The sequence below is a fragment of the Zalophus californianus genome, chromosome 9 (genome assembly GCF_009762305.2).
Source record: "Zalophus californianus isolate mZalCal1 chromosome 9, mZalCal1.pri.v2, whole genome shotgun sequence".
Classification (NCBI taxonomy): Eukaryota; Metazoa; Chordata; class Mammalia; order Carnivora; family Otariidae; genus Zalophus; species Zalophus californianus.
In genome coordinates, this window is record NC_045603.1 from 129756775 (window position 1) to 130910207 (window position 1153433).

Below are 1153433 nucleotides of genomic sequence, written 5' to 3' on the forward strand. Positions count from 1 at the left end.
TTCTGTCCATCATTCAGCTGAGCCCCCTTCTCCAACTGCAAGGTTAGTTCTGTGAGCCAGTAAATTCCTTCCTTCCTCTCCCCTTATGTCCTTCCCTCTTTCCTCCCTGCCCCCTCCCCTCCCCCTTCCCCTCCTCCCCTCCTTCCTCCTTCCCTCCCTCCACCTTCCCTCCCCCTCCCCCTTCCTTCCCTCCCCTCCCCCTTCCCTCCCCCTCCCCCTTCCTTCCTTCCTTCCTCCCTCCCTCCTTCCTTCCTCTTCTTCCAGTTGTTTTTTTTTAAGTTGGGGTGAAATTCACAGACCATAAAATTAACGATTTTAAAGTGAACAGCCCAGGGCATTCAGTACATTCACAATGTCACACAACCGCCACCTATGTCTAGTCCCAGAACATTCTTGTCACGTCAAAAGGAAACCTCACAGCCATGGAGCAGTCACTCTTCATTCTCCCCTGTCCCCCAGCCCCTCACAACCACTAGTCCACCTCTGTCTCTCTGGATTTGCCGATTCTGGATATCTCGTATGAACGCGACCATACAACACATGACCTTTCGTGTCTCTTAATACTTTTCACTTGAAAACTTGATGTTTTCAAGGCTTACCCACATTGTTATCAGTTTGACAGACAGATGGGTGGTTTCTCCCATTTAGCTATTGTGAACAAGGCTGCCGTGAACATCTGTACAGATGTATTTGTCTGAAGATGTATTTTTAATTCTCTTGGGTATATGCCTAGGAGCAGAATTCTTGGGTCATACAGAAACTCCATGTTTAACTTTTTGAGGAAATCATGAAACTGTTTTCCATGGTGAAACTGGGTTTTCATAACCTTAAATCAAGCTCTAACAAAACACCGCAGGCTGGGTGGCTTTCAAACGACAGACATGTATTTCTCCCGGTTGCAGAGACTGGGAGTCAAAGGTCAAGGTGCTGGCGTGGTTGGGGGAGGGTCCCCTTCCAGGTCATAGGCTCCTTGCTGCGTCCTCACTGACAGAAGTGCATGGGGGGAGGCTGTCAGGTGTCTCTTTTACAAGGGCACAAACCCCCTCCCAAAGCTCCCACGGCCTCACACCACCATCACACCAGGCGTTAGACTTCAAGTATGCCTTTGGGGGGCACACACGCAGACCACGGCCATCAGAGCCGCAGGGGTCGCTGAGGGACTTTAAGCCGAGAAGTGACGAGGTCAGATCTGTGCTTTCAACCCTGGCTCTGACTACCCTGTGGTGGGGCAGAGAAACAGAGCTGCAGGGAGATGGGTACAGAGGTGGCTGTTTAGGAGAGGGGTTCACACCCCCACGGACCTGGGGAGAACTGGTGGGCAAGAGAGGAGCCCACGCACTCACCCATTTCTGGGCCCGGGGCCGGGGGGGTGGGGGTGGAGAAGAGCCCCCGGCTGCCAGAACTCAAACTACCCACTGGTGCGGGCGCCACAGGGTGGCGGGCAGAATGGGCAGGCCCTGTAGTCAGGTGGTGCGTGGGCGAACCACAGCTCCAGCGTTGACCAGCTCTGCAGCGTTGGGACATTCCTAATGGCTTTATGTGGCAGTTTTTTTCAGCTATGAATCAGGGACAGTAAGATAACCTGCCCACGTTACAAATGAGATAATCAAGGTGAAGTCCTTGGTACCATGTGGAAAGCAGAAGGCCCTCCTCAACAAAGATGTCCACATCCTACAATCCTGGGAAGCTGTGTTACGTTACAGGCAAGAGAGACTTTGCGGATCTGATTAAGGTTAGGGACCTTGAGTAGGGAGATTATCCTGGATTAGCTGGGTGGGGCCAGTGTAATCACGTGAGTCCTGTTATGGGCTACATTGTATCCTCCCCAAATTCATATGTTGAAGTCCTAACCCCCTTTACCGCAGAATGCGACTGTACTCGGAAATAGGGACTTACAGGGGTAATTAAGGTTAAATTTGGTTATTAGGGTGGGTCCTAATCCTAAATGACTGGTGTCTTTCTCTGATACCTGCTAGGACCAGGTGCTACTGAGGATTTCATCAAAACAATCCACTTGGGCCCTATTCAAATGTATTCTACTTAACGGAGCATCTTCTGACCCGTGGCACTGCCCAAGGGATGACCAGGGCCCTCCCGCCCCATTTCTGGCTCCTGGGCAGATGGCTCCCACCCAGGATGCAGAAGTACCGGCCTTGGAATGAGCCGATCCTTTAACATCTTCTTTGACGTGAAGTGTAAAGACTTTCTTTGGATATTAGTTGTCACCCATTTAACCCATCAAGAGCCCAAATCCCTGGATCAGATTGGAACATTTCACAATCTCATCTACCCAGCTTGAGTTTTCATGAATATGTCTTACAAAGAGGAGGTGGTGGAGAGTGGAGGAGGGTGCAGATTCAGGTCCCTCTGCTTTAGATTCCTTCAGAGAACAGCATTCGTGGAAGAATGCCAAGCATGCTGTGTCTCATTTAGAACACGTTCAGTTAAACAGAAAGCCAGCCTAAATGGCTTGAACACATACAGGTTTATCGTTCTCACATAACTAGAGGCTCAGAGGTCGGCATTGGCTGCCGCCGGTTCTGCTAATCTGCAATGCTTACCCAAGATCTTTCTTTGCCTCATGGTTGCAAGATAGATGCTACAGCTCCAGACATCATGTCTGTGTTCAAGGCAGAAAGAAGGGAGGTGAAAAGTAGAACCCACCATGTCTGTCCCTTTAACAGGAAAAGAAAAGTTTTTCCCAGAAATGTTCTCAACCTACTTTCGTTCTCAACCTCCTTGGCTAGAAGTGGGTCATAGGGCCACCCCTAGTTGCAAGAGAAGCTGTCACATCGAGGAACAGGATTGTCGTGATTTACGATCTGGTGCTGGGCGTGCGGCCACCACGGATCCAGAGGAAGAAAGTTAGCGGAGGCAACTGACAGGTGGCTTTGTCTGGGCTTCTTTTTGAGAGTCGCCTCTCCACGCAGAATGTTTTAGGTCGAGGTTAGTTTACAACGCTTTCTTCACACCAGCTGTCTTATGTAGGCAAAGTCGTTTCTACAAGTGACACTATTCACATTCCGGCTGAGCGGCCCGGCGGTTTGACCTTCCCTTGCCGGGTTAGAGGAAACCACTAAGTCCTCTCTATTTACCAGCTATTCTGCTCAAAATGTGTGAGTGTTTAGAGAGGAAAGAAAGCAGATCGGTCTGAGGCTTCAGGAGGAAGGTGAAGGTGTGAAGGAAGGAAGTCCTTCATTAACAAAGGAAATCTTTTCAGTCCCAGCCAGGGGTTTGTTAGCGAGCCCAGGGACCAGTGGGGTTGCCCATGGGAACCAAGGTGAACTCTCTTCCCCACCGGGTGGTGGCAGGTGGCGGCTCATGAAGAGGGTACGCAACCCGGCTGCCATGCTTCTATGTAGATTTCTTCTTTAATAACACGTTTCGGGGGGAGGCGGGCAAACAAGGGATAGGGGATCAGAGCCTGATTATGACTCAGGGAGGCTTCTTTCCCTCGAGGCCCCGGGAGAGAGATCTCGTACAGGCCGTTGTTGCTGATATTTCTCATTCTAAAAAATAAAAAAGAAAGATTTTTCAACCCAAGACAAAATTAGGTGGCGGCTTATGAGAGGGAGAGTTTTTCATGAGCGGACACCACATTGTTCTTATAAATAAAACCTATGGTAAGTTTAAAATAGTATATGTGTTTGTTTGTTTAGCTGGGAAAATAAAAAACTTTAACTGGCTCCTAGGCCTTCCCATCTCTCAGCTTTTCTGGTCGGGGGTTGCTTTCCCTGGACCCGCCAGGCCCCGGAGCAGCCAGGAGGCTCACGGGAGGGTCCACGGCGAACCGCTTTGGCCCCCAGAGGGTGGCCCTGCCAGATGCATCTCTTTTTCAGTGATGGAATCGACACGTAAGCTGACTCGCACCTAGGATTCTGATTTTTGTTTTCCTGGTGTCGGCCCCCTAACCTGACCAGACGCTGATTTTCGGCTTCGTTAATTATTCCACAGGAAGGGTGCAAGCCTCGCTCCCGGGCAGATGCGGAAATCGTCCCTTCGGGAGAGGACTGGCAACTTGTAGCAGGGGGAGCCTGGCTCTGACCTCACGATGGAGCTGAGGAAGCCAGGGTCGGGTTTCCTCCAGCTGGGGTGGGGTGGGGGGGGCTTACTTCCTGCTCCCTGCCAGGGCTGGGGGCAAAAATCAACATTTAGGCATTTGTGAAGGAAAGGGAAGTGGGTCCTGCCAGTAGTTTAGCTCAAGGTGGTGGTGCTGTTATTTCAGGAATCTAATTGGATCTTTCCCTTTATGTCCAATTTGCCTTATTTGGGTCTATCCAGAAGGCTCTGTTTTCCTACTGGTTCGTGTGAATTCAGTCCCATTTGCTTCTGCTGATGGATTCGCCACAGAGCGCTCGGAAGCCGTGTCCCGCGGTCCCTATCAGCCGGGCGGGCTCAGCGCGCACCTCAGCTGCAGCAGGAGCCTGGCTGTGTAACAACGTGCTTTCTGTTCCCCGCCTCCTGCCCCAACCACAGAGCAGAAGGTCTGCATGCAAACGTGTGTGGGTAAACACACACATGGGTACATATCTGTGGATATATATAGAAGTATGTGCATGCATGAAATTTGCTTGTATTTATAAAAAGTAATGATAAAGCCAAAACTGCAGAGGTACAGGGGACAGGGAGAGAAGCTGGGTTTCTCCGGTCGGGCTGCCCATGGGTCTGGATGAGAGCATCCCTGCTCTGGCCTGCCCCCAGCAGCCTGCCCCTCTGAGGTGAGGAGTCTGCAGGGCCAGGCGCAGTGGAGCTGACACCCTCCCTTCTAGATCATGGGCTTCGAATTTCCTACCTATGTGGCTCCAAGCCCAGTCTGAGGGCCCAACCCAGGACCCTCCTCCCATGGGCAAACAGCACCTCAGGGAGGCACACTGTGCCACCAGAGGGCTGGCCAGGGCCTGACACACCCGCAGGTGTGTGTGCAAGTCCTCTTGTGGGACGGGAGGGCGTGCGAGATGGGAAGAGTCGGGGGAAAGACGGGGCAGGCTCTCCCCAGGCCGCCATGTTCCAGTTCGGATCTCTGGGGAGCCGAGAATTCTGAATGGGAGATTGGTCTCCATGTCCGTGGGAAGAAGCCCTTGTCTAAGTAGGAGGAGAGGACATGGTCTATTTAAGAATTTGGTGGCTTGATTTATAACTTGAAATACCTATGGGATATGGACGTCTGTCTGTGACCTTGTCCTGGGGCCCCTGAGTATCAAGCGCAGTCTGCTAAATTCACCTTGCTTTGTTCATTTGACTTTGGAATCACGTAGATATTTTACATAACTCTGAAGTGAAATTTTATTTATGAAATTAATTTTATTAAGAAGAAGGCAAAACGAAACAAGGGAACCGCCCTGAGTTTTGGCACTGGTGACATTACCGCCCAGAGAGGAATTGTTTCAAGTGACGATAAAACACAAGGATTTCACTCTGCGTCCCAAGTTGGGCTGTATTCTGAGAAAAAAAGAACTGTGAACCATTTTTTAAAACTATATTCCTGGATTCTGTTGTTCGTGGTAGTGTCGGGCATTTTTATTCGGAGACTTTTGTGGGTGCATCGTGGAGTAGAGCACCTGAGTTCTTTTGTGGGTGTAGTGAGGGAGGATAGGACTATGTGCCCCGGAAGGCAGGACACATCTACGCTTAGTGACGTAAATAAAAACCCCATAGGCCTGAATTTGAGTTGGAAGTTTTTGCACGAACTCACGTATTTTATCTTTAAAAATAGAAGTATTTCATGGTTTGGTCCAATTAAGAGGCTTGGGGACAATGGAAACCACCAGAACCCAAATGGAGTGTCTAAATATCTAAGACTGTTTCCTGCCAGGGGAACCAGAGCTCTTCCAAGTCTGGGATGGGATGTGTTCAAGGTGAGCTCAGGTGTCTCGGCATCCCCAAGAGCTGGGATGTTCTCAAAGATGCTGACGTGGCCCAGCTGGTGTCATGAGCCAGACTGCGGATGCTCCCAATGCCACTGCAGGTGCAGGATCTCAGGGCTATTTGAGGGAACAAATGGTTATACAGTTGTCCCCAAAACTTACTGCCCCCCAGTGAGCTTTCAGACTATTTGCTTCTGGTTCATTCCATGGGCACACAGTCTACTCAAAAGTCTCTCTTGGACACAGGTCCTCATTTATTTAACAGCTTACACGGCCAACCGCATCTTGCTCCTTACAACGTGACTCTCTTGCGGGCGTCTGAAATGATGAGTCTGCGTGGAAAGCAGCAGCCTTCATCTGACCGGTGCTTCCAGACTAGATGCCGGGGTCTGGCTGAGAAGGCTCCGGAATGGGCCGTTGAAAAGAGCTCTGAGGTTGCCGCAGGAGGTACTACCGTGGGGGAGGGATCATCATGGGGGAGGGATGCGGGGGAGGGAAGCAGCTGGATTTTCCAGTCCATTTGGATTGCAGGCCACAGACAGAGCGGCCTTCGCTCAGCAGAGCTGTCCCCTTAGCGGAGCTGCCCCTGTCCATCTTTGCTGGCAAACGTACCCAACTTGATGTCTCTCTTATAGCGCCTTGCTAAATGCATCAACGAACAGTCCCACCCATTTGAAAAATCACTTTTCCTAGAACTACTGGCTCCTTAGGTACCTGGTCCACCTTCTGAGTTATCGGAGGCAACTGATTTGCCAAGTATTTCGCCGCCTAGTAACACGGATCAGCAGCTCCCTGGCCTGCACTGTCTTTCTCCCTGCCTGCCGCCCAGGTGCGAACGCTCTATCTGCCTGCAGGGTTGAATTTGACCTATTCCATCACATCTGCATTCCTGCCCAGACCAAGGCAGAATAGGAGGAAGTGGAGCGTAAAGAATTTCCTTGTGAAAATAATCTGTAACTTGCACAAATCATTCTGCCCACAGTCCATTGGCCAAAATTTAGCCATAGAGTCACACCCACATGCACAAGAGCCCGGGAAATGTCACTTCTACCGGAGATGCCATGTGCCCAGCCAAATTCAGAACAGGGGTTCTGTTATTAAAAGGACAAAGGGCAAAATAGATCCTGGGGTGCAATGAACGTTTCTGCCCTTGGGATTAGAGCTCGCCCCAGGGTATTTTTCCTTAAATCTGTGCTGTCCAGGACATAGACATTTTCTGTCGCTCAGAATCTCATCATGCAGCTCCTGGTTTAAGTCAGATCAGGGGGAGGGGCATGAGTTGGGGTGATGTCCTCTCTTCTAGAGGGCCATTCCGATCCGGATTCCCAGCTGCCCTGAGGTTGGTCACGAGAGCAATAGTAATAGACGACCATTTATTGAACATCCGTTTTGCAGTGGATTTTTTTTTTAAGTGATTCACATGCATGTTCTCAATCTTCACAGACCCAACAAGGTGGGTCTTCAAATGGCCACGTTCTACGCTAGGAGACTGTGCCCAAGACTGTAACGGAGAGAGCTTTCTCACCAACATTCTCACGCCCGGGATTCCCATCATGGGGGGCCAGCATGGTCCCCTAAAAGGAAATGAGGCATTAACTTGTATTTGCTGTGGGATCAGTATGTCTTGGAAACTAGTGATTTCTGAAGCGGGGGTCCATGAGTCTCGGGGTAGTGGTGGGGGTCAGGATGGCTCATCGGAACGCAGGAAGACAATGCCAGAATGTTCATCTGTGTTTACTTTTACCTCATCCTCCAACCAGTTCTCTTGTGTGCATGCTTTCTAACATGCACACCAGAATCAGCACAGTAGTAAATGTATTTAATTTACAAGTAGATAGACAATATGGAAGTGCTTACAAGGCATTTGTAAATGGTGGGATGCTTGATCTAAAAAGCTTGGAGACCACTGCTATCCATGGCTGCTCCCCCTGGCACCCTGGAGCTCCCACACCCAGGGTGGCGGGAAGAGGTGCGGAGGGAGGAGGGATGAGCATTCTGTGGCAACCATGCTTTGTGCCCGGGCCAGAGTGCGTGGCTCTGCCTGACAGCCTGAGGGGCTGGGAAGGCGCACGGTGTTGACCCATCCCAGGCGGCACTCACTTCCCACGGCCAATAAGAAATCCATGCAGAGCCCCCAGAAGGTGCAAACCATTCCTCAAGGCTCTCCCGGGTTTGCTTTCTCTGTGAAACACGTGCCTCCCCAGGGCTCCTTCTCACTTCTTCTGTCTGTCTCCCAGAAGTTTGCACTCCCAACCTCACTCTATTCTGTGTAGGCAAGTGGGCAAGTCCCATTTATGGACCCAGAATTTTCCAATGAGAGCGCCAGCCAGGCCAGCACCCCCCTTTCTTGCTACTACTGATCCCCTCGTTGCAAAAGTCCCTGTGTTCTGTGTAACAGGGGTGATGGGTCCACTGCTCTCCCTGTTAGGGGCTGAACTGTGTTCCCCCCAAATTCATATGCTGAAGTCCTAACCCCCAGTACCTCTCCCTCTTTGGAGACAAGGTCTTTACGGAGGTCGTCAAGTTAAAGTGAGATCATTCCAGTGGGTCCTAATCCTACATAACTGGTGTCCTTATAAGAAGGGCAACACTTGGAGACAGACACGCGTTTGGGGAGAAGGTCACGGGACCATGCAGGTGGGGACTGACAAGCCAAGAAGCACCAAGGATCACCAGCACACCACCAGAGGCTGTTGGAGAGGAGAGGCTGGGGGCCGGATTCCCTCCTGCTCTCAGAAGGAGCCAGCCCTTGATTTTGGCCTTTGCCTTCCAGAACTGGGAGATAGTAGGTTCCATTGTGGAGCTGCTTCAGTTCACGGTGCTCTGTTATGGCAGCCTTAGACAACAACTACACTCTGCTCTCTGTGGAGTCCCCACCTTGTTGGGTTCTGTCCCATCTTGGTGAGGGAGTAAGGGCTTCTGTCTGCCTGTCGGTGGAGGGCATCCAGGTCTCCACCTGCTGCTCAGGGAGGCTTGCGAGTGTCCAGGATATGGACATGGCCCCGGGGCAGAGTCAGTGGAGACATGGGGGTTCCAGGCTCTGGTCTCTTCTTCATCCTCCTAGACCGTCCTGCACTCTATTCCTGCTTCATTGCCGTGAGGGTTTTCTGTCTCCTTCCTCTAGGCCCAGCTTTACTCCCTCCAAGTGGAAAAACTGCCCATAGCGGGACTTTGTCTCTTATCTGCTAGTAATTCACCTCGTCACGGAAAAACGGACTTGCCCCTGGGATGCAGCAGACAGTTGCTCCCAGATCCAGAATGAGGACTGCATTGTACCTGAGTTGCAAAGGTTTTTACATGAGGAGTCACACAGAAGTATAAATACTAAGTTCTATCAAGTCATTCGCTGAAAAGGGTGACTTTTAAAATCGAGACGACTTCAGTAATTGAGGATTGAGGATGCTGGATCCCTGTGCTGCATGCTTGGGCTGCCGTCAGCCTCTCTCTCTCTCTCTCTGCATCTCTTTGGGAAGAGCCGCCTCTCCTTCTCTGGGTAGAATCCACAAACATGGCCACAGAACTTTCCAGACTCACGATCCTCTCATTTTTCCTCATGGGCTCTGTTTCTAAATTCTCTGAACTTCCATCGTCTCTGCTCCGAATCCTCTCTTTTCTCCAATACTGGAGCTGGAGTTCCTCGGATGAAGGAAGTCTCCACCATCACATTTGTCCTGTCTTCGAGAGGCAGTGGGAGCAGCGGGTAGAGATGCCCGGCCTCGTGTGAATTCCACGAGGCCCCGTCTCCCACCGACCGTGGGCCCTTGATCTTCAGCTTCAGCCATGTGTGCCGAGGTGCTCACCTGTCACCTGGGGAGGTACTGGTGCCCGCTCGTGGGGCTGTTGTGACAACTAATGAGTTAGCTCTTGTAACAGGGGTTTAGTAAATGTTACTGTGCTCTGACAGCCCATCTCTGGGGCCCAGTTGTCATAGTAAACATTTGCTGTTGGAATAAATACCTCCTTCCTGCTATCCTTTCCTGGTGCCCACCTTCAAATTAAAACACTCCAGAAATAGTGCTTCAAGCACGGTCCTTGCCGGGTGTTTCAGTCTGGGTCCAATCAGGAGACAGACACCACACAATAATTGGAGCAAGGGAAGATGAATATGAGGAATTATTAAGCGGTGATGGAAGCATAGCTGTCCCTCTCCCAACCTCTACTGGCCACCCCTTAGCATCGCACTCGCGACAAAGGAGAAATGCCACAGTCCCGCCCGCTATCACTGCGCAGGTACTCAGGGTGAATCTGGGCCCGCTAGGCAATAAATCGACGACTGGCCCATGGGGTGAAGATTGTGGTATTTACCCACAAGTTAAAATCATATGAATAAATTTAAAATCATGTTTTAGAAGACTATTTGGTTCCTTGAAAGAATCTTTGTGAGACATTAAGTGAAAACGAATTACAAAAGCAAATAGTACCATGGAACCCTAGTTTTATAAAAGAGAGAAAGGAAAAGAGCAAAGCTCTTCATTTCACAGAAAAAGATTCCTGGACTTCTTTTCCTTCCTCTCACTGCCTATCAGCCCCCCTTCTACCCTTTCCCGTCACCTGGTTAGAATGATAAAGTGAGAAACAGGTGGGCCAGGGCTGGCCACCTTACACAGTAGAGAACGGAGGGTGTTAGTTCCTTTTCTGTCAACCGCCTCATCCCTCGCCCGGGAGGAGTTGGGAAATTACTACTGAGCTGTTTCGAATTGCAACCCACAAATACTCTTGGGTACTTGCCCCATCCTTTCTGCTCTCAGTTGTCCCCCAGTGACCCTGGACTGGCCTCTCCTCAGACCCAAAAGGACCAGAGAGTCTTTGTACGCTGGCTTCGGGAAGGGCGTGAGGCGATACCATTCTCCTTATTATGTAGATCAGTGTGTGTCCGTGTCCTTGTGGGAAAAAAAAAAGCAGCTGTGGTCGACGGTGCTGGTTAGACGCGGTTCTTTGCTGCTCTGCTTCCTAAGAGTCTCTGTGCGCTCTGGGAATCTCTCTGCGGTGTGCAGCGTGTCTGGCTTTTATTTTAATTCATGTGTTTGTTTTGCAGGACACAGTTTGGAAAATGCTGCAGTAGAACAATAGGAAAAACGTGTACACACATTTTTTTATGTGTGTTAAAATGCATTTGATCTCATAGCATCTTTTCTTATACTAGTGATTCACTTGTTACAAAGTGTTTGCTCATAAAAATATCACTGCGTATATATACACGTAGATACATATACACACGCATCCATGCACATGTGCACACACATTTGTATACACGACACGGACACACATGCACACACGGACACACATGCACACATACCCACATGCACACACGAACACACACGCAACACATGCATATACACATACATACATTTCTGCATGCATGCATTTACACAGATGTAATACATGCACACACATAAACGTGCATATATATGCATATAAGCACTGACAAATATTGGAGGATTCTATGCTCTGGCGGCAGCAGCTTCCACCTTTTGGGGTGAAATTCTGGACGATCGAATCCATCTGTGTGGTTTTCTCCACCATTTCTATGGTTATTTATTCCTTTGGTATTAAGGCAAGAATAACTGAAATGCCTTCTCTTGGGTTTCCACTGTGGCATTTAAAGCCTTCTGCCGGGTGCCACTGGGAAGGAGAGCCCCCGCCTGCCCCCCATCAAGGTGACTACACAGAGGATGTCTCCCACGTCAAATTTCTTGATGAGGCTGCATCAATGCAAATGTCAGCGGGGAAGGTCCTCTGACCCACTAATGGGCTGTGTCCTGATTCGGCAGGACCTGCTTTCCTTTCAAGGGTCACTCTGCTCCTTTCTCAGCCAGTGAAGCCTTGACCCTCTCTGACAATGATTACTTCGTGTCAAAAGGGCGCCATGCTGAGCTGTCTAAATCTGATGGGAAAAGACAGAGCAGCCCCCATCCAACTCTGGGCCACGAGGCTCCAGTGGAGGGTTAAAGGTTCTGGAATGTTCTGTGGAAAGACATAACAGCCTTTCCCGTGCTCCCTCCTGCTAGCCTCCTAAATAGGATCTCACCAGGCTGCAGCGTCCCTCTGTTGGAGCACAGGCCTTCAGACCGTGGCACCATCCTGGGCCCAAGTCCGTGCTCTGAAAATAGGACAAGAAAGATGGCCTGGGGCTGCTGGCCGACCATCTTCAGGGCAAATAACCTGAATCTCTGGAATTTGTTTGAAGAGGAAGTGGGGAGGGCGCTCTCTAGTCTAAGGAGAAATGACCTATTTAAAACCCTAGGTGTGCTGCCGATTTTGCACTGGGGTAACCGGCACCATCACTTGTCTCTTCCCGTCCTTTCCCAGGTTGTCGCTTACAAAGTGCGGACGGGGTGCTCTGGGCTGCCCTGGGCCTGCTTGGAAGGAGGGATTCGTCCCGGAGAGTGACAGAGGGCAGCTCATAGCCGGGGCTCCCAGCGCAGACGGACCCCCGGGAAAGTCACCAAGAGGGGAGGGCCTGGCTCCGGGTAGCGCCTCCTCAGGCAGAAGCTGGTGGAGCTTCAGGTTAGAACTTCCAAGCTCAAAAGCACCAGCTCCGTTCAACTCTGTGATTTCTCTTGCTTTGCTCTGCTTATGCACACGGGGGTGACAGCAAGGAGATCGCCTGCTTCCTGGTGGCACCAGACCTGCTCTCTTGTGCACTTTATGTTTATACACACGAGCGTAGAATGAAGGTGGCTGGTCACAGCGATGGCTCGTGCTTTTAGAAGGCTTGCTATGTGCCCGAAAGAAATGCTTTCAATGGATAATTTCATTTAAGCCATTCTTTTTTTTTTTTATTTATTTGACAGACAGAGAGAGAGAGCGCAAGCAGAGGGAGCGGCAGAGAGAGAGAGAAGGCAGGCTTTCCTCTGAGCAGGGAGCCTGGCCCGGGACTCGAGCCCAGGACCCTGAGAGGAGGGCAGCCGCTTAACCCACTGAGCCACCCAGGAGCCCCTAATTTTCATTTATTTTAAAATCAGAAGAAACGCAATGTCAGCGGGGAAGGTCCTCTGACCCACTAATGGGCTGTGTCCTGATTCGGCAGGACCTGCTTTCCTTTCAAGGGTCACTCTGCTCTTAGCCGGTGAAGCCTTGGGTCCTGGGTCCTGGGATTGAGTCCCACGTGGGGCTCCCTGCTCAGCGGGGATCCTGCCTCTCCCTCTGCCTGATGCTCCCCCTGCTCGTGTGCTCTCTCTCTGACAAATAAATAAAATCTTTAAAAAAAATAAAATGAGAAGAAACAAATGAACTTTTCGGTTGGAAAAAAAACTTGTCACATACCCTATTAATGTATTCATCTTTGTACCAACGCAGTCGTAAAATATAATTTTTGTTTGAATTTTTGGAGGATTTGCCCATGAAGGTCACCATGAGGTCCTGCCATCTGCTTTGCTCAGTGCGGATCCCCAGGGCCCTGACCAGGGTTTGCACCCAGGAGGCACTGAGTGAAAAGGAAAGGGACAGCTATAAGGAAAATAAAATGCATCGCGACAGTGATGCTTATGGGAAGTTTCGTGGAACTCATCCCTATAACAGAGCCTGAAAGATGCGGGGGAGATCAGGCTTAAAAAAAAATAAGGAGCAGGAGTGAGGTGGAAGAGATGGTTGCCGAAGAACAGAAAGGGTGCCTGGCTCTTTCTGGGACTCTGTGAGCCTGCCCCAGGGCGGGCGGGGGGGTGGGGGAAGCAGGGAGCGGGCATCCTAACTGTGAGCTCTGTTCCTGGGGAAAAGCACAAAGCAAGCAGTGGAGGGTCCTGGCCTTTGGCTCATTTAAAGACAATTGAAATAAGAAGGCAAGCTGACAATAAAGAGTTTCCTGGCACCCCAGCAGGAGAGCCTTACGCTGCGGGATCTGAGCTTGCAGCAGGGAGAGGGGCTCTGAGTCCTGCCCGCAGGGGCACCCTGCCTCTTTTAAGTCGCCCCGGTTGAGCAGCCTACGTGGGGTGAGCGGTGGGAGGAGAGAGTCTGCACACATGACCTGCTCCAGAAAGATGCATGAAAGCACATTCTATTTATATGTTAGAAACGGAGAAGAGCCGCAGGATTTTTGAGAGGCGCGTGCCCTGGCCTCTGCCTCCCTCAGGCCATCCCCATCCCCAGGAGAGTGGGCGTGGGCAAAGCCCCCTACTCCGAGTGGCGCACGGGGGGGGGGGGGGGCACACTGGCAGCTGAGGCACGCCCCCAGATGCTGCTCCTGTGACAAGCCCGTGAAGGGAAGGGGGCTTGCATTTGCAAGTCGATGTTTGATGTTCCAGTGTAACCTGGTGCTTTGTGCGCTGCTATTCAGTGCTATTATGTGATGGCACGTGGTGATTAGCCAGGCTGCATCCCTTGCTGGGAACCTCCTCCTCCTGCTCGCAACCCCCACAAAGCCCTGGAAGTGGGTTGGGATCGTGGGGGGTGGGCACACATCAGCCGGTTCCAAAGAGGCTTTACCCCTGTGCGGCTTCTGTTGATCAATGAACACCTGCAAGGCAAAGGTCTGCTGCTGCCGAGATGTGCTCACGAACTCAGCCAGAGCTGGGGGTGGGGGTGGGGAGGGAAACACCATTCCTTTAACACCCATAAAACAACCTGAGACCCCATTTACGCCCCCCCCGTCCCCACTCATTCCAAAGGCCACTTTTTTCTAGAATGATTGGGGGTTGTCTCCCTTCTGCTCCAGCAACGGCCACGCTGCCGCCTGCTTTTCCGATGCTCCCGGGCACAGAACTACCAGCCTGGGGATTCTGCCCACTTCCTTTGTCCCTTGGGGCACATCAACCCGGGGCGTCTTCCTGACAGCTTGGGACGGTAGAGGTGACTTCAGTGCAGAGCCGACAGGCAGCCACTTAAAATGCGGCCGTTCCTGTGCTAAGGGGGGGCCCCCTGTCAGTCCTTGTAGAGGCCGTCTTTTTATTGGGGTGCTGCCCAAGCCCTCTTCATTCCAGAGCTCCCTGTCTGTCCAATCATCCAGGGAAATTCTACTTTTATTTCTTGCATAGCCCTTGCTTTTTTATGCTGAGCTTTGGATCCTGCTTTGGCTAGATCCCTTTTATCTGGGTGAGGCCTTTTGAGAGAAGGAGCAGGAGTTTTAGACCCCAAAGACCCAAGAAAGCCTGGATGGGGTTTTTCCGCCTCCCCTGCAGCTCTCTCCCCTCCCTACACAGCAGTGATTAGGATCTGCCCGAGGGCGCCATCCCGAGATGGATGCTAGGATCCTGGGAGGGCAGTGACATCACACGTCCTAGTAGCTTCCCTGATTTTGTGGCGCATTGGGGCGGTTTGCCAAGTCGCCGGGTGAGGTTGTCATGCTTGGGGAGCGAGGTTATCCTGCTTGGGGAGCGAGGCCATCTTGTAAAGCGTCCTTACTCCTCACTGCTCGGTAGGATAGTTCTTCCATGGAAAAGTTCTGCACTGAGATCATCTTTGGTCTGGGATCCAGCTGTCAGATCTGGACAGAGAAGCTTTGCCTAGTCATTTGTGGCTCTTCTCCATGTTCCAGATGGGAGTCACATCTGGTTTAGAAAACCGAGAACCCCAAGGAGATCATCATTGGATCTCTATAAAGATCAGGGTCCAGGTGTCCTCTCACGTCCTGGCTGAAGTCTGAGGGTGGGGCAGAGCCTCAGGGGTTCTGAGTGAGTCTGAGTCAGAGAGGACAGGCCAGGACACGGGCTTCCTGAGCGGGTTGGTCTCGTGTGCGCACATGCACAGGCGTGCACCTACTCACACAGACACGTGCACATGCAGACACACATATATGCATGTGTCCACATGCATATATTCACACAAACACATGCATGCCCATGTATGCATCACAAGCACACCCTTATGGCTTTGCTGTGGTCACCGTCACACACAGAGATCGTGTGCCCAGGGATTTGTGTGCGGACCAGGTTAGCTTTGGAAAGAAGAGTTCTTGAAATGTATTCTGTCCAAGTCTGTAGGTGGTGGATGACCATGGCTACAGTCGAGGGAGTCCCCCAATCAGGCTTGTGAGGGCAGGCGGTCTTTTAGAGGATGGAAGAAGATGAGGTTTGGAGGGGTCAGGGAAGCAGAAGAATATGAGCTGGGTCTTCACAGATAGGTAGGAGTTGAAAATAAATGAAAGGACATGGGGCATTTAAGATGAAGGAGGCAGTGTAAGTGAAGGTTGAGGACATTAGTATGTCTGGTGAGAGTGGGCTGGTGGGACCAGAATGGCAGGTGGACGGGGAGAACAGCCATGGAAACAAGGTTGCGCAGATAGAGTAGGTCAGACGAGGGGGCTCGAAAGTCTGCACAGTGGGGTGGACATTAGAAGCCATTGATGTTTCTTGAAAAGAACAAGGAGAAAAGGAACAGATATTGACGTGCGCTTCCTAGTCAGCGGATTCTAGGCTAGGTGCTTTAGGTTGATTTAACCGTCGCTGTAATCCTGTAAGGCAAGATATTATTATTCTTAGTTTTACAAACGAGGCAGCTGAGGCTCAGGGAGATGGCATCACCAGCTCGGGGTGGTGCAACGTGTAACTGACGTGGCCAGTTCCAAACTCACTTCTCCCGCTTCCAAAGCTCCTGTTTGTTCCCTGCATCATGCCGCCTCCCAAGAAGAGCAATGGAGCTAAAATTAATTTAAGGAAAGATTCATCTAGCTGCAGTGAAGACACAGACAGATTGGAGGCTGGGGTCAGGGGACTTTCTATTGAAATAAACGAGAGTGAAATGAATGTACAAGATGAGCCTGGAACAACTTGTCACACCAGAAAGTGAGGAAACTATCAAAGTGGACGCAGGAGCCAAAGTGGTTCCTACTGGCCAAAGACGAGGCCATTCAAGCATCAGTTAGGGTAATAACTACAAGGAATTGACTGCAACGGATTAAAACACATCAGAGATGTTCATCTCCAGGCCTTTATAACAATGCTAAAAGGAGAGAGCTCATTGGCCAACTCTTGATGTTAGGCAAGCAGTTCATTCTTTGGAAAACGTGTATAAGAAGGGGAAGTCTCAAGTGTTCCTTCTGTTTTTTTCCCCTATGCAGTTTCTCCCCTTAGAAGCATATTAGCTAACACATGAAGAAGGAGCTAGAGAATTAGGGCAGAGCCGTATGTCTAACGAAGGAGTGGATCTGGCGCCATTGTCTGCTCATATCACAAGAGCTCACCGGTGGATACCGTGCCTCCTCCTGGAAAGACCACCACCGCTTCAGATGTTTCTTGCCAAAACCAATCGTACCTGAATTGGATTAAGTCTCTAGATCTAAATATGAACTCGTAGGAAATTCAAAGGACAAAGAAACGTGTTAAGTGATGTCTTGGGGATGCAACCAGCAAAACCCAGACCGTGGGATCGCTGACTGGGTATTTGATCATAATCGGAAATTGATTTCATGTCTAGAAGGAATGATAATGGTTTTGTGGACTTGTGCTAAAAAGCTCTGATCTCTTCAGGAAACCGTCTGAAGTACCTAGAGATGAGATGAGATGATGTCGGGGTGGGAGCTAGGAGAGTGGAGGGGAAGTTAGGGATAAAACAAGGCTGGCTATGAGTTGGAAATCATTGAATTTAGGTGGTAGGAGGGCATGGAATTACCTTCTCTACGTTGGCATATATTTAAAATGTGCTGCAGGTGGATGACGCCGTTGATGCAGTGCCGATGGGAGAGTGTGTATAGCGAGGCGGTTTCAGAAGGGACGGGAGAACGAACCAGAGCTGGGTCCCGGGCACCAGGGGGAGGGAGAGGCATGGTTGTGTCTAAGCCTGTAACCGCCCCCCCCCGCCATCAGGGTGCCCCCAGCAGTACAGCCTGGCACGACCCAGGCTCCCGACTGCACACGAGCATAACTGCTTGCGGGGAGCTGAGAACTGCCGCTTGTTCATGATCCGTTGCTGTCCTGGCTCCGAGGTCACCTCCCCTGTGATGTCTCCTGCAGGCAATCATGTCCTTGTCCAGGCTCCCCAGCTCCCCATTCAGACTTGCCCGGGTGACAGTCTCCCTTGCGTTTTGGTAGGTTGTGTTTGGTGCCTTGTCCCCACTGCCACACGTCCCCCTGGGGAAGGGCCTAGGAGGGAGCCCAGCGCAACTCCCACATGGGGGGCATTCACAACCTGCCTGTTGGTTATGAACCAGACTGCCCCCTGGTTCCCCCGGCAGGCGAGGCGAAGCAGGCGTTGGCCATAGACCGAAAGCACAGGGTGCGGACTGGACTGCCCTTCGTGGGGTCTGACACTGGCCAGGAGGCGCTTAGAACCCAGACCCTCGGCTGTTTCCACGGCCTCATGAGCAGCTGCTTCTGAATCCCTTCCTCCAAGTCAAGGGCACTGAGGACCTAGGACCACAGGGATCCTGAAGGTGCTCCCCCTCAGGTCTCGCTCGGGGTCCGGGTACCCCGCGTACCCCACACTCTGCTCTGGGAATTCAGAAGTTGCCAGTTGCCACATTCCTGGGGATGTGGGGAGAAGGTCCAGTGACGGGGAGAACTCGGGCCCACCCAGCGCACCCTGGAGGCATCCCAGGCTCTGCTCAGATTTCGGGGGGCTGGGCTGCCTGGGGCGCCACCTCCGGCCAGTGCTACTGAGACCCCGTGGGCTCCTGGGGGTCTTGGACGCTTTCTAGGCTGAGTAATTACATTCTGCCCGTTAAACTCCCTCTGCAGTCCCAACTGGGTAGTGTTGTCGTTGCGTTTGCTTTTTCAGATCAGCTTTCAGAGTGACGTCTGCTGACTGTGCGGCTAGGAGCTGTCTCACAAGGTGGAGACACAGAGCAGAACCGCGGGCCTTCGTTCCCGAGCCCTGGTCCCTGTCGCCACTGCTGCGGGCTGGGACCCCTCAGGGACAGATGCTGGTGGCTGGGGTGAGGAGGTGCCGGGGGCCTTCCTGTCCGCTTGTCATGTTCAGCTCACAAAGGGCCAGAGCAAGGGGGCTGTGGTTCTGAGCGGCAGACTCCTAGTGCGGGTTAGGAGTATGCCCTGTAGCAGCCCACCAGGGTCCAGCCTGGCTCTGCGGGGGGCGATGCCTGAGTGGGATATACCGCTGCCACGTCTCCTGATTTTAACATGATGCACTTTGGAGTCTTGGAATTGTTTTAGTCTGTGAAGTCCGGTTGCCTACCTCCAGGCTGACCCTTTGGCCCACCCGGGTTCCCTTGGCTCCATGGCAGCCAAGTGGGGGCAGCATGAGCAGAGCAGGGCCCTCCACAACCCCTGGGTCAGAAGGACCTAGAGAGTAACCAGCCCAATCATGGTCAGACATCCTATAGCCACAGAACCCTTCTTGAAACTTGTGTGTAGCAGAGAGCAAAGTGGGGCTGCTTGATTCATTTCCCCTCCCCCATGCCCTCCTTCCCACCCTCCAGGGCTTGAATCTCACACCTGGTGCAGATCATGGGGTCTTCTGGGCAGTGGTACAATGAGGCAGAATCCCGGGGCCCCTCAGAGCACGGCCTGAACCCACCGTTCAAGTCCAGCCTCCTCATTGTGCATGTGGGAAACCGAAGCTTGAGGTCCCACACCTGTGATGGGCAGAAGCGGGACCAGAACTCCCTCAGCTCCTCATGACCCGTCCAAGGTTCTGCTGCAGCGCAGCCACACCCCTTTCTGTCTCCTCTAGCATCCCTGAATCTGTGAGCACATAGGGGTGCCTGTCACCCTCAGCAGTGCCCACTATCTCAGGCTGGGCACCCCTTGTGTGGCTGTGGAGTCGTGGGCACGAGGGCCTGGAGACCAGGAGAGCTCGATGCTCACATCTGGCTCTGTGGGGGCGCCCCCACCAGGAGAAGGACGGCATCCGAATGCAGGCATTCGAGTAAATAAGCAGGAAGAGCCCGGCTTGGCTGGAGCAAGGCTTCAGAATGTCCCAGGATCCCTGCCGTCAGTGGGGTCGGCATCTGGAAATAGGGACACCTGCTTCCTGCTGACCCAGTGAGGCATGGGGACAGGAGGCCTGGCCATTCATTCTCCTGGAAGGCAGCCTAACAGTCCTCTCCCCAAATATCACCATCTAAAGGTCCCTTGGTTTCAAAGAAGACTGGAAAACCACCCACCAAAATGGTAATGATGGCAAATACCTCATAGAACCTGGGGCCCCGGGAGAGGAACACGCGGAAGTCACAAGAAAGAATGAAGTGGGAGATTAGGAGGAGTCCCCTTACACCCCCCCCCTCACACCCCCCAGTTAGTGACGGGGGCATCAGTGATTGCCTGGTAAGAAAGGAGGGTTTGAATGGGTCCCCAAGGTTCTCTTTCTATCTGGGAGCCCTGTGCAGAATCATGAGTAGTGGTTAAGGCTTCAAGCTAAGCGTTGCCTCCTCCCGAGTGTCTGACACCAGCTCTCAAGTGCTCCTGGGAGTTGAAGTGAACCAGGTAGGAGTGAAAGCCTGGAGCCGGGTGGTGGGGTTTAACACACTGGCCGCGAGCTTGGACCACTTCACTTCTCTGAACCTCAGTCTCCTCGTCTGTAAGATGGGATGATGGCCGTGCCTACATCACGGGGCTCGCTGGGGCATAAAGTGAAGTCATCTGTGGAGGAAAGCAAAGTGCCCGGCACAAAGATGGTGCCCAGCAAATGTTAGCTTTCTCCTACTGTCTTAGACATGACTTATCGATCAGTAGATTCCTCTACGATGAGTGATGGGGCCCAGGAACTTAGGAGAAGGGGGTGGTAGGGCACAGGGGACTCGGAGGGTGCGCGTCAGGGGCCTGAGCACAGGAGCGGGAAGTCTTTGCGGGGTTTCCTCTTGGTGGTCCCCCTTTCCCACCTGTGGGCGGTAAGGAGATCTGCTGATGTGCCTCAGTAGGAGAGCTCTCAGGGTCACAGGGCCCTCCTGAACCCTAGCTGTGGTCCCTCTATCTGCCGTGGTGATGGCTCTCTCCTTGTCCCCCACTATGTGACATACCTGGGCCGGCCAAAGCCATAGACTGTGAAACTTTCATGTCCCGCTTGGAACCCCGCACCCCATACATCCTCTTTCCTCAAATGGCAGGCTGTCAGGATTCCTCCCTCTGCAGGTTTTATGACGGATGGGAAGGCGGGAGGGACGAGACTTAGGTGGGTCATTGCCTCTTCCCCTCAGGGGACTATAGGGGAATTTGCTTGAGGGGTCCTTATTTGCTTGGGGACATCACTCCCCTGCAGGAGATAATCCCAGCCTGGTGGGTCAGGAAGGCCCAAACCATGAGTCTCTGTTTCCATTTGTTTTCGTGTGAGTGATTTTAATGCGACCAGTTAGACAATCCACCTTATGTGCGTTAGGCCCTTGACAACACTTGTCGTGTGTGGTAAGAACCATCCGCTGTTGTTCTGTAAGGCAAGTCTTGCCGGCCAGCCTGAGGGGACTGCTCCTAGCTTTCTTGTGCCTGGGACCCCTAGACCGTATTCCTCTGCTTTATGCGCTTTCTTAAGGTCGGCCAATTTCTAAGAAAGTGATCATGTTTGGAGGGGGGTTAGGGCTCAGGGTCAGACGGGTGGACAGTAAGGGGCACTCCATTTTCTTATGGCCCCTGGCAGAGGTCACAGTGGAGTCCTGGCCAGAAATTATTTCTGGAACCCTAGAAGGTTCCCTGCTTTCTAGCGGCTGCAGACCCATAGGGGCCAGTTTGGCACACATGGCTGAACGTTCAGAGCATCCTGGTAAACTTCCGTATCCCGATTATCCGGTCACTGTCAAATCCTTCCCTGTCCCTGGAGAAGGGGTCCTCGCTCAGGCCCTGTGGTTCCAAATCAATACATACCAGCTGTGCTTAGCTGTGTCCCCTTTTCCTGGCAAACAGCCCCCACAGCTTCTAAAAGCCTCTTCTGGCTCCAGTGATCTCACACGCCCCTGCCTACCAGGGAAATTAGCCATGGAACCTTCTGGAATGATAAATTCCAGACCTCTGGCTTAGTCACTAGGATGCACAAATGAATGTCTATTCTGTTTATAACCACCACATCCTGGTAAATCCATTCTTCATGCTCCAGATGTCACATGGTCAGGAGAAAGTTCTTCCAAAACACTAAAAGCTTTGGGGCTAGAGTCAGTGACCTTTCCTCTCCATTTCCTTTTAGTGACGTGGTAGAAGGCTTGGTGTCTCTCCTTCACTTCTCTTGGGCCGTTAGTGGGAGGAGATGTTCCATTATCTGAGCTCTAATGAGCCCAGTAACGGGAGGAGGGCCTGTGGGGGTGACTTAATTTGAAACTCAATGGTCCAGTTTTTCTAGCTGGCTTTATTCTGGATCCCAGAGCCCACAGAGTGGGGGTGTCCTGTCACAGTCAGATCAGTACCTGCAGTTTTGAGGGGGGCCCAAGGCAGGGAGGGAAGAGGAAAGGATGAGCGAGGAGAGAAGGGGAAGAAGGCGGAGGGAGGGAGAGAGGAGAGAAGCCAAGCTCAAAGGAAGTACTGCCTGTTGTTTTTGTTAATAACGATGGCCCTTAAAATTATCCAGGCCCAGGTAACGGTTCCTGCACATTCTGTGGTTTGCAGCTTTCGGGGCCTTATCATATTCCTCCAGCTTTTATAGTTGATTCAAATGCTGTGGAGAAAAAATTTGGCCTGCTTGTGGGCAGCTTGATGGCCTGCTTCCCTGTGGTAATGGGATGGTTCCTGTCTGCTAGTCTAGAGCCCAAACGGCCGTGGGGTACAGCTGGCAATCTGAGGACAAACCTTATTAAAAAAAAAAAAAAAAAGAGTGACCCTGATTTTTATGTTTCTCACCAAACCTGTTGTGTCTTCACCCATCAGTACAATCTTCATTAGTTCATCCATTCGACTCACATTCGTGATCTACAGAGACCAGCCCTCTCCTGCACGCGCTCCCCTTGCATACACCACGTCCCTGGTTTCCATCTTTGATTATCCTTTGTGCTTTCTCCTCTTTTCTTCCTTCCTTTGTGTTAAAATGGGAGAGTTGGACCTTCTCTTTCCCAAGGCCAATGTTCCCTCTGGCTTCCTCAAGATCCAAAGTTCCTTTTCTCCTGGCTCTTTTCTGACATTATTTAAGTGTTTGGGTGATGGGCATTCAGGAGGGCACTTGTCATGATGAGCACTGGGTGTTGTGTGTAAGTGATGCATTCTACTGCAGAAACCAATCTTGTGCTGTATGTTAAGTACCTAAAATTTAAATGAAAAAAAAAAATTCCACTGGGGTCCCTCACCTCTCAGGTGTGACTCCATCCGTCTCCTCCCATACGCAGCCCCAAATGGCCAGGAACGTCCCCTCACCTCCTCTTCCTATGGAAACTGGGCTTTCAGCCCGACACTCCCTGCAAGTGCTCTCACCCAGGGCACCATGGCCTCAAGATAGATGAGCCTCATGGCCACCCTCTGTCCCTGCCGGTTTGGCCATACTACCCTGCTGAGCACTCCCTTGTGGACCATTCTGGTCCCCTGGCTGTGGTTGCTCTCACCTCCCTGGTTGGCCCTTACTGACTTCTCTTCGCGGTCCTTAAATATCGGTGCTTCCCGGGGCTCCGCTCTGCCACTTTCTCCACCCCCATCATGCTGTTTCAGTTTACGTTCACATCCCCACTGCTCCCCAGACCTGGAGCTGTCCTCTGCTCCGAGGCACCCTCATCGGCTGCCCGGACTGCCAACGCCACCCACCCTTGCTCCTCCAGCTCTTTTTCTGCCACGAAACCAGAATGATCTTTCTAACGTCACGCAGTTTGTCACGCCTCTCTTCTTCTTGAAACTCTCCTTTAATCTCAAGGTCACCTCGAAGCTAAGGTCTAAGATATTTCACCTGACCTACTGGATCCTTCATGATCACACTTGCTCTTTGGCAGGTGTTTTCTTTCTGGAACACTCTTTTCCAGGATTGGGTACCTGGCTAGCAAGTAACAAGCTCTCCAGGAGCTGAGTTGTGTGCCCTAACCTCCAGAATGTGACTATCTTTGGAGACAGGGTCTGGAAAGAGGTAATTAAGTTAAAATGAGGTCACTAGGTGGGCCCTAGTCCAATGTGATCAGTGTCCTTACGAGAAGAGGACATTAGGACACAGACACGCACAGAGGGAAGACCACGTGTAGACCCAGGGAGAAGGTGGTTATCTACAAGCCCAAGAGAGAAGCCCCCAAAGAAAGCAACCCTGCCAACCTCCGGCCTCCGGAACTATCAGAAAATAAATGTTTAAGCCCCCCAGGCTGTGGCACTTTGTTATGGCAGCCCTAGCAGATTGAGACATAGGCTTTAAATGGGCTTAAATGTCACCTAGTCAGGGAGGGGCCTTCCTTGACTCACCCTCATAAATTCTTCCTCTATCCTCCATTTCCCTTTTGTAACGCTTCTTATGTGTGGAAATACTTACTCTTCAGTGGCTGTGTTCCTGGCAAGTCCTTAAGGTTCTATGAGCGTAGGAATTTGTGTTTGTCCTGCTTATGGCTATATTCAGTGTCTGGCACATTATCCGGTGTCTAGAAGATGTGCCAGTAAGTATTGGTGGCATGACTGACTGAATAGACAAGCGGACAGATTTTAAAGCATTGCTGGGAGGGTCCTCTGAGCTGGAACACCACCGGCTTCACGCACGCTGATTCGAGGTGGTGTGAGGAAGGCCACACGGAACCCTGATTCCTTGGTCTTGTCTGTATCCTTTGCCCTCCTTGTTTAGGAGTGGGCTAACTGACAGCAAGATTTTAAGATATTATTAGAATAGTCGTGTGGATTTGATAGGCAGATCCTAGTCAGCTCTTTAGGGAAGAACCTACCTGGAAAAGAACAGGAAAGGGGAAGATGTTGACAGAGAGGAGGTGGAGTTGGGGAAAGCAGCCAGAGGGTGTCAGGGTGGGGTTGGGAGCATGGGGGGTGCATGGGGAGGAGAATGCCGGAAAGGTAGGTTTTTGCAAGGGAGACACTCTTCACCCATGACTCATTCTCGGGTAGGGTCTTCCTGGAATAAAGAGGGGTCCGACTCTTTATTGGCTGCTCCTGTTTGGTAGCTCTTGAGTGAGACAGATGTGGAGGGAGGGATTCTAGAAGGCTCCATGAGACATACCCCAGCATATGTCTGTTGAGACTAAATTTCTCCTTGTAGTACTTTGTCCTTTCAAACCGAGGATAGGAGAGGAACCAAGGTCCCTCAGAACAGGAAGATAAAGAGGCATCTCTGGTTTTCTCTTCTCATTTTCCACATTTCCCCTTTCCAGAGCATCCCCTCCCCTAAGCTTTCGGGTGACCCCTCTAGCCCAGGAGCGCCACCCCTCCTTGAAATCTGTCCCCTCGGGGGCTGGGCTCTGGCCCGCGTGTGCATCACATGACCCCTTTCTGCTGCCATTGGACCGAGATGGGCCCATGGGCCGGCCAGATTCTGACCCCGGAGGTTCAGAGGTGGCCAGCTGGCTCCTGCAAACAGCTGGGTGTGTGGGATATTCGCCTACCGTGGGCCTTCATGGCCAGCTGCGTAGGCTGAGAGGGGGAGGGCACTGGGCTGCAGAGAGGGGAACGAAGAAGAAGAACAGGGTGCAGGCAGAGTGGATGGGAAGCAGGAAGACCCTGGGAGAGGCCTGGGTTCCTGGAGATTTTCTAGGTCCTTGTTTCAGAACTTCCCTTAGGCCCGCCTAAGTGTATTTCCATGGCGGACCCCTCTGTCCTTGCAGTCGGCCGCTCCTTTTCTCTTAGGCTGGTGTCAGCTGGTTTCTTTCCTTGTGACCAAAGGTACCTGTGACCGTTTGATCTTCTCCCTGCTCCTTGCTTTTTTCTCTCTCCGCAGCTGGCCTCTGTCTTCCCTCCCCCGTCCATCTCTTTTCCCTTCCCTTCCCTTCCCTTCCAGTCACTGAGCCCAAGGGAGGGAAGTGTTGGGGACAGACCTAACATGATGGGGTTAGTTCCTGTCAGCCTCAGCCATTGGAGCGGGGGGCCTCCAGGCTCTATTTGCTGGCCTCTCATCACTCACACCCCCAAATCTCGATCTGCTTCTTGGAGCTAGTAAGTATATCTCTCTTGTGCTTCCCAAGTTCAAAGCCGCTACACTAGCAATGGAAATAAGCACTTGTTTTTATATAGTTATACCTGGGGCCATTTTCATTTATATTTTGATATGTGTTGCTTTTCCCCAACAGATCCTAAGGAAGATATGAGTTCCTGGGGAGGGCCCTATTGTCCCCATTGGGTAGAAGTGCTACAGTGTGTGTGTGTGTATCTGTTTTATATATAGAAGAGAATCACAGCAGTGTGATTTTAATGAAAGAGGGAGGAAATAAAAACCTTTAAAACACGTCGCTTGATCAGAATTTCTCAGCCCTCTACTTCATATTTGTTCATCTTCCTGAAAGAAAAGTGCTACAGTAATGACTCAGACATGCTGGGCTCAGCCTCTCTTTATTGAAAATGTTGTGTGTGTGTGTGTGTGTGCGTGTGTGTGTTTTAAAGGAGTTTAATTGAAGTAGCAACATCGGCCAGGCTCGCTTTAATCACAGCCTTCCATTTGTGTGGCGAGTGGCACCGAGCTCCGGAGAGCCACCCACTGGAGCAGGGGAAGCCTTCCTCCCAGGAGGGTTCCAATGGCTTTCATCACGTTTAGTTTTTCCTTTTCAGTGAACATATACTAAAAATATAGGGTGAACAGGTGGATTTCCAGAGCGCCGCTTGGTGTGAAAGCCTACTATTATTTATTCCCCCCCCCCCGCCCCGCCCCGACAAAACATCCTTTTGAGTCTTTGTCTCATTGGTTTCCTGCCCTCCCAGTGTCCGTGCCGGATTGTGGGACTCAACGGGGGATGCCCACAGTGCTGGTGTTGGCAGTGCCTGGGTCAGCGTGCCTTTGGATTTGACCCGCTGTGCCCCAAGGACACCTGTGTCCACCGCTGTTTCACATCCATCTCCCTGTCTCCTCCCGAGGAATGTCTTCGGGATCCCGTAGGCTATGTCCAGTATGCTGACTCCGTGGTCCATCTGCTGGTGCCACATGTCAGCTGTCCCTGGTCCTCTGGCCCCAGCATTTGGGGGAACAGCCTCTATTTCTATCTTGCACCAACTTGGGAGCAGAACTCAAAATGTATTTATTCCTGCATGCTTTAGCAGGAGTGTCCGCCCCGTAGGATTTACAGACGCTCTTGCCGGGGAGACGGCTAGAGGGGCTGACATCACAGCAAACTACTTAAAGATCCATTTAGATGCTTTTTGCTCTCAATCTTTTCTCGCAGTGTTTTTAGAACTCCCTGTTCTCTGGAAGTCCGTGACCTGGGTGGCTGCCCTCTCCTCGTTCGTGCGGAGCACTGCAGCCTTGCCCCAGCTTCTACTCTGAAACCTGCCCCAAAACCCTGTTCCGGGGCTACACGGTTAACTAGACCCACTTTCCATAAAAGGCAGTTAGGCGATCGTCTGATAATTACATCACTCTCCATAAATGACTCATCCAAATAGTCATGTCAAAGTGATTTCTCTGCCTAAGAGAAATAATTGGAAAAAAATTTATTTTTTCGTCCTTGACTTTTTATTTGGTGGTTGTAAATGTTGTGTCATATCTAACACCCATTAGACGCCACCCCTTTGGATTCCCATAGATATCACGCTGTCTGTGAATGCTTTCAGGAAATTCTTTTGAATACCCTCTCTGTGCCAGACGCTGGCGTGGAAAGCTGACTGGGGAAAACTTGGGGCACAAAGAAAGAAAGGAAGCGGGGCCACCTGGAGGAGTAGAGGTGGCCACGAGCACACACTGGTGGTCTACCCAATCCGCCAGCCTCCTGCCTAGTGCCAGCGTCTTCCCATTGCTGAGAAGAGAATGCTCGTCCCTCCCGACCCGGTGTGCGAGGCCCGTGGCTCTTCTGCACTTCTGCCAAACTGGCTAGTCCCATATAATGCCACTAACTGGGTGTTCTTAATGTGGCTCCTTAATTTCTGACTGACTCACATCTTCCCGCACACCAAGCATCCATCACAGGCTGTATGCACCCTACACATACCACCTTAATCCCGCCCTATCCATATTGTAGGAAGCCGGAATGAGAGGGCAGCACCCTGAGCCGGGCCTGGCTCCCTGTCCTAAGAGAGGGGGTTTGGAGCTTCCCCACCTCTGCCTTGTTTGGGGCGGCTGCTGCCCTCTCTCTCTGTGACATTTCTCTTTCAGGCTCCAAGACCAGAGCTTTTGGCATTTCTCTTTCTTTAAAATTCCTGTGGCCTCTACTCTCTCTCTTCCTCTGCCCAGACTGATCGTGAAGACTCTAGAAGACCCTCAGGCAGCTCATCAAGCCCGAGGCTTTTTGTTAACACTGTGACTGTCTCCAGCAAAGTCTTGGCTGGGCCCTGCTAAGACTCTCTGCTTGCTCTTCACTGCCTTGTCTAGGAACCTTTCCAGTCTCGTCTCCAACTCCAGGCCTCCCACTCCCTTTCTGCCAGCAGGTAGGAAATTTAGCTTGGGTTTTCCCAGAACTCTTTTCTCCAACAGACCTGCCTCCCCCTTCTGGAAGATATCTTTGCTTGAAAATTTTGGATCAGAAAAAGAGGCTCATACCCACCTCCCAAGTAGATTCTAGAACCAAGGTTCTAAGACCTTCTCACTCTGGGAGGCTATTCCAATCTCCATTCCCATACCCCTGGCCCCTGTAACAGCTCTATAGCAGGGCAGGCCCCGCCTCTGGCTCTGTGGGACCCTCAGTATGATTCTGACACAGTGGGACCTTGCATCAAAGTTTGGAGAGCCAAGATGGCAGCCTCTCCCATGTTTCTCATGTCACTCAAGCTCCTTATCTCTTTCCCAGAATATGAAGTAAAGAGTGAGCAAGAGACAACCCAAAGGACTCTGTCTTGTTATTTTTTCAACCATTAACAATGGCGCGTAGCCCACACTCAAGATGAGTCTCTTACTTGGGTTGACTGGGGCTGGGACTTACTCTATGGCCTTAGTTGTGACCAACTTGGCCACCATCCCACTAAAGCAAACAGACGTGAGCACGGGAGATACCAAGGATGTTCAGATGGATCTTAAGGTCTTTGGTGAGAAATCTGAACTTGAGAGGTGGGGATAGAAAAAAAAATCAGATGTTAGGTATCCACCTTCCCCCTCCCCTCCGAATCCTCCATCCTGGTCTAGAAATCTTGTGCCTTGTACCATCAAAGAATGGAGCCATCTTGGCTCAGACCTTTAGGATGACCCCTCATAGGTGTCCCCTAGGCCACCTTTTCTGCTGTATTGGCTACTTCTTTCCTCTCCATACAATTTTTCTGCTCTTTTAACTCCTTCCTCTTTCCTCCAGACCCCTGATTCTCCCATCTCCCCTCCCCACCACCAGCCTCCACCAGAATTCGAGGAATTTCACATTCCTCCCACCGTCTTGTGAGCTTTCACTGCCTCTGGATACAGCTGTGAGCCAGCGACGCCATCCAGAATAAAAGGGGGTGATGGTGGCGATCTGCTCTCAGTGACAGCGGTCTTTTCCTTTGATTTACTTTACGTTCCTAAAGCCAATCACATACATCTCAGATTGCAAGGGGTGATTTCTGCTGCAAGTCCCATCACTTTCACATTTGAGACTCAAGAGACGCTCTGCTGGTGTCACTGACCTTACTACGCTGTAAAACGTCCTGCCGGACGCACCCCCCACTGTGCCTCCTGGCTTTGTGAAGACCTCTTCTGTTATCTTGGCTCTGAAGGGCCCGATCCCCAGCCCCTCTCTGGCCACAGGACAGGGTGAGCTTTGGGGCGGGGCAGTGCGGCCACACTTAAGGTTGGAAATTACTCCAAGGTGGTCTTCTCTGGGACCTGCCGTCTTGCAGACAAGAAGCCCGCGGCTCAAAGAAGTCAAGTGACCTGCCAAATCCCACTGTCAACAAATGGGTGGCAGAACTGGGCATGGGAGTTGTCCCACCTGACTCTCCAGCCGGTGCTCTTTCCCTCCCAAGGGCCCGGGACCCAGGCACGCTCTCTGGGCTAGGCAGCCCCAGCACTTCTAATAAGGTGGAGTCCAGCCTTCCAGTGCCCCCGGCAGTGGTACCCGGCTTCTTCTCCAACCCCTTCACGGGGGAGCATGCCGTCTCCTGAGGCAGCCCACATACCTTCGATGAACCCGTCTTTTCTTTACAGAATTGAAATTTGTCTTTCTCTTGCTTGCATTGGAGGCCCTGGTTCTACCTCTTGGGGTCAGTCCTGAGTCACTCTGACCTCTCCTACAGCGATGACAGCTCTCCTGGGAAGCCTGCAGCCTGTCCCTTGGTTTTCGCTTCTCCAGGTGAAACAACTCTGTTTCCTGTCTACGATGCTGACACTAATGTCAAGGTGTGTAACCAGACAGTTAGCTCAATTCTGACACTGTCTACTTGCAGGTGGCCTCGGATCCCACAGGTTGGGTCCTACAAGTCTCTCCCCGCCCCATTTCAGATGCAATTCCAAGTCCAGGTCATCACCTGTGCTCCCGACTGGCTAGGGATCGGAGGTTCCAGCAACCCTGGCTTTGGGTTCAATTAACTTGCTAGGGTGGCTCACAGAACTCAGAGAAACATTTTACTTACTAGATTTCTGGTCTATGAGAAAGGATAGTAAAGGAACAGCCAGATGGGAGAGATGCTCAGGGCAAAGAATGGGGAAAAGGCACCGAGTTTCCATGCCCTGTCTAGGCGCCCCACCTCCCAGCACCTCCGCCCGTTCACTGACCCCAGAGCTCTCTGGACCTGTCTTTTTAGTTTTTATGGAGGCTTCATTACATAGGCACGATTGATTACATCATTGGCTGTTGGTGATTAACTCAGTCTCCAGCCCGTCTCCCCACCTCAGAGGTCAGTGGAGGGACGGAAAGTTCCAACCATCCAATCACAAGGCTGGCTCCCCTGGTGGCCAGCCCTGGTCCTTAGGTGACCTGGATGCTTTCCAAAAGTCACCTCATTAACATGACAGTGACACCTTTATTGCTCTCATCACCTAGGAATGTCCAAGGGTTTTAGGAGCTCTGTGCCAGGAACAGGGACAAAGACCAAAGGTATCTTTATGAAAACTGGCTCTATCACAGCCCTCCGTTGTGGAAAGCCTCATTCCTAGGGCTCTCTTTCCTGTCCCCTGGGGCTGAGATCCAGATGTTCTGCGCGGCAGGCCCAGAGGACTGAGGATCACCTGTTTCCCTTGGTGGCCGCACTGTGCTGCCCTCTGCTTTCAGATCACCCCAGTGTGGCGGAGCAGGAGAGGAGGCCACCCTGTTTGGGGGGCCGGCTCCAGGAGCTTCTGCTGCCCACGACCGCTGCTTCCCAAGCTGGTCCTCTGCTCTGCACGGCCAGGAGCAGAGCCGGGGGAGGAGAGAGGCATCCAGATGCTTCTGTTAGGCGCAGAAGCTGAGCTACAGCCAGGGCTGGGCATCAGGGAGGGCGGCTCAGCCAGCCTGGCTCCCGGGAGGAGCGCCGGGGAGGAGCCTGCTTCTGAAGCAGACAGATGAAGAGGTCAGCGAGGCGCTCTCTCCACACGGCAATTAACTGGCGAAGGTGGCCCCGCGTGGATATTTCAATCGCGTGGCTGGGGCCCTTTGCCATCAGGGCTTGGGCTCCAGAGGGGGGCCCGCAGCACATTCCCACAAAATGTTGAGCAGCTGGCATTTCTGGTGGAAAAGCCAGTTTTTGGAAGGGTGATTTCTTGGCTCCTCTTAATTAGCGAGAAGCAGAGATTTCAGAATGGCAAATCGAACTCCCTCTGGCCGGATGCACATTTTTTTTTTTTTTTTTTTTGCTCTTCTGCTTCTTAGTTTTTCATGCCTTTAAGTCTTCTTTAAGAGACTAGATAATTATAATAATAATAAGCCCTTAGGTAGACTCCAATTTCCAAATGTAATGGGAGCACACAGGGCTGAACAGAGGGGCTCCAAGAGGCTCCAAGGCCCCAAGGCTTGCCTTGGAAAGCACCGGGCCCAGACTCTTCTCTCTGCCTTGGTCTCCTTGCTCCAGTCATCCTTAAACACAGGCTGGATGGTTTCTGTGCTCTCAAAAACTCTAAAGAGTCCCCACTTCCCTGTAAAGTAGGATCCACACGCCCCACACTGGCCTCCAAAATCCTCTGTGGTTTCCCACTCTTCCAAGACAAAATGAGCCCCTTCCTTGCTTCCTTCCTTCCTTCCTTCCTTCTTTTCTTTTCTTTCTCTCTTTATTTTTTAAAAAGATTTTATTTATGTATTTGAGAGAGGGAGCATGAGTGGGGCAGGGTGGGGCACGAGGGGGGAGCAGAAGCAGAGGGAGAAGCAGACTCCCTGCTGAGCAGGGAGCCCGATGCAGGACTCGATCCCAGGACCCCGGGATCATGACCTGAGCCGAAGGCAGATGCTTAACCAACTGAGCCACCCAAGCGCCCCCCAAATATTGAGCTCCCAGGGGGATGTGATGTTCTCATCTTCAAACCCTTTGTGGGCTGGATGGAGGGCCTTGGGTGCCATGCCCCTTCTTGGAGGGCCCAGCCCTGGCAGCAGCCAGCCTCACTCTCCTGCCAGGGGCCTCAGCGTCACAGAACATCAGAGCTTGGTCTAACCTGGTCACTTTATAAAGGAGATAGGCCCAGGGAGGGCACGGGGCATCCATATCACCCAGCCAGTTACTGGCCGTGCCTCCCACTGCCATGCTGGGAGCATGGTGGTTACTCTCCTTGGTTGAATATTCTCCCCCTGGCTTCTTTCCACGGTCTCTGGCATTTGCTTGTCAGGGAAAATGAATTCACCATGAACAAATCTTACTGGAAGAGAGACCCATGTGGAATGGGAGGCCTTTTTTTTCTTTCTTCCCATTTCCCTGGTGGCCTTTGTCCTGTCCGTTCTCACTGACTCCAGAGGCAGTCCCATCATCACGGTTGTCCCAAGGTCCAGCTGGGGCTGGGTGGGCTGGCCTCCTGGGATGGCCCAGACTGCTGCTCCTGGTGATCCGAGGTGATTATCCCCCCATAAACGTGATGGATGGTCTCTTACCAGGCTGTAAATCCAAAGCTAAGCAGTTTGCACTCATCTGCAAATCAGCTCTTTCTGTCCTGTCTCCCTGATCGTGGGGTTGTGTGATGCAGCCACTGTTCCCAGGATTCATGACTTTAATTACGCTTCTTCCAGGGGCCTCAGTTTATTGCGGAGGCTGCTGGGCCAGTGGATTCCTTCTCGTCTTTCATGTGCTCACCCCACAGGAGTTCCGACAAAGTGCTGATTTTCCAGTCTCATTAAAAGTAGCCCATTAGAGTGAATGGGGCCTGGGGCGAGCATTTGCACACCTGAGTCCATGGAGTGTTTGTGGGGAAGCCCCGGGCCAAGTGGGAGTGTCTAGGATGGCGCTCTAGACCCAGGCCCATCACCTGGCCTGCTGTGTGATCTTAGGCAAGTCCTTTGACTTCTGGTCTCAGCTTTTTCCTTTGTAAATAGTCCACAACCCTTGTTGGCTGTTCGGGAATTGACAAAGTAGTAGGGAAGCACTCGGTCCTAACAGCGCGCCTGCTTATTAAGCAAGTGCTCACATGGGCCAGGCTCCTTAATGCTCGCAGAACTCATTATTTCCTACTTAACACACGGCAGAGCCAAAGCTCAGAGGGATTCAGTGATTTCCCCAAGATCACATGGCACGAGAGGGCAGAACCACACAGAACCCAGGTCTGTCAGTGTCCACAAGCAGTGTGCTCTACCATTGGGCTTTGCTGCCTGGTAGAACTTAAAATGTCAGCTCCTCAGTTTCCCAGATCAGTAAAATGGGGCAATAAGTCGGTCTGTACCCTCCCTCACACGGATAGTCTGAGGCCAAGAGGACTTTAAGGCTCTTTGGGGGAAAATTCCAAATATGCTCAATTTTACCAGCCCCTTGCAATGATTAGTTCTCTCCTAGTGGAATGCCTGGCCAGGACGGAGCTCAGCACAGAGCAAAGGCCAGTTGCCTGGGAGGCCTAGGTGCCTGGGTCCCTGGGTCATCCCTGCACGCTCTGTGCTAATGGAGGAATAGCCCTTAAAAATCTCCAGCGTCAGACCCTCATGGATAAAATCAGAAGCTTTCAGAATGTTTATCTGCCCGGACCCTCCCCAGACCAATCCACTCGGCCTGTGAGTGAATCAGATGTGCACACAGCTGAGAACCACCTGCCGCATAGCCTCCAGGGGGCAGCCAGTTCCAGATTGCTGGGTTTTTATAACGTATCGGGTGTCTACTATCATTCCAGAGTCAAATCAACTAACATATGATCTACCCTTGCACTGCGAGTAGATTAACAGGGGTGGAGTCGCTGTACTATGAGGGCTGGGGCTTGGAATCAGGTGTCCCCAGTTTTATTTTTATTAATTATTTATTTTTAAATATTTATTTATTTGAGAGAGAGAGAGCAAGTGAGTGAGCAGAGGGGAGGAGGAGAGGGGGAGAGAGAATCTCAAGCAGGCTCCATGCCCAGTGTGGAGCCTGACATGGGGCTCGATCTCATGACCCCGAGATCATGACCTGAGCCAAAATCAAGACCTGGACGCTTAACAGACCGCGGCCCGCAGGCATCCCCCAGGGTCTCTAGATTTGATCCTGGCCCTGGGCCAGCCCACTTTCTGTGAAAGCGAGGACACCAGTTTCCCTTTCTCACTCCACTTCCTCTTCTGGCCAAAGAGGCTGTTGCCTCCTCGGCCAAATTGTCGTGAATGGAAAACCTGGGTGGAACATCCAGCCGGGCCGCCGGGACTGATTTATGAAGCCAGCTGTCTCGGCACAGAGAAACCTCCTCCGCCCTCCGTTTTGTTAGCACCTCCTGGTACTATTATTTCAGGCTGAAATGAATTTCAGTTCTGCATCCGTTGTTTTTTAAAAATAATTCATGCCGCCCCATGAAGAGACTGAAGCACCCCTGAGATGTCACCGAGCCTGTCCCTTTATTGTCAGCCCGGAAGGCTGAAGGCCGAGCCCTCGGTCACGTGGCCCCCGTGGAGGCACACATGTGGCGAGCTGGCAGAAGCGGGACGGATGGGGGCTTCGGGGTCTGACTCCCAGCCCGCTCTGTCACATGAGCCATGTGAGTCTGAGGGTGTGGCTTAAACTTCGGGCACCTCTGTTTACTCTCCGTCAATCGGGAATCGAACGTACGATCTGCAAGGGTTCTGTGTGCAGATAAAATGATCTAATTCCATAAAATGTGTCCAGGCTTGATGGGCTGGAAGAGGCAGTCCAGGCTCAGCGCCAGCCCCGGGGGTAAGGGGGGGGCGCGGATGAGACCGTTCTACCGGTGACCTTCCTGCGCCGAGCTCAAAGACCGTCCCAGCTGTTCCTTCCTCGCTCCCGGGGCTTCCTCAGGAGGAAGACACAGCAGGTGCCCTGTCTCAGGCTCACCTTCCCGTCCCATGTGACGGGCAGCATCTTGTTCTTTAAGGAGAATGGGAGGACCCCTGGATGAAGCCGGATCAGCACGGAAGTCTCCACATTGATTTTTTTTTTTAAGATTTTATTTATTTATTTGAGAGACAGAGAACGAGAGATAGAAAGCACGAGAGGGAAGAGGGTCAGAGGGAGAAGCAGACTCCCTGCCGAGCAGGAAGCCCGATGTGGGACTCGATCCTGGGACTCCAGGATCACGACCTGAGCCGAAGGCAGTCGCTTAACCAACTGAGCCACCCAGGCGCACTCCACATTGATTTTTTGGATGTGATTTTCATTCACTCACATTCAACCAATATTTACTGAGAACCTACGTTGTACCAGGCACCCTTCTAAGTCAGGAGATGGCACGCTTTCTCCGTGAGGGGCCATGTGTACTGATGATCTCTGTCACAACGACTATTTAGTCATGTAATTCGAAAGCAGCCTTCGATAACACGAAATCAAATGAGCACGTGCAACAAAACTTTGTTCATAAAAACGGGCCACAGGCCAGGTTTACTCAGGCCAGACTCTGCCCGGCTCCTGCTCTAGGGACTTGGAGTAGCTCAGGGGAGAATAGAAGAGACTAAGGGAAGAAACAGAAGCCCCGCCTCCCCGAAGTTTACATTCTAGGGGTGGGACCGACAAGACACAGTAATGAGTACATCTCCTCGGTATTCTAGAAGGGGAGACCGTGCTGTCGAGGGGCAGAGCAGGGTGGGGCCGTGTGTGCGGAGCTGCTGTGTGTGTCTCGGCCCAACTCTGGGCCCAGTGAGCTCTCGGGGGCGGCTGGGAACCGGCCACGAGGGGGGTATTTACACCATGGAAATGAGCAGTGGCTGGGAAACCAGTTGTTATGCATTTGGCAGCGCATCATGGGTATAAGGAATGGACGGTGCTGGGATTCAGCAGCTGAAGGACTGGTCACGGTGGGCCCCAGTGAGAAAGCGACATTTGAGCTGAGCCTGGAAGGCTATCTGGGGAGAGAGCTTTCCCACGTTGAGGAAGCAGCCATGGTGGGAACATGTGTGGCGTGCCGGAGGCCCAGCCAGGAGGTCAAGGTGGCTGCAGAGGGTCAGCAAGAGGGAAGATGGCAGGAGAGCTTGTCCAGGGGTGGGGGGCGGTGGCAGTGGGGAAAGGAGGAGATGCAGGCTATGCAGCTCACAGTCAGGAGTGTGGAAGCTACCACGGAACTCCAGGTGGAAAAACACGGAGGCCGCCTGAGAAGGAGTAGTACCCCCACCCTATGCTGACAAATCAGATGTTGAATCCCGGGGAAAGAGAGGCGGGCACCAAGGGCTCAGGCTTTAGGGCTCACTCACCGGAAGCGTGGTGTTGTTATTAACGGAGGGAAGATCAGACAGACTTTGAACATAAGCCTGAAAGGTCTGTTTGAAGTCCTAGTGAAGATGTTGATGAGACAGTTGGGTGTTCAAGTCTGTAGTTCAGAGGAGAGATCCAGGCTACAGAAGCAAAGGGGACAGTTGTCCACATATGGGTGGGAGCTAACTCGAGGTCAGCAAAGGAACAAGCGTAGACGAAATACGGGAGGGATTCAGTGACCACACCTTGGATGCTTTTGAGGAGACGTGAAGAAAACAGAAAAATGAGTGAACACCGAAGCAGAAAGAAATTTTTTTCTTTTCCACACAAAAAGCACTGGAAATCATAATTCAAAGTCAGCTCAAATTCTCCCACTCTGGGCATCTTCTGGAACCACTCCAGCTCAGTGGACTCTCTCCTCCCATGAGCACCTCCAATAGTTCCTGTATAGGCCACTCATTTGGCACCTCTGACATGCTGCCTTGGGTCCGACCCCCTGTCCCAAGACAGGGTCTTGCCACCCACCTGGGCTCTAAGCCCCCTTGAGGGCAACGACTGTGCCCTGGATCTCTGTGTCCCCATACAGTCTGGTAGGCAGCTTTGCACACAGATAAATGCACACCAAGTGATTAGCAGATGGGCTGAAGTTGGAGACAGTGACAGGATTCATGCGTTTATACTGAGCAATGTTTACCGAGCACCTAGCACGTGCAAGGCAAAGGGCTTGAGCTTTTCCTAGGAGAGCCAATTTGCTTTGAAAAATCTATCAGAATATCAGGTCACAGAAGGATTCTAGGAGAAAAAAGATTGAAAAAGAATGGGGCACCTGGGTGGCTCAGTCAGTCACGCATCTAACTCTTGGTTTCAGTCATGATCTCAGGGTCAGGAGATCTGGCCCATGGCCTCTAATCGCTCTCCCTCAAGATGAGCCGTTCCCGGAAGCCGTCTCCAGGCTGCATCACCGTGTGCCCCTTTTGATTCTTCCTTCCGGGAACATGAGACTCATCGTCGACGTGAACCCTAGAAATGCAGACGAGGAGCCTCAGTGCTTAATAGGTGGTCTGACACCGACTTGATTTTTTTCTTAACCACCAGTGCCATTCCCTTTTGTCCTCGAGTGGTCATTCACATGGAAAGGTCTGGCTTCATTTCATTTTTCTTCTGCATGGTCCCCACAGTCAAGAGGCTCCCCCCCAAATGGCCACTGTGTGGTGTTCTTGGTGCATTTTCTTGTCAGTGTCTCTGCCTCTCTCCCTCAAATCTCTGCATCGGTTCTTGAGGGCAGGGTTGGTGTCTTCCATTTCTGTGTAAGTCTGTGCGCTCTGCGTGGCCACCAGGTGACTGATCCCTCTTTAAAGCTCAGAGCACTGTGTGCTTAAAACTTCCTAGAAACCAGGACTCAAAACGCTGCCTGCATAGGGAGGAACACGATGCTTATTTGAATGAAGGGAACCTTTGAAAATGCCCTTTCCTCACCGCGGGCCTTTACAGAGAAACGGACCTTGCTGACCGTGGTCTTTCCTATGGATTTCATCCTCCGAAGCTAGCCGGGGCGGGGGGGGGGGGGTGGGCGCTGACTCTTGGAGCTGGCTTCTCTGTGGTTTCTGCCTCTCTGTTGTCCGGGTTTATGTAACACTCAGCAGTTCAGGCTGTTGGCTAGCCCCTCATGCCCCACCCCCCCACTCAATCACAGACGCCAGGAAGGTCCATAGCTGAGAGCGCTGGGCAGAGCCTGGCCACTTCCCTGGCTGGGGACCCCATCCTGGGAGGGACTCCACCTTAGCTGCAGCACAGCCCAGCGCGATAAGCAAGGACACTGGTGGCAGTCCCGGTGTGTGTGTGTATGTGTGGCCCAGGGCAACCCGTGTCTGCCAGCCTCAGTTTCTTATTGAATATGAGAATAAGAACCACAGCCCGGGAAGTTGGTCAGGTAATGAGGTAAACACCCAGCGTGATGTCTGCACACCGTAGCTGTGGTGGGTTGCAGAGTGGGACCCCCAAGTTCATGTCCACCTGGAACCTCAGCACGTGACCTTATTTGGAAACTGGGTCTCTGCAGATGTAATGAAGGTAAGAATCTGAATGAGATCAGTTTGGGTTGGGGTGGGTCCTAAGTCCAATAAGAGTGTCCTTCTAAGAGGCAGAAAAGGATACACAGACACAGGAGAAGGCCATGGGAAGACGAAGCCAAGGCATGCCAGGAACCTCCAGATGCTGGAAGGGGCAAGAAAGGACGAGCCTTCAGAGGGAGGGTGGCCCCGCCGACCCCTTGAGTTGTGGCCTCTGGCCTCCAGAACTGGGGGAGAGAAACCTCTTTTGTTTTCGACCACTAAGTCCGTAGTGCTCGCTATGGCAGCCCCAGGAAACGAATCCGTGTGTTCCGCACAAGGTACAGTGAGTTATTCCCATCTTCCTTTTAAAGAGAAGGCTGGACTGTGTCCATAGGCTTCTTGGGGAGAGGAGCAGGGGTGTCCCTGGAGGGAGATCCCCAGAAAGTTGGCGGGTGATCAGTGGAGGCTCCTTTGGGGCAGAGCAGAGCCTGGTGGGGGCTGGGGTCGGGGTGAGGAGTCAATGCTGCAGAAGGGTTAACGTGCCCCTTCCCATCTTTCCCCTGCCTACCCACACTGACTGCAGACACAGCCAACAATCTCCCAGAGACCCCGGGCCCTCCTGAGCCAGGACTGGAGGATCTTCAGAGGTGGCTTCACTGAGCCTGGGCCCACAGGGTCCCCAGGAGCAGGAGAAGCGCCTGCAGACTAGGGGGGGTGGGGCGGCGAAGGCCAAAACACACCCCCAAGACTGGGATCCTTGGCTCCTCGTAACCGGGCCAAGTGCCTCGGGACCTCTGTCAACTTGTCCTCTGTCCTCTGTGGCCCAGGGCAGCTGGGGGACCAGCGTCAGCCAGGGACCCCCTCCCGACCCGCCTCCCACCCACCCCCACTGCTTGACCCTCATTTGCCATGCTCAGCCATGCTTCCGGGGTCCACAGCTTTGGTCCGGGGGGCCCCAGCCCCTGCTCGCCCCTCTGACGGGACCCAGATGCTGCCTGGACCAAGTAGCCCCTCTTCTTGCCCTGCTGTCCGCCTACAGGCTGAGGGCCGAGACACCAGGCACACGGCCGCCTGTCTGTCCCTCCTTTGTGCCCCCTCTTCCCTCCTCATTGTCCTAAGAGCCTCCTCTCCACAAAAGCACCCCTTGACCCAAGGGCCCAAGGAAGAGAGGCGGTGAACGAGCCAGCCCCCGAATCTTGTGGCATTGCCCTGAGCCCCTCCCTGAGAACCTGTGACAAGACGTCCCAGGAAGAAAGCCGTGAAGAGTCCCCTGCCCCTGGAACTTTCATCCTGCTGCAAGGACGCTGAGAAAGGGCGTGCTGGGGGGCGGAGCAGGGAAAGCAAGGGGCCACTCCAGGTGAGGGGAGCTGCAGAAGGCTCTGGGCAGAGGGGGCTGCTCAGACGGAGAACAGGGAGATGGGGGCAGAGGTGAACAGCTGTGCAGGGGCGAGAGCTGCTCAGAAGCAGCTCCTCTCAGGGCAGTGCGGAGTTTCCTGGTGGATGGCCTGCAGAGGTGAGGGGAAGAGGCAGTGGCAGTGGATCTAGGGTCGGGGCTGTCGGGAGACGTGGGGTGATGTGGGTCACACGCTGGGGTGGGTGGGGAGTCACCCAGCATCTGGCCCTCTCTCGCCTGTCCCCTCTGTGGCCTCTAGGACTGGCCCTGGGACGGGGGGAGGCTCATGAAATAGAGCCCGGTTATGGGCTCGGCCAAGCAGCTGACGTACTCGGATAGGTGGGCACAGCGCCGCTCCTGTCGGGCAAGACAAGGCAGCCCCAGCCCGCCTAGTCTGGGCGCCACGGGTCAGCCAGGCCACCGCGTGGGCCACGCCAGGGCCCTGCGTTTTCTCCCGAAGCCAATGCTAAGCCAGTGATTGGCAGGCAGGAAGTAATTGCACCACATTTGCCTTTTTATTTTATTTTATTATTTTTTTTTAAAGATTATTTATTTATTTATTTGAGAGAGATAGAATGAGAGTTAGAGAGCACAAGAGGGAAGAGGGTCAGAGGGAGAAGCAGACTCCCTGCCGAGCAGGGAGCCCGATGTGGGACTCGATCCCGGGACTCCAGGATCATGACCTGAGCCGAAGGCAGTCGCTTAACCAACTGAGCCACCCAGGCGCCCCTACATTTGCCTTTTTAGAAGATTGTCTGGAGGCCATTTGGAGGGCGGATGGATGTGGCCCAGCCCAAGCAGGGCGGAGGTAGGAGTTTGCCGAGACTGAGTGGGACGTAGCCTCCGTGGGGGTGCAGAGAGGTGGGGGGCAGGTGAGAGCTGGCCTCAGAGGTGCACTGGGACCGGAGCCTGTGGTCCCTGAGGATGCTGCCAGGCGTGGGGGTCACACACAGGCCGCGTGCGCTCCGGATATCGGGGCTGGTGCCCCCACACTGTGGGCCCCCAGTAAATACTCGCTCCAGTCCCTCGTGGCTCCCCCCAGCCTCGCCTGCACTCCTGCCCTGCATTTCCTGCCCCCACCCGTCCCGCCTGGGTCTGGGGCCCTCCATCCGCCAGGCTCCCTCTCAGACTTTTTCTCCTTTTGAAAACAGATGTCCCTGATGGGCCACACAAGCACTGTGACTCTCTAACTCTACCGAATGTGTAATTATAGCAACACAAGCATCAAATTACCAAGGACAAGTAGCTGCAAAGTAATTATATGATTCTTTGTTACTTGGAGGGTTGGGGTTCCCCCCCCCATTTCAAAGCTGATTCCTTTAAAAGCTCCGGTTTGGTGGTGGTGGGGGAGGAGAGCAGGTGGCAGATGGGCAGGACCATCCTCTAGGAGTGGCCAGGGTTGAGGTGAGGGAGATCTGTGCCCCTCTTCCTCCTCCCTCCAGGAGAAGGAGGGGAGAGCCGGCCCGGGGTGGTGCCTGGTGTACAGAAGGGTCAGGGACATGGGGGAGGAGTCGGGGAGGAGGTGGGTGTGGGGGAGGTTATTCCTGGGGTCTCCAGAACCACCATGAAGGGGTGCAGTGTAATGACACTGTATCCTCAAGATGAACCCTCAGCCCCTTGGTCTCACCCCATCACACGCTTCCCAGGGATACTTCAGCCTCTGCCAAAGCCCGAGAGGCAGACGTGAGAAGGGAACCTCAGTCACCCAGCCTCAGCCACAGATGGAAGGATGCACAGTCCCAGGCTGGGCCACGTCCCCCAGTGGACGGAAGGTGGAGGGGCAGGATTCCACTGGAGCCTTCTGCAGTGCCCTTCTGGTGCCAGCTCTCCCCATCCGCAGGTGTTCATTGCCGTTTGTGGCATTGCTGTCCCTCCCACGCTCCCTGACCGGCCGCTGACAGCCTCACTGGGACCCCTGCCTGGCTCAGAGCGGCCCCCGCTCACGCATGCGCAGACGTCAGGCTGCCCTCCGCGTCGGCCCTGCTCAGGGTTGCGCGCACAGTAGGCGGGGAGCGGTTGGAGAGTCAGACGAAGGGTGACCTGGCCGTAAGAGGCAGGAAATCCAGTGGGAGAGGACCACAGGGACCACGACGAACGAGACCTGTGCCTCTCCCACAGGCTCTCATGCCGTCCGTGTTGTGAAATTGTCTGCCCCACAGCTCTCATCCACTTGATCGGCGCTGTTAGAATGTGCACTCCCTTGACATAATGCCCCTGAAGGATTTGGTCAGCTCCCTGCACCAGTGTGCCGGTGGATCCTTCCACCGGGACCCGACCCTGTGGTGCTCTCGCCACCGTGGGTCCCCGTGTGCCCAGCCAGGGACCAGGTCCCAGGGAACCGAGCTTGTAGACGTCCTCAGGCATTCAGGGCGGCCACTGTTGAACACTCTCTCTCCATCACACCCATTACGGTTTAGATTACAGAGCAATTATCCTTCTGAGCAGCTGTGTAACTCACAGGTCACATCCATTCAGCTTGCTAATGGTGTTCAGCAGACCCACACTTGGGAGAGCCAGGGAAGTCGGAAACAGGCCAATGCCCTAGCACCAGGACACTCCTTGGTGCTGTGAAGAAGTGATGAGAATCTCTCCAGCCACGCTCCTAGATCCGTGGGCAGGAGGAGGGCTGGGGTCCAGAGGGGGTTTCCCTCCAACCTCATGGGTAGCACACAGCCTGGGGCAGAGGAGCTCAGGCCATGGAACGTGACCCCACCCAAAGTGGACAAGGCATTTTGGCTGGATTCGGGGTGTCATAAAATCAGCTCTTTGACCCAACTGCTTATTTGACGGGGGGGGGGGGGGTCAGAACTCCATTTCTAGGTCTCTAGAGGGCAGAAACCCAGAGGTCATGCCATCAAAACATGGTAGTCCCAGGGGGCTCCCTGTCCACACAGCCGTCTGTCTCTGTCTCTGTGGTGGGGTATTGATCGGGGTATTTGGAATTCTAGAGTCCTAGACCTCGAGAGGATGGCCTCCCAAAGCACTTAACTGTGTTCAGTTTAGTGAGACTTAGAACTTAATGACCCAGGGGCGCCTGGGTGGCTCAGTCGGTTAAGCATCTGCCTTTGGCTCAGGTCATGATCCCAGGGTCCTGGGGTTGAGCCCCACACTGGGCTCCCTGCTCAGCTGGGAGTCTGCTTCTCCCTCCCTCTCTGCCCTGCCCCCCTCTGCTCAGGCTCTGTCTTTTGCTTTCTTTCTCTTCCAAATAAAGAAATAAAATCTTAAAAAAAAAAAAAACAAGAACTTAAGATCTAAGACCTGGAGCCGTGTCGGGCTCTCCACCGTGTCCCTCTGGCTCAGCATACCCAGCTTCACGGGCAATATCACGTGCTCACGTGCTGTATTGCACCCCTGCCTTGGAGCCCGCTCTCCTGGAAGGTTCCGTGCCACTTTTATCCAGACCCCATCCTCCTCTGTGGCTCAGTTACGCTCACATCTTCCCAACGGGGCCCCTGGCCGACTCAGCGGGTGAGAATCTTCTTTTTCCCAAAAGGAGAGTCTGTGTGTTTTTGCTCTCAAACTCCTCCCCTCCCCATCTCTCCCAGGATTCTTCCCAGGGGTCTGTTGACCCGAGGAACTAAGGAGAAAAAAAATCAGCAGAAAGAGCAGGTCATGCCCCCAGGCTCGACACTGAGACAGGGCCTGCCATTTGGAGCCAGGTGGGATCTATTTTCAAAGAAGACCTTGTGGATTTGTGCCCAAATTCTGGAAAGTGAGGGCTGCAAGTGGAAAGCAGGGAAACAGTTTCATTGCATATCTGAGGGGCACCAGGAGCCAAGATGGCCCCCCCGGGGTGCTCAGTGACCTGTCCCATGTGGATCGCTGCTGGAGGGCCTGCCTGGGAGCTGCAGTGGGGTGCAGACGAAAGAGAGAAGAGCACCTGCCCGGGCCCTTTGGCTCCCACGTCCGCGGAGTGACACGTGGGAGTTTGTGCGCAGCCGACCTGGTGGCCGCTGGAGGCGAGTGGGAGAGGTGGACCATGGCCAGCCCCTGGTGGCCGGAGACGGTGCTCATGAGCACGTGGGAGAGGCTCTCAGGCTGGGGTGGCCAAGGCCCAGGGTGGCAGGTGGGATGCAGCCAGAGATACCCTGTTTTATCACTGGTATGTGGATTCCTGTTTTTGAAAGGGAAGACTGGGATTACATACGCAGACATTGTCTCCGGGTCTAGATGGTGAGTCCCATGAGGTCAGGTGCTGCGGTCCTACCAGCCTCCTCCTCATGGAGTGAGGGGCCTTCATCATTAATTCAGCTACATTTTGCAGCAAGGTAATTTTGGAGAAGATGCCAGGAAGCAGCATTGCCCAAAGCTAGCCGGTCTATAGGTGCTGGGTTTTGATCCTCTGGAAGCATCTTTTGAAGAGACGTGCCTCCAACTTTTCCAGGCTAAAATGACTATACTCCTGCTCTCTGGAGTGGAATTTTGGAGAGGTTTTTTTTTTTTTTTTTTTTTTTTTTTTTGCATTATGTCAGATTCCAAATTATTTCCTAGGGAGAGTTGGCCTTTCTTTCCTTTTTTTCTTTCTCTTCCTGTTTGTTTTTCTTCCCTCCTGCCTTTGACCTCTCCATTGCCCTTCCTACAGATATTTCTTGAGCACACAGTCATTGAGAGAGAAGGTGTCAGACTGCAATCAAATCCTGGCTTCACCACTTACTGGGTGGGAATGTTGCATGAATTAGTTGCCCTCTGTGTCCCTCAGTTGTCACAGCTACGAAATGGGGGATAACCGTGGGCTGTTGGCAGGATTACATGGCTTGCTATATAGAAAATGCTTGGCACAGAGCAAGTGGGAAATAACAACGATGTTAGCTAGGATTATTTAGCGCAGCAGGTGTGGTGGTCATGCCAGGTGGACATAATTGGCGTTATCCCTGCCTTCATGGAGCCCACAGTTAGTGCTACAAGATGCGCCCTCCATTCCCTAGCTCAGCGGATTGTGGTAACTCAACATCCTTAACTGCACTGGCTGAGTCAAATGGCTGAATCTTAGGCTGTGCAATTGTAAATTGACCATCACTTAATACCTTTCATATGTGGCTGAGAGACACATTACATTTTTTAAATCAATTTTTATTTTATCTGAGTAAAGCATACACATTATCAAACGAGTTAAATGATAACTAAAAATTTAAATCAGAAAAAAAAAAGGACTCCTCTGACTCCTATTGCCATCTTATCTTCATCCTCCTTCCTCGCCTGGGTGGCTCAGTCGGCTGAGCATCTGCCTTCAGCTCCGGTCATCGTCCTGGGGCCCTGGGATCCAGCCCCGCCTCAGCTTCCCTGCTCGGCGGGGAGTCTGCTTCTCCTTCTGCCTCTCCCCCTGGCTTGTGCTCTCTCTCTTGCTCTGTCTTTCAAATAAAGAAATAAAATCTTAAAAAAACACTTTCCAATGTCTTTATTATTTCTTGTAGTATTTAATGCCACATTCCTAAATAATGTAAGTATTCTGTACCGCGATTCGTCAGTTTCGTGGAAGATGAGGAATTTTACTTCCTTACACCTGTCTCGTTTCCTAGCCTCCCACTCTGGTTAAATCACATTCTTTATTAGCTCTTTCTTCCGTATTTTCTGTGGTGACTATGTGAATATTGTTCATTGCTGAGTCAAGTAATGTACCGTGACAATATTTTATTTCTCGTTCAACTTTTATTTTTCTTAGAGTTAATAACTGCATTATTCTGTTGTCTGTTTAGGTTTTCCCTATCCAGTTGCAGATTTTATTTATAGGCAGTTCCCCCCTCCCAAGTTTTATTCTATTCCTTGAAGTTTCTATTTTCCCCAAGTTCTCTTTGTTTTGCTACTTCTCTTTCACGATGAGGACATTCCTCCAATGCCCTGGGACCCTTTGCAGTCCGTTCATATTTAAGAGTGATTGATGTACAAGCAGTTGATTGGAGCCTGTGGGCCCCTGTGGGGCTGCCTGCCTCGGGAGCTGTATTGGGGGTGGAGTGGGTGGCCAGTGGGCTTTCTCCTTGGAGCCCCCCATGTGTCATTATCTGTTGGTCTTTCTTTTCTCCAGGGTGTATCAGTGTCTCTGAGAAGGATCCTCTATTCCCTACCTTGGAACTTCGCCCTATTTCCTGGAGTTCTGGAGCCAGGAAGGAGCAGAGATTGGGTTGTCTCTCCCGTCAGTGTGCAAACCTTCATTCAACCCTCTTACGTGCGGTCCTGGGCCCTCCACCATCCCCTCCTCAACACCTGGCAACCATGAGTCCCCTCTCTGGTTCAAGGTCCTAGTGTTCCTTGGGGGGTGGGGTGCATTGGTTACCAGAATGGGTGGACTCAGGGCCTGGGAGTCTAAGTTCTCCTCCTACAGACTTCCAAACAAACTTCTTGCTTTCACTTGTTCACTTTTCCCTCCCTTTCACTGCACCTGTGCCTCTGGTCCTGGGGGCTTTCTGGGCTGCACACTAAATCTTTCTTCTTAATCCAACTCTTTACTGTGGGCCCTTAGGTATGACCTTCCTGCTCTCAGCTTGGTCATTTCCATCTGCTTTTTTTGCCTTCACTTTGGGTTGTTCTGTTACAAAAATCCTTTCATTTCATTGAAGATGAAGTCTGTATTTCTGTTTTTTTTTCTTTTTTCTTTTTTTTACTATTGGGGATGGATGTAAAAAGAAAAGTTGTCAGAATGTCTTTATGTGGTATCTTGAAGCTAGTTGGAAACAATGTTCAGTAAAGATCCCTGAAAGATCCATAGTCCTTCCATACATCTAAATGATCTAAAATAGTTTTTGGAATTTAGCCAGAGCCACTAAAAACTGCACACCTGAAGCCTAGTGCGTTGTGGTTCTTGAGCAGCCGAGTTTCATATTGGTGTGAAGCCACCATCCTATAATAAGTCCCAAGGAACTCATTATTGTGTGTCCTAGAAGGAAGCTTTTGAGGACACTGATCAGTACATTAAACGTTCTTCTCCTGCAAGGATCCTCAGCAGAATTTCTTCGTCTCATCCTTGAATGGTGTCTCATTGTTTTTTTACTGAGTGGCTGGTTTGCTTTTATTTTTTGATCTGGGTAAGCGTCCCTTTTCCCTTGGCTTCTCCATAGCTCAGAGTGTGTAGAATTGAATTTGGGGTTCTCGTCTCATTTCTGCTGATATTTTATCTCTACTCATTTGTCTTTGCCTTTGTTTCTTCTTTCTCATCCACTCCCGGTTCCTGTTCTCTTGTTCTATCATTTATGACGGTCCTCATAAACTAGGATGTTTTGAGGAACAGATCACCCAAGCTTCTGTGACCCTCACCCAGAACCCTGATCTCTGATCTCCTAGTTTTGGGGTCAGCCCCTTTGAGACGTTTCAAAGCTCTGTGGTCTATGGATTCACCATATTCTAAGTATTGGTTTCCCACTTCTGTCCCCCTTCCCCGGACATCGACTGCCTCTAGATCCAATCTGGGCATGAATATGGGATATATACTATGGTGGATCCTGAAGAAATGTGGAGAGACGCGAAGTCAGGGTTCTCTCCCTATAAGACAAGCACACTAGATCTATCCAACCAGTGGGGCTTCACTGGACGCTACCTGGGCATACAACGCTAAAACACATGGCGATACCAAATGCTGTTTTTGTCATGAAAGACATAGCTTGGAATTCCATTTTCAGGGAATTCTTGGGATGGTCAGATCTCTTTTTCCCAAAGTGAGGCCCTACTCAGCAGCCCGCAAAGAGGAAGGGCCTCGGGCCTGTCTCGTCTTGGGCCAGGGGTGGAGCAGTTCATTCTGTGAGGCCAAAGAGACAGTAGTTGGCCTAACATTCTGGTGTCCGGTTGCTACTTTTCCCTCTAAGGGAGGTTTCTACTGCTTCCTGTTGTCGGATGTTGATAGTGCGGGGGGATGGGCTTAGTCTCTGATTTGTTATTCAGTTACAATTTTGAGTTATCTTTAATTTCCTTCTTATCCATCTGGCCTCCCGTTCCTCGCTGAGGGATTTTGGGACTTGACAGGGACTTCGCCCGATTCCTTCCCAAACCAGTGGTCAGACTACCCATTAGAGATTCCATTAGCTTCCTATTGCTGCTGTAATAAATTACCACAAATTTAGTGGCTAAAACAACATGAATTTATTATCATTAAGTTTTGGGGTAAAAAGTCCAAAATAGGGGTCACTGGGCTAAAATCAAAATGTTGGCAGAGTTATCTTCCTTTGTGAAGGCTCTAGGGGAGGATCTTCTTCTTGCCTTTCCTACTTTCTAGAAGGTGCACATTGCCTGGCTTATGGCCTGCTGCCATCCTCAGAACCAGCAATGGCAGTATTTCTCACATTGCTCCGCTCTGACGCTGACATTTCTGCCTTCCTCTTGTAATTTCACTGGGCCCGCCCAGCTAATCCAAGGTCATCTCCTTATTTAAGATCAGTTGATAATCAACCTCAATTCCATCTGCAACCTTAATTCCCCTTTGCTATGTAATATAACATATTTGCAGCTTCCAGGAATTAGGACGTGGACATCTTTAGGGGGCCATCACCACAGGGATCAAGTTATTTAGTGAACGCTAAGTGTCAGACGTTGAGCTGACAGTGTACAGCCTGGAAGGCAGCTTGATGTCCATGTGTCCTGACTGACCTAATCATCCCCACTCACCACTGTTCCCAAACTTACTCCTCTTCGTGGATTATTTTTTCTAAGTCGTACAAAATAATGGTACAAGGTCACGTCCAGAAGACTGACACTGATGAAGCTGAGGTGCGGAACAGTCCCAGCACCACAGCGATCCCTGCATTGTCCTTTTAATTTATTTACTTTAAGAAACTGTGGTAAGATACACACAGCATAGGGACGCCTGGGTGGCTCAGTTGGTTGAGCGACTGCCTTCGGCTCAGGTCATGATCCTGGAGTCCCGGGATCGAGTCCCGCATCGGGCTCCCTGCTCAGGCGGGGAGTCCGCTTCTCCCTCGGGACCCTCCCCCCTCTCGTGCTCTCTCTCTCTCTCTCTCTCATTCTCTCTCTCAAATAAATAATAAAATCTTTAAAAAAATAAATAAATACTTTAAAAAAGATACACACAGCATAACGTCTATATACTCATATCCATCTTTTCTCTTGTTGATGGAAAATTAGATGGCTTCTAATTTTTTTCTGCTGTAAACAATATGGGAGTGACAGTCCCAGACATATTTCCTTGGAGACATGAGCAGCAGTTCTGTACTCAAGAAGGGCATGCCTGGGTCACAGATCATGAGAATGTTCAACTTTGCTAGATCTTGTCAAGTTTCTTTTTTTTTTTTTTTAAGATTTTATTTTATTTATTTGACAGAGAGATAGAGAGAGAGCACAAGTAAGCAGTGAGGCAGGCAGAGAGGAGAAGCAGGCTCTCCGCTGAGCAGGGAGCCCGACGTGGGCTCGATCCCAGGACCCCAGGATCATGACCTGAGCTGAAGGCAGCCGCTTAACCGACTGAGCCACCCAGGCGCCCCGATCTTGTCAAGTTTCTATCCAAGGAAGATGCTACCGCTTTATTCTCCCACCGGCGGTCTGAGAGTTCCTTTTTCCTCCACACCGAAGAATCCAATTTTTGTTCTGAAAAGATCACTCTGGTCAGAAGTACATAGTGAGTTGGGTGGGGGCTTGCGGGGAGGTGGTGCAACAGATGCCCAGGCACCTGGGGGCCAAGAGCCAGGTCAGCCAAGTTTAAGTTTCCTCAGCTAAAAAACTTGTCATGGACAACTTTCTGCAGAAGAAGTTCCGCTGCCTGTTCTCATTGTCCCTTGTATTGTCGGGCTGGCAAGAATGGGGTGATGCACTGCTCCAGTGTTATCAATCAAATGGCAAATTGTGTGGGCCACCAAACTTCTCTTCTTTGTAGAAAATTATTATTTATTTTTTATTGAACAAAACTCAAGGCCGAGAGGGTGCTCCGTTGTGCCCCTCTGTGGTAGGCGTGTTTTCTCTGTTTTGGCTCGGCCCCGGGCTGTTTGTTATGCGTGCGTTGTATTGCAAATGTGGAGCAAATGAAGCCGAGATATGAAATTAATACTGTGATCTGTTTTTCTGTTTTGTTGTCATAACAATCGGTGGCTCTTGAAGCAAAGAGAAAATTAGAATTGTATGAAAGGTGTTTACACCATGTATACTCCATCCTGCGTTGTTATTTGTTGCTATAGTAAGTGTATTTAACATTTGCTTAAGGAGGGTTAACTGCTACTGGTTTTTGCCTGATGGTTTTTCTGCTCACCCTTCCAACCTGGTTTTGCTTTTGACCTTGACTTTTCCTATAGGTTCTGAAGTGGGAAGGAAGAGGGAGTTTGGGTCAGATGCCTAATGACATCATGACTCCTTATGTTTATTCCTTCCCTTTCTCCCCAGTCCCGAGAGCAATGTTAAGTCAGGAGTCTTGGTTGGAAACGAAGCAGGACCTGGAGTACATTCTCCTCCTTTCTTTGCCCCGTTCCTATCCTCTACACCTGAATAGGAGGCCCATCTCTCCAGGAGCAGAGATGAAGAGAAACTGAGAAACTGAGGAAAGGAGACCTGGAGGAATTTATGCCTCGCAGAAGTGTGGGAATCAATATGACAAATAGAGAATCGGGTTGCTGGTCCCCCAAGGTCATCCTCTATTTTACTCTATTCCCAAGGTTAAATACTCAGCGCTGAGAGCCTTCTCTGGCTGGGTCCTTACACTCCAACTGTCACAGGCTACAATCGGCTGGGTCACAGGGCGGCCGACATGGTGAAGCTGACATGGTGGGAAACCCTCTCCCCCACAAACTAAATAAACTTACCCACTTGGAGGCCCATTTGGGGACTGTCTGGTGTTGTAAGCTCTTTGAAGGCAGGTGCTGACCTGCTCCTTTTATCAGCCTACAAGTCCTAGAAAAACGTAGGGCACACACGAGAAACTCTGGAACTTCATCTGTTGCTTGTTTGGGTCATTGTAACATATCTTAAGAATATGCTGATAGTGCGGGAAGATCATTTAAAAATGTACAGCTCTTGGTGAGTGGTGCCCATTTGAGAGTGTCTGTGGCTCTAGACATCTCTAGAGTCTGACTCTCTAGAGTGAAAAGGGATATTTCTGACCCTTCTTAGAAGAGTCAGTCCTTCAGAGGATCTTTGTCTGTTTCTTCTTCGTTGGGGTAGAACGTGGGCAGAGGGGGGCCACATGGCAACCCCCCACCTAGGCACTGTGCAGGAGGATCAGCGCCGTGAGGCCCTAGCTGATGACAGATTTTAAAAAATGTCCTATTGTTGTCCTTTACTGCTGAGGGGGACCTTGAGTCAGGCCTAAAGCCCAGGGCAGAATGAAGGCCCTTTCTTGGGTGAATCTCTTTTTGAGCACAATAGACGCAAACTTAGAACGGGCCTTGGTTATGTCAGAGATACAGGCAAAAAAGAGCCCATTAGTTCTAAGAAAATCAACCTTTCTCTGAAGGCTAAAGTTATCTTCCATCTCAGATTCTTGTATTCGGGTGTGCACCTGCACACACACACTCACACACACACGCCCGGGCACGCACACACACTTAAAAAGAAAGGATAAAGAGATGAAAATGGGTTTTGGAGGTCCAGGTTAGTGCGTGAATGGTCACAGTATTATTACGCAGGAGGCAGATGCTTGTGACTATGGCAACTTCGCTCCGGAGGGAGAAGTGTGAAATGGAAGGAATATAATCAGGTTTGCGGGGAGGGAAGATGCTTAGGAAGGGATGGGAGTGGCAGGCGGGTCCAAGAAGGTTGGGTAAGGCTGGCTCTGGTGCATCTTTGGAAAAACTGTCATGCAACTTTAGATCTCCCTTGTTTGCTGTGGGCCCCACTTTTCTGCCCGAATGCCATCCCAAGTCTAGGGCAGTGACCCCTCTAGAACGTGGGCTAAAGACCAACATGAAGCAAGGTGCAGTCGTTCCCAAACATGGCCTTTTTGCTTTATGACTAACCTGATGGAAATATTCCACTGTAGTCACATTTTCCCTCACTCAGTCATCTGTCCCTCAAATCTAGTCTGTGTGCTGCCAAAGGCAGCACTGTCTCAGTGGACCTAAATTGCTTAGAAACTGTCATATCCACCACCTCAGTTCAGTCACCAATTCTGACTAAAAGAGTTCCCATCACAGAGTGTTTATGTTCGTGCCAGATCCTTCACTGAGGTGTAGAGATGGGAAGTAACTTGTCCAGGTTCACACAAAGAGTGAATACCTCCCTTCAGAGCCCTTTGCCATTCTGCTTGTTTAAACAAGCCCCAGTGTGTCTGTGTGTGACGAGGGATCACTGGAGCTTTGCTGAATTTTCTTTGGTTGAATTCCTTGTGTCTACATGGTCTGAATGTCAGTGACTAAAACACAGTTACAAGAGAGCAGCTTGTGGTAAACTGCTCTTACAGAAATGTGTGCTTCCTACCTTACACAATATAGGACAGTTTCATTTGCTCCAAATCAATTCCTGACAGTGCCCAACTCCGTGGATCGTGCAGATAAAATGCCCCTATTATGCTTCCTTTAAATATACTTAGGAAATGTGTGCATTTTTATTTGTGTGGGAGATGATATTGTGAAATATTAACATAATCTCCTATCTGTCAAGGACACACACATTTTCCCCTTGGCACTTACCCGGCTTGAGGGCATCGGAAAACAGGCCTCTGCTTTTCTAGAGTGGAGTTGGCCAGACTTAGCAAATAAATATACAGGGTGCTCAGTTCAATCCGAATCAGATCAATGACACAGAATTTTTAGCATAATTATATTCTCTGCAGTTTTGGGGATGTACACTAAAAAATTACTTGTCATTTACCTGAAATTCAAATGCAACTGGGTGACTCGGATTTTCTCTGGCAAGCCTACCCCAAAGGAGGGTGAAATCAAAGGACCAGAGTAACAAAGGCTTGGCTTTTAAGTTTAAAATCTGTGGGTTAGTGTAAAATAAAAATACAAAGGCTGGCTTTTACAGTTTAAAATCTGTGGGTTAGTGTAAAATAAAAATACGAGGAAGACCACTTGCTGAGTGGTTTTATTTTTCTGCATGAGAAGAAAAGAACTCGGGCGTGGGGAAGGGGGCAGAGGCTGGGGCCAGAAAAGTAAGAGGCAGGGGTGAGCGTAGCTCTTCCCCAGGCTTCTCTTCACTCTGCACAGAGCCGTACGTTCCCCACCTACCCCGGGGGGATCGTGGAGCAGCCCGGCCCGGGAACGAGGGATGTAGGCGTGGCTTATGGCAGCCCCCCGCCCCCGTCCCAGAGTGCAGTGCGCAAGGAACTTCCCAGGGTCCTTGCGGCTCCACAGGTCCGTCCGGCCTTTCGGAGGCGCAAGTTGTGTCCCAGCGTGGCGTTGGCAGGTGCGTGGGGCCGTCCCTCCCCTGTGCCGTGTGGGAGCGCGTCCTTCTGCCCCCCTAGATCAGCGCGCTGTTCCGTTGCATCTGACAGCTGATTGTGCCCTGGTAGCCGCCCCTAGCTGCCCGGGCACGTCCAGTGGGCAGTGGGAATGAACCACACTTGCCCTCCCGAGCCCACCTGTGCGCTCGGGGGGTTATCAGGGAGACCACGGAACAAAACCTGTGCTGTTTTACGGGCTGTGTGGTCTTAGACAAACACCGGATGCTCGGTTGGCTTACCTGTAATACGGAAACAGTAATGCCCCTTCAGTGGGTCATTCTGAGGATTAAATGAGATGATGTATATAGCGCCAGTATAGTGCAATGCCTGGCACGTAGCCGGGGTGCCGAAGGTCACTTTCGTTGGGTGGAAGCAGTTCGTCTTTGGGCAACCCCCTGACCGCACCCTCTCTCCTTTCAGGCTCTTGAAGCCGTCTATCCTGTTCGTTTAAAATCACCTCTCAGCGAAGGGCCGTTCAAGTGTCCAGGTGAGAAAACATTGTTGTTTAAAATAAAGTCTTCAGGATAATTGACTTTATGCCTTTTATCTAACTCTGGAATGCAAGGCTTCGGTTTCTGAGTGAAGCTTGTTAAGGGAGGAATTTTTGGAGCAGGGAGCCCTTCCTTGCTGTGGACATCATAGTAGATGGCGGGAGCAGCCTGAGAGGAGCAGGGTGTCAAAATGGTAGGCCCTGGGCCGGGCCCTGGTCCTGGCAAACGGTGATGCTCTTGTGTGTCCAGCAGTTGGCTGGGAGATGCCTGGGGGCAAAACTGCAAACTGTTACCCTGTGACTTTCAGGGTCACACTGCAGCAGATGTCTATTCTTGGTTGGGGCAATTAGCCTGAAAGTGGAAAGTCAGCAGGAAGAGAACAAGACCTTCACGTAGGGAGGGACATGACTGATGTACATTTGGTTCAGTTTTCAGCTGCAGGGGAGGGAAGGCGGCTAATTAGAGGAGATAGCACTACCTGGGGATTTCAGCTGATCCAGGTGGGGGTAGAAGGAGTCGTTTGCTCCTCGTAGGAAATTTTGTTGTGGTGGTCTTGAGGCAGTCACTTTGACGTGGGCGTGGCAAGAAGAAAAAAAAAAAGCATTCTTTATTACCAGGTAGTGCGCATATTCAGACATTCTGACCCTTAACCCGTCCTGAACTTCATTCTTACTCCTGAGGGAAGCTCCGGGGTGCACTTAAGCCACGAATGGGATAAGGATGTGAAGGGCATCAGGGATAGGGTGAGGGTTTTTGAGCATAATAAATGTTGAAAATGAAAATGTATAGGCTTATAAATTTAGCTGTGAAAGGTGTTCCTGTGTCAAGTAGCCATTTCAGACATAGTTTCATGGATGAATGCGGAACTTGGCAATCCTCTGGCCGGCGTGGGAGAGGGAGAAGCGACTAAAACCTTCCTATCTGATAGAGATCCCGGGCTTCTGTCGTCAAGTGGGGAAAGGAGGAAGGCTGGGAACAAATGGGATTTTGAATGGAGAGGAACCTCGCGGCGAAACAGCCTGGCTTTCCCAGAGCCCCCGCACAGATCTCCTTTTGGAAAGGGGAGAGAGAAGACCCCATCCTGCATCTTCGTCAGTACAGGCACTTTAACCTCCTGTTGACACCTTCGAAGGGTGAACCCAGCCATTCCTGTAACTAACTCTACCCATTACTCAAGTCTCCCAGGGCTGTTTCTGTCCCCCACCTCCTGAGATCAAGTCCAGGAGAGATTTTTTTTTTTTTAAGATTTTATTTATTTATTCATGAGAGACAGAGGGGAGAGAGAGAGAGAAGCAGAGGGAGAAGCAGGCTCCCAAGGAGCAGGGAGCCCAATGCGGGACTCGATCCCAGGACCCTGGGATCATGACCTGAGCCGAAGGCAGGTGCTTAACCATCTGAGCCACCCAGGCGCCCAAGTCCAGGAGAGATTTGAACCTGACATGAATGCATTTAATTACCCAAGTCCCCTCCCAGAATATGCTTCTGCTCCTCTTGTATCTGTCTCAAGGTTATTTGCTACCACCTTTTCCCCCCTTTTTGTCATGCTTAAACTTTCTGTAAATGTCACACCTGATATTTTGCTATGTTTGAAGTACCTTTAAACCTGTTTTCCTTTTCTCTCATGTTGACTGCTCCTTTCATCTCTGTTTAGCTGAACTATTAACAATATCCTTGAACCTAGTTTTTTTTTTTTTTAAAGATTTATTTATTTGTTTGAGAGACAGAGCACGTGCTCAAGTGGGGAGGGGCAGAGGGAGAGAGAACCCCAAGCAGAGGCGGCGCTGAGCGTAGCACCCGATGAGGGGCTTGATCCCATGACCCGGAGATCACGACCTGAGCTGAAACCAAGAGTTGGTCACTGATGTACTGTGTGACCCAGGTGCCCCTAATTGTGTCGTAATTACACACCTCTGTCCAACTAGTCTGTAATCTTCTCTTAGACAGGAGCCCCCAGAACACTAACGGCTTAGTTTCTCTACCAGTGTTTCCCAAGGTGTGTCTTAGAACACTGGTTCTGCTGGATGTTAATCAACACTTACAAACTGCTCATGGCCTTATAAATACTTCGCATGTACGTAGGTATTGTTATTACCAAATCCATTTTGTCGATGAAGAAAATACTAGCTACTAAATGGCAGAGCCATCCAGGGTTCAAACACAGGTAATATTGTCTTCTCCATCAGGCTACAGGTATATTGCCTCTCAGGTTAATAGGAATTATGTGTTACAAAGTTTCAAGAATGAATGCCCAATTTAATAAACACTGGATTAACCTAAGTTAAATAGGTGGATCTTTGCTGCAGGGTATGGAGACTTCTCAGAGCTTTTTGTATGTTAATGCACGTTGTGAATTTCCAAAGGGAGGATGGAATCAACAGCATTCCTTACACGTTCTTGGCTACCAAACCTTATTTTTTCCCCCATAGATTATCTTGCACATCAATGTCTATGGAATATAATTTGGAAAATACTACTTTAGATCAGTGTTTCCAAATTCATACCACATTATAATTAATAAATTATCCACATTTTAAACTGGACAGTTGTATATGTGTATATTATATATTTATCACATTCTCCCCTCCCCTGCCCTCAGTTTTATTGAGATATAATTGACATGTATCCTTTACAAGTGTACAGCATCATGGTTTGACTTACATTTACTGTGAAATGACCACAATAGGTTTAGTTAGCATCCGTCATCTCATTTAGATACAATAAAAAGAAAAAGCCCCCCCCCCAAAAAAAAGCTAAAAAAAGAAAAAAAATCTCTTTCTTTGTGATGAGAACTCAGGATTTACTCTTTTAAAAAACTTTTTGTGTATTACACAGCAGGGTTAACTCTAGTCATCATGTTGTGCGTTACGTCCCTAGTACTTACTTGTCTTAGAGCTGGAAGTTTGTATCTTTGGACCGTCTTCCTCCAGTTCCCTAGTCCCTGTCCCCAACCCTCCCACCTTCTCTTTTTCTGTCACTTTGGGTTTTTTTTCTTTTTTCTTTTTCTTTTTTTTTTTGATTCTACACATAAGTGAGATCATACAGTATTTGACTCTCTGTCTGACTTATTTCATTTAGCATAATGTCCTCAAGGCCCATCCGTGTTGTCACAAAAGACAGGATTTTCTAGTATTTTTTATGGTGAGCAATATTCCATTATATATATGTACACCACAACTTCCTTATCCATTCATCCGTCTGTGGATGCTTAGGTTATTTCCATGTCTTGCCTCTTATAAATAATGCTGCTGTGAACCTAAGTAAGGATGCAGCTGTCTTTTTGAGCGTTTTCCTTTTCTTTGTATATACAGTTGACCCTTGAACAATGCAGGGGTTGGGGGTGCCAGACCCTCCCCCTACAGTAAAAAGTCTGTGTGTAAGTTTTGACTCCCCCAAAACTTAACTACTGATCGTCTCCTGCTGACCGGAAGCCTTGTTGATAACATAAACAGTTGCTTAACATATATTTTACATGTTATGTGTATTATCTACTGTATTTTTACAATTAAGTAAGCTAGAGAGAAGAAAATGTTAAAAATCGTAAGAGAAGATACATTTACAGTACTGTACATATATTTACTGAAACAAATCCACATATAAATGGACTCACATAATTCACACCCATGTTGTTCAAGAGGCATTTGTATTGCCAGAGGTGGAATTGCTGGATCAAAGAGTAGTTCAGTTTTTAATTTTTTGAGGATTCTCCAAACTGTTTTCCATAGTGACTGTACTAGTTTTCAATCCCAAGTGTACTGCACAAGAGTTCCCTTTGCTCCACATCCCCAGTATCTGTTGACATTCAAACAGGTGTGAGGTGATATCATGGTTTTCATTTGCATTTCCCTGATGATAGTGATGTTGAGCATCTTTTCATGTACCTGTTGGCTGTATATTGCCTTTGGAAAAATGTCTATTCTTTTGCTCACTTTTTTTTAAATAATTGAAGTATAGTTGAAATATAATACTAGTTCCAGGTGTACAACATCATGATTCGACATTTACAAACATTATGAAATGCTTGCCACATTAAGTGTAGTTGCTGTCTGTCACCAAAAGAAGTTATTACAATATTATTGAATATATCTGTATACCTTATGCCACACTTTTAAGCCCCATGACATACTTACTTTATAACTGGAAGTTTGTACCTGTTAATCCCCTTACCCTGTTTTGCCTGTCCTCCCACCCTCTCCCCTGGCAACCACCAATTTGTTCAATATATATATATTTTTATTGTCATGTTAATCACCATACATCACATCATTAGTTTTTGGTGTAGTGTTCCATGATTCATTGTTTGTGCATAACACCCAGTGCTCCACGCAGAGTGTGCCCTCTTTAATACCCATCACCAGGCTAACCCATCCCCCCCCGCCTCCCCTCTAGAACCCTCAGTTTGTTTTTCAGAGTCCATCATCTCTCGTGGTTCATCTCCCCCCGACTTACTCCCCTTCATTCTCCCCTCCTGCTATCTTCTTCATCTTTTTTTTTTCTTAACATATGTTGCATTATTTGTTTCAGAAGTACAGATCTGTGATTCAACAGTCTTGCACAATTCACAGCGCTCACCATAGCACATACCCTCCCCAGTGTCCATCACCCAGCCACCCCATCCCTCCCACCCCCCACCACTCCAGCAACCCTCGGTTTGTTTCCCGAGGTTAAAAATTCCTCATATCAGTGAGGTTATATGATACATGTCTTTCTCTGATTGACTTATTTCGCTCAGCATAACACCCTCCAGTTCCATCCACGTCGTTGCAAATGGCAAGATCTCATTCCTTTTGATGGCTGCATGATATTCCATTGTGTATATATACCACCTCTTCTTTAGCCATTCATCTGTCGATGGACATCTTGGCTCTCTCCACAGTTTGGCTATTGTGGACATTGCTGCTATAAACATTGGGGTGCATGTACCCCTTCGGATCCCTCCATTTGTATCTTTGTGGTAAATACCCAGTAGTACAATTGCTGGATCGTATGGTAGCTCTATTTTCAACTGTTTGAGGAACCTCCATACTGTTTTCCAGAGTGGCTGCACCGGCTTGCATTCCCACCAACAGTGTAGGAGGGTTCCCCTTTCTCCGCATCCCTGCCAACATCTGTCGTTTCCTGACTTGTTAATTTTAGCCATTCTGACGGGTGTGAGGTGGTATCTCATTGAGGTTTTGATTTGGATTTCCTGATGCCGAGCGATGTTGAGCACTTTTTCATGTGTCTGTTGGCCATTTGGATGTCTTCTTTGGAGAAATGTCTGTTCATGTCTTCTGCCCATTTCTTGATTGGATTATTTGTTCTTTGGGTGTTGAGTTTAATAAGTTCTTTATAGATTTTGGATACTAGCCCTTTATCTGATATGTCATTTGCAAATATTTTCTCCCATTCTGTCGGTTGTCTTTTGGTTTTGTGGACTGTTTCTTTGGCTGTGCAAAAGCTTTTTATCTTGATGAAATCCCAATAGTTCATTTTTGCCCTTGCTTCCCTTACCTTTGGTGATGTTTCTAGGAAGAAGTTGCTGCGGCTGAGGTCGAAGAGGTTGCTACCTGTGTTCTCCTTTAGGATTTTGATGGACTCCTGTCTCACGTTTAGATCTTTCAACCATTTGGAGTCTATTTTTGTGTGTGGTGTAAGGAAATGGTCCAGTTCCATTCTTCTGCATATGGCTGTCCAATTTTCCCAACACCATTTGTTGAAGAGACTGTCTTTATTCCATTGGACATTCTTTCCTGCTTTGTCAAAGATGAGTTAACCATAGAGTTGAGGGTCCATTTCTGGGCTCTCTATTCTGTTCCATTGATCTATGTGTCTGTTTTTGTGCCAGTACCATACTGTCTTGATGATGACAGCTTTGTAGTATGGCTGGAAGTCTGGAATTGTGATGCCGCCAGCTTTGCTTTTCTTTTTCAATATTCCGCTGGCTATTTGGGGTCTCTTCTGGTTCCATACAAATTTTAGGATTATTTGTTCCATTTCTTTGAAAAAAGTGGATGGTATTTTGATGGGGATTGCATTGAATGTGTAGATTGCTCCAGGTAGCATTGACATCTTCACAATGTTTGTTTGTTCAATATATTTATGACTCTGTTTTTATATTTTTGTGGTTGGTTGGTTTTTTGTTTTGTTTTTTAGATTCCACATAAAAAAGTGAAATCATTTGGTATTTGTCTGATTTATTTCACTTAGTCTAGTACCCTCTAATTCTATGTTGTCATAAATGGCAAGATTTCATTTTTTTTTTTTTTTTATGGCTGGGTGACATTCCATTGTATATGTGTATACCACATCTTCCTTATCCATTCATCTATTCATGGTCACTTGGGTTGTTTCCATATCTTGGCTATTGTAAAGAATACTGTAGGAAACATAGGGGTGCATATGTCTTTTTGAATTAGTGTTTACGTTTTCTTTGGGCAAATACACAGAAGTGGAATTACTGGATCCTGTGGTATTTCCATTTTTAATTTTTTGAGGAACTTCCATACTGTTTTCTCACTGTGCTTGCACCAGTTTGCATTCCCACCAACAGTGCACAAGGGTTCTCTGCTTCACATCCTCACCAATACTTTATTTCTTGTCTTTTTGATACTATTCATTCTTATTGGTATGAGGAGATATCTCATTGTGGTTTTGATTTGTATTTCCATAATGGTGAGTGATGTTGAGTATCTTCATGTGTCTGTTGGCCATCTGAATGTCTTCTTTGGAAGAATGTCTGTTCAGGTCTTCTGCCCATTTTGCAGATTTTTTTGGGGGGGGGCTTATTTTTTTGGCCTTGCGGTTTAGAAGTTTTTGTATATTTTGAATATTAACCCCTTGTTGAATATATCATTTACAAATACCTTCTCCCATCCAGCAGGTTACCTTTTCATTTTGTTTATGGTTTCCTACACTGTGCAAAAGCTTTTTATTTTGTGATAGCCCCAATAATTTATTTTTGCTTTTGTTTACCTTTTCCTCAGGAGACATATCCATAAATATGTCGCTAAGGCTAATGTCCAAGAGATGACTGCCCCTGTCTTCTTTTAGAGGTTTTACCATTTAAGATCTCACACTTATATCTTTCATACATTTTCAGTTTATTTTTATATATGGTATAAGAAAGTGGTCCAGTTTCATTCTTTTACATGTAGGTGTCCCGTTTTCCCAACACCATTTATTGAAAAGACTGTCTTTTCCCCATTGTGTGTTCTTGCCTTTGTTGTGGATTAATTGACTGTATAGGTGTGGGCTTATTTCTGGGCTCTGTGTCCTGTTCTACTGATCTGTGTTTCTGGTTTTTTTTGGGGGGGGTGGGGCAGTACTCTACTGTTTTGATTACTGCTGCTTTGTAATATAACTTGAAATGTGGGATTGTGCTGTCTGTCTCCAGCTTTTGTTTTTCTTTCTCAATATTGCTTTGGCTATTTGAGGTCTTTTGTGATTCCAAATGAATTTTAGGATTATTTGTTCTGCTTCTGTGAAAAATGTTGTTGTTATTTTGATAGGGATTGCATTGAATCTGTAGATTGCTTTGGGTAGTATGGACATTTTAATGATATTAATTACTCCAAGCCACGAACATTGCATGTCTTTCCATTTGTGTCATCTTCAGTTTCTTTCATCGGTGTCTTATAGTTTTCAGAGTGCAGGTCTTTCACCTCCTTGGTTAAGTTTATTCCCAGGTATTTTATTTTTTTGGTGCAATTGTAGATGGGATTGTTTTCTTAATTGCCCTGTCTGCTTTTTCATTAGTAGTGTATAGAAGTGCAACAATTTCTGTATATTGATTTTGTATCCTGCAAGTTTACTGAATTCATTTATTCTAATAGTTTTTTGGTGGGGTCTTTAAGGTTCTCTCTATCGAGTATGTCATCTGCAAGAAGTGACAGTTCTATTTTTTCCTTACCAATTTGGCTGTCTTTTATTTCTTGTCTGATTGCTGCAGCCAGGACTTCCAGCACTCTGTTGGATAAAAGTAGTGAGAGTGGGCCTCCTGGTCTGGTTCCTGATCTTAGAGGAAGCACTTTTAGTTTTTCATCAATGAATATATGATGTTAGCTGTGGGTTTTCATATAGTGCCTGTATGATATTGAGGTATGTTTTCTATGAACCCACTGTTGAGAGTTTTTATCAAGAATGGATGTTGTAGTTTTTCAAATGCTTTTTCTACATCTGTGGAGATGATCATATGATTTTTATCCTTTCTCTTGTTGATGTGAGGTATCACATTCGTTTGCAAATATTGAACCACCATTGTATCCTGGAATAAATCCCACTTGGTGGTGAATGATCCTTTTAATGCATGTTGTTGAATACCTCACTAATATTTTGGTGAGGATTTTTGCATCTATGTTCATTGGGGATATTGGCTTGTAATTCTCTTTTTTTTGGCATGTCTTTGTCTGGTTTTGGTATCCACAGTTCAACTTTGTTAATTAGTAATTGATCTGTTGAGATTTTGTATTTCTTCTTGATTCAGTCTTGGAAGATTGTATGTTTCTAGGAATTTATCCATTTTTTGTAGGTTGTCCAATTTGTTGCCATATACTTTTTTTTTTTTAGTATTATAACTCTGTGTTTTTGTGGTATCAGTTGTTATTTCTCCTCCTTCATTTCTGATTTTATATATTTGAGTCCTGTCTCTTTTTTTCTTGTTAAGTCTGGCTAAAGGTTTGTCAGTGTTTTTATTTTTTTTTCAAAGAAGCAGCTCTTGGTTTCATTGATCTTTTCCATTTATTCTATTTCATTTATTCCTGCTCTGATCTTTATTATTTCCTTCCTTCTACTAACTTTGGGCCTTGTTTGTTCTTTTTTTAAATTCCTTTATTTGTAAGGTATGATATTTTTCTTGTTTCCTGAGGTGGGCCTGTATCACTATAAACTTCCCTCTTAGAACTGCTTTTACTATATCTCAAAGATTATGGATCATTGTGTTTTCATTTGTCTCCATGTATTTTTTTTTATTTCCTCTTTGATTTTTTTGGTTGACTCATTGGTTGTTTAGTAGCATGTTGTTTAGCCTTGGTGTGTTTGTGTTTTTTTCCAGTTTTTTTTCTTGTAATTTATTTCTAGTTTCATACCATTGTGGTCAGAAAGATGCTTGATCTGATTTCAGTCTTCTTTTTTCTTTTTAAAGCTCTTATTTGAGAGAGAGAGAGTGCGCGTGCGTGTGTGCAAGAGCAGAGGGGAGGGGCAGAGAGAGAGGGAGAGAGAGAATCTTAAGCGCACTCTGCACCCAGCGTGGAGCCCGACGTGGGGCTCAATCCTATGATACTGAGATCATGACTGGAGCCGAAACCAAGAGTTGGATGTTCAACCAACTGAGCCACCCAGGTGCTGCTGATTTCAGTCTTCTTAAATGTATCAAGACTTGTTTTGTGGCCTAACATGTGATCTGTCATGGAGAATGTTCTATGTGCACTTGAATATGTATTCTGCTGTTTTTAGACGGAATGTTGAATATGTATTCTGCTGTTTTTAGACGGAATGTTCTGTATGTATCTGTTAGTTCCACCTGGCCTAATGTATTGTTCAAAGACATTGTCTCCTTGTTGATTTTCTGTTTGGATGATCTATCCATTGATGTAAAGTGGGGTATTAAATCCCCTACTATTACTGTATTACTGTCAGTTTCTCTTTTTATGTCTTTTAATATTTGCTTTATGTATTTAGGTGCTCCTATGTTGGATGCATAGATATTTACAATTGTTATATCCTCTCCTTGGTTTGATACTTTAACCGTTATTTAATAACCCTTTTTGTCCTTGCTACAGTCTTTCATAAAAGTCTATTTTGTCTGATACAAGTATTGCTACCCTCGCTTTTTTCTGCTTCCTTTTGCATGGAATATATATATTTTTTCCATTCCTTCACTTTCAGTCTGTATGTGTCTTTAGGTCTGAAGTGAGTCTCTTGTAGGCAGCATACAGATGCATCTTGTTTTTTTATCCATTCAGTCATCCTGTGTCTTTTGTTTGGAGCCCTTAGTCCATTTACATTTAAAGTAATTATTGATTGAGACACTCTTATTTGCCATTTTTAAAATTGTTTTCCGGTGCTTTTTGTGGTTTTTCTCTGTTCTTTGTTCTCTTGTTCTCTTCCCTTGTGGTTTGATGGCTTGCGTTAGTATTATGCTTGGATTCCTTCTCTTTATTTTTTGTGTATCTACTGCAGGTTTTTGATTTTTGATTACCATTGAGTTCATATATAATATCCTATAAATATAGCAGTCTATATTAAGTTGATGGTCACTTAAGTTCAGACCCATTCTGAGAAAAGCACTAAATTTTACTCTCCCCTCCACGTTTTATGTATATGATGTCATATTTTACATCTTTTTGTTTTGCGTATGCCTCCACTAATTTTTGCGGATAAAATTGAGTTTACTGTTTTTGTGTTTTAATCTCCATACTGATTTTATAAGTAATTAATTTATGTTTACAGAATGTTTGCTTTTAGCTGTGAAATTATTTCCTTTCTTAATTTTCTTCTAATTATGGCCTTTTCTTTCCACTTAAAGAATTCCCTTAATATGTCTTGCATGGCTGGTTTGGTGATGATGAACTCCTTTAACTTTTATTTATTTGGGAAACTCTTTGTCTCTCCATTTCTGAATGATAATCTTTCTGGGCAGATTTTTCTTGGTTGTAGTTTGTTTGTTTTTTTTTCTCCTCAGCATTTTGAATGTATCATGTCACACTCCCTTTTGGCTTATAAAGTTTCTACTGAAAAAATGAGGTAATAGCCTTATGGGTTTTCCTCATATGTAATTGTTTTCTTTTTTTCTTGCTGCTTTTTAAAATTTTCTCTTTTTCATTACCTTTTGCCATTTTAATTATTATGTGTCTTTTGGTGTGGACCTCCTTGGGTTCTTCTTGTTAGGGGCTTTTTGTGCTTCCTGGGCATGAATGTCTGTTTCCTACTCCATGTTAGGGAAGTTTTCAGGTATTATTTCTTCAAATAAGTTTTCTGCCCCCTTTTTTCTTCTTCTGGGACCCTTATAATGTGAATGTTATTATGCTTGATATCATCACAGAGGTCCCTTAACCTATCCTAATTTTTAAAGTTGTTTTTTCTTTTTGCTGCTCAGCTTGGGTGCTCTCCACCACCCTCTCTGTCAGATTGCTGATTTCTTCTGTGTCCTCTAATCTGCTGTTGATTCTCTCTACTGTGTTTTTCATTTCAGTAATTGTATTCTTTACCTCTGACTGGTTTTTTTTTTTTTTTATTTTCTATGTCTTTGTTGAAATTTTCACTGAATTTATCCACTCTTCTCTCAGGTGTGGTGAGTATCTTTATGACCATTACTTTCAACTCTTTATCAGGTATTTTGTGTACCTCCATTCCATTCAGCATTTTTTTCTTTTCCTGTGGTTTTTGTCTTGTTCTTTTGTTTGGAACAAATTCCTCTGTCTCCTCATTTTGTCTGACTCTGTGTTTTTTCCTATGTATTATGTAGGTCAGCTCTATTTTCTGGTCTTGAAAGTAGTGGCCTTATGTGGAAGGTGTCACAGTCTTCTGAGACCACTAGAACCAGATGCTCCCAGGGTGTCACTTGTGTGGGCTGTGTGTGCCCTCCTGTGGTGGTTGAGCTATGACTGCTTCAGGCCCACTGGTGGCAGGGTTTTTCCCCTCTGTGGCTGGCTGAGAAGCCCTGCTGCAGCTTCTATGGGTGTGCTGGGAGGCGAGACTGACCCTCAGCCTGGCTGTCTGCAGTCATCTGCCCCTGTTGCTGTGGGTGCACTGATGAGCAGGTCCTGACCCCACTGTAGCTGTTTGAGAGACCAGCTCTTGTAGCTACTGTGGGGGTGCTGCTGGGCAGGGTTTGCTTCTGGCACACCTGGCTGAGAGGCCTGGCTGCGGCTAATGCTGGCATGCTTGTGTGTGGGGTGAGCTCCCCCACTCCTTAAGGCAGAGTTGATTGGGAGGGCAACTTGTTTCGCTGAGTCTGCCCTCTGGGTGTTGTGGGGTGGCAGTTACTTTGGAGGGGGGCGTCAGTCCTGACCCAGGCTGTCCATTGGGTGTGGTGGTGTGGGAGTCACTTTGGAGGGACACCTGTCTGGGTGGGCTGATGGTGTGGGCAGTCCACAGGGGAATGCTGGGGCCTGGCAAGTGGTGTTAGCAAGGTAGATGGAGAGTGTGAGAACTAGTTCCTGCAAATGTCCAGCTATCTAGGATGAAGGAAGGTAAGGAAAATGGTGCCCACCAATACTTTTGAAGTTCCTACAGTTCTCTTCCCCTCTGGCACAATGTCCTAAAATTAATCAGTAAATCTCCTTTATGTTTAACCTGTGTGCTTTTCAGATTCCTACTTCTGTGCCGGGTCTCATGCTGAGTGAGACTATATGCTGGCTCTTTAAGAGCAGAGACTTGGTTTCCTATAGCCCTCCAGCTCTCCTAGAGTTAAGCCCTGTTGCTTTTTCAAGCTCCAGCAGTTATTATGTACTGATTTTCAAAGCCAGATGTGATGGGGACTCGTCTTTCAGTGTACCAGGCTGGTGTGGGGCTTGCTCCTCCACGCTTGTGCTATCCCTTCCACTTGTGGGCAGCCAGGTTGGTGTTTTGGTTCCTGACCATGTTTCTACTTCTCCTGTTCTATTCAATGTGGGTTTGTCTATGACTTTAGTTGTGGAAGATCTGTTCTGCCACCCTTCAGGTTGTTTTTGAAGTGAGTTGTAATACATGTAGTTGTTGCCTTGGTGTGTCTTGGAGGTCGTGAGCTCAGGATCTTCATACTCTGCAATCTTCCCTCTCTCTTGTCTTTGCCCTCTTTTTAATTGGATTATTATTATTTTGTTACTGGATTGTCTGAGTTATTTACATATTTTGAATATTAGACCCTTATCAGATACATGCTTTGCAAATATTTTTTTCCCATTCTGTAGATTGTCTTTTTACTTTGTTGATTGTTTTTCTGTGCAGAAACTAAATTTAGAATTTGATGTAGTCCCGTTTGTTATTTTTTATTTTATGGCTTGTGCTTTGGGTGTCTTATCCACAACATTGCCAAGATCTGTGTCAGGGAGCTTTTCCCCTATGTTTTCTTGAAGGAATTTTATGGTTTTGGGTCTTATATTTAAGTCTTTAATCCATTTTGAGTTAATTTTTGTGACTGGTCTAGTTTCATTCTTTTAGGTGTGAATATCCAGTTTTCCCAGCACCATTTATCATAGAGATCAGCTTTTTTCCATTGAGTATTTGTGGTTTCCTTGTCAAATATCAGTTGACCATATACTCTTGGGTTTATTTCTGGGCTCTTGGTTCAGTTCTGTTGATCTGTTTGTCTGTTTTTATGCCAGTCCATAAAAACTGTTTTGATGCAGTGCTTGAAATCAGGAAGTGCGATGCTTTCCTTTTTTGTTCTTCTTTCTTAGGATAGTTTTGGCTATTTGGGGTCTTTGGTAGTTCCATATAAATTTTAGGGCTGTTTTTTATATTCTCTAAAAAAATGCCATTGTAATCTTGATAGAAATTGCATTGGATCTTTAGGTAGCTTTGGTAGTATTGACAATTTAACAATATTCTTCCAACCCATGAACATGGATTACTTTGCTATTTATTTGTGTCTTCTATGATTTCTTTCATTAGTGTTTTGTAGTTTTTAAAGTAAAGATCTTTCACTTTCTAGGTTAAGTTTATTCCTAGGGATTTTATTGTTTTTGATGGTGTTGTAAATGGGATTATTTTATTTCCTTTTCAGATAATTTGTTGTAAATTTATAGAAATGCTGTTGATTTTTGTATTTTAATTTGACTTTGGTTAATCTTTTCTATTGTTTTCCTGTTCTTTATTTTATTAATTTCTGCTCGAATCTTTATTATTTTCTTCCTTTTGCTTACTTTGGGCTCAATTTGTTCTTCTCTACTTCCTTAAGGTGTAGAGTTAGGTTGTTTATTTGGGATCTTTCTTGCTTCTTAACGTAGGCGTTTACAGGCGTACCTCGGAGAAATTACAGATTTGATTCTAGGCCACCACAATAAAGCACGTATCTCAGTAAAGTTATTCACATTCATTTTTTGCTTTCCCAAAGCATATCCAAATTATGTTTACACTGCCCTGTAGTAAGTGTGGACTAGCATTATGTTTAAAAATGTAATCACAACTTTATCATTTTAATTAAAAAATACTTCATTGCTGACAACGCTAACCACTGTCTCAGCTTTCAACAAGCAAGTCATAATCTTTTTGCTGGTGGAGAGTCTTGCCTAGACGTTGATGGTTGCTGACTGATCAGGGTGGTGGTTGCTAAAGGTTGGGTTGTCTGTGTCTATTTCTTATTTAATTTTTTAATTTCATTAAAATATCTTAATTCCAGTGTAGTTAACATAGTGTTTTGTTAGTCTCAGGTGTACAACATAGTGATTCTACAGTTCCTATATTACTCAGCGCTCATCAAGGTAAGTGTACTCTTAATCCCCTTCACCTATTTCACCCATCCCTCCACCCATCCCCCTGCTAGTAACCATCTGTTTATTCTTTGTGCTGAGGCAGTTTCTTAAAATAAAACAGCAGTTAAGTTTGCTGCATTGATGGACTTTTCCTTTCATGAATGATTTCTCTGTAGCAGGCAATACTGTTTGATAACATTTTTCCCCAGTGGGATTTCTTTTCAAAATTGGAGTCATTCCTTTCAAGCCCTGCCACTGCTTTATCACCTAAATTCATGTTATATTCTAAATCCTTTGTTATCATTTCAACATTTTCATAACATCTTCACCAGGAGTAGATTCCATCTCAAGAAACTACTTTCTTTGTTCATTCATAAGAAGCCACTCCTCATCTGTTAAAATTTTTAGCATGAGATTGCAGCAGTTCAGTCATGCCCTCAGGCTCCCTTCTAATTCTAGTTCTTCTGCTCTTTCTACCACTTACGTCTGCAGTTACTTCCTTCACTAAAGTCTTGATCCCCTCAGAGTCACCCATGTGGGTTGGAACCAGCTTCTTCGTATTCCTGTGAGTGTTGATATTTTGACCTCTTCCCATGAATCATGAATGTTCTTAATGGCATCTAGAATGGTGAATCCTTTCTAGAAGGTTTTCAATTTACTTTGCCCGGATCCATCAGAGAAATCACTATCTGTGGTAGATATTGCCTTATGAAATGTATTTCTTAAATAGTAACACTTGAAAGTTAAAATGACTCCTTGATTCAGGGACTGCAGAATGGCTGTTGTGTTAGCCGACATGAAAACAACACTAATGTCATTGCACATCTCCATCAGAGCTCTTGGGTGACCAGGTACATTGTCAATGAGCAGTCATATTTTGAAAAGCGTTTTTCTTTTTTTTTTCCCTGAGCAGTAAGTCTCAACATTGGGCTTAAAATATTCAGTAAACCATGTTGTTAACATATGCACTCTAATCCAGGCTTTCTTGTTCCATTTTTAGAACATAGAGTTAGCATAATCCTTTTTTTTTTAAATTTTATTTTGCTAGTCACCATACATTACATCATTAGTTTTTGATGTAGTGTTCCATTCATTGATAGATTCATTGTTTGCGTTATAACACCCAGTGCTCTATGCAATACGTGCCCTCCTTAATACCCATCACCAGGCTAACCCATCCCCCACCCCCTCCCCTCTAGAACCCTCAGTAGGTTTCTCAGAGTCCATCGTCTCTCATGGTTCGTCCTCTCCTCCCGATTTTCCCCCCTTCATTTTTCTCTTCCTCCTATCTTCTTATTTTTTTTTTAACACATAATCTATTATTTGTTTCAGAGGTACAGATCCGTGATTCAACAGTCCTGCATACTTCACAGCGCTCACCATAGCACACACCCTCCCCAATGTCCATCACCCAGCCACCCCATCCCCCCCCCCCGACCCCGCACCACTCTAGCAATCCTCAGTGTTTCCTGAGATTAAGAGTCTTTTACGGTTTGTCTCCCTCTCTGGTTTCATCTTGTTTCATTTTTTCCTCTCTTCCCCTATGCTCCTCTGTCTTGTTTCTCAAATTCCTCATACCAGTGAGATCATATGATACTTGTCTTTCTCTGATTGACTTATTTCACTTAGCATAATACTCTCTAGTTCCATCCACATAGTTGCAAATGGCAAGATTTCGGTGTTTTTGATGGCTGCATAATATTCCATTGTATATATATACATCTTCTTTATCCATTCATCTGTTGATGGACATCTTGGCTCTTTCCATAGTTTCGCTATTGTGGACATTGTTGCTATAAACATTGGGGTGCACGTACCCCTTTGGATCACTACATTTGTGTCTTTGGGGTAAATACCCAGGAGGAGTTAGAATAATTCTTAAGGGCTCTGTGGTTTTTGGAATGGTCAGTGACCGTTGGCTTCAATTTAAGTCACCAGCTGCATTAGCCTTTAATCAGAGTCAGCCTGTCCTTTAAAGCTTTGAAGCCAGGCCTTGACTTCTCCTCTCTAGCTATGACAGTCCTTGATGGCATCTTCTTCCAATAGAAGGCTGTTTCATCTGCACTGAAAATCTGTTGTTCAGTGTAGGCACTTTGATTAATTATCTCAGGTAGATCTCCTGGATAACTTGCTGCAGCTTCTGCATCTGCACTTGCTGCTTCACCTTGTAGTTTGATGTTATGGAGACGGTGTCTTCCTTAAATCTCATGAACCAGCCTCTGCCAGCTTCACACTTTTCTTCTGCAGCTTCCTCACCTCTCTCAGACTTCATGGGGTTGAAGAGAATTCAGGCTTTGCTCTGGCCTAAGGGAATGTTGTGTCTGGTTTGGTAATTCTATCCAGACCACTAAAATTTTATATCAACCATAAAGGTGTTTTGCTTTCTTATTATTTGTATGTTTACTGGAGTAGCACTTTTAATTTTCTTCAAGAACTTTTACTTTGCATTTGTAACTCATTTAACTGTTTGGCACAGGAGACCCAGATTTCAGTCTGTTGCTGCTTTCGACATGCCTTCCTCACTAAGTTGAATCATTTCTAGCCTTTGATTTAAAGTGAGAGAGTTCACTTGAACACTTAGAGGCTAGTGTGGGGGTTATCAATTGGCCTGATTTCAATATTGTGTCTCAGAATAGGGAGGCCCAAGGAGAGGGAGAGGGATGGAGGAAAAGCTGGTTGGTAGAGCAGTCAGAACTCACATAACTTGTGTCAGTTGAGTGTGCCATCTTGTACGGGTGTGGTTTGTGGTGCCCCAGAACAATTACAGTAGTAACATCAAAGATCACTGATGAGCACAGCAAATATAGTAATAACGGAAGAGTTTGAGACTTTGTGAGAACCACCAAAATGTGCCACAGAGACATGAAGTGAACAAATGGTGTTGGAAAAATGGCACCAACAGAATTGCTTGATGCAGGGTTGCCACAGACCTTCAATTTGTAGACTACCCAGTATTTGTGAGGCACAGTCCAATGAAATGCGGTAAGATAAGGTATGCCTGTTTTGTTACGAAGTTCCTTCTTAGAACTTCTTTTGGTCCATCCAACAAGTTCTGGTATGCTCTGTTTTCATTTTTGTTTCTCAAAATACTTTTTTATTGCTCCTTAATTTCTTTAATCCGTTGTTTTTCAGGAGAGTGTGGTTTAATTTTTACGTATTTGTGAATTTTTCATTTTTACTCTAGTTATTGAATTCCAGTTTTATCTCATTGTGGTCAGAGAAGATGCTTGGTATGGTTTCAGTCTTCTTGAATTTGCTAAGACTTGTGTTGTGGCTAACATATGGGCTAGTCTAGAAATTGTTCCAAGTGCAGTTGAGAAGGATGTTCTGCTGTTGTTGGATTGAATGTTCTGTTACGTCTGTAGGACCATTTGGTCTATATCATTGTTTGAATCCAGGGTTTCTTTATTTATTCTCTACCTAGGTCATCAGTCCATTGTTGAGAGCGGGGTATTAAAGTCCCCAACTCTTAAGGAAGTGCTGCTTATTAGTTCTCCTTTAGCTCTATTAGTTTTTGCTTTGTGTAAATAGTCACTGCAATGTTGGTGCATAAGTATTTAAAATTGTTATGGTTTCTTGATGTCTTGATCCCTTTATCATATATAATGGCCTTTTTTTTTTCTTTTTAAACCCTTTTTAGTTTAAAGTCTATGTTGCCTGATAGAAGTGTAGCTAATCCCAGTTTTTGCTTCTGTTTTTGGTTACCATTTGCTTGAAGTATTTTTTTCCATCCCTTCACTCTCAGACTGTGTTTGTCTTTAAGGCTAAAGTGAGTCTCTTGTAGGCAACATATTGTTGGATCTTGTCTTTTTATCCATTCAGCCATTCTCTAGCTTTTGATCGGAGAATTTAATCCATCCATATAAGTCATTATTGATAAGTAAGGACTTACTATTGGCATTTTGCTAATTGGTTTTTTTATTGTTGTATAGATCTGTTGTTCCTTATTTCTTACTGTGCTGCCTTTTATTTTGTTTTGTTTTGATGTCTTCTGTTGTCAGTATGCTTTGGCTTCTCTGTCATGTTCTTTGGTGTAATTTCTACAGGTTTTTCCCTTGCTTCCATGAGGCTTACATAAAATATCTTAAAACTCTGACACTGTTTTCAACTATCAACAACTTAACCACCATGTAATTCCCGTGCCTTACACTTTTGTTTCTTCTCCCTTTTGCATTTTAGATAATTGGTGTTATACTTTTCGTATTTTTTATATTGTGTAACTAATACTTTTTGTATTTATGGTGATTTTTCCATTTTTTTGACTTTTAAACTAGAGTTGAAAGTGAATTACATACTACCATTACTGTATTACAGAATCTAACTTCGACTGTATACTTAAAATTACCAGTGAGTTTTACACTGCTTTGTTATGTTCTTATGATGTTATCTAATATCCTTTTGTTTCCACTCAAAACAACTCCTTTGAGCATTTCTTGTATGGCAAATCTAATGGTGATGAATTTCATCAGCTTTCGTTTGTTTGGGAAAGGCTTTATCCGTCCCTAATTTCTGAAGGACAGTTTCACTGGGTTTGGCATGCTTAGTTGACAGTTTTTTTTTTTCTTTTAATATTTTGAATCTATATCATCCCATTTCTTTTGGCCTAAAAAGTTTCTATTGAGATATCTGTGGATAGTCTTATTGACATTATCCCCTTTGTATGTAACGTTTCTCTTTTCTCTTGCTGTTTTAAAAATTCTTTCTTCCTCCTTTGACTTTTGACAATTTAATCATAATGTGTTTCTGTGTAGACCTATTGTGGTTCAGTGTGTTGTGGGTTCGCCCTTTTTAGGGTCCTTTGGGCCCCTTGCATCCGGAGGTCTTTTTCTGCCAGGTTGGGGAAGTTTTTAGTCATTATTGCTTTAAATAGACTTTCTGTCCCTTTCTGTTTCTCTTCTTCTGGATTCCCATAATGTGAATATTCTTTCTTCTCATTGTGTCCCATGAATCTCGCAGGCTTTTATCACTGTTTTCATTCTTTTTAAATTTTTGTTCCTGAATAATTTCAAATGTCCTATTTTTCAGGTCACTGATTGTTTCTTCTGCATGGTCGAATCTGCTTTTTAAGGCTCTGGATTGAATTCTTCAGGATTGTATGTTTTAGCTCTAGGATTTTTTTTTTTTTATAGTTTCTGTTTCATTGTGGAGTCCTCATTTATTCATGCATTGCTTTCCTAATATTTAGTTTTCTGTGTGTTTTTGTTGTTCACTAAACTTCTTTAAGGTGATTATTCTGAATTTTTGAAATTCATAGATGTCCTTTTTTTTTTTAGGGTCAGTTATTAGAGCTTTACTAGTTTCTTTTGGTGGTATCAAATTTACCTGATTTTTTGTGATCCTTGATACCTTCCATTGGTCTCTGCACATTTGAGTAAGTGGTCGCCTCCAAGTTTTTGCAAGTTTGCTTTGGTAGAGGTAGTTTTCATGTATTAGTTTGGTTTGGGTTTCTGGATGTGTCTGCTAGTAATGTCCTTGGGCTGGTGGGGCCTGCTTTTAGGGTCTGTTTTGGGGGGAAGGAACTGTTTGAGTTCTGAGGTCAGAGTGGAGGGTTGGGCCATTTGCTGAGAATAGCTGGATAGGACTGTTGGCTTGGTTTCCTGCCAAAGTGAGGATGTAGCATGGGTTCCTTAGTTGCCTAGATTCTTTGGTCAGGCTTACTAGATGGTCTGGACTGGGTACTATACTCATCTCAGCAGTAGGTGCGACTATGAATTAGCTTTCTGCTGTTTGGGGACCAAGAGTGTGCACTGAATGCCCTGGTTAGGTGAGGCCACTGGTTTTGCTCTGCAGACGGGGCAAGCCGTATGCTGTGCTCTCTGTTCCGGTGCCACTGTAAACAGGGCTTTTGTGTGGGCTTCACACTTCCCGGTAAGGTTCTCTTGTCAGGCCGACTGAAGGCTGTATTCAGCAATAAGTGGAGCTATAAATTAGTTTTCCTGCTCAAGCATAGCAGGAGAGGCAGCTCCAAGGCCACTGAGGCTCTTTGTAGTCTTGACTCAAGCTGACCTGTGCCCCAGGTTCCTTGGCCAAACAAGACGCCTGGCTTTGCTCTGGAGGTAATCAGCTCTGCCCACCTGCCTCCTGGCTCGAGCGTCACTGAGTTATGCAGCAGCTTCAAGATGTTCTTGCGGGCTCTTCCTGTCACATGGGGCCGGGGGCCATACTCTGCAGCAGATGGGGCTATGACTCAGCTCTCCTGCTTGGGTGGGCCTCAGAGGACAACTCCTAAATTTTCCAGAACAGGCTTTCTGGTTGGGAGGGGCTGGGAAGCCATCCTTTATAGTAGGTGAGGCTGACTCAGCTCTTCTGTCTGGACCTGGGTAGACCAGGCTCAAGGGCTAGCAGAACTCTTTATTAGGGGATCTGAGTCCGGCAGACCCACACCCAGCTGAGTTTCTGCAGATGAGCAGATCCGCTGGTTGGCAGTACTCCTTGGGCTCTACAGGTTGAACTTAGTCTCCCAAGATCTGAGTGCTAGTTGTTGTACACCTTTCCCTGCTTCTCTCTCACAGTCAGATTCCCTGTGATCAAGCCGCACAGAATCTCCTGTATACCCTATGGGGCACAACCAGAGTAGGGACTCCCGTGAAGCAACCCACAGTGTTAGGGACGGGGTTGGGAAAAGAGAACGCCTGGGCTCTGTCTTCCCCCTGGAGGAACCAGATGCTCAGAGTAGACTTCTTGGCACTGTGCTGTGCTGGCCCGGGGGAGGGGCGGTGCGGTCAGCGTGTCGTGTGCCTCTTACCCCACGGTGTGGTCTGTCTCGGTCTCTGTGGTGCTGGGGGTGCTTTATCCTCACTCCTGTGTTCTAGGATTCTCTCAGTGGTGTCTTATCCACGGGTGGTTGTTAGTGGTTCCTCTTGTGAGGGGGAGTGACGTCTGGAACAACCTGAACAACCTATGGCCATCTTAGTGATATCAGTCCTGGCCCCTTCTTTAGTGACGGAGTCCCCAGTATTTCCTTTTTGGTTGTTCTAGCCAGCTTGAGGGGGCTGCCTTTCTCACCTTTCATCCCAGGAACAGGGAAATTGAATTGAATTGGAAACCCCTTTTTCTCTGGAGGCTGCTCTGCAGAGGGTGGGATTCCAGGGAGAGCCGGCAGTTGTCACCAGCATCTGCTGGCGTCGGGGCTGAAGTTGCTCCTAAGAATAGGGGTGGATCTAGCCCTGTTGGAGAGCTGAAGGAGGCTCCGGGATGGTGGGGCACACTCACAGTGGGATGGGAAGGTGGGCCGAGTAGCAGCTGGGTGGAGAGCGAGCTTGTGCGCCCTGGAACTGCAGACAGGTGGGTGGTGGCGGCACTGTCAGCTCTGCAGGACATCTCGTGCCACAGCCCCCATCCCTTGTTCCCGCCAAGGCTCTGTCTCCCCTTGGTCCCCCCTCCCAGTCTCATTGTACTCTTGAATGGGAAGGCTCTCATTTGTTTCAGGTCAGAGTTTTTGAAGAGGTGGAAGTAGTAGAGGGAACACGTTCTGTAGACTGGTAGGGATGTGCCGTAGTTGGCCCGTTTGGAGACGTGACCTGAGCACGTAGAGCCACTTCGCTCAGCTCTGCCTTTTGTAGAGACTTTGGTTTATAGAAGACTTTAGGGCCCGCTGCTCTGCTCCCGTCACCCGTTTTATTTCACTGTCTCTCAGGACAGACCTTTAAGCTCTCGCCGGGGAGACATGGTGTCTGATAGTGCTGAGCTCTGCCAAGGACTAGAAAACCGGAAACAGCTGCCATCTCTTTGTGGGTCTTCAGTACCTAATTCCATGTGGGCGCCGTGGGATGTGCTGTCTGTTGTGCAGAGACGGTGTTCTGTCTGGACTACTACTCTTTCTCATCTGAAGGGTTTCTCCTTACCTGACACATACGCCAATTACGGTAGTTTCCTGGAGGCAGGATCGTGCAGTACTTCTCCTCGCAGTCCCTCCCCCTCCTAGAGGGCCTCATGTGTGGTAGCTGCTTACCACGGATCTTTTGAATAAATGCATGATTAACTGATGCTGCACTATTTCTGTGGCAGCCATTGACAAGTTGGGACACATCCCTGGATACATTTCCTGGATGCCAGAGCTAAGTGGCATCCCAGCGGCAGCATCACCTTGTTGCCTTTTCAGGGCCGTTCCAGTGACTTAGTGGTACCATACTGCCTGTAGGCTGGTCCGGCCCCATCCTGCTCAAGGTACTCGCCTGGCAGATTGAACAGTAGCCTCATGTGGGTTGACCTGCTGCTCAGCAATGCCTTAGGATCATTTGCCTTTATTCATAGTTGTTTTTTTATTGATTTGTACTTCGTTCTGTAGCTTTTCTGGTCTCTTTATATCTAGGAACAGCCCCTAGATATAAAATATTTTGGAGAGGGTGCAAAATTTAGCCTAAGAAACGACGACAGTACACTGAAGGTGTCCTGACCTAATGGTAGAAATAGCCTTCCATTCAGGACCCCGTGGCTGGTTAGCCCTGTGGCAACAAGGAAGAACCTGCATATTTGGGATCCACAAGCAGATGAGTGTTCTTCTTTGTCCCTGCCCGCGTCTCAGGCCTCCTCTAGTGGCTCCTGACTTTTGCCAAGAGGCCTCCAGTTTCCACCATCCTCAACCCATACCATAATCAGACCTCTCTCTCCACGGATATTTCCCGAGTTGTCCATTTAATAAGGAATGCGCTTCTCCAGCCTCAGCAAGATCACCTGCTACGTGGATCTACCCATCTATCTATCCACTCACCTACTCTTTTACCCTCCTACCCAGCCGCCCTCCCTCCCTCCTTTCTGCCTTCCCATCCACCCATCTAGCCACTCATCTTCCTATTTGGCCTTCCATCCATCCAGCAGTTTTGAACACTGACTATATGGCAGGTACTGTGTGAGGCACTGGGGATGCAGTGATGAATGAGAGACAGGCTTCTCCTTCAAAGAGCTCACGGTTCAGCTTCAGGAGACAGACATAAGCAACGTGTACACAGCGCACAATAGTGAATGTTACGATGCATTGTGGACAAAGAACTATGAGAAGATAGAAGGGGTAGGAGATGAGTAAAGAAGAAAGAAGGAGAGAATGACTTCAAAGGCAGTGAATATTTGCCACAAGGCTTAACTACTGATAAGCCTCTTTCAGAGTTACCTTCTTCTAAAGCAGTGTTTTAAAAATCTTTTGTGCTTTTAGTAGAAAAATGTCTTTTTCCTCAATAAAATTTACATGAAACAACCAATAAATAAACCAAGCAAAAGCAGAGTGCCTTTGGTTAAATTGGGGGTGGGGTGAAGATGGGGGTGGTGGTCCAGAAAGACCTCTGCCTGGCTGCATCCCAGGCTTCGGAGCCCTGCCCTCTGGTCTTCCCAAGGTGGTCAAAGTTGTTTTGATTCTGGTTGTTGCTGAGGACACAGCTTTGCCTTGGAAGAGCATAGAACCTATAGGCTGTTGCAGGCAAATCTCTAGGTGATTTTGACACCCACTTAGGACCCAAACTGGATAGCTGGGCTTTTCTTTTGGGGAAGAGAGACCTAACTATAATACTTAGAGGTAGGAAGGGGTGGATTAGAGTGAGGAATCAGTTGTCCCTTTTGAGAATGGAGTTAGTTCTTGGTCCTCACGGCTTAGAGCTGTAAGGTAGGGTGGGCAAGCTTCTAGCTTATCGTTTCTCAGGAGGAGAAAAGCCTCTTCCGGGGCCTGTTAGTGTAGAGATCTCTCCGTGAGGAGCTGTGGGATCTGGTTGCATGCGCCTTGTCCCTGTTTGTCCTAAGAACCCAGGGAGAGCTGTGGGGCTCCCTGGGGTTGGCGGAGAGGACGCATGGTAGGAGAGAGTCATGGACCAGGCCAGCAGAGAGGAGTTGAGCCGACTGGGTTGGTAGATACGACCACTGCTACTTCCTGAGTACTGGCAATGTGATAGACCCTGCTCTGAGTGTTTTCTGTGTATTGGCTTAATCTTCATAATCACCCCATGTGGAAGGTATTTTTTTAACCCGTTTTGCTAATGACATTAAGGCACAGAGAGGTTACGTGGATAATTAGTGGTAGAGCTGGTATTCAAAACTGAGGCAGTATGGCTCACCGGAGAATGCTCCTTTAACATCAGCTTCATGTTAGAAAGTTCATGCAGGCTCAGAATAGGGCATTTTTATTTGGGGCTTTAACTGTAATTGACCAGTTTTTTAGATTTATAGATCTAATATCTATATATTTGTGTACTTTTTATTTTTAAAAAACATCCTCCAGTTGTAGGCAGGTATGAGTTGGTACCAGGCTACTTTGCTGCCCTACAGAAAAAGGTGAAAAGAAGTGTAGCCTTTCCCTAAAGTCCCACCTGCAGACCCTCAGGCCTCACTCTGAGCCAGGTCTCCCAGCATGCAGCCCCTGGGAGGCTAGTCCACAGCGGGGGGAACCACTGAATTGGGGCTAAGATGGAGAGGGCATCTGTTGGTGTCCCTTCTTCCCTGACTGAGCCTCAGAGCTCTCGTCTCCATTATTACCTTGGATATGTTCTCTTAAAAAAAGATGCTTTCTAGCTATGAGACGGGTGCTTAAGGCAAGACTATGAAAAAGGTACTTCCTAGGGCACCTCCACGTGTAGCCAGCTTTTCAGCATTTGAGCCCAGGTCATTTAGAGCAGTGGTTCTCAAAATGTTAATTTCTTCTTCTTCTTCTTCTTTTTTTTTTTTTTTTTAAACAGAACCACTTTCCTCTAACCCCAAACTACGTGGCTCCAGCAAGCATAGTCTGTCAAGACCCTTTGATGTAACTACCCTTGGCTATTTCTCTGATCCTTCACTTTCACTAGAAGCTGTTTTGTTTTTGTGCCAAACTGATGAGTAGGAGGTTTGGGGCGGGAGGAGGAAGAGACTGGAAGAAGAGTTTCGGATTGTCTGTGGATTTCCATTAGCCGTGCTCTCTCTGTCCCTCATTATCAGGGATTACTAAGGTTTGTTTTATAAAGGATTAGGATGTCTGTGCTGTTTTGCAAGTAGAAGTTTAGGAGTTTTTCTTAGAATCAAACATTAATCGAGAAAAACAGATCTAACATAAAGCAAAAAAAAAAAAAAAAAATCCAAGAGAAAGCCCCATTCTGTTCAGACTTATGGCCTGTAGGAAAATTTTCAAAAGTATTTCTTCAAGGGGCCAAGCAGCAGGACTCCCGTTTAAGCTTTGCAGCTGTTGTAGGATGTCTCCCTCACATATGGCTTTGAAATTTTACCCCTCTTATCCTGAATGATTAAACACCCTCTCTTGCTTTCTCTCCTTTTGCAGTCCTGAATAGAGGCGCCATTGCGCTCCAGCAGCGTAGAGAGTTTCTAGTGTCGCATCACTTTGGAAAAGCATTGATGGAAACCAGCATTATTCCTGGAGCTGCCTTTCTTTTTTGTCTCCTTTGTTCTGAGCCTGAAGAGATCACACTCAGAAAGGCAGTTGGGTTTTCTAGTTTAGGGCAGATTCTAGATGCTTTCCAGGGGCCTTGGGCCACGAAGGGATTGCTCTCTCCTGCCACCCATCGTGCCCTGGGTAGAGGTTTGCCATGGTCACCAGGAAGGGATGGTTTTCCAGATGTCTCTTGCTAAAATGTGCTCGGAAGAACTTCCCCCTCCCCCCACTCCATTTGTTTCCAAAGAAAATTTATTGAATATTAAGTCATAAAGCCAGTGATATAATTTTAATGAAAAATATCCTGTATCACTCAAGACTTAAAAGAACAAAAATACCCCTTAGAAACACTGCCTTGAAAAATAATCACATTAACTTTACACACAACAGAGTCCTTTCTTAAGCTTTATTTAAGAAATCGAGTACTATATAGTTCAATATATATAAGACACATCCAGTATTGTGTTCCTGATAGCAAGTGCATAGATTTTGTTAAGATATCATTTCACTCGATATAAACGTTTTACGGTCACATGAAGATAATACTCCCGGTGATTTTGCCCAAGCATGAGAGGAGAGAACAGAACACAGCAAAAGTAGCGAGCTACAACAGAGATGAGAAACAAAAACAGCGAATTAGCAGAACAGTCGATTCCTGATAAGTGAATAAGCTGATTGCTTGGTCACAATGTTTTTTCACTTATCAGGAATGTTGCACAGTACACCGATGTTCACTGTGTTTCCTAGCCTGCGGCTGAGAGGCCCAGCCCGTGGGTTGTTGGGAAGCATCACGGGCTGCCGTCCGCGTGGCGAGCGGTGACAGTCCTGTAATCTCCCAGGGCGGTCTGTGGGTGGCACACAGATACACCTTGCTAACTAACACCGCAGCGGTGTTTTACAGAATCAGAATGGTAAGAATGAATTTAAGCAGGGACCAACTTTACAGTCATGAGTGCTTAAGGGAACTAGCATTTTTGTCCCCTTCTTTGGAGAATTACGATTTTTGTTGTTTTTCTAAAAAACAACAAAAAAACTGGCTTTGTCTTTGTCTTTCCCTTCTTTTACTTAGCATCAGTATTTTGCCTTATGCCAAATGGTGGATGGATATATATGTGTGTGTGTATACATATACATATACATATATATACATATGTACATATACATACATATACATACACATATATATATTCATTCTTGTATTCCTTAGAGATTTTAAAAATAAACACTTGCATCTTGGACAGAATCGATCACCCTCTTTACCCCTTCTCCCTCCCTCACACCCCCCACCAAAAAAAAAAAAAAAAAAAAAAAAAAGAAAATCACACCCTTCACCCTCTTTCCCCCCTAAGGTAGGCAGTGGTTTTCAGAGGCAATCTGATGAAGGCTATGAGCTTTAAAGCAGAACTATTGGCAGGAAGTCAGCTCCCATCTGTGCAGGTTTGGAGCTGGTGGAAGTCACTTCGCTGAGGTGTTCGGCCTATGGGGGAAAAGAGCCTCCTTCCCTCCACCTCACCAGGTCCCTCTGTTGTTGAGCCAACTAGAAAAGACCATCTAGGGGCCAGAGGGGCCGCCGAAACCAGAGGGTGAAGGGCTTGAGCACCTGCGGGGAAAATCTCATTGGCAGCGGGAGGAAGGCTGCCCGGTGCAGGGTGGCCTGAGTCAGACAGAGTTTGTGTGTCTGAAAAGCTGGAAGGAGAGAGAAGACAGAGGGAGCAAACATCAATGGGATCTTTTAAGAGCACTTGGAGAGCAGTCCGATTCCTGAGCATAAGAGATGGGCAGAGATGGGAGGGTGGCCGGGAGCTTCGGTTTCAGAGGGCATACAAGGAATAGTTCCTTTAGTTCTCTTTTGGTAACTGGGGTTGGGGTGATAGTGGGGGACAAGGTGTTCATTCAGGAGGGAGTTGTGTGGATGCATATGGCATCCTTGGCTTTCATTTGGAAATGGATGATGTATCATGAAGACGTGAGCATGAGAACCTGTACCTCCTTCCCCTCCCACCTCACCGAGTAAGAGCTTCCTTTTGAGCACTTGGAAGTAGTCCCTTTAGTTTCTGTTCTTTTCAGTAATTAAAGCTGCTCCTGGATGCAATCAGCTCTTAAAAAGAAATAATTTAAATTACTTTTCTATACATCGGTAGTGACTGATTGATAGGAACGTGTAAACTTAAGTTTAACCCCTTTCACATCTCTGTTCACCAGGTCATCATTGTGCCGTTTCTTCCCTTAGAGCTCAGCTCTTTGAAAAATGCGGTTAGTCCCTAGGAAGAGTTGGTAATGATACGCCTTTAGACTTGTGGGGAGGTGGAAGGAACCCTAGCTCTGCTTCTGCTCCTCTTAACATTTCTTAAAGTGATGCAGCAGCGAGCCCTAGGAACTGCATCCGTGCACCTGCGACAGGGCGGGAGGAGGGAAGGGACCAGTGGGGTCAGAAGACCGGAAGAGGTCTGGGCAAATCCAACTCTGCAGGCAGTTATTTAGGGGAATGACAGAAGTAAGTAGCAGTCTTGGACTAGGTGGTTAGAATGGGCTGTTGTACAGAAATCAAGAGGTGGCTGGTGTGCAGTTTCCCCCTTTCCCCAAATCAGATATTCACTTAGGTGGAATCGACTGTATCTTTTTACACAACATATAGAAAAAAAACAGATACGTGAAACAGTGAGGTGTGTAGATGTATCACCAACATATAATGACTACCAACAATACAACACGCAGAGAGAGAAACAAGTATTAGGAAAATGGTTTAATATTGGAGACAGAAGCAAAAAACTGCATCACACAATAACATACGTTACAAAAATAAGTTTGACTGTTTCAACTACACGGTTATGTTCACAATGAGGACAGAAGAATCAGAAAAAACTTTGATCTAAACAGCAAAAAAGCAAACCCCTAAAGTTGTAACTAATACATTTATCCACTTAAAGTGACTGAGTACTTCTAAATCTAATTACCTTATTGTGTAACTGCACAATACAGAATAAAAAGTGAAACTTACCGCTGTATTTTAAGACAAAATTCTAATGCTAGATATAAGCAAAGGGAAAAAAGAAATCAAGCCAAAGTTTTTAATTCTCAAAAGAAAAGCAACTTTCTTTCTATCAATCAATCAACCAGAAATCAAACCTGAAATCAGTCATTGTCAGGGGGCCCACTAGAGTAAGCCACAAAAATTTCCATTTTTTTTTTAATCTCCAGTATAAAAAGTTCCACTGGTACAAAATGCGTAAGTACAATCAGTTGTAGAAATAGGAAAGCCTGCGTATTTTTTTTTTTTTTGGCTCAAATTCCATCAAACAACAAAATCCAAATGCATCAATAAAACAAACAATACTCAAATGGTCTTACAGTTTCCACTAGGTTGCATTAACTTTGGCTTTTCTCAGACAATATTTAAAAACTATTTTGTAATTCTAAACAAAATGATATTATTAATCTACAAACAACAATTCTCACAGCACAAAAAAACACAAATACATTTTTTGTATGACATTATTCAAAAAGGTAATGAAACTACAGGTTTTTTTAAAATTTTATTTCTTCTTGTTAATTAGCACTTAATAAAAACAAACAGTAAAATGAGTCCAGAGTAGCACAAGCCAAAGAACTATAACCCCTATGGTGAAAGAAAGATGAACTTGTTACACCTTTGAGGACTGCCATTTTATCACAATTCTCTAATTTAGTGTAAAAACGACTATTCTCTACACTTGATTTTAAAAAAGCAGTTTCCCTGTGTGTTGTTCCTTCTGGCACAGGCCCTTTGCACCCTTGCAGCTTTTTTTTCCTTTGATATTAAAAGATAAAGTGAGTAAAAGTCAATTTGTCTCTGAGGAGGGTCAGCTTTTAAGCAATGCAAACATGCAAAAAAAAAAAAAAAAAAAAAAAGACTTTCCCCCTGAAATGTACTGTTTTGGTTGCCTGCGAAATAAGAAACACCCAATGTGAAGTGCCCAGCCTGAGCCTCTTGTCACCGGCATTCAAGCTCCTCTGGGGAGATGCAGGTGGGTGAAAGGACAGTCTGAAATTCAGATGGTGGTGTTCTCTTGTGTGCTGTGCATCCACAAACCACCCTATGCTGTATGTGAGAGAGCGATGTGTGGGGACTCCTGGCATTAAGCTGATGGCTGCAGGAAGTACAAAATAGCCCTCAAAGGATGAAGGAAGGCCCCAGCAGTAGTAAACACGTGTGAGGATAATACAGATCATTTCATTGTAAGTGCATGTGCTATAAGAAGGAAACTTGTTTTGTGTTTAGTTTTTGTGTTTGTTTTTTTTTTTTTGCATCGTTAGAGGCTAGTCCTTTCCATCCCAGGGCTATCACGTCCACATGGAACTAACTCAACAGAGTGGTGAGTGGGAGAAGGAGGAAGGAAAGGGAGCCAGCAGTTTCTGAACTCCTTTAAAGACAAGCTTCCAGGGCCAAGAAGGCAGGAGTCTGTGTTGGGGCCTTAGGGATGACACTGGGGTTTGTCAAGACAGTGAGAGTTCTGTTCAACGTGAAGTCGAAGTCAAAGTAATATGGCACTTTATAGAGCGGCAGCAGGATCTGGTGCTAGGTATTTGGTCAGTAACTGTGATAAAGAATAGAGTTGGACTTAGATGGTCAGTCCCCTTTCAATGATTTCAATTAATAAAATTAACAAAAAGGCAGAGAAAGAAAGGACTATCAACTTCTAACCCCAGGCACCTTGCTTAATCAGAGGTATCTCCTGGGATCAGAGAATGCCCAGCACAGTGGCTGATTAGAAACATCATTAATTGGGAGTATTTAAGGAATAAAAATCCCTCAAAATGCTACCCCATCACAAAGTCGTTTAACTGGAAGGCATATGAAAATATTCTCGAACTAGAACATACCCCTACACCTGATCTCAAAAGCATATAGAATTTAAGGTTAATGATGTAGGTGCTGAATCTACCTACCATCCCCCTTAGAAGGTTTATCGAATCCACTGTTTCTAATTAAAACCGGAGACGGAATTTCAGCAGCACATTAGTTTTTTTAAAATGACCAGAGATTATCAATCAATCAAAACTAAAAAAAAAAAAAAAAGGTGTAGGGAGGAAATAAAAAACGGAGAGGGTGAAGATATATTTTTTCCCTTCAGATTTGCTTTGTGGAGTTTTTTTTTCTTTTGGATCTCAACCAGTGGGTAAAAAAAAGTAGAAAAGACAAAACTCAAAAGATGTATGGGCCAGGCGGGGGGGGGGGGGGGGGGGGGGGGGAGTCCAAATTAGAAACACCCTGGAACAAACAGAAATGACAACGGTATAAAAAGTTACCAACGCTCCAGACAGCTCTGGGTAGAAAGGGTTAGAAGTTCAGAACTTTCTCACCTTAGAGGTTTCCATAGATTATGAAGGAAATACATCGTGAGGTTGCCATCACAGCATTGATGTGCAGAGCGGTTAAAAAAGTGAGACATGGGCACTTATACAATGTCTTACAAAAAACATCATAGAGAAATAACAAACAATAACAATTTCAGGCAACAAGACCACAGGATAGCAAGTTAACAAACTTTTTAACCTCTTTTTTTTTGTTTTTTGTTTTTTAAATATTAGGGATTTATACAAAACACATAATAAAATACCCATGTTATCAAATTACTTCTCACAAGAAACACACTGAAGCTCTAGGAAGGAAGTACCTTTGGAATTTGGCACTATATATTTTCACTTTTTTTCTTTAAAAGAAAAAAAAAATCACATTTTGCTGAACACAAACACATCTAAATAGTCCACAATAAAAAAAAATGACATCAATGCTTTACAAGCCAACACAAAACTTATTCTGGAATAGGGTTTTTTTTTTTTTTCCCCCTCACATGAAATTTTTTTTAAGCAAACTTTTTTTTTTGAAATTCTTTAAGTAAACCAATTCTAACCTTGTCTTATCAACAGAGAACATTAAGACCATAAGACTCATGATTGAAACCACAACTTAATTCACAGAAGCACCAACATAACAGTTTACAGTAACCTTTCTCCTGTACATTGAAACAGTATAAAATATAGGTAATTTCATGTGCATTAAACCATGGATTGTCTAACTGTGAGTCAGTTCAGCAAAAGGTGACACAAATAGGTAGCATTTGCCCCAAAACAGGGTAAATATTTTTCTTATACTAATCTACAAAAAGTGGTTCTATATATATATCTTAATGAGAAAGTGAGCCACCTAAAATGGCCTTATCAAAAAACTTTACACTGCCTGAAAAATGTAAAAACTATTACAGACCTCTAGAGACTTAAAATCAGACAGTTTTTTTTCTCAAACTGTTTTTGGAAGTAGTCTGTTAGAAACCAACATTCTGTGTCCCTGGACACATATTGCTATTGTTACCAGTGACCGGGAAGAATGCCAATCCCTGTATAATACTTTCAAGTCTGTTTTATGAAAAAAAAAAAAAATAAGAAAGAAACGTTTTTGCCACAGGTTTTTTTTCTATAATTAATTTGTCTAATAAATTTCAGTCTTGCATGAATGCTGCAATGTTTTTCACATTGACTTCCCAGAATTCATAGCTAGATGAGGTCACATGCAAATTTCAAAGGTCAAACTAGATCAAAGGTCAGTAGGAGAACCAAATGTGATGTGAGGTCAGAAAGACATCAGAAACAATGACGGGACGATGAAACTTTTTTTTTTGAGACGCCACAGGGACATGCTAGGCAAACGGTGAACTAACGGGCATGAAGATGTCTAGGGAGAAAACAAGGGAGAGTAAAAAGTTACACAGAATCTACGCAGCAGCAACAAAATCACTCTTAAGGGTGCAGGAGAAAAACTAATGCAAATCTTAGGTCATCCCGGGAGTCTACGAGCCATTCCCGTAATTTGCATTTCTTACAATCTTTATCCACAGCACAATGGAACCCCAAGAGAATCCATCCAGAGGAGGAGAGGGGATGGATTCCAGGAGTTTTGGGGTGGGGGCTGGCGAGGGACAGCAGGGGAGGATCCAGTTTCAACGGATGTAACATGTGGGGGAGAGTCAGACGACCGAACTATAAACTAGATAGATCATGGAGGCTACAAACAAAATCGTCAGACAGATACAAACAACAAGAGGGAAAAGCATGAACTGCAGGCCTAGGGTTCAACGGTGAAAAAAAGCCCATTCCTAGAACGATTCCTCTAGAGACTACTTCAAAAGGATCTAGCTAGCACAGAGAACTGCTCTTTAGGTACCCAATAAGTTAACAATAGGCAATAAATAACTTCCATTATTTCTGAGGCAGTAAAAATTTTGTACAAAAATAGAAATGCTTTTTTTACAAATAAAATTTACAGGCCTGTGGCTTTCTTTTTTATTTATGTATTTATGTATTATTTATTTATTATTAAATTTATCTTTCAAGAAACATCAAGTATTTTCACTCATTTTTATTTTATTTTTAAACCCTGTAGCTTTAAGAAACAGATCTCTAAATCTTTTTTTTTACATTAATCCTTTCTAAAAACTAAAATAAAACAACAAAATAGACAACCAGTGTAATAATCTGACCGATAAATGTCATGTTTCTTTGAACCCTAAATAAAATCCTACTTGTTAAAACAAACCAAATGTAGTGGAAAGACGTTTGTATTGTTTTAAGTGCTTCTCCTGGCTTCTCTCTCGAGCTGGGCCACCACCTTAACCTCTAATCGGCCGGCGCCCTCCTAGGGACGGGCGCAGACAGGAGGGGCGAATTCTCCAGGCAGTGCTCTGGGGCACCAGGGGGCTCAGAGTTAGAATTGCACGTTAGCCTTTGTTTGCCTTTTAAATTCTCAAGATGTCATTTATTTATGTGTGTTTTTCTTTAAAAAAAAAAAAAGCAAAAAACAAGAACAAAACGAAAAAGGTAAAAGGAGATTCAAATTGCAAAACAAAGGAGAATACAGTGGCACAACTGGAAGAGGAGTTTTACTCGATAGAAACAAGGTAGCCCAAGTTTTTAATTATGGCGAAGTGGGTGGGGCGGGGAGGGGACATGGAGGCCTTATAGTAAAAAAACCGTCTCTCTTGGTAAAAGTTGGCAATGTGGTCCTCCTCTGCCTTTCCTGTTGAGTACAGGCTGGCTTGTGGGACTTACCCTAAGAAAGCTAAAAAAGCAGGGAGCCTCTGGGGTTAGGATCAGTAAGGTTTGCTGTCGTTTTTGGAGCGCTTCAGCTGGACCTTCAAGCGTTTCATGCCAATCTGAAAGCCATTCATAGCCTGGATAGCAGCTTGTGCGGACACAGGATTGTCGTAGCTAACAAAGCCTGGAAGACACAAGGGGAAGGACGGCGGCAGTCAGCACGGAGAGGCAGCGCGGGAGACGGGAGCGAGCAGGACGTCGTGGGGGCGGGGCTGCAGAGTGTAACCGTACGTGGTGGGGAGCGTGGGCAGGTGCCGTGGGCTCGGCCGCGGGCAGCTCTGCTCGGGTCGGGGTGTGCCGGCCGTGGACGGACGGGGTGTGTTTTACGGCCACCCCTGGGCACGTCCACTGAGAAACAGGGAGAAAAGCGGGTCGGACTGGGAATGTGGTATCATGACAACCACCCTCTCCTCTGTGAAAAACGAAATCTCAAGACTCTCAGACTCCTGGTCTGTTTACTGACTTCGGTCAAGTCTGTCTGGGTTTCAAGCCCCTTGGAATCCTTCTGACAGAACCCGTGGTGGTGCTCACAGAGGCAGAGGCATAGATACTCCAGGGCTCGCAGGGTCCCCAGAGGCTCACATGTCCCAACCAGGTGCGGTTTAAATGAAGGGCTGGTAAACGGTACACTGCAAACACCCCGACTTTCATTCCAGTTCCCCATCTGTATCCACACAGCCCACACCTGTTCGACTGTCGGATGGGGTCAGTCAGTGAATTAACTCTAGGATAATTTGTACTTGATTTTTAACATTTTGGAGTTATTTCTGAGAGGGACCTAGGGAACCCCCAAGGGAAATGCCGGTCCTTTCTTATCATCTCAACTTCCGTTTTCAAAGCTCCACTGCATTCGACAGACTGGAAATTGCTACATTATACCCCCTCAGAATAAAGAGTCTGAATAGCTTAGGGCTTAAGAGCCATCCTCACAGACTTCCCAGTATCTTGGTCTGTCCTAACACCACCAAAATGGCAGGGAGGGCATGCTGTTGAGAAAGGGCCAGTGATGCTCTGCAAAGACCCAGAAACAGAATTCTGATCACAATAGTTTGCTCTAACACTGGCGGTGGGGGTAAGAGGTACACGCAAAGCTTTCTTTAGGTAATGCCGACGTAAAGGTGTTGAACTCGTACTGTCCCTACTTCTGGGGTTGAAAGGAAGCTATTATACTGGGTGGATTCCAGTTCTCAACATCAGCTGTTCAGAAGGTTCTATACTAAGCTTCTTCAACTATCTGCTATTAAAATCTAAAGCTAAAGAGAAAACTCCTTTACAAACTGGAGGAGGAAGAAAAGGACATAAATATAACTTTAGCAGAGTTCTCAGCCGATAAAAAGGAGCATATGGTATAATGCAGAAAAGCTTTTCATTGGCAGGCTGTACTGCAAAATGGTGGTACAGATTTTTACTAAATCTAATCCCCAGTATATGTGCTCTCGAATCCAAGATTTTGGCTCTGATTTTCTCCTTTCCTTCTAGGTCGTTATCCAGAAGCAGCAAGATGATTAAAGAATGGAAATGGGTCAAGGGTGAAATGGATAACGAAACCTGGCCAAGAGGTTAGCATGAGAGAATGGGCTACCTAAAACTAGCAAATCTGGGACCCCCCCCCCCCCCCGCCAAATTAGGCCGGCTCACTGAGAAATGTAGGTTTGGGATGCTGCGGCTTTTGATAAAAATTGAAAACAGTGCATAGTGCTAAGTACCATTGTCTGCCGACATTCATAGGTATAGCCTGCATTATTACACCTTGGTTGAAGAGTATGTGGGCTGATATAATCTCTTTTCAGGCACTAACAACTGTTTTTCTCAAAATCAGACCCTGAAGCACAATCCCTTTCCGATCTCCAAATAAACCCAGGACATTGCTTAGTGATGAGGAGTATAAAAGTCTGGCTCATAACCTCGCGCAGGGAAGCTCTGAGTGGTAAGCACCCACCGACACACACATGCGCCCCCCCCCCATGTAACCACTCCCTTTCCATTTCACTTGTTGGTGCGCCATCACAAGGGGGTTTATGTACTTGTCACAGCAGCAGCGATAGTGGGGTCGGTTCAGGCTGACACCCTGTCCACTTGGGTAAAAACAGTGACTTTCAATGGTTGACATACTAATTCCCCTAACAACAGAGGCTTCAGACCTTCCTGGGTGATGGCACAGAGATTAGAAAGACGTTACGATAATGGGGTTTTAGAAGCCAAAACATTCTCTTTACACCCGTTGCCCATTTCCAGTTAGCCAAATACTAAGTTTGAGTACCACTCCTACCACCTTTGATGTTTTTCTTCATACCATATAGTTCTCTTTGTATTTCCTGGGTCCGGATCTATTCCAATTTGTTTGGTGCTCTGACTGCCTACTACCTCCATGAATTACTAGATTGGAGGAATGATGAAAGCAAATGTTCGATCTCAGACTGGGCCAGAACTTGCCAAGCAAGTAATCTATACTCTGAACATTCTAGCCTCTAAGCTACTTTGGAGACCAAAGGGGTTCAAAAAGCAAAACAAGAAATAGATTTAATGAATGCTATGCTTCTGCTTCTAAAACATTAGGGCCAGTGGAGAGTGTGCCTCTCTCTTAGGGAGCACAGAGTCTGGGCTGCGTGAGGAAGGAGGGCACGACAGCCCAGGCCACCGAGGACCTGGGTTTTCCAGTGTTCTCTGAATGCTTGCATCTCCTGGGCTCTGCATCCACTCGGGCAGGCCCTGTAGAGCCCATCATCCCAAATTCTGGCTCCCGAATCAGCATAATGCAGCACTTCCTGGGACCGTGACGGGCATCAACTCCCCGGCCCGAGCTTGGCGGGGGGGGGGGGGGGGGGCTGCAGTGTGGCCACACCCCTACTGTGAAGGTATGTGAGAATGTAGGAAGCCTCCCCATACTACTTGCTACCCAGATCCACAAGTGCCCGAAGCCTCCCGCACCTAGAAGGCTACGGAATTCGTGGCAGTGTCTGCAGTACTGCTCTGTATCAGGATCGCCTAAACCACGCTGTAGTCCATTAACTGTATTTCCCTCTGCTCAAGTTCGTGGTTCCAGCGGTGGGGCTTGAAGAAACTAGTGAAAGATGACTAGCTGCGTGTAGTAAGACCCTGAGTAGCACAGTACACAACATCATCTAAGGCGTGGGCATTTAGTTTCATTTCCCAGATCCTTCCTTTTTCTATAGCCCCTTCCTCTGCTTTTGACTAAATGACTTTGCCCGATCTGCTTACATGGATCCAGAACACCAGGAAATAGCACCACCCAGGGAAGGCCCTATCTGGACTTCTCAAATATTTGCCATTTACATTTTCCTTCCCGTGACTCCTCACACTTGGGAATGTACTGTTAATATTCTGGCTTGGTTTCTTTTGCATACCAAAGCACTTGCTCAGATTGGTCTGTTTGTCAATGAAGACTTTAGCAGAGATAACATTTCCAAAAGGCATGAACATCTGCAGAATGTCCTGGTCTCCAAACTCCTGTGGAAGGTGGTAAATAAAGAGGTTTGCACCCTCTGGACCTAAAGAGGAAAAAAAAATCAGAGTAAGGTATTCTTCGCTTCTTAGTTCCCAAGGCCTCTTCTTAGGACTGCTTTAACAACAGATAGCCTAAGCATTTGCCTTTCTCTCTCATGCTAGAAGGGAATGAGATAGATGGATAAATGTCAAGTGCTGGTATGTCTTTCAAGACGGGAATCATCCTTCAGATGGTCCTGATTTCCAAAGACACTGGTCAGCAATAGCTGTCTTTTCACTGATCATCTTCTGTGGCTCGCATTTGCTTAGTGTACATATTTTCAGTCTCCTCTTCATGGGGGTGAAGGTGGTCCCCATGGGGTAGAGGTGGGGGGGAGAATGCAGGAGTGGGTTTTTCCTGGGTGGCTGTGTTTTGTTGTATGTATGTACGATCTCTTGGAGTTGAGAGAATCCTGTGTGTTCTAAGCAAATTGCAGCAATTTAGAATAATGGATATAGCAGTAATGTTGCTTGGATTTCTCAATCATTTACCTAATTATCCATCCAGTTTTGATTTGCCAAATCTCTTAACAGAGTCTAATAATCATTTTTATTAGAAATGACTGGCAGTGAGTCAAGGCAGGGAAAAATAGGTAGCTAGAGTTTCACAGCTGTGATAGGAATTATACCACTGGGGATTAGCCTTGGAAATGAACGCACAAGGTGCAGAAGCTAGGCAGAGACCAAGCTCAGAGCCATCACTTTCCAGAGAAACAGGAAGCAAGGGCAGAGTATGGAAGGTCCTCTCAGCTACACTGGTTAGAGAGGTAAGTTCTCCTCTTGTCTTCCCCTGTCATTCCCCACCTCTCTAGCCACCTGCCCGAGAGCCATCCGGAGGTGAAAAGGAGGGAATCTGACCTGATGGGAGGTAATCATCTAACCTAGAACAGGCAAGGAGGCTTTCCAGGTCCAAAGCCGCCTGGGGTTGTTACAGATCCCCCCCGCCCCCCCCCCCCCCCGCGCCTGGAGGGGGCCCCCCCCAGGGCTGGATGTCTCTAGGATGTTCTAAGTTCGGGGCGTGGTGTCTGGAGGGGAAGGGTGCTCACAAAACAGATGAAGTAACCTTGGCAGCTGACTCCTGGAACCTTCAGTGGCATCCGGGGAAGGAACCAGAGCTGCCTGCCCCACTGGGATGCCCCAGGGGGTGGCTGCAACGGGTCCCTGCAGGGGGGTGTGGTGGTGGGTAGTATTTGGGTCTAAGAGAAGTAAAACCGGAGTAAGAATAACTTTGTAAAAATAGAAGAAACATCTTTGTAAAGAAGAGTCAAACCAAGTTTCTTCCCACAAAAAAAGTGTACTAATGTGTGGGACTTTTCCCAAGGATGTCTTCTGGAAGCAAGTTTCTGAAGCCACAGAGATGAAGCATTTAAGTTCAACATGACCACTTTAACTTTCTGTGTCGCTCACAATTCCCCCGGACATATCCACATTCCAGTGCCAAGGAGGCAGTCTGTAATTCAAGGGACACAGTTGCAGGTCTTAGGTCCCCAAATGTTTCCTGGTTTAAAAAAATTCTTAAAAAAATCAACACTAATATGAATAGGTGGAAAACCCAAACACTGGAAAGGGATGTTTGGAGTGCCACCAGGCCAGGCACGGCTTCGGCAGTGTGTGTACCGGGCAAATCTGGCACCACCCAGGTTTCGTGGTCCTTCTCAATAAAAGGTCCGCATGTACAAATGAGGATTTATGGGACCCACTCTCAGCTCCTGAGGCCCGGGGAGAAAATGCAATTTAATGCACTCTGTCAGAGTACTGGCTACGCCTGGACAGTCCTGGCATTCTAGAACACTGCGCATTCCGACTGTATCTGTGCCACATGGGGGGACCAAGAAAATATGAAAAAGGTCACTCTAAGAAGGCTCTGTTCTTTATTCACCATTTTCTCAGGTGAAAGTGCCACCAGCATCTCCTAGTGTGGACCCCACCAGTTTTCATCACCCAGAAATAGTTTGATTTTGCAAACTGCCAGAATTGTGAACACTAAAATAAGAAAAAGGTGACTCGATGGGGAAAACCTCTCTTCCGTGCAAAGAAGGCGGCTGTTGCCATAGATACCAAGGGTAGAGACACAAAAACACGTCTTTGAGGGTTCCACCTATGTCTCCACCTCACTGTTGCTTTTAAGTAAGAACCTGCTGACAGATGATGCATTCCTCGGATCTCTCCCAGTACACGGCATTGTAACTTGCTGGAGTTCTCTGTTAGAGTGTTGGTCCCAGCTGGCTGGGTGCTCACATTTTGTATTTCTCAGATAGGGCACTTGGTCTAGCACAGAGCATTGGGGGTGTCTGTGGCCGATGGCCGGCACCCACCAGCTGCTTTGTGGCCTTCCTGAGGCTCTACCTACTTGTGTGTGCGTGACTGCCTTCTGCAAATCAAGGAACATGGGTAGGTATGACAGAGGTCAGAGAGTATTCAGGAGTGATAGGAAAGATGGTAAACTTTCCTGGATTGAGGTCGATAGGGATGCCATAACCCTTCAGAAGATTTAGCTGGGGAATATATCAAAGCCACTTTAAAACAACAGCAGCAGCAAAGCCAGCCTGGCTCATTTTCCTGTGGGAAAATATATACTAGGGCACATGACTAAATGCATCAACTTGACTTTCAACTCTCTTAACTAAAGGACAAAACCATGGAGCAGAAAATCTAAAAATCTGTTTAGTTGTGGAATTCATTGGGTTTTTCTTTCTTCCTTCCAAGTATAACCTGTTTTGAAAATTATGTTGCAGTCAAACTAATATTAAGATGGTTTAAATTTCTTGAGCACACATCAACTGGGTGAAAAGAAGGTGATCAGAAAAGAGGTATGAGAAGGTGGGAGATGATTAAAAACGCTAAACAAAGCAAAAAACACCACCACCACCACCACCAAAAAAATCAAAACTAAACCATGCTACCGGTAGCCCCAATACCTAAATGTCAATGATCCCAGGTTGGCAGCCATTATTGACATTAATCCCAGAGGGTTAGCTACTGCACAGGCAACCCCAAAAAGGCAAGGCTTGGAAATGCGGGGCAGTGAGCTGCGGTAAAGCAGCAGAGGACAGTTGTTTCAGGGCCCACATTCTATCCTTGCACCAGTACATGGCGAGTCCACTGGTGACTGGTGTTTCTCGGTGACATACGTCACGTTGCTTGCTCTAAGGCTCTGCTGGGCAACGGAGCAGTGGCCAAGATTCTTTAAGAATCCTGTGGGGAACCGGCTTTTATGTTTTCGCCTAAGAACATCATTATCTCACAGACCCCTCCTACCACAGTCACCGTGGTAGTCTGACCCCAGACAAGGGACCTCAGGGCAGGCCCTTCTTTGGGAAGGCAGGGTATTTATGACGTAGGGTCTCCACATGCCTCGGGAAATACAGTTGCCTGAACGGTGGTGCAGGTTTTTAAAAATCTACACTAACGGTCACAGCTAAGAATAAAGAGAAAGTTGAAATAATGAAGAATTTAGATTTTCATATATCTCATTTTTAACGATTTATAAATGGAAACAAACCTTTGTTCTACAAGAGTATCTTTAAAGCTGTGTCCCTTTTAAAGTTCACAACTTTACAAAGTTAAAACATTCTATTCTTATAGAACACCATATTTAAAATACGCAGACAAGAACAGTCTGGAAACGTAGGGTGAAGATAAAGGAGAAGGGAAAGAAATTTGTAAAAACTGCCTCAGCAATACTTCCTTATTCTAGCCCCTTCCGCCATACTCCGACAGGTGTGAAAGAGAATAAATACCATCATGGTGCAGAGTTCCCTTGAAAGCAATTTCTACTAAGGAGAAGAGACCAAAAGGAAGAAAGGAAAAGACAAGCTCTCCCTCTTTGGACTGGTTCATTAACTGTTTTAGAATTAGCTTGAATTTATTCTTAGCATTCACTTCCTGAGACTCACTTTGCCTCATTGGCAGAGAAGCAAGACCATCAATCACGTCCTTACTTCCTGAGAAGACCCCCGATTCAACACAGACCCAGCCGATCCTGATGATGCGTTTTATCCTTACCCTGGAAACCTTCGCCTATGAAGAGAAGAGGCCAGCTAACCAGCCACAGGGCGTGGGGACATGCCTGGGAAGACCATCGACTGACCCCTTCCACTAGGGAGCAGTTAATGTGTAGTAGACGGTCCCTGCTGACTTGGGAGAGCGGGTTCCTGCCCGGTTTCTGAGGGCAGCAACTACTGCCCTCAGGTAACTGCGCAGAAGCACGCAGTGGGTGAGAAATACGTCTGAGGAGGTAAATTAAAAGACTGATGGAAAAATTGCAAGATAAAAGAAGTACAAGTCTGCGGAGGACAGGAGAGAAGATTCAAACCAATGGCTTAGTCCCGTTAGGTTTCTTAAGAGAGAAAAAACAAACCCCATCCCGTGAGGGGCAGAAATAAAATAATGGCTCTCTCCTAGGACACTGGCTCCGTCGAGTTTCTCGGAGGCCGCCCGGGCCCTGGGCGAGCACCTACCTTCCTTCTGGCTGCCCGCGGCGCTCTGCTGTTGCAGCAAGCTCTGGCTGTACAGAGTGGGCAGTGCCGCGGCCGCGTACTGCTGAATCCCTGAGTAGGCCTGCGTGAGGGCGTCCATGGTGCCCGCCGTGCCATTCGTCAAGCCCGTGGCGCCAAGTCCTCCATTCAGAGCCGCCATACCTGAGAGCATTTGAGCAACTTTACAAAAAACCCAACAATAGAGAAGAGAAATAGCACTTTTCATTAGTGCTTTCCAAAGGAAGTTAGAGAATCATTTGACACAAGTAACAACAGCAAGTGCATGCAGCTAGCACACCGATGAAACCGGCACGGAAGTGAACACGAAACTATGACGTAACACGTTGTCACGATGGGGAACACACAACAAAACCCACGAAACCCCCTGAGCAATGATGCCGTCACTCCCTAAGGCCAGTGAGCAGACTTCACGGAGGCACGACAGTGAGACAGGACATCGTAATTCCATGCACGGTGCTACTGGCAAGTACTGGTATCGTTTTGAAATGAGAGCCTTTTCCTTCGTAGAGCCCAGAAGCATGTAAGAAAACGTGAGTGACGGGGGCTCGTAACAGCTATGCACTTAAGTCCATTTCCCGGGCGCTCTGAGGAGCCATGGGATGGCTCAAGGGTTTGCGGAAAAAGGGATAAAACTTGTCTCTGTCAGCAGGCTGATGAGATGGTCCCGGAGGCCAGCTCTGTCCCCAGGGAACCTGTGTGCGGCCCCCTGAAACAGCTCAGGGATGTCGTCGGGGAGTGGGCCCTTAGAAAGACTCGCCTAGCTGATTAAGAATGAAAGCATAGGAAAAAATGGGGACCCTTAATCTAACTGTAGAGAACTGAGGCTGCTTACTCAGTGGGAAAGGCTCCAAATAGAATGGGGCCAACTTGAGTAGCAGACAGACACACAGGCAAATATGAATCCGGGTCACGGGAGCGTGCACCCCTGAAAGCGCTCCATGTCGTGTTTTCCGGTTAACTGAAGTGACACCCATGTCTGTGAGCTGGATCTTGGCTATTCACGGATGGGAACTGGATGCCGGCCAGCGCACTTTGAGTTTTTTCTTGTATCCTGACTGCTCTTTCGCTCGATTATGGTGGCTGACTGTGCCACATTTTCCCTGAGTCCTGAGTCAAAACAAGCAACACTTTATAGAGTGCTGACTTTCGTATGAACACAGGAAATGGAAGAGGTGATATCATAATAGCCTTTAGTTGCCTTTATGATTAAAACATTTTAAAAAAGAGATCCGTTTCTGGGAAGAACTCACTGAAAACATTAATGAAACTCTTGAATGGATTAGGGCTGTTGATTAGGGCTATTAAAATAGCAAAGATGACTAACTGAAAACAAATTGGCAAGAAGTCTAATGAGGACAGAGGACCAGATAAAGATGCTTAGAAATGATACAGAGGAATCCAATATCAGAATCACGTCAACACCACCAGTTTCTTGCGTGCCATCCACAGAAGATGGAGCAGGTGGGAATGTTCTACGTACTCTCAGCATGCCTCGGTTACTCTGACAACTTCATCTCTTAGGTGAAAAGGACTACACACAAGATATGAATTAGACCATGGCTTAACAGCAGAGAAATGCATAGTGCCTCAAGTCTGGTATTCTTCCGGGGGGGGCTTGAGGGGACAGAAGTGGGCCCTGGTGAAGTCACCAAGTACAGTCTCCTCAGTACAGACACCGCACTGGGGGTGGGGGTGGGGGTGAGGGTGAGGAGCCTCTGAAGGACAGAAGAATGGAACGATAAGCCTCCTGAAAAAGGACATCCTTGCGGGTGGATCTAGCAACAAATACAAACGAAGCTAAAAAGGTGCCGGCCAGCAGAGGTCCTGTGGACTCTGCTTTCAGTTTCTTACTGAGAAGCATTCTATGCTGTCATTTTTTTTTTTTTTTTTTTTTGGTCAAATAAATGCTGTTAAAGAGCTTGGAACTAGTGTGTCCTCCTAATGCAACAGTCCCTCAGACATCAGCTAATCCCATTTAACCCACTCAGGCCTCTCTCGTCCTCCATCCCTGGTATTCGTAGGGCTGCTGAAGGCTGGGGGAGTAACTTCGCTTTTCTCCTTTTGGTCTTATTTTATCCTCACCTCCCAATATTTGTGTGAATGCAAAGAAACAGCAATGGTTCTTTTCTAGAAAGGTGACGAGGGTGTAAAATGACTCCGGGGGAGCTGGGCACAGTTCAGTGCTGTCTGTTTCATTTCCGTCAGGCTGTGAATAGGTGCTAGGGACACAGACGATCACGCCGTGGGGCTCAGCCCTCTAGAAAGGCAGACCCCTGGGTGGGCAGGAATTCTCGCAGGAGAGTGAGTTGGTGACTTGCCACTCTGCTTCTGCCCAAGGTGGGAGAGTCTAGGTGTGCATCGCAGCGTACGGGGCTGCTCGGAGCTCTGCTGCTGTCACCGGAACGGTAGAGCCCTGCGTCTCTGGCACCTTGTCGGCTAAGGGCCTGGCGGTTTGCAGCCGGTGTGCCTCCCTGCACGTCGTAGCTTCCCCAGAGGCCAGACCCAGGGGGGTGTTTCACTGCAGGCTCACTGTGGCCCTGGACTCCCTTCCTCTCTGGTACATGTCTCCCCCCCCCTTTTTTTTTTTTTAAATCATCCAGGTCAGGTGACTTTTCTTCTCTTTCCACCTTTTCGCCAATTTTTTTTTTCCCTCTTGAAACACAGAAGCAGAATGAACTTCAGTGCTCCTGAAAGACGGGATGGGTTTTAGGACTAGAGTCATCGTGAGGCCTGCAGCCCTACCAAGTGACATTCCAGCACATCGTCACTCTGTTCCTGCCTACACTTCACGGTCCTTGGCCAGGGTTTTGGACTACATCTCAGGGCAAATCTGCTTTCTGAAGGGCTCTGCTTGCTTCAAGTGATGCCACCCGTGCGGGAGGTAGTTGTGGCTGGCTTGACCTGCCTGAGGCGAGGACAGAAATGGTATTGGGGGCACCAACAGGTGCTGATGCCAAAGAGGGCATGGTAAGGGCTCTTGAGCCCGGGCCTTTCCTCCTCCGTGGTATAACCATCCTTTTGAGCAAAAATAAGTGTACAAGTTCTGGCAAGTGCATTGAGAATATTGAAGACCAAACTATCCTGGAGGTCCTGGGGTATGTGTTTGCCAAAGCCAAGGTAGAATAGGTAATTGATTACCTGGTGGAATTTGAAAGACCGTCAAAGGAAGATTTATATTAAATAATTATTATATCAAAGATAACACTTGTCAGTTCAGCTGCTGGTATCTGATTACATGCACAAACTATGGACAGTGTTTACAGAGGTTTGAAGAAAGTTAAGTTGAATAAATGTCTCACCTTAAAAGAATGGGGATTTTCTTTAAAAAAAGCCAAATGGATCAGTCATTTCATCCCATTAAATCTAAATTCCCATGCATGCTGTTTGGACAAGGGACAAAATGACAGATGTGGCCAATCTCAATAAGGGAGGATCCCTGCACATGGCCTGTGAATAGTCAGTACCTATCCTGACTACTGAATCATAAGGAAAATACATTTGTAGTACTCTACTGTATTAACTGAAAAAGATACGCGTATCAGTGAGCCTGCACAGTTCAAATCTATGTTGTTCAAGGGTCAACTGTATCTCCATAAACATTATTCACCAGGCACTTGTGCTTGGTTATTTTCTGACAAATCCTAGTTTGAAGCACTATATGGTAAGCCATTTGGAAGAACGACGTGATCTGAACAAGGAGAAAAAAGTATGTCACTTGACCTACATTAAAACACCGACAGAAAGATACCGACTCTTGGGTGGATATATCTGCAAAAATACTTTGTTTTAGTTCAGATGTACAAAACACATCTTATGTACAAAACATGTCTTGAGAACACTCAAATAATCCAAAACTGAAAGCGCTGTTAATGAATCACCACCCACATTCCTTACCTCTGATCTTGGCAACTTTTGCTTTTAGCTTTAGGCTTCTAACTCTACTTTTTTTAAGCCCCTCCACTCATGAATGTATAAGGGAAGAAAAGGGCTATCAAATTTGAGCAGTTTAATTCAGCTACTTGTCTTCTAACCAAAACTTTATTTCGGGAGGCGAGGGGCCCTGTGGCAGTGAAGAGGGTAACATTTTTACAAAGATGAGTTAATTGGGAATTAACTGGATTCCATCTACCTACATTCTTCCTGGCTCCTTTGTCCATGGGAAAGAGATGGCTCTATTTGGACAACCGGAGAATTCTTTCAGTAGCAAGTCATTGTTCCTGGGATGGAGTAAGGTAGGAAACAGCAGTGATATGGAAGCTGTGGCTAACTATTTTAGAAGCTGCCTCTATTCCGGTAACGTCTCTTGAGTACCTTCTTTGAGACTTATTTAGTAGGGTAGGCAGCATGCTCACATTCAGGCAGGGTGGTCTGGAAGAGAACACTCTATGTACTTTGGTTTCCTCTCAGTATTTGAGAAAAGGAACCAATACCAGCTCCAAGCCAGTGCTGGGATTCCTAAATAGCTCTGGGCTAGTAACATTTACCAAATCAGAAGGAATGTAGTTTTGTTTGTGATTTTTGTCAATGAGCAATTAAACATTTTCCTGGTTCACACCGTCTGGTAGGGGCTGTTTGAAACGAAATACCTTCTCAATTCCCCGTCAACCCTCCATACTTGTGGAGAGTTGCAAAAATGTGCAACAATTGCAAAAAGTTTAGAAAACCAAACAATTCAAGCCTGTTGTCCTTGCCAGAAGCAAAATGTGTGTGACACAGAGCCCACACGAGGCCTGGTCCTAGTTTCTTGGCCTTTGGACAGAGCCCCTCTCTAGTCCCTCCCGGCACCGACGGGAAGACACCAGCAGAGCACCGGGGACTGGGATGGAGACAGGACCACACAGACGGAGGACCGCACACAGTCATGAGCACGTGCTGAGGAGGACAGCCATTCCCACTGGCCTGTTACTTTGCAGACCAAGGACAGGACAGGCAGGCGATCAAATCAAAGTCCTTGTTTTAGGGGAACTAGGTCCTGGGGTAAGAGAAGCAGCATGAAGGGATGTGCGCAGACACACGAGTCTGCGGCCGAGGGGGAGGAGTGGGGCGGAGCGTCTGCAGAACAAGGTCGGAAACAGGAGTCAAGGCAATGAGGGCTCCTCCCGGGCCGGTGGGAAGTGGGGAGCTGGAGGCAGTTTGACTGGAATAAAACATTCCGTTGTCACATGGTTACCGCTGCGTGTACCGTTTGCTAATCAAGACTGTCCCATCGGGAGGGAATAATCTGTCTCCTCTCTTTTTGGCCTACGGTAGAACTCAGTCCCGATTTTTGTTTTTCCCAGAGCATCTGAATAAAAGTGTCTAATAAATCTTGAAAATTTGGTAAGTTCTAGATTCCTTTTTATCAAACTACAAGGCCTTCTTTTTGAGATTTTCTTTCAAGTATAGAACTACTGGGATTTTTTTTGCTTTAAAAAAATTGTATCATCTCATCACCCCTTAAAGACTGTTCACTTCTTGGATCACGGCTGAAACCAACTTGCCAAGGACCCCTTTCTGGAAGCTGAAAGTGGGCAGGCGTTGGGTTGCCCGGGCTGCATGGTAGGTCACTGGGCCCCCAAAGCAGAGTCCCTTCGGGCTCTCCTGGGTCGGGCTACTCTCGACTCGGGACTGAACTGAGGGAAAGGCAAATGAGGTGTCCCCCTTCTGTGGGCAGAGGATCACTTTCCCCCAGTGTAGAGGCCAATGCCAAGCACAAGGCTAAAACAGGACTTATTCTCTGTCTGGGGACTATCTCCATCCCCCCAACATTCCCCCTCCCCCCCCCCCGCCCCGCCAAAGATCCGAAATGGCAGAAATGGGCAAGCTGTGTAGGACAGAATCTGGAGTTCCTCAGTGCGTCCCTAGGTTTCAGGCTGAGAGGATCCTGCAAGCCGGCTGCGCGACTCTGCCTCAGCCTGCCAAGGTAACACGCACCTCTTCAGAGAGGAAGATGCTGTGGGGGGCGGGGGGGGAGTCCTGTCTGTGGGCGCTTGCAGACCCCGTGCCACGGCCGGTGGGGCTCTGCACTCCCCTCTGTTTCCTTCTTTCCAAGGCCTTGTTTTTCCTTCTCTATATATGTCATGAATCTTTAGAGCAAGAGGACACCCGGAAGATCATCTGATCCAGAACTTTCCATTTTCAAATGGGATCTGTAGCCTGGGGTGGGAGGGCCAGCATTTGCTCAGGATTTTTTGCAGGTTGGGAACTGGACCCATACGTCCTGACTTCTAGTCCTATTTTTCGATTAAAACACACTGCCTCTCAGAAGAAGAGACCCCAACCAAACCCACACGACCCCCGCGTGAAACCTGCAGCTGTCCGTGTGCCACAGGAACCTGGGGACGGATGCACATTCTGCGTATTAGAAGAGACCGGGAGTGGTGGGGTTGGGTGGTCTTGGAGGCAAAGTGAGCGTAGACAGCATTTGCCTAGCACGGCATGTGCTCCTCCATCCCAAGCTGTAGTTCTCCCTGCTCCCTCTCCTTTGCAGGTCGTTACTGGGGGAGAATTTGGGGGGAGGCTGTCCACCAGAGCAGCAAATACTCACTGTTTAGGGTACCTGCTAGTGCGTTAATATTATTCAGCCCAACAGTGGCTCCTGCCAGTCCTTGCAGCGTCCCAAGGGAGGTCAAAGAATTCATGGCTGCACCAGCAGTGGAGTTGGGGGTTGAAGCAGCCACTGAAACACAAAACACGACAGGGAGATGGGGAGAGAAAGCACCAGGTGAGTGAAAGCCAACCGGCCCCGGAACGTACTCGTCTTCCCACAGTGTACAGAGCGGGGCGCCGCTCAGGCACCAGGGCCCCGGAGCCGCCTCCCTCCAGGCCGGGGCCTTATCCAGGTTCGCCAGGGACCGGCACCCCGGGGGCGGTGGTAAGTGGCAGTTCTTGGCTTTCTCTGTTTCTGCTTCAGACTCAGCGTTTTCTTTTCTCAACAAAATTTTGAAAAAAAGAAATCCTCCATCTTCCTGAATTTGACTGAAGACTTCAGGGCCCACCCTGCCTTTAGGTAACAGGTTTATTGGGATGTCATTCACATACCGTAAAATTTATCGCTTTCAAGTGTACAATTCAGTGGGTTTTAGTCTATCCGCAGAGTTATACAGCCAGCACCACCATCTAACAGAATATTCTTACCCCAGACAAACCCATACCCATTAGCATGCATTCCCCGTTCTCCCCTCTCCACAACCCCCCCCCACACTGGCACCCACCCCTCTACTCCTGGTCTCTATGGGTTTGCTGCGCCCGATATTTCATATAACTGGAATCATACAAATTGTGATCTTTTGTGACTGCTTTCCTTCACTTAGCAAAGTGTTCTCAAGGTCCATCCGCGTGGCACGAGTAAGTACTTCGTCCCTTTCTAACTGCCGAGTAATAAATACTCCGTTGTACGGAAACACTGTATTCTGTTTATCCATCCATCAGTTGGGGACATTTTGATCGTGCTGACTTTTGGGCTAGTATGAATAATGATGCTCTGAACATCTGTATACAGCTTTCCTGTAGCCGTATGTTTTCATTTCTCTTGAGGGTATACGTGTATATATAGATACACACCCACACACACACACACACCCACACCCACCCACCCAGGAGTGGGATTGTGGGGTCATATGATAAATTTATGCTTAACTTTTTGAGGAACTGCCAGACTGTTCTCCAGAACAACTGCACTCCCTATCCCTTTTACATTTATAATGGCTTCTGTAAATAATATTTCAAGTATCTTACATTTGTATACAGTCGTATAGCTTTATACTCTGCTGACTTTTCCCACATACATCACTTCCCTTTGTCCTGGTGACGGAGGGTAAAAGCTAAACTGAACTCCAGCCAGTGCAAAAAGAAGCATCTGGTCCATTTCTAGCTGTGAAATCGAGGATGGCCAGGAACTTTATCCATCCTTCTGGAATGTTCCTGCTCAGCTGGAGCTCATCCTTGTACTGCCTTCAGAAGCCACATACCGAGCATTGCTGGAAATGCACCTCGCTTGGGATCCCTTCTGGATGAGGTCAGATCAAATGCCTAAAAAATGAATTCCCCACCTTGTCACATTTCTACCCACACATGGCACTCGCTTTCGATACCTCATAATGTGTATGTGCTTTCTTTCTCTTTTTTCAAATAAAATTATATATAATCCAATGTCTTTCGTCCTTTTGTATTAGGGAACTTTTCAAATACACACACACGAGACGATAACATGACAAACTCCTGTAAACTCGGATCCACATTCTAGAATATTTGAGAAGCAACTTACTCTATTTTAAGGCATAAATTCACACCTTATGTCATCTCTCCTCTATATACTTCAGTATGCAACCCTAAAAATTGTGGATGTTGTCTTTAAAAATCACAAAACCATTATTACACCTCACAAAAAACAATGGTTCCTTGGCTTCATTATGTGATAATATCTTCAGGATTTCTTCACCTGTGTACCTGGATAAGATGGGCGTTTATTTTCTCTTCTTGTGCTGTCTTTAGTTTTGCTAATAAACTTTTGCTAACCTCAGAAAGTGACTCAGTGCCTTTATTTTTGCATTTTCTGGAAGAAATTACCTGAGTTTGAAATTACCTGTAACTTAAATGTTTGGGAGAATATGCCAGTAAAAGTGATATGGACTTGATATTTCTTCATGGGATGATTTTAAAATACAGATTATGTTTCTTTAATAAATAGGATTGTTCAACTTTTTTCTTTTCTACCCAATTTTATTAAGTCAGCGCTTTCTAGGAGCTTGTATATTTAAGTTATCAGATTTATATTGGCACAAAAGTATTAATATGCTCTTAATAAAATTTTAAAATCAGGAACATTTACATTTAAGTCCTATTTATTTTTTTTTTTTTGTCTGCCTGAGCTGTCCGTTACTGAGAGAAGCATGTGAAAATCTTCCACTATGGTAATATCAGTTTCTCCAGGTAAATATGGACATTTTTTGGAATACACCTTGAAGCTATGTTGCTACTTGCATAGAGGTTTGTAAATTACTCTATCTTCTGGTGTAATAAACTTTTCGTGGTGATGTTCTTATTTCTACTTTTACCTTGAAATCTGTTTTGTATGACGTTTAAAAAATAAGGCAGCAGATTTTTTGGTTATTTGAATGGTGTCTCTTTTGCTATTGTTTTGCTTTTCTGTCTGTTTGTATTTTACCTCTCTCTCTTATAATCAATATATACACAGGTTTTAAAAACTATAGCCTAACAATTTAACAGTCTTTTAGTAGAAACTTAAAACTTGTGCTATATGTCCTGCCTATAATTTCTCTTCTTGCCTTCATTTAGGACTGTTACTACTCTTTTCACATTCCATTTTCCCCTCTACTACTCTGAAGGGAACATATATTATTTCTATTCTTTTATATACCACTATAACAATTTTAACAGTTAAACATAACTTACGCAAATCAACATTACCTTTATCCCTTTGCCAGAACATTTGCCAGAACGTCTCTCCGTTTGTGTGTGTTTTTAGGACAATGTCTAGAGATTTTAAGTGGTTGACTTTTATAATTTTCACCAGTTACGGTGGTTGCACCGGAGAAATGGTTCACAGATATGCTCATATTACTGTTCTAGAAGTACTTCCCCGGTGTCACCTAAAACTGTGTGAAAATTCTTCAGGCTTTTATTACGGGTTTGGAATCAGAACGTGCATAGTTTTTACCCCTTACTCCCTGGCACAGCAGTCTGGTGAGGGATATCTAGACTGAGGCCAGATTTAAATGTATTTGTCCACGGGAAATAGTCCAGCTAGGGGACTTCTGTTTCCAGTAATCAGGTGGTCTAGGTTGCCAGGGAGACTCTCAGTAGGAAAAAAAAAAACAAAAAACTAAAATGCTTAAGAAGGTATTTTTTAAAATACTGTTAATCACGTCAGTAACTGGAAACTTAGTAAGGAACACTTAGAAATCAAAGACAAGTCAAAAGGGGGAACCCAGAGAAGTCATTGTGCATTGAAGGCAGCTTTCTCCTTAAGGGCATTTGGTGAACGTATAAATTTTGGCTTTAGCCAAAGCATCCCAGTGCCTAAGAAATACCAGAAAGTCTAGGGCTCATCTGAGGTATAGCATCTGACAGGACACCACCCCTACATGAGTCTGGAACCCCAAAAGGCTAAACAATCTAAGCATCAACAAAGAATACTCCCTCTTTGCACACTAGAGGGAAAACTGCTTGTTTCAAAACTTAGTGCAGAGTAGGATGAGGGCAGTTTCTCTGATAATGTTAAACGATAGTCAAGCCCTCATGTGAGTTTGCAACCCAACTTTATTTCATCTGAGTGGTCAAAAACTCACATGTCTCGAACTTAGAGTGATCCCAGGCCTGTACTTCTAGCATCTTCAGAATCAAATATAAGTCATCCTTGAGAGGACCTATTTTCACCCCCAAAGAATTCCTAGAAGTAAAGTCTGAGATAGTTAAGCTGACAGTAAGAAGGACAGAGACAGAGTTAGACACCATATTTCGATCTACCAAGATTTCAGATATTGGACTTGTTAGCACACAACAGAAAGGAAGTGCATTTAAGATGTTGGCAGAAATTTAAAAAGCTTTGAGAAGTGAAAAAAGCATGTGATTATAAAAAATGACCAAGTACACTGATAACTAAATGAAAATCTTAGAGGGGCGCCTGGGTGGCTTGGTTGGTTAAGTGTCCGACTCTTGGTTTCAGCTCAGGTTATGATCTCAGGGTCATGACCCGGGTCAAGCCCCAGGTCAGGCTTAGTGCAGAGTCTGGTTGAGATTCTCTCCCTCCTGCTCATGTTCTCTAAAATAAAATCTTAAAAAAAATCCTAGAAATGAAAAATGTAATAATCAAAATACAAAATTCATTGGGTACATAGGTTTAACAGTATATTAGATACAGTAGAAGAGCGAATTTAGGGAGCTGGAAGACCGATTTGAGGAGTTATACATAACAGAAATTGAGGAAACATGAGATGCTGAAATGCTGCAGAGCAGATCTAACATGGCTAGATGAAATTCAGGAGGAAAAGAGAGAATGGGGAGAAGGCAGTATGAGAAGAGTTAATGACTGAGAATTTTCTAAAACTGATAAGATGCCCTGCCCCCTCTCCAAAATCCATTATTTTCAGGGATTCCCATGAATTCCAATCAGGAAAAAGAAAAATACATCATTATAATTAGATGCACTACAGCAAAAGAACACAAAGCAAACAAAAACGCAGAACACCAAAGACAAGGAGAAGATCTTAAAAACAACTAGAGAGAAAAAAATGCCTTCAGTAAGTCATTGAAGTGACAATTAGACACCTCAGTACCTGGAATCTCAACAGTAGTAATGGAAGACAGATTAGAAAAAGGTGCTGAGATAAACTGTCAACTTAGAATATCCAACAAAAATACACTTCACAAATAAGGGCAAAATAAAGAAGTGATTGTCACATAAAAGCTCAGACTTTTTTTTTTTTTTTTTTTTTACCAATAGACCCTCACTAAATGAAGTTCTGATGGATATGCTTCAAACTAAAGGAGAACATTCCTAGATGAACAAAAACTGAAAGAATTTGTTGCTAGCAGTCCCTGTGTTATAAGAAATACTAAAGCAAGTTCTTCAGGCTGAAAGCAATATCCCGGACAATAATATAAATACACACATACACACACCACCACCACCACCACTAAAGGTAATTAAGTAGGTTCTTAAGTATAATTGCATTTCTCTTTTCTTCTCTTAATTGACTGAAAAATCAACTGCCTAAAGCAGTGTGTATCTAATTGTGCTGTTGGGCCTCTAACATCTAGAAGTATATTCGACAATAAAAGCACAAAGGAAGTGGGTGGGGGAGACAAAGTTGCATTGCAGCAAAGGAAATCATACCAGATAGTAACCACGAAAAGAGGTGAGGAGAACCAGAGATGGTAAATAAGGAGGTTACAAACTCCATAGGTACACACCTGCTGTCCTTTCTTCTCTGTTTAAAGTACATAGAGTAATAATTGTAACTATATATTATACAGTATAACATATATAGTTGCCTAGTATATAGTTACATTAGGTACACATAGTTATATTAGGTAACTACATATATTATACTACCTAATTGCAACTACATATAAGTAACATAGACGTAATACGTATATAAATAGCACAAGAGGGGATGGAGTCACAGATAGGAGGAATGTTTCTGTATCTCATTGGCATTCAGTTGGTATATATCTGAAGTAGATTCTAGTAAGACAGGGCACATGTGGTAAATCATAGAGCAACCACTAGGAAAATAAACTTTAAAAAGTATGGAGGAAAATCACTGAAGAAATTCAAATGTTATAACTAGAAAATATTCACTTGATGCAAGATAAAGCCATAAAGGAGAAACAAAAACAAAACAACTTGAGACACATGGAAAACAGGAAGTAAAACATCACATACAAATGCAACCTGATAAGAACATTAAATGTGAACGAACTAAACAATCCAATCCAAAGGCAGGGATTGTTAAATTGGATTAAAAAAACAAAAACAACAATAAAAACAAAAACACAAAACCTAGATCTGCCTATACTGTCTACGGTAGACACACTTTATTTTTTTAAAAAAGATTTATTTATTTATTTGACAGAGAGATACAGCGAGAGAGGGAACACAAGCAGGGGGGAGTGGGTGAGGGAGAAGCAGGCCTCCCGCTGAGCAGGGAGCCCCATGCGGGGCTCGGTCCTGGGATCATGACCTGAGCCGAAGGCAGACGCTTAACGACTGAGCCACCCAGGCGCCCCGGTAGACACACTTTAGATTTAAAGGCACAAACAGGTTGAAAGGATGTGAAAATCTATCCCATCCACACAGTAGCCACGGGAGCTGGACTGGCGATACTAAACTTGAGACAGAAGAGTTCTGCAACAGTCTGAGAGAGAATGAAGACCAGCTCAACTGCCTGCATTGCAAAGGACCCCGATATACTTCCATGAAAATCTATGTCTCTGTCCTGATGAAATTTAGCTGATAAGAGCACTCCGGTGCCGGCATGTACGGACTGTCAGAAAACCCTTGTTCAGGACCCTGCCTTTCCCTACGCCCTCAGAGTCCTCATTCAGATCTGGGAAAAGGGAAAGGAACGGAAGGGAGCAGGGCGGAGAGAGGAGATATTCCTCAAACCGTGCAGGAAATGGATACGAAGCAGACCGGGCAAGGTTCGGAGGGGTGTACATGGAGTAACTGGATCAGAATATTCTCGCACTCATCTGAGCAACCCGAGCTACTATTATCAGAAAGGCCCCCAGACTCAGTTGCTGTTCACAGCAATGAGGACGAACGGGTGCCAGAGCACTAAGGTCAGGAACCGGGAGAAAGCTGCCTGTCAGGGACACGAGCACAGTGCTAGAAGGACCGAGGACACCCGTCAGCATGCTGCTGTGGAACATTCTCCGTAACGGGGGGAGACAAAGCATAGAACAGCACCTTAATACCTCAATCTCTGCAACTCAACATCTTTCAGGCCTCGTTTATAGCCCAGACCTCATTAGTCTCTAGTCCTTCCTGCTGCCCCTTTGGGCAGTCACCCTGCATCTCCTCTGTGGCGGCAGGAAAGGGTCATGGAGGTTGGTGAGCAGGGGCATCCCTGAGAAGGTCAGGAAGACGTTTCCAGCTGGGCCCCACAGATCCTGAAAAGTGAGGCTCTGGCTCTAAGTAAACATCATTACAATCTCCTTACCCCCTTTTACAGACAGAAAACCAGAGGCAAAATGGGGCTGTAGCTGAGACTGAGTGCTTGGGACCCAAACGGTTTCCTCGTCTCCACAAGCTTCTGTTTCATCATTTTTAAGTGGGAGTAAAAATAACAAACAAACAACAAACAACAAAAAACAAAAAAACACTCGACTTAAAAGGTTGTGAAGGTTCAGTAAGGTGATCTATGTAATGAACTGGGCACAGCGCCTGGTACCATCTGGGGATTTTCAGACCGCCATCGATTACTGGGTACAGACCAGCTGAGGGGACGCACCTGTGTGGGACATGTCTCCTAAAACGAGGAGAAAGGAGGTAAGCTGTCTAGAGAGCTTCAGTCACTGATGACTGGACAGCCACAGGGTGACCCCCTTCTTGCTCACAGCCGCCAACACCCAGAGCAGCAGCGAGCACACCTGTCCGACACCCGCTTCTGGCTGGAGCTTCACACGGTGGCAGGGGGGGCAAGGAGCCGGCCACCCCTCAGGCCTCGTGGGTGACCTGTCACACCCCTCCCGTCTCTAAGACGGGCTCGGGGAACGGTGGCGGAAAGCCGTACTCCGCTCTGTCTGGATGATTCTCAATTACGATGACGAGCAGCGAGCTGGAGAGAGGGCTCTGTAGACACGCACACGCAACGCAGAGTGTGGGCATGGGGGGCACGAGCGAGGAGGGGAGCTGGGAAATCCAGCAGGCCCGCCTTCTCACCGATGATACCAAGAGGGCTCTTTAGGTCTCGGTTTGCTCTTCATTTAGAACCCAGGAAGACTGGATACAGCAAAGTGGGCCCGCTATTCTGCGGTGTGGGGCTCGTGCTGGCAGAAGGCTGGGAGCGGGGGGCGGGAGTGGGCATCAAGCAGGACAGTAACACAAGTGAACTAAGTAACTTGCCTTCGAATGAAAAGACTCTCTGTGCTCCTTAGCTTTGGGCAGGACTCTGAAGATTCACCCTGAGTCTCCGTCGGAAAAGACCTCTCAGCTGCAGCTCTAGCCACCTTTAAGAGTCCTTTGAACTCTAGCAAATTATCCGCTTAAAGCAAGAAACCTCAAACTTGTCACACAGCCCATCTCAATCATGTGCTTTAAAACCAGATATTCAGCAGACACAACAGACAAGGAGACCCCAGACACGGAAGACAGAGACACGTGAAATGCCCCCCCGCCCATATTTTCCTATTTCTGTGTCGGCTGGCTGGCAAGATGCTGCCCTGGCTAACTGCATGCTGCCCACCTAAAACGCCCTTTGGTCTCCCCTGACAACGGTATCCTTCTCTTTCTCAATTAAACTGTTCATGATGTGTGCCAAAGGGACACTTTGCGGGGGGGGGCGGTAAATACACAGGCGTCTTTGTCGTCCACGGCACCTCTTTCAGGAGAAGGCTGCTCGGTGCACGACCAAGCCAAGCACAGCCCGCCCTCCCCTTGCTGGCGCACAGCAGACGTCACTTGTCACACGTCACATCGTAAGCCTGTTTTACTCCTGGTTAGAAGCCACGGATGAACCCGACAAGGTCGTGACTGGCTGGCCAGTCAGGAAATACAATGGCCACGCAACCAACAAGAGTCCTGTGTTTATTACCTCGCGCAGCAGCAGAGTTCTGGGCCTTCCATGAAGAAATGTGGGAGGGTGAGAGGGTTAGCCGAGGGGGACGAGGCGGGAAGGGTGAGCACGTGCCCGCTTCCACCTGCTCACGGAACTGCTCTGCTCCTCTGACCAGGTTAATTCATTGTTGGGAAGACGCCACGCTCAGGAATTCCCAGACACCTGTCGCAGTCTAAGTGAGAAGATGGATTCTTTCTCCTTGGAACGGTGCTAGATCTTGGATCAACAATATATTGAGGAGAGTGTCTCCACCCAGGTCAGAGCTTCAGGTCACCGAAGGAGTGCCTAGATCATTAGGTCCCTTGCCAGGCCAGAGTGAAAGAAGGAAGGAAGGAAAGAGAGAAAGCAGTCCTAGACGAGCCAGAGAAATAACCAGCTGGCTCACCCACCCAGCCCAGAGATTTCTCTGCCTCAATCTCCAGCAACAGTTAACAGATAGCGCTGACTTCCACACACATTCCTTCATTTCAGGTTGGATCCTCCAAGGCAACCCACGAACTAGATTGGGAGTCTCTTCTCCACTTTGAAGGTGGGAAGCAGAGGGTTGGGGGCTGAGTGGATGTGCCCAGCGCACACGACGAGAGGTGGTTCGTGATGGGGCCAACTCTAGCTGCGTGGGCAAGTCCTTGGTGAGGAGGCTCGGGGTACCTAGAAGCTCTGGAAGAGGGGCTATTTGGGAAACTTTCTCAAAGCAACCCAAAACACAAGGAAGCTGAATCTTACCTAACTTAAAAAAAAAAAAAAGTTTCATTTGGTTTCTTTTTATGTTTATTCCGGAGATAAATGCTTATTCGTCTTTTTCTGAGCTTTCTAGAGAGAAAAGGCCTTTTGCTTCACTTCCCAGGAAGACATCCCCCTCTCTCTGCTGTGTGGATAAACTGGACGTCCCCCCTTCCAGCCCCCACCAGCCTCGATCTCCCCAGTGGGAGGTAGGGTGCCTAATGCAGCTGGAGAGACTGGAAAGGACCTGACATCCACGGGGCGGCTGAATTAAAACGCAAGACATCAGCAGGTGCTTGATGAAGGCCTTCCTGTTCTCTCTTTTCTTTCTGTCCTAATGTCTACATTACTGGGAGGCCAGTTAAGTTTATTTGGGTCCCAGGGCTATGTCTGGAGAGAGAGACAAGATTTACTACTATATGCTCTATGGTTCCCCCCAAAGATGTCTGTGTCCTGATTCCTGGCACCTGTGACCATGTTAGGTGACATGACCAAGAGGGATCACAAGCTGCTATTCAGCAGGCCTTCAGATGGGGTGATCAGCTGCCTGGGTTCAGGGCAGTGGAAAAGCGACTGGAAAGTGTCGGAAGGAGGGCAGCGTGAGAAGGACTTGCTCTGGAGCTGGAAGAAGGGGCTGTTTGTCCAGGAGAAGTCTGCAGCCTCCAGAAGCCGGAAAAGCAGGGAAACGGATTGGACCCTTCCCTAGAGCTTCCAGAAAGGACCGCACCCTGGTGATACCATGGTCCCAGCCCAGTGAGCATGTTCATCTTCTGATCCACCGTCGTAAGGATGAGACATCTGCGTTGTTTCAAGCCACTAAGTTTGAGGCGCTGTGTCAGAGAGGCAGCAGAACACGAATACGCTCTCCACCTCAGTTCCAGCAGGCCTCAAGCGAATCACGGCGGCAGCTCGCACTGATGGAGGGCCTAGCACGTGCGGCCTTTGTTCTACGCATTTACGTGCAGTAGCTCATTTAACCGTTTACAGTTCTCCTACGAGGCAAAATCACCGGTGGAAGGTCACACCCAGCTATAGGCTGGACAGACAGGATTTAACCCAGCTCTCTGGCTCCAGAAAGTTAACATTATGCTGAGATCAACTTAAATTCCTATTCTGCATCGGCATCTCTCTGTAGCTGCCGTTGAGATGGGTTTACAGAAGCAATGAGCTCGCAGTCATTGAGACTCACCCTTGATTTTGGGGCTCCGGCCCTTCCCTAATCTGTAAGACCTTGGGCAATCCCTCCACTTAAGCTGAGGCTCAGGATGATCCTCAACATGGGAATAATGCGACCCACCCTGAGAAGTGACACATGATACTCCAAATGTCAGATGAGGTGGCACTGATGTCTGATGCACGGTACGTGACCGATAAACACCGCAGAGGCTCTGTCTCCGAAGGATGCGAATCCGGTCACCCTGTCCTCGGATTCACGCAGAGCTGACATTTCCCTGTCGCGGGGCAGGTGAGGGCACGGGGGCCCGCCGGCCCTACAGCCTGGGTCATTGGCCTGGTCGTCAGGCATCTCAGGCCGTGTGTCCCGCTCCGAGGGTGAGGAAGGGGGTGAGCAGGCCTGCCAGCCAAGCTGGGGAGACAACACGGTGATGCGAAGGTAGAACTGAGCCCAGAGAGGAGGCGAGGCGAAGAGCCGGTTTGGGGTGTTGGCGTCAGAAAGGTATTCTCTGTAGCTCAGGAGGCCGAAACGAGGCTCACAGGGTGAAAGCCTCAAGGAGGTGGGTAGAGCACAGAGGAGGGCAGTCTGCAATGGCAAGTGGCCGCAGACGCATATCCCCCCCGTTCGTGGAATTAGGAAAGCAGAGGCCGTCGGGTGGTCCCGTTTCCGGGGATTTGTGCGGACCCTGGGCCTGCGCTTGATGGCTCTGGAGCTCTGATAATCCAAGTTTGGAAAAGTTCTTACTGTTTCTGCTAGTGCCAAGCACAGGCCGGCTGCATCCCTTGGAGGGGAGAAAACCGGGACTCCAAGCAGGCAGAACTCGCCGGGTGTTAAGGCGGCACTTTGGTGAAGGTTCCTGTCTTCACGGCCCACAGGGTAACTGAGGGATGTGAAAACCCACGGCCTGCGCAGGCCCGCAGACTGACGGGGTCCACACCGACATAAGCCCGGCCAAGCTTAAGATGCAACGTAGCTTCTACCTTCTCCTTTCCTAGTAGAAGCAGCCGCCCCACGGAGCACAGCTGATTTAAATCCTCAATGACTCCATCACAGGGAAAATGACAACGAGAGAAAGACCAGATTTTGGGGGCGGAAACTCTCTGACCCGGGGCCCAGGGCTGCTGAGATGCTCTGAGAATTTTTCTGTCCATGGGAGGCAGGGACCACACTGCCCTTTGAGGACGTGGTAACCACGCACACATTTAGCGGAGAAAAGTCACTTTTTAAACATGACAGTCGAGGGGCGCCTGGGTGGCTCAGTCGTTAAGCGTCTGCCTTCGGCTCAGGTCGTGATCCCGGGGTCCTGGGATCGAGCCCCGCATCGGGCTCCCTGCTCAGCGGGGGGCCTGCTTCTCCCTCTCCCACTCCCCCTGTTCGTGTTCCCTCTCTCGCTGTGTTTCTGTCAAATAAATAAATAAAACTTCAAAAACAAAACAAAACAAAACAAAACCCAACATGACAGTCGAGGACCTCCTGCACCACAATCACCTGGAGGTGACCTCAGACTCCTGGAACCAAAATCTCGGGGTGCAGGGTGCAGGACCTGATTTAACCTGTCCTCCTGGGGTGGCTCTTGCTCACTGAAGTGTGAGAGTCACTGGCCTCAGAGGCGTCCAAGCGCTTCCATCAGGCTGGGGGTGAAAAATCTGGGGCCTGAGAAGGTGAGAAGTTTTGGGGAGGTAAAGTTTGGCTTGTGATAAGAAGGGAACAGATGCTGGGAGGCAGGAAACCAGGAGTAAAAAATTTCCGAAGACTACTGAGTTAAGGTTCTCTCTTCCACAGGAAAACAAAACCCCACCAGCAGATAAGCTTATCAGTGAGAAGTGGTGCCTGTCTTATTTCCTAGAGACTACAAGTGAAACGGACAGATAACGGCACCAGATATTTGCCGAACGAATAAATGACAATAATACTGAATGCCGAGGCAGGTACACCGAAGGCCGTGTCCAGTTTCTCTTAGGACGAAGCCACAATCGAAGACCTTGATGAGCGCAGCCAAGGGGATCCCATTCCGCCTTACACTGTGCCTCACACAGGGTCCCCAAGGCCACAGCTGGGCTGTTGGATAAGTGAAAGACTCTCCTCTAACTGTTCTTGTTGCTCACAGGCCACAGAGAGTGTGGACAAAGCCAGTTGTTACCCCGTCACCAAGACAGGCAGAGCTACCCTTCTGTCCTCTGACATAAGTCTTTCGTAGAAGGAACCAGACGCTCGCTCTCCTGTGGGCCCCCTCGGTGGACGGGGGTGGGCACAGGGCTCAGGGCCAGGACCAGCCTGGAGAACGTGCCCCTCCCCTTGAGCCGAGCCAGAGACACACAGGTAAACACTGGCTCCTTCTCTTTCTGTGCAGAAGGTGGGATGAAGGTCGGGAGTCCCAGTCTGGGGTGAGGTGGCTCCTAGCACCTTCCTTTTACAGGTTCCAGACCCAGAGAGAAACGTAGACAGATGGCCACGCGGGGCTTAGGAGTCTCTCCCGCTTACCACGTACCTCCCACCCGGGCGGGGCCCCGTCCTCCTTGTCTGCTCTCCGTGTCGAGCTCCCATCGACCCCGAAAATGAGCGTGCCTCCCAGGAACCCAGCGCATCAGTTTCCCCACGTTTCCCCCCTTGCCCTGGACAGCAAGAGATTCTGCTTTGAGCTACAACAAAACAACATGAACAGCAGCCGGCGAGAATCTGCCTTCAGCTCATTCATTAAACATTTCCACCCACGATCGGATGGCGAAAGCACAGTGGCTTTGTGGTTTAGAAAATGAAATAACTGCAAACAGCAAACTGTCTACCTCGACCAAACATACTGAGGATGCGGGGGCCCCGCGGTCGCCCTCCTGCCCCAAACAAGCTCGGACGCCGTCTGTCACCAGCTCAAGGGAGCCCGTGAGGAGGCAGGATAATTAGCAATGACCCGAGCACCGTCATTATTGGCTAATCGCAACCCTGGGGCATTAACAAAACACCGAGCCTCTCTTCCCCCAGGGGCTCAATTACACCACAGGAACCACGCCTCTTATGTTAATTTATTCCCTCTGAGGGTCTTTGCGGGGCGGGAATAGAGGGAGGAGGGGAGGAGACTGTTTGTGTCAGAAGGTGGGGTGCAAAGGTGTTCTGATGTGACTACTCGATGGTCTGTAACAGGCATGTCCTTGCTCCCACAAACATCTGTCCCCCATCGCCTCACCTCCCAAGGACAGTGGACGATGCGGCTTCGGGCGACACGGGGCCAGCCTGGTCCCCCGGGGTCTCCGGGACATGCGCGAGAGGAACTCTCACGTCTAGAGGACTGGCCGAAGCAAGCCCCTTGTCTGGACCCTGACGGCCTCCGAGGCCTTATTAGAGGGCAGCAGACACAGCGGAAGGTGACCAAGTGGTGCAGGCACGGAAGGAGCCCACGGTCTTCTTCACTTTAATTTCTATTTCCACATGCTTGTTGGAGCTCTCACTAGCTGATACTCCGAAGAGAGACATTCGTCAGTTGTCAGCCAACCTGGGGACCTCCCCACCTTGCCTCGGTTCCAGTGTCCTCCCCAGTCCCATGAAGACAGACACTTAAGAAGGCAGGCGTCAGGGGCGCCTGGGTGGCTCAGGCGGTTAAGCGTCTGCCTTCGGCTCGGGTCGTGATCCCCGGGGTCCTGGGATCGAGCCCCGCGTGCATCGGGCTCCCTGCTTCTCCCTCTCCCACTCCCCCTGCTTGTGTTCCCTCTCTCGCTGTCTCTCTCTCCAACAAATAACTAAATAAAATCTTAAAAAAAAAAAAATAGAAAGAAGGAAGGCGTCACTTGGGGCCACAAGTGTGAAAAAGTCCCTTCATATAAACTCAGTGGGCACGGATCTAACAAGACCGGAGCCAAGAGAAAACTGGACCTGTTTTTCCCTTCCAGTGATGTTCTGCTTGAGGATTTACCAAAATACAAGTACACACATGCCCTCAGATGGCCCCAGATGTTTGTTTTTACAAATGGTGGTGAACACGAATTGAAAAAATTGTTGGATTTCCTCACAAGGGGGAGAACACGTGAGTGGAAAAATCCAGAAGTGCGACTCCAGGTCCCCCGTTGTTCCTGCTTTTGCATGTTTTGAGGTGTGGCAGGACGGACTGTCATCACATCTGCCGTTCTCAGCCCGTGTTCCTTTGGCAAGTCATTTAACCCTGCAGCCTCCCGTGGGCTTCTCAGGATCACGAGCGAAGCACCCAGACAGGTGATCCTCAGGACTCCTTGTAACCGTAGAACGTGCTGATCTGACCAGCTCTGTGCTCCCGAGAGAAGGGGCAGGAAACGAGCCTCTGTGGGAAGCAGGTGCGTGTCGGCGGGTCACTGAAAACCTGTCTGAATCTGGGTTTGGAAGGCCCAGGTCCGGGGGGGGGGGGCAGTTTGCCCAGAGGGACAAAGCACTCCTTTCTGGGAGGCAGATCTTCCTTTGGATGAGAGGCCAAGGTCGGCCAGGGCCACACGCTCGGCCACCAGCGTCCTTGAGCGGGGAGCGTGGGCCGCAGGTGTGCGTGTGCATGTGGGCGGGGTGGCGGCCCTTGGGAATGGCCGCCAGCTCGCCCAGGGCCTCAGTGCCCGACTACATGGCGGCCGCTGCAAGGACGTCCTGCCCCGTCATGGTTCCCTCCCGCTCTTGAATCCAGCAGTGCCATTTTACCTTCGGTAAGTACGGTGTGTTGATTCTATAACCTCAAGTCCAATTTGAGGTGCTGTGGGAAGTTCATCGCCCACTTGTTCAAGCTGAGCCCCAGAGCAGAGAGAAGGAAGGAATGGGTCCCCTCCCTGCATTTACATTCTAATGCTTTCAGAAGGGTGGGAAGACACTCATTTTTCCGAAGGCAAAAGGTTCAGTGGAAAATATCCCTGGATCTTCTTCTAGTTTTAACCTAGTTTCCTGTTGTCAACAGGAGAATTTTATATCATCCCCAAATAATGAAATACTCTTTCCTATAAGATACTTAAATGTTGTCCTTTAAAAAAAGTGACAGTGTGCGTTCTACATACATATTAACCTCAGTATTTCAGTAAAAGCGAACAATTCCATTTCACAACTGAGAAAGCTAAATAAAGATGAAATGACTTGCTCCAAATCAGTCTTTCAACTCTTGGTCAAGACGTCCACACACTCTAGAAAGAAAACGAAATTGTAACTCCTCTAGTACATTCTCCAGATTACCTATTTTTTTTAAACCTCTGCCCTGGGCATGAACTTTTTTGTCTCTAGCACTGCCTATTGAAGTTCTTAACCTACATGTGACGGAAGTACCTCTCCGTTCTAAATTCCTTGCCCCCTCACCAATCCTGACCTCCGTGTGCCCATGTCTCCACGGGGAAGGACGTGTTCCCTCTCTCAAGGCTCCACCGCCCCTGTCCACGGCGCTGACTCGGGGTTCACGCCCCGTCGCGCACACGGTCATGCACACACAGTGCGGGGGGAGAGCGAGGCAGGGCAGGGTCCGCCCTCCCAGCTGGTGACAGACCCCCCCCACGCACGGCCCCGGCGGCGTGGGACACCCATCGAGGAGGGTTTGACTCCATCCCCCGCCGAGCACCTTCCGACTCAGCCCATCCTCTCCCCTCGCGTTGGCCTCTCCCTGTTCTTTCATTCTGGCTCCTCTTTTAGCTTAGAAACATGTTCCAGTTTTCTTCATCGTCATCTCGAGACGTCCTGACCCTGATGCTTTTATAGACTTTTTTTTTTTAATCACTGCATTTCACGACAATATCACACATCAGCATGTCATTCTCGCCTCCGGCCCCGCATTCCCCGTGTCTCACTGCCTGCAGAGCTGTGACATCTACTCCACGACAGTGACCGGCCACGCAAGGGGGGGCCCAAGGGCCTGACCGCTGAATTCAAATGCCAATTCTGTGTGCTCACCTCTGTCACCTTCCTGCTTGAAGCCGCTCTGCCTGGTCCCCCGAGACCCCGCTCCCAGCACGTGGTTCCTCCCGTCCGTCCCACAGCCAGTCACCTGCCAGCACGGCGTACCCAGGCTCCTCCTCAGCTCTGTTCGGTGATTCTAACTCAATGGTGTCACCCACGCCCATGCTGAGGTCAGCCCACCTCACCTCCGTAGCTGGTTTTCAACCCACTCTTCTGACTCTGAGCTCCACGACCAACTCAAAGGCCAGATATCCAACCGCTTGGTGGGTGCATTTGCACGAAAGGCCTGTTCACAGGTGCTTCAGCTCAATCGAATTGCAAAATCGAATCACCATGGGCTCGAACTTTCCCTTCTCCTGCCTCCCCTCTCTCTACTAACGAAAACACCGTGACGCGGGTCCCCCGCACCACACGCCTCTGTCCCCTTCAAGCCCTCCTCTCTGTCCCTCACCCACATCCAGTCAGTGCTCAAGTCCCATGGCACACTTCCTTGTGCTCAAAGTCCTTAGATGCCCTTCACCGCCCACCAGAGAAAGTTCTGGCTCCTTAGCCACAGCGTTCAGGGCCCTCCCTGGTCATCACTTCCCATACTTCTCACGCTTGTGAACAAGGAGAGGAGTTTCCATTTGCTGGCTAAGTCCTTCTTCTGTATTTTCTCACGTTTGACACATTTGCTAGACCTTCTATTCCTTCTTGACATCTCAAAATCCTGCCCAGTCCTAAAATTTGGGCTCAAGTGTCAGCGGTTCTATTGAAAACGTCCCCACCTCCTCAAGACAGAATGTGTCCTGTCACTGATACCTTGTACCTTATCTGACTTCCTGCTTTTCAACTAGATTGATCTGGGTGGTGCATTTTGCTTATTTTTTTTTTTTTTGCATGTGGCCCCTGCATCTAGTTTATAGCAGTTCGTGGGATTAAACCATCTATGAACTAAAGGTTCCAACTTTGTTGCTTTCAAGTCTTAAAACATGGACCTTAGACCATAAACCTCTGGGAAGCTGTGACCGGCAACTTTTGGTGGCAAAAGTTGGTTGCCTTTCCCACCTGATATAAAATATAATTAAGCGATTAATACATGCTTTTTACCAGTGCTAACAGTGATAACCAGGCTGTATCAGACAGCAACACGGGTAGTTTACTGGGGAAGAGAATCTCTCTGTGTTGTACAGAAAATACACCTCTGAGCTTGTACACACATCAGCAAGGGATCTGATGTGGGTCTGCCGCACAACGGGGGAGACCGTGCAGAACGTTATTTACAATGAATCACTAACACTGGGCCAGCACAGAACCCCAGAGCTGCTCCAAGCAAACATACAAAGAATGAGAGCCAATATCTGAAAACATGAAAAGGTGTACCCCAAACAAGGCAGGACCAAAGCACTGAGTGGTAAGGGGGAGACAGTCCTAGGCACACACCCAGGACCCGTCTGCCCCCCGGGGTACAGGACAAGCAGGGCTCAGGGCACAGGTAGAATCGGCTTGCGTAAGTCCAAGTGTGGGCTCTGCAGAGAAGTGGTGATCCGTAAGTATCTCTACCCCCCTCAGCCGGGAGGCTGTATGAAGCTTTAAATTAGTTCAGGACTGTCCGGAGACGGCAGTCTGCCCCACGTCAGGGGCACCTCACCAACTGCGACACCAGGATGCCTTAGGGAATTAGCTGCCTTTCTGCCGATGTGGCCCAATGGACTTCTCATTTTCTTGAGGCTAAGTGAAAGCGTCCGGGAATTCCGTATCAAAATGCCCAGCACACCCAGAGCCGAGCGACACTCCCCTGGTTGGGAGGCGTTTACATGTTTGTTTTGTTTTGTTTTTGTGTGTGTGTGTGTGTCTGTTTTTAAAGCCCAGAAGTAGGATGATCAATGCCAAATAAAGAAGCACTGACTGGACAGACAGACCGACCACTCCCAGTTACCTCTCCCCCACCCCCCGCCCCCAAATAGGTTTTGAATGCCTGAGAACTTTGGAAATCATTTGGTTTTTGTGAAATGCCTGTGTTGAGAAGCCACAGAGCAGAAGCTCACGTACACTTACTCTTTGGACTCCTACCACCTGCCACATCTACTCTAGGGGTGCACACCTTCTCAGGGCTCTTTGCTCTGTTAAAGGTGCAGAACAACAGGTGAAGCTTCCAGAGGAGGGAGAAAGCCGAAGAAGACTCCTCCCTTCCCCACTGAGTCTAATTCACAAAATTTTAATAGAACGTAAACAAAAGTGTTGGTTGCGGTTTTTTAAAGGGTGTCAACGTTATATTTTATATTTCAAGGCTCACCAAATCATTTGACTACAGTGGACATTTGGCTTTTTGAAAAACTAATGCTAGAATATAAACTACACGAGGGCGGGCGGGGATTTTTGTCTGCACGGTCCACTGAGATGGGTTTCAAACGCCTAGAACAGTCGTGGGCGCGGAGGAGGCGTTCCGCAAATGTGTGTGGAAGAGACGAAAAAATATACCCGGAAATTATAGTTACTATGGTGACATTTTATTTATGGAGCTTTTACATTATGTTCAACTCCATTAACGTCAACGAAAATCAAGTGAGCCCTGTAACGTCAGGAACAAGTTAACGCACGGAAACCTTCTAGAAAAGAAAATGTTGAGAGTTGCAGGAAGTGAGCAAAGGATGGGACTGTCCGTTCTTTTTCTGCAGCAAGAGGGTGTAAAGCTGTGAGATTCAACCCCACAAATCAATAGCGAATTTTAACGACCTTCCTGACTAAAACACTTAAAAAAAAGTGTAGCTAATGACGGGGAAAACTGACTGTTTCGAGACTTTTCTTTGGTAACAAGCAGTGAAAACAGATGAGTGTCAGGAGGAAGATGGGTGGGTCAGGGACGCCGGTGGAGGCTGAGGACAGTGTAAGTAGGAACGCCCCGGACCGATGACGGGGCTCCTGCTTCCGATGAGCAGCGTGGGCTGTGGAGGGCCACGGGGCCCGAGCGAGGCACACGTGCTTCAGGTTGCTGCTTGAGGGTGATCTCTCGGAAGCCCGCACTCAAGTAGATGGTTCTTGACAAAAGGAAATGCCTTTATTCGACTCTCATGCTTATATCATGACATCAAGACGTTCTGAAAGCCAGTCTTCGTAAAATGATGAGAATAAAAAAAAATGTTTTATGGGATTTTGTACTAACGGAAATTGGTATGGTTCGTCCTTCAGGAACCTGTCAGACCAGGGTTTTCATCTGGAAGGTGTGGCTCTTGTGGGATTACGCATGCACCGCGTCACGGGTCAAAGGTGGGTGTGGGGACCCCGTCACGCGTCACCACGGCAGAGCCGGCTGCCCCCTTTAGAGATGGATGCGCTGTACTAGGCTGAACATACGCTTTAAAACACCTGCCTTACAACGTCGTCCCTTGGCTACGCGACTGAATTAAAAACCATCTGACGGTCTGTGGTGCGCTGTTCCCAAAGCAGGGGGGATCACAAGTAAATAAACCATTCCTACTTGGAAAGAACTTACTATCTAGACAGTGAGAGAGAGCACATGTCCTCAACCAACCATCCTGCAGAAAAAGGACGTGACGTGTCCCAGCACAAGTATGAACAATGTACCTGGGTGGCCCAGAAGAGGAGATGGCATTTCTAGAAGCCTCTTCCCTGCCTGACACTGCAGCTTTCCCTTTCGTCTCCACATCCCACAAGGAACATCTGAGAGAGCTCAGGGTTAGAACTAGCGAAGTATTTATGCTAGAAATGTAATGTGGAAACACGTAATTCTTCCTGGAAGGCTTCATGGTGGAGGGGCCATTTGCAATGATTCTTCAAAGTCTTCGAGTATTAAAAGCAATTTTTATCAATTCCTAGAAAACATTCTTTTCCCGCAGCTTAATTTACATAGCATAAACTATACTTTTTATGATGTGCCTTAAGAACACCAAACTGACACCCATAGATGCATCTTCCCAAGCACTGACGCTGCAGGAAATCAGGGATGTAGGAGATTTTCACAGGAGGAAACAGGAAAAGGCACATCCGGCCGAAAAGCCAGCAGAAATAAAGGCACAGAGGCCGACCGTGTGTTTGGGGAGGATGAAGACCGGCCTGGTTTAGCTGGAGAGGTGCTGGTGGGGGGCGGGTGCCGGCAGGACAGTGGGGAGGAAGACCAGGGAGCACCCCGAATGCCACGCCAAGCGGCCTGTTTTACTCCAGGGCACGCCGACCCGCATGGAAAGTGTCGGACGGAGCCGTCTTGTTTTGCCAACAGTGGGCAAAACGGACTGAGGGCCAGAGCGGACGTGGGGGCCACTCTGACAGCACAAAGGGAAGACTAGAGCTTCGTCCATCCGGAGAGGGGAGAAAAGGATGTTCCAGAGAAGGAACCAGAACTGCCTGGATGCGTGGCGGAGGAGACGCGCAGCCCACCTGGAGGCCGGTCTGAAGTGGCCGAGGAGAGCTGAGATGAGCCATGTCGTGGGGGCGCCGCTCTGTGGACCGAGTGACTCTCAGGCTTCCCGGGGCCGGGGGGATCCCTGGAGTGGCCTCGGGGGGACACCGCCTCTCCCAGGGCCCCCCGTGTGTCTGGCCCTCTCCCGGCTCATCACACTCCACCCGGTGCTCCTGTCCCCCGCGTGTGACGGCTGGGAGGCGGAGGCGCGGGGCCCGATCACACCCGTGACACGGGTTCCCGCGGGGCTCGCACGCAGATACACATGTGGGGGACAAACGCCTCTGGCCACGCTGAGAGCCTCCGGGGTGACCGTGAGGATAACGCCCACGCAGCTGCCCTGGCGACAGGGGTGTGTGACGCTGAAGGGAACCACTCACCGGTCCTTCGGCCCTGAGGACCCCAGGAAGTGAGGATCACAGGGAAACAACTGTAGGCTCCGGGAACCTTAAACAGCCCCCGGGGAGCGGCCGCCGTGTTCTCGGGACTGTATCTGTCCCTGCCTTCACGGAGGCAGGCCACCTCTTGAAGACGGGGAGGAAAAAACATGGACTCGGATGTAAAGGGAGAACTGTTTTGAAAAGCCAACGGTGGGAATGGAAAAAAAGTCCTCCCTAACATTTTAAAATGCCTTATATACTATCAAAGGAAATCATCTATTATCCTGAAGTGTGCACTTGATTGAGTGTACTTGCAGAAGCATTTGGAGAATTTTAGAACATCTTAAAAAAAAATAGAAGGCGGTCAGTGGAATGACGGTGTACATGAACGCAATACTATGTCTGAGACGGAAAATGCCAAAGACACGTGCCTGGGTGCTGATAGCAATGCTCCCTCTCTCAAGCTCTCAAAATCACCCGGCAAAAACAACAAATCCACGAGCGGGGGAGAAGACCAACATTACCATCTTTCTTTAAGACCTCACTGCACACCTTGTAGACAATTTCTTCTTTATACCAACACAGAGACACATTCCTCAAAAGCAGGTTCAAAATTTAGAGAAGAAATGACCCAAGAATTAATTAACTAAATAGGAGAATGAAGTAAACAAAGGAAAAATTATCATCAAAATAAAAGACAAGAAACACGATTAAATTAGGCTTCAAAAGACCCGTGAGAAACCCATAAAAGGCGTAATATGCATTTACCTGGTTTTTATTCTTTCATGATTTAATTTCTAATTTTATTCACTACCATCTGATAATTGCATGAAACACTTATGCTAACCATGGGCAATTTAAACTGTTTTAATTTTTATTTCAAGGCCATGGAGACAAAGGAACCTATTTATTGCCTAAGGGGATTTTTTTTTTTTTTTTAACAAAAATTAAAGCTTAATCTTTCATGTTTTAAAGCATGGACTGTTTAAAATAATTTATAATAATGCTGTAGGGAGACTGTGCCTGGGTATGCAAAACTGAAATGCTAAATTTACAATTATTAAAAAAAATTAATAGTTTGGGGGATTGACTTGTCCCTTTCAAGACGGGATTGGTCTGAAGTGTAGGGGACAGCTTTAAAAACAGGGTAAAGCCAAGGCCTGTGCGGGACCCCATGCGATGGGGCATCAGTGCATTTCACAGATGGACTGGGCTGCTAGTGGTACGTGATGACAGGTCCTGTTTTTTATTATTTAAAAATAAATAATGGCATTAGCCTTGAGAACTACTTCACACACCTTTCATCTCATAGAAAATTGCTCTGATGAAGTGGGGGGTCATGAATTCTACCAGCCACATTTTCTGTGACTCGGAAAAAGTCCCTGGTGGAAATTAGAGAAATAATTTACTTTCACTTAAATGCCAGATTTTTTTGGTTAACTTAAGAAAAATAATTGACATGTAGATTTAAAATTCTTGCTGCTGCTACAGGTCAGGATTCTAATGAGATACTTTCAGCTGTTAAGCAAAGCATTGCTCAGTAGAGAGGAGAAAAACCACTTTCAATGGTGCCCCAGCAGAACTTAGGGAAGGGCAAAACGCCTCTCCGAGAGCAAAGGTAAGGACACTTGGCTGTGGGGAGGAGGGAAACAGATCTCAGGACACATTTTCCCTTTCGTTAAGAGCTCAGGAAAAACCTGAAAATGGTCAAATGTGTTTAAAGTTCCTTAAACACACAGGCCATCTTCCTCCGCTGTCTGAGTACCCCCCACCGGAAAAAGGTTCCAGCGTCTTTGAGCTGCTGACCCTACTGGATGGAAAGCACGTGAATCCAGGGACATGGAGCCCCCCCCCCCCCCCCCCCCCCCCCCCCCCCGCTGCCCCCAGCACCTTGGCTTCCTTGCTGGTGAGTGATGGTGCCAGCGCCCTCCCACCTTCTCGCTTGCTTGCTCTGTCTTCACCTGAATGCTCCTTCCCTAGCGAACCAGGCGGCCTCCAGCTCCCTTCACTGTCCACCACGGTCGGTCTGGTGTGTCCTCACAGCACCGCCTGGCCTGGCATATATGGGGCGTGCTGACCTGCTTGTTGTCTGAGATCCCCGAACCAAGTGGCAGACTCCTGAGAACAGGGGGCACGTCTGCTCTGCTCCCTGCCCCCCCCGGCCCCCCCGCACCCGGGCCAGGGCCGGACACCAGACAGCCCCTCATAGCTGGTATCTCTCAACTCCGCTGTCTACACTGACCAACTCATGTCCTGTGTGCACTTGACTTCTTAAACTGACAAGTCTTCTTTTAAAGAACGAAATGTTCAAATATTAGTTCTGATTCCCCAGAGCCAAGGCATATTCCAGCCCAAATATCACAATGGGAGAACATATGCTAATAAAGCCAAATGAACTCTCACAAGCAAACAACAGGCCATGTATCATTAGCCAAAATATCCACTTATGATAATGGTCCATCTCTGGAATGGCAGAACAATTTCTATGTCACTACAATACTCAATATATCAAAGTTAAAGACTTTTAGGGCTGATGGTCCAAACTGTAGGCTAAATGGCCCCTTGACATTTAAGGACAAATTTTCTTTTTTTCCCTACTTTATTACCAATAATTACCAATTATTTCCTACTTTATTCCCTTTATTATGATGTGGTCAGCTTCTGCTGCTTACTCTTGATAAAAGGAAGAGAAGATGAAGACCAAGGTTGGAAAAATTATAATTTACTTTTGCCAAATATGGCTAACATTGATTTGCCTTTTTTTAAAAAAAGCTACTAATCCTCTTTATTTTTATATAAGCAAATAAAAAGCAATCAGATTATAAATGACTTTTAATTTCTTTTCTCTCCAAGTAAAACAGAGTTAAAAACATCAGCTTCTGAAACAAATAATGCAATATATGTTAAGAAAAAAAAAAAGAAGACGACGACAGCAGGAGGGGAAGAATGAAGGGGGCTAAATCGGAGGGGGAGACGAACCATGAGAGACGATGGACTCTGAAAACCTGAGGGTTCTAGAGGGGAGGGGGTGGGGGGATGGGTTAGCCCGGTGATGGGTATTAAAGAGGGCACGTTCTGCGTGGAGCACTGGGTGTTATGCACAAACAATGAATCATGGAACACTACATCAAAAACTAATGATGTAATGTATGGCGATTAACATAACAATAAAAAAATTTAAGGAAAAAACCCACCAGCTTCTGACTAAAGATACAATAAAATGTGTGTATGATACTTTGTGCTTTTTTAATGTAATCATTCCATAGTCCCCATAGGGGAGATAAACGTCCTTATTTAAGAAAATGCTTTTCAATCTGATTTATAAAAAAGGTAAATCAGCGAGGTCAAATGTTTAACTTGCTTTTAAGAAGTCACTACTATCTTTATAAAGGGGAATTTATGTCAGAGATGCCTATTTCTTTTTTTTTTTAAGATTTTATTCATTTATTTGACAGACAGAGAAAGCGCATGCATAAGCAGGGGAAGCAGCAGAGGGGGAGGGGGAAGCAGGCTCCCTGCTGAGCACAGAGCCCAACACGGGATCGATCCCAGGACCCTGGGATCACGACCTGAGCCGAAGGCAGACGCTTAACCGACTGAGCCACCCAGGTGCCCTGAAAAATATCTATTTCTTAAACAGGGTCACTGGAGGATTTACTTAAGTAACAAGTTTATGTACTGCATTAGAGTTGTGACTTAATTTGCTGGGAAAAAACCCAAACAGCTGAAAGTTGGTATTTTGGAAATACCATCTACTTTGCCAAACAAGGCCCGCATATGGTAACGGTACATTTTGGAAGACATTTTAGAGAACCAAGTGAACACAGCTCTGTGCTGCTGCTGGGGAGGACAGGGCCGTGCACGATGAGTCCCCCCGGCCTCTCCTGAATGTCTCTGCGGCGTGTCTCTGCAGCCTGGACTCAGGGAAATGTGTGCCATACCCAGGGTTTCATCACCAAGCCACAGGCTTGGCTTCTGAGGGGGGCACAGGCTCCCCGGGCGGCCCCACTCCTTCCTGTGGTCAAAAGCCTTAAGAAAGCCGGCCTGCCATGTTTTTTGGGTTCTCCTGAAAGCGAGCCCCGCACTGGCCCACGGGAGTTTCTTCAACAGCCCGCTCGTGCGCTGGGCAGAGCCGGCAGAGGGCCGTGGGCTTTGCAGGGCTGGGAGGGAGCCCGGCCAGGGCCCGGCAGTCCTCCTCCATGCACCCGGGGGCGGGGGGAGCCTCATCTATCAAGGCCTAGAAAATTGAGAGAGGAAGAAAAGCCAGCAAAACAGTTTTTAAGACACAAATCATGGTATCTAAGCAACCACATTATGTCTGGCTCGGATGAAAAGAAAAATGGCATCTGGTTTTGAATAAGGCGACAACATTTCCGAGGAGAAAGACTTTAAATTGCATCGCCCAGAAGGCGACCGGGAGCCAACAACAACGATGGTCCTCTCTAGACCGTGGGTTTTGAAAGCCAACGGGCAGGGGCAGGACGGAGCGGCTTGGAAAACAGGATGCCGGAATGACTAGCGATGCTGAGACGCGGCAGAGAGTTCCTGAATGGCTAAGGACCACGACAAAGAGAGCCGCACACACAGGAGGGAGAGAGGGAGGCCCTTCCTGGAGGCGCCCGCTGGAGCGCTGACCGGAGCGGGCGGGGGCCGGCCACCAGCTCGGTGGTGGAGTCCCTCCCAGAACACTCTCTTCCCTGTCTGCCTCGGAAAATCAAACGCACAGGCCTCGGCGCTCCGGGTCTTTAGGAAACTTCACACGGGTCCAGTCCCCCCACCCTCGACGCCCGCAGCCCGCGCTGGGCGCCGTCCTCCCCATGTCCCCAGAGGGAGGGCACCCCCTTACCGGGACTGGTGAGGGCTCCCAGGGCACTGCTCGTGGTGGACAGAGGGTTTGCATTGGTGGTGGTGGCTGAGGTCTGGGCCGCGGCCGCGGCGGCCGCCAGCGTTGCCAGGTTCTGTAACTGCAGAGCATTCATGCCTGTGGAGGGAAGAGAAACGCCACCTTAGCAAGAGGCCCGCTTGGCCGGGCTCCAAACATGAGGGCAGCCGGCGAGAGCAGGGGCCCCGGGCAGCAGGCCCTGCGAGGGCACGCTCTGCCCAGCTGCCTTGGTGACTCGGGCGCCCCCGTGCTTCCCAGCGGAGCCACCTACTGCATGCCCGGCTGCCTGTCCGCACCCAGGATGCGTCCCCGACCGCCCCCTCCCAGGGCTGTGGAGATCATTGGGAAAGACGAGGAAGATTCTGTGTGTGCCCTGGCCACGCAGCTGTCCGGAAACCGTGAGCCGGGGGCTGGGTGGCTGCAGGACGGGCCGCCAGGGAAGCCCACTGCTGGCACCGAGAAGGTTAAAAGCTCCTGCTCTGAACTTGAATTGCTGTGGCTTCCTGGTGCTGCTGCTTTACCAGCTGTGGAACTTGGGGCGAATGGCTTCCTCTGGTTTCCTGCTTAGTGAGCGGCACTATTCCCTGCTGCTCACCCCCAAGGGCAGGTGCAGCTTAAATGAGATGAAGAACGCAAACCGCTTAGCACTGTGATGGGCACAGCGTCAACACCCGTGTTAGCGACTCTTATGGATGTCCTCTCTCCACACCTACTGTAAATGTGAACCCGAAAATGTGACCATGATAGGAACTCACAAAACATCTGAGGAATAAAAAAAGGAAGGAATAAAAACAGCAATGCTGTCTATTTTTATCTGTAATACAGTGCCTGTATTTGCATTTTCGTGTTTTAAAGAAGGACCGCCTTTAACCAGAATCGATCTCTGGCTAGTGAAAATGAAGCAAAGAACAGCAAAGAGAAGTGAAACTTTGCAAGAACACGAGGGTGGGGGATCAGCTGAGCTCTGGGGGTGTCACCTGTCACGGGGAGGCTGCCTGGCCTGGGGGGGGGGCTCGGGGGTGGTGCCCGCATCGCCTCCCCACCTCTGTTTCGCAACCCAAGGCTCTCTGAACATTCAGTCTTTGTCCGTGATTCTCTCTGCACAGTTCTCTCCCTGCACAGAGGAATTTTATACAGAAAGATACTAGTGTTAAGTAATCCGCTTAATTTTATTTTCTTCTCATGTCTCAAATCCAGGTACTTAATACATGCCTACTGAGAAAATTTAATCTGCTTTAGAGAGGCTGGCCAGATCACGGCTTCCTTCCGTGTTGGGGGTGGTGGTGGATGGAAGGGTGAGAGAATGTTCTAGCAACATACCTGTGAAAGCCCCTAGCCACGGGCGTGGAGCCCTCCACCTGAGCATGACTGGGAGCACAGCTGCTAGGCTCACTGACCCTGCTCCTCCAGCCTGGCTCAATCACAGGTCACTTCTACTCAGCAGAGAGCTCCTGATATTTTTGCTGCAAAACGGCTCCTCATTTTGCTCAAAACGACACTCTGTCTTCTTCCAGGAGACATCCAGCCTTCTTGGCTTAGGGGGTAAGCCAAACACCTGTTTTTCAAAACCCACTTAGGGCCTGGGGATGCTTCAAAGCAGGACACAAGTTTTTGTGGAATCCTGCTAACCTCTGCAAGGAAAGTGCAGACTTCCACCAACCCTGTTTTCTCCAGTTAATGCAACTGGAGTGAGGAACCAGTTCCCAACCCCGGCCCCCCACATTTCTGCTTCTCTTGATGCAGAGGCGTCCCTTCCTTCACCCTGTCCTGTGTGGCCAGGGCCTGGGCTGCACAGCTTTCTCTGTTAGCGACTAAGAGCCACGATTTCCTAGAGGCCATGCCTCGACAGGGGCGCCCATGGTGCTGAGAAGTAGAGCAGGTGCCAGGCAGGCTTCTCATGCTTCACACGCGCTCCCTTCCTTAGTGTTCGTAACAAACCCGTGGGACCAAGTCACTCGTGGCCCTCTCCACACCACAGGCAGAGAAGACAGAGCCCGGAGAGGTCCAACCCTGGGGAAGCAGAGCCTCTCACAGTGAGCCCGGCCTCTCCCTGCCACCGAGGCCTCCCCCCGAGTGCTCCTTCTGGCCTTCTGGTTCCACTGCGGCTCTTCTTCCCTCCTCTTCCTCAGGGCGCTTGCTCTCCACTTACTTCACTCAATTCTGCACCCTGAAATTTAGGGAGCATGGGGTGCAGGAGAGAAGGGGTGGTGAGCACAAGACTTCCGAAGGAAACGTGCCCAGGGCACTCGCAGTCCACGTTAACCAGGTCTTCCCACTGGCCACCGCGGCCCAGCGCACGTCCGACGGCGGGCACAGGGGGAAGCTGCAGGGGGACGGCCGAGCCCGGCACCACCAGGCCTCAGTCCCGCTTGCCGGCCGCCCCGGATCTGACGCGCAGCCTTCTCAGCGCTCCCTGCTTGGTTCGGGGCTCGGGTCCCCAGGAGCAAGGCCCAGGTGTGTGGTCTCCAGCGGGAGCTGAGAACGGAGTTAGCCAGGAACCGGGCCACACCTGTGTCCTGCATCTGGTTCTCTAAATCACAGAATCGATCCTTTAATTTCTTTTTTTTTTAAAGATTTTTATTTATTTGAGAGAGAGAGAATGAGAGATAGAGAGCACAAGAGGGAAGAGGGTCAGAGGGAGAAGCAGACTCCCTGCTGAGCAGGGAGCCCGAAATGGGACTCGATCCCGGGACTCCAGGATCATGACCTGAGCCGAAGGCAGTCGCCTAACCAACTGAGCCACCCTGGCGCCCTCGATCCTTTAATTTCTTAATGTGATTTCCTTTTCCACCCATTACCAGAATCCCCAACATCACAGATCCACCGGTTCCAGATTCCTCGGGGGACAAATAGGCCGTGACCTCCTTCTGGTGAGGACCGAGCATGTTGCAGGGCTGTGTCCCTCCTGCGCGGTCCTCAGCTTTACTCAGGGTTCTTAACCGCCGTCCCCCAAGGGGAGGCCGGGGGGCTGAAATCACGTGAGAAGCGTGTGTAGCATGGGCACCACGTTCCTGGTGAGAGAGCCTCGAGGTGAAGCAGCTCCCACCTACCAAGGGGCATGAGTCCTGGCAGAAAATCATCGAGCTGGAGGCCTGGGCTCGGGCAGCGGCTGTGCCTGGGGTGGAGTGGGGCTTCCGAGGAAACCTGGGCTCGGAACGGACTGTGCAGAGGAAGGGAACCGAGGACAGAAACAGCTCTAGCTCCTGTTCTGAAGACGGATGCACAAACAAGACCGTGCAGGGAAGCCAGACGAGCCAGGGACTCTCCCAGAACTTCCAGGCTGAGGCTGAACCCCAGGGGCACGCACACTGAGCTGGGACCCAGGAGCCTAAGGCAGCGGGTCAGCCCCCTCTGCAGGGCTCACTGTGGGCTGGCCACGGGGCAACAAGGCTACCACTCCCTGCGGCGTGGCCTTCTGTCCGGGCCAACGGAGGCCCAAGGCTGGTCCTCTAGTGTGTCCCTGCGGGAAAACAGCCTCCCATGGGGGGTGAGGGCCTTCTAAATGCTGCTGGCCCATCACCCTGGTCACAGGGCCAGTCCTGGGGTACGCCGAGCCCCCGACAAGTTCCCCTGGGGCACAGGGATCTGGACCCTTCCCTGCCAACAGCACACGAGCCTGGTGGCGGATGCTCGGCTCTTCCTGCCCCCTGCTGTGCTCCCACAGCCAGTGTGGACATCACACATACTATCGGTCCTATTGAGGGAAGGGCCTTGGGGGCCCATGCTGCTTCCAGAAAAGCCGCCTGCCCCGGGTAGGGACAGCAGCCCCGTAGCTACGCACGTGAGGCCCTCGATCCTCTCCCTCTTCAACCACACCGGACCGTCTGTGGCAACTCTGGTTCTCCGACGTCAAGCATTTGCACACTCAACCACACTGGCCTCCTCTGGGCCCGGCCAACACTGGTGGGGCTCTCTGCATCCCCATTTCGGTTCTTTCCTGTCGTTCTCTTGTGTCTTTGGGGTGTGTGAGCCACCCTGTTCCTTCCTCGCTCAGCTCCCTTCATGGACCCTCCGGGTCATCTGCCCACCGGTCACCCTCTCCGTCACCCCCGCACGGCGATCTGGAGGGGGCGCCAGACGGAGCGGCCTGGCCAGGGAGCTGGGCCCCAAGCCTGGGGAAAGGCGGTCTCCCAAGAAAAGCAACCGCTTTTAACCTCACCAAGCACTCTGCTCCGAGGGGCGTCACAAAAACCAGGGGCAACAATCTGGGTGACTAGAAATACAAAACATTTAAATACATTTTATGAAATCCTACAGCGTGCCAAGACCAAGATGGTAAAAAAAAAAAAAAAAAATTGGGAAATATAGGCATTCAACTTTTCATTCATTACTTGGGAAAAGAAAAATCCTTCTCCAGACGAAGAAATGATGTACAAAACAGATGTGCAATATGCCTACTTGAAATTTAAGATTTAAAAAAATTATTTATAAGGAGAAGGGCATGAAAATTTAATTTAATGTTCACCTTAGGTAATTTTGTGTCTTATTGTTCATAGCAATTACCATAAATCTGCATATCAATAAGCGAGAACAGATGTCAGTTGTTACAAGTGCTTGCCAATCAGGTCTGTTAAAAAGTGACAGATGGGTGGTTATGGAATGTTCTCATAAGGCCTATTAGCACATTCGCAGTGAGAGGGTGGGAGGCTCCGCTCCAGGAAGGCCCGGTGATGATCTTCGTGAATCCAGAGCCCCCACCTCGCGACTCAGGTGCCTCCAGGCGCGGAGACCCTCAGCCCTCCCGCGCACTGGCTTCTGCAAGGGTCTCCCCATCTTGTCCTCCTGTCCCAGACGTGCTGGGGCGGCCTTCTGGAGAGACAGGATCCCGCACCGAGGAAGGGAGAGCAGCTTTGCTGTTTTGAGCAAAGAACTGTGCTGTACGCTCTCCCTGTTACTTTTAAAACTTAGGCCAGATTTTCCGGAAGAGAATTACTACCAGCTTTGCTGACTCGGCGGAGTGCAGCAGTTCTGTCTATCAACAACACGTAGCTCCGTAAATTGACAGATAAACTCTTCTTCTTTGTTGCTCTGTAAATCTTTAACTTCTTTAAATGACGCCTCCGCATGCTGGGCGGGGGGGGGGGGGGGGGGGAACCAACCCAAAACCTCCCTAACAAAACCCAGCCCACTCTTAACACATGTGCAAGGCCTTACAGAATGGAGGGAGGCAGCTTTCCTGTGTTGCTTCTCTGTGCACCATTTTGGAGCACTCTCTGCGTCCCTGATCTATGGCTCGGATTTGTTATTTGGCCCGTGAAACCGTTTGCAGAGGAAGGTCACTGCAGTCTGTGTTTGGGCGAACATATCTGCACTTGCTGAGACACGGAGCACCGGTTTATAGCTTTGGCACAGTCTGGAGCTCAGGGTTCGGATGTGCCTGAAATGTGGACCTGCCCCTTCCTGGCCCAGTGACTTGGGGCACGTTTGTGAATGACTTTCTAATCCTCGGTTGCCCCACCTGTGAAGCGGGACGCTTGTGCTCCCTGGGATCTTTGTATCTTGGTCCATCCTGTGCCCTTGCCCGCTGCTGTGGTCTCACAGCGTGATTATTTAACGCTTTTCTACTTCAGTTTTTTCAACGGCAGTGGAGTAACGAAGTGCAGGTTTTGTCCTTGGCGCGCTGTGAGGATAAACTGCGTGATGATTTCAAGGAGCGCTGTTAAAAACAAAATTGTGAACTAGGACCCCTGCTTATCTATCTAGCGCCGTGCTAGAGGAACGCGGTTAGAAGAGAAACTGATGACCGAAAAGTCACTTTTCCCTAATTCCTTCTTCTTTAGGGAAAAAAAAAAATCCAGACTCTTAGCCCAAAGTTTCTGAGATTTCAGAAATTCATGGGACAAATATCACAGTTGAGTGAGAAATGGACAAGTTTTTCTTAGAGGTTTTAAGAGGGAAAATAAAATCAATCAACTTTAAGGATGCGTAGAAAGTATACGTGAAAGCATTCAGCTTCTAAAGATTTGAGCCTGATCTAGTTTCTGCTCTTAAGTTCTATATTCAGTAAAGGTTCCCTTCTATAAAATCACGAAGCACAGGTGAAGTTATTTTTAGTTTGAAAGGGAAATGGTAAATTATTTTGGGGAAACAAGTATAGTTGATGCCTCCTTCCATTTTATTGAGACAAATACTTCATGACTTGTCATCAAAAATTTTTTTCTTTTTTTGGCTTTATTTTCTGCTCAAACAGAAAGTGTTTTACTCATTCGAATGAGACATTTCAGACTTCAGTGATAAACTTCAATCTCCTGAAGGATAGACTGTTGTATTTTGAGAGCTGTTCACAAAAAATTATTGCTGGTTTCTGAAATGATGTTTCTCTCTCTTTGGTGACAGTGTTCCAAGCCGGACTGCTTGAACTTTACAAGCGGAATTTATTTTATGGCGCCATAAGACGTAAAAACTGCATTTGAATCATGTAGGTGCCCATTTGAACTGTGCCACAATCTCAGCCCCTCAACAAGCATTTTAACCTCAGGTGGGATTTGGGATAAGTGGCCTCTTGGATTTCGTCCTATCGTGTCTACCGGATGTTATGGACCATGCGCTTGGTCACATGTTTGAGTGTACCAACTATTGCCAAATCCTCGACAACTCAATCGTGAAGATACTGTCATTAAGTTTATATAATGTTTCCTTGGCTTAGAAGGTAAGGCTAAAGTCAAATTGCTCAATTGATAAAAACAGGGCGTTGAACTTAAACTTCCCTGGGAATATATCCAAAATATCAATTTGCATTTGTCGATTTATAAACGTATTCACCCATCCACTCCAAAATAGTCAGTAGCACCTCTCAGCAGGGCCAGGCTGAGTTCCTCTTGGCTTGAGAGTGTTTGAGGAAAGGAAGGAAGGAAGGGCTTTAGGGCACCCCTCCCGTATTATGTGGGGTGTCAGGGAAGACTCCTTATTTTTTAAAGATTCATTTATTTTAAGAGAGAAAGAGGGAGAGATCGCGAGAGCGAGTGGGGGGGTAGTGGGGGAGGGGCAGAGGGCTAGAAAGACTCTCAAGCAGATCCTGCACTGAGCACGGAGCCCAGCGTGGGGCTCAATCTCATGACCCTGAGATCATGACCTGAGATGAAATCAAGAGTCAGATGCTCAACTGACTGAGCCACCCGGATGCCCCAGGGAAGCCTCCTTCAGAGAGGTACTTCTATTACCAGTTCACTTTATAATACTGGTCTGGATGACTGGCAAAGACAAAAGTTAAGTCCAACTTTGGGAGAGGATGAAAGAGCAGGAGGCCATATAACTTGATTTTACTGGCAAAAAAAAAAAATACATATACATATATATATATATATATTTATTCCAAACCAGTGTTTCAAATAGGAAGATGAAACTTGATTTTCCCTATGAATGAAGAAACCACCTTTCTGGCAATCGCCAAGCAGATGGAGCCCTGACATCGACGTCCTTGATCTAAACGTTCAAGGTGAGGGTAGATAATGGACTGCTCAGCATTTGATTTCACAGCCTGTGCAGACTTAGTGTGCTGAATTTTAGATGTTGAAGGTTCTCAAGAACGGGGTGTTTTGGATGGCCCAGAGCATTTACGGAATGCCTTTAAATTCGCCATCTGCTCCATGCACCTTCTAAGGTGACTCCCGGATAGCCTTAGTTTCTAAATGAGCATGCAGAGCATGTAAATGCTAACATCCTGACCTGTGGCTGGCAACGCAGAGGAGACCACGGTCTAATGAAAAATGACAGGGCGCTCTGTCCACCCAGGAAGATGCGCTTGGCAGTTGCCTCAGGACCCAGTGACCTTCTCTGCATAATTCAACTGTCAGAGTGGGATAGCCGGAGGCTTCCTCTAAGGAAAGACCCTAATTTTGGATCTGGGTGGGTCCATACCATTAGAAGGAAAAATAAATCTTGCACTGGCTGAAAATACGACAAATCTTCACATTTATTGTAGAGCTAGCCATCTGGAGGTTTTCTCTTTAAAACACAGAGAACTCCCTGGATATTTTACTGTTGTCTCTCCAGTTCCTTTCGCAGAACTAAAAATTCACCATTCCGGGTGATCCTTAGGCTCCAAGGCCAGCTTCCCAAAATGTATTCATAAAGATGCTGCTGAAAGATTGAACTACTTACCATTTTAACATTTATTTTTTCCCTAGTACACCAAAAGCAGTATTACAATAAAACACACTGGCAGTGTCAGGAGATTTAAAGCCCAGTGAATAATTCTGCATTTTTTTTTTTTTTTTTTTAACTGTAGGCCAGTATATTCTGTCAGACGACAGGTTCCCCTTAGCCTGTAGGGCTGTAGGGGAAGGCTGGGCTGAGGATCACAGAACACATGTGAGGACAAAGTCCTTCCAGATCCATTCAAAGTGAAACAAACAAACAAAACCAAGGATACTTTTTTAGAAAAAAAAAAAAAGAGAAAAAAGGAGTTTTCATAGTGACAGGAAAAAAAAAATCTGGCTTCTATTCTGTACCGTCAGGTTTCATTTCATTGAGTCAGGGTGTCCTTCATTAAAAACAAATGGTGCTTGATTCTAATGTGCCAAAAATCTGTTCTTCTCCTTGCCCTCTCCCCTCCATCTTTCTGGAATCCAACGAGGGAAAAGTGTCCTTGCTGTTCCTCACGGCAGGTGAACAGCACCTGTGTTCTGATGGATTGTGCGGGCCGCCTTCCCTGGCCCCATGGAAGTTAGGGTCGGAGCTTGGAAGGGGACACCGTAGGAGTGACCTTTCACTAATCACTGTACCTCAGTGACTACTGGCATAGCTCATTATACAAAGAAATCCTTTATAAGCCAGATTTCAAATCCAGCCCTACTTTGATTTTCTCGAGAACAAAGATCATACTTGCACATAAAAGCTTCTGATGTATACTTCTGTCAACTGGGGTACCAAAGTAAAAAAAAAAAAAAAAAAAGGCACCCTGTTAATTGTCTATGGTTATCAGGGGACCGCAAACTGTATCAAAGATAGGCCTGCAATCTTGGCTTTCATTATGGAGGTCAGAATATTTATTGACTGCTTCTTATTAAAATTTTAGAAGGACGTCAATCATTTTGGCTGCCCTGGATAGAAGGAATCTTATTGGAAATTCCCCAGCAATCAATCCCATTAAAAAACAAAACCAGCAGACAACTCTGGAGGATATGATGGAGGGCTTCGCAGCCCCTCCGGCTCCCACAGTTCGAGAAGCCCGAGGTGGGAAAGCAGCCCCCCAGCAGCGGACTCTAACTGTAACACCCGAGTCCGAAGGCGAACACGGCTGCTCGTTGCTCTCTGTTCTTCGCTTTTCTTGCTTGTTTTCTTGGCCCTCTGAAGCCACCCAAATTCAGACAACAGCACGGTCCAAAGCAAAGGCATGTGTCATGACTTACCAGCCATCTGCTGAATGCCACTGAACGCACCCAGGTTGCTGGAGGAGGTGGCTTGCTGCAGAAGCTGCAAAGGGAGGGAAAAGCGGACTGTCAGACCAAAGTGGAGACAGGACCAGGCAGCTTCCGAACCAGGGGTGGGGGGGGAGGGGCGTCCAGCTTCCTGTACATTTATACAGTCGCTTGCTGCTTCCTATTCATGGGCCAAAGGTTCCCACAGTTGGGGCTGTAAATCCATATTAATGTCTAATCTCTATTAAGAAACACAGACACCAGGAAAACTCAGTAACACTGCTGCCTTAAAAGAATCAATTTAGTCTTTTTAACAACCAGGCGTTACACCTATTGAAACCAACGCGGCGTGACTCACGCGGGCCCTCTGTAGCCTAGCGGTTACCACAGCTCAGCTCTGTCAATTAAGGCCCACCCCTCGGTCCAACGGCTCAGCGGCCTTCATCCTCCACGGGAAGCACCTGGATTCATGGACTCTTGGGCCAACGGAGACATCACTACGGTAACTACAGACACACACATACCTATGCACACAGCCACACAGGTATGCCTGTGACCACAGACCAAGACAACGGTCACCCATCGGAAGCTGGTCTTCACTGGCAGAGGGGAACATACAATTTGTCAGGATTTAGAAGTATCTGGTGTGATGTACAATGACACTGCGTTACAGGTATGTCAGCATCTTTTAAAAAAAAAAAAGGTTAACGCCCCTGTCTCTGCATTTTTCCCTGGCGCTTTCAAAACCACATCTTACCCCCCAAATCAGTGGGTACCACAAGGTAAAGCAAGTGGTTACTGTTGTAAAGTGCTGAATTCAGCTGAATGATAGGTTAACTTAGGTGCTATACTGTTAACCTAGGTTTACTGATACCCTCTTTTTGATAAGGTAGATCAATGCAGGCTTCGTCTGGATGTAGGAGCACATAGTTATCTCCTATGCACAAACGTACACAGGTACCAAAAAGGCACAGATTCACCAAAGTTATTATTGAGAAATGTTATGAGACTATGTGCTTAGGAGAAACAAGACCCATTTGTGATTTTTTAAAATAGCTTTCAGAATTTAGTTGGAGCACTGCAGAACCACATGGAGAGTCATTCCTCTGGGCAAGGGTAGGTTTTTTTTTCAGTTCAATACCAAGCAAAGTCTACAACTTGGACAGGACTCAGAAATGGGCATCTATCCACTGACTTAAAAGCATGAAGTGGAATGGAATCTCAGTGGCTGATTCAACCTGAGTCTCAGTTACAATGATATTATGGGGATTAAGTGACTGGTACCAGAAGAATGTGATGTTTACTCATCCCTCCTGACTCGCTGAAATGCACTGCCGAGGTATTACACACAGACTCAGACACGCACACGAGGAACAGTGAGGAAAAAGGAGAAGCTAGGGATTAACCATTCCGACAGAGAGAAATCCCTTCCTTTGGTTTGACGTCGTGGGTTTCCCATTCTCTTGTGGTTACAAGCCCTTACTCCCTCTCCTACTATGTATGCTTAAAAATTAAAGCGAAGTAAAATTAAATTAGCTTTGCAGCTCTTTTGAGGAATTAATACTACCTAATGAGGTATCTGGAAATACGTGCAGTGTCCTTAAACTATTACCCAGGACTCTATCCACTGATAACCATTCTCTGGTGGGCTGGAGTCAGAATCTACCCCTCAACCCACAAGTAGGGAATGCCTTAAAGGCTCTTCCAAAGAAATGGGCTTCCAACTGAAAGGGGCAGAACAAATATGGCCGAGAAAGAATCTGAGCCCACGGTAGGAGCAAACATGATTAAGATCATAGAAAAATATGTTTTTATAAACGAGGTTGAGTTGAACTCTGAATTCTTTATCCAGGGCACAGAAATAATTTGCAGATGCAGTCAAAGAAACATGTGCCAGAGATTTTTGTCCTCTGTGAGCCACGGGAGAGGTGCCAGAAAACTGGGGACAGGAGCAGGTGTCTCGGTTTTTAGAAACGATGGAGCAGGAAGCTGGATTCTTAGAAATTATGAAAAGGTGAGCCTGACATCAATCTCTGATCCCAATTCTGATATCCATAAACAGATGGCTTGTGAAAAACTGAAAAGCACAAGTTTGGGAAAAACAACTGACTGTTAAGCTAGACTCATTTCTTGTTTCACAAAATCTTAGACTGAGAGACCAAGAAAACGCTATGGCAAAGCAAATACAGATTTTTAGCAGGACCTCTGACGAAATCGCTCATGATGTCTTTGTGGATATGACTGAGAAATGGCTATAAGGTGACGGTAGAGTCAGTCAATGTCTTTATTAAAGGCTCAGCTGAAGATGGGAGAAGCGGGTGCCTCCTTCATGAAGCAAATGTGTACCGAGTAGGTAGTACAGCCAAACCCCACTGGGCACGGGCCCGGGTGGGTAAAGGGAAGAAAATGAGCCAGAGCAGAGGGCTGAAATCCCGCTCGACAGACGGCTAGTGGCTCGGTCTTGGTGCAGTTGCGTAACCTCTCGGAGCCTCTTTCCTCCCCTATACGGGCAGGCTCTTCTTACTGTTCAAGGTCAGAGGGAGGACAAACTGCGCAGGCTCTGCTACAGAGTAAGCCTAACGGATCCCGCAGTCCCAGAGGGACAGTTAAAATGTCAGGTGACAGAATTAGGAGAGAACACACACGCATGCACGCTCGTACACACGGGCACACCCCGAGAGGCTAGGACACCAGGCCCAAACTTGTGATATGAAACTATAGTAATCAATGTGAAGTCCAGCCTGTAGGTGCCAAAGCAGAGAAATGGGGTAGACCACCAGGATTTAGCAGTGGTTCATGTAAAAATAAATAAAAAGCTGGACCCGTGTTAGCTGCCTTCCGCCTCACGCGTGAGTGACATGGTTAGCACGAGGACCCCTCTCAGGCCACGCAAAGATATTTTAAAGTCCACACTAGGGGTCACTGCCCTGTGCACTGTTTAAATTTTACCAGGGGAACTGACTTACATTCTGGTCACTGGATTTTACTAAAGACATCGACGGAGATGGGGTAGGGTAGCACAAGGAATAACAGGAACATGAAAGTTTAAAACAATGTAATGTAAAGGAATGGTTGAAAGAACTGGGTTTATTTGCCCTGCAATAGGATCTCATTTTTGGGTTCCGAATAGATGGGAGAAACGTCTGATTTTGTCAGCGCGGTTCTGCAGGGAAGGGCCCGGACCACCGAGTGGAGGGGCCCATGGGGCTTCGCGGGGAAACCTCCATGGGAAGTGCTAACCTCTGGGGCCACACCTGCCTCGGGGTTGCCGAATCACTGTCAAGCGTGCTACGTCCCTTCTCATGCAAGATGTTATGAGGTCTCTGAAACACACCGGTTAGCAATTTAGCCTCGTGGGACTCGGCTCAGCCTTCATCTGGCCAGAATGAAATGAGTCATGTCCTCATGCTGCTCAGGTTACCTTGGAAAAATTTTCTGCATCAACGCTGATTTCAATAATTTCCTGAGATTCAAAATGCCCCCACATGGAATTCTTTCGAGAACTTGGTGGGGGGGGGTGAGGCGGTTTCGGGAGGCACAGCGGGGACGGCCCCCCTCTGCCCTCTCGGCGCCCACGCGCTGGCGGGTCCCGCACTTACCGCCAGGTACTGCGGGGTGAGTCCGCCCAGGCCCGTCAGGTTCCCCCAGGTGGCAGTGTTGAGCTGCTGCATCTGCTGTGCCAGCTGCTGCTGGAGGCGACGTTGCTCCTTGTCCTTCTGAGTATCCGCGAACTTCACTACGATGGGTGAGGAGCAGCCCTGTGGTCAGACACAGCGGAAAGTGAAGAGGGGGTTACCGCCTGGCTGAATCCTCTCATGACACTCAGCCCTGGGGCTAGCTCTCTCATCTCAACTATCTCGGAGCACACGGAACCGTCTGAACGGGTTTTTTTTTTTTTTTTTTTAACGGTCTGATACTCCTTCTTCTTCTCTGACCAGTACCATCAAGAGAAACTTCCAGACACTGTCACTGGTTTCTCTGGGGATCTGGTGGTCGGTGAAGCCATTTGCTTTCTTGCTCTGGTTATTAAACTGCCTCTCCTCCTCTCTTCGCATGTCTTCCTCCAACCTTTCCAGGACCTCCTCAGAGACAAGAGACCTTATCATCGTTCTTTAATTGGGCTTCCTGGTGCGCTTGTCTGCAAGATAGACTTGTCTGTGTGTCTGCCTGTTTCCGCACGTGAGCAGGGGACAGAGGAGGAGAGAAGCTTCGATGGGAAGGAAAACGTCCCTCGTTCATGTATTTATTTTTTCACTCTTCCCAATTGTCAGTGCTGCATTTTTGAACTTTGGAATGCGGGAGTCCTCCCGACCCAGCACTGCAGATAGGGAGACGAGGGTTTTGTTTTAGGAACGCGGATGAGGGCGGGACAGGTTCCGAGAACACAGGCATGGCCCAGGGTAACTGTCCGTGTTTTCAGAGAGGTCTCTCTTCCTTCTCTGATGGACCTACTCTGTCCACTCTGCTCAGGGCCCCTGCAAGCCACCAGGCTCGGAAGCATATTCTAGTGAAAGGAGCTGTCTCTGAAATGGCAGGAGGTGTCTACTTGGCTTCTCTCGTCAACGGATCTCACCATTCTAGGTGCTTCTTTTCAGTTTTCATTCCCTTTAAAAGGCAGTGAGTAAGGGCAGTGAGTGAGTGCATGGCCAAATGTTATAAAATAGGACGAATTCATGTCTGAGATGGATAAAATCATTAGGGAAAATAAGGGCCTGCACCTCCAGCATGAAGACTTCCCTCCCTGAGCCCCTCTGGAACATTCTTCACTCAGTCAACACTCAGCAGAGACATAGGCTCCTCCCTCCCTACCCTTCTCTTTCTTCCTACGGCTTGCCTACACACCTCATCACCATTAAAGCCGTTAAATTTTGCTGAGGTAAAAAGAAGTCATTCTACCTAGGTGATTAAAAAAAAAAAACCTTTCATTGAAACTCAGCATGATAATAGACCTCTCTCTCCTCTCAGAAATTTTATATTCCTACTTAAATGAGCTCGCTCTCTCTCTCTTTCCCTTACCTTCGGGTCATTTTTCTTTCTCCTAGAAAACAAACCTGCGTGTGTTTTGTGTTTTATCACCTTGGGTAGTTACTGGGGATGGAGCTGTGAATATGTGAGGCTACCGTGTCCGTTATTACCCAAAATAAAAAAAAATATGAGAAAATCGAGGTGGCTGTTTCAGTTTGAACTTCCAGCGTACTGGTCTTCAGCTCATAGCCACGGCCACAGGACAGAATGTTAAATGTCAGTCAACCGCATGAAAATAATATTTCCACCACTTAAAAAATCTATACTTCATTTTTCTTCTCTTCGTTGCTTTAAAGAGAGCAAAATACTCTGAAGATGGAAATTATAGAGAGGGAGGGTTTTGTATGGAAAGGGTCGTTACTGTTGTATCAAATTTGTTCCATAACAAATCACAGCATCTCCTCCTAAGAGTACATTTAGTATTTTTTTCTTCCTTAAATACCAAAAAAAAAAAAAAAAAAAGGAAAAAAGAGATAAAGAAGCAAAAAATTAGGCCCAAAATAGCTTGTTTAAACCAGAAAAAGGAAAAACGGGATGGGCGTAGATTGGAGGAAAGTTGAAAAATAGAAGGTACAATATAAAAATTATTTTAAAGAACATGTTCTTTTAAACTTTAACATTCAAATCATTTTGAATTCAAATTTCTTAGATAATACATCTTGGTTAAAGATGTGAGCCAGAGTCCTGAAAATAACAAAATTAGTTAAAAAAAAAAATCCAACAAACTTCGGTTGTACAACTAGAATGTGATTGGCATACTATATACAGTCTTCCATTTAAATGTCAGTATTTTTTAAATTCAACAAGAAATTTCAGTGTCTGAGGGCCCCTCTGTCTGAGCATGGGTGTCCAGATTTTAAAAACAAGTGCACCAAATTTGATTTTTTTAATAATAGAGATCTCTATAGCAATTTCTATAGCAATTCTCTTATAGCAAATTCTTTTCATTCTGAGCCTATTCTTCTTTGGTTCTGGCTCATACCCAGGTCTGCACTACGTTCCTGAGCTCTCTCCCTGTAGGAACACAGGAGAACACAGACCAGCATCCTCTGCAGCTTTACTCAGGGGGGGCACTGATGGAGGAACTGGGGTTAGAGCTGAAAGAATTTAGGTTAAAAAAATCATCTAAGGTACAAATCACTAAATTACAGGAAATAAAAAGGATTAAGAATGAAACACATGTATGGAAGATAATAAATACAGGTGAAAACTTTTTTTTTCTTCCCTAACTGTACTTTCATTTTTATCTCCAAACTGAAAGGTAGCTGGGATTTAGACTGATCCCCAATAATGGAGCAGCCGGAGAGAAAGTGGGGACAAACACAGCATCAAGATGTGACTGCATGTCGTACAAGACTGCATCCCTAGGTATTTCAAATCCTGCTAATTATCTCCTATTGTGGCCGATTTTCACCTGAGCTTGCCTTCAGGTAGGGGGGTGTGAGTGTCTTAAAAATGCATTGCACTGAAAGGAAAACACAGTGATTATATAAGATATGTTAGGAATATCAAAGTCAAAATGAAGCTCGAAAAAGACAATAGGCTTTGCAATGCTGATATCAAAACTCAGAAAAATACAGTAAACACTTAATGACAAGGCCATGCACACTCCTTTCCCCCCTTGTCCACCCACCTTCCGCCTCACTGTAAAAAAAGTTGCCCACAAAACATGACGCAGAATGATCACTTAGCTCCCAGCATGCTTTGGGAGATGCAGCATTGCAAAAAACAAACAAAACAAACAAATAAAAAAATAATAAAACCCCCCAAAAAACGGAGGTAAAAAAAAAAAGCGCAAACGATCCATAAAGAAATTTTTGCACATTAAATAAAATTGAAAATATTTTGCTTTTCAGAAGATGAAAACGTAACTTCAGGTAACACCACAGGGCCACCTCCAGAAAAGCTCACCCATACACAGATATACAGAGTACAGAACATGCACTCCCAGATGATTCTACCAGACAATACAGAGTAACAGCATATCACTCTTGGAATGCTTTTGTGCAAAATTCTGAAAGGCCAGACCCAAATCACAGACTAGAAGTACAGAGCCATCTATCTACGTGTGTGGGCGAAACACCCACATCAACGTATCGATCTTCCCCCAAAGCCAATATCTCTCATTAGGAGACCAAATTTGAGCCTTTATGTTTCTTTTATCGTGCATTTTTTGGGTAAAAAGACAAATCTAATTTTTCAAGGGAGTCTCATACATTAACATTTTCACTGGTTAAACAGTGTAGGAGAAGTATTAATTGTCTCCCAACATTCTTGATGCAAAAACACAATTCTGTTCGACTAAAGAGAACTTGACCCCACATTAAAAAAAAGAAAAAAAAAAAGAACAGAAAAAAAGAAAAAGGGAAAAAAAGAACCCTGTGACTGGCACAGGGCAGGCTGCAATTTGGAAGGAAGCCTGTCAAGGCTGACTCCATACCAACCCTGGACCAGGAATGGACTGGATCCTTTAGAGGTCGAGAAGGAGTCTTGGTTCAAATTGCATCATGATGTTACGTTGCAGGGCCTGAGGCCAATGCAATAAAAGGCTCAAAAAAATAATGTACAGCACGTGGAAGGTTTTACTAAATGCATTTCAAGTCATTAGGGGAAAAATTCAGAGAAAGAGAGACAGCGAGAGTGAGAGAGCGAGAGAGAGGATGAATATGAATGAATGGAAGAGATGGTGAAAGTGTCCATCTGTGATTGTCATGTGAACAATCCGCACAGGAGAGATCTGCTTTCCCATTCCCCATCATTTGCACAAAGAAAACAAAGAAAGGGCAGATGATACAGTACCTCCATGGTCTGAGACTGATGCATGGCTTTGATTGCATTCTGTGCCATTGCCCTTGTAGAAAATGTGACAAACGCACAGCCTGTGGGAAACAAGGGGACAGGGAGCAGGAAAGACAAAAAACAACAAGACAAAAGGGTTGGACGCTTGTTAAACCAACACAGTCTACGAGAACTGCCACAGGACGCCACTGTTCTCAGTAGTACATAAAAATCAACAACTTCTCTTGGTTTTATCTTAGTTTGCTTTTTATTCATAGTGCTGACTTGCTAATCTGACCAAAGCAGAAAGATTTATTTATTGACTAGTTTATTTTTTAAAATGGAGACGAGGGGAAAGTGTTGGGCACTTTTTTTTTTTTTTTTTTAAAGCCACGGGGGGGTTTGAAATTAGCAAGATCTAGTTTGCATTTTCTAAAATAAAAAGTAGCTATTTTACATTTTTCTCCTTGGCTGATCATCTTTACTTAGAGCATCCACACATTCGGGCTTTTGGATTTCAAATTCTAGCGTTGATTTTTAAGCAGCAAATAATAAAATCCTCACACCAAGGGCAAATTAGCAAATAAATGCCAAAGGCTCAAAATGTCAGCAAATAAATACATCTCATCTCTTCTGGATAGTTAAAACATATATATGTATACGTATACATTGATGCGATTCCAATGCAGAGAAATATACCCCATCCTGCAGGAACTGTTTGGTAATTATTAATTACGAACAAAAACAAATGCTCTGTTACTCTGAGAATAGTCAATAGTGCACACAAGGTGAAACTTTAAAATCTGCGTTGGATTTCTTAGTTGTAGAAAATCTTTATGACTTTCCCAAGTTGTGGTTTCGGGTACGCATCAGAGATCTGACCTAAAGTCTAACACCCACAAGACAATGTACAGTTCTCTGAATGTTTCCTGTGAGACCCATTGAACTTTCCATGGCTCTTTATTTCTCGTGCTATAAACTAACCAGAATCCACACTGCCTGCTCCAGCTCCTGGTGGCAGGTGCCGGCCACCGTGCAGGTCACCGCTCCAACGACATGGCTCGTTGCCCTTTTCGCTAATAAAAACACTGCCTTCTGAAATTTACATTTTATTCATCGTGCACCCTTGGGCTTCTTAGAGAAAAAGACTGTGAAATTAATGCAGATTCAGGCTGATTTTATAATAATACCACAGCACACTAAAAGCTTAGCTAAAGCAACGCAGACTTATTTCACTTATGATCTCTAATGACTTTAAAAGTGCATTGATTTTCAGCTTCTTTAGCTCTGCACAGTTTGAACTTAGGTATCAGAGAATAATTTAGTGTTCCACTCAATTTCTTCAAAACATTATTATTATTACTACTTAAAAGATTTCCAAATGAAGCAGATCTAAACACTGAGAGGCAGAAGCCTGTTGTCATCTCCAAGTGAATGCGTGAAAGTGGGATTCTGGCATGATTATTGCCCCTGTGGCCAGTAAGCCAAACAGAATGTTCTACATCCAAAAAAAAAAAAAAAAACAAAAAACCAGAAACCAAAAAACAAAACAAAAACACAACAAAACCAAAAACCAGCAGATTGTTTGGTTTATGTAAATCAATTTGTGAGCCATAAAATATATTTTCTTCTTTTGCTCTGCATGTGTACCTGGTGAGATTATCAAGTCAATACTGTATTAGCACCTTTTAATCAAACAGCAATAAGAGAAAGCAACACCTGCCCATTATTCCCAAAGCACAAAAACATCCAGTCATGAAAATAAGTCAATGCATTTTTTTTTTTTGCATCACGCTGTAATTTTTAATACAACAAAACTCTCTCAGTACATGGGAGAGTCATCTCTCATTGACCTCCCAGTTCAGCTGGCCTTACGAAGCCTGAGGTCTAGCTTGCTATGAATGCCGAGCTGTTTCATATACTTCTCTGACATTATAGCAGCTAGTGAAGCTTACTATTTAAACACATTGTCTGCACCTCCACTGGCTGTAGCTTCTGTCATCAGTGAAAGCGATCTGGAGCCTTCTCTGAGGCATCTAGAAGATGTGTGTAATAGTGTGAGACAGATGACAGTACGTCTATGGGCTTCCATATCGCGGACTCAGCTCTATAATTCAAGAGCCCCAAAGTTACCATCCATCTTAAAATAATACCCCTTCAAAAACATTGTGATTATCATCGACATTAACAGAGGAGATAATGCTAAGATTCTTCTTCTTCCATATCTTGAGTCCACAGTGGAATTATTTGCTTTTGCAAATAATCTAATGGAGATATATTTGACATCACGTGAAACCTGGCCTAACTCTGCTTTTAATAGTCAAGAAGATTGTTTCATTCACTTTATTTGCTCTTATTATCCAGGAACATGTGCCAAACTGACAGTTTCCAAATGGAGGTTAAGAATGCATTAAAAAAAATGTAAAAATGTGAACAGAAATCAATAAGGCACAGTTTATGCATTTACCACAATTTCAGAACAAGCAGAACTTTTTAAGCAACTTAGAAAGATATAGCAATTAGGAGGTCTCAGAAGTATTAGCAATAGAACAATAAAATTCCATCTCTATAAACCTGAACCATTGCTCTTTCCTCTCTGAAACCTGCAATTAAAAGCTCGACTGATACTTCTAATTATATAACTCTTACTGCATCCAAAAAAATGATCTGACAAATCTGATGACTCCTTTAACCTTTTTACTCTATTGGCAGCGGTGCAGTAAGAGAGAACCTGTCTCCTCAGGGGCTTCAAGTTCGGGACTGTGTGCTGTGTTCAATTACTTAAGAGGGAAAATTACTGTCGTTTGTAAAGTGAGAGCGTATGTTGAAAATTCCCCTCTCTCTGCCATCTTGGATGAAGTTCTGCAACTTCAGAACCCAATGTTTCATGGCTCGGTAGCTTGTTAACCTTTGTAATTTCTGCTCTAGTAGTCCTATGGCTAGATTTTAATTTTCTTTTCCATGGCACTGAAACCACGGTGGTGGCTTTAGGATTAGGCCTCAAAATCTGTGGCTTTTCACTAATATAGGGTCCTATAAGCTTCTTCCATCAAGACTGGCTGTCAGCTGCTTCTACAAGCCAAGGAACTGACTTCCCATTGGACAAAAATAACTTAGGTCAACTGGCCCCTTCTACTAAAGATGAGCTTCTGGGTGCAGTGGAGTCCTTTGAGTCTTGAAAGGATAACTGCTCTGACCTTGTAGAGTCAGCCCTCTGCTGTTCGAGAATGTCTCAGGGTCAGCCCTCTTCTGTTCTACATTAGTGGGGGTACTGTCTCAGGAGTCAGTTCTCTGGCTACTGACTAAAATGCACGAGAAACCAGAATGGGGGAAAAGATCACATGTACCAAGATAATGAAGCTTTGTTGTTGTTGTTGTTAGGTAAGACAGCCTGTATATTATTGTCTTAAAGCCTCTCCAAATACATAATAGCTGAAAAAAGTAAAGAAAAATTCCGTCCTTAACTGCGGCCAACCTGTAATTTACCTTACAATTATTTATTGTCTCTACCTCCAGAATGTCAGAGATTGCTCACAGAAATGAAAGGAACCGAACTCCTCCCAGTTCGGTGCGGTTGCCTTCTTGCTGCTAAAACAGATAAATGATTGACTGGGGAAAGGTTTCTCCAAGTAATTTCCTCCCACAGACAGGATCTAAGGAAGGCACGTGGCCCTGTCACAGAGAAGATTCTGGAACACATCTGTTACACTTGTCATCTCAACTGAAAAGCTCTCTTCACTCAGGTGTTCTACCTTTTCTCTCAGCTGCAGGAGAATTTTGAGAGAACTAGATGAATTCTTGGTCTGCGCCAGAAATAAAGGAAGCGAGAGCGAGGGAGAGAAGGAAGGAAGAACGGAGGAAGGCAGGCACTTTTAAAAGCACGTACGATGCCAGGGCCTCTTGCTTTTCTGCCTCTTCTTTGAAAGAGAAGCAGCAGTCTGCTCTATTTCAACTGAGGGAAGTGTAATTTAAAATAACTTGTGCGGCATGAAGGAGCTTTCGGTCTATGGAAGACTTGTTTATAAATTCCTGTGTGGCCAAAGAAAGTTCTTAATGCAGCCAGTTCTCCTCGTTGTATCTTTTTAGCAGTGGCAGAGGTTATTAAACATATGCTATCAGTCTAACATGAGAGCATCCAAACTAATACTCGAATGCACCATCCCCAGTGCTGGGTTAGTTTATTTAGAACTGGTGTGGAGAGACAGGCTCGTTTATCCACCTGAGGCTGAGTGTAGAGCAGAACTGACTAGTTTGCAAAAAACCTCACCCCTGAGAGGAGGTTCAGAGACTGCACTCAGAATGAGATGACAAACTACACATGATAACCCAGGGGTATTTGATACGAGATTCCACAGATGCTTAGATACTAGGTGGGCACGCCTAAGACGTCTTGATCAAAACCAAGTCTGCTCTGTGTACATGTTTTAAAAGTCAAAAGCCCTGTCCTAACATTCTGATCAGATATAACGGAAACAAATGAGGATTTAAAGGCTAAATCCAAGCTGTGCTTGCCAACATCCCTGAGAATATTGCCAATTTCATCTGTCAAGGGTTTTGGCAGGAGAATGTTGGAACACCATAAACACAGCTGGAATATTCTTAAACAAGCAGAAAGTTACCTTACATGGCAGTGAAGATGTGACTACACTTTATGGGGAAAGAAAAATGAGATAAACTCTTTCACTGTCTCCCAAGTTACAGATAATCATTGCCATGGTGCAGACAACCTGTAGCCTGTACCCAAGTAGTCCATTCTGACTGTGGGATTATGGGTAAGGGAGAACGTGTATTTTAGGAAATCAACAGGCGGAGGGGACACTGACAGATAAATGCCTTGGCTGAGAAGACTCCAGCTTTGATTTTGAGAGCAAACGTCCCATTTGACTTCCCATGCACGGACGCGTGGTATGCTGCTTGCTTTCTCGAAGAAGGTTCATTCAGCAGGCCCGGGAGGCTGACCTGCTACTGCAGAAGGATCTGAGTTAATATGAAGGCGCTTGAAAGCATCTCAAACCAGGTTTTCCAAATTAGAAAAGATGGAAGAACAGGTTACTGCCCCCAGAGAGGAAAATGCACATTTAGATGCGGGCATAGTGCGTAAAGAGAATCAGGCGCCTGTTATTTGCTGAGTGCTGGTTTCAACGTGCTTGGTAGATGCTAGGTGCTATCCGTGGATAGCCATGACAATTCCTGGGGGGGCGGGGTGGGGTCCGATCTGGAACATGGCGCAAATCTGATGGGACTTTACAAATGGTCTTTCTTGCCAATATGGAGATGATGACTTTTGTTTTAAAGATGGTGATTCTAAGGCGAAGTCCAGAGCTGTGAGTCCTGGCAGCCCACTACTCCGCATCAGTGGGGGACCCTGGTCTTACAAGCCTGGAGAAGCCTCAGCTTCGTACCCTGCAGGGAGGCAGAGAAGCTACAGGGGTGGCAGAGAAGGCATGACAGGAGACGCCTGTGGCGGGAGCCAGCGCCCCTAACTGCCTCTTTTGTCTTCATTCTTGTAGCGGAATTGGGCAAAAGCGAAGCCAGAGACGTGGACCACTTTTCTGTACCTCTCCCTCATGATCAAACGGTTTGAGTTAAAAACTTTTTTTCTGACTAGTTTATATTCGGTTTAGGATTAGAAGGTGCTTTTCAGAGCAGCCAATCTTTCCTTTCACTTAATTTTTATTTATTTATTTGTGTCTTAAACAGCTGAGCCAGCAACAGGCATGGAGACTAGAAATGCTGAGCACCCTTTATCTGCAGAGCCACTAATGGGAGACACTTATTAATATTTGATTGAAAACTGCAATTCTTTAATAAAAGCAAAATAGTAGCACGAAAGACAATTGTTCTTTTAACAAATACACTGATTCAGGAGCTGTCCCCTGTACCCAGGAGTCCCTGGTTCTCACTAATTGAAAAACCTACCGCTGTCTGGCTTTATATTTCAGAACAAATGCTTATAAATTAGTATTTCCTTTTTTTGCTGTAGGGAATTCTCATCAGTTCACCAGAAATTACTTTTCTGTGAAGAAGAAGAAGAAAAAGAAGAAGAAGAAAAAAGAAGAAGAAGAAAAAAGAAGAAGAAAGAAGAAAAAGAAAAAAAAGGCAGGGAGGAGTATTCTACTCTTTACACTGAGCCAGCATCTGCATAAAATACGGATGAGAGTGCTCCCGGAACTTGTCTCAAATCGGCTGCTCCTGGTGTCCAGTGCTGGCTCATCAACCACACGGCAGATCAAATTAGCCAAGCTCTCTTGTCAAGTACTGCGTCCTGCTCTTTCCTGCGAAAGCTGGGGCGGCTTGAAAATCTTATCTGAGGAAGTAACTCACGGAGGCTCAAGGAGCTCTAGACACTGTGGGCACCAACGCTATTCATTACCGTCTCCGCCAGACAGACGGAGAAAAGTGCCAGGTGGACCCGGTCCCGTAGAGGGAGAGCAGAAGCCGAGGTCTCTCCTAAGCCGCGTGGATGGCACGCTTTTGCAGGAAATCCATCACATGCGCTGGGAGGTGAGCGGGGCAGCTGTGGTGACTGCTGCCCTTTACAAGGGGGTAAACTGAGGCACAGAGCTAAGGACAAGGAACTACGGTTGCAGTTCACGTCAGAAGTTCTGGGACTGGATTTCGGGGTCACTGGCCTCTGGGCCACTATAAATTTCACTATGATTAATTTAAGGGCCTTCCTTTCTGTTCTTTCTTCTCACTGTGTACCCTGGCGAACGGGAAACCGCTAAGACGGAAGCGTGAGAATAAGGAGCGGAGAGAAGGGTGGTTCGGATTGCTACACTGGCAGCGGGACAGGGGCTGTGGAAATAGGATCACGTGTTTCCTCCCCGTTTTCTTCTTCGTCTAGCCACCCTGCCTCTTCCTGCAGGGTTCTCTCCCCCACCCCGGGCCGGTCGGCCTGAGCGGGTGCGTACCTATCAGGACTGCCAGCAGAGTCAGACGACCCCACGTGGCTGGAAGGCTCTCGGGGGTGGGCGTGCCGAGGGACGGCACGACGGTCCCAGCACCCTCCTCTCCCCGAGGCTGCGCGCTCCTGGGCCCAGGGCTGCTGTGGGCGGGGCCGGTAGCAGCGTGGGCGGGCAGCTCCGGCTCCGCCCCGGGCACTGTGTCTGCGCACCGTCCGCGCGTCATCGGCGCGTCCGCGCCTGCGCGTCAGCGTCCCGCTCGGCGCCCACTCATGCGGCTGTCAGAGACGCCTGTGTTTGCAGTGAGGCCAACGGACAGCCTTCGCAACTATCGGGGAACGCTCCAGCTGTCCCTCCCTTGCCTCCTTCCTTTTAAAACCACCTTCGGAAGAAGACCCGGGCGCCGCAGGCTGGAAGCTGTTGGCCTCCTACGGGTCCCCTGGACTCGACTCCCTCCTGTGCGGGGCTCTGCAGGTGGGTGTAGGCGGGAAACTTTTGTTCTCTGTGCCTTCCGTTCTAGCAGCTGGCATCGTGAAGTTTCATGTCTCGGAGCCAAAGGAACAAGAGTTCTTTCTGACATGGTGCTGCATTCAGCTAAAATGAGGGAGATGGGGGAAAATTCGTGCTTGGGGACTTAAGGCCCGGGCTTTTCTTTCAGCATGTGGTCAAGAGACTGGGAATGAAAAGTTTCTAATTAGCCCCGTGGAAGCTGCGTCGGTAAGTACATTAATAGAATGAGATCCTCTCTGTGTTGCAAACATACGGATTTCTTAGAAGCAGCAGAAAATACGTTTTATATATACACTCTGACTCCAGCCTCCTGGGCTGTCTCGGGAAACGCAGTCTGACGGGGGTGAACGCTCAGTGACAGCGCTTAGGAGTGGTTTAGGGAAGGCTCTGTGTGACGCTGTCCAAGGAGAGGCAAACATGGAAAGCGAACACTTATTTCCAGCTACCGTGGATAGCTGCTTGTAAAAATACTGTTTTTTGTCAGTGCTTGAAGCCACCATCTCTGCTTCTGTCGTGGTGACAGAGAGGAGCCTATAATCTTCTGGACCAAGTCATCTCTCTGCCACTTAACGGACTTCCTGCGCTCAGGCCTCCCGGAGTTTTGTTCTTTAAAATAAAACCCTCATAGCCCAGGACAGGCCCAGTGCTTCTGAGTGCCTGCCTACCTGCTCTGCGCTACATGGGAGCACTGCCGATTTTCCTTGGTTTCTATCGCTCTCAAGAGGCCCATCCCCCTTCATGTTTCTCTCGGGCAGAGGCAGGAAGCCAGAGACTAAGATGAAAACAACCCATATTCTCTTTCCTCCTCCACATCTCTCCCTCGCCCCCAAAACATACTTCAGTCTGAGACTGAAAGAGGTGTATTAACGACAGGGCAGCCTGTCAGCTTCCCGCTGGCTGGGATAGCCTGAGCTAATATGCTGCCTTCAAAACCTTCTTGACCTGAGAAATACAAGGCGATCACTTCCGCTACGGTGAAAAGTTCATGGTGGATAACTTGATCACACGGGACACGTTACAGGGTAACCTCTCGCTGTGTGCGGTGGCTACGTCTACCTTGATTGTGACACAGAGTTCCAATTAGCACTTAAGGGAAGAGACTTTATAGACGGCACACTCACCTCGACTCAGCCCGTCGGGTCCCCGGAGAATCCGGCATTCTTCTATCTGGCCAAATGGAGAAAACATCACCCTGATATCATTCTCGTTACATTTCTTCGAAACCATTCCTATGAACAATTTTCGGTCTTCCACAGCTAGGAGATAAAAATAATGAATGAGCAAAGGCCATTTTTATCCCTTTTCTTGTAATCAATGCTTCATTACCACTCAAGCTGGGGGCCCCCAGTCATGTGAGAGGAAGCAGCGCCCCAAGGCCAGCTCTTCCGACTTCCATGCCCCGCTCCCCAGCTCTGCTCTCCCACCCAGGCCTTCCCAGACACTGCCTTCCTCTGTGAGCTCGTGCGTACCCCTACGACACCTTAAGAGGACAGGAAACCAACAAAGTCCTCCCCCACTTCCCACCCTGTTTGGAGACTCACAGTGCTTACTAATATGTTAAAGCTCCATGCGGTTGCCAAATGCTACTGTGACATAGAGATATTTTGGAATACGCCTTTGAATTTTTTTGTAGGTGTTCTTTTAACTTGAATGAGAAAGAAAAAGGGTCAGGGAAAGAAAAATGGGACGAACAGAGGAAGTGCGATAGGAAACAGAACTTTTAATAGGGCGGCTCGTTGGAGAAAACCTTCTCCCCCAATTTCAAATAGCTTTGCCCCATGGATCCAGACAATAAGAAGAGATAAGGGAGATGCTCGTCTCTCTGGAGAGCCAGTAAATAACCTGTCTGTCCATCTGTCTGTCACACTGGCTATGCAGCTCTAACCTGGACAAGGCATGGTCTGCATCTGCAACTGAAGAGCAAGCCAACTGTAGGGAGGGAACGGGGCTGTGGCTACTTGAGAAGCCCATCAGGACGGCCCCAGGCTCCGGCTGGAGCCCTTAACAGACAACCCCACGCCCATTCTAACCTTGGAGACTGCCAGGAGGGAAAGACTGGGCGAGGTTTACCTCTGATGACCTGGGAGATTTTCCTCAAAATCCACAAGCTTGCACTCAGGATAAGTGGCCTACATTTAGCCCTCAAAGGCTCAATTATCACTGATTTCAGGACAGTGTTTGCAGCCTTTTTTTAGGAAAGAGAAAAAAAAAAAGAAAACCCGTTCTAGACGTCCATGGGGAAGAGTCTTGCTTACTTCCTGTGTTGCATTTTAATGCATTTCTTAGGACTGGGAGCAAGGGCAGCTGGAGGCAGGAGCACCGGAGGCAGGCTGGCTTAGGGCCCTGCCGTCCACCGCTGTGTTCATAGCTTCCTGTGTCTGTATCATCATCTCACCCTTGCTCTTCAACTGGCTTTTATCTCTGTCTCCCTTATTCTTGTCCTGGACAGTCAGTGTCTCGTTTTCATTTAAACAACAAGAATGTATTTTAGGCTTTCTAGGGCCAGGTGCTCTTGGTGCCTGAGTGGAACTGGCCTGGACACCGCCGCCCCCCCCGCCAGGGCCCGGGAGAGATCTGTGCGGGAAGCAGGGATGGGACACAGGGGAGGTTTGCTCTGAAGCCACATCCGTCCATGAGGGGAACCCTTCTGTCTGTGGTGTCCACTGCAGTAGCTAAAGCCATGTGTGGCTCCTGAGCACTTGAACTGTGACCAGTGTGACTGAGAAACTGAATTGTTATTGTGATTCAATTGTAGTAATTTAAATTTAAAAAGCCACAGGTGACATTCTAGCGGACAGTGCAGTTCTTTCTGAGAGGCCTGGGTGGGGGGAGCTAAGTGCTCCTTCCCGTAGAGCCCAGACTGGAAGTGAGAGACTTGAAAGACGTTTTGTCTCACTCTAAAAGACACCCCCCCACCCCGTGGGGCAGGGAGGGAACTTGCCTGGGGTCATTCAGCAAGGAGGGGGCCTAACCTGGACGACACCTGCTGGCCCACTCCTGGCTCCAGTCCTGTCCCCCGTGGTGCTGTTTCCTACGAGGGCAGAGGAGGGAAAGGAGGCCTCCGGGGAAGGGCAGGGCCAGGTCAGGAGACTTGCCTGGTCCCAGCCCTGCCATCGAGTTGATGTGCGACCTTGGGGAGTGAGAAAACTTCTGGGGACCTTGGTCTTATCATCCATAAAATGAGTTTCAACTCTTCTCTTTCCTTGCTTTCTTAAGGAACAGAGAGAAGTGGGGCGGGGGGGGGGGGGGGGGCAGAAACGCTGAAGCCCAGAATCCCACCCACCAGCCGCGCTCTGTACTCCGGCAGCTCCCGAGATAGTGCAGAGAAACTCGGGCTCTGGGGACCATCGGAAGCCATGATGCCACAGCACCATGAGCTGCCGATTGTGTGCCAAGAGCCTGAGAAAGGCATGTAAGCTGGCCTTTAAGGAGCACAGGGAGAGACTGGTAGAAGCATGGGGGCCTCACAAGGTATAAGGAAAGGAACACCCGGTCCTGGGTGTAATTGCTACCCAGCAATGGGTACGTCACAGTGGACATGGGCAATGGCATCACTGGCTCTGAGTCGTAGGGGGAAGCTGGTGAGGACCTGCCTTCATCCCTGAGATAACAATCTTACATTTAAGAAGCTCTTTTCTTTCCCATCAGAGCAGGTGAGCTACCAGTGATCTATGGGTTAGTGGTGGGAGTAGCATCTGTGCTCACCAACAGTGGGGTCACCAGGATGACACGATGGCCCAGAGGGAACACGGCATCCCCCCGATGGGAAGGAACGGACTGAAGTGCCGCAGAGCAGGGAGCGGCCAACTGCTGGTCGCAGTTGTCACCTCCTCCCCGCCCCCCTTCTCTAGGACCTCTACCTGAGGAAGCTGTGGCCAATTATCTTCCTGAGAGTAAAAAAAAAAAAAAAAAAAAAAAAAATCCTATTGAATTTCTTCTTATTCTGAAGGATCCCGTTTTAGTTCTTTCAAACAAAAGCAAATGATAAATTCCCAGTGAGCCCTTGGTTTCACTGGGAAACCTATCATGATGGCATGGAGCTGAAACACTGCAGGTTTGGAGCTCCAGGGTGATGCAGGCGTAAGCTAAATGTGCAGCTCCCGAATAAGCTAAAGAATGATTTTTCCTAAGAGGCCTAGTAAGAACTGGAAACAACCGGTCAACAAACCCTGGCTTCCGAGGCATCCCGCTGGCTAAACCCGGGCAGGGAGATGGAAGAGAACGCTCTTTTCAATGCTAAGTAGTAGCTAAGGAAATATAACGGAAACCTACACCTCCCAGACGCTTTCCGAAATGCCGATGTCCTCCCGTGCGCGCGCCCCATCCGGGAAGCTGGATGTTGGCAATCCTTCGCTAGCCCTAGTACTACTCCTCTGTGGTTCTAACGGCTGGGGTGGCGCGTGCTTCAAGGGCAAACGGGGAGAACTACTCACTCCCCGCTTTCTTCCCCCTCGAGTTTTCCCAGTGAAAATTTATTTGTAAAACTTATTCCTGGGATTCCCAGTCTGAGGATCCCTAAACAGCGTTGTCAGCATTTTAAATAAACATAATTATCCTGCAGTCACTGAACTTTCCATCAATTTTTGATGAATTTCTTGGTGGGGTTTTTTTCCTCAGTGTCCATAGGCAGGCAGCGGCTCACTTAGGTTTTCAATCCACGGGACTGTGGATTGCTTCAACAAACCTACTGTGTTTACAGTATCCTGTTAAGTGCTTTACGGAAATTAAAAAAAAAAAGGAAGGAAAGAAAAGTCTACTTTCCTTCAGGATAACAGATGAATGAGCTAGGGGCGATACTTTTTTACACCGAGTGCTGTGCTGGTGGGGCGCCCCATCACTCATTACGACAGGACCGGAAGCTATTCCAAAACCAGGGACCATTTCAAGCTCTCCTCCCGTGGCATGAGAACGGGTTAATATTTTAAGTTTTAAGTGGGGACTTTTTTAAGTTCGAGGAATAGAAACTTCGTTTTTGAAAAATCCCTAATTGTAAGTCTGTGTGAACACCCTGGTGTACAATCTGTCAAAGTCACACCTGGATTCAGGGCGGCCTGAATTAATTAACAACTTTTCAATGTGTTAGTGCTAACATATGGCATTTAATTACTGCCTCCAAATCCGTGAGTCTCTCCACTTTAAATTTCAAAATTATTTCTTCCTCCTCCAGTACACTGGAAAGTGACCGGATGGGGATGCCCTGTGATTCCCACCTTTACTGGAGGCTTGCAAACCTGCAACCTCCCCGACCACGTTCCGTCATTTTGACCCTGTGAGCTCTGAACTCAATGCACGGACACCAGGGGTTTCGGAGGCCTTGAGAAAAGAGAAAGGGCTTACTTGGCATTTCTGGATGTGAGGCTCTAAGGAGCCCTGAGACAAGTTGTGAGGTTGGAGGATTCAAGCAGGATGCATTTATGCTGTCTACAGAGTAAAACAAAACAAAAACACCAACCCTCTCAACCAGGAGCACGACATGAGTGAACACTGGCTGGTCACTGAGACCCCTGGCACAGAACCAAAGGCAACCTCTATGCTTTTCTTATCACTTACTGCTAGATAAACTTCAGATCAGGCAACTGCATTTACTTTTCAATCTTGCACAGGTGGTATACCTTTTCCTGCATAGCAAACAAAGCTGGAAAGGAGGCCCTCCCATGGTATGCAGAATGAAAGACAGTAACTATGTGCTAGGGTATGCTGCAATCCAGAATCCACACCTCCGCAGTCAAGCCTCTTCCCCTGCCATTACTCAACTGTACGCAGTGGAAGAATGGTAAGACAACTTGGAGTCTGTGAAATTTGGCTATTTATTCGGTGTGTTCTTCTTAAAGACCCCAGTATTTTATTGCTGATCCAGAACGGGATGTTTTTTTGAACACCTGGCACAGTTAGAAGTAAAATGCTCTGAGTTTGCAGAAATATGCTAGAGGCTGCAGCTTAAATCAGAGCCAATTAAGAGGGCAGGCTCTAGGAGGCCTGGAGATCTGGAAAGCCTGTGTAGGAAAATACTGAAGGGCAGGGCAGATCCAAGAGCAACCTAGTGTGTTTGGGCTTGCCACGGTGGTTCCCTTTGTCAGAATCTCTAGATGGACGAAGGCTTCAAAGAGTGATTGCTTTCTGGAATTCATTTGTCCATCACTAATTAATCAGTGATTAGCAGCCCTTTCTTGCTCAGCAAATACAAAATTTCCGAAAGCCGAACATACTGATAATGAAGATGGTTACTGTCTAACTGTGATGAGTCCTTTGTGCTATCCATAAATGTCAGCAAACCCAATACAGGTGCAATTAGAGCTCGTTATCTCTCTTTCACAACTCCAGGAGCTACTGAGAGCATCTGAACCAAAGAAATCTTTGTGCTCTAGGAGCTTTGGAAACCATGCTTACCTGTCAAAATTGCCATGTGAAATCAGAAAGGACTTGCGCCTTTTATCACTTGCTTTCGAAAATGATACATCGCTCCTGATTCCTCAGCCAGGTCCAAGGAGAACCCTGAGGCCTGTTCCGTCTCTCAAGGTGAGGCACAGACTTTGCACCTCCATAAGGAAAAATGCCTTAAAAGGAGCTTTCAGTCCACTTACACTTTTTGACTCCCCCCCCCCCCCCCGCCCCGCCCAGCCCCGGAAACTCAAGAAAGTGAAGGTCAATCTATAAAGCAAAGGAAGAACTGGCCCAGCGAGAAGGTGTGTGGAGGTGGTTTTTCCTGCCTGTGTCCGGAGCCGTGCTTTGGTAGGAGCAGCAGCCTCGGCTGCCCACAAAGCATACCACCACCGCCTCACCACCCACAAGCGCGCCGATGACTTAGCAGAGCGAATAATCACTAAGTGCCGGGCATTAGGCCAAGTTCTTTGTAGATGTTAACTTATGTACTCCTCAAAGCACCCCGTAAGGTGGGCGTCACAAGAAGAATTCCGACTGCGGACCACCGAGCGCCCCCTCTCACAGCCGGGGATATGGGGGCTGGGTGAGGTTACAGAACCTGCCCAAGGACCCAGCCAACACCTGCACGGTCAGTCAGGGGGTCAAGTCTGGGCTCCTCGAGATAGCTTTCACCGGCTACCCTGAGTTGCTTCCTGAACAACGGCATTTTTAGGTATCTTTGCATCTTAGTAATAACAGTGTCTAATCCTGCTTGGCTTCTGAGATCGTGCAAAACGGTTGGCAGAGAGCGGTTCTACTCTGTTGCTGCCGTTCTAGACCCAGAGCAAACATCAGCCTCGGAGTCCAGAGGTGACACTAGAAGCAAGGGCGACCAACCAGTTGAGACCTCCAGGTGGCTAGCCTGTAGAACGGGTTCTCTAAGTCAGGCGTTGTGTCCACACAGCAGCAAAGCTAAAGAAGAAACCCTTTCATGGTCCAGCTACTTGGGTATTCCAGGGCAAACATCTCCAGAGGAATTATCTAATTCATCCTGTTTTTATAACAGTGACCCAAGGTTCAGAAATAAGACCACGCCTCCTTCATGGCCCTTGTCCTGACCCAGGCTAGAGAATTAAGAGTCCAAAGACAGGGAGCATCTCTTAGGGGCCAGGAGCTCCCAGATGACGTCACGGACAGGGTTCATCCTCCGAATACACAACTCCTCTCTCCCATGAGGAACAGGACAGACTGTAAATGTGTATTTCTGGAGCAAAAAGGCTCAGGAGTCAGCATGGGCACCTGGCCTTTCACCTGTAGACACTCTCAGTGCAGAGCCCTATGAGGCCAGAGAAAAATCCGGGAGGTAACAATAACCCACATTTTAGAGAAGTGGTGCTCTATCATTTGCAAACACTGTTGTATCTTATGTGAGTCTAGGAAAAAAAAAAAAAGAAGAAAAAAGCCTATCTATGGAGGTAGTGACCATGACTCCCATTTCATGAATGAGGAGATCCAAGTTCGGTTGTTAAGTGACCGCTAGATCAGTAGACTCAACGTCAGTAAGTTCCATGGGGTCAGGGCAGTGTCTCTTAGTCCTTTCCGTTATTCTGCTTCAGACTCAGGGCCGAAGCCCAGCCCCTAGCAACAGGCCCCACCCACAGTAAGTCATCGTGGGGTAACTGCTGAATAAAGGGGTGAAGTCACCTGATGGGGGTCCTGCAGGAAAGCAGGGTGAGGTTTTGGACCATCTGATGCTGGATGCTGCCTTTGCGGTATGTGGTACGGGAAGAAGGGAACAGACTCTCAGACAGGGGTGCAGTGGTGGAGGAGATGGGGGGGCGGGGAGAGGAGGTAAGCGCCCAAGTCTACTCCCTGACGGATCAATCAGGTGCTGGTGGCACCACGCTCTCACTTGGAATTTTCTTCAAAACTTCCTAGTCTGTGAAGAAGCCAGAAAATGGGATGCACTACAATTAGCAAAAAATGCCTTGTGGAGAGATTTAGACCCCAATCATAATTTACATTTGCAGATATGCAGATCTCTGAGTGCATGGCTTCTGCCCTGATTACTAATTAATGAGCTGCAGACCTGCCTGTGGAAGCAAACAGTGCTGATTATGTCAGTCTTGGGGGACGGAGATGCGCCGAGGTCTGAGAAGGTAGACGATTCCTTTAACATACATTTCAGTGAATTCAAAGAACAAAATGGGACAGAAGGCGGGTGTAAACGGAAGCAGAAAGTTAGGAGAGAGAAATGTGGCTACCGGCCCTCCCGCATCTTGGAGAGGTAAATCTCGATGATTTCACAGACATCATCCCATGCATATTTTAGTACTGAGCATCCGTTTATGTAATCAGCTGGCTGAGTTCTGAATGAATTTGGATGCAGATGCATCGGTACAACCATAGAGGAACACACCAAAGGAGGAGAAAAGACAAGCAGGATTCTTGGTGGGTGAGCCCTTTCCCGCTCATCTGCTTTGCACACCCCGAGGTCCTTCCTCTCCGTCAGGTGTCCTGGGATGCTTGCTCTGTGGGAGGGCATCAACAAGAGGCAAAGGCCACAGACTTACCACACGGAGCAAGCCCCGAACAGAGGGACACGGAAAACCATTTCTTGCAATGTCTTCAACAGATCTTTACACCAGAGACGTACCCCCCACTTTTCCCAGAGCAGGAAGCACGTGGGGCCGGCTCCTCCCTCCCCCGTCTGACTCCTTCATTGAAAGAAACAGACAGTATTACATGAGACACAGTTGGTCACCACCTACCGTTTGACTTTTCACTATCTGCAGGTTTCATCTGAATGGGATGATGCATCTAAAAATACAAAAGTGAGAAAGTAAAGGCAGATTGAACAACTGTATGAACAGTCTCAGAAACCCCACACTATTAAACTTGAGTCCTCAAACTGTTATAAGGACACATCAGTAATAACACGATCTCTCCCCGTCAAAAGTAACCCCATGAAAATGCAAGCCTGTGGTGACGTTCAGGAATAGAACCCCTTTTGAGTCACTGGGCCCTGCGACACAGGATTGGGCTTTGCGGTCGGACCTGAGTTTGAAACCTGGTTCTGCCACTCAGTATAGTTTCTGCCCATATCTTCTAGGCAGTTCTGGCTCTGCCATTCATCACTGCCACATGATTTTGGGCAAGCGTCCTGACTTCTCTGAGCTTCAGTTTCCTTATCTGTGCAACGGAGGTAACACCTGCACGGCAGGAATGAAATGAGCAAAGGCATATAAAGGGGGTGCCCGTGGACAGGGCACAGGACATGCGGGGAAAAATGAACTACTGTTATTCTGTAGTATATTACACATTGAAATGCAGATTGTCTTTGTTTTTCTTCCGGCCATGCTCTCTGCTGCAGGGATTTTTCTTAGACCTCACAATTATGAGTAATTTGAAGGTCTAGCAGTTGATTGATTTAGGCGCTATTGTGTAATTTTTCTCAAATACAAAGTATGACAGAGGAATGCAGAGCTACTAAAGGGATGGAGAAGGGAGGGGAGGGAGGAGGGAGGGCAGGAGGCACGGATCTGACGATCAGGTTCGCTTGGTAGGTGTGCAGGAGTGGGAGGAACCTGAGACAGAGTGGCGCCCAGGTCCTGAATCGCGGTGCCCCTGGGTGCTCTCTGGCTCTTTACACAATGCCCATCTCACCCCCGTGCATGATCCACAGAGTTTACTCCAAGTGCAGAACACTACCACCATTTCCAATTAAAATAAATTCCTCCAACCACTTTCAAAGGTCTTCTCGCTTTATATTTCATCATACCCCAAGGAACCTCAGAGCCACAGTGTAGATGCAATCACTGGCCGTGCAAATGCTCTTATTATAATGGGTCCCATTCTCTCTGAACCTTTAATTCCCCCAGTGGACTTCCATCACTTGCAAGCCCCAGCTCTGGGTTTTATCTAATTTAAAGGAAAGGGGAATGGTACTTGGCTCTGGCACTTAAATGATGGAAAATTATCATCAGGCAGTTAGGGCCATGTGTAGCTAATGCCTGGCAGGGTCTTCAAAACACAAGGGGAACGGGAAAGAGGGAGTACTATCAGGGGACGAGAGGCTAAATAATTCAGGGCTGCTTCGTTTATTCTAAAAGGCAAGATGCTCTTATGCATAGAACAGAGGCCTTTACATGTGGGGTCTACTCGGATTCCCACTCCATTAACATATTCAATTTGTGGAGGAGAGACCAGAATGAGAATGGAATGTTCAGGGGTCAGTAAGTAGACCAGTCTTTTCAGAAAAGACTGGAATTTATCCCGAAAAAGCAGACAGAAGTAAAATGTGGAAAGTCCTGGTTTGGGCTGGGTAAGGTGGGCTCTATGCTACAGCTAACGCTTGGGGAAGACAGGCTGAGTCCCTGCGTGGCTACCCTTCTAGCATGCCTTTATCCATCCATTCAGCAAAGATGGGTGAGGTACCCACTGTGTCTCAGGCTTTGGGCTAGGAACTGGGGAACAAGGCCCAATAAAGAATTTCAGGCCCTTCGGGTGCTCAGTGTGTATGGGGGAGGCTGACGTGTCAACAGCCCCAGGAGCAACATGGGAAGTGCTTTGCTAGACAGAACAACAAGGGGGTGCAGGAGCTCAAGGGAGGAGGCACTTCATTCTGCCTGGGGAGGAAAGTGAAGGCTTCTTAGCAAAGGGGACATGTGATTCGAGTCCTAAAGGTCAAGTTGGACTTGCTGGCCGAAGAGGGGGAAATGGCATCTGAAACCAAGAGAATATCCTGTGCAAGGCACAATGGTGAGAAAAAGCATACTTCCTCCTAGCAAGGAGGCCAATATGTCTGTGGGGAAGGGCGCAAGAAGGAGATGCGAAGGCAGTTGGCACCTGGGTCTCAGAGGATCCTGTGTACTAAGGAACTGAGATCGTGTCTAAAAGTCAAGTCAGGCATAGAAGATTCAGGTAGCAAGGGCAACAAGATCAAATCTAAATTCCAGAAAAGTCCTTTCTGGCTACGATGTGGTGGATAAATTGGGACAGGGTGGGGGGGGGGGCAGCTAAGAGGCTACTGCGGACATCCGTGTGAAATTGATGAAGGTCTAAACCTCAGAGGCAACTGGCTGGTTGTGGGGATGTGGGGGAGTGAGAACCATCACGGGAGCATGGCCCAAAGAGGGGAAACATGAGAAAAGTAGTTTTGGGGGAGACTGATTAGTGCAGGTCTGGCCACGCCACACTCGATGCGACTGGGGCTGGAGAGAAGTTGGGTGCCACAGAGCACCCAGGCTGTAGTGACGGCTCTGGGGCCGTGGGCATGGGTGAAACTGTCCAGGAGGGAACGTACAGTGAAAAGAACCAAGAGCCAAGGACTATCAAGAGAACCACAGAGAATATCAGGAAAGAGGAACTGAAGAGGGTTTGAGCAGGAATAACTGGTTCCGCAGGAGCCCCGCGGGAGAGCCTTCAGAATAAGGTGGTGGTCAGATCATGCTACGATGGAAATGCCCAAGGATCCCTTTGGATATGACAATACGATCTTCTTCTGGGAACTGATCAAAAGCAGTTTCTGTGGGGCGGTGGGGCCAGAATGCCACACTGCACGGAGCTGGGGAGTAATAGGGAGGAGAGCAGCAGGAGATACGAGAACTGTACACGACTATCTCAAGAAGATTCGCTCAGTGGAGTCTGAGGCAGAGGATGCGGACATGGCATCTTTCTTTTCCAGAGAGCAAAGACAACAGGCCAACGTGCTGAAAAGGCTCAGATGAGAGTCACAGGTTGAGGCAAGGAGAGAGGAGGTGAGCGTACCTACACTATGTACAGGACACAAAAATGAATGAAGAGGACTCTTGCCCTCAGCCAGCTTCCCATCCATCATGGCAGCTGATGTGCACAAAGAGAAAGAAGAACAAACGGTGGCAAACATCAGAAAAGGGGCCCAGACAGAGCGCTACGGGCATTCAGCCGGCATTCAGAGGCATTCACCTCTGATGTGCGTGGAGGTCTGGGGCAGCAGCTCTGGGAGCTTCTGCAAGAACAGAAATCGTTCTGCTCTAAAGCTGTCAAGGGCCTGGGGAGCATTCAGCCCAATGCTCTTCATTTATACGGCTGAAGGGAACCGTGACTTCACTAAGGACACGCACAGCTAATGACAGAGTTGTGATCAAATATCTTAGCTCTCTCCATTTCATTCAGGGCCGATTACCCCCAGATCACACTGCTTCTCTACTAAATGCCCAACATGGGACTTGGACGCACGAGCCTACGATGAAGGACCGCAGGCCCCACCCACTGAAGGTGCCGCCTTCAGTACCCCACCAGGCGGAAGTCACCTTCCCTCCTCTGACCTCCCTGAACACTTCATCTACGCACTTTATGATGAGTATTACTCCAAGACTTGACTCTTGGTTTTCCTGCAGCTGCCGAGAGACTCAGCTCCGTTTCTGACCTGAGACTGCCCCGAAGGCTCTGGAATGTAAGATCAATAGTAAGAACATGGCCATTGCCACTGCAGACTTGAACTTTGCTCTGGTCCTCCCCTGGCCCCGAGAGAGACAGAAGGTCAACTTCACATAGTTGGACTGTCAGAGCACGGTGAATTCTGAATGGGCGGTCACCCTCCTTCAGGTATGTCATGAAGACTATGGGGATCATGTGTGTACAGCCCTGTGACCTTCCTGGAGAGGGGTGTTCAATCAGTACTGTATTAAGAATGGCTCATTATCACGAACAGTGCATTTGAGTTACAAATTTATGGGATATAAACATCAAGGAAGACGAAAAAAAAAACGGTTTGGAGGAGTTGTTTTCATAATGTTGTTTCACTTCCTCAAAATTTCATTATTCCAAAGAAGTCTGGGAGATTTGTTGAGTGGAGCAAGAAAGTGACGGAAAGGAGCTGGCATTTAGTGGAAAGTTTCAAGGTGTAATGAAGGGATTCCTTTCCTACGACAGAAAATGGTTTCAAAGATCTGACACAGTCAGACTGGCATGACGCATTCGTTCACTTATTTCTTCGTTTACCAGATACCGTGTTAGCGAGATGCTGCGAACTCACGGATGGAAGAGTCTGGTCCCACTGGAGCTTATAATACAGTGGTGGCGACAGCCACATCAGTGGCACGCACACGCTGAGACACGCGGTGTGGGGACTCAGAGATGCCAGACACAGACACAGGCAGGGCGAGCCAGAGAAGGTGTCTGAGCCAGAGCAGAGTTTGAGTTCAGTCCTGAAGGAATCCTAACGCTCACCAGGATCCGAAGGAAGGACGTTTCAGAGTAGAGAACACACTCTGAGGCACAGAATAAGAGAAAACCAGCCATGTTGCTACAAGAGAATGATGTGACAACCTTCTCACTAAGAGAGGAAGCAACAGAAGTCACTAAAGGTCATTCACCGAATATGAAATACCTAAAGCAGCATAACCAGGCTAAGAGTGAGGGATATGCTCAGGGAGTGGAGAATTTCAAGTAAGATGAAAACAATGCAAGTCTACTCAAGCCTGAATTAAAACTTGGAACCAGACTGGTGGCCAGCAACCCTACCCTCACCACGTCGTCAAGAACGAAAGATGAAACCCAGGGTGTCCAAACCACTGCTTCTCTAGACTATGTCTGTTGCGAGGGGGGAAAATGGCTGCCCCCGTCCCCCCTCCCCCCCCGCCTTTGGGGGAAGGGCAGGGGATGGGGCCCGCAGCCCATGTTCTGTACCTGGAGGTCCCAGCTGACAGCAGAAGACTGAACGAAGGGCCAGGGAATTTGGCAGTCATGCTTCCAATCCCCTAATGCCTCACCAGTCCTAAGGCAATCTCAGAGTCAGGCTTGAGGGTGGTTCCCTAGGGGAGGACAGTCTTCAGGAATTTTTGCAGGGAGTCTCCTAAGAGACACATGCTAATGAAGTTGAATCTGCATCTCCATAAGCATACAGGGCGGGCAGTGTCTGGAAAAAAAATCTTCAGGGGTCTGTACTGTCATGATCTGTCCAATGGCACCTCTGTTGGAGGAGTCTAGGAATCGTACACACACCAGCCTGTGACACCCACAGGGCGGTTTTCCCGAGGCACGGTGAAACAGCAGTGCCCAGTCTATTACTCGTGTTCAAGTCAGCTTGTCCTTGGAGCAAAGCAAGACCACGGGATTCCCTGTTGGCAGAATGCTTGTCCTGGGGATATGCCAAGATCAATCGTTTTGGAAACGGATCCTGTTTGTGGCAGTAAATTTGACTTAACACATTTCATCAAGTTTGCATTTCTATGAAGAAAGCCTTCTAAATCTATTTCCTCGAAGATTTCTTTGCACATGAATTTTTCATTTTATTGTAGAACAACATTTTGCCTCCAGTTACACATTAAGGTACTGGTTAACTTCTTGGTCTCTAGCCCTGTTTCTTTTTTAAAACCAGATGAAATCTAACAAAAAGGGGAAATTTTAAGAGCTCCCCTTCCCTCCTGGTGGGAGGAGGGTGTGGGGGATGACTGGAACTGAGCATGTTCCTTAGAAATCGGTTTAATTTCGGTGACATCTGTGTAGTAAGTGTTCCATCCCACGTACAGAAGCTGGAAACTCCCAGAGGACAGTTACTGCAGTTCACCGAGGTCCATTTCTTGGGGACCTGACCAGGCTTCCAGTGAGTTGGGGCTTCTTGAGATTAAGGGCTGAATCTTGCACCAGATCTGAGCATGGCATCAACACCACCACCACGCAGGCTGCCGTCCCAACGTGGGCACTCTCGTGGGAAGCTGTCGGTGGGCGTCGGGGCATGCCAGCCTTCCAGTATAGAGCCTCCCCCCCCCCCCTTTCTCCCAGCACCTCCTGAGTGAGCGGCCCTTGGCCTTCCCTCCCCTTGGCCCCCCCCCCCCCCAACCCCTGGTCTTCAGAACGGCAGGTCTCCTGATAGGACCTGACGTTCCTCACTCTTGAATGCATTGACCTTCGACGCATCACAGAAGTGCCTGGCTGCAGCTCGTGAAAATGAACAGGACGTAACGTTGGAGCAAAGCCGTCACGCCAAGTCCGTGGGGGTCACCTCACGTACAGGGAGCTGTGCAGAGCCCCGCCCGCATCACGGGTCCTGTCATGTCACGGCGACAGGGATGGGCTGGCCCACAAAGCAGTGGCTTTCACGAGCTGTGCTCTCTGGAGTCCCCATTATACCTGAAGTCTGGCGGGATTTCGCCAAACCTCTCCGCCCCGGTCCTGTGGTGAATGAGGGGGTACCTCCGAGTTTCGACAGCCAGTGTTAACCCCGGCCTCGTCTGGGAGCTGGAGGGCCTGGGGGAAGGAGACATGGCTGGTTTCTCACACCGAGGAGAACTCGTGTTGAAACTTGCTTAACCCCAGCCATCACCCATTGATGAGTTAACCACCTTTAACACGAGATTCAATAAAACATGCCATTTCTTAACCTGAAGTGGGTTTTACAGTCACTCTTCTGCATCTCATTATTAAACCTGTCTTGACCCCTGAGGGAGCAGCCGTGATGGTACATATTATAAGCTCACTGCCCATAAAATATTTAAAGGGAGGGAAGGGGCGGGGTGGGAAAGACGTGACTTCACACGAGAGCCATGAGAAAATGACAGGACTCCAGCCCTTCAAGACCGAAGGGAACTTTTCTTTCCCTCCGTAATGATGCACATACAGCTCATGCAGACCACCTCCAGCCTCACTGTACAGGACACTGTGAAATACCCAAAGCACCTGTACTTCCTGCATGTTTCTCAAAAAAGGTGGTAGAAGTGGCAAAAAGGAGTTTCAAAAGATTTGCGTTCCACTGGAACGTGCCATGCCCGCAGATCAAGGTCTGTATTGTCGAGGGGTCTTCCGTTACGGTGAGGCACCCTGAAGCCATGTCGGCTGGCCCGGCTCTCCAGGTAGGTGACTGTGGCATTTTTGGTCACAGTTCTACTAGACTCGGCATCAGGGAGGGTGGAGAGAGACCAAGGTGGCTTCCGGAATGTTGACACAGCCTTACTAAGGTCTTTAGTATGGTCAACTTGCGAAGATACCTTTAACAGAATGGCACCTCTGCAAGAAACTGGAAGACCCAAATCCGTGTGCTACATCAGCTACAACCAGCCCATAGCTAACACCTGGTAGGTGAGGTAGAGAATTCAGGCAATTTTTGTGAGTTTTTTTTTTTTTAAAGATTTTATTTTCAGAGAGAGCGAGAGAGCGCAAATGGGGGGGCGGGGAGAAGGCAGAGGGAGAAGGAGGCTCCCCACTGAGCAGGGAGCCCGATGTGGGGCTCAATCCCAGGCCCCCCGGGATCATGACCTGAGCTGAAGGCAGACACTTAACTGACTGAGCCACCCAGGTGCCCCCAATTTTTGAGATTTTTTTTGTGTGTGTGAAAAACAGAGGAAATCCTTCCTTCTTGTTTTTCCTGTGCCAAACACTGTCGTAGGCTCTTTATGTGTCTAAACTGTTCCAACAACCCTGAGACAGGTATAAATGGGGAGCCAAGGAGGGTTGGGGAGCGAGAGAGCGAGGGATATGTAACCTGGTCAAGCCCGACACCAAGTCAACGGTGGAGCAGGGATTGAGACTCAGGACTGTCCCAGGCTGGAGCTTCCGTCTCTGACACTTCTCCATACTGCCCCTAGCATATATCCACGCAGTTGTGCTGCAGGTGAATTTGGGGTTTCTAAGAACCAGCAAAATTACCATAACTTCCCTCTTCTACACTAAACATAAAGATTATCTAACTGTAAGTTTCTTCCCTCTTAGACTCGTATACGAGTGTGTGCAGTGTGTATGTGTATACATATGGATGTATACGAGCATGTGTATTGCACATGCACATAAGAAACACTGTAAGTTAGCCTCAGAACAGGAATTACCGTGTTTCCTCCATGGAGAAGGTAGGAAAGAAAACTCAAAACAGCTGTAAAGATGGAGAGAAAAAACCCACAGCCTTAGAGCCATGTATGGAAAGTACTGCCCCAGCCAAGGAGCCATTTGACTGTGAAGGAGCTGTACGTCCTAATGCAGAGGTTCAGTGCTGATCCTCCCACAGTCCCTTCATCAGGCCCTCCTAAACAACACACACACGATGGAATCAGACCCTAAGATGTGTTTCATGGGCCAAGCTATCTGAAATGTTCCCCACCTATATTGAGAAGTGGACTGATGAAGACCAACCTTTACTATCACCTATTCTCAGAGAGGAAAATAATTTTGAATCCCTGACATTAACTGATCCTACATTTTGTGGTTTCCTCCCAAACTGGTAGTACAGTAAAGTACACTGGAATCTATAAATAATCAGTGTGGACCACTTTTTGTTGGCTAAGCATCATTCACACCAGAAAGCCCTGGCAGTGGGTTTCCTGTTAAGCGACTGGATTGCATGATGCCCGTCTATTTGAATATGGCTTTGGAAAGCCTGCAGAAGATGGAGTGCGGAGCTGCCCTCTCAAGACGGGGTTCCTTGGTGGAAGCAGAGTGCCTGGGACTCATCTACACTTTGAACCCAGGGCTATTCCACATTGCTTTTGTGTATGGCCACCAACGGAGTTAACACAAAAACTTGGCAACCAGTATTTGCTAACCTAAATTTTTACAGAAGTGATCTAAGCCAAGGAAAAAAGTGGCTTTGAACATGATGACAATAAAGAAACAAAAGTCACCTTTTCTCTTCCCACAGCAAATCATACTCAAGGAGAAAACTCAGAGTGGAAAGAACTATTTCTTCCTGATAGCCACTGACTGATACATGTGAAGTGCAGAGCGCTGAATAAAGTCATTACTATCATTATTATTTTAGCTAGCATAAAGGTTTCCCTGAGGTGGGGAGAAAAGGTCCCTTCAAAAGCCAGGATAACATACTGGAAGGAATGGCTTTTCTTGCTCACCTGGGAGGTATGCAGCTAGTTTCATTCAACTCCCAAATCCAGGAGAAAAACCTACAGAACCCAAATTATATATCTACTTTTGGCCCATCGGGCTGCAGGGTAATGACACTATCTATTTACATTTCTAGTACAATCATGTGCGATACCAGAGGAGGAAAAACAAGCAGCATAACCATTCAGTCCTGGAAAAAACATTTTTTTTTTAAATAAAATAAGTAAAATAAAACATGGCGGGAAAATTAGATTACTCTGGGTGGAATTCTAGGAGGGAATTTGGAATCTGTTACGGTGATTAAGTCATCATTTCTGACAGATTACTCTAATTGGCTGTCAAGTAACATTCCACAACCCCATCTGTAACTCGGTGTCCTAGTCACTCAGCCTATATTACCTTCTGTACATACACCATATACACACAAGAGAAGCTACAGCCCGGCATTTATTATACTCATTAGCTGTGATTAGGTTCTGTGTTTTCATACTAAATAGTAACACAAGCTTCCATTTTGCTTTATGTGCTCTTAAAATTACAAGAAAAATGAAGAGGCTCAAAGGAGGAGGCATGGGATGTGAATGAAACAAAATTGTTACAACAAAGTGGGAGTGTGTCGCTTTCCCGAGCCTGGCTACTCAAGAAGGATGTTACTCTGTTCTTAGTTTGCTTTTTCTTGGAACTATAGTCTATTACTTAGAAAGGTTAATCTCTGTCTCTCTGTAACCCTCCAGTCAAAGTTGGTACCTCATTAGCTGTTATTTCTGTAGAAGGGCTCTGCTATTATGTTTAGCAACATTATTGTGACGAGAAAGCCCTTTCTTTGATGACAGCTCAGGCCTCCCCTCCTCAGTCACTGCATCTTTGGGATATAAGAAGCATTTATCCAAGCCTTTGAGATCCCAAATAAATTTGGTGAAAAGCAAAGCATAACTAGTTAACCCTGTAAGACTGCACCTTGCTTTGTCTAGAATCTTGAGATCTATATATTTTAATGACAAAAAAACCGGAGGGCATAAAACAGTTCTAGAAATGAAGACAAACGGGCAGACTCACTGTAAGGAAAGGCTTGTAGGATTACAGTGCTGCGGGGACCTCCCCAAGTACCGCAGAATACCACACGAGGCTTTCGTATGACAGCTGGGAGATCACAATCACTACTGATTAATGAGCCAAAATTAAGAGAAAGGTAATAATTTGCCCTTATTACTAAATGGGAAATATACAGATATCCTTTCTAATCATGATTTCTTTTTGATTGTGGAATTGTCTTCCAAAACCAATGATGGATGCTCCAAGAGTCATTCTTCCAGATGTTACCCAGATGCTAAATTAGACATGCTGCTTAATTGAGCCATGCGAAATACACACTGAAATAATAATGCCTGGCCTGGCCATTAAGGAGTGGTTTAATGACCTGGGTAGTTCATTTATATTTCCAATACTATGACTCCACATGCCACAAACTTAGCATAATCTCATACTTTAAGACAAATGAGTCTGGTTTAAAAATAAATTGTCCTTCTGACATTAGCCTTTGCCGGTAATGGCCATCTTTGGGTTCAGCTCTCACACAGCCTTGGGATAAAGGAGAACCCAGCCTGCCAGGCTCACAGTGGCTCCTTTCTCCAACACCCCTGTTTTCAGGTCGTCCACCACTACCTTGTTCTCCCCACCCTGTGAAAGGGGATGAGCTGAGCGCTGCGCTCGTGCCTGGGTCAATGTGCCTCTCCAGCTGGCCTTCACTCTGCATGGGGCCGGAACCCTGCTTGTTGACCTGGCCCTTCTGTGACTGTTCACTCCCTGTGAACCCAGCCCGGAGTCCCGGCCAAGCGGGGGGCTCGCCTCCTTCCCAGGGCTCGACCCCATTACTGGCAATCCCTGGTACTGCTTCCCAGAATCCTCTCACTCAGGCGCTTTCGGCCACACCCCTGCGGCATCCCCACAGGAAATACCCTTTGGACAGCGCAACCTGCTGGCCTGCACTTGAGTTTCGGTCAGCCATTGGAAGCTTGCATGCTGGATGAGACAGCTGCTGGGTGTGTTCCCCCAGACCCTCACCTGACTGCCGCTCTGGCTTGGCCCTACATTTGCTGAGTTTTCTTCCCCTAGGAATTCTCCGTGTAGATCTCATTTCCCTGCAATTTGTTTTTCTTCTTTACTCCTCACTATTTCCCCTGCTGCCACCTTGTTAGCGCCTGGTTCCTGCTCCCTCAGACTCCTGAAATGACCCCCTTACCTCTTCTGGTCCTTGCCTTTCAAGTGTCCCATACACCACTGCCTTTTTAATCTGCCTAAAACTCTGGTCTACTAATTTCTGTCTCTTGCCCAAAAACTTTCCATGATCTGCCAAATTAAATTCCAGCTCTGTGGGCTTTCAAACAACTCCATGCTTTGACCCCAAATTACCTTTTCAGGCTTATTTCTCATGATTGCTCAACATTTCTCTTCAACTCTAGTCAAACTGGACAACTCCCTCTTACTGGAACTTCATCCACATGCTTATCCACAAAAAGGCACAGTGCCCCTCCTCAGGCATGAAGAGACAGTATTTCCGTTGCCAATATTACCGCTGTGTATTTGTCACCTAGGAACACCTAATGTGTTATTAGGTTGAATTGTGTGCAACTGCCATTTTGTAGATCATAAATAGTTGAATATTGACAACTTTATAGGCTGCAACCCTGTCTACTGCATGGCAATGAAACTGCATTATGTCCTTTTCAACGGACTCATGAGAAGCCCCCGGTGTTCAACTGATGTAGGCTCTTCCCTTTGTAAGATTTGGAGAGCTTTCCAGTAATTCATCCGCAATATTTACAAGCTGTATGAGCTCAATTAAATGTGAACTTGATGACACAAAGCAAAACCCCTCCCCATACCAACCATGGCGTCTATGGGTGTTCCACGTGCAGCATGGGGCTCCCTGCGGCCACTCTCTGCGGCTTCAACGCTGTTAAGATTAGGGATGCCTTATCCCGTAATCTCAGGTTCCCTTTCAACTTCAAGGCAAACTAAAGTCACCACAAGAATACCCTTCTATCAAGCAAATCTTTAAAACCTCTGGTTCAAAACTAACTTGGAAAACTTAAGCCAGCTGTATCTTCCCTTGAACCTCTGACAGGGTACTGGCGGTCTCATCAAATCCACGGAAAAGCCCCACTGAATTTCATATTCTACTGATCCTTCCCTAGCTTAGCGTCAGAGTCCTGAGTTGTTTGAGTTGCTCTGCCAGCCACGTTTATTAATTAGTGTCTAACATCTCCATCTCTGCAAGTTGCAACCTCTCATAAAAAATGCATGGTTTGATTGGCTTAGGAATGACAACTCCATTTACATCAGACAAATAAATACGATACCTCACTCTGTAGCCTTTCTCCATTTGTTTATTTAGCTACCTCCATGGCCTTTGGGATTTATACTAAGTGAATGGAAGCAGATAACTAGTGTAATTTCCTCTCTTAATCACGTTTAGGCAAAAAATGATTATCTCTTTTTTTTTAAACAAATGAGGCTGGTTTTTAAAAAAAATTATTCCCTACTAAAAATAGATGGCAAGTTTGAAAAAAAAAATGCCTTAAGGGCTATTTCATACTAGCCATGTTTAAAATGCAAATCCATTACACATCTGATATGCTTTTTAGCAACTCTATTTATTCATCTCATCTTCTACAGTAGTCCTAAACTTTGGTTGATATTTTGCCAAATGAAGATCTCTCCTCCCGTGCAGCTAATTTCTTTATGAGTTCGAATTTAATTTTACTGTCTCATTTTGATTCCTACCTTCTACTCTCATGTGTGAGATCGTTTACCAACTCTGGAAATTACTTGTTGGCCGTGCTCAGGGAAATTATGACAGTTCAATTGTTCTATAAATACCCTTGCCCTGAAGCTCAGTCTTCTGAAGATCAGATTCTGGTTTAGGCCTTCAAGTATACAGTACTGTAACCAAAATTCAAATGGCGGAGGAAAACTCAGAAAGGGGATACATTAAGAATACGGGAGACATTTTATATTAAGGAAGAAAGGCAAGAAGCCTTTGTTGACAGCACGTGATCTGCATTGGCTCATCTATTTTGATGCTTTCTTCTCTGAATGAGGTCTTGGGAAATTTGGGCTGCTTTATTTTCTCTGTAGTGGAAAGAACATCACAGTTACCAACAGAAGGTCTGGGTTTGAGTCTTGGCTCAACTTGGCCAACTCCAAGTACCTATGGTCAAGCCACTTGACCTCCTTAACCCGTGGTAAACTATTTGAAACAAGGATCATAATGGAAACCTCAATGCATGATTGTGAGGACTGAGTCAGATTATATAACAAGCTGCAGAGAAACCTAGGATTATAAGCTCTTATTTTCTTAATCCATTCAGGTGTTACAACCAGAGTAAAAAATGCATTGTGACCACATATGTTCGTGCCTCACCAAAAATGACTGTCTTCTGGATTAAAAATGTCTGAATAATAATAATAATAATAAAAAAAGAGTAGAGTAGGGGTCTAACCTGGCCAAAAGGATTGTAATGGAGAGCCCAAGTATCGAGACCGCTCTCCGACTTCCCTCTTGTACTCCACCAGTTTGTAAAGAACTCTTGAGATTTTTTTATATTGAGTGTCGATGAATAGAAGCTATTCCTGAGAGTTCATGTATTCAACACCCATTTGTTGAGCAGCATCTCTAATATGAGGCTGGGCTCTGAGAATGTTCTCTCTCCTTGAGGCATCTGGAGCTTACTACGGTGAGAAACAGGTAGTTGAACAACTGGGGAGAATGAGATTCAGCAGTGATAGGTTGAATCTCAGCATCTGCTACAGCGGATTACAATGAAGGAATACTCGATTCCACCTTCACAGAAGTGAAACGACACTCGTGTGGGATCCAATGGCTGGAATGCAGTGTGTGAACAAGAGCGTCATAGAAGCTGGAGAAAAAGTAAGGGACACAGCGTGGAGGTTGGATCTCAACCTTAAGACCACCAGGTGTGTTCATTTTTTCAGCCATAAGACACAACACAACCACGTTCACGCACTCCTGCGGCACAATGGGGGTAACGTGCAACCGCAGTGCCCTCTACTTCTACCCCATTCCCTCCCACTCAAGGGAGCACCTGGAAGATGAATGAGTGTAGTCATTATAGGGAGAACTTCGAGAATCTCTTAATCCCGTCTGTGCTTTTACTAGCTGTGGTGACAACTCATCCCGACCGATAAAGAGGGCAGAATTCCAGAGATGCTGCTAAGGGGGAATACAGGATTTCCTTGCTGATCAGAAATGGGGTACTGAGCTGGAGCGGTATGGGAAGAGGAGGGGTTGAGGATGACTTCTGGCTTTTTGTCTCGGGTGGTGTCCCCATCCACTCAGACAGGTACTACGTGAAGGGGGCCTGGGTGCTTAGTTTTACTGTTGCCTGTGGACAAACTGCATGGAACTTTCCAGTAGCAGCTAGAATCAGAGAAGTTTGATATCAAGATCAAGATTTGGGAGGCAGCAGGGCACTGGAAGCAGAGAATGAATGACGGAAATCAGAACTCATGCAGAGTGAGACCAAAGGGGTGAAAACAGAACCCTGGGGCATACACAGTTCTTGGCTTGCTATCCTCACGAGAGACAGCACGGTCCTTTTTATTGGGAGAAAGTAGGTTTTCAGTGACTTCTCTTCGCTGTATAATGAAAGCCCCTGGAAGGCTTATGGTTTAGGATGTCTTTATAGGGTCCCTTTTGCACTCAGCCCTGCTCCACCCCAGCGTTGCAAGCTTTAGGCTTATCCAACATTCCCTTGGGCAAATCGACACCATACCTAGCCAGCCAATGTATTTATTCTTTCATTGTTTAGAATTTTGTTAAAGTCAGAGCTAAATTTTCATTTTCCCACTAAGGCCTTTTAAAATTACCACGGGAAATAATTAACATCGGCATTACCATAAGACTTGAAGGGCATATCATGTTCAGAGAAGAGAGTCAAGCTAAGATGCTTATGAATGCACCCGAAAAACTCCAACTACAACATCTGTCTAACCAAATGCCGTCAAAGATACTGAAGGTCATGGTCCCTGGGATGCTATTTTGGGACGCAGGCACTGTGTACAGATGCCTTCGAGAGACCTGCTTCATAAGAGGTCCATGATTTGTATGCAAAGTGTTTTTCCATTTTCCTTTTCCCGTCCCTGAACGTGAGTGGCTATCTCCTGTGAGGCGAATTACACAGAAATATGACATGAGCGTGCCCTTACACACCAGCACAACACACTTCTGCTTAGCCAACATCGTCAAAGTACCTTGAGGAGGCATCACCAAAGATTGCTACAAAGACCAAAATGTCCTCACCCTTGCTCACTCCCTCCCTTTCATGCAAAGGAGATTTCATGGTTAGCCAACTGGACTGAGAGTCTAGAGCTCATCTTCACTAATGAGCCAATGTGCTGACCATGGCCGCCTCATCCTGCTGTGAGGGTTATGGACTCGTGCTTCTTGCCAAGGGTGAGGGGCTCAGCCCATGGGACTCAGGCAGAGAGTACCGATGGGAAAGCATGGTATGTCAGTCTCCAAAAATGCCTGCTTAGGAAGGAGAAGCTCCTCTGCAGCCCCAATCTATTAATTCATCTCTAATCAGAGATTAGAGATGAAACACAGAAGTGGGGAGAGCAATGTGAGGATGAAACCCGGCGTCTGCTGTACCCTCCTCCCTGGTCCTTCAGTATCTCCCTTCTCAAGAGGGGGAGTCTGCTCCCCTGGTGAGTCTGGCTGGGCTTGTGCTCGGACCACAAGCTGACAGCAGGCAGCACAAGGGATGTGGCCTGACTTCTGAGGTGACGTCAGAAAAGACCGATGCTGATGATGTTTTTGTCCTTGGGGCGGCACAAACTCAGCTGAGGGCTGTTCCTCACGAGCCAGTCGTTTGGTTGCGATCAGCGAAAGAAACACAAGGTGCTGGCTTGCCCAAGTTCCCAGGGAGGCCTGATAATGTGACTCTCCCCTCCTATATGCCTTTCCCGGGTCCCCTCTTCCGTGCTGGTCTAACACACCCTCGGCAGGTATGGCACCCCACATGCGTCCTCCCCTCGGGGTGCACTCATCTCTCGGCCTGGCCCCTCTTGGCTTCCCTTCCCACCTGGTTCCTCTGGTCACTTTCTGCTTCTCATTCGGTCACCCGGCCGCCACCCACACGCCGATGCCGGTCTGACAAGGCAGCAGCGGGACTCAGGCACGCGCTGGCCGTGTCGGTCTGAACTTCCCTGTGTGACAAATGACCCTGGGCTTAGAGACCGCTGCCCAGGATGTCTGTTGTATTTCCAGGGACTGTGAGTAACCCGACGTGGGAAACGCGTCTCCAGATGCACAAGAAGCAGGGGTGGAACCCAAGAACCCACTCCAGGGAAATCCCACAACCACCATATAGGGCGGGTGACATTCTTTGTAAGCCTCCCAAATTAACACACGTATACAGGTTCATAAAGTACCTCCTTCTAGAAGGCGGTATATTCTACCCTAGCACTCATGGTCGTTACATTTTCTTCGTCTGCGCAAGTCTCTCAAGCTGTGGCTATGGAGAGAGACAGGGTAGTAAGGGCCTTGCTGTTTGACCATGAACGGTCAAACAGCAAGGACTCTACACGCCTACGGTTTCCGCAAGGTGGGACCGCGCGGCCGAGTATTGCGGATTAACTCTGTGTGGCAGCGTTATTGTTCCTCTTGCTTTAGAATGAGCTTATTCTGGCCAGAAAACCTGCGCTTAAAATAGCACCAAGTCCATTCATCCTCTTAGAGTCTGGGGCATATTAATTCTATGTAAGTCTCACTCAGGCGGGATTTTCCGGCAGGTCTTTGAGAGTCAATGGCATGGAAAAGACCCAGTTGCCCATATCCAAAGAGGCTGCTGGACAACAAAAGACCTCCTCATATGCCAGTGACCTCTCTACCTCCTTCCCGACCTGCCCCACGTGGTCGGGTCACCCAGATCACTTTCGGAAGCCTGCGAGGGAATGAGGGAATGTGGTTCGACCTCCAGCCACAAAGCAGCTCCGCCGTCTTGAGCACTGAGATGCAGAAACATACCCACACTCCTGCAGGAGGTATGCATGCATATGCAGTCAGAGCTATCTAAAAGTGAACTGTGACAGAGTCCCAGGATAACAGTCCTGGTGAGCCCTGGTCCTATCGGTGCATATGCATCAAACTTTGCTATGCACACACAGCACCCGGGATCAAGGGCAAATACAGGTCCAGGGCGAGGCCCCAGAGTCAGCATATCCAACACATTCTTGATGTTTCCAGTGCTGCCGTCCGAGGGACCACCCTCTGAGTAGCAAGGCTACCTGCACTCGTGGGAGGGTAACCAGCAGGTGGGAGTGCTCCCACGCATCCGAACGAGCAGAAGAAGGAAAAAGGCTAATTACCATCACCTTACCCTTGGGGTTGATGGGTGATCATTCTCCAACAGTGGTTTCCAAAGTTGGCTGAACACTGGCATCAATTTAAAAATACCGATACAGGGCTCCCCGCCCCTGAGAGATTCTTATTTAATTTGCCTGGGGCACAGCCCAGGCATGTGTAATTTCAAAAGCTCCCCAGGTGAGTCTTTGGTGCAGCCCGAGTTACTAATCACTAGAGGCAAATGGACTTAAACTTGGGACGACTTTCGCTTTTCTTCATCCCTTTGTGTAAAAATTCATCTAGTTCACCTGTCATTTTAGGTAAATGGCCAGGAAGAACATTATTCCTGAGTCCTTCTCAGAGGGTGGAAAGGAGAAAAGAATCAGCACGTCCGCCTCACATCGCACAGTGGTAATGCCGCGGACAGGGGCGCTTGGGCCCTGACTTTCTGGTTCTTTAAGTGACGTGTTTGGTATAATCTCGTACAGAAATTGTGGGGGCGTGAGGCGCGGACAAGAGCAACAGGTTCGCACTGCTCTTCCCAATCCACCCCGCCACCTATTCTGGGCTTTTGCTTCCTTGTCTGTAACCTGAGGGGTGGGCAGTACTGTCTCCAAAAACACTTTCAGCTTCCACAGCCCATGACCTATGCTGAGATGGGGTCTATTTTCCTCCACACGCCCCCTCTTCTTCTGCTGACCCAGAGAACCACATTCAAGGAAACAGAAATCTACTGAAAGCAGCCCCAGGATTTCCCAGGTTTGGGACTCCTCTTTTCCTTACTGGATGATATTTAGTTTTGGTTAATGACCTCCAGGTTTTCCAACTGGGCAATGCTGACTCAGGAATGATTTGGGTAACTCAGTGATTAGGGTTCTCTAATTGATGCCCCAGTGGCACTTGTGAGTTTTGGTAGGATTTGTGATTACAGTTAATGCCTCCATGAGCTGCAGAAGAAATCTAAGATACAGCTCGTCCAAATCTAGGCTGAAGCGCCTCTCCCTATTTAAATGATAGTTGGTAAGTATTAGTGAATCATCAGATACGAAGAATGGTTAGGATTACAGGTGAAGTTAAACTGAATTAGAGGACAGTTGTCTCTCACACCATCCTCGTATCTAGGTGGAGGAGGTCAATTATTAGCCAGAAGAGACATTCCATAATTTGTTAGGGAACTTTTCTGTAATAGTCAAAACTACTTTAATGCTCTTAAATTTGGAATGTCAGTCTTCTCGTTGAAAGTGCAACCAGAGGGGGAAAACAAATTATTACTCACTGTTTTATTATTTACCTATTATTTTATTATTTTCATGAGCTCAGGTGTACAATTAAAGCCCTGGGCACAGTGCCCAAGATATAGTAAGTGCTCAGTAAACGTTAGCTATTACTATTGTTACTTGGTTAAAATTATCTAAATTCTGAAAGTCACTGAAAAATAGCCATTTAGACAAAACATTTACAAAACCAAAATTTGCTAGAAACATACTTCTGGAGTTCTAGAACTACTGTTCTTGCATTTACACCCAGCTTACAGTATATATTCAATGACAGTAATTAACTTTCTATTTCCTGAGCCATGTGACTCGAGGGCACTGGGTCCATGGTGCACTGGACCTCATGTATCACTTAGTACAAAACATCTGCACGGTTTCCTGGTACTGTATTTATATATATGCTTTTCTGAAGAAACTAAATACAGCGTGTGCGTGGGTAAGTGCACAAAGGGCAGAATTTGACCCGCGGTCACCCATCTTAACCTTCAGGGTGGAGGTGAATTTCTAGGGAACCTAGTTCCTCACTTTAATTTGGTCCTTCCGGTCCCTGGTAAAGGATGGGAGCACAGGACTCGGTGGCCCCGAGATCACAGAACTCCCGGTTTAACTCCACGAACCATAACACGGTGTCCTGGCTCCTGCTGTCACCACCAGGCCGGTGGCGGCGGCGGCGGGCACGCGACCAAGTCTCTATGACACACCCACGTATCTACATTCACGTCAACAAAGCAATCGTGGCATGATGCCCAGAAAGAATTAACCAGGTAACTTGCCCTCCGCCCCCCCGCACTCAGCCTTTGGTCCTACCTTGCCTGCTGACAAAGGGGGGGAACAGAGCAGGTGGCTGGCTGGGGACAGAGAGAGGACACCCAAGCCTCCTGGACTCGAGGGAAAGCCCCTGACCATGTCGTGGCTGTGAGTGCGGCCACGGAGGGGGCTGCGTGCAACCCCACCCGCAGCACCTGCTACTTCTTTCCTAGTGTGCTCTTCTGGGGTGCAGCATCTGGTCCCCCGTTTTCAGAAGTGAAGGATTCAGATGCTGCAGACTCAACAGTAAAATACGGGGAGGGGGCGTGATGATTGAGGGTGGCTGGAATGTCTACTTCTTTGCCAGCCCTCCTGCACGGCCACGGCCTGCCTGCTGGCTTGCTGCTTCATGCTCTGGGTGGTGAGCCACGGGGTTTGTGCCTGATCTTCTGAGATGAGCCCAGCCCCCACTCTGCCCTTCCCCTATGGATGGACACAGAGCCAAGAGATGGAGGGGAGGCCAGCTGGACGGAGCAGGGCATTAGAATGCAGATTGGGGACTGGGACCGAGAGCCTGTGGATGCAGATAAAGAAAAGGACCCTAATAACATGAATGTTAATGAGATGGTGTTGGTAAAGCTACATTCCTCTGAAGAAAGGTGTTGCATTTATAATCACTTTTGCAAAGCAATTCCTCTTACAGGAGTGACTGCCTTTGATGGGTAGCTCCCTCTTCGAGAGCCTGGTGTGAGGAACCTTAGATCCAAGTCACAGCAAATGGGTCTCGCCGCACCCACCAATGAGGCCGGTGGTGTCAGCCTGGGCAAGAGAGCATGGCTCCGCATCTCTGGCAAAGCGGTGGCATCGGGACCGGCTCCCGGGGGAGGGCACCAGCTGCCTTCCGGGGAGGCCTGCTTAGCGAAGCACCAGGACCCAGATGCTCTGCCCCTCGGGTGAGCTCACCGTGTGACATGGCCAGCTCTAGCGGTCAAAGAGCTGAGGACACAGATTTATTTCAGGACAGCTCCCAGGGGAGCAGACACAGACGTTCCGAGGGGATCGATGGAGCGATGGCAGTACTAAGGGGGCATACTAGCCGCTGCAGGTCTCCTGAAACAGTGGGACCCAGCTGGGCCCAGGACCTGCAAGCCTCCGTGCCACCGACAGTGGCCTCCAGGGTCAGGGACTCACGGTCACCAGCTGTCTTACCCTGGACAAGTCACTCTTGAGTTTCCGTTCCTCACCAGCCAACGGGGCCATTGGCTACATGCCTTGTGGAGATGCTGTGACAATTCCAAGTAACAGAGTCACAGAGCCTCCCCATGGTGCCTGAGAAGTGGACCACCAGCACACGGTGACTTCTGTAGTGGTTTTGTTGCTGTGATGTGCCGGCCTCCCGAGTCACGCTCCCTACCCCCTAGGATATGGTGAACATCGTGCCAAACCCACTCTCAGGAGACCACGCTCCTGGGGAGTTTTAGCAACTGTGGCTTCTAATTCTAGTGCTGTCACTGCTTTGCTAGGGGAGGTCAGAGAAGTTAATCTAATCTCCCAGGGCCTCGGTGTCCTCAGTATAACAAGGTGAATGCTATCAATACATCACCTGAAATATTTTTAGAAGGAATAACAAACAACACTGGACAGCCATCTACAAACACAGGTGACTCACTTACCCATGTTAACTGGGGACAGGAATCAAACAGATAACAGATATCCACCAATAATCCTGAAGCCTCATTAGGTTAAGTGCCCTTACTTGTCAAGCCAAGGCTGTAAGCAAGGAATTAAACTGGCTTGTTAGCCCTCATCACCTCCTCCTCCTTCCCGATGGTGGGAAAATTATGAATGGTAGACTCTCGGTTGGTTCAAAACCAGAGGGGCATGGGAAGCAGAGAGATGTCCAGAGATTCTGAATGGTCCAGATTCTTCTATATAAGGTACAGTTGGCCCTTGAACAATGGGAGAGCTAGGGGCGCCGTCCCCCGGTGTGGTCAAAAATCTGTGTATAACTTTTGACTCACCAAAAACTTGACTCCAAAAGCCTAACTACTACCAATCACATAAACGGCCCATTAACATGTATTTTGTATGTTACATGTATTATATGTTGTACTCTCATAATCAAGTAAGCTGGCAAAAAAAGTGCCCTTGAGAAAATCCTAAGAGAAAATACATTTTACAGTACTGTATTTATATAAAAAAATCCACCTGTAAGTGGACCCACGCAGTTCAAACCAGCAGTGGTTCAAGGTTCAACTATCTTCTGAAGTTACTAACCCACAGCTGAAGCAAGTCAAGGCATGTCCATCTGCCTGGCTCCCTACTTAGATGAACAGGCAGACAGACAGACAGACAGATGTACACACAGACATTCTTCCTTAAGTAGGACATTACTGTAGAGAAAGCACAGGAGAACAGTCCTGCAAGACTAGAAAGGGCTCTAAGAACCACTGAGTGCAACCAGTTCGTTTTGCAGAGGAAGAAAGGAAGCACTTTCCAGGGCGCCTCGAAGCTGGTGGGGGAGGGGACGGCAGTACTCGTGTGTGTTCTGAGTACTGGTGGGAAGTAATGACAGTCAGGAACAATACAGAGTGTAAAAGAGAACATTTGTCACCGTGTCCCTTCTCTGCAGTCTCCTGCAGGCAACGGTTTACTGTTTATGCTTTCATCTTGGTGACTTGTGGGTAGGGAGAGCAGTAATGATACGGTCCTGAGATGCTGCTTTATTATAAAAACAACTTTAATAGCTTATGTCATAATACTAATGAGACTTCCTGAGCACCTGTGCACGGTGACAGTCTGCGGCTCAAATGAGCAAAGGCTACACGAAGCTTCTTTCCCTGCCCGCCTCCCAGGGGCTGGCCTGCTTGCCTTGCACTCACCGCACTGGATCTGGCCCACTGGGGGTTCGAAGGCTCCCTTTGATCCTGGCCGCTCTTCCCCCAGCTAGGCCATTCTCCACGTCGTGGTGGGTGGGGAAGAACCACACCCACCCAGGTCACATACTTTTTCATGGCCTGGAGCTTGAGGCTGAGAACTGGCCAGCCTACTTGCACTGGACACAGTCTCCTGAGCTGTGCCCACCCCAGCCCGTGATAGATTCCCATGGTCTGTCAGGCACGACAGTAGTATTTTCAGGGGACGAGTTCTCATGGGGACTACATAATACTCTGAAGGCATAATGTGAACTATTTTCCAACTTTATTTTTTTTTAATTTCCCCTGGGGTTGTAAGTTCAAGCCCCACATTGGGCATAGAGAGAACTTAAAAATAAAATCTTTAAAAAAAGTTTGAAAAAAACCTTTCCCCTTTCATTTGATTGTCATAACTCCTTCCTCTGCAATTCCATCCAGAACTTTAATCAAATTCATGGATTCTCCCCACAATCTTCTTCTGAAATCTTATCAACCTCTAATGGAACTGGGATCTAATGAGTGAACTTAATATTCCCGAGGTAGTCTCGGGATATCAAGGAGAAATAAGTACCTCTGAAATCTAACTATTCTTTCTTTTTTTTTTTTTGCCACTGTGCCATCCTATTGTGTCCTCACATGTTACCAATGGGATCGCAGTCCTGCTTCATGACACAGGGCAATTCTACACCCCCGGCCGGGCCCCTGAGCTCAGGCGTTTGCACAGATGCTCTCCGAAGCCCTCACAACAGTCTCGGTAACTAGGTATGTAGTTGAGACTATGTTGTTTGCAAAATCAAGGAAGCAAGACCTTCCACCCAAGTTCCATTACCAAATGTGGTGTAGCTGCTCCCCTTTTTAACCCTGGGCCGGCTGGGCTGCTTCGCTCGGTCATTTCCAACTTTTCACTACCAACGACCCCTCATTTTCTCCCACACACTTCCTTATATTGAGTGGGTCCTAATTTAAAAGTAACCAGGTTTTCCTTTTAGTTAATCAAAGCCATACATCACTACCTGCCAATCAAAGCTACTAAACTGAATGCCTGCCAGTCTAAAGCAGAAGAACCCTCTGCTCGGTCAGGGGGCAGGTAAAAATTTTATGGTGCGTGAACTAGACGAGTTCCAAGGGCTTTTTGTGAAGCATTAAAATGTGCTTTCCCAGACCCCTTGCGATTGGCCCACAGACTGGGAACCAGCTGGGCCCCGAGATTCTTTCAGCACCCCTGCCACCCCTGCCCAATCCCACTTGGGGCTGCTTCTTTCTGCAGCTTGAGCCCTTCTCCACGCTGGCTTGGCTCCAGGTGGGCAGGTGCACCCCCAAGGAGCTGCTCCCTACCCATACCATGATACTCACTCTCCATCACAGTCCCTCACAAGGTCATCTTAAAAAAAAAAAAAAAAAAGGTCCTTACTTTTCGTTTACCTTTCATCTGCAGAACTTAGGGTTATACTAAAAACAATGCAGGCAGCAGGGGAATAGCTCTGGGCAGGTCCTACGAGGCCAACAATTTCGGCCCAGGCCCCATCCAGCAGATGCAAATCTCAAGAACATACGCCAAATCGATGTTCCCGGTTTACACACTACACGGCACACGTGTTGGGTATGCTGGGTTGCTACCCGAGAGTTCACACCTACACAACCTGTCAAGTAGAAACAATGTCTTTGAAGCACATTTCTTCAGGGGCTCAGAAAGCTTTACATACATTATCTCATCCAGCGCCTCCTCTTCTGTCAAGAAGGTGGAAGGCAGGGATTAACGCCATTAAATGGCAGTTTTCGAGTACCCTCGAGCATGCACTGAGCATTCGCCATGATCCTGACTCGAAGCAGAAGACCAGCCAACAGACAAACCAACGTAAGAAGGATAGAGTTCACGAAGCCTAACGCAAGAAAGGGGACCACAAAGTAATGAAGGCTATGTTGGCAGGCCAAACACAAAATGGGATTTTAAGCTCTATCTTCCTGGTTTCATTTGGCTGAATTAATACCCGCATGTGGATGTGTGTGAACATATATCCATCTTAAGTATATAGAGACGTACATAGAGCTCTGGGTGTAGGATATAAATTACATCTCTCTCACACATGTAACAGCAAATCTACATTCATCTTGGATTTTGGAGCACTTGGAACACTTGTGGGCAAAACCGCCATTTTTCGGGAACAAAACTTGACTCCTCTGGAAATATTTTGTGAAACTAACTCACTTGGGCACTAAATATCCAAGAGCTATTTATTAAGCATTACGCATGTACAGGCATGGTGGGCTTGCTTTGTTTTGGGGTGATTCAGTTATAAATGGCGTGGCTGCTACTATATTCTCTAGTTACCGGAGCAGTTCCGGGCAAACAATAAAAATTCGATGAAGACTTGTCGAACGAGTGCATGAATGTTCTGTGTGTTCTACATGATACACGATTTTGAGGCCTGAATCCTGCTCGTGCAGATGTTTTGGCCGTTTCTTCCTACCTGTTTTAAGTAAATGGCATCTGAGAAGAAACTTTATCTAGCCCGGCCTAGTTAGGCTTTAGATTTAAATGAGATGGTTTCGGGGCGGAGGGCGGGGAATATCCATGATATGATGAGATGGGGTTTGAGGGATTTTATGACAGAAATAATAATGATGAATGATAAAAATAATCATCAAGGCTCTGAGAACAAAGGCATTAAATACTTATTAATAATTAGAAGAGGTGGTTCAAAGAAAATGAGCACCTCAAAACGCATTCAATGGGCAAATTGAATTTGGTCCCAGTGAGATCCTAGCTATTCTGTTGAGAGAATATTAAACCCCCAGCTTTCCACTCTTAAAGGACACAGGGGTACAATTCTATGGAGAGTTGTGTGGAAAGCCACCTGGGAGGAAAGAGTGCCTGCCCGCGTCGGTAAATGATCTCTTCAAGGGCAAGCCAAGAAGGGGCTCATTCACTTCATGTGGGTGAACACACGTGTCCCAAGAGGCAGTTTTATTTACAGCTTCTTCCTACTGGATGAGGCTCATTTGTTTTATATCTCCAATCTACGTGCAGTCCTTGCTCACATTGCATGTGTTATTATAAAACACCTTTCAGCAAGCCACCACTAAAATGGAGTGCTCTAAACAAATGTTCTCTCAGGGCAGTAACTCCTTAATATAAACTGCATTTAATAAAACTCGTCGTGATTCTAAAAAGAAAGGAAGGAGTAAGGCATAGGCCGAGAAAATGTCTGGAAGAAATTTGCAATTAATATTTTACCAGACATTTAGATTCTGATTCCTCCTTGCTTTTAAAATTTAAGAGCTTTTTCAAAACTGTATTCCTCTCTGTTATTACATCCTTAATTAAATTAATTTATACAGTGAATGCTCTAATGATACTGCTGTAGATTTTCAATCAGAAAGCCTTATTGCTAGAGACAGTATGTGTGAAGACCTTGAAAGAAGAATGACCTAAGGCACAGTGCTGACACTGGCATGGGGCTCTGTGGCCCTGGACATCTGATTATCAAAAAGATCGTGGGGGCTTTCCTGTGCCTCTATTAAGGTCTTTATTTTATTTTTTAATTAAGCTAAATCAAGTCGGTGAAAACAAAATGAATCTCGCAGGTTGCCTTCCCAGAGATTTCTCTCTGGGAGATACAATGGTGGACGATGACATTTCTACTGACTACTTCTACCAGGTAGGCTGTGCCTTCCTGAACAAAAGAAGCCACCTCTGAGCTTGGCTTGCTATACTGTCAACAGGCAGAGGCAACCAAAATCTGTCCAGGAACACAAGTGACTCGGCTTCGGAAAAGGTCAGGTTTGCAGCCAGCCCTAGGGCTCGTCACGTGGTCCTGCCTGACATACCAGAGGTCTTCTCTCCTGGGTGATGGGAGTCTCACTCACTACGCAGCTGAAGGGCAGGCAGGCGCATGCGTGAACTGCTCTAGCTTAGTGCCTGGCACACAGTAGGCACGCGAGACTCATTAGTGTTTTGTTAACCTAACGGGATTTCAGGAGTAAGTAAGGCACTGTGCCTGAGATGTGATCTGCTGCTTAAGCGTCAGGCGTCCCTTTCCAGAGGACAGCGGGGTCAACCCAGGGAAAGGACCCCCAGATGCTCATTCTTTGCTCCTCCCTGTGTTGAGCTGTGGAATCGGCTCCCTTTGTTACCAATAGTGTATTTCCAGGATTTCTGGTGAGCATTTCAGGGGATGAAAGACCCAATGTCCTCCTCAGTCACATGGCGTGAAAAATGTGCCCTTTGACTCTGCACCGATCCTTCGCCCTATCCCCCCGTCCACTATGGAAAGGGTCTCTACGACCCACACGTAGCATGAAGGAAGGGTGCCTGAGTAAGATATCCCATGAGCACTTTTTTCCTCTGCCATACTAACTGAGTTCTTTGTTTCTCTCAAGACCGAAAGATGGGTCCCTAAACATCAATCAAGTTTGGAGCACGATAAAAGTTCTCTATGATACAAAACATCAGCTGCAAAAGAAAATTAAACGGGTGTGTGTGTGTGGGGGGGAACCCAGCACTGTTTGATCTTGTTTTAAATTGAAAGTTTTGGACACTTTAGAAAAAAAAAAAAAAGCAGCAAGTGCCTTTTTAATGGATTTTATCCGCAGGAAAAATGATAAACAGAAAAGCTTTAAAGTGTCAGCTGCTGATGTGTTTTTCTTTTTCCCTTTTATTTTTACTCAGAAAGAAATTGAAGGCATATGGCAAAGTGCATCATTAATTTCTTATTAATTTCATAATATGAAGGCAACCAGTTAAAATAGTAGTGCCACAACTTTAAATTACCGAACTCACTTGGTAGTTAATGAGAGATTTAGCACAGCAGGGGTTCTGTTAAATTAAGTTGTGCCTTCACATCACAGTGGGAAAACAGGTGTATATTGGTTTAGAATTATGGAAATGTTGACTAATTCCAAGGCTTGTAATCAAACAGCAAGGCACCCTGCAATATTTTTTCCCCCCAAATATGCATTAGTCTTTTATGTCTGGTCCCATTTCTTTCTGTCCACCAAAAGCTCACAGCTGAAAGGAGACCAACTTTCATGTTTTCCCGATAGCTGTTCAGGGTGATGTTTATCAGACAGAACTATCTGTAAAGGCAATATATGGAACCCTGTTCCCACTTACCTAACTTGAAGTAGCAAATGTACCAGCAGTGTGTGCACTGTGAAGGCTGGGAGCCTACAAATCAGACCTGACTTCTCACGATTTCCCTTTAACCTGCCGCAGGTAATGGGGCAGACGAAGTTGGACCGGAGAAAAAGAAAACCAAGAAACAATCCCCAAGCCATCTTTTTCAACTCCAGAATTCTTGCACTTAATGGGTCTCCAAAATCACCATTGCTGACTTCCACATGCAGAATTTTTAAGAAGAGACAAACAGAACATATGCAACATTTTTTTTTTTTTTTTAATACTGAAGATGCTACTTGTTTGCTAGGAAAGGGTCAGAGTGAGATGTCCCAAAAAGAAGGAGACTTGCCAGCCCCTTGTATGTTTTTCAACATGGCCCACTCATCATATATTAACTCTGGGCTTCTTGAGAGTGTCTTCACCACTAAGGATGGCATACTGGGGAGTTGTGCAAATTTTAGTGGAGTGGATGAATTCAAATTACCCAAGCTTTGCATTAATTTAAAATAGAATGTGATTCGGCATTAATATATCCTAAATGCTAAATAAATTCATCTCAGGAATTTTTTCAAATATACCTAGAAGGGATTTTGTGTGGTGATTATTATAAAGTATTTCTTTTTAAAAGAAGGACTACAAAGTGGTCTTTGGGTTTGATTAGGAGACTGAGAAATTAAAAAAAAAAACATTTTTTCCTATTGTTGGCTGAGCCAGTAAATATTTGTCTTGGTTGCTTCATTTGATAATGTGATCTAAAACTGCAGGCTTCTAGAATTTATACTGAAAAAAAAATTCCATTTATAAGGAAAACAAAGCTGAAATAATATTAAAAAAAAAAGTCACTGAGCAAAAGCACTTAGATGTACTAAAAGCCGCCTTACTAAAACCACCTTAAAAGTTTCAGGGAGAAGTAGCAAAATGGGGAGGGAGAATTCTGCTACCACATGCTTGCTTTTCTGAATCCTCTGCTCTTTGATCTGCTTTAAGGAAAAGGGAGGAGCCACAGAGGTGGGATTGAAGACCATGGTTCATAATTTACTACTTCTGGGTGGCTAAGAAGCTAATGGTTTGAAAACTCTTTCTTGAGTGTCTTGCCACTATAAAATACTATGAAATTTTCAATGGACCTAAGGTGATTTAAACAAATGCTCTCCTTTCTGGGGGTGATGGGGTATAAAATGCCCATGTGTGCAAATGTTAGCATGTGTGTACACAGGTGTCCGTGTATGTCTACAGAGACAGCAAAATGGCAGCTGGAAACATTAGGGACACTGTATTATCTTTCTTATACTCTGATCAAACCAGGTTTCAGTGAAATTATTATTGCACCGCTTACCACAAGTTCTTCATTAGAACCAACGCACATCAGTAGGATATTAAATGAACTCATCACCGATATTTGGGTCAATGGGGAAGATACGCAAACAGCACAGGACACTTTACACCAGCATGCAATATATAAAATTGCCACAAAACCCCAGAAATAATGTATTCTGATGCAGTAGCTACATACAACATCAGTTCACTTCTACTGAATTGTACTAATCATCAAATACTACCAGGAATGAAATGGAAAAAAAATTGTAAGCTTTGTATTTTCTGTTCACTATCAACATGAAGCCACAAATTAGGCATTAAAACACTGACTTTGTTAACCATCATTGACTGTTGAGAAACCATTAGGAGGTTTAATATAATGGCTGTACAGGGTACATTTTGTCCTTTCAAAAGAAAATCTAAGACTAAATTTCAAAAGGGGCTCCTGGTGAGTAAAAGCTTTTCCTTTTCCATCTGCTTTTCTTGTGTGTGTTGGATTTTTTTCCCCCCTTTTAAAATCTTAGCCCACCCAATACTCTTTGGCAGCCGCTGCTACCCAGTGGGGTCACTCTGATTTTCTAACCAGGGGACACACTATTGGAGAGCTCTTTCCATCGGCATTAATGCCAGCCCCTCTTTATGGGCCGGCCAGCTGGTTTGGCTGCTGAGGGGAACAGACGGGTCAGCACACGCTCCTCAAAAGACCAAAGTCATTTTTGCCACTAAGAGCCCATAACTAGAACCTTCAGTTGAAAGGACCATTTTCAAGCAATAAAGTGATTTTGGTACAAAAGTAAACCGACTCACCCCAGGTAAAGTTTTAATATTGTGCAGTGCATTCTGGGCCTCAAGTGCAGCTTTTCTTGTATAAAATGTTACGAAACAACAACCTACAGAGAGAAATGAAAAGGTTTTAGAAATTTCTGTGAATGCTTTGCTTAGATATAATGGAGACTATGGCGAACAAATAATCTACTTAAAAGGATGCACAATTTAAAAAATAATAAAGTGCATGAGAACAGTAATAACATCTCAAGCTTTTACCAGTGCCTTTCACCCAAACCGTATTTATTAGCTTTACCCACCTTGGAGATCAATTCATAACTCTGTGCACCAACTACCTGGAACACAGCTCTTCAGGAAGGGGGGCGGAGTGGTGGGTGACATGTTAATGGGGCTTGTGTAGCTACATACAACGAGAAGTGTTTAATCACAGTGACAATGGCAGAAACTTACAGTAACTATAATTTCCTTAAAAGATATTCAGGAACATCACATTTTTAAAACACTCTCTAAACTCAATGCTTCAGACCACTGGATTATAAGGTCCTGAAAATCTGGGATACTGCTTTCTTTTTATCTCCAACATAGTGTATGACGCGAAGTTCCATATACAAGAGACTCTGTATTTGTTGGCCAACATGCAGCGCTATTTTAACCAGTTTGGAAATTCAGTTACGGCATGGGTGGGCACACGCCCATAGACATGTTTGCACACACTGTTCCACGTCTTATTAGATACGGCAACTTTTGGATTCCTTATTTCCAAGAGCTGATGGGCGTCCAGGAGTCCAGGCTGAATGCCCCCCCCAGGAGAGGCCACCCAAACCCCTCTTCCCAACCAACTTCCTTCACCAAAGAAAATGGTGCTGAAGCCTAATACCGTTACTTCTGCATTCTGAAGGATGGCTGACCCCTCCTTCAGTTGTAGCCAAAGATACTCGTTAACACAGCTGTTTAAATTAGATAGTGATACCAGTTAATGATCTGTTCATCAGCATATAGGTTCTTAGCACAGCCAGGCTCGGGAAAAGGGGGTGGAAAAAAAAATCTTTAAAATTTTAAAGAAAAAAGAAGATGCCTCTGAGCTGTCTTTGTAAGTTGTGCTGAGGCAGAAAAGGGGGGGATGCCCTCATGAAGGCTGTAAATATTTGACCCTGAGTATACTAGAGGATCCTAAAGCATGGAGCCAGAGAGTTGGGGAGGGCTTTGAGAGGTACTCACACCAAACAGAGTATATACACCTACACCAAGTACCATGACAGAAATGCACAGCACTCTGGCATCAACCTTAGTTCTATTTAGGGGAATAAAGTAAATAAGACCAAGGACATTAAAAAAAAAATGGCAGGGTTGACAACAGGGAGTTGGCATTGCAAGCCATCAAAGGTTGGCTCAGGCATTCTGTTTTCTCAAAACAAAAACTCACTCAAAAGAGTCGAGAGGGGCGCCTGGGCGGCTCAGTCAGTTGAACGTCTGACTCTTGATTTTGACTCAGGTCATGATCTCAGGGTCACGGTATTGAGCCCGGTGTCGGGCTCTGCACTCAGCTTGGAGTCTGCTGGAGATTCTCCCCCTCTCCCTTTGCCCCTCTCCCGTTCATGCACGTGGGCTCACTCATTCTCCTTCTAAACAAACAAATAAATAAAATCTTTAAAGAGGGGGGAAAATAAAGTTCAATTCCATTCATTCAGCATTTCTAAATACATCTATGGTGCTTCCTCCTCATTTAGATAAGAAATTTGGAAACCTCTCATATATTCGATTTTGTTTTAGTCTACCAAGATTAAATACACAAAATATACAAAACCTTCACCTTCCGGACAAAGCACAGTACAATCTTTGCTTCTTGGCACTCAAACTACAGTCATCCAAGGATTAGAAACTCCTAAAATGTAGGGGTTCAATGACATGATGGAAGAAATTGAAAATCATTAAGTTTCTTGAAGGAATCATAGATAGCGGACTGACCATTTTATTTATTTTTGAGAGAGAGAGACTGAGTTGGGGGGGGGCAGATGGAGAGAGGGAGAGAGAGAATCTTAGGCAGGGCCCAAGCTCAGTGTGGAGTCTGACACGGGGCTCAATCTCAGGACCCTGAGATCATGACCTAAGCCGAAATCAAGAGTCGGACACTTAACTGACTGAGCCACCCAGGTGCCAGACTGACCATTTTTTTTAGATGAGTTTTTCACCTCAGCTATTTTGACTTCTGTGACCAGAGTTCATTTGGCCTGATGGTTGTTTTTTTTTTTTTTTTTTTTTTTTTTTTTTTTTACTGAACTGTTCAATTTAACGAGTGACTCTGGCTTTAGTGGCATGATGTGAGCCCAAGACCAGCTATAGGAATTGCTTCGGATCTAGGAAGAAGTTTAAACAGGGAAGTCAAGTCCCAGCTTCCAGCAACCCACTGCAATCACTCTAAGAAGAAGAAGAGGAAGACAGAAATACCAACTATGCTTCACTGGGCTTGGTCTAGTAAGAAAAGCAGAGAGAGACATCATAACCTCTGCCTTCTGAAAGCTCCTCACAGAAGCTCAGGAACTTCTTCTCTCCCTCTCCTGGGCTTACGGTGTTGGCTGCTGGAGAACGGAGCAATGGGGAAGCTCGAAACTTCAACCATGATAACCAGAGCTTCTGGACAGGGGCAGAGTCTGATACCCTTGTGCAGACAGATTTTGGGATGGGGTTATTTAGAAGAAAGAAGACTTAATGGTGAAGTGGAAGTCATAAGGCATGTGCCTGCCGGGAGAGAAAGCAATTCAGAAGGTGAAGAAGAAAGCCAGGGTGGCCAGGCTGAGCTGAGAAGGAGGTGCAGACCAGTGTACAGGGATGGTGGAAGGGCGGGCAGGGGCACCGAAAAGGGCGAACTAAGGACAATGATAAGATAAAAGCAGCAAGGAGCAAAGATGACGCTCCCGAGTGAATCCCGTGTGTGGGGCCAACCGGAAGAGCTCAGACCAAGCTGCAACAGTCTTGGGAATAAAGGAAGCGCTCCTGTCTTCAACGTCTGAACAGAATCCCTACTACTTCTCATTGCCTGAAATCTGCTAGGAAGGTACAGTTTGTTTCCGATTTAAGGATTAAAATGCTCCCCATGGGGATGGAAACATCTAATTGTTCTTAGCTATTTACATCTTCGTGTCAATTTGGCTAAAGCCCTTTCCTCTTGAACAAAGTCTGAAGTGAAGAGAAGGCGGTGCGTGCGTGCGTGTGTGTGTGTGAGTGTGTATGAGTGTATGTATGAGTGTATGAGTGTGTATGAGTGTGTGTGTACGAGTGTGTGTGCAGAGAAAGGGCAAGTGAACAGTGTGAGACAGGGAGGCAGAGAGGAAAGGAATTAGAGGAGTCTCATGTCCAAAAGGGCAGATGGGAAGATACCCCAAATCTCAAACTCTTTCCAGTTGCATCCAGTGTCCTCTCAGCTTGTGCAATCAGGGTTACCTCGACAGACCCTCTTCAAACTGTACATAGCTCTCGCCTCCTTTACCCATTGAAACAAACGTTTTTAGAGATTATGCCAAGATAAGGTCTAGTTGTAGTTGTAATAAAACACAGGAGAACATCCCAGTTGATACTGGTGATCTGCTTCCCGACCCCCAAACCAACAGCTCAGCCCCTCGGTGCTGTGCTTGGGAAACAGACTTAGCACCTTCGGAAAACGTGGGCACAGCTCCTCCCCATGACCCCAGGCGTGGTGAGCAGGGGCTGGGCTGAATCTGCCTCTGCTCGTAGCCTCAGCTGGGTACCCTCATGCACTGAACTACTTGCACAAACACGGGGGTTTTGGGGAAGACAACAGGATTGGGAGTATCACCTCAAGACTCTACTTTCGGTTTCATACATTTGCTTCCTGAGTGACTTAGACAGAAAGAGCTTACTTCCTCTATACCTTAGTTGCTTTAGTTTCATTACCTCTTAACCCGCGAATAAAAACCAGGGCTGCCTAAAATCCTTCTCAAAACAACATGGACATATGGCCAAAGTGTTTTGTTTAGAACAAGTTTTTAAAAAGTCAAAATTATTCTTTACTTTTCTTGAGCTAAAAATAACTTACACTTCATTTCAGCATGCATACTAATTCACCTAATAAAAACAGTGTTTGATTAAAGGTCTCTTAAAATTTGCAGGATAAATACAGAAGTACAAATTCAAGTAGCCACCTTAGATACGGTAATTTGTGGTTTTCCCCCCAAAGAGACATTAGTCTGTACACCACCACTATGAGACTCTTATTTCTGAGAGTACCCTCCCAGCTAATAACCAGTCTTTTTCATCCATCCATCACTTGATTGATACACTCACTTAAAATCTTAGACCCACTGACCTGCAGGGATTATTTCAACAAAAGGAAGGGAGAAATACTATTTGCCTTGATGTGGTCATTATCATGGCAAAAGGTCAGGAAGCTACTACAGATCCCAGAAAACCCATAACGGTTCAGCGAAGTTGGGATTTTCTTTCTTGCCTCCCCTCTCTGGATGTACAGCTGTTAAGGGAACCACCTGTCTCTTAGATCTCCCTGCACCAGCTGTGACTCAGGTCTGAAATTTACTGGATTCATTTTTAGGTCAGCTGCAACACCAGATGGCTCCGCAGTCCGATTCAGGGGACAGACCGCCCTTCTTAACAGGTTCTTTTTCAAACATCCTTCTAAGGTGGGTGGTTAAACACCTACATTCACAGGTGTTCTTCCATGGCCCGCGGCTGCAGCAAGCACCAAAGGGAGACAACCCCTCCAGCGTCAGCATCGTTCTGGAATCCCCCTCTCCCAGTTGCCCGTGGAGTGCCGAAGAAGGTTCTGCTCCACGTCTGAGACCAGAAGTGACCTGGCAGGAGGCTCTGGGGGATTAGCAGAGGCTAATGCAGTCTGGCCAGTCAGGTGCTGCGACAGGCCCTCCAATTTCTGCTCAGTGCGGCTGAGTTACGCTGGCTTGTGTGTCTCTACCTTGTCACACAGCCTCACAAGCAGGTGTGCTGGACGAGTCCTGCCACCTTTATCCACCTGTTCAGGAGTCTCTGCCCGTTGCAGAAACTCTAAAGGATAAACATGATGTCCTGCCCACACGTCCCTTTATAGCATCTCACTTTTCAACAGTTTTGACAATTCATTGTATCAATAAGGGTTTTTGCATTCCGGAACCCCCCGCCCACCCCAAATCCATCTTTCACGGGTCTATTTATCGATACCTCCCTGTTACTCCTCACCAGGGCTTTTTCAATTCACGGGTGCCATAGGTTTGGGGGTAAAACTTGGGAGGTGATGCCAGAACCAAATACCAGTGCGTTAGGCCCACACGGAGCCTAACAGGTGCCCCAGGGAGGACTCCTCTGCTGATCACCACAAGATGCTGGTGAGTCTGTACAGACCTTGGGGAGGGGTAACCTCTGAAAGCTGGCTGGCCACTCACATCTCCCTGGGAATTCAATTTGCTGCTTAACTTGGAACATACCTAGCAGAGCTCCCAGGAAGGCGACATAAGATAGATCAACTTTGATGGTAGAGAAGGCCTAGAAAGATCCTGGGGGAGCAGAGAGCCATCTATGAAGGCTGACCAGTGCCAGCCTCTGGGTGGTCAGCAAGCAGCAAGTAGACGCTGGGCCCCGAAAGAGTGAGTCAGAGGGCCTGGGAGACTTTGGTCACCCAGATTCCCACACTTTGACAAGTTTAGCAATCTGGTTGTGTATGTTCTGCATGTGAAGCAATGTGCAATCAGCATTATAATTAATTGTGTGATATGATTAGACCATTTTGTCTCAGAAGTTGAGAGTGGCAGTTCCCACAGAGGCTAAGTGCTACCTTCTCCAAACAGGGTAGTTGGTGTCTGACTGCATCTCTTCACAAAGAGTTTTCTGCTGTCATGAAGAGCTCCCTCAGGTATTTCGCCGGGTTAATTGCAGAATAATTTGAGGCACTGTTAGGAGGTCTTTGCTGTTTCCAAAGATAAAGCCCCAAGCAAGACAGGCCAATGGTAACTACACACACACACACACACACACACACACACACACACACACAACCAGTAGTGTATTTAAAATCATAAAGACACTCAACTTTACTGAAAGACTTTAATTTTAAATGATCAAGTAGATTTATCCTCCAAGAAACCATCTGGATTATCACAAATCTTTTCAAACCACAGCTGTTTCACTTGAAAATCTTTACTTGGAAACTCTTGGTAATAATACTCACAGAAAAATAAACGCATTGCTTACGTAGAGATCACCAGTTTCTATCATGGCTTGCCCTGAATCAAAGAGCACTCTGTTCATATTCTTCAGTTGCAGGGCAGTGTAGACACAGTCTTAGAGAATGATACCAAAAACCAGGTTTTAAAAACTAGCTCTACCCTTAGGAAAACTGACACCGTACTCATTAATGAAATTTCCGCGGAGGTTTCCAAGCCTTGCCGCACTGGGGAGGGACGGAACGAAGGATTAATATGCCGTGGAGATGCCATTTTAAAAAGACAGCTTTAAGTCTTTTACTCTAAAATATGGATGACAAGGCAGTTTGTACTATAGAACCCAGGCTTAAAGACAGGAGGTCAGTGACTTCAATGGTTTTCAGTTATTGGAATAGTCAGTGGTCAGCTACAGGATGGAAGGTTCAGATCCTATGCCAACAACCTACACTCACAATGGCACAGGGAACCAGCCCTCCGCACAGCTACTCTACTGAAACTCATGATTCTCCTAGAGCCACCAGCCTGGACTGAGGTAAATGCTCTTTGAAAGGTACTCTCATAAATAGGAGAAAGGGGCTTTCTGGAATGTTCTAGTCCTAAATGTTGATTTTTTTTTTTTTTTGATGCTACTCTTTTGTAATATCTTAATATGGAAAATGGTGGAACATTTTCTGAAATACATAATTTTCCGTATTAAGTTATTATAACTGAAGAAGAACATCAGGATGGAGGAAAGAAGGCAAAAAAAAAAAAGATTTCCCACAACTCTGGCTAAGCTGATAAAATAAAAGTATATCACATTTGGAGCATACAAGTGTCGTGCCCTGAACACCTGTCTGCCGTGTGAACTCCCATCCGTGGCGCTGTTCACATCCTCAAGGCCATTCAACATATCAGACACGGGAAATTTACATGACTTTCTAAATCTCAGCCAATAAAACACTTGAAAACAGCCACAAAATGATCATCTGATGACTGAACGCTGTACTTATTTCCGTTAAAAACAAAGTAATAGTCCTGGTAGACGTATTTAGCTCAAGATACATTTGAATTCAGTACATCGACAAAGCCATCATGTTGTGAATTGAGAATTCCTTTCAAGGCTGCCTTTGAATTCCGAGGGGCCGACAGATCAAGGGACGAAGGCCCTGGAAGGCTAAATTAGCGAACCCGCTATGTTTTTATTCTTTCTGTGAATGAAGCTCTCTTTTGTATGCACATTTGCAAGCAAAGCAGGTGCCTGCCTTACACAAGTTGAACTGCAATTGGGATCTTGGCTTCTTGTCAAGTCAGGAGCACACAAACCAGTTTAAGTCAAAAGAGGACATACTCCCCATACTTGATTCCCCTTGTAATCTATTTTCTCCCCCAATCTTAGCCACTATATAGAGAATTTAATACTTTGTTTTTTTCAGAGTCCAAAGGTTGCTGATCTAAGTGGTACATTTTGTGCTCAAGTGAATCTTCCACACACTAAAGGTTCTGACTATCAATCACTGGCCTCATCTTTGACAAGACCCCTGACTTTCAGTTTCTACAAAGCAGTTAAAGGTTCAAAAAGAAACCCCATCAAAAATCCCCTGAATTAAATTTTTAAAGAAAACTCAGCAATGACCTTAAAAACAAAACAAAACAAAAACGGGAAGCAGTTTTCCAGTGGTCTGGAAGGTGACCCTTAGCAGCTTGAGGAAAAAGACAATGACGAGATGCCATTCTCAAACCCACGCAGACCCTTCGGGAGGCGAACTGGTCCCCTGGAGGGGCATGGATGGATCCCTTTCCTCAGCCCAAAGCCTGCCCTCCGAGAGCTGGCCCTGCCAGGGAAGACCCCCAGCAAGTGCAACGTTGTTAAGTCATGGCCTCCATGGTCCTAGGTGTTTATCCCTCCTACTCTGTCCTCACAACTTGGCTTGCTCTAGAGGAGCGCAAGACGGGCTGTCACCATTAGTGCTCTGATTTCACAAGCCACATTTAACATCCAGGCCCCTTACTGGGCACGTTTCTGTGAACCTGTGTACTACCTTCCTTAGCGTAGCTCCTCTGAACTTGGATGCGGCACCAGGATGGCCCCAGTGAAGGAAGGAAAGAGATAAAACAAGCAGCAATCACCGCAGGCATCAGTTAGCCACGGGAAGGGCCTGCAAGAGATGAAGGGGTTGTGTTCTGCACCGCACTCCTTCTTTGCTTTAAATTCAAAACCGAAGGGGAAAAAAAAAATTAGAGGAAGTTAACAGGTGATGGCTTTCCCTTGGCTTCTTCTGTACCTCTTCCACGGACGGGATTTTCCAATTAGTTAATGCTAGTCACCTAACTCTCCTCCCACGATCACATAAGTAGCTAAGAGCAAAGGCATAACCAGCCGGGTAACTACTGATTGACGGCACCCTTCACCGTCAATGCCGCCGATCAGAGGAGAAAACGCCATGCGCCACCCGAGAGGTTCTGCCTTCCTCTGAAAGATCCCCAGAACGGCTGCCATCTCCTTTCATGGCACCAAAAGTATCTTCTTATAACCTAGACACCCCTCGTTTTAAACTTCGGACAGTCTCCTGGGACAAGCTTCCTTTCCCTCCCTCCGAGAGTGGGACTTCCCTGGCTAGAAGGAGAGCGGCCCAACACAGATGCCACATCCTGTAGAAATCAACTTTTAATGAAACCGCATCCAATGAGCCGACCCAGACTGCCGTCCCCAGCAGGGTTACTGCTCTACAGCAGACCTCAGCCAACTTTCCAACCAAGGCGAGAAGACGGATCTCAACCACTCCATGCAGCCCCGCCCACTTTCCTCAGCCTCCGCACCTGACCCGCGGTGACCACATTCTGTTAACTGGCCACCAGATCTAGGCCACCACCAACCCTCCTGCTGCCCTGGGGACTTCTCCTGGAGGAACCATCTCCTGATACTCCCATGGCCCTGTGAACGAACTCAGGCACGCTTTCTAAATCTTCTGCCAAGAAAATTGAGTTTCTTTCCTTTTTTTTTTTTTTTTTGACCTAGATTAAATCTACTGCATTTTCAAGCCTTTTGGGAAAGCAACTGAGGACGAATGTGCAGAGCTCTGTGTGCACTGCAACACTTCCTCACCATTATTATGTAAATCCCAACAAGACCGCGGCTCAGAAAAAGACGTCAAGGGCAAAGTTGCTGGAATCTGCTCTCTCCCAGTCCCTGGGCCTCTGAAAAAAACCCACTTATGTTGAACCACTTCAAATGTCTAATAGCTGTAAAAGTATCTGAAGAATTTTAATGTCACCTTTCCCCTAGATAGGACGAGCACTACATTTGGCTGTTTCCTGAACGCTCCGACCCTGCTCTAAGCATGGAAGGCCAGAGGCTCAGTGCCCGTGCTTGTGAAGGAGCCGTGGGGGACAGAATGAAGCAGGCAAACAGCCTCGTTTACTGGGAACGTCATTAGATCTTTGGAATGCAAGGTAACAGGCAAACTGTGGATTTGGTTTTCATTTTTTAAAAGACTAATTCGAGAGCTGACGGGAGAACCTTATTTTTTCTCTGAAGGTAAGAAAAACAAAATAACTTTAGGTTGAACCTGACAAGCCAACCGGAAGGCCGTAGTAAGCAGTCTCCCCAAAACTGGCGTGGCGGGCCAGGTCAGTCTCTTCAGAGTCTGGCTGATGAGGCGGTGATGGGTACGCGCGGCGACAGCAGCAACTGCTCCTTCTCCAAGGGCCTGGTCACTTGAGCAGGGCGTCAGCGTCAGTGCACCAAGAGAATTTCACAGAGATGAAGGAAGGCGTCCCAAGGTTAAATGTGGTAGAAGGTGGTTCTACCTTGAATCCAATTAAAAAGGATTTAGGTTCCAAAGTACTGAGGGACCTCATTAAAAGGAAGTCTCTAATATAAGTTTATTTCGTAGGATGCATTCTCTTGAGGATAGGATGGCATTATAATTAGGAGCCTAGCAGCAATGAGAGTAAGTTAAAATCATATCTGTTTTCCTAGGATTCTCAATTCAGTGCACTGGGCTCTATGATGCTTTCTGGCCAGACCAGTCTCCTGAGTCTCAACTTCTTGATCCTGCTTCAATGGGGGGGGTGACTTATATTCATGGGCACCTCATATATGGGCCCTGTATTGTTAGCTTGGGTAAAACAAAGCTCAGCTCAGTTACTTCAGCACTCATCTGTGGTATTGCTGTATTCTCATGTTTTACGGGCCTGTTCTAGGCTGGGGCTGGACTGTCCTAAGAGGTATTTCAATCTGAGGTAGAACCAAGGTATTTTTTTTTTTTTTTTCCTGGAATCAGAGTGTGAAAACTCCTATTTACTTCCTACCTCTGGCCTCTCTGGTCACCCTGAAATGGAGAGGCATGAAAGTGCGTACTGGCTAAGGTAAAGATCTGTACTGATTCTGGTCTTTTTCCTGTGGAGGACTCTGAAGAGCTGATATTTATGGCCTTGATAACTGTCTCACCCACTCCTATGGTAACTGAGTCATCTTTCATGTGCATGGAGATCAGGGAGGGAGATATTTTTACAAATTGCCTGAAACAGCAGAACTCATATGAGAAATGTGCTTTTGTAGCCAACTATAAATTGATGTTCCGGGGATAAAAGGCAAGTATCCTTGGGCCCGGAGTTCTCATGGCAGAGACTATAACAGTTTTCAAAGTGACGGTGGATATTTCTGTTCTGCTTCATTCATAAAGCTTGCCAGTGAGTGAAGGAGTCACCCCTTATCAGCATTTCAGACTGACTGGGCATCTGACAAATTTCTTAACCTCTTTCAACCTCTGATTTTTATTTGTAAAATGGGGTTAGTAACAGCAATTACACCACAGGGTTATTCTATTAAACAACATAATTGATGAAAATGGAGGACACAGCTCTTGACATAGACATCAAAGTGCTTAATAAATGTGCCAGATTATTGTCCACCTTGAATTGGTTACGTTCCTCCACAAGCCCCATGCCCAAAGAGACAGGTGAGGGACAAGGCAGCGTCGCCCCAACGTCATAACACAGGAAATTGAGGCATAGAAAGGTCACATCGACATGCCTGCCACCATGTCGCACGGCTCCCTGCTGGTCTCTCGATGGAGGGAGACAAGGGAGCCTCTTTTGTAAGTGATGACCACTCACCCTCTAATAGGGTTTGGAATTGATTTTGTTGTCTTGCTTTCTGAAGTAATTACTTGGAACTAGCCAAGTTCACCCATTTGCATGGCTTTCGAGTACTCTGAACATCCATTTACATGGCCTCTGAAGTGTCAATCAATTTTAATTGAATCATTTCGATGACTTCCCTATTCAGGGGCCAACAAAATTTTAGCCAACTGTACACTTGATGGTACTCCCCCAGGAGGCAAAAATTCCCTAAAACAGTTTGTGATTTGAAATAAAACCCGTCGCCATCTAATGGGCACACCCGGGTTTCATTATTATAAAAGGAGTTTAACCACAGACTTGTCACTTCCCTTTATGTCAGCAACAACAGAGGAGGGAAAACGGGGACATGGTACTGCACACAAGGAGAGGGCACTCTGAATGTCTCGGATCAGGGGACGCAGGGCAGGAAAATGTGAGGAAGAGAACTGGGGTACATGTGTCCAAAGGGTATTTAGGCACCCCCTGAATAGAGGGGTTCCCAAGGGCTGGATTTCATTTTGAGAGTTGCCGTCACCATGAAAAGACACGAGAAGAAAATCACTGATCGTCTGAGAAACTGCTGTCTTATCAGTGGAGGTGTTGCCTTAGTATCAGGCCCATCTAAGGACCCCTGAAAGTCTCTGAGTGCCGGGGGGCCACGTCGAAAGGCTCCTCGGTCCCCTGCACAAGGCGCAGCACAGTGCTGGGCATCTACTTCTTGACGGATTGTCCTGGGGCCATTTTCCCATCTGCCTGCCCCACAGCAACATGGCATTCTTTCAGACTTCATGTTCCATGAGCCTTCCTGATTGGGGCGACGAGAGAGAAAAACCGTCCATGCAACACTCTGTTCACTTCTGGAGAAAGGACTCTGGTTTAGCTGACCAATTTCTGAGCTAAGATAGGTGTGGTCTACTGGTTGGCTGAGACAGATTTTGTTCCGTCGGTTTAGTAAGATCACGTATACAGAGCACCAAGCTCCAAATCTGGCACCTAGAACCCATGGAAGCAAGATTAGCTGCTTTTCTTCCTTCTACTGTAGGGTATCATTTTAGGAGCACCAGGAAGCCTTCTTCTACATCTACGGTGATTGAAGAATTCATGCCAGTGGGGACACCGGGGAAGTGTAAGCGGGTAACGTCAGTGATTATCCCGGGACAACAGATGGGGAGCACAGGGCTACTGCAGACAAAGCTCCACACACCCTCTCCATCACTCTCCCGGTCCCCACTTTCCACCCTGGGGCCCGAATCCAACGACAAAGACTGTGTGCCAAAGGCCACCATGCCTCGTTGTTCTAAATCTCACCCCTCACATCTACTGAGCGCAGCCTTCCATTTTTCAGGAAACCATGTAAGTATAACAGATTATGCATACAAGAAAAATAGAATACACGGTCCATGCACTTGATGTATTTAATATTTAGCTGTAGACTTAAGTGCTCATTCTTTAGCAGGTGGAGAGAAGATTCATCTTCTTTGCCTACAGAATCTCTCTCTAGAAAACCTCAGAGGGAAAAGTGAAGTATCTCCTCGATTTCGAGATTACAGAAAATTCTACACGCCACACACTGATTAGCAGCCATTTGGTTTCACTCGAGAAGAACGTGCCATCTATCGGCCAGCCTTCCCCACGCCGTGCACACACTCAGAAGTGGGATTTGATCTAAAAACTTTCCTTTCTCTCAATCATTGCCAATGACACTTATTCTTCTGTGAAACCTGTAGAGAAAAGAGAAAAGGAATCTCCCACAGCCTCCCCCTTCCATCCTGAGATGACTGGATGAAGATGGATTTCCAAGCTTGTAGCTCTTTTGGACTTAAGGCAGCTGCTTGTGTGGATTTTGCGCACACGATTATTAAGACCCGGATGGGAGGCAGGGCAGGCAGCAAAATCCTCCGCAGTGAGCTACAGGGATCTGGGCACCAGAGATCAGTTCCACGGCCAAGCCTCTGCCATACTCACTCGGCGGCTTCCTAATTGTGCAGATAACAAATGATAATGACACTTCTTTGCAGTTGCAGGAGATCCTCCCCCATCATGAAGGGTCTCATGGTTAGTTCTAGATTTTACTCAATCTCAGGGAGATCAAGAACTCAGGAAATCCCCAACAGCGGAGGTTAGGGGGATCTTTTATGGTTTGTCCTGGGGCACTTTTCATGTTAGCGGTAGGAAGGGTCACCTTCTCAAGTGTAATTGTCTTGGGCTAATGTTAAAGTCGGTGTGAATTCGCTGAGCACACTCTGATCCATTGGGAGGGACATGGTCCACATGACTTGCTGGGTAGCCGAGAAAGCCGTCCGGGATTCCAGTGCACCGTGAGGAGCGAAAAAACAGAATTCCTCACATGTCATTCTTCTGACATGTGCAGAAGGCTGGGTGGAGAGCTTTCCCTCCTTCATGTTTGGACTGAGGTCACTGATAAACAATTCAACCACTCTTCATCTAACTCTGTTATACTTTTTAATTCCCATGGTGGTAGATTTCTAAAAGATTCAACATTATGACAGGAGGCAAAGTAAACTCCTAAGATTTCATTCCTAGTCCATCTTACACACTATGTGTTAAGAGCTGTCATAAGCTGATATATTCCAAGTATCTGACATAAACCATAAAGTAACTCTGGGTCTACAATAAACCGTAGGATAACTGTATGGACAGATCTGTAATAGTGTTTACCTGGTGGAGTAAGGGCATAACCTTGTCTATATAACATGGCCGACAGCCAAATTCTAAGGCTAAAGATAGTCAAACAAGGGTGCCAGGAGTTAGATTCAGTTCATCTGGTCTGCCACCATGCCTTATAACATATGATTCCCAGCCTTGGACTGCAAAAATGCACATAATACCTTTCTACAATCCAATTGCATCTTATAACAGTGTCTCTCAAGAGTTCCTAAAGATCCTCATCACCTGGAGTGTGCGCAATAAAACAGATTCCCGGAACCCACCCCGGGGTCCTACTGGGTGTGGACGTCCCGGGCAAAGGGCTGGAAATCTGTATAGATGTCCCCAGGGAGGCTTACTCTCTAAGAAGCGTGGGAAGCTCTGCAGGAAAAGACCCCCGTGGCAGACGCCACCCGCTGTGGCCGCACACTCATCCTCTCCTCCCACTGGCCGGGACTGGCGTGGAAGTGCATTTGCTACCTCTTGCCGTGTGACTCCGGGCAGTCTAAGGGAAGGTGAGTGCGGGGGATATTTGCTGCTTCAGGGACAGAGCTGTTATTTATTATTTTTTTAAAGATTTTATTTATTTGATAGAGAGAGAGAGTGAGAGCGCACGCACACAAGCAGGGGGATCAGCAGGGAGAGGGAGAAGCAGGCTCTCCACTGAGCAGGGAGAGCGAAACGGGACTCGATCCCAGGACCCCAGGATCATGACCTGAGCCGAAGGCAGACGCTTCACCGACTGAGCCCCCCAGGAGCCCCAGGCCAGGGCTTTTAATAGACGGGACCTAACTCCTCCGTATCTTCCTTCCTTTCCTTCTGGATGGATCAGACAGGGAAAAAGTAAGGGCCCCTGGGCAAAGGCAGAGCCAGAAGATGCAGCTGGCTGGATCCCTGGACCAGCAGGTGGGGGAAAGCTGCCCACCACCAAGAACACCCAGAAAGGACTAGTGACATGAGCAAGAAAGAGACTTCTGCTGTGTCTGAGGCCGTGACACGGTTTGGGGGTCTGTCACAGGATGTGAGCCGACCCCAGTTACTGCAACACCTGGTGGTAAAAAGTACAAAACCACCGCTGAAACAACAACAAACATGTCAGGCCACTCTGCCCGCTCCTTCGGCACATCTGCCCAACGTGGCTCTCACACAGACGCGCGGGGAGAGGTCGGAGTATGTTTCAGAAAGTCAGAAGGTGGTGGATGGCTCTAGAGAAATCAGGTTGATGACGTGCATGATGCATTTAAGTTGGTTTCATGGTTAGAATACCTCTTCCTCCTTTTCTTTTTTTTTTTGAATGAACCACTTGGTAAAATTAGCTAGATTGAGGGGAGGAGGTAATACTTCTCGATAGGCAGGTCTACACTTCAGTCCTCAGTGATGAGCAATTCTTAATTCCATTGGCTTGAAGGGTGAGATTTAGTCCACAAATAAGTTTTTTTGTCCTCTCTTTCAGTTTTTCCTCCCTTACTCTTTCCCATACCACTTTTTCAAAGTTGTGTATCCAGTAATTCAGGCTTACTCCCAACTCCCTTCCTCTAGTGCCCTAACCCATTAGCATTCTCAAATGAGTGTGGGCACCAGGCATGGGGTACTGTGCAGGTGTGCACAGACATCTGACCTGGAGAGGTTTTGGGGGGTCTGGACATGGCAAAGGGGAGGGGGCATTATCCTGGACCATTTTCCTGGAGTGAGATATGAGCTAGCGAGTGGTGTCTTCTGGCCCTTTTAGTACCTGGGTAGCTCTGTAATTGTTTTAAATCCCTCTTAAGAATTCAAAAAATAAGCACATGCCCCACCCACCATAACAGCGTGTACCGGATACCAAGGTGTATACAATGAGTATCTAGGTAGCAGGTATTTGAAAAAATTTAATGAACTCACCTCTTTTTTTAATCCTCCTTGGTTGTGATTTCATGTGAATCTAAACAGGTATACAGAAATACTATGTATCTTTGGTCTAAGAAGAGGCTTTCAGTATTGTGATCTAAGAACAAGGGAAAATTAATATTTCGAATGGAGTTAAGGGTGGGGTTGAACAGCAAAGAGACAGCTATGTATAAACATGACCCTGAACAAGTCTGCAAGGCGGCTGGAAATCCTCCAGGCTCACTGGTTCTTGCAAACTACTTATAAAGCTTCTTTTTTTTAAAGATTTTATTTATTTATTTGATACAGAGAGAGAGAGAGAGAGAGAGAGAGAGAGAGAGAGAGCGCACAAGCAGGGGGAGTGGCAGGCAGAGGCAGAGGGAGAAGCAGGCTCCCCACACAGCAGGGGGAGCCCGATGCGGGACTCGATCCCAGGACCCCGGGATCATGACCTGAGCCGAAGGCAGTTGCCTAACCAACTGAGCCACCCAGGCGAAAGCTTCTTTAGTGGCCCTGAAGAGTTAACATCCTCTCCCTCCAGCCCCACGGGAGCACTTCCTTAATGCTGGAAAGGTTAGGTGAAGGTGAACACCCATTCATTCTCTGCAAACACAACGAGCAATCTGGAAGGACTGTCGAAAATCTGTCCCTGGAAGATCTGCCCTCAGATATCTACTCTGGAACGCACCACACCTCCCATGACCCAGTTTTGTGGCATTGATGCTGGGGCATCTCTGGGTGCTGGCTTTTTCATTCTACTAAAAAAATTTAATAAATTCACCTCTTTTTTTAATCCTCCTTGGTTGCGATTAAAAAGCCGAAAAGCTCCCAGGTGAGAAATTCAGGCCATCCAGTCAGGACACATCTAGGTTATCTGACGCCTCAAGACTCTGGTTTTCTCTCATTAGTCTTCATCATGTCCCCTGTTCTATGTTAAGCCTTCCTCAGTACTGCTGTAGAGAAGCGATGAATAGATTTCATAGAGAGTGAAAAAAAAAATTCTAAGTTTCCAGGCATCGGGGCTAACTTCTTGCCTGTCAGCAACTTTTAAAATATTGATGGCTTTTTCCTCATAACAGACAAGCTGAGTGGAGTCTGGAGGGCCTGCTCTAAACTGTGACTAGAAAGGGACTCCATGTAATTAAATGTATTTTTCAAGAGAAGGCATAGTCAGAAAGGAGGCCGGGGGGCCACATCCATCAATCCCCCTTGCTAAACCCGATGTGTCTAATCCAGACTGTAGACAGAACAATAATCTATGGGCCTGCTCTGCTCCCAGGCCTGACACCTTCTGGTACTTGTAGCTGGCAGCAAGAGGAAGCAGGACCCACGTTCAAGTAATGAGAGGGGCAGCCCTTGGCTGGAGGGATGGAAGTCTGTTCGGAGGGAGCGTGCTGCATATTGAAGAGTGAAAGAAGAAACAAAGGGACAACCAGCCACCGAAACAAGGAGGTAAAAACTCAGCAACAAACAGGGAGCATCTCACATGTCTCCTTAACCAAATGGCTTTTCGCGCCTCCAGTCAAGGATGCTGGTGCCAGAGATAATACTCCTGGGTTCTAATAAAACTATCATCTTTGTCTTGATAATCTCTCATCTGTAAAAGGTAATCACACAACTGTACATCAGACTCATGCCTGCTCTACGAACCCCTGTCCATAAGGTATCCTTGCTCACCCAACAGGTTCGTGATGCTTGGTCCGCAAGATGAGAACTGCCCCAGAAGACCATTCGTTGTATTCTTTTTTCCTATACACAGAAAAACTTACATTCCACTTTTGCTTCAAAGACAGGTCATGTAATCTCATCAACAGAACTTTATATATAAAAGATTTTATTCCAAGTCTTGGGTCTTCCTTGAAACATCAGTTAAGTTGTCTACGGATTACTGCTGACATCTTGGTAAACAGGAATAAATATCCCTTGAGACTTCATAGTTTATGGAAAAACAAAAAAACAAACCCAAAACCCTATGGTGTTTTTCCTTTAGATGAGCTCTGTAGAAGATGCTAGATCTGAAGCAGACCAAATGACCTCTCTTTCAGGTCTTCTTCAATAGCTGGCTATGAAAGTAAAATGTGAAAAAGTAGATACTGGTCTAGAATCTTTTTTTTTTTTTTTTTTTCAGATTCACATAACTTCAGATATCTTTTGATTGCTTTCAGAACAAAAGAAACTCTAAGCATCAGCATCCTTGTTTCCAAGGGGCCTACCTAGGTCTAGAGAAGGGAAGGAGAAGTCTCCTCTAATCAAGTTTATCTAAAAACAAAAGATCAAAGGTAGAAATAGACATTGGCTCCAGATTAAGTGATCCGTCCCCCAGGCCTCTGCCTTGAGCTTTCAGGCTCCTAGGAGGTCTGACCATCACAACCCGTGTGTTCCCTCTAGGAAGATAACAAAACACAACAGCCCAATTCAGAAAAGGACTTGCTGAATGCTGTTGCTTTATCAGCTCCTGCCTTTGGCTCCCATGTTTTAACTGCAGCAGAATAATTATTTCTGAGATTGTACACTGCCATACGGAGTAAGCTGTAACCCGGAGAGATGCCTGACTGATTACACAGCCATCTTTTGCACATTTCATCAGTCTCAAACAGCAGATAAAACAACTATTTCATGTGCACCAGCAGGTTCCAGATTAACCCTGCCGAGTTCAAACCTGTGGAACCAACTATCAGCTGATTCCAATTTAAAGCAATAAATCACTGGCAACATTGACAAAGTTAGATGGGGTCTGCTTACCAGGTGACCTTGACTATACAGTGGAACCCAACTTTTGCATTAAAACAGGGTATCTTGCCACCGCCTCGAAGCTGCCACACCACCACATTGTTGAAATATCAAGAAATACCCTGAAGAAAGCTGTCAGTGGCGTCAGAAGAGATACAGAAGGATCCCTCAACACATGACTTAACATCAGCAATAAATACACACCCATAAAGGAAGCATGCAGGAATTGGAGATTTGGTCTCCATGCACCTAAATATCCATTTGGGAATGGAGATTTTTTTTAAAGATTTTATTTATTTATTTGACAGAGAGAGACACAGCGAGAACAGGAGCACAAGCAGGGGGAGTGGGAGAGGGAGAAGCAGGCTTCCCGCGAAGCAGGGAGCCCGATGCGGGCCTTGATCCCAGGACCCCGGGGATCATGACCTGAGCCGAAGGCAGACGCTCGCTTAACGACTGAGCCACCCAGGCGCCCCGGGAATGGAGATTTAAGGGGTGCTTGCCCTTTCCACTGCCTCTGACTCTGCAGGTTGAACAGGACTGAGATTCTCTGCAGGGGTGGGAGCCCTGCCCTCCGGAGCCCCGTCGGTCGGTGTCACTTCTGTGTATTGTTTAACAGAGGGTGGCTCACCGAGGGACAGGGACGGTCAATCAATGTTACTGCTGCTTCCCTTGGATAGACGTGGACAATGAACTGTATCCTGGAGAGCACAGAAAATGATTCTGGTTTTCTCTTTCCCCGGTGACACTGGATAAGGAACCTTTGCTCCCCTAGCATCTGCTGCTTTTATGGGAACTGAAACTGGAGATGCAAATGGTTGCTCCTGAAGCCACAAAGCCTTTTTTTATGGAGCGAATGGATCCAGTACTCCACCCCGCAATGGAAGGACCCTGGATTCTGCAGTACCACCTGGTGTCATGGCTCGGGCCAGCGCTGGCCCGAGTCCCACAGGGTGGCCTGAGTTCCCGGTGTCTGAAAGCGGGCAAGTCACCGACCTCCCTCAACCACAGACCGCTGTGCTATACCCCAACCCCACCCTGCCCACTGTCGGGGCCACCGCAGGTAATAAAGGAGAGGACGACGCGACATGCTCTACAGACAGGCGGAGTCCACGCGGACGGAAGTTCGGATCAAACAGGCGATCAAAACGCTCTAGTTTATATAAACCTGGATGGTTCGCGGCAGAGGCTGAGCAGCTTCAGGCAAAGTAGTCTCCATGTCTTCTCTCCCTTTACAAAGACGCTAACAATGCTTGTGTGCCGCACAGGGTTGCTGTGGAACGACAGGTCTAAATGACTCTAAATTACATATTCATGGATTTATATAATACAGCCACTAACCAATAAAAATAGCCCAATTATGAATTCAGGCTATACGAACATGCAAAGAAGAAAGTCATTTTCAAGGGGCTAATTTTTTCCCACGAGGTGCTGGTGCCCCACAGACACGGACCAAAGAGGTTTAAATGAAGACTCTGTTCTGCCATGTTTAAGAAAGAGCATTAATATCTTGTATGACTACATCTGTGAATGAAGACATTCAAAAAGCCATTATGTTTTCAACATAGGTTAATAAGAAGTCTATTTTTCCACCCACTCTTTGGCACAGCTGTAATGTTCCTGGCCTCAAGTGGGAGGCAACGTGGAACAAGGAATCAGAAGACAAGTACAGCATCGCAGTGCCAGTTCATATAAAATATTACCAGGTTGGAAATGGCTGTTTATTGTCTTAGTGACTGTGACTCCTTCCCCCTCCCTTGCAGTGGGCAGAGGGTTGTGGTGACAAGGCCCGCCAACAGAGCTTCGTTTACAGTGCCCAGGTAGTGGCAGATTAATTTTTGTCCTAATTCCAATCAGATGCTAGCCAACACTTGAAAGACAATTTATCTCTTGTCTTGTTCTCTTTGGTGACACCGTTTGCTGTAAAAGCAGGTTTGTTGGTCTGGATGAATGTGGCAGGGGTACGACCAAGCCTGATGATCAGGGAAGAGTAAGAGTTTATAAAAAGAAAGGATTCCAAGGCATGGCTCTCGGACCTGGTGACCCAGCACAGACAAACTGCAGAAACAGGGCCAGGGAATGGCAGATCGGCCTCACTGCTGGTCGGAACCACCTGCTTAGTGCACACTCCATCTCCTCTGGGTACCTGGTGGGCTTCTGTTTTCTCCACTGCAGAAAAATGAGCCAAACAGCAGTTAACACTCTCAGAAAGCACTGTGGGGGATATTCTAGGAAAAGGACAGTACAAGTGCCAAGGGTGATATTACTCTGTTGTAAGAGAATGAGAAATATTATCACACCTGAGAGGAGTGATAGGAGGTGAGCTTAAGTTCAGAGTGGAGCACGCAGAGTAAATATCAGATATTTCTATAGCCTCCCAAAGGGCACTTCCGAAGCTCCTTCTCAACTCTGGGAGGGAGAGACACTGTCGTCTCTCTCCTACCCGGGGGTGGGACTAGTCACCACGATGCCTAAAAGGAGCTTGTTGGAAATGATAATTCAGAGTAGATGCCACTGAGATCAAAGCTCACCTCCGTTCCTTCCTGAGATTATGGCATGTCTAGCATAGAGCCACTGTTATTTTTATAACCCATATGGTGCTATAAAATATGACCACGTATTGTTTTCTGTGAAATAGGCTGCAAATAAAAATGGAGTCAACTTCCTCCATGGCAAATAATACCTATGGGTGTTCGCAACCATGTCACTTTCTTCCAGATTCAGAAACTGCTACCTGACTCTGTATCTACTGAAGTGTAACATTCTATTCCTAGTAAAAGAGCATCGTATGTGAGCGCATCACTCAGCTTTGCTAACAGCAACGCAAGGAGCTAAGTCACATGTTCGGGAGAGTTTACTTCAGGATCCAGACGGTTTCTCTTAACCCAGCCTCCTGTACTTTTCCTCCTATGCTTCTGTGATCACGATTGGGACCTGGAATGTTTCAGGGCACCCTCTGCAGAAAACGTCATGGTTCTAAAGGGGCTGGATGAATGTAAAGGTGGGCTTACTTGAGTTGGTTTTCTCACTTCAAAATTTTCGATGTTCTCATGTTTTCATTTCAAAATGAAAACAGAAAAATCTTTACTTTTTAAAGCTCGAAGTAAAAAAAAAAAAAAAAAAAAAGTGAAAAGTTGTAAAACAGAAAAAGCACCAAAACGAGATCATGAGTCTGATCCCCAGGTGACCACATTCTTAGCCTTGTGACTATTTAAACTGTAAATCACCATCCTCTCCTCCATAAAATGAGGATGAGCACACTCTTCAGCCTCCTTCCCAGGATTCTACTGAGAATTAATACTGTATAAATCTGTGAACGTGAAGCACCATATAAGCACATGTGCTCTAGCTTTTCTTGGAAAAGCTATTCCATTAAAAGTAATACAAACATGCGTAAAACAGTGCCTTAAAAGATCAGACTCTTTTGGTTAAATCGGCACTATTTGTTTCTCACAGCAAAAAACGGTATTGGACCCACAGAAGGTGTTCTCTCCCTTATGCTAAAATTCTACCATTAGGAAGGTCTGATTCATCGTCCGGGTCCTGGCGGGGTGCAAACAACAGCGGCGAAGGGGCATTCTCGGGAGCACAGATCTCAGCGTTAATTCAATTATACCCCATGGTAGAAACCCTTCCTTAGTTAATGCAGTCTGTGCTGAAATGTTCTTCTCTACTCTTTTAAACATAATTGCTGCACTTATCTTGTGAAGGTGAGACTTCTGCGTTGTTTTCTTCATTCATGTAAACCTGCGACTGCTTGCAGACCCTTAATTGTAAGATCTGGAGACCGAAATTAAGTGCCTTGTCCATCCACAACACTTCCCTCCCCTTGGACCTGGTTCCCATCCACGCTGGATGCACGCCCCCCTGCTCCGGGAAACGCTAGTATGACGTTCCACAGGACAGTGCCCCCAAGCTCCGGGAGGGGCTCACCAGCGGGGGCGTTTGTGTTGAGGGCGGTGAACTACCACGCCTACGTCTCACCAAAGAAATGGCCTGCAGAGGGTGTTGGAAGCAATGTTAAGAAAAACAAAACAGAACCAGGTCATGATCGCATTATCTTTACATTAGCCGGGTTGAAATCTTAGGGATCGCCAAAGTGAGCGGAAAATGTGATGACAGGACCAACTGGATTTATTTAGCGCCTGAGCCTTCCTCAAAGCGTCCCTCCCTGTCTGTTCAAGTCCTTCTGACGTCTGGCTGCACATCTGATTCACCTGAAATTTTGTAGATGCTGCCGGGGCCCTTGTGCAGAGGAGTTAATTCAGAACTCCTGAGGGTGGGGTCCAGGCGCTGATACTTTTGCTGCTTCAATTCTCTAGGCGATTCTAATACAGACATTCTTGCAGACCAGCGCCTCTCGATGGAATCTCCTACCACCGTCATGAAAAGCGCCCTGAGAAGGTATATGACTTACTCCAGGTCACACAGGAGAACATTCTAAGTCTGAATCAGAGAAGTCCTGGCGTCCCTTCCCAATCAACTCACTTACTTGTAACGTTATAACAGATCACCACAGGGGTGGTTATGATGGGGGGGATGTCCAGGGACTAGCAGGAGCTCCCCCCAAATCTAGACCATTGGTAGTAGCAACTGCCACAGCCTCCCTCCGCCGGCCAGAGGCACGGTGGCAGGACCAGGCAGGACGGCAGTGGCAACACTCTCTCTCCTGGCGACAAGCAGGGGAGAAATGGCGTGCTGGTCATCGTGCAGGTGCCCTGTAATGCTGCCGGAATAAAGGGGGGCAGCCTGGTGGCGCTTCTCAGGAACTGCATCGTTTTCTCTCACTTTGTTGCTGGGACAAAGTGGGGGGTCCTTCCTTGGTGGGGGGGAGGTAGGGGCGCCGTGGGCGTGAGCTGGAGGAGCCCTATCTGAACCACGGCCGGCCGGGCTCCCACGCCCCACTTGCTGCGAGCGGGTCTGACGAGACCACAGCCCAAGGGGCCACACAGCTGTACACATGGGACAGCTGGCTCCTTAAAACTGATGGATGGGCTTCCACGGGGACACGGGGGACCCGAGAGAGGAACAGATGACGATTCCTCACTGCCAACCGGCTCTTCTGGCGAATGGTGGTAGCTCAAACAACGCTGCCTCCACACCCCCATACCTCCACAGGAAAATTCCCTGAGTTGTCAAGGTTCTAAGAGGTGAAAGCGACAAGGGGACGGGGACTCTGCATGTGAGCGTGGGGGGAGGGGTGCAAGAGAAACCAGAGAGATGGCATCTGCGCCCACACGTATCCCCTCCCTCCCTTCTTACTTGAGATTTCTCTATATTCAGACTGCGGATCATCAGTTTGCTTGGAAATCTAAACACTAATGAAATAACCATTAACTCTTTCTTATTTACAAAAGCAGCCTGGTGATTTGGAAAAGATCTGAGCTTTGAGAATGAGGATGCCTGAAGGTATATATGCCGAGGAGTCCACACTAAATGAAAAGCAAGGGCAGGCAGAGGGCTCGCTTAAGCTCTCATTTCCTTCTTGAGACTACTACGTACGGAGCTGGTCCCATGGCGAGTCCTGGTCTAAGGGTGTCTCCCCTATGGTGACAAGAGAAACTGGCAGACCTGTGACAGTCTTCCTTCCCGGGGACACCTCCTGAGACTGTGGTCCCAGGGTTCTTGTGATCCAGCCTCTTATCAACAGGAAGACAGGCTGAGCTTAACTGAAGCCCGCGCCTTCCCAAGCCACCCATCTTGCTTCACTTACTCTATGTTAGAAGTGCATGGGCAGGATTTTCAAAGTAAGACTAGTCACTATAAAGCTGAACAGGGAAGAACAGAATGAATGTCTGTGAGTGCCCACTATGTCCCAGGCACTGGACCAGGCGCTTTGAGCTCAACGCATCGGGCCCCACTTGTAGATGAGAACACAGATTCAGAGCACATAAGCAGCTTTCCCAACCCTCCCACAGCTAGCAGGTACTGGAACTGGACTCGAAACCCCGATTTACCTATCAATCACCTGTCCATAACATGGACTTTTTAAATGTACTGCTCAGTGGCATCGTGTATGTTCGCAGTGCTATGCAACCATCACCGCCACCCATCTCCAGAACTTTTCCATCTTCTGAAACTGAAACCCTGTGCCCACTAAACCACCCTCCTCTCTCCTCTCTCCTGGTGCCTGGCACCCGGCACCCACCATCCTACTTTCTGTCTCTCAGAATCAGACTACTCTAGGTACCTCAAATAAGTGGAGTCATTTCAATGGATTTTTTTGAAAAGAGATAGACAACCCAAAAAGTCAGGAGTTTAGTCTTGTGCTTTCTCCTCTCTTGAATGCTTCCAGTATTTCAGACAGATTTAGGAAGACAAAAAAGCTGTCCTTACCACATCCATTGATCCAGTCTACTTTGTGGAATTTTTTTTTATTTTAAAGAATAAGTCTATTGAGAAAGGACCTCCCATTGAGAGTCACCACTGTGATTAGAGGGTTATTTCTTGAACCAGGTACAGCACTGGGTTGTGGGAAGACAAAGATAGGAATATAAAAATCCCTGCCTTTAGAGTCATTCTTTAAAGGGACAATGTCAACTCTCATTTTCAAAATGAGACATAGAGAAGAAAGGAGATACAGTAGCTCCGTTAGGAATAGGACTAAAGCATCCTGCAGATGATCAAATCTCTCCACTTGCTTTTTAGCCTAGAATATTCATCGATGGGCTAAAATTTCATCAATACCTTTTCAGGGTTGATTCCAATTAAGCGTGTGTTGAATAGACATATAAAGATCGCTTTACACGGTACACATCATGTATTTTTTTAAGAGCCTCTGAATGAGACATGAATAAATTCTCAGAATTTATAGATACTTAGAGGAGCTAAGATCTGTGCATAAATAAGTTAATACACGGTGGAAGGTGACAGGGTGAATGCAAGAGGCACATATGAGTCTTTAAGGAGTTGGAGAAAGAAGAGATTATTTTCAACCTGGAGATTTAATAAAAATTTGTTGGAAAAGGCAGGTCCTGAAAAAAAAGGCAGGCTGTAGAGAGAAAGAGATGGAGTCCAGGAATTCCATTATAATTTATAAAGAATCAATCTGTAGGAATGGAGATTATGAAGGCAGTTAGGAAAAATGGGGTATGGGGGATTATGGAAGATCTGAAAAACATGGCGAAAGACTCTGAGCTTTACTGACTGGGCAGTATGGTGCCACTAAATGGTCATGTACTCTTATCAGTATTGTGACTCCTCTGGATAAAAAGGCACTCTGAGAAATGAATCCGGAGTAAGAAAAAGAATCAGGAGGAACAGACCTCTGCTTCTGGTCTAGATGGATAAACTTCCAGCCTGAAAACAGCTGACTGCTCTAAAGAGTTTCCAGGCCACAAAGCAGGGAGCAGGAAGCCAGGTGGAACTTGGCAGACATCCTGAGTTGAGAATTTGGAGCTGAGAGTCTGGGGAGGAAAGACAGGTAGAACTCACAGAAAGAGTACTGAGAGGAGAGAGCAATAGAGACAGAACCTCGGGGATCTGAAGATGCTCCCCTGAAGGATTTAGTAGAGTACCTATCAGTGCACGTGAGTAAAGAAACTATCAAAGATGGTGGGGTGGGGTGGGGTGGGGTGGGGGAAGACCCAAAAGGATTAAAAACTAATTATAGTGCCATTCCCACCAGCCAGACTAGAGAAACGACTTCATGGCACATTGACTGGAGAACTCAGAGAGGCCTGACCTCAGAAGTAGGAAAGAAGTAGCCCTAGGCTGGGTATTGTTCCAGACATGCCTAATACATCCATCCCAAGAGCAAGACTCGAAAGACTGAATTGCTCTCAAGTATCTTAACCGCACTGCAGAACAGAGCTCAAAATTTTTAGAGGCATACAAAAATGTCCAGAACCCAGTAAGATGAAATTCATCGCGTCTGGTATCTTGGTCAAGATTTCTAGGCACGCAGAGGAGGAGAAAAACATGGTCCACTGTGAGAAAAATCAACTAACTGAAACCACCTGGAACTGACACAGACGTTAGAATTAGCAGACAAGGACATTAAAATGACTTTTGGGTGACCGCCTGCGGCTCGGGTCATGGTCCTGGAGTCCCAGGATCGAGTCCCGCGTCGGGCTCCCTGCTCAGCGGGGAGTCTGCTTCTCCCTCTGACCCTCCTCCCTCTCATGCTCTCTCTCTGCCATTCTCTCTCTCTCTCTCTCTTTCAATAAACAAATAAAAATCTTAAAAAAAAATAAAATGACCTTTTCCCTGTATTTGTATATTTCAAAAGGTAGGTAGAAATTTGGAAAATACCAGAAGGGCCCAAAATGGACTTCTGGAGATTATTTTTTTTTTTTTTTTAAAGATTTTATTTATTTACTTGAGAGAGAGAGCACAAGCAGGGGGAGAGGCAGAGGGAGAGGAAGCAGCAGACTCCCCGCTGAGCAGGGAGCCCGACACGGGGCTCGATCCCAGGACCCTCGGATCATGACCCGAGCTGAAGGCAGATCCTTAACCATCTGAGCCACCCAGGCGCCCTGGACTTCTAGAGATTAAAAACTGTAATGTCAGAGATAAATGAGACAGTGGAGGGGATGGAAGGCCGATTAAACATTAAAGAAAAAATTAGTGAACTGTGTTTCAAAATGCCATCTAGGGAGAAGAATTAAGAAGAGGAACAGGAGGAGGAGATTAGTGACCCATAGGATGACTCTGAGTGGCCAAGTATGTGAGTAACTGGAACCCCTGAAGGAATGGAGAAAGGGGACAGAAAAAATATCTGAACAAAGTAAGGGCTGAAAAATTTCCAATTACTATGAAAACTATAAGCACACAGATCTGAGCAGCTCAATGAAGCCCAAGAAATAGGAAGAAAACTAAATGAAGACACTTTATAATGAAATTTCTTAAAACCAGTAATAAAGAAAAAATCTTTTTTTAAAAAAATATTTTATTTATTTGACAGAGAGAGCACAAGCAGAGGGAGAGAGAGGGAGAAGGAGGCTCCCTGCTGAGCAAGGAGCCCGATGTGGGGTTCGATCCCAGGACCCTGGGATCATGACCTGGGCTGCAGGCAGCCACTTAACGGACTGAGCCACCCAGGCGCCCCCAAAGAAAAAATCTTAAGACTGAGGAACGAAGAATCATTAATGGAAGAAACAAAGATAAGGATGACATCAAATTTCTGATCAGGAACAACACAACTGAGAAGACTGTGAATCACTCACAGAAAGAGAACAGACTGGTTGCCAGAGGTGGGGAATGAAGGGTGGGGGAAATGGGCAAAGGTGGTCAAAGATGCAAACATCCAATAGTAAGAGGAATAAGAGCTGGGGATCTAACGTACAGCATGGTGACTAAAGTTAAAAATACTGTACTGTATATTTGAAAGTTATTAAGAAAATAAATCTTAAAAGTTCTCTGCACAAGAAAAAAATTTGTTACAATGTGAAGTGATGGATGGTAACTAAAGTTATTGTGGTGATTATTTTGCAATATATACATAAATCAAATCATCACGTTTTATACCTAAAACTAATACAAAGCTGTATGTCAATTCTCAATAGAACTGGAAAGAATAAAAAATAAAGTACTGAAGGAAAAATATCTAGCAACCTAGAATTCTATACCCAGTGAAAATATATTACAAAACAATGGTGAAATAAATGTTTTTAGACATACCAAAGGTGAAAGAGTTTACCAACAGATGATCCACCCTATAAGAAATGTTAATTGAAGTCTTTCATTAAAGGAAAATGATACCAGAAGGAAAGAGGGGTCCACACAAAGGAATGGAAGGCACCAGAAGTAATAACAACATGGGTAAATATGTAAAATATTTTTCTTATTATTTAAATCTCTTTAAAAGAAATCTGACCACCTCAATAAAAATAACTATGTAGTGTGGGGTTTATGACGTATGCCAAAGTTGAATGTATGATAATAATAGTGTAAAGTCTGGGAGGGAAAAATGGAAGTATACCACTGTAAGATTTGCAAACTATATGTGATGTTGTATACTTTCATTTGAAGGTAAATTGCGATAAGGTAAAGATCTATACGATAAACCCGAAGGCAACTCCTAAAATAACAAAGCAAGGAGTTTTATAGTTAATAAAGAAGATAAAATGGAATAAAACAATCTTAAGAGGCAGAAAAAGAGGGAAAGAGAATAAAGAACAGATAGGAGGAATAAAAAGCAAACCATGAAATGGCAGACCTATACTCAACTTTATCAACAATCACATTGAATGTTCATGAAGTAAATACTTCGATTAAAAGGTAGAACTTGTTACAAAGATCGAAAAAGGAGTAAGACCCAACAGTTGGCTATCCACAAGAAATTCACTTTGAATATAAAGATACAAATAGATTAAAAGTGAAAGAATGGAGAAAGATAGACCACTGCAACACTCATTAAAAGAAAACTTGAGTTTTCTATATATTGGTACCTATCAAAGTAGATTTCAAATCAAAGGATAATACCAGAAATAAAGGTCATTTCAAAATAATAAAGAGGTCAATTCATCTCAAGAGGACATAAAAATTCTTAACACTTATGCACTGAATAAGAGAACTTCCAAATACATAAAGCAAAAAAAAAATGATAGACCTGAAAGGATAAACAGAAAAATCCACAATAATATTTAGAGATTTTGATAGCTTTTTTTTCAATAGTTTATAAAATGAGGACATAGAAAATCAACAAGGATACAGAAGATTTGTACACCACTATCAACCAAGCTGACATTTGTAGACTATTCAGTCCAAAAAGCGTGATATCGATTTTCAATCACACATGGAACATTTACCAAGACAGGCCATATTATGGGGCATGCAATAATTCTCAACAAATTTCAAAGTCTTCAAGCCATTCAAGGTGTGTTGTGTTCCCTGACCATAATGAAATAGAATCAGAAATCCATAATAGAACAATCTCTGAAAAATCTTCAAATGTTTAGAAACTACATGACATACTTTTAATAACCATAGGTCAAAGAAGAAATAAAAAAGGAAATTAAAAAGTAAATTTACAACTAGATGAAAATGAAATCACAACACATCAAAATTTGTGGGAAGTAGGTAAAGCAGTACTTAGGAGAGAAGTATTAAAAGTGGTCATCAGGAAAGGAGAAAGATTTCAAATCAATGACTTCAGTTCCACCTTAAACAACCAGAAAAATGAGAGCAAATTAAACCCAAAGAAAACAAAGAATAAAAATCCAAGTGGAAATCAGTAAAATTGAGTAAACAAAAACAAAAAATCAAGAAAACCAAAGGCTAGTTCTTTGAGTAGACAAATAAAATTGAGATACTTTTAGCCAGAGGAAGGAAAAAAAGGGAAAGCATAATTTATTAATATCAGGAATGAAAGAGGTGACATCACTATAGATTCTGCAGATATTAAAGGGATAAAAGAACATTATATGCAGCTTTATGCCAATAAATTTGACCAATTTAGATGAAACAGACATATTCTCTGAAGGAGAGAAACTCAACAAGAAACATATAACCTGGACAGACTTATAGGTACATATGGGTACATATATACATATAGTCAGTACATTTATGTCTATATATGCTAAAAAAAATTGCATCTGTGCTTAAAAACTTTCTTCTCAAAAAAAAAAAAAAAAACTTGAACCCCAGATGACCTCTGCATGAACTCTACCAAACATTTAAGAAAATAGTAATACAACTCAACACGAACTTTTCCAGGAAACTGAAAAGGAAGGAATACTTCCCAAGTCACTCATGAGGCAGGATCACATCAGACCAAAATCAGCTGAAGAAATTAGAAGAAAACCATTTAACAATATTCCTCTTGAACACAGATGCAAAAATTCTGAGTAAAATTTGAGCAAACAGAACCCCATAAGGGCTACACATCATGACAAAGTGGGGTTTATGTCCCGGCAATGCAAGGCTACTTTACTTACTTTTAAATTTTATTTTTGTTTGTTTGTTTATTTATTTATTTTATTAGAGAGAGAGCACATGCGCGCGTGCACACACAAGCAGGGGGAGCAGCAGAGAGGGAGAAGCAGGTTCCCCGCCGAGCAGGGAGCAGGACCCAGGGCTCGATCCTGACCTTGAGATCATGACCTGAGCCGAAGGCAGACGCTTAACCGACTGAGCCACCCAGGTGCCCCATTTTGTCTGCAAGTCTACTTCAACATCAAAAATCAAACTGTGGGATTCACCAAATTTCTGAACTAAGAAAGAAAGCCACAGGATCATCTCAACAGATGCAGAAGAAGCAAATGACAAAACCCAACATCCATTCCTGATTATAATTCTCAGTGAAACAGGAAACAGAAGGAAATGTCCTGAACTTGATAAAGGGCATCTAGGAAAAACCTATAGCTCATATCATACTTAATGGTAAAAGAACGATTTTCTTCCAGGAACAAAAACATGATAATCATGTCCATTCCTACCACTTCTATTCAACTCTGGAGTGTTTAGCCAGTGCAAGCAGCCGAGGGGAAAAAAAAGAAAAGGCACCTATTTTGGAAAGGAAGTAAAACTGCCTTTAATGTGTGCCTTATGCGACTGTGAGTTAGGTTTTCTTTGATACAAAACCAAAAGCATCATCAGTAAAAGAACACATTAGTAAGATTTCATCAAAACTAAAAACTTGTGCTTTTAAAAAGAAACTGTTAAGAGACTGCAAAGACAAGACAGACTGGCAGCAAGTGTTTGCAGAACATGGATCTGGTGAAATCCTTGTATACAGAGTAGGTCAGAAATCTCAAAATTCAACAGTAAGGAAACCCAATTAAAAAACTGGCAAAATATCTGAACAGACACTTTACCAGGAAGAAACAGGAGTGTCAAATAAGCGCATGAAGAGATGATTAACGTCTTTAGTCATATGAAAATTAAAACCACAATGACATATACCAATAAACATCTATTAGAATGATTAAAATTATAAACACTGATTATTCCAAGTGTTGGCGAGGACATGAAGGGGCTGAGACTCCTACACTGCTGGGGAGAATGTAAAATGGTACCATCATTTGAGAACACAGTTTGGCAGTTTCTTACAAAGTTAAATCTACACCTACCATATGATTCAGCCATTCCACCTCTAGATGTTTCCAAGAGAAATAGAAGCACACAAGTATCTGTACGTGAATGTTCACAGCAGCCTTTTTTGTTAAGTTAACGGTAAAAAAAAAACTGGAAACCAGCCAAAGGCCCATGCACAGGAGAACTGAAAAACACTGGTATATCCATTCAACGAAATGTGACTCAGCCATTGACTCTGAGAAACAAACTGAGGGTTCTAGAGGGGAGGGGGTGGGGGGATGGGTTAGCCTGGTGATGGGTATTAAAGAGGGCACATTCTGCGTGGGGCACTGGGTGTTATGCACAATGAATCATGGAACACCACATCACAAACTAATGATGTAGTGTATGGTGATTAACATAACAACAACAACAAAAAAAAACCCAAAGTACTGATAGACATGAAGTACTGATACTGAGTCTTGAAAGACTTCATGCTGAGTGAAAGACATCAGGCCAGAAAAAGGCACATCCTTATGACTGTAGTGACACGAATTCCAGGAAATAGAAACTTAACAGCAACAGAAAGCATCACTGGCTGCCTGGGGGTAGGGGCGGGTAAGGAAGGGATGGCAACAGAAAAAGCGGAAGTTGCCGGGGGTGATGAACAGGTTACTTTCCCTGCGGTGATAGCTTCAGAGTTGTACCCACGTCAAAACTTACCAAATTTTACACTTGCGGTGGTGTCCGTTGTATTTTGTATTTATTATGCCTCAAGAAGGCTGTTGGGCTACACATACTCTAAAGGCGGTACGAATGGCAGTGAGGAAAGGAATGGAAAAAACGACTGGAAGAATACAACAGGCCCAAGTTGCGAAGATCTGGAGCTTGGCTGGCAGGAAGGGAGGTGGCACCATCAAGAGCGCCCGGGACAAGCAGAAGACAGGCACGTTCAAGCTGTGGGCATGGGGGACATCTTGTCCCAAGGTGCAGTTTAAAACCTCGGGCTAGAAATCAGAGGCCAGAGACACAGCCTTGGGACGCTCCACCCTTTCCTTCAACCCCCCCACCCCCACCCCTCAGTCCCTTTTGGGTGGATACATTTTCTTCTGTGTTACAATCTGAGTCCCGGAGGGAAGAAAAACCCCACTTTGGAAGAGTTCCACTCACCTACATGTGACCTTCAGGGAATTTCTAGGCTCACACCCAGAGGTAAAACCCACCAGGTCCTCATTTCACAGAGTTCCAAAAACGCACTCAGCAAAGTGGAGCTTTCAGAGTCTTATAAAAAGCTGTATGCGTTGGCGCTAAGTGAATAAAGTGATGTATGAAAACTCGAAGGGAACAAGCCATGTGCACCCCAGGATCTAAGAAACTAGAAATGGGTAAGACCTGTGAAGTCATTTCTCTGTTTGCTGCCCCACTCCCTGTTACATCAGTCCCTGCCAGAATGGCACCGTTCCTGAGAACTGCAATGTGGCTCTTCGTGCCGGAGTCAAAGGAAACATCTGTAAGTCTGGCGGGGTTTCAGGTGAGCGTGCTGCTCAGAGGACGTGGAGCCTGCCCCGGCAGGAGACTCGAGCTACAGAGTCAACTGCTTTTCTCCTTCCTTGTTTTATTTTAAATGTCAAAGCTTTTCACACTACGGTGACACCCTAAAATGATTCTCTTACTTCCGTTGCTTCAGTTGAAACAATATTTTTTCATGCTCCATAGAGTGCCCACCAGCTGATTCAAAACCAGGAATGCAATGGGGCACTCTATTTCAATGTGCCATGAAAAGAAAAAGGAGGAAAAAAACAGGTGGACGAAGCTGGTGGGAAAAAGTATCCCTTTCTCCCGAATGTTCTGCAATCACTCATGCAACCGACGCCTAGGACGGTTCGAACGCCCTGTAGTAAACAAGTTCTATGAGGTTCTATAAGGTATACCAATGGACTAAAATAGCCTCTGATGGCCTGCCAGAAGCTTCCAGTTCAGTAAGAACAGTGCCCAGGCACCTGCAGCATGACACAGAAAGCACTGTGCATGGGGAGAGGGAGACACGGTGCCACAGGGATTTCAGTGGAGATTCTAATGGGGTGTCCAGAAGGAGCTTTTATGGATGAAATGACATTTGTGCTAGGCTTTTAAAGGCCAGCATATAAACAATCAGAATTGGGAAGAAGAAGAAATAATACCTCTAGGTATAGGAAACGGAGAGGACCCAAGGCACAGAAGCCGAAATCCAAGAAGTGCTCGGGGAAGAATTCAATATCGTTCAACAAACATTATTAAGCACCTGTTGGTTACCCGCTGCACCAAGCGGCAGGCATACAGAGATGCCAGAGGAGTGTGCTTTTTGAAGTGAAACGGATGATTTCAGTATAATAATAAACACCAAGAATAGAGACACACCCAGCGTGCTCTAAGGAACCCCCAGGAGCATGGATTCTCAGGACAAACTACTTAGGTCTCATTTCCCCACGTGTCGCTTCACTTAGATGTGTTTGTTTGCTCAGTCTCTGTTTTTTCAGCTGCAACATGGACTCAGTACATAGTATTCGCCTCCTAGGAGTGTTGTGAGCATCTGTGCAATCACAGGGTCTTGTTAAGATTGTAATATCGTCACCCTTAGTACAGGACCCAGTGCAGGGCAGATACTCCGCATACATATGACTGGTTGTTGGGTTCAGACCACCCAGAACTGATCCTGATTTTGCTGAGAGGCCAGTTTGTTCTGGCTGCAGGCCGTAGCAGAGGTGCCGCGGGCAGAAGGACTGCAGCGGCTCAGTGAAGCTCTCTGGACTTCAGGGTTCTCTCCCAGAGCAGACGCGGAGTAGTGACATGCCGCTGCGCTGAGGGCTCTATGTATGATCCCCGCGAACACGCGCAACCATTGGGGCCATTTTGCAGATGAGGAAACCAAGGCATGCGGGCGTCCAGTAACGTCCTCTTGGGTCACAAGCCAAGCAGCCTGAGAAGGTGGGTCAGAAACTAGCACTTTACCTCCAGGGCCCCATTCATAATCTCCAGAGCCGCGCGGCCTTTCTGGTTCGACCACTGGCCGAGTCCAGCAGTGTTTTATTGGAAGCTGGCATTTTATTTGGTAGGAAAGGGGTGAGTAAAAGCTAAACATGGCATGGAGATTAACCTGTACCAGGAAAAGCACACACCTAAACATCACACCTCACATCTGTACAGAGTTTTAGGATTTAGAAAACTCTTTCACTGGCTTTTGTTGTTGTTGTGTTTTTGTTTTTCCTTCTGACACCACATTGCTGAGGGCCATACGGAGGCGAAGGAATACAGCCTCATGTAAGGGACACCTCAGCCCTGTATATTTGGGGGTGCTGACAGAGATGACCTAGGGGCAGTCATCCCCAGGGACAGAGTGAAAGGTTTCTGTTTCAGAACAGGGCACCCCTGGGCACCCCACCATTTCCCCACCAGACCCTGAGCTCCCTGTGGCCGTGGGCCACACCTTCCGTCTCTGCCTCCCCAGGACACTGCACACTGCTTGGCACAGAAGGCTCTTCAAAGACGTTCTAAGAACGGTTAAAAGCCTCTCTCGGCTTTTCAGCAGTAACTCTGTAAAAACAGGTAAGTCGGTGTTGGATCAGAGAGACGGAGTCTTCCCCTCATCCATTCAATCTGCAGCTAATTCCGAGGGCCCATTTCATGCCAGGCACTGAGCTTGGCACTGCCGTTTCAGGGATTAAAAAAGACACAGACTTCTAACAAGGAAATTCATGCTAGTTGCATGAAAGATACTTATGAAAATAAGTATTATAAATTCTCCAAGATTTTCAAAGTGTGCCTGGGGCTTTGATTTTTACGGTGCGGTATTATGTGCCTATTTTTATTTGAATGAATGCCAGGGAAGTAAATGGGAGGCTAAATTGTCTTTTGAACTCCACATACAATATTAAGGCTTAGATGTAAGGTCATCTGGAACCCACATGGTGTAGGTAAAAGAAGTAGGAGCATTATAAAAATTACTATGAAGGATGTGTTCGATTTTAAGACCTGATCAGCAATTTTCCTGGCATTATCAGCCTTGCTCCAAATATCACTTAATCTTTGTCTCAGGTTCTTCTTTTATAAAGTGAGGGTGTGCTCTGCCTTGGGCAGTGGGGGAAGTGGCTGGTGGCGGGGGGGGGGGGGGGCAGGAGAGGATGCGATAGGGCTTAACGGTTTCCTCACTTTGAAGTGTTCTAAAAATAAAGCGTTTTCGTCGCAAGCACAGCACGGAATATTGTGTCAACACAGCATTCTGTGTTGCTAGGGCAGTCCGACCGATGGTTTTTACAAATCCTCATGCGGCTCTTCAGCTAATGCAGGCAAGGAGCGAGCCACAGAGAGGCAGGCCTTTCTCTTTTTGTCCGAGCGTTCTGTGCAGGGCACCCTGAAGGGAGGAGGCAGGCCTTCCAAACGACTCAGCAGCCTAGGTTCAACAATCAGACTCTGCCATTGGACGCAGACTCTTCTGGTGGCCTCTTAAGCTGTCACAGTTTTATGTGCCTTGGAGTTTAATCTGTGGAGTAAAAGCCTGACATGTCCCACTTAAAAACTGTTCTCCTAAGTCCAGATTAGCGAACAATTAGGTAGCGAGGAAAACCCCAAAGACCTGATTTTTTTAAAAAATGTGGCTTTAATTTATTCATTACTTTTTCTTAAGTCTTCCTCCTGAGAGATGAGAGCAAAGCCTGGACTCTCGGAGGCACTGCCTCTGCGGGGACGAGGGCATGGTGGCCGGACCCCCTCAGTTTTCCGCCCCCCAGGGGGTGGGGTACACAACCCGTATTGGACTTGCAAAACAGCTAAGCCCCGCCACCATCTGGCAGCTGTACGGGGCCCCGCGTAAAATGAACCGGTGGTCACAATCCAGTTCCCATTAGACAGATGTCCACTTCACAAAGAGAGCACCACACTCAGCATCGGGCTTGGCAAAGAGCAGAGAGGCCTGAGCCTGGAAATTGCGTTTCCTGGTTCCGCCCAAGCCAGGTTGCTCGCTCGGGGGTGCGGAAGCGGGCCAGAGGAGGGGTGGCAGGTAGGACTGCAGCAGCTCTCCGAGGACTACTTTATGTTCATTGACCTGTCTCACCCCTTGGAAAACACCTCGAAACCCTTCTCTGAGGTCTTCTCACTCATCCCGCTGAGAAGGAATGTTTTCATCAACTAGGTTTTGGTTTATCGAGCCACTGGGTGGCTGAACCCTGAGACCACCACCGGGGCATCGGGACCTCACCCAGGGCCTGACGGAGACTGCACCTGCCCGCAACCCTCTCTCCGGCTTCCATCCCAGTCTCGGGGAGAACACGCGGGGCAGGGCACGCAGGGGAAGGGACCTCTTCAACCTTTCCTGGCTAATAATGAGCATTCTTGCCCCAAATGAACAAGTGAGCATTCAATCCTAAAGAGAAAGGGCAAAAACAGTGGTCCTTTATCTCAAAATGTCCCATCTGCCTGGACAACTCATGAACATCCTGCAGAGGACTTAAGAAAGGAGAACCCCACTTGCTGTTCTGCCGCTGACGTTTCTGATTTAATCTAGAGAGTGAAACGAAGTTGATCGGTTCCCCTGCCAGCCTAAAGGAAGTGGGAGGTGTGAAGGAGAGGTACGTTTCCTGCATGGCAGGGGTGTATAAATTAGGCAATGCTTTCCATTGATTTTTTTTTTTTTAACATATCCAAACAGTTTGGTTCACATCCTCTTTTGAATAACCGAAAATTCTTTACAAAATATTCACACACACACACACACACACACACACACACACAATCAAAAACCAAACACCCAGCTATACAAACACCAACTAACCTGACTTGAAGGAGAATCTTTAAGCAGCAACCCAGAAGGTGAAAAACAGGCACTTTTACCGCTTTACTGGATTGCATCAACTCTGCGCTATGCTGGTGTCCATTACTCCAACGGGTCTCAATATTAAACACAGTCCGATGTGCCGAGCAATATGACGTAAGGCCTACACTTATTATCCAGAGTCCATGGAAATTTGGGCCAAAGCAAGATAATCAGACACGATTACTCTGAAAGAACCTGGTGTCCTCGAGGCCAGGACAGAAGGATCAAGAATTTGGAATAATTGCTTGGGTTTGGAATCTATAGGAGGCCCTCTACAGAGTTTCAAATATTTGTTTGACCAACATTTATACTCTGTCCCCAGAGAGCACTGGTTTTTACTGATGACTCCTCCCCCTGCCCCCTCCTACCATGTTCTTTTCGTTCCCTGTAAAATGTCTATTTAAATCACATCTAGTATTTTCTAGCAAACTAGTTGAGAAAGCAGCATTAGGTTTCTGTGCACAAAAAAAATTTGCAAACCCTTCCTAATACACACAGTCTACCAGTCTGGAGGCCATGACTGCTTTTCCATCCCTGTCTTCTCATGCTCTACTTACTCTATGCCGCTTCCTGTCCTTTATCCACTTCCCACCATATGCCAGGCCCAGCACCAGGCTCTTTACATGCAATAGTCTATGGATAATTTATTCCTCTGTGGTCTACTGCAGAGAGAGTAACACATCCATCTGAAGAAATGGTGTTGGAAGAAACGAACTTTGTGTCACCACAAAGTTTAAAACAAATGTGTGTGTGTTGTATAAGTATACAAACACAAGTACACACACACCTCCTGCAAAGGATTCGTCACTCTTTATCATCAACTGGATTTAGGTCCATCAGGCAGGGGCCAGACATCCTTCCACAGGACCCTGTACCAAAGACATCACATGGGAAGAGAGTACTGGGGGCCAGCGGACATACCCTCCGCATCTGCGCTATCCTACAGGACATACCCTCTGCGTCTGCGCTATCCTACAGGACATACCCTCTGCGTCTGCGCTATCCTGCAGCAAACCACTCTGCATTTAATGGAGAACCCTCCAGAAGGTTCATTTAGTGAAAACGTTAGCCTTTTCCTGTCCTCAGCTCCCTAGAGGGAGGAGAAAGAAGAGGGAAAATTAAAGAAAAAGAGGAAAGAGGACATACGGGGCACGTTGCTGGAAAGATCAACATCAGACACCTTCTTCCCTTAACTCTGTCGCTTCACCTTTCTTATACAAACAGCCCAAGATTTTCTGCACATGGGGCCACGTGGGTTACTTTTCGAAAGAGACAACGTTCCCATGCACAACATGGACACCACGTCACCCAAAGCTGACTCTCCATTTCCAAAGAACTTCTGGCCATCCTGTCTTTAATACTGTTCAATTCCTTCTCTCCTTCTGGGTCAAAGAATGTGGCCTGTTCATCTTTCTGTTCCCAGCCCGAAGTCCTACGCCTCGCACACAGTAGGCGCCGATAGATGGTTACTGCCCCATGATGGTGCTTTGGTAAACACGGTGTTAGGTTCCTGGGCCACATCTTTCATCTTTTCTAGTCTACATGAAATGGGATCCACAGCTTTCAAGGCTCCAAGTCCCTGCTGCAAAAGCACCAGGCATGAGGCCTCGTGGGAGCGCCGGCCAGAGGTCCACTCCTGGGGGCTGTGAGGCAGCAGGCTCGCCATCTCTGTAACTTTCATCATGTTCTAAGTTCACCACCTCTCTGTGTCAAAGTTGGGCTCAAACTCTACACTTCGCTGCCATGCTAACATTTGAAGTCTGAGCAGCAGAATCCAGGGGTTTAGCATTAATTGAAAGAGCTTATCTATATATAGCCTCACCCTGCGCTTCAGCATCTTCAAAACTTCAATCATATTCTTTTTTTTTTTTTTTTTGAGAGCACAATCCCTCTCTTTTTATGTTTTGCTACAGCCTTCCTCCCTTTTCATTCTTGTGACTCAATGCTCTCAGGCCTTTTAAGTTAACCTCCTGGACCTTTCCATACGGGCTCACCTTCCTAGACCTCTGTGATTCATGCTGCTCTCCTCTGGAAGGCCTCCATCTCCTTGATGCATCTTCAATAGCATTTCCTGATATCGGGGCATGGTGGCCTAGAGAGGAGCGAAAAAGCTCTTTGTGCAAGGTGGTGGATTACCTGTTCTTTATCACTTGGTGTCTGCTATTTTCATTTGTAACGTTTAGCATTTGGGGCCATTTTGACCATGAACTTGTCGGAGGCATTGTTTCTCGTGCCCCCCCCCCCCACCCTCCCTATGACTGTGTCCCTCTAGTGTCTCTGATGCAGCTCCCCTTAAACTATAGGAATTTAGGAAGCAATTATTTTTTCCACCCAAAACTAAAAAGAAAGCAGGAAAAAAAAAAACCAAAACCCAGCAATTCAAGAGCCTAGCCATGTATGTGTCTGGTTGCAGGACTCATCCTCCATAGACTTAAGGTCTACCACACCCCAAAATATTTATAATGATCAGCTTCTGGGTCAATCAAGGAGTGTGATGAGTGGATACTCCCTTTCAATCCTTCATTTCATCTCTGATTCCAATTTATGATCCCCCTAATGGAAATAGAGAAATTACATTTCTTTATTCTTCAAACTGATCACTGTCCGAAGTATATTTCTCTGATCGGGTTTCTCCAATTTGAATTAATGCCAGAATGTGGAAACTGGATTAGGGGCATCTTTCTCAGTAATTTACATAGAGAGTGAAAAAATATTGATCCTAATACCTATTCCTGTGGTGTCTCAATTGCCGCCCCCATTCTCCCAGACCCATTAGTTTTTACCATTATAACCTGGCCCTGTTCAGCTAACTAGCTCTCTTTTCCAGCTGTAGCAAGAGCTGCTTCTAGGCTGCTACCTCCGTGTCTGTCTACGGGCCTTGAGAAATCCACGTACCCCGTAATTCATCAGGCCACGGTACCTTTATTGTGTGTTTCCTTCCTCATCACATGTGCTCACCAAAGTAGACTGGACAATACCCTCACGCCCTGGCCGGCTCTAATTCTTTAATGTGTATAATTGGCCCAGTTCATTGCAAATTCCTCTAGTGTGATACCTCATGTATCACCGAGATACCTAATGTCTCATTTTTCCACTGAATTTCACAGTAGGGGTCAGAACATTTCCAATTCTCCTGACCAAGTGTCCAGAAAGCCAGGGGACCACCATCCGTCATTTCTGTTACCAGAGTATGAAAACCCCTATCGATCTGTTGCTAAGTCCTATTATGTAGCCTATCTTCTACTCCCCCTCCCCCCCGCATTTGGCCAATTCTCTTTTCATCCCTTTTTAGTCTCTAGTGGTCCTGAAGGTCATCTGATTGTTGTGCACTCATTCATAATGGCCCATCCTGGCACACTTATGTCTGGAGGGAGAGCGGGTCTTGTAAGACGTTTGGGCTAGCCAATATGAGAAGAGAAAGCATGTGAATGCATGATCTCAGGATCAGTGAGGTTTGGACAAGGAACAAAGAACTCGAGACCTCACGCCTAAATCTTGTTAGCATCTGGGGCCGTGTGTCCAAGAAGAGGATTCAGTCTCTAAAGAATCTACGAACACAGGAAAAAGGGCTGTAGCTGTACAAACAGCATTGTGCATTTCACCGTGGTTGGGATGATTAAAGACAATACACTTTTTCACACAAGCTATGTAATGACTTTATTTATATTTTTAATGCCAGCATTCTAAACATCTCTAAAATCTAACTTAACTACGGTTTAACAATAAATTCTAATTAGAAGCAATGCTTGAAGGAGGAAGAAAGCAAATCTTTCAACCTGATTGCCTGATCATCTGGGGTCTTTGGAGGGGAAGTGAGGAAGGGAGGGTACGTCATGCTATGCCAACCCTCAAGCCACGCATACGTGTTTCAGAGAACTGACAGCACCACCCTAAGAAAGCACTCTCTTTCTGGCCAGGAACCTGGACTTCTCATTTCCAAAGATGGTTTCATAATGACCCACAGTATGGTAAGCCAGAGTGGTTCACTTGTGTAACCGATGGCAGAACATGTCTAATGTGGAGAAATCTCGCTGGGGGCAAATAAAAAGGCAAATAAGATCTCTAGGCAGGCAAACTACAAATGCACTCAATGGGAAATGCAAATTGTGAGATCATCTAGATTTAGCTGTTTTAGTCAACCTGTAACATGTGTTGGACGGATCCCAACAGACAGAAGCCATGGAGCCCTGGGCTTACTTTTCATGTAAATTTCTACCAAAAAAATCCATTTCCCTTTCATCCAGAGTCTCTTTTCTTTATTCTCTTGCTACACTGATTCCAGAAAGGCAAACCTACCAGGGACAATATGGCTGGGGACCAGCTGATGTCCCAGACAGAGGAGAAGAAAACAAAATGGTTAGAAGCAGCCTTAAGTAGTTTCTTTTCTTCCTTGATATTGGCTCTCTCTGTGTGTCCTCTGTGGCTCCCTCCGTCCTCTTCTTCCTTTTTCTCTCCAGAGATGTAAGGATCATATATGATGTATGGATCATCATCATACATACATATGAGATGTAAGGATCAGATATGCCCAGGACAGATACTATCTGCCGGGGGAGAAGCTGCCCTTTGATAGAAGTGACAGAAATTCAGAGCTGGGCTAGACAGGCATGGTCCAGTGTCAGCATCAGAGTAGGGGGTATTTAAAAGGATTCCTTCTCACTAGAACCCAAAGGAGGCTAATTTAACATTTTTCTTAATTTATCTCCATCAGTGCTGTGGGTGCAGGCTGTAGAAGTCAAAATAATTTAGAAGTCCGTTTAAGAAAATGAATTGTTAAATCTTTCACACAGCCATATGATAAAACCACTGAACCCCCCACCCCACCCTCACAGGCACGTGATAAGGATCCCTGTCTGCATGAGTATAAAAATTCTGACTGCATTTTACATTTATCCTGTAGGACCTCAGTCAGCCAACAATGAAGAGATGTCACAGGAAGTTACACAGTGATTTCTGTTAACGTAAAATTAATTCAGGATGAAAGATCCTTCCTGTGGGCCACTGAGACAGCACTACCCAAACTGGGGCTGTCCCAGAAAATCTAGGGCAGTAACCCTAGTTTCCAAGAGATTTAGGGCAGAAATCCTATCCCTACTTGTGTGCACTGAAATGTAAAATGGGTTCATCTTTTTGCATTTTGAATTTTTTCTCAATTATGGATTTCGAGATGACATCGCTTAAATAAACCGGTTCCAAGTCCATTTCTGGTACTTAAGGGAAGTTTCTGACAAGAGTTCTTTGAGGAAGAAAGGAGAGGCATGAAACATGAAAATGCCCCCACCCCAGTCCTCCAATGGGAGTCCTTCAATAAAAAGGTCAAAGGTGTTCTCTGCAAGCCTTTCACATTTTAAAGATTCAGGTTCAAGAAGACAGCTCCTCTCTTCAGACTATACCAGCAGCATGCACCATTGTCCTCTCCCTGAATATGCAAACCACAGGTAGCTTGTAACACTGTTACTGTAAGGATAAAGGAAACTGAGATGCATTCTCTGAAGGAGCTTGAGATAATATGTAGTTCTAAGTTCTTACAGGTTCTGGAGCTTGCTCTCATTCTTCCCTAACACGGAGGAATCTTCTGGACTGGGGGGCAGGGAGGGTGAAGGGGCTGTCCTCTTGTCAAATTCTGAAATGAATAAGATTAGGTTTTGGTGCCTTTCATCCTTCTCCTGGAGAGGAGGCCAAACTCTGATGTTACTAATGAATTCCTGCAGCCTGAAGGAGAGGCATCTGGAAGGGAAGGGGCGAATCATGGTCCGTCCTAGTGGAAGAGCAGTGCGGGAGGGACAAGGGTCGAGTCAGGCGAGGCGAGCTGCTGTCCAGCCAGCCTAGCTGCAGCCTGACCATCAGGAAGATGAAATGCCACCAAGCGCCACAACCACTATGAAATTGCTCTTTGGAAACTTAGTAACTCTTCCCAGAGGAGCCATGAATTTAATTTTTGTTCCACCCAGAACACTCTGGGCTCTAGGCGCTAGAAGAGCTGCAGCTACACAGTCCTTCCGCCGCGACCTCTGAGCACATTTCAAGAAAAAAAGGAAGTTTTGTTCTTCAGGCCTGTGGCAAGTAGTGATATAGTCGACACAAGCCACTTCCTGTTTCTAGCTCTCTTTGGGGTAAGAAGTTGCAGAAGGAGGGAGGGGCGGAGGGAGGGAGGGAGGGATGATCAATGAGGCATGAGGTCAGGACCGAGGGCCTGGTTCCATCGTCCAATTTCAAATGTTAAATGATTTCATTCTAGTTACTGAGCACAGACCCCTCAGCTTTCCTTCCTGTAAAATCAGAATAACAACATTTAACTTAACAACGCTCAGTAATAATATTTAACACTTGAGCTTAGCACAATGTAACTAGCGTTCATGACAGAGTATACCTTTTCAGGGTGCTATGATCCCGGAGTACCGCTACGAGGAGAACAGAACTATTAAGAGAGCAATGATCTGAGGGACACAATTCACCAACACGTAGAGGCTCTGAGCTTGGGCTCAATGAACACACCGCTGTACCCGCCGCGTCGCGCACGGGGCCTCGGTCACGATCGATCGCCAAGCCCAGACCAGCGCCACTCCTCCGCCTTTATCAGCTTTCCTGCCTTGGGTCTCTGGGAACATTCTCACACGCCGGATACCCTTCCTGACCTTCTCCCGCACCTGTCTCGGTCCTCTCCAGCAACAGGTGATCCCGTGTCTGGGCTCAGGGCCCTACTCCCCAGTCTTCACCATCCCAGGGTCACGGGGCCTCCCTGCTCTTCAGTAATCCTGCTCTTCTTTTGCGTTGGATTTTCCAAAGCAGTCGTTTTAAACCTTTTCCCTTCTCCTTATGACTTCTGTTCCACCCGCCTCCTCAGGAATGGGCCGTCTACTGAGAAGACGAGGGCATCTGTATTGTCTACTTCCCTCCATGAGACGGAAATGTGCTTGTTGCTACTTCCTTCTAACTGCTCTGCTGTCTCCACTGAGGTTCCCTTCTACCCTTTTCCATGGGCTCTTCAGCCACTCTTTCGGTCTCCTCAAACACCCTGATTCCTGTCTTTCTTGTGCTTTCAGTATGTCCTTTTGCTTCACCTTTCTATTATTTTCTTAAAAAAAAAAAAAAAAAAAAAATGGCCAGCCTACTAGAAAGGGCAGTCTCTACTCACAGCCCCACATGTAAACCTACACTATCCCGTGGCCTCTACCTTCGGAAACGCTCTCACGCCCTCCCGACCACCAAAGCCAGCGGCTTTGCGTGGCCCACATCCTTCTTGGCGTTACTGTGGCACCTCAGACTCAACGGGATCAGAAGTGAACTTCCTCCTCCTCCCGTTCCCTCCACTGCTGACTGCTCTCCCACGCCTCCCAGTGAAGGCCAAGGCCTCCTGCTCATCCCCACCTCAGCTGAGTTATCAAGCCTCCCTTCTTCCCACCACCATCATGTCTGTGTCACTCAGGACGCGCCTTCTCCGCGGCCACGGCCACGGCCACCGGCATCTCTGTTCAGGCCCCGTGCACGTCGGCCAACACACCGCCCGCCCCAGTCTCCTGGGCTCTGTTCCCCTGGCTGCCAGGGCCTTCACAGACCCTCCACTGTCTCTCCAATCAAATTCTAAGACTCTAGCCTGAGAACGAAGGCCTTCTACGAAGTGGCTCCAGCCTCTCTTTCCAGATCTCGCGACCTTCCCCTCTGCCTTGTCATTTCATGGACTTCACATTTCCTTTGAACTCTGGCAGGACTCATAGCTCCCAGAACCTGGCCTGCACTTTCTCACCTCCCTGCCCGAAATCAGGCCGGTCCGTCCACTTGTAATGCTCAACACTGTCTTTACTTATTGAAATCCTATTTTTCTCTTTTGAGATTTGGAAAAGATGCCATGTCTTCCCGTCTCCACAGCTGCTAAGTATTCCTTCCCTCCCCGAACTTCCAGAGGTCAAACAGGCTCCTCTCTTTCTTATCCTTTTCCCACGGTCTTCAGTATTATAGTTACCTGTGCTCTGGCCCCATGGCCCCTATTAGATTGGGGACAGTGATGGTAACAGTGGCTATAATAGTACCCATCGCCACACAAGCTCCTACCACCTTTCGGCTCTGTGCAAAGCATACAACTTCACCTCAGCAGCCCTAGGAGGAGAGCCTCCATCCTCAGAGGAGATCAGGTAACATGCCCAAGGCAGACGGACACCCAAGGAGTGGTAGAGCCAGAAACAGAATTTAGGCTTGCCTGACTTCAAAACCCATGCTCTTAACTACTAGGTGGTATTTCTCACCACCCACAGACTCAACCAATAACTACGGAATGAAGCATCGTCTCCATGAGTCCTGGTAGATGGGACAGTTCACTGAGCTGGATTCCCCAGAGTTGCAGACTCTGCCTAGCCAACACATACATTAATAGGGAGAAGGCACAGACAGTTTAGGGTCTCTTAGAGGACGCTTTAAAAATATAGAAGAAAGTTTTTATGCCTCAAGACCTAGGAACATCAGGTGCACAATGAGAGAAAAACCTAATTCACCTGGATTGGGTAATAACCTGATTTTGTCTCTTTCCTTGGAACCACTCATGTCAGTGGGGGAATGAATCAAGACTACTCCAAGAGCCCTACTTAGATCATTTAGACCATGTTTAGTAGAAAATTCTGTCATCCGACGCTCTGCCACCAGCCCTGGGAAAACATGACAACCATACTCTGCTGACAGAGGCAGGACCAATGCAAATGTGGGGTCCTACTGCACGTGTGCACAGGAAAATACCGCATGGCACACACAGGTAGGAGGTAGAGACAAGCTGTGGTTGCTGCCTTCTAGATGCAAGTGGCTAAGGGCTGTAATCCTCCGAAGGGAATGTCATTATGCAGCTCAAATCCCATCACAACAAATACCGTTACAACAGAGATATCTGTATAACAAAAATCCTTTCAAGCTTTGGCTGACAGCCCACGTACTTCAAGCAATATTTGATGTGAGATTTGGAGTCTACAGTAATGGGAATTGACCTATATTTCCAAAGGTAAGATTTTAACGATTTCATCTGTAAATTCTCTCCCATGGTACCATGAGTTGGAATGATGTACGATCTAAGCCCATGAGCATGAAAACCAAACACAAAGCCAAGGACCAAATCAACCTTGCTCGTGAAGGGCAGAAGTCCTTCCTTTCATCTGGGGAGCACTGAGGTACAGGAGAAGGCCTCTGACCCACACCCTGACATGGAGCAGAACAAAGATGGTGTGTGGCCTCCTTTCCCTGAGGTGAGCACATGGCGGTACAGCGCGTGAAGACAGAGCACCGTGTTCAAATTCTGACTTACTAGCTGGGCCCCCCTGGACTGTTGCTTAACTTCCACAGAGCCTCCATTTCCTCATCCGTAAAATGTGACAAACATCACCTACTGTCAGGATTTCGGCAAGAACTGAAAGAAATGACTCCTAAAACAGGGCCTGGTGCATAGCATACGTGCTCACAAAAGTTCGTTCCCTCCTCGTGCCTCCCCCCAAGACTCTGGGCTTATGCAAACTATTTAAATGAGGTTAGTTGTAAGACCTAGTGAATGAGGTCAACAAAATGTATAGTCTCAAACACAGCCTGGTCAAGACAGTGCTCAGTGGAACACTGGGTTAAAAAGAGAAAATGGCAGAAGAACTAGAGCATGCACACTTTCATGATTGAAAGGAGGGTCTTCTGGCTAATACAAGCTCTGTGTAAAATAAAATGCAAGTAATCAGGCAACAAAAGAAATGAGCTTTGATCACATGTGTCAGAGGTCATCCTGAAAAATGCTGATAAACAAATTTGGAGGCATGTTTTCCTAGACTGGGATGTACTATGGCTAAAGCTCCCAAACACTCGCTTACTGCCCCTGGCCTGGTTCTCCGTGGGTGTCATTCTAGATGCAGGATGGCCCTTATTTGCTGACCTTTTAGCTCTAGTCTGGTGCACTGTATTGTCTTTCCTCGATAGGATACTACAAAAATTAAATATTAAAACCAATTCTAGTCTTCTCCATTTGGGACACATGAAGGTAAATAATTCAGGAATATTATCGACAAACTTCTCAACATTGCCCCAATTTGTGACATTTTAAATGCTACTGAATTTTAGATATGTGATTTTTTTTTTTCAAATTATGGGACAATCGAGTTTGTGGGGACAAAATTCCACGTAAGCTATTTGGAGAACACTCTTGGTGTTACACGTCTTGAGACAGAGAACGGGAGTCCTAGGAACATAATCTGAAGGCATGTCCGTTCACCCTTTCAAAATGAGTACTGGCTTTAAAATTCTTCAAAGGTTTCCCAAAGTGCTATCAGACCGCAGCAACTAGAGAGAACGTGAGGTGGCCCACCATTTCTCAGAGTCACAGAGCATCAGTCTCAACAATGATTTACTCCTCTCCCTTCACCTTGACAGTAAGAAAGAGGCTCAGAGAAAAGTGTGTGCTAACGTTCATGTGTTCAACTCAAGGATATGTATGTTCAAAGCCAAACAATGAGTTTGCAGGACCTCTCCTGAGAGGCAACGGAGAAATAAAATAATAGGGCAGACCCAAATTCCAAGGTGCAGAGAAAAAGAAAGTGCAAGAGCCACTAAAAAGACAGGGGAGCCCTGGGTAGACAGCCCAAGACATCAAGAACAGAAAGAACAAAAATACGAAAGCAAGGTTACAACATCGACAAAGACCAAATGGTAGCAGCAGAGAAGGTATTTTTTAAATTTAGTTTGCACAGAGCTTGCAAAGGACAATTCCAATACACGGAAGCTTCCAGCCGGTAACGAGCTTTCTGGTCTCTACTTTAATAACTGAAACCCCCTCTCCCCATCACCCTCGTCTTAAAATGGAGGCAGTAAAAACCACCAGATTGTACACTTGAATCCTACCACTGGTAAGGGCGTAAACCACAAGCATTTTTGAAGGTGTGCTATTTCAGGCCACTAGGGTGCTTCTTCCCGCCCGAAAAGGCACATTTCACTTAATGATCCCCATCTAAACCCCAAGAATTAATGTCCCTCTTAAAAAGTGTACCCTTTCTTCCTTACACCAGTATCACCACACTAACTGTTCGGGAGGCATTTCAGGGTCCCCACAGGCGATGGAAAAGTAAAATGCAATTGTAATTGCACGGGCAATAACGCGGAAGGCAGGGGGAGAAAGAGTTAGCTCCTGCAACGCAAGGCTGAGAAACACGGTTCCTTAGAGAGGCATCCACTCCACCCGAGAGGAGCCTGCGCTGCCGAGGAAGTGACCTCGGGAGAGCAATCACGCGCCTGGACAGAGGCGCGGCCGCGCGCTCCCGCCGCTCCTCCCTCCTGCGCGTCCCGGGCCGGCTCGGTCCACCTGTCCAGCGGGCGGGCGGGCAGGCGGGCGGGCGGGGGCGCGGGTGCCGGAGCGGGGAGGAGCCGGGCTGGCCGGAGCACCGGGGCGGCGGCGGCGGCTCCCCTCGTGGTCCTCCCTCCCGCGGGCAGCCCCGCCGGGCCTGCGGCCCCCTCCCCCGGCGCCCCCCGACTGCGTGCCCTGCGCCCTCCCCTCCCCCCCCTCAACCGCGCGCGTCCCCCCAGCGGTCTGTACCTTTACTCTGGGGAGGGTTCTGACTCCGGTCCCGGAGGACGTTGATCTGGTAGACGGCTCCGTAAGGCTCAAAAAGTTCTTTCAGCTCCTTTTCCGACCAGGACCGGGGGATCTGTCCGACAAACATCTTAATGGCATCTGGGTCTGGTTGGTCTGAGTGATCCAAAGCGCCGTTCATCTTGTTGGTTGTGCCGTTACTGTCAAAAAGGGAACCGGGAGCCAGAGTTAGGGCTGCACGGTGAGGGACAGGAAGAAAAAGAATGGGGATGGGGGTGGGGGTGGGGGCGGGGGCGGGGAGGCGGAAGGAGAAGGAAGAGGAGCACGGGGCAAAGTGCCTAATGAGTCGTAGAAATTTGATGAACTAAAACAAAGCACAGGCACCATTAGGTTGCTCCGCGGCGGCAGCGGCTGCGGGCTCTCACTGCAGGCTGCTATTCAGCATCGCCGCCCGAGCACAGGGCAGCGCCCTGCCGGCTGTCACCCGGGGCGTGGACATCTTGAAGCCCGGCTCGGGAGGCAGCTGCAAGTTAAGTGCAGGTCTCGCTCTGCAAGGCTGCCACCAACGCATCCGCAGCGTTATCAGCCCCACACTGGCTCTCGTGTGCAAAGAAGGGCAGGGCTGGATTTCTGCTGGATTCTCTGCCGCCGCCCCACCCCCCGCCCCGCCTTTTGGAGGTTTATTTGGAAGACAGGAGAGGTGGTAATAATAAAGTCACATGAAAAGAAAATGAAACACTTGGCAGTCCGTCAGATGACTAATGCAAGATGCTGGTGATGAATTTGCAGAGTGCGCGAGGCATCCATGTGTGCATCAAATTAGTACGTTGTTGCTGCTCAGAATGGAAAGTGCTCCAGCAGTGTAGCTCGGCGCGGCGGATTGGCTGCCCACGCTGGAGAAAAGGACCGGGGCGGGGCGGGGGCTCCCGTTTAAAAAGCACATTGTTTATGGGATCCAGGCACAAAGGGTTTAATTCAGAGAGGCAAAGGCGATCTCAGAAATGCCTGCTTTGTGCCGGAAAAAAAAATGCAGCCCCAGAAAGTTGAGTTCCCACTAAAGGACACTGAATATTTCAAATCTTTCACACTCCATAAATTGCTCTCTGTATATCTGACTTCCAGATGTTGTACTTGAGTTCTAAACAATCACACGTTTGGGAGAGAAAAGAGGAAAGTCTGCCTTTTCTTCTCTTAGCTTCAGTAAATATTTGGGGCTGATACAAAGAGCGAGACCATAAGCTTTTACATATCAATCTTCTTTAATGCTGTTTTCCAAAACCCTCATTTGGAAGACAGAACGCTCTCATTTAGAATTCTGCCATTCTAGTCAACATCATGTTATATGATGATGAAGACATTCATTTTTTTAAAAATTTGGATCCCTCCTATTTGAGCTGCAATAAACAGTAAAGCAAAATCCCCTACCTTCTTCATTCCTCCCAACACTCCTTAATGCACCCTAAAGCCACCTACTCTGCCAAGTGACAAGACTGAATGCCCTGAGCAGCATTCATTTGCAGTGCTGTGTTCTTGATTTAACATCCCACCCTGTGAAAATAAAATGCACCTAAGCAAGTGCAAACCCTGCAGATATAGTACCTACAAAGCCACTTCCATGACCATGGGCTAGCCCCCAGCTCAGGAGGCAGAAAGGTCAGAAAGGGGCCACATGGACTAAAACTTCCCTGCAAATGGCAGGTGTTATTTCCCCGTAGCCTGGGGGTAATAATTAGAAGATATTCAAGGATCTTAAGCAGGGTTCCTTATTAGGTTAAAGCCCATAATCAAGGACCACCAGAGCACCTCTAGTCTGCTGTGGACCTAGCTAGGGTTGCCCTGAGCCCCGGATAAAAAAAGACCCTGGGTGATGGCTAAAAGACAAACAAAAAGCCTGCAGAAAGCAGAAATCCTGAATTCAATTTAATCCCGAGAGGAAAATGATGGCAAATACTCTTTACTAGGTCCTGGCTCCAATTTCCACTTCTTCTCATTCCCCCTAGTTTACCACTTAAATTCTTTTTTTTTTATTCTTGAGATAAACAATCAGCCTGTCTAACTTGAAGCACTTTCAGAGCTTTCTCTAATCAACCTTATTGTTATAAAAAATGTTCTGCTGAATAAAATTTTGAGTGCAAAATCTTTCAACAATTTAGGTGCAATGTGACGCTTGTTTATGGTAGAGGTTGATCGTTTATCTTGTTCTTAGGCACCTATACTTCTTCACAAATCACCCTGTGCAAATTCAGTGAACGCTGTAACCCCACCGAGCTGATTCTGGCACAGTGGAGGTGGCAAAGCCCCACGCAGAACAGAATGTCGTGCTCACAGCTCGTTGAGAGCAGGGAGTGTGGCAAGATGTATTTCTGGGACAGGAAGGGCTGTGGTTACTGCTGCTGACAACCAGCTAGGATGAAAAGAGGAAGGCAGTGCCACAGGTCTCGGCTAACAGGGAACGGAAGTTCCAAAAATGGGGCTCTTGCATCTTGGCTCTACAGAGCACAGTTAATACAATGGAGGCGTTAGGGGACGGTATCCCAGTCCTCATGCCTGAACTTAGAGCAAACCTCCCATAATTGCCTTCCCCGTGAGGGCCCTTTTTCGTTTCCTCAAAAAATACTCACCAAGGTGCCCAAAGGAAGGGAAGCAGACAAGAGGGCTCGCGCCTCATGCGTTTGCTCTTTATGTTGGTAGGTGCATATTTATAACCCTTCCCCATCAGCCATCCTGCAGAGATGCCTGCAAGACCGCTGATCATCCTGAGGCAGCGGGCCGTCAGGGCTCGGGGCATGGACTCTGAATTCCGGGGCCAGCCCTTCCAAACTGTGCCACTCTGGGCTTAAACTCTTCATCTGTAAAATGGGAGTGACAGATGCCTTGTCACAGAGTCGGGTGCCGGCTACAGAACATAGCTCAGAGTAAGTGTCTAAGAAGCGTTGGCTTTTTCTACTGTTAAATCGCGTCTTTGCAATTGTGATGCACTCGGAATGAGTGACGATTATAAGTCTTCTTTTCAATCCCCAATTTTTCATAGTGGAGACTCAAACACAATTCATATCCTAAATAGTAATGCCTATTCTTTAGTGAGGACATACATGCCAGATACTGTGTGAGGTGCTTTACACTCATTATTTCTAATCCTTGTAACAACCCTATGAGAAAGTTTTATTTTCTGGATGCAAACATTGAAGAATTAAGTTCCTTTCTTAAGGTTACTGGCTTATATACTGTAGAAGCAGAATTCAAACCCAGGCCCAATGGGCTCCAAAGCACGAAATATTTCTAATCCATCATGTGGCCGAACACCGTGTCAGGTCTCCCTTGGGCTGAGAGTGAATGGCTCAGGGTAAATCTAAGAGAAGACAAGGCCAAGAGCAAATCCTATTGGGTCCCTAGAATCACACTGGCAAATAATAGGCAGCACTAAACACACACACACACACACACACACACACACACACACACACACACTTTCTACCATCTATGAAAAGGAGGGAGCCAACGGCTGAACTTGTGGCTCCATTAAGACTATGTTAAAACACACATTTTTCTCAATCATCACATAACAAAGTCTCCATCTCCACAGATCTCCTTCCTCTGTCCATCCCCACAGGGTGACATCAATGAGCATCTCTCATCCACACCTACACATTATTTCCCAACTACTTGCCATGCTGCAAACAATTGTTCCAAAGATTATCATCGAATGCTAAGCGCATGACAATCCTTTAAGTAAATCCAACAATGTCTATTTCTTACACAAACTACCACAACAGCACATCTTCTCAATCAAAAGCTTCTGTGCAGGACAGGTGGTCCTAACCCCACCGACCCCACGTTGCTGAATCCCTCGCCGAGTCCGTAATGGTACTACAACAGGCTGGTTAACTTTGCTCTAATGCAGGCGAGCTCCTCCTTCTTTGGACTCCCAGCTTTCTTCCTGGCTGATGCTTGTTTCTAGCAGAGACTTACTGACTTCTTTTGTCCTCAGGAGGCTGTACGCGCTGACACTTCTAAGGAAGCCAGAAATTATGTGTCCAACAGTTAAACCTTTGGGGGTACTTGCCAGAGGCCACAGAGAGCCAATGTGCTCTTCACAGAGGGGTAATTATGGGAAAAGATAACCCAAATCTCAGTAAGATCGTCTATTTACTAGATTCTGACCTCAGGCTTAGAAAATTAGACTAGCTCACTTCTCTGTATTCCCTAGCCATCTTTAGCACCTATTACAGGGCAGGAATTAGATTCAAATTCAAATACTTATTGAGAGCCTTCTCTTTGCCAGAAAACTCTGCCAGGTACTTGACATATGATATCACAACAGCTCCACAAAGTTGGCATGATCACCCCTGTTCTGGAAATGACGCCACTGAGAGTCATGGAGGTAAAGTGACTTTTCCCACATCACACCCCTAAGAAGAGGCGTCTGCAGAATCTGGACACATTAAGATGTAAAGGCCAATTGCTCAGTATTCCATAAGCTCGGTTTCTCGAGGCTGAGGTTTCCTGAAGACTGAGTGGCCACTCACAGGCACTGGACGAAAGCGCATACGTCTTGGCTGGCATCTCACCTACAAACTACAGGAGACCGAGCGCCAATTCTGCTCTTGCTCTCGGCAAGGAGCCAGATGTAAGGCTCCTCTAGGACAGATGCCATATGGAATCGGACCACGAGTTAGAGAGCACCAAGCTAGCGAGCACTGGTGGTATCGGTCTCAGAGCCAAGACGAAAACATAATGACGTTTGGGGCGGGGGGGGGGCGGAATGAGCGCGCTTACTTTTTTGCTTTTAGCACAGGCACCGACCTACTTCCCTACTCTATTTTTGCGTAAAGAAAACTAGATCAACAGAGGATATGCAAAATCTTCTGAGGTTCCTCTAAGCAGTCAAATGTTACCAAAATTATAATAACTGATTCAACATATCATTGTTCTTAATTCCAGGACAATAAGCTTTTATAAGGCCCAGTGAAGTGCAGGTTTTCTTTTGGAGAGTGGTAACAAAACACTGATGGTTCCTTTCATCTTGTTGCCTGGAAAGCACCTTTCTGCATTATATCTCCTCTAATCTATAGGACAACTAGAGTAACAAATTTACAAAATGGGTATAAGAAATGATAAGTGGCTATAAGTAATTGTACTAATGTTGAAAAAAAAAAAAGACATAAAATGCCCCTTCAGAAGATATACCAAAAGGATGCCTCGTCTTGGAACAATTTTGTAAAAACACAGCTAATCTCCCTGATGGTTTATCAACAATTTTACTGTTCCTATCCTCTTCAACCACCTGATTTTTGTTTTTTAGAGGATCTTGTATCCATGCTGCCCATCCCTGGGCAGTGATGGAAATGTTCTACAATTGCACAACCCAACATGGTAGCCAATAGTTACAAGCGCTACTAAACACCTGAAAAGGGTGTAGTGCAGCCGAGAAGCAATTTTTAATTTTAACCTTAATCACCTCTAGCTGCAAATATACTTAAAAAAAAAAAAAACTAATGAGAGTTGAAATTCACTAAAATATTATTTCATCAGGAGGTTTTGAGAAAACAAGAATAAGGGGCCAGGAAAATGACACCAACGCAGGAGCGCTGTGTGTGGGGTCGTGGGCTGCATGGCCGGGGCTCTCAGCACGGCTCAGCGTTACATTCACTGTGGGGTCCCAGGTAAACCACGCCACCACTCTGGACCTCGGTTTCCTTACTTGCAGAACAAAGAGAGAGAGAATCGTTCTCATCTGGCTCTTCGTTTCTCTAAACCTGTGCCTCTGCTTTGGGCCCAGATGATGATGTATGGAGAAGATAATTTAGGTAATATGACCAGCTGCCTACAGCCTGGGGGTGATTCCCCGTCTGTGTCTGATGCAGTCCCCTGGGGCTCACAGGTGACGGAGGCACAGGCTGGGGAGCTGACGAGGTGCCACCTACTCCGTGCAGAGCAGCCCGCAGGCTCAGATGGAGCTGCTGAATGCTGATGACTCGGGGTGGTTACCAGAGTGTCATCTCTCTCAATTTGTGCCAATTCGTCCCAATAGCCCAACTGCAGTCCCATCACTTCAGTCAGATGACAGGCCACTCTTTCAAAGGGCCCAGGAATCGTTTTTTTTTTTTTTTTTTTTTTTTAATATCACTTGTACTTAAGTAATAGCACATGGAGAAACAGGCTTTGTTTGGTGATCACAGGAAATTGTCCAAGACTGAGCTGCATAAGACAAAGGCAGAAGGAAGCTGGCGAGGAACCTGGAGCCTTCCGGCGGGCATGGGCAACAACAGGATGGGCATGAAATTCAGTACTATGAACCATCTTCCACACTGTCCAGGTCGTTGTTATCATTTAAAAACACAATTCTCTCCTCCACTGACTGGCAATGTGGCGCCCAGAGTCCAGCACCAGCCACTTCCCACACCGCACCATAAGCAACCCGGCAGAGACCTGGACACGGCCCCGCTCGGAAGGCACAACCCTCTAATTCTAAACCTTCCATGGCCTCTCACTTTGGAGAAAGAAATCACCTGTCATCGAACTTCAAGCTCTGGGAATTGCACGTCCTTTTGTAAATGTACTGTTCTGGGGTCACCATGATGGAGGAAAATGGCCATCTTCTGTGGCTACCTTTCAACACAGCACCTTCACCACAAGACTGACACAGCTACGGTTTAATTACAGTGGGATTCTGAGTTGCTGAATGGTTTTGGTAAATGTAACAAGACTCTCTGCACGTCTGCTCTCTCACCAAGAAGATGACGAAACCAAGGGCATTCCTGTGTTTACCTGGGAGGTACTGTCACCGCGGGTCACCAAAGCTTTGTGAGCCCAGGCCACGCCCGTTACAGGATGGGACCCCAAATCCCCGAGGCGCGACATCTGGAGGCCAGCTGCTGAACTCACAGAAGCTTAACTGGAGCAAATCATACCCTAAGTCGCCGAAGGAGGAGACAACGCCCTTCTCCAAAGGGTCAAATTATAAATAAATATGTGCTCCTCTTAAGCAAAGTTCAAGTTTCCCATAAGTACACGTACGTGGAATACATTCATCCCTGTGCTCTTGACAAAGTGGAAAAAATATCTAGCTTGTGAAGGATGTACAGGACATCGATTTCATTCACAGCTGACTAGGAAAGAGCACACCTGTGATAGGGCATGCTGCTGGATTGCTGGACTTAATGTTGGATTGTATTTGGAGGGAGGTCTAAAAGCTATACATTTGTTTACCAGGGTGAAATGTAACAATGACTCCTAGGAAGTGACTCATGCAGAAAAGGCCACACAGCACAGGTGTCTGGACTCACCAAGTAAAAGGGAAACCTTATTACCTTATCTCAACTTGACTGCTAGTAAAAAGCAGATAGCTGGAAAACCCCCACAAAGAAGTAAATTTGGAGGCTTCTGGGGGGTACCTGGAGTCTGAACATACAATAACTCTCGCTGGGAAGGCAGTGAGGCGTCGGCTCTGGATGGCCCCTGCCCAGGGAACTCATTTCACTCAGTGATTTATCAGAAAGAGTTCAGTGGACTTCAGAGCAGAGCACAAGGCATTTGCATAGGGAGAAGTTTTTTAGATGGACTTTTAGAAATGGCAACAGGGAAATAATAGTCACACAGAAGATTTATATTGGGCTTCACATTTTCAAAGTCTTCGAGGAGCTCACATTAATTAACCCTCCCCCCACACAAGGCTGAGGTCAGTATTACTGCCCCCACTTTGTAGATGGGAAGAGGGAGTGGGGGGCCCCCTGGCTCTGGGCATATGCCCCTTTCCAGGTGCCCTCCCCATCTGATTTACCTCCCCATGGCTCAGTGCTGCGGAATCCACCTGTCTGCCTGGGCAAGTCACTGTCCCTGGTCCTTCTGGCTGATGGGGAAGATGCTAGTTTGGTCCCATCACGTAAGTGAAATGTGAATCATTATGAAATGAAGACAAATGTGGGGGAAACTCCCCATACTGAACACGGATCTTCACCTAAGATGTCTCCCATGGCCACCTGCTAGCAGCAAATGATGAAAATAAGGTACATATATGGAGAGGACACTGCGTCAGGTGCCCCATCCCCAGGTACAAGCCACCGTGTTTCTTGAGGCACATAACTCCCGCTGCCGGCCCCAGCTAAACTATTTTGCCAGGAGTTACTGATGCAAGAGGAAGCCAGCAGGGAGGACTGATAACACCCCCCACTCCCTGGTGGCAAACATGGACGGTTCTCCTTTGCTCGTTTCTGTCAAATCCACTGGGAATTGATTCTTCCCCCCCCCCCCCCCCCATGCCCCAATCTTGTTTTCTTTCCTTCAGGTGACGCAGTTACGGAAGACCTGCTTTATGTCAGGCACGGTGCTAGATTTGAAGGAGAGTTAAAAAAGAGGTCACTGATGCCCCAAAGCCACTCGCAGCCAACGAAGAGAGTGTACAACGTGGAACCAAAATACGAAGCGATAACGCCCAGAACGGAGGGACAGACGAGGGCCTGCAGTAAGCCGGCCACAAGTGGGCGACTGGGCCACTGGGACTGGCACGCGACATTCTAAACACACTTCTCAACACACTTCACGCCGGTGGTCAAAGCTTTAAGTGGCACATGAACCAATCAGAGGCAAAGGAAGAGGAGCCGAGCGGTTTCGCTGCGTTGGCAAGGGGTTTCAAAGAAAAACGGCTATGGTAGGGGGCTGAAACTGGACAGAGAGCAGCCCCAGTGCCCCCTCCCTCCCATGGAGCTTGCACTTGACACGGGGGACGATGCCACGCTGGAGAGACCCATGGCTGGGACGGCCATCACAGCACTGCCCCCTTCGAGCTGGGAGGCACAGCCCTGGCTGCCCACGTCCACTCGCCATGCCAGAAAGTGGGGGCCCACCAGCATCCACAGAAGCCCTTGCACCCCTCCTGTGGCATCTAGCACTCTGCACGACATCCCATGGAGGCCACCTACCCTGTTGCTCCTGTTGTTCACCACCCTGTGTGTGACAGTCCCTTCCCTCCTGGTCCGCTCAACCCTCCACTCTGCTCTCCTAGAGCTGTAGCAAACAGAAGGCTCTGGCACCACCACAAATATATCAGCATATCGAACAAGAATCCTTCCCTGTCTTCTTTTCCTCCAGTTTGGTTTCACGTGTGACTTCTGTTTTTCTGAGTGGCTCCTTAGGGCCTAACCCTGCCCCAATCTGAGACCAGGAATGACACCTTACGCAGAACACACACATATCATGCAGATCTCCTGCTGGCCCGGACCTCTCCCGGTCTCTGACCGCTGAGCCTACCGAAACAGTAACTCACTGAGCCCCCAGTCAGGTGCACAGTCGGACTCTGAAATTCACGATGTCAACGATGTCTTCCTCAATCAGTAAGTCAACAGGTATTTATAAAGTGACCCCACGACCCAGGCATTCTTCAAGGTGCTGGAGAGACAGCAATGAATAAAATGAGGTAAAACTGCCTTTAAGGAGCTTATTTTGGGGGAGGGGCATAAAAATGGCAAAATAGGAGAATCTTCCTAAGAGATTAGAAAGGGCTCCTTCATTTCAGTGGGAAAAAAACGAAGACCGGGATGGAATCGCGGAGTGTCGGGTGGAGGGGTGCAGTTCTAAATAAGATGTTTAGAGAAGACCTCATTTGGAAGGTGAGCATGGGGCCTGCCCAGACTCAGTGTGTCCCTAACATATATTTTCTGAATCAAGAGATTTAATATAGCAAGAAGGCTGTAGAGTTGTAAAATTTAAGTCACATGTTATGCAGTTACAAAGAACCATGATTATAGAGAACCATGTTATCCCACTTGGCACTGTTCTATGGAATCTGAGGATCAATACACCTATTGCCAATGAGTTACTGAGTCATGCCTATTTTTCTCTAAATGCCCTCTGGGTTCACTTGCCCCAGCACTGCCACTGTCCTAATTCTGGCCATTCTGGTGATGAAACCATTGCAAAAACCATTCAGGGGGCTCTCCTACTTTGGACGAAAGGACAGAGACTTCACTGACCTCTGTGCTTGCCCTGTATTCAGAACTCTATCTACCCTCCTGTTAAATATTGATTATCTGTCCATTCATTATTCATTTTATCATTTATCAATGGCAAAACTGAATCTCAGGCTGGTCTCTCCTCAACCTGCTTTTGGCCCACCTTCCTCGGTCAGAAATGATGTGTAATCAAGGAGTGCAAGTTAAAATGAATGGTGGCCTAAGGGATGCAGCCGGCAGTATAAGGCTTGATATAAATGTGCTGAAGGTTAGCGATGCCACGGTTTCCTTCCACTGATCTGGAAAATCTAAAGCTGACAGTATATCTAGGAACTAATTACATCATATTAATGACTGTTCAGATCACAGAACAGCATCCATTTGTGAGAGAAGATACGTATTTCTGTAGACTAACAATTTATTAGGTTCAGATTTATTTCTTTTTTGGGGGGTAGGGCCTTCAAACTCCTGCATTTGTGGAATGCCAACAAGAGAATTCAGGAAAAAAAAAAAAAAAGGACCTCCGAGCAGTCAAAATGTGTGTCACCAAGTTCCCACCCTGGCGTTTATGCCCTTTCAATTCTTTGGGGAGCTTCTTGATCCATTCCTCAAAGATTCTTATGCTTAATGTTGGTTTTTCGCAGCCTTGATCATCTGCCTTTCAGACCCACAGGAGACTGCAGGTAGCAAAGGAGAGGGTTTGCAATCGGTGGCCCAGAGAGTGATGTCACCGGCCGATTTCGAAGGGGCGCAGCTGTGGAAAGCCCACTCTGAGCTGGGGCTGACTTCTGTTCTCCACGGGTTCCCAAGGACAGCTTCACAGCAGAATAATTACCTTGTATAATGACAATCTTGTCTCATTGAAAGGGCCACACTATGCTCAATAACTCCAGGTAAGAAGGCAGGGAAATATATAATTCATCGTTAAGAAGGGTTCCTTCAAAATGAGACAATAAGGAACTTGCGCCTTAAAGGATACGCTTTCAACTCTAGTGCAAACTCAGCTAACGAGGCTGACTCATCCCGCAGGGACCCCAGGTATCTGAGACTTTACTCTCTCATCCTAACACACGGTGTGCCTCAAAATTCAAGATCTGGGGACCATCTAATTTGCTGTCGTTAAATGCAGCGGCCGATTCTGCCAGGACACTTCAGCTTTTGGGGGGTTAATTTTCCCAAGTTGCCTGTTCTATTTTTACCAGCTTGTTTTACCAGCTCTTGTTGCATTTGGCTGGGACAAGTGAGGGAGGTGAGTGGGAATCCGGGGAGAGAGGAGTTGCTCCCTTTGGGGGATCTTGTTTTCCTAAAGTAAATTATGTTTGTTCACTGATCAAGAAGTAAACCTTAATTCTTTCTCTTTAGGACATCACAAAAGATGATGTTCGAGGTTTGAAAACTGGAGATTAAAAAGCCCATAATGGATGCCTGTGATACCATTCAAGGAACTAGTCATGAATTTTCTAGAAGCTTTCTGTCCCAGCATAAGGAAAGGAAACAAGAGGCTCTATAGAGATTGCACTAAATTCCTAGATAGCAATCCAAAACGTTCGCCTCTCCCATAGTCTGCTTAAAGAAATTTGCAAAAGTAATGGAAAAACACTGCCAAGTCTGTAGCATTACTCAAGGAAGACTTCCAGAATTCCATGCACGTCAGCTCCTTGGGTATGTTTCCCTATGATACGAACACACCAGTTGGTCATGCTACAAAACTACGTGTCAAAAGGCAAAGTCCAAATGACATTCTACTTTGCTAGTTTTCAAATTCCGACATCACATCTTAAGATGAAATCAATACCAAATACCACGTTTTGATTCAGAAATCTATAAGCCCCCCCTCCCCCAGCATCTCATAAATTCCATTTAGCATCTTAAACCACCAATTAAAATAGGCTTTGACATTTAATTTGCTTATTTCTTTAGAAACACACCATCAGATCTAACCCCCTAAACAAATAAGAATAAAAATTGGATTACGTGCTAAATTATAATAGCTGTTATTCTAAGAGGCTGAATATCATTATATCAAAATTCCCCATAGTTGATTTTTTTAAAGCCATTTCTTCATTTTTTGACACTACATCTGGCACAATGAATACAGATGATCATTTGTTTATGTATCTGTCTAACTGCCTTTCCCAAACACAGCCAGATGGAGTCTTTCAGAATCAAATTAATTTCAGATTAATTCACTCTGGACCCACTCCAGTTTCATGACTCTTCGCTTTGAGGCATCAACCAAATTGATGTGAAGTCATGAACTTAAAAGAGCACAGGTTCCTTGATATCAAGGGGGAATAAATAGTACAAGTCAGTGGTCGCTCCCCGTGCCCAGAAAGAAATCCATCCTAAGGCCTGACCAACATTTCACCATGTCAGAGTCATCCAGGAAGAATTTCCTTGTGGATCCATATAGGATCATGGTTAATTTCACATCCAGTATTCACAAGGCCTTGGGATGATTCCAGTAAAAATGAGAGACCTAATGACTAACGTCAGGACCCATGACATTATGGTAAACTTGCTATATACACAGAGCCAGGTACGGCCCGCCCCCCCGCCCCGCGAAGCGACAAGAGTTAATTCTAAACACCTGAAGTGCACATTCTCCCTCTCGAGCTGTGGGTACTGAAGGAACTAGACACAAATGTAACCAGGCTTTGCATGCTGTCAATCTCGGTGGATGCCTTTATTACTGTACTTGTTTCAATTGCAATTTGGGTTTCCATGGAGACACAACAGTCAGCTCTAGAAAATTATAAGATAAATGTCAGGTGGTGATAACGGTGTTAATGAAGCTTCGGTGACAAGCAGCTCTGCGCTTCAAATAATAAGCTTATTTCTATTAGCATATGTATAACCTGTCAAAAAAAACCTGGAAGAGAGTATTAAAAATGCAATATCTATCTATCTATATTTAAGAGGAGAGGGGATAGACCCCTCTGGAGTGGCTTAAATTTGGTGGGTCAACCTGAACAAGAAAAAACAAAAGTAATGGCTGGTTTTGTGGGAAAATTAAGCACCAGTGATGGCTCCCAACGAGGCTTTCACTGACATGAGGCAACACCTTACTTCACCCAGTACTGGATGGAGTTTTTTTCTTATAAGGTGGTTAATCTCTTTTGTCTCTGGAAGAGCTCAACTCACGAGGTCTGACCATGGCAGACTGCAAGCTTCTGAGAAATAAACGCCAAAACCAGCCGCATGGTTGGCTAACTACCACTGGGTCGCTAGAATCCAGAATCTGAAACCACCTTTGAGTAATCTACTGCCGCCAAACGTGTGCTGCCAAAATTTTCCCCGGAAGGACCTGTCAGGTCCCTCAAAACTGCCAACTGTGGGTTTCTGTAAGCTTGATGCATTGGAAACATACAGGTTCATGCTGTGGAAACGTGAAAACAGTGCAAGGCCAGATTTTAGGAAAAGTCCCTGCAGGAAAAAGAAGTTTCCTTTTGTTTGGAAAAGATGATTCAGACGTGGAACACATTTTTTACGTTCTCTTTGTGAACATCCTTAAAGATCCTGAGATATGACAAGGGTGATAATAATGCCAATCAAAGACAAAAGGAAGACCCGCCCACAAGAACTTGCTCACAATTCAATGCTCAGTGACCTGGCCATAGGGCCTGCCGTTCTTTCATTCCCCCATATTTTTCCTTCGTTTATTTAACAACTTTAGTGAGTGCCAGGCACTGTGTTTCAAAACTCACTGATGAGTTACGACACAATCACTGCCCTTACGTTTCTCATTGCTTAATGGCTTGTGCAACCGAATGTCCAAGTTTGAACCAAGTATCACAATATTTTTTTTTTTTCTTCCCTCCCCTGTCCAATGTTTGGTCCCTTTTGAAGTGACTACATGACTATATTTTTTTCTGGGGCAAAGCAACTCCTTTTGCTGTAACTCTACATTGGGATGAGCTGACTGCTGCAACCCTCCCCTATCCACCCTATCTCTGTCTGGATTTCTATAACAAAAATACCATAAGCTGGGTGGCTTAGAGACAACAAGCATCTACTTTTCCCAGTTCTGGAGGCTTTAAGTCCAGGGTCCAAGTACCAGCAGATTCAGTGTCTGATGACAGCCCGCTTCTTGGTTCATGGACGGCTGTCTTCTTGCTGTGTCCCCTCACATGATGAAAGGGGTGAAGGAACTCTCTTTTCTAATGGCACTAACCCCCTTAGGAGGGTTCCACCCTCATGACCTAAGCACCTCCCAAAGGCCCCATATACCTTTTGATACCACATCAAAAGGTGTGGTATTAGGTGTCCACATATGGATTTTGGGGAAACACACTCATTACTACGCTCGACTCCTTTCCTCCCACTCCACCTTCCAGGAGGAAGATGGATGGGGTCAAACCCAAGGTTCGGGATGTCACTGGCTTTGGTGCTAGGGCAGAAACATGTGGTGCAGCTTTTGAAGAAGCTACAAGTTACTGTTTCCCCGCATTTTTCTCTTTAGAATGTTCTCTCCTAACTCCATATGGCTGGTGTACCACGTACCAGGGCTGCCTCCCACTCCAAGCAGTGGGTGCCTCTCCCAGCTTTGCAAGATCTAGCATGACAGAGGGAGATCCAGGGGGAAGTGGAAACAGAATGGTTCAATCCTAATGCTCCGGTTTTTAGGAGAAAGGTTATACGACTTTCCCTAACAGCCCGTCCCTACAGTCTTTCCTGCCTGACTGAAATCACCATGAGGCTTTGAAGACCCAGGGATCTCAAGCCAGGGTTTGGTCCACAAGAAACAGCCTCGGGCTTCCATTTAGCGTAGGGCTTAGCTCACAGAACACAAAGATCTTCTGGCTCTCTTGTGGCCAAGCTGCCTCTCCAGAGACAGGTGTCCCACCCACGCCACAGCTTGTCAACACACTCAGTGTCCCCTATGCATGCATTATGGTACAGGTTCAGGTGTAATAAAGCTGACAGAAGACTCCAGAGGTCAAAATCCTCTCCACCTCACTCAAGAGTAAGGAATATATCCTTACCTCAAAGCAAAATAAAAACAACACAAAACCAACCAAAAACCAGCAACAACAAAAACAAAAGCCTATAATATCATCACACACTCCAAAGCTCCTCGATTTGTCTTCCGGTTATCCCACCCAGAGAAAAAGGATGGGAGGAAAAATAACTCAAGAGCACATATAAATCCCAAAACATTAGCAATGGGATTCTTTAGTAGGGCCAAAGGGGTCATCTGAATCCGGGGAACACAAAGGGAAAGTCATGAGGTTTAAGTTTAATAAGTCAACTTGAACTATGGGGCGTAGAGACTGAAAACTTTTCAGTCGTAAATCAAGTAATGTGATACTATGTTACTGAAAACTGGATGAAGCAGCATCTGTGGTCATGGAAACAAAAAGATTACACACAGCATGCCTCTGACCAACCAGTTAAATATCCTCAACCTTTTAGGAGCTTTCTTTTGACTAGTACTCCTCATTTTCTTTTGCTCCTGTTAGAACTTTTCACAAAATTTCACACCAATCTTGAAAGGCTTCAGAGAGTCAAACCTTGAGACTGAAAAGTCACCTGCGATGATTATTGTTGGTATTTTGAAATTACTGAAATAATTAGAGTTATCTTTAATAACACCATCACAAAGCATATTACAATAGTTCTTCAATTTTAAAATGACAGCTCTAAACTGGGGCAACCAAAATTACGATCATAATTTTCCAGAACTGACAATATTTGCTAAATAGACTCCTCCAAGAGGAGGAGGTTATACGCGTGGGAAATAAATAGGAGATTACAATTTAAGTGTGGCGGAGCTTTAACAAGTGAGTTCAAAAGTGAAAGCAGAAAACAAATCGCTGCCTAGGTTTTTGTTTTCTTTTGTTGTTGCTTCAGGTTGAGAGGTCTGACTACATTTAGGCAGCTTAGCCTTAGTTGACAGCAAGCAGGGGGCAGGTACCCACTACGGCCAGCAGAGCCCCACCGTCTGCTTTGAAAGGTATCACAAATAGCTTTCCAATTTTGCGTGTTTGTTTTTACAGACAATGGTATAAGGACAATCAAATCAAATACACTGAAGAGATATTACCATAATCATTCAAGTCATTAAAAACTACTGTGGAAGAAGCCCTTCCAAGATAACGTGGAATAGATCGTAAGTTCCTCTGGGACTTGGGGTGACAGGGTTCATGCTTCTCTGAAAATTGGACACATGACAGAAATAGCATTTCGGTCAGTAACTATGCCAAGAGCATGACGATTTTAAGCCACGGACAGTGAGATACCTATGATCTTGTCTTTAGCTGCAGGTTTACTTTGAAAATCATGATCCATTTGTTTTTCTAGAAGAATGATGGAGGGAAAGCAAAACTTCCCTTACGTTACCAAAAAGAACAATGAAACAGAAACACCACTGAGGCTGAAACCCGAAAACTCATCAAGGACAGGATGATGCAGAAATTTTAAAAACAACACCCAAATCACTATGAAAACGATTTTAATTCCCCTCCCAAGGTCATATGGCATCAATTTTGGAAACCACATTTCCCCTGGGAAATATAACTGTGTGAGGTTTTCTGTGTCCACGGTATCATGAATATATTTAACAGCACAAGGCGCTGGGATTTTGGAGATCAGCTGACTAGAGACAGTACCCCTGAATGAAGGCATGAATCCCTGAGGACAGGGTGCATTCCTATGCAGGGAGAATTCAAGATGATAATCATGTACCTGCTGTTAACTATACATATGCTTGGAGATCAGTGTGCTTTTGAGGCCTGCACATAGAGGTTTCATTAGCGACCCAAAATATCATGATCTCTGTGGACACCTTGGCAACTTTCCACCTCAGCGCACAGGGACCGGGAGTGCAAAGCACAGAAAGATCTAGAAATAACAGGAATGCCAGATGTGTCCTAAAGCTATGCTCAGAAAGAGCAAACCCTCATGTTTACTTCAGATACTGCTCCTGGAAATCCCAACCCCCTTGGCCGTGAGACTTACAGACATGTGTACTGCATTTACAAAAGGGATTTGTTCTTTTGGGAATTTTCACCTGGAGGACGTAAAACCTAAAGATCTGTGGCTTTGGCTGTGTGGGAAAGTCAAAATGCATCAGCTGATGAAGGCAGGGGATCTCCTTAATATGCACATTAATAATTTAGGTGTGGGAGGGAGGCATTGGGCGTAAATCAGTAGAAGGTTCCCTTGGTAAATGGGTTACTTGTGATAAATGGTTTCTAGCTAGGAGGCAGTTCACCTGTGAACCCGGGATGATGAGATTTACTGAGGCAATTTTTAATTCACTAACTGGACATTACTGACAGGCTACCAGCATTGTTTTGGGTTTTTTAGACAACAATCAATAACAAGGGCAACTTGCTTGGCTGACTGGAGGGAGATACAGCTTTTTTTTTTTTTTTCTCTTTAATTAACAATAACATTCAAGACCCGGACAGAGAATAATGGTAAAATAAATTATGGAACCACTTACGTATGAAACCATACATTATTGAAACTACTCTAAATGGGTCCTTAATCTAAATAAAGATGGTCATTTTAGGAAGCCAAGCATCTCAAGAATTAGAAAGGACACAATGTTATTCTGACCCAAAATATAAAAGGTGCGTCACTTTGCCAGCCGACCAAAGTATCAACCGCCCTTGATTTTTATTATGATTCATGTATGTCCTCTACCGCTGCCTGAGTCTCAGCTTCAGTTAGTTACAGCCCTGTATTTCTGTTGGCTAAAGACAGGAGAAAGAAGCAATCGGGCAAAATTCACTTCCAATATTTATACTTTGCGTATCCCAAACGGTCAACAAAAGCAATTCTATCCATTCTATACAGTGTGAATGACGCAAGGACCACCTCGGGCAAAGCATGAATGATGATGCATGATGGGGTCACGGTGCAGGATTCTCTTTGCTGCTAAAAATACCGACTCTAAGATGGCTAGCCTACCTTTCACTCTGTTAGTTTTAAGACCAGGCATCTTAATGAATGCAGTAGGAAAAGCATAGGAACCCCTTATTAAACCAGGTCCTTGCCATACAGGTTCTGTTTTTACTGCTGCTTAACTTAACACCAATAAACAAGAATGCAGGGTTTTCTTGGGCAGCTCTGATGGTGCTAAGCTCTAGAACTCCTTCAAAGTAAGTTTTGTTTTAACCTATGTATACTCTCTCTGACACCATCAGGGCAGTTGTCATTCTAATGTGTGGCTCTCCACGGGGTAGAACCTTCTTTGCTGCCACCATGACCACTGCCCCTGCCGGAAGGAAGGAAATCTCACCACGTGGGGAGCCTGGGCATGGCTTTGCTTGGCTGTTTTACACACTTGCGGTCACGTGTTCATAAAAATGAATTTTCAAGTGACACAGTAGCTTGCAATCTCCAGTCTATGCCATGGAGATAATTATGATCAGAGCAATTTCCTCCCTATAAAAGCGGCCAACAGTGATTGCATATACTCCCTATAACTTACAGTCCACATCCAATGCAAGAGAAATCCACTTGCCTAACATCCATTGCCACGTGATTATGAAACACCGATCTCAATCGTTTTAACAGGCTTACCCTACTTAACAAAGACATCCTGGTTTGTATGCATGGGGGCCACGCTCAAAAAGGCTTATGGGGACAAGCTTTGCACAAGCATTTTATTTTTTAATGACTCCAGAAGCTCTTGGGGCTCATCATATTAAAGGAAACAAAAAGGGAGGAAAGTAGCATTGGTTTTTAATTACTTCTACCTCTGAAGCTAACAGTGTTCAAACAAGAATTCTTTGAACATCCAAGAAACCAACCCAAGTGCAGACTTTCTGACTTGGCCAGTTGTCAAGTTCTGCCCGTACCACTGCCGCAGGCATGGAGATTTCTCACTGACGGGACAAGGCAGACACTAATAAAACGTTGAAGCTCCTCTCCCCAAGGCATCATCCTTTGCAAAAACAAAAACCTGAAAGTCTCAGGTAGTAATTTCTCTTCAATCCATCACCTCTTGTTCGTTTCTGTGGTCATCCTCCTAAAGTATCTGTGTGTCTAAGCAGAGAGCCTGATGCATACAAGGGACTGGTGGGTGGATGGATGGATAGATCAGATAAATAATCCATCTCCTCAGGTCCTGATCTAAAATTCTAAGGACTCCTTGTGACTTTTATTAAGGCACCATTCAATCTGAGTCCAAATTTGTAAAACCATATTTACCATTTTGGCTCCATCCTTTTCTTTTAAGTAAACATCCATTCTGATCTAGTTCTGTCTTCATGTGCTATGGGCTTGGGCTGACTGCTGGCACTGCCTTATTTTTTCACCTAGGAGACACGAGGGAGATCAGGCAAAGATAAAACTGCACGGCTAAACACACTTAGGGACATGGCTGTGGGTTGTAAATGGAAGGAGAGCGATCTAATGACACGGAGAGCCAAGGTGCCTCTGGATTCAGAAACAAAGAATCCTGACCAGTGACCCAACGATATACTCCAATCCACTTTGCGTGTAATTTTCCTTAGCCAGCTAAGGATGAATAGCAGACACACAGGCCACACAAGGGATAATAAAAATAGAGCAAAAAGGGAAAAGAAAGTTTCTGGTTTGCATTGTAACAAAAATGATTCCTCCCTTTATTATGAAAGTTTGCTCACTTAAATCATCACCTTGTACACCTTAAACTTACACAATGTTATAAGCCAAGGATATATCAATAAAGCTAGAAAAAAAGAAAATTCAAATAAGTCTGATTATCAAGATCTGAAACACAGCAATGTTTATTCATTATTTTATCCCTTTATTTTTTTTACAATATGTGTAGAGATATATTTGTTATGTTAGAAAAAAGATATCCTAGTGAAAAGCCTGGTCGATTACATGTTGGGCCCTTCCAGAAAAATTCATATGACTGCATGTAAAAACACTAATAAGATACCATTATTTGAATCACTCATTCATTCAATATGTACCAAGTGCTACAAACTGTTTCTAGAAGAGTGATGAATGGAAACAGGGAGGGTGTTGATGTTAGCCAGACCCCAGCTGAAACCCCAGCTCTGCAGCATTCTTGCTACCTAACCCTGGGCTAGTTACTCGGAGTCCCAAAATCTTCCACTAGACAATGAGTTTGCAAGGACCCCTCTCTCTGTGCTAACAGCACTTGGAAAGAGTATGGGTGCTCTTACAACATTCTCTGATTTTTTTTTAGTCAAGTAATACATGAATATGGAAAAAATGCATACACGAGTAAGGAATAACTGTTTCTCATGCAGGGTAAACAGCAGTATACAAAAGCCACATTTTAAATGGAAGCCACGTGGCCTAACACCATCCCAAGCATCCAAGATGCTAACATGAAGCTTAGCCAGTACTGAAGATGATGTTAAAGGAAGAAGAATGAAGGCCCTTCGTCTATACGAGAGGGGCCTGCCTGGATCCTCTGGATGCTGCTGGGTTTCCGTGTGGCTGTGCCACCCTGGGGCTGAAGGGGGTTCACAGCCCCCTCTCTCTCCGCACCCCTGCTCTCTCCCCACAGTCACCATGCACCTACCCGGCAGCTCACTTCCTCTCTGTGCTTCGTCCCTCAACATCGTCACCCGCTGATTTGAGAATATAGATTTCCCAGAGCAATCCTGCCCTTGAAAATCTCCACCCCACCCAACGGTTCTGTGTGAACAATCTTACCTGATTCTCATATTAAATGTAATCACTCACCAGGCAATCGTGTGTCCGAACGTGGGAGCCCCACATACAACCTGCTATTATTTGCTTAGTCAGGATAAAATGCATCTCAGAGCCGCTTATGAATCCCGATGCCCCTGGAAGCCCATCTGAAGAGCAGCCAGCTTTTCCAGTGATACATAAAAGTATCTCTGCCACACAGATGCCTGAGACTCATTTGTAGACCAATTACAAGACTGGAGAGGCAGCAATGTTTTACATTTGTTCTGTTTTGTATTTTTAGCCCTGGCTTTTTCCTTTCATGGATTATGGTAAATACAACATTTGCTTCCAGAATGTGGGACTTGCTAGGATCATAAAGGAAAGTGCCTAACAAGCAGATTACCTTTGGCTATTGCATTATAGGGATGCAGACAGTTACACTAAGTGGCTGGCTTTAGTCATATTCCAATTCTATTAAGCTGCCTTGCTTAGAAACACAGAAACAAACAAGGGAACCTCAGTGCACAGTGTGTTTTCAACTCCTGGCCCCCAATCAGCATGTCCATCCCTGGGAGGCCTTCACTAGGAGGAAGGGGGAGAAGGCTCTTAAAAAAAAAAGTCTAGGTTTCTGTAAGTTTGTTCTTGAAGTTTCTTTTTTCCCTTACCATCGTGTCATCTGCGTTCTCAACATCAAGCTAACAAAGGAATCTGGAGAACAAAGTAAAATAAGCCCTATAATTCTACTGGAAACCACATACTGCCCATATTATGGAGCCAAATACGAATGATTTTGCACGGAGCACTGTGTTTGGTCCTGGGCAGATGACATTCCTTGTGACTTTACCACCCACCGCTCAATCTGTTAATACCACATCAAATTACAATTTGTGTATTTTGCCTACTCGCCCAACTATACAAATCGTGGTGAGGATGAGCGGCAGATTTTCTTCTCTTCCCCACAAGCCTGTTGCTTCTTCCGACCTTGCCATAAATTAGCGAAATAACTGAGTTGTCAAGGTAGAATGTCTTCCAGAGGCAATTACGGTGAAACTTTGTTCCAACATTATGACACGTGGCATTTTCACTAATGTCCACACGAAACACACCAACGGGGGGCCCAGTGCATGTACCTGCAGATGAAAGGGAAATGTGCCATGTGGCCAAACATTAAGGAGCTCGCGGTCCGGGCCGTGATGCCATGGGTATCTGGTAGTGCAGTGAGCAGGCTACCGAGAGAGAGAGAGAGAGGTCACCTGCAAGTCTGTGCATTTTATTTAACAGTTCCCCCTTTCTTTGAGGAATAAGGTAAAGACGTTTTTCACTGCTCTAAAAATAACATTAAAAAAAAAAGTCAAGGGTAGCCTTTGAAGAGAAATGTATTTTAATAAAAGATGACAATACATGGGAAGAGATGCTCCGAAGAGCACTGGAAAGGTTGACGCAGGGTCTGGGGAAGACGGATGCCTTGGTAAGGATTTGGACCCAGGGGATAAACTGCATGACCTATCACAGGGCACGCTAGGCTGTGTGCGGGGCCGAGGTCACCGATGTGAGGTATGCAAGAGATTAGAAATGTGGGATGAGGAGGGGACAGAATGACATGCATGTTAGAAAACTTCCAACTAAACCACTCCAAACACAGACATCCTAAATGCCGATGAGGGTAGGTAGAGAGTAACATCAAGAAATGTGGGGCGTGAGGGGAAGCAAGCCAGGCCAAAACATGGCGTCAAGGGAATGGGAAACCAAGCACTGAAATCTCAAGCTGTGCTGGTAGAGTCCCCAGGACCTGGAAAGAGGTGCATGTGGGTTTCTGACAGTCTCTAGCATTTCAAGAGGGTGAAGATGTTCAAATATAGAGGAGTCATGATTATTCAACATGAGCAAAATACTTGATTGAGCTGCGTGTCAGGATCAAGAGAAAGTAACAGAAAGAAGCCCCTGAGGAACTGGTGGGCTGAGGACCCCTCTGGCATCTCAAATATCTACGTGATGTGGAGTTCAAGAGTGACAGGCGGAGGCATTCCTAAGAGAACAGGAAGAAGTGAAGGAAGCAGCAGGGGAGGACATTTTCCTTGGGAGGAGGGCACACCCTGGCTTCCCTGTAACCCACTTCTAACTGACCCGACCTTAAATCTCTCCCACCTGCTCATGCTACACCTGATCACCGAGTTCTTTATTTCTGAGCCTGGACTTCTAAGCCCTTGTCATCACCGCTCTCTTCAGGATCGCCTATACATACTTTTAATCTTGACATTCAAATTATTCACCCTTGGATCCGACTGGCAATTCCAGTTCTTTCCCTATTTCCCCTACCAGAACCCTTGGGCACAAGCTTTTATGTCCTGTTGTCTGCCTCTGCACATTTCTTCATTCCATTTCTGTACCCTAGAATTAGCTTCCTACTCCATCAAGAAGCAGATTACCATTCAAGATACAGAGAGTGATTAATTCTTCTCCAAACCAACCATACAGTTCTTGTCTATATAAACTGTCTGAGGAGTAATCACATTTTATGTAATCTTGTATATTTCCACCTTATATGTTTACCTCATTATTATATTATTTAACACATGGGACTGTGTGGTATAGTGCCAAGATCGCACACCTCGGAGTCCAAAGACCTCGGTTGGGTTTGCGACACCAGTGCTCACAAATAGGGCTGTGGAACATGAAAATACATCTGGGGTACAGTCTTTCATTAATAAAATGTCACCTGTAATAATGGGAAACATCACAGTTGCTTTAAGGATCAAAAAAAGATGTTGCATGTGAAAGTACTCCACAGACCAGGACAATATTATATAGCTGACCCTTGAACAATATGGGTTTGAACTGTGCGGGTCCACTTATACACACATTTTCCCCCCAAATACAATACTGCCGATGTATTTCCTCTTCCTTGGGATTTTTCTTGGTAACATTTTCTTTTCTTGAGCTTACTTTATTGTAAGGATACAGAAAATAATAGAACATACAGAGTATGTGTTAATCAACTCTTATGTTATTGGTGAGGCTTCCCGTCATCGTTTACAGTTACATTCTGGGGGAAGTCAAAAGTTATTTGTGGACTTCTGACTGCAGGAGGGCGGGTGCCCCAAACCTGCACATTGTTCAGGGACAAACTGTCTACTACGTCCTCTGTTTTGATCTTTCTTCCCACCTAGACTCTTAATGTCTTGAGGGCAGGAACCAGGTCTAAACAGTCCTTGGGATTTTTAACTTCATCTATCAAGGCACCTCAGGATCTAAGTAAATGTATCAGGAATTAAATAAATATGCAATGATTCATTATTTTGCACTTCAAAGTCAGTGGCAAAGGGCCTGAGGAACCAAGGCCTGTTGCTTTTGTCTCACCCGTGCTCCAGGAATGCCTGGTCTACACCACACTAACTCATTTTCCACTTGGCTCCCAGAGGAGGCTTTTGACAATGCAAACCTGTCTCTGTTGCTCCAGCTCCCTTAGATAATCTTCAAACTCTTCAGAATGATCAAAATTTTTTAGGAGCTGGTCTGGGGCTGATTCCACAGCCTCTCTTTTACCCCCGTGCATGCCCCTCAAAGTCTGCTCCGGACCCGGTGGTTTCCAATGGAGGGAACTCCCTCTTCCCCCGTTCCTACCGTGTGGGGCTGCCTCAGCTCCATTCCTTTGGCCGAATCCTATTTGACCTTGAAACACTCTTTAGGGAAATCTTCTCTCTCACTCCAGTCCCTGACTCCAGAATACGTCAGAGTACCACAGCACCAGATATATGACTTAGGGGGCGGGCTTCCTGACAAAGGGGGGCATACCTTCAAATATTCACTCCCAGAGCTCAGCACAGTGCCTGGCACGGGGTGAGTGGTTAAAATTTATACTGAATGAATGACTGTATGGATGAACTTAAAAAAAATTAAGTCAGCAACTCTACTTTTAATGCACATAAGGGATGGGCATTATTTCAGAAAATTATAACAAATATGAAGACATTACATCTCAAAGAGCTTAAATTTATGTGTTAAGCAGAATTCAGTATTTTGTACAACTCTTCAACATATCAAAATTTTTTTTCATGATTAAAAATATATTCTTATAAGATGTGGTACATATACACAATGGTATATTACTTGGCCATCAGAAAGAATGCAATCTTGCCGTTCACCATGACGTGGATGGAGCTAGAGTGTATTATGTGAAGCGAAATAAGTCAGAGAAAGACAAATACCGTATGATTTCACTCGTATGTGGAATTTAAGAAAATACAGATGAACATATGGGAGGGGGTAAAAAAAGAGAGAGAGGGAAACAAACTATAGAGACTCTTAGAGAACAAACTGAGGGTTGACGGAGGGAGGGGTGCGCGGTGGGTTAAGCGAGTGGGTGTTAAGGAGGGCACTTGTTTTGTTGAGCACTGGGTGTTGTACGATGAATCACCGAATTCTGCTCCTGAAACCAATATTGCACTGTATGTTAACTAACTAGAGTTTAAATAAAAATTTGAAGGGAAAAAAAAAAAAACATGTTCTTATAAAATGAAATGAGTCTTATCAAAGCAAACACAACCACTGAAGCAGAGAGTTGCCTGAGGCTCAAAGGTAGACCAAGGCAGAATGGAGATGATTCTATGTCCACAGTATTTTACAGAAAAGCATGCTGGAGAGACAAAATGGGCCACTTATATATACATCAAGGGATGAAATCTAAAATACAATTCCTGTTCTTTTGGGTAGCTAGAAATGGGAAAGCATAAAAAACTACCAACAGATTTCTTTTAAGGCAAGTTTAATTACTGCTCAGTATTTCTGATTAACTGATTAAGCAGGGAGGCTGTTTTCTAAGACAGAACGCTGAGCTCACCATCCCATAAAAACTGGAAGTGGGCATTTTTACTTTGACTTTAAGTGAAAGCCCAAGAAACTGTTTCTGGCTTAAACTCCTAGCAAAGAATGCAGATGAGAAATTCAAGATGGCTTAGTCTAGGGGCGTAACAGCGGTGGTGAGGAAAAGGGGACTAAGAAGGAAAGGCGGTGTGGAGGGATTTATTGAGAGTCTAGTCTCTATGACTTGAGAAAGTGTTTGCTGAATAAAACGTAATTGAATGAGGAAGCCTCATTTAGGGTGCTGGGAATGGAAAGAGGCGGGGGAAAGAATAGGAATTTGTAGAATGAGGATTTATAGGGTAAGGCAAGTAACCAGATGTGGGGGCAGGGGTAAGAGAGAAGAGGAAAGCAGCGAAAATCTGATAGGTTTTATAACCTAGAAGACGCAAGAGGATTCCTCTTAGCTCCCTGACAGTCATGGCCCCTAAAGGAGGGACCAGAATAATACTGGAAGACGTATACATTAACTGCACTGAAATAACTCACAAAAATTACTGACAGTAACTTTCCCCCTGTAGGTCTCACTTTTACATAAAAATTACATAATCTGCATGAAAGTTTCATCCCCAAAAGTAACTGAAATATTTATAAGGAAACAGCAATATGGCCCCTTTTAGCACATAATGCCACTAATATTCATGTAAGGTTTTTTAGTTATTTAAAAATATTCCTCAAAAAGTAGACCAATGGTTCAAAAATAATCCTGAATTTTAACAGGATTTCTTTTCTCATTCTTTTAAAACTATTTTTTAAACTGTGTTTTGTAAAGATAAGCTTTCCTGAAATGTAATTTTTATAATTTAAAAATTTACCATTACAACTGAAGTACGAAAGACTCCTAAAACGTATAAAAGGATTTAAAGGTACTGGCAAGCTACAAAATCCTGGTAATTTTTTCCCCATTGTTTGAAATTGTACTGATTTCAATATAAACGGAGCATTTGCTCATCTCGGTTTCTTTACAAGTAATATTCTCAGAAGCATTATTGTTTCTGTAGATACTCTCTATATGGGGCGGTTGTGAAATTCTCAATGTGATGATGGTAATTCATTTTCATGACTTAAGTAATTGAGCCTATCTTTAGAGTTATTAATTATAATTACCTTATACTGTACTTCCAAAGGAAAATAGGATAAACAGCATGTAATCACTCCAACCATACTGTAAAAAACAGTAATTATATATTAACTTCCCATCAGTTCAGTCACATACGACTGCACGGAATTCCTTCAGCACGTTTGAGGCTCAATGTACACGGTAAGCACGGACTTTCTTTCCCTTACGCTGGATAATTTACGGCCTTTTCCAACCACCAAGGTTCACCTGAAATCATTACACACTGCTTAGGAGGGAGAACGTGGCTCTTGAGTAAGAGATGGTTTCCCCCTGAACACATGCCATGCACGCCACCATCCCCGCTCCCTAAAAGAGAACAGGGTTTGACATCTGTTCAGCAAAAGCAGTTCATGATACCTGCCCCAATCCTTTTACAAGAGAAATCTGGCAGCATATATTCAGGCTAATCTCCTCTGTTAGATTATAAATTCTTGGAGGGTCAGCCCCATTTTGGGAACCGCCATGGCACGCGGCACCATTCTGCATGTTTGACGCCCTTGGAATGTGTGTCTGCAGAAGGAATAAAATCAAGTCTCTAAAGGAAAAGACATGGGAGAAGCACGTAAGAGTTATGTTGCTTTGGAAGGTGCTGGATGCTCACAAGTTTGCTGTGCTTCAGCTGGAAGCTGGGTCTGGGTGGTTGAGAGCTGTTGAGAACACGGAGCAGGTGTTCTCCAGCATGGCCTGGGCCCCTCTGGGGACTTTGGCCTTAGCCTCAGGGCAAAGGTAATTCTATTTTGTACCTCTGTTTTTTTGTTTTGTTTTGTTTTTTGTTTTTTTTTTAAGAAACATTCTAGGGGCGCTTAGGTGGCTCAGTCAGTTAAGCATCTGCCTTCAGCTCAGGTCATGATCCTGGGGTCCTGGGATCAAGTCCTGCATTGGGCTCCCTACTCAGCGGGGAGTCTGCTTCTCCCTCTCCTTCTGCCTCTCTTCCCAGTTTGTGCTCTCTCTCTCTAATAGATAAAACCTTTAAAAAAAACTCTCATATTTAATAGGTACACAGCTCCAAGAAACAACAGCTGGTGGGAAGTAAAAATCCCATAATTATTACTGTCAATATTTAAATGCCTCTTTTATGGGGATTGCCATATTCTGCTACAGTATAGCTTCACAAAGTGCTAACTTTGCTCAGATCATTGTTACCATCCTAAATTGAGCATTTACTGGTTGGTAGATCCACCAGTAAATAATGCATTTGCAAATTCCTATCATCCTTCGGGTATATATTACAAAGAAACACATTTGAAGCTTCCAAGATTACAGATCAATGAAAGAATATGGGTAATTCTATTAAGAAAAGTTTACCTGTTTGTTGAAGTGCATGTAGAAATGGTTGTGGAAAAAGGTCGGTAAGTTATTTTGTAGAACCTAATTTGCCTTACTTTTTTGGGAAGGGCATATAAAATATATATATATACTGGCTTCTTCTAAGTAACAATAAATAATGATGATGATAATCAGAGCTACTACTTTTTTGGGAAGGGCATATAAAATATATATATATATATATATATATATATATATATATATACACACACACACACACTGGCTTCTTCTAAGTAACAATAAATAATGATGATGATAATCAGAGCTACTACTTACTGAGAGCTTATTTTATGCCAGGCCTTTGGGTAAGCATTTAACAGCTATTCAGTTATTTAATATATTCTCTATCCCTATTAGGTAAGTAACTATTACTGAGGCCATTTTATACATGAGAAAAACGAGTCTAAGAATTAAGTCCCACGGCCACAGAGTCAAGTGAGAGAGTCATGACATGAACACAGAACTGTCTGACCCCAAAGACTTAAGCCTAGCACTGTACTCATGCACAGCCCTGTACGGATGTGGCCTCTACCCTCTGGGATTTACAAGCATCCAACTCCTGAAGAATGTACCTCCCATTCAGAGTCCTTAAATCACCGAAGGGCAATCCCAGGAGACCTAACTGAGGAATATCACATAGGACATTTCTAACTCACTCTAATCTATTGACTTCTTTAAAATTCCCCAGGGAGGATATTCCAGTGTCCTCAGCAATGTGAGCTCGTAGCAATCTCTAGTATCTCAAATGATCAAAAAAAAGTTTCCTCTATCTTAACTTTTATTTGAATTAATGTATTCTGGAATCATGCACTTTCCAAGTGTGCCTTCCTTCTCCTTGGATTTTTCTTATGTATGTGTATATGTGCGTACGTGTGCAACACACACACACACATTCAAACTAGGTAGCATTTTGAGAACAAAAATACTAATTTTATCTGAATCTACCTCTACATAATTAGGTAATTAACCCTTACTTTATGACTGGCTAACAGCAAAGCAGCAGAATGATATGCTCTCTGAAGCAGAAGTGGCCTTTGTTTCAAGAATTCCAAATATTCTACAGTGTAATAGGGGATATTTTAAGTGCTATTTAATACTATACATTATTTTTTTTAATTCATGAAGTAGGATGGACTCAGCATGGGGAAAAATCCAGATGGAAGGAGGAGTAAAGAGTAACACCCAAAATACTGCTAATTACCGTTAGTACCACTCAGCAATTAACCATGTATCAGACTGTGGGTTCTTTGTTACAGTCCTGAATTATTTGACTATTAACTTTCATACATGCTGTTTTCCCAACCAGACTGCAAAATTCTTAGAGCCTAGGAACAATGTTATGCTATCAGCTCAAGTGCTTGGCACAGGGCCTTTCTCTTAGGAACAGAATGAACACTGGTGAACTGGCTGATAGGTTGAAAATGTCAGCTCCCAGTTTTCAGGCATCTGCCTGAACCTTACCATCCAAAGCCAAGTCACATTTCTAAACACGTGTAGAGCAGCACATTTGGGCTCCACATCTGCTTCTGTGCATTTCTCTCTTCCCAGCATCTAGTGAAGCGCCTGGTACATTAGAGACCATGATAAATATTTACTCAATGGATGCAACTACTCTCAAAGAGCTGAGAATCACTGAGAAGCTCACAAGTCCAAGATCACAGGCTTCACCCCAGAGAGTCTGCTCCTGGGGGTCTGGGGAGAGATCCTAGACTCTGCACCAATGCCCCCAGGGACACTGGTATTTACAGACCTCAGACAAGCACAAACCTTATCCATCTGCTGCCAGGACTCCGCAAAAGGTCCTTGGTCAGGGCAGCCCATGCTATTTGGCCACAATGCAGGGGAGCAGTACTGGCCAATTTTATAAAGGGAAGACCAATGAGAAACATGACAAAGGCACAGTGGCTGACAGCACCCCTTGCCCTGGGACCTCAGCCTGTTACCTTTTGAGAAAGAAGAAAAAAAGGACTCTGGATATTTAGAATATTTCTTAGGAAGGCAAGAGACTTTCCAATAGTGTAAATCATGGCCATTGGTACAATTATTTTCATTCTCAGAAAATCTGCTTGCTAAGTCATGAACTATAGTGAAGACAAGTTGGGAGAAATGCATTTTTCATCGATGAAAGCTCAATTTTTTTGGACAAACCAAAGGAAACATAATGTACAAGCCATGTACTTGGTTCGGGCTCCTCACCTCCTCTATGTCATGCACACGTACACACACAAAGACAAGTCAGGGAAGGGAGAAATTGCTAAAAAGAGGTGTGCAGGTTAATATAGAAACTGCATATGAATTATTTTAAAAGAAGCACCGAGATATTGATGGCACTGTGGGGGAAAAATTAGGCAGTATTTTAAGCTAAGATGGGGCATAAAATATCACAAGACACTGTACCCTAATGGGGTGGTGTAGGTCACGTGACTTCTTGGGAGGAACCGTGCTTGAGAGGCAGGACCAGGGACCCGGTCACTCTCGGGGTCACTTATCCTCAAAGCATCAGTCAATATATGAATGCCCACTCTTTCAGAACTCTGGGGAGTTCTAAGAAATTGCCTTGGAAGATCACATGAGAACCTGAGATCTCCAACAGCCCTGATGCTGGGCACTGTGATTTGGGTTTTATCCTCTCAAGCCAGTGGCCAGAATGGTTTCAACTCTTTAAAAGGAAAGCGTTTCAATTCAAATTTACAGACACCTGCCCCTTCAGTTTTCCAGTTCTGCCTCATCTCCTCCAACCAGGAGCCGTCCTCTGTGCACCGTGGAAGGTGCAGGCAAGGCAAGGTACCCACGTATTTCCGATTCTCTCCACTGGCCCTACTTGTCGGGTCCTGCTACCCACGGAAGCACTAAAGCTTACAAACAAGCTTTCATACCAAAGGTCTGTGGCGCAACAGGCACTCTCCTCAAGGTGCGGGGACGGCGGTAAAGTGGAGGCACACAGTCTCTGCCTTCATGGAACGTGCCTAGCATGGAGGACCGGCTTCCCCCTAGCTAACCACAAGAAAGAGGAGTGCAGAAAGGAAAAGCCCATCATGCCTTGGGAGACTCCAACAGGGATGCCTGACCAAATCCAAGTCCCACGCCTCCGATGAGGTAAGAACGAGTTCTATTTAGAGCCTTCCTTGTGGCTCTCTCAAATTTCCAAGGGGAAGCATCTTCTTGGGGGACACTTTGCGACCGGCTCTTTCAGAGTCCCCAAGAGCAAGTCCACCACACCTCTGCACGATGAATAAGCCGAACCATGGGATGTGAACACAGCTCTGAGGAGTAACTGTAGACTCACAGGGAAGTAGGACAGGCACAAGTTCTTGCAGGGGAACAAAGTTTCTTCAGGCTGGAATGTTCGGCTTTACTGCAACATGTCCTTCATTCCAGCAGGAGATGGGGAGGAGAGCAGTATTCGTCTCCTTAAGGGAGTGTGATGACATCCTTAGTAAAACAAGTATCATTATGCCCGTAACTACACGCTGTATAGAACATAGCCAATCACATAAAATTCTAACCAAAAAAACAAAAAACAAAAACCAAAAACCAAAACCAAAAAAACCCCACGAGAACCTTTGTGTGACAGAGGAAAGCCAACTGTGAAAGCATGACAAACTTTGCTGCACAAGTGTTACTTTTTTCACTCTTGGCTTAGTGCTGGCTAACTTGGGGCAGGGGCATCTTGAAAGCTTTCGAAGTTCTTTGCAGGTTTAGTCCTAAGGAATGACTCCTCCTCTGTGAGGCAGCTGTGTATTTTCCAAGGAAGAGGCTGGGTAAGGGAAGTCAGGCAAAAAGTACCAATGCTCCGGGATGGGGGACAGGGTGCAGCATAGAACTTACTTGGACCTTTGGAGATTCCAATTTCCTCTACAAAGCAGAGACTGCTCCAATGAGTATCATATCCAATTTGGATACTTACTGGATTAAATAAGGTGATATAAATGTATCTTGGATTAGCCTATTGTATACTATTTCCCTTTTGTTTTTAAGAAATATGAAGTTTTTATTAAGAAATATTGGCTTCCCCCAAGAATTTATTTATTTATTTGTCAGAGAGAGAGAGAGAGAGAGAGAGAGAGAGAGAGAGAGAGAGAACAAGCAGGGGGAGCATCAGGCAGAGGGAAAGGCAGACTCCCCATTGAGCAAGGAACCCAATGTGGGACTCGATCCCAGGATCTGGGATCATGACCTGAGCTGAAGGAAGATGCTTAACCGACTGAGCCACCCACGCATCCCAAATATTGGCTCTTTTGTTCAGAGGTGAGCACATTCCATATCTTGTATATACAAGACTTCCCTCTCACAATGATCATTATTGTGATCACCATAAATTGCATGATCATTGTGCACGCCTCTAAATTGTGAAATGTGAAGAACCCTGTACTTTTACTGTTGTTCTTGGTACCAGAGCAGATACTCCTGGATCAAAGAACCAGTATTTCGATGGAAATAAAGGTCAACATTTGAAGAAAGGAACCAACATTTCATTGGGGGAGAATCAGTATTTGAATGAAGGGATCAAGATATGAATGGGGTACCCTTAATAGCTTTTACTTTCTAGATTCTGTTTAAAGAATTCTGATGATCTAAGGTAAGAAATCAAGAGTCCTGCCCTCTGTCAATTCAGGGTTCCAAGACACATTATTTTACTGGATGCTCTCTTCCTTAATGGTTCCTTATGCATTCAAGGATCTCTTTAGGAGAAATAAGAGGTCTCTTGCTTCCTTCCTAGACTCTCCTACTTTCCTATTTAATGACAGAGTGCTCTCTGGATTCTAGGGTAGAGCACAAAAGTAACCTCGCTATGTTCTTCAAGCTCCTTACAGTTCTGTAGCTTCGAACATAACGGCACTAATTAATGGCATTTCCGTCACTCATACGTGGCCCCACATTTCCACCAGTCCTTTCGGGAGCACCGTAACTTACATAACCATCAGTACCAGAAACCTGAGGTTATTCAGAATCCTTAGTTGTCCCATTTTGAGGCTGAGAAACTTAGCTGGTGCCTGAACGGGGCAAATCTCACTGCACAAATGACCAACCCTTTGGATGCATGCTGCACAGAGGCCCCTGGGTCCACTTGGTGGCCCTGTTCTTCTGTGTTCTAAGACACCCTTTGGACATAGGATCAGTTAACAATGTGTCCACTTTCTCTCCTAGGCAGACATTTAGCATGGCTTTTCATTTAAGTCCTTTGCCGCTGGAGTGATTTTGCTGCCGTCAGACTGTATTATGGATATTAGGTCTTGAATGAGCTGTAACTTTCTGCAATTGAAAATTTATAACACAAAGACAATTTCATTGGGCCCTGTTGCTGTTTAACACAGAGTCCCTTGGGTACTCAGGATCACGGGGATTTCTATGACATTACCTCTACTGCCCATACGTGCTGAATTACGAAAGTGGCTTATTTTCATTCCCTGGCTGTTCTCCTGAGTCAATTCAGCTCCGCTGGGATAAAAATATATGTCCGTGTTTCCTTCCCTTGATATTCTACCCTCATCTGTACCAGGCTTTTGCCCCTGGGAAACTATGACCTGTGCGTAAAAACTGGTACAAATAGACAAATAAGATAATGATTAAAACTGGCCTAGAAGCTTGTTTTAGATACTGGATCTTTAGCAAAAAGCAAATCTTTTGCAAGGATATCAGTGATTTTTCTCTTCCATGTAACTGACTACACCCTAGTGGACATGTGTATTGGCAATGAAATTCCTAAAAACAAGGCAGGAGGGAGTGAATCAGGATAAAGCAGGATGACCTAAGGATAACTCAACTGAACCACACATTTACAACAGATAATAAACTGTACCTTCTGTTAAAAAAAAAAAAAGTTTGAATTACATTCTCCACTTTTTAAAAATGAGAGTTTTATCATTAATACAAGATTTAAAGGTCAATATCCATCCACATTATTATTCAAAATCTATTATGAATTTTTCTGTGAATTAGTGTTAGAAAACCAGTTCTTTCATTAAGAGCGATCATTCAGAAGTGCTGGCTTTTATGTCTCACCAGCTGCAAAGCTAGAGTGTTGGGCCAACCCTTTAAATGGTCGTTCTTTTTCACCACGCAATCTTCTCTTTCCCTGAAGAAATCACCAAGACCAACTTACTACCGAGCTGCAACTAGCTGCAAAGTGTATTCTATGTATAACATTTTGTTCTTCCCCGTCATTCCAAGGAAGCAACCACAAGATAGCTGAGAACATCTCACGGTGGTTCACGGATCCATATTAACAGAGTACATAGACAATGCTGGTGGCGTTATGGGGAATAAAAAAGAAATACACTGTCCTCTCAAAAATATGTAATCTGGTTAGAAATATGAAAAGCATTTACACTTCAGAACTCAGGGCCACTGATACAAATATATGTTACATATACATATATATATATGCATACACACACATACAGAACAATATAGACATAGGTATGTGCACTTCAGACCTCAGTACTTTTAATACAAAGTAGCCATAAATGCTTTAGAAGAAGAAAATGCTATGGGGCATCACAGAAAACAAAACTATAGCATGGCAAGTAAGGAGAGAAAAGCAGGCAGCCTGTGAGGATCCTCGGGGGTCTCATGAGACAGCTTGTACCCCAGATGGTTTCGTATCAGGGAAATTGTGACCATGCTGGCATAAAGTACGTGTTTGCTGAATGAATGGCTGAAAGTATGAAGGAGCACAGATAATTGCAGAGCAAGAATGTTCCCTGGGGTCTGTGATGAACCAGGAGGGCAAACACTCAGAGTATTACAAGGCTGCAGGAAATAGAAAATGCCAACCACTAATAATGTGTCCATCCTAAAACTGGCCAAACCTCCCAGACTCACTTGGCGTCCACCCACCGATATGACAGTTTCCCTTTCTTCTCTTACTAATATGCTGCATTTTGTGTCTCAACATTGATTTAGACACAGCTCTGTGGATCGTATTAATGAGCTGCAACTAGAGTTAACCAAGGGAAAGGCAATTTTTTACACACATCATCAATGTTTCAAGACGTTTTCTTTTTTTCTGAAAACAGTTGAAAAGATGATTCCTGTCTTCTAACTACCAGTACACACATACGTAGATCTACTTGTACGTATAACGCTATCTTGGAAATTTCTGGAGATAGATCAGACTGCTCTCTTACTCCTCGTTTGTTTAATATTAGAATCTACTCTGCAAGGGCTGTATTGATCTTCTTGTAAGTATACTGGTCCCTTGTTGGCCTCCTGAAACATAAGAGCAGTCACGTGTGAGCAAGTACTTCACAGATGCAGAGGTGACACAGGGTTCTGGAAGGATTCAAGATTCCTTGGTTATTACACAAGAAGCTGTGAAAGGTGATGGAAATAAATACAGGACACAGAATTACCAACTCAGGTATAGGTTTAACTGCCTTCTAAGACACTAGTCATCATCAATGAATTCTTGTTACCCCGTCATGGTTTTCTAGACGGCGCGTTTTGTTTACTCAAAGGAGGTGTAAAATGGCTCTAAGCTGCCAGAGTCATACAAAAAAATAATTTTTTTTTTTGTCAGATGGAGAGAAAGATCTTATTCTGAGTGATGGCAAGAAGATTTGAGGAAATATACTGAAAATTATAAGCGGATGTTGACAGAACGAGAGGAACGGTTAGCAGAAGCCACACAAACCCAAAGGCTGCGATTTTAAAAACAGGAAATTCAAGTAAGCACAGAGCATTACTCTGTTTGAAAAATAGCAGACGTATAAATTAAGTTGCCAAGGAAGACATCAAAAACAAACAGTATAAATGAGTTTTAGGAGACAAGCAGACACTTTAATGGGGGCAGCAGGGATTTAAGACTATAGTGACAAAGGAAGGAGGTGGGACAGAGACACTGAGAGGTGACAGGCAGTGTGACAAAATGCCACCATCGCTATTTTAATAGCATCAACTCTGGACCACTGTGCCATTTTAGAGTAACTGAAACTGAAGCAGCCACATTATTAGATAATAGATCATCGGTTTATTAAGAACAGGAGTGAAAGGAGGAACTCCATCCCTCATAGGAGTGTTTTCAAAATGTAGTTGTGAAGGGTGAGTTAGCCTTTCTGAGTGATTCGGTTGCTTGTGTGAAACTCTCATTTTTTACCGAATTACCCATGGTGCACCTGCCTCTCCGTATCAGCGTCTCATACCCAGAGGCTCTTTCCCTGTGGCCACGTCACAAATAATACAAGTCTCTGAATAATCCCAATTCCTGGTTCACAAAAGCTTAGATTTATGCCCAAGCAAGTTAATTTTACAGTCCACAAGAGAAATGACTCTTCTTCCAGAGCCAAGGGTGTGACGCTCAGGAGCCCAGCGTGCACAGTGTGAACAGCCCTGCTGTTCAATGATCTGCGCTCACCTGGGCGCAGAGGTCCCCACGCTGCATCTGTGTAAGTTCCTGGCCATTTCCACCACTCATCAGGTCAGTTTCAAGAGAGAGCCTGTTGAGCCTGAAACCATCATCCTCAATGGTGCATCTAAGTGGGTCCCATTAGAAAGGGGGTCATTTAGATCGAAGTAGCTTATAACAATGTCCTGCGGTCAGCAGGCAAATTCTGCTGTGCACCTGTTTGTGATCCACCTGTGGTTCCAAGAGAGAATTTCAGTCCATGGTTTCCTCCTCCATCCTGGTCTACAAGAACTCACCTCAGGCTTTTCTTTAAAATGAGCACATGTGAATCAGAGGGAAGTATTATGTTGTCCACAGGCTACTGGAAGTAATTGTTAGAGGAATTTATGAATACATATCAAAGGGATTTTGAATCCGTTGAACATCTTTTGAAATTTTACATGTGATAACAGACTGTAAGCCCCATGAGAGGAACCAAAAATGTTATATGAACCACTGTATTCCCAGATCTACTTGCAGTGCCGGGCACAGAGCAGGAGTGCATTACTAGATTTCCTCTCTGCCTGAAATAAATGGTCAATAAGTTTTGGAAATTCTCAAGAGTCACTCAATGTTATATTTTAAAATGCTGAATCAGTTTCTGTTTTAGATACGAAAACATCAAGTGAATTACACGCATATCTGTATTGCAATTTATTTTCAACCGAGCAACATTTACCCCAACCCATTTCTATCTTTATTAGGTATAAAGAAGCTAAGTGATATTATCCTTTCCCAACCAGGCACGAAAACAGTTGGAGTCAATGTCATTTCACAGGGAAGTCATTAAGAATAACAAGCATGGCCATGTTAAGAGTGTGTAGGGATGTATATACATATAAATCTAATCTCTGAGTTTGAGAGACAAGGTGGGGGAGGGAGGAAGGGGTGAGAAGGAGAAGGGGAGGGGGAGAGAGAGAGAGAGGAAGGAAGAAAAGGTGGGAAAGAGAGAGGAAGGGAAGGAGGGAGAGGGGGAAAAAGAGAGGAAGAGAGAGAGCATACCTATCCTCACGCTCCTGCGTGTGTTAACTTCATAATGACGCCATGTCTCGAATCTTTGTTAGACATCCTCCACCAGAGGTCAAGGTCTGGCAGAAGCACTTTCAGACTGTGACCTGTCAATGCCCTCACCCCTGCAGAAGGCCGGCCGCTGTCCTAATGGTAAGAACGGCCAGGCCTTTTCCATGAAGAGCAAGTATTCCACAATACTAAGGAACTGCCACCATGAAGTTCTCAGCAGCAGAAGCCCTAACGATCATTACAGAGTGTCATCACCAAACGCGTCTCCTTGGCCCCCCAGGGCCTCAGACCCGGGCTCCCCCCCGCCCCCCACACACTCCCACGTAGTTTCTAGGGTCATGACGGACTGTTCTGGGGCCGGTTATTTTCAAACTTCTTTTTCAATTTTTTGTTTTTGTCTTCTTTAGTGGCTCAATGATGGGAAAAGGAACAGTGTCAGAAATGGTAACCATGAAGGACTCCTCAGAAAAAGACTGAAGATAGAAAGCATGGTTCACAAGCCTTGGCAACGTGTGCCATGGTGTGTAGCTTGAGGAGCTGCCCCGTCCCGTGCCTGGTGCTGGCCTTTCAGAATGGCCACAGACACAAGAACACTTTAGAAGCCACGGATCTTCCTGCTTGTGGAGGAGGTCTCCTCCCTTCACATCGGTGGCTTTCACTCCACAAATCTGCAACTGGAGACTGAGGGACTGGGAAAAGGGGGGCAACTCCGGAGGTCAAGTTTATCTGCCTTTATTCTTCTTTCTCCTTGGCCGCTTGAGAAAGACTGATACTCCAAGTTGTACATTTCAGCGCCAGATATTGCAACTATACTACAAGGTTTTTAAGGACAGAGAGATGCTTTCCCTTCTCCGGCGAGCTTCCCCCCCTCTCGCCTTCAGCCTACGCTGGATCAGGGCCCCTGCTCCCGGCTCCCACGTGCAAATTATTTATTTCATGACAGCAAGTTCACACTTGACAACAGCTTCGTGGATTTGTGTCCAAGATGGTTATATTCCTGAGGACCAAAGTCCTATTTTGTTAGGCAACGAGCTTGGCCCCATCATCAACACTTGATATGCATAACTAAAGCTTGAACTGATCTGCACGAGACCATTTTCTTCCCATGACTTCTTGGTTTGAAGAGGCCCATTCCTCCTGGTTTAAAATGAGCAAATGTAGGAGAAGGTAAAAAAGGAGGCTCCGCTCCCTATTAAGTTAGGAAGGTTTTGGAAAACTAATTATGGAGGGATTACTTTCTGAAGACATTTTTTTTTTTAAAGATTTATTTATTTTAGAGAGAGCGAGCAAGCGAGTGCAAGTGGGGGGGAGGGGAAGAGGAAGAGAGACAGAGTCCTCAAGCAGACTCCCCACTGAGCACCAAGCCTAACGTGAGGCTCCATCCCAAGATGCCAAGATCATGACCTGAGCTGAAACCAAGAGCCCGATGCTCAACAGACTGAGCCATCCAGGCGCCCTTGAAGACATTCTGACTGAGCACAAATCTGTGAGTTTCCGCAGTCACAGTCTGAAGGGTACAGGTGGTTGGAAAGAGGCACAGAGAGTCAATTGATTTTATCATTAGGTTTTTTGACTTTGTCTAACAGGCAATTTCTGAACATCATAAAAGCCTTCTTAATTTGGCTCTGTATTGTGTAAAGCAGATGTCCTTGGTTACTAAACTGATTAGTAAGTGGTTTATATTATTCTAAAGGTTACCATCGTTATTGCAAAAAAAAAAAAATTCCAGTTGAGTAAGGCTGCAAAGCAAGAATGTTCTGCACAGTATTGGGGCTGAGAGGATGTCATACACAGAAAGGATCCAGGTATGCAGACAATACCTTGCTGCAGAGATCCGTTTTCAAAAAAACACTGCTTCAAATGCTGAACAGTGCTATGCATTTTAAAAAATGAATATTCCATTCAGTGGCTGCTTCAAAAATATGATGGAAGGCAGGACAGAAACCAAAGGTAGCTCCCAGAGATGCCTTTACCACCTGGAGCATGGATCTCACTTGGATCTGAAGCACACCAGACCTTTTATTTATTAAAAAAATTTTTTTATTGTTATGTTAATCACCATACATTAGTTTTGGTGTAGTGTTCCATGATTCATTGTTTGTGCATAACACCCAGTGCTCCATGCAGTACGTGCCCTCTTTAATACCCATGACCAGGCTAACCCATCCCCCCACCCCCTCCCCTCTAGAACCCTCAGTTTGTTTCTCAGAGTCCATCTTCTCTCATGGTTCGTCTCCCCCTCCGACTTACTCCCCTTCATTCTTCCCCTCCTGCTGTCTTTTCTTTTTTCTTAACATATATTGCATTATTGGTTTCAGAGGTACAGATCTGTGATTCAACAGTCTTGTACAATTCACAGCGCTCACCACAGCACATACCCTCCCCAATATCTGTCACCCAGCCACCCCATCCCTCCCACCCCCCACCACTCCAGCAACCCTCAGTTTGTTTCCTGAGATTAAGAATTCCTCATATCAGTGAGGTCATATGATACATGTCTTTCTCTGATTGACTTATTTCACTCAGCATAACACCCTCCAGTTTCATCCACGTCGTTGCAAAAGGCAAGATCCCATTCCTTTTGATGGCTGCATAATATTCCATTGTGTATATATACCACTTCTTCTTTATCCATTCATCTGTCGATGGACATCTTGGCTGTTTCCACAGTTTGGCTATTGTGGACATTGCTGCTATAAACATTGGGGTGCACATACCCCTTCGGATCCCTACATTTGTATCTTTGTGGTAAATACCACAGTATTGCAATTGTTAGATCGTATGGTAGCTCTATTTCCAACTGTTTGAGGAGACTCCATACTGTTTTCCAGAGTGGCTGCACCAGCTGGCATTCCCACCAACAGTGTAGGAGGGTTCCCCTTTCCCCGCATCCCTGCCAACATCTGTCGTTTCCTGACTTGTTCATTTTAGCCATTCTGACTGGTGTGAGGTGGTATCTCATTGAGGTTTTGATTTGGATTTCCCTGATGCCGAGCACACCAGATCTTTTAAAATGGGCTCACATTCTGCCATGATTCTAGGCTATGTGGTTACCTGGAAAATACAGATAAAATAATAAAAAAGGATGACACCGCCCCCTGCCCCTCCCCCGCCCCGTGATCTGTATGAGCCCTTCTTCAAGGAGCCAATTTCCTCAGTAAAAGGCATGATAATTTCCATGAAAGCCATAAAAATCTCTATTCTCTCCTGTCTTCAGACCATTTCTCTCAGCACACTAGGCTCTATGTACCCGGGACACGACCTCCCAAAAGACTTTCTCTGCAAAAAGCCCTATGTGGGGGCGACCTGCATTCAGAAAGAGACAAACAGCAAAAACCATTCTTTTCTTTGAGTCAAAGACAACAAGGAAATAATCTAACCTCTCAGCAGTGGGCACTATTTCCTCATTCCACTGATCAGAGCTTGTAACTTATGCTTATTTTTGTGATTGTCTGGCTAACACCTGTCTCCTCTATTTGACCATGAGCTCCATGAGAGCATGAACCAGCTTTGTTTTTGTTGATTCCTGTTTCCCCAGCAGAACATGGAGTCTGGCACTTAGTGGGGCCTCAAATCTTTGTCAGGGAAGGGAGGAGGAGAGAGAGGAAGAACAGTAGAGAGGAAGGAGAAAGGGGTAAATTGCAAAAGAGAAAATGCTGCTTAATGGGTGGGCTTTAGAAAAATCTGCCTGCTTGATTTCATGTAAATAGTCCAGACCCACAAAGAATCAGACACCTTACTGGATATTCACAAGCCCAGAGAGAGTGGCCAGCCTCAGCAAACACTAAGATAGGTCTTAAAATTTTATACCAACCATGTAATTGGACCTATCAAGGGAGAAACTGGTTTCCTATGCCTGGAAATTGGTGGGAATTTCATTATTTCTGCATTTGCAAAATAGCGTTTGGTTGAAAGGTCCAATTGTGTAGACTTGTCAACTTCTAGGGCCAGATCTGGTTCCAAGTTGGTGGACCTGAGGGTCTTTGTCACAGAAACCGCAGACACTGAGCTCATTTACTGGCTGAACATCTACCTGTAAGCTCTTGGTGCCTCTGTAAGTGGACATGCTAAAAGCTGTCGATTTGAGAGGCACTGGTTGGCCAATCCATGCACTATCTGATCCGCACCTGCAGTCATTCTGCACTTCAAGGACTGCAAGCTTCAGACAGGAGCGCCGCTGAAGTATTTTTAAGAGCCTGAGTGTCGGCTCTAGTGCTCCTACTGCAGGTCTCGATATGGCCCTTCTCCAGATCGTCATCTAGGAAATCAAGGGCCACACCACCAAAGCAGGTGGAGGATTGGAGGTTGGGATGGGGGCGTTGAGGATGAATCAAGAGGCCCCAGATGCAGGAAAGGTGGAAGCAGTGGCTCTTCTGGAGTCTCATGGCTGAATGGAGTGTTCCCATTTTCCTTGGGTTTTTGAAGAGCAAGAGTGCTCCGCCAGGGCAAGCTGGTAACTGGAGGTGGGTCTTTGGAGATGCTTGAGATTTACAGGAATTTCAGCTTCAGAGATGGTGGGGGTTAGTGTGTCTTCAAATGATATAAAGTAAGCCCGAAGTCTGATTTTTCTCTTGGTAAATTTCCTCTTTTTTCCACAACAATGGAAGTGAAATCCCATTAGAACATTAAGAACCTAAGAAGAAAACCCAGCAAAGTTTTTCTTTCTGCTTCTCGAAGGCAGGAGCACAGGGAATGAGGACGGTCTTACCATTTGGTAAGTCAGCTACTCAGTAAATATCTGCTCCCCAGCACTAGAATCAGGGAGTCCTGTTTTCCTTCAGTGTGTAAATCAACAGCTAATGGCACATACTTTGTCCGCAACTGCACTTCCTGGTACAGAAACTCACGGAAGTCGGTATTCCCTGCGCCTGGGGAAGGTGCTGGACACACAACAGGTGCTCCAAGAATGTTCGCTGACTTGGAGGAACCTCTCCCTTCCCCTGTGGAATTAGCACCGTGCCTGCCTCCACTCAAATTCTGGGTATGTCCGGAAAATTAACTGTTGGGAAACTGACGGAAGAAGAAGAAACACAGTGGATCCTGGTAGTGTTACAGGATTGTATGCATTTACCAAAATGCATCACCTATACACTCAAAGAATGAATTCTACTGTACGTAACTAACACCTTAGTAAACACAAGGGGGCGGGGATCCAACAGCCAAGTTCATAGTGCAGAGCCAGGATTTGGATGGAAATATAGCCGTCCTATTGACCAGGAAGTGTTCCAGCCCATGTGCCTGTTAGCAATTTGTATTTCTTCTGTGAAAAGCCTATTTGTATCCCTTACCCATTTCTTTATTGGGTTTTTGAATTCTAAATTATAATTTGCAAAAGATTTTTAAATATTAAAATATTAACTTTGTCAACAAAAAGAAACTAAAGATTTATAGTGCAAACACGACATTTCTGAGGAGGATATTTCCTCCCGAAATTGACAGAATAATTAACAGACTGTGTTACAGGGAACCATAAATTTGATTCATGCTACAACAGAATTCTTCCCTATCATTTGAAATGCTAGGGAAAGGTCCACGAGAGTGCTTGTCACATGCTTTCACAAGAAGTTATGTTTGCTATCCTGAATCACTGAAAGCTATGGGAATGCAAGGTTTCTGAGTATGCCACTTAGGATGGAAACAAGAATTTATCTAGCTTTCTCTGAAGCAGCTGGTTGACACTATTCCTCAGGAAAGATGGATGACAGTAAAGTAAAATCTGAATTTTAGGAAGCATGTTGACTGAATTCTACCTACTCAATTTATTGCTCTCTTTTATCAAATCCTCTTCAATTGATCTGTTCCAGTTTACTCAAGAAATGTAAAGTTTCAGGGGAAAAAAAAATCATACTCTGAAGCATCACACCTTCGTCGTTAATACGGGGAGACAGAGATGTCAAGGTTATACGGCCTTTCTGGTGCATCTTCTTACTGAAAAATCATTAGTCCCCATCTAGCTTCAGTTTTGTTTCTGTATCTGGTCAACCGGAGGGTGGCCTGGGAAAAGTGCCTTCAGCGGCCCACCCTGCCCAGTGACTGTGCTCACCTTTGTTTATGAAGTCACCCCCTGAGACAGGCAAGAGCCCAGAGCACCTCCATCCTCACCACAGAGAGTGACAGAGGAGTTAAGTGACTTGAGAAAGGTCAAACCACCAGTCACTGGTCAGGACCAAAATAGAATCGGGGTTTGCTGACCTCCTTGTCTCCTGCTCAAATGCTTCAAGGACAAGAGAAGTGACTCCTGAGCTGTAAAATAACACTACAGCTTTTGATTTTCTCATCCTTGAAGAAAATGAGCTGAGGCACTTCTTTAGCTTTGTTTGCAGATATCCAAATGAGAGCTTGTTGAATTGGTGGGGGAAACCAAAGGCCAAGAATCCAAAAATTGGTGACTTCAGCTTCTCCAGTGACTAGCTATATAACCTTAAGCAAAAATGTGAGGCTGTCGTGCCATGATTTTTCTCTCTGTGAAATGGGGACGTTTTACCATGTAACGAATATACCAACCTTTTAACATAAGTAACGTATCTTTGAGTCCTGTTATGAGTAAGCTCATATGAGTAAGCTGTGGGAATGCAAAGTTTCTGGGCATGCCACTTACGATGAAAACAAGAATCAAGAGCAGACATCCTGAAAACACTACTCTGCATGTTGGCTTAGGACTACTGAGAACAGGAAGGAATCAACACATTTAACTGGGGTTTACTTATTGTGCAACTGGGCGAGGAGCCCTAGGCTCTGGCACTACGGAAATAGATCACCTTTGCTGTGCAAATCAGGTCTGACACGGGGCCTTATTTAATTCACAGACATGCTTATACTTCTGCAAAACTGGAAAAAAATAGCTTTTAATTACTATTTGTAGAGCATCTAAGACAATTAAATGCTTCTGATTTCCCTTTTGTTTTTTAAAAACATAGACTCAGAGAGTAAACATTTCTACACAGCCATTAGAGCAAAATGCCTTTTGAGGGAGAATGCTTTGAATACATTCTGCCTTATAAAAAAAAAACAACACAAAAAACGTATAGAAGGACAGCACAGAAAAAAAGCTGTGAGGCATGACATGGCCCATCATGTTGTGCATGCCTGAGTTAGCTCTTACATGATCAGAACCAGAAGCTCAGATGAATGCTTTTCAACCTAAGCCTGATGCTTTGGAAGTTCAATGTCACATCACCTGGGCTCAGCGACAGGGCCACTCAAAGGTGGATCTTCTCTGGAGAGTCAGGTATTTTAAAAATATCCAGGCGAATATGTTACTTATCACCTAGAGTGGAGACTCTGTTCTAGGAATCACGTTCACGTCCTGATCTTGTCATATTTGTAGTCTGTTTCTATCCTAAATATTAAACAGTCAAACATAAACCCCCAATAGGTTGTCCAGCACGACCTCAAGTGAGACCCCGGTGAAGAGGGGAGTTTCAGAGCACGTGCAGGGAGTAACAGATAAGCGGGAGCCATAGGAAGAGAGCAAGGTCCCTTTGGGCATTCTCAACATTGGAGAAACGCTGGTCTTTCTGAATGATGCCTAACCCATTCCTCTAGTGCTTTACCTCTTATAGAATACTTTGACTTTGTGATAGCTAAATAGGATTTATATCATTCTACCCATTTGGCAATGAAAGTACTTGGAATGGTGATTCTTCCAAAGCCACACAGGGAGTAAATGTCCGAATTCAAATACAGGTCTTCTAAACCAGCACACCCCATTCAACAATATCTCTTAATGGGCTTTGTAAAAGATGCAAGTGAAGAGAAATGACATAAAGGAGTAAACTACATGATGTTAGAGAAAGGATCAGTGGTTGTCAGTGTGATTTCCAAATCATGCCTTGAATTGCTGGGAGGAAGCGTAACACAGTGGTTTGAACATGGAGTCACAAGCCAGACCACCCAGATTCAAATCCAAGTTCTGCCGTTATCAGTTGTGTGATCCTGGATAAATTACTCAACTCTCTGTGGCTGAGTTGCCTTCTCTTTTTTTTTTTTTTTGGTACAACATAGCGATTTGATAATTCTATACATTCCTCAATACTCACCACGATAAGTGTGGTTCCCATCGGTCACCATACCTTATTTCAATATTACTGACTATATTCTCCATGCTGTACTTTTCATCTCTGTGTCTTATTCATTGTATAACTGGAGGAGGTTTGTATCTCTTAATTCCCTTCCCTTATTTCACCCTTCCCTCTTCCCCCTCTGGCAACCATGAGTTTTTTTTCTCTGTACTTATGAGTTTATTATTTCTTTTTGGTTTTTTCTTTCTCTTTTCTTTGGATTCCACCATATAAGTGAAATCATATGGTATTCATCTTTTTCTTACTTCTTTCACTTACCGTAACACCCTCTAGGCCCATCCATGTTGTAACAAATGGCAAAATATCTTTCTTTTTTATGGCTGGGTAATGTTCCATTACATATATGTGTGTCTGTACACACACACACACACCCCACATCTTTATCTATTCACTTAGCAATGGACACTTAGGTCGTTTCCCGATCTTGGCAATTGTAAATAATGCTGCAATAAACAGAAGGGTGCGTGTATCTTTCTGAATTAGTGTTTTTATTTTCTTCTGATAAATATCCAGTAGTGGAATTAGAAGATCATATGGCATTTCTATTTTGAATTTTCTGAGGACACTCCATACTGTTTTCCATAGTGGTTGCACCAATTTACATACTTAACAATAGTGCATGAGGGTTCCCTGTTCTCCACATCCTCATCAACACCGATTTCTTGTCTTTTTGACATGATCCATTCTGACTGGTGGGAGACAGTATCTCATTGTGGTTTTGATTTGTATTTCCCTGATGATGAGTGATACTGAGCATCTTTTCATGTGTCTGTTGGCCATATGGATGTCTTCTTTGGAAAAATGTCTATTCAGGTCTTCTGTTTTTTTAATTGGACTTTTAATTTGGGGTTTCTTGGTGTTGAGTAGTATAAGGTCTTTAGATATTTTGGATATTAATTCCCCTACCTGATCTATCATCTGCCAGTATCTTCTCCCACTTAGTAGGTTGCCTTGTCATTTTGTTGATCATTTCCTTCACTGTGGACAAGATTTTTATTTTTTTGCAGTCCCAATAGTTTATTTTTAAATTAGTTTCCCTTGCCTGAGGAGACATATCTAAGGCTGATGTCCAAGAGATTACAAGCTATGTTTTCTTTCAGGAGTTTTACAGTTTCAGATCTCATATTTAGGTCTTTAATCCATTCTGAGTTTATTTTTCTATCTGGTGTAATAAAGTGGGTCCAGTTTTCCCAGCACCTTTGTCATAGACTGACCATATAAGTGTGGGTTTATTTCTGGGCTCTCTAATCTGTTCCACTGATGTATGTGTCAAGTTTTGTGCCAGTAACATACTATTTTGATTACTACAGCTTTATAGCATTTCTTGAAATCTGGGATTTGATACCTCCAGCTTTGTTCTTTCTCAAGATTGCTTTGGCTATCTGAAGTCTTTGTGGTTCCATACAAATTTTAAGATTTGCTGTTTTAGTTCTTTGAAAAATGCCATTGGAATTTTGATGGCAATTGCACTCAGTATGTAGATTGCTTTGGGTGGTATGGACATTTTAACAATGTTGATTCTTCCAATCCATGAGCATGGTATATCTTTCTATTTGTTTGTGTCACCTTCAATTTCTTTCATCACTGTCTTACAGTTTTCAGAGTACATGTCTTTCACTTCCTTGGTTAAATTTATTCCTAGGTATTTATTCTTTCTGATATCAGTGGGATTGTTTTTGTAATTTCTCTTCTGGCTACTTCATTATTAGTGTACGGAAGCACAACAGATTTCTGTATATTAATTTTGTAACCTGCGATTTTACTGAATTCATTACTAGTTCTAATAGTTTTTGGTGGCGTCTTCAGGGTTTTCTATAGTCTCATGTTATCTGTAAATAGTGCCAATTTTACTTCTTCTTTACCAATTTGGATGACTTTGGTTCTTTTCCTTGTCTGACTGCTGCAGCTAGGACTTCCAATATTATGTTGAAAAAAAGTGGCAAGTGTGAATATCTTTGTCTTGTTCCTGATCTTACAGGAAAGCTTTCAGTTTTTCACCATGAAGTATGTAAATTTCCTTATTTTTACAGTGAACGTGATAGAACCTACAGGTTCACTGACTTTATTTTTTAATAAAAATTTTTTTTTTACAGGGAAAACTTTATTTTTTTAAGAGCAAGGTTTATTTTTTTTAATTTTTATTTAAATTCCAGTTAGTTAACATACAGTGTAATATTAGTTTCAGGTATAGAATATAGTGATTCGACAGTTGCATACATCCCACCAGGTGCTCATCATAACAAGTGCGCCCCTTAATCCCCATCACCTACTTAACAGCCCCCCCTCCCCACCGCCGTGACCATCAGTTTGTTCTCACTACTTGAGATCCAACCTATTCCCTAGGCTCACGGGGATCACTCTTCTCTCAACAGCTGAAAAAACTGTGGGCTGATTTTACCAAATAATTACATGGGTTGATCCAAGGAAGAAATCTATTCAGCCCAAGTGGTGACCACTCCTCCTTGTAGCACTAACATCACGGCTTCCGACCTGCAGCCCCTCCCGTCAGTCTGGTTAAGCCCCTAAGTCTGAGGCCTCACGTATACGGCATATATATGAATAAACAGACTTTGCGTGGAATAAGCCTATCAGACTCATCAGCGAAACCTCTGCATCTTAAAAATCATTCGGTCTCAAAAACGACGTCCAAGGTAGAGTGCTGAAAATGATCTATTTGGATAAGACCTGGCCATTTACTGCTAGTTAAAACTGCATATGGCTTGGTCTTTTGATCTTCTGAAGGATTATCTGTGACTAGAAGGTCTAGAATTCTTGCAGGGAAGCAATTCAAATGCATTAATTTATAGTAGTGAAAGGACTTTATCTTAGAAATTACTAATCCCATCCCACCGGATTATGGCTATTTAAAATCATTTGCTATTTTCCTGCATTTATCATGTGAAAACCAGGATATCCTCGCACCATGCTGGCTGCAATAGGGTGAAGGGTCCTTCGTGCTTTGTCTTCGCGTAACAGTTGTCAAAGCATAAATGTCAGATGGGTTTCAAAGGAGAGTGATGGAAGATGTGAAAAATCAACCAATTTTTCACTCTATGATAGAGTGAAGAGACCTTCATAAAATCGATTCCTATGAAAATTATATTTTTCGTACCACTGACAACTAGCAGCACCAAACTGGATTAAAATGGTGATGAGTAACTCGACTCTACGTATATTTTCATCACACATTTCAGTATTTTGTTTCTTAGGGCTATTGTTTTTCCTCTGCAGCTAAGTGTCAGCTATGACTTTTTGAGTAGCTTTGAGTAATGGGATCAGCTAATGTTCTGTACATGAAGAAATTCCATATCATTTGCTTCTCTAAAAATACTGCTGCCTGCCACTGGAGCCAATCAACAGTGATGAATAGCTAAAGGGACAAGTAGGTCTCTAAATTCATATCTGACAGCCCTTCAGCAGATACGGATAATGGGTCCCTATGACTCACAAATGCGACTCCCTCCTACTACAAGCAAGCCCTTTCTTTTCCAGACGAGAAAGGGCAGGACTCCTAATGACCCAATACGTTCTTCCCTTCCCCTTTTCAACAAGTGAACAAAAATTCGTTAAAAGCCTGTAGTATCAGGCTCTATGCAGCTTCTGGGCTGGATATAAAAACTGAAAGAGGCACATATCCTTTTAACCGTTGAAAGTCTGTTAGTATGTGGCTTATGACTCTATCTGAACTAATGTCACCAATCAAAATGAAGCTGAAAAAAATAAATTTGTGTGCACACACATCTCCCTGTTTCTAACTCACTGACCTCCAGACACTTGAGTCGGTTAATCTGCATATTGGACAATTTGCAATATGCGGATCTCCACACATTTATGTAGAGCCACTTTTATTCTCAGGTGTCTAATTTGGATTCACCCATTCAAAAATGTTTATAAGGCTCCTAATGTGGGCCAGACACTCTGCACTGCATGTTGGGAACTCACTGGCGATACGAAACAGACAAAATACATGAAGTTATTTACCCATTGAATTGATGACCTTACAAAAACATGTAATTGTGAGGTGCTGGTTGTATGTTTTGGCTGATCAGAGCTTATAATATATCCTTCTTACTAAGATTATTGCATTTTCTGCTGTGGGTATTTAGACAAGGTAACATCCTTTCTGGAGTAGCAACATTTTTGTGAGGTCTAAGACGTTAGGATACGTTTAAATTTCTACCAAAGAATTAAAGGGTCTTTGCCAGCCCCTAACAACTAGACAGTCACTTAGTAAGACCCTTTTCTCTTCAAAATCCACCACCACCACCACATAGAAAGCAGGGTTCGATTGCACTGAAATGCCACCCATGTGTTTTAACCTCAAGTCCTCCTTTGATTATGACTGTGAGAGTAGAGCTAAGTGACAGTGTTAGCTAGTTTTAAATAGCCACGAGTGATTTATGACGAATCCAAATTTGGTGTTATCCAAAGATTTGACATAACATGTAAAAATGGTCAAGTTTTCTTCAACATGCTACATATTTACGGATACTGTCAGTTTTTCTCATTAACACCCCTTCACATCTGTTTTATCCTGGTATTTAACATAAATACTATTGGCCTCTAATGCTGTGGATATTAAGAAATTATTATTTTTGTGTTTAAAACCTTTTTAGAGGTCTTTCTTATCATCATTCACTCTCCTTTGATTTATCATTTTTACTCTCAGTATGTTCTGTGCACCAGGCCCTTTGTTAGGCACCAGGACTAGAAAGACAAATGAGACACAGAGAATCCTTAATTGAGCTATTATATCATGTTAAAAAAAATTAAGCAGGAGAAAGAGAGGAACATAATAATCAAAGCGTAGAAGCATTTCCCGGAATTGGATTTGTTATGAGCTGTTTTTGCCCAATTACTACTTTAATTGAACCATCTATAATTCCTTCCACTTATATTTTTGGTCTAGAGGAAGCCAGACACAAGATGTTACCCATGAAGCCAGAAGCCAGCACATTTTTTGACAGCAGAAGCTCCCTCAAGTCTATTAAAATCACCAAAAGAAAGAAGAAATCGACAAGTGATGGTTCTGGAAAATGACATCTAACAAGTCCAGAACCGTGGTTTTGTTTCTTACGTTGCTGGTCTGGCAGCACGGGAGGGGGTGTGGGGGGTAGACCCAAGGCAGAACCCTAACTCGGGCAATTCTGCACATGGGGACCTAGGTCAAGACAGACTGCCATGTTTCCTAAGGCGTCTCATGAACCCAGCCCTTCCAGGACAGCAGAGGCCCTTCCCAACTCTGATTTAAGGAGTGCTTACTTCTGATACAGGACATTCAGGACAGGTCAACATCATCTCCCCACTTGAGCATGCAGTGTGTATGCACTGGTGCCCATACGGAAGACCACGTCTCCTGCCACTATCCCCACCACTCTGTCTTTACCATAATTTTAACTAATGAGAAAAGTCCATCGAATGTTATCATACCCCTTTTTCCACCTTCGGATACATTTCTATATTCCCTTACCAGCCAAAGAGTGATAGCATATGGGAGAATGAATCCTGTAATATTCAGTGCCCCCAATTCCCCAAGCACCATCTAGTGGTGATGATAATTATATTAACGGTAATGATGATGCTGATGATGGTATTCTCAATGAATTTAAAACACCTAAAAAGGCCATCTTAACAGTGAGTAGAAAAGAGTCTTGATTTTTCCTTTTGGAAACATTTCCTAAGAAACGAAGTGCTCGTATTACCTTGACAAGAATCACCAAGGTCTCGAGGTTAGAAAGCCAGGTAAAGGCATCTCTATTTTAAAGTAAGATATTGATTCACTGAGCAATTGAAAATTGCATTTCCCTGTTCACTGGCTTTCCAAATACTGGTAGTAAGACAATAAGGTGTTTTTGAAGTCGGGGCCCAAGCTTCAGGAATGGGCCACATGTGTGAAAATGCAATGCTTTTTCTTATTAAGTCTCAGGTCCAAAACTACCCTCCATCATTATTTCATTGCACTTGCCATGTCTTTCACCTGTAAATCATTTTTGTTGACCCAACTTCTCTTGCCTCCCAGATGCCTATGTTAGAACTGATTATTACCAGTGCTTTCCCCTAAATAAGTCTTGTTGTCCAGTTTATTGCCATGTGAATTCCTTCTCCTTAAATAAACACAAAGGCGTGGTAGCTCAACCAACAGCTGTAGCCTTCCAGTTAAATGTGTGTGTGTGCGTGTGTGCGTGTGTGTGTGTTTGCGTGTGTGCTTGCGTGTGTGTGTGTGTTTGCGTGTGTGTGCGTGTGTTTGCGTGTGTGCGTGTGTGTGCGCGCGTGTGTGTTTGCGTGTGTGCGTGTGTGTGCGCGCGCGTGTGTGCGTGTGTGTTTGCGTGTGTGCGTGTGTGTGCATGTGTGTGTGCGTGTGTGTTTGCGTGTGTGTGTGTTTGCGTGTGTGCGTGTGTGTTTGCGTGTGTGTGTGTTTGCGTGTGTGTGTGTGCGTGTGCGCGTGCGTGTGTGTGTGTGCGTGTGTGCGTGCGTGTGTGTGTGCGTGTGTGTGTGCGTGTGTGTTTGCGTGTGTGTGTGTGTGTGTGTGTGTATGAAGTCAGAGTTAGGAATACACATGTGTGCGTGTATAATGCACACACACTTCACTAGAAAAGATCAGTCTGGCCTCATCTTTCTTCAACTTCTGTAGTTTCTGACTCTCTTTCTAAAATCGAATAACCCATAGCCTCAAGTTTGGTATGTGTCCGAGTTACGGATCTCTGGAGAATGCTCTCCACTTCCCGTGTCAGAGCTTGAAGAAACTAAAAGGCTTACGACCCCCGTGGCTGAGATGAACAGCAACACGGAGGAGCCTAGAAATCAAGATTTTCTTACAGAGACATTAACATCCAATAAAAACATGGTATGTAAAAGAGTGTCAGCTCAGAATCCGAGGCAGACATCGCCAAAATTCTGTTGTATTGCACGTGTATTTGAAGGTGTAAATATGGAAAGTCCCCTTGAAAGCCAAAAATCCATGTAAGAAACAAGTAAACAGATCTAAAAAAAAAAAAAGTACCCCTTCTTCCACCTTCGGATACATTTCTGTATTTCTATACCCTGAGGTATCCTCAAAATATTTCATGTGTCTGCTTTACAAGAACCAGGTCTATCACACAGGTTGTACGGACTCTCATCGGAGAACTGGTCTCTTCTACCCCAAATATTTGACTATTGTAAGTCAACGAAATTCTTAAGATGCAACTTCTGCTTTACAGGAGAAGTCTCTTTCTAAAATGTATTACTGTCTGAAGTATTGATTTGTTCTCAAATTGCTTGTGGAAACACACTGAGTTTCAATGTATCCACCAGAAACTCGGGGCATTTTGCCTGTCCTACAGACACAGCAGAGGAAGATTCATTCATATGATTTCAATCCTTTTTTATCTATAACCTCTATGACATAAGGGCAAGTTGCTTAGTGAAAGAGAGAATGCTTTCACATCAGCCAGACAAGCATTACAATCCTCTGCAATCCAGAAACCAAGAATAGTTTCCCATTTAAAGAAAAAGAAAAATAAATCCTGTTTATAATTGAAAATAGCCTTCCTCTGCAACTCTGTTAGGCTTTGCTGGGAAGAGAAAAATTTCTTAGTTTATGAGGCAGATTGCACTGAATGTGGATCACAGAAAACCTCGGCTCATTCTTCTTATGAATCAATCTTAACTACGCTGACAAATATTCATCATTTACAAAAGCATCAAAACAGTGCATCTCTGTGGCAACTTTCTTTCTAGATCTTGCTAGAGGACTTACCGGCAGAGGCAACTCGGTGTGGTTGTTTATGCCCATCTTCAACAGAGAAATTTAGGAAACAAATAAAACACCCAAGAGCAAGGGGAAAATTAACATTAGAAGCCCCAGAGTAAAAAAAAAAAAATACCTTTCCGCTAACACTACATTTTAGTATCTCATCAAAGGATTTCCAATCACTTCCAAATGTCAGCTCCCACTGCAGAGGCAGATGAGAGAGTAGAAACTGAAGGGCACCGACTAAATGTTCAGGGTCGTTATCTTCCAGTCCTCGAGCCCCTCTCCCAACACGCTTGCTACACATTCACATAGTTGTGCCACTTTGAGCAGGAGGATATACAGTAAAACGTGTGTTCTGCTGCTTTCCCCAAGGGCCCTGTGCCTTGTTAGCCATGGCCACGGTGGCCACACTCAGGTAGGTGCTACACTACGAGGGGCTTACGGTCAGGCCGGCACACTGGAGGACATTCTTCCTTTGGCACGTTTACTCTGCTCTTCTAGAAGGGGCCCTTCATTGTGCGCGCCAAGAATGGCAGCCCCCTCAGAGAACACTACCCAGATAACGCCGGCTGCTCTCCTGCCTTCCTCCCTGGGCCGACAGCAGATGCAAGTGACCAAGCCTCCTCCTTCCCTCTTGTCTCTGATGCTCCGCCTCAGGCTGCCACCTCCGATTCAAGTTCTTCTGCTTCTACTTCACGAATTAACATATTTACAGACCTAGCAGTGTCTAGACCAAGCAAAGCCATGGTGTAGGAGCCTAGACAGGGTTTGGCCCACATTTAGGCGAAAGATGGGGCAGAGCGTTAGAGGGGAGAGTGGCTTAAAAACACAATTCTTTCTGTTCCACGACATTTTTTTCTGTTCCCCTCAGTGATAGAGAGAGCCTCTCACATGGAGAAACATATTTTTGTAATGCCTGTAAGGACAATGCATCAGGGAAGGAATCACATTAATTTTTCTGAGACATCTAGGAAGATACAAAGTATCAAAATGACAATCCAGGCGGTCCTGGATTGGCTGGATTCCCATGTGCTTCCTAGACTCCTACCAATAATTCACCTTTGCTAGGAAGGAAGGGAGGCAAGGAGGGAGGGAGGGAGGGAGGGAGGGAGGGAGGGAAAAAAGAACAGAAAAATACAAAACATCTGTACCCAGTAGTTATGAAAAATAAGAGACATAAAGAGCAAAAAACTTGTTCACTGAACAAAATCACGAGAAACCTATAAAGCGGACAGGCCAAAGTAGAAAGTGAGGCCGAAAACCAACCTGCTTTGCCCGTGAAGAGGGAGGCAGCCGGGGGTAATTCAGAGAACACAGTCTGCTCTGGGGCACACCTGGGGTACAGCCCTGCGTCTGCCACGTGCCCACAGGGGAGTTGGATCTCACTAAACTTGAGACTCTTCAGGTAAAAATGAGAGCACGAACTACGTTGTATTTAAAGGCGCCTTCAGCTTTGAAGTTCTAGATAGAAACTCCCCGAGTCCATACACTAGGTGTGTGAGGGCCCAGGGATTCCTGGTACCTCAGATGCCCACGTGCGTCTGGTGTTTGAGAAATGGCATCAGGGTCCTATCACAGATCCACATGTATGTGGCAATTTGTCCTATGAGCAACACCAATTAGTGGGAAATAGATGGGTTATTTAGGAGATGGCGTAAAAACTAGCTTTCTGTAGAGAGAAAATGCTGGATTGATACCTCTCCACCATAAAAACAGAACAAATCCCCCAAAAGCTCCCCTCCAAATGCCATAAAGGTCTAGATGTGAAGTATAACCATGAACCCAACAGAAATAGCTATTGGAAAGTATTCTCAATAACTGGGGATGAAGAAGGATTTCTTACGCATGATGTTGTCCTAAATCACAAAGAAATACAGTGATGGATCTGCCTACAACAAAAGACACCAGACAAAACTGACAGGAGATACCTGCCATCCCTAAAAATGGACAAAGGAGGAGTATCTATCTAGACTATAGAGGAGATCAGCAAGAAAAAAAATAAACAGAAAAATTTGCATACAATATGAACAGACAATTCAGAGAAGGAAAAGCCCAAATGGTGAAGAAGTATATAAAGAGAAGTCCAAGCTCACTAGGACCCCGAGAAATGCCCATTTACATGACAAGGATGCAGCCAGCATCAGAGTTGAAGGGGAAAGTCAAACGGAGCCCTGTGGCAGCTCGGGAGGCAGCCAGGCTCCACCTCCCACAGCGGTGGGAGGATGGGCTGCCCCCACCGCTCTGCAGAGCAGTCCTCCGTGCTTGGGGACACAAGCGTGCTCATGCCCCCCCACGATCCCAACAGCGCAACCCACACAGGCTCTCCCACAAAGCCAGAGGAGGACATGAAGGTGCACCCCAGCACTGTTCCGGAGGCAGCGAAGATGACATCACTACTGAAGCGAAGGGATAAAACGTGGCGGATTTCTGGGACGGCACGCCACGCGGGAGCCACAAGGAAGGAATAAGATGCACACCCAGCAGCATAAGCAGCTCTAAAACCAGAGCTGATTGGAAGGAAAAAAAAAAAAAAAGGAACCAGAATCTATAATATTGCCTCTGGATAAAATTCATCTGTGCAAGTATGTATTTTCGAAGGTCACACATGCATCTAAAGTAACATTAACTGCATGACAGCAGTGACCTCTGAAGGGCATGGGAATGGGGGGACAGGGGCTGCAGGGGGAGAGAGATGCATGAATGGAGGAGAGTGATTCTGTCCACCAGCTCGGGACATCTGAATGGGCAGCAGGAGGAACTGGAGAAGGTGGTGGCACAGGAAGGGGGGAAGCTGGCTGGGGGCTGACCTGTTTGCTTCTCTTGAAAACTGGAATGTGGACACGATCAAGGTGTGAGAAGCCAGAATGCCAGACTGAAAGCTTCTGAAAGAGGATTCATCAGAGGAGTTGAGATAGTTTCACTTCCAGAAATACACGTTTGGTTAAAACTCAGCATGGTGTTCAATCAGTAAGATCAGTTAAGTATGGCTCGAATACTGATACTTATTTACCAGGTACTTGAGATTGTAGCAGGCGTAGATTCAAACTAAAAGCAGCCCTGCTCCAGATGTGTTGAGATACCCACGGCCCTCTGACATCTCAGCTACCTAAGCCCCCAAATCCACAGGACTTATTGCACAAGCTGCATGAGGACTTGGGATTCTTCCCGTCACTGTGAAGCACGGATCAAGGGAAAAGTCTGTTTTCAAGAACAAAGGTCACAGGCTGGTGGACCACAGGTCAAATCCCACTTAGACAAGGTTACTGAATTAGCTGTCAACATTTACATTTTGCATTAAGAACAGATCCCTCGGTCTCATGCGGAGATCTGGAGAAATCCGGGACAACAGGCCCACATGCCTGGACCTGCTAGAGGCACCTTCCTAGAGCAGGTGTGCAGCCCCATGTGTGCAAGAGCCCCCCCTCCCCCTGGCACAGTGCCCTCCAGGCCCGCATGGGCGTCTGGTGCTGGTGATGCCTCTGTGGCCGGACACGACACGCGGCTGTGCAGCCCGGAGCCACAGAGGAAGCTGGTTCTTGGAGCGGAGCAGGTCACTAATGGAAACGATGTAAGTCTTAGCTTTAGACAAGCATAAGCCCGTTTCAAGTGGGACATCTGGAAGGGCTTTACTCCCTCCGGAATGCACCAGAATTAGCAGAGGAAATGGGGCAGGGAAAGGAAAGCAGTCCGGTTCTCCTGTGTTTGGAAGATATTCAAGCAGATGGGGTTCCAGAACGACCTTTCGGAAGGAGGTGAGAGCCAGCCCTCCCAACCCCCGAGGGCCAGTACCCCCCTTCACGGTCACTGTAACTACAAATCCCGGCTCCCTGCTCAGCGATTAGCACCGTCCATCAAGAGGACAAAGACACCAGCAATGACTGTTTTGTTCCACAGAGCATTGTTTAATTTTTATATTAATTTTCTCACTCTTGCTTCACACATGTCCTTCAAATGTCCTGCGGATGCTGGATCCTTGTCCCCATTACAAAAGTTGTATGGAAATGAAGGTTTTGCTTATGTTCTAGGATTAATATTACAAGTGTCAAGATGAATTTAAATGTCTTTTTTTTTTGCTTCAGTCTGTCTTTAAAGGGGCTAGCACCTTCTTCAAATGATCAGGGCGTATGTGATAAGGTGCACATATGGGACTGACAAGGACCTTGGGGCAATTCTTTGAAATGGAAAGCCCTGGTACAAGTAGTAATGTTCCAGGAAAACAGTTGAGGCACGGCTTACATGCGCTTTGTTCTGATTTGTGTTCCATCAGAGACCATCGGTCAGTGAATAAGATACTATAGTCAGGTAACAGTAAGAGTTAAGAATAAATCTTAAAGGTAGGAGCTCGCATGTAATCGGTGTGTAATACTGCCGTGTGTGGTCTACAGTTAAGTTGGGGGGGGGGGGGCTCCAGCCCGGGTGGATGTTGGGGAAGAGTGGGCATGAAGCCCCAGGGCGGAGGTGTGCACGAGGTGCTTGGAGAAGCACAGGGAGGCCAGCGTGGGGAGCATTCCGAGTAGGGGAGGGATGTCCTGACACGGGGAGAGGGCGAGGCAGGGAAGGTTTAGTGTGAGCTGGGGCAAGGAGAGAACATCGGTGAGGCTATGGACTTAGAGAAGCATCCGGTGCCTCGAGAGGAAACCAAGAGTCGACCTGTAGCAGGATGGCCGAGAAACATAGCTGGATGCCAGAAAAGGCCAGGGGCTGCAGAGGTATTCAGGGGCTGCCGGTGTCTTGGGAACAAATGAAGTCATGGCCGATTCATCCCAGTGGCAGCTCACACCTGTCCTCTGTGCCGGCAACTACTGCCGATTTACCCACACACCACCTCCACGACACCCCCTCAGACAAGGGACTTCATTATTCCCTCTACTGAGGCGGCGATGGGACCTCAAGAAGCAAACCAGCTGATTCAAGGTCACGGCCAGAAAGCTGCAGAGCCAGGTACCAACCCAGACCGTCTGGCTCCGGAACCTCGGCCCCTCATCACTCATGTAGAACAGAAAAAGGATGACTTTTAATTTTTCACCCAGTGAAAAGGTGATGTCTTGGTCAATCTGGATTGCAGAAAGTCATTTCCCCATCACACAAACCCAACTGGATGTGTCTCTGGATCACTGATTTAATTTTGCCAATCAGGAAATCAGAGGATTGGAAAGAAGATCCTGGGCACCACTGCTTCTTAGGCAATCAGGTTTTCATTCTTCCACTGTGGATCTGCAGAGAAGGTGATCCCACAGCTATAAGTGGCTGTCTGCCCCGGGGTCCCGCGTCCCCCATTCCTCAGCAGGTCACCTGTGCCTGTCCCCATGCCCCGGGGCCAGGCTACACACCAACTGTATACATGGATGCGGAGGCTCTGAACGTCCCCCGGTTTCCCCTGATGACTCCCACACCTACCAACTCCACAGAGCATTATCAGAAAATGAACTATAACTTGTGTCTAATGATTTTTGTTCTTCTTAGTGCATTTAGTGGACTATTTTCTTAGTTCAAAGGTATTTCTTTTTTTTCCCCAAGACTATTTATCTCTCACTATTCCTGCTAAATACATTAAGGTTACAAAGTAAACCTCACCAGAACATTTTGTATGTATTTACTGAAAGCTGAAGCCCAGTTTGTTTTTTTTTAATATGAAGGTTACAGAACGTGATCATCTGAAAGAAAATTATAATAGTTCATAGTACATGGCAAAATGCAAGCAAGTCACTTGGAAATACTAGAAGAATAAGACTCTAAAAATTCCTTTCGGGGCGCCTGGGTGGCTCAGTCATTAAGCGCCTGTCTTCAGCTCAGGTCAGGATCCCAGGCTCCTGGGATCTAGTCCCGCATCGGGCTCCCTGCTCGGCGGGAAGCCTGCTTCTCCCTCTCCCGCTCCCCCTGCTTGTGTTCCCTCTCTCGCTGTGTCTCTCTCCGTCAAATAAATAAATAAAATCTTAAAAAATAAATAAACAAAAATTCCTATCCTCCAAATGCATGGAATTGTATATGATGACATAACCTATGGTGCATTAATCGTGGTATGATGTGAAAAGCAGTCAATACCAGTGACAACTGGATTAGTGCTGGAGATAAAAGGTTAAGAGAAAATCCAGGTGTCAGTCCTTATTTCTTTGTCTAAGTATTTCTCGTGCTTTGCTGAATGAAAACAGAATGACCCACCATAAACAGCATTACCTGACTTCTCACATTTCAGGAGAGGATAAACTTAGGAGTTACTCAATTTTGCTCATCTAATTTAAAAATACCCAATAACTTATCCTTCTGTTCTTAATAACAATATATCTTACAATAGTTTTTATTTGATAGAGATCAAAGTCTCTATCATTGGACTGCCAAATACATGCATGTGTGAAGTCACCCACTGGTTATCTATTTATTGGATATTTATTGGGTTTCTACTAAGGACGAGTTATTGGAACCTACAATCTTAAAGAGAACGACCACACAAATAAGTATGTACCAGGTACAGGGTTTATTTTAATGTGTCGAGTGCTTTACAAAGTTGATAGAGGTCATTATGAAGACCCTATGAGAAAGATACACACTGTGATCCCCATTTTACAGATGAGAAAAGTGAGGTTCAGGGAGGTCAAATAAATTGAGTGTCATTGTTCCTGGTGAAATTGGGTTTCAAGCTCCGATTTACATAGTTTAAAATCCTGCACCTTTAAAAAAAAAAAGCACTAGGCTGTACTGTCTCTTAAAAATTATTAAAATGTATAAAAAAATGTGTCCAACTATATACTTATCATGGAAACAGATAAAAGGAATCAATGTAGCCCTGAATGTACAGGAAGCCATTGCAGAAACACTACATCTGAGTTGAATCTTAAATGATGAATAACTCAAAGATGGAAGCATGCTGTGGGGTTGGCTGTGGGAAGGCAGACATTTTTTTCAAATACCAGTAAGAGGTCTTATACAGCTGGGTGACAAGCGTATACAAGTTGCTAACTAAAAAGCTGGAAAAAAGCAAGTTGGAGTCACATGGTGAGGGGCCTCTGGAAATGCTAAGCAGTTGAAACTTCAGCCACTGGGCCAAGGGAGGCTCTAGAGAAATGCAAACAGGGAATGACATGGCTGGGTTCTAGAAAAATCTGACTTCAGTATGGAGGCAGGGAGGGTGGCTGAAGAGAGTAATTGTTCAAGGGAGTCAGAGTATGTTCTTGCATGATGAAGAGAAGGGGACTCAGTTTTAAAAATGCATTTAGTAAGAAAACACAGGATTGAGAGTTCTGTGAGCTGTGGTCGAGGGAGGGAGAAGGTGTTAAGCAGAATTCTGATGCGCGCTGTTTGGGTGACTTTTTTAAGGCTTCTGAGGACAAATTAGAGGGGGAGTTAGGAATTCCATTTTACATGGAATGTGGCTGCCTGTGGGACATATGGAGATTTCCAACAGAAAATTATTGGAATGCAAGAAAAGAAAGTGGGGCTTGAGATAAAGATTTAGAAGTCAATGAAGTCTGGGTGATGTTTAAAGCCACAAGCACAGCTGAACTTGGCACCTGGAGGAGAGCTGGGCCCAGAGTTTCAGGGACAAACAGCACATCCCCACCAAAGTTACAGGCCACCATCTGCTTCTGATGCTAGAACAGAAGCCCGTGTATTTTAAAATCTGAAAACTCTTTAGTATAATGAAGCCTCAGTAAGACAGAGTTATTTAACTTCCAAAAGAATCGATAGTACATACATTTGTTCCATATTCAGCTAGGGCAGAAACTGTTTACATAGGGAAAGTAAAGTTACTCTGTGAACTGAGAGTTGCTTAGATACCTTAATTTTTTTCTTACCTCATACCCCCCAAAATAACCAGTTAATGCCTTTTTCTTTCAATCGATGATTTTAAAACTGGCATATTAGGGAAAGTATCTTGCAATCTATCGAAGGTCTATTTTTATCATGGACTGAAAAGCTTAAGTAAACAACAATGGCTATTTCTGTGAATTTATTTCTGCTTATGCAATGGATTCACTGGATTATAGTCTTACTAAGCGTGAGCGTCAAACTTTGCAAACTCTGAAACCTCAGCGTGGTGAAGGGAGAAGGGGACGTTCTTGCTCACTCCCGGGAGCCCGAGCAAGAGCTCTGCTGTTAGCATTAGTTCAATAACGGGCCCCACTGCTTCTGTGTGGAAGAAAGTACACTTTTAAAGAATACATATATTAAATCTGGACTATAACTTTATTATGGGAGTTTGATGTGTTCTCCCAGGAAACAGCTTTAAGCCAGGATATGTCAGCAGTAATGATTATTTTTCCCGTCATTATCCAAATTGTCAACAAAAGGAAAGATCATTATGATCCCATTTAAGAGAGAAAGAATGGAGCAATAAACTAGATGCATTTCCCACAGGATGATATAAAGCAGAATTATTCTAGGCAAGGGAGAGACAATGCTGGGGAGGTAGAGGTTGGAAGTTTTTCTGTTGTGTCAGAGAGGTGAAACTATACCAGTCAGCCAGTCAGAAAGGGCAAATCCTTGCTGCTTAGAAAGCAATAGCTGATTTTTTACAAAGAAATTTAGACTATGCCCGAGTTAACAGAGAAAGCCACGTGTTTTATTGTCCAGGTTGTCAATTTCTCTGACCTTGAAATGCCCCCCTGCCTTGGGTTCTAGGACATACAGCACCAGGGGACTCTCCCTTGTTGGGCTGCTCCTCCTTGGTCTCCAGTGCTCTAGTAGGTGAGGAGTTATGAAGCACCTTCACTTGCACTCAGGACCGAAATTATTCCTGTCTATACACATGCACAATTTGTATCTCCATCCTGGCCCGTCCCACGTCATCTAGACCTGTGCGTTCAATTACCTATTGGACACGTCCACTTGGGTGTCTCAAAGTATCACAGCTCACTCCACATACCTAACACGCAGGACTCCTGATCACTTTCTTCCAACCTTGGCTCCCTCCCAGGGACTAGCTCTCCCCACTCCACCACCACCTTCACTCACTCAAGTACTCAAGAAACTCTGAGCCATCATTTAAGCCTCTCGCCCTCTCTCACCCTCCAAATATAATTCATCACAATGTCCCATTGATTTCCTCTCTCACTGTCTCCCAAGATTCAGAAACAAAGTATTTTAGAAATAATCAAGTCTCAAAATCTAGATGGCACCAAAGATACTTAGTGGAAAAAGTACTTCTTGGCCTGCTGTTTTGACATTTGGTCATCTGCATTTTCATATGGGTTTTGTTTCACTGCTTTACATTTTTCATTTCATAGATGAGAAGAAAACCAGACAGCTGGTATACGAGACCTCTCAGTACTACAAAAACAGAAGGAGAGGTAGCTTTTGCCGCCTCTCCTGAGCTATCTGTTCACGGGTTTGAATATACGTGAATGCTAGCCACTTCTCTGCTTTGAAAATGTCTCATGCTACAAAAATGTTATGGGATCTCGTTCTGGACAGGAACATGTACATTATTATATTCACGGACTTAGATTTAATGCTCAGCTGGTGGTTGGGGGGGCAAAGAATGGAAGATGGGGTGTCATTTTTCCTTGCAGGTACAAGAATGAATTTCATGGACTTCTTAAAGTTCCTTTTCCATTTCCTAAACAATATAATCCACCTATATTTATTAGGAATGCCTATCTGGCCTGGCATGAAGAAAGGCCCGTGTCACTTGTGAAGAATGTGCTCACTTTCTAGGAATGGAAAAGGGGGAAAGAAGCATTTCCATAATTGGTGTCACCCTCAGCCGATATCCCAGGGCACCACCTTATTGGCCCTGGGTGATTACGCGTGATAAATATAAATTGTGTTTCCGATAATCAGGATAATTATGTAATACATACTAAATTCAGAATCCTATCGCTAAAAATGGTAGCAACTTACCACCGTATAATAAAGACTGTAATTTACACAGCAGTGAACAGAAATAAGATATTCCATGAAGAAAGGCCAAATCTATAGGGGTAATAACATAGGAATGTGTTGAGCTGAGAAATAATTTTACGTGATCATGAGTCACAGTGACTATAAAATTTCAGTCAAATTTAACTGATTACATTGGTGTTAATGCCATCACTCCTAGCCAAACGCAGAAATAGAAGGAAACCTGGAAGTCCATGTGCAGGCACTAGTCTTTTTTAATCCATCTCTGATGTGTTTGTTTTAGGCAGACACCAAGTAAAACGCCAATGAAGAGAAAAAAAAAAATCAACCCCGAGATAATTTTAAATGAGAAATAAAATCTGGAAGGAAGCCATGCCAGAATTTATTGAAAAACAGATTTTTCTCCTTCAAAAATGTTATTAAAAAATACGAATGTTTTTGTGACTTATTGCCAAGTTTATTTTATAGGCTATCTGCTACTCAGATGTACCATACTGTACAATGTGATGGATGGGGGCTATTAATCATTTTTACTGAAGAGCAGAACAGCTCATGCTACACACCGCTATTAAAAAGGCGAGGTATTCTGAGAGTACATTCATTTCTTCATAAAGGCACATGTCACATCTCCCCCTGGATTTTCAAATAGTTCCTTAGGACGGACTCGTGTACTCTGCGGGTCCTGAAGGATGGGCTGGCTGGTGGGAAACGGCTGTCACTTTGCCCCAGGAGGACAGTCCTAGATCGCTGGCCAAATTTCCATCCGAAGGCATGCCTGTATTTTGGACAGTATAACCCTGTTTGTATTTCTGTCTGTTATCTGCATTTTAAGCCAAACCCAGGTTTATAGGTTCTCTTCCTACACTGCCCTCCAGCGGGGGGGAGGCATGGCGCAGGTGCGGGAAGCCTGTCCACTCTCAGCCCTGACCAGCTACCCGGGGGGGATTGTCACTGCAGAGTCCGGCCTCGGTCCCCCTGGCTTCCTATTAGCCCCGTGACCAGCCACACTGAGGAAGGGCTCAGAGACCCATCAGCGGATAGAAAGATCAGAGAGACCACTAACTGGGGTCTTAATTATTGTTGCAGAGAAAATAATATACTCATTATACATATTTGTACATATCATGGATTCCTCGTCTTATATTTTTAAAAAATGAGAGAGACTCCACAGTAACTGACTCCTCTTTCCCGGGACGGACAAGATTTCCGGGGCTACCATCTCTTTTCCCTCCTCTTGCTTTTTTTTTTTTCCCCCCCTCTCCTCCCTGCTAAGTCCTCCTTTTCTGAGGCTAGCATCTTCATCTCTCTCCAGCCCACTGGGGTTTGAGCTCAAGTCCAGGTTCCGCTACCCCAGGGGTGAACGGGGCAGAGCAGAAGTGAGAATCAGATGTATCCCTCCACCTGCCAAGGCTGGTACACCTGAGCCTTTACTTTGGGCTGGACCAGAGCCAAGGGCACACTGGATCTTGACCCTTCACAGAAAGAAAAGGCAATGGCTCCCAAGGGCCGGTCTCTGTCCACGGCAAAGAACATTCTATTCACCAGCTTCTTTAACCCAGTCTTGCTTGGTCCACTCAACACAGCATGTGGGTAACAGAAAACCAGCTCACAGTTCAGAAAGACAAAACTCCAAACCTTTACTCACTCTCTGGCTTTCTTTGAATGATAATCCTGAATTTGCTTTTCTGGTTAGCGTCTGGGGACAGCCTGTCATTTACGCGCAAGGCCTCATCACCTCTGATGAGCGGTCACTGCCTGTCAGACTTTAACAACTGAAGCACAATCACAGGAGTGCAACACCCAGCTTTATAGGACTTACGTTAGAATTTCATATGGTTGGGGGCAAGATGGGTATTATTCCAGAAGGCGGAGCCTGGAGAAGATACCGACCTAGGGCCAATCTGGGAAGGCCCCGATTATAGGTGATTGTAATGGCAGAGTTTATCAGTAGATGGGAGAGACCTGCCAGTTACATAGTATTAGAAAACCCTGGAGAAACTCAGGTACCCAGCAGGATCCTAAAAATCGGAATGGAAGAACAGGTCATGGTGCATGCAGGCACTGGTCACAAGGAACTGATGCAAAGATTCAGATTCTGGAACTAAGGCAGAAGGTCCCAGACAGATAGTAAAGGTGGCTTGTGACTTAGCTACTGAACGAGAGTACTGCACTCCTTCAAATCTCCTGGTTCTGGAGTTTAGGGTCGAGTGGAAGCCTATTATAGTGGGAGGCAAGTATTTTTAGGTCAAGGAATTGAACCAAGCAGGTCATCTTATTGGGTATTTTATTTTTCCCAGGCCAGATTTCCATCTCCCATCCACTTCTCCTACCCTAAACTCCCCTCTTCATAAATTTACTTTAAAACCTTTCTGATCTTTCTTCACATGGATCAAGAATAGGCAAAGGGCTTTGAAAAGCAAATGGAATGACTTATGGATACATAGCCAAAGGGAAGAGATATAAGCATTTTCAAAGGTAAGTTTCTTATATTAACAGTTCGATAAAATAATTTTTTCTTTGCTCTCTTGATTTTTATTACAATACCCGCAGACCACAAAAAAGAATGAGAAGGTCAGCCCAACCTTTATTAGGATACTAATAGGAAAGGTTACAAATCACTACATTGCACGAAGATAGAAAAATATGGAAATTGTCAAGATAAAACATGGTCAGGAGAATTTTGTGAAGAACAATAGTATTCCTCAGACCACATTTTTTTTTTTGAACCGGTGATTAAAAACTTCATTTCCTTGTTGGCTTTAACATCTAGCAGATTGGCATGCGTTTGAAAGCATAAGGAACTAGTACTAAAGAAATGCAAGAAGGAGAAGGAGGATTTGGTTAGTAATAAGCTTATTCCAGACCTCTTCAGATTAAGGTCAAGTATAAAATTCTCATTAGTTTCCAGTTTATTTAAATCAGGGCGGCCGTGATTTGAAAGTCACCTCCATCATCCTGAGCTAAGAAGAAGTGTGTGAGTAGGTCCCAACAGGAAAAGTTATCTGTGGTTTCCTCCTTTACAAAAGATACTTAGAATTGCTAGGCTTTAAGATTTTTTTTTTTAAGGTTGTATTTATTTTGAGAGAGAGAGAGAGAGAGAGATCATAAGTGAGTGCCCGCAGGGGGAGAGGCAGAGGAAAAGAGAATCTCAAGCAGACTCCACTCTGAGTGCTGAGCACAGAGCCCTGACCACAACCCTGAGATCGTGACCTGAGCCAAAATCAAGAGTCGGACACTTAACCAACTGAGCTACCCAGGTGCCCCGATTTTTTTTTTTTTTTTGCTTTTAAATCATTTTGGTCAAATTCTCTGAAAAGGGGTTCCACGGAGAAAAGCTTTGCCAAAACCCCACTCTGCCAGCCCTCCAAGCCTAGGCCTAGGCTGCCGTCAATTAGCGCATGAAACAGACTGGAGAGACAGCAGCATTTTCCCTCTTTGATTGTTAACTGCTTTCATTTTCCATTTTATTTAAGATACTTAATTTGTTTTTAGTGATTTACTCTTCTTTGTAATTAGATGTAGCGATTAGCAAGCATCTTTTCCTTGGCAATGCAGTTTCCCTTCAACGGAAATGAGCTTAAGTAAGTCAACATCACACTTACCACTACCAAGTGTAAGGATTTGTAAAGGGGAAAACAACAGACTAGACTCCCTCTCTTGTGATTAAGTAATGCAAAGGAGAGGTAAGACAAAGAAAGAGGTAATTAGTAGGAGGGAGGAACAAAATGGAGATTTTTAAATGCAGAATCCATTCATAACACAACACTTCTCCAGGGAGCTGTTGTAATAGATTACCTTGCCGAAATGCATTATTTAAGTCTTAGTTGTTTGGAGGGAGAGGTAAATGCATCTTCTCTGCACTGGGCGCATAATGCCTTTCAAGTAAATGCAGGTCAGTGTGAGGCTACTTACTTGTCTTTGCAAAATCAGATCTGATGTCAGCACAAAGGCAGGAGGAGATAAAAGGGGTTATTAATACCTAAGAATGTGACACAGATGCCCAAGCATACTGTGTGACAATACAGAATAAATATGGCAAAACATTAAATTGTGAAGACCAGGGACTTTTTTTTCTGGATCCTCTTTCACAAAGGAGTTTCACAAAGGGTTTCATCCCTTTTGTCCTAAGTGTTGGTCTCATATTTTGTAAGACTCTCATCTCAGTGTCTCCTGTCATCATGATGAATGCAGGAGCCTGGCTTCTCCTACTGGGGAGGATCGCATGTCTGCCTCTGTCACTCTTTTTTTCTGGTCTCCAAACAACCCACCTTTTTTCCAGTTGAAAGGCAATAAGGCCTTTTCCCAAGCTCAGAGGCTGTTTCCGAGTGACAACTCCCTGTCACAGTTAAAATGTGAGCAAAAGACATGGGGGTTTACACGCCTCTGGTGAATCTCAGCTGCCCTGACCCCCTGCGGGTCATGGATTAAAACATCCCTCGGCTGCATCCTGGCTCCAGGTAAACCAGCATGAGTGGATGGAGAAAATAAGCCAACCCGGGAGAGCTGAAACACGGGCCACACAAATCACAGAGGGCTGCTCTGACGGCACTCGGCTTTTCCGTGCAAATGACGTGTTCTGGAATTAGGCAGCAGACCACCAGTTTGCTGCTTACAAAAAAAAAAAAAAAAAAAAAAGGCAAGGATTCTCCTTTTAATTAAGTCACAAACTCTGGTGCCTAAGTCGGCGTGTGCGAATATACCTGTGTGTGCACACGCTTGCCTCTTTCACGGTGGAGCATCTCACAGTATTTTGCTCACAACACAGGAAGGAACTCTGTTTTGTAAATCCCCTGCACAGAGTATCACAGGGCGATGTATCAGGGCCAGCGCTGACATAATTAAAAATACCAACAAAAAATGAACGCAGATACAATTAAAAAGGATGAGTGACTGCTAGGAATAATAACTTCCAAGATCAAAAGCAAACCGAATCCAGTTATTACTCTAACCAAAAATATCAAAATGTAATTATACTGTTTCCACACATCATTATTTGCCATTCCGGGAAATTAGGATGGACACATTAATGGACAAAATGATATTCAATTAAAACAAGTGCAGTGCATCCTTCAAGGGTTTGCACGAGAATCCTTGCCAACGTCCCCGGCTCTAGGAGTTTCTACCAAGAAGTCTTGTGCATGTTTATCTGATGTTTAAGGTTTATCCGCCAGGGACATATTCTTCCTTGTGAAGATTCAGAAACCAAATGACAGGCGTTCTTGGCAGGGGCATGCTGCAGGCAGGCCTTTCCCACAGTGCTTGAAACGCTCTCTCTCTCTTTTTTTTTTTAACCTTTAAAAATAAATCAGCAAATGTATTTAACATAGAGACACGGCTCTTGTTTCCATTTGCTTTTTGTTTCCCTTCCAGAGAAAATGTTTTCAGGCAAAGGCTGGTTGCTATGGAAGCTTTATTGTCGACCACTTCAGTCTTACAGGGTTGGAAAACATTCAACCATTTGAGTCACCTGATCTACTCAACATTCCCAAGTTCATTATAATAAGAATGAGGAAGAGGCAGGCAAGGTGATTTCAAACAAAACAAAACAAAACAAAAACAAAAAACAATGCAGCGCCTTGCCCATAAATGGACAATGCATAGCTGAGTTACGGGGACCTTAATAATCAGGACTGCTTCCGACACACTTTTCTTTCCAAAGCGACTCTTCTAAATGATGGCATTTTAGAAAAATAACACAGATTCTGAGATTTCTAAAAGAGCGTGCAGTTCCTGTCATTGTTACATGCTTCGTGTAAAGTTAATGCCCCGCAATTCAATTCGGTCAGGCAGCTAGGACTCCAGCAAGTTAATCTGCCATAGAGACGCGTTTTCACAAACATGAGTACAAATAAAGCATTGGAATCCACAAAAACTAGTTTTCCAAACTGGCGTGAAAAATGGAATGGCTTCCAACCTACCATTTGGACGTCCAGTCTCGGAGAACTCATGTGGGCTGTCATGTGGTCGATAGGATCTCATCCCAACACCATTAGCAGAAATGAACTGTAACCAATTGTAAGTGGCTACTAATTGCCCATGACAATGATGGAAAATACCAGCTCAACCTCAGAAGGGTTCATTTAGGCTGAGTGGTAGAGGTACAGTCTGAAGCTCTCATAATTATATCACAAGCTGACCTTATTAATTAGCCGTTCTGGAGTTCCAGCTGTAAAACAGATCAAGGAAGGAGTGGCAGGCTGGGATTGCACTGACGACTAGGGTCGAGTTAAAGGAACTGACTGGCTGATTGAGCTGGAAAAAAGGGCCTGGAGAAATAGAAGTAAAAAAAAAGAAGTTTTTCCCCGGGGAATTCAAAATTGCTCAATTGTTTTGTGCATGTGGATTATTATTAGCATCAAGTTTGTTCACAAGTTTGCTGGACGTATCAGAACCATTTCTGGGAAGCCCAGTTTGATGGCGTCTCTCATCTCCATTCCTAGCTTATATATAGGCGCGTATTTACTTTAAATACCGAAATAAACTAAAACTGATACTAGCTTGAATTTCACAGTACCCTTTGTGAGGACAGAGATACCCCGAGGTGAAAACAATGTTGCTTGTCAGGACTTTTAAGGCTCAACTCCAACCCTGGGAATAGGCAGTTGGAATTTGCACATTAACTAATTCCCAGACACCAAACTGTTGCCATATGATAAGCACCCTCTGAAAAGGGAATAGGCCAAGTGTCCAAGATGATTGACAGCAGCATTAACTCCTTCTTCTGTCAAGAAAATCAACAGACTACAGATGCAAAAAAAAAAAAAAAAAAAAAAGGCTGGAGGAGACCATTTTAAGTGACCACATCATTTTGTATCTATTGGCATGCTAATTCCCCAACAGAATAGGAAATTAAGACTGATGCCAATCATGATGCACAGCCTCCTGTCACACACTCTGGAAGGGGGGGTACAGCAGTGGGCATCATCGAAAATGCCAGGAAGCACATCTCCTCTTTAACCGAGAAGTGCAAAGGCAAGTGAAGTTGCAGATTCAAACATGGCGAAAAATAAGCTCTCTGGGTCCTGTGTGTGGATGGCTATTCACGCAGCTGTGAGGGCGGGTACTCCTTTATCAGTCTGAGATGCCACGGCTTGAAATTAAGGAGCGAGAGGACCAAGTGGTGTCCGCAAGGTCCTCTTGCAAGAGCCTGGCTCTGTTTTGGTCACTTCCATTCTAATGAAGGGAGCTGAAAGTTGAATTAAAATTCTCCAGGCTCTTTGAAAAGTAGAGAGGGAAAAAACCTTGGCCATTGTGTGGTGGTAAGAAAAATGACCTAAAACTTACAAGTAAGATGGGTCAGGGTAGTAGTGTACCACGTTCTTCGTTGTCACAATGGGGCACTGTTAGACACTTCTGACCCACGATTATTTTAAAACTCTCTAGAATGTACAGGTGTCTGATTTTGATATGTACTAACTCATTGGATAGTACAGATTAACTTCTAGATACATGTTTGGTTCAAAAGAGAACCCCAAAGGTGTGGCTTATTACTTTCTAGGATATTAATCAGTTTTATATACAATCAAGAAAATTTATGCTAATATTCTTTTCTAAATGCCTATAAATACCCAGTTAACTCAAATGCTCTGTAAATCTGTGTTACCACCTTACCGGTTTCCTCACTGATGAGTTAAAATAAATCTTTGACACTTGTTCATTCTACACTGCGAGCTACATTTGACCATTTTGGAGGCAATCCTGACAGCAAGGTCACTGTTAGTCACTGAGGAGGATTCTAATGCTTACCTTTCTCCATTTTTCTATAGGTTAAATTTTACAAAATGAGTTCAGAAACTACTGGACTGGTGTGTATATATGCTTTTCCCATGTCTGATTTGACTTTTCCTTGTATTGCTCTATCAGCAGAGAACACGCTCATTTGACTGCAGAAACCTACATTTTAATATTTCCTCACAAGTATAGTTTAGCTACTTAAAAAAAGCCAAGAAAGGCATTAAAAGAAAAGTCAGAGCACATTAATTTTCTCTGAGGGGCTGTCTCACGTGGTCATGGCCTCCTTTCTTGTAGGTCCTGGGCATGTGGGTCACTCTTCTCTCAAGGCCGACAGAGGTTAACTTCTATAAAAGAGGCCACGTTTCTCACAAGTCTTCGTTCCTGTGCTGCAGAGCCCCCAGAGGCAACTGCCTCACCCACATCTCCTGAGAGACCCGAAATTTTGCTTTGTGCCCTCAAGTGCGGGGACACCATAGCAGCTTGTTCAAATGATGAGCCCTGCGTTTGCTGGGGGAGGGGCGAGGCCCCCTGTCCCCGAGGATGGGCCCGTTCCTCCAGGAAGCTAGTGGGACAAAAGTCCAATCAAACGTTCATGCTGTGGGCATACTGCTTTGTACCTTTTTCTGGAAATCGTCCTTTGCGGTAGGAATTTCAGAAGGTAACTCAGCTGATTGATACTTAAAAGTCTACCCATGACAGTACATGAACTAAGGGTGATAAAGGAATGATGCCGAATGTAACAATTCTCTTTTTAAAAAATATGACCACATCACAGAAAATTTAGGCAACAGAAGACGACATACAGCTTAAGACAACCACTATTAGTGTTTTGATATATTTCCAGCCTGTATTTTTTAAGTTTTTTGTACACACACACACGATTTTTCACTTACACTATGTCAATTCCACCTATAAATTGGTGAGGGTAAAGCCTAGCCCTTACTGACCTGCTTGTGAAATTCTACTAGATCACTTATGTCCTAGTCAAGTTCTGACAAATAGAAAATAGTAAATAAATATTAGCCATTTTTCCTGATTATTATTCTAATTATAAGGGGCCGAAAGATATTCCATTAAGTGGAAAAGAACATAATTTCTTTAGGTATTTCCTTATTGCTGGATATGTAGATTGTTCTCAATTTCTTATGATCATAAATAATGCTGTAACTTCATTCACTACATTTCTAAATTACAAATCTATCTTTTGGTGATCTCTCAGCTGCGTCTGTTAAAACATCTAAATATTGTAACCTATGTTTCTTTTTAAACTATTAAATAGAAGAAACATGGAAATTCCTTTAATATTTAATTGGGAGGGGGAAGAGAAGTTTTTTAAAAAAAGGAGTATCCAGGATCAGACACGATTTACTCTGTATTCTCCAATTCAATCTGGAAGGGAAATGCTATTTATATTCTTTTAAATATATATGTATATAGAAATCTCTTCAACTTGCCAGGTCTCTGAACTGCCTTTTGCTCTCGACACCGTCAGAGTTAAAATGCTCCACGGGCCACTCCTGATTGCTTCTTTTCTGCTAACTACTTACTCCATAAAGCTTTTGCCTCCTGGCTTCTCCCTCTACCAGCCACTGAACGGACTCTTCTCAAGATCACATAGCACTACTCCTTTTTAAAACTTGTCCTTCCTTCAGCTTCCATGACTGTGTTCTCCTGAGTCCACTGCCCCCTTCTTTAGGGGGCTCCTCAGCCTGCCCTTCTCAATGTAGGGCCAGAAGGAGCTGTGATAGTCCTTGACCTTCTTCTGGCACATACCCTCTCTCCCTGAAATGTTGTGCTATCTCTAGACTGGAGTTTAATTCCAGGATTTTCAGTTACTATACCCTGCCAAGTCCTACGGGCACCTCTAACTAAGCGAGCGCGAACCTGGCCATCTTTGCTGTTGTGAACTGCCAACCTCTGCCATGGCAGACTGTATCTTCCAAACGTGGCTGCCATGACCACCCCATCCCATGGGCTCTTCTGCAGCAGAAACTGCCACCCCCCCGGCCCCCCATGGAGAGCGGGAGTCCAGTGGGAAGGGGTGCTGTTTGACTTTTGAGGCTAGGTCACAGAAGGCTGTGCAGCGCTTGTTGGTCTGACTGGCCCCCTCCCCCTACAGCAGTGTTCTCTCTGAAAACCCAGGAGTCGTGCTGCAGGAGGCCCAGCGACCGTGGCCAGGCGCAGATGCGCTTCAGCCACCGGCTCCAGCCGAGCCCGGCTTTTCAGTGAACCAGTCCTACACATCAGAGGGCAAAGATTCTCCCCTCTGAGCCCCTTCTCCCCCAGGCCTTACCGTGGCCTAAAAAAACTTACACAAACAGGAACATAGATTCTAACAGCTCCAGCCCTGAGATGACCCCAGCCCTCCCTTAAAGTATCTGCCTGCGAAAACTCAAAGCTGTCAAAAACATTTACCATTTGTTCCAACATCTTTACATGGATTTTTGTCTCCCAGCATCTGTGGACGGTAGGAGCCTAACTTCCATTAAGCACCAGTTAATAACAAACCCAGAGGGGTGTCACATGGACCAATCCTTCCTCCTTCCAGCTTTTTGTCATTTTTCATTTCCTGACTCTGAGCCCCACCCTCTCCCTGTTCTGAATCATTCTCCCTTTAAAACTCCAGTCCCCTCTGTACAAATCAGAGTTCAGTTCATGCTGGACTCTCTTTTCTGCTCTAATGGTATATACTAGTGATTAAAGTCTGTCCTGACCACTTTACCTGGTGTGGGGCCTTGTTGATCTTTGAACATGTACATATAAGTGAAGAAACTGCCGACGATTCCAGTCCTCAGCCCACTGAGACACTGGCAGTCATCGGAACTTTGCCAGCTGAGGCCCCAGACACCGTGGTTTATTCCCTGTCCAGATTCCTGACTCGCAGATTCCATACTGACAGGGTCATTGTTTCATGCCGCAAAGTTTGGGATGATTTGTTATGCAGCCGTAGGTACCTGCTACATCCAACAAACCCACCAATTCTTCCTGGCTCCCTCTGCTGCCTGAGGCATAGGTCTTGGCATATCCATTTACAGGCTGGGGCAGAGTCTAGATGAGCAGCAATACCCCACATTGCCACCTCTAATCCATTCTATTACTGAATTAATCTTTTTAAACCACAGGCCTAACCGTGTCATTCCCCTGTTACAAAGCCTTTAAAAGACATCCAATGTCTAGAAAGAAAAGTCCAAACTCTTCAGCGTGGCATGTTAAGTCCTCTAAAATGTGGCCTAAATTTACGCTCCCTGCCTTATCGCCCATTTTACACTGCCTATTTAAATCCAACTGGATTAGTCACTCTTCTCCAGAGATGTCCAAAATCTTTCCATGGCTTTGCCTCAAACGCCTCTTCTCAAGGAGGATACCTTTATGCTTCCTTTCACGCATAGCTCTGCCTCACCCAATGTCCTCAGCACTTAGTTGCCTTCGTCCTGGTGTGTCCACCTTTCATCCCGTATGGATATTTGGTTTTGCATCTTCTCTCCTCTACTCCCCCACCGACTTCATTAACAGCGCATATCCTGTCTTGGATAGTTCCCTATCCCCATCGCCTAATACACTGCCTTGCACAGAAAGGGCATTCAGTATTTCTATCCTTGCTGAGAATATATCAGAAACGCAGACTTTATTGGAAGGGAAAAAAAAAGTGTAATCATCTGCCTGGAAATTTGTTCCACCTTAACATTTAATGAACACAAAGTTCAAGGCCATCGGAATGTTCACCTCTGGTTCGTCCTTCGGAAGTTCTGGGAAGGCAGCACTCCCTAACTTTAAGTAAAAAAAAAAAAAAAAGCTTTGAGTGCAGTTTTAATTTGAGGTGCCTCAAGAAGAGGTCTGTAAAGGAACATACTTTTGCTAGTGCTGTGTGGTAATACAGTTGGTTTAAAATGCATGTATTACGAACCCATTTCTGTGGGTATGTATTGTTGTGATAGGCCAGTTATTCCCAATGATTGAATAATATAGAGTCAAATCCAATCATAAATGGGATGCATCTCATTGCAGGCCTTGCTGGAATGCACTGGCATTTGATAACGAAATGATGGACAGGTGCGGCTTGTTGTATAATAACCAGGCCATTTCCATGTCAATCGGGATGCCTTCAGAAAGGCGTAATTTAGGAGGGGAAGCCAGTTGCTAATTTCTTTCACCTGTGCAACTCTGGCTCGCTCTCTCCAGCAGTCAACAACATACATGTTTCTGCCTCTTGCAAAAAAGCTGGGAGTTTTCAGGTCTCAGATGAAAGTGTTTTCTCAATGGGTGATGCTAGATTAGCATCCAGACACCACCTAAATATGTAAGAAACACACCTCTCATCACCTAGGAACCCTTTGTTGTTCATTCTGTTTGGTAGCTGGTATCTGAGGTAACCCACATCCTGCGGGAAGATAAGTGATTTCACCAAACTTAGCAAAAATTCTGAAATCCAAATGCTAACTTTATATAGATACAAGATAGCCCTGAATTCCTGTGCTATTTGTTCTTGGGTATTCTGGCTAAATTCCTTTTAGAGACTGGAATTGTACAATTCTGTTGTCTCCTATGGCCCCAAGTCTCTCAAAACCACCTCACATCGACACAGTGACACACAATCCAGCCAAGATTTCCAAGAAAATCAAACCCTTAATTCTTTTAAAAAACCCAATTCTTAAGGATCAATTTCTCTTTCGCTGGTTGCTCCCCACCCCCCCCATGAGCGCCTGCCCCTTTAAGAAGGCTGAAAACACCTTTCCTTGGAATTTGCAGAAATATATTTTTAAATGAAATTTTATTTTGGTCTCACCATGCAGGAAGCTATTACCCGTCCGTTATCTTTATGTCCGTGATTAGGAATAATAGCTGATTTGTGAAGTTATCTATTACGGGAAATAATCAAGATTAATGAGCCCTGTGGCACTTGCTGAATGCCTCGGGAGATTTATTGCTCAGGCTGTGCATTTCTCTTGTGCTGTTGGTGCTGTCAGGAGTTGTTTTTTTTTTTTTTTTTTTTTTACAAATGCAAATGGAGACATGGATTAATTGTGGAGAGGAAAAGAGCTCTTACAATGTTATCAAATATTGGGGACTGCTTGGTCCCATCTCTCCCAATGACATGGTTTTATTTTATATAATGTTGTTGGAGTCCAGTCCCCATCCGGCTTTAGACCCAGGTAGGGAAAGTTTAGCTCACACCCTCCATGGCTCATGGGCTCTCCACATGGGAGTCCTGTCTCCAAGTGGAGACTGACCCCAGCCGGACAGAAAAATATGGTTGCCACTGCTGACAGTGCCCAGACAGTGTCAATCACTTGCTCAACCAGGGAGGGGCTATTCCCCGCCCCCCCTCCCCCCCTCCCCGGGGAACTGACCCCTAGCTCCAGGGCTGCCATAGATGGCAGAACGAATGCCACGGTGCAGATGTATCTTTGCTCCAGACGTCTGGATTCATTCAGGACAGTTCTGTGTCCTATGCATCTCTGGAAATGGAACAGTGATCCTGGATTCACACGAAACTTCGGCAGGACTACCGCTATATTGTACGAACTGTGTAGTTAACATACAATTGCAAAGACTGTTTCGAACACAAAGCAGATGGGAGGTAGAAACAAAAAGCTCCAGTGACCAGCTCCCGTTTGGGAAAAGAAGAAGGTGTCAAAGTAAGGGCAAAGGTGTCTTTGCTTGCCTGTGTTTGAATCGCTCTCAGCAACATGCACCCCCACCATATGTAAAGTCTTTGAGCCTCAATGGCCCCTTTGTAAACTGTGGAAATAACAGTACTGGTACCACAAGGTTGCTGGAATGGCTCAAATGAATTAATACATGTACCAGTACTCAGGAGAACTTCATAAATGTCAGCTATGTTTGTTGCTTTAAGTAAGTTTGTCAGAATGTATTTGCAATCCCCTAGACCCTGCATCCATTGTGTTCTAAAATACTGGTTCAAATCTGCAAGTGCCCAGGTTTCTTTTGGTTTTTTTTTGTTTTTCCCCAAAGGACAAAGTAAGGGTCATAAGGGATGAACCCCAAAGAGGAGTGAAAAGGTCTAGCTTCTAGACCCAGCTCAGTCACTAACAAACAGCATGATGTTGGTAAAGGCACTTCCCTATCTTTGGGTCTAGTTTTCCAGTCTATCAAATAGAGAACTGGGAAATGATCTCAAGTATCTTCAGTGATGGTATCACATAAACCTATAGGTTGTACTTGCTCTTTGTGTTAGGGGGAAGTACAGCACCAGGAGTAAATGTAATATCAGTGTAACACACCTGAAATTTTATGTGAATGGAAGACAATCCTATCAAAGGTATATCTGAATATTTAGATTGCTACCCTTACCAACTAATAAAGCCACAGGGTGTTTATTTGTACACATTTTAGTAAGTCAGAGCCTCTAGAAACTTACTTTGCAAAATACAGGAACAGCAAAGCCTCCCAATAGGATACTTTTAATGTGCTCGAGCTTGCATTTCCATAATGATATTAAAAGGGCCATTGGGTTTATTTAAAAGCATATATACTGATGACCTTAGCAGTTAGACGATAATGGCCTTTTTGTTGAAGGGGTTTATAATCTAGACCATAATTTTCACATTCTCTTGGCAGAAGTTAGAATACTGTTTCTTTTTTCTTTTACGTTTTTCCCAGAGACTTGTTAATTACCAGGTAGAGCTGGAGCTTTCAACACCAATAGGAAATTGGCTAGTTTTTCAGCAATATATTTATTTTCAATTTAAAAGCTGAAATTGCTGCTTGTGGATTACACCACTTATAAATTCAAGAGTATGATTTCTTCATTTCTGTCTCCCAACCCTACCCTTGAGGATGCCTGCTAACGTACTACCTTCTTAAAGCCCTAATCAAATTCCAAGATGTAGTCATCACCCTTTCCAAATGATACTCATTTCCCCCTTCACAGAGCCCACCAGGCCTTCACACCTCGAATGTAGAATTCTGCATGGCACACTTCATTGTGTGCTGTTGCATTCTGTCATTCAGCCCAATGAGACTCTAAGCTTAGGGACCATTTCTAGCCCGTATTTACTAAAAAAATACAGCCAATCTTGTGTCTGTGTATTCCTCTACCTGTCCAACTAGATAAAAAAAATACAAGGAGTACGTCTTCATTACTGTTTGTTTCCATGGTTTCTGACACATACCATCCATAAAGCTGCTGCTCAATACAAGTTGTAGAATTAAATGATTTCACTTGGGGTTATCCCCAGCTAGAGAAGAAAGTGGATTCTTCTGGAGGGAAATGAATTATCCAAGTGGTAGTTTGTGGTTTTTTTTTTTTTTCCTATGCCGAAAAGTTATTTGCTCAGACCACTGACAATCAGTATGGAGTGGATCCATCAGTGGGCTGATGACTGCTCTGAAACCCTGATTGTGGGGTTTGGCCCCCTGGATTGAGAGAATGGTAAATAAAGCCTAAAACAGCCCATATTTTGGTTGCTGTGATTGGTAGCAATTGGCAAAGGGAAGCATGAAGACATGGTTACCACTCGGCCAGGCTCTGTTTTCAAAGCCCTCTCCATCGCTTCTCTAATTTCCTCTTCCCTACCACCAAATGGAAAAGCATTATTCACCACCACCACCCCCTTTTAAAGACAAAGGAATCGAGGTATAGAGAAGCTACGTGGCTTGCCCACATAAGTGTTGGAACCAAGACTCCAATTTGAGCTGAGTGCAGAATCCTTGCTCTGAACCACTCAACTTTGCTGGAAGGGTCAATGACAAATGCATTTCTCACCTACTGCAGGAAAAGAGGAATTGGAAACACGGAAAAGACAAAAAAAAAAAAAAAAAAGAAGCAAAAAAAAAAAAAAGCAGAGGGTTGAGCTGAGGTTTTAGAGGGAGGAGGTATGACACACCACCTCGGTTAGAGCTCCCAGGGAGACACAGGCTCGTTGTTGGGCACATCCCCACTCATGTGGATGACAGAATCAAATACATAGCAGAGTCCCCAAACTGCCCTGAGCACCAGTCCCCACCGGCTTCTCCACCTCCCTCTTACTTAAATTCAATTACATTTAAGTTCAAGAGCTCCTATAAGCCACTCGCAGAGTGAGCCAAGAAATTGAAGTACACATTTGCTTCCTATTATTAGGAATCTGCCAGTTGGCATAGTCCCCAATAATGGGTATCTGTCAAAACGATAGCAGTACTTTCACCAGCTCGTTTTTATTCTCCCAACAGAGGTGTCAGCTGTCAACAGATTCTGGGGTATGAACAGAAGGGTCATTATGACCTCTGACCTCACTGCCAATCAGGATAAGGGGAAAAAAAAAAAAGCACAGCCAAAGGAAATGATACATATCGGGATGGGGCCTGGGGTTAGGATCCTCCCTCCCAGGCGACAGTTTCTGTGGAGGGAGAATAGGAACATTTTTTTCTGGAATAAATGGAATTCTTGATCTGCCATCTGTTTGGAGACATTAATATAAAGTGAACCTCATCCCGTTCTAAGTATTAGGACACTAGTGATTTCATAAGGACTGGGTCTTACACGCAAAGGGGCTATCTGAAGGACAGCCAAGCTCTGGTGTGTTTGCCTGGAGGTCTGGCTTGCTTTGGCAGCTACAATAAACATCTTAAGAGTCAGCAAGCTGCTTCTACCATGGGTAGAATGCATTTTGTACCATAGGCAAACAAGTCACAAACCATGGGATTGGCCATAGACCGCCATGTGCTTCACACCAAGAGTAGAAAGAATTTAGGTTTCCGTGTATATTTGGAAATGTGACATACTGGCCATGGAGATTTGTAGTCAGGAAATCACAGCATTTTAGATGTAGCAGGGACCTCAGAGCTCATTTAAGTAACCCCTTCATTTTGTAGATGGGAGCAGAGAAAGCCAGGTGGGAGAAGTGAATTCACACACAGTTCCTTGGCTGCTCACAACAAAGAGAAGTCTGGAACCCAAGTTCTAGGATTCTTAAGGCATCACGTTTTCCACCCTGCAGGGAAACATAGCACACGGCCTTGCATGGATCAGCCACCAGTACTTTGTTGCTCAATAAATAGCTGGGTGATCTGGAAATCTAGAAAACCTGGAGGGAAGACAGTTTGGAGAGAGGTATCACCACCTGGGCCATGTCATGGGACTCATGTCTGCCATTATTTCAATGAGAGACATGAGCTTGCCCATTGGCTGCTACTGGACAGATTTTATTAAGGGTCCTCTGTTGGAAAGAGCTGCAGGCTGCATATCATTTTGGGGTGTGCTTTTTGGAGAGTAATTAGAGTTCTGAACTCAGAGAGTGCTTGGGAGTTAAGCGGGGGAGGGGGAAGTGGGTAAGGGAGCAGGGAGGGCTGGAGTCCAAAAATTATTCAACCTCCCTTACTCCTCTCTCCTCCATGGAACCCTGGCTCCAACCAGAAGAAGGAACCCTGAGCCCCATCCCCAGTACACTGGAATACTGACCATTTTCTGATAAACTGGCCAAAGTTGCAGGAAAACTCAAAAGTTCCGGGGAAAGAAAAGTAGGCCTGGATAGTGTGATACTGACCTCGGTTAAAAAAAAAAAAAGTGTGAGTTACAAGTTATGGAAGAAAGCACCAATGGGGAAATCAGAGTCCAGGGACAATGCATCCATTAAATGACCAATATACCCTGAAAGTCTTTCTTTCCTAAGAAAGGGTATCAAGAATTCCCAGGCCATACACACTAGAAACCCTTTAGCAATACTTAGTTACAAGAGTGGTCAAGAGACTGTGTCAAGTCCTTTAAGTACTTTAGAGAAAAATAAACCTACCAAAATACCCTAGTCCAAACTGCCATCTACTTCTACACAGATCCCTCGGGAGAATCTTCACATGGAGGTTCCAACGTGTCTGTTTAGTGGATTCTCTCTCTCTCTCTCATTTCCTGTATCTGCCCTTCCAGGTTCTGGCTGGAGTGTGAATCTGCAATTTGCCACAGTAGCCAGACAGGGAAGCAGGCCTCTGACGCAGGGTCGTTCCCAGGAACACATTCTATCATGGATGTCATGCTCTCGTCCTAGCATTCGTCAGCCAGTTTTTTAAAGTCAGATTATCCCAGGTAGGACTTAGCTTAATGTCAGTACAGACAGTGAACTTGAAATTTCCAGAGACACTCTTTCAATTATGATACTGAGATTGAGACATCCACCCTCCTCAATATTCCTTCTCTCTCTCCCTGCTGGTCTAGTAAACAGGACACCACTTGGTAAAGCTAGCTTCTTCAAACCACCTTACTTTCTAACTGATGCTATTCAACATGAGACCAGACCCTGCGATATGAAAAACCTTATCTGTAACAAGGTAAGTTGGTAATCCTTCACTTTACTACAGACTTTATGACAAGGTTGAGGTGGCCCTCTCCTCCAAAATAAGCACCTTTTAAAGAGCCATTTTTGCACATTTCTATGAAATAGATGCTCAAGCAACCTTTCAGAAATTCAACCCCAATTTTTGCAAATACCAAACAAACTCCTCTAACAAAGCCAACTTAGAAACAGAACACAAAACTCGTGTGCCTCTAGGAACTGACAGCTGGCTGTCATTCATTCGAATGACAACAGACATGGGTCAAGTGACAGTTCATAGGATTTCCCAACCATTAAGTGACTATATAAAGACTGTGATTCAAATTAAACGCTGTCCCAGCAAAGAGACACCATTCTCCTCTACCCCCAGGACAGCACCTTCCTCTCCTTACCACGTAAGTTTTTTTTTAATCACTTTTTTTTTAAAGATTTTATTTATTTATTTATTTGAGAGAGAGAGAGAGAGAGAGAGAGAGAGAGAGAGAGAGCGCACAAGCGGGGGGGGGGCAGGGAGTGGAAGAGGGAGAAGCAGGCTTCCTGCTGAGCAGGGAGCCCCATGTAAGACTCGATCCCAGGATCCTGGGATCATGACCTGAGCCAAAGGCAGTCGCCCAACCGACTGAGCCACCCAGGCGCCCTTTTAAACGAAGCACATAGTGAGGTTCTCTCAACAGTATGCAGTGAAAAGGCCCTTCAGTATCTGACTCAGTATCATGCATACATCACATGCTCGCAAAATGAGTGTTTGACAGGAAGGTAATGATCAACACATACAGAAACCTCCCGGACTAATACTGGTGCTGCCTGACATTTACAAGGTCATACACTTCTCTAGATGCCCCCTGTAGGTCAGAAATCCACCTTCTGGGTGATCTTGGGTCAACTTCCAACTCTACATTCCTTATCTAGTAGAGGAAATAGAATAGTCATATATGTTATCATTATAATAGTAAATATATGTAATCCCATTCGCTCATTCATTCCATGAATATGTACTAAGCAATTCGGATGGGCTAGGAACTGGGCACTTACCCAGAAATAATTCATTAAAGATGGTAAAAGACTTATAAGCAGACACATTTATTTAAACAAAGATAGAGGGGCGCCTGGGTGGCTCAGATGGTTAGGCGTCTGCCTCCAGCTCAGGTCGTGATCCCAGGGTCCTGGGATTGGGCCCTGCATTAGGCTCCCTGGCTCAGCGGGGAGCCTGCTTCTCCTTCTGCTTCTCCTGCTCCCCCTGCTTGTGCTCTCTTGCTCTTTCTGTCAAATAAATAAATGGATGAATAATCTAAAAAAACAAATAAAGAAAAAGCAAAAGGAAACATTAATGGGGTCTCTACTTGGAGATTTAATACATTACCCGAGTCTCATAATGAGTCTGTATTATTTCCCTTTTTTAGGTGAAAAAATTAAAGTCTGTGAAAAGTGAAATGAACTGCTTAAGGCAACCGGGGCATAGCCAGCATTTGAACTATTGTCTGCCCAGTGCAAAACTCTTCCCATTCTGTTGCTAGCGCTCACCAACATGGAGAAAACGTTTACAAACCAGGGAGCAAATGACTTTTATAATCTTTGTTATTCAGCCAGATTCATTTTTTTTAGTGTTATGAGTCATACAAATGGCTAGCAACTAACAGATCCCAAAGTAATATTTTTTATTACTAAATGGTATTGCTGTTTGCACTGTACTGTGGTAATTCTGATCACACACAATGATACAGCTGGGTGATAGCAAAAGCCAACTCAAGAGATAAGGCTGAGTGACAGCTTCTCTTTCTATTTTGAATAGCTAAATTCCACTGATCTGCATTTCCCCCATATTTTTGTTGAGGTGATAGCTGTGTATCAACCCAAAAGCTAGGTATATGCTAAAACCAAGGTCTACTGATAAAGTATGAAGAAATTATAGAACAAGAAATCCTTTAGGTCATAGGACTTTATTTCCAGTAGATTCTAAAAAAAAAAAAAAAAACTTATGAAATTTACATGTTTTTCTAATGTGCTCCCCTCCCCCAAGACCCTCTGAACAAATTTAAGAATTTTTTTCATTTTTACTTCAAGGCCAATAAATCAGAGAGGATTCTTAAAATTACAGAGAGGGCAGGGAGGTAAAAAAAAAAAAAAGGGTAGTTTTATACATTCAGGGCAGGAAGGACACACATGGGCTGTCACACCTCAGCTGTGCTCACGGAATACACACAGCAGCTGAGAGGAGGCGGCAACCTGCTCAAGCGAATTCATCGATTGTAAAACAAATCTCTTTTGGTCCAAAAGTGTTTGCTTACTTAATTCTTTAATCATATCACATTTCTACCACAGATGGGGATGGTAGGATTCCCTGAATGAAAGAAACAGACGTGCCCAAGAGCACCATCACTCCCAGATCACGCCTGTTGAGCACCCACAGCTCTGGAATCCCTCCCCCACAGGTCCAGAACGCAGCCCGGGGGGGGAAGAATACAGACCTGCTGCCTTGGATTCTTCTGATTTCTGCAGGCAGTGCATGAAGAGACAGAGCCATTCACACTTTTGTGATCTGACACAATAACTCCTTCATCCAGCTTTTAACGGGTGTTAGATTTCTATCTAGCCTTTCTGAGTAGCAAGTTTGTAGGGGGTATAGACCGATTACGAAAGATGGGAGGAATCTGAGAGAAGAAAAGGTCTGAGATAAATAAAACTGCCAACCCTAGAAATCGGCCCAGCGCTAAAGTGAAGCCGGTGAAAAGTACATTTAGGATATCTCTCTCTTCCAGGACTTGGGACCAGGGTATTCTCTATTCATCTGCATCTTTAATGTGGGCAGAACTTGTTCAACTCTGGAAAAGCAATGAATTCGTTCCCATCGCAATCATTTTCTCTGAGCAAAGCATACATTTATGAAAGGTGAAATCTGTAGCACCCATGAGAGAAATGTTGTTGAACTCTGTTTCCCACTGCATACATTCCCCACAAACTGCTTTTAGGATAATACAAGAAAAAGCAATTACATAGCAACTGGAAGAGGAAATTAAAGGAAAATTTAGGCCGAATGTCTTCAAGAAACCCTCGATACCTCTATCAGACTGCGGATTGCCCTCCAGAGGAATGCACCCAAACCTTCAATGGAAGAAACATAAAGTCTTGTAAACAATGACCTTGAACTAGCAGAAAATGGTCTACTCTATCTAGTCTACCTACGCAGGTCACCTCCCAACCCTCATTTGAAACTTTCATTCCCTATGCTATGCTTTTCTCAAGGATTATTTTAGGCTTTAGTTGCAATGCTCCTAACATGTTTTTTTTAAAGCATTTATGTCTACATCCTGATATAACAGTTTGAAAATCAGACTCCTACAAATTTTGCTTCGACTCACACAACAATTTCTAGGGGAACTGGAATCCATAAAAGTGAAATTAATTTTATGTTTATGTGTACTGTATAGTTAAGATTATGGGTGAGTTGTTCATAATTCATCTGTCAAGAGAATCACCCTGTACTTCAATATATCTCAGAGGGCATCAGCATGTTTAACACACTTGGCAATAAATAATTAACTTTGGAAATAATGAATTTCCAGTTTCCACTTTACATCTTACTAATTGAACTAAAACACATATTTTTATAGGGCTCAGAAGACTTGCATCATTTTTGGGAGACAGAAGAATACATATACAAGACTGCTTATTTGGAAGATAGAAATTTCTAATGCCGACAAGGTGACCTAATTACTTTTGATATTTTGCTCACATTTATGGTGTCAAGTGTCTAGTTATAAACACATTCCAGAACACCTTCAAAGCTGGACTAATCAGGACGAACCCACCAGGAATTATTCAGGAATTTTTCCAGTGTAAGTATTCCCTACTTCACCTGAATTTGCCTTTAAGAAGAAAAAAAAAAGAAAACATGAGCAATTAAAATCATGGTAAAAACTTCCATCAGAATTAGAGCAGCCCATCACCCAGTTACCCCATGACGGGCATGAAGAAGGGCACGTGATGGAATGAGCCCTGGGTGTTGTATGCAACTGATGAATCGCTGAACTCTACCCCTGAAACTAATAATACACTATATGTTAATTAAATCGAATCTAAATAAAATAAAAGAAGCAAATGAGAGGGCTCCTGTTCTGGCATGTTCTGGCGTTGGCACATATTCCTCCCATCTTACACAAACTATTCCTACAACCATTCTGTACACGGAAAATCTGGTATTTAAAATGATAACCCTGGGCGTCGTATGAACCACAATCACCACGGAGACATTAGCTTGTCCCAGAGTTAATGGTTTTTAAAACTGCAAAGAACTCAGGAAATTGCCACTTTATAGTGAGGAAACTGAGGCCCAGAAAAATAAAGTCATTTGCCTAAGGTCACTGAGCATTAAGTGACAGAGCAAGAATTCAAAGCCAGATCTTATCTACAAGCTCAGCAGTGCTCTCACACCTTTCTCTTTTACTCTAACCTGTTTCCTGCAAAGCTACATGCTCTCAATAACCAGTTAAATTTGCAAGGCAAGTTCTACCCCCCCATCCCCTTTAAGCCTGAAATTCTGTTACTGACTACCAATGCCTTGATTTGTGGATCTCAAACCAGGTGATTTAAATTTTCCTCAGGCTTATTAGGAAGCTGAAAACAGATAATGCCCACAATCCAAGCAATGCCTGTTGTCCCATCGAGTTTCACTTTAATGAAGGCACGGCATTTTAGAATACACCGTGAGAGGCTCAAAGCACCCACGCAGCTAGAGCCAGGCTCTTCCAGCGGATGTGGGGTGCTACATGTTGCACTGTTAACTCAAACTTCCCTTGTTATCAGTCACTACTTAACTTACTTCTGGACTGTAAAACATCCTTAGAAGGCTCACTTCAGAAACATCCAAGCAGGGAAAAGCAGCTGTGGATCTAGATCTGTCCGTGGATATTAAAACAAACATGCACACTTAAAGCCCTCAGGCCAGGTCCATGCAACTCTTGCTGTATAATGTATCAAGCCCAGCTCCTTGCAATGCAGACGCACCCACACAGCAGCTGCCTTTTCCTTATGCTGGCCAAAGGACAGATTCTGTCCCCTCGTGTTTGGCGCTAAATCTAGCCGCCCTGACCATCATTTAGGATTCTAAGATGAAAGCCCCGTTGCTTCCAGCATCCTTCCTCCATCAGCAGTCAGGTGCTAAGCTTTAGTTCAGTGAGGCATGTGTCCACCTGGCAATATTGTTAACAAGCTTCCTCCATCTATGGGGATAAATATTCCATCTACTTTTTAAAAAACCTAAAGAACTTCTACTTTTTTATGTCTACAGCAACCTAACTGGACTTTAAAATGAAAAAAAAAAAAAAAAAAACCCCAAAACCCAAGATATCATGACTTTTATTTCTGGATAACTCAAGATTAAAAAACAAAACAAAAAACTTAACTTTCCGAGATAATCAGTGTTTTTTTCACACTAAAAAAAAGATGCATAATTTTTAAGAAGCTTTTAGCAAAAACAGGAAGAAAAAGAAAAGTTTTCTTGATTTGCTCATTTGGAGACTGTGAATGTTAGCAGTAAATTAAAGATGGCAGTTAATTGAGATGTTGCTCTAATACTAGTCTTTTTTTCTAGCCTAAAAAGTTTCTAACCGTTATTTCATAGTATCTGCTTGCCTGCCTCCTTGATGATTTCCACTCTTGACTCCTAAGAATTCTGAGAGCTTCTCACTCCCCATTTCATCCTTGCCGATGGATGAATGTCAAGGGCTCTGCTGCATGTATTTTATTCCCCCAAGACAGGTCTCTAGTAAATGCTAAACCAAATGGAAACAAAGGAGAGAGAACATACATTTGCTTTTTAGACCCTGAACACCAGAATTCATCTACTCTATTTATACAGCAACCTCCCTTTAAACATATGGGTGGGTCTTTCTAGAGCAAAACCCCTCCCAGAGGCTGGGTCACATGACAGTCTCTCACAAACTTCCCTGATCACATCTGCCAGATGTCTATACGCTGGGGCTCCACACACTCGCTCACGGAATCCGTGATTCTTTATAAGGTGTTGTGCCACGGATCATCTTTTTATTGGGCAATTTTCACACTAACCTCCACTCTTTTTGTTTAAAATTTGTACCTGCACGTGATGAGCCAGGGGGATGCTGGAAGGTGGGCGCAGAGTGGGCACTATGCTTTCTCTATTTAAAAAAATATAAACATGTCTTCAGATGACTTATAAACGCCCCTTATAAATGAAGAGCCACACAGTGGGGCTCGTCCGTGTCTCCGCCACTCAGAAGTAGTCGCAAAGGAAGAAGACAATCACATGGTCCTTGGCAAAGGGAAAGATCATTTACTGACGGGGCCTAAAGATGAGGACAGAGGAATGTCCTCCCATCCTAACAGCAGCATACTCGAAGAATATCATCAAAAACATCCTTCAGGTGCACCAGGGTGGCGCAGTCGGTTAAGCTGATTTCAGCTCGGGTCATGATCTCAGGGTCCTGGGATCCAGCCCTGCCTGGGATCGGCGCTGGGGGGGGGGGGGGAGCCTGCTTGGGATTCTCTCTCTCTCTCTCTCTCTCTCCCTCTGCCCCTCCCTGGCCCTCTATCTAAAAGCAAAGCTAAACAAAAGAAAAACAAAATAAAATCTTTCAGTTTCTTTCAGAGTCAAGGAGGGTTTTTGGGAACCTACACGTAAACCACTTTTATGAGAAAATAAATTCCAAATTCACATATGTGACTTCAAATGAATGCTCTCAACTCATCTGCCACTTAGAGGCCATCCAATTGTGCCGCTTTAGATAACTGAACGCAATAACCCACAGTTCCTATGTCTGGGCAAAGGTAACCAGTGAGTACTCACTAAAGAAATGGCGGTTCTCCTAGGCAGAGGTTCAAATAGAAATTTGCCCATTTGATCAATCAGATTTCTAATGCATGATTTATACCTCTTGTGGTGTTCAGAACCGCCACTTCTCTCTCCACTGCATTTGATATATTTCTGTACCACATGCTTTATCTCTGCTTACACAAATGTTGCCAAATAACACTGGCTCACAGAGTGACTGTAGGGAATGAAGGGCATCTTTTAGTACGTTTCAAAGAATAGCAGGTAATTTATTTCACACTGAATATTAACTAGGGAAACCGAGAACAGCAACCAGACACGGGTTAGAAATCCTTCCCTTTAATTCCAAGGGGCTTCTAAGGCAGTGCTATAGGTGGTTTGAAAACAAAGGTCTTCAATGATGAAATTTTACTTTAGAATAAGTGGGCATACTTTCCAAGAATGGAGAACCAGGCTAAAAGCCAGAATCACTAAGTCATTTCCAATCTTTGGCTGTTTTTTAAAAACTCCCTTGAACAGTAATACCCACTCCCTTTGAGCCTATTTTGAAAAAGTTTTAGACCCCCTCGGGCGATAACAGTTGAACTTTTGGTATCTGATGACTGAGAGTATACAAAAGGATGTAAGATGTTGAATTTAGTAAAGATAATGTTTTTTTTTTTACCAATCAAAATAGCAACTAGATTGGACAAATGTTATAACACAGACATACATATACGTCATGTGTGAGTCTACAGCCAATGCTTGGTGTGTTCAGAGATCTCAGAATTTTTGGCAATAACTGCAGTCCCCTCGGGCCTGGGGCCCAGAGGCTGGAGATAGTCTTTCAAACCCCAAGATTCCAAGTTCTAGGACTCTTATGAAAATAGTCCCACTGTCTTTACATTTGGTTATATTGTGAAAATGTTTTTTTTTTAATTTTTTATTGTTATGTTAATCACCATACATTACATCATTAGTTTTTGATGTAGGGTTCCATGATTCATTGTCTGTGCATAACACCCAGTGCTCCACGGAGAACGTGCCCTCCTCAATACCCATCACCAGGCTAACCCATCCCCCACCCCCCTCCCCTCTAGAACCCTCAGTTTGTTTCTCAGAGTCCATCGTCTCTCATGGTTCGTTTCCCCCGTGAAAATGTTTTTTTGAATTATTTCAAAATTAACTGCCAAAATAAAGACTGTAAAGAAATTCTAAACAAAACTGTAACTTTGCTCCCCAGAACTATGTAAAATACAAAAGTACATCTGTGGGCTTCCATGTCTATATGTAGCCCTGTGACCCTGCTCTACTCTGTACTGTACCTAGGGGAGGTCCCCTCCTCTTCTGCAAGGGGGGTGTTAGGAAAATTAGCCTGCTGCAATGCTCAAGGCCATTTTCATGCCATGCTAACCCCTCACCAGTGAGCCACAGTGGACTTAAATATAAAAACCACTCCACTTGAAACCACACAGCATATCGAGTGTGTAGGTACAGTGCCTGATATTCAGAAGGTATCAGTGAATTTGGCTAGTCCTATAATTGTCCCAAGCTAGTAACTCATTAAACTTAGACATTTTTAAAAAACCAGATGACAATTCCCAAATGGAGTTGCTTATGCTAAACCCCATATCACCAAACTGAGACTTAACTGAGTTTTGGCTCTCCCAAAAATGGAATCTTAAACCAGTCCATCAGGAACTGCCTCATCAGTACAAGTTTGGTCATCTGCCTGATAGACCCCTGCCATCTCCTAAAGGAAAGTGATCTTGCAATAGCCAACCTGCTTTTTTGCCTAGTATAAATCCATGTTCCTGCTCCCTTCTGCCTAGAAAAGTCTTTCATTCTGTACAGCTCTGTGGAGCTCCTTTCTCTTTGCTGCATGAGATGTTGCCCAAGTCATGAATATTTGAATAAAGCCAGGAAGGTCTTAAAAATTTACTCAGCTCAACTGCACTTTTATCAATATACACTAAATGCTAGGAAACATCCTGTAACTGTTATATGTTGCAGAGATTCCTACAAGTTCACTGCACTATTTCAGTTCCTTGCCGCTACTGCCATCCGTCCATTTTAAACTAAATGGATCAATATTCCTAGCAAAAGTTATCCGGAAAGACAAAATCATGAGAATGGGGGAGGGAACGATCCCTCCAAAAAAAGCCTTCCTAGAGGAAAATGCTACAGTACTTAGAGACCAAACGGTCAAAGCTTCTGGGATAGGTCCATCCACAGGGAGAGCAATCTCCAAGGCAGACGGAGTCACACTGAGGGTAAGCATTATACTCCTAACTTTCGAGACATTCCAGTGTTTTATGATTAAAGCATTATGGCTATGATTTGGTATATTTTAGTTTAAGCATGTTAATATTCACTTTATTATAAGAATCATATTTATATAATTTGTATAATATACATTTTGTAAAATATGGAATTTATATTTTGTATATTTATATATTCTTACAAGAGTATAATTTGTGAGATAGATAATGCAACATAATTCTATTAATATGAGTTAGTATAGCATTTTAATATAGTTATTCAAAATATGCTCTTTTCATTTTTTCCTCCATTTTAAAATACATTTTATATTTCAGGGACATTTGCTTCCACCTCCAGTTAATGTACCTCTGATTTATAATGAGAAAACAGAATTCACCTAAAAGGACATCACCCAAATGGATATTTCAAAATGACAGTAATACTTGCTCAGCCTATGAGTCTTTTTTTTTTTTTTTTTTTTAAATATAGTTGACACAGCACAATGTTACATTAGTTTCAGGGACACAACATAGTGACTCCATAAGTTTATACATTCTGCTGTGCTCACAAGTGTAGTTATCATTTGTCCTGATACACGGCTATTACAGTATCATTGATAACACCCCTTTTATGCTGTGTCTTTTTTTCCTGTGAATTACTCATTCCATCACTGGAAGTCTGTATCTCCCCATCCCCTTCACACATTTTGCTCAAGCCCCCACACCCCCTTCCCCACTGGTAACCATCAATTTGTTCTCTGTATTCATAGGTCTGATTGTGCCTTTTGTTTTTTCATTTGTTGTTGTTTTAGATTTTACTTATGAGTGAAATCATATGGTATCTGTCTTTCTCAGCCTGACTTATATCACTTAGCATAATACTCTCTACGCCCATCCATGTTGTCTCAAATTGCACAACCTCATCCCTTTTTATGGGTGTGTAATATTCCATTTCTCACACACACACACACACACACACACACACACACACACACACATCTTCCTTATCCGTTCATCTACTGATGAACACTTAGGTTGTTTCCATATGCTGTAAATAATGCTGCAATAAACACAGGGGTACATGTATCTTTTCAAATTAGTGTTTCCTTTTTCTTTGGGTAAACTGGATCATACAGTATTTCTATTTTTAATTTTTTGAAGAACCTCCATACTGTTTTTCCACAGTGGCTGCACCAGTTTGCATTCCTGCCAACAATGCACAAAGGTTCCTTTTTTTACCACATCCTCGCCAACACTTGTTATTTCCTGTCTTTTTTATTTCGGCCATTCTAACCCGAAATGTCTTTCAAACTTAATGATTATATTCTGCTAACTGCATCTGGGTAGAAAACTATTCTTGTGTGTCTATCTGTAGCAGGGGCTGCCTTTATACAGATATTTTTGCCTTAAAATCCAGAGGGACGGAAGATCAGGCTCGGGAAATGACAGCAACATCATTCTGCCCCCAGCCCCTAGTCTGAAGTCCCACCCAGAGTTGGAATGGTCAGTGCTCAGACCCATGTGCTCAGACGCGAGGCTGCTGGGCCTTTGCAGAGGCCAGCGGTCATGCCCCAGCCTCACAGGCTCAGCAGAGACCTGAGTTTACACACAGAAAACAAATGCCCAAGTCCTTAACACCAACGACTGTGATTGTGGCACCCAAATCTTCCCCTCAAGGCAAAGAAACACCTTGTCACATGCACTTAAAAGAGGTTCTCTAAGATTCTGTTAGATGCAGACAACACTAGGAGAGCACAATGTGCACATCTTTCAAATTAGCGCCTCCCACAGGTCACAAGTGTGTATTAAACAGGTACTTTGATCCAAAAGAAAAATGGCCAAAGAAGAAATGAACAGTATTGTTCTACTTTGCTCCCAGCAACTCTTTCTTCTCTTTTACTTGGAAGCGTACAATGCAGCTCTACGTGCTTGGACAGCCAGATCCTCTGTGGCATCAGAACAATACAACGTTCGGGCCATCGCCGAGCCGCGGCGGTCACCATAAACCCTTCTGTCTGCTTCAGTGCAGCACCGACCCAGCAGAACAATGCTGGTTAGGACTTCTGTTCACTCATGGTTTTCTCTGCACAGATGTCAAAACATTTTTCTGACATGACACCACTTACTCAGGACTTACCAGGAGCAGGCTCTGCAGGGATTTCAGATCAGATTTTTTCCTGCCCTGGGCTTCTAGACAAAGTGCTGAGGTGACATTATCTAGGGTGTGAGGAAGTGGAAACCAATCCTACACCTTTCCATGTTCCTAGAGCCTCTGGGAAGCAAACCCGTGTTATCATTGTCATTCTGCTGAAGGACGAAGTCCAGCATGATGGCAGGTAAGAGAAATGTCCCACAGGGCAATGGCAGGAAAGAAGGAGAACTTACTGGTCTTCAGTTGGTTCCATACTGACAGATTGTATGAATATATGATAAAGCACAACAATAAAGACAACCCCAAGGATCTGGGTTTTGACGTGAAAGATCTCTTGGGAGAAGCAGCCCGTTATTTCAACTGAGATGTTATCATGGGTAAGAGACAAATTAGGGATTGACTACAAAACTGGGCGTCCTTCACAGCCTGAGGACGAGAATCCATGCCTGCCCCCAAAACCCAGGTGGAATTCGAGGAAACTCTTGGTGGTTCAGATAAAGGGAAAACATTTTGATTTAAATTAAAGCAGAATGAGCCTCAACAAATAAAAACGTAAACGACATTAAAGTAAAATCTCTGTTGTATTTATGTGGCTATGTGAAATGACGAGGTTTCCCCCTAACAGCCATTATTTCTCAAATTATCTACAAGCCTTTCCTCACCTCCCATCCACAGCTAACCCAAATCTGGCCTGTAACCTCATCATCACTCTACCGAAGCACTGCTCAGTGCTTTTTGGAAGGTGTCACTCTTATCTGACCCCTCACTCAAGTGACATCTGTCCCTTCCATCTTCCTTTACACAGCACCCCCGTGTTCTCTTCGGTGCTACCAGCCCCCTTCCTCTGTCTCCTTTACAGGCTCCTCTTCCTCTTCTAGGCCAAAATTATTCGTCATCCCAGAGGCCGGGGCGTGGATCTTCTCTCACTTTATACTTCCCCCTGGCTGATTTCGCACTTGTGCAAGATTTTAATAACTAAAGATCTTCCACCCAACTAAATGTAAATGAATCACAATGTTAAAATTTCCAGCCCAGAAAGCTCTGTGGGGTCCAGTCCCACATACCCAACTGCCTACTTGATACCTCTTCTTGGATACTTCAAAAATCACCTCAAGAGAAGCAATCTTCCTCTGAAATGCAAGAGTGGTAAGGCTGGTCCTCTGCTTGAAACCCGTGTTGGCTTCCCCTGCTCTTAGGATCAAGACAAAAATCTTCAACAGGCCTACGGAGCACACATCAGGCACCCCTGCTCCTGTCTCCAGCCCCATTTCAGTCTGCTCCTCTCGCCCTGTGCACTGCAGCCCCATGAGCCTGCATTTAGTTCCTGAAATAAAACAACTCTTCCCCTACCTCAGGGCTTTGGTATGTGCTGTTCCCTTTTAATTTTTCTTCCCTCATATTTTGCCTGCTGAACCCTCTGTATTCCAAGAAAGTGGTCATCACCATTTCATTTATCATGTTACCAATAAGCCCTTTAATTTTTAAAAAATTTTTTAAAGATTTTATTTATTTGAGAGAGTGGGCAAGAGAGAGAGGAGCACGAGTGGGGGGAGGGGCAGAGGGAGAGGGCAATGAGCAGGGAGCCAGATGCAGGATTTGATTCCCGGACCCTGGGATCATGACCTGAGCCGAAGGGCAAACGCTTAACTGACTGAGCCACCCAGGCACCCCAGCCCTTGATTTTTTAAAAACTGTTTTGGAATGAATTTAATGAACAATTTACAAAAGAAGGAAGGGAGAGCGGAAAGAACTTTATTAGAAATGTTAGGAAGAATTGAGGGGCACCTGGGTGGCTCAGTCGCTTAAGCATCCAACTCTTGATTTTGGCTCAGGTTGTGATCTCACTGGGTCATGAGATGGAGTCCCCAGTGAGGCTCTGTGCTGGGCATGGAGGCTGCCTGAGATTCTCTCTCTCCCTCAGCCTCTTTCCCCTCTCTACCACTCGCGTGCTCTCTCTCTCTCTCTCTCTCAAATAAATACATACATACAATAAAAAAAAAAGGAAATATTAGTAAGAATTTAATTGGCAAACCCAAATTTGTATTCCCTATTTTCCTGACTGTGAAGGTCCAAACATCCTAATTGGGCTTCATCCTATGAATCCAACTGGCTGCCCATCAATAGTCTTGACTGAGCCTGGAACATACACATCTTGCAAACGCTGATTCCAGTTTCAATATGCATCTCTAATGAGTTCTACCTTGTTATTAGTTCTGGTTCTTCTTACAGTTGCCTCGTCAAAACAAAGTATCTTTGAACATTTTGATGGCTCCTAATTCTGCTGACAAGAACACAGTCATTTTCTTGGCTTAACTGCACCATATTTTCCTTTTTAGATTTACTCACACCACCACGAATGAGAATGACAATCTGATGATCTTATTTTCTATTTCTACACCATCTATTTCTTCTAACCACCTTTGTGTACATACCACATTTGTCCACTCAAGAAGCATATGAAGAAAATTTTTGGTGCATAAACACCCTCAAAGATGAAAGAATACGGTCACACAAGCTTTTAGCAAAATGGGATAGTCCAGGTTTTTGTTGCAAAATGCACGCTAAAGTACTTTCTGTTGGATGATTAACTGGATAAGAATACCGTATTTCCATTTTGTCCTTTGAAATGCATCGTTGGCTTACTGATTCCTGAGTTGGGGAAAATTCACATAGGATATCTCTTTCTGAAGAATCACTCTGAGATTTTACAATTTCACCACCATCAGACTCTAGAGAGCGTCTGTAGGTCTTTCCGCATTTACCTTCTAATCATGTAATAATCATGAGATGACTTCCTCCATCAATTTTCTTCACCATCATTGGAGAAAACATAAAATTCTGAAAGTTCACTTATGTTCAATTAAAGATTCTTTAAAGATAGGTACAAAGATGGTATCTCTAGACTTCTTTTATACCTTCTTGAAAGATGATACAAAACTATAGTAATGCAGTAGGAAAACTCAAGGACAATAATGAACATTTATTTCACTATTTTATCATCTGTACCATCATTCTTTGCATTTCTTACTATTTCAATGTTTTCTAATTGTTTTTTTTTGTTTGCTTTTGTTTATTTTTAGCATAGTTGGGAATAACTGATGAGTAAGGATGCACTCATTCTCAGATGATTAAATAGCAAATTGTTTCAAGATACAGGAAAGATAAGATCATTATGATCCTACAATGTATCTTAGGTCTGTAGGAGTCCAGTGGAACCACATGGTAATGGTAAGATAGAATCCATTGTTTCCTGCTTTAGAAGAAATAAGTAAATTTTCTCTTTGCTCCTTGGCAGACCTCTAGGAGAGCTAAAATTTATGAAACAGCAATATGTAAAAACAGGTAAGAGTGCTCAAAAAAGAAATTCCAAAAATGAAAACGGGATCCAACGAACCCTGATGGTAAACTGAGGGTTAAAGGCACCTACTCACATTTAAAATCAGCATTGTTGCTGTTATCTTCAGGGAAGGTTTTCTGGATCTCCCTAAGGATGTCCGACTTCCCTGTTACATATTTCCCTATCATTTTTCTCTTTCAGAGCACTAAGCACAGCTCCGATTTGACATTTATTGGTCAGATTAGTGTGTATTTACTCAGTGTCTGCTCTTTCCACAAAACCATCAAGATTAGGAGGGCAGAGACTATTTGGGATCTTGATCTCCCATCTAACCTCAGCACCTGGAGTCAAGCACGGCAGCAATCTTAGGGAAGTGAGTCCAAACTCAGTTCTGTTTTTATCTCTCCACTATGTGAAATAACTTTCATTGCCCATTACTGTTTCATAGTTTCTCTCTTTAAGATTATATATTTTCTTTCTCCCCCAATCCCACCCCCGACTGCATGATCACGGACAACAGGAAAGGAAATACCCACCTCACTGGGGTCAGGTGACTTACACTAACTGGTTTTTAAAGTCTCAAAATCTTGCAAAGTGAATATGGTACATTCTCATTGTACAGATGGGAAACTGGTGTCCAGAAGGTTAAATCACTTGTCCAAGGTCACAGAACTAACGAACAGGAAAAGGGAGATTCAAATTCATGCCTGATCTGACTCCAATCTGTGTTCTCCCCATTCCAGCCACTGAAACATACACCAGGGAAGCGTGTTCTATTTCTTCTGCAAGGATCCACAAACACGGAGTTTCTGGCTTGGGAGGCAACAGGTACTAGGTGGTATTGTCTAGAGAGCTAGGATTCCATTTAAATCAGTATTTAGATTTGGTTTATCTGCGTGGGTTGTTAGAAAATTTTCTGCAAGCCTTGTTTTCTCCTTGCCTTCTGTGTGCAATGTTATTTAAAAGTAGAATATACGCCACACAGGCATGGAGCATTTTCCTCTTCCTTGGAAAACAGAAAGTCAGCTCCAATGTATCAGTAACGGCAACGTGCTATATAGATGTTGCATATCTGTGTAAGTTTTCCTCAGCAAATTTAAGAAGTTCCCCAATGAGGGATTTGCCTCTTACTGGCACCTCCAAAATATATTTCCGCTGGCTATCATAATGCTTGTTGCCGGAAAACATAATGACTTCGAGTAAGCCCAGTGTTTTTAAATCTGTCAAATATGTGCACACTTATGCACTCACGTAAGAGGTTATAATGGCTCCCTCCTTAGAGCTGACTTCACCTCAGACATTTCCATTAGATGCTTGGGTTCTTCCTTTCAAAATGAAAAGGCAAATTCATGAGACGATATCCTTACGAGCCATAAAAAGGTTAGAGTGACATTAAGTGACTAATAACTGGATGTAGAGGGAATTGGGAGTGAAGGGAAGTCACAAATTCCACTCCCTCATTATAATCTCTACCTGTAGGCAACTGCATCTATCCTGCCCCGTGATGGTGACGGCGTACCCCAGGGGAGCGTCACCCCGACTGTGCTATTTACTGCCCAGCAACATGCACTCTAGGGGGTTCGATGAGGAGGGGCCCCAGCATTAGCTGGGGTTCTTTGCTCAGGACACACACACAAGTCTCTTTGTCTCTCCCCACCCCCACTCCTGGGCACACAGGAAATTGGGGGATCATAGTTTGCTCTGACCCCACAGATGACTGACGACTGTGTCCCTCCTGACCCCTGGAAGACATGTGTAGATCCAGAAGGTGTAATCCATGTACAGCCCCTCCCCAGGCTGGCTTTAGATCTTCCTCTACTCTACTCTACCAGATCTGGGAAGGGGAAGAGCTAGGTGAAAATGCAGGTTGCTCAAGAGGAGGTCTGTGGATGACTTAGGGCAGGGAGGGCATGGGTGTTTTACCACTGGGGTCGAGAGCCAGGAATCTAGAGACACACTGCCTGGGCATGAATATGGACTCTGCTACTTGTGTGGCCCAAGATCCTTGGGTAAGTCCCTTGTACCCGCCAGGTCTCAGTTTCCTTACCTGTGATGTGGAAATGACAATATCGATTGCTTACACCTGTTGGAGGGGTCACAGGGCTTCATCTACATACAGTGAACGGCAGCCTACCCAACACAGCAAACGTTAACTACTGTTGTTATACTTGTCACAGACATAAAAATACAGAGGGAGCCTGTGTTTCCAGAAAATAAATGAAATTTAAGGGGAAAAAAAGTAGTTCCCAGACATCTGATGGGTACGGAGACACGGAGTAAAGCCAGACTGTCCTCCTCAAGGCTTTCTGCATCACTCGGAATAAAGCCAAGGTCCTTCCAAGGCCCTCCAGGCCCTACGTGGTATCGACCCCCTTTACCTCTGTGACGTCATCGACTGCTACCTCCCACCCTCACCCCACCTTACTCCTCTGGCTCACCCTCCACCCTGCCAGGCACACTCCTGGCCTTTCCGCTCCATTGCTTACCCCACGTGACCGCCTGGCTAATACCCCTCCATATTTTTCCTGTTTTTGTCCCCATACCTCCCCTTTGATGAAGCCCACCCTGACATCTGTTTAAGATTGCAACCCTTCCCCCAACAGATCTGCCCCTCCCAATTTCCCTTACTCTGCTTTATTTCTTCCCTATGACACTTATCACTTTCTCACGTAAATTACGGGTTATTTTTAATGTCTATCTGCTCTCTCCCCCAATGGATTGTAAGCTCCCAAAGGGCCAGGGGATTTGTTTGTTTTGCTCACTGATGCTCCATAAATATTTGTGGAACTTAATATTCTAGACTGACTTTAAGTTTTCCCCTACTGGTTTGAAGAAGAAAACCTCATCTTCCTTCCACTTTGCCTTGGCTACATCAAAACCCCTTACTATTCAAATGATCCAGGCAATCCCTAACCATCACAATAGACCCTTTGCTGGCTAGTAAAGGAACTAGTGTTGAATCTGTTTCTACCCATCTCTTTCCAAAAGAAATATAAGGTAGTTTCAGTGGTAAGGAATCTCCCTTCAGCAATATAGGAATTTACCTTCAGACCTACTGGAAGATACCCGAAGGGAACAAAATGATACTCTTGCTTTTTTTTTGGCTAAAGCAATCACTGTGATTAAGAAATACACACTTTCATATACAGCACAGTCTCTGTTTCCAAGACAGGTACAAACGCTCTGGTAATAGAAATGGCTGTCAAATTCGTGGCTCCCCCCAGATCCCAGTACATGCTGGCTGTCTCCAAAGAGATAACCTCGAACGGAAGGTGCGGTTCCCAAGGTAGGAAGAGAAAACCAACCTGAAACTATTATCAGCTGTTAAAAGGCCCTATTCCTTTACCACCAAGGTGCTTCATGCTAATAAAGATGAGCTTGAGAGGATTAGCAGGGATATTCCAGGTGACAAATTACACACACATCTTGAGAAAGAAATATTCCTGGAGTTGACACCAGGTCTGCAAAGCTTTTGCCGCATTTTTCTGCCTGGTCTAAGTTTAGACGATCCTCTGACCACGGGAGGGAGAGTCTGCACTGTGCCAGGCTTACCCCAGCTCACGCGACAGATTTTCATCTCTATGACTTCAGGTCACATTATCACACGAATGAACTGCTATTTAGGTCAGATGAGACTCTCTGCCTAATTGAATGTGCATTTTATCCTTGGTGTTCATGCTCTATATATCAGGATTTTAGAGAGTTATTGGGGAATGGGGAAGAGAGAAAATACTGGCTTCGAGGCTCAGAAGGGACTGGGATAATCATCCTCAGTCTGACACAGAACAACTCAAAATGCCTGAATAATTTAAAGTCTCTCATTCTTGAATGTTGGGTTTACTTTTAAACTGAATCACTACCATTTAAACTGATATTACTTATGTACTCCTTCTTCCGCAGTGTTAAACATATTTTTTCAACTAAGAAGTATTGCTTCATTTTTAACTCTGAAGCTCAGGGTTCTGGAAAAAAAGAAAGCCGTGTACTATTTGCTTCTTTATAACAGGCAAACAAAAATGACTCTTTGGCCAAATGACCACAGAGCTCCATGAGGGGTGCACAGTAGAGAGGGACGTGCTAAACTTAGCAAATTAATCCAAATCCTAGATGTGGTTGAAGAGAAACGAAATCCCAGAGTCAGAAAAAAACGTCAAGTACTATGAAATGATTCTGACCACCTAACCCAGACCCAAGATTACATTAAATCTATCAGTGGAATGAGATGGTTCAGACACTGAAAAGGTGCGATAAAGAATCTTTGACCGAAACCTGTAAATATACACTTGGAGGGAATCAGGTGCTGGAATAGGGCCTGGTACACAGCAGACCCTTAAACTATTTGTGGAACAGACTCTCGAATGAAGTTTCCTATAGTTCAGCTGAGTGGATACAATGCCACTGGATGAACTCTGTTCTTTAGGAGCCATATTCGAATACTATATAGAAAGCAAAAGGCACAAAATCCCCCCCCACCCCAAAAAACACAAAGACGTTCAGGCTCTACCTTTCTGTAAGACTAACTGGTTGGGGTGGGACCCAAGCATCCGTGTTTTTCAAGAATTACCCAGGTGATTCTAATGCATAGCCAAAAATAAAAACCACTGATCTATACAACACTGAATTCTTAAACCTAAGTATTTTTATATAATAATGTTTTATCTACATTGACAAGCAAGAAGCATATTCCAAGGACATTTCACATCAAGTCAGGAAATAAACCTCGTATCTAGGATGCTTGAACTTAAAACGTGATTCCCAAATTGCTCTGAGATAGAAATGCTATGCACAGTGCCTCATGCACAGTGGTGCTTTCAAATAAAAATTGGTAAATAAAATCCTACAGCTTTAACTACTGATGTGACCGTATTTCCATGTCTACACTTTACAGATAAATCACAAGGGCTGTGGCAGTTGCTAACCCATCTCAAACCAGCATCTCTCATTTAATGATTTCAAATCACTTCACAGGTCTCCAGTGGGGGAGCAAATGTCGAAGACGCGGCACCCGCCCCCCTTACATATAACGTGTTCCTACACAGCCTGTCTCAAAACCCATCAAACTCCTCAGGGCACCTGAGGAGAAAGCTAAAGGGGGCAGATTTGGGGCTTTGAAATGCAGAGAACGTTTAACATTAAGAAACTCCGCCATACAAACTACTTCCAATTGTACTTCTCCTGTAATTATTTGACTGGTAAGGACCAAATCTGGTATGGGGACATGTCACGCCTCGGGAGGTGTGAATCGTGGTGGGAAAGTGGTTCTAAGGCTGACCTATCCTGGAAGAGTTGTGCTTGAGGGTCACTCACACAGAACCTAGAAGCTGAATCCAATTACGAGGTGTATCCATGTGGTCTTAGGTGTTTGAAGAAAGTAACACCCCCTTGGGCACCTACGAGACCCAAGGGCTGTTCAGTGACTTGAGACAAATGGCAATTGGACTCTTTGGATGCCCTGCTCTCTGGGCACAGGCAGTCCACGGCCTCCTCTCCCCACCTTGACTGGATGGCTCTTCTCTTCCTCTCGCATTTGGAGCACAAGCTTCTAATTAATTGCAAAGATGAGTGTTTCAGATAAGCTTTTAAAGGAAGAGAACCCAAGACAGAAGACTATGGCCAAGTCCGCTGTTTCTGAGTTTCTACTCTGTGCAGAGCACCTGAACCCTGAAGCTTGTGGTTCATCGTATCAAGTCAAATCATTGAAAGGGAAGGGGTCTAGGTTCTTCCTGACACACCCTGGCAGGAGACAGAAACCCTGCACATTGAAGGGATTTCAGACATTCAACAAAATGGGTTTGGGAGGCCTTAAGTTGCCTTAGGTAAAAGTACCTCTCTGGTTCCCTCCCAGCTTCCCTCTGGCTGAATTCACTCACCACCTTTCCGTCCTCTGTCCTGACCCTTTACCTTAAAGCGTGGGGTTATGTGCCTACTGCAACTGCGCACACCTTTCCTCCCTCCTTGGCTCTGTCCGAGGTTTCAAGGCCTTGGGACAGAGAAAGGAACGTGGTCACACAGATGAAACGGTGACAATACACCAGAGGTTTTCCTTCAACCTTGAGAAGCTCTCCCTCTGTAGGGGAACTCTGCCTCATTGTGGGGCAAGGACCCCCTTTTCCTGAGCGCCTGCTTATCAAGGGCTCTTAATCTGCCTTCCACTTCATGCCGACATTCCCCTAAATCCCACGAGGCAGGCCACATTTATTAAGCCCACCATAAAGACAGACAAACTGAAGGACAGGGTCACCATCCCCATACAGACATTAGATTCAAATCCAATTAAAAACTAAGGGATTGAGGATCTGAACACAGATCACTGGCTGACTCACTGAAGCCACATCGTCACGTGGTGAAGCCCTGTGATCCAGCAGACAAGGCGGGGGGCGCGGGGCGGGGTGCAGAACACCTGTATCCCAGGGGCGGTTCTGCTCCCTGGTGCGGGACCCGGAAGGAGGTCCTTCACATGTCTGCAGCACCACCATCACACCCAAAATACGGTAAGCAGGGCTTTGCCCAACTGGCTCAAGGGGGTGGCTGAAAAATAGCGCTTGACACTTTAATGCAACACATTATCACTGAGCTATTAAAGCCAGCAGAAGCGAAGTGGAAAGCAGATGTGGTGTAATTCACTGCAATGAGTCCTTTAAAAGTTTTTGTCATTAAAAAAAAAGTTTTTGTCAAGGAAACCTACAGGAGAACAGTTGCAGCTGAATGCATTCTACCGACGGGATAATGTGCCTCAGCTCAGGCCAGCCGGGTCTGTTTTATGTCTCATCTACTGCACTGCAATAAAATACTAAACTCTAACTGGGGGGCATGCTGAAATTCTCCCGTCGCTCCAGGGGAGGGCATTTCAATATTAGATCTAGGTGGGTTTTTTTTTTTTTTTCCTTCAAATAATATATTCCCAGTTGGTTAGGAATAAAGTTTTGTTTTTTTTTTTTCCATTTTGTGTAGACTCCTCTTTATTTCTAGGCAATCTAAGACCTAGACTTGAAGAAAGGAGGAAGAGAATTCCATTTAATATATGTCCTGCTAATAGTAAGTAGGATTAGTCTTGCTTTTTTTTGTTTAGATTCAATGAGCCAACATATAGTATTAGTTTCAGATGTAGCGTCCAGTGATTCATCAGTTGCGTATAACACCCAGAGCTCATCACATCACGCGCCCTCCTTCACGCCCATCACTCAGCTACCCCATCCTCCACTGACCTCCCCTCTAGCAACCAACCCTCAGTTTGTTTCCTATGATTAAGGGTCTCTCATGGTTTGTCTCCCTCTCTGATTTCTTCCCAGTTTTCCCTCCCTTCCCTTATGATCCTCTGCACTATTTTTTTTAATTTTTTTTTTAAGATTTTATTTATTTGAGAGAGAGAATGAGATAGAGAGAGAGCATGAGACGGGGGAGGGTCCGAGGGAGAAGCGGACTCCCTGCTCAGCAGGGAGCCCGATGCGGGACTCGATTCCGGGACTCCGGGATCATGACCTGAGCCGAAGGCAGTCGCTTAACCAACTGAGCCACTCAGGCGCCCTCCTCTGCACTATTTCTTATGTTCCACGTATGAGTGAAACCACATGACTATTGTCTTTCTCTGATTGACTCATTTCATTTAGCATAATCCCCTCCAGTTTCATCCATGTTGATGTAAATGGTCTTGCTTCTTATAATTGTTCTTTGCGGTGCACTGCGAGCAAATGTCAGAATCTTATTGGATGCAGTGTCTTAAAACGCATCACTCTGAGAAAAGGTTTGGGGAAACAGGCCAAGCAGAAACATTCTGTGGCTCTTGTATTCCCCAAGTCAATACCCTGACAATCGTCATCCCTAGTTGGGTCCTCACCCTTAAAAAGCCAGCTTCAAGGGTTTCACTGGAGGAAAAAAAAAAAGGAATATTTCAATGCTTTTGAGTGTATAATTAGTGTTTGTATCCAAAAAGGCCAGACGTTCTTGGATTAACACTTATTCAAATGAAATCCTCCCCCACAAGACCCTGTCTTATAAGAGTTCCATGGTGAGTAACTGTTTATCATGCCATTAACTTGTTTTTCTTTTCCTCTTGTTTTCTCTACAGATTAACATTTAGCAGAATGAAAATTTCCTCCAGGTAATTACCTGGCTGTATTTCAAGGCATTCATAAAAACTACTGTTCCCTCTGGTGAGGGATTCCGCTCATCAGGCACAAGAATTAGGGCAGTGGGTTTGGGAGTTCGCTCTGCTCTGCCACCCTGGACCAGCAGCCCCCTCCCAGACCCAGGCCTGAGACGCTCTCAAGGTCCTGGGCTCATTAGCTCCAGTGGCATGTCAAAGTCAGGTCTGGGACCTCTTTCAGGGGCTGTATCTACTGCCTCTCGAGATGGATTTTTCATCAGGGCCGACAGCTTCCCTATTACCCAGATGGTTCCAGAGTCTACTGGTACAGCTGTCTGCTGATTCTCCTAGCCTGGCCTCCCCTGGGCCCACTGTTCCATACTCAGTTGAGAGCAGGTGACTGGATACGCCCACTCAGCTGGTCCTGATGCTCTTCTCCTCTGGGCGGGGGGGGGGGGGGGGGGGGGGAGGCCCCTTCCCCAGTGCGTGGTTAGGAGCCTGGCCTTGACTCTAGATTTTCCTCCTAGGAGCCTCACCTTTCACTGTACATAAAAGTCCCCTAGTCCTAAGACCTCCAGGTTTGGGTTTTTTTTGGGGGGGGGGGTAAGGGAGGGGAGAACTAAGTTTCCAAAGTCCCTTCCAATGTCTGTGCCCTTTCAAAATTTTATTCTTTCAGTGGAATGCCCTGATTGATCACAAGGATTCCCGTCTAGCACCGGCTCTTATTCAGCATCTTCTTCACCTCTTCTGGGAGTCGTGGTCCACTATTTTAATGAAAATAAATCCTCCAACTCTGATTCTTCTTACATGTACTCTAAGGTTTCTATCAGAAAATAAATCCACATTCTTGGTAAACATTTCATTCTTACTCATAAAATTTATAACCATTGACTCCCTTCCTTTCCAAGCCAGATAATTTCCCCTTCCTGTATAAGGTCCTCAGAGATCCAACTACATCTCCTCCCTCCTTCCTTCTCTCCCTTCCTCTCATTTTGCATCATGAGTGTGTTTTATGGGATTTATGCTCATAATTGCATTTTATCACAGAGCATGCTATTAGCCATGGGTTCCTAGCTATGTATTTTATTTTTTTTTAAAGATTTTATTTATTTATTTGAGAGAGAGAGAGCACGCACAAGCAGAGAGGCAGAGAGAGAGAGAAGCAGATTCCGCGCTGAGCAGGGAGCCTGACGAGGGGTTCCATCCCAGGACCCTGAGATCATGACCTGAGAAGGCAAGATGCTTAACCAAATGAGCCACCCAGGTGCCCCACCCCCTTTTTAAAAGATTTTATTTCTAGCTATGCATTTTAGAAAAGGCAGAAGATCTAACCATTCATTCTAGCCATTCCTATCCTATAGGAACAAGGCCCCATTTATGGAATAACCCTAAAAATACCATGGAGTGTAAAAGGGCATATATAAATGCAGAATGAATTACCTGTGTGACTATAAACTACATTTTAAATAGTTTTATAGGGTAATGGAACATAAAGTACCATGGTACACGTATAAGTCTACCAAAAAATCTCCAGTTTCCTTCAGAGATTTTTGATCTACATGGGAGCTCAGTATTCTCCATTTTCAATGGACAAACACACTGAAAGCAATTCTGCTGAAAACAAACAAAAACTCTTTCTAAATGCATTTCTTGGATTTAGGCCATTGTCACAAAATCACTACTCTTCTGTGTGGCTCCCCTGGCTGCTTTTAAAGCTTTGTTTTCAAATACAAAAGCAGATTTGAGCATTGCTTGTAGTGAGTGCTGTAGATGGGATTTAAATAATACAGCAGTTGGGACTGAAAAGGAACCTTTAGAAATGGCTGGACAGGGGACAGATGAGATGGGGAGAGGGAAGACGGAAGAGATTCACTTGTAAGACTTTTCAAGATGGTGGCTAGCATTGGCACTGGGTGTATGGAATATGTGGTGCTTTCTCAATGCTCTCAAGAGTTTGGGTGAGCAGCTGGGATTAAAATCAGGTGTTTTGCAAAAGTAAAAAGTTTTTTTTTCCTCCTCAGAACCTATTCTACAGAGTATCAGGGTTAGAATAGGTCTTAAAAACCATCTAGGACCGGGACACCTGGGTGGCTCAGTTGGTTAAGTGTCTGCCTTCGGCTCAGGTCGTGATCCCAGGGTCCTGGGATCGAGTCCCACATCAGGCTCCCTGCTCAGCGGGGAGTCTGCTTCTCCCTCTGCCTGCCGCTCCCCCTGCTTGTGCGTGCTCTCTCTCTCTGGCAAATAAATAAATAAAATTAAAAAAAAAAAAAAAAACAACCATCTAGGACCAGCACATCTATCCTGCTCACCTACTCAGGAGCTCGTAAGGCAAGAGGGCACGTGGATAAGAAGGAAATTATTGAAAGGAGGAAATGCATTTATGTGAACTTACGTTACCCATACCTCTGTTAAAACTATTCATATAAAATGATCACATTTTGTCAGGACATCAATTCACTTTATCATTCTTTCAGTTATTCCAATTCAGAATCTTGGTAGAAATGGGAATTTGCCCTATTTATAAGGTGCTCTGATTACGATGAAATTGTAGTACTAACTGTAGAGTAAGAATGAGTATCGGTTGGACTTTTAAAGGCATTCTACAAATGAATAGCCTACCTACTTGTTTTGTGTGAATGTGTATGTATCTGTCACCCATACTTACCCTGTACTAGTAAAGGACACAGGGAGGAAAAGACAGATGAAGCATGAGTTAACACCTCCCGATCAACATTTTTTTTCCTGTTTTTTTTTTCTGGGCAACTAGAGATTTGTATGAATGATACATATGACACATGGAGGAAAGATTATGACCATTATGGTAATTTCTACATTTCAATCAATTTTCATCACCTACTATAGCTAGCTCGTGGATTTATATCTCAAAGAATATGCTGGAAAAGGGAGTTTATGGTCTTCCCTTAATAGTATCATAAACTCTACCGTTCAGATCTTTATTTGACCTTCATGTTTCACCTAAGTGGTATCTGCGCACAGAATCTTCTCTGGTCCACTGTGAGATAAAATCAATAAGGATAATGTAGTAGATTTTTCATAAATTGAAATTACTGAAAAGATAGTCCTATTAATATTCACTGAGATTATCTACACAATTTTAAAAATTAGAATGAAAACTGAGGTTAGGTTTTTTTTTTTTAAATGTCTTTCCTCATCAAAATAAAATCTTAGCACCTTAGGCAATCCCTCCTTGTGTAAGAGCCTCAGCCCTAAATATCAACTGCATCTTCCCAAAGACATTGAAGTAACTACAGGATGGTAAAATGACCCAAAGAAAGATGAAAGATGGAATCATTTGTGCAGGAGCGGCACCGTGGACTAAGAGGCATGGGTGGATCCCATGACCCCTGCTGTATAAAGATGCACCAGCTTCGTAGGCGGCCTCAGGCACTGACTATGCACACCCTGTGTGCAGGCTCTTTAAGTACCTTATTACTCCTCACAACTTGACGATCTGGGTTAAAGAATCTGTTGCTTTCTAAACACATCAGCCCTTATACATTGAAATTAACTGTGGCTATCTTTGGTCAGTACCGAAATGGGATATTTGTTTTTCCGTATTTTCCAAATGATCCAAGTGTAGTTCCATCATTTATAACATATCATTAATAACTATAAACAAACTGCCAAAAGTACATTCAAGATGAGCTAATAGAAGAATCGGCATACATCTATGAATGCACAAATAAATTGGTTCCGTCTCTTTACAACATGTGTTTCTTGGGACAAGAAATTACAGAAATGTATTGATATAAAAGAAAGAAAATCTTTAGACTACAAACAGGAGAAAAGAAAAAAACAACATGAGATCTCCTCCTGATCTAGCCACAGCACACGGCTGAAATTGATTGTGAATGTGCTGGAATAGTTTTATTTTCTCGGAAATCTCTCAGGTGGAAGAACACACCAACAGCCATTTTCAGGGATGGATCCATGCACTAGGAAGCCCTGAAGGAGACCAGAGCATCCATCTACTTAACTGAAGAAAGACTGTTGAGGAAAAACTAACGGTTGATCTAAGGAACAAAAGAATGCTCTTGTGTGACATTTTGTCGAGAAATTGGCTGTAATAATAATAAAAATAAATGTCCAGAGAACGGGTCACATAATTCTAGTGTGTATGTTGGCTAATTTAAAGGCATAGATGAATTGGATTCTTCTGAAGGACTCCTTCAACCTGTGAGAGTACAGCTCCCTATCTTATGACCTTGGTTTTCCATAAAATAACAGTCTTTGAAATAGCGGACCCTCTACTACAAAATTATACTGAAGAGGTGTTTTGTGTGTGTGTGTGTGTGTGTGTGTGTGTGTGTGTGTGTGTGTGTGTGTGTGTGTGTGTGTGTGTGTGTGTGTGTTTTGTTTGTTTGAATAACTCAGGCTTCAGGCAGGAGGAAAGTTAAGTAGGATAACATGGGATTTCACGCCCAGGACAGCAACCGGCTCTGAGGCATTCACATGGAGCAGTCTGTCACCGAGACAAAAAGACTAGATTTTGACACTGGAAGACCTCTACTCTACTACCTGACTTGCTGGCTGTGACACCTGAGTCCACCCACTTCATCTTCCTGGGCTCCAGTCTCTTTCTGTCTCCCACTGCAGTAACAGGGCCATCTAATTCATGGACTCGTTGTTTGGATCAGACAAGACACAGATTGTATAAGAGCTTTGTTTGTAAAGGATCCTACCCTCTAAGTGTCAGAGAAATTTATAAGGACCCAGAGAAGTGCCAATGAACAACAAGACCATTACATGATAAAAAGCAAATTATATTTTATCTATCTGCAGTTAGCTTTTCACTTTTAAATATGACATTGCTTAGTTCTGAACAGGGCAAAAGTCCATTTGCTAAAGCCAAAGGACAGCATGCAAGGCCCCTGCAACAATGATCATCTCCTAAGGAAACAGGTATCAGCACTTTCCAGTTTGGTGGTTTCTAAGGCCGAATAACACAGATAGCTAATTGTATAATTACTTCTAGGGGCGCCTGGGTGGCTCAGTCGGTTAAGCATCCGCCTTCGGCTCAGGTCATGATCTCAGGGTCCTGGGATCGAGTCCTGCAATGGGCTCCCTGCTCAGTGGAGAACCAGCTTCTCCCTTTCCCTCTCCCCTTCCCCCACCCCTGCTTGTGCTTGCGTGCTCTCTTTCTCTCTCTCTCTCTCTCTCTCAAATAACTAAATAAAATCTTAAAAGAGAAAAAGAAATGTCTATCTTAGGTGTCTGCATCAACCAAGGTCAGATCACAGCCACTACAAACTAGATTATCTGAGCTAAATTTTGTAATGTCTTTGAAAAAAAAGGTTATGGTCTCCATTGGTTAAAGTCTTCTCTGAGTTCTGCTGAACAGTCCACGGACCCAATTTAACAAAGCAGGAAGTATTAACAACAACAAATGCACACAACACACATAAGAAAAAAATCTTGGAAGTCTAGGAAGCAGTTTGGGTCATTAAATTATATGGCAATCCTCTACAGTAGACAACAGGAAGACCTTTTATATGACACTTAAGCATTTCATCCTCATCTCAGCCTTGACCAGCTCCACCCAAAACTGAATCAAATCCCTTGCTTATACATCTTAAACTAGCTTGTAATTGTGTCTCTGTGTGACTACTGGAGGACTAGCTCCATTCCTCTCAAATAGAAGCTCCATGAAGGCAGTCATCACATCTGTTCTGCAACGCTACCTGGCCCACAGTATGGTGCCTGTCATTTAGCAGGCGTTCAACATGCACTGAACGAATAAATCAAATGCAGCGTCCGATTAGGGGAGGCACTGGGTTGGGTTTCATAAATGCGCACTGCTTAGTTATCATGTGTATTCTAAGCCAGCTGAACTGAGAGGCCAGCCCAAAAGAATACAAGCTATAGGCGACTATCCCTGCTGGGATTTATTTTCCATAAATAATAAATGGATAATTGAAAGAGAATGGTCTATGTTTCCATTGTTTTCAATATCCAAAATGAAGTTAGCATCCCATGTGAAATGTGGCAGAAAGGGTATTTTCAACAGACCATCCTTGTAGGGCCCCCATTCCACCCAATACAAGTTCTCTTTCAAGAAGGATCTAAAAGGCTAACGTTTTCAGGCAGAGTTGCCCCCCCCCCTTTTTTTTTTTAAGAAAAACTGGAAACCAAGGACTATGGAGATTTAGCCTGGAGTCCTTACCTCTCCCAGGCCCTGCCATCTTCCACCTTTAAGAATGTCCCCACGCTCAAAGATCACGCCAGATCACACAGTGTACCCATCCGAGCTTTCGTGCGCTGAGCGCAGACCCGGTCCCGGGAAGCAGGTGGGTTGTGCCAGGTGTGGGTTTGTTGCCCTCCCCTCCCCCTCACAAATGAGAGTTTTATGCAAAGGGAGTGGGGACACGGGCAAGGAGGCAGGCAGGTGAGAGACATGTTCACCAGGCTAGTGGGTGAAGGGTGCGGGTGAAGAGGGATGGCAGGTAAGGGATGCCGGGCAGTCTGCAGAACTCTGAGAGCCGGAGTGGGAAGGGTGAGCACAGGTGTTCTGGGAAGAGGCGTGGCCCCACAGGACGGCCGTGGCCCCACTGACTGGGCCACGCGGGGTGGAAGGGATCGGAGAGGGGCACGACAGTCAGGGGACAGAGTGACCACGTGGGGACGGAGAGGTGACAAACACGGGCTCTACAGAACCAATACAAGAGGAAAGGGTGGAGCAGAGCACACATGGGGTCTGCACGGAGCTGTGGGTCAGGGAGAACAGCCTCCCAGAAGCTGACCAAGCGAGACCCACACCCTCGGCTCATGAAAGTCCACATTCTGACAATACCAATGTGCCCTACTCGCCAGTTTCCACCCCTTTGTAGTGTCAAGCATCTCCTGTGTGTCCCAGAGGTATGTGAAACCCCAAACCATCCAGATGCCCCAACGACGTGCTGTCATGGCTGTGACAGCAAGGGCTAAAATGCAATGGGTTCCCTGCTCAGTGGAGAATCAGCTTCTCCCTTTCCCTCTCCCCTTCCCCCACCCCTGCTTGTGCTTGTGCGCTCTCTTTCTCTCTCTCTCTCTCTCTCTCAAATAACTAAATAAAATCTTAAAAGAGAAAAAGAAATGTCTATCTTAGGTGTCTGCATCAACCAAGGTCAGATCACAGCCACTACAAACTAGATTATCTGAGCTAAATTTTGTAATGTCTTTGAAAAAAAAGGTTACGGTCTCCATTGGTTAAAGTCTTCTCGGAGTTCTGCTGAACAGTCCACGGACCATATTGTTCTTGTTCCCCTGCGTCCCATTCATGGGCCTCTACTGTGCCCCCCGACTGTGGGAAGAGTCAGTGAAGGCTGTCCCCTGAAGCATTTTCCTCCCTTGTGACACCTGGAGTGCAAACACAACCTGTTCCAAGAGAAAAACCCAACCACCTGAAGGACGTGGGCAGGACACTCCAGTCCATGGTGAAACCGTGGACCTTTCCATCCTCCCTTCTCTGCGTCCAAGTAGACTCTGGAAGCAGGGCGTGGTGCTTGAAAGGAGAGGGGCACAAATGAAATGACAAGGTAAGGTTGACTGGGACAGGAAAAAAGAACGAAGAGATCCAAACCTTAGCAAAGGACAGGACCAAAAAAAAAAAAAAAGATCAAGTTGGAAGGAAAAAGGGAATGAAAAGCACCAAATGAAGGCAGTTTTTGAGTGGCTCAGGCTAAGGCAAAAATCAAAGGACCAGGCCTGCAGTGGTGTTATTGTTTTTCTGGAGACTGTGTCCTTAAACTCTCCCCATCTACTTCTGCCATAAAAATGAGGGCATCCACGTTCACATCATCCTGTTGACATGAGAACACAGCAACGGAGCAAGGATGGGGTCCAGCCCACTTGAACACACTGTTATCTTCCAAATAATTACAATATTGCTAAAAGTCAAGTTGCTGGGACTCTCAGTCCAGGCTTGCATCTGCCATCCAACACTTGGGAAGTCTGCGGAGGGGGCGTGGGGGGAAACATATACAGAGATGTGGTTTCAAAAAAATAAAAAAGGCACATAAATGAGCACAGCTATCAAAAACAAGGCTGAAGTTTGTTTTTTATTTTTTTTCCTTCCCCAGCAAGGAAAAAGTAAAAGACAGAACAGTTTGTTCAAGGTTACATAAGAACATGCAGAAAACAAGAAAGGATTTCCTTCTTGCCAATGTTTCAGGGTAATAGGTTACACCCCGGATCCCACTCAATTCTCTACACATTTTGCAGCTCCTCTAGCTTCTGATACAGGAAGGCAGGGTACATGGACAAAGGGAGGACTGTAAAATACCTAATTTCTGTTTTCCCGACAACTTCTAGGATGTTGTGCTCCCTGCCACTCATTTAAATGAGGTATTCTGAGCCCAGAACATGTACATGCAACACATTGATGTGTGCGCGCAGTTTGGAGTTTTTCACAAACTAATTCACATACCTGCACTGGTAATTAGAGTCAGTGAATGAGAACCAGATTGGCGGAAACAGAAAATGACAGTGCTCTGTAATAGACCACATTAAAAAAGTTTGGATTGCCCCTCAAAGAGAGAGAAGACGACCGGGTTCTTAAATTCTACCTTCGATGTTTTATGGATGTGTTTTCACAGCTCAGTGGATCTTAACGAGCATAATATCACTGTCAAGTGGGGGTGATCTACCTCCTTCCAGATGCCAATATTCCTCACGTGGGGGTGAGGGGCAGGATGACATGGAAAACAAGGGTTGGTGGCGCTGGGACGTTAACTCTCACACACACACCCCCTGCAACAAGGAGTGAGGTTGTGCACAGTGACTGAGATGCACCGTGTCCAGAAAGCTAACCATTTCTTTATAAAGGGCATGTCTGGTTTCATCGCTTGCCACATTTACATATGCCCTATGAAACAGCTAAAAATGCACATCCTGCTCATGGCCAATTTTGAAAAAGCGGCCATCACCCCAATGCAAAGGGAGAAAAAAAAGTCAACTTTTCTATTGTCTGTAGCGTGAATAACCTGCAGCTATAAAACTCTACTCTTTCCTCTGACAGAGCCTCGGAGATTAATAGCCTCCCTGGCTCAAACTACATCTCCTCGGCACTTTCTAGTGACTGAGAAAAGCAACACGGCCCACAGAATATTGCTAACTGGAATACGGCCTCAGGGGGAAGGGCAGAGGGCGAACAAGGAACGTTCGACAAACTGGCAAGCAATAATTCTGACATTTTTTGGAGATGTGGTTTCATGGGCTTGCTTAAATTATGAATGACTGCCTTCAAATTAACTTGAATTTTCCGTAAACCTGAAAGTTGACATCTCAGAGGGAAAAAACAAACCAAAAACCAAAAAAAAAAAAAAAAAAAAAACCCAAACTTGTGACCTTTCTGTAATATTTCACCCTAGAAGTAATTTAGCCACAGAACGCTGGGTGAATGAGGCAGTGAAATTTTGTCTGAATATAATAAGTAATACAGAACGAAAATTTCTACATTCTAGAAAAATTTAACCAGAAATCAGCATTCAGTACAGGCAGGCACTGAGGCCTTAAGTAGTGACAAAATTACTGATGACTGGGGTTTCCTGCTTTGGAAAAGGAGCCAATATTGTGTCTCTCATATCTGCACAGGAAAGAACAGCTTTCTACATCCTTTATCTCTGAGGCTTCCTGAGGAATCCGAGATGATGATACCACCAAGGGTTTTCAAAGAGCCTCGCAAGGTCTGCCCCTCAGTGATATCACAGGATGTTCCACCGAAAGTTTCCAGGGCCACTGAGAGTCTAGCAACGCCCCCTCTCTTCTGTGTCCACGATGCCTACCAGCCATATTAAATGTTCTGACAGTTCCCGAATTAAAGAAGTAGAGACACTTTAAGCCTGTGTTTGTAAGCATGCTGGATTTTTGCTGCAGAGTCCTTTTCATCCAGCAAACACCCTCCTAGTGTTCCACGGAACCCACTTTGGAAAAAACACTAATCTGAGAACCAACTTAGGTGTTGGCTGAGGGCAGAGAGTGGAAATCAGACTGAGAAGACTTGGTAGAAAATACATCTAAAGGTCTTCAATATTTTCGCATAGAAGGCTCCCTTGCCGGTGGTCATAGGTCAGTGGAAACTGAAACTCAGTTTTTTTTTTTTTTTTCTATTTTAATGAAGGAAAATATCACTTTCCTCTATAATTTGTCTATGCTCAAATAGGAAGAGTTTAAAGGACGTGCAAAACAACCCATCTCTCTACCCCCCTCCCAAAAAAATTCTTTTCTGGTGAAGATAAATCCAAGTGCTAACAAGTCAGAAAAACGGGAGGGAAATAAAACAATGAATTTGGCAATGGGATAATTCCAAACAATCCTTCCCCTGCAAGTCCAATTTGTTTTGTATCATTTCTCCATAAATCTTTTTCTTCTCCCCAGTGAGTCAATCAAATGTGACCTTGGTGGAGGCAATTTCGATCAAATTTAAAATTTTTAGAAAATGAAGCAACAAGCCGAAAGCTTCAGCTGTCTGCTAATGGGTGGAGACGCGGAGTGAAATGAGATGAATGATAAGGGACTTTTAAAAACTCTTTGGGAGGTAGAAGGCTCCTCATTCACATACTGGTCCTGAGGGTTCTGTTGGCTATTATTAGTGTTCTCTCTAAAATGAGCCAGGAAAAGAAAGGGTAAAGGAGGGGAACCTTGGAGAAGTTGAAAATGACAGCACATCAGGGACACAGGAACCATGAAAATTAGCACGGAGCCCACACGCCCAGGACATAAAAGAAATCAGGACAGTCTTAATGAGATTCAGGCAGTACACTTAATGAGAAGCTTAATATACTTTGTCTTCCCTTTATATTTCATTTTGGTGTCATTAGACGCAGCGAACCAACAAGTATTTATTGAGTGCATACTCGGTGCCCGACCCCAGGGCCCAGGCTCTGGGGAGGTCTCAAATTGTGTGCGGCAGTGGTTTGGGACATCGGGTGTCCTGGCTGGCAGCAGCAGAACCACCTGGGAACTCGTCAGAAATGCCGATTCTCAGCCCCACCTTCTGGACCCACTGCATGAGAAAGTCTGGGCACGGTCTGCCCTGCATTCAAGGCTTTTCACGTGCCCCACAGCAATTCGGTGCTGCCGTGCGCCGACATTTGGGAACCACTGGCCTACGGTCTGGTCGGGAGACATGAAAACCTTCAACAGTGGCCCGTAACAAAATGGGAGCCAAAACGTGCAGACGGCTCAGTCTCACTGATCACACAGACTTCTAAGGAGCAAGCCATTGCCATTAAGAACAAGCTCAGGACATTTTTTTCTTTCTCTCCCCTCCAGCTCTAGAAGCTTATGCAAGACGAAGGAAGAGTGTGGGCTCTCATCCCAACAACTCAATGAGCACACAAGCTAATGGGTATTCTGAGTGTCTTGGCCAGATTCAGTGCTACAGAAAGATCAATTTTTATTCTTTAAGTAGGCTATAAACATATATCGTACCTTAAGGGGGTCTCTCTCTGCGTTATATTTGTTATTTTCAATGAGTTGAATGAGATACAGTTCTGTGTTCTGGGGGAACACATCTGCATTTTATTGCCCCATTTAAAGCCCTTTTACTACTCCTTACCTGACAGCCATCCTAGCAACCCTTTGCTAAAGAATGTTTCTTCAGAGCGAGCAAATATTCTAAAATGATAATAATTGCAGTGAACATTTATTGAGCATTTTATTATGTGCCACGTACTGGATATAAATCATCTCCTAGAACTCTCAAACTCACGAGGTGGCTGTCATTCACCCCATTGTACAGGTGAGGAAATTGAAGATTGCAGAGATAAAGTCTCTCTGGCACACAGTGCGCTCAAGAGTGAAGGTAAGGTTCAAAGTCAGGTGAACCTGACTGTAGGGAGCAAGTCTTTAACCACTGCCTCATATTCTCTTGAATTATTTAGTGTACTGGAAGGCACTGGAACATTATCTTCACCAAAGTTAATATGAGCCTCACTTATTTTTGGCAATTACATGAAATGGAATAAACAGACAAGAGGAAGGCACCTGAACAATCTGGAATCTTAGGTCATAATGTGCGACACCACAAGAAAAATAAAACTAATGTACAAAAATATATGGATATACTTTGTCAATATCCCTTTTGGTGTTGTGGTATCTCATGTTTTAGATAAGATTCTCAATGGCAGATTCTTGTCCTTGGATATTTATTATGAAACCATTAGAGCTCTATGCGTACATAAGTGAAGTCCTTATTAGTAGAACCACAGAAATAAGACGTTACTACAATATTACATCCTAGGGTATTATAATACAAGGCTATTATCACATACTTGGCTAATAGGGTCCATACTGTTATAATGTATTAAGGCCAGATTGAGTCATAAAAATGATAATAATATAATCATCATCTTTGGTACTTTGGGGGGAAAAACAGTCTTCAGATGAGGCCTCCCAAGCACCTGCCTAGCATTACAGCAAATTTATATGTGAAGAAAGTATGCTAGAGAAAGGCTTACACAAATTTATGCATAAATGCCTGGAAATCTTTTGCAAAATGTAGGAAAGATTAAAAGCTTGCCCAATATAGGTTGACAGCAAAAAGATTCTGAGTGATGTCAAGAAGAATAAAATAACCTGCTCACTCAACAGCAATTTACTGAGGCGCCCAGCACGTGCTGAGTACTATTCTGGCAAGAGGATAAGACAAGAAGTTCTCTGCTGTCTGGGGACTTGCATCCCAGAAGACGAGGCGGAAAATGAACAAATAAGTAAATCTATACCATAAGGTCAGAGAGAAATGCCATTCAGGGAGATGAAGTAGAGAAGAGCATAGCAAGGAAGGGGGCTGCTACTTGACGATGAGGGTCAGAGACAGTCTTCCGATGAGGCGACATTTCAAGCGGACACTTAAATCAAGTGCAAACCGTGCCAAACGTCTGGGGGAGGAGGGGACGGCAAGTGCAGGGCACCTGAGGGGAGGGTGGAGAGGGCAGGGACTGAGGGCAGCGGGCACGCAGAGCCTTCAGGACAGTGTAAGGACACTGGATTTTGTGGGAGGTGTGACAGGAAGCCGCTGGGCAGGGGACTTGCATGATCCACCGCCCAGGGCAACACCCTGTCCTGGGGAGGCAGCGGCGGCGGCTCAGGGCGGTGGGCGCCGAGGGGCCTGAAGACGAGTGACTACGGGAGGAGCACGGCGTGCACGGGATTTGTGCGGGAGCTGCATGTGGAGAACGGCAGAGAAGCCGAAGAGCTGACAGCTCGGCCCCGAGCGGCTGGGTACTTGTTAGCGAGATGGGCGCGGGAGACAGGAGAGCTGATGGAGAGTTCGGTTTGGGGCGAGTCTGAGGTGCCGGAGACCCATCCAAGCAGGGACGGGCACGGAGGCGGCTGGCTGTTCAAGCTGCTGCTGGGAGAAGAGGCTGAAGTGGAAACGCAACGGGTGTGATCACGGAGGAGACGACACAATCTATTCTGGTGAGGGGCAAATGAAGAGAGGTAATTCCAGAACAATTATTCTCTCATGTCTCTCTCACCCAGCTTTCCCTGGGGCAGTGTGGCCGAGAGAAAGGTGAGGACGACCAGAGACACGAATTCCATCCCTGGCCCTGCCTGGGACCCTGGGGTTTGCTGTGCATATCCTTCCCCTCTTACCTACAAAATAAATAGGAGTAGGAATGGCACCGCGACAGACATTGACAGGTCTTGGTGAGCATGTGGAGAAGCCAGAAACAACTACCACACTGCTGGTGGGAATGTAAAATGGTGCGTTCACTGTGGAGACAGCTCAGTACTTACTTCCCCCAAAAGATAAAACAGCGAATCACCCAATGAGCCAGCGGTTGCATTCCTAAGCATAGACCCAACTAGAAATGTATTCACACCAACACTCGTACATGAACTGTGGCTCCTCCCTCTCTTTTGGGGTCTGCTTCTATGTCTTTGTAGTCTCACTACCTGTTATGGATGGAGTATCTGTGTCTCCCTCTCTCCGAATCCCTACGTTGAGGCCCTAACCCCCAAAATGATGTTATCTGGAGGTAGGCTCTGGGGAGGTAATTAGGTTGAGATGAGGTCATGAGGGTGGGGCCCCTCTGAGGGGATGAGTGCCCTCATAAGAAGAGGGAGAGACCAGAGCCCTCCCTCTGCCTTGCAATGTAAAGACACGGCAAGATGGTGGTCTATGGCCGTGGCCAGAGGAAGAGGGGCTTTACCAGACACCGGATCTGCCGGCACCTTGATGTTGGACCTCCCAGTCTTTCACAGTGTGAGAAATAAGTGTTGCGTGAGCCGCCCAGTCTGTGGGGAATTGCTGCAGCCTCCTGAACTGAGTAAGACACCGTGAGTGGCAGGGGGCTAGAAGAGCAGCGACCACACAACCTGTCGCGGAGGGGAAGCTCAACAGCAGGCACCACGAAACTGGAGCGTGGAAGAGAGCCTGAGAGGCAAAAGACGCAGCGGCCGGAAGAGAACTTGCAATAGGAAGCTAGGAAAAAAATGACCTTCTCTGTGAATGGGGAGACAACTCTGAATAATAGATAGTGACCGGCACAGAAGCCAAGCCTTTAATATTTGCTGCACCACGAAATAACAACGAAAATCATTAGACAGGGAAAAGGGAGAGACCAACCAGACCAGAGTGACAAATAACAGAAACAAAATAAATTACTACGTGGGAAATACAGCCTCAAACAGGGTTTTCCTGGTGGCTCAGAGTTCTACCGCTCCGTAATTAAAATTCCATAGAAATTATACCTTTTAACGTTTCCGTCAACTGTTGTTACTTTCATTCTGCGATGCAACTTATTAGATGTGAAAACGTTATTATGGCAGAGTTAAGATCTTACCGAGTACTACACCTAAGTCAGTGTGTTGATGTCACAGAGAACCTATTTTATAGCTTCTCCCAAAACAGTGTCTCGGTCTTGTGAATGCTTGCTCTGTATTGTCTCCATGTTGTCGGAGGCGACTCACACAGAGAACACAGGCAAGGTGTGGTCAGATCCACAGATACCGCGCTTTCCTTCCGCCTGGCACTTCTTCCTGTCCTACTTTCCGTAAGAATCACGTGGTCCCATGGTCAATGACACGAAGATTATACAATTTTTCTAAATTTGCCCTTTTCCTGAGAGAAGGTGAAGTCGCTGAAGATGGGAAATCGTCAATTAAAAATCTGCAATAGTCCAGATACATACTACCAGTGCATTCTGTTCTTCTCGATCCCTGGAATGTTTCTGAAATCCTTTCGGCAGAAGGGATACAATAATATTAGCTTGATGGAAGCATAACAGAGAAAATACTACTTCCATCCTCCTGGCCCCGGCTGCTTAATGTAGACTACACGTCCCAAAGTCACTAGGAATTAAAAAACGTATGTGCATATTTGAATCGCCTTGGGCCCATGGTCTCCTTCAGGATCACTGGCATAAAAGTGTAAAATGTAACAGATACGTAATTATTCCTCATTTAGTAAAGAAACTAGCCTGAAAAACCGATAAAGAAGTTCTCACTTCAATGACGAAAGTTATGAAGTACATTTAACATTCATCTTCCATTGAGTGGCTTTAAATAAAGCTTCAGAAATAAACTTGTGACTCAAAATGTTTTCTTCAATAATGTGCATTGAGAAGCTTACAAAGCTTAGGCAAGGAATAAAACGTGCATGTGGGCAAATATGGAATAAGCAAAGTCGTGTCCCTTGGGGTAAGTAATTAAGCCCACAGCTTAGGCCCTCAAGTCGTGTTTTGGGGGCACGGGCAGCGCTCCCCATGACTACAGAGCTCCCTGCCCCCAGAGTCGGAATGCCAAGAGCTCAGGAAGGACTGGCATTAGCTCCGATGACAAGCTCTTCACGGCCCACATCCTGGCATATGGTAGGAGCACCATGAGCATTTGCTTCAGTTCAATTCAATCCTCAAAATAGGAGTTCTCGACTTTTCTTCCGTTTTCCTTTGATTTGATGTGCTCACGCCTACTCTGTGCCATATGGAGCGGAAGGTGGTAGGTGCTGTGGTCAGAAAGCTCACTTCATCTTGGTTTCTGCACTCAGGGTCCCGCCGTCTAATGGGAGAGCCTGGCCAAGACTCAAGATGCTGCAAGACCACGGTAAATGCCACAGATGGGCACTGTGGCTTACGTGTCCCTGTACATGCACACACCCAGGACACAGTGGCAGGAGAGGGGCACTCAGCCTGGGATGGGGGGGGTGTGGAATGAGAAGGTATTGCAGTTGGCTTCCTACAGAAGGGCCTACCTTCCCCTCCTCCAGTTTAAAGATTTTGTAAAGCCTTCCATTTTTAATTCCAAAATCACATTTAATAAGTGAGTTTCATACTGCCAGAAATGTTTTAATAAAAATGAACCCAACCAGTATCATTTAAAATAGTTATCATGATTTCAAGCTCATGTACGAAGTTCCAAATATTAAAATGGTTTCATGTGGGATAGTTATACAAAGGTTATAGCACATTTTAAGACCATAATCCTTAAGAAATAGTGTTTTACCCCCCATCTGTAATTTATGATACATAAATTTATAGGTGTAATATGTACGAAATCAGTGCTACAATGGATGTTCTAAGTTTCACTCCGGAATTCATTTTCAGAGCTGTGTAGTGCGTAATATTTGATCACAGAAATTCCGTCAGAATTCCTACTGTCCCTGCACCATAACTACTACCCCCTAAATGCATTTTGGTAGAATAGTAATCATTATCTAATAGGATTTTCTTCACACTTTGCCTAAGTTGACGACCATCCTGTATCAATAACTTAATAAGCACTACAGTTGGAAAGACCATTCAATTTCACACACCACATATCTCCACCGGCACAACCTGGTGATGTAACACAGAGCAAACTACCTCTGATGCATTCTTTTCTTTAAAATGCAGGTATGAGGCTATACAAGAGGACTCCTCAAATAGAAGCCCAGACATGGGTGGGGAAGAGAGAAGGGAGAAGGCATTTCTCAAATGAGGCTGATGCATACCCCCAGGACCCCAGCCTGTGCTCATCCTTGTTGGTATGGCTTGGTCCTCCCAGGGGCAGCCACTTCCAGGGACAGAGGGACACTGCATTGCCCACAGATGATGTGGACCCTCTGCCTACGACCACTGTCAGAGGAGGGAGATTTATCATTTAATGTGGCTTACCTACCTGGAGGTGGAGAGTATTTTTACAACATCCAATAAAACCACAATCTCAAATCACTTTGGTTTTGCCATAAGCGTAATAAGGAGGAATCTAAAGCTTTTTACTTTGCCACACCCATTAATTCAACCTTCATTCTTTCCTGCTCTGTCTTTATGTTTTTTTTTTTTTTTTTAAACTAAAAAGTTCTAGGGCTGTGGACCAGAGCACATCACGACGTGAAAGCCAAGTATTACAGCAAATCCATTTCAAAGAGAAGACTAAAATGTCAGTAAGAAAGGAAACAGCCCAAGCTGGACTGGGAAGGAACTTCATCTTGTGAAACACCAAGTCTAATAAATAAAAGAAGAAACAACTCTTACTGTTCTTTCAGTAAATTAGAAAACCCTTTGTGGGATTCATAATGCTCTTAATAAGTTGTTGAAATGGGACCGTGGCCAACTCAAGAACACTCAGGAATCAGCCAGAGTGGAGCAGACAGGCTCCATCCACCACCTCCCATGACGGACACCAAGTACAGGCTACTGAGGCAGAAACACAGCTCACCAAAAGACACCCACATAAAATTAAGAGATCAAATGGTGAGATCCAGCTTCCCCCCACCCCCATCAGTCTAGGCAGTGTGGTTGAGGATACAAACTTTCTAAGAAAGAGAAGGCTGAGAGTGACAGGCTGAGAACCAAGGAGCAAGTGACGCAAGATGCCCACAGTCAGGAGGCAAGAAGAACTGGGTGTGGGGAGTTGGGAGGTGAGAGACACGAAGAATCAGAAAAGTAAAAAGAACCACATGCCACCGAGATCAAGTGAGGAATTTTAAGACGACAGTCATTTTGACAAATATCTAGAAGATATGCAATGAGTACTTGATGACATAAAAAACACCGAGCCATACTGATGCTCTCCCTCAGCCACTGGTGAGGAATAAAGTTCATTTTAAATCCCCAGAGAGGACGTGGGGTCAAACTAGCAAAGGAATAGACCCAAGGGAATGGGTCTTAGGGGGCTAAAAGAGATTCAAGACACCACCAGATGGCAGCACAGAGCCAAATACGATTCCCATTTATTCCTCTAGGACATATAACGATACTGGATCACAGGAATGGCCAATATATCACTAGAATGTCTACTTTTATGCTTAATAAAAGATAAGATTAGAGAAATAAAAATCGGTCCCCACAGAAAGGTAAATATTGAGGCTGAAGCAGCCTCTTGTCATTGCACAGAACAGACCCTCAATTAGTAACTGTACCTTTGCTGTGTAAATGGCAGGGGAGAGTAATTAACAATTAATAGAAGCTGCCCTCAATTTAAAGCCTCGAAGGAAAGTAATTAAATTTAGTAGAAGCGGTAGCCTCTAAACAAAGCTACATAACACAAATACAAAAGGAAACACAGATTTGAATAATAAATGCAAATTAGAAACAAGGTTTGACTACAGACTGAAAAGAAAGGATCCTAAAATCCTAAGTCTCTCTGTTCAAGAGACCGGTTTATGAACCTGTTTTAATCTAGGCCAAGGTCTGATCTGAATCCTGGCTGATGTTTCTTAAATACAACCATGCTTCCAGAGTATTTATGCATGCAGATCAGACAGCTTCCCGCGGTTTGAATTAGCCCTACAAGTACCTTTCATATCAATGCCGATATACTTGATATATACAGTGTCAACATTACTACCAGGCATGGAGATCGCAAACACTGCTCTGCCTGTTGGTCATGAAACAAAATTGCCAAGCAGAATCTGTGTAGCTCCAGAGGATAAATTAATGCCGGCAACACGGTTATCTTTAGCTTGCCTCTGGAAGCTTCTAACGGAAACAGTTAGGGAGCAGAAGCATTACATCTGGCTACAGCTGCACATTACATGGTCCATTGAGACTCAGATGCTGATGGCTGAACTGAATAACAAACAGCTGGGTATAAATGTAAAAAATCAGGAAATCGATTTTAAACACACATATTTCACAAAACCTCTGAAATCCCAGCACTGAATGAGAAAGAGCAATTAGCACTGAAGAGTGCCAAAGGATCCTGGGGATTAGAATTGAAAAATATACGTGGGCGCCCCCAATGTCATTATCCCTTGGCGGGGCTCTCCTGTTACTCCTTCACAAAGGGCAGTGTTGGATCATTTTCTCGTTCTGGTCATGCTCCAGCTGAAAGTCAGCAGAAGTAACTTAGCTGCTGCTTCGAGCTTTCAGGATGAGGGACTGACGTCTCATGAGTTTAACTGAATCGAAGGGAGAGGATGCTCTGAGAAGTCTGGTGTCGGGGTCCCCCAACGCTGAACCCGGGTGTTCAGACAAGGCTGGAGCCACGGATGTCTGGGACACCAGATTCAGGTCAGAAAGAAAACTAAGTTACTGAGACAGCACATCCCAAAGGGCCCAGCAGGGAGCAGACACATCAGGAACGCAGAATAAGCTTTGGTTAAATTTGTTAAATTTTCTATTAATGAGGATTTAGGTATAGGAATGGGTCGGAGAAAGAGAGGCTAGAAATTGCCTTTTTTCTGCATGTTCAAAAGCACGGAAAACCCTTGTTGTGGGAAGGTTTCGGTTGGTCCTGTGTATAGACTTTTCAAAGCAGGCCAACACATTTGTACTGTATTTACAAAAGCTAGCGGTACGGGATTGGATGGGGGAATTTATCATCCAAACTCAGGCACTTTTTAGGCTGACAGAGGTTCCCTAATAATGACGACGCCAGGACAACTGGTAAAAACTGGGAGTATCCCCGCTAACCAGGACACCTACTCCCTGTGTCTTGAGCACCAGGGGCATGAGAAGGAGCTTGAGGTCCTATCCGGAATGCCAGGTAAGTGGCTGCGATCCCATCGGCTCATTTTCACTCTCCGTGCTCACTTGTCCTCAAGATTCCAGATCTAGGGTAGAGTCTGTCGAAAGGGAGTTCAGGGGGCAAAAGGGCAGACTAGACAGAATCCAGATTTCTTTGCTTGCACAATTAATTCTGTGGACCACACCGGATCCAATCGGACCTGACGGGCTACTACACTGTCGCAGCTGTTTTAGAAAAGAAACCACCACAACAGCACGGGTTTTAATTATTAATGCTGATTTCCACGCCCCTCCCCCAATCTCTCAAACCACCTGGATTCTGCAATCCAAATGGCCAAGATCATCAAAGTGCCAATGTACATGACCATTTCCACCAAGACACTCTGTTTTCTCTACTGTGGGTTCTCAGTAATAAAGAACACATGAAACAGGATTTTTAAGAACTCTAGGAAGGATCCAGATAAAGGAAAAAAAAAAGTGATGAGGCAATATTATGTTATTTACCTAATGTGATCTACAAGATGAAGAATGAAGGTCTTCAGAAAGATAGAACAGTTACATTCTTATTTCCCAGCAAGAAAATCCCTTATTAGCCCCAAACAACACAACAGTGCAGATCCTTCTTCTTTTAAACCATTGTTTCCCCAAAGAAGAAGCAAAGTCAACAGTGATGACTAAAGCTCAGAGTAACCAAATGTTTCACTTAAAGTAGGAATTACTATTAACATTTTATACAATTTTGTTACACCTAGAACAGGTAGGCAACCATCCAGTACATTATGAGACTTTAAATATTTTTGTTGAGAAGGATGATAAAAGATAAGTTACAACTCTTGCTCACTGGGAAGCAGAGTAAAAAAAAAAAGATTTCAGTACAGAAAATGTTTAGGTGGTTTCCACATGACAACAAACTGATCGATTCAGCCAAATAATAGGTCAGCTGTGACTCATAAATCCTAAACTCCTCAACTGTCCAATTTAATTTTAACTATTCAATCTGTGGTTTAAACTGAAAAACTACCACGTACTTTCTGACTTGTGTTGAATTTACCACACCACCGTGGAATCAATTTGCTATTGTAGGGGCAAACAAGAAACCTCAAGAATCAGATAACTTTAAAAGCTAATTTACTTTGGTTCTGGGCTAATTACATTTCTTAAAATAAGTTTCGCTGATTGGTTAAGATTCCAAGCTATCAAAAGCCCAGGCATTTAGAGATATAAACACATAACCTGTCAAAAAAGGGGCCCTGAACATAAGAGAAGGCTATTTGTGACTCACAGAGGGAATTTGTGAAATACACAAATTGAGTTGCCCTCATTTATACCTTGCAAGTGGGCAACTGTATTATGGAGACTGGCTCTATGTCTCAGAGTTTTCATGGCAAAGGCCTTGCCTCAAAGACTGCAGCCATCCATTTACATTAAAAAAAAAAAAAACTACAAATAAAACCCCACATTTGTTGATGTATTACACAGAAGGCATTTTACCTGGACACCAGAGTTATTTAATTTCAATGCTGTGACTGTTAAAAATACTGAATACAGTAGGTTGTTTTCATGTTATATGTAAAGTGGTCTGTCCAAACCCCAACACACCCTAGAGTTTCTAATTTAGGTTAGAAAGTATAACCCAATATATATATCGGGAAACATCCAATTCACCAGGTATACACAGGCCTAAACTTCAGCTATTCACAATTTAATTATCACCTAATAAACAGTTTGTGACATGTTTGTTTGATTACATGTCTGTCCTACCTGTCAGGGCTTCATAGAATCAGGAACAGTCTGTGAGTTCTCTGAACAACCTCAGTCAAGTGTATGCTCTGCTCCTATTTTGGATTAAAGCATCACTGTGATTTTTCTTCAGTTTCCTGAGAATTTGAACTCTACTAGGGTCCGGAGAGTGAGTTGTGACATTCTGAACCATCACATAATGACAAATACCTTAAAAACAGTAACAACAGATAGAGTAACAATGTTAATCGTAACTTCTTCCTCCTGTTTGCTTTACCTCCAAAACCAAGGAACATTCTTCTATTTCATTGGTTCCCTGGGTGTTAAGATGGAAATAAACAATGGGTGAAATACTAAGGTACAACATGTCAGATTCCTTTTTTTTTTTTTTTTTTAATTCCAGGTGGTGTAAGCTCTCACTAAAATTAGAAAGAGGATCTCATCTTGTATCTAAAAAAGCTAAACTGGCCAGCACGTTTATCATGCCCCATGGCCAGGCTCTCAGACCAAAGAAGAGCCTACCATACAGTAGTGTCTACACTGGAGTCTGTTTGTTTTAATCATGCCCTAGGTGGGAGGGGAGGCAGTGTAAAAACACAATGTCACAGAGATATAATGGTATCCGCCCCAGAAAGGCAACAGTGTCTGCATCTCAACCAACTCTCTCAACTTGGCCCATCATGCTTGGATCTAAATCAAACTGGTTTCTCATTTTACATCCTGTAAATACAGGATTTGTGAGAGGAGGTGCCACTGTGACTGAGGGGACAAAGGAGCGAACCAAGTACTAAAACAGTAATAGCATTTTCTTCCAATTATATGATCATCATTGGGAACCTAGCATTTTGACAGAGTGTTCAAACATCGGAGAATGGAGTTGGTATCATGTAGTTGAGAGCCATGGTATTGGGCCTTATAGTCTGATTTCTGAAAGCCTTATAATGAGGGTGGAGTGGGTATACATTCCATTCTTTGGCTGTATTTTTGTTCAACAAAGCCTGCAATTTTCAGTCACTTGAAAATGTAATTATAGATAATGTTTGCATCAGTGGCAAGAATACAATAAGCACACGGGGCATGAAAACTCCACTCGAATCACATCCTCTTAGGCTGCGACGCTTGTCTCCTGCCAAGAGTAAAGGCATTTTGACAAGCTAATACCCGATATGAAATGGTTTGAGGGTTGGACCAACCCATGCATGGAATCTACTCTAACTTGACCATTATCCCTTCCTTTACATTGGGTATCTAGCCATGAAACGGAAATCTATGATGCTGAAAATCCAGAATCCCATCAGATGTTTATGCACTTGAGCGTAAGTGGGGAGGTCCAAAGTTTACAAACCCTTGAAATGGATGGGATACCATACCCAGGGTGAACAACTGTCAATCATCTAAAATCCTTTGGTCCAGAGACTCGCTTACGCTCTTGCCGACTTATCTGGTCCACTTACGAAGGAGGTGGTGAGGCCGCAGCAGGGAGGAGGACACTGCAGAGAGTCACCAACTGGGGGGGGGGGGGGGGGGGCGGTGAGACCGAATAATCACCTGAGAGCCTTTTTCTAATGTACAAGGTGGCCTGCTTTGGGCTCAAGGTGCCCCTGAGAAAGGCCACGTGTCCACCAAACGTAAAAATTAAGAAGTTGGAAGTAAATGAGGGAGAAGGCCTGGTGTCTTCCTACTGACATCGCTCACAACACTCTTGCCTTCTAGACTCAGAAATCGGTCTGGCAATGAAATAAAATAAAGAACAAGCCATTTATGTGAAAGAGCCCGTAAAAAGATTATTAGGTCATAGCTAAGAAACTGTATTTCGTACTCAGAATCCCCATTATCAGCTGCCAACTCGCAAACGTATCCAGAAATTCAATCTGCTTATGGTCATGGAAGGGTCTAAGAATCCCTCAAAAGACAAAAGCAGCCTCCTGGGCCAGAACGTGAGTGGGCACAAGAGAAAGGCCCCAGGCTTTGGAAATGGGCACCTGGAAACAGATGCATGCTTCCATCATCTAGAACCTTCTTCTCATTTGCAAAACAGGAACGCTACAACTTACCCTGCAGAATTTTTCTGACGATTACTGATAATTTATATAAATTCCTGAGCCTAATGGCTGGCCCCTACCCTCAGCTAGTATTACAAAATATTTCAGAAGGTGTACCCACAGGAAGGCGGCATCCTTTAAAGCATCAGTAATCAGGAGAAAAACATTTAACAAGGAGTATTTAGTTGTCAAAGAATTATAGCTTGGTTGACACGAGAAAACTTTTTTTTGGCTTCTGGGTAGACATCATTATTTTATTGAACAGACAACTAGAAATCAATTTGGACCAAAAGTACCAGGTTCTGAGTAGACCTGAAAAACAAGACACAGTTAGGGGCAAAATAAAGCCTTCCTTCTGTGTGGCTTCTGTGGCTGACGACAGTCCAATTTTGGTCACTTTTTAGATCAACTAGACACAAAATCTTGGCCCGACCGAAAGGTTGCCTATAAAGTTAATTAGACTTCTTTGACACTGAGAAGATAGAACGTGCTGATTGCAAAGGACCAATCAATTCGCTCAAGAGCATTTGTCATATCTGGGCGGTGGGCCCCTTCGCCAAAGGTTTGGCCAGCTCAGGACCAGCCGTCATCTCTGAAGGCGACCACACTCCCACTGCCTGGTTCACCCTCCTGCAGAGTGGTCTGTTCTGGGAGGCAGGGCACGCTTAGCTTTGGGGATCACACTAGTGACTAGTGGAGATCCTCAGTCAACAGAACTCAGCCAGAGCAGGTGCTGACTGTTCCCCTGGCCCATCCTTTGAAACATCCTTCAATCAATGGACTCAGACAGGCTGTCGGCTTTTCAACTGAATTTGAACAGGTGCGATCTTAATCACGTGACTTAGAACATTAGGAGCAAATCTTCCACACTAGCTAACGGCAGCTCTGGTCTCTTAGGACTTCAAGGACCCTATCACTAGGTTGGGAGAAGTGCCTGTCTATTAAAGCGCAGACCAGAATAACTATGATGCACCCTACAGCTGGGCACCACCTGGACACACACTCTAGACCCATTGTGCCACCTCATAAAAATCACTGATTCCTTCTCCAAGTCATTTCTCCCTTCAGAGACTCTCCTTCTCTCATCTCTAGGCATTCTGTGGCCTGAGCACCTAATGAGGTGCTTAGGTGCCAGGGTCTACAATAGTCCCTCTCCATATTCACATCACTGAAATAGTTTTCCCAATGGCTGGGTTTCTGCTAGTGTTGGGAGTCCCACTATTGGGAACCAGCCCGGGTATTGTGCGGCCGGTTCTCTCCCTATAAGAAAATCAAAATCTATTTCAGCTGGTGTAGAGATGGGCTTTTTCAGAACGTGCATATGGCGATATTGGATGAAGATATCGCTTTCTGCTTCAGCCCTATCTCAGAATAGAAGGTCCGACCACAAGTTCACAGCTGGAAGATGAACTGCATTTTATTTCTCAATCATCATACAGAGAAAGGAGAGGAAAAAAAAAAAGTCAGTCTTTACAATGCTTTCCTGGGGACTGAGCATTTTCTGGAAGTTTATATGGGAGCAATACTGCTTTATGGGTCTTTGGCTGAGACTTTAAAGCACAAATGTTCTGAGGGAGAACACATTAACTGGTCAGCTGTAATGAGGCTTCACTGTACTTGGTCAGTACAAACTGTGGTTTCAAGTACCATGAAGCTATAAAATATGTGGGTTGTCATTCTCTTCCCAACGTTAACCTCACAATAACCCTGTGGACAGGTAAGGAGTGTATCTTAATATGCTTATTTTCTAGATGAGGAATCTTGGCAAGTCACCTGAGGCCAGAAATGGGCATGGAACAAACCAGAAGACAAGCCCGCGGAACAGCGGAGACTGTTGTTGAGGAAAGGGTGTTTAGTCTTGAAGAACGACCTCCAACCCGCTGCTGGAGATACCCTACGGCAACATCCCTAGTGATTTCAGCCGACTCCACCCAAGCAGACCCCAACGCAGAGCAAGTGCCCCCAACGAGCAGAAACAATCCCAGAGGAAGTTGTTTCTAACTAAAAATTTAAACCCACACACAGCCAGTGGAATTAAAACGTTTCCTAGGTTCTTCCTTGGAGAAAAGTGAATTCTGGGGCCAGGGTTCACTTAAGAAAGAGAGAAGTGCTTTGCCTCAGTCTCCACTCCAACACAGGGTTTGGTAAGGGACCCCTCAGGACCAGAAGGAAAGAAACTCCTGCTCAGGAGTAATCTGGTTAATGCAGGAAAGGAAGACTTAAAGTTGGTATTGGAAGCGACCCTTTGACATCTAAGAATAAAAGAAAAGGAAGAAAAAAAAAGGGGGGGGGAGGGAGAAAGTCAGGAAAATACGGCTTTTTTTGTGAAAAGAAATAAGAATCCTAACAGGTAGCATCATCATGCAAGATAAACATGACTTAAAATTGAGAAATTGCTTTGGGACCGAGGTGCCAGTGGTGTTAACCAGCATCCAGGCTTTTCAGGGACTGGTGGGTTGCCTTTCAATCCTGACACCAAGGAGAGATGGCTGGGTGGACAACGGGCATCATCACGAGGGAAGATGTCACCAGCAGGGATTGAAGGGAGTAATTGCAGTTGGAGGCCTCCTGGTGACAATTTTGAGAAAGCAAACACAGCTGCAGCAGAGCCAAATATAGCTGCCCAAGACAATGGCATCCATAAAGTTAATCATTCCGAAATATGCTCCCCTTCTGCTCAAGCAGAAAACTCAACACCCCTTCTATAATGTAGGAAGGCAAAATACAGTTTTATGCACAGAAACATGCAGCTGCTCCAGCGGAATTTCCTACCAGTGATGGCTCAGGGGTTTCCACGCTGCTCTCCTCTGCTCCCGATTCTGAGAGCTTGTGTTGTGGACGGGGGTGGCCCCTTCTCTTCGAATGGAGGAAAGCTCTTCGGGAAGGGCTTAATAAAACGGACTTAGGAGGGAAGCCTGGGTGGCTCAGTCGTTAAGCGTCTGCCTTCAGCTCAGGTCATGATCCCGGGGTCCTGGGATCGAGTCCCCGCATCGGGATCCCTGCTCGGCGGGGAACCTGCTTCCCCCTCTGCCACTCCCCCTGCTTTGTGTTCTTTCTCTCTCTGACAAATAAATAAAAATAAAATCTTAAAAAAAAAACTGGGCTTAGGGAAGATTAAAATAAGAGAACAAAAAAGCTATCAATCAGGAAAACCTGAGAAAGGCAGAAAGCAAACTTCAGAAGCAATGGTACTGTTTGGGGCCTAAAGGAAATCTGGGTGGGTGCAAAGAATCGGGAATGAAGAGTTAAACAAAGCAGCCCGACATAATAAATATACATTAGTCCTCTCCCAGAGCCTGCCTTCCTCATGCTTTTCCACAGCATCTTTGTCTTTATTATTCCCCTAAGGTTTTTCAAGGAACAAATGAAATGTCAGGTTTCAACCTTTATTTGCTTCACCTGTGCGACACCCAACGTCTTATCCTGGAGATGCAGGGAGAAAACAACTGGAGGGGAACGAATGGAGCACGTTTAGGATGGTTTCCACCAATCTGCTCTACCCCCTCACAGGTCCCTACATCTCCTGTAATGTTAGCCTTTTTAAGATGCTCCATTCATGTGCTGAACTCTCATTAGGCACAATGAAAATTTCAAGGACTCTTTGCGACAGGGACAGCAAGCCATGGGCTAATGATCCGCATATCACTGAAGAGGGTGGTTGGCAGCGGCCAAGAGGCACAAGGTGAGGAGTCTGGTCTGGCCAGCGCCAGCTAGGTCTACCCAAGAAAATGGCCATTCAGGGTCAACAGTCTAGGGTGCTCTGTGAAGAGTCTTTCTTCCTACTCCAAACCTAAGAGATCCTCATGGGAGCAACATCTGAATTGCAACTGAGGAAACAGAAGGGGCCCCCAAGTCCTGGGACTTTGCAGCAAGTATAGAAAGGGTCACCCAAACCTCAGCTGTTCACCCAGGAAGGTGGGACAGCAGTATCAGGGGGGACTTCTTTTATCACCTTTAACAGAGGCTACTCGGAGGTTCTGGCCCAAAGAGTCAGAACATCATCCTGAGATGTATTTCTAGCAGGATCACCAATTTGAATACACCTTTGGTCAAGATGCTGAACGTTCCTAAATCTTAAAATTTTCAGTTGTGAAGATAATAATGTGTAAACACAGGCACATTTACATGTTACAACATGTTACATAATGTTACAATGTATCTAACAACTTCATAATTTTTATAGCCAAAGATCACTAAAGGGGGAGATATTTTATGAAAGTAAAGAATTATGCCCCATAAGATTATTTCTAATGTATATATATTTTCACATATATACATGCATGTATACGTATGTGTACACACACACAGGCACACACACACACATTTTATGCCTACTGACTACAGCCAAGTGAAGAGGACTATTTTGCTCTTTTAACTTATGAAAGGACCGGCCGATCTTATTTTTGGCAGATAAATGTGGTACAACTCTCCTGCTATAGGGAGAGACCAGGAGAAATGAAGACGTAACTTATGGGAAAGGATATAGAATACCATCTTAAAATTTAGTGAGCCCAAGTCAAACCATGAACTTTCTTTACAAAAAAGCATGAAAGTTAAGATTTCAGCGTAAAATCACAGAACTTTAGATCCTAGGAGGAAAGCTGAAGAACTAAGTCACTCCCCCATGGTACTCAAAACAAAAAAGATTGTTTTTAAGCTGTCCAAAAGTTATGTCAAAATGTCAAATCAATCAGCTGAAATTAACTACATTCTGAAGAGTGAGTCACCACCATCATCTGTACAACTGGGGGGGTCTGCAGGCCCTAATGGAGCCTATAAATGTCGGACAAAGCAGCTGATGGGTTGGGGAAACTTGATGTCCATGGTTATGACAGAGGCATAAGCACTCTTATTGAGGAGATAAATGACTTTGACTTCCTTAATTATTAAGACCTTAAAAAGGGGCGCCTGGGTGGCTCAGTCGTTAAGTGTCTGCCTTCAGCTCGGATCATGATCCCAGGGTCCTGGGATCGAGCCCACACATCGGGCTCCCGGCTCAGCGGGACGCCTGCTTCTCCCTCTCCCACGCCCCCTGCCTGTGTTCCCTCTCTTGCTGTTTCTCTCTCTGTCAAATAAATTAAAAAATCTTAAAAAAAAAAAAAAGGCTAAAAATCAAAACATCCCATAACCCCATTTTTAAGGCAATGTTACTTTTAAAGGAATCTTGTGACCCGGTCATCTACCTGTAGGACTGACTCTTACCGTTCTGCTGACCAAAAGGGAGCACAGATCATTTAAACTGAGACCTCCTCAGGATAGATTTATTTAAAATCTGACCTTAAGTTAAAGGCCATAGGAGTCTGGTAGAGAAGTTCGAAATAATAAACCAAAATGATATTTTAGTCTAAATACAGCCTAAACTTAATTTACATAAATCTTCAGGAGGAAAAAAAAATGGGTCTAATAATTTGCTGGCAAGTTGGCTCTGAGGCATTCATTCAAATGCAGTAATTAAAATTTAACCAAAAATGGAATTTGTACTCATCTGTCATTTTGAGAGCCACAGGATTACATATTTATTAGCATTCCATTTTAAAGTATCAGCTGATTTTAAAGTATCACTCTCAGTATCTGAACATAATATACAATCTGCAGTTCATAAAACAGACCGTTCACAAAACTCCGGGTGTAGTTCTGTGAACGTGTAAATCTCAAATATGCTCACCAGGCGTTTCAACCACGTAACCGGAATTGTATTTCTATAAAACCAGTTAGAGTAATCACTTTCTGTTATGATTTAGAACAAATGGGAAGGGTGAAGTAGTTCAAAACCTCCCTGTTTCCCCCTTTCTTTTAAAAGTCCTTTTTAGGAGGAGTCCAAAGCTCACAGTAAATGAAAAAGAAATCCCCAGGAGGAGAAGGTTTCCATCCCTTCACATCTAGATTCAGAGCATGAGATGACTGGATGGCACAATTAAACAGTGATGATGCTAAAGGGGAATAATTATTTTACAATTACCTGAGAGCATCGCATTTACGGCACTAATTAGTTTTTGTTTCCCACAAAGGTTTTTCCAGGAATGTGCAGCTCCCTTTCTCTTAGCTTTAGCAAGAGCTCTCTCTTAAGGAAAAATAAAAATACATTTTCTGCACTGCTACCCAAGTGGCACACTGTAATGCTGGCTCTGTTGTGTTACTGGTCCCCCCCACCCCCGGTAGTGGAAACAGACGCGGGGGCATGGGACCTTATTGGTGCTAATGAACTGGAAACCATTAATACTTTGCAGACCCTCCCTTCTGTGGTGTGTAGAACACATATCTCATGGACAAATAGCTGACTCTCTGTGGTATCCTAATCTGCAAACAAAAAGAAAAACGTGGGCCTCCCCTGAAAAAACACAACCTTCCAGAGTGAATACTCTTAAGTTGGAAATAAAGACCTCTCAAGTTTGGATGAAGTTCAGCACAGAAACTGCAATGCTTCGGTGAGTTACGAATTTAGCTCCTCGAAACAGGTTGAAAATATCAGGTTTTCCAGGGGAATGCCAATCAGATAAAGGATGCTTACTGTATTGTTACGGTTACAGTTGCGAGGGGGATTTTAAAATGTGCTATTATGATGTCAGTGACCGTGCAGAAGCTTACATATAAGCCTCAACAAATGAGCACTACCCCGCATTTTGGCGCAATAGCTAGAGATCAGGTCCTGTGCTGGTAGTAGGACACTCAAGTTTATCAGAGGATTTTGCATGCCGACGACGTAGTACCTGTCGTTAACGAGAATCAGCATTTCATTGTAAGCAACAAAAACACAAGGAAGGGGGTAAGGAGAAATGAAAAGTTTGCAAATTTATGTAAAAAGGGGGGGGGAATAGATGTCAGTCTTATCAGAGGCCAAATATACTGTTGTTATAGCTGTTGGGGGGTGCGGGCAGAACCGCTCTGAGGTGGAAAACATTCTAAATGATCCCATGAAATCTTAATTACTAGGTTCCTATCTGAAAAATCTGATCTCCTTTTTTTATCTTGTCTTGCAAGGTTCCTGTTGCCCCCAGTTCACAGCATCTCATCAACAGATTGCCGGAGTAATCTCAATCCAGCAAATTACAATTAAACAGCAATACTTAACAATTAACATAATACCTCTAACCCAGATCAAAGATAATATTAGTGCTCCAAAACGCCAATATGGGATGAGTTTTTGGTTTCAGGAAGCAGCTGATACTAAAATGTGTATTGTTTACTGAGAATTGCTACCTGAAAGTATACTTTTAGAATTTTCCTTAAAAACCCATACACATAACTCTTCTTTTAGAGTCTTCTGTCTTTAATTCCTCACACGATCATCAAGGAATCAGGCGGTAAGTCTCAGTTATCACTCTATTTTATTATTGGCATTTTCCAAATATACCTCAAATGCCATCTGGGGAAAAGAGGGGGGACCCTAACGCTTTTGACCTTCATCTTGCTGGTACCTTGTAAACCAGAAAATATTTTTAATTAAAATATATTCTCTTTAATTAACATATGGGATAAGAGTGTGAGTTTGAATCAAATATGAAGTCAATCCTGAACAAGTGATATGTACTTCCTATAAAGCTCAACCATTCTCGTGTGGCACAATTTTGGTTTCCTGATAAAAATCTATGTCGAATATTTAATTCACAGTTCTCTCTTCTCTCCCCAACAACATTGGAACTGGCATTTCTATAACACACGCACAAGCCAACCACAGCTTTGCTATTTACTGCCTCTGAGGCATGGGCAAGCATATAACCTCCTTAAACATGACCTGTAAAATGGGTAGAATACACCCCCTGCACATCTGTTGTCAAGGTTAGAGACGGGTAAATCAAGTGCCTTGGCACACAGTAGGCATTCAGTTAATGACTCGTGTTATTGTCATTTAAGGAGGGAAAGGGAGAAAGCAATAATTGCCTTGCCTCCCAGAACTGGTCACATTACCCCAACAATAGTTTCTTAACTTAAAATGAGGAGGTTTGACCAGATGGTCTCTAAAGCCCCTTTCAACTTGAACAGTAAGTCCCTAGAATCACCTTTCAGTTTAACTGGACACTGATAGACGTTTTTCCAGTTATCTTAACTTGGGAGGACTTAATGAACAAAAATGGTGAATTTTTCAAGTTGATGAATTTACATTCAGGATAACTTTTCTCGTTTCCAACAAGGTTACTTACTGAAGATGAAAAAAAAATAAGATTTCATGTTAATTTATTGCTAGCTTCTTGGTGTCTTATTCTAACATCACAGATCAGAGTAATTTTAAAGCTGCATTTGTCGATTTTTTTTCCACCTGCAATTTCTCCTTTCCAGGACATTATTTCTTAGATTTTTCTGTTTCTCCAAACACCTACATGATCATTAAAAGATGTTAAAACAAAGGAAACCCTCATCCCCACCCCCGTCCCAAATTGCACCAGTTTAAAATAACATTTTTAAAATCAGTTCCTATTCCTATTTTCATTATGCTTTGCTGCAAACGATATTCTATAGCAACACAAAGACAACAAAACATTAGTAGTTAAGATTATTTAAAAGGTCTATTTCCATTTACAGTCTGGACGCTGAACGCTTAAAAAAACCAAGACTTTGAAGCATCTGTCCTAACAATTCAGACCCACTGCAGAGCCTCACATGATCTGGGCTCTTTAAACACTGGATGGGCTTGTGGGGCCATCAAACATAATAATTCATCTCAAAAGCTATTTGTTCATCTGCCTTGAGGACTCAAACATATTACATCTTGCAAACTTATGTAATATATTCTTGTGGGAGAACGCCATTGAAAATATGTCCTACTGCTTTAGAAAAATCAACACCAGAAAAACCCCTATGCTTTATTTAAGTTCCTTTTAGGAATAGGCCAACATCTAGCCGACTGCAATTTAGTCCAAATGGCAATATACCATATGTGACAACCAGTCTCCAAAACAATAAATCTGCACAGCTATCTTCCCAACTGCATGCATATGGCAATCAGATACACTGCTAGGTGGGCTTCAAACATTTTCAGCTTGTCATATGCCCTCCCACACAACTCTGTTCCCCAAAGATAGTCTCCAATGTGAGCTAATTATGAACTATTTTGGAAAACATGCTACAGTACTCTCGGGGCTAAGAAGACAGAATAGTTATCTTGGAAACAAATATTTACAAATCCTCTATTTTTCTTTTTTTAAAACAGTTCAATTAAGCAATAGTTGACAGCACTGAAAACAATGGGAGTTTGGTTCCAAAAGATACCGTCTGGAAATAACTAGTATCTGGAAGAGAAGTAGGGTAGAAGTTATGTTAAGGTTTGCACAGGAGACTGTGGCTAAGATACAAAGGCTCTATTCAGAGCAAACAGTCTGAAAAAGCCACATTCATCCACCAAACGAAAAGGACGAATTAAAGTTTCATAATTCATAATTTAACTGAGAAGCGTCAGCCATCTTTTGGAGATCATTAACAGATTAAATTCACAGAGCATTCATTAGATGTATATGGTCACCTAAGTAGCAGGTGACCATAAATTCACAAGCATGATCAAGACAATTCTTTTTCCCCCCACACTCCTCTAGAGAGCAGAAAACACAAAACTTTCAATAGCTAACGTGCAAACAAGTATTATGTATCTATACAGATACATATATATATGTACCTTGAAAAAAAAATATATATATTTTAAGGGGGACAGGACAAGATCTTGTAAAACAAGTATCATGGGAATGTTACTAATCAAGATAAATTTCCCAGAGAAAACTGCCAAAAAGAAATTCAATATTTTAATTTACGTTATCTGATTATCTTAGTTGGGACAATGAACCAGAGCGAGTGTACAAGCAAGTTAACATTCTTCATATCGACTGGAAGGACAATTGCCCTTAACAGATTCTGTCATACCCCTCCCCCCACCTTTTTTTTTTTTTTTTAATCCTAGGGGCTCAAATAATTGGCCACTGCGGAGTTTCTCAAAAATCTCTCAAACTCATAACACTTAACATGCTAGAAAATGAATCCAGCACCGTAGGGGAAAGTTAGTTGCCAGAGAAATGGATCATAAAGCTCTGAATGGCCTACAAATTGCAAAGGGTACGGTAAGGTGCCAGAAAGAATATGGATGTGAAATCGTATAGCGGGCAGAAGAGGAAACATTTTATATGTAGTCTTACCAGGGATAACAGTCCTTCCCCCCCCGCCCCCCGCCCCTAGATTAACTGCAGCCTAGTTTCACTAGCAGACGTCTTGCCTGGTAAGAGAGAATTTTTATACGTTCCAAGTCTAAAATGGACACAGACCTTTCAGACCCGCTCTGGCAACCCCTTTAGGTTTCCTTTTCATAACACGACTGAATACGAGTGGATGCTACTGACTCCATAGCGCCTGAGCTGATAAGAGAAACTTTCCTGTTAAGACTAACGAGCCAGATAAAAATTAGATCTACTTTCCTCAGAAATCCCAGCTCTTTACTTCTCCCAGTAAACTCTCCACCCTAGTTTGACGACATGTAAAACCACCAGAATCACATTAATTATTAAATTATAGACCGCATATCAGACAAACCACCATGATTACGTAAAAATTACCTCTAATTTCTGCAACAGAGTACACCGGGCTATTTTAATGCTTTATAATTATCCACCCCCTCCCCCCACCCTTTTTTTTTTTCCCCCTCTTCTCTCCTTCCACTCTCCCACCACCGGAAAGGAATCTTTGCAAATGTAAATCAGAGCGGGTAATTTGGTAAGAAGGGATCTTTAAATGGGCCACGAGAGCTCCGTCAGACCCGCATTTCAAATGACACGAGCGTGCACGCGCGCCCCGCCCCGGGACGCCGCGCCCCGCTCGCCGGTCCCCGCCGGCCGGACCCCCAGACCCCGCGTCAGGCTCGCCGGTCCTCACCTGGTCCCCCGCTCGCCGGTCCCCCGCCTGGAACCCACGCCCCGCCGGTGCCGGTCCCCGCCCCGACCCCGGTCCCCACCCGGACCCCAATCCCCGCACCGCTCGGCGCAGCACGTCCGGACACTCGCCCCGCTCCCCGCGCCGCCTCCGAGACCCAGGGGAAGGCGGCCGCTCCGGAGCCGCCACCGCCCGCTCTCGCCCTCCTCGGGGCTCCGGGAAGGAGACCTGGCGGCAGCCGCCCGGCCGAGGGCGCGGGGAGAGCGGCCCCGCGTGCCCCGCGGGCTCACACTCACATTCTGTCGGGAACTAGCAGGCGGCCCTCGACCATCATGTCCGGGAGGAAATCCAGCTTGAAGGCAGAAGTCATGTTCTCGGCGCGCGCTCTGCGCTCGGGCGGCGGGGGGCGGCTGTGCGCGCGTCCGAGCGGCCGCGGGCGGCGCGAGACGGGCAGGGACAGGTGCGCGCGGCCTCCCGGCGGCGGCCGCCCGAGCCGGCACTTGTCACATTCTCTCCCCTCCCGCTCTCCGCCAATCCCCTCCGAAATCCAGCGCCCCGGCGACCGTCTGCGGAGCGCCAGGTGCGGCGAGCGGAGGCGGAGCTCCGCGCCCGCCGCGCCGCCGCTTAACCCCTGCGGGCCCGCCCGCCCGGCCCCCGGAGGGAGGGACCCGCCCGAGGCCGGCGGCGGGGGAAGCTGAGCTCACCAGCTTTAAAAATAGCCAGACTTTCCTGGGGTCCCCAGCCTCCGGAAACGCAAACTAGTCCCCCACGCTGACTCGGTCCAGTTCCACTCAATTCCCGATTTCCAAGGCGCCTGGCACGAGGCCCGAATAACCGCTGTAGTAGATTTAGTGCCACTGCATCGCCAAAGCCTTAGTTCACATGCCGGTCAAAACCCAACTCCCGAGCCGAAGAGAAACGGAACCTTCATGAGTTTTTGCTGAAAACGCTTTTCTGCGCGATCTGCTCGCCAGTGAATGAACTAACAGTAATAACTGATACAGCATTCGTGGGTTAGCCCAAGCAAATATCAGATAAATGGCCCAAGTGACATTTAGGGACTTATCTCAATGCTTTAAGGACAAAGAGAACTCCATCTCCACACAATTACATTTCCTTTGTATTCTCTCGAAAAACGAATTAGGATAAGGGACTGAAAATGTGAATCACAGTAATCATGTTTTCTTTTAAGAAGAAATCAAATCTGTCATTTTCTAGTATTCAATAAAATGACCGAAAACCAACGGTGACTTTATTGAAAGGCTGTGAGATCTATAACGTAGTGGACATGAAGCTTAACGCCCGTTTAAGATTTGTGACTATTTACTAATAGGGCTTGAGGAAAGTGGCAAAAATCTCACCGATGAACAGAAGCAGGGAGTTTAATTTTCCCAAGTGATTTGCAAAATTCTTGAAAGGTAAGGAAGTGGTGGGGCATTCTCATTCACTGTTGTCATTGTTTTGTTGTTTGGTTATTAGGCTGAAACCAAACTTTTCACAAGGTCACAAGTACGTAAAACTCCTATCTCATGTACTAAAGCATCATTAATTGCATACCAGAAGTTTACAGTTTGCCTCTTTTTTGGTCATCACTTCTATTATGTAATGACATCACACCTGGCGGTGTAGTCATGGTAACCAGGGGATTAAACAAGTAAGTCACGTGTGTAGTCAAATCTATCAGGTGTGAGATGTATCAGACACCATAATACAAAGAAAAGATCTTTTCTCACCAACTTCTTGTGTGATATGAGAACTGACCATCTTTGGAGATTATGAAGGAAAAGAAGTATTTATATACCAATTTTAAATCCAGGCTTGATGGATTGAGCACTATGAAGTAACAGGCCTGGAGTATTCAATTAAGTCCGTACATCCTTAATGGACTTGATTTCTTTCTTCAGCTGAACAATATATCTGGCTTTGACCAACATAGTTCTAATTCCAAGGCCAATGTAGGGCTAGGACTAACCTTCATTTGAAAATACAGTCTTTCTGAGGGACGAGGTCTAGGTTCATAAGGAATTGAAAAACAGATGCAATAAAATGAATTCTTAGGTCCAAAATACCCAAACTTTTCATGATAGCACTAATTTCCATTTATTCCCTATTCCTGCTACTCTAGGCTGCCTTTCGAAATTATAAGAATTTTGTTGGTCTTTCAATAATCTTAATAAAGTAATTAACTGGGTAAATGAGACCAACCTTGTCAGTTCTTGGTTTTCATGTATTATTTATATAAATCCCAAATGTATATAATGAGCTGACCGTATAACAAATTTAAGAATGAACCGAACTGGCCTCCAGAACAGAAGCAAAACACAACCGCATTAATCAAAGAGAGAAAGATTTCCAAATCAGCTGTGGAATAAAGCTACATATCTACATTCTGTAAGGTAGAAAAAGCTTCATTAACATGTACACTTCTGAAATATTTATTTTCTCTTTAATTGCATGTGAATTAGTTGGGAGAAGCTGTAGGGAAGCCCTCTTACTGACTTAAGCCTTCTCAGCAGTTTGTTAAATTCTAGCCTCAAATCCCTTGAGGCAATAGTGGATTCAAAGCAGCTTTTAATCATACTATAAGGAGGGTGAAGTAGTATGTAAGTAGGTCATAGAGAAAGAATTACAAGTGCATAGGTTATTGCCTTATTTAACAACTACAGCGTACCCGAGTTTTCAAAGCACATTTGCTTTTGCCATTTACAGTTCGAAAGAAACCAGGGTCAAATACAAAAAGAAAATCACTCTTACATGGGATACCGTGACAATGTGAACCAAGGAATGCTTACGGAGTGTAGCTGAGTTTAGTTTGGCTGCCAAATACATAAATAATACAGTGACTGTACAGGTACTTGATGGAGGTGCCAAAGAGAAACAAAATACACAGACATATGCAAACACACACACACACACACACACACCCCATAGGGTGTTGTTTCCATGATCATAGCACATGCACAATAGCCCTTTTAAAAAATACCAGTTTCAAAAGGTCTTGAGTCTAAAAACGAAAACAAAACCAAAACACCCAACCAAATACCACCTGATGAAAAGCGTAAATTTCTCTTTTCACTGCTTGGCAGAAGGAAAAAACAAAAATCCAAAAACAACTCAATGGGGCCCTTTTTTTAATTTTCATGCAGTCATGAGCCATCAGGTATCATGTTTTGGCAGTTCGTGTTATTTGGCAGACAGTTCCACTGGGCCACTGTTGAACACTCGGGTTCAATGGAGCTATTTTATAGCCAGGGATCTTATCAACGGCACTGAAACGGGATGAGGCCTTCAGCGGGCCCCTCTCACGGACTTGACCTGGTTGGTGTCACCACTGTGTGCTGCCATCACTGGGGACGGTTCTGTTGGGAATAATGAAGTTTCCTCATAGTTTTCACTTCATGGTAGAAAAACCTTAAGCTCTTCCCTAGGCCCATCCCCCTACCTTCCCTAATTGTCTTTTTTTTTAATCAACTTGCTATTCATTTCCCAAACAAAAGGCAATTCAAGAATTGGAAGCACTTCAAGGGAAAGTTTCTGAATGACCTCATTTCATATGAGGCCTTCCAAGGCAATCGGGTGCACTGTGCTGTTTCAGCAAGCCGCTTCCCCCCCCTCACGCCTCATCTCAAACTGAGTTTTCTCCAATGGTCATTGTTTGAGCACTGAATTATCAGTGGCATTAAAACACACACACACACACACACACACACACACACACACACCACAAAACGCTCAATAGAAACAGTGTGCTAATAAAATACATAGAGTACACACTAAGAGAACTAGAAGAATTCTATCCCTGTCACCCCACTCAATCAATGAACCAGAATATAGTCCTTTGATTATAGAGCTTTCAACATTTTTGCACAAAGTTTATAACCGTATCTTACAGACGGGTGCTTGTTATATGGTGATTAGTGTTTACAAGCAAACAATTTTTCCCCCTACAGACAACCTTGTATATTTTATGACAAGTTTCCATTTTTTAATGGTTCCTATACACAATGTCACACATTGCAATCTTTAAAAGCAGAAGACTATCAGCTCTGTTATCAGAGATGTATCAGTATTGTTCCATCTACTCAAAAAGCCTCCTTCACAAAAGGGTCTCCCCTCCCCCCAACTTCTGGCTTACCATTGCAAACTGGAATCCAAAACATCTTTCCCCTATCACGTTTTCAAATTCAAATTTTATTAACATAGCTGTTTCGGCTTAAAAAAAAAAAAAAGCCTAATGTGCTCAGAGCCATTTGGAGCAAGAAATACAGGCCCTATAAGGGGATTTCCTATCATTTCTAGCCAATAAATTTGAAATCCACATGAATTTTAAGTACCTGAGAGAGTATCTGACTTTGTGGCCATGTGTTCTCGGCTTACTCCAGTTTCATTAGCAACTTGCAAAAATAAACAATGGTGTTTTTGATCTGCTTAAAAAAACCCAAACAGATCCTTAAGTGATACATATAAATATATCTTTTCTTCATCCCATAAAGGTATCCCTTAAAAAATACTTATATGGCCAATTATAAATTTAAAACGATCACTTTATTATTCACCAACCCCTCCCCCCGCTCCCCCTCCCCCCCAGCTCCTATTTTCAATTGAAAGCTTCTGGAATGGTGACTCTGTCACATTCCTAAAATGACTTAAGTAAAATTAAATGCCAATAAAGATGAAGTAGTTATTAAAGTCTTATTTTACATTTCTACAGGAATTGTAAGTAGTCACTCTCCCTTGAGAACAGCTGCTACTAGCTTTCTGCAATCTTGTGTTTTTCTGAATCTGTTTTTAATAGAGCAAAAATACATAATGGTGAATTTATCTTCTTTCTGAAGAGGCCCTCAAAATGAAGATGGTTCTTTGTATACATACCTTCGTGCTCCGAAATGAGAGGCCCCTCTTGAGTTTCCAGAAGCTTCCATTCCAAGGGGATGAAATGCTAACACCGTGGGTCTCTCAGACGCAGAGCCCAACCAGCCCATCACTTCCCTCCCCACCTTGCCCTTTCCCTTGCCTTTCTCCATGATACCCCTGCTGCCTCCTTTCTGTCCCCGCTCTTAGCTTTCTCTCTCAGATGGCAGCCAGGCAATGCCAGAAGCTTCCCCCTACAGCTGTGTCTGAAGAGGCAGGTGACTACCAACGTGAAGGGAGTTGTGGTTGGTTGCTTATCTGCAGGAGAAATCAAGTTTGCCTCGCCTTGACCAAAGCTGGTTTCTGAACTGGGAACAGCTGTCTCTGGGTTGAGCCATGGGATTCCTTTCCAGACGTTACCAGAGGGTGGGAGGGGGAGGATGCAAGTCTGTGTCCCATGAAGTGAGGACACAGAACATGAACATGGGGAAGAATGGAGAAACGGTGGCCAGAGGAAAAAGGTCTAGTGTGGTGCTTTGCATGCGAAGGCACTCCTCTGAAGAAATGTTCCAGTGGCCTCTTGAAGATCCTGAGAAGGGTCGGACTACACCAGGCACCCTTATCTGGTGCCAGCCTGGCGGCAGGAACAAAATTTATACCTATCAAAAGGAGGCGTTTAATTCTCTGGCAGTCTGCCCTCCAACACCCCCCTCCCAGCCCCTGCAAAAGGTTTTCCCCGATTGGCCACAAGTTCTCATCTTACTGTCACGTATTGTTCCATTAAAAAAGGAGAAACTTCTGCTTGATGAAATGCAACAGCTGAGCGGCAACAGCTGGGTGGGTACAGCAGTGGGGCAGACATGAGGTCCAGAGAGAGAGAGAGAGAGAGAGAGAGAGAGCCTGCAGCAACAGGTGGGGGGGGGGGGGAGGAAAGGAAACATGAGTTTCAAGCCTTGGGGCGGGCTGTCTGAGACAGATCTTGGCAACAATCAAAACCTCAACTCAGGAGGTATGACAGCCCCCTTTCCCGGAATCTCTCTCTCTTTTTTCCTAAACAAATACATCTGGAAGAAGAGTGAAGATTAAGAGAGCAAAATCTTGGGTTTCTGTAAAACAAAACACATGAATCTGCTTTACCCACAATGGTGACGGATCGCCTTCGAAGCGCTTTGGTTACCAGGATCAGAAGCCATCTGATAAGGTGCAGGCAGGTCAGACTCTTTAAGGCAAATGCTACTTTCCAACTCAGTGGAAAAAGACGAGAAGATTTAAGAACCAAACCTGTTTGATTCTGCATTTGATTCTGTCGGATTGTTGACTGACACTGGGAACGCGTCATTTAATTTACCGATTCATCAGCTAGACCTCTGTCATAAGCGTGGCCATCCTTTCCTCATAGGGACGAATGGCTAAAAAATCAAAATCTACCATGATCCTCAAATAAAAGGTGCAATGTGTTAACCTAATTATTACTACAGCAATTATATAACAAAGCTATTAAAATGACATGTAGGTTGAAAATACATTAAGGTTTTGAGTACAGGAAATTTATTTTTTCCCTATAATAGGGTTCAAATCTCTAGCCATTTTTAGCTTATGATAGAGGTTTTGGAAAATCCCAAATGACTTTTTACTTAAATTTGCTTTTGATTCTAATTCCCCTTGAAGTCCATTAGGGGCAAAAAAAATTTTCTTTTTCCTTCTGCTTAAAAGAACTACCCAAAATCTTCATGGGAAGGTGGTGCAGCTGTCTTCCCAAGCTAAGTGGAATGTGTTCTATCCTATCTCCACTGCTGAGTGTAAACCTTTATGTTACCCCATAGTTCAGTCTCAATACTCTCTGGAGGCTCATAGGTGCATTTGCCCTATTTCATAGGAATATGGCAAGGTTAGGGAGCAGGAGAGGTGTGGAAGACTTTGGGTCTGGGGAAGAAAGGAGAAGAAGTTAAGATTTTGTTTTGCTTTGTTTTAATAACAGGACACCTGCTTTCTCCTCCTCACTCACCCACGCTTCAGGCCAGTTCACCTCCCCGTCCTCTGCATCACACCCCCGATACCTGCTGTTCTTTCTCCGTTTCATGACTGTTGTGAGTTTCTGGACGGCTGGGACTATGTCTCATATTGAGCGCAATATATATCTGTGCCTTGATTGGTTATGATTGCAATAGGACATCTTTTGGCCTCCTTTACAGACAAAAAGTTACATTTCGGCTTGTTAATGCTTTAAAATTCTCTTTCTCCTGCCGTAACACCTGTTCCCATTGTACAGCTGAAAGGCTGAGAAAAGTGAGGCAAAGGATGCTTTAATTCAAAGACCTCGTGAACTAGAAGACAGATGAGTGGGGATAGAAGGGGAGTCGTTAGAAGCCGAAAGCAAACACCACTGTGATTTTTCCTGTCGCATTCATTATTTTTCTTCTCTTACGGTACCACTTCCTCGGTGGCAACACTCTGAGGCACGTACCAATCAAGGGCCATGGTGGAAATGCAGCACCAGAGGAAGAGATGACTTTAAAGTGTCAGATACGCAATAGTTATGCTTTCAAGTTGGCAGGGGAGGAGTTTGGCTGAGTCCTGAGTTCGAATCCCTCCCTTTTGAGCTATGTGTCCGCAGGCCTATTACTTTACCTTTCTCTGTCTCAGTTTTTCATCTTCAAAATGGTAATAACGTAACTACCTGCAACTCTTGGATGCCTGTGAGGATTAAATCACATAAAATTTAAAAAACCCACCTAATGTAGTGCCAGGCATAGACTGTCAATAAATTTTTGGTTTTATTCTTTAATCATAATCCTCCCCACCCCCCCACACACCACCCAACCCCGCCAACCCAATTTTGTTTAAACCTGGAACTGGCAGGTAGAAAGTAAAAGAGAAAGCCAGTTCTAATCCTATTGTTCTTGTAGCATTAAAGTTTCACTGACACCTTCCATTTTGAAGGCCAGCAGCCTAACCCAGAGGGAAGGTACAGGTTTTGGTTTACGGAGAGCAGGCACTGAGCATCCTGGGGCTTGGGGTGAGGTCTCTATCCCTTTTCAAATTAGGTCAGTTTCCGAAGAGAAGGTCCAAATGAATCCTAACTGCTGACACCAGGAACTTAACGCCTCTTACCACCGACTCCGAGAGTTTTCATTTTCAGAGATGCTTCCTAAATCATCTCTGAATGAATGGGTAAGCCAGTTCACAGAGTCCAAAAGGGACTTTTTACCCATGGCAGCTGCAACCTTTCTTAAGACAGGGATTAAAGAAGCCACGAGGTCGTAGGTGTATCATCGTTATAACTTCCAACCTCAAGCCCTCCTTGACCAAGACAACAAAGTTTGTCGAGCTGAATAATTTTCCGGGAAGATTCTAGTTTTTATTTTTCTCTGAGAGCATGCCGGCAAGTTCTGCTTTATAAACTCCAGTGATTCACCAGGATCCTAAGCAGCCAATCATGGGCGGGTCAACTTGGAATGGGCTGAGGTGGCAGCTTGAGCCGCCCTGGTAATACATGTCACTCCAGGCTGGTGTCATCTCGTCCCCACAGACGCCATTTCCTGTTAACTGTGATGGTCTTGACATACAAGAAAATGTGCTGAGATCAGTTGCAGCCAGAAAAAAAAAAGCCACAGAGCCGATAAGCACACCTGTGCATGATAATCCCTAACGACATTGCATGAAGCAGAAGGTTGTGTGTGGGGACAAAGGGTACCTCATCCCAAATCAGGGTTAACCAGCACATTTCTGAGTTGAGTGGAGGTTCACACACACACACACACACACACACACACACACACACACACTCTTACGTGTACGTCTAGCTTCCATGTCACTCCCATATCTGTAGATTGCTACCATGTGACTGGAAAGGTGCTTCGGCTCCAGGACACCTCATTTCAGCTCTTAATGGGCAACACATTAAAGCCTCACATATGCTTTCCTTCCTCTGACACCCTCTTCCCAATGTCAATTAAGTAAAATGCCACGAATTTCAGTCCTCTGCAAACCACTGCCTTGTCTTGCCTATGGAACAAAAGTCACTGAGAGTTCAGAAAAACTCCCAAAGCCAATCACCATCAGAGAAGCAATAGTTTTATGAAAGGGGGAAACCTGCCCCTCTCCACCTCCGCCCCCCCCCCCCCCCAGGAACTACCAAAGGGTGGGAAGAAATTCAGTGATGGCTGATAAAGATGAACCAAGGCATTACCGCGACGGAACGGACCATACTTGCTCCTGCTGGGAAAGGTGCAGAGAAAAGCTACGGAGCTGGGAACATGCCAATGAATGAACTGCGTTCTGTTAACGACTTTACAGACTTCTCCATATAAGAAATGAAGTTGGGCATTTCTTATTTCCCCGCTGCCATGGTTATACCAGCTCATGGTATGGTCTTTCTCTATAAATTCTGGCCCCTTAAACTCAGAACCACCATTCCCACACAAACCTCCTCTTTCTGCATTTTACCTGTCCTGGGTGTTTCCAGGGCTGAGTGCAATGAACTTTCCATCAGCCACTTTTCACCTAATTAACCCCCCTGATGACAATAATTGGTATTGAGTCACTCTTTGGATGACTTCCTAGGTATTCAGGCACAATCTGCACTTGCCATAAAGTTCTAGATATGAATATTAATCAAATGCTCTCCTTTGTTTTTCAGCCCCAAAGGGGTATTTTTGCAACGGCACACACTTCTATTTTAAAAAAGAAAAAAAAATGTGAGGTTTCATTTGAACAAATAAAAGGGTATTAATACACTGAGCTTACAGATCTCAGTCTGTGGTCTGCTGAACACATCTATGTGAGTATTCCCAAGGCTCGTGTGTGAAGGGACTCTGGGTACAATCATTACTCTATTGAAAGAAGCCATTTTCCCAGTTTGAATCTTTTGCTATTCCTTTTCTGAAAGTCGTGGCTTAGAATTAAAATTTACTTTGACATTTGTTTAGGTCACTACGGAGGGGGATCATCACACATGGAGGATAATGGCAGGATACAGATTATGTATCTTCTTACTGCTATGGAATTAGATGCAGACAAGTTTGCCAACTTCAGGCAACCTCACACCGTCCCCATCAGGCTAAAGGAAAAGATACCTACAAGCTGGACACTGGAGTGGGGGGGTCCCCGAATTCCGAAAGCTGATGATCAATCAAACCACATGAGAAGAAAAGTAAGAAAGGATCTCCCTTGTTCTTGGACTTAATTATGACCACCCAGGGATTAAAGTGAATGGATCACAGGTAAATAATTGTAAATACAGTCAAAAATTCAACATGGAGGCTTCCAGGTTATTTCTTTATTTCAGTGTGCTACTGACAAGCAGGTAGGGAGCACAGAGGACTACTTTTCTCCCAAACCACAAAAAAATTGCTTTGCAGCCTTTGTTTGGAATAAAAATTTCCCATGAAAGCAGAATCTAGGTGTGCTGGTAACAGTGGGCTTCAGATATAAAGCTTCGCCAATTACCTTTTATGAGCTCATCCTAAAAGCAATTATTGGCATACCCAATGGAATGAGCAGTTCTGATCCCATTGGAAGTAAGAGAACATAATAAGGATGCATTTAAAATCCACTCTATTCACAATGGATAACTTCTGAAATATTATTATAGTACAGATACATTTTGGGTCCACCCAGGTTCTGGATATACTGTCAACAGAAAATTTATACTTAAGAATTCAATTTATTTAGCCTGAAACATTAATTTTAATAGTTCTGAATTAGATATTTTATAACACTTCAACTTAAGTTAAAAAAATTAAAATGCATGTCCAAACTCTAAAAAATAGTTAATGTTCCCTAACTGTGTTTTTATAAGGAATGTGTTTTGTTCCTTATTTACTGAGAGCATCCCTAATTTGAACCATAGTACAATTCAAGAGGAAATATTTGTAACTAAATATTTAAAAAGAATTTTTTTTTGCCCTTTAAAATGATTTCCCTTCTGTGTTTAAAAATTAGGTCCTTAATCTTCCTTTATAAATTTACTAATATTTTTCAATATTTTGCTGTGGCATGAACAACCAATTAAGCCAGATACTCAAGTGTTAGATAAGATAAATTTTTTAAAGAAACCAACCCTAGTAACATGATTTTCACGTAAATCAATGAGCACTGAATATCCTAGGACCAGTTCTTTTACATTAAGCATGAGAATAAGAATGGTTTCAATATTTGAGAAGTTTGAAACAGATTTTCCCATTTCCTCTTTTTGAACTCTGTTTTCACCTTAGAAATCAGTGTTTCTGTTATAAAAAGCAAGATTTTTGAAGACATGAGAAATGTTTGCCCTGCATAAAAATTCAGGCACATAACCATATTTTTTTGAGCACATAACCATATATCAAAAACCAATATGTTCCATAGAGACCTTTAACTTAGTAACTTAAATAGGCTATGGAACAATAGTTTATGACCAAAATTCTAAGGGCAAAAGTTCTCACATGTCCTTGAATTTCAAAACCGTCTATCTACCTGGATGCCGAAAGAGGAGGTAGAGGCTAGAAATTACAATTTACTTAAATATTAGAAATATCCCCCTTAACTTCTCTTTCCTGCTACGTTCCAGGAGTCTACCAAATAGGCAAATTTAAAATCCCCCAGCATTAAACACTGTAGAGGCATGTCTGATAACAAGGTATTTGCCAGAATGATAATGGTATTACAAGCAGTCTCAATCAATACATTGCTTTCTGTAGTTAACAGAGAGGGAAGCAATAAATCTCTAACTTAATCCAACCAACATAGCTGCAAAACGCAAAAAGCTTTATGAATGGTAGATATTAATATTTTTTTAAAAAAGCACAAAACCACAAACAAGCAGTTCTAAAAGCTCTTCATTTTGTAGAGTCTATACAAACAAGATTAAAGCAGATAAAAAGGGTGTTGAGAAAGAAAAAAAAAAAAAAGCCCCAGACATGCATTAAGCTAGTTTGACAGCTCCATTGTTCAACCGGTCCCATTGTCAGACCCAAAGATGTATTCAGTGCTACAATGTCTGCTAGCAAATAAACAAAAGACTACATTTTTCAAAGCAGGATGCCAATTCCATCATAATTCTTTCTCTGTTTCGCAAAAGGTCAGTGGTGGCTCATTCTTGGTATGTGATCGAATCCTAACACAGATGCAAGAAACAAGTATTTGCTTTCAATACATAGGGACCCAGGACGCCATGCATGAACAGAGGTCTTTAAACAGGTACACATTTTGGCAAACAGGATAAAGTGATCCAAACCTGGTAACACAGAAGGACTATTTAGGTAGGCTAAGTCCAGATTAGAGCGGTATTTGGAACGCAAGTCTAATATGGAGTCTCCTTAGCTCCTTTTTCGGTGATTATTCCATGCAGAGTGCATGATAATGAGAGGCTTAGACATTGTAAAGGAAAAGACAAACCAAGAGCCAGATTCAGAGCCTTTAAAATTATCCACTGGCCACTCACAAATAGCAGGGAACAAATACATGATATGCTTTCAAAAGGCAACGAGTGCAAATATAACTCGCACTGGGCAGTCCTTCTCCTTTCTCTTGCTGGCTCCCTTTCTCCCAGTCCTTGGTCTCGATTTCGTTTCCCTCTCTTTCTCTCTAGATTCTTTTTTCCCCCTCTAAGATAAGGAAGCTACTTGATGCCGAGCATGATTATTGTCTCAGCCAGCTCTAGAAACTAGAAAAGCACACATTAAAAACAAAGGACACAACAACATACCTTAAAAGCAGCTCCTCATTTCTCATAGTAACAGCGGATTTGGGACAGCGCATGCTTTCTACACTGATACACTGATAGTCTCAACAAAAGCTGGTTCAGAAGTACGCTCAAACATCAATGCCACAGTAGCTGTTCACTAATGCGCTCTCTCTCTCCCTCTCTCTCTCTCTCTTTCCCCACTCTCTTCTCTAGTCAAATTCTGAATGGTGGAGCAAAGGGGCTCCTGCAGATTCACTAAGTAGAAATAATCCTCTCTGACAAGTTATGTTGTCTAGGCATATTTTTACATTAATACACTGTGCTGCCTATAGGGGTCTTGTTTGCATTCACTCAAGCCTGCCTGGTGTTAGTTCTCCTAATTACCATCTTAAAAAATTGGAAAGAAAAATAAGTAACTCATTTACCTTTTTCTTATACATATCACAGCAAAGCCAATGCCACATTTTCTTTTGGCTAGCAACTATCAGCAAGCATCGCAGATGACTACCAGAGGATTTGGATAGGGCAGTGTGCTAAAAAGGATTTTTGCTTCTCTTTTCTGGGACACTGAATTCACAGTTGGATTCATCTGTTCCTTTCCTCTTGTCCTCAGGAAGAGTGACAAGGTCAAGACCCTTAACCCCACCCTGGGTCAGGGATGCAGAAGACAGAGATTGGGGGACTTGGCAATATTTTAACTCTGTGCACACCAGAGCTCTTGCAGATCAGAGCATAGTTCACCTGAAGCAGGACGTCTAAAGGAGGCAGGCAATGAAATGCAGAGATTGTTTGGTCATATTGAAGTCCCAGTTGACACCGGAGCATCGTCCCCAAAAAACCAATTAAATGGTCTTTTCCAAAATAAGAAAAATCAGCTTCCCTGTTTCATTATACTCAACAGGCTTAGCAGATACAGTCAGCCAGGAAAATGCACATTATACTTCTGTTTATTGGAATTAGAAGAATTCCATGCACATTAGCCAAGTAAAACAGAAGGTTAAACACATAGAGAAAAGATGAGATGCTACAGACAGAATGGTCAGTTGTCCAGAAGTGCAAACTAAGGCATCATTCCTCTGTGCTCACAGGAAGCCAAGAATGCTCTCAGTTTGGATGGAACAATGCAGGGCACAGCCTGAAACAGAGCTGGATCACTGAGCACTGGATTCTTCACCCCCAGGCTCAAAGTAGGTCCCTGTCCTCCATTAGCACAACCATGCACCTCAGTAATCATCTGGAGTTACAACGTCCATGGGAATAATCGTGGGGTGGGGAAAATAATGGCGAGCTCTGTCTCTCTCCTATTTGAGGATCTGGAATATAACCCAATATCTTGCTAGATCTGTGACCTCTGAACTTAGTTTTGGCCCACAGCTAGGGAAATGGAGATGTTCTGGAAGGTGTTGAGGGTTCTTCAATCTACTGCACAATAATCTCCCTCAGTTTATCAAGGCACTGAGGACAATAAACAGCGCCGACTGATAGCAGTCACCGTCCCTATTTCTGGATGATAGTGAGACAACATGATGAGTAACTCGACAAAGGTCAAACGATGAAATAATGTTTGTCCCTAAAACAGTCATATTTTTACATTTCCCTCTTTCATTATAGCACAGGGAAGTTATAGAGTGAATATACAAAAACGAATTACCTTGCCAAAGAAAGATATTGTATAAAACCTAAGATGTTCTTTAGAAGCAAGATAAGTATCACATAAATGAGTGTGGAACCAGAGAGACCTTGGAAGGAGAGAAAGAGTTGGAGCCATTCCTCTAGTGACTTGTGGAGGCAGAAGTCACTTAGCCTCTCTGTGGCTCTCTTTGACCCCCGTTCTTAAATGGGGGGCAACAAATGTGAATTCATTTAAAGCACCTGAAGTTCCTGTAATGAAACTGGGTGTGTCCTGTCAGTGCAAATATTTATTTTTATTTTTAATTTTTTTAGGAGTGAGAGAGTGAGAGCGAGTGGAAGGAGGGGCAGAGGGAGAGGGAGAGAGAAAATCTCAAGCAGGCTCCAAAACGGGGTGGAGCCCAAAGCCAGCTGGATCTCGCAGCCCTGAGATCCTGACCTGAGCCAGAATCAAGAGTCTGATGCTTAACTGACTGAGCCACCCAGGCGCCCCCTGTCGGTGTCAATATTAATAAAAAGTGGAATGAGTCGCCTGACATTGGCCATGGTTTTGTCTATTAGAAAAAGTCTTAATATTTTTATAAATTTCTTTAAAAAACTTTTAAAACGATTTTATTGGGGTATAACTGACATATAATATTAGTTTCAGGTGTACAATGTAATGATTTGGTATTTGTATATACTGCAAAATGATCATCACAGTAAGTCTAGCTAACATCCATTACCATATATAGCTACAAAATTTCTTTTTTGGTCATGAGAACTTTTTAGACTTATTCTCTTAGCAACATTTAAATATGCAATACAGTATTAACTACATTCACCATGTTGTACATTAAATCAACATGATTTATTCGATAACTGGAAGTTTGTACCTTTTGGCTCCCTTCACCAATTTTGCCCACCTTCCCCTCTGTTCTCTGTATTTATGAGTTCAGGTTGTTTTTTAAATTCCACATATAGGTGAAATCATATGGTATTTGTCTTCTCTCTGACTTACTACACTTAGCATAATGCCCTTAAGGTCCATCCATGTTGCAGCAAAAGGCAAAATTTCATTCTTTTTAATGGCTGAATAATCTTCCAATGTGTGTATGTGTGTATGTGTATGTGTGTGTGTGAGTGTGTGTGTGTGTGTGTGTTCTTTATCCATTCATCCATTGATGGACACTAAGGTTGTTTCTCTATCTTGGATATTGCACATAATGTTTAATGAACATGGGGGTGCGTATATCTTTCTGAGTTCGTGTTTTCATTTTCTTTGGATAAATACCCAGAAGTGGAATTGCTGGATCATATGGTAGTTCTATTTTTTTCTTTTTCTTTTTTTTTTTTTTTTTGAGCAACATCCATATTGTTTTCCTCAGTGGCTGCACCAATTTACTTTTCTACCAACGGTGCACAAGGGTTCCCTTTTATCTACATCCTCTCCAACACTTGTTATTTATTACTTTTTTTTAAAGATTTTATTTATTTATTTATTTGAGAGAGAGCATGGGAGAGAGAGCATGAGAGGGGGGAGGGTCAGAGGTAGAAGCAGACTCCCCGCTGAGCAGGGAGCCCGATGTGGGACTCGATCCTGGGATTCCGGGACCATGACCTGAGCCGAAGGCAGTCGCTTAACCAACTGAGCCACCCAGGCGCCCTATTTATTACCTTTTTGATAATAGTCAATTTGACAGGTATGAAGTGATATTTCATTATGGTTTTGATTTGCATTTCTCTGGTGATTTTTGATGTTGAGCATCCTTTCATGTACCCGCTGGTCTTCCGTACATCTTCTTTGGAAAAATGTATATTCAGACTGGTTTTTTTTCTTTGCTATAGAGTTGCAGGAGTTTTTTTTTTTTTAAGATTTTATTTATTTATTTGAGAGAGAGAGAGTGAGCTCACAAGTAGGCAGACAGGCAGGCAGAGGGAGAGGGAGAAGCGGAGTCCCCATTGAGCACGGAGCACGGAGCCCGATGCAGGGCTTGATGCCAGAACACTGGGATCATGACCTGAGCTGAAGGCAGATGCTTAACTGACTGAACCACCCAGGTGCCCCTGTAGGAGTTCTTTTTATATTTTGGATATTGACCCCTTATCAGATATATAATTTGCAAATATTTTCTCTTATTCAGTACTTTGCTTTTTCATTTTGTTGATGGTTCCTTTGCTGTACAGAAACTTTTTAGTTTGATGTAGTTTCACTTACTGACTTTTCCTTTTTTTGCCTTTGCTTTTGGTGTCAGATCCAAAAATATCATCACCAAGACTGACGTCAACAAACTTCTTGCCTATGTTTTCTTCTAGGAGTTTTATGGTTTCAGATCTTATAGTCAAGTCTTTACTCCATCTTGAGTTAATTTTGGGGTATGGTATAAAATAGGAGTCTACTTTTATTCTTTTGCCTTTGGCTGTCCAGTTTTCCCAGCACTGTTTACTGAATAGACTCCTTTCCCCATTGTATATTCTTGGTTCCACTGTCATTAATTAATTAATCATATAAGTGTGGGTTTATTACTGGGTTCTCTGTTTTTTTTTTTTAAGATTTTATTTATTTATTTGACAGAGAGAGAGGGAGAGTATAAGCAGGGAGAGTAGCAGGGAGAGGGAGAAGCAGACTCCCCGCTGAGCAGGGAACCTGGTGTCTTCTGTGGTTACATATAAATTTTAAGATTGTTTGTTCTACTTCTGTGAAAAATGCTACTGAACTTTTGATAGGGATTTCGCTGAATCTGCAGATTTTTTGGGGTAGTTTGGACATTTTTACAATACTAATTCTTCCAATCCATGAACGTGACATAGCTTTCCATTTATTTACGTCTTCTTCAATTTCATCATTGTCTTATAGTTTTCAATATACAGCTCTTTCACTTCCTTGGTTAAATTTATTCCTGGTAATTTATTCTTTTTGATGCAATTGTAAATGAAATTGTTTTCTTAATTTGTCTTTCAGATAGTTCATTATTAGTGTATAAAAACACAATAGATTCCTGTATTTTGATTTTGTATCCTGCAACTTTACTGAATTCATTCGTTAGTTCTAACAGAATTTTTGGTGGCCTCTTGTGTTTTCCTTATATAATATCATGTCATCCACAAATAGTGACAGTCTTACTTCTTCCTTTCCATTTTGGATGCCTTTTATTTCTTTTTTCTTGCCTAATTGCTCCAGCTAGGACTTCCCGTACTATGTTGCATGGAAGTGGCGAGAGTGGGTATCCTTGTCTTGTTTCTGATCGTACTGGAAAAGATTTTCACTTTTCACTACTGAATATGATGTTAGCTGTGGGCTTGTCATATATGGTCTTTATTATGTTAAAGTACGTTCCTTCTATAACCACCTGTTGAATACTTGTATACAATTTCTAACGGGGGCTAAACTATGAGGCAAGTACTAATGTATAACAATAATGCATTTCCTTAACCATAAGTAGATTCTTAGCATCAGAAGCCAGTGCTGCAGTACATGCATCTATTCCAATAGGGAAATGAATTATAGATCCACAGTAGTAAGGAATGGAAATGAACCAAACCATTAAAGATTTATATTTTCTCCACTTCTTTTTTAGTCTAGATACCTAAATAATGCGACAGCTATTGAGGTAAGTGAGACTTTGTCCAAACTCCACTAAGATGAACAGATTGAGGGTCTTACACCCACCAGTTGTGCTGACGTTGGGGTTACAAAGGTGAGTGAATAGAAAGAAGATGCCTTATTTCTAACATTTACATATTGTGTGGTAAGTCTTTGTCTCTACCTCCATGGGGATTAATCTCTGCACTTCTTAATCCACCCAACAGAACTTTCTCATAGCTAGTACTTAATAAATATTTGTTAAATAAAGGAATAAACTTACTTTTAACTATGGGAACTTTGGGGAATGGACCATTTCATTTTCACAATTCCTTTATGTAGTTTCCTTAATAAATATGTGGGAAAAAACCCATAACAACTCACTTTCTATTCTAATTCATGCGTTCAGTTGGCGTAGCTGATATCACTAAGAATTCCTTACACGTTGCCGTGTTTTAAATTTCAGGACCTTTTCACATTTAGCAGCTCATTCAATCCCCATAACAACACTGTGGGGCAGGAGGAACTGGTACCATTACCTTCTCAGTTGAAAAAGTTCACATGTAGAGAGACTGAGCAGCTTGCCCACAGAAGGTGCAATAATGACTGAGTGTGGGAATTCAGTCTAAACCAACCCCTGGGCCCACATTCTTTCCACTGCCCCACAGTGTGATCCAGTGTTTCCACTGTGGCCAGGGGTTCACAGCACACCCAAGCAAGGCATGGTTTTTAAGGAGTGTTTAGTGCAGTGAACTTTATGCCTTTTTTTTTTTTTTTTAAAGATTTATTTATTTACTTAGGGAGCACAAGTGGGGGAGGGGCAGAGGGAGAGAGAGAAACCCAAGCAGACTCTCTGCTGAGCATGGAGCCCAACGTGGGGCCTGATCCCACAACCCTGAGATCATGACCTGAGCTGAAATCGAGTCAGATGCTTAACCAACTGACCCACCCAAGCGCCCCAAACATTATGCTTTTCTAATGTGATGGTAATAAATGTAGAGGATAGATAGTAAATTAATGAAAAATTGATTAAAAGGTTTTTTTTTGGCTACTAGTATTTACTGATTCCTTTCAAAACTTTATTTCAAATGAAGATTGAGTTGAAACTAGACAGACTAAGCAGTTTAGGGGATGATTTTTTTTTTTTGAGGTCATCTACAACAAGAGTTGATTTTTAGCAACCCTGATTATTACTAAGTTTGGTTTGTAGGGAAAATTTTTCAAAAAGATGTGATTGGCAAAGAACAGCAACAAAAAATTAGTTTATCTCAATGCCCTCCAAACCCCTCTCTGTGTTTTTAACTACATAACTTGAAATTTTAGCTAAAAGTGCTAAACTTGGGGAGGGAAAACTGAAAAAAATGCCTGCAATGTGGGAATATGGGAGTGAGCTGAGAATCAGATTTCTTGACCTTTCTAGATTTGAGCTTCCCCCAAATTTTCTCAAAGGTAAATTATATGTGCATTTATCTATGTTTAGGTAATTTCTAGAATTAAGAGCTGAATTTCAAAATGCAACATTAACAACTCCAACTTTTTTCTGGCTTCTACACCTTATAATCTTTGCACTTTGACATTTACATTGCAAAGGCATGTAGAAAAGAGTGTTTCCAAAGAAGTGTACAATGTGATGATGTGTGCTAGAGATGTAGGGCCAGGCAATACAGAGTCCTTCTTTAATGAAGGATGGGATAGTACGAAAATCCAGCCCAACTCTTAGCTTCCCATCCCAAAAGAACAATCTTGGAATATGGAGGCACCAACGGCATTAAATCTCTTTAGCTGCCAGTTTTAGAGGCTGTCTTAGTCCATTTGGGCTGCTACAACAAAATACTACAGACTGGGTGATTTATAAATAACAGAAATTTATTTCTCACAATTCTGGACACTGGCAAGTCAAGACACCAGCATGGTCATGTTGTAGGGAGGGCCCTGTTCCTTTGCATAGCTGGTATCTTCTTGCTGCGTCCTCACATGGTGAAAGGAGCAGAGGATCTCTGGGGGGGGGGGGGTCTCTGTTATAAAAACACTAACTCCATGCCTGAAGGCTCTACCCTCATGACCTCGTCACTTTCCAAAGACCTCATCCCCTAATACCATCACATCGGGCATTAGGATTTCAATAAATTAATTTTGGGGGACACAAACATTCAAACCATAGCAGATACAAAGAACTGCCAGATTTAATTAAGAAATCACATTGCTATGAAAGATGAAAAGAACATAGACTGCATGAAGTAAACGTGAAGCAATGGCCGAAGTCTACATGAAATGGATTTCTAGTATGCTCAGTGAGGGATACATAGTACGTGCTCAATAAAGTTAGCACATCTGTGTATGAATGGATAAATTTCTATCCAGAGCTGGTCTCAAGCAGAAGACACAGAGTTTCTCTGGTCAGCTTCATCAGCCTCTGAGGAAGGGTCTCCATGGGCAAAATGGAGGCCAAGTAGTGAAGTCTGCCCACAGGGGCGAGCCAAGAGCAGCACCAGAAGCAGGGGCTGGAATGAGTGGCCTATGGAGCAATCTTGTTCTCTCAGACTCCACAGCTCTCTTTTGCCTCGAGGGGAAAACCCTCCAAAGCCAAAAGGACATAGGTATCACAAATCATTACCTGAAACATAAAACTGAGAGTTGGTTTAAAGTAAACCCTGGCAGCGTCAGTAAAGGAAGGGTTTGATGGTAACCCGAGGATTCATGTAAGACGAGTTCCTGTCACGGGAGCACTCAAATGTTACCTCCAAATCCGACTTCAGAAGCAGGAGGCCACTATCCCAGGAACAAGCCCAAGGCCCCCAAGTTCTCAACAAACATTCCTTCTACAAGCCGAGGGACTACTGACTCGTTTCACAATGGAGAGGTTTACTGGGATGAGTGGGGCATGGGGCTGAGTAATTAGCAAGAATAACTGGGAAGCTCCTTAAAATAAAGCGTGGTATTTATCAATAAGTAGATATAAATAATAAACCATAAAGTACTTAGAGCTCCAAGAAGCCACTTGAAAATATGCAGTAGATAAATTTAAGAGGTACTATAAAGAGTAAGGATGACTGCTTGTTATAAAGGGAAAAGGCTATAAAGACAGATACCAGGAAGTGTGTCTGGACAACTATTTCTGGGTAGGTAGCGAAGACAGTAAAGGAATTCCCGAGGAATGTATGGGCTGCCCAGTTGATCAAATAACTAACTCTGGTTCATGAACTCTTATGACTTAGTAAATAACATGTTTACAACTGAGCAGTGATTTTCGGCCTAATGTTTTTTCAAGGACCACTCATGGGCAGATGGGAAATCTTGAGGTCACATGTGACTATACTTAAGTTAGGCATTAACATTTGCATGGAAAATGGGCCAAATTTATGATGGCTATTTTTAAGACGGACCCATGCACACCGAGCTGCCTTTCTGCCTGTTCAAATGGCCATGTCGGGGAGGTTCTGTAAGTTGACTCTTATCCACGAGTCCTCAATGGACATGTAGACTTTGGTGCCCTTGGGGATCCCTCTTGCTTAGTGGTTTGGATCCCAGGGGATCCTAAGGAGTAAACGGCACAAATATAAGGAAGGTTGTGGGGGGAGCAGACAAGTCTTCCTCACGGGAAGGTGAGGCCGAGATGGGGATTCGCATGACCCTACGGCAAAGATGAAAGAGAAACTCAGATGGTTCGGCAAAGTGTTCCCGAAACCCCCACAACACATTCCCAGCTCTTCCAGAATATGCAGGTGCTTTAAATGTTACATTTCTTTATAGAAAACTCTGAAATTAAATCATCTGCTTGTTTACTTGTTTATTTTCTGTTTCCGGCATCTGAAACTAAGTCACACGGAAGCAGAAACTTCCCCCATTTTAACACAACTTCAGAACAATGTGTGGCATATGGCAGACACTTAATAAACATTTGTTCAATGGCTGGATTTCTCCGGGAGGCACATTCTTCTTGTTAAGTGACTGGATCTCAGTGGCTCACAGCTATCTGATAACAATTTGTGAAACACTCTGCATGCTCAAATATGGAAACTAAGGCTCGAATCTCTGAGGACACAAAGATTAGGAAGGCCAGTTCCTGGATTTAAGTACGGTAGAGATGCACTGAGATGGAATGATTAGCTTGCTGTTTTAATCATTTTTTTGAACTTTAAAGTACCATTTATATGGGTTCATAGAAAATCAAGTGATAAACAGATATAGTTCCCTCCTTACTTTCCATAATGCTGAAGTTTGGGAGTTGGTAAATTGCAAGCAGGTAGGACTGGGCATTGATGATGAGATGCATGGACAAAACTTTCAGAATCAAAAGCAATGCAAATTGCAGAGTGCTTTTTTTGTGATGTCCTAGCAAGTGTCCTTAATGGGTAAGGATTAAGAATCAAGAGGCCAGTCTAATTTTGGTTTCATTCGTTTTCAGGAGAAGATCTACACTGTGTAGTTAACTCTGTAGTTAACTGCCATGGCGCCAGGAGTTGGCAAATGCTCCTTTGTGCCAGGGAAGTCCTGCCTTTCATTCCTGTCACTCACTGGGGTCCCGGAGGTCGACAGCAACTTACCTTCTTATCACTTCTATCCTCTGCCCGCTATTAGAAACAAAACAAAATGCACATTTCCTTAAGTCAGTTCCTCACAGGATGTATCCTCACTTTTAAAAAGGGCATTAATTTGATTTTGTTTTATGTAGCAGGGCTAGACGTTCAACATTACTTTGACTTTCCTATTTCTGTTTATACACACACACAGACACACACACACACACACATACATATGTATATATCACATTAAATATAGTTACATATATTAATCATATTAATATTATATATAACTTGTATATATAATAATACATATATTAATGTTGGTATGATATATGTGGTAAATGTCCTAAGAACATGACTGAGTTATGATCTTCAAAGGGAAGCTTCTAGAGGCCAAAGGGATGACAGAGGTGAGACAGAAAGTAGCCTGTAGCTAAGGAAGGAAGGACATTGCATTCCACACTAGAAACTGGCCTTAGGAAGCCATGCATGATTTTACAGCATCTCTGGCCCTAGATGGATAGCTGTTTTGGAAGGGACAATAAAGCAAGAATGCAGACAAGTCTGGAGGCAGGGAGGGCAGTCAGGAGGCCACCATACAAGCAAGAGAGGACGAGGTGGTCTTTGAAGTGGGTTCTTCTATTTGTGGACCACTGCCCATCGGTTGGGCTTTATTGGAGACACTACATGTAAGATTAGATCACTCCCTTCACATTGCAATGCAGCCAATGGAGATCAACATCCACATTACACTACCTAGGACACGGGGGGTGGGAGCCAGGAGAGGCCATGCCGACAAATGCGGTATGTGGCAGAGATAGGGGGTCAGGCTCAGCCCTCTTCTCTATCCCACACTGTCTGTGTGGTAGCTATCCAGAAGGCAGAAAGAGGGGTAAAAGGTAGCTTAGGGATAGAACCATTATATGGACCACTGAACGGGTAGAACAGAGAAAACAGAGGAGGGGAAGATAATTCTGACGGTGCTAACATGTTGCTTTGGCAGGTGATGATTCTGCTAACCAAGATGGAGCCCAAAAGGCACAGCAGGGGAGATGGGAAAGGTGCGGGGTCCACGTGGAATGAGCTGAGCTTGAGATGCAGGTGGCAGGCCTCCTGCGTGGATGGGCTCGGCCAGGAGGAGCATTGCGGGGACAAAATGAGAAGAGGAGCAAGACCACGACCGCAGGGCAAATGAAACACGGAGGAGGAGGCACAAAAGATGCCCCAGCGAGAGGGAAGAGTGGACACATCGCTAAGGGGCTTAAACGTCACTGGAGAGAGAGAGAACCTACGCCCCTGAAGTTTGGACTTCGCTTGCTGGCTAGGAGATCATGAATTATTTGTTTGGATGTCAAAGGAAAAAGCAGGGCAGTAACAAATAAGAGGCAGGAACGTTTCAAAAGTTTCAGGAATCAGTTGGGCACTGCGGTGAGAACTCTAGAAGGCAGCCTCGTTTGAAAAGGAAGCAGGCCACTTCCACACCCACATACCACTGGGAAAGGAGCTGGGGCTGCGCCGTCGGGGATTCCCAGGTGAAACCCCTCCTTGCTCCAGCCTGACTCTCTAGCCGAACCTTCAGCGGCTTGCCCTGGCTCCCGAGTTAGAATCGAAAGGTGCCCCGCTGTCCTTCCTCGCCTCAAGTTCACATGCTTCCGATGGGCTGGCTGGATCCACCAGTTCAAAAAGGCCCACAGCAAAAGTCGTTTTTGAAGGTGTCTATGAGCTTTGCCAGATAAGGATTCCAAAAGTTACAAGGAACCATAAAACTCTAGACTTGGATGACATATCTAGGGTCGACTGTTTTCAACTTTTTAGTGCAGCATCATATACTTAGAGAAAAGTAGCTGTAAGTGTCCAGTTCCCCGATGTTCACAGAGCGAACACAGCCGTGCAATCAGCATGCAGGTCAACCCGTAAAACCTTTTTTTTTTTTTTTTTTTAAACCAAAACTTGCTTTTAATTCCATAAGCAAAGCAGGATTTGATGAATATAAATATCTAGGAACTAGAATGCTTGGAAGTAAAAATTGCCTGAGAGACAGTGAGAGTCTGTTGAAGAAAACTTTCTCAAAAACTCACCTACTTTTCACCATCTGCATGACCCGAATTCAGGCTACCGGTCTCTAAGGAGCCTCTCTCCCTCCAGTCTCACTGGCTCTGAACTACGGGGCACGTAGCAGCAGTTATGTCTCTGCTACAGCAAAATGGTCTCAGTTGCCTCCTGCTCAGCACCCTTCAGAGGCTCCCTCCTTCTCCACCCTGCAGATGAAGTCCAAGCCACAGATCATGATTCACAAGACCCACCCCCACCTCCAGCCTCATCTCCCGGTCTTCTTGGCTGGTGCACTATGCCCTCTGCACCGGGAACTTCTTTCAGGTCCTCACCCAGAGGGTCTCCCTCGCCTCTGCACCAGGCTTTGAGGTTGCCCACATGCGCAAAACTCTCCAGCGATCCCACCCCCTCACCAGGTTTATTTCTGCGTATCCTTTAGGACTTGGCTTAAACATCAAGTGCTGGGCACAAAAATAGTCACTCAGAAATACTTGCTGGCTGGCTGGCTGGCTGGCTGGCTGAATACAGGAGTAAGTCAAGGACACCATCCCGGCAGCAAAGGAAACATAAAGATGTCATAATATGGTCCCAGTTTAAAAAGGAAACAAAACTATGATGTAATAAACCAACCACACTTTTTGTATCTGAAGGACTACCATGTTATGACCCACAGTTGAATTCCAAAGAGGTTCTAGAAATGGCCCCTGCCCTCGGGGAACAGACAATCCTATTAGACAGACAGAATTTAGTCATGTGGAGCAAAGAACAATACAGGGTCTGTTGCTGTGACGTTTTCTAGGAGTTGCAGGAAGGAGACATGGTGTAAGACTGGGCTATAGTAATCTGAGAGTCCTTCGTGGAGAATCTTGAAGGGTATGCTTGCTTTGGGGGAGGATGTGCAGGGAAAGCTTGAGGACACCCCCAGCAGGGGAGACCAGGCTGAGGAGGATAGTTTATGTGGGTGACGGCGAAGAGAAAGTCTGGGTCAAACAGCACAAGTGTTGGGCAATGTGAAGGAAGAAAAGAAACTAGGAAGCGTGAGGCCAGGCTGTGACTCTGGTAGATAGAGCAAAGGCATCTGGACTCAACAAAATAAGCACTGGAGACTCCGCAGAGTTTCTGGATCAGTGAGTGAGACTGCTCTCTGCATATGCCAACAAGAAGGCCAAGAGCAGACCCAGCAGCTGGTAGCTGACAGGTAGGCCAGGATGTTCCCAACGAAACACAAACAACTCTCCCAGAATATAAAAATAACCAGACTTTGAGACTACATGGAACAAGAGAAAGACAAAGACATTGCAACCACAAAAATAACGACATAGCCCCTTCTTCCAACTGCTTCTTTACCAAGGATGACTCTAGCTCTGCTCTCATTTTCTTGCTCTCTAGACAAAAGTTACCAGGGTACCTGTATTAGTCTGTGGGAGCTGCTGTAACAAAATACCACAGACTGGGGGTGCTTAAACAACAGAAATCTGTTTTCTCAAAGTTCTGGAGGCTGCAAGTCCAAGATCAAGGTGTTGGTAGGTTTGATTTCTCCGGACACTTGTCTCTTTAGCTTGCAGCCACCTTCTCTCCTCACTACCTCCTCACATGGCTTTCCTCTTTGCACACACACCCTTAGTGTCCCTCCCTCTTCTTAGAATGACACCAGTTCTACCGGATCTAACCCTTAGCACCTTGTTAACCTTCGTTACCTACTTAAAAGCCCTGTCTTCAAATACATTCTGACCTCCGGGGGGTACGCCTTCAGTATATGGATTTGGGGGCTGGAGAATGATTCAGTCCATAACAAGACTATTACTTCTCCAAACAGCCAATGAGAACTGACTCCCACGTCCTTGAACTTCCTTAGCATATGCACAAGCCCCCCTATTTTTTTTTTTTTTTTTATTATAAGCCTCTTCAACTCTCTTCTTGAGATGCTCCATCACACCCCTGGTGTGCATTCTCTTCTGCTGCAGCAGGTTAAACCCAACTTGACTACGATGTGATCCTGGTGGTTTTGGCTCTTGGGCTTCCACACTAGGACCCTCCATAGTCTTGAGCCTTAACTTTCTCCTGCTTTGTACCTGCCTAAATGGTCATTCCTCCTTCCTGGTTAAGGCCTGCTCACCCTTAAGGACTTAAGGCTTCAGTTCGAATATCACCTTCCCTGAAAGCATTTTCTAATTTACTCTTTCTAGCAGTTGGAGTCGATTTCGGTTGTGATGGCTGTGTCATGTGTCGGCTAGTCCATGCTCATACATTTCCTACATTTCCCAGACTTTCAATCTTCTTCCTCCTCCTTCTCTTCTTCTACTTCTTGTTCTTCTACTGTTTCTGGTCGGGGTGAGGACAGGAAGATTCTTAGGAGAGGTGAAGGACAGAAGGGAAAGAAACAGTCATTCTGTAGCTCGCACACCTTGTTGCTGATGTGCTGACTTGCCTCCTTGGTATGAAGTAGCTGCTGAGCCCACAACTGCTCTGTGTTCCCTAGATCATTCCTGAACTTCTCTGACTGCTGAGCCAGGTGTGTGTTTACCTCTATCATCTAGGTCCCCAGCACAGAGGCAACAAGAACTGACATGTGTCTTAGTCCATCCTTGAACATAAACATTCAGGGTCTGTGGGTTCCAGTCTGCCCGTGATCTCCCTCTCACTTTGCATCCATTTTCCCTTCTTGACTATTTGGCCTTTGAATGTCAAGTTCTATTATCAGATGCGAAAAAATCTTACAGAAAAATCTCACCATGCTGTATAAAGTCAACCCCCCTCATAACAACTATGTATGTAGCGACCATTTATTTATCATCAATCTCCCCATCCATTATCTAACTGCTATTTTTCCATCCATCCACCATTTATCTACTCTTGATCTCCTTTACTTATCCATTCATTATCTATCTTCCATCTATCTATCCGTCCATTCATTACCTGTCTATCCATCTTATTGGGCTTTGCTTGCCTGGTTGAACCCAGACTGATATACCCCTCTTCTAAGATATTTCTCTGTACTTCCTTGAAACCTTGAATATACTTGTCTTGTACCATTTATCATACTCGACTGTGGTAGGTTAGATTACCTTGCCAATTCTTCCTGCCTTCCCTCTACCATGTTGCCTTGTAATGCACAAGAATGGTGGAATATATTTATTACCCTACTCCACTGACATTGGGCTTAACAATGTGACTTGCTTCAGGGGTGCTTGGGTGGGTCCGTTGGTTGAGCATCCGATTCTTGGTTTCAGCTCAGGTCATGATCTCAGGGTCCTGGGATTGAGCCCCACGTCAGGCTCTGTGATCAGCATGGAGTCTGCTTGAGGATTCTCTCCTTCTCCCTTTGCCCCTCCCCCTGCTCATGTTCTCTCTCTCAAATAATCTTTAAAACAAACAAACAAAAAACAATGCGACTTGTTTCAGCTGTTAAAATGTTAGCAGGCATTATATTAAATGTCTTTGTGTCATTTAGTTTGGGTCTTCATTCTGTGCCTGCCATGAGAAAACCGTGCCCCAGAGAATCTGCTGCCCCTTCCACCTGGGCCTCAGAACAAACACACATGAAGGAGATCTGAGCCCGACCCGCAGCCTGGAGCCAAACACAGCTGACTCATGGCCTGAAAGACAGCCACCCAACCTAGATCTGCCAGACTACAGTTGACCTGCAGATCCATAAGTGTAAGAATAAATGTGTATTGTTGTAAGGCACTGCACTGTGTAATCATTTGTATGCAGCTTTACTGCAGCAATTGACTAGTGAATTAGTTTTCTTTTCTGTGCCCCAATTAGAGTGTCGGCTCCTTGAGACTAGAGGCCATGATGATAATTTCCGTATCTCTGATGCCTACTAAGATGCCTGATACATGGTAGATGCTCAATAAATATTTGTTGCATACCAAAATAAATAAACAGATTACCAAATGATCAAAGAACCATAATGGAGAGAGGCATGGCACAGGGGTGTTAGGAAGTAGAAAGTAACAGAGATGCATAAAATGGAAACGGAGGAGATGAGTCTAGAAGAAAGTGTAAGCATAATATGGTCCATGCACAATTTTATGATCAAAAGTTATCTTTTATTTTCAGATGTTCAAAGGTTCAAAAGGCCACAGAGGTTCCATGTGACTCAAGTCATCTTCAAAGAGCATTTTTTTCCCCTACTGTACTCTCTCATAAATCTTTGGGGGCAGCTCACAACCAAAGCTCCCGTGCCCGTCTGTAGCCACATACACTATAAAGGAAATCGACAAGGATAAAAAGGCTGAACCTCCTCCAAAAACAATCAGAAAACAAAATACCTGGAAAGTAAAACTTTCCTACTCCTCCTTCAGGTAACCTTGTCTCTGTGTAATGATCTAATCCGATGTGGGCTGTTTGTGGCCACCTTGACCCACGGATCATGTTCGTTGTTGTTAAAAGGCCTGTGTGATGGCGTATCTGAAGCTCCCAGCCTGGTCACCGGGGGTCTATACCGCTTGCTCTCCCCGGGGCAGAGCTTGGGAGCTGAAAGCAGGTCTCTGCAGCAGCAGTTCTCCCAACTGGCACTGTTGTCACATTCCCTTAGAGCATGTGTCACGGGCCTGTCATTAGAATCACTTCCTACAAGACACATCTTGAAGGATGCCAAACTCATTAGTGTCTGTGGGTGACCTTTCCAAACCTTTTTCTTACATTAAACAACATACACGCACATGCACACCCCTACGTCCATGCACACCCACCAGCACAGATACACACACACACACATTCCTCTGTGCACTGGAGAACAAAAGAGAGGCTGCATTTTGCTTGGTGTCAATCATAACTTGAGATTAAAGTTGCTGTTTTAAGCATTTGAAAGTTCTACCCGCCAAACTCATGCTTTCTCTGCCTAAGCTCTGAACTTCAAAAGGAATACTTCATAGGAAAACACACACACCCACACCAAAACAACACACACACACGAACCTCAAAAAATGCTATAAGGACCTGAATGCATTTTGTTCCCATTTCTATACACGAAGGTTTGTAGGCAGAACATCTGTAAAGCCATGAAGGTTGTACAAAGCTACGGAAAACCCAAACTGTCCGCCAGGATACCTGAGCCATGTTAACATACACAGAACAGCATGTTGGTGGATGAGATTGTGAGCACTATCCCGAATCCTGCTTCCAGGTTGTTTCAGGCTGAAACAAACCTTGTTGTTATCCTGAAATCTCTGGAAAATAATTTCCTTTGTGTAGCCTATATTTAGCATCTTGCTACAAATGAAACTTATCAATATAATATACCGAACTCCCACTGAGCATATAATATTATACTATTAAAACTTTACCATTAAAATGTTCTTAATTTAGATGCCATTAACTCAGATTTAGTGATAATTTGGACATACAGTGTGATTCTTGTAAAAATAACGTTTATTATTTTTAATGATTATAAAAGCAATTCATGTTCACAGTGTTGCTCAGAAATACATATAAGTATAAAGAAGAAAAACTATCACCACGCAAATCTGACTAGAAAAAAGAATTGTGTAACTTTTGGCACATTTCTTTTTAGTTGTTTTCAATGCATATACTTCATCTTTCCACATAAAATTGGGGTTGTATGGATCATATATTTTTTTTAAAGATTTTATTTATTTATTTGAGAGAGAGAGAATGAGAGATAGAGAGCACGAAAGGGAAGAGGGTCAGAGGGAGAAGCAGACTCCCTGCTGAGCAGGGAGCCTGATGCGGGACTCGATCCTGGGACTCCAGGATCATGACCTGAGCCGAAGGCAGTCGCTTAACCAACTGAGCCACCCAGGCGCCTTGGATCATATTATTTTTCATCCTGTTTTTTTCCCAATATGAGGAGTTTTTCTCCCGTAAGTAATGATTTTTGAAAATGTGCTCCAAGGGTTGCACGTCATTTCGTTTTACTGATGTCCCATAGTTTATTTAGCTACTTTCCTAAGGTTAGATATTTACAGTGCTTCTCAATTTTTACTTTCACATAGAACACTGAAATGTGAACTCTTAAATGTGAATGTTTGTAAGCATTTCTGATTTTCTTCTGAGAGAGGGAATTGTGTTAAGTCTTAACATATATTACCAAATTGCTTTGCAGATTTGCAACGGTGGACACTTCCCCACAAGACCAAAGTACATGACTCGACATCCTCTCAAACACACTATTTTTTTTTATTTATTTATTTTAGATAGTAGTTTTTCTTTTAAAGATTTTATTTATTTATTTGAGAGAGAGAGAGACACAGTGAGAGAAGGAACACAAGCAGGGGGAGTGGGAGAGGGAGAAGCAGGCTTCCTGCAGAGCCCGATGCGGGGCTCGATCCCAGGACCCTGGGATCATGACCTGAGCCGAAGGCAGACGCTTAACGACTGAGTCACCCAGGCGCCCCTATTATTTAATTTTAAATTTGAGAGTGTGATGAGTGAAATGTGTCACTTCACATTTGCATTTCTTTCTACTGAAGATAAATATTTTTCCCTAATATTTGTTGTCATTTGTCTTCTCTGATGACTGGTCAGTTCTTGTGCCTTCATCATAAACTGGGGATTTTTGAATTGAGTCATTATACATATATTTCTGTATTGTAATTCTTTTTAAAAAAGGATGTGTAAATTTATAAATTTCCCCCAGATCACTATTTACTTTTAGTTAATTTCCCCCCCCCCGGTACTAAATTTTAATATTTCTATATAGCTACGTATTTCAATAATTTCCCTTATAATTTTATTTTTTACATCAAAGGTCTTGCTCATCCTAAAAGTAGATTAATCTTTGCCTTTGTGTTTCATTGATTTTTACTTTTACTATTTGGTTCATTTAGGATTATTTTGGAGAGTAAGCTTCAACCTGAATTTTCTTTCATAAATAGGCAATTTTGCCGGTATCATTGATTACTCAATCCATTCTTTTCCCAATGGTTTTTAGGGTACAGTATGTTTATGTATGAGATTCAGTGCTACTGCGTTTCTCTGTCATTCCTTATGTTGGAACCTCATTGATTTAATGAGGAGAACTTGGTAGCTGTGTTTTATATCATCCGGGATGGCAAGTACCCTAATTATTACTCTTCCTGTGCAAAGGGAACTTCAAGTTGAAGTTCCAAACAACCTTGCCCATTTGAAAAATCTCTAGTGAGATCTTGATTGGTGTTTGAAGGGAAAATTGAGATCTATTTGGGAAAATTGAACATCCCTATAATATTTGCTCTTTCCACCTGGAAAGATGGGTTAACCCTCAATTTACGAAAATCCTCATTTATTTCTCTCAGGGAGGACTTAATGTTTTCTTCAAGCAGTCTCCTCATCTTTTACCACTGACTTTTAGTAAAGTTGTTGATTTAAAACATTTTTTATTACACTATCCTTAAATTCTTAGAGGTTTTTCAGTGATTACCTTGTTTTTTCATGTTTGTATTCATACCATGAGCAAATGATACATTTTTCATCTTTGTTTCTAATTAGCGTATCAGTATTTCAGTGGGGTGCCTGGGTGGCTCTGTCGTTGGGCGTCTGCCTTCGGCTCTGGTCGTGATCCCAGGGTCCTGGGATCGAGCCCCGCATCGGGCTCCCTGCTCGTCAGGAAGCCTGCTTCTCCCTCTCCCACTCCCCCTGCTTGTGTTCCCTCTCTCGCTGTGTCTCTCTCTGTCAAATGAATAAATAAAAAAGTCTTTAAAAAAAAAGTATTTCAGTTCCATGTGTTATTGCTATGACCAGAGCTTCCAGAACATCATTTAATGAATGATGATAATTTGCAAGCTTGCTCATTTCTCATCCAATGATTGGCTTAAAATACTTGCTTTTTATTAAGTTTTTGAAGTACCTGGTTTTCTAAGAACCCCCCCCCCTTAGGATTTAATTGTATATCTTTTTTTTAGTTTTTAATCTTATTATTTTTTAAATTAAATTTAATTTTATTATGTTATGTTAGTCACCATACAATACATCATTAGTTTTTGATGTGGTGACCCATGATTCATTGTTTTCATATAACACCCAGTTGCTCCATGCAGTACGTGCCCTCCTCAATACCCATCACCGGGCTAACCCATCCCCCCACACCCCTCCCCTCTAGAACCCTCCGTTTGTTTCTCAGAGTCCATCGTCTCTCATGGTTTGTCTCCCCCTCCGATTCTCCCCCCTTCATTTTTGCCTTCCTTCTCCTAATGTCCTCCCTGCTATTCCTTCTGTTCCACAAATAAGTGAAACCATATGATAACTGACTTTCTCTGCTTGACTTATTTCACTTAGCATCATCTCCTCCAGTCCCATCCATGTGGATGTAAAAGTTGGGTATTCATCCTTCCTGACGGCTGAGTAATATTCCATTGTATATATGGACCACATCTTCTTTATCCATTCATCTGTTGAAGGGCATCTCGGCTCTTTCCACAGTTTGGCTATTGCGGACATTGCTGCTATGAACATTGGGGTGCACATGGCCCTTCTTTTCACTACATCTGTATCTTTGGGGTAAATACCCAGTAGTGCAATTGCTGTACCAACTTGCATTCCCACCAACAGTGTAAGAGGGTTCCCCTTTCTCCAGAAGCTCTCTAACATTTGTTATTTCTTACCTTGTCAATTTTTGCCATTCTAACTGGTGTAAGGTGGTATCTCAATGTGGTTTTGATTTGAATTTCCCTGATGGCTAATGATGATGAACATTTTTTCATGTGTCTGTTAGCCATTTACATGTCTTCTTTTGAGAAGTGTCTGTTCATGTCTTCTGCCCATTTTTTGACTTGATTATTTGTTTTTTGGGTGTTGAGTTTGAGAAGTTCTTTATAGATCTTGGAAATCAGCACTTTGTCTGTAGTGTCATTTGCAAATATCTTCTCCCATTCTGTGGGTTGCCTCGTTTTGTTGACTGTTTCCTTTGCTGTGCAGAAGATTTTTATCTTGATGAGGTCTCAAAAGTTCATTTTTGCTTTTGTTTCACTAGCCTTTGTAGATGTATCTTGAAAGAAGTTGCTGTGGCTGATGTCAAAGAGGTTACTGCCTATGTTCTCCACTAGGATTTTAGATTTGGGTTTAATTTTATTGTGTATCTTTTTAAAATTTTTTTTAATTTAAATTCAATTACTGTGTATCTTTTAAGATCATTTGTTTCTCCTTACTGACCTGCTGAGGTGATGTATTTTATTAACAGATTTTCTAAAACAAAAACATCTTTTTATTCTTGGCACAAACCATAATTGGTTGTGGAGGATTATTCTTTTTATTTTATTTTATTTTATTATGTTATGTTAATCACCATACATTACATCATTAGTTTTTGATGTAGTGTTCCATGATTCATTGTTTGCGTATAACACCCAGTGCTCCATTCAATACGTGCCCTCTTTAATACCCACCACCAGGCTAACCCATCCCCCCACCCCCCTCCCCTCTAGAACCCTCAGTTTGTTTCTCAGAGTCCATAGTCTCTCATGGATCGTCTCCCCCTCTGATTTCTGCCTCTTCATTTTTCCCTCCTACTATCTTCTTTTTTTTTTTTTAACATATAATGTATTATTTGTTTCAGAGGTACAGATCTATGATTCAACAGTCTTATACAATTCACAGCGCTCACCATAGCACATACCCTCCCCAGTGTCCATCAGCCAGCCACCCCATCCCTCCCACCCCCCACCACTCCAGCAACCCTCAGTTTGTTTCCTGAGATTAAGAATTCCTCGTATCAGTGAGGTCATATGATACATGTCTTTCTCTGATTGATTTATTTCGCTTAGCATAATACCCTCTAGTTGTGGAGGATTATTCTTTTAATGTATTCTATCTTTGAATTATGTCAGGGGGCATGCATCAAAACACCACTGTAACCAGAAATCCCTCCATATATGTAATTCTTTTTGGGTAAAATTTTAAAATTTAAAATTTTTTAATGATGTAACTTGCCATTTTAAAGTTTAGAAAGCACATTTAATATAGTCCTGTTGTGACATATTTGTTTTTTTTTAAATTTCATTTATTTATTTATTTGTCAGAGAGAGAGAGAGAGAGAGAGAGAGCATAAGCAGGGGGAAGGGGAGAGGGAAAGAGAGAAGCAGGCTCCCTGCTGAGCAAGGAGCCCGACACGGGACTCGATCCCAAGACCCTGGGATCATGACCTGAGCCAAAGGCAGATGCTTAACTGACTAAGCCACCCAGGCGCCCCAGTGACAGATTTGTTTTCATTTAGCATACTTCATTCAACTAAGTAGTATATGTGTGCCTTAGTTTAGTACAATATTTACAAATATAGTTTACATTTGGGAAATTCTCCAGTTTTCAGAGACTGTTTTGAATTAGTGAGGTTTTAATGCACTACCAGGAATGAACAAAGTCTCTGAAGTTGGGTTAGCATCTTTTCACTGCCAACTGATCAGATGCTTTAAAGTTATCAGCCACCTTGTTGCCTGTAGTCAAGAGTCTCAATAGCCTTGCCAATCTTAATTTCTTTCATTAATACCACGAAACATGTTTCAAGTAGTAGAATCAAATTGAGATGGTAGGATTCAAAAACTTAAAGATCACCATTGCCAAGAAGTCCGTCCATGGCTGACATTCAGAAAATCAGCGACTTTTAGCTTCTTCCCATCACATGAACAATTTATACACTTCTACAGCATTCTCTTGACATTTTCATCAGTTACCCCTTGGATTTGTGCCTTGGTACTATTGCTGAAAGTCCTCAGAGCGGGGGGCCCTCTGTGAGTTCAGTGCCTTCGTTAATAATCTCCTTTGTACCTTTACATATGGCAGTAGGCATGATGACCACTGGGGTTCTGGCTGCCAACCTGTCTCACACTTTCCTTCTGAGCCAGACTGGCCAGCCTGCAATGAGGGAGGCATGGGGAGATCAGCTGAATCACCCATTACGGCTGTGTCCCTGTCATGTTAGGTTTGGTTTAAACTCCTTGAATTCATGAATTCAATTTAAAAAAAATCCCCCCAAAGCTGCCGTGTGCATGGAGCCATACTACAGAAAAAGAAACTCAGTATGATTATATGAGATTACTTTCTCCTTCCTAGGTAAATTAAAATTTTAATTTCTACTAATTAGGTATCAATATCTAACCTAATCTCAGTATTTTTAAAACTACTGAAAAATCACCCATCATGCTTTTTCACTTTTAATGTGATACATTTATCTCACATAAAACCCCATAAAACCCATAAATTAAATAATAGTAGGAAGATGCAGCAAAGCAGATAAATCTTTACGAGATTAATCAGACTCACATTAAACTTGACTCTGTCCAGATTATAAAATATCTTTATAAGATATCAGGGGGGAAAAACTCTATTGGTACTTTGACCTACCTCAGAGTCTAGCAAATTAGGTGGAAATTAATCTTTTGAATTTTCTTCCCTTTTTCATAGTTTGAAATACAGAGGATATATTCTATATTTTTAAGGTTTACACTAAATAAATTCTATTGTTATTACAGGTATAAGGAAATGAAGAAAAGTAGGAATTAAAATTTGGGGAAAAATATAGGAATGATTAGAATGCCCTCTCAAATGCAGTTATGCTTTTATATTTTGATCTCAATGTAGAGACTGCGTTAGCCACAATTTCTAGATGGTAAGTCCACAAATTTCTGGGGAGGGGGGGAGTCCAAATTTCCCAAACATGGCCTGCATTCTTCTTCAGTGGCTTGACAGGATAAGGTCAATGCCTGTTGGCTGCCCAGGAACAGGGGCCCACATACATCATCAGTGTGGCCAGTGTTCTGGGAGCACGGAGACCCAGCCTCGTGACCACACATTCATATGTCTTTAGTGAGGTGAAGGAAAGGAGAAGGAGCAAGAAGGGGGACTCTGGGCTTGCAGAGTGGAAAGAAAGCTCCAATTCTTTTATGTATTATGATAACAACGAGGAGTAAGGGTTAAAGGTGGCTGCTGCTAATTCCAAATCTCACCAAGAACACTGTTTCTAGCATGAACCAAACTCCCACACACTGCATCAAAATCTTCACAAAAGGAAACTTGTAGAAAGATGATTATCAAGCACATACATGAAGACAATGTGTTCTTTGTGATCAATTAAAGTGCAAGAATAGTCTGTAGTGGGGCGTCTTACAAAGGGCCCTTTCTTCTCAGTACTTTAGAAAAGGCAGATCTATCAAACTTATGATAATGCATTGCCATGCTGATTTAATTGTCAATTACATATTACTTAAGTGTACTTTAATGATCTATATAAAGCCTTATTTTTTTTTTTTTTACCTCTAATAGCTATTAATGGTGGTTAAAGAAAATGAAACCACTTTACTGAAATGTAATGTGGGGGTCTATTAAGAATAAGTTTTCAAAATGATAAAATACTATCAGAAAAGTGTGAACCCCTGTACATTTTAATATTCCTGAGTAGGTCAATCTTCATTCCGCTGGAAGAACATTTCCTTCAAATTGCACACAATTACAGTTTAAACATCTTCCTATGTGTTATATATAGAATAAATTTTACCTAATTCCCAGTCAAATGCTTCTTCAGAAGATGGGGAAGGAATGGGGCAACCTATTATTACATTTCCTCCCAAAGTTTCACAAGGTTTGCAATGTGGGTCCTTAGAATGAACTTGGGTGAACACACACAGCCCTGGCTCCCTCCATCTGGGCACTTGTCCCTTGCTTTGAAAATTATTACAAGAATGAATGAGATCACCGGAGAAAAGCATCTTGTGCTCTACATAAGGACAAACATTTGATCAATTCTAGAGGCAGATGTGCCCCATTTAACACAACAGAAACATTTCTTTTTTTAAGATTTTATTTATTTATTTGACAGAGAGAGAGACAGCAAGAGAAGGAACACAAGCAGGGGGAGTGGGAGAGGGAGCAGCAGGCTTCCCGCTGAGATCAGGACCTGAGCCAAAGGCAGAAGCTTAATGACTGAGCCACCCAGGAGCCCCACAACAGAAATATTTCTTAAAAGAAGTGTCATTGACATTCATATATTAAAATACTATTTTAAATATACTAGAAGGCCTGACTGATTAAACAAAATTTGTGGTGAATTCCTTTAAGAGAGAAGAGTTGTTTTGTAAGCAAATAATTTCCTAGTGTATCTGTAAGCTTGACTTTTCTGAATGGACTTGTCTTCAAAGGGGGACACGCTGTTCCCCTAAGGACCTCTGCACACCCACGACTAAAGACAAGCTGAAAATGTACCTTTCCTTATCCTCTAGGACACCCACTAGACAAGGAGCTATTAGGAATATGAAATTAAATAGAATTAGAGTCAGAATAAAACAGCATCAGGCTTATGTCCACATAACCTAAAGTGATTTAGAGACTTTACAATTATCCCTTTAACTTGTAACTGTAAGACAGTTAAATAAGCCAAATTAGTCAAAGCAAAATACCTATTTTAGATTCTTAGTTTATTTTATTTGCCCGCCTACACTGATCACATTAGGCAGCTATCCAAAGTTTATTTAATTTTATATTTTATGGCCGGATGTCAAGGGTGCTGGAAAGAAGATGGATTTTAGAGTAAGACAGAACTGCCAGTGCAATTCTGGCTCGGTGACCCCCTGTGGTTCCTTGAGCAAGTTTCTTATCTGAACCCCCTCCCCCAACTGTAAAGCAGGGATGATGCAACCTTACTTGCAGGTTGCAAAGATAAAATAATTGAATAGATGTCAAGGACCTGTCAAGTAATAGACACTTCATAAGTGTTATGTTCCTTATCATGATCTCTCCATCCCGGAGGTCTTAAAAAAAAATCAGCAAACTCACATAGATGAGACTTCATGCTCCACTCAGTACTTCAATAACTGAACGCAGAGGTTACAGGCAAATTGAAAGCCTGGTTTTTAAATCATTGAGGGGAAGGTTCAAAACCTACATTAAAAAAAATATATATATATATCTTCAATAGCACCTAGCAGAGCATTGGGCCTTTATAGACAATAAAAATCGTAGACTGAATTTCTGGGTGCAGGGAAGAGCCATGCTATATATGTGTTTGCTCTTCAGGTCAACCAAGTAAGCTGTTAGGTGAGGGAGGATGTGCCAACTTGGGTACAGGTTACTTATGAAGACCCTCCCCCAAACACCCTTGGTTTATTTCACTATGATGTGTGTATATAATGCTATATGGGAACATGTGGTATTTAAGTAAAAATGCTTAAAGTACATCATTCAAGTGTTTTACTAATTTTATTTAATATTTTCATCTTGTATGAGCCCATGTGTCTGCATTTATCTTCTGAAAAACTGGTGAAAATTAGTACCCCAGCCAACCTGCTGGGTTAAGATGCAGCCTTCAAGTCAGTGAAGGGTTAATAACCCCATTCACAGAGCGGAACTGCTGGGGTAAGGGACTTCTTCAGCCCATAATCTTGAGAACATACTATTTGACAATTTAAATGCATAAATATAGAAGCATGGTGTCCCACAAAATTTCCAACATGAAAAAAATCAAAAGGAAAGCTCTAGTAGGCCCTAAGAAATGAAAGTCACTTCAAAAGCAAAATCATTTTAGAAATTGAGGATTTGGGGTAGTTACGAACAAGAATGGGATAACTGGAAAGTGCTTGAAACAATGAGCTTTAAAATAGCTGCAGGGAAGATGTAATACTCCAGTTGCCTGAATGAATATGCCTCAGGTCATAAAATGAATCTAGACTTGGAGACGGAACCAACTCCTTTCCTTCAGATCAAAGCTGTAAGTACAAGGTAATAAGAAGGTGTTAGATATACTTTCTTAACATCCTCTGATTCGATGAGGAGCTCTTTCCTGGCCCTCACTGCTACTCACTCTGACCTCCCCTCCTTTCCCTTAGGCCTCTAGCCTGGTGGGACTGGGTTCTAGTCTGCCATTTCTTCAAGGGACCCAGATGTTGCTAGATTAACCTCAAGTCTGCCCCCAGGATAGCCAAGTTCATACATTTCTGGAGCAGCTAATGATTCATTTCCTGTTGGTTTGGAAGCTACTTTTGTCACTTGAGAAATAGAACATAAGGGGCATGAATTTGGAGGGTTCTGGGTCATCTTACACCTCGACCTATGATTTCTGTGCGATCCAAGTGTGCAAAATTTTGAGGGCCAGGGTGTCAGGAAGTAGAGGAGGTGGTCTACAAAGCAGTCAGGAGCAGAGGCTTAAATTTATGACAGACCAAGGTTGAAATCCTGAGTAACTGTGTGGCTGTTGTTAAGTCTCAGTTTTCTCAGTCTTAAGATGAGAATAATATAATTTTACCTGCTTAATAGAGTAGAGAGGATTAAATGAGAAAATACATGAACCGGGCTTGGCACAATGCCTTGCACATAGAAAGTGCACAAGAACATTAGCTATTATTATTTCTATAATATCTCAGCAGGAAAAGGTGAGGCAAAATGTAATAAAATTAGTGAAGCCCTGAAAGAGGAGTAGCTATGGCCAGCACCATTCAAAATACTTATATTTTCTAAGAGTTTCAGTGAAAATGATGCATGCATGGGCACTAGAGGACGATGTATATATTTTTGTTATTTATAAAGCAGGTATAGAAATGCAGTGTTTTAAAAATATAGATGCCAACCTATGGAGTACTTATTAACTTGTACAAATGACTGTGGGTGCAGATTGTCCAAGCCTCAATCTATCAGACTACATGCATCTTCCTTCTTCTAGTTATTACTTTTTGGTGCTCTCAAAATGCAGCAAGAGGGTACTTCTAAGTGAGTGGTAAAAGCCAATAAATGCTTTGACAGGTGAGTACAGTTTAGTGAGTTCATTCCCCACTCAGCCTTTCAGCAAATCACATCGTTCTAATATCTGCACTAACTAAAGAGAAAAGATCTTTGATTCCAGGTATTTTATGGAAGTCTGTATAATAAAGTGGAATCCAAATGAGAAGAAAGGAATGAGATAAGTAGGAAACATTCATTCATTTAATAATATTTATTGGGCAGCTAATATATACCAGCTCTGGAAATTCAGCTGACATGTCGTGGGCCCTGATGTGCCACTAACCCACAGCCCTCATGTGCTAGTAGTTCAGGACTTTGTGACAATCTCTGGTATAAGAACCTACGTGTAGATATGCACAAATTAATGTGATCCCAGGACAGGTGTTGAATAGCGGAAATAAAATTAAAAAAAAAAAAGTAAAGGAGGGCAAAGGTGATGAGAGGGGTAAGGTGGGTTAAGGGATATTTTATATAGGCTGATAAAGAAGGCCTTTCTCCCTTTTGCCACAACTACTGCAAGAAGGAAGACCATTCTCAGCAATCAGACTGTTGACATTTCCTGGAATGTCGACATCACTCTGAAGGGACGCATTGTTATCGTGAAGGGCCCCAGAGGAACCCTGCAGAGGGACTTCAATCACATCCACGTGGAACTCAGTCTCCTTGGAAAGCAAAAGAGGCTCTGAGTTGACAAATGGTGGGGAAATAGTGTGAACAGTACCAGAACATGGTCACGTACAGAACATGGTCAAGGGTGTTGCGCTGGGCTTCCGTTACAAGATGAGGTGTACGCTCACTTCCCCATCAATTGTTGTTATCTGGGAGAATGTTCTCTTGTTGAAATCTGAAATTTCTTGGTTGAAAAATACATCCCAGGGTTTGGATGAGGCCAGGTGTTGCTTGTTCAGTATCTCAAGCCCAGAAAGATGAGATAATTCTTGAAGGAAATGACACTGAACTTGTATCAAACTCAGCTGCTTTGATTCAGCAAGCCACAATAGTTTAAAAAGCAAGGATATCAGAAAATTGGGGGTGGTATCTATGTTTCTGAAAAAGGAATAGTTCCACAGGCTAATGAATATCTAAGTTGTCCAGCTACAGAAAGAGCAAGATGCCAGATGATTTTTCACACCTATTTGTGATATCTTTTTTTTATTTTATTTTATTTATTTTTAAAGATTTTATTTATTTGAGAGAAAGAATGAGAGAGAGAGAGAGCACATGAGAGGGGGGAGGGTCCGAGGGAGAAGCAGACTCCCCACCGAGCAGGGAGCCCGATGTGGGACTCGATCCCGGGACTCCAGGATCATGACCTGAGCCGAAGGCAGTCGCTTAACCAACTGAGCCACCCAGGCGCCCCTATTTGTGATATCTTAAAGATATAATAAAAGCTATGTTGATTGGGGGGGGGGAGAAGGCCTTTTTGAAGGGGTGATATCAGACCAGACTCAAATAATGAGTGTGTAAGAGAGAGAGGGAGAAAGGAGAGCACATGAGCCATCAGAAAAGCATTCCAGTCAAGGAAAGAGCAAGCACAGGCTCCCGAGGCAGGATCCAGGTGGTATTGAGAACCAGTAAGATGGCCAGCATAGCTGAGCGGATTTGCTGAGTGCAGCATGGTAAACGAGAGGGCTAGGCTGCAGAGAATGTGGGCTTTGTAAGACACGGTGAAAACAGAGATGTACCAGAGCCTCAGATCCAAGAAGGTCTCTGAAAATAATATTTTTTGTAAAATAAGACGGATACCATTTTGGGAGGAAAGAGAGAAAAAGACACAGCTTCTTTTAAATAAACAGGCCCATCTGTAAAGATAAAACTCTATGATTTGGGAAGAGAAATTCTAATGCATAACAAAATAGAGCACCAGCACAAATGCTGGAAATGGCAGAAAATAAAATAGAACCGAGGCTTGACAATGTCTCACATGTCTGTTTTTGCATTTGTTGCCTATGCTTTTGGTGTCACATCCATGAAATCATTGCTAAGACTGATGTCACAATGTCCCCCCCGACCCCATTTTTTTCTAGGAGTTTTACCATTTAAAGTCCTATGTTTAAGTCTTTAATCCATTTTGAATTATTGACTTTGGTGTGTGGTATAAGACAAAGGTCCAAAAACTTCCATGTAGCCAAGGAAACCACAGAGTGAAAAAGCAACCTATGGAATGGTAGAAAATATTTGCAAATCATATTATCTGATAAGGAGCTAATTTCCAATATATCAAAAACTCCTACAACTCAGGTTGCCTGGGTGGCTCAGTCGCTTAAGTGTTCAACTCTTGATTTTGGCTCAGATCATGATCTCAGGGTCATGAGATCAAGCCCCACCTGGGGCTCTACACTAGGCACGGAACCTGCTTAAGATTCTCTTTCTCCCTCTCCCCTTACCCCTCCCCCCACTCTGTCTCTCTCAAAAAAAAAGAAAACAAAACACACAAAACAACAACTCCTATAACTCAACAGCAAAAAAACTAACAACTAGATTTGAAAATGGGGTAACAACATGCATAGGCATTTCTCCAAAGATGACATACAGATGGCGACCAGGTACTGAAAAGACACTCAATGACACTAGTCATCAGAGAAATGCAAGTCAAAACCACAATGAGATATCACTCACACTTTTTAGGATGGCTGCTCTATATTAAAAAAAAGACAGCAAGGGATGGCAAGGATGTGGAAAAACTGGAATCCTTGCACACAACAGTTGAGAAGACAAAAAGGCACGGCTGCTATGGAGAACAGTAAGGAAGTTCCTCAAAAAATTAAAAATAAAACTACCATATGATCTAGCAATCCCCCTTCTGTGTACACATTCCAAAAGAACTGAACTCAGGATTTTAAAATGACATGTGCACTTTCAGGTTCACTGCAGCATTACTTACAACAGTGAAGATGTGAAAATAACCAGAGTGTCCACTGATGGATGAGTAAAGAAAATGTGTATGTACACACACCCCATATATACATACGTACACATAATGGGATATTATTCACCCTCAAAACGAGAGCCCTGCAGTATTCGACAACATGGATGAACTTTGAGGTCCTAATGCTAAGCGAAATAAGCCAGTCTCAGAAGGACAGATACCGCATAGTTCCATTGACCCGAGGTCTCTAAAATAGTCAGACACAGAGAAGGAGAGAGTGGAATGGTGGTTGCCAGGGATGGTGGGGAGGGCCGGGGGGTTGAGGGAGAGGAGGACATGGCTAATCGCCAGTCAGAGGGCATAAAGTTTCAGTTATGCAAGAGGAGTAACTTCTGGAGATCTTCTGTACAACATTGTGCCCGCAGTTAACAACACTGTATTGTACTCCTAGAAATTGGTCAACTGTAATCTGTAATTGCTCCTCTGTTGTTACTTTCTCTGACGTTGGAAGTGACTGCGATTTCTCTTTCTCGCTCTCCTTGCATTTTTTGTCTCTTTCATCTGTTTTTAGCAATTTATCAGGGGGAAAAAATAAGTCAGATGTCTTTTAACTGAATTATGGGGCCTAGAGTCCTGGTTGCCTCGTGTTGACTTAACACTGTCTTCTTTATCACCTTTCATTTTGTCTCTACAAGTGCTGTCAACATTCTAAAAACAAAGCCCATTGGCTTTCTTCAAACCAGCATGGTAACAAAAAACAAAAAAAACTTCTTATCAAAAAGGGGCTGGAGACATAGTTACTAAAACCTTTGCAATTATAGAATTTTCCTCCTTCAGTTTATTAGTGTCAATATTCCATTTTCCCCCGATTCCCAAGTTTTGCCAAATATGTTCTAACATCGTGCTGCTCCTACAAGCATCGTAAAGTTTGATTTGCTCTTTAGCAGGAGCACTCTGCAAATTGTAAAGTTATAATCCAATGTGATTTTTATTGTAATTGTCATTATCATTACTGACTAAGCAATTCCCACGATGCTCTGCCATCATGCCTTCTTGGATATACAACTTGAAGTTTGCTGATCAGTGACTTTCTAGGCCCCATCTTATCTGGCCAGGTGGAATGCATGTGCCTGGAACCCAGAGAATAAAGGAGGGTGGGCAGGAGGGACCACCCCACCCCCCTGCCCCGCCCCAATACACTCCACCTCAGTCTTTCCTTGTTCTCAGGCTTCTGTATTTCAATCACCTTTCCTCCTGGAAAATGCTGGCTAAATCTGGGGCCAGAGAGTGAACAGAAGAACTTCAAGGGCAGAGGACTGACTGGACCTTGAAAGTTGGAATACAGTTTCTAGGGTTTTCGAAATAAGAAGTCTGAATCCTCAAAATGGGCTATGAGGTAAACACCAACTGGGTCCTGCCAAGGAGCCCAAACTGGTTCCCAACTTCTCAAAAGGCATGAAATATGCTTACATAAGATTCTCCTTGCTTCTGAATATTTTTGTTAATTTTTCTCACAGGCATCAGTAATCCTGATGTTGTTTGGAAACCAGCTTTACAACTGTCCCTTCCTGTGTTCATAACTTTTTTTTCCTCTCTTCCTATTCAGTTTGCAGGCTCAGCGTAATAGCCTCCAACATAATCAGTAGCTGTTGAGTCTGGCCAATTTCTTCCTGCCCCCCCTCCTGCTTCCTAGACAGTTGGTAGATGTGGCTCTGGTATCCCATTCATAAGCTACTATAATATTCCAAATTGTTGTTATTGCATTCTTGGCACGTATGGTACAACTTTGAGTTCTAATTCAGTCAATTATTCTGGACACTGGTCAACTTGGAGCTGCCATTCTCCTATCCCTTTATGTCTCGAAAATACACAAACCACATCAGAGACCTAAGTGCTACATGGAACGCTTCTGGTCTTGCCTTCTTAATTTGCCACCTATCGAGGTCATCGACAAAAACATAAATATAAGCAGAAAATCTTGAGCTAACCTACTTTTTAACACAGCTTTTTAAAAAGAAGCAAATCCTGTCTGATTCACATTTGATTGTTTCCTCCCCGCCCCAAGACTTAAATGATCAGAACTGCAAGACGGCAGTGAAACTGTTAAACTACAACAGAGCTGGGTTTTGCCAAGCATTAGGCTAAAATTAGACATTTGGTTTCTGAATAACTGAACAGTGGTGTAGAACCAGTGTCTTGGGAAGTCTGGAAATGTTCTGAGAGCAGTTGTTTTGTTTTGATTTTTGAGTCATGTAATTTCGATATGAGTCAAGTATGATGATTTCACAGAAACGTTTTTGTAAATCTATGATCAACTTCAAAAAAGAATCATCTAATGTACCACCTTTCTCTGAAAGAAAAAAACCCTTATACCTTCTTTAGTACATTCACTCCCATGGAATAGTGAAATAGCAGCTAAAATAGCAATATTTATTGAGCGCATTCACTGCACTGGGCACTGGTTTTAACTCTTTGTAGGTAAGACATTTATTCCTGACAATAATCCGAGGAGATGGGGGTTACCAACATCCCCATTTTACGGGGGGAAGAATCTGAGCCCTGAGGAGTCAGATGTCATGTTCACGGCCACAAAGCTATGAAGCAGTGGAGGCAGACTTTGAGCTGAATCCAATTCCAGGGCGCACAGCTGTGAACTGCCAAGTAGACAATGATGTACCTGAATGATAAGCCCAGTGAAGACAATGTGCAAAATTCTTCTATTTTCCTTTAAAAAAAAAACTGCAAAGTTTCCCCTCATAATTTCGGAAGGGGATGACATTCTGAAAAATGCTTTCTTTCCATTTCTGTGCTTCAGAGTATCCAAATCAACTCACTCCTAATCTTTAAAATTTGTACATTTCACACCAGGAAAGACAGTCAGAGAAGGGAACATTTTATTCCCAAGTGACATTCTGGGTTTAACTATCCTTTGCAACAGTTTTGTTTTGAAAGATCTCTGTGACTGTATAGGAACCAGCCAGATGTCAACGATGAGTCTACCATGTACGATATTCCCCGGAGACTAAAAATACTCCTTGCTGATAGAGTATCTGGAAATACCACGAGAACACCATCAGACCTGATGTATCACTAAGTGTTTATGTCAACGTCTCTGAAACAACAGATGTTCTGGGCTCCTGCTGTTCCCTCTGAATAACAAAATGACTTGTGGGGAGTTGCAGTTCCCCTCACTTTTCCACAACAGTTTCAGGAAGAACCAATGAATTTTTGCTGTCACTTTGACTTCTGAAAGGAGCCTTAGAAACTGTGGAGGTCCTGGGATCCACCTGTGGCTACCGGCAGGTTTCTGCAGGTGTTTGCCCATGGGAAGCTGTCAAGAGTCGGTCCAAATCAGGGCAATGCTCCTGACAGAAGAAAAATAACCAGCGGGAACTTTCTAGGTGCCAGAACATCTTTCCGGGACACAAATACGTAGGTGGAATCTGCACTCAAAAATAACTCAGTGATGGGAACAGGAGAAAAGACGATGGCTGAGCAGTGCAGGCAGAAGAGCAGTTACCTGGAAAATGCACCGGGAATGATGAGGCCTGACATCCAGGATGCGACCCAGAGAGGGACCCAAGTTTGTAAATGAGCAGCATTTTGAGTTCCCTCAAGGGAAGATAGGGGAAATCTCGAAATTCAGATCCTGAAAGGCGGAGGGAAAATGACATTCAATAGAAATGGAGACGCAACGGTGGTGTGAGCTGCAAGGTTAGCCATACTGCTGATGATGATCACCAATACCTTATAGCCACAAGCGCTCAACAATCTCCAAAGCCTCGTTAGGTGCACTGCGTCATCTGACCAATCAGGAACCCGGGACTAGAAAGAGGAACCAGGTCCTGAGCCCAGAAAAGGGGATAGAAGTAAAAGGGGACAGAATTAAAGGCAATTTCAAGTTCTCCTCCCTGAAACCGAAGACATGAGAAAGGAGCAGGGTAAAATAGCTTCAAGTAAGAAGAATCACCAAGCCTGACATGAGATAAGGCACGCTGACTTCCCCTGGATAAATGCAGATACAAACGGCGTCTGCAGCACAGTCCGTGATGCTCGGGAGAAGCACTAACAGTCAGAAGATGCACCTTACAGACTAGGCTCAGTAACTTACCAGCCGTGTCACCCAGGGCGCCTCAGTTACCAAACCCCAGCCCACTCTTCTTTATCTGCAGAACAACAGTGAAGGGACCTGCCTTCCACTATCTACGCAAATGCTTTATGGTATTGCTTGGCGTTTAGGAGGCATGCGAAAATGTCAGCTTAAAATGATAATTGGATTGCTCTCAATCACTTATGACGGTGTCTCAGGATAACAAATTCAAGTCTAAGATCACCACAAGGCAGATGTTGTTCTCATCCTACAACGAAGGGGAACTGAAACTGAATGGTCTATTTGTGGACCTGGCATTAGGAATTGGGTCTTCCCATTTCTGACCCCTGGATCTTTTCATTGGGGGAAAATAAGCCCTTGAAATAAAGTATCCCACGTCACACAGGTAGAAAAGAGGAGAGTGTGAGCTTTCTGCTACATGTTTTCCCACTAAAAATTGCTGGCTTTCTTCTCTACCATCTATCTACTGCTGATTACAACAAGTGACGAACACTCATTTTCAGATAAATATCTAAATAGTGTTCTGCCAATATGGGAAGATAAATTTTTTTGAGTCAGAACACTGCAAAATCGCTATGTGCTCTGCCTTTACGGTAAAAACAGAAGCTCAACTCCACCTTGTGAACTGCAAATTCATTTCAGTCTTGGTTCATGAGACTTGGACTAGGCAGGACCCAAAGTTTCTTTAAGATGGTCTCTTCAATTTACTTATAGTTGAGAGGTGGGACTAGGGAAAGGAGCAATACAGCAAGCATTTCTTCTCCTTTCACTAATAGTAAATTGCTGTCTATAATCCCATAGTCATCGGGCATAGCTTAATGCACTAAGCTTCAGGTCTGCTATGCCTAGGCTGTTTAAAACCTTACGTTCAAATCCCAGAAGAGTCTGTATGACTCCTCATCTCCTTGAGTTTGATCAATTACGTTTCATAGATTTTTATTATGTGAGAGACTCAAATAAGGCTTTATAACCCAAATCCGGTTTATCTTATGGAGACTCTAAATACCTTGTACTTTTTATTTATCTAAATATTGAGTTTCAGGCTTACTGTCTCTTAACACCTTCCCAGCAGTAAGCGAGGAAATTGTGTGAAAACTTTTAATTAGGATGAGAATATTCTGGTGGAATCATGAGCTACATAGTTTATATATGTAATCTTCCAGTACAGGTGAAAGAACGGAGGTAGGAGATCCAGTCCATGAAGGAAAGACGAATCCAACATGGTACCTGATAGTAACCGCCATTTATTGAATGGCTACCATGTGCTTGGCACTTAATGTGAATTATCTCATTCAATCCTCATGGCTCTCCTATAAGGTAGATATTTTTATACCCAGTTTACAGAGACTTCCAGACGCTTTGTCCAAAGCCATATGAGCTGAAAAAGGAGAATAGGATTTAAACACAGGTGGGTCCGATCCCATGTCCATGACGTTTCCTTTACGTACACTGCCCTACAACCACTGCATGTCTAAATAGAAAGTAACAACAAAGTATACAGAAGGCACCAAAAATGGAGTTGTAAAGTGAAAGCCCAAGCCAGGAAGACAGCAGGACCCAGGGACTTAAGAAGGGAACCTGGGTCAAACTGTCATAATTTTATCTCAAGACTGTCTTTAAAGAGCTGATGACTGATCTTCCCACTCACACCATGCCTCATCCACATGGTGAGTAGGCAGGCTTATGGGCACGGTCTCTAGAAGAGCCCAGTGTGGGCGGGTGCCAGGGTGTAATGCCCTTTAAAAATGTCACAGGCGAAAGTTCTTCCACTCAGTGGAATGTGCACTCTGCTGAGATGGCGTGGTACAGAGAGCTGGGGCCCCAGAAGTCATACCCCATCTGGGATCCTGTTCTGTTGTCTTCTGCTCTGTCTAGTCATCTCCCTAGCTTTCTGCATTCTTTGCCATGAAAAAAACTCTCCATCCTCCGTTCACAGCCTTCTATCACATGGCCACCCTGTTACTGACATCTGGAGCGAAGCCACAGGCAAAATCAGCTATGCCCCACGTTTTCTGGGAAAGCTGATTCAATGGGTGCCACTAACTCATACCAGTCAGGAACAAAAACAGGTCGAAAACAAAGGGTGGCAGTGGAAATAATCATATCAATCTGAAACATGTTAGATTTAAATTGCTTGAAGATCATCCAGGGGAGACATATGCTCAAAAACTGGATATAGAGTCTCAAGTACATGGGAAGTTCAGAAATGGAGACCTAGAAGGGGAATCACTGATATTCAGGAGATACATCAAACCACAGAGGATGAGCTCACCCAAGGAGAGAATACATAAAAAGAAGAGTAATGGCTCAACACTGGGAAATACAAAAGAGAGAAAGAGAGAGAGACAGACACAGAAAGAGAGGAGAATTAGGAGGACAGCCACAGAAATCAGAGAACTGGGCGAGAACAGTGATGGGGAATCATGTTTAAAGGGCAGCATTTCTCAAAGGGTATTCCTAGTTTTATAGTAAGATAAGCTTTACAGATTAAAGTAAAACTGCCTTGCTAATTTGTAGCATGAATCTTTAAAGAGGGTTATATAGAGCGAGCTTTCTAAAAATATCTGACCACAGAACTCTTCCTTTTACCTAAAACCTATTTCCCCTCCTTCAAAACTCAGGTCCCCTAGAGCACACTTTGGGAAGACCCAGAGTGAGTTTCCCTAAACAAGAAATTGTGACCTCAGTACACAGAGAGAGCCGATATATAAGTATTCAACAAGGGCTACATTTTGACAATTAGCAAGGCATTGATTACCTTCACTGGAGCAGTTTTAGCAGATCAGTAAGGACAGAGGCAAGGTAACAAAGGACTGAGTAATAAGAAGGTAGAATATGAAAACAGCACACGTTGCTTACTCTCTCCAGAGACCTGGGTTTGAAAGGCAAGACACAGAAGATAGGAACGAGAGAGAATGTAGTTTCAACAGCACATTTCAGGATGGAAGAGCTTTGTGCACATTTATAGCCTGGAAGGAGAAACCAGAGATAGAGAAAAGCCACAAATATGTGGGTTGAGAGAGTGGGTAGAAGGGGTAGGTACGGGGCAAGGCACCGAAGACGTGGACAGGAACCAGATGGAAGAGGGATTGTGGAGTGTGCACATACAAATAAAGTAGCCAACCACAAGAATACAGAAAAGGAGGAGCTCAGGACGGTTGGAAAAGACTAGGCAAGGCTCCTTGCAAGAGGCAGCCTTTCACCTGGGCCTGGAAGGAGCGGGAGAGAAGTAGAGAAGACAGGCACACCAGAAATGCAAGCCATTCCAAAGGGACAGGAACCAGAAGGAGAGGTATGGAGAAGCTGAAGAACAGAGTGTGCCCAAGAAAGGACATCTGGGATTGGCATCCCAAGCCCCTTTATCCTTAGCTAGTTTCCTTTTCATTGGATGTCACTGATTCCATGCAACAGGATGTCTAATTGACTACAGGATCCTTAACAATGACATACCTATCCATCTGTTGATTTGTAATTGGGAGCCCTATTTTATTATTTGATTCCTGATACCTAAAGTCACACAATCCAAATTTTCTACTTAAAAGGAAAGGAGAGTAAAGAAACACAGTTTACTCTCAATGGACTGAAGAGTATAAATAGACAGCTGAGCCAAAACCAACCACAATCTTGTGAGTGAAAAAAATTACATGTTTGTTTTGCTAATCTGGAACTAAGAGTTCAGTCAAGCAATTTATGCAAGACCAGAATCTGGAAAGAGGAGTGTACAATAGATCTGAACAAGATTATATTTTCCACCTTGTTGGAACTACATCTTTTCCTAGACAAGAAGATGGGAGTTGTTCTTGGTGATTACTGTTTACCACTTACAGGGATGAAATAATCAGTATTTTTGGTAATCGCCTTAACAATTATTTTACAAGGTTTTCTTGCCTCTGCAATTCAAAGCAAGAACTCACTAAGTTATCTCTAGCTTTTGGAGAAAGAGTGAGTACTGGGGCTTGGGTGTATTCAGAAGGCATTTCTGCAAAACACTTTTTCTCTACACAGACCGCATAAACCGAAGCCTCTCAGCTGTTTTCCTCTATAACGTTCCAACTCTTTAGCTAACGTCATGTTAATAAATAATAACAGAAATGGACATTGTTCCATTCTAAGGATGTAGTTTTAATCAGAAGGCAGTCCCCCTCTGTTCCTTGATGAGGCCTCTTTGTTAGTCTACGTAGCAGCTGGGGGAGGTTGTTTCCCAACCCAAGCAAGTGTTTAAACAATTATTAAGTGGCAAATTGGTAACCTAAGACACCAGTGCCACCAACATCCTACTGAAGACAGGACCATTCAATGTACCTGTCTTTAATTGCCACCGACAATTCAGCCTGAGGACAAACCTCGCCATTGCTGTGGGGAGGCTTCTATAGACAGAGCTCAAGTAACCGCACGTTACTTCAGACGTATAGGGAATGCATCTGGATTTGATATGTATTCCAAGGCAAAGAACTAGAGAGACCATTCCTTCCTTTTTGTAGAGTGGGTTAGTGAATACATGACCCGGTCTATAAGTGTGTGTGTGTGTGTGTGTGTGTGTGTGTGTGTGTGTGTCTAAGAGACACAGAACCCACATGCAATATTGCATGAATTTTTGTATGTATAGCAAAATAGGAATGTTTGTCGTTTGCTCATTATTGTGTAAACTACAGGGACAGACTGGTTGATCTACTGGCATTATTTGCTCTACCTAATGGCTAAGTCTCCACTTGGCATAAGAAAATGCACCTTCTTCAAATCCCAGAAGCCTCCCTGAATCACAGTCCTTAGCGGCACCTCCTGGTTTCTGTTTTCCCTTCATGCCCACCCTTGCCTGTGACTTACTGGAATTCAATCCATGCCTTTTGGGATTTGCCCATTTTGAAACAGTCCCTGGATACTTCTGCCATAATCATACTCCCAACCTTAGCTGTTCTTCCTCTCAGAAAAATCAAGGTCTTTGTTAATCCCGTTTCTGTATTATTAGAGTCAGTTAGAATATTCTCATTCTGAACAAGAAAAAAAAGGTCTTTTAGACCTTAGAGTCATTACCTCATTATGAATTTTACCTCCAGTCATTAGAAGTGTATCTCTTTAACCATCCCCAAAAGAAATTTTATCAGTGATCACAATGGTCTTGCCTTTAGTCTGGATTCTTTACCAAGAAAATATTGCATGTTGAGCAACTGTCCCACTCTGATGCCCGAACGTCTTCTACCACTTCTTAAGCAAAATCCATTGATATGGTGTCATTTTTGTTACTCATTATTTTCAGCCCAAAAGAACAGAGGGAAGTACGATACAATGCCCAGGCAGCAGCAAGTCATCTAAAAGGATCCCGCTCCCTGGGCACCCCCACCTCTCCCAAACAGCAGAAAATACACAGTACGCGTTGAGTTCTGGAAATCAGAACTCCTCATTTCTCCATTTCGACATCAGAAGAGACACAAAGCAAATTATTTACATAGTTTAAAATACAGCATGATATATGTATAAATGTATATTTAACTTTGGGAACATCACTAGGTGGCAGCTGGTATCCTAAACATCATTATGCATTCCACCCAGTGCAATGGAATACAGATTATTTATAAAATGAAGAATTAGGTGCTCCACATTTAAAGGCCAAGATTTTTTTCTAGGTCAAAAGAAGGAAAGTTTTAGCAATCCTTAAAAAAAAAAAAAGATGCACTGCCAATTCTTGCTTATTAAGCAGCAATGATTAAGTTGGTGCTTTTCTCAGCACTCCCTCCCCGCAGGGGGGGTGTCCCCCTGCTACCCGCCCCATGGCTGAAAGCTCTATGGCATTTTGTTGCTGCTTCATCGACCACTGAGAGAAAAGGGAGGCCAAGGCCATTTTGCTCCTCTTACCAGCTCTTAATACCAGTCCAGAGGGACAGATAGGCTGAACCTGTAGGCTTAAAGCTAAACTTTCAGATCATGGTGGATCTTAGTGACCTATGCTCTCCACTTTCTAAGTACTAAAGACAATGAAGCATTTTTCCTTTCCTTTTCTCTTCTCTTCTTGACTTTAATAACCAATATCATTACACCATTCCCACTGCAGAGCACAATTTTCACATTTGCCTGAGACCCTTTGGCTGTTGGCCTATGTGGAAGGACACCCCCCTCTCAGAATACTCCAACTACAAGAGGCGTAACTGACCAAGGACCTCGGCTGCTGGGTTCTGGAACCATCAGCACACTGGCTCCAGGTCATGCTTCCCACAGGCTTCTCCCAGCCACTGACTGGGCACAGAGGGATATTAGAGACAAGCCCGTTCCTGGAAGACCCAGGAGAGCTCTCAAGGACTCCCAGAGCCTTGTGGAGTCTTCGTCAGACTGTCCTTGGGTTTGGGAGCTACCCAACAGCCTTCCCTTCCCTCAGGGTCAGCCGTGCACTGCTGTCTGGCCGCTCTCCCAGCCTCTACCAGTTCCTGTCCCATTTCCTCTCACAGACATTTCTCCTCATAAAATCCTTACACATTTACTTCCTTCTTGGTGCTTGCTTCTCAAAGTACCCAAACTCGTACAGACTATAACTTTATGTGAAATCAGGTGTAGGAAAGAATGAATCAGGAATCAACGAAATCCATGTAGGCACTAGGCACTCTGTGTGTGTGCGCGTGCACACGTGCACATGTGCGTTTCTTCAGGAGTTCCCTGGTTCACAAATGGCCAAGTCGGATTAGCTGTTCTGGTTCACCCCAAACAATACCCATCAGGTGGACAGGAATTTCTTTTTCTTTCTGATTTGCCAATGCTGATTACTTTCTTCTATTCCTTTAATCCCAAATGATAAGAGAACCAGCTGTTACCTGGGACGGGGCGTGGGTTCTGAGGCAGTCCATGCAGTGACACCGGGCTCCAGGGCGGAGGCTAACTCACGATGCCTTGCAGCTATTCCAGTCCTGTCTCTGGCCACCTGGTCCTGTCTACTGATTTCAATTCCCTATTCCCAGACAGGCTTCCCTTTCTCAGTGGAGAAGACCTGCTCAGCATCAAGTACTTTGCGATTTCCCCTGAAGGGCAAGTGAATGAGTGTCCCAAAAAAACATCTCTATCAGCAGCTGTAAGCTCTTCGTAAATGTGAACAAGAAAAGGCTGAGGGTACAGTAGGAAGCCTACAGGAGAAGGTGAGACAGGAAGCAAACTACCGTGATGGTGACTGAAATATCTAAGTAGGCTTGTCCATTGCTGGCCCTTGAGAAGGAAGATAGGAGTTATGAGGAAGAAGACCAGAAGTATCCCCAGTGGTTTATGCCACATGGCAGGCAGCTCTCGCTGGACCCTTCAGCCCCACTGTGCTTTGCCATGACCCAGCAATGGAAGAAAGACACACCCTTCTCCCACATCACTGTCTGGCTGACAAAAAGGGAAGGGTGAATGGAATCTGAGTGAGCTGCAGCAGAGGTGGGAGTAGCTCCATAATGCTGCACGGTGGAGAGCACCCCAACATGCCAAGGAAAACTCCATGTGTCCAAAACAGAACTTCCATCTCCTCCCTCCCTACTCTTCTGTCTGGGGTCCCTATTTCATTGGTGGTGATTTGTATCACTGTAAATCCCAAGAGTTTCCCCTGAGAAACCCAGCATTGGGATGCATGGTATTATTAGCACTATCTCTGGGTGCATTATGAGTTAGAGAGACATTTGCTACCATTGCTCATCACAATTCTTTTATGGCAAAACACATTTTGAGTTCCAAACAACAGATACTAAATAAACTAGAATATGATCCATTCATAAACTGGGTAGTAGCTGTGCTAATGATGTGGAATACATCCTCACTTAGAAAATTATTATTATCATTAATCAGAGCTATTCATTCATAGTCTGATATTTGGAGCTCAGCTTGATTTCTTTTAAGTCTTTTAACTTCTCTGCTTAGCAGCTAGTTACAGGACAACATTTGTTTCTATGAGTAATGTTGCTTTGTGCTCTTAAACTCCAACTAAAAATTGGTAGAGATCTGATATATCAGCAAATAAAATTTGAAGGAGACTTTAAACATTAATTGGATGTGATGATTCTCAGGATGTGGCCTCAGGATCAGCAGCATCAGCATGACCTGGGAATCATCAGAAATGCAAATTACCAGCTCCACTCCATACCTCCTAAATCAGAATCTCGAGGATGGGGTGGGGCCCAGAGTTGCATTTTAACAAGCCCTCCAGGTGATTCTGATCCATGCTCAAGTTTGGGAACCACTCGCTTCACGAATCTACTATCTTTAGGCTAGGGATTATATCAATCATGGGTCCTGTAAGTGGTTTTAAGTGTGCTATAGCTAATAATCCCTGTAGAAAGCACTGAACTAACTACAGGAATGAGTCTTGCCTTTTATTTTATTTTTTCAAAGATTTTATTTATTTGAGAGAGAAGAGCATGAGCAGGGGGAGGAGCAGAGGGAGAGGGACAAGCAGACTCTGCACTCAGTGAGGAACCCAACACGGGGCTTGATCTCACGACCTTGAGATCATGACCTGAGCTGAAATCAAGAGTCAGCTGCTTAACAGACTGAGCCACCCAGGTGTCCTGAGTCTTGACTTTTAAAAGAGTTTTCAGTCCAATTGGAGAAACTCACACACATGAGATTAGCAGAAAGCTGACAGGACAATAAATCATCAAATGTGCACAAACTGAACTGTACTACAGGATATTCAAGAGAGGGAACCATATTGTTGGACTATACCTATTTGGATATGATTCAATATTTGCCTTACAAATCTACAATTAATACTGATGGCCAGATACTCTTCTAGTAAATGAAGAAAAAAAGAGGCTATAGCCTTTTTTCCCTGGACCCCAAGAATTGGGTTAGGGTTAAATTTAATCTTGTCTCTAAATGCACTTTGTTTTCATCTTCAAAGACAGTGACTCCACAGCCTTTCTGAGCAACTCATGGCGGTATTTTACATCGGTAGGAGCTGAGAGAGGTTTTCATGCCCAGCTGAGAGCTTTTCTTATTGACCAGAAAGAAAGCTCTTCATAGCTGATTCATAATTGCTACTGTGAGACAGTGGGATGGGAAAGCATCTTGTAAAGTTTAAAAGTTCTGCAGAAGTTAGGTATTTGCTACATTATTACTACTGTTTGATTTAAACAGTGGCACTGCTTCTGCATGAGAAGGCTTAATGATTGTGCTGATTCTAAAATGACTACGCGAGAAGGGAAGGTTCACATGCGGTGTAAAAATAATAAAAAAAAACCCCAACACACCCATTTCCTCATTCCTTCAGTAGATGTGTCTGAAAATGTATAACAGACAAATCAAAAGCCCCAGGCTTTCTGTTGCTCTCAAGGTATTTTTTTTTAAGTTGCTGAAATGACATAAAATCAAATCCCTTTGAAAGGTGGATGGCCTCACATATAATTCTACAGATCTGATCCAAAAACTCAAAAAAGGGAATCATTTGCTCACTTTTGGTGATCATTAATTCTTTAAAGTTACAAAAGTACCATTTAGTAAATTACCTTTTCCAAGGCACTAAATGACATCTTAAAAGTCTGCAAGTGTTAAATCATCTTCCCAAAGTGGTCAGTTTACCCCTTAGTCACTGATAACATCCACCCAAATAGCTTCAGTTTCTTTAGTGCCAGATTCTGACAAACATAAAGCAATTTATAGACATTATCAAATCATCCTTAACACCAAAGTTGGTGTGGGGAAAGGGGACCTCCCCCCAAATGATTTTCAAACTTCCCCGGTAAAGGAATACCATGGCTTTCAAAGATTTTAATTATAAATTAGTCCAATAGTTGCAGAATAATATCAAAATGTCATGCTTTCTTTTTTATTGGTCATGTTTTATGACACCGAAGAAGATATCTAGTCTAATACTTTCTTGATTCTAGTTTATCCTTTCCGGCTGAATGGGAGCATATGGGATTAGAATTTAGATTTTGGCCTAGGAGAACATCTTTCTGAATTTTTCTGGACAACTGTGAATATGGTTGGAACTCAACAGCCTTGTTCCTGAGGCATCTCCTGGGGTCGGTAGGCATTTCCAGGCTAGACCAAGGACAGCTGAGGACTCATTGCTGCACTTACATTGGGATCAACATGGTCAGGGGACAGCTTCAGGAGGGTTAGCCCCTTTCTTTGCCTAAATGGTCACCACTACCCTCTTCACGTGACTTTCACCCTGACTTAAGTTTGCTACTCTTCCCCAAAAGTCTAGCTCATGAGCTACCTTATTATTTTCCAGTAAACCAAGCGACTAAAAACTTCCTTCAAAGTAGAAATTGGTCATTACAAACCTATGTGAGATAGAGTGGACCTATCGTTAGAGGTGAACACATAGAGGAACTACGGAGAGATTTTAGTCTGTCGGGCAACAGGCAGCCCGTGTATGTTCTTGTCCCCTTCTTCGCCTAAATCTCTCTAGGTTTTAGCTTCATGGATTGCTTGTATACATACTTCTGACAAATTTTGAGGGAAAGCTCTAAGCCTCAATGCTGGAGGAATGTGAAAGACCCCATTCAGAGGTCACGGTTAAAGACAACCACCTTAAGTGTGGAATAGAAGGGAAATACTTTTTCAGTGTTGCTTAAAATAGAATTTACTTAGAGAGAAGGTTAATCCATCTGACTTACCACGATGGTATTTTACATTAAATCATGACACTTGGAAAGCAAGGATCAGGCCATGCAACAGAGCAGAACCTACTTCAGCATGAGCCAAGGGTCTGGACAAACTTTGGAGGTCTTCAAAGAAATGTAAAATTTTTTTACATTACATTACATTTTACATTACATTACATTACATTTTTTACATTACATCTGACTTTTTTCCTATCGTCTCCCCTCTTTCCCTCTATTGCCTCACCAAGTTGTTGGAAAGAGACTTCTTATTATCCTCTATTTTCTCTGTTACTTCAAACACAAAAACCTCTTATGGCAGAATTATGGTCTTATCCTAGAACAAGTGGTGGTTCCAAGGGCTCTTCGAAGTCTGTATGTTGCTGTAGAAAGCCAAAGGAGACAGGGCAGGGCTAGAGGACTGGCACCCAGAACCCCATTCCGTTTCTTCCAAAACCTCCCCCACGTGCTCCCATGGGGCTTGTGGGTTAAAAGTGGGAGAGAAGAAACAGCCTTTTCTAACTTTGGATTCGATTTTCGCCTTTCATCTGGACTTGGATTGGAAAAAAAAAAAAAATCTAAAGAGAAAAAAAAAAAAAGAGGAAAATTATACCCAGGAAGACAATGAAAGATTAACTGAGAAAGCCCAAATTAAATAATGTGGAAAAAATTTTAAAAGATCTTTTTCTTTTTTAAGCTAAATCTTCAGTGTCACTGGCACCATTTTTATAGTCAAATGAAGAAATCTACCTGGATGAGAATGTCATGCACTCCTTCTTCAAAACAGTAATATTTCACAGTGTATTTTTGGTTTTTCTCTTCAGGAAGTCAATATCAGCAACTATAAACACACAGCGTAATCTTCTGTCAATAAAATGAGGTCAGCTTTCCTTTGGGTCTCCTTTAAAACTTGACATCATTATCCCCTACTCCAAATCCCCTCACCTACTTAAAGAACTTACCTCTTCTCTCTCTCTTTTTTTTTTTTTTTTTAGGGAAAAGAACAGAAGCATTTTAATTCCCAATTAACTCTTTGGCCTTCCTCAGGCCTCAAAAGAAAAAAAAAAAAAAGAGTTATAAAAGGATTATATTGGAATTCAAAGGCCATTGAGCAGCTGGGGGCTGTGCTAAAGAAACAGGTAGAGATACCAGAGCAATGAAAGAGAGTCTCATCGTTGTTATGTTCTCTTTAATCCCATTAGCCAAAGAGAATGCTGTACTTTGAGAAATTTAGGAGCAGCGAGCTGTCTGGCTGGGGGCACAACTAGTTGTAATACCTCCCTCTAAAATGTGCCTAGTGTATTTAAATCTATAAAGCTAATGCCCAATTAAGAAGAAAAAGGAGGCAGATTCTCATACCTATTAGGTTCGCTGTAAAAAAATAAGAATGACTTAATGCCTTGAGCAGAACAACCAGCCAGATAAAACCAGGAGTCTCTGCTACCCTGCTCTGTTAGGAAATGGGATGTGGTGTCAAATCAAACACCGTTTAATAGAGTATTATAAAAAATACTAGGTATGCATTACCAATTTGCGAGATACGGAATGCAATAAAATACCTAACACTAAAAAATATGGAACACATTTTAGTCTTTCTCTGATGATTCAAGACATTTAAGAATATTTTAACTCCCTCTAGGTCACCATCACGAACCGCAATTTTCACTATGCCCAGTGAAGCATGGTTATAACAATTAATAGAAGTTTCCATTTGACAGAACGTTCTAACAACTAGCTTTAACAGTATATTGTTTCTACTGGGTGGGTACTAGACACAACGTGAATACCAAGCAGTTGGATTTTTTTACCCAGAAAGGCAGTCCATTGGTTCGGCGCCTCGAAGAGTACTGGCTTCCTGTGGTTCTGAATGGCAAAGATTTAGGGGAAAGAAGACTCTCTCCATTAACAGTGGGTAGGAATGGAGAGAGAAGTACGCGTTGCTTCAATTCCTCCACCATTATCCTTACAGCACGCGTAACAGAAAGCTTTCCAGTTGTAAAATCTCCCGCTTCTAGAGCTCCAGTATCCTCAAGGAGGAGTGTGCCGCGGGCTGGAAGGTCTGCTAGGAAGTTTACTATCTGGCTATAAAGTCCAAACGGCAGCTTAAAGCCGTCCTGAGTGGCTGGAGAGTTTCGGAGCCTGAAGCAGGAATCCTGACAGCTTCATGTGTATGCTGATAACCACTGTGCTGGAATAAAAGTATGCTGGTGTTAATCTTTTTTCAGTTTGGGTCACACAAGGTGACAGCTACGGGTGCTAATTGAAAAGGAAAACGATAATTCAATGCTGTAACACTTTTCACCTACCTCATGCTTTTTCATCCGGAAGACTAAAAAATGTTTGTCTTTGTTTTTGTTTTTTACAAAGGAAAATAAGGTAACTTCCCCCTGGGGTCTGGGTCATTCTCTGTCTTTGAAAAGTCCAGGCAATACCTATGTGATGAGAGCGCCTTCTGCAGATGGGCCAGAAAGACCTGAGGAGGAAAAATGTAATATTCAACCCTAGAACCGCACTGAAGAACAAAGGCTGGAGATTCGAGAACATTCTTGCCATCCCATGTCTGCAAGAGCACCCAACTGGAGCCTTATCAATCTCTCCTGTAAAATGCATGTAACAATTTTCTAACATTTTTTTTTTTTTCTGAGCAGAACTCAAAGCGTTTTAAATGTTCAGTAAATATTTATGGATGATAATCACAGTCTTCTATTAAAAGTAAAATGCCACATAGAAACGAGGACAGGCTATAAAGAAAGCGTACCCGTGCTGATGACGGATCTGCAGAAGGTCATAGCTGTAAAGAGCCATGAACGGTGAGGTGGTGTAAAACAACAAACATTTATTTCTCATGGTTCTGGAGGCCAGAAGTCTCAGATGAAGGTGCCAGTGGGTTCTGGTTCTTGGTGAGGACATTCTTCCTGGTTTGCAGATGGTCGCCTTCTTGCTCCATCTTCCCATGGCAGAGAGAGATGATGTCTCCAGATCTCTTCTGATAAGGACACTAATCCTATTCACGGGGGCTTTACTCTCACGAGGTAATTACCTTTTCTGAAAGTCCCCAAGTCCTAATACCATCCCACTGGGAACTAGGCCTTTAATATATGAATTCGGGGGAGCGGGCTACTCATACAAGCAGTCCGTGGCATTATTAAACTGGATCTGGAACTTCCTGGGACTACAAAAATGTGCTGGCCTAGTTTGTGACATGCCAACCCAACACGGGGCATAGGTACGCAGTGGTGATAACGTGGCCCTATTTTTTTGGGTGTTTTCTAACATATCTGAAAGGCAGAGCAGTGAGAACACACTTCAACATGTAGGGCCGGGCAGTCGGCTTTCCCAACCCCAGGCCCTCGGTCCCGGCTTTGCCAGGAGGCTCTGTGTTCCACGCACGTGCCCTGCAGCACCTCAGCCTGGGGCAAAATAGCTCAGACAGATGGCTGGGTTTCTCACTTCCATCTCCCTGGCTCCACACAGTTTGTGCCATCTTCCCCTTTTAAAATGTGGTTCATTCTAGAAACAGCTGAATTGGTACACATAGTACTTCTGAGGATAGATCCACGGGAAGTCAGCCGCGGAGCCTGGGAGAAGCACTATCTCTGGGAAGAAGCCAAGCACAGATTTCAGTAGAATTATCTCCCTCAAGCTTGAACAAGTTTTTCGTTCTTGTTGAAACCTGTTCAATTCCCTCCCTCCACCCTCCTCTCTAGACAGATGGACAGACAAGGAGACAGATCCATGCTTATTTTGGTCTAAACATTTTTTTTTTTTTGACGAAGTATAGCTTTCAGCCAGGCTCAGTTACGTATTGCTCAAGAATCCTTCACATCCAATCTGTCTACTTCACCCCAGCCTGCAGAACACTTCATAAACATTCCCGAAGTCCCAACACTCTTCAAAAACAGACAACAGAAACAGCAATGCTAACAGTACTTCCCAGAACGATCTTCTCCCAAACTACAGGAAGCACTTCTAATGTCTCATGTAAACATCACCGTGGCCATCACCGTGGCCTGGCGTGAAGATGTAGTAGACAATACCATCCCAATTAGGGAAATGGGGACACTACAGAAATCTCAGTCAGTTCGAGAGTAAAGGACTTGTAGGTCTGTTCTGGCTTCCACACCAGTTCCTACCCACCAGCTAGCAACTCTTTTGAAGAGTCATAAATGCTGAGACCAGTGAAAAGCTGGGGAGCTCTGTCAGTGGTCAGTCATTTTACTATGAGGCAGGGACAGTAGAAGTTGTCATGTGAGTCTTCTCACTGACCTTGACCTGTCTGCTTGCTTTCTAGGAAGTGAGACAGAGAGAGAGAGAGAGAGAGAGAGAGAAGGATGGAGTGAAGGATTATTCAACAGTCCACAAGGCAAACTCTTGAACAGTCGTTTAAAGCAGAACCTGGTTATTCCAGTGGTTTCCTATGGTCTTAGCTCACACTGCCTCACAGGTGAATCAATTCATCCTTTTACATTCAAACAAAGGGCATTCTGGGATCATCTTTCAGAGAGGGAATGACTCCCTTAGGATGCATACACCCAAAAGGCACGCTAATTCTACCACAGTGCCAATGCACCATTACTAGTAGTAGACTGCTTTCAATAAATCAACCAGTACCTGAGGTCATAGCTAAATACATAAACCAGTTTGAGTGAATTAGTGGGAAAACTGTTACATAATAAAGAGACTATGGATTAACATATGTGGAAAAGTCAACAATTCCAGAGTGCTGAAGCCAAGAGAGGACTCGGGAGAGAAGATGGTTGCTTTTCTATAGTTCAAGGGTTGTCCTGTGGAAGATTCTACACATGCTTCTGAGGGCCCAGAACACAGAGCTGGGACCCACCACTGATGATACAGGGAGGCAGAGTTTGTTACATTATAAAAGGGTCTAAGATTTCAGTGGCATCTGCTAGGTGTGAGTCACTCTGGAGGGTGCTCAGAGAACTGCTTGCTCCCATCCTGTACAGTGGTTATTATTTAACACCGTGGTAGAGGGACGCCTGGGTGGCTCAGGCAGTTAAGTGTCTGCCTTCGGCTCAGGTCATGATCCCAGGGTCCTGTGATCGAGCCCCACATCGGGCTCCCTGCTCAGCGGGGAGCCTGCTTCTCCCTCTCCCTCTGCTGTTCCCCTTACTCGTGCTCTCTCTCCCAAATAAATAAAATCTTTTATTTATTTGGGAGAGAGAGAGAGAGAAACAGCATGAGAGGGGAGAGGGTCAGAGGGAGAAGCAGGCTTCCCGCTGAGCTGGGAGCCTGATGTGGGACTCGATCCCAGGACCCTGGGATCATGACCTGAGCCGAAGGCAGACACTTAACTGCCTGAGCCACCCAGGCGCCCCAATAAATAAAATCTTAAAAAAACATAACGCCATGGTAGAGAAGTTAGCAACCGAGGATCAGAGAAGTTGAGACACTTGTGTCAGGTCATAGTGCTTACAGGAGGCAGAAATAGGATTGGCTCCAAGTCTAGGCCACTCCCAAGAGTGTGCCCATTTGACAGTTGCCACCCACAGGAAAATGGCTGCTAAGAAGGGACAGGAACACGCACGTAAACACAGCTCCTGGAACAGCTTCCACCCGTGACAGGAAAAGCAGTCTCTCTAAAGAGAACCTTAAAACCCTAAAACTTGGAGTACGGGCTGCTCTGGAAGAAATAGAGTGGAGAGACCATAAGCTTGCATTCATCTTTCCTTCACTTCTTATTAAGGGCAGTTTTGTGGCAGCAATAAAGTAAAATAACTCAGTTATCGATGTTAGGTAAGCTCCCCATCAAACACCGAGGAAAAAGGGAAGAAGGATGTTGCTATAAAAATATCTGTAAACTGATGCATCCACAGAAGACTGCTTTAAAAGCCAGGGCAGGTGGATTCTCAGTTGCCCTTTCCTTCTCATGTCTGTCTAACAAGTGCAATCTTTCTCACTTCCGTCTGAACAATTCCAAATGGCGACTTGATTTGCAGTGATGGGCCTGGGAGGAAGCCGGGAGCTCTGCTAAGCGTTTCGAGCTTCATCCTCCTTTGCCTCTCTGAGCTTCGGTTTCCTTGTGAGTAGCATGAAGGGACCCCTGTGGTCTCTTTCTCCTCCGCCTAAACAAACACCAGCACATCCCTATGACAACATCCCCATGTCTTGTCTTATGACTGAAATTACTGTGTATGAGGCACAGCATGTGGCTAAGAATATCACACAATGGATGACAGCCTGGGAGCCAGACGACTCGGCCTTAAATCTCGGCCCCCACCCCAGGACTAGCTGGTGAGCCCGGGCAAAGCATTTAACCTCCCTCCTTCTCTGAGCCCGAGTTTCTGCATCCATGAAATGGGGGTATGGACAGTACCTGCATCATGCGGTTGTCTGACCATTCAATGAGTGAATGAGTGTGTGTTATCGTTACTGTTGATGGGGTGGCAGTGTCCTCTGCGGATCAGCTCATCTATGGGCCTTTGAAAAACCCATAAGGCATTGGCCTCCTAAGGGCTCTACTCCAGAAGGTGGGAGCAGTAGATCTGGGATGGGGCCTAGGAAGCTGCCACGTCCGAGAGGGACCCGGATGCACAGCTAGAGGCAAAAGTGCCGTGGCCCCCAGAGGCAGACAAGGCTGATGTACTCAGTACAGTTGAGTAAGAAGCACACAATGCCTTAGACTCACACAGGCTTGGGTTCAAACACGGGCTTTGCCATTTCTTAGTCATGTGGCCTGAAGCTAATCACTTATGTCCGGTACGTCTCAGTTTTCTCATCTGTAAAGTGGAGATAATTAGTACCATCTTTCTGAGAGCGTGGCTGTGAGGCTTAAAGAGAGATCTGTGAGGGCTCCAGCAGGCAATCAATAAATGATGCTTTAAAAAATGTATATGTGTCCTTACATAGATTGCTCAAACCAGAAGGAAAGACAATAGAAATAGAAGAAGTGCTGGCTACTTGGGGCCTTTGGAACAGGCAGTTAATCTTCTAAGAACTACAAATTATAATTTTTTTAGATAACAAATACACCTGTATGCTACTTTTCCCCCCTTTTGAACAAAACAAATTTATGTACTCTTGGCTACATATTGCCTTTTTCTTTTCTTTTTACTTAACAATATATCTTGGGAATTTTTCCAAATCAGTACATACAGAAGATCCTTATTTTTATTCTACAGAAACATGGTATTCTGCTGAAGTGAGGTCTCATGACTTAACTGCTTCCCCATCGAAGGGCAGGTAGGCGGTTATCTAGCATTTTCTTGTACCAACGATGCAGAACTGAATAACTCTTAAATAAATCTTTTCACACAAATACATCTGTAGGATAAATTCCTAGACGTGAAATCACTGGATGGGAAGGTTTATACATTTGTCATTTTGTTAGAAATCATCGACTCACCCTCTATAGACCTTGAACCAATCTGTAACCCCATCAGCAATGAGAGGGAGCCTGTTTCTCACACCCCTATCAGCACGCTCTCTTGCTAAACCTTCCTTGCCAATCCAATGGTCACAAGGTGGTCTCTCATAGTTTAATTTGCCTTACAAGTACAGTGGTGCCTATTTTAGTAGGCTTTAGGACACTTTGAATCCTCTTTTCTGGGCAATGATTATTCCTATCCTTTGCCTGTTTCTCTGTTGGTTTGTTGGACTTTGTCATTTTGATTTATAGCAGCTCTTTACATATTTGAGTTGGCAGGCCTTGGTCTGTGATATGAATTGCAAATATTTTTTTCTAGTTTGTCATATATTTTTTGACTTTGCTTATTGCTATTTCTGCCCCCACCCCGGATTGTTAGTTTGTCATGCAGACTTTTTTTTTTTTTTTTTTTAGGGAGTTAAATTTATCTACTATTTCTCTTATGGCTTTTGGGTTTTGTATCATAGTTTTAAAAAGGCTTCCCCACTCTGATGTTATCGGAGAGTTCTCTCCTAACAGATTTATTGTTTTGCATTCTGCACTGAAATCTTTGATACATCTGAAATGCATGCTGGTGTAAGGTACGTATCTGTTTCTTTAATTGACTGAATTCTTTTACTTATATTTAGAGAAGAAAAATTTATAAGAAATTATATGTACGGTAAGGAAAAAAACAGCCTTGAAAATTTCAAGCAAAGAGAAAATGACCAGTTTTTTGTGGTAGGTAACTCCCAACAGCCGACTTTCTTTCCGTTTTCCTGGTGTGAAAGCACATTCGATATTCTTTTCAACAGCTGTCACTCATTTACTAAAAATATTAATCTTCACAGTGAATCGAATTAAAAATTACAGATGGTAACAGTGAGTGAAAATTTCTGAAGATGGCATCATTGTCCCCCTTTCAGATGATTCGTTTTTCCTGTGGGCAATCCTATCTCCTTTATCTCCAATGCTTTTAAATGCTTCAGTGCAATAACAATATAATCATAAAAGCTAATTAGTAAAGATTTTGTGTCTTGTTAATGACGCACAATTGATTATGGCTTGAGGACAGAATGAGACTAACCATTCATCCGTGAGGAGCATTGCGTTTTATCTTCCTACAATATGGAGGTGATGGCATTTTTATTACTGTTTTTCTATTATGTAGACATCTGAACCAACTCGCTGGTCTGCTTTTCTCCAGCATCATCTTTTACTATCACCAAACCTGAGCCCCTTAAAAATGTACAGATCATTCTGGATGCCTGATTACAGGAAGAACGAGGAAAATTAATTACACATGGACCAAATGGTGAACAACAATCAAGGCATCACTACTCCACTCTATCTTTGCTTGATTTTTTAGACGAAACTTCTTCCCACAGAGCCATAGGCCATAATCATGTTCTACAAGTGCCTGAATAAAAATCACTTTAAAGTAGCCACTTAAGCAACCGTAATCTTTTTCTTTTCTGGACCATGTCATAGTCGCTAACTCTTCATTAATAAATAGATGTCACTAGACACAGATATAGGTGTTAAAATATTTATGTAGAGAAAGGGACACTGTAACAGAGACTGGGGCTCCCCAGCAGATGTCACTTCCCGGGGTTCGTGCCCTGCCCCGTTCCTCCCCTGCGTCCAAGTCCCTTCCTCCTTCTTCTCTGTCTTCTTTCTCGGTTAACGGTTTCCTTCTCCACCTCGAGTCTCCGACTCCAGAACCGTGTGCAACTGTAGCTGGTCTCTTTGGAGGTATGGCGCAGTACCCAGTTTTTCAAAGCGATGGGAGTTTGGCTCTTGGCTGAGTTGGTGTGGATCGCACAGCCGTGATGAGAAAAGTACATACTAGGTGCAGAATTTCAACGGGTAAGGATTAAGAGTTTGTTATGACATGGATCCTCCCTCAGAATGTACAACTAAGACAGTAATTCGGGCATAGGAACTCCCTGTTGCTATTTCCTGACATTTGAAAATGTCCAAAGACATTCTCCTTGGATGCCTGCAGGGAAGCTCTGGGGCCTTCACTCCCGAGGGCAGCGCTGTTCCCTGCCTGACCCTGAGCCCTGCTCTGGCTCGATGCTGCACTGTCTCCATTTGCCTTCCACTCCGCTTCTTCACTTTGGACGGTGGGGCTGAAGTGGCCCCAGGGCTGGTGGGACAGCTCCGGAAGCTCCAAGTGTGGAAGACTAAGAGGGAATCTGTCACTGGAAGAAGTGTTTTTTGGCTCTTCGGAAAAGAGACCTAGACATCTCTTCCTCCAGAGTGCCTTTCCTCTCTCCTGTCAGTCTGTTTGCTTGGCCATGGCTTCGTTATATCGGGGCTGCTGGGCCAAAAAGGCAAGATGCAAGGTTGCATGGGGGACCAGAGAATCATTTAAATAGAAAAGTGTGAGCCACCTTCCTTCCTCTTTGCCCAAGAGTAAAGAGGCTGGCTTTCAGGGAGAGACACCGATTTAACTGGGAAGCCTGAGCAGAATGCACGGAATTGAGGAAGGCTCCAGTGTTCAAAACAAGCATCCCTGCAGGAGTGAGGTGGCGCAACGCCCACCCACCCAAGCGCCCTTCCACTGGCGCGTGGCGGCTATTCACCGAACAGAAACTTAACCAAAATCAGGGCTTGAGTACTTGGAACTACAAACCAGAAGGAGGTGCTGAAGATGCGTTCACGGGAGCACTGAAGAGTGTGTCCTGATGGCTCTGGGAACTGACTTTTATAGACACCCAATGTCCAGCTAACTAGAACACGGAAGACGGATGGTCACCAATGTGATGTGAGCTCCTTTCACGCGTTTCCACAATGAGATCTCAAGAGAATGACTGTTGCCCCGGGCCGTCCCACAGAGTTAAAGTCTGACTGTGCTGAAACTTGACTTACAAGGTGTTTCTCACGGAAATTCTACTTTGGTCTGGTGCAGGCTTAGCCTGTCGGACGCCATGCGTGACCTAGCTTCGTAACAGGCATTTAACAGGAGACATCTTACTGTGCGCTGATGGTTCCTGCTGTTCTGTCTCATATACTTTAACTGAGCTTTTATGTTTTATACTTGTGGCCTGAGGCAACTTAATCACAACCGTTGCAATTTTATATGCGAAAAATGATAAATAAGTAAATGGTATTCAGTTTCCAAAAAAGGGTGGCAGCAGTGGGAAATCATAGAAATAGTCACAGTTCCTGTCTCCCTGGTGAAATCCTTGCACGTCCTCCACACTTCCCTGGAAAGGGCAGTCCCTGGGAGAGGGGGGAGAGCAGACCCCTTTCCCCACCCCCAGAATAAAATCAACAGAATATCAAGGACCATACCCATCGCCCCCTGTGGTTGCTACTATTTACAAGAACATTGCGCAGTTCCTTTGCCCTCTGTCTAGATCCCCAGCTGAAATCCTAACAGGTTTAAAAGCCTCTCGCCCTACGGGCTCAGACCCAGTGTTTGCTGGGGCTATGGACAGAAGCAGACCCTCCTAAAGGGCTGCAAGTTACGTGCTCTCAACTGCAACATCCTTCCTTGGAGTAATTTCCTCGGGGTCTCCAGCCACCCAAAGCTAGAGGACACTCTCAGAAACACCCTACAGATCACGGTCCTTCCCCAGCTCAAGCTTCCTGCTCTGTTCAAGAGCATACAGGGAGGGCAGAGGCACACAGAACCTGCAAACCAGTTAAGAGGCACAAGTGTGGCCAGAGCCCCACCCAGCCCTCCCCCAGGGGATAAGTGTGAAGAGGGATGGCTCCCTGTTTGCCACAGTAATCGGAAAAGCCCCCTCAAGCAACCCAGGATCAGAAAGGGCACAAATACTCTTTTAGCATAAAAAAAGTCAACCTGAAGAATGTGAATCTCTTATGTATATAAAGGAAGGGTTTTTAGCCAGAAAATGATCCTTATGGGGTGAGTCTGGATTTCTAGGTGGGATTGATAAAGCAATCCTCTGCAACCCCGAGTGAGAACCCCTCCTGTCATCCCTCATCCACGCCATCCTGTCTTCCACTTTGTACTCCGCATCCCCTCCCTCTTGTCCACAGTGGTGAAATGAGGCTGGGGAGAGACCCCTTAGAGACTTGGCCCACTTGGGAAGCAGTCAGATTTGAGGACTGATAGGATATTCCAGAAAATGTAGGCGCTTTGGAAGTAGGGCAGAGGTTAATGGAGAGAGAAAGAGTACGGGAAGGGAGGGGCCTGGAGGGGCTGGAGGAGGCAGCCTTCAAGGAGGAGGGACCATCCATAGGGAGCACCCTCAGGTTCTGGGAGGGGACACTTCACCTGGGGTCTTAGTCTGCTCCCGGGGCTCTAACACAACACCTTAGACGGGGTGGCCCTTAAACAAAAGAAATTTAGTTCTGGACACTGGAAGTCCAAGATCGAGGCACTGGCAAGGTCATGTTCTCACGAAGGCCCTCTTCTTGGCTCACGGCTGTTATCTGATCCCATGGTGGAAGGGGCGGGGTGGGGTGCTCTCTGCGGCCTCTAAGGCCGTTAATCCCATTCACGAGGGCTCCACCCTCATGACTTAAGGCCCCACCACTAATACTATCACTTTTGGGGGTGGGGACTTCAACATATGGATTTTGGGGGGACACGAACATGCAGAAGGTATCATAAACCAAATATTTTTCACCCTGAACTTCCTTCTCCTTCCCCCTGGAGATTGCCCCCGGCACCCCTAATTCTGTTTGAATAAATACCAACTTCACCCATTGTGTGTCTGTGTGTTCATTTGGGGGAACCAAGGTCAAGGCAATCTTTGGAACTAAATGAAAATAATACAGAAAAAAACAGTTGCTCTGCCTCTGCTATGTCCAGCGGCAGGCAGCACACATTTTAGATTAGTGGAGTGGGAACTAGCAAGATGTGCCGGAAGCCAGAGGCAGCCAGTGCTCAGGGCGGAAGGAGTTTGAACAAGGGATCGATCACATGAAGAAGGACCATGGGAGGTGGCAAGGGTCCATGACTTAGAAGGCAAAACGTTATGGCCTCTGTGCAAGGCAGTTTGCTTGTCTTAAGAGAACGATGTGTGCGGGGTGGGGGGGAGAGGGAAGTACACTCTGGTTCAGACCACTGGGCAGAATTGAGCCTATAGTGGAGAAGACCCCCCACTGAAAAATGGCCAAACTTTGCCCTGGCTTCCTGAACATCCTCAAGGCCCTCTGAAATGTTCTGAAAACAGCTAATGTGGTTGGAGGAAGAAAAGGTTGGGGCCCACCGACCTCTAAGAAGCTTGATAAAGCAGCAGAATATCAAGGTTAAGGGACAAACACGGAAGCGTCATGAGACAATGTGAGGTTCCGGCAGCAGGCCCCACATTTAGGACCACCCAAACATTCAAGGGCACAATGCTCCAGGCCTAACCTTCAAGGGCATCCTTGTGAGGCTACTCCATTTTCTGCTTCTACTCTGGATAAGAGAGGGATTTAATGGCAAGCTGTAAACTCCCAGAGACTCCCTTCCCGGTGATAGAGAAGAAAAGCGCAGCAAGGGCTCCACTGGACAGCAAGCTTCATTGCAGGGCTGCCCAAGAATATGGAATTGTAGGGCCGTGGTCAAAGAAAGTACACCATGCCGTGGTTCCCCTAAGTCCTCCTATATGTGTCAGCGCACCCACTCTCTCGTTACGTGGTCCCACGTGGTTTTTGGTAAAATGCAGAGGCCCACCCCCAGCTTAATTGAGAGAAGTGGGCACCACAGCGGTAGTAGACCAGGATCCTAGATCCATACCAACCCTAATCCCTTCTGTGCATTAGCCTGTGTGACCAGGACTGAGTCAGTAATCCGCATCTGCTAATTTCTACTGTGTATCCCGTGTGCCTTCGCGTAGAGCCAGATGGAGGCCGGGAGCAAAGAGAAGCTTCTTCTGGCTCACTCCAGCTGGTGAGGTCCAGGGCATGGCTCAGTGAGCCTGTGTCAGATGGCTTCGTGCAAGGTCAGGGGTCTGCAGCCTTACACGAAGGGGTGGGCAAAGAAGAAAAGAAGCACAAGGAATTCTAGTTTGAGAGGATGCCTCAGGGCATTCTAGGTTTTGTGCTACCTCTCAGCATCTCACGGAAAAGGTAGTTGGGAAAATGAATGGGAGGGGCTAGTGTTGTTTGGCAAAATATTACGTTTAGAAGGGCTTTAGGGGGCATGAGTAACGGTTCCGTCACTGGGCTGGATTGTCGCACAGGGGTATGCTTGAAACTATCCTGATATGTGTCAGTTTCGTGAAACTTCAGTGACTGAGGTAGGACAAGGTATATACTAACCAAGGGAATCACAGAGCTGAGTCCTCCTTCTGCCCTGAACACAGGCCTGTCTCCCTAACCACGGAGAACGAATCAAGGTATGAGGGCTCTGTGGTATTGTCAGAATTGGTCGCTGGCCCACTCAATGATTTGGCCTATGCCTTGAGGCAGCCCGCGAAAGGATGAATAAGCAGGCAGGTCCACTGTTTCCCTGAACCACTGGGGAGCACTGGGAACTGGGACATGGCGTTTGGGAAGTTAGTGGACCAGATCATCAAAGTGCCAGAATTGACTTAAACCAAAGGGCCCTTTGTATTACACACAGAAACATGCTGTGAGAAGTCGGAGGCAGGTCAGTGTCTAGAAGACCCTCAGAGAAGGAACTGCATTACTAGGGTTAGTTAAGAGTCGCATAGCAAAATCCAATGCCTTACCAGTCTAAACCACTGTTGTTCCTATGGGAAATGATAAGGATTACACGTGTGGAGACCTTTCCAAGGTTGCACGGATACTAATGTTCTTACCTATGTATTGGCCGAGGTGAAACTGGATGCGGCCTTGGGATGCGCTGACAGAGCAAAATTTCAGCCTCCAAGGGTTTGCCTGGGCTCAGCAGTAGAGATGCTATGCTGTTGCAGATGCCCAGGCTGGGGCCATCATCCCACTGAGAGACAAGTCCTATGGGGTGGCTGGGGGGGGCGGTTCAGGGTGTGGTCCAAAGTCTGTGGGTCCCTCTGGGGCTGCCCCTTTGCAGTCCTCTTACGAGACTGGAACAGAGCATGGAGAGGAGATCCAGAGCTGCAGAGATGGCTGAGGGGAAGGGCTGGTAGAGCAGATGAAGTTTCTTCCATAGACCTGGGGACTCTGGCCCTGGCAGTAATGCCCACTAGCCAATGGGAGATGGACCCAGGGTTGCAGGGTCCTGGCTCAGAACCAAATGATGCTGTCAACTCATGAATTCTGCTCTTCTTAATGCCGAGAGCACACCAGACACACAAAAGTGTGAATAGGAAACAACAACAAAGTTTGTTTGTTCAACAAATACTTATGGAGCAGCTACTCTATGTCAGGTCCCATTCTAGGCCCTGGGGATATTGTAGTCAACAAGAGACAGAAATCCCTGCCCTAGTGGTGCTAACGTACTAGTGGGAAGACACAGACCAAGAAAAACCAATAAACTAGTAAACACACAGTATGCCCAGTGGTGGTCAATGCTGTGGAGTAACGATTGGGAACTCTTACAGAAAACTTCTCTTTGTCAGGCAGTGTTCTAAGTACTTCACATACGTGAACCTATTCTGTCCTCACAACGACCCTGTTATTGTTATATCTCCATTTTATGGATGAGAAAACTAAGGCCTCAAGAGGTTGATGTAACCACCCAAGGTCATGCATCTGGGAAACTGAAGAGCCAAGAATTCCCTCCCCCATGGGCAGTATGGCCCCACAGTCCACACTCTCGGTCATCTGTACACTGCAGGGGGGAGGGGGGCAGAGTGGAAGGGATGCTGGGGGCAGGGCCGGGCTGGGAGGGGTGGTTTTAAATAGGGACAGCCTGGAAAGCCTCAGAGGGAAGGTGACAGCTGAGCAAAACCCTGCACAGAGGTTAGGATGGGAGACAGGCGTCTATCCAAGGGAAGACCATTCAATCACAAAGCCCTCAAAGCTGGAGGGAGAGGAATAAGGGGTTGGCCTGGCTCGGGCAGAGTGACCAAGGTGGGGATCAGCAGGGGCTGAGGCCGAGCTTCCTGGGCTCGGAAATGCAGAGGAGGCCTGTGGCTTTCAGTCTGGGTCTGAGGGGAGGTGGGGCGTGGTCTGATTTTCACACTAAAGTTCTTACTGCTGGGCTGGGAAGACATGAAGGATTTCCACGGCAGAAGCCGGGAACCAGTCAGAGGATGGTTGAACTCCAACAACCCACCGGATGCCACTGCAGGCAGGAGGCAAGGAGGGGTGAGCAGGCCTGAGGGCCCCACCAGGCTCACCCTGAAGTCTGCGTGGATGTGCCCCGGGGCTGGGCAGGCCCCGCCAACTGCACTGTCCACCCAGACCCGCCGACCTGCGGAGCAGGGTCTGGAGACTCTGGACACCAGAGGAAATACGAGTTCTATTCTTGGCTGCCCTGTGCTCACCAGGTATCACCCATTGACATTCTTGGTGACTTATGTACACGCCATTCTCGCTTGCCTCACCTCACTTACCTTCCCTCAGGGCTCTGATTCCTCCTCCTTTCCTCAGCCAGTACTTCTGTGGGGATAACCCTGAACTCCATAGCCCAGCTCCCGCGTCTCTAACTTCCACGACTGCATCTCTGGTTCCCTACTTCCTATCCCACAGGCTCGGCTCCACGGCCCCTCCCATGTGGCTCTTCCTCCCGACCCCCCGATTTCCCGACCACTGGCCCCCGAGGTCGGATGTGTAGTTGTACCTCAATCCTTTGTTTTTTGCTCTTGTCCAAATGACTGCAATTTCTATAAATTATTCTCTGAGACATCTTCTCTTTGCATCCCCACTGCCATGCCAACGCCCCTCCCTTTTCCCCCACTCTCTCCCTCTGGATGATTCTGATAGTCTCCCAGCCGGCTGCTCTTCTCCCGGATCCAGCCCTCACTATGGACACTTGTGAGCTCAAGCTTGCCAAAGATGAGCTGTGACCCTTGCTTCGAACTCCTCAACCACTCCTCACTGCCTGGTGTATAGGCGCACGCGCCCCAGCGTGCAGTCAACAACCCCCCAGTGCATCAGAGTCTATACCCAGCTTCATTTTTCCCTTGTGTCACCTCTACACACCTAATCCTGCATGCCACGTGACTTGTGAGTCTTCGGCACGTCCCTGCCTCATGCTCTTGAAGCTTGGAGTCTCACCTGCCCTGTACCAGCTCTCTCAGCTACCCTCTTCACGAAGACCTTCTTATTCCCCTGAAGCCAAAGCACTTCTTCTCTCTTCTAAAATGACATATTTCTTTTATGCATTTGTGGTACAGATGAGGATTTTTGTCCTATTGCAGTATTTGTGACCTTGGATGCAGAAAGTTGAAGGCGTTATTCAACGTCTGCAAGCATCTAGCAGGGAGTACTCTAGATGCTAGATACCTAGGTGCTAGGTACCTGGGTATAGATCCTAGGTACCTAGGTGCGAGGTGCTCACTTACTCATTAATTTCTTTTTCTGCAAACATTGAAAGCTAGGCATCAAGGACACAAAGGTAACAAGATACTGTTCCCCTCTTCAATATACTTGTTAGGTATTTAACGCAACATGAAATAACTTACAAATTATGGGAGTGGTAATCCGACCATCCTCAGTTAACAATTATGTTTCACGCTACCTTCTACTCCTGCCCTCATAAATCAAGGTAATTACTTGGCAATCTGGCTAGGCCTTGTAAGGCAAAAGAGCTGTTCATGTCTTGTGTCAACCAGCGAAAGGAGAAGGGTAAATTACCCTGCTTCCCATCTGTGCCCAATCAGCTCTAAATCTCCAGGAAAAATGTGCTCAGGGTCGCCAAAGACAGATCCTTCTAATTGTGCCTCGAAAAGCAGGGTTTTGCGCAGTAGGTAAGAGGCTGGCTACAGTAGGTATGTAAGCCTATCTGAAGCTTGGTGTTGATCTTTTATGTTTGAGAGAGAGAGCACGCGCACTTCTAATGAATTTAGAAGGTTACCTTACTTCCCCCAACTGTACGCACGGCGCTCGGAGCGGGGCTCTGAAGGTCTGACTGTGACATGCGCTGCACGTTTCAGAAAGGCCCCGTGAAATGGAAAACACCACTGTCTGCTCAAGCGCCATTCTGATATCTTCCCGACCTTTTACACAACAACATCTAACATGCTGAGATTTAAAAAACGTGTTCTCATCAGACGGGAGACTCCAGGATGGGGCCAGTGAGTAGCTTAAATGCCCCCTAAAGCTGAAAATAAGGACAATGTGTGTGGTCAGTGTCTCGTCATGGTTAGGAGCCTCTGGAGCAAGTTCGCTTGGGCTGGGACCCCAACTCCACCACTTACAAGTTTGGTGACCTCAGAGGAGGTCCATCTCTCTATGCTCCATCTCTAAGTGGACATAGTAATAGTCCTTAGAAGTGTTACTGTATTAAATGAGTTAACATTTAAAAGACGCTTAGAACAGTGCCTGGCAAGCATTAGCACCATATACGTGTTTATTAAATAAAACAAAAATTGGGGGTGGGGCGCCTGAGTGGCTCAGTCAGTTAAGCGTCTGCCTTCCGTTCAGGTCATGATCTCAGGGTCCTGGGATCGAGCCCCGCGTCTGGCTCCCTGCTCAACGGGAAGCCTGCTTCTCCCTCTGTCTCATCCCCTGCTCGTGCACTTTCTCTCTCTCTCTCTCTCAAATAAATAGAATCTTCAAAAAAAATTTTTTTTAGACTTTACCATTTTTTTAAAACACCATCTTTAAGAAAAGCAGCATAGGGAACCTGTGCCCATCAGCAACCCCACACGGCACGGGGACTCCTTCCTGACCTCACCATTTGTGTGTGGAATGACTCTCCATTCCCGACGGTCTGGGGGGGGGGGGGGGCGCGCGCCAACATTATTTGTAGGAAAAGGAGGGGAGTAAGTTCTGTTGTACACAGTAAATTTTTATACTCACTCCTCTCTTAAACAGAAGGAAAACGTCGAAAGAGGAGGGGAAAAAAATCTTCTCCAAATGATACTTGAATAAACCTGGACAAATGAAAGCTCGGTGGGTGATGTAACCCTCTGCATAGGTGACACGCAGGCTACAGCATTAATGAGCATCACGTGTGGCCCTGTGGGGAGAGAAATTCCCCAAATTGGCCTTCTATTTATGCCTTGTTTCCTCCTTTATGTGCGATTTCATCTTTCTGGGGCCCACATAAATCTCTCTCAGCTAGTATTATCTTCCCATTATGAGTGAGCGGCCATAATGACAGCCACCTGTTTTAATGACAGAGCCAGGATGTCATCATTTTCAGCAGAGTGTTGTTAATCTACGTAACCTTTCCCTTCAGGAATGCCATCCCCACCCTCACGCAGTTACAAGCCACTTCCAGAGCACCTGTTCCCCCTCTAGTTTTAAAAGGTAAATTCCTCCCCAAGGGGGCCCCCTGCTCCTACCCCAATCCCCTGCTACGCTATTTGTATAAATCTTGCACTCGAGGTCGCGATGGTTTTCTCAATCACACCAGCAGGGGGAAAAAGTGGAAGATGGAGACAATATCGTTCGAGCGAGCACATTAACACACTGTAATAGCCCAGTGAGAAATTTGTCAACACAGTTAACCGCCACCTTCCCGGGCTTCCGTCCTGGGACAGCGGCAGACGCTGCCCCCGGGGCCCTTGCGTCGCCCCCCGCCCCTGGACGTCAGGGATGCGGCAGCCACCGGCCCTGTGGGGTTCAGCTTCAGGGACAGCCAAGATCAGTGCTTGCCACTCGTCCGCACAGAGCCCCCAGCACTCTCAGCACCTGCACTGAGCCCGAGCGCCGTCCCGGGCTCCCCGACCCGGTTCCGGCAGCGAGGCACGGACACTGCCAGTGTGGGAACGGTCTTGGCAAGCCCAGCTACTGCAAGCCCACGTAGCTCTCGACTTGCCTGCAGCCCTCGAGACACAGCGTGGCACCAAGTGGAGGCAACACAGGCCTCAGGTCGAGGGCTGGCTCCTGGTCTCCCCAGCCGCAAGCCCGCAGGTCAGCCTTGGCACCTCTGATGGAAGGCCCTGGTGTGGCACCTCTGATGGAAGGCCCTGGTGAGACGGGGGACACGTGCCAAGCCTTGGCAGGGAGCAGCTTCTGAGCCTGCCTTCCTTGCTTTCCTCCCTCCCTTGAACACCTAAGTCCTCACCCTGTCCTCCCGGGCGCGAGCTGAGTCCCACCTCCCCCATGAAGCCTTCCCAGACTCTCCCCGCTTGCACTGCTCCCTTCCTGGCCACGCTGGGAACTCTTCCCCACTTGCCATTCCTCTTCTCTTGTCCTTCCTGCTGTACACACCTGCTAGTCCACTGCCCAAGAGCAGGGGGTAAGGCGGGAAGGAGAGGAAATGAAGTAAGTTGTCTTCACCCTAACCTCGTCCTTCCTGCCCTGCGTCAAGCTCAGCAGCAGCAACCCCTGCTCCTGGGCCACTGGCCTACTGTTCCAGTCTACTCTTGGATGGAATGTCCAGGAGGCCACTGATGCCACCAGTCCCACAGATTGCTCTGAGTCCCCTGCGACCTTTTCTTTCTTCCATCTTCTTTAAATGGAAGTGTGGACTCTCTCCTCCTCGGCTGATCCTCCACCTGTGCTCTGGGAGCCATACCCTCTTGCCTTCTCAAGACTGTACCCCTTTTCCCCACCCTCTCTACTGACACCTTCTATCCATTTAGACATGTGTACATCTCTCCTGTCTTTAAGAAACATCCTGCCTCAAAGCCCATCATTTTCCACCAATGACCACTGCCTCTCTCTTGTCCCCTTTGATGCTGAGCTTCTTCAATGAATTTTCTAGACTTGCTCACTTCCAACTCCCTTCTAAACCCAGTCCAATCTGGCTACCTTCTTACCTCTCAGGTCAATATTTGTGCTGGATACCCCTCTCCCCCTAGTCCAGGCTCTCTGCCCTTCACATGCAAAATTCCTTCCAGGGTCAAATATGCTCCCAAGCTTCAAAGGTCATCTGTTTGCTAATGACTTCTGAAATTATATTTATAGCCACACTGAGGGAAGAAGTATTTCAAGAAGAAGGAAATGGTACACGATACCAAATACTGCTGAGAGGCTCAACAATATGTGCGTCGAAGTGTCTATACGTGGGATTGGATTTAGTTGTACATGAGTCACTGGCGAACTCTGTGAGGTTCTGTTGGTGGGAGCAGGGGAAAAGCTCTCATTTTGCAGATCAACCACCTAAACCTGATGAGGCGACATGTGCCCAAGGCATACTGGTTGTGTTGTTTCATAGGGAGTGTAGTCTGGGCTTTCTTGCTCCTGTGTCAGCAGAACACTCCCGTTTGGGCCCTGGCTAGCCCATCCTGCTATGGTCAAGTTACAAAGTCAACCCATTCAGGAACCATCTGGGGTAGGTGACAGAACTAGTTTGTTGAGAGCAGTGTTTTGCCTCGGGCTCTAGAGTTTTAGAGCATCCCATCCCTCCCCAAATCCAGTCCTATATTAGGTACCCCATTTTTCCCTATCAGAATCTGCTCATTCTAGTAATTAGTGCACACTCAAGTTTCTGTTCTTGCCATCTATCTAGATCCCAGATCCACCAGCCCTTCTCCTTTGAGAACTCAACTAACTCTTCCTTCAGTGCCATGGGGGAGTTCTGCCTCTCACGGGGAGTCCTTCCATAGTGATACCTAGCTCATCATCCCCTAGAGGAGACACAGAGTCCTGCCCTGTATTAATCCACATCACCACAAATAACTGAGTTTGTCTTAGAACACAACATTTAAACTACAGCAAAAAACAAACAAACAAACAAAAAACAACTCTCCATCAGATTGCAAATCGGAATCATATTTGTGTAAGCAGCTTCTATAACTGTCCCCAGTGATCCTTACCTCCTGGTATTCGTGTCCTTGTACAATCCCTTGTTTGAGTATGGGCTGGATCTTGTGACTCATTTATAATGAAGGGAATACAATAACAGTGATACAATATCACCGATGACATTAGGTCATAAAAAGACTGTGACTTCCATCGTGCTGGCCATTCCTCTTACCTGCCTACAGTAGAAGCCATCCTGCCTATGGGGAGGCCCACAGAGCAGGGAAGTGGGGGGGAGGCCCCAGTCCACAGAAAACCAGGTAGTGGAGCCTCATTCTAATAGCCCACAGGGAACTGGATCCTTCCAACAACCACGTGAATGACCTTAAAAGTGGGTCTTTCCCCAGTTGAGTTTTCATACGAGATCACAGCCCTGGCCACAAACCCCACTTGCAGCTTTGTGAGAGATCTTGAAACACAAGCCCTCAGCTAAGCCATGCCCAGATTCCTGACCCGGAGAAACTGAGATAACATGTGTTTGTTGTTTGAAGCTGCTAAGTTTTGGGGTAATTTGTTACACAAAAACAGGTTTAAGAGTAGGGAAGAAACACATCCAAGACATTTTTTTTTTTTTCCCTAAATCCCAAGTCAAAATGGAGATGGAGAAATGCATTGCTGAAAATTGAACATGACAAATGTGGTGTTAGTGAAGGTTATTTGACTTCTGATTTCCAAGGTTAACTATTAAGAAGAAAATAACATTCAATTCCCACCATCCCAACAGAATAAATGGAGGAGATAATTAGTTGTCGCTTGCTTGGTGTCACTTGTTTGTTTTATGTAGCTGTTTTGGGCAGATGGAAAGTGAGTCTAGCAACCAAGTGCAGTGTTAGCATTAATGAATTCCCAAAATATTCTTTTTTCTGGGGTAAATTTACTTTATAACTACCACCATTGCCAACCAAAAATTAAATCAATAAATCAGGATGAGGAAATTGTCAGGAGCTAGGAGTCCTGCTAGAAGAAAGCAAGTGTTTATGGGTTGAATTCCCACAGCACTCTGTAACTGGCCTGTCACCCAATTCCAGGGCCATGGGAGGCCCAGAGAGAGAGAGAGAGGCAGTCACAGGCCGAGGGGCATGGGAACACTTCAGTACTCTGGGTCCATGTGGGCCTTAGTGTCTTTGAGGCACATTTCTCCACTACTCGTAAAGGAAAAAAAAAAAAAAAGCAATCATTGCCAAACTCTTTTTGTTTGTGTTCCTGTTTCTGGCAAGGAATAAGTATTTCTAACTTATTAATTCTTTGCTAGTACTATCAAACTCTGCACGCTTGATACTGCTCTTTTCTTTCTGGTGTGACTGGTCTCCCAGCAACATCACTCATGCCTCAGAAAGAGGGGCATGAAAGCAAGGTGTGGACTACCAGTTATGATGTTAACACAGTTGTCATAGTGGGAGAGGGTTGCCTGGTACAGAAATGGCCCTTTGAGGTTTTTTACATATTCACCGAATCAAGGGACAATCGTGAGTGCTTCAAAAGTTACACATGATCAAAACTGGCAAATAAGCCAAAAAAAAAAAAAGAAACCCTAACAACAAAACCACTTATTTTTGGAAGGAGCCCTCCCTTGAGCCCTCCTCCCAACATACATACATATTACCCACACATATGAGCATATTCACATCCATGCTTGGTTAAAGAGAAACACTCTCAGGTGATAACAATCTACCCACATAACGAGAACTATCAGAATAATAATTGCAAGCAATACACGCTTTTTCTAGATATTCCTAAGCTTAGTGTCATGTATTTAAAACATCTATGTGATTTACTGAATGTTGTTCTCATTCATTCAAATATGTCAACAGAATGTAAACATAGCTATTTGTGTTGTACTGAACATCTTGCTATCTGCAAACATCCAGGTAAGCAAAGTAATGTTTCCATTGCTGTCTAGATGCTAGATGTTTGCTGTCCCAGCCCTTCTTCCCACAACCAAGAAGCCAGTCACTTTCCTGTTTTCTAGTCTAGGGCTTAGCTTGGATAATCCACACAGCTAGCTCTTCAACGATTCACTAATAACTAGAAACTAGCTGGAATGTTGGACATTCATATATAGGAAATAATCAAATATGAATATACTGTTAATCTTTTGAGGGATTAAGTGGATATACGGTAACTGTGGATGTTCAGGATGGAAGTCCCCTAGTGCCAACCCCTCAAGTTGAGGTGGTTGATACGCAGACTATTTGCTCTCATGCTTACCCTGTCTTTCCTTTGCCCATCTCCACATGCATAATAAATTTGGCAAGCGCAATATTTAGATATTAACTTGGGGACCTAAGTCAGAAGTAAAATACCATTTAAAAAAACTCTTTCTGGGACACCAGGGTGGCTCAGTCAGTTAATTGTCTGACTCTCGATTTCAATTCAGGCCATGATCTCAGGGTCCTGGGATCAAGCCCCGCATTGGGCTCCATGCTCAGTGTGGGGTGTGCTTGGGATTCTCTCCCTCTCCCTCTGGCCCTTCCCCCAGCTCGTGCTCGCTCGCTCTCTCCCTCTCGCTCTCAAAATAAATAAATAAAATCTTAAAAAAACAAAAAACAAAATGCCTCTCTGTAATCTTTGATGTAGCGACATTGTCGGCTCATGTGTAGTCAATGCTGGCTTTTCCAAATCTATCTTGAGTCATTCATTTTGTTCCCTCCCCTCCTCCTCTTCCTTCTTTTGTTCACTGAATAAATATTTATTAAGCATCTGCTAGGTTCCAGGCACTGTAACAAGTGCTGGGAATGGAACAGTGATGCACTGATAAGATACTGTCCATGCCTTGCTTTAATGCCCTTCGTTTGCCATGAGGGTCACCTGCAGATCCTTCCCGAGAAGCCTGTGAATTTCTGCCTCTTTCTGTCTTTCAGAGGGTGAAAGACCTATTTTCCTGGACCTTGGAGTGCTTGGCCTGAGCACGGGGAAGATGAAGGACCCAAGAATGGATGTTCCCAGAGGAACATCAACCACCGAAGGATAAGCCATTATGGACAATAGCCCAGCTGGCTTACCTCTCAGTGGGACGGTATCCCAGAGGTGCCTGTTCTACTTGGGTCCCCGTTGCCCAGGCAGTAACCCACTCATGAGCATATGTTTACTCACTGTCCTCCCTTCCTGCATCAGTTCCCCACTCCCTCATGTCCTTGGACTCTAATCTTTGACTCAGGATTAGCTTTGGGGGAAACTCACTGACCTGACAAACTCATTGGGGAGACACAGAAAAGTTACCAAATTGTCACAAAACTCCTATTTTTTTTTTCCAGCTAGGAAAATAGCAGAATGCTAAACTAATTCAAATCGAAAATCATCTAAACCTAAGCTGCCCGGTAGGTTTGCAATGGTATTTTTAACATATCCCTAAGTGTCGTGAAAATCCATAAAGTATTCATTCAAGTGAAACTTGAAGGACACAGAAAACACAGGCATATTCTCTGAAAGAGTTATTGTGTGACTGGCATTTTTCATTCTCCAAATTTAAAGATAATCCTTTGGCATTTGGGTCTTTGGACTGGCTGTACTGCTCAGCTTTTTGTGAAAGCTAAAAAAGCATTTCTTATTCTGCAAAACAACCATTAGACCCTGAACCAAACCAATTCTTCTTGGTAAACTTTACTCGAATGCTATTTTTTATCAACATCACATGCCTATTAGAAAACAAAGAACAGCTGGCGTTTCACTAAAGTGATTATTTTTCATTATTGAATTCTGAATATTCAGTGTTACCTGTCTCTCTCTCTTTCCCCCTCTTGAGTCATTGCAAATTAGGTTGCTATATCCAAGACACCTCAGTTTACTTGAGGAAAGGGGGCAGGATGAGTAGGAACAGAGGTGGAAAGAGAGAAGCAATGTTACTTCTATAATACTTTTCAGCTTCATATGGAATGAACAAAACAAAGACAATTTTAACACCTGCGCAGTCAATAAATGTCAGTTTCCAGAAATCAGCTCCGTAGCCCTTGAACTGACGACAGTGGTGAAGCTGATTCCTGAATATGAATATGAATGTAGATTTCCATGCTGTCATGCCACCTAGACTTATACGGTCTAGGGTCCCCGTACAGAATGGGAACTCAATTACTTGACATAAATAAGACTTCATATTTGCAAAATATAAACTTTCTAATAGCCAAACTTCTGGTCTCTCCTCCGATTATAGCTTAGTTGTCGTAAACTCAGAATTCAAAGTCAGATCTTGATTGATATTGTATCCTAAACTTGTACAGGCTTGATAATAGAACACTGCCTTTATTTAGTTCTTTTCAATCTGCAGGCTTCTACAGTGGTTTTATAGTTACTCAGAGTTTGAAAAGAAATTACTACTGTAGTGGTGACGTCTTCTCAAAAAGTAAATAGTGACAAGCCAACCAGAGATAAGGCAGAATAGTATGAATAAAAGCATCAATTCCTGAAGGCTTGGATTAGAATTTGGGAAGTGACTGTTGCACCTTTCAAACCAGATGTGGCTGGTGGTTTCTGTGGCCTCTTGCTGCTGACATGGTGGTCTGAGGATGGGAATCCTTAGAACTCCCATGGAAACTCACTAGAAATGCAGAAGGTCAGGTTTCACCATGGCCAACTGAATCAGAATATGCATTTCAATAAAACCCTCTGGTGATGTACCCGTACCCATGCACTCAAATCGGAAAAGCACTGTTGTACAACATGATATAATACGGTATAAATGGAAACAACTGAAAACGAAGTTTTTGTCCCCAGGGCTAGGAGGGGAGTGGGACAGAAGTTATCAGAGAAGTGTGGGGGGAGGGAGGTCCAGACAATCAGAAAGTAAAGGGGTTTCTAGGCCTATGGCCCCCCAAAACAAGCCCTGGTCAAGGCTTGTTCACTTATTCTGTGTATTCAATGTAAAATTTGTGGACTCCATCCACACCAAGCAAATATCAGCTTGACCAGCACGCCTGAATTGTGTGGTCGTTGAGAACTTCCTTTTGACTCTCTGAAGCTCAGTCTATTCATCTGTTAAACAAGGAAATGACACAGAATAAGCTCTGTCTAGCTCTAAAGTCCTATCATTCAACATACAAAAAAGCAACAGGGCTGGGGTATATAGTTGGGGGGGAGAACGTTCAATGTAACACAAGGATATTTTCATAATTCTTGTGCAGATTTCTTTGTGATCTCGGGGCAATTTTTACATTAAAATGGGATTATTGTTCCACTGAGTAACTTTTTTTTTTTTAAGGAAAAACATTTATTTGTGAAGAATTTGTTTCTGTATCGAGAGTAACCATTTCTTCACCCTTGCTTCTTCTAAAGGTCTTACTGCTTCTTTCTACTTTCCAAAAGTCAAGTACACTGCACACATGTATCAGAGAAGGGAGAGAATCCAGCCAGACGTGGAGAGGAAGAGAGAAGAGTGAAGCATGTCAGCACTCTCTGCAGGCACTGGGCTGAGAAATCATGGCACCCACTCTGACTTCATCGTGCACTCCAAACCTTGGTTCTTTCACGGGGTCTCACTTCCCAATTCTAAAGTAATGCAGTCTCCCCCCTCCTGCCCCTTATCCACAGGAGACACATTCCAAGATCCCCAGTGGATGCCTGAAACCTTGGCTAGTACTGAGCCCGATAAACACTGTGTTTTTTTCCTATACAAACACACCTATGGTGAAGTTTCATTCATACACCAGGCAGAGTCAGAGATGAACAATAACTAACAATAAAATAGAATAATTATAACAAGATATCATAATAAACGTTCTGTGGATGTGGTCTCTCAAAATATTGTATTCTACTGTACTCAACCCTAACTCTTTTTGTGATGATATGAGATGATAAAATACCAACATGATGAGCTGAAGCAAGGTCAGTGACATAGGCATGACACTGTCAGGCTACAATTGCCCTTCTGACTATGTCAGAAGGAAGCTCATCTGCTTCTGGATGTGGTTGACTGCGAGTACCTAAAACCATGGAAAGTGAAACCACGGAGATGGGGGACTACTGCCCTATCCTTCACTGTAGCTAGAACCGGAACATAATGTTTTATTCTACACAAGCATCCCTGTACAATGTTTGAATGGCCACACACACTGACAAGCAAAATTTAAAATCTACGCGCTTCAACAACCCCTGGGCTCTAAGCTACCAGGTAGCTTCTTTGGGACCGATTTTCCCTTAACTGTTATACCGAAAGTTGTCCTGAAGCATCCCCAAACTAATCTCTGCTCTTTTATAGGAAATTGTAATTTATAATGTTTAGGCAATGCTACAGTGAGGTTACAAAATAAACAGCTAAAACGTTGCACTACTTTTGGGTTTCAATTCACCGTGATATTAAAGAGAAACTCTTGCATCATGGAAGTTGAACTTGGATCGAACTTTCTCAGCTGAACACTGTCAGCTGCCAGAGCTTCAGGCAAGAACCCAGAAAAGATAAAACTCCAGTCATGATGGAATTAGCCAAGCAGTACCAGGCCAAGGCCAAATGAGAATAGGCGGCATACACCACTCCGTTGTCAACAGAACCCCTCTAACAGTGTCACGTACTGAATTTTCGCAGTGAATGTTAGCAACAAGATGGCAATTAAGGTGGGTGTTTAAAAAGGAAAGCATAGTTGAATATGTAAGACACCCCAGAGGACTCTTTGCTTTATTCCCCTGAGAAGTCGCCAGAATGAACTAGAAGCCATTTAAGTATTACACTTACCTCTGCTTCAACATTACTTGTCCTCGAGGACTCCCTATCAAATTTGCATCTTGCCTAACTTGGCAAGGGACCCCACTATGAAAGACAACTGCAAAACCCATTTGTGTATATGAAATGACAACAAAACTTTCACGCAAACAACTCCGCAGACCACCAGAAACGTTCATCTAGATATCTGGCCTGATCTCAAACTCAATAGAAAACAACCCTCTTTGTAACCCCACGTTTCCCAGCAAACTCTTCCTCCAGACCTCCCTGGGTTTTGTGGGTGATAACATGACATTCCCAAACTGGAAACCTGATATTCATTTGGACTGCTCTCTCCTTCATTGCCCGGGTTTAAGCAAATCATATTGATTTGTTTTTCCCAATATTTTCTGTAATCTACCATTGCTTTTTTCTTTCTATGGAGCCCAGTCTAGTTCATGCATTTATTACCCTCATTTGAGCTATTTAGAAAACTCATCTCCCATTTACTCATTAATTGATTTGGTGCATATTTGAGCCCCTACTATGTGCTGTAGCCACTGTGTTAGGGGTTCGAGGATAAAAAGGGGAGCAAAATGGACATGGTCTTAGTCCTCAGGGAGTTCGTGGGCTGGTGGAGCTCTTCCGATTACGATACATTTTGCAGGACACCATCAGGTTACCTTACGAACACACTCTGAATCATATATTCATCCTGCTCAAATGCCTCCAACGACCTACTGAAAATAAAGCAAACCAAAAGGAAAACTCTTCCGACCATTTTAAAGCTTGCAAACTGGCTTCTACCTGCTTCTCTAGTACCCTATTTTACTATTTTCTCGACAAACCATCTGGTTGAAACCACCCAGCTCAATCTCCATTTCAGGACACTCCACATTTCTTGCTCTTTGCTTTGTTACTGCTGTTTCTTTTCCCAGAAGATCTATATCCTCCACCATGATATTTTTCAATTGTCATACAAAAAATGTTCTTTCTCCCTTCTGAACTTCAGTATTTGGTCAATTTACATAATACTTAATGTACTCAATAAAAATGTTCCCGATTTCTCATGTGATAGACTTTGTGCTAGGGACTGGGATCTAAGGAAGAGCATACTTTCTCCTATTATAATTCACATTTCCACCTTTAGAATCTTTTGGTTCTTAAAGGCAGGGATCATAGTACCTTGCAACCTCCATAGGACCTTATATATTTCCTTGTTCATAGGGGTGGTCAATGATGCAGCTAGTAATAATGATATTGTTAATACCAACAGTCATTTTAAAATTTCACTATTTATATGTCAAAAATCATCTTCATTATTCATTAAATATTTTTTTAATGGTGAACTATCCACAGAAGCCTATTTCACTTAAAGCCTAATTTGGGAATGATGTCCCTTTACCTTAGGAGGGGAACTTGGTGCACTATAATGAATCATGAGCCACCAGATGTCACTCTTGTAGATGCTAGTTCCATTGGTCTGAATCTGGGTGAGGAAGGGTCTCGAATGTTGTATCATAGTGGCAAAGTAGAAGTTCTACTTATTCACTGGATACTCGTGCTCCCAATATGGAGTTCTCTTTAGAATCCCTTATGTAGCTCAGTACTACTCCTTAAAAGTTACATCCCCCCTCCCCCACAAAAAGCATAACAAGCAGAGGGTTAAGGATGAATAGTCTGGCTAAATGGTGAATTTATTTTCTCTGTTGGCTTGTGTCACTGCTCCAGTTTGGTTTTATATAGTGTTATGTGAGTTTAATTGTTGCTTATTTGAAAAATGAAAACAGCAGAGGATGCTTGAGTGGTCTGGGCCCAAAAGGAAATCTGTATTTTTGCCAGAAAGAAGGAAAAGGGAAATCCATAACAAGAACATTTACAAAACCTCAACCAAAAAGAAAGGTTCGTAAGGTTTAAAAATATGTATATATACATAAAAGTGAATTTTATTAATTGGTATAATACTGGTAGCTTGAAAATCCCACACCTCAGTGGAGGCAAGTGTTTCCGAAGGTATAAAAACCAAACCAGCCCTGAACAGGGACAGAAACTCTCCCACCTGGTGTTTTGTCAAAGCTCGGTGGACAGCAAAATCAGGAACCCTTCAGGGAAGCCAGAACAGCTTTTTCTCCCCACGAGTATATTTTCTACAACAAAGTGGTATTAAGTAAATCTGAGAAAATTGTGTTTAACATATAATCTTATCTTGGCAATGTCCCTTTAAATGCAAAAGAAAATGAACGATGGGAGATTAGGAAACAAAATTATCCAAGAGGCTGCAATAGCTCTTTGAATGCTGGAGTCAGGAATTCTCCTTATTCTGCTCTGGCTCGCCTTCCTGCAGGGGGTGTGTGTGTGTGTGTGTGCGTGCACATGCGCCCGCGCGTGTGTTTTCCCTTCAATCTTCTCAAGAAGTGCAACTCTGACATAGCAAATAAGGAATTCTAATTGCAAAATTATACCTTCCATGGAAACCATTTTCTACTCCTCTGCTCTAGAAGCTCTGAAGATATGGATGCTTCCACAAACAGAATGAATGAAGCTCCAATTCTCTACGGGGACAAATTCAGGAAACGGCAGGTTTTCTCTTAAAGAGTTCAACCGATACACAAAAGCTCTCGTGTGCAAATAATGGAATTCTCAAATTGGGATAAATGCGCTTTTAAGAATTTTTATTTTGATCATTTATTTCAGGTAACACTTGTGGATGATATAACATAGCTTTGAACTACAGAGCAGATAAGGAAAATCTAAAAGGAAAAAAATTAGGGCAGGCCTTTATTAAATTTTAAAGTACGCCTTTGCTATACTCATAAAGAGCCAAATAGGGTATCAAAATCTCTGGAGATCACCAGTATAATTTCTTTATCATGTTCCATTTAAAATTTAATTATGCAGTCTACAACAAGAAGAATCTGAGCTGTTTAAATAGGTCATGCGGTGAGTAACTTAACAATATTCTAAAGTTTTCCTTGTAAAGATCGTTCTTTTCATAGTCTGTTACACATCAGAACACTATATTATAAAACAAGTGTAATTTAATTCAGTCACTACGGACTCATATACATCTACAAAGAATGAAATGTTTTGATTTAGGTAATTTAGAGAGGTAATGAAAGTCAAGTTTCTGAGAGAGCTGCCCATGTTGGATGGGCAGTATCTGCATATATACTTTCTTTGGGTAATCATTTTCATGCAGGATAGCAAGGTCAATGGAATTTTTTGTTTAATGTTTGGGGCATTTTGCTTTATTATTTTTCAATAATCATTCATAGCAAGGCAAAAACCTCCACACTGAATAATTAACATATGAATTAGAGGTGTGTATAGCCTCTGGCTTGCAGCTACTCCATCATTCCCCACCTCAAATTTCAACCAACATGCAACTCCTAATTTCTTTATAATAAAATAACAAAGTGAACACCGTGTTGAGCACTTTACCTGTATCACTTCATTTCATTCTCAGAACAGTTGGTCTTACTAGCATCCCCATTTTTCAGAGAGAGAACATGAGGCACACAGAGGTGAAGACACTCATCCACAATCACAGAACTAGTAAGTGGCCGAACTGTAATTTGAAGGCGTGCTGGAGTTTGGCTCCACAGCAAATGGGAGAAACCACTTCACTAGGCTGCTTTTTACAATACAAAAGGGACCTTGTCTTAGATATGGACAGTGCTCAAATGTTGGTGAAAATAATTAGCATAAATCCATCTTTGAATGGACCACTATAATAGCTACCACGTATTGATTACTTACTGTGTGCCAGACACTGAGCTAAACTTATTCTCTGCTTTATCTTCTCCCACTGACACTCTGATGCAGGTATCATAATTTTTCCAAATTTACAAATGAAAAACTGAGACAGATATTAACTAATCTGCTCAAGGTCACTCAATTAAGAAATAGCAGACACAAGATTCAAGCATGTCTAAAGCCCCATCTTCTAAGCTCTATGCTAACACATACTCAACAGCAACAGCTCCAAACAGCCTAGTAGTAACAGTCAAATTTAGGTTAGTAACTTTTCAGCCATTAAGATGAATGTTTCTGGGTGCCAAGTATATAAAGCAGTGAATAGCATGTGAAGGTGAGAAACGGCAGAAATCATACATCTGGTCTACCACTGGTTCTCTGGGTGAAGGTTTCTTCAGTGCTTCTTCCCCCGCTTCCTACTACCTCTCTGTCCCCAAATCTAGTATGCTGAAGCCCTAACCCCTAAGGTGATGGAATTAGGAGGTGAGGCCTTTGGAAGGTTATCAGATTTAGATGAGGTCATCAGGGTGAGATCCAGATGATGGGATTAGAACCCTTAGAAGAGACACCAGAGAGCTTTCTCTCTCCCCCGACTCCCAGCCATAGGAAGATATGGCAAGAAGGCAGCCATCTGCAAACCAGGGGTCAGGTCCTCACCCAGACACTGAATACTGACTTGGCCAGCACCTTGATCTTGGACCTCCCAGCTTCCAGAACCCTGAAGAGTAAATGTTGTTTAAGCTATCAGTCTACGCTATGGTATGGTGTTTTGTTATAGCAGCCAGAGCAGACTAAGATACTTTCTAATTCAAACTTTTATGCCCTCAGATGGTCAAAGACTAATATAAATATTTTCTTTCTGGCCCTAACATATTCAGGCACTGCTAGGCACTGAGGATAAATAATGAATAATAATGGTTTCTACTTAGTGGAGAAGGTGTAAAAGTCCTCCATTAAACTGCAGTATCAGGTAACACAAATGCTAGGAGAGGAGTTAGCACCTGGGGCTTTGGAAATTAACAGAAAGAGCATACAACCTTTCAGGACAAAGAAGCCTTCATAGAAGAAATGGCATCTAAGATGTGTGGCTTCTTTTTTATTGTGAGCTAGGTAGTGAATCTGAGAGGGAGGGTTCTGGGCATTGTAAGGTCTGGGGGTACAATGGTGTCCTATGTGCAGAATTTTAACTCCTTTTCTTTCCCCAAATCCATCCTATTAATTTGCACAGATTGCTCTTTAAAAACAGTTTAGCACATTCTCTGGATGAACAGTATCAAAGAGAATAACAGCTCCTCAGACTGGGGTCTAAACTCTTCACATCAACCAATCATCCCCTAAGCTCCTCTTCCCACCTCTGCACACTATCCAACAATATGGTATCACTTCCTGTTCTCTGCATACCATCCCTGGGCCTCTGTGATGACTTTCCCTCTGTGTGGAGTACACAGTCCTCTCCACTGACACATGCTTCATCCCGACCCATCTTCTCAAATCATGCTCGGGTTGTTTCACGATGCAGTCCTGTTTCCTCTGATCAGAAGCGGCTCATCTTGTTGCTGAAAGCCCTTAGTGCCCTTTGTTTGCTTATCTAAGTTGTCTCATCTATCTCATGGCATTAAACACTTTCCACCCAGCACTCTGATGAGCTGTGCCTGCTACAGACTAAACTACTCAAGGGAAGAGACAATGTTCTGTTTGTTTTCTACCAAAGAGCCTGCAACGATCCTTGGCATATAGTACTTGATGTGCCTTTGCTGAATTAATGAATAAATGATAGATTTTGTAAATGTTTAACTGCACTAGACTTGGGTCCAGGAAAGCTGGGGGAATTATTCTTTCTTAGGGATCATAAAGACAGGAAATGTTCATCAGTTCCAGATTACTTAGTAAGAGGTTGGCCTGGAAATACCAACATTTTTTTTTCCCTACTTCCCTCACTCCCCAGCCCCTGGAAAACAATTTTCTACTCTCTGTTTCTTTGAGTTTGATTGTTTCGTTTATTCATTTCTTTGTTTTGTTTTTTTAGAGTCCACACACAAGGGATACCATGCAGTATTTGTCTTTCTCTGGCCTATTTCACTTAACATAATGTCCTGCACATCCATTCATGTTGCAAATGGCAGAACTCCTTCTTTCTCATGGATAAATAATATTCTAGAGTGTGTATGTATGTACATATGTATATAGACACATCTTCTTTATCCATTCATCTGTTGACAGACATTTAGGTTGTTTCCATATCTTGCCTATTTTGAATAAAGCTACCCTGAACACTGGAGTGTAGGTATCTTTCTGAGATCCTGTTTTCATTTATACCCAGAAATGATACTGCTGAATCTATCCTTATCTTTGGTAGTTCTATCTTTAATTGTTAGGGGAAACTCCATATTCCATAGTGGCTACGTCAATTTACATTCCCACTTGTAGTTCACAAAGGTTTTCTTTTCTCCACATGCTCACCAACATTAGTTATCCCTGGTCTTTTTGATGATAGCCATTCCAACAGGTGTGAGGAGATAGCTCATTGTGGTCTTGATTTGCATTTCCCTGATGATTAGTGATGCCGAGCACCTTTTCATGTACATATTGGCCATCTGTATGTCTTCTTTGGAAAAACATCTACTCAGGTCCTCTGCCCAGATTTTAATTGGATTGTTTGTATTTTTACTATTGATTTGTGTGAGTTCTTAATATATGTTGGATATTAAGCCCTTATTAGATATAGGATTTGCAAATATTTGTTCCTGTTATTTGGAATTTGAACTGAACAGATTCCATGTAATGGAAGAAAAAGACTAAGATTTCTGATTGGCCATATTTCTCAGTCATAGGCACTGGGTTTAAGTTAGATGTCTGTGCCCTGTGGAGGGCTTTGGTAAGTAAAAGAATCTATTTCTTGTTGTCTTCAATATGAAATGCTATCTTCTTTAGAAATTAGAAGATAAAAATGTTGGTGACACCAAAAGCAGAGGCAACAAAAGCAAAAATTAGCAAGTGGGGCCATATATCAAATTATAGAGCTTCTGAACAGCAAAGGAAACTATCAACAAAATGAAAAGGCAACCTATGGAACAGGAAACAACTGAAGACCAAAATTCCATAGGTGAAACTGTAATATAATGACTTTTCTCTCTGATAGTCACATAAACAAGCAGTTCTATCTTCTTGGTAGAGGATCTCAAATAATAATCCTACGGCATTTGCTAGTGCTCTAGAAATCGGGGGCTCGGTTACAATATATTTAATATTTATATTCCCTAATCCCCTCAAAGTAGGCACAGACAAAAGATCAAGTTGTTGGATTAAAATCTAAGAAAAAAGTCCAAGTTTTTCTTTCATGACTTTCACCTTTGGCCCCTGCCTCTAATAGCTAAAATCTCATAAAACATGGCCTCTGAGTTACATACTTAATTATCTCAAGCTTCGTTTATCAGTGAGCCTCAGCGAGCATCCTGACCTCTGGGTGTTGTGCTATAAGAACTATTGTAGCACTTCAGCTACTTCTACTAAGGTCTATTCCATTGCTTTATTTTCTATACTATTTAGTTTATATTAGGAAAGTGAACTGTGTCAGCAAAGATTAAAGCATGAAAATGCTCTCCCTTTTTCAAAAATAGCCACCAATAGTACATGATTATGCTAAAACCTCCATTAATATAAACCTCGTTTATACCTGTACTCAGCTATCCAAAATCAAGGGCTAGCTCTGTATAAGCATCATTTATATTAAAACCCCAGCTGACCATAACTAATTTAGTGCCTCCTTTCCATCTGAATAGTTGGGGGTTTTACCATAATTTAATTAAAACACATCCACCTAAACTAAACACCCTTCACCGTTTAGAAAGATCTTGAAAGACATGCTTGTAATGGGAAAAAACAAAACAAAAAACAACCAACTGTTCAGATTGCTAAATTGTTCTTTGCTACAGCAAAATAAAAGCAGGGAGTCACCTGTGAGATTGAAAATGATCATTTTTCACAGTTCAAAAGCTAGAAACATACATTCCATTTCCAGGACACTTCAAGACAAAAAGGGCAGCATGAATAGTACGTGTAGCCAGTTTAAATATTTGTTTTAATCCCAACAAGATCATTGGTTTTAATATTTATAATATAATCACAATGCTTAGCGCAATGTTGCTCATATAATCTAATTTTTTTCTGGTGACATATTATTACTGGGCTTTAATTTCAGCAATGGCAAGAATTCAAAAACACATTTAGGTTATCATTAGTAACGAAAAACAAACCTGGTACCTGTTCAAGCACCTTGTGCACATATCTCATTTCAACTTCAAAGCATTTTTAACTACCAAGACACAATCCACTGCTACATGATTTGTACGTTTTCACAGAATATTATCAACCAGTGGCCAGCTACTTTAAATTAATGCCATGTAAAGCAATTAAAGTTGAAATACTCCACCCCTGTACAATATCTGTAAATGGCCTTTCAGAAAATTTCAAGATAGTCAAAGCCAATGAAAACCAAGCCATAAAACTGCTTTCAAGTGGTACCGTTTTTCTTCCCAGCCACATATCACTAGGTAGCAGTTTCCTGAATTTTCCATTTTTCCTAGATGTCAAAGCATAAACATGTTTTTAGGACTCAAAGGATAAAAAACACAAAGTGTCATGTTCCACTCATCATTAGGAGACCAACAAACAGAATAACTACAGGTGCCTTGTTCTAAATAGCACCAAGGTTTTCCGAGGATCATTTGCACTTTGCCAGTGACAGTCTGGAGAAATGTGCAAAAGAGGGCCGGAAGCTGAATGACTGACTGAATTCTACAAGACTGTACAAACGAGTGCTAGCAAAAGAAACTGTCGGCCACCAGCAGAAGGATTCGTCACCAACATTATTAACATTATTTCATGTTCATGCGAGGCAGAGAAATAATTGTCAGTGGATAGGTCCCACACTGCCCTGGAGAAAGTAAAAAGATACCTGAGACCACATTAGAAGAAGCATAATTGAGGAAGAACTGACATATTATTTCTTACAACCTAATTGCTGTGTGTTACAATGACTGTGAAGTGCAGTTAGGATGGGATTGTTGTCATGTTTATTTTCAACATGATGCAACATTAGAATAGCAACAACCCATGAAAAAAAATAGGTAGGCTCATTACCAAAATACCTCCCACCAAACTGCAGAAGGGATCAGATCCTCCCTCGAGGAATAAACCAGCTACAACGGAAGATCGTTCACAGTGAACACGGGCATTGGCTCTTGGTATTCACAACAGAACACTACTTAATAGAATTCAAGGTGCACACCAGGTCTCTCAGACATCTGAGTAATTTTTATCTGCATGATTATAGCTCCATGTGGGTTTCATCTGACAATACAAGGGTGGTCTGCTCCTTAGCCATCCTAGAAAAGTCTGAAGGTCATTCTGCATTCCATTATTTTGGGATTAACTTCCTCACCACAAACATGTTCAAGTCTCTCTCTCTCTCTCTCCGAAAATGACAAATGCTTAGGTCTGCACAGCAAACTTTCTCCAGAGTGAAAGCACAATGACAAATAAATCCAGTGGGGACACACATACCAGAACACACATCTGCTTCGAACCCTGCAAACCGGCATGGACTTGAAAAGTTTCTTTGGGACAGTATCCAAAGAATTAAGACATAGAGTAATTTAAATATTTGGATCACAATAAACAGTTTTTTTTTTTGGCAATATTAATCATGATCCTATAAGCAAAGATTTTCTTTACATAAAAAAAAAAAAGCAACCAAATGTGCTTATCTCCTGGAACAGATGGTAACGATATGTACTTTCTCCCTATTCCCTAATGCTGTTCATTATCACATTCTGCTGGCTCTTCTTTTTCTTGTTCTTGAGATTCTCATCATTTTCATTTCCTACAGTTTCCAGGAAATACACTATGCCCTATTCACTCATTCATAAGTGGTTATGGAACACCTTTAAAAACTAAGGAAAGATGCTAGGTGCTGCCTACAATGCCCACTAAAATACCTCTTAAAATACTGTCACTCCCTTTTTTCTTTTTATTCTTTCTTCTAATAAATAGTAGTAATCATTTTTGATAGCTAGTTGTCTATAATATGCATCCTGTTAATCATATCTTATTTCATACAGTGACATAAAATATCAAACATATATAAGGCACACTGATCAATGTATATATTGATTTCTTTTCCTGGTGAGATAATATTACTAAGTATTTATTTCAATGACAATAAGAAATTCAAACATATTTATATTATCATCAAAACTGTGATGTAAGTTCTTTCATGGAAGCTTGGACTTCTTTCATAACTCTGTAAGTCCTTCAATGCAATCACAATAGTAGATACACTGAAGAAAAATACAATTCATTTTGCTAATTCCCATGAATAGAGGAAGCAACATGTTTATGATTTCTGCAGAGAATATAGCTCATGTATACATATTTATACATCTCCAAATGCATGGTATAACTTTCAAAAAATGAGAATGATTTCTTTAAGTCATACATGGACATTTCTCTCATTTCTTCTTGGTTACATCTCTTATATGTGACTCATACACAATTTTTGGCATTTACATCGTGAAATACGAGGTCTTAAAATCTGATGTGAGGAAGAGAAAGTTACAAAGGCCTCTCCAAGAAGCTACAGCACTTCTTTTGAGGTGCATCAGAAATCATGCAAAGAATAAGCAAAGCCAACCTGCTCACCTTGGTAGACTTCCCGCTAACTCGGTGGTTGTCTCTCTGGAGGAGAAAAAGAAGATACGTACAATTAGCTTATTTCAGTAAATTATAAAAATTTCTTTTATAAAGCCATAACACAACACGCCAAGGCATTATAATATCATATGTGTGAAGAAGATACTGTATATGCACCTGGCTTAGAAATTTACAATCAACTAATCACATTTCTCATTAATTCCCACAAACATTTCAATGGTTATTTTCAATGCGATTTTATACACATGCAAAATATCTGCCTCTGCTTTCTATTTAAAACATTAAAATTTGAAAATGTACAACACACAGAAAGAAAATAGGAAAGAAAAAAATCCCCAACCACCTTTTAGGTATTTCGCAGTTAAACAAAGCACCTGTATTTCTTTTTCCAAGAATCCTTTAGGAACAAGTTTCTTTAAGAATGTGTCTTTGTGTTGATGATCTCTGTCACCTGAGGTTTATGAAAGAACACTGTATAGCACAAAATCCAATTCTTTTAGTAGCAAATTGCTGTTTTTTATTTCTTCATTACAGTGTCATACCAGGTGGGATTTTTTAAGGCACATGCTATGATAATTCAAATGGCACAAAAGACAAGTCACTAATTGAAAGCTTTATAGTGTACTAATAAGAACGACCAGAGACAAATTTCAAAAACTACCTTTCTCCTAATTGCAATATCCTATCTTTCAACCAGAGATGTGTTCTTGGAAATTACAGGAAGCAAGGAGTAAGAGGTGGAGATGGAGGCTTAATGATGCGATAGTTTAAAAGTGGAGGTGGGCTCAATTTTGTGTTGGGGGATTAAAGGTGCAATTCTTAGGAACAGTGGTACATAATCTTCTTCAGGCCATATAATCCCTTTAAGAATCTCATTAAAGATACAAACTCCTTACATAGGGTAAAATAATAATACACCTGTACATAGGCACCAAAATACGGCGCACAATTGTAGAAGGTTCGTGGACCTCCTACAACTAACATGTCAACTCTGAGTTAGGAATCTCAGCCTTAAACTCACATTGTCTTTACTCATCTTGACCACCCAAATAAAGGACTTCCTCCTCCAGGAATTCTCTCTGGCCCTCCCAGCCTCTAGAACTCTCTCCTACCTACTGTCTGTGATAGTCCTTGGGCAGCACAGGGACTCGCTGGTTCCTGTAGAGCCATACCACCTTGAATTAATGAATGATTTATAAATGAGTGAATTAAGTTGGGCTCCTACAGAAATATTCTTTCCTAAATAACCAGATATTTTTTTTAAAGATTTATTTATTTATTTTAGAAAGAGAGTCGTGAGCACAAGTTGGGGGGGGGGGGGCAGTGGGAGAGGGAGAGAGAGAGAATCTCAAGCAGATGTGGGTCTCCATCCCACGACCCATGAGATCATGACCTGAGCTGAAATCACGAGTCAGATGCTTTAACTGACTGAGCCACCCGGGCACCCCAATAACCAGATAATATGAACCCTTCAGCTTTTATTGCTACAGAAACTAGTTTTTGAGAGAAAGCCTCCATTCCTTTAGCAAAAACCACAGTTGAAAGTTTTGTCTGTGACACTGTTCAACGCTTTACATGTATTCCTCTCTTCTAAGAATTCCCTGCCTGCATGAGAAATTTCTCATTCCAAACAGAATCAGAACTGTGGGTACCCCAGCTAAGAGGCACCCCTCCCTTTAGTCCTCCTTTATAACATTGATGGTAACAAGCATCTTTTAAATTCTATTTTAGTATTTATTATTTTGTAACTTGAGGCCAACATATGTGAGTACTCCACAAATATTTGTTCGATTTGCAAGGAATGAATTAATGAACTTTTCTGACCTTCTTGTTGCCCTGGAGGGTTAGATCTGTGTTTAGAGCTTGCTCATAACAATAGCAGCATCCCAGGGTCAAGGTACATTACGTTCCCTTCTTTCTAATCTTTTAACTCTTTAGCTTTGCTTTCCATATTATATGTACTTTAATATTATGATTCCCCCTGGTATCTTTTTTAAACACATTGGACATACATTATAATATATCCACTTAAATCACACTGTGCGGCATTTCTCAGCCTCGCACTATAATGACAGTTGGGGCCGGATCCTTTGTCATAAAGGCTGTTCTGTGCATTGTAGGATGCTTAGCAGCAGCGTTGGCCCCTACCTACTAGAGGCCAGTAGTACGTGCCCTCCACCCCCCCCCCCCACTTTGTGACAAATAAAATGTCTCTAGACATTGCTAAATGTCCCCTGGGGCAAAACTGCCCTCCGTGGAGAACTTTTGCAGCAGAACAACAGAACTAAAGTATCCATAATTGACTTCTGTTTCAAAAACCTTACTGGATTGAGCAATATTCTCCACTGCCATGGAAAAACATGGTGACTGAGCCCTGTCAAGAATGCCCATCTCATTCTGGCTCCTGGCACCTAAGTATGCATGTTGATTGTAGGCTGTGTTTGTTTCCCAACCAATTTGTTAGGGAGACTCATTGTTATTTTCAGATCTAATTAAACAAGATATAAAGCCAATGAAAATGGACCACAGAAGAGTTCTCATTTCTTTGAAAACTAAGTGGTATTCTTTGGAAAGAGTAAAAATGACGAGTAGCTTAAGAAAAATGGATCTTGAATTAGGACGAGGGGAAAGACAACCATAAATACTGGGGAATGAAAGACGTGATTTTCACACGTGTCTTTAAGTTCTTATTCCTCTTCAACAATAAACTAGAAACAGGTGGTAAATTATAGGTGTGATTTATGCATGAAAGACAATGCAGGACTCCACTCAGTAGATTCACATACTCAAAGCGTTGGCCTTACTTTTAGAGCAGAAAGGCTGCGAAAGAAAGTTCTGCTCTCCACATAGGAAGTACTCGCAGGGAAAATTTATGTTTCACACAAGTGTGTACTCAAAAGTGTATATCAGAATTAGACATTACTTCATAGGAAAAGTAATTTTTAGTGAACATGCAGGAATGGATGAACACAGTTTAAATTATAAGATGTTACCTAAAAACCTGATGATTCCATTGGAGCATGTAGCGCCACGATTTTAAGAAAGAACACGAAGAGGAAAAGAATCATTATATCTGACTACAGTAATGCAGCTGGACTCACCAACCAAATGCCATTTTCGAGATCAGCAAAACACTATAGAGCTTTTAAAACGACGACCTGTTCATTTTTACCCATTTGCTATTGCTAATAAATAATCTGAATTATTCATGTTTTCATGAATTTATACCTTTTGTAAAGAAATCCTTGAGGAAAATATATTTAGCATAATATGCTATGCTTCTTCTGGATAATGCTCTATCAAAACACACTTGAGAGAACAAAGGATCATACAGAGCATTTTTAGGGCAGTGAAACCCACTCCGTATATGATACCATAAAGGTGGACACATGTCCTTATACATTTGTCTAAGCTCATAGAACATACAAGGCCAAGAGTGAGCCCTAATGCGAATTATGGACTGTGGGTGGTAATAATGCGTCAGTGTAGGTTCATCGATGATAACAAACGCACCATCCCGGTGGGGGATGTTGATAGTGGGGGGAGGCTGTGTATTTGTGCGGTCAACGGGAATATGGGGAATCTCTGTACCTCCCTGTCAATTTTGCTGTGAACCTAAAACTACTCTAAAAAATAAAGACAAAGCTTTTTCCAATGAACTTGCATACGTTGCTAATGCCCATTAGTAAAATGACTTTTTAAGCATAATTCATCTTCAGCACTAATATTTATTTATCCAACATATTCACTTAACACTTAGCATATGTTCAGCACACACCATGCTGGGTGCTTTCGAGGCACCAAGATGAATTAGATCCTGTTCCTTCTTTTCAAGTGTTTCTACTCCAGTAAAGGATATTATATAAGGTATAAAGTGGTGGACACTTTTGAATTTTATGCTGAGAGCTCTTTTAAGCCAAAGACCATGACTTACTTGTTATTTTGAACACTCAGTTCCTAGCAAAACCCAGACACCTAGTATATATGAGTGGAATAAAACCAAGAAACATTTCTATTTGCAGGTAATTCCCACCTCCTACATTCATTTCATAAAATGCCTGTTGGAATTATAGCAATTTCACTAATTTCCTTTCTTTAGTTACCATTACTAAGATAATCCGATTTCATGAAGAGAGCAGAAGGCTAAAAACTAAGTGAAAACAACGATGAAAAAAAACAACAAAGCAGACTTCTGTGTTCCAAGACATAGAGCTGTCCTGGGGGCTAAGAAGGAGACTGAAATAATGGAGGGCGAGCGACAGGTTGCATATCCTTGGGCAATTTCTTCTGCCTCCTAGCTCTCTAAATCCCAGAATGTAATAACAATGCTGCCCTTTGATCTAGAGTTGTTGGATCAATCACCAATGTGAACAAACAAGAAAGCTCTCTGCAAATCTGAAGTTGTGCCATAAATTCAATGTTATCAAAGAAAAAAAACAGAAGAGACAAGCACCTTTCAAAAGAGATGAGTGTCCCGTGGGTATTACACAGCTTTTCTTTTTTTGTAGATTATTTAGCATCCTTTAAAAAAAAAAAAAAACTTTAATTTTAAATGTGGAGAACATTCACCAGCGCACAGTGGTGCCAGGTTTTATCATCTGTCTGAAATGGCGTTCTTCCTCATCATGTCCTATCCCTTTCCATTCCTGAACTATGCAAACAGTTCTTTTTTTAGCAAGTGTTGAGGCAAGAGCACACCATCTATTTCTGTACAGCTTGCCAGTTTCCAAAATTAGCTGACAACTGTAAAAGAGAGGACAAGAGCCCCCATGCTGATTGTGTGGCGGCACGATAAATATTTTTAAGACCTAGAATGCTTCTCTCCAATGGCAGGTACCTCGGATTCTTCCAGAAGTCCCAAGACTTTTAAAATGTCAAAATGCATTCTATTCTTATTGTATGTCCTGCAAATGATTGAATGTTTCAGTCATAGAAGAGGTGAGGTTTTCTTTAATTCAGAGTGAAAGTATGACAACGAAGCAGATTTTTTTTCTTTTTCTTTGTTTCCTCCTTATTTATTTATGTCACCTGGCGTGGGGCAAAGTATGGACATTTAAAGTTGATCCATTTCCCAATATGATACCCACCAGAAGATTCACTTGGAAGCATCATTACAAATGCATACACTAATTTAAGACCATTAACTTTTGTCTTACATGGTGAACCTTAGCTCCAGGAAATCTAAAACACCTTAAGAGATTTCCTCTCTGAGGAAGAAAGCCCAAAGACACTGCTCGTTCCTCTTAGCCCAACACCATTCTCTCCCCATCAATCGTTTATCTGTCTTTATGTTCTCTTTGTCCCTTCTTTATCTCTTCCCTCCTGCTCTACCACTCCTAAATTTACGCTCACGTGATTAAAAGATCAGTGTGTGTGCTGCCGTGCCCGAGTGTGTGTCTGTGTATAGACACAAGCAGTTACTCCCACATGGTAAACACTATACACACCCACATAAGCTCACACTTTTTGGATTCTCATTTAATACGAGCCACTATTACAGGCCATTTACATGAGTTTACTCACTTAACCCTTACAAAAGCTTCATGTAGTCGTCACTATGATAAAAACACAATGGAGATGAGAAAAACGAGGCAGAAAAAGTGTAAGTAGCTTCTCAGAGCCATGTGGCTAGTGACAGGGCCAGGATTTGAATCCAGGAATTCTGGTCTCAGAGTCCATGGTTTTGACCAGGATGCTATATTGCTATGCAATATTTACAAGCTACAAAATGTGTGTGTGTGTGTATGTGTGTGTGTACATGCATTTCTTTCTTTCTTTTTTTTTTTTTTTAGCAGGATGGGACCCCGGCAGAAAAGCAGGGGTGGGGGCAAACCTACAGAATCAGTTGGAAGGGCAGTGGCAGGGCTGGAGGGAAGAGGGGTGGGAAAGAAAGCCAGCCAAGGTGGCCTGGAGACAGAGGTCACACTGAACCCTCCATGACAGCAGAATGAAGGGGAGGAGAATGGGGTCTCAGTGGCTGGAAGGGGTCAGGTTTGCGGCAGGGCGAGGGTGGGCTCCGGCCTCATCTGAGACCTGCAGGCTGCCCAGGCCTGTCCTGTGGCACAATGCAGGCTGAGGGCTCAAGCAAAGCCCCTTGTGGGCAGCACAGGAGGGAGGGGCCCAGAAACGCAGGGAAGGAAATGGGGTGGACGCTGGGCAGTGGTTCTCAGGGTAACGGGGCTGCTGCCTGGCAAGCTCACTAGAGGTAATAAAATGGAGGCACAATAAAAACACACACGTTTTATATTTATGTACATATTATATATATATAATACATTTAGTTATTTGGTTTGGGTTGTGTGCTACAGCAGGTAACGAAGAAATGGCCCCACTATCAGGAACTTTATGATGTAGAAGGGGGAGACAGACCAAAAACGAATGAGCACATGGATATTTATTACTACCTTCCAGAGTATAGGTGACAAAGAAGAAAGGAGCAGGGTAGGCACAGAGTGCTACTGGGGGCATTATTTTCTACAGGGCGGCCAGGAAGGGCTCTCTGTAAGGAGACCCAGGGAATGTGTTAATGCGCGAAACACACCCATTCCCTCTCCTACCTTAACTTGTCTGCCCGTTTCTTGCCTTGGCACTCACTATTGCATCTCACACTTCTTTTCAGCAACTATTCATCTAGGACCCACTGCATGAAGCAGACAATTCTAGGTGTTGCTTTGGTGGAAAAAAACATGATAGGCGGTCTGGATCTGTATACTCAACATGCTGGCGAAGGAAGAGGGGAGACCAGCCCCTAGGATACACTCATGCCCTCACTTAGAGAACGTCAGGTTTTGGCAAGAGCTACTTCAGGCTGCTTCAGAGGCCGGCCGGCCCCTAGGCCCACTCCAGGCAGCAACGCTCACAGAAGAGGTCCTGCCTGCTGACCACCTCCACAAGAGCACCACTCCAGGCTCCTCGGCCCAGCCCGCGTGTGCAGAGGTGACCTCTCCCACACTCTCAGGCAACGGCCTCAGGTCTATAAGGTGGCGTTTCTCTTTAGGTCACTTGGTGTTCGGCTCCGGCTGAGGGTTATCACCACAGGGAGATGGAGCTTCCTTCCACCAAGTCCCGCAGGAAACAGGGACAAACTGCAGGGGTGTTTAGACGTAGGGATTTGCATCCGGCAGCAGGCACGCATGCAATTTCAGTTGTCAGAAGACTGGCTATGGGAAGATTAATTCAATCTTGGGGCACCTGGGTGGCTCAGTCGTTAAGTGTCTGTCTGCCTTCGGCTCAGGTCATGATCCCAGAGTCCTGGGGTCGAGCCCCGCGTCAGGCTCCCTGCTCATCGGGGAGTCTACTTCTCCCTGTCCTCCCTGCTCATGCTCTCTGTCACTATCTCTGTCTCTCTCTCTCAAATACATAAATAAAATCTTTTAAAAAAAGATTAATTTAATCTCATCACCCCATCCAGCCTCCTAATAGGGCACATCCTATTCAGAGTGCTTGCTAAGATTTCTTTTGCCTCAAAATTTCTTCAGATTATTTTAGCATTCCTTACATAAAACAGCCATAACTGTGTGCCTTTCTTCGTGTTCTTGTGCTCCAGTGCCTGGAAAACAAAACTGCCAAAGATTTCTCTCCATCAGCTCTGCAACATGGCCCATCTGGCCCCATCGGTCACCTGTGAGGGGCCCCTGTTCCAATAGCCCTGCTGCCCCTTCTGTCATTTTGAGAGAGTGTTAAGGGTTTTTGTTTTCCTTTCTTTCCAAAACGTCATCTGGACACTTAGCTCAGGAACTTAGCACCCGAGAAGGGGAGGCTTGTCCTCGACGCTGCTGGTGGCGTTGGGAAGAGAAACCATCTCCACACATACTTGGGTTTACCCGTTAATCCGCCTCTATGCTCCTGAGTCTACCACGGTTAAATCACGTATCCAGGAAGGACCTGAATTGGCCACACGTAACAATTCCCGCTCCTTAAAACTCACTTATTTAGACTTTAGAAATAGCAAATGTAACCAGCCCTGGAGGATGGTCGCAGAGCCTACAAATGGCATATGACGTTTCATTTACCAACTTGTACTCTCAGAGGCAAAAAAGCAAAAGCAAAAACAAAACAAAAACCAGACAATGTACATGCAAGGCTGTATGTGTACGTTTTAAAAGCTTTGTTCACAAAATGTTCACATCTCTCCGAAAAAACCAAAAACAACAACAACAACAACAACAACAGAGAAGAAAAGGTATATTTTCTTCAAATTCTATGCTTCTGCCAGGGGTATGGGGATCAGGTTGCTAAAAGGTCTCTGCATTTAATACTGCTGGATTATTGTGTTCTAAGCTTTACTGCAATTCCTAAGTGGGCTTAAGGGAAACTCTACCAAAAAATTATTAATAAAAATAATTTTTTTTCTTTGATACATCAGTCTGAAAGGAGGCCCATTTTTCAATAATGCCTAATTTTTCTCTATTAGCTCCTAGGGATGTAATGTCACCAATAAGTCCTCTTAATGAGAGAAAATCATCCGCACTCCTGATAATTTCTGGATCAAAGAGGGATTTGCAAATACCAGCCTGCACTGTAATGTTTGACTAATGGCCTAATCCATCAACTGACAAGGACCGGTACCAAGTTCATTACCACATATTATTAGCATGTATTTATTAATTTGCTCAACAAATACATTTCTACAGCTCCTACTACGTGCCAATATCTATGTGCTAGGGATTGAGCAGGGAATAAACATAGACCCTTCTCTCACAAGTTTGACCATGTAGTGTGGAAACCATCCCAGCAAACGCTTACACAAAGGAATGCCTGCTTATAAGTAGCAGGATGAGATTTTATCTGCCTCCATCCCCTGACGATCTCTAGTCAATGTTTCTGGGAATAACAGAGCCAGAGAGACTTCATCAGCATAACAACGCCAAAGTCTTGACTGATGAACCAGATATTTTGTCTTACAGATGCTGCCCTTTCCAAGAACCTAAATTCAAAAGCCACTGCCCAGCTGAGATGGATGTGAGAACTTGCAGGACACTGCACCATCTGGAGAAGGGCTCTGGCCTGGGGGAAGGTGGTGGAGGACTAAAGACTGATGGGGGACACGGGGGAGGAGAGAAGAGGGAGAAGGTGGTGGCTTCTGACAGCCACGGTCAAACTCTAAGCAGGATGAAGCGATGGAATGGTGTAGAGATGGTTACACCACCTCCTGACTCAGGGTCTGTTCAGGATTGGAGAAGAGTCCGATTACTTCCTGCCCCTTTGCAGCAGAGACCTGGAGGTCTGCCGGAGAGCGCTGGCTGCCAGAGGGCTCTGAGGAACACAAGCTGGAAACCAGGACGCGGGGCCTTGTTGGTTTCTGCCCGATATCCAGGAGTAAGAGACAGATATGCTCCTACTTGGCATGGAATGTAACCATGACCTCTGCCAAATGAACACCCCTTCAAAGGGCTTCTCTATGTCCGTCCATGGACTCTGCAGTTGGAAATGGGGCCCAGGCCAATGCATTGAGCCCCTCCTTCCTCCTTTTTTAATGAAAAAAAAAAAAAAGGATAAAAAACAGAAATTCTGTCAAAGCTGACTCTGGCTATAGGGTTTAAAGCTCGTAACGGTCATCCACAGAAATTAAAAAGTAATATTGTGCTGATGTGATCTGGGGGAATCTTATTTTTTTGTTTGTTTTTTCACTTTCCAGTACAGTTGCCATAAACACATAATAAAATGCTGAAGCTAAAGAACTCCCTTCTCCTCTCCAACAGTATATTTACTTATTTTTAATCTACCCATTTATATAGTCCTCAGTGAGGAACAGGACCATGCTATCACCCCTCATCTCCCAGACCAGTCAAGTGGGGCTCCAAGAGGTTCCAGAATTCATGATAAAACAGTCAAGTCAGGGAGTCCAGCCCCTCTGACTGTAAAGCCTGGCATAGATATCAGAGGTCTGGGCAGAAACACAGAACTCAATCTGAGTTCTGGGCACAGAGAGAGAGGCGAGATGAAATTTCTCATCCAGGGGACCCTTTCACCTTCTTAAATTTACCCATTCAAAATAACAGGACTCCAGTGCTATCCACAGAGGGGTAGTTAATGCTATTTTAGATCCTTCTTATTTTCCCGGTCGCTTCTTGGACTTTGCTGGGTAAACTAAATGCAGTATTCAGCACCACCTCGGAAAATTCAAATCTGTGTATTCAACCACGATGGGTCATGTCCAAATCTCTCATTTAACAATCGCCAATGTGCCTTTTCAGTGGCAATAGGAATTTTGAACCAATCCCAGACAAAATCTCCAACCTTCAACACATTCACAGATGACAATTATATCTCCACAATCACTAAAAAAAATAAATAAATAAAATAAAACCAACAGAAATGGAATCAACAGTAAAAGAGCTAAATTATAGATAACAGAATATTCATAAAACTATACCTCATCTCATGAATGTGGGTGTACTTTCTGTATGCCAGGATTTCTTTAGCCACTGGTGATATTCAGCATATTGCAATTGAGTGCAATTACAGTTAGCTATAATTAAGAACAATTACAGCTTTTATTTCTACTTGTTCTTTAAAAGCACATTTGTAATAAAACTTTTTTTAAAAGGTGAAGAATATAATTATACATCCTTATAACGTCTCAAATAATTAGTTTGACTAAAGTTTCTTCTGGAACAATTTTCATTTTAACTGTCAGATCTGCCATTTATAGTCAATGGAACATACTTTTAAAAAAATTCCATCATTAACCTTTTTCACCTCATATAGCTGTCTATGAATTACTGGTACAAATTGGAGGTTTCAGTATTTGAATCTCTAGGGCCTGCTGTAAGCCACAAAAAGAATTTTCCCTTTTAGTTGTCTATGTGTGTGGATGTTCATGCATGTACACATGCACACACGTGTGTGTCCTTTAAGAAAAAAAAAAGGAAATGCTACATTTTGAGAGTATGTTTTCTGGCTCAAGATTTTTGGGAAAAAATTTGCTTGTGTTAGAGGCATTCTCTACTTCTATATTACAGAACGCTGTCTCTTTGTCTATTTAGTGCATATTTATGCAGGACCCAAACTATGCAGTGCCAAAATGAAGTCCCTGGATCGTGACAAACTGTCTCTTGGTTTAGTAACTCACGGACTGTCCGTATCAGCGGAATGGGACCAGGGCCTCATCAGGATCAGTGAAATGTTACCTCCTCATGAATCTGGACTCCAACTCAACTCGACCCAATCACTGTCTATCCTCCTAGAATGTAAGCCCATGAGGGCAAGGATGATCTCTTTTGTCTATATAGCTCCGTCACCAGCACCCAGATCACAGAGTGGCCGTCAAGAACATGCTCACTAAGCTGAATATGTTGGAAAAATGAAGAGTGGTTTTTTTTTTCTTTTTTTTTAGGTCTTTCCCATTTATGTTGGGAATAATTGAAAATTAATCACCCGGCTGACTTTGAAGATAGAAGAAAATTAGTTAATACAACTCTGGAAATTAAGGATATTTTCACTGCTCATCTGGTTGAATTAGCTGTCCTGGGAAAGCCACTGTTAGACAAAGTCTGCACACCTGGACGGGGCGGCGGGGGGGGGGGGGCGGGTTGGAACGGATCATCTTTTAAGGTCCTTTTCCCTTGGATTATCTAATGCCCAACATAGATGGAATCTTAAAGGCAATTCACATAAGCCTAGCACAGGTTTGTGTACTAGTGTGTGGGGCAGATAAGTACAATCTCATCCAGAAGACAGACCATCGGTATCAAAGATGCTAATACACTGAGAAATTGCTCCTGTTAAAAATACTCTCGATATTCAAAATACTGAAATAGACTTGGATGCAACTTATATCAAAGAGTTTATTATTTATTCTGTAACAACCATCCATTACTACGTACTTACTATGTTTCAATCGCTTTGCTTAGCACTTCACATAAACTTTCTCTCATTCTCCACAACTGTTTGTTATTAATATGCCCATTTTTCAGATAAGGAAACTGAGTCTCAGAGAAGTCAAGTAAATTTGAACCCAGGCCTGTCCAACTCTAAAATAAACAGTTAAAACAAGATAACAAAACAACTCATGGCAAATCACACTCAAAAGACACCAAAAGTAGGATGATAACCTGGGAGGGGCATCTCCATAACAACCCAATGGCCCAAGTGAGGGAAAAAGGGATCTAAGAAAAAGTTTCACTCCCAAATTCACTTATAGATCTATAAGCTTTTATCTTACTGGTTCTCAGACATACTTTTGATGAAAAAGATCCATATGTACTAGAGGTATTGAAAGGGAGTATCAAATGCGTCACGTTTAGGGTTACAGGTTAGCTTAAACTACTTCTGGGTATCTATCCTTGCCCAAATGCCCAAGAAGGCATCGACGTGGCCATTCATCATCGTTCTGTCTGCGACTGAAACCATCTAAATGTCCACAAATAAGGTACTGGCTACACTGTGCAACATCCACACTGTGGAATATCTACGGAGCAGTTAGAAAGAATGAGGTAGCTTCCTGTGTTCTAAAATGGATAGAATTAAAAGGCGTGCTGAATTATAAAAAGAATAAGCTGCAGAATATAAGTTGGGTTTTATGCTGTTGATGTTAAAAACAAACTGAACAGGAAGTTCCACGAGTACAGTTGAGTAAGGAAATGCAGAGAAACAGGCCTGGAGGATATCAGCAGGCTGATAAACGGTGGCCTCTGCAGAAAGGACAGCAGTAGGCATAGTTCAGTCCTACACACAGAATTTGTTTTTTCTTAAAGCGCTGCCGAGCTGCCATGAGGGCCCAGTGAGTGAGACGGCATTTCCAGGACAACAGCAGGGCTTTCAGCCTTCTGGAGAAAGGAGGTGTCAGGGCCCTCCACGGTGCACAAGCTGATTGCAGCATCTGCTGAAAGGTGGCAGGAGCTGGGCACCAGCCCTCTGGCCCTGCTCCCTGGGGAAGGCTACTGCCTGGGGTCTGAGACGGGGCAGCGGGCATTCATCATGCTCTGCCCGTGCTACCTGCCTCCCACTCGAGAGACACCTGCCTGCCGTGGAAGGGACACTTCCTGTACCCAAGGCTGGGCCAGGTCCAGCCACATTCCCAGCAGGTTGCTCACGGTGTCCGGGTGTGCATGGATCTGGGATCTGCCGCGTGGGGAAATGTGATGATGAGCCTAGTCCACTTCCCCAACGGCTGCGCAGGGGGCCTCCCATCCGCCAGGGGCGCTACAGGTCCAGAGGGCCCTTGGCAAGAAGGCTCAGCAGCACACGAGGCACCGCGCTCTGCCACCTTCCACGTTCCACCAAAGGCTTCCAGGACCGGGTGAGGGGGATATAGGGTGGACATCCAGGTTCAGAGAGCCCCACCCAAAGAAAGCGCAGCTTATTAAAAAGCTCAGTCACTTGGTCAGCCTGGTTTAAGAGTATTTAGATAGATTCCTGAAATATGTGCAAAAGCCAATTTTTAATGTATTGAATCAAGTTTAGATGCCCTCAAGAAGTTTTGCTATTTCCAGGGACCCTCTGGGGACCCTATTTTGGTAAGGAATGTGATCAATCTTTCACTTGTTTTAGAATTAGTATTTTCATAAATCATTTTGCTTATTGGAAAATTTTATAATTAATAGAATTCTCTGTGGTAAGGGTTAAGGAGAAAGTAAGGAGGTATTTCTAATAAAAAAAAAAAAAAGAGTCTTAAACCACAACTGTGCCCTGCATTCTATATGTAATCATTCACTTTTTCATCTAACATCCTGGGAGTAGAAAGGTTGGATTTTTCTGAGATGGTGGACTGGCAGAGCCCTGAAGTTCCAAAAATATCACAGAGAAGCTGTAAAAAGTACATGTGAATAGAACCACCTGAGCAAACATTCCTGTGGAAAATGTCATTTAGCTTTACATGCGTAGTTTGGGGCCAGTCTTACTCAGATTAGGAAATGATATTGGGCAGCCTTAAGGAAATGTTCACTTTCCTTTCACTAACCTAACCTCCCAGACCACTTCCCTAAAAGTTGAAATTTCCTCCCTCCCTCCCTCCCTTCCCTTTCTGCTCCTCTTCCTTCTTTAGGAAGAGTTCCTCTTTGCTTTCTTAAGGTATAACTGATATACAATAAACCGAATATACTTACAATGTAGGATTTGGTAAAATTCGACATATATATACAGTCATGAAATTATTGCCACAATCAAGTTAGTGAACATACTCATCAACCCCCAAAGCTCCCTTCTGCCCCATTGTAATCGCTTCTTCCCATCCCCCCTAATCCCAAATCACCACTGATCTGCTTTCTCTCACTCTACATGCATTTGCATTTCCCAGAATTTTATATAAATAGAATCATACATTACTTTTTGGGGGGGGGGATCTGGCTTCTTTTACAAAGCATAAACCTTTTGAGATTCATACATGTTGTAGCCTGTATGGATAGTTCCTTCTTCTGATTGCAAAGTACCATTCCATTGTAGGAATATGTCATGGTTTGTTTATCCAGTCTCTTCTTGGACATGTGGGTTGTTTCCATCTTTTGACTATTACAAATAAAGCTGCTATAAACAGTCATGTACACATCTTTGTATAGGCATTGTGTGCTTTCCTTTCTCTTAGGTAAACATCTAGGAGTACAATGTCTACATTATATGGTAGGTGTATATTTAACTTTTAAGGAAATTACCAAACTGTTTTTCTGCAGTGACTGGAGCATTTTACATTCCCACCATTAGTGTACAAGAGCATATGACAGGTCCAGTACTTCTCCTCTCACCATGATTTGGTATGATCAGTCTTTTTAAATATATTTACTCTAGGGGTGCCTGGGTGGCTCAGTCGGTTAAGCGTCTGCCTTGGGCTCAGGTCATGATCTCAGGGTCCTGGGATCAAGCCCCACATTGGGCTCCTTGCTCAGCGGGGGATCTGCTGCTCCCTCTGCCTCTGTTCCTACCCCCTGCTCATGCTCTCTCTCTCTCTCAAATAAAGAAATAAAATCTTTAAAAGAATATGCTTTTTCTAATAGGTGTTTATAGTGGTAGTTCACTGTGGATTTAATTTAGACTTTCCTAATAACTAATGATGTTGACAACCTTTTCATGTGCTATATATCTTCTTTGGAGACGTGCCCGTTCAAATCTTTTACCTAATACTTAAAAAATTGGGGTTTTTTTCTTATTGAGTTTTTAGGGGTCTTTATCTATAATTTACAAATTTTTCTCCTGTTTGTGACTTGTCTTTTTATTCTCTTAATGGTTTCTCTCAAAAAGAAGATTTTTTTTAATGAAGTCCAATTTACCAACTTTTTGGATTATTCTTTTTAGAGTTGCGATCTAAGAATCTTTGCCTACCCCAAATCACAAAGAGTTTCTCCGATGTTTCCTCCTACAAGTTTTATAGTTTTAAGTTTTGGATTTAGCCCTGTGGCATTTGGGGTTAATTCTTTTTATCTGGCACGAAGATCAAAGTCTGTTTATTGTGTGTGGAATGTCTAATTGGTACAGCACCATATGTTGAAAAACTTACATTTCCCCTTTGTATCCTTGTTATAAATCACGTTTCCATATATGTGTAGGTCCCCTTCTGGCTTCTCTATTCTGTTCTCTTTACCTGTTTGTCTAATTGTGTACCAATATCACACTGTCTTGATTACTACAGTTTGATAATAAGTCTTGAAATCATGTAGTGTTAGCCTTTCAAATTTGTTCTTCCTTTTCACAGTTATCTTGGTTATTTTAGGTCCTTTGCATTTCCCCATGAATTTTAGTCAATTTCTACCAAGAAAAGCCTGCTGGGATATTGATTGATATTGCATTAAATCTATAGATCCATTCAGAGAGGACTGACATCATAACAATTGTGAGTCTTCTGAACCATGAGTCAATGTGCCTTTCCATTTATTTAGGTCTTCTCTAAGTTCCTGCAGTTTTGTGGTTTTCAGTGCTCAAATCTTCATCTTTTGTCAGATTTCTTCCCAAGCACTTAATATTTTCGATGGTATCATAGGTAGTAGTAAATAGAACTACAATTTTCTATTATATATAGATCTTATATCCTATCAATTTGGTAAGCTTATTAGTAGTCCTAATAGCTTTTTTTTTTTGGTAAATTCTGTAGAATTTTCTAAATAGGCAATCATGTTGGGTTTGACTAGACATTACACTTCTTTTTTAGTACTGGTGCCTTTCATTTTGCACCTTTATACTGCAGTCTTGCTGCTTACACTGGCTCGAACCAGTGTAATGTTGAATGAAAGTAGAGAGGCAGACACTGTTTTGTCCCTGATCTCAGATGCAAACCATTAAGTCTTTCCCTATTAAGTATGACAATAGCAGAGAATTTTTCATAACAGATTGAGGAAGTTCCTGTCTGTTCCCATTTTGCTGAGACTTTTTTCCAGGAATGGATGTTGAATTCTGTCAAATCATTTTCTGCAGCTATTAGATGATTGTAGGGTTGTTCTCTTTCAGTTTGTTAATAGAGTGAATTACAGTAAGTGATTCCCAAATGTTGCATTTCTGCCATAAAACCTACATGGCCATCATGAATTTTCCTTTTTACCTGTTGTGGATTCAATATGCTAAAATTTGGTTTAGGATTTTTGCATCTATGTTCACATGGATATTGCTCTGTAATTTTCTGGTAGCATCTTCATCTGGTTTTGGTGACAGGGTGACACTGGTCTCATAGATTGAGTTGGGAAGTATTCCCTCTTTTTTGTTTTTCTGGTAGAGTTTGTGTAGAACTGTATTATTTTTTCCTGAAATATTTGGTAGAATTTACCAATAAACCTCTCTGGGCCTGGGGTTTTCTTTGTGAGAAAGTGTTTAACTAAAAATTCAATTTATTATTAGATATAGGGCTATTCAGGTATTTTACTTCTTCCTGAGTAATATGTCTTTCAAGGAATGTGCCCACTTTATCTAAGTCAGCAGTTGGTCCATAGCCTATAACCTAAGAGTGTTTTAAAAGAAATTTTTTTTTTAATTGGAAAAAAAAAATATGTGACATAGACCATGTGTGGTCTTCAAAGCCTAAAATTTTTACTATCTGGCCCTTTACAGAAAAAGCTTATTGACCTCTAATCTAAATTTTGAATTTACTGGCATAAAGTTGTTCGTATCATCCCTTATTATCCTTGTAAATAGCTGGAGAATCTCTAATGTCATATGGTTCGTTTTTTTAATACTAGTAAGTCGTGTTTTTCCCCTAATCAGTCTAGCTAGAGGTTTAGCCATTTTATCAATCTTCTCAAAGAACTGGCATTTGGTTTCATTAATTTTCTCTGTTGTTTTTCTGTTTTCTATTCCACTCTCATCTTGTTTCCTTTCTTCTGTATCTTTTGTGCTTAATTAGCCTTTCTCTTTGTAGTTTCTTAATGTGGAAATTGAAGTCACTGATTTGAGACTTTTCTTTATTTCTAATATAGGGGTTTAAAAGTCCCCCATAAAACTGCTTTAGTGACATCGTGCAAATACTGATATGCTGTGTTTCTGTGTTTATTCAGTTCAAAATATTTACTAATTTTCCACGTGATTTACTTGATACTTGGATTCTTTAGAAGTATGTTGTTTTAGCTTCAAATATTTAGAGATTTTCTGTTATCGATTTCTGATTCAATTCTGTTTTGTCCAAGTGTGTACTCTGTGCCATTTGAATACTTTTAAACTCACTGAGACTTGTTTCATGGGCCAGAATGTAGTCTATTTTGTTAAATGTTCCATATGCACTTGAAAAGACTATGAATTCTGTTGTTGTGTGTAATGTTCTATAAATGTCGATTAGGTCAATTCAGTTCAAGTGTTGTTCAAATCTTTTATGCTCTTACTGATTGCCTGTCTGCGTGTTCCATGATTGAGACAGGAGTGTTAAAATCTCTGACTATTGGGGGACTGTCTGCTCCTCTATCAGTGTGTGCTTCATGTATCTTGAATCTCTGTTGTTAGATGCATAGAAGTTTAGGACTTCTATCTCCTCTCGATACGCTGATGAATTGACCCCTTTATCATTACCAAATGACCCTCTTTGTCTCTGGTAATATTCTTTGCTCTGAAATCTACCTTGTCACTATTCATAGAGCCATCCCAACTTTCTTTTGATTAGTGTTACTATGATGTACTCTTTTCTTAGGAGAGCTGTAACAAAATACCAGGAAATGAGTAGCTTAAAATAACAGAAATTTGCTCTCTTGCACTTCTGGAGGCTAAACGTTCAAAATCAAGATGTCAGCAGGGCCATGCTCCCTCTGAAGACTCCAGGAAAGAACCCTTCCTTGCCTCTTCCAGCTTCTCTTAGCTGCTGACAATCCTTGGTGCGCCTCTGCCTCTACTGTCACACGTCCATATTCCCTGCGTGTGTCTATGTCTCTTTGTCTCCTCTCGTCTTTTCAAAGGACAGCAGCCATACTGGATTTAGGGCTCGCATTAATCCAGAATGTTCTCCTCTTACCTAGTTACATCTGCGGAGACCCTACTTCCACACAAGGTCACATTCTGAGATTCTGAGGAGACATGATTTTGGAGGAACACTACTCAACCCAGTACAGTCTGCTGTCCAGACCCCTAAAATTCACATTCATACAACATGCAAAATATATTCACTTCATTTCAACACCCCCAAAGTCTTTACCCATCCCAGCATTAACCTTATTTTTATTTTTATTTAATGTTTCAAGTTTTTATTTAAATTCTAGTTAGTTAATATATAGTATAGTATTAGTTTCAGGAATAGAATTCATTGATTCATCGCTTACATACAACACCCAGTGCTCATCACAAGTGCTGTCCTTAATCCCCATCACCCATTTAGCCCATCCCCCCACCCACAACCTTAACTTCAAATTCAAAATCTCATCTAAATAGCACTTCAAATAAAGTTAAAATATCATTATATAAAGCGTCTAAATTAGGTATGGGTGAGATTGTGGGTATGGTACATCCTGGGAAAGTTCCTGTCCATGTGTGGGCATGTGATACGTGAAAATAAGTTATCTGCTTCCGGAGTGCAACTGTGGGCAGACAAAAGATAGACACTTCCATTCCAGAGCGGGGAGGGGAACAGGAGCAGAGGGGGAGGGGAGGAGGGCGAGAAGGAGAGAGAGAGTGAGAGAGGAGCAGGAGAGGCAGGGGGAAGAAGGGAGAGAGAGAGGGAGGGAAAGAGAGAGAGAGAAAGAGAGAAATTGAAGGAATAAAGGAGCCATTGGTCTAAACAGCTTTGCAACCCAGCAGGGCAAGTTCCATTAGGTTTCAGAGCCTGAGGCTAATTCTTTGAGGCTTGATCCGTCTTCTGGGTCCACGACGGCTGAGCCAGCTCCTGGCTCTCTGGGCTAGCAGAGAGCCCGTTACCTGCCTCTGAGCCCATGGAGGCCCCAAGAGCCCCTCCCTTGGGTCTGCCTCTCTGACCTCTCCATCTGCAGCTCTGTCCTCAGAGCCTTTCTTCCATTTTATTGAGATTTAGAGCATGTTTGTAGCTGAGTGGTTCCATCAGCCCTTTCCTGCTCCTAGAATCCCAGAAATCAGATAGCCTTCTGCCTTTTCACCCTTTGTCCGCTTCTGTTCAAACTGTAAGTGTTTTTGCTGATAGAAGGCTCTCAAAAACCTTGTTGGTCTTCTGTGTATGTCTTGGGGATCCACAGCACTACACAGGAGGATTTGCTACAGATTCTTCCGGGATAACCCATCTCCATTCCTGGCTTCTGCTGAGATGATTGATTGAATCCCTGAGTCACACAGCTGATCTCTTCAGCAAAGGTCTGGGCGGCCACCCCCTGGCGTTGTTTCCAGAACACACGCTGGATAGCCTGATCATTTTCCCAGGCATCAAGTTCTGCTTCTTTTTGCTTAACAGTTCCTCCCCCAATTTATTTTTTTCCTCTCTCATTTTGCTACAAGCAACAGGGAGAAACCAGGCCACACTTTCCACCTTTTGCTTGAAGTCTCCTCAGCTGAATATTCAGGTTCATCGTGTCTAAGTTCCACTTTCTCCCAAGCATCATGATGCAATGCAACCAAGCTTTCTGTCGCTTCACGACAAGGATTGCTTTTCCTCTGGCATCCAATAAGACGTCTGTTCTGAGGCCTCCTGAGGGGCACCTGAACGCTCGTGCCTACCCACATCCTGTTAATGATGATACATGCATTGTCTACGACAGAAGCTTTCTCCACCGTGGTCTTTATGTCCTTGTAAGTCTTCACCAGAATCACCTTTAATGTCCAAATAACCACCAGTAATCTCTTCAAGGCAATCTAAGCTTTTTTTTTTTTTTTTAAATCATGCACCTCCAAATTCTTCCAACCTCTACTCATTATCGAATTCCAAAGCTACTTTCACAGTATTAGTTATAATAGCACTCCCCATACCAAAATATCTATTACTTTCTTAGGGCTGCTGTAACTAGTTACGAGAAATTGGATGTATTAAAACAATAAAAATGTGTTTCCTCATGGTTCTGGAGGCCAGAAGTCTGAGGTCAAGGTGTTGGCAGGGCCATGCTCCTTCCTCTGAAGGCTCTAGGGTGGAAGCTCTTGCCTCCTTGCAGCTTCTGGTTGTTGTCACCAAGCTTTGGCATTCCTTGGCTTACAGCTGCACCATTCCCGTCTCTGTCAGTCATCCCATGTCTTCTTCCCTGTGAGCATCTCCGTTTCTGTGTCTCCTCTCCTCTTCTTATTAGGATACCAGTCAGATTGGATTTAGGAGCCACCCTCCCCCAGGATGCTCTCATCTTCACTAACCACATTTGCAAAGACCCTATCTTCACATAAGATACATCAGATTTTGGGTGGATGTGAATTTCCTTTTATTTTTAACCTATTTATATTTTTACATTGGCAGTGCATTTCTTAGAGGCAGCAGATAGTTGGGTCTTGCTCAATTTAGGACTTGTTATTCCCTATTATGAAGACAAGACCCTTCCATGTGCTGGACACGCTGCCCTGCGAATCTTGCCGTCGTCCTGTGTGGCTGATGGAAACAGGCACTCTTCTCAGCCCTTAGTGAGTGCCAGGCACTATTACTTCTAATCCTTTCAGACGGCTCTTCCCCCAGGCTCTAGAAGCTTCTTCACATTCATTAACTGACTCAGCTGACTACTCCAGAGGGACCTTTCGGAGACGTCTGGAGTTTTTTCCCTATGTAGCTCTCTGTTCTCCAAGACTCATGTGAACCCCAGCCACGTCAGTGTTCTGAAACTCTCAGCTTTGTGTCCTCAATTCAAGGAGTCCACTTAGCTCCACCCCAACACACCCGCCATGCTCTGGCCATGGCCTGGAAATTCTCTCAAGACAGTAAGCCAGGGTAACTGAGAGTTCATTCACCTCATGTGTCTCTCATTTCTTAAGGATCACTGTCCTTCGTCATTTGGTGTCCAGTGCCTTGCAAACTACTGTCTCTCTTTTTTTAAATAAAATTTAATGTTTTTACTCAACTTCTAAAATATATCTTGTCCCTTTTTCTTGTTGTTTCATCAGACAAGAATGCAAGTCTGGTGCCTGTTACTTCACCTTGGTCAGGAGGAGAAATCCCCCAGCTGACTTTTCTTGGATTGGAAAATAAACTTCCAATTTCATAATTACAGTTGAGATTAAAATGTGTCGGGTGGGTAATACTGTCAAATTCACATCAAGATGACTGATACCTCTTTCCTAGGAAAACAGCGTTACCAGGTAAGTCCCGAAGGACATCAGGAGGTGGCACAGTAATGTGGGTCAAAAGTCCGAGCACCTGTGTTCAAAGCTTGGTTCTGTCCCCTGTAGGCATGTGGCCTTGAGCGGGTTTCCTCCCCTGTGCACCTCGGCGTCTTTGTGAAATGTAGCTAAATCTGGACTCCTGGGGGGATTTAATGTACTATTAGATATCAGTACACCCAGCACAGTGCCAGGCATGTAGCAACTAGCATTCAATTCTCAATTAAATGTTAGCTATTATTGGTACTTCTACTTCACAATATTGCGAGAGAGACTACAGATGTAAGCAATGCAGGGGAAATTCTCTAAAAATACAGCTTTGGTTTCTCAATGGACAGACACTTCTCAGCTTATAAAGAGAGTATGAAATCCTGTTAGATTTCCAGTGGATCCATCATCAGAGTGGATTCACCAGAGGGTAGCCAGAGAAGGGGATTCACCATGGGGCAGCATGCATTGTAAGTCTGGGAATTGACTTAGCGCCATTTACACACATTGTGCGTGACAGGCTGCTTGTCTTCAATACAAACTTATTTTTCAGGTGGCGCATTTTATAGCTGATCACAGTAAATTACTCTTTCTAGTTAACCATCGCTTTCCTAAATTCAGACAAGCTTTCATAACTAACTGCCTATAACCCAGACCTATTGGTATGATTGACTGTCGATGACACAGAGCAGTAGCTGTGAGGGTTTTCATGCTAGAGGAATTTTCATGTTATCTTTTAAACTGCCCCATGTATCTGTGGCTTTGACAGAGAGGATCCACTTTAGAACAATACCAGCAAAATCAAGTTACTCTTAGAATCTCACGGTGTGGTCGGGCTACTTACAATATCAAAGCTTAGCAATTTTACACATTACATTAAAGCAACTGTGTTGGTGCTACTTATACACGTTACCAACTCTTATCCTCAGACCCCAATTTTATTCTATTTGGCTTTTTATAATCCATTTTCAGGCTCACATTATACCTCCTCTTTGAGCTGCAAATTTTGGCCTCTGGCCCCAAGAGGTAAACTTCTGAGATTACCTCCAATTCTTTCGGGACCCAGATGAAAAATCCATCACTGGGACTTTCTTTGCCCTATGAGAGTCAGGTCAAAAACATTTTTTTGTTAAAATTATCTTTACAGTTCTGACTCACATTCGTCACTGCTACCCTTAACATGGTCATTCCAGTCTGAGAACTTCGGTTCTAGAAAGCATAAATAGCACTCAGTGCTTACCTTCCTAGACTCAGTCTGCTCTGGGCCCCTGCACAGTAGAGCCAGGTCAGGGTTTTAGGTTGTACAGCCGTATACAAGAATGTAGTGGCAGCGGGCGCCTGGGTGGCTCAGTTGGTTAAGCGACTGCCTTCGGCTCAGGGCATGATTCTGGAGTCCCGGGATCGAGTCCTGCATCGGGCTCCCTGCTCAGCAGGGAGTCTGTTTCTCCCTCTGACCCTCTTCCCTCTCGTGCTCTCTCTCTCTCATTCTCTCTCTCAAATAAATAAATAAAAATCTTAAAGAAAAAAAAAAAAAGAATGTAGTGGCAGCTTTCGACTCTTAAAAATTTTACATTGTTCCTGCCCGACTCTGGGGTTTCAGCTGGTTGCTCCCGACCTCATGGCAGTTGATATGGCAACCATTTGGACTGTGGAGTAACTGTTGGATGCCTCAGATATCATGACACTTCTATCATCTTAGGGCTCAAATAATTAAGATCTTTCTATATGTGTAATTCCTTCCAAGCCGTTCAGTAACTTGCTGTGTGGCCTTGAGCAAGTAATTTACCCTCTCTTGTGTCTCTGTGTGAAATGCCCTGCATCTGTGAAATAAGAAGAATTTTACTGACCTCTCTCATTGGGATTCGGGCTGTATTAATTTGTTGCTGTATTTAAAGGGCAGTTAATTCTAATCCCCGCTTCAAAGCAAAATGTGAGAATGTTCTGGTCTCACGCTGTCCGGGATGCCCCAAAGGAGCCAAAGAAAACAATCAAGAGGAAACAATCATAAGAAAAGTGATAGCCACATTTGGCTTTTTGACCCTTCCTCTGTTCTCCTCTCAAGCACTACTTCCTTCATCTGAAAGGAGGTACTGACTAGACCTACCCCTTGTTGACAAACATTTTCCTGTGTTCACCTTGGACAGAAACAATAAAAATCATCTTCTTGTGCCTCTGATCTTCTCTAGTGCTGCAGAATGCCTCCCCCCGCCACTGATGATAAACAAGACTTAGGAGTGACATTTGCAGTTTTCCAGTGAATTGGGGCCATATGAAGAGCCTGACAGGGGGTCAGAGAAACGACCAGTTCAAGTTCAGTCTGTGCCCCCAGACAGTTCAGGTCACCGTGCAAACTGATTTTCCCAGTACTATCTAAGGCATATAACAAGAAAAAAAAAAAAAAAAACCATTCATGAGACTGTTCAGGAAATGGATCATGCTGATAACTTGCAATTTCTATTTCCAGCCTTTGTGGCTGAAAGTCTTTTAAAAAGCAGTCATTTCATTGAGAGTAAGCATAGCCTCCAGGATTAGACAGGTGTGCCTTCCCACGTGGATGGAGAAGATCTGGGGAGCTCACACTCTGAACACGAGTGTGCACAACATCAGGCAAAGGAGGGATGAGGTACAGAGAGAAATTCAGGAGAGATGTGACACAAAGAGCCCCAGGAACCTGGGCCGTAGGCTTCTCGTTGAGGAAGTGACTTGATGTCTGTGGTCCCTACAGAAACTTTTTGCTCTAATGGTCTTCGATTGTGACCCCAGAAAAATCTTAGAAGCTGTTTGGGATTTTTAGCAAATCCATGCTTTTCCCTCATTTTCTTATTGTTTCTTGTTCTCACAAGCAGAGTTCAAGAAAACAACAAAAACAAGGTAGAAAATTAGGAGTTTCTATTTATTTGGGCTCTAATTAAATGAAGGATTTTATTGTCTATCATTGCTTGTACTACTTGATAAATGTCCATGCCTTACAGTAATACGAAACCCTTAAGACAAATGTATTTTTAAGAATAAGCCTTGCGAGCAACACCACTCCAAGAAGGAAGGGCCATAAGCAGACCTTGCATCTGTCTAGCACTCAGTATGCATTATGTCATTTGGTTCTCCCAGCGATCTTGTGAGGACTGAAGGCCCAATATTAACAACACTTTACAGATGAAACAATAGGCTTAGAGTGATTAACAGACTCTTCCAAGACCACAGAGGTAATAAGTGACAGAATTGAGATGCAGAGCCAGAGGTTATTTGACCTTAAGGCCTGAAGCCCTGTAAATCCATCCATCCAGCTCATCTAGCTAATAAACATCGAAGGAGCGGCGCAGAGCAGGGGCGTGAAGTGAGGCCTGAGGTCGGATGTGTGTTGAAGTCCCAGCTCTGCCTCTTAAAGGCTCTCCAAGTTACATCAAGGATCTGAGCTGCTGTTTGTTCACTTGAAAAATGGGAAGGAGGATCCATACATCCCAGGGTTGGTGTAAGAATGAAATTACATGAGCTGATGTATTTAAGAACTTGGTACTGCATCTGGCACACAGAAGGAATTCAGTACAATTTGCCTATTATTATTATCATCATTATTGCTATCATAGGTGATGGAAGATAAAGCTTCTGGATTTTGTCATTTCCAGCCTTCAATTCCCAGCACCCTCAGCTACTCTTTCCAGCCTCTTTTAGCAGAAGGAATAGCGATTCTTCTACTGAGTTTGACTAGGAAGGTTACAAAATAAGTACTGTTTCCTTCCCAACCAAATGACCTGCTTTGGCTAAGGATTTCTATCAGAGAGGGTGGACAACACAGCCAATCCCCAACTGCTCACACTAATGTGGTCGGGAAATCAGTATGAATACTCCTACACAGGTAATCCAAAAGTTATTTACATTGGTTCTGACTTAAAATATGGATGTTGAATCTTCTGGAAGTAATTTTTAAACAAAAGAAAAAAAATCACTCTGAACACTGAGCTGCCCTACTCCCTCTCTCTCCTGTAATCACAGTTCTCTCTTTTCTGCTGTGGATTGTGACCAGAACCCGAGTTCACCTCTCCCAGGAAGCATCCTCCCTTCCAAGGCAGAGAGGAACATAGTGCTTCAGGACAAATGCTTTCAGTACTTTCAACAAATGGACAAACAGTAAATGAAATCACATTCATGTTAATCAGACTAGATTGAAAAATCAGGAAAATTATAAAGCAGTATTTTCAAGGCTTCGTTGTAATAATGAGCCACTGAATGCTGTATCATGCTTTTTAGTTTCCAAAGCGGTTTTTCCATGACATGCTATGGAGCTCAGCCAGTCTGATAAGTTGGCCTAGTATCACGCAGCTGGAGAGTGGCAAAGGGATGGGCGCTTCTGTGTCCTCAAACTCCCAATGTGTGGTCCTTCCTCCATCCCTCACTCTGCGTGGTATGGACAATTCAGCCCTGCGCACTCCAGATGTCGAGATAATGATCTATGGAAATACCACTGATCTCCAGAAGTTTGGAGAACAGTTGACTGCATGCTCTTCCATCTGGGTATGTCATTACCTCATTCTCTTGGGCAATTAACTTTACTCTCATTTTGAAATGGAAGAGAAGACAATCATGAGAATTAACTACACTCATAAGTCATGAAAATTCTGTTTGTTGGGATTTGGGAAAAAAAATGCCCCTCTTCACCCCTTGGATTCCATTCTTTTTTTTTTTTTTAAAGATGCTTTGAATTTATTTTGTTCTAGAGTGAGGGTGAGAGAGAGAGAGAGAGTGGAGGGGTAGAGGGAGAGGGAGAGAATGTCAAGCAGGCTCCGCACTGAGTTCGGAGCTACACGTGGGGCTCGATCTTTGAGATCACGACCTGAGCTGAAATAGATGCTTAACTGGCTGAGCCATCCAGGAGCCCCAACCCCATTCTTTACATCTCAGGAAGCTGCATATTTCTGCTTTTAGGCTAGAAGATTAAGTTAAAAGTTGACTGACCATTGTTTAGGACTCTCCTACTGTAACTTCCCCAAATTTATCGTGCACCAGAAGGGACTCTACAAGGCACTTAACAAGGAATTACTGGGGAGTCCAGATGGGCTATTGACTTTTCTCAGAATCCAAACCATGGTTTGAGTCACATGACTCCGGGGAACTCTCTAGTGTTAGACCGTTCAGCTGCAGATCCAGAGGGGAGGGGCACTCTGTGCTTTCTTGGACAGCAGATACATGGTTGGATGTGGCAGAACTAGGTTCTTCAGATCAGTGCTCAAATGCGGGCTAGATCTGGACATTGCCCATTACTTTTATGAGAAAGCAAAGGTCAGACTGACATGGGCCAGAGACCACAGGAGGTCTTTTGAAATAAAAGTTGTCACCTAGATCTTGCATGTCTCTGGTTCTCGAGTTCTGCCCGCCTTTGTGCAAAACCTCTGATCTTAATGAAGAAACTACTCACAATAATACGCACTTGCTTTGGGGATGGCAAAAAAAAAAAAAAAGTATTACCTACAGCGATAAACATCAGTTTATTTATCACTGCTTTGTACCATGCTGCCTAAAAAAGTAAAACCCCAGGGCCCCGTGAGTATAGTATATGATTTCTTTGAAACTTCATTACGTGTAGATTAACCCCTGCAAAACGCTTCTATCACATGGAATTACTAGAAAGAGGTGAAAACAACAAGAAAGTAAATCCATGGATTTCAGAGTGAAAATCCCCTAGGCTTACTTTCTTCTCTGTTGGATCTGTCCACATGAACATTTTATATTAGAGGATTTTAAATTCTACAACCCTTTTCTGCCTTCTTCATCAGAGAAGATTTTACATTAAGAGTTTTACATGCTTGGACCAGGTAAGAAATACAAAAGAGGGTGATAGGCTGTCCCTTGGACTGGCTGGTGTTTTTTCTCTCTGAGCACAGAGTCATTCAATCACTGAGTAAGCACTCATGGACAGTCTATGATCTGCTTGGCCAAGGCAGGAATACAGAGGTGAAAGTCACTGGGGGCTCAGTGCCCCAAGAAGCTCACGATCTATCGTGGGGCGGGGGCAGACCATGTTGGAGATCAACAGCAATGGACTGGTCATAAAAGAAGGAAGTACAACGTGTTAGTGGATTTCAGAGAAGAGATACTCACTAGCTTTCGTGAGAGATGGCAATGACTGTTCTGGACCTTAAAGGAGGGGTAGGATTTCACCAGAAGAAAAGTGTTTCAGGCACAGGGAATAGCTCAAGCAAAGGTGGAGAGGCATGAAAAAATTCATTCACATTTGGGGAATGCGGGCTTGTCAGTGAGGCTCAAGTCATGCATTCATGGGACACACGTGAGAGCTGCTGGAGGAGGTCCTTAAGGTAGAAGACCCCGCCCTCCAAGTGTTACATTCATCAACGCCAGGATTCGAGTATCTAACGGCTCCTTACAATCGCATGCTGCTCTGTAACCAAGTGATCATTTTTAGCTGTGCTTAAAAGTGATGCTTTGATATAAAGCTGCTCCCCCAATGTTTCTCTCAACAGACTTCAATTCACAGGAAAGCCTCCTCCCTGCCCCTTAATACCCTGTGTGCACAATTAAATTTCCTTTGGAATGTTTCCAGTAAGCAAGTCATGCCTTAAAGGAATGTTCTCCATGCTCCCATCAAACCCGAGTTTTTTTTTTTTTCCCACCATTTAAATCTCTTGTCATTTAGAAATTTAGTAACCCAAATAATGTGTCATTTCATCCATTAATCTTACGCACATACACAACTTGACATGCCCAACAGCCCCCCGCGTGCCAGCTGGAGCGTCACTGTGCTCCCGACTTTGCTCCAAGGATCTTCCGAGACAATTTTTAATTTTTCAACTTCTTGTTCTACCTGGAGCTATGATATATTAATTGCCAAATATAAAATAAAAGGACACCTGTAAAAAATACTCCTTTTCAAAGTGCGTACGATAGTCTGGAAGTGGCTCGAAAAAATACATACCAGCAGCCACGGGGCCTCATCTCTATTATGTGCACATGGGTTTCTGTATTCAAAGTACTTGTTATTCTCATGCCACAGAAGCCCAGAAAAATCAATGGAACAAGAGGCCTCGTCGATTCAATTGAACTTTGCAAACTACCGCACTGTCATAATAATATGCACCGAACAGCCTGCCCAAACTGCTTACATAACGCAGCTCTTATCACATGAGATTTATCAGCAGCCACATTTTTCTTAGTAGGCTGGAGCCCAGTGAAGTCAATGGTGAGAGAGACCTATTAATCACAGCTTAACTTCGTTTGCTATCTGTGATACCTTGCAAAACGAAGGGTGATAAAAAAGATGCATAGTGACACTCACTGTCAGAAATGCTTACGGGATGATGTGCTCATATCAGATGGCTTTGCAAGTTGGATTGGCATTAAATATTCCACAAGTGGAGTTTAGAAAAAAAAAATAACAATGCTACAAATCTGGGAAGGAATAGCTCTAGGCTTCTGCCAGTCCCCAGTTATTTTAGACCTGGCGACAGGGAGTTTAAGGCTTAAGCGAGGCTGCCAAGGCACCTGTTCTAAGCCACAAATTCAGGAAGTTGTGACACCCAGACAAAAATCTGTACCCACCCACCCCACCCCCAACCCCTCCCTGTCTAGAAATGCAACTCCCGTGACAGCTCCTCGCTTGGCATGCTGCAAACAGCTTATAAATAATGTCAACATGTTACTCATTTACTTTTTTAATGCACAGAAACGTTCCAGACTTGTTCCTTCCAGTTGTCAGACCATTCCCTGCGTATCTCTTCGAAACAGTCTCATCTCTCTGGAAGTCTAAGTATCAGGAGGGCAGCTCCTCTGTCAGAACGTAGCCAGCTTTCTGGATTTTGAAAGGTTCAATGAGGGTGCTAACATATTGATGCTCAAACTTGTTTATGGAAGGCTCATCTAAGGAATACCAAGTTGAGTGACAGTGGAATCCCAATAGCTTTGTCTTGAAGGAACAGTCAAAACGGAGATGGGTGGTCAAGAGTCTTCTGTTGGTACCGCTCACCCAGGCTGAAACCAGTGCCTGACACTCAGCAGGGACTCACTAATTACCTATAGGAAGAGGGGAAGGAAGGAAAATAATCCTGGACGGAACACTGATTCAAAAATATAAAAGACCCTCTGTCTAGACCACTGGAATAGCTGAGAAGATGGAGTCCCTTCTGGTCCCATGAGATATGGTGGGCAGAATAATGACGCTCCAAAGATACCCATGTCCTGATCTCTGGACCCTGTGAATGTCACTCTACATGGCAGAAGGGACTTTGCAGATGTGATTAAGTTAAGGATTTTGAGGTGGGAGAAAACCCTGGATTATCTAGATGGGCCCAGTGTCATCACAAGTGTCCTTATAAAGGACAGAAGGAGCAGGAAATTCAGAGTCAGAGAAGGAGAGGTGAAGGCGGAAGCCGAGGTGAGAGAGGAGGAGGGTTGCAGGTGCAGCATCCTTGGCTTTGAAGATGGAGGAGGGGCCACAAGTTAAGGGTGCAGGTGGCCCCTAGACACTGGAAGAGGCAACAGGGCAATTCTCCCCTAGAGCCTCCAGAAGGAATTCTGACCTCCAAAACTGTAAGGGAATACCTCTGTGTTACTTAGGCCCCTACATTTATCAGCAATAATAGGAAAGAGATTTCTTTTGCCTGCCAGGGGCTTACGGAGCCATTTTTATGATTTAACAACATTGTTTTTTGACTTAGTTTTCTTCTTATATGTAACTGTTTTTGTAAATTTTAGAAAGTTCATTGAGGTTCATGATGCAGCTCATCACCATAAAATTCCTGTCTTCTGCTTATTTCTTGCCAATCCAAAGCCTAGGTTCTAGATTCAGACAACTGTACTTCTGATATTTCTTACATAATATTAAACAACAACCATCTATCATTGACAGCTTTGTTTTGAGTTCCTTTTTTTAGCACACCTAGAAAGAATTTTTCCTTTAACATATACCTTTGTGTGACACAGATACACATATCTGTAAGGACCTATTTTTTTTAAAGATTTTATTTATTTGAGAGACAGCAAGTGAGTGAGAGTGAGAGAGACAGAGAGAGAGAGAGAGAGCACAGAGGGGCTCCATCCCAGGACCCTGAGATCATGACCTGAGCTGAAGGCAGATGCTTAGCCGACTGAGCCACCCAGAAGCTCCATCTGTAAAGACCTATTATTTAATGTCAAAAATCAGTCACTCAGCACTAACCATGTGCCAGACACTGCCCCAAAGGCGGAAAATGTGACAATTAATAAACTATAGACAGATGCATTTACACAGATAAGCCCTGGATACAAAAAGGACTAAGGGGTCCAAAGAAATACACAGTGGTACCCTTATAAGTGCAAAGACATGGAAGGCTGGTTTTCATTGGGAAGGCTTTCACAAAGAAGAGAAAACTTCATCTAGGCCCTCATTTTTATAGATTTTTCTCAAGTTCAGGAGAACATTATGAGTAGGCAGTTGTGGTCATTTAAGTACAAGGTACGTTTTAGAAATGACATTGGGTCTCGAGATGGTTAAAACACTGTGTGTGTGTGTGTGTGTGTGTGTGTGTGTGTGTGTCGAGAGTGGCAGTAGGCAAAAGAGTGCAACAGATGAAACATATAAGAAAGGAGAAGATGAATTCTGTTCTTAGTCTTAAAAGTCAGAGTAAAGGGGCGCCTGGGTGGCTCAGTCGGTTAAGCGTCTGCCTTTGGCTCAGGTCGTGATCCCAGGGTCCTGGGATCGAGCCCCGCATCGGGCTCCTGGCTCAGTGGGGAGGCTGCTTCTCCCTCTCCCTCGGCCTCCCCCGCTGCTCAAGCTCTCTCTCTCTCTGTATCTGTGTCTCAAATGAATAAATAAAATCTTTACCAAAAAGTCATAGTAAAGAATGTAGACTTCACTTTGAACAGAATGAAATTAAAAATTAGGGACTGCTGAGAGCATACTGTTGTTCAGATTTGTGTGAACTGAGATCCCAACCTTCGATCTTTCCAAGTACTGCCAGGTTAGCAAGGGACAGCAGTTCAGTTCAGAATGGAGATGAGAAGCATCGGTCACCTTCTGCGTCACCAAGATCTCTCTTGCCAGCCATGGGCATGCACAGGTCCAACCCTCCCAAGGCCAGCTGCTGGATAATATGCAGCTTCTGCTCTCGGGGAAATCCAATTAAGTTATGGTTATTCTTCATGGAGTCACTAGTAGGGAGAGTTGCAAAACTGGAAGATGACCTTTGAGATGACTGTCGACTCAGCGCTGCCTGTTTATTCAATGCATGTTTTGTTGGTTTTGTTTTCAAATAGAACGCACAGAAAAAGGAGAAGTTCCTTGGGACTCCTTGGGATTCCTCGCTAATTCCTAAATCATACTGCCAAAAAGCTTCTGATGCAGAGCCGAGGAGGCAAAGAGGAAAGAGGAGGGAAATCACCGTGAGAGCGACTAACATTTCTTTTTAAAGAATTATTTATCTTATCTATTTATTTATTTAAATTTTGGGTAACTAACATACAGTGCAATATTGGTTTCTGGAGTAGAATTCGGCGGTTCATCACTTACATTCAACACTTAGGGCTTCTGACAAGTGCCCTCCTTACTCCCCGTCTCCCATCTAGCCCATCCCCCCCCACCTCCTTCCATCAACCCTCTCTGTCCTCTACCCTTATGAGTCTCTTATGGCTTGTTTCCCATTCTCCTTCGTTTTTCTAACTTTTAATCCCCAGCTGCAGGACAGGGATGTGTTAGGTTAACCATATGAAATGGTCATTTTTGTAGGTAGAAATGGTCAAATGTCAGCAGTTTGTTCTGGTTTAACCCGTCCTTCTCCTCCAGGCTCCCATTCTCCCTGGAGACGAGCGTCCCCTGGACACATCCAGGCCCAGTGTCATCTCAGAGCGACGGCACCACAGTGGAGGCAGCATGCAGTGGTGGGGCCCGTGCACACACCCACCAGGGGCTGTCTCACGGATACAACCTGAGGAGCACACAGCTCACTCCAGTTGCAGCTAAAGACGCTACTCTCAGCAGCAGTGGCCACAATGAGAAATAGCGGCATACAGGAAAGACCAAAGAATGCCGGTTTATGTACGGAAGGTGCATTCCAAACAAGAACCCTCCTAGAGATGCTCAGGAAGCTCAACGTGATCACGTGACTAAAACATCTTTTTTCCCTATGATGCAGGAAATAACATTTTGGAATATGAAAAATGCTGTACTTCTCAAATTTTATTTCTTAAATGCCCAATTTCTATGGGGAATTTTAAAGCTGGAAATAAACACAGTGAAGCTCAGTTAACATACAGTCTCATTTCCTGTTCTGCAGTTTTGTTTACACATATATGTTTGTCTGTACACACACACACACACACACACACACACACATTTGCTCCCCCAGTCGGTATTTAAATTTGCAAAGCTTGCCAAAGACATTGCTCTTGAAAAGTGGCATAGATATGCATGCTACCCCCGGAAAGGGTGACTGTGTCTGTTACTAAGTTAGCAAAATTGACACAGTATTGGTGGGTATCTTATGATGGTCTGCTAAAATATAATAAGAATGAAAGTAAACTATTTTTTTTGCTCCCAGTGCTATCTTATCTTAATTAAAAAGTGTGGGGCTAACATTTCAAGAGATAGGCAGAGTGACAACAGCACTTTTGTCATCCTCCAACTTGCAGAGCTTAGAAACTAGGCAAAAAATGTTAAAAATATCAGAGCATACTTAGCCCGAGGTTGCACTGAGGGGGCAAGCAAGCAGCCCAAAGCTTAGTGTTGTCCACCACATGATGGTATTTAATATTTTAAATTTTGGAATAACAGCATAATAACAAAGTAAGAGAATAATAAAAGGCATTTCATATTTATTTATCAAGGGCCCAAATCTCAGGAAAACCTTTGGGGAGGAAATTCACATGGGGCATATCCTTGTCATTAAGTATATTATTTTTCCTCTCTTAGTACATTACTGTGTTTCTCTCATCGATGAAGGAATTGCTTTTTAGAGCAATAAAACCCAATGGAATAATTCAATTTGTTCATGTTAGCAGTGGGATTTTCCAATAATGAATTGAATTTCATAAGGTAAAAGAGGGCCCATTTTCATAGCTGTGAATGAGGATTAAACCAATATAAACTTCCTTCCCTGTTCAGGCAAGTAATTTAGTGACAACAGAGCACTTTCCCTTTGTGGTCAAGTAATGAGAGTAGAGACGAATGTCAGAAACTCCAAGGGAAACCACATTTCAACCCTGCTCTTCCACGGCAGTGTAAGCAGTCCTGGGGCCATTCCAGGGAGTCCGTGACTTTTTTTTCTTCTTTCCTCGCTTTTCTTCCTCACTGTTTCAACTTCCCTTTTCTTGCTAATGGCTTTAAGAGACAACACTAAAAGTGAGTAGTAAGATGCCAGCCCATAGCAGTCTAAGTGATGCTGATGACCACTCTGGAAGAAATGGGAAATCCAGCCAAATAAATAGATATGGGAACAGTAATTGCATTCTTCAGAATTATGATGGTGACCTGCTAGCTATGCCAGGTTCCCTCCCTACAGTCTCCTGCCGTGTCCTTCAAAATACATTAAAAGATACCAATGTGCAGTAGCACTACCAAAGAAAGCTACCTATTGAAAATGTCATTGATCTTTGGCAGAAATTGCCCCAACTGCCAAAGAGATGGATCATATTGAAGAAGGAGTACTATCCAGCCATGCCTAGACTTCAGAAACTCAACATGGTAGAGTCGTACTGGATCCTGGATAGCTGGGCAGCAGAAATGTAGTGGGGCATGCACCCGACCACTTGCTCTCAAGCTTCAGATCAAGAAAAAGGGGTTCTAGAAGCACCAGGTAGACTGGCAGAGGAGATGAATCTCCCCTAGACACTGGGTGCAGGAAATCTTTCTTTGTTAAAGAATCAGTTAAAAGAACAACAACAGATTTTTGACGTGGGGGTCTATGAGAAGAAGTGCGGGCATAAAAGAAATGATCCACTATCCTGTAGATGCACTGGAAGTATAGCTTACAAAGGAGGACACCAACAGTATCATTTTGTCATTAAGAGTGTGGCGGAGGGGAGGTTTGGAAGCCAAATTTCTGGCCTAAAATCTTAAGTTGGCCATCTATTGGTTATTTAGCCTATTGGGACTCCCATTCCTCATCTGTGAAATGAAGAGAATAATAACACACCACGAGGTGTGAAGATTAAATAAATTAATATACATAATGCCCTTGACAAGGTAAGGGAATGCCATGTTCTCTTCAAATGTCAAGGAAGCACGGATTTTATAAAATAAGAGATTACAAAATTAGAATGGGCACGGATCTGGCCAAGGTGTGACAAGGCAACTGACAGAGAAGAAATTCATCAAAGAAAGTAAACACGAATACCTAAGTAAATGAAAATGTGCATTTAAGGCAATGACAACACAGAATGGACAATATGTAGAGAAGCACACTGTTGCTGAGGAGAAGTTACAGATAATTTATAGGAGAACAACAACAAGTAAAAACGATCAAATTGATCAAATCGATAATCCTATACCTAACAAATCCACTAGTCCCAAGAAATCAGAAAGGAAGACAACACAAAGCAAAACCGCTATGAAATACTGCATCTCTACAATGCTAGAAGAGTCCCCTCTCCCATCTAGACCTTTTAACAGTTGTGAAAGCAGGAAGCTATCTTCCTGTTGATGTACGTATACACACACGTATATAAACACCCACGGACACATGTACATATACAACTATAACCAAATCAGTGATGCACAATTAGTGGGATCTTAAAATAGGAAAAAAGAAAGTTCAGTAAACACTTTCTTGAACTAAGAAAAACCAACCAATAGGAAAAGATTTATCTGTGTTCCAGAAAAGAATATTAAGTGTAAAGAGACACATAACTACACACATACCAAGCTTTTTAAAATGTGAAGACTGAAGCAAAATATTCTCATCAAACATGAGACTGGGACTATCACTAACTCTTAACATTTTATTTCTGTAAAACAGGAAAGAGATCTGAGGTATGGGTGAAAAAAAAAAAAACCACTTCATTATGTTATGTCTGGATGATGGGTTTCCCTTTGTCTAATCTCTGGACAGTGGCATAGATTTGAAATATTTTACATTTAATAAAAGCAGAAAATAAAATTTTCTTTCTCAACTTATAAACTCCAGTAAAAAATGAAGTCAAACTTTTTTCTGAAGGAAATAGTTGGTTTCTCAAGAATTCTGTACACAGCCAGATGGCTTTCAGATTTTAAGGCAACAGTAAGTCTTGCTTAGATATTCAAGGTCTCCGAAAATATATCATCCATGTACTAGTTCTAAAGATTTATGCAAATCTATTCCAGTTAGAAGCAAGATGAATCAAAGGCAAAACCTGAAGCCTGGGAATGTCAAGGTGTGAAAGGACTGTGGTAAGTAATCAGAGAAGCTAAACCCATAGGATTACATTCAAATCACAGCTGTAAATAAAGGCGCAAAACCAAACACGAATGTTAAAAATAATTTCTGAAAGAAAGTCTCTCTGTGACAATTAACAATTTAGTGATAAAAGTTATGAAGCAGTAATAACCAGGGTCTGGATTTCTCTCCCACACAAGGATTAGCCAGGAGGCTAATTTCTCACCATACAGGAAGGAGGAATGAAAATAATGATTCTTCACTTGTGTCATTAGAGTGAATAAAGCTTTTCTACCTTCCAGAAATGTACCTTCCTCATCACTGGAAAGAATAAAAGCAAAAAAGACAAAATTAGGCAAACAGGCACGTAAACATGAAATGTATAAAATGACAGAATTTGGTCCACACATTTTGGCCGAGACAGAAAATCAATGTGTGAACAAGGTTTAAAATCCCCTTTAAAAATGAAGACTCAAAGAATTGGTTTCAAAAATCCAACTATAAACTTGTCGTAAAGGGAAGCAAGAGGACAGATAAATGTTAAGGGGAAAAATATATAAAAGCTAATATTTACCAGGCAGCCACACATAAAAAGAGAGCAGAGGTGGTAGTAATAATAATTGAAAGTAAATTTGAACTAAAGACAAGAAACATTAAATGAGAAAGAGTATCATTTTCATTATTAAAAGTTAAAATCCTTCAGGAAATTATCCAACATGTAGGTGACAATTCTGGTAGCATGTCAATAAATCAAAAATTTAGGAATAAAGAAATGGACAAAACCAAAATTCTGTGAGAATTCAACTCGCTCAGTCTTTGACAGATGAAGAAATTTTTTTAAAAAGGCAAGGAGATAAAAGATTGGAATATCGTAAAATGGGTAAATTGAATAAATACATATTTAATTTTATATGGCAGCTATCAGGGAATTGTTAACAAAACCCTGGATCCAATCATACGCTATCAAAAGATTTTTTTAATCCCCCCAAAAAGAAGGAATTATGAATGCTGTAGATTCTGACCAACCACAGTGCAATTAAGCCTGGAATTTCATAATGAAAATTTACAAACTATTAGAAAAATTTTAAAACCTTTACTAACTAATATGGACTAAAAATGTTAAAATACAACATGTGAAATTTTACAAGTAGGTAGATTTATTAAGCAATGAATAAAAATAAGCATGTTTATGAGAGTAAGAAAAAGATGAGAAAACAGGAAGATGTAAAAGATAATAGCAGAATTTCTAGAAAGAGAAAACACAAATAAATTCAGAAATTAATTAGTGAACTAATTATTTGGGGGGGAGGTAGAAAAATGAAATGAAATCAAGACCATGAAAACCACAAAGGCAACACAAGTAAAAATGAACAAGGGGGACGACATTAAACTTAAAAGTTTCTGACCAGCAAAGAAAACCTTCAACAGAACGAAAAGGTAACTGACCAAATGGAAGAAAATATTTGCAAACCACATACCCAGTAAGGGTTTAATATCCAAAATAGACAAGGAACACTACAACTCAATAGCAAAAAAGCAAAACACAATTAAAAATTGGGCAAAGGATCTAAATTGACATTTAAAAAAAAAACACAACATACAAATGGCCAACAGGTATATGAAAAGGGGTGCTCAACATCACTCATCATCAGGGAGATGCAAATCAAACCCACAATGAGATATCATCTCACACCTGTCAGAATGTCTATTATGAAAAGGACAAGACAAGTACCAACACGGTTGTGCAGAAAAGGGAATCCTTGTGCACTGCTGGTGGGAATGTAAACTGGTGCAGCCACTATGGGAAACAGTATGGAGGCTACTCAAGAGAGTTACAAAAATACATATATTGAAACTAGAACTAGCAGATATCTGGCAATCCCACTTATGGGTATATATTCAAAGAAAACGAATCATTCTCTCAAGGAGGTATCTGCACACCTGTGTTCACAGCAGCTTTACTCACAATAGCCAAGGTATTGAAAGAAGCCTAAGTGACCATGGACAGATGGATAAAGAAGTTGTGCAAAATATTATATATATATACATATATATATATATATATATAATGGGATATTATCCAGCCTTCAGAAAGAAGGAAATCCTGCCATTTGCAACAACACTGATGAATCTGGGGGGCATTATGCTAAGTGAAATAAGCCAGAGAAAGACAAATACTGCATGGTATCACTTATATGTAGACTCTAAGACAAAAGTGGAATGCATAGGAACAGAAAAGAGGAAAGTGGTTGCCAGAGGCTGGTGGGTGGGTGAAGCAGGGAGGTTGGTAAAAGGGAACAAAATTTCAGCTACCTGGGGCGCCTGGGTGGCTCAGTGGTTTAAGTGTCTGGCACTTGATTTTGGCCCAGGTCATGATCTCAGGGTTGTGAGACCGAGCCCCGCCTTGGGCTCTGTGCTGGATGTGGAGCATGCTTAAGAGTCTCTGTCCCCCCTCTGCCCCTCCCCTTCTTATTCCTTTCCTAAAAAAAAAAAAAAAAAAAAAAAAAAAAACCCAAAAAGGAACAACAACATTTCGGCTACAGTATGAGTAAGGTCTGAGGTTCTAATGTATAATATGGTGATTGTAGCCGATAACACCATATTGTATAACTGAAATTTGTTAAGAGTAGAATTTAAATGTTCTCACCAAAAAAAAAAAAAAGGCAACGATGTGAAGTGATACATGGGATAATTAACTAGATGGGGGATCCTTTCACAGTGTATACATATATCATCACCTTATACATTTTCCCTTACAATTTTATTTGTCAATTACACCTCAGTAAGTTTGCGGAAAAAAAAGAAAAGAAAACCGAAACCAAAAAGTAGTAGGAAAAATGACCTTCTTAATAGGTTCCCATTATCAGGTTTACTGGTGAGGTTTTTCATTTTCCTTAAACTCTTCACACTTGAAAATAAAAAACAGTAACAGCAGCAACGAACTTTTAGGCACCGATCAGTCCCCTACTACATGATTTGTTTCTGAGCATAAGGAAAAACATCAGAAGTACTGTGATTAGAATCAGTTATTGTGCAAGAATCCTCTCTTCGTCCTGGACAGGCACACAACTCCCTCAGGCCCCAAGGATATGCCGCTCTGCCCACAGTCCTTCCCTGGCTCTCGCCCTTTAGACAGCAGGTGTTATTCAGATCCGTGTTTGGGGGTCAGAGAGAGTCAATTTCCTTGTCTTCCAAAACAATTGTGTCCTTGTCCCGTCATGGAACACAGGGACTTATTTCCACTTCTGTTGGCTTTGGCCTGGTTGCAGCTCCTTTGAAAAGGGGTAACATCAGATATTACAGGTCTCCCTAGCTTGCCCTTCATGCTTCAGAGACTGGGCCCTCCGCTACAATCCACAGGCCCCACAGATTTTTGCAGCAGAGAATACAGCCAGTGTCTCTACAACCCAAATCTCTAACCCTTCTGGTTAGAGACACAGTTCCCTTAACGGCTTTGGATAAGGAGATGAGCTTTTCGGGATCCTTCTTTATCAGACCATACTAAGAAATGAGGCCTGAGAACTTCTAGAGTAGGTTTATTGTCCTATTGTCTTATTGTCTTATTGTCTTTCTGCTTGGAATATTCAGGCCTAACAGGTGAGTGCACTTGGTTTTCCAGATACTTGTTAAGTTAAAAGATGGCAGACTACAACAGATGCCCATTAACAGTAGGCATGGAAGAAAGTCTTCCCAAACCCAAATCCCAGGCTTATCCTCCCTGGTAAAGCCCAACCCCTGAGAGCCCCCACAGAACGTGTAGGAACCAATCCTTCCTCAGTGAGTAAGGAACGGCCTTTCCTTGTGCTGCCCCCTGACTCACACTATGTTCTCTTATTTAGCTATTCACAGACTTAAGATTTACGGCCCTTGAAGATAGGAACCTTATCTCATCCTTCCTGAGTCTCATTAGATTGAGCACATTTTCTTCTACTTAGCGGGCTGAATAAATATTTGCTAAATGGATTTAAAAATGAAAATTGAGCTGCTTGAGTTCATCCCATGTCAGATTTCTCAGGAGGTTAGATGTCAGGTTTTCTAATTAGGAAGATGGTCAGCTCTGTGATGCCATTACTGCTGGACTAGACAAGAGAGTCTGCAAAAGGCGTGTGTGTGTCGAGGCGGTGGGTGGGTGGGGGCAGTGCGACTCTCTGAAAACACCAGAGTTACTGGACTGGGTGAAGAGGAGGCTTAGGAACAGGATTTCAAGTTATGAAGAAGAGTTACAGAGAGGCAGCATTTATTTCTGCGTAGAAGGCCAAACGGACGTGAACTAATGGGATTACATTCGATCGGGAAGAATTTAGATCAGGTAGAACGAGAGATTCCTGAACTCAGTGTCAAAGGATTTAGATGGTTGCCCTGTAGACTCTTTTCCTAGAAAGGCTTTTAAATAGAACTGCCATCTACCCATTCAGAAAGGTTTCAACACAGGCCTTCCTGGGAAAGTACTGTTAAGTTCAACACCATATTTTATTTACAATTCTGAGAATCTAGGATATAAACGACATCAAGAATGAGTTTTGCAACAATTTGGCTCTAAACAATTTAATTTTCTTTTTCTTTTAGTTTATTTTTTTTTTTAAGATTTTACTTATTTATGCAAGAGCAAGCGCGCGCGCACGCAGGAGTGGGGAGGAGGGGCAGAGGGAGAAGCAGACTCCCCACTGAGCAGGGAGCCCGATGCGGGACTCAATCCCAGGACCCTGGGATCATGACCTGAGCCGAAGGCAGATGCTTAATGACTGAGCCACCCAGGCGCCCTAATTTTCTTTTGAAACACATAGCCAAAGTGACGTTTCTAGTTTGGGCTTAACTAAGTTGCATTTAAAACTATAAGCCAGAGTGTGGCACTGCTTTGTCTATACATTTGAGGCGTGCTGAGGGGCAGGTGTCTGGAGAGAGACAGGAGGAGCGCTGTTGTTTTCCATCCTTGCTGCGGGCATGGTGGTGGATTCTCCAGGCCTCTTCTCTAAACGTTAGCTGCGTTAGAAGAGTGACAATGTTTACTTTCCATCATGAGGAAGTACAGTGTTGTGCGGACTTGGAGTTAACCGTCACCATTTGATTACCTAAAGGATAACTACCTGTGGGTACAATCATCCCAGTTATTTCCCTGGAAACGAAGAGACAAGGAATTAACAGCCCCGTGGGCATCCTTACAAAACTAAAAAAGGATGTGCCCTGGGAATTAGGCATGTGAAAAGTACGCGATCAAAACTTCATTTGTTTCTGCACACAATGCATTCCAGGGCAGTGGGAGGGGCTTGAGTGGCAAACTGGCCAGAGCTCTTCATTCTCCTTGACCCTGACCCTCACCCAGAGCATGACAGAGACAAGGAGGTGCTGGGATAAGGCCGTAAGATGTACAGCTGCTCTCATCTGTGCATACGAGGGAAAGAAAGCCATGTTTTCTATCACAGAAAATTACGTGGTCTCAATTCTAATTAGAAACAAACACTCTCCGCCACAAGTAGGTATGTATTTTTCCTCAGAAAACCTTCCACTCACCCACGATGGCGAGAGTCTGGTCAGCATACGCCACAGCTGGAGAGAGCTCGGGCCGAAGCTGAGGGCATTAGTGCAATTGTGGGAGGTGCTCGTCTCGGCCTGCCTATCTGGTCATTTGTATACAAGATCTTTAGGCAGCATCCTTCCCAGAGAGGGGACAGAAGCCCGAACCACAGGCTCGCGAAGGTGAACGGACAGTGATGTCGCACAGATGTGCAGGCCGGGCTCGAGGTTGTGTTCCACAGAGCTGGTTCACGCACACAGGGGGAGTTCGCTGTCTTCCTCCCTTCGGGACAGTAACTCATGGTGCTCAGAGACTCACAGAAAGGTCCATGGTTTATATCCCAAACCTTCCATGTAGCAGGGGACGGGGCGGCGCTTGGGCCCATGCTGATGGACAATGACATTGTTATCAATATTCTTCCCTCTAATTTAGGGATAGAAGATCCCAATATAGTCACATTGTGTATTCGTGTGTGTGTGTGTGTGTATGTGTCTGTATGTCTGTGGAGGGAGACCTTCTGGGCTCCTCACACTGGACGGAGTGGGGGGTAGTAGTCGTTCTGTGCACCGCTGGGGAATCACTACTGGCAGGCCGCCCATCTTCAGTGTGGATTGCTGGGTTTCTTGTGAGGGCAGGGAGGCCCAGTGACCCATTGCTGCTCTTTCCACTCTCGGCCATCCCCCTTCGGTCTATGAATTTTCCACCTTGGAAGGGCACATCTTCATTGGCGTACTCTGGTTCAGGCTGCTAGAAAATCAGGTCCTTTCTGGTTGGATGACTAAAAGAGACACATGCTGTCAACTGAGGAAGCTAGAGGCTGTGCCTGGCCTGTTGAACTCATGGGCATAAAGTAGAATGGATGGATGGATAGATGGATGGATGGATGGATGGATGGATGGACGGACGGACGGACGGACGGACGGATGGATGGATGGATGGATAGATGGATGGATGGATAGATGGATGGATAGATGGATGGATGGATGGATGGATGGATGGATGGATGGATGGATGGATGGGTGGGTGGGTGGGTGGATGGATGGATGGATGGATGGATGGAAGGGTGGGTGGATGGATGGATGGATGGATGGATGGATGGACGGACGGACGGACGGACGGACGGACAGATGGATGGATGGATGGATGGATGGATGGATGGATGGATGGGTGGGTGGATGGATGGAGGGATGGATGGATGGATGGGTGGGTGGGTGGATGGATGGATGGATGGATGGGTGGATGGGTGGATGGACGGATGGACGGATGGGTGGATGGGTGGATGGACGGATGGACGGATGGATGGATGGGTGGGTGGATGGGTGGATGGACGGATGGACGGATGGACGGATGGACGGATGGATGGATGGATGGGTAGGTGGGTGGGTGGGTGGATGGGTGGATGGACGGATGGATGGATGGATGGATGGATGGGTAGATGGGTGGGTGGGTGGATGGATGGATGGGTGCATGGATGGATGGATGGATGGATGGATAGATGGATGGATGGGTAGATGGGTGGGTGGGTGGATGGGTGCATGGATGGATGGATGGATGGATGGATGGAGAATTTATCCAACTATGGATGGGAGTGAACTGGCTCCCTCCTATCTAACCCTTCCACTCCACTCATTATCTCCCAGCCTTACTAGCTCTCCTTTCCCAAATTCTAGGTAGCTGAGAGATTCTCCAATCTATTAAAAAATTTTTAGTCATACTGCCTCGAAGGCTGGGATGAAGGAAAGTTGAATCACTGCCTGCCTATATCACTGAAGCCCTTTTGGCCTATTCATTGTCTACATCAGTTGCTCACCAACATGGAGCCATACCTGAGAGTTTTTAGACGTAAGTGGATTAGGACTCTTCCAAAAGCCATGTAAAGCTGCTCATAGAAAAGAGTGTAAATAAATTTTCCAACTGCCATTCAGCTGGGGGAACGCAAGTTTAAGAATTTCAAGGGAGGATCGATCTCCACACACGCAAACATATGTGCATGGTACCAACACTGACTGAACACTGCTATGCTTTAAGAAAAGCAGCTCTGAATTTCTCTCTGAAATTTCACCTTCACACGAAGGAATGTATGATGATGATTCTTTCCCGGCAGCAAGTTTTAGGAGGAGGAAGGAAGCAGAGGAAATCCTGGGAGAATCAGTCCTTTAAGGGGAGGAACGTTCCATGGAGCAGGGAAACCTGGCACATGGAGGGAGAGCTGAGGCAGTGAAGAGCCATGTCCATATTTTACGAGTTTGTCTTGCAGCCATCAGAAAATCCAAGTGGTCAAACTGCATTAAAACTGATTGGCTTGGGGCACCTGGGTGGCTGAGTCAGTTAAGCGTCTGCCTTTGGCTCAGGTCATGATCTCAGGGTCCTGGGATCGAGCCCTGCATCAGGCTCCCTGCTCGGTGGGAAGCCTGCTTCTTCCTTCTCCCTCTGACTGCCTCTCTCCCTGCTTGTGCTCTTTCTCTCTCTCTCTCTCTCTGTTAAATAAATAAATGAAATCTTTAAAAACTGGTCGGCTTTATAAAATGCATCCCTTTTTGCCACATCTCCTTTTAGTGAGTCCCCACTCTGTGAGAGGAGAGTCAGAGAGGGGACATATTGTGCATCTACTTTCTTGTCAGTGGTGGGTCTCTCTGGGCCAAGCTGGGGACTCTGTCTCTGAGCACATTTAACTGTAGGGTTAAATGAAATCTCAGCAGACCGGCCCATTGTGACAGCTTCCTCCAAAGCATCATCCTGCTTCTCCACCACTTGGCATTTCTTCTACCATATTACAGAAGAAGGCATTTCTCCGGTTGGTATTCAAATGGAAACTGACATTTGGTTCACTTCTAAGACACTCTGATGTATGTGAGGCTTTTTTTTTTATAGGGCCCTTTCCTCCAACCCAGGGATTAAAATGAGCCTTGACATAAACCATAGGGAAGAGGCATAAAAATGATTCTAAATCTCACCTATGCTCAGCTGACACCTGTAAAGCACGGTTGTGTTTTAATGATAACACTCTGGAATGGCTCAGGTAAATACAGTGCCATATGCAAAGCTCTCAGATCCCACAAATACCCCCAGTACTTATGATCCCTGTGGGTAGGTTTTCTCTTGCAGTGTTCAAGTCTGAATGGAATATAAATGCACCATTAAATCTGCCCTCGAAGTAGAGAGAGTGGCCGTTGCATAGTTAAGTGAAAAAGGCAGCATTTTATGTCTGATAGAGCAGTCATCTTGTAAAGAACAAATTGGTAGAGAGAGACAGGGGAAAACAATGTACGGAGAGTGGACAGGCAGAGGGAAGTCTAAGTTCTTTTATAAATTCCCTTTAAATAACATATTTTATTGAGCTGTTGGAAGAAAAATGCAGATTCTTTCTGAAGCTTAGAAAGAAAGTGCCTATCCCCAGCCTCCCACTCCAGCACACACCCATCAAAGCGACTATGATCGCCAGTGCCATCGTTAGTAAGAAGGGGGAAGAGAAACAATAGTAAGAGTCATCTTTCACTACAGCAAACAAAGCAAGTTTCGCTTGTCACAGTCAATGATGAATGGCTACCTATCACTTTCCCAGAGAGAGAGAAACCAAAGATTGTGTATCAATTTTTATAATTTTAAAGCTCAAAGATAATAACTCTGCAGAAATGGAGCAGACCACATAAAAATCCCCCCTGAAAATGTGATTACACATAAAAATCCATAAAAACGTACAAAGTGATAGATGAACCAAAACTACACAAATGCAGTTTTTTATCCTTTTGGAATGGAGCAGAAATGGCATATGTAGAGAGAATGATTTTATTTTGTATTTTTAAAAGAAATATTTGGAGCTTAATTGAATTATACTTCTGGTGGGAACTGAAATATTTAGCTGGAATATTGGGTTTTATTTTAAACTGAATTCTATATTGAAGAGATGAAGAAAGGAACCACTGTGAAGTATTAGCAGTAAGGATGACCCATTTCAATATAAAAAAACCACACATAATAGAAGGTAGTACATTTTCTTCCCACACTCTCCTAACCCCCAAAAGGTCTGTATTCAGTCTTCTTGATTATTCTCATAAGGAAATCATCTTTGAGCTATTCTAATTAAATCCAGGTTACATCTCATATTTATTTCTTGAGATTCTTAAAATTTACTTTTTGTGTGTGTGGCTACCCTGCTAAATCTGTTTACCATCCCCCCGCTTTCAATTTCATATCAATGAACCTGGAACATGTCTCGAGATGCAAGTCTCCTTTTGCTTATTCCGTAGAAGTTACCAAGTTAATCCCAAATTTTTTCACCACACCTTACCAATATATATTATTTTTTATTCATTTTAAGATATTTTGTTTGCATTGGGCCTTCAAGGGCTTCATGATGTCCCCATAGGTAAATTTAACCAATAGTACTGCATAATAAAATGTGCTTAAGTTTTTTGCATTTAGAAATCACACCAATAATTTGTATTTCTTTAACGATTATGTTTGACGGAAAAAAATGCCCTTTTCTCTTGAAAACCTCAAAAACCTTGCATCAGAAGTCCTTAGAGGTCTGCTTAATATTGTTCAACTTATGGTTCACAACTAGTATGGACACCGTTGTATAACACAGGTGAGGTGTTTCCTTTACGTTGCAATCCAGGTAAAGTATATCGTCCATAGAGCGGTATGGTTTTTAGTATGTAATTTCAATGTATTATTTATATCAACTAGGTTTAGGGACTATACAGAGGCTAGCTTAACATCATGCCAATCAAACCTGTATTTTATTTTTTTTTAAGATTTTTATTTATTTGAGAGAGAGACAGACATTGACAGAGATAGCGAGAGAGAGAGCACAGTGGGGAGCAGAGGGAGAAGCAGGCCCCTGCTGAGCAGGGAGCCCGACCTGGGGCTCGATCCCAGGACCCTGGGACCATGACCTGAGCCAAAGGCAGCCGCTTAACCAACTGAGCCACCCAGGTGCCCCTCAAACCTGTATTTTAAATGGCCATAAGGAAAAAAAAAAGAACACATCCCATAGGTTAACTTTGCTTCTAGCAAACCCTTTCCTCCACACCCTTAGAACGGCGGCTGGACAAGGAGCGAGGTTCTGAAAATCAACCATAAGGACTCAGGAGAAGGAGAAGTGGAAGAGACTACAGGGTGGAAAGATGAATTCCAGAGGGAGCTGAAGGTGGAGATTAAGAAGCTGATGGCTTACTGCTAATTTCTTTATACCTTGGTGAAAAACCCAACGCGTGTTGTATAAACTTCCAGCCCTCAGCTGCCCCGATTCTTATTAGAAGAGACCTAGCGAAACAAACAATATGCTAGGAGCATGGGGGTGCCCGTTATAAACAGTCTGAACTGCAATTCATCTTACTAAACATCTTGGACACCAGCCAGCTCAAGAATCATAAAATACCTCAGAATACAAGATGCTGTCACCAAAGAAACCCTGTTTGCTTATCAAAGAAAAGGCAACCAATTAATAGTTTTATTACTAATACCATTACCCCAAGGGCTAAAATTAGGTTTATTTATTTATTTTAAGTTCAACCCACTAAATGCCACGCTAACACCCAACAAGGTACAGCTCGTATTACAAATGAATAACTTAATTAAAAAACATTGATTTTGCTCATTGACTGCTGCAAATTTTATTAAATATTAATGACAACATTTTGTATTTTTTATACTAGTCATGAAAGTTTTATGTGCTCTCTCCCCTACAGCAGCCTTAGATTTTATGACAAAATCTTCGGCAGCTCAAAGTACAAACATAAATATTGCATTGGCCTGCTTGGTACAATATATGTGTGTACATAAGCCAATAAGAGGATGTTTGTACATTTACCCAAATATGCACCGAGTCAAGAGCGCTGACTCAACGAAGTGAGGGAGAAACTTGAATGGTTGAAGTTTGTGTTTTATTTTAACTGCCCACAAGGGTCACCCAGAAACTACTGGAAAAAGCACCCTATGAAGTGGGACCTCAGAACCCTATAACCAAGTGTGTTCTCTCCCCAAATCCCGTGTGTCATACAAAGTACAAACATGACTCCAGAAATAACGTGATTTTTACATTCCAAGCCCTGTATGGCAAGAGGTTTTCACCAAAAGGACAACATTCTCCTCTTTCCTTACCTGGTGGGGCCCCAAACACTAAAAGCTCGTCAGCCTACATAAGAGACTTCACAATTTTTTGTTGTTGTTTCTGTGGGCTTACTTTACATATTTATAGTAGAGTTGGTACGGCTTTGGACTTTTATCAGTGGTCTAGATGGATCAGAAGGAACCCTAACCTTGTTCCTCCGAGCTCTCAAATGAAAACCATCAAGGTTTGGAGTCAGCTATGTGAAGTGAATCAGATGACACATTATTTGGGATGTTTTTTCCATTCTTTGGAAACATTTTACTTAGAATTTTGTGAAATGTTAGCAGAACGCCGCTACTTTGAACTTCTGCAGTGAGTTTCTTTTCTCCGCGTCTCAAAGTCATTTAAACAATTGAGAATTTAAGTCACTTCCTCAAATCACCTCAGAGGTCATAAGGACAGATCAGGCCTCTGAGTTATACAAGGCTTTCCAAAACTTAACAAACTTCCTTAGGAATACAATCATAGCAACCCAGACTTGAAAACAAAGTTTGAGCGTTATTAAGTACTTGTTAAAAAAAAAAAAAAAAAAAATCCAGCCATCCTCTGCATAGTTTGCCAATGCCCTCCCGGCAGAAGGTGAGGGAGGGAGACAGGATAGGAGGAGTGCTTTCCAAAGGGAAAGACTTCGCATGAAGAAAACATTGAAGCGTTTTCTAGAAATGAGGAACTAAAAGGCAGACCGGAAGATCTTTCAAATAGATGCGTTTTTGAAATGCAAAATATGTTTTTGTAAAACATAGATGGAAGGTAACATGCAGAAAGCAATGTATTCAATTTTGTAGTTACGGGTGACCTACGTACGCTTGGCTGCTTCGCTCTGTATCCGTTATTCGTTGTGTAGCCCCCTCTGATCTGCCACTACCCCCAATCTCAACTGTCCCTCTGGGCTCTGGGAGGTTGAGCCCTAAGAATGTCTCTCCCAGCCCTTGACAGCAGGCTCCTGTTGGGTTGGGCCAAGGAGCGCAGCTGGAGATGTAAGGGCAGGAGAGAGAGAGAGAGATGGGGGTATTTCTGCCCTGCTGCTCCTTACGTTTGCCTCTTTGGAAAAACTACGCCCTCTCCTTGCTCCTGGATCCTCTTCTGCCTACGGTCTCTGGGTTCCTCCACATTCCCCGTACACCCAGGCTGTACACCCAGCAGGGTTCATCACAAGACTTCGGAACCCTGTGAATGAGAATTTCTTTCTTTCTTTCTTTTCCTGCTAAGACTGTGACTGACAAGAGCAAAGGAGCCGTAGCTCCTACTAGGTATCCTTTCCATGTTGTGTTACCTGAAACAACTCCAGACATCAGGTCACAGGGGGCTTTTAAGAAAGGAGCCTTCTAAAGAAAGTCATGAGATGAGAAAAGATGAAACGATCACCCATCAACAGGCCAATTGCTGCCTACATTTTTCTGTGAACTTACAGACACACAAAATGCCACGCAGTTACATCAGTATCATCTCCCTTTCCGTGGTGGAGTCAAGTCTGTCCCTGATGGTGAGCACTCGGGGAAAAACAAAACAAAAACCCCCAACCATTCCTGGCAATGGTGTTCGGTGCTGGACCCGAGGGCATGTGCTCTGTAAGTCTGACACATTTTGAAAGGAACTAGTGTCCCCAACTCAGCTTGACTGTGAACCAGGTCTATAGAGCCACCTTTAGTCCTCCCAGGGAATAAATTAAATCTGCATCTTGACTGTGTTGCCTGGAAGAGATTGTTAAATTATTTATGGTGCAATAGCAGGGAGTTGCTCTTCTCCGCAAGTTGGGGGTGGGGAGGAGTGTATTCTGCCTGCTGTCTACTCTGGGCCACTGTGTTCCTAAGTCCAGTGATGTCTACAGAAAAATAACAAGGCTGGAGGCAACCAAGATATATTAACAAAAAAGAGGCAGTAAATCACTTTTCACTGTTCAGAGATGGCTTTCCGCCTGCGAGGGCTGCCGGTTTGCTCTGGTTCTGCCCGGGACCCGACGGATGTCTGCTGATGCCTGGCTGGAGAACGTGGGGCAGGGGATGAGCTAAGGACCACATGGATTGAAGGGCGAGGTTTTACAAATGGAAATAAGAAGAAAGCCAAGAATTTGTAGAAGGGATTTTTGCTAATCTGGAAACTCCTTCCAAGTTTTGCTCGTAGTTCGTATATATACTCAGTGTCAAAACAGCTTTACACCGAGCATCAGAAGACCTGTTTACATAGGCCTGGTTCAAGGATGGATTTCTTAAAGCTTCTGGGTGATTTACTGGTATTTTGGAAATCACTGAAGGATGGAGTGACATGGAGAGCCTCAGTGGTGTTCCCACTAGGGGGTACCATTCCTGTGGACGTTTATCCCTTGTGCCCTGATGCCCAAATGGCTTTCACATGGAAAGAAAACGAAAACTACTGTATAATTATAGAGAAGATTTAAATGCACATACTTGGTGCTAACACATTGACACATCCAGGTAAAATGATCTCAATGACTAATCACTGATTTTTTCAGAGATCTGTTATGGAATGAGGCAGAGTGAAAGCATGCACTGTGAAGGAGGCACACAGAAAAAGTGGACACAGCACAGGAGGAAAGACAGACAATGAAAAGACTTCCTAGTTCATATTTCTTCCTAAATCCAGAGCTTAGGAAATGTTTTGTCCTACTTGCTTGGGCAGAGAGAAATTCTATCCTAAAATGTATATGCGGGGCCATTTTTATTTCAACTTGGAAGGGATATTATTTTATCTTTGTTGGAACTATAACAGAAATTAAACCCGTTATATTTACATGAACATACTCTCTTCATAGACCTGAAAACCTTTTCCACACCTTATCGAATCCCTCCACATCCGAGTTAAGAGGCCAGTTTATTACCTCATTTTGCAATTAAAGAAAGACATGGAAAAAATGAAATGTTCTGCTTTCCTAAATAGAAAGACATGTAGATGGACAGATGGGTGATAGAAATAGTAGTTTTATTTATCCTGATATTAGCATGTTATTATAACATTCTGACTTTTATACTTGTGCTAAACATTAATTAGTTCTCTAGTCTAGGAAGAGAGATGCTAAGTCTGAGGTAATACCTAGCACTGAAGTTAGTACCAAAAATGCATATTAGGAAAATCCACATGTTTGTTTAATTCTTCCCCTTTCCTACTACGTTTAAACTGTTTAAAAAATATTTATTTATTTTAGAGAGAGTATGCAAGCAGACTCCAAGCTGAGCATGGAGCCCAATGAGGGGCTTGATCTCAACGACCCTGAAATCACTGGGCCAAAACCAAGAATTAGAGGCTTAACCAACTGTGCCACCTAGGTGCTCCTAAACTTTTTATTGAAGTATAATACACAGAGAAAAGTATACATAAGTAATAAAGTCATTGACCTCTCTCTATCTTTCTCTCTCTCTATATATATTTTAGCTTTTAGCAACACAGAGATAAGGGCTTGCTTATGGGCTAAGTCAGGAGTGAAGCCAGTAGGAAGAAAGCAGACGAAAACTAGGAGATTTTCAGTACTGGCAGATTGTAAGTCCCAAAGGTGGCTGTAATAATACCTCCCATCCCGTATGTCCTTCTGCAGAGTGACCTTGCTACTCCTTCCTCAAGCGGTAGTTGATTTCTCCACTCATATCTTTCCCCACTCGTGTCTAGGTGGGCTCTGTGACTGCTTTGACTAATAGAATACAAGTAGACATGACACTGTGTCACTTCTGGGCACAACCTTTAAGCTACTTCAGTAGTCTGCCATTTGGGATATTTGCTCTTGGCGTGCTCTCTCTCAGAACCCAGTGTTGGGCTGTAAGTAGCCAAACCACATGGAGGGGTCATGTGTAGGTGCTTCGCTCACACTCCAGTTGAACTCCCAGCCAACAGCCTGCATCAACTGCCAACAACCCGAGTGTGCCATCTTGGGTAGCCTGCTCAGTCAAAAACTCCAATGACTGTGGCTCCAGCCAACATCTGACTTCAATTGCATGAGAGAGCCCAGGGAGAAATGCCCAGCTGAGCCCAATCAACCCACAGACCCGTGAGAGATAACAATAAATGGTTTTAAATCCACTCATTTAAGGGGTAGTACGTCAACCAGACACAGATCACTGGAACAAGTACCAAAACACTGATACAGAAATTTCACTTCCAGAGGAGGAAAGCAGAAAAGGGACAAGAATGAGCAAGATGGCACATATACTCGCAGACTGAATGGGTGAGAAACGAGAGGCGAGAATTTGGAGGCAATGGCATTTGGTGAGAAAGAGGAAAAGGGTATCAGGCTTAAGAAAGGGACAGATATTTGGAATATCATATATGTGCAACTGGAGACAGTCCAGCAAAAGTTTACTGACACGTTTGAAGACCAGGCTGATGTTGTAAACCATCATTCTGAAGAACAACATCTGCCTGGGGCTAGGATTTCCTCCATTTGAGTTTGGCTATGCAGGGTAGGAGAAGAGAAATCATATGACAGGACTGATCTCAGATTACTATTTTAAAGAGCAGGTGAGGAAGGAAGGAAGAACAATACAGCCATGGGTTCTGGTAGGTATCAGCTGAAGCAATGGACCATGGCTTTTAACCTGTGTAGGGAAAGGAAATGAAACTGGGAGAGACCTGATTTTAGAAGTGAAAGAAAAGAATCTGCAGAAAGTGGACGCATAAAAGATTAGCTATGTGAGAGCAAGGAATGAGAAAGCTGGAGAGAGAAGTTTTGATCCAAAAATAGAATGTTATTGAATTCTTTGACGTATTTGTATTTTTTATGACCTCGTTAGTACTTAGGATTGTTTCACCTATAAAATATTTAAAGACTAATAGATTAAAAAATCCAAACCCGTTACTATTTCTACCTGTCATTAAACATGCCTGGATAGGAAGATGATTCACAACGAAGGGTTAGACTGTAGCTTTATTTGCCAATATCCGGTGCTGAGAGCTGACTGTGTGCAGCTTTCTAGATTTGTGCTCAGTGACATCATGGTGTTAGCTTGAAATTGGCCGTGATGGAACATATACATTATAGAAATTTGCAGACACAACAATTCAGGGCTTCTGTCTGCCAGAGGGTGGGTTGTTAAACATTTAGCAGCACACCACTACTCACTCCCTCCATATACCCCGTTTACCACAAGAAAGAGATTTTAACTTTCTACATTTCTTACAAATGTGTATCTACCAACTCATGCCTTATTCTTCAAAGGACATGAGTGGAGGATCATTTCAACACAAATGTTGAGTTCAAGATAAGTAATTTATTACATGTGAAGACACACTTCTCTCTCTTTCCTATGCCAGAACATTCCAAGACAGAAGGAAAAAGTCAACAGAACAAGCTGAAGTAAGCAAAGTTCAGCCATGTGAAGATGTAGGTCCTATAACAGCTATGGAATTGAAGAAGGATTAACTCTGAGAAGATTATTTTAAGAGATCGAACACTGGCGTACTTTGTTCTCTCTTCTCAGTGAGCTTGTGGCAAAGAGGAACTGAAGTCAGGATAAGTGTTCTCCTGGGTCTGTGCAAATACACCCACTCGTGCTACTTGCAAGTCACGGGACCAGAAATCCACCCCAAAATGCCTGTGTTCCTTCCACGTTTAGTTTGTGAACGCTATAATATTGGCACTGTAAAGAATGCTAATAAACCAATCACCCAAACAAATTTTTAACCTCTCCAATTTGCCCCACAGTGTAACTGGTATATTATAATCTACAGCAAAACAGGCTCATTCTCTCACTTCATCTTTTTGGAGAGGTTTTTGTTTTGTTTTGTTTTTTTCAGTTCAGTTTTTCAAATACTGTCTGCATTTTCCTTTCTCCCTCATTTTGCTTTAGGATAGTAACAAAAATTAATGAATTAGCACAATAAAAAGGAAAGGTTACTGGGAATATGAATGAAAACATAATCCTCAGAGGATCTCAGCCTGATCAATTTGAAGGAAGACACAAAATGTTATCTGTTAGGCAAAGCAAACCTGGGAATTTTGAGCTGTCCCTTAGTATACTAAACTATATTAATATTTTTTTCCATTCATGCAATAAAAACTTATTGAGAATAACTTAGATGTGAATATAAGGGTAATAAAGCGCTTTGTGGCTCACTCTCAGAATTGCAATACAGACTTGAAAGGTTTCATTAAAATTAGAAGCATTTTAGCTTGTTCTGTTTCTATTAAATGGGAACACATTAATGTATTTTATTTGGGGGGAGGATTAGATGAGATGAATATATAGTAACTGGTGTTGAAATGCTGGGTGATTTTTTTGAGACAGGAGAAAAGCACTAACAAAACCTCCACACTACTTGAACGCCGTTTTGTGACATTCTTTATCCAGGTGGCTTCAACAATAATCCCATTAGGCATTTGCAGGTGTTACGTTAGTCACTGGAAGGCTTCCTTCCATATTTTCCCTTGAATACAGTAGGAAACATGGAAACAGACCATGTTTCCTACTGAGAACAGATAAAGAGTGAGGCACAGGGTGAATTCTGTGTAATGGTTACTGTTTCATGAATGAAAATTATCTAACAGGGAAAAATAATTTTCCTCATTTTTCCTTCCAAGGATACTTATTAAAATGGAATTTTTAGATGAATATGCAATGATACAGCAAATTAAACTTGCTATATCAAAACAACAACACACTATGAGATTTTGAAAATACCCAAGGTTCTTTTATTATATAAGGAGAAACTACTATGTTGTGGATAGATATTTTTCATTACTGCACTTCAAGATGATAGAATTTGGAGACAAGCAGGGACTTTAACATTTCAACAATCTTTTCCTGAGGGAAAAGATTGGGGACATAGATATTAAAGCTAGTTTGTGGTGGACTGAATGTGCTTCCTCCCAAAATACTTATGTTGAAGTTCTAACCCCGGCATGATGGTATCTGGAGGTGGGGCCTTGGGGAGATGATCAGGGTTAGATGAGGTCATGAGGAGGGGGTCCTCATGATGGGATTAGTGCCCTTATGGGAAGGAACAGTAGAGAGCTTGCTCACTCCCCTTCTGTGGACACAGGCAGTTTGCAAGCCCGGACGACAGCCCTCACCAGGATCTGACGCCTTTATCCAGGACTTCCCAGCCTTCAGGATGGTGAGAAAACAGGTATCTGTAGTTTAAGCCATCCAGTCTATATTTTGTTATGGCAGCCTGAGCTAATTAATAAATAGTCTCTGCCTTCAAAGAGCCCAATCTAGAGGGGGAAGGTATACACATAGTTTCAGTAAGAACTGTGGCAGAAGTATGCATGAGGTGCTAATGCAAGGCACTCCTGAGAATTTACCTACTTCTCTGAGATCTAATACGTGATGAGGTGAAGAAACTGTGCCTATCTGTTAAAGTGATTTGGGTCAAAAATGGTTGGTGTCAGAGCCGAATACTATCTGAGATATTGTGTGTGTGTGTGTGTGTGTGTGTGTGTGTGTGTGTTTATATAGAAAAATCCATTTTTTACCCACTCAATTGTTATTAAGCCCTCACTATGTGCTATTATCATAAACACTGATATGCATATTTAATTGTATTCTCACAACCACCCCGCCTCCATCTGACAGATGAGATAACTGAGGTTTAGAGAGATGGACTAACTTGCCCCAAGTCACATAGCTAGTACCACTGGAGCTGAGCTTTGAACCCACATACCTGAACATCAATGTTTTAGGAAGGTAAGAAATGTAAAATGACTTGGAGGAAATTAAGTTGTAAACAAATGCTGATCAGTAGATCCCTAGCATCTGCTAACACGCTGTTAACACACGAAAATACATAAACTGTATAATTTTCTCATCAGTAAAATTGGGGTAATATCTTCCTCAGAGGGCTAATGTGAAGATGAATGCTACTCTAGTGAGAATGTTTCTGTCTCTTAGCCCATGTGGCTCAGCTGGGAGGAGGGATGAGAGGGCTCCCCGTCCATCCATATTTTTCTAGAACATTGCAAAACCTCTGCTACTTTGAGGCTCACAGCATTTGGCTGCACCAGCCTCTCACAACAACTGGTACCATCCTTCCTAACCCTTAATTTAAGTTGCCATCATTTTAAGGAACTCTAAAATCTATGCAGATGACACATCCAACACTCTGGCTGTCAGATCTTGTCTGATCCCTTCCTTTGCTGCCCCACCCCCATCCCAGCAGCACACCCTTGACTTTGCCATCACATCTGCAATCACAGGTTCATGCAATGCATTCCCCAACACAGCCTCCTCTCCTTCCAGCTCTCTTGCTTAAAGGGCCCCACTGATATGGCCCATCACGTGGATAGAGAACTACTTCCCAACACACAGATGCCTTTGCTTTCAGCCTTTTATCTTTACTTCTGGGTTAACTCAGTTCAGATTCCATGTTCCCTGCACGAGTGCCATTCTCTTTGTCCTCTCCTCTCATCCACATGGCCTGAAGAGAACATTCCCTACTTACCAAAGTCCTTGCCTAAAGGTATTAAAATGGAATATTGTGTTCCATCACAACTCGTTCTAAAGGCTGAAGCTGATAACAAATTCTGAGTGACCCAGGACACTAGACTTTACTGGTCCTCTACACCCAACGTGGGGCTCAAACTAACAACCCCAAGATTGAGTCACATGCTCTTCTGAGCCAGCCAGGCTCCCACAGAGAGGGATTTCTTTTTAAAGTTTTCTTTTCTGTCCGTTTTTACATCCATATAGAAAATGAGGTTCTATTAGTCAACCCTTTGTTGAGAATATATAAAACTTCCCTTTATGTACATGTTTTCACCAATCAGAAGAAGAGTAAAACAATTCTTCCCTCAATAGTTTTCTCAGGGGGCGCCTGGGTGGCTCAGTGGTTAAGCATCTGCCTTCGGCTCAGGTCATGATCCCAGAGTCCTGGGATCGAGCCCCGCATCGGGCTCCCTGCTCCGCGGGAGGCCTGCTTCTCCCTCTCCCACTCCCCCTGCTTGTGCTCCCTCTCTCGCTGTGTCTCTCTCTGTCAAATAAATAAAATCTTTAAAAAAAATAGTTTTCTCAGAACTTACCTTTAAAGTTTTTAACACAGTACTACTTAGTTGAACAGTAACTATCAATGGCTTAGCAACCTGCAGCTTTTAACGAATTAACTTTAAAATAAAAGAATTCTTTAGAATTCTTAGAAAAAGTTGCTTCCTTTATACAGACAACAACACTTTTAACAGAGTCAAAATAAGAATTCTGAACACAAACTTTTTCCATGTGACCATGAATATTTTACATTAAATAAAGATACAATAAATTTTACTGACATTACATTGTCTCCACAGGAAATATTGAAATATTAAAGCAGGCACTCCAAACCTTGCATGGAGTGTCGATTCTGAAGCATGTCTGCAAACTACTGAACATTCCTCCCATTGAAAGGTAGGGTCCATGTGCCCGCCTCTTCAGTCTGGGCTGACCCTGATGGCTTTCTTGCAACCAAAAGAATACAATGGAAATGATTCCAAGTGCGTTCTGAAGCTGGATCAGAAAAGGCTGAGAAGTTTCTGCCTACTCCTCTTAAGATGTTTGTTCTGGGGTAAGCCAGCCAGGTGCTACATAAGGAGTTTGAAATTGTCACACTAGAAACTGTCACATATAGGCATTCTGATTGACAGTCCAGTTAACAACCTACATCAAAAGCCAGGCAGATGAGTGAGCCAAATTGGATGCATATGCCCCAGTTGAACCTTCAGATCATGTTGCAGCCCTGCAAACATGAGAGACCCTAAGTGAAAACTGCACAGCCACATCCTTCTTGAATTCCTGACCTACAAAACTGTGAGCAAAACGATTGTTTTGATAATTTATTCACAGCTAATAACCAGAACACATGGATATTAGAACCATTACATGCTTAAATGTCCTCTATTCATCTGATCTAATGTACAGCCTTGCAAACTATATATTAATATTTCCAAAGATGTATCCCTCCATAGATAGAAATATGTTAATATAAAGAGCTAGCTTTATTTTCATTAAAATTTCCCAAAAACATTGACTGTAAGCATTTTGGAGAGCTGGACATAATGAGAATTTTAAAAAATAGGTTCACTCTGCCAATTCCTTTTATTAGACCTGTTGTGTTTTAAAGATTATTTCTAATTAAATAATGATTAGGGAGTCAAGGGCCTTTGTCTACCTTTGAGTATATTAATTATCTTCTGTCTTAGTTTCACAAATTAAGGATATAATTTTTATCTACCTTGATCATGTCTTCTAGGAGAATTGGAATTTTTAAAAGATAAACTTTGAACACTTTTCACTTTAAAACATTTTTTATAATTTCTAAAGTAGGGATTTCCAATTCTTGCAAGATATTAGGGATTTACAAGTAAGGAGGGGGAATGGGAAAGCACAGAGTGGCTGGTAAAGTGGCTGGAGGCTAACTCTTTTGATGAACTTACCTACCACACCCTTAGAAGCTGAGAAACAACCTAGGGATCCTCAACTTTAACAAGACCATGCAAATATATTTTTATTTTATAAAAATGTACCAAAATTTATCAACTGAATTAAAATTGAGTTTTGCCATAGAATCAAAAGGAAAAAGGGGCACCTGGGTGGCTCAGTCAGTTAAGCATCCAAATCTTGATTTCGGCTCAGGTGATGATCTCAGGGCTGTTGGACTGAACCTGCATCAGGGTCCTTGTTGGGCATGGAGCCTGCTTAGGATTCTTGCTTTCTCTCTCTATCCCTCCCCCAGCTCATGAGCTCTCTTTTGCTTTCTCTCTCTAAATAAATAAATAAAATCTTTAAAAAAAATCAAAAGGAATAAAATTTACTTTTTTTCTTTTATACTTTTGATAACTTGTCATTCCTTTTTTATAAGTCATACAACTGCCATCAGGACACTCTAGTCAGAGAGAGAAGTTCTTTGAACGGATTAGGACAGACATTCTCAAAGTGTGGCCTGGGGACACCTGTGGGTCCCAGAAACTATTTTTAGGAGGTCTGTGAAGTCAAATTATTTTCCAAATAATGTTAAGACTCTTTTTGCTGTTTTTGATCTCATTCTTTCTGAGTGCCCTGTGGCATTCTTCTAGAGCCTGCACGGGCTGTGGTATTTCAAGAGATTGAATGCAGAACTATACACGAGAACCCAGTTGTCTTATTATGTAAGATACTAAAAAGGTTTGCAAAAATGTAAAATAATACCACTTTTATCACCGATTAATTTTGGTAAAATACAACTATTTTATAAAATTATTAACAAATTATGAATACATTTTCTTAAAAAACTAATATGTAATGGATTTACTATTAAATGAATTAATATTTTTAAATTTTCTCAGTTTTAATTTCTAAGTTTAAATATTGACAGATGTTAACACATATAAAAAAATTCTTTGAGAACCCTTAAAATTTTTTTAAAATGTAAAGAATGATGGAGACCAAAACATTTGAGAACTCCTAGGTTAGGAATTCATCTGGGGAAATAAACATTATTTTACTAATAACTAATAACATCTATGTTTCTAGGTAAATCAAAACCTTAAACTTTTAAATCTGTGTTATGTTGCAATAGCCCAAAATTCTAGTAAGAATGAGAAAAATCACTGTGTCATATATGGGCTAACTGATAGACCTAGGTAGGCCAGACAATTATTTGGAGTTCTCTGAACCACAGATCCCAGCTAGGGTAAAAAGGTATGTGTGTGTATGTGTGATTACTTGATAGAATGGCAGAAAACCAAGGAAAATGTCCTGTGTGAAATACCATTAATTGAAGGATTAGGTTATCTTCTTTCTAAATCTCTCTCCTCTTCTCTTTTCAGACTAGATAACAGAGGCAGGCTGTTGTTACTGTTCATCATTTCCTTGTTTGCTTGGCAAAGTAGGTAATATGAAAGATATGAAAAATGGTCAGATCCTCCTGTTCCAAAGTGTTAATACTCACTCCATTTAGCCTTTTGCCTCTGAACCAGTACAATGAAAATACCAAATCGCTTTTAAGAAATCCTGGAATCAGATTATAATTAGGGTAATAAAAATTAACCACCCTGACCAACCTGAGCCTTCGACCAAGCCTTGATCTGATTATTAAGTTCTAAGGAAATGTGCAATTCGTTGTTGATGTTGCTCTTTTTTTGATGACTTGCTTTCAGGTCTTTAGAATCACATTTTTATTGAAAACCAAGTGAAAGGTGACTAAGTGTGGTAAAAAAAAAAAAAAGTGGGGGGAGGGGAGGAAAAACCCCACATAATCTCCATAAGACTTCTTGAAAAAGTCCAGTTCTTACAGTGCCTAGGCATGATAGTCTGAAAGTCAGTTCTTCAAAGAAAAATAACTATTTACTTATTATCTGTTAGTTATTGAGTACCTTGTGGGAATATAAAAATTATACAAGGGGCGCCTGGGTGGCTTAGTCAGTTAAGTGTCAGCCTTCGGCTCAGGTCATGATCCCAGGATCCTGGGATTGAGCTCCACATCAGGCTCCGTGCTCCTTGGGAAGCCTGCTTCTCCCTCTCCCACTCTCCCTGCTTGTGTTCCCTCTCTTGCTGTGTCTCTCTCTGTTGAATAAATAAATAAATCTTGAAAAAAAAAGATAAAGAGACCACACTGTCTTAACTTAATATTAAATTATACCTGTATGCATAGAGCTTTATCAAGAGCTGTGAGATAAAACTACATTCCTTCTTGGTTTATAAACTCTTTTAGCTTTCTGAATCTTTTAACTGAGCTAAAAGGATCATATACAATGTAATCCTATTATATATGTGTATATGTATGTATATATGTGTGTGTATGTGTGTGTATATATATATATGTATGTATCTGAGAGCAGTAGAGAGTGAGAGGGAGGGGGGCAGAGGGAGACAGAATCTCTCTCTTAAGTAGGCTCCACACCCAGCACAGAGCCCACCATAGGGCTCCATCTCACAGTCCCTGAGATCATGACCTGAGCCAAAATCAAGAGTCAGATGCTTAACCGACTGAGCCATGAGGTTCCCCAGGATAATATTATTTAAATGTCCTACTGAAAAATAAAGACTGTACACCCTATGTGCTTTTCAGAAAATATATCTATTTCTGCATTTTTAAAATTCATTCAACAACTATTTATTGACCAAGTACTCTGTGCCTTTGCTGGAAATAAGGCCCTGGAAAAGAACGAACGTCATGGAGTTGATATTCTAGTGGGGTAGATAAATTAATATTTAATATAATTTTGATTACTTATAAATGCTAGGCAGAAAAATAAAACAAGAACATAGAGTGTGATAGGATGTGAAATGGGATATATTTAGATAGGATAGTCAGAAAGACTTCTCTGATGGATTAACTAAGTAGATTACAAATGGCCACATAATGTTTTTATCTCAATGTACCCATCTTTTTGAAATGTGCCTTTGCTGTTTCTCTCATCAAAAGATATAGTTTATTTCTCCAGCCTTTGAATCTGGCCCAGATCATGTGATTTGCTGTGCCAACCAGACATAAGAAAATGGGACATAAGCAGAGTCTTGAAAAGTAGTCATATAATTGGATCTTCTCTCTCTTGCTACTCCTTCTACCATATAAACAAATCAGCACCAGACTACTGAATGAAGGCATCCCTACTTTGTATCTGTGAAGTTCTTGAATTTTGGTGTTTGTGGTTTTCATCATGTTTTTAAATATTTCAGTCATTATTTCACCAATTATTTATTCTGCTCTTGCTCCCTTCTGTGACTCCAAATTACATTTAAAGTCACTTAACATTGGTTCATGGCCCCCTGCTTGTATTCCCTCTCTGTGTGTCTGTCAAATAAATAAATAAAAATCCTTTAAAAAAAAAAAAACAGGGCACCTGGGTGGCTCAGTCATTAAGCATCTGCCTTCAGCTCAGATCATGATCCCAGGGTCCTGGGATCGAGCCCCGCATGGGGCTCCCTGCTCAGCAGGGAGTCTGCTTTTCCCTCTCCCACTCCCCCTGCTTGTGTTCCCTCTCTCGCTATGTCTCTCTGTCAAATAAATAAATAAAAATCTTTTAAAAAATAAATAAATAAAATTGGTTCATGGCTCAATGGAGCTCTGTCCCTTTTTTTCCAGCATTTATTCTGATTTCTTTCTGACTTTGGATAATTTCTATTGCTATGTCCTTAAGTTCAGTGACATTTTCTTCTATATTCTCTAATATGCTCTTTAGGCCATTTAGTGACTTTTAAAATTTTTAGAAACTGTATTTTCTAATTCTAGAAATTATCTTTGCTGTGTTTTATATATTCAATTTCTTTACTCATTACATCATGTTTTCCTTTAAATCCTTCAGCATATTTATAATAAGCTGTTTTAAAATCCTTTCCTGCTAATTTTGTCATCACAGTCATTCTTGGGTCTTTTTTACTGACCTATTTTTCTTTTGGTTATGCATTACATTTTCCTGCCTCTTTGTACATCTAATACTTTTTGATGGGATGTTGGACATTTTAAATATTACACTACTGTCTTCCTTTAAACTATGTTTTGGTAGGCAATTAAGTTAGTTGTGGGGAAACTTGATCCTCCTGAGACTTGTTTTTCAGTCTTATTAGGGTGAGTCTACAGTATTCTTTACTCCAGAGCTAATTTAGTCCTACTACTAAGAAGTAACATTTTGGGGGTCTTTTCTGAATAATTTGGGTGTTCAACAATGTCTCTCCACTCTATCTGATTAGAATTCAAACATCTCCTAGTCCTCTGAACACTTGGTAAAGTTTGTAATTTATAGGATCCTTGGTACTTCTTTACCCAACCTTGTGGATATTCACCCAATCCACGAGAAACTTAGAATTCAGTCAAAGACTTAAGGTGATCTTGTGGATTTTTAAAGCATTTTCTCTGCAAAGCTTCTTTTCTGGTTCTCATCCCTGAAAACTCCAGCTGCCTAAGCCTCTCTGAACACAAATCTTTGTCTGCTCAATTCATTGAGACTGCTGTTCCCCCCTTGGGGTTCACCCTTCCTGTACTGCACTCCTGAAAATGGCTCCAGGCAGAAATCTGGGGGTGATCATGGGACTTAACTCATTTGTTTCCCTTCTCTAAGGGATTAGAATCCTGTGGTGCCTGCTGTCCCATACCCAAACAAATTTGACTTGTATATTTTATTCAATTTTCTAATTGTTTACAATGAAGGGGCAAGCCCAATACTAATTTCTGCATCAGGTATGGAAATGGAAGTTCAGAAGACTATTCTTTACTTGTTTGAAGAAGAAACATACAGCAATGTTATAGGCCAGTGGGAATGATCCAATTAGGAAGAGAAATCTGGTGGGGTTTGAGAGAAGTATTTCAGAAGCAATTTCTTTAAGAAAGTGAGAATGGATGTAAACCAGTGCGTGGCTAGAAGGGTTGACTTTAATAAGCAAATGAGAATTTTATTTATTAGCCCAGAGTTAAAGTAATATGCTAACAAAGTCAGAATAATAAAGTAAAACTTAGTATGTAATAGAAATACTATATCCATTATGTATTTTTTGATCAAATGATTTGAGTAGAACAAATATAATAAAGCATTTATTCTTTATCTTTGTCCAAAATGGAGTTATTTTTTTCATCCCAAATTACAAACCTTTAAACATTTAGTCCCTCTGTTTCACTATGCGTCTCTTTTTATTTATTTATTTATTTATTTAAAGATTTTATTTATTTCACAGAGAGAGACACAGTGAGAGCAGGAACACAAGCGGGGGGAGTGGGAGAGGGAGAAGCAGGCCTCCCGCGGAGCAGGGAGCCCGATGCGGGGCTGGATCCCAGGACCCTGGGACCATGACCTGAGCCGAAGGCAGATGCTTAACCAACTGAGCCACCCAGGTGCCCCGCATCTCTTTTCTTTTGAGGATCTCTATATCTAGAAGGATCAAATAAAAGATATAAAAAATACTATGTGTATATGAATTATTGTAGATAAATTCTGGGTTTTGGTGCTTGTCAATTGACTGGTTTAAAAAAATTAGCACTCTATTACTTTCTAGTTAGGAAAACCAATGTAAGTTTGCATTGAGATTAATAACCACACAATAGGGTTAGTGTTAGGATTAAAACAAAATATAATCAATGTGCCAATCATAGTTGTCACTGAATATCAATCTCCATCTTTCCTCCTCCTTAGGCAGTGGAAGTTCTGGTTCACGTAGTTCTGTCTTCCATTTAGAAATTTTAAGTTTTCTGGAAACATTAACTTGGAAGATAATATTAGGTCCCATTCACCAAAGAAGCCTAATTAATTTAGTTCTTTTTCTGTCCAAATTCCCTTACGAGACTTATTCTTAGATCCAGTTTCTCCAAACTGAGATCTCCTTACTACCTTTCCTGATTTTTGTATCTTTTGTTCATTGATGGATCTTCAGGTCCTAGAATCATGCCTAGCACACAGTAGGAAGTCAGTAAATATTAAGTTGGAATTAATGCTGAATATTAGTACCTGTTAATACCTCCAAGGACCTTAGTATTCCATGGAACAAATTCTGGAAACTATTGCCATGGAGCATAATTCAGTTAACCACCAAGATTTTTTTCCTCTGCGCTGAGACCTTCTGTAGCACAATGAATGGGAAGTTTTCTTTCTTTGTGTATGTCAGAAAGAGGCTACATCCTAGGTCTGGTAGCTAAACCTTTTAAAGTCACAATCTGTGTAGGATATATGGGCCAGGGATATTGAAAGGATTAAATCTTTCTATGCTCTGCTAGTCTTTGGTGACAGGGCACTATATTTCCTGTTATCAGAGCCCCTGTCCTTGGCTCTCACCCTGGTGCCAATGGCTTTAGATGAGCAGGCTGTGCATTGCTGTTGTGTGTACATGTGTCAGCTGCAGGAAGTCCATCGTAGGTGACAGCAGTGTCACTTTGGTATCACATCCTCTTTTACACCTGATCACACTTGCAGATGGGAATGCCAAAAGCACCTTTGAGTTACAAGGCTGGAGGAAGTGACTGGGAGAACAGATGCCAAATGGACATCTTGACATGCAGAGGGGGCCTGAAGACCCCCAGTGTGAGTGCTGTGAAAAGATATAAAGCTTGCACATCATGCACAGATTCTCACTGCGACTGGAATGCAGGGCACAATGTGGTAACAATTCAGGAACCAGGGAGAGGTAGGTAGACCGACATTTATGACTCAAAGATGAAGCTTCCTAAGCAGGCAAAGGTGGACTTTGATGGACTTCTGTCTGCTTGGCATAGCTGTATCTAATCTCACGGTGTTGATGATGTGAACTTACTCATCCATGCTTGACAGGAGGGCTCTGTCCCTAACTTTCCTCACCTGGAATCCATTTCCGCCCACTAACACGTAACTAAATCATTGTGTAACAGAACCCAACATTATCATGAGTGAGAAGGGTCTTTACTCTTCTTGTCCCCCAAGACCTCTATGCCCTTAAGCAGATCACGGCAATCAGCTAGGAGATTGCAGTGGGGAGAGGTGAGGAGTGAGGATATCTGACTTGCATCCAGATGTTCTAGTATTTACATGTGAAGGGGGGAGTATCAGCTGACAGAAAGATGAGTTGTAAGAACGGGTTTGGGTTGAGAGCTGAAGGTTGGGGGAAGAAAGAGTCCTCGGGTTTGTGGTATACTGAGGTAGAGAATAGAGAAACAAAGAAAGGGTTTGGGAAAATGTGGGTTAGAAATTGGACACAATTCATTTAAACTTTCTGAGGGAAAATGCAGATAAAAATGGAATCATTTTTGCTAGTAATATTTTTGGTGCCTGGACTCTGTTCCTTTGAATGAGTTACTGGGCCAGAAATAAGCTTCATAGATCCTGGCCTTTACTTGGGTTATGTCTGAATAGAGTCAATTTCTTACCTGTGGCCTTTTTGCTGACTGCACCTGTCTGCTCATTTCTAGAGCGAATGGCCATTCAGAAGGAGCCATTTGCAGGCCTGGCACAACATATTGTGAGTAGTCACAGCACATATATAACTTGACCCCTGATTCTGCCTTACTTTGCAGTTTTTCACAGCCGTGGGCTGACAACATCTAAAATAGGTACACTGCCCCTAAATAGTTCCTTAGGGTGGGCCAGCTCCAGACAAAGCTAGAGCAGGTACAGCCTTGTTCTTAATGTCCACATTCCAGAATTTGTTCTCATGTTGATACAGAGCCCTCTTAATGTTCCCCAGACAACTTTGATGTTAATATTTATGTATTCTTGACTTGGTATCTTGCCAGTACCAGGAGAATGCATATTTTAAATGGACTATTAAATGAGGGTTCATTCTTAATAGAGAAATATTCCCAAATGATAGAATTTTAGAAACTGTACAAAGAAGGAATTTGGGGATGGAAAAATTGCCTTCTCGGTACTCTTTAAATAACACACTCCTTGACTTTTGTATATGTGTAAGTCTTTTTCTCCCTTTGACATCCTTGTGAAGGCAGACATTCACCGTAACCTAGTCAGCCAGCATGCATTTCTCCCTTCTAATGGCTTCCCCATTTTCTCTAGGGGAGCCACACTTCTACATTGTGGGAAATTCAGTGCAATGTTAAATTCTGGTGTCTGGCCCTCACTGAGGAAACCAAGAAGGCCAGATCCTTGCTCTCATTGTTTTTATATGGGCAGGAGGGAGGCACATGATGTAAGTCTTGTGATAGGAGACCTTTCCTGCTAGACTTTGGCTCATAAGCAAGTAATGTTATGACCAAAGAATGCTTGAAGCACACTCTTCCTGGCCACCATGCCTCTCCGGCCACCTGTTCCTACCAGAAGACCACTCTGTTTATGTGGTTCTGTTTCCTAGACCTCCAGAGCTGCTTTGGTTTCTGCTCATTTCCAAAACTGGTTCTGTAGCCCTCCAGTGGATTTTCTGAGCTACCCAGATCCTTTTACTAAATAGTTTTGTTTACAGTAGCCTGATAATTAAGCCTGTTCTTATGACGGCAACCAAGAATCTAAGACTGATAAATTTGAAAAATACGAAGTTAAAATAATGATTAATAGTTGTATCATATAGGCACAAATCATCCTGTGCCCAAGTAAAATTAAAATGTTAATTCTGTGTTCTAAAAAAGGATAGACAAAAATAAATTATATGTTTCGGTCCTGCCTCCGACATCAGCTTTTGAAAATTAAAGACCGGAATAAGGGTACTTCATCTCATCCTGTTTTGATATGTGTGTGTGTGTGTGTATGTAAACTTTTCATTTTGAAATAACTGTAGATTCATATACAATTATAAGAATATAGATGCCCTTTATTCTTTACCCACTTTTCCCCACTGTTAACATCTTGTAAAACTTCTAAGTATGATATGATAAGCATGATATTGATGTCAATACAATCCCTGGATCTTATTCAGATTTCCCTATTTTTTCATGAACTTTTAAATGTATGTTTCATTTCATGCAATTTTATCATATGTGTAGGGTTGTGTATCCATCACCACAGTCAAGATACAGAACAGTTCCATCAGAACTTCGATCCGTGAAGATTCATCATGCTGTCCTTCTATAACCACATACCTCTCTCATGCCCTCTTCTGTCCCTAACTCTGGCAACCACTAATCTGTTCTCTGTTGCTATAATTCTGTCATCTCAAGAATTTTATATTAATGGAATCAAATAAGCATTTAGTCTTTTGGAATTAGCTTTTTTTCACTCAGCCTAATTCCCTTAAGATCTATCCAATTTGGTGGTGTAAATCGATAGTTTCTTTCTCTTTGTTGCTAAGTAGTATTCCTGGTGTGGATGTACCACAGTTAGTTTAAACCTTCACCTGTTGAAAGACATCCAGTTTGTTTCCAATTTGGGCTACTACAGATAAAGCTGCTCTGAACATTCAGGCACACATTTTTGTATGGAAATATGAATTCCTTTCTCTTGAGTAAACACCTAGGGGTAGAATGGTTGCATCAGATGGCAGCCATATATTTAACTTTTTAAAAAAACTACCAAACTGATTTCTAAAGTAACTGTATCATTTTGCATTCCTACCAGCCCATATAAGAGCATTCCGGTTCCTTCCCATCCTAACATTTAATACAGTCAATTGTTTAATTGTAGCCATTTTAATGGGCATTCAGGAGTAGCTCATTATAGTTTTAATTTGCATTTCTCTAGTGACTCACAATGTGGGGGAATCTTTTCTGTGCTTATTGGTCATCCACATATCTTCCTTGGGTATGTGCCTGTTCAAATCTTTTGTCTATTAGAAAAACTGAGCTATATGTTTTCTTATTGTTGAGTTTTGAGTTCTTTACATATTCTGTATGTAATTCATTTATCAAAGATATGATTTGTAAATATCTTCTCCCAGTCTGTGGCTTGTCTTTTTATTCTCATAAGGATATCTTTCAAAGAGAAGACTTTGTTTTGTTACGTTTTGTTTCAGTGAAGTCCAATTTACTAATTTTTGGATCAGGGTTTTAGAGTCCTATCTAAGAAATCTTTGCCTACACAAAGCCACAAAGATTTTCTCCAATGCCTTATCTAGAAGTTTTATAGTTTTAAGTTTTATATTTAGGTCTGTGATCATTCTGAGTTAATTTTTTGAATGTGCTGTGAGGATCAAAGTTTACTTTTTGCATATGAAGGTCTAACTGTCCCATCATCATTTGTCATTTGTGGTGGGAGGGCAAGTCTGGTACCAAAGAGCTGCTATGAACATTTGTTGTGTGAACTTAAGTTACTTTTCATTTCTCTGAGATGGATGCCCAAGAATGCAATTGCTGAATTCTAATAAAAACTGCCAATTTTTAAATATGTGTTTGAAAAAAGACGTGTGGGTTAAGAACTTGTATGATTTCAGCTTTTGCTTCCTAGGAAAATTCTTAGGAATTTTGAGCAACTTACTAGATAATCTTTGTGCCTTTGTTTCCTTATTTATAATTAGGGGAATAGTATTATCCACCTCACTGGGTTGCTATGAGGATTCAATGCATTAAAAAGTATTTAAAAGAATGCCTAGCATGGAAGGCATGGTCAGTAACATTAGCTGGTATTGTTGGCAACTGGCATTGCTACTATTATCTTTTGTGGTTGTTCATCATCTTTGAACACCCTTCCTATATTTTGAGTATTTCCCACATTATGAGATCCTAGGAATAAGCCAGAAAACTTGCATGTTGCGGTAAAGGCATGGGACTTGGTTCTACCAATCAGGCATAGCTACTCAGAAGTGAGCAATAAAAGCAGACGGCCATGTACCAGCAATTCACTCTTTCAAAGAACTTCTAAGGGCGGCCGTAGCAGTGTTCTAGAATTCAGTCCCAAATGACATAGGTATGAGCAGAGAAGCACTGGTTTTTCTTCCTGGAGAGAGGCTTATCTTTTGTTTGGGCTTTTTATTCCCTAGCTGTGTAGCTTCAGAGTGTGGTTTTCAGGTCTTTTTGGAGATTACCAAACTAATATTATTTAATATTAGCAATATTAATATTATTTAATAATTTAGTTAATATGATTTAATGCTTTCCCTTGCCATTTTAATTAGCCAATTTTAAAAGGTTGTGTGTGTGTATGGTTTAAATAACTTTGTTAGATATATATACATACACACAATATAGGAAATATTTTTAGCCATATATAAATCAGAAAATATTTATTCATATGTATACAGGACATTTGAGGGACAGCTGAAGAACTCTGAATGAGGTGGATTGTATCATAGTACTGTTTTTCACTAATTCCCTGATCTTGATAATTTTACTATGATTATTTAACAGAATATTTTTGGTTTTAGGAGATACACACTGAAGAACTTATAAGTAAAAGACATCATCTATAACTTATTCTCCAATGATTCAGAAAAAAATATGTACAAAAGATGCTCAGGGTGCCTGGTTGGCTCAGTCGGGTAAGCGTCTGCCTTCGGCTCAGGTCATCATCCCAGAGTCCTGGGATGGAGCCCTGCATCAGGCTCCTTGCTCAGTGGGGAGTCTGCTTCTCCCTCTCCCTCTGCCTGCCACTCCCCCTGCTTGTGCTCTCTCTCGATTTCTCTCTCATGTCAAATAGATAAAATATATATAAAAAAATAAAATACGTACAAAAGGATGCTCAAGCAAATGTGGCAAGACGTTAATAAACAGGAAATGTGGGAGAAGGGCATACGGTATCCTTTGTACTATTCTTGCAATTTTTCTTCAAGTTTAAAATTACTAAAATAATTAAATACAATGCAATACAAAATTTAAAATAAAAGGAAAAAATTAGTCAAAGTGGATTTTATTGTTTGTAATTAAAACTGTATTAATAAATAAGAATTATGGGGAGTCGAGGAAGATGGTTTTTGTCAGCTCAGACTGCAATAAATAGCCTGGGTGGCTTATAAAAAACAGAAATTTACTTCTCACGTTCTAGAGGCTGGAAGTCCAAGATCAGGGCAGTGGCAGAGCGTCTGGTGAGAGCCACTTCCTCTCATAGCTCTCCTTTTGCTGTGTCCTCACACCGTGTGAAGAGAGACAGCAAGCTCTGGTCTTTTCCTTTTCTTTTAAGGACACTAATCCCATCCTGGGGGCTCCACCCTCATGATCTCATGGAAACCTAATCACATCCCAAAGGCTTCACCTCCAAACACCATCACATTGGAGATGAGGGCTTCAACATGTGAATTTAGTGGGGGTGGGGGTGAGGACACAAACGTTCAGTCTACAGCAGAGAGGGAGGTTGTCCTCATGATTTTCCCCTTCACCCCCAGAGCTGGACAGCCTCTCCTTGAGACCACATGAGGGCAGTCGACAGTCATGGACTGGAGAAGAGAGGGACTTCTTAAACAAGGAGCTCTGATGTGGCCTAAAACATGGTGGTGTCTCCTCCTATCAGACTCCCCTGTCACACCTGCTCTTCTGATGTCCCTACTCTGTCTCCCCCACAGGCCTGGGAGGATGACAGAAGCCACACAAAGGCCCAAACTAACACCCCCCCTCCTACTCTGAAGGGAAGACACTAGAAATTCCTACACCACCATGGGAGCCCTCCAGAGAGGGAGACAAAATGGAACTCTTGCCTCAGCGAGCCTTCTATTTTGTGTGGCTCTGAACCATTTTAATTAGAGACTGCTGTCTTAATCCCATTCATAAAGTTAAACCAAACTTGAATTTCCCATGAAGCGTCTTTTGGGAAAAAGCAACTTTCCTAGTCTTTAGCTGTTTTTAAGCGTCACACGGAATGCTTCTCAAGAGCGCGATACCTAAGATGATCCCACCTCCAGAGTCAAGGCACCGTTGCTAATTTCACAGAGCGCAGTGCACCGAGGGGAAGGTGTCAACACGAACATGAGATTCACAAGACGGTTTCACTCCCTGATTCAAGATCATTCAAACTTATTCACGTCCACACTATTCTTATCGCAACAAAGAGGTACTGAACACATCAAATAGAAAAGCTTTCACCTAAAATGCACTTGTTTAAAAGGGCAATATCATATAGGAGTCGGAAATGAAATCTCCTCTGAAGGATTTAATCTGAACTGATATGCACAACAGAGCAGGAAATTGTAATCTCCAGTTATCTGATGGGACTTGTATACCTGGAGGGTAAGAGTAAGGTAGGGGCGAGCGTGTGAGATCGTTCTATATATATATGTGCTGTGATAGTCTCCCGGTTAAAATTCAATGCTTACAATATTTACTTGAATATAGTCATTGCAATGTAGTCAGCTTACCTGGATGTGTATTAAATACTGTATTTTCCACTTCAGAGAGAACGCTATAAAATCTGGCTGCCCATTAGCATCCCGGAGGCACTTCAAACTACACCCTCTCTGAGTCCCAGCTGAGACCCAGGGAATCAGAATCTCTGCAGGGGGCGGGGGGGGGGGCAGGTGATGCTGTGGAACAATGAGAGGCCAGGAGCCACCACTTTAAAATATGCATTCTTCTTTCTACAATAAATGCGCTCCTGAAAACGGAAACCTTTTTAAAATTCACAACTTGATATTGAAAGTCCTTCTATAATGATGCTGTTTCAACAGGAAAGCCATCCTCCCTTTTAGAAACATGAATCTGATTTTTTTTTTTATACTGTATTTGTAGCAAATCATGTGAGTATTTACAGAGCAAGGTGCCTGTACTAAAATGAATGTGCTTTTCTTCACACATGTGCGGCACAGGGACACCACCTGGACTTCACATTCACATTTTTTTTCCTCGAGAACATTTTCTCATTTGAGCCTATCAAGCAAGTAGGTCAGATAGTATAATCACTGTTTCACAGATTAATGAGGAATTGGAAAGAATTGAAATGACATTTTTGAATTCTCTTTGTGACAAGACTAGCCCAGTTTTCTTTATACCTAATGCAGTGCTATTTTCCCCCCTCTCTCTACATATATAAATACATTGATACATAGAAACTACTTTTACATAATATATACTTCTATATAATATATAATTGTATGTATATATAACATTATTACATATTACTGTATCTTTCACTTGTGTTTATATACATATTTGTTTATATATATATAACATATACACATCTCCTGTAAATAAAAATACTAAGGTACTGCTCAGGTGTTTTAGACTGCCTTCGTCAAGGTTAATAACAGACTTAGCTATCAAAACTGTACATCAAATATGTAGGTAATAAAAGAAATCACATCAGATACATCTTTCTTAACCTTAGGCAAGCAGGTATGGGGAAATTGCAAGAGGGAATTACAAACAGAAAAGCAAAACCTGTAATCACTTGAAAGGGCTCAAATCTTATTTAAACAGCATGTACAAAATTTGGTGCCTGAACTCGATTTTTATTTTAGGAAAACATAACTTTTCCTTAGATTGTTTTCAAACCTCATTTCAGCAAAACAGAGCTTTATCTCAAGATTCCTATGTACTGCACTCTGCTCGCAGGCATGCCTATAAGGGTGTCTTTCTGCTTTGTGTTAAATGTAAACTCGAGGTATAAAGCATCCATAACAAATCTGGATCTTTGCATGTTGTACTCTCTCACTCAGAAGGCAATTACTGCTTTCTCCCGCAATTTATGGACTATCACATACATAGATTCTTCTGGGATTTTTGGAAAGTTATTTGCTTATCTGAATGATATTTGCCAAGATGAAAAGACACCAGCGGATTCCTTTAGACTCTCACTGACCAGGCAGCAGCTGCTTTATTGATACAGGGAACATCTGTGAAAGATTCTGGGCAGCGAGTGGGGAGATTTCATTGTCAGCAAAAAGCTCGAGGAACCCCCAGGTCCTGGAAAGCACAAAGACGCTGGGAAACAACACTGAAACCTTGGGATACAAGAAGGCCATACTACACAGATTCAAGCGTGACAATGCTGGGACTGAGCAGAAGAGGGGGGAAGAGATTTCTTGCTATAATTAGTCCTGAAGATTATAGAAGGAAAGGCCTGCTCCGATTTGAACTCAGGGAGCATGGAAGGATCCGTTCAAATTACAAATGCCAAAAATAAAAGTTACCTCCCGAGCCAATGAACCATTTTACAGATGGAGAAACTGAGCCAAATAGATACGCATACATTTTGACTTACTCTATTGAAGATTTGCTCATCACTGAGCCAAATGGTTACATAATATCCACTTTCATCTTCTGCTTTTAGAATCGCTCTTAGCACCTCTTCCTAAGGCACTTTCTCCTGGAAAAAATAGCTCAGAGACAGACGGCAGGATTTAGCTACAACCCTGTGTGTGTGTGTGTGTGTGTGTGTGTGTGTGTGTGTGTGTGTGTGTGCGCGCGCGCGCATGCATGCATGTGTGTGGTTTTATTATTTTATTTAGTTTTAAAATTTTAGGGAGTTTCCATAGATAGCATCACAATACCAGAGGGCTATTTATAAAAACAACTCCCATTTTCTTTGGAACAAATTGCTGAAGGCTAAGGGGTGGGAAACTGGGAATGCTCTCTTTCTTTTTCCCTTTAAGAAAACTAATTTGCACTTGGAAACATGTTTAAAACAAATTTCTCATCTGAGGCCCTCAAAGAATAAACTTACCCTCTCAGAGACTCCAGTTATTCAAGCAAGAAAATTGGTCAAACTATTTTCCCCCATCCATGATGGCAAAAGCCACTCATTATTAAATAAAACATTTAAGCAGCCATATAAATACTACAGGCTACAGAAACTGCTTAAGCAGTGAACAGGAACTGGAATTAGAAGACCAGTCCTGTCCTTGAGCAAATAATTAAAACTTCACTATTTCTCACTCTTGTCTACAAAAATGGAATGAAAATTCTGGTCATTCATCCATCTAACATGAAGCTCTAACTAATGACTAGTTACAAGGCTCCTTCTCAAAAGAAAGTCCTTGTGGCAAAGGAGAGCAATACATACAGCATCTGTACTTTTCCTAGTTTCCAATACAATTCTGATTGCAAATTTTCTGTCCCTTTATCAGGTCATATGTCAGGCCCTGTGCCAGATTTTTCTCCTAACCTTAATCGAACTTCCCTTCCTTACGGACCTAAAACATAGCTACAATTTCCTAATGTAAGAGAATCCCAAGAAAAGTCAACAGAGAGTACCTAGAGGAGAATGGTTTAAGAAACCTCCTTAGTGTCAGGCACAAGACATATGCTGATTTGCACAACTGATTTATAGACATCATAAAAGAGTCACTTGCCAGCATTGCCCTAGGCTCCTCATTTTTCTGGGGATAAAAGTACAAATAGCAGTAGAGCAAATCCTCCCTGGACTGTTTCCACTTAGCAGAATCTCCTGTACTATCCAAGTTCAAATGTCTTAGATACAGAGTTCTTTCTCTTTCTCTGCCTCTGTTTCTCTCTGTCTCTACTTCTGTCTCTGTCTCTCTCTTTTACATTTTTATGCCAGGAGAAGGCAGCAAGAGAATCACTGTTTTGACCAGAAGTATGGGTTAAGACTCCATATTTTCTCCAACTTTTCCAGACTCGACCCTTTGGCTCACAGTGGGATATAGATGGCTTTCCCCTGGGTTTGAATGTTTCAAGATGGGCACTTCATATTAGAGAATGATCTAGGGAATAGTTAGGAGGATATTTGATCCCCCTAGGTCTCCCAATAATTATACTCTTGCATATCGGTCAGAGGTAACAGATTAGGTTTTACCGAACAGGTAACTTCTCTTACTGAGAACACAATTAGCAGGTCTGTGAGGCAGAAACCAGAATGGGAGCAAAGAAGGAGTAAAGTCAAATAAAAAGTATCCCTAAGAGAATCCAGGATTCCAGAGTTGGAAGACCCTTAGAAACCAACAAATTCAATTTTATCCTGATTACCCAGTGTAATTTTTTTATATCTCTACTGCCAAAGAATTCACTATCATCACTTTTCAAGGATACTCATTTTCATAGTTCATGGAAAGACAACTGGGGCAGACCCAGAGAGAAGGTGGATCCGCAGTGTTGGGAGGTGATTTTGTTTCAAAGATCAAAACGTGGTCAATGCTTCACAACCCTCTGTCAGTAACTGACAGATGAAGCAGGGAGAAAGTCAGTAAGAATATAGGTGATTTGAGCAGCACAAGCAATCAACTTGATCTAATTGACATTTACAGAATACTTCATCCAACAACAGCAGGATACATTTTCTTCTCAAGCTCTCAGGTAACATTCACCAAGACAGACCATATCCTGAGCCATAAAACACGCCTTAACAAATTTAAATGAATAGAAGTCATGCAATGTATGCTCTCAGCCTACAATATATAATTAATCTAAATCAATAACTGAAAGATGGCCATAAAACCCCTAAATATTTGGAAATTAAATTATCCCTTCTAAATAAGTCATGTGTGGAATAAGAAGTCTCAAGAGTACTTTAAAATAACTTAATCTAAATGAGAATAAAAATACAACCTAAGAAAATCTATGATACATGGCAAAAAGCAATGCTTACAGGGAGATTTATGGCATTAAATGCATATATTAAAAAGAATGATCTAAAATCAGTAACTGGTTTCTACTTTATGAAACTAATGAAAGAAGAACAATCTAAGCTGAAAGCAGACAGATGAAAAGAAATAATTAAAAAGTTGGAAACAATGATTGAAAATAGGAAAAAAATAAGGATAATCAATGAAACCAAAAGCTGGTTTTTTGAAAAGATCAATAAAGTTAATAAATGTCTAACCAAATAAGAATAAAAGAGAGGACACAAATTGCCAATATCAGAAATAAAGTGGGTCATCATCACTGATCCTAAGGACATTAAAAGGATAATAAAGTAATATTACAAATAACTCTATGGCTACAAATCAGATTGCTTAGCTGAAATGGACCAATTCCTTGAAAGATACAAGCTTGTGAAACTCATGGGAGAAACAGACAATCTAAAGAACCTTATATTTATTAAAGAAATTTAATCAATAGTTAATAATCTTCAAAACAAAGAATCAGGTCCAGGTGGCTCCATAGGTGAATTCCACCAAGCACTTTTAAAAGAAATATCAATTCTCTACATTATCTTCTGGAAAACAGAAGCAGATTCCTCTGCTTCCTAACTCATTTGAGGAGATCAGCATTATCCTAATATGAAATCCAAATAAACACATTGTAAGAAAGAAAACGGCAGATCAATATCTCTCATGAATATAAATACAAAAATTCTCAACAAATGCTAGCAAATTACAAACAACCTGTAAAAAAAAGTCATACATCATGACCAAGTGGATTTATTCCAGGTATATAAGGCTAGTTCAACATTAAGCAATCAATCAATGTATTCCACCATATCAACAGGCTAAAGCAGAAAACCCTTATGATCATATCAATTGATGCAGAAAAAAAGAAACATTTAAAAATCCTAACACCCATTCATGATTTTAAAAACTCTCAAAGATACAGGAATGTAGGAAAATCTCCTTAATTTGATAAAGGACATCTACAGAAAAACCTGAAGTTAACATCATTCTTAACAGTGAAATACTGGATACCTTTCCCCTAAGATCAGGAACAAGGCACAGATACTTTCTCTCAGCATTCCAATTTAACATCATACTGGAAGTCTCAGCTAGTGGAAAAGGGCAATGAAAAGAAATAAAAAAGAGGGGAGCCTGGGTGGCTCAATAGGTTAAGTGTGTCTGACTCCAGCTCAGGTCATGATTCCAGGGTCCTGAGCTGGCTCCCTGCCTAGTAGGGAGTCTGCTTCTCCATCTCCCTCTGCCCCTCCCCCCACTTGTGTGCTCTTTCTCTCTCAAATAAATAAAATCTTAAAAAAAAAAAAAAACAGAATGGTATACAGATTGGAAAGGAAGAAATAAAACTGTCTTTAATTGCAGATGACATGACTGTCTATGTAGAAAATTGCAAACATCTACAAAAATCTCCTGGAACTGACAAGTAAAGCAAGATTGCAGGATACAAAGTCAATATACAAAAGTCAGTTTTTTCCCCCCACACCATCAATAAACAGTTGAAATTTAAAATTAAAGAAAAATACCATGTTTAATAGCACCAAAGAAAAGGGAAATACTAAGTATAAATCTGACAAAACATATATAGGACCCAAATACTGAAAACTACAAGAACACCGATTTTAAAAAAATCAAAAGTTTAAATAAATGGAGAAACAATCTGTGTTTATGATTTGAAAATTTCAACACTATTAAGATGTCAATTGTTCCCAACTTGATCTATAGATTTAATGGGCTCAGAATTCTAGCATGTTATTTTGAGAACATTAACAAACTGATTCTAAAATTTATATGGAAAGGAAAAAGACCAAGAATAGTCAAAACAATATTGAAGGAAAACGAAACTGGAGGATTCACACTACCCCATTTTAAGACTTAGAATTAAACTACAATAATCAAAACAGTATGGTCTTAGTGAAAGAAGAGATATACAGATCAAAGAAACAGAACAGAAAATCCAGAGTTACACAAATACAGTCAACCGATTTTGTTTTTTAAAGGTTTAAGGTAATTTAGTGGAGAAAGGATAGTCTTCTCAACTTCTCAAACTTCTAGAAGAAAACATAGGAGAAAATCTTTATGATTCTGTTTGGTAATTTTTTTTTTATATTACATGAAAATCACAATCTGCTTAAAAAAATGATAATTTGGACTTTATTAGAATTAAATCTAGTTTGAGAAAGATACTGTTAAGAGAATGAAAAGATAAGCCGGGGCACCTGGCTGGCTCAGTCGTTAAGCGTCTGCCTTCGACTCAGGTCATGGTCCCAGGGTCCTGGGTTTGAGCCCCGCATCGGGCTCCCTGCTTGGTGGGAAGCCTGCTTCTCCCTCTCCCACTCCCCCTGCTTATGTTCCCTCTCTCACTGTGTCTCTCTCTGTCAAATAAATAAATAAAATCTTAAAAAAAAAAGACAAGCCACAGATTGGGAAAAATATCTGCAAAAGATATATCTAATAAAGGACTCGTATGTAAAATACACAAAGAATTCTTATAATAAAACAGGTAATCTGATTAAAAAACAGGCAAAAGATATGAATAGATAACTCAACAAATAATATGTGCACATGGTACACAAGTATATGAAAAGATGCCCAGTATCATTTGTCATTTGGAAAATGATTAAAATAATTATTGATTAAAATAATATGAGATAGCACTACACATGTTTTAGAACGACCCAAATCCAAAGAACTGACAATTCCAATTGCTGGTGAGGATGTGACACAACAGAACTCTCATTCACTGCTGGTGGGAGTGCAAAATGGTATAGCCATGTTGGAGGACAGTTTGGTAGTTTCTTACAAGGCTACACATAGTCTTAGTTTATAATCCAGCAATCATCTTCCTAGGTATTTACCCAACTGATCCAAAGACTTATGCCCACATAAAAACCTACACATGAATATTTATAGCAGCTTTATTCAGAACTGTCAAAAGCTAGAAGCACCAAGGTGTTAACAGGTCAATGGATAAACAAACTGAGGTACATCTATATACTGGAATACTACTCAGTGATAGAAAGAAATGAGCTACCAAGTTATCATGCAAAAACATAGATGTATCTCAAATGCATACTGCAAAGTTAGAGAAGCCAGTCCAGGGGCGCCTGGGTGGCTCAGTTGGTTGTGCGTCTGCCTTCGGCTCAGGTCATGATCCTGGAGTCCCAGGATCGAGTCCCGCATCGGGCTCCCTGCTCGGCAGGGAGTCTGCTTCTCCCTCTGACCCTCTTCCCTCTCGTGCTATCTCTCATTCTCTCTCTCTCTCAAATAAATAAATAAATAAAATATTTAAAAAAAAAAAAGAAGCCAGTCTGAAAAGGCTACATACTGTATGAGTCTTATGTATATGACATTCTGAAAAAGCCAAAACTAAAGAGATACTAAACATCTGGGTAGTTGTCCAGGGGTTGGGGTGAGTGCTTGAATAAGTGTAGCACAGGGAAAAGTCTAGGGTGGTGAAACTATTCTCTTTGATACAGACTAGGGTGGTGAAACTATTCTCTTTGATACTGACTAGGGTGGTGAAACTATTCTCTTTGATACTGGTGGATACACGACACTGCATTTGCCAAAACCTTTAGAACCTTACAGCACAAAGAGTGAACCTAAATTTACACATGTTAAAAAAAAATATCTTTTAGGAGTTCAGGGGATCCCAAGATGCAATTCAGAATGGGACAAAAAAGAATCTAACTGTATTCACACATGTAAAACAACCTCACGAAAGGGGAAAGATTCTGACCTAAGTAACTTTGGAAATGAGTGGAGTATGTAAGACTAAAGACAAAAGGAACTACACACAAGCACTGTACTCTAGTTGATAGCGCTGTTTCCCAGTGGAGTTTAAGTACGGGTTAACATTCTGAAATCACTATGACAAGTGAAATTGAACACTTAAGTAAATGGATGGCATAGCTGAGATCCAGGTGTCCCACTGTGAGGGTGGGAATCTGCAGATAAAAAGGGGGAAGTTAATGGATTAGAGTTGGAGACATTAGTATGAACTTATCTTTAGCTTAATATTGCTATGGAGTGTTATATACAAAAATATTTAGAGATATGTGTATATGCATGTGTTATTATACATGCCCATATTTCTTAGCCCTGTCAGCTCCATGGGTCTACATGCAATGACAACCCAGTAGCAGTCAGCATACCTACTACCCCGATCTTGGTTCTAATACCATTCTCCAATAAACAGAAATGAGGACCCTTAGAGAAATGGCTGATACTAACACTAGGGTGGGAAAAATTCAAGATGCACATGGAGCATCTTGTCTTTGAGCAAGGAAGTACTCAAAACATAACCAAAAAGAACAAAAATCCCACAAAGACAGGGTTATTTCAAAGGGGCTAATGAGACAACTGAAAGAGCTCCCAATCGCCAAGGCTGGGACAATTTGAGCAACAAAATGAATAAAGTAGTGTTAGATTATAAAAATATAAAGTAAATATCCACCAGCTTGCCATGATATAAGTAAATGGTTTAATAAACTAATTAAATGGAGAACAAGAGACAAATTTCCCATGCAGAAGAACGCCAGATACTCCACCCTCAAGCAGGTAGAGCATAACTCCCTACTGCTTAAGTGTGGGCTTTGCATTGCGACTTCTTTCCAAAGAGTACGGTATGGAAAGGAGGGGAAAAAGAACAACTTTATAGCGGAGACACATGGCAGACACCAGGTGATCAAGTCAACATCAACAGTGACAAGCCATGTTGATAGACCACAGCCTTGGCATGATGTGATGGGAATGGTGGCACTTAGCTAACTTTGTGGCCTTCCTCCCAAAAACCCACCACCCAGTCTAATCATGAGACAAACATCAGACAAGTCCAAAGTGAGAGACATTCTACATGATACCTGGCCAGCACATCTCAAAACTGTCAAAGTCATCAAAAACAAGGAAATCTAAGAAACTTCACAGTCAAGAGGAGACGAAGGAGACAGAGAGACTAAATGTAATGTGGTACCGGCCATGGGACCTCGGAAGAGATAAAGGACATGTACAAATGAAGGAATCAAAGTATGGACATTAAACAACAACAACAATAATAATGTATCAATATTGGATCATTAATCATAACATATGTGCCATGCCACTTACTACAACATGTTAATAATCATGGAAAGCGAATGTGAGGTATATGGAAACTGTGTACTATCTTTGCAATTTTCCTGTAAATCTAAAAACATCCTTAATGTTTTAAAAAGATATTAAAAGCAAAACAAAACATGGTTACTGGATCAGGATCTTATCATTCTGCTAGCCTTTTTCCTCAGACAGGCATCTACAGAGGTGTATGGGTAGGTCTGTTCTTGACACTGACCCTAAAATTAGGAATAAATGAGTGCAGAGTATCACCACCAGTCAGGCAATTAAACCCATGTACTAATATGTATAAGATTACATGTTGGGAAAATGCTAAGTGTAATGCCCATCGCAGTCTCTAACCTTTGGTAAGATAAAACATAAAAGATATGAATAAAAGCAGTATTGGATAAATGTCACAACAGGGGTTATAGACAGAATGTGCTATAAAATTCAAAGGGTGAAAAAATCAGGGCAATCATGAAAGCCTCCATCTGGGAATTGGGACACAAAGAAGTGCGCAAGGTTTTCTGAAAGTAAAGGGAGTAGGGTAGTGCATAGGGAATCATCTACAGCCTCCCACTGAAGAAGGAACAGAATCAGATGAAAGTTTCAGGTGATGGTTCACTGTCTCCCTTTCCTTCTCTCCCCTTTCAGTCCACTCCAGAATGGCTTCTGCCCAGCCACCCCTCCACTGGTCATCATCTACTTCAGCATTAGTAGTAGGGATCGTTCCTCCTTGAAATGAGCTTCTGTAACACCCTCACTTCCTGATTTCCTCTTCGTCTCCCTGGCTACTGTTCTTGGCTGTTCCTTCTTTCTCTCTCCAACCTTGAAGTGACCGGTGTTCTTCCGGTCCACCTGTTCCCTCTTCTTCTTCCTCTGCATGCGCTCCCTAGTTGACCTCATTCATCCTCATGGCTTGGTTCATTTCCATCTGTTTGATTTTATTCCACAGTCTGTATCTGTAGTACAGAATTCTTCTCTGAGTTCCACTCATACAGATACAGCTGTCTCTGACAGCTTCTCAGGGACGCCTAAGAGTTATGTCAGAGCTCTCTCCAATTTAAGATGTCTGAAGTTGTTCTCGTGATCTCCCGTTCCTCCTTCTTAAATTGTGCTCCGATATCTCACATTTCCATAAATAGTACTACCCTCCTCCTACTTCTACACAGAAACATAGGAGATAGTGATACTGACCTTTGCCTCACTGTCCCCTCCAATCCATTAGCTGGTTCTATCGGTTTTACATTTTAAAAATTACCTGAGGGGCCCCTGGGTGGCTTAGTCGTTTGAGCACCCAACTCTTGATTTTGGTTCTGGTCATGATCTCAGGGTTGTGGGATCAAGCCCCACGTTGGGCTCTGTGCTTAGCAGAATCTGCTTAAGATTCTCTCTCCACCCTTCCCTCCCATGCTCTATCTCTCTCTAAAATAAATAAATAGGGGCACCTGGGTGGCTCTGGTCATGATCTCAGGGTTCTGGGATCAAGGCCCGCAACTGGGCTCTATGCATGAACCCCGCTTAAGAGTCCCTCCCACCCCACCCCTTTTCTCTCCCTCTCTCCCTCTTAAAAAAAAAAAAAAAAGTGAAAATTACCTGAAATAAAATGTGGTATATATCTACAATGGAGTATTACTCAGCCTTAAAAAAAGAAGGAAATCCTGCCATTTGTGACCACATGGATGGACCTAGTGGGCATTATGCTAAATGAAATAAGCCAGACACAGAAAGACACACACTGCATGATCCCACTTACATGAGAAATCTGAAACAGTCAAACTCATAGAACCCGAGAGTAGAATGGTGGTCAGCAGAGGCTGAGGGTAGGGGAATGGGGAGCTGTTATTCAAAGGGCACAAAGTTTCACTTACGCAAGATGAATCATTTCTGGACATCTGTACAACATGGGACCTATACTGTACTGTATTACATACTCAAAAATTTGCTAAGAGGGTAGATATTATCATAAGTGTTATTATAAAAATAAAAACATTAAAAATAAGTAAATAAAATTTTTAATTACCTTAAATGTGTCTATTTTCTCCATTCCCTAATCCAAGCCATTGTTCTCTCTTGCATGAGGCCCTCAAGTTGCCCCCTAACAGGTTTTCCTACTTCCTCTCTTATTTACCTCGATCTTTTTTCTCTTCCATAACAAATGCCAACCAGTTACCCTGTACCGAAAATACCTGTGTGGCTTCCCTTGGCTCGTAGGATAAAAGTCAAAATACTTAATGTACCCTGCTTGGTCTTGCCCCATCTCCACCTCTGGCCTCACCCTGCCTCACATTTTCCTTGCTCCTTGTACTTCAACCACACCAGCCTTCTCTCAGAACCTAAAATACACATGTCATCACACAACAGCCCTCACAGTCAATGGCCCCCACCTCACACGGAACAAAACCTAAACTCTTTGACAGGAACTACAAGGCCTTGTGTGAGTAGACCCCCGATCACTTTGCTTGTCTCATGTCAGGCTCCGTTCCCCCTCACCCCTCATCACCCAGTCAGACAAGCTCAATTGTGTCCTGGTGCTTTTCACCTGCTGCTGCCTTTGCCTGGCAATCTCCCTTCTGACTTTTCATAAAATGAGCTCCTTCTCAGCTTAAATATCACCCCTCAAGAGAGGCCACCTTACTTAAGTGGGTTCCTTGCTGTCCTCTATCCTACTACTCTATTTCTATCCTTCAGAGCTCTATGGTCTTAAAATTAAGAATTGGCTTATATGCCTTGGTCTATTTCCTCCACTAGGTCATAAGCTTCAGGAAGATAAGGTGGCACCTGTTTTGCCTCCCATGGCATTCAAGGTTAGGCTCTGATGCATGGTAAGGGCTCAAACATTTAAAAAATTAATCTGATCACAAGCTGCATGATACAAAGCAAAGTTAGGAGGAAATGCAAGAGTCCAGGTATCACATCACTGACTTATACCCCAGCCTCCTATATAAGGGAAAACAGAGAGAAGGGGGAGGCACAAATGTGAGAGATATTAAGAAGGTTAAGACAGTCATCACCGTGTTACTAATTTGACAAGTTTGGAGAGAAGAGAAGAAAGGAACAGAGATGATCCTATGGTGTGGAGCTTGGGCAGATACGCTGGCTCATCACCGATACAAGTCCTCTGGAGAGGAAGTGGGATAAAGTCACCTTGAACTGCTTGCCTATTAGGAATCTGCCCTTTAAGTATATCAGGTTTCCTTCTGTGCTGTTCATGAGCTTTGTAATTTTATTATGTATCACATAAAACCAAATTTCCATCTTAAGCGTGATATTTAAGATATCTAGCAAGCTTTCCAGTTCTTCTGGAAAGAGAAAGGCTTTGAGATCAAGTAAAAAAAATTGGGTACTCCTCCCAGTGTGCCACTCCCTGGTGTGTGTCCTTGGCATGTTAATTAACCTCTCTGATTCTTGGAATCTTGTGTAAAATGAGAACACCAACTTCATGTTGTTGTGAGAATTAAAATTACACACATGGCCTGGAATGGGCGTGGCACCTGCTGTGCGGTCTTGGACATCCCAACCCATCCCTCATCCTTTCCAATTCAGGTCTGTTCCCATCCTCTCCTTGATCTCCACAATTGAAAATCCTTGATTATATTCCTACCTAGTTTCCAGGGAGAATGTGAGAACAAATGAGATAATACGGTTTGCTCCTAAATACCCACTTTGTAGCTTATTTCCAGCAAGTTCTTACTCTTGGTTGAGCCTCCCCCTGGCCTTAGGAGATGTCTTGGCAGGTTCTTTATACCATCAGTTGCTAAGCACAATGGAAAAGGAGCTCAAATTGAATATCAGTCTAATAAACACAGTTGGTAAGGAAAAATGCCATGTACATTCCAAAATCAAGCATAAATGCCTTTTAAAATTATTCATGGTTTTGAATTGTGTCTGGAATTGCTTCATTTACATTAACCAGATTGATGAGAATGGGCTACATGCCATTATTTCTGAAAAGACTTAATGCTTTCTGGAGAGAAGACAAACCATAAACATAAGGCATTACCACAGAAGTTTTATGCATGAGAAATTATCCTCAAAAATACGAAGGGTAAAAAGTGGCTATACTTTTCCTCTTTACTAAAATTTTTGCTTCCCAGAACTCACATTTTTAAAAATACCACTTACACCTTCTGTGCGTGTATTAATTTCAAAAATTTCAAACATTGTCAGTTGATGCACCTGGCATGGAGAACTCTAAAATGGTGTACAGTGGTGGTTCCTAGGGAGGAAAGCAGATTTCGGAGGGAGGTGTCTCATTCATGACTGTTTTTAGTAACGGGCTGAATTTGCATTTCATCTTCTCTCCCCTAGAATTCTAGTGCATTGATGCGCCTTCTCAGGGGTTGTTTTGTTTGTTTGGTATTTCCACTCTAAAAACAAGGCACGGGGCAGAGAGGAAATAAGTTTGAGACTGTTCTCAAGGACCCTAGGGAGAAGATCCTGAAATCAAGATGGGTCCTAGACTCTGAGTCATGGCCTGTGTGGTCAACTGATTCCACCTGCACACTCACCACAGAGCTCCAACTGCTCCTAGAAAGGTTTACTCTTTCCTCGGGTCTACTGTTAGAATGGCAGGTGTCAAGAAGTTGAGTTTGAGCGTGGAACTGCAAAAGAAGAATGTGCTTGTGCTATGGTTGATGGTGATCCCATTTATTTTCACGTCAGGTCTCTTATGAGAGGCCCCAGGGACATTCAACCATATCTGTGGCTCCAGAATTCCTGGGCTGAGCCCATTTCACAAAGTTCCCTAAAGTGATGTTCACTCAGCAAGTATTTATTCAATGCCTACCATGTGTCAGACACTATAGTGGTCTTCCCTGAAGGGATATTGACACGGGACAGGTTGCCCAGGTGGAGGGCAGGCTTCGAGACCATCCTCAGGGGTCCCAAATGTGCCTGTGAGAGTCAGCGATCTCCTCATATATGGTGAAATAAGGGCTATCTCTTACCCCTACCTTGTGGACAGGATAAGTCCAAGAAAACGAAGCTCGTTATCCCATTCTCGTGTTTCTTTCAACACCTTCCTTTAGGACTGATGGAGTCACCTCTTTGGGCAGAGGGCCCTGAGCAACAGCGGGGCAGAGGGAAGACAGAACTGCCTCTGTGAGCCCTGATCCAGAAGGGCCTTTGCTACCCTTTGTGTCAGCCATGACCCTCAGCCAACCCCGAGGAGGTAAACACCAGGGAATCTGGGATCGTATTCAAGTATCTCAGAATATTCATTTCACCATAAGAAGTCAACACTGGAGCAATTTGTTCTAGAATAATGCTAACATACTTGAAATTTGCAATTGGGAATTTAATTCATCTCAGTGTATAAGAACATTTCTATCTTTGTTCTGCTGGCTTCAGAAAAAAAAAATCCACCCCCCCCCCCCCGCCCCAGGATACCACCACTACCCATTTCCAGCACTTTTGATTTATTTGAGGCAATTCTCTCTCATGCTGCCTCAGACAGCCCGACACTTAAGCTAGATCAGGGACTGAACATAGAGTTAAGCGAGTTTGGAGTAATCAGAAATTTGGAATTTGATATGGTGACGTCTTTTGTTTTTCACACATTACAAAACAAGTTAGGGGAGTGGATTCATTGACAGATGTGTACGATTGTGACGAAAAAAAGTTTTGCAATATATTTGTGTTTTGCAGCTAGGCAACCAAAAATGACTAACACACAGGAAGTATGTACTTCTGTGCTTCTTCCAACCAAATTATGGGAATTGCAAATCTCTTATGCTCTTTACATGAACATTCTCTACGTAAAAATAAATAAAGAAATCAATAAATAAAAGAAATAAAGGCCCTTGGGTCTAGAGGGCTTGTTTTGGACGAACTTCTCTCCCACAGTCCTTTTATTTTCTTTCCTTAGTTAGTCCTTCCCACAGGGCATCCCGAGTGGGAAGATCTGTAAAAAGAAAAGAAGGGAGTGGATTGTAAACTATTAAAACAAACAAACAAACAAACAAAAAACCTTCAAGGACCCAAGAAAGAATATTATAAAATGAGGACTCAATCTTGGCTTCGTTATGAAGTGACATATTATATGATCTAAATTTTTTTTAAGCTTTCAGGAAATAGACCGGCACTGAAGTAAACACTATTGCAATAAAATAGCTATGATTACATTGTAACTCAGACTCCAACAATCTGCCATAAATACATAAATACTGTTTGTATTATTTCTGTAATTCTGCAGTATCTTCCTGTTTTTTTTTTTTTTTTTTTTTAAATCCATGGCATTTAATAGCCCACAGAAATCTTTTCACACGCTAGGCTACATGATTGCTTTTATGTATCCAAGCGGAGGGACTTCTATTCTGGGATATCATCCATGGATTTTAAAGAAAGGAGTCTTAGAAAACTTCTTGACAGAAATTGTTGTATCTTAACCCTTGACTAGCTATATTGTTCAACAGCCCTTCCATGCAGATGCCAGGCAGCCAAAAAGGTATGATAGAATAACAAATAAATGGTGGCGAGAGAAACAGAACTGGCCAAAGGGTTACAGGTTGCTCCTATTGGATTTTAGAAAATGCGGTTGTATGTTAAAAATGATATTACATCAGTTCCAAAGATTAACTACTTAGAATGTTGAGGGACTCCGTTAGAACACATGTATCGCATTTATAGAAGTCAGCCTCTGCAGGGCCGGCAGTCACCCATTTCAGTTCTGACAGGGCAAATGAGCAGCTCACATATGCCCTAAGCACCTCAGTCTTCCCCCTTTGCTTCTTATCTCTCAGGAGATTGGCTGCCCAAAGGCATAGAGGCAGAAGTATATTTTAAAGGCTTTTAATAGAAAGGTACCCAGAAGAAATCCATGTATCTCACATCCCAAAGCCTGCTGTACCTACAGATCTAACAGAGCAAGCCCCTAGATTAACTGCTGGTAAGGAATGAAGGTATTTAAATCCAAATTACATGAAATTATTAAGAATTTTTTCGAACTCCCTATTAGAGACAAATTGATCAGAATCAATCAAAATTTCAAATTCATGAATTCATAGAAAGTCATCTCTGGAAAGAACCTTATCCAGAAGGCTAAAGATGTTATCGATCTTAAAATGAGTCTCAAAGAGAATGTGATCTATCCAATCAAGGTCTATTGTTTAATGATTAGATAGGGACAAACAAACAGGTTTCCTCACTCCTGGATTAGGGACTGATGTCTGATTAAAAGTATTTTTAAACAATTCCATGTTTAATAAGCAAATAATTACGACTATTGCAGAACATCATTCTTTGCTTGTTTACTTAGCTTTCATCAAAAAATGACTCAAAAGTGGGCAGCATAGGTAGGTTTGAAAGTCAGTATTTAAGATAAACATTAGTCCCTATCATGCTGATAAAACAGAAGATGATACTGCTAATAACCATCCCTCAACACAGGAGACCATCTTTATGGGTTTATTCTGCAACCTGTAAATTCACATTAGAATTTTTTTTCTTTCCATGTTTACTCCTTTTGGCTATTGTGAGTCTTTTTCTTGTCCCTTCCTTCCTTCCTTCCTTCCTTCCTTCCTTCCTTCCTTCCTCCCTCCCTCCATCCCTCCCTCCCTCCCTCCATCCCTCCCTCCCTGAAAGAGAGAGTGTGCACACGCATGTGTGAGGGGTGGGGAGGGGCAGAGGAGAGGGAGAAAGAGAATCCCAAGCAGGCTCCACACTCAGTGCAGAGCCCTACATGGAGTTCAATTTCACAATCCTAGGATTATGACCTGAACTGAGATCAAGAGTCAGATGCTTAACTGACTGAGCCACCCAGGAACCCCTAGACATTGAGTTTTTCTTTTCTTTTTTTTTAAGATTTTATTTGTCAGAGAGAGAGACAGTGAGAGAGAGCACAAGCAGGGGGAGCAAGGAGCCCGATTCAGGACTTGATCCCAGGACTTTGGGATCATGACCTGAGCCGAAGGCAGATACTTAACTGACTGAGCCACCCAGGTGTCCCGACGTTGAGTTTTTTAAAGGCATATGGTATCTTTCATTTTGTGACTCAGTGGGCAGTGATAAAAGGCAGATAAGTACCTCTTCAACCTCCCCTTTTCATGCCACTGATAAATATGACTGATCAGGTTCAGCATCATTTCCAGTAAGTCTATACATTTATTATTTAATGTATTCATTTCATTCTTATCATAAATAGTCATTGAGTACCCATTAAAGTACCTCAGAAATATCAGTCTCAGCCCTGGACATTCTTGGTCTAGCATATTGTTTGGAACATAATAGATGTTCAATAAATGCTGCTTTTATAAATGAGCAAATGACCAAATTAGTTTTATTTATTTACTTATTTTTAGTTATGGTAAAATATACATAACATAAAACTTACCACCTTAACCACTGTTAAGCGTACAGTTCAGCAGCATTAATTATACTCCTACTGCTGTGCAACCAATCTCAAGAACTCTTCCATCTTACAAAACTGAAACTCTATAACCATTAAGCTACAACTGCTCATTCTCCTTCCCTGCAGGCCCTGGCAACTACCATTCTACTCTCCCTCTGTATGAACTGGAGTACTATAAATACCTCATATAAGTGGAATCAAACTCTATTCGTCTCTTTGTGACTGGCTTATTTCACTTCTCAGAGTGCCCTCAAGGTTCGTCCATGTTATAGCCCATGTCAGCATTTCCTTTCTTTTTAAGGCTGAGTAATGTTCCATTTTGTGGAATTCCAAAACACTATATTTTGTTGATCCATTCAGCTGCTGATGGACACTTGGGCTGCTTTCAACCTTTGGCTATTGTGAATAGTGCTGCTATGAACATGTATAGAAATACCTCTTTCATACTCTGCTTTCAATTCTCTTGGTTATATAACCAGAAGTAAAATTGCTGGATCCTATGGCATTTTTTTAATTTTTTGAAGAACCACCATACTGGTTTCCATAGTGGCTGAACCTTTTTATATTCCCACTAGCAGTGCACCAGGGTTCCAATTTCTCCATGTCCTTGCCAACACTTGTTATGTACTTTTGATCATGTCATCCTAATGAGCTGATGTGTTATCCTGTGGTTTTGTGTGCCTAATCCAAATCAGTTCTATTTTTTAAAAGTGTGAAAAATGAGATTTATAACACACACTTCTCCACCCATGATTTGCATTATTTCATCTTTGTAATAAATGCATTCACACACATGCGTGAGTGTGTGCATGTGCACACACACACACACACACCCTTTTGGATGGTATTTTTTTACATATGGGAATACAAAATCAATGTGCCAAATACGACACAAGGACTTTTTAGACATATTTTAAGGAGTAACTATGTTCCCAAGCATAATCCTGTTGCACTGGGATACACAAGGGAATATGAATAATTTCCACGTCTAGAGGAAGGGCTATCACATCCACAGTCTACTCTAGGTCATCCTCAGTAACTGGGGCCAAGGACATGATGAATTCGTAAAATCTATGGATAAACCCTATTTAGTCATTTCTTTAAACATTTTCTTCCCTAATGCTTTTAGAGTGATTTGTTGCAAAGATAAATAATTTATGTTTTGTTATTCTTTTCCTAGTGTATATCTTCAAAAAGAGACATTATGGAGAGGTCCGAGTGTTAGCTGTGAAATAATTCTTAGCAAGTTAGTAAAATGAAGGAAGAAGGGCAAAAATCCCCATGTAACCCACTGTTTAGATATTTAGCTTTGAACGCTTATGGGTGGATAGTAGCATCTGTTCATGTGAACATAAAATATTTGTAAAATGGAGAAGAATATGCCCCTTGGTGGCCCGAGGATCTGGGTCAGGAGAGTAGAATTCCTTATATAGCTCACTACAAACAGTTTGACCACAATACAATTTTCAGGAAGCCAGAGGATTATTTAGTCCTATCTAATTAGTACTACACCACCTGGAACATTCCTTCACCCCTCATTCCCTACAAGGTCCTTGAGAAAGGAAGTTAAGTCATTGCATTTTAGATACAAGTAGCTTTGACTCTGCATAGTGTGTGTCCTCATCTATAAAACAAGGGATTTGAATCTATGGATTCTAAAGGCCATCCACTTCCCAGCACTGAAATTCTATAATTCTGTCTCTCTTGATTACTTTGCATGAACTATGCTGGTGCCCACAGCAGTGCAAATTCTGGACCCCGCAGGCAAAAATCCAAAACAGGGCTCCTAAAGCAAAATGAGTAGTCTCAATTTCCTAAGGTTATTCAGGTGCTCTTGTGAATGTTTCTATTTTCTATTTATTGTTTCAGTTTCATCCTCTGGATTTCCAACTTCTCAGAGATAGAGCCTCCTGATTATCCTGAACACCATCTACCAAAGGACAGAGATCCAGATTCTATCACAGAATGTTCTTACAGATAGAGCTGCCCAATAAAAATACAGGATGCTCAGTTAAATCTGAACTTCAGATGAATGATACATTTTTTTTTTTAGTGTAAGTATGTCCTGTGCAATGTTTGAGACATACTTACACTAAAAAAAATAAAATAAAAATAAAAAAGTCAGGGCGCCTGGGTGGCTCGGATGGTTAAGCATCTGCCTTTGGCTCAGGTCATGATCCTGAGGTCCTGGGACCGAGCCCTCCATCGGGCTCCCTGCTTTTTCCCTCTCCCTCTCCCTCTGCCTGCCGCTCCCTTGCTTGTACTCTCTCTGTCAAATAAAAAATAAAAAATCTTTAAAAATATATACATATTTAAAAAAATAAATTAAAAAAATCTGTTTGTTGCTTATCTGAAGTTCAAATTTAACTGCAGAGGCTCTATCTTTATTTGCTCAATCTTGCAACCTTGAGAGCATGAGTCCTGGTGGGTGTGAAGCCCACTGTGGACACACGTGGATGAATAACCGAGGAGATTGCACAACCTCCATGCTTCTTGGTTTCCTCACCTCCTGAATGTAAATAAGAATCATCTTCCTCAAGGGAGGGCCAACTCAATATAAATGGAACCCTGGAAAGACTAATGATTCTTTTTCCTCCATCCAATTAATATTCATCAAATACCTGCATGAAATTTATTTAGTAAAAGTAGGAATAAGCTGTTTTCTTTTAATAATAAATTAATGCTCAAATGAGAGGTTTTAATTTATCAGCAACTAAGCCTCTTACAGCTTGATTACTCTGGCATCTAATCTGACTCTGTAAGGATTAATAGCAGAGGTTGTACTTCAGGTTCCTAGTATGGCTCCTGGTACAGAGTCCCTGCTCATCAGAGGTAGACAATATTATTATTCTTAAAATATCTCTCTATGAAAAACCTGCCCCATAACCTGGAGATGGATTTACAAGCATCCTGTAATGAGAACTTCAGATCTGAGAGATGATTTGGTACAAATTTGTCATTTATCAGATAAGGAAACTGAGGTCTTAGGGAAATTAAGTGATTTACTCAGTCTCCTGGCCAGGTAGGTACATAGCCTAGTGTCCTCTGCACTCTTCATAGTTACATCATAAGACTTTGTGGAGATGTACACTACCACTGTAGATAATCTAGAAAGCTGAAATAATTCATGATGGATTTACCCCTACAAAGCAAAAATAAGAGGCATATTTAAACATGTGTGCAAATATTAACTGTACCATTATGACAGTTTATAGGAACACAGAGATTTTACTATCACCATTGGAAGATTAAACCTTTGGCATCTTTCCCAAGAAAGACCCACTGAAATCATACAAGGGAACACCAGGGAGGTTGAAGCTAATGATCCTATTAGAACCATCTCCAAACAAATGCCAATTTCCAATTTGTGAAACAGCTCAAATGAGTATCCAAGTCTCTTTGGAAACTATTAAGATGCTTGTGCAGATTACAATTACAATGCTTATTAAAACAGCATGCCCAAGAAAGCAGATAGGACAAACAACAACGCTCAGAAAGGTCACACCGCCTGATGAAATATTTCCATGAGGCAGCCCAGCACCATAGTCTTCCCCTGGTTTTCCCTCCTCATCAGAGGCTGAAGAGGTGTGAGTGAGTTCTGGACTTAACTTTCCATGAGAACTGAAGCCTTCAGCTTACAATTCATTGTTCTAAACATTTTCTTGTGTTATTTGGCAGCTTGACCGTGCAGGCACATATCTGAGCTGACCTCCTTTGGCTGGGGTTCCCTTGCAGTCTGCTCGGCAACAGAGACTAAATATTTCTAACATTGCTTAAGAAAGGAGTCATTTTAAGTGGGTTTGCACTTCGCATTCTTATGGAAGGTATGGCTTAACAGGACTAGCGTTAAACGCTCCAGTCGGGAGACCAAGCATAATTCTTATCCCGACGTCACGTGAAGGACACGGGGATGCCTGACGTGTGTGCCAAGGGCTGGTCTGACACGGATCTCACATACCCTCAAGTTCCGTTCGCTTTTATTCTTTCCAGAGTTTTGGGTTAATGCCTCTGGTTCCAGATATGCACTTGAGCTTTGGGGGTTTGGTGGATAAAACGGAGAGGTAAGAAATATTGTGAGATGAAACAAATGGAGAATTCTAGGAAACTGTCTTTGCTCACCAAATAAATAGCGATCTCACCGAATAGCCTCTCATATAGCACAGCTCATTATCTAGATGATAAAACAAAGGGTTTCCACAAAGTTCTTACATAGATTTTTAATATGCTAGACTTTCTACGTTTAAGCTTTAGCAACTAAGATCACTTGTATAATAGGAACAAAAATTCTAAATGGTCTTTAAAGGGAAAATGAACTTTGATCTCTCCGTTGTGATGATATCCAATTCTATCAGCTGTAAAACTCTTTCTCTCTCTGTCCACATATGTATAAAATTTATATATTTTATAAATTATGTACATTTTATAAAGCATAAAATAAAATTTATATATAAATATAAATATGTACATGTATTTTTTGGTTTAATGTGGTTATTGTTCATTTGTCAAAGGAGCTGAAAGAAGCAAACATGCTGATGGCATGAGTTTAGGCAAATTTGGTGCCTTGTTTTTCTCATCTATATAACGAGGATGACAATGTGATAATGGTACCTGCTTCATAGGGTTGTTGCAAGGATGAAATGAGATAATAAGTGTAAATATTTAGGATAGGGCTTGGCAAACGATTATTCAAATAGCAGCTGATACTATACTTATAAAGGATTTATTATTGATACTATTATCTCCACCACATTTAGTTTTGTATTTTTTAAATGACTAAAATTGTTTTGATGGTTTTCTTATATATTGGACACAACTCAGTCACTCCACTTTTTGTCTGTAGGAAAACACACACATGTACACACACACACTTGGTTTTTTTTCAAACCAAAAAGCAAATACACACACACACATGTACACACACATACGTGCATACACACACAGCTCAGTTTGCGGACTCCCTTACATGATTTCTCCTGCCTGTAGTTTGAAAGCATTATGTGCAGAGAAGAGGGAGCTCTAAATCGGACAGGTCATAGCATGAGATGAATCAAGACTCCCCATTCCCTGAACCAGATGGGGTGATAGTCCTAGAACCAATCTCCATCCCTGCAAGGGCTCTGATCCCCTCACTTCTCCCTTCGTCCTGTAAGACTGTGCTAGAAAGGTCTGTAAATGCAGAATTTGTGCAACTAAAATGATTTGAGACAGTGCCCTGATATTGGATTTTGACTTAATAGTATGTAATTTCAACTACAGGCTCATTATACATTTATTTTTAACTAGAACTCAAGAGAGTACAGGCCATACCTATATATTTTTTTCCATTTCTATGTAGCAAAAATATGCTTTAAAAAGTGCCTTCTGATTGTGATTTTTTTTTTCTCCAAGGAAACAACAGAAGAATAGAATTTTTAAGGGCCTTTTTGCTCCATCTCAACAAAATATCCTATTTTCAGGAGCCCATATACATGCAGGCTCTAGTCAAAATAAGTAAATAATTTCTAAAAATTCCATTTTGGATTTATCTGCATCCATCATAGCCCCTTACAAGTGAAAATCCTAGAAATGTAGAGAAATTATCTTTATAAATGGATTCTTTGGAATGCATCAATTTTAGGCACTGTATTAGGGCCAGCTAGCTGCTTTCTAATCAAGATGAAAAATAAAAATTTGTAATAAATAGTCTTTCTTTACTTCAAATGACTAGGTTTCAAAACTTATCCAAACATGTGTTCTCTCCCTCTCCTTCTCCCTTCCCCTCTCCCTTCTCTCTTTTTCCCTCCTTCTCCCTCTTCCATATGAAAAGACAGTAGACAAAACACCAAAATTGGAGAAAAACAGTAAACTAGTAAGTCAGGTCTACATACAAGTAGTACGGAGAGTTAACTGCTTAAAAAGACACCTTTTCCCCTGAGGTTCTTCAAGTGAAGTTTGAACTTTTTCTCACTAAACGCATATAATCAATCTGTGGAACTTAATCCAATGGGGTTTTGAGGGCATTTTATTTTGAGGAAAAATAATGTCCTGCCTAAACCGATAAGGCAGCTTTGACTACTGACTTAAAAACACATGATTGTGTGTGCATTACTATTTCTTTTGAGTATTATTTATATAATGCCTCCCTTTTAGACAGGGAGATTCTCTTCACTTGCTGCCAAAGCTCCTCTGAGGTCTGTAAGAGGCAAAGGGGTTGCACCTGCATTCATACCGACGGAAGTGAAGGTCAACAGACAGCAGTGCTCACATCGGGGCCCACTCCTAGAGGCCAATGCTGTTCCAGGCTTTGGAGATGCAAAGATGGATAAGGTCTAGTGTCCCCTGTCAGAGAGCTTATTGCCTTTCAGCCAGGGAGGAAAGAGACTCTTGAATTAGTAGCTATAGTACAGGGCGACTCTTGTTAGGGAGACATATAAACAGGGTACTTGCAAGAGAACAGGAAGTCCCACAAGGCTTGCAAGTAGGAGACCAATGAGCACACTTGTCCTTTAAGACGATAATAATAGCAGCAGCATAGAGGGAAGCGCTGGGGTCATGAAGGAAAGTGGCAGGAAGTCCTGTGAGAATCTAAGAGCATTGGAAAGAAACAATAAAGACCTCCATCATGGCAGAAGCAGGAAGGTAGATGAGAAGGCCCTGAGCTCAGGAGGTGCTTCCAAGGAGAACATGGGAAGTATTTAATGACAATGAAATACATGTGGAAGGGACAGGAGCTAAGCCATGGACCACTGGCACTTTTCAAGCCTCCATCCGAGGTCTTGCTCTCTTCCTGTGCCAATGTCACATGTAGGCATTTGACAGCCACATGTGCAATCAATTATCTCCCCTACATAAATGAGTCACAGATTTCTCCAGCTAGCTCATTGGAATTCCAGAAGCACAGGGTCAACGCACTGCTTGAGATGTCTTCTTAGCTGGATTGGAGGCACGCTGGACTCAAGATGCCTGAAATCAACCCCAACTCTGGTTCTCTCGGAGTCTTCAATCTTGGCAAATGACACCTCCATTGTGCCAGACACTCATGAGTCATTGTTGAAAAATATGGTGGGTTTCCATTGCTCTGAGGATGAAAGAGCAAAATCTTCCATGTGGCCCAGATTGTGCCTTAACACCTTTTCCTGCTCTTTTTGCTACTTAAGCCCTACACACATTCTGCTGTCAGCTTAACTATCCCACAGGTGCGCCTTTCCTGACACCCCTAACTAGGTCAGAGACCCATATACAATTCTTATAGCATGACATACACCTATTTACCCCTTAGCACGGGTGCCATTTTGTATTTATTTTTATGTTATCTCATTCATGTGTTTCTCTCTAACCAGACAGTAAAATCCATGAGGCAGGGACCAGGTCTGTTTATGCTCACCGCTGCGTTCTCCTCCTCTAGCCCAAAGATGGTACACCTTAGGTACTCAGTAATATTTGCATGAAAACAGACTAATCGAAAAGGTCCATGGTTTCTAATGAGGAGGAAGAGGGAGATGGATGAAGTCATTGCTCAGAGTTGAGGACAGAGCTGGACCATGAATTTGGTCTGAGGCAAGTTATAGACCTCCATAGGACACCCAGGAAGGGGATGGAATATATGAAATAATTTTGAAAGAAGTTTCGAGAGAAGCTGAGGAGTCGTTATGCATGAGTACTTGAAACTTTGCCCTGCTAAGGGTGCAGCTACAGAAAATAGGTGCAAGCTCACATGCCCCCTGGGACCCCCCTGGAAATGGGACAGCAGGAGACAAGTGGCCGTGGGCATGAACCAGAGGATGTGTGCTCTGTTGTAAGGCGTGCACACTCAGATCAAAACAAAACACCTTTTCATCAGCAAGACAAAACACTTGTGTAAATTCCACCCAGCCCTTTTGGAAGGCTGTTTGGTATCTTGGAGAGTGGAGGGGAAAAAAAGGTCACAGATAAAGACCTAGGAATGCAGAGAAGAAGCCAGCAAAGGAGAGGAAAAAGCACTGATCACCGAGGACAGAACCAGTGGAGTGTGGTCTCTTGGAAGCGGAGAGAGGAAACTTCTTAAAGAGGAAGGGTGAGTCAACGATATTAACACCTCTCAGAGCTCAAGTGCAAGGAAGATTACAAGTGGGCCATTGGAGTTGGACCAGCAACCTCAGCAGGGGCAGTTTCATATGAAACTTAGGCTAAAATTCAGGGTTTCCAGCTCCAGAGCCAGGCTGATTTCAGTGCTTTTTCTATAAGTGGGGTTACCGCAGAGCATCGCCTCTGCCCTTCGTTAACTCGGGTTCCCTTCTGCTCAGCTGAAGTATCTCACTTTCTCCTTCAATGTTATTTTAAAATTCCAAATACAATTTAGACCAATACTAAAACAAAATCAAAGCAAGAGTAATTGTGAAAATGCTTCACATTATCCTAATAACCTGGAGAGGTAGATGGGCACAGGAATTATCCCCATTTTCTTGATGAGAATACAGCAGCTCAGGGAAAGCTGGGGCTTCTCAGGGGTCACACAACCCGTTACATGCCCCCCATGACAATTAGCCCGAATCTGGATCCCTCCCTGTGGCCACACTGGATGCGTCCCAGTTAGTCTACTTGGTGATGTGCTATTAATAGTATCAGCCAAGCACACCCCTACCACAGGACGGACGGACACACACACACACATACAGAGGAAGCCAAGTTAACCGTGCTTCAGAAGTTCAACTTTCCCCACAGAAGAAGCCATCCCGCTCCCTGGAGCTAGGGAGGATGGGACCTTCTTCAGACCCCAGAAAATAGGCTGCCTGGTTTTTTCTCATCTGCCTCTATGATCATGTCTTTGATGGGAGCTGAACCTCATCTCTGGAGAGAAACCATTTCTTCTAAATATACTACATAAGTGGGTGGGAAGCCGGATCTGCTCGAGTCCTCAGCTCTTGGCACCTGTACATATAATCGACATGCCCATGCCGGTGAAATGACTCTCTCAGTCTGGCTAGAGATGTGAGGGTCACCGAGCATGCGCCTACAGGTCTCAAGAATGCTTACTAACCCCAAACTAACGGCATAGGATTACCTTGTAAAATTTTGCTTGAGAGCCTCAAAACATAGTTTCTGAATAGATACTGCCCAAACAATTTTATTTACCTCAAAGTCAATCCCAGGAACATCAGAAGTGTGTGGTTTTATGTACAAGAGACATTAACAGCACCAGGAGCTTGTTGAGTAAGAACTATGTAACAAGAAATTCTGAGGCTGGCAACAGGTTGGCTAACATTATTTGACTACGGAATAGTGTTTTTTTTTTTTAAGATTTTATTTATTTATTTGAGAGAGAGAATGAGAGAAAGCACATGAGAGGGGGGAGGGTCAGAGGGAGGAGGAGACTCCCCGCTGAGCAGGGAGCCCGATGCGGGACTCGATCCCGGGACTCCAGGATCATGACCCGCGCCAAAGGCAGTCGCTTAACCAACTGAGCCACCCAGGCGCCCCGGAATAGTGTTATTGCCCAAAATTTTAAGAGTTTAATAGAGAGAGATGCGCTCATCTCTAGAGCTGACTCAGATGAAACATCGATTCCCTTCATTTGCTGTGTACCATCTGGATCTTCTGGAACCAGTTTCCAAGTCACCTGTCTAAATTGCTGACACCACATAACTCTGACCTACAGACTTCCAATTTCCCTTTCCAACTCCCAATTTTCATTCTTAAGGAAGAGTCAGAATAGTGCCTATTAACATATTTTATCTTTCCTGTACTAGACGTTTTCATGTTGAAAACTCTAGTTATAGCCTCTGGGTACATGCTGTCTTTTTAAAAGAATATCTGCTTAACTTTAATCCATTACCTGAATCTGGACTATACTAAACTCAGTTATATGGAGTCACCTGTGGAGAGTTTAATGGAAAAGCAAGGCAGCAAATTAGTGCCATATGATCAGCTTGAATAATACTAAGTTTGTTTATCCAAGGCCCCTCTGAAGAATGGACTGTATTTTTAAGATATGACTCGTTTTCCATATCTGCACAGAGGCTTGTCATTACTTAGCTGGACATTTAATTTTCCACATATTCATTTTCCTCCTTACAGGCAGCTCTTTGGCTATTCAGTATGTGCATAATGCAGAGAAAAATAATTATAGGAAAGGGGACACAGAGAATGTCATAATTAAACCATGCATTTGCAAAATGCATTCAGTATACCCGAAACATCATGATTGCTATAATCAGGTAGATTAGGTTTTCAGCAAATACTTTTTTAAACAGAGGTTTATCTAAAGTCAGAGGCGAGAGGCAGCCCTCAGAATCACCTTGTAACACAAAATTAACTAAATTTGTCTCCAATTATTTTTTTTAAATCAGATATAAGGAGAAATCAAAATGTAAATCAATGGATCTGTGAAACATCAGGGCATTTTTCACGACCTTCTAGAACAGATTTATTTTTCCCTCGTCTGAACTCACATTAACAGAAGTTTCTGTGTGTACCAATGGCAAATGCAGAAACTCAGTGCCTCAAGATGTGATTTAAACTTTGATTTCACAGTTTGGGGATTCAAATTCAGAGCAAATACAGTTGCAGGGGTCAATGAAAGTAAAAGACCTACGTGGGAGAACCGTGTTACCACAAGTTAAAAAACAGTCACTGCTTTTATAAAGAAAAAACACTGTCTGCCAAAAAATACAAAATGATGATCAAAAGGGATTTAAGCCCATTACTGGGGCGAAAAAACCCGAGCTATGAAAGAGTCAAGGACTGCAAATCCTCTTATTTCTCTCTTTTTCTACGCTATGGTTTATATGCAAAATATTTCCCTCTGATCCCCATCTAACTAATGGGCTCGTTGAGAGTGCAGGTGATTGTGCTCATTTGCTGAATGGTGACCTGCAGAGAATAAGTAAAAGACGAGGAAACCAATTTTATGGAAACAAACAAAAAAAAAATTAACTAGAGAATTAAAGCTTAATATAGCCTTATCCTCTAGAGAGCTCTGCCTGATTGCAGACAGAGCTTAAAACCAGGATACGGAAGCACAACACACTAGTTCCCTTATGAGATCTCTGCCCAAGATATGTTCAATAAATGGAAAACCACCTTTGCCGCCTGCCTTCTGTAATGAGAGAAGACAGGAAGGCAAATACTAGTCTGGGAGCCAGGGAAACGGGTTTTACTCTCCAACTCCGTTACTGGTTTTTAATGAAACAATATCCAAGTTCTCAGGAGCTGTTTGCCTCAAACACACTCACCCCCTCCTTCAGCGGTGAAAACAATGACCCCTTCCTTCCTTTCCTACAGAAATATGAATTGAGCAAATTATGCTGTTCCTTCCTGCCACTTTCTGTCATCAGCAATGCCAGGTGCCCCTAGTTGAAATCTGCCTCCTGTTTTGAGGAGACAGCAGGGAAGGAGGACAAAGGTAGTCAGTCAGGAGGGGACCTGATTAGAATCGGGGGGGGGGGGGGGAAGGCGCCCGTGGAGGAAGAAGTTATAAATAAAATTAAAGTCTTTAAGAAATTCTGCCTCAAATCGCTTTCCTCTCCAGTGGTCTTCTCTAAGCCCCATTCTCGTGTAATTCTAGTTCTTTGACAAGGGAAACTGACACTTTTGATCCGGTAACTTAACGACAATTTATTGTGAAGTGGTAATTTATTAAGTAAGAGTCAAGAGTGGAGAGAGCTCTCATAACCAAGGAGTGTTCCTGACTCAGGTCTTTCTAGACAGAACCTATGGGGCTTGATGTCAGTGATACCCAGAGCCTCACCAGACTTCTTTTAATTCCTGAATTCTTCTGTCCCCACCCCCCACCCCCCACACTCCATACAGCATAATTGGAAGTAAGTCTTAAAATGTAAATTCCCTGAGGTCATCTTATGTTGATTTAAATTCATAGTAAGCTATAACTGATCTCTCTCTCTCTCTCTCTCTCTCTCTGAAGAGCCCTACAGCACAAGAGGAAGCTGGAAAAGCCCTATTACTTTATTTGGCCCCAGGGCCAGGTCTTAATCCTAAATTTCTGCAAAGATACTCCTCTTATTCTACAGTGACTGTGATGAAAGGCCCATCATGGTGGGGGCAAAGAGTTACCTGTTGTAAGCAGGAAATGTGAGCTTCCATGAGATGCTAAATCTCTCTGCTTGCTATGATCATACGTGTACTTAATCTAGCATTCATTCCATAAATGAGATTTATTTTTGTTTAATACAAAAATGCATGGCCACATTCTGAAGAACAGGTCAATTTTGTGGTGATGAAGACAGCAATAGTGGGTATAGACCAAAGGCACCGAGGGTCATGTTACATTTCTTTAGAAGTCATTGTCTCTGGGCATGGGGCAATAAATGATCCCATCTGCCTTCTGTCCACAGATTCCTGTAATCCTTGCCGGGCAGGTTTTGCAAAGATCCTCTTTTCTTCCCTTCCTTGGTCTCATTTTATGATCTGACCCCTTCCCCAAAGGGATGAGTTCTTGTTACGGACTGATGAGATCCCAGGTAACTCTCAAGGACAGGTGAGAAGAAGTGCGGGGTCTTCCCTTTAAAGGCAAATTGTGCTCTGTTTCTTGCCTCAATCTGGCCCAAGTGAAAAGTGATCCTGGGTCTGAAACAGTCTAGCCATCCCTCCCTCACTCCTTATATACTCTCTCTTCTTTCCAGGGGCCAAAGCCCAGTACAGTTTAGGCCAGCTCAGCACAGAGCATCTGGAGAAACATATTCTCTCTCTTGCTGATTTCTCTAGCTCAGTTTCCCTACTTCTGTCCAGGCTGCCTTGGCGCTGAAAGGTCTAAAACTCAGGGGAGCATATATAGTCCTTTGGCTAACCTAGGAGTCAGCAAACTATGGCCCATGTGCCAAATCCAGCCCACTGCCTGTTTTTGTAGAGTTTTCTTGGAATACTGCCATGCCTGTTCATTTGTATATTGTCTCTGGCTGCGCTACAATGGCAGAGTTGCGTCGTTGTGACAGAGACCATATGGTTTGTCAGCAAAGCCAAAAATAGTTACTAACTGGCCCTTTATGGAAAAAGTTTGCCAACCCTTGGTTTAGACCATTGTAAAATGGAGCGGAAACATACCTGCAGCTAAAACACTCCTAACGAACAGACCGAGGTTTCAATGTGAAACAGAGCAGAAGTAATTTGGGACAATCTAGATTAGATTTGGGGGTTAAAACGGGATATAGTCTATGTAGTCTGGCCCAACTCATTGGATTGATACATATTGGGGTTTTGAGGCAATGCTACATTTAATTATAAACTATTATCTTGCTTCAGTTTGTCCTTGTTTCTCTTAGGCCATGAGGGTCTGGGTTTGGCAGAACTGGCAGAATGGGAGGCTAAGTGTCATAGAATGTTCCAGCCTCCCCCCACAAAGCGATTCCCAAACAAATGGTTTTCAGAATCCTCAGCTGAGAAAATGATGGGCCCCATCTTGGTCCTTCTCTCCTCAGTCTCTCCGGAAACGTGTACATGAAGGGTAGCCACGGTCAATATCAGGACCCAAATATTCTTGGGGTTCCTGAGCATAATGCTATTGAATAGCACCCAATCTTACTCTCCATCTGCATGTAAAAGAACTACATTTGCTATGTCACTCAAATGTGCACATTTCATAAATACCCAGCACAGTGGGCCTTCTGATAGGGACACAATTTCTGCTTTCATGGAAGTTGCTCTATAACCCAAAGGAACAGATAAGGAAATATAAACAAACACATTCCATTCTGCACAGCAAAGAAACCATCGACAAAATAATAGGCAACCTATCAAATGGGAGAAAATATCTGCAAAGGATATATCTGATAAAGGGTTAATATCCAAAACATACAAAGAACTCGTACAACTCAATAGTAAAAAACCCAAATAACCCAATTTAAAAACGGGCAGAGTACCTGAATAGTTTTTCCAACACACCTGGCCAACAAGTACATGAAGAGGTGTTTAACACCATTAACCACCGTGGAAATGTAAATCAAAAGCATAATGAGATATCACCTCACACCCATCAGAATGGCTATTATCAAAAGGACAAGGAATAACAAGTGTTGGCAAGGATGTGGAGAAAAGGGATGTGGAGAAATGGTTGGTGGGAATGTAAATCGATACAGCCATAGTGGAAAACATTATGGAGGTTCCTTAAAAACTTAAAAATAAACTGAATGTAAAAATAGAAAAATAAAAAAAAAATACAACCCAGCAATTCCACTTCTGGGTACTTACCCAAAGAAAATGACAACAATACTGATTCGGAAAGATATATGCACCCCCATATTTGCTGCGGCATTATTTACAAGAGCCAAAATGTGGAAACAACCCTAGTGTCCATCAATAGATGAATGGATAAAGATGTCCCACTCACACACACTCTCACACACACACCATACAGACACAGAATGGAAACAGAATGGAATACTCCTCAGCCATAAAAGAATGAAATCCTGCCATTTGTGACAACATGGATGGACCCCTGAGGGCATTGTGCTAAGTGAACTAAGTCAGACAAAGAAAGACCATATGATCTCCCTTACATGTAGATTTTAAAAAACAAGCAAACAAGAAAAAAACCATCAAAACCCAACTCATAAATACAGAGAACAGATTGGTGGTTACCAGAGGTGGGGGAGGGGGTACTTAGGGGGATGGGAGTGGGCGAAATGGGTGAAGGGGCTCAAAAGGTGCAAACTTCCAGTTACAAGATAAATAAGTCCCGGGGATGGAGTGTACAGCATGGCGACTGCAGCTAATAATACTGTGCTGCATACTTGAAAGTTGCTAAGAGCAGATCTTCAAAGTTGTCATCACAGGGAAAAACGATCCTGTAACCATGCGTGCTGATGGACGGAAGTGAACTAGGCTTACGGTGGTGATCACTTCCCAATTTAGGCAAACAATGAACCATGTTCTATATTAATTACACCTGGAAAAGCCCCCAACTTCCAAGTAGTCATTTAAACTACATCCCTGTAGCGTCGTAACTAAATGTTGGGGGAGCTCTGGAAAGGCAAGTGGCCAATTCGAACAGGGTTATCAGGCAATGTTACACTCAGGAGCTCCAGTTAGAACAAACCTTTTAAACACCTGGTTTCCTGGGGAAGAAGGTAAGAGCATTTGAGCTGTGGGGCGCTCAATAACGGTTGGGATGGTCAGTAATGATGCTAAGGACGGCGGCAAAGAAAGGTCATATGCAGAGTCTCAGAAGAAGCACTAAGTGCCATGTGTAAATACCAAACTTAAACTAGGGCAACATTTTTCCAGTTTACAAAAATCTTTCACTTACCCACCAGGAAACACAATAAAATATATAAAGCTGCCGTTTCCACGGGCCTCTGACAATTCTTTCTGGCTTAGACATTTGTGTCTCTATAAGAATGAAAAACTAGGGCAATGAAAAACAAAAATGGAGTTCCAAAGCTGTGGTTACCTGAAGCACCTGCAACCTGGATAGACTGCAATATCCAGCCCCTCAGGACGCGTCCTACGATTGCTAATGTCTGTACGTGTCAGCAGAGCTCATCCCTGGAACGGCCGATTTACATTATAGGCCTGGTTCAGAGACAGAACATCTGAAAACCGGTTTGTAGTTTAGGCCATCAACTCTATGGAGGGATTGGGAATAAAACACAGCCTTGAAAGAAAATGAGGATCAATATAAAGAGAATTGCTTTGCTGCGAGAAAAACTTGACAGTGTAGGAGAAGGATGCATGGGATGGCCTGGAGGTGCGCCTGTGGGAGGGTGCCTCTTTGTTCTACCGCACACTGATCATATAATTTTACAGATGCAGATCCTTCGATATAATCTGGTTCTCTCCCTCATCTGACAAATGAGGAATGTATGGATATCCGTGCAAATACTAGCTCGGCCAAATGCACTGTCTGCAGATATAAAGGATGCAAGTGGATGAGAAGATGAATCGGACAGGGACCTTCCCCATCTTCAGGGAGTTCTTCGTTCTGCTAACGGAACTAAGATGTACATAATGTCACAGAAGAGAAAATGTGCACTTGCATTTGAGGATCTAAAGTTTTGATTAAGTGCTATGATCATTGAGGGGAAGAAAAATCTTCCTTCCTGTTGAGAAGAGGGTGGGGTGGGGTGGCACAGAGAGAGGCTTAGTGAGAATTCTCAGCCGAAATTAGGAAGTATCAAACCTGGGTCAGGACTAGGCACAGCTGGAGACACAGTGGTAAACAAAACAGACAATCCATGTCTGTGAATAATATGGTGTGGGGGGGTAGAGATTTTTTTTTAATAGACTTGAAGAAAGAGGAGAGTGATCAGTGGATCTCTCAAGGTACCCTCTCTCTCCTTGCACAAAAGTGGAGAGGGGAGATTAAGCAGGGGCTTTGCATGAGAACAGACAGGAAACCTACACCCAGAGTCCTCTCCTTAAGCATCCTTTACAGCATGTGATTCTAGGATTCTGACACTTTGAGCCTGAACACATGTGTGAGAGGCAGGTAAGTGGTACCTTCTGCTTTCTGTTCCTAAATGATAGAATAAAAGTGGCCTGTGATTCTTCTTTATTTTGTGAAAACAGTTTCACTATGCTCTCTGACCTTTGGGAGACGTTACCTGATCAGAGGAAGAATTCTTTCCTGCATTTTTTTTTTTTTTTAAGATTTACTTATTTATTTTAGAGAGAGGTAGGGAGGGGCAGAGGGAGAGGGAGAGAGAATCTCAAGCAGATTCTGTGCTGAGTGTGGAGCCCTATGCAGGGCTCAACCTCACAACCCTGAGATCACAACCTGAGCCAAAACCAAGAGTTGGATGCTCAACTGACTGTGTCACCCAGGCACCCCCCTGTGTTTCTCCTAACAGGGGATTCAAATGATCTGGATTTGTTGCTTTTCTACCTGATACTCTGCTAGTCCAGCCCACGAGTGAAACAGACCCATCTAGGGTTGGGGGGAAACATACTTGTCAACTGAATATTTCTCTACTGATTATTTGTGTCAGTGGAGTGGAAACAACTCATGAGGGTTTTTTTGGTTTTGTTTCAATGCTGGAATGAGACAAAAACGTGATGTCAGTAGCATCCAACAGATAACAGGATTTCTCTACATTTTTATGTGATTTTATAATAACCTTTGTCATTATTAGTTATGTCATGGGCTACATTAATCATGCTTTGTGAAAAATAGTACATTATTCTCCAATATAATAAATTATTTAAAAGGCCCAGGTCTTGTATTCACTTTTCACAAACACACAGTTCATTCTACCTCGAGAATCATTACTGTTCTATTTTCATAGCCTACTTCCCTCCTGCTCTGCAAACGTGTTTTTTTTTTAAGTACCCAGCAGTAACTGGGTCACAATTCTTCAGACTTCCCTAAGGGAAAAGGAAGAATGATGTGGTGCACATTTTTCCCATCTGAGACATGGTTAAGTTAAGGCAACATGCTTCATCAAGTTACCAATGTACCAAAGAAAGGTGCTATGTCAGGACAGTATATGACATCATCTTGTAAGTGCTCTGGCTCTTCAAAGTTGAGTTAGCCAAACCCAAGTCCACTTCGTGGCCAATGGGAGCAACAGCACCACCACCACCGTCATAGGGCTGTTGCAAAGATTAAACGAGCTTTTAAATATAAAGCACTTAGCATAATGCCTGGCACAGAGAAAGCATGAATAATTCTTATGTCACCCTCAAAGAGGACTAACCCCTGATCTGCAGATGGCCAGCCTACCCTCAGTGGACACCAAGAGAGCTTCCACATAACCTCTCCCCACTCCAGGATTCTCCAAGAAGTCACGTCATGGGAGCTGAAGAGTATGTACACATGGCCTTCATTCAAAATTACAGAGCATGTTTTCCCCTGTGAATGTGGAATTCATCTTGGGAGATTTATCAGGCATGTGAAAGGGGAATGTCTCCTAAATGAGCTAGAGCAAAAGCAATGAGAAAGAAAGAAACGAGGCCAAACAGTTACTTAAAACATGTCAGGATCTGGTCTATTTTTTCCATCAACATGTGCTGTTCTCATTAATGGGAGTTTCTCACACACTCTGTAAGGGAAAAGGCAAAAGTGTATCTTGTTATACTGTTAAGACTCATCTGAACATTTAAGGGATATGATAACCCATAAACTTTCTCCAGACTATAATCACATCTTTGTGAGGTCACATGCTCGTGACCTAAGACATCTCTGACCTTTGAAATATTACTAAGCCTCCTTTAAATTTTTTTTCCCAATAATGAGGCAAGTTTATAATACACACTTTGTCATATGAGATTTGAAAACATCTCTCTGTCAAAGCCACTTCTATTTTCTTGTGAGTCAAATCATTAGCCTAGATAATAAATAAGAGGTGGACTATGGCCAATGGGCCAAACCCAGCCCACTGCCTGTTTTTGTAAATAAAGTTTTATTCCAAAACTAGGATCTGGTTCTTTGAAAGAATTAATAAGATTGAAAAACTCCTGGCCAGACTTAACAAAAAGAAAAGAGAAAGGACCCAAATAAATAAAATCATGAGTGAAAGAGGAGAGACCACAACTAACACCAAAGAAATACAAACAATTATAAGAACATATTATGAGCAACTATATGCCCGCAAATTAGACAACCTGGAAGAAATGGATGCATTCCTAGAGATGTATCAACTACCAAAACGGAACCAGGAAGAAACAGAAAACCTGAACAGACCTATAACCACAAAGAAAATTGAAGCAGTCATCAAAAATCTCCCAACAAACAAGAGCCCAGGGCCAGATGGCTTCCCAGGGCAATTTCTACCAAACGTTTAAAGAAGAATTAATACCTATTCTTCTGAAACTGTTCCAAAAAATAGAAATGGAAGGAAAACTTCCAAACTCATTTTATGAGGCCACCATTACCTTGATCCTAAAACCAAAGACCCCATCGAAAAGGAGAATTACAGACCAATATCCTTGATGAACATGGATGCAAAAATTCTCACCAAAATACTAGCCAATAGGATCCAACAGGACATTAAAAGGATTATTCACCACGACCAAGTGGGATTTATCCCTGGGCTGCAAGGATGGTTCAACATCTGCAAATCAATCAATGTGATATAATATATCAATAAAAGAAAGAACAAGAACCATATGATCCTCTCAATAGATGCAGAAAAAGCATTTGACAAAGTACAGCACTCTTTCTTGATCAAAACTCTTTAGAATAAAGGGATAGATGGAACATACCTTAATATCATTAAAGCCATCTATGAAAAACCCACAGAGAATATCATTCTCAATGGGGAAAAACTGAGAGCTTTCCCCCTAAGGTCGGGAACACGGCAGGGATGTACACTATCTCCACTGCAATTCAACATAGTACTAGAAGTCCTAGCCACAGCAATCAGACAACAAAAAGAAATAAAAGGCATCCAAACCGGCAAAGAAGAAGTGAAACTCTCACTCTTTGCAGATGATATGATACTTTCTGTGGAAAACCCAAAAGACTCCACCACAAAACTGCTAGAACTCATACAGGAATTCAGTCAAGTAGCAGGCTATAAAATCAATGCACAGAAATCAGTGGCATTCCTATACACCAACAACAAGACAGAAGAGAGACAAATCAAGGAGTCGATCCCATTTACAATTGCACCCAAAACCGTTAAGATACCTAGGAATAAATCTAACCAAAGAGGCAAAGAATCTGTACTCAGAAAACCATAAAAGACTCATGAAAGAAATTGAGGAAGACACAAAGAAATGGAAAAACGTTCCATGCTCATGGATTGGAAGAACAAATATTGTGAAGATGTCAATGCCACCTAGAGCAATCTACACATTCAATGCAATCCCTATCAAAATACCATCCACTTTTTTCAAAGAAATGGAACAAATAATCCTAAAATTTGTATGGAACCAGAAAAGATCCTGAATAGCCACAGGAATGTTGAAAAAGAAAAGCAAAGCCAGAGACATCACAATTCCAGACTTCCAGCTCTATTACAAAGCTGTCATCATCAAGACAGTATGGTACTGGCATAAAAACAGACACATAGATCAATGGAACAGAATCGAGAGCCCAGAAATGGACCCTCAACTCTATGGTCAACTAATCTTCGACAAAGCAGGAAAGAATGTCCAATGGAAAAAAGGCAGTCTCTTCAACAAATGGTGTTGGGAAAATTGGACAGCCACATGCAGAAGAAGGAAACTGGAACATTTCCTTACACCACACACAAAAATAGACTCAAAACGGTTGAAAGACCTAAATGTGAGAGAGGAGTCCATCAAAAACCTAAAGGAGAACGCGGGCAGCAACTTGTTTGACCTCAGCCGCAGGAACTTCTTCCTAGAAACATCGCCAAAGGCAAAGGAAGGAAGGGCAAAAATGAATTATTGGGACTTCAAGATAAAAAGCTTTTGCACAGCAAAAGAAACAGTCCACAAAACCAAAACACAACCGACAGAATGGGTGAAGATATTTGCAAATGACATATCAGGTAAAGGACTAGTATCCAAAATTTATAAGGAACTTATCAAACTCAACACACAAAGAACAAATGATCCAATCAAGAAATGGGCAGAAGACATGAACAGACATTTTTTCCAAAGAAGACATCCAAATGGCCAACAGACACGTGAAAAAGTGCTCAACATCACTCAGCACCAGGGAAATCCAAATCAAAACCTCAGTGAGATACCACCTCACACCAGTCAGAATGGATAAAATTAATAAGTCAGGAAACATCAGATGTTGGTGGGGATGCGGAGAAAGGGGAACCCTCCTACGCTGCTGGTGGGAATGCAAGCTGGTGCAGCCACTCTGGAAAACAGTACGAAGGTTCCTCAAAAAGTTGATAATAGAGCTATCCTATGACCTAGCAATTGCCCTACTGGGTATTTACCCCAAAGATACAAATGCAGGGATCCGAAGAGGTACGTGCACCCCAATGTTTATAGCAGCAATGTCCACAATAGCCAAACTATGGAAAGAGCCAAGATGTCCATCAACAGATGAATGGATGAAGAAGATGTGGTGTATATACACAATGGAATATTATGCAGCCATCAAAAGGAGTGAAATCATGCCATTTGCAACGACGTGGATGGAACTGGAGGGTGTTATGCTGAGCGAAATAAGTCAATCAGAGAAAGACATGTATCATATGACCTCACTGATATGAGGAATTCTTAATCTCAGGAAACAAACTGAGGGTTGCTGGAGTGGTGGGGGGTGGGAGGGATGGGGTGGCTGGGTGATAGACATTGGGGAGGGTATGTGCTATGGTGAGCACTGTGAAGTGTGCAAGACTGTTGAATCACAGAGGGGATTCAATGAGGGGAAGAATGAAGGGGAGTAAGTCGGAGGGGGAGATGAACCATGAGAGACGATGGACTCTGAAAAACAAACTGAGGGTTCTAGAGGGGAGGGGGGTGGGGGGATGGGTTAGCCTGGTGATGGGTATTAAAGAGGGCACGTTCTGCATGGAGCACTGGGTGTTATACACAAACAATGAATCATGGAACACTACATCAAAAACTAATGATGTAATGTATGGTGATTAACATAATAAAATAGAAAAAAAAGTTTTATTCCATCACACCCAAGCTCAGTCATTTGCATATTGCCTATGGCTACTTTCACGCTACCTTGGCAGAGTTGAGTAGTTACAACAGAAGTTGTGCGACCCCCAAAACCCAAAGTATTTACTATCTTTGCCAACCCCTGGTCTAGATCATTCTCTTATGTAGAAAGAATAAATTCTGCTTGAATAATAGGTACCTATCTGATTCTCAGAGAATTTAGAAATGTTCCATGTTATCAAATCCAGTCACTGTGGATTAGAACAGGAATGAGAACCTGAAGATGAGATTATTCAACTGCGACTTAGGAGTCCTTCATTCATTCCACATCACACAGCACGACCACTGTGATAAATACTGGCATTTCAGTGTTAACAAAATACATGAAGCCTTTGGCCTCATGGAGTGTCGAATCAATGAGGGGGAGACAACCATTGACCACTTCATTCTTTCTTCATTGATTCACTCATTATCTGTTATGTGTCAGGAAATATCTTAGGTACTGGTTATACACCGATTATCACACAAACCATCTATTCTAATGGGGGAAGAGAGGGAATAAATAAGTACATATGAAAATAGCAGGTATTGGTAAGTGCTACCAAGAGAATATTAGTTGAACTACATGAAATTAAGATTTTTACTGGCCAAAAATTACTAAATACTGGCAGTTGGATATAGTTCAGCCTATCAAGGAGATATGCTATCAAGTGACTTTGGGCGACTTTAAATTAGGGGGGTCAGGAAAGGCTTCATTGAGGAGATGGCATTTGAGCTAAGACTTTAATGACAAGCAGCCTCCTGTCCTGCAAACAGCTAAGGAGATTTCCAGGCCAGGAAGGAGAGTCCTTGATGCAAATATCCTAAGGCCGAATTAAGCTTGGCTTGTTTGAGGAAGAGAAAGCGGACCAGAGACGGTGAAGGAAGATGAGCTGTGGGAAAGAGGGAGGAGGCAGGCTGGAGACGCAGTCCAGGGGCTAGGTCAGATGGGGTCCTGTAGGTCAGAACGGCGATACTGGCTTTTATTTGAAGAGTAAAGGGGAAGTTTTAAATAGGAAAGTTACATGATCTGATTTATGGATTCCGAAGTGTTCTCATTCCTCTTGTGTGGAAAATAGGCCACAAGAGCATGAATGGAAGCAGAGAAATGCTTGAGGAGCTAGTGTGGAATTCTGAGCAAAACAAAAGGACAGCAAGGGAAGGGGAGGAAAGTGGAGAGTCTGTGAGTGTCTGAGAGTTGAAATCAACAAGAGCGGGTGATTGTGAGGATGTAATTAAGAGGGGAAAATGAGGGATTGGGAGGATGCGTAGCTTTCGGATTTGAGTACCTGGCTGGATAGCCGCGTGATTCATAAGCCCGTGAACACCGGAAAAGAGCCAGGTCTTGGGGGGAGATTATAGGCACAGTTTGCAACCCTGAGTCATCTTTGGGACATACAATTGGCTTTGCTGAGGAGACGTCTGGGAGCTCTGAGGACAGGTCTGGGCTGAGCGTCTCAATCGGGGGAGGAGGGATGGGCATGGAAGTGAAGGTGGTGAATAAGCCCCTCAGAAGATGGGGGAGTGGAGACAACCTGTCCTGCTGATGAGTTCTGCGACCTCCTTTATCACTTCATCTTCTGGGCTCAACTCTCTCATCTCTAAATGGGAGAGTTAAACTAGACTCGGGATCTTCTAGACTCTTCCACAGAAGTGATACCGGGGCTGGGCAGGGGCACCAGGGAGGCCAGGTATCCAGGTCTCCGCCTGGTTAATTCCCCACAACTGTCAACTTTTTTCCCCCAAGAAGTATCAGTGAATATTAAATCTCATTTAATCATATGGCCAGGCTTGTTCCTGTCGTTGTCACTTCCTTTTTCCTCCTCTGTGTGCTAAGCATATTCTTTTCTTTAGAGGATTTTGAATCTTTGAGTGAAGCTTTTGTGTTTGTGCTTTCTTGGTCAAGAGGGGAGTCTCCCTGGTGAAAATGGTGGGCGTGTGTTTTGGTGGAAGTGATGCCCATTGAGGTAGACCGTCATTAGAACAGCCAACACACACCCTTCCCAGACTTGATTTTTCCATTTGACAAAATGGACCTAGGACGGAAGGACATCAAATATGCAGTTCTTGAGAAAGGTTTATGACCTCAACCTGGGTGCCCCCCACCAGGTCGTATGTTGAAACACTGAAATGTGACGTAAGCAGATTTAAAAACTGGGCCTTGCGATCACTTTTCAGGAGCAAAAGGTGTGGCAGAACCCCAGATATGAGGCCTGGAGCAAACACCTGAAAATACTCCAGGCTATGCGGGTTTGAAAGCCTTTCTGCCGGTACACAGCAAGCCTTCCGCTCAGCTGTTCATCAGACAAGGGCAGCAATGGTGCCCCCTTTCTGCATTGTTAACGGGGGCTCTCGGACATTTTACTGGATTTCGGAAACCCGGATTTCGGACATTTGACTGACATAACTCCTATCACGCACAACCCTGTATGGCATTAGCATACACCTCTTCCTTCTCCTGCTAGATTACCCCACGTATATGTATTTATATATAAATATGTAAACTTACATGTAAATACGCCGGATGACCCCACGTATATGTATTTACATATAAATACGTAAACTTACATGTAAATACGCCGGATGACCCCACGTATATGTATTTACATATAAATACGTAAACTTACATGTAAATACGCCGGATGACCCCACGTATATGTATTTACATATAAATACGTAAACTTACATGTAAATACGCCGGATGACCCCACGTATATGTATTTACATATAAATACGTAAACTTACATGTAAATACGCCGGATGACCCCACGTATATGTATTTACATATAAATACGTAAACTTACATGTAAATACGCCGGATGACCCCACGTATATGTATTTACATATAAATACGTAAACTTACATGTAAATACGCCGGATGACCCCACGTATATGTATTTACATATAAATACGTAAACTTACATGTAAATACGCCGGATGACCCCACGTATATGTATTTACATATAAATACGTAAACTTACATGTAAATACGCCGGATGACCCCACGTATATGTATTTACATATAAATACGTAAACTTACATGTAAATACGCCAGCTGACCCCACGTATAAGGTCACGTTATAGCCTTCCTCCTCCCACGTATGCTAGGCAGCCTCTTATTGTTGGCCAGCGAATGGCTCAATGAATCAGAATTAGCCAAAAGGATGCCTCATTGTACACAATTACGGAATTTAAAATGCAATCCATAAACACTAGCCCCTTTATAATTCCTTACCCCAGGAGAGGATTAAACACAGTTAAAAACTGATGGAATAATGCTTACCAAGACGAGGTGTGGACCCAATGAACTCGGGGTACCCAGAGTGGTCAATGTAAAACTGTTGCTCTTTCTCAGGCCTTGCCAGTCCCAGTTTGTGAAGCTTTACTTATTCTAGCCATAAAGTCAACTTCAGTGATGTTTAGGCACACGTTGAGGGGAAAGACAACAGTATCACTGCGTTTTAAATGGGTTAAGACCTGGATCGTTATCTAAAAAGGCCTTTGGAGGGCTGCACTGCTACACTTTGCATTCGGAGTCACACACATTCCTGAACTTATCCACTTGCACAATACTGTTAATAAGTTAATCACCAAAACAATGTTTTTAAAAGCACTCTTAAGAAACATTTCAATTTTAAAAGTGCGTTACTAATCCAGTTAAAGAAAGGCAATAAAATTTATTTGAATAGTTACATCAAAAGAACACTTACAGAAGTACTTTTCTATTTCTCGATTAAAAATAAAATTTAAACCTACAAACAGAAGAAAATATCACAGACAGACCCATAAAAACGTTCGTGCCCTTTCATCTAGAAATCTTGGGAATTATTTAATGAAAGCAAAAAGCTATGTGCGTGGATCCTTCAGTAACCTTTCTCAAATGTCACCTACTTCAGGAACCCTTTTCCTGATGCTCCAGATGGACACTCTGCCTCCCTGGAACCCCAGGAATCCCTTGTCCCTTTCCTGTGGCATTTCACCTGGTCTCACCTGCTTCTCAACAATGAACTTCTTGCAGCCACCATCTGCATGATAAGAACCTTTCTCATCTTTCTTAGCACCCAGAACAGTGCATCACTGGGCTGCTAGTTCATGGGAGAGTCGTATTCCTATGCAGTCAGAAGTCCTTTAAGGAATCTAAATACCATGACAGGTACATGAACAATAAATACTACATCCCATTATGTTGTCCTTCAGTAAGAAAATAAAAATCCTTCTGCCCTTTTCTTACTCTTCAGAAAAGGGAAATACTACCAACACATCACTAATAGCTTAAGCATAACTTTTCAAGAAATTTGTTTCCAAGTAAATGAGTTGAAAAGACTACTCAAAACACGCACACACACAAAGATGTTGTGTTGTTGTTCATACAAATCAAGGACTGGAAACAATCTAAATTTTCAATGAACAGAGTAATTTAGTAAAATAAGGTACACCAACATCACGGTGCCTCATTTAGTCATTGAAATTATGGTTATGAAGAATAGGCAGAAACATGAAAATACATTTGATATTTAACTGGAGAAAGGCAGATTATAAAATGGCACATACTATATGATCTACATGCACAGCACAAAGTTCTAAAAAACAAGATGTATGATTTAAAATAAGGAAATTAAAATGATGATTGGCCATTTTTTTCTGTTATTTGCTCTTTCTATTATGTTGTGGGCTTTTAAAAAGAATACAATTAGACAAACACTAAGGGAGAACTCTTCAGAGGGAAATAAGTAAGGGCTAATTAACACAAGATAAATGTCAGGAAAAAGAGGCTCCAGTAAGGTACACACTTCTGTTCTTTGTTTGGGTCTTCGTTTGGTTCCAATGGAACCACGCTTGGGGGGTAGGTATTTGGGACATGACATCATGTAGAACGACTTTTGATAAAAATCCCTCAACTTAACACTTTTATATTTCAAAAATTGCCCAAAGTGGTTTTTTGCTGGGAAATAGCATTTGGTGTTAAGTGGAACCTAAAATTCCTCCTGAACCCTACCAAAGGGGCCAGCTTAGACCCAAGTGGGGGTGATGCATGAGCTCTGCCCCTTGGCGCTCCTTGTGTTCTAATTTTCCTGGGCCTCTGAGAGATGAAGAGGTCAGAGTTCACCTTCTTAGGAGCAGTCCGAGAAGACCTCAGCTCATAAATCGTACTCACTCAGTTTTAGGGTCCGCTGAGCTTTTCATACGACTGGCTTTGCCAAATTAGACCTGGGCAAGAGGAGGAAAACGAACCCACGTTTCCCCCAGACTCTCTCACAAGAGGAGGAGGACTACGGTTTTCTGGAAGAAGTCCGCCTTCTTCAGCAGAAGTCCCGAAGAGTCGGGCACATCCCGGCTCGCCCGGCCGGCTGCGCGCCCCGGGGGCGCAGGCGCGAGCGTGGGCGCGGGGTCTTCGGGGAGGCCGCTGCGGGCCCCCCACTTCGCGAGCACGCGCCCCTCCCCGAGCCCCCGCCCCCGCCCCACCTCCGGCAGACGAGGCCTCCCCGCGCCTCCGGGGCGCCTGGGCTGGGCGCGCGGGGCGGCAGGTCCGCCCGTCCCGCGGGCGGCTCCGACGACACCGGCTGCCCCGCGGGCGGGGAGGAACTTGGCGGCGAGTGGGAGAGCCCTGGGAGAGAAAGAAAAGCAGGCCTACCTTAAAACTTTCCAGTCTCTGAGTGGCTCCAAGTCGGAGATTAGGGACACCATGGTCTGGGGGCGGGAGGCGAGCGCAGGCCCGGGGTGGGGAGCGGGGCGAGGGGGAGCCGGCCTCGCGTCGGGCCGGGCGGCGGGGCGCCGGCTCTGCCCACTTCCCCGGCCGATAAGCGCTCGCGCGTCCCGGCTGCTCTCCACCCCCACATCAATCCTGCGCTACATTACTTCCCGGGCCCGGCTCATTTCTGCACACCACCTTTTAAAGCCCCTGTAATCTGCTCCAACTGATCAAATTTGACCTTTTTGTAGCCCACTTTATTCCAAGCACAGCTCTCGGTTAAATCTCTCTTTATTAACACCGTCCTCCTTGGCTTTCTTTTGGAACAAACACAGATCAAGCCTGAAGCCTCCAGACTTTACCAGCAATCATTTACAGATTACGGCAAGCTGCATGCAGCCTCCTCCTCTGGGGCACTCCTCCTGCCTCGCGGATTTTTGCTTTCATATTCCTGTCAGAAGACTGGTTAGGTTTCTTTCTTTCTTCGTGTGTGTGTGTGTCTTGGGTTCTGGGACACTTCTGTGTGTGTGTGTGTGTGTGTGTGTCTTGGGTTCTGGGACACTTGTGTGTGTGTGTCTTGGGTTCTGGGACACTAGCATCCGGCTTAGAGCTTCCCCTCAGAGGCTGGAACTACATGACTGTTAGGATTTGTTTTTTAAAAATAATTTGGAATCGGGCTGCTAACAAGCTAGAATTTACTGTGTGTTTTCTGGCAGTGATTTTGCTACACCGCTTTTTTTCCCTTCTCCTTTCTTTCTTGTGTTTGTAAATAGCATGAGGGAGGGGATGTAGAATCTCTCTGACTGTTAAGGGAAAAGGGTGTGGGCTTTTCTTCCTCAACTTGTATATCTTTTGTCCTTCCTTTAAAGCTGAACATCCTTTCAATGATCATCTGAAACTGTGCATAGCAGATGTTAGAAAATAAATATATATTTTGATATATATATATATATCTCAAAAGTAGGATTATTTTCCTCTAGCATCTCCAGAGCATCTCCTCTCTGCTGATGTAGTTTCTTTGTGAGTGTACAGATTCCTTATTTTCATAAAGCACTTCCTCTGAAGCATGGTTTTCTGCTTTCCCCCCCGGTTCTAGCTGAGACTCTACAGCTGAAGCTCTTCCTCCTGTCCTAGCAGGACTCTGGAGATAAAAGACCTTGAAATCATCTGGTACAGTGGGCTCCAGACAGAAAGTCTCTCAGGTCACTAAGATTCCTCTCAGAACTGCGTGCAACATGAGCTTTACCTGATATTCTCTCTCTATACATCAAATTTCTCCTTTTCTTACACTTATTTTAAAAGGAATTTTCAAGATCATTACCATAAATGGAAAATCAGCTTCACTGGTCTAATAAAACAACTGACCCAGACACATAAACCAGCTAAAGGCACTGATCTAGGGCTTTTTTTTCCTCTTGGTAGAAAAGAGAGTTTAACCAATGTTAGGGGGTGTTAAGGAGACACTTGCACCAACAAGGGACTTGCCCAACAAGGAAGAATAAAGATTTATTTATTTTAGCGGGGGGAGGGGTGCAGAGGAAGAGAGAATCTCCAGCAGACTCTGCCCTGAGCATGGAGCCCGAGATGGGGGGCTCCATCCCAGGACCCTGAGATCATAACCTGAGCTGAAACCAAGAGTCAGATGCTTAACCCACTGACCACCCAGCCACCCCAGGAATAATTAAGATTTAAAGGGAACATGATATGATTCAAATTTTGTGAATACCTTACTATCTAAAATCATCAGCCAGGAGGAAGGGTTCCTGTCTCTTGCTTTTAGGCAGAACCTACCAAGAAAGAAGATCTCTGTTCTTTCCAGAATCTCTACAGGGAAAGATGTGGTGACAGCTATTGGAAGCATGCTGCTTTTATTATCAGGAAGTTTTCCTCGTCAACTCCAAATGCCCTCTCACAGCATTTTAAATCCGTTTCCCATCCCCCCTTTCTCGAAGGACTCCATCCTTAAAATATGCAGCAAACACTCAGCCAACATATGCTTGTTCTTCTACAGTCACATATACTTTCCTTAATGGCTGGAAATGACTCTCTTCAGAAGTACAATCCTCTTTATACTGAAATTAAAAAGTTTATGGCTTTTACCCCAACTATTGCCTCTTTGGGGCTCCATGCTTCTTCCTGGGCTGTATTATTGTCCCACTGGGGATCTTGGGCCACGAAGTAATAATGTGGAAACTAACACTTCTAATCCCCAAGGACGTCACCAAATGTGGGTGATAATAATAACATTTGTGCAGAGTGGACCTCCAAAGGGTTTCGAAGGCTTAGATAATTAGTAACGTGTTTCTCCCTTTAGAAAGTTAGCAAGAGAAAAACAAAAGATTATAATGAAATAGTTTCTGTGACTCTAATGGCATCATCCTTATATCATGAACCCCCCACACCCCTGAATTCATATCTGGGGAAAGACAGGGAAGGAGGCCTTAATTCTTGGGGTTCAGGGTTAATGGGTGAAAGGGGGAGGAAGTTGGCTTTCTGGTCACAGGACAAAAAGACAACAGCATGCTCATAAACCATGAAATAACATTTTCAGGCATTAGTCCTTCCAAAAACTTTTTAAGGCAGTAGAAACTTTCCTCTGAAAAAAGTCTGCACCAAATTCAAGTAGAGAAAGAGACAATAGTGAAAGTTTATTACTAGGTAGAAGGAACTGTTCTCATTTCTTTCAGGGTATTAACTTGTTCAGTCCTCATAACTAACTTGTTAATGAGGTGAATTACCAGACGCACCCCCATTTTGTTAATGCAGATGAGGACATTTGGGCACGCAGAAAGTAAGCAAATGGCCGGAGCTCCCAGGGCTAGTCGCCCTTTGGGGGAGGGGTGGGACCCAGAAGGTGTGCCTATGGGACCCCAGGAACAACCCCTGCAGGCACAACCACCCCCCCCACCCACCCACCCCCGCCAGCAGAGAGGAATATTCGGGCAGAGAGCCTCTGCTCAAGGGTAGGACTGGGGCTGGGATCAGGTTAGGGATGGGAAAGAGGGGTTGCTTAAATCTCACGCTTTTATGCCTGGGGCTCCCTAGAGAGATCCTAGCTTTCAGGACACACTTCCAAATCCACTTCCTGGAAGTACTTGGTGACGAGGGAGATGAATGATCTTTTAAAGGTCATATTGAGTCCAAAACACACTGAATATTTTGCCCCTTGCTTTCTTAACCCTGAGGATCAAGTGTTTCCTTACATACCCTCTGGAGTAAGCCCACGTTTTCTATACCACGGATTCCTTTTCCCCTTCCTCCAAGCACTACGTTCCTGATTCTGAACAGCTTCACATCAGATGGATCCTTCCTACTAAGAGAAAGCCCATCAGAGTGTCCTACTAAGAGAAAGCCCATCAGAGTGATTTGCTCACTTTCACCTGTGAGCGTGCTCACTAAAGACAAAAACACTGCTCTGTTCAAAACTGGGCCAACGATTCCTCTATAAGTCAGGAAAAGCAAGAATAAAATTTCTATACATAGAACGCAAAGGTTAAGCTTACTTAGCCTTGCACAAACTCGGGCCAAAAAATATAATCTTCCTCCATGTCACAGTATGAATTACAAGATTTAATTTGATCTGTGTTCTTTTTTTCATATTTTCATAAATTTGCACCTTTAAAAACTCAGATTACTTTGTCGTTGCTTATAATGGCTCTTCAATAGTTGGCTCTTTGGAATGCTCCCTATGTGTTAAGAAAGAATCCAATCCATAAGAAGCAATATTCGTGAATTGTCCTACTATTACCAGCGCAAGACTCAACATTCTCCTGTTCGTATAACGAAAGGTTTTGTGCTATCCCTGCCTCTTTCCAAGTACAGAAACCAAACCCAAATCCAAACAGAAGCAACCCCATAGTCTGTACCTTTTCCACCCGAAGGAAACCCCAAGCCCCATGAGCCTGTGCTGAGCTTAAAGTCACCTGGAAAGCACATTGAAAGGCAGAATCTCAGTAGGGAGACAACAGCAGGAGCCCAGGAATCTGAATTTCACACCAGACCCAGGCCCTTGCAGAAGACCCCGAAAAATGCTGAGAAAAAGTCAGCAAGCATGAAGTTTACCAGGTCATACAGCCTCTCACATGGGCATAGTCAATGTCACTGGAGCCAAAGCTGAAGATCTGTGGAAGCTAATCTTATATGTCAGAGGACCAGGAAGCACCTGGAGGTGTGAATTAGCCAAAGGACAAAAGAAAATAGGCCTTCTCCATCAGTGGGATGTTAGACTAACTCCTGAAGAGAGGTTTGGAAAGCAGGTATGAAGTCTCAGGAAATTTCTCTCCCACAAAATGTCTAACTTTCTGAGAGTAAAAAACTTAAAAATTAAAAAAAATTAAAAAAATAATAAAAAATAAAAGCACCTTTGCTAGGGGAAAAAAATACACATTTTTAATGTCCTCTTTTTCATTCTCTGTCTCTTGATCCCTAGGAATATGATTATTCTAAATAATTTTTTTTCTTTTAGGAAGTCTTGCTTTACACTTATTTGTTCCTAATTCTGTTACTTCCTGATAAAGATTCTTTCCCCTTCTGCTTGTCCCAGGCTTTTTTTTTTTTTTTCTTACTTGCCAGCTCTTAACTTCTCCTCAAGTGGGTGAGGTCCCTCTCCCTATAAGAAACTGAAATGACTAATTGGAAATGCATTCATTCTACTTCTGTTAAAGCAGCTTTTCTGGTCTTGTTGATGTGCTAGTGTTTTAAAGTTGGCAGATGGACCAAGCTCAGAATCTCCAGCACTTGTTCTTGACCCTGGAAATAGGATCCAGCTTTGCATGCTTTACATAGCAAACCATAGTGTGGTAATGATGATAGACAAGGGTTGCCAGATAAAACATAACACACTCTGTTAAAACTGGATTTCAGAGAAACAACGAGCAAATTTTTAGTGTAAGTATGCCCTCCCCAATAGGGCACGGGACATACTTATAATAAAAAAAATTATTTGCTCCCTCCCCCACCGAATGCCAACTTTAACTATGGGCCCTGTGTTTTTATTTGCTAAATCTGATAACCCTATGCTAGGTTGACTCTTAAATAAAAATAGCAAGATTACGGTGATTATTATTTTTCATTTCTGGTGGTCTATAAAGGCACCCCGATGTCATTGGGTAGGCATCAAAATGCATTTATTTAAAAGTTCTTAAAGCTTTTCTCTTGTCTTAGTTGTTATAAGCCAAACATAAAAAGCCACATTTGAGACTGCTTTTTCAACAAAGCAGGGATATGATTAAAGTATGCTTGTATCTTATTAGATATTGGATATCAGTGTTGGGCATTAGGAAATGCCACCCAGCCGTCTTGTCTTAAGCCTGGCTAGTTGAATGCATTTTTAACTGGTGGTAGCATTGATATGCTCAGATGGACTGAAGCTGACGTTTTATAAATTGGGCAGCATCTCTATATTTATTTTATACAGAGTGACTTGGCAGTTAACACAGCTGCTGTGTTTTGTTTTTGTACCACGCATCAGCTCCTGCTGGAAGAAATCTGTACCTGAATAGTTAACCATTAATCTTCAGTTACATAAAATGTGTATTGTACATATCCTCACTTTAATGATGTCTGTAGAGACGAACTTCCAAAGATGGTCGGTTTTTCTTCTTCTTTTTTTTTAATGAATAATATAACTTGAATGGAATTTCAAGTGCTTCCATGTTTGGCTCACAACACCTGATGCAATGGAAAGCCTATGAACAGAGACGTGTGTTGTTGCTACGTCAATGACTTGAGAATTACTATTATGGGACACTAAAAAAAGATTGCTATTATTTATTTTGTTAAAATTCTAAAGGGTCTCTAAAGAGATAGCTTCAAAACCTGCTACGTATAGGGAAAGGCCAAACGTGTTATTCAGGGTCGACGCATGTACCGAGTATTCTCTACTGATGCAAAGGCCCTTCTAGCACCTGGGAAGGAATGCTTTTTCATGTGGAACCTTAGTCAGCTGAACAGGAGGGCAAAATGGATTCAAGCTGGGGGAGGGGAGTGTGGGGTCTTTGCCAGGCATATTTTACAAGTGAGAAAGAAAGAGAGAGGAGACTCACACCCAGCCCACTGCCTTTCATGCCATGCAAAGGAATCAGAGGCCAAATTTGATACATACAGTGGGAAAGAAAGGAAATTCAAGCTTTAACTCCTATACTGCCACGGAAGATGAGTTTTTTTTTTTTTTTTTAAGTATTCTTTTTTTTTTTTTTTTAAGACTTTAGTTATTTATTCATGAGAGACAGAGGAGCAGAGAGAGAGAGAAGCAGAGGGAGAAGCAGGCTCCCAAGGAGCAGGGAGCCCGATGCGGGACTCGATCCCAGGACCCTGGGATCATGACCTGAGCCGAAGGCAGACGCTTAACCATCTGAGCCACCCAGGCGCCCGGAAGATGAGATTTTCAAAGCTGTGTAATGTCCTTCTTTGAATTCCCAGTCTGCTTTTGTTAGGATTCACGGCTTACACCAACAGGGACAAAGGAGTGCCCAGAAAAAGGATTTTTGTTCAGACTGTCCCCAGGGCCCAGGCCTGGGAATAAGACTTGCAACATGGATCTTATAATCTTGTTCTGTTTTTCTTGAAATGGCAGTTTCAGGTTGCTCTGGTGTTTGTGTGCTTACAGACAGGATTCCTCATCGGTTTTTAAAAGGGAAATCTGAGTTTTTGAGACAAGGCAAGCCTAATGGCCAAGTTGCCAGTCAATGAGACGGTGTCAATTTCTGCCCCTGGCGGAGGACTGCCTGACCGGACTCTTACCCCTGAATCACTAGGAAGAAAAGCTAAGCTTTGCATCATTCTCCCTGAATCAACGCCCCCTTTTTAAATTATTGATGCCAAAGATTCCTTAAGTCACCATTTAATGAGAAATTTTAAAATCACTTATAATTACATTAATGCTCTAAAAATTGGGACTCGAGCTCAGTGAAAATAATTCTTTGTTGACTGACAAGTTTGGAAATTACTAACTGCTTGTGACACAGCTCCAACTGGTTCCTCTAATTCCTATTTTATTCTTCATTAGAGAGGGGAAAACAAAACACAGCTGCCAGTTTGCCACAATTTAAGATAATCTCAATATATGAAAATCCAAGTGTACTGCCCAAAGATTACGTTTAGATTACAAAATATTGTGAAGAGTTCCTTAATATATTTAATTTCCTCTAGTGCACTTAAGCATTTCCTTAGATCACTAAACAGTTGAGACAGTTATAGAAAGAAGGGCCTAGAAGTGAAAATTAGAGAAAAAGTGTGTTGATTTAACAAGCCTATAGCACTTACTATGTACTAGACACTGTTCTAACGTCTTTGCAAAAATTAACTCACTAAATCCTCATAACAACCTATGGGGCAGATATTATTTCTGTCTTCATTTTATAGGCATGGAAACTTTTTAGGCAAGAGAGAGGGTAAATGATCATTGTAGGGTCATAGCCGAGGCAAGATCTGAAACCCATTGGTCTGGCTTTGGAGTCACTCTCATTCTGTACATGGCGGGTATCTTGTAATTGACAATCAGAAACAAGTGTAAAGCATTTTAAAGTCAAAATGTAATTCAGCTGGATGATTAAATTAATGAGCATGGTGATTTCAATAAGACTTTCCCATGAACATATCTAACTCATAGATCAAGGCAGAAAGCAGAAACCATAGGTTTATTCTTTTTTTTTTTTTTAAGATTTTATTTACCTATTTGAGGAGAGCGGGCACGTGCACAAGCAGGGGGAGGGGCAGAGGGAGAAACAGACTCCCCGCTGTTCCGGAGCCAGAGGCAGGACTCAATCCCAGGACCCTGAGATCATGACCTGAGCCCAGGGCAGATGCTTAACTGACTGAGCCACCCAGACGCCCTACCATAGATTTATTCTTAGATCTCTGAAGATGAACTGATCATCCATTCACCTCCCTTTAAAAACCACTTCTCTCAGCGTCCTTTCTGAGTGAGATAACTATAGTAATATAGTGACCACTTGCTTGCCTTCATACTTTCCTTTGTAAACATCCATCCCTAATTGGTCCTACATAGGAGGAAACAACCCCTGCTTCAACCCTCATATATGTCATTTATACATACTCTACCTGAGCAAAAATGTGCATATAAAAATCTCTCTAAGAATCAAGAAATATAAGTTAAAATACAATGAGATACAGTGTTTTACCCATTAAACTGGTAAACATCTTTAAATGGTTATATGTAATGGTAGAATGAGGTACAATTAAATGGGCCCACTCATATATGACTGGTGAATGTTTAAACTGTTGTCAAGAAAGCCATTTGGTAATAAGTGCCAAAAATTTTTTTAAAAATATCCTTACTATTTGACCCAGAAATTTCACTTCTAAAGGTTTTTATTTTCAAGATTAATGTAGAAGATATTCATTGCAATACTAATATTAATGAACTATTAGAGGCCACCTAAATGTCCAACAATTTAAGGTACATGAATATATACACACACACACACACACACACAATGTTGTAACTATAAAATGGGATTTTATGAAGCCATTAAAGCCATGTTTTGGTGGAATAACTTTGAAAAACTTTCCAAATAAGTGAAAAATGTAGGACATAGTACGTTAAATATAACATATTATCAATATTTTGTGTTGCTACCAGGGATTGGAAACTCAACTGCCAACAGTCCACAGAAGCATCCTAGTGAGTGAAACTGGCAAGGAAGAGGTCCATTAAAATGCAACAATCCATGGGGTGCCTGGGTGGCTCAGTCGTTAAGGGTCTGCCTTCGGCTCGGTTCGTGATCCCAACGTCCTGGGATCGAGCCCCGCATCGGGCTCCCCCGCTCGGCGGGAGGCCTGCTTCTCCCTCTCCCTCTCCCCCTGCTTGTGTTCCTGCTCTCACTATCTCTCTCTCTCTGTCAAATAAATAAATAAAATCTAAAAAAAAAAAATGCAACAATCTTCCTTTCTCCAGTTTTTCCGGAATATTCAGTCTTCTTTCTCTTTTACCATTATGTTTCCTCCCCCTACCACCCATCTTTCTTTTTCCCACTCCTATTGAAGACCAGACACAGAAAAATCTATCTATACTGTACACATGTGTAATTACTCGCCATGGAAATTCAGCAATATTAAGGAACAGCACACAGAGGAGGGAGTGCGGCTCGCTAGAGAGATGAGGCTCCGGGGGCAGGAGTCCTACCCAATCTATTCTTGCCATAACAGGTGGAGCCCACAAGTTACCCCTTCACTCAAGGGTGACAGAAATCTTACTTTTTTAGGTGAATTCTGATTTGTATGGTTGACTTAAGATTTTACACACACACACACACACACACACAGAGTGAGGACCAAACAAAACACACTGAGAGACCTCAAGTTTGTGACTTACAGTATCCACACTTACGTGCAGGAATGCAAAAAAAAAAATTGTTAGGAAACAAAAATACAATGACTAGCATCATTTTGGACGAGATTGGGTGCATCAGAGGTGGTATAGCTGTAGACAGCTAGCATAACTTCAATTGTTTTATTTTCTTTTACACGTTTGCTATTTCCTAAGTTCTCTCCATGTATTTTTTTTCTCTCCATGTATTTCTTTTTATAATCAGAGATCTATGACCTCCTCTTGTATTACTGTATCTATTTAGTAATCCTTTTGGGAGATACAGAGTAGTTTAAAAAACGTGCCTGGCCCTATTTTGAAGTTTGTCTCCGATCTTACATTTCTAGGTATGTCCACACACCTACGTGGTTGTAGATCATGTTCTTATTCATGAAATCATTACTTCTAAGCTGTCAGAAGCTTCTTCGAACAACAGGGGTCTAAAAACTTGTCTCTTTTTTTTTTTTTTTTTACTCTATGTGGCTTACTCCTGTGATTTTCTGCTTAAATTCAGCTGCATTTTTCTTTTCTTCTTCAAATCACATCCAACCTTCTCAATTATAGCCAGGTGATGTTAAGCTATTTTCTAATCTAGTGGTGGAGACCTTTGATGGTAACATTTTGGCAGTTTACTGGCCAAAGTGCCTTTTATTTTTTAAATGATTAGGACATTCCATAGCTGTTTGGACAGACGTGGCTTTGGGAACAGAAAAGACAGCTTTAAGGTTTAAGTTAGCACTGCCACCTCTCTGATGCATGCTTCTCTGGACAGTCACCTCAACAAAAGGGGATTAAAAAAAGAAAAAGGAATGTAGCCAACAAGTACAGTACTCAGTCTAGGAAAAAATAGAATGTAACAGGCTCAGGCAATTGAGGGTTAGGATGAAGTAACCGGTGAAAACGACAAAGCCCTCTCTTTCTGTCGGACAAAGCATGTTTTTCACAAAGCTCAAAATGAATTAATTACGGAATTATGGCTGCACACATACGGTAAACTTTATTCACCCCCCACCCCCTCCGGGTGTCTTCTGTTTAAAGGGTGAGGCTTCTTGGAAACAAGCTTGTTTGACCATTTCTCTTGTTTATAGAGCATGCGTTTTACGAAAATTGGGAACACAGAGAAAAATCTGGATTTCATTTTTAACCAGCCATTGTTTTTCTAATTTCTCTATTTTCCTGAAAGCATATTGTATTTTTAAAGTATTAAATAAAAAGAGAAAATGAAAATTGCTCACATTATTATAGAATAAAAACAAGTGTATCCTAGCCATTAGGCTAACATTATTCGATCAGGAAATAGAGTAAGTCATTCTCAAAGAAAGGCTTGATAGAATCTTTAAAATGAGGTGTGTGTGTGTGTGTGTGATATCAAACCTTAAGGGCTTTCTTTCCACCGAAGCATTAAAAAGTGAGAATTCTGATTTCTTGTTGACAATGTTCAAATGAATATGTCAATTTATAATTACAAATGCAAAGGGAAACTTTTTATAACTGAATATTTAACATCGATTACAGTTATAACACAAACTACATAATGTGGTTCTTGCCCCATTTTGGCCATGCTTCTTTTCGACAAAGGAGGCCTCTCAAATCACTCACCTTAAAACTTGAAAATAGTTCTCTGAGATGGTGAGTTCTCTATGAAAATGGGGGTAGATTATTCTATGGCCTTTCCTTTAATGTCTGTGTGTGTGTTTTAATAACGTAATCCTTACAGGCAAATGAAGATCAAAAGGAGTCAAAGGCAAGTATTTCCCGTAGGGGCATAGGGTTCAGAGAGGTTAAACGCACTATGTCTGTGATTTTCACTTTGTTTAATTGTAAAAGGCTTCTCGTTCCTATAGCACCTTTGACCTCCTGTGACCCCCTGAAAATAAGGCTAGGCCATTTATTTCCTGTTAACTTGATCTCCATTCTTGGAGTTGAATCACAGAGTGTCGAAAACTTGTCAGAGCAGACTGAGAAATATAGAAATATTTCAAGGATTTTTGCTCTAACTTCCTTTTAAAAGAATTAAGCTTTTACAGTTTTTTTTCTTTTTCCAGATGAATCACAAGCTGTGACTCAAGACTTCTCATCATCCAGATGATGTCTATTTATTTATTATTATTATCACCCCTGTTTCACAAATGAGGAAGTGCACAGCCATTACATGGCGGACCACAATCCCAGCTCACGTGTGGCTGACTCCAGAACCTATACTTTCCCAGTGGTTTTCAATCTTGGCTTGGAGCTTTCACATCTCAACGTCCAGGACATCCTCCAGATGAAACCGAAATGGAATCTCTGAGGGCGGTATCACCCAGGCATCATCAGTATTTCTAAAAACTTCCAGGTGATGCAAATGTGCAGGGTGGGTTGATACCATTGCCCTACAGGGATATTTCCTTCCTTCCCTTCTTCCTCCCTCCCTCCCTCCCTTCCTTCCAAGAGAATGTGCAAGAGCACAAGCGGTGGGGGAGGGGCAGAGGCAGAGGGAGAGACAGAATCTCAAGCAGGCTCCATGCCCAGCATGTAGCCCAACACCGGGCTCAGTCTCATGACCCTGAGATCATTACCTGAACCGAAATCAAGAGTCAGACGGACTCTTAACCCACGGAGCCACCCAGACACCCCTAGGGATTTCTTTATTGATCACCACAAAAAAAACAAGAGTTGGCTGTAATTCAAACTTGAGCCACATGCATAGGGAAGTTTTATGAATCTTCATTTTATATTTGAGAGTAACCCTTCCTAATGGTTTTGGCGTGCAAATACGGTGGAATTTGACTTGAAAATTTTAAACTTATATAACTAGGCACTTTCAAATTCCGCTGTAAGTATTCACGGATCCAAGCCTGCCAATATGAAATTAGGCAGTGGAGGTGAGGGTCCAAGGAGGACAGGTACCCACACATCAGCCTCCCATACAGGTGATGCGGGTCCACGTGTGTCCAGCTGGGTATAGCAAGCCATCTAAACCCCAGAAACCTCCCCAAAGGCCGCAAGTTTGAGATCATGACCTCCCATTCTTATTTTGATTGAGAACAACCCCTGCTGGGGTTGAAAAGATTCTTGCTCAGAACTACAGCTGGAGGGCATTTCAGGTCTTCCAGAAATAATAATGTATTAGTTTCCTGGGGCTGCCATAACAAAATACCACAAACTGAGTAGCTTAAACAACAGACATTTATTGTCTCACAGTTCTGGAGGCTAGAAGTCTGAGATCAAAGTGTCAGCAGGGCTGGTTCCTTCTGAGAGCTGTGAGGGAGAAGCCTGTTCCAGGCCTCTCTCCAGCTTCTGGTAGCCTCAGGCAATTCTTGGCTTATAGATGGCTGTCTTCTTTCTTTACGTGTCTCTGCCTCTGTGTTCAAATTCCCCCTTTTCATAAGGCCATAGTCATACTGGATTAGGGGCCCACCCTAATGACCTCATCTTCACTTGATCACCTACCAAGACTCTATTTCCACAGGTCCTGGGTGTTAGGAACTTCACTATCTTTCAGAGGGACAGAGTTCAGCCTGCAACAAATACTGTCTGCCAATGGAAAGAAGATATCACTAACTAGAAATTGTGAAAATCCCCAATGAGAGGAAATTTCTTAATTTTTCCGAAAGAAGATAAGAACTATACCTTAAACATGTATAGCACTTTAAAGCTTAGAAAACATATTCTTAGACACTAACTCATGACCCTCACAGACGCCCTTTAGATTTACTAAATAAATGAAAATCAGAGAGTTTGATTAAACACTTTGGGGCCACACAACTAATAAGGGTGGTGGGAGAGTTGGGGTCTATGGTTGAAGCTGTCATCCAACCCCACAATCTTCTGCTTTCCCCAAATAAATTAGGGGTCCAGCCTGACTCATCACAGACCATGAAGCATGATGGCTGAGAAACCTCACATTGACCGAGCTGATGTCACAAAGAACCTGAATGGTCTGACCATGAGAAGGCAAAAGAAGGTGAATATATTCTCCCTCATGGAGCAGAGCATTCAAGATGAGACACCGGGGAAATAAGGAAACTCAATGCTTCCCATAAATACTGGTTATTGACAAGGGGAAAAAGGACACTGAAGACTCGCTCTTTCAGTAAGTGGGTTCATTTTCACAAAATGCTTTCTTTGATGGAATGCTTGATTTCTTAGTGTTTCTGTGATGAGTCAAGATACTCATTGTTTTATCAACAATGCATGTTGCTTCTTGAAACATGCTGAGCCCCCAGTGGAAGAGTTACTCAGAGTCTATAATAACCCCAACTTAATACTCATTGACAGGGGCACCTGGGTGGCTCAGTCGTTAAGCGTCTGCTTTTGGCTCAGGTCATGATCCCAGAGTCCTGGGATCGAGCCCCACATCGGGCTCCCTGCTCTGCAGGAAGCCTGCTTCTCCCTCTCCCACTCCCACTGCTTGTGTTCCCTCTCTCGCTGTCTTTCTCTCTGTCAAATAAATAAAATCTTAAAAAAAAATCTTTTCTTATTCTTGACAGATATTCATATGTACAGAATTTGGGTGGGACGCGGGGAGCTCCACAAAATGGCTCTTTGGCTGTAGACTCTATATTAAAATACAACAAAACAAACAACAAACAAAAGAGCCAGAGTATTCAAATCATATCAGTATATGTGCAACGGTAGGATTTAAAAGGCACTTTTCCTTAAAGAAAGTGTGCTTTTCCCTTGTGAGAAAAACAAAACAAAGCAAAATAAAACAAAAACACAAAACCCTCTCCTATCAGAGACACCAGGACTAACCAGGTATGGAAGGGTCAGGACCTACCCCTCTCTTCCTCTCTTTGCATCTTATCTGCAACCAGCTTCCCCTCTCTTCCTCTGTAACTCCCGATCCTGACCAAAATTTTCCTCCAGGGATCCACCAATATGGGCCTTTGAGTGGGATATCAGAGACTAGAAAGTTGTCAGTTTTCTTAAAAATCGTTCAGGCCAACGACCACTTTAAGAAAACAAACAACAACAACAACAACAACAACAACAAAAACCCCACAAAAACCAAAACCTAATATGGAGGGACAGCCTAGATGAGTGATTCTCCACCCTGACTATACTTTAGAATTTCTTGGGGAAGCATCTGAAATACCCGTGCCTGGACTTCACGCTAGAATATTTAAATTCCAAGATCTTGAAATGAGGCCATGAGCACTGGCTTAAAAAAAGAAAAATCTCAGATGAATCTGATGAAGAGTGAAGTGTTGGAACCCCTGGGCTAGATGGCCTCAATTGTTCAATTTGTAGCAAGAGAGCTGGGACCAGTGCTTGCTAACAGAAAGCTTCCTACTGCCATGCTCCGTGCTGGAGCAAGGGGTCAGAGTCTAGAGAAAGGACAAGAGGAAGAGGAAGAAAAGAAGAAATCAGAAGGAGAAGGAAGGAGAGACTGGAAGTTTTGTAAAGGTGGAATGGAAGGGTCCAAAGAATAGAGGAGCCCACTGCTCCTCAGGTCAGGCCCTGGCTTGAATAAGGATTTGACATCTGCAAAGCACGTGGCCCCATTTTCTCCCTCCATACTGACCGTATATAGCATTTGCTTAACTGACTGTGTAGGAAAAGATTATGGCAGAGGAAATAGGGCAAAACTAGACCCAAAATATCTGGCTCCTGAATTTCAAACCTACTTTTAACTTTAAACCTTAGCACTCATTCTACAACATGGCAGAGACACGGAACACAGTTTGTGAACCCACAATACGAATGTAAGGTGCAGAGATGACACAAACATCGGTAGGTGAAAAAAAGGTGAAGGAAGAATGAACGACTCACACGTGGTCAAGTGCACACTATCCCGTTACCTTTCCAAATGCCTCTTCCTAGGATCTGCACTCAGTGCCCTCCTTGATGCATCTTTACACTTTTTGTGTTGACCCTCAGTGGAAATAGTGTGTATCCAAATAATAAATGGGGGAAATGATTAGCTAGGCCTGATGCAGCACCCAACTGGTTATCAGACCTGTTGTCTACCTTTACATCTAAGCGCAAATGTCATCTCCTCCATGAAGCCTTCCTGGACCTCCAGCAAGAATTTTAGTTGTTCACTCCAGTGCTCCCATTGCCCCATATATGTATCTCCACTAGAACCCACTGCTCCATAGTTCCTTGTATCTTTGTCTCTCTCCCCAGCAGACTGAGATTCGCAGAGTTCTTAATTGTGACTCATTTTTTTAATTCTAAAACATGTATTCATTTATTTATTCTTCTCACATATATTTATTGGTCACCATTATTAGTCAGACTCTATGGTCTAAGCAAGGCATCTTATGATCTAGTTAGAGAGATAAACAAATAAATAGGTGATTACTCTTCAGAATAAGTGGAGCAATACAAATCTCAGTTCATAACTCAGATGTGGAAGAAATATGTCTTTATTTTTTCTTTAACTTGGCTCTATTTTTTTGAGTTCCTATGTCACCAGGGAAGCTTAGCTCTCAGTTAATGTATAATTTCTCCCCCCTTTCCTAGCTTTGGTTTGGGAGCTTATAATTTACTAAGGTTTTGGAGGCAGGAGGGTCACCTGATGCTTAAGCATCTGTCTAGACATGTGCTTGTTTGGACATCCATGCAGAAAGGTAACAAGACATCTCACATTGTCACCTACCTGGCCTCTCCAGGTTGTATGGCTTTTTCTCTCAGGTCATTGTAGTGCTTAAGATTCCTGTTGAATCTGCCCTGGGAACTTGACCTCACCAGGCACTATGCCCAAGAAAGTAGGATAGATCCTTCATGCCCCAACACACTTGATCCCTCTCTCTTCTCATAAACTCAATCATAGTTTTGCTGCTATTATGCTGGGATATTTTCAAAAAATGGGGTCTAGTGCCCCTTTCTGCTGGACCCAGATGTGCCAACATCTACTCTCATCAGGAAGCAGATTTTTTGGGTGGTGGTCTAAATAGGGAGCGGGATGCTTTCTTCTCTATTTCACTAAAAAAAAAAAAAAAAAAAATGGTGGTTGGTGCTACAATAGGAGCATATGAGAGGGGAAAACTGGGATTGGAAGTAGGGCAGGATTTGGTGAATTCTTGCAGGAGGTAATTCTAGGCCGAGACCTGAAGTTGTCAAAGAGAAAAGAGGTGTAACCCAAAGACTGGTGTGCAGGCAGAGAGAAGAGCTTTGAGAGAAGTGAGAGGAGGGTTGGCCAAGGGACTGCCAATAGTTTGTTACGATCAGGGCATGGACTTGGAGGCAGGGAGTGATAATCAATTTGGAGGATGGTAGGCAGCAGCCAAATCATGGAGGGTTTTGAAGTCATGCTTAGGGGTATTGGTTCATCCTCAAGGAAAAGGGGCCTGGGGTGGAGGGCCACTCACAGATTTTTAAGTAGGAGATTGTGTGATTGATTGGCATGTTAAAAATGTCAGCCTGAGTGCAGTTGAGAGAAACAAGACCTAGGGAAGTGAGACTGGTTAGGTAGCATGACACTGACAGAGGCAGGAGATGAGAGAGGGTCAAATCAGGACAGTTGTGGAGCAGGTAGAGGAGAGTGGGCATAACGGAAAGATGCTATGAAGGGAGAATCAGATTGAACTGAGCCGGTCGTCAGATGTTGAGGGTGATGGAGAGAGAGGAGTCAGGTATGACGTCTCTGATTCTAGCTTGAGCAACTTGTTAGATTGGGTGGTATTCTTTAAGATAGGAAGTGTAGAAGGAGGCGCTGCTTTGGAGAAATGCTTACAAATTCAGTTTGGGATACGGTAAGTTTTTAGTACCTGGGGACATCCATGTGAGGATGCGAAGGGGCCAGTTGGACACATAAGCTCAGAGCCTGGAAAAAAGATCTGGGCTAAAGGCATCATTATCACAGAGTTGTATTTGAAGCATGTGCAATAGAAGATATTTTCCTGGTTGGGTGTGTAAAGTAAGGAGGAATTAGGGCCCAGAATACAATACTGAAGAATAGCAACCATTAAGAGTAAATGGAAAGGAGAATCCCACAAAAGGGACTGAGGAGTCAGGAAAGGGCAGAGATGAGGAATAAAATTCTAGAGAGAGGGTGTCATGGAACTCAAGGGAAGAGAGGATTTTTAAGGAAGAAGAGACTGGGTGATTGGGCCAAGTGCCATGGAGAAGAAGAGAAGAGAATGGGTAACCTTCGCCATATCACTGTCAGAAGAATGATGGAAACAGCCAGAGGCCAAGGCGCAAGTGGAACAGAAAGAAGACATCATCAGATCATCTGAAGCCCCTGCTTAAAACTCCTCATTGGGCTCCCATCACATTTAGGACAAAACCTGAAATCCTCTCCAGGACCTAAAAGGCCCCCATGATCTGTTCTTTGCCCATCTCTACGACTATATTGTTCCTACCTTCTCCCTTGACCACTCCTAGAGGACCCAGGCCTCCTTTCTGCCCTTCAAACCCACCAAGCTCATTCCTGTTCCAGGACTTTTGCATTTTCTCCTCCTTTGCTCTAATGCGCTCCCCCAGATACTTTCAGGCTTGCCTCCTTACATTTTAGGTCTCAAGTCAAAAGTCACCTCACCCCAAGAGCTCTTCCCTGAGCAATCTAGAGGGCACGTCACCACCACCCCACTCATTGCCCCCCTTACCACACAATTCTATTTTAGCTTCTTTATATTATGTATCAATCCTCCACATTTGAATATTCATTTATTTGTCTGTATTTATTTTATGTTTCCTTCCATGAAATGTACATTCCTTAAAGTCAGGGACTCCATCTACTGTGTCTGAAATTATATTTCCAGCACTTAAAGCAGTGCTGAGTAAATATTCAATGACTATTTCTGGGTTCATTGGAAGTGTTAGTGACATATGAAGAACACTTTTAAAAAATTACCAGGCAGGAGCTCAGGAAGATAGTGGAGTGGGAGTAGGAGGACGCTGAGCTCACCTGGCCCCACATTTACAACAAGAAAGCACCCACATCCAGGTCAATAAGCTAGAGAGTGATCCAAAGACTCGCAGAACAGACTCCACAACTAAATACAGAGAAGAAGCTACATCTGAAAGGTTAGGAAGTTCAAAAACCAGAGGGGCTGAATTCTCAAAGTTTGTAAAATCAGGGGGACATGGAGCCTGGAGCTTTAAAAGTCAGCTGACTCAGCACCCGATGAGACAGGAAGGCAAGTTGTAGCTGGGTTACTGCCCTTAAAGAGACAGCAGCCTGCCCAGAGAGGCAGCATAAAAACGGCAGTTTACATACACAATGCCAGAACAAATGGGTGACAGACCTGTTCATATTGATTTTGGATCATGTTGAGGGTTCTCTGAAAACAAGGGAGCTGGTAGGTGCCATTTTCTTTCTTTCTTTCTTTTTTTAAGATTTTATTTATTTATTTGACAGAGAGAGACAGTGAGAGAGGGAACACAAGCAGGGGGAGTGTGAGAGGGAGAAGCAGGCTTCCCGTGGAGCAGGGAGCCCAATGCGGGGCTCGATCCCAGGACCCTGGGATCATGACCTGAGCTGAAGGCAGACGCTTAACTGAGCCACTCAGGTGCCCCTGGTAGGTGCCACTTTCCTTCCCTGACCCCCAGCATAAACACAGAGCCACCTGCGGGAGGTGGTGCTGCCCAGATACTTGCTACCTAACGTGCTAACAGTGACCACATGCACAGGTTCTACTGAGGACTCGCCCACTCCAAGCCAGCTGGCCTCAGCACTGGGCTCAGGCAAATTTTGTTAAGGCCACTCATGTACCCCACTCAGCCACCAGGTGAACAGTTGCTACCCCACGTGTTGTGCTCAGCCTCATGCCCCTGGCCACCCTGGCACACATCCCCCGGCTGCCTTAGCACCTCCAGGGATCCAGCATAGGACTTGTGGCCCAGTGAAAATTTTGCTAACACCACCACCCTGCTCTCAAGTTCCCCAGTGGGCATGCCCCCTCACAACTGGCCTGCCTGGATCTCACTAACACAACATAGAGCAAGTACAGCCCCCAACAGGTAGAGTCAGTGCAGATGACCATGCTGAAAGGAAAAGTGACTCAGACACAACACCCATAGGATACTCTCCTGAATGCCAGGTTCTGGTGAACAGGGCACACTGCACTGAAGGGCACCTCTTCTTCAAAAAATCACTACTTTCAAGAGCAAAGGACACTTTCCTAACACACAGACTTCCTTAACACACAGAAACAGACACAGAGAGGCAGACAAAATGAGACGACAGAGAAATGTATGCCAAATGAAAGAACAGGACAAAGCCACAGCCAGAGATCTAAGGGAATTTAAACAATGATCATAAGGTTATTCACCAGACCTGAGAAAACAGTGGAAGACATGAGTGTGACCCTTAACACAGAGATGAGGAGTAACAGCAGAGATAAATGGCTCAATAAATGAAATGAAAGCAGGATGGAGGAAGCACAGGAATGAATTAGTGATCTAGAAGACATACTAATGAAAGTAATCAAGCTGAACAAAAGAGAGAGAAAAGAATTATGCAAAATAAGAACAGACTTAGGAAACTCAGTGATTCCATCAAATGTAGTAACTTTCATATTATAGGAGTCCCAGAAGAAGAGAGAGAAAAGAAGGCAGAAAATTTATTTGAAGAAATAATAGCTGAAAAGTTCTCCAATCTGGGGATATCCAGATCCAGGAGGCACAGAGAATGCCCAACAAAATCAACAAAAGCAGACCAAACCAAGACATATTGTAATTAAGTTTGCAAAATATAGTGATAAAGAAAAAAATTTAAAGCACAAGACAAAAAAGCTATTAATTTATAAGGGAAAAATCATAAGGCTAGCAGGAGATTTTTCAACAGAAACTTTGCAGGCCAGAAGGGAGTGGCATGATATATTCAAAGCACTGAATGGGAACACTCTGCTGTTAAGACTATACTCTATCCAGTTAGGTGATCTTTCAGAATAGGAGGATAGAGTTTTTCAGACAAACAAGAACTGAAGGCGTTCATGACCACTACACCAGCTCTGTAAGAAATATTAAAAGGAACTCTCGGAGTGGAAAGGATAAACCAAAAGTGACAATATAGAAGTAGGAAACACAAAAGCAGTAAAAAAAAATATTTCTGTAAAACACCAGTTAAGGAACTCTCAAAAAAAGGATATAAAATATAACATATACCTAAAATGTGGAGAAGAGAGAAGAGTGGATTCAAACTTAAATGACCATCAACTTAATATAGACTGCTATATATAGAAGAGATTATACACAAACACATTGGCTTTGAATGACATACTGGACCAGATGGACTTAACAGGTATATTCAGAACATTCCATCCGAAAACAGTAGATTACATAGTCTTTTCAAGCGTACATGGCACATTTTCCAGAATAGATCACATATTAGCCCACAAAACAAACCTCAACAAATTGAAGAAGATTGAAATCATACTATGCATATTTTCTGACCACAATGTTATGAAACTAGAAGTCAACCACAAGAAAAAATCTGGAAAGACCACAAATAAATTACTTACTAAACAATGAATGGGTCAACCAGGAAATAAAAGAAGAAATAAAAAAGTCTATGGAGACAAATGGAAATGAAAACACAAAGATCCAAAACCTCTGGGTTGCGGCAAAAGTGGTTCTAACAGGGAAGTTTACAGCAATACCTCAATACCTTCTTGCTACCTTACGAAGCAAGAAAAACCTCAAATAAAGAACCTAATGTAACACCTAAAGAAACTAGAATAAGAACAACAAACAAAACCTGAAACCAGCAGAAGGAAGAAAATAATAAGGATTAGAGCAGAAAGAAATGATACAGAAACTAAAAAAACAATAGAACAGATCAATGAAATCAGGAGCTGCTTCTTTCAAAAAAATCAGTACAATTGATAAACCTCTCGTCAGACTTATCAAGAACAAAAGAGAAAGGGCTCAAATAAAATTACAAACGAGACAGAAGAAATAACAACCAACACTACAGAAATACAAACAGTCATAAGAGAATATTATATAAAACTATATGTCAGCAACTTGGACAATCTAGAAGAAATGGATAAATTCCTAGAAACATATAAACTACCAAAACCGAAACAGGAAGAAATAGAAAATTCGAGTAAAGCAAAGAAATTGAGTCAGTAGTCAAAGAACTCCCAGCAAACAAAAGTCCAGGACTAAAGGGCTTCACAGGTGAATTCTACCAAACATTCTACCAAAACCTACTCTTCTCAAACTATCCCAAAAAATAGAAAATGAAGGAAAACTTCCAAATTCATTCTATGAGGACAGCATTACCCTGACACCAAAACCAGATAAAGTCACCAGGCCAATAAATCACTGATGAGCATGGATGCCAAAATTCTCAGTAAAATACTAGTGAGCTAAATTTAACAATACATTAAAAAAATCATTCGTCACACTCAAGTGGGATTTCTTCCTGGGTTGCAAGGGTGGTCCAATATTTGCAAATCAATCAATATGATACATCATATCCATAAAGAAAGGATAAGTACAATATGATCATTTCGATAGATGCAGAAAAGGAATGTGACAAAGTACAACATGTATTCATGATAAAAATCCTCGACAAAGGTTTATAGGGAACATACCTCAACATAATAAAGGCCATCTATAAAAAACCCACAGTGAACACTATCCTTAATAGGGAGAGAAAGGGAGAGCTTGTCCCCTAAGGTCAGGAATAAGGCAAGGATGTCCACTCTCACTACTTTTATTCAACATAGTACTGGAATTCCTAGCCACAGCAATCAGACAAGAACAAGAAATAAATGGCATCCAAATCGGTGAGGAAGAAGTAAAACTTTCACTATTTGCAGATGTCATGATACTATACATAGAAATCCAGAAAAACTCCACCAAAAAACTGCCAGAACTAATAAACATGGGGTGCCTGGGTGGCTCAGTTGGTTGGGCGTCTGACACTTGGTTTCATCTCAGGTCATGATCTTGTGGTTGTGGGATTAATCCCCACATTGGGCTCTGCACTCAGTGTGGAGTCTGCTTTGTATTCTTTCCCTCTGTTTCTTTCTGCCCCTCTCCCTCCCACTCATACATGGGCATGCTTTCTCTTTCTCTAAAATAAATAAATAAATAAATAAATAAATAAATAAATAAATAAATCTATCTTAAAAAAAGACCCTAATAAATGAATTCAGTAAATTATAGGACACAAAACTGATGTACAGAAATCTGTTGCATTTCTATACACTGATAATGAAATGGCAGAAAGAAAAATTAAGAAAACAATCCCATTTACAACTGCACCACAATTAATAAGATACCTAGGAATCAAACCTAACCAAGACATGCAAGACCTGTAATCTGAAAACTATAAAACACTGATGAAAGAAATTGAAGACAATGCAAAGAAATTGAAGGACATTCCACATTCATGTATTTGAAGAACAAATGTTGTTAACATGTCTATGCTACCCAAAGCAATCTATATGCTTATTGCAATCCCTATCAAAACACCAACAGCATTTTTCACAGAGCTAGAACAAACAATCCTAAAGTTTGTATGGAAACTGAATAGCCAAAGCAAACTTGGGGTGGGGGCGGGAAGCAAAGCTAGAAGCATCACAATTCTAGACTTTAAGTTATGTAACATAGTTGTAGTAATCAAAACAGTATGGTACTGGCACAACAATAGACACATAGATCAAAAGAACAGAACAGAAAATCCAGGAATAAACCCACAATTATATCATCACTTAATCTTTGACAAAGGAGGCAAGAATATTCAATGGGAAAAAGACATCCTCTTCAACAAGTGGTGTTGGGAAAACTGGACAGCAACATGCAAAGAATGAAACTGGACCACCTTCTGACATTGTACACAAAAATAAATTCAAAATGGATTAAAGACCTAAATGTGAGAACTGAAACCATAAAAATTCTAGAGGAGAACACAGGTAGTAATTTCTCTGACATTGGCCATAGCAACTTCTTTCTAGATACGTCTCCTGAGGTATGGGAAACAAAAGCAACAATAAACTATTGAGACTACATCAAAATAAAAAGCTTCTGCATGGTGAAAGAAACAATCAACAAAACTCAAAGGCAACCTATGGAATGGGAGAAGATATTTTCAAATGACATATTCAATAGAGGGTTAGGATACAAAATATATAAGAAACCTTATACAACTCAACACTCAAAAAGCAACAAATCCAATTAATAAATGGGCAGAAGGCATGAACAGACATTTCTCCAAAGAAGACATACAAATGGCCAAAAGATACGTGAAGAGATGCTCATCATCACTTATCATCAGGGAAATGCAAATCATAACTACAATGAGGTATCTCACACCTGTCAGAATGGCTAAAATCAACAACACAAGAAACAACAGGTGTTGGCAAGGATGTGGAGAAAAAGGAACCCTCATGTACTCTTGGTGGGAATGCAATGTGGAAAACAGTATGGAGGTGCCTTAAAACGTTGAAAATAGAATTACCATATGATCCAGCAATCGCACTACGGGGTATTTACCCAAAGGATACAAAAACACTCATTCAAAGGGATACCTGCATACCAATGTTTATAGCAGCATTATTTACAATAGCCAAAATATGGAATCAGCCCAAGTGTCCATCGATACACACACACAAAACACACACAGAGGAATATTATTCAGCCATAAGAAAGAATGAAATCTTGCCATTTGCAATAATAACGTGGATGGAGCTAGAGAATATAATGCGAAGTGAAATAAGACAAATACCATATGATTTCACTCATATGTAGATTTAAGAAACAAAACAAAGGGGGAAAGAAAAGAGAGAGAGAGAGACAAACCAAGGAACAGACTCTTAACTATAGAGAACAAACTGCTGGTCACCAGAGGGGAGAGGGGTGGGGGGATGGGTGAAATGAGGGATTAAGGAGTGCACTTACTGTGATGAGCACAATGTGTTGTGTGGAATGGTTGAACTGCTATATTGCGTATCCAGTGCTCACTTTGGCAGCACATACGCTATATTGCATATCCATAACTAATATAACCCTGTATGCTAACTAACTGGAATTAAAATAAAAACTTAAAAAAAAAAGTTACCAGGCAGTATTGAAGACCTGGCTTAGATTTGGGACTTTGAGTCTCTGGTAGCACCAATCTTGGCTGATTCTCTCCATGAGGGTAGAAAGTGGTGAGTATGGCACTGACCCGCAGTCATAGTTTTACTGTGACTCTTGGGAGGAAAATGATGGAACAGATGGGGGGTGTGGTCTGGGCTACATGGGGAAGGAAGTAGAGAGAAGGGCACTCCTCTACAGGGGAAAGGTCAAAGTCAAAGATGAAGAATCACAGAATGGGGGTCCTGGGGGCTGGACTTTAAAACATATAGTGATGTCTGCGCTCCCACTCAATTCTAATATACAGCCAGGGTTGAAAACCACTGAAGGCAGAGAACAAATGTATCAGATTGACCAAATTAAAACTTGGCACGCTGCTCAAATAGTGAGCCTTAAGTTGTTCCGAAGGCTTATTTTTCTGATGCAACACACTAAGCTTTACATTGAAGGAATAAGCTCATATATGTCTAAATGCCTAAAAGAATCTTCAATGTCATAATTAAACCAAACCACCAAAAATAATGCAGGACCTGGAACTACAAAATGAAGCAAAAGGCTTTCAGGTGAAGTGCTTCAGTTTGAAAAGTTATAGGAAAATTTCTCATTTTCAGTTTTTATACCTCTATTTTATGTATTTTAATGCCCATAGCGATGGGCTCCTAGAGATTTGCTCAGGCACACACACACACACACACACACACACACACACACAGCGCAACAGCCCCTTGACCAAGAGCAGTCTAAAAGGTACGGTTTTTTTTGCCCCCTCTCTTGTTCCATATTCCTTTGAAATCTACACCATATTTGGGTTGAAAGAGATGTTCTATATATTTTTCAGTAAGCGGTAGATCCTGTTTGCTAAATAAATGCTCAATCAGCATGTGTCAGTTTAAACTTCCTCATGCTATCTCCCCGATTCAAATTTGATAATACAGATCTTTAAAGATATACCTTTTAATGAAGTGTTATCATGCTGCTAAATTTTCTTCTACTGTATAGAAATTAAAAGCAACATTTCTCTGGCCTAGAGCTAACTTTTTATGACTCCCTTGGTATTCTCTTTTTTTATCTTGATTTTTTAAGATGTTCAAATAAGTGATTTTTCTTTTTGCTTTACACATTTTCACATATGTTGCCTTGATCTTTCACATCTTTTACCCATATGGGAGACTGCCTAAGAAATAAAGGATCTGTGTTTAATTATCTCATGGGGACAATTTAAAGGGAAATCCAGAGCTTCTCCTCCGTAGTTCTACCTTAAAGAGGAATAAGAAGCAATGGTGAGTTTATAGCTTTTGGCTGTTGATAGAGATTTCTCAGAATTCCCTCTGTGAGAGTACTAATCCCACCTGTTCACTTGGGTACGTCCCAAGCTCATTGATTCAGACCTTAATTTGTGAACATTCACATCAGGGCTGGGCTGACATATATGGCATCCATTTCACAAAGGTTTGCTTAGCAAATTTGCAAGATATAAAAAAAGATAAAAGAGAGAGTTTGAATTGAGACCAAACTAATTTTATGGAACTTTGCACATTTAACAATTATGTAATATTTCTATAATTTAGCTTTAATAATTTTAAAGCTGAGTTTTTAAAAGTCTAGAATCAGATAGTTGACATTTTACAGTTAAAACTGGACCGAGAGAGCTCAAATGGTTGACCTAAGATCATGCGTCTGGTTGGGGGAAAACCAAGGGTAGAAGGCAAGTTCACAGACTCACTAATACACCATCTTGCCTTTGCATTTATTCACCAAAAACAGGTCCCCAGGAAACTTCCACTAGTTCGAGTTGTTTTTGTTCTTGGATATAATAATGCTTCTCATAAAACACATTCTACCATCTAGAACTTTCCCCCCAAAATCCCTTGCTGTTGGCCAGTCACATTAATGAGGGTCTACTCTATTCTGCTCTAGTATCAAATGTATCATTGTAAAAGGCTTTCTTGTCCACGCAGATAAATGAATCCAGAGAAATGAATAACAGGTTGATGTTCTTAGGAAAAATTCACCTTCCATGTATATGTATTAATCAGGTCCTTTTCTGTGGTAAGAGACTGAAATTGATATTTTTGGCTCCCATCAGTGGGGAGGATACTGGGGCAGCACACAGGATTGAAGGAAGAATTCCAGGAACCAGGGACAGGAATAGGCACTCATATGTCATTTCTGCTTACCTTTGCTTGGCTTCATTCTATAGACAGACTCCTGCCAATATCTGGGAAGATGACCGCCAGTGGCTGGAGATTTATACTGAATTAGCAACACCACTATAAATGATAGCTTCCAAATCCATTTCTTGAAGCTCAAAAAAAGTCTCTGATGGGTTCTTCCTAGGTCATAAATCCCACTGTGTCCAGAGGAAAATGACACCAAAGTCGTCTCGGATATCGCAAGATGGATCAGAAGTGAATACAAAAGTGAAAAGAGGGGGCACGAAAAAGCTTCATAGAGAGACAGCAACGACAACCACCAAAGTCAACTATAGAACATATAGAAGGAGTTAGTGATTTGAGGAGCTGGAAGAAGGCTCATCTAGTCCCTGGGCATTATTCCACTGACTTACCTCTTTAACGGAGATATTTGCAAAAATTCAGATGTTCAGTTCCCATCCCAGAGTGACTGAATCAGAATTTCTTAAGTTGGAGGCCAGGGGGAGCTAATTATTGAAATAGCACAGCAGGGGACTCTGCCACGTCTCTAGTTAAGAACCACTGTTTTTAAGTCATTATCATCAGGAGTCTATTTTCCGGGATGGATAACATATCAAGTATTCATCAGCCATCAATATCTTATCATGATTAGTTCAACAGATTAGCCTAATTCATTTAGCTGAATTTCAAAAGCATGAAATGTAGGATGAATACAATTTGATGAGGATGAAAAGAGGAACTGGGGCTGGCACTAATGGGGCTTGGCCTGGGCTACAGGGAGGTGGGATGTGGCATTACAGTGGGGCCCTGCACAGTTAGAAATGATCTTAAACTCATATTCCAATTCTGACCACAGTCCATTATTCTAACTCCCTCACATCCTCATTGTTTGCAACTTCTCCTCAGTCTTAAACTTCCAGTTCACGATTTCTCAGTTTTGTTTTCTAAATTTATACTGGCCTCATTCTACTCTCCCACTAGCCTAGACTGTAGAGCTGATTCAACTCCTTTGTAACTTCCTCCTTTTAGGACCCCCAGCCCACCAGACCTCAGTCCTTGATCGGTGCCATATTTTGCTTTATTCCCTCCTTCTTGCCAGGTGAGGCTCACTGTTGAGGAAATCGTACGATGACACTCCAAAGTTTTGATTTATTATGCTACCTCTTTATCCTATTATCATTAGGGACTAGGTCATACCTGCCCTGTTCTCATCAAGCCACCACTCAAGGTCCATCCACCGCAGGTCCATCATATCCTTCCTTCCCTACTTCACTGAGAAAATTGGGGCCATCCAGCCCACCAACTTGAACATCAAATTTCTCTGAATCTAGATGTGGACCCTTACTTATCACTTTCTCTTTATTCGCAGAGAATGAAGCATTCCTCTTTTTGTTCATGGTAGCATCTCTACACGCTCCTGACCAGCAGAACTCCTCTGTGGGTCCTGTTTTCTCTCTCTCTCTATTCCTTCTCTTTCTCTTTGTGGGGTACGTGTTGTTTGCCTTCTACTTACACATTGGACCTCGTTAGGGGTCTATTCATGGTCCACTCATCTCCTCCCTTTAGATTATTGCCTTGGGTGATCTCATATATTCTTATATTTTTAACCACCAATTTCAGACTGATGATTCACACATATTTTCAGCCCTAGCTTCCTTCTAGATAGTCCTTGGATGTTCCATGGGCATGTCAATCTTAACATATCTAGAACTGACTGTATCATCTTTTCTGCCAAAGCTTTAGATTCTCAATCCCAGCTAATTGCACCACACTCTCTCAGGAATTCAAGTTCAGAAAACTTCAAGTTACCCAGTGTATCTCTGTCAATCGCCTCTGCTCACCTCAACCTCTATATCTAATTGGTTATGAAGTCTTACTGATATCACCACTTAAATATATCTCTAACTTCTTTCCTTCTCTCGGACCCTCTGTAACCACATTACTGGTTCAGACCTTCATCGCCTTTGCTTGGACAACTGCAGTAACATTACAATTAGTCTCCCTGCTGTTATAAATCGATCCTCTATTCTTCAGCCAGAGTGATGTATGTAAGAGGTAATTCTGATTTTTATTCTTTCTGTTTAAAATTTTACAGTGGATTGACATTACCTACTGAATCACCATCTGGTTCCTGATTATGACATAAAAGATCTCCCATGATGTACTAGTCCCCAGCCAGCCACTGTATCACATTTTATGTGCAAGTAACATACAACTGATTGCAGTTCTCTCTATACCCTGTGCTAGCCTTCATGCCTTGATCAGATGATTCTCTCTTCCTGGAATTCCTTTCCCATGATTTGCTGGACCAATTCCTACTCATCCTTTATGACTTAGCTCGGGAGTCATCTTTTTCAGGAAAATGTGGTTAGTCCTCCAGGTTAGGAGAAGTGCCCCAGTTCTGCAGTGTCTCTCTTGATAGATCGTAAGCTTTATCAGGACAAGAGTCACTTCTTTAACCTCTGTCTATGTTCTTACTCTGTAGTACAGATGCCAAGCTTATAATAAATATCTGTTTTACTGAGTTGAGGATAACTTGCTGAAACAATTCCAAAAGGAAGTAGTAAGAAGTAAGAAAACAAAAACTCCCTGTGCTTACTTTATAATTTTGTTTAGAGTAGAGCATATACTTGGTGAGTGGAAGGAATGATGGAGAGGAGAGGGCATTATTAGCACCACAGATGACAGCTCTGTGTACAGATACAGACTCTAATAGAAAACCAAAATTAGAAAAGAAGAATCAGGACCTGGACAAGGGGAATGGCAGAGGTAGAAAGCTTGTATCAGACAGTCACCTGCTTCAAATCCTCTTGACTTTACTGGTTTCCGGGGCCTTCGGCCACTTCTTCCTGCCTAGTTGTTGCTTCAGCAAACTCTTAAGAGCTCCAACCTGCCAGCACTTTGCATCATGTTCCTACCACATTACTTCTTATCCCCTACCTTCTGGCTTTGCTTTTGATGCTGAGGGGTGAGATGCCCCCATGCATCAAGGATTCGTGATTGCCCCATGGGTATTCGTGATTGCCCCATGGGTATTCGTGATTGCCCCATGGGTATTCGTGATTGTCCATGGGTATTCGTGATTGCCCCATGGGTATTCGTGATTGCCCCATGGGTATTCGTGATTGCCGCATGGGTATTCGTGATTGTCCCCATGGGTATTCGTGATTGCCCCATGGGTATTCGTGATTGCCGCATGGGTATTCGTGATTGCCCCATGGGTATTCGTGATTGCCCCATGGGTATTCGTGATTGTCCCATGCCCCACGCATGTGTAGCCCTGGAAGATTGGGGGCAACTGCTGCATAGACCAAATATTTGACCAATTGGTTATGGGAGCTGGCACATAAATTTTTACTCCCTACTTCCCAAAGAAGTAGGATGGATTGTTTGAAGATGAAACTATTCATACAGCACTTTCAAAAACACCCCCAGGAGACTGAATAATCAATCATGCTGAATACCAAGCAGCAGTCTGCTTACTAACACACTCTGCATGGGCTCTCTTTTTTTCTGCCTCACTTCCTCTTTCCCTCATCTTGCTTCCCTTGCACTGTACTCCCTAATACAGCAGCATATACTTTTTTATTTATTTTATTATTATTGTTTTAATCCTAGGCTCTGCTCCCTGGGGAACCCAGGATAAGCAAGTTGCTACCAGGTACAGCCCTTGAAAACACACCCTAAGGATAACATTTTGGAAACTCTTGATTTGGAATTAGCCCTAAGGAGATCCAGAAGAAATGAATAAATTACATGAACAAGTGGCTTGATCTACCTTGTCATCTACTTCTAAAGTGCTAATACTTGTCCTTCAATTCACACCTATAGCATCATGGTGGTGGTCGTAGGGTTTTGTATGATCAGTTGAATGTGTTGGGGCTGTTTTATACTTCATTGATAGGTCAGCATGATATATTGATACTAGTATAAATTAGACTAGTCTTACATTTTAGCTCCAATCAAGCATAACCCCAAAAGACAGTGATGAAGGGAAATACTCTCATTGAGCAGGCCTTCTGGCAGTATATTTAGTTGTTCCTGTTAGATTGATGGAGAAGTGGTCTGAGATAGGGACAGCCCTTCCATCTTTGGTAGCCCTGGTGCAGGTGTAATGGATCCATGAACAGAGTAGCCATGGTGGCAGGGATGGAAGTTAAACATGAGCCCAACAGCATGCCCCCCTCCCCCTCACCAAGATGTATCTAGATATTGCTAGGGCTGACTACCCAGCCTCCCAGAAGCAGAGCTTGATGCTGAGCCTTCCTATGCACCATTCCTTGAGGAGCCAGGTCAGACACTAGTGCAGGTCCCTTACACCAGACCCTTCCATCCTGATAGACATAGCAGTTTGTGGTTCACCTTCCTTCCTGTCAGGGCCTCAACCTATTGACCTATCTTATATAAGAACATCTTAGACATGTTTTCTGACAAAGGAAGTGCAACCATGAGCACACAGCAAGAGAATTCTCCCATTATTCTATATTAATCCTTATCCAGAAAGAGCTGGTCTTATGGAGCAAAGGACTGGCCTGTCAAAGGCTCAGCTAAGGCACCAGCTTAGGGAAAACATCCTACAGGTCAGTGTGTGATACTATATATATTAGCATACATGCAGTTCTTACTAACCGGTGTCTGATATGTTATGTTCTTGGTAGCTAGAATAGATGAGCCTGGGAACCAAAAAGACAGAAATAGGATTGGCCCCTCTTGCCATCGTCCAAAGGCCAAGTTATCACATTTATGGTTCTGGCCCCTGTAATCTTAGTGTCTACTAGCTTAGATGCTCTGGTTTCCAGGATTGGTGGCTGGGACACGTCCACCGGGGTCCTTGGTTTCTCAGGTCAGTATGTCAAAAGCCAAGAAAGCGGTCCTTGTAAATTGGTAGCTCGATCCTATCATGTGGTACCAGAAGGGGCAGGGAGAGTATGTCTGGAATCCAGGGATAAACCGTAGTGTCTCCTGGTGCTTTCGTGTTGAGTGGGGAGAGAAACGGACAGTTATAGCAACTACAGCCCGACAAGGAAAAGACAACCAGTGCCTCAGCCGCGAAGCTTTGGTCAGGCCTCCAGGTAAGCAGCACAGACCAGCCGTAGTGCTGGTTGAGCATAAGGGGAATCCAGAACGGGGGGTGGGGAATGATCTATCGCAGCTTCAAGACCAACTGCAAGCATGGGGTTGTAGTTGCTTCTGATAGACTCATCTATCTCCGGGGCCCTTGGCCCCTGGCTCTGGCTTAGCCACTGCTGCATAACCAGCCCTGCTTGGGTTCTGGCCAATTTCCTGCAGGCACCACCCAAGAGCAGACTTTGTTACTGCAGCAAGCATCCCTGCCATCATGCCCTGGGCCTTCTATTTTTATAAGAACTGAAGCAAGAGAGGCCTTGAGACTTGCTCATTGCCACGTTTGTGCAACTCAGATGTATGGGGCGGTTATCCCATGAAGTGGAACTTGACCAGTGAGAGACGGGAACTGGCAGAGAACATCTTCCTCTCTCCTTCCCCAGACACATGGTCTGAAGTTACACTTGTTCACATGGCTCCTTGGATGACAGTCCTACCAGATCAAGCAACCAGTGACACTCAGTCCCAAAGTGGCCAGCTTGGTAATGATAACCCGCCCTATATTGGGTCTCACATCCCCTTCTTATTCCCCTTTTCCCTTAATCCCACTTTCCTGGGATTGTATTCTCTAATAAAATATTACACATAAGCTTTTGCCTCAGGCTTTACTTTCTGGGAAGCCCAGCCAAGGCTGAATTAAGAACGTAGAGATTTGAGGTAGAGTGAGTTTGTACAGAGGAGCTAGAAGCAGATGTTTAGTCGGACAGCGGGGGAGAGGGGAGAGGTGTTGGGGAAGTGGGGGAGGGGCCTTTTCTCTTCTGGACTGTTTTCCAATTCGAGACATTTTGAAATATTGGCATGAGGATTTATAATATTATTAAAGAGGCATTAGGAAGAGTGGAAAGTAAGATTATGAGACACGTAAAGAAGGGGAACATTTCCTTTGTGCTTTGGCCTTGACCCATCTCAGAAGACACTTTGTGCAGAGCACATGTGCAGTGCAATGTAGTGCCACTCTACTGTTTGATTAGGGTTTATTTATTTTTAATTTTTAAAGGTTTCATTTCTTTATTTGAGAGAGAGAGCATAAGTAGAGGGGAGGGGGCAGAGGGACAAGCAGACTTCCTGCTGAGCGGGGAGCCTGACGGGGCTCCATAGGGATCCCAGGACCCTGAGATCATGACCTGAGCCAAAGTCAGACGCTTAACTGACTGAGCCACCCAAGCACCCCTTTGATTAGCTTTTAATGAGCAATTGTGTTGGAGCCTTGAAATGTTCTGCCACAAGCCTGTGTGTTTATCCCTCTTATGTGGAAGCCCAGCTTAGGCGTGTGGAAATGGCTAAGTGTGAAGGCATGGCATGGGATCTGTGCCAATTTGTCAAATGGAATTTGTATGGAAAGTGTGCCTTTTAAAAACTCCTGTTTGAAAGACAGTTTGATTTGTAATTTTTAAAGGACATATGATTTCCCTTTCAAATGTGAACTATTGGGGTTTTATTGTCATTGTACCCAAGAAAGTGTAGCATAAACAACCTCACAGCAAAACATGTTAATCTTCCTGAAGAGTCCCACTGACATCTACTTTCCTTTTCTTCCCTTTTGAATTTTTACATGACCCCAGAGTGGCTCTGTTACTAATAGGCACGAATGGCTGAATGCACACTAAAAGCATGGGGCGCTGCTAGTCTGTGGGTTACCATTTAAAACTCTTTCAGATAGTAGCACAGCATGAAATGCTAATTCATTACATCCACAATACCATCCATTAGTGCTTTCTCATCCTGGAATTTAAATAGTCCAAAGCTCAGAGAGTCACTAAAGAGAGTAATTAATACAATAGCACAATTCTCCATGGTTCAGGTGATATGATGGACTGACTTACCTGTCACAAATAAGTATTATAGGAGCCAGTCTCCTTCTGGTTTGCATTTTTAATCAGCCTCCTCCTTCTCCATGTTCCACTGTTCTTTTTCTGGCTGGATTTTATATTTTTGCTGAGTGAGGGTACATTTGACCCTCTGTTCCCATGATCATGCTTCATGCTATTTAAAATAGCTCCACAGTTTGAATGGCGGCACCATTGCAAAAACTATGCACAAAAGGGACATTGTGTATAGGTTTGGGTCTCACCTGTCATTATCTACCTTTCTGCCTGCTCTCCCTTGAAGGGGAGCAGAATTTGTCACCCCCAAATATGCCTGTTTGGCATAAGGATTATTTTGGGCTGATTATTTATAAGAACTAGCAGACGCAGGGAACACTCTGACAACCAAGTGACCTTCTTGCAAGAGCTTTTAGATTTATAAGGGAAATCTCCATTTGTCAGGCTGTCTTCCTCTCTGTACTAGGAAGGGAAGGATGACTAAGTCCCTAGAAACTTCTCAATGGACAAGGCAACGATTTAGATCTCTGCAACAACCTTACTCTTGTTACTTGTTATTTCCTGGTAACCTCCCAGTGACAGGCCTTGCCCACTGGCAACATCTGTCCTTTGTCTCTAGCTGAAACTGGTGTGAAGGTGATGGCTTGGGCCATTTTTGGGGAGTTCCTGTTTTCCTGGGTCTCTCCCATGTATACAGGAAGTATGCATGTTATTAAAGTTTTGTTTGTTTTTCTCTAGTTCATCTGTCTTTTTATTACAGAGGAGTCTCAGCCGAGGACCTAAAAGGAAAATTATTTTTCCTCCTCTTCCAATCTGCTTCATCTTCTTTCATATTCAGGGTACAGATTCCTTATAAAGGAGCTATTCAGTCCTAAGACCCTTTAGAGATAGTTTTCTTGACCTAGGAAGCCTGCCAGTTTGTGTGAGCTGCACGGCCTCCCTATCATACTCAAAGACTCTGACTCTTTGGGATCTAATTTCTATGCCCATTATCAAATATATCTCATAAGCAACTTCACACAGCTCACTACAAGGGGTATGGTTGCTTTTGCGCAGAGTAAGTGGGGGGTTAAAAATCTTTTGCAAATGGTTGGAACTGTTCAAGTGACTTATTTGCATAGGAGAGAAACAGGTGCCCCATAAATACAAGTTTGGCCAGCATTTTAAACTTAGCAACACACCTTCCCATGCCTTATCTCATTTGATGCCCACAACTGTTCTCTGAGTTCAACAGGGCAAGTATCATCAGGTATATTTTTTAACAGACAAACTGAAGCTCAGAGACATTAGGAGATTGCATATAGAAAATCTTGGATTAAATCTAGGACTTCTAACATGAAGTTTTAATTTCTTTTTTTAAAGATTATTTATTTATTTATTTATTTGAGACAGAGAGAATGAGAGAGAGAGAGAGAGAGAGAGAGAGAGAGAGCACATGAGAGGGGGGAGGGTCAGAGGGAGAAGCAGACTCTCTGCCGAGCAGGGAGCCCGATGCGGGACTCGATCCAGGGACTCCTGGATCATGACCTGAGCTGAAGGCAGTCGCTTAACCAACTGAGCCACCCAGGCGCCCGAAGTTTTAATTTCTAATCTGAAGGCCTAAGACTAACCAGAAATGACAGCTCTAAAAACACGGCTGTTTTTCACATCGTTGCTTTATCCTTCTGGTCCCTACATCTCTGGTCATTCCTCCTCTGTCTCTTGTTGGATCATCATCCTTCTCTACCCAACCTCTAATGTTGAAATGCCTCGGAGCTCAGTTTTAGAATCTCTCCTTTCACTCCTGATTTTAGGCTGTCTCATCAGTCTCAATGGCTCCATTTATTATCTATATGCTCAGAATTCTCAATTTATATCACACACTCAGATACCTTTAATATTAGAGTTCTCCAGAGAAACAGAATCCAAAAGATACGTATGTACACACACACATACACACACACACACACACACACACACACACACACACAGGGGAAGACATTTATTATAAGGAACTGGCTCATGGAATTATGGAGGCTGAGAAGCCCACATCTGCCATTGGGAAGCTGGAGACCTGAAAGAACCAATGGCAAAAGTCCAGTTCCAGTCTGAAGACCTGAAAACCAGGAAAGTCAGTGGTGTAAGCTCTGGTCTGAAAGCCAACAGGCTCCAGAGCCAACATGATGTTTTGGTTCAAAAGTCCAAAGTCATGAAAAAGACCGAGATCCAGTTCAAACCATCAGGCAGGAGGAGGTACTCTGGCTCATGGTGGGGGGGATCAACCTGCTTATTCTAGTCAGACCTCCCATGGATTAGATGAGGCCAGTTCACATTTGGGAAGGCAATTTGCTTGACTCAATTTACCGATTCAAATGTTAATCTCAAACAGAAAACATCCCTACATACACACTCAGAATAACATTTGAACAGATATCTGGGTGCTTAAAGGTCCAGTCAGGTCTACACACAGAATTAACCATCACAACTTTTCAGAAACTTATACATCTGACTACCTAATTACCAGGGCTACTTGGATTTCACATAGGTAGGTACCTAAGATTTCACCTGTCGAAAAAATCATGTATAGGCTTTTTCTTCAAATTTATTCCCCCCTCAAATAGTCCTAAAAACCGTAAAATGACACCGCCACCCTTTCAACCACTTAGGTCAGAACCCCAGAGCTGCCTTTCACACCCTTTTCCTCACATTTCCCTGAATCTTCAATTTCAGCCAATTCCAATTCTGAGGTTTTTGTTGAAGCTCTCTACTTTTTCCCGTTTCTGTTGTTACTTAATTCAGGTATCATAATATGTTGTAAGAACTATTGACCAAAATGATGATCTGCAGACTTTGAAATTCCCACCACCCAAATCCAGACTCCATAAAGCACTGAGGGATTGCTTAAAATGCTCATTAAATCATGTTACCACCCAGCTTAAAATTCTTCTATGGCTTCCCATTGCCCATATGATAAATCCAAACTCCTTAACAAGCCCTACAAAGCCTTGCATGATGTGACCTTTGCCAACATCATTAGCCATATCTTGTCGATCTTTTTCATTCGCTATGCCCTGCTGGGAGTTTTTTTCAATTCCTCTCACACAGAGCGTTCTTTTCCGCCTCGAGAATATTACAGATACTGTTCTTTCTGCCAGAAACACTCTTGGCCTTTTACTGACTTTGCCCGGACAAGTTCTGTACAGCCTTCAGGACTAAGCTGGCATGTCGCTTCCCCTGGGAAATCTTCCCGAGTCCCCTGATTAGGTGTATGTGTACTTAAAGCACCTTGTGCTTCTCCATTCCCATCTCCCCTAGCAGACTCTAAGTTTTATCCATCTGAATTATATGCATCTTGTGAGTGATGCAGGGCTCATATAAAGTATGAGTCATTTAATGAATAAATGAATAATGATTTTGTGAGTAAATGAATGGATGAACCATTGAAATGACGGGCTCTTCTAACACAATCGGCTACCAAACCAAGTAACAGTAGCGGAATCTCTTCCCCATCCAAGTGGCAGTCTGGATCATGTAGGGGATCCAAAAGGCAGTCACGGATAACTCCTAGCATCCCACATCCTTAGAGATAAAGAGGAGAATTGTGGGAGGTAAAGAGGAGGCCTGGATGTACCAGGGCAGGAAGAGTGAGAGTCAGAACAGTAATAAAAAATGTAAAACCCTGGCTAGTTTAGCTACTATTTCTATCAGGAATAGCACTCTTAGAGTGCCTGGGTGGCTTTGTTGGTTGAGCGTCTGACTCTTGATTTTGGCTCAGGTTATGATCTCAGGGTCGTGGGATCGAGCCCCATGCTGGGCTCTGTGCTCAGTGGGGAGTCTGCTTCTCTCTCTACCTCTCTCTCTCCCAAATGAATAAATCTTTGCCCCTCCCCACTCTTGCACCCTTTCTCTAAAATAAATAAATAAATCTTAAAAAATAGAAGAAATAGCACTCTCTTTTCTAGAATATAATTTACCTTCTCTGTGGTTTTCCAAAGGCATACATATCCAGGAAAAACATGGCATCTGATACTGATACTCATTTTTTGGTGAGAAGGGAAAGGTAAACATTTAGACTTTTAAAACCACTGGAAGGACCTTCTATCACAGTGGTGATTCTCCTATCTGTTGTAGGGCCACATGGCTCAACTTGGGGGTGACTCCTTGTGTGAGCCATTGTTGGCTGCTGAATGAGATCACTGAGTTCAGGTAATATTCACTGCTTTATGGAGGATGGGTGTGTTAGGCTTGGCTTCTCCATCTATGAGTTCCTATTTCATCTTGATTTCATGGAGTATTACTCTTTGAGATTTGGCTTCAGTGATGAATTTATGTGTTGTGCTCAGGCTCAGAGAATGGATGGCAAGAACAGTATTATGAGGCAATCAAGGATTAGCTGTCTCCTATCACTATGAAGCAAAGATCCATGTCAACTAAAGAGAACTCCTGCTTTTGCCAAGGTTAAAAACATTCAGAGGACTGTCTGACAGGGAGGCAATAGAGAGAGCTATCCAAGTAGTTTTGTTCAACAACGGCAGTTGTAATCAGAAGACAAATGAAGTTAGAGGACACATTGCATTGATCTTAGGGAAACAGAGACACATATGCCAGGGGAGCAAGAAATGTATAAAACAAAGGAAGAAAAAAGGAGAGGCTCTTATTTTGGACTGGGTGGCTTATTGCATTCCACCTTATTAAAACGTGCTCGAGTCTGTCAATTATGCAGTGGATGCTGTATTGTAATTTTTTGTTTACCACCATGCAATGTCTGAACTATCTTTTCCCATTAAGGTACCAAGGTCAATGATACAGATAATTAACCAACTGATTTAGTGCATTAATTTTCCTTGAAGTTCGAGCATGAGTGTCACTATCCAGCCTTGAGATTCCTACTCCACATAGACACCGGAACAAGGGCTGGCTCCATATGGAACACTGAGGCAATCCACGGCTCAAGTGCTGTCTAGCAGCATCGTGTGTCTACTTAGATGATGATGAATGCTATCTTTGTTCCAGGCAGGAAGATGTCATTACGCTGGCTCATATTGCTGACCTCCCAGGGCTTCCCACTAAGTGTTGCCAAAGGGTTGTGGTGCCGATAATTCCTTACAGAGCTCTGAAGAGAATAAAGTGGAGAGGTAAACCTGATGAAAATTGGATAAAGAACCCAAGGTGAATTGAAGCTTAATAAACCAAACAGCAGAGAGTGTGGCGGCTTTCTTTTCCCACCTCTTGTTTTCCCTTCCACAATTGTAGGCAGCACTCCAGCTGTTATTTCTGCCCTCTCAAAGCATTCTTCAGTCACTCATATCCAGTCCTGCACTTCACCTATCAATAAAAGGAACTTGCAATCTTTCAACACAGAGATATTATTTCTGCTTCAACTGATTCCGGGATGCCACAGTTCACAATGAAAATCTGCAGATTGCTGATAGCTCTGTCAATATCATTCAACTGCTAACAACACTTTATTTGTGGTACCTGTAGATAGAGTGTAGGCATCTGAACCCATCAATAAATGGAAAGAAAGTCCTGGGGCTCAAAACAATTTGGTTTTACAAGGAGCCAGGTTTACAAACTTTGCTGCTTCATTACAGAAGAATTCTTTACAAGTTTTAAAGGATGTACGATGTAATCATCTTCTAACAACTTCAATGGTAGGATAGTAAGGGCAAGACCCGTATGCCAAGAGGAGTGTTTGCTGTAATGTATTACTGTTTTGTATCACAGGTGTATATTCAATCCCTTCAAACTACATATTTCACAATAAGCTTCTTATGGTTTTAGAAAGTAGTTCATAGTCGATCTCACTAGTATTTTTATTCTCAGGCTTTTGAATATCTTTTATGTTTCTTCATCATTTCTTTTTCTTTTTCAGCCATTTGCCTCTTTGATTTTATGGCCTTTCATATACACAGATACATACACACATACACGCTTGTGTCTTCATTGCCATTGTTGAATTCAATGAATTCAAAGAAGTTTTGTTTTTATTACAGATACTGACCTTTTGTCTAATGATTAACAAAACTATTGATTCTTTAAGTCAATCTGATTTATAGGGTCTTGATATTCACACTGTTCTAGGACGATGATTCTTAGAAAATTACTAATCATGAATGAATTTCAGTGAAGTGGTAGTACAAGAAAAGAAATATGAAAGAATCAATAAAAATATCATTTTTATCACTGGTTAATGTAATTGAATCAATATCACTGAGCCATTGAAAGTCAACATATCAGAGAGATATATTCAATAGAAATCTACTTTCTGTGAGATGCCTCTGATGTTCAGTGAAAAATGATTAAACAAGTAGAAAATAAACCTATTTGATACAGTATGGATTTTATAAATCAAGATTTAATATTACTTTAGGAGAAGTCAAAATAAATTCTCTATCTGAAAACTATGAGGGTACTATTATTTTCAGGAGACAGAAAAAAAAAAAAACAAACCCAAAAAAACGAAAAACAACTCTACCCCAAACATGATGACTCCATCCTGAATATCTCATGGTAGGTCTATTAGATATTATGGGCCAATGCTCACAGGCAGGGGTATTTTCTTACTGTATTCCTTATGAATGAAATGATGAGGATAAAATTTCCTTACTATCAAATGTTGTCATGGCAATAGTGACCTCACTACCATCATTAATAATCAGTGAGCTAAATTTTCTTAAATATTTTTAAATATACATTGAGCACCTTGAAAGATCTTCACCATCAGAATATTAAGTGACCTGAGAAGTATAGCTTTTTTCCAAAAGAAACTACATAGAAATGGAAAGAAACAGCATCAATATTTTTGGTGAAACACCATGTTCCTGGCACGATTTTTAGGTACACAGGATAGAGAGAAAAAAATTATTCTTGATGTTCTATGAAATGGACTCTTCCCAAATAAATATTTACCAGTTTTCTCCAATAATATATCTGTAAAATTATTGTTGGAAATAGACTCTTTGTCCAGGGAGCATTTTATATTTAACAGAGTTAACACATCTTAATACTGAACAACAGAGAGACGATCATTAGAATGGTAGCCTTTGGTTCTACTGGTTCCTTTGAAAAGCTGAAGTAGTGGTTGTTCTTAGTTGCCTACTTAGCATCTTTTCTCTCATTTCTTTTTCCCCAGAGAACCCCAGTTTTGTTAATGTATCTTCTTCCTTTCCAGTCAACTCAGGCGTCTCAGGTGAGTCTGAACCCACCCACAGTTCCAAGAGTGAGTGTGATTGGTTTGCTTAAGTTTGTAGGAGGGGGTCATGTGATAGAATTTGGCAACAAAGGCTCATGGACATCATGCACGTGCAGGATCATCTTAGGAGAGCTCTTCCCTGCTGTCCTGGGAAAGGTTACAAAGACGACCCTTTCTCTTTTCCCTTTGAATAATCTGTCCTGTGCAAACATTGGGTGTGGAACTATTGCTCCATCTGAAGACCAGCTGGAGGAGAAAGCTAGCAGACACAAGAAGGCATAACCAAATGAATTGCAGGAAAATGACGTGGCACCAGAAGATTCAGGCAAATCTTGAAGCCTGTCCTATCCCTGCATTTCCAAAGTTTTGGGCCAATAAATGCCCTTACTGTTGAAGCCAATTTGAACTGGATTTTCTGTTACTTTCAACCAGCGTCATCCTAAATAATACCTAATATTATCTAAATAATTGGAGTATTAGTAACTATGAAGAAGAGGCAATAGGAGATAAATACCAGTATGGAAGAAATGCATGCTCTAAGTCCAAGTATCTGGTGAAAATGATCAACAGTTGTATTGATTATCTGCTAATCACCTACTAATTCTTCATATGTCCTAATATGAAGATTTTTAAGACATTTTGAGATTTTATGCCTATCTTTTATCATTCTTTATTTTTTCTTCATTTTTCTTTCAAGTTTTCATCCCAGTATTGGTCTTTTGTAGACATGATCTTGGAATAAATTGGAAGTGACTGATTAGTGTCATTTCTGAACTCAAAGAAGATGGTCTCTGTTCACAGGAAGGAAGTAATCTATTTAAGGAAAGAAATAATCTAAGTTTTAAAACACAATAATAACTAACGTGATACATGAAAAATATCCTTATTGTCAACTGATTGAAGCAGATAGTGTGTGCCTCAGGAACTTGGGATTGTGTGACTTAAGGCTTTGTGGAGAGGAGAGGGAGACAGAGAGGCTTGGGAATGACAGAGAGTTATTTGGGTCTTCAAAGAACAAGAAGAATTCAAATCTACATTTGGCAAGATGGTTGAAGTCTAAGATAAGACATCTAAAGAATCTAGACTTGAACCTAGGAGCAACAAAAATAGACCTGGGACCAGGCACCCTTATAGCATCAAATTCCGAGATAGCAGAGTTCACTCTGAAGCCATTTTTTTATTGATTATGCGCACTCGTGTTTATCACTTGAAGCTGGTCTGCTGTCTTCATGTCTCCTCTAGGACCTTAAAGAACATGAATAAGAATACTTCTGCCTCACCAGTGAAATGGTTAATTTAAAATGTTTTTCAAGTCGAATGTTAAAAAAGGCATAAATATCCAAACAACCTTTGTTTATATTTACTTCTAATAAGAGCTATAAAACATGTCTCAACAAGCAGCAATTTAATTACATGCATGCATTTGATCCGCAGAACATCCTGTTCATAATAAACCCTTACCTATAAATATACACTGAAAATACAAACTAAGCATTCATGTTAAGCAGTGTGGTCTGTTTTCTAGATGCCCTAAGTTTTGCTCTGGAATTGTTTGTATAACCTCAGGGAGGCCCTATATTCTTTGCATGGTCCATTGCATAAAACTTCAGTTTTAATTTGGGAAGTCAGGGGCATGTGACTACTTTCCCAAGGTAGGAATATCACAAAGAATTTTGTAGCTGCAAGTCACCTGCTCATCCTAGTTTTTCCAAAAGACTTGTGAATTTCTTTATATAAGAAAGAGAAATGCTACTCTTGATCAGTTGCCCAGGAATAAAAGCTATAATCAATCACATGGTGGGCTTCCCCATCGCTGATCACATTTCATTTTGGGGGGTGTGTTCACTTTTCATAAGACACTGTTTGTTAGCAAATTTCCATAATGTTACCAGTGAGCAAGAGAAGAGCATGTTCTACTACTTCTTTTTTTTTTTTTTTTAAGATTTTATTTATTTGACAGAAAGAGCACAAGCAGAGGGAGAGGGAGGGAGAAGCAGCCTCCTTGCTGAGCAAGGAGCCCGATGTGGGACTCGATCCCAGGACCGTGGGATCATCACCCAGGCCGAAGGCAGCCGCTTAACCGACTGAGCCACCCAGGTGTCCCGGATGTTCTACTACTTCTAAGTGGATAGGTTAGGGAGCAATGGTGGAGAGAGTTGGAATTCTGTGGTAAAGTGTTTATTGACTTTTTTTGTGAATTACTCTTTTGTTGTAGAATCACATGCACACACATACATACCCATGGATGCATAAAAACCCAAGCATTCTCTTGTTCTTTGCCCTTGTGTGCACATTCATACACACAGAGCTTTGAAAATTGGAATTCAGTTTAGTAAGGAATTTTAAAAAGTGTGACCCTCTATTTCCAGAGGCATAAACTTCCTATGATATTGGATTTAAATTTTGTTTCACATTGTGACATTATACACAAACCCACTAAATATGCACAAATATGCACAAAGTCAGATATTTCACTAAGCCATACTTGCCTTTTGAATATGAGATGCAATCAGATAATTTTTTATTTTATAGTATCTCTCATTGAAAAATAAACAAGGAAAGGTTACAACCCATAACACTGATGGGTCATATCAGTTGAAAAACACTGTCTTTAGGTACATTATGTAATGTTTGCAGACAATTGTAATGCATGTTAACATATTTATGTGTTGGTTTGTTAATATGTTAACTAGATTCTCCTGAGTCAGGGATTACTACTAGAATAATTCTGAGACTCAGTATTTCTCAGTGTTTCATTTTTAATGTCATCATGGTAGAAATATTTTTGGGCCAGCACTTTTTCCTCCTGGGTAGTATCAGTGAATTTTATAGCCTAAATTCTTTTGGATCTCCAGAAATCTCTTGAAACACAAAGAAACACCAAAGCAGCTCACTTCTGCCACGTCATATTTCTAGAACCAACTTTATTTAAGAGCTCCAGCTGTTCAGATGTTCCTAGTGGCATTTTCCAGTGCAAAGAATATTCCACAACATGATGAATAGATTAGCAATTGTTGATAGTGACGGAAAACCTCCAGGGAATATCCATGGGCTGGATTACAGGACTAGACTCTCTCCCATAAGTACAAGTCAAGTGGAACCAGGATTTGGCTTTGGCACAAGCCCTGTTGTTGTAAATGCTGAAAAGCAACACTTCTCTGCATCCACTTGTGTGTTTTCAGTTAGCACATCAGTAGGTTAGGTAAAACTTCACCTTCATCAATTCAATGACCTAAGCAGGTCATAATTTGTTGTTATATGCACATTTTTTTGCAGAAAGGATATTGGTCCGCTTGACTTGGGAATGCATTTTAAACTTTAATCAAACAAGAAGAGGTCAGTAGTGCTTGGCAACAAATGAATACATTAGTGCTGGAAACCACACTGGAGTATGTAACTTCTCACTCAATTTTTAAAAAATTTCCACTCACAAATTGGAAATGATACATACATTAATATATATACATATATCTGTGTATATATATATATATATATATATAAAATCTCCAATGATATATAAGTCAAACTCATTAAAGCATAATATTAAGCTATGTTTCCAAAACCAGTACAAGATTTGTGCTGGTTCATCTCTGTTTTCACCTTACTCCTTCGTGAGCATAGTGTAATAACTAATAAAGCTTAGTCATGAAATTTACAGCCCCAAGGAAAGGTAATTTGACAGATCAATATTAAGACTGAGTACAATGCTTTGCCTCATCAGCATGAAGCTCTATTCAAAGGAACTGTGGAAGAAAAAGGCAAAAGGCACCATCTGGATGGAATTACAAAGTGGCTGATACGTATAATGGCTTTGTTAATGGTGGTCTATTTTGCCCTGAAGGAGTTACATTATAATTCTGTGACTCTCAGAGGCAAATTTGATTCTGCCTCAGATGCAGGTCTATATCTGAATCAGAATTTTGTTCTTTTACTTTTCAGAACGTTCACTCCTCTATCTCTGGACTAGAGTCCACTGACCATGCTTTAAAGCAAACATCCTCATAGGACACTGGACAGTCACTCCATTTGATATAATTGGCAGTGATACTTTTTTGGGGGGGGGTGGAGGGGCAGAGGAAGAGAGAGAGAGAGAGAATCCCAAGCAGGCTCCACACCCAGCATGTGAGCCTGGTGTGGGGCTGGATCCCTCAACCCAGAGATCACAACCTGAGCCAAAGTCAAGAGTCAGATGCTTAACCGATTGAGCCACCCAGGCGCCCCAACAGTGATAGTTATTTTTAAACAAAAGGACAGGGGGAGGGGCTACCAGAAAATCTGCTTTATAAACAGACCCCCAAACCAAGATTATGGAAAGATTTGGCACAAGCCCAACACTCCAATATGTCTCAGAGAAGGAGATATTGTTAGAACAATGGGATCTTAAGCCTACTGGATTCTACTAAGAGCATAAGGAATATTCAGGGATTTCTAGACATCTCTGAAACATTTTGAAATCCTGGAACAATTATTTTGAGAAGTGACGTTTGTTATTTTCGTAGGTCTTTAGATCTGCTTTAACAAAGGGATTTGGATTTTACAGATGCTAGTGTCTAAGTTGGAATAAGAATGGACTGGATTTGGTGACTCTGGGGACCTCACTATCTGCACCCATGGCAACTACATTGGAGCAGTGTCTCACCACATCAGTTTCAAGGACACCTTTACCAGCTGAGCTTTAATTAATGATAAGTCAACAGACAGGTGACAACCGTTATATTCTTTCACCTTATCACTGGGGCTAGAATTAGTGACAAAAAGTTTTAATTAAATTTTGTTTTGTTTTGTTTTAATTAAATTTTAACTTCATCTAACTTAATTGACTTTATATGAAGATGGAACATACATACATGCATGCACACACATATATTTGCATGTATGTATTTGTTTAGTAATTAAAGTTTTCCAACTTAATTTATATTAGAGCATTTAAGGGGAAAGTGATAGTATTTAACCCAAATTAATCCAGTATAAATTTAACCTTCTGCAAGTGTCATTCTTAAATGTAAAATATTTAAGAGTGCCTGACACATAGTAAGTGTGCAATAAATGTTTGTTAACAAGAACAATTTTACTTGTCTCATTTGCCTGCCTTTGCTCAGAATCTCTCTCCACTCTTCTGCACATTTTCCCCATGAGCCTGTCCATGTGATACACTGGCTACAAATAATAAAAGAATTGATCTTTTCAGCGACTTAAGAGAAAGTAATGGCCCTGTTTTTCATAGATCCATTCTATACATTTCACTTAGGGATAGGGGTCATATCTACATGCTCCTCCTAATTCCCCACCGCTCCTGTCATGGTCCCCTTTTCTTGTAGGGAATTACCACCACCTTTAATTTAGAACTGTGGGGGAGGTTCTTTATAAAACATTTAAAAACACTTAAAAGCATAGAGAAAATATGAAAGTCACTTTAAGTCTCATCACTTACTGATAGCCATAACTGACATATTTACTAATTTCCTTCGTCTTTTTTTAGATGCATGGATTACTTTCAGTCTTTAAAGAATGCTAGGGTTGGGGCATCTGGGTGGCTCAGTCGTTAAGCGTCTGCCTTCGGCTCAGGTCATGATCCCAGGGTCCTGGGATCGAGTCCCACATCGGGCTCCCAGCTCAGCGGGAAGCCTGCTTCTCCCTCTCCCACTCCCCCTGCTTGTATTCCCTCTCTCGCTATCTCTCTCTCTCTGTCAAACAAATACATAAAATCTTTAAAAAAAAGTAAAGAATACTAGGGTTATCCTACCAATGTGCCCTGGTGACCTACTTTTCACTTAGACATTTCAAATACTATTTCATGTCATTAGATATTTTTCAAAACCATTATTTACAATGACCACTTAACATTCCTTTCTGTGACTATATCCTATTCAACCTTTTCTTCGGGGTCAGACATGTAGATTGTATCAATATTTTGCTATTATAAATAAATGGTAATATTCTTTGCACACGGATTATTAGTAAACATTGTTGATGGATTCCTCTCACTCCGGTGACATCCACAATTTGATGGATAGGATATGAAGCTGTAATTTAATTCCTTCCTTAGGAGCACCGTCAGCTTGTCGTGATGTGTCTGTCTCATGATACAGCCTCGTGGAGGACAGTGGAAGGCAACGCACCTTCCGTAACGAAGCCAGCTCTGAGAGCAGCTCCAAGTCGATTTTATATCCAGCCCAAACTTCCCCTAGATCCAGAATCACTTATATTCTATAATAGAACAGCACCTGGCACTGAGTGGGCCGTCAATAAATCCTTGTAAACTGAGTATCCAAGCATCTGTTGGACATTTCACTTGGTTGTCCTACAGGCATTTCAAACTTAACACGCCCACATGCTAAACTCATAATAACTGCCATGAATCTCCCATAAAACCAACAAAACACCACCTATATCTCTCTCCCTCCTCCCCATCTCAGCAAATCGGACCATGACTCACATGTTGTGTCAAACCAGAAAGTGGGGAACCATCCTCCACACGTTCGTCTCCCCCACCCCCCCACCCCCCAGTAAGTCTCGTTGCTTCCTGTCCAGAACCAGCCCTTCCAACCCATCTTCTAGCCACCGCTGCAGCCACCACCCTGGTCCGAGCCACCATCGCTTCATGGTGAGCCCTTCTTTCTGGTCTTCCCACTTCTACTACTGACCTCTTTCACACAGACATGTTTTAAAATACATTTGCAGCCCTTTGAACATACCATGCAAACTCAGACGCCTTTACCAGGATTCACAAGGCACTACCTGAACTGCCCCCTGCCACAGACCCTTTTGTAGGTTCTGTGGAGAGTCCAGCGTGTCTCGTCCTCAGGGTATCTGCTTCCACTGTCCCTTCGTGTTCTGTATTTGTCTCCCCTTCCCTGTTGCCCTTCACAAAGCTGGGTTCTTCGTACACTTCAGCTCTGAGCCTATCCCACCTGCTCTAACACCCACCACTCTCTGTCAATGTGCCTTTTGTATTTCCTTCACCGCATGGACCATCATTTACAAATACATTTATTTTTATTTTTCCTTTGTCTTTCTCACTCAATGAAAACCACAAGAAAACAAAGGCCATACTACCTATTTTATTAATAGGGTTTTACTCACTGCCTAGCACAGTGTGTGGCACATAGTGGACCCTTCAGGGATATTTGAAAGGAGAGATATGACCTTAGGATCCATCACTCTGGGATGGTTTGGGGATAACTTAGAATAATCTCCATTTACAGGTCCCCCGGCTTACAGGATCCCAAAGAATGCATCTTTTCCTAGCTGGGCAATCCAGTATTTTTTCAAAGCTCCCTGAAAGAATTCTATCCCTGAGAAAACTCTTGATGAGTGTTTGTTTTTTTTTAAGATTTTATTTGTTTATTTGAGAGAGAGAGAGAGAGAGAGAGAGCACAAAGCAGGGGAAGCAGCAGGCAGAGGGAGAAGTTGGCTCCCCGCTGAGCAGGGAGCCCAATGTGGGGCTTGATCCCAGGACCCTGGGATCATGACCTGAGCCAAAGGCAGATGCTTAACCGACTAAGCCACCCAGGCATGCCTTGATGAGTGTTTAATAAGTTCAACAAATGGTTTCTAAGCTCTTTCTTCAAGGTGGCCATATCCTACAGCCTGTGTTACACTCCGACCACCCAGCTCTCCCTTAGACATGAACCTAACTGTTGACTTCTCTCCTACTTCTCATCGCACACCTGGCCATACTGCCAAGGCAGGGCTCTGCTTATAATGATCCTAAGGAGCATGGTTCTGTGGTGATAGTGCACTTATCTACTTTGTTGCCCTTGAGGTGTTTCAATTATCATTGTAATCATTTCATGATATAATTATTTTATTTTATTAATTTTTACTAAGAATAGCAACTCTAAAGCCAATACCATCCAAATCTCCAGTTTTGAGGCCTAAGAGATTTAGTAACAGGTGTAAGAAAATCAAGAAACGGACTCACAGTGATTGCTGGTTTCTGCTGAGTGTTCAACACAGAGAGGACAGAAAGACAGTAAGGATTCTCTCTGACAATACGCACTGGGACTTATTTCTTGGGTTTAGCCTCATTCAGAAGCTAAAGTTAAGATAATTCACTTAAACGTCTACAATTTTTGATTTAGAACTCTTATCAGATGGCTAATCAATTCCAAAGCGAGGTCACTCTCTCTCTCTCTTTTTTTTTTTGGCTGAGCCGATTTAACACAACCTCTTTCCGAGAGGCTGCTAGCACCAGTGAAATTTTTAAATTCTCCATATGCAGAGAGAGTGATTATAGCACATTTTGCCAAATAAATGCATAATTGAACATTAAACATCTGGTTTTTAAAGTCTGTGTCAATATTGTCCACATTCTCTGATTTTCTGCAGATTTACTTGTTGCCCTCAAAGAACACAGACTATTCGGTTTTCATAATAACAAATCCTGCTGCAGGATTTAAAAGTAAGGCAGTGAACGAAAGCAGTGAAAGGCAGGACAGCTGATTTGCCTTAGATGAATGGTGAAGATTTAGGCGACGCAAGAATTCATGCCCTGAACTGGCCATCTAATTAAAATGAGAAATGACACAGGCCGCAGCTAAGCAGTTTGGGGAATTACTAATCAGGCAAAAATGCAAATAGGGACACTATCGTTTAGAATGTTCGTTTGCATCTCTATGTCACCCAGTCCAAATGACAGGCAGGAAATAATATCAACAAGATGCAGACAACATTAAAAAATGTTTAACCCTCCTGTAGCACAACATGGATGGGAAGAACAGATTATCAGTCTCGTTCAAGTACGGGAGTATTGAGGATTTACCAAGGAGTATGCGACTTACCCAAAGATACCTACGTCAAGGTGGAAGATAGGGAGTGTTGATGATCAGCTAGTTCCCTGGTCTCTTTAGAGGGGTCATCCTCCATTAGACAGACACGAGCAAAAAAGAATCCACAAGTAGTGAAGCAGAACGAAGGTAGGTGGTCTTTGCGGGGATAGATAGACCCACTGGAGGGGAATGGAACTGGTTTACAATTGTACTAACTATTGGCAAGCAGGCCAGTTAAGAGGAGGTTAAACACAACACACAACTCAAACCCCCAGGAGGAAGCATGCTGCTTTCCCGGGAAGGATCTGCCAAGTTCTCCACTTCAAAGAGAGCTCAGTAGGGGTGCGGACGAAGGGAAGAATTTGGATGAACATGTGAAAATGTTTACATGGATCTAGGAGAAGAGATTGAACAAATTCACATGGACTAGAAAACTGCCTTGAAAATCATACAAAGAGATATGAGTCAAGAAAGGAAAATGATTCAGTGAGCGAGCCAGGTGCTGAAGAAGCAGTTTTGACCAACAGAATGTTATCGTGCACATGAGTCCTAACGCCGGTCCTCTAACTTCTTGCTTGTTGAGTGATGATGGAAAAAAGAATCACAAGTAGGCCATGTCTGCAAAACAGGCCTCTTTGCAAATGTCTCTTCAGTTTTTATCAGAGGTTTTTTTTTTTTTTCCCCTATAGCTTTACATGGCATAGTTTTGACGGATTTGACAGCAAGCACATTCCGCGTATCTTTTAGGGAAGGAGCTTTTCCCACAGGAATAAACTAACAGTCATGTCTCTGAGTTGGCTTTTCTGAGCCTTGGCGCTCTGGTTACGTCCAGGATGTCTGGCTCTGCATGGGCTGTTTTGCAGATCTCATTTGTGAACCTCACGTGCCAGGAAAGTTTGGTAAAATGGAAACAGGGGAAGGTTGCTAACTGGCTTCTGGTTTAGGTAGAGAGTGGATTTAGGCAGGAAGAGATCCTGCCTCTTCACACAGAGCTTCCCTGTGACTTAACAGATCTTGGTCCTATAGTCAGAATACGAGGGAGAAAAAAATTAATGGCAGTATTGGCTAATTTAATGCCAGATTGGAAAGGGCCCAACTCAGATACTCAATGGATGCTTGCTGAAAAAAAATAGGAGAAGAATTTTTCTAGTATAACAGGCACAGATATAAACATATGTTTTGAAGTAAAAAAATGCAACGTCTTTTCATTGCAGAGGCTTTTGGTAATTCACATGGAAGGTGGGACGTTCTTGGTTGGACACGACGAGGTATGTGGGCCACCCACAGTGGTGTTCACTTGCTAGAGAAGTCTGGTATGGCATAGGATCAATATAATCACTTGTGTCAACTTTTCCTTAATTGGGAACAAGTAGATATTATAGGGAATTGCTTTGTAAAAGTACTAGTTAAACACTTTAGAAATGCGCTAATATAAATAAATACTAAACTGCATGTCCTATTACTGCTAATTTATGACCAAAAGATTTCTCCTTGTTTTTGCAAATGTGAATAATTACACCTAACATCTCCAGGCACTGAAATTACATGCATTTGAATGATTTAGGATGCAAAATAACACTGATCTTTTTTAAGCTCAATGGGAGAGAAAATATGTGTTTAGAAGAGATTGTGACTTCTAATGCTATTCTCATGATACAGGTGGTAGAGTGAGCTAATAACATTTGCACTTCCTCATGTGGACTTGAGATTTTAGAGCTTCTTTGAGCAGTTTTGGATCATTTTCACTGCATCAGATATTTGTAAAACAGTCTCACCAAATTACTTGGGAAAAGTCCACTTACGAACAAATAGATTAAAAAAAAAACTGTGTGGAACCCAATGAGTGTGAAGAAGGAAAAGGGATACTAAGAAAAATTTTACCTCTGTATTTCACATCTTTAACTATCAAAGATGACCAACGATGCTGAACTGGAGTCATTTCACTTCCAGTAGAACCCCTTATCCCCTGTTTTGATTTCCAGGGTTTCAGTTATCCCTGGTCAATGGCATTTTTGAAGTGGATGACCCTCCTTCTGATGTATGGTCAGAAGGTCAATAGTAGCCTAATGCTACATCACAATGCTTGCATCATTCATCTCACTTCATCTCATCATGTAGGCATTTTATCATGATGCATCTTCACAAGAAGGGTGAGTGCAGTACAATTATATACTTCGAGTGAGAGAGATTCCACATAACTTGTATTCGTATATTGTTTTAATTGTTCTATCTTGTTATTAGTTATTGTTTTAATCTCTTACTGCATCTAGTTTATAAATTAAACTCTATCATAGGTATGTATAGTATATATAGGGTTTGGTATTATTTGTCACTTCAGGCATTCATTGGGGGTCTTGGAATGTATCCCCCAGGGATAAGGGGGGACTACTGTATATCTATATATTTGTGCTTCTAGAAATCTATTTTTTCCCTAGTTTCTCACTGGAACATTTGCCTTAAGTAGTGCCTTTAAGAGTTTATATGGTCTGAATGGTACCTAACCAAAGGTAATTATCCTTTGTGTGTGTGACATTCTAATCATTTCCATAGCAACCACTTATGGGTTAAGATGTCACAAAGAGGATTAAGACTTCATTTGTGGAATAAACAACAGGAATGAAACATCACTAAGATATAGATGCTGCTTTTGCATTAAATAAATGAGTGGGAAATAGACAAAATGGAATAGCAGTATTTTGCAATTAAAAAATTCATTGCACTTATAAGTTGCCTGTGAGTGAGGGAATCCTCAAATGTGAGTTTGAGCAGATGGTGTCTTCTCATCAGGGGTGATAAAGACCCAACTGTACGTAGCCATTTAGAGATTAGAGCTATTCTCTGTTTCTCAAAGGGCAGTCCTTTATCTAGCTGCATAGCATGAAACACTTTGCAGAAAAAGTGTATTATTGTGTATAACCTGCAACTTGTCATTTTAGGTTTTCATCAAAAATGCTCCAATTTCTCCTAATCCAAAGAAGCTTGCTTTGCTTCTAAAGACCGCCCCTCATTCCAATGGAGAGAGCCAGCTGCATTCACACAATAAATCACAGGGAGCATCCTTGGGTACTTTCCAAGTTTGGAGGAACTGTTTTTGGGTAAAGACTAAGGCTATTATCTATTATGGGATCACAGGGATCTATAGACTGTGGACATATTTTCTAAAGTAGGAGGTAAACTCCCTGAAAAACAAGACTATTTTCTTCACCATTTACCCAGAAATGGAAGCAGTCTTGGGCACAGAGTAGGTACTCAAAAAGTATTAAGTTGATGAATAAATGCAAGTAGCAATGGCTACCATGAGAGCAAAGTCAGAAATGCCTATGATGTAACTTTTAGAAGGCTTCACCACGAAGCTAAGATTCCAGCTTCAAAGAACACAAACTTGAATCTCCCCTTTGCAGGAAGTTGCCACACTCCTGTTCTTTTGTTTTGTTTCGTTTCTGTTCTTTTTTTTGCTAAAGCAGATCATAAATCCTGTCTTAATGTACATTTGCAGTGAGATACAAGACCCTGGCTAGGGGAGAGAACATTTAGCCCTGGTTGTGGAGAGATGAAGCTGCAGCGGCAGGCGGAGACCAAGCCATACCGGAAACCATGACAAGAACTGGCTGTGCCTCCCGCCATTTCTAGTTAAAGCTTTCCTCTTTCTCCGTGGATAACTGAATGCTACCTCTTTCCTCCAACCTGATTTATTCCTAGTTGACTTCACCTGAGTGAAAATGTTCTTGCAAAGAGATGGTAGAGAGAAGCGGGTGTGTGGCCATACATAGGAATAAACATTAACTTGATTAAGGACCTAAGTGTAAGAAGGAAACCATACAAGCACTGGAAGAAAATATGGGTGAATTCCTCCTTAACCTTGGGGCAGGGAAAGGCTTTTAAACTATGTCTTAAAATCCGGAGGTAATAAGAGATAAACATCTCTTACATAACAATGGAAATATTTTACATGGTAGAAACCTCTTATAAATAGTATCAAAAAAAAACCCTGATAAACCTGGAGACAATATTTATAACATATATCATAGACAAAGGGCAAATGTCCCTAATATATAAAGCACTTTTAAAAACTTGAGAGACAAAGGATAAAAAACAGTAGAAAAATGGGAAAAGATCCAGAGAATTCATGAAATGTATATGAAAAGGTTCTTAAACATATGGAAAAACATCAGTATCTTTAGAGTGTAATCTTAAATTTTAATGAAAAAATAAATATATTTCTCACCTATCAAATTAGCAGAGATTAAAAAACATAATAACACAGCCTGTTGTCACACATTACTAGTAGGAATGCAAACTGAAAAAAAAAGTTCTACACGGGATTTGGCAATACCTATCAAAGCTACATATGCACTTTTATCTTTTGACCCAAGGGTTTAACTTTCTAGGCAGATGCATCTAAAACAATAGGTAAATAGATGTGTGCGTAAGATCATTCCTTATAGCATTGCTTGCAATTGCAAAATAATGAAAAAAAAAAAAAAACCCTAAATACACATACATAGGAGAATCATTGAATAAACTATTGTATAGCAGCACAAGAGAGAAAACGAGGGGGATTTCTGTGAACTGGTATGAGGAAATTTCCAGAATATATTGTTAAGTGAAAAGAACAAAACGCAAAATAGAATCTATAGTATGCCACCACCATGTAAGAAAATGCACATGTATTTGCTTATTTGTGCACAAGAAATACAGAAAAGAAACTGAAGAGACTGGTTTCCCAGCAGAGGGTGGGTGGGAAAGGGTGAGGGAGAATGGGAATGGAGCAGTCTGATAAGGAGGGATTAACACTTTTCTGAGCATACCTTGTTGTATAGCTCTAACTCTCAGAACTGCAGTTTCATTTCACATAGCCAAGAAAATCAAGAATAAGAAAACAAGATGTGTGGAAAGCCCAAAATTAAATATTAACAAAACCAAGTGAACCTAAAAATGGATTATGAATTGGTGACAGAACAACACTGAAGGGGGTAGGGAAGAAAAAAAACTAACCAAAATAACTTCGGGAAACAATATGATGATTAAATGCTATAAATCCAAAGACAAAACACATACACACAGACAACTGTATACAAATTCAATTATTAAATTTGTCACAGGGTTATGGGTTATAACTCCCTTATATGTATATTAGGATTGAAAAAAATAAGTAAATACAGCATAGATAACGAAGACTAGGTTCTTCACTGCTAGAAAGAAGTCATAAGGAAGGTGAAAATGAACCTATGGTATTGGATTGGAATCTCTTTCTCTCTCTCTCTGAAAACAGATGGATATAGAATTACAGCTGTTAGTGTGTATGTGTGGGTTGATATACGTACATATATTTACTAGTCCCTTCTGCTCAGAGGTCCTAGATACAATGATTTTTCAGTAGTAATTGCATACCTTGGGTCTAGATTTTGGTTTCTAAACACTATTTTCCAATGAAAGAGACCAGGGCTCCTTGGAGACGTTCCAGGGTTGGAGTAGAGAAATACGAGAAGAACCTGAAACATCTTGTGGTGTCATAAGTGGCAATTGCTCCAAAACAGATGGGGGCATGTTTGGAGGACTAATGAGTCCACCCTAAGAAGTTCCTCATGGCAAAGTCTGGAACAATTTGATATAGTTATACTTTTTATATATTTTATTTAAAAATAAATAATGATAGTATTGGCTATAATGGCATAAGTTCATACTGATATGAACACATAAATAAGGAAGAAGGAATGCCTTTTTCTTAAGGATTCCAACTAATAAATATAGAAAGAATGAAATAGAAAAATCACCATTGGACAAACAACCCAGTGATAAGGGTTACAGACAAGAGCCACAAAGTGGATGCCAAAATTAGGAGACAAAGGCTTGATCAGGAATCAGGATATTTGCATAGTCTCAAAGTCCTACAAAAGATAAGGAATTTTAAGAGAAAAATAGTAACTTCATAAGTGGAAATATCCAGTATACAAACTGTAACGAAGTGGACAAAGTCAGCTTCCCCAGTAATAAGGCATATCAGCCTCATGAACGCCCAGAGGTGATGCACTGAGAAGGGCAATGTCATTTCTAGGGTGTTCTTGCCAAAATGAGTAACCTCCTCTAATTAGGGGAAAATATCAGACAAACAGCAAATGAGGGATATGCTACAAAATAACAAAATAACTCTTCAAAAATGTCAAGTTCACAGACAACGAGGGAAGACTAAGCAACCCTCACAAATTGGAGGAAACCAAGAGATAAAGGGCAACAGTGGAAAAACTGGTGAAATTTGAATATGGTCTACAGTTTTGTTAACAGTCCTGTATCAATTTTTAATTTCCCAGTTGTGATCATTTTATAGTGATCATGTAAGATGTCAACATTAGGGGAAGCTGGATGATGAGTATGCAGGAACTCTTCTATTTTTACAACTTTTCTGTAAGTCTAAGATTATTTCAAAATAACAAGGTAAAAAGGGGCACCTGGGTGGCTCAGTCAGTTAAGCATCTGACTCATGATTTCAGCTCAGGTCATGACGTCATGGGTTGTGGGACTGAGCTCTGCGTGGGGCTCTGTGCTCAGTGGGGAGTCTGCTTGAGAGGCTCTACCTTTGCCCCTCCCCCCTTCTCTCTTTCAAACAAATTAATAAATCTTAAAAAAAACAAAAATAAAAAAATAAAAAGGTGGAAAAAAAAGGAATACAAGGTGCAATAAAATTTGTTCCCATTTCCCTGTCCCCATATGGTACAGTTTTTAGGAGCTTGCATTGATCATTGGTTAGCAGTGGTAAAACTAACATTTGGTAGGTTTGAATAGAAAAATAAAGAAAAATCAACTTCACAATTATTTAATACTTAAATAAAAATCGTGAAAAAATAGAAAATAAGCAAAAAGAAAAAAATAATCTGTCACCTCACTATTAATCTGCCCAGATTTTCCTATGGACATGTATATGCATTAAAATATGAATATATGTGCATGTATATAATTTTTGTTATAATCAGATTGTTTGGTAATCTGCTTTTTTCACTTAAACTAGTCACATATTTTGTGTAAATACATATACACCTATAGCCTCACTCTTTTCCCTTTTAAGTAGACTTCAATTTTTAGTAGGGCTTTAGATTTATTGAAAAATTGAGAATTTTAATACAAAGAATTTCCATTTACTTCACACTCAATTTTTCCTACTATTAACATGTTATATTAGTATGATAAATGTGTCAAAATTAATGAGCTAATACTGATACATTGTTATTAAGTAGAGTCCATATTTTATTCAGAGTTTTTTTTTTTAGTTTTTACCTAATTTCCTTTTTCTGCTCCAAGATCCCATTCAGGACACCAAATTGCATTTACTTGTCATGTCTCCTTAGGCTTCTCCAGCTTGTGACAGTTTCTCAGATTTTGCTTATTTTTGATGACCTTGACAGTTTTGAGAAGTACTGGTCAGGTATTTTGTAGGATGCACTTCTATTGGAATTTGATGTTTTTCTATTGGAATTTGATGGAGTTTTGGGAGGAAGACCACAGAGCCAAAGTGCTATTATAAAATATTGAGGGTCTATACCATCAATATGATTTATGTTAATATGCTGATATCAGTGTTGATCACCGGTCTGAGGATTGTTAATCAGCCTTCACTATAAAGTTACTCTTTTTGCCATTTTTCCATACTATACTCTTTAAAAAGAGGTCACTATATACACCCCACATTTAATGATAGAGTCTAATTTTAATGGCTTCAGAAACATGAATGTTGCAGTATATTCAACCAATTTAATTTTTGGTGGACATAGAGAGGGTTTTCAACTTTTAATTACTATAGAGAAACTTTGCAATTCGTCCTAACCAGAAACATTTATCTGTTCACGTATCATTGATTATTTCTTTAGAATAAAAACTAAGAATGAAATTGCTGGGTCAAAAATATATGTGGCAAGGCATGTGACACATAGTGCAAAGTAGATTCCGGAATTTTTGTAGGAATAATCCCACCAGCATGCATTAGTAAGAGCATGCCATTTCTTTATACCGCCTGTGGATAGATGGTGTGAGTGAGTGTGATATAAGAAGATGTTAGAGGGACGCGTGGGTGGCTCAGTCAGTTAAGCATCTACCTTTTGCTCAGGTCATGATCTCAGGGTCCTGGGATCTAGTCCCATGTTGGTCTCTCTGCTCAGCAGGGAGTCTGCTTCTCCCTCTCCCTCTTCCTGCCACTCCCCCTAGTTGTGCTCTCTCTCTCTCTCTCTCTCTCTCTGTCAAATAAATAAATAAAAAATCTTAAAGAAAAAAAGATGTTGGAGTGCTGGAGAGAAGCCCAATTGTGCAGGACATACAAAGAGTTTGCATTTTATTCTCAGTGTAATGGGACGCCATCAAAGACTTGTTAGTAGGGGAGAGACCTGATCTGCTTAATGTAATGTATGTCATGCCTTCATTTCTTAAAATGGCCAATTAGATTACGGCTGGGTGTTTCTCTTTGACCTTGGCTCGAGGTCATAAAAAAAAGGCAATGTGACAGATGACCTGCCATTCTTTCTTATGCCGATCTAACTTGCCATCGAGAGGGGAAACACAGAATGTAGGGCTGGAAAGAGAAAAGGAAGTGCCCAGAGGATTTATTCAGAGGGAGGGTCTCGGGTGGAAGGGTGGGATGGGGCAAAGAATGGGGAGAGCCTCCCCCCTGCTGAAGGTCTTCCGAATGACTGCTAACGAATTCCACCTTGCCAGGTGCGCATCGTGTACTGCATCGAAATGCAGAGCAATGGGGAGATGAGAGGAACAACTCCCAGACAGCTGACAGTTTTCTGCTCATTTTGAATCCTGGCAGAAAACACATTACCCAGGATGGGAACATAAGGTAGCATCAGAAAGAGCTGTTCAGGGATAATTCTGTGTGAGACACTATATCTATCCTTTGGTGTGACTTAGTAATTCCTCATGCAAAGATGTTTGTCACACTTGGGATGACAAAAGGCTGATAGAAAGCACTAGAATCTCCTAAATCTTCATAGCGTTTCAAAAATGAGGGTTAAGAGAATGATAGGAACAGTAAATGGGCAATTGAGCAGACCCATCGGAAAACTTTTTAAACATTTAGAGAATTGTTAGACAGGACCAATAAATATATTAAAGAACAAAATGCTAAAACTTCACACGTTTTCTCTCTAAAAGTTCCTGCCATTGATTGGGATGTATAAGTACCAACGTTCTTTAAACATCTCAGGAACAACCAGATGGCACATCCATCATAGGGCCTACTGAGATTTAGAATTAATCTTTAATTACTTATTTATAATTTATAATTACCCAGATAGGGGCAGCTCATCCTACTTGAGTAATTTTCTCTCTGGGATTAAGCTGTGCCATTTGGAAGGCAGGTTGACTCTTTCAATCCCTAGAGTTTTAGAAACATGTATGTCAGGGCACCACATCATCACGAGCAAGATTATCAGTCAATACTCGTACAAAACTACTGAACAAATTGGTCTTAGTGGCTGACTTTTTAAAAAATGATGAAATCATCTTAATAACTGAATCCTGAAAAATTGACGGTCAGCACATTTGGGCCACTAAGAAGGCTGAAGAGACTGTGCTTGAAATTTTTCTTTTTCTTTTCACCCCTAACTCAGTCATCTCACCCTATGGGGATGATTTTGTGAGCCAAGACAAGCAAGAGAGCAAACAAAAATAAAGACCCAATCTACTTCTCTTAAGTTGCATTATTTTAAACTATAGAGTATTTTATCAAGTGCTGATCTACAGATATTCAAATTTGGCCAGTTTGATATGCTTGATACATCTCTGTAACCAGGTATGCAAAACAGTTTGGAGAAGGGCAGAAAAGGAATAGAAAGATCTCAGCAGCAGGAAATTTCTGAGCTAGAGAGTGGGCTATATTCCTAGCACCTTCATTTTAGAAGCAAGCAGGCTATCATGAGCATTTATGGGAAAATAACAAAAGAGGCAAGGAGGAAGCCCTACCAGTATGTTGGGTCAGATCCTTTGTTAGGGTCTTGTGTCTTGCTTGGGATGTGCAGAAAGAATCCAAGACAAAGAATGAAAATATAGATTCTAAGATGGCAGAATTTCAGGACTGGACTGGTGCTCAAGAAAATCTAGTTTAATTATTTTATTTTATTTTATTTTTTAAAGATTTACTTATTTGTCAGAGAGAGAGAGAGCACACAAGCAGGGGGAGTGGGCGAGGGAGAAGCAGGCTCCCCACTGAGCAGGGAGCCTGATACGGGACTCAAGCCCAGGACTCTGGGATCATGACCTGAGCTGAAGGCAAGACGCTTAACTGACTGAGCCACCCAGGCATACTTAATTTCCTTATTTTAAAGATGAAAATGAGTTAGCCCATGGAGGTTTGTTGACTGATCTAAATTCATACATTGAGTCGTTGGCAAGTTTATTCATTTAGCAGGTGTTTATTGGCTGTATATATATATATATATTAAAGTTTATTTTTTAAAAAGATTTTATTTATTTATTCATGAGAGACAGAGAGAGAGAGAGAGAGAGAGAGAGGCAGAGGGAGAAGCAGGTTCCCAAGGAGCAGGGAGCCCGATGCGGGACTCGATCCCAGGACCCTGGGATCATGACCTGAGCCGAAGGCAGATGCTTAACGACTGAGCCACCCAGGCGCCCCTTATTGGCTATATATTGACTGTATTGAGTATTATTGCATTTTAGGCACAGAAAAGAAGGCGGCAAGTAAGCTGTCATTCAGTTTACCTTCCTACCACCACACTGCTTCTCTCAAAAGTGACAACAGGACACACTACTGTTTAATTTAACCTAAGAAAGACTAAGGCACAATAATTGTCCACAAGATTATGAAATATTCCGAGGAAGAGGTTGACCATTTATTATCACCATAGGGATGCAAACAAGACAAATGGGTTCGTGTTATAGTGGAATAGAATTCAGTTAAAAATGAGGAACCACTTCTTGGATGCCATGGTGATTAAGCATTGCAATTATTGAGGGATAATTTATACTATTGTTGATAGTATAAAATGAAAGAGATATTCATGTTTCCAACTCTAGTTTTCTTGCAAATTATTCATTTTGTTTCTCATGAGGTTCCGTTTCAAATGACTAATTCCATGGGTTTTAGTTACAAAGTTGTTTTTGATATAAAGCATATCATTGTTGCTCTCTCCAAGATGTTAAAATTCATAAAGACAGTTGAGCTATTGTGCTACTGTGTTCATGCACTTTTTCTTTTCACATCATACTGCTACATAGAAATAATCCATGAGATATGATGGGGATGGGATTCAAAAAAGTCAGCTGTAAAGTTAAATTCTGGATTTAACGTTTTAATTTTTTATCACTGACTTCACACTAAAATATGGAAGCCATGTATCCATGGAAATCTTTTGGTTCCTGATGTTAATAATCGTCTGTCATAATAATTCCCAAGGGTTGAATTCCCACTTTGTGCCAGATACTTTATACTTATAAATCATAAAATACTCTCAAGCAACCCTCTTTTATTCCTGTTAAAAGACAAGGAAACTCAGAAGTTGAAGTATATTGCCCAATATCTTGCCATAATGGCTGGTGGGACAAGGCTTGGAATCACAGGCTGACCATGAAGGTAGTGAAATCTGAGGTTCAGGACCCCTCATTCACACAGGCCCCTTCAAGGCCCTGGAAGGTGCCCTAGAAATCGTGTTTATGAGACACTGCATCCAACTTCCTAGTTGGCCTGGGACAAAGTATTTATTGGGGTACAGGGCTTCCTGTGCTAAAACTGGGACTGTCCTGGCAAACTGGAATGGTTGGCCATACTATTATAAAAGGTCATATATATATTTTTTTAGATTAAAAAGTGAGATATCCAGTGATCACAGTGGACTGAAACAGCTGTCTTCTCCCACTCATATTTCCTTCTCTTTTGTCTCACCTCCCTTTGTGTTACTGGAATAGCCCTATACACTTGGGTTCTAGCAAAGGGGAGACTAAGCTGAAATTAGTGGCATACATTTATGTGGTCTGCAGTTACTTCTGTGGACAGTTAATTGTTTGTCAATGATTCCAGGTTAGGAATGGCTTCCAGGACTATTCCTATTCCCACTTGGCCAGACCACCTAGCCCTGGGACAAAATGATGCAGGGGCAGAGGTCCAATCGCGACATAACTGTATCCTAATTAGCAACCTGCGCTGGGAACATGTGGGAGGTGGAGGAACACAGGATGTGAAACGTACAGATCAAGAAGCTCTGCTGTAGAAAATTCTTTCAAATTTCAAAGCTCATCAGGAAAGAAACTTGAAAAGGGTCTCCCAAATTTAACAACAATCCTAAATATGTACATCCTACTACCAGTGACAAGTTGTGAAGTTTGGAAGAACTCACAGTAATGGTAATAATCACCACCAGTTTCTGGTCATTCTGGAAGACTGAATTACCTTTCTGTTTTTTCATAAAAAAGAACACAAGATTGTTATCATATCAAAAGGTAATCAAAGACTATGAAGCCAAAAATGATACGGAAAAAATCATTTTATTGAGGTATGTTAAACAGCTATTAATATATTTATGTGATTTTTCTGGATTTTTATATTTCACAAATTTGTAATTTCCTGTAATTTCTCATCCTAAATAGATACTTCTGTGCTGATTTTTTGTCATTTTGTATCATTCTTAAAGAAGCTGTACCAATTTAAGTTTTAGGTCCCACAAAACCTGGGAACCATCCCTGAATGGGCCTATGGTCTTAGGTGAGCCAGATTCCACAGGATGTCCTCTCTCTGCTGTCTCCCTTGGGCACACCTTCCATTTCTTTACATGCTTAAAGTCTGTTCCTCTGATCACTGCAGTTGGAACATTTATCAGTATCAACAGATAGACAAAGGGAAAGTTCGAAGAAAAAATACAAATTATGGGTGCGAATATATGAAATGAGAAAAGCAAATCTCTTAGAGAAACAGACAGGTGGAAGAGACCCTGGCATAGACTTCTACTCTGTAGAATCAGCACCGAAATATGCATTAGGCACTCTGCTTCTCCCTAACGAGTGTGGTCTCCATCGCTTGATTCATTGCTAGTAGATTGCACTCCGATGCTCCTTTTAATGACAAGCTCTTTTTTGTGTGTGCATGCCATACACGGGTGAGCCACTTGGCATGACTAGGAAATTAGATATTCTCGCTAATTAGAATTCTCGCTAATATATTCAGGAATAATAAAATAAGTTATTTGGGGCTACAAAATTTAAGAATTGAAATTAACTTCAAGAATCATGTAACTCTACCCCCTTATTTTATGGACATGGATATGGAGGGCAAGGAAAACAAATGTTCTTGCAGTGTTTAAGGTTCCTCTGGAATCAGTGATAGGCCCGTTTAAATTTTTTCCCCATAAATTTAAATAAAATTAAATATACGTAATAATAAAATATCATACTTATATTGTACTCCTTTTAAAATGATTTTGAAATAACTTTGGGATCTTCATGCCTGAGATTCATCTTAAGGAATACAAGTCTACATTACGTTTAAATGCACATGAATCTCACCTATCCAGTGAAAGGTATGAGTCCTACGTCTTTTCAAGATTTCCTTTTCACTTTTCTAAGTACTGTTTGCCACCAGTGATCTGAGTTGCAGACTAAACTCATCAAATATATGCTTAATATTAATATTATTAGTATCAATGATAGTGACTATTTATTGAATATGTATGATGTACTCATCATGGAGCTTACGATTTATTCACTCATGACAACAATCAGATAAATGCCATTAATTGAAAAGTGAGGGGGCGCCTGGGTGGCTCATCAGTTAAGCATCTGACTCTTGATCTCAGCTCAGGTCTTGATCTCAGGGTCGTGAGTTCAAGCCCTGTGTTGTGCTCCACGCTGGGTGTGGAGGCTACTTAAAAAAAATGTAAAAAATGAGAAGGCTGGATGTAGGAGCAGATGCCTTGCCCTGGACACATAGCTGGGAAGTAATCCAGATGGGGCTTCAACTCATCTTTCTGTGCTTTTTTAAAAATAAAGAAAATTGTCCATCAGTTAACTTCCAGAAGATAACTACTCTACGCTCCACCATTGCCTGATATTTTCTTTGTAATTTCCATTGCTTAGCTAATGACCCCTATTATAAGTTTCTCTTCATGGGGAGTTTGGGGGTAGTTTTTCTAATTCCAACCTGCCTCCTGAAATGTGGCTTCTTTCACACCGTCTGGAGGTTGCCTATTTGTACAGGTACATTCCTTCTTCTGTTCCTTCTGAGTCGTCTTGGGGTTGTACATTTGTTGTGCTGAATGTTGTATGGATATATTAAATAAACCACTTATTCAAAGTAGGACTGTTGGTAGCAGTATTCCGAAGGGTAATCTTTCTAAATAATTTTCTCTTTGGAAGTGCTGTTTTGACAAGCAAGGATCCTCAAATATGGACTAACCACATTTTATCTCTTATTTTACATTTCACACTGCATTTAAAAATACCAGTTTCCATATTTCCATAACAGATGCTGGAGAAGTGTTCTATCCACAACTTTCAGAAGGGAATGTCATTTATGTTAGATCCTCATTTTTCCCACTTTATATAATTATGTCATTTTTTCTATTAATTATGTGTGTGCAATATAATGGAACCATCAGTTCAATAACATTAGTCATGGAAACTCAGAAAATTAGTACCTACCTGAATGACCATGCTAATCTAGCTATTTATGTCAAGTCCATTCTTCTATATTGGTTAAGAAGATAGTGACTGAAGTTACTTAGGGGTGTGTGTGTGTGTGTGTGTGTGTGTGTGTGTGTGTGTGTGTGTGTGTAATTTTCTGCACCCATCTTTGTCTCCTTAGCATTTACACCCACTTTGGAAAGAGATTTTCCACTGGAGGAAAACCTTCAGGTGTGGCCAATACAGTATTTATGGCTCAGTCTCCCTTGCCTCTTTGGGAATGGGATGGAGATTGGGAGCAAGGTTAAATTTTAAAGATGCACACCATGTGTGGCATGTTAGTAGGAAAAGCAATGTTTCTCGGGAAATATTAGTAGCCACTCTGTCCTTGTACTACTGAGGATAATCTGAGCGACTGAGAACAACAAAAGGTTATTTTCCCTCATGTATTACGCCCACGAGTTAGCTGAGGACTCTGCTCATTATAAGTAACCTGGGATTCAGGTTGACAAAGCAGCTGGTACAAACATTGAGAAAGGGGGAAAACACTGCGCTGGATCTCACACCAGCAACTAGAGGGTCCAAGCCCGGAAGTGACCCAGATTGCTTCCCTTCACAGCTGATTGGCAGAAGCACTTCTCACGTGGCCGCACTGAACTCTGTGGGGACCAAGATTCCAACCCTCCCAAGTATCTGGAATGCACAGAGGCAAAATTACTTTATGAACAGGATTGACAGTGGTCATGTGGGGTATATTTTAACCTTCCTTCTTTTGATCTCTGCATCTAGCGATCTGTACATTACTTCAACATGTGCTTATTTGGTCCCTAGTATGTGCAAGCTACTGTGCTAAGTGCTAGGGCACAGAATGATGAACCCACTCTTGGTTCCCAAGATCGGTGGGTGGAGTGGAGGAAGAAAGCGGAAGACTTACAAAAGATTGAAGAATTCCCCCATAAAGTTCATTGATGTTGAACTGTTCCCATACTTCTATAATCACAGGATGTGGCACTTTTCCTGTCTTAACCTATAGGTGATGCTGAAGATTTATAAATCATCAAGTATTTTCTACTGCTTATAATCCATTACTTGTCCCAGGCGGCAATGTTGAAAAATGTGTGTGTCTATCTACTTTTCCAGCTATGGATGTTAAAAGTTTGAGACCCACCAGGAATAACCAATATAGTTGGGAGTATAAAAGAAGGTTAATTTTAATTTGTTTTACTATCCAAGTAGTAATGCACAGCTTTCATGGTAATAACAATAAGCTTATCATCAATAATTGTGTTGGTTATTTTTACACTTATCTTTAAGACTCTTACATAATTCTGCAATGCTGTTACTTTTTAGGAGAATTAACTACAACTAGAAATATGTTAGAACCTGTGGTTTTTTTGGCTTGTTGCTTTCTAAGAAGAGAACCACAAGATAAATCTCGCCTGAAGTAGCCCTAGTGAGAAGGAACAGGGTTTTCCAATCTAAACTAATGTATACTCCTTCAAATCAAAGACATGAATTAAATATTTGATTGGATTTATTTCTTTTATCATCACTAGTCTAGTTAATTTGGATTTGAAAACGTTAGGAACTTATCAGTATACTCATTTGCTAACTAGAGGGCACAGCTAAGGTCTTAGAACATCTGGTCAAAAGATTGGATCTTCCTCTCCCGTGAAGACAGGGATTTTTATCTGGTATCCTCAGGTTGTCTGCATAATTTTTTTCCCCACAAATTGGTATTTAAACCTCAAAACCTTTAGCTAACTACATCTGTCATTGATATTTTATTGTTTAATTTTCTTTTTATGGAGCCAAATTACATCTCTCCCACATACAGCCGGCACTTTACATGTCTAATTTGTCGACATGTTCTATAATGATAATTTCATTGATTTAGAAAGTGACATTATGAGCAACATATGTTCAGTTTAGCAGTAGACCTTGTTATGGCAATCAATTTTTTCCCCTCCAGAACTCAACTATATTCCACATTTAGAGGCGGCAAAATAATTTAACCAGTTCATGTTCTTAGGGTTTAAAAAAAGAGAAAGAAACCCGTTTTCCTAAGAGAATAAATTTTCACTTGGTGCAGTTTGCAATGTGCATATATTATCACTATAGACCAGAGGCAGGTGAAGGGAAATAAAGCCATAAAGGCATTTAGTAAAATGGAAAATGACAGAAAAAACTGTTTCACGAAATTCCTTTGACTGTCTCCTACCCTCTCCTGTTCACCCCACAACCTTAATCAACAGTTCTGCAACCCTCCAGAGCAGCAAGTGCAATGCCAACCACTGGGTTTCCCTGGACGCTTTCATGCCCCTTTCATGCTCTTGAATGAATTTTTTTCCTTATCCCTATACTTAATGGAAACAAAAAATAAAACCTCATATTTCAAGATCCAGCTCAAAGGTCACCTCCACTCAGAGGCTCTTCCCAACCTCCTTCTCTAAGTAAGCGTGAATCACGCCCTCTCCACCTGTTGTTCGTGTGTGTGACTCCCTCCTCACTCTCCTGTAAGCAACTTGGGGGAGGATCTTATTCATCTTTGTGTCCCTAGCAGCTCAGTGGCTGGCTTATTGTAGTGTTCAGTAAAAATGAATTGGATTACATAGAAAATATTTTCCATTTGACAAAGTTATTGTACACCATAAAGGAATCTTTAAGATGGCATCCTGTTTTTCTTTATCAAGTAATCAAAGGCAGGTATTCTGTGTTGTTGCTGATGGCGATTTATAAAGCCAGCTAGGAGTTTAGTTCAATATCAAGACAAAGTGGAGTAGTTTAGAAATGATGTGGAAAAGAGCTGGAAGGAGGTATGAAAACCTCTAATAACGCTAGAATATGTGGCTGCATTAAAAAAGGAAAAGTGGCATAGGAAAACAGAAGCAAGTAGACCTCTTATATAAACCGTATTTTTGCCCAAAAAGAATTTTCAGGCTTTAACTTATAGTAGAGGCTAACGTCCTATAGCATTGAGATCAACTCTACTATGTAATTATGATAGCCAATGTGGCATTATTCTTAATTATAAAAGATTAAATTATGTTTTGTATAGGACGCTTGTAAAGGTAGGAAACTGGGCAAATACATGAGAAATGTTTGTTTTTTTTCTTTAAGCCACTAAAACAGAAAATCTGTGTCCCAAGTTCACGACCAAGGTGGAATAAACACATCCATTTCTCCTGTTAAGTAGAGCTAAACAGTTGGAACGGTATATATATGAAACTCACATGAAAAGATTTGGAAAATGTGGTAAGACAAAGACAACCCAGGGAAGTTCCCTGGGGCCTGGTTAACAGCAGGGTGGTGAATTCCCTGGATTTTCTTTGTGCCTCAAGTATCCCCAACTGGGGACCACAGAAGGTGACAACCTAGACACTTCAATGAGTATAGACAAAAGACGTCAGACCAAAAGTCGGCTCTCTACCAGGAAAGGGATGTGAACCCGCAAGACAGAAAACTTGCAGACAATAACCAGACAGACGCGATGGCAAAACTCCTGAGTCCTACTCTCAGCCCTGGATGCCAATTCTGTGCTTTCTTCCCTGAGGAATGATCATATCTGGTGTATCAAAGCATACCCCAGGCAACCAGACTAGTGTACATCACTTAACTGGTGATAACATCCCACCGAGAGAACCATCATCACATGCTACATTTACCACATGGGGACGTGCTACTCACAGAACAAGTTGTTTTCTCTGGCCCACGTTGGCAAGCTCATAAATGGAAGAAACAGAAATAGAGACGGGTCCATCTGGCTCTAAGCCATGCTTGTCCCAGTTCAACACACTGTCGTAAAACTTCATCCATGCAAATTACAAGAGGTGAAATTTATTACAAGCAAGTTGGGATTTTCACTGGCAGTCCAAGGAGGACCACCAGCAGTGAACATACATTCCATAAGGCCATAAAGAAAGAAATCCTTTTTGTCCTTCCCCCTTCAATCCTGTACTGCTATAGACTATTTAATAGGTACTACATTCCACCCCAGGTGATTGAATCGATCACTTTGAGTTTGTTTATCACCCTGTCAAACGGGAGAAGTGCTCCATTCTCCTTTGATAAAAAAATATCCTATATAAATGTAAACACTTACCAGTAGAGTTATTATTATTATTTCTGTTAGTGGCAGCTAATTAGAGTCACTTTTCAATTCAGATCCAGAAACAAAAAAAAATTGATTTTTCAGTAATACAGAAAGAAAGCTACCCTTAGGGAAATTACAGTCGATAATTGAGCTATGAATTGGAATTCTGGTAAAAGCAAAAGTAAATCCAGGAATAATTCACAAAAGTTAGTGCTGAAATTGAGCACGTTTTCAAAGCAGCACAAAACTAGGATTGAAAAGTAGTTATACTCATCAGGATGAAATATTTCAAGCAGAGCTGCCATCTTGTACATTTTATTTATTTGCTTGTTTGTCTGTTTATTTATAAGTAGGCTCGATGCCCAGCATGGAGCCCAGTGCAGGGTTTGAACTCACGACCCGGAGATCAAGACCTGAGCTGAGATCAAGAGTTGGTTGCTTTACTCACTGAGCCACCCAGGCGCCCCTTGTACATTTTAGAATTGAACTAAAAATCATAGTCCCTTTGGAGCTTTCTGAATTTATATGAAAATTACTGTCACTTATAAACATCCCAACAGATAGACACAAAGTCAATTCCACTGGGCCCTTTGGAGTCATTTATATGGAAACTCATGGGCTAGAAACATGTAGAGGAGGTGAGGATTTGAGAAAGAGATGAATGGTTACTATCTTTTCAGTAGGAATGCCAGGCTAAAGAGTGAACCCACAACAATGTTGCAGTGTACCTTGCACTTTAAATCACAAAGGAATCAAACAACCCATGATTAAACTCTAAGTTCAATCTTTAGTTGAGAAAACTGAAGCCAGGAGAAGGGAACTGACCCAAATTTGTACAACCTAGCAGAGATGGCCCTGGGCTTAATGTCATGATTACTACATGGGCGTTTCTGGTTTTCACTAAAAATAAAAGGAACGGAGCTTTTATTGAAAACGCACAGAGGTGACTTACCATGGTTGTGTCCACGGGAGGGGGCCTCGACTTCTCTGCAGCTCTAAGTCATCCATCACAGGGCTAGGCTTGGGACACAAATGTGAGGAACTCAAATTTTCATTTACTGAATATATCAATCACTGATTCTAGATTGCTTTGATGAAACAGATCCCTATGTAGTGTTACTGGCCCTTTAAAGGTTAAATATGGTGTTTGCTTAAAAAAAAAAAAAAAAGCCGTAGTCCTTCCCTTAAAATGATATCTAAAGAAACTATTCAACCAGGATGTAAAGAATACAGACAATGAGATGTGATTTTTAATAAGTATAAGAAATCATTTTCAAACGCATTGGTGGTTCTTGGGATATATATGGCCACTTTTAATTTTCGTCTCCTCCGGAATTCTCTTTCTCTTCCTCCCCAGGATGGCACAGGAATTCTCTACTTTATTCTTTCAGCCTCCCTAACATCGGTTCTCTCGTCCATGTAAGTAGGGTGGTCTCATGGTTAAAAAAATGAGGGGCTATGTAGCAACTTTAGATGGTTTCAACACGCTTCAAAAAACTGGCTTACACCTCAAGGTAAATGCTAATTGGTGAACTGTTTGGAATTTCTGGAAGAATTTCCAGCAACGCAAATGATATTCAAATGACAATTAACGAAGAGCTGAAAATGTATCTGGAGTCGCCAAACACCAGAGGAGTCTTTAGCAGTTTCTGATACAGCCGCACTTTTCACTGGATCGGTTTCAGTAGCTCCTGGGAATTTCCTTTTTAGGAGGCTGGGGACACTGCTTAGAAAGATTTTTAAACCAAAAGCTCTGGTACGTCAGCTTGCCAAAAGCCAAGATATATTTGACCTTTTTTGAGAGAGTGACACTCACTTTTATACAGACCCAGGCAGATGGTCACGTAATCCAAAGATGAATTTAGGGGCTGTTTAGTATTTCCGATTGACTACAACTGGATCAAAAGTCTTGTTCCTCATAGATACCACTGAATTAAAATTCAGAGAAAAGACAAAACCCGAGAATATCAGAGTGCACATGGATTCATAAGGAATAAATTTTGCAGTGAAGACTTTAGCATTTCCTTTCAGAAGAATCAAAATAAGATTAATATCAACATCTGAAATTGAGGAAGAGATCGTTTCCTTGTCAAAACAGGGAGGGTCTTGCTTCATGATCTTTAACTTGTCCAGCCCTTAAATCCCAACTGTTGTCACCTTGCCCAAGTCAAGGTAGCCAAGAAGGTACTGTAAAAGGAAATGCTGAAGTGTGCTTCTGGAAAAGAGTGAGGACTTCTAATTCACTCATGCGAGTTATTCTTAATTTCTCTGGTCCCCATTGGACGGCTGGTCATGGCAATTCAGGTGTCATTTATAGTTCATGAACAGCAGACTCTTTCCCTGTTGAAACTCACATGTTGATACCTTGTAAGCATTAAGCTACACAATTCTTTTCTTGAATTTTTTTAAACAACTTATTTATTTATTTGAGAGAGAGAGAGAGCACGAGCTCGAGAGGGGCAGAGGGCAGAGGGCGAAGGGAGAAAGAATCTCAAGCAGACTCCCTGCTGAACATGGAGTCTGACGTGGGGCTCGCTCCCACAACCCTGAGATCCTGACCTGAGCCGAAATCAAGAGTCCAACGCAAGAGCTGTCCAGGTGCCCTGACAAAATTCTGTTCTTGAAAAAAACATTTTAATTACAAAAATGATTTTGTTGTTAGAGGTTGGCTTTCAGAGTTGAGAGGAGGAAGGAGAAGGGCATAGCTTTGTTTTCCATTTTGCAATACAGGCTTTAAGGAACCGTGCTAACTTATTTAATTTATTTTAGGGAACAAAGTTATTTAAGCTATGCAAATTTGTATGAGCCTACAGGTATGTCATACCCTTCAACTTCTTTCAAATATTTCTTACTCTGCGCTATTCAAAGGCCTGCAATTTTAATACAACTGCATGTACATACACCATTTTACTATTTTAAAAATGTTTCCCTACACTATGTCTTGTTTAATCACTGTAACAGCCTGCTCAATGGGCAGGGTGGACTCCATTATCCTCAGTAAGCACGGAGGGACGCTCATTAATTCCTTCGTGGAACCCTGAACCTAGAGCACAAGCTAGGGTTGTGCTGCCCCCAGAGATGACAGCATTCACCTGAAGTAATGTAAGGGGAAGGGACCAGCAGGGCAGGGGAGATGCTGCTCTTTGCTATAACCGACTGTGGTTAGTGATTTTTGAAGAGAAGGCAAGTATGCAGTGAGAGGTGAATACTATTAGCTGATCTCGAGTGAATTTTGAAAAGGTGATAGATACATCTGTTGTCCACAAGAAATGCAGATTCTTGACAGAGATTAAAATTTAAGTCAAGAAAATATTCATTGTGCTCCATTTTCAAAGGACGATGCCAAGAAGGATCAGGAGACAGGGTATTGATAAGCAGAAGAAGCATCAGTGAGGGTGAGACACTGATGTATTATTTGGCTCCAAAACTTTCACTTGGTAAACATTAATCAAACAGAACAAATAGTAGCTTTGAGTTCTACCGATTACTTTTCCTAAACAGACACTAAATATTTGATGGTTGGGTATAGATTGCTGTTAAATTCTGAGTGAGATTTCCATGTAGATTAACAGGGGTAAAATGCATTAAGTGTGGGTAAACACATGATTAATATTTCAAGCTAGATCCACTTGGCTACTTCTAAAGATTGACCTTACCCTACTTCAAGACCTCTGCCCAAACCACGTATTTGGCTTCTCTTTTCCAAGTAACTTTTGCCCGAGTAACTTTTCACCAAATGCAGTTGTATATGACATTAAGGTTCTGAATGTGTCATATGACCTCACTGATATGAGGAATTCTTAATCTCAGGAAACAAACCGAGGGTTGCTGGAGTGGTGGGGGGTGGGAGGGAGGGGGTGGCTGGGTGATAGACATTGGGGAGGGTATGTGCTATGGTGAGCGCTGTGAATTGTACAAGACTGTTGAATCACAGATCTGTACTTCTGAAGCAAATAATGCAACATATGTTAAGAAAAAAAAAAAAGAAGAAGAAGATAGCAGGAGGGGAAGAATGAAGGGGAGTAAGTCGGAGGGGGAGATGAACCATGAGAGACGATGGACTCTGAAAAACAAACTGAGGGTTCTAGAGGGGAGGGGGGTGGGGGGATGGGTTAGCCTGGTGATGGGTATTAAAGAGGGCACATTCTGCGTGGGGCACTGGGTGTTATGCACAAACAATGAATCATGGAACACTACATCAAAAACTAATGATGGAATGTATGGTGATGAACATAACAATAAAAAATTATAAAAAAACCCCTCATAAAATGCAAATGTTTATAGTCTCTGAGCAGAAGTTGCAATCTGTGCGAGAGTGCTTTACCCACACTAAATTGACTAAAACATTACCTAACATGGCTTAATTATTTTATTAATCTGTGTTAGCAGGCAGAACATTTTGTTTTATATCTGGCGGTGGGGGGGGGGGGGTTGCCTAAAGGATGGTTTTAGGATTTGCATCCGTGTTTGTCCCAACTGACTTTCTTAAGATGTTATTTCTGCTCACCTTACTGGGCATGAGATGCTGAATTCAGTTGTGGAGAGGGAGCCTATCAGTAGGTTTGCAACCTCATCTCAGGCAAGAACCCAGCTGGGTTACATGCAATAGTTGCTCATGGGTCCGACACAGTGGAAGATCTGCGGCATCGGGGAAGAGGGTGCGTTTCTGTGCCCAAGATTTGAATCCAGGCTGCTACTCATCACCTGCGTGAGCTTGGGCAGGCTATTGAACCTGTCCAAGCTCATGTCTTTCTCTATGGGCCAGGGACAATATGCAATCCCAAGTGCAATTTTGAGGATGAGAAATATATGCAAAGAGTCTTGTGTGGTACCCAGCTCATGGTAAGTTTTCAATAAATTGTAACTAGTAAAAAAATGTCACTTGAGTCTTGATCAAATGACTGGACTCATGATTAAACAGTTGTGTTGGACAGGGGCGCCTGGGTGGCTCAGTCGGTGAGGCGTCCGGCTCTTGATCTCAGCTCAGGTCTTGACCTCAGGGTGGTGAGTTCAAGCTCTGAGTTGGGCTCCACACTGGGCATGGATCCTACTTAAAAAGACAAAAAAGTTATGTGGGATAAAAAAGTTTAGATAGGCAGACCTCAATGGCACTCTTAAGCTTCTCAAATTATCTCCAAATTTCTCTATTTTTTAACCAAGAACGTCCAGTCAACATGTACCTCATATATATTAGGTACATTTACTCCAGCATTTACTACTATCCTGCATACATAATGTATGTATGTAAAGTATCCTTTACTATATCTTACAAACATAATATAGGATAATCGAATCCTTGGCATTGCCCCTTTCTTCTCAAAACCCTTGTGCCTCAGATTCTTTATGTAGGGGAACGGGTGCAGGTAGAGAAATGAATTAGGGAAGGGATGTACTATCTAAAGAAACTATCCTATTGTTTGTTACCTGTTTTACATAAGTGATCTCATGCAATAATTTCTACTATCAATTTGTGGGCTTTCCAAGAGAGGGTGCTGGTGGTGAAGACTATCTTGAGCCATTAGATATTGATGGCAGCATCAAAGCAGCCAGGAGGAAATAGGCAAATTAACTGATGGCAGGGAACAGGCCATTGATGAGGGTAATAGTTTCTTATATTTGCCTGGCATTCTATAGTTAATATAGCCAGGTTTTTAAATTTGTTTATTTCACTAAACCTATGAGACAAGTAGTGTCATTATTATCCCTATCTATAAATGAGTTACTTGCCAAATGCCCTACCCGGCAGTAAGTCAGAGCTGGGGCCTTCGGGGCCTCTGACTCCAACCCAGTACTCACCAGGACATTTCCCTGCCTTGCTTCATGAAAAGAAGCCCATCTGATTCACTCCATTGGATTAAGCTGTAGCCTTTTAGGACTGAATGAGAAATCTTGAACTTTAGGCAGATGAAGGGGCTAATAACCAGTCGGGACCCGTGACTAACTGGATGGCTGTCACCAGACTGAAAACTGCTTCTGTCCTTGTCACATTTGGTTATGTGTTGCTCCGACCCCCACCACCAAAGTCGGAATCAATAGCTAGCGTTTATTGGTGCTTGCTACGTGCTGCATGCTCTGCTAACTGTTTTACCTCTGTCAATCTTTATAATCACCCCATGGAATAGGTACTATTTTAATTCCTCCTTTACAGATTAGATGAGGCACAGAAAGGGTAAGGTTACCCAGCTAGGTCAAGGTCAGGAAAGAAGCCCAGATAATTTGGCCCCAGTGCTATTATGCAGTTCATAGAGTTGAGGGGGGCACTTGACCACTGTCACGCAACCTACGAAAGCAATACAAAGCTTCCAGTAATTAGTTATCCTGGAGGGAAGTTAGTTAGGCTTCCTCAGAATCAATGGGGACATTTCAATAATTATTTATCTTTGCTTCTTAAAAATGTTCGGGCTAAAGAAGTCTGGAGTATTGGGAGAGAGGGCAATCAGGTTCACTACCATAGGGGGACAAGTTCACTGCCACTGATGGGACATCTGCTGGTCTGGATCCTTCCCTAGGTGTGAGGAGGGTACAACAGCTGTGCAGGGTATGGTGTTCGGTGGCCTGATTTTGGTCGGCTTGCTGAAGGAGATCTCCTCATGACATCTAGGTCTCAGCCAAATTGTTGAGCAAGAGGGTGGGGAACCTCCCATGTAGCTGTTTGTTCATTAAGTGAATTGAGGGAAGGAAAACAAACTTATTTCCCCGGAGCAAGGAGCCGTTGAGTTCTTGCGTGACGATGACTTGTGTTTGCTGCGGCATGTTGTCAGCACTCCAGCTCTGTTTGCACATTGAACGTTGTGTTAATTGTGCAAACACAGTGAGGCAGAGCTGTTCCTACCCTACCTCTGAGGGCTCTGCAAACATGACCAGCTGGTGTGTGGGGCTTTCCATGTTCTATCCCCTTGGTGTGGTGGTGGTCTGAGGGTGAAACTCACTCTGGAACCAGCCCAGTGAAAGACGGAGAAATGCCAATAGGACGGGACATGAGAAAAGCAGAACAAAATTTACCAGGAGTGTGGTGTTGATTAGCACCACACAATATAGTATAGTGTGACGGGGGCATCCTCATGATCTATGCTGTGGGGCACGTAAAGCTTTTCCATCCCATGAAAATGACTGTAAAAAAATCTCAGACTTGCAGGTAGTGAAGTCACCAGAAGGACAAAAGAATAGACAAAATGATGTGTCTTTGGTTCAATTTTCCTAGTATTCTTTGGCTTCCTGTTCAGGACAAGGTAGCACCCACTTTTTCAAATATGGCTCTCAGATGTGTTTATTTAAAACCTGAGGAATTTAAAGAAAACTGGATTGGTTTGTTAGGCAAGAAAACATTTATAAGTGGTTTCTTCTCCCTTTGAGACTTCGTTTCTTATATTCTAGGGATAAAAATGATCTTCTCTCCCTGTCTTTAACACCAAATACAAAGTCATATAATTTGAATGAATGCATCTTGTCACTGGAAGAGAATAATCATGGTTCATGAATTTGACAGTATAGCCTCAGTGGGAACTAGGATTCTGCCATTATTTTAATTATTTATAATAATTTAGGAACGCTGGGGGTAAAGTGGGGGTGAAGAAAGTTTTCCTAGAAAATTAATATCCACAACGACACTAACCTATAGCGTAGCATTCCCTCTGGAGAATGCTGGGGATAAATCTATTAGATAGAACATACTCTGATGGGTCAAACAGAACATCTTATCACTTTTGCCCTCTTCCTTCAGATGACCATGATTCCTTTTTTCTCTGTTTTTTTTTTTTTTTTTTTTTTGGTTTTAATTTAAATCATCGCATAAAATGGTGATTCATTCTTTTCATTCTTTTTGCATTTTACTTCCCAGAGGTCAACCTGTGACTTAAAAGGTAGTGAAAACTCTCAATTTGGGAGGCATGAGGTTAACTATTTTACACATAAAATGGTTCATTCCCATTTACATGAAAGGAGAGAATCAAATATAAATTTATTCTTCACATAATGGGCTGAAATTTTCTTTCATGAATAAAAGTAATGGCCTATAAAGTAGTTTAAAAAGCCATTCAAGAGGCTGTTTTGATTAGGTGTCTGTTTTTGACTAAGATACATTATTTTCTTAATAAGTTTCATTGCCTTTGGTGACTCCTCTCTCAAAGGGGGAAAAAAAAACCCTAGTAAATTAAAGGTACATGCTAGCACATTAAAAAAAGTTCCAATGGCAGGACACAAATTATTTTATTACCACACCAACTGAGCCACTGATACTTCACAATTCATGAACAAATTTTCCATTACTATAGAGTCATGCTTTTATTGACTGTTATAAAATCATCATTTGTATCTTTTTTATCCTGCTGTGTTTCTATTTTATTGGAAAAGTCCTATAACAGGTATAACATCAGCTCAGATTACCAAGAAATCTATAAAATAGCTTCTTGCTACTACCTTTGGTACAGATTGAAAGAATACATTATGATCCCACTGAGTCTCTGATAAAAACTGTGATTCATATGCCCACATGATTTATTCTTATCTATTAGACATACAGGCTTTATCTGCTCTATTAAATTATGGGAGCATTTCACTGGTATTGATTAGCTAGGTTAGGCATAATTATAGCATCTGGGTCATGAAATTTAGGTACAAACTTTGGGCATGGTAATAAAAACAAAACAAAACAAAACAAAACAAAAAACAAAAGCCAAAAATGCTGCAGTGAATAGGAGAGTTGCAAAGGTAGGTGATTCTTGCCCGTGCTTTGGTTGACTCTGTCCACTTCGGTCTCTGATACTCTGATATGCTGACCACTTAGTGTTAAAATAAAAACCGGGATAAAAGCATGACAATAAGCTGAAAGTAGCTCTAATTGGCTCATTTAAAAAAAATTGCAAAAAAATGAACAGAAGAAAACCGAAGGAATTCATTTTTAAGGATCAATCTCAATAATTTTTACAAAGAGTGTGTATAATATGCTAGAACTTTCATAAACCATTTGACCCGCATCTCTTGAATATTAATAGAAGAGCATTACTGATCAAATTGCTCTTGTGTGCCAATGGTGATAGAATTTCTATCCATGATTATGTCTACGGGCCAGCTAGGAAAATCAGCTGGATACCTTCTCATTTCCTTCCACATGGTTTCGCTTGATGTTCACAGAGAACTCTTCTAGCAAATGGGGAATGAATACCATATCTGGACTGTACCCGCTTCAGCTGACTTCAAAAGAACAGGTCACATGGTAGAGGAGCGATCCTTCATGACAGATGAGGACATGCGAGAAGGTTCGATCTTTCCTGGACATCTTGGAAAGACTTTCTAATCATCTGGTGCTCATAAATGCAAATGGCACACCAGGGTTACATAGCACTGTTTCTACTAGCTTTGTGTGTAGCTAGGTATGCATCTCAAAGAGGTTTCGGAGAGCTCAGCCCATCTTGTCCTTATAACAATCCTCTATCAGGCAAGCAGATAGAGGGGTTATTTTACTGGTGAGGAAAATGTTGGTTATGTAACGGAATCAAAACTCGGTCCCATGACCTGCTCTTCTGCCGGAGTTTTTGGCCCATGTGTCAGGAGTATTTGGTTTCATAGCGAAATGCTGTGGTAATTTTTACCCATGATCTGAACCCACAATGTAATGTAACATAGATTAATAAAGGGAACTGATGTGAAACTTTTCTTTTCCTTATAAAGGTAGTGAACCGTAAATATTATAAACAAGGCTTTCATAAAAGAGTAGAAAATATCCTTTGGCCAAGAATAATGTTTAGTGACTTGAAAGTAAAAGGCAGTTACTGGACACGGAGCATAAGAGTTTTGGTATATGAACACTTATTTCATATATGCAGTTTGATTGTCTAGCTTACGGGTGGAGGCTGGACTCATGAAAATTCTATGGAGATAGTGTAGAACAAGGATATTTTTGTTCCAGTTACTGAAAAAGCAAAGGGTCCATTTTCTCTCCTTCATGGCTTTTGATTAACTACCAACATCCTGTTTTATATCATGTTTTTGTTCTTTAAAATGATCCATGAAGTTCTTAAAATGTTAACTTACTTTCCTATCGACACATTTAATGATTTCAGAGTTGCTTTATTTTTTTTTTTCTGATAGCTCTCGAATTGGTTATGGCTTCTAGAATGTGAACTTTAAATTTCCATCTTTCTGTCATTCTTGGTCCAGTAATAATCTCTAAGCAAACATTTAAAAACACAGGAGAGCTCTCTATGAAGTCATCCAGTGATGAATCTTTCGTATGATAGAAATAAAAGCCCTTTGTAATATAAACTATTTCCAATAAGTCAGATTTTTTTTTTTATTATATGGCTTTTTAAATGTTTATGTTTGTATGGTGCAGGGATGAGAAGAGGCAGGGCACATTGTAGATCTAAGCTAACATAATTATTTGTCAATTAAAATATAAGCATGTGGATGCAAAAGGAAGCATTTCACCATACCCGCTTTTATATTTTGGAGGAGTCATTTTCCCTATGATTAAAAGATATCCCTTGTAAGGAACTCATCAAAAATTCCCTGTCCTTCCAGCACTGAAATGATTGTAATTCTGTCAACATGTCGTAGGGGCATATATAACCTTCTTTTATTGTGTCAGCCACAGGCATCCTTCATCTCAATTGGTGTGAATTTCATTTAATTGACAAACTGTGGGAAGATGCAAGGTAGATTCTGTGATTTTTATCCCTAGTTCACACTTTCTTATCCTCTTGAAGCTGAACATGTCTAACCAGCAGAGCTCCCTAATTCTGATGGCTAGCCTCTAATTAGTTATAATTCAGCTACCATCCTGCTTTAAGTTTCAGGTCAATATTGGTAATTGTACCACATGCTTTCTTTATTTTTCCAAATGGAAATTTCTTTACCAATGATAGTGCTGATGACATTGGCCATAACAAAGTAATTATAGACAAAATAATAGTGGTATAAATGCAAAAAGAAAAAAATGAGCCTCAGAAAGTTGCCTCAATTTAAGGGTTGCTCTTGAAGGAAATTTCATATTTTCTAGTGGCCAGAAAACTGATATCTTTGGAGGGGGGTTACATTTTTAATTACCATCTAAGCATTGCCTGAAAGTAGACCACTCAGTGGAGTGGTCCAGGCTGTGGAAATAGATTACTGATCTATGGGTTGCATTTGAAACAGTGGAACCGGGTGAGATCACCCAGGAGTAGGGGGTATAAGGAAAGGAGGGCTGAGGGCAGGGTCCTGTAAACACTGAAATATTTCACAGGTTTTATAGAAGGATCCAGTAAAGGAGCTTAGAAAAAAATTGTGACATAGGAGGACAACGAGGCAAAGGTAGAGCGTGGAACTCAAGAGAATAAAATGATGAGAGAAGAAGAGTGTACTCAGCCATGACAGGTGCTACTGGATGTTAAATCAGCCCTGTCCACTCTGAAAATTCCTCCCTCTTGTGAGGAGGCAGACCTCTGACGGGTTCACTCGGCGGTGAGCTATGACATAAGCCTGAGCGGACCTGTCGCCAGGTGACTGATGTACCTTTCCTGTTACGGTAGATTAGTTCTTCGTCTTTATACCCTACCAATCTCCATGAAACTTCATCAGACTACATAGATATGCTAAAATCTTTTAAGGGGAGAAAAGTCGGAGGGAGAAAGGGCTCCTCAACTATTTTAGAAACAGGAAAATGAAGGGTTTGAAAACCTGAGGATTGTTTGAGCTCAATGCGGCTATCATGGCCTCCTCATTGCAAACCCAGAGGCAAGCAGTTTGCCACCCTCCTGTGAGGAAAACAGGTAGCAGGATAAATGTATTCATATTTCCCTCTATTCTCATAGTACACATGGTTAGTCATTAGAATTAAGTCCGAGGCGTGCAGAATTGGAGGGAACGCTAGTGGGTGTCTCTGCTCAGTGGAGTTTGAGGAATGGACTCTGGACACCGGGCAGCCAAGGTTACACTGTGACTCAGAAAGACAGCCCTGGGACCAGGACATCCCAACGTCTTTCATCTTTTTCTTAAGAAAAGAAAACCCCGAGTCACAGGATAAAACTATAAATTCCATAGTGTCATGGTTCCCGGCCTGTGTGATTTCTTGGTTTAACTTAGAGCAACTGTGAGTCTTGATGGAGAGAATCTGGAAAGGCCTCTGAGATACTCAGTTTTAAAGATAAGTCTTATTGTCTAAGCTCCTCTGTTTCCTAGGGTTGGTGAGCCGGTTCCTTTTGTCCTATCTGATCATTGTTTAATAGGAAAGGGGCAAGACTATGGCTGAACATCTTATGTCCAAAGGAAACCAATTAACCAAGTTACATCCATCAAGAAATAAATAATAGTTATTATAAGAAAATTTAAAAATCAAGCACGCAGGTTTTAAAAAAAAAAAAAATCCCAACAGTTGGGATCAATTGGTTATCTCTTACTCCTTTTACTGGCTTGGAACGCTATTGCTTGATATAGCGTTGGGAGGTCCTCAATTTCCCCTCTAAGTCACACTGGTGTAGAAGGAAGCTCAGTCTCCCCAAGGGAAGCTCATGGCTTGGTGCTTGGGTGAATAACACAGCTAATAACATTTGCTTTGTCCATTCTTTCCCTTCATGGCTTCTGGCTCCATCCTGGGTGGTCCCTTGATCCCATAACGATGTTCTGACTGAGGATTCCACAATACAGTCAGGAAAACTCACAGAGCCCTGCCTGCCATTTTGCAAGGACTCCAATCCTGTCACACTAAATGAATGCTCTAAGCAGCAAATGAAAAACAATTTTCTTCCTAGGGTATGGGGCACAGGCACAATACCTTTGCAAAAAAACAAGGAGGAAAATGCATTTCTCAAAGTAAAATCTGCAGGCAGGTTAAAGTTGTTGCAATCATACAGTGGGCTGAAGAAACAGCTTTGAACTAAGAGACTCCATCATCTGGAGATAATCAGTATCCCAGGCAAAAATTTCCTAAGGCCAGGATTTCATATGTCTAAGTAGGAATAATTACATGGAAGCAAGAAGCACCGTTTAATGAGTGGGCATTGCTTACTCAGGAAGCATAAACCAAGCACATGCTGCGTGCGGTGTACTGTCTTAGAAGCATCACTGAGTCCAGCAGACGTAGGTTTTTGATCTGATAATATGATTAGGGAAAGAATCATTTGGTTGAAAATCAATTGCATTGGCTACCCGTTACTTGGTGAGCTTAAAATCTGAAAAGTAATTTTTTTATTTCTGTTCCTCTCTTGGAACAACTTTAAATGTCAAATTTAGTTTCAGGAGCAGCGGGGTTTCATCTGCAGTCTCAGTGACACAAAAACTTCACAAGAAATGCTAAAATGAACTAATACAATCAGTAGAACGCTGTGAGCATTTTTGTGTCCTTCTAATGGAATACCGTTCTCGTTCCCTTTTTCCAAAAGTGAAACAAGTGGCATAAAATGGAGACATTGATATTATTATATAATGGTAGAAGAGTCAGGAGAATGAATGAACAAGATTGTACTAGCCGGTCCATTTTAAAATTAAGTCTCACGCTGAGAGTTAACTACAATTTTTTGCATTTCCTTTGCATCAGAGTTTTTCAACCTTGACACTACTGACATTTTGGTTCAGACAATTCTCTGTTGCGGGGATTGTCCTGTGGGTGGCGGGGTATTCAGCAGTGTCTCTGGCCTCCCCCCACCAGGTGCAGGAGCAGCCCACCCACGAAAGCCAAAGTGCCCCCTACTGTCCCTGGGGATACCATCGTGCCCCTGTCCCCAGTCCCCATGGAGAACCTCTGCTGTATGTTGATGCCTGACAGACAGTGGATCCTGTGAGTCGCTACTGGCCATAAGAGCAAATTTCGAGTTCAATACACCACGGTTGCCTAAGTTAAATCAAGAAATCACATAGACTGGGAATGATGACCCTATGGATTTTATAGTTTTATTGTGTGACTCATGAGTGTCTTTGCTTAAGATGGGGCAGTTACTTCCTATTCTGTAACTTTTTGTGGAAAAGGAGTAGCGTTCCTTAAACAAGAATTTTGCTAGCTTCAAGATCAGGGAGAATAATTAAATGTGAAAGGAGGGGAGAGATCAAACACAGCAAAAATGGAATTGTGAGAGAAAAGAATGCTAAGAAATTAGAAAGAGATTTGGAAAAGGGACAGAGGAAACTGGAGATTTCTTTTCAAAGGAGTCCCCATACTCTGGAGTACATTCCTTCTGAATGTTAATTACAGTCTTTACCTTGGCATTTTGCTCTCATATCAGGGAAGCAATTACTGGCCTAATTCAAATTCATAGCAGCCATTAACAATGAACAAACAGATACATTATTTTAATTCCATTTGCTGCTTCCTTTCTGCTGATGTATTGACCCATGAAGCTTTGACTGGATGTCCTGTAATTGGCATTTGGCAAAGGGTGCTATCATCATCATCCTTTTCATATATGAGTATTTATTAAGCATATATTGCATATATATTACCTTGCACGGGCAGGCAGCTTAAAAACCACAGGCCAGAAATAGCCTTTGCTTTTATAGAATTTATGTAATTATGCCTTCATCTTTTTAGATAAAAATTTAAAGTGTGTGTGTGTGTGTGTGTGTGTGTGTGTGTGTGCGCGCGCGCGTGCGCGCTTGGAAGGGTCAAGGTGAATACCAGTGTGCTAACAGGATTATCATTTCTTAACTTAAATCTCATTTCCCACTATTTTCAGTATATTATTTCAATCATATATAACTTTATTCTGGGCTCAATAATACCATTTATATCAGAATCCAAGGCAAGATCTCACAATGATATAGTTAATAAAAAGAGAAGAAAACAAGAGAAATAGCTCTCAAATGGAATAATCTATAATGCTTTTCCTATAATTTCCTCTTCTTTCTTTCCTTTCCTTATCATTGAGCTCTGTAATATTTTCTTCCTTGTCCTTAGTTTTGCACACTGACATGATTTTTATGTTTTAATTTGGAGGTATTTTATATGTGCCCCGTCATTTGTTTGCTTTTCCTTCTTCAGGGCCATTTAATATCATTGTCTTGTGTCCCAAGACATCACCCCTTACATAGATTAATTGATTTGGCTAGAAACAGTGCCCAAAGCCATCAAGTACCATGTTAATTCCAGGAAATGTGGGCAAGTCATTCACCTTATTGGATCTCATTTTCCTCATCTGCAAAGCAAGATTATGGGATTCTAGAGAGTCTTCCAGCTCTGAGATTTTTATTTCTCTTTTTATTTAAACCTCTATGTTAACTATAGAAACATGATCCTTGTGTTTCTCAGTTTGTGGACTTAGCCAGTGCTATGAAATATTGTGCAACAGGAAATTTTCCAATAATTTCTAGCAATAATCCAAACATTACTAAAATCAATTTATAAAGGCTAAATTGTACACAGCCTGGTTTTAGGGAAAAAATATCGAAAAGGAGATCATCTTGTTCAACTGTCCCACCTAATGCAGGAATCCCACGTACATCACCTTTGACAGATGGTCATTAGGCTGCTTCTGCTTCAGCAGCAACCGGTTGCTTATGGATTCTTGTGGCGGGTCATTTATATTGTCGATCAGCTCTGATGGGGAGGGATTCTTTTCTTTATGTGAAATGAAAATCTGCCTCCCTGTACTCTACCCAATATTTCTAATTTTGACTCTAGATTAACAAGGAATGCATCTGACATTGTCATCTTCTGGTGTTTAATGATAACTATCACTTCACCATTATCTGACATGAACTTCACACTATCGACCTATTTTTCCTATCTTAAATAAAGGAAGGAAATCTATCTGCACCCTGCCTGACATAATCAAAAGCCCCTACTAGTATCAGATGGCTAGGCTTTTGCTGACATTTAATAAAGTGTCTGGAGATTGAGGGTACACACTCCAATGGAGAATTTCTAGATCAAATTGTATACTGATTATAGAGTCTGGCTTCTGTAATTAGTACCCTAAAATTGAGTTATTATTTGTATTGCCACAAGAGCATTGTACTCAAAGAACTGGCATTTCAAGTGAAGTTGAATATTTAACTGAAATTGATAAAGCAGGAGAAAGCCAATCACCCCCAAAGTCAGAGCTCATGATTTTAATATTTATTTCAAGGATTGAGGTTCTATTGAAAAACTGACCTGATTTTGGAAGATAAAAGCCCGAGTTCTAGGCCAGTCTGGAATAGTTGCTCTCCTACTTATAAAATTAAAGGCTTTCTGAGTTTTGTTTGGTGTTTTCATCTGCTTTATCTTCTCTCCTTCAATTCAGTAGAAGACCCATAGGGTATCTTTAGTTGGCTGACCAATCTACCTGCTTAAAGATTTGGTAAAAGGTTAAAGTTGTAAAATCTAGGTTAAAAAAAAGGTCACTGGACTATTGTTCTGGAAACGAGTATTATTCTTAACTCTGCCACTAACTACTATGATCTTTGACAATACACTTGAATTCTTTGGATCTTAAGTTTCTTAATACTTAATCTGAGAGGATCTAATTGAATATCTTTAAGACTCAGCTATCCATTTATGCTCAACAGTAATATTCTTCAGGAAGGATTTTGAACTCCTTGAGAATTTTAATGCCAGTTCCCTCTTGCTTCCCATCATCAGGAATAACTAAATGTTGGGTGCTTTTGGTTAGGCACCTGCTATTATGACTTAGGCCCACATGGAGGCCCATCACTTTTATTACTGTGAGGGCAAAAGCTGAGAAATACAGTATTGCAAATGCTGTGAGTCCAGTATGAGGCTGATGGGTTGAGGTTGATGATGGAATGAAAATTTCTTTGAGATCTTGGTTATGTGATTGGTCCTTGCTAAGTCTGGGCTCCATTTTCCTAAGAGATCTGGTTGGGGATAGAGACTTGGAAGGGGTTTTCTCTCTCCTATTTCTACAACTGGTTACATGAAAGGCACTCATTCAATTTTGGTTGAATTGAACTCAAATGAATTAATGGTAAGTCCCAACAGAAGAGTTTTCTCACTTATTACTATTACCTTTTTCCTAAAAGGGTAATCCATTTAGATACAGTCAATTTCACTATGTGAAAACATTTCATGACTTACAGAATTCAACATATGCATAGATAGTCACAGAGTTCTGTCTAGATTTTAAAGTTGTGAGAGTTGACCAAGCTACATACAGACAGAGGTAATTGAAAAAGAAAAAAAAAATGTGTGTGTTGATTTTGCATTCTAATGAGAGAAGACTGACCACAGGATAAACATTGACTTGTGTCTTGTGATAGGTAACATTATTCTTTTGTGCACCATGTTTAGGCAAGATTTATGAGCAACTTATGTAAATGAATGCAGCTTGTATTATATCCACATAGCCAACTGAAGCTTTTAACACACAGTTTCTCATTTGGTCAATCTTCTTATTTCTATAATCAGTGCCAATGTCACTAATTTTTCTTGATTCCCTAATTTCATGGGCTAGCTCGCATTCTCTCTTTCCCCTTCCCCTCCATCAATATCATTTTTATCATTTGACACTCACCTCTGATTCTTTGGAAAACCCGAGGTCTTGCTTGTTTTACAGTGTAAGAGCCCATGCACACCCTTTTCTTTCCCATCCTTGACTGCTCCGAAGGCAGGAAGGCCCAGACACTGTAAAGTGGAGGCTATTGATGGAGGACGTGAAGCTGGTTAAGATGGGCTGCAGGGATGCATGGTGGCATGAACAGAGAGAGGGAGGATGCAAGATTCCCCCGTGTCACTGACATCATCCACACATTCATTCATCCATCCACTCTCCCACTGAACAAAAATTTGGTGAGTGTCTACTTGGTGCCAGGTACTATGTTAGGTAATAGGAATAAAGATGCATAAGCAAACATGTTCCTGCCTTGATAGAGCATATGGTCTACCTGAAGGATACCATGAAAGCAACATGATTTATTGAATCCTATCAGGAAAACTGCACATTGAAGGGACTCCAGCCCCAGCTTGGCTTCTTGGGGGAAGAGTCACCTACTCTGAAACCTGAAAGACGAGGCTGAAATAGCCACGGATGGGTGGGGAGGGATAAAGGAAAGAAGACTGCTCCTGACTGAGAGAACACGTAGAGCAACTGGCAAATTAAGGGCACTTAAAACAGTTGATTTCAGCAGGGAAGTGACAGGGGAAACCCAAGAAGCTTTCTGGGGAAAATATGAACACAAACTCTTTTCTGATCTTCTAAGTGCTAAGTGAGAGGTTTTAGGCTCCACTTTAGATTTTTGTGTACAATTTCAGGTGGAGTTTCTTTACCCTGCATGTACACTTACTCCCTCAGCCTTATCTTGACAATGAAACAGCCTTTCATTACATAGCAGGAATGAAATGTTTTATATGCAAATGATTCAGAGGGTTTCCCCATTGCTAAGGAAAAGACTTGCTATGAGTTTTTCCAGTTTCTTAGAGGGAAGTGGGCAGACTTGGGTACTGACTTCAGGGATCTCTGAGTCATAGGAGAAAGGAGAAAATGGGCCTCACACGTTCACATGGTTTGAGAGCTTCACAAATGTGTTCTGTGAATTGATGTTCATTTATGGAAGAATCTGGAGGGAAGTAGGGCTGGAGCAGGGTAAGCGGGGTTGGGGAAAGAGAAGAGAAAAAAATTCTTATATAAGCTTTTTCATCTCTGCTGGGATGGGCTGGGGGGCATTTCAGTGGGAATGCTGGTACTCTTTTACCATTAAATACTATGATCACCATTAAAACTTCTTCTTCTACGGTTAAGAGCCTATGCTGGGATGCAGTAGGCATGATGCACTGGTCATCAGTGTAGACAGACAGCAAGAAAGCAGTGTGCCTGCCTGAGAGTTAACTAAGCCCAAACTTTCCAGCAAAAATGTCTCACAGATAAACCAGAGATTATACCTCAGATGCCACAGATGATGATCAGACTTTTAATTTTGCAGTTTGAAATAAAGTACCCCTTGATGTATATTTGATTATTAATTATTATATTATTGTTCATTATTTCTGAAAAGTAATAACATGTTTAATAAAAATCTGAGCTACCATAATGAAAATCATTTAGATAATTTCGAGCATTTCAACCTCCTGAGGACTTCAATTTGATTTCTAAAATACAGTAGAAACTTACTAATTCAGACTAATGACAGAGAGCCCCATAGCGAATTACCGAATTTTGCAGATGAGTGGGTATGCAAACAGACAGAAAAAAAAAATCAAGGAAAGTAAATCACACAATATGCTTTATCCATTTGTTTTGACAATGGTAGTTCAGACTTAACAGTCTATGATAAAACTGTCCTGTATATCAGTAAATGTATGGTCACTTGTTTCATAAAGATGATGAAGTCTTTCTTGGTGATCAGAAATCTCACTATAGAACTCAGACATTAAATCTCTGCTCAGAGATAGCTCTGGGACTGCAGGGGTTTCAAATAATTATATGGCTTACAAAGTATTGAAGTGAGAACCATGGAGGTCTGTAAATGCAAAGTGAGGAACAGAGGCAAAAAGATATTTTAATCCATCTTATGGTTGCCGTTTAGTAATGCTATAATATTTTTTTCTCTGTGATCGCAGATCTTTTGAGGCAGAAGAGACCTCCTGTACATTCTCTTGCCCAACCTTCTAGTCTACTACACTGCTGTATAGATTACGATTTTAGGATTTTTCCTTCAAGAAAGAGGGAGATCTAACTTAAGTACACGCAATTCTCCCTTGTCTGAGAAAGGGTGACACATTTTTATGTGTGGAATAAGACCCAGGCCCAGGGGTAATGTTGGGATTCAGAATCTAACGCACCTCGATTTTTACGACCCATCATTTTGTGCTACCTCCTTTTCTTCTCCTTTATATTAATCTTGATGAATGCTTCTCAACCCTGGCTGTCCACTGAACCATCTGGGGAGCTATTTAAACACACCATTCCCCATGTGCAGACTTTCTGCCTTAATTGATGATTGAGAGCCACTGAGAAACCATACTTGAGAGGACCCACGTAGAGCTATGTTTTTATCTTCAGTGTTCTATTCTGTGTCCTTCCTAGAGCCACAGCAGTGAGGATAAGTATAGATTTCAGGGTAGGGGAGGGGCAGGCTGGCTGTCAGGTGGAGGAACAGAGTAGAAGCAAGCCCTCAGCATCAGCGTGCCGGGGTTGAATTTTTATCTTTGGTGTTTTTAGAGGGAGGACTAGTTCTTAAAATGCTTGCTTCTCTGTGGAAGGAACTATTGTACAGATGTGATAGGCCTGGTTGAGATGTCCCAAACACTGACACAGCTACTCTTTTGGGTTGGCGGGGTTGGGGGTGGGGTGGGGGCTCCTCAGCAAGGTTAAATTCCAAAGACTCACAGGTGAGAGACACATCAAGGAGTGAGTCAAATGAAAAAAAGTTCCAGCAAGAACAAAAAGTTAAGCATACCACCAGCACTCCTCTCTTAAGTGAAGTCCAGATTTATTGAGAATTTGTAGATTGTTCATTTTTTGATGAATATTTCCCTTTCTCGTGGCGAAATTTACATCTTGGGGGGCCTCTCTTTCCTGTTCTGTATCTTTTTGTTTCAAGCGAGGCAAGGCTCAGGGAAGAGAACACAAGTTTAATACTGGCTTAAGCCCAAACTAATTAGGGAAGCAAATCCACTGCTCCCCGCAAAAATCAAACACTGCATTCCAGAATCAAGTAAAAATGACTTTTAGATTGTCTGTTATTTGGGAATATCTGTACAGCGGCTCCTTCAATTACCGAGTCTAATTTGGAGTTGACTGCAAATTTAAGTACTTTTAGCAGGAGAAGTTCATGAGTCATTCAGACTAAATCTAATTCATTTGTACAGTATTTCTTGGGCAAAGGTGGGTAGCTAGGGATTCACTTGAGTCTGGAGAAGGGGAAAACAGCAGTGTGAGGGACTTTCTAAAGGTCCCTAAGTGAGGCGGCAGCTGAAATGAACAATCGGATGCGTTCTCCACATCTCCACCCTGTCCTGCCTTCTGGTTTGGCTTTGCTGGCCTACTGGCATCTCTGACTGTCCCCGCCCCTAACTTCCTCTCTCCCTTTGCACAGACATGCAGAGGCTCTTTGGGGGGAAAACAGCCTGGTTGTGGCAATGTTTACACATATGACGGCTACGCGCATCTCCACATCGTGCACATCCTGTGAAAACCTGGAGACCGCAGTATTTGGATATAATTGAGAGGGTGCATGCTAATTTGGACCCTGTGACGGCACTGTAACCAAGATTTACAGTTGCAAAGAGTTGACAACTCAGCTATTGGGCGAGAAGAGGGTGATGGGGATCTGATCTGACGGGGTGACCCTTTTTGACATGTGAACAAAGAAACCTGCATATCTATTTTTAACCAGGTTCTGGAGACGTCCAGTAATTGACATTTGGAGCAGAGGCTCATACTTGTCCCAGTTCTTGGGGATATCCGCATCTTTTTCTGTGTTTGGGTTTTGTTTGTCTGATCCTTCGGAGCGGTTGGGAAGCAGCATTAGTCTCTGCAGTGGCAGAAGGCTCAGAGTCCCTTCTCTGGCACATAGTCCCTGCATTCTGCCTTCATCCTCTCTGGCTGGGGCTTCAGACCAGGAGTCTGATGTTTTCTATTCCAGGAAAACTGCAAACACTACTCCGAGCATTTATGAGTTGTTCTGTCTGAGTGCTGTTCATAAACTAAGTTTTGGCATCATGGTTGTTGTTTATCAGGGGAGATCAAAAGGGACACATCAAGACTGCATCCTTGAGTTGAGGTACGACAGAAAGAAAAATGAAGCCAGAACTCCGTAGTTAGGGTTCGTGCAAATTTTTCGCAAACAAGGTAGTGATCAGATTACAAAACTGTAAAGTCTGTGAGTTTGGTTTCTGGGACTTCCCCTTGTCTCCCTTTCCGTTCTCCGTGGTGAGACTCATTTTGCCCTGTCCATCTTCCTATATTTGGGTTTTATTCTCTCTCTTCCTAAACAAAACCTCTTCCTACGAGAGGGAACGATTGATCCATCCTGAGGTATAATTGACAAATGGGGTTCATCTGCTACTTCTCAGAGTGTGTGTTTTATTTTATTTTAGCATTTTCATAGGGATAAAGTCTTTAAGCCAAAGGTGTAACACTTTTGCTTGGGGATTGCAGATATCTAGCAGGCGCCATATTTTCAGTTTAAGGTGGAGGTTGGGTTTGTTTGTTTTTTCTCCTGGAATTATTAAAATGTCAACATTTAACTACTGAGATAAGACTTCTCTCTATATAAGACCAGTCTCCCCTAAGATGAAAGTAAGAGAGTGTGAAATCTGGAAAATATTTTGATGACACTATTCTATCCTTCACATCCAATCACTCAGTTGAGAGCCAGAAGCAGTTAAAAATGGCTCTTAGAATAGAGACCAAAATCCTTTGGGAGGTCAGCAAGGCCCCAGGAGGTTCCAGCCTTCTCTGGCAACCCTGCTCCTTCTTCTTCCTGAGCACCCCCCACCCTCGACAGGCCTTTTTCCGGTTCCTAAGTGATATAAGCCAGTCTGCCTCAGGGAACCACCTCCTCCACATCAGGACATCTGATCAGCCTTCGTTCCTCTGCCTGAAGTGTGCACCCTCACCTCTCACTTCTTCTCCATCCCCCACCCCACCTGTCCATCTAGATGACTACAAATCACTCTGCAGATATTGGAGCAAATGTCACTTCCTCAGGGAATATCTTGATGATTAGATCACATCTTCTTGTTATTTGCTCTATTCTTACCCATTACAGCGCTGAGACAATTTGCAATTATACCTCTATTTGTGCCATTATTTACTAAGTGTCTAAGTATCTACTTCCACAAGGACAAGGGCTGCATATGAATCATTTACCAGTGACGTTCCCATCTCTAGCACACTGCCTGGCTCACAGGGAGCACTAAGTAGCAGCTAGGATATCAAGCAGCTTACATGTATAACTGACAAATTATATCGAAACCCCGAAGTTTTGCAGGAATTTTCTACTCTCCTGATTGGACGATCATCATGATAGTTAGTTTAGTGAATAGAAAGGTTATACACTATAGTACGTATCTCATACACTATATAGTATGCATTAGCATATATACTGTATATGTACTAATTCACTAGTATATAATTATATATTATATAGATATCATATATATATAATAGATATACAAATTTACCACATTACATGTATTTATAAAGAGCCACACCGTAGGCTAGTTGCAAAGACAGAATGCATTACTGACTTATGTAATCAAGAGTGACGGTTAAGATAGTGTTGACTCCATGTGGGTGTTGTTGAAAAGCCTGACTCTAGACAACCCTTCCTTCCGTGTTGGCATGTGTGAAAATGGCTCTTCTGCTGTTTGATTATGATAATAAATAGATGCTTTGCGAAGTCTTTCATTGCTGACTTTTCTGTAAAGTGAAAGGGGATAAAACAGTAGTGAGTCAGGGAGCAGTTCAGCCCAAATGTGTTTGCTGCACAAGCACATTATTGAACCAGAGCCCCGGACCTACAGTTTATTGAGGATGCTGCTCTACTAGTTGGATGATTATCCTGAAAGCTAATGGATACATAATTTTAAGAAAGTATATGGTTTCTCATTTTCAGGTACATGGGATTAGAAACAACAATAAAAAAAAGGTTACCAAAAAAAAAAAAGAAACTTACATGTGTGTTTCATTCACTTTGCATCAAGGACTTTGCTCAGTACTTCTGTGTTTTCTTTAAAGATTTTTCTATTTATTTTAGAGACAGAGAGAGAGAGAGAGAGAGCATGAGCAGGAGGCACAAAGAGAGAAAAGGAGAGAGAATCTCAAGCGGACTCCACGTTGAGCGTAAAGCCCGACACAGAGCTCCATCTCATGACCCAGAGATCATGACCTGAACTGAAATCAAGAGTTGGACACTTAAGCAACTGTGCCACCCAGGTGTCCCAGCACTTCTGTATGTTTTGTTTCTCTTATTTAACTCTCCCTATATGTGAGAGACCTAGGTATTTTTAGTGACATCTTATAGCAGAAAAGTCAGTTAACTTGTATCACATCACAGGAGTAGCCTGATTTGTGGAACTGTTCTACCACTCTGAGCTCCGTGAATCAATTCCATTGGTTTAAGATCTTCTCCTGAAGCCCTTTTTCCAGTTGAAGTGAATATTCCACCATAGACTTACTGTCCTAGTAGATGAGTTTCTAGGATCTACGAAATGAAATGACTGGTATCATGTCAGGGCTTGTGGTTACCAGGCCAGCCCTCATGACTGCCTATAGAGCTGGTCTGTATACAGCTCCCAGGTCTTAAACCTTGCCCTAAACCCTGCTTTGGAGCATTCTTAATGAGATGGGTGTCCTGTGGTCCTCTTTCTTCACAATGGAAAGTTATCATCCAAGAGCTGCTTTGGTAATCTATCATCAATTCTCTATACCTCTGTCCCATTGGAAACATCCTGTAAACAACCACTACCATGTTGGTAATTCCCAGGCCTTGTTGATGCTCCTGTCTTGCTATTTTTTTTTTTTTTAAAGATTTTATTTATTTATTTGACAGAGAGAGACACAGTGAGAGAGGGAACACAAGCAGGAGGAGTGGGAGAGGGAGAAGCGAAGCAGGCTTCCCGCAGAGCTGGGAGCCCGATGCGGGGCTCGATCCCAAGACCCTGGGAGCATGACCTGAGCCGAAGGCAGACGCTTAACGACTGAGCCACCCAGGCGCCCCCTGTCTTGCTATTTATTAAGCCCTACAATCATTTGTTATACTCCTCTTCCTCCAACATCCAGATTGGATGCCTGCTCCTGGTGGCCTGCTACTTCTGCCTTGTTCTAAGGCAGGTTGTCATAATAATATGTCCTAATCATGATACCAAGCAACTTAAATATATTTCATTATCCAATCCATAAAACCACACTGTGAGATAGGAAATATTGTAATCCTCCATTTTTTTCTGAGAAAGAAACTGAGACAACAACAAAATAAAGTTTTCTTAAGGACATACGGCTTGTGAGAGGTTGAGCTGAGATTTACACCTCCAGGTGTCCTGTCTTTACCTGAACTATCAACAACCAGTAACTACTGAGGGGGGACACTTGATGGGGGCAGTTGGGCATTCTTGACTCAGTTTTCTACTTTTATTTTGGTGAATCAGTATATCATACATAGTGTACTGCTTTAGCATAGATATGGATAACTCTTGTTAAATAAGACACATAGATACTTTTAATAATACAGAATTGAAAGACAGGAAACATACTTGTCTTGTATAACTCAAGCCTCAGATGTAAGGGAATTTCAGACTGGAGTACTTCATACCCTGGAGGTGACACCTGCAACTCAGACATGGTAATGAGCCAGTCAAACCAAGTTATCAAATTCCAATGTTCTGGAAATTTCAAGGGTGAGGTCAGAGTATCTTCTGTCATGGAGGAAATCCCTATAGTCTCAGAGGGTAATGAAGAAGAGGAGAGAATTTGGAATTTGGAGAAATGATACAAAGAGAAACTATAGTAGTGACCAGAGACCACAGGCCCTAGCAACTGTGAGTGCCTACTACACTTCCTGCTCCACAGACCTAGTCACTATTTACACCTTATTCTCAATCCTATCTACTCTGACTCCTGCCATGGGACTCTGTCTGGTGCTTGGATTATTATCAACCTGAGAAATATTTTCTGTGGGATTTCATATTTGATTTCAATCATATTTGATTGGATTGGATTTTAAATTCAGTAGAAAAACGTTATGGGTATGTATATAGAGATAATTTTGTTAGAATATATGTATTTCAATGAGTCTAGCATAATGTGGAACTGCTTTCACTTCTGCTTAAAATCTTTGGCTGAATATAGGGGTTTCTTTGCAGATGTTGGGAAAAACACTCAGTTATTTGTTAATCCAGGGTCTTTGGCAAATCTGTCTTGTGCCATGGTGATTTCTATGGCTTTCTTGGGTGTTTGCTTAGGAGCAAATTCATTGGCATAAAACCATCCTTGAGCAACTTTTGTTAATGTCTTTAGCCTCTGTGTCCAAAAACATTTCATAGTAATATGGAGTATATTCAAACTCTAGTTGCAATTTTTCGTGTTATGATTTTATACTTTTTTTGACCCAATATAGAGCAAAAGTGATAAAAGATTATGGCACTCCAAAAGGATACCATTCATTTTCTTACAACCAATTCTATCATCTTGGATTAGTCTTAAGGTGTTGATTCAAATGCTAGGGAAGCTAGATGCTACAAATCTTGTAGAGGTGCCATGAATACTTAGTTGTTGGGGAGCAATGCACCCTGGACTTTCTCTGTCCTGGACAAGCAGCAAGTATCCTGTTGGCTTAGTCCATTGTGGTATAAAGTTACCAGTAAATTTGGAAACATAGCCACAAACAGGAAGAGTCTGGGCAAGATCTAGGCAGCATAGGAGAACGGGGATGATCTATTGGCCTCTTTTCTTTCCGAGCCTGGCCATTGGGATGGCATCTTTGAAATCTCACGGCATTGCTTCAGTGTTCCCTATGTGGAAAAGCAGTTCAGATCTGTTCATAAAGAAGCATTTTATCTCCCACCTCACAGGCTTCTGCAGCATAGGGTCACCTGATAATCCCATGCTGAAGTTACAGGACCTACAGTTCTTATTTTGATAGTAGAACAAGTAATGCTTCTGCTGCCATGTGGAAATGAAAGAAATGCAGGTAAAATACCCCCCAGTAAAAAACTCTGGAGTGACCATAACGAAGCAAATTCTCACAACTCAGGGAATTTTAACAAATGTGTTCACGAGTGTTAGAAATGTAGCAGCCATGGGGGCCCTTGCCGGGAATACGTGGCTTAGAAAGAACAACTGTAGAAGTTTTAGATGCTGGCATCACAAGTTAGAATGGAAGCAATGATTTTGCTATTTGGACCTTTGAGAAGGCCCATTTCTCCTTTTGGCAGAATTTCCCAGACATGCTGGCTGTTCCGATTACTTGTTTCTCTCCTGCTTCAGGGAGTGAATTACCAGTGGACTGGGGAGTAAAGATGTGGGGGTAAGAGAAATTATGTACATGTTGCATGCCAGCAAGACAAAGTTCAACCCCTTGAGGTCTTTTAAATGGTATTAATTCTAGAAATAAGACACAAAATTTAACCTTTTCATGCTAATAATGATTTCATAAAGAAAAACTCATTCGTAAAGGTGACAAATACGAAGTTGTAGCGAACGTTTAAATTCCAGAATCTCAGTGAATGCCCCAGGGGGATATTTACCTAGCCAATGACTTTCTGATATTATTAAGAAGTAATTTATTCAAGAAAGTCTCCATTCATGAGTTTACATAAGAACAATATCTACTTTACAAAGGCTTGTGTTCTCAGTATAGCACATACCTAATTTACAGTGACTTTTGGTTAAAATTTTCATTAGGTTAGTTCAATAGTATTTGATAATTTTAATTTAGTTTTATGAGATCCCAGGTTCCCATTTATAGGAAGAGAAAATGAATACAAAGGAAATAAATTTTTAAAGAGCAAATTTATCTCTCAAATGAGCTCTGCTAATTTCAGCAGTAAATCTCAGGTGGAGGAAAGTTAACCTTTAGTATTTCTATGGCAGTCCTTTTGGGCACAGACTATGGGCATCCATTAAAAAACAGCTCAGACTCATAGCATCAGTGCTTTGCAACAATGCTGATATGCATAGTGATTCTATGAGACACCCTTTTGTGAAATGCTGAAGTGGAAAAGGAGCCCCAGGCTTTAAGCGTAGGGTGTTTTCATGGGCCTGAGCACAGGAAAAGAACAGTGGTCCTCAGGCACAAATCAGGCCGATGAAAGCAGAACCAAAACAGATGAGAAATGAATGCTACAGATCCTGAAACAAGGGTTAAGGAGTCTACAATTACCAGAGGTCAGGAATTTAGGTAGGACGGCCATGATTCAAGCTTTAGTCGAGAATGTGAAATCAGGGCAGACTCTGAGTCCCGAATACAAGATGAGAAAGCCACATCATGGGGCCCATCATTGGCGGATGGACCAGCCCTGACATTGTGACATGGGATTTGCCTTGCTTGATGGGAAAGGGATGAGTTAACAAGAGGTTGGTTATATGTGTGTATGAGCGTACACACACACACACACACACACACACACAGGAAGTTAAGTTTTTTAGCAACTAATTTTTCTGGTAAAGCTACCTGATTTAGACTTCCATGGCGATAACTCCAAACTCTTTCCCAGCTGATCTGCAAATAGCACAGGGTGATGCAAAGTGAAACACTCCCCCCATTTTATCAACAAATTGAATGAACCTAATACTATTTGCCAACAAGGAAGCAAGTCCAACCTCTCACAATATTGTCCCCATGTTGATACAGGGATTGTAGATGAAATTCCCTGCCACATCATTCAGCAGGGTCCTGAAAATGTAGCTATGGGTCTTTTGTGGGTGCAAAAGACCACAGAAGGCAATCCAGTCCCTGCCACGCCACTACCATTCTGAACTGGCCTCTTTCCTCCAGCTCTTCAGTGAGGGAGAGAACTGCTAAGCAATTATTCAATGAGTTCGATCAACGTAGAAAACAATGCCAGATCATTCACCTTCTATATGTCAGTTTCTGTTTACTGAAGGCTCACTTGTGTTTATTCTCTTTACCTCATTCGTGCAAACGTCTGTGGTCTGTTAGGAAATAGACTGTTTCACAACCATATCTGGACCAGTCTTCTGTTTCATCAGTAGGCATCCTGGGCTATAAAGACAGCCTCAGATCAAGTCAGGATTCAAATGAACATCAACTAAGTTTTTAGGTCTTGGCCCCTGAGACAGCATATAAAACCACTGAAACCAAAGTCAAAAGCCCTGTGTGTCAGTTGTATATGGACTATACAGTTTGTCTAAAACACATTCTGCTACAGTTGGGAGTGAATCTACAGAATATATTGTATGTGGTTGTCACTGTCATTATAAGTTAAAACTCTGTATTTTATAGTATATAATGAAATGAGATGATAAAAGTGACATCAAGCTTTGGATTCTAGTATCTAAATCACCCATTTTATTCATCATTTGGCAGCTGAATGTCTTTTAAATACTGTGAAAATTTTATGATTTAATGTTTGCCTGAAGAATGGAAGGAAATGTGTTAAGCTGCATTACTAAGTAGAATCAGACTCTACTGCATGAAACCCTCAGAAGACAGGTGTTTAATACAGTTTTTTTGGCCTCTGAGAAGAGGAGTGCAGGGCCAAAGTTTGAGCTGGTCTATCTACCTCTGGATATCCCATTCCCCGAGGCTCATCAAATCCATGCTATGCACCAAGCAAAGTAAGAGTTTACCTGCTTTCTACTACTACATTTAACTTGTTCTGAAAATCCTTTCAAGCTCTTCTTTTCTGCTAAGAAATTGATATTTTGGTCTCTGGTGATCATTTGTGTTTAGCCTTCTGTCTTTGTTAGCTTTGCAGTGACCAAAGAGAATTCATCACTGGGTAAGAATCTTAATTCACAGTGGTTAAGAGCTCAGTGAAGTAGCTTCCAGTGCTATGAATATTAGGTGCTTGCTAGTTTTCTTGAAAAGACTCTGAAGCCTATGCACCTTGTTTCTCTGAGTTAGGAGCTCCAGAGCAGGACAATTCTATTCTTGTGACGGAAGGTGGCCTAATCTGACAAGGCATCATTATTTGTGATTTTTATTTTACTGAACTCTCTGCCAATAGAAAGAGCTTCCCATCCCCCTCCCCCCCATCATTCATATTCCTGGTAAGAATGGAAGAAACAGCCGCATCCATTCCAAACTCACTTTGTTTGGACTCCAAATCCAATAAATAATCCTGGTCAACCCTCATATTCATGGAGGAGTAAGCCATTTCGTATTGAGAGCCCCATGATGTTAGGGGACCTGTGACAGTCCTTTTACTTCCTAGAACGTTCACCCGTCTGTTGGCTCGTATTAAAACAATCCCAATTCTCTATTATCAGTGCTTTCTCCCTTCATCCCAAGGCACGAATGCCAGGCAATATGTGGAAACTGTAACATAGATAAGTCCCCAAGATGTTATTAATCATTGCTCTAGGTGCAGGAAAATTTTCTTTTTTGTAAGAGTAGGAGGCCATGAGGGTAGAAATTCTATAAAGGGGTGGAGAAAGGAGACCAAGAAGGAGGGAGAAGGATAAAAAACTGAAAATTCAGAGATCCTGGAGACACTCTCGCCTAATGGCCTTTGCCTTTGGATCTCTTAAAAAAACTCTAGGGTTTGACAGGCTCTAAATTTTTTTTTGTCACCCGCTCAATTAGAGAGGCTAATCCTAATATTAATGAACACTGCTGAGCAATAAAATGTGTAAGATATCTTTCCTCTCATAACCAAGAGATCATATATGATCCAGATCACAACTACAACCCAGGCAATGCATATGTATTTTAGGATTAAGTAAGTTTTTCCTTTTCCAACTGCGCTCTAAATCTGTGCCATATGTCACCTAACAAGGTATTTTCCATTATTCTTTTATTCAGTTCACTGCATTTTGTTCTTCTTGTCCCTTGAAAATTAGCCTGTCTGTAATCAGAAATCACTTCCATTCACAGTTCAGTGCATCTACTGTAGATGTGGCAAATGCTTGTTTACGGGGCTGGTAATTGGATTAAAACTTTGAAAAGAAACAGAAAAATGGAACGTATTGAAAAAATAAACCCAAACATAAAATCAACAAAACCAAAACAAATTAAAAAGCTCTAATGAATAAAATTGCTATTAATGGAAATCATTTATCAGTACAATGTTTCTGAGTCTGTGGTCCTCAATATTCAATTGAAATGATATTTAAAAACCTAAAAGAAAAAGGGAAAGGATTCTGAATAGCTTTTCTGTGAGCACGACTTTAAAATGGTTGATTAGTTTCTCTGTATCTTCTGGCCTGTCTTGAGAAATGGGCAGTGCATAAATCTTCACCCAGTCTGGATACAGAAGTACCACAGCCAGGAAAGCACTGCTGTGTTAAGTTATTTAAGGGAAATTAATTATTCTTTCAAATTTGGATATTATTGTTTTGATACTTGAAATCACAGAAAAGAAAAAATAAGTATGACCTCTTTGCACCTAGCCTTGCTAAGTGGTATGAACAGGTGATTGTGATGATGACAGTCATCGGGCATCATGTGCCATTTTGTCACTTCAGGAGTGATGGAGTTGGTGTATAGTTGACTGCTTACAGCCTGAAAACTGTACCCATAGGCCTAATTTTCTGAACATCCTTCCAATAACCTTATTCAAAATATCTTTTAAAAGAAGCCAATATTTTAAGAAAACAAAACAACGTGCAACAAAATAAACCAATAGTAGTATAGGAAGGTGAAATCAATTAGTCGTGCAGGAATGCCAATATCCAACAACAGGTAGGCTTTCTTTTTTTTTTTTCTTTAAAGATTTTATTTATTTATTCATGAGAGACAGACAGAGAGAGAGAGAGAGAGAGAGAGAGAGAAGCAGAGGGAGAAGCAGGCTCCCAAGGAGCAGGGAGCCCGACGCGGGGCTCGATCCCAGGACCCTGGGACCATGACCTGAGCCGAAGGCAGATGCTTAATTGACTGAGCCACCCAGGCGCCCAACAGGTAGGCTTTCATATAAATGGGATCCAAAGAGACAAAAGATCAGACTCAATAGTAAACAAAACCGAGAAGAGAAAAATCCAAAGAGAAACAACAGAACCGTTCATATACTAGAAAGCATGAGAAGCAAAAATCAGCTAATCAAATCCATGCAATTAAACCACCACCACTCCCTTTAGCAGGGGTCTTCAGGCAGTCCATCTTAAACCTACAGAAGAGGGAGGCTCTTACCTGCTTGGCTGGATCACTCCTTTGCTTAGTTCTGTAGACCTAATGATGAAAAAAAATAGAAGTAATTAAGTTCAGTTCTTAAATTTGAGAAAGGTATTCTATGCTAACATATATCTTTTAAAAACATGCTCATCATTTTTTTTGTTTGTTTGTTTGTTAAAAAAGTCACGATAAAAGCAATGTGTAAGAATGAAGCAAGCAAGATGAATTTTGGGTTATTTGCCATTGCAAATTGCTCATTGTGCTCACTGACCTAAAGTGAAGGCACAAGTGAAATTTAGTTGTGGAAGACCGCTTCAATTCTCAGAGTAAAATGATCGTGCTGTATTTATTGATTTCTAATTTCTGCCACCCCTGTGTTGATAAGATTTTTACGAGAGTTTGTCAGTATTACCTTGGGGATTTTGATGTCTGATGTTTACCTTTTATTTGATCCATATCAGTTGAATTGGGGGGCAGGAAGAAAGTTAATGTCTTTCTGCCGCTGAAATTCTATCGGAGATTATTGTGGGACTCTGCTTGGTCTGTTTTCTTATGTGGTAAAATCTAGAACATTAGCTAGTTGTTCGGGTCCAATGCTTACTAAAATCCATTTGCTAGGTGTAACACTGTTATTTTTTAACCAAGCAATACAAATTGGGTTCTAAAATGTTTTAGATGAGTTACATTTTGTTTTTGTGAGTGCCAGTGGTGTAAAATTGATGAGTTAGTGAGAAATAAGGAGTATTCTATTATAAATGGAAAACCTGAACCCAATTTGAGAAACCCTGAACACGTTCGCCCAGGTCAGGAATTGGCAAACTGTAGCCCGTGGGCCAAATCCAGCCTGCTACCTGTTTTTATAGGACTCATGAGCTACAGATGGTTTTTCCCTTATTAAATGGTTGAAGACATCAAAAGAAAAATAATATCTCATGGCATGTGAAAATTATACAAAATTCAAATTTCAGTTTCCATTAATAAAGTTTTATTGGAATATGGCCACACACATTTGTTTACATGTTGTCTATGGCTGCCTTCCTTCTACAGGGGCAGAGATGAGTAGCTAGAACAGAGAGGATACGGTCTACAAATTTTAAAATATTTACTACTCGGTCTTTTTATAAAAAAAAAAAATGTATTGACCCCTGGCTTATGCTGTGATTGATTTCATCTTTGTTAACCCTAATAATTAAGGTTAATCAATATAGATAGGTGAGTGATAGCTTTTATTAAAATAAAAATGACTGGGTTTCATTCTGGGGTCATTTAGGTGACTCATCGCTGACCATGAAGGGCAGACTCACGGAAAAATGGAGTCCTTAACCACTTGTGTAGGAAGTTCTAGGCTGGCTTTATTGCTGTACTATAGTTACTTATCAAATCTACTTTTCATCTTATAACAGGACTTCAAGACTCTCCTTTGTATTTGAGAAAAATATCTAGAATTAGCAACACAGTATGGAATAAAAAGAACACAAAGAAACAAAACAATATATAAGTATATATATAATGATTTACATGAAGCATTTGTACGATGTTCAGAAACAGAAACAAACTGTATTTTTAATGAGAAGATATATGTATATATATATATATACACATAATATATATTTCATATATGTGTAAAAAAGGATTAATCTTGCTCCAAGAGAGGTCTGGCCTTTGCCCTTTCCTCTTGGGAGATAATTTATAAGCTTTTGGAATATCCTGCCTGATGAGAGTGTCATTGTTTATCTGGAGGCCAATATGATTTACATGGTTTATGGCACCTAGGGGGGCCTTGGATCATGGACTATCACCTCAACTTCTAGAGGAGCTGAAGACGAAGGTCAGCCCAGCAGATGATCAACCATGTTTATGTGACTAAGTCCCGATAAAACTGGATGCCAAGGCTTGGATGGGCCTCCATGGTTGGCAAGACTATGTACATATTGTTACATGTCATCTCTGGGAGCAGTAAACCCTGCTCAACACAACTTCCCTGGGAGGAGACCACTAAATGCTGTGCACGTGGAGGCTTCCTGGACCCTGCTCCATGTGCTGTGTCCTTGGCTGTTTATCTTTTCTTTCACTGTAATAAACCATAACTGTTGAGTATAGCAACATTAGTGAGTTCTATGTATCGTTCCAGCAAATTATGGAACCTGAGGTTGGTTTGGGGGACCTGCTAGCTTACAGCTGTTGTCAAAAGTGAGGGTGGTCTTGGAGACCCCTGAAAACTGTAGCATATATACATTTTTAAAATTTGTCTATACACATACATACATATCACCAAAAAAAAAAAAAATCACATTAATGGTTATTGGAGTTTATAGTGGGCATGACATGTGGTTTCTAGGACGCTAGCATCCGAGGAGCTGATGGTGGTTAAATAGATACTAACATAAAATTATTCCTTAAGTTTTTCATATACATTTTATATACTCTTCTGTATTTATGATATCTCAATATTTTGGTTAAAAGAGGTAAAAACTCCCCATAGAGCATGTTACTATAAACACACACAGGCATACACACACACGAGTTCCAGTGTATGACTGAAAACATTCAGCTTCAAAAAATGTTGCCATTCTGTCCTTAGTTTATTACTCAAGGACTATTACCTATTTTTCATGAAAAAAGTCACTTTGTTGTTCAAGGATCAAAATCACAATTCCCATGGTCATGTGCTAGAACACTGGTTTTAGTTTGTTTTATTTGCTATTTGCAGTCTTGGAAATTCTGTCCCAGTTACATGTGTATCTTGGAAAGGAATGTGTGAGTTCTCTTGTTTTGACTTAGTTGTAGCAGAATGAATGACCTCTGTACAGGTTAGATGAGATGACTAACATCTTAGCTACACAGGAGAGTCACATATGATCATAACAACGAACTGTAACTTCCTCCATGAGCAAGAACTGAGATTTCTCTCCCCCTTTCAGCACCTACCCCATTTCTGGAAATATCGTGTGCCTGGGTAAATCGTTTTAAACTGATTGACCACAAGGAGGATTTAAACCCATCAACACTAGCTCCTCTGTGTCCACAGAGATCCATCTGTTCCCAGTTTCTAGACTCTTTGCAACCATTGCCATGTCTACACAGCACAGGCGATACTGTCATAGAGAAAGACCACCATCATCTTCCATGCAGGGAAGAGTGGCTTGAAAAAAGCACATGATTCTATACAGACAGATCACTGAACTTCTTTAGCAGTTGCCAAGTGCTTTGTGTCTGACAAATCTGACAGCCCCAAAATAGAGATGTTTTAATATGGTACCAGGTAAAGCAATTATAAGTATTCATTTAACTTCTTACGGTATCAGATATAATGTACTGAACTTTAAAAAGAACCTAAAGATCAACAGTTTGGAAATATTTTTGCTAGATGTTGGGGTCATGAATATCTCTTATAAAATAATAAAATTGTGGGTAACAAAGGCAAAAGATTGTAACAATTGACGGTAACTAGTTGCACTGAATAGTCAAAGTATGCCAAAGTAGAGTTTTGCTACAGACCTTTATCAGTGGTCTGCTCAGACAGAGGGACACATGTAGACTGAAGACAGAAACATACTGGGTCATCTTATAAAGTAACTGTCTTTTTGAAGTCACCCAGATCCACGGTCAGAAGCCAATTCCTGGTAATTGCATTGCCTGGGCTTCATCTGATTCCATTGTTCACGTGGCCCCAAATAATCAGGCCACTCTCATCGATTCGTGGCTTGTTCTGGCGAACTGAACAACTCAATCAAATTGACCCTATGGCAACTTGTTTCATTGTTTAGCAGATAGCAGTTAGGATTCCCCCAAAGCCGGAGTCAGCCATATTTGGGTCATTTAAAGCACTCAACACAAAGCTGTTTCCAAGGAAAGAACTTGGTGGTGGAGAGCAAACCACTGGGTAGCACCACCACATGCTGTTAAAGATGGAGCTTGGACACGCTAAGGGAGGTTTCACAGGTTATTGTGTGTGACAATCACAAGTTCATGGAACTTTGGTAGAAATGCTGATTCCCAGGCCACATTCCAGAGATATAGACTCAGGATTTTGTATTGGGGCCCCAGGGATATGCATTTTCAAGAACTACCCAAGTCATTCTCCTTCCGATGGTCTCAAAGAAACTTAGAAAAACACTAACTCTAAAATGTCAGAACTGCTTCTAAGCTTCGAAAAGGGCCAGCTGGTTCCTACTGTCACCATACAATTCATGTGCTTAAGGCCAGGACCTTTTAGTGGCCTCACATTCTATGACCCAGTAGAAAAGGTTGCATCCGACAGTCCTGTCTACAAGCCATAAGATTCATCTGGCCATTATATAAATGGTGCTTACTTGGCTTCTATATAATTTTGAGGATGTAAAGGATGTGACCCTCTGAAAGCATCTTACTAACATCATGTAAATGTATACTCTAATGTCCCCAGAGAAGAATCTTGGCAGATTTCTTTCCCCAGACTGTACATTGCTAATGGTCATCATTACCTTACAGCTATCAAATAAAACCATGAGCAGCTGGCCTCAACTGGTCTGCTTTGTTTTTTTTTTTTTTTTTTTGGACAATATTAAAAGATTTTATATTGTTAATAAAGGGATACAATTAAAGCTTAAGCCTTTGGTTCATCCAGCCCTCAGAATAATGACTAATTATAAAAGACAGTTTCAGTTTAATTCCCCAAATTTAAATTTGGCATTCACAATTATTAAAAGTGTAAGGGCTAAACTATAAACAACCCATTTTATATTTTGTCAAGTTTTAATCAGAATTTTGTTGCTTGGTAAGTGACCTGTTTTGTCTAACGGTCACAGCTGGGCTGGCCAATCAGTAAGGGTATTATTACTCTCACTGGAAATTCAAACTGGGACTGAAAGTCCATTTAATCCAATTCAACAACTGTATGTGGAGTATGTGCTATGTTTAAAGCACGTATGAGACTCAATCCTTGCCTGCAAGAGAATGAAATCTTAAATAGGTAGCAATAATATTATGAAACATGTTAAGATCTCTAAGAAAAGTTCAAGTGCCTAGGGTTCAGAGGGAAAGGAAAGTCTATCTTGTGAGGATAGATGAACATGTATAAAAGAGGTGGTATTAGCAATGGCAGTTAAGCATGGGCTGAGTTGGGGAAATGCGGACTCCAATCTGAGTGGTCTGCAGACTGCATTTTGGGAGTGACAGTAGATGACAGACCTGATATCCTTCCATGTGTTCGAGTCTCGGCCCCTAGCAAGGCAACGCTAATTTCAGATTAGGATCAAGATTTGCACAACCCCTTTAGAAAGAATAAGCCATGAAGAGTTTGGAAATAAAATCATGTCATTTAGCTTTCAACACTGTAGTCTTGTGGGAGCCAATTAGATGTTGTTCTGTTCTCTAGCTCTGTAAACTCACTTGTCTTCTCTGGGTCTCCATTTCTCCACCCATGCAATACAACACTTAGGACTCTTCCTGATCTCAAAGGAACATCAGCATAATAAAAACTTTTATTTGATTAAGAGTTTACTCTTCTCAAAACAACCCACATGTTACCTCTTTTGATCTATATAACTAATCTTTCAGGGATTTGGGGCTGACATTTTAATCTCTAATTTTGCAGGTGAGGAAAGTAAGCTGAGAGAAGAAAAAAAAGCACATTGTCTGAGATCATGCTGTTTTCATTGAGAGGGCCACAATTCAAACCCACATCTACTGCCACTAAAAACCACCATCAAGCTGCCTCTCCTCACAGTGAGGAGTGAATAGGGTGGGTATACAAATATTTTGTAATAGAGACAATGTCAAAACTCCATGAACTATAACCCAAGTAATATTCTTGTTCAAGTTTCTAGATTTTCTTATGTGTAACTTTTAGGAAAAAAAAAGAAATCATTAAAAGCCAAAGAATCATAAAAGGACAACAAATAAAAGTTAGTTTCAGAGAAAGTAAAATAAACATATTTGGGTCAAGCAGCTATTAAGTGCCTCCGATATAATGCAGCACTTAATACGTATGTTGTTTTTGGCCCAGAATGCTTAACACAAATTTATCAGCCTCTAAATTGCACCTTCCACTTTATAGAAAACATAACAGAAAGGGGAATAAGCTAAATGGCACCAATCGGAAGCACCCAGTCTAAATCTGGAAGGTGGGGCATTCTGGAGGGACAACTTTTTTGGCTTCCTTAACAGATGAAGGTCCCAGATTGGAGGATGGGGTTGAGCACTGCAGAGATGGGTGGGAGGGAAGGATTGAAAAGAGACCCGAGGAAAATCTGGGGTGCTGTCCCAACTGCAGTGATGGTCTCACCGATGACTACATTGTATGTTTTAAGTATGTGCAGTTTATTGTATGTCAACTACACTGCAATAAAATCTACACTTTTCTGTACCAAGAGCTAACAGTGATCTTCTAGAATATGATGGTCAGTTCCTTATTTCAAATTCTCCCCCCAAAAAATTCTTCAACACAACCGAAAATGCCCTTAAAATGAAGTCTTGGGGCGCCAGGGTGGCTCAGTCAGTTAGGCATCCAACTCTTGATTTCCGCTTCGGTCGTGATCTCAGGGTCACGAGACTGAGCCCCGTGGCAGGCTCCACACTCAGTGGGGATTCTGCTTGAGATTCTCTCCCTCACACTCTCTCTGCCCCTCTCCACCACACGCTCTCTCTCTCTCTTAAATTTAAAAATTTTTTAAAAATAAAGTCTTAATGCTATAAAACAAAACAAAATAAGATAAAAACAATCCTAGTCAATACAGTTGATGGTATTATAATGGTGGTGTATGGTGACAGATGGTAGCCACACTTGTGGGGAGCATAGCATAAAACATACTTATCTAATCACTTCAGAACATTGTGTGTCAACTATACTTCAATTAAAAAAAAAAAAAAACATTAACCACCCCCCCAAAATCTGTTAAAGATGTAAATGGTGGAAGCGATTCACAGAACTGTAGAAATGCTCATTCTAAGTTCTGGATATCTCAGTCTCTCCCTCTAGGCTGGCGTTTTTCCTGGATTGTCCATTTCATCCCTTTGAACAGTAGGAAAAACTAAAGGACTGGTTCAGCTGCTTTGGAGAATTTGTGCCTCTTCGGGGTACATAATTTGAGCAGTTAATGTAGTCAAAAGGACTAATGTAAGGTTGTGCAGAGAATCATGGGTTTAGGTTTCAGGGTAAAAAGCTAAAATGAGATGCCCCGCCAACTCCTGACTGGAAAATGGTAAAATGGTATGGGATATGCCCCTGGAGAGCTGAAAGCCTCAATTTATTTTGGTCTGAGCCCTTTCTGACTCCACCTGATGCACTTAATCCCGGCTGTTCCAGTGGATTGGGACCAAGGCACGAGCACTCACAGAGGCCCCTTTGAAAAATCAAATTTGCATAAGCCCACACACTGTAGAGTGTTTAAAAGATCCATCAATAAGTAGGATATTGCTCCTGCAGATAAAAGTAAAAAGTCTCCTTGAAATTTAGGGAACATATTCAAAAACTTCAATAATGCTTTTTAAGTTATAGGAAATATTGTGACACCAATTTAGTTGTGACCAGCGTGGCAACCACTCCGGTGGCCTCTCCCACTGAAAAACATCTCCATTTCAATGTGCCAACACCTGCGGACACTCGCCCAAAGCTACAAATACCTACGCTTTCATTTATTTGGAAGAAGCTAAACGCAGGAATGCATTCTGAATGTATTATTTTTTCTAAAACAAATGCTTGTTCGATTTTCACAAATCCACTGATAGAGGCAGTCCCTAAAATAGAAAGCTGACCCCAGACACTCATCTTGATTCTATCCTGTAATTCTTTTTAAGTTACCTGTTTGAACAATAATAACTAACAGCCATTGTCATAATGCCAGTGGATTGATTCATTTATTCAAATAGCGCAGCGCCGTTCGACCTGTCTCAAAACATTTTCAGATGAATCAGGGGCCCTTTGGATTGCCCAGAATGCAAATTCATTTTCCTTTCTAGTCATTGCTACTCCATCAGGTTCCCATCTGATGTACTTTGGGGGGCCTTTGGCTTACTAAATGTAGGCTGAGGTGCGCATGGGAACACACATGTGCAAAAACAATCCTCAGAATAGGCTCCAAGGTGAACTAGCCTCTTTCTTGCTGGCACACAACCTTCCCCCTCAGGTAGGAACCTTGTCTGTTTCTTTTGTTTCTTTTTTTAAAAAAAAGATTTTATTTATATATTTGAGAGAGAGAACAAGCAGTGGGGAGGGCCACGGAGAGAGAGAGAAGCAGACTCCTTGCCGAGCAGGAAGCCCAACGTGAGGCTTGATCCCAGAACCTGGAGATCATGACCTGAGTCAAAGGCAAACGCTTAACCGACTGAGCCTCACAGGTGTCCACATTGTCTGTTTCTGAGACAAGTCCCTCACCCTCTGCTACTCCCATCGCCACCTGAGACCTTTGCTTGGCTTCTTGGACTTCACTCAAGGGGAGACATGATGGGGGGCGGCTGGAGGTGACATGCAGGTTAGAGGCAAAGCTACCACCAATGTGTGGCTGCCCGGGGCTGTGCAGGGTGCTGACCGGTGAACTTCCTTCCCCTGACTCACGTCCTCTGGGGTGACACTGAGCCCATGTGGGCCCTTCCACCCGGAACTGATTTGACCAGTGAGAATCTACAAATCTTCTCAGTCACTAGTGCCTGGCTGGGACTTTTCTCCCAGAATTGGGAGAGGGCAAAGCTTTGCAAGCCCTCAATAAGAAGAATGGATTTGCACTGCCAGGTTGACCAGTGGATTTGGAAACCTTAGGAAATGAGCTTGCAAGAGAGGAAAGCTAGATGCCCGCGAGCCCACCCAGGAAGGCAACAGTGCCAGGGGAGGAAGCTTCTCCCCTTCATGAGCAGGGAGAAGGATAAAGCGAGCTGAGAACACCCCCAGCCCTCCCAATCACCTGGGCCTGGCACGGGTCAGGGCGTGGGGTGGAACCCTCCGGTAGGTTTCAAGGACCTTAGCTTCATTCCTGGACCATGAGTTGCTGATGATTGCATGGGATAAACTTGCACAGATAGTTTATGTGGCACTTTTCTTTTTTCTCTTTCCTTAGAAGTTGACAAACTTTTTCTACCAAAATGAGCTGTCTGTGCACCTTAACATTTAGGAATAGTTTGCAAGATTTTGATATATCCAACCCTACCTCCCTTAGCAATCCTAAATCCTAGAGTTTATTGATGAGTGATTTGTGAAAATAGAGCGTTACTCTTCTTGGAAAACAAATTGGTGATGCACTGAAATGGAAATGAAATAATAATAAAATATTTCTTTGTTATATCGGTATGAAATTTATTTTCAGCTACAAAATGAGTGTTTTCTAGATGCCAGAATTTTAATGCTTGTTGGTAGGTTTACACATCCAGGTGAGACATGGGTCTTCTGAGGGAGCCTGCTCCTATCTTCTTGAGGACAGATAATTAAAGAGATACTTCAAGGTGTTTGGATTCCAAGAAAAAAGAGAAATTTATTTCTTGCTTATCCATATGTTTATGTATATCCATAATATATTCCTGTGCATATTATGTGTCTGTAATGTACAGTCATCGGAAAGCCGATTTGCAGGCAATTTTGCTAGTTCCACAAATTTATGGGCATAAGCTCTATTTAATTTTGATTTCTGTGGTCTTTTCCACGAGCAGGCATAGTCCTTGGCCCTAGGAACAGGTTTTGACCTTTTCAGCTCTTTTATTCGGTTTGACATTAATTTTTCTTCTTTATTCTTAACAGGTTTTCATTGGACTTAGTGAACAATACAGGGGCCCTGGGGGCCAAAATAAACCCGTAAAGTGCCCATGAATTTTAACCAAAGACTTACAGCACTACATGATTAAAAGCTTTAAATTCTCAAAGAGCAACATGATTAATCCAGTACCACGGTGCTGAGTGGCTTCACACTGGCTTCATTTGTTGGTATTGTTATTTTCCTTGGTTATATTTGATTTGTTGGAATGATGATGATTTTAGTTTGCACAGTTAATGTGAATCTCCCTCTGCAATTGCAAAAAATGTCTTAACTATTTCAATAATTTTTTTTTAAACTACTCCTATCTGACCTTGTGAGGCAAAGAATGCAAGCCCAAGATATGCCTATGAAGATGGATTCACACACCTGGGGCTACTACCGTGAAGGCAGACATAAAAACTCTTTTCAGTTTATTGTATGGTTCATAGAAATGAAGGCAGATGGCTTAGATGCTTTTCTATTCTGTTTTTTTTTTTTTTTTCAGGCTATTTTTAAAGATTTCTAGGAGCCTAAACTTCTCCTTGTTGGGCCATCCCAGGGCTAAAGTTAAAAAGTATGTGCAACAATTTCCAGCCCAACTCAACTTCCCCACTTTCTCTTTTGCCCGTTCTTTGCACAAATAGAGAAAATCCACTTTGCATCTTGTTTGTGCTACTGCTGCAAATCCCCATGGGTTCCTATGAGGGTAGTGCTTTTGCTTTATTTCTCCCAGTTAAAACAGTCCTATTTTCATTAATCTTTCATCATAGAGTCTGCTTAATATGATATTGTGTGTATTTCCATATTCCTGGTAAAAACTTGAGCCCCAAAACAGTTGCAATAAAAAGCGCTACAATGTATATATCTGAATTGAGTGGTGGTTTCACTTCCTGCCTCATCTTATTATTCTGAAGTGAGAACTGTAGCTGTTCTCATCATGCAATCGCTATGTCCACCCTTTTTAATTGTTCATAATTTATCTTCAGCTTGCAATCTGTGAGGACTACCAAAACTGTGTTTTCCTGCCTTGGTCTCCCTATCTTTTATCCAGATTGTGAATGGATTCATAATTTTTTGACGTTAAGGATGTTAATATGCATCTATCTTCAGTGGTTTTTATCCTTAACTTAATTTGCTTGGAGAGTTCAAAGTTCCTTGAGATAAGCTCCAGAAGGCTAAGTAAATGTAAGTTTTCAAAGTCAGTATCTCTTTCAAAATGTCACTTACAACAAAATGGATTTCTTTTGCTCTAGTAGGTTAACTACTGGTAGAAAACTAAAGATGACATGCTGAACAATCTATTTGTGCTCTAATTCTATCACATGTCGCTACTATCGAGTTAGAAATATAATAATATTTTGGCTACACGCTGTGATTCATCTCTGAGGGAAAGCAGAGATATCCAGGGCCATGGACATGTGTCTCTGTTATCAGTGCTAAGTCATTTCAAACATAAACTCAGCCTCAAGATATTTTTCAATGGGTCAGCCAACTGAGGCTTTGCTTATCACCTTACCATGTAATTTCCTCTATCCACAGACTCTCTTACTCTCTTTTCTGACAACTGGGAATTATGTGAAAAATAATGAACTTTAGGTATTTCTTGCTCTTTTCCCCCTTGGCTCAGCTGCTGACATAGATGTTCTTGGGGCCACGGTTAGCAAATGGGACAGCTTTTGTAGCCGAAATTAATGTCATAGGACTTTGAGAACGACCAAAATTTCAAATTGAAAGATCACTTCCTCTTCATCAGTGTGTAAATGCCCTATCCTTTTCTTGCATTTTTATTCTTTTGGGGAAACTGGGGACGAGTTGCAACTTCTACCCCAGACTACCTCACTCAAACGGCCCGAAATATTAACGTGTGGCTGCTTGCTGTTGAACCGCCACAGAGAAATAACCAAAGATTAATAAACGTGGCTCAATTTCATGGTTGTGGTTCTTGGGCAAGTCCTTCCTCGCAGTATTTTGCGTGTACACAGCAGCTGCAAGCTTAAAATGAAAGGTTTTCCAGCTTCACCTCTTACCCCCGTAATATTTCAGCTGAGCCTGCCTGAGGACTTCCTTTCTTCGAGGGAAATAATAAACTATGATGAGTTTGCAATAACAGCTCTCATTCCTACCACCGTCTTATTTCTAAGAAGTGGAACAATAGCTCGCTCCTTTTACTGCTGAGAACAAGACCCTCCAGAACAGTGGCGTTGAGACTGCGGAGTCGGAATGGGGCTTCCTTTGCACAAACTGCCACAAAGGTTATGGAAAGACATCTTGTGACATTGAGTTGCCATGGATGCATTATGATGGTGTAGTGACACTCCTCTCTTTCAGCAAGTGGTGATGTGCACTCTAATGAACGTATCACAAAGCAGAGCCCCTGGGCCACACGATCATCCGGGACCTCCTAAGGCCCCTGTGCCTATCCATCCCTCTACCATTGCTTGTTCAGCTGGAAAAAAAAAGATAATATTCATTTTTTGCTGTTTTGTGACCTTTTCTTTTTCATTTTTATACCTACTCTGTCGATTTAGAATGAAAATATCCCTCAAAGAAAGACTCCACTTGCTCCAAAACCAGGTCTCTGGAGGAGGGGTGAGTTTTTAGTGTAAAAAATGAGACTTCTCTGAGGAATAAACTGAGGGTTCTAGAGGGGAGGGGGTTCGGGGGATGGGTTAGCCTGGTGATGGGTATTAAAGAGGGCATGTATTGAATGGAGCACTGGGTGTTATACGCAAACAATGAATCACGGAACACTACATCAAAAACTAATGATGTAATGTACGGTAATTAACATAACATAATAAAATAAAAAAATGCAAAAACAAAACAAAAAATGAGACTTCTTAGGCACGTGTATTTCACAAGCCACGCCCTTCCCCATATGGCTGCCAAGCCTGCTAGGCCTACAGATCTTTGCTATGAAGTGGCGACCGAACCTCCAGGATACAGGGGTAAACAGCCACCACTAGGAGCTACGTCAGGGCTGAAAGATCATCGGAAAGCAGCCACATCATCCCTGAAGTGCAAGGTCGCTAAGCAGAAGTTCAAGGTTGACAGCTACTGTTGGCTTTTTCCTTACTGGGAAGACATGCAAGTTTTCAGGCATATACTAAGCCTGGGCAGATAACTGTCATCTAGGGTCATCGGTTCTGGGCCACAGAGGTGAGCTTTTCAGATTAGTGTCTGAGTCCATTCCTTTGTATGGATTGTCCTATCCTGAGCCAATCAATGCAGGTACATTGTGGTGTGGAAATAATTTATGCATTCTAGAGACTGACCTGGTAGAATGGATGCTGTTTGAGCCCTGCCCAGATGTCGTTGACCAGGCCGATGCTCCCCTCCCCCAGCTGCTGTGAGTGTTGGCTCTTCATGGCTCACAGTTGCTTTCTTCTCTAACGAATTACCCTTGGTCCCCACAAGAGCCACTGACCCAAAGAGATGCCTGGGAGTTTCCTCCCTACATGTGAATTCCACTGCCCTGGAGGGGGGCTGTCTCCATAAACAGCTGTGAAGTGTCCAGCTCTCCTACCTGAAGGTGAGATGCTCTAGAACTTCTGGTGGGATAAGGGTGAAGCTGGGCTTTAGGTGAAACCACCTCTGTGCTTAGCTTCTTCCCTGCCTTACCCTGCTTCCCTCGCTCCCCAACAGGTTCCTCCTAAAGGCACCATCTCAATACATCAACTTCACAGAATCCCTGTCTCAGCCTCTACTGCAAGGGAACATGACCCAAGACACATGGTAACTAAGTCTACCATTGCAACACATGAACATCCATAGGGCAATTATAATAATTTATTTCTTGTATATTCTAAAATTTATGTGCATATAATCCATCCAGTAAAATGCAGATATATGTTTATAATGTGAGCCAGTAAATCCACTCCTAGGTATTTATCCCAGAGAAATGAAAACATATGTCCACAAAAACCCTTCAACGAGAACATTCATAGCAGATTTATTCACAAAAACCAAAACCTGGAAACCCAGATGTCCATCAATAGAAGAATGGAAATGTAAACTGTGGTGTGTTCCTAAAAAGGAACCCAACTGAACAACAAAGAAAATGAACTACTGGTGCAGACAATAACAGAGGTGAATCTCAAAAATACTAGGCAGAATGAAAGAAACCAGACGCAAGAAAGGATACAGGACACCACTATGTGATTCCATCTAAATGAAAGGCTATAGCAGACAAAACTAATCTGGAGTGACAGAAATCAGATCAGTGATTACTTTGGAGAAGAATGTGGAAGTGACTAGAAAGGGGCAGGAAGAAATTTCTGAGGTGATAGAAATGTTTTTTCCTTGATTTGCATTCATCAAAACTGATTGAAGAACACACTGAAGATCTGAGCATTTCACTGTGTGTAAATCACGCCTCAATTAAAAAAAAAGCAGATGTGAGAGATGCATCTTTGAGTTTTGTTTATTTTGATCATAAACTTGCGTTGAACAGGGACTGTGGTGAAGGTAGCTCAGAGTGAATCACCAAAGTGATTGGTTCCGTAATCCCCCTATGCATCTGTTCTATACACTGTTCCATCTGGGTTCAATTTACTTCAGGTTTCCTTTGGCTTAAAAGGGAGAAAGAGGGCGCCTGGGTGGCTCAGTCGTTAAGCGTCTGCCTTCGGCTCAGGTCATGATCCCAGGGTCCTGGATCGAGCCCCGCATCGGGCTCCCTGCTTTGGCAGGAGTCTGCTTCTCCCTCTCCCACTCCCCCTGCTTGTGTTCCTGCTCTCGCTGTCTCTCTCTCTGTCAAAGAAATAAATAAAGTCTTAAAAAAAAGGGGGGGGGGAGAAAGAAAGAGAAGAGGCAGAGAGAGGAGAGAAACAGTGCTGAATTCTCTTGATTGCGTTAAAAAAATGACTGTAACATAGGTCATTCTTCTTGATGATACTTTATTTGCAAAAATATAAAAAGTGTCATCATTCACTCATTTTCCCCTATCAAACATTTGTAGTTTACTTGTAGCATTGCAGGTACTGAATCAGATGCTAGGAATATGAAGAAAAATACATCATTTTCTCAGCCTTAAAAATGTGCTGAAGGAGTTGACTGTACCTATTGTAGTCACAGAATCCTGGATGGGCCAGAGTGGAACTAAGTAATGTCTGCACCACAGCAGATGTCGAAAGGACAGGGATGGAGAGACCCATCTAGGGGCACTAGAACGAGCTTCTGAAAGGAGGTGATATGTGAAATAAGACACCCAAGGCTTTAGTAAACCACAAGAGACAGTGTGGTCCTGCTAACGTAGGACAACTCTGGATATAGGCAAACCTACTTAAGAGGTTTGCTCCAAAACACTCTATCACTTTGGCAACTGGCTTATCCTTCTTGAGCCTCTACCTCATTATTTCTAATTTGGGATAATCACACTTGCAGTGTTGCTACAACATCATACCTAGTTGTTGTTGTTGTTATTATCTGGGAAAGATGATTAAGTCATGATCATCTATTAACGCTTTGCCTTATTGGATTAGCAACCCAGTCTGATAGAAGCAAAGGTCACTGAAGAACTTTGACTTGGGGGCCAACAATCAAATTCCTTTCTTTGTCTTTTCCAGCTTCTAGAGGCCCCCAGCTTTCCTTGGCCCATAACCCCTTCCTCCATCTTCACAGGGGTACAGCATCCTCAAGTCTCTTCCTATCTCTCATCTCTGCTTTCCCTACCAGATCTCCTACTTCCTCTCTGCTTTGTCATCACATCTACTCCAGGTTCTGGGGATTGGATGTGAACATCTTTGAGGAGGGGGTGACATTCATCCTATCACAGAATATACATGAGTTGTCCTGAGACCTTTTTGGAGAATCTGAGAATCTGAGAGGCGACGTTGGTGGGACTTATGGATGAGAGGCTGACTGGGGCCAGGGGAAGGTCACCGAGAGGGAGCTGGAGCTGAGGGCATGAAGAAGCCCCACAACTGACAAGCTCAGCTCTGTGCTTCAGGGATCCAGTGTGGCTTAGGGTACAGGATGGCTTGCAAGGGTCTGGGAACTGGAGGTGAGGCCATACCTTGGAAGTCACTGCAATGGGCCAGGCGAGGTATGAACTAGAAAGTTCCCCAGTTTCTTAATCGTGCCCAAGATGAATTCCATGCTTAATCACCATAATGAGGGGGGGGGGATTTAAAGAGAAGGTTATGAAGAAGAAAAGGAGAATGGGAGGGAGAAACATGGATTTCTTGTCTTCAGAGTTTTGGCAATGGGTAATCAATCACGAAAGGAAAATAACTTTCATGGGACTTATTTGTAATTACTGACTTTGAAGTTCCTTTAAATATTGCAATGCTGAGGGTATTTTAGACTTGGAAACATAAATATTTTATTAAAGAGCAAACAATTCACCAACTAACCTGATAGCAAGAACATCCCCTCATTATGAAAACACTAGCAAGTTATTTGTATACAGGGCATGATCTCCTTGATATGCACCTGTTTTCTATATGAATTGAGGGATTAGATGGGTCAAGAAAATCTTAAAGAACAAAACCCTTATTATCAAACTCTTGAGGTCATTTTATATTCAATAAAATAATTTGAACAGCATTTTTATAAGAGACAAGGTAGCTTGTGCTTGCTTTTTCTAATAATCAGAAGTCAAACATAAATTTTAAGCATTCTTCTGGTGAACATTCATTACTTTAAGCACCTCAAACAGTAATACACGTTGATTTATGAGCTCAGCATTAACTGTAGATAAGATGCTACAGATGCTTCTCAAACCACAGGAAATGCTCCCTCCTCTTGTGCTTGAAGATTCTACAATTCTCAAAAAAAGACCTGGCATTTTCTCTGAATTATCCAGGCAAGAAGTACAAAGTCCTAGGACATGACAAGTTCTGGCTAATGACCATCTAGATTCGATGAGGAGCAAATTCTATTAAGCCAGTTAACATGTTAAATACTTGACTTGGAAAAGAACCAAAATGAATTTATACAGAATATACTCATATATTCAGAAATTGTAACAATATAGGATGTATTTTATAAGGTCAAATTTGCCGAACTTAAGTCTTTCTCTACCACAGAAAAATTGAAAAAAAAAATGCAGAAAAATAGGCCTGAAATACTTTGACAACAAAAAACATTTATTAAAATTGGCAAACAGGGCAAGATTTTGGCATCCTGTTAAATGGATACATGAAATTGCTTAATCTATTGGAGATCTGGTCCTAGGTCCAGCATGTATAGATTTGTATTGATTTTATTAATAAAGACAAAGCATTCTCATTAAATAGCTTAATGGTTGATAGCACTTATAAAATTGTCAATATTATTTTGGATTTCAGCCTTGAAATTTAAGATAATATCAAAAAGTGGAGATGTGATCGAAAGAGAAATGATCAAGTGGTTATTTGACAATCTATGATGCAACATATACATCAGCACTCTTAAGACCCCAAGCAACAGAAGACTGGGAAGAGTAAATGAGCAAAAAATACCATGATGGTCCTAGTGGCCCACAGCTGACCGTGTATTGGCTTTTTTTTTTTCTTAAAGACTAAATATTTAGATTTTAGAAGGACATCACCAGATAGGAATTAAGTAACCATTCTCAAGAGGGGAATAGTGATGATAACTTAAAGACTTAACGTTTTTATGGGGCAAGTGTGGGAATATATTGCTAATTTCCTTCAAGTTTTATAGTGAGATATTAAGGTTGCAACCAAAACTCAGAGGGGATTTAACTTCTCTTTGATCTTACAACTCATTGTAAGCCTAATTAATGGGAGCAGAAAGTTACCAATAGGTCAAAGCACACTCTGATAAAATTCAGCTGATCCTTCTGGATGAAAGAGCTTGTTGGTAATTATTATCATTTTTGTTTCAAAACTGCTCAAAAAATTAAAAAGACATAAAGGATCTTATAATGAATATCTTGTATTCTCAACCAAACTTAAGAAATAAAATATTATAAGTAGAGTTGGAAACGTTATACAAATCTTCCAGAGCATGTTTTCCCTTCCCATCCTCTTATTTCTCCTTAATTACCTCTATGTGTATATATCTATGTATATCTCCTTAATATAAACATAGTATTATTTGGCAAAATATTTAAACTTTATATAATTAGAATTATATCACATGCAACCTTTTGTTTTTCTCACTTAGCATTATGTTGTGGGAAATAATCATGTTGATAACTTTGCTTCTGTTTCACTTTTTCCTTGTAACTTTAAAAAAAAATAGCTTTACTGAGAGATAATTAACATGCCATACAACTCACCTACTGAAAGCATACGATTGAATTTTTTTGGTAGTATATTCGCAGAGTATGCAGCCATCCCCACAATCTGATTTTAGAACATTTTCATACCTCCCCCCAAAGCCCTCTGCACCCCTTGGTAGTCACTCTTCCTCACCACCAAGCTATATACAACCCCTGACCTCCATCTTGTCTATACAGATTTATGTGTTCTGGACATTTCTAATACATGGATTTGTATGTTATTTGACCCTTTGTGTCTGGCTTCTTTCACTTAACATAATGCTTTCAAGCTTCATCCATGCTGTAGCATGCATCATTACTTTATTCCTTTTTATGGCTGAATAATATTCTATTACATGGATATACCACATCTCACTTACCCATTCATCCATTGGATGGTATCCACTTTTTGGCCCTTATGAATAATGCTGCTATAAACATTCATGTATAAGTCTTTGTGTGAACATAAGTTTCATATCTCTTGGGTAGATACCTAAGAGTGGAATTGCTGGGTCCTCTGGAAACCCCATGTGAAACATTTTGAGGAATTCCCAAACTGCTTTCCAAAGTGGCTGTACTATTTTACATTCCTATCAGCAATTTATGCGGGTTTCAATTTCTTCATAACCTTGCCAACATTTATAATTTTCTGTCTTTTTGATTATGGCCGTCTTAGAGAATGTGAAGTGGTATCTTGTGGTGCTGTTTCATTTTTGAATGCTGTATAGTATTCCGTTTTGTTAAACATATTCATTTTCCTGTTACTAGATACTTAGTTTTTTTTTCTTTCTTTTTTTTCCTCAAATAAGGCCATATGTATAGTTTTACATGGACCTTTTTGTGCACCTTTAGGAATCTATTTAGGATTGGAATTTCTAAGTATGCCTATCTTCAACTTCGTGAAAAATTGTGGTAATTATTTTTTTAAGCAAGAGTGAGTAAAATGAGTAGACTTAATACTTTCACAGTGAGATGGATAGCAGAAGTTTGGATGTGCTTGATGAAAAGAACTTTGCTTCTCTTGCTAAGATGTCTTGCTCTTTGTCTATTTCTACAGAAGTGATTGCTTTGACTGAAAGCTCACAATGCTTTCAAAAGGGGGTTTTTGTTTTGCTTTGTTTTATTTTTGTTTTCAATTTTCTTTTATTGCCTCAAATTGAGGATTTAATAAAACACCATTAAGGGACAAGGCGGTACTTTGCATTGTTCTTTATCATTCCTTGGATTCGGCAACAGTATCTGCAGAGCATTAAATAGTCTGAAAGTTTTCGGCAGATTGCAATGCAATTGGAGTTCTTGGAGCTAAGCCCACATCTATCCATACAGAATGAGCAGATTATGGCGGGGTGGATATCTTTGTTGAGCTGTCTAAGGAATCAATCTAATCAGCCACTTAAATCATTCCCCCACAGAGACTGATGTGGAGGTGGCAGAAGTGAACAGATGGACTGTCACAGTCCGGGGGAATCTTGAATGTAAACTCTCAGGCATTGGAGTATTCCTGAAAGCAGGTGGGCACGCTCAGTTTATCTACACTGTACACTGGGTCTTTTCATAGTGCTGGAAAGCTTGCAGTCAGGACCCAGCGTTTTAGGGAGCTCTGGAGAAATCTGGGGTTATGGGAATCTGTTTACTCTTCTAGAAGTGTTAATCATTGCATCTCTAGATGCTTAGAATCTGCTCTGCAAGACTATTATTACACAGAGGTTGTGTCTGTGAATTCAGACTGTCACCTAAGATAAGTTGTGTGGCTTTTGGTGCTATATTCCTCTATATAGGATGTACCTATATGTAAAACATACAAAAAAAAAAAAAAATCTTGGGGATGGTCTAGCTCTTTTTTTTTTCCCAGAGGAAATAGTTGGTAATAGTGACCTGAGTAAATATAAAAGAGAAGACACATCCTACCGTGTACTTATAATTCTCAACCTCCCCAATAGAAAAGACCTGCTTTTTTATTCTAAGATCGTGAAGGCAAGTATATTCAGAAAAGGTAGTTACCTTTTATTTATTAGGTCATTTAGAAAAACGAAAGCCTCACCATTCTTGGCTATGAAGAGTGTGTAAGTGTATGTCTATGAAGAGCCGTGGTTTCACCAGAGTGAAAATATCAGGAGATAATGGTTTCTTTAGACATAGTACCTCTTTCAAAGAGAAATAGATGGGAAATCAGTTATAGCCTAGCTGCTGAAAATCCAGGATTGAAATCTCAAGCCTTGAGAAGTTATAATATATCATAAGAAAAGGTGAGGTACATATAACATTTCAATTCTGTGGCTCTCAGGGCAGGTTTGGAGGAGAGAAATGGGAAAGAGCTTGCTCATTCCACCCCACTGCCTTATTTCAATCATTGACTCAAATGGGAAGCAGTTACAGTAACGTTTTTGAGAAGACCAAATTTCAAATACGATTTTTCTCATATTTTGGGATAAATAATCATGACATTTAAGAATGTCTTCCTTCCAGCTGCTGGGTAGTATGGTCAATCATCTTGGATATTAAGAAACAAAATTACAAAACTGTAAAATATTTTTCAACAGGCAATAAGAGGAAATCAAAATACACACCTGGCCCATTTAAGTCACAGACCATTACCTCCAGAACGCTATATATCATCCCATAGAGTAGACTGGAAAAGCTGTAGACTGGCCTGGTTCAGCCCTGTGTTATGTATTCATTGTTGCAATTATGCTTTAGCTTTGGCTCTGGGGAAAAGGTACTTTTTTTTTTTTTTTTTTTACTCACTTCAGACCTCCCTGCCCAGTTTCAGAAAACTAGGAAGCTAGTTCATTCATTTGATAAATATGTATAGAGGAGCAGGTAGGGTAGGCCAGACATTGAGCTGATTAAGGAGATGTGCTAAGATGCAGAAGAGGTGATCCCGACGTCCCAGGACTTTATAGTCGAGTAGAAAAGGGCAGATGTCTGCTGATAATGATGGCAGTAAGGTACTCCAATGGCCTACGATACGGAAATAAACAGGGAGACTGAGGAGGGTGCTCTCATCTCCAGATTGGCTGTGGGATGCGGCTGCGGAAGGGATCAGAGCTGAGAGCCGTGCTCAAGGTTCTCAGTGGAGTGGGGTCCGCAGTGCCTGGGCAGCGGGTAGTTCCATTCATTGCTTTAGCAGCTGGTGGTGGATAAAAGGCACGGCTTCATATATCATGAGGCCAGTACAGCTGGAAGCTTTTTGAGGGGCGAAGAAATTTTCGCATGGGGTTTGGAGTTAACACATTTGGGTTTGAATCCTGGGCTGTCACTAATCTGTGACCTAGGGAAATGAATCATGCTGAGCGTCAATTTTCTCTCCTATCGCAATGAATTAATAAATGTCTTACCTCTTTCACAGAGCAGTGAAAAGGATCAAGTTCAACGACATCCTAGTGTTTTTCAAACTAGTATTATAAACCCAGGGAATCACTGTGGACTAGTATTTTTACTTAATGGTGAGTGATCTACAACATTTTAAAATAGAAAATGAGTGGGCTTATCATAGGAGATAACAAAAGTCAATGAAGTTTTAAAATAAAGCAAGAGACTTAAAATATTTTATGCTTGCCTGCCTTTTGGCGCTGTATCCCCATGCCCTGGGAAGCCACAACCAGGGTGTCAGGGAGGAAAAGTGTGAGAAGTGCTGTTTATGGAGGCACCGGGTAAGATGTAGGGCGGTGTCCAAGTGGCGGTCTTCGTGATTTACAATCATCATTTACTGATGGGTCATCCTTACCGCACAAGAGCCGAGCTTTGCTATAACTGTGGCTTTTCAACTGGTGGCTAAATTTTACCCACATTTATGTTGGCATTTACAGAGTTCTTATTTTGTCAAAAACATGCAGAAGAGCTGGATCAAATTGAAAGCAGCAATTAGGTAGAGGCAGTGATACGGTGGGCGGGGAGCGGGTTCAAAGGACGGGAAACCTCAGGGACCAGGGTCAGCAAGAAAAATCTTACAGCTAAGAAACAGTTCAGCCGAGCCCTGAAAGAGGCTTAGGGTTTCCACTGGAGGTTAAATGGGGCAAGTGGAGTTGGGCGTGAAGCGGGGCAAGGGGCCAGGGGCTGGGCCGCGAGAAGGGGGGCCGGTTGTCAAACTCAGAAATCAGGGTTGAATCCAAGAAGGACAGGAGGGGCAGACACATGTCTGTGACCCTATAAAGTCACAGAGACATTCCGTGGCAGGAAATGTGATGCATTGTTCAGGTCATCGTCACTCACACCGAGGAGGAGGCTTGCAGGCAGTGGAATGGGCAGGACGTGCACAGCCTGCCAAAGGGCGGGAGAAATCATTACTGTGGGGCAACCTGCTCACCCCACTGGATTCCATCTCTCCACTCCGAGCACCGACGGAGCGGAGCTGGCAGAGTGAGCGTGAAGCAAAGCGGACATATTAGAGAGAGGCTCTTGGCACATAAGTGCCATGCAAGTTCCACATAATGATGTGGCACCTCGATGGCACCTGTTTCTAGTCAGAACATCCCGGTTCAATATTTTATCACAGCTTGTCATAAATATTCCATGAAACAAAACTCAGGAAGTAATACTGGATTTGGATAATCTTTCTAGTCTTGGAAGTCGTGGCAGCAATTTTCATTTTCAAAGCATCTAATCCATTTCTTAATTATGCATGAAGATGGATGTGACTGCTGTAATATTTAACGCTAGCAAGTGTTGTAGCAGTGGAAGATACTTGGTTAACTAGTGAGGGAGCCGGGTAAGGGACAGAGGGACAATGTGCAGGAAACCAAATGCTCTTCATGAGTGTGTCAAATGCCAGCCCCGGGTTTTACGGGGAAAACTGGGGGATTAGCATCAATTCCACGTGGCTTTCATGTACGTGGAGTTGTTAATTTTCATTGTTCCCAGGAACATTGGCTGCTTTTATTTGTGGGTGTTTACCAATTGGTCATTGGGGAAATTGTGAAGTCAGTGCATTTGGAGTTGGTGGTGTTCTACTTTCCTTTCTGTCCTTGCTCGAGACCCCCACTCTTTGTAGGTGCTCAGAACGCCTAGGTAGCCTCAGATGCCATGCTTCATAGGAAAAAATAGGACCAACACAAGCCTTAATTTATTATTAGCAACCTCAGGCCTATGAGCCCTTCTCTGGGAATTTGCACATTCAAAGGGGAATAACAGGTCAAGCTCCCCAGGATCCTAAGCCAAGGGAAAAATAGAAAACCTGCTTTTTTATTCTAAGATCGTGAAGGCAAGTATATTCAGAACTACAGTTCCCTGATTAAAAGAAAGTTTTAGATAGGAACCTGCTTGCATTAAGTCATTCTGCCGTTAAAGAAGAAATGTATTGGGGCGCCTGGGTGGCTCAGTTGGTTGAGCGTCTGCCTTCGGCTCAGGTCATGGTCCCAGGGTCCTGGGATAGAGCCCCGCATCGGGCTCCCTGCTGAGGGCTTCCCCCTCTTCCACTCCCCCTGCTTGTGTTCCCTCTCTCGCTGTCTCTCTCTCTCTGTCAAATAAATAAATAAAATCTTTAAAAAAAAAAAAAAGAAGAAATGTATTGAGCCCCTTTCCTGTGCCAGGCACCTGTAAGACACAGGAGATACCTGGTGAACAAGACACTGTCCCAGCATCCTGGAAGCTTGTCCACTCTCAAGCAAATCATTTCTTTCTTTTTTTTTATGTTCAATTAGCCAACATATAGTACATCAGCAAATCGTATCTTAATCACAAATGTGGTGATTAGGAATCACGAGTGGTGGGGACTCTCTTCTGAGGCGAGCAAATGGACCTTTTCCCCGAAACACCCATTCAGCAAGAGGGGATGCAACAGCCCTCATCAAGGGGGGATACAATCGTGCAAGCCAATAACCTCCCATATCCACTTAACAAGTGAGCTACATGGAATCCTACTGCCCTGAAAGAATCCCTGTACTTTCAAAAGAGGCCAATATCCCCAGGAGATCATTCACAACCCTGGCAGGATATTTTCATTTTCGGTTTGTTTTCACAGCTGCTGGTGGAGAGGAGCTCTTTCTTAGCGTATCAGCTACATTTACTAAACAGTGCCCTGATGCACAGTTGTCCCATTTCATCTGCCTATTGCTAGGATTTCCGAAACAATGTGAAAAAGTTGAATTCCATCTGACATATTCGAAATCATTGCTGATTTTTTGACATTCTCCCAGTTGTCTGGGTGGCAACAGTGAGATGTTCCCAAGCACCCTTGTCAAAAGAGCCCGCTGCGTGTGAGAGAGGGCTGAGCAAGCTGAGGGGGACCCTTGTAAGCTTGTAGAGCCAAAAAAAAAAAAGCTTTTGGGGTTTCGAAATAAACCAACTCAGAAAAGAAACCTACAATTAATTACCCCTTAATACGCAGATTGCTACCTTGCTCAGGTTGACTCCGCCTCTTGCGAAACCAAGGGACCAGGTGAAGATTAGTGGATCAGACTTCTTCGTGGGGGTGGATGCTGGGTCCCAGCGTGTGATGCACTGGGATGGGCCCCTGCCTCCAACTGTGGTGAACACTGAATCTGTAAGACTCAAGCTGACACTGCTCTGTCTCAAAGCAGATACTCTGAAGTGCGCGCGCACACACACACACACACACACAGTGCAGTTTCCTAATTGAATCTAAAATGTAAGTGCTTTGCTGTTTAAAAGGACCTTGCTATCTTGATAAGAAAAACTAATGAGATGCCCTTTCCAGAGCTGGTCACACAGTAGCCCTAGTGACAAGGACCCCTATCAAGAAATAAAGCAGAAGATAAATGAGATTTTTCTAATATCCATTTCAGCCATTGTTCACAAGTGTCAGGCAGTACCGATTCTATTTATCATGGGGTGGGAGAAAGGAGACATGCTTTTGTAAAGAAAGCCTAAGTTGCAGCATCGGATTTTCAGCCATAGGTAAACCTCTTTTGCCACTTGGTAGAAAACAAAGCAAGGCTTGGGTTTGCGGGGTGGAGGGTGGAAGGTTGTCCACATTTCTGCATTTTTACCTCAGGGCTCCCAAGGAGCAGGAAATGATCATTTGGAAGACAGGTGCGGAAGAGATTATTTCTGACTATGGACTATAGGAGTCTACTATTTATAACCCATTAAACGGTAACTGTGTCAAATGTTCCAGACGCAAATGGAGACTACGAAATTGACACTTAAGACTGATGCAGTTTAGAATTTTCCCAAGCTACATTAAGACATAAAGTAAAATACAAGAAGTTCAATTTCAGGCCTAGGAGAAGGTTGGGTATGTTTCCAGGAACTCCCAGGGCTCTTTTCTCTAGAAGGGACTCCACGGGGATTGGTATCTATGTTGTTCCGAAAGATGCGTGATTAATAAAGGAGAACACCGGACAACATTATCCGGTAGAAACCAAGAAAATATTTAAATCTCCGTGGTCCCACTTTGCAAAAATTTGCATTTGTAAGAATGACATAACTGTCAGTCAAAGGGCCCACTCAAGTGAGATGCTGAAAGGCTTATATGTCCTCTCCCTGCCCTGTTCAGCATTACAGGGAAGGTAGCCCTGTGATGGTTAAAACATTTTTTAATATTTTACATTTCAAGAGAACTTTCTAATCTGCAGTCTCAGAGGGCTGTGGGGGCTCCAGCTCCAATTCTCACAACTGCTGCTCACTGCGGATGCAGATGAGGAATGTCCTTGTTCTTTGAGAGGGGGAGCCGCTGCCCCCAGGCTGGCTGAGGGGCAATCCGCGTGGAGTGACAGTCCTGCTGCGGCGCCTGGGAATCTCAAAATGCACCCCTTCCCTGGCTTCTGGTCTAAGCAGAGTGGGCAGGTCTCCCCCAGCACCCCTACTGTCCACAGACCCTCTGGGAAAAAAAGAAAGATTCTGAGCCAATGTTAATTTACCCTTCTGGGAAATTTTACTATGCCTTTTGCTATTTTTAAAGGAAGTCTGCATTTTTACAGCAACCATTTCTTCTCCAAGATTCTTAATATATTTTCGTATTATTAGTGCCCTCTAACGTGGCAGAGATAAGCATGGGGGGAGGGGGACAACACAAATGCTACCTTCTAACAGATTTTCTTTTTCAAAAGAGCTAAAGAACAAGCACAAAGGATTCATTTGCATTTCAATAAACACTTTCTCTCTCTAGTTGTTTCCATGCTCGAAAGACATCCTCAGTCTGTGTGTGACATCATTATTTAATGCAGGCAACCATGCAACATTCTCAGTTCTGTTCGGTAGCGTAAATTTTAAGGTAATCTGAGTTTGACTTTGGGACTTTGCTGGAGAAAAGATTCATAGTGGTATGGATGGTGTGACCTGTCTGAAGTCCCCTTTGCTCCATCACTATAGTGACAAGATAATTGGGCAATACTGGTGAAGGAGAGAAACTTGCGTCAGAAGGTCTATAGGAAAAACCAACCATCCTGGTGTTCATAAATATCCTTCTGCCAAGGCAAGAGGAATCCCTTCTTTTTGCTCTTCCATCTATGTCTAGCAGGCTTCCTGTTGTCTTTTTTCTTATTCCAGGATGGTCTTGGTTGACTATTGAATAAATGAATGAAGAATCCATCATTTACTGACCACCTACTGTCAGGTCTTTACTAGGCGCTCAGAATCAGAAATAAAAGCAGTGTCCTTCCTCTCAAGGGGTTTATGATCTAGTTTGAAAGCTTATTAAAACAAACAGGATGAAAAATTATGATAGCAGATAACATAGAATGCCTCAGGAGAACAAGGAGGGAGACCTAATACAGACTGAGGGATACTGAGTTGAATTTTGATGGTTATTTTAACCCACTTTTATCCAAAAATGATAATGGGGGTAGGGATGAAGGGTGTGGGAGAGCCAACTGAGATAAAGAGAAATTTGTTTAAAATCTCTTTAGCGTTTCACCTATAGAAAGAAGGAAAAGAATTCTTAGTGTGTTTCTAGACACTGCGAAGTGTAAGCAGGTACTATGAAGTTTACTTCTTAGGAACAACATGATAAAGTACTATATTACTGCCATCTTACAGATGAAGAAACTGAGACTAAATCACTTGCCAAAGGTCACTCTAGGAAGTGGAGTTACCGATTTAAAAGGTTGGTCTGTCTGTACACAAAGTCTATCATTCTTTCTATGACCACACGCTGCCTTCTAAATAAAAATATTGTTGTTGACGAGGTGAGACTATGGGAAGTTGGTGAAACTTCAAATATATCTGGAATGTCCAGTAAGGTATGACCCTGACTGGTGTACCACAAATTCTCAATCGTGTAGTTTATACTCTATGCAGAGAGATTTCAAAGCTTTTCTTTTACACTAAAGTAGGTGTAACATACTCATGTAATCAGCTTATCACCAGTCAGAATGTCTTTGCTTCTTACAGGCAAGTAGATGGGACTGGGTAGAGTGTGGAAGAAAACAAAGATGGCTGAGGGGTGAGCCATCCATTGCCATAACTGGGCCAATGGACTTTTGCAATGAATAGTGGAAGTAGAAGGAAAATAAAGTCAAAGATTTTGTGATAGGTTTAGTCAATTAAATTTCTTTTCTGAATGTCTTTGATTCTCTGTCTCATGTTTAGGAAATAATACAAGAATGATAGCAAGATGAATTGATTTATCCACCAAATTACATTTTGACATCCATTCATTCATTCGTTCTGCAAATATTTACTGAGTGCCTATTATGCTAGTCTTAGAAATTCAGAGACACAAGAAATGATTCCTGTCTTCGAGGAATTCCTAAGACTACTAAGACCACTGTATAAATAAGCCATTATAGAATCATGCCATGATTCAGGAAGATAGAGCTTTCTATGGAAGTATGCAGGACAGACCCAAATCTCTCTTGGCTGTTGGTGGAGAGGAAAGGGATAATTGAAGAAGGCTTACTACAGGGGCATGATAATTGGGGAGGTCCTGATGTATGAGTAAAAGACTTGGGTAGCAAAGTGGGTAGGACTTGGGAGAGGGTGTCCCAGCCAGAAGGAACAAACAGTAGGGACAAAGGCATGTAGGTGAGAAAGACTATGTTATCTTCATAAAATTGCAAAAATGACTGAAGCACAAGCATCTATTGAATACCTATTATGGTCCAAATATTGTTACGACAGAAAGACTCAAAGATATGATAAAATTTTCATCCCCATGTTTAATATCTCATTGGAGAGACAGAGATCTACACAATGGCATAAACAAAATAATTAAAGACATGATAAAAATAGTGTTAAATAGAGAGTGGAAGCAACATGCCCACAGTACAGGAGAAGTGGTGATGAGTTAAGGGATTACGAAAGGCTTTTTGGAGGAGATGACATTTGAAATGGGGCTTGAATGATGGACAGAATCAGAAGGAGGCGTTTTTGGTAGCAAGGAGAGTATGCACAAAGACAGGAAGGTGTGACCCATTCCAGGAATGGAAGCTATTCCTGTGGACTGGAGGACACCATACACAGGAGGGGTAGTGACAGACGAGCCAGGCCATGTTGACTCCATCCCCTCCCACAGTCCTACTCTCATTGATTGTGCCTAGGGAATCTTGTTTACTTGGTCTAGACAACAGGGGAAGAAGTCCTCACATTTGGAAGTTGACCCTTGGAAAAAATCAGTTGCCAAACTAAAATAGATTTATTTTTAAATTTGGTAATTATTTGCCCCAATGAGAAACTACACTAAGCAAAACACAAAACAAAAAACAAAACAAAACAAAAAAATACACACAAAAACCCCCAAAACAAACAAACCAAAACACAAAACAAAAAAACATGATCAAACGTTTATTGGGGACTGCCTAGAGCCCTTTCATCATTGCGATAATGTTTTTCAAGGATTTTAAATATAAATATATATATATATATATATATATATATATATATTTCAGGGCAATTAAAATCCATTTGCCATAAACTCTTATAAAATATTGTTTGAACAAAGTTCAAGTGGAAATGGTAAAAAGAAAAAGAGTGAACTTATCATTTGCATCAATGCTTTGTGAAAATAATTATCTCCTCTAACACTTATAAAACTCTCTAAATGTTTTTCATTTTATATTTAGTTTCTTAAAAGATAGGAACATTTTAAAAAAGGCACAAGTCCTATAAATGGCAACCACTCTTTCAATATCCAAAGAGGGAAAATCTCAAGAGGTATGGTACAAGTCTGTGGTATAGTACAGACTGGAAAATATTATTTTGTCATAAGTAAGAGAGCTGTATCCCACAAGCTGACAGTAATACTAGCTATTAAAAACACTGAAGACGCTTAGGATATTCAATGCCTTAGAAAGAATTTCATAATGTCCACGCTAATCACACAATCCAGAACTGCAAATAGAGCTAGGATATATCTTAGTTTGTTTCCTCATGATCATAAAGTCAGAGTCTCTCCTGGATTTTTTTCAAGAGTAAAACCAAGAACCAAATAGAATCTTTCCATCTACACATGAAACAACTCTTCACCGCCTTGAAGAGAGTTCTACACTTAAAAAGAGAATTCCATCCAGACAGCATAGGGAATTTTGTCCTTTGCCAATAGGTCTTGACTTGCTCTGAGGCAGATGCTGTAATTAGGCACATATTTTCATCTTATACTCCTAATAGCAACTTCTTTGTGAGCACCTACTTCCAGAACCGTATGTGTCTAAATAGCAGTGGATGCCCTCCAACATGAGTTAGATGCAATGAGAACTGGTCTCTAGACGGGCATTTCTCTAAAATGTTCCTTTTCTATTAATGTCTCAAGCAGAGAATCTGGAATTAATCTTGTTCATGATATTCATGATCTTCCAGGAGATATTTCACAAATTAGTGCACAGTTCCAGGCTCTTACTGAAATGCATTCATGTAGGAATTCATGAAGGCACGAAGCCTTCAATGGTAAGATTAACTATAAGCTTAGAGTAGAGAGGATACTTGCAGCAGAACCTCAGACATAGAAACCAAGAGGATCCATGGATTTATAGAAGCCTGACCCTTTGGTAATCCAGAGTGCCCACAATGCTCCTCTGGTTGCATTAACTTATATAAATGAAAGAAAACAGTATTGTGGGTGTTTTATTCTGTGTACCAGGAAGACATTACAACATTTTTTACAATATTTAAACATACTCCACTCTATCCATGTCAGTGCCCTTAATTAAACTGAATATTTCTCCAGATTCTGTTTTTGATGAACTATTCATAAATTGAACTAAAGGAGAGACCACACACAATAACTTTAAGATTTTTCTTTTCTTTTTTTTTTTCTAAAGAAGTACAATTTCTAATTATTGTTGAACTTTATAAACATGATGCTTATTTTTAGGACCTCAGAAATTCTACTTAACCCCTATTCAGGGTGTGGAATTTAGTGTAGCTGCAATAAAGGGGCTTCTGATGTAAGGGACCAAAACGGGCCAGAATGTTCTATTCAGGTTAATTTGAGCAGAGCAGAGATCCCACGGTAAGTTCAACTCATTTGAGACTCAGAGATAAATTGAAAGGTGAAATCAGAATTTTCAGATCACCATTGCAATCCAATGCCCACTGAGGAAGAGCATGTTTCCTAGTTATATTTGCTGGGCATTCCTTGCTTTGAAATACTGAAGAAATTATGTAGCAGAGTCCTGAAAGCCTTGGGTTCTCTAAATTTTGAGTGATGGCTACCAAGTTCTTTTCCTCCCACCTACTACAAGAGCCAGTGCTGATTTGGACGTTTCTCCCCTGCTTTGAGGAAAACAAAAGCTCAAAGGCAAGGGCTGCAGGATGTATTATTCTTCCTCCGGTGGCCAGGGAAGTAGTACAGTGCTGGCAAAATTGGGATCTAGAAAGACCAGGTCCCAATCTTCAATGAATAAATATGTGATCTTCATCTGAATGTCTCTGCCTGGGATTCAAGCACAATATAGCATGAGTTCAGCGGATACAGGGAATTCTAATGGGATACAGACTATAATTCAACACTGGTAACTTTCCCTTATTAGTTTACCAGGGGTGGATCATTCATGTGGTGCAATGGAGAAAAGGGGATGGAGCGGGGCCAGGACACTGGGTTGCAGTGCAAATGCCATTGGCTATCAGCTGTGTGTCTCTCACAGACCTGGTTCCTTCATTTACACAACTTCATGATATCTAACACACTTTGCACCCAGAAAGTCTTTCAACTTGCAGATATTGTTGGTGTGTTCCACCAAAATCTCTCCCCTAGAAAGAGATACATTTTAAAACTTATACCCTAGTATGAAAATAAGACTTATTTCTCTTTACCCCAATAATTTCATTGCGACATGTGCGAATGTCTCACAAGTCTGGGTTTCCAGAATTTGGTGAACCACACCCTGTTATAATCTTGCTTATAGATTATCTTCACGGGAAGGTCTTTTTGACAATAGACACACTTAAATTATTGACTCCATGATGTTAGGGTGAAGAATCTCAATCAATGGGGATTTCCATTTCCTCAGAATTTGGGAAAAAATTGGCTATCGGGCACCTAATGGATTATTGTTAGTAGGTGTGGATACAACTTCCATGTTTGTCCTTGGTGATGGTAGAGGAGTTTGAGGGTGCCATATTTCCACAGCATTTTTTTTCCCACTTAAACGCCCAATGCAGTAAACACACAATTATTGTGATGCAGCTCACTGACTTTCTCTGAAACAATATACTCTGCTCTGGCATGGGGCTATTAACATAACAGAAATGTGAATCTGATTTTAGTGTTGAACTCAAGGCTACTTCAGAATGTAGAAAGAAAAATGTTAATATATGCAGCAGAAGGTATTTTAAATAAATATCTGTCATATAGAGTTAAACTTGGACTTCTCTGGTGTTAATTATGGGACAATCAGAAGAGAATAGAGAGGAAGGTATTTATTGCAGGTTGAAAAGCCAAATATTAGCTCTGCGACAAAGTAAGTCAAGTGAAGTAGCAGTGATGTATTGTTCTGATCATGCAGGGAATTCTTTAAAACAGATATTTTCCTGTGTATATGTTATTGATCAGATGGGAATAATTCAGATAAAAACTCTGACTAATTGGCCATTAAGATGGTATTTTGGAAGTGTTAATCTCCTTTCCTCAGATGTACAGAGCTAATCTAGAATTCAAGGGATAAAACATGGAAGAATGGGGTGCCTGGGTGGCTCAGTCAGTTAAGTGCCTGCCTTCGGCTCAGGTCATGATCCCAGGGTCCCCGGATGGAGTCCTGCATCGGGCTCCCTGCTTAGTGGGGAGCCTGCTTCTCCCTCTGCCTCTGCCACTCCCCCTGCTTGTGCTCTTGCTCTCTCTCTGTCAAATAAATGAATAAAATCTTTAAAAACATAAAATAAAAACAAGGAAGAAAAAAATCAGAGAGATAAACCCTGCAGTGGGATAAGATTAGTATGTGGAGCGGCCCCCTGGAAGAAACATTGATCAACTGGTACGTGGGACCTTCCACAGAGGAAGGGAAACAGGCTTGGAATGACTCCTCTGATATGTCTGAGAACTAGACTTTAATAAGGATTCCTTTTAGCAAGATCTGAAATGATTTTTTGAATCATTCAAATGTAATTTTTTTTTTTTTTTTTTTTTTTTACTTGCAGGATGAGAGCTAAATGAAGGAGCCACTTCTGCTGGGACAACTGGATGATTTGCTAAATTGGACAAAGGAATCATGGGAGAAGTCACATTGCATTGCATCAGAATGATCTCTACTGCTAAGGATGAAGTAGGATTGCTCTGCCTTGCCCCTTGGATTAGAGCGCAGTGCCACTGGCTTTGAACAATGAAATGTAAGCAGAAGGGATGCGTGTGTCGACTGGCTTAATTGCTGATACCCAGCTCTTTGTTCATCATTTCTGCTGCATGGGCTCCATGGAAGCATGTGCTAACAGGAAGGAGCGGTTAAGGTTCGCCTGGAATGCCCAGCCAACACAGGGAGGATCGCTGTCCTGGAGAATTATCTGGAGCCACAGTAGACTTTGGTTGGGCAAGAAATGGTTGTGCTAAATCTCTAGGAATATGAAGATGTTGACTACTGCAGCCCAACCTAGTTTATCCTAATAGAAGCGAAAAACCAAATTAAGAAAGAATGTTTGCAGTTGGCATGTTATTTACTTGCAAAACACAGGGAATCGGTTGACAAACTACTACAAGCAGTAGGATAATTCAGTAAACTGTCTGGTGAAAAATTGATACGCAGAATGAAGAGCCTTCATATATACAACCAACAACAAATATAGAAGTGTGGTAGAAGAAAAATCTCTATTTACAGTTACAGCCCCAAATTGAGAATATACCTATGAATATAATTAATGAGTCATGTGCATAATATATATAAAGAAAATTTTAAAACATTGCTAGATAACTCAAAAGAAAACTTGAATGAATATAAAAGCACATCAAGTTCTTGGCTAGGAAGACATGGCATCATAAAGATTTAAGAATCATCTTAGGTTAATTTGTAAATTTCCTGTGATCCAATTGAAATAGCAAGATAAGCTTATTTCAGAGTACTTATGATAAAAAGCGAGAAATCCAGGGAAATTCGAGGAAAGCAGAGAAAGGGAGAGTAGGCTGGCCTTAGTATTATGTATTAGTAAATGTATTATAATACATTTATAATGTATTATAGTAATTAATTAGTAATGTATTATAAAGCTATGATAATTAAAAACTGGTGATTCTGGTAGTTGAATAAGCAGAGAGTTGGAACAGTTTAGAAATGTAGAAATAAGCCCAAATACATACAAAGTTTTAATATATGATAAAAATGGTATTTGAAATCAGTGGGAATAGAGGCAATATTCATTAAATAACAAGTGGGTAGGTAGCATGCAAATAGCACATCTCTATCTCACTACTTACACAAATACGCTAGAGGAGTCCAATTGTTGAAGGTTAAAAAAACTAAAATCATTAAGATACTAGAAAAACCACTAATCTCATAGTAGGAAAGTTCTTTCTAATATGACACAAAGCCCAGAAGACCTAAAACACTGAAATGAAAAGTCTGGTTATATGAAAGTAAAAACATTTTCTATGTGACCAAAACCAAAAATCAAATACAAAGGTAAATGAGAGACGATAAAAAAAAGTTTGCAACTCATATGACAGAGTTACTGTTCTTAATATAAAAAGATACAAATTAATATAAACAACAATCCAGTAGAAACATGAGCAATGGACACAAAATAAAGCACATAGGAGAGAAGAGAAACATGCAAAAGGATACCATGTCAGAGAAAAGTAAGCAAATACTACACTGAAAGATTATCATATATGAGCAAAGATCCAAGCAGCCTATGAGCAGTATGGGTGAGGATGTAGGGAAATATGAACTCACCTGAATTTCTGGTGGTATAACTATTAAAACCTCGATGGGAGTAATTTAACAATGTCTACCTTAAAAAAAAAAATCCCTATAGTTTTTGAACTATTATTTTAATTTCTTTAAATTTGTCTTAAACACTCATGCAAGTATGAAATGAGTAAGGCTCAAGTATAGCTCCCAAAATAGTTTCTGGAATAATGAATAATGATAATAATAAAGACTGAAGAGTGATTTTAAGCTCCTAAGAGAGAACATTTAAAGAAAAGCATGGTACTTCCATACACTGGAATACTATGCAGCTTTTATAAAGAATGAGGCTTCTCTACATGACTCACACTGAGTGAACTACAAGCTATACTGGGAAGTGAGAAATGCAGCACTCAGGGACTGAACCTAATATTGGCATATACTTGTATGTTTGTGCGTGCATAGAATAATTCTGGAAAAATATTCTACAGCCCTGGCAGTCAGTCTTGCCTTTCGGGACAGGAACTGGAATACTTGGTTCAGAGTTAGGAAGACTTCCTTCCTTCCTTATGAATTTCATATGACATGTCTTCATTACCTACTAAAATAACTGGAATAACCAAACACAACTAAACAAAAAGGAGGTTTTGAGATTTTAAGGAGAGTGCAGATTTATGACGGCTTAGCAATTCTAACGGAGCTGCAAGGGACAGATCGCACCTGAGGGCTGACTGTTCACAGTGATCCAAGTGCCAGATGGCCTAGTGTGTTCACCGTATTCATCTTTCCTAGAAGATCTAGATGATCTACTCTTCCATACAAAAGAAGCTAATACCTTTTTTTTTTTTAATCAATTTTTAGGGGAAATTTGGAAATGGAATTGTGCCTGCAGAATCTACAGCATGAGCTTTCTAGAACTACCTGTGAACATCAAAGAAATCACTGGCTGAGCCAGGTGATGACTTACAAGGTTAGACAGCAACTATGAAACTCATGCCGTCCCTCGCTGCACCCCACCCTTTGTGCCTATGTCTCTGAGAAAAAAGAAAGCACCATCTGCCTTGCTTCTGTGTGTGGAAGGTATGGAGCGGCTTCATGTCTTAAAATAGACTCAGAAATAATAACTTCCCCACTTTGTTTTTAGTTATGAGAATATAGCTTAAAACATTTGGCATTTGAGAATAAAGCAGAAGGGGAGAGCCGGAATGAGGGTGGGTTGGTATGTGGGAGCAAAAAGAACTAATAGTCGGAACCACCTGCCATGTGGTGGGCACTGTGCTAAGTCTTTCACGTGGATATTTCATGTATTCCTCACAATGCTAAGAGGTATGTGCTAGTAATATCATTTTATGCACGAAGAAAAGTGCAGCCTTGGAGCTGGTAAGAGAACCATGTTCCCAACCCCACAGCACCAACCATCATTTTATTTGGTATCTTTGTTCAATATGTTCCCATTTTCTTATCTTGCATTGTGTAGCACATCATCCTTCCCTCATGAATAGAATTTCATCTGTGCTAGGGAAAATTCTGATGCTAAGCGTTTAGAAGAAGAGGAGTTCAATGTCAAATGTGGATGCTCTTCCAAAAAAGAAAAAAAAAAATCTGGTGATTCACTAAAATCTCAACTCGTTCGTGTTCCAGGAATTTACAGCTTCCCTCATGTTTTCTTCAAATAAAGTAAGATCTTATGTTTCTTAGTTTTAGGCAAGTTAAGTAATTTTGTTGTCAAGTTTTAAGTGATTTCTCAATGGAATGGTGGGTGCTGGGATGACTTCTTTATCCCTGCTTTGAGACAGCTTCTGGAATTTTCTAAAGGTAATGTTTTTCAGACTGGCATGACCTGTTGAGACAAACGTGAAGTATATTTCTGGGTTGGAGCTGGTAGGTTAGCCCTGAGCCCTTCAGGTTCCTTCTGTCTGCACACAGAAGAGTCTCAGGTCCAAAGAATTTCCAAATATATGTCCACGCTTTTGAACTTTTGAACTAGATTTTTCTTTATCCCTATTCTAAAACTCACCATGAGTTTGGCTTTGTTTCTAATGAGGAAAGGTGCCTTTGTTACTTCTAAAGACTGCTATTTAGAAACAAAGTTCCAAATGTCAGGCTGAATCTGGAAGTGATTACTCACAGGAATAAAACATGGTAAGTACATATTTGAATGAATGCTCACAGCTGTGTTTTTTATTAGAGAAATTCAGTGAGAAGAGTTTTAATGCTGTGTTACAGTTGAGAATCTTAAGGTGTATAACACTGGCAATTCCACATTAGAGCTCCCCTGGCAACTGTCACTCTGTGACATCACATTTTATGTAATGAGGCATAAAAATGTACACTTTGTGAACTCCACAGCAAATTCATGTGCAGGGGGAATCGGAGTGAAGGGGGGTGTAGGAGCTGCCTCTGAAATCTTAGTTATAATGTTTCAACTCTTCAGTATCTCTGTTTGAAGCTCCATTTTTGTAGCTCTCACAATTTAGTGATACTAACACATTGTACATGCTTTAAGTGTTAAAGAGAAAATACCCAATCCCTTTTCCTATTCCATTTATCTGACTCTCGTTAATTTCCCTTTCAATCCATAAGATCTTGTGGAGCCATTAACAGGTTCTATTGTCCAAATCTCACTATTTTATGAGCTGTTGGCTTAATGGCTACAAAAAGTTTTACAGCATCTGGTGACAATACCTACTGAGTGGATCTAGTTTCGACTAGTCACCAGAGTCCTGATTTTGGCTTCCGTCTTTCTAACAGCTAGCTAGGGGACCAGTCACTATTGAATACAGATCTGAGTGGCCTCCGATCCAGATGGTGAGTGTAGGGATTATCTCTCTTCCCAGATGAGACAAAAGTCCTTGCCTAATATTCAGCACGACCCCTGCTGAGCAAAAGGAAAAGTTGGTGAGAACCGAGATACCCTTGGATGGCCTTTAAAATTGCTAACTTTGAGTTGCAGAGGGAACTTTGTGCTTGTGAATGCCCTTACATTCAAAATGTGAATTGAACAAGTGTTAATTCCTCAGTCCTTTCCCCCAGACGGAGCCACACAGATGGGCTGATTAAAATCATAGGTCTGTGTTAAAGGAAAATTATTGCATTAGAGGGAGCATTTGGGGAAAGTGGGCGATGGGTTGGGCAAAAAAATAACAAACAAAAGCAGATGGAGCATCTTGCTTGGAAAGATATTATTCCATTATTCTTTTATTATCTAACTTCTGGAAATGGGAGAACGTAGAATAATGGTAGATACAGATTTGTCAATAATAAAACATCAGGTAAAACTCCTTCAGGGCCATAACAACTAATAGGCTATTGTTTAATAGTTTTGCAAAAGCTTGCTCCTTTTTGTCTTCATTCGTGCTTTGCAGTGGTTTGCTGAGGCGAGGAGCTACTGCATACCATGACATCATGTGCAATGCGTCCAGATCCCTAAGACAAGCCCCTCCAATTAGTACTCTGAAAAGGAGTATACTGGCCACTCCAACATCCTCACTAGAATACAGTTCACTGAAAGAGTTCTGCTATCTTTAAGCAAACTGGTTCTTTTGTTGGAGAGATTGTTATTCCCGAAGTATCTTGGTTTATGTAATCCGAAAAGAATGTAGCTCAAGTAACAATGATTTTGAAGTTTATGTTGCAGAAAGCATGATAGGCATTTGTCTAAGATGATGTAAAGAGAGCTTTAATTAAACTTAAAGAAATCAAATTTTGGAAAAGGAGGTTAAAAACAGTTTGCAGACTTGCTAGGGAATATAAGGACCCTGCCACTAAAAAGCAAATACACCCACTAGTCCAGTAAATTATAAACGGGATTCCAGGCATAGGAGTGCCTTTGTGAGCACAGTCTCCTTCTAAAACCATCGGGGAAAATTACTGACTTCTGGCTGCTTCCAAAGAATGGGAAAATGAACCAGGGTAAGAGAGCAAAGAAGACCATCACCCAGGAATATTTGGGGCAGAGGTCTAAGGTCAGGGTGCTGAAGAGATTTGGGGTAATTATCCATCAGAGTCCAGTACCTGGGAGAGTCATCATTGCGCAAGCTCCAGAGGGAATGGAATCCTTGTCTTCACATCACAGTCTATTAGTGCCATTGGATTAAAAGTGTGGGTCCTCTCTACTCTTCAGAAGCTTTGGGGTTTTAAAAGGTGATTCTCTTATTTATAGTTGTCATTGTTTTCTGGGGATCCTCTTCTCTATAATCATGATTTTCTGGGAAGGCTGCCTGGTAAAGAGGAATGTTTCATAGACACTGAACTATGGGTATCTGCCATTTTTAGCCCAGTGACTTGGGTAGGCTACTTCATGTCTCTGAGACCCGACTGATACATCTTCAAAATGGAGACCGTACTCCCCATCTCACACATTTTTTGGAAGGATTGGTGAAACACACAGAGAGGAAGGATCTAGCAGAGTGGGTGGCATACGGTGGGTCCTCCATAAATGAGAATTTTTTCCCTCCCTTCCTTCTGTTCCCTTTACTGGAATGGGAACAGCTTAGTCTATATGATAATAAAATATTTGTTTCCATAGACACAAGGACGCTAACAAAAGTTTTGACCATGCCATGGGGCATTTAGTGTTTTTAAGAGGGTTAGGTAAGAATTAGGCATCCACAAGGTCCCAAACAATGTGTTAAAAACTAGAATACAGTGATGAAGACATGATCTGCCCATGGTTCTTGTGTTCTGGAACTTACAGTCTGGCAGGCGCTGGAAAGAAATCCCGTTGTAAGCAGTTATATAGAAAGTTTCCTTCAAAGGGTAGAAGCTGAAGGTGTTCTGAGACCTCAGAAGACCAGGGGACTTGGGAGAAGGTAGGATCTCAGTGGCACCAGACACATTCCTCTCCTCATGTCTCACAGGGCCCTTGTGCGGGCCACTCCCAGTGACACCATCCCCTGAGATCACTGACGGCCAGGAAGCAGGTGGTGAGGCTCAAATGAGAAAACATCTGTTAAAGAGTCTGGGAATCTAGAAGGGGCTAGACAGAGACAGGGCACCTTTGTCATTCTGGGCTCTCTGCAGGCCTGCACCCTGGGGAAGTCTGATCTCCTGCAGCAGGCTCTGCTCTCCCAGGTATACTCCCGAGGTGGGGGCGGGTGCGGTGAGGGCTCCAAGAGGCTGTTCTGAGACCACTCACTTATTTCAGAGTAGCCCACAAGCAGAAAAAACTTTCAGAAACATTAAGATGTAACTACTGTAATTCTAGTTATCCCTAAAGAGCTCCTCCCCACCCCCTGCCCGATCTACACTTCCCTCTGAAGGTCCACGCACTTACGCAGAGGTTTTATTGGCAAGTGTGAGAACCCTGAGATGTGAAGTCATAGGGACCTAACTCATAGCAACTCTTGCAATGAAAGCAAGTTTGTCCGCCTCCTTTCAGTGCGTAAAATGAGGCTCTTTTAGGGGCTGTGGAGGCCCTGCTTACATCTTTATTGGATGGTCCTGGGACTTGGATTTCTCTGTTAAATTCTTTGTTTTGTTACAACAGCCACTTAGCAGGGGCTTCTTCTTTTTCTTCTTCTTCTTTTTTTTAAAGATTTTATTTATTTATTTGAGAAAGAGAGAGAGAGAGAGAGAGCGAGAGTGCACAGGCAGGGGGAGCAGCAGAGGGAGAGGGAAAAGGAGACTCCCCACTAAGCAGGGAGCCTGACATGGGGCTCGATCCCAGGACCCTGGAATCATGACCTGAGCTGAAGGCAGACACTTAACCCACTGAGGCGCCCAGGCGCCCCAGCAATGGCTTCTTAAATGCCAGAGACCTAGAGTTTGGGATCAGAGAAACCCTCCAACAACTTGTGCTGACTTCCCAAAGTCCCATCAACAGTTTAGGGAATGCAAAAAAATAATAAATAATAATAATAATAAAACCCTCTGAGCCCTGTAACACTTGGTACGACATCGGTCCATCGGTGGTGTTGACAGAGAAAAATACTTAACATCTTAATATTGCATTGTAAACAGGTGATTAAGGACAGAGTTTTCAGGATTTGAGGACTCCAAAATTAATATACAAGAGACAGCACATTTTAATAAGCGGTCAATGAAGTACACCAAATAGAAAATAGACCGCTGCCTGCTATCAGAGCTAGCCAGCTGAAGAATCATTCTGCCTCAACTCAGTAATATAGGAACCCTTAACAGCATTAAATATTAAGTTCTAAAATAAGAAAAGAAGGTGGGAAGAATAAAAACCTATAGCAAAAAGACAAAACCCTAGAGGGAGAATTCAAGAAAATCTGTTTATTTGTGATCTCCCCCCCACCCCCATTCCCTCATGAAAGCTTTGTCAGTAGTCGATGGGTCTCACGTGCGTGAAGCTGTTAATCACATTTAGGAAATCTACATGCAGTTAACTGCATATGAAACTCACTTAAGTCAGGCAGATTTACTACCCCAGATCAGTCTTATTTCATTTACTCTATTCCTATCGGTAATACAAATGCACTCTAACATGAGTCTGGGAGTCTTGACTTGACAATCGCTCTTTCTTTTTCGTACGAGTGAGGCCAGGATGCAGTTCCTGACCTGTTGGAAGAAGGTGTGGTTCAGAAGCTCCCAAACAGGAGTAGACTGTAAATCAATCAAGCAACTAACGCGCTTCACAATTGGGCGTGGGCACACAAGATCACACTGGCTTAACGAAAGTAAACTCGAGGTGGGAGGAAAAAGTCGACATTAGCTTTTTATTTTGGCGCAAGTTGGGAGCAAATGCCAAAGTGTTCTGTTTCCAGGCGAAACCTGGACTCCAGCGGCCGGTGAAGGGGATGTTAACTGCACTGTTCTACGCTTGAAACTTTTTGGTGGACAACTTGGTATTTTCAGAGAAAAAAAAAAAAATCTCACGAAATAGATCCAGAGGCTACAGCTTTCAAGACTTGAATAAAGCAAACGAGGAAACCCATCTGGTTCAGAGACACCCGGATACTTAGATCCACCCTGTCCCTTTGGGGCTCAGGATGATGCTGTGTGTGACTTGGACCTTTTGCACTTCCTCAGTAAAGAGGGGATGAGAGGTCCCAGTGGAACGCTCAGGCTGAGGATGGAAGAGAAGGATGCAGTGAAGAAAGCGTTGCTGAAGGAAGCTGGTCCTACAAGGAAGGACACTTTCTAACGCTCGAGTTACAAATGATCAAGTAAGGAGTTTTCACTTTGGCCCCGAGGCCATCTCATTATGGCGAAAACCTTGCTTCTCGGAGCTTCGGGATTTGCAGTTTTGGAAACTTGAGTACATTCCCAGCTGATCCAGCAAAGCATGATGCTCTTCGTTCTATGAAAATACAGGACATCATTATGCTTGTGCTTCTAACACATGCAATGTAGCCTCCGGTGCAAAATGGGATTAGTATTGGTGCCCGCCGAAGTGACTTACAAAAGGTTGCCATGAGTACTGAATGAGTTCATTCACAATGGCAGCTTCACCTAGTACAACAGCAATGAAATCTAGCTGCTAGTGCTCTTCTTGTCATTATTGTGGCCATATTTCCACAGGAAGAATTGTACTAAGTCACAATAGTCACAAGGCTGGGAAATGATAACACTGTAAGTGGATTAAAGGCTGGCTGGGAGGAATTCCCTAAATATTTCTCTTCTATCTATTCTATACCTACAGGATTAGGGAAATGTTACCAACTTCTCTACATTTTTACTTAGCTGCCGCTTAATTAAACTAATCATGGAAAAGTGTAGGGGCAAAAGAAGGTCACAAGAGGGGCAGTTCAAAGTTGGAATTTTTTGGTTATTTTGTTTATTTATTTATTTATTTTAAAATTATTATTATTTTCTCTTAGAGAGAGGAAATGCGAGTGGGGCAGGGGGACAGAGGGAGAGGGAAAAGAAGAATCTTAAGCAGGCTCCATGCTTAGTGTAGAGCCCGACATGGGGCTTGATCTCACAACCCTGAGATCATGACCTGAGCCAAAACCAAGAGTCAGATGCTTAACCAACTGAGCCACCCAGGTGCCCTGATTTTATTTTATATTATATTTTTTTGGGCGGGGGGTAAATTTGAAGAAACATTCTCATCCACAGAGACTTGGTCATGGTGCTATGGGTAAAAGACATTAGCAGAGTGGATATATGTGTCTATGTGACATCTTATTTTATTCCGAACAACAGAAGTGGCAGAACCAAGACCTTTCCTTCTGCCATCTGCCTCTTTTTGTCCCTGAATTTGCTCTTTCTCCTCTTATGCCCTGGAGGAAAGATGATTATCCATTAGTTACTTCAGCAGGGCAGAATTATTCTTAAGAATCTCCGTAGCCAGGATTATTGCCTTAATTCGTCAAATTCTAGGAATACATCTGAATATAGTATGCTATTCACAGATTTCTAGATCTAGTGGGATTTGAGACTGTCCCCCAAGGATTTTCTGCAATCAACATATATAATAGCATCAGGACTAGGTTTATATGCTGAAAACATGGGGCAGCATTAATTTGGGTCATTTTTATAAGCCATTACATATCGATTGACCAAATTAGCTGGATGTGATGTGAATTGATTAAGGTAGCTAGATTTACTAATTGATTGTACTGGAACAAAAATCGTTTTGATTCTATAGATGCAGACCAAATCTTTTAAGTGACTAGAATAATGCACTGCGTGACAGAGTTACGCCATGGAGAAAGCTCTATGTGGCCCATGGGAATATTCTTCCTAGTGTAACTGCCGCGCATATACTGTTCTTTCTCATTCCAAGTCACAGAGATAAGTAAAAGAAGGAAAAGTAAAACGAAATGCTGAATAGTCAATGGAAATGCAGCGACAAGAGCATAATCCAGAAGACTTGCTGAGTCCAGTTTTATCAGTCTTGTCAGACGGGCACTCCACCTTCTTGGGTGCGGGGTTAAGCACATCACCCCGCAGTCACACTCCCTGGGTTCTGGGCCAAGCTTGCCAATTTCACTCATTGGCTGACACTTAACTTCTCTGCATCTCAACTTTGGGACCAGGAAATCAGGTATGATTGACCCTATCTTGCAGAACCGTGTAAAGCATTCGATGAGATAAACCCACCTCGAGCACTTAGGACAGTGTCTCCCACATTACAAGTCCTCAATAGATACAAGCCCTTTTTTATGCTCCTCTTCATTATTCTATCTGTAGGTCTTCCCCCTTCATCATCTCTGATTTGTCTTGGCTCATCCTGCTTCCTAACGCTTGGGTTCAGTTATGCTTCCTCCGAGATCCAGAAGCCGCTGGTTTTGGCGTGCTGTTTCCAAGGGAACTTCCTGTTGCACTGGCTTTGGGTTCTATCAGTGGCCAGGGAAAATGGAATGAGAGCCAACTCTGCCTAAGGGAGAGAGGCCTGATGCCATAAAACACCACGTATGACATAGTTTCCCACTGCTAAGATTAGAATCTCTGCAGAATCAGAATGTGGTAGGAGAGATAACTCAGTAAATTAAATGATGACTCCGCAATCAACGTGCAAACTGCCCTTTTACTTTTAGTAAAATAGGCAGCTCTTTTCAGATGCATGTTTATGACACAGATTACCCATGTTTGCTGCCCTCTGGAGAGTAAAGAAGAGCCCTCTTTTAGATACTCTCTGCAGATAGGTTTCAAATTCTGGCAAATAGAGACAGCAATGCAATTATTCACAGGAACAGATTCCACAGGCTGCGTCTCCCATGTGAGTGAAAAGCATTTCATCAAATTGTTGTATTGTTTAAAGCAAGGTTGCTTATGGCCATAAAGAGGGCTCAAACACCTGCTTTGAAACCAGGTACACAAACACACATCCTGCCTGGAGTCTACTCCTTCGCCTTGTTACGAACCTTGATCTCAACCTTGAAACATTCAGTTCTTTTCCCAATCCAGAGCCTTAACCTGGGCATTTTTCAAGAACCAGTCCGCGCTTTCAAGATGCTTATCCTTCACTGAGTTATATTAAAAGTAGGTCTCAAAACCAAAAATACATTCATTTGAACTCTGCTTCTAAATTATCTCAATCAGAGGATGCTCTGTCTTGGCAGTGGTTAATCCCAGTTGTGCCTCCAAATCACCTGTGGTGATTTTAGGGGGATGTCTGGTCTTCAGCCCTAGAGACTGTCAATGGGGGAGGGGGGCACGAGGCCTAGGAATGGGTACTTCTGAAAACTTCCACAGGGTCTACAGTGTACAGCCAGCCTGTGAACCACTTTGCTTTTCATTTCGTTACTTTGAGTACCCTCAAGGTCCTCCGTGAGATACTCCTTTTAGAATTCAGAGCTGAAGAAATTTTTTTCTTGTAAAGACACAGCTTTCTTTCTTCTAAATAGAGAGATTTATATGATACACTTTACTTCTTATTATACCTGATAGAAGGAAACTTACAGTAAATTCAAGGTCCAATCACAGAAGCTGTCTGAGCTCTCGTGGCAAGTATATTCAAGCCCTTATTTTTTTATTTAATTTTAATATCTCTCATAAATATGTTTGTTATATATTTTACTGTGAGTTTCTTCAAATTCTTGAGGGAATCGCTTCTTGGTTTTGCTCTCTGGTTTTCTCAGCTATCCAAGAGTGAAAATGGGCTAAATAATAATAATAATAATTACTACTATGACTACTAATGATATTTCTTGCTGTTTCTTGAATGCTGTATGTACCAGGCACTGTGCTAGGGGATTCATGCATGCAACCCAAGTCAGTTGCCCTTCCTCCTTACAAAGGGGGCTAAATTTGGATTCAGCACCCCATAGTTGATAGCCTGCTCTGTTCCTGATCAGGAAATCCCTCTCAGGGATTTCTGTTCATTCTGAGCAGGAATGCCAGCCCTCTATAAGATGCTATAGCCAGCATCAATAACAACATGCGGCTTTGTCTCACATGCGAAACTCAACTTTCCTTCAACCTTGTTATTGGAAGTCCTCTCAAAAGAAGCTTCATCAACAAACTAGCTCTTCCCAAAGAATCAAGGGGGCTGAGGATGATTACACTACACATTTAATTGCACAGTAGACCTTTGTGATCTCAAAAGTTCTGTTTTGCTCCTCTAATAAGAGAAGGGTTTGCCCACTGGTTATTTCCCTGATTAGGGATCAGCAAAGCTCTTCTGTGCAGGATGGGAGAGTAACTATTTTAGATCTTGTGGGCCATATGGTCTCTGTCACAACTCCTCAACTCTGCCCTGATCCTACCTGCTGCAGACAGTAGGTAAACAAATGAGCCCTTGCTGTATTCAGTACAATTTGATTTGCAAACAGGTGGCAGGCTGAATTTGGCCTCTGGGTCATCAGTTGTCAATCTTGCCCTTAGAGTATTGCTTTTAATATTTTGTGGGTTCTTTCTCCTTTCTCTGTTAAGCTCTTTGTCAATCCTGTTCCCCATCCCTGGCATCACCAACAATGCCAAGTGACTTTTCCTTCCTATGTAGAGTGATTCTCTCCTTTTCTCCAGAACCTTGACATCAGATGGTACCTAAGCCCCTGGGGACTCAACTTCTACCCTAAACTGTTATGAAGATGTTTTTGCAAGCAAAGACCATTCTCCTATTGAAAGGGATTCTGGCGCTAAATGATTAGATTCGATTACAGCGTTCTCTGCCTCATTCAATCCTATCATCTCAACAATCCTGTAAATCAGTTGTCAAAAACACTAATGCCTTCCGGATCAGGCAGTGACCAGGTAGGTGAGATGACAGGGAGTGAGGAAATAAGAGCTGAGTTGGAAAGGCATGCTATACTTGAAGAGTTCACATCAATCTTTAGAAACGGTGGTGTTCATGGACAAAACATACCTATGGCCTAAGGTGAGCCCAACGACTACCAGTGTGCAAGCTGTTCTGTAAGGTTTTTAGGTATTATTTCTACGCGTTTGAAAGTAAGACTCAAAGTCCAAGTGCTTTTTCCACAGCTAGTAAGCGGCAGAGCACTTGAGAAAATATTAATTGAAATCCTGCTTACTATATGCCAAGCCCTATGATTGGCCTTGGAAATACCATGACAGACTAGGGGCAGTTCCTGTCCTCAGGGGACCTGCAGTTTGATGGGGTGGGAGGCCATTACAGTGAACCCTGAGAAGCTCCCAATGGGGACTGGTTAGGGTCCTTTGCACTTACATGACAGAGCCATCGAGCCCCATCCTCTGTGGGAGTGGCTTTCTGGATGATGTGATAGCTCACTTGATATGCAAAGACACATGGGATTTCATGAGGCAAATTTTATACTGAGTCAGGAGGCCAAGGGTCCGGAGAGTGCAAAGGCCCTGAACTAAAAAGGAACATGCTCCTTCCAAAGAAAAACATGGAACATTGAGCCACAGTGGTAGGGTTGCAGAAGGGACTGGCTAGAAAGAAAGACCCAGATCATCCTGCATCTTGAAATGGACTTATTCCTAAGGACACTGGGGGCCATAAAATGGTTTTAAGTATCAAATGTACATTTTGAAAAGTTCCTTCAAGCTGGATTATAGAAAATGGGTTGGAAAGATGCAAGCCTAGAAACCGGAGTTGGGCTATGATAATCCAAATAGGACGTGGTGGTGGGCTAAATGAAGGTGTGAGGCTTGAGAGAGCTGGTCAGAGCCTGAAGTATTAAGGCTTTGCATTGATGAGTTCCAGATTGTTTTGCTTTGTAGAAGGCGTCAGGGAAAGGAAATGGTCAAGAGTCATGTCTGGGATCCTCTCTGAGCCTTGTGCTGCCTGATTCTAGCACAGGAAGTTAGTGCCAATTAGAAAAGAATGGGAGGGGTGTACGGAATTGGAATATTAATGTAAATTAGATGTGTGCCCTTTTTGGCGATGCTACTGCACTTTGGCTTGCAGTTGCTTAGTCCTGAGAAAGTGTTGTCCTTTGGTTCTCTCTCTGATTTCCCTTCTTGTACTTTCTTTTCTCTTCTGGACCTACTCTTCCTCTTCCCAAAGTCCAGAACACTTTTGAGTTTCTGGTATTTTCATGTTTCCCAAGAGGATGTTTGGGGGCTGCTGTAGTTAGCGGCTAAAGCCAGGAATGTACAATTAGAAGACCCAAGTTCAAAACCCAGTTTAGCCACTGCATAGCTGTGAAATTTTTTGGCAAGTTCCCTAACCTCTTGTGCCTCACCTTAAAATGGGCTTGACAACAGTCTGTCCCTCATAGTGCTGTTGAGAGTATCCCATGAGCTCCCACCTATAAGACTGCCCAGCACAGAGCGAGTGATCGATAAATATTAGCTATTATTTTGGCATTCTGTGTAAGCCGACCTTCTTGCATCCCCATGTTGTAAACCCATACTCCCAAAGTTATTATTCCAAACTATCACCACCAAAACTCATTCTTTTTGGAGATATAGCTGCCGGACATCTGAGAAACTGTCTGATGGATATGAATTGATATTGGCCAATCTAGGATTTTTCCAATTTAAAAGAGAATGTTAGAGAGGAGGAAGGAATATTATTGGTCCTGTTCTCCCGGAGGGCACTAGATACATAGCCTCATTCTGCCTGAAAGGAGCTTGGCTGCATCATGACACTATCAGCATAGCACAATTTCTCATGTTAGGATCACTATGCAATCCCATTTATTCACTCAATAAATGTTTATCAAGCCTTTCTATAGAACCTGACACCTGGAAGCAACCTTCATGTAACCCCTTTATTTTATAAACCAAGATGAGCCCAGAAAGATAGAGAGACTTACTGCAGACCAACATCTATTTAATGGTAGGGTCGTTTCTAAGACAGGAGGCCATGGAATCCTCCCATTTCTTCTGAGCAATAGGTTCTGAATTTGCTTTGTAGAAGAACTTTAAGATAACAGAAAAACATTTTTTTGAATCTATATAGTACCTTTTACTTCCCCAAATATAGCTGATGCTTATTTGTGGTAGTTGTGTTCTATAAAATTCACTACCAATACTAAATTAGTAAATACAGAGCCATTGCTCCTAGGGGAAATATAAGGTTAGGTTTTTCTGAGATTCTGGGCATAACATTGTCATCAACTAACCAATATATAGCTTTTGTTTATGTGTTTAAAGTTTAAAGACACTTCATTTAATATATACTGTTCATTTGTTAGCTTGGAGCTCATGGCCAACAGCACCATAGCTTATGTCTGAGCAAAGTTGATCGAACACAATGTACTTTCTCTGTAAGGCGTAACACAACCTTCTTGCCCTAGAACCCTAGCTGGCACTGCAGCCCTGTGCTTGGGGGGCATGATAAACAGCGAAATCACCAACAAAAAGCACAAAAATGTGAAAAATGTTGCACAAAATAAACCATGTTTACAGCATGGCAGCTAAAGCAAGTAGGACTTGGACCTCGGCTGGGAACATGCACATTTGGTGGGTTTTTTTTTACTGCTTTATACATGCCCACAAATGATTGCAAAGTGCTGCGGGTATTGATTTTGGGGTTTCAAATAAATCTTAGTGGGTAGGCCACTTGATAGATTTGGAATCAATGAATAACAAGGAGGGACTGTATGGACTATAGTTTGATATATATCTTCCTAATAATTGCATGAAATTTTTTTCACTCTACTTTTATAAATTTCAACAGAGAACAGTGAATTAAGTCACACAGTCACATAACAGGGACTAGGACCTTGTCAGCCCCATTTATTAATGGGAAGATGGCTCCTAAGCTGGGAGCCAGGAGCCAGGAGCCAGGCTGCACAAATTGAACATTGTTCAGTTGAGCCTGTAAGTACCGTCAAGCTCTTCGGAGCTTCCCCATCCAGCACTTCTCCACACGTGATCACCACCCACCATTCTACAGGAAAGACTCTGGCTGGCTGCATAAGCATCTTGGTTCACTCCTATGTCTGCTTCCTAGAGGTTGGATTTTTCATTTCCGAACTCACCTTTGTCTGAACCCTGGCCAATATTTGCAGAGAGAAAAATCCCAAATTCACTATCCAACTTTTCCAATCAGTGGCTTCTAAACCCAGGTGGCCTCCTTTCTCTTAATGGTGCAATAACCACTGGCCAGGGCACTAACATGAAGATAAGGCTGGACTCCTATGTCTCCCTGGCAACAGGCCTGGCCCTCTGCTCATTTTTATTCTTGAATAAGTATCTCAATCAGTTCTCCCTTGTGGAGCTCCTTGTGGCAGCCTCTGTGAAGTTGTGGGGAATGTTAATCACTCACAATCAGTTCTGGAGACAGTGGAATTTTGTAACTTTTGTTTTGTTTAAATGGAGCCATTTGCCATAAGATAAATCTGCCTTTACAATCAGAAAAACAACTTCTGTGGAGACTGCCTTATGAAATTTGCTGCTGATGGAGAGACATATTTCACACTGGCTTCATGGTGGAGGCCTGTGCCCCAGGGATGGGGAAAATTGCTTATTTGGAGGGAAATGGATGGGACATGGTCATTCTTCTGCTGCTCCAGTAGAGTACAAATGCTAGCAGACATCTAACAGGTGTTAAATCCAAGGGCATAATAAGAACTATTAAAATTACCAAAGGAAAATTGTGGGAGAAAGGAGACATCTGGTCAACCTATTCAACCCTAGAGATCAACTAGCCCAGATCTTCAAATCCACATTACTCTAAAAACACAAGCTCAGTCTCCCTTCTACAGACATTACTCTGGGTACAGCCCATGGTCATGAATTCTATATTAGTTGGGGAGAGGGCCAAGGCATTTGTTTATTCCCTCACTCTGACTTAACTCTCTATTACACATTTGCTAGCACAAATAATGACATTTAAAAATTATACACATTGAGTGCAATAAAAAAAATGCAGCCCTCATTTCCAAAAGAGCTGATCACCTATGCAGGAAGGAGCAATAAATCTAAGGGACATCAGCAAGATGAATAAGCATTTTGGGCAGGTTATAGTACTCCAAAGCATCATTTCTATTTTGCACTGTGATTATCTCGCCATAATCATACCCTTGTGTTATATTATTGCTCATAATAAAAGTCCACATATTGGAGAGGAAAAGTGTTTTTTTCTAAAAGCATTTTCAGGGAGGATTAAAAATTATTTGAAATCAGAGCAATAGCAAACCTAACAAGAGACCAACTTATATACTTCTGCACTCAACAGTTTGAAAGCAGGCTAATAGTAATTAAGGGGGAAAAGTGAGGAATCTGCTACATTCTGCCATCTCCATAATTAAACAATAAAACTACTATATCATTTCTCAGAGACATTGTAAATACTAAATTAAGAAGCTCCGATGAAATGTCAGAAGCGTTTTCTTATGAGTTTATATCAGCCATGTGACTATCATATTGATTCTGCATGCCAATGAGAGAACATTCCACGGTTTATTTTTCTCCCAATTGCCTTCCAGAAAGTAATAAAATTAAATCCAATATGATATTAAATGTAAATATGCATGGATATTATATGTAAATACCCATTTTAAACTCTCTTTGCTTTTTGATATTTTCTGAGCATAATGTTGTCAAGCAGTAGTAATATTCCTCTCCCTCACATGGCCCACCCTCATTTCCAGGACCAAGAAAGAGAACGCCCTTTGTAATTCCACTTGACATTTGTTTCATGACTTCCGGAAAAAAAGTCTGCTTTTAAAAGTTACTGAGCTAAGAATTTAAGAGTTTACAAGCTAAGAAAGTTTGATTTCCAACAGTGATGTCTTGAATGAGTGTTTGCTGTAAGCCTCATTAAACACTGCCTTAACTTTTTTTATACTAATTTTTTTAGATTGCTTTATTTACTTCAGAGAGAGAGGTGGGGGAGGGGTAGAGGGAGAGGGAGAGAGAATCTCAAACAGACTCCATGTTGAGCACAGAGCCAGATGAGGGGCTCAATCTCCCCACCCTGAGATCACGACCTGAGCTAAAACCAAGGGCTGGATGCTTAACCAACTGTGTCACCAGACGCCCCTATGTTAGTTGTATTTTCCTCTAAATCTGTCACTTCAGGTTAACTGGATAGTTAAAATAATTTCACTCATCCGACTGTTGATTGAGATGTCCAGCTAGGACTCTATGCTTGCAACTCAAACATCAACAAGACTTTTCTATTTATGGAAAACAAGGATTTTTATCAGGATAAAGTGACCAGTCACCTTTGCTAAGGCACGAGGACCCAACACAAGACTCTGGCTCTGAAAGTACATGTAAATTGGTCAGATGTGGTAGCCCGAAATGAGAATAACAAAGGGTATCACAGGGTTAGCAGAAGGGCATCCAGTGCAAATCAATTACTTTTAAATTGAGGTCTGGAGGAACTAAGAGGTGTGATGGCTCAACCTCCTTCTCTCATCCTAGTAAGTATCTTCTGTTGCAGTACTTACATGTTTTCCCTCTATCCAGGGAAGGGAAGTTGCTTGCTTCTATCAGAGATATGTCTCGTATTCAGAATGATTTATTTGCCCTTTCCTCTCTGGCTTGTATGTCCTTACATCTGGCAGAATTCTTGGCACATAAAATTCTTGATAATTGGTGATAGGATGCTTAAGGTCACGTGGCTAATTAGCCACAGATCTGAGATTAAAACTCAGATTTATTTATGTGTGTGTGTGTTTTCCCCTATTACTTTGTGCTTCATCCTCTTCACACAATCTATAGAAAAGCTCACCATTTCATTATTTCCTGGATAAAACAACCAAGAAGTAAAAGATGAGATGTATGACTGGGTCTGATTGACCCATAAAGCAAACAAGGTTTTGTGTTTTTTTTCCATTGGGAACTTAAGAAAAAGGCTTTAGGGGCACCTGGGTGGCTCAGTCGTTAAGCGTCTGCCTTCAGCTCAGGTCATGGTCCTGGGGACCTGGGATCGAGCCCTGCATCGGGCTCCCTGCTCCGCGGGAAAGCCTGCTTCTCCCTCTCCCACTCCCCCCTGCTGTGTTCCCTCTCTCGCTGTGTCTCTCTCTGTCAAATAAATAAATAAAATCTTTAAAAAAAGAAAAAGGCTTTATTTTTCAGAGAAGTTTTAGGTTCACAGCAAAACTTCGCAGAAGGTACGGATGTTTCCCAAATACCCCCTGTGCCCTGCCCTCTGCCACCCACCAGCCTCCTCCATCATCAACATCCCCCATCAGAGTGGGACATTTGTTACACTTGATGAACCTACACTGACACATCATTATTATCCAAAGACCACAGTTTACGTTAAGGGTCACTCTTAGAATGTTGGACACTCTATGGGTTTGGACAAATATGGACTGACCTTGATGGTATGACACAGAGTAGTTTCACTGTTTCCCAGATTCTCTGTGCTCCACCTAACCATCCCTCCTCCCCATGGCCCCTGGCAGCCACTGCCTTTTTTTTTTTTTTTTTTTTTAACTATCTCCATAGTTTTGTCTTTTCCAGAATGTCATAGAGTTGGAACCATATAGTACATATAACGGGGCCTTTTTGCTGTTGTCTCTTTTGTGGAAACACCACTAACTATACTTTGGATAAAAGCCACTGCCACATTTTTATGGGTGGGAACTAATATTGGAATGACTAGCCCTGAAGAGAAAATTTCACTTTTCCAACTGATTGTTTCTGCTACACAATACTGTAAGAAGTATATAGGGTGTTTCTTTTTCTCTTTTTCCTTGAATTAAGAACTGAAATAATAAGACTGTGGAGTCATGTTTCATGTTTAGATAATGCTGTAAATGCATACAGAATCCCTGCTTCCTCCCTCTGCCCAGTTATGATGGGCTATGCTAAATTTGTGCCTGGTCTGCCTTCTGACAAATAGCTTGCCTTTACTAGGGAGTTGGCTGGTCATAAAAGAGAAATATAAAAGGAGATTATATATACATATAAAATATTATATATGCATATATATTGATATGCATGTGTATATAGATAGAGGGGGCAGGGGGAGAGAGCTGTGGGTATGTGTGTATGTGTACGTGTGTACTTGAGTGTTTGTATATAATTAAAGGGCCTCATGTGTCTCTGGCCTAATTGTTGTTTAATCTCTAACTTAACCAGAAATCAAATCAGACATGGACAGAGATGACACTGATTTCCAGGATCTGTTCAGGGAAAGGGCTTTGCCACCATGTTGGATTTTTTAGGGGCAATAATTTAAAGTGATCTTAGTTGTGTTTTGTTATAAATATGGCTCATTGTAACGAGTGTCTTCATTTCAAGTGTTTGTGACGTTGGGGTTCTAGAAGGCATTACTAATACAATAATGGTGCCACTTTTTCAAGTGCCTTGCCAAGGTAAATGCATCGATCGGAGGGGGCATCCTTGCAGCTCAAAGAGGAAAAGTCAAGTGAGATGATGCAGATGCATGCCAGGTTTCCTTAAAGTAACTCATTAAAGGAAGTTAGGATGAAAAAAACTATGCTTGGGCCTCTATGTCTGACTACAGGATTAGCCCCTTGAAGGACTGTTTGCTATAGAGATTTTCTGCTGGTAACTCTGTGCAGCAGACGGGGTGCACAGGCTTCCAGCTGCCTTCTTTCAGCCATGCCTGCATGAGGCCAGCAGTGCCTTCCTCCCACACAAAGTAATTCAGGGCGTAGAGAGTGATACCTGATTTGGCCCCACTACAGGATATTTCCCACTCTCTCCTGTCCAACTCACATCATAGTTGGATCATAGTAGAACAGAGAGGGCATCCAGAAGAACATCCTCCAATCTCATCACTCTTATCTCTACTTTCCCATTCCTGAGAGACAGAAAGTAATATAGCCTTAAGGCCCCTCTGATCATTTTGCTTCCACTGTCTTTATTTGGACCAATACTAACTCGCAAAACTGTCTGTTGGCTCTATTGTCAACTGTCTCTTTGTTTTCTCAAGCCAGAATCCTCCAATTTACTCCCCCCAAACACCATAAACTGGTCTAAAAGTGAGACACTGAGCCAATTAACTTGTTTTCCTTATACTTATCAAAGTATGAGTTTCACTCTTTTTTATTGACTTTTCTGAATCCACTGTTGGCTTTTCTGGCATCGTATAGACAAAAACATTTATTGGCATGAAAGAACAGTTTCCTGTATATTAAATGGAGTTTCAATCAAGGAAAAACTCCTTTCTTCAAACTTCTAACTTCCATCTTGAAGAACATGCAAGTGGGTCTAAAGATAAATTTAAGATTTTCAAGTTGTCTCACATTACTGAAAACAACTTGGAGCAATAATCACTTTAAATGAACCGTCAAAAAATGTCAACTCCAAAAAAATATTACCAGGCCCTCACAGAATAAAGTCATATTCACACATGCTCTAAAATTTAGAATGAAAAATTTTCTTTGGCACCATTTTAAGGAAGCATTGAGGGAGATGGAATGTGAAGATGTATCTTGTGTAGGAAGAATATTTTTACATTTTTGAACCACGAATATCATAAAGATACAGCTCTAATTAGTAATGCTGGGTGCTGTGGCACATTCAATCAGGCTCATAGCATATTCATTTTGATAGAACTTGTTTAACTGACGGAAGAAAAGCAAGGTTCATATTGTTGCAGCCTTTTAGTTTTGATCAAAATATCAAAGGTATTTCAGCATGAACTACTTATCTTAATTGATATGATGCACAGCAAAATATATTGATCCACATGAATAGGTCTCAGATCAATTGTCCGTTTGAAAATAATATTTACATTTAGAAAGGACCCCAGAAACGCATTGACTCCAAAGGTTAAAATTAATTTCTCCTTAACAACAGTGATTAGTTGGGTTCCTTTGTACCTTGAATAGGTTTCAATTAATCCAGAATCTCTGAGAAGCTTTGTACTGTTGTTCCTCAGAGCATATCAGAGAGGCAAGTAGGTGCAGGAGCTGGTGCGGCCCATTATTTTAGCACATTAGCAGATGGAGAGAACAGAGTCACAAGCCAGTTGGGTGATTTGGCCAACACCACAGTATCTACAGTGATTACTGCAATCCCAGAATAGAGTTCTCAACTCCTACCTCCCATCTGTTCTTTAAAGTGACTTCGGAAGCCAATTATCTGTTCTTTGTTAAGAAGAATCTATTGATTCTCTTAGTAGGGATGAAGCTGGCCCCGGCCAAGGTTGCTTAGATTTCCCCACTCCTGTGCCTCTTGCTCTTGCCCCACCCAACCTTCTTACCCACCATGTTTGCCTCCAACCACAACACTCTCATCCACTAGTCAAGCCTTCTGCTTTGATGCTCCCAGAGAGGGGTATGTCTGCTCAGGTGGTAAAAGGAGATCCTTGATAAAGGAAAGATTTATTAACCATTTTCTCTGTTGCAAACACAGCTCTGGGTAGTTTGTACTCTTCTCTTATCCCAGCCTCATTAGTACTTATTAGAGTGGGACCATATTTCATCATGTACATGAGAGATGCCGGGCAAATAAATTGAAGATGGTGATCCTGGTGGTGGCAAGGCAGAACATTAACTGAATCCGAAAAAAAATAACTGGATTCTGGCTTTGACTGTTACCACTAAACCTGTGTGAACTTGGTTCATGCATTTTTTTTTTTTCCCCCTCTCTGGACTTAATTCTTTCACCAGAAATACAGGCAGGACACAGTAGACCAGATGAACCCTCAGACTGTACTGACTCTAAAATTGTACGAGAATATGATTGAACTTGTTCAGTTACTGTGAGGGGGATCACTGGTTCTCTCAAGGGAGATCACGTTTGCAGGAAGGCTGCTTTTCAATTCTGGTTTCATTTCAGCCAGGGTCCTCCACCCTGCCCATAAATTACAGCCACCCCCCAGTCCCCAGGACATTTGAAATTTCTAATACTAAACCTGCTTGTTCCGGGGGGTCTCAGGACATCTAGCAGCTCTGTTTCTAAAGGGATCCGGAGGTGTTTCTGATGGGTACTTCTAGATAGGTAGTTCTAGTGAGGAGTCACTGCTGTTACCAAGGATTTCCAGAAAATCGGGGAAGATACTTGGCAGAGAATCGAGGGTTTCCTGAGACTCCTCCACTCACACCATCTCTCTGGTCTCTGTGTGAGTCTAGACCCACCTACTAGGGAGGCCACTGGGCTAGGGAGAGTTTGGGAAAGCTGGAAAGGTATTGATCGTAGGACCCAAGGTGAGTGCTGTCTGAGAGGTCAGGTCTCATTTGTTTTTATTTCATGCAGGTCTTTTTCCCCTGCTGCCAATTCAACCTGCATAGAGTTTTAAATCTTTCCCTAAAGAACACCCATTAAAGATGATGAAATAGTCTGGCTCTCAGATCCATTCAGCCCCTCAAGCTTTAAGATGACATAACAGAGGCATCAGCACCGTCTAATTTTGTCTTTGGAGCTAATTAAGTATCCTGTGGGATGCACTAAGTCCAGGATGTTATTTTGTGGAGAGTAATGGACAGTCGGTAAGGATGAATGATTTTAGGTCCCCAGGCCGGTATTAATCTTGTTGTCTTTTTTTTTTTTTTAAAGATATTATTTATTTGAGGGAGAGAATGAGAGAGAGAGAGCACATGAGAGGGGGGAGGGTCAGAGGGAGAAGCAGACCCCCTGCGGAGCAGGGAGCCCGATGCGGGACTTGATCCTGGGACTCCAGGATCATGACCTGAGCTGAAGGCAGTCGCTTAACCAACTGAGCCACCCAGGCGCCCAGTCTTGTTGTCTTAAGGTAAACACATATGGTGTTCAAAAACGCTCTCTCATTTAACTCAAACAGCGATGTTGATTGGCAAATCCCCAAACCAAGTATCTTTTGTGTACTTCCATGGATTTCCAGGATGTAACCAAGGTTATAACACATGATTTTCCTTATTCAAGTGATATTTAGACCTTTCCTTTATCGGTATCCAAGAAAACAGTTTTGTGTCGCTTTGAAATGCCTGGACTCTTACCCTCAATGATCTTGGGCAAGTAGTCATACCTAATTGAAAATGAGTCACTCCCTAGTTTTAACGTCTTCCCAGCTTTTATACTTCTTGCCTGGTGTCTCGCATCTGCAGAAGGAAATTTACCTAATGGTCTTGTTCTACAATTAACAGAGAAATGAGTTCTTAATCCCACTCTCTTTCTTTACAATGTTTTCCTTTTGATACCCTTGTGTTTCTGGGGGCTCCGAATCAGGATGAATGGAAAACACCTGCTGCTTTTCAGAACGGGATTCCACCCATGCTGGGCTTTGAGATCTATCAAAGAGTAAGCCTGTAATTTCAATACTTGTAGTTTGAATCCACGAGTTACAAATGGAAGTCACAATTCCTGTGGCAGGCTTTTTGTTAGGCTGTCAGGTAGCTCATTTCACTGCTGTTTCCTATTTTTAACATTCTCTTTACATAAATAAAATGTAACACTGTGAAAAATGAAACACCTGAACAAAACACACAATGAGGTGCATCAGAGAGCACTCGCATTAGTCATTTCAAGCAGTTGGTTGACGCATGATCTTCGCTGAATATTTCAGTGTTAGAAACATTACTAAGGTTATAAATTGAGTAAGGAAATAAAATTGCTCTTGGTCAAGGATCATCTTCTAGCATTAAATAGCTTTTGAATATTTATGGGGAGTCTGCATACCATAGTGGTGTTTAAAGATGATCTCAGTAATATTTTTCCTCGGTCTCTCCCTTGATTAGAACTGTGGAGGGCACCTGGGTGCTCAGTGGGCTAGCAACTGCCTTTGGCTCAGGTCATGATCCTGGAGTCCCAGGATCGAGTCCCACATCGGGCTCCCTGCTCAGCGGGGAGTTTGCTTCTCCCTCTGACCCTACCTCCCCTTGTGCTCTCTTGCTCTCTCTCTCAAATAAATGAATAAATAAATCTTTAAAAAAAAAAAGAAAGGTCTTTAAAAAAAAGAATTGTGGAATTTTGGAGTATCTGGGTGGCTCAGTTGATAGAGCATGCAACTCTTGATCTTGGGGTCATGAGTTCAAGCCCCACGTTGAGCATAGAGCTTAGTTAAAAAACAAACCAACCAACCAATATGGAATTTCAAATCTAGAAAGAACTTCAGAGTCAGATGGGGATAATCGTTCCCTAGTTTACATGGTTGATTCTTAACAGACCCCATCTAAAACCCTAACCTGTGGTCTTCGGCTCTTGACATCCTTCTACCAAGCCATGCATCTCCAGATAAATGGGGAACCAGACTTTTCCAGTCCATATCATAGTTAACCCATCCCAATTTTATCAAATAAATTCTGAGTATTCTAACGTTACTCTAGTGACTTCAGAAAGATTCAAGGTACAGCTCAAAAAAGGCTCAATAGAATTTACTTCACAAAATCTCAGTTGGTTAGAACATGTTACAAGGAACCAGATTTGTGGATTTGAACCCCATACAATGCTACTTAATTTTCTCCTGTATGACCATGACAGATACCTCTACCTTGTGAAAACATGGGCCATCAGCCCAAAGAGTGACCTTGGTGCCTGCTTCTGCTCAACTTATCATTAGTAAATCATGTCCAATTCAAAGGTCATTCTCAACTCCCCATGGGTCAGTAGAACAATGCTGATTTACAAAGGACATTCATGCTCAAAAATATTGCCTTTAGTTTCAGGACTGGGACTAAAACTTAGAACTTCTCTTCTCTGTCCAGTGGATTTTCCATCACAGTCTAACTTCTTCCAAGGACTCCCAAAGGAGTGAAACCAGCCAAGTCCCCTTGGTCACATTTTTCTCAAACACAGCTCAGTGCTGCAGATATATCATTGGATGTGCCTTCACTTAGAACCTGGCACAGCCCGTGAATGCAGGTAGCTCTTTCATTTACCTCTGAAACCCAGGCTGTGTCTACTTAGTTTAAAGGGGAGACAAGGGTTGGGACAAAGAGGAGTGGGGGGCGGGTAGGGGAAGTAGCACTGAGCACAACAAAATTGCAGCACTTTCCAGCTCTGAGTCACATGCAGGGTTGTAAAATGACTTATAGCCCTGAAAATGTTGGCAGAACACTCAGCATAGATCATGCATTCAGGCACATGATACAAATGCTTTTTGGCTCACGATTACAGGCTAGCAATTTCCAAGGTGCTAGTGCTGTTCCAAATAATTCATTGTATTCGCTTTCTGTACTAAGTCCCTTGGACTGATTAAAGGAAACCTTCCAAAAGCATGCCTGTACTTGCTATATGACTTTGCTATTTCTCACATGGCCGAGGTGATCCTATGCTCTTGCACAGGGTTTTCTAGAACATTTGTGTGAACACACACACACGCTCCCCTTTCCTGGACGCTTCTCAGAGTAAGCATGCTTGTACAATGTGGTCAAATTGGCCAGTGTGCCAATGCTTTAAGCTATTTCATGTTGGACAATGTGGTAAACCACAGGATCAACCATGCACTCTGATTTGACCAACAAACCAGCCAAAAGAGTAATCACATTAGGGGCGATTCGGCTCTAAAGGAAGAGGTTTTCTTGAATATATGGAAAACCTAAAGTTTCATTCTATACTTGGAATTATGTGTTATTTGTAACAATTTGTAATGGAATAATGAGATAAAATATACATATACAAAGGACATGACATCAAGAATATTTCCATTTTTGGGGCGCCTGGGTGGCTCAGTCAGTTAGGCATCTGCCTTCTACTCAGGTCATGATCCCGGGGTCCTGGGATCAAGCCCCGTGTGGGGCTCCCTGCTCAGTTTCTCCCTCTCCATCAACCTCTGCCCCTCCCCGCATCCCACTCATGTTCTCTCTCTCTCTCTCTCTCTCTCTCTCATGTAGTCTTAAAAAAAAAGAGTACTTCCATTTTTTATGCAGTATTTTCAGTAGTAATTACTGATTTGAACAAAATATTTGTACTAACCATGATGACGTTAGACGTATCTTTTTGACAATTTTATCCATTATCTGTGCGCATACCTGATAGGCTGCTGGCTAGAACAGGTGAGGAATTTTAGTCAAATCTATTGGAATAGCTCTTTGTAGAAAGAACAGCCAACTAATGTCCATACATCTTTTTTCCTATGCACTTATGTTTGTTCCTCAGCCTACTCATCATAATTTATAGAATGATTCAGTGAATTACTATTTCTGCTACAACTGCCATTATGAAGAATCTTAGAGGTCACTTTACTCTGTCTACTGGAGGGAAATCCACTGAATCTAGTAATTTCAACATTTTTTATATTTAGCCTTTGTGGCCATCAAACTTCTTTTTTTTTTAAGATTTCATTTTTTTATTTGTCAGAGAGAGAGAGCACAAGCAGGGGGAGTGGCAGGCAGAGGGGGAGGGAGAAGCAGGCTCCCTGCTGAGCAAGGAGCCCAATGTGGGGCTCCATCCCAGGACCCTGGGATCGTGACCTGAGCCGAAGGCAGACGCTTAACAACTGAGCCACCCAAGTGTCCCCATCAAACTTCTTTTTGACCAGAACAATCAATTCATTAATTCCTAGTGAACCACAGCCAAAATACTAAATATATAGTGTCTTAACTTAATTTGTTTCACCTTCTAAGAGTTAGCTATTATGTGTGAATCTTCTAAACATTTCAATCATATTCCTGTCTGAAGCACTCCAACCTTTACCATTTATATCACAAAAAAATTCACTTTGTAAGTTAAAGTTTTTCTTTTTAAGGATGACTTTTTTCTTTCCTTTTCTTTCTTCCTTCCTTTTTCTTTCTTTCTTTCTTTTCTTTTCTTCCTTCCTTCCTTTCTTTCTTTTTCTTTCTTTCTCTCTCTCTCTCTCTTTCTTTCTTTCTTTTTCTTTCTTTCAGTATCCCAGACATTGCTTCCTTACTTTGTGTGTCTTTAGGCAGTTAGAGATCTGACCACTTTCTGAGTAGCACTAAGGACTTAGAGGTTTATTAGTAGGCTATTAGAGAAAAGACATTTATCTTTATTTTATTCAGAGAATGGATTTTTTTTACAGTAAAATAATCCAAATTTTTGTTTAAATTAGTGGTTTTAATTCTAGTGATAAGATGAATGATGAAGTCTACTTTTTTGATAATCGGCCCCCTCTCCTCCCCACTTTCCCAAAATAAGAAGAGATTTTAGACAGAAATGTATCCCAGGAGGCAGAAGACAGTGGCCTCAAGGTAAAAGCAATTTAAGCTTTCATTTCAGGTTTGCTCCCTTAGCTGCTCATTCATTTTGTGGCTTGAATGAAGAATGCATTGCCTGGATTTGCAAAAATATATGGAAAATAATTCTACCTCCAGTTCATTGTCCTCTTGGCTATTTTTCTCATTTTGAAGTTGCATGGGACTATTTTGGGCCTTCCCACTACACTTAACATCACTTTAAAACAGATTTAAGTCTCCCTACAAGACTGAATTTCCAATTCTCCATCCAACAGAGCAGCATGCTATTAAAGATCCACCAGGTGTTTCAATATGCACAGTTATCTGACTCTTCTTCTAGTTAGAAATAATAGAAAATGAAATCTGAGATTTATGGGTACAGCGCAAGTTGATGAAAATACTGGTATGAAGGCAGGTTTATGACCGCTTGGCAAAGATACAAATGAGATCCAAAATATTTTTAAATGTAAATGTATATTCCTTCTTTGGATACCTTTTTGATAGGCACAGTTTCATATTTTAGAGAGCTGCAAATCCCCCAAAACCACATCAGTTAGGAAAAGACAGGAAGAGTGATCTGTGAGTTACTGCTTAGGGTTTGTCACTTTTGTGGCTCATGTGTGGCGAGTTGTTGAAAGTAAAAATCCAGTTCCCTGTTGCAATCGCTGATAGGGTTGTGATGCCTGCCTCGTTTTTATAAATAGACGTGTGGTCACCACGTGTCAATGAATCAAAAAAAAAAAAAAAAAGAAAGAAAGAAAGCTGAAAATCAGGGCAGGATATAAAATTCTCTTATCTCCCTCCAGCTTTGGGGGAACTCATGGCCCAAATTATAATTTATTAATTTTTTGAAATCTCATCACCAAACCTCAAGTTTGGTATATGATATTCAATAAAATATTTGTGAAATGGGAATGAATTTGCCTAACTACAAAGGATTTTCAAGTCACAGTATATCTGCTGCTTTGGGTTTATCCAGGTAATTAGTAATGAGGCGCCAACTTGTGCATACACCTGCAATCGTTTTCTTTTCCGGCCAGGGTAAGCAGACAGAAGTAAGACTGAGTGCCGTATTTAAGCAGCCCAGATTTGAGGCCAGGGTTCAGAGATTCTGTAAAACTGTATAAGGTCAGCAAAGCCTGGAGAAGTTCAGGGAAAACCCAAACACAAAACCCTTCCTAGTGGGTGCAGCTCCCCTCCCATGAATCCACAGATCCGATACTTAAGTCACACGTGCTATCGAAGGGAGCTCGCATCTAGGAGCTAGGTTTGTTTTTTGTTTGTAAGAGGGAATAGAGCACAGATGGGCCATTCCTTAGATTTACGATGCAGCCAATTAGACATTTAAAAGGTTAGAGACAGAATGTTTTGAAGAGAAATCAACTGCAGTTTAAATGTGCCTCGTTTCAGTACGGGCTCTCCCGGCCTGAGGTTCAGGGAGTAGTCTGTTTCTCACTTACCCAGGTATCTTTTTTCGCGCGGTGTGGGCTATGGAAAGCTCTTTACGATTCCCGATTAAATCCTCTCACCCCGACTGGAGATGCATGACAATTCTTACACCATTAAACTCCTCTCCTCTGCTTTGCTGGGGGCTCCCCACCCCGCGCCCCCTGCCAATGCAACAATGACTCGGAGTGCCTTTCTCTCTGTTCTCCCTTATTCAGCCCTTGGAACATCATTTTTGAGATCCGGAGAGACTGGGACTATCTTTCACAGGATTTCAGTAGGGAAATTAAAACCCCATTTGGTTGTGAAGAATGGAGAGGAAAGGGAGTTCTACGAGCGACGGGGCGGGCTGAACATTTTGTAGCCAACTGATCATTTGTTGTTCCTCCCCATTTCTCATCATCTGGCTGTTGGTCTGGCCTCTTTAAGACCTATTCCTCCTCCTCCACAGTATCTTCCCAGACCTGTCTAATCTTGGAGCCAGGCTTTCGGGATCCGAACCCTCGGATCAACCCCTTACAGGCTGTGGGATCTTGGGCGTTACTTCTCCTCTCTGCGCTTCAGTTTGCCTATCTGTAAAATCAGCAAATACAAGGGAGTCCTGACCGTACCTATTTCACAGGGTTGCACAAGATTTGAATGAGCGACTATATACAGAGTGCTTACAAATGCCACATAGTGCGTCCTGTGGTTTGCTCCTGTTAGTTTATTTATTGAACTTCGCATAAAATCATTTGAGAAGAAGGATCTCAAATCTCTCTGTTCAAGGTTTTCTCCCTCCCTTGTTTTATGTGTCCAACAAATACATTGGTTCTTCTCCCTCTCACACTATCAGGACTGTCTCCTTTTTATCTATCATCCATCAACTGAACGAAAGCTTTTTCTCAAAGGTCTGCACCCAGATTTCGTGCCTCCTTCTCGACTTTGGGATATTATTTGTTTCCATGGCTACAAATATCACCACTATACCAGCAACTTCCATGTCTCAGTTTTCCGCCAAAAAAATATTATAAGCAAAAATCCTTTCAATCCCTTCAATTAAAAGACTACAAAGTGGCATGGCAACTGCGCATGTCAGGAACAGTGCCGTGGTCTTCAGCACGACTTCGGAGACAGACCAGGCTCCTATGAAGTTTTAAAAACAGATTTTGGTAATTGACTCCCTATGAATGCCAATTGAGAAAATAACTTTTAAATGAAGGCTTACTCTGCAAAATCCTCTATCTTCACATCATAACCCAGCTTCCACCCCCCCCCCCGCCCCCCCGCCCTCTCGACTCCCTGCTGGGATGCATGAATTACTCTGCATTTTCCTGATGACAGAGCTGTCAGTGTTCCTGAGCCCCCACCACATTCGGCTGCTAAAAACTGTTTAGGATTTAATAGCGCATTTGTGCAGGATGTCAGCTTTAAGGCATACAAATAAGAGGGACAGAGAATAAACAATAAAGGCAACAGTGAAAAAAAATTAAAAACATGTCATAGGTGGTTTGGTAGCAAAGGACAGGAGTGATAATCTTGTCACCTTTTCCAGGCATGTTTTCCACTCTCCCCTTTGCACGCCTATCAGCCTCAAAGCTAACTCTTCCCCTGCTGTCCATGTCCCATAGTGTTACTGACTTGATCAGCATGCTTCATGATATCAACTAGGGTTCAGAAACAGAATAAATCCTTTACAGTATGGCTTTGTCTATTGCTGGGAAACATAAAGATGGATTGCTAATATTTATTGCATACATATTCTGAGCTAAGCATGGTACTAAGTGCTTTTAATGTATCTTTCTCATTTAATCTCAGTAACGCCAGAGGGATAGACTACTTTTATGTCCATTTTACAGGTCAGGAACTTGAATCTCCAAGAAGTTAAGAGCCTGTGACAAGCTCTGGTCATAGTTTATAAGGGGCGGAGTAAAAATTCAAGTCTCATCAAAAGCCATGGTTCTTAATGACTTCTTTATGTTATTGCCTTAGTCTGTTGGGGCCGCTATGACAAAATACCGCAGACTAGGTGGCTTATGAACAACAGACATTTGTTGCTCATAGTTCTGGAGGCTGGAAGTTCGAGATCAGGGTACCAGCATAGTCCGATTCTGATGAGAGTCCTCTTCTGGACTGCAGACAGCCAACTTCTCTGTAAGCTCCCATGGAAGGGTTGAGCTAGCTCTCTGGGGCCTCTCTCCTAAGGGCACTAATACCATCAGGAGGACTCCGCTCATATGACCTAGTCCCCTCCCAAAGGCTGCACCTCCTAGTTCCATCACACTGGGGGTTAGGATTTCAACATAATGAATTTGAGGGCTACACAAATATTCAGACCATAGCAATTTTCTTCCAACTTGTATTAGTTAATGGTTTTCATCAATACACCAGTCAGCTTACAAATCAGGCCCAAAAATGAGCTCAGGGAGGGCAGAGAAGCAGAGTGCTAAATTCTGCACAAATTAGAACATCAGCCCTTGATTTTCAAAAATTGCCCAAAGTTGCCAAAATCTCACTGATTGTTCAGAATGCCTAAGTTCTTCTGCATCAGTGAGTTATCTATCTAGATAGTGTGCTCTGAATATCCATACACATTTACAATAAGTTACCAGGTATGGACACACACCCCCCCCCCCCAACTGTATGCATATGTATTGTGACTCTGTAACTGGAACCAGCATGTTGTCAAGTCAGAGCCCTGGGCCCCTTCGCCACACCCCAACAACACGAGTGAGGCATTTGCTGCAGTATCTCAGTTTCATGTTTTGATATTAAATATTACAGCTGTCCAACCTGAGTCTTTGTGCATAACCCATTGCCAAGTCCCTGAACAACTGTGGTAAAAGTTAAAAAAGAAAAAAAGCTCCTTGAAAGAATGATGACTGACATAAATCTATAAAGGGCCTTTTCCGAGGAAGGACTGAGACCACATGTCATAAATATGTTCATATTTTATTCATGCCTATCTGAGGTTCCAGAACACAATCTTTGGCCATATCAATATCTCACACTAAATACTCAGGTGGAATATAAGATTTGAAATTAAGTGCTCTGGAAGTGCTCCATTCATTAGGACCCCTACTCTCTCTGGACTCAAGGTTTCTATCAGTTTAAGAGAAAGTATTATTTGAAATGCTTTTTTAGTCCAGGCACCAAAGGGTTCCCTCTTAACTAGAAAACACTATTTTGATAAATGATATCCCTTCTGCACAAAAAGGTAGTCTCCCTATACTAGATTCATTAGAATAAAGGGCTCATGCCTGGATTTTATTGAGAAGTAATATTTATGTGTTAATCTTAGACACCATTTTCCTTTGGAACACACTGGGGAATATTTAAAGGAAGATATTTAATTGGACAAATGTGTTGCTTTATCTATAGTCAAGTGTCAGGGTCATTAGAACAAGCACTTGAAAAAGATTGGAAAACACTGCACATTGTGGGAGAAGAGGCCTAAGGATGACGGCGCTTGAAATGTGATTTTTGCTAATGTTGCTGCACTTCATTGCATTCATTTGTCCAATCTTACCATTAACTTGGAATCAACTACAAGGATTTTTTAGAGGACTGTGTATCACGCACTGGTCCTTTAAAGTTAATTATAATTACAGTGTAATATCAAAAGGTCATTATACAAAATGTTCTCTTGGTCATTAGAGTTGATTTTGTCTAGGTCACATTGTGCCTGCCTGGAAAGGATTTGGAAGTGTGGCTTATCCTTCTGAGTCAATGAACCCAAAGCATTGAATACTTGTCCCACAGCCGCTTGTGTTTACTTCCTATGAGATTTCGGCACGCGAGATAAAAAGAAATGACATGGCCAAGGCTTATTTTAAAATATCCCCATCGTTCCGAATGGTATTTCCAAATGTACCACCCTTCGGAGTTCAATGTAGACAATTACAAGGCACTGAATTTCCTTAGGCAAATTCTCTTTCTCTTAGGTCGAAACCTCTATCTCCTTCCCAAATTTAAATTACTAGAGACAGGTCTCTTTCTAACCTGGATGGACACACTCAAGAAACTCAGATCTGGTTCGTGGGTGGGAAGGGGATTAAGTTCTATTGATATCTGAGAAGAGTCGGTCTTGTGCGTGAACTTAGAGGAACCGCTGTATTCTAGTGGGCTGAGGAGGAAGGGACACCGGCGGGAGGGATCCGAGAGAAGTTAGGGATTTGCAATCACAGTGAGGCCGAAAAACCCTCATCCTTGAGCCCCTGACCACCTCCACCCCATTCAGTGCTGTGCTTCATCCCAGGGAGGGGAAAAGGTGGGAAATTCTCAAGGGGAGGAAGAAAGGACAATGGAGACCGAGGCTTTTCTCCCTTCTGAGAACTGGGGAAGGAGTAAGGCAACAAAGGCATATATATGGAGGTGCTGAGCAGAAGCCCACCTGGGACCATCCAGCTCTTTGAAGCAAGGAGTGGCGAAATGCCTGAGGGGACTCAAACTCTATCCTCTATGTTCCTGTTTGCTCCATAATACAGAACCTCCCGGTGCTCACGGGACACCTACACTTTCTGCAGTAGCAACTGGGTCTCCTTCTGCACAGATTGCTGCCCACCCACCACGGCAAAGCGGACCCAAGCCTCATGCACACAGTGTTTCCTGTGTCCTGAGAGGACACTGAGCCACGTGCACAAATCAGAGACAAAGGCAGGGAGTGGGTGGGCTGCCTGGGAACAATCGTCTAAACCCAGTTAAGTGAAAAGTAAGTTTCTTAAATGCCTCTTTCAAAGTAAACTTGATAACGGAGACTTGTATTTGGAATTATTAGGGGTTTTATTTTTGCTTTTTTAGCAGGTGGAAGTCAGAATTCCTTTTCCACTTCCAAAACTCCTTGCTTTTTCACTCAGCTCCATCCTATTAGCCTTGGTACCTATTCCACCCAAATGGAGCAATGCAATCGTTTTCGCAAACTACTTTCAGCATGTCATTGTCAAATCTCTCAATCATTCCAGTTAACATCATCATGGAATAGTGCATTCCTTGTATATCCCTGCCTTGACCTGGTCCCTGCACCACTCTTGAGAATGAGGACTCCATTACCCCGTGACTCTTGTGTTCCCTCCTACCCCCTTTCCGGATCTATGGTGTTAGCTCTGGGCCCTCAGATCTTTAGGTTTTCCATGGATAGTCTTTAAAAGGCTTATGCAAGTCCTACAATCGTTTGGATAATTGTGTGTGAACGTGAATTTTCATGGTGAGATAGTTTATGGTTTTCATCAGTTTAAGAACTAATGACCTAGTAGTTAATATTTTAGGACCCCTTGTCTCCTACATTAGCATGTTTGGGAACTGTCCTGTCTGTACCAAGTCCAGGGGCAGAGGCTCCAGCTACTTCCACTGTACTGCCTGGGGGCGGTTCTCCAGATGTCCAAGCCGGGACAAGCACCCAGCTCACCCTCCGAAAGCTCTTCTGCCTGAAAGACTTTACGGCAGGAGACAGATGGAGTGGCCCCAGAGTTCTGAGAATTAAAGGTTGAGGGAATTCCTAAAAGAACTGAGTTCATACCCTATATTCTTCCAGTAAAAGTTCTCCAGTTCTTATTAAGCAAAGCCGCGTCTCTCTTCTCTTCTTGCCTGGTGACCCTTGATCCTCATCATTTCATTGGGAATCTGCAGTGTCTTTGTTTGGATCAGTCTTGCATTGCTGTCCCCCAACCAGAGGAGGCAAAATCCTATCCCATTTCCCCCAGGTTTTTGTTTTCCCCTCTGGTTGGCCACTTTTGGTCTTCTCTGCTTCCAGACATTTCCTCTAGCTCAGCTCCTTCCAACCGAGACCTCTGATGGGATGATACGGTGAGCACTGTCTTATCTTCCAGGGAAGCCTCAGTCAGTTAAATAACATTGAACAAAACTAGGAATTCCAGCCACCTATGTTTGCTTACGAGGGTCTGGGTTTTATGGAGGAATAAGGGCCTATTCATCTCTAAAAATATAATCCTTTAAACTTCTCATGCACTGTTGGTGGGATTGTAAATTGGTGCAGCCACTATGTAAAAGAGTATGGAGGTTCCTCAAAAAATTAAAAATAGAACTATCCTATGATCGTGCAATTTAACTTCTGGGAATATATCTGAAAGAAATGAAAAGATTATGCCAAAGAAATATCGACACCCCCACGTTCACTGCAGCATTAATCATGATAGCCAAGACATGGGAATGAGCTAAGTGTCCACTCAGACAAATGGATAAAGAGGTTGTAGCATATATATGCAGTGGAATATTATTTAGCCATAAAAAATAAGGAAATCCTGCCATTTGTGACAATATGGATGGACCTTTAGGGCATTATGCTAAGTGATATTAGTCAGACAAAAAAGACAAATACTCTATCATCTCACTTATATGAGGAATTCAATAGCAACAACAACAACCAAACTCATAGAAAAAGAGATAAGATTTGAGGTTACCAAGACGTGGGGGAATTGGAGGAAGGTGATCAAAAGGTACAAACTTTTAGTTGTAAGATCAGTAAGTCCTGGGGATGTAATGTACAACATAATGACTAGAGCTAACACTGCTTTATTGCTATATTTAAAAATTGTTTAGAGGGTAGATCCTGAGTGTTCTCAACACAAGGGAAAAAAACAGTTTCTCTTTCTACATCTATGAGATGGCAGATGTTCACCAAACTTGCTGTGGAAATCATTTCACAATATACGTAAGTCAAGTCATGATGCTACACACCTTAAGCTTACACAGTGCTGTATGTCAATTACATCTCGATAGAACTAGGGGAAAAATGAAACCTTTTGCCTAAAAGTAATTAGATTAAAGTTAGGCTTACTTTTCACATTATGTAATCTCATGGCTGGGCATAGGTAGGCTTAAAGTTCAACGCACGGTATCTGTCCAATGAGTACCCATAAGGCTAGATTCTCATTTGTATCTCAAACTCCCCTCAAAAAATTCATTATTTTTCCTTCTAAATAAGTTGTTCCTCCTATCCTAACTGTGTCAGTTAGAAGCAAACAGTTCACCCAGTAACCTGAGCTAGAAAATCTGGAGATTTCTCTTGAGTTTTTCTTCCTAGAGTTCTATATGCAATCAATTTCCTTCATCCTCCAATGTTAACCCCCAAATATTTCTCAAACCTTTCTTCTCTGCCTCAGACACTAGTGCTTTTATTTCAGGCTTTTATCATCTCTCACCTGAACTTCTGTATCTGGGTCCCAACTCCTCCCTCAGATCCATAATAACAATAAAGTAATAATGGCTAATACTTAACGGGTGCTTATCACCAGCTCTAGACTATTTTGAAGTGCTTTATACGCTTTATCTCATGTTAATCCTGGTTATAACCTTATGGGCTAGGCATTTCGTGTTATCTCCACTTGACAGATGGGAAGACTGAGGGTTCTAGAGGTCAAGGAACTTGCTCAAAGAAAGCTATTTAGAATGTGGTATGGTCAAGATGCACATCCAGTCTGCCTGTCTTTAGAGAGTGAGTTTTTATCACCAAGTCTATAATTTCTCTGAACTAATAGTTGCCTGGGTAGTTCTTTTAAAACATAAACTTCCTGTGTTTAAGTGCCCTAAATGGTCTCCCATTTCTTTAGCACATTACTCAAGGCCCTCTATCATCTTTACGTCCTGTGGCAGATCGTTAAGAGTACCAGCCTGCAACATATCACACTTCCCTGTATCCGTGCCCTTGATGGTCCTCTCCCACACAGACTGTGGGCTTGACCAGTGTGACATCAGCAAGTATAACGCTAGTGAAGTCTTGAAAAATACTCTCACATGGTGCTTGCATTCTGAGAATCTCCTGGCTCTCTGGGAATCCTTTGGCCTCCATAGAAAGAATCCAAAGCAAACTTCCTCCAAGATGAGGGACCACATGGAGTTATCTCAGTCATCTTATGTGAGATCTCAGATGTGTAAGCAAGGACGTCCTAAAACATCCATCTCTGGCCAAGCTGAAAACCAACCCAGAAAAACTGCCCAGATGACCCACAGAGTCATGAATAAATAAAATGGTGGTTATTTTAAGCCAGTTTTTGGGGTGGTTTGTTTGGGGGTGGTTTGTTACTTGGCAAAAGCTAGCTGACACACCTGTCTAATCTTCCACCTTCATCTCTCACCACTTCTTGCCTGCCATTCATTATCTGACAATGGCATTCTGTTTATTGGCCTGTGATTCTTCCCTCTTTGCCTTTGCTCTTGTTGAGCACTCGACTGGGAATGCATTTCCTCACAGCCTGGTTAACTTTTATTCATTCTTTACTACTTAGTTTAGATTTTATCTCCTTGTACCTTCCTTGACACTTCTCACCCTTTCTTGTGGTCCTTCAGGCAGGATTAGGTAGGTACCTCTTCCAACCATTTTCAAAAATCCCTATCATCACACTTCCAAATAATTTTATAATGGCCTATTTATGGGTCTATTTCCTGGCTAGATGTTGGGGTTTTTGAAGACATAGTCTTGCTTTGTTCTCTCTTCTCCATCCCCTCAACATCTAGCAGAGTGGCTGACATTTAGTAATAGCTGATAAAACCTGTTGAATGAATGAATGAATGACAGAAGGAATAAAGGAAGTCAGGAGGGAGTCTAGCTAGCTGGGGAAAGGCCCCACATCAAAGGCACTGTTTGTGTTGACACTCTTTAATTCAACCTTTATAAAGCTTCATCCTATCTCAATAAAGCATGAACGTGGCAAGAAAACCCAGATGAACTTTAGGCAAAGAGGGTTGTAAGGAGCCAGGAGAACAGACATCTCAGAGATTTCAATCATGCATTTTGGATGATGGTGTAAAAGAGTGGGAAGTAGCTTAAAGGAAACACACAGAAAGTAGGCCTGACGTAAATTATTGAGCTTGTTCAAGTGTTCAAAATGGAAATCCGAATCTGTTTTCCAATAGGTTTCCTGTAACTGGATAGAAAAGAGCTTTTTTTCCCCTTTCTTTTCTCTGTCCCAAACCTCCTAGTGCCATCATAAAACTCACCCTGAGACAGAGTTGATAAACTGACAGTATCAGATGTCAGCCAGGATTTCATCTCCATCCCAAGGCTCTTGGGAACAGCATTTGAACAGATTGTTGCTGCCAGAGTATCTCATTATTTTAAGCAAATTGAATTTCTCATTGACTATGTTGAAAGGTTGTACGCTAGTTATAATTACCGGTTTTACTTAATTTCCTTTTATAAATAGGTCGGTACTCTGTACTTGAAAGTAGTATGTTGATTACTGATTTTTTTTTTCCTTTTGGCCTCAGGGACTGTTTAGAGCAGAAACTGCTGACTGAGCGAATTTAATGAAACAAGTACATGTCCAATTACAAGAGGGAGTATGTGTGGGAGCACACACAGGCACACAGGTAACAAACACACACTAAGCCAAAATCCTAAGGGTGACAATGAGCGCAGAAGAGGCTTTGTGTTCTAATGGGGGCTTAGACACTTTGGAACTGCTGGTGAAAGAAAGCTGCCCAGACAGGGGCAGCTGGGCGGCTGGAAAATACACCCCTTTGCAGCATTCTCTTCTCTACTTGAATTGCCCTTGATTTCTACTCATGGCATCCCTGTGTCCTGATCAAAGTCAGCTTCCTAAAAAAGCGAAAACATGCTGTCTGTGAAGGGGATGATCAAATTGTCAATTCATTAAAAATGCCTTTTTTTCCTAATTATAAAAGTGATGCATTTTTTGGGGGGGGGGTGGGGGAAGCACACTCAGAAAATGAAATCTAAGGGAGAAAAATAATAAAAATTACCTATAATCTTACCACCTAGAGATAATCACTCAGAATTTCACATGTTTTCTTTAAATTTATATATATATATATATATATACACGTTTGTAAGTACTCATGCACAACTTTGTATCTTGTTTTTCACGAATATTAATATATTGGAAGCATATCCCCATGTTCTATGCCTTTGTAAATGTAACTTTTAATGATTACATATTATTCCACAGTGGAATAGTGGGTAGACTGTGGTATCTTTAACCATTCCATTATTATTATGAAATGTTTCATTTCATTTATTTATCGCTTCTGATATTATAAGTAGCACACTACTGAACATTCCCATACTTAACCATTGTACGTATCTTTTACTATTTTCTTTGGGTAAGCTCAAGAAATAAGATTTATGCATTAGGGGGTTTGAGCTGTTGTCTGTCTTTTTATTTATTTATCTATTATTTATTTATTTATTATTATTTATTTATTTATTTAAGAGAGAAAGAGAGAGAGAGAGAGAGAGAGAGAGAGAGAGCGCATGCACACACGTGCAGGGAGTGGAGAGGCAGAGGGAGAGGGATAGAGAGAATCCTCAAGCGGACTCGCCGCTGAGTGTGGAGCCCGATGCTGGGCTTGATCTCACGACCCTGAGATCATGACCTGAGCCAAAATCATGAGTCGGATGCTTAACTGCTTAACTGACTGAGCCACCAGGGCACCCCTGAACTTGTCCATGTCTTAAAACAAATGATAAGATTGCTTTTTTAGCAATGTTGGTCTATTTCATTGTTTTAATTTGCATTTCTTTTCTCTTAGTAGGGACAATTTTATTTGTCTACTGTAGCAATTTAACTTATGCATTTTGCTCTGCAAGGGAATGGGGTTTGAAGGAATGGGACACAGACAAGCAAGAAAAGAAAAGAAAGAAATGTCCGGAGCCTAGATGCAGCTGCATGAAAGAATTAGCTGAGGAATCTATGAAGATTTTGACTTACCTGCTTATAGAGAGGCCAGGTACTGGTACTTTCTAACAGCTTTGCAGGGAGATCTAATACGGAACTAGGGGTGAGACAGAGCTTCGCCAGCAAGAGCAGACCTGTGTGGGTGGCCTGGGTGGGTTCCTAAGAGAGGGTAATGGTGGGACATGAAGGCATTGGACTTCAGGAGGGCTGCTGGTGGTAACAGTGCAGGAAGTTGCCAAACAAGAATCCAAGATAAAATAGCCTACCGCAATTTTGCCTTTCCTTATACCACTGATTCTTGATTTGGGGCTGATGAAGCTACCTTTTATTATATAACTTACTCTCCACTTGGACCTGATAATTCAGTTTGTGAATTGTTTTGGTTCCTGGGTTTTCTTGCTCCAGGGTGAGTTTAGACACTTCCTTGCTCATAAACACCTCTATGAAATGTTACAAGTAATGGCTAGCATGAGGGTTGGAGATTATCTGTGGATTCCACGTAACCAATTTTTCCTCAACTCCTGTTGCCACAAAAAATAACAAATTAACTTTCAGAAACTTTTCCTCCACGTTCCCCTATCTCAAACAGAGACAGGTTATAGAAAGGGGTGTGTGTGTCCCTGGTGTGTCCCATTTTGGGTCAAAGTGATTTGATGGTCCCGGAGGACTACCAACGTCCAGTAAAGCAGCCTCTGCGGGGTGGGGAATGCTTCCCAGGCTGCCCATGAACATAGTACACCCGGCTACCTCTGACTTCCTGGAAGCTGCCCTGCCAGAGGTGGGCCGCCTCAAACCTAGCACTTTGAAGATCCTAAGAACACTGCTCCTAGTGTCTGTGGGACTCTAGAACTTCATCCAGTGTTTTAGAAGTGGCAGGATGCACAAAACAGAATATAAACTCTGAGTTAGGAAAAGCTGGTTTGTAGTCCTGTCTTCTGCCACCAATAGGCTAAATGGCTTTTGAGGAGTCACTGCATTTCTCTGGGTCTTATGATTTTCTCCCATGAGCAATGAAGACAGTGACTCCTGTCCTCTGGTGTGGTGGAAAGGACACATTCCAAGCCTCTGTTGGGCCAGGCACTGGGCACTAGTTCATGGCCTGGAGTGGTCACTGGGCCTCAAGGAGGCCTACCTTCATATTCTATTAAATGGGGGCTAACAGTTCCACCCACACCCACCAGGCACAAATTGTGGAAAGGTGTAGGGATTCAGGAAGTTACTATGTGTAGAAGCGCTAAGGCAGTGTGAATTAAGAAATGCTATGGCACCAGAGAGAATAAACTGGAATGTCAATGTAAATTGGCACTTTTGCTAATATTGGCATCCACGCCAGAATGAGGTGGGGGGATGTGCTTCAGCATCAGGGGAGCACGGCCCAGAATACCTTGATGACAGCCAGAGGGGGTCATGGTTCCATCAATGGGCTTTGAGGTAAGATTGCTCTCCTTTTAAACTCATGAACTCTTGATAAAAATATGTCTCATGTGCTTCTTCAACGCCATTTGAAATGTCAAAATACAGTTACTACCAAGACCAAAGTGAAATCATCTACAACCCCTCAAGGAGCTGCCCCTTGTTACCCCACCTTCCGCACTGCTATATTGAGCATCACGGCTCCAAGAGAAACCCAAGGATGACAGCAACAGTTCCCCTCAATGCTCTTGGGTATCCCAGGATGATGTGCTGGTGCATCGGGACCAACCTTGCAATCCCAGAAAGCCAGAGTTTGAGGCTCATTTGAGGTTTGGAGTAGTAAATGACAAGGTACAGGGTCCCCACGCCTGCCGGATAGTTAAGGACAAGATCGGAGTCAGGATCATTTGTCTCACTGACCTGCTCTTTCCTTTTGGTGAAAAGCTTTCAAGGTTGAAACAATATCTCCCCTGTGGCTCAAAGTTCCTATAACAATCCTTAGGAGACTCCAGGGGGTCTCCAGCCTCCCCTGGATTTGGAGGAATGAATGAGTTGTGGGGGCGACCACCAGCCCATGAAAAGACTGCCAGTTGTAAAACATGCACAATTTCAGGTGAAACCATTTCTATGCTTTTTTCACACGCAATCTGTGAGAAAGGGGCCACGTCTTTATTTTAGACAGTTAACATTTTATGTCAGGTAAAATATGAGAATGTAATCTACACTGTTCTTTTCTATTCTTCCTCCTCAGGAGGTGGGTGGGGGCCAGTTCAGGTGTGCTTGGGTTGGGACATCTTGTAAACTGTCTCAGGCCTGCAAATATCTATTTATAAGCTGCCCTAGGATCTTCCCCAGCAAGCCCAGAAAGCCAGAAGCTAGTTTTCCATATCAGCTAAGCCCTTATTTCTTCTCTTGAATTTAGCTAAGTTGGGTTCTGCCGTAGAAAAATGTAGGGGGGGTGGGTGCCTGGGTGGCTCAGTTCATTGGGTGACTGCCTTCGGCTCAGGTCATGATCCTGGAGTCCTGGGATGGAGTCCTGCATCGGGCTCCCTGCTCAGCAGGGAGTCTGCTTCTCCCTCTGACCCTCTTCCCTCTAGTGCTCTCTATCTCTCATTCTCTCTCTCTCAAATAAATAAATAAAATCTTTAAAAAAAAGAAAAGAAAAAGAAAAATGTAGAGGGGAAAAAGGAACAAAAAAGAACAAGGAAAGAATTGAGCTGGAAATCTCAGCAGGGCAACACTGGCACTAAACCGTATAGTTCTGATGCTTTAAGCTCCTTGGAACTTAACTTGGAAAGAGACAAGAAAATACATCCCTAGGCTTGACTTACTTTTTTGCTTGTTTTTATTTTATTTTTCAATCTACAAAATGATCTATTTTGCACATGAGTCAAAGTAATGTGGAAGGTTTTCTGAACCTTTAGTTGAGTAGCAAGGACTCACCGTCCACCATCCACGTGAATTTACTTGTTTGGCAAGGGTTCCATGGGCCCCACTTAATTGTACTAAGAGGAATCCCAAATTCAAACACTTTTCAGGTTAGGCAGGGACACACATAACTGAAATGAGTGAAGGAAGTTGGTTATAAGACAATAGGATGGTGAGGCCAGAGCAATGGGAATGAGTATGTCTTACCTACATGTGTCACACCGAATTTTTAATCCATCCCATGCAGGCCACACAAAACATGCACTTTGTCCAAAGTGGGACCTGTTGCCTTCTCATTCTGCTCAGTGATGTGAACTCCCTTTCCTTCCCCTTTCCCTTCCTCCCTCTAAGCAGCAGCATGACAAAGCGGTTAGGAACATGGATGCTAGAACTCCAGTGATTAACTGTATAACTCTGGGCTCGTGATTTCACCTCTTTGTGCCACAGTTTCATTCATCTGTAAAAGGATGAGAAGAATAAACAAGGCTATCATGTGCTTAGATCACTGCCAGGTACACATAAAAACATTACATATCTGTTTTCTTTTATTATTCATTCATTATCCATTTGTCATTATTCAAGCACCTCTCATGTTCCAGGTGTTGTACTGGCCTGACTGGGAGCTATCTCGGTGGATCAGATAGGAATATTTTGCTTGATGGAAGCAGGGGAATGAAAAGTTAATATTGTTTTGCCTTCTAAGTGCTAGGTGTGTTATGAACTTTTCAAACATTATCAGTTTAATCTTCAAAGGAGTTTGTGAGATATGTTTTATTACTCCTATTTTTTAAGGAGGCAGGGAAGCAGACCTTCTCAAGGCAACATGGCCATGAATGGTGGGGCTCAGGTTTGAATCCAGGCCTGTGAAGTTTGTGGGTTTCAGACTTCTTACAGGGTCTAAAAGCAGAGCAAGTGATGCTTATGTGACCACTCTTGATTAACCATTCATACTGGTGCCCTTCCTCACCTAGCCCTGGACTTGGTCTTGCTATTCTTCTTACAAGGTTCGGTCTCCACCACTGGTTAGCTATAGTTGGCATGAGAGCAGGAACCTATTTCTCATCCTGACAATGTTCTAGGCTGCCTCAAGGGACAATTTTGGCCAGTCACACAACCATTTTCACTGTGCAGATAAGAAATGGCCTTGAGTGAATAGGAAAGGCCACAGCCCACTTCTGGTTCTGCTTTTGTATTTTATTTGCATGATCCAGACAAGGAACCTATTTCTTCCTGAGATCTCCTGTTTATCCCCTGCATGGGTATATTTAAATCACAGACATTGAGAACAGGAAGGGACAGTAAAAATGCTTGAGTTCACTAGCTGCCATATACTGCCATATACAATCCACTAGGTTCCTTTGGGTATGATGAGACCCACTAGAGGAACTATATGACATCATATATATATATATATGACAGGTAAACCATAAAACAGACTCTTAATCATAGAGAACAAACTGAAGGTTTCTGTAGGGGTGGCGGGTGGGGGGATGGGTTAAATGGGTGATGGGTATTAAGGAGGGCACTTGTGATGAGCACTGGGTGTTGTATGTAAGTGATGAATCACAAAATTCTACTACTGAAACATATTACACTATATGTTAACTAACTGGAATTTAAATAAAAACTTAAAACATCTGTATATGTATATATAGATATATATGTGTGTGTGTGTGTGTGTGTGTGTATATATATATGTATAGGTAGATTCATGGGCCTCACTCTTTGCAAATTCTGACTTAGTAGTGCTGGAGAGAGGCCCAGGAATCTGTATTTAATAAATTCTAATATATAGACAGATTAGGAATCCACTAATCAAGCCGACCCTCTTAATTTCAAAGAAAAAGAAATTATGTGATTTTTCTCAAGTTTACACAGCTAGTTAATATCAATTAGATTAGGACTCAGCACTGCTGACTTCCAAATGAACAGGTTTCCCACTACATTGTCTAGTTTCTAAAAGGGGGCATTGACCAAGTCTTTGGGACTATTATTTTCCTAATTTGCGACCGACATTAAATTGTAGGATTTGACTGTTAGTTTAAGGGTTGGAGCATTGCTTAAAATCAATACATGCAGAAGAACACACAAACACAAACATGTTGATGTCACCTGGGCAACACACTTATGTAGATTTCCCTTGGCCTGAATTGGAGCAATCTCAGAGGGAGTGAACCACGGCCTTTTGTTATCCCAGGATATTTCAGAGAAAAAAGAAATAAAAAAGATTTTAAAAATAGATGGTAACTAGATTTTAAGAATAGAAAACCTATTTTCCCTGTTACAAGGTTATGGTCCCAAGGGAGAGATGGAATAAGTGTAAAGCATGCCTATTTCAAGAAAAGATTAAACACAGACCGACCAGCCTCAGAGTTGTTAGAGGGAAAACATTTGCAGTGGAAAAGCTTAAAAGCACGTCTTATTTTTATTAGCATCCACTTCTTTTCTGAAAGGCTAATTGTAAAATTTATAGAGCTAATTATCTCTCTAGATTAATATTTATGAACACACAATAGCAAATGTGAGTTCCAAGTGTTGTATTAAGCATTGGCTTTTCTCCCTTCACACATACAAGCAAACAGCAGATAGCTCAAGGTGATGTTAATATTCTCTCTACAATGTATGTAAACAGTCATGCCAAATTTTTCTTCCCAATTGCTGCAAATTGGTATTTACCCAGCAACTGCAAACTATTTTTAACAGTTAATACTCCTGAAATATATGGGGACCTTTCTGCAATATGACGAAGAGCTTGCAAAATCAATTGCATAAAGGCTCCCCTAATCAAACACTAAGGAGCAAGACTTCTCTTTATTGACTCCTCTTAACCACATTTTATTCTTGTAAGAGACAGGAAAGATAATCAAAAGCACTTTGTTGTTCTTCCTGCACTTGGAATATGGAACTAATGGTTCCTTCATTTTCAGAAATGAGAGAACAAGGTTAAATATTGCAAAAAAACAAAAACAAAAACAAAAAAACCACACTGTGCTTTTAAATAAATCCAAGTGTGCTTACGCCAGCACACCCAGCTGATTCCCAACCTCTGTGGTTAAATCTAAGCTAGTTCTACTATCCATACAAAACATGAAATTTATATGACCCAGGGTAAAGGAAGATGTACAGAGGATAGGACGGGGACACAATGAAAGCCAAGCTTGATGACAAATGAATGGCTTCGGGCCAGTCCTGAAAGTCTGTGTTTTAGTGTTCCTGTCTACAGACTGAGGGGTGTTTTGCTACATTAGGATTTCCCAATCAGGGATTTGTGGTTTGGAAATGTGGCAGTGGATGAGCTTTAGGGATTCTCTAACTCTCCTACCCAAAACCTCATAGAAATTTATCATATAAATCAGTACAAGCCTATTACTGGCTGTGAATACCCACTGCTTTCAACAATTCTCAAAGGGCACCAGAAACTCAGGAAGGTTATGAGCTATTGCATGAGATGACGTCTCAGGTCCCTTCCTGTTATAATTTTCTTCAATTTTTGCTGCATCTTTGCTCTAATCTCCACAATTTCTTTGATTGCCCAGCCTTACTCCTATGCACCTCAAACTTATTTCTCTCTAAGCTTCCTTCTTCTAAGATCTTAAAACTGTGCTATTTAACATGGCAGCCTCTAGGCACACATGGCTATTGAAATTTAATTAATCAAAGTGAACTAAACTTAAAAATTCAGTCCATTAGTCACACCAGTCACATTTGAAATGCTCAATAGGCTCATGTGACTTGTGGTTTCTGTATTGGACAACATAGATATGGAACATTTCCATCACTGCAGAAAGTCCTGTTGGGTAGTGCTTCTTTAAAGACAGTGATTTCTAAGCTGTCATTCTAAGAATCTGCATTTTTAATGAGCCCCCCAGGTGATTCTGATGCAGAGTGTGCATCATGCTTGGAGAGACAGCACTAAGGCTACACATACAAGAGGACCAAAAGACAACCTGACCCCTGTTTTCCACTTGTTTTGGGGTCTGTGATGATGACTGCCCCACTGATCAGTCTCTATCACAAAAATCCTACTTCAGTGTCTAAGGTGAGTAAACAGCATTAGACTCCTACACTCGGAGTTGGATGGAATCTTTAAGCTTATCTTGTCCAAACCCTTGTTTATTGTTTGAGTCCTCTCTAGATGACTTTCCATGAGGCGCTTGTGGAATATGCACTTGAATAGGAACAGTGATGGGGGAAAAACTTTCAAGGTAGCATATTTGATCTGATAAAAGCCCCATTTATTTACTAGTCTTCCTTTACATGGAACCATGTCCCAGTAGCTTCCCCCATTGGTCAGAGCTTTCTCTGGTCAGAGCTCAATCTGGACTTTGGTGTTTAAGGCTGATGCCAGTCAATCCCTATTCTCCAGGTGTCATGCTCTATGAACATATTTTATGGAAGCAAGAGGCTTTTGGAAAAGAGAAATTTTGGGTGATCGGCCATGGGTGTGATAGCAGAGAATCTTGTTCCTGGTTTTACCCCAGCAACCAGGTCCTGGGCTTTAATGGGAGAAGGTATGGTCTCCTCATTTAGAGCAACATGGAAGCAGCTTTAAGCCTAAAGGGCCCATAGATTTTTGCATTTGAATGATTTTAAAGTTTTGGAGGCACACAAAGACAACATCCTTGGTAGAGAAAGAGTTTCCACCAGCAGCAATGGCAGTCAAGAAGTACTTCTGTCATGGGGCTCATGAGCAATGGAGTGAGAGCCGAAAAGTACAGAAGGGAACAAATGGTATTTAGAAAATAGCCTGAGGACACACAGACATAAACAGGGATGAGTCTGAGGGATGGGGCCAAACCCTGCAGTTATAAGTGGGGAGGGGCAGATAAATAAAATCATTTATACCCTCAGCCTGGTGCTTTTAGAGATACTCCAGTTATATATGTCTATAAGATCATTATGCTCTTTCAAACAATTGCACTACAAGACCTTCTCATATTTGAAGACAGCTTTTGTTATCGCTCTATATCCTCTCTTCTTCAGGTTAAGGTCTGTATTATTCTTCAGTCTTTCTTTATTCATCATGGTCTTGGGATTTTTCATTATCCTCTGAACATAACTTGTCTAACTCCTCTTAAATTGAGAATCCAGGACTACTGACTGTTTTATTCCAGATATGGTTTGATCACCCTTACATAGAACGACACCATCATCTCCTTCTTTCCAAATCCTATACTTCTATTAACATAAATCACCACCACTCTTTGTTGAAGGCCAAGGCTGGCAGAATATAAAAGCTCATGACCCACAATGGTCCCTGATATTTTATTTATTTTACCTTGTTTTCTAAGATTTTAATGATCTTAGAGAAAACATCATGATATATACAGTTCTACCACATCCTCTAGAGCAGCTAGCAGAGCTTGGGGTATGATAAGTACTCAAAGCCTATTGATTGCTTGAAAGTCTAAGAGAGAATATGCACAACTCAGGAAATTACAAAATAAATGACACGGTTATTACCTGGGGAAAGGATTAGGAGAGCGGGATGGTAAACAATTCTAGGGAATGAAGTTTGTCTGTCTATAAAGTGAGAAGCCTCGACTCCATAATCACTTAGTTTCCTCTTCATCTCAATTTATACATTTCCATGAAAACACATATTGGATCCCAAGAAGCAAACTCAGTCATTAGCAAAAATATGACCAGCCTTTGTAATATCCTGGTAATCTAGGCATGATTAAAAGCCTCACCAAAGACACATAACCAAAAGCTAGCTAATCATGAGTTCCGTCAATATATATACATTTTGAGAAAACATTTAAAATCTTGTAAATGTAACTAGTTACATCAACTAGTTATAACAAATATCTTTAGGACCCAAGCCGGGATTCAGATGCTTGGGGTAGTATGCAAGAAAACTGTGTCAAGTAGAAATGAAATTTTATTGGAAAGGAAACTTTCCCGAGCCGTATAAAGAATTAGGGAAATGTTCACAGGAATGAGTTAATCTTGCTTCTGCTGCTTGGAATATGGGACTCTTTCACCCTTAACATAAGTGGTAGGTATGCGAGGGTATCTTAATAATTGCCAAATCTTTAGGTTAGATATTTTCTTGATTTTCAAATGGACTCGGAGACAGCCATGTAGCATTCGTCTCCAGGGTGCCGACGGCAGCTGTTGCCAAGTTTCCGTCTTCATTCCACTCCTTCTTTGAAGCCTTGCGTGACTGAAATACTCATTTGCCTGAAGGTGGGAGGGAGATAGAGTGGTCTTTTTCCGTTACTGGTGTCAGTGTGTCAGCTTTTCTGAGTACTATTGACGCAATTTCCACCCCTGCCAAAGTCTTCCCATCATCTCTCATCTTGACTGTCACCTCCTATTTGCAATGGTCAATCCACGTTCCAGTGCTTTGGGCTTCTCCATCGAGGCACCCTCTTGACAGTCAATGGATCATCTGCACTATTTCCAGCTTAGCTTTCATAGATTGTTCCTTGACTCAAATAACTGGCTACTTCTAAAAGTCTTCTGTTTTTTAAAATTTTAATTCTTTTCAGAGAGAGAGAGAGAGACAGTGAGCCAGGGGAGGGGCAGAGAGAGAAAATCTTCAGCAAGTCCCACACTCAGTGTGGAGCCTGATGTGGAGCTCCATCTCACCACCCTGAGATCATGACCTGAGCCGAAAGCAAGAGCCAGATGCTTAACCGACTGAGCCACCCAGGCGCCCCCTTTATAAAATTATTTTGTTTTTTTTAAAGATTTTATTTATTTATTTGAGAGAGAAAGCACGAGCGGGGGGTTGGAGGGCAGTGGGAGAAGCGGACTCCCCGCTGAGCAGCGACCCAGACATGGGGCTTGATCCCAGCACCCTGGGATCATGACCTAAGCTGAAGGCAGATGCTTAACTGACGGAACCACCCAGGTGCTCCTAAAAGTATTTTAAATACACAAGTTACAGCTAAAGGTTATACTTAAGCTACTATCTGGGGAGCACCTATTAGCAATTTGAATGAATAGGGCCCCAATCTTTGTTGAGTCTGTGAATACCACCCCTTTGTTTGCTTGTAAACACCATATATCTTCCACATAATCATTATGTGCAAGCACTGACATCTTATACTTGGCAGGAGATTCAAATATGGGTAATTCAAAAAATAAAAACACATTATCTCTGACATACGAGCAATAATGACCACACTAAGCTGAGACAGCCAACAAAGAGCTGTAATAATGGTAGTGTAATTGTGACCTGAAAAAAAAAAATCTGTTTCTCTAAAATTGTGACCTTCCCATGGACAGAAGCACAAGGAAGTAAAATTTATAAATGAAAATCATTTCCTACAACTTGCACTGTATTTTCAGATAATTCTATTGACTTCTACAGGGTTTATGCAGTCATTATGAGATCTATTCACCTGTTGACTCAATCATATAATAAATATTTACCAACCCGACAGAATACAGTTTGTTAAGCCATTTCTATTGTCTTGTCTCTGACTCTCGGGAGACAGAATTTCCAAGAGGAGAAAGCTTGAAATTGCAAAATACGTTCATTTGGATTTTATTTTCTCATATGTATTATGATCTATGCCGTGTATTAATTCCTTAAAATCAAAGTTGTAACACTGTCAGGGATTTGGAATTTGTTAGTTTTGAGGATTCTATTTTAAATATGGGTAAACTTAGGCCCAGAGGAGTGAAGGAGCTTTCTCAGGATCACATAGTTGGTTAGTGACAGGGCCAGAATGGTCTTCTTGGTAAACCATAGTATCATTTATGTATTCAAAATGCAAATTGTTTTTACTCGAGAACAGGTTATAAGATTTGCAAATTAGAAAAAGGATTTCCTGAAGTCATTCCTGAGTGAATCCATAGAAGAAATATGACCCGGAGTCTTCATTTCAAGGAAGGGCTCTAGATAGTTAAGAGATCAAAAGCAAAATTAAATAAACTAACCCTTGCAAAGTGCATGGATGAATCTGGGAAAGGAATAAATACTCCCTCCCTCTCCCCTTTCCTCTGCATAAAGTTGATTCCATATTGATTAATCCAAAAGTGATTATAGGCTGTTCAAATGGCTTGAGTTTGTAAGCTCACTCTCTCATTTTAAAGTTCATAGGGAAATACATTTTTGTGATGCGGTATTTTAAGGAAAATACTTAAATAGGTTTTCCTCGTGTGGCAACTCTTATTGCTGCGTAGAAGAAGGACATAATTTATGGTAACCTTTTCTGACAGGTCGTTGAATCCCTAGGTGTCAGTCCATATCTTAAATTCTTTGTTGTCTGTTCCTGTAACTCAAATCTCTCCTTCACCCCATCAGCATTCTATTTATAAATCATTCCATCAATACTTCATTGTGTTTTGGGCATTTCTTTTTTACTTTGTAGGTCCTCCTCAAAAACAATTTTTCCCCCAGATATGTGGAACTTCTAAGTATTCTAGGGTATCAGATAGTTAATGCTTCCCAGAGGAGATTAAAATTTCCTTCAATGTATTCCAAGGGGGAAATCTGTGGCACTAAAAGATGAATGATCTTATTATTCTGGGGCAGCATTGTTTCTGTAGAGAGACTGCCTATTTACCCTTTCTTAAAGATGCCACCTTTTCAAGGTGGGAGAAAGTTTTTCTAGGTTATATGTTTTCCTTTTACCCTAATCCCAAAGCCATGCAACAGCCAGAGTTTCTAAGGCTAAGAACAAATGCAGCATGATGAAAAAGTCATTTTAGGTAACCATCTAACAACCTATACTGATCCTCGAGGATCTACTCAGATGGAGCTGAAATGAGGCTTCTCTTTCATCTTTACCAGAGAGCCTCCGACCAACGGAGAGAGGCAAGGATGTGAAGAGTGCTGAAAGACAATAAACACGGCTCTAACATGGATGGTTTCTTCATGAATTTAAGTCACACACTGGCAGACTTCTTGAACCCCAAACCCCAAATCCATAACTTTCCCTTGATGCATTTATTGAAATTTGAATTTTCTAGGAGTTGGAAATTCCAAGAAATACGAACCTAGAAGAAACTTGTTATTCTCTTACAACAATATATTTGTGGGGTGCCTGGGTGGCTGAGTCGTTAAGCGTCTGCCTTCGGCTCAGGTCATGATCTCAGGGTCCTGGGATCGAGCCCCGCATCGGGTTCCCTGCTCTGCAGGGGGCCTGCTTCTCCCTCTCCCACTCCCCCTGCTTGTGTTCTCTCTCTCGCTGTGTCTCTCTCTGTCAAATACATAAATAAAATCTTTAAAACAAACAAACAAAACAAACAGAAAATAATGTATTTGTTTCTTCAATCACTTATTAAAATGAAATGTTTGTTCTACTCCGTGTACAGAACTAGTAGGTATTTTGAAATTTTTAAAAGAAGGACATATAGTTCCTATGTCCTAGACCTAGAGATTATAATGTAGTTGAAGAGCTAAGGCATGCATAAGATAAACAGCCAGTGGATAGAAACATTGCTAACCTTAAAAACATCTAAAAATACAGAGTCTTGGAATGATCAGTGTAGAATGAAATTATCAGTTTTTAATAGGTAGAATTAACATAAAGATTTAAATGCCTAAAGAGTCTCTGGACCCATGGAAGGCCAAATATATGCATGAATGTGAGCAACCTAAGTTGTCCTAGTGAAAGCTGTAAATGCAATGAAGGGATATCCGAAGGAAAGCATATCTGGTTAAGACAATTATATTTTATGTATGGAGCATGCTCAATTGGTACTTTGCCCACTTTGTAAGTCAATACTCTACTTGAAATAGTCTTGCAGGGCAAACCCTGGATATACAGTTACATTGGGTAATTTCTCTGACGTGCGGAAATTGAAGACCTCATGAAAACTGATAAATTGATTTGTTGGGAACAATTGAACCCAAATTTCACAATAAGAGCAACATACAGATTTTTACTCCTACCAAAAACATCTGAAGAACTGACCATGTGATTTTTGCAACTCCAGTTCCTCTCTACTAAGGAAAAGATAACCCATGGCCACAGAGTCTCGGTGAATAGATCTAGTCTGGTCTACATATTCTTCTGGGTGTCCTTCGATATTCTCATCACTCACTTTTGGCCTGAGGCAGTTTGCTTCTAGCTTCAGGGCCCCTGGTTTAGTATTTGCCCGTGCACTTGCTCAAAGTACAGTATTCTGACTCTGAGTTTCTCTCTGCTGTGATCTGAGACCTCTACTTTGATGGCTTTCTTCTCCTTGTGTGATTAGTATTTTCCTTCTTGCTGTGGTAATGGGAATGGATTGGTAAGCCCCTTTGCGGATAGCATAGACTTTTCCTGTTTGACTTCTAAAATGAAAATGAGTCTCTCACTTACCTATGCTTAAGAAACACTCTTATTTCCTGCACAACACAATTAAACATTCCACTGGTAAGAGTAACTCTGGTGTTGGTTTACTTACTTTACATAGGTTCTTCAGGATCACAAGACATGTATAAATGAGTGACGGTTAAGTGCATGAGGAATGAAGAGAAAGGACCAGAGTGGATAGAATTGGGCAAGATGGAGAAAACATCCTTTAGAAGATGAATTTATGCTCAGTTTTATTGTTTGGTGAAGGATGGTTGATGGATAGTCCAAATAAGGGAAAGAGCATGAGTAAAGGTACATGATGGGAATATGTAAGTCTTCTCCTCAAAATGAAGGCAATTGCACAAATGCAGGGCATTATTGTAGCTGATCGAGTTTTCACTGTGAGTTGAAGTAGGCTCACAGAGCAACCACAGAACAGCCGACATGTACCAAGAGCTTGGTAGGAGAGATCCCCTGTGCTGAGTGCCCCATAGCTATTAACTCATCACTTTCACAACTGCTTGGAGGAGACACTATTTTTATTTACCCTGTACAGGTGAGGAACTGAGGCCTAGGATGTTTAAACAACCAGAAATGGCATTCGTGAGTAGCAGACCCAGGACTCAAACCTAGGTAGTTTGGCTCAAAGGACACCAGGCACTTGTTCTGAAGATTGCCTTATCTGTCCACTGATGGCTTCATAGTTAATAATTCCTTGACTCACTAACTAAAAGCATCAGAAGCCTATTCTGGGGTCAATTTCTTCTTTCACGAGTGCATCGTATGTCAAAACACGGGCCCAAGAAAGCAAACACTTGAGCTCATTGTGATCTTGCTAAAATCCAGGCAGTCTCTTGGGCTTGCATTGACTATGAACTTTAGAGAAAGGGGCAACAGGGCGGAAACCTTCAGTTAGCTATACCCAGTCACCTGACCCTTCCAAGTCCTTTAACTTCTCATCCAGCCTGAAGCCCGTGATTTGGTCTCTATCTCGCTAATGGGATGAGACAGAGCTCTTGGAGTTCTGGCCATATGAAAAACAGAAAAACTCTGGGCCTAAAGGCCTAAAGGATAAAGAAGCCAGTGGATGTCTGTATATATTGTACTTTGCACTTTTTGCAAAGGATTCAAAACGCAGAACCTTTTCTATCAGTCCATGAGGCTGATAAAATGCCCACTCTGATTTGATTTAAAGTCTATTTTGATATGATTTACTTTTCCAAATCTGGATATAATGCCTGCTCATGACTCTTGACCTTGCTAGGGGTCACGGGATTCCTTTGATGCTATTTTGAAAAAATGTTTTTTGAGTGGTTGACTTTTACTTAGAGTACCCAACACTCCCAGTACAAGCCAATATGAAACTTTCATATTTTTCCCCCTTAATTATGTAACTTCAGATGGGTAAATGTCTTATCCCTTGTAAGGCTTCTGCCTTTTATTGTCTATTCTGAACTGAATCTGTTTTAATTGGATATGTTGACCTAAAAAATTAAACACATGACTTCAGTAGCCAGAGGAAAGCTAGGCTTTCAATTCTGGTAACAGACAGTAGCTATTTGATGCAAGGTCAGACAAAGAAATTCCATACTGAGAGTGTATTCCTTTTGTATGGTGGTAGAATGGATCCTGCGTTGGGGAAAAAAAAAATCCTGGCACGGTACATAAAACATTCAACAAAAGAAAAGCCTGTCTAGATCATATATTTTGGGAAAATGAAAATTTCTTTACATTTCCACAAGAATGAGCTCCAACATGAAGCATGTTTTGTCAGTACTTTAATCTATATGAAACACCAATAAACTAAGGCCAATAACTTTTGCTAATAAAGCAAAATAAGAAAAGTATAATCTAAACACAAAGCATGGATTTACTAAGATTTCTTCCATGATTTGTACCTTATTCTACGTCAGGCTTTTATATTCTCTTTACTCAGTGTCTAATACCCATCAAGAATGAGTTAATGAGTAACGCGTATTCTTGTGTCTGTTTGTTCATGCGTGTGTTGCCATTATTAGGAGCACCCGACTCAGTGAAACACGGTACGTCTGCACGGTGATCAATTGTGCTTCTATTTATTTTTTCAGTGTTAAAGCTGTTTTTAAAAGTTATTAAATGTACTTAGCCTTTCTAATAAGAAAAACAAAAAAAAGTCATTTGTTTGAAATAAAACATTAACATACACACTGCCAGCTCCCAATTTGTGGGTTGCTTTGTACATATTATGCTTCACAAACACAAGAATATTAAGTTTGAGCTGAAACAGTTTTTTCCCTATTTTGTACTATGTTCATGAGAAATACCATAATTTCCTCAATTAAACTGAACTCCTGTTGGACCCTTTGGGATCCCTGATTTATTCCTGCTGTTATTTCACTGCTGATGATTAGTGATGAATTCTGTTAGTTGACCATAATGTCTTTCTCATTCAGCCATATATTTTTTCTTTCTCTCTTACTGTTGGAGTACGCTTATGTCTCTTCAAGCCTAGCACTGAACTTCTAACAGTTTTATGCCTCTAATGTCTCTCTTATACAATCTTTCCTGTACGTTGTCATCAGTCAGTCCTAAACTGCTGACTTCTTGCGATCATTTATCTGCCCCCAAACTTTCCCTTGGCTCAAAGTACCTGTGGATTAATGTCCTTGGCATTCAAAGCCTTTCACCCTGTAATCTGTATTTTTCCATTAGTACCATACAAATACCCTTTAGTTAGGAAAGCTGGTTCTATGAAATAGTCTTCGGCAATGCTACTTCTAAATTTGTATTCAAGCCATTTTTAACTTTCTGTTTCTCTTTAAAATATAGAATCTCTCTGAGGTTCTCTTTGAGCAAATCAGACCACATTGACCCTTTTCTACTCTGAACATCCAGGGTAATTTTATCATAATCTTCTTTTGACATTTACTATGTATCAGCTTTTATAAAATATTAGATATATTTTAAAAATATTTAAACTGAAATTCTGGAAAGTAGGGACATCATCTTATACTTCTTTGTATCACCTGTGACACAGAAACTATCACCTAAAATGTTCAAGGAGCTCAATAAATATTTTTCTTTGATTATTTTCAAATCACATGAATCTAAAGTACTTGATTAATCAGACTGTTCTACTCCTTATGTAATCTGAGCCTAACTTATGGATCTGAATTTATATTACAGATAGATTTTATCTATATACTGCAGGATGTTTGCATACTTTATTTACAACCAATATATAATCAATATAAGCAATAAAACATACAAGTGCATGTACTCATAATGATCTATTTCCTGGTCTTTTTTCATTGGACTGTAGATTCCTTGATAAATAGACTTCTGAATCTTTCTTGGTATAGATTACTTTCTCAAAGAATAACATATAGTTCCCATACAACTTATGAAATTGTAAAGCAATGCAAACAAGGCATGAGAACTCTTCCAAGAATCCTGAAATTAAGTCAGAAGATCTAATCTTGAGGCATCCAGAAAGAACAAGGGGACTCAATAGACACTAAACTGCCCTTAGTGATTAAAAACTTAATTTTTTAATCTAATTTAAGCCTTGCAAGTAGGAAGTGTTAAAAGACTCATTCTGCAGTGTGGTCCATTGGCCCAGACTCTTTCTCAGGAACCCACACTATACATGTCATCATTTAGGTATAAAACAGAACATCATACTGTCAAGAGCTGCTCCTCATGACCACACCCAAGACACACCACTCCATTTCCTCCTTATTGCCTTCATTTGCAGATCACACCATCACTTTTAGCTTATTGAACCCTCAGATTTCTGACCCTCTGCCCTCTCCTTCATTTTCATTCCCATCCCATTCTGAGGAGTGGTGGAATTCTGTCACTTCCTAGAATTCACTCCTAAATTTTTTTTCCTCTGCCTCATCTCATGACTCATACCCATGGCCACCCCATCACAGCAATACCTCAGAAATTTACTGCAAGGATGTAGTCTTTGACACAGCTTTATATCCTATCTTACCAAGGTCCTGACTGTAACTTTTCCTTAACCTCACTGAGGCCTCCTAACGATACTACCATTTTTGCACTAGTTACCATTACTCAGATGCCTTTACTTTCTTTATAATTCTATTTACAGCCTGTGGTCCAACATTATTTTTATTTCCTGATACATGATCACCAACCTGGTCTCTCTCGCCTGCTTTTAAAACTGATGTGGTAAAAGCTCAGCTATTTACATTCTTTAGGCCAACACTTGAGCTGCTTAATATACTTAGATTTTGGAGAAAAAAAAATTATTTGGGTGATTGGATTTACTTTTTTATTGTTAACAGTGAATAATATTTACCAACATTTTCATCAATGTCTTACTTGTAGTTTTTTCTTTTATCCCACACCAACTGAATATGTTCACTTATTATTCTTGCTGAAGTACATCATTTAATAATAGTTACAGTAAAGGTCTGTGGGTGGTAAGCACTCTGTCTTTGAACATCTGAATATTTTGTTTTGCTGTCATTTAAAAAAATCTAGTCAATCTAGGCATAGAGTTGTTGCCATTTATGTTTTTCAGTCCTCTGAAACTAGCATGACATTTACTTCTGAAAACATTTTATTATTGCTGATGTGAATTCTGATGGTAGTGTACTTGTCTGGTTCTTTTAAGTCATCTTTCTTTTTTTCGCTAGAAGCTCTTAAGGTTTTAACATTATCCTTGAAGTGCTTTTATTTAATTATAACTCATCTCAGTGTGGGTTTATTTTTATTTGAGCTACTTAGTATTCACAGTATACAATTTACAAAAAACTATCTTTTTTATTCCTTTTGCAAAAATCTCAGAAGTATGTCTCCAAATATTATTTGTCCATTATTTCTTGCATTCTCTTTTCTGAAACTCCCTTTAGATGTAAAAGCATCTGAAATGATCCTCCACATCTCCTAATTTCTTGTTTATGTTTTAATGTCTCTATTGGTGTTCCAGGTGACTTTGTCAGTACTGTGTTTCAATTTACTAATTCTCTCCTTAACTATGCTAATTTTGTATTTATAGCATCTATTGATCTTTTTAATTTGTTAACTATATTTTAATTCATAGACTTTAAATTTCTCTTTCATATCCACCTATTTTCAGCCAGTTTTTCTTTCACAGTTATTATTCTTTTGAAGTTGATATTATTTCATTTATCTCTTTGAACATCCTAAGCACTTGTGTACAATTAATTTCACCAGAAGTGAATTTGTATTCTAATTACTGATTTCATTGCTTTCTTAGGATAAATTTAAGTTGTTTTTCTGCTTTCTTTGTCCAACCTAGCAGTTACCTCTACCCTGCTTCCTGGTTACAAAACTTAGCACTAAGTCTCACAATGGTGTTTCACCAGACCTTTCGCCGAGCCAGGAGGTGATCTGACTCAGTTTCTGGCCCTGAGACTTTATGCTGCCCCTAGCTACCTCAACAGACCCACAACTCTCTGTAACATAAGACCCCAGGCCTCTGGCAGCAGCTCTTTCATGTTATGCTACCTCATTGTGGTGGATCCTAGATTAGTTTCTGCCCTTTCTTTTTCCTTTTATCTGGAGAAGTTAGAAAGCTATAAGCTTTCTCAGATGTGAAATAAGTACCTTCATGCTGGATTTGGAAAGTGCAAGTGAGGTAGAGGCAATCTTCCTAAAGCCTCTGTATGCCTCTGTTGGGATGCAAGTGCACAGCTTTCCTGAGGCAGTTTCTAGTGGACCAGGGACTGATGAAGCTGCCAGCATAGACAGCTCCCAGAGCAGGTGAGGTTGTATCTGACTCCATGGTATTCTGCCATCATTCCAAGATGTCCAGCTTAGAACTCGATTCTTCAACCCTCCTAATGATTTATAAGCACCTGATTCTCTGTACTAAATTCCTCTATGTTTCAAAATTCTAGAGTGCTTTATATATTTTTTTTAAGATTTTTAAAAAATTTATTTGAGAGAGAGAGAGAGAGAGAGAAAGCACGAGCAGGAGGGACAGAGGGAGAAGCAGGCTCCCCACTGAGCAGGGAGCCCAACACAGGGCTCCATCCCAGGGTCCTGGGATCATGACCTGAACTGAAGGCAGATGCTTAACTGACTGAGCCACGCAGGCACCCCAAGAGTGCTTTATATTTTTTCTGCTGAACCTGATACACACACCCTAACTCCAGCTTTAAGAGTGAGCCTAAAATTAAGCTTATTTTATCTCTCACTCTGAAGAACCCAAACACGCAGCCACCAATGCCTGATTCTTCAAGTGAACCTACTCCCTTACTTTTTTGCTCTGTTCTGGGTATTTGGAGATGATTATCTTCTTCCTAAACTCAACTGAGTCTTTTTTTTTTTAAATTCTATTAATATATTATTTCTCACTGCTTTAGATTGGAGGAGAGAGAATGCCATCAAAGTATAAATTTATTACAACATCATAACTAGTGGGACCTTCATTAAATTGGGGTTACTTTAAATTTGGGGCCATGAGCTCCAGTGGATGTGTACCACCACCTCTTTCAATTCTACTATGCTTCCACAGTAAAGTAAGCTTTTTTATTCTCCAAATCAAGAGCTTCAAAACCTCTTTTCTCTTTTCAAATACTTCTAACTCCTTCCTTCACACTGTTACTTAATTTGCCACCAAGAAAATATAAGCCATCAAAATGAAACTCCTTTCTTTTCACCACCACCAATCCATAACCCTACCTATCTCTGTGTGACCTTCTTTGCCTTTCCTCCTGTTACATCTCAAGAAGGGCACCTGCTCTATCCACAGATGAGCCTCTTCAGATCTGCCCTGGATCCCATTTCCTCTTACTGTCTCTAAACCAGCGGTCAGCAGACATTTTTTGTAAAGGTCCAGATAGTAAAAGTTTTAGGCTTTGTGGGCCATGAGTTCATTCACAACAACTCAAGGCTGCTGATGTAGCATGAAAACAGCCATAGACAATAAGTGGCCAAGTGAGTGTGACTTTGTAAAGCTTTATTTACAAAACCAGATGCTGGAGTTGGGGCCCTTGTTTGCTGATTCCTGATGTGGAGCTTGCTTCTTCAGTTACCTTTTCTCTCCTGACTCACCCTTCCCTTCTTCTCTACTCATCTGCCTTGCAAACATCTTAAGAAAATATCAATGATTGTTTTGACACAACGTCCTCCTGTAGCTATCATCCCAATTTCTCTCCTTCACCTAATAGACAATATCTTCAAAAGAATTGTTGGCTCTCATTCTTTGCACTCCTTTGTCTTCCATTACCATTCTTCAATCCTCTCTCTTCGAAAGGCTCTATTTAAAGTGGCCTCTCCTTCTCCTCATCTCTATTTTATCACTCTGTTTTCTTTAGAGTACTAACACTTGGTAATTATTTCATTTGTTTGTTTTTTAAAACCCCTTTCTCATCCTCCAGAGTGAGGACCTGGTCTGCTTTGTTTATCACTTGATCATGGGCACCCTAATTGCAGACTGTGAGAGTTCCATAAACATCCATTGGATGAACACACAAATGAGTACAGTGTGCTATTTTAGACACCAATATGCTGGTCAGGTCCCCTTTTCCAGAATTTATTTCCCCAGATGCTGAGAGTGCTCCTGACAAATGGCTCTTTGCTAGTACCTTTGCTGAAGGGAACCACATTGCTCAAAGTCTTGGCATTCCTGGGGAGGCCCGCCCAATGAGTAATCAGTGTGGGAGTTACAAGGGCCTGGTCCCCTCTGGACCCAGGACCATTCTGAAGGGTTAACCCAACTTTGGAGCTCCTTGTTGAGCAAGTGGAAGCTTCTGTTGAGACTGCAGAGAACCTCAACTCTCTACCCAATTCTGCTTCAATTCCTTTCCTTCCATCCCTTTTCTTGGGTGTTCATCCCACGTGCACCCCCAGATAAATCTCCTATTTTAGAATCAGCTTTTTTAGGGAACTCAACTCAACTTGTAACTCTTGCTGAAGTTTAATTGATCTGTAAATGGCAACCTGGGATTCAAACAAATTCTTACTGAATTTTAAAGTCAATGCACTTTTCCTCATCTATTTGTTGGAAGTCTTACATGATTCTTTAGTTTTAAAATAACCCCCTGTCCCTTCTTTTCCTTTTTCAGTTCTCTTTACCATTAAAACTGACTTAGAGCAATAGAGTGTTTATTTTACTCATCAAATCTATATGCATCTATTATTTAGTTTAGAATAAATCTATCCAGAAAGTTTAGTCTTTGACAAATCATTAGGATATCTTTTCTTAAATGCCCGCCACCTTTCTATTTGCAATGATCCTCCTGTCAGTAGCAGATGTGACCAGTATTTAAATATGTATAATTATACATATGTATATTTAAATATTTATATCTCTGAAAGCCAAAATGCAATGTGTGTTCTTTGGCTTTAGTTTAGGAAAACCTAAAAAAAAATTTTTTTTTTAAGATTTATTTATTTAGTTGAGAGAGAGAAAGCACAGCAGGGAGGGGCAGAGGGAGAGAGAGTCTTAAGCAGACTCCATTCTGAGTGCAGAGCCTGATGCAGGGCTCAGCACAGGGCCTGATCTCACAATCCTGACATCATGACCCTGAGATCAAGACCTGAGCTGAAGCCAAGAGTCAGATGCTTAACGGACTGCACCATCCAGGTGCCCTAAAGAGAAAACCTAAAAATTTAAGGAGGGATATCAGGAAGAAACACATTCTGGAAGTTATTTATTTCCAAGAAGCTAAATCAATTTCCAGGGTGTCTTTTTAAAACATCCCAAAATAATAGCCTTGGAAAATCTAAAGCCTTTCGGACTCAACCTAGAATTCAGCTATACATAAGTATTATGGACTTATATATATTGTATAAGTAATGGACAAAAATGACCAACCTGAAAGTTTACAAAATGTGGTTGCTTAATCTTCTTTTTTTGAAAGTTAAAATTCTTTATTTTATACTGCCATGGCAGGTCCTTAGAAGAGCTTGGTGCAATCAACTGAGACACCTTTCTTCTACATGTTTTCAGTATAAGAGAATGGGAAACCCTGCAAAATTCTCAAGTCTTTGGGCCTCAGCTTGATCATATCTACATAGATTATAGTTCCCATTCTCCCTGGAGGCTTCTTTTTAAATGATGTCTATGAAAGTCTTATATGGTTATGCTTAGACTCTGAGTTCCTTGAACAAAGGGGCCATGTGGGGTTCGGTTGTGAGTCTTCAGGTGCTGAATAAATGCTTGTCCCCTAAATATATGGGAATATGTGTAGGGACACAGTTCTGTGTTATTTCCAAGGTTCTCCTTTACACAGTTGCTCAAGTGCAGGAAAAGGGGAAAATGATGCAAAATTACAACCATGTTTAATTTCTGCTAACTAAAACATAAAGTCAAGCATGTTAAGCTCAGCTGCCACATTAATTGCCAAACTTTACCATACATCATTAAGAATTGAGCCTAAGTAAATGCAAAATTAGATAAGCAAAGCTATTACCTTCATATGTAGCTAATATAGCTCCTTATTTAATGATTACACAAAGTGGAGCCCATGATGAAGGTAAGTGGTATTTGCATTACTTCCATGCTTGTTAAAAGGAAAGCTTGAAGTCTGAAATTTTTCCTGCAGAAAAATTAATGAGCGTACACAAAGTCTTCCATGGTCTTACATATTCTTGGGCCAGAAACAACCAGGAATGACCCAGATAGTCTTCTCAAGGGGGACTTTTACACCTCTAGAACCAGGTCTCACAGAAGTTAGAATCAGGAGCTGCATTTCTCACCCAACGCATCTGCTTAGGGCTTGACAGAATGAGGGTAATTGGATTATACCATTCATTCTCTCCAGGCAAGACCCTCTCCCTATTCATTTTAAAGTATTCTTGTTATGTTTGCTTCCCCTCTGTCTATCCCTGTGGGTTTATGATCACCATCATTACTGCTTAGCATTTCAAAAATCTTACCTATTGTTTATTTCAGTCTCTCGTTACATAACCCAAGCAAGCAGGTCAACATTGCTATTAACATTTCCCAGAAAAATGAAGGATTAAGGATGCAGAGACTTGCTTAGAAAGGTCCCAGCTAGTGCACAAGGACTCCAAAGCTCTGATAATAGCCTGGACCTCTTGACTACATACCTCTTCCCATCTACCTTTTCTCAGACCTGAGTGAGAAAATCAGTCCCCTTATCAATTAACTCAAGAGCATGGGTTCTGGAGCCAGACCAATGTGGGTTACAAATCCAATTCTGACACACAGGGCTGCATGATCTTAGGCAAATTTCTTTCTCTCTCTGAGCATGCATTTCTGAATTTGTATAATGGTGAAAACACTGAGCACGTAGTATGGTGATGAAATGATTAAGGCAAAGCTCTTCCCATGGTCCCTGCACATTGCTGTGCTCAATAAAAGGGAAGTCCTTGCTTTGGGTATTCATTTGACTCGCTATTTCTTGTGGATGTATTTTAAGTGCACCTTCTGTTTGTGTTTCTTGGTGGGAGAGAGAAGGGGCAGACAGGGAGACAGTGTAGTGTGTGATTCTCTTCTCTGTCTGGGATTCTATTTTGGCACTCTACTTATTCTTTCAGAATTTATGTCTCTCTTAGAAGGGGAAAGGGCAAGTGGTAATGGCTAAAAGAGTCAGGAACAGATGAAAGAGGTAAAGGAGTGACAGAAATTATGGTAAGCACTTTGTCTTCATCCCTAGCCACTTTCAAACAAATGCAATTCAAATGATTTGCTACAAGAAATTATATCTTTACAGGTATGAAGTGTTGAAACAAAAAGAGGAAAGTCAATATTGCACAAAGAAATCAAAATGACTGTCTTTTTTTAAATTTTATTTATTTATTTATTTATTTTATGACTGTCTTTTTTTATTATTATTAATTCCTTAACACCCAGTGCCACCAAGAAGGAGACCTGCCCAGCCTAGCTTTTCCTGACGAATGTGTTGATGTGTAGCCATTTCTGCTGGTGCATTTTTAAGCAGAGCTGCAGGGGATGTCATGTGTTGCGGTAATTGCCATGGAAACCATTGTTGTGGAATGAATAGGAGAGAGGTTTTAAATCCTTGGTAATGAGCCTGAGAAACTAAGTAGGTCTTCAAGTTTAACTCATTTGAAAGTGGTTCCTATTTCACACAGAGATATTGGAGGCAAAATGTGGGGGGCAAAGGATAAGAGAGAGGAAGTTTCTAAAAAAAAAAGCAAATAAACTAACCTAATATGTTACACTTCTACTAGGACTTTTTAATAAAAAAACACCAACAATGCATAGTATCAAGCCCCAAGCCTTGAGCAACATTTTTGTCTATCGAACAAAGTATAATTTTGATATATTTCCACTGAAATCAACATTCAATTCACCTCACACAAACCTCAGCAAGTGAGAATGTGAAATATTTTTAAGGCAATTAATTAGCAGGTTTATCTGGATTGTGAGATCCTTGAAAAGGAGGGCTGAGCTTTGTCACCTTTGTATGACCCCAGGTTGTAGGATGTACCATCATAGAATAGATAGTCTCAATATGTGTCTTATATTAGAATGGTGATCGAGGAATGACCAGTGACTAAGGGATTCCCACCTCGGCCATCAACCATTTCTGAGGATCTCTCTTCTTCCTTTCCTTTTCATGGTTCTATAATCCTGGCACCTTCTCTCTGACTCAAGACTTTTTCAAGCTGGGTGCCCTCTAGGCAGGACTGGTGATAGAAGCATTGGAAGAGACAAAGAACAATGGATAAAGGGCCAGAAGAGTAAGCCTTGCTCTTCTTTCCCAGTGGCAAGGAGCTCTCCATCCAGCTCTTTTCCCTCAGCCAGAGACACTGTGGCATACATACGTGTCTTTGGGGATATAAAGTGCTTCCTGAGTATTTATATGGTGAAGGGGATCCAGACACACTACCCCAAAATGTGCCCCTTTGGTGTAAGAACTGTTTTGATCTGAAGGCATTTATTTGAGTTTCTGAAATCTCTGATCTGCCTGAAAGCAGAGCCTCCCCCCAAAATCCAACTGTCATAAATCCCCTCCCCAGGCAACTCTGCTCTCTCCAGGCACCACACCCAGCCCCTGCCACACACTATCACACCGCCCATCACTTCACCTAAGGGCCCGCTTAGCTCTACAAATAGTCCCTTGTTTTCCCATAAGTGCCTTTCTCCTCCTCCCTCTTCCGGCTAAGTTAGGTGCACAGACCCCAAGTCCAACCCAACCCTCCTTCCAGTTAGTGAGGACTGGGCACCATATGAATGCAGGATGCACCTGTTAATAAGCTTCTGTTTTTCTCTTGATCTGCTTTTGTCAGACCAATTTACAGGGCCTGGCTAGAGAACCCAGCAGGGTGGAAGGAAAATAATTTTTCCTCCCTCCCCTACAATGGTAACTTTGTCATTCTTGGCAGGATTTAAGACAGAAAAGAAGGTGGTGACAGAGGAGGGCCCTAGGAAGAAGTCTTCACGTTCTGTCTCTTTGTCTTTGTTACTAGTGTTTAGAAAAAGTGTTAGAAAGGCTTCCCAAAGCTTCTGTGCTAGAGAGCAAGAAGGAGAGCATCCTTGGCTGAAAGAACCATGATGACAGTGGAGGGCAAAGATCTGAAGTCAACATCTGACCCAGAAACTAAAAGAAAAGAAATGGGAAAGGACGGGAAGGGAAAGAGGGAAGAAAGGAACAATACCATGGGAAGCTTGAGGAATCAAAGCTTGTAGTTCCTGTGGGTAACCTAACCAATGAGGAGCTTTCCTTTTAAATCATCATGTTCCAGTATTCCACAGAAAACACTGCATGGTCTCTAAAATGAATGTTCTGGAGCCAGACAGCCTGTGTGTGGGTCTTAGATCTGCCTTTGCTTGCTGCAAATTACTTCACTTCTTTATGCTTCATCCTCCTTAAATGTAACAAGTGGATAATTATATACATAAACAACAAAATTATTGTGAAGATTAAATACAATGATTTGTGTACATTTTCAGGAAAGTGCTAAAACATAGGAGTTTCAATAAAAAGTGATCAATAAAAGTAAGTGAGTATGATTATTCATCTCTAATTGCACGGACCTGCTGCCTTTTAGTCTTCACTGAGCTAGAAACCCAGACCTGGCTGTAGAGTCATCATTCACAGTTTTATATTGGGAACCTGCTCTTCCTCCCTACTTCACAGAAGCTTAGGGGGGATGGAGAGACGAGAGATGCCAGAGGGTAAGAGTGTTGTTTTAGTGCTATTTTAGAGCTATTACTGCTGGAAATACAGCAATTCGAAAACCCTGTCCTGCTAATAACTTCTACATCTGGGGAAATTCTCAAGGGAACTCTAGGCAATGAACAGCAGAGTTGATTGGTCATGTTGGTAGGTTTAGTGCCCTCTGGTTAATGCTGGAATTGGAGCACACAGCTTAGATTTTCTCTGCAGAATTTAAGACTGAGATTGCACCACTCTCTAGCTAGGCCCATAAAGAAATGAAGTCAAGAAGAAGGTGAGAGCAAGATGGCTGCATCCGTAGTGGATCTTAGGTCATAATGCCACCTTCTCAGTGAAGTTGACCTCATCTGTCCTGTCTTAAAATACCATACCAACAACCCCCTATTTCCTGGCTTCATTTTTCTCCTTAGCACTTACCACCTGAGATACCCAATGTTTTCCTTATTTATCTTATTGATAAGAATCACTCGCAACTAAAATGTCAATTCCATGAAGAAAGGGATTTTGGTCTGTTTTGTTCACGGGTTTATCTCAGCAACTAAACCCGTCTGGGATAGAGAAGGCACTATTTATTGTGTATTTGTTGAATGAATGAAGTAGAAGAAAGGGCATGAAGCCTGTCTGTGTACCTCTTAACACAGATTTGGCCACGCAACTAGTAAACCCCAGCCTGATAAATGGCCTGGGATGCTAACCTGTCAGGTAAGTCTTCTACTGGGATCAGGTGGCAGTGTGGCTGGGAAGGGGAGAGAACAAACAGACATGATTCTGCTGGAGAGAGAGGAGGCTGAGTGGAGGGAACAAATGAGAGAATCAAAGGAGGGTGTGACAGGTGACAGAACACCATCCCCAATCCCATCAGGACAGGAAAGAGTATATGCTGGACTGAAGTTACGTTCTGGACTCATTTTTCCATGGGGCATTGCATGGTTAGGCTCTTTGTTAGTAATAGTTCAGTGTGTTTCAGAGGCATACACATTATGGCAGTGATGTGGGAATACAAATTCTATGTTTTGACAAAAATAAGCACGTATGTTTCAGTATGCCTGTATTTGATTTATGCCTACCTATCATTCTTTTGAGGAAAGAATAAGGAAGTGGAGAGCTGTGCACCTCAGAAGGAATGGATTCAGAATAAAATTCCTTTGGATGGGCTGCAGGATGCTAGTAAGTAACAGCTATTCTCGGAAAGTTGACCTGAGTTTTGGGAAATCTGTCCAGTCATAACAGAGACAAATCAGACTGAGGATTTCATGGCATTGAGACTTCATTCAAGATTTCCTCTTTTACTTGGTTAATTGGTTGGAAAGCCAACCTAAAGCAGTGTGAGGTTGGCACTGTAGTATATATTTTTTAGAAGCACAGAGAGCTATCAGAGACTTCTAAAGCTTCATCAAACAGCAAATTTGCATTCAATAACTATTTCAGTGCACATTTTTATACTCCTAGAGCTCTTTACCAAAGATCACAGCTAAGGTTGTGGAGGTCTTGGAGACAAGGGGAGAATATGGCAGGTAGCAGAGAGTGGTCCATAACTGAGCAAAGGGAAGCATGCCTCGCTCCTTTCCTTTTGCCATTGGCATAAATCCTACCTTGGAATTCCCAGGTAGGCCATTTAAATGGGTTAGAGATTTAGATGGTTTGTAATTAATAAAGAGTTAAGAGGGCCTTTACAAATAACACTTTGCTGGAGAGGTCCTTCCTTCAATTTGCATCAGTGTATTCACTGACCACTGATGTTGCTTGAGTTGACATGGTGACTTTTATGCAAAGTCAGTTCTATCTTACCCACCTGTTCTCATGCATACTTGATTTAAAAACAAACAAAATAATTGGTGTTATTTTTGAGCAGCTACTGTATGTCAAACACTGAGCTAGGCACTTTACATTTGTTTTCCTTAAGTTTTCTAACATCCTGTGGGGTGTCTAACTGATGAGGAAGTTAAGACTCAAAAAGTTTAATAACTTGCTCAGGGCCACACAACTAGTGAATGCTAGATTCAAAGCCAGATTTCTCTAGCTACCAATTTCATTTTATTTTGCCATACTTTAAGCCTCTCAGAAGAAACACTGCTTTTACCAAATCACCAAGAAGAGGTCAGACATGCTGAGTGTGGGGTTAGAAGGGGATTTGAATATCGTGGTACTTATTAGAATTTGTCTTTAGATGGATGATTACTTAAACTGCCCTCAGCAACATACACATTTTTAAATTTTTTAGTAGCCACATTAAAAAAGTGATAAGAAGCCATTAAAATTAATTTTAGAAGCATATATAATTTGGAGCACCTGGGTGGCTCAGTTGGTTAAACATCCAACTCTTGATTTTAGCCCAGGTCTTGATCCCAGGGTCGTGAAATTGAGCCTGGCATTGAGCTTCACGCTGGGTGTGAAGCTTGCTTAAGATTCTGTCTCCCTCTCCCTCTGCCCCTCACTGATGCACCCCCGCCCCTGCTTGTGCTCTCATGCTCTCTCTCTCTCAAAGAAAAAGTATATGTAATTTAATGTCTAAAATATTACTACTTCAACATATAATCAACACAAAAAGTATTAATGCAATATTTTATATCATTCTTGTATTAAGTCTTAGAGAAATCCAGTCATACCTACAACATATCTCAGTTCAGATTACTACCTTCAAAGTACTCAGTAGCCACATGTGGCCAGCGACTACCATCTCAGACAGCAGTTGTGGAGAGTCAGGTGAGGGTGTCATCTTGGTGTGTGATATATTTGTTGCAGTAGTTTAGTGAACTGTAAAATCTTGAATTAATGGTGTTTGCAAGACAGATGTAAGCGTTAGAGTGCGTGTGCGTGTGTGTGTGTGTGTGTGTGTACACTCACACAGGGAGGTGGAGAGGTAGCAGAGTTTAACTTGTTTAATGTACTAAATGGTGCAGAGTATACTCTATACCAAACAATGCGGGCTATTTATAAAAGCCACGATCTGGGTCATTCCCAGCACAAATTGCTAATACACAGGTTATATTTACAACCGAGCAAATCCAATTTTGTATTACACTAGAATTATCCTCATGAGTATAAAAAGGTCCCAGCTCTGAACAAATATAACGGGTTCATGCTTTTGCTTCCTGCCCTGGTATATTATTTATTTACCAATGATACATAGACTGTACAGACACAATATTTTTTTCTTTTTGGTAAATGACAATCAATACAGAATGGAGACTGAACAGCTATCACAGCCTGGTGTAGGCTTTAGGTGGAAATTATTTTAACTGTATCATAGATAAAGTAAAAAACAGAATAGACTTTTTGGTGTCCCACATTTTTATATTTTGCCTATATAGCTTTCTAATTATTCCTCTTGAGATTCTGCTTTTAGTTGTTTGTTCATGACACTTTGCTAAAACTTACCTACCCTTTGTTATATATATATCTGTATAGCAATGGTGTCACCCTAGGGCTTGCCCTTGGCAAATTCGGAAGCAAGTTAATCTTGGCATGTTTCACTTTCCTTTTCTAGCCCCTTCATTCTCTGACCTTCTCCTTGTGATTCTAAGGTCGCTCTACCCCAACCCTACTGCATCCTGTTCTCTTATACCCCATATATACATTGTGCTGTCTGTGAGCAAAACCGTGTCCTACGTATTATTCAGTTCTTAAAGTCTTCTAGGATTATTTGCATCTTAAGCTTTCTATTTCATGGTGGAAGAAAACTAATGAGCATCAGACATTCATAAGTAGCTGGAAGGGATGCATTTCTGGACTTAGTGATATAAGAACCACGTGAAACAAGGTCAAACCAGGCAAAGAGAGGGAACTTCATTCAGAGAAATAGTCATACAGATGACAGAAGGGCTGAGAAGCCAAACAGGGGTTACTGAGATAACCCAAAGACTGGTAACTAGAAAATTGGATGGCACTTAGTGTGGGGGGATCAGGGAAGGAGACTGTGTTTGGACCAGGGTACCAGAGGGTAGCTGGAAGCAAGGCAGACCTGTCTTGCAGCAACTGGAACTCTAGGAGACACTGCCTAAGACAGAGAAGCACCTGGCTTGTCTTCCTGCCATCTATTCTACATAGCCTCCCAATGGCCAAACTCAGCCAGAAGTCGTCTGTACAACAAAGACTGCAGGGGCCAGCCTCTCTGTAATTAGAGCAGAGTGGAAGAAGGGCAAAATGTGATGTTCTGATGTTGGAGGCATACCCTGCGTGCTCCATGTGAAGAATGAGGTGTATGAGGTCTGAAATGTGCTGTGCGAACACATCTGGTCCAGATCATTCTATCAGGTGTCGAGGATAATGAGGTTCACCAATTCCCTTTCCTTTGTCCCCTGGATCTAGGCTACTGTCAAATCCTGTTGCGTTTACCTCCTCAGTAATGCCTGAATCAGTTCATGCTTCTTTCCTACCATTACCACTCCAGTCCAAGCCACTGATGTCTCCTGCTTGGGTTACTGCAATTACTGCCTACCATCCACCAGCATCCATTCAGACTTGAGCCACTTTTTAGTGTGTTCTTTACACTGGAGGCAGGGTAATAATCTTCTCAAACTGTGAAAATGATCATGCTGTCTTTAGAGGGATCACTTTGTATTGTGTAGGCAAGGACCTGCCTGGTCTGGCCCCCACTGACCTCTCCAAGCACACTATGCCCATTATGCTTCCCTGAGCTCTTTCTGCTCCAGGTACGATGAGGACCTTCTTTAGGCTTTGAACTTATCATGTTGGCTCTGCTATGGGGCTGCCACTCATTCTGTCCAGTTGTCTCAAATGCCCTTTTCCAGTTGACCTCTGCTCATCTCTCAGATCCTGGTTTAGCCATTTCTTCAGGGAAGTCTTCTCTGGCTTCCCTAACTAGGATATGTCTCTCTCATCCCAATCTTTGAAAGCAGAGACCATATCCCCATTACCCCCTTCTTTCTAGGCATAGAAGGTGCTATGGACTGAAAAATATTCCCCAGCATATTCATATTAACATATTAACATATTGAGTCATCTTGAGACTTAAGGTGCAATGGGATTTGCCTTGCTGGGTTTTGGCTTGCTTGGGACCCATCACCCCTTCCTTCTTTTCTATTTTTCCCTTTTGGAATGGCAATGTCAATGCTCTGTCTGTCTCACCACTGCATTTTGCATGCACACAATTTGTCTCATTTCACAGGATCACATCTCAAGAGGAATTTTGCCTCAGGATGAATTATACCTCAAAACTCCCTCACATCTGATTTAAATGATATTTAGATGGGACTTTTGATTTGGACTTCAGACTCCATGCTGGAATGATTTAAGACTTGTGAGGTTGTTTGGGTGGAAGGGCTGTAATTTGTAAGTGAGAAGAACATAAATTTTAAGGGTCAAGGGGCAGAATGCTATGGGCTGAATTGGGTTTCCTCAAAATGAAAACGTTGAAGCCCCAGTGTGATGGCATTTGGAGATGGGGCCTTTGGGAAGTAATTAGTTTTAGATGAGGTCACGAGGGTGGGGCGCTCATGATGGGGTTAATGCCCTTATAAGAAGAGAGCCAGAGAGCTTGCTCCCCCCAGCCCCCATCTCTGCCATGTGAGGACATCATGAGAAGGTAGCCATCTGTAAGCCAAGAAGAGAACCCTCACCAGGGAACCAACTCTGCTGGCACCTTGATCTTGGACTCCTAGTCTCCGGAACTGTGAGAAATAAATGTTTGTTATTTAAGCTGCCCAGTCTATAAAATTTTGTTATGGGAGCCTGAGCAGACTAAGACAGAAGGTGCCCCATAAATGGAGAATTAATGAATAAACAATGCTAACAGGGAAATGGCAGCCAAACCAGCTGGAAGCTTCCCTTGGGATCTGTCTCTGATCCCTGATTCACATTACGTGAAATAGCCTTTTCTCTTCTTTATCCATTAGGCAGGGTGTGAATCTGTTTATGGCACCCCACAAAACACTTAGAGGGCTCCTTTGAGGTCAGAGCAAACTGTTTCATTTCACAGCCTGAAGCATTTTGCTTCTTTATCCTCCCTGACATGGTGGGTGTGAGTTTACACCTGGAAATAGGATCCACCTCCAGGAGGTATTGAGACAGGCCACAGGAGGTTTTGTCCTTAGGAGAACAAATATATCGGGCAAATCTCTATTTATTTTCTGCTAGTCTCCATTAGGAAAAGCTGCAGGCAAGAAGGATACTATGTACTTCTCTCACTCCCACACAGTGCCTTTCTTTACTTAAAATTCTTTATTTCTTCCCATCCATTCATTGCTAGGTTACATTTTCCAGAACAATAGGCTGCCATTTAGCTTCTCTCTCGAAGCCTCACTGTGCCTCAACCCAAGGACTCGCCGCCATGAAGTATTATTGCACAGTTTGGAGAGGCACGTGGCTCTCCCAAATGGACTTTCATTTGCACTGATCAACAGCAACCACAAAAGCCTCGTGTCAGAGATGCAAGGCAACCTCTTTGTCTGAAACCACCCCCTCCTCTTTTGTTTTCTTCCAGAGCTCACTGTGCATTATGTTCCACACGCTCTTCTCTGTGCCTCTGCAGATGTGAAACTTTAAATGCAGGGTATTTAAAAATAATCAGAAAAAAAGCAAAAAGCACCCTGAAAATTACAGAGCTTTGTAGTTGGGCGGCATGGGGCTCCCTAAAGAGCTCTGTATATCAAGAGTTCAGATGGTTTATGGATTGTTGATTTGAGCTATCTGGATGACAGAAGGAAGGGGGTCAGAGGGGAGGGAAGTTAAATATCAACACTGGAAAGTACCTGAAAACCAGCTCTCCCAGACCCTGTTCCTACTCAGCAGAAACACATTAAATAGATTTGTGTGGGAGACCAGGATTCTCCACAGCTTGAGGATCTTGCTGTCAAGGGAGGGCCTTGTGGACATGCACACTGGGGCCATGGAAGGGAAATCATGCCAGCTCCGACTACATTCCAGGGACTAAATATGAGTACCTATGCTTGTCTCAGTCAGTTCTCATCAAAATCCTATGAAATGGTGAAAGTGACATTTACCTCTCCAGTGGAAGTTGGAGGCACCACTGTGCACCCCACCTTCAGGACCAAGGCACTGAATCCCCCAGCTACCAAGCTGAAGGTTCACATGAATGACCTTCAATTACAGGGAGTCTCCTGGCACAAGGACTTGCCTCCTTCCCTTCCCTGGGGGCACTCCTTTCCTGGAGGCACCTGGTCAGTGTTGGGGTACAAAGACCCGGCCCTCTGGCCTCAATCTGGGGCACCTCTAAAGGGTCACCCTAGCTCCAGAGCTCTCTGTGGGATCACCAGGGGTCTCTGTTATGACTCTATCGTGGTTCAACTTCTCTCATGACCCAATGACGCTTCTTTCACTTCTTTACTGACTTTATTCCTGAGAGCTTGCCGACACCCCACCCCTTGTAAATCTGCTGCCTGCAGATAGCCATCTCAGGGGCTGCTGCCCAGGGAACCTACATGGTGTGAGTTGTGTTCCTCTAAAATTCATATGTTGAAGACTTTGCCCCCCCGAACGTGGCTGTATTTGGAGATAAGGTCTTTAAAAGGGTGATTAAGTTAACATGAGGTCTTTAGGATGGGCCCTAATCCAAAATGACTGGTGTCCTTATAGGAGGAGGAAATTTGGACACACACAGAGAGATACCAGATGCTGTACACGCTGAGGGATGACCATGATGACAGACAGGAGGCTTCCATTTGCAACCCAAGGAGAGAAGCCTCTGAAGGAGCGAACCCTGCCCACACCTGCCTTCAGAACTGAGAGAAACTACATTTTTGAAGCTTAACCACCCAATCTGGGATACTTTGTTATGGCAGTACCATTAAATTAGTACATCACCTAAGACATCTGCTCTAGTTCCCCTCTCTGTCCATTTTACAAATGAGAACCTGAGGGTCAGAAAGGTTAAATAATCTGCCTGAGGTCTCAGAACCTGAAAGTAAGAGTCCTGAGCCAAAGTCCACACCTTTCTGCTACCAGAGATGAAATCTAAACTTCCTATTGCCACCTGCTTATCCTTCTGCAACCACTATTAACCCTCACTGCAGACACTAAGAACTAAATTACACTCAATATCATTTAACCCCTGGCCAGAATGAAGGCTCCTTCTAACTGGGGTTGATTGAGAGGAACAAGCCACAGATTGCTATTTATTTGCTTTACTAATCATTAAAGAAAGCATGTTCCCCTAACCCCAAACATACTTAACAAAATTCAAGGCAATATACAACTTGAAAAATAATTATGGGAAGTAAAATGGATACTTATTTATGAGAACTATAATAACTTTAAACCAGTATCAAAAGACAGATTAAGAAAACCTTGATGAATTTTCTGAGAAATAGGAAATCATGATCTATTCTTAGCCAAGGGAAAATTGTTGATCCACTGAGGCAAACAAAAACATACTTATATTTAGGGGTGCCTGGGTGGCTCAGTTGGTTAAGTGCCCAGCTCTTGACTTAGACTCAGGTCATATCTCGGCGTTGTGGGATCAAGTCCCTCGTTGGGCTCCTCTGTGATCAGTGCAAAGTCTGCTTGTCCCTCTCCTTCTGCTCTTCCCCTGCTATCTCTAGAATAAATTGAAAAATCTAAAAAATACCCTACTTATATTTTATTTTGCAAAACACTGCAATCCCCATAACATAAGTTCAGTTCAAGTCTTCAATGTTCAAACATGTCAAACATACGAAATTATTTGTACTACTAGGATATTTATTACAATATATATATATATTCATAATTAAAGCTAAAACCTTATTAGAAGGGCTTAAAGGCTCGTCTCTCCAACTCTCACTACTCCCTGTCCTCGGAAAGAAAGGCTGATGGTTATCTAGGTGTTCAGGGGGTGTGAGGCTGAAACCTGGGCCTGAGACTGTGACAAATCCCCTTCAGGAGGAAACATCAACCAGCACCTGCATTTTTGCAGGGGTAATTATAAATAGGGAGGTTGACAGTGAATGATTTTGGATTGTATGTTAGGCTGGGAGGGACCTTGGGGACGCTCTAGTCTACTTAATAGATGAGGGAGTGGGCCCAGAAAGATGAAATGATGTGTTCGCAGTTACCCGCTCATTAATGTGGGAGCCAGGGCTGGAGCCAATGGCCCCCAGCTGCTCATCTGGGGATGTCTCCCCAGTGACTTTGCTGCCTTTTCTTTCCATAGAAACTGAACTTAAAATAAAAAGGTAACCAAATTAAAGGAAAGCCAAGAATAATCTTTAGAATAGATTTTTTGTGAATGGTGTTCCTCTCTGTGTGTTGTAAATGGGATTAATTTATGCACCACACTTGTATTCTATGTTCCATAATATAATATTAGCTCTTTGAGGTGGGATGATAGATATTTTATACAGAACAGATCAAAACTTGCTCAAAACAAAGGTTAGAGAACAAGGGGCCCAATAATTTCACCTGTCTGATGAATCAGGTTCCCAGAAAAATGGACACTGCTGAGATGACAAAAAACATCATTGCGCTAAGGCTACTTGCACTCTTTGCTGTTTTAAGAATAAGGCAGTGCAATTTCGTGGGGAGGGTACCAGCAGAGGTGAGAGACTGGGTGACTCACACTTGGGTCAGTGACTCCTGGTGACATAAGAGGCAAAGGCTCTAGACACTTGAAGAATAAATTGCCCATTGAAAAGACACTGAAATATAAGGCATACGATAACATAAGGCATGTTTCTGTGTTTTGCTCTTGAATATCCTGTGGTATTCATGAACCAAGCTCACATTTATCTCTTATTAGCTATTTTGCTGGAAAAAATCAGTGGATATAAAATATCCTGCTGTCTAAGATGTATTTCTGACAGTTGTAGGACCAATTGAGGTGATTATTGTGTGGTGTGGTAACCTGGTCTACAGCCTGGCTTGTCAGATAGCCTCAGGTGGGGCTGTAGTTTCGATAAAACAATGACAAGGGTGCAGGGGAAGTTTGTGGATAGACAAGTATTTGGGTAAGGGTCAGGATTCAGAACACTTGTCTCTCCAAGACTCCTCCTCCCTGCTCACGTATATACCAAACCATTTTTATTCATAGGTGCTTCTTGACAATCAAGTTTTAAGGCACCATTAAGGAAAACAAAATGTCTGTGAGATACTTCTTCCCTCCCTTTTCACTTTTTGGGGGAGGATGGTATCATGTCCTTTCCTGATGAAAGTCAGGAAAATAATTTACCTACAACATAGAAATTCATTCTAATGTAGCCTGTTCTTGACTAGAGAGTAATTATGGCGTATAATTGTCTGGTGAGCTAGCTCATTACCCTACAGTACATATCCTTTCAGAGAAGGGGGTTGCACTGTGACCCACACGAACACTTATAACCAGTTTACTTATAATGTAGTCAGCTTACGGGTTTATCTACCTAAGCGTCCCGGATGTACACTCACTAACGACCATGTAAACCCTCTCCCTGCCATCTGCACTGGTCCAAATTAACCAAAATCTGGATGAACTCTTGGAAAAGATATCTACCTGAACTCTGTGAACAAAAGCATCTGTTATGCTATTTATAGATACTTTATCAAAATTCAGTGGGTACAATTAGCAATACAGAGATTATTTGGTGATGACCGCCACATTATCCTGCACTGGGTGAATTTGCGTTAACACCCTGCATGACAATCTGTGGGAATGGCTTTCGTGGTTAGTGGCAATTTTGTAGAGAACTGCCATTGGATATACGGCCCCAGTGCTTCGAAAGCTGTTTTGAATGGATTATTGGTGCCAGGTACCTTAGGTATGAATAATTTTTTTAAAAGTGCTTGTCAGATTTCTTTCCCTGATTGTTGTCAGTGTCGTCCTTTATCCTGAGGGGTTTTTAGCGCAAGGTCTGTTCGCTGAACTTCTCACTGGATTGTTACCTTTCTCCAGGAGCGTAGCCAAAATTACACACCTCCTCTGGGGACATATTCCCACTTGTCTCGGTGCTTTTAACCACAGACATGGCCTTATTTTGATATGCTCTTCATTTAAAGGCTGCTTCTGCTAGAACTCATGCATTCGCTGTTATTATTCCTCAGTACACTGCAAAATGTCTCTTCGAGGGGCTTTGCTACCTCACTCATCTTAAAAGTATGAACTTATCTCTTTTTTCTTTTTGTTTTCTATTTGAAGATTTACTCCTTCTTAACATAAAAAGATTGTATAATTTTATTTTGAGGGTGATATCAATGTAACAAAAGCATTGCTTTATTTGGTGCTGGTGTTTTATTCATTTTTTCTGACTCACTGTTGAAAAGAATGCAGTGGATGATCAACTCACTCTTAATATGATAGGAAATCTTTGTCCTTAATTAAAACATCCTTTTTCTTATTTAGAGAAGCACACTTGGTGTCATTTCTTTACAGTGGGCCTTGTTTGGGTTTCTTTGGATTGTAGGCAGAAATACAATTAATCCAGTTATAGGATGACTGGCCAGACTAGATTAAGTGGAATATTTATAGCTAAGAATATCTGCTGTAACCTGAGTGGGGATATGTAATTGAATTTTTTCATACACACATGGATGCTTGCACACACATGCACACACACTTGCCTACATGCATCTCCATAGATCAGGCCTGGCTTTCAAAATAAATCACAAAAGAATACGTTAAGGTAGAAATGGGCATCCTTACATAAAAAAAAAAAAATTAGAAAGCATCATCTTTCAGGTTTTATTGCGGTCTCTCATTTTACTCATCAAGTGTTTGAGGAGAGCCGAGGAGTTGCGGGGGCTGATTGCTTAGTTCTATGTGTGTATTGAAGAGAAACAGAAAACCCAATGAGATGTGTGCATTACGGTGATTAGGAATCCAGGTGCTTCAGGTTTAAGAATTTTAAAGATGACTTTGGACAACATATTTTCTTTTAGATGTAGAACCAGACACTCATTCAAGGGTCCTAGAAAGATAACTGAGCTTATTTTGCCACTTTTTGCCAATAGAATATCAAATAATGAATTATTTTATATGTATTATTGGAAGGGCTGTTCGGATTTGTTTCAATACTGATGGGTGAGCAATTTCTTACAATTCCATTTTAATTCCACATGTGGCTTCTGAGAGGAAAATGCTCCTCTCTCTTCTCTCTGTCTGCACAGTTAAAGGTGAGAAGGGCTTGTAGAATTTTAGGCTTGCTCTTTTCTTCTTTTCTTCTTTCGGTCTTCCACTTGTTTTGTTTTGTTTTTCCTATGCAGCCATCACTTTGGTGTATAATACTAGAAGTATTATACAAATAGTCTTCTACATGGAATCTTTTTATTTTACTTTAAAACGCTTTTTAAGTCTATACACAGATCTATGCACAAATATCACATATATATTACCTATGTAGCTCTCTGTCAGGTATAATGTCCACTGAAGCCCAGGGAGGGAGGTGATTTGCCCAAACACTTCCTCCGATAACTGAGTCAGGTTAGAGCCCACGTTTACCAAGCTGCACACTATCCTTGCTGTGCTGTATGTAACGGGATATTCCTCACATCCACTCTCCTGTGACCCTTTTCCTGGTCCCAAATTGCTCCCTTCCAGGAGGAGTGAGTAAGCTCGTCGCCTTGGCCAAACACTCCATACCTTCTTCAGCATTTTACTGACATTACCAATGGATAATGTGCTTCTGGGTTTGTGCTTATCTGGTAGCTGGAAGGAGCCATTGTTCTATTTTACGTTAGATTCCAGTTCTAACACTGGTCACTAGCACTTGTTACATCAGGACATTCATAGGTAGGATGCTGGCATCCTTTTAATCGTGTTCTCCTCCTTTAACATCTTTAGAACACATATCTGTAGTTGTTGTGGGTACATAATTGAGTCAGGTTCCCAAATGCAAGCACTTGTGTTAGCTTTCATATTAACTTTGTGTTAGAAAGAGTCAATAAAATCACAGCTAGAGCCATATCTCATTAGGGGCTCATGTATTTCTCAAGGCAAAACTTACTGGATGCTTAGTGTTGAATTTGTCATTTGCTCAAGTCATTGAAAAACGGTATCTCACGCAAAAGACTGTAGGACTCTCTGAAGGCAGGGGCATTATATTCTACTTCTTTTATCATAATGAACAGAGCTGGTTCTCAGGGGAAAAAAATATTGTCTATCTGTGTTCTTTATATTTGAGATTCTCTGGGATATGTTTGCTCTTCTTGAAAACAGAGCCATCTATTAACAGAATGAAATGTTGTAGGCTATTGCATAAGTCACCAGCTGCTGAAAAGGAGCTCAGTCTTTGGGAGCAAGCAAATTGAACAGGTTGGTTATTCTCCAGTTTACTTGTGCAGTAATTTTGAGATCTGAATTTTAGTTTGAAAATGGAATGAGAAATTCTCCCCTCCTTCTTTTTCAGCTAAGACCTTAGCCAAACTTTGACATTTCCTCTGCAGGCATGATTGGGGATAAGGCCAACGGTTTTTCTACCTCTTGGCTCTGCACCACTAGGCAAATAATAAGTAGTAAAGGAGAGATCAGCACCAGGAAATTCAACAGACATCTAATTTGCCAGAAATCAAGACTTTGACCTGATTCACAACCCTGCTCCAGTGAAAGAATCTGCTGAGAGCTGGAAGACTCCTCTCCAGAAGGAAGCCGCCTTCCATGCTGGGAGAAAATGAATGATTCTAGGAGAGTCTTCTGCCTGAGAGATTAAATATACAAGCTGACAATGGCCAGACCATATATAAAAATAGGACTGTGACCTACTATCTGCAACAACCAGTCCAGGAAACTGACCTACTGTCCTTAGTAACCAGCTCTGGAGGCCAGCTATCTAGAAGCCAGACTTAGAGAAAGCCGTATCAGTATTTCTAGAAGACAGTCCAGAAAGCCAAACAAGAACCCATTTAACGACTGGTCTCAAATGACCAGGACTGGATCGACAACTGACAGTGTTCCTAATTTTTGTCTCTGCTTCTGACTGAGGACCAACCAGAAAAAGCCAAATGTGCACCTCTAACCAATCACATGGGGTGACCCACTTCCAGTTAGCCTGCCTCCAGCCTCCATGTCAACAGCATCCAGTCATGACGGGCACATCGGAAGCTTTCCCCTTCGTCCTTCGTGCACCTTTCCCACTCAGGTCCCTGAGTCTTAGCCACAGCACAAGAGAGGGCAGCTGACTCTTTTTCCTCTAGCAAACTCTGAATAGATCACCTGTGTCTGTTCTCATTTGCTTGCTCTTCGTTTATTTCCACGTGCCCCAAAGTTTCTTTCCCTATCTTGTTGTATAGCAGTTAAGTATGGGGCTGTGGAAACACGCCAGTCGCCTGTGTCCTTTGGTAGGTTACTTAACCTCTAGGTGTCAGAATCCTCATTGTAAATGGGGTTGATCACTGCATTTGCTGCATAAGGTATGTGAGTTAGATGACTCAATGCCCATGAAAGCATCTAGAACTATTTATTCTAAGTGCGACTGTGAGCCATTTTATCAGCCCTATTACAATTAAATTCATTGTCCCTTTACTCATTTCTTTGACCTGCATTATCAGGTATAAATCCTGATAAGATCTAAATCCTATCTGAGGAGGCAGCACTGGAAACTGTTGACATTTATTCACAAATTAACCTGAACTCGTAGATAAGATTTATGAACCTAGGAAGAATCCTGAAATTTGGTATCAGCAAGTCTTGAGAAAGGCTTTACATGTGTGGGTCTTCAGGGTAGTGAGGTTGCTGGGGACTTCAGTGGGCATCAAATGAACACTGACAGGGCAAGAAAAATGAGAGGACACTGAATTTTTTTAGGTGTGGTTGTTGCTGGCGGGGGGGCGGGGGGAGGATGTTTCGGAATGGACACCAGCACTGCGAAATCCATCCACTTAACGAGGCGCGGATTTTCACAGTGGACACAGTCCTGGTAGCCTCATATGTTTTAATAATTGGTGGAAGTAGATGGGCTGCCTTCTCCAGAAGGAATCCAGGGCTCCCTGTGCAGATTTTCTATTTCTGTTCATCTGGAAGTTATCTCAAGAATTTATCGTTTGTAACATTCACCAATTTGGTCTGAGGATCAGCCTTTCCCTTCCTGCTGTTCTGCAACCTCCTGTTTAGTCATGAATCACTGTGTGGGTAGGCAGGTCTTCTAGAGTTAAAGAATTAAAAAAAAAAAAAAAAAAAACGCAAAAAAATCCAAGCCCTTTTGCTCTGTCAAAAGGCAAACCCAGCTTAGGCATTTTGCTAGAAAATAGGCAAAGCATGAGATCTCTCTTGATGGCGACTGTGAACAGCCCCCTTAGCAGAAAGTTCCCGAGAGGATGTCAGTTCAAACCTCAGAGCCCAGACCTGTGTGCAGCAGATAAGGAGAGCACAGGTGTGAGAAGCCAGGAGCATGCAGCCCTTTGTCTCACATTAAACTGAACCTGTTCCTGGGGTGTTTGGTTTGGGGGTAGATGTATTATGCTGTGTGTGCCGACATGCCTGCTTCCAGACTCTCTGATGAAACAGCTTGGACTTGATCTTGAAGAATCCAAAACTTCACCTTGACTTCAAGGTGAACCTAACTGAGAAAGGTTGCCTCCAGCAAAAGAAGTTACAGGGTTCTTCATATCAACTCTGCTGTTCAAAGCTGAGACACTGAGCAACAGGAATTATTACTACCTCAATCTTTTTTGGAAAGAGTTGGAGTGTAAGTATTTAAAAACCAAAAAAAAAACACAAAAAACCAAAAACAAAAAACCAACAACCCCCCCAAAAACAAACCCACCCCAAAACAAAACAAAAACAAAACAAAAAACACAAACAAAAAACCCCAGTGGAGCCAGAGAAATCCCATTCCCCCTTTTCCTCTGCTGAAATACTCTTGTTTCTTAAAATTTGTTAGAACTACACCTGGCAGTTTTCCCTGAGTACCCGAGGGAAAAGAAATAAAAATCTAGGAAAGATTCCTTTATTTAGCCCGACTTATTTTCTTACTTTCTGCTTCAAGTAGCCAAGTTATTTACTTTGAAAGCTTCTGTAACCGAACATGTATATTTGCTGAGCTATTTCAGATGGGTTCTCTTATGCCTCAGCCTTTTTCAGTGATGGTCTTTGCACATAGTTCTAATGCCTGGTGGTACCATTTCTAACTGGGAGCTGTTCTCCATGCGGGCTGAGTAAAAGCAGTAGCACAGTGTAGGAATAAAAATAATCTCTTCAGAGCTGGTATTCCAGAGTTTCCCGTTGAGCTCCAGCAGCCAAGATCATGCAGCCCAGTTCAGGGAGTGTGCCCTTCTGGGTGTTGCCTTTGCCATATGGGTGGTGGGAGTGAACTTCCTACCCCAACTTCCTTTGCTGCAGTTGTGATGAGAGAAATCCTAATGGGTGAGTAAAGTAGCACAGAGAGAGAGGGTCCTGGTTCTTTGGATGCCATAGAGACCCTCTCAAGTTAGCCAAGCAATCACCTTCTGCACTGGCCAACCCCATAGAGACCCAGGGCAAAAACTAAACACTGATCCCTAGGGGCGATCAATGAGGATTGTGCTAAGTCCTTTTATATAGATTATCTCTTTTGGTATTTACAAAAATAGAATAGGTACTGTTACTTTTTTTTTTTTTTAAGATTTTTATTTGAGAGAGGAGAGAGAGTGAGCATGAGCAGAGGGAGAGGGAGAAGCAGACTCCTGCTGAGCAGGGAGCCTGGGGGCCCAGGACCCCAGGATCATGACCTGAGCCGAAGGCAGACGCTTAACTGACTGAGCTACCTAGGTGCCCCTACTTTTTCCTTTATAGGTGAGAAAAGTCTCAGAGAGGTTAAGAAACCTTTCCTAAATCTCAAAGCAACACTGTAACTCTAGGATCACTACTCTTAACCACTTCATCAATGACTTCAGGGCCAAGTCCCAGAAATCTGGAATGTGAAATAGATATTGGTATTTTTAAAGCATCTGGATGATTCTGTTATGAATCAGTGGTCATCAGACTACTGAGAAACATTGAACTATATTACCATTCACTGCCCTGCTGCTATTTATTATATACATTTGTATCCTACTTGTTTCTTAAAAAAATTTGGGAAAGATTTTAAAAAAGATGTCACCCAAACAAAAAGGTTAAAAAATACTAGGGAACATCAGAACTAATAAGGAGACCAAGAGACCAAAAAAAAAAAAAAAAAAAAAAAAAAGCTTTCTTCCAGTTAATAGGACCAGGAGCAGTGGTATTTGTTCAGTATGATCAATCTCTTCTCCCCGATATTTCTTCTTTCCTTCCGTAATTCCTATATGCATAGCACACATGGCTGTTTTGAGGTTTCCAATCTCGATACCAAAGTGTCACTCATCTCTCTTCTCTTCTGCAGAATGTTCTGGGCTGGGCATTTGATCCCTGACTATATTATGACAAGGCTGGACTTTCTGGGGGGCACATGAGGTTGACCCTAGTGGTAGATGATGGAGGAAAGCCAGGAGGGCAGATAGAGAAAGAGATATAGGGGTTTAATCACAGACTTGTGGGACCAGGCATGGCATGCAACACAAGCTGGAGGGACTGGTGTACTGGTATGTGCTATTGTCTCTGCTTGCCCCTCTGGACCCATCCTTCTCCACCCTTCTCCATCTCCCGTTGTGCCCTGGAGGTTGAGCTCTATGGGCTCTGTGGGCTGTGTCATCTGGATTCTCTTGTGCATTGGCTTCCGGTTGGGGTCAGCTAATGGGGAATAATGGTAGGAAAACAGAAGCAGGGGGGAAAGGGGTATTTATGTCCTGCTGATCTCCCTACCAGGCAAAGGGGCAGTTGGCAATAGGGTTCCTCCGCTGAAGGCCACACCCTCTGTCAGATAATCCCCTCCTATAGTTACAGTTGACCCTTGAACAATGGGGGGTTAGGAATGCCCACCCTCTGCATAGTTGAAAATCCATGTATTTATACCTTTTGATTCCTCAAAAATCTAACTACTAATAGTCAACTATTGACTAGAAGTCCTACTGATAAAATGGTCGATTAACACATATTTTGCATGTTATATGTATTATATACTATAGTCTTACAATAAAGCAAGCTAGAGAAAAGAAAATATTAATAAGAAAATCATAAGGAAGAGAAAATACATTTACAATACTGTATTTATTTATTAAAAAAAATCTGTGTATAAGTGGACATGTGCAGTTCAAAGCCATGTTGTTCAAGGATCAACTGGACTCTCTTATTTTCTGGTGACCACTCTCTCTCCTTGCCCCTTCATGCCTATAGGTCATAATGGGTCCTGCCCTGCCCTTGGGTCTTGTACAGGTTCTGCTTTGCCCCTCTGGCCATAACTCTCCTAATGCCATGAACAGTCCTTGGGGACAAGGTACCATGTCACCTGAAGGACATGGATTGCCCCCTTCTAAGTCAGGCTCCAAGCATTAGGGACACCAAATTCTCCATAAAAATGGCTCCAAGCCTAGTTGCAGCTTCCACCAGGACTTTTTCTGGGCTGATCATGCACCTGTAGTATTTTCAGCCATAGCCTCTGGGGGGTGGTTAAGGCTCAGCTGCTTGTGGGGGAGAGTGAACCTCATTTGGGACATGTGGGCTGGGTTGTCCCGGCTCATGCATGTGAGACCCCTTCATGGGACAGTACAGAGCCGGAGGTTGGGAAGAAAAGTGAGAGTACAGGCTGACGGCTCTTTTGCACCACAAATTTCCAGCAGAACTCCAAGGAGTCCCAGAATTGTTAATTCAAGCCAGCTCCCAGGCCATCAGAAAATGATGTTTGGTTAGGGGTGTGGACAAGATGTATTTTATTTTACAGTTTGTTTGCTTACTTTATGACTTTTAAATTTAGGACCTATGGGAGGTAGGTGTCCATTTGTGCTCTTGCCCTGGGCCTCACACATGTTAGGGATAAGCCTCCTAATTCCCCCACTGCTGCCAGCCCTGGGATTCCCCACATGTCTTGCTAGTTTCCCTTAATGCTGCCCCACCTTTTGGAATGTTCCTATACTGGTTTTAAAGCTATTGACTCTCAGCTTCAAAATGCACCCCCCCCCATACATTTCTTTGTAATCCAGTTTACATCTGGATCTGGTTTACATCTCTGCTAGGTTTACATCTCTGCTAGGCCAACTAGCTCTTTGTTAGGTTCTTCATGCTGGAGGGACGTTGCGAGCCTGGAGGAAGAAGGGATTTCTCCCTCTCATTTGCTTTTTGTCCTTATCAGAAGAACACCATCTCAGTTCTTATCATGGCAGCTTCACCTTACACTCTGGTGGTGGCATTTTATTCCACGGCAGGAGCAATTGAATCCCGTTGGTCCAATTTGCTGTTTGTTCTTCAAAAATTGCAGAAGCAGCCCCATCATGCCCCTTCAGAGCCATCAGCTCCTGCCAGTAGAGCCGCTTCCTCTGAGGTTTGGTTCCCATCGATGAGGGCCCTTCTCCAATCTTTAATAATTCCAGTTGCTGCCTGTAATTTCTCCAGTTCAAGCTCATGTACCATCTGTGATTATTTAGTGTTCTCTTTTTACCCTTTCAGGTACACAGTAGACATATCCTTATATTAAATTCTCCGTGTTAAAATAACTGATGCAATTTCTGTCTCTGATGGCATCCACCATCACTCTTTTGAATGGCTTGATTGTGCCGTGTGCTACCTGTGGGGACCCTGAATGATACTCCTAGCCAAGAGTTAAACCCGGAATCCTGTTTCCGGAGTCACAGTTTAAGGCAAATGATGAGTGTTGCCATCCGCAAAACTGACTTGATATTTAATCAGTGGCTTAGGATTCCTTAAATTCTCCTCAGCGAGGAACACAACACTTAGAGAAAGAACATATGCTTACAGAGCAAATGCCATTGCAAAATAGACCAGAAGCGTTAGGAAGTATTTATGTGAGCAATTCTCTTCATGGTGCTTTCAAACCGTGTATGTGGAAGGCACATAAAGTATCATTCATACAAATCACTCTAGTAAGACTCCAAAGCTTTCCTGCAGCCCCACCTGTCCCCAGGCAAAATGCTTTGTTATCTCAAATTCCAACACAATCCCACTATAACATGATTACTTATTATGTGGAGTTGCTTATGTTGTGGGTGTGGTATAAAGCATAAAAGTAAGGCTCAATATTATGTGCTGGCTTGACATTTGGTACAATCAGAAGGGCCTCGAATGGCCTAACCATAGGTTTCCCTGCCCATTCTGCTCCTGTGGCTAAGTAAGGGCCTCTACGTAAACAGCCCTCCTTACTGAAGGGACCCCGTACCATTCCTGTTTACCCAGAAGAGTATGCCTCGGCTCCCTGTAGGCTTACAGATTTATTCAAACATGTCAATCGCATCCTCCCATGGGAACCAGGGACCCCTCACCTTTTTTGCTACCATAAGGCCTACCTCCCAGAGTCCCTGGTTGTTCATTCTGTTCCCAGATGCACCACCCTGTGGCCCTGCGTGGCATGTGGTACTGTCCTCCTCCATAGTTGATTTCAACCATCTAGTGCTGGTGTCCTGTGTCCAGAGCCACCATCGTAACCCTGGGCTAGGGGCTCTTCCTTCACCAATGAAATGAATGGGAGGTGTTTAAGAAGTAGGTAAAACAGATCTCCCCAAACGTATACTGGGGCTGATATGATGGGATTTGGTTTATAGAAAATATTTTTTTTTCTTTCCTGCAAACTGTTCTCTCTCTCTTTTTAAAAAGATTTTATTTATTTATTTGAGAGAGAGAGCACAAGTGGGAGGAGAGGCAGAGAGAGAGGGAAAAGCAGACTCCCTGCTGAGCAGGGAGCCTGATCCCAGGACTCGGAGATCATGACCTGAGCTGAAGGCAGATGCTGAACCGACTGAGCCACCCAGGCGCCCCTCCTGCAAACTTTTCTTAGTAAGGAGTTCTTAGTTTCTTATCTGGGCATATAGTCACAGATTTGTTTTAACATTGCACTGTTTTGTTTTTCTTTTTTTTTTTTAATTTTATTTTAGTATGTTATGTTAGTCACCATACAGTACATCATTAGTTTTTGTTGTAGTGTTCCATGATTCATTGTTAACATTGCACTGTTTATGAAGAAGATTATTAAAGATCTCTTTAAGTATGGACTATTCTACATTATGCCTAATCCTACTCAGAGAAAGAATTAAGTTGCCCCTCTTTCAAAGTGCATCAATTCTTTTAGACCGTAATGATGTATCAAGATGACCTCTTGATTGCTAAGAAATACCTCAGCGGCCTGAAGTTAGCCATTTCTTAAAAATGAACACACATTCTTTTCTTCTCAAAGGTAGGATTTTACTTTCTATCTGGTAAGAGGGGGCGGCACGCACAGAGCAAGAGGTAAGTGAGAAAAGAGAAACCAAATTGGAGCATGGGTCCATATTTTCAATATAGTGAACCCTCACAAAATCAATCTGCATTTCCCTTTACCCTTCTCTCTCTGGTTTAGACGAAAAATATTCTCTTTTCCAAGGTTAAGCTAATTTTGTGTCCCTCACCTTGTTTCCTCCTTGGTTCACTGGAAACCCGCTTGATGTATTCCTCTTTCTCTCTGAGCTCTTTGCCCCATCAACAAATATACTCTGGTCTCCCAACTTTAAAAGAAGTTCTCTGGATTGCCTCAAATGATTGTGCTATTTTTCACCTCTCCTTTTACCCTAAACTTCTTTTTTTTTTCTTTTTTTTATTTTTCTTTTTTCTTTTTTTATTTTTTAAATTTTTTATTGTTATGTTAAAAGTGTGCCTGTATTTAGTGCTTGCCTTTCCTTACTATGCGTACTCCTAACCTCCTGCCTTTTATTTCTCCAGCCCTGACCTTTTTTGACGGCTTTACAGCATTTGATCTTGTGGCCTACTTTGTCCCACTCAAACACGCTGTGAAACGGAAGTTGGTTTTCTTGGTTGTCGTCCTATTTCAGCTGATCCTTTCTTGGTATCTTTAATTACCACTGATCTCTCAATTTTCCAAGCATATCCTTAGAGTTATTCTTTCTTCTTTCTACTCTTTCCTGTTCTAGTTCTCTCCTATACCCTGACACCCTACTTCCTGTCATATATCTTTTCCTGGATGCTCTGCCAGCACCTCAGAGTCAACATACCAAGACATTAACTACATATTTATTTCCTCAAAGAGATCTCCCTGTCTGGGCATAGTCTTTGTCCCATCACCTCTGATTCTCTTTCTCCGTCATTTGTGAATCCTACCTCTCAGAGTGGTGAAGCCATTTACCAAGGTCATAGAGTTAGCCAGCTGTGATACAAGGGTCACATCAGAATATGTCCGGCTCTACTACACTGTGTTCAAAATTTCCTTTATTAGCCACTCTGAGGTGGAGAGATGAATAAGACCTAGTTTTAGCTCTTGAAGGACCTACAACAAAGTTCAGGGAATAGTATTCTGAAAAATTAATGACCCTTAGTAGGTTCTTAAAAATTGTTAGTGTAACTTTCTACCTCCTCATAATAATCAGGAAAGGTTTGTGTCATGATTATAAAAAAAATTTGTTCTGGTTCTTCCAAAATTTATATGGTCTGAATATTGGACAGTAGCCCCTTCCCACTGCCCTTTCAAATAGTTTTTATTAAAAGACAAAACAAGTCTGTTTGATCAACATTTATAGTTAAAATAATAAATGACAACTTGAAATCAAAACACGTCCCCACATTTAAGCCTGTACTGTAAATCACACTCTCCACATTCAAATGTACTCTCTCTAATTAATTTCAGGTGTTTAAAACTATATTATGGTAAGTTGTCATGGTTTCGAACAAGTGAAGATAATTTAGCCATCTGCACTATTTCTTCTCAGTTACAAACCCAGCATTCTGAAATAAGATGGATTTAAATCTGCAGAGACAGCATTCAGAGAAAGAACAAAGCCAGAAATGCTAAGTTCATGAAAATTCCCATCAGCCCAAATCTCCCGCCAATATTTGGAGGGTGTCTGATTGAGTGTGGCTGTTCTACATTTATGTTGTATTTTGACTGATTTCTTTCTTCAAGAAAATGATATCTCCATTTATTTTTTTCCTCTTGTATCATTGCAGCGTCTAATCTCCCAATGATATACCAAGATAGCTCAGAAAGCTCCCAGATCTCCAGTGAGTAAACAATTTTTTTTTTTTTGCATCAGAAATATGTGATACCCAAAGGAGATATAAAATTCACTAACAGGCAAGGACCCGCATTTAACAAGTGATATCTAAGACTAACCTTCACCTTGGCTGTATCCTATTGAGAGATCAGGACTGCAGCAAACAGAACAATGCTGCGATATTATTTAACTTGTGCTGCGCCGCTTCCAATATTAGGTTGTGTAATCACAGAAACCTTTATCACAGGAGAGTATGCCTCTCTCCCTTTAACTTGTGACTTCCATTTAAACTGTGAGGATTCCAACCGTGCAAATAAAAGTGCTGTTTAGGTAACAGCTTGTGGAGAGAACTTCATGTTTCCCCAGAATGTACTTGAAGAAGATTAATGAGTCCTACATATATGCCAAGTCAATCTGTTCCTCCCTGTCAATCACCATCCCAAGAACAAGCTTCTCTATCTCTGCCTATATGTTTTCAAACAGATGCATGGCTTAAGTTTTAATTAGATAATGGAACAAATGATTACTAAAGACTTTCCAGATGCATGGCCAAGGAGTTTTACAGTGGTATCACTGTACTGTCCATGAGAACTCCTGCAGTTCTCAACCAAGCAGTGACAGTAAGGGTTGAAAAGACATTGCCTGCCTGTCATTGGAGGAAGTTGAGTAAGTTTTACTAGTTATTCAAATACTTAGGACTTAAAATAGTGTGTTCTTTCTTCTTTCTTAGCCATCTTCATCTAAGGATCTCCAAACAGCCAACTCTCCGATAGCGTGCTTTCCTCATAGAGTAATGGCTGCATCTACAGCCATTAATAAAACCGCAATACCGTGAGAGGGATTGGAGCACCATGCCATGGCAGAGCCTCCTGAGAACACCAGCTCTTCCTGGCTGGCCACAGGACCAAAGGGTGCTAACTATCACCACAGTTGATAAAAATCATGTTCTTTCTACAAGTGGTCTGTTTCCAGTTAAACAATGTCTAAGAGGAAAATCCCAGTTGATTCATTTGGATTCAAAATTTATTTAAAAAAGGAGACGAGAAGAGAAATTGAACACTGGGGACTTAAACACCAGGCTTCTCCTGCAGAATTCACAGGTAATCACATCTCAACCCTAAGTGAGGAGTGTACTGCCTAGTGCCCCAAGGACTGGGCAGAGTTGGCTCAGTGTGAAAGATTCAGCAGTGGCTGATATCCGAATCCAGAACTGTCTAAAGAGGTACCAGAGAGAGTGATTCAGAAGAAGATCTGAGGTCAGGATCTGGGGCATGTGGTCAGGTATCAGAGCCTGGCAAACAGTATTTTCCTTTCATAAGACTGTTCGTGTTGTTTGTTTCATCATCATGAAGATACTACAAGACTTTGGTCAATTATACTACTTCGTTTTAGAGAGTGATTCTTAAACATGGCATCCATCAAAACCATGTAGGACACTAAAATGCAGATTCCTGGAACTTAACCCGGTAGTTACAGAGTGAGGTTAAGGAATCTGTATCTTAAAAAGTGTCCCCAGTGGATTCTGGTGTATGTGGTCCTCACGTCCTACTTTGAGAGACCTTGAGAGACTGTGGCTTAAAGGAATACCAATTTAGACTGAGGTAATGTATGATCGCAGGTGAATGCCAAGTCAAATGCATTTCTATTTTTTTAAAGTTTATTTATTTATTTTAGGGAGAGTGAGTGTGTGTGCACACATGAGCCAGGGGAGGGGTGGGGGGCGGAGGGGAGAAGGGTGAGGGGGGGAGAGGGACAAGCAGACTCTGCATTGAGCACAGAGCCCAACACAGGTCTCAATCTCACAACGGAGCCCAATGCAGGGCTTGATCTCAGGACCCTGAGATCATGACCTGAGCTGAAATCCTTAACCGACTGTGCCACCCAGGTGCCCCTCAAATACATTTCTTTAGAAGATGTGACTAGCTTGTCTTTGAAAGATCTGGTATTGAACGAACCATTAGTTTCTAGCTTGTGGATACTGTACGGGGTAAAAGCACAAAGAGACACAACCATGATTTTCTGTGCTAATATCAGCAGAAAACTACCACTTGACCATCATCTTAATTAGCTATTTTGTATTATAAATACTATGAGCAATCATCAGCTGCAGGTGTTGGTCCACCCTCTAGTTTACTCCTATGTAATTTGAAGACACAACATTAATGAGACAATTCTATTGTGTATCTGGGATAAAAGAACAGTACCATTTCAGCCCTGAAAATAGTTTTTAATAAGAATTAGTGAAGAGCATGCTGTACTCATTCATTGCTTCAGAAACCTTTCTTCATTCAAAACACCCAGCCCATCTCTGCACTCACTGTTTTCAAACAACTTTGTAGGTAACCAGGTATCAATATACAATGGTTGTATAGCAACTGAGAAAGGGTCTCCACCCTCTCTGCCCTGGCCTTCCCTGCATTCTCAACCTTAGGGCTGACAGGGCTCCTAGACACCCAAAGAAAGAGGTCCCCCTGGATGGCAGGTGTGTATTTGTGCATGGCTGTTGGAGGGGGATAGCACACAGGAAGAAGAAATCAACATCCCTCTGATCTCCCATTAAGACAGCAGAGCAGCTCTAGAAATTGTTCAGCTCCTAGGCAAGGGATTCTGACCGAGGCAGGGGTCGATTTCATTTACTTTGGCCATCCACCAAGGAACCAGGGATGAAGGTGGCTGGGAGACACATTCATAAATGTAAGTGGTCTCCAAAATATGGCTAGTGAATATTTGACTAATCTTTAAGACTGCTGTGCAAAAAGAGCAGGACAGCTCTTTAATATTTTCTGAACCAAGCTCTGATGTGGAAGGCTGACAGAATCTCCACTCGTTAGAAAGAACACACCAGCCCTACTGCACATGCCACCTTTGAATGTGACAGGGCAGAAATAAATGGCACGTCTACTAAATATCATTCAGCAGCAGCATTAGACTCTGTCCAGGAGGGTGAAATGGACTGGATTTGCTATAATGCTTATTTACATTGCCTTTAATGAATATACAAGTTTAACTCACAGACGAAGTGCTATGGTACACCCAGCTTCTTTCTACCCCACTCAGGCTGATAAGACATTCTCCAGACAATTGTAATTACAGGCAATTTGTAATAATAATAATAGTTGCTTTTTATTAGATGCAATAAAAATCAATTCTACATTCAATTACCATTCTTGGCTGTGCTATGATAGATAGTCCTAGGTAAATACTAGTGTCAAAATAAGACTAATAATAATGACAATAATAAGGTTTTTAAAGGACAAAATCCTCCTTTTAAGATCAAAATACACCCCTTTCTTTAAGTCTCTCCCATACCATTGAGTCACGAATGAATTATCTGCATTCTTGTTTCACTTGTTTGATGATAAAGGATCTTAAACAAACATTGCCACATGTAACAGCTCAAATCTTTTCAAGAATGTGACACCACAGTAATTATCACCACTCATTCAATAAAGGGAATGGATCGCGAGTATGGGCCAAACATCAATTCAGCATTGACATGGGCCAGCATTGCAGAGGGACTCCTCCTGGGGGTATATAGACGGGATTACTCATCCCCAAAATTGTTAATTTGGAGGGGGTAGATTAGCATATTCGTTTCTTGGGTTCAAGAGTCAGGTTTTTAAGCTTGAGACTTCCCTCTTGTTATGTAGATATTGTTTGCTTCACGGGAACCCTCCCGTATTAATGTTTTTTTTTTTAAAGATTTTATTATTTATTTGACACAGAGAGAGAGATAGTGAGAGAGAGAGCACAAGCAGGGGGAGCAGCAGGCAGAGGGAGAGGGAGAAGCGGGCTCCTGGCTGCGCAGGGAGCCCGATGCGGGGCTTGATCCCAGGACCCCGGGATCATGACCCGAGCCGAAGGCAGCCGCTCAACCGACTGAGCCACCCAGGCGCCCTCCTCCCGTATTAATATTAAATGCCAATGTCAACTAGCTGCCCATGTGATAGTGAGGAAGGCCAAAGGTATCTGCTGGCCCAGAATCACTTTTTTAACCTGCCTTCTTTTTGCCTTCCAGGCAATCTGTGCCTTTTGTTCTTTATGTCTTCCATCTTAGTATCATCTTCTCCCAGAGAGTTCGGTGAATTCACTTACTCCTTCCTGGTGCATTTGCTTTGTGACCAAAACAAAATGAATGCATCTCAAGTTGTGAAAATTCAAGCACCTATGAATTGAAGTAAATCCAGTGAGGTGGTTTGGTTAGCAATACTTGCACGATGAGCTAGACCTGGGGAGGTCTGGGCTCCAATGTGAGACCCTCCACTAGCTGTGTGATCTTGGGTAAGTCATTTAACTTCCTTGGGGTAAGTCATTTAACTTCCCTGAATGAGACAATGTATGGGAAAGTCCTGTCTAACACTGAAGGAAGTTCCATATACATGTCATAGAGTCAATTTGCTGGCTTTCCTGAAATGAGCTTTGCTTGAGTGAGGATTATACAGCCAGGTCAAAGAAATATGACCACTTAGGACTCTTCACAGTGATTCTTTCATGATAGTTTGGCCCTGTCCATGCACTTACTCCTGAGGGCATCAAAATCCCAGAACAGCTATGTAAGCAACAACACTGTTCTTCCTGTAAAGAATTATTGTCAACCACTGGATGCAATAATTGGTTCCTCAGTTGCTGTTTGAGATTTCCTTGGACATTAGCCAGAACACCCTCTGGTGCCCCAGCCATGTAAAAAGTTAAAGGCTCACAAAAGAAATAAAAGCACCATTTAGAAGAACTCAAATATCAGAGTTACCTAGAAGAGTCAAATACATTCTATGTATGCTATGGTATATATTACCTTTAAAAGGAGCATCATGCATTTATATATTATTCTACCCTGTAGTTTGGCTAATTAAGAATAGGCCAGATTCACAGCCTCACACTTCATCATTGGAGTGTGACATCACTGAGTACTGCAGTTCTGGGAGATGGTCAGCCCAATATTAACTGACTTGGGCTCCTTTTATGTAAGTGTGTGTGCAAAGAAACACATCTGGATCTTTTTCTGCTTATAATGAAACCATAACATTTTGCTTACATGGGTCAAAATAAAGTACTACAGATGATTTATTAACTGTGGTACAAGTTTAATATACCCTTGCCTGATGCTAGTCTAGAATATGCTTCTTTGCTCAGGTGACCAGAAGTCCAGCTCCCCAGTGCTTGTCTAGCCTGTGATTTCCCAAAAGAGTGGCAGAACCACCCTATTTATAAAGGATCCATCCAATTTAAAAGAAATCCATCCATCCACCTCATTATATAGAAAAGTGAATGCTTGTCTTCCATATGACATTTGTTTAGCAATTACTGAAGATCATTTATTCATTTATCGAACAAACATTTATTGAGTAAAAGAAGAATAGGAAACGGCAAAGTGTAGGGTTGGTGGGGGATGAGCTCCAAGTCGATCTGTGGAATCCGAGATGTCTGTGGGCCATCCGGATGGAAATGTCCAGCAGGCAGTTGGATAGATATGTTTGAACCTAAGGGCTGGTTTAGAAGCCATCAGTATCTGCTGTGTATGAAGTCATTCTGAAATTAAGCGGGGTGGCCAAAAGTGATGGTAGAGGGAAGCCTATGAAATAGCAACAATTAAAGGTGTACAGAAGGAACTTTCTAAGATGTCATCAGACAGGTAAGACCAGTCCCATTTGCTCCTTCGTAACATTACTGTGACGTTTCTCCAAAAAACTATCTGAAGTTTTAATTCCAGACAAGATTATCTTCAGGGAAACCTTCATGCGCTGAATTACAGTGGTTTTTGACCAGAATATTGTTTATATGTGACAGCCTATTATTTTTGATTCTATAATGTTTTTACAGTGACAGTTGCAAGAGAAAGGGGTATATACTTGGCTAATAAACAGATTTTTATCTAATAAGTTCAGTAGGCAAATCTTTAAAAGCTTTGTTTTTTTTTTTTTTTTTTTTTTTTAAGAAGCTGAGGAACTTAGAAATATGGCCCCATTTCAGAACCCTCTATTATTAGGGCTAGAATGAATGATGATTTTATCAGAAACATATACACATATTCACACACACATACGGAGACTTAACATTCACTGTACGCATGGCATATTTGCAGGCCTCCAGGCACTAAATAAGCAGTAGATACTGACCCTTTCCTCAATAAACACACAGCCCATTCTTCTAAACAGAACTTAAGTTTCATTCCAAGTTTCAACACTACTTTGGTAATTTATTAGCTCAAAGTGATGTCCTCACATCCTCAAACAGTGTGAGGCATCATTTGAATCCTGCTATAACAGAAAATAGATGACAGTGCTTGAAATCTCTTTAAAAAGCTAAGTCCCCATTCCTGGAAGCATCAGTGAGAGGAATTCCATCACTTCTATCACTTCTGTCTCCTAAATCACCATTTCTGAAAGCCAAATCTCCTTCAAAGCAACTTAAAATTAAGGTCATGGATTGCCTTTGGTGTGATGGGCAGTTTCATGGGGTAATAGTATACAAATGACCATGGACCCCCATCTCAATCCCATGTTAAAAATGATTGAACACCTATTCAAGAGTTTGTCCATCTTGTGTTCATACTAAGCAGGAAGTGATTTTGGCCTTAAGATCTCTAGATCTCCTAGAAGATTATTTTTATTTTAGACTTGTGTATACACATACAGAGAGAGAGGCACACTCACATGCACACATATATCCAGAAGGAATATACTCTTTCAAACTTCTATCATGAACTTTGCCCTCTGAAACTTATTTAGCTCAAGCGCAAAATGTCTCTGGAGGGTCCCCATATACTTTGCTTTTCCAGTTCTAACTTCTTCTTCCATTTTATTTTGATCTTTCCACATTTCTTATTATTTTAAGTACCAACTCTCTATAGAAGACCTCCTTCATTAGAAGACTTTCCTGCCAAATAGGAACATACAGATTACAAATCTATCTGTCCAATTTCTATTTGTGCAAAACTTAAACCAGATATACTTTAATCATTAATGCATAGAGTTTATCTATAGCATTTTGGCATTGTATAATTTTGCTGGCTGAAGAATTTGGAATGGAAGCTGGATGGTGCCATTCATAGGTGTAAGATGCTCTTGTGTGATCAACCAGATTGAAGTACGAAGTCTTTCATTTACTGAGTGGAAATTGTGGGCAATTCCTGGGCTGCAGGGTTGGAGGTGCTGACCCCACTCTCTCACAGCCCTACTCTGGAGATTGCACCTACACCATCAGGCTTGGGAGGGCAGGGACTGTACTATGTCTCTTTTTATTGTTGCATCTCCAGTGTTAATTATAAAGAATTGCGTTCCATGAACATTTGTTAAGTGAATGAACACTGAATGGAGGTTGAGTGGATGCCTTGATGTTCCTAGCCCAGCTGCAAGTATGAACTTCTTATTTTGACTCCAGGAAATGTCAGCTATGGTAGTAGAGACTAAGGGGGTCTCCTAGGCTGGTTTTTTACTAAGTTAACAAGGTTTCACTAGCTCCCCATATAGGTAAGTGTACACAGCACTATAGTAAGATGCCTCCAAATTCAGGGGATGATTCACCTTCTCACCGCTAATCAATAAAAGCTGAAGTACAATGGATGTAAGTGGCCATCATCGGACTAACCCGCTCTTAGAAATTGTTTAAATGCATGTAGTTGAAGCACCTAAAATGTTCCTAGATATTCTTTGAAAGATATGTATAGTCAAGCCTCGAATGTTACTGAAGAATGTTGTAAACTAGTAAAAAAATTGCATTACAACCTAATGGGCTGAAGGAACTGCATGGTGCATATAAAAAGGGAAATTTGACAAGAGGAATCTGTCAGTGTTTATCTGTCAGGTCACTGTTGCCTGCCTGTCCCTCCCAGCCTCATCTCCCAGAGGCAGACTCGTGCGGCTCTCCCAAGGAGGCACCATTCTGCACAAGACTCTAGAATCGACCCTTCCTGGGGAGATTGAAAAGAGTTCCAACTTTTTGTATCTCAACATCTAGCATCTTTTCTGTTTGCCTATTTCCGTCCTAAACTTGATGCTGGTCTGACCATTGTGCTAATGTCATCCAAGGAAGAAATATGCCGAGTCTGATTAATAATAACCTTTGTTTCCCTGATAGGAATATGCTGTTGACATTTCAAAAATTAGGAGTGCCCTATAGGATGTTACACTTTCTGTGGGAAGATGGTTCCAGTGATCCCCAACCTTGGGAAATGCCGCATACTATATCCTATTTATGCAGACCTAACAATTCAAATTGGCATGTCCAGGATTGAGAAGTGACATGGTAAAGAAATTGATTTTGCTTATTTGAGCGCAACAATTCCCAATGTTTGTTGAATGAACTTCCCAAGGCAGGAAGTTCTACTTCTTGGGTCCATGTTCACCGAGCATCCTACTGACAATCTGATGCCCCAGACACCTTGATCCCAAGAAGAAGTGTTGCACAGAGTACTTGCAAGCATTGTGGCAAAAACAGAATCTTGTATTACGTGTGGAGAAGGATGCCTGGGGCCCAAAGATTGCTGGGATTATTTAGCAGTACTTGCCAAGGCTGCAGCAAGGGTGAGGGACCACTCATTTTTGTCATCCTTGCCTCAGATAAAAGTGACCTCACCAAGATGCTGCCACCCTATGAGACCCTGGCTGGGTATAGCCATTCTCTTTAATTAACTGCAGCCAAGTGTGGAGCACTACTGCTCAGTTACCCCGATTCATTCCTTCTTCATTATCTGAGAGTTAGAGAGGACGTGATAAGTGTGCAGAGCCTCGTATTTTTTCTTTGTTAAAATAACACATCTGCTTATGGCCTTTTTTTTTTTAAGTAGTATGGACATCTTGGCAGGACCCTGCGAGTTCCATTCAGATGACAAATTATGTAATGAATTAAATTTCATGTACTTTGCTTTAGTTAACAAATCAAAGAGGTTCCATAGGTTTTATGAAGTTTAGCATGAGCGAACAAACAAAAAACAGAAAGAGACCCGTCAATTCAGAGAACAAACGAATGGTTGCCAGAGGGGAGGAGAGTGGGGGGGATGGGCAAAATGAGGGAAGGGGATTGGGGTTTCTGGGCTTCCAGTGATGGTACGAGTCACAGGGATAAAAGATAAAAGGTACAGCACAGGAATCTAGTTAATGGTAGTGCAGTAGCATTGTACGGTGACAGATGGTATCTACCCCGGCGATCAACTCTGTGGAATGTACAGACTTGTCCAATCACTCTGTTGTACACCTGAAGCCAATGTAACACTGTGTGTCAACTATACTTCGGGAAAAAACAAAACAAAAACAAACAGGCAACAGATCAATGCAGCCGCTTCCCCTTTTTACACCATTCTAGCTCCACCTTTTTGGATCATTTAGATGATGAATCTAAGGCCCCAGGGAAGATAAGAGTTTATAAATTTTAGATAATAATAATACCTATCTTATCAGGTTATCGAGAATAACAATTTAAAGACATACACAAAATACTTAGCCCAGTGCCTGACACGGATTAGTAATGCAAACTATTTTAGCTGTTATTAAGCTGAAAACTAAAACCACAGAACCTTCACTCAGCTTCTTAGGGCTTTGGCTCCCCTGTCATACCCCACATCCATGGCTTCCCACGTCCACCCCAGGCTCCCACTTTGCCTTCTTTGGTCAAGTGCCTGACATTTTTATGGAGCCATGGCAGCTCCATTTTGGAATGTGATACTTCCACGGCTTCAGCCCAAGCTCTTGTCCATCAGTGGCCCCTCTGCCAGTTGTGCTTGGTCTGGGGCTGATGACTCTTCTCTAACTCACCTAGACGGTTCCATGGTGGGGATACCTGTGCCCCTCTCCCAGGGTCAGTGCTCTGGTTTCCAGTCACTTATATCCTCTTGCTCGGTGCCAACCCTGCATTTGCCTCAGACTCTACCACCTGAAATCTTCTCACTCCTTCAACAGAATTTTTAACAGAAACTTGCATTTCAGAAGCTGGTTTCATTACCATAGCACTATGGCTCTTGTCGGGGCCTGATTTGAAACCATCTAGCTTGACTAAGTAGTTACTAATCTGTTTGGTTTCCATTTAAACTTCCTTTTTCCCCCCACCATGTGCTCATTACTGTGGTTTATATTCAGCTTTTGATGATAGCTAACCATTTTTGTGAAGCCTAGAGCATAATAGGTATTAAAAGCTCAAGCCTTCTGATGCATCTGCTATTTGTTTTCCCTCCCTACTAATTAGCGGGTCTACATTCTCCTTTGTCTTGTTCCTAATGTATTTGTGAAATATTGTCTGGCTGCCCTTTGTTTCTCTTGCTAGTTGCATCTCACATTGTGCTGTGGCTTTCCGGCTGCTGTTCCCATATTCTACATGCCTTATTCTCCTACCCTGGCCTTTAGCAGTGTGCCCTCATTTTCCCTTTGCATGTCATTTTATCCTGGCAGCTTAAAACTCAGCGTGGGTTTTGCTTTCCATAGAATCACTAGCTGGGTGAAAGCTTGAGGACAAGCTCTTAAGCACTGGAGAATAGGAATATTTGGCTCTATGATATCTAGTGCTTAGCACAAAATGCAAAACATTCCAGTGTGTTCTGGAGAGTTGACCCGCCCGGACCCAGCAGGCTGGACAGTTGGCCATGGTGTTAGGTCAAAGTCTGGATATTCTAAGGTATTCAGTGGTAGGCTTTGTTGACTTCCGTGAAGGCTGGACAATGCATCAGGTAGGAAAGGGGCTTTCATTCCTTTTGCCCTCTCCTGCTCCCATGAGCACTAGTAGAAATTTCAGATTTCTCCATAGGTCATTAAATTGATGCTTACAGATTGTTGGGGACAGTCTAATGCTGTCATGCCATTGTTAAAATGTGAAGCAGGCTCAAATCTTTTGTCTGTTACCTGGCTTGGCACTCTGAAAGATTTAATAGACCCAACTGTGAAGCAAAAAGTTGAACAATGAAGTCAATAACTGTGGTGCAGATTTCCTCAGCTGGTAATAAGATGGGGGCCCACGAGGATGGTCATGGCCCCTCTTCAGCTTAATCTTCCTACATTCAGTAATCAGCCAGAGGGTCTGGGCTCATCTAGACAGAAGCACTCCTTATCTTCTGTGGGATGTGGAGCTCACTTCCGGCCTTCTGGAGGAACGAGGGAGGCTGTTCATCCATGCCTCATGAGCATCTCCTGAACCCAGTATTTGCTGGTTTCATAGTAAATACAAGGGAGAGCAACCCAGCCAATCCGACTCAGGATTCTCACTAGTTTTTGAAGCTGGGACGGACCTTATGGTCTGGCCTAGCTCAGCATCTCGGAGGTGGTGTTTGTAAATGGAACAAGCTGAAACTGTTCACCTACAAGAAGGCTTTCTTGAGGAGAATGGGGCCTGGCAGGAGCACCGTGGGTGTTTCTTTCATTTTTAGCGCTCTGCTTTCATGCGCTACATCTGTCAGGACTATTTTTCTTTTCTTTTTCTACCACTAGGAAGTCAGATGAGCTGTTGACTTGTGAGTTCCAAAGCTTCTCTGATGTTATCCTAAAATGATAATAATGCGGACATATCTTATCTACCATAACATAAACTGTCCAAAGTAATGGCCTGGGTCATTTCATTTATTAAAATTTTGATCCATCCACTCATGATCTGAATTCCCTTTTTTTGTTTTGATTTAGCCTACCATGAGGCTATATTAATTTGCTTAGAAGATTTATCCAAGGTATTCACACATCCTTATTTTAATAGGACTTCCTGAGCCTGACCTTTAAAAGACGATTGTTTCCAGAAACAAGTAGAGGCTACACTTCACAAACACATAGAACCTGCCCACAAAATAGCCAAATAACTTAGCGTTTTGCTAAATTCTATGCCTGGCTTGCTGCATGGCCTACCTCCCCAAAAATCCATGACAGGCTGCTTTCAGATTGGTATTCATATTGAGCCTCAGATCATCCTATTTAATGTTATTTTATTTTTTTGATTGACTTCTTGGAATTCTGCTTATTTTTCCAAAAACTTGGCTCTTATTCATCCCCTTTCTGACTCTTTTTGGATTGAACTCCTGACAAGTTTTTGGCCACTTGGAAAGCTCTGTTGGGCTCACCTCAGGCGCCCAGCTCCCAACAGTATGTTTCCGCATCCACACGGAGATATTTATTTTCTTCAAAGATGGCTTCTCAGCCAACCTATCCTCTTCTGCACCTTTGGAGCTTGGGTCACCAAATATGATGGTCCTTAAAAGAGGCTACTTCTGAGTATGGAGCTGTTTGTCTCTTATAATCTGTGATATGCTATATCCATTCTGAGGCCCACGAGATAAAAGTACATGCCAACATCGGGTACAAACGTTGCATTTTATCAGATTCTGTGCAACATTACTTACTATTAAGAACTTTACTGAATTTTAGTTAATAATTTGTAGCTCAAGATAATAAGACAGAATTCCTACTCTTGTGGTGTTTAGAATTATAGAATCATTATACTAAAAGAGCCTGTAAACACTCTGCAGGACAATCTTTCTCAATATCTATGAGGAGCCCAGAGAGGTTCAATAACCTATCTGAGGGCACACAGCAGCAGACCAAGACATGGAAATATAATCTCCTGCCTTTTATTGTATTTTTTCCTTGGCATAGTTTCAGTTTCAGGCCAACATAAATAATGCACATCGCACGTTGGTGTGAAGTCTGGGTTTGAGAAAGCACACTATTTGTCTTAGGGCCTTTCTAAGTATAGCACTGAGCCTAGGAAAATAATCATAGTCTCACAACTGCTCACAAGAGCTTCCATTAGAGAGGAAGACACAGATGCAATGACAAGGGGAAGCATCATTTGTGGGGTGCTGGTAGAAGTTGGACTGGGCTCTGCGGAGAGACCCCCCGTCTAGTAGTGACATGAAGCCGATAGCTGCCAAGTGTGATTGGGCTATCTGCTTAGCTGGGTGGGTTTCGAGGAGGTAATGGGTGGTTATGACACGGTTTGTCACCTCTTCAATGGAAATGAAATGCAGTGTGCCAGAGAGGCCATTGAACTTCTGTGAGAAACTGGCACACCCCAGGTGCGGGCGGCTGGAAAGCCGGAAAAGGAAATGCCATTTTACAAAGGATTTTCTAGCACATTAACCGCATAATTCCTCAGCAGGATTGTGAGCTCTGTGCAAAGTGCAGCCCTCTCCCACATAATTGCCATAGTGGGATTGCTTTCGGAAAAGCTTCAAAGCTCTTGTTGAGAGGTTCAGCAGCATTTCAGCACCTAGTGAGACTACGTCCTCCTGGCTACTCTCTTCACCTATCTTTTTAATGCTGCCAATCAAAATCGCTTCCTAAAACTGGGCTAATTTCATGAGACAATCTGACACGAGCCCTTGCCGATGTCTTCAATGCACTTGACTAAGGAATCCAGGCTGCAAATGTAAAATACGAGCTCTGTATGTCAGCCCAAACTCCAGTAGAGAGTCACATGTCAAAATATATTTCTTATTATGCGAGCTGAGCTGACCAAGGTCAGGATTATAAAACTGTGACAGCCTTCCCGTTTTTCTTACTACGATGCTCGCCTTTCCTCCTTCATGGCCAGAATTCTCATACCAGGAAGGCAAAAATGAGTAAATAGGCCAAAAGTGTGGACTTGAGGGTAAAAACAGCTTGGGTCTGGATGGAAACCAGCTCCACCTCCTACTCCTTCAGGTTGGTTTCCCCCCAGCCTGGGAGGCTTGGGTCTCAGTTCAATTCTCCTCAAGCTGTAGCACGATTCAGTCACTGAATTAAGAATGCCTACCTACCTTTGACCACAGGGATGGTGAGCTTTGGCCGAGACAAATGGCATAGGGTCAACTCTCAGTACACATTACATGTGTTGCTGGCCCTTGCTTCGTAGGAAACATTAATCAATGCATGAATGTTTCCATGCCCTCATCCCAGCAGGTTTAGCATTAAACCATGAGTGAGGGTAATGGAGGAGGCCGTGGGGGCCCCTCAGAGGGCACCTGTTGGTACCGTGGCCAAGGAATGAAGAAGCCGATGGAGCCTTCTAGGGCTGGGTGTGTATGGTTGTGGTGAATGAAGATGCCAGGCTGGGAGACATTTTATGGAGATGAGTAGGGTGTGTCGGAACAAATGATTTATCCAGGACCGAGGAGGGGACCTGTCCCCCTCCAAACTTCAGAGGAGTCAGGGAAGAGAACGCAAACATAGCAGAGGTGAAGTCTGCATTTTTTTATGCTGCTGAATATTTATTTTCTGCCATCTTTTCTCTCCAGATCTATGGACATAATTTACATAGGACCCTGAGGGTAATTAAGCCAGTAATTCCTTTGCCGGTAAAATGAGAAAAGCCAGTTCGCAGTAAATTCTGCATTCCACCATGGATGTTGTCGAAACAGAACTAAAAACAGCTGTGGTTTATCTGTGCTGCAGAACTGACTGTAATTTGCTGCCACTCTTACCCTCACCACATAGCAATCAGTGTACAGAAGTACAGAATTTTAAGATGATGAATGTTTTATTTCTTAAAATAAACAGTAGTGATTTAGAAACACATTTATGTATCTTACATTTTTTTTATATAGTAAAAGTATATTGGAAACTTCCTTAGTGTCAAAATCCTTACATGCACTTGTCAAAAATATCAAGATGACAAGCTAATATGGAATTCAGATTTAAATAATAGACTTTTCAGATATATTCCATGAAACTTCTGATTGTAGCGTTTGCACTGACCGAGCCATGCCTATTTCTCACTCATGGCCAGGTGTCTTAAGTGTTTCAGACTTAATAGCCATGCATTCCAAATGTTAGTGCTGGACCAACATGTGAGCGTCTCTTTCTTTTCCTTTCTTTTCTTTCTTTCTTTCTCTTTCTTTCTTTCTTTTTCTTTCTTTCTTGCTTGCTTGCTTGCTTTCTTTCTTTCTCTTGCTTTCTTGCTTTCTTGCTCTTTCTTTCTTTCTTTCTTTCTTTCTTTCTTTCTTTCTTTCTTCCTTTCTTCCTTTCTTCCTTTCTTCCTTTCTTCCTTTCTTCCTTTCTTTCCTTTCTTTCCTTTTCTTTCCTTTTCTTTCTTTTCTTTCTTTTCTCTTTCTTTCTCTTCCTTCCTTCCTTCCTTCCTTCCTTCCTTCCTTCCTAAGTTAACTTTCATCCATCCAGCAAACTGTGGTCACTGAATTAGTTTGCTGGGTTGGAGTGATTCTCCCCTTTAAAAAACTGCATGCATATAATGGCCACATTTGTAGCTCTCTCACGTGATCTCATCAGAACTGGTTATTACTGTCTTTTATCAAATCTAAGATGCGTGGATTTTTTTTTTTGAGACATACTGTCATTTCATTTATCATGAAACAAACAACAAAAAAAAGTGCTGCCCACAAAAATGTGCTATGACATAGGTTAAAATGTTCCCCCATTTCAGTGACGTTCAATGAGAAAAAAAAATGTTCTTAGAATTCATGAAATACAGCACATCCACTTTTCAGAGGAGAAAACCTGCATAGTCACTGATCAAAGTTCACATAGCTACTAAGTGACAAAAACAGGAGACGAGAGTGTTTGACTCCAGAGATCTTTCCAACTTAGCTTGTCTAACATTGTGACCTTGAGCAGTCACGAATTCTATGCTATGTTTCTTTTCTTCTTTGTTTCAAGGGAAGTTAACAGTGATAATAACAGAGTGTCAGTGAGGCACAGTAGGATCCTGGGCTATAAAAGATTCTTTGAATTCAAATGATTCTCTGCTCCCTTCAAGGTCACTTGATTTCTCTTTTACCAGATTGAATGATGCTCATTTTTTCCTAATTATTGAATATAAATGTCCAACTACTATATGTTAGTGTTTGAAGATTGTGTGGTAGTGGAAGAGAATTCAGCTCAAATGAATGACCTTTAGTCAAGGCAATTGAGGATTTGGGAAGATCTGATTGGGTAAACATGGCTGGTGTTAGTACATATCGTAATTGAGTGATTTCATAAGTTTACACAGCTTATGTTGGCCAGATTCATTACATATATCAAATCAATCGTGAGAACTTGATATGTTTATAAAATGTGATCAGATGCCACTGTGGAGCTCAGTGTCACTATAATAGTTCAGAGGGCATTTCATGCGCTCAGTACCCTCTGTCCTTAGTAGCTCTTCTCAAACTTGGTGGGGTTTTTTTGTTTTATTTTTTGCATTTTCAGATCTCCTTTCAAGTCAAAATGCCATAGGCAAAGCAGTTTGGTCCTTGCTGCTATCACACATTTATATCACCTGTTATATAACTTCTACTTTGTCACAAATGCTAATTAGCAGGGCTTTGCAAGGCTTCCAGAGGTTATCCTGATTTTGCTGATGAGGAAATAGGAGGTGAGATTTATTTGGGAACAGGAGTTTGAATCACACTAAATGGGGACCACAGCGGTGGTTTCAGGAATTAGCACTCACGTTCTGGATTTGTAAATCCTCTGTTTAATCCACAGCCTAAGCTGTGGACAAAACAGTCTGGCTATTTGTTTTCTTTGGAAAAGGACCCAGAAACCATGTCTCTTGAGGGGGCAGTTTCCCTGGCCCCTCTACTAAGGCCATACCAGCTGCTCTCCTTACCACACAGTGAACCCCCAAGCCCATCCTGCTTTCTCCCAGGCTCATGCTAGGTTTCTGCTCTCAGCCAGGATTCAAGGCACTGCCCTCAGGAGGCTTTCTGAGCCAGGAAGTTCCCAGCACTTAACCATCCTCCTTGCCCCATGCTTGTTGCTTTCTGTGTTCTTCAAATACATTCCTGAGGAGCAGGGAACGTGCCTTTTGCTTTTCTTTACCCTCCGCCTCACCTGGAGTGTGCTGACCATAACTTCCCCAAAATAATTCATAACAAAAGGTATATTTGATCCAGTTGCTCATCATCCCTCAGTAAGTCAATTATGTACTTGCCCAGCCAACTGAAAATCCGTTCCATGAATGGATCAGTCTACAGCTGCAGTCCAAGGCTAACTCTTTCTATAAACTTCTCCAATTCCACTCTTCCAAATTCTCATTCCAGAATATCGGAAATCAAGAACTTTATATTTGCATACATCCCCCGAGGACCTAGGGATAACACCTTCTAAAGCCCTCAGGGGTTCTGTGTGCTTGGCAAAGAATATGAATGAGCCTGTCAGGATGGCGTGGATGGCTTTAGGGTGTTTGAGTAGATGATAGAAAGTGGGAGGTCTGCTGGCAAGAGAAAGAATCTAGGCTTTGTTTAGAGAAAGAACTTGGGCTTTGCTTAAATACATGACTTTTGCCCCTTCTTTGGAGCCAATTTAGAAAGTGACAGGGTCTGTAGCCAAGTGGAATCTGAATGTTTGTGTTTTTCAAAATTAAGTCTTTGAAGAAAGTACATGCTTTATGATTTAGATTTATGGTACATCTTTTTACATTAAATGACACTATGAGCTCAGCTATTTTGCTGTCATTTGAACTTTCTACTATATGTAGGTAGCTCTCTTGGAACCATAGGATAAATTGAGGTTTTTTTGTATTTCTCTTATTTTGGGGGTTCCATTTTTTTTTTCTCTCTCCCACTTTACACTGAATGAAGGAGGATTTCACTTAATTGGACAAAAGTATTTGCTCTTATGGGTTGATGGACTTTGTCTTCCTCTTTAAAAAGCTTTGAAATAGAAAGTAGAAGAGGGAAATCTTCTGACCCTAATAAATTGGTTGTGCCAGGATAAAGGAAATGCTGCTCTTTCAACACATCAGGACTAGTAGGACTAGTTGTGAGGATGATCTGGTTGTGACATCTGTCATCCTTTGATTACCAGAGTGGATGGGCTGATGTCATCTCTTAAGTGTGTCATAGAAAATTCATGGGAAAAACAAAAATGGATAAATATCTACAGTGCCCAATGAACTGTTAAGGTACATAGCATTTGGTCCATTATTAATGCTTAACCTAAATCTTTTAATAGACACTGATTATTATCATTGTACATATTCAGAAAGAACAGGAAATGAGAGTGAGTGTCCCAGATGATCTTAAGTATCTGCAGAAAACAACCACCTTCACACCCTTTTCATTATGTCAGATGAATCACTGAACTGTTGGACCTCAACTTTAGGCAACAGGTAGCTTCTTATAAAGTAGGAGGCTAAAATCATCAGAAAACTATTTCTTTTAAGCTGGAAATATAGGCCAGAGTGTTGATTTGACCACCCACTAAGACTAATAGCTTATCTTTCCATCTTCTGGTGCAAAAGGAAATTCAAAAAAGGAATGAAAGAGATGACTGTGTTTTGTTTAATTTTTAGATTTATTTAGTTATTTTAGAGAGAGAGAGAAAGAGCGTGTGTGCTCGAGAGCGTGTGTGTGCATGTGATGGGAGGGGCAGAGGGAGAGACTCTCCAAGCAGACTCCCTGCTGAGCCTGGAGCCCAACCCTGGGCTCAAGCTCAGGACCCTGAGATCATGAGTCGAAACCAAGAGTCAGACACTCAACCGACTGAGCCACCCAGGCCTCCCTAGATGACTGTGCGTAAGAGTAGAATAGGAACTACCAAACAGCAGAATCCAAAATGTCTTTAATTAATCCTGTTAAGAGTTCCCTGTTGTCAGGGGGGAGACTACTGACACTTGGTGTGAGGCATTCCACATCCTGTCACTACAGATGCTGCCGTCAGAAGCACAAATATCTAGAGTTCCTACTACAGGAATAGAGGAGGAGGTGTCTTTCATCACAAACTGCTTGCTTCACTTATACCCTGGATAAACCTGCTTGTTAATTTATTTAAAAAAAAAATGAATAACCAGAAAGAAAACCTAGGATAACTCTGCCAGATTCCCATGGTCCTTTAAGAATATGCCCATTTTGATATCCCTGTGTTTTGGAATTACAGTTGCTGGATTCAACAAGCATCTATCTATGGACAGTCTAACATTTACAATCTCTTGTTGGCTCTACAAAAACTAGCCAGGAGAAAAAGAGATGGTTCTCACATCCCTAAATCTTTTAATCTTTTTGATAAGAGAAACTATGAGTACGAAATATTAGCCTCCATAAAGAAAATAATAATAGCAAGCCTCTATATGGTTCTTCCTGCATGCTGCGACCTATTCCAAGTGGTTTACATATATCTACTCATTCGATTCTTACAGCAACCTTTGAGGTAGGTGATAGTGTTATTTATGTTTGATAGATAAGGGAACTGAAACATGGATAGGTTGAAAGATTGAAATAAATTATCCAAGCTTTCATGATAGAACCAGCGTCCCAGATACACACACACACACACACACACATACATTTTTAAGTAAAACCAATCATATGAGACTCTGAATCAAACCCCTTGCTTTGCTTCCCCTCTCATACAGAACCCAATCCAAACCCCCACACAGGCTTGTTGAGCCTCCAAGTTTGGTGCTGCCCACCTCTCTGAGTTCTTCCAGCCCCTTCTCTCCCTATCTATCTCCCCTTAGTGCCAGTGGCCTTTCTACTCTGGTAATGCCCCATGCTCATTGTCTCTTTAGGCTTTTGCATTTGCTAGTCTACCTGGGAGGCTCATGCCCCAGCTCCTTGCGTGGCTCGCTATTTAAAATTCACATCCCTGCCCATCTCTGCCTATTTCACCTCCTTGGACACAATCTACAATGGTCATCCCACCATTCATTCCCTTACTGCCTTGTAAATGATGCTTATCAGTATCTAAAAATTCATAATTTATGTGTTTGTTTATTGTTTGTCACTGCCATTAGACTATAAGCCCCAACAGGGTAGGGATTACATCCATTTTGTTCACTGGTGCCATCCCCAGTGACAAGAACACAGCCGAGCACATTATCAGTGCCAATAAGTATTTGGTAAATGAAGAAATGGACAAATTGATAAAGTATCACCTCAGGGAAGATAAACTTTTTGTCAAGGTGAAAATAAGTTTTAAAAGATGTTTTTTTTAAATCTCTCTCCACTCATTCTTATGTTTTTCAGTACAACTTAAAAGAAGCTCTGCTAAGGGCTTACTTTACTAGATAGCTGCACAAGGGCTAGAAGCCACTGACTTTCTGAATCAAGAATTAAAGGATGACTTTTCATCGGTAAAAATATCTAATTTTCATTCAGGATAATAGCCCTTAGAGGTTTGTGAATAGGAAGCAGATATGATGATAAAATGTATATCCAGAGGGATCCTCACTAAAATGGAGTCTCCACCAAGAAAGATCTAATAAATCAGTGTTCAAGGTGACTCTGGCTCAGATAAGTATACCTTCTTTTCTAGAACAGGAGCAACAACATCCAGTAGTATAATGCAAGGCGAAGGACAGAGAAGTTCAGATGCCAGACTCTCCCTTGTTCACACAGAAATGCCTGTGCAGATGCTAGACCTTGGTTGTAGAAATAACACATCAAGTTACCAGGTCTCTGGCGTGCCTTCACCTCCTAGCTCACTGTTACCCATGCTGATGAGGAAACTGAAAACAGCATTCTTTGAGTCCTCTAGGAATGTGCTCTTAAGGTATCATGGAGATATTACGCAGACATCAAAAGGAATGAGATCCGGCCATTTGCAACGACATGGTTGGAACTGGAGGGTGTTATGCTGAGTGAAATAAGTCAATCAGAGAAAGACATGTATCATATGACCTCACTGATAGGAGGAATTCTTAATCTCAGGAAACAAACTGAGGGTTGCTGGAGTGGTGGGGGGTGGGAGGGATGGGGTGGTTGGGTGATAGACATTGGGGAGGGTATGTGCTATGGCGAGTGCTGCGAATTGTGCAAGACCGTTGAATCACAGATCTGTACCTCTGAAACAAATACTACATTATATGTTAAAAAAATAAAAAAGAAGAAGATAGCAGGAAGGGAAAAATGAAGGGGGGGACATCGGAGGGGGAGACGAACCACGAGAGACTATGGACTCTGAGAAACAAACTGAGGGTTCTAGAGGGGAGGGGGGTGGGGATGGGTTAGCCTGGTGATGGGTATTAAAGAGGGCACGTTCTGCGTGGAGCACTGGGTGTTACACGCAAACAATGAATCATGGAACACTACATCAAAAACTAATGATGTAATGTATGGTGATTAACATAACATAATAAAACAAGAACAAAAACAAAAACAACAAAACAAAAGAAATATTTAGGTGTCCATGCCATTTTGTCAGCCGGGCATAGTGCCCATGAATCAGAGGTGACCATGTGGACGAGAGCGATGTTCTAGAAGAGGAATGTGGGACCCTGGATGACCCTATAGAGCTGAGCCTTCTACCCACCATGGATCATCTTCCAACCTCTGGATGGTCAGAGAAGAGAAAAGTACACCCACTGAATGTCTATGGTCTTTTATTACAGCAGATTAGCCTGTACCCTACCAAACACATTCTTCACTATAGTAAAATTATTAAAACCCTAAAAAAAAAAAGATATCATGGAAATTTTCTCCAATGGAACTGAAGTGGTTATAGTCCCACTTTTCCAAGACAGAACCAAACCTGAAACAGTGACTTGGCAGGACATGTGGTAAATTTCAAAGGAGATTCCCAAAGAATGGCAGGGACTCCTAGAGATTATTCTTTAAGGTGAAGGTTTTCCCCCAGGACAGGCTGGGGGTTTTTCTGTAATGGAACGTCACAGACATGATGGAATTTGAGCAGTTTCCTCAAACAAGAGTGAGTGAACCCGTCCCTTTCCAATCTCACTATAAGCACCGCCTGATTTTCTTAGTACCTGAAGCTATTTAAGAAAGGGAAATCAAACACGCTGGCAAAACAGTAGAAAATAAAGTTAAATAGAGCCTCCAATCCTAGAGTGTGTCTAATTCTGAGGAACTGCATATTTCTCATTAAAGAGTGTTCTAGGTTTACCCGACCATGTGGCTATCTTAGGATTCAAGTCATTTGATCATTATTATTTCATTAAAAGAAAATATGTTTCTCTTCCTTTTGAGAAATCTGGGTGAAGGCAGCATTGAAATTCTATGCAATTAGACCCAAACACAGCCAGTATCCCTCACTGACATTCCTTCCTGTGGAATATTGGGAAATGTTCCTGAATAATTCCTAATGGGAGCCATGGTTCAGATAAAACTGACAGTGCATTAAAGATGGCTGGGGCAGCTCAAGAGCATGCTGAGGCTCTCTGATCTCGGTTGTTTGGCTTAAGGATTTGAGGAAGCAAATAGAAGCAGCTGCACTAAGGATTTTCTGCAATTAGGTTCATGCAGATTCTGGAAGTTGCTTATTAGGTCTGTCACTTTCAATCCATCTGGTATTTTCATGTTCAAGTAGTATTGCGAGTTGCTCAGTGGGGTCAGTGGTTTTCCTTTTACCTGCTAGACAGCATTGCACAACCGTAAAGGCTTATCTGCTGGAGGCAGGATGCACAATTTGGCTGCCTATTGCAAAGCACATGAATTTTTGATTTGTCTGTGTGAGACAGCACAGACACCTCTTAGGAGTTCCAGTTTGGACCAGTTCAAGATTTAAATAACATTCCTAAATTGTTCTGGGCTTATTTATATTTATTTTTTTTTTTTTGCATGTGTACTTTCCCCTGGTGGCTTGTGTAACACAAAAACCAAAGGTAAGTGCTACGGAAAGCTAGCTCTTTCCATTTTATTTTATCACCTGTCTGGTATTGATTCAGAAAGTTACAGGCTAAATTAAGTGGTATCCCTGGAATGGGGCTTGACTCATCCAGACTTCTGCCACATTTGACGGCTTTTGGTATTAAAGACCGTATCTGATCCCTTAGAATCTGCTAATTTTCAAAACTATTCTCTCTTCTACCTTTCTCCCCGAAGTGCTTTTATAGCATCAATCTTCATTTGGATTGAGGAAATTTGAATTCAAAGACATTCAAAAAAAAATTCCACGTTGAAACTGCACATCCTTCTCTTCCCACAACTTTCTTTCTTTCCCACCCTAGTACCTCAGTTTGCCAGAAATTTTCAGTGCAGGTTTGGGGATGCACTTATTTGGAAATTCTGTATCTCTCCTTCCTTGCTACTCACTTGGTAATGACACGGGATTATGCTACTTCATACCATATCCTCTGAATTATGCAGTTATGAAACCTTCCAACTCCCAGGCCTAATCCTTAATATTTTGTGTACTTTTTTTTTTTCACATTCGCATCTGACTTCTTGAGACTTTGAGAACAATTTTTTTTTTTTTTTTCCATTTAGGCACAGAAGGGACCTGGGCCAGAGTTTAAGGGTTTTCCTGGGTTTGTTTTATTTATATGTTATCTCACTTATACTCAGAGTTTAAATTTGCCAAAAGATGATAACCAGAAATGCCCTGCATTTCTTACAACATATACTGAAACAGTGTTAGAGCAGGGAGAGGGGTTGATTTAGGAAGATGAAGTGGCTGCTTATTCTCTTTTATCTTGGCAGTTATGCAGTGGGTCCCTGCAAAACATACACCGTCTGGCTCGTGCATTTTGCCAGATGGTTTCCATGCTCTCCTTCCCACCAGAGGTGGGGACACATGGGGTGGGGAACTGGAGCGCAGGGAAAGTGACTCCTTTACTTATCACAGTGCTGCTTGGAAAGAAAACAAAACAAAACAAATAAGCTTGCAAAATCGGTGGTGATTTCAGTGAAACATTGGTGGATTTTTGCTTCTCAAAACTGCGGTTCCTTTGAAGTATTTCTGCATGTTCATATGACGTATGCTTAGCGGAGGCCTCTTGTGTTTTTGACCTACAGGGCTACAGAATCAGGAAATAACTATAGCCAGGTTACTGGTAAAAGAAAAAGAAAGAAAATGGCTCATTTTAATGAAGTCATTGAAAGTTGAGGCTGGAGCAGCTGAAGTGGGGAACTGAAATTCCTATTTCAGTTGGTCAGTCCTATAAACTAAATCCCAAACATCCCCAAATCTTCATTATCCAATCTACAAAGCATATCCCTGATCTGGATCTCAACTACAGAACATGATTTTAACCAGAACGGATGTGGAGTGGTGTGGTGAATGACAGGTGCACTATGTATGCACTCTTCCAGAGTTCAGGATGAGAACTTGTGCTTCCCAAGGATAAACTCCATCAAGTTCTGCAGCCTCCTCTCTACCTTAATGGAAACTAGGGTGGGCTACGGAATGGGGACAAATATGATGGCTGTCTCTGGCATTCAAGCTCCACCAAGTGATTTCTGGCAGCCACTATGGTATTATTTGAAAAGCATCAAATATATGAATAGCATTTGGTATTATTTGATTGGGCTTTTAGGGACTGACACTTATTGTAAAATTTATTGGTGGTAGACATTCAGTATGAGTTTAAATTATTTATCATCAGATACATACACATGTCAGATACATACACATCAGATACATGCACACATACATGCATGCACTTGAATGCCTCACTCAAAATGAGCATCCTGAGGATCTGATAAGAGTTGAGTGAACATGCTGAGTGGTGGGGGTGGGAGGGATGGGGTGGCTGGGTGATAGACATTGGGGAGGGTATGTGCTATGGTGAGCACTGTGAATTGTGCAAGACTGTTGAATCACAGATCTGTACTTCTGCAACAAATAATGCAAGATATGTTAAGAAAAAAGAAAAAGAAGAAGATAGCAGGAGGGGAAGAATGAGGGGGAGTAAGTCAGAGGGGGAAACGAACCATGAGAGACGATGGACTCTGAAAAAGAAACTGAGGGTTCTAGAGGGGAGGAGGGTGGGGGGATGGGTTAGCCTGGTGATGGGTATTCAAGGGGGCACGTTCTGCATGGAGCACTGGGTGTTATGCACAAACAATGAATCATGGAACACTTCATCAAAAACTAATGATGTAATATATGATGATTAACATAACAATAAAAAATAAAAATTAAAAAAAAGAGTTGAGTGAACAATCAAAAAATAAAAATAAAAAAGCATGAGACCCAATGGTAGAGAACTGATGATTTCCTACTGAAATGGACAACCTGAGGCAGTTTTTTCCCTTGATTTTACTGTTGCAAGAGGTGTAACAACTGACTCATAAGTAAAATATTTTTTAAAAATTAGTAAATACTAATTTCTGCTTCTGGAAAGACAGAGTAGATGTACTCTTTCTTTTCAACAGGAGGTTGTTGGAATCCCTGAACATTATATATAAAACAAACATAAGAAGACTGTGATAGAACAATTAGAAAATCAGCAAGGATATAGAAGAACTCAACAACATTATCAACCAACAAATACTTTATAGAACAGTCCACTCAACAACTGAATACACATTTTTTTTCAAATGCCTTGGAACATATATCAAGATAGTCTATATCTCATGGCTAAAATGGATTTTGATAAATTTAAGAGAATTAAAATTACACAGAGTGTGTTTTCTAGTCACAATGCAATCAAACTAAAATCAATATCAGAAAGATAACAATAAATATCCAAACATGTTGAAACTAAACAGCCCAACTCTAAATAATCCATAGGTCATAAGGAAGACTCAAAGGAAATAAAAAAAATATTGAACTGAATGAAAATTAAATATACCATATAGCAAAATTCATGGGACATAGATAAAGCAGTGTAGAGAGGGCAATTTATAGCACTAAATGAATACATTACAAAGCAGGAAAAGTCTCAAATCAATAATCTAACTTCTCACCTCAAGAACATAGGAATAGCAGAGCAAAATAAATGTAAAGCAAGCAAAAGGGGGAAAAAAGATAAAGCATGGAAAGCTTTGAAATTAGAATCAGAAAAAATAATAGAGCTTTATAAAAAGATCAGTAAAAGTGGCAGTAGTCTAGCAAGACTAATAAAGAAAAAAGAGTATGCAAATTACCAATATTAGAAATGAAATAGGGGACATCACTATAGACTGTGCAGACATCAAAACAGTAATAAGGAAATACTACCAACAATTTTACACACTTGTATTTGACAACTTAGATGAAACGGACCACTTCCTCAAAAAACCATAAACTAGCACAATTCACCCACATGAAGTAGTTTGAATAGCCCTACACTTATGAAGGAAATGAATGCATAATTTTAAAACTCACAAAAGAGAAATCTCCAGGCCCCACTGGAGAAATTTGGAACCCTGATATCAAAGCCAAATATGAATTTAAAAAAAAGGATTAATATCAGTTCTACAAAGTCTCTTCCAAACAGGAGAAAACACTTCCCAATTCTTTTCCTAAAGCTAGTATTATATCAAAATCAGACAAAAGATAATTCATAAAAGCTGCAAACCAATATCTCTCATGAATACAGACATAAAAATACTTAATAAAATATTAGCAAATGGAATTCAGCAATATATAAAAAGAATTATACATCAAGACCAAGTAGGGTTCATTCCAGGAATACAAACCTGATTCAATATTTGAAAATCAATTAATGGAATCTACCATACTAGCAGACAGAAGAAGAATAATAAAATGGTAATATCAAGTGAGGTAGAAAAGCCATCTGTCAATCATTTTTGATAAAAATTCTTACAAAAACAGGAATAGAGGCAACTTCCTTACTTGATAAAGAGCACTACAAAAAAATGTGCAACATACATTATACTCTTTTTCTTCCTTTTTTTAAATTTAAATTAAAGTTAGTTAACATACAGTGTATTATTAGTTTCAGGGTAGAGTTTAGTGATTCATCGGTTGCACATAACACCCAGTGCTCATTACATCAAGTGCCCTCCTTGATGCACTTTACCCAATTATCCCATCCTCCCACCCACATTATACTTAATCATTAAAGACTAAATGCTTCCCTGCAAAGGTCAGTAGCAAGGCAAAGATGTCTTCTCTTCATTCTTCTTCAATATAGTGCTGGAAATTTTAGTCAGTTCATGAAGGCAAGAAAGGGAAATATAAAACATACAGATAATGGAAGAAATAAAAGTGTCCTATTTGCAGATGACATGATTTTCTACATAGAAAACTCTAAGGAATCTACAAAAACACCTAGAGCCATTGAGTTCAGCAAGGTTGCAAGATACAAGATAAAAATATAAAAATCAATAATATTTGTATATATTAACAATGAACACAGGGGAACCAAAATTAAAAATATATTTGTAATTGCTAAAAAACATACAAAAAATCCCCCAAACTTTCAAATACTAGATGCATATCTAACAAAACACTTATAGGACCTTATGCTGAAAGCTGCACAATGCTGATGAAAGAATTTCAAGGAAGATCTAAATAAATAGAGAGAAATAGTATGTTCAAGGACTGGATGATGAAACATAGTAGAAATGTCAATTCTCCCCAAGTTGGGATATAGGTTGAATACAATTGCTATCAAAACCATTGTGTGTGTGTGTGTGTGTGTGTGTGTGTGTGTGTGTGTGTGTGTGTGTGTATAAAGGCAATATAGGGCCACCTGGGTGGCTCAGTCATTAAGCGTCTGCCTTCGGCTCAGGTCATGATCCCAGGGTTCTGGGACTGAGTCCCAAGTTGGGCTCCCTGCTCCACAGGGAGCTGCTTTCCCTTTGCCTGCCGCTCCCCCTGCTTGTGTTCTCTCTCTTTCTGACAAATGACTAAATAAAATCTTAAAAAAAATAAATAAAGGCAATATAATTCTAAAACTTATGTGGAGAAGAAAAGGAACATACCTGAAACAATTCTGAAAAAGAAGAATTCAGTGGGAGGAATCAATCTGACTAATTACAAGACTTATTTAACACAGAGTAAGGGATACTGGTAGAGGAGCAGACACATGGATCAATGAAAAAGAATAGAGAACCCAGAAAGAGAACCACACAAATATGCCCAATTGATTTTGATAAAGATGCAACAGCATTCAATGGAAGAAAGATATCTTTTTCAACAAATTGTGGTAGAACAATTAGACATCCATAGACAAAAAAATAAACTTTGACCTAAGTCTTGCACCTTGTACAAAAATTAACTCAGACTAGATCACAGCCTTAAATGTAATACTACATAAAACTATAAAACTTTCAGAAAAAAATACAAGAGAAAATCTTCAGGATGTAAGGCGGGGCAAGGAATTTTTTTAAACATTTTATTATTTTTGTATCTTTTAGGCAAAGAAGTCTTAAGGCTTGACACCAACAGCATGATCCATGAAAGGAAAAAACCGATGCATTGTAATTTATCAAAAGTTAAAATTTTGTTTTATAAAAGACATGTTAGGAAGATGAAGTGATAAGCTTCAGAGTGGGAGAAAAAGCTTTGCAAACCACATATCCAACAAAGATCTACTATCTAGAATGTATAAAGGACTTTCAAAACTCGACAGTAAAAAAAAAAAAAAAATTAAAGTGGGCAAAAACACGAGGAGATATTTCATGGAAGAGGATATGCAGATGCCAGATAAACACATGAAAATATATTTCACATCATTAGCCAGTAGGAAAATGCAAATTAAAATCACAAGGGGATATCACTACACACCTATCAGAATAATTAAAATTTAAAAAAAAGTGACAAAACCAAATGTTGGCATGGATGCAAAGAAACTGGATCACTCATACATTGCTAATGGGAATGCAAAATGGTACAATCTGGAAAAGTTAGGCTGTTTCTTAAAAAAAACAAACAAACCCCTCAGAGCCCCCCAACAATAAAACATAAGTATCATACAACCCTGTAATTATACTTCCAGATATTTATCATAGAGAAATGAAAACTGAATTCACATAAAACCTATACAGAAATGTTTATGGAAGCCTCATTCATAAGAGCTCCAAACTGGAAACAATCCAGACGTTTTTCAGGGGGTAAATAGTTATTAAACTGTGCTACAGGATGGTACATAGCATGGGGTACTAGTCAGCAACAAAAAGGGAGAAACTATTGATAAATGCAAAACCTGGAAGAATCTCCAGACAATTCTGCTTAGTAAAATAAGCCAATCCTCAAAGGTTATATACTGTGTGATTCCATTTATGCGATATTACTTGAAATGACAAAATTATAAAAATGGAGAACAGGTTAATGGTTGCCTGGGGTTAAGGAAGGGACAGAGGGAAGTGGGTACGGATATAAAAGGGCACGAAGAGAGATCCTGGCTGTGATACCATACTATAGTTTTACAAGATGTTACCCTTGGAGGAAACTGGATAAAGGATACTTGGGATCTCTCTGTGTTATTTTTCACAACTGTATGTGAATCTACAACAGTCTCAATTAAGAGATCAATTAACTCATTAAAAAACTAAGTGAATAGGTTAATAATGCTTTGGACAACAGAGTAAAATAGATCCTACCCCCAAATGCCATATCGTTATTATGTAGTACCCAAATGAGATCTGAGACAGTCAAGACGCTACAATGTACAAGGTCTAGTTCCCATGACCCAATGTAACTGAGATGCTGTGTCCTGTTCTAGTTTACACGATGAGGTCCTATTTCACCCTCCTGTTTCATGGGGCCTACGCTGAGCTGACTTTGCCTGACCTGCATACATGCCTCTCTCTTGCCCTACGTCATGGTTCCTGGTACTGCCATTAATGGTTCAGGAGTGTCCAGTTCTGCAGAACATCATCCAGCTTGTTAAAGGACCCACATTATGATTCTTTCCCTCCCTTCCCACCATAGCCCAACTTAAACTGCCACTCCAAACCCCTAAGCAAATTCATCACAGCACTAAACAATCGGGTGTGAACTACCAGTTTAACTCTCCTTCTGGATGTCTTACATTTTAAAAGAAACAATGATTTAAATGACCCGCCTGTAGGTAGAATGCTTGGGGGAGATCCGATAGTCCACAGGTGGGGGGTGGTTGTAAAGGAGCAGGGAGCCTCCGTTTGACTTCTCCCCTCTGGATTTTTGTGAAGGAGAACAGGGCAGGGCTAGGAAAATACCAAAGCGTATGCTTGGACTGCCCTTTCTTCTTCTCCAACTCTCTCCCATCTCTCTGTGGTCCTTCTCTAATTTGTGAGTAAATATTTTAATGAGACCATTAATTGTGTTACACTATTTTGTTTGTAAATGTCCTTTTCAATGAAATGAGTTAATCAAATTTTGGCTGCAAATCCTTACCTCCTAATTTTCCATGGACTTAATGCTCTCACTTGTTACACGGTGTTTTCCATCAGTGTTACTCTGTGTTAGCTGTTAGCTTCGTGATGAGAAAGAGGGCAGAGGAAGGTGAAGGCTGACTATACTCTGCAATATAACCCTTGCCAAAAAGGCATTGTCTTGTGAACTCAGAAGGCATTCCGTGCTAGATTTATCTAGCTCCTTTTACCCAGTTGCAGTCTTCTTTATGCCATGTTTCTTCCCTAGCTTTTACTCTTTCCTCAACCACTGGCAGTCCAAGCTCTGCCCCTAGTAGCTGAGCTCAAATAGTTCTCTTGATCAAACCCACTGTTAGACCATCTGCGGTTTTGGCCTGACCACCCCCCTCCCTCCTTTTGACACTCTCTTTCTCTGATTTCATGAATGCTGCCTCCCCCATTCCCCTTAAGATGGGCCTATAAACTGTTGAGTCATAATCTGCCTTTGGACGGGTCACTGGCATGTCAAACCTAATGTGTCCATCACTGAGCGGCTGATAGTAACACAAATCTGCTTTCCCATTTCAGTTGATGGCAACCCCAATCTTTCACTTGTTCAGGCCAAATATTTTGAGTATTCCTTGACGCCCTCTTCTCCCTCCTTACATCTGGTCCATAAACAAACCCTCCTTGCTTTTCTTCAAAATATATCCAGAATTTGAGCGCTTCTTACCACCTCTACCATCACCACCCCCATGGGTGCCACCTTTACCATTTGCCTGGATCACTTCAAGTAGCCGCCTGTCTCTGCTTCTGCCCTTGCTCTTCATCTCTTAATTCTCAACAGAAAAGCCAGCATGATTATGATAAATTGTAGCGGATCAAGTCTCTGCTAGAAACCCTTGCTGTCTCGCTTGGAGTAAAAGCCAGTCCTTAAAACAGTTTGCGCCACTGGCTCGCTCTCACCTTATTACGTCATCCTCACCCCCATCTACCCCCACTGGCCTCCTTGGTCCTCTTGGTCATGCCAAGCAGACTCCTGCTTCAGAGCCTCGTGCTTGCCATCGGTTTCCTGTTTGAATGCTCTTTCAAGGGAGCAGCATGGCTGATTTCCTCCTGTCAGCCCTCAGCGGGTTACCTGAGGTCCTCCCCTTCCACCTGTGGAGAAGCTCAAAGCCCTCATCCCAGACACTTCACCTCTCCCATTCCTATTGTATTTGTTATCAGCAGTACTTATGTCACATAGTATATATTTGACTTAATCTTACTTAGTGCCTTTTCTCTTCTACTAGGCTGTGAGTTCAGGGGGCAGCTATGTTTGTTTTATCATCGCTCTGTTTTCAGCGCCAAGACTGGTGCCTGGCACACAGACTCACAATAAATACTTCTATGTGAACTAAATGATTATTTTCTTTGTCTTTGTGTCTCTCCATTTCTCTCTCACTGTCCCTTTGTCGTGTCCCCTCCATGCCTGGCTATTCTTTCCTTCCTCTGCTTCATACATCTAGGTATGTCCGAAGAATTTCTCCCGGGGGTTCTCATCTTTTCTTTATTATGTTCCTTTTCCTCTTTTCCTTCCACCTGCCTCCCCTGGCCACTGATCCCTGACTCCAAGGTACAGTCATCTTTCCTTCCTTCTTACACTTCTCACAGGCCTCCCGACTATTATTAGGGGTGCTACACATCTAGATCCTGCAGGGCAAGAGAAGCAAGTGAACGGGTGGCATTCACAGGGATAATTTCAGTATTGTTTATCATAAAGGCCTTAAACTTCCATCTTGGGTTATAGAAACAAGTTTATATGTTCTCTTTCCTTTTGTCTGATAACCCTCTTAGCGGCAAGAATCATACACTGTTCATGTTTGTATTCATCTATCCTTCCATGCTTTCGCCAACAGATACGCGTTGGGCACCCACTACGTGCCAGATCTTTTTCTAAGACTCTGGGAACGCAACGTTTCGGTAGGTAAAAACTGAGATAGCATTAGAGCAATCGGAAGAGCTCAAATGTTTCAAGTTATGAAGATCAGGGACACAGTGAAGAAGACTGAAGAAGACCAGGTAGGAGACTACTATTGTACTATAGGCAAGAAATGAAGGTAGTTTCTAAAGGAGGGAAAGTATGGGTGGAAATAAGGAGCCAGATGTGAGAGATATCCAATGAATGACTTACCTAGGTACTCATTCAATAGTATTTACTACATGAAAGAAGAAACTTGATTTGTCATAGAAGGAAAGAGTGGCTTCTAAGAACTTAGGACTTGAAGTTGCACAGATCTGAATTGAAATCCCCCCAAGCTCATCGGTTTGTTAGCTGTAAGGCTGTGGGCAATTATTTAATCTCTCCAAGTCTCAGTTTCCTTAGCTGGAGATAGGGGCAAAATCCACCTCATAGGGTTTTTTCAATGATTAAAAGAGGAAATACTTATAAAGTGAACAGTGCAGGGTCTAGCACAAACTAAGTGCTATTTACATTATAATAAACACTTAATGTTACTATTTAAAGAGTGACAAACGGATACTCCCAACAGGTTGAATGATCTCTCACCCAAATAGAAATAAATGAAAATGTTTATTTCAATTATATTCTCTTCTTTCCCGGTACATGAGGATATAAGGAGAAAATGCCTATAGTCCTCAGAAAGTGGATCAAGTGTAACAACTAGGGAGATTGCTCTGCAGGGACAGAAGGGTTCACGGTAGAACACAGGAAACAGAAGTGTCCAAGTCTGTCTGTCTGTCTCTTTCTCATTGTCCATGTTGCTTTAAAACATTAAGCAAAAAAGGTCATTTAGAGTCATGTTAATTGTGGCATCGCCAGAGAGCAGTGGATAACTCTTTCCTCTGCCAGAAACCTTTATTTCTTTTTTAAAGGAAGGGGAAAAAGCAGGAGGTGCTCAGTGGAGCCATTCTGGTCGTCTATGGACCCTGCTGCCTGCTCAAATATGGGGAACGTGCATTAAAAGGTGGATGCTTTCAAGGCACCTTTGAGGTTCTCAATAGATGTCATCTACTTTAGAAACCTTAAGTTCGATACCAGTGCTCTTATTTTGAGATACAGAGTGGAGAACATAATTTTCCTTTTAAGAGACAACAGTTTAAGGCCACGCATCTATTTACTAGCATGACCCATAGCTATCTAATGTTCCATACATAATAGGAACGTTTTTTTTTCTTGTTTACAAAGAGATACATCTTTTAATGGGGCAAGGTAGATTTTGAATGCAACCCTTGATTGCGTGTGGACTAATATTAACTTAAAATAATTCAAGCAGAGGGTATCCTAATCCGCCCTAGTTTGATTTTCTCTATTGTTTGGCTAAATCCATATATTTTTCTGTATGGATAGGTACATTTAGTGTTTGTCTGGGATATCAAAAGCCCAGAGTTTAATCTTGTTATGCTTTTCATAGATGTGTTTGATAGTGATTGCAACACTTAGATGATAAACCGTGAGAACATGGACCGGGCCGTTTACATGTTTTATATTCCCCCTCCCTCCTCTCCCCAAGGTCAAGTACAGGACAGAACATGTAATAGATGCTCAACAAACCCTCACTGATGGCTTTAGTGTTTACGTGAACAACTCTACTGCAGAATATCGTGGTGAGGAACTTTGATAGGTGTATAAAATAGTGGGCTCAGGAAGAAATTGTCAAATCTCCCACTCATATATCTATTGCTTTCTTTTTATGATAATTGGAATAATCCATCAGCTTTTCTATGTGTCGATGCTACTATGTGTAAGATGAGATATTGCAAAGTATTGTCTCTAATATTAAGAGAACTTGGGATATACAGTGGTATTTCACAATGCCCACTTCTTTGGGAATGGTCAAAGACACTGGGTTACTCCTACAACTTTACTGATCAGTAACAGATCTACTGAAAGAAAATGTCCATATGGTATCAGGAAAGGAAGTGCTTACACCAGGTCAATTCAACTTTAAAGGAAAACATTCTCAATTCTAATATTTCAAAATCCTTCTCCATTTCACTTGTGGCAACTACCTTTTTATCATTTCCCTTTAAAGGAAAAATAGTAAACTGGACATATAGTGATTCTTACAGAATGTTCTACATGATACAAGACTGACATTCATGTATTAACTTGATGTGTATGAAACAACCCTTGCTCTGGGCCAGACAAAAATTGCTCTGCCTTTGACCACAAAGACTCATTGGGTCTCCATGAAACAGCAATATATATTCTGCTCTGGACTGTCAAGGAAAGCTCAGAGGTAGGCTGGCAAAGTGGCATTTTCTAGGCAGAAGGACATCACGAGCAGGGCTTGGAGGGATGAGGGCACAGAGTAGCCTATGGCTTAGTAAGGAATTTGGGCTTTTGCTAAAGGCAGTGAGGTTTGATTTATTTTATTGCATTAAAATATACATAACATGTACTTTACCACTTTAATCATTTTTAAGTGCACGGTTTAGCAGCATTAAGTACATCCACACTGTTGTGCAACCATCACTACCATCCATCTCCAGAATTTTTTCATCTTGTGAAGTCAAAACTCTGTACCCAGGAAATAATAACTCTTCATTCCTCCTCTACCAAGCCTCTGGCAAGCACCGTTCTACTTTGTGTCTCTATGAACTTGACTAATCTAGGTTCCTCATAGAAGCAGAATCGTACAATATTTGTCCTTCCATTCTAATTGGCTTATTTCACTTAGCACAATGTCTTCAAGATTTATCCATATTGTAGCACGTGCCATGTTTTCCTTCCTTTTTAATGGTGACAAATACTCTGCTGTGTGTAGAGACTCCAATTTGTTTATCCATTCTTCTGTTGCTGGACGCTTGGGCTGCTTCCAACTTCTGGCTATAGTGAATAATGCTGCAATGAACATGGAAAATACATGTATGTCTTTGAGACGGTGATCTCATTTCCTTTGGATATAGACTCAGAAGTGCAATTGCTGGATGATATGGTAATTCTATGTTTAATTTTTTGAGGAACTGCCTTACTGTTTTCCGCAGCAGCTGCACAATTTGAACATGCCTAAATGAGGTTTGATTTTTTTTTTTTTTTAAAGGATTTTAAGCTAGTGAGAGACTGATCATTTGGTGGAGAGAGCTCTCTGCCTGCGGTGGAGAGGATGGATGGAAGGCAGCAGGGCTGGAGTTAGGTTGCTGGTAACCAGCTTGGCGAAGAGGAAGATGGGAACCAAGGCTAGCTAGCCCTGTGTGAATGAGGACAGATGATGGGCTGCAGAGATTCTCTGAGAAGTACAATCAAGTGCTTAAGGAAGCTTTGTCACAATGGCATCACCAATAACCTACCGCAGCCCTGATGGAAAATTAAGGAAAGAGTAAATCCTAAACTATTAAATGAGTTACCTGAGAAGGGGTGGGGAATGGAATAACAGAAGTGAGAAGAAGGGGTATGAAGAGGAGGAGGAAAGAGTGGAGCCGGGGTATCCAAGGAAGAAAAGGAAAAAGACCGGAAGAAACTGATCCTATGAATGAATAGGTTTACGAAAAGACGATCATGTAGTCTTCTATACCACAGAGCTTTTTAAAAGTTTATTGAGATGTACTTGGTTGGGATAACCTGGTGATGGGCAATAAGGAGGGCACATGATGTGATGAGCACTGGGTGTTATACACAACTAATGAATTGTTGAACATTACATCAAAAACCAGGGATGTGCTATATGCTGGCTAACTGAACATAATAATAATAATAATGAGAAGAAGATGTACTTGAGAAGTAGTGAACAAAGCAAGAGACAAGAGAAGTACATGTACTTCTCAAATAAGAATGGGGTAGTTATAGGGCAGACCAGCTAGTTCATCACTTTCGTATTGGGGCTTAACTGGATCACCTATTTAACTGAGCAAAAGATCACGCTGGCTTTGTGTGTGAATGTAAAGCGCACTTTTGTTTTTGAGATGAGAATAGGAATTCACATTCCATAAGGATTCACAAGTCACAAAAGTAAGAAAACCAACATAAACAGTTTGGGCAATGGATTTCTTGCAGTTCAGCTGAGAAAATCCTAAGATTAGAAATACGGTCCAGTTACCACCCACATTCAGGGAAACACAGGGTCACCAGCTTATAAGTGTGATTAGAATGGAGATTATCTTCCTGACGATATTGAAGAGCAGGAGCAAAAGAGTACCAAACGAATGTGAAACTATTCCTAGTGCAGACGCTGCTGGAAACCTCATTTAGCCATATTTTCGAATGGATATGCTATGCAAACAAGTGTAATTTCTGTGCAAGACAATTCTGCATTTATTGAATTTGTCTGGATGAAGTTTTTGAAACATACTGAATAAAATATATTCAGGAGATTGTAATGTTAGTGAAAGGGGCTGGATTGAAGTACCTAGACGCATTTGTTTGCTCTGCTGGGGAAGCCTCGTTGCCAAGCAAGTTCCTCTAACCTTGACCTTGGGAGACAAACCACCTCCGAGCAGGAGGAATCAAGTGGTTTTCTAGCTGTGATGAGATTTAAGTTTTCTTTAGCTTGTCCCCCTACAGACATTTAAATAGTATTGATTTTCTTACAATAACCACTGGGGAGCAAATAATAACTAATTTTATGAGAACCTCACATAATCTGCCCGACTACTGCTGTATTTTTATGTGACCTTCTCATTTTCAGTTTGGAAGGTCATCTTTTGGAGGTGAAACGTCTCAGGTCCTAAGACGCTTCCATTTGAAACAAAGCTTACTTTCACTTCCAAGTAGCCTTTCTTTATTAATTCCCTTGGGCGAGTTTTGTCAGTTCCTGTTTCTTGGTTTCCACCTGATGACAAGCCTATTTTACCTCTCAGGATTCAGAGATGGGAGAGAGATGGCCATTCTCAGCCCAGAGACTTGCACTAATTTGTAACCTACCCACATGTTCCTACTAACTGCCCTTCCTCCTCCTCCTCTTCTGTATTCTATGTAGTGTGTGTGTGTGTGTGTGTGTGTGTGTGTGTGTGTGTGTTTTACATTAATATGTGTGTGCGTGTGAATAATTTCCAATTTATTGTGTATATGATCTCTCCTTGGCCACATAGACTATAATCTCTGGAATAACATTTTCATTTCTTATGTTTTTTTTTCTTCAAAATCATCAAAGACAGGTTTGCCTCCACACTGAATACCCATTAGTGTTTTCAACGGAATGAAGTCCAAAAGAATAACCACAGTCAAACTTTCTGGTGAAGACAAGGGCATTTTTCAGAGAATAGTCATGCTAGGATAACTGGCAGATGTCATGTGTAACAGAGAAAAATGATTTCTACTTATGGGAATTTTGCAAGTCTTAAGACTAAAATCTCCAACCATAGATCCCCTCCCATATCTTTTAATGGCAGAACTGTTTCCAATTTAGGCAAAATTGACCTACTCTCTAGTAATTAGGCAAGCCAAAAGGCTCACTTTACCCATGTCTTAATATCAAATGGACACCATCCTAAGAAATAGTCAACAATTCATTTAAATTCGGGTGTTTTAATAGTTTTTATTTTTTGATAATATGCTAGAAGTGATTTTCCCCATGACATACCAGAGAATTTTATTGGGAAAATCATCAAGTGTGATTTTTCAGATAATAGAAATTTATAAGCTTCAATAATGTTATAAAAAAACTCTGCATTCCCTTCTGACATCTGAGTCTCCATACCACATGGTTACAAAAAGGAGTGTTCCTTCCAAATAATGGCAAGAGTCATATATATGCGGCATATACATACACATATATATGTATACATATATGATTTTCCCCCAAATCTGAGATATACTCATGTAGATTAAAATTTTTTTAAATTAAGGGAAATGAATGGGAAAAAGTTATTTTGCTGAGATTCTAGAGCTCATGAGGTTACTTAATTAAAATTGCCAACTTTGCTCCTGAAATCCTGCCATTTTACTGATTTTCCCTATATTTTGTTTATAGGAACAAGCCACAGAAAACATGTTAGCACTAATTGCTCTCAAGTAATCCGTGGACTACTTTATGACAAAACTCCTTCAGAATGTTGAAAAGCCCAAACATTGCCAAAAAATTGGCAGGAAATTTTGGTCTCTCATGCTTTGATGATAATCTTCAACTAGAGTTATTTTTACTTGATTGAAAATCGAAACAGTGAAATCCAGGGCATTTGTAATACACGCTATGTATTCACTGAATTATGTGAATATTTGGGGGGCCGTATGTGAAATTATTAAATAAGGAAAGTAACAAATTAGTGAAGAAACATGAACAATACCTTTGGACACAGTCAAAACAATAAATCCTGGACTAAGCTCACATTGAAAAAATGTGTCCCATTTTTAAATGATCAGTGATGAGGATTCTCAGCATAAGTATATCTAAACTGTTCTAATTAAAATTCTGAAATCCTATGGGTGCCTGGGTGGTGTAGTTGGTTAAGCATCTGACTCTTGGTTTCGCTCAGGACCTGATCTCAGGGTTGTGAGATGGAGCCCTGCATTGGGCTCTGTGCTCACCAAGGAGTCTGCTTAAGACTTTCTCTCCTTCTTCCTCTGCCCCTCCCTCCCATGCTTGCTCTCTCTCTCTCTCTCTCACAAATAAATCAATAATATCTTTAAAAAATGTTTTGGAATTCTAGGGTCCCTTGTCCCTCTGGATGAGGAATATGACAGGACTAACATCTCTGGACTGTTTGTAAGAAAGATGCTTTCTAGCACTGAAGTGACATTCATATTAGGTTGAATTTTTATTATCCTTCAGTATTTACATTCCACGGAGTATGAGTTAGGCAAAGGGGATTTTTGGTGAAAAAATTGGTTTGGAAAGAAGTTATTCATCAATGAGATGTTATGGGTAGCTGGAAGCTGTCGTACAGGGCTGAAGGTTTGGAGTACATATCAGAACTGTGTCCTGATAATTAAAGTGAAGATCTGATAGGTCTTCCACACTTCGTTTGGAAGTTGGTTACCATCACCATTCCCTACTCTCTACTTTGCCACTTATAGTAGGGAAGGAAGGAGGTTCAGATGTTTTGTCTTTATGCCGTTGTTGGGAATTTTGACCTTTACTATCTCTGATGTGGTTTTTCCAAGCCTTGAAGAGGAAGAGTTGAAAGATGTGGTATTAAATGCAATCCTAGTTTAACAGCTGCATTATTTTACTGATCCAAATTAATGTTACCTTGGTCAGTTAATCTTTGACCAAGGAGGCAAGAATACACAATGGGAAAAATACGGTGTCTTCAACAAATGGTGTTGGGAAAACTAGACAGCTACATGCAAAAGAATGAAACCAATTCTGTACACCATACGCAAAGATAAACTCCAAATGGATTACAAACCTAAATGTGAGACCTGAAACCATAAAAATCCTAGAAGAGAGCACAGGCAGTAATATCTCTGACATTGGCCATAGCAACATTTTTCTAGATATGTCCCCTGAGGCATAAAGCAAAAATAAACTATTGGGAGTATATCAAAATAAAAAGCTTCTGCACAGCAAAGGAACTAATCAACAAAACTAGAAGAGTCCTAAATGGGAGAAGATATTTGCAAATAACATAACCAATAAAGGGTTACTATCCAAAATACATAAAGAACTTAAACAACTCAACACCAAAAAAAAAAAAAAAAAAAAAAATCCCCCGCACAAAAATCCAATTTAAAAATGGGCAGGAGACATTTTTCCAAATGGGCAAACAGACATTTTTCCAAAGAAGACACAGGTAGTCAAAAGGCACACAAAAAGATGCTCAACATCATTCATCATCAGGGAAATGCAAATTGAAAACATAATGAGATAACCCCTCACATCTGTCAGAATAGCTAAAATCAAAACACAGAAACAATAAGCATTGGTGAGGATGTGGAGGAAACAGTGCGCTGTTTGTGGGAATGCAAACTGGTGCAGCCACTGTGGAAGACAGTATGGAGCTTTCTCAAAAAAGCAAAAACAGAATTACCAGATGATCCAGTAATTCCATTACTGAGTATTTACCCAAAGAATATGAAAACACTAATTTGAAAAAGATTTTTGCACCCCTATGTTTATTTCAGCATTATTTACAGTAGCCAAATTATGGAAGCAGCCCAAGTGTCCATCAATAGAAGAATTGGTAAAGAGGATGTGGTAGATGTGTATATATATATATATATATATATATACACACACACACAAATATATATGCAGTTTATTTCCACTTTGGGGATTTTTGTCTTGCCATAAACTATTTACTGGAATTTGCTTATTTAATTAATAATATACTGGCTTTCATTTTTATATAAAAGCTACCATGCAATGACAAATTGTTAAACAAAAATAGAACCCTAAAAAGATCACAAATAAAAATTTGCGATCTTTGTATTACAATTGCAACTTAACTGGGGCGCCTGGGTGGCTCAGTGGGTTAAGCATCTTCCTTCAGCTCAGGTCATGATCATCAGGCTCTCTGCTCAGTGGGGAGTCTGCTCCTCCCCCTGCCTGTGCTCTCTCTGTCTCTCAAATCAATAAATAAAATCTTAAAAAAAAAACAAATGCAACTTAACTTCCATTTTTCATTCTTATGTTGAATTATTTGCTACAAATATACTCATATAATTTAAAGGGTTATGCGTAAAGACCATCATTACTAATTCATTTGGCACTCATTATAAGACCTTTAATCATGATGTATTAATTTGGTATAAATGTGGATATAATATATAATTTCTAAGTAATTCCATTATAATTTACCAGTTAAATAGTCTATTGTAATAAAAAATAGTCTATTGTTATTTCAATATCTTCTCAAATCTGCATCAAAGTGTAATGTTTTGTTTCTTTATGAAACAGCCAAAGTTAAGGAAAGCACCAAAGCATGTTCCTTTCTCCAGTGTAGATACAGTAGCAGAATCTCCAGTAGGAGGGTAGTATTATAAAAATCGCCAAAAGCCCATCTAAAACCACCCACGGTTCATAACACAAACAAATGTACTGCGGTGTGTTCGATTTGAAATTTCTGGAGGTTAATGCACAAACCTTCAGAACCACCCCAACCCATGACAGACCAAACCAATCAGGCTGTGGTTTGGCTTTTTAAGTAGCTGAGACCTAAAAGAGGGACGTTTGGACTATAAATAGCCACCCAGCCTGTACATGGAGCGGGCTCCTGTTGTGGTCACTTGGCCCTTCTCTAACTTAGATTTTACATCTGTGCTGTGACTGAGATACTGGCAACCCGTGTACATTGCTAAGGAGAGAACCTGAAAATGCAAACCGAGAAGGGGTATCTGGAAAGAACATGCACCCCACATGTTCTATGAGAGCCATTCCAGAAACCATAAGAAAAATCATCTTACTTCTGAAACAGACTCACCCGTACGTCTCCAACTGGAAAATGCTTGCACATTCTCTAGTAAAACACCCCTAGAAAAACACCCCTAGAAAACACCCCTAGACCTATACAATGGAAGAGGAAATTTCATTTTATACTGGGGACAGTGAGGAGAGGGTGGAGGAAAAACACAGTTGATCGATTTATCAACTTGTTGCTTTGAGTCCTTTGTCATAATTCCTCTCTGCTCCTTTTGGTGTTTACTGACCTTCCGCTGACTAATTCTTCCCCATCACTGTTGGATCCTTCTGCTTTTAACCTCCTGGCAACGGCTTCCTAAATTAATGTGTGAACAGCAGGACAACAAACCCAGGGATGTTTACCGGAATTACTTTGAAAAAACACGGCAGTATAAAGAGAGTAAACAATAAATAAATGACATGCAATGGTGTGAAATGTGTAAGTTACTTTTGAATAGAAGACAAAAAATACAATTTATCATGAAAGACTCATTTGAGCTCTGAGGGCTAGTGGTTGCTGTGCTAAATCACAAATAGCTAGACCATGGTGTTAATAGATCATCAGAGGGGCCAGTCTCTAAGCTCGTGTGTGTGTGTGTGTGTGTGTGTGTGTGTGTGTTCGTGTATAGTTGATCAATGAGAAAAGGGTAACGTCTGGGCTCCTTGCTTCTGTGTTCATAGTATCTATTCATTGTTTTTCTTATCGCTTTGTCTAGTCCAAATTTAGCAGCAAGAGGATGAGGGGCCCTCAGTTCCTCACTACCAACTCTTCCACACACTCTTGGAGTCTCTTTGACCTTTCCAGGAGAATAAAGAGGATAATCCTGCAGAATCTATAACGTTTCTTCAATTTCCAGATGCTGTTATTCTACATTTCTATGATTCTAATTCTACTCCATGCTCTAATGGATGCAATTAACTCATTTTAAAATGGTGTCTTTCTTCACATGACTGCCAAGTATAGAATCTAAAAGTTTCTGATCATAAACACTGATGATTATGGGGGTGATTTCACTTGCTCTCCTGTATTTCTCTACATTGGAATCTGCGGATTTTATTTATTTTTTTACACCAATAACCTTCCTATTCATCCTGATTAGGCTGAGGTTCTGCACTTTGGCTTTGCACTTGTATGCCTCGCTTGGAAATGGACAGGTTGGGTATGGTTAACTTCAGTGACAATGGCTGCAGCACTTCTGGGCGCATCCTGGGAAGAAGTGCTGCATAAACACAAAGCTCTCTGCAGAGATGGTCTTATTCATCCTCATAACATCTCAGGAGGTGGGTGCGCTGTGAACCCTGTTAATACAAAGCTGCCGGTGCCACAAATAGAACAGAGATGATTTTCTCTCACTGCATGAGGAATGACAACTTTTTGCTCACATTTCTTAAGGGGAATTATCCATTGGTTGGCTTTGTGAATGCCAGCCTGGATGTATCTGTCTGACTGCTTGCAAACGTGACCCAAAGACTTGTTTGCAAGAAAAGCAATATCCCAGGCTTAAAAGTTTATACATATGCAGTTGCCTCTCACCGCAAACCAAATTGAAAAAGGTTAATGTGGTATACTGAAACAAAAATGTGTAGGACTCCTTATAGGGAAGAGCATCTGTTCGACAAGGAAATTAATACATGTTACCCCTGGACATTCATACCTTATAAACGCAGGTCCTTGGTATTACTCATCATTGCTTTTAACATTTTAATAAAGATTATGCTGCAACAACATAAATTTTATCTTAGCAATAAGGCTCAGAAATGGAAGTCAATGTAACTAAATCTATTATCAATGAATGAGTAAGGAGTTAACTGTTATGTGAAGCCAATCCCCTTAGCAGACCATGTAAAAATTATTACTCAAATGCCCAAGTGAAATGTCATAGTGTCCCCAGAGGGCAATTCCTGGTAGCATCAGAAGGAGTACATAAAGGGATATAAAGTACAGGCTGCCCATAAAGCATTACCAAGAAGCTATCTAAAAAAGAAAAATTCAACAAAAGGGATCACACTTTCATTGGAAAATACCCTTTTCCTCCTGGCAGTTTTGGAATGCAAGATTTTAAAACAAAACCCATATCCAGGAAAGCAGATATACTACCTGCCTAATTATGAGGTGTACTAATTAAGCATGGCATTACAAGGTTTATGACAGTATTTTCTCTGCTATATTTCATTTTTAGACTCTTCACCTGTTGGAAGTTGAGTTAAATTTTGATCATTAAAATGCACAAACATGACTAGCTGCATATAGATCTGAGCATGGCTTAGATCCCTAACCAACAAAAAGGTCACAAGTACATTAGTTGAAATCCATCTTCAGAGGAATAAAATTTTATAACTTGTAGAGTTAAGAAGAAAATGTTTTCTTTATAGGATAATTTGAATTGTTTAATTTGCTACACTGTGGGGTCCTCCTTTCAGTGAACAAACACAGGTCTAGGGACCAACCTAGTTGGTAGAATGTATAAAAAATGAAATTGATCTTAAAAAGACCTGACTTCTGTTTCATTCCACTACCAAACAGAGAAGACACAAAGCAAACTGAAGACACAGAGAGCAATCTTAAAACTGTCTTTAAAAAAACTGGTTGATTTTATTTAAGGGCAAATAAATATGACTTTTTCATATCTTGAGGATGATAAATGGCTAATATGAAACTTTACTCGCTCTTTGGTATATGCATTTCTCTATTTACATAACTGAATTTATGTATATACTTAAGACACTGAACTCCTCACTTTCCCAGAAACTGTGTTCTACATATCCTATCTTACTCAATTTTCAGAGTACTTTCTGAGGGATTATTACTATCTTTTCCATCCTACAAATGAGGGAATGGATGCTCGGGGAAGTTAACTCATGATATTTTAGATAGTAAGAAGCAGGGCTTGCTTTGAGCCCAAGGTGACTTCAAAGTTTATGCTCCTTTTTACTCTACCAGTGTTGACCAGACTGTTTAACACACTATTTATCCTTAATCGTACCTGTGAGATTTCAACTTAGAGGGGTGACTGAGTGATGACACACAGAGGGAGTTTTTATTGCTTGGGGTGTCTGAGAGAAGAGGGCCCACCAGCTCATGCAGGGCTACACAGGGAAACAGGGGTTTGGTCAAGAGCAGGAGAGGAATGCATGGCCCAGAGCCTTCATTGTGTTCTTCAGGGGAAGGAGGGATACAAGGAAGGTTGAGCATCAGCACAGTCTTGGGATTGGATAGTTTGAATAATTTCAGCAGGCTCCAGGCTATAGAGGTGGTCCACAGTTGTCCACGACATGGCCCTGGGGTGATCTGGGGCAGGGAAAATACTAGCCTGGTGTGTGAGTTAGAAAAAGTAGGTAGCTGGGATGTAGACAAGGGATATGTTTGTCTATGACATATATGTTTGCAGGTATTATGATCTGCATGTTTGTGTTCCCTCCAAATTAATATGTTGAAAGCTTAACCCCCAATGTGATGGTATTGGGAGCTAGGGCCTTTGGGAGATTGCTTAGGTCATGTGAGTGGAGCCCTCATGAATGGGATTAGTGTTCTTATAAAAGAGACCCCAGAGAGCTCCCTCTCCCCTTCTATGACATGAGAACACAGGGAGAAGTTTCCAGCTATAAACCAGGAATAAAGTCCTCACTAGAGTGGGACCATACTGGTGCCTTGATCTTGGACTTCCCAGACTCCAGAAATATGAGCAACAAATTTCTATTGATTAGAAGCAAACTGGTCTGTGGTGCTTTTAATAGCAGCCCAAACAGGCTGAGGCAGCTGGGAAGTTACTGTCTTTAGGAATTAGCTAGATCAGGGAGGAGTAGTCTGTCAAAGATTAGCAAGGCCCCCCAGGATGTCAAAACATCATAAAATACAGAAAAAAAAAAAAACCCATTGTTGTTTGAAAAAGAAAATTGTCTTTGGTATGAATTTGGTAAATCATGCAAACTTTATACTTGGCTTGAATATTCACGATGCCCATTAGCATATTTAAGTTTGCATGAAGTCCTACATTAAAGTAACCTTTTTTAACACTGTTTGACCCAGAGTTCCTTAAATTGATTTGACCCAACACCTATTAACATTTAGCAGAACATTAGTTTTATGAACTGCAGCTTTTTACCTAACTTTTGTCATATTTTAAATTGGGTGGTTTTTTAAAATCTGTCATTGAACATTAATTATAAATACATTTCATACGCTTTGTGTATTGGCGATATTTCTAATGTTAAAAAAATACAAAGTGCATTGGGATATTTTGAAACAATCATCCTTCTAAACAGAATTTTTTCCCATGCAATAAAAAGGTTTGAATATAACCAACCACTTCCAAAATGGGATCATCTCCTCAAAGACATTTACAAAGCAAACCACTCACAATTCTTTTTCAGAGACAGTGAGTGAATGTGCAAATCAATACTGTTCACCCACTTCTAGCAATTCCTGTAATGCTAACTCCTGTATCTGTTTTAAAAGATAGGAAAATGATTCTTAACATTAGTAAGTTTAAGAACATCCAAAACCTGGACATTGAGGATTTAGAATCATGCACTGCCAGAAATAACTTTTGCCTAAATTGGACCTTCTACATATGCAATGAGACCTGATTCTGTATTATTTCATGTACTGCTAAGCCTGTGTTTCTGTCAGTGAATAATTATTTTGAGTTATTAGAAGGAAAATGAGACATAACATTTGCATGATTTCCCCCACACTACAGAATTGAGTCAACAATTAAAAGGGAAAAAAAAAAACAGCACACAAAATCGTGTGCTCTGAAAACAAAGGAAAGATCTTTTTCCCCTTCTTCCTCATCTTCCCAAGTCTTGCTGACCCAATTACAAATTTTCCGATAGTATCATATGTAATCCAAACGGCAAAGGTACTGGCTAAACTTTTAGTCCTTTCAGAGCATCTGTGCCTAGGATGATATCTTCGAGTCCAAAACGACTCAACTCAGAAGGGGGAGATGGAGAACGGGAAATCTGCTTACTTCAGCTTTGGAGTTAAATTGCTGCTGAGAGAATTTTTCCTTTGTCATGCTTTTCTCGCCCCAGAGAGTTATCTTTATGGTAGTTCAAAGTGAGGGCTCACTTAACTAGTTCATTCATTCCTTCTTCATGTGGTATTTATTTACAAGCCAAAATGGCTTTGATAGAAGACAAAGTCCCTGCACTCATGGAGCAAATTCTGTAAGTGGAAAGAACTAACAAGCCAATAAATAATTAAGTTCATCAATAAGTAAACATGAAAATATATAGAAATCAGTGATATAGAGAGAATGGACAGTTTGATGTAAAGGGGAATGACTCGCTCGCTACTGTGAATTCAGAGATCAACGGAGAACTCTCTACAGAGACAATTATTTAAACTGAACAAAAGGATTCAGGGAAAAGCATCCCATTCACATCTTCCTCCTTTTAAAATGCACTGTACGAGATTCCCCAGCATCTGAATAATATCAAGGTGCACACAACAACAACAAAACATAAGTTGTGTTTGAGATGAAAAGTAAGTAATGGAGAACTGTTTTAAAAAACAGTTCTCAAAAGAATGGTTTACTGGAATGTAGACGACTCTTTTCCCACTTTGAGCTTTCTTTAAAATGCGCAGATTTCAGTGATTCTTTCTGGTTCTCATTTTCCAAAAGCAGTTGTGAAACAACCATCTTCAAATGCGTTTAAGTTAGAGGGTGAGTTTGTTCCCTTCAATTCAGGAGTTAGGAAATCTGTGACCATTTTGTCCTTGATAGCAGTGATTTTCAAATGAGGCAGCATCTCTCTCACTTGGGAAGCTTGTTAAAATATGAATACCTCATCTGAACCTCCAGTCATTCCAGTATAAACTATATCCCCAAATTGTTCTGACTTCATCTCAAAACTGAGGGAGCAAAAGGCTGGGCTAGCAGAGATTCGATTGTAGGTCTCTATGTGTGGGGATAGGAGTTGAGTTACACAACGGGAGAGCTGGTTCTCCAGTAAACCGGGACTCTGAGCTAGGTTCTGGAAGATCCACTACACCACTGGTTTTCCTAAGGGGTTGATGCAAGGCTGGGATCCTCAGACATTCTTCAGAGGCCTGTAAAGTAAAACTTTGGGCTCCACTTCTGTGTAAACTAGAGTAACTTTTCCTTTGTATTATATATTGGGGTTACATATATGATTTCACTTGGAAAAATTCCATTTCTAAATAGATTAAACACCATTGAACTAGGTAGTGGAGAAAGAGCTGGGAACTATATTTCCATACAGCAGGCAAGGTCCAGAGTCCACAAAGATTCTAGGCACCAGAAATGATAGATGAGCTTTTGGAACTGGGGTAAATTTATAGGTCAAACTTAATGCTTGGTTAAGACTTTCAAGGCACAGTTATGCTATCTTTGCACAGAAAAAGGTGAACAGGGTCAAATTGTGAATAATAATAATAAATAATTTATTAAGGAACCATTGAATCACAAGATTGCGTACTTTATGTCATTTATTTCACACAATGACTCACTGAGGAGGGTGTTAATATTCCCATTTTCCAAATGAGTAAATTGAAGCTTGGGGAGATTAAATACCTTCTCCAAGGTCCCCCAGCAGATCTAGAACTTTAACCTAGGATCCATCTGGTTTCAAAGATCATGTTCTTAATCACAACTTCCAAGTAGATCAGACCTTATAACAAGAGGGTTTTGCCTTTTTAGTGGTGAGATTTACAGATGATTTGATAAAGTCGTCATGACACTTAGCTCATTCCCGTCATAAGTTTATGCAGTTTAGAAATCAATCTAGATGAACCATCTCTAATAAAGACTGAGGGAAAGCAGGAGAGGACATCTCTTTACTTCTCCATCCATTTCAGAATGTGAGAGGCAGTCCTTGTGTGAAAAGAAAGCTGTGTAAAATTCAGGGCTGCACAAGTGCTTTGCCAATGATGTAATGAAGGGGCAGAGGTTGCAGGTCTGGGAGCATGAACAAAAGAAAGATTAAGAAATCCTTCCAGTTTTACCAAACCACACCAAACAAAAACAATTACTTTAACCTATTCTTTGTGCTTTTACCCTCTTTCTGCTCCCAAACCAGATAAAATATTCAGTTGCTGCCAGTAATTTACTGTGAATGCTTTTAAAGTTGAAATGGTTCCAGCCAGAAATAATGGAGGTCTGTTTCCAGAGATGTCTGGGGCTAAAGAAAGGCATGGTCAATTGTGTTCTTATGGCCACGGTCCCTGAATGGCAGCCACTTCTGTCATTCTGATGTAATAATTTATTTAGAATTCTCTGTCACGGACTATATTCATGGTGAGTCCAAACAAAACTGAAAGATCATTTTCCTCTAATGACTATATAACTCTGTTTTTAGATTTGGGCAAGTTTACAGAGGACTCTATCTTCTATAACTGATTGTTTTTCCTAATCTAAAATTAAATGTAGTAACAGTGCCCCCACTGCTATAAAGAGAAATGTATACATTGGGCCCTTCCTTCTAAATTGGGCATTCTCTGGAGAGTGTTTGAATCCTAGGAGGCACAAATCAAATGTACAAAATGTATAATACACGTTATGATGAAGAAGTACAACTGGGGTTGTAAGTTTCAATAAATCAAAACAGCCTCACATTGGCCAGATTTCAGCTTTGAGTGGGAGGAAACCCATAATGTAATTGAGAAGTAAACAGCATTGGGGTCTACAGTTTTTCCCATTGAAGGTTTGGCTCACCTGCTGACAAAAGCAATTTATGTGCTGCAGAACATAATCTTCGATCAGACAAAAGATTGAAAAGCTGATGGCCATCTTTTTCCTTGAAGGGTATGTAAGAAAACTTCTCAAATGGAAACTGGTATCAGAGTGATATTTTTAATTGATGTTTGTCAGTGACTCAACCACAAGAAGATCAAAACAACCTCTGAAAGAGTCTTGTCTACAGCATTAAATTATGTTACTGATATTGTCAGAGCAGAAATAAATAATCTGCCACTTTATATGCAGGATCTATTTCCCTTGGGGAGCAATTATTGATATTCTTACTAAAATAATATGAGGAATGTAAAGAGTCTATATTATGGAGTTTAAAATATTGTAAATCCTATAGTTCAGGGGTTGGCAATATTTTTTTCTGTGAAGAGCCGGTCTATAACTATTTTAGGTGTTGCAGTTACACACAGTTTCTATCTTCTATTTCCCTCTCTCTCTCCCTCTCGTCCTTTCCTCCTTCCCTCCTTCCTTCCTTCCTTCCTTCCTTCCTTCCTTCCTTCCTTCCTTCCTTCCTTCCTTCCTTCCCTTCCTTCCTTCCTTCCTTCCTTTTAAACCCTTAAAATTACAAAAACATTCTTACCTCATGGGCCATACAAAAACAGGCTATGGGTCTGTTAATCACATTTAATTTTGAGGGATATTACATAACGATAACCTTCTGCCTAGAAAATGGCTGAGTCAAGAAGATTAAGAAGGACGGATGAGGAAATGCAAATATGACTGACAAAGTTTAATTAAGAAAAGATTACCTTCAAAATTTCGGATGTCTGAATGCCCACCAGATTATTTCCATTTTCTCTACTTACTTAGCTATGAATACGACTTGGGCAGACCAGAGAGATGAAACATTTTGGGGCCCACCCATTCTATTTCAGCAGTCAACGCAAAAACTCTCTGAGTCCAAGGCAGTACCAATACAGAGTGGACAGAGTTGTAATTTTTGTTGTTCATGATCTACAGTAACCTATTAAAAAAAAGCTTCATTTTTTCTTAGAGCGGTTTTAGGTTCACAGCAAAGTAGAGAGGAAGAAAGCAATTTCCCATATGACTTCTCTAATTACCCGCCCCCCCCCCCCATAACCTCACCCATTATCAATATTCCCCCACTAGGGGGTACATGTGTTACAATTGATTAATGTACGTTGACACATCATCATCACCTAAAGTCCATAGTTTACATTAGGATTCACTCTTGGTGTTGGACATTATATGGGTTTAGACATGCATATAATAGCATGTATCTACCATTATAGTGTTATACAGAGTAGTTTCACTGCCCTGGAAATCCTCTGTGCTCTATCTATACATCCCTTCCCCTCCAACCCCTAGCAACCACTGATATTTTTACTGTCTCCAAAGTTTTGCCTTTTCCAGACAGTCATATAGTTGGAATAAAACAGTATGTAACTTTTACAGATTGGCTTCTTTCACTTAGGAGTATGCACTTAAGGTTCCTCCTCATGTCTTCTCATGGCTTGATAGCTCATTTGTTTTTAGTGCTGAAAATTATTACATTGTTTGGATGGACCATAGTTTATTTATCCACTCACCTACTGAAGGGCATCTTAGTTGCTTCCAGATTTTGGTAATTATAAATAAAGCTGCTACAAACATTGTTTGCAGGTTTTCATGTGGACATAAGTTCTTAGCTCCTTTGGGTAAATACCAAGAAGCACAATGACGAGATCAACAACCTTAATTTTAAATAAGTTAAATTTGTGCCTTTTTCTCTTCCATATTATGGGAGACACTATAGAAATGCCCAATAAGGGGGCTGACCTAGAGTGGCCACTGTTCTCAACCTTATGGTTTGATTCACAGTGTAATTCTCCATTTTAAAATATAGGATGAAGGTTAACTATTTTGAATTGCTTATCTCTCCAATTTCCTGCATTTGTGCAGATATTTTAGTTGGCTTTTATGGAAATTAGATAAAAATAATGTATTTGTTTAAATTACTTAAGTTTCTAGAGTTTCTTCTTCATTTTTTTTTAGTGAGAATAATTTCAATTATGTTACTTTATTTGTCCTCACAATATTCCTGATTTACTAAAGGAATACATATTAATATATATGTGTCACCAAATGGGGCATCCTAAAGGAAGAACAGTTAAGATTCTCATCCAAGAACACATGGCATATGTTGGGCTTTCAACACAATCTAGGAGAACCTGAGCATTACAGACCAAAAGGGGGACAACACTGGCAGTTTACTAATCTCAAAAGCAAGAGGGCTATAGAGAAGCGTAGCTCTGAAAAAAGCAAAAACGGTGTGATTGAAGAAAATCCAAAGATTCTCATCTTTTTAAAATATTTTATAATCTTTAATGCTCTGATGAAGAACAAATTTATGTTTTCCCACCAGAACTGGTTATCTGTTAGGGTATTTGATCCTTTACTTTTTCAACACCTGCATATTAGCAAACACATTTAGTGCAAAATGTCACTTACTATAAAAGTCTTCAGGATGTAGACATTTGGAAGCAGGACAAGAACACAGACACCCATTCACATCCTGATGTTAGAATACCAGCAAAATGGGACTACTTCGATAACCCCTCTTCTTTGTTTCTGGAGCTAATCCCCTTTTCACTCCAGAGATGTTTATAGATACCATAACTCGGTTAATGTTCTCAACTTGGTAATAAGTGACTGCTTTTACATTCAACTAGCCCTTGGTCTCAGCATCACATTTACTTTTCAAATATCTCCTTGATAGTAACCCCAAAGTTGAATAGTTCTTGCCATTATTGACTGATAGGGACCCAACATCTTCTCTGACCTACATGGAGTGGGGGGAGGCAGTGGGGAAGGGCTGTACGATTAAAGTTAGATCAGAACGCAGAGCTATCGGGCAATAAAAAAACTACCTTCCCTTATAAACATGAATGGCTTGAAATTGAAACAAGTTAAAATCATAGGATTTTGCCAAGAGCATTCTTGAGTTTGAGAAAATTTCCCAAGTTATTTTTCAGTCGCTTCTTACTGAACTCTGCTAACTAATTCTCTGCCTTGGAATAGCTATTCAAGAAAGCATGAAGGCCCACAGTGTCGATATTGGAAAGCCTCAAACTGGAGTGGAACCAGTTGCCAAAGTGACTCAGAAGCTATAGTTTACAAAAGGAAAAGGAATTGTCATCAACCACTACAAAAGAAAAAGCTAAACAGTTTAAAAGTGGAATATACAACAGAAGAAAAGGGAGAAAATATCTGCCTGCTTGAAGAAAAATGTACTCCCTGATCTTAATTGCTCAAAATTGAGAGTTTAAGGGTTCATTATTTAAATGTTCAGCCTTCCTATGCATTAAAAAATACTGACAAGGTCTGAACAAATTGTTAACAAGTAATCAGGAGCATTCTTTGCTAGCCTTAAATTACCTGTGTGCACAATGTATATTGAGCATATGAGTGAGGGGCAAAATATTCTAGTTATGGCACAATGGTTTCTTTTTCCTTTTTCCACCCATAGATTGAATTATACTGGTTCCCCAGAAAGAGGCCCTCAAAAATTACATAACTGAATTTTTGTTTCTTCCTAGATAATGATGCTACCCTGAAAAGTTATCTGGAAACAGAAAAGAAAATTACTTTTCTATTGTTTTTTTTTCTTTTCCCCCTCTGAGTGGCCAAGCACAGAGCTTGAATAATTCTGCCAGTAAGTGACTTGCAACATTGATAACTCAGTGCCATTGCCTTGTTTGCACATCTACATCCACCTGAGTGAGTCAGAGGCAAACTGGTGTGCTAGAAAGAGTCCTGGTCAAGGTGTCAGAGAACATGGGACCTAGAGGACCAGGCACCCAATGCATGCTTCTGAGCAAATTCTGTGACCCCTTGTGTCCAGCTGCTTCATTTTCAGAGTGGGCATGACAATAACTGCCCTACCCAAATCAGGGAGATGTGTAGCGTAGTCATGACGTGTGTTCACAGAAAAGCACTCAAAAACGTAGCTACAGACATAGATACTCCTCCAAAGCAGACATCCAGACGGCCACCAGACACGTGAAAAAGTGCTCCACGTCACTAGCCCTCGGGGAAATACAAATCAAAACCACAATGAGCAACCACCTTACTCCCGTGAGAATGGCAGAAATTAACAAGACAGGAAACAACAAAGTGTTGGCGAGGTTGTGGAGAAAGGGGAACCCTCCTACACTGTTGGTGGGCATGCAAGCTGGTGCAACCACTCTGGAAAACAGTGTGGGGGTGCCTCAAGACGTTAAAAATAGAGCTACCCTACGACCCAGCAATTGCACTCCTGGGTATTTACCCCAAAGATACAAATGTAGGGATCCGATGGGCTACGTGCACCCCAATGTTCATAGCAGCCATGTCCACAATAGCCAAACTGTGGAAGGAGCCCAGATGTCCTTCAACAGACGAACGGATAAAGAAGATGTGGTTCTTATACGCAATGGAATATTACTCAGCCACCAGAAAGGATGAATACCCACCATTTGCACCGACATGGATGGAACTGGAGGGGATTATGCTGAGTGAAGTCAGTCAAGCAGAGGAAGTCAATAATCATATGGTGTCACTCATATGTGGAACATAAGGAATAGCAGGGAGGGCCACAGGGGAAGGGAGGGAAAACTGAATGGGAAGACATCAGAGAGAGAGACAAACCAGGAGAGACTCTGGACTCTGGGAATCAAACTGCGGGTTACAGAAGGGACGGGGGTGGGGGGACGGGGTAACCAGGTGACGGGCATTAAGGAGGGCACGTGATGGCATGAGCACTGGGTGTTGTATGCAACTAATGAATCGTTGAACACTACATCAAAAACTTATGATGTACTATATGCTGGCTAGCTGAGCATAAAAAAAAAATGCCTTCATGCATGGGGAAAAAAAAGAAATACAGCTCTAGGGTGTTGTTCAAAATATAACTCCTAAGTATTCTTTCCGTTATGAAAGCTCCTTAATCTTTTTTTTTAAGTAGTACTTTGGACATTCTGACCCTGAATTTTAGTGCTCCTCCTCTCCGTCCTCCCTACTGACCTCCGTGTTGGGGACGCCATTCCTAATTCATCAGTGAAATCTTTCAGATCTACTTTTGAATAAGTCCCAAGGCTGCCCCCTTCTTACCAAGTCCAGAGCTCACATCCTGGTCCTGGCCTCATCATCTCTTACTGGCTAAGCCTAACTATTTTCCTTGCTGCCATGTGTCCTCCCCCAACAGTTTACTCTCCACAGAGCAGCCACAGCAATCTTTTGAAAATAAAATTCGGGGGGGCGCCTGGGTCGTTCAGTCGTTAAGTGTCTGCCTTCGGCTCAGGGGTCCTGGGATCGAGCCCCACATCGGGCTCCCTGCTCAGCGGGAAGCCTGCTTCTCCCTCCCCCACTCCCCCTGCTTGTGTTCCCTCTCTCGCTGTCTCTCTGTCAAATAAATAAATAAAATCTTAAAAAAAAAAAAAAATTCGAATCTGGTCACTCCTCGGTTCAAAACCCTCCTGATGAGTGCTTCTCACACAGAGAATTTCATCAGAAGTCCTTACCACTTCCTGCAAAGCCAGTAGGGGTGGCAAACTACCATTTTTGTACAGTCCACGAGCTGAGGATGATTTTTACGTTGTGCAATGGTTGTCACATGAACATACTCCATAATTCAAATCTCAGTGTCCATAAAGTTTTATTGTAACATAGCCCTGTTTAGTCATTTACAAACTATCTGTGGCTGCTTCCATTCATCCACAGTGCAGAGCTGGGCTGTTGCTAGGTACACATCATGGCCCGCAAAGCCTAAAATGTTCACTAGCTAGCTCTTAACAGAAAAAGTTTGCCAACCTTTGCCCACAGGGTGTGATCCCTCTTCTTTCCTACCATTATGCTCATTGTTATTCTGCTTCAGTCATACTGATAGCTTATTCTTTTATGCTTGTTCTTGCCACGGTGCTATTTTATATGCTGCTTCCTTTTGCCCTTGGATATTTTCCTGGATATCCTATGACTTCCTCTTTCGTGACTCTAGAATCTGGTACTTTTCCCAAAAGGGTCTTCTTTGACAATCTTACAGAAAATAGCACTGTTATAAAATTTAAAATAGTACATAAGAATTTTTTTAAGCTCTAATCTGTGGTTTGTCAGAGCTCACACTCTCTTTTGGATATTAAAATTTGTAATTGTTAAAAATCAGTGTCAAATATCACATATTTGATATTTAATGGCTCAGTTTAGAGGAAAAACTGGGAATGAAAAATTACATGCTTCTTTTTTTTCAGCTCTTCTAAGAGCTTACCAAGTGACTTTGGACAAATAATTTAGCATAAAGAGCCTCAGTTTCCCTTCAATGATTTAATGATTATTCCATTTGAGCTACATTATAAATATGATGGATAAACATAAGCATATAACAATTACATTTTTAAAAGCCTCAAGAATGGCAAGAACGATCAAACAGCTATTCAACATATTATAGCATATGTTATATTCTTACCAGGATTCTTACCAGGATTTCATTCTCAAGACTTCTCCTTAGAAAAGTGACTGCCTTTACCGAATGACTATCTTTACTTAAACCTGCAAAGCACATATCTAGCAAAGGCACCTTTATTGGCTTCCTAGCTGTCATAGAAAGTACCACACACTGGGTGGCTTAAAACAACAGAAATGTATTGTCTCACAGTTTGGAGGCTAGAAGTTCAAAATCAAGGTGTTGGCAGGGCCATGTTCCTCTGAATTCTGTAAAAGAATCCTTTCTTGCCTCCTTCTACCTTTTGGTGGTTTTTCAGTAATCTTTGATGTTCACTGGCTGGCAGTTGCACAACTATAACATTTGCTTTCTTGTCATAAGGTATTCTCCCTGCGTGTCTCTGTCTTCACATGCCTACCTTCTTAAGCACACCAGTCACATTAGATTAGGAGCTCACCTTATGCCTGGATGATCTCTAAAACTTTACCAATTCCACCTGTAATGACTCTAAATCCACTAAGGTCATATTGTGAGGTACTGGGAATGAAGACTTCAACATATCTTTTTTTTGGGGGGGTGGGGTACAATATAACCCACAAGAGTACCCAAAAGTTAAATGGCAAGGATCTTTAATACTTATCTTCAGGAACACAGGTGAACTGCTTACTCTACAATGCATATTCTTTCATGTGAATTTGCTCATTATCATTGTAAACAGCATTTGGAGTGGGGGTGGAGTGGGAAGAAAATCAACAGTTGGTACTGTGATTGCCCAGTTTCTTTCAGTGGTATTTGAAAGTCACGTTTGAGGCCCGAGTTGAAGAAGAAGAAGGGGCAACCGGTGATTTCACTATCTGCCTTATATATGGCACTAACGTACTTATGATCACCACTGGAGGCCCATAGTCAGCTACAATGAGACCTTTCAGTTGTTAGATTAGTGGACTGGAATCTTGTCAGTTTGTTCTAAACTAGAAAAAAATCTCATGAAATGCTGTTCATTCACAGACCTTCTTATATAAAATTCAATGTTTTCAATTCTTAAAATGAATGAGTTGTGAACATACTAACCATTTAATAGGAGATTGTAATGACCATAGGGCAGGTTTAAATTGACATACATGAAAAAGTCAAAGAATTTCCTCTTTGGATTAGTTTATTTCTTACTTTTATACAGTCCCTGTGTCATATCAGACACAGAAACACACACTAATATGCCTACAAAAGGAATGTACAGTCATGGCAGTGGAGTTAAGTGGTTGTGCCAACCCTTCCACAGATAGTATTTATTAAAACTGGATAAAACGTAAAAAGCCCTGATAATTTAAAGACACTGACACATGTGTCCAACAGTGTACAAAAGCTGGAAGGAGTTTATTCTTGGAAAAAAAAAAAAAGAAAGAAAAACACAGTTACAAAGGGTAAGAATTGAGGGTATTTCCCAATCCCCATGGCTATAGCAGAGGAAAATGGTGGTGGAAAAACAAAGCCTTGTCAAATGTTTGCAGAAATCAGAGTTTAGGACTGGAAAAGATCTGGAAATGTAAACATGAAGCTCTGAGGGCAAGATAATTGCAGAGGAAGGAAACCAAAAATCCATAGTGTTTGATAGATAAACTATGCATGGTGACGGGAAATTCTATAGCCCCTGCAACAAAGCAGGAAGAGGTCGGAGAGGAATCTACTCTTGAAAGATGAAAGATGCATGGGACAAGATATATAATTTTGCTGCTTTTTAAGCTGAATACATTTTCCAGTTGCATGAAACATAGCCAGCATAAGGCTGAAGCCTCAGGGATTTGAAGTGTCAGAAGTGAGATCCTAAGGATATGCCACAGAAGCTAGATTTAGAAGGAAATTCCTAGAAGCAAAAAAAATCTATAGAAAGGAGAGCCCCAAAATATGAATAAAATTTTGGCCAAAATCCCTCACTGCCAAATTATACAGGCATGGGGAAGAATTCCAAGAGGTTAGACTAATAAAAGCATTTGGACTTCTTAAGAACAGTCCAGAGACATCAGTAGTTACATGCTACAATAGAAGATAAACATTGCATTTCATGTTCAGGAAGATTAATTGAATACTGGAATAAAAAAGCACAATTCTCAGGACACTAGAAAATCCACTGTCACAACTATGTTTATCTTTATTATTTTTTTAAAGATTTTATTTATTTATTTGACAGAGAGAGACACAGCGAGAGAGGGAACACAAGCAGGGGGAGTGGGGGAGGGAGAAACAGGCTTCCCACTGAGCAGGGAGCCCGATGTGGGGCTCGATCCCAGGACCCTGGGACCATGACCTGAGCAGAAGGCAGATGCTTATTACCTTTAATGTTCAGTTTACAACCAAACATTACTAGACATGCGAAGACACAGAAAGTGTGACCCATATATAGCATCAAAGACAGTCAATAGAAACTGACTTCCAATGGTCCCAGGTATTGGATTTAGCAGATAAAAACTTTGAAGCAGTGATTATAAATATGCTCAAATAATTAAAGAAAGTATGATGCCAGTGAGTAAAAAGAAAATCTCAAAAAAAAAATAAATCTATAGAAAAAAATGGAAATTTGACAACTGAAAAAAATCAATAAACTTTAAAAATTAACTACATAGACTTAACAGTATATTGGAGATAGCAGAATAAAGTATCACAAAACTTGAAGATTGATCAATACAAATTACCCAATTTGAAGAACAAAGAAAAAAAATGATTGAAGGAAAATAAATAGATTCTAAGAGGCTTACGTGAGAATATCAGTTAGGTTATTAAAAATGTAGTTGGAGTTCCCCAGAAAGAAAGAGAAATGACCAGGAAACATTTTTTTAAATAAAAAATAGCAGAATCTTTCCCAAATTTGAGGGAAAACATTACACTCAGATTCAGGTTACTTAATAACTTCAAACAGGAGTAAAATAAAGAAAAAACATTCCTAATTACGTTGTAGTTAATCTGTTCATACCCAAAAATAACAAATAAAATCTTGAACTCAGCTGGCAAAAACATACACATTAATAACAGGTGAAGAATGCTATGATTTACCGACTTTTCTTAAGAAATTATGGAGGCCAAAAGATACTGAAATGACATAATAAAACTGCTACAAGGAAAAAGAAGCTGTCAATAATAAATTCTATGTTTAATAAAGCTATCCTAAAAAATAAAAATGAAATTAAAACTTTTTCAGACAAATAAAAAGTAAGAAAATTTATTACCAGAATTGCATTACAAATAATGTGAAGGAAGGTATTTAGGGTATATAAACATAATTCCTTTTCTTAATTTCTTTAAAAGAGAAATTGTTGTTTAAAGCAAAACCAAACAACCCCCTTCAAACCTCCCTCCAAAATAAGCAAACCCAATAAACAAAAAAACAAAAACAATTTATTGACGACTTTAAAATGTAAATATCATTATATAACAATAGCTCAAAAGAGAGAAGGTAAATGGAAATATACTGTTGGACTATTACAATTAACTTTAGAATGTATATTTTAATTTCTAAGAAATCATGAGAAAATAATGCAGAAAGATATAACTAGAAAACCAAAACATAAGTTAAAATGACATTTAAAAAACACCCGATTAACACAAAAAAGAAGGTAAGAAAGGAAAAATTAATAAAAATAGAGTTAATTTCTAGACACACAAAGATACAGAAGTGTGTATGTATAATGTATAATATATATGTATATACAGGTATATATATTACACATATACACTTAATAACACATGAATGAAAATCTAAGAGAAACTAAGGGGGAGAAATAGACAAATCTACAATCATGGATGCAGACTTTATACTATTATCAATAATTGATAAGACAAGTAGACGAAAAATCAGTAAGAAAATATAAGGTCAAAAGGACATTACCGAACTACCTGGCAATTATAGAACAATACACCAAATAACTGCAGAATACACATTGTTTCTATGAACATTGCGAATTCTCACTCTAGTGAGCCATATGTCAGGACTTAAAAATTACGACATTATGGAGTAAGTTCTCAGACTAGAATGGAATTAAAATAGAAATCAGCAACAATAATATATGTAGAAAAAGTTGAAGTATCTAGAAATTAAGTAACACACTTCTTAAAAATCATGAGAAAAAGAAGAAACCACAAAATAAAATTATCCTGAATGGAATAATAATGACGATAATATAAACTAAAATTTGTGGAATATATAGCTAATGTGGTGGTTGGGGAAATTTTATAGCTTTAAAGGCATATATAAGAAAAAGGAAAAAAAGGGTAAAGTCAATTATGTAAGCTTCCAGCATATGAAGCAGAAAAATGGACTCCCAAAGAGGTCTCTGCTCTAATCCCTGCAACCTGTAAATATGTGACCTTGGATGATAAGAAAAACTTTGCAGATATCATAAATGGTAGAGCCTTGAGATAGGGAATAACTGGATGGGCCCAATCCCATCCACTGGGTCTCTACAAGTGGAGAGACTTTCCCAGTTGGGTTAAAGAAATAAGATGGAAGAAGGAAGGAAGATTTGAAGTGTGAAAGGAACTTGACCCACCATTGCCACTTCAAAGATGGCAGAAGGAGTCCACAAGCCAAAAAGTGACTTTTAGAGGATGGGAATGATCCTCAGCGGATATCCAGCAAAGGAATGGGGATCTCAGTCGATAACTGCAAGGAGGTATGGAATTTTGCCAAAAGTGCAAAAGGGTGAGGAAATAGATCCTCCTCCAGAGCCTCCTGAAAGGAATGTGGCTCTGCTGGTGCTTTAGTTTGGGCCCAGTAAGATTTGTCAGACTTCAGAAATACAGACTTATAATGTAATAAACTTATATTAAGTCACTAAGTTAGTGGCAATTTGCTATAGCAGAAGTAGAAAACTAATGAACTGATTTAAAAAGACCCAGAAAACACAAACTACTAATACTAAGAAAGAGAAGATGCTACTACTGATTCTACAGTACTCAGGGGATATGAGAATCTGATGAACATTTTATGGTAATAATTGTGATAGCTCAGACAAAATATACAAATTCCTTGACTAACACAAATGACCAAAGCTAACATAAGAGGAAACAGAAAATTTAAATAACTCTGTATCTATGAATAAAATTGAATTTGCCACTAAAAGTCTTCCCACAAAGAAAACTCGAGACCCACACAGCTTACTGATAAATTTTATCAAACATTTAGGGAAGAAGAAAAATCCTAATCCTACACAAAATCTCTCAGAAAATAAAGAAGGAAGGCATACTTCCCAACCTATTTTATAAGATCAATCTTACTCCGAGAGCACACCAGACAAATACAAGAGAAGAAAGGTGCCAACCAGTACCTTAATGAACAGAGACACAAAAATCCCTAATCAAAATATAAGCAAATGAAATCCTTGGTATATAAAAAGACAGTACCCTTTCATTAGTAAGACTCTCAGCAAACAATGAACAGAAGACTTCCTTTTGTGGTAAAGGGTATGCTTAGAAATCCTCTCTGAACATCATACTCTGTGGTGAAAGACTGAATGCTTCCCCCTAAGACTGAGAACAAGTAAAGGACATTGATTCTCACTATTTATATTCAGTGTTTTCCTGGAAATCCTAGCTATTTCAGTCAGTTAAAACAAGGGATAAAAGAAATATAGATTGGAAAGAATGATGTGTTTTGATCAAAAGTTGATATTGTATTCGGAAAATCCTAAGAAATACATATGCAAAAAATACTCACTAGAACTAATAAGTCAGTTTGTCAGAATAGCAGTACAGTGGTCAGTATATAAAAACCAAAAGTCTTTATATATAACAGCAATAAAAGTTGGAAAATGAAATAAAAAAAATTCCACTTCAGTAACATCCAAAAACATTGTATACTCAATTTATAAATTTAACAAAAACTGTAAAATACTTGTTTACTCAAAACTACAATCCATCACTGAAACTAAAGAATAACTAAATAAATGTTTATGGATGGAAGACTCAAAGTAGTTAAAATGTCAGTTTTACAAATTGAACTATATATTAAATACAATTCTAATAAAAATTTCACCAGGCTTTTTGGAGGGAAAAATTTATAAGCTAATTCTAAAATGATAGGAAAATGAAAGGAACTTAGAATAGCCAAAGTAATTTTGGAAAAAGAAAAACAAAGTTGGAGAACTTATACCACCTGTTTTCAAGACTTACTACAAAGCTAGGGCAATCTCTAAAGTGTGGAATTAGTGAAAACATAGATTATATCACTCAATAGGGACTGCAGAAGACAACCAACACATATATGGTTGATTGATTTTTGGTAAACGGTTCAATATAATTAAATGGGAGAGTTTTTCAATAACGATCCTGGAGCTTTTGGATATCCATATAAAAAAACTGAACCTTGATTTTTACCTCATACCAAAGATAAAAATTAAAATGGGTCATAGATCTATATGTGAAAACTAAAATTATAAAACTTATAGGGGAAAACAAAAAAAAAATCTTTGTCACCTTCTAATAGGTGAAGATGTCTTAAAATACAAAAAGTATGAAGTATAGAAGAAAAAAATTCATACCTTGGTTATATGGTATGTTTTGGATTAATCCAAATTTTTAAAAAATGTTACTCCTTGAAAGATACAATTAAAAAAAAACACACACAGAAAGAAAAATCACATGCTGGGAGGAACTATTTTCCAAATAGATATTTGAAAAAAGACTTCTCTCCAAATATGAAAAGAACTTCTACAACTAAATACTGAGAGAAAGATTTGAACAGACACTTCACAATAAGCCAGTGAGCATATAAAAAGATGTTCAACATCCTTACTTTTCAGGGAATGCTGATTAAAACCACAGTAAGATACCACCTCATACCCACCAGAATGACTAAAATTGAAAAGTTGGCAATATCAACCATTGGCAAAGATGTCTAGCAACTAGAACTCTCCTTTAGTGCTGGTAAAAGTATAAAATTTTACAGCATTTTGGAAAACTGCTTGGTTTTCCTTATAAAGTTAAACATACACCTGTCATAAGACCCAGCATTTTCACTTTTAGCTATTTGCCTGAGAGAAAAGAACTCTGGCCACATAAAGACTTGTACTTGATTGTTCCTACAGCTTTGTTCATGAGAGCTCCCAAATGGAAACTACCCAAATGTCCATCAACAGGTGAATGGATAAACAAAATGTGGTGTATACATACAATGGAATGCCCTCAGCAATAAAAAAACACCTACTGATGCACTTAACAATAAGTATGAATCTCAAAAGCGTTATGCTGAGTGAAACAAGCCAGACGCTAAAAAAGAGTACACACGTTCTGGCGCCATTTACATAAAATTTTATAAAATGTAAATTAATCTGTAGTGATAGAAAGCAGATCAGTGGTTGCCTAAAGGCTAGGTGTGGAGAACAGGATTGACTACAAAGGCACACAAGGAAACTTGTATGAACGGAAATGTTCTGTACTATCTTAATTGCTATGCTGGTTTCACAGGTGTACTCATTGGTGAAAACTCTTCAAATTGTACACTTAACATGGGTTCAGTTTATTTTCTGTAAAGTACACAACACTTTAGTTGATTAGAATACCATCAAGTATCTTTCAAAATGAGGGCAGAATTTTTGGGATTTACCCCCAACCCCTCAATTAAATAGAGGGCAGCTATATAACAGAGAAGCCTAGTATAATAGAAATACTCAGAGAATAAATAGTACATCTTCGAAGTATGTCCTTACCAGGAAAACATGCCATTACATCTTTATTATAATAACCTTTAAGAAGATGAATATTCAGAGAGCGTTATCTCCCTATAATATCATCTGTAGACTACAGGGCTGTTTTAATATACAAATATGGTGGAATTAAACATGAACAGAAGAGCTTGTTCTGTCCATTTCTCTGTGGCCTGCTTACATCATCCTGTAACTAGCAGATTCTGAGGAATGCTATTTGTATTGTTAAAGTGCTACTTTAAAAAGCACGCAGAAAATTTCAGACTCTATGATGTGGCTATAAAAACAACTTTTTTTTTTTTAAGATTTTATTTATTTATTTGACAGAGAGAGACACAGTGAGAGAGGAAACACAAGCAGGGGGAGTGGGAGAGGGAGAAGCAGGCTTCCCGTGGAGCAGGGAGCCCGATGCGGAGCCCAATCCCAGGACCCTGGGATCATGACCTGAGCCGAAGGCAGACACTTAATGACTGAGCCACACAGGTGCCCCTAAAAACAACTTTTAATTGTTGTAAATTGTTTCCCAATTCCCTTGAACCTTGCTTTCTTTATTATCACTCACTAGATCAGCTCATTGTTACTCAGGTCAACTACAGTTCTTTAAGAAAGTCTGGAGATCCCAGCAAAGCCACAGTTACCAAGTAAGAAAGAACTACCTTATTTCAGATGATCTGGCCCACATTCCAGTAGATTCTGCACATATACAGAACACCAGAAAACTCTCTACCACAGCCCCTACTTGCCATCTAACCCACTGGTTGTGTCTCATCATCTCCAATTATGCCTTATCTCTCCACTTCTCTTGGTGTCTTCATCTGAAGTCCTTGAAATGGATACCTATTTGGATATTCTATTTTAGTTTTTGTTCCTCTGCTTCTGGATCTGTCTTTCTGAGCCTCCCTGACTCCATTCCCCACATTTTTGACATTTTTGAGCCAGTCTCTTGCACTTCTGCACTCAGACCCAACTTCTGGACCCAAGCCCAGAACATAGCCCTAAGTCTACTGATTAGGATGACAGTGACACCCAACATTCATTAAACAAGTATTTACTGAGCACGTGCTATGAGCTAGGTATATCTAGATGCTAGGGATTCAGCAGTAAACAAAACAGACCAAAATGTCTGCCCTCATGAAACAGCTATTTTAATAGAGAGAGTTCAACAATAAACAAAATACAAAGTATCTGATACACTATAATGGAAATGATAAGGTCTTTGGAGAGAAAGCAGTGAAGGAAGATAAAGAAGGTTAGGGTGAGTTGTAAGAAGAGTGGTCAGAGAAGGTGATATTTGGGCAAAACATGAAGTGAGCAAGCAATGGATATGGATATCTAGAAGAACAATCCGGGCTTAGAGAAGATCAGGTGCAAAATCCTGAGGTAAGAGCAGACCCGGTGTGCTCTCTGTGTGTATAAGTGCATGAATGTGCCTAGAATATTAGGGGTGACAGGGGTAAGGAGCGAGTCAAGGTGATATGTAGGGTTAAGTCATCCTTGTTGGCCCTGAACAGCTCCCTTTTATGTGGTTTCCCATGGTAATTATTAATATTATCAACTTTCACTCTCAAAAGTGTCCAAGCTTAAATGAAAAATTATGTACTCAAATTTGCAAAACATGAATATGACATAAAAATTCAAAAGGTGTAATACACAGTAAATGCAAGCCTTCATCTTATCCCTAAGCACCAGATCCAGTTTCCCTTCTTGGAAACTACTGTTACCAGTTTCTAAGGCATCTTATTGCAGCATTTTGAGCAGAGGAGTAACATCTTCTGACTTATATTTCTAATGGACCACTCAGGCTGCGTAGAAGCACAGGGCCAGTTGGGAAGTTATTACAAAAATTTAGGTAAGTAAAGAACTTCCTTAACTCAGCTACCCAAAGACACAAGAAAATAGAATTATGTATTTTTTTTAACTTTAGAAAAAGTTAGCATCTGTATCTTTGGGTTAGAACAGCTTTCTCTGAACCCACCAACTTCAACTAGTCTCCCCCATAGTTTCTGTCAGAGCGCTTGAACTTTTCCTTCACAGCACATAACACAACTTGTAATGATCCCTTTTGTGTTCATTTGTTTAAAAATGTCTTACATTTTAAGCCTTTTTTTACATTCTTCTTTTTCTTTTATTAAAGTATAGTTGACACACAATGTTTCAGGTGTCAAGCCTGGTGATTCGACAACCTACGCATTATGCTGTGTTCTCTGTACCACCTGCCACCATACAGCGCTATTACAATACCATATTCCCTGTGCTATGCCTTTTAGCCCTGTGACGTATACATTCCATAAGTGGAAGCCTGTGTCTCCCCCTCCTCATCACCCATTTTGCCCATGTCCCGCCCCATCCCATCCAGAAAAAAACAGTTTATGCTATGTGTTAATGGGTCTCTTTCTACTTTGTTTTGTTTTTTCAACTCTACACATAAGTGAAATCATGTGGTATTTGTCTTTCTCGAACTTACTTCATCTAGTATAATACCTCGGAGACCTATCCATACATTTTTCCAAGGAAGACATACAGATGGCAAATCAAAACCACGCCGAGATACCACCTTACACCAGTTAGAATGGCTAGTATAAAAAAGTAAAGAAATAACAAGTGTTGGTGAGGATATGAAGAAAAGGGAACCTTCGTACACTGTTGGTGGGAATGTAGATTTGGTGCAGCTACTGTGGAAAACAGTATGGACTTTCCTCAAAAAATTAAAAATAAAACTCCCATAAGATCCAGCAATTCCACTACTGGGCACTAGCCCAAAGAAAATGAACACACTAATTTGAGAAAATATATGCTCCCCTATGTTTTTTGCAGCATTATTTACAGTCACCAAGAAATGGAAGCAGCCAAAGTGTGCCAACACAGATGAATAAAGATGATGTGGTGTACATCTACAACGGAGTATTACTCAGCCACAAAAAAGAACAAGATCTTGCCATTTGCAACAGTTTAAGCTTTTTGATATCTGTTCCTTTAGCTTTAGCCAGGGTATCTGTTCCTTTAGCCAGGGTATTTCAGGGCCATTTATAGAATAGACATTTAAGAACAAATTTTGAATGAATGAATCCATGGATTAATGAAGAAATCACAAGTCCTGTCTTGCCACCCTTCCTGCAAAAATAATCTAAGCACAGCTCCCCTCCTCTCTACCTGTGTCCATCCACCTGGGTTTCTAAATGATTAATTAACATTTGGATCAGAACAAAAGGGAAAAAATTAAACTAGTTTCTTTCTCTATTTTTATCCCATGTATCTCTCTATCTTCATTCTTATAAAAACAATAGAAAACCAGGGAGGTAGAAAGAAAGCAAAAGGATTATAAGATTTAGTATAACCAAGCGTGTATATATTTACTGAGAAAATAAAAGTTGGGTATATTAGACAGTTTTAGTAATGGGCATTAGACAACATTCTAATTTTACATTTATAATACGTTTTAAATTATTAATATATAGGTTATAAAGTGACATTTTTGAATTATTTCATTACTTGAAAGGGTTAGGGATAGGTATACACAAGAATATTTTTATGTGTTTAAGAAAACACTGCTATACGTTTTAGTTTCAAGGAGAGCAATGTTCTCTTTATTCTCTTGGGTCACATGCAGAAGCATCTCAACAGATGGTAGAACAGCATTCTTTATATACACTTACTGTTCTGTTGCAAGGATTCTCTCTCGTCCTGTGGGCATTATTATATCAGTGAAGCGAGAAGAGGATATGAAATCAAGGGATTGGCTTAAGCACACATTGACTTACCACAATGCACAGGCTAGGACTTGTAGCTTATACCTGGTCATTTTGTTTAAGCCACTTGACTGCAGTGCCCACCCAAACTGACATTCCCCTTTCTCTTCCTTGGAAGTTACCCATCTTCAGCGAGGCAGAAATAAAAAAAAAAAAAAACTTCACTATTTGATGGGGCCTCTTCCTCTTGGCAAAGACGAGGAGACAAAGACCCAAGAAAATTAACTAACAAAGGCAGTGGTAATTAAGGACTAGGGTTGATACCGCCTGTTATCCAGCTTAGTATTTTTTGCTTCTTCTCTTATTGTAGTGAAAGAAAATACAATATTAAGACTGTATCAATAATAACAATAATTTTTTAAAACCACAAGAAAGACAATACATACATGACTATATGTAGAAAAATTACCCAAGTAGATGTGAGAACTGAAGAATATGCCAGTTCCAAGAGGTCAGAAACAATACCTCAGAATTTTTCTTGATCCCGAGAGCCTCACACTACGTTAAGTTTGGCAAAGGCTAATTAATCAAATTACACTTTTTAGCCTACCAGTTAAACTTCTACTACATTGTAAGTCCCTTGATGACCGAGAGATGGCTTTTTCATTTTTCAGTTTCCTACAGATCCTAACATAGTTGATGCTTAGTAAACACATAATGAATTGAGCAAATGACATATTTTCAAAAAGCATGACTTATACGTTTATATTGTCTTTATACTTTCATTCCAGCATCGTATATAATTTTCTCTGTGTGTGTAAAATGACAATGTTTACTCTCTCTATAAGGTATTTTTCTCCTTCAATATGTAGTGCAATTATAAGGTGGAAACTATCCCAAACGCAGGAAGAGCTAAATGGCAAGTGCAGAACTACTGTTAAAGAATTTTGCTCTCAAAATTGTAATGTCATAGCACTTCAGCAAGGGGAGAAGAAAAGACATTCTGGTATTACGCATGCTTAGATATTGGGATGTGGGGTTATTACTGGTTCTTTTTCTATTGAAAAAAATGGATAGGGTAAAATCTAACTAAAGTAATTTCAGTGTTATTCAATATTTTATTAATGGGGGAAAGCATCATTTTAACTGAAGCCATCTATAGAATTATGGACTGATTACTAGTTCAAATGACAGAGTCCTACAGTGAAACCCATAATTTTACATTACGTTCTGCAAGAGATGATAGCAGTTCTTCACATATAATGGTATTGCTAGCCCAGAATCTTGTTAACACTCATAGTGTGAGAGGTTGTGCTTATCTTCTTTTATTCTTATTTTGAATCAGGAAGAATTTTTTTTCAGAGATCTATTGGCCTTTATTCTTTATATATGGGACTTTGGTCAATTAGACATTTTCATAGAAGAGATACCTCAGGTAACAAACTTAAGATTTTAAGTAGAAGGTAAAATTACAAAGACATGAATCTTAAAAAAATAAGAAATGCCCGTGCTGTGGTTTGACTTATATTTAGCTCTTTGTAGCTATTTCTAGTCACCGATTCTATGGAAAGTAGCTTCACTTTAGTTGCTTGTTACTGGGCAACAATTTATTCCAATTATAACTGAAATGTTCCTAATAGAGTTACTGGCGGATAAAAACAGATTTTAAAAATGAACTATTAAATCCATAGTATTTTCTCTTGATGCAAGAGGCAGAAATTATTCTAACAATTGACATCTTCTAATGTTCCCAGGTCTTTTCAGACATTTCAAGTGATTTGGGGGGCATTGGTGAGGACCCAAGGGGCGGCATGGTTCAGAGCTGTTAAATGTAGAAATGACACAATTAGATAGAGTAGCTACAGAGATTGGGGACCAAATGTTAACCAGCGTATGGAATGCCACATTTTCTATCAGATGCAAATGGCATACAATCTTCAAAGTTTCATAGGAGAGTTTTTCTTTAGAAAAAGGTCTTAGTGGGCATTTGGTAACTACATTCTCTTTCTGACAATCTCCCTATTATCTTTTACTTATCTACTTAAGGCAAGAAGCAAAAAAAAAAAAAAAAAAAAAAAAAAAAAACCCAAAAAACAAAATACCACAGTTAACAAACAACAATGGAGAAGAGCAGGAAATACCCCTTAATATTTTATATGTATTTTTTTAAAGCAAAAAAAGAGAAAATCTTTGTTCCTAAGTTTCTCGACCCAAATCCAACCAGGCTCACTGACAAGCCTAACCTTTCAATGCATATTCTAGCCTCTGAGGCTAGAATCTGGATAAGCTCAAATAAAGTTTGCCACATGGATATATTTTTAAATGAGATGTGTGGTTTGTAAGAAAGATGTCTTTGTTTCCTTCCTTCTTTATAATATTAAAATGCAGTAAAAAAATGTACTGACCATAGTTGCCAACTGACATAAAATTACACGCATGTAAGGAAAAGAAGTACATTGATTGTAGATTTAACCTTGGGAACTTTATCTCATAGTCAATAGTTATGTGTTTTGAAATGGATCTTAAATGACCTGATCAGTTCTAATGGTAGTGAGAAAAGATGGTTGCTGAAAATGTATACCCCTTAGCTTCAGTTTCTCCCCATAACAGAGTAACGGGCAAGAACATTTTCAGCACCAGTCCGAGGCACAGGATATAGAAATACTTATTGAATTAAAATTAAAATTTGTCCTTTTAAAGAATAAAGTTGGCATCTCCAGTCCAAGGTCCACAAATGATCTAGGCTCTCCACAGTTGACTGTCTAATGAACTCCTGACTAGTTACAGATCAAAGGGATTAAAATAACTTTACTCAGCACTCACTTTAGTTTGTTTCATTATCTGAACTAAGGAAGTCTAGGATAATTACAGTGTTACTTAAAAAAAAGTTTCACCATCATACTTCCTGTTTGGTGAGTAAACAACAGAACAGTTATGGTCCGTAACGGACCTATTAAAACCCTAACACCCCTGCAAGTGAGTAAGTTGGAGAACTCAAGAATTCTCCCTGACAGGACACTGCAACACCAACCCTCAATCATCAACAACTCATTGCCATAGCGCGACAATCTTAACCCTGTTGCAACTGGGTGACCAGTCAATTTGCAGGGAGAAGCATCATCAGGGTACACAGGAACGCTGTTATTACCCATTATTATCCATTATGACGCGGAGGTCACATATCAGGCAATTACACCTTTTCATTACATGCTAACCCCTCACGGCAGGAAAGCCACGCTTATGACTGCATTAGACAGACAAAGCCTTCAGCTCTTTAAAAAAAAAAAAAAGAAAGAAAGAAAAGAAAAGCCCAGAAAAGGGGGGGAGGCAAAAAAAAAAAAAAAGAGAGAAAAGATAAAAAAATTAAATTCGTTTTCTTACCAGCACGTTGCAGCACCAACTCGCTCACAGGGATGTTGCCTTTACAGGTTTCTCTTTTAATTATCCTGGAAGCAGGGAGACAAAAAAAAAAAAAAAAAAAAAAAAGGCAAAGAAAAAGAAGCAGGGTGGTTAAATTAGCGTGCTAGAATCTTTTCAGTTTGTTGCAGAGTAGAAAAATAAAAAAGGAAAAAAAAGGCTCAGGAATTTAAATTTGCTCTCAGTTCAGGCTGCATCGTTGGGTCCCGCCCCTTCTTCCCGCTGGGTTCCACTACCTGCAAGGCTGGAATTCACAGCTACTGTGCAAACAAAAAAGGCAACAAGCATGCTGGGACCATTCTCACTGCTCTTTGGGTCTCACTTGTCCTGACAACTAAAAATCATCAGTGGAAAGGTATTCTACATTTTCTAGTTGAAGCATTTGCATGTAATTCCCTTCCATTTTAATGATACACCAGAGCTCACGATGATGGGGTTTGATTCCTGTTTGGGTTTTTTTTTTTTCTTGCATTTTTTTTCTAAATATGCATAATAATTATAGTTACTATTATTATTTATATTTTTACTCTAATCATCTGTTCAGTGCCATCCTTTGGCATTCCTTACTGTCCTGTTGAGCTCTCCAAGACACACGCTCTCCTGTCTTTTCCATTTACTCATGAACATTGATATTTCTAGGGATGATAGAAATACCAAAATTATCAGAGTTTCCACTTCTCACTTGATTCCTTTTTTTTTTTTTTTTTGAGTACATACTATTGAGAATAATTCAAGGGACAGAAGGGCCTAGGAAGGAGATTCCATAAGCACCAGAGACTTCTAAAAAGGATGAAGTATTAATGTAAAAAGTCTCCACAACCAAATCCAAAAAGTTCATTTTCATTTTTATGAATGGGGCAAGTAGCTACAAATCATACAAAGAAATGTGCTGTACATTGCAAATTTAACATAAGGCAGCCCCTATAGAAAACCACTTTAATTTTAGCAACAAAAATAAAATGGCTACTTAATGTGCAGCATATCTTGTCAGTCTGTAGCAGAGGAATTATGAAAGGTAATAGAGCCCATCCTTCTGTCAGAATGTAAATAGCTTATGGAAAATTTACAACAAGCTTTTTTGTTGTTGTTTGCTAAACTTTCTTTTCAGATGAGGCTGCTATAGACTACTTTGGTATGGAAGTTATTACAAGCCTGCATGTAGTATGGATTATGCACATGTTTGCCTATTGATCTGAAGCACTGCTTCTATAATGTATATAGCACTGGGTCTCCTATTAAAATAGGGATTTCCTTAGCTAGTCCTACTGCTCTAACATAAGAGTACCATGCTGATTGATGTGTCATGTCCTATAGTCAGGGTGGGTGGCTAAAGAGTAAAGGATAAAATGCACGTGGTTCTTTGCTCATGCTGCAAACATGAAGTTATTTGTATATAGGATAGTTATTCATATATGACAGCATTTAGTTTACTTTTGCTCATTAGTTTTTGTATTTTTTAAAACATCTTTCCCTTATCCCTACCTCAAGCCATTTAAATGCATTTCACTATTTCTGTAGAATTTGTAGAATCCCTGAAAGTCAAGAGCAAGCTTGACTTAATGGACTTTAATGCACTTTACTTTTTACAGTGAGATTGCCAAAAGAGAAATGATTAGCCATATAACTTAAAGAAATGTGATTTAGCTTTCTCAGTTGGTAAAAAAAATAGCTGAATACCAGATATCCATATTGTCATCTGAAGTTTCATGATAAAGTCAAACCAACCAAAAATGGAAAGAGCCAAGGAGGTAAAGAGCGAAGCTATGTATTTGCCTTGTATTATGAACTTTATCAGGATTATTTTTCTGCTGGCAATGAGTACCTTCACTCAATTCCCATAAACAGTGATAGCGTAGAAAAATAAGGCAGATCAAGTACTCAAGAAGCCATCTTAACTTCCCAGGTAGTTAGGCAATCAGCTTTAATGAAACAGTGGTAAATTACACCAATGTGCTAATTATGGTACTTTGTCACAGCATAAAATGCAATAAAACCAACCCATGTCTTGGCTTAAAAAGTGTTATGCATAGATTTTTTTTCAAAAGATTTAACTGAAGAGAGATTTTATTTTCCTGAAGCATTCTATAATTTCAAGTGGCTTTTCCTCAATCCTTTCCTTTTAAAGAAGCATTCTAGAAAGATATGTAGCTGAAAAAAAGTAGAAGAAAAAATTATGTAGAAGAAAAAATATGGAGAGCTAGAAAAAAGAAATGATAATGGCTTATTTTAAATTGGTGTCTTACTTTATAATTATACATTTTTATGACTAATATGCCAATAGTAAATACTTCGGTATCATTGTGAATAGCATAACACACTTCGAACATGTTAGGGTATATACAAATACACAGAGCTGCACATGTTGGTTTATATTCTGAACATCTCTGTTTTAAATGAAGAAGAATATTTTTATGGTTGTCAATGCTGACTGAGTACAATTTGCAGAATATTAGTCTTAAGCAAATAAAAAATCCTGACACTGAACTTTAGAAAAGGAATAGGTTTTAGGAAATGTATGAGCCCCATGATTTCACTAGACATTTAACCTGTTACTTCAGAAGTTACTACTTGGTTTTGAGAAACCAAGTACCATTTTATTGTGTATCTCAGAGCCAACCTGGGGAAAAAAGTACTTCAAAAATATCCTACTGAATTGTTAGGAATTCTGTGTAGGAATATATATTTAGATGGCTTTCAAATCATGGCAACATGTCTTAAACATGCTGAACAAGTTTACTAGAAATGTGCTTTCGAGAAAATCTTTCAATAGTTTTAATGTCATACACTATTTAAACGCTCATGCTCAGAGAAACTTAATGTCAAGGTGGGAAATGCTAGTTCATTTTTTTAAGTTTATCAAACTAATACATGTTTATCTTTTCACTTATAGTTGATGATTTTTTCAAACTTATTGCATATTTTAAAACTATTTTATTACTTTTTGATAAATGTCTCTCTCATTCTGAATCAACTCTCTTCACTGTGATTTTACTGTTTTATTTTTGAATGGTATTTTGTGACCCTCCTGTCTTACTGACTACAAAATCCAATGAGTAATGTTTTTTTTTTTATTTCAATCGAGTTCTGAGAAATTGCTCATATTTATTATATCACCTAACTATCATAATTAATTTCTTTAAACCTGAATAATCCAAAAATACATCACCACTGTCATAAAAATGGTCTGCTACTCTTGGGTTGTCTTTTGAAACATGTTTCCATTATTAAATAAATTTTATTAAATTTATGAAAAGTATGTTTAATTTGAGTTTTTAAACATATACACACACAGACATAGAATTCTGGATTTTAAGGAGATTTTCACTATCATTTCGTTAGGACCATACAAAGTTATGGACGGTTCAGTCTGGGTATTCAGATTACAAAAGTATTGACTCAGAAGCTGACACTTGGCCTAGGATAGAACAAAGACTGTAGGATACCTTAAACTTCTATAGGTCGTTTCTATCTTGCTGATATATTCTCACACAGGCATATAATGTATGAACTATTCTGAAGTGTAAGGTAGCCCATATGAGTGTGAGCTCCAATGGCTAAACATAATGTCCCTTTACTAGTGGTGCTGGGAACACGTGATACATGAAGTATAATGGCGGTTATGATGGGAGTCAACATTAAGTTCTATTTCTAAACTGAAAGTATACATTGCTCCTCTGATATGCAAACATACAAGATGTAAGCAGAGGACATTTAAACCACGGAAAAGACAAAGAATTCTGACATTAGAGAGACATGTAAAGAACTAGAGCATTTTATATACATGCTCATGTCCTGGTTAAACTGGCGGCTAGAATTTTGTAGAGCATATTGGAAAGAAGCAAAGCTTTCTTAAAAATCAGCTGGAGAGAGAAGGTATTTTAACAAAGTTTAAGCAAAGATGAAAGTCCAGGAAATTCAAGTCCCTATACTGACCAAGGTGACATAGGGCTTATCGAATAGGATCAGGAGAATACATTCAGTGTTTGAAAAAGGAGGGGTGACTTCTCACCTGGATAAAGAGGCAAACAGTAGCACAGTTCATCCTGTGGAGGCTGCAAGGAGATGCAAGTTTTGCACAGTGAGTGATGGTGAGGTTAGTTTGGAACACGTCAGTGTGAGAATTCAGTTGGACAAAGTACAGAAGATGGCCAGTATCTGGGTCTAGCTCCCAGAAGAGTGATCAGAGGAGAGATGATAGTGATGAGAATTGTGAGCATATAACAGAAACCACATGATGATGAGCAAGCGCTTCATGAAATGCCAAGAAATAAGAGAAGAATTTCAGGGATGGCAAATGAGGAGCTCAAGTGACAGGTAAAGAGGTGGCATGAGAAGTGAGAGGGAATGTGGAACATGACGGGGTCAAAGGGTTCAAATGAGATGATTTGCACTACTCCAGAGCATCAAATTCTGCAAAGATTTCAAATATATGTAATCTGGACTGGAATAGACTAGAAAACATTAATAAGAAAAAGAAAGCTGAAGGCTATTGGCAAAACAATTTCATTGTAGTGGTGGGGTCAGTTGCCAGATAACACTGGTGAAAAAAGAAAATTGCTAAAGGCATAATTTCATGGAGTTAACTACAACACAATTAAATTTAATTAGAATTTATTAACCATCTTACAGGAGTTCTGTCTGGCAATGTAGTTTAGTTTAGGTTTTAGATAGTAAGGGTACAAAAGAACAAGAGTTCAAGGTTCTTTTCCTCGATCTATTTAGAATATACGACTATTTTGAATACGGTTGGTACTTGAACAACATGGGTTTGAACTGTGCAGGCCCACTTATATGCAGATTTTTTCGATAAATACAGTAAAGTACTATAAATGTATTTTCTCTTCCTTAGGATTTTCTTAATACCAGTTTCTTTTCTTTAGCTCAGTTTATTGAAAGAATATAGTCTATTACACATAACATAGAAATATGTTAATCGACTATTTATGTGATCAGGAAGGCTTCCTGTCAACAACAGGCTATTAGTAGTTAAGTTTTTGGGGAGTCAAAAGTTATACGTGGGGGCGCCTGGATGGCTCAGTCGTTAAGCATCTGCCTTCGGCTCAGGTCATGATCCCGGGGTCCTGGGATCCAGCCCCGCATCAGGCTCCTGCTCCGCGGGAAACCTGCTTCTCCCTCTCCCTCTCCCCCTGCTTGTGTTCCCTCTCTCGCTGTGTGTCTCTCTGTCAAATAAGTAAATAAAATCTTAAAAAAAAAGAAAAGTTATACATGGATTTTTGACTGTGTGGGGTTGGGGTCCCTAACCCCTATGTTGTTCAAGGGTCAACTGTATATACAACTGCATTTAAAGCTTTATTTTAGAAATCTTTCTTTCTCATGTAGAGAAAATTGTGTTATGATTGAAAAGACAACATAAGTAAATGCATATAAGACTATCTCTTACCAATATAGAGCATTCAGCTTGGCAGAAACTATGTTTGTACATAATTTTAAAGATGATTTGTGGCACACCTAATAAGCCAAGAAAATATCTGTGGGTAGCCTAGTCTATAAATATGAAGTACACTATAATGCACCTTATATTTAAACAAACATCCCAGAAATCACACAAGCATAAATGTGCAACGTCACTTCAAATAGTGCATTATTCAATTGTTTGTTTTGGTCTGAAATGGAATTATTCCAACCTTGTTTCAAGTTCTTCACTTTAGTAACTGCCCATGAGTTTTCTCAAATTAGACTCTATCAATTGATTTATAAGGAAGTTTAACCCTCCCAGCTTACAGATGTTCTCCAAAATGCTCGTCAATATACTTGTATTACCTGATACTGTTAGGAATGCAGAATTAAATGACTTGTTATTTTGGCACCTTAGCAAAGGAATATAGAATTTCATTACAAAACTCGTAATTTCTTTGCAAGCTCGTGGTGAGAAAGTCTTTGTGAAAGCAGAATTATTTTTCCCAAACCATGATTATCTGTATCTATCAGAATTGACAAAATTCTCCTTTTTTAGATGTAGGAAGTAAAACAAAGGGGATTGAGAGAGTGGAGAGGCTAGGATTTGAATCTTGAAAATCTTCTATAATTTTTTTTTCTGAAATAATTTCCCACTGTCATTTAATTTAAAGCTGCTTCAAACTTGAGGATTGTAGGTATAGTTTTTTTTTTTAAAGATTTTATTTATTTATTTGAGAGAGAGAGAATGAGAGATAGAGAGCACGAGAGGGAAGAGGGTCAGAGGGAGAAGCAGACTCCCCGCTGAGCAGGGAGCCCGATGCGGGACTCGATCCCGGGACTCCAGGATCATGACCTGAGCCGAAGGCAGTCGCTTAAGCAACTGAGCCACCCAGGCGCCCTGTAGGTATAGTTTTCCTGGACTCTGAGTTAACTTATGTATAACAGTTTGCTACATAGTGGCCTAACATGTTAAGATTTTATTGATTTATTTAGACAGCAGTTGAACAATTCATAGTTACATTTTTATGCTCTGTCTTGCACGCTCTCCATTTTCTGCAACATGACATAAACCTTCCAGAATTTCCATTACTTGCCAAATACAGTCCAATACTTATCATTGTGGAAAAAAAAATCAAAACAAAACAAAATAAAGCAAACAATCAGCAATAAAACTAACTATCCCTAAGCTCACTATTGTGAAAAGGAATGTCTTGCTTTATAATTTTGATGAAAAGGTAAGCCAGTACATTTTCATAGAAATATATTTGTATGTTTTATTTTCCAAATGGCTTTGTCAAATGCAGATATGATGTGCCTAAGTGATCTTATGTCAAGATTGCACTGAGTGAAGGCATCATAAAGATCTATGTTTAAGTTTATATGAAGTTTGTGTCTCATCTTAGATGCAATGGGAAGTTACTGAAGTATTTTAAACACGAGTGAGACATAATTATATATGTATTGTTGGAAAATAAATCTGCTAGCAGCATTTACAATAGGTTGAAGTGGTGAGAGTTTCTTCAATGATGTATTACCTGATAACATTTTATCTTGCTTGGTTAAAAAAAGATTTAAGGTAGTTTACAGGGAAACATATAATCCAACAAACAATATAAAAGAATGATCTCGAAGGAGGGAAAATAAAGGCACAGATACACAGGAAATCAGGAATTAAATTAATGAACAAAATGATACTCTAATATTATAGAAGTAAGAGGCAATTTGGCTCTAATCTTCCCAACACTGTAAAATAAAAAACACAACAAGCTTCATGTGTCATAATATCCATAAGACAAAAACAAACCAGTTGTTTAGGGGAAATACAGATATTTGAGATGAGAAATGAGAAAGACATTTCTCTCATAGGTTCTCACAGAGAGGTCCCAGATTTTCTCAATACAAACATTTATATCTTATGTACAATGGGACCAGTTTTGGTCCTAAATGGGACAAACTTCTTATATCAAAGCTCAAATAATTATAATTTTCGGCTGAAAAGAAATCAAATGTTCTACCTCAGTCCTAAAACAAACCAAGAAAACATGGAACTCCCTTTTCAGCAGCCCCCTGGAATGAAATTGCATTGATCTCCTGCTCTGAATGCTTGCCGGTGTTTCAAAGAGTCAGTCAGTCAAGAAAACATAGTAAGCAATTGACTAGTCAGTTAAACCAATATTAAGCACTTAATTTGTGCCAGGCACTGTCCTAGTCACTGGAACAAGAACCAATATTTTCTCTCCGACAAGTGGAGATAAAGACAAGTTAATAGAAAACAGAAATTGTGAATGATGAGTAGAAGGATGGGGAAGTATAGTATGGTATATAAAGATAGTGCCAAATGATAGTCAAAGAATTCAAGATGGCTTCCAAGAGGAAGTGACATCTACAGCATCCTGAAGAAAAAGAAAAAAAAAAAAAACTAAGAGGGTACCAGGAAAATGGAAATAGATAAAGTTGTCATGTTCAAAGGGAATAAAGAAGTGGACAACTTTCCTCAAATGAGTTAGCATTTGTATCTCTAGTGCCTACATGGAGAAGTCTAAATAAATTCTAAATCAGTTCCTAAGCAAAAATAATCTCAACAAAAGTTGATAGAATGACACTTACTGAAAACAGTTAATGTCATTTACCTAGAACTTATGATGAACATTGTGTTGAATGTTGGAACTGAGAAGCATTCCCACTAGAATCAGAAAGATGAGAGTGATTTCTATTATCCTTGTTATTCACCATTTTATTAAAGATTTTTATCAATAAAAGAAGATGAAAAGATAAGAAGTATACATTTTGAGAAGGAAAAATAAACTATAATTTGTCTTTTTTCTTTTCAGATGATATATTTATCTATAGAGAAAATTCAAGAGACTCTGTGTATAAATGTAACCATTTATAACTAGCAGGAGATCATCAAGGTTACTGATGAAAAATAAATATATAAAACTTAAGAATATTCCTACCTTTCAGCAATAAACATAAAATTTATTGGAAAACACAACACTCTATATACTGGGAACAAAACCGTGAAGCCTTGAGGAACAGACTTAACAAAAGATGTGCAAGATCTTCTTGGACACAATTATAAAATATTATTGAAATATATAAGGTAGGATATGAATATCTGAATTACACAAGGTTGTAGAGATCTAATATTCCTCAAACTAATCTATAAATGCAAGGCAATTTCAGTCAAAATCTGACACCTTAGAACTCAGGGAAGATCCCAAATCTATTGCTTAAACTGTGCACTCAATCTCTTCAATAAAATACTGATTTCAATTTCAGAATTTTTAAATAATTTTATCACATTTACATGAATTAAAGGAGAACACAAAATGAATGTTAGCAGGTGAAGTAAAATTATCAAGACTGACAGCTTTAAACTGTCAAAATGTATGTAAAAATAGAGTGCTATAATAGAGTAAACATTTTTATTTTATTTTTATTAAAGATTTTATTTATTTATTTGAGAGAGAGAGAGAGAGAGCATGAGATGGGGGAGGGTCAAAGGGAGAAGCAGACTCCCTGCTGAGCAGGGAGCCCGATGTGGGACCTGATCCCGGGACTCCAGGATCATGACCTGAGCCGAAGGCAGTCGCTTAGCCAACCGAGCCACCCAGGCACCCTATGGTAAACATTTAAATAAATATATTCAAAACTATAGAGTAAAATAAGAAAACCTGAGGACATCCCTCCTAATGAAAATTTCTGTGTATTTCCCCTTCCCCAGAAGTAGTGCTCTATCTGGGCCAAGACCAGATTTTTAATATTTATCACATGCTTTGGGCTGAAAACTGCTTTTATGGCTAGCCTAAGACCTCATTTCACTCCTAACAGTTTGTTTCCTCTTTAGAATTTGACTCCCTTTCACCCTCATTGCTTCTATAGCTCTATGGTATAGCTCTATGGTACATTTAAATATTTTAATTTTATAATGTATCTAGCACTTCACATTCTTCTCATTGGGAGGGTTGGCAAACTGTGAACACCTCCATCCTAACCTTCCCAAAATATGTTATTTCTGCTTATTTTTAAGTTTTATATAAATGATACCATGCTGTATTTTATATAAATGATACCATGCTGTATTTCTGAAATTTGTTGTTTCACTTAGATTTCTACTAAGTATATAGATGTTGTAGCTGTAGATAATCAATAGCCACTCAAGTAGAATATTCCATTTTTAATATTACAGAATTTATTTTTCTGCTCTTCCACTGATAGATATTTGCACGGTTTCTAAATTTTTGTTTGGTTGGTTTTGGCTATTATAAAAAGCACATACATCATACATCATCTGTTGCACATTTCTAGTTATTTTGTTGTTATGAAAAGTACACACTGTCAGCTACATATTTTAGGTTTTAAACACTATATGGCAAAGATTATATTGTTGGTTTATAGGATAGAAATCTCCTAAGTATGTACTTCCACAGCTTCAAGAAGCACCCAAGGAAAATGAATAAAAAGAAATCTACAATGATACATAATGAAGACAAAAAGGTAAAAACACTATTACAGGAGTGGCTTCTACCCCTGATGCAAGAACTAACTGTTAGACTTAAATTACCTTCTTGCTGTGAACAACTATAAACCTGGGTAGAACATATGAAATTGTATACTGACATTAAGCCATAGGCAGCTCAGGTCTGTCATCCCTGAGACAAAAGAAACACCTGAGGTGAGCACCATATTTACCCCAGCTCTCTGCCTAGGAAGAGACTCCTAACAAAGCAGAGTATCAGGGTCTCACTGAACATGAGGAGCCGAGAACAGATTTCAAGGCTACTGAAGCAGCTGAAATGTGTGGAATGACTGCCGGAAAGGAGGAGGCAATGGAGAGAGGGAATCCTTAGTATGTGTTCCTTGCTTAAGGTGAATGTAAGCATTGCCTAGGTGACAGTGGCTGTTTCAAGGATGGGAGTGGAACCAAGAGACTGCACAGTTCCAGGAAATGCTGTTGTCCTGATTGAATCATAATGGTAGGACCTTGTTAATACTGTGGACATACAGCAGATATACCAGCACAGTTATACCTTAGGGGTAACCATCATGCTCCATAGTAATTGTAGTGTTTCTTAACAAAACCTAAAACTAAGTTTCAACAAAATCATTAAAGATGCCAGTAAATTTACATTTTTTTAAAAAAAAGACAACATTCCTTAAAAGGAGACATTAATCCAGACTTATTATAACTGATCATCCTTCCCAACTGGCATTCTTGCATGCCTTCTGGGCAGTAGAATAGGCAAGAAAATAAATACAAATATTTATTTAACCAAAAAGGAAGACATGGAAAAAAGAAGCAACAGGACAACAATAGATGGGACAGATAGAAAAGAAGTAGAAAGATGACAGAATTAACCCCAAATATGTCAATAACTACATTAAATGTAAATGAATCACTTTCATTAAAAAGCAGAGATTAGCAGACTGTATAAAAAAGTAAGAACCAACAAAATGCATTCTATGAGATTCACTTTAAATTGTACGCCACAACTAGGTTTCAAGTAAAAGGATGACAAAGTTATACCTTGTAAACATTAAATATGTGACAACCATGAAACATATGAAAACATAGAAAGGCTAAATTTGTATCAAACTAAGATTTCCAGATAAGAAGTATTAGCAGAGATAAAGGGGCAAATTTTATACTGGTAAAAGGGTAAACTCAACAGGAAAACATATGGTCTTAAAAATGCATGTGTCTACTAACAGAACTTCAAAAAACATGAAGCAAAAATTACAGAACTAAAGAGAGAAATGGACCAATTCAAAGTTAGAGTTGGCAATTTTGACTCTTCTCTCAGAAATGGTTCAAACAAGTAGACAAGAAATCAATAGGGATATAGAAGATCTGACCTCAGAACATCATATCCAGTAACTGAAGTATATACTTTCTTTTCAAGTGCACATGAGGCAGTCACAGATACACCATATTTGGGGCCATAAAACAGTTGTTAATAAACTTTAAAAGACTGATGAGAAAAAAATTACATTAGTAACGAAAGAGAAAATATCATATATTCTCCAGGTCTTATAAGAATAAGAGAACATTGTCTAAAACTCCATGTAACAGGTCAGAGATAAATTACAAATCTGTTGAAAAATTCTACTTACCTTAAACAAGAAGAAATAGAAAACCTGAAAATCATTTAATAAAATAATTAGAATTGTAATATTATATCTACCTGCAAAGAAAAGTCCAGGTGGGCGGAGCAAGATGGCAGAGGACTAGGAGACCTGGATTTTGTCTAGTCCCAGGAATTCAGCTGGATAGGGACCAAACCATTCTGAACAACTACGAACTCAACAGGAGACCAAAGAAGAGAGTAGCAACAACTCTCTGAATGGAAAAGCGACCACTTTCTGGAAGGTAGGACGTGCGGAGAAGTGAATCCGAGGCGATATTCGGGAGGATAGACGGCGGGGGAGGGGGCCCATGTCGGCCGCTTCTGGCAAGTGCTAGAGCCGCGGAGCACAAAATCAGACCTTTTAGAAGCCGGCTCCGCTGAGGGATGTGGCTCCAGTGACTAAGTGGGGGGTGGAACCCTGGCGGGACAGTGTGGTCTCAGGACCCTCGGGGTCACAGAAAGACCGGGGGTGCCTGAGGGCGGCAGAGCTCCCAGGGATCAGAGTGAGGAAGCCGGCTGCAGAGACGGAGCCGAGGCGCGGGCTCTCAGCTCGGGGTGGCCATAAACCGTGATCCGCGGCCCAGTCGGGCCACTGCTCCTGCAGCAGGGACCCAACAAGCGGCAGATCCGGGGAGACTCCCCTTCCTCCCCCGGGAGGAGCGGCGCAGGAGCGCACCGCAGGGATCTGCTCGGTTTGGAGACTCCACACGGGGTCGGGTGCCAGCGATAGAAACGCTCGGTCACAGGCCGGGTGAGCACGGAGTGCGGCCGGAGACCGGGGACATGGGAGTGACTGCTTTTCTCTGGGGGCGCACTGAGGAGCGGGGCCCCAAGTTCTCGGCTCCTCCGGGCGGAGATTGGGAGGCCGCCCATTTTCACTCTTGTCCTCCAACGCTGTACGGAAAGCTTGCAGGGAAAAAAGCTCCCAAGAGCAAACCCAAGCAGATTATTTAGCCCAGACCCGGCAAGCGTGGGGCAATTCCGCCTCCAGCAAAGACATTTGGGAACCACGGCAACAGGCCCCTCCCCCAGAAGATCAGCAAGAACAGCCAACCAAGACCAAGTTTACCGATCAATGAGAACGGCAGAACTCCAGCGCTAGGGAAATACTGCACATAGAATTCATGGCTTTTTTTACCATGATTCTTTAGTTTATCAAAGTTATTTTTTTGTCTTTTTTTAAAATTTTTCTTTTTCCCTTTTTCAACCAACATCTTAACACTCCCTTTTTTAAAAAACATTTTTATTTTTCATTCTTAGAGTCATATTCTATCCCTTCATAGTAGTTACCCTTATTTTTGGCATATATATATATATATATATATATATATATATATATATAAATTGTTCTCTTTTTAAAATTTTGAGATACAGTTTCTTCTAACAGATCAAAATATACCCTAAATCTCTAGTGTATGGCTTTGTTCTAGTCTCCTGCCTGATCACATTCCCTCTCTTTTTTCTTTTCTTTTTTTTTTAAATCCTCTTCTTTCTTTTTTCAAACAACTTCTTATTTTATCAATTCCTTTTATAAAATTTTTTATAATTTTCATCTTTACAGTCATATTCTATCTCTTCATTTTATTAACCCTTATTTTTGTACATATATGTTTTTCTTTCTTTAATATTTTGGGAGGCACTTTCTTCTAACAGACCAAAATACAGCCAAAATCTAGTGTTTGGCACCAATCTAAGCACCAGACTGATCATATTTGATCACATTTTTTTTTTGTTTTGTTCTGTTTTTGTTTGATTTATCTTTTTCTTTTTTCTTTCTTTCTCTTTCTTTTCCCCTAGTTTTAGGTCTTTTCTGATTTGTTTAGAGTATATTTTATGGGGACGTTGGTACCCTGTTAGCATTTTGTTCTCTCATTCATCTATTCTCCTCTGGACAAAATGACAAGACAGAAAAAATCACCTCAACAAAAGAACAAGAGGCAGTACGAACTGCCAGGGACATACTCAATACGGACATTAGTACGATGTCGGAACTAGAGTTCTGAATGATGATTTTAAAGATACTAGCAGGGCTTGAAAAAAACAGGGAAGTTATTAGAGAAACCCTTTCTGGAGAAATAAAAGTTCTAAAACCTAACCAAGTCAAAATCACAAAGGCTATTAATGAAGTGCAATAAAAACTGGGGGCGTTAACTGCTAGGATAAATGAGGCAGAAGAGAGAATTAGTGATATAGAAGACCAAATTATGGAAAATAAAGAAGCTGAGAAAAAGAGAGATAAATAACTACAGGATCACGAGGGCAGAATTCGATAGATAAGTGATACCATAAGACGAAACAACATTAGAATAATTGGGATCCCAGAAGAAGAAGAATGAGAGAGGGGGCAGAAGGTATATTGGAGCAAATTATAGTGGAGAACTTCCCTAATTTGGGGAAGGAAACAGGTATCAAAATCCAGGAGGCACAGAGAACCCCCCTCAAAATCAGTAAAAATAGGCCAACACCTCGACATTTAATAGTAAAACTCACAAGTCTCAGAGACAAAGAGAAAATCTTGAAAGCAGCTCAGGACAAGAGGTCTGTAACCTACAATGGTAGAAACATTAGATGGGCAACAGACCTAACCACAGAGACCTGGCAGGCCAGAAAGGACTGGCATGATATCTTCAGAGCACTAAACGAGAAAAATATGCAGCCAAGAATACTATATCCAGCTAGGCTGTCATTGAAAATAGAAGGGGAGATAAAATGCTTCCAGGACAAACAAAAACTAAAGGAATTTGCAAACACAAAACCAGCCCTACAAGAAATATTGAATGGGGTCCTCTAAGCAAAGAGAGAGCTTAAAAGCAACATAGACCAGAAAGGAACACAGACAATATACAGTAACAGTCACCTTACAGGCAATACAATGGCACTAAATTCATATCTTTCAATAGTTACTCTGAATGTAAATGGGCTAAATGCCCCAATCAAAAGACACAGCCTATCAGATTGGATAAAAAGACAAGACCCATCGATATGCTCTCTGCAAGAGACTCATTTTAGACCCAAAGACACCCCCAGATTGAAAGTGAAGGGGTGGAAAACCATTTACCATGCTAATGGACACCAAAAGAAAGCTGGGGTGGCAATCCTTATATCAGACAAATTAGATTTTAAGCCAAAGACTGTAATAAGAGATGAGCAAGGACACTATATCCTACTTAAAGGCTTTATCCAACAAGAAGATCTAACAATTGTAAATATCTATGCCCCTAACGTGGGAGCAGCCAATTATATAAGGCAATTAATAACAAAAGCAAAAAAACACATTGACAACAATACAATAATAGTGAGGGACTTTAACATGACCCTGACTGAAATGGACAGATCATCTAAGCAAAAGATCAACAAGGAAATAAAGACTTTAAATGACACACTGGACCAAATGGACTTCACATATATATTCAGAACATTCCATCCCAAAGCAACAGAATACACATTCTTCTCAATGGAACATTGTCCAGAATAGATCACATCCTAGGTCACAAATCAGGTCTCAACCGGTACCAAAAGATTGGGATCGTTCCCTGCATATTTTCAGACCACAATGCTTTGAAACTAGAACTCAATCACAAGAGGAAAGTCGGAAAGAACTCAAATACATGGAGGCTAAAGAGCATCCTACTAAAGAATGAATGGGTCAACCAGGAAATTAAAGACGAATTTAAAAAATTCATGGAAACCAATGAAAATGAAAACACAACTGTTCAAAATCTTTGGGATACAGCAAAGGCAGTCCTGAGAGGAAAGTATATAGCAATACAAGCCTTTCTCAAGAAACAAGAAAGGTCTCAAATACACAACCTAACCCTACACCTAAAGGGGCTGGAGAAAGAATAGCAAATAAAGCCTATACTCAGCAGGAGAAGAGAAATAATAAAGATCAGAGAAGAAATCAATGAAATAGAAACCAAAAGAACAGTAAAACAGATCAACGAAACTAGGAGCTGGTTCTTTGAAAGAATTAACAAGATTGATAAACCCTTGGCCACACTTATCAAAAAGAAAAGAGAAATGACCCAAATCAACAAAATCATGAATGAAAGAGGAGAGATCACAACCAACACCAAAGAAATACAAACAATTATAAGAACATATTATGAGCAACTCTATGCCAGCAAATTAGATAATCTGGAAGAAATGGGTGCATTCCTAGAGATGTATCAACTACCAAACTGCACAAGGAAGACATAGAAAACCTGAACAGACCTATACCCACTAAGGAAATTGAAGCAATTATCAAAAATCTCCCAATAAACAAAAGCCCAGGGCCAGATGGCTTCCCAGGGGAATTTTATCAGACATTTAAAGAAGAATTAATACCTATTCTTCTGAAACTGTTCCAAAAAATATAAATGGAAGGAAAACTTCCAAATTCGTTTTATGCGGCCATCATTACTTTGATCCCCAAACCAGACAAAGACCCCATCAAAAAGGAGAATTAAAGACCAATATCCTTGATGAACATGATGCAAAAATTCTCACCAAAATACTAGCCAATAGGATCCAACAGTATATTAAAAGGATTATTCATCACGACCAAGTGGGATTTATCCCTGGGCTGCAAGGTTGGTTCAACATCCGCAAATCAATAAATGTGATACAATACATTAATAAAAGAAAGAACAAGAACCATATGATCCTCTCAATAGATGCAGAAAAAGCATTTGACAAAGTACAGCATCCTATCTCGATCAACTATAGGCATAGAGGGTACATACTTCAATATCATAAAAGCCATCTATGAAAAACCCATAGCAAATATCATTCTCAATGGGGAAAAGCTGAGAACTTTCCCCCTAAGATCAGGAATGCGGCAGGGATGTCCACTATCACCACTGCTATTCAACAGAGTTTTAGAAGTCCTAGCCACAGCAATCAGACAACGAAAAGATATCAAAGGCATCCAAATCGGCAGAGAGGAAGTCAACCTCTCACTCTTTGCAGATATTATGATACTTTCTGTGGAAAACCCAAAAGACTCCACCCCAAAACTGCTAGAACTCATACAGGAATTCCGTAAAGTGGCAGGATATAAAATTAATGCACAGTAATCAGTGGCATTCCTATGCACCACCACCAAGACAGAAGAAGGGGAAATTAAGGAGTCAATCCCATTTACAATTGCACCCAATACCATAAGATACCTAGGAATAAATCTAACCAAAGAGGCAAAGGATCTGTACTCAGAAAACTATAAAATACTCAGGAAAGAAATTGAGGAAAACACAAAGAAATGGAAAAACGTTCCATGCTCATGGATTGGGAGAACAAACATTGTGAAGATGTCAATGCTACCTAGAGCAATCTACACGTTCAATGCAATCCCCATCCAAATACCATCCACTTTTTTCAAAGAAATGGAACAAATAATCCTAAAATTTGTATGGAACCAGAAAAGACCCTGAATAGCCAGAGGAATTTTGAAAAAGAAAAGCAAAGCTGGCGGCATCACAATTCCGGACTTCCAGCTCTATTACAAAGCTGTCATCATCCAGACAGTATGGTACTGGCACAAAAACAGACACATAGATCAATGGAACAGAATCGAGAGCCCAGAAATGGACCCTCAACTCTATGGTCAACTCATCTTTGACAAAGCAGGAAAGAATGTCCGACGGAAAAAAGTCTCTGCAACAAATGCTGTTGGGAAAATTGGATAGCCATATGCAGAAGAATGAAACTGGACCATTTCCTTACACCACACACAAAAATAGACTTAAAATGTTTGAAAGACCTAAATGTGAGACGGAGTCCATCAACATCCTAAAGGGGAACACCGGCAGCAACCTCTTTGACCTCAGCCACAGCAACTTCTTCCTAGAAACATTGCCAAAGGCAAGGGAAGCAAGGGCAAAAATGAACTCTTGGGACCTTATCAAGATAAAAAGCTTTTGCACAGCAAAAGAAACAGTCCACAAAATCAAAAGACAACTGACAGAATGGGAGAAGATATTTGCAAATGACATATCAGATAAAGGGCTAGTATCCAAAATCGATAAAGAACTTCTTAAACTCAACACCAAAAGAACAAATGATCCAGTCAAGAAATGGGCAGAAGACATGAACAGACATTTTTCCAAAGAAGACATCCAAATAGCCAACGACACATGAAAAAGTGCACAACATCACTCGGCATCAGGGAAATCCAAATCAAAACATCCATGAGATACCACCTCACACCCATCAGAATGGCTAAAATTAACAAGTCAGGAAATGACAGATGTTGGCGGGGATGCAGAGAAAGGGGAACCCTCCTCCACTGTTGGTGGGAATGCAAGCCGGTGCAGCCACTCTGGAAAACAGTATGGATGTTCTTCAAAAAGTTGAAAATAGAGCTACCATATGATCCAGCAATTGCACTACTGGGTATTTACCCCGAAGATACAAATGTAGGGATCCGAAGGGGTACGTGCACCCCAATGTTTATAGCAGCAATGTCCACAACAGCCAAACTGTGGAAAGAGCCAAGATGTCCATCGACAGATGAATGGATAAAGAAGAAGTGGTATATATACACAATGGAATATTATGCAGCCATCAAAAAGAATGAAATCTTGCCATTTGCAACGACGTGGATGGAACTGGAGGGTATTATGCTAAGCGAAATAAGTCAATCAGAGAAAGACATGTATCATATGACCTCACTGATATGAGGAATTCTTAATCTCAGGAAGCAAACTGAGGGTTGCTGGAGTGGTGAGGGGTGGGAGGGACGGGGTGGCTGGGTGATAGACATTGGGGAGGGTATGTGCTATGGTGAGCGCTGTGAATTGTGCAAGACTGTTGAATCACAGATCTGTACTTCTGAAGCAAATAATACATTATATGTCAAAAAAAAAAAGAAGAAGAAGATAGCAGGAGGGGAACAATGAATGGGGGAAATAGGAGGGGGAGACAAACCATGAGACAGTCTGGACTCTGAAAAACAAACGGAGGGTTCTAGAGGGGAGGCGGGTGGGGGGATGGGTTAGCCTGGTGATGGGTATTAAAGAGGGCACGTTCTGCATGGAGCACTGGGTGTTATGCACAAAAAATGAATCATGGAACACTACATCAAATCTAATGATGTAATGTATGGTGATTAATATAACATAATTTAAAAAAAAAAAGAAAGAAAAGTCCAGACCCAGACATACTGGTGAATCCTATTGAATGAATAATGTCCATTTTTATACAAAGTGTTTTGAAAATGGCAAATAGAACCCTCCCCCAATTAACTAATGGAGCTATAATAATGATAGCAACTAACACTACATGGACATTCCAAGAAAAGAAATGCGCAATCCAAAATCTCTTATGATTTAGAAATATAACAACCCAGTTGCTCTGTAATGCAATTCCGAAGAGTTTAACTAAGAGAAACGAAAACAGTTATCCCCAAAAGAATTGTACTTGATGTTAATAACTGATTTACTCACAATAACCAGAAACTAGAAATAAAAATAAGCTTAACAGATGATGGATAGGGCGCCTGGGTGGCTCAGTCGTTAAGCGTCTGCCTTCGGCTCAGGTCATGATCCCGGGGTCCTGGGATCGAGTCCCACAACGGGCTCCCTGCTCGGTGGGGAGCCTGCTTCTCCCTCTCCCACTCCCCCTGCTTGTGTTCCTGCTCTCGCTATCTCTGTCTGTGTCAAAATAAAATCTTTAAAAAAAAAAAAAAAAACAGCTGATGGATAAACAATGTTTATACAATGGAATACTACTTAGCCATAAAAATAAACTGAAAGATATACTCAAACTGAAGATAAACTCAAGAAAATAAATTCCTCTTATAGATATTATATTTAGTAAACGAAGTCACATATAAAATAATGCATCGAGTTTAATTCTGTTAATATCAAGTTCTCTAACAGCCAAAACTAATCTATGCTGATAGAAACCAGACCAGTGGTTATACGGGGTGGGGTTGGGGAGATGGAATGCAAAGGTGTGAAGAAAGCTTTGCAGGGAGAAGAAAATTTGGGGGTGGTTGTTACATGGACATATATATTTGTCAACACTGAACTGTACACTTAAACCTATGCACATTGTCATATATTTTGTATGCACAGTTTATAGTAAAAGTTGTGGAAAACAGAGAAAATAGGTGGAATAGTTACAAAACAAGGAGAAATGAAATAACTGTATATATTTTAAATACAACAAGGTAACTCTGAAGAAAATGGAATATTGATTTTAAAACAGAAAGAATATCCTAAACAAATATGTAAAATTAAATTCTCTGTATAAAATATTATTAATGTCCATTAATATCGAGATTTTATTGAGATTTTCATCAAAAGTGAAAATTTAAATATTAGACAAAAATAGTATGTATGTCTGGAGAAAGATGAGTAGAGTTAAAATCTTAGAATCTTGTTTTCTGGAAACAAATCTTGTTTTCTAGAAAGGCTTTGTTTCGGTTTTTACCTTTATTAAGTTAAATATTCATGAAAAATATTTCAACAGTAGTCACCAAAAACAAATAATAATAATAAAAGAAAGAGAAAATAGGGAACTTAAATTTCAAATCATAGAGGAAAAACATGAAAAATAAAATAAGCAAACAAAATGAAAAGGTCATATATGAAAAATAATTATAATTGTAACTGATACTCATATAGTGATTCCTACAACCAGGGCTGGTTTAACCACTTTATATATATTAACTAACTAAATCCTCACCACAGCTTTATGGCTTTATGACTATCCTCATTTTACAGAGTAGGAAAGTGTGACACATAATTTCATAAAGCTACTAAGTGGCAGATTCAAAACTAGGCACCTTGGTTACAAAACCCATTCTTGAAACCAATATCTTATTCTTCCCCAAAAAGTAGGGCAGAGAAAATTAAAAAGAGATGGAATGAAAGGAATTCCAAAATAATGACAATTATAATAACTGTATAATTGTGTGTGATAATGACAATTGGTAAAAATATAGATTTTCAAGGGAATTTCAAAAGCTACCTCTCTATCCCATTGTGAGTGGTACATGTACAGTATGGAAAAGCTGAAAGCACAATGAAGGAATAAGATACATAAAGAAAACAGAAGCCAAAGTAAATATTAGATAGCTATATTTATATAAAAGTGCAAAACATATTGAGGACAGACAGGATCACTACATAATAATAATGAGTCTATTCACCCGGAGGCTATAGGAGGTTTGCAAACTTGTATGCATCTTATGAAATAGGCCCATAAACACCAAAATGAATAAAACTGCTTTTGAGGTTCAGCCCATGCTAATGGTCAATAAATGATGAAGTAATTCAGATAGAAACTTGAGCCCCACCTTAAGAAAATTTATGTTGTTGAATATTTTGATATGTTTTAATATTAATTGTATGTAGAAATTCTCGTCTTTTTTTAAAATATGGTGATGGACATTTTTGCCAATAAGGTATTTCCTCATTATCATTATTTTTGCCTTAAGTTATATTTATAAGGAGGGACTACTGACTTAGAAGTCGTACACAGTGCTCAAGGTTCTAATATATATCATTTATATTGTTAAATTTGCCTCCTGAAAAATCATACTTACATTCAAATATTGACATATGAGAATTCTTTCGGTATTTTCATTTTTAAAAAGGCTTTCACATAGATAAAATGTAGTGAATGTATATTATTTTAAATTGAATTTGAATTCTAGGTCATTTATATAAGATTTTTTTCTTTCTTGTCATTTATATATCTTGTTTGGAGGCTCTTTTCATGTTTTGCCCAATTTTCTGAAGTTGTAAGAACTTCCATATATTAAAGATATTAAAATTTATATTTTGTAAATATTAAATTTTCTGATAACTTGTTTTTTTATAGACAAACTGTTTTGTTATTAAGAAGTTTAGATGTTTGATGTACTCAAATCTATCAGTTTTTTCTTTTAGGATTTTTTTTTTACTTTGTCACGTTGAAAAAACTTTTACCATTGAGAGATTATATAGTGATTTCCATGTACTTCTATGCATGGAAATTAAATATATGCCTAAGTAGCTCATATTTCAGTAAAAAAAAAATCACAATAAAAATTATAATTAGAATTGAGTAAAATAAAATTATACTGAGGAAAATAAATTACAAGTCAAAACATGTTGAATGCTGTAATAATAGCAATAAATTGAGGGAAGTTGAGGGTCATGAATATTTATTTTAGGAGATAAATAAACCAAAAGAAAGCATAAAAGGGGCAATAAATAAACCAAAGATTAGAAACCAATGGATTAGAACATAAAGATATCACAGATATTCAAAAATTCAATAGTTGTTTTCTTCAAAGGAATAATAAAACAAACCTCTTATAAATGAACAATTAGCAGTGAAAGGGGACATAATTAGAGATAGATTTAAAATGTAATCAGAGAATACTATGAGTGACTCAATGCCATCAAATTAGAAAACTTGGATCAATGGACAAATTCTTAGAAATATATAAATTCTTATAGAATGCTCAAGAAGAAATAGCAAGCTCATTATAACCAAAGAAATATAATTAATATTAAAAATAATCTCTAGAAAAGGTCACCCAGCTTGAATGATTTTTTCCAGTGAATTCTACAAAACTCTGAAGGAAAAGATCATTCCACTTTAATTCTCTCTCCTCCAGAAAATGGTAAAAAGTGAAAATACTCTCCAACTCTTTCCATGCAACCAGCATAATCTTGAAGCCAATCTCAATTGTGATCCTATACCCAAAACTCCTTAAAAAACCTAATGCAATACTATATTAAAAAAGACCAAGTTACAAACTCCCTCTGGATGTGTCTATATTTACTTGAAACACCACTGAATTTTGCAATCAACTGACCACTACAGGTGGCCGAACTCTGCACATATGTTTCCAGGATTTCTTATCAGCTGGCTTCTGGCTGGGTTTAACCAGTGGGAAGTACTAGAGGGGAGATACGGGGGTACAAGGAAGGGGAAAGCCAGGACATTTATCCCTGGCTTTATTTTGGATGGAATTTCTAGTAGCAACTGACTCTTCTGTGGCTCTAGCCATCACTGGCTGGCCTTGCCATGACGCAGCTTTCACTGGGTATTTCCCAGCACAAGTACCTCACTGTCCCTGTCCTGATTGGCTTCTGCCTGTTCTATCATCTTTGTAACCAATTCCCTGGATTAAACTGTCTCCACAAAAGGACCAAGTAACATTTATATGAGGAATATAATCACCATGTTAAAAGATATCTATATAATCATTTTAATAATTGTAAAAATAAATTTCGCCCCCAACTCATTTTTAAAAGTCTTAGAAAACTAAAGCACTTCTATCTAATAAAAGCCTACAAAATATCACTCTTAATGGCAAAACCTTAAAAAAACTTTCTAGGGAACCTCTATTATCACCATATCTTTTCAGCCTCGTATTAGATGCACTAGATCCTAAAAATTACAAAGAAAGTAGATGTAGAGGTATAAGAATGAGGAAGAAACAGATTCTTTTGTTCACAGAATATATAATTATCTATAAAGAAAATAGAAATTAATCTTAATTATTATCAATAATAAGGATGTTTGGAAATGAAGCTGGCTAAAGAAATGTCAAACAAAATTTGTGCAAGACAGGAATGGAAAAAAAAACAAGGTAATTCTATTAAGGGACATTATAAAACAACCTAAATAAAGATATATATAGACATATATATATATATATATATATAGATATAGGTATACTCATGAATTGGAAACCTCAGCATTATATTTAATTCTTCCTCAAATTGATCTATAGATTTAATGATATTTTGATCTAAATTTCAGTGAGTTTTTTTTAAGATTTCTTATTTATTTATTTGAGGGAGAGAATGAGATAGAGAGAGAACATGAGAGGGGGGAGGGTCAGAGGGAGAAGCGGACTCCCCGCTGAGCAGGGAGTCCGATGTGGGACTCGATCCCGGGACTCCAGGATCATGACCTGAGCCGAAGGCAGTCGCTTAACCAACTGACCACCCAGGCGCCCTTGATCTAAATTTCAAAAGAACATTATATGGGACTTTATAAGTTGATTCTTAAATTTATACAGGGCGCTCAGAGGCCAAAATTTGCCAAGAAATTTCTAACAAAGAAAAAGATGTGTATACGTGTGTAGGGTTGCTTTACCAGGTATCAAGACCTGTTATTAAGCAGTAGACAGTGTGGTATTGGCTCAGGGATAGAAAAACTGATCAATGGAGCAACATAGGGAACTTAGAAATAGATCCATCCAACCATGAAAACTGAAGTCCCTTTTCACACCGACTTTGCAATAAAATAGGTCATTTAGTTCAAGCTTATATTCTGCGGGATTCTATGTCAGTAACTGGGCATTCTCTAAACCCTCTCAGGATGGTTCTTGCAGATGAACCGAGAGTATAAAAGGAAAATCCATATCCTGCTTAAGTGTCAGTTCTGGTAAGAATGAATTACTGGCCCTCTAGGATAGAAGGGGTCCGATGTAACTGATTTTACCCGAAGTGGCTGGCTAATCTCCTTGTATTATGATACCATATTGAGAGCTCAGGTTTGGTCTCTGCTGCTGGCAGGGTTGGATATTTAAGAACAGCAAAAGGCAGCTGAGCCTGAATGAGGAAGAGCCTTGGTGAAAAAGAGTCACTGGGCTCATGCATAGCCTCATTCCTATCATCTTTTCTTCTCCATTTATAGGCCAACTGTGTAGGGACAGAAGATGGCCAAGGACAGCCTGCCTGATATTTACCTCCAAACTCAAGCTATCTAGCTGTTGAGTGCTTCCTTTTCTGGTAGGTTTTGATCTCATGGGCCCATCGCGTGTCTCTTTTCCTCTTCTTTGTTTCCAATTTTTCAGTGTGGTTCCTTACCAATCAGCCAAGTCATTGCTACAGATCACTCATTCGGTATCTTCTCGCTCCAGATCGCTTCTCTCCATACCAAAGTGATGACCACCAAGTCTACTGCTTGTAGCTCTGCAAATAGATTTTTCACCATGGTTCTTGGAGGTCATCCCTGATTAGGGCTGTAGTGCATCCATTCTCTGCACCAACATATTGAACTAAGTCATTTTTGAAGCAAGGCTTTTCTTTTTTCTTTTTTTTGGGAATACTCCAGGAGGCCATGGTTGTGCAATGGGGGAAAGCCATCAATGCAACAGATGTTGGTGATATGGGTGTTTGAGGCATCTGTTCTTTTCATTTTGGGGGCCATTTGGACCTGCTAATGACAAATTCCGAACGTATAATTTTTATTGTATGATGGATTATGACGGCATTTGTCCAACCTTATAACTTGGTAAATCTGAGCATATCAAGCTTATCATGTACAGTAGGGTTCTTTTTTTAGTCAACTGATGTCCCATGATTAGGCATTCACTGTCTACTAGGGCCAGGGAGCATGCCAGGAGCTGCTTCTCAAACATAGGTGGTATCTTGCTTCAGAACCCTAGTGTTCTCTACAGTGACTTACCTATTAGAGTTAGCTAGAGGCTTTACATAGTACCTTATTTACCACAGATACTTCTAGCACCATTGGATCCGCAAGTCATATCATCTGAACCTGAGGCAAAGTTCTCTCTTGCTCTGTACAATTAAAACTGACAGCATTTTGAGTCACTCAATACATAGACCGAACTACTAGGTACAAATACGTTATATGCTGCTTCCCAAATCCAAAGAAAACCATCAAACCTATAATGGTATCTCTTCCTCAGTGATAAAGGGTAAAGTTTCAACACCTAGCCTTTTTCCTTAGATGGGTATGAGAGCATGCCAAAAAATAATTGGAATCTTGTGAAGATTATGAAAGTGGGAGGTATCTGATTCTTGTGGGGTGTGCCCTCTGGCATATTTTCTACCTTTACAGGGCATCCATATTCTGATGATACACTCACCAGGGCATTTTAATATGATATGATCAATATAGCAGCCATGAAGATGTTTTACAGAATGACAAGATCATCAAAATGTCTGTAGAGTATATTGTGACAGAGAGCAGGAGAGTTGACATAGCCTTGGTGCACAACACTGAATGTGCACTGTTATTCGCACCATATAAAAGCAAATAGCTTTGATCCTCTTTACCTATGGATATTGAAAATAATTCACCATATCAGTTGATATTCACCATATCAAGAGCCAAAAATCCAAAGCGTCAAAATCTGTGATGATCTGTCCCATCAGCAGAGATTGGAGCTACAACTTGGTTAGGTTTACAGTAATCGACCACCGCCAGGCATAATGCATATACATATTTTTTTCACAGAGGCCATAAGGATGAATAGAATAAGAATACAATTGAGGCCTGGTGACTGGCAAGTGATCCAATCTAGAATTCAATTAATAAAAAATGCATTAAATAGCTGTTTATGGTCATGGGTAACTGGGGTTCAAGCCTTCTAGTAACTCTCTGAGGGTCCATGTACAACACACATTAGAATTATACCATGGGTTGCTCCTGAGAGGGTTTATATCCCACATTTGGGGGTTTTAGTTCTGCATAGTTGGAAAGACTCTGTGGCTTTCCTCCAAAGCTAGAAGGCTAGAGGCTACAAAGCAGATACCTCAGCAAGGTTTTTGTGCGGGAGGCTGGCAACATGCTGTGCCAGGATGAAGCTGGTAGAGCTTCATGGAGATCATGTAGACTGCCTGACAGTGACATGGTAAGTTACAGTCACTTGCAATACCGAGAAATGTATACAAGTGTTTTTTTAGTATGACAGCTCCACAGGATCTTAGGCCACCACATTGCACAGATGCATTGAAGAGGATTACATTTCCCTGCCCTTTCTGAAGTGAGGCAAATCTATTTGATTGGCTTTGGCCAGTGAAATGTGAGGGAGAGTTATGGGCATCACTTCTGAATGGGAACTTGGAGCCAGTATGCTGGTAGCTGTGTTTGCTTCCCATTGCCATGGTGATAGTTTAAGTATTGATGCGAACGAAGTCTATCCATGAGCACACTTCCTGCTCCAACTAATCTGTGTTGGTCATCCTGTGAGAAGAAATGAAGCTTTGGTTGTGTTAAGCCACTGACATTTTGAGGTTACGTGAAATCTTAATACAGCTTAAGATTGGCAAACTATGGCCCACAGGCTAAAGCTGGCCCACTGCCTGTTTTACTTAATAAAGTTTTATTGGTACTCAGCCACATCCATTTATACATGTATCATCTCTTGTTACTTTAATGCTATGATGGCAGAATTGAGAATATCCCTTATGCCTTCCAAAGCCTAAAATATTTACCATATATGGCCCTTGACTGAAAATGTTTATTGACCCTGGTATAACTATTCTATAATCATAAATATGAACAAAAATGTCTGAAATCCAATATAGCCCCAAATCGATTAATAATGAGAATAATTATTTGGTTTTCTAAGTCATTGAATTTTGGGATGATTCATTATGCAGCATTATTGTTGCAATAGCTAGTGGATACACCATATGATTTTAATTTTATAAAGTTCAAACATGGACAAAACTCATCTATGGCATTTGAAGTTAGGGTAGTGGTAACCCTTTGGAGGTTGTGACTAAAGGAGGACACAAAGGTTTCTTGACTGCTACTAAGTTCCGGTTCCTGATTTATGTGTAAGTTCCATGGCAGTGTTCAGTTTTTGAAAATTCATCAAGTTGTTTACTGATGATTTTTTAGTTTTCCTTATACATGTTATACTTCAAAAAAGTTAAAAAGAGGAGTGAGCAACGTTTACATGTATTTATACCGAATGACATCAAGATACTTTGTTAAGAGGAAAAGTATTCTATAGAATGGTCAGTATGAATGGTTTGCAACCATTTGTATAAAACCCAAAAGGTACATATGTACACATAACTTTGGTGTATAAACAAAATATATGTGGAATGATAAAGGTACTTGCCTCTAGAGAGGCTAATTGGGAGGTAGAAGTGACAATGAACCTAATTTTTCACTGTGTAACCACCCCCCTTTTTTTTAATGTTTTAAATTTTTACCATGTACATATGACTTTTTAAAAGCCTAAAAATATCAAAACTAAAATCATAATATATATAATGCCATTACATAGTCCCTTCTATTACACGTTCAGTAATTTCTAATCCTTATTACTACTATTACTTAAAGAACAATGCAATTAACATCATTGTTTATAAATCTTTACTTCTTGGACGATTTCTTCAACATAAATTTCTAAAACAGAAGATGACTGGGTCCAGCAATAAATGACACAGTTAGATACTCCTGAAACTTGAGTGAGTTACTGACACTGACACTTTCATCTTACAGTATCTTTTTCCATATATAGGTGAAAATAATACTTAGTATTTTAACTAAATGTTTAAAGTTTGGATAAAAACTTAGAAAGTTTTAGGACCAGATTTTATAAGATAATCAGAGTTCTTCTAATGATTTATAATAATTTCGATTCATATCATTATTTAATATTGTTTTGTAATTCTTTCTCATTGGTCTCTCATCTTGCTATTTAAAGTTAAGAGCACAAGGGCGCCTGGGTGGCTCAGTTGGTTAAGCGACTGCCTTCGGCTCAGGTCATGATCCTGGAGTCCCGGGATCGAGTCCCACATCGGGCTCCCCGCTCAGCGGGAAGTCTGCTTCTCCCTCTGACCCTTTCCCCTCTCATGCTCTCTCTCTATCTCATTCTCTCTCTCAAATAAATAAATAAAATCTTTAAAAAAAAAAAAAAAAGTTAAGAGCACAAATTCAGTATGTGTAAACCTGAAGGACGATTCTCCTGATGGAAGAATGAGTGGGGGTTATTATCTAACCACTTTTTAGTCTAAGAATCACTACATGTGATACATACGTAGATACACAAAGAGCTGTAGAAGTTTTTGGTGTGATGGGGTTTTATCTATCCTGAACTATATGTCTAAAGGGCTTATTTTCTCTTGGGTAACTCAACTTTCACAATAGATTATGCGAATTTATATGTATGTGTGTGTGTGTGTGTGTGTGTGTGTGTGTGTGTGTGTATATATATATGTTTTGCCTAAATATGATCTTCATTTCTTTATTTGCATAGAGGGAAAAGAAGACCTGATTATATCTTGTATAATTCCCATTTCTGGGAGTTTCTTTTCTGTGGGCTTCTCCCCCTTTATACAATTTTTCTTGGCAGAGAATGACACTGCTGTTATTTTACTGATCAATAATTGAGATTATAAATCTTTATTATTTTCTAGTGTTTTGCCAGTGGAGTAATTTATTGCTGCCATGCATGTGGTCAGGCCCTAAGGGGTGTCATGCAGTGTCGATATAATCAAAATATCCGGTATAAAATTCACCGCAGATTTTTTTTTTCCCTTGGGAAACAAAAATTCCCCAGATTTTAATGCACTAGCACTGTGGTTATCTTTGTTTAATGTTTAAAAAAAAGTGATTGTAAAAGCAATTAGGATAAAGAAAGCACAGCTCTTACTTCTTGTGATCATGTTTTTAAGAACTTTCACTGTAGAAGTAAAACAGAATTGAATATTTTCTTCTCTACAAATAATTATAAGCGTTCAATGCAAAGGGGATATTATCGATTCTCTAAGAAACCCCACTTAACAAAAAACTTCCTTCATGATATAGTTGGTATACAAGTAGCTAGTGTCCTTTTAACTCGAGAAACTGAGTAAAAGACATAGAATCAAGAATTTTAGGTTTCAGTGCCAATTGCCCCACGGGGAAATTCTGTGCAGATCTCCCAACGCTCACAGACCATGCTTTAGGAGAAACTGGCAGAAGTGCCTCCAACATTCTTGTGTTACCATTAAGCTTTTTCTTGTTTTTGATATGGATTCTAAAGTCATGCTTTTACATTATTCACAGGAATATTTGGTAGCAATACTTCCGTAGAAGGGTTTTGAAGACTCAAAGAAGTAAACATTGCTATGTAAAGCTTACATCCTCAGAGAAGATCTCAAATTTGGGTGTGCTTAAGTCCCCTGTGTACATAAATCAGCAAAAGAGAACAATTGAGGATTCAAAGGAGAGAAGAGATAACTAAAAGAAAATATAAATTTGTGATGAGTTCTAGTTTTCTAGAGTTTTGTAGTAAAAGTCAGGGGTCTCAGAATTTTTAAGGCATTTGTTTGCTGAGTGACGTTAAAAAGTATCGCCAGTTTTCCCCTATGAGAAATGAAGAAATTGGACAAGATGACTCTTAGGGTCCTGTCCGATATTCTATGTCTCTTGTATTATACTAACATCCCTTAAGGTTGTGCTTCACTTGCTGGGATATTTAAGTGCCTTGGTCATCTTCTTTGAGATTTTCTGTTGGCACAAACAGATTACACTGTTTGGGCTCAAAGGAGATGAGTTGGAAAAGTATGTTAGAAATTGCAGCCTGTGTGATTCCCAGTGGTTCTGTGAAATCTCACTGCAAAAGTATTCTTTGACTCAAGCCATAGCATCAAATTATAAGTGATTATTTTAGCATAAAACTTTATCTTCTGTTATACTGAGACAGATCAGCTTGGAAACTCTAAAAGAAACGCTGGTGGTGTTAAAAAGATGCTCAGGCTTGTAATTCTGGCACATTACGCACTTCTAGTAGACCGACTTCACTCAGTTATATCCCTTTAGGAATGCAGCCTATTATCATGCATTTTCAGATGTATCCAACATGGCATCCACATAAGGAGACAGTCTATTATATTAATTGGGGTAATTTCATCTGCTTTAACAAATAATCCCCAAACTTTCAGTCGTTCAACCCTGCCAAGGTTTATTTCTTGCTCAAGTAACAGTGGGATGTGGATGTCCATGGACTGCAGGAAACTTTCCACTGTGCTGTGATGGGGGGACCTACACTCTTTTCTACTTGGAGTCTCCTGCTGTCCTTCACGGCCAGAGAGTCCTCTACTTCCTGCCAATAGATAAGGGAAAAGAGTAGAGAGAAAACAAAGCATTTCTTAACCCCCTTGCGCTGGAGGTAGGAGGCACACATCATTTCTGTTCCCTTTCTGGTCATACCACAGGGGCAACTGGGAAACGCAGCCCCTGACTGTGTGGTTACTTCCCAGAGTGACTCTATACTATGGAGGGGAAGTGTGGATGACAACAGCTATATCTGACTCATCTGATATATCAATTAATATTAGGAGGCTTTTATCAAGCCTGTCTGTCCTTCAATGCTCAGGTCACTGTGTTTCTTTATTAAGTGACCACCCACACATTAGTTTTTACCAGCTTCACTAAACCATAAATGGAATTTTTGGCTGAGGCCTGTCCCAAGATTGACAACAGTGCTCCTCCGTTTATGACTTGAATGACTCTCATTACATACATTACGAAAATAGGAAGGCATGCCAGAAGCAAAGTGGTTATTACACAAAGCAGTCCTGGATGAATTTATATGAGGATAATCTTCCTGAGGAGATTATCTCCTTTTTTGATGATTAACTCAAAGTTCCTGTTCCAAAAATGGACAGAAGAGCACTATTCGTGTCATTAGGAGACCTGGTACTAAACTCTTCCCTCCCTTGACCTCCGTTTTCTTACTGCAAATAGAGTTTGCAAGTTTCCTTTATACTCTAAAATCTCTCTAGAGTTTGACAGGCACCTATAATATTGCTTGCATACCTTAGGTCTTAGAATTTCTGCTCTTGTCTTGTGGTCATTCACACTGATGTTTTTATTCACACTGACTCTGCTCATGTCTGACTCTTTTTTTCACCAGTGTGATCTGTCAACCACTTCCCAGCCCCCAGCAGCTCTGTTGCAGAGTTTTTAATCATGAAACATCCTTTCCTGCCACTATTTCAGTATCTGGAATCTGGTCTATATGCTCAAACTCATCATCAGTTTCTTGAAGCTTTATGTTCAAGCTTAATGATAACTGAGCTACTTAACCCTTTAAAGTATATTCCCCAGGTAAATATCAATCTTTTCTCTTCGAATCTAATTTAATGCCCATGAACGTGATCCATTTGATGGGACCATCTGTTTTTTTCTTCTGCCAAAGACATTCTGCACATTTTGGCGCTTCTCTATGTGTACTCAACAACTCATGCCAAGTACAGTTGGAATGCTTCATGAGTCCAAACTCTAAAAACAACTGAACCCAGCAGTGTTCATCTGAAACTGATTGTTGATTTGTGATGAGTCAAGTAGCACTGGCCTGTACATTGTAAGGTCTGGAAGAACAGAAAGATGAGTTAATGTGATAACTATCCCTGGTTGATAATGTAGAAGTTATGTAAATTTCTAGAATAGTGACATTTATGAGATTTTAGTCCCAGAGGTCTATGCCTCAATTTTGGGATTTACAACTTCCATCCCCATAAGCACCACTGTGATCTCTTTTGTACACATAACCCTGTGCACACCAAGACACAGCTGTTTGGTTCAGAAGAGGGTGTCTGACTCATGCTGACTGAAGCTCAACCCTTTCAGGAGGTTGGTGTATTGAGAACCCAGATGGTGTCTATAAGAAAAACAGCTTGGATGTTACAGGTCATCATGACCCTTGCCATATAGACTAGACAAAGAAAGGTAGCCTGTCTTTAATAAGGGGTAGGGGGAAGAAGGGGGATAAGGAAAAACAGAGAAGAACAGAAATACAGATAAGAAGACAGAGTTCAATATCATTTGTGCTTCTGGTTTTTCCCGAGTGCAACCATATTCCTCTGCTTAAATCCCATGAAATATTAGGCTATTTTTAAAGACACCCCCCCTTTTTTTGCATAAGCAAGTCATGTCACTTGCAAACTAAATATTAATGTGTATCAATAGAAAAAAATAAAATTTAGTATCCTTCCAGTCAACATGAGCCTTGAATCATATATCAGTTATTAGCAAAAAATTCAGATTTAAAAATAAAATTTGAGTCATCTGGAGGTTTTCTCTTTATTTAGGATCAATTATTCAAATTATGACAGTTTTCATAATTTACTTGTTATCTAAACAGTATGTATTTCCCATATGTCCAGATTCTGGAGGGTTAATCATGGAAAATAGTTACATCTTTAAGCTGGACTTTTAATATCTCATTGGGTGAAAGATTGGGATGCAATGGATTTTTTCATGTTTCAACATTAAACTTTCTTAACAGAATCTTACAAGTCTTACAAGTTACCCCTACTCAATATACTCATTATAGTTCTCATTTGTATAAGAGAAAACCCAACCATGGAAGTCAGCATGAAATACAAAGAATGTTTTGAGAAATAAGCTTAAGATAAAGCTTATTTTTAATGCCAGTATTCAATTTGTTCAGAATGTAGAAAAGAATGAGTTAGCCAAAGAGGCAAGCATTATTCCTGATTTCTATCATCAAAAATTCACATTACATTTAAAAGACAAAGTCTTTTAACACTTTATTAGTTACATATATAACATATCTTAAAAGAAAATTAAAGCACTACCAGAGTCTTGGTATTAGCATTTAGGAAGAGTGAACTTCAAACTGGGGTAAATGTGGCTTATGCATTTTGATTAATTCTCGGTAATGATTTTATAAACATTGATATATATGTTCAGATTTTAGTGAACCTGTTAATATTACATTTTTCTTCAGCTTCTTGTTCCATTAAATTTGCCTTGCTTTAAGTTGTAGAGCTCTTTTAGGGAACATAGCCTTTTCCAAGTAGGTTAAGCCAGGAACCCATCCATTGAGGTGGCAGTGTGATGCAATGAAGTGTCTTTATCTTCTGATATGGAGCTCTGTGTTAGAATTCCAGATTCGGAAATTACTAAATGCTTGTCTTTCGGAATGTCATTTCACTGCTCCAAATCTTATTTTGTTCATCTCTAATATGATGATAATAAAATTTGACTTGAAATGTGATCGCAGAATTAAAGGCAAGGGCAAAAAACACTAGATATGGAGTTGTTAGTAAATAAACTGTTGCAATTGTTATTTACTGGTGTGCTCAACCAGAGTAGGAATTCTCTTTTGGCCCCCACAAAAGTTTTCATAAATGAATTGGGTCCTTCCATTCTGATATCTAAGAGGATTACTCCAGGGCAAATGGAAGAAAAGTTTTTCTCCTTTTCCAGGTATTTCCATGGAATCAGTGATTTGCATATGAGCAGAGATCTTGTTGTGGCTACCATCCACTGTGAGAGCAGAGGATGCGGCGATGGAACCATTCCTAAAGCTGTGACATTACAGAAGGTTTAATAAAAAAGGCTCCCATCCTCTGGTTTCCTATAGAGACTTGCTGAAAAATCACCCGAATACTTGGTTTTCTTTTAATAACATGCTGCCAGCAGGACTGAATTCTTCAATTTGTTATCTGTCTTGACCTTCTATTACTACATATATATTAATGAGAAAATGTCTTAGTCCATTCAGGCTGCTATAACCAGAATACCATAGACTGCATGGCTCATAAGCAACAGAAATTTATTTCGCACAGTTCTGGAGGCTGGGAAGTCCAAGATCAAGGCTCTGGCAGATTTGTGTGTGAGGACAGCCCACTTCCTGTTTCAAAGATGGCAGTCTTTTCACTGGGTCCTCACATGGTAGAAGGGGTAAAGGAGATCTGTGGTGCCCCTTTTATAATAATGGCACTAATCCCATTCAGGAGGGCTCTGTTCTGCTAATATCTCCCAAAGGCCCCACCTCCTACTACCATCACCTTGGACTTTAGAATTTTAACATACGAATTTTGAGAGGACACAAACATTCAGTCTATTGTAGGAAGGCAACAAGATAGAAGTTGTTAGCTTCCCCCCCTCTAGAAGACTGATCTAAAAAACATTGTATTTCTATTTGGTCAAACAATCAGAAAGTAGAAAAACACATACACAATTTTAAAGGAGATTTGCCTATTCTCCACTTTTTTCTTACCAAAAAAGTGATGTTAAAAAGTACATTCCAAGTTGATGAATGAAAATAGCCTTTGAATGATGGATTAGAAAATGTATTGCATTCCTTCTGTAAAAAGTCTCATGGTAGAAAATAAATTTGCTCAATACCAAGGTTTTCAATTACTATCAAATAAAACATTTGAGTCATGTCTTTCACTATTAAAGTCAAGAAAGGCATGAGTGTCCTGTTTGTTGTTATTCATGGAGAGTTCAGCAGATTCACGATGGCTGGCTTTATTCAAATTTATCAGTGAGCATTCAAAAACAATTTGGAAAACAAATTTTCTATTTCTTGCTATACAGATCAGTACAAACAAACCACCATGATTATTAAAGGCTCAAACACTCATTATAAATATCTATTCCAGCCATGTTTTAATTTTACTATTCCTTAGAGAGTTTTAACCCTTATTTTGCTTACTAAGAACATGTCAGTCTAGATCAGTGACCAGCATATAGTAGGAACTCAAAACTATTTCTTGAGTTAAATTTATTTGTATTCTAGAAATGCGTATTTCAACCTTCAGTATTTGAAAACATATGTTTTATCTCTACAAAATTTATCAATTAGTTCAGTTAAGATTGTTTATTTGCCTGTTTCACTAGGTTCCAATCAAAAGGGCAGTGCACAAAGTTAGATGTAACCAAGACAGAGACAGAATGAATGGATTTGCCTATTATTTCTCAAGTAATATACACCAGCGTAAAACACCATGAAACTTTCTTTTTTCTATTAATTTATCAAATTTTATATTAGGTGAATTATTTACTGGACTTTTAAAAATTCATCTTTACCAAGTTGCACAATTGTAGGATGTATCTACCACTCATTTCTTCCTCTTATACCCTACCAACTGCTTTCCTACTTTGCTGTACTTTTTCCTTTTTTCTTTTTTCTTTCTTTTACTTACACAACATTAGGTCATGTTTAATTTAGTTTAAAAAAACCCTCTCTCCTCCAGCAGTTTAAAGATCTTGAGGATATTAATATGCTTCACTGAAACTTGCCAATAGTTGACTTAGTTGCCATTAGAAATTCAGTAGTGTCTTGTTATAACAATGCAGAGGCATGAAACGAAATAGTTAAAAGAATTTTATCATGATGAGAGCTCTTCAAATGCATATTCACATGGCCATTTTACCTTTTGTCCCACTGCATGGAGGTTTGAGGCATTGAAAAAAATAGCAATAAGCAGCAGAGATAAATTTATGTGGTTTCCAGGTAAGAGGTACTTTGTAGAGGCACTATCCTTGGAAGTTATTCATTCTTATCAAAAGGATACAGTAGGGTAAATTGTTCCTTCCAGTACATGACAGTAGAGGTACAAATGAAACTTTGGGATGTGACCATCACAGTAAAAAAGGTGGACAGTCTAGTGAAACCACATTGCTCAGTGACCAGAAGCTGCGGTTCTTAAGTTTTACAAGTTTTATATCAACCAGTCACTATATCAAAGAATCTTGGTCCCACCATGAAAGAAACCTGTTTTTGTTTTTTTTTAATATTAGCATCTTTGTTTATCTGATTTTTGTTAATTGTCTCAATAATGGCTATGTTAATGCTGTCACACCTCGTTTACTTTTGTTCACTATTACCAGTTCCTGTTCCATAACTGGAGAATCACCATCAAGAGTCATATCAGATACTAAGGACTGAATATCCTAAACTCTATGTTGATGATGCCAACTGATCAAACGGCAAGCAAAGCCTTGAGAAAGGAGATGTAAATGGTATCACAAGAAGAATTAATTCAATGTGGGGAAATGGGGGCCATTACAGATTGATGCAGTGTACCAAAGCAAAATGTGAAAGATTAAAAGAATGATTAGGTGTCCTGACTAGAGATAATTGTGTCCTCATAGGCAGTCCAAATATCAAGAGACAGATGGATGAAGTAGGCACATTAATAGTAATAACACAGCAGTAACTATAGCAGCAGTGACTGTAAAAGCAAGAAGCCCAAAGGAATTAGGAATCTGATGCTTATAAAGACACAGAGATTCTGAGGACATTCTAGCGTAAGGAACTTTCTGGAAATCCTATGGGAAGAAGACAGCTGATAGGATGGTGACAGGCAGGACCTGAGGAGACCAGGACAAAGACTGCCTCTCCCACTTACAGTGACAGATTTTATGAACCTTCAGAATGTGTCTGTCACAGGACGTTCAATGAGAGTCACATTTATGAATTTCTTTTAAGTTCAAATTTAGTTCTTAGTAAGACTATACATGCACCACAGTGTTGATTTTTTTCTTATGTATGTCTTTGCCATGTAATACTTTTAAAATACCCATTTAGAAGTTAGAATATAAATGATTAAACTCAGATGGTTTCAACTGGTTACATGGTAATGACCTAGAAACTTGGGCAGGTACTGCTCTAGTTGATTCTTCAGGCTACATGTTAGAGCTGGAAGAGGAAGGTTTTGGGTGTAGGCCTTAATATGTCTCCTGGCTTCTGCTAGAGATACATGCACATAGAGTAGCTTTTTTGGTCTATTTTTATTTATTTATTTATTTATTTATTCATTCATTCATTCACAGCTTTGGTACTTCACAGAAGAACCACAGTACACACACACACACACACACACTCTCTCTCTCTCTCTCTTTCTCTCTCTGACCTACTTGTCTACATCAGTACACACTGAAAGCATTTCTTCTCCTTCTTCCTGTATGTTCCTCCTCACAAGAAGAAAAAAAAAATCATGCAGGATAAAATAACATAGTTTGTCAATCTCTTCCTAAATTTGGAATCAGCCCAGAAAGATCCGTGAGGAAGTTCAACTCAGTGACAGCTAATCTGCAGAAAATCCACCGCATGTGACTCCTGCACCCCCATCACTGCTGATCTCTTCATGTGCTCTTTACAATGAATCCACTGAACTTTAATTAATATGAAAAATTCAGGTTTTCATCTGATTTAAATGTGACTGACATTGTGCTGCTACTAAAAGTGACACAAAGTACAAGCACAGTGAAAATAAAGCCTGAAACCTGCCTGGTGCTGGCCACAGTTCTATTTCCCCACTGCCAAGTCACGGCTAGCAGTTGCATCATGCATGACAGGGACAATCAACAGCATTTTCCAGGAATCTTGACGCCCATACCTACAAACAGGGACACCCTTGAAAAATGTCTATACTCAGGAAAGGACGTCATTCAATATCTGTCTTTAGTTCCAAATGTCCATGTTGAAAATGAAGGAAGCTGCACAGTTACAGGTATGATTCCAAAAGGGTCAATGGGGTAAAAGGGAGGGAAATTCCTTAGAAGTGAAAACGCACACACACCTGTATCCATCCGCCCTTTGCCCCCCCACACCTTTCTCCTCATGGTCAGTGAACCGTACAGAGTAGGTACAAACGTGTTCTTGGAGAGGAGCTGTGTGACAGAGGTCACCTTCCTCTCAGATCCCAGCCACTAGCATTCTGCTTGCCATGGACCAGACTGTTGTCGTGTTCATGTATTCTGCTTACACATGTGTATGGCATACGTGCCCTGATATGGCGCAGCACCTGTCCTACAACCTGCTTCCTCCACAGAACCTAATATGCTGACATAGCAATATATGAAGACCTAAAACATTGACTGCCAGGGCAACATTAACACACTTTTTTTTTTTTTTTTACTTCAATAAAATACCTTGGGCTTTGCATTTCCAAAAACCTCAAGTCGGCTGTTAAAAAATGATTGATCCTCCAAGAAGATGTGGTATATATACACAATGGAATATTATGCAGCATCAAAAGGAATGAGATCTTGCCATTTGCAACGACGTGGATGGAACTGGAGGGTGTTATGCTGAGCGAAATAAGTCAATCAGAGAAAGACATGTATCATATGACCTCACTGATATGAGGAATCCTTAATCTCAGGAAACAAACTGAGGGTTGCTGCAGTGGTCGGGGTGGGTGGGAGGGATGGGGTGGCTGGGTGATAGACATTGGGGAGGGTATGTGCTACGGTGAGTGCTGTGAATTGTGCAAGACTGTTGAATCACAGATCTGTACTTCTGAAACAAATAATGCAACATTTTAAGAAAAAAGAAAAAGAAGAAGATAGCAGGAGGGGAAGAATGAAGGGGAGTAAGTCAGAGGGGGAGACGAACCATGAGAGACGATGGACTCTGAAAAACAAACTGAGGTTTCTGGAGGGGAGGGGGGGTGGGGGGATGGGTTAGCCTGGTGATGGGTATTGAGGAGGGCACGTACTGCGTGGAGCACTGGGTGTTATGAACAAACAATGAATCATGGAACACTACATCAAAAACTAATGATGTAATATATGGTGATTAACATAATAAAAAAATAAAAAAAAATGATTGATCCTCTCTCCCCCGCCCCCACCATGTGTGCAGTTGACCCCCTCCTCGCCAAGCCTTCTGAAAGACTTTGAGGATCAGCAACTCTGGGCCAAGAAAGAAAAGCAGAATCCTCTCATTTCCCCATGGATATGAATGAAAATTGCTGATGAAATCAAGAACAACTGAGAAGAAGACATCGGGGAAGAACCAAGGTGAGTCTATAAAGAATCCCACACGTGATGGCTCATGTATTTAAGCTGTGTCAAGGTCCCTAAAATCTTAACCATATCAAACTGAAAACGTTACCACTATCCGGACAGTTGGGCATGTCTAATTGGAGAAATAATGATTTTTTTGTTTTTATACCTCTTTGCTAGCAGGTTGGTTCAGTAATACATATGTGACATCTATTGGTTAAAAAAGAAGATTTAAAATTAGGACTTTGTTCCAGTTCTGTCTATCGGCCTTGGTCAAATTGTTCTATGTACACCTACCTCTATTTCCCAGTACCACAGATTAGGAATAGCATAGATCTCTTACTGTATAAATGTGATTATAGATCATTTGAATTCTTGTAAACTCTAATTGGAAGTGTAAAAATTCTGAGAGGGTGAATCTCATTAAAAAAAAAAAAAACACCTGAAATTCTAGTCAGTTCATCTAAAATCTGAAGCATCTCAATTTATTTTCAATATCAATTTTTTTCTTTTCCCTATAATCTTTGATAAGTAATTAAAGATACTTTTCTATATGTACATACATATATAAACATGTACACATATGTGTAAAAGTTTAAAAAATCATAGTAAAAACAGGTGGCATGGAAATAGTTTGATTTTAATGGAACCTTGTTTAAAGAAATCATTCCAGAGGGCACCTGGGTGGCTCAGTTGGTTAAACGACTGCCTTCGGCTCAGGTCATGATCCTGGAGTCCCGGGATCGAGTCTCACATCGGACTCCCTGCTCAGCGGGGAGTCTGCTTCTCCCTCTGACCCTCCCCCCTCTCATGCTCTCTCTCTCTCATTCTCTCTCTCAAGTAAAGAAATAAAATCTTAAAAAAAAAAAAAAAGAAATCATTCCAGAGACGGTAATGAAAGAGAGCTGATGTCCATCTTTGTTGTTGATTAGCTGGGGTCTTGAATTAAAAAGGGCAGATTGCTTCTGCCCATTTCTTAATTTTTTTTTTATATTTGTTTTGGTCAATTCTGTGGACATTTAAGTGTTTTTTTTCTATCAAAGCATTCAAGATCTGCAAGAACATGGGGATGGTTTGGGAGGCTGGGGTTGGTAGACAAATCTGTCTGTGTCTCCAGCATTTTTGAACATTTTACAGAGAGAGGCACTATCTGCCCTTGTTCTGGATTATCTATTAAGGATGTTTGTATGGTGAACAGCCTTGGAAAATACAGATGGTATCTCTCTCCAGAGCAAAGGGCAGGCATACTTACTGTCTCGTATAACAAAGTTAATGTCGCTTACTGGGGCAAATGTCAGGCAGGCTTATTGCCCATTATAAAAGATTCATGTTCTCTAAACTCAGGGTGGTTTTTTTCCCTATAATGCGATGCACTATGTTGCAGTTATTACCTGGCTTTTTTTGTGTTGCCTTGTAGAAATTAGGAATTGGGGAACCGGCGCAAGAAATGTGGATGTTTTGACTCTGCTATTACCATGAGTAGTAAATTTTCCTTTGTTTCTGACCCAGGAATCTTGTGTCTTATGCCAGCATCTTTGAAACTGTGTCAGGCTAATTTATTCACTTGCAAGTAAAATCCCAGATTCTATGCTATTCTTAACAGCTGGGTATTTGGCCTAGTTGGAATGCCAATTCCCTATTTGTTACTGCACCATTCCTATGAATATCAAATAACGGGAATATTTCCTTTGGAGTGATATATCAGTGAGCCTATGTTGTAGACTAGGGTTTGGCAAATTGCTGCCTACCTGTAGACCAAATCTGGCTTGCCACCTGTTTTTCTAAACAAAGTTTTATTTGGACACATGCATGCATGTCCTTTACATGTTGTCTATGGTTACTTTCACCTATAACAGCAGAGGTGAGGACTTGAAACAGATGCCATATGGCCTTTGAAGACTAAAATATTTACTCTCAGTCTTTTTAAAGAAAAAGCTCGCTGACATTTGTTATAGAGCAAACAAGGCATAAATTCAGATTATCATAAGTTGATTTAGGAATATTTAGAGTAGAGAGACGAAGATAAAATAGATATTGCATGACAGGATGAAAGGGAGCTTAATAGTTAATTGCAGATAAACTCTCTGACTGTATATACTTTACTTTTACAATATATTCAACAAATATGCAAGCCACAGCCACACATCCAAATCCTTTAAGACTCAGCTCATCTTCTCTCTAAGAAGCTGACCTTGATTCAGTATTAGGAAATTTATTTTTTCTCTTCAGAGCTCCCACAGCACTTTATCTAAACATCTTCTATAACCAATTTTCTACCTTATGTAATATTTACATACACATGATTTCTTAGGGTGAAACCCACATCTGTAAACAGATTAACAAACTTATTTCCATGATCCAAATTTGGGGGTAATGATCCACCTTTAGGGACCTAGAAATTGATTTGAGCAAACCCTTTTTTAAAAGTAAGCATCATTAAAATAGGATTTTTTCTCCTCTAAGTCTAAATAGCAAATTATGCCCTTAAATTGAAAACTTAAATATGTTTTAATGCACTCTTTGTAGATTTCCTTTTGCATTTATACTCCTTAAAGTGAAATTGCATTTTCTTTTGGTTTCAACTCAATAAAGAAGGAAGGTGACATAGAATAGAATCATTCCTGTTGGCAGGGGAAAGCAGGTATACATACCAATTCTTCTTGAGAAGGTCATGTTGGACAAGATACAGAAAGAGATGTTGCTCTGAGATTGACATAGCCATCTCTTGGAAATAGAAAAAGAAGGTGAGCCAAACAGTTTGTCACCAATTACATGTTACACAGTCATGCGTAGGACTCAGGTGTAGCAGGATTCAGGTAGGTAAAAATGGAGTGCCACAGGACTGTTGGATCAACGCACAGAAGCAGATTCTTAGAGAAGGAAGAATCATGCGTGTGTTGGGGGTCAGTGAGCTGAGTCACTAGGGGAAACATTTCATGAAGAAATGGCTGAACACCCTACAAGAAATTCAGGATATACAATAATAATAGCAACAACATTACTGAGTGCTTAAGAGTCAAATGCTCTGTTAAGCAGTTAAAACGTATTATCTCATTTAACCATCGCAAATACTTTATAAAGTAAGACTGACAGTTACCCTCATGTTATAGCTGAGAACAATGGCTTCAACAGGTCATGTAATGCTTAAGGTCACACGAGTAGTAAGTGACAAGTTTGATTCAAGTTCAAACCACTTCACTCCACAGCACTAACTTTTTTTGTAATTATATTCCACTGTCTTCAGATGGGCAAAGCTGCTTCTCCATAGGCCTCCTATGAAGGAAAGCCTTAACCATCATTGCTCTAGTGGAGAAACCTCGTGAAGTTGGGGTGCTGAAATAAAGGGATTGATCTACAGTTTCAGGTATGATTTACTTCTGAAGCTCATTTAGTCCCCTGAGACATGTTTCTCTATTCTCAGTTCAAGGATCAGGGAGTGGTCGTTCCCCTGCTCCCCAGCCAACTCCACTTGCTGATAATGCCACTGCATGTATTCACGGTTCAGGTGTTCTTACTTCTAGCAATCTACTTCTGCGCCATTCATGCTTACAGGCAGAGTATTCCATTCTGATAGCAGGCCACACCATTAACATACTTAACACTTCAGAATAAGGAGAGGCAAACCTTGATCTAAATCTTTAAGATGTGCTAATAATTTTTCAGGCAAATCTCATTATTTCTTGATGCTCTCAGAATAGTACAACTCTAAAGTAATTATGATATATACTAGCTGCTGGTCCAGAGCTCCAGGGTCTCAAACAAAGACTGAAATCTCTTCAGAGAAGCCAGCATCTTGAAGGAGGGCCAAGGCATGGTGGCAGGAAAGTTCTCAGCAACCGACACTCATCCTGGTTTTATCTTTTCATTTTGAATCACTTCGTTTCACTCTGACCCTGAAAAAATCTAACTGAAAGAAAAGTAAAACTTTTATAGCCAACAGGATAGGAAGGTGAGAAAGTCTGAGTGAACAGAGAGACAACTTAAAGTAGAAATTCAAGAATAGTGAAGTATGCCTTTCATGTGGAACAGAAATTGGAGAATTTAAGGTGGAGTGAACTTGTCAAGTCTTACGGGTTTGCACAGGCACAGACCTAAGAATAGTCAGATGCCACAACAGTCCACATTGTATTATTGCTGCAGCTCAGAACATATACCCACAGGCCGAAACTTGATTTTTGACTTTGGCAGCCAACTGCTACCGTCAGCTTCATAAAGCACAACTGCAAAGCTGAGGGAACAAGCTTGCATGTGTTTCTCTGCATCCTATAGAGACAAGGTTTATTTTTGACTTTTTAGCTGATCCCTACCAGCCTCCAATTCCAACAGAGTAAAACTGTTTTCAAGTGAAGAGCAAAAGGGATATGCTTCTAGCATTTTATGTTTAGATAAACACTGTGGTGTCAATGGGTAACCAGTGATTGTATTTATTTCTGAAAACCGTAACTAAAATGTACCAGTTATTTAAGGTTTGGGACTATGTCCTACCTCTCTTTTACATGTACTCCTACCTTTAAAATACCTGTACAGTCACTAGTATGTCAGAGGAGCTCACTAAATACTTATTACATGGAGTCAGCATGGTTTTTATAAGCTAAATGGATTGATGCAGTTATGCTAATAAATATTCATAAACCTATGGGCAGGATAAAAATTATTCTGATTGTCCCTATATCCAGTATTCTACATAATGGCTGTAAGATAAACACAGTTAACTGTATTTTTATTACCTTCACATGGTGTGTATTCCCCACTAGGAATGCCAGCTGAAATGGATGTCAGCTCTGACCATGAAATTGTCATTGGGTAGATGCCAATTCTTTTCTGAAAACTGGGGAGCCATAAATTTTGTTGGGAAGTTGGCATAATTTATTTACTAATGAAACTATTCATATCCCACACCAAATATCACTTCTCTCCTGAAACTCGTTCTCCCTGTGTGTTATATATTTCAGTAGTATCTCCCAGTTTACAAGAGCGAAGTCTAGAATAATTGTAGACATCTCCTCTCCTTCCCTGTTCACATCTCTTCCATTCTGAACTCTAAAGTATCTGAATCCTTTTCTTTTGTTATGCCAATTTATGAAATATGAATGGCTTATGTTCTGTACAAACTTAGAAACATTAGCTATTATCATCAGCTGACATTTTTGAGAGGTTAGTTTTTATGCCTCTAAAAACAAGACTTGACATTTATTCCTATGAAGTTTTATCCTCTTAGGTTTGTTTTTTTTTTTTTTCCAAACCCCAACTCAGTCATTCATTAGCTTTTGGACATTAGGTGAATTGTTACAATTCTTTTTTTTTAGCATTTTATATTTTGTTCATCATGGTAAATGTACTCTTGAATTCCCATCACCTATTAAAACCCATCCCCCCATTCACCTCCCCTCTGGTGATTGTCAGTTTGTTCTCTATAGAGTCTGTTTCTTGATTTCTCTCTCTCTCTCTCTCTCTCATTTTTCCCTTTGCTTGTTTGTTTTGTTTCTTAAATTCCACATATGAATGAGATCATATGGTACTGGTCTTTCTCTGACTTATTTCACTTAGGATTATACTCTCTAGCTCCAACCATGTTGTTGCAAATGGCAAGATTTCATTCTTTTTCATGGCTGAGTGATATTCCACTGTATGTATGTATGTGTGTACATATATATACATACACATATCACATCTTCTTTATCCATTCATCTATCCATGGACACTTGGGCTGATTCCATAGTTTGACTATCATAAGTAATGCTGCAATAAACACAGAGGTGCATGGATCCCTTTGAATTACTGTTTTTGTATTTTTTGGGTAAATATCCAAAAAATTTTGAGGAAGCTGCATGCAGTTTTCCACAATGGCTGCACCAATTTGCATTCCCACCAACAGTACGTGAAGGTTCCTTTTTCTCCACATCCTTGCCAACACTTGCTGTTCTTGTGTTTTTCATTTTAGCCATTCTGATAGGCGTGAGGTGATTTCTCATTGTAGTTTTGCTTTGCATTTCCCTGATGATGAGTGATGTGAAGCATGTTTTCATGTGTCCCTTGGCCATCTGGATGTCTTCTTTGGGGAAATGTCTGTTTATGTCTTCTGCCCATTTTTTTAAAGATTTTATTTATTTGAGAGAAAGAGAGCATGAATGGGGGGAGGGGCAAAGGGAGAGAGAGAGAAGCAGGCTCCCCATTGAGCAGGGAGCCTGACTCAGGGCAGGATGCCAGGACTCTGGGATCATGACCCAAGCTGAAGGCAGATGCTTATGTTCTGCCCGTTTTTAATTGGATTATTTGTTTTCTGGGGTATTGAGTTGTATAAGTTCTTTATGTACTTTGGATACTGATCCTTTACTGGATATGTCATTTGCAAATATCTTCTCCCATTCAGTAGGTTGCCTTTTGGCTCTGTTGATTATTTGCGGTGCAGAAGCTTTTTATTTTGATGAGTCCCATAGTTTCCATCCCAAAGCAACAGAATACACATTCTTCTCTAGTGCCCACGGAACATTCTCCAGAATAGATCACATCCTAGGTCACAAATCAGGTCTCAACCGGTACCAAAAGATCGGGATCATTCCCTGCATATTTTCAGACCACAGTGCTTTGAAACTAGAACTCAATCACAAGAGGAAAGTTGGAAAGACCTCAAATACATGGAGGCTAAAGAGCATCCTACCAAAGAATGAATGGGTCAACCAGGAAATTAAAGAATTAAAAAAAATTCATGAAAACAAATGAAAATGAAAACACAACTGTTCAAAATCTTTGGGATGCAGCAAAGGCAGTCCTGAGAGGAAAGTATATAGCAATACAAGCCTTTTTCAAGAAACAAGAAAGGTCTCAAATACACAACCTAACCATACACCTAAAGGAGCTGGAGAAAGAACAGCAAATAAAGCCTAAACTCAGCAGGAGAAGAGAAATAATAAAGATGCAGAAATCAATGAAATAGAAACCAAAAAACAGTAGAACAGATCAACAAGACTAAGAGCTTGTTCTTTGAAAGAATTAACAAGATTGATAAACCCCTGGCCAGACTTATCAAAAAGAAAAGAGAAATGACCCAGATATTTTTGCTTGTATTTCCTTTGTCTCAGGAGACATATCTAGAAAAATGTTGCTACATAAGCTTTTTGACTATTTACCTTGTCACTCCCCCAACACTTTTTAGTTCTGATTGAGCCACTGCAATAAATTTCAATTGGCTTTCCTGAGTCTAGATTCTGCCCTCTCCAATACAACTAACAGTTCTGCCAGACACATCTTCTATATATGCTCTTTGTCCAAAAACAATTTAATGACTTCAATTGCTCGTAAAGTCCATTCTTCAGATATTTTTAAGAAAGGCTTCCTAGACATTAGCCTTACCTCTACCCAGTAGAAAGCCCGGTGATATGATCAAGATCCATCAGCTCACAGAGTTCCATTTCTTTTATTTAAAAATCAAGAGGGTGAACCTGTTTCTTTTGGGCTTACTGTTCGTAGGGTAAAATATATAGTGCTTATTAAACACCTCAAATTTCCTGCTATTCCCAGAATGTGATCTACACCAGAAGGTTCCTAAACATTTTTAGGATATGGACCTTTTATGATATTTTGATAAAAGCTGGGGAGCCTACCCACAGAAGAATAACATATAGACTTCCATGGCATGAATGCCTCTGATGGTCTATGGAATTACCCTGTGTTTTCCTCCTGTAACATATTTTTGTTTTCCACACTGTTCCATGGATCTACACTTTCCAACATATCCCAGGAAACTTTTTGAGATCTAATTCAAATGTGACATTTTCCTTTATTTTCTTTAATTTCATTAATTGGACATGAATGACCTAGTCTCCAAACCTGCATAGAATTTTGTGTGCACTTTCCTCATACATTCTTCCTCATATTTTAATTCTTTGTGTTCTACTCTAATTCTCTTCACTATTGCAAGACCCTTGCCAGCAGGACTGGTGTCTTACTCCTTCTGCTTCCTTTTATGCCATTCATCCCACTCCATCCACTCTAACATAGACCTTAAACATCAGAGATATTCAGTACACATTTATCAAGTCAATGAATAAATGAAGAGTTAGGATACCAGTTTTAAAAGCTCTAATCTAACTTTTCATTTACTTGTGTATTTTTTTTTGTAATAAAAGTAACTTATGAAATATCCTAACAATAAATAACTGAAAATAAAAGGTCAAGTTGGGCCATTGGGCAACCATAGAATTCCATGGAATATTTCTGAGAGAGAATAGATTTTGTCTGGATTCTGTGGTAAAGCAATGTTACTCCCTATGATACTAAGGTCAACTTTCACAGCCATGAGTTCTGTGATATAATTGCAATTCAAAATGTTCAACTTTGAAGAACCTGTTTTTTTTTTTTTTTTTTAACTTGGAGAAAACAAAACTCATGCCCTTAGTTCCTTAAAGTGATATTTTCCAGACGAGAAAGCGTTCATAGAGCACTTTGCAAAAGGCACCATTTTCTTACCAAGGTAGCGGTTTGTGTCCTATTGAGTAAGTAAATAAACTTTTCTTACTGTGCATCTGTTCCTCCAAGGGAAATAATCCTAACACATTCCTTCCTATTAGATTACATGTTTATTTCCATGATAGTCACCTGAGAGTTCTCTGATTAAATGACTATAATGTCCCTGATTTCGCGATTTATAGACCACCACTCCCCTTGGGAAATGGATACACCCCACCTTACAGAGGCTATTTTAAGCTCTTTAAATTAGCTTGTCAATATGTCCACGAACTTCAGAATCCAACATTCCACAGTAAGTAAATAAATTTCTGTGGTTTATAAGCCACCAATCTTAGGCCAGTCCTACTTGGCCTTTAACAAGATGAAAATTGTGTTCATTACATGACTCATGCATGCAATCTCAAATATATTCACTTACTGCATGTATTAATTAGACATACTAAAAGAAATTTTTAAAAATATATATTTGTACTAAATTGATGTGGAGGTATAACCTAGACACTCCCCTTTAATTGGGGGTTAGGGTGGGAATGCAGGTGAGCCATATTTGGAATAAAAAATAATTTAATCTAAGCTCGTACTTCTAATCCTGATGTCAAGGAAGAAGACATTGACAGTGATATGGTGGTTCCTTCAATATAAGGCAGGCCCAGAAAAGAATGAATGCTCATTAAAACAAAACTGTTGTAGTTTTTGTTTCAAAGGAGCTGTGGTCATGTTAACAGGAGGAATAGACTTGTCTCAAGTGGACCACACTGTGCTTTTCCTGGAGAAATATATCACTGGCCTTGATGAGGGGTACTGGATCCCTAGGTGAATTAATGAGTTAATCAGCACCAGCCCTGCTGCAGTAGAACCTGAACTGGATTTGGAAGCCAAAAGGAGAACTCTGAACTCCATAAAATAGAGGTCTGCACAGGGAGGAGGGAGAAACAGTCTTGGTGCAGAGGAGGAGCACTTATGAACACCCTTCTTTGGGTCTACCTTTCTTTGAAAGTCTAACTCTGTATGACACTCTTCTGATACTCAGTACAGGAGAACAAAGGAGCTAAATACGGCTTCTTTACCTAGAAAGCATAATAATTATTGTTATGGTCTTATTGCATTCCCCAATATTCCAACAACATTCATGTGTTGAAACCTTACCCCCAAAGGTGATGGTATTAGCAGGTGGGGCCTTTGGGAGGTAATTAAGTCATGAGGGTAGAGCCCTCATAAAAGGGAATAGTGCCCTTCTAAAAAAGACATCACAGAGCTCTCTCACTCACTTTCTACCATGTAAGGATATAGGGAAAGGCAACTATCTGCAATCCAGAAGGTCCTCAGCAGATCTGACCATGCTAGCACCCTGATTTCAGACTTCCAGGCTCTAGAACAGTGAGAAATAAATTTCTGTTGTTTATAAGCCACCCAATCTATAGTACTTTACTTCAGCAGCCTAAACCAAGATGACTATATATGTATATAAAATAATACATACATGCATTAATATCATATAAATTATAGATATACTTGAGTGTTGACTAGAAAACTCTATGTCCTTCTACTGAATCTGTTTTATGTTTTGCCTGAGCAACACTAGAACAGTGGAATCCATTTGGGTGCAGGATGGTAATCATTTCCTAGCTCCATCATCTTGCTCAGCCCAGACAGAAATGAAAATGAACTGCTTCCATGCCCATTGAATAAATGATTACTAAGCAGGGTCACTGCAGGTGATGGCAGCAGTAGGAAGACTCAGTCCCCCCCCCCCAGGTGAGGACTGCAAGAACCAAATTACCTGGCAGAAAAGGGAAGGGCTTCTCCTGCCTGAATCACACTGGTAGCTTTTTGGAATGACAAATGTGGTTTCTCAGGAGGAAATATCCCTAAAAAACTGTCCACATAGAGCCTGTGACTGTTATTCATTTAACTTTCATACAACTCCCCACTTCATACAAAAGATACTGGCATTCCTATACCACCTTTCTTTTGCAGAATTTAATTATTAGGGCTCACAAAAGAATGAACATTTCAGGCTTTCTAACAGAAGTTCTTTCTGAGAGGAAAGTCTGAGCTTCAGTCAAGGTGGCATGGGCTTTTTTTTTTTTTTTTTTTTTAACCAGGATGAGTCCTGATGCTGGGTTCTCCAGGGAGACAGAGTAGGGGCAAGGTCAAGTCTCCTCTCCTGAAGGGTGAGAGTCTGGAGTTGGCTTAATCAAAAGTGCTGGTGTTGTGGCATTTACTTATGGTCAGAGGCAACTTTCCTTCTTTGCAGAATGATCACATCCTCCTACCTTCTCTCCGGGCCACAGTGGAACACAACCTTGAATTGGGGGAAGAAACCAGTCGGGGACCTTTATCAGGCAGCCACGTGCTTGTTTACTCAATAGGATTGAGGGGGTTTGGCCATTATGGCCCTAGTCAACTACTGAGTAATTATGACCAAGAAAGACAGAGCTTTCTCCCTGCTAATATTCCAGGAACTAGTACGCTCCCTTTGGGCAAGTAGAAAGACTAGATCTCTGAGGGGTAGGAAGGGCAGTGGATCTGTGCAAGGTGTTCAAAACCCCTGGTTTCCTGGCATAGCTGGAAGTAGCCTCCTGGCCTGGTTGACATCTGTGACATTTTCGTTTAGCTGAAGGGTGGCCTTGGTTTAAAGAGAGGTAGTGCCTGAATGAAACACTGTTATAGGTTGACAGTATCGAACTTTGCATGAGGCCATCCAGTATATATTTCTCTGGTTAAAAAATACATATATAAAATAAATCAGAGATGTACATATTCCTCTTTTCTTTTGCCATTTAAAATTCTTTATTTTGCAACAGGATTCACTAAAATTGGAACTCAGTATCACTGAAAACTTGAAGGCTGGAAAAAGAGACAAAGTGTTCTCCAAAACTGCCAAAAGGTATGTCTCAGTGCTCTTTGGACAAAAGTGGCCACCCGTCTTACAGGCTGACAAAAGTTACTTGGTAGACCCTCATGGTCAAACAATGCAAGATGAATACTTATTTTCCTACTTATTTCCCTTAGATTAACTCTGGATACTGGCAAAGTAATCTAAGGGAAGGTACTTCAAACTGAGATATTATTTTTGTTTATTCATGTAACAGAAGAAAAAGTAATGTGAGTAGCCTTTCTAGTTTTCCACCATTGTGGGAATGAAGTGACTCCTTCCCTGCCCAAAGAAGCCTACCCAGAGACCTCAACTGTTTGACTTCCCAAGTGATTTAAGGAACACATTGTATATCAGAAGAGGGGTCTGCTGATACTATCACAGTACTTTGAACCAGTCACTTCCACATTTACTGTATCTCTAAGACTGAAATGAACATAAGACTCCACGAAATACAACACTCATATTATTGAATGCTCTGCCTCATCCAACTCTCCCTCGCCTAGAACTCCTCTCTCTTTTGGGTGACTCTAAACCCTCATTTGGCACTTCACATCTGAATCTTATATTTTTTTAAGATTTACTTATTTATTTTAGAGAGAGAGAGAGAGCGAGCACAAGTGGGAGGAGCAGAGGCAGAGAGAGAGAGAATCTCAAGCAGATTCTACACGGATCTCACAGAGCCTGATGCAGGGCTCGATCTAATGACGGGGAGATCACGACCTGCGCTGAAGACCAAGAGTTGGACACTTCACCGCTTAACTGACTGTGCCACCCAGGCACCCCTGTAACTGAATCTTTTTTACTTGCGTGCTCTCCCTTAGCAATAGATTATAATTCAGCTCAATCCAATCCCATTCTGTTTAAAATATTTATTCTGTATCTATTACATGTCAGGGCCTGTGCTAGATGCTGGTGATAAATACCTAAGACATGGTCCCTGGCTTCCAATAAACAGTTTAATATATAGATGAGGAGGCTGGCACATGACTCAGGTTTAGTGGGATAAATACAACCATAGAAGTATGGCCAAAGTAACAGAGAGCAGGGCGGGAAGTTACAGGGCTGAAGGCAGAGGTGTCAGGAAATGGTCGTTAGAGATGTGACATTTGCGATAGGTTCTGGGATATGTTGACATCCCTCAGGCAAGGGCAGGGGAGGAGAACTCTATTTCAGGCAGAAAGGATGTATGTGCAAAGGACAGGAACATGTAATATCGGACCCATTTGGGGAAATGAAAGTAGTGCAGTGCCAATAGAGCATAAAATTTAAAATAGTGGAGATCAGCAGGAGATGCTACTTGGACTCAGATGATTAAGGGTTTTGTATATTATGCTAAAAAGCTTGGATTTTTATCCTAAGGTCAAAGAAAGCCATGCAATGATTTGTAAGATTAGCAAAAGAAATTACTATTATTTTTTGGTAAAGTGTGGAGAATGTTTTAGAGGAGGTATATGTTGTGGAATGAATCTTTGTGTCCCTTTCAAAATTTGTATGTTAAAACCTAATCCCCAGTGGAGCACCTGGCTGGCTCAGTTGGTAGAACATGCGACTCTTGATCTCAGGGTCATGAGTTTGAGCCCCACACTGGGGGTAGAAATTACTTAAAACAAAACAAAAACCTAATCCCCAATGTGATGCTATTAGGAGGTGGGGCTTTGGGAAGTTTATTAAATCATGAGTGGGGAGGCCTCATTAATGGGACTAATGACTTTATAAAAGAGACCCCAGAGAGTTCTCTCTCTCCTTCTGCCATGTAAGGACACAAAAAGATGTTAGGAAGTGGGTACTGATCAAACACAGAATCTGCTGGGACCTTAATCTTGGACTTCCCAGCCTCCAGAATTGTGAGAAATGAATGTTTGTTATTTAAGATACTCAGTCTAGGGGTGCCTGGGTGGCTCAGTCAGTTAAGTGTCTGCCTTCGGCTCAGGTCATGATCCCAGGGTCCTGGGATCGAGCCCCACGTCGAGCTCCCTGCTCAGCGGGAGGCCTGCTTCTCCCTCTCCCACTCCCCCTGCTTGTGTTCCTTCTTTCACTGTGTCTCTCTCTGTCAAATAAATAAAATAAAATCTTTAAAAAAAAAAAGTTACTCAGTCTATGGTATTTTTGTTATAGCAAGCTGAATGGGTTAAGACAATGTATATTGACAGTAAATACAGTAAGAAATGAGTTAGGAGGAAGCAACTGGGCACAAAGAACTATTTAGTTGACATAACCTAAAGAACTTGGTAAATGAGAGGGGTGGGGATGGGGAGGCAGCTGGAATCATCCCCAAGTTTCTGCCTTAGGCATCTTGGTGAATGTTGGTGCCATTAACAAGAAAAGGAATGAAATAGGAGATAAAGAAGCTTTATGGAGAGGAAAATGAGAAGTTTGTTTTGGGTCTTTTAAAGTTTTGCCCATTTCTACTGGTGGGGCAACCCGAGACGACTAACTGCCCAGCAGGCAATCCCAAGGGTAGATGTGGAATGCCAGGAAGAAGCCTGGGTATGTGTCTCATTCTCGGTGTGTCCCCTGAGCCCACCACCTGGCCCTGGCACTGCAACTATTCATTTCAGGTCTTTGATAATGGTAGTAATTATGGTGCTAACAAGGATGCATCTTTAATCAGATGTGTGCTTTATCAGGGTATGACACAGTTTAGGTAAGAACAATTTTGTTTTTTTCCTGAGGATGGGCTTAAAACATTTTGGAGGGCTCCATTAAATTATTCACCCTCTCTATTATGTAATTTCCTTTGATGTGTTCTTTGTGTGCAGTGGAAGACTCTAACTAGACTCTCCTGGGAAAACACAGGGACCATGAGGTGGTCTGATGCTGCCCACAGGGTACAATAGCTCCAGCTGTTGCCACGAGAAAAACAGCTGTCTCCAGAGCGTTAGGATGGTGTAGTCACTCAAGACTGAGGGAAAAGAAAATCTTGCTTTAAACACTGTCATCCACTAACATTAATCATCCTTTGCCTCAGGCACTGTACCAGGTGTTTTGTTATTTATTTATTTATCTCTACTCCAGCAGACCAGTGACCTATCCAGTTCAACATATAAAACTTCCAATAATATTCTGAAAAGAGAAGTATTAATCTATTGTGACAAACATAAGAGAACTGATTCAAATTTCTCTGAAAGCTTGATTATATTTGAGAGACTATTCTTATTGGTACACAATCGACTGTCTTCCCCATATTAGTTTCATCAGGTGGCAACATGGTATCGAGAATTGTTTTTCAGTCCATTAGCTATCACAATAAAAGAAGCCTGTCTCATTGAAGTAGCCAAGAAATGTCCTTTGCCACATGGCATACTGGTTGGGTACTCAAAGAGCTAATGTGGCACTCAGCTTTATGACCGGGGAGAAAATGATGGAACCATAGCTATTAGGAGATTGGCCACGGTCAGGCTTAGCTCTGATTGGCATCAGCCTAAACTAGGTGGGTAATGAGGAACTGGGAAAGCAGAACTCCGTACTACTGGGCAAAGGCAGAGTGAAAGATGGAAGTCAAACAAGGAAAACCAGAAACACAGGAGAGGCAGGAAGAACTATAGCAGGAAAAGGTGTAATCAAAAGGAACTTCCTTTACCTAATCATACCTTGTCCTTGACTGCCTTTGTCAACTTCGTTCGTCTTTTCTTTTGAAAATTGAAAGTTGAAATTTTTGTTTGTTTTTGTCCTCCCTATTGTCTACATTCTTTTTGGTTATTTTTCATTTTCTAGAAAATGGTGGTTAAAACGTACTTTATTGAGTAAGTAAATTTTAAGTATTTACTGAATGAATCTCAAGTTTAAGTCTCTGTGTGAGATCGGTACAATGGAGATTCAAACAGGTAATGTGTATTGTCTCTCGCCTGGATGGGATTTATAATCTAGTGTGGAAGGTAGAATATGAATGTAAATGACTACGTTGCCAAGCAGAATGGAAAGGGCTCAGTGTCTGAAAACTACAGTGGAAGCCCAGAAGTGGAAGGAATTACTCCTAGATGAGAAACCAGAAAAGGACATAGTGGCAGCACTTTTAGCTGACCAGTGACTTATGGTTAGTGTTGTAGTACGCAGAGGTGTACAGGGAAATACATGGGTAAAGACCCAGCAGTGGCAAAGCAAATAACAGATTAAAAGAGAGTCTGACAGAATTATCTGGGTAGAATTTGATAATCTTAAAGTCTTTTGGTTTGTTTATAGATATATATATTTTTTGCACATGAATTTAATTTTATCATTCTCATTATTTTGTCAGAAGATACAAAGATCCTCAATTAAAACCCTATACATTTAGTTACTATATGAATCCCAGCAAACATTACTTTCAAACATTTTTAAAGCTCTGTAAATAAAATATAGGCTCCAGTGATATTTGATTGACTTTGGATAATTATGGTCATATGTTTATTCTTTTGACTTGTCAGTTGAAACTTTATTAGGCATCGTTCTTCAGTTGTTTGTAGAGGAAAACAGTTATAATGGCAATGTGGCATTTTTGCATTAGAAGTCTACCAAGTTAAAATCACTTTATTTAAAAACAACTTTGTATTATCCAAATTGTAGATTATCATTTTTGCGAGTGGAACTGAGGGACAGAGCAAAGATAAAGCATATATATCCAAGTCTACCATTTCATAAATATACTGACCATTTGATTATCTCTTTTTAAGAAGTACCTGCTTAGTACTTCACCTATGTTTATATTGAGTTGCCCACCACTTTCTTATTGTTTTGTAAGACTTTATATATTCTGTATATTAGTCCTTTGTAAAACTTGTATTATAGGTATAGTAAATTCTCATTATCTTCAATAATTATGTTCTATAAAGTCAAATGAATACTGGATTAGTGAATGCTGACTCTTACTCCTAGAAGACATAAAGGATTGCGTTCCTAGAAGCCCCCCCCCCTTTTTTTTGCATTCAGTTTACATTTGTTTATTGTTGTAACATCTTGTTTTGAACATCAGACACTGAACCAAAATAGGAGCCATTTATTTTAGGATAACTGTCTTTGCCATGACTGAGAGTACTGTACTAATGTTTACAATTAGTTTCTGACAACTTAAAACTTATTAGTGGCATTGCTAATAATCAAATACTTCATCAGACTAAATGTAATTATTAAATTAAAACAACGAAGTTTCCCCCCTCCCTTTTACCTTCAAAAGAAACCAAAAAAGTAGTTTTCACCTGGAAAGAGCACTTAAACAAAAACTCAATTTTTAACTGGTTTCATTAAACACAGCATGTTCTAAAACAGGAAAACAAGGCTTCCCAGAGTAAATAGGATACGTAAAAAGATGCTAAAATTCCCTGGAAGAGTTTGTTTTCACCAACTAGCAAAAGGAGAAAGCATTTACTTTCTACTTATCTTTAAAGGTCTTGCCTGCACCTTTAAGAACATCGTCCCGAAGGGCCACGTGCACTCCTACAGGGCACAGACACTTTCTGGGCATTTAGCTAGTTGCTGTTCCTCGGCTGTTCTCCCTGTGACCGTTAGCAGCTTTCATTTTAGTACATCACATCAGTAAGTTTTTTCTTTTTCCAGTTGAAAACTATGCAGATGGTTTTAAGCACAGCAAACACAGTCCTCACACACGGGGGCTAAGTGTGCATGCTCCGGGCCCACACGTGCTTGTCCTCACGCCTGCCAGGAACGCAGATGCTGACACAACAGCCAGACAAGCTTCAGCACGTGGGGAGCAAGGCAAATACTCAAGTCAGGTTGAACTGGAGAGAGGGAAAGGGGCCATTTTTGTCAACTGATCGATGCATCACCTTATTTTATGTGTTTTCTGTTTAAAGACACCTCATCTGATACAGTGTTGATTCATTAGCATGAACCTCATGGCCAACAGTACACTATAACTCATGTCTACAAAGTTTGCTAATACACGTTCTGTGTAAGGCACAGAACAGCCCTTTCCTCACCTATAAACACTAAACAGCACTTCAGCACTAGGCTTGGGGGCCATTTGAAACAACAAAACACACAAAAAGCTCAAAAATGCAAAAAATGTGGTACTAAGTATACTGCAAAAAGGACACTTGTTTACAAGTATGAGAGCCGAAACAAGAAGGCAGAACATCTCTTTGTTTGACCTCAGCTGTTACCATGCATGTTGGGCAACTCAAATTTTTTACCACTCTGTTCCTGTCTGTGAATGACCGTAAAAGCACTGGGGGTATTTAATTTGAGGTTACAAATAAATTTTAGTGCTAAGCAAATTCACAAATGTGAAATCCATGAATAACAAAGACTGACTCTACCTTATTCTTTAGTTTGCTACTCTTACTGTCATCTTTTACACAGAACCTCTTAATTTCAATATAGTCCAGTTTATCAATCTTTTCCTTCATGATTAATGCTTTATGTGTCATGTTTAAAAGATCTTTGCCTACCTCAGGATCATGAAGAGGTTCTCCCATAATTTCTTCTACAATTTTAATATTTTGCCATTCCACATTTAAATTCATAGTCCATCCAGAACTGAGTTTTTATATATGGAAGGAGTTGGACTCATAATATTTTTTTCCTGGTGGATAGCCAACTGACCCATACCCTTATCGTAAAGATTGTCCCTTTCCCACTACACTGCAGTGTTAACTTTGCCATAAATCCGTTGACTCTATATGTTCATCTACTTGTGAACTCTCTGTTCTGTTCCATTTGTGCCGGTATTTGTCTTTGCCCTAGTAGTACACTATATTTTAATTACTGTGTTTTTTTTTTCTTAAGATTTTATTTATTTATTTGAGAGAGAGAGAGCACGTGTGGGATGGAGGGGCAGAGGGAGAGGGACGAGCAGACTCCTCACTGAGCAGGGAGCCTGATGCAGGGCTCGAAGGCAGATGCTTTACCAACTGAGCCACCCAGGTGCCCCTTAATTACTGTAGTTTAAAAATAAGTATTCACTGGTGATGGGTATTAAAGAGGGCACGTACTGCGTGGAGCACTGGGTGTTAGGCACAAACAATGAATCATGGAACACTACACCAAACACTAATGATGTAATGTATGGTGATTAACATAATAAAAAACAAATAAATAAAAATAAGTATTCACAGCTGTTGGTATAAAATGTTCCTATTTTTCTTCTTCAAGATTGTCTTAGCAATCCTTGACTCTTTGCACATACACATAAATTTTAGAATATGCTTATCAATATACACATTACAAAAAAAAAAGAAAGAAAAGAGAAAGAAATACTGTGGGGTTTATGGGGTTGCACTGAATCTATAGATTAATCTGGGAAGAATTGGAGATTTTGAGTCTGCCAATCCAGGTACTCAACATACTTCTTTAAACTTTGTTTAATTGTACTCAGCAATGTCTAGCAATTTTAGTAAAGAATTCTTACACATGTTTTGAGTTCATTTGATGTTTTCTGAACCTATTATAAATGGAATTTTTAGTTATTTTTTGTGTTTTGCTAATACAGAAAAACATAGGTATTATATCCAATAGCCTTTTTTTTAAAGATTTTATTTATTTATTTGACAGAGAGAGAGATAGTGAGAGCAGGAACACAAGCAGGGGGAGTGGGAGAGGGAGAAGCAGGCTTCCCGCCGAGCAGGGAGCCCGATGCGGGGCTCGGTCCCAGGACCCTGGGATCATGACCTGAGCCGAAGGCAGATGCCTAACGACTGAGCCACCCAGATGCCCCTCCAATAACCTTTTTAATGTCACTTATTAATCCTGATATTTTGTTTGTAGATCTTTGTGTTTTTTACAAAGACAACTTTATGATATGCAAAAAATGGCATTCTATTCCTTTTTCCATCCTTATATTTTTTATTCTCTGTCTTGCCTATGGTACTTGCTAGAACTGCTAGGACCTAAAATACAATGATAAATACAACTGGTGATAAAGGCCATCTTTGTCTCATTCCCAACCACAAGAAAATCTCTATAATATTTTGCTATTGATTGTATGTTTGCTATAGGACTTTTCTAGATTTTCTCCATCAGATTAAGGAACTCTGCTTCTATGACTTATTTGCTAAGAGGTTTTTTGCCTAAATAAATACTGAATTTTACCAAAGGCTTTTTCTTCATCTATTGAAAGATAGGACTTTTTGCCTTCTCTTCTCCTGATGTGGTGAATTACATTGATTTTTTTTCAAATGTTAAACATCTACCTGTGAATTCCTGAAATAAACTCAACTTGGTCAAGATGTGTCATCCCTATTATTTATTGCTAGAATCTATTTGCTTAAATTTTATATAAGATTTTTGCCTCTAGGGGTGCCTGGGTGGCTCAGTTGGTTAAGCATCTGCCTTTGGCTCAGGTCATGATACCAGGGTCGTGGGATGGAGCCCTACATCCAGCTCCCTGCTCAGTGGGGAGTCTGTTTCTCCCTCTCCCTTTGCCACTTCCGCTGCTTGTGCTCTCTCTCTCTCTGTCAAATAAATAAATAAAATCTTTTAAAAATATTTTTGCATCTATACTCACGATAGGTAACAGCTTATAATATTCCTCTTATAATATCATTCATAATTTTTGATAGAGATTATTTTAGACTGTATTCCCAGAAAAAAAAAAAAAAGATTTTGAGACAGAGATTTTTGCCTGCAGATGAACTCCTATAAGGGAGTGAAGAAAAGAGTAAAGGGTAGAAAGGAAGAATTTGTTGTGACACAGTCACAACAGACGCCGCAGAAAACCCAGGGCAGTTCATGACCCAGGATGGTCTTCAGCATTATTCTGCAAGGCCTATGAGCTGGGCATTTAGATCACGCTTGCCACTAGAAATTCCTCTAGTAGGACTAAACTGAGAGCTATCAGCTGCCAATACCAAATCAGTGAGGGAATCGGTGACTCTGTCAAGAATTTAGCATGCCATAGAATCTACTACAGTTCTGCTGTCCTCATAAAGTGAAATGATATTACCTCTTTTTATGGTCTCTAGAAAACTTTATTATTGTTGTTCCCTTCCATGTTGTGAAGAATTGACTGGCTAATAATATATCTGAATATGGGAAGAATTGAAATTACAGGTTTAATATCTTTAATATAGGTACAAGTCTACTCAGATTTTCTATTTTTGTGCCAATTTCATGACTTGTTTTTTCTAGAAATTGGGACATTTCATTTACATTGTCTTATTTAATTGGGTTAATAAAATACTTTAAGATTTATTTTATTTTCCTCACTATTTACTTTTTCATTTTACATTCTTCTACGGTTCTTGTAGTAGTGAAATAATACCGCATGGCTGCAATATTATATGTTGAGAAATGACAGAAGCCCCCTAGGAACTGACTCCTCAATCCTACAAATACAAGGGACTGAACTCTTCCAAAAACAGTGGCCTTGAGAGAGGATCCTGAGCCTCAGATCTTTTTTGTTTTACTTTTAATAAAGGTATATTTAAAACAAAGTACTTGCTTTATTTTTTATGTTAACTTTCTTTTATTCTTTTTCATTTTTAAAATTAATTATTTTTTTATTATGTTATGTTAGTCACCATACAGTACATCATTATTGATGTAGTGTTCCATGATTCATTGTTTGCGTGTAACACCCAGTGCTCCATGCAGTACGTGCCCTCTTTAATACCCATCACTGGGCTAACACATCCCCCTACCCCCCACCCCTCTAAAACTCTCAGTTTGTTTCTCGGAGTCCATAGTCTCTCATGGTTCCTCTCCCCCTCCGATTCCCCCCCCTTCATTTTTCCTTTCCTTTCCCTAATGTCCTCCATGCTGAGCCTCAGATCTTGAACCCTGGCCAACACTGATTTCAGCCTGAGCAGAGAATCCAGTTAACACCTGCTGGACTCCTAGCCCAATAAAATTTTAAAATAATTAATTTGTTGTTTTTATAAGCTCCTAAATTTGTATTAATCTGCAGATAGAAAATACATTTAGAAAGTTTAATGCACATTTCTTTTCTCATATTTTAAAATTGATGAACTTATTTATTGTTAACCAGAAAATGTAGCCAGATAATGTAACTTTAACACTAAACTTTTAATAAAGTTTGTCTATTTTGTTATATTTGTGGTGCTGTAAGACATGGTTATTTTCATGGTTTATACTTCCATTGCTCATTTGTATTTACTCACACATATACCATTTTCTTTGCTCTTTATTCTTTCTTACATCTCATACTATTCACCTAAAATATGTCACTTCTGACGAGTATATATACTTTAGAATTTTCTTTTAGTGACTTCAACTAGTGAAAAACTCACTTTTTGCTTGCCTGAAAATCTCTTATCATTCTCTCATTTTGAAAAGCATTTTTGTCTAGTATAGAATTCTAGATGGACTTTTTTCAGCACATCGAAGATAGGAATCCGGTAACTTTTGATTTTCATTGTTGCTGTTGTGAAATCAGCTAGTAATCTGCCTTTTAAATCCTTTTCTTATTAATGCATGTTCTTTTTCTTTGTTGCTGCTTCTTTTCTCTTTCAAGAGCTTACCTCATTATGTCAGTACCCCTTTCCCCCAAGATAATCTCCCTTTTGAGCAATTCAAAGTCAAATGATTAGGGACCTCCATTACATCTGCAAAATCCCTTTTGCCATAAGAGGTAATATAATCATGGGAATGATATTCCATCACATTCACAAATCCTGCACACACCCAAGGGGAAGGAGGCTTATAAAGGCATGAATCATTGGGGTCATCTTAGAACTCTGCCAATAACACTAAGCGACCTGAAAAAAGTTGGTTCTTTAAAAAGAAAGTGTAAAATTCCAGGGTAGTGATGCTAAAACAGAAAGGAAAAGAAAGAAAGAAAAATTGCTCACCAGAGTAAAAAGGCAAAAATGGAAAAAGGAAATATTGAACATGGGGGAGGGGGAAATAAAGCACAATAAATGTAATATCATTGATTATACTAAATAGAAATGGATTGAAGGCTCTAATTAAAGACAGGCTGGAAAACAAAACAACAATAAATAAAATCTAACTACATGCTCCTTACCAGAGACATCTGAAATATATAGCAAGGTTAAATTAAAGGGATGGAGAAAGACAGTCTAGATTAATTCTTCTCCAAAAGAAACTTGGAGGTAAATGCATTTTTAGGCATCAAAGATTAGTTCATAGTGAAAAAACTCCAATTTATCAGAAAACTTTAAATTTTTAAACAAAACCAGACAGGACTACAAGATTAGAAAGAGAAATTCACAGTCACAATTGGAGATTTTAATACAACTTTCTTAGTAATTGACAGAACAAGTAGATAATAAATAAGCAAGAACACAGAAAATTTGAACATCATAATTGTCAAACTTGATCTAGTGATTTATATAGAGATCTGCATTCTAAAATTGCAGAATGTACATTCCTTTCAAGTTCACATAAAAGATGTATGGAATTTGATCATGTGCTGACTTATAAAGCAAATCTCAACAAATTTCAAAGGAATTAAATAGGATAGAGCATATTTTCTGACCTCAGTGCAATTAAGTGGACGTCTAAAGGATAAGGGAAAAACCTTATGTTTGGAAATTGAGAGATATGTGTCTAAGTAACTCATGAGTCATAGAAAAAGTCATATTAAAAGTTAGAAAATATTTTGAAATTAATGGTAATAAAAGGCCATATATAAAGCTTTAAGAAACATAAAGATTTTCACCAGAAAAAGTTTAAAAATGACTGATCTAGGGGGGCCTCAGTGTCCAACTCTTGGTTTCACTCAGGTTGTGATCTTGGGTCATGAGATCAAGCCCCACATCGGCTCCATGCTCAGCCCAGAGTCTGCTTAAGGCTCTCTCTCTCTCTCCCTCTGATCCTTCCCCTACCCCACTCTCTCTCTACAATAAATAAATAATTTTTCAAAAAAATGACTGATCTGGGATGCCTGGCTGGCTCCTTCAGAAGAGCATGCAACTCTTGATCTCAGGGGTGTGAGTTCAAGCCCCAAGTTGGGCATGGAGCCTACTTAAAAAAAAAAATAATAAATAGGACTGATCTATGTCTCAGTTCCAAGATGGTCAGAAAAAAAATAGCAAAATGAGTCCAAGGAAAATAAAACAAACAAAATATTAAAGGCAGGAACAGATACTGATAAAAGATCAACAAAGAAAAATATTCTTTGAAAAGAAAGGATCAAAAACAGAAGGGATAAAGTAGAAAGAAAAGACAAAATCACTGTCTACAGATGTTAGGAACATTGAAGAGATTATAATATTATGTATATAAATACTTATATGTCAATATATTTGAAAATTAGGTAAATCAGACCATTTTCTAGAAAAATAGAAATCTAATTGCATACAGCAACGTGGAGGTGATTGGTTATATTGACAAGAAGAGTTTTAGTGAAGTGATAAGAAGTCCTGATTCAAGAGAGTTTAAAGAAGATTAAAAGAAGAAGATTTGGAGTTAAAATAATGCTTTTTTTTTTTTATAAAGATTTTTATTTATTTATTTGAAAGAGAGAATGAGAGAGAGAAAGAGAGAGCACATGAGAGGGGGGAGGGTCAGAGGGAGAAGCAGGCTTCCCCGCTGAGCGGGGAGCCCGATGCGGGACTCGATCCCGGGACTCCAGGATCATGACCTGAGCCGAAGGCAGTCGCTCAACCAACTGAGCCACTTTGAATAATTTTGTGGCATGGGGAAAAAGGGAACTTCAGTGATAGGTGGAAGGAGAAATGAGGGCAAGAGAAGGTATTTGTTTAAGATGGCAGAAATAGCGTATCCATATAATGATGGAAATAATCTGGTAGAGGTGTAGGAGAAAAAAGAACAGAATTGCTCGAGAGATGTAGCTTGATAAGGCAAAAGAGTACAAAATGGGCAGATCAGTTGCAGGTGGGAATATGGGTTGTTCATCAATAGCATTGAGAGTGTACTGACGCAGACATCGGTGGTAGAATGGATGTGCGCTTTGGGATCTATGGAAATCCTCCTCTGATAATGTACTAATAGGAAAACTAAATAGTCTATAGATGTAACACATGCTAAATTATTCCAGAATTTAAGTGTAATTTAAGCTAAAATCACTATAGAATTTAAGAATTGGACCATCTAATCCTAAATGTACTTGACAAAACAAATATCGACCAATTTTGAAAAAGAGGAAAAGGGTGTGTGTGTGGCGGCGGTTACTACCATATATTAAAATTTATTTTAATGCTATAGCAACTAAGATTATGTGGTATTAGCATAGGAGTAGAAAATAGACAAATGACGCTTACCCAGCCATGGACCCAAGAATATATAGGAACTTAACATGAAAGAAATACAGTTGTGCATTACCGGGAAAAGGAAGTCACTTAAATGATTTGGGATATACGGTTAGCTGTATAAAAATTTTCAAATAAATTCCCATGCCACAGTGCACACAAGAATAAATGCCATACATAAAAAAGAATAAACTCCACCTGGATGAAAGACCCAAATGTGAAAAATTAAAATGCAAGACTTACAGAAGAAATAGAAATATACATAGCCCACATTTTTTTCCTAGCAAATCTTCCACTCTCTGAGCTTTTATTACTCAGGCCCTAAATCTACTTGAATAATGTGGTATCTCTCACTATGGTCTCGGTGATGAAATATAATCACTAGTTAATTGGTAAGACAGAACACTAGGATTTATGGTGACATTCTCTAATATCCTTACCGCTCCTATCCAAGTTTCCCTCGGGTTAAATTTTACTGAAAAAGAACAGATGCACTTTATTTATTCTGCATATGCTACATAATCATGTGTATCTGTATCTTATATAGCATATAGTTTCTATTATAAACATGTTTAGATAGATAGATTATAGATAATATGTATGATGGGTGCTTAGATCAGCTGTATTAGCACTCATGTGGGTCAGAAGAAAGGGGCACTCTTTTGTACTAAAATTCATCTATAGAAGTTTCCTTTCCCCCTGTTCAGCCTTTCTTTCTTCCTGTCTTTGGTCCATTCCTCTCCTGGGTCCATGCTCCACAGAGCTGATCTAAGCCTGGCAAGTCTTTGAAATCAATGGAAGCTCTGCAGGGGAGCAGGGGAAGCTAAGAAATGGGACCTTTGTACCTTTGTAATTCTTACCTCTGCACCTTGCAGCATTTGTCAAAATTTTTCGAATAGAGATCCAAACACTTTGCTTTGAGTTTTGTGAGCTCCTTAGATCTCTGCCACAGACATTCTTCTTAAAGTACTTCCAGCCAGATAATGATCCCCTGAGATACCCACTTGCTCCAGGGCCACCCATGCCTCAGTGGGACTTGTTGTAATGTGCCATATTCTTGATCTTTATTTCTGAGAGTTGAAGTTTCAGCTAAAGAAATGTTAAGGGCATCAAATTAGCATGAGAAGCACACAGCATCTTCCATATACACTACTTTTTTTCTTCTGCATTAATTCCAATCCAAAATAGGCTCAAAGTGGCAAGTTTAAAGAAAGCAGGTTGAGTGAACCCTCTATTATCATTTGTCTGTAACCATGGTTCATATGGCTAGGGTGTTGCTTTACCCTATCTGTCCTTCCCCTTTGTTGCCCTCAAAATCCTTGCTGAACACTTCTTTAAGATTTTTCTCTGTTTGTAAATCATTAATAAGTGTCAGCAAAGGGCCTCAAGTCTCCCGTGCAGAATGGGGAGTTGGATCAATCAAAACCAGGGTACATTATAGTGTAATGAAACCTCAGATAAGAGCAATCAAAAGAGGTCATGCCACTGTACTGAGGACAAGAATTTGGGTAAGGCAATTCAGTTATTAGGAATCATAGTGGCGAACAACAGCTGAGTGTTTAGGGAAAAGAACGTAGGGAGCTAGAAGCTGGAAGTATTGAGATTTAAGGATAGACCCTTGAAACAGGATGAAGAGGGCAGTGTCAGTTTTGATACTTGGAAGCAATTATTGGTGCCTTGTTTTTCTGAATGAGACCCACAGGGTAACCTTTGTTTATACAATCTATGCCATCTCATAAAATTCAACCTACCTGTAAAAGGAATTGATTAAAAAATTCTATCATTTTAGTACTATCAATTCTTTTATTTCTGCCAGAAGAGTGAATTGCCAAGAAGTATGCTGAACTGTGAACATTTAAATGCTGTAGGATTATCTAAAATCTGGAGCTGTCAAACTATAAAATGTACATCATCATCAGGTAGTGAAAGTCCCCATCACAAAGTGGAAACTGAATGGCCAATTGCCAATGAATTTTTGCATTGGGTAGAAAGTTGAGCCAGATGCTATCAGTTATCATTTCTATGAGCAAACTGTGTATGAAATATTATTATAGTTGCTAAAATGATCAGAGTGGAATTGCTTTCCAATTCTACCAGTTCAACTAGTTGCTAATTAAACATCCTATGTTGACCTGAAATTACATATACAATGAACATAATGCCTCTGGATGCTAGGGGGAGGGGAACAAAATCTAACACAGAATATAACTGTAATTAATATCATGTAAATTGGATTTCTAAACAGATATCATACTTCAATCAGAATATATAACAATTTTGCATTTAAGCTTATAATGATCCTGCTATTTGAAATAAAGCAATGCATAGATTGTTAACACAAAGTTGTAGTCTAAATTATATATACAGTAAAAACAAAATATCAGCACAGGGTTGGTATATGAGTAAATGTGGGGGTAGCATGAAAAGAATATGTTATGTGGACAGCATTAAAGCCTTTATTTTCTGCTACTAGTGTTCTCATATATTATTCACTGGGTTCTGATAATAAAGAATTTCATCACTATGTGTTTACTCAGGCCTTAAGTTCATTCACATTAAATGATTTAATATTATGGGAACATTGTTACTGAATAGATCCTGTACTTAAAACAACCATTTACTATAGGATTTCTGATATAGGCTCCAATTCAAATATCCCCTTTTATTATTCTATTACAAATTGGAATATCAAAAATAATAAAAAAAAAACCCACAACCCTTCAACGTGTTGGCATACTCACTGCCTTTTCTAGACTACCTATGGGCACCCTTGAGTGGAAAAAAAATATTGTTATCAGATCATGTGTTTTAACAGAGTGTTTAGAAAATATGATCTTAAAACAGCCATTTATAATTAAAAAAAACTCTCAGCAGTGAGCATATAGAGGGAACATACCTCAACATAATAAAGCCATATATGACAAAACCACAGCTAACATCATATTCGGTGGTTAAAAATTAAAAGCTTTTCCTCTAAGATCAAAAACAAGTCAAGAATGCCCACTCTTGCCACTTGTATTCAAATTATTATTTTAAGTCCTAGCCAGAGCAATTAAGCAAGAAAAATAAATAAAAGGTATCCAAATTGTAAAGAAAGAAGAATAACTTTTCTTATAGCAGATGGCATGATAATATATATAGAAAATCCTAAAGACTCTAACAAAACACTGTTAGAACTAATAAACAATTTCAGTGAAGTTGGAGAATATAAACTCAATATGCAAAAATCAGTTGCATTTCTGTACACTAATGACAAACTATTAGAAAGAGAAATTAAGAAAACAATCCCATTTACAATTTCATCAAAGAATAAAATATCTGGGAATAAATTTAACCAAGGAGGTGAAAGACTTGTACACTGGAGCTATCAGACATTGGTGAAAGAAATTCTGAAGTCACAAAGAAGTGGAAAAATATTCTATCCTCATGGATTAGAAGAATTACTACTGTTAAAATATCCATATTACTCAAAGCAATCTACAGATTTAATGCAACACCTAACAAAATTTAAATGGCACTTTTCGTAGAAATAGATCAAATATTCCTAAAATTTTTATGGAACCACAAAAGCCCCCAAACAGCCAAAGCAGTCTTGAGAAAGAAGAGCAAAGCTAAAGTCATCATGCTTCCTGATTTCAGACTAGATTACAAAGTTATAATAATCAAAACAGCGTGGGGGCACCCAGGTGGCTCAGTCAGTTGAGCATCTAGCTCCTGATTTTGGCTCAGGTTTTCATCTCAGGGTCCTAGGACTGAGCCCCACATTAGCCTCAGGACTGCTGAGCATGGAAACTGCTTGGGCTTCTCTCTCTCCCTCTCCCTCTGCCCCTCCCCAACTCTCTCTCTCTCTGTCTCTCAAAACAAAAGCAAAAGCAAAACAAAACAAAAAACAGTATGGTACTGGCATAAAAGAGACACATAGATCAATGTGATAGAATAAAGAACCCAGAAACAAACCTACACAAATACAGTCAATTAATTTATGCAAAAGCAGCCAAAAGTATGCAATGAGAGAAGGATAATTTCTTCACTAAATGGTGTTGGAAAGACTAAATATCCACATCAAAAGAATGAAACTGACCACTGTTTTAGGCCATACACAAAACTTAACTTGAAATGGATTAAAGACTGGAATGTAAGTCCTAAAACCATAAAACATCTGGAAGAAAACATGGATGGTAAGCTCCTTGACACTGGTCTTGGCAATAATTTTTTTAGATTAACAAAATGAAAAGGTAACCTACCAAATGTGAGAAAATATTCGCAAATCATGTATCTGATAAGGGGTTAATATCCAAAATATATAAAGAACTCACAAAACTCAATACTAAAAGCAAAACAAAAACAAAATCCAATTTAAAAATGGGTAGAGGATATGAATAGACATTTTTTCTGAAGACAAATAAGTACATGAAAAGATGCTCAACATTAGTAATCATCAGGAAAATGCAAATCAAAACCACAATGAAAGAACACCTCATACCTGTCAGAATGGCCATTATAAAAAAGACAACAAATAGCAAGTGTTGGTGAGGATGTTGAGAAAAGGGAACCCTTGTGTACTTTTAGCAGGAATGTAAATTGTTATAATCATTATGAAAAATGGTACAGAGGTTCCTCAAAATTTTAAAAATAGAACTACATATGATGCAGCAATTCTACCTCGATGTATTTATCTAAAGGAAAAAAATACACTAACTCAAAAAAATATCAGGATCTCCTTGCCAAGTAAGATGATGGAGTAGGAGGATCCTAGGCTCACCTCATCCCATGGATACACCTAGATAAAAGCCACATCCGTGTAAATAACCCAGAAAATGACCCAAAGACTGGCAGAACAGGCTCTACACAGCTAAATGTAGAGAAGAGGCCATGTCGAAGAGGGTAGACATGGCAGAGACACTATAAGGAGCTAAACAGACCCAAAGGACTGTTCACGGGAAGGAGGGATGCCCTGGGCATGGAGACAGGGGAGGAGTAGATGCCCACAACCAGGCATAGGGGAACCTGCATTGGGAAGGCAAATTCCCATAATATTTGGCTTTGAAAAGCAGGGGGTCTAATTTCACCAGTTCTTACAATCAGTGGGCCTTAACATCTGCAACTTTAAAAATCAGTAGGCTTGGCTCTGGGGAAGCAGGAGGGCAAGTAGAAACTGCGCCAGTGTCTACAGTACTACAAACTGAGACAGTATAACAAACAGCCCCCCTGAAATACAGCATTAACAGCAGCAGTTTGAAAAATGCCTGGGGTATATGGGAGAGATATTTGTTTCCTTATCTCAGAGCATGTGCTGGAAGGGCTGGGATCATTGGGAGACTTCTCAAAGAGCAAAAGAGCTGGTAGCCCCCTTTCCCTACCCCGCCCCTCAGCCTAGATACATGGACACTTGCAGAAACCAGTGCAGCATGAACACACTCCAACTACCTTGCTAACAGAATGCCTCATCCCTTGTGGTCTTCAGTGGACCTGCCCCCTTCACCCTATCCTTTGCAGGATTTTTAGAAAATAGCTACAGGTCCCCTCCCATGGTAGACCTTGCACACTTTGCTAACACCACATGACCTGCCCCTACTTTCTCCTGCAAACCCACCTCCTCCAATGCATCTTGGCAGGAATCTATCCAAAGTTGTGCCACAAGTGAGGCAGTATGCAAGGAGTCTCGGCAGGGCTCAGCACCAGCATAAAGAGATTCCTGCCCTGGGGAGAAGGGAAGAAAACCACATACATCATTTTGGCTGTGGCCCCAGCAGCAGGCTGAGGGCAGACATCTGGTCTGACTGAAGACCCTGCCCACCAGTGAAAGCTTCTCAGGGGGCAACATAGGAAGAGTGTCTTGCAGTTCGTGTGTGACCAAAGCTCTGGCAAATGCCTGCTCTGACTGAACTCAAGCCCAAGGTGGCCTCATATTGGCCCATTAACAATACAGGGACTAAGCCCTGCCCACAATAGGCAAAGAGAACCACGGCAGACCACTGCACTGAAGGCAAATGTGGCTCAGCGACAACAACAGGACACACACAACACACATATAAGAGACCACCAAAGCACCAGGTTCTGATAAATAGGAGATATTACATGGCAGGGAATCAGAACCTCTTCTTCACAAGACCATTATGTTCAAGAGCAGGAGACATAGCTGATTTTCCTAAAACACAGAAACAGACACAAAGAGTTAGACAAAATGAGGAAACAGAGGAATATGTCCCAAATGAAACAACAGGGGGAAAAAAGTCACAGCAAGAGAACTAAATGAAATGGAGAAAAGTAATGTGCCTGATAGAAAATTTAAAGTAATGATCATAAGGACATTCAGTGGACTTAAGAAAAGAGTGGGGGACCTCAGTGAAATCCTCTACAAGGAGATAGAAACACAAAAAAAGAACCAACAGAGATGAAGAACTTAATAACTAAGTATTAAGAACTTAATAACTAAAAATACACTAGAGGAAATAAACAGTAGTCTAGAGGAAGCAGAAGAACAGATCAACAACTTGGAGGACAGAGTAGTGGAAAGCAATCATGCTGAACATGAGAGAGAAAAAAGACTAATAAAAATGAGAATAGATTAAAGGAACTCAGTGACACTATCAAGTGTAAAAACTATTGCATCACAGGGATCCCAGAAGGAGAAGAGAAAGAAAAGGAGGAAGAAATTTCATTTGAAGAAATAATAGCTGAAAACTTCCTGAATCTAGGGAAGGAAACAGAAATATAAGTCCAAGTTGCACAGAGAGTCCCCAACAAAATCAATTCAAGAAGGTCCACACCAAAACAAATAGTAATTAAAATGGCAAAGAGTAGTGATAAAGAGAGAAATTTAAAAGCAGCAAGAAAAAAGAAAACAGTTACACACAAGAGAAACTCCATAAGGCTATGAGCTGAGTTTTCAGCAGAAACTTTGTAAGCCAGAATGGAGTAGCATGATATATTCAAAGTGCTGAAAGAAAGAAAAAAAAAAAAAAACTACAATCAAGAATATTCTATCCAGCAAGGTTATCATTCAGAATAGAAAGAGAGATACGAGTTTCCCAAATAAACAAAAGTTAAAGGAATTCATCACCACTAAACCAGCCTTACAAGAAATGTTAAAGGGGATTCTTTGAGTAGAAAGGAAAGACTATAAGCAGGAGTAAGTAAAACAGGTGGCACAAAAACAGAAAAATGAAGTACATCTATAAAAAAAAATCAGTCAAGGGATTCACAAAATAAAAGGATGTAAAGTATGACACCATACACCTATATGTGGTGGGGAGAAGAGTGAAACTTTAATGCTTTTAGAATGGATTCAAACTTAAGTGACCAAAAACTTAATATAGACTGCTATATGTATAAGATGTTATATATAAATCTAATAGTAACCACAAATCAAAACCAATAATAGATATACAAAAAATAAAGAGAAAGGAATCCAAATATATCACTAAAAAAGCCTGCAAAATATGAAAGAGAGCGAGAGAATTAAAAAACAGAGAAGAGCCATAGTAACAACCATAAAACAGGTAACAAAATGGCAATAAGTATATATGTATCAGTAATTCCTTTGGAGGCACATGGGAGGCTCAGTCAGTTAAGCATCTGACTCTTGATTGTGGCTCAGGTCATGATCTCAGAGTCATGAGATCAAGCCCCATGCTCAGAGGGGAATCTGCTTGAGATTCTCTCTCTCTCCCTCTCCCTCTGCCCCTTCCCCCCCTACTCTCTCTCAAATAAATAAATAAAATCTTTTTAAAAAATAATTACTTTGAATGTAAATGGACTAAATGCTCCAATCAAAAGACATAAGGTGCCAGAGGGGATAAAAGAGCAAGACCCATCTATATGCTGCCTACAAAAGACTCATTTCAGACCTACATACACAGGTACATTGAAAGTGAAGGGATGGAAAAGCATTCATCATGCAAATGGAAGTGAAAAGAAAGCTGGGGTAGCAATACTTGCATTAGACAAAATAGATTTTAAGGCAAAGACTGCAACAACACGAAGAAGGACACTACATAATCATAAAGGGAACGATCCATCAAGAATATAGCAATTGTAAGTATTTATGCACCCAAATACATAAAGTATCTAATAACAAACATAAAGGAAGTAATTGACAATAATACAACAATAGTAAGGGACTGTAATACCCCACTTACATCAATGGATAAGTCATCCAAACAGAAAATCCACAAGGAAACAGTGGCTTCGAAGGACACATTGGACCTGGTGGATCTAACAGACATATCCAGAACATTCCAACATAAAAAAATGGAATACATATTCTTTTCAAGTGCAAATGGGAGAGTCTCCAAAATAGATCACATGTTAGGCCCCAAACAAGTCTCAACAAATTAAAAAAAAAAATGATTCAAGTCATAGCAGGCACCTTTTCTAATCACAACACTGAAAACTAGAAATCAACCACATGAAAAAATCTGGAAAGAACATAAACACCTGGAGGATAAACCACACGCTACTCAACAATGAATGGGTCAATGAAGGAATCAAAGAAGAAATAAAAAAAATACATGGAGACAAATAAAAATGAAGACACAATGGTCTAAAATCTTTGAGAGGCTGCAAAAGCTGTTCTAAGAGGGAGGTTTGTGGCAATATAGGCCTACCTCAAAAAGCAAGAAAAATCTCAGAAAAAAAAATTACATAACCTTAAACCTAAAGGAGCTAAAAAAAGAAAAACAAACCCAAATCCAGTAGAAAGAAGGAAATAATTAAGATTAGAGTAGAAATAAACAGAAATAAAAAACAATAGAACAGCTCAATGAAACCAGGAGATGGTTCTTTGAAAAGATCAACAAAATTGATAAACCTTTAGCCAGACTCATTTAAAAAAATGAGAGAGAGGACTCAAATCAGAAATGAAAGAGGGGTGGGGCACCGGGGTGCCTCAGTTGGTTAAGCATCTGCCTTTGTTTCAGGTCATGATCCCAGGGTCTTGGGATTGAGCCCTGACTCAGGCTCCCTGCTCAGCAGGGATTCTGCTTCTCCCTCCCCCTCTTCTTATGCCCCTCCCCCTGCTCATGTTTTTTATCTCTCAAATAAATAAATATTTTAAAAAGATAAACGAAAGATGGGAAATAACTGACACCACAAAAATACAAAGGATTATAAGAGAATATTATGAAAAATTATATGCCAACAAATCAGACAACCTAGAAGAAATTGATAAATTCCTAGAAACATGCAACCTCCCAAAACTGAATCAGTAAGAAATAGAAAATTTGAACAGACCAATTACCAGCAATGAAACTGAATCAGTAATAAAAAAACTCATAACAAACAAACGTTCAGGACTGGATGGCTTCATAGGTGAATTCTACCAAACTAAAGAAGAGTTAGTACCTATTCTTCTCAAACTATTCCAAAAAATAGAAGAAGAAAAGCTTCTTAATTCATTCTATGAGGTCTGCACTACTCTGATACCCAAACCAGATAAAGGCATTACCAAAAATGAGAACTACAGGCCAAATATCTGATGTACACAGACACAAATGTCCTCAAGAATATATTAGTAAACCGAGTCCAACAATACAATAAAAAGAATTATTTACCACAATCAAATGGGATTTATCCCTGGGATGCAAGGGTGGTTCAATATTTGCAAATCAATGTGACACATCACAACAACAAAGAAAAGATAAAAAAAATGATAATTTTAAGAGAGGGAGAAAAACATTTGAGAAAGTACAACATTGATAAAAACCCTCAATAGAGTAGGGTTAGAGGGAACATACATCAACATTATAAAGATGATATGTGAACATCCTACAGCCAACATCATATTCAACGGTGAAAAACTAAGAGCTTTCTCCCACTAAGATCAAGAACAAGACATGTCCACTCTCATATCTTCTATTCAACATAATACTGGAAGTTCTAGCCACAGCAATCAGACAAGAAAAAGAAATAAAAGGCATCCAAATTGGTAAGGAAGAAGTAAAAGTTTCACTATTTGCAGTTGACATGGTTCTGTATACAGAAAACTCTTAAGACTCCAACAAAAAAATACTACAACTGATAAATGAATTCAGTAAGGATGCAAGATAGAAAATCAATATACAGAAATACACTGCATTTCTTTTTTTTTTTAAGATTTATTTATTTATTTGAGAGAGAGAGTGCACATGAGCAGGGGAGAAGCAGAGGCAGAGGGACAAACTCTATGCTGAGCATGGAGCCCAACACAGGACTTGATCCCATGACCCTGAAATCATGACCTGAGCCAAAATCAAGAGTTGGACGCTAAAAACACTGAACCACCCAGGTGCCCCATCCATTGCATTTCTATATACGGATAATGAAGCAGCAGAAAGAGATATTAAGGAAATAATCCCATTTATAACTGCACCAATAAAATACTAATAAAAATAAATACCTAGGGATAAAATTAACCAAAGAGGTGAAAGACCTGTACTCTGAAAACTATAAAACACTGATCAAAGAAATTGAAGATGACACAAATGGAAAGAGCTTTCATTCTCATGGATTGGGAGAACACATATTGTTAAAATGTCCATACTACCCAATCCATATATAGATTTGATGCAGTCCCTTTCAAAGTACCAATATCATTTTTCACAGAACTAGAATAAATAATCCTAAAATTTGTATGGAACCATAAAAAAACCCTAATAACCAAAGAAATCTTGAAAAAGAACAAAACTGGAAGTTATCACAGTCCCAGATTTCACGATATATGGTAAAGTTGTAGTAATTGAAAGAGTATGGTACTGACACAAACATAAATCATTAGAACACATTAGAGAACCTAGAAATTAACCCAAGATTATACAGTCATTTAATCTTCCACAAAGTAGGGAAGAATATGCAATGGGAAAAAGACAGTCTCTTCAACAGTGTGGGGAAAACTGCACAGTTACATGCAAAAGAATGAAACCGGGCCACTTTCTGACACCATACACAAAAATAAACTCAAAATGGATTAAAGACCTAAATGTGAGAACTGAAACCATAAAAATTCTAGAAGAGAGCACAAGCTATAATTTCTCTGGCATTGGCTATAGCAACTTATTTTTGGGTATGTCTCCCCAGGCAAAGGAAACAAAGGCAAAAATAAACTATTGTGACTACATCAAAATAAAAATCTTCTGCACAGCAAAGGAAACAATCAACAAAACTGAAAGACAACCTGCTGAATGGGAGAAGATTTTTGCAAATAACCATCTGATATAAAGGGTTAGTACTCAAAATATATAAAGAACTTACATGACAACACACACACACAAAAAAACCCAAATAATCCAATTAAAATGGGCAGAAGACATGAATAGACATTTCTCCAAGGAAGACATACAGGTGGCAAAAAGACACATGAAAAAATGCTCAGCGTCACTCATCATCAGGGAAATACAAATCAAAACCACAATGAGATATCCTCTCATACATGTCAGAATGGTTAAAATAAAAAACACAAGAAACAGCAAATGTTGGCAAGGATGTGGAGCAAAAGGAACGTTCATGCACTGTTGGTGGGAATGCAAACCAGTGCAACCACTGTGGAAAATAGTATGGAGGTTCCTCAGAGAGTTAAAAATAGAACTACCCTAAGATCTAGTATTCAGATTACTGGGTCTTTACCCAAAAAAATACAAAAACAGTAATTCAAAGGGATACATGCACCCCTATGTTTATAGCAGCATTATTTACAATAGCCAAATTATGGAAGCAGCCCAATTGTCCTTTGATAGATGAGTGGATAAAGAAGAGATGGGGTGTGTGTGTGTGGGGGGGGGTACACACACACACACACACACACACAGGAATATTATTCAGTCATAAAAAAGAATGAAATCTTTTCATCTACAATGACATGGATGGAACTAGGGAGTTTTATGCTAAGCAAATTAAGTCAGAGAAAGACAAATACATATGATTTTACTCACATGTGGAATTTAAGAAATAAATAAATAGCAAAGGAAAAGAAAGAGAGACAAACCAAGAAACAAACTCTTAACTAGGGAGAAGAAACTGATGGTCACCAGAGTGGATGTGGGTGGGAGGGTGGGTTAAATAGATGATGGGAATTAAGGAGGGCACTTGTTGTGATGAACACTGGGTGATATATGGAATTATTGAATCACTATATGGTACGCCTGAAACTAATATTACCCTGTATTTTAATTATACTGGAATTTAAAATAAGATAACAGCATCCCCCTGTTTATTTTAGTATTATTTACAATAGCCAAGACATGGAAGCACCCTAAGTTTCAACTGATGGGTGAATAAATAAAGAAAATGTGAGATACACACACACACACACACACACAATGGAATATTATTCAGCCATAAGAAAGTAAGAAAATTCTGACAATCACAACAACATGGATCCCCTTAAGGGCATTAAATCAGGGACAAATGCCGTATGAATTCCCATATATGTGGAAAGTAAAAATAAACAACAACAAAAAAACCCCAAACTCATTGATACACAGAAAAGATTGGCAATTACCAGTTCTGGGGTCTGAAACTTATATGTGAATTATATCACAATTTAAAAAATGAAAATATGATCTTGATACCATCAGTGATTAGATTGGATTTTCAAGAGAGGGACAAAGAGGCAAATGCATAAACCTTTTTGGGCATCCTAATATAGGACCCAAAAGAGACATTAAGTTCTTATAATTGGTGCTAATTTAGAAAAATGCTCAGATACAGTTAACTGTGACAGAAATACAAACGTATAGGTAAAAATGGTGTGTAGTTGATACTGACTCATCATTCCATAAGAATGTCACCACTAATCTATTAAAAAAGTACAACTTAATTTTTCCTTTGAAGTCTAAGATACTGATGGAGGGGGCTAGCATGAGGGACTATAAAAGTTCTAAGGCATTTGGGAGAGAGCCAATTGGTTCTGACAATAATGTTGCTAGGCAGAGGCAGGGAGGATTTAGCACCTTGCCTCTTTTCTTGCTATGAATTCTAGAAAACCAGAAGAGGATATGATAAAGAGTGGCTTGGAAATAAATCAGGTAAGACTTTGACTTTTACAAGTCAGTTTTTGAATTTACGGTATCATGTCAATGGAATTCAGAAGTACTTAGTTTTATTTTCACTTGCATTTTCGTTAATGATCTTGACAAGGGTACATTTATTACATGTGAACAATTAAAAATTACCCTGGTAGGTACTATGGGGGATAAAAGGCATGTAGTAGTATGTAAAAAAGATAAATAAAAATAGCTTCATGCCAGGTACTAATCTAAGGGTTTGTCATCTGTTTTCTCATTCAATCCTTATAGAAAAACCCTATGAGTTTAGTACTCTTTTGATCCCATTTTATAATTGAAAAAAAACAACTGAGGCACAAAAATGTTTACATTTTGTAATGTGGGCAACAGAGTGGAAAAGCCTCTGTGCTATTACATGAGTCTGTCTATTATCGAAGACATATATTCAATAATACATATTCATCACCGATATTCATCACAACTACTAAAATTAATTATAGAATTGTAGCACTATTGCATTCTGGCTTCCTTTTTTATTGTTATGTTAATAACCATATATTATATCATTAGTTTTTCTTTGTTTTTTTAATTTTTATTGTTATGTTAATCACCATATATTACATAATTTGTTTTGGTGTAGTGTTCCATGATTCATTGTTTGTGCGTAACACCCAGTGCTCCACGCAGAACGTGCCCTCTTTAATACCCATCACCAGGCTAACACATCCCCCTACCCTCCTCCACTCTAGAACCCTCAGTTTGTTTTTCAGAGTCCATCATCTCTCATGGTTCGTCTCCCCCTCTGACTTATTCCCCTTCATTCTCCCCTCCTGCTATCTTCTTCTTTTTTTTCTTAACATATGTTGCATTATTTGTTTCAGAAGTACAGATCTGTGATTCAACAGTCTTGTACAATTCACAGTGCTCACCATAGCACATACCCTCCCCAATGTCTATCACCCAGCCACCCCATCCCTCCCACGCCCACCACCACTCCAGCAACCCTCAGTTTGTTTCCTGAGATTAAGAATTCCTCATATCAGTGAGGTCATATGATACATGTCTTTCTCTGATTGACTTATTTCACTCAGCATAACACCCTCCAGTTCCATCCACGTCGTTGCAAATGGCAAGATCCCATTCCTTTTGATGGCTGCATAATATTCCATTGTGTATATATACCACATCTTCTTTATCCGTTCATCTACCGATGGACATCTTGGCTCTTTCCACAGTTTGGCTATTGTGGACATTGCTGCTATAAACACTGGGGTGCACGTACCCCTTTGGATCCCTACATTTGTATCTTTGCGGTAAATACCCAGTAGTGCAATTGCTGGATCATATGGTAGCTCTATTTTCAACTGTTTGAGGAACCTCCATACTGTTTTCCAGAGTGGCTGCACCAGCTTGCATTCCCACCAACAGTGGAGGGTTCCCATTTCTCCGCATCCCCACAAACATCTGTCCTTTCCTGACTTGTTAATTTTAGCCATTCTGACTGGTGTGAGGTGGTATCTCATGGAGGTTTTGATTTGGATTTCCCTGATGCCGAGCGATGTTGAGCACTTTCTCATGTGTCTGTTGGCCATTTGGATGTCTTCTTTGGAAAAATGTCTGTTCATGTCTTCTGCCCATTTCTTGATTGGATCATTTGTTCATTGGGTGTTGAGTTTGATAAGTTCTTTACAGATTTTGGATACTAGCCCTTTATCTGATATGTCATTTGCAAACATTTTCTTCCATTCTGTCGGTTGTCTTTTGGTTTTGTGGACTGTTTCTTTTGCTGTGCAAAAGCTTTTTATCTTGATGAAATCCCAATAGTTCATTTTTGCCCTTGCTTCCCTTGCCTTAGGTGATGTTTCTAGGAAGAAGTTGCTGCGGCTGAGGTTGAAGAGGTTGCTGCCTGTGTTCTCCTTGAGGATTTTGATGGACTCCTGTCTCACGTTTAGGTCTTTCAACCATTTGGAGTCTATTTTTGTGTGTGGTGTAAGGAAATGGTTCAGTTTCATGCTTCTGCATGTGGCTGTCCAATTTTCCCAACACCATTTGTTGAAGAGACTGTCTTTTTGCCATTGGACATTCTTTCTTGCTTTCTCAAAGATAAGTTGACCATAGAGTTGAGGGTCCATTTCGGGGCTCTCAATTCTGTTCCATTGATCTATGTGTCTGTTTTTGTGGCAGTACCATACTGTCTTGATGATGACAGCTTTGTAATAGAGCTAGAAGTCCGGAATTGTGATGCCGCCAGCTTTGCTTTTCTTTTTCAAAATTCCTCTGGCTATTCGGGGTCTCTTCTGGTTCCATACAAATTTTAGGATTATTTGTTCCATTTCTTTGAAAAAAGTGGATGGTATTTGGATGGGGATTGCATTGAACGTGTAGATTGCTCTAGGTAGCACTGACATATTCACAATGTTGGTTCTCCCAATCCATGAGCATGGAACGTTTTTCCATTTCTTTGTGTCTTCTTCAATTTCTTTCATGAGTATTTTATAGTTTTCTGAGTACAGATCCTTGGCCTCTTTGGTTAAATTTATTCCTAGATATCTTATGGTGCAATTGTAAATGGGATCGACTCCTTGATTTGTCTCTCTTCTGTCTTGTTGTTGGTGTATAGGAATGCCACTGATTTCTGTGCATTGATTTTATATCCTGCCACTTTACTGAATTCCTGTATGAGTTCTAGCAGTTTTGGGGTGGAGTATTTTGGGTTTTCCACAGACAGTATCATATCATCTGCAAAGAGTGAGAGTTTGACTTCCTCTTTGCCGATTTGGATGTCTTTGATTTCTTTTTGTTGTCTGATTGCTGTGGCAAGGACTTCTAATACTATGTTGAATAGCAGTGGTGAGAGTGGACATCCCTGCCGCGTTCCTGACCTTAGGGGGAAAGCTCTCAGCTTTTCCCCATTGAGAATGATATTCGCTGTAGGTTTTGCATAGATGGCTTTTATGATATTGAGGTGTGTACCCTCTATCCCTATACTCTGAAGACTTTTGATCAAGAAAGGATGCTGTACGTTGTCAAATGCTTTTTCTGCATCTATTGAGAGGATCATATGATTCTTGTTCTTTCTTTTGTTAATGTATTGTATCACGTTGATTGATTTGTGGATGTTGAACCATCCTTGCAGCCCAGGGATAAATCCCACTTGGTCGTGGTGAATAATCCTTTTAAAGTACTGTTGGATCCCATTGGCTAGTATTTTGGTGAGAATTTTTGCATCCATGTTCATCAAGGATATTGGTCTGTAATTCTCCTTTTTGATGGGGTCTTTGTCTGGTTTTTGGATCAAGGTAATGCTGGCCTCATAAAATGAGTTTGGAAGTTTTCCTTCCATTTTATTTTTTGGAACAGTTTCAGGAGAATAGGTATTAATTCTTCTTTAAATGTCTGACAAAATTCCCCTGGGAAACCATCTGGCCCTGGGCTTTTGTTTCTTGGGAGATTTTTAATGACTGCTTCAATTTCCTTAGTGGCTATAGGTCTGTTCATGTTTTCTATTTCTTCCTGGTTCAATTTTGGTAGTCGATACATCTCTAGGAATGCACCCATTTCTTCCAGGTTATCTAATTTGCTGGCATAGAGTTGCTCATAATATGTTCTTATAATTGTTTGAAATTCTTTGGTGTTGGTTGTGATCTCTCCTCTTTCATTCATGATTTTGTTGATTTGGGTCATTTCTCTTTTCATTTGGATAAGTCTGGCCAGAGGTTTATCAATCTTGTTAATTCTTTCAAAGAACCAGCTCCTAGTTTCGTTGATCTGTTCTACTGTTCTTTTGGTTTCTAGTTCATTGATTTCTGCTCTGATCTTTATTATTTCTCTTCTCCTGCTGAGTATAGGCTTTATTTGTTGTTCTTTCTCTAGCTCCTTTAGGTGTAGGGTTAGGTTGTGTATTTGAGACCTTTCTTGTTTCTTGAGAAAGCCTTATATTGCTATATACTTTCCTCTCAGGACTGCCTTTGCTGTATCCCAAAGATTTTGAACAGTTGTGTTTTCATTTTCATTGGTTTCCACGAATTTTTTAAATTCATCTTTAATTTCCTGGTTGACCCATTCATTCTTTAGTAGGATGCTCTTTAGCCTCCATGTATTTGAGTCTTTCCGACTTTCCTCTTGTGATTGAGTTCTAGTTTCAAAGCATTGTGGTCTGAAAATATGCAGGGAACGATCCCAATCTTTTGGTACTGGTTGAGACCTGATTTGTGACCTAGGACGTGATCAATTCTGGAGAATGTTCCATGGGCACTAGAGAAGAATGTGTATTCCGTTGCTTTGGGATGGAATGTTCTGAATATGTCTATGAAGTCCATTTGGTCCAGGGTGTCATTTAAAGTCTTTATTTCCTTGTTGATCTTTTGCTTAGATGATCTGTCCATTTCAGTCAGGGGGTGTTAAAGTCCCCCACTATTACTGTATTGCTGTCAATGTGTTTCTTCACTTTTGTTATTAATTGCCTTATATAATTGGCTACTCCCATGTTAGGGGCATAGATATTTACAATTGTTAGATCTTCTTGTTGGATAGACCCTTTAAGTAGGATATAGTGTCCTTGCTCATCTCTTATTACAGTCTTTGTTTTAAAATCTAATTTGTCTGATATAAGGATTGCCACCCCAGCTTTCTTTTGGTGTCCATTAGCATGGTAAATGGTTTTCCACCCCCCCCACTTTCAATGTGGGGGTGTCTTTGGGTCTAAAATGAGTCTTTTGCAGACAGCATATTGATGGGTCTTGTTTTTTAATCCAATCTGATAGCCTGTGTCTTTTGATTGGGGCATTGAGCCCATTTACATTCAGGGTAACTATTGAAAGGTATGAATTTAGTGCCATTGTATTGCCTGTAAGGTGACTGTAACTCTATATTGTCTGTGTTCCTTTCTGGTCTATGCTGTTTTTAGGCTCTCTCTTTGCTTAGAGGAGCCCTTTCAATATTTCTTAAAGGGCTGGTTTCGTGTTTGCAAATTCCTTTAGTTTTTGTTTGTCCTGGAAGATTTTTATCTCTCCTTCTATTTTCAATGACAGCCTAGCTGGATATAGTATTCTTGGCTGCATATTTTTCTCATTTAGTGCTCTGAAGATATCTTGCCAGTCCTTTCTGGCCTGCCAGGTCTCTGTGGATAGGTCTGTTGCCAATCTGATATTTCTACCATTGTAGGTTACATATCTCTTCTCCCGAGCTGCTCTCAGGATTTTCTCTTTGTCTCTGAGACTCGTAAGTTTTACTATTAGATGTCGGGGTGTTGACCTATTATTATTGAGGGGGGTTCTCAGTGCCTCCTGGATTTTGATGCCTGTTTCCTTCCCCACATTAGGGAAGTTCTCTGTTATTATTTGATCCAATATACTTTCTGCCCCCCTCTCTCTTTCTTCTTCTGGGATCCCAATTATTCTAATGTTGTTTCGACTTATCGTATCACTTATCTTTTGAATTCTGCCCTCGTGATCCTGTAGTTGTTCTCTCTTTTTCTCAGCCTCTTTATTTTCCATCATTTGGTCTTCTATATCACTGATTCTCTCTTCTGCCTCATTTATCCTAGCAATTAGTGCCCCCATTTTTGATTGCACCTCAAAGCCTTTTTGATTTCGACTTGGTTAGATTTTAGTTCTTTTATTTCTCCAGAAAGGGTTTCTCTAATAATTTCCACGCTTTTTTTCAAGCCCAGCTAGTATCTTTAAAGTCATGACTCTGAACTCTAGGTCCGACATCGTACTAATGTCCGCCTTGAGTAGGTCCCTGGCTGACGGTACTACCTCTTGTTCTTTTTGAGGTGTTTTTCTTCGTCTTGTAATTTTGTCCAGAGGAGAATAGATGAATGAGAGAACAAAATGCTAACAGGTTAACAACGTCCCCAGCAAATATACTGTATACAAATCAGAAAAGACCTGAAACCAGGGGAAAAGAAAGGGAAAGAAAGAAAAAAGAAAGAGAAAAAAAAAGAAAAAAAAAAGATAAAAACAAAAACAGCACAATACAAAAAAAGCAGAATATGATCAAATATGATCAGGCTAGTGCATAGATGAGTGCCACACACTAGATTTTGGGCGTATTTTGGTCTGTTAGAAAAAAGTGGCTCCTAAAATTTTAAAGGAAGAAAGACATATATATACAAAATAAGGGTTGATACAATGAAGCGATGGAAGATGACTGTGAAGGTGAAAATTATAAAAGATTTTATAAAAGGAATTGATAAGTTGTTTGAAAAAAGAAAGAAGATTTAAAAAAAAAAGAAAAGAAAAAAGGGAGAAAATGTGATCAGGCAGGAGACTAGAACAAAGCCATACACTAGTGATTTAGGGTATATTTTGATCTGTTAGAAGAAACTGTATCTCAAAATTTTAAAGAGAGAACAACTTATATATATATATATGCCAAAAATAAGGGTAACTACTATGAAGGGATAAAATATGACTCTAAAAATGAAAAATAAAAAAAATTTTTTTTTAAAAGGGACTGATAAGATGTTGGTTGAAAAAGGGAAAAAGAAAAATTATAAAAAAACAGTTAAAAAAATTAACTTTGATGAACTAATGAATCATGGTAAAAAAAGCCATGAACTCTATGTGCAGTATTCCCCTAGAGCTGGAGTTCTCCCGTTCTCCTTGATCGGTAAACTTGGGGTCTTGGCTTGCTGGCTGTTCGTGCTGATCTTCTGGGGGAGGGCTCTGTTGCCGTGGTTCCCAAATATCTTTGCGGGAGGCGGAATTGCCCCGCCCTTGTTGGTCCGGGCTAAGCAAGCTGCTCTGGTTTACTCTCAGGAGCTTTTGTTCCCTGCAAGCTCTCGGTACAGCTTTGGAGGACCAGGGCGAAAATGGTGGCCTCCCAATCTCCGCCCAGAGGAGCCGAGAACTCGGGGCCCTGCTCCTCAGTGCACCCCCAGAGAAAAGCAGTCACTCCCATGTCCCTGGTCTCCGGCCGCACTCCGTGCTCACCCGGCCTGTGACCGAGCATTTTTATCGCTGGCACCCGACCCCGTGTGGAGTCTCCAAACCCAGCAGATCCCTGCGGTGCGCTTCCGCGCCGCTCCTCCCGGGGGAGGAAGGGGAGTCTCCCCGGATCTGCCGCTTGTTGGGTCCCTGCTGGAGGGGCAGTGGCCCAACTGGGCCGCGGATCACAGTTTATGGCCACCCCGAGCTGAGAGCCCGCGCCTCGGCTCCGTCTCTGCAGCCGGCTTCCCCGCTCCGATGCCTGGGAGCTCTGCCGCACTCAGGCACCCCCGGTCTTTCTGTGACCCTGAGGGTCCTGAGACCACACTGTCCCGTGAGAGTTCCACCCCCCGCTTAGCCACTGGAGTGACGTCCCTCCGCGGAGCCGACTTCTAAAAGTTCCGATGTTGTGCTACGCGGCTCTAGCACTTGCCAGAAGCGGCCGACGGCGGCCCCCTCCCCCGCCATCTATCCTCCCGAATATCGCCTCGGATTCCCTTCTCCGCACGTCCTACCTTCCAGTAAGTGGTCGCTTCTCTGTTCAGAGAGTTGTTGCTACTCTCCTCTTCGGTCTCCTGGAGTTCGTAGGTGTTCAGAATGGTTTGATCCCTATTCAGCTGAATTCCTGAGACAGACGGAATCTAGGTCTCCTACTCCTCCTCCATCTTTCTCCGCCCCCTGTATTCTAGCTTCTTACCTTAATTAACCAGAGTTGGTGAGCAACATGCTTACAACTACAAGGTATGGATCCTTCATGTATGCAGACATGCTTGGGAGCCCTCTCTGAGTTGTATGCATACAATGGGGCCAAACTATTGCTTGTCCCACAGGAATTCTAATTTCACCATTTTCAAAACATACCACCTGCTCCAGACCTGCTCTTCTTTCTGTAACTATGTTTCAGTGACCTGAAGTGTCATCCAAACCAAAATTCTGAGTTGTCTTTGAATCATCCTTCTGACTTATTTTATATCCCACCAATAAATGCTCCTATCAATTCTATCTTCTAATTATTTTTCAAACACCCTGGGGAAATCACATTTTTTTGGAAGTAAATGCTGAGCTGGAGACATGAGCACAAGCACTTTATTCAGGGGTTTCTACTGTGAAAGATAACAGAGGGAAAGAAGCAGAACTGGCCAGTAAGAGCCATCAGGTTGTGTTGCAAACCTGACAGGGCAGGGAGTTTCAGACAACAAGGCAGATCTTTCAAAGTCAACCCAGTAGGGAGCTCAGCACTAGGGACTGACCATTACATGAGTCCCATGCTGGGAAGAAATGGCCAGATTCCCGTGCTGTAGGTATGCCAGCCACTGGTTGGGGCTCCCCAGAATGAGCACAATCTCAATACAAATGCTGCAGTAGATTTCACAGTAGGAGGCCGTTGGCTAACTGCACTCCTCGCAGCTGAATATAAAGTTCTTTCTTGAAGACAAACCCTAGTGACACCTCAATGGTTGCCACATACCCCCTCTTCTTTCTATTCTTCCTGTTACTGATTTGATTCAGATCCTCATGATGTTCACTGAGATCACTACAATGGTTTCCTAAGTGGTCCTCTTGACTGTAGTCTTGCCCACCTCCAATCCATACTCCACAATGCCACCACAGTCGTCTTTCCAAAGAGCAAATGAGAAAAAGTAACTCCTCTCTTAAAACATGTCAGAAGATTATAGCTTTACAATATAATGGGCAAGGTCCTTCATGATAGATTACCTGTTTGGCTTTAACCATTACTTCTCCCCCCGCTATATACACCCACGACATCATTCCAACATCATCTCTTTCCAAGAAATGTTCCCTGACTACGTCAGCCTGTGATCTGTCTTTTGCTTGTTTGTTTGTTTTCCTCATTAGACTGTAGGTTCATCCAAGGCAGGAAACACATTTCACCTCCCTTAACTCTCATGCCAAGCTCACTGCCTGGAACTTAAACTCCAATATACATTTATTGAATAAATTAAATAATATGTGCAAAAATGGTACTTAATTAAAGATGAAACCTCAAGAGAATTGATATATCTGTATGTGTGTGTATATATATATATATATATATAGTTTTATTACTAAAAAGAAAAATTACTGAATCTACCCCATCATCAATAATAAATTTAAAAAATCAGCACTATATGATTAAAACATAAAACATGTTTGCTTATATGCAATATATTTGGGATTCAAAAATGCCATGCTTAGTTGTCTATTTTTTGAGGGGAATGCATACTTCATTTAGGCTTGATTCTGTCAGTGCCATTCAATTTTATTTTAGTGACCTAAACTATGGGCATGTCCGAGAGAAAATCAACAGCATGAGATTTCTAAGGAGATGGCACATTTTGTAAGATGCAATAAAAATTCTGTTTAATTAATGTGTTTACAAATCTCTGGTCATTATAAGTGGAGAAAAATTTAAGATTCCCTTTTCCCACATTTTTTTTCTATGCATAAACTTATATGTGTTCTCACTATAAGATATAAAAAATTCTTTACATTTAGATTTTTCCCCCCAAATTTTGTCTTTTAGCAGGAAGAAAATAAAGATGTTTATTTTCTTTCCCTCCCTCCCTCTTTCTCCCCTTTCCTATCTTCCCTTGTTTTTTTCCTCCTTTGTTCCTTTTTTCATCCCTTTCCTCCCTCCTTCCCTCTCTCCCTCTTTCCTTGCTTCCCTGCCTTCTCCTTCCCTTTCAATAAGAGTACTACCTACAGGAAGAGGATGTATTGTTCCACAGGTCAGTAAATGGCATAGCTATTTCCATTTTCATCTGACTAATGACTTGTGTGAGAGTCTGGGGTCTTAGGGTGATAAATACTGTAGAAAAAGCATCAGAAGAAATGAAATGACAGTGGCTGACACATGGATATCCACAAGACTCAGGGTGAAATTCTCAGAGTATGTAAGAATGTTACTGGCTGGTCAGTGGAGAAACTGAAATGTGGAGAGGCCAGCCCTAGAGTAAGGTTAAACCTTAGAGAAACGTGTATATATATTTATATATAGAACATGCCCCCCCAACACTTTTTCTTTACTCACACAAAGACAGAATAAAAATGCCTGTGAATAAACTTACTGTTTTACTAATGATAAAAAATATTAATTTCTTGAGAGAGAGGAAAAAAAAAAAAAGAAATGTGGGGAGAAGTTGCAATTCTTCTGTGACCTCTGTCTGACCTACGGGTATATTGTAAAGCTTCACAGTTGTTTTGTTTTGTTTTGTAATGCAAGGATCGGACTTAAGCTACATTTGCCTAGCATCCATTTCAAAGAGGCTGTCTGCAATAGACATTCTCAGCCACAGCCCTAGATAAACAGCTGGGCCACTGCCCCCCTGTGGGGCTCCTTCATTTTAAAGATATTTGTTGATTTCAACAATTGAACTTTTGGGCCACTTTTTTTTTTCTCTACCTGTACTTCAATTTCCCGCTCTCACATTTCAATCAACAATAGTGAGAGAGCCCACAAAGCCCAAGGCCCTCACCTTCGACCCCTATACAAGCAGAACCCCACACTTGTTCTCCATCTTTCTCCTCAAACTTGCCGTGTGGCCTGAGGTGTGCTGTGCAATTTCCAGGTCTTGTAAGTAATAAACCTTTATTTATTTTCAAAATTTCCTGCTGGTTATTGCTGAAGGGCATCTTAAGAACCACAAGGGTTGGTCCAGTCATTCCACTGGTTTGGGAAGGGGAGGCGTCTGTGGGAAGTTCACAGGGGCCCAGGTGAATGCCCCCAGGCATTTCTAGAGGACAGCATCACTAATGATGGGCTGAGATTGGCACAAAACAAGAGCTTTCTATCACTGGGAGTTGCATCTCCTAATATCCTACACTTGGCAACCCTTCTGATTCATGATTTTCCATTCAAAACCCATTGCCACAACTCCTTATTTCTTTTTCCTCCTCCAACATTCTCAAATTCAGCTGGTAACGTTGATCTTGCAGCCCTATCAGATTTTTCTGTTTTCTACTAAATAGCTCTGGCATTTGGGCTTCTGTTCAGACTTACTGCAATCCTGTTCATTCAACAAATACTTATGAACATATATTAAATACCTAGATCTGCTTGGATACAAAGATGACTAGGATGTATTCCTGCCCTAAAAAACTCACAGCCTAGAGGCAAATATGGAAAACATGCTTAGACCAAATTTAAATAATAGCATATTTTAAAAGAACGTATCACCAAGAGTGCATTTCAGATAGCATTAAATTTCATTAAGACTCTCTCACACTACATTCAAATACAAGTAAGGAAAATTAGATCCATATAGGTATAAATATATTTTTGCTCCTAGGAAACATAGTTTATAAGTCCACAATATGCCCCTCTTGGCATTAAAAAGCTAAAGAGAGGTGGAGAAGTGTTATTGTTTGTAAAATGAATGTGCATTAAACATCTGCTTTATGTAAACAAATAAGAAAAGACCCAATAAACAATAGTATCTCCTCAGTGGAGGCCTTAGAAATAAACATTTATTTTGATGATGTTTGACTATACTGTAGCAATTCTGATATTCAACCAAGCTTAGTAAAATGGGAATTTTACCTTAAATGGATTTCAAACTAATATGCCTATTATGCCATGTCTAATAGGCATGTTTTTCTCTTATATAAAATACAATAAGACAGGATTATTTTCATGTAAGTTGGGCAATATACTTATGTCCTGTAATACTCTTTGTGATTACAGAAACATGCAAGCACATGTCTTAAGGACTACTAATTTATTTTTACTTTAAATTTTTTATTATTATGTTAATCACATACATTACATCATTAGTTTTTGATGTAGTGTTCCATGATTCATTGTTAGTTCATAACACCCAGTGCTCCACGCAGAACGTGCCCTCTTTAATACCCATCACCAGGCTAATACATCCCCCCACCCCACTCCCCTCTAGAACCCTCAGTTTCTTTTTCAGAGTCCATCGTCTCTCATGGTCCATTCCCCCTCTAATTTACACACATTCATTCTTCCCCTCCTGCTCTTTTTCTTAACATATATTGCATTATTTGTTCCAGAGGTACAGATCTGTGATTCAAAAGTCTTGCACAATTCACAGCGCTCACCATAGCACATACCCTCCCCACTGTCTATCACCCAGCCACCCCATCCCTCCCACCCCCACCACCACTCCAGCAGTTTGTTTCCTGAGATTAAGAATTCTTCACATCAGTGAGGTCATATGATACATGTCTTTCTCTGATTGACTTATTTCACTCAGCATAACACCCTCCAGTTCCATCCACGTCGTTGCAAATGGCAAGATCTCATTCCTTTTGATGGCTGCAAAATATTCCATTGTGTATATATACCAAATCTTCTTTATTCATTCATCTGTCCATGGACATCTTGACTCTTTCCACAGTTTGGCTATTGTGGACATTGCTGCTATAAACATTGGGGTTCACGTACCCCTTCGGATCCCTATAGTTGTATCTTTGCGGTAAATACCCAGTAGTGCAATTGCTGGATCGTATGGTAGCTCTATTTTCAACTGTTTGAGGAACCTCCATACTGTTTTCCAGAGTGGCTGCACCAGCTTGCGTTCCCACCAACAGTGGAGGAGGGTTCCCCTTTCTCCGCATTCCCGCCGACATCTGTGGTTTCCTGACTTGTTAACTTTAGCCATTCTGACTGGTGTGAGGTGGTATCTCATGGAGGTTTTCATTTGGATTTCCCTGATGCCGAGCGATGTTGAGCACTTTCTCATGTGTCTGTTGGCCATTTGGATGTCTTCTTTGGAAAAATGTCTGTTCATGTCTTCTGCCCATTTCTTGATTGGATCATTTGTTCATTGGGTGTTGAGTTTGATAAGTTCTTTATAGATTTTGGATACTAGCCCTTTATCTGATATGTCATTTGCAAATATTTTCTCCCATTCTGTCGGTTGTCTTTTGGTTTTGTGGACTGTTTCTTTTGCTGTGCAAAAGCTTTTTATCTTGATGAAATCCCAATAGTTCATTTTTGCCTTTGCTTCCTTGCCTTAGGCGATGTTTCTAGGAAGAAGTTGCTGCGGCTGAGGTGAAGACGTTGCTGCCTGTGTTCTCCTTTAGGACTTTGATGGACTCCTGTCTCACATTTAGGTCGTTCAACCATTTGGAGTCTATTTTTGTGTGTGGTGTAAGGAAATGGTCCAGGTTCATTCTTCTGCATGTGGCTGTCCAATTTTCCCAACACCATTGGTTGAAGAGACCGTCTTCTTTCCACTGGACATTCTTTCTTGCTTTGTCAAAGATGAGTTGACCATAGAGTTGAGGGTCCATTTCTGGGCTCTCTATTCTGTTCCACTGATCTATGTGTCTGTTTTTGTGCCAATACCATACTGTCTGGATGATGACAGCTTTGTAATAGAGCTGGAGGTCCGGAGGTGTGGTGCCGCCAGCTTTGCTTTTCTTTTTCAAAATTCCTCTGGCTATTCGGGGTCTCTTCTGGTTCCATACAAATTTTAGGATTATTGGTTCCATTTCTTTGAAAAAAGTGGATGGTATTTGGATGAGGATTGCTTTGAATGTGTAGATTGCTCTCAGTAGCATTGACATCTTCACAATATTTGTTCTTCCAATCCATGAGCATGGAACGTTTTTCCATTTCTTTGTGTCTTCCTCAATTTCTTTCATGAGTATTTTATAGTTTTCTGAGTACAGATCCTTTGCCTCTTTGGTCAGATTTATTCCTAGGTATCTTACAGTTTTGGGTGCAATTGTAAATGGGATCGACTCCTTGATTTGTCTCTCTTCTGTCTTGTTGTTGGTGTATAGGAATGACAGTGATTTCTGTGCATTGATTTTATATCCTGCCACTTTACTGAATTCCTGTATGAGTTCTAGCAGTTTTGGGGTGGGGTCTTTTGGGTTTTCCACAGACAGTATCATATCATCTGCAAAGAGTGAGAATTTGACTTCCTCTCGGCCGATTTGGATGTCTTTGATTTCTTTTTGTTGTCTGATTGCTGTGGCAAGGACTTCTAATACTATGTTGAATAGCAGTGGTGAGAGTGGACATCCCTGCCGCGTTCCTGACCTTAGGGGGAAAGCTCTCAGCTTTTCCCCATTGAGAATGATATTCGCTATAGGTTTTTCATAGATGGCTTTTATGATATTGAGGTATGTACCCTCTATCCCTATACTCTGAAGAGTTTTGATCAAGAAAGGATGCTGTACGTTGTCAAATGCTTTTTCTGCATCTATTGAGAGGATCATATGATTCTTGTTCTTTCTTTTGTTATTGTATCACGTTGATTGATTTGCGGATGTTGAACCAACCTTGCAGCCCAGGGATAAATCCCACTTGGTCGTGGTGAATAATCCTTTTAATGTACTGTTGGATCGTACTGGCTAGTATTTTGGTGAGAATTTTTGCATCCATGTTCATCAAGGATATTGGTCTGTATTTCTCGTTTTTGATGGGGTCTTTGTCTGGTTTGGGGATCAAGGTAATGGTGGCCTCATAAAACGTGTTTGGAAGTTTTCCTTCCATTTATATTTTCTGGAACAGTTTCAGGAGAATAGGTATTAATTCTTCTTTAAATGTGTGGTAGAATTCCCCTGGGAAGCCATCTGGCCCTTGGCTTGCTTTTGTTGGGAGATTTTTGATGACTGCTTCAATTGCCTTAGTGGCTATAGGTCTGTTCAGGTTTTCTATTTCTTCCTGGTTCAATTTTCATAGTTGATACATCTCTAGGAATGCATCCATTTCTTCCTGGTTATCTGATTTGCTGGCATATAGTTATTCATAATATGTTCTTATAATTGTTTGAAATTCTTTGGTGTTGGTTGTGATCTCTCCTCTTTCATTCATGATTTTGTTGATTTGGGTCATTTCACTTTTCTTTTTCATAAGTCTGGCCAGGGGTTTATCAATCTTGTTAATTCTTTTAAAGAACCAGCTCCTAGTTTCGTTGATCTGTTCTACTGTTCTTTTGGTTTCTAGTTCATTGATTTCTGCTCTGATCTTTATTATTTCTCTTCTCCTGCTGAGTATAGGCTTTATTTGCTGTTTTTTCTCTATGTCCTTCAGGTGTAGGGTTAGGTTGTGTATTTGAGACCTTTCTTGATTCTTGAGAAAGGCTTGTATTGCTATATACTTTCCTCTCAGGACTACCTTTGCTGTATCCCAAAGATTTTGAACAGTTGTGTTTTCATTTTCATTGGTTTCCATGAATTTTTTTAATTCTTCTTTAATTCCCTGGTTGACCCATCCGTTCTTTAGTAGGATGCTCTTTAGCCTCCATGTATTTGAGTTCTTTACGACTTTCCTCTTGTGATTGAGTTCTAGTTTCAAAGCATTGTGGTCTGAAAATATGCAGGGAATAATCCCAGTCTTTTGTTACCGGTTGAGACCTGATTTGTGACCTAGGACGTGATCAATTCTGGAGAATGTTCCATGGGCACTAGAGAAGAATGTGTATTCCGTTGCTTTGGGATGGAATGTTCTGAATATGTCTGTGAAGTCCATTTGGTCCAGGGTGTCATTTAAAGTCTTTATTTCCTTGTTGATCTTTTGCTTAGATGATCTGTCCATTTCAGTCAGGGGGGTGTTAAAGTCCCCCACTATTTTTGTATTGTTGTCAATGTGTTTCTTTGCTTTTGTTATTAATTGCCTTATATAATTGGCTGCTCCCATGTTCAGGGCATAGATATTTACAATTGTTATATCTTCTTGTTGGATAGACCCTTTAAGTAGGATATAGTGTCCTTCCTCATCTCTTCTTACAGTCTTCGGTTTAACAGCTAATTTGTCTGATATAAGGATTGCCACCCCAGCTTTCTTTTGGTGTCCATTAGCATGGTAAATGGTTTTCCACCCCCTCACTTTCAATCTGGGGGTGTCTTTGGGTCTAAAATGAGTCTCTTGAAGACAGCATATCGATGGGTCTTGTTTTTTAATCCAATCTGATAGCCTGTTTTTTTTTTTTATTGGGGTGTTTAGCCCATTTACATTCAGGGTAACTATCAAAAGGTATGAATTTAGTGCCATTTTATTGCCTGTAAGGTGACTGTTACTGTATATTGTCGGTGTTCCTTTCTGGTCTATGCTGCTTTTAGGCTCTCTCTTTGCTTAGAGGAGCCCTTTCAATATTTCTTAAAGGGCTGGTTCCGTGTTTGCAAATTCCTTTAGTTTTTGTTTGTCCTGGAAGCTTTTTATCTCTCCTTCAATTTTCAATGACAGCCTTGCTGGATATAGTATTCTTGGCTGCATATTTTTCTCATTTAGTGCTCTGAAGATATCATGCCAGTCCTTTCTGGCCTGCCAGGTCTCTGTGGATAGGTCTGTTGCCAATCTGATATTTCTACCATTGTAGGTTACATATCTCTTCTCCCGAGCTGCTCTCAGGATTTTCTCTTTGTCTCTGAGACTCGTAAGTTTTACTATTAGTTGTCAGGGTGTTGACCTATTATTATTGATTTTGAGAGGGGTTCTCTGTGCCTCCTGGATTTTGATGGCTGTTTTCTTCCACACATTAGGGAAGTTCTCTGCTATAATTTGCTCCAATATACCTTCTGCCCCTCTCCCTTTCTTCTTCTTCTGGGATCCCAATTATTCTAATGTTGTTTTGTCTTATCATATCGCTTATCTCTCGAATTCTGCCCTCGTGATCCTGTAGTTGTTTATCTTTTTCTCAGCTTCTTTATTTCCCATCATTTGGTCTTCTATATCGCTGATTCTCTCTTCTGCCTCATTTATCCTAGCAATTAGTGCCCCCATTTTTGATTGCACCGCATTAATAGCCTTTTTGATTTAGACTTGGTGAGATTTTAGTTCTTTTATTTCTCCAGGAAGGGTTTCTCTAATAACCTCCCTACTTTTTTCAATTCCAGCTAGTATCTTCAAAATCATGATTCTGAACTCTAGGTCCGACATCGTACTAATGTGCGTATTGAGTAGGTCCCTGGCAGTTGGTACTGCCTCTTGTTCTTTTTGTTGAGGTGATATTTTTTGTCTTGTCATTTTGTCCAGAGGAGCATAGATGAATGAGAGAACAAAATGCTAACAGGTTAACAATGTCCCCGGAAAATATACTCTAAACAAATCAGAAAAGACCTGAAACCAGGGGAGAAGAAAGGGAAAGAAAGAAAAAAGAAAGAGGAAAAAAAAAAGATAAAAACAAACAAAAACAGAACAAAACAAAACAAAGAAAACAGAATATCATCAAATATGATCAGACTTGTGCACAGATCAGTGCCACACACTAGATTTTGGGTGTATTTTGGTCTGTTAGAAGAAAGTGCCTCCTCAAATTTTAAGAAAAGAAAGACATATATGTATAAAATAAGGGTTGATACAATGAAGGGATGGAAGATGGCTGTAAAGATGAAAATTATAAAAGATTTTATAAAAGGAATTGGTAAGAAGTTGTTTGAAAAAAGAAAGAAGATTTAACAAAAAAAAAAAAAAAGAAAAAAAAAGGGAGAGAACGTGATCAGGCAGGAGACTAGAACAAAGCCATACACTAGTGATTTAGGGTATATTTTGACTTGTTAGAAGAAACTGTATCTCAAAATTTTAAAGAGAGAAGAACTTATATATATATGCCAAAAATAAGGGTAACTACTATGAAGGGATAAAATATGACTCTAAAAATGAAAAATAGGTTTTTAAAAAAGGGATTGATAAGATGTTGGTTGAAAAAGGGAAAAAGAAAAATTAAAAAAAACATTTAAAAAATTACTTTGAAAGATTAATGAATTATGGTAAAAAAGCCATGAATTCTATGTGCAGTATTCCCCTACCGCTGGAGTTCTCCCGTTCTCCTTGATCGGTAAACTTGGTCTTGGCTTGCTGGCTGTTCGTGCTGATCTTCTGGGGGAGGGGCCTGTTGCCGTGGTTCCCAAATGTCTTTGCCGGAGGCGGAATTGCCCCGCCCTTGCCGGTCTGGGCTATGTAATCTGCTCAGGTTTGCTCTCGGGAGCTTTGTTCCCTGCAAGCTCTCGGTACAGCTTTGGAGGACCAGGGTGAAAATGGTGGCCTCCCCATCTCCTCCCAGAGGAGCTGAGAACTCCGGGTCCCGCTCCTCAGTGCGCCCCCAGAGAAAAGCAGTCACTCCCGTGTCCCCGGTCTCCGGCCGCACTCCGTGCTCACCCGGCCTGTGACCGAGCGTTTCTATCGCTGGCACCCGACCCCGTGTGGAGTCTCCAAACCCAGCAGATCCCTGCGGTGCGCTCCACGCCGCTCCTCCCGGGGGAGGAAGGGGAGTCTCCCCGGATCTGCTGCTTGTTGGGTCCCTGCTGGAGGAGCAGTTGCCCGATTGGGCCGCGGATCACAGTTTATGGCCACCCCGAGCTGAGAGCCCGCGCCTCGGCTCCGTCTCTGCAGCCGGCTTCCCCGCTCCGATCCCTGGGAGCTCTGCCACACTCAGGCACCCCGGTCTTTCTGTGACCCCGAGGGTCCTGAGACCACACTGTCCCGCGAGGGTTCCACCCCCCGCTTAGCCACTGCAGCGTCGTCCCTCCGTGGAGCCGGCTTCTAAAAGGTCCGATTTTGTGCTCCGCGGCTCTAGCACTTGCCAGAAGTGGCCGACGGAGGCCCCCTCCCCCGCCGTCTCTCCTCCCAAATATCGCCTCGGATTCACTTCTCCGCATGTCCTACCTTCCAGTAAGTGGTCGCTTCTCTGTTCAGAGAGTTGTTGCTACTCTCTTCTTCGATCTCCTGTTGAGTTCGTAGGTGTTCAGAATGGTTTGATCCCTATCCAGCTGAATTCCTGAGACCAGACGAAACCCGGGTCTCCTACTCCTCCGCCATCTTGCTCTGCTCCAATTTATTTTTATATAAAAGTGGTGCTATCTCAAGGACATAAAATAATCAAAAATTATAATATGGAAAAGAAGAATTTGGGTTAAAATATGTGATTGGCTACTTGAATATATAGTATAGGATTGCTCTAGAATGCTATTACTAATTATGTCACAGAGACATACATTATAATAAAAGCCACAGAAATTACATACGTTGCTAATTTTTGGCTTTATAACTTTTTAATATGATGAATGATGGCAAGCCTGGAGTTGCCTATTCTGTCCTTGACTCGTTGAATGGCATCACTGGGAGTTGGGCAATGCCACAACTTTGTGGTGTCCACAGCTGTTCTGAATGTCTGATTTAACTATTCTCCAAATGAAGTACAGAGTTCTTAAATAACATTCTGTGCTGAGCAATATGGGAGATATGAAGATAATAGTAACATTGCTTTGGCTTCTAGAATCATATAACAAACAGGTAGAGACAGGCTATCGTTTTTGTTTTCAAAGGCTACCCATTTCTCTTTCTCTGGTCTCCCATTTTTACTTTTCTGTAGCCTTGGGTTGCCCTTGTTTTGTAATGGTTTCTGTTTTAACAGGAAGCATATTAGAAGTGCTTTTCTGAGTCAGAATTCTGTCTCCATTTTGAGGTCACCTACGAACTCCTGGGTGCTGAAGTTTATGTGAACTCAACCACCTTCTGCTATGCCTTCCTTCTTTGATTTGCCTTGGCACCTAACGATGCCCAATATCTTGGCTCCTGCTGTGTCCATCAAGGTCTCTCTAATGGACCACCATATCTTGGTTTCTGATAATGAAGTGGTCCTTACCCTTACTTGTTCATGTGGCAAACATCAGCAATATCAATTTACCAAATAGCTCTAGGATTCCTTAGACTGATAACCATCTTTTTTTTTTTTTAATGCCATGATAAACTTTAGATGTGAAAGTTTGAGACTTGTGGGGCTTGACTTAAAGGTAACTGGAGGCAGGGTGCTAACAGATATACCTTGTACAATAAATTAACAGGATGTTTTCAGTCAGAAATAAATAGGAGAAAAAAGAGGGAAGTGGTCTGGGAATCAAGGAGAACAAAGTAAAAGCCTGTAGAGACAGGAGGGCAAGCGAGAAATTCCAAGGGCCAGGGAGGCCACATAACTTTTAAGAATAAAGATAGTCTAACATTCAGTTTTCAGTTGTGTAATGTGTTCTAATATAAAAAGCCCCATCATCTCAAAATATCCATAAACAGCTACCTTCACATAGCATTATATCAAGCGTATTTTAGAGAATGAAGAATTGAGGTAGTATTCAGAATGAGGGTTGAGTGGGGCTACAAAGGGACGGCAGGTATGAAGTGGTGGGCTCATCTTTGAGTCCTTTTGAAATAGGAATTCAAAGTGGAGATGATTAGGAACACATACCCTACTTCCAGTGGGTGCAGGAGCCAGACTGTATTAGCCCATGAGCGTCAACTGCTAAATTTTCAGAAAAGTTGTGAGCTTCTTATTAAATATAGTCACTATTAAAAGTTATATAAGCATAATTAAATTATTTTAAAAACAGAAGTAATAAATACTCAAAACATCACTTCCTAATGATTTTACTACTTTTTAATGTTAGTTACAGGCTTTATTTATATCTACTGTATCTCTACAGTGGAAATACAATATAACTGTGTGCAATTGCACATGTCTCCTCTACTCCAGATTCAGTAATAGGTTGAATTTTGTATCTTGAAATTGGCTATGGTGGGGGTATTTACACCATGGACACTGGCAAATGCTATAAATCAGACATTTTTGTGGAAAGCCGGGTTCTTAAATATTTACCAGTAATCATTGCCACTGCTCAGCTCACGTGCACGAATTTCAAGAGATTAGCAATAAGTGGTGGTCCAGGGCATGTTGGGAAAGAAATGAGAGGGGGGAAAAATCTCCAGGGACTGAGTAACTCCCACAAGAGCTGAGTCATATGTGAGTTGCATGACTTCACCTTGCACTTCAGTCCATGGTTCTTGAATATTGAATCCAGAGCTTAAAATCTGTGCTCGTACTGCCCCATAAATCCAAGCGCCCCCATTTTAGTTCTACTGAAACGTCTCATTTTTAATCTTCTGTTTTGAAACTGAGGTGACACAGACATTTTTATCCCTTTTTAAATCAATTCAGTGATGTTAAGAAACTGTACTTCTGACAAAGAAGGTGATAAATCTCTATAACTACATCATTTTATGGTATTTAAAAAGCCTCTGCTAGATTTATATATTTTATCATTTTCTGGCTTTATATTACATTCCTAAAATCATGCTTATTGGATTTATCTTTGTTGATTAGGTTAACCACAGAGGATAATACAAGAAAATCCAACAGACATTTGATTATTGGAGCATTTGTGTACTTCCTACATCATTTCCTCATCCCCTATTTTCAGTATCCCATACCTAAAGTCACTGATAACTTGCAAGTTCTAGCCTTTCCACTGTTTTATAACCTTTTAATTTTTTATAAAGATTTATTTATTTATTTGAGGTGGGGAGAGGCAGAGGAACAAGGAGCCAGAGGCAGGGCTAGATCCCATGAGCCTGAGATCATGACCTGAGCCAAAATCAAGAGTCAGATCCTTAACCGACTGAGCCACCTATGTGCCCTTGTTTTATGACCTTTGATGGAAGCAGGAGAGCAGCCCCAACCTCCTGATAGGATTATATACTGTGTAATTCTCATGGTTCTGTGAATCATTGATGTAATGTAGGGATGAGGTTGTGGGTTCTGGAGCCAAATTGATTCCAATCTTTGCCCTTTTACTTGATAGTTAGGTAACATTGGGCATCTCTCAAACTTTCTGAGGTTTGGTTTCCTCATCTGTAAAATATGGACAATGGTGTTATCTATTTTGTGTGTGTACTAGTTTCCTATGGTTGCCATAACAAATCACCACCAACCTGGTGCTTAACACAACAGAAATTTAGTTGCTCATGGTTCTGAAGGCCAGAAATCCAAAATCCAGGTACTGTAAAGGACACACTCCCTCTAGATGCTCTAGGGGAGAGTCTGTTCCTTGACTCTTCCAGCACCTGGTGGTTACTATTCTCCCTTGGCTTGTGGCTGCATCATTCCATTCTCTGCCTCCATTGCTACATTGCCTTCTTCTTTCTGTCTGCCTCCTCTGTATTTCCCTTGAAAGGACACTTGCCATTGGATTTAGAGCCCATTGGATTATCCAGGATGGTCTCATCTCAAGATCTTTTACTTAATTACATCTGCAAAGGCCTTTTTTCCCCCCAAATAAGGTAACATTCACAGGTTTTGGATATTAGGACCTGACACATCTTTTAGGGAGCTACCATTCAACCCCCTAGAAGGGGGTAGTAAGAATTCAGTGAGTGACTACAGAAAAGATCCTTAGAACAGTTCTTTGCACAGAATAAAGGAACATTAAATACTTCTCCTTCTCTTCCTTTTCCTCTCTTCCTGCTCTGTCCCTCCTCTTCTTTTCTCTCTTCTGTTTTCTTCTTTTTATTTATCAAAATCACTAAGTTTCCATATTTAGCTCTAAGTCGCAGGATTCAGTTTTCAGTGAAGTCTTTCATTGCTTCCCAACCAAACCTAACCTCAATTTCGATGTTAGAGATTCTGGAGCAGAATTCTTCAACTTGAACTATTTAAGTTCAGATGAAACATCTGTCCTTGTCTTCATTACAGACTATTTGTCTGAGTGCCTGCCTAAGAACACCCGTCTCCTACAGCTTTGTTGCCTTCCTCTTTCCAGTTTACCTTCCAGGGCCTGGATAACTACTGCTGGCCCTCAAACACATGAGCCATGCTTCTGAATGCTTCTAGCAATGATTATGATTTAAAATAACTGCACACAAAGAGGCAACCCACAGAATGGGATAGGATATTTGCAAATGACACCACAGATAAAGGGCTGGTATCCAAGATCTATAAAGAACTTCTCAAACTCAACACCCCAAAAAGAAATAATCAAGTCAAAAAATGGGCAGAAGACATGAACAGACACTTCTCTGAAGAAGACATACAAATGGCTAACAGATACGTGAAAAAATGTTCATCATCATTAGCCATCAGGAAAATTCAAATCAAAACCACATTGAGATACCACCTTACACCAGTTAGAATGGCAAAAATTGACAAGGCAAGAAACAACGAATGTTGGAGAGGTTGTGGAGAAAGGGGAACCCTCTTACAGTGTTGGTGGGAATGCAAGTTGGTACAGCCACTTTGGAAAACAGTGTGGAGGTGCCTCAAAAAGTTAAAAATAGAGCTACCCTATGACCCAGCAATTGCACTCCTGGGTATTTACCCCAAAGACACAGATGTAGTGAAAAGAAGGGCCATATGCACCCCAGTGTTCATAGCAGCAATGGCCGCAATAGCCAAACTGTGGAAAGAGCCGAGATGCCCTTCAACAGATGAATGGATAAAGAAGATGTGGTCCATATATACACTGGAATATTACTCAGCCGTCAGGAAGGATGAATACCCAACTTTTACATCCACATAGATGGGACTGGAGGAGATGATGCTAAGGGAAATAAGTCAAGCAGAGAAAGTCAATTATCATAGGGTTTCACTTATTTGTGGAACATAAGGAATAGCAGGGAGGACATTAGGAGAATGAAGGGAAAATGAAAGGGGGGGAAATCGGAGGGGGAGACGAACCATGAGAGACGATGGACTCTGAGAAACAAACCGAGGGTTCTAGAGGGGAGGGGGGTGGGGGGATGGGTTAGCCAGGTGATGGGTATTAAGGAGGGCACGTACTGCATGGAGCACTGGGTGTTAAATGAAAACAATGAATCGTGGATCACCACATCAAAAACTAATGATGTATTGTATGGTGACTAACATAACATAATAAAATAAAATTAAAAAAATAAATAAAATAACTGCATACTTTGTATTATGTACGCTTACTCTTCTGGTTCTCTTTGCCTGAACCCAGCTTCCAGATGTCTCTGCTTGCTGACTTAGAGACACCGATGATGATAATGCCCTGAGACAACCGAATACCACGCATTATGTATTTTGCCCTCCTCACTTCTCTGCTGTCAGTTCCCAAAGGAGGAACAGCTAACTTAGTTCCTGACTCATCCTAGTAGGGAAGCCTCAGGAACCCCGTCTTCTCTGTCCCACTTTGTGTCTTGGGACACAATGCAAAGTGGCTCCGGACAAACATGACATACAATGGATTATTAGCAGCTAGGCTAAATTCCAAAAAGTTGAACAGTTTGAATAGTTTAATAGTTTCTTAATATTTGGGGGGAGTTGTATTGAAGCAAGAAGTAAATGGTGTGTAAACTGAGAATATTTGAATGTCTAGTTATTCAGAGAGTCACCCATGAGTCACACTGGCAAACACGCTGATTTTAGAGGCAAGTAAAATTTGACTACTCCCAAATTCCAATAAAAATAATGCCTTCCATCCACATTTAAGAGCAGAACTCTTTTTCGAAGAAGTGAGATATTTATTTATTTATTTATTTATTTATTGCTATACTTCAGCATTGTGTAACCTGTTTACTACTCTGGAAAGAACCCTGCTGTACTTACTGTTTTATGTTTTCATTAATTCTTAACTTTACACCACAGATTTTACTGTGGATGAGTCCTGACTTTTTAGGGGTTATCTAAATACTTTACCTGATATTCATTTTACTTAGGGGAAAAAAAAAAAAGAATTTGAGATCAAGTTTCCTCAAAGGATTTCTCCCTGCTGTATAGAAATGACTTTAAAAAAAGTTACATTATCTGAGGACTGCAATGCATTAAAAGGGATTGTAGTAACAAGAAAAAAATCTGGTAGGATTAGCTCACTGTAATACCATATTGCACAATATTTTCAGGTATAGTCATATTATACTACACTGAACTTTTCAGTTTATTGATTTTCTGTACATTCCTGTTAAGATAGTGTAATGGCTGTTCAAAGAAGCTCTAAATTGAAAAGAAAACTAAAGGTAGGAAAGTAACTTTTAAAGTTCTACTAATTAAATCTCTTCACTGGGTGGTAGTTTACTCCATTTGGCATTAATTTTCTGGTCTTTTAGGAAATTAATGCAACTTGTTTAATGAACATAGAGGCGTGATTTGCTTCCTGCATCTGGAACACAGCTTCAAAAGGAGTCTTTCCAACGTACCCTCTCATGACATCAGCAGGAATTATCTTTTTTGTTTTGTTTTGGGTTTTTTTTCCCCTGTAAACAGTAATAGAATCCTCAGTGTCCTGCCAGGACTTGAGAAGTTACCATAGAATGTTTATCCTCTCCTGCTGAAGCCATATCCTCGTTGTGATACTTCCTTATTACATCCATGCCATCAACATTCTCCTGGAAACCAAGATTTGAAATCTAGACCTTATTTCTCATCATTGTAACCTTTAGAATGTGCTTCAGCTCCAAGTGACTCAAAATCTCCAAAAACAGTGGCTAAAAGCAATTAAAGTTCCTTCTTTTCCTCATGTTCAAGAAGTCTGGATTCAGGAAATGCAAGGATAGAATGACATGCCACAGTATTAGAAACCAAGGCTCCTTCTATCTTTTATATCTCAAACATCCTCAGCACGTGGCTTTTGCTTCATGGTCTCAGTTAGCTACTCATGCTCCAACCATCCAATCCTCACTTCTGGAAGAAGGAAGGGGCTAAGAAAGATAGGCCTCCATTTCCAGTTCTTCATGTAAGCACCTTGGAAGTCACCACTCTGTCCTGCCAATAAGTAAAAAGTTGAACTAACTGAAAATTAACTACTCTTCTTGAATCGGCAAGACAGAGGAGGACACAGGGAAAATCACTACCCTCCATATTGCAGACAGACAGGGAATTGTGGTTTACTCAAGCAGGGATGAAGGAGCAGAAAACACTGTGGGAACCAGTGCTGGGGGTAAGAAAAACTGAACTGTAATTGACAGATTATTGAAGACTCAGTGTGGACAAGTATGAGAACATATCCCCCTCTCCCCTACCCACCAGCAGTGTTGTGAGATCTATCTCCAGGAGTTTACCCAAGGTTGTCAGAAAAAAAAAAATACCCTTATGCTTCCACCATGGGGAGGGGAAAAGGAATGATTGTGGAATACACAAGAAATCTGTTCTTCTCTATAAGGTCTGCCCTCTGGAGAAACTAGTTAATCAGAGACTAACCTGCTGGGTTATTATCAGAGCCTAACAGACCTGGGGGAAGGAAATAACCAACTCTAGCCCACTCTAGCTATCCTGTTCCACCTAAGGGGAGAGAACAAATCTGAGACACACTCGTGAAGTTCACAGTCCAGAGACATAGGCTCACTAAAAGACTGAGACCTAATCATAAACTATAGAACACTTCCCCTCCACCCATACCTCACCATCATGAAAGGTCCACTTACAGAAGCTCCTTTAATTTGGTCCATCATGTTTAGGTATCAAGAAAAGGTATGCCAAAGGCAAAAAGCACAAACTGAAGAGACAGAGCAAGCATCACAACTAGATGTGGCAGGGAGGCTGCAATTATCACTCTGCTAACTTAAAACAACTATGACTAATAGGCTAAGGTCCCTAAAGGATAAGGTAGACAACATGTAAGAACAGATGGGCAATGTAAACAGAGAGATGAAAACCCTAAGCAAGATTCAAAAAAGAAATATTAGATGTAAAAACAACTGTAACAGAAACGAAGACTGCCTTTAATGGGCTCCTTAGTAGACTGGGCAAGGCTCAGGAAAGAATGTCTGAGTTAGGGAACATATCAAGAGGATTCTCCAAAACCAAAAGCAAAGAGAACAAAGATTAAAAAACCAAAACCAAAACAAAAGAGCAGACTATCCAAAGATTCTGGGATACTTACAAAAGGTGTAACATATAAATAGTAAATACCAGGAGAAGAAAGAAAAAGGCATGGAAGAAATATTTGAAACAATAGTGACTGAAAATTTCCCCAAAGTAATGCCAAACCCCAAACTACAGATCCAGGAGGCTCAGAGAACACCAAGCAAATAAATGCCAAAAAACTACATGAAAGCATATCATTTTCCAACTACAGAACATTATAGATAAAGAAAAAATGAAAAATACCAGAGGATAAAAACACCTTATCCACTAAAGAACAAAGATTAGCATTATATCCACCTTTTTCTCAGAACCCATGCAAGCAGGAAGAGATTGGAGTGAAATATTTAAAGTATTGGAAGAAACTCCTCCCCCAAACCTATTAATTCTATACCCTGTGAAATTATCCTTCAAAAGTAGAGAAATAAAGGCTTTCATAGACAAACAAAAATTGAGGGAATGTTTTTGCCAGTAGACCTGCCTTGCGAGAAATATTAAATGTTAAAAGTTCTTTAGAGAAATTTGGATCTATAAGTAGAAAGAACATCAAAGAAGGAATAAGTGAAGGTAAAATGAAAACTTTTATTTTTCTTATTTTTAATTTATATAAAAGATAACTGTTCAAAATAATAATACCAAAAATATATTTAATTATATATATGTGTATATTTGTAATATGAATAGCAGCAATGATACAAAGGATGGGAGGGAGGAATTAGGATTATTTTGGTATTTTAAGGTACTCATACTACACATTATGTGGTATAGAGTTATTTGAAAGTGGATTTAGCTTAGCTGTGAATATATATTCCCAAACCTAGGGAACCACTGAAAAAGGTAAAAACAAAGTATAACTGGTATGCTAAGGAAGGAGAGAAAATGGAATCGTATAAAATGCTCAGTTAAAACAACAAAAGACAGAAAATTGGGGTAGACAAAGATAGGAACAAAGGACAAGGGCAACATATAGAAAACTGTAACAAATATGGTAAATATTAATCCAACTGTATCAATTTATAATCATTTAACATGTCAATAATTAAATACAGAGATTGTCAGAGTGGACCAAGACATAAGATCCACATATATGTTGCCTATAAGAAACCCACTATAAAGACACATAGATTAAAAGGAAGTGGGTGGAAAAAAATATGCCAGGATGGAACTAATCAAAAGAAAGCAAGCAAGAGTAGCTATATTAATTTCAGACAGAGCAGACTTCAAAGCAAGAAAGTTATCAGGGATAAAAAGGGCATTACATAATGATAAAGGGGCCAATTCCTCAAGAAGATATAGCAATCCTTAATGTGTATGTGCCGAACAGCAGAGTGTGCACATGAGGTAAAAGCTGATAGAACTGCAAAAAGAAATAGATGAACCTCCTAGCATAGCTAGAGACTTCAATGCCCATCTCAGAAACGGACAGATTCAGCAGGCAGAAAAATTAGTAAGGACATAGTTGAAGTCAACAACACCTTTAATCAGTTGGATATAATTAACAACTACAGACGAATACATCTAAAAACAGCAGAACACACATTTTTCTCAAGCTCACACATGGAACATTCACCAAGATAGGCTATATTCTGGACTATAAAATACACCTCAACAAATTTAAAAGATTGTGAATCATACAACGTCTACTCTCAGAACACACTGAAATTAAGCTAAAAAACTAAGAGAAAGATAACCAAAAAACTCCAACATACATGGAGATTAAACTTCACATTTCTAAATAATACATAAGTCAAAGAAGAAATCTCCAGAAAAATTAAAAAAAATATTTTGAACTAAATGAAAATGATAAGAAAAAACTTGTCAAAATTTGTTAGATGCAGCAAAAGCAGTATTTAGTGGGAAATTTATAGTATTGAATGCATATATTAAGACAGATGATCTAAAATCAATAACCTGTTTTTAACCTTAGGAAACTAGAAAAAGAGAAAATTAAAAAAAAGAAATAAGACAAAGTAGGAATCAATGAAACTAAAAACAGGAAGTTGATAGAGGAAAATTAATGAAACCAAACACTGGTTTGCTGAAAAGACCAATAAAATTGATAAACCTCTAGCCAGGCTATTTAAGAAAAAGAGAGGACATAAATTATTAATATGAAAGAAATGAAAGAGGTGTATCAGGCAGACCTTGTGGATATTAAAAGGATATTAAGGGATACTATGAACAATTCTGTGCCTACAAATTTGATAATCTAGATGAAATGAATCAATTCCTTGAAAAACAGAATCTATCAAAACTCGTGCAAGGAGAAATAAACAATCAAAATAGGTCAATATCAACTGAAGAAACTGAATCAATAAATAATTTCAGTAAGGCCTCTCAAAACAGAGATCATCAGTCCCAGATGGTTTCACTGGTGAGTTCTGCCAATCATTTAAGGAAGAAATTATACCAATTTTCCACAATCTCTCTCCAGAGACAGAGGAAGAGAAAATACTCCCTAACTCAGGCCAGCATTATCCTAATACCAAAGCCAGGCAAAAACATTACAAGAAAAGCAACTACAGACCAATACCTCTCTTTCATCCTGAAAAAGAAAAAAAAATGGGTAAGTGGAATCTGACAACATAAACAAAAAATCATACATCATGACAAAGTGGGATTTATCCCATGTATGCAAGGCTGGTTCATTATTATAAAATCCATCAACATAATCTACTACATCAATAGAATAAAGAAAAAAATCATGTGATCGTATCAATAGATGCAAAAAAGCATTTGACAAAACCCAACATCTACTCATGGTAAAAATTTTCAGTAAACTAGGAATAGAGGGGAACTTCTTCAACTTGATAAAGAGCAACTTAAAAAAAACAACAGGTAATGTCATGATCCAATAGTGAGAAATTTTAATCTCTCCCACAAAGATCAGGAACAAGACAAGGATGCTTCCTCTCACCACTGCTTTTCAACGTCATACTGGAAATCCTAGCTAAAGCATTAAGACAAGAAAAGGAAATAAAAGTTATACAGATTGGGAAGAAAGAATAAAACTGTCTTTGTTCAGACTGCATGATCATCTATATGCAAAATAAAAAAGAATTGACAAAAAAATTCCTGGAAATAATAAGCAATTTAAGCAAGGCTGCAAAATATAAGGTTGAAGTACAAAAGTCAACTACTTTCCTCTATACAAACAATGAACATGTAGAATTTAAAATTAAACACCCATTAATATTTACATTATCAATGCCCCCTAAAGCAAAATACTTTAGTATAAGCCAAACAAAATAAACATAACAAAAGTAGGATAACTATAAAACTCTGATGAACCAAATCAAGGATTTAGGGGACTAAGAACACATGTATCTCAATGAGCACTGAGTAATGTACAGAACTTTGAATCATTATATTGTACATGTGAAACTAATATAACACTGTATGTTAATTACACTTCAATTAAAAAAAGCACAAAGGAAAGAAATCAAAGATTTAAATAAATGGGGAGATAGTCCATGTTTGTGGATAGTAGACTCAATATTTTCAAGATGTCAGTTCTCTCTAACTTTATCTACGGATTCAATGCATTACCAATCAAAGTCTCAAGTTATTTTGTGGACATGGGTAAACTGATTCTAAAGTTATATGGAGAGCCAAAAGACTCAGAATAGTCAACACAATATTCAAGGAAAAAGAACAAAGTTGAAGGTCAGACACTACCTGACTTCAAGACTTCCTATCATGCTACATCAATTAAGACAGTGTGTTATTTGCAAAAGAAGAGACAAATAAATCACTGGAACAGAATAGAGAGCCCAGAAAGAGACCCCATAAATACAGTCAACTGATGTTTGACAAAGGAGCAAAGGCAATTTAATGGAGCAAAGATGGTCTTTTCTACAAACGATGCTGGAACAACTGGACATTTACATATGAAACAATGAATCTAGACACAGACCTTATAACCCTCACAAAAGTGAACTGAAAATGACCACAGACCTAAATGTAAAACACAAAACTCTAAAACTTCCAGAAGATAACATAGGAAAAAAACTACATGATTTTGGTATTGTCGAGTCTTTTTAGATACAACACAAATGACATGATCTATGAGAGAGATAGTAAGTTGGACTTCATTAAAATTAAAAACTTCTGCTCTGTGAAAGACAATGTCAAGATAATGAGAAGACAAGTCACCAATTGGGAGAAATATTTGCAAAAGACACATTTGATAAAGGACTGTTATAAAAATATACAAAGAACTCTTAAAACTCAACAATAGGAAAAAAAGTTCAATTTATAAATGGGCCAGGACCCTAACAGATACCTCAGCAAAATAGATGTACAGATAGAAAATAAGTATATAAGAAGATGCCTCCACATCATATGTCATCAGCAATATGCAAATTGAAATAACAATGACATATTAGTACATTGCTGTTAGAATAGCCAAAATCTGGAACACTGAGGACATCAAATGCTCACAAGGATGTCGAGCAACAGGAGCTCTCATTCACTGCTAGTGGTGATGCAAAATGGTACAATGACTTTAGAAGACAGTTTGGCAGTTTCTTATAAAACTAAACATACTCTTACTGTAAGATCTAGAAATTTCACTCTTTGGTATTTACCCAAAGGAATTGAAAACTAATGACCACACAAAAATCTGCAAGTAGCACCTTTATTTATCACTGTCAAAACTTGGAAGCAACCAAAATGTCTGTCAGTAGGTGAATAGATAAAGTGTGTATATCCAGATAACGGAATATTATTTGGTGCTAAGAAGAAATGAGCTATCAAGCCTGAAAAGACATGGAGGAACCCTAAATGTACATTACTAAGTGAAAGAAGTCAATTTGAAAAGGCTACATGCTATATGATTCCAACTATATGACATTCTGGAAAAGGTAAACCTATGGACACAATAAAAAGATCATTGGTTGCCAGAGGATGAGGGTTGGGGGGTAGGGGTGAATAAGGAGAGTACAGCAGATTTTAAGGGCAATGAAAATAGTCTAAGTGATACCATAATGATGGATACACATTATACGTTTTCCAAATCAACAGAATGTCCAGCATCAAAAGTAAACAGTGATGTAAATTTTGGGTTATAATAATGTGTCGATGTAGGTTCATCAATTGCAACAAAGTACCACCTGGTGGGGGATGTTGGTAATGGGGGGAGGCTCTGCATGTGTGTGGGCAGAGAATATATGGAAAGTCTCCGTACTTTCAGTTTTGCTGTAAACCTAAAATTGTTCTAAAAAATACAGTCTTGGGATGCCTGGGTGGCTCAGTTGGTTAAGCATCTGACTCTTGATTTTGGCTCAGGTCACCATCTCAGGGTCCTGAGATCGAGTCCCACATCAGGCTCTGAGCTGAGTGTGGAGCCTGCTTAAGATTCTCTCTCTCCCTCTCTCTCTGCCCCTCCTCCGGCTTGCATGTGCACTCTTCCTCTCTTCCTAAAGAAACAAAGAAAAACAAAAAATACAGTCTTAATTTAAAACAGAATATAAGAGAAATGGGAGGAAGGGGAAGGGAAGGAAGAAAGGAAAGGATGAATGGGAGGGAGGGAGGGAGGAAGACATGTCCCTGTCTCTTTAAATAGACTCAGTGAAAGGCACACACGACACGTGCTTACATTTTCTTACCAGAGTTTGGGTACATGATAATTCCTTGCAAAGAGGGCTGAGAAACATAGTCTTTATTTTTGGCAACTGTGTTCTCCAGTTTAACCTTATCCTTTATTTAGATTTCTTTTAGTGTAATCTTAAAAGTTGTATTTTTTATTTCTACAATGTGAAAGTGAAGAAATTATATAGCAAATAATACAAAAATTACAAAATAGAAAAAAATAGAGACTGAAGGTCTAAAATTCTTCACCATAAAGAACCACAGGTTAGTGTCCAGGGCATAGGCTTTCACTTTCATATCTATGTAATATATAAGATTATACATAATTTATTTAAGTATTTCAGACTTTTTTCCATGTCAGTATATACACAGGCACCATACTGATAATTTTATCCAATCTTGGTATCAGCATTGAGGAGAAGAAAAAATTTTCAATTTCTAATTCAGGCCCTCTTCTGTTTGAGTCTTCATTATACTTTATGAAATATTTTAAACTTGTAGAACATGAAACATGAATAGTCAAAAGTAGCTTGTGAAATATATTCCAAGACTAGTTCAAATTTATAATTCATCAAGACATATTTTCTAGTTTGTTTTGTTCCCTTATGCTGATAATAAAAGCCACCTGTAAAATAGTTTGTTCCTTGGTTTGCCAAACCAATGATGGTAAGACTTAGATTTAGGTTTTTCTCCCTTCCTTATTTGGCCTAAATATTTCAAATCACTAACATACTCCTCTATCCTCTCCATCTTCACACTCATATTTAGAATCTCATGCTCGGGCGCCTGGGTGGCTCAGTTGGTTAAGCGACTGCCTTCGGCTCAGGTCATGATCCTGGGGTCCCGGTATTGAGTCCCGCATCGGGTTCCCCGCTCGGTGGGGAGTCTGCTTCTCTCTCTGACCCTCCCCTCTCTCATGTGCTCTCTCTCTCTCTCTTTCTCTCTCTCAAATAAATAAATAAAATCTTAAAAAAAATAAAATAAAATCTCATGCTCATTGAATTTTTTCTTCTATAGAACCTCAGGTTTTTATAACTGGGGCATTTATTTATTTAGACCAGTTTATCTGTCTCCTACGGAACTCACAGGTAGCAGATGTCCCCATATGCATCCCAGAATTACTAAGAGTTATGTTTTGTCATCTTTCTTTGACCATATCAATGGCAACACCATAGGATTTACTTCTTATCTAAAATTCACTGTGGTCTTCTAAAGTAGTGGTTCCCAAACTGTGCTCCCTAGACCTACAGCAAGAACATCACCTGGGAACTTGTTTAAAATGAAATTTATGGACCCACTGATTGAGAAACACAAGATGGGGCCCAGTAATCTGAGTTTTGAAGCACATCAACCTTTGGGATCCACTCTCTAACTCAGAGGATTTTGACCTGGCTCACACATTGGAATTACCTGGGGATCTTTAAAACAAAACAAAACAAAAAAAACTGATGCCTAGGTTTTAACCCCAGAAATTCTGAATTAATTATTCTGGGATGAGGCTAGAGAACTGAGAATTTTACTAGCTCCCTAGGTGACAATAAAGTGCAACCAAGGTTGAGAACCACTGCTCTAAGTCATTTATAACTTCACATTATATTTGCCAACTCCAGGTTCTTTGAGCTTTTTTCTTTCCCTGAGGATCTATGTCATATGAGGATACAGAGAGGCTATAGCAAATTAGATATTACCTTGTTGTGAGGGGATTTAGATATTAAATGAAATGTGACACTGCATCTTATCATTTCCTTTGGTTTTATCATACATGATGAGCCTTTGAACTTGAAGCTGAATTAATTTAATGCAATGTTTCCTTTTGAATCTATTGGATTTTGTGTGCATTGGGGTGACATGCAAAGCAAACATCTAAATGCTCTTCCTGTGATCTTTGGGAAAAGCACCAGAGGAGAAAGAGTGTCCACGGTACATTAACCATGTAAAGTGAGTTTAATCAGATGGAATTGATTTGTTTAAGTTACACTTATATGTACAAAAAGAAATGTTCTGGACTAAATAAATTCAGTATTAAAATTGCCTTCACACTCCATACCTAACCAATTTTATCACCATATATGCTACCAGTTAGACGCTACTCGGGGAAGAAAATGTGATTCTTCAGCTGGCAAATAAAGAGAGATAGCAAGAAGTAACCTCTTCACGGTTTCAGTGGGGAGGAATATGTTAAGCACCGTTTTTTTCCCCTGTTACGCCAGACGTGGATTAGAAGCACTCTGAACTCGTTTTGTAACAGACAATGAATTGCTTTCTTCACACTCAGTCAAGTGTTTTAATCTTGTCTTTTTAAAACAAACATCAACCAGTGGCATACCTCTTTTTGTTTTCAATCTCATTTTATATGTGGAGAAAGATCAGGGGTGACTATCCTTTGTAAGACAGGCTTGATAGTGGGAAAGGCTGCTTTGAAACAGGGGTTCCTATTGTTTTTGAGATAAGAGGAGTCTAGAAAACTCAAGGCCATGTGACAGCATTTAACCAACAGAAGCAAGTGGGGATAATTACTGAAACATACAGCAAAGGCAGAATGGCAAATAGGGCATTTTGACTCGCAAAGATCTGTGGTGTGAGATAGATGGTCCAGCAGCAAGGGTACTCTACTTGAGTTTATAACAACAATGACAAGAAATCAAGAGCAAGGAAACAGAAAGCAGATGTCAGCTTTTGCAATGAAAAGTCACGTCCCCTTCTTCCCATTCCAAAGATGAGCAAATTCTCAGATCTTGGGCCCATCTATTGAAAGAGAACCTGGGTCCCCAAAGGAAGGGCCCTGAAATGTCACAGGAAGTATAGAGTATAATGGTACTTTTCTCCCAATCCTCCTTTAAGGCAATTTAGCAGAGCATACTAAGAAAAGGAGAATACCCAGATCTTTTGAGGCCTACAGGATATATGATCTGAGATGACACTAATACCAGAGGAAACAAAATGTTACCATGGTCCCTCTGTTAAGGTAAGAATCTATAGAGGCCAGGTGATACATAGAGTCCTGGCCCAAGTTCATCACACAAGGGTCTAATGAGGAGTCAACAAACTGGCCCATAGCCAAATTCTGCCCACCATCAATATACGTAAATATTTGTTGGAACACAGACACGTTTCTTTTTTAATGTCTATGTCTGCTTTTGTGCTCCCACAGCAAATCTGAATAGCTGCAATAGATACCATATAATCTGCAAAATCTAAAATATTTACTCTGGCCCTTTAGAGAAAAAGTTTTTCTGACCTTTAGTCTAATGGGTCCCCAGACCTACCCTATAGTTTTTTCCATAGTCCCTGAGTAGAAAAATTAGGATGAAGGTATCTAACAGTGGGCAGATTCCTGGCAGAGGTTACTTGCCTTATGGAATAAGAGCCATAAGAGTAGACAAGTCAAGTGGAAGCTCTTGAACATTCCACTCCCCACCAGCCAAGAAACTAAGTCAAAAGTAATAACACAAATCAGGTGGGATGGTATTGAATAATACTGCTCTTATAGTCTTAGAGTATGCAGGGGTGGCATTCCACATCACACACCCACAAAAATGTAATGCACTCTAATGGCCTTCCATAAACCACTGGGCTAAGCATAAATTTTACCAGTTATGCTTAAACAATCAAAGCTGCCATGTCAAATATCATATTTTTACTTGGACAGATAAATACAGCCTTTGGAACTTGGTATGTGACTACTGACCCTGAAAAGGCATTATTTTCCATCCTTGTGATAAGGAGAGACAAGAGCATTTCACATTCAACTAGGATGAATAAAGGAACATGTTTATAATCTTGACCCAGAGCTATCTTACTTCTCCTACTCTTTGGCGTAATATAACCCAAAGATAACTTGATCTACTTGACGTTCTTTCATTTATATTGGTCTATAATATTGATGAAACCTTATTAAATCAGGCCTAGGTAGGAAAGGAAAGGAAAATTTGACAAATACTCTGAATGCCCTGGTGATACCCCAGAGCACCAGAAAGTGGGAGAACAATACTACAGTTATTAAGAGTTCCTCCTCATTGGGTTTGCGTTTTTAGGAGTCCATTGTTCTGTGACATACATATCCCCCCAACATGAAGAACAGGATACTCTACCTTTTAGCTTCTATCGATAAGAAGACACAACACTTGAGAATTCCTTTCTGATTTTGGAGGTAGCCCATACCACACTTAGGAATTCTTTTCTTGATTAACTCAGAAGGCTGTCCTTTTTTGAGAAGAACTGAAAGTAAAAGGATTATAGTCCAGTTTTAGGCTACGAGACAAGATAAAACAGTTCTGTTTAGTCAATGTAGCCTGCTAGATGCAAAGATCCAGAGGGTACACAGTGGATATGATGGCTAATTTTATATGTCCACATGGCTAGGTTATGGTGCCCAGTTGTTAAAACTCTAGTGTAGATATTACTGTGAAGGTATTTTTTTTTAAATAAATTGATACATTTACAATCAGTTGGTTTTAAGTAAAACAGATTATTCTCTGTAATATGGTTGGGTTTCATCCAGTCAGTGAAGACTTTAAGAGAAAGACTGAGGTTTGAAGAACAAATTCCACCTCAAAACTACAACATAGAAATTATACTTGAATTTCCAGCCTCCTGGCTGGTTTGCCCCACAAATGTTGGACTTTCCACTGCCCCAGTTGTGTGCATGAGCCAATTCTTTAAAATTTCTGTCCCTATCTATCTACCTACCTACCTACCTATCTATCATCTATCCATCCAACCATTCATCCTATTTTTTTTTTTTTTTTTTTTTGGAGACTTTGGACTAAAAGAGTAGATGAACATATGGATAGGAGATTGGCAGTGTAGAAGTACAGGATTCTGAAATCAGGTTATGCCATGTGAAAGGCAGCTAGTTGCATGCCACTATCTCCTAATAATGAATACTTAACCAGGCAATATTAATTGATGATGTGACCTGAGCTATGCCTCATGAGCTAGTATTGGCATAATCACTAAATCAGACTAAGTGGACACAGCAGCGATACATTGTGCAATGGAAAACCTTCATTCAGAATTGGTCCCACCCAGGTCTTCAGAGTACAGATAAATTACAGGAACTAGGGGTTCATACTCCATTTGTCTACCTGTGTCGCATCAATGCCTTACCTCAGTTCACACCATGACCAGCTGATGGGTAGAACAGCTTGTTTGTTAATGCAAACCAATAAAGAGCTCCTAATCCACTAAAGACCCATACAAGGATATACCCAAAGAACAGTGATCAGGAGAAATCTTCTCAGAATCAGTAGCCTGGGCAGTGCATTTGGTCATGCACTTAGAAGAAAAATATAGTCTGAGTTAGGAATACACATGACTCATTGGCAGTGGTGAATGGCTTAGAGGTCAGAGGCTAAGAAATGTATATGGATGGACCTATGGGACCCAAAGTGTGTAAAACTCTGTCTCATGTCAATTTCAACCATAGAATATCCACTGGAATATTCCATTTCAGAGAAAGGACCACAAATTAGCTGTCCAGAATGTCTCATTCAGTAGATGCTAGCCAGTAACTGCCCTTGGCTTTCCCACTGTTTCCCCATGAACAAAAGGGTCATGATGGCAGCAATGAAAGCCATGCATAGTTGAATTTAGCATTAACTCTATCTCACCAAGCTTATTCTAGCTACCACTTAAGATTGCCTCTACAATTCCTTAAGGAGATGATTTAGCCCCTTGTTGGCAAGCTAGTAACATTAGACAACTCCTACGCTTCTGTGATTTATTTTCTCAAGAATGATACATATTCCAAGTATGGATGTGTCTTCCTTGCCTACAGTGCCTCAGTGTCAGAGGGCTCAGGGATCCACTTTACAGTAAAGTAAGTATGACAATGGGCATATGACTATGAAGCCACTAGTCCTCCTATGAATTACATCACAGGAATCTGATAGCCTGATAGATAGTAATGCAATCTTCTTAAAGGTAGAGCTAAGCCACAGCATGGAGATGACATTCTGTGAGTTGAGGTGCTGTCCTTCAAGATACGATTACATGGTACTGTGTCATGACACACTGATAGATATGGATCTGGGAACCAAGGGGTGGAAAGAGGAGTTGAGTTGCTCACTCTCATCATTAATTCTAATCAATTTACTTGGAGACTTTGTGCTTGTTACCAGCAAAACTGTAGATTTTGCTTCATTAGAGATCCTGGTTCCTGGTAGAAGGGGAACACTTCTTTCAAGGTACAGAAAAAGGATTCTGCCAAACCTCAATCAAACTGCCATGTGGTCATTTGGGGGCACTTCATGCCTGTAGTTTAGCAGGCAGAAAAAAAGAATTCCTATATTGGCAGGAGTAATGATCCTGATTATCATAAAGATATAGGACTCCTATATAATGAGAGTGGGGACAAGAATGCCTACAACCCCTGGATGTTACTGGGGAACATCCTGGTGCTTCCATGCCTAGTGATCGCTATGAACGGACAAGCTGAAACAGCCCCAGTTTAAGAAGTACATAACGGGGGGCTCAGCTCCCTCAGAAACAAGTCTGGGTTACTCCATGGGACAAAAAACCCAGACCAGCAGAAGTACAGTTGAATATAAGAGCAAACTGGGATGGAAGGTGCAGAAAGATGATATCAATTATGGCTTCGTAATACTGTACCTTGTTCCATGAAACCTCTAGGTATAATGGGATATGGTTTTACTTTTGTTTGTTTTTTAGAAATTGTGACTGGATACCACTTTCAAGCAGCACAGACAGGGCATTAGAACAATGAAAACTTAACAAGAATTGTAAATCAATAAATTAGCTTACACTCTGGAAAATAAAAGAAGTATATGCAGTAAAACTTGTCTTTAGAAAGCATGTAACTTCTTTTCTTCTCTTCCAAAATATAATGAAGGGGACTTGAGAGGTTACCTTGCCTGCTATTCAGAAAAATCTAAATTTAAGACGTTCTGATAGGCAAAAAACTCTGTATGTGTATATGTCTATATCCCATTGCTCAATAATACTGATGAAAAGTTAAAAAAGTTTCATCTGATCTTAGATCTTACCTAACTTCCTCCTGTTGCAAGCTACACTTGTTCAACAATTGATAAGTATTCATTTCTTTGCCACTCTGTATTTCTACACCATTACTAAACTATCTTCTGACATCCTTAGTAAATAATCTTATTTTTTAAAGATTTTATTTATTTATTTGAGAGAGAGAGAGCGCACACATGCATGAGTTGGGGGAAGGAGCACAGGGAGAGGGAGAGAGAATCTGAAGCAGACTCCACACTGAGTGTGGAGGGACATGGGGCTCAATCTCACCACCACGAGATCAAGACCTGAGTCAAAACCAAGAGTTAGACACTTAACCAACTGAGCCACCCAGGTGCCACAATAATCTTACTTATTAAGCAGAAATGAAAAGAGAAGATTTTGTTCTGGGATTTCCAAGTTCCTGCACCTATTGCCTATCCAGACTGTTTTTGGAGCTGAGAACCTAGGATTTAAACAAATACCTCTTTAAAAAACTTCCAGATACAGATTTTCATATACACTGCTCTTGGCACATACTGGCTCCTAAATTATGACAGCAATCCAATGGAGGGTTTTATTGACTGGATTCTCATGTGTCTCAAACCTGGCCTCCAGACTTCTACCAGAGTGTACTCTTAAAATGGAAATCTGATGATGATGGTTTTCTGCTATAAATTTTCAGATGCTCCTCTATCATTCTATAAATCCCTCTGTGTTTTGGTCTCTAAAACACCTTGCCAGCCTCATCTGCTGACACAATTTACTTCTTTCTTTGGTGTCTAAAAATGTACTCAACATCATAAAGTATTGTTTCTGTGTTACATCCATACATGACAAATATATTGTAACTAATTGTCTGTCTACTTCTTTTATATGCTTTTCAAGGGCATATTCCCCATTTCCTTAATGAATAATAATTGTGCATTGGATTGGGCCATACCTTGGAAAGATGCTACTGGCCAGTAGACATTCCTCATACTTAAAGAAACTTGAGAAGCCTTGGATGAGGGAAGTCAAAATGTAATGGTGAGAGCCACAAGCAAAATACTGTAAGCAGACCACTCTTATGCCATACACAAAAATAAACTCAAAATGGATTAAAGACTTGAATATAAGACCTGAAACCATAAAACTCCTTGAAGAACACACATGTGGTGAATTCTTTGACATTGGTCTATCTGCTATTTTGGATCCAAATGCAAAGGCAACAGAAGCAAAACTAAACAAATGGAACTACATCAAACTTAAAAGCTTCTGCACAGCAAAGGAAATCACCAACAAAATGAAAAGGCAACCTACTGAATAGGAGAAAACATATGAAAATCATATATCTGGTAAGGAGTTAATATCCAAGATATGTAAAGAATTCATACAACTCAGTAGCCAAAAAAACCCACATTCCAATTAAAAAATGGGAAGAAGATATGAATAGACATTTTTTCAAAGAAGATACACAGAGGACCAACAGGTACCTGAAAAAGTGCTCAACATCACTAATCCTCAAGAAAATGCAAATCAAAACTGCAATAAGATGTCATCTCACACCCATTAGAATGGCTCTTATCAAAAAGACAAGAAATAACAAGTATTGACAAGGTTGTACAGAAAAGGAATCCTTGTGCACTGCTGGTGGGGATATACACTGGTGCAGCCACTATAGAAAACAGTATGGAGGTCCTGAAAAAAACAAAACAAAACTAAAAATAGAACTACTGTATGATCTAGCAATTTACTTCTGGGTCTTATTTGAGGAAAACAAAAACACTAACTCAAAAAGACATTTGCCCCCACGTGTCTGTTGATGGATGAATGGAAATAAACACTCACACACATACATACACACAATGGAATACTATTCAGGCATAAAAAAGAATGGAATGTTGCCATTTGCGACAACACAGATGGACCTTAAGGGCATTAGCTAAGTGAGATAAGTCAGACAGAGAAAGACAAACACCATATGCTCTCACTCATACCTGGATTCTACCAAATAAAAACAAAAGCAACTCACAGATAGAGAGAATAGACTGATGGTTGCCAGAGGCAGGAGGTAAGGGGTGGGTAAAATGGGTCAAAAGGTATAAACTTCCAGTTATAACATAAATAAGTCATGGGATGTAATGTACAGCATGGTGACCACAGTCAATATACTGTACTACACAGGTGAAAGTCGCCAAGAGAATAGATTTTGATTTCTTGTGTCCACATCACAAGAAAAAATTGTAACTATCTATGATGATGGATGTTAACTATTTTTGTTGCGGTGATCATTGTGCAATACATACATATATCAAATCCTGTTGTGCAACTGGAAACTAAAAAAATGTTTTATGTCAATCATACCTCAATGGGAAAAAAATACAATTGTGAAGAATAGATTTGTGACCAGAGGAACAGCTCATACTATAGTGGTAGACTTAATTAATTAGGACATAAGAAGAGCCAATACGAGCTCATTCACTATAAAGATCCAATGTGACCATGGATGGCAATGGGAAATTGAAAAAGAGAGTTTACAGAAATCCACCCCGAGGGAGGAATTCTTGTCATTCTTTAAGCAGTCTTTTCATGTAAGAATGTAGATCTCATCCCATTGGTGAGGGAAGAGAAAAAAAGGAGCAATATGGAAGTGAGAAGGCATGTGTCCTGAGATGTCTGAGGCCACTCCAACTAGACCAAATCACATTTTCCAAGGTAAGAATGTTCAACAAATTCTCTAAAAGTTCTCAGGGATCAATAAGTACATTACGTAAAGGCAGTAGAGATGATACGGTATTTTTGGTGTTTGGTATATTAGATGAAAAGCCACCTGATATTTTAACCAGTTGTATGACCATTGATTTTGATTTCTGTTAAGAGATAAAAATACTGACAGTACCAGCTGTTTCTTGGCCAAAGACGCTGTGGGTCCCCAGCTTTGTAGTAAATGACCAACATCCCTGGATGAGTTCAGTCACCTGCAGCCTGCCTTGTCAGCACAGTTGGCTATTTAGGAACCAGTGGGGGTTTATTACAAGTTTGTTTATCTTTCAATAGAACCACCTGCCTGGAGTTGAATTGTCTGAGTTATAAATAGAGAAATAGTGCACAGGATAGTTTCGCCATTAAAGAGGAGAAGAACATTAGATGGGGACAGGGGAGCAAATACTCATTCTACTTTATAAGAGCCTGGGTAGGGTCTTGGGAATTTTTATCCAGTTAGCTTTGGAACTGGAAAAGAAAATAACATTAGCAGCACCAGGATGTTTAAACATCTAAAATCTACTGAATGTCATTCTAATCTCTTAAGGTCAGGGAAAGAATGCATGGTGGGATATTAGCCTTGTCAACCCTAATGGCAAAATGACAACCCATAAAGCAAACCATCGTAGTAACCTCTTGTTGTTACTAGAAAGTAGAACATACCCAGTTCTGCAAATACCAGCTGGGTACAGTTCAAAGCACTCATAAACTCTTTAGAATAATGCATTGTATCATTGGTAGGGTCAAATACGTCTCGATCAGTGCACATTTCTATATCAATGACCAATTTGTTCTTGAGATGTGCAGTAGAGTATCCTTATAATTTTATGATGTAACAGGTGAAAGATCAGAATTTTTAAATTTAACTTGAATCTACTGTACCAATGATATTTATCTAAATTATTGGGCCAAACCAGATTAACTTTGTTTTCTGCTGCACTGCATAAAGATAAATTCACACAGTTTTATCTTTGTTTTGTAACTTTTTTAATTTCTAATTTTTTTAGTTTGTAAAGTTTTTGAGATTTTAGAATTTGATTAATAGTATCTTTGAATATTGTTTTCAGTTTTTTATTGTGCTAAATACTTTTACTTAGGGGCAACTGGAGGGCTCAGTCGTTAAGTGTCTGCCTTCTGCTCAGGTCATGATCCCAGGGTCCTGGGATCGAGCCCCACATCGGGCTCCCTTCTTGGCAGGAAGCCTGCTTCTCCCTCTCCCACTCCCCTTGCTTGTGTTCCCCCTCTCGCTGTCTCTCTCTGTCAAATAAATAAATAAAATCTTTAAAAAAAAAGATAAAAAAATATTTTTATTTAAATAAAAATTTATAATTTTTATTGTAAAAAATTATTAACTCTTAACTACATGCTTCAGTGATGTTATACATTTATAATGTTGTACAACCATCACCACCATCCATTTCTGTAACTCTTTTCATCTTAGAAAATTGAAACTCTATACCCATTAAACAATCACTCTCCATTCTTCCTGCTTTGTAGGTCTTAGCAATCACTATTCTACTTTCTGTCACACAGATTTTTAAGGAAAAGTTGAAGTCAAATATTTTTCCTATTTATTTACTTCACATATTTTCCTTATTTATTCTGATCAAATATAAACATTGACAAATTACGATGCTCTGAGTGATACTGACTTCACACTGACTTTTTGTGTGTGTGAAGATGTAAATTTTTGTTTGTGGGAATGTAAGCTTTCACTTTGCTAGGGTAAATATTGAGGAATGGGACTGCTGGATCATGTGGTATGTGTCTAGTCTAATAAGAAAATGTCAAACTGTTTTCTAAAGTTGCTGTGCCATTGTGCGTTCCCAGCAGCAGTGCATAAGAGTTCCACTTGCCCCAAATCCCTGCCAGCATTTGGTATTGTCAGTGGTTTTTTGATAATAGCCATTCTAATATGTTTATAATGGTATCTCATTGTGGTTTTAATGTGCATTTCCCAAATGACTAATGATTTTGAGCATCTGTTTATGAGCTCATTTGCCATCTGTATATCTCCTTTGGTGAAGTGTATGTTCAAATATGTTGCCCATTTTTCAAATTGGGACTTTTGTTTGATGTTTTCTTGTTGAGTTTTGAGAGTTCTTTATGTATTCTGGATACAAGTTCTTTGTCAGAAGTTGTTTTCACTGTTAATTCCTTTGCTTTTCCATACAAATTTTAGAATTAGCTGGTGATATTCACAAAAAATCCTGATGGGATTTTGACTGGGATTGGGTTAAGCCTATCGCTCAATCTGGTCATATAGATAGAGAGATAGATAGATAGATAGAGAGATGGATATATGGATAGATTTATTTTTTTATGATTATTATTTTTTAAAGATTTTATTTATTTATTTGACAGAGAGAGAGGGACAGCGAGAGCAGGAACACAAGCAGGGGGAGCGGGTGAGGGAGAAGCAGGCCTCCCGCGGAGCAGGGAGCCCGATGCGGGGCCCTATCCCAGGACCGTGGGATCATGATCTGAGCAGAAGGCAGACGCTTAACGACTGAGCCACCCAGGCGCCCTGGATAGATTTAGATAGATGGATAGATAGATAGATATGAATGATGGTTTTACATATATATAATTTCATATATGTTTAGGATGTATAAAGGGTAACTCACAACCAATTAGTCAAATTCCCGCATTTAAAAAATATCCACCCTTATCTTTCATCTACCTAATCAACCTCACCTGTGTTTCACCCCCCAAGGCTTGGGTTATTCATTTGCATACTAATTAATCCTTTCAATGTGTGTTTATTGAACACGTATTATGTGCTAGAACTGTGGCAAAGACCCAAGTGAAAAAGATGCAACTTTACCCTTAATAAATTTGCCCAAGCTTGAGATATGAACAGATGCTCTGGAAGCACAGAGAAAAGGCTTCTAAATCAGACTGCATAGTAAATAAAGGCTCTTCAGAAGAGGTGGTTTGAGCTGAAGTTTGAAGGAAAGGTCTCTCACTATATATATGTGTTATATATTTTACCATTTTCTACCCTCAGTTATCATTGTCTACCCAATGTAAGGCCCTGGTAAGTGTGATGTGAACTCTGTAATTCAGCTGCCCCACCACAGTTGATGGGATCAGGGGCACACACTCTTGCCAAAGCAATCAATCAACTGGCCGGACTTAATCCTTTTGGTCTCTCCCCAGGAATCTGAAAGAGGAGGGTTGCAGAAGGACAGTCCAGTTTTGGTGCTGGATTCTAAGGCAGAGATGTTACTACTACAGAGACAATGAATTGGCTGCCCCCTTTAGGCATGTGAAAGTTAGAGAGTAAGCAGGGAAAGCCAGACTTCCATGAGGGCAGGAAAAGTAGGAAGATAGGGACCCCAGAGGGAAGAGGTCAGAGAAACTGGGGCCCTCAGAACCTGCTGGTTTTCCAGCTCCTGTAGGGTCCAGGTGGACATTGCTTCCTTAAGCTCCCTGTATACTTTTCTCACAAATTTGACTTTTCATTAGAACAAGATAGGGATGACTTCGATTTTTGAAGCCGAAAGAGTCTTGACTGTATTAGAGATTTAGCAGGAGGGGTCGAACCCTTGAGACAAGGTGGGATTGATTCTAACATCAAGGTGGAATGGAGCTGCTGAAGAGCTAACTGGTGGTAGGGCTAGTGCGGACCAAGGTTCTAATGGTCCCTGTCCTCTAAACCAGGAATAACAATTACTTAACCTTTCAGGATCTCCTTTACTCCTAACTTCAAACAAGTCATTCTCATTTGATTTCTTTCCTAAGTATTTGCCTGTTCCTTAATGTCTCCTTTAGTTTTTAGATCAGGGGTCAGGAAACCTTCAGTAGAGAGCCAGATAGCAAATATCTGAAGCCTTATGGGCCATGTGTTCTGACTACTCAACTCTGCCTTATGGTGTGAAAGCAGCCATGGCAATACACAAACAGCCGAACAGGGCAGCCTTCCAATAAAACTTTATTTACTGACACTAAAATCTGAATCTCATATTTTCACATGTGAAGAATTATATCATATTGTTTTGATTTTTTTCCCAGCCTCTGTTTTAGAGGCTCAACAGGACTCTTGTTTTGCTTCCTTGGAAACTCTTTTTCCTCTCTGCCTGAGAATCCATCTTTGTTCTTCTGATTAGTTTTTCTACCCCATGATTGACTTTCCAAATTATGTGTTAGGTACATAATTTCCTTGGTCGTCATGTCCTACTCCTGCCATATTTGCTTAGACCATATGCAAGTTTATTCCAATTCTTTAGCTGCAAATCATTCCCACCCCCAGTTTTCCTATACCTGTTCTACAAAACTCTCTTCCAGGTTAAATTCTCCTAGGAGACTCCTGACCCTTTGCTAAATCGTTCTTCTCCGGCATGCCACACGCTCAGATCTTTTCCTTTTTCTTCTTCACCATGTCTTTGGCCTCTGTATTTCAACTCCATTTTATATACAAAATGCATGTAACAAAACAAAATGCAATATAGGCAATGTCAATGACAATTATCTCAGAGTAGCAGATAATTTAAGACATTCAAAAATATAAGCATACTATATCCGTTGGGCTCGGTTAGCTCAGTGCAATTTGTTGATGAAAATATTTCCATGAGAATATAGTTGATATAAGTTATTATCCCATAACAATATATAATGTATATAATAATTTATTTAATCAGTCACCCAATTTGGGACATTTTGGGTAATGGTGTTTTTTTCACCTTCATTAATATTGCTGTGTTGAAAACCCTAGTGACTGCATCTTTGTACACATCCATGATTATTTATTTAATTAGGATACATTCCTGGAACCGGAACAGCTATATCAAAATGTTTTCATATTTTAAAGACTGTTCATTCATATTCAAAAATTACTCCACAAAAGTTACCAATTTTTACCTCCTGGGGTAATGCATTGAATACTCATCTTTTTCATGGGCAAACCAGTGCTGGGCATTAGTAATTTTTTTTAAATTCCTAAATTAATAGGTGAGAAACTAGTATGCATTAAAAAATATTAAGGGCTTTAATACTTTGCCTAACATACATTTTCCAATTATTTTCTGTTTATGGACTCCTTTTCAATTTTATGGCTTCTTATGTTAGAGAAGTTTTTAAAATTTTCACAGACTTGAATATTTCATTTGTCAATTTTTTTTTCTTTTCAGTTTCTGCTAGTTGGTTGGTTTAGATAGTTAGTTAATGGTATTTATTAAATAATATTCCATTTTTTATTGATTAGAAATGCTACTTCTTACTTATAATAAAACCATCATTTGGGGAACACGGTATTTTTTATTTTTTTCCACTGATATTTCTGTATATTCCTGTCATACTCTTTTAAATATATAATATATAACTTTCCCTATTATTTTTTTCATACTTTATATATGAGTCTAAAATGAATGGACGGTTTCCAGTTCATATAGCCTTATCTGGTGTCAAGAAATGAAGTCATGGAAATACTGGATTTAAGTTCTGTGTTTTCTACAGCAACCTCATTGCACTATAGAAACTTCCTGTTATCTCCACACTAGAACGTGTCTCAAGATCAAGCACCCTTTTCACCCATCCCTGATCTCTCTGTGCCAGGCAAAGTTCTGGTACTTCGTCCCAAGCCCCTGATTTTATGAGATTAGGGCACTGCTTAAAGCCAAACTGCAAGTGAGTAAGTTAGCAGAGAAACAATTAGTTCCAAGGTTTCTTGACTTGTGGTTTAGTGGTTTTTGCTTTGAGTTTCTTTTTTTAATTCATTTGTATTTCTTATTTCTGTAAATGCTGAAGATTCTACTGAATCTTCATGGTTGCTTGTTTCCAAGGAATAAACTAATATAACCTAAATGATCTAGGAATTTAAATTTATTTACCATAAAATGTTTAGTGAAATCATACTTTTAAATATAGATATATTTTAAAAGTCTTATTGTAGATCAAGATTATAATTCCTTTTTAACTTGTTTACATTTTATAAAAGTGAACCCCTTGGGAGTCACCTCTGAATCTAGGAGTGCCTTATACTTGACAGAAATTCAATAAATGTAGTTAAACCAAAATGAGTTCTCATTATCCAATCATGCAGCAGCTTTGATTTTTTTTCCCATCACACGCACGTGTGTACATACACACATAAACTGGTTTTTAAGCACATGTGGATATTCTTTGTTGTATTTGTTACACATTAGCTCAGTTGTCTGTATAGGCATTATATTTTTTTAGATAAGAATGTCCGATAGGGGAAGACTCATTCTTTAAGATGTGATTTAGGGAGTGCCTCCCCTCTCCATCCTCCTCCAAATCTTCCTTGATGTCTCAGGCTTAGTTGACCCTTCTCTAGATTTCCATGCTGGCAGTTACCATTTTGCATACTTTGTATAGTTATCTGGTATGTAACTGTTACCTCCTCTAGATCATTAATCTAGCACAAATTCTAAACTAAGAAGTTTGTCGTAACTATCTGTTAATGAATGAATGAATGTGCAATGTGCATGATTTAGAGCCAACCTACGGTTCAGGCAGACAGGTGGTTTACCGAGGATTTTCAGATTTGAAATCTATTTAAAAAACAACCTGAGACATTTATAGAATTTAACAAACAGCTGAAGCATAAATATCCTGTCAGGAATGTTTTATAATCTTCTTTTATTTTTTTTTAAGATTTTATTTATTTGGGAGAGCAAGCGAGCGAGCACACGCATGAGCAGGGGAAAGGGCAGAGGGACAAGCAGACTCCCTGCTGAGCAGGGAGCCGGACACAGGGCTCGATCCCAGGACCCTGAAATCATGATCTGAGCTGAAGTCAGATGCTTAACCAACTGAACCACCCAGGCACCCTTGTTTTACAATCTTCTTTTGAATTAACATGATCAATTCCTGTCTTGCACGATGTGTACAATTAGTGTCCACCCAACTAACTCCAGGTCTGACAGCATGTCTCTATGTGGGGTCAAGGGTTCAGAGTAGCTACAAGATGGGATGTCCCAGAGTTTCCGGACTTAAAGTCACCCCATGTATACGGTCTTGTATATACAGAAACATATATCAGAAGGATGGAAATACATTTAGAAATGTTCATGTTCTTTCTCAAATATATAAAATGTGTTAGTTACCATAGCAACAACAGCTATAGATTCACTTATTCTTTTTTTATTATACAAAAATAAGCAGAAGCTGAAATATTTTACAATAAACTTTTCCATAGATGTCTAGAAGAATATTTTTGCAATCATCTATGATATTTGAAAGAATGTGTTAAAATGGGAATGGAAGATTTTTTCTTAATAAAAAGTCACTGAACTATTCACAAAAAGCCATCAAGTGACATATACTTCTAAATAATATGAAACCTCCCAGTGTAGGATGAATAATATTTTGTTTTTGCTACTTGGATCTGAAAAGGAGTCAGATTTATTTTAAGTGAACAATGCCTAAAACTTAGGAATATGAATATCACCTTTGGATGGCAAATGCTTTCCTTTTTTATATATAATATACAATCACAAATGAGCATGTTTTACATTTTTAAATAAATAAGAAGTCAATGACCAAAAATAACCTCATTGCAAAAAATATTAACCACTGAAGAAAACAAGAAAGAAACCCTCAAGACGACAGGAATCCCAGCTATTGAAATGATAACCACATCATTATTATTTTGGTTAGGATGGCGGGTCTAAGTTGGTTAACATATTGAATTAAAATATGCAGATATAAATTAGGAGAGTCACCAACGAACTGTGTTAAAAAATGTCTTAAGATGGTAGTTTACACTTTTCCCTTGAGCTTTAGACATAGAGCTTCCCTGAATGCTCAACTCCATTTGGACACTTCACAGGCTCCGCAGCTGAAGTTAGGATCTCTAACCACACCTCTTTTACTTCCTGGCCTCCTTCTTCCCATAGATGGCAGCACCACCCACCTGGAAACTTGAACCAGAAACATCATGACCATTTTATAACCTCTCCCTCAGGACTCCCTTTTCACTCCTTCAAAACCATCCAATGAATTTCCAACTCCTCAGAGTGATGGCAGAGCAGCGCTGGTTTAACAAACTCCCATCTTCTCATTTCCTCACTCAAACCCCTCAAACAGCCCCCTGCCAACTACAGATAGAGCCCAAACTCCTGTACGTGGCGTTACCTGGCTGTCGCCTTCCCTCCACCCTCGCCCTCCTCCATTCTCCAAAGGACTACTGTCCTCTGGTAATTCCAAGCTGCTTGGCATTCACTGTGCATGAAGTTTCTTCACACTTCTGTACTTTGGCTTGTGCAATTTCTCTTTCCTGGAATTTCCTTTCCCATCCCCATTCATCTGCTGTATTCCTGCTCATCTTTTTTTTTTTTTTAATTAATCTATAGGTGCATTCTGATTTTCTATTTTTTCCCCTTGATTTACTTGGCAATTTGTGTCTTTCAATGAGTTTTTCCATTTCTTCTAAGTTTAACACACAGGCAGCATCTCTTCCAGGAAACCTCCCTGGAACCCCCAGCCTGGCTCCCTTCCTCTCTGCTTCTGCAGTGACCACCGTTACTAACATTTATAAAAGTGCCCATCACCCTACTGAATCCACCCTTTTGTATTCACTCCTTTGTAAACATCCTATGGTCAGGAACAGATCTTTCCCATCTCTGAATCCTCAGTGCCTGGCAGTAAACTTCTCTGAGGGGAGGAAGCCGAGCTTTTAACAGGCTTGATTACCAGGAAGTGAAATTTAAAGTTATTAATATGATACTATCACTTCTGGTGTAATTGCCAACTCTTTTTAAATGAAGAAAATGTATTTTTCCAAAGTTCTTACTAGACATCTCATTTTGAACCAAACCTAAAACAAAAATAAAACAAACAGAACCCTGGAATGAAAAGCAGTATAAAATCTGAAAAAGGAAAAAAAAAAGAATACCATCAGGAGAAGCTGTCCACCTGTTCTTTGCAGAACAGACAAGAAGAGTTTCAGGATGCTGTTTTTGTGTGCACACACATTCCTGTGTAGAAGGTAGAAGAATCCCATGCTGGGTGGGCATACCGAGCCCCAGAACCACATGGCATTAACTAGAAAACAGTATCTTTGGAATTAAGGGAAATGGCCCAAACCCCCCAAAAACAAATGAACCAACAAACAAAAAACAACTTCCGGGTTCTATTATCTCCAGTGATGCACTTGGCTGTTTGTTAGCCTACTCTTGGCTCGGGGAAGTACATTATTCCATCTCTGCCTCATTCCACTGGGCACTATTTAGTGTTTTAGCAGACATGGCCAGCTCTGCAGGTTACATTTACTCCAGAAGCAAGAAAGCACTAAATTGAATTCTAATGGCTCAGATGAGTAAGTACACCCCACCAAACACTTCATTTACCACTGGCAGATGACTTAGGCACTGGGGGTCCCTTTGTTCATTAACCAATGTGGGTTAAGTGCTTATATGGGTAGCTGTGAGTTGAAACGTTCAGTACTTATCCAGACAATGGCCCCTCAAATGACACATATCTTACTTAACCTTTGAAAACAGAGGGGCAACCAGATTCTGATTCTGAGGAGGAGTTTAGGTTATCTATCACAGCGTTCCATATGCTTGCTCAAAAAATATATTGCCATGTGTGCTGGGCAGGACTATTTAACGTCACGGCCAATTGTGCTTTGCAAAAGCAACTTGAAAAGAGGCATTTAAGGGAGTTGGTTGATCTCTGTGATGGTCTTATAAATATCAAGGATGACATTTCCATTAAAAATGGTCCGAATACTTTCATTGCATTTTAAGAACCTCAGAATATATAGAAAGAGAAGTGGGGTGCCTCCCTGTCTGTTCTAATTGTCTACCAGTCACTGTCAAAGCAAATATCCAAATGGCTACAAGATGTGATCTGGTTCTGTAACTGCAACTAGTGATTATGGAAGTATAATACTTATTATACCAAAAACATTTTTCTGCCTGAAAATGAATATATATACATATGTCCTTCTGCATATTAGCAAATTGCTGACTTTTAAGAGCATCGGCGCTGTTGGTTATCCTTGCTAGTAACTAATAAAAATAATTTACCATTTGAATAGTATTTTATGCTTCTGAAAGTACTCTGTCATTTTCTAATTTGATTCTTACACAGAGGCTATGAAATAGAACAGTGGCTATTGCCCTCCTGTTATTCTACCGAATGGCAAACTAGAGACAAGACTGATTAAGTGGAAAAGCTAAGATTTGAACTGAATCTTCTGATACTTAATGATTGTCTAGCTTTAAGCATCAAGGGCCTCTGAGTTAGTCAAAAATTGGGGATAGAAGCTTTGGTAAAAAAAAAAAAAAGCATATGAATTATTAAAAACTCTCCTACATATATTCTGCTCGGAGTTAGCTTAAAAAGTCACAATTTGCCATGTAGGATATATGACAAGGAAAACATCATATAGTCGATCAAAAGGGCGGAGTGAACTGTTTTGAAACTTAAAGACTTCAGCTTAGGTATTGGTCATGGATAATAAACCACAACCAGCTTGCTGAGAATAAGAATGAATGTTTCAAAAAAAAAAAAAAAAAATGGAGCTGGGGCAAGTTGGCCAGAGGTGTACTGCTCAGTGATGATCTGGTGCAAAAGCCCCCAGAGGGTCTTGGGGTTGTGTGGGATCTCGGTAACCTTAGAACTATGCGAAAGCTGTGGCCAGAGTTAAGATTGCAGAGAGCAGAAAAGAAGAATTAGCAAGTGCTTAATATTATAAAGAGATGCAAACTGGGATCTGGGCTTGATCTCAAAAAGCACTGCTTCTCATACTTGAATGTGCACCTGAAGCACATGCATAGCTTGTAAAAATGCAATCTGTCTGGGGCGAGGCCTGAGCTTCTGTATTTTTAACAAGCTCCCAGGTCATGCCAGTGCTGCTGGTCCACATGCCATCTTAGAGTAACAAGGTTTAAAAGAACCACACCAGAAACCCAGCTTTTTTTCCCCCCCAGCTCAGTCATCTGTACTTCTCAGTTTATAAATCAGGTCATCTTTAATGTTTGAGGAGACCTGGTTACAGTGCTGGTTCCAGAAGGCTCCAGAACTATGCACACCAGGAGCCAGAAATGGGGCAGGAAAGAAGTCATCTCCACTATTTTATCCCACCAATCATTTACCCTCTCCCTAAAGAAAATATACCTTCATATCTGCTACTTACATGCCAATTACAGTTTACTTCAGAGAAAGATAAATACAAGTTGTTGATGGAGAGGCTGTGTTATCTATGAATTAAAACATCTTCTGGAAATCAAAAAATGAGAATTCAAGATAAACACATATTTCTTGGATATAAAGGCTCATTTAATATGTGGACAGTTGCCCAGAATATCTCATTTTCTTTCTTTCATTTGGGGAGACATAGAAAGACCTTGCTTGTGTTGGCAGTGCAATCCGCCCACACCTGTGCATGGGGGTGCCCCCGCCTGGACTGTACCCTTACCCACATCTACTAGTCCTACTCTTGTTGGAAGATCTTCTGAGATTTATTTTTCCAGTCATTATATACTGTTGACCCTCATTATTTCAGATTCTTTATTTGCAAATCCACCTACCCACTAAAATGTCTGTGAACCCCCAAATCAGTAACTGACAGTGCTTTCCCAGTCATTCGGGGACATGCACAGAGCAGCAAAAACTCTGAGTCGCCTGATGTGCACATTCCCAGCTGAGGTTGAACAAGGCGACATTCTCCCTTCTTGCCTCAGCTCTCATATAAAGGAGTGTCCTTTTTGGGGTCTATTTAATGCCACGTCTTTTTGCAGTTTTGTCCTTTTTTGGGTGATTTTGCTGTTTAACGTGGCCCGCAAGAAGTACTGAAATGCTGAATAGTATTCCTAAGCATAAGGAGACTGTGGTGTGCCTCATAGAGAAAATAGGTGTGTTCAATAAAATTCATTCAGGCAGGAGTTAAAATGCCAGTGGCTGTGAGTTCAATGTTAATGAGTCAACAATATATATTAAGTAAGGTGCCTTTAAATAGAAACTCGCTTAACACAAGGTTATGTACTGATGGGTTGATGACAATGAGGTTAGAGGCTTGCAGGAACCCAGCCCTGCATTTCCCCACAGTGGTATTTCCCCAATGAACAGTGCTCAGTATCTGCTAATTCAGAGTTCACAGTAACTGCATAGGGCATAGTTACTACGGATAATGAAACTGGACTGTAGCTGTGTTTGTGACAAACAAGTAACTTATGGTTAAGCAGGTGGGCTCTAGAGCAAGACTCTGTGAGTTCAAATTCCAGCCCTACCACTTACCACTTGGTAGAGTTTGGGTTTCAATTTCCTCTCTTGCAAAAGGACCTCATTCATAAGAATGGGGATGAGGTTTAAAGGAATTGGTGCCACACGCATGCTCATACAGGAAACACTCAAAATAATATCTGGTAGGCAGCAAGTACTCGACAATATTATTCACTGTCACTGCTGCTCATTATTTTATAGGGCATGAAACCTCAGAAAGCTCTGGGAAGGTGTATGATATCACACAGAAGCAGCTGAGCTGAGACAGGAATGCAGTTCTTCTGAGTCCAACACCAAACTCACAGGGGAAGCTATCCAAAGGAGTGAGAAGTGTCTGGAGCCTGTCCGTACAGCTGGTCATCGCCCTAAATACAGAGTTGTGGGCTGTGTATTGAAAGGCACAATGGGATGGGGTCAATCAGCAAGAGATAGGAAAAGGGGTGCCTTTGAGTGATTGCAGCCATTTTCAGGTGTCAGATCTCAGACCCCTTGGTTTTGCAGCTTTTTATAGAATGCCTGTGGAAACATAATGTTAGGCAGGGGTGACTGCAGTTCAGCATTTCAGACATATCATCTTTTCTCTCTAGTGCTGCAGGGGTTATGCTACAAATTGAAAGATCCAGCTACATGAAAAGGAACTGACACATGGAGCCAGAAAGTCTTTTCTTTTGCGGAAAGCTCTGATCTTCAAGTTAGCCAATCTGGAAGGGGCGTATTTGACAAGAACAATTTCATATTTTGTATTTCCAGAGACCACAAGCATAACAAGGAAATTAGGGCCACATCCGGGATGGATGGGGGAAAAATGCAAATGTGAAAGTGAGACAAGGATGCCAAAAATTGCATACAGAATACCCCCCAAGTGCTTCCCAGGCCTACCAGTAGGACAAGTTCATGCTTGGGAGTCAGGAGTAAGCTCCTTGGGTTAGGGGTGCTCAGAAGACACCCCTCTTTCTCTTTACTGCCCGCACCATGGTAAAACACGATCTCTTCACAACTTGCCACCCTACCCTAGGAAGCAGAGATGCTCCTTTGCCTTTGGAAGCAGCCTCTTAAAAATATTCATCCAGCTCTGTAAAGAGGAAAGAGGTGGAGAGCAGATGGCTTGCCTTCTGGTATTTTAAGATTTTTGGCATTGGGAAAACAGATTTCCCTAAGGATCAGAGAAGAAAGGGAGATCATTTTTAAGAAAGGAGATAGTACAATGGAGGAAGATTATGAGTAGGTGTCTCAGGCACGCAATGGGGAGTTACAGATAAGAGGAAAAATTCATAGAAGTTTAGGAAATCGACAGGCTTAAGGAGCAGAGAAACTTATTATTACTGTCCAGTGAGCATTGTGCTGAATGCCACAAATCCCTCCACTTAGTTATTGCCCCTAACAGTCCCAGGAGGCAGTTATGATTTTCCTCATTTTATCAGAAGGGAAACCAACTCGGTGAATTTTTAAAACCTACTCAAGGACACATAGGTGGTAAATAAAGGCAGAGGAGAAATTCAAGATTATAAAGCTAGAGCTCTTTGTAACAACAACAACAACAACAACAAAACGCATAAGAACAGTTATAAAAGCTAGTATTTATGAAGTACATTATAAGTGCCACACACAGTACTACAGATTGGACATGCATTAACTAATTTAATCTTCGTGGCAATCTTGAAATTCATGTACAATTGCACCCATTTCAGAGATGCAGAGACCGAGGCTTGGAGAAGTTAAGAAACTTGCCTAGCCTCTCATAACTAATGATTGTTAGAGCTGTGATAAGATACATCAGAGGGAAGCTTGCTAGGGCTAAAGAGAGATCCTTACTAACATCTGAACTGGTGTTTATGCAAAGCCTCAGAGTGTATGGGTACAGCCAGGAGTGGTCACCCCAGCTGTAGGGAATGGACACCTGACTGATATTCTCAGAGAAGATGAAGAACAGGCTGGCCCAAAGCAGAAGTCCGCGAGGTAAAGGAAAGCAAAGAAAGCCAGAAAGGTCAGGATGGGATAATGGGGTGAATGTGGGGAGGTGAAGTGAGAAGCTGGGAAAAAGTTATCTTAGCCTGCTGAGTGGCTCAGCTCAGCAGCGCTAAGTAAGACACTTGCCATCAGCCAGAGGAAAGACAGGAGCTGAGCAGGCAGCTCCAGAAAAACTAAGAAGTTGTCTCACTGTGAAGCCAAAGTAGTGGATCTGAGGCCCCATCAGAAAAGGATGGTATTTTTTCCAGGAAGTAAGCTTAGAAGAGAGCTAGGCTAGCCTGGAGGCTAGTGGTATATTCAGCAGGAGCCATGGCCTCGAGGACTGAGGGATTTTTGAAGTCAGGGACAACGTAAGAGCCTGAAAGAGCCCATCTACAGAACGAAAACCACACTAAGCCAAGGAGCAGTGTGAGGTATCCTTGGTCCCATGGGCATGTGCCCAGCCCGGCCCCGTGCTGGGCCAGAGGGACTAACGGCACAAGGGGCACCTGCCTGGGAGGAAGAGAAGGTGAGAGGAAGCTCTGATCCAATGTGTAAATGCCAGCTGCAGAGACAGCCTCGCTTTCCCCAAGTAGCGACAGCCAAAATCCAATCCTTGCTGCTCTCCCAAAGGAAGATGCTTTCACTTCATTATTTTACCCAGAATGGTCTGCTTGCAAGTGTCAAAGCCTGAGTCAGAATGATCTCTGTGCCCAACAATTTATCCCTTCATGCATCTATTTTAATATATTTTCCTAACTAAGTCAGTCCAGTCCCTCTGCAGGATACCACACCCAGACAAATGTTCAGAATCTCACTTTTCTCTGACTCTCTGCTCTTGGATACAGGAGTATCTTCTGACGGAGCCATGCAACTCCAAGTAAGATTTATTTTAAGAGAAACTTGCCCACCTTTTAGAGTAAATAAAGCTGAGAGCAGAGCTGAGAGACTTCATTTCCACTTCCTAGTATAGTGACTGAAGAGTGAGCTTCCTTCGGCTTCAGTTGCTTTTCTCAGAAAGTTTTTATTTAGCTTACTAGAAGAAAGCACAGTTTCCAGACCAAAGAGGAAGAAAATAAGACAAGGCAAGGCAAGTAAGTAAAAGACATTTCAGCTCTGGCTTTTTTTTTTTTTTTTAATAATCTCTCTCTCTCTCTCTCTCTCTCTCTCTCCCTCTTTCTCTCTCTCTCTGTCAGTTTTATTTGTATTTTTACTAATAATCAATCTTACTATATAATATGAAGCATCACTACAATAGATAAAGGCGTGGTATACATATGACAAGAGAAGAGCGGTGGAGAGAAATGAACTGAAATATGCATTCAAAGCTATTGCTGTAAATAATATATCTTATAAAAAATGTCCACAGGGGAGCTGGTATATAAATAGAACCACAGTGTGAAATAAGAGTTGTGCCTTATTTTCTGTAGGAGCAGCTGTTTCTATGCCAGTAAGCAAAGATGCTAACAAAAGAATACACTAAGTAATGTCCCTTAGATGTCTGTCCTTCCCAGGGCATATACGTATGTTACATACGGGGCGATGGCATGTGTGCTCACTTTACCCACCTACAGACTTGATTTGTTTTTAAGGATTAAAGGACAGTATCCTACATGGAGCTGTCACACACCAATCAATGTGGGTTGATATGAAGCACAGTGAGTGACGCCCAAGTGGGTTTAACCTGGAGGGAAAATGAAGATACTGTACTCCCAAGAACTTTAAATAATGGCATATAAATTATTTATTTCCCAGGATGTAATTCAAATAACCAACAGGACAGAAAAAATAAAGGAATAAAAGGTTGTGCATTGTATTTTGTGCAGTATAGGTGTCTCAACCTAATGAGTCTCCTGGATCCTAGTTTGCTTCTGAATATCACCAGGGGTGATTATAGCTTGCAAAAGTAGACCAGCAAAAGGCATGCTTTCCTAGGTCTTGGGCTGTAATTAAAGCCACAAGCCATCAGATAGCAAAGAGGCCAGCTGCAGCCCTTCAAACCTTTAGTACCCTGACATTAAAAATAGATTACAGCACAAAATATGTACCAAAAATAATCCCAATAAAAAAATTTGCACATTTGATTACTATAATTGATTTTTTCTTCTAGATATGAATAAATGACCCAGGCTAAATGCCAGTTCCTTGCAAAGAATTTCATTTAAGCTTCACTGAATTGAAAAGCCTCAACCAGACTCAACATTTCCAACTTCCTAGCAAGTAGCAGAAAATCTACCTGACAGTTGCTATGGAAACACGAACAGGAAGAGTGAACCACCAGCCTATAAATCCACAGAGAAACCTTTCTTAATTGGAAGGCCTTTAACCCACACATTTTTCTCATAGCTGCAGAGCTTATTTCTAAAGAGATTATTAAATTCCTCAATTGACTTATGAAGGATGCTTCCCACTATATTACTGTGCTTTGGGTTGCTCGTTCCTTTATATCTGTTTCCAAAATTACAAAGCAGACCAGGGATAATAAAAGTTAACACAGATGTTTCAATGAAAAATCCATATGATGTTCCGAAAATAACTTTTGCAGCAATGCTGAACAAAAAGGATTCCAATACAAGAACCAAGATGGTGTAGACATGTTTGTCTCAAAGCTATATCTAAGTTACCAAACTTTTTCACCACCCTCTGAAATTCAAAATATTAATATGAGTAGGAAATCCTGACAGCATTTCCCAATGTGTAAGAACAGTGACCAGATCAGAAGAAAATGAATAAATGAGGTGGGGTGGGATATGTTAATTTTATGCTCACTCTTGATTTTTTAAAATGCTCTTTACAATTGAAAGTAAATACTAACCCGTACGTGACTGACTAGACAAAAAGCAAATAAACACAACCTCATGAACCTCAAGAGGATCAGAGTAGTGTTGGTTGGCTAATTTAAACTTGACTAAATTCCATAATAAATCTACATGAAGAGCAGGAGTTATGACAGAGAAGATAGAATATACACACATGCCCCTATCCAGAGGCAACCTCTCTCTCCTTCCTTCCTGCTATGTTAAAGAAACGGTCCTCCTCCCAGCCTGAGCTAATGTCCTGCTTGGATTTATTTCCCACCCTCTTCAGCTCCCTTTGGCACCTTTTTATAGGAATCAGGCCTACAAATCAACAAAGCCCCCCAAACCCATGTTCCACTCCGTACTGCTCTCTCTCTCTGCTTCCCTTCCAGCCTTGTATTTGAATGAATTTTATTTTCCTCACTGCCTCTAGGTCCTTACTTTCTGTTCTCTCTTTAGCTCCCTGCAAAATGGCACCCATTCCTTGTCACCGTACTTGGTTGTTATGGTCCCCGACTTCTCTTCTGGCATGGTGGACCACTCATGTCCTCTTTATGTGAATTTTTCCCTTGTTTCCATTGTACAGCAGCACTCTCTTTGCTTTTCTTCCGTCTTTTCAGTTGTTCGCTCTCTGCCTACTTTGTGACATTCCTCAGGATATTTCATAAACGCTCTTCTTCCAGTTTCTATCTCCACTGGACAACTTCAAATCTTCCCATGGCTTCAGTTACTATCAATGCAGTAATGACTCACAAATACTTATTTCAACCTTGATATAAAAAGAGGGCAATAAATATCTACCACATCAGGCTGTTGAGAGCACTGAAGACAACATTTAAAACTTGTCTGACACATTTTTAGCAGTGGAAACATTAGCTATTATTAGTATGTATTTGAGACACCGTAAAAACAGCATGTTCAAAGCTGAACTCTCATCTCAAAGTGTTTCTTTCCATAGATTCATTCTCAGTAGATCTCTACTTGTCCTTTAAGCCCATTTTCATCACCAACTCCTTCAAGAACCATTCCCACCATCCTTCTTGAGTCAGGGGCCCCTCTTCATCTATCGAATCATGCTGTATTATAAATGGCTGTATCCTACTGCACTGTAATTGCCTATTTGCCTGGATCTATTCATTTGAGAGGGCAAAACTCTATAGTTTTATTCACTGTTTTATCCCCAACCAATATGTATTGAGCCATGAGTGAATGAAACTGGATTAGTACATAAAATAAACCATTAGCCAGAAATCCTTAACTTATTCCTTCATGGTTGTCCTATGAAGTCTTTGGCGATTTCTTCAGTTTTATCTATCCAAACCTCCTTTACTGAAAATCTAGTTGTTGCCAATTAACCTTATAGAGGTGTCCGATATTATTTTGGTTTCAAAATGACATTGGATGACAAGAAATCTTCAAGTAATATGGGGGGGGCAGGGAGTTACAAAGTATGAGTGCAAAAAATACTGCTGAAAAGTTAAGAATACGATGTAATCAAACATGTGCTCATCTACAAAGGTAGTATTTTCCCAGCATTCACACTGACATGGCTCCTGAAAAACTTACCTTGTGTCTATTTTGACCATTAACTACCTGTAGAAAATAATCTTCTTTGAAATCATTTGTTTAATGATGTGGACAAAGACTTTCTCTGGCTAAGGTGCTCAAGAGATATTCTCAAACCACATGCTTTGAGCACTCTCACACTGCCTACTTTGGGGAGCTGCCAGAGATTTAGGGTTTTCATTCAATGTGTCCACGTAACAATCGAGGGAAAATAAGTAGGGGATAGGGGATTATGTAGATTCCATCTAGCAGTTTGCTACAGAAACAAAAATACTTGCGAACAGTATGTATACACAATTATACACACAAACAATGAGTGTGGCCAAAGCACAGTATCTGGAAGCACTTCTGATTTACGTGGATGACCACACATTTACACATGCACTCACACATTCATGAGGCTGTCACTTTGCGCTTCCTTTCGCAACCAAAGAAATCTCTTGGTGTTCTGTTTCATATTCTTCTAACTTGCAAAAGGGTGGAACACTTGCAACAAACACAGTATGGGTTACTCTGATCTTCTTAACCAATATAGAAGCCATTGAGATTTCCATGACTGTCCACTTGGGGAGGGTGTACACAACAGTGGAGCTTTGGTGCATAAAATATGGGATTCTGAATCCAGCTATGGCTCTTGCTGGGCCTGTGACTTTGGGAAAACTTCCTGAACTTCAGCTGCCTCCCTTGTGAAGAGGAGAAAATAGTACCAGCCTTAGAGGACTGTCGACAAAGGTATAAGAGATTATACAGATAAGATTGTTTAGGTTAATAAATGTTCCTGGGGTGGTTCAGTTAAGTATCCACCTCTTGATTTCAACTCAGGTCATGATCTCAGGGTCATAAGATCGAGCTGAGCATGGAGGCTGTTTTAAGATTCTCTTGGGGCGCCTGGGTGGCTCAGCTGGTTAAGCATCTGCCTTCGGCTTGGGTCATGATCCCAGGGTCCTGAGATCGAACCCCGTGTCAGGCTCCCTGCTCAGTGGGAAGCCTGCTTCTCACTCTCCTCCCCACTCGTGCTCTCTCTCATCTCTCTGTCTCTCTCTCTCTCTCAAATAAATAAAATCTTTATATAAAAAAAACTCTTCCTTTCCCTCTGCCCCTCCCCCACTCATGCTCACTCTCTTGCGCTCTCTCTCTCTTTCTCTCAAAAGAAAAAAATGCTCAGTTAAGTGCAGTTAAAGAAGAGATGAGCCACGTAGCTCCAATCTACCTGAGGTCATCTCAAGTGACTATTGCTGCTAAACTTTGCCATTTGGTCAAGTAGATATGTGAATGAATTAGCTCATGTATTGTCTTCCACCTGGAACATCACTTAGGATGTGAACATTAACTGTAGCTATCTCTGTAGCTCTGACCCTTGTTGGAACACATAATTTAAAAAAAAATATCTTTTGTAGCAGGTGTTCAGCCTGCTCTTTAAAACGTATAAATGGAAAATTCAACTTGTTTATTGAAATACATAAAATGCCAAAATGACGTTAGTGATCTATCTGTATTGTGCAGATCAAGTATATATGTATATGAAATAAAAAGTAATTCTTCCTTATAGACAGTGAAGTCCAATATCTTTTTGATTCTGCTGTTCTTTAAAAATAATTTTTAAAAATTGCCAAAAGCTTATGTCCAAACAAGAGCGAATTTGGAAGTTTGGCTCACTCATTTGATTCACAACTTCATTCTACCTATTTCTACCATATGATATCAGGGTACATATTTCCACATCAGGTAACTAATTTAATCTTCATAATAACATTGAAATATATGTGGGTTTTTGAATATTATTGCCATTTTTACACATGAGAAGGCTAAAACTCAGAGAAGTAATTTCCACAATTACACCAAGAATTAGGTAGAATCAAGATTCACACCCAGCTGTCTGATAATAAAGACTATTGTTTTTCCTTAACATAACTTTGTCTCCTGATATAATGACACTTCACCTTCCGTGTATTACAGTAATTTTATAATCCTCGTGTTCTCTATTCTCCACCCCTTTCCCCTCTTTTTCTCCCCTCATGTGTATCTTTTTGCATGTGTGTATTTATCCTGCCTGAAGCTCCTCCTCTTTCTACCCAGTGTTAAGAACTTAATTAGTATAGCAATTTATTTGGAAAGACTTCTGAGAGGTGCCATTGCTGGTTTCCTTTTCTAGTGAAGGGGAGATCCTTCTATATAACACAGTAGTGACCTCCCTCCAGGGGAGGGAGTCTCAATCTGAAATGTAAGTGTAGGAGTGTATGTGCTTTGTTCCCCCTTTCTTTTTCAATTTGTTTATTCTGAATAAAGGTAGATAAATAAAATCATGGACTAGGAGACTCCAAAATTTTAGGAATGTGAATTTTATAAAAAATCCAAATTCTAGTTTATAAGCTTCAAGAGCCAATATTTCACAAGTAGAATTTTCTCCTAGTAGTAAATATGATTTATATATATGTGTGTGTGTGTGTGTGTGTGTATACATATATATATGCAATGCTGTTGAAACTATTTTATAATAGTTGATTATATAGCTAATTTGAGGGAACAAGTTAAAGGTACTAAAAAGTACCACAATAAACAGGTTGAAAAATAACTTTTTGAGTAAAAGAGGAATCATGTGGCATACTTATTGGCTTCAGTCAAGAAAACCATCCTTCTCCATGATATATCCAAATAGAAACACAACTCTCCCTTTTTATTAAACCTCTCTGCACCATAATTTTCTCTGTGGCTTATGCTTTTCAAAACAAACAAACGAACAAACAAACACAAAAAAACTCCACCAATTTCTATTTCGCTAACTCATTTCTCAAAGAGGATCTAATGAAAACAACAGCAGATAGGCCAGTAGCACCGCCTTTTCTTGCAGTTAAAAATTACTGGGGAAGGCAACTTTTACCTGGATCTCTCTTCCCCGCAAAGGAGGCAAAGTCAAGAGCAAGGAGTGAGACGCGAGTAAGGCTATGCACTGTTACCTGTAGAACTTAAGGAAACTTACAGTCCATACACCTCTCTTACTTGCTTTAGGCAACCTGGGGATCTACAGTAACTCTCAGAGCTCTCCCCTCCCCACTAGTGTTTACATTGCTTCAAAATGTTAAATTCAGTCTCCTTCAGTTGAGGGATTGGATAAGGAACTAATATCTCTTGAGAATCACAGCATCCCAAGGAAAAGGGCCATTTTTTAAAGAGGAGGAAAATGAAGCTTACAGAAGGAGCAACTTGCCCACAGTCAGAAATGTGATCTAGGTTAGAACAGCAATTCAGAGTCAGATCTTCACACTGTGTTATTATACTTCTGTTACCTCACACATATAATTCATTCTTTTAGATAAAAAATGAATTCATATTTTAAAATATCTTTAGGTTCTGATTTTCAGTAATTGCAGAGTTGCTTGTGTTGGACTAGTTTTCCTGCTGATAAAAATTATATTTAAAAAGGTGTTTGAAGGGCTAGAAAGTGACAAAATCAGGTAGAAACTGGAGGGGCCTCAATTCTTGACAGAAGGAAACCACAATGGGTAAGACCTAGATGCAATAAGTTTTGCCCTGAAGGGACCTCCCACTCCCCCCACCCCCCAGCCAGGAACGAGTAAGATCAAGATGGAGTTTGATTAGCCTGATGTGCAAGAGGATGAAGGCTGGGGATGCAAAGTAGCTGAGAATTCCAAAAAGAGGTGAGGGAATTCCAAAATGAATGGTGCCACAGAGGGAGAAGCCCCCAAACTGGCATACAGACTCTCTTTAAATACTTCAAACCCTGGAGAGTGTATGTGCAAGGCAAGGCACCAGGGGAGCTCAGGAGGGTAATGGCAGTTAAAGCCTGAAAGAGCCGACAGGGATCTCAGCAGCTGCACACCACATAGAAGACTGAATTAAGAATTCAGGTCTCCATCAAGTTAGAGGGGCTTGGCAAATAGTTTGAAATCCCAAAAGGGCTTTGGGATTTATGGGTAGGAGTACTACCCAAGGACTACAGCATTTACACTAGGATTAAGACAAAAGTAAAAGAGTTACCTTAACAATATTTAAAAAAAAAAAAAATCAAGCTTCTACCAGTCCAAGTTGATTTGTAGTAACTTAATTGCCTACTAGAATAAAAGCTTTCAGATTCCTCAGAGAAAGATAATAGAATCCAGAGTCTCAACAGGATATAATCCATAATTTATTTAAAAAGGAGATATAAAGAGAAAAATCAGTTTGTAAAAGTAAACCTACAGCAGAACCACATGTAAGCATTAGAAGGCAGGGCTTTTTTGTTGTTGTTGTTTAATTGTGATAAATAATCTCATAACAAGAGTATAAAGGAAGAGAGGGGTATAAATGGAATTATACTGTTGTAAAATTTTTACATTAATCACTAAGTGGTATAATATTAATATCTATATCTAGATATTATATTCTCAAATGCTATATTAAATATTATACAATGTAGTTTGGATAAAAAAATCAGTAAAGGAATTGGAATGAATTACTAAAAGATATTTGATAAATCAAAATAAAGAGAAAAATTAAGGGGAAAAAGGAACATAAATCAGAGAGGACAACGAGAAAATAATAGGATGGTAGATTTAAACCCCATAGTTTTAATAATTACATTAAATGTAAATAGACTATTCTTTTACTTGTAATGAGATTTTCCTCCAAATATTTCAAAGAATTTTTGCAATAATTATCACATGTTGATATTTTAGTAACAACGTTACTGAGAGTTAATATCCACTTATCAAATTTATGAACGACTGGAAACTGAGGTTACCAATTTGATTTGCTGATAGAATCACTGTAAAGAGATACCTACCAACTAACCCCCTATAATCATCCTGGATCAGAAAAAGGGGCTAACCCTAACAAGATGAAATAAGTAACAGAATAGGGGAGACCCAGATTAATAGTTGTTCATATGAAAAAAACAAAAGGTCAATCTATTCTAGGTGTACATCAGATAATATTAGTAAATGCCAATGTAGGCGCAGTAATAGAACCGGGTGAGGAAGACAAGGTCAATGCATATATCAGTCTTCCGGGCATTACATGAATACATCAGATGTGCAGTATTGCATTTGACTGTGGGTTGTCTGAAGTGGCATATTGCCAACGAGAACGCATTAAGAGGAGGATGAATAGGGTGGTGAATTCTCAGATATCATATATACATTAAGGATAAACCTGTACAACAAGAGAACAATTAAACTGGAGAAGAAGGGCCTCGGGGGGATATTTGAGGATCATCATGAGGAAAATGCATTTGTTTTGTGTGTAATTCCAAATGGCTCCTGCATCCTCTGTTTCCATAATGTCACATACACATAGAGTGATATGTGGTGTCATAATGTGTGGCACACCGTGTAGGAGGAAAGATTTTGTTTAGGCATCACTTAATGATATATGCAGCTTATTTGATCTGTCCTCTATGGGTGGCAGAATCTTGACTGCTAAATAACTATCATTCTTTTATGCTGACCTTTTACATCGCTATTAGTAAATTAGTGTTGTGAAATATTTAATACATATTTTTCAAGATAATGGATGCAATCTCTATATATCATGTGTGTATGTGTGTGAAATATATGCAAATATATCCCACTCTGTCTCCACTCGTCAATGGATTCAATCATTTGGTAGGTGTGACTATGACAATCATCTGTGGCCCTGTTCTCTCCAGAGTTTATTCTCCCCTCAGTTGGGATTCTACTTCAGTTCATCTTTTTTTTGAGGGTAGAATTAATATGGTTGCTCTCTTCATTCAGGGCTCAGGACTTCTGCAAAGTCCAGAGAATCTCTGTCTTCATATAATTGTTCAAACTTCCAACATATAGAATATGTATTTATTTGGTTCTAGATACTGTTTTTATACTTTGTGTTTGCTTAGGTAATAGCGGAATTCAAGCAAATGACAGCTCCTTTTCATGAAGCTCCCATGGGAAAGAGCTTCTGTCTTGCAGTGTGGCATGGTGGCTGAGTCCAAACTCAAGAACCAAACTGTCACTGTGGACATCCCAACCTTCCTGCGTGCTAGCTGTGGGACCTTAGGCATGTTACTTAGCTTCTTTGTGTCCCAATACCAACCTCACTGTGTTATGTTAATATTAAATGATTTAATAATGTAAATTTCTTAGAATAGTGCCTAGGATATAATAAACACTATTATTATAATTCTCTGTGACACATCTGGAATGTCATCTGGTAGAAGTTTCTACATAATGTCCTAGTCATCACTCAGTGTGCTACTGGAAGTAATATATTTAGGCAACACCTTGGTCTTAAAGCACAGACCTTCACTTTTTTTTTTTTTTTTGAAGATTTTATCTATTTATCTGACAGACTGAGAGAGAGAGAGAGAGAGAGAGAGCGTGCACAGATAAGCAGGGGGAGCAGCAGAGGGAGAGAGAGAAGCAGACTGCTGAGCGGGGAGCCTGATGTGGGGCTCATGACCAGAGCCGAAGGTAGATGCTTAACTGACTGAGCCACCCAGGTGCCCCAGACTTTCACTTTTTAATCATATAAAGCTTGGTAAATATGAGTGTTATAATTGCTCATCTTCAGGTCTGTTTACTCTACTAACTTTAGAGCTTCTTGAAGTCAGGGACAAGGTCTTATATTCACTAGAATAAAACTAACACATGCTCAAAATATCTTCTGGGTAAATACTTTTGAAGTTAGAGGAAGACACCCTCATTTAATTTAAGGAAGAAGTAAAGAAGTAACAATCTGAGTTGTCCAAGAATATGGGCTTCCATTTTTTTAATTGTATAAAAGCCTAGAATCCATATATCAAGAATATTACAAAGAGATTCCAACACTGAATCAGAAATTTAAAAATTACTCCCTTTCATTCCTAAGATTCTATTATTTTCTAATTCTTGAGCATACATTTATTGAGCATTTATCATTAATCAAGCATTGTCTTAAGATGCACGGAAATAGCCAATGATCACAAGGAACTTTCTAGACTGAAGCTAAACAAGTGAAGAATTAAAATACATAGTTCCAACTTTAATAGAGGTAATTAGAGTACGTCCTACAGGATCAGTTGAGGTGGGAGGTCACCTGAAGAAGTAAGTATTGAGCTAAGTTATGAATGATGAGGGGCAGCCTGGTGGAATGGCCAGGTTGGAGAAGGTCTGGTAGTCGGGAGGGTTAGAAAATTCACTCTAATGATATATTCTGTGATGGGAGCTATGGCTATAACCCCATTTCCTAAAAGGAAGAATAAAATATGGAAAAGTAAAGGGAATGTCTTATTTTAAGGTTATTAATGACAGAATCAGGGACAATGTCCAAACTTTTCAAGTTCTATCTCCATTCTAAACGGTTGTGTCTTTCCACAAGCACATGATAATTTGAGAGCTGATTTTGCACCCTTTTGAAGAGTTGACTCTTTTGTATTGATTAGTTCTTATAATATCAAACAGTAACATATATTATAATTAATGTTCTTAATAAAAAAAACACTAAATTGAGTAATCTTTTCAGGCAAACATTTTAAAATTCTCCATCTAACATCCATTCCCATCTTAGAATTTGATCATTTTCCCAATGGACAGTATTTTAAATGCCCAGACATCTGAATACAGCCTTTCTTTTTATTCCTTCTTTTGGTCTAAGTGGATATTAATCTTAGGATTCATAAGGACTTCACTCTAGGCCTATATACAAATATACCTACATGTGCTAGGTGATTTGAAATTTTCAAGGTTAATTTGACTATACATAATTTTTACTTTATGAGCTAACATTAGAATGAAATCTTCACATAAGATATTGTTTTCTGTTCTATTGTTTCAAATATTAGCTATTCCAACTATAAGCACCAAGCTTATTCAATACTCTAGTTCTATTTCTATTATAAAGTTGATTAGTTTCATTTCATATCAAAATAGAAAAATTCACGTGGTCATAGTGCTTATCCTTAATGCCTCCCCCCTCCCCCCTCTGCCTTTGCCCAAGTATGCTTTCTTGCAAATACCTTGGAAAGAACCCCTTGCATAGGCCACTTGCTCAGTACTGACACACCCAGGAGGCCACTATTGGTAGGGATAGCAGTTAAATTCATCTGTCTTAGCCATAACAAATACCCAAATACCACCACAAATAGGGTAATAAGACAAACTCAGAGAGAAGCACTATCTAAAGATGACAAACAGCAGACATTGCAAAACAAAAAAGAATGATTCCTGTACCCCTTTACACATCTGTATGTGGAGCAACATCTTCCTTTCATATGCAGAAGGGTCTATTTTCTCCTGCACCATTTCTTTTCCTCAAGAGATGTCAGTTTTACTCCCTTCCTTGGAATCATATTCTGTAAGATCAGGACCATCTGGGGATTTCAAGAGCAGTTTGGCAGAAACTATGAACTTGCTCATTCAATACACAGTGTGATGGCTTCTAGCACACAAAGATTGACAAGCTAAAAACTCTATTTCTAACACTCTCTTAAGGGTAGGGTACCCACGTGTGTTTTAGTTTCTGCCAATCAGGACTCTTTGAGTCCTGGATTTGAAGGAGTCAAATGAAGACAGAGGCAGGACTTGGGACATGCATTGAGAAGGGACTGAGGCAGAGACAGTGTGGTCTTGGACCCAGAAGTTTTTCTGACTTTTTTTTTTTTTTTTTTTTTTTATTCTACAGCTTTCTGATTGAGGTGGAAGCAGTAGCACTTTGGTGACCCAGTTCTGCAGTATGGATTTAGGAGTCATTCCTGGAAACTCAGCTTAGAGTTTGTTTCTTCACCCTCTGAACTCGTTTTAAGTCATCTAATACCATTTCTGTTCAAACTTCATCAGGTAATAAATTTCGTTCAGCTTAAACGTTCTGAAATGGACGCTTTCCTTAGACATTGAACCCTTCCTAATATGTTCTGAGAGGGACATTAATGCAGAGCCCCAAACTGAGAATTCCTGAAGGGACAGGGTTCTGAAAAAAATCTCTGTTCTTTGATTTTATTTTAGCCCATGTTTCTTCTGCTTTTTTGAGTCCTGGACACTTTCATCTAGGTCTGAATTCCCATGTGGCCAGGTAGCTCCTAGGGTTAGTGAAGAGTTACATGCTGCTGCAAGACCCAGTGTTTTCAACAGTTTCCATCCTTGTCAGGTACAGTGAAATATCTCACTAAAATCTCTTGTCTCCAGCTTTGCAGTTTTTTTGGGGGTAGAGCGGGGCTCTCTTGCCTTCAAGGCTGGCGCTGGAAAAGACAAAATCTGGTCTTTTAATCAAGACCCCACCTTAGCAAGTTCACTGGTGCTTAATATTCTGCAAGGTTTCCTACTCACATACCCAGTTCAGACATACCACACATTAGCAGGTGAACATACTTTTAAAAATGATTGAAGGTGTGATATATTATTTTAAAAATCTTTCCATAGCTTTCCTTTACGATTCACCTCATTATTCTTTCTGTTGGGCAGTTATTCCTAAATACCCTTGATGCAATTTTGTGTTCATTCTTTCTTATCTAGGACTCATTAGTATAACCTAAGGTGATTTGGGTTGTGTGTGAGTCATTTAAATTTGCATAATGAGCCCTAGTGCCTCTCCGGTATGAACTAAGAACTAAGGAAAAATTTGACGGCTTCAGGAGAGCCATAAAATTGGCTCTTTTGGGGGGGGCAATCCCTTTATAATATTTTAATCAGGGTTTGAAGACGATATATCCAAAGTGTCAGGAGAGACCAAGTCAATGACCCTTAATTGTTATTGCACAAAAGTTCACTCCAGGAGGGACAAGATGTGACCTTTGTAGTGAAAACAGGTCTTCCTTTTACACGGGATCTTTGAGAAGCCAATAAACTACATTACATACAGAACTGTAAGGGGGAGACTTAAGCCCAAAGAAAAGGGTATCCCTGATCAGGTAAATTTCAGGAATTTAGGGCTTTGAGAGAACAGCTGTACTAATATATGCTTTGTTCTTTTTTTCCATAGCTAACGTATCATGGCATATAAAATATATGTATGTATATGTATAAAATATATTCATTACCCTATTTGACCTTCACACAATCCCAGAGAGTTGATGTTGTTATTGCCATCATCTTACTGATCATGAAATTGTGGCCCAGACCCATTTCATAATTTCTCTAATGTAATACAACCCAGTAGAACTGGGATTATGATGTAAGTACTCTAACTCCAGTTGTCTGACTACTCTGTCATACACTATACTTACGTCCTCCTATCTAGGGTGCTCAGAGAACTCTATGTGGATAATCTGGATCACTAAGAATATATTCCTCAGACATTAGACCAGCACACCAACATAACAATATGGCAAACTGAGTCAGGAAGTGACAACAGCAAAGCAACTGCGCAAGAATATATCACAAGTGGGCCATTCCATTAAAGGCAATGGCATGCACATGTGGTCTAGATACAGATCCTCTATTCATAAATGAATCAGCCCCTCCTTGGGCGATGCTGAAAAACTCTTTTAGAGCTAATAAACTGTTACTTATTTTTCTTTCTTTTGATTATATTTCTCTCTAATATATCACGGTTGCACTGCTTTATCATTTTTTAAGATTTATTTAATTTATTTGAGAAAGAGAGAGAGAGAATGCTAGTCAGGGGAGGGCCAGAGTGAGGAGAGAGAAGCAGACTCCTTGCTGAGCATGGAGCCTGAGACACACAGGGCTCCATCCCACGACCCTGAGATCATCACCCTGAACCAAAACCAAGAGTGTGACACTCAACCGACTGAGCCACTCAGTCGTCCCCATCACATTGCTTTAAAATGAAGTCTGCTAAAACTAGTGAGGGTATATTTCTAAGCTTCTGACTATGAGTTTCAGTTAAAAGGAATCTACAAGACTCACACCAGAGGTAATCTGGAAGTTAATTCCACAGATATATCTGCATCAAATGTTACATTAAAAGGTTGTTGTGCATAACGATTCTCTGATAGTCTCTAGGATAGAGCATGATGCAGTTCAAAGAGTGCAGTTTTTACAACTAGGCAGTCCTCTGTTAAATGTTTGCCTCATCATATACTAGCTTTGTGAACTTTGGTAAATCACTCAGAGTCTCCGAACTTTATCATCCTCAACTTTAAAATATTGAGAAAAAAATATTATCAGGGAGTTTGATAAAAGGATTAGAGATAACCTGTTAAGATCTATTTGCATGCTACGGGTGCCTGGGTGGCTCAGTTGGTTAAGCGACTGCCTTCGGCTCAGGTCATGATCCTGGAGTCCCGGGATCGAGTCCCGCATCGGGCTCCCTGCTGAGCAGGGAGTCTGCTTCTCCCTCTGACCCTCCCCCCTCTCATGTACTCTCTCTCTCTCTCTCAAATAAATAAAATATTTTAAAAAAAAATCTATTTGCATGCTAGTAAAGTACAACCCTAAAAAGTGCCCAAAAAAGAGTCAGCTCACATACTGAAAGATTAATTTTTGCATTTTCTCCTTGCTTCAGATGTCAGAAGGAGGGGCGCCTGGGTGGCTCAGTCGTTAAGCGTCTGCCTTTGGCTCAGGTCATGATCCCAGGGTCCTGGGATCGAGCCCCGGATCTGGCTCCCTGCTCTGTGGGAAGCTTGCTTCTCCCTCTCCCACTCCCTCTGCTTGTGTTCCCTCTCTCGCTGTGTCTCTCTCTGTCAAATAAATAAAAATAAAATCTTTAAAAAAAAAAAAGGTCAGGAGGAATGGGTGGAGAGGGGAAGTATTTTCCCTCTCCCACTCCCCAAAAATGTAACTATGTTTTGTTTTCTTGAGTTATGAGGTCTTTGCCTTCAAAGAGCTATTATCAACTTGTTGCTAGCTGGCCAAAAACAGATTGGCAGTTACCCAAAAGGCAACCCCCATCCAAACTTCTGTTTTCGAGAAAAGTCTAAATTATAAGAGGTTGATGTGGGCCAACCTTAGGAAGAGAGAATTTAGAAGGCATCCCCTCCATGGCAAGGTTTTGTCGGTTGTGGTCAGCAGGGATTACAAGTGCCCTCAAGAGATGGCCGAACTTCAGACAGAGCTGAAGGATGCAGGTCCTGAGAGCAGCAAGCTGAGCTTCCTGCAGTGCAAAAGCCTGTGGGGAGGGACTCACTCAGAGCACCAGTGGCTGGCAGACAGCTGGAGCTGGTGCCTCCCGCAAAGCTGATGAGAATGGGCAACGCTCTACGTGCGCGACCTGGTCTGCACCCAGGCAAGATGCGGGTTCTTATCTCATACAAAGGAAGGAAGGAAGGCACCTTGATAATAACAGAGATCGCATTTTTTCCCCCAGCCAGGAGTAGTGTCAGAGTAGATTAAATTTGGTGGATGGGGGGAAAAAAAAGGAAAGAAAAGGAGTATCACTTGTTTACCAACTTGTGTGTTATAGAATAACTTTTATAATCATAACAGTACTGCTGTATGGTAGGTATGATTTTAAAAAGGCATAGGCTACTTCAAAAATTCTTCACAATTGAGAATTCATTCTCATTTCGTATTGAAAGGTATAATGCTCTCCCCGTGCCCCCCCCCCATAACACACACAGAAAAGCAACGTATAAAGGGTTTATTAAAAAAGAGTAAGAGGGAGGGAGAAGATAATGTACAGATAAGGTACTGAATCATAAATAGTTTGGATAAGCTTTCAGTCAACAGGAATGAAGGCTTCACCTCTTAGATATTGAGGCAAGGAGAGTAGCAGGAAAGAAGAAAGATGTCATAATGGAAAACCCTACCATGTGCCTGGTAGTCTGCTATGTGTTAAGAGACATCAGTATTTTGACCTCCACTTTTGTAGACGTGGAGAGCCTCATAGGATTTTAAACATTTGTCTATGTTCATACAGCTCGTGGGCAGCAAAGATGAGATTTTTGACAGCACCTTTTTCCACTATTGTTCTTTCTGCCATACCTGGTTGTCTCTCTAAAGTGTCTAGTGCTCCCTGGGGGGAAACAATTTTGCGGCGAGTCTGAGATGCTTCAAACGAGCTTATTGAAATTTTATGTCATCTGCCTTTTAGCAGGGAAACTCTAATTTTAAATAGGCTGCAGGAATTTTTCGAAACTTATAAATTTTTTAGCCACATGACTAAATATTTAGAGAGAAGAAACACGAGTGATTGGAACTAGGGATCATCTTGAAAAGGCTCCATAGGCCTGACAGCAACCCCAGGGCCTTGGGCAGGCTGTCTTGGGAAACAGTCCTGCTGAGGTTTGGATTTTTCAGCTCTCAGCTCACCTGTTCCTGCTGTTCACACCTGTGACTGAGGGCTAGGCCCCGCCTTCCCCTTCGTTTTGGTGACAGGAAAAGGCTTTAATTTGTTGGGGCGAAGATAAATTACAAGAGGAAAATCTAGCTGTTGTAAATTATACATACTCCCTCTACGTTGTCTCTCACTCCATAGATATAGGAAGTTCTATTATCTTTCTCGATCAGAAGTCTCTTTTATTTTCTCGAAAATAGAATCTGTGCCAAATCAACCACCAGACATGCCTTCTCTTAAGGGAATTTAACCAAAGAGCACATGGAAACTGGGCATCTCACCAATGGATCAGGAAGCATGGGCCACATTTGCCTTGAAGATTTTTTTTTTTCCTGATAACATTTCACACATTAAGAAAAAAGCAGAACAAATGCAAATTTTTAAAATGCTGGCAAAATAATTATAGTAGTTCTTGAAATACCCAGAGAGGCTGGATGAAAATTCAAAATGCTTATGTATGAAGAAGCAAAGCGGCATTGTTAATTTTAGGATGGAAAAGTGTCTTTCCCTTGCCCTATCCCCCAAACTCACTAAGCAGTATTTTCAGCAAGCAGGTCAAGTAGAAACAATGCACAAGCAGATGAAATAAGTAAAATCAGATGAGGTGAATGGTTTGAATTTAGGAGGACAACAACATCCCCATTCTACATTTTCAACTATTCTGTGCTGTAGCCACAGTGCCAATCAAGACTAGCAGATACTTAAGCAAGACTCGGTAGTTCCATAAACAGAGAAAGATGTCTGAGAAGAACAGATCTAAATGACATCCAGAAAGTCCTTTATACTCCTATTTTTCTTATTTTCTTATTAAGTGTATGTTCCTCCAAAAAGTAATCAAGAGGTAAAAGAATATCTTTTGGTTTAAAATATCTTTGAGACATGTCCATTTTTTTCTATCTTTCTGCTTTTCTCTATTGCTCTGTCTTTCCATAAAAAAATTGGTCCTCAGAGGTAATGAGTTGAGTAAATAATTTTTCAAATCTCAACATGGTATCATCATGAGTCCCCATTTTGTCTGATTTTATTCTCCTCTCCTTTATTTCAAATTCCTTGCATTCCCAACTCCTCAAAGTCTCCATTATGTTTTAAATGTATGCCATTATGCATATATAAACATATTTTATATGTAAACATATTAAAACATTTATATAAACAGACATGTAAATGTCTCATGAACACATATATGCATATATATAAATCTCTATATGTATCCCTATATGGGTAGATATACATAAATCCTTTAAAATATAGGACTCTTGTTGTTCGTGCATGCACTTTTAGTTTACATAAGTAGTACAGTGCTATGTATCTCCCTCTTTCTTCTTATTCTTTTCAGTCAACATTGTGTTTTTTAAAATCTTGTCCATGTGTCTTAGCCTGGCTTCTCCTGAAAGAGATAGAACCTGAGACAAAAGCTTCTGTGGAGAGAGTTTATTTGAGAACGATCCCTGAGTGCTGGTTGAGGGACAAAAAGAGTGAGCAGAGAAAGAAGGTCAACACATGAACAGGCAATCAAGTCATCTCCACTGTTACCTATGATGGGCCTTCAACCCCCAGAGTTTTCTTAGGAATTGTATGAAATGCATCTCAGAAGTTTCTGCCCAGGGGATCAAAGGAAACATTTGTTTATCTACTGGCTTTTGTCCTCCATTGGCCGAGTGGAATCTGATGGGCACTAATTTCCCTATACTTTTTTTTTTTTTAAGATTTTATTTATTTATTTGACAGAGAAAGAGAGAAAGACAGAGCGCACAAGCAGGGGGAGTGGGAGAGGGAGAAGCAGGCTCCCCACTGAGCAGGGAGCCCAACTCAGGGCTTGATCCCAGGACCCCAGGATCATGACCTGAGCCGAAAGCAGCTGCTTAACCGACAGAGCCACCCAGGTGCCCCTAATTTCTCTATACTTTTGAGTGGACCTGCCCACTCGCAGGGAAGAACCCATAGGCGTCCCATACCACAGCTTCTGAGAAGCCCCCAGGGACGGAAACAATGGTTTACTGTAGGGACCAAGGTCAGGAACTGTCAAGTTGCACCTGGCCAAATCTCTTAAGTGCAAAAGTGGTTGCCACAACAGTGACTGGAGTTCTTGGGGAGACCTACAAAATAGGGAGTAATCCCTCAGAGGAATCTGATGCACTAGGCTACTGAATATGAATCTGTGGCCATTTGAGCCACTTTATATCTCATGGTTTGCAGACACCACATTTCTCTGTACCCCCAGACCTCTCTTATGGCCTCCGTACTCAAGGAGATGACTGCCTGCTTAACATTTTCGTCTGGATATCTCACAGGAACTTAAGCTCAACAAATCCCAAACAGAATAAATGATTATTCCCCTCCAAACCTGCTTCTGCAGGTTGCCTGCCTTGGTAATGGAATAAATCAGCTACCGAGGGATTCAAGCCAGAGATTGGTATATTCACATTTAAACAATCATAAGGTCCTGTGATTATATTGCTAAAATATCTTTTGAAGCAGTCTGCTTTTCTTCATTTCCACTTTCCCACTCTATTCTAAGAAACCATCATCCCTCTCCCGTATTATCACAGTGGGTTACTGAATGCTCTTTCTACCTCCCATCCTGCTCTCTGCCAAACCATTTCCCATTCTAGCTAGGGTAACCTGCTAAAAGTGAAATCTAGTTATTTAACTTCCCTATCTAAAATTCTTTAAAGGCTTCCTTCCATATGATGTATAATAAAGTCCCACAGACTCAGTGAGGCCTCTAAGACCATGGATTTTTCTGGTCCGGTCTCATGCTCTTCTCTTCCTTACCTCCCATGCCCTGGCTCTCAAACACAATGTGCTTTGTCCCTCCTTAGAATAGAGGCAAATGTTCTTGGTTTGACCTTGAATGCTTTCCTCCCTATGATGGGCTAAAAGATGGCACATTTTTTTTCTCCTTATTCCCTTCTAGAGGCAGAATTTATTTTCTCTGTCCTTGAAATTGTGCTGGCATGCAAATGCTTTGAATAATCTGAGGAGGTTCTGGGTCTAAACCTTAGGAAAACCTGGTGACTTTTTCTTTTTGTGGTTTTATGAGTGTGGAGCTACCATCTAAGAAGTTGGGCTACCTTTATGGACAAACCATGTGGAAAGGCCATATGAAGAATCAAGATTTTGACACTACACACACACACACCTGGAGAAAAGCCCAGCCTAGGCTTCAGGACATCCACCACCTGGGTGACAGACAGCTTAGACATTCCAGCCCGCTGACATGCCCAATGACTACAGTAACAACTGACGTCACATGCAACAGAAGAATTACCCAACTGACCAATCACACAGGAATAAAAGATAATAAAATGATTATTTTGTGACCCCCACCCTGTGTTGAAGTGGTTTGTTACACCGCAATAAAGTTGCCTCGTCCGAAGAAAGGGATGCTCTACAATGCTTAGGGCACTCTGTAAATCCAGAGATGGCGATTTGGGCAGAAAAATTTCCAGCAGGTAAGTGAGTAGTAATGAGTAAATGATTTCCTCTTTCATGATGGACGTAGTTGAAAGTAATTGTCATGTCCTAGGCGGCTGGCTGGTGCCCTTTGGATAGGTACTGGGTCAGGCATTCAGTTTTAGTCCCTGTTATTGGCATGTTAGACACTCAGAGGTGGCTCTATCTGGGTTGGTTTTGGAAAGTGGAATTCCACGTTGCTGGATTTGCCTACTATCATGATGACTTTGTTCATGAGCCCATTGGGCAAGGATAGGGGAGGCTGGCGAAAGGTTGGCTTTCAGGAAGTAATTGGCTTGCTGCTACATAACTCAGGGGAATATGTTTGAAATTCAGAAAATTGGAGTATCTAAATTATTTCAAACCTAGTATGATTTCAGGATATATAGAATGTACCAGCCTTTCTATGTGAATAGTCAATTTTTGAAAAACAAGAATACATGGTTTCCATCAAGAATAATGCATATGAGGGGCACCTGGGTTGATCAATTGGTTAAGGGTCCAACTCTTGCTTTCCGCTCAGGTCATGATCTTGGGGTTGTGGGATTCTCTCTCTCCCGCTGCCCCTCCCCCTCCCCTTCCTCTCCCTCTCTTTTAAAAAAAAAGGGGGGGGGGAAGAGGAAGAAGAAGAGGAATGCATATGATTAGACTCCAAAGGACTGATATCTAAAGAGAACCTTTGTGTTTGAGAAGAGAATTAGACTTGGAAATCAAGTCCTGGCCTATTTAGTTGCTGCTCTGGGTAGAATTCATGGGGTTAATTAATTTTTACTGGTTAGAGGATAAAGCAGACAGTGCACTAAATGGCAAGGCACTGGCATATGATTCAAAAATAAAGATGCCTGAACTGATAGGAAGCTGCCTAGGAGAGAAGCCAAAGATAATGCAGACTGACCATAAATCAAGTGTAGCTCTGCAAAAGCAGATCTTGCTGCAAAAATGCATGCAAGAATTAGGGAAGTTATTTGAAGCAGTCTGCTTTTCTTCATTTCCACTTTCCCACTCTGTTCTAAGAAACCATCATCCCTCTCCCGTATTATCACAGTGGGTTACTGAATGGTCTTTCTACCTCCAATCCTGCTCTCTGCCAAACCATTTCCCATTCTTCCCATTCATTTCTTCCCCCCACATACACACGCCTGTTTTCATCGCCATCAACTCTCTCTTCCATGAGTATTCGAGAGTAATTGAGGGCACAGAATAAACACAGATTACAAGTAGTGTATTTATGAGAATGGGACGTCAGAAAGTATGATCCAATTTCAAAGAAAGAGGTGCCTGGGACTGTGTCATATCATATTCCTTCCTTATTCTTACAAGTCCGACAAATAAAATAGTTAAGAAACCCCCAAATATCTCAACTTCTGTCTTACTCCTAATTCCAAGAAGGTAATAGCTACCTAAATAAGAAGATTCTGGAATAAAACATTGAGCAACTCAATTTCTAAAGTCTCAGTTTCTTCATGTGCATTGTTAGGATTATACTGATTTTGCAGTGAAGCGGTAACGATGAAATGAAATAGTGTCTCAATGGTATCTACCACAGTGTTAGAGTTCTTTAAAAATACATATTTAAGAGAGAAACTAACAAGTATCTACTGAGCACTTAATGTGCTGTTCTTTGAAATAGAGACATTGAACAGACTCCAGTGTCATTAAATTTGCAAAACTACTTATTATAAATACAATAATCTGTGGATTTATCAGCTTGATAAATAATAATCATGTGCTGGCTAAAGAAGATCCCATGAGTTGATTAAGGTCTTCCCTATACAAACATACTGGCTGAATCGATGTACCTACTGTACATTATGTAAAATGAGAAATATAAACACTCCTAGAACATGGTGTCTTAGAAGTTAAATCTAGATTTTTTCTAAAGCCTGAACACCTCGTTTAAATAAAGCAAACATTTAACCTCTGCATTAGACATTTAAACAGGGCCTTAATGAATCAATTAATTTCCTAATTTGTTTTGGACATCATTAAAGTATTCATCTATAATCTGGCACACATACACTTTGGGATGCCTAGTTATAGAGAACTCTTAACTGTTAAATAAGAGGGTCAACTCATATTCTAAATTCCGCCTTTCAGAATTCTTTTATTTCTATTTCCAGAGTTTTGCTTGGGCAGGAAATGCTTTTACCCCCTTTCATATGGAAATTATTTCCACAATACGCACCATCAATATTCATCAAGTATCACACCAATTAACAAACCGTGAATAATCTGGAACAAAAATTTAATGCATGAAAACCCACAAACATCTAGGTGGCTGTTAATAAGGCTATGTTTGAGGTAATCACACACAAATTTAATTTTAAATATACTTCCTTTAAGGAAGGGGTATCAATGTTAATTTAAGAATTTAATTTCTATGGTGTTCTAATAAAATGTCTTTCAAGAAATGTGCAAAAACATCATGCTAGGAACTTTGCTTATCAAGCAAACATTTAATTTTCTTTTATGGAATGGAAATAGACTATTCCTTTATATTTATATAACTTTCTATACCTCCTTTGTGGAGTTAACATAGTATCTTAGTATAAGACAAGCAATACAAATTCTTTGAATATATGAAGATATACTTCATAAAATGATTACTTTTGAAATTAGTAGCAAAGGAACTTTTTTTTTCAGTTTTAGGCACCGTTAAAGTTTAGTCAAGGCATATTGAGTTACAGTGATTTACCAATTTATACATATTCGAATTGGCTTTCCAAGCTTCATGGTTTAAACTGGCAAGTATTAATCCCAGATAAATTCACATTTGTCTTTTGTCTAAACTTAATGATGCAGAAAGAAGGGGCGGCAACCTCTCCTAAACAACGAGAATGCCCAGGTCCAAAAAAAAAAACAAAAAAACAAAAAAACAAAAAACCAGAACCTGTGTATAACTTTTCCAACGACAAGTGAGTGGCAGAATGTCAGAGCCAGGACTAAGATTTTCCCCCTTTCAGTCAAAGAACAAAGTAAAGCTAATAAAGGTTGAGGAGAGGAAATTGTAAAGATACAAGCAGAAGTTAATTCTGTTAAAAATAAAGATATAACAGAAAAGATCAAGAGGATGAAAGCTGATCTTTTATAAATCTTTGGCATGACAAAACAAAGTAAAAAAAAAAAAAAGCACAGATAAGGAATATTAGAAATGCAAAGATTAATTATAGCTGGGATTAATTATAGAAGTCTTAAGTATTACATGAGAAAACACACAAAAAAAGCCCTTTATGACAAATTTAAAAATAGACAATAATTGCCATTCACTAAAAAATATAATTTACCAATGCATACTGAAGAAATAGAAAACCTGAAGAGATGATTCACAACTAGAGATTTTCAAACTATAGATAAGAATTTCTCTCTCCACAACAGCAAAAAACTCAATAAAAACATTATAGGCCCTTATGACGTTTTGGGCGTCTTCTATCAAATATTCAAGGGAGAGATAATTTCAGCATTATACAAACTCCCAAGAGCAGAAAAGAAAAATGGGGGCAACACATAATCATCTGACTTTATGAAGCTAATATAACTTTGTTAGCAAAATCAAGTAAAAAGAATATAAAGAAAATCATATTTCCATATCACTCATGAACATTGATGAAAAACTCCAAATAAATGTTAGCCAACCAAATCCCACAGTGTGTATTTGAAAATATCACTTAGTTGTTTTGATCCTTTCGGAGAATCTTTGTCTTTTCTCTAGAGCATTTAATGAATTTGCATTTATGTGATTTCTGATTTATTTCTATCATTAAACATTTTCTACGTGTCCTGATATTTTCTTCTTGGTTCTTCCTTTCTTATGTTCTCTTGGCGGAACAAATATTTTTTTTCTTTCTTACGGTTTTTCATTTACTTGTCCTTTTCTGCTGCTCCTTTTTCTCACCTTTCTTGCTCTCTCCCCTACTGATTCTGTCCATTTTCTTCTTGTTTCCTTTCCCTTCCTTTATGTGTTTGGAAATTGGAGGCTATGATTTTCTACAGATTTAACATAGTCTAAATTTCAAAGGTATCTTTACCTCACTCTCAGCGAATCCAAGGACTTTAGAAAGGTTTAGCTCTCATCGACCCCCTTCTCGATTTAATATGATACTGTGGTCTAGTGTTTTAGTCTTACCCTATTTTTTCCCTTAACATTTTATTGTTTGGTACAACGTTTATTTTGACTTCCCCACAAACTCAACATCTTTGTTCAGCAGTCCTTTTTGCATTTTAGACTTGCCATCTGAAATAATTTTCTTTGAGCCTGAAGTATTTCTTTCATGATTCCCTGCACTGAAGTTGTTCTGCTGGTAGTAAATGCCTGTCTTTTTACTTACTTACTTACTTACTTACTTTTACTTACTTATTTATTTATTTTTATGTTATTTATTTGAGAGAGAGAGGGAGGGGGAGAGAGGGAGACAGCACCCTAGACGGGTGGGGAGGGACAGAGGCAGAGGGAGAAGCAGACTCCCCGTTGAGCAGGGAGCCTGACAAGGGGCTCCATCCCGGGACCCTGGGATCACGACCTGAGCCCAAGGCAGAAGCCTAACTGAGTCACGCAGGTGCCCCAATATCTCAGTGTTTGTTTGAAATTACTTTGTTTCACCCTCATATTTGAAAGATATCTGGTGGTTGTAGCAATCAAAGTAAAGTTATTTTCTGCATTCGTTCTGCATAAACTGAAGATAGTATTCAACTGCTACTTGCTGCTGTGCAGTCACCGGTCAGCCCAGTGTCTTTTGGTAGATGATCAATGAAATCTCTGTGAGTGCCCATAACACTTTTCACTGCTGGTCTGTTGCTTCACTGGCATGTGTTAGGTACAAACATTGGGACTTTTCTTCTCTCTTGACCCCTCCCTCCATCTCTTCCTCCCTTCCTTCCTCCCTAGATTTTGTTGGGATTCTAAGCTTTGAAGAATGGTGAATTTCAACAAGTCTAGGCAAATTCTTAGCTACTATTTCTTTGATATTGCTTTGTCTGATTCTCTTTTAAATTTCCTCTGTAACACTGGTTATTCATTTTTTTTTTAATTTGGATTTTGTGTTTTAAACTTTTTCCTATTTTTCCATCTCTTTTTCTACATTTTTTTTTTGTTAGGATTTTATTTACTTGAGAGAGAGAGAGCACAAGCAGGGGAGGCAGGGAGAGGGAGAAGCAGACTCCCCACTAAGCAGGGAGCCTGATGTGGGGCTCGATCCCAGGACCCTGAGATCATGACCTGACCTGAAATCAAGAGCCGGGCACTAAACCGACTGACCCACCCAGGAGCCCATCTTTTCCTAGATGTTTTAAGCCATACTCTTTCTGGGTTATATTCATCAGTTTCCTAATTCTTTTGTCATATGTGTTTATCTCTAATTTACTCCAGCCATTGAGGTTTCACATTTAATTTTTTTTATTCCTGAGTTTCATTTGCTTTTAAAATAGTTTCATAATCTTCTATAGATTCTATTTTTTTCGAAGTTGTATTTCCAGACTGTCAGTTATGTCTTTATGTATATAAATGTAGTTATAACTACATATACATTTAGCTTTTCACAATATTCTCTTTCTGAATGGTTGTTGGAAATTCTGGATATATCCTAGGTGTCTCTTTGTTTCTTTTGTATTTTATGTCTACTTTACAGGAAGTGTACTAGATTCTGGAAAAATACTTTGATATCCTAGTTCATTGACTGGTTTTATTAGTTTTTCAGCTTTCAGTCTGTTTTTATTTTGAAAACATGTTTAAATTTCCATGTTTCACACATATCTTAGAAGGATATTAGGGGAACTTATTTTTTAGGTATTCAATTTGCAGTGAAAGCATTGTTTTTTGGGGGGGTGTCAATTTGCTATCCCTCCTTAATGGGTGTGTGTGTATATATATATTAAATATGTATAATTATATATTTTATATGAATTATATTTTTATTTATATGTATTTTATATACTATATTTATTGCCCCCTGCTCAGTCCAAATGGTTTAAGGTTGAACAAGTCAATGGCTTTTTGTGAGACTGCATTTCCCCAATTTCAATATGGTGCCTTTCTGCTCCTACTCTAGGTAATTTTGGGCTTCGCTGAAACTGCTCCTAAGCAACCATGGTCTCTTCCTGCATGTGTTTTGGATTTTCATTTTCTACACCCTTGTTTCTCTGATTCTGATCTCACTTCACTTCTAGCTCTTAGGAATTCCTCAGAATTTTTTTTTTTTCCTACAAATGTCTTTCCTTATTTTCCAGTGCACTTATGATTTTATTTCCTTAAACACAATTTATTATGACATTTCACAGAGATTTGGCAGGGGGAGGGAAGTGAGGTTCACCCTACCATTTTTTTTTTCCCCAATCCAATTCTGATATTTTTTTCTATTTCTATTCTCTCATTTGTTTAAATAAAATTATCATTTTAATGACTCCATAACATTGGATATGTCACTATACCATGGTTTATTTAAACATTCCCTACCATTTGCTACCTCAACTCTCTTACTAATGTAAATAACACTAGAGTAGACATAGTGCAGGAGATATGCATTTTCACATATCCACAATTATTTCCATAGAAACACGCTATACATATGATAAATTATAGTATATTATTAAATTATAAATAGTATGTTATATGTTATTAAATTATAAATAGTATTATAAATAGTATTAGTACTAATATAATAGTACTATTATAAATAGTATTATAAATCTGTAAATTAGATAAAAATTACTATTAATGCCCTTAAAAAAAAAAAAAAAGAATGGAGAGGGTTTGTAGACGGTGACCGGTGGATTTTAACTTCAAGTTTAAGGTAACACTATGGGGTGTTGCTCGGTTTTCTCTAAGGAGGCACAGGCGTCTCAATTTTGGGAGCTATTACTGTCAGCCTATCTGTGATGCTGATTAGAAACAAATCACTGGTTTCACCACACTCACTTTCACACCAAGAAGAAAAGGTAACACTTCTACCAGCTGTTTCAAAAACAGCTTCTGTGCAATATGCATGTAAAGAGTGGAAGGAGATGTCATCACCTCTATTATTATACCTGATTCTACTAATGGTATTTTGTATCTATAGTTAGCAGAATATGTAGTCAGAATATATATAACTATCTGTCTACACATACACATAGAGGTCTGTATGTATATATTATGGACTGGATGTTTGTGTCCACCCAAAATGCATATGGTGTCTCCTAACCTCCAATATGGTGGAATTTGGAGCTGGGGCCTTTGGGAGGTATTTAGGTTTTACATGCGGCCCTAGGGTGGGACCTCCATGAGGGGATTAGTGCCCTTATAAGTAGAGACAGTAGAGAGCTTGCCCGCTCTTTCCACCATATAAACACAGTGACCAGGTGGCCCTCTACAGGCCAGGAAGAGAGCTCTTATCAGAACCCAACCATGCTGGCACCTGACCTTAGACTTCCGGACTTCAGAACTATGAGAAATAAATGTATGGTTTATAAGCCATCAAGTCTGTGGTACTTTGTTTTGGCATTCCCGAGCTAAGACAGATTTTGGTCCTGAGAAGTGGGGTGCTGCTGTAATGAATTAATGTGGAACATGTGGGAGCAGCTCTGCAACTGGGTAATGGGTAGAGACTGGAAGAATTTAGAAATATGTCTGTTAAGGGTGATTCTGGAGAGGTCTCAGATGGAAATGAGGAACATGCTATCAGAAACTGGGGGAAAGGTGATTCTTGTTCCAAAGTAGCCAAGAACTTGGCTGAACTGTGTGTTAGTATATTGGGGAGAGAGAACTTGCTGGTGATGAAATGGGATATCTAGCTCAGATTTCTGGAAAAAGGACTGAAAATGTGCCTTGGTTCCTCCTGAGCATTTATAGTAAATGTGAAGAGAGATGAGCTGAAGAAAGAATTGTTAAGTGGGATGCCTGGGTGGCACAGTCCTTGGGCGTCTGACCCTTGGTTTCAGCTCAGGTCATGATCTCAGGGTCCTGAGATCAAGCCCAAAATGGGGCTCCATGCTCAGCTTGGAGTCTGCTTTAGATTCTCTCTCCCTCTCTCTCTGACCCTCCTTCTCATGCTCTCTCTCTCAAAGAAAGAAATCTGTTTTAAAAAATAAAAGAATCGTTAAGCAAAAAGGAATCACAATTTGATGATTTGGAAAATTCTCAGTCTGTCCATATTGCAAAACAACGAGAACACTTGTTCTGAAGAGAACACTAAGTGTGTGGTTGAAAATGATTTGATAGAGAACTCATGAGTGCGACTCATTAATAAGGTGGAATAATACTAGCAGAGACACTGCCAGTTTGAACTAAAGGAGGGACAGAGAAGGTGGGACAGAAGGCAGGCAGGCTTCCAGGCTTGTTGGATTTTGCAAAGATGGGACTGTGGAGCTATTCAGCCGGGAATGTGAGCTAGCTTTCAAGAAGGGAAGAAAGATCCCAAAGACGAGTCCTCGGTCACCAGGGTTACCACCCCCTTCACAGGCCCAGAGTTCACAGGTACATGTGGCAAGCCTACCTCCCCCTCGGTTTCAGGTCCATCAGCAGAAACCTCAGAGAGCCACATGGTGGGGCCACTGAAAAGAGCCATGTGGTCTGAAGAGAGCCAGGAGAGCCTGAGGATGCTGCTGCTGCCCCAGTGGAGAGCATCAAACCAAAGGGGATTATTCTTGAGGCTCAAAACCTAAGAGAATTTGCCTTGCTAAGTTTTGGACTTGGGGAGGACCCACCACCTCTTCCTTCTTTTCTATTTCTTCCTTTTGAAGTGGAAATGTCTGTCTAACACTTGTCCTTTTTATTTTGGAAATGCATAACTTGTCTGGTTTCACAGGTTCACAGCTGAAAAGGAATTTTGCCTCAAGATGAATTCTACCTTGAGGCTCCTCCATATCTGATTTAGATGCTATTTAGATGAGACTTTGGACTTTACACTTGAGATTGATACAGGAATGAGCTAAGACTTTGGGGGCTGCTGAGATAGAATAAATGTATTTTACATGTGAGGACATGAATTTTGGAAGGCCCCAGGGCAGAATATGATGGGCTACGCCCTCCCTGCCAAATGCATATGTTGAAGACCTACCCCGCAGTATGATAACAGCATCTGGAGTTGGTGCCTTTGGGAGGCAACGCAGGTTAGATGAGGTCATAAGGATAGGACCCTCCTGTCTTTATAAGACACCAAAGAAAGAGGAGGCAGAAAAAGAAGCAGCCATTTGAGCACCCAGGAAAATGGCAGCCACCTATGAGCCAAGAGAAGGCCTCAGAATGAAATGTACCTTGATGGCACCCCGATCTTAGACTTCCCAGCCTCTAGAACCGTGTTGTTTGAGGCACCTGATCTGGGGTATTTTGTTATGGCAGCCCAAGCAGACGGATACAGTGTGCACATAAACATACAGATATATTTTTCTTTAATCCAAAATGGGAAGATTTCACAGATGCAACTTGAATTTGAACCCAAACATTTAAAATCCTAATTGATGAATTACCTTCCTTCAGATCTTTGGGAACGCCTTAGAACAATTGTCTGTTTCTTTTTTTGATTCAGATCCTGGGCCTTGGTAGCTCCAGTATTTCTAGGTTGCTACCAAATAATTTAGCCTGTATGCTATTATTCATAAAATTAAATCCTGCTTTCAAATGAGGCTTTTAGTGACAACTTTACATTCCTTTTGCTTTATTTTCTGTTAGTATTATGAGAGATCTCACAATTTTGGTGACCTAATACCATACTTTTATGCTTGTCCAATGAGAATATTATCATTTGCTAAGAGCTTTTTGGCTTACGTGGAAGATTTCCACACCTGTGGCCAGCCCTGCTCCACTATATTCAGAAAGTGGTTTTTTTTTTCTTTCTCCTTTAAATTGAAATGAATGGCGTGAATACAATGATATCTCCAATCATTGTGCTGCATAAATGTCACATTACACTAGGATTTTAAAAAAAAGAAAAAGAAAAAAACACTATTCCAGCAGGCAGATTTTCTGAGATGAAATCACAGGCAGAGAAGAAATGCGGCTTACCATGGGACAGTAGATTAAGTCTAGAATTTGGAACCCACATCCCAGTTGGACTCCTGCGCCTATAGTGTGCTAGGTACATAGCTTTGAATGAGATACTTAATTTTCCTGACTTTAATTCTGTGATCTCAGAATGGGAATAAACATACCACTCCCTAGAGGTCATTAGGAAGATAAATATACTTTATACGAAGTCCCCAGATTGATTCCTGGCCCTTCACTGGTCCTCAATGGCAATTGTTAGTATTATCCTTGTTGTTATTGCTTCTGTTACTACTTTCACCATGTTTCCTTCTCTACCCCCTGCCCTTGCAAAATATGGACTAATCCTTATTACCTATTGCTTGTGTGGTCTGAGTGTCATAAATTGCATGGGGTTTTGAGTCCTACAGCATCGGGCTACCTTCTCAGTTCTTTTATGTGCTGACCATGTAGTTATGGAGAAACTATTCAGCCCCCTGTAAAAAAGGGGATAACAACATCTGCCTCCTAAGTCACTATGAGCATTAAATACAATAATGCATGTGTGTAAATGCATAGGAAGCACTAAGTAAAGGCTTACGATAAATTATAATTCCTATTGATAATACTTAACATTATTAATTCCATGACAAGTCCAAAAAGCAAAAAAAACAAAAAAACAAAAAAAAACAAGCAAGGATTTTGGGCAAAACACATTTAAGAGACTTAAAACTTCTCCTGGTTTGTTCCATACCCATTCATATCACAATATTCTCTCTCTTCTATCCAAACCCCAAATTAGTTTCTTTGTTTGCTTTATAAGGGAAAGATGTCACAGAGAGGAAATCAGGCAAATAATGCAACTAGAAAAGGCTGTTAAAATGCACACCCCTAAACACATTTTAAAAACAGATACTAAATAACCCACTGTCCCCAAAGAAAAGAAAGGCAAACAGATAAGATCACAACACACACCATGGAAAAAAATCACAAAGTGAGAAGGTAGTTATATAAAGAGCTCATGAACAATGTAAGTACTATAAATACATACATAATTTCATCATCCACTGTTTCCCTGTTAGATGTGCTCCCTTTCAGATTGTTCTCACGCATCTGTTCAAAACAAAGCCTCTGAGCCTCTTAAATTACTCACAGCCTTTAAAAACATACACTTTGGGTTGCAATTTTTAAAGTATTTAGATTTTATTTAAATGTGTTTAAAGACCGTTTTATGTCCCTGGATTTGGAAGGAGATAACATATTTCCCATAACCAAACCCCTCAAACATTTAAGGACTAAACTGAATGCTAATTAAATCTGGAAAATACACTGGAAAAAAATTAAAACTCCAGGCTCATTTAAACTACACTTTATAAGGTACTGTAAAAGATAATGAAGGTCTAGTAAGTGGCAGTGAAAAATCAACAGGTAAGGATTTTTACTTTTGGTTTACTTATTTATTTCCAACATCTTATTTCTAACCACTCTGTATTCATGAATTTATCTAAGATGTTTCATGATTTTACCTCTAAGACTGCATTACATACACACTGGCTGAACTATCCTATCCTAGATCATAAGATCTTGAAAACTGTTCCTTTATAATTTAAGAGAATACTCAGTAATACCTCCATAAAGTGTGTTCTAGATTTTGTGGTGCCCAAATGGGGTGCCTCTCAATCAGATGGGGGCCCCCAGATGTGGGGCAATGATGGGGTAAAAAGTCGGTGGCATGGGCAGCGAAGGGATTCACCTGAGGCAGAACAAAGGAGCTAGAAGTTTATTGCGTACACCCCGAGGGAGCATCGGGCAGGACAGCAGAGGAGAGACTACCTGCAAGGAGGCAGTGGGTGGGGGCTGTATTTAAAGGGGAAAGGTGAGGAGGTATAGCGGCATAGGGAATTCTTCCTTTTCTGGTAACTGTGCCTGGTTTTAAGTAGTGCATTCGTTAGTTAGGGCCTGTGGATATTTTGAGGTAGGCCGCCCGATAGGCCTGCCTGTATTCAGCCAGGTGGTAGCTGTGACCCTTGTGCCCTGGTCAAGTTCCCATTGCTCATACCTGTTGCCTAAAATCAGCCTCTACATTTCTCCATCCCTACCCCACAACAGATCAACAATGACAAATCTTTGGCATTTGGGCAGAGGTCTCAGTAGCTTCCTTCTGCTGAACGAGGGGCACAGAGATGTCCCTACCTAAACTGGGCAGTCCATTAGGGGTTCTGGGCAGTCATACATCAGAGAGTGGTATTATATTAATGTGCTGATAGGCGATTTGAGTGAAATTCCTTGATGGTCAGGTCCATGGGATTTGGGGAAGGGGACCTTCTGATGGTATGGGCTGGAATCCCTGTCAAACTATATCACTCGTATATGGAATTGTTGGATTTTAGAAGAGACAGATTTAACAAAGAGATTAAAGAGAGGGGGACCAATAATTAGTAGTATTGAGGCCAGGGGTCCTAAGAAGGGATAAAGCCAGGAGGGCCATGAATGGCTTGCTTTCCAGGAAAACCATCCCTGTGTGGCACGGTCCCAGAAGGAGGACATCAAAGGGTTCTAATGAGAAAGACAAAGCTTAGAGGCGAGTATTATATTGTTAAGAGCAGGACATGGTGGGGGGCCAACTCCAGGTAAGTTATGATTTCTGACCAAGTAAATGCAGAAGGGTTACCCTGAAGGCAAAGGTCAAGAACTAAGTCTTGGAATTGGGAAGGAGAAATCATTAGAATTTTGTGAGAAAAGTACTGAGGGAGGTTTTCTAAGATAACATCATAGAATGAGTGAATGTGAGAGAGTAAGGCTTGGCATTGGGCCAGACTCATGAGCCTCTAGGCCTCTGGGTATGTATCACTGAGTCTCATTTGAATAGCAGTCATAGATCTCCAACCTGCTCATAGCTATACTTGGTGGATGGAGGTCTCCTCATCTGGGACCAGAGTGGTCTTGATTTTGGAAAGATAGGTCCATGGGAGAAGCTTTTACCACTGTTGGAGTGGTCAAGAGAACATGATAGGGCCTGGTCCTGTCAGGTTCGAGAGGCTTTTTGTTCTGCAAAGGGTCTGAAGGTATACCTGATCCCCAGATGAAAGTTTTGGATATATGTTACCTAAGAAAGAGGGGTCAGGTTTGGGATTGTACTAGTTTTGGTGGTCATTAATGGCAGAGAATGTTTGCCCTAGGGATATCCTTTGATAGTTGACAAAAATCTTCCTCCAGTCCAGGAATTTAACCAATCATTAAAGGAAAGAGAGGGATTGGTTATAGCACCAATTTTGAGTATTCAGGTCTTCTAACAACTGTCACATTTTTGGGGTAATCTGGAGTATATACAGAACACTGTTTTAATAAGGCATAGGTTTCTCCTTGAGCTGCAATCAGGATATCAAGGGCCATTAGGTTTTGGAGGGCCATCTTTTGAATTTGTGTGTGACTGCATGTTGAACTTAGTTAAAGGTGGCCGCTGTATGCTTGGCTAAAATCTCTACTTGCAATTTTCTATCGATAGAGGTGGCTTCTAGGATAAATATATATGGCCAAGGACAAAGCCATCAAGAAGCCCTCTGTTTGAAGTCTAGCCTTAACAATAACCTAATTACAAGGAATCACTGCCAGAGGGAGAAGACTGGTCTCGTGATAAGGGCATTCCCAAGGGCGTCACCTAATCCAATCATAGGGAACCTGGGGCATCCATTATTTCTACAAATCCATAGTCAACTCCATGGAGTGGGGTACACACTGGCTTTTAAGGAACCATTCTGTCATTCCAGCCACACAGAATTGGTCAAGGTGATAGTTGAGTTATATCATTATTGGAGATTCAATCCCATTTTCCACCTGTTCAAAAAATCATATGTCCGTGGGGTCTTGTTATTGTCCCCACAGAACAACAAGCACAAAGATGTTCTATACATGAGCTATTGTGGCAGTTTCTCTGCAGTTTACCTCAAGTTGCCTAGCTTAGGCAAACAAGATTCAAAGACAATCAGAACTAGAATTTAACATTCATAAAGGTAGGTTATTGAAAAATAATTTTTCTCTCCAAATCACCTTTATTTCCAGAGATAGCCAAATCAAGACTAATTTATTTGCAAAACAAGTCCAATTTTTAACAAACTGGGCCTATTTATTTATATAAGCTCAGTAAGAATAGTGATCAGCCATATAGATCTCTCAAAATCTGCTTTGCTGAACTTTTCATAAGGAATCTCGATTGAACTTTGAGCAGCCTCTCAGGGCCAGAAGTCAAACCAAGTACTTAGGATCGGACATGTCTGCAGGACCTGTAGATTTGGGTGAATTCCTTTTCTCGAGGTCCTCAAATATCCTGAGGTTCCTGCACCTGCCAGGCAGTGACATTCTTCACTTACCTGGCAAGGCTGCTGGGAACACTGTAAGCAAGGTATCAGGCCAACATTTCCAAGGGGCTTTATGGCTGTGTTTCATAGTGTCAACCTAAGTTCCTTAAAGCCGTTTGGTCATATCTGAGTCTATACATGTCTCTCTCAAATATGACATCCCTGTCAAAGCCTTAGTAAAATAACCAATGTCTCCAATGGTGTCCTGTTACAAGGAGAACAGATTCTTATTGAACTTATGCAAATGATTATGATTGCCACGGAAGAAAGAATACTCACTAAGACTTTTTGAATTTCAGAGGGTTCAGGTACAGAGAAAAGTTAAATGCTTGAATTTGTTCACAAATGAATATTTTATCATATTTTGTAAGTCATAGATATCTTAAGAGAAAGTTTCCTTAATCTGGAAGAGCAAATATTAGAGAACCAGCAATGTTTCAAATAAAAGTTACAAAAACTACAATCATCTTTCTTAATTCCTTTAATCCCATGTTACTAATTCTTATTCAGTTTGAACGCAGTTTTTTAGTTAGTCCTGGAAATTTTTACCCATTTTAGTTTTCTGATCTTAAAGATATCAAATGCCTGTATTTGTTCTAAAAGTCCTTTCTATGAATCCCGTTGAAGATGAAATACATTTTGCAAAAGAATAAGAACAACTATAAATGACAAAAAAACTCAGAAATGGACACTGTTAACCATCTAATAGGAGAGTTCATTATGATGCAAGTGGTAAGGAAATTGTTATTTCTGTGACACATAACATTTCAATAATCAGAATATATAGTGGTGACCTTATACCAGAAGGTAACATACTAAATGAACAAGACTAATTAGTCAAAAAGACTTTGTTTACAATTTAAATTTTGGGGAAGTTTGTTAAAACCTTAGAAAATTTTGAAGCACATCCCTAAATAGGATTATGGATCATCAAAGATGAAATAAACACAACACAGTGAAACCGGTTTTTCTGGGCAAAGAAAAAACAACTTTGTGTATATTTTCTTCAAGAGCAAACCAACCATTCAAGCAAATGTTGTCTTTTTAACTGAGAGGAAGTAGACTTTCAATCTCGTACCAGTGTACTTTTTAAAATCTACTCATTTCAACCTTAGTCCATCCTCACCACACATAGAATTCCTTTCCAAAGACTTCCCTTCACGAACCTTCTACAACTTTCCTTTTCCTTCAACAAAAATGTATTCCGATTCCTTATATCTTTCTTACAGAGTTGCTTTCTTATTTCCATCAGTCTTAATTACATTTAGAATTTTAACTCTTAAAAACCTTAGCTCCAGTGAAAACTAAGTAGTAACCAATTATGAATGGTTACATCAGAACTCTTTAGATGGCAAATTTCTGAATCAATCAAGCACAAAGCATGTTTTCCAAATGACCCAAATATCCTTAGTTTCTTTGCAATAAGAAGTCAAAAACACAAACCTTATGTTTAGTAATCAATACTTTAGAATTTCATCCTATTTGGAAAAGACCTAGATGTCCATTGAATTCAAGCAACACTTCAGTTTCAGGTTACCAAAGACTTTAAAAGCTATCTTAACAATTACCCATGAAAACTTTGAGACAGACAAAATTAACCATTATTGTAGGTCATCTCTTGCTGACAAATTGCAACAGAGATATCATGAACTTATTTGACCTTTAGTAAACCTTGGTAAATTAAGTTTCAGTTAGTTTAAATACCAAATTAGGTTCCACCTGGGTCCATTTAAAAGTCAATCAGTTTATTCCCCATTGTCAATTTTCACCTGAGGCACCAGTGGGGCACTGTGAAGTGGGCAGTGTGTGCAGGCCACATGCAAGCTGGTGTGGAGACAGGAGGAGGGGGAGGTCGAAGAGGTGAGGTGCTGCTAGAAGGCTGAGAAAGGGGGTTCCCGGTACTTAACCTCATCAGCTCAGAAATGAACGCGGGAGAAGCCCCCACACCTACTAAGAGTTGGAACAGTTAGAGAGGAGACGTCCAATAAGTCGGGAGGTGGCTGGTTATTGGCCAAATACCTTCTGCAAAAGACTTTTAGGCCAGGGTCCTGATTTAGGTCCATGAAACTGAGCAAGACACATATAGGTCTTCCGACCATTTGGAGGAGTTCTAGCAAAGGAGGTCAAGCTGCAAAATAGTATTAGTGAGAGTTCACTGGGAGGGCCATGACTCTTGATCTGGGAGTTTGTACTGAGGCCAGAAACATCAGGCATTGGGGGTCAAATTTGTTCCAGCTTTTAAGACCACAGCCCCAGGGTGAGTCCAAGGAAGAGGGGGTGGGAAAGACTGGCTGATGATTCCCAAAGGGGCTTCCCTCCAAAGGGAATAGAGTTTTGACTCATGGTCGTCCCGCTGATCTGAAAAAGGACCATACCTCTACCAGGAGCTGGACTCTTCTGGTGGTATCCCGCCACGAAGAGGAGTTGAGGCAAACACGCGTGACTCTTTTGGCATGTCCCACCAAGAGGGCTGAGGCAAATGGCATGGTCCTTCCTGTGGGGGCATCCTCTGGTCACAAGGGGAGCCTGCCACTGGCTTGGCCAGACTGGGTGGGTGAAAGGAGGCAGACTCACCAGTCAGATGCATAGGATTGTGTTTGCCCACAGATCAAGATGTCTGCTGGACCTGGGGGAAGACAGGACAAGGGGCAGAGGCCCAAGGAAGTCAGGGCACTGAGAGTCAGCCAGCACCAAGAAAGGGTCCCAACCGAGTCCACAATGTGTGTGGTTTCACCCTGGACAAGCCGCCAATCACACCGGACTCTGGGAACAGACCTTGGGGGCAGGGCGAGAAAGCAGAAGAAAGGGGTCCTTCCTCACAGGTGCAGCCATCCACCCTGTTGGCCCTCGGACGTTCAGACCACACCAGGGAGCCGACCTGGCCAGAGGCCCTCAGTTGTCTGAGGAGTACTAGGGTTAGACTGTCAAAGGGCTGAAAAGAGGAAGGAGAGCGAGGGAAGGTACCTCGGAAGAGCAAAAGGGGAAATCCCTCCCCCTTCCCGGGGAAGGGCGGTGGGCCTGGTTCCCCCTTGGGGTTCAGATCCTCACCGAGGAGCCACCCCGGCTGGAGGTCATCAGCTCCCCAAGGAGAGCTAGTGTGGGCCCACACAGGGAAGGTCATGAGAAATTCCCAGAGAATCCAGGGGACAGTCCTGGAACTACAAAGGCTCCTCCTGCAGGGGGTTCCCCTCAAATGTGGTGGGGTCACAGTCTTCCTGTGTGGGGCCACCACATGGGGTGCCTCTCAAAATATGGGAGTCCCCAAATGTGAGGGGGCGGTGGCGTGGGCAGCGAAGGGATTCACCTGAGGCAGAACAAAGGAGCCAGAAGTTTATTGCGTACACCCCAAGGGAGCATCGGGCAGGACAGCAGAGGAGAGACTATCTGCAAGGAGGCAGTGGGTGGGGGCTGTATTTAAAGGGGAAAGGCGACAAGGTAGGGGAACACAGGGAATTCTCCCTTTTTTGGTCACTGAAAGTCAGCCAGCATCAAGAAAGGGTCCCGTTGGTTAGTTAGGGCCTACGGATATTTGGAGGTGGGGTCACCTGATGGGCCTGCCTGTACTCAGACCTGGGGTTGCTGTGATCCTTCGTACATTCCATCTCTCAAGCCTATGTGCCTAAAAGCGGCCTCTACAGATTTTTCTTCATATGATCTTACCTCAGAGTTTTGCATAGTTTTTATTTTTAATAAGATAGTTCTATATTTTATGTCTAAGGCATTTTATTTTTAATTACTTTAAAAATATCTAAGGGAGAAAACTGCTTCCAACTTTTGGCCAGAAACCTGGTTGATAGTATGAAACTATCTGGAGACAGTAGACTACATGTTACATTTTCTTCAGTAATTTCTGTAAAAATGGCATTGATGAGGATCGTGAGGTATGAAGTGTGACCTCCTAAAGTAGACTTGTTTACAAGGCAATGCTCTGTTGATGGCAACAGACCACCATTAGGAAATCTAGTTTACAGACATAATCCCACTTTTTTCTATTTTTCAGCAAGAAACTAGGAATACATTGACTTCTTTTTTCCTCACAAAGGAATGGAACGAAAACAGAAAACAGAGAAGCAGAAAGCCAGTAATATACCTTATCAAATATGAATGGAGAACAACTCCAGAGATAATTAGAAATGCCATGGATGAAACTTAATGTCTTCTTTCTAGTAAATGCTGTTTTTAATCCACTGAAACCTTAAATTGGCCAGAAATAGAAAGAACCTGAGGGAGTAAGACAAAGGGCAGTCAAAAAGCTCAGAGCCTCAGGGAACACTGCAGGGGGATCTCTCTGGTGGTAACAAGGACACAGGTTGCATTTGTTTAAACTTTTTTTTTTCTGCTATATAATTGTGATTTTGCTCTTAAAAATAAGAGCATATTTTGGGCACCTGGGTGGCTCAGTTGGTTAAGCGACTGCCTTCGGCTCAGGTCATGATCCTGGAGTCCCGGGATCGAGTCCCGCATTGGGCTCCCTGCTCGGCAGGGAGTCTCCTTCTCCCTCTGACCCTCTTGGATCTCGTGCTCTCTCTCTCTCTCTCTCTCTCTCTCTCTATCTCATTCTCTCTCTCAAATAAATAAATAAAATCTTTAAAAAAAATAAGAGCATATTTTTAATTAATACATTATCATCAGTGTATAAGAAACTGAATTGTGTGCTAATTTGGGCTTTCTCCGATACTCAATTTAGTCAAAGAATTTATTTACTTTTTTTAAAGATTTTATTTATTTATTTGAAACAGAGAGAATGAGGGAGGGAGAGAGCACACGAGAGGAGGGAGGGTCAGAGGGAGAAGCAGACTCCCTGCTGAGCAGGGAGCCCGATGTGGGACTCGATCCAGGGACTCCTGGATCATGACCTGAGCCGAAGGCAGTCGCTTAACCAACTGAGCCACCCAGGTGCCCCTAGTCAAAGAATTTAGATTGAGGCTCTTCAAGGTGTTGCCTATGGTGGCAACACCTTGAATTTTAAGCCAAGTGTCTGAGAAAAATCTGCTTCCAAAACCCAACATACTGAGATAGGTGACTTCTGAATAGAGAACACTAGCATTTACTTCACTGTTTTAATTATCTACTGAAGCCTACTACAGTGTTAATAGGGGCATCCTTTTTTTTTTTTTTTTTTTTAAGGCCTAAGTCACCAAATGTTGCCTGAAGTAAAGTGCCTGTCAAAGAGAATACTTTGGAAAACAAAGGGGCCATTTTGAAAGACTATGCAAACCACTTTTTATTGGGTTGTAGAAGGACCAGAATGAAAAAAGAACAACTCCAGGCACAATATAAGAGAATCTGGGACAGGCAATTCTACGATTGACATAAAATAATCTCTTTTAGGGGCACCTGGGTGGCTCAGTCATTAAGGGTCCGCCTTCAGCTCAGGTCATGATCCCAGGGTCCTCGGATCGAGCCCCGCATCAGGCTCGCTGTTCAGAGGGAAGCCTGCTTCTCCCTCTCCCACTCCCCCTGCTTGTGTTCCCTCTCTCCATGTCTCTGTCAAATAAATAAAATCTTTAAATAAAAATAATCTCTTTTAGCTCCTAGTTATGATTCAAGCTGATTTCTCATCCTTACCAAATCACTTACGTGTATGTTAAGGCACTGGTAGGGAAAGAATAGTGCCCAAGAATTGGAATGGAGATGAATGAAGGTAGATTCAAATGAATCCTCCCTATAAATTCCTTTCAACCTTCCTTACCAGCAGATAGTGCTCCTCCTTCCCCAGCTGAGAAAGTAGATTCTCCTACCATGAGGATACTGTAATGACCTTACATTGCAAAAGGTCCATAGTCACTACCAATCATGGCCTCCACATACATACTGGAGCCAAATCCAACCTAACCCAGGGAAATGAGTACCACGTCTGACCTGGGAGGAGTCAATTTACACACTGACAAAATTGCAAAATGTGGTTTATATCAGCAGGAATGTACGTGTTCATCAATGGATTATGACTGTATTTGTCCAGGGTGGAAGGAAAATAAGACCGGAAGGGCCAAATGTACCAATTTGGGTGCACTTATGAGCGATTCTGGATTCCTTGTTAGCTTGAACAACTGGCAAAGGTCCTCACAATTTGCTCACATGTCGGCTGAAACCTGAATGTCATATTGGTCTATGTTAAATGAAACTGAAACGTGCAATTTCCTTGCTGTCATGTAGAGGAATACATCTAATGGCCTAAGGAAACAGGAATGTTGGAGTGGATTTCTAATGTGTGACTCACTCACCCATCTGGGAGGGCTTAGAGGACACTCTTCACAGAATTGTGGAGCAATATTTGATGAGAGGAGTGCTGCCATCCTTGGAAAGCTCTGCAGACCTCCTCTGTAGGATGGGACGAGGGCAGATCCTATTGAAGAAGTGCCTGCTAAGCTGTCACAAGTGTGTACTCTTCATGCTTCTTTCACTTTCCTTCTCAAAAGGACTTGGAGTCATTAGCTTGAGTCACTGAATCTTTCAGAAAGGGAAATAGGGATGGTTGGGGTTACTGGACCCTGACGGAGTTGCCATTAAACCTGCGGAAGTCTATCAGTCAAGGTGGGGACTTCTGAGGGTTGGGTGATAAACAGGCTTCTGGCCTGACACTGTTTCCCAATGTGTGCAGTAGGTCTACAAATTCTTCTGGAGTGCACTTCCCACTTTTGAATATGCAATAGAAAGATACCCCTCGACAGGTGGCATAATCTTCTCTTTGGTTTCCAGACACATTCTTTTCTAAAATTTTCTTCTTTTCAAAGAAAAGCATACCCTTCACCCATACCACATAGCGCTCTTAGCTTAGTTATAAAGTTTACAGGGCAGTCAAAAAAGTTATAAATACTGGTTTGGGGAAAGTCTCCCTAATCCTGTAGGTCTTCCTGTCTTTTCTCTTCTTGTACATATTCTTATGGGGGAGTAAAGCTGGGTTCATGAGAAATATTCTAATTTGGAACAACCAAAGCCATCTGAGTATGAGAATATGGATCTTTCTTTTTTCTTTTTTTTTTAGAAAATGGATTTTTCTAAATATAATTAGAATGTTCTCATGAACTACATTTCTTAATCTCTTCACATTAGATAACAAATTTTTAGGTGATTTCCTTCAAATTGGGTGTGTATGATTCGATAAATAGTTAAAATATAGTTAACAAGTTGTGTCACATAATATCTCAATTACTCATCCAACCTAATCTTATATAATATTTATTATGGACTACCTCTTAAAAAGTAGTATGTAATGCCATATTTGAAAAACTTAAATATGCATGAGAACATACCTAGATTTTCAGAATTCCAATAATGAATACACAAGCAAACCATTTGCTATTTCACATCACATCATGGAGTATCATTATGCAGGAGGTTGAAATGCAAACAGCAATGGGCAGCAAGCATGGAAAATTCACTCACCAATTTGGGACTTGTGCATTCAGTGATTTTTGTATGTCATTGGCACTCACACAAAATGACAACAATGGGTTAAAATTTTAAGTTGTTTTTTATTAACCCTTCTCACCTCCTCCTGATTATAAATGAGATGATGTGGAGGGGGCGGAGCAAGATGGCGGAGGAGTAGGAGACCTGGATTTCGTCTGGTCTCAGGAATTCAGCTGAATAGGGATCAAACCATTCTGAACACCTACGAACTCAACAGGAGATCGAAGAAGAGAGTAGCAACAACTCTCTGAACAGAGAAGCGACCACTTACTGGAAGGTAGGACGTGCGGAGAAGTGAATCCGAGGCGATATTCGGGAGGATAGACGGCGGGGGAGGGGGCCTCCGTCGGCTGCTTCTGGCAAGTGCTAGAGCCGTGGAGCACAGAATCGGACCTTTTAGAAGTCGGCTCCGCTGAGGGACGTCACTCCAGTGGCTAAGCGGGGGTTGGAACCCTCGCGGGACAGTGTAGTCTCAGGACCCTCGGGGTCACAGAAAGACCGGGGGTGCCTGAGTGCGGCAGAGCTCCCAGGGATCGGAGCGGGGAAGCCGGCTGCAGAGACGGAGCCGAGGCACGGGCTCTCAGCTCGGGGTGGCCATAAACTGTGATCCGCGGCCCAGTCGGGCCACTGCTCCTCCAGCAGGGACCCAACAAGCGGCAGAGCCAGGGAGACTCCCCTTCCTCCCCCGGGAGGAGCGGCGCGGGAGCGCACCGCAGGGATCTGCTGGGTTTGGAGACTCCACAGGGGGTTGGGTGCCAGAGATAGAAACGCTTGGTCACAGGCCGGGTGAGCACGGAGTGCGGCCGGGGACCGGGGAGACGGGAGTGACTGCTTTTCTCTGGGGGCGCACTGAAGAGCGGGGCCCCAAGTTCTCAGCTCTTCCAGACGGAGATTGGGAGGCCACCATTTTCACCCTGGTCCTCCAAAGCTGTACCGAGAGCTTGCAGGGAACAAAACCTCCTAAGAGCAAACCCGAGCAGATTGCTTAGCCCGGACCGACAAGGGCGGGGCAATTCCGCCTCCGGCAAAGACATTTAGGAACCAGGGCAACAGGCCCCTCCCCCAGGAGATCAGCAAGAACAGCCAGCAAGCCAAGACCCCAAGTTTACCAATCAAGGCGAACGGGAGAACTCCAGCGCTAGGGGAATACTGCACATAGAATTCATGGCTTTTTTACCATGATTCATTAGTTTTTCAAAGTTAATTTTTTTAACTTTTTTTTTTTGAATTTTTCTTTTTCCCTTTTTTAACCAACATCTTATCAATCGCTTTAAAAAAAAACATTTTTTATTTTTCATTTTTAGAGTCATATTTTATCCCTTCATAGTAGTTACCCTTATTTTTGGAATATATATATATTTATATATATATATATATATATATGTTGTTCTCTCTTTAAAATTTTGAGATACGGTTTCTTCTAATGGATCAAAATATACCCTAAATCACTAGTGTATGGTTTTGTTCTAGTCCCCTGCCTGATCACATTCTCTCCCCTTTTCTTTTTTCTTTTTTTTTAAACCTTCTTTCTTTTTTCAAACAACTTATCAATTGCTTTTATAAAATTTTATAATTTTCATCTTTACAGTCATCTTCCATCCCTTCATTGTATCAACCCTTATTTTGTACATATATAAGTCTTTCTTCCTTTACAATTTTAGGAGGCACTTTCTTCTAACAGACCAAAATATGCCCAAAATCTAGGGTGTGGCAATGATCTATGCACTAGCCTATCATATTTGACCATATTCTGTTGTTTTTGTTTGTTTTTCTCTTTTTCTTTTTTTTTTTTCCGTCTTTCTTTTTTCTTTCTTTCCCTTTCTTTTCCCCTGGTTTCAGGTCTTTTCTGATTTGTATAGAGTATATTTGCTGGGGACATTGTTAACCTGTGAGCATTTTGTTCTCTCATTCATCTATTCTCCTCTGGACAAAATGACAAGACGAAAAAAATCACCTCAGCAAAAAGAACAAGAGGTAGTACCGTCTGCCAGGGATCTACTCAATACGGACATTAGTACGATGTCGGACCTAGAGTTCAGAACCATGACTTTAAAGATACTAGCTGGGCTTGAAAAAAGCATGGAAATTATTAGAGAAACCCTCTCTGGAGAAATAAAAGAACTACAATCTAACAAAGGTGAAATCAAAAAGGCTATTGAGGTGCAATAAAAAATGGGGGCACTACCTGCTAGGATAAATGAGGCAGAAGAGAGAATCAGTGATATGGAAGACCAAATGATAGAAAATAAAGAGGCTGAGAAAAAGAGAGAGAAACAACTACAGGATCACGAGGGCAGAATTTGAGAGATAAGCGATACAAGATGAAACAACATTAGAATAATTGGGACCCCAGAAGAAGAAGAGAGAGAGGGGCAGAAGGTATATTGGAGCAAATTATAGCAGAGAACTTCCCTAATGTGGGGAAGGAAACAGCCATCAAAACCCAGGAGGCACAGAGAACCCCTCCCAAAATCAATAAAAATAGGTCAACACCCCGACATCTAATAGTAAAACTTACGAGTCTCAGAGACAAAGAGAAAATCCTGAAAGCAGCTTGGGAGAAGAGATCTGTAACCTACAATGGTAGAAACATTAGATTGGCAACAGACCTATCCACAGAGACCTGGCAGGCCAGAAAGGACTGGCATGATATCTTCAGAGCACTAAACGAGAAAAATATGCAGCCAAGAATACCATATCCAACTAGGCTGTCATTGAAAATTGAAGGAGAGATAAAAAGCTTCCAGGACAAACAAAAACTAAAGGAATTTGCAAACACGAAACCAGCCCTACAAGAAATATTGAAAGGGGTCCTCTAAGCAAAGAGAGAGCCTAAAAGCAGCATAGATCAGAAAGGAACACAGAGAATATACAGTCACAGTCACCTTACAGGCAATACAATGGCACTAAATTCATACCTTTCCATAGTTACCCTGAATGTAAATAGGCTAAATGCCCCAATCAAAAGACACAGGCTATCAGATTGGATTAAAAAAAAAGGCCCATCAATATGCTGTCTGCAAGAGACTCATTTTAGACCCAGAGACACCCCCAGATTGAAAGTGAGGGGCTGGAAAACCATTTACCATGCTAATGGACACCAAAAGAAAGCTGGGGTGGCAATCCTTATATCAGACAAACTAGATTTTAAAACAAAGACTGTAATAAGAGATGAGGAAGGACACTATATCCTACTTAAAGGGTCTATCCAACAAGAAGATCTAACAATTGTAAATATCTATGCCCCTAACGTGGGAGCAGCCAATTTTATAAGGCAATTAATAACAAAAGCAAAGAAACACATTGACAACAATACAATAATAGTGGGGGACTTTAACACCCCCCTGACTGAAATGGACAGATCATCAAGGCAAAAGATCAACAAGGAAATAAAGACTTTAAATAACACACTGGACCAAATGGACTTCACAGACATATTCAGAACATTCCATCCCAAAGCAAAAGAATACACATTCTTCTCTAGTGCCCATGGAACATTCTCCAGAATTGATCACATCCTAGGTCACAAATCAGGTCTCAACCAGTACCAAAAGCCTGGGATATTTCCCTGCATATTTTCAGACCACAATGCTTTAAAACTAGAACTCAATCACAAGAAGAAAGTAGGAAGGAACTCAAATACATGGAGGCTAAAGAGCATCCTACTAAAGAATAAATGGATCAACCAGGAAATTAAAGAAGAATTAAAACAATTCATGGAAACCAATGAAAATAAATACATAAGTTGTTCAAAATCTTTGAAATGCAGCAAAGTCGGTCCTAAGAGGAAAGTATATAGCAATACAAGCCTTTCTCAAGAAACAAGAAAGGTCTCAAATACACAACCTAACCCTACACCTAAAGGACATAGAGAAAATACAGCCAATAAAGCGTAAACCCAGCAGGAGAAGAGAAATAATAAAGATCAGAGCAGAAATCAATGAAATAGAAACCAAAAGAACAGAATAGATCAACGAAACCAGGAGCTGGTTCTTTGAAAGAATTAACAAGATTGAGAAACCCCTGGCCAGACTTATCCAAAAGAAAAGAGAAATGACCCGAATCAACAAAATCATGAATGAAACAGGAGAGATCACAACCAACAGCAAAGAAATACGAACAATTATAAGAACATATTATGAGCAACTCTATGCCAGCAAATTAGATAACCTGGAGGAAATGGGTGCATTCCTAGAAATGTATCAAGTACCAAATTGAACCAGGAAGAAATAGAAAACCTGAACAGACCTATAACCACTAAGAAAATTGAAGCAGTCATCAAAAATCTCCCAACAAAAGCAAGCCAAGGGCCAGATGGCTTCCCAGGGGAGTTCTACCAAACATTTCAAGAAGAATTAATACCTATTCTCCTGAAACTCTTCCAAAAAATAGAAATGGAAGGAAAATTCCAAAGTCATTTTATGAGGCCAGCATTACCTTGATCCCAAAACCAGACAAAGACACCATCAAAGAAAATTATAGACCAATATCCTTGATGAACATGGATGCAAAAACTCTCACCAAAATACTAGCCAATAGGATCCAACAGTACATTAAAAGGATTATTCACCACGACCAAGTGAGATTTATCCCTGGGCTGCAAGGTTGGTTCAACATCCACAAATCAATCAACGTGATACAATACATTAACAAAAGAAAGAACAAGAATCATATGATCCTCTCAATAGATGCAGAAAAAGCATTTGACAAAGTACAGCATCCTTTCTTGATCAAAACTCTTCAGACTATAGGGATAGAGGGTACATACCTCAATATCATAAAAGCCATCTATGAAAAACCTACAGTGAATATCATTCTCAATGGGGAAAAGCTGAGAGCTTTTCCCCTAAGGTCAGGAACACAGCAGGGATGTCCACTCTCACCACTGCTATTCAACATAGTATTAGAAGTCCTAGCCACAACGATCAGACAACAAAAAGAAATCAAAGGCATCCAAATCAGCAAAGAGGAAGTCAAACTCTCACTCTCTGCAGATGATATGATACTGTATGTGGAAAACCCCAAAGACTCCACCCCAAAACTGCTAGAACTCATACAGGAATTCAGTAAAGTAGCAGGACATAAAATCAATGCGCAGAAATCAGTGGCATTCTTATACACCAACACCAACAACAAGACAGAAGAGAGACAAATCAAGGAGTCGATCCCATTTACAATGGCACCCAAAACCATAAGATACCTAGGAATAAGTTTAACCAAAGAGGCAAAGGATCTGTTCTCAGAAAACTATCAAATACTCATGAAAGAAATTGAAGAAGACACAAAGAAATGGAAAAACTTTCCATGCTCATGGATTGGAAGAACAAACATTGTGAAGATGTCAATGCTACCTAGAGCAATCTACACATTCAATGCAATCCCCATCAAAATACCATCCATTATTTTCAAAGAAATGGAACAAATAATCCTAAAATTTGTATGGAACCAGAAGAGACCCCGAATAGCCAGAGGAATATTGAAAAAGAATAGCAATGCTGGTGGCATCACAATTCCAGACTTCCAGCCATACTACAAAGCTGTCATCATCAAGACAGTATGGTACTGGCACAAAAACAGACACATAGATCAATGGAACAGAATCGAGAGCCCAGAAATGGACCCTCAACTCTATGGTCAACTCATCTTTGACAAAGCAGGAAAGAATGTCCAATGGCAAAAAGACAGTCTCTTCAACAAATGGTGTTGGGAAAATTGGACAGCCACATGCAGAAGAATGAAACTGGACCATTTCCTTACACCACACCAAAAATAGACTCCAAATGGTTGAAAGACCTAAACGGGAGATAGGAGTCCATCCAAATCCTAAAGGAGAACACAGGCAGCAATCTCTTCAACCTCAGCCGCAGCAACTTCTTCCTAGAAACATCGCCAAAGGGAAGGGAAGCAAGGGCCAAAATGAACTCCTGGGACTTCATCAAGATAAAAAGCTTTTGCACAGCAAAAGAAACAGGCCACAAAACCAGAAGACAACCGACAGAATGGGAGAAAATATTTGCAAATGACATATCAGATAAAGGGCTAGTATCCAAAATCTATAAAGAAGTTACCAAACTCAACACCCAAAGAACAAATAATCCAATCAAGAAATGGGCAGAAGACATGAACAGACATTTTTCCAAAGAAGATATCCAAATAGCCAACAGACACATGAAAAAGTGCTCAACATCGCTCGGCATCAGGGAAATCCAAATCAAAACCTCAATGAGATACAACCTCACACCAGTCAGAATGGCTAAAATGAACAAATCAGGAAATGACAGATGCTGGCGGGGATGTGGAGAAAGGGGAACCCTCCTACACTGTTGGTGGGAATGCAAGCTAGTGCAACCACTCTGGAACACAGTATGGAGGCTCCTCAAACAGTTGAAAATAGAGCTACCATATGATCCAGCAATTGCACTACTGGGTATTTACCACAAAGATACAAATGTAGGGATCGAAGGGGTATATGCACCCCGATGTTTATAGCAGCAATGTCCACAATAGCCAAACTGTGGAAAGAGCCAAGATGTCCATCGACAGATGAATGGATAAAGAAGAGGTGGTATATATACACAATGGAATATTATGCAGCCATCAAAAGGAAGGAGATCTTGCCATTTGCAACGACGTGGATGGAACTGGAGGGTGTTATGCTGAGTGAAATAAGTCAATCAGAGAAAGACATGTATCATATGACCTCACTGATATGAGGAATTCTTAATCTCAGGAAACAAACTGAGGGTTGCTGGAGTGGTAGGGGGTGGGAGGGAGGGGGTGGCTGGGTGATAGACATTGAGGAGGGTATGTGCTATGGGGAGCGCTGTGAATTGTGCAAGACTTGAATCACAGACCTGTACCTCTGAAACAAATAATGCAATATATGTTAAGGAAAAAAAGAAGAAGAAGCAGCTAGCAAGAGGGGAAGAATGAAGGGGAGTAAGTCGGAGGGGGAGACAAACCATGAGAGATGATGGACTCTGAAAAACAAACTGATGGTTCTAGAGGGGAGGGGGGTGGGGGGATGGGCTAGCCTGGTGATGGGTATTAAAGAGGGCACATTCTGAGTGGAGCACTGGGTGTTATGCACAGACAATGAATCATGGAACACTACATCAAAAGCTAATGATTTAATGTATGGTGATTAACATAACAATTAAAAAATTTTAAAAAATGAAATGATGTGGAATGCAAGGGAGGGGCTGGGAATGGGGAAGAGGAGAGAAAGGAGGGGAAGCAGCGAAGTGCTGGCAGGGAGCACCCATTCCAACATGTCAGCTTTAATGTGGATGTAATTGACTAAATGACAGAGTACCCAGCAGCTGTGTGTGGACAGGACACTTTTTCAGCTTCCTCCAAAGCTTGAGGAAAGAGCAAAGGTTAGTCAGGATTATGAGGTGGTGACATCCATTCAAGTTTTTCTGACAGAATCTGAGTTTAAGTCAAAGGGTATAAACAGAGGATGGACAGGCTTTCCTATATATCAGAGTACTCATTATCATCAGTTGATGCTGGAACAAAGTATTTTAAGGATCAATAATACAGGACATTATATTATAGTCAGCACATATCATGTGTTATCCCCCTGAGAGGAACATGACTTGCAAAGGGCCATAAAAAGCTTCAAGCCAAGGTTCATTACTGGATGGGAAACACCTATGGGAAAACAGAGATCCATAGGGATGCATCTCTGATATGGGGACACCACACAAACCATACCCACCTAGAGAATGTCTCTAAGACACACAATCTGAAGCCAGGTAGACCCTGACCCAACACAGCATTTACAATCGGAATTCCAGAACTTTGGCAATGCTGTGGGCTGAGCCCTCTCCCTCTATAGCCGATCTAACTATGTCACTTTTTTTTTTTTTAAGATTTTATTTATTTGACAGAGAGAGAGCACAAGCAGGGGGAGTGGCAGAGGGAGAAGCAGACTCCCTGCTGAGCAGGGAACCCGATGAGGGACTGGATCCCAGGACCCTGAGATCATGACCTGAGCCAACAGATGCTTAACGGACTGAGCCACCCAGGCGCCCCTAATTATGTCACTTTAAAGTCCAATACGGTTTCCATCATCTTTAGGACACAAACCTGAATCCCTCCCTAACAGAGCTTGTAAAGCCCCACGTATTTTGGTTTTGGCCGATTCTCTAGCCTCACCTTGTTTCTCTCTGTCTCCACCTTCCAATAGAGCTCTTCAGAGTGCGTTCTCTTTCGCGCCACAAGGCGTCCCCCACACGGTCCCATCTGACAGAAAGTTGTGGCAATTCTACTTCTCTTTCAAATTTCACTTACCCATCATTCCTTGGCCAGGGATCTGTCCTAGACTAAATGAGGCACCATTATAGAGACCCACTGGTTTTTTTTTTCTTCCCATTTCTAGTACTAATCCTCTGTGTAGCTACTCGTTCACTCTCTGTGTTCCCTGCTAGAGTTCCATGAAGACAGAGAAACTGTTTTGACTGTGACCATATTTCATGAGGAGGACAGTTTCTGGAGGAGAGTAGACACTAAATAAATACCTGGACAATGAATAACTTAAAGTGAGGATCATGAAAAGGAATACATTATGTAGGCAGCTCTATCTTTTGTGATTTTTCTCCCCAGTTTTACTGAGGGATAACTGAACTGCAATAAATTTCAGATATTTAAAATGTAAGATTGGATGAGTTGTAACACATGTCTATCCCTGTTACTACAGATGGAATGTCTATGTTCCTTCAAAATTCCTATGTTGGAACCTAATCCCAAATGTGGTGGTATCTGGAGGTGGGGCCTTTGGGAGGTGGTTTGGGGCCTTGGGAGGTGATCATGATCTCTCATGAATGGAATCAGTGCTTTTATAAAAGGGATCTCAGAGAGCTTCCTTACCTCTTCTGCCCTGTGAGGACACAGCAAGAACACATCTATGAACAAGACAGTTATTTCTCATTAGATACCAAATCGACCAATGCCTTGATCTTGGACTTCCAAACCTCAATAACTTAAGAAATAAATTTCTTTTGTTTATAAGCCACCCAGTGTATGGTATTCTCATATAGCAGCCTGGAAAGATGAAGATACCTGTAAAGTCATTACCATAATCAAGATAATGAACATTTTCATTATCCTCGAACTTGCCTCATACTCATGTTCCCCCTCACTGGTGCTTAGCCCTAGGCAACCACTGATTTGTTTCTCATGGTGGAGATCGGTTTGCATTTTTTAGCATTTCATACGAATGGAATCAAACAGCATGTATTCTTTTTCGTTTGACTTTTTCTAATAAGCATATTTTTTTTGAGGTCCACTCATGTAGTTGCATGAATGAGTAGTTCATTCCTTTTTCATGTTGAGTAGTTTTTCATTGTATGGCTATAGTATAATTTGGTTATTCATTCACCTAGGTCTGGACATTTGAGTTGTTTCTAGTTTGTGACAAAGTTGTTATGAACATTCACGTGTCAGTCTTTGTGTGGACATCAGTTTTCATTTCTTCTCTAAATATCCAGGAGTAAAAGGGCTGCATCAGGCAAAAGCTACATATTTTACTTTTTAAGAAATTGTCCCACTGATTTTTAAAGTGCTTGTACCACTTTATAGTCTTATAAGCAGTGCATGACAATCCCAGTTCCTCCATATTCCCAGCAACATTTGGTATGATCAGTCTTTTTAGATTTTTGCCATTCTAATAGGGAGTATCTCATAGTTTCAATTTGCATTTCCCTAATGACTAAAGGTATTAAATATCTTTTCACTTGCTATTATGTGTCCCCCTCATTTTATTTATTTTTATTACAGTAAGAACACTTCACATGAAACCTACCCCCTTAACAAATTTTTAAGTACACAATCCAGTATTGTTAACTATGGGCACAATATTGTGCAACATATCTCTAGAATTATGTTTAGTGAAGTGTGTTTAAATTTTTGCCAAATTGGGTTGTTTCATCATTATTGAGTTGAAAGTTAAAGAACTTCATTATTGAAGTTCTTTTTTATATATTCTGGATATAAGTCCTTTATCACATAGGTGCTTTGCAAATATTTTCTTCTATTCTATGCCAATGCCTTTTGAAACAGAAAATTTTAATTTTAATTTTAATTTTTTTAAAATTATTTATTTATTTGACAGACAGAGACATAGCAAGAGAGGGAACACAAGCAGGGGGAGTGGGAGAGGGAGAAGCAGGCTTCCCGCTGAGCAGGGAGCCCGATGTGGGTCTTGATCCCAGGACGCTGGGATCATGACCTGAGCCGAAGGCAGACACTTAACAACTGAGCCACCCAGGTGCCCCCAGAAAATTTTAATTTTGATAAAGTCTAATTTTTCAGTTTTTTTCCTGGTTTTAGCACCATAGTCAAGAGGTCTTTGCTTTGGGGCACCTGGGTGGCTCAGTCAGTTAAGTATCTGCTTTGGGCCCTGGTCATGATGCCGGAGTCCTGGAATCAAGCCCTGTGTCTGGCTTCCTGCTTGGTGGGGAGCCTGCTTCTCCCACTTCCTGCCCCGGCTTGTGCTCTCTCTTATTATCTCTCTCTCTAATAAATAAAATCTTTTAAAAAAATCTTTGCTTAATCTCAAGTTTTTCTGTAAGTTTTGTAGTTTTAGGTTTTATATTTTGTTCTCTGGCATACCATATTTTGGTCTATGATCCATTTTGAGTTAATTTTTGTGTATGATACAATGAAGATATGAAATTTCATTTTCTATATCAATGCTTAGCACTCTTTGTTTAAAAGACTGTTCTCAATTTGTTTTTATACTTTGTAAAAAAATAATTATTAACACACAAACAACACACGTACTCTGTAGTTCAACTTGGTTTTTTCTCAAAGGTGTGTGGGATTTTCTAGATTTTTTACATTGCCATAAAAATTTTTACATTAGCTTAAAAATTCTACCAAAAAACAAGCAAAAAGCCTGGAGAGATTTTGGTTAGGATTGTTCTGAATCAAGTTGGGGAGAACTGGCATTTTAGCAATACTATTCACTCTAATTCATGATCAAGTTATATTCTCCAATTTCTTAGACCCTTTTTAAATTTATCACGGCAAAGTTTCATAGTTTTTAGTGGAGAGGTCTTGCATATATTTTTCAGATTAGTTCCTATATATTTCATACTTTTCAATATTATTATAAATGACATTTTAAAACAATCCAATTGTTGAATGTTCATAGCTAGTATAAGAGAACACAGTTGATTTTTACATATTGATTTTTGTATCCTACAACTTCACTAAACAAGCTTTAAAGGTTTAGGATTCTGGAAATAGTGATGCAGAAGATTCCAGCTTCCCTGTTCCCCGACAAAGATCAACAATTAGAGAGCTAACCACAAACAAAAACAGCTCTGGAAGACCTCTAGAAATGCCACAGAACAAAAAACAAAACAAAACAAAACTGAGAATAATCACAAAAGAGAAGGAAGAAAACTTCGTTTTGCCTGCATCATCCCACCCCCAAGCTGGCACTGCTCAGACTAAAGAGAAATTTCCCAGCTAGCAGGGGTTCCTCTCGCCAAGACAGGGAGAGAGGAGTGAATGACCTCTACCCTCTCTGGCAATGTGTGAAGGTCTCACCTCAGCTTTCCCCCAGCTAAGTCATCAGAGAGCTGGTTAGGAACAAGGAGGAAAAGCAGAAGCTGTTATTAGCAAACGCACAATAGGAATGGGTGCAGTTCACATATACCTGCCTTGCAGACAAATTCAGCAGATTCTGTCATCGAAGAAGTCACCCAGCCAACCCGTGAGTACATACATTCACTAACAAGAGTTGCCTCAGTCTCTCCCTCATCACAAACTCCCCCTTCACTGGAGCCAGACTGATAAGGTATTGGAGGCTGTGCAAGTATAAGACATAAGCCACCTGAGTCCCTTCTTGACCCAGTAGGAGCTGGGGAGATATGCCCACAGGCAGCCTGGGCTTCTGTAGCTCCTTCAGTGCAAGACACCAGCCTAGGTGCTCTTAGCTGACCCCCCAGCACTGTTCTCCTCTCCAACTCTACCTGCATACCACTGGCATGACATCTGTCATTGGCCTCCACTGCAGTGTGTGTGCACACACACACAAGTTGAGGAGAGAGTGTGTAACTTTGGGTGAATGTACTGATAGACAGAGCCACAACTGCTCATGGGCCCAGCTCAGGCCCTGCTCCTGTCACTGACTGGCAACACCATGCCCACCTGTAGGTAGCCCCTCTAGCTTTACTCCAGCATGCTCTCAATGTGCACATCCAGGAAGAAGAGTGTGCAACCAGAGGAGAGCACATGGGCATCCAAGGACCCTGCCACTGATTGGAGGTGCTGAGCAGGCCTTGCCTTCTGTCACTGACCGGCACCACCACACCTACCTGTCAATAGCCCCTCTAGTTGTATACCTACAAGCCTCCTAACCAACTCTTGTCAGCAGCTTCCACTCCAGTGTGCATGCCCAGGGGCAGAGAGAACAGTCCCAGGAGAGCACACGGACCTCCAGGGGGGACCTCATGGCTGCTTGTGGGTCCAGATCAGGCCCTGCCTTCTATCATTGGCAGGCACCACCATGCTTGCCTGAAGCTAGTCCCTCCAGATGTGGATCTGCAGGCCTCCCAGCCCTACCCTTGTCACTGGTTTATCCAGGGATAGAGTATGAAGCCACAGGAAAGCATGCTGACATCTAGGTCTCTGCAGATGCCAGTGAGCTCATCGTTGGGCCTGGCCCTTGCTACCTGCCCTGACCCCCATCAATATGAATATGTCCACAAGTGGCTTCTGCCACTATATAGGCACCTGAAACTGGTTCCTACAGCCAAGTGTATGCACACCACTGACTCCAGCCACCACTAATGCCTGCCCAGGTTCTTATAAGTCTTGGAGGCACCTCTTAGAAGCCCAAGAGCACTTGCAGCAGTGCTTGCCAAGGGCCACACGACTGTCGATACTATGGACCCTGATGGCCTGAGCCAGGGACCTCACACCTTGGATCTGGTGCTGCCACACCACCCTGGACTTGGCATGCTGCACCACTAGATACAGGGTCACAGCATGATTGAGTGTGCCCTTATTCAAAGGTGAAAGTATGCCTTACCAAAATTAGTCTGTAAAGTCTTTAAGAGGTGATTGCTTCTTCAAATACACAGACACCTTTGCAAAGCTGCAGGGATCACACAAAAATCAGGAAAACATGATGGCACTAAAGGAATTCAGTGACCTCCAAAGAAAGAATTTGAAAAATAATTCAAAAATAATTGTTCTACAGATGCTCAGACAGATAAAAGAAAACATTGATAAGCAGTTTAATGACAGGTGAAAACTAGTGCAATAACAAAAGGAGAGGCTCAACAAAAAGAATCAAACGAATTTTGAACTTGATGAATACACTGGCTGAACTGAAGAATTCAACAGGGAGATCTGACCATCAGACTTGAACAAGCAGAAGTGAGAGTAAGTGAGGTAGAAGACAGATCAATTGAAATTACACAATCAGAAGATGAAAGAAAGCAAGAAGGAAAAAAAAAAGAATAAAAAAAAACAAAACTATGGGAGATATGGGATATCAAAAGAATAACATAGGCATTATCAGACTCCCAGAAGGAGAAGAGAGGAAGAAAGGAAGAGAAAGTTTATTTGAAGAAATAATGGCTGGGAAATTCCCAAACATTGGGAGAGATTTGGATATACAAGTTGATGAAGCTAACAGGTCACTCAAAATTTCAATCGAAAACATTCTTCTCCAAGACACGTAATAATAAAATTGTCTAAAACCAAAGACTAAGAGAGAATCTTAAAAGCAGCAAGAAAACATTTTTTCATTAAAGGAAACCACCGTAAGTCTATCAGCAGAGACCTTACAGGATGAGAGAATGGTAACACACTCAAAGTGCTCAAAGAAAGAAACTGCCAACCAAGAATACTTTACTCAGGAAAGTTCTCCTTCATAATTAAAGGTGAAATAAAGACTTTTCCTCATAATAATAATAATAAAGAAAGCTAAGGGAATTCATCACTATTAAACCTGAATTACAAAAAATGCTAAAAGGATTTTTCAAGCTAGAAAAAAAAAAAGGATGCTAAGCAGTATCCTGACATCATCACATTCTGAATACCCTAATACTGTAAAATGGTAATGTACAACTGTTTAAATCTAGAATAAAATTTAAGGGACAAAAATATTAAAAATATCAGGTTTCAATAATCTGTTAATAAATACACTATAAAAAGAAGTACACAAAACATAAAGAGATGGGAACCAAAGCATACCGCTCTGGAAAATTATAAATTTACAAAGGAAGGCAGAAAGAAAAGAAGAGAAAAATGGAATGATAAAACACACAGGAAAAAATTAATAGAGTGATATTAGTCATACCTATCAATAATTACTGTAAATGTCAAGTTCAATTCTTTAATCAAAAGGCATTGAGTGGCTAGATAGATTAAAAAAAAAAAAATGCAGTGTATGCTGCCTACAAGAGACTCACCACAGCTCTGAAGATACACATAGATTCAAAGCGAATGGATGGGAAAGATACTACACACAAGTGGAGAATAAGAGACAGCAGGGACAGGGGTGCCTGGGTGGCTCAGTCGTTAAGCGTCTGCCTTTGGCTCAGGTCATGATCCCAGGGTCCTGGGATCGAGCCCCGCATCGGGCTCCTGCTCAGCGGGAAGCCTGCTTCTCCCTCTCCCACTCCCCCTGCTTGTGTTCCCTCTCTCGCTGTGTCTCTCTCTGTCAACTAAATAAATAAAATCTTTAAAAAAAAAAAAAAGGGAGAGAGAGCAGGGACAGCTATACTAATATCAGACAAAATAGATTTTCAACCAAAGATGGTAGTAAGAGACAAAGATCACCATTATATAATAAGGGGGTCAATTAATCAAGAATATATAACAATTATAAATATAATATTTATCAAAGCATCTGAATATATTAAGCAAATACAGATCTCATGGGAGAAAAGCAATCATAATAGTAGGAGACTTCAACCACCCACTCTATTTTTTTCACATTTTTAAAGATTTATTTATTTTAGAAAGAAAGCAAGAGAGAGAGAAAGAGAGCAGGGGGAGGGGCAAGGGAGAAGGAGAAAATGCTCAAGCAGACTCCCCTCTCAGCGGGGAGCTGGATTCAGGACTCAATCCCAGGACCCTGAGATTATGACCCGAGCCAAAAGCAAGAGTCAGACGCTTAACTCACTGAGCCACCCAGGTGCCCAAGTTTTTATTTAAATTCCAGTTAGTTAACATGAGTTTCAGGTGTCAACTTTAGTGATTCATCACTTACATACAACACCCAATGCCCATCATAACAAGTGCACTCCTTAACCCATTTAACATGCCCCCTACCCTCAACTCCCCTTTAATAACCCTTAATTTTTTCTCTATAGTTAAGAGTTTGTTTTCTGGTTTGCCTTTCTCTTTCCCTGCATGTGCCCCCCACCATGTTCATGTTTTGTTTCTTAAGTTCCACATATGCATGAAATCCTATGGTATTTGTCTTTCTCTGACTTATTTCACTTAGTGTTATACTCTCTAGCTCCATCCACACCATTGAATATGGCAAGATTTCATTGTTTGATTGCTGAGTAATAAACCATCAGTATATATATCACATCTTTTTTAAAGATTTATTTATTTAAATTTTATTTATTTATTTATTTGGAGAGAGCAAGCACGGGTGGGGGGAGGGGCAAAGGGAGAGGGAGAAAGAATCCCAAGCAGACTCTACACTGAGTGCTGAGCACAGAGCCCATTCGGGGCTTGATTCCAGGATTCTGAGGTAATGATCTGAGATGAAATCAAGAGTCAGACACTAACCGACTGAGCCACCCAGGTGCCCCAATTTATTCATTTTGAGGGGGGAGCCTAAGGAGGGGGAGAAGGAGAGAAAATCTCAAGTAGACTCTCTGCTGAGCTTGAAGCCCACGGAGGGTCTCAAACTCATGACCCTGAAATCACAACCTGACCCAAAACCAAGAGTTGATCCCTTAACCTACTGTGCCACCCAGGTGTCCTTATACTACATCTTTACCCATTTATCAGCTGATGGACACTTGGGCTGTTTCCATAATATGGCTATGGTAAATAATGCTACTAGAAATATGTATTCCTTTGAATCAGTATTTTTGTATCCTTTGGGTAGATACCTAGTAGTACAATTGCGGGATCATAGGGTAGTTCTATTTTTAACTTTTTGAGGAACCTCCCTACTATTTTCCAGTGGTTACACCAGTTTCCATTCCCACCAACAGTGTAAGAGGGTTTCCCTTTCTCTACATCCTTGCCAACATCTGTTGTTTCCTGTTGTTGTTAAATTTTAGTCATTCTGACAGGTCTGATCATAGTTTTAATTTGCATTTCCCTGATGATGAGTGATATTGAGCATCTTTTCATGTGTCTGTGAGCCATCTAGATGTCTTCTTTGGAAAAATGTCTATTCATGTCTTCTGTCCATTTTTTAACTGGATTATTTGTTTTTGGGGTGTTGAGTTTTATACGTTCTCTATATATTTTGGATACTAACCCTTTATCAGATATGTAATTTGCAAATATATCACCCCCATTCCAAATGTTACCTTTTAGTTTTGTTGATTGTTTCCTTCGCTGTGCAGAAGCTCTTTATCTTGATTAAATCCCAAATGTTTATTTTTGCTTTTGTTTCCCTTACCTCAGGGGACATATCTAGTAAGAAGTTGCCATGGCTGATGTCATGGCTCGTGATCTCCTCTAGGATTTTGATGGTTTCCTGTCTCCCATTTAGATCTTTTAAAATTTATTTTTGGGGGCGCCTGGGTGGCTCAGTTGGTTAAGCGACTGCCTTTGGCTCAGGTCATGATCCTGGAGGCCCTGGGATCGAGTCCCGCATCGGGCTCCCTGCTCGGCAGGGAGTCTGCTTCTCCCTCTGACCCCCTTCCCTCTTGTGCTCTCTATTTCTCATTCTCTGTCTCTCAAATAAATAAATAAAATCTTTAAAAAAATAAAATAAAATCCATTTTTGTGTATGGTGTTAGAAAACGGTCCAGTTTTCCCAACACCATTTGTTGAAGAGACTTTATTCCATTGGATATTCTTTTCTGCTTTGTTGAAGATTAATTGACCATATAGTTATGGGTTCATATCTGGGTTTTCTGTTCCATTGATCTATGCATCTGTTTTTGTGCCAGTACCATACTACAGCTTTGTAAAATATAACTGCAAGTCCATTGTGATGCCTCCAGCTTTGCTTTTCTTTTTCAAGATTTGCTTTGGCTATTCAGGGTATTTTGTTGTTCCATACAAATTTTAGGACTGTGGCTCTAGCTCTGTGAAAAATGCTGGTGCTATTTTGACAGAGACTGCATTAAATGTGTAGATTGCTTTGGATAGTATAGACATTTTAACAATATGTGTTCTTTCAATCCATAAGCATGGAATATTTTCCCATTTCGTTGTGTCCTCTTTAATTTCTTTCATCAGTTTTTTATACTTTTAGAGTACAGATCTTTTACCTCTTTGGTTAGGCTTATTTCTAGATATCTTATGGTTTTTGGTACAATTCTAAATGGGACCGATTCCTTGATTTCTTTCTGCTGCTTCATTATCACTGTATAGAAATGCAGCAGATTTCTATATGTTGATTTTGTACCCTGTAACTTTTCTACATGTTGATTTTGTGTACTGTGACTTTACTGAATTTTTTGGTGGTGTTTTTTGGGTTTTCTATAGAGTAAACATGTCATCTACAAATAGTGAAAGTTTGACTTCTTCCTTGCTGATTTTGATATTTCTTTTTGTTGTCTGATGCTGAGGCTAGGACTTCCAGTACTATGTTAAATAATGCGGTGAGAATGGACATCCCAGTCTTGTTCCTGACCATAGAGGAAAAGCTCTCAGGTTTTCCCCATTGATGATGATATTAGCTTTGGGCTTTTTGTATATGGCCTTTATGATATTGAGGGTTTTATTATAAATGGATGTTGTACTTTGTCAAATGATTTTTCTGCATCTCTTGAGAGGATCATATGGTTCTTATGCTTTCTTTCATGAATGTGGTGTATCACATTGATTGATTCACAACTATTGAACCACCCTTGCATCCCAAGAATAAATCCCACTTGATCATGGTGAATGATTCTTTTAATGTACTCCAGGATTCGATTTGCTAGTATTTTGTTGAGAATTTTCACATCCATGTTCAGCATTGGCTGGTAGTCCTCTTTTTTAGTGGAGTATTTGTCTGCTTTTGGAATTAGGGTAATGCTGGCCTCATAGAAAGAGTTTCAAAGTTTTCCTTCCATTTCTATTTTTTTGGAATAGTTTGAGAAGAATAGGTATTAACTCTAATGCTGCAGGACAGATCACAGGACGGGTCACAAAACAAGTCTTAGTAAATTTAAGAAGAATGAAATCACACCTCAGTATTCTTTCCAACCACAAAAGTAGAAATAAATAACAAGAGGAAATTTGGAAAATTAACAAATACATGGGATTAAGTAGCATGCTCCTGAATTACCAATGGGTCAAAGAAGAAATCAAAAGGGAAAACAAGAACTATCTTGAAATAACTAAAAATGGAAGGACAACATATTATAACTTATGGGATGCTACAAAAGTAGTTCTAAGAGGGAAGTTTATAGTGATAAATGCCTACATTGAAGAAACAAAAATATCTCAAATAAACAACCTCACTTTACACCTCATAGACATAAAAAAGAACTAAGCCCACAGTGAGAAGAAAGAAAATAGCAAAGATCAGAGCAGAAAGAAATAAAACAGGAAGATCAGTAAAACTAAGATTTTTTTCTAAAAAGATAAACAAAATTCACAAAACTTTAGCTAGACTAACTCAGAAAAACAGAGAGAGGACTCATCTACAGTCAGAACTGAAAAATGAGACATTACAACTGATATTATAGAAAGACAAATGATTATAAGGAACTTCTCATAACAAGTATATTCCAAACTGAATAACCTAGAGAAATGGATTAATTTTTAGAAACATAATCCACATATAGTATATTTGGTCTGAACATGATTCAGCCTGAATCATGAAGAAATAGAAAATCTGAGATTAGTACCAAGTAAGGAAATTGAAACTCTAATAAAAAGTCTCCCAGGACAGAAATGTCTCAGACCAGATGGTCTCACTGGCGACTTCCACTAAACATTTAAAGAAGAACTAATGCCATTTCTTCTCAAACTACCCTAAAAGCATTGTTCCAAATTCACGTTTATTTATGAAGCCACCATTACCTGATACAAAAGCCAGATAAGGATACCACAAGAAAAGAAAAATATAGGGCTATCCCTGTGAATATAGATGCAAAAATTCTCAACAAATGCAGCAAACCAAATTCAGTGCATATTACAAGGGTCTTTCACCATGATCAAGTGGGGTTTATCCCTCAGATGCAAATATTATTTAACATATGCAAATCAATAAGTGTGTGCTACACATTAATAGAATGAAAAAATAAAAATCATCTCAATAGATGCAGAAAAAGCACTTGACAAAGTATAACATCCTTTCATGATTAGAAAAGAAAAAACACTGAGCAAATTAGGTATAGAAAAAAACATACCTCAACACAATAAAGCCCATATATGAAAAACTCAGACATCATCAGAATCAATGGTGAAAAGTTGAAAGCTCTTCCTCTAGTATCAGGAACCACACAAAAGTGTCTACTCTCACCACTCCTATTCAACATAGTACTAAAAAGTCATAGCCATAGCAATCAGGTAAGGAAAAGAAATAAAAGGCAACCAAATAGGAAAGAGAAGTAAAATTACCTTTGCAGATGATTTGATGTGCTATATACAAAATCCTAAAGACCCCACCAAAGTTGAACAATTCAACAAATTCAGTAAAGTTGCAAGATGCAAAATCAACATAAACAGTTGCACTTCTATACACCAATAATAGAACATCTGAAAAAGAAAGAAAACAATCCCATTTACAGTAGCATCAAAAACAATAAAATTTAACCAAGGAGGCAAAATATCTGTACACTGAAAGCTAGAAGACATTGATGAAAGAAATCAAAAAAGACACAAATAGAAAGACACCCTTGTTTATGGACTGGAGAAATTAATACTGTTAAAATGTCCATATTACCCAAAGCCATCTATAGATTCAAAGAAATTTGTATGAAGATTCTACTGACATTTTTTAGACAAAAAGTAAAGACAATTCTAAAATTTATATGGAACCATAAAAGACCCTGAATAGCTAAAGCAGTCTTGAGAAAGAAGAACAAAGTCAGAGGTGGTTACTGATTTCAAACTAGAATATAAAGGTATAATAATCAAAACAGTATTGTACTGGCATAAAAACAGGCACACAGAGCAATGGAAAAGAACTGATAGCCCAGAAATAAAGCCATGCACAGATGGTCAACTGATATTTGACAAGGAAACCAAGAATACTCAATGGACTAAAGACAGGTTCTTCAATAAATGGTGCTGGGGAAAAAAAAGGATATTCACATGCAAAAGAATGAAACTAAGACCCATATCTTACACCACCCACAAAAATTAGCTCAAAGATGTAAATGTAAGACCTAAAACCATGAAACTCCTAGAAGAAAACAGGACAAATACCTCCTTGATATGGGCCTTAGCAATGATTTTTTAGAAATGACTCCTAAAGCACAAGCAACAAAATCAAAATAAACAAGTGGGACTACATCAAACTGAAAAGCTCCTGCACAGAAGAAATGATCAACAAAATGAAAACAACAACAACAAAAACCTATGGAATAGGAAACATATTTGCAAATTATATCTGATAAGGGGTTAATATCCAAAACATATAGAGTTCATACAACTCAAAAGAAAACCAAACCAAACCAATCCAATTGAAAATAGGCAAACAACCTGATTAGACATTTTCCCAAGGATATACAAATGGCCAATAGGTACATGAAAGATGCTCAACATCACTAATCATTAGGAAAACCAAATCACAATGCAAAATCTCATATCTGTTAGAATGGCTATCATCTAAAAGACATGAGATAACAAAAGCTGGTGAGGATGTGGAGAAAAGGGAAGTCATGTGCACTATTGGTGGGATTTTCAGTAGGTGCAGCCACTACAGAAAACAGTACAGAGATTCCTCAAAAAATTAAAGATAATATGTTACCATATGATCTAGCAATTCCACTTCTGGGTATTTATCCTAAGGAAATGAAGGCACTGTCCAAAAGGTGTCCGTACCCTCATGTTCCTAATAGTGCTATTCACAACATCCAAGAAATAGAAACAAGCTGTGTCCATCAATGGATGAATGGATAAAGAAAATGTGGTATATATACAGTGGAGTATTACTCGGCTATAAAGAATAGGGAAATCCTGCCATTTGCCACAACATGGATGGATCTTGAGGGCATTATGCTAAGTGAAGTAAGTCAGAGAGAGAAAGACAAATACTGTATGATCTCAATCTGAACTCTAAAAAGAAAAAAAACAAGTATCACATTTTTGTTACAGGAAATGGGGGTGGGGTGGGAGTAGGAAATTGGATAAAGGAGGTCAAAAGGTACAAGCTTCCAGTTGTAAGATCAGTAAGATTTCTAGGGATGTAATATACAAAATAATTACTATAGTTAACACTGCTGTGTGGTACATTTGAAGGTTGTTAAGAGAGTAATAGGTCCTAAGAGTTCTCATCACACGGGAAGCAATGTTTTTTTCTTTCTTTTTAATTTAATCTGTAGATGATGACTGTTAATGAAACTTACTGTGGGAATCATTCCACAATATTTGTAAGCCAAATCATTATGCTGTACACCCTAAACTTATATAGTGCTGTATGTCAATGCTATCTCAATCGAATGGGGGAAAATCTGGGAAAAAAACCTATAATGCAGAATTGATACATATCCTGTTGCAACAAAAATATAACCGAGAACACATATCTTGCAGGATGGAAAAATGATGCACATTGGAAGATTAAAGTCATCATTGCTTCCAAAAATTTTCTAGAAGGTAGCCATCATATCCCTGGCTCAATTACCTTATACTATGATTAGCCAATCTTTATCATGACATAGAGTACTGACAGTTGTATTTGTTAGTGCATACTGTTGTTTTATTCCTCTACCTCATCTTCCTTCTTTCTGAAGCATGTATCTCTCCCCCTCTATTGCTAGCTCTTCATTTCATATAAAGAGCCTTGCTGCTTTGTTCAACCTTGAGGCCATATTATCTTAGCATTGCCTAACATTCAAAACTATTTGCTTACATGGTATGCTGATTTTGTACATTTTTTACAATGAGGAATGTTTTATTCTTGTAGAATTCTTTAAAAATTGAGGTATAATTTACACAAATCTCAAGGTTACAGGTTGTTGAATTTTGATGAATATATGTATCAAGCAACCTGCAACTGAATTAAGGAATAGAACATTTCCATCATTAAGGACAGTTTCTTCATGCCATTTCTAATCAATCCCTCTACACCAATAACCACTATTATGATTTCCATTCCCACACACTAGATTTATCTGTTTTTTTGAACTTCCTGTAAAAAGCAACATGCAGTTGGCACTCTCTTGATCAACATAATATTTTGGCAATTTTCCATGTCATTGAATGTATCATTTTATTCTTTTGTTGCTGAGTAATATTCAATTTTATGAATAAAGCACAATATATTTCCTGTTGTCTTGGTGATGAACATTTGTTACTAGGTTTTTTTATTATATGTAATTTTTATTTGAGAGAGAGCATGAGCAAGAGGGACAGAGGGGGAATGAGACAGAATTTCTCAAGCAGACTCCATGCTGAGCATGGAGCCCAATGCAGGGGCTTGATTTTCTTGACCCTGAGATCATGACCTGAGGCGAAACACAGTTGGATGCTCAGCCAACTGACCACCCAGGTGCCCCTATTTTATATAAAGGTGCAATGTATATTCTTGTACAAATCTTTTTGTATACATATAAACTTATTTTTCTTGGGCATATAGGACTGGGAATGTCTTGCTAGATAAGAAATGTCTGGTTATGAGGAACTTCCTGGTTTTCCTAAGGGCTTACAAGATTTTACATTCATACCAGTAATGTAGGAGAGTTATAGTTTTTCTGCATCCTTGCTAACACTTAATATTATTTTTCAATTTTAGCCATTCTTATGTGTGTGGTAATATTACATCGTGGTTTTATTTTGCATTTTCCTATTAATAAGGTTGAGCACCTTTTAAAGTGACTGTTGTGAAGGGAATGTTAAAATATTTGCCACTATTTTTTTAATTAATTGATTTGCTTTATTTTTTATATAAATAAATGTGATTTCTTTGGATTATGAATGTTTTCTCTGAGTTACTGGCTTTTTTAATTTGTTTTGTCTTTTTTTTAAATGGGTATCTACAATTTTGAAAATTTCATATTTCATTTTATATATGCACAATTTACTTAGTTGAATTTTTTCCAATGTTTATTTTAAATAATATTGTATCATATCCTTGAAATTATTTTACACATTTTCTTAAGATATATTTTATAAGAGACTTAATTTGAGTCAGAAAGTATGTGCGCAGGGAGGAGGAGCAAGATGGCGGAGGAGTAGGAGAAATGCTAAATTTCGACTGGTCTCAGGAATTCAGCTGAGGGTGCCTGGGTGGCTCAGTTGGTTAAGCGACTGCCTTCAGCTCAGGTCATGGTCCTGGAGTCCCGGGATCGAGTCCCACATCGGGCTCCCTGCTCAGCAGGGAGTCTGCTTCTCCCTCTGACCCTCTTCCCTCTCATGCTTCCTATCTCTCATTCTCTCTCTCTCTCAAATAAATAAATAAAATCTTTAAAAAAAAAAAAAAAGGAATTCAGCTGAATAGGGATCAAACCATTCTGAACACCTACGAACTCAACAGGAGATCGAAGAAAAGAATAGCAGCAACTCTCTGAATGGAAAAGCGACCACTTACTGGAAGGTAGGACATGCGGAGAAGTGAATCCGAGGCGATATTCGGGAGGATAGACGGCGGGGGAGGGGGCCTCCGTCGGCCGCTTCTGGCAAGTGCTAGAGCCGCGGAGCACAAAATCGGACCTTTTAGAAGCCGGCTCCGCGGAGGGACGACGCTCCAGTGGCTAAGCGGGGGGTGGAACCCTCACGGGACAGTGTGGTCTCAGGACCCTGGGGGTCACAGAAAGACCGGGGGTGCCTGAGTGCGGCAGAGCTCCCAGGGATCGGAGCGGGGAAGCCGGCTGCAGAGACGGAGCCGAGGCGCGGGCTCTCAGCTCGGGGTGGCCATAAACTGTGATCTGCGGCCCAGTCGGGCCACTGCTCCTCCAGCAGGGACCCAACAAGCGGCAGAGCCGGGGAGACTCCCCTTCCTCCCCCGGGAGGAGCGGCGCGGGAGCACACCGCAGGGATCTGTGGGTTTGGAGACTCCACACGGGGTCGGGTGCCAGCGATAGAAACGCTCGGTCACAGGCCGGGTGAGCACGGAGTGCGGCCGGAGACCGGGGAGACGGGAGTGACTGCTCTTCTCTGGAGACTCACTGAGGAGTGGGGCCCTGAGTTCTCAGCTCCTCCGGGTGGAGATTGGGAGGCCACCATGATCACTCTCGTCCTCCAAAAAGACAAACAGAAAGCTTTCAGGGAATAAAAGCTCCTGAGAGCAAACCTGAGCAGCTTGCTTAGCCCGACCGGCGAGGGCGGGGCAATTCCTCCTCCGGCAAAGACATTTGGGAACCACGGCAACAGGCCCCTCCCCCAGAGACTCAGCAAGAACAGCCAGCAAGCCAAGACCAAGTTTACCGATCAACGAGAATGGCAGAAGTCCAGCACTAGGGGAATACTGCACATAGAATTCATGGCTATTTTCCCATGATTCTTTAGTCTTTCAAAGTTGTTTTTTTTTAACTTTCCCTTTTTTTTTAATTTTTCTTTTTCCCTTTTTCAACCAACATCATATACAATCCCTTTTTTAAAAAATTTTTTTATTTTCCTTTTTAGAGTTATATTATATTCCTTCATAGTAGTTACCCTTATTTTTGGTATATACATATAAGTTGTTCTCTCTTTAAAATATTGGGATAGTTTCTTCTAACGAAAATACACCCTAAATCTCTAGTGTATGGCTTTGTTCTAGTCTCCTGCCTGATCACATTCTCTCCCTTTTTTTAAATCCTCTTCTTTTTTCAACCAACTTATCAATTCCTTTTATAAAATCTTTTATAGTTTTCATCTTTACAGTCATATTCCATCCCTTCATCGTATTTACCCTTATTTTTGTACATATGTAAGTTTTTCTTTCTTTAAAGTTTTGGGAGACACTTTTTTCTAACAGACCAAAATACGCCCAAAATCTAGTGTGTGGCATTGATTTGATCATATTCTGTTTTTTTGTTGTTTTGTTTTTGTTTGTTTGTTATTTTTTTTCTTTTTCTTTTTTCTCTCTTTCCCTTTCTTTTCCCCCGGTTTCAGGTCTTTTCTGATTTGTTTGGTGTATAGTTTTGGTGGATGTTGTTACCCTGTTAGCATTTTGTTCTCTCATTCATCTATTCTCTTCTGGACAAAATGACAAGATGGAAAAAATCACCTCAACAAAAAGAACAAGAGGCAGTACTGACTGCCAGGGACCTTCTCAATATGGACATTAGTACAATGTAGGACCTAGAGTTCAGAATGATGATTTTAAATATACTAGCTGGGTTTGAAAAAACCATGGAAGTTATTAGAGAAACACTTTCTGGAGAAATAAAATCACTAAAATCTAAACAAGTTGAAATCAAAAAGGCTATTAATGAGGTGCAATCAAAAATGGAGGCTCTAATTGCTAGGATAAATGAGGAAGAAGAGAGAATTAGCAATAAAGAAGACCAACTGATGGAAAATAAAGAAGCTGAGAATATGACAAATAAACAACTACAGGATCACGAGGGCAGAATTCAAGAGATAAGTGATACCATAAGACAAAACAATATTAGAATAATTGGGATCCCAGAAGAAGAAAGAGAGGGGCAGATGGTATTTTGGAGCAAATTATAAGAGAGAACTTCCCTAATTTGGGGAAGGAAGCAGGCATCAAAATCCAGGAGGAACAAAGAAACCCCCTCAAAATCAATATATATAAGTCAACACCCCGACATCTAATGATAAAACTTACGAGTCTCAGAGACAAAGAGAAAATCCTGAAAGAGGCTTGGGAGAAGAGATCTGTAACCTACAATGGTAGAAACATTAGATTAGCAACAGACCTATCCACAGAGACCTGGCAGGCCAGAAAGGACTGGCATGTTATCTTCAGAGCACTAAATGAGAAAAATATGGAGCCAAAAATACTATATCCAACTACGCTGTCACTGAAAATTGAAGGAGATAAAAAGCTTCCAGGACAAACAAAAACTAAAGGAATTTGCAAACACGAAACCAGTCCTCCAAGAAATATTGAAAGGGGTCCTCTAAGCAAAGAAAGAGCCTAAAAGCAGCATAGCTCAGAAAAGAACACAGACAATATACAGTAACAGTCACCTTACAGGCAATACAATGGCACTAAATTCATATCTTTCGATAGTTACCCTGAATGTAAATGGGCTAAATGCCCCCAATCAAAAGACACAGGCTATCAGATTGGATAAAAAGACAAGACCCATCGATATGCTCTCTGAAGAGACTCATTTTAGACCCAAAGACACCCCCAGATTGAAAGTGAGGGGGTGGAAAACCATTTACCATGCTAATGGACACCAAAAGAAAGCTGGGGTGGCAATCCTTATATCAGACAAATTAGATTTTAAACCAAAGACTGTAATAAGAGATGAGGAAGGACACTATATCCTATTTCAAGGGTCTATCCAACAAGAAGATCTAACAATTGTAAATATCTATGCCCCTAACGTGGGAGCAGCCAATTATATAAGGCAATTAATAACAAAAGCGAAGAAACACATTGACAACAATACAATAATAGTGGGAGACTTTAACACCCCCCTGACTGAAATGGACAGATCATCAAGGCAAAAGATCAACAAGGAAATAAAGACTTTAAATGACACACTGGACCAAATGGACTTCACAGATATATTGAGAACATTCCATCCCAAAGCAAAAGAATACACATTCTTCTCTAGTGCCATTGGAACATTGTCCAGAATAGATCATATCCTAGGTCACAAATCAGGTCTCAACCAGTACCAAAAGATTGGGATCATTCCCTGCGTATTTTCAGACCACAGTGCTTGGAAACTAGAACTCAATCACAAGAGGAAAGTTGGAAAGAGCTCAAATACATGGAGGCTAAAGAGCATCCTACTAAAGAATGAATGGGTCAACCAGGAAATTAAAGAAGAATTAAAACAATTCATGGAAACCAATGAAAATGAACACATAACTGTTCAAAATCTTTGAAATGCAGCAAAGAAGTCCTAAGAGGAAAGTATACAGCAATACAAGCCTTTTTCAAGAAACAAGAAAGGTCTCAAATACACAACCTAACCCTACAGCTAAAGGAGCTAGAGAAAAAAACAGCAAAGAAAGCCTAAACCCAGCAAAAGAGAAATAATAAAGATCAGAGCAGAAATCAATGAAATAGAAACCAAAAGATCAGTAGAACAGATCAACAAAACTAGGAGCTGGTTCTTTGAAAGAATTAACAAGATTGATAAACCCCTGGCCAGACTTATCAAAAAGAGAAATGACCCGAATCAACAAAATCATGAATGAAAGAGGAGAGATCACAACCAACAACAAAGAAATACAATTATAAGAACATATTATGAGCAACTATATGCCAGCAGATTAGATAATCTGGAAGAAATGGATGTATTCCTAGAAATGTATCAACTACCACACTGCACCAGGAAGACATAGAAAACCTGAACAGACCTATACCCACTAAGGAAATTGAAGCAGTCATCAAAAATCTCCTAACAAAAGCCCAGGGCCAGATGGCTTCCCAGGGGAATTCTACCAAACATTTCAAGAAGAATTAATACCTATTCTTCTGAAACTGTTCCAAAAAATAGAAATGGAAGGAAAACTTCCAAACTCATTTTATGAGGCCAGCATTACCTTGATCCTCAAACCAAAGACCCCGTCAAAAAGGAGAATTACAGACCAATATCCTTGATGAACACAGATGCAAAAATTCTCACCAAAATACTAGCCAATAGGATGCAACAGTACATTAAAAGGATTATTCACCACAACCAAGTGGGATTTATCCCTGGGCTGCAAGGTTGGTTCAACATCTGCAAATCAATCAATGTGGTACAATACATTAATAAAAGAAAGAACAAGAACCATATGATCCTCTCAATAGATGCAGAAAAAGCATTTCACAAAATACAGCATCCTTTCTTGATTAAAACTTTTCAGACTATAAGGATAGAGGGTACATACCTCAATATCATAAAAGCCATCTATGAAAAACCCACAGCGAATATCATTCTCAATGGGGAAAAGCTGAGAGCTTTCCCCCTAAGGTCAGGAATGCGGCAAGGATGTCCACTATCACGACTGCTATTCAACATGGTATCAGAAGTCCTAGCCACAGCAATCAGACAAAAGAAAGAAATAAAAGGCATCTGAATTGGCAAAGAAGAAGTCAAATACTCACTCTTTGCATATGATATGATGTTTGATGTGGAAAACCCAAAAGACTCCACCCCAAAACTGCTAGGACTCATAGAGGAATTCAATAAAGTGGCAGGCTATAAAATCAATGCACAGAAATCAGTGGCATTCATATACACCAACAAGACAGAAGAAAGAGAAATTAAGGAGTCGATCCCATTCACAACTGTACCCAAAACCATAGGATACCTAGGAATAAATCTAACCAAAGAGGCAAAGAATCTGTACTCAGAAGACTATAAAACACTCATGAAAGAAATTGAAGAAGACACAAAGAAATGGAAAAATGTTCCATGCTCATGGATTGGAAGAACAAACATTGTGAAGATGTCAATGCTACCTAGAGCAATCTACACATTCAATGCAATCCCTATCAAAATACCATCCACTTTTTTCAAAGAAATGGAACAAATAATCCTAAAATTTGTATGGAACCAGAAGAGACCCCAAACAGCCAGAGGAATGTTGAAAAAGAAAAGCAAAGCTGGCGGCATCACAATTCCGGACGTCCAGCTCTATTACAAAGCTGTCGTCATCAAGACAGGATGGTACTGGCACAAAAACAGACACATCGATCAATGGAACAGAATAGAGAGCCCAGAAATGGACCCTCAACTCTATGGTCAACTCATCTTTGACAAAGGAGGAAAGAATGTCCGATGGAAAAAAGACAGTCTCTTCAACAAATGATGTTGGGAAAATTGGACAGCCACATGCAGAAGAATGAAACTGGACCATTTCCTTACACCACACACAAAAATAGACTCCAAATGGTTGAAAGACCTAAACGTGAGACAGGAGTCCATCCAAATCCTAAAGGAGAACACAGGTAGCAACCTCTTTGACCTCAGCCGCAGCAACTTCTTCCTAGAAACAGCGCCAAAGGCAAGGGAAGCAAGGGCAAAAATGAACTCTTTGGACCTCATTAAGATAAAAACTTTTGCACAGCAAAAGAAACAGTCCACAAAACGAAAAGACAACCGATAGAATGGGAGAAAATATTTGCAAATGACATATCAGATAAAGGGCTAGTATCCAAAATCGATAAAGAACTTCTTAAACTCAACACCCAAAGAACAAATGATCCAATCAAGAAATGGGCAGAAGACATGAACAGACATTTTTCCAAAGAAGACATCCAAATGGCCAACAGACACATGAAAAAGTGCTCAACATCGCTCGGCATTAGGGAAATCCAAATCAAAACCTCAATGAAATATCACCTCACACCAGTCAGAATGGCTAAAATGAACAAGTCAGGAAACGACAGATGTTGGCGTGGTGTGGAGAAAGGGGAACCCCCCTACACTGTTGGTGGGAATGCAAGCTGGTGCAGCCACTCTGGAAAACAGTATGAACGTTCCTCAAAATGTTGAAAATAGAGCTACATTACGACCCAGCAACTGCACTACTGGGTATTTACCACAAAGATACAAATATTGGGATCCGAAGGGGTACGTGCATCCTGATGTTTATAGCAGCAATGTCCACAATAGCCAAACTATGGAAAGAGCCAAGATGTCCATACAGATGACTGGATAAAGAAGAGGTGGTATATATACACAATGGAATATTATGCAGCCATCAAAAGGAATGAAAGCTTGGCATTTGTAATGACATGGATGGAACTGAAGGGTATTATGCTGAGTGAAATAAGTCAATCAGAGAAAGACATGTATCATATGACCTCACTGATATGAGGAATTCTTTTTTTTTGATATGAGGAATTTTTAATCTCAATAAATAAACTGAGGGTTGCTGGAGTGGTGGGGGTGGGAGGGATGGGGTGGCTGGGTGATAGACATTGGGGAGGGTATGTGCTATGGTGAGCGCTGTGAATTGTGTAAGACTGTTGAATCACAGACCTGTACCTCTGAAACAATACATTATATGTTAAAAAAAAGAAGAAGATGATAACAGGAGGGGAAGAATGAAGCGGGGGAAATCAGAGGGGGAGACGAACCATGAGAGATGATGGACTCTGAGAAACAAAGTGAGGGTTCTAGAGGGGAGGGGGTTTGGGGGGATGGGTTAGCCTGGTGATGGGTATTAAAGAGGGCATGTACTGAATGGAGCAGTGGGTGTTATACGCAAACAATGAATCATGGAACACTACATCAAAAACTAATGATGTAATGTATGGTGATTAATACAACATAATAAAAAAAAGATTTCAAACTGTAAAGTAAAAAAAAAAGTGTGTGCACAGTATAATATATATACGATATATATGTGTGTGTATGTGTGTATAAACAATTCCTTTTTCCACTTCATATTCTGTATAAACACATACTAAAGAAGTCAATCTAGGTCTTTGGGGCCCTGAATTTTAACTTTTCAATTCCACTAATTATTATTTTTCAGATATAAACTATGATTTTCCCCTTTCTTGTTATACATTAACCATATTTCTCATTAAAAAAGAAAGAGCTCTCCCAAATGTAATGTGGAAGAAAAAGAGTATATATTTATTAAGAACCTATTACGTGAGAGGCACAGAGCTATCCTCTGGATATAAATGATCTCATTTGATGCACAGATCAAACCAATGAGATTTTTTTTTCTCATTTCATTTTTTAAAACTGAAAAAGCTGAAATCTGAGACATCTAAGCACATCCAATTAGCAAATGGTAGCGGCAAGATTCAAATCAGGTGGTCTGCCTCTAAGTCTCAGTACTTTTCTCCGTTCAACTGGCTACCTTCCTAATAAAATTCCCATAAAACAGTGTGGCAAAAGTGATGTAAAGGCACAATTTAGCCACCACTTCTAGTTCCTTCCACATATAAGTTATGTGAAATGTTGGGGTTTGGGTGCAAGAAGGAATTCTTGAGATGTCTTTAGTGCAAAAAAGGTGGTTTTATTAAAGCACAGAGACAGGACCCGTGGGCAGAAAGAGCTGCAGAAGGGTTGTGAGGAGTGGCCCATTATATACTTTCAAGTTAGGAGGGGGTTAGGGATAGTGGGATATCTCTAAGGAATTTTGGATGCAAGGTTTCCAGGATCTTGAAGGGCTAGCCACTGTTAGGATAAGGTCATTTACCACTGTCAAGTAAAACCTTCGTCATGAGCCCCTTCAGGTGTCTATCAGTGAGCCATAAGCTTGGAGGGTGGTTACTAAGATATGTATCTTGGGGCCAGGGGAAGGGGGTAGAGATAAAGGAAGTTTCCAAAGGAATTTTTATATGTTAAAGTAGATTTACAGGACCCTGGAAGTTGGGCTAATGTCAAGCTAAGGTCGCCTTTTGCCTCTCCTCTAGTAAAGTATTAACACTCAGGCTGTTGAGTTCCTGGAGGAAGCTCACCCTGTCAGTCTTAAGTACTTGCCAATGGCCCGCAAAGGGAATCTTTTTTTGTTTTCCTACATTTCCTTTGCCTTTGTTCTCCACATCAGTGAAGAGCTTGGAAGTCACCACTCCATTCTAACAACAGGTAAAAAACTGAACAGACTGAAAAAAATAACAGCTCTTCTTGGATTCATAAGAGAGAAGAGGACACAGAGCAAACTGTTGCCTCTAAGACTGGAGAGACCGAGAAACAAATGGAGGTCATCATGGCTTACCAGAGCAGACTCAGGAGCAGAAAATGGTGCAGGAAAAGCTGAACTACAACTGACGAAGTGCTGGAGATTCAGCGCAGATAAGTCTGAGAGTTAAAACTCCAAGGGGACCTAGTCATAGGAGGGGGCCCCAGAATATTGAGCAACTTACCTTTAGGAGCTCAACCGGGTTCACACAGTAAATATTGGAGAAAAATCCTCTCAGCCTTATGTCAGGGAAGTGGAAAAGGAACCATTTTGAAATACGCCAGAACACTCTTCTTCTTAACAAGACTTGCCCTCAGGGGAAACTAATTAACCAGAGCCTAACCTGTTGGGCTGTTATCAGAGCATAACTGACACCTGGGGAAGGGAACTACCCAACCCCAGCTTATTTTAGCCATCTTGTCCTACCTAAGGGGTAGAAAATAAATGAGAAACACTTGAAAAGTTCACAGTCCGGAGGCATAGGTTCATTAAAAGACTGGGACTGTGTCATAGTACTACAGAATGCTTCTCATCCTGTACACCTAACCACCACACTACTAAAAACCTATTCACAGCAGGGGCTTTTACCCAGTCCATCATATCTGGCTATCAATAAGAAATTACAAGGCATACCAAAAGGCAACAAAACAAAACAAAACAAAACAAAAAAACCACACAATTTGAAGAGACAGAGCAAGATTCAGATCTAGACTCAGATATGGCAGGGAGATTGAAATGATCAGACTGGGAATTTAAGGGCTCTAATGGATAAAGAAGACTATATGCAAGGACAGACAGACACTCTGACCAGAGAGATGGAAATTCTATGAAAGAATCAAAAAGAAATTCTAAGTATAAAAACAACTGTAATAGAAATGAAGAATTCCTTTGGTTGGACTTATTAGTAGACTGGACACAGCTGAGGAAAGACTCTCTCAGAAGCTGTATCAATGGAATTCTCAAAAACCAAAGAAACTAAGACCTGGCTTTTTGAAAAATTCAATTAAATTGATAATCCTCTAAGTGGGCTACTTAAGAAAATACAAGAGATGACATAAATTACTAATATCAGAAATTAAAGATGGCACATCACTACAGATATCATGGACATTAAAAAGATACTAAAGAAATACTATGGATAGCTCTATGCCCACAAATTTGATAACTTACATAAAATGGATCACTTTCTTGAAAGACAAAATCTGCCAAAATTCACATTAGAAGAAATAAAATATCTGAATAGGCTTGTGTCTATTAAATATATTGAATCAATAATGAATAAGCTGCCCAAAACAAAGATCATCAGCCCCAAATGGGTTCATTGGTGAATTGTATCAAACATTTAAGAAAGAAATTGTACCAATTCTCTACAATCTTTTTCAGAGGAGAGAAGCAGGGGTGGGATACTTCCTAACTCATTACATTAGGCCAACATTATCCTAATACCAAAACCAAAGACATTCAAAGAAATAAAAATATGGACCAATATCTCTCATAAATATAGATGCAAAAATCCTCAACAAGTATTAACAACTTTGGATACAAAAGAGTACAAAAATTATACAACATAACCAAGTGGGATTTATCCCAGATATGTGAGGCCAAATCAATGTTTGAAAATCATTAATGTAACCTACCACTTCAACAGACTAAAAAAGAAAAATCACATGATCTTATCAATAGATGCAGAAAAAGCTTTTGACAAAATCCAGTATCAATTCCTGTTAAAAACTCCCAGTAAACTAGGAATAGAGGACAATTTTCTCAGCTTGAAAAAGACTATCTACAAAAACACTACAGCTAATATCACACTTAATGGTGAGAAACTTGAAGTTTTCCCACTATGATCAGGTATAGGCAAAGATGTCCCCTCTCAACACTTCTTTTCAACACTGTACTGCAAGTCCTTACTAATGCAATATGGCAAAATAAGGCAAGAAAATAAAGGTATACAGATTGGGAAGGAAGATATAAAACTGTCTTTGTTCACAGATGACATGAATGTCTATATAGAAAATCTGAAAGAATCAACAAAATCATGGAATATATGAATATAGAAAATTTGCAGACTATAAGAATAATGCACAAAAGTTTATGGCTTTCCTATATACCAACAATAAATTAGTGGAATTTGAAATTAAAAAGATATTATCATTTACATTAGCACCCCCCAAAAAATGAAATACTTAGGTATAAGTCTAACAAAGTATGTACAAAATCTATACGAAGAAAACTATAAAACTGATGAACAAAATCAAAGAACCAAAAAACTGGATAAGAAGACAATATGTCAAGATGTCAGTTTGTCCCAACTTGATCTATAGATTCAGGGCAATTGCAATAACAATCCTGGCAAGTTATTTTGTGGATATGAACAAGTTGGCTCTAAATTTTATTTGGAGTGTCAAAAAGACCAACACAATATTGAAGGAGAAGAACAAATTTGGAGGACTGACAGTACCCTATATCCAAGACTTACTATGAAACCACAGTAATCAAGAAAGTGTGGTATTCAGGGGAAACAGACAAAAAGATCAATGGAACAAAAGAGAGAACCCACATATAGATCCTTATGAATATAGTCAACTGGTCTTTGACAAAGTATAAAAGGTAATACAATGGAGCAAAGAGAGTCTTCAAAAAGTGGTGCTGGAATAACTGAACAAAAATATAAATCTAGACACAGGCCTTACAACTTTCGAAAGAATTAACTCAAAATGGATCATAGACCTAAATGTGAAACAAAAACTATAAAATCCTGGAAGATAACATCAATTGGGTATGGTGATGCCTTTTTAGCTATAACATCAAAGATACAACACCATGAAAGAAATATTGGATAAGCTGTACTTTATTGAAATTAAAAACTTCTGCTTTGTGAAAGATAATATCAAGAAAATGAGAAGCCAAGCCACAGACTGGGAGAAAACATTTGCAAAAGACACACTGAATAAAGGACTGTTATCCAAAATATACGAAGAACTTTTAAAACCTAATAATAAGAAAACAAACAACCCATGTTAAAAATGGACCAAAGATCTTACCAGACAGTTCACCAAAGAAGACACACAGATGACAAATAAACATATGAAAAGAAACTTCAGATCAGATGTCGTCAGAGAAATGCAAATTAAAATGAGAAACCATTACACTCTTATTAGGATGGCCAAAATCCAGAACACTAAGAACACCAAATACTGGTGAGGATGTGGAGCAGCAGGAACTCTCATTCATTGCTGGTGGAATACAAGATGCTAAAACCACTTTGGAAGACAGTTGGGCAGTTTCTTACAAAACCAAACATACTCTTACTACACAATCCAGCAATTGCGCTCCTTGGTATTTACCCAGAGGAACAGAAGACTATGTTCACACAAAAACCTACCATAGATATTTAAAGCAGCTTTATTCATAATTGCCAACATTTGGAAGAAAACAAGATGTCCTTCAGTAAGTGAATGGATCAATAAATTGTGGTGCATCCAGACAAGGGAAATGAGCTATCAAGCCATGAAAAGACATGGAGGAACTTTAAATGCATACTGTTAAATGAAAGAAGCCGATTTGAAAAGGCTACATCCTGTATGATTCCAGCTAGATGACATGCTGGAAAAGGCAAATCTGCTGAGGAAAACGCAGCTCCTACAAAAGCAATAATCAGGGATCAAAGACACAAGAGGAAAACATTCTTCCTGACCAATACATTTGAAGCAAAGCATGCTGGAGCAAAGGTAGTTTTTACAGCATTTTGAGCCTGCTGATGTACAGATTTATTTTTATAAGATCCTGAATTTGAAATAATAAATGGTGGGGTTGGAGAAGAGCAGAATTGACATATCTCAAATCTGGGAAATGCCAATCACTGAAGAGAGGGAAACTACTCTCAGAAGAGGTAGAGGATAACCACTACCTCACAATGACAATCATATTTTGTTATGAGATTCCCAAAGTACATGTGTGCAGTGGTTGTGATGAGGCATTTTTAGTTGCCAAGACTTCAAACACATTGTACCTTGAGATTCTGCCCGGTTAGGTAAAGAAGTTGAGAGGAGGGATGGTTTTGAGGCAGGAGAATGGAAACTTACTAAAGCCATTTGCAGATCTGTAGGAGAACCTTAAATATTTTACTCCTAGTTTCAGGGTAATTTATAGGTTAAATTTTGATATCTTGTAGATTTTAAGAATTGACCTGTTTTTGAAGTAACATTTTTTCTTAAAACATTTAGGTTGACCCAAAGAGAACTCCTGCTCCTGAGATTCATGAGAAAATCAGATGGAATTATCTTGGAAGATTTCATATTTTTAGGCTATAGGATACCATATGTTCACTTGCCATTACTAAATACAATGTGAATAAAATAAAGCTTTGGAATGTGCAAAGTAAACCATATGTAATGATTGCATCTTGCTATCATGGATTAAAAAATAATTAATATTTTTACATAGGCCTTATTTTTTAAAACAATTTTATATTTCCAGAAAAAAATGATTTTTAAAATAGACTTTATTTTTTAGAATAGTATTAGATTTACTGAAAAATTAAGATTGTACAGAGAGTTCCCATACAATTTATACACCATTTCCCCTATTACTAATGTCTTACATCAGTATGATTAATTTGTTACAATAAACAAAGCAATGCTGATACACTAAAGTTCACCATTTATTCAGATTACATTTATTTTGACCTAATGCCCTTTTACCATTTCAGGATTCCATTCGGGACACCACATTGGATTTAGTCATTATGTCTCTTTAGGTCCCTCTGCACTGTGACAGTGTCTCAGACTTTTCTTGTATTTGATGAACTAGACAATTTTGAGGAGACAGTTTTGGTCAAGTATTTTTTAAGATGGTTCTCTACTAGAATCTTCTAACTCTTTTCTCATGATTAGATGGGGCTATGGGTTGTTGGGAGAGCAGAAAGGTAGAGTGCCATGTTCATCACACCACATTAAGGGTACATACTAGCACCATTACTTATCTTTGTTGATATTGATCTTACCTGGCTGAGTAGAGTTTGGCAGTTTTCCCCATTGGAAAGTTACTCACTTTTCCCTCTCCATATCATACTCTTTGGGTGGGATGTCATTATAAGCACAGCCCACACTTAAGGAGTGAAGATATATGCTTTCGCTCTTGAGGATAATGTGGCTGCATAAATGTTTTGGAATTCTTTTGCATGGAATATTTGTGACTTCTCCAGAACTTATTTACTTACTTAACCATTTATTTTTATCAGTATGTATTTACAGAAATTTACTTTATACTACTATTTTATTTTGTTCTTCAAATGTTCTAGCCTTTGGTCATTACAACCTCTTTCAATTGGCTCCTGGGTCCCTTTGACTTACCCTAACCAATCTGTGTGTGTGTGTGTGTGTGTGTGTGTGTGTGTGTGTGTGTGTGTGTGTGTGTTTAAAGCATTCCTTATTTTCCAGCACAATAAGATGCTCCAGGATCATCTTGCATATGTTCAGTGCTAGAATCAGACATTTCTCCAAGAAGTCCTGGTTCTTTTTACTGTAGAATTAGAATTAGAAACCAGGACCAGGTGCTGGGTGTGCTTGTTGCTACTGGGGTGTCATTTCTTTTAGGATCTCTCAGCTGACAAAGCAAGAAAATGTATGTATGTATACTAATCCAAATAAATATTTCTATGTGTAACCATCTGTATCAGTTTTAAGGAAAACCTGAGTACATCCTGAAATGTCCAACTCTAATCCATTATACCATGGATCACTCTAGCCTTGTTCCCTTATCTGTAAATTCCCTCTATAATAGTTGAAAACCTGGCTCCCACCGTCCATCTCCATTTTTACTTAGTTGTTCAATTCCCAGTATATACGTCTAGCAGTAACAGAATTGATAATCATACCCAACACTCAGGTGCAACCACCCACGGTGCAGTGCTTATGTGCAGTTCCTTTGCCCTTAGTCTTACAGACTCTACTCAGTTTCAACTACTTAGGTCAGCTCTTTCCCCCACATCCCCTAACTGAGGTGGTTTCATACATTTGAAATACAGTTTGATTCTCTTGTGACAGTGTGCATTCCTTCCTTGGAATACTCAAACTTGCATGAAGTTTACTCTTTGTGTTATGAGTTTTGATGATGTATAATGTCATGGATTAACCAGTTCACTATCATACTGAATAGTTTCACCAACCTCAAGATTTCTTGTGCATCACCTATACAATCTTTACTTCTTTCCTCAACCCCTGGTAACCACTGAACTTTTTCTGCCTCTATGGTTTTGTTTTTTCTTTCCAGAATGTCGTATGGATGGAATCATTCAGTATGTAGCTCTTTCAACATGGTTTCTTTCATATAGTAATGTGCATTTAAGATTAATTCTGGTTGGGGCACCTGGGTGGCTCAGATGGTTGGGCATCTGACTCTTGATTTTGGCTCAGGTCATGATCTCAGGGTTGTGAGATCAAGCCTTGAATTAAGTTCAGCATGGAGTCTGCTTGAGTTTCTCTCCCTCTGGCCCTCCCCCATACTTGCTTTCTCTCTCTCTCTCAAAATAAATAAATCTTTAAAAAAAGATTAATTCAGGTCTTTTTGTGTCCTTAGGTATTTCTTTTTATAGCCAAATTATTTTATACTGTGTATGTCCTCCACTTTGTTTATTCATTTACCTTTTGAACAACCTCATGCTAGCTTCTGGGTCTGTCCATTATGATAAAAATACTATAAACATTTATGTTGATTTTGGTGTGGAAATAAGTTTTCTTTTCTTTTTTAAAATATTTTATTTATTTATTAGAGAGAGAGTGAGAGACAGCATGAGAGGGGAGAGGGCCAGAGGGAAAAGCAAACTCCCCACTGAGCAGAGAGCCCAATGTGGGACTTGATCCTGGGACTCAAGGATCATGACCTGAGCTGAAGGCAGTCACTCAACCAACTGAGCCACCCAGGCACCCTGGAAATAAGTTTTCAATTAAATCAGATAAATACCTATAAATGTGATTGCTATATGGTTTGGCAAGTCTATGTTTAGCTTTGTAAGAAACTGGGAAACTATCTTACAAAGTAAATGCATTGTTTTACTTTCCTACCAGCAATGAATGAGAGTTCCTTTTGCTCCATATTTTTGTCAGAAATTAGCATTACCACTTTTTTAAATTTTAGCCATTTTAATAGTTGTGAAGGTATGTCATTGTTGTTTTGATTTGCAATTAAAATCAATGTTGACAAATATGTTGAGAATCTTTTCACATACTTATTTGCCACCTGTGTATTTTCTTTGGTGGAATGTCTTCTGCTCAGATCATTGCCCATTTTTAAAATTGTGTTCTTTTCTTATTGTTGAACCTTTTAAAAAATTATGGGGAAGAAAAACCCCATAATACAAAATTCATCACGTTAACCATTTCTAAGTGTAAAGTTAATAGTGCTAAGTATATTCATGTTGTGCAATCAATCTCTAGAACTTTTCATCTTGCAAAACTAAAAGTCTATACTCCTTAAATAACAACAAAGTAAAATATTTTTTGGTATCCTAAAAAAATAAACAAACAAATAAACAACAACAAGATTCTCAAGATTCATCCATGTTGTAGCATGTGTCAGATTTTCTTTCTTTTTAGGGCTGGGTATGTATAATCTACATTGTAGGTTATATTGTACGTATAATCTACATTTTATTTATTCACTCATCTGTTGGTGGACACTTGGGTTACTTCCACCTCCTGGACACTGTGAATAGTGCCATTGTGAACATGCATGTGCAAATATCTCTTTGAAATTATGATTTCAATTCTTTTGGATATATACACTGAAGTGAAATGGATGTTTATTTAATATTCCTATTTTTAACTTTTTGAAGAACCACCATATTATTTTCCATAGTGGCTGTACCATTTTGCATTCCCATCAAAAGCGTACAAGGATTCCTATCTCTCCAAATCCTCACCAATTCTTGTTATTTCCTGATTCTGATTCTTTGATGGTAGCCATCCTGATAGGTATCAGGTGATATAATTATCATTTTGATTTCCAACTCCATTATAATTAGTGATATTGAAAATCTCTATATTGGCCATTTGTATATCATCTTTGGAAAATGTCTATTTCAGTCCCTTGACCATTTTTAATCAGGCTATTTGATCTTTTAATATTGAGTTGCAGAAGTTCTTTATATATTCTGAATATTAACCCATTATCAGATATATCACTTGCTATTTTTCTCATTTCATAGATTGTCCTTTCACTCTATTGATTGTGTCCTTTGATGCACAGCAGTTTTAAATTTTGATGTAGTCCAATTTATTTGTTTTTCCTTTTGTTGCCTGTGTTTTGGTGTCATAACAGAATCCTTGCTAAATCCAATGTTATGAAGTTTTCCCTTATGTTTTCTTCTAAGAGTTTTATAGTTTTAGGTCTTATATTTAGGCTTTAATCCATTTTGAATTGTTTTTATGTATGATGTAAGATAAGGGTCCATGTAGATATCCAGTTTTTCCAAATACCATTTGTAAAAGAGACTGTCCTTTCCCCCTTGAATTATCTTATATTAAATCCCTTGTCAAATATTATTTGACCCTTTGTGTAAGAGTGTATTCCTGGACTTTCTATTCTATTCTCTTGGTCTATATGTCTGTCTTTATGCCAGTACCATACTGACTTAATTACTGTAGCTTTGTAATAAATTTTGAAATAAGGAAGTGTTAATCATCCAATTTTGTTAAGGCAGTCTCATGAATAAAGTTCTTTGACACATATTCAGCTACATAAGAATGAGCCTTGGACCTGGAATACTTCCTTACCAAGAGATAAAGAGTCCTCACAGCCTGTGCTGAACTTACCACATTATGTGGGAGTATCTCTCCCTGTTTCAAATTTAGTGTGTGCCTCTTTGTTCTGCTTAAGTGTGTACATCATATGGCAACTGTCCAATCCTAATGCTATATCTCTCCCTTGTGGGGAGGGGATGGAGTCCCTCTGAAGCTGCACAAGAAGGGTGTGCATAGGACAACTTCCATGTATCAGCATCTGGGAGGGACCTACTGGCCAGGAGGAACTGACTCCCACTACTGAAGTTAATCTTCCTCTGTCTGTCTCTGTGTGAGTAACATTATTGTTCCATTTGATGCCTGACTATGTTGTGTTTCCCTGGTGACTCTGATACCAAGATGCAGTGGGTAAAAGTGCTCAGACTCTTACTCCTGATAATAAGCAATGGATGCCACCTACACAATAATGTTCTTGTTTTTAATGATTCTTTTGGCCATTTGGGTTCCCTTGAGATTCCATGTGAATTTTAGAATGGGTTATTCTATTTCTCTAAAAAAATGTCACTGGGAGTTTGATAGGGCTCACATTAAATTTGTAGGTTACTTTGGGTAGTACTGACATCTTAACAATATTAACTCTTCCAATTCATGAACATGGGATGTCTTTCCATTTGTTTGTGTCTTCTTTAATTTCTTTCAGAAATGTTTTGTAGTTTTCAGTGTACAACACTTTTGTCTCCTTGTTTAAGTTTATTCCTAAGTTTTTGATTCTTTTGGATGCTCTTGTAAGTGGAAGTAATTTTTTTCTTCCTTTTTTTTGTATTTTTGGATTGCTCATTGTTAGCATATAGAAATACAATTGAGTTTTGTGTCTTGATTTTGTATCTTACAACTTTACTGAATTTGTTTATTCTAACAGTTTTCTTTTGGCAGGGGGAGAATCTATGGTTTTGTATATAAGGACATGCCATCCAGGAAAAGAGATAATTTTACTTCTTTCTTTCCAATTTGGATGTCTTTTTATTTCTTTTTCTTGCCTGTTTTTTTCATCTGTTGTTGAGTTTTAAGAGTTGTTTATATACTTTGGATAAAAGACCTTTATCAATTGTTTGTTCTGCAAATATTTTCTCCCAGTCTATGGCTTGTCTTTTTATTCTCTTAACAGTATATTTTTCAGAACATAAATTTTAAGTTAAATCCAACTTATAAATATTTTCTTTCATGGATTGTGATTTTGGTGTTGAATTTAAAACCTCATCATCTCAAATCCAAAGTCAACTACATTTTTCTCCTATGTTTTCTTCCAGAAGTTAGGCATTTTATATTTAGGTTTATGATTCTTTTTGAGTTAATTTTTGTGACAAGTATCAGATATTTTTCTTGATTTTCTTGCATATTAATATTCAATGTTTCAGCACCATTTGTTGAAAAGATTACTTTTTTTCCCCACTGAATTACCTTTGCTCCTTTATCAAAGGGGCACAGTTAGTTGACTGTATTTGAGTGTAACTATTTCTGGACTCTTTACTTTCTACCAAGTGTCTATTCTTTCACCAGTGCCACAGTACTTTGATTACTGTAGGTCACTATTAAGTCTTGCAATTGAGTAGGGTCAGTTCTCCAACTTCGCTCTTCCTCTTCAGGATTGTATTGACTATACTGTGTCTTTTGACATCCTGTATAAAACCTTATAATCAGTTGGTATGAAATAGTTTTCAGGGATTTTGATTGAGACTGCATTGAATTTACTATTCATAAAATTTTAAAGCTAAAATGTTCCTTTCCTATGAGGCGCTCTCATTTCCTATGAGGCACTCTCATCTTACAGATGGACAAACTAAAAATCAGAGAGGTTAAGTGACTTGTCCAATGTGAAGCAACTGATTCAAGCCAGATTTCTGATCTCTCTTTTTTTTATTTTTTATTTATTTTTTATTTTTTTTAAAGATTTATTTATTTATTTTAAGAGAGTGAGAATGAGAGAGAGAGAGTACATGAGTGGGGGGAGGGTTAGAGGGAGAAGCAGGCTCCTCGTGGAACAGGGAGCCCAATGTGGGACTCAATCCTGGGACTCCAGGATCATGACCTGAGCCGAAGGCAGTCGCTTAACCAACTGAGCCACCCAGGCGCCCAGATTTCTATCTCTTTATTCCAAATCCATTATTTTCCACACTACACCATCTTTTTTTTTCCTTCTGAAGACACTACTTTAGGCCCTGTACATAAAATAATCTTTCTACAGAATGCTGTTATACATAGAACACAAAATTGTCAATTGCTTTATCTATATGTAAAATTTTAATGAACTTTCAAAAGGAATGCAGTGCATTGATCAGCTAAGTTATCCTCTTGTAATGAATATATCCCACATCTCCGTGGCTTACAACAAAGAATAATTTTTCTCTAACCCACAGTTATCATGGGTTATCTTTGATTCTTCATTTTAGGACCCATCCTAGGAAGAAGAAGGAGCCTTATCTAAAACATTTTTTGCCTTCAAGAGAGGGGGAAAATGGGTGGAGAAACACCACTATCGTTCTTAAATTTACTTAGAAGGGGCACATATCACTTGCACTCATATTTAATTGGTCAAAGCAAGTCACAGGGCCAAATGTGACTTCAGTGAGGTGAGAAATATAATCCTGCCATAGGAATGGGTCTGGTAGGGAAGGGCAGCAAATATGTGGACAACAATAAAACCTACCCTTACTATTTTTGCCTACTGATTAAGACTACAGACTATGGAGGTAAACTGACCAAGCTTTAAATCTTGCCTCTATCAGTTATCAGCTAGATGACCTCAGGCAAATTACTCAACTTTTCTCTATATCGGTTTCCTCATTTGTAAGATTAAAATAATTATATTAGCTACTTATTAAAATAAGTATACTAGATTGAGATAACACAGATGAAACCTTTAGCCGTCTCTCTGCCACATGGTATACTCTATGTGTTCACAATTAATACAATAATAGCAGCATTCAAGTGAAGGCAATGTTTTTTGTTCAGCCATTCATTCCTTAAATATTTGCTTAGTGCCTGTTAATGGGCAGATGGCTTTTTTTCTTTCACCTAAAATATTTCTTTCTCTCTTTAAAGTTATTGAGTTCATTTTTTTTAAACCCAGTAGGATTTATCTTTAATTACAGACATGGCATATTCATAAAAAGCAATGTAGGGAAGGCTTGGTGATGGAGTCATATTTGTTTCACTGTCAAAAATTTCATAGATTTGTTTCACTGGCTACTGACTCAGTTTCCCTGAATTGACAGTGGAACAATTCGGTCAGCCAAATACTCTCTGAATGCCTACGCTGTGCAGTGAAGTGGGAATATAAGAACAAGATACTACTACCTTTGATATTTTATTGTCTAGCGTGGGAGACAAACATTAACATGAAAGGCAACACATTATAGGTGTAGGTGAGGAGAGTGAGAGGGGAAGGGAGGAGGAGTGGTGAATTAAATATGGAGAGATATAAATGAATAATACTCAAAATTAAATGTAATGCCTAACTGCAACCTGGGCAGCCTATTTTAGGTTTAATTAAAAGAACTATCTAGTGCAGTCGAAACATGATTTTGAGGCTACAAAGTTAGCAACAACTCATACGAAAACAATAAAGGAACAACTTTAAATGTTTGTTAACGTTAAAAGTAAAACTTCCATTAACTTTTTTTCTTATTTAACAATGATTATTCTAATTCACTTTGTTATTTTCCAATTAGTCCCACTAGTTGTTCGTGGCCTCTAATGCGGTGAGGCTTCTGAGTTGGCAGCTTTAGCACAAGTTGAACAGCAGACTGTGTTACTGGACTCTGACTACAGAACTTAAATAAATCATATAATGCTGGAATCCCTGAGAAATATCTGTAGTTAGTTTTCCAGGCCTTAGATATTCCAAATGTAAGGTATATTTTAGTTCTTTTCCTTCCTTTGAGGTTGGAAATAACCGAAGATGAAGTGGGATTATAAGGTACCTATCAACCTTGAGGTTTCTAGCCTTTTCGGAAGAAAGTATAATTTGCCTTGTTAAATCAAAAGGAGAATACAATTTCTGGACACCAAGAGGCAGAGACCTAACAAAGAGTTTCTAGATTCCCTAGAAAATGCAGTGTCAGGCATGCCAGGCAATACCAAGTATGACCCCAAGTCAGGACAGCTACATAAATTTTGGATCCTGGTGCAAACTGGAAATGCAGCATCTCTTATTTGAAATTCTTAAGAATTTTGGTGATAGTAGAGGATTAAACAATTCACAGGACTCTTCTAAGCACAGGGTAACCCCCATGAAGCCAGCCCTGCCAAAGTTCACCATCTGAAGGTGGGCATTTTCAAATGTCCATATGGTCCTCAAGCCCAAAGCTGACATTTTTCTCAGAGAATGGAGGTGATGGCAGCCCATACTATACAGTAATCCCTACAATTCTGTCCAAGCCACTTTTTGAAACTTGGGCTTTAGGGAAGCATTTAAAACTTCTTTATTGAAATGCAAAGAAGCAAGCAAGCATAATTTCTGTAAAAGAGAGAATTAATTGGAAAAAAATTTAGACTTTCATCTTTTCTTTCCTTGTCTAAATCTTCTTGAAGGGTACAAGATAAAAAGTGCATGTCTTATTTAGACAATAATTAAAATCTGTTGATTTTATCTTGCTCTAATGAGAAGAAAAAATAGTTTAATGGTGATGTATTTGTTAGTATAGACAGGGTTATGCTATAGAAACAAAGAGACCTCATCCTGCAAGGGCTAAATATAACAAAAGCTTCCTTCTCTTACCCAGTGTGGTTACAGGTGACTCTTCAGGGAAACTGTCCTTTATGTGGTGACTAAATTTAGTGATGACTTCAAATATGTATACAAAGGAAATCCATAAACTCATTCCTGGGGCAGAGATTATACACATTTGAGTGTCTTGCCCTCAAACACATGTTCACTGACTCCACAGTGGTAAACTAGGTCCAGCGTACTATATTCAGTAATAGAATTTAGTTCACACCTTTTACAATTTTGTCTTTTCTTGCCAAACACTAAAAAGCTACCCTACTAAGTTTTATAGGAAAGCACAATTTCATTTCTCATGGCAACAGGCAGTGAAATTCTGCATTAGAAAAAGCTATATCTCATATGCTTTTGCAGCCTGGAGAATCTACTCACTTTCTTTGCTCAAGCAAAAATCAACACAGAGACCAGATGATACATTTCATTTCAATCAAGAGTTTCACAGAGCCTCAGAGACACAAACAAGATTTATGGCTTTTTAGAAGCTATAGTGTAAAAAACAAAATTACTTCAAAAACTCTATTTTCTTGAAGTTAAATGCAAATCAAATAGGCCCTAATCTACTCAGCATTTATCTAGTGCCACTTGCCACAGTGCCTAGAAATTTAATATGATTATTTAGCATTTATATGGCACTTTCTATTTGCTGTTTTTAAAAATCACTCTGCTCAGTCATTTTTAATCTATTCTATGAGTTTTTACAGGCCAATCGGTCCCATTTTACAGATGAGGATATTATGAAGTTTTGAAGTTCCTATGGTATTATATGGAGCCAAGTGCTTGATCTTGTAAGTCTGCTGCTATCTAAGAACATGTCCTGCTAATGTCAGAAAATAGGCTTGGCAGGGAAGTTGGATGTACCTCCAACTTTCTTTAGTCGTCAGTTGGTAACTTTTCTTCATTTGATACCTGCTTGAAAAATTAATATTTACTGGCAGACATGCCCTCATTTGTTGCATTAGATTAGCATAAGTTTTCTGAGTAAATAAAATAATTTGAAAATTATGTGTAATTCACACACACTTGGTTGTATCTCTATTCTCTCTTTTCCACTGGTTGGAACTCACTGGTGTGGCTTGGCACCATAGTGTAAAGAGATTGCATGAGACATTGAGATCAAGGTCATAATTGCTTCCAGCATGGGAGTGTCATATTATTGCATTTCTTATGGATTTCTTATGGATTAACACACAGGTGCTCAATTTATAAATATGTGATCATTCCAAAGTTGGTCCTGGACACACATGGATTAGTACAATCCATCACTGGGGCAATTCTCCCACTATGGTTGAGAAATCAATTCAAACTATGTGAACATAAAGCCTCACTTCCTCTAGAAAACATTTGAAGTTCTCCTTGATAGAATTTTTGCTCTTTCCATCACCAGATTATAGCTCTTGTGTACCTGCACATAACCGCTTTCATGTGGTTTTTGAATATAGGCTTCTTTCTTGTGTGGGTACATCTCCCTTTCTCAAATGTAAAGTGCCCTGGGGTTAAGGTCTTTGCCTTTGTCGCTTCAAATACATTCACATGTCCTAATACAGGATTTCTGCACATAAGCTTCCAATTCATGTATGTTAAATATAATTTAATAACATCAACATTGATTTCACAGTTTCTGAAGATATCTTCATTTTCTGTTCTTTGTCCACCCGTGCCTAGGTGTGATTATTTATATTAAAAATGCTTTTGGGGCACCTGGGTGGCTCAGTTGGTTAAGCGATTGCCTTTGGCTCAGGTCATGATCCTGGAGTCCCGGGATCGAGTCCCACATCAGGTTCCCTGCTCGGCGGGCAGTCTGCTTCTCCCTCTGACCCTCCCCTCCTCATGCTCTCTCTCTCTCTCTTATTCTCTCTCTCTCAAATAAATAAATAAAATCTTTAAAAAAATGCTTTTGGAGTAATTTTCTGACCCACTTCTTTTAAAAACTCTGAGTAAGAGTTTTTACCAGTACACAGAGCTAAAAGAGACTCTAAACCTGAGCTTCAAATTGAATAGAGACTTAAAATCCTACTTTGCTCAGGTGTTCTAGGACTCAATTTACGTCACCTTATGTAAGGAAGCTTGTGTAGGTATTCCTAGATAGAGTCAGGCACTTCCTGCGTTGTTAACCTCTTGGAGTACTTTGAACTCTGCTGAAATTGTAGCATGTGGTACACTGTGTGACATTTATTTATTTACATAACTGCTGCTAATAACAGAATGTAAACTCCTTGATGGAGAGAAATGGTGTTATATCTCTATAATCCTAGTGCCTCGCAAAAGAGTGTTTATAATGATGCTTGACACATTTTTATCACACATAAGTCATTTAAACTTTGAGTGTTAGAGACTGATCAAGATAACTCCTAAGTCCACTTAAAGTCTATGACAGATCACTCATATTGGATGGACTAAAACAGATTTTATGTAAGGCAACCATAAAACCAGCTAGTTTCCTGGTATCTGGAACAAAATAAGGAAACCTGATTAAGAGACTAGAATAATGATGTCTACTCCACAATTCCCAGTAGACTTGCAAGCAAGGTCTCTGTGGCGAATATATACCCATTCCAACAAGGTCCATCTGTGTTGAGTTCCTTTAGCAAGATTTCTTTACATTTCTAAAAGACGCGTAACCAAGTGCTGTGGAATTTCCTCAAAAATGTGGGGTCATATTGTGTGGATGACAGCAGTGGATGGTGATGGCATAAATATAATTGATGCAATTTCAAAGCTGCCACCAAAGAATCTTTAGGAAACTCTTTTTGTTTTTTTTTTTTTTTTTTAACTTCTTTTCTCATCTCTCATTTGGGGTGGAAGTGATAAATTGAAAAATAAGCTTAGCTGCATCTTAATGTTTGTTTCTCCTCTCCTCATTGGTTATAACCTGGTTTTGTCCCCTGTTTACTGAGTACTCTGAAAGATGGGACCGATGTTTAAATCTTAATTTAATTAAGTTTTAAATGGCAATCTGCTTACTCCATCTTCCTTTCAATTTGCATCAATAAGCACCTGCCAAAAGAATATTTAGAAGCATTTTGATTGAAAGTTTGTTTTAGTAATCATCATGTCAACCTCAGGCTTTCTTGTTTTCCTTTTTTTGTAACTTCTCCACTACAATACTTCCTATATGTTAAAGTGTCCTTGATTTTAAGAGTTAAGATAAATATAAAAACAGTTCTTTGGAAGAAGAAGAAAAAAAGAAACATCCACAGTAAGACACATTTTGATTCAGAAAATAAAAATATGAAAAAAATAGTGCATTTACAATACTCAGATTTTACCTGAGATATTTAAATGACTTCAAACCAGAGTTGTCTTTACTTTTTCTTCAAAATGTTCAGGAAATTGTCCAGTCCAGTGAAAGAGTTTCTAGGTCCAGTAGGCTATTGCTACTCCCTTCATTTAACGATAAAGAGGAAAAAAAATTTGCTGGTCTTATCGAACTTGAACACTTGTCCCTTGAACACTGTTGAGCTATGATCTGAGTTATTCAAGCTTCTCTCATCATAGCCTAGATTCCCCTGCCTCCTACTAAATCCTACTGCTCCTCCCTACGCACCCCTACTCCCCAATTTCAGACACAAAGTAAATCCAACCATCTATTTCTTTGTTTCTGCTTCAGAGATGCTGAAATCCAATTCTGAAAAAAAAAAAAAAAAACATATTTTGTTCTTTATTGTCTGTTGCTCCCTGCAGATCCATTCCAGCCATCTCTGTCCTGCTGGAGACTGGCTTCCCTGGATTTGATATCCCAGACTTACCAATGTCTGCCAAGGATCATAGCTCCTACCGAAAGGCCCTCTCTAAAGCTACAGATCTCATTAGTGCTCTTTCCTATTACCCTCTCAGGGAAGGGCAGCTAGCCAACCTGTGGCTTGCTCTAGGATACTTCATTCCCAGGACAGTTCACCAGTTCTTCTTGATTTCTCTTTACCCCACCAACATGTTTGTAAACGAACCTTTGTGAAATTCTCCTCAATTACTGCATTTGATAAGGTGTTGCCTTTTTCCTGTCATGACCCTTACAACATATAATCACCCTCACACACAAATATACACATACTTATATATATATTTAAATTGTAATAAATTTACAGTAATAAAAAGATACAGTAAGACATCTGACACTTATTTTTAGCATTATAATCTCTTTCCCATGTTTTCATGCTAAACAGATCTTACTTTTATAAAAAAGATTAATATGCATAATGAAATGATAGAGTCATGTGATTGACATTAGCTTTGCTCAAGGTGCTACTAGCCAATATCTTTTTCATCCCTAGTTAATTCCCTAGCCCGTCGCACATCTGAATATTTCCTAATCTTCTCTGCATATGCAATCACCCTACACTCACTTTTTCCCACTAAGGGAGCTTCAATCTCAAGGAAGAAAAGCAAGTACAACTAATGTCAATTCCTCCAATTTTGTTATCACTTCAGAACTCCATAGCTTCAGTAATATTGACAATTTTCCTGTCTTCAAGAACTTTGAAGCCATTTTTCTAAGATTTACACTGCACCTCTCTAAGATTTACACTTCTAAGATTTGAGATTTACATCTTAAAACCATCTACTCTTACATTCCATAGGATTTATCTCCATGAACTACCTCTTTGATCTCTTCAATCTCTAGTCTTACCCTCTTCACTGATTTTTTCTTTATCCTCCATAAACATCTTCCATTCTCTGCTTTTAGTTTTAAGAGGAAAATGCCTATTCCCTCTGGTCCTTATCATTCACACTCTACTGTTTGCTCTGCTCCCTGTTCTTTATTTTTTCTTATTCTCTCCTTTGAAATTGTACTTTCAAAGGTCATCAATGTCTTTACATTATTAAATACCAATGGTTTAACCCTAGTCCATGGCATCTGAAAGTTCTGAGAATGTTTTTTACTGAATTCTCTTTCCCCTGGCCTCAGTAACACTCCAGGAACCTTGTACTTTTAATCTCTCTATAGAGATTCTTTTGTGGGTTCCCTCACAGACTCTTCTTTATGTCCCATTTGTTATAAGCTTTTCTGGTATGCTCTCAATCCTCATTTCTTCTGATTTTACACACTTTGGGGACTTGATATTCTTCAGCTGAATGGTCACAAATTATATTTTTATCTCCCTTTATAGCTAAACAGGCAAATTCTCAACTGTTTTTCAGTGTCTCAATCCAGGAAACATGAAATTTGGATGTTGTTTTGATGAACTGCTTCATCTTGGGTCTTCTTTGAGGTAGCCTCCAAAGCAGACTATTAAACTTTACCAATCTAAGTCTGCATCATATTTCCATGCTGATTCTTCATTTCTGACCTGAATACTAGCCCAAACTCCTCTCCATAGTTAAGGCCATTCTAAAATCTCAGCCTGAAGCTTTTTGAAAAATCACATATCTCATACCATCCCCTTCTTACATGTACTCAGATGTTCTCCTTTTCTTCAGAATAAACTCTAAATTTCATAGCATGGGCACACAAAGCAGGTCTATGTCACATGCTCTATTTTTTTTTGAAAGATTTATTTATTTTAGAGAGGGAGAGAGTGTGCAAGTGCATGGTGGGAGGGGCAAAGGGAGAGGGAGGGGAAGAGGGAGAGAAACAGACTCCCCATTGAGCATGGAGCCCCATGTGGGGCTTCCTCCCATGATCTGAGATCATGACCTGAACTGAAATCAGGAGTTGGATGCTCAACGAACTGAGTCACCCAGGCGCCTCTGCTCTATTTTTTTTTTAATTTACTTTTTGCACCTTGTTATCCAACAATGATGAACTATTTGGTAATTTCTGAATACATCATGCACTTACATGGCTCTCTTTTTAAGCTGTCCCGTTGGGATGCTCTTTTTCCCATCTGTGTTACTGAAATTCTACTCATTTCTAAAGTCCAACTGACATCTTAATAGTGAGTATTAAATGCTCCCTTTTTTCATACTACCACAACATGTTGTTTTGCAACCATATTTCTGCATATTTATAGGTAGCTCTTCCTCAATTCATCGTGAGCTCCAATGTCTTCATACTTTAATGAAAAATGAAAATGTAATTTGGGGGTCATATTATAGTCAGGTTCTAAAATGGAGATGGGAAAAAGGGGAAAACAAAACTACTAAATGTCTAGGACTAATACATTATCTTATTAATTTATTTTGTATAAATAATGGTCTTTTTAAGGGTATGGTTGTACCAACAGATAGTTAATTTGGAGATCTTTCATCCTGTATTTTATTTTATCTTATTTAAGTTTTTTGAAGATTTTATTTATTTATTTATTTATTTGAGAGAGAGAGAGAGAGAGAGAGAGAGAGAGAGACAGCATGAGTGGGGGGGTTGTGCAGAGGGCGAGGGAGAAGCAGACTCCCGTGAGCAGGGAGCCCAATGTGGGGCTAGATCCCAGGATCCTGAAATCATGAACAGAGCACCAACGGCAGTTGCTTCACTGACTGAGCCACCCAGGCACCCCATTCTCTATTTTAAATAATTACTCAAGAGCTTTTAATTGCATATAGTTCTTAGATATATTCTTCTAGAAAGACTATTTACCCTTTCAATTTGCTTAGCAAACTACTTCCCATATAATACAAATGTAAACTTCCTAAGTGTGTCTCTCTATATTACACCACATTCTAAATTAAAACCGTCTAGGTAAATGAGGATTTATTACAGTCTAATACATTTTCTTTTTATTTTTATGGTACTACAGTACTTCTAAGGTCTTCATAACCATTAATTACTTTTATGCTCATGATATTGCTATGAGCTAGGGAGAAGAGAAACATTATTTTCCCCTGGTTTAAATATAAACAAAGAAAGGACAGGCGGTTTTGAGTAATATGTTAAGATCAACCAGGAGATAGAGACAAGTCCTGAACCAGTTTTCCAACCTGGGTTATTGTCCTTTGCCCTATAAAGGTTACTTTCATGTTGTGCTCCTACCTCACCAAATAGATTTTAAAATATTCCAACTTAATCATGGATTTTACTGACTGTTGCCTGTATTTTCAAAAAGAAAATTAAGCCATGGCAGAAAACTGCTGAACTCGTGTGATTTCTGGGTTATATGAGGATCATTTCCCCAGGCTCCCCTATATTTGGTCCAAAAGTGAAGGATTTTGGTTTTCCAGGTTTGCCTTTTACTTGAAACGAAAGCATGTGCAATCCAAGAAAACCTAAAACAGTGTGAGTGGTACATACTTAATTGAGGCTATTCCTACAGGCCTAACTATCTGTTAACAATATTTTAAAACCTGGAAAATCCTGTGCAATAATCTTAATTCCACTCCTGAGCATGTGTGTGTGTGTATATATATATATATATTCCCCCCCAAGAAATGGAAAGCAGCCCATTCATCACTTTATTGTTCAGATTATATGGAATCTCATTTACCTTGGCTGATCAGACTTTTAAGGTGAGAGTTAATCCTTTAAAGTGGATGGCTCAATAGAGTGAGCCAATGGGGACAGCCAAGTAAATTTCAGCACTCTGGGAATGGAAAGGAAATTGCCAAGAAAACGTAATCCCCTGTAGATTTTCCTACCTGCAAGGCCAACCTAAGATTTGAAAACTATCCAGTTAATGGCAAGAAGCCCAGAAAAGTGAGGCACCTGACTCCCCTAAGCCAAGAATCTCTGGAATGGGAGAGACAGGTAAGCAATGAAAAAGAGCCTCATTCTAACAGCCCAGATGGCCAATGCCATCCCTGCCAAATGGCTCACCAGGTCTGACAAAGGGGGCAGGTGATGCAACAGACTAAGGCTGAAATGACTGTTCTAAATAGTACTGGAAAGTATGACAGGGATAGGGGAGGCAGACAGAAGCAGAAATAGCCAATTTATGGAAAAATTATTGTCATCTCCACCTGGCAGCATGTCCTTTCGACATCTGCCTTCCTAGGGCTCCTGGATTTTCTCAGCCCTGGCAAGTGGAGATCAGGTGCTTGGGCAGATGATCTACTTAGTTCCTGCTGGGATGGAGGCTGAGTTGCTGTGCTTTGTCAGTTTCACCCCCATGATTGATGGGGTGGTGGGAAAGTCACCATTCCATTGGCCCAAACACATTCTCTCCCTCCCATCAGAGAACCAATTCCGCAAACAAAAGTGGATGGCATTCAAGAGTTACAAAAGGTTGGGGAAAGAAGGGAAGTCACTGAAAATAAAGGGGATAGTTTGCAACACAGGACCTTCCCATAAAAAGTGTCAGTAGATATTAGTTCTGTTTTCCTTTCAGTCAGACTCTCTATCTGAGTGAGGTTATATATTCACTAATTTCTTTTTTGTAATCACCCCCTCTTTTCATCCCAATGCTCTTCACATTTCTATATACAGAAAACATGTCAGTATAGGTCTTTTTAAAGCAGAATCATGAAATACACCCTCTGCCCTATTTAGTCTAATCCACAAGAGAACTGGGAAGTTCCACGGAGTCTTGATCAGTTCAATTACCCAAGTTTATCTTAACAGACTAGTTAACAAAAGGCTTCCCTAAGAAAGGGCGAAAATTAATTAATTCATTAACTAATTAACTAATTAATTAATTGTTCTCCTGAAATGCTACTGTTGAGGAGTCTGGGCATAACATTTCTAGAAGCCCTTTAACCATAGGTGGACCATCCTTAGGAGTTTATATATCCCTTGATCCAGGAGTTCATTATCTAGAGCTTTTCTCTAAGAGGGTAAGCGGAGATGTGCACAAGAATGTATCAATTAGGATATTCATTGAAACACTAGATGCAACGTAACTTCCATTTTGATACTTCTTACATTAGCTATGATATATGGCAAGCTTCTAAAAAGATTCAACAATTAAAAGTAATAATGTCCACAAATATTAAATTAATACCATTATCAGCATGTTCTAAGTTATCTTGTGATAAAAACAACAAATTCTCAGGGTTCCTGGGTGGTGCAGTCACCAGGTTTCAGCTTGGGTAGTGATGTCAGGGGCATGAGACCGAGCCCCATGTCAGGCTCCATGCTTCAGCATGGAGTCTGCCTGGGATTCTCTCTCCCTTTCCCTCTGCCCCTCCTTGTATATAGTTCACATCACATGCCCTTGGTGGGCTTAATGGGAGTTTTGCTCCACTTTTCCTTACTGTGGGATAAACCTGAAGTAGGGTGAATAATGAGCCTCAATCGTATCCAGATCCAGATCTGTGGAATCTGTGAATGTTACCTTAATTGGAAAGGGGTCTTCCCTAGATGTGGTTACATTAAGGATCTTGGGATGGGGAGATTATCCTTGGATTATTCAGGTGGGCCCTAACTCTAATCACAAATATCCTTATAGGAGGGAGGAAAGGGAGATTTGGTTCCCGGCAGGAGAAAAGAAGGCCATATGACAGAAGCAGAGGGAAGCAGAGTCAAAGCGAGAAGGAGGAAGTCAAGAAATGCAGCCATAGATGATGGAAAAGGCAAGGAAATGAGTTCTTCCTTAGGGTCTCCAGAAGGAGCACGGCCCTGCTGACATCTTGATTTTAGTCTTGTAATACTCATTTTCAATTTCTGGCCTGGAGAACTGTAAGAGAATAAATTTGTGTTGTTTAAAGCCACCAAGTTTGTGGTGACTTGTTGCAGTAGCAATGAAAACCTAATAGAGAGGTGAACAGAACAGGCACCATCTTGATCCTTGCCGGTACCACGGCAGAAAGGAAAAGAGCTTTGGTGGGTTATCCTCTGGAAAGTAAGTGTTCTTTCCCAGAAGTAACACAAGTTATTTCCACTAAAACTTCACTGGTCAAACTAAACTTATGGCCCCACCCAAACCTTAGGGCTCCAGGAACCCTACCATGTACCTGAAATTAGGAGAACTAGAAATATTTGGTTAGTAGTGCTAATGACTATTCACCACATTGAAAATATGGGTAATATATGGGGCGCCTGGGTGGCTCAGTCAGTTAAGTATCTGCCTTTGGTTCAGGTCATGATCCCTGGGATCGAGCCCCACATCGAGCCCCAGCAGAGCAGGAACCCTACTTCTCCCTCTCCCCTGCTTGTGCTTTCTCTCTCTCTCTCTACTAAATAAATAAAATCTTAAAAAAAATTAAAAATGAAAATATGGGTAATAATAAGTAAAAATCAGGTTATAAATCATATTCTAGAACAACTGTGCTACCAATATGGGAAAATAAATCAGGAATGTGTACCTACACTTAAATATAAAAAAGAGCCTGGAATGAATACTGTAATTTTTTTCTGGAAAGTGACAGAATAGGTGACTTTTCTTTCTTTCCTTTTTAAAAATTTTTATTTTATTTTTTAATTTTTTATTATTTTAATTTTTTACTTTTTACTTCTTTTTAAGTGTCATCGATGAGTATGTATTTTCATAAGAAGCAAGAAAATACACTTTCTCAAGTAGATTAGCAAGTATGTACTAGTATAATACTGTATAAACCTATACCTAATATTTATTTATTTACCTACTTATTTTTTTTAAATTTTATTTATTTATTTGAGAGATAGAGAGCACGAGAAAGAGCATGAGTGGCGGGGAGGAGCAGAGGGAGAGGGAGAAGCAGACTCCTTTCCGAGCAGGGAGCCTGATGCGGGACTCCATCCCAGGGCCCTGAGATCATGACCTGAGCCAAAGGCAGACACTTAACTGACTGAGCCACTCAGGCACCCCTTAAACCTAATATTTAAAATATAATATTCATTTGTGAAAAATGTAAAGTCAGGAGTTGGAAAGTATCACAGTTTGAAGGGGTCTGAGAGGAAATTAAAGCCCAAAAGATGAAAAAATTTATCTAAGACATAAAATTATGTATATTAGACTCTGGGCAAAACTTTCAGCTTTCCTGATTTAAAAGGTAGTTTTTTTTTTGTTTGTTTGCTTTTGCTTTTTTTACCCCAATGCTAAATCCAATCTTTTGCTTATTTACTTATATTACTAAATTGATAATGTCACTTTTTTTTTTTTCATTTCTCTTCTTACCCCTACAACTTCAATGATGATTTTTGGAATAACAGAATCTTAAAATATAACTATTTAATTTGTTTTGCCCCTTTTCATAAGGGGGATGCCAGGTTCCAGTAACCTATGTCTTAGAAACAGCACACTGTCTTTTCACTAATGCATCCCAAGCACCAACCCACATGCCTAACTCAGATGTGTCTTTCAAATAATGACAATAATTTCAATCAAAAGAATAAGATGGTGGCTTCAGATATGGTGTCTATGGTATTAGAACTTGTAAGAAATGTTATATATATATATATATATATGTCTTTATCCACAGTTCCTGGCTTACAGCTCCCCAAACCCTTGGAATTTCCTGAGCAATAGGAGCAATGAGACAATCTTTTGTTGGAATATCTGGTCTCTTGTCTGCAAGTTCTGAAATTGCTTCAGAACTATTAAGGTAACATGGGTGTCTTGTTATTCTGAACAAGCTCTTTCCACCACACCTGGATTTATGTTAATGAAGGTGATTTTTGCAAAGCTCCTATGAATGAGGGCTGGTTGCCAGGAGAACCAACCATGAATGGAGGGTTGGAACTTCTAGTCCCACCCTCTGATTCAGGGGATGGGAGAGGGGCTGGAGGTTCAGTCACTCACCAATGGCAATTTTTTTAATCAGTCACATCTACATAAGAAAGCCTCCATAAAAACCCAAAAGGAGGGCTTTCAGAGAGTTTCCACATTGGGGAGCCAGACACCTTCACAGACCACCATGCTGAGACCCAAGCTCCTCAAGGACGGAAACCCCTTTGTTCAGGATCTCACCCTAGGTACCTCCATGTGTCTGTTGATTTGTGTTCTTTAATATCTTTTGTAATAAACTGGCCATCTATGGTCCCTCTAGCAAATTCATTGAACCCAGGAAAGGGGTCAAGGGAACCTCCATTTTATAGCTGGTCAGTCAGAAGCACAAGTGACAACCTGAGCTTATGACTGGCCTCTGTAGTGGAGAAGTGGCCTTCTGGGACTGAGCCCTTTACCTATGGAATGTGATTCTGTCTTTGGGCAGGTAGTGTCAGAATTGAGCTGAATTCTCAGACACGCTGCTTGTTGCTGAGTGGAAACCTACACACACACACACACACACACACACACACACACACACACACTGGAGTTAGGTCCAGGAACCTAACTTAGTGTTCTTCTTGTGAATTCACATGTATTAGTTTGCTAGTGCTGCCACAACAAAGTACCACAGACTGGATGGCTTAATCAACAGAAACATTTTCTCACAATTCTGGAGGCTAGAAATCCAAGATCAAGGTATTAGAAGGGTTGGTTTTTCCTAAGGCCCCTCTCCTTAGTCTATCTTCTTTCTGTGTCTTCACATAGTTTTCCCTTTGTTTGTATCTGTGTCTTAATCTTTTTTTTTTTAAGATTTATTTATTTATTTGAGAGAGTGAATGCACGCGCACACACGCGGGTTGGGGGAGGGGCAGAGGGAGAGACTTCTTTAAGCACACTCCCCACTGAGCACAGAGCCCAAAGCAGGGAACCCATGAAATCATGACCTCAGCTGAAACCAAGAATTAGACACTCAACTGATGGAGCACCCAGGCGCCCCTTAATCTTCTCTTCTTATAAGGACTCCAGTCATACTGGATTAGTGCCCAGTGTAATAGCCTCATTTTAATGTAATTATCTCTTTAAAGATCTTATCTCCAAATATAGTCGCATTCTGAGACACTGAGGGTTAGGACTTTAACATACACATTTTTGGGGATACAACTGAGCTCATAAGATCAGGTTTTTAAGGAACAGTTTACTGACATAGTAGGAGCCTCTGTCTTTTGAAACTGATGGAAATGCTATATCTAAGAGAGAAATTGCTGTTCGGCAGAGTTAAGTATTATTTGGCCTAGCCTTTAAACTTATCCTTGGAGACCAAAATCATCTTGGAAGAAGAGACATAGGTGTGTATTTAAATTTATAAACATGTTCTGCAGGCCTCTTCTTTCTGTAAGAGATCCGCATACAAGCACATCGATATTCCTGGTGCCTCTACTTCAACACATTCGTAGAAGGCAGAAGCTTCCAGGAGAATGGCAATTTACCTCCCTCCCTGCTGTAACACACAGCAGGTGTTAATTACTTTGTTATTTCAATTGATCAAAATGCCCCTAATGCCACAATGACTCTGGGCACACTTAGCGATGCTATTCCCCCCCAACACACACCATTTATTTAAAAAGCCTGCTTCGAGCATCTATTTGTTCAGCCAACATTCTATGTTCCAAATTGTTATTGCCTAATTCTTACCAGAATATGAAATGAATTCCCAAAGTTGACCCTCAGACACAGATTTCAGACACTAATTGCAGTGAGAATATAAGGAGGAGCTAATGTTTATTTTATCACAGGACAAAAATCATATCCTTTGAGTCCCTAAAACTCACCCCCGTACAAACTGGGGCCATTTTACCCAGTCCATGGGAAAAGGGCTCCAATTTCCAAAGTAGCATGCGTGGGTGCACGGGCTTCAGCGCGTGTGTGCATGTGTGTTTGTGTATGTGTCTCCTGTTCAAATGCTTACAAAATACAGCTAAGTTGGGGCCTCTTGAGCTTTTTGTGATTTAAATGCATTAAACATCGGTTCATGGAGCCAGCCACTCAGTGTAATGGGGGAGGCCGTTGCTCTTGCTTCTTCTATCCACTAAACAAAATGTTTCTGGTTTGATATTTTATCCACTTTAATCTTAGGAAAGATCAAAAGAAACTATGAACATTCTATTCGAGTCCTTTGCATATAAAGCAATTAAATTTCAAGTAAAAAATGAAGAAGGTCATCCTAGAAGTAGTGAGTCTAGGTTTGCATTATCTTCCCCCTGACTCTGTGACACCTAACAAGTCCTGATGCCACTCAGAGCCTCAGCTGTCTCATCTGCCCAATGGCCATCAGATACCACCTGACATCAACATAATGCTTTATAGCTTAGGAAACACAATGAACATTTGATGCTTATAGCTAAATCAGCACCAGAGACAGGAAAAGTTGACAAAGACGATCATTTACTATATGAAGATCCTGAGGCTCAGAAAAATGAATTGCTCATGGTTACAGAGCCAACGAGTATGGAAACAGTACTCATTTTCTAAAGGTAGAAGGCTAAAAAGCCACACGCACTTTTGGTATCTCCTTCTGCTGCATAATCTGCCATTTTATTAAAAAATTAAGCCAACTTTTAGAAAGTTTGCAATAACCCAGCAAAAAATACTCAAGCCAAATACCATTTACTCATACTAAAGAGATCCAAGGATAACATAAATAATTTATATCTCTAGACAATACAAATCCTATTTTGCTTCTACATAATTTCATTTGAACAAACAAAATAATATGTGTGAAATCATCTGCAGTGTCTAGTTTATATTAGGTACTCAATATATGTTGGCTGAATCGAAAACTATTAAACCTATTTTTTTCTCATAGGTTTTTTTATTTTTATGGGTTTTTTGTTTTGTTCTTGTCGATGTTTTCCTCCAGAACTGTTCTTCTTTTATCATGCTCCATGAATCATGCTTGAGGATACATCAGATCCCAGGAATGGAAACAGTTTTTGGTGGAACCCATTTTTAGGACCAGGACAAGAAATAGCTTTTCCAGAGCTATGTCTGGAACATTCTCTATTTTTAAGAAACCTTACTGAAAACCTAGAGATCAATCGCAGGTTTCAGAATGAGTAGATACTATATGAGTGGTAGCCTTAAATGAATTATCTTACCAAATCTCATTGCTTTTGGCCTTAATATATTAGGTTCTATTACTCCATATACTGCTTTTACGGTTATTCCTAAGTAGCTTTATGTGCTTTCTTATAAGGAATTTTAAGACAGGATCCATTAATTCCTGCGTTTTTCTTCATTTCCCACTAAAGCATGTGACAAGGGGGAGTGCAACCGGCGATATAAAGAAAGAAAGTGGGCTTTGTAGTTAGAAGACTTGAAGTACTTTAAGTACTGGACCCTCAAATTTTCAAGTATGTGACCACAGCAATTCATATAGCCATGAACCTCTGATTCTGTTTCCAAAAATAAGGATGTTGACTAAAATAATTCACAGGATTTTGACTCATTTGTAATCCAATGAGTCAAAGTGGATAAAAGAGATCTATAATGGTACAAGAACTATACAAATATAAGTTCCTATATGGAGAAAACCTTAAATGTTTCATCTTTGAAACTGTGTATTTCGGGGGAGGTGCTCAAATATGTTATATTTCAAAGCATCCTTTGCAGTTTCATGTGTCCATTTAACTGAGTTATAACCAATGGGATGGGCAGAAAGTGACACACATTACTTTCAGGTCTAACTCATAAGAAATTACCCATACAGATTCTCTCTCTCTCTCTCTCTCTCTCTCTCTCTCTCCATGTCAGCTGATTAGATGTTAATGCCCAGAGTAGCCCTGGAAACTATGTATTGAAAAATGGTAGAGCCTTCAACAGCCTGGGTGCCTGAATAACCTCATGGAACAGTGTCCCCATTCCATCCTGCTACCAACTGACTTTACGTAAGTAGCAATTAAATCTCTACTGTGTTAATTCATGGATGATTTTTAGTTTATTTGGTCCAGCAGCTATCATAGCTCTAACCAATAAGGTATTATTACTAAATGTTAGCCAATATTATTTTATTCCAGTATTTGTGGTTATTTTCAGCTTTTCTGTGTTGGCAGCACACTTTCAAATACTAGAACTTTTAGTAGCACTCTTGAAAGAATTAAATTCGGAGTTTGTGAAACCCAAGAGATACACACAGGGAATCCGATGTGGGACTGGCAGCTCCAGCAGTGTTGGTTACTTCAAGGCATGGACCACAAACTCCAGCAGAGGTGATCAGCAAGGCTCTCCTAATTCATTCCATACCACACTGATCAAAAGATTATCTCCAGCATCCTCTCAGCTCTGCCAAGCAGTTTTAGTTTGCAATTGCTTTCATATTTTCTTTGAGCCTCTATCTTTTATCTTTTATCATATTTTTGTGCCTGTTTCTTTTATCTTGAACACTTAACTTATGGCTCCTAATTCATGTTTATCACTCTATAGTTCCTTGTACAGGATGTGAACAAACTAGGAGTTCAACAAAGGTTGATCTGTTATCTTCTGATGTGAATATAATAAGCATTGCCACCCCGTGGCACCCAAGCCATGGTTTTCAAAAGCACATTCATGTACCTAACCCACCATAACTGTGAAACCAGAGCGGCAAGATTCCCATGTACAGATGGGGGAACATGAGCTCAGAGAGATCAATTACATTTTTATGTTTCCATGACAAATAAGTGGCAAGTCTGAAACTAGCTCTACTCTTTCCTAATTTTCAGTCTAGTGTTCATTCTACTGAATCACACATGGTAACTACATCATTCCAGTGCTGATAGAGATAGTCTTTATCCTGAAGGGGCCACAGTGCCCTACCTCAAAAATAGAAATGGTCAATGAAAGTGACAGCTAAGGCTTTTGCCCCTAAGGGCCTATTTTGAACATTTTTTGAATGAGCACTATTTCTTAATAAGCCAGATTTTCTGGAGTAAGTTGATAAAACAACTGCAATAGTTTGCCATAATGGGTTGGGCTATTGTGTTTGCTTGTGTCACAACCTTCTAACTCAGATGTTTAAATGAGACTTCATATATGTATAGAAAGGCTACTGGAAGGGCACTTGGCTGGCTCAGTCAGTTAAGTGTCTGACTCTTGGTTTCAGCTCAGGTCATGATCTCATGGGTTGTGAGATCAAGCCCTGCATCAGGCTCCATGCTCAGTGCGGAGTCTGCTTGAGATTCTCTCCCTTCCCCTCTACCCCTCCTCATGTTCTCTTTCTCTCTCTTTCTCTAAAATAAATAAATAAATAAATCTTAGAAAGAAAAGCTATTGGAATCGGTTCCAAACTGAAAAGATAAAGATGGAGGGGGTGGTCCTCACTGAGATAACTTGGAGTACTAAAGAGATTACAGGAACATCAATAAGACTTGGCAGAGAATGCTAGCTAGCTAACCAAAACTTGTTGGCCCTCCTCTGGTCCTAAAACTAGACTCTATCTCACAAGTCTGCCATGTAGTTAGATGTGTTCATATGAATTAGGACTCTCAAATGTAAGCAACAATGGTATGTGCCACTTCTAGCTCTGATCCATAAAAAAACACTGATTGCGGACAACCATGAATTTTTCTCATAGGAGTAGCCACAAGATGGAAGGAGCTTGGATCCATGTATAATCACATTTATGTCAACATGACTACTTCTATGTCTGGGTTTTTTTGTTACTTAACCCTAGCCTAGCCTAACTAATACAAGTGGTCAACAGAAGTATGTAAAGTAGAATTGAAGACAGGAAACAAACAAATAGCAAAATACTGACATCCTTCTGAAAGGAAATACTTGGTCCTTGTAAAAGAGCAAGCCACAGAAAGAATAATTTTCAAAAGAAAATTGGTTGATAAAAATATAGCATCATTTCAGGAAATTCCTGTTATTCATTTATTTGAAGGATAAAATACTACCATTTATTATCCAGGCAAAGGGCTGATTTTAAAGACAAAAGAAAAAAGAGATTGAAGTTTTATTTCCTTCCTAAATATCTCAACATTTGGTCTAAATAAGCTATCTATATTGAAGTATACAAGGTATTCTCCAAAAGTAATTATCATGACTTCTTATGACTAATTTGGGAGATTAATAATGATTTATGACATCTCTAAAAGGAAGAGAGTTGGTTACAGTTTGAATTAGATGACACTGACTATCAGATCTACCACAACTACTTTGTTTTGTGAACACTCTAGCTAGCTAGCTACCCACCTGTTAGGGGCTCCGAAATCAGACTACTTGTGTTACCATCCAAGCTATGTCACTCATTAGCTGTATGACTTTGGATAAGCTGTGTAACCTCTCTGTTTTTGTTTTTTGTTTTTTTGTTTTTAATCTACTGTGAGATTAAAGGAGTTTGTGCAGGTAATCACCACGCAAGTGCACGGCTCAGCTCTCCCACGGCAGGGAGCAGATTGACTGATGGCCCCAGGTGCTGACTTCCTGGATTCACCCCTGTGTTCAACAAAGGTATGAAGGCAAACCCAATTCCTACGAGAAGAGGAAGACCTTTAATGGGGGAAATTTGGTGTAAGAACCCCTCTCAAAGTTCCTGGCTGGATCTTTCTTTGGACTGCCTTAGAGATTGAGACACTGCTCCCGAGTCTCCTGTATCACTGACTAAAGGTTCTTCCTGTTTTCTTTGGCTCCCTTCCCTTTATCCTTCACAGCTGTTTTCTCAATAAATCTCGTGCCTTGTCTAATCCCATCTTGGAGGGTCTGCAGTAACACAAAGCATGTGAAGAGCTTAGCCCAGAGTAAGTGCTTGATTCATGTTGTCTATTATTATTCATATTCTTTATGTTCTTAAAATAGGAGATTCCATAAGCACAATGGTAAAGTGGCAACCTTTGGGGGTAGGGAGGATTCAGAATATACATTCAAGATTGGGCGAAAACATGTACAGTTCTAGTAAATCTCACATCATAGAGAATATTATGATATTGTCACTTAAAAACCCTACGAAATATAAGCAACAGCAACAACAACAAAAATACAAGGGCTGATTTATAATCCATGGTTGGGATTAAGTTTTTTAAATTTGCTTATATAAATTTAAAATCCTAATTTTAGCGATGTGGAGAAAAAAATATTGAAGGATTGAAGGAACAAGAAGTCTGGTTTATCACTTATTGAACATTTGAATTTTAAAAGATGTACACAAATCAGCTCTTTCCCATACTTTTTGTAGGTTCTGAGAAAAGAGACAAGATGAAAATGGTGTAATGAAATAATATATTTCTTATGTAAACAACAAAAAAACCCCAGAGTATGTTTTTCCATTTGCAAATTCTTAATGGCAGGCAGTCACTCCTGTATTTACTGAATGCTGACCTCAGGCACAAGTCTAAAGCTACATATTTTTGGGGAAAAGTCAAAGAATGCAGGGTTATGGTCCCTGTCTTTGGGCTATTGAAGCCTCAAATGAATCTACACATGAGATATTTTATTAATGAATGGTAATAAGTTCAACCCATGTACAGAGGTGCTATAAAAACCTGGATAAGAAGACTAGCTCAACAGCAAAAACAGTAACAATGATTAGTACTATTTCTTGAATATTTACCACGTGTCTAGCATTTTATGGACGTTAGACCATTAAATCCTCTCTACATTACTGTGGAGTCTTCTATGTTTTATGAGTTAGAAATCTGAGACATACACTGAATAGGAGACCCAGGATCTTAGCTTGGGCTTAAAGGGGTCAGGGTCTTGATTCTTAACCAGTGAGGGTCCACAGTGGATGCAGCCTGTAATCCAATAAAAATGACTTTTCAGGAAAGACTATTTTAAGGGAGACAAATTTTGAACAGTTAGCATATGTTGTAGCTTTCACAGAAGGCGACAGAGAAGCAAGTATTCCACGAGTGGACTAGAGAAGCAAGAACAAAGACATACAGGGGGCGCCTGGGTGGCTCAGTTGGTTGGGTGACTGCCTTCGGCTCAGGTCATGATCCTGGAGTCCCGGGATCGAGCCCCGCATCGGGCTCCCCGCTCGGTGGGGAGTCTGCTTCTCCCTCTGGCCTTCTTCCCTCTCGTGCTCTCTGTCTCTCATTTTCTCTTTCTCTCAAATAAATAAATAAAAAATCTTTAAGAAGAAAAGGACAAAGACATACAGTGGAAAGGGAGCAAACCATGTGTACAAGAGAGGAAAAGAGGCTGGCCTATCAGTGTTAGGAGCTTTGCCAGGTGAACAAGGGGAGGGATGAGGCAGCAGAGGCAGAGGGAAGTAGACAGTTGATACTGACACCTGCTGTGGAAGGAACCCCGTTCTGGCAGTGGTGGGTCCTGCTGTGGTTGATTTCCTGGGCCTAGAGTCAGGGCATGAGGGTCTGGTTTAGGGGCAAAACTCTGGAAACGGAAAGCATGGCGTGAAGCAGGAAAAAAAAAATTACAGAGGAAGCAGTAGGCATAGCTGGGTGGGTGACGTCATGCAAACAACACACGAGGAAAGAAGTCAGCACCTGTCTATGGCCATGCACTGGTTCCATGCCAAACAGGGACATCATAACACTGGGGGATTCAGGAAATGTGGCCTATGACCCAGGCAGTAACTACAGCCCCCCACAGCCCTGCTTTCACCGTCTGTCAAAACTCTGGGTGAGTTCTCTACAGCCCTGCCTAGGAACAGGAGGCTAGGACCCCACCCAGGTGTGGCATTGCTGGACTCGGTGAGGACAGCATGAAAGGGGTCTCTGTTCAAGTCAGAGCTGACCAGAATGCAACAATCAGGCATCCGCAAAGTCTGCCAGGGGAGTTTTGGAATCACCCCTAACCCCATCTTTTTCCACACCAATAGCTAATCCCCCATGAAAAATGCCGGAGCGGCAGCTACCTTCTCCCGGGGCATCACTGTGTTTTTCTGAGGCTCAAGTGGGCCCAGCACTAGCAGCTAACAGTCGGCGGCGAAGTACACAGCTACCACGCCACAGGGCTGGCTAATCAGTGCTATTATGCTGTAGAAAGCTTCACTGATGTGCCTCTTAAAATTTTACCACTGACACACCTACCTTCTGACACCGTACAATTAGCCCTGCGTTCTTGGAGCCCATGGTAGCTGTAATATTACCATATCAGAGAAATCATTATTTGAGATTCAGAGCAGCCCGTGTACATGCAGAGTTCCTATGCCCTTCTAGGGCAAAGGATTGAGGCTGTTATTCTTTATATTGTCGAAAAGTGTTAATTTTCCAGAGCATTTTCTCTTAAGAAAACCACTGTGCTATATTGTCATCTGATCCATTACGATTAACCCCACTGAGAAATGTTACTCCTTCTCTAGACTAGGAAGTAGGACCTTGCTGAGCATTTCCTTGCGTGTATGACTGGAGAAGAATTATCTGTTTGGGGAGCTCTGTGACATTTCAGTCCACCAGATAATCCATGATCTCTCCATGGGTTTTACATACTCTATGTCTCACCCCCAGTCCAGAGTACCCCACTCCCTGCCACACACACAGACATACCCAGACCTGCAGCAGACACAGAGACATGCAGGACAGACACACAGACACACATGCACACAAACACTCATGTACACAGGAGTCGGACTCAAATCTAATTTAAAAATAGGACAGACCAAGACAAGGTAAACGTCCAGAGAAAAACGATGCTTTAAGATTTCTCAAGCATGCAAAGCAGGCAAGGAAATGGGTGTAAGTACTTTGAATGGCATTCTAATATTTAAAAAAAAAAACAGGCTCATGATCTACCATGTACAAATGTACTTTTGAACAATGACGACAGAGCATTAAAACTGGATTCTTAGAATATTCAGATATATATATAATTGTCAGGGGCATGGAAAACAGCCAGTGGCCAGGGGAGCTGGGACGAGGGCTTTTTTGAGCTTTTTCTAAACCACTGTGCTTCTTCTGGAGTGATGCTTTGTGGAGGAGGAGGAGGAAATGTGTTCAGGGAGCCCTATTTACACACCACCTATTCAGAGATGTGATGCAAATTTGCTGGTGAGGGGCATTAGGGAGGCACAGGCAGGGGATTAAAGGCTTTAGGATAAAGTAAAATATTCCCTCTGGTGCTGGTTTTATAACTAGGGAATAAGAAAGTCTCCACCTTCCTCCAAATCTGTTTTTATCCATCTGTAGTCTCAGGAACTGAGACAGCTCTCCTGCTGCAACTTAAAAAAAGCTGAACCTTAGATACCAAAACATTTGATAGCTCTTCTTGCTACTGTTTTTTTGGAGGTAGTTAGGCTCCCTATTTTTCTTCTACTTTATCGCCTGTTCTGAAATCTGGGCCATTTCTTGGGAAGTGCCAAGAGAAAACAGTTTTTGCTGAATTTCCAGCCGGAACTTTGAGGAATTAAAATGTCCCAGTATGCCAGTACTTGTACTATTTCTAGTCATGTTTTGAATCAGATTTAAGTAAGAAAATGGAATTTCAAATTCCAGTAAAAAAAAAAAGAAAAAAAAGGCATCATTACCTTGAAAATACTTTGAAGACTTTCCAAATACTTACCCCTTTGTTTGGGGTGGGAGGTGGTGGCTCACTGAATATTTCCTATTACAGAAATGTTGGAAATAGATGTGTCCTCTATTTAAGCACTGCTTCAGAAGTCAGACCAGCGGCTTCCATGATGTATTAGAGTATCTTTATAGCACAGAAAATGTCCTTTTCTATTATTATACCACAGATTCCCTCAATGTATAGGTAAACAGACTTGAAGAAAATGATTGAATGCAAAGACCTGAAATCAATGTCAGCACATCTTCTAATGAGCTATAACCACAATGAGCTGATTTCCCGATGAGACCACCTGCTCCAAGCAGACAGATGGTGGCCCGATGGGGGTCATGGCTCCCCTTGTAACGAAGGCTGGAGTCCCATACGTGCACAGTTTTGGCAGGAAGAAAGAGACCAAGACATTGACACTTCACAGAATAGAGCAGTGACTTTGTTAAAGAAATGTCAGCACTCTCGGCTCCCTGACTCCCTCTATTTCCTATCATTTTACTGGGTTGGGCAGCCTCATCCTTCCTGAAGAGCCTTGCACTTAGAAGAATAGCTTGAGAAATTAGCATTCTCGGAGGCTCAGCAATCATGCAGATGGAATAAGCTGAATATGTTGAGTGACAAAAATAAAACTCAGGGCAGAGCTTCTATTTGGATTCACACTCCCTTAATCGCAGCCCTACAGCAGTGTTAGATTTGATGATTGAAGATAGCAGTGAAAAGGGGCACAAAGAAGGGACACCAAGTAAGAGGTTGGATGTGGAAGAAAGCAGCACATTGGATAGGAATTCTGTTTTTAGGACAGCGTATGTATGAGCTATACTATGAGGAGATCCTTAGGGAGATACACTAAAGGAAGAAAATTTGTAACTTTAGTTGATTAAAAGTGTGTTCTGTCTTCTAGTAAACAAATTAACAAAATACACATTAAAATGTGACTACAGAAGGTGGTAAAGTAGATTACCTCTTTGTTCTATATAAAATATAGCTTTATTTTTATTTTTTTATTTTTATTTTTTTAAATGTGTCTTTATTTTTATATTAATGTTTGAGTTTTAAAGACTTTAAAATCCCTTTTCATTTCTTCTGGAAGCCATGTTTTCCATTGTTAGAAAAAATTTTGATTGCATTTATTATGTAAACAAGAGATAGATAAATTTCATTCATTCAATCATCTCTCCACCATGGAGCACTATCTTGCAGGCCATTTAGAATTCATTATTGGTTCCCACCAACTAAATGCCTTGAGCATTCCCTAGTCATAGTGACAACCAAAAAACCAAAAACAAACACACAAAAAAGCCCAAAACAAAAACTACTCATTTCTCAACATTCTAAAGGAGGAAGAGTAACCACCACCACCATTCCCCCCATCCTAGGGTGAGAAGTCTTAAAAAGGAGGCTACAGACGTAAAACAAAAAATATGATTCCGCACTCCAAAAAATGAACAGTCTGAGGGAAAAGAAATACGCCAAGTCTAATCATTTATTGATGTATCGCCACTCAGTCCTGTCATTTAGATTGTGATAATCAGCTTAGAGCACAGCTCTTCTCTTTCCTGAGCTCAGCCTGGAGCTGTGCTCCCAGAGCCTTGGTGTGACAAGGAGGGTATGTGGCAGACAGCTGGGTGGCAGAGGCCCCCTTATGAAACTGACTATGCTAGTCTGGCTGGTTCCATCTGGTGCTGGTGGCCTCTGCTGTAGGAACTGTCTCTAGATAGGTGGTATGTGTCTGATTTGGGGGACCAGCTGTTCACCTTCACTGTGTATCTCCATTGCTGAGGAACTCCTCCTCAGAGAAACAGCATTAACTCCCTTTGGCCCTGCAGCAGCTCATATTCCTGGTCTGTTGTCCAGGTTGGGCTCACCATCTTTGATAGAGCAGTCATCTGAGCTCCCTATAGCTCACGCTCTTCTGTACCCCTGGGTTCCCCCATATGGAGCCATAGGAACAGATGAGGCCCTCTTGTTCACTCTTGGAGGACCAGAAAGTACTGGAATGGGGTGAGGAGTATCCTCATAGCCTTCCCAGATCCAAAATATGACAGTTACTTCAAGCGCTGTGTCATGGGATGCTAAAGTAGATCTCCTTCATTCAGAAGTCTGTGGATCAGAAAAGGGATGACCCTGTATGTACAAGTATACTCCTCACCTTCAGGACACATATGTCAAGCACTGAAGAGGCACAAAAAGGTCTGAATGAGACAACTGGACATACTCCTGGACTCCTTGAAGTCTTTCCAATGAATCCCTGCTCGGGAAGCAGTACCAAGGGGAGTCTGAAGGTTCTACAGCTCGGCAAACATTCATCCAGGGGAAAAGCTCTCAGTGTCTCTATATTGACACATAATAATCAGAAAAACTCCACTGATGATGATCCTAACATTCACTGTTTGCCTAACAGGATGTCCAGAGGCCAGTGGACTCAAAATATCATCAAGCAACTAGATATCTTTTATCATTATTTTTCTTATACATTTTACTTTTGTACTTATGATGATTACCCAAGTTGCAAGACTCAGGATTAGGCACTGTGTTCGTACACAATAGCGTCCATTTGAAATGGTCTGCAACAGAAAGGGACCAAAGGACCTTCTTGTGCAGTGTTCACTTTTGTCAGGAAGCCCCTGAGTCCCATCAAGGACTTACAGTCACATGACTAAGTCACATGACTGACCACACCTGGACTCATCACTGGCAAAGGGGAAAGAAATGACGAACTGGCCCAGAACCATCATGATTCATACTCAGGGGATGAGTATGAAACCAAAAAAACTTAAGCAAAACCAGGATAGGATGGTTTTAGATAGCAAAAAGGGGGTGTGTGTTGGGGAAGCACCAGAAGAGAAGTCAGCCACATTTTCTTCTTTTAGATATGCCTGAACATCATAAGGGATCCTCTTGGACTTCCCTTAACTTGGCTTTAGGGAGAGAAAAGGGAATATCCAGGAGGAAAAAAAAGAATTTTTTTTGTATGCTCTAAAAATTCTAATTATTTCCCCCCTCTTCGTAGGGTTCTTCTTCTGTTGGCTGGGAAGTTGGGTAGTTTGGTTATGGAGCTGTCCTCCCAACTTGTAGCAACAACTGTGGGAAAATGCCTGATCCTGAATGAGAACCAATTCTTGGAGGTCCTCTGAATTTAAAGTGCAGGGCACCCTGGTCCTTTTTAGTGTCTTAGCAGAAATTTTCTACACAGCGGGAAATTCTGACAGAATATCCTATTGGACTTGAGAATGCTATGAAAATATCAATTGCTTTGTGGAAACACGAAGTTGAGTGTGGCACAGACAAACGCTATGCACAAGTGATGGGACGGAGTGCTACAAGGTGGGAGTAAATAGTACAAGGACTAAACTTCATCCCCTATAAAACAACCTAAAACCTCTTGGAGGAGAGGATGACTCCGGGGCTAGGGTAGGAAATACACAAGATGAGCCTGGAGTGCTTTGTCAGGCCAGAAAATCCGAAGAAACTTCCTGCCAAAAAGAGCTCCAAATGGCCAAAGATGGAACAATTCAAACAGTAACACAAATTACACAGTATTAGATTATAACCCAAGGTATGAGACAAATATATGTGAAGAATTATAAATAGTATTTGTAGATATTTCCCCCTCTAGGAGATAGAGTTTTTAAAAAACTCCCAACCTTTTTGAGTATGGGCAATTTCACTTCCAAATAGAGTATGGAAGGGAAAAACAAAAGAGTGACTTCCCAGGAAGAAAGCTTTCTAACACTACCTTGACCGAGTCACCAAGGTTAACGGAGTCATTTTGATATCACGTACTCCTATGATGTATGACGTGATGAGAGAGAGACTTCATCTCTGTAATGCTTTCCCCCAAAACTATCACCCCAATGTAATCATGAGGGAACCATCAGCTAAACCCAAACTAAGGGGCATTCCAGAAAATACCTAACTAGCACTCAAAAACTATCAAGTTCAGGACAAATTAGAAAGACTGAGAAACTGTCATAGACCAGAAATGACTAGGGAAACAGGATGATGCAGTGTAGTGTAGTATCCTGGGGGTGAATCCGGGAATTATTTTCACCTAATGGATGACATTAGGTGAAAACTAGCACAATCTGAATAAAATAAGGAGTTTGGTTAAGAGTCATGTACCAACGTTGGCTTCCTCGTTCTGTTAACTATACCATGGTAACATAAGATGTTTACCTTAGGGCAAATTGGGTGAGGGGGTCTATGAGAACTTGTACTATCATCGCAATTTTTATGTAAGTCTAAACTTATTCCAAAATAAAAATCTCTTTAAAAGAAATCAAGAAGAGATTGGAACAAAGTTTGGCTCAACAGCAGACTAATGGCTTTTTCAAAAAATATTTTATATGTCATCTATGAGATACTGAAAGAATTTCACTGGAGGAGAAACACGGTCAGGTTTTTATTCTAGGAAGATTAAACTGGAAGCATTGTGGAGTAGAGGCAGGGGACAGGGGGCAAAACGCAGGAAGATGGGATGACTTTAAATACAGAATGCTGTGCCAGAGTCTCGTGCATGCGTCTGCGTGTGAATGTGTGTATACCTGCACGGCAGGCAGACTCGGAAAAAAGACATTTCTTGCCAAATGCTGGAAAGGGAAGTATATACATTTTATAATAAAAACGAGACATAGATCATTGTTTCTATTTTGTTGCATTAGCTCCAATAGGCTCCTTTCGGTTGTTTTAATGCTATTTAAAGAAACAAACAAAAGAAAAGCATTTGAAAATAACACTGTAGATTTTGGATGAAAAAAACCCCCTAAATTCTGGTACTTTATCAGCTCTTAGTTATGTAATCTTGGTCTAATCACTTCAATAGGACCATTTCTAAATGGTTTTCCCATTTCTAAAACAAGAAGATTGAAATAGAATGCCTTTGATTTCCAAGATACCTATCAGAGATGTTGCAATGAAATTACTACATTTGGAAGATTATTGGATTAGAAGATGATTAATCTAAAGAGAGAATTAATACTTGTTGAGTGCTTACTAGTCTAAAAATATTTTTTATCATTAATGATTTTTTTTAATCCTGTGAAGGTAACATTGGCCTAAAGCACATAAAATGACTTGATTAACGAGAATTCATTTCAAACTTTGCCGTTTTATAAAACTTCTATGAATGTCAACATGAAGATCCATGATTTCAGCATTTCCAAGCCACAAAACTTGTTTTGTAGCTATGGAAGTGTTTGCAGTTTTAAAATTGTTCATAAAAATAATTTTTATGCTTTAAGACTTCTGAAAAAGAAATCAACCATGAACATGTTAGACAGCCTGTTCTACAATGGATGTTCGCTGATCAAAAACAGCCAAAATGTTGAAATTTTATAAGCCTGCGTTACAATTTTTTTGTGAACTATTACTAACAGAAGTAGGACATTTATTCTGGTAAGGCAAAAGTGAAGAATTTAGCACCTTTAAGAAAATTGCCAAGCTGGGAAATTTGATATGATTTCACTGGGACAGGACACCAAGTAAATAAGATTTATGCATCATTTAATTACATGTGTTTATTTTTTTTCCTGAGGAAGGCTGAAGCAAACATGTTAATCATGGCATTTACACTTCTATGACACCTCTATTTCCTATTGCTTCCAGTTCCTAAATTATTTCAGATTAGAGTTTCTTTGACATTAAAAAATCGCCTCTCTTGGAATTAAAAAAACAGACCGAGTCGAGTTTACCTTTTAAAATATATAGTGTGGCACTGATGAAGCTCTTGGCAATTTCTATCATATGTGCACAACAGAATTCTTCCTCACAATGTATAACACTTAAAGTCACATCAGAAATCTTACTATGGATCCTTTAAAATAAAATCTCATTATTAGCAGAGGACAGATAAATATACGTGACTGCAACTGAGTTTAATTATATTCTAGGGTCATAAAGGACGCCTTCAAAAGCAACAGAAAGAAAATCTTTGCAAGATGCAGATTGTGGCTCTGTAAATAATTTCCATTCTCTGAAGAAATTATTGAAGGGAAGGAGTGCCTTATATTGGCCTTGCCTTATAAATTAGAGTTATAAATCCAACTCTGATCTGTCAGAAACTGCTGAAGCTCGTTTCTTTACTCAGCATTTATTTGGCTCTGTTTCAATTTATGCCATTACTGAATAGCTTCCTCACTTTTAATTTCATGAAATTTAGAATGTTGAAAACCCACATCAGGCATGAAAGAGAAAAAAAAATGATGTATGATTACAAACATAACTCAGCAGAACACACTAAAATTTACATATGCTCTGAAAAGGGAACCTGATATTGGAATGACTTATTCTGACAGTTTTAGAGAAAGATAGAAGGGAATGGACATCTTAATTGGGGCATACCCTCATGCCCCGTTTTAAATGAGCATTACATAAATATCCCCATAGTTTCAATTTTGCAGTAACGCATTGCTTTTACCCAGCTTTCAGAGCCTTGATTCTTAATTGCATCCCATTCCTTCTATTACACCAATACTTACTTTTCAACTATTTTGAGAATCTTCCAGGTGTTAATCAAACAAGAAGGGAGCTGCTGTCTCTGCAAGATCCATCTCTATGTGTTCCTATCGTGTCTCTTAGTCACTGGGGCAGCCTTGACTTTTACTTTTGTATCCATGACCCATATGATAAATGCCACCTGAATGGTAACAAGAAAGGAAAGAATAAATGGAACACAATATTAAAGAAGCATTTTAAAGGCATCTCAAAAGCCCAAGCAACACTTTTTCTTTTTTTTTTTCTTCTATGTAATACCAGAACTCACAGTCCTTGATCTTCCAGCCTGTTATTTCAGACCAGTGAGCCATGCTGCCTCTCTGAATAAATGGACAGACTCAGAAATGCCTTTACAGTGCGGGATGACTTTGGAAAATACATTGCATCTAGAACAGAGAAGCAATGGTGCCCTTCTAATTGATCTTGTTACCACCACTCCTTAAATCTGAGGTCCACTGCTTTCCTACCATTGAAAGACTAGGCAAAATCCACTTCTATGACTGGTAGAGCACAAAGATACAGCTGGTTTCAAAAATAAAACATAAAATTCCTGATCTGATTTATACACAGAGCCTGAGTGTATAAGAAAGTTTCATTTCAAAATTAATGCATGAGTGCTTCAGAAGATTTTCAGATGATTGAGAATGAAAGTCACTTGTAAATATGAGAAAAGAAGAAATCGGCAAAAAGCAATAGCACTGGCATATAATTATTTTAAATATTAAAAGATATTTGGCAAATACAGCCAGGTGTACAAGCCTTTCCTCTTTCTGGAAATATTGTTTTCTTTCTTTCTTTCTTTCTTTCTTTCTTTCTTTCTTTCTTTCTTTCTTTCTTTCTTTCTTTCTTTCTTTCTTTTCTTTTTCTTTCTTTCTTCTTCTTTCTTTCTTAAGATTTCTTATTTATTTATTTGACACAGAGAGAGAGAGAGAACACAAGTGGGGGCGGGGGGCAGGGGAGGGAGAAGCAGGCTTCCCGCTGAGCAGGGAGCCGGATGCTGGGCTCGATCCCAGGACCCTGGTATCATAACATGAGCTGAAGGCAGATGCTTAACCGACTGAGCCACCCAGGCATCCTTAGAATTATTGTTTTCTTTAATAGAATGAAGAATAAAGAATATTAACAATCAGATATTGCAGCTTTCCTAAGTTTGAAATCAGGAACCAGATCCTTGGAGTCTGTGTTTTCCAAAAGGTACAGCAATTGGCCTTACATATCCATGAACTGTAAGTAAATCAAAGCATCATTCCTTAGTTTCAATTCTCTTACCTGAGGTAGATACAATCCTCTACTACCCTCAAAACATTGCTTATCACACATATTGACACTAAAACAAAAGTGTTTATATTGATTTTGTGGGAAAGAGGGCTCACACTCATTCTATTAGAGGCTTTCATACTTCTTATAAACAAACATATCTCAATTAAATAGATTTCATATTTATTTGCAAAGTCTATGATGGTATAAACTATAAGGTTAAGCATTCAGAAGAAAACAATGTTATCACTTCAAATGTATACATTGTTACAGATAAGCCTATAATTCACTTTCTTCTGCTTTCTGCATGATAATGACATCTTAAGTAATACAATGTGTATCTTCCATATAAGAAGCGCTTAGGTAAACTAGATTTCTGTCAACCAAGCTGACCCCCAAAAGTTTTGGCAACATTTTTGGAAAGTTTGAGATTTCTTTTTTTCTCTATTACTGTCCAAAAAGTAGAATATCCAGAAATTAGGATACGTTTTGGGTAGTTTTTGATGTTTCATGACAGTGCAGACTGAAAAAAAGAAAAAGATTATATAGGCTTTTTCCTATTAGCAGAATGAAGTGAAGGTCCAGTACACTTTCTGTGTGTCCCATTTCATACATGTCGCCTGCTACTTTGACTCAGAATTGAATAACATTTAAGTATGAAACAAAATGGTAACAATTATACTTAGAATCATTCATCTGAGCTTAATAAAACTTAAACATTTCATTCATAAGACCTCCAGGAAAAAAGTAAATGGTAATTTTGTTCAGAAGTCATTGCTAGATGAGGGGGGCCTGGGTGGCTCTGTCAGTTGAGCATCTGACTCTTGATTTTGCCTCAGGTCATGATCTCAGGGTTCTGGGGTGGAGCCCTCCATCTAGCTCCATGCTCAGTGGGGAGTCTGCTTGAGGATTTCTCTCTCCCTCTGTCCTCTCTCTCTCTCTCAAATTAATAAATAAATCTTAAAAAAGAAGTCATTGCTAGATGAAACAAAGCATCACTGCAATTGAAATCACAGAGAATAAAGTGTTGAATATTACACAAATAATAGGCTTATCTAATCCCACGTTGCCTGTTCTACTGGTCTGTGATGACATTGAAGATGCAAGACTAGTCATCATGGTAGTCCTTAGTGAGAGTCAGCAGCTCTGCTGGCTTTTCTTTGTGGACACACAAGACTGTGCTTCCCTGAAACCCTGAGGTTAAGTGACTGCATGACTTGTTCTCACAAAGACATGTGGACACTGATGATAATTCTCCATCTTTCTCTACTCCAAGGTCAGCAATTGTACATATTCACAGGCTAGGAGGGAAGAATGACAGGGAGTCCCCAAATGACAGGGAGATAGGGAGAGAGACAAAGGCTCTCTTTCCTGGAGACTAGGCATGAGATAGGACAGCAAGAGCAAGAAATACATTTTTACTGCTTTAAGTCACTGATATTTTGAGGCTGTTCCTTAATATAACATATCTGGCTATTCTGATGGATACATATTCTTTGCCTTAAATAAACAGCTTAAAAAATAAGCTTGAAATTTTTCAATTATGCAGAACAAGTAAATCCCTATGATGCCAATCTATAAAGTTAATTCGCAAGGGGAAATGGCACATCTTTCCATCTTTTTTTTTTTAAGATTTTTTTATTTATTCATTTGACAGAGAGAGACACAGCGAGAGCAGGAACACAAGCAGGGCGAGTGGGAGAGGGAGAAGCAGGCTTCCCGCCGAGCAGGGAGCCCCATGCGGGACTCGATCCCAGGACCCTGGGTTCACGACCCGAGCCTAAGGCAGACGCTTAACGACTGAGCCACCCAGGCGCCATCTTCTAGAATACTACCGAAATTTTTTTCATGAGAATCCTGATAACAACAGAGAAATGGGTTTCTTTCTGGCTTATAGAGGCCATAAAACAAATCACTGTTATTATATCACTAATTTACCCAAGACTTCTTCTCAAAATCAACATTATGGTAATTTCTCTATTCTCTTTCTCTCTTTCTTCCTTTCAATCAATCTTTTCTACAGAGTTTGACTGAACAAGCCTAAAAACATATTGAACTATGTTGCTGTAACTTTTAGGTAATATATATATATGTAAACACACAGTATATATACGATTCAAATACAGATGTATACACACATATATACACACATATACTCACATATATACACATACATGTACTACATATATAGCTTAACATTAGAAATCATTAGAATCATTAGAAAAAGACAAACACAGGAAAAACTCTGATCTGTGACATAGTAAAGATCTACACAGGTAAATGTAATTTTAGAACTAGAGGAAAGGCTTTTCATTTGCAAATAAAAGCTTACAAAATCCCACAAAATAACACAAGGGATAAATTTCACTTCTTTTAAAACATTTCTTCTATTGTATTTAATCCACACAGCACTCAATTCTATAAATATTTCTTGCATTTTTGCAAATGATGATACTATGGCAGAGTTTTGCTAGCTAGTTCAGACTGATAATAAACAGCAGAGTTGGACTTCAAACTCAAGGCTGACCCCAAACCTCTAAGTTACATAAATAGAAGTGGTCTTCTTAATCTCTGCTCCCTGCCTGCAGAATGTAGCTACAGCATGGGGTTAATGGAACCCCTGAGGGTTTCTAAATAACTTTTGAAAATTAATGAGCTTATAGAAACTCATATTTCAATAATTAACATACAATTTTAGAGCTCATTCCACTATGCCTCATGAATGAAATTTTAGGTTAATGAACCTAAATAGACTATTATCGATGGGTCAGATAGTTTCATAAATGGCTCAATGGGAAAAACTCTCAAGTAACAGTCATTTTCCATATTGTTTATAAGATTAAAAGTGGAATTTTTTCTATAGTCAGATGACAGTTATTTCGTGATGCATTACCATTTAAAATAAGCAGTACTGTGTTGTAATATACAGTTCTGCTCCCATAAAGCAACTTTTTGTGCAGTAAAAGGCAGAGAGGGGACTTGAGGCCAATTTGTAGATCCATCAACTGCTGTCCTCTTTACACTGGATCCACCAAAATCAGGTGGAAAAACAATAAATACAGCCCCAAGGAAGCTCTTGAGAATGCAGATGTAATTTATTCCTTTTACCATTAACCTCAGTTTTTCTCTTCATAACTTCAGTGACTATCTGCAGAACAGCCATTCCCACTTCTCCCCAAAATCTAACCCAAAATCAAAAACACTTCTTCCAAAGAACTTCCCTAAAGATGGATGGATCAGGCACAGTCCTGAATATATTTTCTACCTCTCTGGTTGCACCCTAACTAATTCTCTATCTACACACACACACACACACATATCTAATACACACAAACACATATATAATATGTAATATATGATATATAAACAGATATACACAAAGGAGGGGGAGGAAAAGACAGACATAAACACATACACACAGATTTATTATAAGAAATTTGCTTTCAGAACTACTGTGAGGGTTTGAAGTCTCTAGGCTAGCCCTCCAGGAAAGGGATAAGGGAATATCATGGGCAAACTCAAACTCACAGACATGGGTAGAAGCTACTGTCCACAGACTGAATTGCTTTTTCTTGGGGAAGCTTCGGCTTTGCTTTTAAGGCATTTTAACTGTTTGAATCATTTCTGTATAGATTACCCAGGATAATCTTACTTATTTCAAGTCAATTGGTTAAATTTTAATTATATCTGCAGTAACACCTTGATTAGTGTCTGACTGAATAACTAGACTGTAACCTACACAAGTTGACACACCAAAAAAATCATCACAATGGAGCTTTAGACCACATACGGTTTGCCCACTTAAACACTTTGCTTTATTTAGAATTTCCTTTTTTATCAGTCTGACCATAATCATTTCTTGGCTCTACCAATGCTTAAAATGTAAGGAGATCCAAATGTCAAGGCAATACACACTGGAGCATGCTCTGAACAATCTCACCTGCAACTTTTCTTCCGTTTGGTTAAACATCAGCTCTTTACTTTTTGTGATGGCAAACATACCTAAGTTTTCCTCCTTATTGTGTCTATTGCTTCTTAAGGATTTAAGGACCTGTACATGTTCATTAACCTTATAATATTAATTCACTAATTTCTAACTTGCCTTTATATTTTCACTTTCTATCTATGAGAAAGTAAACTACTTCTGTTCAAAACTACATAGCCAACTAACTACAGATAAAAGATGGACCTGCAAAGTCATCAGGTTGAAATGAAGAAGGAGATGGAAAGATATGCTCAAGATTTGGAAGGAAATAAGTCAATAGTATAACAAAGATCTACATGGACTGTAATTACTAACATGACTGATTCATCAAAAAATTGAATCAGAGTGCACAGAAAAACAGTGATAGAGAAACAATGGTTATGAAGGACAAAACAAGAAGAACCAACATGTAAAGAGTTTGTATTTGTTTAAAAGATATAACAAAAAACACTTGAGAAGATGCAGTAGTCAAAGATCTAATGGATACAGTATTACCTAATTCAAAGAAATACTTGTGTATGAAGATTGATAAGATTTATTGTCTGCCAAGAAAAAACTGGCATGTAGCCAGACATCTTTATAAAAATATTTAAAGAGTCAAAGAATCCTATCAATGGTTACATAGCAAAAACAGTTTACATTCAAGGAAACAAAATAAGGTAGGCCTCTCAGATTTTATACATCATTAAATTTGAAAAGAAAACACAAAGGGAAAATATCTACAGTCTTTTGAGTAAAATGAATTGGATTTCAATTTTTATACCCATTGAATTCCATTTTCTACAGATGCATGGAAAATGATACTGTTGTTACCATACTGTCAACCTTTTTAAAAAAATAAATAATTAAAATAATAATTGGAGATTTCTAATGGAATATGGCAGAGACAAACCTGACTGCAAAATCATTTTCAAATTGATAAAATTAGCAAAAAAGGTAAGCCTGCAAAAAATGTGCACCAGCAGTAACAGAGCAAATAAAGGTTAAAATTCAATGCAGGTTTCTGCCACCCAACCTGATAGAATAATTTCTCTCAGTCTTTTTTTTTTTTTTTTTTTAAAGATTTTATTTATTTATTGGACAGAGAGAGACAGCGAGAGCAGGAACACAAGCAGGGGGAGTGGGAGAGGGAGAAGCAGGCTTCCTGCTGAGCAGGGAGCCCGATGTGGGACTCGATCCCAGGACCCTGGGATCGTGACCTGAGCCGAAGGCAGACGCTTAACGACTGAGCCACCCAGGCACCCAGTTTCTCTCAGTCTTGACAAAATATATAAAGTAACTATTTTCCTGGATAGCAAGACTAATTCTGAGAAGAAGGACAACATATGAGGTATGTTTCATATCAGACCTGGCTTTGTGCCTGGGGTGTCTTCCCGACCACAGCAGAGGATGGTGAAGCCCTACCAGAACATAATGATGTCACTAATCTGAGGAGGCCCTGATCAGAGTACAGAATTTAGGCTATTGAAACAATTGGAATTATTTGTGGGGCAGGACCCTGGTGCGAGGGATCTGCACAAAAAAGGAAACATAGAATTCTTAGTGTAGATGTCCCATTGGTGTCCTGGGGCATACAGGGCATGGTGACTTTTGGAGGCCTAGTAATGATAAGCTGCAGCAGAACTGGGAGGTGAAGAGAGATACAAGAGCCATGTACTAGGACTAACCACAAAACCAAAACAGATCTTACATAAAAATAAATATACTAAAGACTCTCAGGATTACCAAATAATTTAATTAACTATAAGAACAAATCTCAGCATCCTTTAATGGAAGACACCATCCTTTAATGGAAGACAACATAGCTCTGGTATGTTCATTTTCCAACTATAATGTTCAAGTTAGATCAAAAGAAATTAGAAGACAGTGAAACAGCAAGATACAGTTGTCCTATAATCAAGGAAGGAAGGATGGATGAACGAACCTGGCAAAATAGACCTAACCAAAGGTGGAATTAGCAGATGAGGATTTTAAGAGAGTGATTATAAATATGTTCAAAGATGTAAAAGAAAGTATAGGGTGAAAAATTAGAGTGGGAATTACAGCAGAGAATGGCAAGCAATAAAGAAAAGATGAAATGGAAATTCTAGAATTAAAATGTAAATAACTGAAATAAAAAATAAACTAGGGAAACCGAAGAACAGATGAGAACGGTGGAAGAAAGGATCAATAAACTTGAAACAAATAAATAGAAATTATACCATCAGAAATGAGAAAGTTAAAAAGGTGGGGGGGGGGAAGAAGAAGAAAAATGAAGAGAGCCCAAGGGATCTGTATAACAACATTACAGGATCTAATGTAAAAAACAAGAATAGCAAAAGAATAGGAGATATATATACCAAAATTTCCTGAAATTGGGTTAAAAATACCACCTTACAGATTTCAGAAGTTCAGCAAATCTTAAGAAGTACAAACAGATAAAAAACAAAAAGCATACCTACACATATCACAGGAAAAGAGTAAAATGAAACAAATGGTGACTTTTACTAGAGAAAAAGTGGACACCATAGGATATTGCAATGAGATTACAAAAGTGCTAACAGGAAAAATAAAATCAGCCATCCTAGAATTTTATATCTGGCAAAATGTCTTTCAAATATGAGTGTGAAATAAATAAGTTTTTAAACAAACAAAAGCTGAAATAATTTGTCACTAGCAGATCTTGACTATGAGAAATTCTAAAGGATGTTATTCTGGTTAAAAAAAAAGTAGTAATAGAAGAGACTCTGATTAACATGATGTAATGAGAAACAAAATGGCAAATAGGTGGGTAAATATTAGAAACTGACTTCTTAATTTTTTTAAAAGACAAGGAACTGTTAAACATAACACACATCACATTATGGGTTTACTACATATCCAGTGGTAAAGTATGACAAAAATAGCACAAAGGATTGGGAATAATTGAATTGATACTGTTGTATATTTTAGGTGAAGTGGTACCATATCAATTCTGAGTGTATGCTAATAATTTAAAGATATATTTTGAATCCCTAGAGCACCCAGTAAAAATAAAGCCAAATAACCAATAGAGGAAATAAAAAAGAGAATACTTTAAAATATTATCAATTGATAACTAAAAAGGCAGGAAGGAAGAAACATGAGTACAAAAAAAAAATGTGTGACAGAACAAATAGAAAACAGAAGGCACAATAGTAGGTATGAACTCAACCATGCCAATCATTACAACAAACAACTGAATTAAAAAGCAGAATTTCTGACTGGAACTAGCAAGTCCCAACTATATTTCCTTCTTGTGAAGTACACTTTTTAGAAATTAGTCTGTGAATGTTAAAGCCTCTCAGTTTGTCTGAAAATAACTATTTTTTCAGATTGTTGAATAGGGATTCATCTAGTATATAATTCTAGCTAACAAGTCCCCCCTCAGTCCAATATTTGGAGGAAACAGTGCAGCATTGTAGTGAATGAGGCAACTATGAGAAGGTTTAGGTACCGCTCTACTGAATAATTGCACATAAGTGACAGAAGTCGGGAGAGAAGGAAGGAGAAGAACCAAGAGAGTGTGATCTAGTTTGTACTATTTGTCAACCTTGGAAAGAGTGGGTTTGGTGGCATGTGCTGAGGGCTACAGTGAATTACAGAGTTTGGGGGATGTGAATGAAAGGGGAGAACAGATGTGGAGAGTTTACGTAAGACACGTAGATATGAGGCGTGTAATGCTATAGGGGTTGGAACATGTCTAATGATGGGAGGATACAGTTAGAGAGGGCGTGGTTGACAATAAAGAACAGAAAGGGCTTCACCAGTAATATTTATACACTAGATTGTAGAAGCTGAAATCCAAGGAGCAGGGTGTAGGCAGAATACCTTTTTTTACTAAGAATGTGAGAATTTGGCATTTTCTACAGAGGGAGGAAAAAGAACCAGGGTGCCCAATAAACAGGCTGTGTGTAGGGAGGGGGGTGGTAAATAAGATGGTGAAGCCCTTTAATTCTTCTCTGTGAGAAGACAGTAGAGGCATCGGTACACATTATTTTAAGTGTAAATGAGGTATATTAAAAGACAGATGATTTTTGGAGAATGGGATGCATGATTTTATAATTTCAGAGATGACAAGGCTCAGGATTTTCCTTTGGGAAGGAGTCTCTTAAATAAAGTAGGGGAAAGTGTCTTTGGAATTGAGGGAGTTGATGGAGATAAGAAGCCATCGTAATACCTAGGCACTGAGGTCTCCTGCTAGGAGAGCTATACTTTAGAGGAGAGGAAGAATGCGATGCAAAGTCTTCTGTATCTGAAGAGGTGGTAGATGGATGATCAAGCTGGAAAGGAAGCCAAGTCTTGAGCTTTAAAGGAGCAAAGATTCATACAAGAATATAAGGGATTAATTGCTGGGGTGCAACAGTCCCATTGGAAAGTGAGATACTGGGCCTTATGAAAGAAGACCAGCCTCTCCTAGAGTGGGTTATGGAGGAGTGGATGTGGAAGGGAGAATTGAGTTCGAACCAGTCCAACAATGACTTAGGTGGAAGACCTGGGAAGTCTGTTATGGGATTACCCCAAAACTCAGTGGAACAATCTGGAAATGATGGAGGAGTGGAGATATTATACAGCGTACATCACCTCTGCTTACCCAATCTAAATGATTGCTTGGGAAAGTATGATTGATCTGTGGGGGCAGGGGGTCCTCTCTTTTTCACGTTGACCGAGAGGATTCATTATACGAGTCATGGTCAGAATTAGCTGACCTCATGGTTGTGGGAAAAAATCTAGGCTAGTGGTTCTCAGAGGGTGGTCACTAAGACAACAGCATCGTACCGACTGTGAATTTGTTAGGAATGCACATTGTTGGCTCCCAGCGCAGACCTACTGGAAGAGAAACTCTGGGGTTGGGCCCAGAAATTCATTTTTTAACAAACCCTCCAGGTGACTATGATACATGCTTGAGTCTGAGAACCCCTGGCCTCTGCAATTGCAGGGTAGCTACGGAGGGAACACTGAGATCTCTTGTATTATTTGTGGTTTGGAAAGGGACCCCGAGGAGAGGGAAGCAGGTCAGGAGACAAACCAGTGGATTTCTTTGTGATCTTCAAGCAGAAAATGTTAGAATGCATTATAAAATATCATCTATGTTAAAAAGCTTTTTGACATCCACAATTTTGTTCAGCAGTATATCGATATGATCATCTAATTAAAATATCACTGTCACAGAAAGACAGGCTAATAGCTGTGACATACAAAACACCTAAGGTTGATATAATGAATGAATATCCATTCATTCATTCATTTATTCAAAATATATTTGAGCACCTACTATTGTTGGATATTATGGGAAGTGAGCACTGGAAATTTAACAGTATGTCAATAATAATAATAATAAAATTCCTTACATTCTAGAGGAAAAATAAGTGTCATCAACAAATTATTAAAATGCAAAGCAGGGTTAACTGCTAATTTTTTAAAAAGATTTTATCTATTTATTTAAGAGAGAGAGAGAGCACGACCAGGTGGAGGGGCAGAGGGAAAGCAGACTCCTCGTTGAGCGGGAAGCCCAACCAGGGCCTCAATCCCACAACCCTGGGATCACGACCTGAGCCAAAGGCAGACACTTAACCCACTGAGCCACCCAGGCGCCCCAGGTTAACTGCTAATTTTTAAAGAAGAATCCATTGTCTCTACTAGGGAGAGAATAATGTAAAGTGCCTAGTGAAGTCATACAAGTTTTTATAAATACATTACCATTGAGTTGTATCTTAATAAGCAAGAGATTTACAAATAGAACAGCAGAAGAAAATCAGGTAAGACTGTATGTGCAAAACCAAAGTGTTACGATAACATATATGGTATGGGTGGGAGAGTAGGTTATGTGTGTGTGTGGAGTTTAGAAAAGGAAATTGGGCCATTACCTGTGCCTGACACATGCTTTAGTGTCATTAAAACCATCTTCTAAAAAATACATAATTCTGAATACTTTAATTGTATTTTCTACAAATAAGGGTATTATGAAAATACAACCAGAACAATCAGGAAATTAACATCAATGCATGACCACCATCTCGTCTTCACCTCCCATCCAAATTCTGTCAGTGCCATTTATAGCAAATGGACCATGTCCACGATCATGTACCACATTTTGTTGTCATTTCTTTTTAGATTCCCTCAGTTAGGTCCTTCGTCTTTTTTTTTTTTTCCCCCTTGAATTTAGCACTTTTGAAGAGTATGGGCCAGTTACTGCATAGAATGTTTCTTACCCAGGTTCTCCTTGATGTCTCTTTAGGACTATTTTCAGGGTATGCATCTTTGACAGGAATTTTATGAAGTTATAACATTTCTTCTCATTGTGTCTTATAAAGTGGCACAACAATTTTCTCATATGTCCCTGGACTGGCAATATTAAGTTTGATTATTCCATCTAGGTGGTATCTGCTAGGCTTTTCTATCATAAAGGTTCTTTTTCATTCGTATGTAATTAATTTTTTGTAGGAAGGTGTATTTGTAGACACATGCATTTCCCATTCCTTATCAAATTTTAATTTCTTCCCTGGGGTCCTATTTTATTCACGGGGTTATTATTTCTTCTTATTACTTATTTTGATGATCAGGCTGTCCTATATTTAATCAGTGGGAGCCCCTACAAGCTGGCCCCTGTGTCCTTTTACTTGTTCCTGCCATTCTTTGAGCACACACCTCCTTAGTTTTAGAAACAAGATATTCTGAGATCTTATAAATTCTCTTCCCCAGACCTGGAATCAGCTAGGTTCTTCTTAGGGAAGAATGATATTTATTAATCAAGATCTAAGCACTAGGTCAGCTCATTGCTGTTGCAGTACTGCTGTTCCCAGATTCTCTCGGTGGGTAGAGCCAGGAGACATGTATGGGTGTATCTGTGTACATAGAGGCATACACACATACACACTCTTACTCACATTTACATCTGTATTCTGGATCTACCCATACAGGTTGAGTGCACACAAACATCTTTAATTCCCAATTGGTTCATTCTGTTTGTTTTTCTTCTTTCCCCTTTCTCTATTTATAGTTCTATTCTCTGAGATTGATAAGCATGATTGTCATTATCTTTATTTACTTACTCAATTATTCTTCCTACATCCATTGATCTCTTTTTGTCATACAATTGCCCCAACCCTACCAGTATCCTTTTACCCTACTCTGCCTCCAGAACACTGCTTGCGCCACCACCACCCATGGTTGTGGTGCATCCCCCTCACCCTGCCCAGGCTCAGAAACACCTGGAGGGGCCCTGTTAAGGTTCCTGTTAAGGAAGCCCTCATCACCCTTCTTGGGCTCCAAATCTCTGTGATAGGCAGCCTTCCCCAGCATCACCGTCCACACCTTGTTCCCACATTGGGTAAAAGGATGCCCTCTGACCTCCAGCCCCGTACAGATTCCCTTCTCACCTTGCCCTGCCTCACACATCGCTCCCCTGGCCGGCCTCCCCACACCTTGCATGAATGCCTTTCTCATCCTGCTAGGCTCTGACATGGGTAGAGAGATGCCCCACAGTGCCAACAAAACCCTACCTGGTCAGTCTCCAGCGCCCTGTGTTGGTGCTGGGGGCTGGCTGCTCCAGCACCCCATCTTCAGTGCCCCTCTTCCCTGGGGCATCCTGTTCTTGCTAGGTTCCACCTACTGACCTTAGGAATGAATTTCCAAGAAGGGAAACATAGGTAAATGGGAAGGGGAAGAAGAGGAAAAGGAAGAGACAGACCTATCAGTATTCAAAAGTGGAGGCAAGGATGTGTTGGATTCGAACTTTAGAGAGATGTATTTGGAAACAATAGCGGGCTGGTTCTGAAGCCATAAGGTTAGTGAGGTCCTTTATGAGAAACTCCTATTGTGTAGTACGTCAGATGCTGGTATGAGTCTGAAATGTGAACGTGACTGTGGGGTTTTTTTAAAGGAAAAAATAAACATTTTTGAGGCTAAAAGAAAAGGATGACTAATTAGGTAATCTGGAGGTAAGGGAAATGAAGGGGTCACACTGACACTGAGTTTTAGCTCCAGTTTGGGAACTGGCAGGAGATGATATTCAATCATTTGTGAATCCGTCCTCTGAATTATCCTTTCTTTCTCTTTCTTTGATCCGTCGTCTGGCCTCTGACCTTCTTAGGTATTCTTTTAGATCTGTCTCTCTCTTTTTTAAGACTCACACCCATCCTGTGTACCTCTTAAATTTTAGTATGTCCTTTAAATTTCTCACTACAGAACTGTCCAATCAGTAAATATTCCTCAGATGGCTATCTTCTCAAATGATGTAATCTTATAAAACTAGCCAGATCTTTCATTTTGTTCTTAGGGATCTTATCTTTCATCGTATTTTTTTCTTCAGTATCATAGTCAATGAAAAAACATAAATAGTAACAATCTCGATAAATTGTTGTCTACCTGACTTTTTTTTAAAGATTTTATTTATTTAGTTATTTGACACAGAGAGAGAGAGAGAGAGAGAGAAAGTGCACAAGCAGGGGGACAGGCAGAGGGAGAGGGAAAAGCAGGCTCCCTGCTGAGCAAGGAGCCTGATGTGGGGCTCGATTCCAGGACCCTGGGATCATGATCCCAGCCGAAGGCAGACCACCCAACTGACTGAGCCACTCAGGCGCCCCTGTCTACCTGATTTTTATATTCCTCTCAGAAATATGAATCATCAGTAGGTCATAATATCAATGGAAAGCAGGGAAAGTCACATCACTTAAGAGTTATTTAAATTGCAGCAAAGTCAGCAACCATGAACCTGAAGGTTATTTAAACTCCTAAATTAAGCATTTCTCTACAAGAAAATGGCTTCCTATACAATTAAAAAAAAATGGCTGGAGTGAACATTAAAGAATAAAATAGAAAACAACAAATGGAGCCTGTTTCGTAATTGAAGTTTTGAAACATGCAAGGGAGAACAACTTTGTTCAATTTCTGGAGGTTGAAGTCTGTATCACCAATTTCTTTTTCATTTCTTGTTCCTGCTCCAATATCCATAGGTTATTATCAGCAGAAGCACAGCCAAAACCTCTCAGTCATGGATGACTCCTCCTCGCTGGAGGTAATACGACACAATTCCTTCCCCCAAGATGATGCCTTAAAAAAAATCAGTTGAGGGACGCCTGGGTGGCTCAGTCGGTTAAGCGGCTGCCTTCGGCTCGGGTCATGATTCCAGGGTCCTGGGATCGAGTCCCACATCGGGCTTCTTGCTCAGCGGGGAGCCTGCTTCTCCCTCTGCCTGCCGCTCCCCGTGCTTGTGGTCTCACTCTCTCTCTCTAGCAAATAAATAAATAAAATATTTAAAAAAATCAGTTGATACATTTTGGGCAGGGGGATCTATAGAATCTAGAGAAAGCTTGGGGAAAAAGAAATTGAGTATTTGAAACTTCTTGGGTTATAACTTTGGCCTGAAATGTCAAAAGAAATCTTTTCCTATTGCTTCATCATTCCTTGTTTCATTTTTTATTTTTTCCTGTTTAGTTTTGATTTCTTAAGCCACATTACAGCATCAGACATCTATGAAGTGCTCTGTACGTGTTTGCTGCTTAAGCAAATTTGGCATCGTTTAGCCATTTGTATAATTGTCACAAAGGCAGAATAAAAATATTGTTAATATCAAGATAGGCAGTTCTCATATGGCAGACCCCTCCTTACAGAGTTATTTATTCATTAAAAGAACTTATTGAGCATCTGCTATCTTCAAAGCGCTGGACATAAATTTGGACATGAATAAAATTATTGATTGTTAATGGCTCTATCTTAAAAGACAATTTAATATCATAGTGGTGATGAGACATGGAAATCAGCCTGCATTAGAATTATGTATTAGAACTATGTAAATGCTAGAAATCTCTGTTCAGATGTAAAGAAGGAGGAGGGAAATAGTATAAGTTAGGCCGACACGAATCATTAGTGAGTGATAATTGCTTTATAATACTCGTATTTGCTGACATGAATTTCTAAAAGAAGAGATAAGAGCCTCACATAATTTATATGCTCCACATATTATTCTTCCTGAGACTTAGTTATGTTATAAATTTTTTTCCAGCAACCTTGCTAACATTAAATAGTGATTTTAGTCAACAACATTGTGCTATGGGTAGAATCTATATGGTATAGAAACAGAATCACACACACACACACACACACACACACTTTAAACTTGGCATGCAATGCCTTTAATTATTTCAATCCATTCTCCTTTCTACCTCTATCATCCATAATTTCCTGTGGCAGAGATTACACTATGTGTTCAATACACCATTTGCTCTCACTCTTAGATATGCAGGAAGATGTCACTTCCCATCTGGTATCTGGGAGGTACCACTGGTTAAGTTCTGATCAATGGAGTGTGGTCAGAAATGATGCACTGTGCATCCAGGGCTGATGTCTAAAACCTTATCAATAATACTCTTTTTATTTTAATCTCTTTCATTGTAAGATAACTGAACTCTTTGCGGAGATCCTGGAAGAGAGTATTGTGTCAAAATGGAGTCATCATGTATTGTGCTGCCTCCAAAACAATTCTTGGGACTGTGATGTGAGCAAGAAATGAAGTTTAGTTTGTTAGGCCAGTCAGGTTTGGAATTGGTTGCAAAAACTAACATTAATTACCTTAGTACATGCTATCCATGCGCTGGACTCCAGTCTGTTAATATGGCATGTCTTATGTACTCCTATTTCCACCCACTCCTGTGACTCTTATAACTGCATATCTAAGAGTGAGAGCAAATGGTGTATTGAACACATAGTGTAATCTCTGCCACAGGAAATTATGGATGATAGAGGTAGAAACGATGCCAAATTTGCTTTTGTCCTTGATTAATCCGATTCTATCTCTACTTCCCATGTCCACTTCCCAAAATACTGTACGTATTTCAAGACCCAAGTTAAATATTACCTTCCCATATATTCTTTCTCCCTCATTTCCAACTAGATGAAATCTCACACTCCACTGAACTTTTATAATCTTTCTTCTAGCACTTATAGTAATATTTTCCACATGCTACTTTTATACACATCACCCCAGTTTCTAAATCTGTTTAATGATGTACATTCAGTGTTATACTATTTATTCTGTATTTTCCTACTGTATTACTGTACATAGGTTCTATAAAATTAACACTCAACCAACTGAGCCACCCAGGCACCCCAGAATCATTTCTAAAGCATCTCCCTATAATAATAAGAGTGAAGCAAGACTAGATCTAACTGGGTGCTTGAAGGCAAAATGAGGGATATGAAAAGCACTAGCATTATACCTGGGTAAAGCTATAGTCTTTAATACTGGGAAGCCAGAATTTTTAAATAACTTTTCGAAACGAGAGAGACTGTTCTTTTTTTTTTTTAATTTTTTAAGAACTCTTACACCCAATGTGGGCCTCAAACTCACAACCCCGAAATTTCAAGGGTCATATGAGAGACTGTTCTATTTTTAGATATAAAAAATTGGATATGTCACTTTTAGAAAACACTTTATTTTAAGTAAATCCTTGGTGCTGCCTTGAGAAAATTATCCTAAAGTGCCTTACCTACCACTCAGATTCTGCTTTCTGTTTGATGGCCAAGTTTAACTAAACCCATATACATTTCTGATCTTTCCCATATGAATACTCCTTATTTAGCATCTATTATTCAATACATTTTCTTGGTAATCTCACTTGATTATTTTTTCTCCTGGATAATTTTTGTCCTTGATTTTTTAAATAATTTTTTTTATTGTTATGTTAATCACCATACATTACATCATTAGTTTTTGATGTAGTGTTCCATGAATCATTGTTTGTGCATAACACCCAGTGCTCCATGCAGAATGTGCCCTCTTTAATACCCGTCACCAGGCTAACCCATCCCCCCACCCCCTCCCCTATAAAACCCTCAGTTTGTTTTTCAGAGTCCATCGTCTCAAATGGTTCGTCTCCCCCTCCGACTTACTCCCCTTCATTCTTCCCCTCCTGCTATCTTCTTCTTTTTTTCTTAACATATATTGCATTATTTGTTTCAGAAGTACAGATCTGTGATTCAACAGTCTTGCACAATTCACAGCGCTCACCATAGCACATACCCTCCCCAATGTCTGTCACCCAGCCACCCAATCCCTCCCACCCCCCCTCCATTCCAGCAACCCTCAGTTTGTTTCCTGAGATTAAGAATTCCTCATATCAGTGAGGTTATATGATACATGTCTTTCTCTGATTGACTTATTTCACTCAGCATAACACCCTCCAGTTCCATCCACGTCGTTGCAAATGGCAAGATCTCATCCCTTTTGATGGCTGCATAATATTCCATTGTGTATATATACCACTTCTTCTTTATCCATTCATCTGTCGATGGACATCTTGGCTCTTTCCACAGTTTGGCTATTGTGGACATTGCTGCTATAAACATTGGGGTGCACATACCCCTTCGGATCCCTACATTTGTATCTTTGTGGTAAATACCCAGTAGTACAATTACTGGATCCTATGTTAGCTCTATTTTCAACTGTTTGAGGAACCTCCATACTGTTTTCCAGAGTAGTTGCACCAGCTTGCATTCCCACCAACAGTGTAGGAGGGTTCCCCTTTCTCCGCATCCCCGCCAATATCTGTCATTTCCTGACTTGTTCATTTTAGCCATTCTGCCGGGTGTGAGGTGGTATCTCATTGAGGTTTTGATTTGGATTTCCCTGATGCCGAGCGATGCTGAGCACTTTTTCATATGTCTGTTGGCCAACTGGATTTCCTCTTTGGAAAAATGTCTGTTCATGTCTTCTGTCCATTTCTTGATTGGATTATTTGTTCTTTGGGTGTTGCGTTTGATAAGTTCTTTATAGATTTTGGATACTAGCCCTTTATCTGATATGTCATTTGCAAATATCTTCTCCCATTCTGTCGGTTGTCTTTTGGTTTTGTGGACTGTTTCTTTTGCTGTGCAAAATCTTTTTAACTTGATGAAATCCCAATAGTTCATTTTTGCCCTTGCTTCCCTTGTCTTTGGTGATGTTTCTAGGAAGAAGCTGCTGTGGCTGAGGTCGAAAGGTTGCTGCCTGTGTTCTCCTTGAGGATTTTGATGGACTCCTGTCTCACGTTTAGGTCTTTCAACCTTTTGGAGTCTATTTTTGTGTGTGGTGTAAGGAAATGGTCCAGTTTCATTCTTCTGCATGTGGCTGTCCAATTTTCCCAACACCATTTGTTGAAGAGAATGTCTTTTTTTCCGTCGGACATTCTTTCCTGCTTTGTCAAAGATGAGTTGACCATAGAATTGAAGGTCCATTTCTGGGCTCTCGATTTTGTTCCATTGATTGATGTGTCTGTTATTGTGCCAGTACCATACTGTCTTGATGATGACAGCTTTGTAATAGAGCTTGAAGTCTGGAATTGTGATGCCACCAGCTTTGCTTTTCTTTTTCAATATTCCTCTGGCTATTCGGGGTCTTTTCGGGTTCCATAGAAATTTTAGGATTATTTGTTCCATTTCTTTGAAAAAAGTGGAGGGTATCTGGATGGGGATTGCATTGAATGTGTAGATTGCTCTAGGTAGCACTGACATCTTCACAATGTTTGTTCTTCCAATCCATGAGCATGGAACGTTTTTCCATTTCTTTGTGTCTTCTTCAATTTCTTTCATGAGTATTTTATAGTCTTCTGAGTACAGATCCTTTGCCTCTGTGGTTAAATTCATTCCTTGGTATCTTATGGTTTTGGGTGCCATTGTAAATGGGATCGACTCCTTGATTTGTCTCTCTTCTGTCTTGTTGTTGGTGTATAGGAATGCCACTGATATCTGTGCATTGATTTTCTATCCTGCTACTTGACTGAATTCCTGTATGAGTTCCAGCACTTTTAGGGTGGAGTCTTTTGGGTTTTCCACATACAGTATCATATCATCTGCAAAGAGTGAGAGTTTGATTTCCTCTTTGCCGATTTGGATGCCTTTGATTTCTTTTTGTTGTCTGATCGCTGTGGCTAGGACTTCTAATACTCTGTTGAATAGCAGTGGTGAGAGTGGACATCCCTGCCACGTTCCTGACCTTAGGGGAAAAGCTCTCAGCCTTTCCCCATTGAGAATGATATTCGCTGTAGGATTTTCATAGATGGCTTTTATAATATTGATGTATGTAACCTCTATCCCTATAGTCTGAAGAGTTTTGATCAAGAAAGGATGCTGTACTTTGTCAAATGCTTTTTCTGCATCTATTGAGAGGATCATATGATTCTTGTTCTTTCCTTTGTTAATGTATTGTATCACGTTGATTGATTTGTGGATGTTGTCCCAACCTTGCAGCCCAGGGATAAATTCCACTTGGTCGTGGTGAATAATCCTTTTAATGTACTGTTGGATCCTATTGGCTAGTATTTTGGTGAGAATTTTTGCATCCATGTTCATCAAGGATATTGGCCAGTAGTTCTCCTTTTTGATGGGGTCTTTCTGGTTTGGGGATCAAGGTAACGGTGGCCTCATAGAATGAGTTTGGGAGTTTTCCTTCCATTTCTATTTTTTGGAAGAGTTTCAGGAGAATAGGTATTAATTCTTCTTGAAATGTTTGGTAGAATTCCCCAGGGAAGCCATCTGGCCCTGGGCTTTTGTTTGTTGGGAGATTTTTGATGACTGTTTCAATTTCCTTACTGGTTATAGGTCTGTTCAGGTTTTCTATTTCTTCCTGGTTCAATTTTGGTAGTTGATACATCTCTAGGAATGCACCCATTTCTTCCAGGTTATCTATTTGCTGGCATAGAGTTGCTCATAATATGTTCTTATAATTGTTTGTATTTCTTTGGTGTTGGTTGTGATCTCTCCTGTTTCATTCATGATTTTGTTGATTTGGGTCATTTCTCTTTTCTTTTGGATAAGTCTGGCCAGGGGTTTATCAATCTTGTTAATTCTTTCAAAGAACCAGCTCCTAGCTTCGTTGATCTGTTCCACTGTTCTTCTGGTTTCTGTTTCATTGATTTTTGCTCTGATCTTTATTATTTCTCTTCTCCTGCTGGGTTTAGACTTATTTGCTGTTTTTTCTCTAGCTCCTTTAGGTGTAGGGTTAGGTTGTGTATTTGAGACCTCTCTTGTTTCTTGAGAAAGGCTTGTATTGCTATATACTTTCCTCTCAGGACTGCCTTTGCTGTATCCCAGAGATTTTGAACAGTTGTGTTTTCATTTTCATTGGTTTCCATGAATTTTTTAAATTCTTCTTTAATATCCTGGTTGACCCATTCATTCTTTAGTAGGATGCTCTTTAGCCTCCATGTATTTGAGTTCTTTCTGACTTTCTTCTTGTGATTGTGTTCCAGTTTCAAAGCATTGTGGTCTGAAAATATGCACAGAAAAATCCCAGTCCTTGGTACCGGTTGAGACCTGATTTTTGACCTAGAATATGATCAATTCTAGAGAATGTTCCATGGGCACTAGAGAAGAATGTGTATTCCGTTGCTTTGGGATGGAATGTTCTGAATATGTCTGTGAAGTCCATTTGGTCCAGGGTGTCATTTAAAGTCTTTATTTCCTTGTTGATCTTTTGCTTAGATGATCTGTCCATTTCAGTGAGGGGGGTGTTAAAGTCCCCCACTATTATTGTATTGTTGTCAATGTGCTTCTTCGCTTTTGTTATTAATTGCCTTATGTAATTGGCTGCTCCCACGTTAGGGGCAGAGATATTTACAATTGTTAGATCTTCTTGTTGGATAGACCCTTTAAGTAGGATATAGTGTCCTTCTTCATCTCTTATTACAGTCTTTGTTTTAAAATCTAATTTGTCTGATATAAGGATCACCACCCCAGCTTTCCTTGGTGTCCATGGTAAATGGTTTTCCACCCCCTCACTTTAAATCTGGGGGTGTCTCTGGGTCTAAAATGAGTCTCTTGCAGACAGCATATTGATGGGCCTTGTTTTTTAATCCAATCTGATAGCCTGTGTCTTTTGATTGGGGCATTTAGCCCATTTACATTCAGGGTAACTATGGAAAGGTATGAATTTAGTGCTATTGTATTGCCTGTAAGGTGACTGTTACTGTATATCGTCTGTGTTCCTTTCTGATCTATGCTGCTTTTAGGCTCTCTCTTTGCTTAGAGGACCTCTTTCAATATTTCTTGTAGGGCTGGTTTCGTGATTGCAAATTCCTTTAGTTTTTGTTTGTCCTGGAAGCTTTTTATCTCTCCTTCTATTTTCAGTGACAGCCTAGCTGGATATAGTATTCTTGGCTGCATATTTTTCTCGTTTAGTGCTCTGAAGATATCATGCCAGTCCTTTCTGGCCTGCCAGGTCTCTGTGGCTAGGTCTGTTGCCAATCTAATGTTTCTACCATTGTAGGTTACAGATCTCTTCTCCCAAGCTGCTTTCAGGATTTTCTCTTTGTCTATTAGACTCGTAAGTTTTACTATTAGATATCAGGTTGTTGACCTATTTTTATTGATTTTGAGAAGGGTTCTCTGTGCCTCCTGGATTTTGATGGCTGTTTCTTCCCCACATTAGGGAAGTTCTCTGCTATTATCTGCTCCAGTATATCTTCTACCCATCTCTCTCTTTCTTCTTCTTCTGGGATACCAATTATTCTAATATTGTTTCATCTTGTCGTATCGCTTATCTCTTGAATTCTGCCCTCGTGATCCTATAGTTGTTTCTCTCTCTTTTTCTCAGTCTCTTTATTTTCCATCATTTGGTCTTCTATATCGCTGATTCTGTCTTCTGCCTCATTTATCCTAGCAGGTAGTGCCCCCATTTTTGATTGCACCTCATTAATAGCCTTTTTGATTTCGACTTGGTTAGATTTTAGTTCTTTTATTTCCCCAGAAAGGGTTTCTCTAATAACTTCCACACTTTCTTCAAGCCCAGCTAATATCTTTAAAGCCATGATTCTGAACTCTAGGTCTGACATCGTACTAATGTCAGTTTTGAGTAGTTCCCTGGCAGAGGGTACTACCTCTTGTTCCTTTTGCTGAGGTGATTTTTTTCATCTTGTCATTTTTTCCAGAGGAGAATAGATGAATGAGAGAACAGAATGCTCACAGGTTAACAACGTCTCAAGCAAATATACTCTATACAAATCAGAAAAGACCTGAAACCAGGGAACAAGAAAGGGTAAGAAAGAAGAAAGAGAAAAAAAAAAGGAAAAAGAAAAAGATAAAAACAAACAAAAACAGAACAAAACAAAAAAAAAACAGAATATGATCAAATATGATCAGCCTAGTGCATAGATCAGTGCCACACACTAGATTTGGGAGTATTTTGGTCTGTTAGAAGAAAGTGCCTGCTAAAAATTTAAAGGAAGAAAGACTTATATATGTACAAAATAAGGGTTGATACAATGAAGGGATGGAAGTTGACTGTAAAGATGAAAATTATAAAAGATTTTATAAAAGGAATTGATAAGATAAGAACTTGTTTTTAAAAAGAAAGAAGAAGATTAAAAAAAAAGAGAGAGAGAGAATGTGATCAGGCAGGAGACTAGAACAAAGCCATACACTGGTGATTTAGGGTATATCTTGATCTGTTAGAAGAAACTGTATCTCAAAATTTTGAAGAGAGAACAACTTATATATATGCCAAAAATAAGGGTATCTACTATGAAGGGATAAAAATATGACTGTAAAAATGAAAAATAAAAAATGTTTTTTAAAAAAAGGGATTGATAAGATGTTGGTTGAAAAAGGGAAAAAGAAAAAAAAAATACAGTTAAAAAATTAACTTTGAAAAACTAATGAATTATGGTAAAAAAAGTCATGAATTCTATGTGCAGTATTCCCCTAGAGGTGGAGTTCTCCCGTTCTCCTTGATCGGTAAACTTGGTCTTGGCTTGCTGGC

General features: G+C 41.7%; 1 protein-coding gene and 1 long non-coding RNA gene across 13 annotated transcripts; one reads left to right on the top strand and one right to left on the bottom strand.

The window, feature by feature from the left end:
- Positions 1 to 84516: 84516 nt before the first annotated feature.
- CELF2 (CUGBP Elav-like family member 2) lies at positions 84517 to 881758 on the bottom strand. 12 transcript variants are annotated; one of them, XM_027593429.2, is made up of 15 exons: positions 881506 to 881758; positions 689567 to 689605; positions 473985 to 474020; positions 240310 to 240506; positions 191442 to 191524; positions 161858 to 161906; positions 153848 to 153982; positions 145333 to 145412; positions 141108 to 141266; positions 137500 to 137563; positions 128114 to 128248; positions 101978 to 102097; positions 95401 to 95598; positions 90802 to 90945; positions 84517 to 87560 (listed from the first exon to the last, which is right to left on the bottom strand). In XM_027593429.2, the coding sequence occupies exons 4-15, from the start codon at positions 240485 to 240487 to the stop codon at positions 87433 to 87435; spliced, it is 1473 nt and encodes a 490-aa protein (XP_027449230.1). In that variant the 5' UTR covers positions 240488 to 240506; positions 473985 to 474020; positions 689567 to 689605; positions 881506 to 881758; the 3' UTR covers positions 84517 to 87432. The 12 variants fall into 12 exon arrangements, with proteins under 12 accessions (XP_027449230.1, XP_027449223.1, XP_027449225.1 ...); XM_027593422.2 differs by lacking the exons at positions 689567 to 689605; positions 881506 to 881758 and adding an exon at positions 589802 to 590249; XM_027593424.2 differs by lacking the exons at positions 689567 to 689605; positions 881506 to 881758 and adding an exon at positions 589325 to 589370.
- Positions 603153 to 620065, top strand: LOC113921936. Its single transcript, XR_003519868.1, has 3 exons — positions 603153 to 603261; positions 616491 to 616655; positions 619925 to 620065. It is a non-coding gene; the product is annotated as an uncharacterized LOC113921936 (long non-coding RNA).
- Positions 881759 to 1153433: the final 271675 nt, after the last annotated feature.

Excerpts from the sequence above, each read along its gene's own strand:
- CELF2 (XM_027593422.2), bottom strand. The coding sequence starts at position 589,854 with ATGGTGTCCCTAATCTCCGACTTGGAGCCACTCAGAGACTGGAAAGTT. Across the intron at positions 474,021-589,801 it reads AGAGACTGGAAAGTTTTAAG|AGAGACAACCACCGAGTTAG; the intron begins GTAGGCCTGCTT and ends TTTCTCCTCCAG. Across the intron at positions 240,507-473,984 it reads TTAGCGGGAAGTCTACCAAG|TAACGGCACAACCAACAAGA; the intron begins GTGAGCAGGTTG and ends CCTTTTTGACAG.